At 39.4% G+C, this 985,463-nt stretch overlaps 4 protein-coding genes, 1 long non-coding RNA gene and 2 pseudogenes across 39 annotated transcripts; 5 read left to right on the forward strand and 2 right to left on the reverse strand.

Annotated features, from left to right (window-relative positions):
• The first annotated feature begins 312,012 nt into the window (after positions 1 to 312,012).
• On the forward strand, positions 312,013 to 435,155 carry THUMPD2 (THUMP domain containing 2). 20 transcript variants are annotated; one of them, XR_008522160.2, is made up of 12 exons: positions 312,022 to 312,167; positions 319,594 to 319,729; positions 321,129 to 321,538; positions 322,743 to 322,820; positions 324,833 to 324,885; positions 329,785 to 329,872; positions 335,224 to 335,295; positions 335,785 to 335,899; positions 346,710 to 346,818; positions 360,981 to 361,080; positions 418,791 to 418,869; positions 434,258 to 435,155. XR_008522160.2 is itself a non-coding variant. In XM_054547624.2 (11 exons), exons 1-10 carry the CDS (start codon positions 312,042 to 312,044, stop codon positions 393,345 to 393,347), a joined length of 1,272 nt encoding a protein of 423 aa, XP_054403599.1. In that variant the 5' UTR covers positions 312,013 to 312,041; the 3' UTR covers position 393,348; positions 394,676 to 394,763. The 20 variants fall into 20 exon arrangements, 16 of the variants coding, with proteins under 16 accessions (XP_054403599.1, XP_002812142.3, XP_063569522.1 ...); XR_008522162.2 differs by having other exon boundaries at positions 360,988 to 361,080; positions 434,258 to 435,154; XR_008522161.2 differs by lacking the exon at positions 360,981 to 361,080 and adding an exon at positions 393,263 to 393,348 and having other exon boundaries at positions 434,258 to 435,154.
• TMEM178A (transmembrane protein 178A) lies at positions 369,039 to 427,387 on the reverse strand. Of its 5 annotated transcripts, none has more exons than XM_054547639.2 (5): positions 427,286 to 427,387; positions 426,711 to 426,965; positions 386,902 to 387,015; positions 383,886 to 384,023; positions 369,039 to 374,277 (listed from the first exon to the last, which is right to left on the reverse strand). In XM_054547639.2, the coding sequence occupies exons 4-5, from the start codon at positions 383,989 to 383,991 to the stop codon at positions 374,036 to 374,038; spliced, it is 348 nt and encodes a 115-aa protein (XP_054403614.1). In that variant the 5' UTR covers positions 383,992 to 384,023; positions 386,902 to 387,015; positions 426,711 to 426,965; positions 427,286 to 427,387; the 3' UTR covers positions 369,039 to 374,035. The 5 variants fall into 5 exon arrangements, with proteins under 5 accessions (XP_054403614.1, XP_054403615.1, XP_054403613.1 ...); XM_054547640.2 differs by lacking the exon at positions 427,286 to 427,387 and adding an exon at positions 427,076 to 427,166; XM_054547638.2 differs by lacking the exon at positions 427,286 to 427,387 and adding an exon at positions 427,041 to 427,142.
• A 9,160-nt stretch (positions 435,156 to 444,315) lies between the features above and the next one.
• On the reverse strand, positions 444,316 to 665,856 carry LOC112132050 (uncharacterized). 5 transcript variants are annotated; one of them, XR_010136189.1, is made up of 10 exons: positions 665,730 to 665,856; positions 648,540 to 648,632; positions 648,106 to 648,174; positions 638,242 to 638,363; positions 578,396 to 578,523; positions 577,318 to 577,557; positions 576,219 to 576,346; positions 536,631 to 536,695; positions 500,182 to 500,361; positions 487,567 to 490,986 (listed from the first exon to the last, which is right to left on the reverse strand). It is a non-coding gene; the product is annotated as an uncharacterized LOC112132050 (long non-coding RNA). The 5 variants fall into 5 exon arrangements; XR_010136191.1 differs by lacking the exons at positions 487,567 to 490,986; positions 500,182 to 500,361; positions 576,219 to 576,346; positions 577,318 to 577,557 and adding exons at positions 444,316 to 445,392; positions 445,674 to 445,802 and having other exon boundaries at positions 665,730 to 665,845; XR_010136188.1 differs by lacking the exons at positions 576,219 to 576,346; positions 577,318 to 577,557 and having other exon boundaries at positions 665,730 to 665,847.
• On the forward strand, positions 665,121 to 864,950 carry MAP4K3 (mitogen-activated protein kinase kinase kinase kinase 3). Of its 4 annotated transcripts, none has more exons than XR_010136150.1 (34): positions 665,121 to 665,526; positions 730,031 to 730,088; positions 758,185 to 758,275; positions 771,983 to 772,047; positions 777,879 to 777,934; positions 778,492 to 778,539; positions 781,867 to 781,909; positions 783,430 to 783,502; positions 789,149 to 789,280; positions 789,464 to 789,526; positions 789,614 to 789,695; positions 789,801 to 789,911; positions 799,061 to 799,139; positions 804,874 to 804,932; positions 806,383 to 806,445; positions 814,543 to 814,601; positions 821,054 to 821,092; positions 821,498 to 821,551; positions 824,061 to 824,103; positions 826,129 to 826,288; positions 827,439 to 827,551; positions 831,882 to 831,923; positions 834,081 to 834,165; positions 835,968 to 836,047; positions 841,901 to 841,961; positions 842,043 to 842,160; positions 847,221 to 847,279; positions 849,162 to 849,265; positions 853,398 to 853,569; positions 855,601 to 855,669; positions 855,748 to 855,840; positions 859,675 to 859,770; positions 862,325 to 862,380; positions 863,519 to 864,950. XR_010136150.1 is itself a non-coding variant. In XM_009237367.3 (34 exons), the coding sequence occupies exons 1-34, from the start codon at positions 665,431 to 665,433 to the stop codon at positions 863,604 to 863,606; spliced, it is 2,685 nt and encodes an 894-aa protein (XP_009235642.1). In that variant the 5' UTR covers positions 665,123 to 665,430; the 3' UTR covers positions 863,607 to 864,950.
• Positions 708,300 to 708,396, forward strand: LOC112132143 (U6 spliceosomal RNA; annotated as a pseudogene).
• On the forward strand, positions 746,114 to 746,840 carry LOC100458011 (developmental pluripotency-associated protein 3-like; annotated as a pseudogene).
• Positions 863,637 to 958,796, forward strand: CDKL4 (cyclin dependent kinase like 4). 5 transcript variants are annotated; one of them, XM_063713453.1, is made up of 11 exons: positions 863,637 to 863,766; positions 882,816 to 883,042; positions 886,359 to 886,480; positions 896,847 to 896,919; positions 905,385 to 905,475; positions 919,483 to 919,680; positions 922,293 to 922,375; positions 925,100 to 925,156; positions 930,418 to 930,552; positions 957,727 to 957,742; positions 958,513 to 958,796. In XM_063713453.1, exons 2-11 carry the CDS (start codon positions 882,875 to 882,877, stop codon positions 958,779 to 958,781), a joined length of 1,212 nt encoding a protein of 403 aa, XP_063569523.1. In that variant the 5' UTR covers positions 863,637 to 863,766; positions 882,816 to 882,874; the 3' UTR covers positions 958,782 to 958,796. The 5 variants fall into 5 exon arrangements, with proteins under 5 accessions (XP_063569523.1, XP_054403611.1, XP_024098332.2 ...); XM_054547636.2 differs by lacking the exons at positions 863,637 to 863,766; positions 957,727 to 957,742; positions 958,513 to 958,796 and adding exons at positions 865,739 to 867,585; positions 867,999 to 868,152; positions 930,979 to 931,338; XM_024242564.3 differs by lacking the exon at positions 863,637 to 863,766 and adding an exon at positions 868,828 to 868,931.
• Positions 958,797 to 985,463: the final 26,667 nt, after the last annotated feature.

Genomic DNA, 985,463 nt, shown 5'->3' on the forward strand with positions numbered 1-985,463 from the left:
AAGAAAACTGCATTTTCAGAGACTTCTTATTTAGGCTTATTTATTAAGCCTAGAAATAAATAATTAATTGCAAAATTTCTGACACTGTGATAGGTTCATGATGGAGCTATTTGGGGAGAAATCTTCTCATGGATGATGCTCTTAAAGTCACATCATGTAATTTATCCCGAACCTTGGCAGTAGCCTCCCAAACTTCTCTGTTTAGCCCAAAGCCTCAGAGCCTCAAGGAAAGTCTCTCCCAAACACAAAGTTTTTAAAAACCTATCTACTGGTAAAGTTCCATAATAGTTTGAAAGTGGTTTTAAAATGTCAGTTAAGATATGTGCAAACTAATAAAAATATAAGGAAAAAGAATCTTTCTCTTCCCTCCCTACTTTTTCTTTTTATTGCTCTCTTTCCAATCTTTCTATCTCCAATTTCCAAGAGGCCAAAAGGAGCTCTGTACAACAATAATCAAGAGATTTTTTTCTGGTTTTTATTGTATAAAATGCTCTAAAGGCAACACTGAAGATGTAGATTACATTTGAGATGTTGATTTGTCAAATGTGGCAAATAATTTCCTCTCGAAAGAAAAATATTTAAATGGCCTTTGGAGTCAATTCCTGTAGAACTTCTTTTATATAGTTTAACATAAGAACCCATTAGCCAATTGCCAATAAAACTAGTAAAAATGAAACCCTTAGGAAATGATTTAATCTAAACCACATTCAAAATGTATGCACCTATCAAGCATATTTTTCAAAACTAACCCTTAGTTTGCCACCAACATGTAAAAAGATAGAAGGTACTTTGCATTAGAAATCACTGCACAGACTTAAGGTTTTCCACATCTGATCATGTCCAAGGTCAGAAGAACCCAGAAGAGGGCTTACAAGGAATCAAAACCATCTTGCTTCTGAACAGGAAAACAGACATCACATCTCCAACTCCTGTGTCCATCCCAGCTTGTCTCATACTCCAGAGTTGCTCAAATGGAAAAAAATTGAAAATGTCTCCAAATACTGGAAAAATGACAATTCAGAAATAGAATATACAGAAGGAGGAACAACAAAAGGAATGTATAGTCAACTGTATTGATGAGGTAGGAGAATGTAAATTATTCATGTTGATGAATACGTGGTTCATTTGTTCATTTGTTTATTCAGCAATTATTCCTACTGGATGTGCTGGGAAAATGGTGATTAACAAGAATCCTGGTTTTGGTATGGATTATACCGGCACTACATAAATTTTCAAAGGTGTGAGAAGTGTTATGAAATGTGAAGCAGAGTATAATGCGAAAAGCAACCTGGAGCTCAGATTAGGCAGGTCTGAAGGAGGAATAGCCGGTATGAAAGATAAGGAATAAACAAGAGTTAGCAAAGTACAAGAATTCTAGTGAAGAGCTTTGTAGCAAAGAGCATGACTGAAGGCCTGGAAGTTAGAGAGGAATTGAAGGTTGCCCAGTGAGGGATAATCAAGTGGCTGAAGGAGAGCAGGGAATGATGGGGTTGGAAAGGTGGACAGAGGCAAAGGGCTGCTTAACCAAATTTTAGACTTAATTTGGGAAGCAAATATCCCCATTGAAGGTGTTTAAGCTATAGAAATAGTACTGGTGATATGATCAGACTTATGATTTTCAATGAATATTTTGCCTGTAGACCAGACTTTTTGAAAAAGACAACAATGAATGACCTCAGTCATTCATATTGAACACCTAGTGGTGACCAAGTCTTTTCTGGGCATTAAAGATAGAACAGTAAAAACAAAAATAAAAACCATAAACAGCAGGAAGATTAAAAACAAGGTTAATATCATAGTCCAGATAAGAAGTAAAAGTGGATATACTAGCATTCTAGCCTTTAGAAACAGACATGGACAGATTTGAGAGATTTACAAGAGACCCTCTGTAAGATGATGTGGGACTAGGGAGAGCCAGGATGAAACAGGAATAAATGCCAAGTCTCTGTCTATTTACAGAAATTAATCTGAGCTATTTACAGAAATTAAAAATTGTTTAAAACCTGGAGGATAAGCAGGTTTGTGAGAGATATTGATAAGTTCACTTCTGGACATGTTTCTAAAACATTTTAAGGTGTGTTAAAACATCTAAATGGGAAAATCAAACAAGAAGCTGTACACAAGTGGCTGGGCTTGGCTGGGGTCAGAGATGGGTTTGCTTAGTCAGTGAAACCATGAATCAAATGAGATGGACCAGGAGATGTGTAGAAAGTTAAAATGGAGCCCTAAAGAACTCCAACTTTTTCAGGCTAGAGCTGATAGCTACTTAGAGCTGATAAAAGAAACTGAGACAGAACAACCAGAGAGACTGTAGAGAATAGAGTTTTTAGGAAGAGGAATCGTCAACACTAACAAATGTTTCCATGAGGTCCATCACATTTAACAACATGAAGGACCCTAGCAGAAGCAGTTACAATGCAGAGGTGGGGGTGGAACAACATTATGGTGGATGGAGGAGTAAGATTAAAAATAGAGATGGTTAGTGACAACAACTCCTTCATGAAGTAGCTGGAGGGAGAAATGGAGGGTAAAGCAGGACTGCCAAGAAGTGATTTGGTCCAGGTGAAAAAAGTTGTGGGCTGTCATTCCTAGCAAGAGAGGACCAGGTCCGGCGTGATGGCTCACACCTGTAATCCCAGCACTTTGGGAGGCTGAGGCAGGCGAATCACCTGAGAACGGGAGCTCGAGACCAGCCTGACCAACATGGAGAAACCCCATCTCTACTAAAAATACAAAATTAGCTGGGTGTGGTGATGCATGCCTGTAATCGCAGCTACCAGCTACTCAGGAGGCTGAGGCAGGAGAATCTCTTGAACCCTGGAGGTGGAAGTTGTGGTGAGCCAAGATCGCACCATTGCACTCCAGCCTGGGCAACAAGAGCGAAAATCTGCCTCAAAAATAAATAAATAAATAAAGACCAACAGCTGAAAGCTGTGATCTGAAATTAGCCCCAGGCCCCCTTCAAAGTTTACCCTACCCTCACTTCCACCTTCACCTCCACCCTAATCCCCACCCTAGCAATTTTGTTAATCATACTGACTTCTCACCCTCATCCCTACTCCACCCATTTCATTTTCTGGGGTTTTTTCAAATGGAAAAAATTTGAGAATGTTAACAAACTGATTACAGTAAGGCAATAGAGTTGGAGAAATTACAGCCCCTGGAATTAGGAGGAATTTAACAAAAGTGTGAGGTCTGGAAAATAAGTAGGGTGTGATATGGAGAATAGCATATGGGAATTGGGCTATTAGAACAGGAGAGATACCTCCTCCATTGCAGCAGGACGGAAGGAGGTAAACAGGATTAAAATGCAGGCAGATTTGTGAACTTTGTAGCATAAAATTGAGGCTGTTCCTCTGATCCACGAGCTTAATGGAAGGTGGAGATATTTGGCTTGGAAGTTTGAGGGCAGTGAGACAGTTTGCAATAGGAGAATGAACTGAGTGAAAGACTTTATCCCTCAGACGGATATGATGACCACAAATTTATAATGTCTCAATCTGTAAAAAGTAGAACTTTCTCAAGTAATACCCTTCCTCTGTTCTCTCCTTCTCTTCACCAGTTTAGGCAGGTAGCTGATATTAGAGGAGGACTCTCTACTGCCCTGACCTCATGCTCCTTATGGAGGAAATTCTCCTGGAATAACACTGTTGCTGCTGGTGGAGCAGTTTAGGTTCTTGACTTTGCCACACAAAAGAATTTGAGAGCCAGTCCAAAGTAAGAGTAGGCAAAGGGGCCACACGCGGCTGCTCACACCTGTAATCCCACCACTTTGGGAGGCCAAAGCGGGCGGATCACGAGGTCAAGAGATCCAGACCATCCTGGCCAACATGCTGAAACCTCACCTCTACTAAAAACACAAAAATTAGCTGGGCGTGGTGGCACGCACCTGTAATCCCAGCTACTCGGGAGGCTGAGTGAGGCAGGAGAATCGCTTGAACCTGGGAGGTGGAGGTTGCAGCGAGCCGAGATTGGGCCACTGCACTCCAGCCTGGTGACAGAGCAAGACTCTGTCTCAAAAAATAAATAAATAAAAAATAAAAAGAGTAGGCAAAGGAGTTTATTGCGAAGCAGAAGTACACTCTGAGAGGCAGAATAGGCTGCTCAAAGGGAGAGACAGCAGCTAATGCCTTAACAGAAATTCCCTTTATGGGAGCTGTACATGCATATTCATAAAATACTGGTCAAGTATGCAAAGGCGGACCTGCAGTTGGAGCATGTGCTCAGTATCTACATCCTCCAACATACATTGCATATATCATTAGCATATAAGATCTCCACTTAGAGGTGTGTTTTTTACTATTAACATGAGGAAACGGTTACTATAAGCTAAATCTTGAGCCTAGCTGCACATGCAGGACCATGGAGAAGTCCCTGCCCCGCCCCCAAGGCAGGAATTTGTAGCTAATAGCCTCTTGGGCTTTCAGTGCTGATTGGCTGAAGATTGCAGAAGCTACATCAGGGGAAAAAAAAGCCTTTTGTTCTCTTTCCTGGGCCATCCTAGGTATTGGGTAAAATCACCTGATGGTCAGTTGGGATCCTGTAGGACTGCTTATCTTGCAAAAGAATTAGGTGCTGACACACAAGGGTACAAGGGATGCAGCGCCTGCTGGGCTTCACACAAGGAGAAAAGTCAGTATGACCTCTTAGTCTTACTTATCCTGCCTCAGTATGTCCAGCATCCCTAGCTCCATCACTCTCCCTTTCCACGACAGTGACACACCTGATTGGTGAACCTATAAGAAGTCAGCAATTGCTTAGCTGAGTGTCTTCTAAGTTTGCCTGTTCTTGGTTCTGCCTGCTCTCAGGATACACACATTATCTGCTCCCAGCCAAGGGGAACGCTCCCTGGAGAAGGTTCATGGAGAATGAGTTAGCAGAGCTCTAGCAGTGGCTGAGTGCATGAGACTTTCTGATTCAGGAGGAAAGTATTTGGAAGTCCACAGAGAGCAGAAATAAAAAGCCACTTTCTCAAATCACCTTCCTCAGTCGTAATGTTAATATTTTTTATCTTCATCTTTCTGCCTCCTGTGTCTCATTCCTTAGATGGCTTTGAACCCAAGAAGAAAATATATGGATTGTATATTGTTTTTCTATTATTGCCAAAACAGGTAACCACAGCCTTAGTGACTTAAAACAATACAATGTTTCATTTTACAGTTGTGTAGGTTACAGCTTCCGGGAATTATGACATGGACATCTTAAGGGGCTGTTATTCCACCTAACACAGGTTATAGGCTGTCTGATACCCCGCTGAAGGCTCAGTGCTTCCTACCTTGGGAGGAACCGGCAGGTAGCAGTTAGCTGCACAAACCCAATGCGTCCTGATTTTGTTGCAAAAGCCTAAATCCACTGTGGAGATTTGCTAGGTGACTTGGAAGATTTAAAGAGAAGGAGTGCAGGAAGAAAAACATGAAGAAAAAGGGATGTCCTCCATATTAGCAGGAGGTTTTCAGAGCGTGGGAGGTGGAATGAAAGGTCTATGAGTCCTTAACTCAGCAAGGAACTTTTCACTTCACTGTGAACATGGACAAAGCAAGGGCTTGTATGCCCCAGGGAGGCAGTTTTTCAGCCCCAGGGTTCCCAGACCTAGAAAAGATCCCCATTCTCAGTGGAAATGGTATGAAAACAGAGAACAAGCTGGGCACAGTGGGTCACGCCTGTAATCTCAGCACTTTGAGAGGCGAGGCGGGCGGATCACGAGGTCAAGAGATTGAGACCACCCTGGCTAACATGCTGAAACCCCGTCTCCACTAAAAAATACAAAAACTAGCTGGGGTGGTGACACACACCTGTAATCCCAACTACTCGGGAGGCTGAGGCAGGAGGATTGCTTGAACCCACAAGGTGGAGGTTGCAGTGAGCCAAGATCCCGCCACTGCACTCCAGCCTGGCAACAAGAGCAAGACTCCAAAGAAAGGGAAGGGAAGGAGAAAGGAAAGGAGAAAAAAAGAAAGAAAAGAAGGAAAGCAAACAGAGAACCACCAGATGTCATAGAATTGCTGAGGCCTGGACAATACCACAGGTGTCAGGAAAAGACTGAAGATCAAGAGCCCCTCTCCAATTTTCTGAGTCATGATTAGAAAGAGTTGCTCAACATTTTTTTTGCCTTCTTTTCATGTCAGAAAAGTTTTCCATGTCTGAAAAGTTCCCCATTTTTCTCCTCCTCCACCTCCTCCTTCTTCAGTTTTTATGATTTTCTAAACCAGACAATTTCTTGGAAAGAATGTTAAAATACTTGAATTTTAAATAATAAATCACTCATTTTTAGTAAATGGAACAATGTCATGTATTGTTCAGTTTTTCTAGCCAAGTGGGACACGAGGTGCCAGCTGGCTGATCATAAGGCTGATGGATGCAATGTGTAGGCACAGAGACGAAATTGGTAGAGATGATACACATTTTACTTTTACTGGAGGTTGTAATCTGGGGGCACTAATTGAAGTGGGGTAAATTTACATTCCATATAAGGAAATCTGTGTTAACTATAGCCCCACATTCCCAACATTTGTAAGAAGTCTAGCACGCCCCTTAATCTAGTTCTGTTTGTTGGAAAGCACAGAGTACAGAGGGGATCATCTTTTGGAGGATGTCAGGGATAAATAGTGATATGGAGCAAGCCAGCTGGGTTGATGGGAGCTCAGATCTCACAGCAGCTGCAGCTGGATCCGGAGGCCTGGGGCTTCAAAATGGAGCAAGGGGCTCCATTGCCTCTTGATGCAATCTAAGGAGCCGTGGGGTGGGTGGCTCCTAGCGGTGTCATCCTTTATGTACAGGTAGATGAGGTTCCTCTCCCCCTCCCTTGATTACAGTTTGGGCTCAGTCCTGCATTTGGGTCAGCCTCGAATGAGCAATCTCTTTACTGGGCTTCTGACTACAAAGTTCTCTGAATGCAGAGTTTAGATTTTTTCCTCAAATACTATTTACTAGACTTTGCTCCTGAAGATAATTCTATATTTTTATTTGATACAGCAATTATTTTTCAGAAGTTTGTTTATTTACTTATTTGTGGCTGTCTTAACATCCTATCTATGTCTCTTCCAATCAGCACTAGCTATTTCTTAGAGAGAGAGAGGCCAATTAGCACAGGTTTATGGGAGGGTAATTTCTAATACTCTTTCCCACTCCATATGCACCCTCCCACTGGCAGGGTCCTTTCCTGTGGAAATTCATAGGATCTATGAGTTAATCAGATGCTTGTTCCTGGACACAAAATCTTTAGCAAGTGAAACAAAGGCAGAAGGAAACTCAGAGGTCAAATTAATCAGAAGTGTTGGGAGGGGGATGAGGGACGAGGAATTACTTTATGGGTACAGCATTCATGATTCGTGTGATGAGTACACTAAAAGCCCAGACTTCAACACTATGTAATATATCCATGTACCAAAACTGCACTTGTGTTCCTTATATTTATGCAAATAAAAATTTTGGAAAATAGCAGCTCTGCAGCATGGCCCTGGGTGGGCACCTGGCTTCTCCATCTTAATACTCCCTTAGTTTCCCAACCTTTTGCTACCTTGGATCTAGCTTGCATCTCCTACCTACTCAGGGACTTTCTCCTAATATCCTGCCACCAAGTATCCTTTTTGTTTAAGATGGTTTTCTTAAATCAGGAAGCTGATTGTTACCTTTTCTATAAAACTTTCAGCCCATCTGTCAAAATATTTAAGAAACAATATTTAATATTCTCCCCCATTCCAGTAAAAAAAAAAAAAAGTTGCATTGGGATGGGGATTTGGACAGAAAGACGAGGGTAGATCAGTGAGAACTTGGACTGGTTTTAGCTGCATTTCTGAGAAGAGTACAATCTACTGCTAGCACAAATAAGAAAGAACAGAAGTATTGAGGAGAAATAGTAAGATAGGCATGCCAGGCTGTTTCCTATCATTCTCCTGTGTTGGTGACATCATTATTTGGGAGGAAATACTGAGAGTGACCAGGATTCCAGACATGGAAATTCAAATTTAATCACAAAATTGCATTCTAATGTAAAACATAGTCTTTCTATAATTTTAACCATTTGTATTATCTCAGATAGTCATACACAATCAACTCCACTGTACCAGGATTCAGAGGTTAATGTGGTACAGAATAATTTAAAATGTAATGGAAGAAAGAGAACCCAAAAGAAACCCTGGAAGATATAACTAAAAGGTGTTGATAACTGACTCAAATTCCTTGGAATCCCAAAACCATCCAAGGCACCACAGAGAGATTCCAGCTCATCTTTCTCTTCCTCTTTTAGTTTAATAAATAAGGCTGCATTTATCAATAATAAATTTAGAATGAAAAGACTTTTAATAAAATAATTTTATGTAAGTAAAATTATTCTTAAAGCTTAAAAAAATGTAAACCCAACACAAAGTGACAGATGAGATGTCAGTCAACAACAGGTCCACTGAGAAGAAGTCAGAAAAAAAAATTCAGTTGAAATGTTCTAGAGAAGACACACTTCCTGTGAAGGGTATTAAGCGAGTCATTTGTAAAATTAAGTAACATGGCTGCTACATGCTTTTAATTAGGCCACTGCAACCAGCCACAATAGATCAAAAGTGAAACAGCACATCCAACAAGGTAATGGAATAGGTTTATTAGTTCCAAAAGTACTATGTGAAAGTTAGGCAGCTACTGAAGTACAGAAACATGAAATAAATATGTAAATGATTACCAACACTAGGAATTGTCATAAATTAAATAGTAACAGGGACTACTCAGTTATCACATTCAGAGCCCTGTTACTTAAGAACTCTGAGAACTCCAGGTTAGATCCTCAAGTTACACAATATTTACTTGCATTTGGAGATTTATATAATTTATATAATTGCATATATATATATACACACACACACGTTTACACAAGTCTACTGGTAACTGGAGCTGAAATAAGAGTCATACCGCAAGTGTGTGCTATAAATGAAATCTCAAACACAGGAAGGTCCCAAAAAAACAAGGTCTCAGGAATCCAAGTTTGTGAAATCTGAATGATTTGACATGTGATAATTCAAGTTTCTTTCATTTTAGGCACTTCCTATACAATATCAGTTTTTCTTCCCCTAAATGAGGGGGAAATGAAATGTGAATATGCATATCTTGAGGACTTGTAAAATACTTTTAATTTCACCTTACCTCCTTTACCTACTCAGTCATATCTTTTTGCTTTAGCATGTGACCCATATTTTGAGGTAGAAACATTAATTTAAGCCAATAGCTGTCAACAGCACTGTGGAAACACAAAATGGTATAATATGGAGTATTTGCTGTCCAAGGAAAATGCACTGTTTAGTTTTATCTCTCTAGCCCATCTTTCTGCTGTTTATATCAGAGGTAAACATTAAGAGTCAAGCCAATGGAATGGCTTCTTGCTTAGAGGTTCGTGGGTGTGGCTCAAACTGTCACCAAATAGATCCTCTCCACAGATAGTCCCACTCTTCTCCTTCCTTGTTTCCATGCTCACTACCAATTCACTCCTCTTCTGTGTCTGGCTGCCAAAAGAACAGACAGGCTTCAGAAAGAGTAAGTGGCTCCTGGCTGCAAAATGCAGGGCACCCCTAGCTGGAGATAGATGGCTAAAGGCTGGCAGCCCAGGAGAGAGCCGCCACCTGTGTGCAGCAGCACGTGGACATGGCTAAGCCCCGCAGGCTTGGTTGAAGGCAAGGTCCTTGATGTTTAGTTGAAGGAAAGTCAGGAGAGACAGCTTATAGAGTGGAGAGTAAGGAAAGATTGGGATCAACAGTGCCAAAACCAAAAACCAAAATTCCAACTTCTTCAATATCTAGGAAGGAAAATTGTCAAGGAATTAATAAGCAGTCACATCTCCTTGGTTCCCTCAGAAATGTTCTATATAAAGATTTATAACTGCATGTATATTTAATATGTATACATACATGCATACTTACAAGTCACCACTATTATCACTACTATCATTTGTTATCTAATCTTTTCTTAACATGGCATTAAATATAGGCCATTACGTGCCTGTATTTTACTATTCATTGGGATAGAAATTACATGGAAATATTTTACGACTGAAAATCTGTTTTTATAATGATGATGCCATCTAGAAGCATCAGTGGTAAAGTCCTTAAGGCAATGTGCTTACTCAGAGCCTAATAATAAAGTTCTTTGGAGCAGAAATCTCCTGGTGCAATGAGAATAGAAAATATATTCATTCCTTAGTTTTTAAAATCATGCTAATTTATAGACACCTTGAAAAAAATACTTTTGTTGCTAAATATTTTATTTTGTTCCAAAATGAGTTTAGCCAGCAAGGTAAAATAAAACTGAGGTGGGGGAGTGGATACTAAACAAAACAAGAAATAAGATTAACAAATAATACAAAAAAGATGTGAAATAGAGCCAGGAATGAGTCTGCATTCTCCTTGAATGGCCTGTACTATTTAGCATAGTCCAATGCCCTTCCATTCATTCAATAATTACTTAGTGTCTATTATGTGCCAGCTACTCTCTATGCAACTGTTACTTTTTGACTTGCAGAGCAATGTCTTCTTTCCACAGTCCTCCTCTCTATCCCCTTAACTGCTTCCCATTCTTTCCTCCATACCTTAAGTGAAGGAATCTTTTTTGTTGTGCCTCAATCCCTTTGCTTGTAACTTCTCTTCTAAAGTAATTACCAAATACAGGCGCAAACTCTTTCTAAAATTCAACTTCTGTATTTCTAAAAACCACAGGATGTCTCCATCTTAATATCCTGCCAGCACCACAAATCCACATGACAAATGCTGCTCTGTGCTGACCCTGAAATCTCACTCTCCATACTGCACACCCACACACTGCAGGCACAAAACTAGCTCGGTGTTCCTTCGCATTGGTGAGGTCACGCCCAAACTTCCAGCCACCTAGGCATTAAGCCATGATAGCATCTAGTCCCTTTCCTCCCTCAACCTCTCATCTACCCTCCCCACCACCTTTACAACAGCATAAGCAAAGGTAGGTGGGCAGAATCAGGGATGTCTGGGAGTCACTGCCACATGTACTGACAAGAAGAAGGCATGATGGCCGTCTACTTATAGAAAGATGAGTTGATGACAAGACAAATCAGACTATGAGAGAAAAAAGAGTAAAAATAACCTGGTTTAGAAATGACAGAGATGTAATCATGATTGCAAAAGATTAAAATATTTATAAAACAGTACTATATGCAACTCTGTGATAACAAATGTGAGAAACTAATGCTCATAAATCTGATTACTGCCCCTCGGTAAAATAAACATATTGACTCAACAATAACTTTCCTAATGCTATTGCTTTAGAAGAATAATTAGTTCTATATACAAACAAAAATATGGACATTGAAATTGTTTAGGAGTATTTATATGCTTACACCAACAGCTTTGTTTTAGAATTTAATCATCATAATGCATCATAATTATCAAAAAGCTAATGCTTTTTGAACACTTATCTTGTACCAGATATTTTAAGCACCTCATATTTCTTGTCTCATCACTCTATGAACAAGCTACTATTGTAAGGATGAGGAAACTGAGCCTTAACAAGATTTAGTAATTTTTCCTAAGATCAACTAGAAAGAGGTAGGGCATGGAATGGAACCCAGTAAGTCTGATTTGAGAGTTGGTCATATTAATCAGGATAAAGCTTAACCATCAATTTGGCTATGCAGAAGTTATTTGATAACTTCCTATAACACCCAACCCTTAGTGCCCTAAAATAACAGTGGTTTATTTCTCTGCCAATTGGACCACAAAGTTAAATTCAGTCAGGGAACTCTCTAGAGAAACTGCTCTGTGGTCCAGGTTGCTTCCATTTTGTAACACAAATATCTTAACACATAGCTTCTCCAGTTGCTGCAGTACACAGAGAATGCTGGAGAGCTGCACAATGGTTTTCAAATCCTTCAGCCTAAAAATGACACTTTTTCATTTCTGCTCATGGCTCACTGCAGACCAGTCACATGGCCACAACCTAACTGCAAGGAATGCTAGAGGATGTTGTCTTCCAAAAACCCAAGAAGAGAAAAATGAAATGGAATTTGGTGTTTCTGCCATAATTCTCTCAATCACGTAACTTGAAAACTTTTGAAGAGGCTGTTTTATATATCATACATAACTTTATTCTACAGAATGCCTTTTAGAAAGGGAACTATACATATCTAGAAAAACTATTTCCTTAAGGAAGTTGTGGGAAAGCATGAGACCTTCAAGGGTATTATCGAGCCCCAAAAGAACATTACTAACTTGTTATAAAATGAGAAGGAGAGAAATTTGTTTTGCTTCTTCTTAGAAGGATGATCAAGAACAGAGAATATACTAAAAAATTTAACAACTTATGAAAACAGACCAATGAGGCTGGGAGCACTGGCTCACTCCTGTAATCCCAGCATTTTGGGAGGCCACGGCGAGCAGATCATCTGAGGTCAGGAGTTTGAGACCAGCCTGGCCAACATGGTGAAACCCCATCTCTACTAAAAATACAAAAATTAGTAAGGCATGGTGGCAGACACCTGTAGGCCCAGCTACTCAGAAGGCTGAGGCAGGAAAATCGCTTGAACCCAGGAGGCGGAGGTTCCAGTGAGCCGAGATTGCACCACTGCACTCCAGCCCGGACAACAGAGTGAGACTCTGTCAAGAAAGAAAAGAAAAGAAAGAAAAAAAAAAGAAAAGAAAGAAAAGAAAAGAAAGAAAAAAAGAAAAGAAAGGAAGGAAAATAAAGAAAAAAGAAAACAGATCATTGAGAACAATACTAGCCTTAAGAGCCAGTGAAGACATAGGAGCCCATTCTTGATGCAAGAGGAAAGGGGAGATGTAGAAGGAGAAGAAATAGCAAGATGGTATGAGACTGCAGAGTAACATGGTCTCTCCCCATCACCCCAAGTTGATCAAATATTTAGAGTGGGTTTTATTTTTTATGGAAAACAATGAAAGAGTTGCATCTCTGTACTGATGTGACCCACATCAGAGGTAATAGGTTGGACTTAGGCACCAGGACCCGAGGAGGCTATGAGAAAGTAATCCCCTAGGAAACAGAAATCTAGAATTTAAATCCTCACTTTCCTTTATTTATTTCTAATCATGTGAAATGAAATTTTAGGACACATCCACAGAAATATAAAATCAGAATCTGTCACTTCTGGGGGTCCCCCTTCTTAGGAAAAGCCCTAGCACATTATGCAGAGCCAAGCACCAGGGAACCTTCTTACATCATCAGTCAGCATTGATCTACATTAGTCACCCCCATTCCAAGATGCTGCTACCCCAGCAGTCTCCAGACTTTTGGAAGGACAGGTCTGCTGCTTTTGTGCCTCCTATGAGGTTATGTGGAAACACTGACTAGGCTGAGAGCCAGTGTGCCTCAGGTTCAGTCTTTCTGGAGCACCAAGAAGTTGCCCTTCCAAGCTCTGGTCATCTCCCCAGGGCACAGCCATAGACTGAGAGGGTTCCTGACACATCTCAGAATCTCACACCTCTAGCAGCCCTCCACTCTTGGGTTATACGTTTTTCTCTCTTACTACTATCAGAGATTCTTGATTTCCCTCTTCCCTCCAGAGCATATGGAATAATTTCTGCAACTTTCTTAGGTCTTTACAAAAGACAGGAAGATGCACTGACCTCAAGTACTGCCTACCGTGAGTTCTTCAAAACTCCCTGAGACAAGTAAACACTAAGGATCAAGCCACTTTGAATAGTGGAGAAACAACAAGAAAAACACAGTAAAAATTTTTTTTAAAGAGACGTTCCCAGAATTTATTATACAAAAATTGAATCCTATCAGCTCAAAGGGGTGGACTGTAGTGGGTGCTGTGTGCCCTGCCCACTCCTCCCCCCTTTAGGACTGAGACATCCATTTCCTGAGTTGCTGGGATTACGGACAGCTCACAGCTCTCAGTTGAGTCACTGTCCAGCTGTTGCCCTGAGATGAATAGAGGCATCTCTCCCAAGCTCACACTCCCTCCCTGTTAGAATCAGCTGAAGACTTTGTGGTGACTGTTTAACAGTTAAATTCCTCCATTTTCTTGTTTCTGTTTTTTACAAGTAAAATTTCAAACAATATAACCCTGCCAATATGCATGTATAGAACACACACACACAGTGGAAAAAGAAGTTTTGGTAGGAAACACACCAGAGTGATAACCGTGGTTATCTCTAAAATGTGATTATGGAATTTTGTTTACCAAATTTTCTGTGGCAAGCACGTTCAACTGTTATAATAAGTGAACAACAACCCCATGGGCTGAGATGAGCTCATCAGCAACCAGGATAGACCATTTCCAGCCTGCTCACAGTTTCTGACTTCAAGCTCCTGCTGCTTCCTCCTCTGCTTGAAGACTTTCTCAAGCACTCAAGAGAGCCTGCTCAGCCTGGAGGCACCAGGAAATATTGTGGAGTTGACAACCCCAGGGCCAGTCCTCAAATGATAGGGGCTAGGAGTCAATAGTTAAGTGTCTCGTCTCCCATTCTCTGGTAGGGCATTTCTGATGTGTACCACAAAGAATCTGAGAGTCCTAGCAAGATTCACCCTCAATTGCCCAGAGTAGGTTGTCAGCACACTTTGCAGTGACTTTTCTCCCTTTTCTCCCTGTCTCACCTTTCCCAGTTCCTCAGATTCACTGAACCAAGTTAAGAGAATTTCTATAGCCAGTAACCCCTGGATTACCAAGCACTGATCTTTGTCTTTTATCTCTGTACCTCTACCATCCCCTAGCAGAGAGCTTTGCCCACATTAAAGATGCTATTAAATGCCTGTAGAATTCAATTAGATTTTAGTTTGCCATAGCTATAATGGAAACATGAATGCTCTCTTAAATGAGGCAGACCAGCACAGATTCAAAACCAGGCCCATGAATTACTATTTGCACCACAAGCAGAGTGCGCATCTTAAAAGGCATTGCGGAGTGATCTGCTTCATAACTTACCACGATACCCAGGAGTACAGATGGTAAAAGTCAATGTTACAAGTTTACAAATCAGTTCAAGTGGGCACCATTTTAGTGCTGGTAGATGGCACACATTAAAAGACACTTGGCTTCACTTGCCCATTCCCTCTAGAATAGTCATATCCTTTGCCACCAGCATTACCTCCACAATGGTTAGTCAACCTCAGAGAGTATGTAGTGGCTCATTAACATTCTCTCAATATGAGCTGTCTATGAGCTACTGCTTCCACAATTGCCTGGTACAAAGAAAATTTATGTTCATAATGATGAAGCAGAAGCTCTAATTGCATGATCCCCAAGGTACTTTGTGCTTTTATCAAAGAAAAATTGTTTGTTCATTGTAGTGTCTATCTGTGGACAAATACTTTTCAGTTAACCAGAATATTTTTATTAACAGTGAACCCCAAATGTGTCACACAGTCTGAAATACATAGGACTTTATCTCTGATGTTACTAAAGACATCAACTACCACACCTGGCACTGGTAGCAGCACCATCCCTTTGCCCCATGCCTAGTGTGTAGCTCAAGTCTTTGGGCTTGACATCCTGAAAGCAAGGAAAGAGGCTGAGTGGAGGAGAGTGGAGTTCATCATAGCTTAGACTGTAAAGTCAGACACAAGTCTGAAATGTTGGTTTTCGCATTTCAACTAGCTCATTACAACCTAGTAGGTACTTGACCAATAAAAACGAGGATGATTTCCACAGCCTTTGTAAATACTCAGAAGAGTCTTAAGCACTTGATGGCATTTAAAAATCCCAGAAAGTGATTATCATCCCTCACAGAATATGAAGTATGGGTTTAATTTAGGACTGGTCCCACCAAAGTTAAAAATCAGCAAAGTTCTCCTCTCTTCTGGTGCTCTCAGTTTCCCCACTCAGTCATCTTTTCAATTTTCTCTAGAGTGCTCAGGATCCAAACAAGGCAAGAAATATAAATATGGGATTCTGTTCTACAAACCCTTCCTTCATCTCCAACCTAATGGGTTCATATATCTTTGGACATATGTTCTGGTTTCTCTTCCTTCCTCTTCCTCCTCCTGCCTCTACCTTCTCTTAGTATTACTCTCTGTCTCTACTCCTAAGATATAGATGCAAAAGAAAAGAGATTTAAGGTGATTGGTTTTTTTTTGAGAGAGAATCTTGCTCTGTCACCCACACTGGAGTACAGTCACACAAAACAGAGCTCACTTCAGCCTTGACCTCCTAGGCTCAAATAATCCTCCCATCTCAGCCTCCCAAGTAAGTAGATGGGACCATAAACATAAGCCACCACACCTGACCTTGTTTTTGGGGGGTTGGGGGAGACACATAGTGCCATGTTGCCCAGGCTGATCTCAAATTCCTGGGATCCAAAGTGCTGGGATTACAGATGTGAGCCACAGTGCCTCTCCAAGGTGGGTTTTTTTGTGTGTTTTTTTTTTTAACTTACATTTAATGATGAACCTACTTATTATGTGCTAGGCACCATTCAAGATATTTTCATATGTAATGCCTTAGTGTCTCTATTTACAATGAAATTCATTTCTCCTTCCTACAAAGTTTGTGCTATTTTCTCTAACCAAAATTATTAAGAGGAAGGTAGTCAACTAGCAAGATTCCCCTGTGCAAGTAGCTGGTTTTAAGTTAAATGCAAAAGCAAGTCTGAACTCAAAAGAATGACAAATGTATACAAGTACAACATCCTTCATTAGGGACAAGAAATGGTTAAGAGAAAAGTACTACTGTAGATACAAATTGCACCCAGATAGAGATGAGGCAGAGTGGCTAAAATTTTTGGATTTGGAGTTAGGTTGCCTGGGTCCTTGACTCGTTGTTTAAACTTTCTAAGCCTTGGTTTCTTATTGATTAAAGGAACACACAATAATCTTAAGCCATAGGATTGGTATAAGTATTAAGTGAGAAATGCATGTAAAACACTTAGCACAGTCCTAAGACATAATAAATGACTCATAAAATAAGCTGATTCTGAGCACAGATTTCTTTCTCCTAAAACTCATTCTCCTCTTAATTTTTTATTTTGTTTTTATTTTAAACATAATAATTGTACATAGGTATGGGGAACAGTGGGATGTTTTGATAAATGTATACATTGTGTAAAATATCAAAGCAGGGTATTTAGCATACCCATCCTCTCGTACGATTCTTTTCTTGTATTCATTTATTTGTGGTAAGAACATTCAAAATACTCTCTTCTAGCTATTTTGAAATATAAAATATTTTTAACCATAGTCATTGTATTGTGCAATAAAACACCAGAACTTATTTTTCCTTTCTAACTTTACTTTGTACCTGTTGACCGATCTCACCCTATATTCCTCGTACCCCTATTCTCCCCACCCCTGTCTCTGGTAACAACTATTCTATTCTCTACTTCTATGAGATCAACTTCTTTAGATTCCACATATGAATGAGATCATGTGATATTCATCTTTTTGTGCCTGGTTTATTCCACTTAACATAATGTACTCAAGGCTCATCCATGTTGCTGCAAATGACAATGCTTTATTCTTTTTAGTGGTTGAATAGTATTCCACTGCGTACATATATCACATTTTCTTTATCCACTCACCTGTTGAACACTTAGGCTGATTCCTTATCTTGGCTATTATGAATAGAGCTGCAATAAACATAGGAATGCAAATAGCTCTTCAACATGCTAATTTCATTTTCTTTGGATATGTACCCAGTAGTGGGATTGCTGGATCATGAGGTAGTTCTATTTTTAATTTTTGAGGGCCCTCCGTGCTATTTACATGATGTACAAATTTATATTTCTAACAGTGTATGGGTTTTCCTTTATACACACCTATACCAGCATTTGTAATTTTTTCTCTTTTTAATAACATTCTAAACAAGGTGACATTGACAGCTTATTGTGATTTCAATTTGCATTTTCCTGATGATTAGTGATGTTGAGACTTTTTTCATATACCCATTAATTATTTATGTCTTCTTTGGGGATATGTCTAATGAAATTTTTTTGCTTTTTTTATTGGATACTTTTTCTATTGGGCTGTTATACATTCTGGATATTAACTCCTTGTCAGATGTATAGTTAACAGATATTTTAGCCTATTCTGTATGTTGTCTTTTCACTCTGTTTATTGTTTCCTTTGCTGTGCTGAAGATTTTCAGTCTGATATAATCTTATTTGTCTATTTTTGCTTTTGTTGCTTGTGCTTTGGGGTCTTATACAAAATATTCTTGCCCAGACCAATCTCATAAATTTTTGTTCAATGCAGTTTATATTTAAAATTAATAGCCTTCCTCATTTCTTTCTGATTTGCTTATGTTCTCTGGGTTTTATCAATTAGAATCCCAGTTATTCTGGGAAACAAGAACTGATTCACCATGGGTGATTACACTTTCACTGATGGTAATTACACTAACAGCAGTAGCCACTCTCAAACTTTAACTAGAACGGTCTTCAAAAACACTAACTGGCTAGTTTTCTCCAGTTAGTAGCACCTTGATTGTACACCGCCTGCCTTGCTCACCCTTGCTCTCAACATGGTATTTAGGAATCAATACTCTCTAGCTGCCTAGTTCAGTTAAGCCAGACTGAAATGCTGTCCAGCTTAAGCAGAGTTTGAGAAATTACAGGGTAATGAAGAGATGGGGAATTGCTAAAGCAACCAAGGACAATGAGAAGTCTGACATAATTCACACATAAAGATCAACGGTGAATGGAAAAAAATAGACGTAGCTGGAGACAGGGAAGAAGAGCAAATTTCTGTGTTATTTTATATTTTGAGAACTATCTTCACAATCCCAAAGGAAGGAAGTGAAAGTTGCCAATGAGTGTAAGATCAAATTTGAAGTTTATTTATTTGTTACTGATTCACTCAACAAATATTTATTGAGTGCCTACTATATAACAGGTACTCCTTGAGAGTTGCAATATATTACTGAACAAAACAAACAGAAACCTCTATAAATCTCTATCACCCAAGATTTGAAGTGGGCTGCCTGCTAGCATTTGACCAACTTAGCTTTTCTGTTCCAGACCTGTGGTTCTGAAAATAGCAAGTTTCATGAGTTTAAAAGAAGCCAAAGGATTTTCAATTCCTCTTTTTCTCATTTCTTAGCAGGAGGCTCTTGAAGGAGCCACATTTGTGCATAAAAAGACATTACAAGCACTAGGGGAAGGAAACATGTAGAGAAGTGGGATAAAGAACTTTTATAAATTAGAAGGTACACAAAGCGAAGCCCATCAAAACCAGAAAATGTGCTGATAATATCAAGTGAAAGAATCAGAGCACCAAGCCCTTTGAAACAATTTCTACTTGCTTAACATCTGTGCTAGAGTTACTAAAGCTGAAGAAATGAGGGTTAATTTACCACTTGTTCCAAGCTAACTCAGTTAAACCAGTAAGCATCATGGAGCCAATGTGATACACCTGTTCAGATTTCCCTTAATGGCACTTGAAGGTATGGAAACAGCAGCCTCTCAGTCCATAGTTCTTACACATTTTTAAGTTAGAACCTAGAAACAGAAGGAGTACAAGTCTATCCTCTGAGTCTCCACAGAATTGAAGACAAAGATACATGTTGATAGTGGACTAATGACTAATTCTGAACATTTACAGGTTTTATTCAGAAAAGTCTACTTAAGAATTGAAAGATGACAGCACAAGCAGTTGTCAGAAGAATGAGGTTTAGTGAATATAGTTTACTTTTACTTTTTCTTCTATTCATTACCATACAAAATAGTAACTGATGTCAGAAATTCTACATCAACCAAATAATTTGAAAAATACCCAGTAACTTATAACTTCCTCTTAAGCATAGCTGTTATCTGCAGACTATACTAAATTTCATTAGCAATATTTAGCTCTTTAAAACAATGATTATGGTTATATCCTTATGTTTACCCAGATGACTATTTGACTTGTCTGTTTCCCCCCTACTAGACTATAAGTACCACAAAAGGAAAGTCATTTTTTTTGCTTATCACAGAATCACCAGCATCTAGCACATAGTAGGGCCTCAATAAATATTTAAGTGAATGAGCATTCAACCTTTAAGAACATGGAATTGGTTCTATTCCAAACATAATACTATAGTATGCAATGCTTCTGTGAATAAAATCAAGAGGAATTGGGAAGTAAGATTTGTGGTAATTCAAATTCCAGAAAAGGGCACACATAGATCCATGGAACCAGATGTACTGATGTCGGCTTCCTCAGCAGCTGTCAGGCTGATATTATCATTAGTCATAATCACCCTTCTCATCATTATTATTTGGATCTATTTCTGTGCTAAATGCTTTAAATACATTATTCCAAATCTTCAATAATCCTTTTAGGTATGCATTATTACCCTCATTTTACACCTGAGGAGATTAAGGCTTCCAGAGTTCTTTTTATGTATACTTTAAGTTCTAGGGTACATGTGCACAACGTGCAGATTTGTTACATATGTATACATGTGCCATGTTGGTGTGCTGCACCCATTAACTCGTCATTTACATTAGGTATATCTCCTAACGCTATCCCTCCCCCCTCCCCCACCCCACAACAGGCCCTGGTGTGTGATGTTCCCCTTCCTGTGTCCAAGTGTTCTCATTGTTCAACTCCCACCCATGAGTGAGAACATGTGGTGTTTGGTTTTTTGTCTTTGTGATAGTTTGCTCAGAATGATGGTATCCATGTCCCTACAAAGGACATGAACTCATCATTTTTTATGGCTGCATAGTATTCCATGGTGTATATGTGTCACATTTTCTTAACCCAGTCTATCATTGATGGACATTTGGGTTGGTTCCAAGTCTTTGCTATTGTGAATAGTGCTGCAATAAACATACGTGTGCATGTGTCTTTATGGCAGCATGATTTATAATCCTTTGGGTATATACCCAGTAATGTGATGGCTGGGTCAAATGATACTTCTAGTTCTAGATCCTTGAGGAATCACCACACTGTTTCCACACTGGTTGAACTAGTTTACAGTCCCACCAACAATGTAAAAGTGTTCCTATTTCTCCACATCCTCTCCAGCACCTGTTGTTTCCTGACTTTTTAATGATCACCATTCTAACTGGTGTGAGATGGTATCTCATTGTGGTTTTGATTTGCATTTCTCTGATGGCCAGTGATGATGAGCATTTTTCCATGTGTCTGTTGGCTGCATAAATGTCTTCTTTTGAGAAGTGTCTGTTCATCTCCTTCACCCACTTTTTGATGGGGTTGTTTTTTTCTTGTAAATTTGTTTGAGTTCTTTGTAGATTCTGGATATTAGCCCTGTGTCAAATGAGTAGATTGCAAAAATTTTCTCCCATTCTGTAGGCTGCCTGTTCACTCTGATGGTAGTTTCTTTTGCTGTGCAGAAGCTCTTTAGTTTAATTAGATCCCATTTGTCAACTTCGGCTTTTGTTGCCATTGCTTTTGGTGTTTTAGACATGAAATCCTTGCCCATGCCTATGTCCTGAATGGTATTGCCTAGGTTTTCTTGTAGGGTTTTTATGGTTTTGGGTCTAACATTTAAGTCTTTAATCCATCTTGAATTAATTTTTGTATAAGGAAGGGATCCAGTTTCAGCTTTCTACATATGGCTAGCCAGTTTTCCCAGCACCATTTATTAAATAGGGAATCTTTTCCCCATTGCTTGTTTTTGTCAGGTTTGTCAAATATCAGATGGTTGTAGATGTGTGGTATTATTTCTGATGGCTCTGTTCCATTGGTCTATATCCCTGTTTTGGTACCAGTACCATGCTGTTTTGGTTACTGTAGCCTCGAAGTATGGTTTGAAGTCAGGTAGCGTGATGCCTCCAGCTTTGTTCTTTTGGCTTAGGATTGACTTGGCGATGCGGGCTCTTTGTTGGTTCCATATGAACTTTAAAGTAGTTTTTCCAATTCTGTGAAGAAAGTCATTGGTAGCTTGAGGGGGATGGCATTGAATCTATAAATTACCTTGGGCAGTATGGCCATTTTCACGATATTGATTCTTCCTATCCATGAGCATGGAATGTTCTTCCATTTGTTTGTGTCCTCTTTTATTTCGTTGAGCAGTGGTTTATAGTTCTCCTTGAAGAGGTCCTTCACATCCCTTGTAAGTTGGATTCCTAGGTATTTTATTCTCTTTGAAGCAGTTGTGAATGGGAGTTCACTCATGATTTGGCTCTCTGTTATTGGTGTATAAGAATGCTTGTGATTTTTGTACATTGATTTTGTATCCTGAGACTTTGCTGAAGTTGCTTATCAGCTTAAGGAGATTTTGGACTGAGATGATGGGGTTTTCTAAATATACAATCACATAATCTGCCAACAGGGACAATTTGACTTCCTCTTTTCCTAATTGAATACCTTTTATTTCTTTCTCCTACCTGATTTCCCTGGCCAGAACTTCCAACACTATGTTGAATAGGAATGGTGAGAGAGGGCATCCCTGTCTTGTGCCAGTTTTCAAAGGGAATGCTTCCAGTTTTTTCCCATTCAATATGATATTGGCTGTGGGTTTGTCATAAATAGCTCTTATTATTTTGAGATACGTCCCATCAATACCTAATTTATTGAGAGTTTTTAGCATGAAGGGCTATGGAATTTTGTCAAAGGACTTTTCTGCATCTATTGAGATAATCATGTGGTTTTTGTCTTTGGTTCTGTTTATATGCTGGATTACGTTTACTGATTTGCATATGTTGAACCAGCCTTGCATCCCAGGGATGAAGCCCACTTTATCATGGGGGATAAGCTTTCTGAAGTGCTGCTGGATTCGGTTTGCCAGCATTTTATTGAGGATTTTTGCGTCGATGTTCATCAGGGATATTGGTCTAAAATTCTCTTTTTTTGTTGTGTCTCTGCCAGGTTTTGGTATCAGGACGATGCTGGCCTCATAAAATTAGTTAGGGAGGATTCCCTCTTTTTCTATTGATTGGAATAGTTTCAGAAGGAATGGTACCAGCTCCTCCTTGTACCTCTGGTAGAATTCGGCTGTGAATCTGTCTTGTCCTGCACTTTTTTTGGTTGGTAGGCTATTAGTTATTGCCTCAATTTCAGAGCCTGTTATTGGTCTATTCAGGGATTCAACTTCTTCCAGATTTAATCTTGGGAGGGTGTGTGTGTCCAGGAATTTATCCATTTCTTCTAGATTTTCTAGTTTATTTGCATAGAGGTGTTTATAGTATTCTCTGATGGTAGTTTGTATTTCTGTGGGATCAGCGGTGATATCCCCTTTATCATTTTTTATTGCATCTATTTGATTCTTCTCTCTTCTTTATTAGTCTTGCCTGTGGTCTATCAATTTTGGTCTTTTCAAAAAACCAGCTCCTGGATTTATTGATTTTTTGAAGGGTTTTTTATGTCTCTAACTCCTTCAATTCTGCTCTGATCTTAGTTATTTCTTGTCTTCTGCTAGCTTTTGAATGTGTTTGCTCTTGCTTCTCTAGTTCTTTTAATTGTGATGTTAGGGTGTCAATTTTAGATCTTTCCTGCTTTCTCTTGTGGGCATTTAGTGCTATAAATTTCCCTTTACACACTGCTTTAAATGTGTCCCAGAGATTCTGGTATGTTGTGTCTTTGTTCTTGTTGGTTTCAAAGAACATCTTTATTTCTGCCTTCATTTCGTTATGTACCCAGTAGTCATTCAGGAGCAGGTTGTTCAGTTTCCATGTGGTTGAGTGGTTTTGAGTGAGTTTCTTAATCCTGAGTTCTAGTTTGATTGCACTGTGGTCTGAGAGACAGTTTGTTATAATTTCTGTTCTTTTCCATTTGCTGAGAAGTGCTTTACTTCCAACTATGTGATCAATTTTGGAATAAGTGCAATGTGGTGCTGAGAAGAATGTATATTCTGTTGATTTGGGGTGGAGAGTTCTGTAGATGTCTATTAGGTCCGCTTGGTGCAGAGCTGAGTTCAATTCCTGGATATCCTTTTTAACTTTCTGTCTAGTTGATCTGTCTAACGTTGACCAGCTCCTCGCCAGCAACAGAACAAAGCTAGATGGAGAATGACTTTGACAAGTTGAGAGAAAAAGCCTTCAGACGATCAAACTTCTCCGAGCTAAAGGAGGAATTTCGAACCCATCGCAAGGCTTCCAGAGTTCTTAAGCAGCAGAGACAAATTGAGCTCCAACTCTCCTCCAAGTATATATTCCACCTCTTCCCCTAAAACTGGTTCAGAAATCACAATTTCTTTGATGTAAGACATCTGCCCAGAAATGTACCATCTTAGACTTCATGGCGCCAGAGTTTTGCCTCTCTATCTGACTTGGTTTAACCCAACTGATGGCCATTGGATGCATCTTAATTTTTCAAAGAAAATGTTTCTTGCTGTGCTATATGGTATCAGTTTCTTGTAGAGTGCTGTTCTGACAGCTCTGACTACTCTAGGGAAAGAGTGGATGTGACAGATGGCCTTGGCAGGAATACCTGAAGGCAAAATGTTAAAATAATTCCTTTCTTGACTTGCAGGATTGTTTTGAGAGCCCCCAGAAAAATTGGAGTTCCAGTACCCCAGTGACCAACAACCCTGCCCTAATAGGAAATTAAGGCAAGGGGGACATGGGTGCTTACTGTGTGCCTTTCACGGGATATTTCTTTTACCTGGTGGATGGCCTAATGCCTGGTTGTTCGATCTGTGACCCGGGGATCCCTCACATGGGAAACTTATTTATACAGGCAGATGCTCTCATGGCTCTTCTCTGACCCATGTCCAGTTTATTCCTGCCTGACCATCACTCTGACGCTGGGAGCCTGACCTTGTATTTTCCCCAACTTTGGAGAAAACCCAGCCTGGGGCAGCTCCTAGTTCATTAGATGGAAGGTGCAAATTCAATACTCCACCACAGTAGAAAACATATTTAAATAATTTTTACTTACAGATCCTATGCATACCTCTGTCCCCAGGTCACATGAGTCAGTAATGACAAATAAAGCCAAGAAACAGAGAGAGCATGCCAAGAAACAGCAAGCGAGCATGCTTGGCAACTAGCAGTATATAAAAGGGAATAAAGTGTGGGTCAGTTTAAGTTCTCAGGCAAATGCCTAAATGATCTGTGTAAAGGAACCAAGGGGAGAAAGCAGGAGCCTAGTTAGGGAGGCAGGTGAAAGAGTCTCTAAGTTCTTATCTCTGACCGTCTAAACCATTTAAGTGTGGTGCAAAACTGGAAACTGTTCAGGATGATTGGGACCTGCTTCTGATATGAGAAAATTAAACTTATATTCAAAATGGATGCCAAGGCAACATAAAATTATAACAATTCACTACAAGCATAGAGCCAGCTTGAGAATATCATTCTTTTCACATTGGAAACCCATGGAGGATAAAAGGATGGGTCATTTTGATAAAGGATCATTTAAAAATCATAAGTCTTGTTTTCCTGTATTAAGAGTTCAATGGTTCAATAAAGGAAAGTGCCATGTCTTAATCATATTTATGTTGCACTTTTTCATCTCTAGGCACAATTATCTGCATAGAACCCCATATATGGTTTACTGAGTCTAACTGGTATATGATTATTGAATGTTTATTGAATCTGTTTTTTAGTAGATCATATACTCTAGGAAGAAATGAAGATCCAGTTTGCAGATGAAAATAAAGACAATGAATAATCCTTCTTGGATTTCATGGCAAGTAACTAGTGGAATTAAGTGGAATTATATTAAGATGCATGGCTCTACCGAGCCTATGCCATGGTATGTTGGGGCATCAACCCACAATGCCAAAACTTGAAGGACCATCAGACCAGACTGAAATTAAATTTAAGGTGGTTTGTCTTTATGCTCATTAAGAGAGCTAGCTTTGGTACACTGGACAACATTTTTATTAACCCTGTATACATGAAACTTTAGCTGTCACATGGGTGAATAGAATAGAAAAATTGTGAAATCATGATGGGTTCAATGCAAATAGCATAGGTGTATTAGTTCATTTAAGCCGATAAAGACACACCCAAAACTGGATAATTTATACAGGAAAAAGGGTTTAATGGACTTACAGTTCCATGTAGCTGAGAAAGCCTCATAATCATGGCAGAAGGCAAGGAAGAGTGAATCACATATTAAATGGATAGCAGCAGGCAAAGAGAGAGAATGTGTGCAGGGGAACTCCTCTATATAAAACCATCAGGATCTCATGAGACTTATTCACTATCATGAGAATAGCATGGGAAAGACCCATCCCTATGTTTCAATTACCTACCACTGGGTCCCTCCCATGACACATGGGAATTGTGGGAGCTACAATTTAAGATGAGATTAGGGTGGGGACACAGCCAAACTATATCATTCTACCCCTGGACCCTCCCAAATCTCATGTCCTCACATTTCAAAACCAATCATGCCTTCCCAAAGGTCCCCCAAAACCTTAACTCATTTCAGCATTAACTCACAAGCCCACAGTCCCAAGTTTCATCTGAGACAAGGCAAGTCCCTTCTGCCTATGATCTTGTAAAATCAAAACCAAATTAGTTATTTCCTAGATACAGTGGGGATACAGGCATTGAGTAAATACAGCCATTCCAAATGGGAGACATTAGCCAAAACAAAGGAGTGGAGGCCCCATGCAAATCCAGCAGGGCAGTCAAATCTTAAAGCTCCAAAACGATCTTTGACTCGATTTCTCTCATTTGGATCATGCTGATACAAGAGGTAGGTTCCCATGATCTTGGGCAGCTCTGTCCCTGTGGCTTCACAGGGTATAGCCTCCCTCCCAGCTGCTTTTACAGGCTGGTGTTGAGTGCCTGCAGCTTTTCCAAGCACATGGTGCAAGCTGTTGGTGTAGCTACCATTCTTGGATCTGGAGGACAGTGGCCCTCTTTTCACATCTCCACTAGGCAGTGCCCTAGTAGGAACTCTGTGTGGGTTTCTGACCCCACATTTCCCTTCCACACTGCTCTAGCACAGATTCTTCATGAGGCCACTGCCCCTGCCACAAATTTCTACCTGGGCATCCAGGCATTTTCATACATCCTCTGAAATCTAGGTGGAGGTTTCCAAACCTCAATTATTGACTTTTATGCACCCACAGGCTCAACACCACATGGAAGCTGGCAAGGCTTGGGGCTTTCACCCTCTGAAGCAACAGCCCAAGCTGTACCTTGGCCCCATTAGCCACAGCTGGAGTGGTTGGGATGCAGGGCACCAAGTCCCTAGGCTGCAAAGAGCAGGGGGTCCTTGGGGTTGGCCCACAAAACCATTTTTTCCACCTAGGCCCCTGGGCCTGTGATGGGAGGGGCTGCCACAAAGTCTCTGATATGCCCTGGAGACATTTTCTCCATTGTCTTGGTGATTAACATTTGGCTCCTGGTTAATTATGCAAATTTCTCAGCTGGCTTGAATTTCTCCCAAGAAAATGGTTTTTTTTTTTAATCAACATCATCAAGCTGTAGATTTTATGAACTTTTATACTCTGTTTCCCTTTTAAAACTGAATGCTTTTAACAGCACCCAAGTCACTTCTGAATGCTTTGCTGCTTAGAAGTTTCTTCCACCAGATACCCCAAGTCATATCCCTCAAATTCAAAATTCTACAGATCTCTAAGGGAGGGGCCAAATGCCACCAATATCTTTACAAAAACATACCAAGAGTCACCTTTACTCCAGTTCCCAACAAGTTCCTCATCTCCAAGACCACCTCAGCCTGGATTTTATTGTCCATATCATTATCAGCATTTCTGTCAAAGCCATTCAACAACTATCTAGGAGGTTCCAGACTTTTCTACATTTTTCCTGACTTCTTCTGAGCCCTCCAAACTGTTCGAACCTCTGCCTGTTATCCAGTTCTAGTTGCTTCCACATTTTTAGGTATCTTCACAGCAATGCCCCAATCTACTGGTACCAATTTACTGTGTTAGTCCATTTTCACACTGCTGATAAAGACATACCTAAGACTGGGTAACTTATACAGGAAAGAGAGTTTAATGAGCTTACAGTTCCATGTTGCTGGGGAGGCCTCACAATCGTGGTGGAAGGCAAGGAGGAGTAAGTTGCATCTTACATGGATGGCAGCAGGCAAAGAGAGAGAGCTTGTGCAGGGGAACTCCTCTTTATAAAACCATTAGCGCTCATGAGACTTATTCACTATTGCAAGAATAGCATGGTAAAGACCCATCCCCATGATTCAATTACCTCCCACTGAGTCCCTCCCATGACACACGGGAATTGTGGGAGCTACAATTCAAGATGAGATTTGGGTGGGGACACAGCCAAACTATATCAATAGGTCAACTAATTTACCTTCACTCAGGGTCAATAATCCTTCCCTCTTCTCTGCATTGGATCTTAGTGTCTAGCATGTAAAAATTACTAGCTATGTACCTTCCATTTTCCAACTTCAAAAAGTATGCTCCTTTGCCAAAATATTGATAAATGTACAAAGTAAATGACCTGAAGAAGAGAATCATCTCTTGGGCACTATTTCCAGATAAAAGCTTTCCACACTTTAGAGAAATACAATTTATAAGATTCTAAGATTTTAGTTCAAAATCTACATGTAAATTATGGATTAAAGGAAAGAGTGGAGGGTTTATTTAACTTACTAAAATTATCTGTTCTATTACACAAGATTCTCTGAAGTTTTCCTTTAAATGGTGCATTGGTACATTAAAAATATGGAGGCCGAGGCGGGCGGATCACAAGGTCAGGAGATCGAGACCATCCTGGCTAAAACGGTGAAACCCCGTCTCTACTAAAAATACAAAAAATTAGCCGGGCGAGTAGGCGGGCGCCTGTAGTCCCAGCTACTCAGGAGGCTGAGGCAGGAGAATGGCGTGAACCCCGGGGGGCGGAGCCTGCAGTGAGCCGAGATCACGCCACCGCACTCCAGCCAGGGCAACAGCGAGACTCCGTCTCAAAAAAAAAAAAAAAAAAAAATGGCAGGATTTAATGGCATGGATGCAATTACTATAGTGTCCCAAGGCTCCTTATTTTAGATATTGAACCTTTGGATATAATTCAGTAAGTTTACCAGGAGTGTTTGACTCTGGTAAATATTGGAGGTGTGAGCAGACAGCACAGAACCAGTGAGTCGTGTCACCTCCCAGGGACACAAAAATGTTTTCCTTTTGTTCTAAATGGTCTTGGATTGTAAAATCAGCAAGCATAATTTAAAAGAATACCCAAATGAATAAACTTTATTGTTTTAATAAACTCGACGAAGCAATCACTGACATGAAAGTGGAACTTCATTAAAGTTGAAGCATAGATAGATGAGCTGGAACTGGAGAGGAAACACCATTAAAACCAAAGCTCTTTTCTTTCATGCCCTCTAGCCCAAACACACAAAACAGGCCATAGTGTGCAGAGAGATGTCAGTGCCCTATTAGGATAACAATAATCATATTAATAATACCATAGTCCATTATTATGATTATAAAGAATTAATTATATTGAACTGTGTTGCTAATATAATAATGACCACTTTACTGAAGTAACTCTCAAAGGCCAGTTTTAATTATTAGAAATCACAATGCTATTGAAATTGCTTTATGTATCCTGAAATAACCATATTCTCTCAATGCCAAGTATTAAGAAGACACATATTTAAAAGTGTGGAGAAAGACTTCTCATGAAAAGATAAAGTGACCCCTTTTGTACCTCAAATAGCATTATCAGTTCACTTCTCCTGAGACCTAGCTGTTGAGATGATTTCCTGTGTTTCCTCACATCCTCACCTGTCCTTTCAATAAACGCTCATCACCAAAAGGTAGCCAAACATTTCACTCTCTCTCGCAACCTGAAAAAGCATAGCCAACTCCCCTGGCTAATTCCAAGTTTGCCTTACTACTTACAGCTCTCTCCATTGCTTTAAAAATTGTGAGAAGAGAACTTCTCCCTACCATTTTGGTACATCATCCAATAATATAAGACTTCAGAGAAATTTGGGGAAAAAAAAAAAAAACCCAAAACACTGTATCTCATTATTAAAAGATTATAAATCCTTAGTTTATATGTAGTCCTTGCTAAATTCGTAATATGGTTTGGGGTGAAAATGTCTGACTGGGAAGGTGTGGTGGCTCAGGCCTATCATCCCAGCATTTTGAGAGGCTGAGGCAGGTGGATCACTTGAGTCCAGGAGTTTGAGGCCAGCCTGGGCAACATGGTGAATCCCTATCTGCACAAAAAAAAATATAAAAAACTAGCTGGGCATGGTGGCACATGCCTATAGTCCCAGCTACTTAGGAGGCTGAGGTGGGAGGATCACTTGGACCCAGGAGGCAGAGGTTGCAGGGAGCCGAGATGGCACCACTGCACTCCAGCCTGAGTGACGGAGAGAAAAAAAAAATGTCAACTTAGTCAGTGTTATTCAATGTCCTAATATACCACCTTCTAGCTACTGACTTAGTCCAGCAGATAGATGAAGTAACTCTGTATTGCAATAACTTCAGGCAGACTGAATAATGTTTCATAGTCCCAAATCCTTACTTGGTTCTCTAGTGCCTAAAATTCTGTACCTTTATATTTAAGATATATCACTTGTAAGCAACATATAGTTGGGTTTAAATTTTTTATTCTTAATCCAGTCTGACAATCTTTTTACTTCAAATGTTTTTTAGCATGTTTACTTCAAATGTGGTTACTGATGTGTTTGAGTTTAAACTACTATATTACTGTCTACTTTCTACTGGTTCCCTTCTGTCTGTGTTCTGTCTCCCGAGCCCCCTTCTCTCTCCTACCTTGGCTTTTTTTTAAATTTACAGAATTTATGTTTTTAATCCATGTTTCTCTTGATTACCTTGGTTTTTTTGCATGAGTCCTGCTTGAGGTGTGTACCTTTGGCTTGAAATTTTTTGTGACTTTCACACTGTTATATCTTCAAATATTGTTTCTGCCATATTCTGTTAGTCTCACCTGTTATTTTCCATGAGCACATTAAGCATAGTTATTTTAAATTCCAGGTTTACTATTTTCTGGATCCCCTATGAGTCTTGTTCTTTTGTGTCATGTTTCTCCTGGTTTGTGTTTACAAATTTGTGTTTTCTCATATTATATGAAAGACTGAGAAAAATTGGGTTTCTGCAATATGAGGATATCTTCCCCCTAAAGAGTTTTACATTTGCTCTGGACCTAGGCTAAGAATACTAGTAATTCCAGATCACCTCAATTCAATCAGAGATTGACATAATTAAAAATCTATTTCCAACTTACTGTTAGTCACAGAGAGTACACCTTTGGAGTCTCAACACAAAAGCTAGGTTTGGCAGGGCTTTCCTCCTTGGTAAACCCTTAATTCCAATGTTTGTCTCACCAACCATATAAGCATTTCACAGCTCTGCTTAGGTTCTCAGACTTTGAGTCTCCTCTTGGAGAAATAGTAGAAATCTATAAGGGAAAGTAGCCCCAAGGGCCAGCCTCACCTCTTTGGGTTTCCTCCTTCTCTCAATTCTTTTGATCCATAAGTTGTCACTGTCTTAGTGATTTCTTAAGCTGTAAAATAGATGTTTTTCCTATTTGATCCAGCTTTTCCACTATCACTAGTGGAAGATTGGCCTGAATTACCTAGTTTGCTATTACCAGAAGTAGAATTCTCACTACCTAAAATCTAACTGTTGGGGAGTTTGTTGGCTGAAGGCTTTGTTCCCACTTAATATTGGAACACCAATAGGGACCATATTAAGCCATTTTACTCGTTTATGTTTTTGAAGAAATACATATATTTTCTTAGATAGTGGGGTTTGGAGCTTTAAGTTATAGTTTAGCTGGTGTGAAGAATTTCCAAGAGCCTCTTGGATATAGATAACAGGGATAGATCAGTATACACATTAATCTACACATAACATATTTCTTGATCCTGGAGTTTTGCAGATACTGCTGTCTAGATGGATCTTTGCTCACTGGAAATATCAGTATAAGGACAACAATCCATCCATCTGTGACTGCTAATGGCAAAGTCAATCACCATTTGTTGTTTGCCCTTAGCTTGAGAACTCTGCTCAACCTTAGTCTGATGAGCAACTCTGATGCCTTTTCTCAAGGAAGGTCTGGCTGCTAATTGCGAAATGATTCTCTTGGTATTTCATAAAGCTTATGCTCCCAGCCAACAGTGGTCATAGACGTTTATTTAATATTTAGATTTAAGTCCTTTTTTAAAATGTGAAAAGCACTACACCAGGTGATACAGAAGGTTAAAAAAGATGAATCTTATTTTTACCCTCTCATTAACATGACTAATTATGTTACCATGGTTTTAAGACTTTTATTGTACACATCTTCATTGTAAGTCATTTCAAGTCTTTTGAAAGCAGTCAAGGCATAAATAATTAATGAATCTATGAACAAATCTCTATCCTGTTCTCAAGGAGTTTATGATCCAGAACTGACTCAGCTTACTGTGGAGTTAATCAGATTGAGATGCCCTTGAATGGAAGGTCATTAAGCTACTTCAGAGCACACAGTGATGCTTTTATGAGGTAGACACTGAATTGCCTGCCCAACAACCAGTCCTCCTACTTGGATTTTCCAACTTTTATTTTAGATTCAGGGCTTACATGTGCAGGTTTGTTACCTGGGTATCTTGAATTATGCTGAATTTTGGAGTACAACGATCCCATCACCCAGCTGGAAAGCATAGTATCTGATAGGTAATTTCTTAACTCCCTCCCTCCTTCCCCCTCTAGTAGTCCCCAGTGTCTATTGTTGCCATCTTTATGTCTGTGAGTACCCAATGCTTAGCTCCCACTTGTAAGTGACAACATTATTTGGTTTTCCGCTCTTCCATTAATTTGCTTATAATTATGACCTCTAGCTGCATCTATGTTGCTGCAAAGGACGTGATCTCATTCTTTTTCATAGCCGCATAGCATCCCATGGTGTATATGTACCACTTTTTTTTTTTTTTTTTTTTTTTTTTTTTTTTTTTTTTTTTGAGATGGAGTCTCGCTCTGTCGCCCAGGCTGGAGTGCAGTAGTGTGATCTCCGCTCACTGCAAGCTCCGCTTTCCAGGTTCACGCCATTCTCCTGCCTCAATCTCCCGAGCAGCTGGGACTACAGGTGCCTGCCACCATGCCTGGCTAATTTTTTTGTATTTTTAGTAGAGATGGGGTTTCATCGTGTTAGCCAGGATGGTCTTGATCTCCTGACCTTGTGATCCGCCCACCTCAGCCTCCCAAAGTGCTGGGATTACAGGCATGAGCCACCGCACCTGGCTATGTACCACATTTTTTTGAATCCAATTCCCCATGGATGGGCATCTAGGTTGATTCCATGTCCTTGCTATTGTGAATTGTGTTGTGATAAACATGCAAGTGCATGTGTCTTTTTGGTACAACAATTTGTTTTCTTTTGGGTATATACCCAATAATGGGATTGCTGGCTCAAATGGTAGCCGTTTTTTAAGTTCTCTGAGAAATCTCCAAACTACTTTCCACAGTGGCTGAACTAAATTATACTATACAACAGTGTATAAGCATTCCCTTTTCTCCATAACCTCACCAACACATGCTGTTTTTTGACTTTTTAATAATGGCCATTCTGAGATGGTATTTCATTGTGGTTTTGATTTCCATTTCTCTGATGATTATCAACGTGGAACATTTTTTCATGTTTCTTGGCCACTTGCATGTCTTCTTTTGAGAAGTGTGTGTTCATGTCTTTTGCTATTTTTAAGTGCTCCTCCTCCTTCCCTAACAGAACCCAAATTCTGTTCATCTATCTACCTGCCTCAGCCATAGTTATCAGCCTTTGGGGATCTTCTTCCTCTAGCCATTAATTAGGGCTGTGCTAGGCCCATGGCCCACTTCTGGTCATTGAGATGTGAGAGCAAGTCTCCTAAGAAACTTTTAAAGCAACAGAGAGAGGCTTTCTCTCTTCTTCCTCTAGATGCTTCTACATTTGTGGCAACTGCAACTGTGGCAGCCATTTTGCAGTATGGCTGAGGATGAAGCCAACATGGAGAATGGCAGACACAGACGGGAAGAACATGGCATCTTCATGACATCAAGTCAGGGGGCTGACAGCTTAAGTAATTCATTGCAACCATTATTTTCAAGAAGGAAAGAAGGTAAAGAATAGAAACTTTTCAAAATGAAAGAAAACTTTTGGTAAAGCAAAGTGGTTTTTATAATGTCTTTTAATATCCCAAGAAAAAGATAATAGGATAAGGATCATGGTCTCTCATGAATATATCTATCAGTTTCAAATGTAATACTCTCTGAAAATTTTTAAGGTAATTTTTTCAAGCAAGCACTGCATCACAACCAGTACTTGCAACTTTGGCACTATGGACATTTGAGCTTGTTAATTCTTTATTGTAGGGGCCTGTCCTATGTAAGATATTTACCAGTGTCCCACTAGCACCCCTTGCCCTTGGTTTTGACAACTAAGAATGCCTCCAGACATTGACATTGCCAAATGGCCCCTAGGGGGCAAAGTCACCTCCAGTTGAGAACCATGACTTAAAGTCATTTTTTTTAACAGGCCTTTGTCCAGTATGAAGAAAAATATACATTCCTTTTAAACATATACCTTATTTCCTTTTTTAATAAAACATTGTGAACACCACAGAAACACATAAAAGGAGAAAATTTTCCAGAACCCAGTGTCTCTCATGTATTAACAATTTAGTGTATAAACCTTAATCTTTTTTCTATTCATGCATTTGCATATGAAGTTTTATAATATAAATAAGATTATCATATTTTTCATTTTCTGCTTAATGTATAGTACTTTTCACATTTATGTGCATATATTATATTTATATAACATATGTGAGTATATTTCCCATCCTTATTCTTTACAATGGCTCAATCGCCTTATACTGTATGGATGTTCTATAATTTATTTACCACCTAAAGATGAGCATTAGAGTTATTTCTAGTATTTGCCATTGCAAACAACACTGCAATGAGCATATCTATATATAAATCTTTGCATACACATGTGAGTACTGCTTTAAGATAAACTACTTGAAGTTGAATGACCAGATCAAAGGCTATAAAATCAGCCCGTTTTGAAAGTCTAAGTGTACTTCCAAATCTGGAATAACAGAAATAACAATCAGGAGGAATGTATTGCATAACAACTGAACTGTGCTAATGTATGTATGAGAAAAATTAAATCTATGAGGTTTGAGGATAGGTTACCCAGGTTAACTTTTTATGGAAGAGTCATAAAATAGGATTTAGATTATAACTGGGGCTTTTTGAACCCTATTCAAGTGTACTAAATAACAAGAGAGAAGAATGCCAATTTACATTGCTCCAAGTCTCCTAAATCTTAAAAAAAAGCTCTTCTCCGTTTCATTGGCTTACAAAAATAAGAAATAAGTGTTGGGTTTTTATAGGGAGAAGTGATTCTAAACTGGGAGTGACTTTGCCCCTCAGGGGATACTTGGCAATGTCTGGAGGCATTCTTGGTTGTCACAACTGGGTGGGTGATACTGGCATCCAGTAAATGGAGGCCGGAGGTGCTGCTAACTTCCTACAACGAAGAAGACAGCCCCTAAAACAAAGAATTATCAGTCTCACAATGTCAATAATGCTGAGACTGAAAAACCCAGATATAGAGAGAAGATTTTCAGTTATAAACAATGTAGGTTATTTTCCAATATTTGGTCCAGAAAAAAAGCAAGGATAATGCCACTTTCCCAACCTTAGCCTTCCCTTCTCTCCTTACCCTACATATATTCATACAGGTAGGTACCACATAGAAGTCACTGGAGTTTAGGGGTAATCATTAACTTTATTTTTCTCTCCATTATGATTTTGGACCTATTTGGTAAGACATGGAGTTGAGGCCACGCATGATGGCTCATGTCTATAATCCCAATGCTTTGGGAGGTGGAGGTGGGAGGATCACTTGAAACCAGGATTTCGAGACCATCCTGGACAACACAGTGAGATCCTATATCTATAAAAACAAGTCAGCCAGGCATGGTGGCACATGCCTGTCATCCCAGCTACTTTTGAGGCTGATGTGAGAGGATCGCTTGAGCCTGGGAAGTTGAGGCTGCCGTGAGTGATAATCATACCACTGTATTCCAACCTGAGTGACAAACTAAGACCCTATCTCAAAAAAAAAAAAAGATAGGAATTGGACAAATGATAATGAAAATGACAGCATAATTCCTGATAAGGCTAGAAGAGTTTGGCTTGGCCTTTGGCCATAGTGGAGCTTCTTAATCTATCTCTAAGGTGTACTTTTCCTACCAAATAGAGCCTTTCTCACTAAGTGGAGCTTTCCCATACTCCTTTCAAAGACAGACCTATCTAGATAGTTCATCACAGTAATGAACAAAGAAGTGCTTCTGAGAACATTCCAAAAGATACAAAGGCAAGGCTGAGCCCTCCATGCTCAAATGTTTTGCCATCCACACTCACTGATCATAAGTCCCCCAGTTCCCCCATGAAGGTACAATTAGGGGTTAAGAGAGGGCATGTGTGTTTTCCCCATTCTTTTCCATGTTGAGGCATTAGGGTAGCAGTTATTCCTTATCTATGAAAATGGAAGAGATGGGGCTAGCTCTTTCACTGTAACCAGGTCATAAGGTTTGGATTTGTTTGCCTGCCCAAATCTCATGTCAAATTGGAGGAGGAGACTGATGTGAGGTCATTGGATCATGGGGGTGGATTCCATACTTGCTGCTCAGTGAGTTCTTACAAGATCTGATGGTTTAAATGTGTGTGGCACCTTCCCCCTTAGCTCTCTCTCTCCTGCCACCATGTGAAGGTCCTTGCTTCCCTTTCACCTTCTGCCACGAACACAGGTTCCCTGAGGCCCCCCAGTCATACTTTCTGTTATTAAGCCTGTGGAAATGTGAGTCAATTAAACTACTTTTCTTCATAAATTACCCAGTCTCAGGTAATTCTTGTTATTTTTTATTATTATTATACTTTAAGTTTTAGGGTACATGTGCACAATGTGCAGGTTAGTTACATATGTATACATGTGCCATGCTGGTGTGCTGCACCCACTAACTCGCCATTTAGCATTAGGTATATCTCCTAATGCTATCCCTCCCCCTTCCCCCCACGCAACAACAGTCCCCAGAGTGTGATGTTCCCCTTCCTGTGTCCATGTGTTCTCATTGTTCAATTCCCATCTATGAGTGAGAACATGCGGTGTGTGGTTTTTTGTCCTTGCGATAGTTTACTGAGAATGATGATTTCCAGTTTCATCCATGTCCCTACAAAGGACATGAACTCATCATTTTTTATGGCTGCATAGTATTCCATGGTGTATATGTGCCACATTTTCTTAATCCAGTCTCTCATTGTTGGACATTTGGGTTGGTTCCAAGTCTTTGCTATTGTGAATAGTGCTGCAATAAACATACGTGTGCATGTGTCGTTATAGCAGCATGATTTATAATCCTTTGGGTATATACCCAGTAATGGGATGGCTGGGTCAAATGGTATTTCTAGTTCTAGATCCCTGAGGAATTGCCACACTGACTTCCACAATGGTTGAACTAGTTTACAGTCCCACCAACAGTGTAAAAGTGTTCCTGTTTCTCCACATCCTCTCCAGCACCTGTTGTTTCCTGACTTTTTAATGATTGCCATTCTAACTGGTGTGAGATGGTATCTCATTGTGGTTTTGATTTGCAGTTCTCTGATGGCCAGTGATGATGAGCATTTTTTCATGTGTCTTTTGGCTGCATAAATGTCTTCTTTTGAGAAGTGTCTGTTCATATCCTTTGCCCAATTTGTGATGGGGTTGTTTGTACTTTTCTTGTAAATTTGTTTGAGTTCATTGTAGACTCTGGATATTAGCCCTGTGTCAAATGAGTAGATTGCAAAAATTTTCTCCCATTTTGTAGGTTGACTATTCACTCTGATGGTAGTTTCTTTTGCTGTGTGGAAGCTCTTTAGTTTAATTAGATCCCATTTGTCAATTTTGGCTTTTGTTGCCATTGCTTTTGGTGTTTTAGACATGAAGTCCTTGCCCATGCCTATGTCCTGAATGGTAATGCCTAGGTTTTCTTCTAGGGTTTTTATGGTTTTATGTCTAACGTTTAAGTCTTTAATCCATCTTGAATTGATTTTTGTATAAGGTGTAAGGAAGGGATCCAGTTTCAGCTTTCTACATATGGCTAGCCAGTTTTCCCAGCACCATTTATTAAATAGGGAATCCTTTCTCTATTGCTTGTTTTTCTCAGGTTTGTCAAAGATCAGATAGTGGTAGATATGTGGCATTATTTCTGAGGGCTCTGTTCTGTTCCATTGATCTATATCTCTGTTTTGGTACCAGTACCATGCTGTTTTGGTTACTGTAGACTTGTAGTACAGTTTGAAGTCAGGTAGCATGATGCCTCCAGCTTTGTTCTTTTGACTTAGGATTGACTTGGCGATGCGGGCTCTTTTTTGGTTCCATATGAACTTTAAAGTAGTTTTTTCCAATTCTGTGATGAAAGTCATTGGTAGCTTGATGGGGATGGCATTGAATCTATAAATTACCTTGGGCAGTATGGCCATTTTCACGATATTGATTCTTCCTACCCATGGGCATGGAATGTTCTTCCATTTCTTTCTGTCCTCTTTTATTTCATGGAGCAGTGGTTTGTAGTTCTCCTTGAAGAGGTCCTTCACATCCCTTGTAAGTTGGATTCCTAGGTATTTTATTCTCTTTGAAGCAATTGTGAATGGGAGTTCACTCACGATTTGGCTCTGTTTGTCTGTTATTGGTGTATAAGAATGCTTGTGATTTTTGTACATTGATTTTGTATCCTGAGACTTTGCTGAAGTTGCTTATCAGCTTAAGGAGATTTTGGGCTGAGACAATGGGGTTTTCTAAATATACAATCATGCCATCTACAAACAGGGACAATTTGACTTCCTCTTTTCCTAATTGAATACCCTTGATTTCCTTCTCCTGCCTAATTGCCCTGGCCAGAACTTCCAACACTATGTTGAATAGGAGTGGTGAGAGAAGGCATCTCTGTCTTGTGCCAGTTTTCAAAGGGAATGCTTCCAGTTTTTGTCCATTCAGTATTATATTGGCTATGGGTTTGTCATAGATAGCTCTTATTATTTTGAGATACATCCCATCAATACCTAATTTATTGAGAGTTTTTAGCATGAAGGGTTATTGAATTTTGTCAAAGGCCTTTTCTGCATCTCTTGAGGTAATCATGTGGTTTTTGTCTTTGGTTCTGTTTATATGCTGGATTACATTTATTGATTTGCGTATATTGAACCAGCCTTGCATCCCAGGGATGAAGCCCACTTGATCATTGTGGATAAGCTTTTTGATGTGCTGCTGGATTTGGTTTGCCAGTATTTTATTGAGGATTTTTGTGTTGATATTCATCAAGGATATTGGTCTAAAATTCTCTTTTTTGGTTGTGTCTCCACCAGGCTTTGGTATCAGGATGATGCTGGCCTCATAAAATGAGTTAGGGAGGATTCCCTCTTTTTCTATTGATTGGAATAGTTTCAGAAGGAATGGTACCAGTTTCTCCTTGTATCTCTGGTGGTATTCGGCTGTGAATCCATCGGGTCCTGGACTCTTTTTGGTTGCTAAGCTATTGATTATTGCCTCAATTTCAGAGCCTGTTATTGGTCTATTCAGAGATTCAACTTCTTCCTGGTTTAGTCTTGGGAGAGTGTATGGGTCGAGGAATGTATCCATTTCTTCTAGATTTTCTAGTTTATTTGCATAGAGGTGTTTGTAGTATTCTCTGATGGTAGTTTGTATTTCTGTGGGATTGGTGGTGATATCCCCTTTATCATTTTTTATTGCGTCTATTTGATTCTTCTCTCTTTTTTTCTTTATTAGTCTTGCTAGTGGTCTTTCAATTTTGTTAATCCTTTCAAAAAACCAGCTCCTGGCTTCATTAATTTTTTGAAGGGTTTTTTTTTTTGCCTCTATTTCCTTCAGTTCTGCTCTGATTTTAGTTATTTCTTGCCTTCTGCTAGCTTTTGAATGTGTTTGCTCTTGCTTTTATAGTTTTGCTCTTGCTTTTCTAGTTCTTTTAATTGTGATGTTAGGGTGTCAATTTTAGATCTTTCCTGCTTTCTCTTGTGGGCATTTAGTGCTATAAATTTCCCTCTACACACTGCTTTGAATGTATCCCAGAGATTCTGGTATGTTGTGTCTTTGTTCTCGTTGGTTTCAAAGAACATCTTTATTTCTGCCTTCATTTCGTTATGTACCCAGTAGTCATTCAGGAGCAGGTTGTTCAGTTTCCATGTAGTTGAGCGGTTTTGAGTGAGTTTCTTAATCCTGAGTTCTAGTTTGATTGCACTGTGGTCTGAGAGACAGTTTGTTATAATTTCTGTTCTTTTACATTTGCTGAGGACAGCTTTACTTCCAACTATGTGGTCAGTTTTGGAATAGGTGTGGTGTGGTGCTGAAAAAAATGTATATTCTGTTGATTTGGGGTGGAGAGTTCTGTAGATGTCTATTAGGTCTTCTTGGTGCAGAGCTGACTTCAATTCCTGAGTATCATTATTAACTTTCTGTCTCGTTGATCTGTCTACTGTTGACATTGGGGTGTTAAAGTCTCCCATTATTATTGTGTGGGAATCTAAGTCTCTTTGTAGGTCACTCAGGACTTGCTTTATGAATCTGAGTGCTCCTGTATTGGGTGCATATATATTTAGGATAGTTAGCTCTTCTTGTTGAAATGATCCCTTTATCATTATGTAATGGCCTTCTTTGTCTCTTTTGATCTTTGTTGGTTTAAAGTCTGTTTTATCCGAGACTAGGATTGCAACCCCTGCCTTTTTTTTGTTTTCCATTTGCTTGGTAGATCTTCCTCCACCCTTTTATTTTGAGCCTGTGTGTGTCTCTGCATGTGAGATGGGTTTCCTGAATACAGCACACTGATGGGTCTTGAGTCTTTATCCAATTTGCCAGTCTGTGTCTTTTAATTGGAGCATTTAGTCCATTTACATTTAAAGTTAATATTGTTATGTGTGAATTTGATCCTGTCATTTTGATGTTAGCTGGTTATTTTGCTCGTTAGTTGATGCAGTTTCTTCCTAGTCTCGATGGTCTTTATATTTTGGCATGATTTTGCAGCGGCTGGTACCGGTTGTGCCTTTCCATGTTTAGTGCTTCCTTCAGGAGCTCTTTTAGGGCAGGCCTGGTGGTGACAAAATGTCTCAGCATTTGCTTGTCCGTAAAGGATTTTATTTCTCCTTCACTTATGAAGCTTATTTTGGCTGGATATGAAATTCTGGGTTGAAAATTCTTTTCTTTAAGAACGTTGAATATTGGCCCCCACTCTCTTCTGGCTTGTAGAGTTTCTGCCAAGAGATCCGCTGTTAGTCTGATGGGCTTCCTTTAGTGGGTAACCCGACCTTTCTCCCTGGCTGCCCTTAACATTTTTTCCTTCATTTCAACTTTGGTGAACCTGACAATTATGTGTCTTGGAGTTGCTCTTCTCGAGGAGTATCTTTGTGGCATTCTCTGTATTTCCTGAATCTGAATGTTGGCCTGCCTTGCTAGGTTGGAGAAGTTCTCCTGGATAATATCCTGCAGAGTGTTTTCCAACTTGGTTCCATTCTCCTCGTCACTTTCAGGTACACCAATTAGACGTAGATTTGGTCTTTTCACATAGTCCCACATTTCTTGGAGGCTTTGTTTGTTTCCTTTTATTCTTTTTTCTCTAAACTTCCCTTCTCATTTCATTTCATTCATTTCATCTTCCATCACTGATACCCTTTATTTCAGTTGATGGCATCAGCTCCTGAGGCTTCTGCATTCTTCACGTAGTTCTTGAGCCTTGGCTTTCAGCTCCATCAGCTCCTTTAAGCACTTCTCTGTATTGGTTATTCTAGTTATACATTAGTCTCAATTTTTTCAAAGTTTTCAACTTCTTTGCCTTTGGTTTGAATTTCCTCCTGTAGCTCAGAGTAGTTTGATCATCTGAAGCCTTCTTGTCTCAACTCATCAAAGTCATTCTCTGTCCAGCTTTGTTCCGTTGCTGGTGAGGAACTGCATTCTTTTGGAGGAGGAGATGCGCTCTGTTTTTTGGGTTTCCCGTTTTCCTGCTCTGTTTTTTCCCCATCTTTGTGGTTTTATCTACTTTTGGTCTTTGATGATGGTGATGTACAGATGGGTTTTTGGTGTGGGTGTCCTTTCTGTTTGTTAGTTTTCCTTCTAACAGACAGGACCCTCAGCTGCAGGTCTGTTGGAGTTTGCTAGAGGTCCACTCCAGACCCTGTTTGCCTGGGTATCAGCAGCGGTGTCTGCAGATCCACAGATTTTCGTGATCCGCGAATGCTGCTGTCTGATCGTTCCTCTGGAAGTTTTGTCTCAGATGAGTACCCAGCCATGTGAGGTGTCAGTCTGCCCCTACTAGGGGGTGCCTCTCAGTTAGGCTGCTCGGGGGTCATGGGTCAGGGACCCACTTGAGGAGGCAGTCTGCCCGTTCTCAGATCTCCAGCTGCGTGCTGGGAGAACCACTGCTCTCCTCAAAGCTGTCAGACAGGGACATTTAAGTCTGCAGAGGATACTGCTGTCTTTTTGTTTGTCTGTGCCCTGCCCCAGAGGTGGAGCCTACAGAGGCAGGCAGGCCTCCTTGAGCTGTGGTGGGCTCCACCTAGTTGGAGCTTCCTGGCTGCTTTGTTTACCTAAGCGAGCCTGGGCAATGGCGGGCACCCCTCCCCCAGCCTCGCTGCCACCTTGCAGTTTGATCTCAGACTGCTGTGCTAGCAATCAGCGAGACTCCATGGGCATAGGACCCTCCGAGCCAGATGCGGGATATAATCTCCTGGTGCGCCGTTTCCTAAGCCCGTCAGAAAAGCGTGGTATTTGGGTGGGAGTGGCCCGATTTTCCAGGTGCCATCTGTCACCCCTTTCCTTGACCAGGAAAGGGAACTCCCTGACCCCGTGCACTTCCCAAGTGAGGCAATGCCTCGCCCTGCTTCGGCTGGTCCAAGGTGTGCTGCAGCCACTGTCCTGCGCCCACTGTCTGGCACTCCCTAGTGAGATGAACCTGGTACCTGAGATGAAAATGCAGAAATCACCCATCTTCTGTGTCGCTCACGCTGGGAGCTGTAGACAGGAGCTGTTCCTATTCGGCCATCTTGGCTACTCCCCCCGGTAATTCTTTACAGAAGGGTGAAAATGGACTAATACACCAGGGCAGAAGCTTTACATGACAGAATACCACTTTTTACCTGGTTAAAATACCAATCTATGTAGCATATAAAACAAGTTGTTTAGAATTTTAAAAAGACACAGTAGAGATACATAAACATACAAATACATACACATACACACATACATACGTGTGTGATTTATAAGGAAATCAAACTTTTCTCCGTTAATATAATATTTCATTGTTGGAGATGAATATTTTTATTAAATTATATACTGGGTGGGTGTGGTGGCTCACACCTATAATCCCAACACTTTGGGAGGCTGAGGCAGGCGGATCACGAGGTCAGGAGTTTGAGATCAGTCTGGCCAGCATGGTGAAACCCCGTCTCTACTAACAATACAAAAAATTAGCAGGGCATGGTGGTGCATGCCTGTAGTCCCAGCTACTCAGGAGGCTGAAGGAGGAGAATTGCTTGAACCTGGCAGGTGGAGGTTGCAGTGAGCTGAGACCGACCCATTGCACTCCAGCCTGGGTGACAGAGCAAGACTCTGTCTCAAAAACCAAAACAAAAAAAACCTGAGGTCACTTGTAAAGCGATATACATTACCTGTGCACCATGCCCAGTGTTGTGGCCTATGAAGTTTGCATCATCACTCCTTACCTTTCTCAGTTCATTTTTTAGGGTTTGTCCCTTTATACATTCAACTATACCATCCTCAGACAACTTCTCCACTTCTTACATATTTATCATAACGTAGATAGTTTCCCTACAATTTTACCTGCTTCTCAAGATTGTACCTGCTTCTCATAACTAGTAAAAGCCTAGAAAGATTCACAATGACTTGAATTGTGCTTTCAAGCCAAATGGGAAAAAAACAGACTTTCAAAACCTTGGTTGTTCACATATCCTTGAGTAAAAATACTCAGAAACTGCTCCAAATGACAATCTCAGTTTAAAAGATGTCAGCTGCACTTTTCAATCTACAGGGCACCAGCTCAGGGCCTTCTCATATTTGATTTACAACTGTAGTGTACCAGCAAAGGAAGGACTCACTGAGCCGAGGGATGTGCTTAGCAGCTCAAAGTTCTATTGGTAAAAAATGCTTTTGAGTTCTACTACAGCTTCCCAGACAAAGTAAATCCCATTGGGAGGGTGGATGTAAAATTAATACTGAAGAGAGCAGCCAACAGAGACAGGGAGCAGCCATCCAGAAATTGTTCAGAAGGAACATTTACATGGCCAGCCACTCTGAGTATGAGGCTGACAGGAAGCTGACAAACTGTACAGAGCTGAGAGCTCTTAGAGTCACACAAACCAGCTTGATATTTTCTCACATGAACCTCTAGTCAAGATGAAGAAATATAAAATACCACAGACTTAAGCAAAGACTGAACACATGCATTAAAATAACAGATTCTCTAATTCTCGTTCTTATTTTTAAATGAAACTTTCAAAAAAAGTAGTTTACAAAAAGAAAACTTAGAAGAATATAATGGGCCATCTGTACACTCACCAACAAGAAATAAAATAAATACATACGAAGGCTTCCTCATTTGCATTGCCCTTCCACTTAAGAAATAAAGAACTATTAACACATATAAAGCCTTTCACATTTGTATTACCCTCCCTTCTTACTCCCATAGCCAAAAACTATTCTAAATTTAGTGTTTATCATTCTCATGCATGACCCTTTTACTATATATATGCAACCCATAAATGACATGTAGCATTGTTTTAATGGCTTTAAAATTGTATAAATAGCACCTTACTGTGAACATTACTTCTGCAACTTGCATTTTTCCCTCAACATTATGTTTCCCAGAATTAGCAGATAAGGATTTGAGATATAAGATTTTTGAGCAGAGGAATGACAAGACTTTTTGTTTCGACTTAAACCATCATAGTCTTGGGAACAATCAGGTAGATTAGTAAAACTGAAGTAATAATGACTCCAAGACCCAACCAAAGTTGTTATTGATCTATTTTTAAAGAGCTAGAATCAATATCCTTCAAATTATTAAAAAATTTTTCTTATTTTACACGTTATTTCTCTTCATAATTATCACCCCACCATTCACACCACTCCATCCTTTCTAAATATCACCATTCCTCTAAGACAAGGAGAAATATTTAGATACCAATATATCTTACGGTAGAAAGAAAGTAAGCAAGATACTTTCTTTCTACTGTAACCTAAAACTTAAAGTATAATAAAAAGAAAAAAAAAGTAAGCAAGATAGATTCATCATGCTTTATCCCAGAGAAATAAAAGTCATCTTTGAAGAGTGAATATAGAGTGGGTATAAAAGACTGAATCCTCAAGACATGAGAAAAGGAGTCGCAGTGTGTTACAATCACAATGGGTAGGGCCTATGTCCCTGAAGTGTAAGCTACATGAAGGCAGGGGTATGTTTCTACTTCTCTGTACCCATATCTAGCATAGTGCTCAGCACAAAGCAAGTTCACAATAAATATTTCTTGGTGAATCTGATAGCGATGATGATGAATGAGACCCAAAAATGCAACGTGAACAAAATATAAGGGTTCAATTATCAAGACCTGTTGTATTTTTATGTAAGCCCTTCAAATTCTTTCTAATTTTCTCATCACAAACATCCTTTCTAGTGTTCTTTCAGCTTCACTAGGGAACACTTGCCATCTTTGAATACTGATTATCCCAACATTTTCCTACGTGAGGCTAAATGTTTGTCAACGAGCCTTAACCTTATCCATTACAGCCCTGTACCACTGCACTAACAGGAGGGCCAGCTAGTTCCCAGCGGGCATTCTGCCATGGCTACAAATCAAAATCTTCAAGTCCTGCTTCATCCAGGCCCTGGAAGGAGAATGAAACCTATGTGTCAGAAAGCCAATGCATTACTTTACAGGAAGAACTGTAACTACTGAGAACTGAATATGCCCATTATCAGGCTTAGGCATCCTCTCCCTCACACAGTGCCAGAGACTTGTTGATGACATTGATTTCTGGAAGGTCACCTGTGCATTGATTTCTGGAAGGTCACCAGACTTGCAAGAGTTCCTTTTATTCTCAGCCAGTGGGAGTGTCCTGCTTGACTTCGACCAATCTTACCTTTCTCAGAGGTCTATTTTATGTTTAGTGGGCTTCTAAGTAAAAGTGTAAATGTCTGCTTCTAGCTCTTAGAGTTTGTCATTCCATTCATTCTTCTTATTCATACAAACTGATATAATTAAGCCACGACCCTCAAAGGAAATCTCATAAGGGTACTGAGTAATGTGTGTGTAAGAGCTGAGCTTAGTGCCATAAGACCCAAGGAGACAATTTCTATATGAAAATAGTCTGGACTGGATGTACTGAATTCAATCTGCACTTACAAACATCTAAAGATTAAATATTACTGTCTCATGAAAGAAGCACATATCTTCAAGACAGTTACTATACAGTAGTTCATCAGAAAAACTCAATTCTAAAAATGCTATGTTAATTCAAAATCTGAATTGGTGAAGATACAATGAAATAGGTAAATAATACATATACTGAAAAAAAGAGAACTCAAATGAGATAATCCTCTATGACATTTTTACTGACATTTTACTATCTCAGAATGTGTAAGTTGAGAAATAAATCATAGATTTTAAAGACAAACCTCTCAATGGTGTTTAAGTTGATTTTGCAGGGCCAAAATAACCAAACTATCATTTTGAACACCTTATTAGGACATTATAACATTTGAATCCATTATTTTAAAAATTACCAATAATATGGTCAAAATTTAAGTCAAAAGTTTTCATATGGGGGCCAAACATGCTCCAGCTTCAAATAGCAACTTCACATCAAAACTAGAACAGAAGGTTCCCCATAATGCCCAGTCATTAAATATTTATGGACTTTATTTTATCTCAAAACCCACAAGGGGAAACTGGAGTCCAGTCAGATCATTTTTTGGGAGGCCTGTTTTATATTGATTCAAAAGGCATTTATATAATTTGAGAAATGTCAAGGAAATTCTTAGAAAAGGTATAAGAGCAATTTTAAGTTTGTGCTGATGTTAAAGGCCAATGTTTCAATAATTCCCCTGAGGACTGATAAAACCTGAGCTAATATAAACCAAATTTCCCTGATGCAAAGTCCAGAGGCTTAAGATAAGGTGTCCTGCGGGGCACGGTGGCTCATGCCTGTAATCCCAGCACTTTGGGAGGCTGAGGCAGGTGGATCACGAGGTCAGGAGATCCAGACCATCCTGGCTAACAGGGTGAAACCCCATCTCTACTAAAAATACGAAAAATTAGCCAGGCGTGGTGGTGGGTGCCTGTAGTCCCAGCTACTCGGGAGGCTGAGGCAGGAGAATGGTGTGAACCTAGGAGGCGGAGCTTGCAGTGAGCCGAGATCGCGCCACTGCACTCCAGCCTGGGCGACAGAGCGAGACTCCGTCTCAAAAAAAGAAACAAACAACAACAACAAAAAAACAAAGATAAGATGTCTAGTTTTAATCTAGTAAAATTAGGTGAGTTTGTGTTCTAGAACAATACACCATTTTATCATTTGAGGATCTCCTTTAACTTCAAATATAGAATATTATTTTGCATATTAACATTAAAGGACAGGAGTCCAGTGGCCATCCTCATGTTGAATGGCTGAGAGCCTCACTACTGCAGTGTTCGAAGGGGGATACCAAAATAGTTTCAAACATTGCCTCTGCCTTGTCTAGTGAGTATAAAAGAGGGAAAAAGAGCAGCTAAATTGATACTTGTCATAAGCCAACACAAAAAATACTCCACATTAAGATATATAAAACAAACTCTGAGTAATTTATCTAACAATCTTTACGTAACTAGCATCTAATTATAAACCAGCAGTTGAGCCACGAACACCCAGCTCTTAGCATCTGCAACCAAAAAGCACCAAAGCTTTCCCTAAACCACAAGGAGTGGGATGTAGAATGCCACTCCAGGTTGATCCCGGATGTTCTGCCACTTCTAAGTCTTCTGTGTATGAAAAAATTATCTTCTCTGAATTACAGTTTCTTCTTGATAAGACGCTGACCAAGAGCTCAAGAGAAGATGAGCTAATGTCATTTCATTGACTATTCTTGGCCTTTCTTGTCAGAAAGCATAATGCAGTGGAAAGAGCACGAGCTTAGAGTCAGAGAGTTATGGATTTGAATCCCAGGTCTTCCATCTTGTGTTATATTGCTTAGGAACAACCATTAACATCTCTAGGTTTTACTTTCCTCATCTGTAAAACAGGGATGGTGTTACCTACCTTGCTTTTTAAGAGATTTTGTGAGTGTTGCAAGGGTGGGACTGGCACATAGTAGGCACTCAGTAAGGGTGGTGGGAGTACTGGCTGTCAGTGGATCTGGGGGAGGCTGCAGATCTGACTGAATAAGATAAAGGAGGAAGGGAGATCAGAAGTGGAGCTGCCTTGACAGAAAAAGAAAGAAGTAGTGGGGTGGGGAGATGAGGGATAGGTCAAGAAAAGTAGGAGATAAATCTTTAAAAAGACAGGCTGAGAAATCCCTTAAGGAATAAATAACCAGGTAAATATCCAAGTAAAATCAGATTGGGGAATGAGAAAACAGAATTCACAGGGATGCCACGGGGGAAGGGAAGGTTGAGCATTCTAGCAAAACCAACAAGCAAATGCATGAGAACAAAATGCTTCCCTGGTAAATGGGACCACAGGTGGGCACCATTTTAAGTATGATTTACAGAGATCCCTTGGATAGAAGCATGTCATCACTACAGCCAATTTGAAGCTCCAGGAAAAGTGTGATTGCTGTTTTGTGGGTGTCTAAGGAAAATCACTTTATGATTACACTGAGATGACAGGACAAATACATACAAATTCTTCCAGAGCATATGCTCCTGCTGCCTCCTAGTTTAAGATAAGGGAAAGAGGGGGTAACAGGGAAAAAAAAAGCATGTCAATTTCAGTAGGTTCCTGTGCAGGACAAATACAGACAAATTCTACCAGGACGTTCACTTCTGCTGCCTCCTAATTTAAGGGAAAAGAAATGGGGTAACCAGGGGGAAAAGGTGTGTCAATTTCAGTAGATTCCTATGCAGTAGTGAACAGGAGAAACATTGGGGAGAGGGGGCATGAAGATTCTATTCACTTTCAGGACTCTAAATATCAAAACACTAGGCCCTTCTAGTCCAGAGAACACGATGCATGTTCATCGGGGAAATTTCTGGATGAAATTTGCTGCTAACAGCAATCAACCTTGCCAAACCAGAACTAACTGATCAGGTTTAATCAAAACATCAAGGAGCTCTTGGGAAGCAGCACATTGGGATTTCCACTTTCTGGCACACCATGGAAAGACCTGCCTAGTGCTGAGTTGCAAAGAAATGGCTGAAGGTCCCTCTCAGGAGGCCCTGCCTCATCTTCAATAATATTGATTCTTTACCTGATCTCTTCCCTTACCCAACATATTCAGCTGCTCAGATACAGAAACTCTTCAACAGCCAGGAAGCTGATGCTTGCTCACAACAGAATGGAGGGAAACTTGATGAGCTTGACTTCCAAAGACTCAGGACATCCCTACACTAAAAGGGCTTCCTGCTTCTCCTGGCCTCAATCACAAAAGGAAAAAATTGATGATTTCTTAAAACACTGAGAACTATAGCAGGCTATGCTAATATCATATGTATGCTTTCCTAGCAAAGATACTTTGGTCCTGAACAAGAAGAGCAGAACAAATCCCAAGATGGACATGCAAGAGTGGAGACCCAGCTCGAATAAGGGCAGAAGCAGTGAGTGAAGGGTCTAGCTAGAAGAGCAATGAGAAATGGCAAATGGGTAACATGAGAAATAGAGGGTAGGAGGGTAGGGGGGCAGTGGGGCTGGCAAAGCTATACCTGTCCATGGAGCTCATGATGGGAGCAGGTTAAGAGAGGAGGCATCCATGTGGGAATAGGCGTGGGACTGGCAGCAGAGGACAGAATGGGTAGAGCAGAGAAAAACAAACTGTGCCTCTGCAGTCCTACCTTGCAGCTTAAATATGGCTGCTTGTGTGATGGGGCACAATAAAACTGTCTTCTTTACTTGACTTTGTGTGAAACATCACAAAGAGCTGCAGCTTGGCTATATTTTATTTAAAAGAAAAAAAAAGTTTTGGAGGCACAAACCTTGGTTCAGGGTAAGAAAACGTGTTCTGAAGATGCGAGTGGCTTCTGTCAGCCAAAGGTAAGAGACGTAGAATTTATTCCTACATGCCAGCTTTCTAACTGTCTTCATCAATAATCCTACATATTCCTCAAATGCCCACACAGAGCAGAGTTCAGTGAGAAGGCAATACATACCTTTTTTATACTCAATTAGATCTCAAAATATTAAAATTATATTAAAGGGCAAATCTCTTTAAATCTTTCTGAAAGATAAATGCTCACAAGAATAAAAAGATGAAAGCAAACCCAAAAAGTCTTTTGTTTTATCTTGAGCTGCTTGGTTACTAGCATTTTAAATCCTCATCACTGAGTATTTTAAGTATTATAGAATTGAGCAGCCTAAAATCTTTTATTGAATTATCACTCTTTAACAAAACACAAATCTTCAGGCACATTTTCCCATACTTAAGAAAATGCATTTGGCAACAAAAATTAAATGTAACAAATGTTTACCATGGTATGTAATTTAGCATTTGAGCTGGGAAGGAAGGGTGGCTCCAATGATCATATTTCTCCAAACCCATGGCTGCCCCTGTGCCCAAACAATCTTAGAAATGTCCAAGGTGTCTGTATCCAGTTCTGACAAACCAGCAGGAAGAGCGCCAAGTACTACAAGTAAAGAATAGAGGGAAATAGATGCCGTAGAGTTCAGGATATGTCTCTCTCCTACTCCATCCCCTCCCCTTCTTAATCCACAAACCCAAGATGAAAATGAGTAAGGAGAGTGAAGAGAATAAAAGGACAACCAGAGTGAACCTAGGAAAAGACAGAAAGGCCAGGTTCCTCCGGTGATAGAAAAAGTTCTGCTGAAACACCTGAACACTCCACCCATTTCCAGGTGTCACTGAAATGACAGAGACTTCACCTAGAGAGGGAAAGAAATTGTTCCCACATCTCTTTCACTGTGGAAAGATGAGTCACAATGTGTGATACTTGGTGTTACAGTTCAGGACAGCCAGGCCACTCTAGAAGGTCTAACGGTATCAGTCAAGCAGCTATTGAGTAAATATTCCTGATGTCTGATTCCTTGCAAGATATTTTAAATAAAAATACAAATTATTTTCTTGTTACAAACAAAACATGGCAAATCAAACCACCCAAATGTTTTTTTCTGTGCTAATATGGTCATAACCATATTTTAGAAGAAAAACTAGCAAGTACCCATCATGATTGGGTTTCAACAATTAAAAGATTCAGAGATATATTTTGCTTTGCTTTTTGTAACTCTCATTTAATGGTTCTTTGTCAACTTTTGAAGCTTGAATGAGACAGTAGTCCTTGGAGGGAAGATGCGCAGAGTATTTATTTGGCACCCATTGCATAAATAGTCCTATACAGTAATTCCCCCTTATCCTTGGACAGTACCTTCCAAAACCCTCAGTGGATGCCCAAAACCTTACATAGTACCAAACTCTATAGGTTCTATGCTTTTCCTGTACATACATACCTATGATAAAAGTTTAATTTTAGGTACGGCATAAGAGATTAATAACAATAACCAATAACAAAATAAAATAATTATAACAATATGCCACAATCACTCCTCTCGTACTTTGGAGCCATTAATAAAATAAGGATTACTTGAACACAAGCATTGCATTCTCTCAACAGTTGATCTTATCAAGATGGCTTCTAAGTGACTAAGGGGGAGGTAGTATATAGAAGTACACTAGACAAAGGGATGATTCACATCCTGGGGGGAACGGAGTGGAATCGTAAGACATTTCATCATGCTACTCAGACACGTGCACAACTTACAACTTATGAATTGTTTCTTTCTGGAACTTTCCATTTAATATTTTCAGACTGTGGTTGACTGTAAGTAGCTAAAACCATGGAAAGGGTAAACCACTGTGCTAATTGTTCGACCTCTGTTACATCATTTAATCTTCACAACTAGCCTCCAAATAAATGATTATTCTGACTCACCTTTTAGAGCTGAAGAAGTAGGGCTCAGAAGGACTAAATAACATGCCTAAAGACACAGAGCTATTAAGTACCATCTGTGAGGTTTAAATGTTCTCTACTGCTTCTAAGTGTAGCTTGTGAAAAACTGGTCTCCTGTGAGTGTTCTCCAGCAAACCTACCAGCTAGGAACTATCTGTCATGTCTATTATTAAAAATGAAATATATTTGCTAATTTGTGGCAGAATTTGATTGATTACTTATATATAACCAGATGGGAATCATTAAGACCAGGATAATTTTTCCATTAGTTCTGGTAAGACATTATTTGGAAGAAAGCAGGAGAGGAGCAAGTAGATCCGGAGTGGGAGGAGTGAAGAATCCAGTTACACCCATCCCCTGTGTAAATTATCCCTCAATACCAGAGCCAGAAACAATCACAAACTATGATGCTACTCTGGGGAAAACACCAACAAGATTATTTAATAATTTTTAAATTACAGCAGAAATATAGTCTGTGATGTATAACAATGCAAATGTTACAATACCCTGAAACTATATGACTTCAACAATCATCGAATCTTCTATTTTAGTGGCAACAAGAACACACTTGCTTGGTTGCCCCTCCTTAGGCTTCACTAAAGAATCCTTTGATCATGCCTCTTGTCAAAAAAAAGTAATACAGCCATTAATCAGGATCCCTCAGTTGCCACATTTGACCTTTCTAAGTACTGAGAGTTCCTTTCCAGCACATTGGCAATACACATGTGATTTGCCGAAGGCTGTATTTATCCATTCCCTTTGAACATCAACATAACATCTCCCTTCACCTTTGCCCAGGACTATGTACCTTAGGGTATGGAGGTTTTCTGTTTTCTGTTTGTTTTGTTTTGTTTGTATTTTGGGCTAACTTAGATTTTCAAAAAGGACGCAAAGCCTAAAGTCAAACTGGTGGTTTCCCAGGCAAAGTAACTCACATAAGAGTGGACTGTTTGATGTAACTGGACTTTGAATTTCAGCTCTTTGGCCTCCCAGCAGCTAGATAGTAGAGAGACACTCCGGTCAGTATGATACCTCAGTTACATACAGAAATTACGGGGCTCACCCTGTTGTTTTTCAAGATGCTGCTGTTATAATTTGCCATGTTCATAATCGGATGCTGCCTGGGCATGTAACTGACAACACTAAGCCTGAGACAGACCTTCCTCAGGTTTTAAATGCAGCTGCTAGTCAGTAAAACAAGAGTTACTTCACTTTATTATACCTAAAGCTCGTGTGTCCTCACTCCCTCCTTCCCACCATTTCTGGTATTTGTTCCATCAAGTGTAAAACTTGAAAGCCCCACTAATATCACCATGATGTTCGAATGTAAGACTTCCATACTTAGAGCCAAGCAGTCAACTTAGTAGTCTACAGTGAATACTGGTTCCCAGGATTTAGAGATAAAGTCATTCCTAGAGAAGGAACCTATTAAGATTCAATACCGTTGATTCAGAAGTGGTTTGAAAACAAAAGTATACCAAAGAGATATCTGCACTCCACTTGTATACTTGTATCAAAATATCACACAAGTACCCCATAAATGTGTACAACTATTATGTAGCAATAATATTTTTAATTTTTTAAAAGTGGTTTGTGAACGCGCTGTTGAATTTGGGAAGCCCTTAAGATAAGCATAGGTTGCCAGTAATTAACTAAGCTATAAAGGAATTCTTTTTCCTATAACTTATACAAAGCAAGACTGTGTTAAAGAAGTTGAGTTGTCTGTGTGGAGCCTTCCTGAATACATCCCTGAGCAGACAGTTTCCAGTCCATAACAAGACCTTACCTGTTATAGAGCAGGCATGGCTCACCATTCATTAGGCTGATGTACAACTTGGACATACTTTTCAAGACAATTTGCTTTTGTTTTGACTTCATGACTTCAAACCAACTTTATCATCATGAATTTGGTGTACCAGATACTATGACATCAAGGAGAAGATGTTCTGGAGACTGAATAAGTTACTCTAATCATTGAAAAGGCATTCACTCCGCTGTAAATCAGTATATCAACCTCCTGGTTTATCATGTATTTCTTAGGGGTTTGGTAAGTGTGTCAATACCCAAGAATCTCAAACTCTTGGCAAACCAAATCTAGAAAGCTCTCTCCTGCCCTTATATCATAGTACCCCTAGCAAGGACTATCCAGTGAGACTTTTGCTGAGCCATAGCTGGCTTCATTCAGCAGCATTTTCATTTTAAAAGCAGAAAAGACAAAATGTTCCCCCTGGCTAAGTACACTTCAATTTTCAGACTTCCTCCAGCAACACTATATGCTCTCAAGAGATCATTCAAATGCATCCCCCACTATCACAATTATGTTTTGTTCTGGAGAACAGTAGTTCTAAAGGCAGATGTTGGAAAAACAAGGAGTCATTTTTACTGTGAAGCATTGGTAAGTGTGCTTCAAAGTTGTAAATTTGATAACTTTTCATTCTAGCACCCAAGGGAAATCTCTCTAGTCTACTTCATTGCAATCAAATGCCATACTGAACACCCATTTAGAAAGTATCCCAAATACTTGCAGCACTGAGATGAAAAATCCTTTCTGGGCACATATGTGAAAGAAGTCTTTGTCCCTGCATTTCCTTCACTGGGATGTTCCAAAGTATAATCAATGCTGGCCACTTTTCCCTTCGTCTTTGGAGCCTACGCCCTTCATAAAACATATCATTTCAAGATTATGTTATCTAAAATACCTATCTGAATGAGTAAGTAGATGGGTCAAAGCTGGGTCAGTATGGATGAGGCTTAAAGTTTGGCTTAGACTGAGACTTGGAGGCGAGTAATTTAGAAAATAGAGTTGAAAAGACTGTTGAGCAGAAAAAGCAATATAAATTATAGCTAGTACTTACAGTCCTACCTGGGTGCTTTTGACACATTTATAATTTTCCTCAGGTATTCTGCAAGATAGTTATTACCCAGAATTTACAAATGAAGAAACTGAGGTTTATGAAGCTCAGATAACATTCCCAGGGTCACACATCCAGAGAGTAAGACAGCCATGCAATCTGACATCTAAAGACTTTTTCCTTCAGATGTATTAGAGGGTCTCTCACAACATCTTTGCTCAGTTCTGAAACAATGAACAACTTTAAGCCAACCACCTCTCTTTTCCTCACTTTGTTCATTTATAAAATAAAGGTAGTGCACTAAGTAATTTTTCAGTTTCCTCTCTGCTTCAAATCTTCATGACACCATATGAATTTCGCAAAGACCACACTATCAAATATACCATGCAATAGTGGCTCCCTAAGATTTATAGAAGACTTTGAAATCCTAAACCATGAAATCCCATTTAAAATTCCATTGATTAAACATTGTTAGCTATCACCCTTAGTGGGCAATTACAGAAACTGAATCTGGAGGGCAACAAAGTGTCATGACCCTTTCTAAGTTTGAGTGTAGTAAACAGAAAAAAACAGATGTTCCTCAATGAATCTAATTACAGTCATGTCATCACAGAGTAATTTTTGAGGGTGGTACCTGCAGAGAACTGTAGCTGTCACAGTTCTGATGGTATCTTAGCTATGCTTTGGGTTAAGTTTTCCTTTCGATGATACTTCTTCCTTATGTAGATATGAGTATCTGAAAGCCGAAACAATACAGCTGGGATTCTCAACAAAGTTCCAGGTTCCAATAATCTAGTCCATGATTATTTGGACTAGATACCATGTTAGTGGTTTTGGTTTTAAATGAGGCCAAATAGTTTTGCTGTAAGCATGAAATATTTCTGGGAATATAAATAGTCAAACAGAGGTTTAAGTCAAACAGGTTTAAGTCCTACTCCACCACAAACAGGATATGTGACAGTGAGTTAGATAGAGAGCCTACTGACCCCACAGGAGCCTCAACTCTTCACTGGTAAAATGGGTATATATTTACCTTACAGGCTGTTGTGAGAAACAAGTGAGATAAAATATGGCTAAGCCACCATCATATCATACCTGGATTCCTAACTGGTGTCTCTGCTTCTGCTCTAACTCCTACAGACTTTTCTCAGCAGCCCAAGAGATGCTGATAGAAATCATCATTTCACTTGCAAGGCCCTCCAAGATCTGCAGACCCACATTCTCTCTCTACTCTTTCTACCTCCTACTTCTCTAACTGGGTCTTTGGTCACTGTCCATATCTTTCTTATTTTTCTATTTTTTAAAGATAAAAGTATATGTATTTATTGTGTACGACATTATATTTTGAAGTATATATACGTTGTGGAATGGCTAGTTCTGGATAATTAACATATGCATTATCTCACAGTTATTTTTGTGGCGAGAGCACGTAACATCCACTCTGTTCACATTTTTCAAGAATACAGTCATGCATTGCTTAATGATGGGAATACATTCTGAGAAATGCATCATTAGGTGATTTCTGTCCTTGTATAAACATTATAGAGTAGACTTACATAGACCTGATGTATAGCCTGCTACACACCTAGGCCATACGGTAGAGCCTATTGCTCCTAGGCTACCTGTACAGCATGTTACTCTCCAGAATACTGCAGGCAATTGGAACACAATAGTAAGTATTTGTGAATCTAAGGATATCTAAACATAGAAAAGGTGCAGTAAAAATAGGGTATAAAAGATAAAAAGTGGTACACCTATACATTGCACTTAGCATGAATGGAGCTTGCAGGACTAAAAGTTGCTCTGGGTAAGTCAATGAGTGAGTAATGTATGAATGTGAAGGCCTGGCACATTCCCATTCAGTATTGTAGACCTTATAAACACTGTACACTTAGGCTACACTGGATTCATTTAAAACATTTCTTCAATAATACATTAACCGTAGCTTACTCTAATTTCTTTATAAACTTTTTAAATTTTTAAAAAATGTTTTCAGTTTTCCGTAACACAGCTCAAAACAAACACATTAGCTGTACAAAAATATTTTCTTTATATTCTTATTCTATAATAATTTTTTCTATGAATCTTTTTTACTTTTTAAACTTTTTGTTAAAAACACACAAACATACACATTAGCTTAAGCCTACATGGGGTCAGGATTGTTATCATCACAGTCTTCTACCTCCACATCTTGCCCTATTGGAAAAGGACGATAGAAATTTTTCGGCTCTATTATAATCTTATTGGATCACCATTCTATATTCAATCTATCATTGACTAAAATGTCATTATGCAGGAAAGTACAATATATTGTCATTAGCTATAGTCACCATGCTATAAAGTACGTCTTTAATTTATTCCTCCTATCTAACTGTAATTTTATATCCTTTAACCAACATCTCCACATCCCTGTCTCCCCAACCACTCCAGCCTCTGGTGACCGCCATTCTATTTTCTACTTCTCTGTGATCAACTTTTTTAGATTCCACATTCAAATGACATCATATATTTGTCCTTCAATGCCTGGCTTACTTAACATAATGTATTACAGGTTCATCCATGTTGTCACAAATGACAGGACTTCCTTCTTTTTTATATATATCTTGGCTATTGTGAATAGTGCTGCAATAAACATGGGAGGGCAGGATATCTCTTCAACATACTGATTTCATCTCTTTTGGATATATACCCAGTAGTAGGATTGCTTCTATCTTGAACACTTTCATCTTGAACACTTTCAGCCACGCTGGCCTCCCTGCAGGCTCTTGAGCACGCCAGGCATGCTCCTATCTTAAGATCCTTGAACTTGCTCCTCTCTGCTTGGAATTCTCCTTTCCCTCAGTATTTATCTCCATATAACAGACTACATATTTTATTCACATGCTTGTTTATTAGCTATTTTACCCTCTAGAATCTAGGCTTCAAAGACAAAGATCTTTGGGTTTTCTACTACTGTATCCTCACTTTTTAGAATAGTGCCTGGCATGTTAGTATTCAATAAGTACTCTTTAATAAAGAAAAAGGAGCAAGGAAAGAAAGGTGTCTCTTTAGGGACATTTGTTCATAATATCAAGAAGCTGGAAAAATACACATAAAAATATTATTCAGTAGTGAAACATGAATATAACCATGTGAAAAACATATGCAATTCTTAGAAATATAATTTGAGTGACACAAGCAAGTTGCAGAAGACTATATACAGCATAATACCCAATTATAAGGAAAGCTAAATAGTATATTGTTAAGAATACATTCATATGTGATAAAAATAAAAGACTATTTTTTTAAAAGGGATTAATGTGGTTCCCAGGAAATCCTCGCCTCTAGCTCTCACATATGGCTTACCCCACAACATAATAGTGTATGTTATTTAAAGATGCATATATAAATATACAGTGGAGCTATGAAAATAATACAGGAATGTAGTGTACACTTGCTTCAGGATGGGGTTATCTCAGGAAAAAAGATCAAAATAGAATGTAAAGGGGTATCTCCAGCTGTATCTGTAATATTTTCTTCCTTCCTTCCTTTCCTCCCCTTTTTCTTCCTTTCCTCCTCTCACCTTTTCCTTCCTTTCTCTCTCCCTCTTTCCGTCTCTCCCTTCATCTTCCTTTCTCTGAGAGTGAGTAAAAAATCTGAAGCAAATAGGGCAAATATTTGCTAACCTGTTTAATTTGGTGGAATTATATGACTGTTATATCATTTTTCTATATTCTTCAACAGGTTTAAAATTTTTGCAATGTTAAAGTAAAATTTATGTAATATGAAAAAATTACACTAATAAACATGAACACAGAACAAATGGACACTTTTCTAAAGAACATGTAATTTATCAAAATGAAATATACATAAACAAGACTAGACCAAAACTGTCTAAGAAATAAATCGATAATTTAAAGTTTGCCTACTGGGGGAGTGAAAAAAGGCCCAGATGCCTTTACAAACAAGTTCTACCAAATATTTAAGGAACAGATAATCCTAATATTATGCAAAATATCACAGAGAATATATATTTAAAAGAAGGAAATGCTCCCCAATCATTTTAGGAGGCAAGCAAAGCCTGGATTTCAGTATCAGACAAGGACCATAAAAAGAAGTAAGGAATCATAAGAAAACTAAATGAAGGCATAAGTCTTGGAAAAGATGACTTCACTGAAATTCTAATTACAGGTTTTAGAAAATCCAAATGATTTAAATTCAAATTATTAAAACTAATGAGAAACACAGGAAATTTTCTGGACTTGAAGCTAGTTTGGCCACTTACTATTTATATGAGCTAGGTTGAGTTCTTTCAAATGATTCTTATGAAGATTCAGTGACTTTATATACGAACAGCCCTTAGACACATGTAGTAAGTGCTTTGTGTCAGATGTTATTCTGATAATTAAAAATTAGCAAATGGTATAAATAGGCAATTCACTGAAGAAGAAATATCAATGTCTAATAAAAACATTGAAAATTTTCACAACTTCACTGGCAACTAGGGAAATGCAAATTAATGCAAAAAATCACAGGGAAAAGCTAAGTGTCTGACAATACCAAATGTTGAGGAATATGTAAAAAAAGAATTATTAAAATTATACCTTCAAATAGCAGTATTTGTTAAAGCTGAATAGCACATAAACTACAATCCACAATCCAGAAATTTCACAATCCAGAAATTCCACACATGGGTGAGTACTCTGAGGAAACTCAAGTCTTACACAAAACCATATGCATAAGAATGATCATTACAATTTTCTTTGTCAGAGCCAGTATTGGAGATGATTAACATTCCCCAGTGGAAGAATGTCTAGGTAATTTGTGGTATGTTCACATAACAGAAGACCATACAGCAAAAAAATAAACGAAGTTGTGTTTATCCATATGAATAAACATAAGGATAAGTGGAAAAAACAAGTTGCAAAAAGATATGTACAAGTTGCAAGAAGATATATATGTATATAATTTGAACTTTATTCTAAAGAATGCTAAATTATTTATGTTTAAAAACATGACCCTATCTCTGGAATAAGGAATGAAAATGGGGAAGGAGAAAAGAGAAAGACTTCCATGTTTTTCTCCATATACTTCTGTATTATCTGAATCTTTTATTTGGGAATATATTACTTACGTAATAAAAGACATAAGCAACAGAAAATATAACGTGGTCAAGCCCAGAGAGACACTCACAGGCAAAATCCAAAGAACATGGAATTTAGGCCTCAGCTATGTAGAAAAATTAGATTCATTCTTGATAGAAATGTCTCCCCTTTTCTGTAGCAGTGAATTGTTTTCAGAGCACTGAGTGTGAAGTATATGAGGCCTTACCAGGTAAGGGAGTGGGTGTTGAATTATTACCAGTGTTATCCTGAAGCTATATTCTCTTCAGCAGCAGGAGACTGGGTCTTACAATGACCTAAGGATTACCTGCCTCTTTATCCATGCAGGACAGTTGTTTCACAAGCCACAGGGTATTGATGAAATGGAACCAACTTGAGTCCTATAGATTAATGGCAAGACAATGCTGGGAGTGGGAGGGCTTTGAGATGCTGTTCTCGTCTCCAAAGATGGGAAAGCACATTCTTATTAATTATAGTGAAATCAGAGTTCAGCAATAAAAGCAGCTGGCTTTAGAATGAGCTGTTCTCCAGGAGTCATTTATTTGATGCAATGTCACTGATAAACTGCACCAACTATGACTCTGTGTGATTAAACTTAGTTTATTCAGACACACATCACTGCCTCCTGGAACAGCTAAGGCCAGAGACCTTAATCTTTGTCAGGGACTCCAAACTATTTGGGCAACTTCACAACAGGTCTCCGGTGGTAGCCACGAGAGCTTGAGATGTCAATTATGCTCATCAAGGTACCCGAAATGAAGGGGAAAAATTGTGAAGTGGCATGAAGGAAGGAGAGACTTTGCAGAAAGAATCATGTTAGAGAATCTCATCAAACTCAGGAGGGTTGTCCTCCAATGTTTCCTAAAATTTGAATAATTAGAGTAATACATAATAACAATAACATCTACCATTTCTTGTGGACCAATCATGTGGGAGCAGAATGCTATCTGTATCCTGCTTCCTTTAACCCCTACAATCCTATGCATGAAACTGTTTCACCAGGCCACACCCTCTGAGAGCTCACCTTGCAGCAGGGCTCTTAAGTATTGGGAGGTTGATAATGTGATTCACTGGGGTAGAGTTCCAGTTCTGTTCTGTCACTTGCATATCCTTTAGTAAATCGTTTAATTTCTCTGGTCTCTAGATTCTTCTCCATATAATTGTGTACGTTAATCTGTAAGACTGCTACAAGGATAAAGTGAAATAATACAGAAGGTTTTTAAAAATTATCTATTAATTGCTGTAGAGCCTAAATGAACTATAATGGAGAGTACGATATTCTTCCAACATCCAAGAAACACATATCACACACAGACACACACCACAACCATGTTTGTCCTCAATTTCATAGGCACAAAGTCATCTTTCCTTTTTATCAAAATAAGTACATTGTCAGTCTCTTTCCTCAAAGCAATATAGTTTTCCTTAAAGTCCAAGTATCTGGAGATACTGAAGTATCCACTTTATTGTTACTTATTTAGGTTATCATACCTAGAGAATTCACTGGCATTTGGAAGTCATTGTAGAGAGTTAAGAAATAGCCACAGCTCTCAGGGGAAAGACAGTGGAGTAAGGCTTCCCTCACCTGACAGAGTTGAGACAGCTTTAGCAAGTTGCTGGGAAGTGCAGCCAAGGCCCACATTCCGAAATAAACTGCACCAAATACCTTAGAAGACAAATCAAGAAACAGCAAAAAACAAGTCCAGTACTCAAATGCCTGAAATACAGCAACCATTCTTCTATATCACACTGCCCACCTTATAACTCACTTCTAACACCCAACACCCTTCCCACCATACAAGCACCAACCAGATCTCTTCTTATAGCTGACTGATTTCTTCTGGTCCATTCTTAAAGACATGATCATTAGTTTCAATAATAGTAACAATAGCAAATACTGTACTACCAACAAAAAGCCATGTTTTTTATTGCTTTTAAATGTTAAAATAGAAAATAGTGTATCTTCCTGTAAAAAAAAGTGTTATAAATAAGCCTTTGACCTCTAATCCTTTTTTTTGCATTTTTGTGTACACACACCCATACATATACATGCCCATACAATTGTTATATGTATTCTATAAATGCCATTACATTGTACATATCCTGTAACTTGGTTTTCTGCAACAATATGCTTGGGAACTTTATCCAAGTTAGCTATGATATTCTGTTTACACAGACTCTGCTCACAGAACTTGAAATCAAGCATATTATATTTGTCACTTAGAAAAAGTGAAGACATTTTCTAATTGAGAAGAGAGAGGAGCAGAAAGAAACAACTGCTGGGCTGGTTTCTGGAACATCAGGTGTCCTGGTCCTTGGTTGATTGATTTAATTCATACTTGATCCCTTATTCATAAGTAACGGTCTCAGGAATCAGATAAATCAGTGTAGAAGAAACAGTAATAGCTCTCAGGGCTTTAAAACATAGGATCACAGATTTTCAGCTAGAGGGGCCAGAAAAGATCTCAGATTCCAAATCCCATATTTTATAGATAAAACATTTAAGACTAAGAAATGTTATTAGTTTGTCCAAAGTTACATAGCCCAACTTTCCTGGCTGTGCCCCAATATTAGGGTTTTTCCTACTTCACCAGTTTTGTCTCAAGGGCATCAAAAGTAATCAATAAAGAAGTCCATATTAAAAAAAAATCTGATACCTCACCAGCTATAAAATGTGTGATATTTGTTCTTTGAGCTGGGACACTGCAGTAAAAAATGACATTGATATTTAATCAATCAACAGTGAAGATTACAGATTGCTTTTAGTCAATCCCAAAGGCCCAAGTCAAGATTCGCTCAAGTTGGGGAAAACCACAGGACTTCTCCTAGCCATAAATAATATCTGTGTTGAGAATTAAATTTAATTAAATGATGCATGTGATCCATGTTCTTAGCACAGCACCTAGTACATAAATGGACTAATGTACTTAATGATAGACATTTTTATTTAATGATACCCTCTTTGCTAGAAATTTTCTCATTGCTCTGAAGTAGATATTTGGGGCCACTGAGTCCTACTTGCCAGCACTCTAACCCAAATCAGCTTTCCAGCAGTTATTTTACTCAGAGAAAGGGTGATGATGGTTATACTGAGTACAAAGCCATTTGGGTCAACTCCAGAAAAAAAAAAAAAAAAAAGATCCTATTTTATTTCATTAGCAGAAGTGTCTTCCCATTGTAGAAGTCAACACTTTTCCTACCTGGCACCCCTGTTCAGTTATGAATGGAAATGGTTGCTAATCTTCTTTCCAGGCCAGCCTTTCTCTGAGTCTTCAGGCAACTGCCATGTGCCAGCTGGCAATGAGCTCTGGAGTTAAGAGGCTCTTCTCAGGTTTTTCACATTTGCTATATTAACAAGTTCATCCATTTAATTTTTTCCAAGGCCTTCTTTGTAAATGAAAAGTAAACATGCCATTGTCCTTGGATAAGAGCCTCTTTGACCTTCTCTCTGAGCTGCTTATGAGAAGCAGATGCTATGTTATTGTTTAGGGAAACCCAGGAGTGTTCTAATTACATATGTGTAAACCGGATGCTGACCAGGGTACCCTGGCCCCTAGAAATGTAGATAAAATCAGCTGCAATCCCTGTCCCATGCCCAGGGAAGGTCTAAAACATCTGTACATACTCCCATCCTCTCCCCCAAAACTTCCTTCAATTCTTGAGCAAACTCATCCTTGTGGTCACCTCTGTTTCTAGGCTCCTGGTTGTCATGTGCTTGCTTTCTCTACTCAGCACTGAATTTCCTCAAATGTCAAACTTAGCTTTATCAGAAATTTATAATTGATCATTCAATCAATCAACCAATTAAACATATCCCCAAAGGATATATGATTATAATTCAATGAATTTGAGTTTTGTGTGGAGACAGGACAATGTTAACATGACAACTTTTATGCATCTCTAGTCTTCAATGTGTTTTGTTCACTCCACCTTGGGGAATTTCTCTTAGCTGCACCTGACCATAAGACCAGCTTCACTGCAAATTACTGGCTTCTTTTTTCTTGTCCAGCCTCCTACCCCTTCTTCTCATCCTGTTCTTCATGGATCCCAAATTCCTCTGTCAATTACGCTGTGTCATTCAACTCTCCCCAATTAAGAAAACAAAACCCTACCCCAGCTCCCCTTTGTTCGATGAAACCCAACAAACTCTTCGGAGCAGGGCCATGCAGTTGCTTCCCTCCTTGGAGGGCCATTGCCTTAGCTAATGAAAGTTTGTCCATTTGTTTTTCATTTTGTTACACACAAACCAAGAATCTTGGTTTGGTATAGGACCAAAGGGCTGCATTGGTCATATTGAGGTTTTGTGAGGTTCACTCCCTGGAGTGGGGCAGGGCTGAGTTCCATGGCCATTTGCAGCCACCTTCAATGGAACTAAGGAGCAAGAAGCAAACTAGTTGCTATTGTAGTTGACAACTGTGGGGAGAAACATTTAAGGCATAGGACACAATTTCGCTTAGGTGAAATTGTGGGAAGAGAAAGCAATGCAAGAAAGGGTGAAGAAATAAAACAAGAAAAAAAGAGAAGCAAATGCAGCAGCTGGAAAGAGAAGAGGGGCATTTTAGGACAAAAGAAAAGAACTATGTGAATAAAGGGAATGCTGAGGGGGCAGTGAAATAACAGAGGTGGCATAGAATAGAGGCCACCCTGCCCCCATTTTCTCCCATCTCCACCATCCATTTGACTTGACATCAGCCTGTATGTCATTGGCAATGTGGTCTAACAAAGCAGGGCACTAGGCTTGAGCTCTGTCCAAACTCTGCTCAGTGTCCATGGGCAAGTCCTTTTTAATCTCTCTCATCTGTTTGGTTCATATCTATGATGGTTAATACTGAGTGTCAACTTGATTGGATGGAAGGATGTAAAGTATTGATCCTGGGTGTGTCTGTGAGGGTGTTGTCAAAAGAGATTAATATTTGAGTCAGTGGGCTGGGAAAGGCATACCCACTCTTAGTCAGGGTGGGTACCATATAATCAGCTGCTAGCATGGCCAGAATATAAAAAAAAAAGGCAGAAAAACATGAAAAGGCTAGACTGGCATAGCCTCCCAGCCTATATCTTTCTCCCATGCTAGATGCTTCCTGCCCTTGAGTCCTGCCATCGGACTCCAAGTTCTTCAGCTTTGGAACTAAGATGGGCTTCTTTGCTCCTCAGCTTGCAGACAGCATATTGTGGGACCTTGTGATCATGTGAGTTAATACTAAATACAATCATTCATTCACACATATATATATCTCCATCCTATTAGTTCTGTCCCTCCAGAGAACCCTAATACAATCTCTAAAAGACAGCAATGGAAATTCAACGTAACAGTCCCTTCCATGATTCAGCATCACAGAGAGTCAACATTGCCGTGAGATAGGATAGCTAATTCTTTGCTCTTCCCCCACCACATGCTTATTTGCTCCTTTCTTTTTCCTCCATCTTTCTCTGGGTGTAGTGGAGCCAGAAGCCAGGAAGTTCACACTGGCTAAAGGGTCCATATAGTTCTGTGCTACCTAAGAGCATTCTAACCACCAGGAAGAGGTATAATGTCCAAATGCATCTTTTTAACCATCACTCCAGCCACCTTAGAGTAGCATGAGAAATCAAGTTGTGTTCAAACTGATTTTGCTGTCTTACCATTCACGTTGGGTTAAAGGATCAAAATGTGATGTATATTTACATGCAGATGTATCTGCCTTGTTCAACACTTTCCTCAAGTACCAGAGTGTGCAGGCCTCTGCTGTATGCTATAGGGTTTTCCAGAATACAGTAATGTTCATCAGGGTATCAAGGGTATTCATATCAAGGAAGGGTAGGGCTGGCAAGTAGAAAATTTGACTGGAGAAGTTCCAGAAAGAAAATGCAGCAGCCTTCAGCAGCCCTCATCAAAATCCCTTCCTTCTCAAAAGACTATCTCTAAAATCTTTAGAGGAAAACGGAGTATTAGAGAACTGAATTCACCAGATGTTAACAATGGCTAGTAGATGTTCTTGTTAAGCAACACTAATGAAGCTATGCAAATGAATCTCCAAGTATATAATTTAAGTCTTGTGATGGACTACAGGGAAACGTGGATACCTTCGAACAGCTTCTGAAAGAGTAACACAGAGACTATATATTTCTCTACCTCTATATCAATCTGTATTTTTTGTTTATTTTTTTCCATGTACTGACACTACAAAACAAGTACAAATTGAAAAGAAAAAGACCTGGAGATAAAGAAAGGCTAAGAAACTTATTAAGAGCACCACGGTGTTTTAGACATGAAGTCCTTCCCCATGCCTATGTCCTGAATGGTAATGCCTAGGTTTTCTTCTAGGGTTTTTATGGTTTTAGGTCTAACATTTAAGTCTTTAATCCATCTTGAATTGATTTTTGTATAAGGTGTAAGGAAGGGATCCAGTTTCAGCTTTCTACATATGGCTAGCCAGTTTTCCCAGCACCATTTATTAAATAGGGAATCCTTTCCCCATTTCTTGTTTTTCTCAGGTTTGTCAAAGATCAGATAGTTGTAGATATGTGGCATTATTTCTGACGGCTCTGTTCTGTTCCATTGATCTATATCTCTGTTTTGGTACCAGTACCATGCTGTTTTGGTTACTGTAGCCTTGTAGTATAGTTTGAAGTCAGGTAGTGTGATGCCTCCAGCTTTGTTCTTTTGGCTTAGAATTGACTTGGCGATGCGGGCTCTTTTTTGGTTCCATATGAACTTTAAAGTAGTTTTTTCCAATTCTGTGAAGAAAGTCATTGGTAACTTGATGGGGATGGCATTGAATCTGTAAATTACCTTGGGAATGATGGCCATTTTCATGATATTGATTCTTCCTACCCATGAGCATGGAATGTTCTTCCATTTGTTTGTATCCTCTTTTATTTCCTTGAGCAGTGGTTTGTAGTTCTCCTTGAAGAGATCCTTCACCTCCCTTGTAAGTTGGATTCCTAGGTATTTTATTCTCTTTGAAGCAATTGTGAATGGGAGTTCACTCATGATTTGGCTCTCTGTTTGTCTGTTATTGATGTATAAGAATGCTTGTGATTTTTGTACATTGATTTTGTATCCTGAGACTTTGCTGAAGTTGCTTATCAGCTTAAGGAGATTTTGGGCTGAGACACTGGGGTTTTCTAGATATACTATCATGTCATCTGCAAACAGGGACAATTTGACTTCCTCTTTTCCTAAATGAATACCCTTGATTTCCTTCTCTTGCCTAATTGAAAAGCCAAAATTGACAAATGGGATCTAATTAAACTAAAGAGCTTCTGCACAGCAAAGGAAACTACCATCAGAGTGAACAGGCAACCTACAAAATGGGAGAAAATTTTCACAACCTACTCATCTGACAAAGGGCTAATATCCAGAATCTACAAAGAACTCCAACAAATTTACAAGAAAAAAACAAACAACCCCATCAAAAAGTGGGCGAAGGACATGAACAGACACTCCTCAAAAGAAGACATTTATGCAGCCAAAAAACACATGAAAAAATGCTCACCATCACTGGCCATCAGAGAAATGCAAATCAAAACCACAATGAGATACCATCTCACACCAGTTAGAATGGCAATCATTAAAAAGTCAGGAAACAACAGGTGCTGGAGAGGATGTGGAGAAATAGGAACACTTTTACACTGTTGGTGGGACTGTAAACTAGTTCAACCCTTGTGGAAGTCAGTGTGGCGATTCCTCAGGGATCTAGAACTAGAAATTCCATTTGACCCAGCCATCCCATTACTGGGTATATACCCAAAGGACTATAAATCGTGCTGCTATAAAGACACATGCACACGTATGTTTATTGCAGCATTATTCACAATAGCAAAGACTTGGAACCAACCCAAATGTCCAACAATGATAGACTGGATTAAGAAAATGTGGCACATATACACCATGGAATACTATGCAGCCATAAAAAATGATGAGTTCATGTCCTTTGTAGGGACATAGATGAAATTGGAAATCATCATTCTCAGTAAACTATCGCAAGAACAAAAAACCAAACACCGCATATTCTCACTCATAGGTGGGAATTGAACAATGAGAACACATGGACACAGGAAGGGGAACATCACACTTCGGGGACTGTTGTGGGGTGGGGGGAGGGGGGAGGGATAGCACTGGGAGATATACCTAATGCTAGATGACGAGTTGGTGGGTGCAGCACACCAGCATGGCACATGTATACATATGTAACTTACCTGCACGTTGCACACATGTACCATAGAGCCTAAAGTATAAGAATAAGAAGAAGAAGAAGAAGAAGAAGAAGAAGAAAAAAAAAAAGTAATAGCAAAACCGCAATTACTTTTGCACCAGTCTAATAACTCCAACAGATTGAGAACAATACTGTAATTCATGAGTTAAGAAGGTCTGGGTAGCATTCACACATAATGAGTATACTATAAGTTATGTCTACCTGGGCTAAAGCAGGCAAACCTGTACAGTCATGCATCACTTAACGGTGGGGATACATTCCGAGAAATGCATCACTAGCCTATTTCATCATAGTGTAAACATCAAAGAGTACACTTACACAAACCTGGATGGTATAGCCTGCTACGCACCCAGGCTATGTGGTCTAGCCTATTGCTCCTAGGCTACAAACCTGTACAGTATGTTACTGTGCTGAATACTGTAGGCAATTGTAATACAGTGGACAGAATTTGTGTATCTAAACATAGAAAAGGTACAGTAAAAAGATGATACAAAAGATTTTAAGATAAAAAAAAAAAAAAGAGCACCAAGGATGGAGAATCTCACTGCTAAACCAGAAACAAGTTTTGTTGATATAGAGTAAGACTGGCTGTAGCAGATTAAGTGCCTAAAACTTAGGTCAGAGATTGAATAGCCAGTTACAGTTCTGAGTCTTAGTGGAAACCCTGAGAAAAGGTTTCTATGGTCAAACATAATTGGGATATGTAACATAGTATACACTGCTCTTTGATTTTCCCAATACATATTAAAGATTCTGAAGTTTCCTACAGTTCTGTATATATATATACACACACACAACTGTATATATTCTATATGTATGTACAGAACTGTATATATTCTATATGTATGTACAGAACTGTATATACTCTATATATATATACACAGAACTGTATATACTCTATATATATACACAGAACTGTATATACTCTATATATATGTACAGAACTGTATATACTCTATATATATGTACAGAACTGTATATACTCTATATATATGTACAGAACTGTATATACTCTATATATATGTACAGAACCGTATATACTCTATATATATGTACAGAACTGTATATACTCTATATATATGTACATAACTGTATATACTCTATATATGTACAGAACTGTATATACTCTATATATATGTACAGAACTGTATATACTCTATGTACAGAACTGTATATACTCTATATATATGTACAGAACTGTATATACTCTATATATGTACAGAACTGTATATACTCTCTATATATGTACAGAACTGTATATATTCTATATATATGTACAGAACTGTATATACTCTATATATGTACAGAACTGTATATACTCTATATATGTACAGAACTGTATATATTCTATATAGATACAGAACTATATATATTCTATATAGATACAGAACTGTATATATTCTATACTACATATATTTTATATATATACACATATATACATATATGCGTATATATACATATATGTATATATGTATATATATGCATATATGCGTATATATATATACACACACATATATATATATGAAAGACTCAGTGAGCTCAGTTTTGCCCAAACCCTTTTCTCCATGGGACCCTTTTTCCCACATAACACTTATTAGCTTATTACAGATCTGGTATTCCAGGGACACTCAGAACAACTGGCCCTGCATCATTTCAACACCCACGATTAAACCCTCCTCTGCCATAGGAAGATGAGGCCTAGGAGCTACACAGCATTAAAAATAAAGTTATTTCTCATTCGTGTTGATAGAAAAAGAAACAATTGAATAGGGAAAGGTGTATTTTATTCCAACAGGTGTTTTCTTGCTGGAAAAAGATGCAGATTAATCAAAAGTATTGAGTTATTCCTTACTGTGGGATTCTTTTGATGTTTTGACTGTTATTCTGGACAAAACAAAGACCACATAATTTTGATCCACCTTTGCATTGTATACCCTCTGACGTCCCTCTCACAGTCATTGTTCCTTCTTAATTATATAGTGAAATTACTCCTTTAGTGAATTGCTCCTTTCTTTTGTAAATATTCACTAGTGAATTGACCCTTCATTTTTCCTTCTTAATTATTTAGTGAAAAACCATTAATGCAAGAGTGGACTGTTTTGCTTATAAGTGTCACAAAACCAAAAATTCTTATTACAAAATGTGAGCAACTAGCATCAGTTTATGGAATACCAGGGCACATGCAGTACAATACTGTCAGTGAGAACTAATGACTACAGAGTCCCTCTCTCAGACCATGCCACCAACTTGCTGCTATGTGACCTTGCCAAGACCACCTGACACTTGGCCATGACTGCCTCACTTCTAAAATGAGATTATAATATTAAATTTGGCTCAACAGTCTCAGCCTACTCTAACAGAACAGGAGGCAAGATAAAATGTGGTTAAATATTTTAGGTTTACAGTCAGACCAACCTGAATTAGAATCCCAGCTCCACTGCTTACTGTCTGCATGCCTGAGCAAATTACAGAACTTCTATTTACTTGGAGGTAGTAATAATCCCAATTATCCATTAATATTTAGTTGGACTAGTATGCGAGGATTAAATAAGTTATATTAAAATATTTACATCCTGGCACATAAAACGTGATCTATAAATATCCCCATTATTGTTATTCACTTCCTGTGCTTCTGAATTCTGTGTATGTAATAGGCGGGCAGGGCTCAAAGAAAGCCGGATTGGGCCATGTAAAGTCAGCAAATACATGAAGCACAGTAGCTTGATCCTGGTAGCCTATACCAAGTTCTAGAAATTTCTCTAGCTAGATCTTTCATAGAGGGCTTGAAATGAATTAGTTTAACTTTACTTAAATCAGATAGTGTTGCCATTCTGTTTAAAACTCATTAATGGCTTCTGATTACATCTAGAATAAAATACCAAATGCCTATAGGTCTCATTATCATCTGGCCTGGATGTCCGCTTGGCCTCTCCTCCCAGCAGTCTCCTCTTCACTCTCTCCTCCAGGCTCCTGCTCCACCTTCAGAACAGTGCATGAGCCACTGCCTACATTGCTCTTGCCTTCATTTCTTACATGATCAATTCTTTCCCTTCTTTCAGGTCCCAATTTCCTCAGAGAGACCTTTTCTAAGCATACCATCTAACGTGGCTTCCAATTTCCCTCACTCTCCCCAAAAAATCCTGTATTCATTATTTAGAACCCTGTGATCAATTATTTTCTCAATTTATTTGGATACCCAACTACAATATCCCAAGGACCATCCTAAGAATAACAATTTATACAAACGAGGAAGAAAGTTAGCTTGAAATTATTTCGGTCCTGATATTTTGGCCCCAGAGCCTACTATCCCCCAATGATAGTCCCAATGTCAATTATTTAAAAGCCTCTAAAAAAGACAGAAAATCTTATTCATGCAGCCGAGGTAGAGACTCACCCCTAGTCCAAGCAACTACAATGAGGAGCCACGCCATACACATATGATGCCCTGTGTGGTTATAGGCTGGGCGGATCCTCCACAACATGTGTGAGCAGGATTCAAGGCCTGTGGAGCACAGTAGGAGGATCAAGCTCTGAGCAAAAGCTAGAAAGCTTCTGCTCTCTCAAGACATTTAGCATCTCCCCATTCTCCTCTTCCATGTAACTCCTAAGCAACAATGACAACTGTCTCCTTTCTGAGAGCATCCATATTGAAGCAAATATCTCCTAGCACTGTGATTCTTTCTGTATAACCATATCTTTCTCTACTAGACACTGTACTAGGTGCTCACAGTCTAGTTCCTATTAGATGCAGAACAGTTTTATAAATGAATGAATGAATGCCTGAGTGAATGCATGGATCAATTAAAAATTAACTGGTGACTATAACTGAGGGTCAATAGAAGAAAAGCAAAGAATTATCCTGAGCAATGCTGGGTCAGACATTGGAGGTGCCGATCTATAATCATGGAAAGAGAAATAATATAATCTGTGTATCCCAGTGACTGATACATGGCAAACCTTTGTAACTGGTAGTTGCTCATTGTAACGATGGTGATGTGAAAAAGATGATATTGATTCTACACTTAGCAATGAGGTACATAAAACATTTTTGCACTTCTAATAGAGGAAAATTGTCCAGTGCCTTCATCTTCTCCTCTCCACACACTTTTAAAGGTCACTTTTCAAAAAGACCATCTCATCTTGGTTCTGTGGGAGGATAATGAAAGTCAAAATGTCTGCTTTTCAGAGGATGGTTTAAGCTAAACTGAAATTCAAATCAGAGAAATAATTCCATTTCTGTCCCAAACATCTTGAAGCTCTTTTGGTCTTCAGCAGGGGAGGGTAATCCAGTTTTTATCATTTACTTTGCTCGAATACAGCTGCTTCCTTTTGCTGAAGCAGCTGGAATTTATCTCATTTCTTAAGTTTTGCTTCAGAATTTGGTTTTTTCCCTTTTTTCCAAGCCTGGTGTAAATAAGGACATGAGCTAAGAGAATGAAAACATAAACCAAGTGCAGCCAGCTAAGGAGCTCTAAAATTTATTTTCATTATGAGCATTGCTGGGACTCCAATCTGTCACCCATTTCCCAGGAATGTTTAGATGTTGGGTGGGAGACCAATTACATAGTCTGCAGAACGTAACCTGTATTGAAAAGGATGGAGATTTGGGGAAACACGGGCAGTTCTCTGACAAACATTTAATACCAAACTAATCATATATGTTCTTGGAATTATGAAATTGCCTAAATAGAAAGGAAAAGTCATAATAATTTGGCTAACGTGTATAAAGCCCTTTGGAGCATGACCTATGCCCAATAATCCTGAAAATAGGTTGTTATTATACATTGCTACTGGAAAATTGATATCTCTATATTGGGCCTCAGATATTATTTAAATTGACAAATAAGAATTGTATGTTAATTGTGGACAACGTGTTGTTTCAAAATACGTATACATTGTAGCGTGGCTAACTCAAGCTAAATAACATATGCATTACCTCACATACTTTTTTTGCAGTGAGAACAGTTAAAAATCTACTTTCAACTCTATGTTGAATAGGAGTGGTGAGAGAGGGCATCCCTGTCTTGTGCCTGTTTTCAAAGGGAATGCTTCCAGTTTTTGCCCATTCAGTATGATATTGGCTGTAGGTTTGTCATAGATAGCTCTTATTATTTTGAGATAAGTCCCATAAATACCTAATTTATTGAGAGTTTTTAGCATGAAGGTTGTTGAATTTTGTCAAAGGCCTTTTCTGCATCTCTTGAGATAATCATGTGGTTTTTGTCTTTGGTTCTGTTTATATGCTGGATTACATTTATTGATTTGCGTATGTTGAACCAGCCTTGCATCCCAGGGATGAAGCCCACTTGATCATGGTGGATAAGCTTTTTGATGTGCTGCTGGATTTGGTTTGCCAGTATTTTATTGAGGATTTTTGCATTGATGTTCATCAAGGATATTGGTCTAAAATTCTCTTTTTTGGTTGTGTCTCTGCCAGGCTTTGGTATCAGGATGATGCTGGCCTCATAAAATGAGTTAGGGAGGATTCCCTCTTTTTCTATTGATTGGAATAGTTTCAGAAGGAATGGTACCAGTTCCTCCTTGTACCTCTGGTAGAATTCAGCCGTGAATCCATCTGGTCCTGGACTTTTTTTGGTTGGTGAGCTATTGATTACTGCCTCAATTTCAGAGCCTGTTATTGGTCTGTTCAGAGATTCAACTTCTTCCTGGTTTAGTCTTGGGAGGATGTATGTGTCAAGGAATTTATTCATTTCTTCTAGATTTTCTAGTTTATTTGCATAGAGGTGTTTATAGTATCCTCTGATGGTAGTTTGTATTTCTGTGGTATCAGTGGTGATATCCCCTTTATCATTTTTTATTCCATCTATTTGATTCTTCTCTCTTTTCTTATTAGTCTTGCTAGCGGTCTATCAATTTTGTCCAGGGCAATCAGGCAGGAGAAATAAAGGGTATTCAATTAGGAAAAGAGGAAGTCAGATTGTCCCTGTGTGCAGATGACATGATTGTGTATCTAGAAAACCCAATCGTCTCAGCCCAAAATCTCCTCAAGCTGATAAGCAACTTCAGCAAAGTCTCAGGATACAAAATCAATGTACAAAAATCACAAGCATTCTTATACACCAATAACAGACAAAGACAAACAGAGAGCCAAATCATGAGTGAACTCCCATTCACAATTGCTTCAAAGAGAATAAAATACCTAGGAATCCAACTTATAAGGGATGTGAAGGACCTCTTCAAGGAGAACTACAAACCACTGCTCAAGGAAATAAAAGGGGATACAAACAAATGGAAAAACATTCCATGCTCATAGGTAAGAAGAATCAATCTTGTGAAAATGGCCATACTGCCCAAGGTAATGTGTAGATTCAATGCCATCCCCATCAAGCTACCAAGGACTTTTGTCACAGAATTGGAAAAAACTACTTTAAAGTTCATATGGAACCAAAAAAGAGCCCACATCACCAAGTCAATCCTAAGCCAAAAGAACAAAGCTGGAGGCATCACGCTACCTGACTTCAAACTGTACTACAAGGCTACAGTAACCCAAACAGCATGGTACTGGTACCAAAACAGAGATATAGACCAATGGAACAGAACAGAGCCCTCAGAAATAATGCTGCATATCTACAACTATCTGATCTTTGACAAACCTGACAAAAACAAGAAATGGGGAAAGGATTCCCTATTTAATAAATGGTGCTGAGAAAACTGGCTAGCCATATGTAGAAAGATGAAACTGGATCCCTTCCTTACACCTTATACAAAAATTAATTCAAGATGGATTAAAGACTTAAATGTTAGACCTAAAACCATAAAAACTCTAGAAGAAAACCTAGGCAATACCATTCAGGACATAGGCATGGGCAAGGACTTCATGTCTGAAACACCAAAAGCAATGGCAACAAAAGCCAAAATTGACAAATGGGATCTAATTAAACTAAAGAGCTTCTGCACAGCAAAAGAAACTACCATCAGAGTGAACAGGCAACCTACAGAATGGGCGAAAATTTTTGCAATCTACTCATCTGACAAAGGGCTAATATCCAGAATCTACAATGAACTCCAACAAATTTACAAGAAAAAAACAAACAACCCCATCACAAAGTGGGTCAAGGATATGAGCAGACACTTCTCAAAGGAAGACATTTATGCAGCCAAAAGACACATGAAAAAATGCTCATCATCACTGGCCATCAGAGAAATGCAAATCAAAACCACAATGAGATACCATCTCACACCAGTTAGAATGGCAATCATTAAAAAGTCAGGAAACAACAGGTGCTGGAGAGGATGTGGAGAAATAGGAACACATTTACACTGTTGGTGGGACTGTAAACTAGTTCAACCATTGTGGAAGTTCGTGTGGCGATTCCTCAGGGATCTAAAATTAGAAATACCATTTGATCCAGCCATCCCATTACTGGGTATATACCCAAAGGATAATAAATCATGCTGCTATAAAGACACATGCACATGTATGTTTATAGCAGCACTATTCACAATAGCAAAGACTTGGAACCAACCTAAATGTCCAACAACGATAGACTGGATTAAGAAAATGTGGCACATATGTACCATGGAATACTATGCAGCCTTAAAAAATGATGAGTTCATGTCCTTTGTAGGGACATGGATAAAACTGGAAACCATCATTCTCAGCAAACTATCGCAGGACAAAAAACCAAACACCGCATGTTCTCACTCATAGGTGGGAATTGAACAATGAGAACACATGGACACAGGAAGGGGAACATCACACACTGGGGACTGTTGTGGGATGGGGGGAGGGGGGAGGGATAGCATTAGGAGATATAACTAATGCTAAATGACGAGCTAATGGGTGCAGCACACAAACATGGCACATGTATACATATGTAACAAACCTGCACGTTGTGCACATGTACCCTAAAACTTAAAGTATAATAATAATAAAATTTAAAAAAAAAATCTACTTTCTTGGTCATTTTCAAGAATACAATACATTATTAACTATAGTCACTATGTTGTGCAATAGAATTTTTGAACTTATTTCTCTTATCTAACTGAAGTTTTGTATCCTTTGACCAACATCTCCCCAACCATTGTGCCCCAGCTCCTGGTAACCACTCCTCTCTCTACTTCTATGATGGATCTCAGTCATTGACTTTCCAAATCAAGAATATTTCTGAGAAACACTGAGTGATGTTTGGTAAAAGAAAAAGATAGGTGCTTTCCATACTAATAGTGACAGCAATACTGTATTAATAACAAGCATAATTATCAATGTTATATTTGGCAGCTTACAAGGATGGACAACTGTGTTTGAATCTCAACTCTACCAGTTACTAGTTATGGGACCTATAAATTACTTAATCTCTCTGTACCTCAGTTTCCTCATCAGTAGTGTGGGGTTAATAATATTAATAGTATCTACCTCCTGGGACTGTTTGAGGTATGAGGATTGAATCAAGTGTCTGGTATAGAATAAGTGCTATATAAACATCAGCTCAATTATTATTGCATTCTTGCCATGTATCTGGCAGAATAAAAGATTAAATTTTACATTTTCTCTGTCAGTTCAGTGAGCCATGTTCTGTAATTATCTTTATTTTGTTGACATAGAGTCTGGGACTTGAGCAATGTGCTCAAGATCACACTTTCCATAAGTGGCAGGGCACGGACGTGAACTAAGATTAGTCTGGCACTGAAGTCTCTGCTCTTAGTCATTGTTGTATCTTGCATCCTGACTGATGGACGGAAGATGGGAGGAATGTAGGACATATGAGCATGGGCAGATGGAACAAAGAATTAAATAGACTCAAACCCTCAAACAAACAGTTTACCTTGTGATCCGGATCATAAATTCAGAGCAAGAGAGATTTATAAACCATATTCTATTTAAAGGGAACCCTGGAATAAATCTCATTGTGTTCTCTATATTTCTTCCAGATCATAATATTTTTAAACTAAAACAAACTTATTAAAATTAAAACCTGTTAAACAAAGGTTTGTTGAACTACAATTGAGTGAGCCAAGGATAGGCCTTGGGTAATGAAAAGGTGAGAGGGTTGCAGAAGGTAATGAGCAGCTGTGTGGCATGGCAGGGGCAGGCTGGTGGTGGTTGGGGTAGGAGGAGGTGGATCAACAAGTTTGCAAATAGAGTGAAGGGTATGTATCTCTTCAGCCCTCTCTCCTTCTTTCCTCTTCTGTCGATTCACAAAACAGCAGAGCCTTAGTGAGCACCGGTTTACAGTTAAGTTTTCTGGGAAGCCAGCTCTGAGATGGAATTTAACCGGAGATTTATTAGAAACTTCTTTGGGATCAACTCTGATGAAAGGTGGGAAAAGGAGGCCAGATAGAAAGGATGAAGAAATTGAATGGGAAGTAAGACCCATAGCCTCAGCTGCTCCATGGGTGCTCTGGAGCTAAAATAGCACAAATTTGACCTACCTTGGACTTAAGGTTGGCCAGACCTTTGTACTCTCACCTGGATCACTCAACTCTATGTGGGATCGGGGTGAGGCACCTTTGTGCAGTTCAGGTGGTCCCTGCGGGGACTGAAAGCTGCAAGCTGTGTGCTGACAGTGCTCTCAGATGTTGGGACATTGATTCCTAGAAGGAAGATTTGGGCATGCACCCCACTGTCCCTCACAGTCCCCAGACAACCACTTGCATCAGTATCACCCAAAAGAAGAAGATTCGTGGGCCCCAACTTCTACCACTGAATCAGAACCTCTAGGGGTAAGGCCCAGAAATATGCATTTTACTAAGCTCCGCAGGTGATTCAGACTCACAGGAAAGGCTTAGAGTAGCGGTACATGTGAGAAGAAAATATATATACTTGCCAAACAAAGCAGGAACTTGAAAATAATAATGTTCAAATTCCATTACTATTCCCACAATGGTCGATGTAATTTACAAAGTAAATTCCTGCCTAAAATAAATTTCCTCCGGCCCCCTCAGCAATGCCTGTAAGAGGCTTTTACTCAATGAACATGGAGGCATTATCTGCAGCTGTCCATCTATCCTGAATGTCAGCCCATAGGCGCCCAGAGCGACATGGAGCCTCCAATACATCAGCATGAGCCTGGCAGGTCTGGTGCTGCAAGGGTCGATTCATTCTGCCAGAAAGGTCCACAGGCTCATTTGTACCCCAAGAAGCTTTGGGAGGTCATTAAATAAGCTCCCAGCTCCACACACCCTGAGTGGCCCAAATTCGAAGAGCAATTTAATCTCTGTCTCAACACTTCCACATTTCTACACTTAACTGCTCATGTGAAACCCATCCTCTGGGCCACTGCTATACTTATTCACTCCCTGCCTTCCTTCTGATAAGGTCTTGGGCTAGCAGTGACATATCAACCAACCTAAAGCCCTTAAGCCTAAACAGAAATCAAACGAGCCAGACAAGTGAACATACAAAAAACAGCAAATCTTTCTTTCAGGGAAAGTAAATATTTTTATTTCTCAATATCCATTATGAGCAACTTAAGGAAGTCCATATGCTTTGACCCCACAAATTCACCTCTTGGAATTAACCTAAGGAATAATAGATACGGAAAAAGCACAAGCATATTTATTACAGAATTACCTGTTACAGTGACAAAAATTGAGAAAAACTAAATATGCTACCAAAAGAGTAATTGAGTACACAATTTCACATTACGTAGTTATCAAAATGTTTATGAATAGTCTTGAAGAACAAAGAGAAACACTTTCATAAAATATTAAAAGTATAGGATACATATTTATTAAAAAATTCAAATGTGTTTAAAAATGCATAGAAAAAAAGACTAAAAGTAAATTTACCAAACTGTTTAATAGCATTGTTTCTGGGTGATGGAAATGAATAATCTTCTTTTCTTCTTTGGAAATTTTAACTTTACACTATAAGCTTATTTTTCAGAAACCTATACAATTTAAATTGATGCTTAAGTTCATCAAGTCTCATTCTATATTAGAGAAGCCCATTACAATGCAGATTCCTAAATATATTGTTTGCTTTATAGAGATACCTCATACAGAGAGATGTATTACAGAAGGGATAACCTGTTGTTAGAGGTATAGTCAATCTATAAATTTGAACAAGGTTGTGTTTTTTTCACCTGTGTTTTCAGAAATGTTTCATGTGTTGATAATCCCCAAAGAAACTTGCGCTTCCCTAGTGACAATATCACAGCCACAGGCAGCTGCCTCTGGAAAGCAGGTCACAGTTTCCTGCCTCTATATACCTGATATCTATAGATTGCTTTGTTTTGTGAATCTAGGTGTCTCTACAGTAGCCACAGATACTATTTCTAGTCATTCTGTATGAATTACCTTCTCTGCTTATTCTTCCATGAAGAAAAATGATAAACTTGATTATACAATAAATTTCTTTACATAAAAATCATGGGCCAAATTAAAAGAACTAAAGCTTTAAAAGCAAATAATCTGGATGGGGAGGAAGGGCCACAAACATAATAAGAGAATAGTGTCCTTTTATTAAAGAGTTTGTGAAAATCTAAAAGAAAAATAGTTACAAGCATAAGTAAATAGCTTCTATAATTATATTGAGTAAATAAGCTAACATTCAAAAAAGAAAATTAAATGTGTTTTAACATAGTATTCAATGCTGGTGAGCATACAGTGAAACAGACTCGTATGATGATGGAAGTGAAATAGACACAACTCTTCTAGAAGTCTGCAAGGCAATACGTGTTAAGAGCCTTTAAAATATTTGTACTCTTAAACAGGCTTTCCTTTTCTAGGAGTCTATTCTAAAACAACAATCAGAGATTGTTCTGGTTATTTATTGCTCTGTAATGAATCCTCCGAAACTTCATTGGTTAATAAAATTAGAAATCAAATATTTAGCCCACAAATGTATAATTTGGGCAGGGCCCTGCAAGGAAGGCTCATCTGTATTCCAGTAGCATTAGCTGGGGCAGTTTTAGTGAGAAGATCCCCTTTCAAGATAATTCACTCACAGCTGTTAAGTTTGAGCCAGATGTCAATTGGGAGATCAACTGAGGCTGAGGCTGAAGTCCTCATAGTTCCCTCCATATGTGTCTCTCCAAATGGGCCTCTCCACAGGCTGCTTGTGCTTCCTCACAGCATGGGGGCTGGGTTCCAAGAGTGAGAATTCCAAGAGACAGGAAGTAGAAGCTGCCATTTTCTTAAGGAATAAGCTCTGAAACTGACACAGTGTCCCTTCAGCCCACATTAGACCCCACCTCTGCTAGAAGGATCGTGAAATAATTAGGGGCCATGTTTTAAAACAGCCATAGAAATTTAAATACAAACATATAAGATATTTATTCAAGTCATATGCATGCTAATCAGTAAAAATATAAAATCAACTGAACAGTTGACATCAAGGAAGTAGTCAGTTGTGATAAACCTAAGCAGTGGAGTGTTATACAATCATTAAAAATTATGTTTATACAGAATTTTAAACATTAAAAAATGCTTATGTGTTTTTAAATTATGAACAAAACCTGCTTAAAATCATTGATCATTTCAGATAGGCCACTAGATTCGCCAGACAATTAATAATTTTATCAGTTGAGAGGTCTCATTGATATCCTGAATTCAATGTTTGTTTTTATTTAGAAGGAAAAAATATTCCAAAATAAACAAACTGAATGCCCCTTTGCACCATGCATGCCATGGTCTTTCCTACCTTTGTGTCTGCATTTGTGCTCATCTCTGCCAGCTTCCATCTGGAATTCCCACCCAGCCAGCTCCTCTTTTGTAAACTCTATCCAGTTAAACAAGAAGTTCGTGAAGCTGCCAGAGAGTCTTTTTCAAGTCATCACGGTTAATATGATTCTATGATTTCCTTATTGGTCAAATGCTGTGTGAGTTATTTGAATATAATGCCCTAAAGAAAAGAGAATAAAATTCTTACAATTCCCAGCTGTATCATAAAAATTTATTTTACTGCATTCGTCCACATGTATAGTTCAGCATTCTTAGAACTGTTACACTTAAATGAACACAGTTTAGCATTTAATTTTCATCTAATTGTTTTCAATGTTATTTTTGTATCCACATCTTAAAAAAAAAAAAAGTATATGTATTTATTAAGTATCTACAATGTAAGGCTATGCTCTCCAAACAGAGAACTGACCTTTGGTGTACCAGAAAGAGCTGTGCCTTTTTTTTTTTTTTTTTAATGGAGTCTCGCTCCATCACACAGGCTGGAGTGTAGTGACATGCTCTCAGCTCACTGCAACCCCCACCTCCTGAGTTCAAGTGATTCTCCTGCCTCAGCCTCCTGAGTAGCTGGGATTACAGGGCATGCACCACCACTCCCTGCTAATTTTTGTGTTTTTAGTAGAGACACGGTTTCACCATGTTGGCCAGGCTGGTCTCGAACCCCTGACCTCAAGTGACCCACCCGCCTCGGCCTCCCAAAGTGCTAGGATTAGAGGTATGAGCCACCTCACCTGGCCCTATTTCTTCACCATGTTTCCTTTACCTTTCGATGCCTTACTCTATACTCCCAATCCTTAAAAACTTTCTTCCCCCATCATCTTTACCCATTGACAATCTGATCAATTTTCAAGTAAAATGACAAAATTATCCACGAGTCTCTACCTGAGCTCTTTTCCCTCTGAATGTTAACAGCTCCTTGTTTTCACCATAACTATGGTATTTAATACTTTTATCTGCATGTCACCTTTCTCTTCTCTTTGACAACTCAAATTAGATGCTCTGAGCAAGCTTCCTGACATCCCCAAAAACTTAACTCCCACATAAGGCTATGCTATATCCTTTTTTTTTTTTTGCTCTTATACAACTCTAAACTGGCCCCTTTTATGGTACATCATATTTGTAGGGTTACCTCTTTATTGTTCATCTTTAGCTCCCCAAGGATAGGAACTATCCTGACCACTGTCTTTGTGGTAGACATTTGCTACCCCAAAGCCATTTGCAATCCTTTCTCCCTTGCCACATCACGTAACAAAGATTGAAAAGTCTAATGTTTTTGTTGCCAGACTTCCTCGTAGCTAGGAGTTATGGCCCATGAGACATGAAAGTCTGCTGTGAAGACTTTTATTAAAACTAATATTCTTCACTAGCCTAGATCTTTTCCTTTCCCTGTTATTTCTACCTTGAATGCTATCATAATAGCTGAAAGACAGCATTCATCTGCAATCATAAGGGAAAAGTAAAGAAAATTTCAGGGACGGGGTCACTAACATCACTGAGCCTCTAACCCAATAGCAGATGTCTTTGGCATCTTATTATATGAGAATAAAATCCTATCTGTTTAAGCTAGCAAACTATGCTCTTGGGCCAGATCTGGCCCACTTCCTATTTTTGTAAATAAAGGCTTATTGGAATATAGCAATGCTCATTCATTTACATATTGTCTATGGCTGCTTTTACATTACAACAGCAGAGTAGAGTAGCTGTTGTATATGGAAAAGCCTAAAGTATTTACCATCTATCCCTTGACAGAAACATTGCTCATTTAAGCTCCTGTTAGTTAGCTTTCTTGTTAATTGCAGCCAAGTAACATTTTTATTAATGTAAGATTCCCAATAACTAACCATGATGGTTAATATTAAGTGTCAACTGGATTGGATTGAGTTATGCAAAGTATTGCTCCTGGGTGTGTCTGTGAGGGTGCCACCAAAGGAGATTAACATTTTAGTCAGTCGACTGGGAAAGGCTGACCCACCCTCAACCTGGGTGGGCACAATCTCATTAGCTGGTAGCATGGCCAAAATAAAAGCAGGCAGAAGAATGTGGAAAGACTAGACTGCCTGAGTCTTCCAGCCTCCATCTTTCTCCCATACTGGATGCTTCCTGCCCTCTAACATCGGACTCCGAGTTCTTCAGATTTGGGACTCTTGGACCTTTGACCACAGACTGAAGGCTGCACCGTCAACTTCCCTTTTGAGGTTTTTGGACTCAGACTGGCTTCCTGGCTCCTCAGCTTGCAGACATACTATTGTGGGACCTCCCCTTGTGATCGTGTGAGTCAATACTCCTTAATAAACTCCCCTTTATATATATCTATCCTATTAGTTCTGTCCCTCTAGATGCTTTAGGAGTTAGGAAATTATTTAGGTAGATACTGAGGGTACAGGAGACCACAGTAAGGTTTTCCTTTTAATGAAAAGTAGCCCCCAAATCATTTTCTCTTCTAACCAAGAGCAGCCTGTAAAATCGAGCTGCAGACATAGACAAGCAAGCTGGAACCTTACACGGGTAAATGCTAGCAGTTGTGCCAATAGGAAAAAGCTCCCTGGGACTGGGCATGTTCAAAATGGTGGCTTCACCTTCCCTTCTCTTTGCCAAGTCATGTGTTCAGTAAAGAGAAGACAATATGGCACTGGCCAAAGATCCCATTTGCATACTAAGGTTAGGGTGGGGTGGCCAGCCTTCCCCAGGTACTATGTAAATGTCACACTTGGACAAATCAATCCGTGGGTCCTACATAAATCAGACACCACCTCCTCAGGCCTATGTATAAAACCTGGTGCTCTCTGCCACAGGCTGGATTTTCCTATCAGAAGTCCCTCTCTCACAAGGGAGAGAGCTGTTCTCCTTTCTTTCTTTTGCCTGCTAAACCTCTGCTCAACTCACTCCTCATGTGTGTCTGTGTCCTTAATCTTTTTGACACTAGACAAACCCTGGGTATTTGCCGCAGATGATGCTGCTTCATAGAAAACTCTGACTAATACAGATTTTGCTACCAGGACTGGTTCTATAGGAACAGAATATTAAGGATGGAGCTCTTTCATTGGTTTTGGGGTTTCTGGAGTTGGCTGCTTAATATGATTAGACCCAGAAATGCAAAAGAATGTATTTCTAATAGTATGGAGAACACTTATAGTCCATGGAGTAAACTGTTCAGAGAATTATGCAAAATAAGTAGATTTGATACTGATTCACCACTCATGAGAGGTAAGGAGTTTAGTGACCCTATACTTAATACCTTTGACCATATGTGGAGAACTAAGGAATATAATGAAGTTGGTTGATTGCTCCTGAGTTCAGTGGACAAAGTGATGAAAGAAAATTATAAACTCAGGGATTCCAACACCCAGCTTCAGAAGCAGATACTGAGCCTCAAATCTTCTATTGCCCTGAGTGAGAATCTTATCTCCTGTGAAGAAAGCTAAAATTGTGGAAAATCAGACACAAGCTCTTATCATATGAGTGGCTGAGCTGCAATGCAAGGTATGTGCACAGTCTCACCAGGTATCTACTGTTAAAGTGAGTGTATTGATTGGAAAAGAATAGAACCTTGCAACTTGGAATAGGGATGTGTGGGAGGAATCTGATGAAAATAGGGACACTTAGCTTATAAACTCTGATGCATCTTTTTTGCAAGAAACAGCTTCCCCATCCCGAGTAGTGGCAACATCCCCTCCCGGACCCATGCTGCCATCAGCCTTTTGACCTTTGTCTTAGAAGATAAACCCTGCGCTACCTGAGGAAACAGTAATGGCCTCCCCTGAGGCAGTTGCCAGGAAAGATAATGTAGAGTCTCCTCAGGACCCATCTCCAACACCCCTGTTTGCTTCTAGACCTATAACTGGACTAAAGTCCCAGTGGGCCCCTAGAGGTGAGATTCAGAATGTGACCCACAAGGAGGTATACCACACTCCAAAAGAACTGCTGGAGTTTTCTAATTTATATAAGCAGAAATCTGGAGAACAGGCATGGAAATGGACATTAAATTAAGGGTGTGGGTTAATAATGGAAGGAACACAGAGTTGGATCAGGCTAAATTTATCAATTTAAACCGACCAAGCAGGGATTCTGCATTTAATGCTGCAGGTTGGGATGTTAACAAAGGTTCTAATAGTTTGTTTAGTTAGCTGAAATATGGATTAAAAGATGGTCCACTGTGAGTGAGCTGGAAATGCCTGATCTCCCTTGGTTTAATGTAGAGGAAGGGATCCAAAGGCTTAGGGAGATTGGGATGCTGGAGTGGATCTATCACTTTAGACCTATTCATCCCAGCTGGGAGGGGGTGCAGAAGATATACCCTTGACCAATAATTTGTGAAATAGATTTGTGAAGGCAGCATCTGCATCCTTGAAAAGTCCCGTGATTGTTCATCTCTGCATGCCACAGCTTATAGTAGGAATTGCAGTCACTCAACTACAGCCTTTAAATGCAATGGGAATAATTGGATCCTGAGGTGGCAGAGGCCAAGTGGCAGCACTCAACCATCACAGGCAACGTGGGCATAGGTACCATAATGGACAGCAGAGGTAAAGCAGCAATCAGAAGAGCCCGACTTGTGCAGAGCTCTAGCATTTGCTAATTCACCACAGTGTTCCTAGAAGTAAAATTGATATAAAGCATACTGTATTCCTACTTAATTTATATAAGCAGAAAACTTCGAGGTCAAATGGACAAAAGATTAGTTTGAATTATGAAAACAGAATCATAGCCTTTCAATCTATTCCTAGATTTGAGCCAGTCTACAGACCCAGAACCCCTTGAATGAAAGGGAGGCCAGGTCCCCTTGAGGAAGGACCACACTATACCTCCAACAATTTATGCTGTTAATATTTCTCCCATCCTTTCCCAAGGAGACCTCTGGCCTTTTTACCAGGGTAACTGTGCATTGGAGAAAGGGAAAAGAGAGACCTTTTGGGGACTACTGGACATTGGCCCTGAGCAGACATTGATCCTATGGAACCCAAAACATCATTGTGGTCCTCCAGTTAAAGTAGCGGCTTATGGAGGTCAGGTAATTAATGGAGTTTTAGCTCAGGTCCGACTTAGAGTGGGTCCAATGCATCCCCGGACTCATCCTGTGGTCATTTCCCCAGTGCCAGAACGCATAATTAGCATAGACATACTTAGCAGCTGGCAGAACCCCCAGATTGGCTCCCCGACTGGTGGGGTGAGGGCTATTATGGTGGGAAAGGCCAAATGGAAACCATTAGAAGTGCCTCTACCTAGAAAAATAGTAAATCAAAAACAATGTCACATCCCTGGAGGGATTACAGAGATTAGTGCTGCCATCAAGGACTTAAAAGATGCAGGGGCGATGATTCCTACCACATCCCTGTTCGACTCTACTCGGCCTGTGCGGAAGACAGGTGGATCTTGGAGAATGACAGTGGATTACTGTAAGCTTAACCAAGTGGTGTCTCCAATTGCAGCTGCTGTACCAGACGTGGTTTCATTGCTTGAGCAAATTAACACACCTCCTGGTACCTGGTATGGAGCCATTGATTTGGCAAATGGCTTTTTCTCCATTCCTGTCCGTAAGGCCCACCAAAATCAATTTGCCTTCAGCTGGCAAGGCTAGCAATGTACCTTTACTGTCCTCCCTCAGGGGTATATCAACTCTCCAGCTTGGTGTTTAATCTTCAGAGAGACCTTGATCGCTTTTCCCTTCCACAAGATATCACACTGGTCCATTACATTGATAACACTATACTGATTGGATCCAGTGACAGAGAAGTAGCAAACACACTGGACTTATTGGTGAGACATTTGTGTGCCAGAGGATGGGAAATAAATCCAACTAAAATCCAGGTACCTTCTACCTCAGTAAAATTTCTAGGGGTTCAGTGGTGTGGGGCCTGTTGAGATATTCCTTCTAAAGGCAAGGGTAAGTTGCTGCATTTGGCCCCTGCTACAACCAAGAAAAGAGGCACAATGCCTAGTTGTCCTATTTGGATTTCGGAGGCAACACGTTCTTCATCTGAGTGTGTTACTGCAGCGCATTTATCAAGTGACTGGAAAGGCTGCCAGTTTTGAGTGGGGTCTAGAACAGGAGAAGGCTCTGCAACAGGTCCAGGCTGCTCTGCCGCTTGGGCCATATGACCCAGCAGATCCAATGGTGCTTGAGATGTCAGTGGCAGACAGGGATGCTGTTTGGAGCCTCTGGCAGCCCGCCACAGGTGAATCACAGTGGAGGCCTCTAGGATTTTGGAGCAAGGCCCTGCTATTTTCTGCAGATAACTGCTCTCCTTTTGAGAAACAGCTCTTGGCCTGTTACTGGGCTTTAGTAGAAACTGAATGTTTGATTATGGGTCATCAAGTCACAAGGGGACCAGAACTGCCTATCATGAACTAGGTGCTTTCTGACCTGTTAGCCATAAAGTGGGTCATGCACAGCAACATTCCATCATCAAATGGAAATGGTATATATATGGTTCGGCTCCAGCAGGTCCTGAGGGCACAAGTAAGTTACATAAGGAAGTGGCTCAAATGCTCATGGTTCCCACTCCTGCCACCCTGCCTTCTCTCCCCCAACCTGCACCGATGGCCTCATGGGGAGTTCCTATGATAAGCTGACAGGGGAAGAGAAGACAAGGGCCTGGCTTACAGATGACTCTGCACAACATGCAGGCACTATCCAAAAGTGGACAGCTGCAGCACTACAGCCCCTTTCTAGGACATCCTTGAAGGACAGTGGTGAAGTGAAATCTTCCCAGTGGGCAGAACTTCAAGCAGTTCACCTAGCTGTGCACTTTGAATGGAAGGAGAAATGGCCAGGTGCGCAATTATATACTGATTCATGAGCTGTAGCCAATGGTTTGGCTGGATGGTCAGGGATTTGGAAGAGGCATGATTGGAAAATTGGTGACAAAGTAATTTGGGGAAGAGATATGTGGATGGACCTCTCCGAGTGGTCAAAAACCATGAAAATATTTGTGTGTCATGTGAGTGCTCACTAAACAGTGACCTCAGCAAAGGAGAATTTTAATAATCAAGTGGATAGGATGACTTATTCTTTGGACACCACTCAGCCTCTTTCCCCAGCCACCCCTGTCATTGCCCAATGGGCCCATGAACAAAGTGGCCATAGTGGCAGTGATGGATGTTATGCGCAGAGGCTCAGCAACATGGACTTCTACTCGCCAAGGCTGACCTGGCTACAGCCACTGCTGAGTGCTCCATTTGCCAGCAGCGGAGACCAACACTGAGCCCTCAGATATGGCACCATTCCTCAGGGTGATCAGCCAGCTACTTGGTGGCAGGTTGATTGTATTGGATCTCTTCCATCAAGGAAAGGGCAGCAGTTTTCCCTCACTGGAATAGACACTTACTCCAGATATAGGTTTACCTATCCTGCACGCAATGCTTTTATGAAGACTACCATCTGTGGACTCACAGAATGCTTTATCCACCATCATGGTATTCCACATAGCATTGCCTCTGACCAAGGCACTCACTTTATGGCTAAAGTAGTGTGGCAGTGGGCTCACGCTCATGGAATTCACTGGTCTTACCACGTTCCCCATCATCCTGAAGCCGCTATATTGATAGAACAGTGGAATGGTCTTTTGAAGTCACAATTACAGTGCCAACTAGGCGACAATACTTTGCAGGGCTGGGGCAAAGTTGTCCAGAAGGCTGTGTATGCTCTGAATTGTTGTCCAATATACGGTACTCTTTCTCCTATAGCCAGGATTCACAAGTCCAGGAATCGAGAGGTGGAATTGGCACCACTCCCCATCACCCCTAGTGACCCACTAACAAAATTTTTGCTTCTCTTTCCCATGACATTATGTCCTGCTGGCCTAGAGGTCTTAGTCCCAGAGGGACTAACACTGCCACCAGGAGACACAACAATGATCCCATTAAACTGGAAGTTAAGATTGCCACCTGGCCACTTTGGGCTTCTCCTACCTCTAAGTCAATAGGCTAAGGGAGTTACAGTGTTGACTGGGTGAACCCAGACTATCAAGATGAAGTCAGTCTACTACTCCACAACAGAGATAAGGAAGAATATGTGTGGAATACAGAAGATCCTTAGGGTGTCTCTTAAACTGCCATGCCCTGTGATTAAGGTCAATGGGAAACTACAACAGCCCAATCCAGGCAGGACTGCAAATGGCCCAGACCCTTCAGGAATGAAGGTTTGGGTCACTCCACCAGGTAAAAAACCATGACCTGCTGAGGTGCTTGCTGAAGGCAAAGGTAGTCAACAATATCAGCTTCAACCACATGACCAGTTGCAGAAACTAGGACTGTAATTGTCATGAGTATCCCCTCCTTATTTTGTTAAGAACATGTTTGTGCATGTATACACTTTTACTAAGAAAGTATCTTCATTTTATTTCCTTTTTCCTTTAACATGTGGCATAAGATTGACTTCACATCAGCATTCAAGTGTTGTTAACTCTATGTAAAGGCATTTGGGTTGGGGGTTGGTGCATTTCTGGTGGTAGGAAGGATAGTTGTATTATATTAGGCATGGTTATAACCTTATTGTCTTTATTTGAAGACTATGTATGATCCCAGGAGATGTATATGGGTTCAAGTTGACAGGGGGTGGACTTGTGATGGTTAATATTGAGTGTCAATTTGATTGGATTGAAGCATACAAAGTACTGTTCCTGGGTGTGTCTTTGAGGATGTTGCCAAAGAAGATTAACATTTGAGTCAGTGGACTGGGAAAGGCAGGCCCACCTCAATCTGGGTGGGCACTATCTAATCAGCTGCCAGCATGGCCAGAATAAAAGCAGGCAGAAGAATGTGGAAAGACTAGACTGCTCAAGTCTTTTGGCCTCCATCTTTCTCCCTCTAGAGAACCCAGACTAATACACTAACACAGGGCCTATCACACAGAAAATGTTCAGTAAATGGTTGTCTAATGAATGGTTGGGTCAATGATTTGAAGTCAGTGACAATTTCTCCATTTTAAAAAATCTCCCAAAGTGCCAAATTGTGCCTTACATAGCAGGTGCTTAATAGACTTTCTTTAAATGTGGATCCAAAATAACATTCAAAACAATTAGAGAAAAATTAAATACTAAACTGTGTGGACTTCAGTGTAATAATTCTAAGAATGCTGAACTATATGTGTGGGCTAACGTGGTAAAATAAATTTTCATGGCACAGCTGGGAATTTTAACAATTTTATTCTTTTCTTCAGGGAATTATATTCAAATAACTCACACAGCATTTGACCAATAAAGGTATCTTAGAATCATATTAACCATGACGACTCAGAAGAACACCTTCTAGGACTTCTGCTCCTAAGATTTGACAAAGACTCTCTGGCAGCTTCAGGAACATCCTGTTTAACTGAGCAGAGTTTACAGAAGAGGAACTGGCTGGGTGGGAATTCCAGATGGAAGTGGGCAGAGATGAGCACAAATGCAGACACAAAGGTAGGAAAGACCATGACATGCATGGTGCAGAGGGGCGTTCAATTTCTGTTTATTTTGAAATATGTTTTCCTTCTAAATAAAAACAAACATTGAATTCGGGATATTAATAGACCTCTCATCTGATAAATAAAATTATAGTGTGACACATGTTGTGGTCCATCTGAAATGATCAATTATTTTAAACTATAATGAACAAAATAACTTTATGCTTTTATCGTAGGCCTATATGAATGTAGGAGGGTGTTTATACTAAAGTCATTTCTTTAGAATACATGCCTTTAATCTAAAGACTCAGGTAAGTCTATCAAAAATACAAAACTTTTGCATTTTGAAATGATGTCTCATAAAGAGAATGTGTTCAAATAAAGATGCATATTTTTTAGACACCACTGTGTATTCCAAAAATCTGGAAGCCCAATGTTAAAGAGATTGTTTTCCTAGCTACTTGGGAGGCTGAGGCAGGAAAATCCTTTGAACCCAGGAGGTGGAGTTTGCAGTGAGCTGAGATCATGCCATTGCACTCCAGCCTTGGTGACAGAGCAAGACTCTGTCTCAAAAAAAAAAAAAAAGAGATTATTTAGCCACTGTGCCATCTTTACCAAGTATTGCCTGAAAACTGCCAGAAACTTCAACTAAGAACCTACCTCTCAACAAAGGAAGTAAATGCACCGCAAAAGCAGTTTTATTGGGAATGGGGTGGTAGACATGCAGGTAAAGGAAACCTTATCTTTAAGCCAAATTCAAAACAAAGATCGTTGTGCAGCTCCCAAAAGTTGAAATGAGTCAACAAGTGAGCAGACCAAGGTTGGGATAACCCAGTGTATTAAGGATTGAAGTGGAAGGATGAAGAGCAGGAATGAAGAATTCACTCACTGCCTCCACAATTCTGAGCCTACCTTGAATTCTACCCCTACTTGGTCAGCTGGAGACCAAAGTAAAGATCAAATTAAGAATCAGTGAGTCTATTTCTCTCAAACTTGGAATCCCTCAACTTATTAGAAGACCCAGTTATAGGACTGCAGCCTCTCTAACTTTATTCTCTTTCCTTGAAGGAATTTCATGCAAGCAACATATAGAACATTGGCCAGTAAAGAGCTTTTAGAAGGATAGTGAAACATGATGATTCAGAAGAAAATCTCAAAGGATTTCTGATCCTAAGAACTTAATAAGGAATCAATTTCTTCTAAAGCCTCTGACACCTTGAGGTATTCAATAGCTCTTTGTTCTGTGGATCCTGTTTTTCATTTTTCCACCCTTAGTTCTAGCTCCTAAGGCTAGTAGAAAAGATGAAAACATCACTACACTAAAACCAAGACCTGAATTCTGGCCAGAGCTCTGCCTCTAATTAGCCTATGGCTTCAGAGAAGTCACTTAACCTATCTAAGTCTTAATTATGTCTTTTTCAAAATAACAGTTTAGAGCTCTGAAGTCCTTTCCAGCAATATGAGCCTTGATTACAACCCAGGACCATGTAGTGATTATAATTCTGGATTATAACTGCTCTAATATCATGCTGAGCTCCTGAAGAAATTTTAAAGAGGGCGTTTGGGAAGGTAGCAGGATGTAACAAAGCATTAAGGTTTGGAGCCAGATAGACCTAAGCTGATTGAGCTAAAAGAACCGATCTACATAAACACAATGCGTATAACATCTGGTTGGTTACTCAACACCTTTCAGCCTCATTTCATTATAAGGATATGGTAAGAATTCCGTGAAACAACATATATAAAGCATATGGCATAGTGACTAATACTAGGCACTTAATTAAGGTCAATTCCATAAACTATACTCACTGATTAAAGATGGGAAAGAGTGAAGAGAAAGGCAAGGGTTGAAACTACTAAGGGCTTGACCAAAAGTAACTGAATGTATAATGAATACGTAAAAATAAAAAATTTGCAGGATAAAATGATCTGAAGGTAGAGAAGGTTCAGTTTTAGGAATATCAGTTTGAGAAAAAGGCTAAACAACCTAGTGAATATGTCAGGTGGACAGTTGAGAATGTAGAAAGTAAAGCTTATGAGAAATGTAAGGGAAGGAGATATTTGAGAATACAATTCATCAGTGACACTCTAGAACAAACTTTTTCAGATGCTGACTGACTGCAAGCCATTTTAAAAAACACATTTGCCATTTCTAACTCATCTTTGTTAAAGCATATACGTGTGTATATGTATGAGTAAAGGCATAGAATAACATTTTTATTAATAAGTTAGTATTCTTACTATACAAGGTGGTTTGATATTTTATATTGTATTCTATTCTACTTTTTCTGATTCATCAATAAAAAAATCCTGGTGCCAACTCTAAACTGATTCCATGACCCAGTAACAAGTTAAAACCTACAGTTTGAAAAACACTGCTTTGGTGACCAGAGAGAGCCTCTATATAGGCTATATGGAGAGTTTATTTGAACCACACAAGTTAAGAACTCAATAATTCCCTTGTTTTCTTTGCAGAATGCTTTTTCATTCCATGGTAAACTATGCCATAGGCCAGGTAGTTTATTGGTTGATTCACTAATGCTCCCTTGAATGGTAACTGACATGAAAGTCCTAAACAGTTTTAAGCCCTGTTTGTCTGCAGTTGTACTTTTGCTCTCTTCACCAACCCTAGTTAGTATTAACATCAGCTCATTTTATTCATAAAGAAACTGAGGTTCCCAAAGATCAAGTCACACAGCTATGAGTCTAGATTTCCTGACTCTGGAGACCACGTCCTTCATGCCACAAATAAAAACTGGATAACTATTCTGTTCAAAGCATCCTACACATTGATAAACTACAAAGTCTTCTTACACAAATCAACTGTGACCACTGATAATATGGCCATCATTTCACAAACTTCTCCCATAACACAGTGCAACCTGGACTTGCATCTCTGAATTGGTATACTACTTCCATCAGAGCCACATCAAATTACTAGACACAAGGCTCCTCTCTGCAGCTTGGCTTCAATGCTCTGCTATTTCTACATAACAAGATGGGAGATGAACTTAATTGAGACGATTTCTTATCTCTCTAGTGAGTGGTTTCCATTAAACCAAGACCTTAGCTTCAATAAATTAAGAGGTAATTTCCTGATTTTGGTTCTTTCTATGACTTGCAAATGACTCAGTGGGGGAAAAATGTCTTTTCTCACAACTCTCTCCTCTGTAGCAATTTTTTGCCCAACATAAACATAAAAATGAGGAACACGTTAAAGCTTATTCACTTAGAGCTCTTTGATTTCTGCTCTCCCCCTTTCATGTGCTTTGAATAAAATTAAGCTATAACACCAAATAATTTTCCTCTTGAAATTTTTCTCCTTCAAGATCCACTTTAAATGCTTCTTTTTTAAAAAAGATTTCCCTGAATCTAATTAATGGCTCCATTTTCTAATGCCCCATAACATGGTCAATGCATCTATATTTCGCCTGTATCATTCTGCTTTAATTATAAACTTTTTTACAACCAGAATTCTTCTTCAGAAGACTAGTAGGTAATACCTTACACATAAGAGGCCTTTAAAGATAGTGAGATTAATGATCCATAGTTGGAAATCAAAGTAGTTTTGCAACATTCTTCTTTGGTGTTAATATAAACAGTTCATAAATTGATACTGGTATTGTTTCCTCTCGGGGAAAGAAAATCATAGTTAAAACCATGGGCAGAGAGACCTCTGTGGAAGAAACAAGCAAAAACACCAGTCAGCAGTCAACCCTGGGCAACTCTAATAATTAGAGAGCCAAGACAATGAATGAGATCTGAAACAAAAGAGAAAAACAATACAAAAATGAAAATAAACACACAAAACTATAAGTATCAGAGGGAGGGATGCACCATCTTTTATAAACCTAGTATATGCCAGATATACAGTTCCTTATCCAATTCTCATGACAGCTCAAAAAAGGGGTGATCTTATCCCTACCTTACAGAAAAGGAAACAGACTCTGAGAAGTTACACAGCTTACAAAAGTTACATGTAATAAGTATCTGAATCAGGATTTAAATTTGAGTCTGAGGCAAACCTCCTATTCTTTTCCCATACCTGGCTGCCTCTCTACAATGTCATTTTTTCCCTATTCCTATTTATAACATAAAAGCACAGACGCAGCTACACCATATTAGAACTTCACTTCTCAGTTCTGTTATTTCTGCCTTTCTCTTACTGTTTTCCCTGGTAACATATAGCCCAAATTGTAATAATGAGACTGGTTTTATTTGCATTTCCACAGGCTCTTGATAATGATCCACAAAACACTGGAAATACTCCACTCTAACAAGGAACTGTAAGCAACTGCTAACCTTCAAGCATAGTTTCCTCAGTACAGGGCTCCTTAGTACCTAATATTAATAACAGCAGTTCTGAGGGTCCACACAGGGACAGGAAGCCTTGTTTACAGGTAACTCAAACTACATATGCCATTGGTTTCAAGGGGGAGGTCATCAGCATTTTGCATCAATCTACAATCTTTTTCCTCAGTTGCACTGATTGTAAGGGTTGGAAGCTCTGTCAAATATTTAACAAAGGTAACAAATAGAACTAGCTACACAAAAGGCAGTTGAACGAATTATTCTATCTCTTACCCTTGGAAATTTAGCATCTGATTAAAAGCTAAAACTGTCATTGGCCAGATACATCTTTATTAGAAATATATCTCACCCAGAGTTCATGAAATGAGTTTTAAATTGAGCCTGTCATAGTTTCTGATTCAACCTTCCCATATGCATTTTGTACAAATGAACAGACATACATGTATTTTCCTATATTCTATTCTTCCTCACATGAAGGATAGCTTATTACAGATGCTTTTTGTTTTTGCTTTATTCACCTAACCAACATATCCTGGAAAATTCTGTATCACCTCATAGAGACCTTCATTCTTTTTACAGATGCACAGAACTCCATTCTATGGTGGTGCTGTAGTTTCTTCAACCTTTCTGTCTTCATCTGTTTTCTGTTGCTATACCTGAATACCACAGACTAATTTATTAAGAATAGAGGTTTACTTAGCTTATTGTTCTGGAGGCTGGAAAGTCCAAGAGTATGGCACCAGCATCTGCTCAGCATCTGGTGAGGGTCTTCTTGCTACATCATAACATGGCAGAGGGCATCATATAACCAGAAGGCAAGAATGTGGTGTCAGCTCAAGTCTCTCCTCCTCTTCTTATAAAGTCATCAGTCCCATTATAAAGTCCTCGGCCTGATGACCTTATCTAATCTCAATTACTTCCCAAAGGCCCCATGTCCAAATACCATAAACATATGAATTTGAGGATTAAGTTTCCAACAGATGAAATTTGGGAGGACACATTCAAGCCATTAGCACCCTCTACCATGGATGAACATTTAGATTGTTGCTATTATTTTCATAGTGTTAAAAATGTTTCGGCCGGGCACGGTGGCTCATGCCTGTAATCCCAGCACTTTGGGAGGCTGAGATGGGCAGATCACAAGGTCAGGCGATCGAGACCATCCTGGCTAACATGGTGAAACCCGGTCTCTACTCAAAATACAAAAAATTAGCCAGGCGTGATGGCAGGTGCCTGTGGTCCCAGCTGCTCAGGAGGCTGAGGCAAGAGAATGGCGTGGCGTGAACCTGGGAGGTGGAGCTTGCAGTGAGCCGAGATAGCGTGACTGCACTCCAGCCTGGGAGACAGAGTAAGACTCAGTCTTAAAAAAATAATAATAAAATAAAAGAACTAATTTATATTTATTAATGTAAACATTTTTCATATGTTTAAAAGCTGATTTTACATCTTACTTTTTCAATTGTCTGATTATGCCTCTTTCTCAATTTATGCTGGGGTTTTGGCCCTTGGTTCCTCAAGATTTCTTTATATGTAAGAACTATTAGGCCTTAACTCTATATGTTGCAAATATTTTCTCCCAGTTTTTCAGTTATCATATTTTTGATGTGCAAAACATTTAATGTTATGTAGTCAAAATTATCAATCTTTTTTAGTGCCTATAGATTTTGAAGCATAATTAGAAAGCCTTTTCCTACACCAAAATGAAAAGGAAATTTACTCTTTTTATGGTATCATATGGTTTCATTTTTATATTAGATCTGTGATGTATTTTGAGTTAATTTTCTGTATATATAAGCTATGAATTAATTTTACCTTTTTCTAAATGGCTCCTGGGTTGTCCCAGCTTTAATTTTTAAAAAGTCTATCTTTGTCTCTTATTATATATCAAATTTCCATATGAACTTTAGTTCTATTATTAAGTCTCCTATTTCACTGGTTGATTTATCAATTTATGCTCCAATTGACCACTGAAGAATTTACATCAAAGAAATCAGTAGATGATATAAATCATATCCCCCCCACCCCAACCCAAACTACTTGTTTACCAGTATGCCACTAAACTTACTGTGTGTGTGTGTGTGTGTGTGTGTGTGTGTGTGTGTGTGTGTGTGTAGTAATATATAATCAAATTATGTGGATGTTGCATGAGCTCTTGAGAAGACGTATTCTCTATTGACAGGGTGTAGAGTTTGACATATAGTGTACCTATAAGATCCCCTGTAGTGATTATGTTGTTTAGGTTTTCAATCTCCTATTTCTTGCCTACTTCATCTTTCCTGTATTAAGAAAGCTGTATGAATGTCTCTGATTAATGTGATTTCTTTTCTCCCCCTCTCCCCGGAGATGGAATCTTGCTCTGTCACCCAGGCTAGAGTGCAGTGGCACAATCTCAATTCACTGCAACCTCCTCAAGCAATTCTCCTGCCTCAGCCTCCCAAGTAGCTGGGACTGCAGGCACCCACCACTACACCTGGCTAATTTTTGTATTTTTAGTAGAGACAGGGCTTCACCATGTTGGCCAGGCTGGTCTCGAACTCCTGACCTCATGATTCGCCCGCCTCGGCCTCTCAAAGTGCTGGGATTACAGGCATGAGCCATCATCCCCAGCCAATGTGATTTCTTTTATGTCTCCTAGCATCTCCTGTAGTTTGGCTTTATAAAGATGATTACCATGTTATTTGATGTATAACTGTTCATAAAGATGTATCTACGTTGTAAAGTATGGTTTTCCTGTGTAAAACGTGCCTGTCTTTATCACGTTTAAGATTTTTGGCTTGAATTTATTTTATCTGGTATCAGGATTGCTTCCCCGACTTCCTTATTTTTCCATTTGCCTGATATACCTTTTTTCATCCATTTTTAGCTTTTTAGATCACTTTTAGGTCTAGGTCTATCTGTTGTATATGATGTGCATGTATGTGTGTGTGTACATATAGATCATATAGTTATATATATATATACACACACACATATACACATACATATATAGTTAGATCATTCTTTATGAGCAAAATTGAAAGTCTTCTTTTAGTAGATGGGTAAAACCCTGTTATGTTTGGGCTTAACTGTGGCGTAATATTATATATTTTGTTATTTTTTGGTACTTTTCTCTATGTGTGTATTTTTTGTTCCTTAATTTTTTTTATATTTAGAAAAGCTTATATTTTGGTCTGGTAGCTACTATTGTACTTACACTTTTTGAACACCAGTAATCTCCTGGAGTTTTTGGTTTGACCGTTTCTGTTTCTGCCTTTGACTACCTGCTTTATCAGTTTTTGCTGTCGTATTTTCCTTACCTAAAGTTATACAACCATCAATAGGTTTATTTTCTTCTTTCTTTCTCTCACTTGCACTTTTCAGTTGCATTATTTCTACTTTGTCACAACATATAACATTTGTACCTTAGTCTTCCACCTTCATCCCCACATTTTAAAAGTTTTACATCTACGTTTATTTACATATTGACAGTTTCACCTGATTTTTAGGAGTTTCAGAAAAATTATTTGAATGAAAATTTCCCAGTTCTCTCTACATTGGACAAATCCCATTCTCAAGAACTGACAACATTAGTGAAATAATAAACATATCCTCAGTTTATTATATAAATCTTATTCTAAAATTGTATTGCTGTTATTTTTTTTTCTTGAATCTAAATTAGTGGTGAAATACAAACTTTGTCTCTCCTTTCAACCCACCTCCCTCCAGAAAAAAAAAAGCTTAAATCTATGGTAATATCCTTTAGCACTGAGTCACCCATTTGAACATATTGTTTTTAAAAGCGACAAAAACATACCACATGTCAAATTTTAAAAGTCTCTTCAAAGACCTTCCCACTGGAATATTTAGATATAATCAGCATTTAATTCAATCTTTGCTAAAACCTATAACCTTAATAATGATACTCAGTGCAGGCATCATCCCCAGTCAATTGCAGTTCTACTTATTCATTTGATGTCTTAACATTTAGTTGAATTATCTAACAAAAACACCCTGAGCAAAAGAATGGAGTAATTATATAAACACTTGCAGCAGAACAATTATAAAGCAAGAGCAGTTAACATTTAGCCTGGTTAGAGACCTAATCTGCATATGCACATCCTGAGGTTCAGGCACTGGTGGTTTTTTGTTTTGTTACGTTCTTTTGATTTTTGCATGTTTATTAGTTTTCTGTAATTAGATGCCACAGAATATTTTTCTTACTTAGCTGTCAACCTTCATATACAAATATACACTAATTTCAATTTGTAGGTATGTCCGGGAGCCTTGGAAACACAGGTGGAGTGTAATTATAGGACACTTTGAGAGGTCAACAAGGAAGAAATATGTGGAGGAGTTTATCTGGAGTTAGATCTTTTGCATCTATTTAGGCACACGGCCTTAAATTTCTAACCGGACCTTCAACCCCTTAGCTACTCAGGAAAATCTCCAGCATTTAACTGTAAAGGAAAATGTCAGATAATTTTGGGAGACCTGTTTGCAGTTCTGGAACCATTTCTTTATTCCCAGTGGAAAACTTTACAAAAAGAACAACTTTTCTCACCTTCCTCTCCCAATATCCTTTTACATCCTTCCATTTTTCCTTACCGTTCTCACATGGAAACTATAAATTCATGTTAAACCCACTTGCTTAGGTACTTGACAGGTTGACTCAGTTCTCAAGGAAGATGTGGTTTTGATTCATGTGTGCCTAAATCAGTTGCTGTAAAATATCACATTTCTCAAGAATATGCTACTTGAGTCAAAGTGAAGGCAAAGAACATTTAATGCAGTTTGATAAAACTAAAATTCTCTTTGGAAAAGAAAAACAAAAAAGCTTGACACTATAAATGCTGTTCTGCAATGTAAAGGACGTACTAAGAATGCCAGAGACAAAACATGCTAGGATGTGAGATTCTGTGCAAAGGCAACAGAAACATCAAGATGTGTGTGACTCAAGCAGCTTCACCTTTAATCCCATTCACTCTGTGCCCCAGAGAAAGGAAGGAAAATGAAAACTTTAAAGGCAGAGATGCATTCCTTTGACTTTATGTCCCCCAAATTTCAAGGAATATGTGTGTGAACTTAGCTGTTTGATGAAGTGGTTAGTGCACAGAGGGAACATAAATTACTCAATGATTCATTCTCATTCTCTCTTTTTTTAAACACCATGCAATTTCCAAAGTTCAAATTATGTGACCAATTTTTCCATGACATTTGTTAAGAAATTTTTCAGTAATTAAACATTTCCTGGGGGGAAGGGTATGACAGTAATCTTCTAGTTTCCTTCTGATATTAATGTATATTTTTGTAAAACCACTCAAATCCCTTTATGAATAATCATTCTCACAGTATTTTTAATACTATTTTTAGCCACCTTCTCCAGTCTAGATGAACAGAGGTCAACAAGTATATCTGGAATGAAAATGTTATCTGGATCAACAGGATAAAACAATACAGTAGAAAGGAATGAATTTAGGACCCCCCAAAAAAAATAAGGCAGGCATATGACACACAGTGAGGCAGAGAGGTTTTTGCCATAAACAGGCAGGTTTAAAGGGATGCTAATTCCAAAACCCACTAGATATTAACTGGAAAAATCTGTCATGATATGGCTCTTATCTTCAACCTTACAGCCCTAGGTACTGGAAACTCAGAAATGAACAGATTCTTGGTGATAGGTACCTAATTAAGTTCACATGAAACTTGTATATAAACCAGAAGGCCAGATTATAAAATTTCCAAGTGGGGGTGTGGTAGCCATGGAGATTCAAGAGACGACTCACCACCAGGAGTGTGGTTAGACCTTTGAGATCTGCTGCAGCATTTGCGCTAAGGCTGTGCTTCTACCCAGCAGCCCCAGCTAATTACTGAGCACAGCACTTAGCAGGAATACTGTGACCTGGTCATTTCTGCCCAATGCGGACTCCTCTGTGGGCAGCATTAGAGCTCCCCATTAGTTTGGCAAATATTTTCTCGAAGTTGCACCAGAATCTAAGACTCTTCTGACCCAATCTTCCTTTCTTCCCTTCTCCTTTCACAAATGTGAGACCTGTATTGCAGACTGACAGCTCTCCCTGCCTTCTCCTGCTCTCTCCCTTGGTATTTTATGGACATTGCTCCCAAGAAATCTCTTACACTTCTAATTCTTTCTTGACATCTGCTCCCCAGAGGACTCAGGTAACCATATCTTCCCTATAACTAGAATGCTGTATCTGTATCGCATTGTGTTTGTCTTCTTATTAAGGTATCAGAAGAGCTCAATCAGAAATCTGTTGTTGGGTCTAGAAATAAGATGTGGTCAGTTCCTTGAACTCTACTCTAGTAGCTCTGAAATGCTTGTAGTTCTCTCAAACTTACCACGCACTTTCCTCCCTTCTCTACTACCTTTACCTGATGTACTCCTATTTATATTTCAGGACCAGATTAAGTATCTCTTCTTCTAGGAAGCCTTCTCTGACCTGATCTCACCCATAAACTTGAGTGGCCTCTATTTTGTTTTGAAAGTACCGTATATGTATCTTTTTTGTACCAATTATGTTACCCAAAAATTACATGGCTACCTTCCCCACTAGACTATTATCTTGTGAGCAGAGAGTACGTCTCACAGATCTTTGTGTCCCTACTAATAAGCTCAATATCTGGCATTAATTAGTATTCAACAAATGCATGGCAGTCCAGAGCTTCTGGTTGTAAAATGATAGCAGAATGAGAGAACTTGAACACCTTCCTACTCCGAACACCTAGAAATGCTAGATGCCACATAAAAACACTCTAAGATGCATAGCTGAGCTGACAAGAGAGATGGCAAATGCCCAAATGTCAGAAATGAAGGCAGCATTGAAAATCAAATACGTTTTGCTAATGCTATGGCATCCCTGGGAGAGTTAAGTGAGAGACGGAGGTAGCTAAAGGATAGAATTCCAAGGTCCATGCAGAAATAGAGGAGGCCATGGTCCAGTGTAAAGAGATGGGGTTAGATTAGGACCCAGGAAGGGCTACAATTTTAGTGTAAGTTTTGACTAGAAAATAAATTTCCACCAACAGGGGAAACATCTCTCTGCTAGATTCTGGATAAAAACAAACACAATTATCTCTAAGAGTTTAAATCCCAGGCCTGTACTTCCACTGGGTTTGTAATTCAAGTTTGCATTGCCCTGGAATCTCCAAATCAACAAACTCATAGAAATCAATCACACTCAAGAAGTCCCTACAATGGTTGTCAAGAATACAAGGAAAACCTGTTGTGAAAGGACCTGGTCTCAACCTGAGCTATGACTTCCCAATCTGCAAATCTACACTGTGATTTAAAATTACAAAACACACAAACAATCTATTATAAGTTAGAGTTATAATATTCCCAAAACTTTGGCTACTAGTATGACAATCTGAAAGAATAAAAAATACATATATAAAATTATTAAATACACTTAACGAAGAATCTAAATCCTAAGGAAAGAATAAAACCATAAAAGTAATGAACAACAAAATTCAGGAGCAGAACTTCAGTTATTATGTAATCTGAATATATAAAATATTATTAAATAAAAAGGAAAGTTGAAGACCTGAGAATGAGACATTATATAACAAGAGAAAGAATTAAATCACCAATTATCAAAAAAAATTTCTATAGGCATTGAAATTTAAAAACAGTGGATAGATTAATAGCAAATTAAACATAATTCAAGAAAGACTTAATGAACTAGAAGATAGATCTGAGAAAGTTTGAAATTAAACAAGTCATTGGAGATATAAAAAAGAAAATTAAAAAGCATGGAAGAGAAATGAATACCATATAGTTTGAATTTATGTCTAGGAGTTCCAGAAGGAGGGAATAGATGATGAGAGGCCATTTCAAGGAAGTAACGGCTTTCAACGGCCTAGTACAGAAAAAAGATATGAATCCTAAGATTCAGAAATCACAGTGGATCCAAGAAGAATACATAACACTGAATCCACACCTCAACACAACATAGTGAAGTTGTAGAAAACAAATGCAAAAAGAAAATCTTCCAAGTAACCGGGAAAAAAAAGTTAGAATACCTTAAAATGAAACAATTAGACTAATAGCAGACTTTTGTTCAAGAATAGAAAGCAGAATAAAATATTTATGGAATGAATTTAAAAACAAGCAACTTTAACTTAGGCCAAAGATGACAAGTAGGTTTTACTTTGTGTGCCATTTCCCATCACCTACTTATGTCTCACTGGGAAGATTTTAAAGTTCATTCAGCCTCAGAAAAAACAAACAAATGAACAAAAACCCTAATCGATTAGTGCCGTCTGCCACTGGCAGAAGAAGGGCAAGGAAAGTTCCAGAGTGTGTGTGTGTGTGTGTGTGTGTGTGTGTGTGTGTGGTATGTATGTGTCATCCATTCAAGATCTAGGCCATAGTGAGGCCCAATGAAATATTACTGTCTGCGGTAGAAAATACCCCTCTGTGACTGTAAAGCCAGAATAAAGGCCCTCTAGTTTATTTGATGAGATCATTCAGAGAATCAAACTAATTCACGTACAACATATCATTGAAAAAAGTTGTATTAAATAAGCAGAAGGCAATTCTGATACTACTGTTGAAAGGATCTTCATGAACAGCCTTTGAGCACTGGTACTTGACACCCAGACATACCTCCCTCAACTTGGCAGGAGAACACTGAAAGGATTCCTCTGTAGTACAGAGATTGAAGATGCAACTCAAGGGAGTCAGGGTCAGACTCTGGTGCTACTTAACCCTACCTTTCTTGACAATGGCCTGGTATTCATGTGCATAGGTAGTACAGCATAAGTATAATTTAAAAAAAAAAAAAAAAAAAGCAAACTCCAAATTAAGGAAATGGATTTTGCTACTACAGTACTATAAAGTACCTAAAGTCCTTTGGAACTTTGGACAGATTTTCCCACAGAAATAGTGTAACCAAATCCCAGCACTTTGGGAGGCCAAGGCGGGTGGATCACTTGAGGTCAGGAGTTCAAGACCAGCCTGTTCAACATTGTGAAACCTCGTCTCTACTAGAAATACAGAAATTAGCCAGGCATGATGGTTTATGCCTGTGGTCCCAGCTACTTCGGAGGCTGAGGCAGAAGCATCTCTTGAACCCAGGAGGCAGAGGTTGCAGTGAGCCGAGATCGTGCCACTGCATTCCAGCCTGGGCCAAAGAGTGAGACTCTGTCTCAAAAGTAAAAGAAAAGAAAAAAAAAAAAAAGGAATAGTGTCACAAGTAATCACTCTAAAAGCAATATAAAAGACAAAAACCTGCATCATTCATAGTGAACCTGAAAATAAAAGACATGTCACTGGGTACCACCTCACCAATGTGTCTTGTCCCTATGGGAATGTCCATATATAGTTTCAATATAAAATGGAAGACATAGGACCACATGACCAAAGTCTGTTCCTCCAGCCATGGCTTTCCTACTATACCATGTGTCTCACAACTCTCCTATTCCTGTACGCTGAACCCACCCAACCCCTAAACCCAGTGGAATCTATCAGGATGAAGGGCTTCAATAATACCCGTGTGGGCTTGGGAGTATTTGCAAAGAAGGTTTCTTCTCCTTGAAAAGATATGGATATACTTGCAAGATAAAAAGTTTTTGTTTTTTGTTTTTTTAAACAAAAAGGCTAGGTGGCAAAGCCAGAATACTTTTGTAAATTTTCTGGTCTCAAGAAATTAGTCTTTTAAAGTCTATTAATTAAACTCTAATGCCAATTGTATCATTTGAGATTAAGTGTTTAAGTGAGACATTGTGTTAAGCACTTTGCAGGTATCATTTTATTTAAATCTCCTGTTTCTTATAAGATAGGTATTATTTTCTCCCATCTTATAGATGAGGAGACTAGGGCTCAGAAATGTTAAGTCATTGGTCCAAGGTTGAAGAGCTAGCAAGTGACAAGACAGGATTTTGACAAGACAAAGATGAAGTCTGACTCCAGCTACACCACTGTGCAATAAGGCTTCCTCTCCAATCCTATTAAGCTGTCAGGAAGAGTGATTACTCACAGGAATGGCAAATAGGTTTTAACTCATGCCCACTCTAATCTATCAGTGGCTGTTTTGATAAAGTGTCCAATGTTTCATCAGGACTCAGTGAAAAGAATGCTGTGATCATCTAGCAATGTCTGCCATTGGTGAGAAAATGGTAGAGTGACAATATTTGCTGCATGTTTGCCATTCCTGGAATAGTGAATTCTCAGAAGAGTTTCTATCTTTAACTCTAGTTAGAATTATAAGAAAAATAACATTGACAATGCTGCCACTCCTGATTTATTTTTTAATGGAAAGACACCCATCTATGATATAAAACTTAAAAATGGAATACAAGCTGCTAAATTGTTGTGAAGTCTGTATTAGAAAAATTTAACCTCAAATACCATCACTTTCAACATTTTATAATTTTTTAAGTGATAAAGTGATAATACAGCAGCAAAGACAAAATGAAGTGGTATGCTTTAAAAAAAAAAAAGAATATAAACCCACTCATAACTGACAACCAACTGCCAGGAGTTCCTGGGTCAAGCACCCAGATTAATAAATCCTAGTTTCCCATCAACCCAGCAAGACACACAGGAAAATCACATCTGTCTAAAGATATCCTCCATCACCAGAGAAGCAACCACCATGGCCCAAGCCAGCCTCATCTCTCACCTAGCTGACAAATAGTCCTCTACCTGGTATCATTGCTTCCACTTTTATCTTCTATATATTTTGCGCAAGTGCTAGAATTCTTTTAAAACGTAAGTCAAAGCCTATCATTCTTTCCCCTCTGCTCAAAACAATCCAAGGACATTCCACATTATTCCCAGCAAACATCAAAGTCCACACAATGGGCTAGGAGGCTGTGTCTAAGCTGTCCTACTTTCTTCCCATCTTCATCTCATCCCTACCCCTACACCCCTTTGCCCTAACACCATCAGCCCTTTTGCTAGTCTAAACATGCTATGCATGTTCCCATCTCAGGGGTTTTGTATCTGTGGTCCCCTCTGCCTGGAATGTTCTTCCATCAGACAACCCCACAGTGTACTGTCTCACCTCCTTCTTGTCTTTGTTCCAATGTCATTTTCTCAATGAACCTTTCCACTTAAAAATCCACATCCTCTGCCAAATCTCCCTTCTCTCCTTTCTTAAAATATTTTTCTGCAATCACTCATTGCTATCTTATGTACTACATATTCACAATTTATCTGACTCAGCCCTACTTTCCATCGCACTAAACTGTAAACTTCATGAGGGCAAGGACATTTCCCACTTTGTTATTTGATCTATCTCCACCGTCAAAAATTGTGACTGCCACACAATAGGCATTCTACGAATGAATGCATGAAGCATCCAACTCATTAATTCTCCTTCCTTTGAGTCAGGGAAAAATAAAGTAAAATCAAATTTTCTAAACACTTAAAAATGTGGATCCAGAACTCAGATTTTTCTAAATATACTTAAATGTAGATTTATGTGGAGACCTTGGTCTATTTCTAGTCAGATAAACATAGCAGTTTCTGAAAGCCTTAATCCCTAAGACATCACACTAAAGCACTCAATCTTCAGTGATCACAAGAACATAGGCTGTCCTTACTACCTACATGCTATGGTTTGAATGTTGGTGCCCCACTCTCAGATTCATATGTTGAAACTTAATCCCCGCCTTTGGGATGTGATTAGGTCATGAGGGCTCTGTCCTTGTAAGTGAAATTTAATGCCCTTATGAAAGAGGTTGAAAGGTGCACCCTAACCCTTTCCACCCCTCCCACCAGGTGAGGATTCAGCAACAAAGTGGCATCTGAGAATGAGTGAGCCTTTATCAGACACTGAATCTGCTGCCACCTTGTTCTTGGACTTTCTAGCCTCCAGAACTGTGAGTAATAAGTTTATGTCATTTATAAACTACCCACTCTATGATATTTTGTTATAGCAACCCAAATAGACTAAGAAATTGGAAATAAGAGTGGGGTGCTGCTGCAGCAAATACTTAAAAATGTGGAGGTGGTTTTGAAACCGGGTAATGAGTAGATGCTAGAAGAGTTTTGAAGTCCACTGCCAAGAATGGAGGACTAAGGACAATTCTTGAGGACTCACAAGAAGAGGAGAGCTGTAAAGAAATCCTCTATCTTCTTAGGGATTACTTAAGTGGCTGTGATAAGAATATTGTACAAACATGGATGGTAAAGGCCATTCTGATGAGGTCTCAGACAGAAATTGGGAACATGTTGTTGGAAACTAGAAGAAAGGCAATCCTTGTAGAGTGGCAAAGAACTTGGTTGAATTGTATTCCTGTACTAATGTTCTACAAAAGGCAGAACTTGCAAGTGATGAACTAGAATATTTGGTAGAAGAAATTTCTAAGCGAAGTATTGAGGGTATATCATGGCTTCTCTTGATTGCTTATAGTAAAAAGGTGAGAAGGGAGAAACAAATCAGTTTGTAGTCAAAAGGGAAATAAAACTTAAAGATTTGGAAAATTCTCAGCTCTGCCATGTTGCAAACAATGTAAAAGTGCATTCAGGAAAGATCATCAAGGGTGTGGCCATGCAGCTGTGTGATAAGGATATTACTACGGGTGGGCGGAAGCCTGGTACTCTTCATCAAGACATGGAAAAATGGCCCAGAAAGCATTTTGGAGATCTTTAGAGGCTGCTGTACCCATCACAGGCCCAGAATTCCAGGGCCTTGGGAACAATAATTTCAAGGTTACACTCCCCAAATTCCAGTGCAGCACTCCTTGACTACCTAGGTTGTGCCTCAAGTTGGCCCAGATGCAGCTCAGGCCACCCCTTCTGGGGGCAGTAAACCTTGGCAGCATCTATACAGTGCCATCTCCACCAGGGGCCAAAATGCATCAGCTATGGGGGCTTAGCCCTTTCCACCTAGATTTCAAAATGATGCCCTGGAGAACCTCACGGCTCAAGCAGAGAGCTGCTACAGAGGCAGAGGCCCCATAGAAAACACCTACTGGAGCAATGCCTAGTGGGACCATGGAGGCAAAAACCAACCTCCCCCAATCCTGGTGGCTGTTTTCGGGTGAAGGGGTCCCACACTGAAAGAGCTGCTGGTATGAAACTCCAGCCTGGGAAAGCCACAGGTAAGAGACTCCCACCTGTGAGAGCTGCAACTTGAACTGTGCCCAGAAAAAGCAGGAGGTAGAGCCTTGGCGGCCCAATTCCCACACCAGTGTGTCTGAAAGGCAGAACTTCAAGTCAAAGAAGATCATTCTGGAGCCATGAGATCTAATGTTTTGCCCCGTTGAGTTTTGGATTTGGTCAAGACTGAGTATCCCTTTCTTCTTTCCTATTTCTCCCTTTTGAAATAGGAATGTCTATTCTGTGCCTGTCCTACCATTATATTTTGCAAGCACATCACATGTTTGATTTTACAAGTTCACAGCTGGAGAGCTATTTGTCTCAGGATAAATTGTAACTTGAGTTTTATCCATGTCTGTTTAGATGAGATTTAGATGAGACGCCAAATTTTAAATTTTTGAGCTGATGCTGGAACAAGTTAAGATTTGGGGGCTATTGTGATTAAATGAATGTATTTTGCATGGGAGAAAGACAAATTTTGGAGGCCTAGAAACAAAGTGCTATAGTCTGAGCACTTGTGCCATGCCCCTGTACCCACCAAATTCTTATGTTGAAACTTAACCCCAAATGCAGTAGTATTACGTGTAAAGGCCTTTGGGAGGTAATTAGATTATGGTATTAATGTACTTACAAAGGAGATTGAAGGGAATATTCCCACCCTTTCCATCATGTAACAACCCACTACAAGGCACCATCTTGGAAGCAGAGAACAAACCCTTACCAAACAATCTGCTGGCACTTTTTTCTTGGATTTCCCAGCCATCAGAACCATTAACAATAAATTTATGTCACTTATAAATTACCCAGCCTAAGGTACTTTGTAATAGCAGCCTGAACTAAGATGCTACTCCACATGTATTCTTCAAACCTGCAGCATTGGCATCACCCAAGAGCTTACTAGAAGTACAGTCTTGATCGTCATGCCAGAGCTAATGAATCATAATGTGCATTTTAACACCACCACCCCTCCAGATGATTCTTATGCACATGAAAGTTTCAGAAGCACTATTCTGCGTGACCGGTTTTCAGCAAGGGCCTCTGAGCTTTTATCAGTGGAAACACAACCAGTGTTAGGAATTGAGGAAATCCAGTTTTTGCTTGTTCCTAGAAAACAGAGCTCCAAAAAATAATCGAGCCGAGGTGTCAGCCTACCATTTAAGTCCTGCATTGGTGATGTAAAATCTCCTTTAAAAAAATAAAATCCTCAATATTCCATGCCTCCTTTAGTTGCTTCCCACATCCAGCATACATCACAGCTTAAGCAGGAAAGCGTTGAACCAGGAATGTGAGACCTGAGCTCACCAGTTTTGTGCCTGTCTCTAGATCATGTTTTCCTCTTTGAGGTTCAGCTGACTCATCTCTTAAGGAAGGTAGGAATACAGGCCTTGCCTCCCTCTGATGTTTTGAGTTTCAGATAGGATCAGATTTGTGAAAGTTCTCTGAAAAGAATACCAATGCTGTATAAAATGAGGTATTATCTAAGCATTAGTATTTTACTTGCCATTTCCTAACACATGCTTGGTTCATGCTTAGTAAGACAGATCCAGACCATATCACGATTCACATTTGAGGACCAACTGTTGTTTGTTCTTAGACTAGAAGCCATAGCAGTGAAGGTAGGATATCTTCCAATTAAATGATTTTTGTTCTAATTATCTTGCACAGCACCCACACAGCAGTAAGTTTTCCCTTACCACTAACAGAATTCTAAGAAATAACCATCCTTCCTTCCTGAATCACTGAAACCATTAGAACTGTGAGTTCTCCCCAGGTGCCCTCACCCTCTTTCTGTGCTTCAGCCACCAGGTCCCTGGTCATTCTTGCTTCACTTTGAGAAGTAAAACAGCCTTGTCCACACCAAGAAGGAAACTTTTTGCACCTACCTGGGCAGACAGCTGTTGTCCTTGGATCAACAGGCAAGCCACAGAGTCCATCTTACATAGATATGTGTTTTCCCTAACCCCCTGGCCTGAGCCCTGTCCCACCTGTTTCCCTAGTACAGGAACTCCTGCCTGCGTGCAAATCTGTATTCCTATTGATGCCCTTTTACTTGCTTCATGTATTTGGATGTCGAACCCAGGTCTCCTACTCAGATTCTTTGCCTGCTTCCTTTGATTTATGCTAACTCATTCAGATCTCACTGTTGCTGTCGGTATTCACAGGATTTACACACCTTCAGTTCCATAGCTCCCCAGGGATCCCCTGACTGTGATATTTGCCAGCATGCAGCAGCATCAACCACAGCAAAAGTGCCTTGGCCTGGCTTTTCCTGGGTCACTTGAACTTAAGGCCTCTGAAGCCTTAATACTGAACATCCACATGCTCTTCATTCTCATGAAGCAGCATGCTCTATTTTTGCTGTATCTAGGTGTCACTGTTATCTACAACTCCATGGTGGTGCTATGGGAAGCTTTCTCACAGCCCCCAGGTTAGATTACTTAAGAAATAAAATTTTTTATTTCAACTTTTTAGTTTCAAGGGGTAAATGTGCAGGTTTGTTACCTGGGTATATTGTGTGATGCTAAGGTTTTGAGTATGGTTGCCCACATACAGTACCCAGTAGTTTTTCAACCCTTCTTCCACCAGCAGTCCCCAGTGTCTACTGTTGCCATCTTTATGTCCATGAATAACCATTGTTTACTCCCACTTATAGGTGAAAATAATGGGGTATTTGGTTTTCTGTTCCTATGTTTATTCACTTAGGATGTTGGTCTCTAGCTCCATTTTGTTCCAAACGATAAGATTTAGTTGTTCTTTCATATGGCTGCATAATATTCGATGGTATATATGTACCACATTTTCTTTATCCAATCCAATGTTGATGGACACCTAGGTTGATTCCATGTCTTTGCTATCGTGAATAGTGCTGCAATGAACTTACCAGTGTGTGTGTTTTTGGTAGAACGATTTATTTTCTTTTGGATATATAACCAGTAGTGGGATTGCTGGGTCGAATGGTAACTGTTTTAAGTTCTTTGAGAAATCTCCAAACTGCTTTCCACAGTGGCTGAACTAATTTACATTCTCATCAACAGTGCATAAATGTTTCCTTTTCTCCACAATCTCACCAGCTTCAGTTTGACTTTTTAATAATAGCCATTATGACTGGTGTGAGATGGTTTGACTGGCATTTCTAATGAGTAGTGATGTTGGGCTTTTTTATATTTGAGTAAAAACATCCAGACACAGCAGAATGCGTGCTTCATGATGCCACATATAAAGTGCAGAAGCAAACAAATCTAATCTATGGTTTTAAAAGTCAGGGGAGTTGTTATTTTGGGGAGTAGGGTAATGGCTGGGAAGGGCAAGAAGACTTGTATGTCTTCTTTTGAGAATTGTTCATGTTTTTTGCTCATTTTAAAATGGGGTTATTTGATTTTTTCATGTCCAATTGCTTAAGATCCTGATAAATTCTGTATGTTAGACCTTTGTCACATGAATAGTTTGCAGATATTTTCTCCAATTCTGTAGGTTGTCTCTACTCTGTTCATAATTTCTTTTGCTGTGCAGAAGCTCTTTAGTTTAATTAGGTCCCACTTGTCAATTTTTTTGTTGCAACTGCTTTTGAGGACTTAGCCATAAATTCTGTCCCAAGGCCAATGTCCAGAATGGTGTTTCCTAGGTTTTCTTCTAGGATTTGTAGTTTAAGGTCTTACATTTAAATCCTTATCTTAATTTTTATATATGGTGAAAGGTAAGGATACAGTTTCATTCTTCTGCATATAGCTAACCAGCTATCCCAGCACTATTCATTGAATAGGGAGTTCTTTCCCTGTTGCTTATTTTTGTCAACTTTGTCAAAGATCAGATGGCTGTAGGAATGCAGCTTTATTTCTGAGTTCTCTATTCTGTTCCATTCGTCTGTTTTTGTACCAGTACCATGCTGTTTTGGTTACTGTAGCCTTGTATAATTTGAAGTCAGGTAATGTGATGCCTCCAGCTTTGTTCTTTTTGCTTAAGGTTGCTTTGGCTATTCAGGCTTTTTGGTTCCATATGAATTTTAGAATACGTTTTTCTAATTTTGTGAAAAATGATGTTGGTAGCTTCATAGGAGTAGCACTGAATCTGTAGATTGCTTTGGGCAGTATGGCCATTTTAATGATACTGATTCTTCCAATCCATGAGCACGAAACGTTTTTCTGTTTGCATCATCTATTATTTTTTTGGCAGTGTTTTGCAGTTCTCCTTGTAGAGATCTTTCACCTTGGTTAGATGTAGTCCTAGGATTTTTGTTTGTTTCTTCTTGGTGGCTATTGCAAATGAGATTGTGTTCTTGCTTTGGCTCTCAGCTTGAATGTTAATTGGTATATAGAAATACTACTAATTTTTGTACATTGATTTTTGTATCTTCAAACTTGACTGAAGTCATTTATCAGTTGCAGGAGCCTTTTGGCAGAGTGTTTAGAAAAAGATTATTGAAGTATAATAAAGTATACACATCACAAATAGCTCAAAAACTATTGAGTGTACACACCTGTATAATTCCCATTTAGAAAGGAAGAGAGAACATGAGATCTTAGAACTCTATTCATGACCTCTCCTAGTTATTAAAATTTCTAAGATAAATACTTGCCCCTCGCAGCCATTACTCTCTTCCCCAAAATAACCATTCCCCTGACTTTTAACACCATCATTAGATTTGCTTGCTTTTCTACTTTATATATGGAATAATGAAGCATGTACTCTCTTGTGCATGGATGATTTTACTTAACATGTTTGCAAGATTCATCCATGTTGTGTGTAGCTGTAGTCTATTCTCATTAGCATATAGTATTTCATTGTATGACTATGCTGCTATTTACCTACTTGTGTTTATTTCCAGTTTTGTTCTATTTGTTTATTTCCAGTTTTGTTCTATTACAAATAGTATTACTAAAAATACTCTTATGTCTTTTGGTGAACATAAGGTACTCATTTCCTGTTGGGTATATAACTAAGAGTAGAATAACTGGGTAAGAGGGTGTGCCCCCCTTAACCTTTAGCAAGTGTAGCAGCTTTCCAAAGGTGGTGTACTAAGTTACACTTCCATCAACAGTGTATGACAGTTCCAGTTACCCTGTAACTTTGCAAACATCTGGTATTGTCTTTTTTCATTTTAGCCATTCTGGTTATTGTGATTTAATATAATTTCCATGACAACTAATGAGTTCAAGTACCTTTTAAAAAATGTATTAGTTATTTAGATATTCATTTTTATCAGTGCCTGATCAAGTCTTAGTTGCCCATTTTTCTATTCACATATTTTTTTCTTTTGACTTGTGGGAGCTTTCTATGTTTTGTGAATACTAGTACCTACAGGTAGTGCAAATTTTTTCTATGGTTGGCCATATTACTCGATTAATGGCATCTGTTGATAAAGAAATTTTTAACTTCATAATCGAGTCCATAAATCAAATTTTTTCTTTATGGCTAGGTTTGTGTTCTGCAAGAAGCACAGCAATTGACAGGCTGCTTCTGGTATAAAATTGCCCCTACTTTAGCATCTGTTGATATGAAATTCACTCAGAATACTCAGTACTTTTACCCTCTGTATGACTTTAATTTATTAGATTTTCCCTGAACACTTTGACTGTTCTCAAAACCCAGCCTAGAAATTGCCTTGACCTTCCATTTATCCATATACTGCTGATCTACTATTTATCTTTATGTCTTCCCTTAAATATATTATAAGACTTATTGGCATGAGCTTAAGAAATTCTGTCCTGAAAGATCCCCAATGAAACAAGAATCTCTTGGAGAAAAAAAAGTCTTCTTCATAATTACATAGCAATCAATTTGCTAGATGAAAACAAAATAAGTATTCTGATTAATTGCATTGCCTTATAAAGGAAAAATGATTAGTCTTAGACTGCTAGGGTTATTAAACCCCAGAGACTAATTAGAGCAATCTGAAGCCTCACAACAAAGAATGCACTATTATTATACTTTTACAGATAGAAGTCGAAGCACAACTGTAAGAAATAAGATATGTGAAAGTCCATAAAGCAGTGCCTGTCACATAATAAACAGTCAATAAATCTTAGCTATTGTTGTTATTACAAGTTCTTTATATTGCAGTTGTGTAAACTGAAATCCAGAGAAATAAAATACCTTGTCTCCACTCACATGGATTTCTGGTTGCAGAATTAAAACTAAACCCTCCATAGTCATATTCTCATCCTAGGGATCCTTTCTACTAAGCTACAGTCTCTCAGAATTCCTCATCTATAACAATTCTAGAAGGTATTTACAGGAAACATCAATTCATAAACTTAATAACCAATAGAACTCAAGATGTATTTTCATTTTTATCACTTTATAAATTATAATACTATGCGTCTAATGATTTGGTCTTTGTTATTGAAACATTCTTCCTGTTTTTAATTAAGAAAATCTCTCAGTAAATATGAATGTATCTTCTCCACCTAAATAGGTATTATGAGTATTTCTGTTTGTTTTTGTTGGATAATAAACAGTCTTAAAATTTACTTAAAATATCTCCTAAAGCTATATGACGAGTTAATGGGTGCAGCACACCAGCACGGCACATGTATACATGTGTAACTAACCTGCACATTGTGCACATGTACCCTAAAACTTAAAGTATAATAATAATAAAATAAAAATAAATAAAATGAAAAAAATTTACTTAAAATAATCACTTATTTTTCTCATGAATCTACAGTCACCAATTTAGGCTGTGTTTACATGAGTGGCTCTTCTGATCTCAGCTGGGCTCACTCACATATTTGTGAGCTTGGATATTTTAATTGAAAAATCAGATCAGCTATGTAACTCTGCTTCTGGGAGTTGAATGGATAACAGCTGGGTGATAGAATACTTGGGCCATGCATCTCTCACCATCCCCTAGGCAGTCCAGATTTATTTACACAGTATGATCATGAGGTTCCAAGAAAGCAAACAGAGCCTAGCTCAGACACAGTAAACCTTTTTTTTGTTGTTGTTTGCTGTATTCCACAGGTCAAAGCAAGTCACAGGTCTAGCCTCACGTATCGAGGAAATAGACTTCACCCCTTGATGGAGGATACTGCAAAATCACACTACAAAAATGTTGGATATAGGGAAGAAAAAAATAATTGTGGCCATTTTTCAAATGTACTGCAATGAGTATGCATAAGAGCCAGGTAAACATATTAACTTTATCCTTAACTTGGATTGGAGTCTCTTAGTAAAAGAAAGTTTTCCTGCACTCAAAAATGAGGGTTTATATTTTTCTCCCATCAGACGAGCAAATATTTTAGTTATAATAGGCAGGGTTCAAAATGGAAAAAAATAAGCAGTCTCACATGCTGATACGCATACGCATCAGGAATTCATGATGAAGTTATTATAAACAAATAATCATGTATTTCACAAAGATGGAGCTCTATGGCTATTTCATAAAGCATCATTTTTAACACTGAAAAACTGGGAAAATCAGTGTCCAAAAATAACTGGTTAAATACCTTATGTTATAACCACATAATGGAATACTTCATATTGAAATGAAGATGTAGAAGAATATTAAATGGTGTACGAAGGTAGTCATGACATATTAAGGTTAAAAAAAGATTACATATTATTTATTTGCATGTTTTGGTTTAACTATTTTCTGAAGATATCACAATTAGTCATTTTGTTTAATTAGAGGGATCAACATTCTTGGACAATAGATTTGTCATTCCTTTTACATGCTGCAAGTGTAACAAAAAGCCCCATCCCAGGTGTATCTTCAATTATATAGTGTTATCACAGAAGAATTTACGAATCACTACCGACTATATGGCATTTTTTAAATTTGAAACTCTGGTGACTCATGACTAGGCATGCCAGTCATTTGCTGTTTTAATCCTTCAATAATTAGTAAAAACAGTAGAGTTTGTTTGGAACAGAATCTAGGAATTTTTGTTGATAGGTCCAGCTTTGCCATGTTTTAGTTGAATGGCTCAGAGAAAATTACCATCTCGTTTTCATTTCATTTTCCTATCTGTCAAGGGAGGATATGTCTGAATTCAAACTCCTTGAGAGAAAAACCTACTGCGTATAATTCAACTTTGTGTCCTCAACTTCCTTACCTACTTAATAGCTTACCTGTCTACTTCATAGAAGTACATCAGAGAATATTGATAAGCATACCATCACTCTGCAAGCAAGGTTTCCATAGGGAGGGAAGATGAATCAGACACTTCTTATATGCCAAGTCAGATTCTTTTATATTCACCCATCCCCAGGGCTTTTACCATCATGGCTACCAACTCTGTGGGAAGTCTGACCAACTTCATATGAGCACAACCCAACAGGATCTCACCATACACCCACATCACACCTCCTCCTGCCTCTTGCCCCAAGGTTTCCCTGTTGATGCACAAGAGTGAGAGCACATAAGTGTTCTAGTCAACTCCATGCTGTAACACCAAAGATCACTTGGCTCCTTCATGCTACAGAACAAAGGAACTACGGCTGCTGATACACAATGGATGAAGGGAGGAGAAAGTCTAGAAATAAAGGTTCCCTAGAACACCCATTGGTGCTTCTCTGCTCAGTAATAGTAAACAGATAATTGAAGCAAGAACAACCTGACATAAACAAGGCACCTAGAACCCTTAAGGATGAAGGTTTAAGTCATTGTACTGGGCAGGCAAGCATTCCAGGTCAACTGAAATGTTCGTCATACGTTGGGGAAATCTAGAAGAGTTGGTAGAGTAGGGAGATGATGAATATCAAATAGAACCTAGGGACCAGCTGGAACAGTGGCAACTGTAGTCTATTTCATTAACCCTCTTGTCTTGTCTTTTCAGAGTTTGCTGTGGTCATTGCCTTGAAGTGTTCTGATTGGATTTGTACCTCTTCTCCTGCAGAAGGTGCCATGTTGTAGCATAGGAGCCAAATGCCAAGTATAATGCCTCGCTTCACACTGAGTACTTCCTGCCTGTTGCTCAGGGTTTCCTGTTGATACTAAGGTAGAACACACTGCAGAGTCCATATATGCTCATCCAAGAATTTCAGAGGAATTAACACCCATGGGGTTAACTTTTGACCAATGGGAGACAGACCAGTAGATAAATTCTTCTCCCTTCTCTTCACACAGACCTTCCTTGCAAACTGGTCATTTACACAGCCTCTTAGAAGATGATCCTGTAAGACTGAGCCATTAGTTGCTCTTGACATCAAGTGGTGACTGGCTTAATAATGTACCTTTGTATTGGCTTTTTCTCCTTTCTTGACTCATTCCCCTTTTTTCTTCCCTCCTAATTCCCTGAGATTGCACTCTAATAAGGTAGGACATAAGCCTCGGCCTCAGGCTCTGATTTCTGCAGAAACCAGTATAAAACAGAAAATAATTGGCAGGCCCAGCTGTGGTATTCATATCAAGGCAGAGTGATTTGTAGGGTAGGCATCAAGGCTCCTAGAGGTGGGAAGACACAGGAAGAAAGTCCTAAAGATTTTCCCATACTTGCTACACTCAAAGTTTCTCTCCACTGTGGATTCTCTGATGCCGACATCATGTGGATTTAACAGCAAAAACTCTTCCACACTCATTACCCTCATGAGTCTTATCCCCATTGTGGATTCTCTAATGTATAACCTCTCTTCCCCAGAAGCAAAGGAGTCTTTGTGAATTTCCCAAAAACCTTGCCCAATGCCCATGATTAAGGCAAGGAGTAGCCCTATAGTGAACAATGGACAGATTTTCCCATAATCCTTTGCTTCATAAACCTTTCTGTTCTGATGGTGCTGACCCCATCACTCCAAGGATGAGCATGAGATCAGGCCTGGCCCATCAGAGGCTCCCTTTATCCTACTGCTATGGTTTGAATGTTTCCCTTCCAAATTCATGGTGAAACAATCCCCACTGTGGTGTTATTATGCAGTGGTGCCTTTAGCAGGTGATTAAACCACAAGGATCCCCCTCATGTATGAATTAGTGCCTTATAGAAGGGCTTAAGGGAATTAGCTTAGGCCCCTTTTTGTCCTCTGCCATATGAGGATGCCACCATGAGATGATGCCGCCACTGATAAAGCAGCCCTCACTGGACACCAAACCTGCTGGTGCCTTGATCTTGGACCTCTCAGCCTCCAGAACTGTAAGAATACATTTGCGTTGTTATAAATTACCGAATCTGTGGTATTTTGTTAGAGGCACAAGTGGACTAGGAAACCTACATACCATGATTGCTTCAGGGATTGGTCTCTGATTGGAGCCAAGCCAATCTTGGAATCTTTATACCAGTGCTTTAAGAAAAAATGCTTTCTTTCTACTCGGGCACTGAAGCTGGAAAAATGTCAGTCTTGAGCCTCTTAGTGTCCAATAATTAAGCCAACAGAACAAAAGTAGAGCATAGAGGTGAAAACAGATTTTCACCTCTACCATGCAACCTAGTTGGGACTAGCAAGAGATAAGCATTCAACTTCTAGGAAGAGTCAGGGTTTTTTTTTTTTTTTTTTTTTAAATGACCACAGCATGAGATGATGTGTTGGCATCTTCATTAGTTGAGATTTGAGGGTAGTAAAAAGGCCATTCAAGCAAGTGTAAGCATAACAGACTAATAGGTAGGGTTTGCTTCAGATACGACTGGCTCTGGGGGTCCAAATAATATAATCATAACTGTCTATTTTCAGCTGAGCACTGCTTTTTTTTCTTCTTCTTCCTGCAGGCTTATTGGGCAGATTCCATGTGGAGAGCAGCCGTGGCCTTGAGGCTCTGTGTGGTGGTTATACTACTGTAGTCCCTGGCAGTTGCAGCAGGCAGGAAGCAGAGAGAAATGTGATGAGGCAGCTCCGGAGATGGGGAGCGCCAGGTGCACCCCTGCATTGGGAAGACGCCATCAACTGCAGCAATAAGAATAGATGCACCACACACTCCTGGATTTGCTGGGGAATTTAAGAAACATGCAGTCAGAAATCAAAGGTGGAGTTCTAGGGGTCCTCCTGGAAAGAAGCCAGGGAGAGAAATTCTTCTGATTGGCATTTTTTCCTCTATAGCTCTACTTTTGTCCTGCTAAAAGCAGGAATCATATCAGATGTTAAGCTGATGACATTTGACAGTCACAATGCAATACTTATTACCACATAACATTCCCCTACTACACCATTTAAATTTCTCACTCTCACCCAGAATATTCGCAGATGAGTCATGAGAAGTGATAAATAAAAAATACTATTTTTTAAGTCAAACATAAGCATCAAACTGTAAAGACCCAGCATGTATAAAATTCAGTTTTGCAATTAAAACTCCCAACAATGTTTATCTCATACCATCCATTATGTGCACAGATCTTATTGTGATGCTCAGAAATTAAAGCATGTAAGATGTGTGGTTAAAGGAAATTACTTTTTAAAGAAAGAACACCCACTGAAATTTATTGATTCATGTTACTGAAAAAGTCAGAAGTAGGAGAAATTACCATGAAAAGGAGGTTAAAAATGCTGGGACCCCAAAAGAACTAAGATCTAGCCCAGGCTTCTCTTAGATGGTACAGATGGGAGAAAGTCCTAAAGATCTTCCCACACTTGCTACACTCAGGGTTTCTCTCCACTGTGGATTCTCTGATGCCGACATTATGTGGACTTAACAGCAAAATCTCTTCTATACTCATTACCTTCATGGGTCTTCTTCCCAGTATGGATTCTCTGATGTATAACCAACTTGGAACTACTAGGGAAGCCATTTCCACTCTTCTTGCAGAGTTAGGGTCTGTCCCTACTATGGATTCTCTGATGCCTCATCAGATTGACTATTATTATCAGCTCACCCACACTCCTCACACTGACAGGATTTCTCTCCAGTATGGACTGATGACAAATCAATGAAGAATTGCCATTAAATGATTTCCCACGCTCCTTACATGGATAGTGTGGATTCTCTGGTGTCTGACATACTAAGAGAAAAAGCTGATGCACCTTCCATACTCCTCACATCTGAAGGGTTTCCTTGCATAGTGGCTTCTCTCATCTTTTTTCCTTTAATATTTTTTTCTGTGGTGATTTTCTGGTGCTTCTCCATGTCACGTGTTTCTGGAAAGTCAGCTTCCTAAGAAACATTCTTTAACAGCCCACGTGACATCACCACGTCTGTTTCTTCAGAAATTCCCTGTGTTGATGTGGACGCATTGTCATTGTTGGTCTCAGCATCTTTACAGGTATCCCTGGTCCCCTCTGCAGGGGGATCATCCTGTGTGTCCAGGACCCAAGGCATATCCTCTCCCACCAGAAGTGAGACCTGGGCAAGTTTGCAAACTGGATATCCTGGTGCCCGGCTTTCAGGTTTGATGGCCATCACCTGGGCTCCTTCCTTCTGTGATTCTGGGGAAAAGTGGGGGCTCCAGGGGCAGGTGGCCAGAAAATAACTCTTTATTGTTGTATTTTGTATGAAGTATAGCCAAACATTTCTGGGTCAGTTGTACAGAGGGGAAAAAGAAAACAAATAGCTCCCTGTATCCTGGCCTGCTAGAGAACCAATACGGAGAAGGAATAATCACTGTTCCAGGGCCCTGAAGTCCTTGTCTGGAATTTACACTTTCTGATCCTGCCTCTAACATCCAGGGCTGAGATAACAATCAGCTGGTGGCTTCTAAAACAGCTGGAACCTCCATCTGGACACATACAGGGACTCAATGGTAGCTTCATTCTCCCCGTGATTAATCCACAGGATTCCAGGGTGGCTTCTTTTTCTTTTGGGGAACACATAACTTTTAACAAAGGGATTTTGAAGTTGACAAGCTTCCAAACTCTGATAAAGCAGCGAGTTTTGCAAAAAATAAGTTATGTTCCATCACTAATTCCATCTGCTTTCTAGAGGATTTTAGTGTACTTTGACCTCAAAGGAGAAGAAGGGCTCCTGAGATGTTACCCTTCTAGAAAAGGAAAACAAAAACTCCAGCAAGATAAATCAAGCTAATACTAACAGTTAATTGAAAGGAAATGGTATGCTTTCCTCTGATAAAAAAGGGGGGCATCAAAAGTCAAAATCAAAATGCTTGCAGTTTCCCAAACACACCCTCCTCTTCCAGCCTCTCACCACCCCACTCGCCATTGTCTCTGCTTGGAATGGCGCTATGCTGGCTGGGGTCATAAAATGATGAAAAAGACAAAGTAGATCCCTGCCTGTCTGTAATCAGGAAAGCACAGGGTATGCAGGAGTCTTGAGAAGTGCCCCCTCACCCAGACTCTGAGGATAAGAAAAGCTTCCTGCAGAAAACGCTATCTAAGCTGAAAACTAAAATCAATTTCGACAATGTAGAGGATAGTGTTCCAAGCAGAGGAATGGTAAGCACTAAACCTAGAGAGACCGGAATGACTGCAAGAAGTTCAGGAGAGGTCATTTATTTGGGCAGTGGGAGATGAGTTGACAGTAGAGAATAAGAAGAGAGAAAATGAGAAATGGGGAAAGGAAACAGGGAATGAGACGAAATGAGAGGGGGCAGCAGCCACATCATTAAAAGTCATGTTTAGGTGTCTGCAATTTATCTTAAGAAAATGAAGAGACATTAAAGAAACTTAAACTGGGGAGGGACTGATACACCCATGTTTGAGAATCTTTGTAATCCCAGTGTCTAGCATAGTGTCAGGCTCTTAATAGCTGTTCAATAAATGCAATGGTGAGTGGTGTGGCAAGTGCAGAAGAAATGACAAACCAACCTAACAGTCTATATAAAAGCCATCTTTTTAGTAAGAACTATTTATAAGAATAAATATTTATAAATGTGTACATAAATGTTTGTAAATGTACAGAATAGTAAGTTATCAGACCATAGTCACAAAACAAAAGGCATCACAATGGTTAGAATGCCAGCATCACATTCTCAATGCTGAAAACAATAAATTATTCATAAGTATATTCTCACTGCATAAGCCAGACAGTTTTTTCTAACGTTAACACTAAGGAAAGAGATGACTTTCTAAAGAAGAGAGAAGAAATCAAGAATGTTCTGGAACCCAGGGCAGGGAGAGATGGCAGCATACCATGAGGGTATGGCTTTACTCTACCTACATTTAAATCCCAGAGCCTAACAAGACTCCCAAGTGTAGATTCTTGGCCAAAGCTTTACGCTTTCTGTATCCAAGTCTACTTTGTAAATGAGAGTATCAACTCCTCATAAGTTTATTGTGGGACTTATGCAAAGCACTCACACAGCTCCTGACAGAGTAGTGAATAGTTACTGGGAAATCACTCTAAGTGAAAGAGGCAGGCTTTGGAGAACAACATTCTGGACACATTGGAGACACGTGGAGTTCCTGAGGGCAGGCAGCAGAATAAAACTTAACAGGAAGAGTTCCAGAATTCTGATCTATTCTTAAATTTTTATCAAGTTAGATCTCCTTCTTTCTTTAGAAATTAAAATTGGGACTAAGATTCTGGTTCAGTTTAGGTTTATTTATTCATCCCATAAATATTTATTAAGCACTTACTATATGCTAGGCACTGTTCCAGGAACCAAAGATTTGACAACTAAAGAGAGAGAAATAGAGAAAGAGAAAAGGAAAACCAGGAGAATTACATGTGAAAAACTATTACAAAGGTTTATACCTACAAAAAGGAAATGGAGTGATTAGGCTGGGGTTCTCCAGACGTCTTATGAGATGAGTTTCTTTCTGTTTTCTTGAGCCTAGGGATGAAGTGCTGACATTAAGATTCCAGAGCAGAAGAAAACACACTGGGAGGCAGAGAAGGATAATAGCAACTGACCAGAGATCCAGCAGATACATTTGACAACAATCAGCAGGTCCTGATATTCTAATTAAAATCACAGGGTCAGCGGAACTTCTGGGACTTCCTGAAGCATCAAGAAAACTCTTGAGAATGAGGGAAGAGTAGAGATAGCACAAGAACTGTATTTTATATCATACAGTTTCTGTTAACTATGATATAAAACAACACCATTTCAGGAAAGGGACGAATATACTACCTGTTCAAGAGAGGATTAGGATGAGAATGAAAGCAACAACAGCTACTTCAAAGGTGATGGGGAATTTGGAGCCATGTGTTGAGGATTTGTGACGGGTAAGAGGGTACACAAGTGTGATCAGACAAAAGACAAAGGATGACATTGTCAGAATCTCATTCAAAAAGGAAAGGAAATAAGTCACTAAGAATCATGATTTGCATCTGTTAATAAGGATTTAAGAGTACACATCAAAAGAATATGGCATATTTTTAATTAAAAAGCAAAAAGGGATAGATAAAAATTACATATGTGTTTCATCAATGTAACCAGCACAGTCCACACGTTCCATGAATCAACTCTCAAATTATAATATCTCAGATTCTTATCCCATCTTACTGGATAAGTTTAGTCCTTACCAGATTTCCATCCCCAAATATTCTGGACTCCCTGGGAAATGCTCTCATGCTCTCCAAAGCCATCTTGATTGCCACCTCCCACCTCAGTGAGCCCCCTAGCTCCAGGCCCCTCTCTGTGGACCACTGCTTACCCCAGCATATGTGACCCCCTACCACCTCCACAGGTTTCCCTCAGGCAGCTCCTCTCATTGAGACTGCTTCACCTGAAGCCTGGGTACGGTCATTCCTTCAAGTCCCAGTTAGAACAGAACAGGTCAGCAAGAGTCTATTGATGCTTTGGGAATAATCGGAGGATCAAAGAAAAGGAAATAGGGCAGTAAAATTGAAATTGCTTTTAGATATGGTGCACTCAAAACCTGCCAAGACCCCAGGGTCCATGACAGCACTCCTCCCGGCTAGTCCATGTGTTAGGAACCTGCTTCCAAACCTCACGTATACCCCAGCGAGTTCTTGAAAATATCCTACTTTTCAATGAAACAAGTTCCTAATCCCAAGGCCTAGGAAAATAAGTTTATTCTTTCCATGACCTGACACCTGCCTCCCCGCTTCAGGGGGAAACCCCACCAGGTTGAGGTCTGCTCTGTGACCTTCTGTAGAGTGAGCCCCAAAATATACAAGAGTTCATGCAATGTATTTTCCACTTCTGGCTTATTCACTCCTGAATTATGCGAGATTTGAGACATCAACAGTCCAGCCTGTGTTGAGCTGCATCAGTCTCAGGCCACATGAGGTGAAGTGAGACCTGCACATGTTTCCAGCCATGACAGGTCTCAGCTTCCACTCTCATCAGCCACTGCTGAAACATACACATGGATTTATCCAGAACAAGAGCATGAATACATGGCTATAAGGAAGTCCAAATCTATGCGTAGGAAACAAGTCTGTCCTCAAAGAAACAATCCTCTGAGATGCAATTCTGTCCGCTCTAAAGACAAACTTAAATTATAACATCAAACAGTTTAGCAATTCGGGATCAAGAAATCTCAACCCTTTTAAAGTCCAAACAGGGAACTCTGCTCTGGGTTCAACTGAAAGCCCAAGGGATGGAGGATAACAGCCCCAGAATAAAGGATGATGACACTCTGTTTAAGGAGCTATTTTTCCAACTTCTACCTATTCCGTTGTTAGAGAGTATCACATAACACTGTGATATGTAACCAATTTAATATTTGTGATTTTGAAAAATATTGTAGCAGTAACTGTACATATGTTACACATTTATCTTTTAGAATTAAAAAATCCTCAACATCTAACATGTGTGAAAGGGCTTTGACAAGCATTAAGTATTGCCTCCACTCCTCTAAGGAGATCAGCCTTGGGAAAGCCAAAGACAAAATAACTTGGATACAATGCAACTTGAAATAAGCCTAAGACCTTCCATGCCAGATACAGAATAGGAAGGTGCTCAACTTCTTTCATGTCCCAAATTATATCCTTAGTCGAAAACTCATTGCCACATATCCCTGGCCAGAGGTCTTTGCAGCAATTCATCTTTCTGAGCCCTCTTAACTACTTTGAAGTTCTTTGGTGCTAGAAAGTCACTAGTAGATCAGCTGCTCTATCTAAAGTCTTCTTACAGAAATTTTATTTAGAAAAAGTGAATTTTCCATATGTCTTAAAATCAACCTTGGACTTCCAATTAAACATGACAGCTTGAACATACATTTATCTTCACTTCTTCCCAGCCCCACTAAAATTGCTGTGAACTAATTTTTTCAAAAGGCTTTATCTACAATGGCAGGCCAAATTCCTTAGGCTCACAAGTTCCTTGGAGGTATCGGATACCTTTAAGGGCATGGGAATTTAGTGAAAATCCACATGCTGAATACGCAGTCTCTAGTTCTTTTCCCCAAGTTAACTCACAGAAGGCAAAGCTGCCAGACATGTGCTCCACAGCCAGTAGCTTGGAGAATTCTAAGAAAAATTACAACTCAAGAGAAAAACCTAAATATATTGACATTTTGCATTCTCCCCTCTGCAGTGAAATGTCCAGGTCATGATTACAAAAGTCAGCAAAATCTCACCCTCAGATGAGACTTTCCTAACAGTTTTTCAATGCCCTACTCTCAGAATGAATAGGCAAGGATCACCAGATGTTTGAGAAATGCTTCTAAAATGAAGACAGGGACCAAAACAGAGTGGGGGTGGGGGCAGGATATAAAAAGAAGGCAGAACTAATTAAGGGAAGAGAAGAATACTTGCAAAGATCTATTATTATGCTCCAAGAGATAATAAAATATTTTTGAAAACAATAGAATGCTTTTGAAAAATAAAAAGGAACAGCATGGAACAAGAAACAGGTTGTGACAATTAAAAATGTATGTTAAAATTCATTATGCAAGAGAAGACAGAAGTTGAGCAGATCTCCCAAGGAGACAGGTAGCAGTGGTTCCCTTGGGGTGCAAGGCACTGAAATGCTGCCACACGAGCTGCTCCCACTAGTGCTGTGTCACAGCTGGCCCAGCCCCAGGATGGAGCTTCCTGAGCACCATACAAATTTAGCCCATCCTGAACAGTCTGAGGCACACAAGGACTTTTGAGCTTTTGTTCCGACCTCCTTCCTCACACAGGACCAAAACATTCTAATCAATGTGGCAATTTATTTTATTAGACAGATGGTTGAAATGCAGCATGCCAATATCTCAATATTCAATTCAGTGTGTATAGATACTTCCGTGAAGAAAGGGAAAGAGGCCCTTCAGAAATGCCCCATCTCCTGTGCCACATGTGCTACAAAGCAAAGGGGCAGGGGCATTTCTCCCCCAACTCCACTCCCCCACATTTCCTGCTTCCATAGTCAGCTCCAAAAGAAGATTAAAACATAGGAAAATATGAGCCTTTTTCACCCATCACTGTTGAAAAATGACCGCTTTAGTCATGAAGGAGTTTGCTCTGATAAGGAAGTGCACTGCCTGGAAAATGTAATGTTTCATATTCATGCATCCGTGCTCTTGCAAATGCTTTTTTGGCTCCATTATATTTTGTATGATTAATTTTCCAGTAGACTTACAAAGGAATAAAAATCCTTTAAAAAGTTTAACTTGTATTTTCTGAATAACTTCTGACACCAAATGCTGAAGTTATACCTTAGTTTTCAGTAGGAAGAAAAATGTTATTTTCATTAGCTGGGCATTTTCAGTTGGACATGGTCCTTTTCAATATACCTATACAGTTTTCAAATTTATTTAGCAAAGCACATATTGAATATACATTATAATATGCTGAGTCGTCATTCCCATTTGTCTTCGTAAACTTCTGTGGAGAAAGAATACAGTACAATTTAGGATCCTCATTCTCCAGCCCATAGTGTACACAGCAGGATACTGGAGAGCCATCAGAGCACAGTTTCGAAAGTGTAAGCAGGAAAGTTCTACAGAAGAATGTCATGACACTGAGCTGGGCTTGCTGTCCGTTCTCAGAATACAACATTGTCCCTCTTTTCAGAATTTAATTCAGGTTCATGGGAAGTGGTAGAAACCATAGAGTCCTATGTTGAATGAAGAACAAGGAAGATGTATACAATAGGTGCCAATCCATACATATAAGGGGATACCATATCAGTTTTGCACAGTAAGTGTTAAAGAACAAAAACAAAACTAAAATACAGCTTATTCTCACACACCCTTGACCCACTCTTCCCCTACCCCCAAACACAAGCAAAATTTGATTATGTTAAGTTGGAGCTTTAAAAAGCTCCCAGGTGATACCAATAATCAGCTAGGGGAGCACTTCTCTCAGGTAAGTCCCTTCTAGGACTTCAGTAAGCAGAAGATATGGTCTGTGCCCTCCAGAAGCTTGAAATATAATTAGAAAGTTAAAACAGAACAGGGTAATAGAAGAAGGACCTAAGATAAGTATTGCAGAATTTTCAGAATGTGAAAAAGCAGGAAAGATGGAAGAAGCCATTCTGGAAAAAGACAGGAGAAGAGCATGAGGGGGCAGGGTATGTGGGGGTGCAATGAATGCACAAGCAGCAGGCCCGGCAAATATGCAGAAAAGATTGGCTACCAGCAGTGCCAGCCTAGTCCTGACCCAATAATTCTCCCTTCTGGGGTGTTTTCATTCAGATTTGTCTATCTTAAGGTGTCCTGAAGGTGGAAGAAGAGAGTATCAATTAACAGTCATGTGAGGCCTATCTTCAATTCAGCCTCTTCTATAAAGCCTTCCCAGACCAGACCAAACCAAACTTACCTCTTTCCTCCTCTGAAGTCATGTAGAGCTAAACTAAGTACTTAATCCAACTCCCTCATATTACAGAGCATGATCCTGAGAGATTCATTTGTTTACCCAATGTCACAGAGGTAGGAGAAGAGCCAAGACAAGGAGATCCCTGCTCTCCCACTGACAGCCCAGTGTTCCCTGCATTATTTCACCTTTTCTTCTTGTGGAAAGCACATGTCAGTTCTTAATATCTCAACCCATGATTTTAAATTTTCATCATCATCCGTAGTCTAGTACAGTGTCAAACATAAGGAGTGCCCAACAAATACTTGTGAAGTTGAAGCAATAGCCAATAACTCCACCAATTTAACAAAAGATAAAAATTTACCAATTCAAAAAACTAAGTGAATTGCAACTTAAATCCAAGAGTCCAATACCAAGACACATCACACTTAAATTTCCGAAGTTAAAGAAAAAAAACTCTTGAAAGCAGCAAGAGAAAAATAACACCTTAATTCTAGGAAAAAGGAAATGTCAATGACAGCAGATTTTTCATCAGAAACCATGGAGGCTAAAAAAAAGTGATGAAAGAAAAGAATTTAACCCAGAATTCCATACCCAGAAAAAAGATTCTTTAAGAATGAAGGGGAAAAATCAAGATACTCTCAGATGAAAACAAGTAAAGGAGTTTTGTTGTTTACCAGCAGATATACTCTAAAATAATAGCAAAAGGAAGTTCTCTAAACAAAAAGGAAATAGAGACCCTTGGACATTAGGAAATACAATGGAAAGGGAGGGGCTTCAAGATGGATTACTAGAGACATCTCACCTCCTCCACAAAGAACAAAAATGAGTAGATAATCACACTTTAAATGGATCATCTAGGAGAGGGCACTGGAATTTAATAGAGAAGTGACAGCAAACACCTAAAATAAGGAAGGAGAGAGAAGCCCAGAGAGGCTGCCCAGTTCAGGGAAAGGTAAGTGAAAGATCCCCAAAAGGTCCACATTCCCACCACAGACTCCTGCGAACTTAGTGACAGGAGAGCCCTTGACCTTCCAGGCCCTGAGATTAACTTAGGGAACTCCAAGGAGACAGCACAAAGTTTTTCTCCAGAAACAAAGCTGAGACTGGATCCCACACCTGCCCCAGACCTAAGGAGCTTAAGCAGAATACCATTTTGAGAGCCCAACCCCCACCCACCTGCATCCTGCCCTGGGGCTCAACAGCCCTTGCATCTCCACATCTCTGGGGGCCCCTGACATCCTCCACCTGCAGCCTTACTAGCTGCTGCCACCAGGCCTGAAGCATGAGCCACAGGCAGCAATCCATCACTCCTGGCAGTGGGGCTGACACACATTTGCACACACCCTGAGGACAGATTCTTACCTACAGCCACCACCGTTGCTGGCTGCTGCCACTGGGCTGAAAAGCAAGCCATGGGCAACAACCTTGCCAGCCCCAGCAATGGTGCTGCTGTGCGTTTACACGTGCACTGAGGACAAGCTCCCACACCCACAGCCCCAGCTGTGGCCAAAACACAAGCTCCTCAACTGCCTGCCTACAGCTGCTGCCACTAACAGCAACCTCACTCTCCCCATCAGCAGGGCTGCAGCCACTTGCATGCACACTGGGGCAGGCTTCCCCATCCACCACTGCCACTGCCACTATCACCTGAGCACTCCACTGGGGGGCTGGGGATCACCCAGCTCTGCCCGCCACAGCCCTTGCCCATATGCACCACTGGGAGCCCCAAGGACAGACCCATCCAGCCTGGCTCCATGCCCCCTAGTGCTCAAGCATGCTGTTCAGTGGACTGGGGATTGCCCCACCCCATCCACTACTGTTGGCACCTGAATACTCTTAACAGGGGCCTAAGGATAGACCCGCCCAACCTGCAGCTATCATCACAGCTGGAACCCACCTGCATGCACCACCTGTGGGCCTGGGGACTGGCCCACCCAGCACATCACAGCCCCCACCAACACCAGTACAGACAGCTGGGGAGGCAGAGGGTTTTCCTGCCACTGGTACTGCCATCACTCATACCATGCCTGCTGTCCAGGGGCCCAAAGGCCCACCAGCCTGCCTGGCCCCTCGCTGCTGCTGCTGTCACCTGAGTAAGCCATCTGGAGGCCCAAGAATCAGCCTACCTGGAACCACATGTTGCTGGCACGTGCACTGCCCTGTGGCCCAAGGACAGGCGTGTTCCACCTGCTACTGTCACCACTGCAGATGAGGATTGACACAGCTGATGTCTTCATCCCCAGCAAATCTTCACCACAGCCTCTACTAATGACTGCACCCTAAACCACTAAGGAAATCAGACACCACTGACACTGTTTACGAGCAAAGAAATTATACAGAGACTAGACCATTGCATGCACCCAGAATCAAAGCCAAAGTGCTCTAACCAACCAACACCATAGATAAATCTTCAGGAGAAGTCCTCCCAAGAAAGCAAATCCAAAAAATTAGAAGAAGCCACTGTTACTCCAGATGCACCAGGTATCAATGTGAGGACACAAAAATCATAAGAAAATATGACACCTCCAAAGAAATACAATAATTATCTAGCAACAGATTACAATGAAAAAAACTTACAAAAATCCTGGAAAAATAATTCAAGATAATTAAAGAAGCTCAATGAGATACAAGAGAACACAGGCAAACAATATGAAGAAATCAGAAAAAGTTTAGGATATGAATGAGAAATTTACCAAAGAGATATCATAAAAAAGAATCAAACAGAAATTCTGGAAATGAATAATTCAATGACCTAACAGACATTTATAGAACATTTCATCCAACAGCTGCAGAATACACATTCTTCTCATCAACACATGGAACATTCTCCAGGATAGACCATATGTTAGGCCACAAAACAAGCCTCAACAAATTTTTAAAAATAGAAGTCACATCAAGTATCTTTTCAGACCACAATGGAATAAAGCTAAAAGCAGTAACAAGAGAAACTTTGGAAACTGCAAATACATGAAAATTAAACAACATGCTCCAGTATGACCACTGGATCAATGAAGAAATTGAGGAAATCAAAAGATGTCTTGAAATACAACATACCAAAACCTATGGGATATAGAGGGAAGTACACAGCACTAAATGCCTACATCAAAAAAGTAGAAAGATTTCAAATATGCCCTCTAACAATGCACTTCAAAGAACTAAAAGAGAAAGAAAAACCAAACACAAAAGTAGAAGGAAATAAATTTTAAAATTAGAGCAGAACTAAACAAAAGAGACCAAAAACAATATTTTTTAAAAATCCATAAAATGAAAAGTTGGTTTGTTGACAAGATAAACCAAATCAATAGCTAGACTAACCAAGGAAAAAAACTAGAGAAAACCCAAACAAACAATCAGAAATGAAAAAGGAAACATTACAATTGGTACTACAGAAACAAAAATGATCATAGACAATTATAAACAACTATATGCCAACAAAGGTAGAAAACCTAGAGGAAATGAATAAATTTTTGGACACATACAACCTATCAAGATTGAATCAGGAATAGAACACCTATACAGAATCAATAAGGAGCAAAGAGTTTGAATCAGTAGCAAAGTCTCCCAACACAGAAAAGCCCAGGACTGATGGCTTCACTGCCAAATTCTACCCAACTTGCAAAGAACACCAATTCTTCTCAAACTATCTTAAATTGAGGAGGAGGGAATTCTTCCCAACTCATTCTACAAGGCCAGCATTATCCTGATACCAAAACCAGACAAAGACAAAACAACAACAAAGAAAACTACAGACCAATATCCCTGATAAGCATAGATGCAGAATTCCTCAAAAAAATACTAGCAAACCAAATCCCAACAGCACATCAAAAAGATGAAACACCATGATCAGGTAAGATTTATCCCAGGGGTGCAAAGACGGTTCAACATGCACAAATCACTAAATGTGATACATCACATCAACAGAATGAAGGACAAAAACCAAATGGTCTTCTCAATAGATTTTTAAAAAGCATTTGATAAAATTCAGCATTTCCTCATGATAAAACCTCTCAACAAAGTAGGCACAGAAGAACTTACCCCAACATAACAAAGGCTGTGTATGACAAACCCACAGTAAACATGATATTGAGTGGAGAAAAGCTGACATTCTTTCCCCTAAGAACTACAAAGACTTCCTAGGGGAAAGTTTCATTTTCACCACTAGAATTTTACTTAATGTATTAGTGCATTCTCGCACTGCTATAAAAAACTGCCCCAGACTGGGTAATTTATAAAGAAAAGGGGTTTAATTGACTCACAGTTCTGCATTGCTGGGGAGGCCTCAGGAAACTTAGAATCATGGCATAAGGAAAAGGAGAAGTACACATCTTCATACGGAGGCAGGTCAGAGTGAGCGCAAGCAGGGGAAATGCCAGATGCTTATGAAACCATCAGATCTCATGAGAACTCACTATCATGAGAATAGCACGGAGGAAGCCACCCCCAAGATCACATTACCTCTACCTGGTCCTGTCCTTGACATGTAGGGATTATGGAGATTACAATTCCAGGTGAGATTTTGGTGGGAACATACAGCCAAACCACATCACATAATATTAGAAGTCCTAGCCAGACCAACCAGGTAAGAGAAATAAAAGGCATTCAAATTGGAACAGAGCAAGTCAAGTTGCTCTCTTTGCAAATAACTTAATCTTATATCTAGAAAAAACTAAAAACTCCATTAAAAACCCTCAATTTCATATATGCACTCAGTGAAGTTGCAAGAAACAAAATCAACATGCAAAAATCATAGCATTTCTATACATGATTAGTAACCTAGCTGATGAAGCAATCAAGAAAACAATCCCATTTACAATAGCTATAGAGGTAAAATATAATACCTACGAATCGATTTAACCAAAAAGGTGAAAGACTTCTATAAGGAAAAGTAGAAAACACTGATGAAAAAAATGGAACACAAATAAATGGAAAGACATCCCATGCTCATGGGTCAGAAGAATATTGTTAAAATAACCATACTACCAAAAGCAATCTACAGATTCAATGCAATCCCTATCAAAATACCTATGTCATTTTTCACAGAAATAGAAAAAACAATCCAAAAATTTATATGGAAGCTGAAAAGAGCCAGAATAGCCAAAGCAATCCTGAGTAGAAAGAACAAAGCTGGAGGCATCACACCACCTGACTTCAAAATATGTTACAAGACTCTACTAACCAAAATTGCATGGTACTAGTATAAAAACAGACATATAGGCCAGTGGAAAGAAACAGAGGCCCCATACATAAATTCACATAGTTACAACCAACTGATTTTTTTATAAAGGTGCCAAGAACATATTGGGAAAAGGACACTCTCTTCAATAAATACTGCTGGGAAAACTGAATATCAACATGCAGAAGAATGAAACTGGATCCCTATCTCATCATATGTAAAAATCAAATGAAGATGGATTAAAGGTAAATGTAAAACCCAAAACTATAAATCTATTAGAAGAAAACATAGTGGGACCAGGTGCAGTGGCTCATGCCTGTAATCCCAGTACTTTGGGAGGCCAAGGCAGGAGGATCACCTGAGGTCAGGAGTTCAAGACCAGCCTGGCCAACATGGTGAAACCATCTCTACTAAAAATTCAAAAAAACTTAGCCGGGCATGGTGGCACGCATCTGTAATCCCACCTCATCAGGAGGCTGAGGCAAGAGAATAGCTTGAACCCGGGAGGTGGAGGTTGCAGTGAGCTAAGATTGCATCACTGCCCTCCAGCCTGGGCTACAGAGTGAGACTCCAACTCAAAAAAAAAAAAAAAAAGAGAGAGAGAAACAAAGCAAGAAAGCAAGGAAGGAAGGAAGGAAGGAAAACATGGTAACATTGGTCTAGGTGAAGATTTTATTATGGCTCAGACCTCAAAAGCACAGGGAACAGAAACAAAATAGACAAGTGGGACTTCATTAAATTGAAAAGCAGCTCAGCACTTTGGGAGGTTGAAGAGAGAGGATCACTTGAACCCAGGAGTTGGAGGCTGCAGTGAACTACGTTCATGCCACTGCACTCCAGCCTGGGTGACAGAGCAAGACTGTCTCTAAAAAATAAAAAACTGAAAAGCTTCTGCATACACTAGGAATCAATAGAGTGAACAGACATCTGTTGAATGGGAGAAAGTATTTGCAAATTATTCATCTGACAAGGGACTTAATAATCAGAGTAGACAAGAAAGTAAACTCAACAGCAAAACAAATAATCCCATAAAAAAGTGAGTAAATGTCATAGACATTTCTCAAAAGACATACAACAGGTAAATGGGTCAACAGGTATATGAAAAAACACTCAACATCACTAATCATCAGGTAGATGAAATCAAAACCACAGTGAAATACCATCTTACCCCAGTTAGAATTATTATTAGAAACAAGGCAAAAAAATAACAGTTGCCGGTGAAGATGTGGAGAAAAGGGAACTCTTAGACACTATTAGTAGGAATGTAAATTAGTACAGCCACTATAAAAAAAAAATGAAGATTTCTCCAAAAAAGTAAAAATGGAACTATCTTACGACCCAGCAATACCACTACTGGGTATTTAGCCAAAGGAAAGGAAATCATTATTTCAAAGGGATACCTGTGGCCCCCGTGTTTACTGCAGCACTATTCACAATAGCAAAGCTATGAAGTCAACATAAATATTATCAGATGAATGGATAAAGAAAATGTGGTATATATACACAATGGAGTACCACTGGGCCATTAGAAAGAATGAAGTCATGTCATTTGCAGCAACATGGATGGAAGTGGAGATAATTACGTTAAGTGAAATAAGCCAGGCACAGAAAGACAAATATCCCATGTTCTCATGTAGGAGCTTTAAAAAGTTGAACTCATGGAGGTAGAGTACAATGATAGATAGCAGATCCTGGGAAGGATCTGTGTTGGGGATAGGGGAATGAAGAGAGGTTGGTTAATGGGTACAAACATACAGGTAGAAGGAAAAAGTTATATTCAACAGCAGAGTAGAGTGACTATAGTTAACGTATGGTATATTTCAAAATAGCTAGAAGCGAGGACTTGAAATGTTCCCAACACATAGAAATGTTAAATATTTGGGGCGATGGATATCCTAATACCCTGGCTTGAACATTACAACACTCTCCACATGTAACAAAATATCACATGAATCTCAATACGTACAAATATTATCTACGAAAAAATTCTAAAAACGCAAAAAAGAAAATAAAGCAATTAAGAACATACTATGTTTCTAGTACAGCTACCAGGCCAGGTGGAGAACTGTGAGTTCCAAGACAATCTCATTGTTTGCTGCCTGCTGTGGTCTGAATATTAGTGTCTCCCACAGATTAATATTTTGAACAAACAAAAATACTTCTTGGAAAAAACAACCTCTTTTAAATATCTTGTTCTGTATACGGACCTACTACTGCAGTCTGGTGGTTTTGTAGTTACTGCTAGGAGCAATGTGGTGGATGAGGGGCTAAGATGAAAAAAAAAAGTGTCATACACCTAGGAAGTCCCTGCTAAGCACTGGAAACCACTCAGTCAATGTTGAGTTAGACAAAACACAACCAGAATCCAGCCCTGGCTCCACTACCAAGCAGAAGGGTGATGTGAAATGACATGAGGACTTTGTCTATGTTAAAGGGCATGAGGATGGCAGTCCTCGGGCCCCTCACAGCATTCTAGTGAGGATAAGCAGAAATGCCTGTCACAAGTGTTGAACTCCTCAAGAGACTCATCAAAAGAATCAACTTCTGTGGTAAGTACGGTTTCAGGTTGAAGGAAAGGGAAGGTAATTCACACTGAGATTCTCCAGCATGCTGACAATTTGCAAATGGAGAAGTGAAGCAGGAATTGAACTGGAAAGGTGAGAAAGAAAGGTCTTAGTCCCAAATGGCACATGGTTGGCTTGAAGCCCGAAGTAACCACCCCCACAAGACACAGGTAGTGGGCCTTAAGAATGTCCTTCAGGGTATACATCGCCCAGTAATACAGAAGAATCCAATTACAATCATGTGGTGTTTTCTGTCATATCAAATTGTTTATCAAATCATTTAATATATTGTAGATTTGGCAATAGTCTGCATTTCACAGGCAGCTCTTTCAATTTGAAAAACTGTAAATGTCTACGTGCCATTCCAATGCCAATGCTACCCTCTAGTGGATACAACAAGTAGCTGGCTTGATAGAGCTCAACTCTCCTGCTTGGTCAATTCTCCGTTTGTAATTTGATAGCGCTTCCTCATCAAACGCAACTTCACCAAAAAAAAAAATCAAGACTCGTACTTTGTAATAAAAATTAATCCATTTTATGGTATCATGGACTAATATATTAGAATAACATTTGCTAGTAGTTTAATGATTATGACTACACTGAAGCCTCACTTTGAATAACATCTGTATTTACCAAGAATTCAAAAAAGATTTAAGATTGAATTCCTTTTAAATATTAATATTCCTTGTAAACATGGTATGTGATTTGATTTACAAAAGCAACTTTTCTCACTACTCTTCAAGAACACGTCCATTGTGTAAGATGTGTACATGGGTTTTCATTGCCATTGAGGGATGAAAGGATGATTCTGCCTCCTCAAAGGTGAGGATATTCAGCGAATTGTGCGAAGTAAAGAACACGCTTCGGAGGAACTCAGATACACATTTAGAACCCTGCCCTGCCACTGGTTAAGGGTCTTGGTCCAGTCACTCAACTCTGTGGTTTCTTGGTTGCCTCTCTCAGGTCCGACTTATGACTTCTAAACCCCAATCTCTGATGCCAATCCTGTTCTTTCCCCTACAAGATCTCTGCATAGATCGAGTCTAGAAAATCCTGTTTCTAAGTGAAAAAATCTCAGAATCTACTTTCAACCATGCCAGCAGTTCAAACTTCAGTCTTAATTAGGAGTAAAGTGGAAACACATCTAGGGTTGATCAGGCCATAGTGCCACACCCTCAAGGAGCCATTCATGTTTATAATCTTCACTTGAAACCACATTGATTACCTTTTATATTGAAGGGGGAAACCTCTAAGATAAAATGAGCTGCCTATCCCCCAGCTAGGAGAGTGTCTTCTGGAGGGAAGCAGGAAGTTTCATGGCATTTTGGTGCAAGAGGCAGTCACTCTCAAGTATGTGGGGACAACCAAGATCACACTTTCCAAAGTTGTCTGGCAAATCACCTTGTTCTCTACTAAAAGAAAAATAAATTCCTACAGATACATGCAGCTGCAAGCAATTACTCATCTTCATTAAACACTCACTTAAAAGACTAATTCAAACAACTCTGCTGCCTGCCTACACCTGTGTGAGAAAAGTAAACAAGCTATAAGGGGAAAGGGTGATATCTACCCAAAAAAACAAAAAACAAAAAACACACATCTATAAACATATGTACATGGCCATTTCCAGAACACCAATATTAACTATCAAATCATCAAATAACTATTCTCATTACCAAGTAGCTTGGGTTACTCCCAGGATACGCAATTCATTGTTTCCATTGCTAAATATTGTGAACCACTTATAGAAATACACATCCCAAATAAAAATGGCATAAAATAATGATTCAAAAGAGACTTTAGGAGTCAATAGTAGCCTCTTGCTTTCACTCAGGGGCAGAAGATCATACGCTTAAAAGTTTCGAGAAGCAACCGAAAATCTGTGCAGAGAATGAGCTTGAGAAACAAAGTATTACTACCACCAGGCACTACTTGGTAGGTCCAGGCAGTGTGCTGGAACATTTCTTAGGTTATTTGATTTTACCCACAAATACATGTTCTCAGTATTGTTTGAGGTTTAGAGAAGGGCAGTAACCTGTCCGTAATCATACAACTCCTAAGCAGCCAAACAAGAGTTAGAACCATCTTACTCCCAAGCCCACAGTCATCACAAATCTCCTAGTCAGTCTCAGGGACTGACCTTAACACATGGAGTCTCAAATTTGACTGTATGTTGGAATCACCTGAACAGCTTTTTGTTTTGCTTGTTTAAGGCTAATATCCAGATTCATCCCTCAAGGAATTTAATTGCTTTCTGGTGTGACCTGGATGTTGCAATGGTTTTTAAACGTTCAGGGTAATTGTCACATGCAGCTAAGTCTGGTAATTACTGGTGCAATACAACAAAGTCTTGTACATTCCTTTTCTCTTCACATTGTTGCCAGAAATGGAAGCAGTGTATCATAGGGCTTTTAAAACATCGGTTTAGGAGTCATTCAGATCTGGACCCGAACCTCAGCTCCATCATTTGCTAGTTCTATAACTCTGGCAAAATTAAACTCTCTAAACCTTAGTTTTCTCACCTATACAATGGAAACTCGTAGTGTTCATACTAAATTTAAAATTATACAAGTAAATTTCAATATAATTTATAAAGAGCTTATAATGATTATAAAGAGCTTAGTAGGGAGCCTGATTGGCAGTAAGAATCCTGAAAATCTCACCCTTATTTTTCCTATCATGTTTGATAGGAATATTTTATGAGCTTATAGTTTAATTAAATTTAGATAACAAATTACGCATAAAATGGCATTATTAATAACTATCATGGGTATTACCCATTAAAGTTTGTGAGATATATTCACATATCCTCACTTAACACTCATCTGTGTGACATATTTCCCACATTGTAAGTAAAAATGAAGCTCTGGGAAACCACGTCTTTCGCGATGTCACACAGTTCCTAAGTGGTAGAACCAGAATTTGAATTGACTACCAAGATGCTTCAGGTTCAAATCAAGTAACACTTCATGCAAACTGTGAGACTCATTTTTTTTTTAACTTGTAAGTTCAGTGGTACATATGCAGGTTTGTTTCATTGGTAAACTTGTGTCACGGAAGTTTGTGAGACCCATTTTTTAACATGACAAAAGACACAAAGCGTTTTTTATGTTGACTCCTCATTCTAAACAATTTAAGGAGTTCTCTTTTGAACCACCTTTAGAGCTAGTTCTCAATGTAAGAAAATCACTCATCTTGCTGTTGTTCCCTATTTTATACACTAAAAAGTATTATCCAGTTTGATCTGCCCTTTAACCTGCTGTTCTTCTCAATGATTTTTGACTGCAGATTTGATTTCAGGAAATAAATAGTTTTCATCAGTGAGCATGGTCAAAAGCATATGCCTCAGATTCTACAGGTAGTTTCAGGAAAGGAATTTCAAAGTCAATTAAGTAATAATAGCATCCTAAGAAAATTATTGTTTGGAAGAGATTGAACTTCTCTGGATGCACAAGATCTGGTTGGTTTTTTAATTCATTTGCTTATTTTATTGCAACAACTTGTAAATGTCTAGAGCTATTTCTAAGAAGGTATAACTGACACCTCAAGAAATGTCCAATGAGTTGAATCATTACAGAAAATAATCTTTTTTTTTCTTTTTTACTTTGAATTCTAGTCAACCCAAAAGTCCCAAAATATTTTTCCTCATTTGGGAGTATTTTTTTCACCTGATGCATACAAATAACATCACCCGACTTCATTTTCTGTGATTTTCTAAAAATGGCCTTTGTAAGAATATCTTAGAGGTTTACTGATTATCCCAATATTTTTTCTTTACATTGTAATAGTTCCTAAAATCATATAAACTATAATTATATCCTATAATCTTCGTAAAATTGAGAATGTTCTAAAAATGCCTGAATACTAATCTGAGGAAATTGTCCCTAAATAACTACATATGGAACACATGGAAAGGAGAATTAAAAACCAATATATGCAGCAAACGGAAATTAGGTCCAAAGACTTTTAAGCTAGAAGGAATGCTATCTCATCCAGTCCAACTCACCCTCCATGAATTACACAAACTGAGACGGGAGAGGTTAAAGAACTTGTTTCAACTGGCAGAGTGCGGACTAAAATTCATAAAACTTTGGCTCACAGGGCAGGGCCCCTGCAACAGTTGGTTTGTCCCAAACATTAATAGGATCTCTCCTTCAGAAACATCAGGGTTTTTTTTCTATGTGATCCTAATGAGGTATTATAAGAGCGAGGGGGGAAAAAAAACTCATGTGGGGTCCAAAAAAGGTTAGATTGTTGAAAATGAAGAAGTCTACGGATTCCTAGGTCTACAAAATCAGTAAATTCCTTGGGCTTACAAGGAAACTCAGAGATCATCCAATTCTCACTTTATGAAGAAAGAATCAACCTACAAAAGAGATGACATAGCTAAAAAATAACAGGTATAATAGCACAGTATTATTGTACTGAATTTTGCTTTGTGTGTAGCACTTTCTAATCACTAGCATATACATTCTTAGTATGTTTAGCACAGCAGCCCTAACAGGTGAGTTCTATTAGTATTCCTGTTTCACAGGTAAGGAAACCGAGCAAAACAGCTTAAGCAAATTTTCAAGGTTACATGGCTATTGTGGTAGGCAGCCTTCTAAAGTAGCCCCCAACAATCCCTGCCTCCTGGTATTCACATTTACTAATGTATTAGTCCATTTTCATACTGCTACAAAGAACTGCCCCAGACTGGGTAACTTATAAAGGAAAGAGGTTTCATTGACTCACAGTTCTGCAGGTCTCAGGAGGCTTCAGGGAACTTAAAATCATGGCAAAACAGACACACACTACATGGCAGCAGGCAACAGAGAGTGGTGCATGAAGGAGGAAGAGCCCCTTTTAAAACCATGAGATCTCGTGAGAACTCACTCACTATCACAAGAACAGCACAGGGGAAACCACCATACCCATGATTCAATTACCTCCACCTGGTTTCTCTCTTGACGCGCGGGGATTATAGGGATTACAATTCAAGATGAGATTTTGGGTGGGGACACAGCCAAACCATATCATTCTAACTAGTGACTGACTTCTAACAAGTAGAATACAACAAAAGTAGTGCGATGTCACTTTCGAGATTAGGTTACACAAGACTGACTTCCAACTTGTTCATACTCTAGTTCTTCCAGCTCGATCACGTCAGTGAAGACAGCTGCCATAATGGGAGCTGCTTTATGGAAAGGTACATGTGGCATGGCATTGAAGGTGGCGTCTGGCCAAGAGCCAGCAAGAAAATGAAGCCCTCAATTCAACAGCTCCCACACACACATAAAAGCTGAATCCTGTCAACAACCACGAGTGAGCTTGGAAACAAATCTACCTTCAGTTGAATCTTGAGATGAAGACAGCCCAGGCTAACACCTTGATTCCTGCCTGTGAGAGAGCCTAAGACAGGATCCAATAAGCCGTACCAGGATTCTTGATGCACAAAAAACTGTGGGATAAATATTGTTTTAAGCCACTAAGATTTGGGGTAACTTGTTATGCAGTAATTGATGAGTAATAAATCTAGTTAATCAAAATCCCAGGATTTAAACTCAAGGTATCTAACTTCAAAGTCTATTTTCTTACTTTGACAACAATGTCACAATGATAGTCTATGACAGGTCATAGTTAGCCATGATATTGTAAGTTAAACCCATGTCTTCATTCATTAATTCATCTTAAACATGGTACTGAACCTCTGCTAGGTGTCAGGAACTCTTTTATTTTATTTTTTTATTAAAGTCTATGATATAAAGATGAAAAAGACAGTTTTTGACCACATACTATTCACTTTCTATTTGGAAAGAAAAGTGTACAAACAGGTAAACATGTTTTTAAATTATCACTCAAATTCAAACTGGGGATATTAATTTTAAAGACTCTGTATGCAGTTCTGGTCTCTTCAGATTTTAATGTAGATATCCATGAGCTAATTCCTAATTTTTTTAGTAGCACAGGAATCAACTCATTTTATTTACACAAAAAAGTTATTTAATATTAAAATCATTATTTACTTTTATCTCTTCTCTCAGTTTACACTAATATTTTAAATAATGCTTCCTAAAATTAACACAAAGTAGGTATATAGAATATGGAGTATTAGAAGAGAACTCTATAACAAAAGAAAGAAAAGAATGTGAGATATTTAAAAGTGAAGCATAAATTAGGAAAGAAGGAAAATTACAGGGGAAAAAAGGTGAAGGGCGACATTCAAATTGACAGAAAAGAGCTGATAGAATTATTGATCTCTTGCTGTAGCTAACCCATATGTTTTTCCCCCTGCTTTTCTCTTTGATGTAATTGAAGAGAATTTGCACTAAACTATTAATCCATGGCTTATTTGAAAATGTATCAGAATTAATTAGCAGAAGATGACAGAGAAGATAATGATGACACTGAACATTGATTTTGGGTCCATAATGGTTTTCTAGAGATTTTGTTTCAGTTTGGTTGATGAGACTGACAAACTGTGAAGCAAAAGCAGTGACAGACTTAAAATTTATGTATTTTTCCTCAAGCTATCTGATAAAGAGCTGGAGACAGAGATCTAGATTTTTCATGAAATTGCATTTTAATATCCATAAGTATTTCAGCTTCAAATCACTTAAATAGCATTTTGTTTATTCATCTTATTGAAAATACTAGCTTTGACTCACTTTTTGATTTTACAGTTATTTTCCTTCATTGTACTAATGCTGTATATTCCACCCTACAAAAGACTCTTTCATGGAAATTAGCAAAGCAATCATGTTCTAAATTTTTTTTCTAAATCAAAAGAACTTCACACTAAATTAGCCATACCCTGGTCATTTCTGACAGACCATGTGTCTAGCAGGTAAATGTGTTCTCAGTGGAACTATCTACCAAGAACAGGAGACTCCACTTGAATGTCTTAGTCCCTAATCTCCCATTCTGTGCGCTGGGACCAATGAGCCCACAGTGGAGTGAGATTCTCAGCCTGTGGGGCCACGTCCTGAGCAGAAGGGGGCAAGACAATCAGGCCAAATCAGACTATTTATAAAGCACAAGGCAACTAACAGAACAAAACATATATAAAGAAAAATAATGCAACAGGAATTTAAAACAAGTATAATAATATACACAACTGTCATAAAACAAGCAAAATGTTGAACACATAGAGCAGGAACAAGATAAATGATAAAAACAGTTTGAAAAATGCGATATGAAATATTGCATTGAAATAAAAAACTCAATAGAAGAAATTAACAGCACAGTGGACAAAGTTAAATGACAAATCAGTGAGCAGAATGATTAGGTTGAAGAACTCTCCCAGAAAACGTCAGAAAGGACAAAGTTATTGAAAGAGAAAAAACAAGGATAAATGATATAAAGAACAGAAGTGTCCACAAAAGAGAAAATAAGAGAAAGAAGAAATTATGTGAAGAAATGACTAATGAGACTTTCTCAGAACTAAACAAAGACCCAGGACTGCAGACTGAAAAAGTTTAGACAGCAAAGAGGCTTGAGGGAACAAAGTCTTTTCTGAGACTTACTATGATTAAAAAAATGTATTAAAGACAAAGGCTTCTGAAGGGCACAAGGGAAGAAAATCCCCTTCAAGAAAATTCTGAAATTGATGTGAGATTTCTCAGCTGCACCGGATAAATGAATACAATGTGCTACTATCTTCAAACTGCTGAAAAAAAAGTTCATTAACCCCAGAGTATTAGATCTTATAATGCTAGCATTTAACAGTGAAGATACAATAAAGGCATTTTCAGATATGTAAGATGTCTGAAAATATACCAACATGGAAGCTATTTGAAAGATATTATACAGGAAGAAGGGAAATGAATACAGAAGGAAGCAAAGATATGTGGTAAGTAAGCAAAAATAAAGGAATCCATTAATTTTGTGGTTTTAATAAAAGAGGAGGAGGAGGAGGCAGAGGCTGGCTTTATAAAGTGCCGAAACATTTCAAGACTGGCTTGTACCATTTTGTGGGCTAAATAAAAGGAATAATTTTCCTAATGACAGTCTTCTGACTTGGAAGGTTCATATAATTTCCCAACCTAAAAATTTTCTGACTTCTTCAAGGAAGGATCGGATTCTTTCCATCTGCCTATACATGGATCAGAGTCAAAAAATTTTAATTCACACTGTAACTCACATTTGCAAGGTGGACGAAACATGGTCTATATAGTCTATGATTAACATAATATTTCTTGCAAGTTCCTAACTTCTGCTCAATTCACTTTAGATATAATCTGATTCAGTCATTTTAGTGGCTACTTAAAACAATGTTCAGTCTCTCTAAGAAAGGATGCTCAGTATCCCAGGTTGCCTCTGCCTCTCTCCCTAACTTGGCATTGAAGTGTATGAGAGTTCTCAGTGAGAACAAGGGGTCCACTGACCTTGTACTGGGATGCTGTGTGCACTGGCTGACCTGGGCTTGTCTCTAGGACAATGGCCTGAGTCTTCCTGGGGCGCCTGAGCTCTGCTGGCCTTACACACCAAAGTGAATGTAACTCAGACTCATCCTCCTGGTCCCAACAGTGTTTCTCTGCTGACACCATCGTTTGATTCCTACAGACTGTAGACCCACAAGCCTCTTGCCACATCCTCAGTGGAGGGCCACCTTGCACTGCTATACCAGCCCTCTTCCCAGGCCCACTGGCTCTCAATTCAGTGACTTCCTCACAAAGGAATTAGGGCATCTCAGAAAAGCTAAACCTCTGGCTTCTCTGTGCTGACAACTCAATATTATACCCTCTGGCTGTGTGGCAGGAAAACAAGGATCAATCAGACCCTACTCCTTCTGGTGTTATCCTCATTCACCCAACATGTCTGTTTCTCCCCAAGCCTAAACCCAGAGAAGAAAAAATGAGCAGCACAGATCTTAATGTCTCCATTCTCCCATACTATTACAGGACCAGCAAATGGAGGCAGTGGTCTCTTAATTCTCCTATACACTCTCTTCTCTCTCTCTCTCAGAGGGTCCAGGCTGGCATGAGCAGACAGGGCATCCTTTTCACACCTGGGAGGATGCGTGATCCATCCAGTCTGATTTGAATGATGCTGATGTTCTCAATTGACGGCATGAAGGAAATGGAAACATCCTTTCTCAGTACCATATCTTGGTTTGCCAGCCTATTTATTGTCTCAATGAATAATCTGCTTTTGAATACCAAAATCTGAGTACGTCCTTGCTCTTTCCCTTAGCATCTTTCTTTTGTAAAATATCCTATTCCCCAGCCCTTCTCTCAATTCCCACAGATGCTGCCTAGCACAGGCTAAGCTTGAGAGCTATCGATAAGGAGAAAAGAAGAAAGGTAGCAAACTGATACATTTTTAAATTATTATCCCTGTGACGGACAGGTAAATACCTTGGGGTAAGTTACAACCTTTTCATGGGATGATAAAGCATGGAACTCAGACATGGATCAACCTCCTCTGGAGGGTTGACCACTTGAAGCTTCTTTAGATCTTAGTACAAGGGATTCCATGGTGTTCATGAAGCCTGGAAGGCACAGCCTAAAGAAGCTCCAGGTCTCCTGGAGTGGTCCATCACAGCATCAACCTATGGCCAGTATCCCAGATACTCCTGATGATGGAGAAGGGGTTGACTTCGGCTAACCTGAGTCTCTGTATTTGCATTCAGCAGAGGCCACAAACTCAGATGTTTCCAGGCAGCAGGCACAGAGCATATATAACTGAAGTGGTAGAGAAATATTTTTTAATATCTTAAACACTGTCTCTTACCCCATACAACTCCCCCCATCCCCAGCCACAACAAAACATGTATTAAAGCCAGATTTATCCTGTTACCTGAATTTTCCATCTTTGAGACTCACAGAGAATTAAAATGATTCTAAATTATTAGTGTTGTCAGAGTGGGAAGGGAGTTGGCAGCATTTGGGAGGTAAAAAAAGCTTCTCAGAAATATATCAAGTGAAGAGTTACAAACTTGCTACATTTCACTTCACGTTAAACTAGAATGAATTTTTAGAGCAAATCTCTAATTTTGTCCATATTTATGGTGGGGGAAATAAGATTATACAGTAGGAAGTTTATATCTATCATGGTTGATCTTTAAAAAGTGTATGTAAGTCAAGACTTGACAAATCCAAATGGCTTTAGTGTTTACTCAGATAAGACAACTGTGTGGGGCAGAAAGTGAAACCAGGCTCGGTGGCCTGTGAGAAACTGGCAAGGCATACCTACCTGCAGCATTTCAATGTAACATTACAGCTAACCCTGAGTCCTTTTGGTCAGCAGGACACCACTTGTGACTCTGGTGTATGCAAACGATTTGTGTATCTTCTGAAGAAATGGAATTGATTTGCAGTTCATAAAACAAGTGAAGATTATGGTGTATGAATTAAGCATCTCCTCTTCATGTGTCGTAGTACACATGTGTGTCTGTGCCCCCAGACACAGAACAACACAAATCTTTGTCCATTAAAGGAGTCCTGTGTGGAACCAAGGAGATGGCAGATTAGAATACAAATGTCACAAGTCAAATCTTTTGCCTTAAAAAGGAGTCTGAGACCCTCATCCATCTATCTTCTCGTTATCTTAATAAAGGGTAACCTGAGTCAGAAGTTCAGGAAAACCATGGATTGGTGGGTAGGGGTATCAGGTGGAAGGAAGATAAAGAGAAAACCCCAGGCTTCCCTTATGTTAGTCCTGCACTCATAAAAGCTCTTCCTCACTTTAAAACATTGGGTCTTTTTATAATATTCCAAATCAGCGTTAAATTCACCTACAAAGTTTTTTTTTTTTATTTTACTTGCCCAGTGTTTTTGTTTTTAATTTTTGAATTAGTTTCCATCCATTGAAACTTGGGAGATTGCAGGAGGTCCAGCAGCACTCCAGTCACCATTCTGCCTTAGCTGAGCAGAGGACGCCTCGCCTCCCTAGACAGGAATTGTACTGTCCAGTTCATCACAGTCTCCACCACTCCCTTTTGTCTCCCCTCCATGGAAGCTGCTTTTTACCATCATCTTGTGCTATTGTTGTTGTGCTTTATTTTTAGACACCCGATTATGGATGTACATTCCCTGCCTGGCAACATAGGCATTTACATCTACGTTCCCTCTTTAGAGTCCCCTTTGCATGCCCCTTCCCTTGCTTCCCCCAACCCTAGGACATGTTCAGAACTCCCTGCACACTCAGCACTTTGCCTGTGTACTCTAGGGAATGCCGTCAATGAGGGAAAAATGTTGTCTGGATAGTCACATGGGTCTTGCCTACTAGGTGGTAACTTGTTTCAAAGGGGTAATCATGACTTGGCTGATTCTGACTTTGCTACCTGATCCGAAGCACAGCACATGGTAGATTCGACTCTGGACTTCAACTACAGCATGAGATAGCAGCTGGCACAATTTTTGGAGAGATTCTTGCATGAATTCTGAAAGCGATTTGCTCAAATTTTATCCTATACGAATTTCCTCCTTCTGGAAAAAGAACACACAGATCTTAGTGAAACTTGCTTAATAGTAATAGTTTCTCCATTTTATCTTTTTCTCAGAAAAGAAGAGATAAACATCATTAAACCTGATGAGTATTAGGAGGGTAAGAACAAGCTGTGCTTGAGATAAAAATGGATTTTTTTCTCTTGTTTTTCTTACTAAGTTGGGTTATTTAGTTTTCTGCCTCAGGGTATGCAGTTACAGAACATATCAAAATCTTGTAATTAGACCTCCTCAAAAACCTACACTTCTAGCTTCACTGATTGCAGTGATTCATCCTACTCACAGAAACATCATCTGGGTTCCCAGTAAGCATCTGACTGTTCTAGACATTTAGCCTGTGACTCAGGGTGTAACATTGTCATGGACCCTCTGAAGATCTCATGGGCTGATGACTTCTGTTAATCCTCCAAAATAAGTGTCAGGCCTAGGAAGGTAAGAGAAATCATTTGTAAATAATAGGCACCATCTGTTCTGCTAAAGCAAGCATGGGGCTAGGGTGCGGCAGACAGAGAAAGACAGTTATGATCAAATGCCATTTGCATTTGTGTACGCAATGGGAATATTGTTTAAACACCTTCTAGCAGATTTGTCCTTCTTGGTAATTGTTTCTTTCCCTATAGGCCTTCACTTTTTTTTTTCAGTAGAGACAGGGTCTTGATCTGTGGTCCAGGCTGGTCTCAAACTCCTGGCCTCAAGCAATCCTCCCGTCTCATCCTTCCAAAGTGCCGGAATTACAGGAATAAGCCACTGCATCCCACTGGGCTGCGTCTTCTTTCTTGCTTTTTTTTTTTTTTTTTTGCTTTACAGAAGAAGAGGTGGATAAATATCACCTGGGCAGAAGGTTAACAAGTTATTGAGGCAGTTCCTGTCAGTTAAGAAGGCAAATAAGAAGCCCTTTCTGTAAGAGGAGAAATAGCTGCAAGAGAGAGAGAAGGGTAGTATGTGAGTAGTCAAATAAGTACAACTGAGGGAGGAGGGAAGAAATTAGGAAACCCAGTTGGTCACAAGTCAAGGCATGTTCTGAAGTCAACTTTTTCAGTAATAAAACAATATTTTATCTTCATTTTTTAACTCCTGTGTCTTTTTTTCAATAGGTTATAAGTCAAAGACAGAAGAGGGGTACAATTTATCAACTCCTCCTTAAACCCCAATAAATACCAGTATGAGATTTTGCGAGCAAAATAATAACAATTCTCCTGAAGTGCAGCTTTGATTAAATTTTAATGTCTTATACAATGACAGGAATAAAATGGGCTGTTTAATGTGGTTAAGGATCTTATCAGCCTTCCATAAGAAATAGAAAGAAATAAACTGTACTGTACATGGGAAGTAAAATTGAAAGGACTAGCAGAGATGAAGCAATAGAAGAAAATTTGACAGCATAGCTAAGACTTCCTTGAAAGAATCAGTGTCATTAAAACAAAATCAGACTTTTGTTCTTCCTTGCAAGCAAATATCAAGCCTAAGAGGGTAAAAGAGGTAATTTGTGAAAAAGAGTAGACATATAGAAGCATCAAAAAATTATATAGCAGAAGAGTCAAAAATCATAAGGCAAGCCATAGACATTTATAATGTTTACATCATTGTAAAAATGATGGTTAATGGTTAATGGAGTTAAGGGTGAAACATTATTATTTCTACCCAAAAATGGCAGAACAGATATACTGATATTCTGAAGCAGTTATTCTGTTTCCTATACTACTTCCTACTACAGAGACCCTTCAAATAACAAGGACAAAATATAAAGAAGAGAGTCAAAGGGAAAGGCACTGTTAAGAGCAAACTAAGAAAGTGAAAGAACATGAAGACACATCACCTTACACATCCTGTCCATTCCTTTTCCATAGTAGGATCCATAGGCCAAGCCTTTATCATTTCATCCATGCATCTCACATTCAATGAACTGCCCATGACTTTCCTCATCACTTCTCAACATTTGGACCAAAGGTGTTTTTTCCCTCCACTATTTCCTTAAGCCTGTACTAGTTTGTTTTCACACTGCTATAAAGAACTACCTGAGACTGGGTAATTTATAAAGAAAAGAGGTTTAATTGACTCTTAACAGGCTTAACAGGAAGCATGGCTAGGAGGCCTCAGAAAACTAACAATCATGGTGGAAGGTGAAGGGGAAGCAAGCACATCTTCTTACATGGTGGCAGACGAGAGAGAGAGAGCAGGGGGATGTGCCACACTTTTAAATCATCAGATCTCCTGAGAACTTACCCACCATCACAAGAACAGCATGGTGGAAATCATCCCCATGATCCAATCACCTCCCACCTGGTCCCTCCTTCCACACATAGGGATTCCAATTTAAGATGAGATTTGGGTGGGGACACAGAATCAAACCATATTGAGGCCTATAGTAGTTTCTCATTGAATTTGAGATAAAAACAGGGTTATGGGTTCCAAAGCCCAGAGACACAAGGTAAAGAACTTATGACTTGAGTCTTCCTTTTTTATCATTCAGCTCCTTGAACCAGCTCCTCTACGCCTTTCAAGCAAATTTGCTCTTCTGCAACTATATTGTCATTTCACTCTTGCCTTCATTGATCTCCCAGGGCACATTCTATCCTGGAATAGCATCCTCGCCCATCCTATTCCAGCTATCCATTCCCTCTGCCCCACTCCATCCCACGCTACCCAACCCCATCAAGTCATTGGGCTTTCCACTGAGTTTTTTTTTTAAAGGCTGCTACAATCCTATTTTCTAACCCTGACCCATTAGAAAAGAAATGGCTATCTCTCCTAAAATTTATTCTGCCTAAATACGCAAATTCTAAGAGTTCCTTTTATTTACACAATATAACTTCTATATGATGTGCAAGCAAAAAGGCAAGTGCAGTTCATGGTGTATAAGATGTCTGGGGCATTCTTTTATTGCAATAGAGGCCCCTAGAGCAGTGGTCCCCAACTTCTTGGCACCAGAGGCTGGTTTTGTGGAAGACAATTTTTCCACGGATAAGGGGTGAATGGTTTCGGGATGAAACTCTTCCACCTCAGATCATCAGGCATTAGATTCTCATAAGGAATATGCAACCTAGAACCCTCGCTTGTGCAGTTCACAATAGGGTTCGAGCTCCTATGAGAATCTAATGCTGCTGCTGATCTGATAGGAGGCAGAGTTCAGGTGGTAATGCACTCTTGCAGCTGCTCACCTCCTGCTGTGCAGCCCAGTTCCTAACAGGCCACAAATCGGTACTGGTCTGTGGCCCAGGGATTGGGGACCCCTGCTTTAAAGGGTAAGAAGAGTTCTTACCTCTAATATGTTGCATATCTCCCAAAATAAATAGGTTATTGTGATATCATGATTTATAATAAGAAATATTTCGATCTTTAGTCATTTCCTGGCACAGAACTTCTAAATCTCTTGTAATTTCCTGAACAACAGTGGTGCTAGGTGCATCTTTTGTTCCAATATTTGTACTCTGACCCTGGTTTCCAACACAAAGCTCCTAATCTCCTGGAATTTCCTGGGTGATAGGAGTGTCTTTTGTTCTGATGAGGTGACTCTTGGTGAGCTCCTGGATGGACCCTGCTCACCAGAAAGAACAAAGCCATGATGAGAAGCTTGGTACTTTCAGCTCTAACCTCCCAACATCCTCCAGGAAGCAGGGAGGGACTGGAAGTTGGGCTAATAATCAATCATGCCTATATGATTAAGCCTTCATAAAAATTCCTGAACTATGCAATTTGGGAGCTTCTGGGCTAGTTGAGCACATCTATATGCCAGGAGAATGGTGCGTAGCAACTACATGGGCACAGAATCTCCTGCACCTGGGACTCTTCCAAACCTTGCCCTGTGTAGTTCTTCATCTAGCTGTTTATTTGTATCCTTTAAAATATCGTTTGTAATAAATTGGCAATAGTAAGTAACATTTTTATGGGTTCTGGGAGCTGTTCTAGCAAATCATTGAACCCAAGAAGTGGGTAGTGGGAACCTCCAATTTATAGCTGGTTGATCAGAAGCACAAGTGACACCTGAACTTGCAACTGGGCTCTGAAGTGAGACAGTCTTGTAAGACTGATTCCTTAACCTATGGGGCCTGAGCTAACTCCAGGTAGATAGAATCAGAACTGCACTGAATTGTATACACCCAGCTGGTGGGAAAATTGGTTGGTGTGAGGGAAAAAAAACACACACACATTTGATGTCAGAAGTAAAGTGTTCTGGAGTATTGACAGAGGTATGAGTATAAGAGAAAAGCAATTTATTTCACCTATACAGTTATTAATGCTATTAATAATAAAAAATAATAATCTCCACAACTCCGGCTCCATTATTCTCAAGACAGAGAGAAAGATAGATTACCTCACACCCATTACAATGACTACTGTAGAAAAGGAAAAACAAAAACAAAAACAAAAACAGAAAATAGCAAATGTTTGCAAGGATGTAGAGAAATTAAAACCCTGTGCATTGTTAGTGGAATTGCAAAATAGTTCAACTGCAGTGGAAAATAATATGGAAGTTTCCAAAAAAATTACAAACAGAACTATCATATGATCCAGTAATCCCACTTCTGGATATATATCCAAAAGAATTGAAAACAAGATCTCAAAGAGACATTTGCATATCCATGTTTATAGCACACTGTTCACAATAGCCAAGAGGTAGAAGCAGCCCAAATATTCATCCAAGATGAGTAGATAAACAAAATGTGGTACATACATACAATGGAATATCATTCAGCCTTAAAAAGCAAGAAAATCCTGTCATATGCTACAATATGGATGAATCTTGGTGACATTATGCTAAGTGAAAGAAGTCAGTCACAAAAAAACTAATACTGCATGATTTCACTTTTGGGAGATATCTAAAATAGTCAAATTCACAGAAACAAAGTAGAAGGGTGCTCATCAGAGGCTAGGGAAAGGAGCAAAGGGGAATTATGTAATGACTGTAGAGTTTCAGTTTGGAAAGATTAAAAGAAAAAGTTCTGGAGGTCTGTTTCAAAATAATGTAAATAGACTTAACACTAATGAACTGTACACTTAAAAATGATTAAGATGGTAAATCTTATATGTTTTTTACCACAAATTTTAAAAAAGAAAATCAGTGCAGCCAGCTTTATGTTTAAATATTACTTGCTGGATTGTGATATTCTGTGTTTTCACAGACAAGAACTGCTGATTCAGTCCATTTGGAAAAAATCTTGTTGAATCATACAAGTTGTTCTTGTAAAATGAACAACTCACACTAGTTTTTGCACTGCATTAACCAGTTAATTTAATCTGTTAAATGTGGTTAAGTGAACCAAGTCAGAATCTCCATGTAGCAAGGCCTCAGGCATGAGAAGGTATTTTCATGGCTAATACAGTGTATGAAAATTAATAAATTATTAATAGCCTCAGGGGAAGGTGAAAAACTGATGATGAGCACTTTCCATTAAATAGTTGTTTCTGGCCTAAGCCAAGGACTGTTTAAATTGTCAAACTTAAAAGTCAAGCCTGAAAAGTGTTATGAATAGAATAACTAAGAGACTTTGTTTCCTTTTCCAGCTCTGCCAGTACCTTGGGTCATAACGTCCCTTAAAGATTATCTAATGCAACCTTCCAACCTTGAGCCTTCAATCCCCTCCCACAAAGTTTGATTATCTGAGTCCTCAAATGGCAGTGAATTTTCTCTCATCATCACAATTCCTCTCCTAATTAGTCAACAGACTTTATACATAATTTATATAATAAATAAATTATGTATACTCGTTAAACATCTCTATGGTTAGACACTCTGCCAGATATAGTGATAAAAAGTATTAGGGGGTTCAGTTTCTCCCCTAAGAAGAACCAACTGAAACCTTCTTCGTAGATGGTATTTGGGTCTCAGTTGGGAGTGGGGATAGGAACTGTTAGCTTTAATGAATAAGGTGGATAGTTTGAGAAGCACTGTTCAGAAAAGAGAATCCAAAGGGAACATCCACTTGAAGAGGAAGGGCAGATTAAGAGAAGTGGATGGAGCCCAAGGAACAGGAAATCAAAAGGTTTGAAGTCTCCCTTGACCTCCCTCACTGACACAAATGGTCATATTTTATAGCCTCCCGAAACCACAAACTCTTCTTCACACCATTTATCTCAGGAACAATTGATTATAATATCATAAGTGTAAATACTCGACCAGAACTCAATTTTCTAATGATGATCTTACCAGAAGGGAGAAGAGAGAGACCAACTTGTCAATTATATTACAGACAAGGAAACTTAAACCCAGAGAAGTTGTCCAGGGTCATTTAGCAAGGTTAGTAACCCTAAAACCAGTATATTCTGCCCAACCCACAGACCCCCAGTATAGCCATCGGTATGAATAAACCACTTGAAAGTCATTCAACCATTTGAGAGTCATTCAACCATTTGAGAGTCATTTAACCATTACAGAGTCATTTAAATTTCCATTTGGGAGACCGGGATACAGAGAGGGGTTAAAGTGGGATAGCAAGCAGAAATTGTTGATTTGCTATTTTGTCAAAGTTTCTTTTAATTATTTAATAACTGCCCTGGGAGAAACGATGAGAGAAAACAACCAAAAATTTCTCACATATTTGTGGAGACAAGAAATCAGGACAGGCTCCATTAGAAAAATTTTATTTTTTGCTTTGGTTTCCAAATCTTCACATCTTTCATAAAAACTTAAACACCGCTATAGATTCATGGACTGGGCTATTTTTACACTGTTTTAACCTTTCTGAATAGAATGTAGGAAATTCTACTTTAGAAACTAAAGGGGAACTAATTTTTCTACCACCATAGTAAGCAATGTGAGACTGCCCCCAAAGAACCTCAACAAGAGTCAATGTCTGTTTTCTTCCCTAGGAAGCCACTATAAGAAGTACCTACCTAGGTATAAAGAAGTTTAATTAAAAATCCAAAATTATTTGCCTAAATTTGAATCCCAGCTTTCCTATTTTCTTGCTATATGATTCTGAGAAAATTAAGCTCTCTGCGCCTTCATTTTGTCACCCATGAAGTAGAGATAGGCTTCTGTCTACCTCATGGAACCGTTGTGAAGATTAAATGAGTCCACATATGTAAATGCCTAAACCAGTGCTTGGCATGGAAGAAGCGCTATCTGTATGTGTTAACCAATCTGGTAAATATGAGGAAACCAGGATTAAGACTGGTTTGGCGTGAACCTTAGTACTCAACAACAGTGTGACCTAACCTCCATAAAGTGAAGTTTACTCATCTAAATGCTTCAAAACCCATTGCACCTCTTCAATTTGGCAAGGATTAAATGAGATGATTCATGCAAAGTATTTTGCCAGGTGCCTGGCACATAGTACTTAAAAACTGCCCAGTTTTGAGGTTTTCATTTATTTCATTAACACATTTTTGAAGGCATTCTGAGGGCATCATGCAAAAGAGTACATGGCTCAGTCTCTGTTCTCAGAGGTCCTATTCCCATTTATGGAATTAAAATGCATTTATAATTATGGTGTGGGAGAAGCGCCCAGAGTGGACTGGCACAAGGTACGTGGGCAGGGTGACCAGGAGGGAAAGTCAGGAAAAGGCTTCAGGGATCTCATCTGAATTTCAAAAATGGGTAGGACTTTGAGAGATGAAAATAGGGATTAGGGGCAGGAGTCAGCCTTAATTTAAAGGTGAAGAAATTGAGGCTTAGAGAAAGGAAGTTACTTGCCCTGGGGCCCTTGAATCCAGGCAATCTGTCTCAGAGCCTGCTCTCCTTTAGTTTCACATTGATTTCCTCTGGGAGTCTTCTCTTTCCCCTCTTTTGGAATAAAATCTATAGCATAGACTTTTAAATGTGAAATAACTCAGATTAAACTAGAGAAAAGTTCCTGGCCTAGTTAACATTCTCATTCCTGTGGTTACATGCTGTCTAGCTAGTCTTATTATTTTTTTCTTTCTTTTTTTTATTATTTTTTTTTTTACTTGACTAAGACATGGCTCTTCACTGAGCCCCAACCCTGAGTAAACCCACAGGTTTACATTAAAAGACACACTGCCTTTGCGGGACAAGAAATCTGCTGCTTTAATCTCAACACTGTCTCTTCACTCCAGATATTGATGGAGTTCTGCTCATGAAGAGGGTTGAGCCTCCCAGAAGTGCAGCAGGGATGACAGGCTTGCCATGGCCTCAGGCCCACTAACTTAGAGCAACCTCGGGAGATTTATTTTCACCACCTTGAGTTTTTCCTCCCATAATGGGAATATATTCACCATTGACCAAAGCTCAGGTTTATTAATGTTTATGCATATCTCAGGGGTACACTGAGACCTCTAAAGTAAAACAATCCGGAGCTCTCTGATATTGGCTGACACTCGTGATCCAGCAGGGACCTATTGGTCACTGACGGCAGACACTATTTTGAGAAACTTGCTTGCTATAAACCACGCTAACTACCCAGGGTAATAGCCTGTCGTCTTCTGTCATCTAGGAGTCATATTAATCTGTTTTCCATTGATTCCAGTTTGTTTTCAAGTAGTTTCCTTCTCGTGGTCTGTTTCAAGTTATGTGTCAGAAAATACCTCAAATGACACCAGATGTAATTAAAGTTGCCAAAAGGTAAGCAATCATCAGAAAGAGTTAAACAGATTATTCCAGAGCTGTAATTAACAAAGAAAATGGAAACCCGAAAGGGAGAAAGCAAAAGGAGCTGGAGCATCACTCTGGAGAGGGATGGGTAGCCAGAACAATATTTCTCCCACCCCATCTCTCTCCCCATCAGTAACTCTCACTGATGGGACATTTCCTGGAGGCCAGGCACTGTGGTCGCATGCTTTATATAGTCCTGGTAACCTACACAACAATCCTGGAAGATAGAGATTGTGGCTTAAATTTTACGGTTAAAGAAACTGAAGCTGAGAATAATTAAGAAACCAGCTCTGATTCCAAATCTCTTCCTGTCCCTCTCCTACATACCCTGATCCTAGGAGTGGCCGCTTGGAAAAATCTCTTCGTTTCCCTCTCTCATATACCCGTATCCCAGGAGACCCTTAACTGTTCTGGAAGCAAGAAAGGGAGGGAATAGAGAGAACTGATATAAATAAATGGGCATCTCTTGGGCATAAACTGTTATAATGCTTACAAGATAAAATGAATTATCAGGACACATCAACCTGAAGTTGGTGACTCAACCTCTTTCTTTACAAGAAAGAGAACAGGCTTTAGCATGAGACAGGTCCAGAGTCTATTCCAAGCTCTGTCACTAACAAACCACAACTTATAAGATTCCTCCAAGCCTTTCTGAGTTTCTTCACTGTAAAATAGAGCTAAAACCACCTGGTTCAGAGGGTTGTTATGAGACTGTAAATGATTTAGCATACATTAAATCATCTAAAATACAGCAAATACTTAAGAAATGCTAATGCCTTCAACTCTTTTCCATAGACCCATGAATCCCCTCTTCTATCTTCCAGTTTCGTGCCAGATGAACACACAACCCAAAAGAGTAATCCCAGTCTAACGAAATGTGTAACCTTGCCATGGCCCAGGTTTCTCTTTTCTCCTGCAGTTTTATAATACACTGAAAAAAAAATGTTCTGAATAGAAATCTACCCTCAGCCAATCCAGTCCCTTTGGGTTACTCTTTTCTATACAAACCTTGCTTGCATGTGGGAGATGAAAATATACTTGATAATAGGCTTTCAAATATGATTTTCTTCCTTTCATCTTCCCTATGGGCATAGCTCCCAGAAAAAGTCTTCACGTCTCATTTAAAAAAATCACTGACTTTATTAGAGTTTAGTTCTGGCTAGTCTTTGTCCCAAAGGTCTGGCTTTTGGAGGTCCCTACCACCCTCAAATATTCCAAAGGAGACTGACAATGTAATAATAAATAAACCTCCACAGGTAGCCTACCAATCTAATTACACATGACTTGCCATACTTGATAAACACAGATGCAGCTTTTTAAAAATAGTACATGTAACTCAACAGTTACAATCAAATGCTTTGAATGCTTTATCTGAAACAACAAAATCCATGTTATAATTTTATGGAATTATAATTTACTTCATTTTTCTTTTGTATTTTTCTATCATTTTGACATCCCTGAGTACTTTTACTACTTGCCAAATCCCTCTCACAGTCTCATGCACACCCTCCCATGCAGAAGGTACAATTTAATGGTACCCCATTGATGTCTGGTGATGATTCTATTCCCTGGAGGGCAGATGCCAAATAATTCATTGGGGTTCCTGGCTCAGGGCCTTGCACATAATGGACGGTTGACAAATATTTAAAATCAATTGAACCACATCTTATTCACCTCTTGAATATCAAATAGAGGCTGAAATATGACCAGGTGTCTGGGCCAGACATCATATATCTTTGGTTATTTTATTGAGTTGGTAGATTGTTAACTTCTTTAAGGCAAGGTTGGCACTTTACATGAGAGAACACGTTATACAGTGAAACTTTCCCTGAATATTCAATAAGTGGGAATTAAATTGGACATTTGATATAACAAATAATTAATTGGTGAACTGTAGAAAGCAGCCTGTGGTCTACTTCACCATCCTTATGAAAAAGAGTAATTTATGTTAGCTCTTACAGAAAAAAAGACCAAGGAAGAATTCACTTAAAGTCTGAAAGTATCATTTTCCTCACTTTGATAAGGAAAGTTTTCATTATACATAAGGTTTCTCCTAGTTGTAAAGGGCTCTAGTTTTGCGAATATTACACCAAATGCGACCAAGCAATGTGGAACTTCTCCAGCATTGTAGAAAATGCATTAGATTTAAAGTGGGAAATACCTGTATTCTAAAACAGTGGTTCCCAACTAGGGGCAACTTTGCCCCCAGTTGACATGTGGCAATATCTGGACACATTTTTGATTGACACAGATTGGGGTAGAGGGCAGTTTACAACTGGTATCTACTGACTAGAGACCAGGGTAAATTTTTCATGCTGCTAAATATCCTACAATGCACAAGACAACCCACTACCACAAAGAATTCTCCAGCCCCAAAAGTCAATAGTGCTGAGGTTGGGAAACTCTGCTTCACACCAGATTCTGCCACTTTCTGCTTATGTACGCTAGATCGAATGACTTTTCTTAATTGTGATGTGGATCACGAAATTCTTTTCTTATCTACCTCCTAAGTGTTATAAAGACCCAATATGGTACCCCAAAAAATCAGTAAATACCATAAACTCTAAGTACCGATATAAATATATGTTGTTAGTATTAAAATACACTTAGGAAAGAACCAAAGTCAAGCAGTTAAGTTAAAGGTGACCTCAGCCAGACAGCGCATTTCAAAATGAGCAGCTCCCAGAGGCCAGGCCAAGGTCATAGTTGCAAACATGGCACTCTAATAAATACCCCCAGAGAAGGACAGTTTTCCAAAAGGATCCCAGTTCCAGATCAGGCCTTAACTCTCAAGTTCTTTCTAGAACAAATTCAGTCCCTCAAAGAGCATCTAGCAGATACCTGGGAGAGCCTCTAAAGAAAGATACTTGTTCCCTCTACTGCTGGCCCCCTTGGACACCAGGGCAGTGGCCCAGCTAGCCTACCCCTAGGGAGACTTCCAACTGGAGCCTGCCAGTAAGGCCAAATTTCCTTCTATTCCAACAATAGTTCCTTAAATATAGACACATTGTTTATAGACTGAAAATAACACTGCAAAGCCATTCTACTGCAACATGTTGACCCCAAATCCATATTGAGTGACTGTCTAGAATTTAGGAATTAGTGACAAGCCCAGGGCCAACTCTCTGAAAACAGTGGGCAAAGAAATTTAGAAAAGCAGTTAGTATTAGCTGAAGAAGACTCTAGTAGAAAATCAGTCCTGAAATATTTTTTTCTTTATGCATTGCATAGAGAAAAAGAAAGATTCGTTTTCTAGAACTGTCTTCACAAATCATAAATTCACTTAATGAGGGAGAAACACCTGAAAGTTCAAATCATACGTTTAATTTATTGCAAACCCTTGAAATTTAGGACACTTAGTTGTATGCCACAAAGACCAACAAACCGACCATAAAATTCTGAGATTTTTCTTTGAGGTTTGTCTTAATATCAGTTCACAGTCAACCTACATCAATAATCTCCTACAATTTAATAATATTCAGAGTAAAATCTCTACTGTCAGGATTGTAAAAACAGATGTTAAAATGAGGGTAAGAATTCAGAAGATATCAATGGATTCAAAGCTTAAAAGAACTTAACATGAGAATGAGCTGCAAAGGGAAGTAATAAATTATAAATGTGTCAGTTTTAAAAAGTCATGTTCAGTGCAGAATTAAGGCAACTTTTCCTACTAAGTTTGGACATGAATTTTAAAGCATGAGAATGGCATCATTTTCCAAATCTCAAGAAACTAAGAAATGTTAGTGGTTGTAATATATAACTTTTGGGCTTACTTGTCTTTTTTCCTTTCAGAAAACTTTAATATTAAAACATCTAAGAATAAATATTCACTCTTCCTACATCTGTGCCTGAAAACACACTAAATATTAACTTTATTGAAATGGGCTTCTTTATTTGTCCTCAAATAATCCCCAGATTAGGGGCTATAAAAAAGATCAACTGTTGATGCGTTCTTCTCACCCCAGTGCAAAACACTCTGTCAAGGGCTCTCAAAAACATATCAGATCCTATGAGGCTCCTGCCCTGATTTTCCAGAAAAACAGAATGTTTAAAATTTTCAGCTTTATTTCAAAATACTAGAGAAAGTAGAAAATATGATAATACAAGAGATTAATGAAGGTTCATTACACAATCACAAGGGATTTTATAAAGTAGAATTGATTAGTTGACCTACGCATAGGTCACACTAAGTGCTGTTAGAAAACAAAGCCAAAGGAATTACTGTGAACAGGAAAGACTTGGGAAGCCATCACAGAGAGAAGGATCAGAATCAGAATCAATCGGGCTTTCACAGATGAATAGGATTATGACAGGCTGAATAAAAGAGAAAAGTCTTTCATTTTGCCAACCAAAATGTAAAGGTGAGAAAATCCAGAAGGCAGGAAGTTGAACAATTTGACTGAACTAGAGGGTAAAAGTGAACCACAGGAGAAAAGATTGAAAAAGAGCATATTGTGAAAGACGTTGAAGGTAAATTTAAATTTTGACTCTTCTGATAAAAGAAAGGAAGGAAAGGAGGCAGAGAGGGAGAAAGAAACACCTCTTTGATGCTCCAAACCTGACAGACCAATGACACAATCAAAACAATATTTTTAACAAGATTAACTTAGTAGTAAAACATATAATGCACCAGATAAGGGAAAGCCGAGACTTAGATGGACCAAGGCCAATGACTGGAACTACTGGATACCTTCAAAGTTCAGGTTCTTTTGCTATCTAAAGCTATGTGGAAGGTTTGCTGAGACTGATATAACACTACTTTGACTTACCTACTGAAAGAGAGTTCATGTAAGCATAGCTGCCAATTATTTAGGTATATTTTGTGCACACCAATAAATATTGTAGAAATGAATTCTTCTTTGGTGGATTCTACATTCCAGAGTTAAAATGTTGCTCAGAAATAACCAATGTCAATAGCATATTACAAAGGGATAATGAGATTATATAAGTTTATCATGTCCAAATATTGTTCAAATTATAGAACTCAACAATTTTCTGGTTCTACACATCTAGAACACTGTGACAAATTATAGAGCACATATTTTAAAAGGATATTGGTTGATATACCAGAATTGCCCAGAGTAAGGCAACAAGGTTGGCAAAGAATCTGGATAAAAAGCCAATCAAACAACAACTGAAGAAACAATTCATATTCCTTATCAGTCTTGTTTCCCCACTCTAGACTATTATATATTTCACATATATAAACTTATATATTATATAGTGTGTAATGGTTATGGTAGTTACCACCAGGAGGTGAAGAGCCATCTAGAAGAAAACGCATTAGTATGCACTATTCTGAACGTCAGAACCATAAGCAGTAGGCATAAATGTAGGAGAATAATTTTGGGGTAAATATAAGAAAGTTTAGACAACTAAAGATAACCATTTAATAATGGGGAAGATCTCAAGTCACAGTGAGCTGTCCATCGCTAAAAGTATTCCATCAGAAGCCAAATCACATCCGCCAAGAAGGCTGTAAGATTGATTCTTAAATTGGATAGGAAACCTATGATTTCATAAGACTCCTATATCTACATCCAGGATTCTCTCCTCTTCTGAGAATCATTTGTTCACAAGAAATTAGAACCTAATCAAAGTAGCTTAAACAATGAGAAAGTTTTACTGGAAGGACCTGGGGCATCTCATAGAAGCCAAGGGTGAAATGAATGGTTGATCTTCAGAAGAGGCTGGAAGCAGCAAAAGATGATCAGGAACCATGAATCTATATTTCTGCTTCCCAGTCTCTCTTTTTTCAGTCTCGCTCTTATTCAATTTCTGTATAGTCTGTTAGCTCTGCTTCTCTGTGTATCTATTTCTTCCTTATGGATCTATGCATTATCCCTTTATGGAGCCTCAACATCTAGGTTTACACCTCCTTAGAGCCTGCAGCTACATAATCAGTTTATCCCTCTATGTCTGATAGCCCATTTTCAGTCACACATTTCTACCTGAAGAAATCAGGGATTAAGGTTGCTCTTTGCAAGAGAGGGGTGTTAAATTACTAACAAAGACATTTTGAATACAAAGAGGAAATGACTGGCACTCCTAAAACATTAGGTAAAAATCTTGGCTACACTTGTCTTTCCAACATAAAATATCAAGTCAACACAAGGAGAGGGTTAGAAAAACCTTTAGGTTGGCATCTCAGATGGCAGTATTGAGTAGGAATTACAGACGAGGCCTCTGTACTTACAGCTCAGCTTTGCCTCTTACTAGATGTGTGACTTCAGATAAGTTGTTTAACCTCTCCATGCCTCTGTTTCCTCACTTATAAAATGAGGATAATAAAAGTTCCCAACTTATTGGATTATTATGTGAATAAGTACAGGGACTAGTCCATAGAAATCACTAAAAAGTGATAGGTATTATGTATTTAAAATCAATCAAACATTCAGATGGTATAAATAAGTCCCACATACATGGATGTCTCATTTCGATCCTCAGAACAACTATAAAAGTTGGCAAAGTAGATTGTCTTTATTTCATAGATTATAAAACTTATTCAAAAGTACACAAAGTCTACTCTTCTCATAGCTAATGGCCTAACTGTGCCTGCATCTAGGATTTCATGGGTCCCTTCAACTCTTTCAACACAGCATGCTGCTTCTCTTGATCAACTTTATTTTTTAAGAAATTGATAGACTCAAGTATGAATTACTTCACAGCCTGATGAGCAATAGTCTACTGTCTCTTATATATCTTCTTTTCACAACATGGTGCCTTCAATAACTACATTAATTTGAACTTGGCCTTGAAAGTAGTTTCAAAGAATATTTTGGACAAGAACAGATTTGTAACTTCTGTTTCCTCTGCCTGGGACAAGCTTTTCCCAAATATACATCTCTTCGTCTTTCCCACTACACTACTATATGCTTCATAAAGGAAGTGCCTAGAATGTAAATGCATAATAAATAGCACACAACATAAGATGCACAATAAATATTTGTTGCATGAATAAATAAACCCATCTCTCCGCAATCACTTTGCTTAGTTTTGCTTAGAAGAAACTTGATCCACTACACAAAATTGAATACAGTCTTGAATGAGAGGGATAGAGGACACATTTCCAAGAACAGTTAGAGTCTCCTCTAAAACCTACCTAATGCAAAAGAAAAAGAGATGGAAAGAATAGACCCACATTAAGAACAGTGAATAGCCTTTCAGTACTTCTGCTGAGATACCAAAAGGAGACAAAGTAGTGATGAGCGAAGATAGTCAGAGGAGGGATTGAGAGTATGAAGTACCAGCAGCGACAGCTGGTACTAAGGAGGATTGCAAAGGGACAATTAAGAAAAGATCATCAGCTATCTAATTGCCCCTAACATCTGACTTAGAATTTATCTTGTAAGTGAAGAAAATCCAATCCAAGGCAACTGGAAAGTCCGGGGTACTGGTTTCAGGTCCAGCTTTGAGCAGGGTTCAAGTGATAGGATCAGGACCCAATTTATTTCCCCCATCTTTTGGTTCCATCTTTTCTGCACTTGTTCTATCATCAAATAGGCTTTCACTCTGGACTGCAAAAGGCTACAACACTTCTACTCCAAATCTTTCCACTTTCAGGTCTTGCAGAAAAGAGTGAGTCTGTTTCAATGATGGCACAAACCAGTGTCCCAGAATTGAGTCTCATTAGTTCTGATTAGCCTAAGCTGGGTCAGATGCCCATCTTGGCTAGAGAGATGGGATGTTTTGATGGGCCTACACCTGGGTTGCATGCTTCATCCCTAAAATCAGATACGGAGTCAACTTCTCTTGAAATACATAGAGTCGGAAGAAAGGTGGTATCCCCACTGTACCATCAGGCTATATTTTTCATAAGAAGGGGAAGTAGATGCTAGAGGCAAAAACAAGTTACATGTACTCCATTTTCCAAATAAGCTTAAGTGTGGCTTTCATCCTAGCTGCCCAGAGAGAGCTTTGATTATGGATTCCCAAAATCCCTGAGGACATCAGAGGTGGTGTAAATTTGGGAAATAAACAAACACAAATTAAAACCTGGCTCTGACTTTTACTTGCTATGTTATCTAAATCAAGTTATTTAACCTTCTGATCCTCAATTTTTTATTTATGATATATAATAATAATACCTTCCTTATAGAAGTATTTAAGGGCCTTAGTGTATGCAAATGGCTTCACTCATTGACTGAGTCTTAGTGAATCCCAACAAAGATGGCTGCAATGATGATGATATTTAGGGATGCAGGGCTGCCAGCAGAACCCTGGTTATTAAGCCATCTCTCCATTTCGCTGTGCTTAGCAGACGCTTACTGAGGAATGGTTAGCCTGAAGAACATACAGTGGCTTTTTTAAATCTACAACCTCCTTTATGTGGGTCTAAGATTAAACCTCCTTTATGCGGGTCTAAGATTAAATTCTACTAGCCTTAACCTTTCTAAATATATCTTAATATATGTTAAATAAATCCAAAAGAAAATTTCTCTCTCTTCTACAAAATTAAATATTTCAATAAATTTTACCCTAGAAAGTCAAAACTTTATTACTGTAAAAACAAAACAAATGCCAAATCCCTTTGGAAAGCTGGCCAAACACCGAAAAGTCCTACTTATTTGAAACAAGCACATCTTGCCAGTGTCACACTCTTAGCATCTAAAAATTTGGCCACCTCCACAAAATTCCTTTTCTTGGACAATAGTAATAGTCACAGCTTATCACCTCCTGTTGGTGGGGCCTAAAGAAGCTTCTATTAGTTTACCAATAAAAGCAGGCAACTCTTCTCAATGTCTCCCAACATCTTTCCAACGTCTAGGAAAGTAGAATGCCCACCTTCAATATGGAAAGCTCTCACTTCTTTCTTCCCGGAGAATGTGCTAGCTGAACTTCAGGCTCTCATTGGCACTGGGAAAGACTTGCTCAGACCATTAGATGGAAGGCAGTATTTCTTTGCACATTTTAATAATGTCTATTTCTAATGTTTCCCCTGTGTCCTTTCTCTACCTTTCACTATCACTAGCAAATCCTCAGAAGGCTTCTTGGCACTGTCCATAATTCAGCTTGCCCTCATCCAATTTTATTCTACCCTAAAGAATAAATAATAGCTTATAACTGTCATTCTCTCACACCGTAAGCATCCTTTACATCAGAGAAGAAACTCAACGTTTTGTAATTTTATTCACAATCTGAAATATTCTTAGTGCATGCTTTTTCAGCATTCAAAATGTCAAAAAAGAACTGCTTAAAAAAAAAAACAAAAATCTTTTGTCACACTCTTTTAAAAAAACATGGTTTCCAATATTTTCTACCAATAGGTAGATGGGTCAACCAGTAGACCACTTAAATAACATTACCTGTAGTTACCTCCTGTTTTAGATGTACTTTAGGACGTGTCAAATAGTGTGATGAATTGTATATTTCAAAGTATGTGATCTCAGAGCAAAACTTCACATTTTTTACTTTTTGATAGCATTCAAGATACTTTTTCTTTATCATTGTGCTCAGCAGGTATGAGGGCTGCACAGGTGAAAGTTCAGAACACAAAAAATCTATTGAACTCAAATAGAAGCTCATCATGTATTATCAAGAAATAGCTAAGCCAGTGCACCTTATTCTTTTCTAGTAAACTAAAGAATCTTTGTGTGAGACCTTCATTTGCTAAACCTATCTCTGCAAAGATTGTAAAAATACAGCTTTCTCATATTATCTTCCAGAAAATAAACAATAGCAAATTCTCTTCCAGACTACTCTACTAGATTAATGAAGCCAGGGGAACAAAACATTTTCTTCAGTGAGTATCATAAAAATGAAATTTCTCAGGTTTAATCTTGCTAACCAATCTATCTGACAGCTGACACCCACCCCTTCCACAACAGCTTGTTTCCTTGGAAGATATTGACTTTTATCTTCAGATTCTAGTATTTTTAAATGTTCTCTTTAAAATCAAATCCTGTTTATAACACTGCTTTTATTTATTTCTCCCACTCCAATTTCACCTTCATGTTTCAAAAGACAAATATGTTTTGATTCCATCTTTCCTTCAGCCTCATAGTCACTATCCTTTTAGTAATTTTTTAACAAGGGTACCCACATTTATACTGCTCTGGGCCCTGCAAGCTATCAGCCAGTCTTGGCCACACTTGTCATCCAAAATCAGATATAGGCCCTTCTTCCTCTGCATCTAAAACTCTACTTTTCTAAAGCAGGTTCTAGTGACTCAGCATGCTCCATTTCCTCCTTAGTGCCACCACTGCATTCTTTATTACTGGGACGTGCCACCCCCTAAATTGGCCGCAGGATGATGCTGAATACATTGGTTCTCTGCTTCTTAGCTGACATCAAAGATACCATTTTTCATTTTGATGGTCTTATAGATAATCACTAGGGAGAGGCGATACTAATAAATATGGAGATGTTATAAAGTTACTAAGAAAGCAAATGGCAAACAACTTATACTCCATCCTACCTGTTTCATTACTAGGGGTGGAGCCAAAAAAGTTCATCTCCAATAGACCTGAACAGTGAAGTAGGAAAGAACAAGAGGGCCTCCTTGAGCAATTGGCCTTTGTGCAACCTGCTAGACTGGAAGATATCCAGTTCTCCAGGTCCCTAACTCTCAAGGAAGAGAATCCTTGAAGCAATATTTTTCAGAGGTTGTGACTCCACAAAGACCCAGCAGCAGCCAAGCTAGGTCAGGTCAGAAGATGGATCCCTCTGCTCGGTTGAGATCCAGGACACACTTAATTCTCACAGTACCTCTACAAGATACATCCAATCATTATAGTCATTTTGAAGAAGAGAAAACTGGTCCTTAAAGGGGTGAATTTTGCTAAGGTCATACAACCAGTAAGTGAAGGACCTAAATCCAGACTGCTTGACCCCAGAACCTTTACTCTTGATCTCTGTGCTATATACCATCTTCCACGACCCCAGTCTTAGTGCAGTGCCTTCCCATGATCCCACTAAAGAATCTTCATTGCTCTTTAAATAAGCAGATACAAATAAAAACAAGGAGTCCTAGCCTCCCAGCCCGATTCACCAGCAGTTTCAGGCCCCAAACCCAAATGTTCAACTGCCAGGGGACCCAGCATGCTGAGTCACTAGAAGCCTGGCAACAGGAAGGGAATGGGGTGGGGGACAGACCTGCACCAGGGAATGGGACAGGTAAAGACACACCCTTTCTCTTTCTAGGGAGCTGCACTCAAGGGAGGGCCATCTATAGAGAATAAAGGCTTTAGAGGAGAGGACAGAGGCATAAGGTCACAGCAGAGGAGAAGTCAAAGGGACGGGGGTCAGCGCAACAGTGAGAGATTGCCACAGGCAGAGAGGAGAGACTTTGAGCAGCTGCTATGAACTGGAAACCATGAAGAAAGGAAGATTGCTAAGTTTGACTTTGGGGAAGGCTTCTGAGTGGAATACTGCAATAAGTACCTGTACTGTCCTTCTAAAGAAAGTTTGGGCTTCAAAAAAAGGACCCCTCAAGGGTCTTCAAGTCTTCTGTAGTTAGACTGCTGTTTCTTTGATGCAGTATCAACATACACTGGGCCACCTGAGACACTGGGATTTATTTAAGTTACAGAGAGAACAAATCAGCACTTTACCACCATTGCTACTGCTTTGGAAACAACTAGAAGCCTCTCCGGTATGATTCATCCTCCCCATGGGTTCTGCCACTAACTATAACTCCAGTAAATACGGGATACTTTTTTTCTAGTAAAGAGAAATTTTTTTTTTTAAGAAAAAAAGACCAGAAATTAGACAGAGCTTTTGAAAAGCCCTTCAAAAGAAAAGGAAAATTCCAGTAAAATATAATCAGCTATCTAGAGGGCAGAAAATTAGCCATATATACAATGACTAGATGTGTTCTTTTCAAAGTGTTAAAAATAAGGTTTCACAATAGAGAGCCAGCCAGGACTTGGTATTCTAGATTAATGTTTTTGGTCCTGGAAAACTCTGTGAGCCTGTGCATGTATTTCGAGATAATCAGTCATCATTTAGTGAACCGTTTTTCCATTATTTCACCTTAGCAAAGTCTTGGGTAGAGTCCATTAAATTATAGTCACACATTACATAATAGTCACACACTGCATAATGATGTTTTGGTCAATGACAGATTACATATATGACAGTGGTCCCATAAGATTATGATACTGTATTTTTACTGAACATTTTCTATGTTTAGATACACAAATACTTAGCATTGTGTTACAATTGGCTACAGTATTCCCTACAATAACATGGTGTACAGGTTTGTGGCCTAGGAGCAAAAGGCATCATACAGCCTAGATGTATAGTATAAGTTGGTGTGAGTGTGCTCTATCATGTTCACACAAGACTGAAATCACCTAACTACACATTTCTTAGAATGCATCTCCATCACTAAGCAATGCATGACTGTATATTTACTCTTTGGGAGCTGACTTCCTGACCTACAAAGCAGAGTAATGAAATAGCAACAGTCACATCACGTCAGGAGACAAATTAGGGAGGCTATCTTCACCTTATCAGGGAATAATTCACCTAGTAAACAATCCAGAAACAAAGGCTAAACAGTCAAAAATAAAAATCTTGATGTTAAATTAACTCCCAAGCTGCTGCAAAGATAATTGCCTTTGTTATAAAAATAGGTTTTCCAGATTCAGTAAAGAATGCCATTCATTCCCTGAAATAAATCTGGCTCCAGGAACAGCAGTGCAAGGCAAAGGGGAACATTTTATCTTCAGACTATAACACAAGCCACTCAAAGGAAATATAATTTTCAAGTAGGGGAGGAACTCCTATAAGTTTTACCCATGCCTTTCTTCATTAAAAGCAATAGTAAGTTATTCACTGTCATGGTATGTTCAAAATCCTAAAGAATGAATGCTCCGTGTGCCCTCATTCTTTTTCTTTTTTTTTTTTTTTTTTTGAGATAAAATTAAGTGGCAACTAGTACAATCAGTGGCATTTAGTACATTCACAATGTTGTGCAACCATTACCTGTAGCTCTAAGACATTTTCATCACTCTAAAAGGAAATCTTATACCCATCAAGCAGTTACTTCCTGCTTCCTCCTCCCCCCCAGTTCCTGGCAACCATTCGTCTTCTGTCTCCACAGATGAACCTATTTTGAATGTTTCATATAAATGGAACTATATAATATTTGACCTTTCATAACATTTTTCAGGTGCATCCATGTTTTAGCATATATCAGTACTTTATTCTTCTTCATGGCTAAATAATATTCCATTGTATGGATATACTGTGTTGTACTTATCCATTCATCAGTTGATAGATATTTGGGTGGTTTCCACCTTTTGGTGATTGTGACTATTGCTGCTATGAACTGGGACTCTCATTACTGACATACATACTTTTTTCCTGTAAGGTAGTTTATAATCCTCAGGGATTTGTATTCAATACTTCATTTGACACTCTAATAATACCTGTGCTACACATATCACAGGATTCTTAGAGACTCAAAAGATATAAGTTTCAAAAATATAATTCCAAGTCATCCATTTACTCAATGGTAGGTCTCAGGTTGATCTTTAGTAGAGATCTCTGTATCCCACACATAATGGCTTCTGGTCCTTCTAAACGCTATCTATTTCTAAACGCTTTTATTTCATATGGGCCCAATTTTCCTTGGGTAAGTGAAGCCACATGAATTCATTTCATACTCCAAGTTCCATTTAAAACTGTGGCTAGACTTTAAGCTCCTACAGAGTAGGATTATGCTTTGTTCATCATTACAGTCTAGCAGCTACTATGGTGAGAGGGGAAAAGAGGGAAAGGGAAGGAGAGAAAACAAGTATGAGAAAGAAAAGAAGTGGGAAAAGGACACACACTAGACAGACTCATAGTGTTATGGTTAGGAAAATATTTTCTTTGCTCCTGTGAATTCCTGAGTACTTTGCCCCTTCTACATACAATGAATACATGAGTTGGAGAAGCCTTGGAGAAAGTCCAAATGGCAGGTAAAATCAGTGGTAAAAATGCTTGCTCAGATCCAAGTTTCTGCCGTGACACTAGTTCTTTTTTCCTTCTGTTATGAAACAATTACACTACCAAAAACAAATAACCTAATATGAAAACTAAAAACAAAAACAGCAATAGATACTTGATAAGGGGCATGAGTTTCATTATACTACTTCCAAGGTTCTATCGCTCATCTCTTGCACTCTACCTCCCAGAGAAATTATGGCTCTGAGTACATTATTCTTATATCCAGATAAGCCCTGGATTTATGAGCCTATACAAAAAGTTTACAGTTTATAGGACACTGGACCAAATACCAAAAGATGGATTCTGATTCCAGATCCATTCAGAATCATAAAATCTCAGAAGCCTGTCCAATTCAGATTCTCAATCTTTTCCCTACCCCAGTTCACATAGAAATCAATATTCCTACAGCACATTGGACTAAGTGGACAGCTATTCACAGTTGGAGGCAATGGGCCAAGGCCTGCTAGCTGAGAGGAATGGAATTTGTTTTTATTTTTATTTTTTAGTTGGAAATTATAACTCTTTATTTTATTTTTGTCCCTTCTTGTTTTAGGTTTTTTTTCTTTATTTCTTCTGAAAAAAAAAAAAAACAGGATACATGTGCAGAATGTGCAGGTTTGTTACATAGGTATACATGTGCCATGGTGGTTTGCTGTGCCTATTGACCTATCCTCTAAGTTCCCTCCCCTCATCTCCCATCCCCCCAATGGGCCCTGATGTGTGTTGTTTCCCTTCTCTGTGTCCATGTGTTCTCAATGTTCAGCTCCCACTTATGAGTGAGAACATGTGGTGTTTGGTTTTCTGTTCCTGTGTTACTTTTTTTTTGCTGAGGATGATCGCTTCCAGCTTCATCCATGTTGCTGCAAAGGACATGACCTAATTCTTTTTTATGGCTGCATAGTATTCCACGACATATATGTGCTACATTTTCTTTATCCAGTCTATCATTGATGGGCATTTGAGTTGGTTTCCTGTCTTTGCTATTATAAATAGTGCTTCAATAAGCATACATGCACATGTTTCTTTATAGTAGAATGATTTATATTTCTTTGGGTATATAGTCAGTAATGGGATTGCTGGGTCAAATGGTATTTCTGGTTTTAAATCCCTGAGGAATTGCCATACTGTCTTCCACAATGGTTAAACTAATTCACATTCCCACCAACAGTGTAAAAACATTCCTATTTTTCCATGGCCTTGCCAGCATCTATTGTTTCCTGACTTTTTAATAATCATCATTCTGACTGTCTTGAGATGGTATCTCACTGTGGTTTTGAATTTCATTTCTCTGATGATCAGTGATGTTGAGCTTTTTTTCGTATGTTTTTTGGCCACATAAGTGTTTTCTTTTGAGAAGTGTCTGTTCATATCCTTTGCCCACTTTTTTATGGGGTTGTTTTTTCTTGTAAATATGTTCAAGCTCCTTGTAAATTCTGGATATTAGACCTTTGTCAGATGAGTAGGTTGCAAAAATTTTCTCCCATTCTGTAGGTTGTTTGTTCACTCTGATGATAGTTTCTTTTGCTGTGCAGAAGCTCTTTAGTTTAATTAGATCCCATTTGTCAGTTTTGGCTTTTGTTGCAATTGCTTGGCGATTTTGTCATGAAGTCTTTGCCCATGCCTATGTCCTGAACAGCATTGCCTAGGTTTTCTTCTAGGGTTTTTATGGTTTGGGGTTTTACATTTAAGTCTTGAACCCATCTTGAGTTAATATTTGTATGAGGTGTTAGGAAGGGGTCCAGTTTCCATTTTCTGCATATGGTTAGCCAGTTTTCCCAGCACCATTTACTGAATAGAAGATCCTTTCCCCATTGCTTGTTTTTGTCCGGTTTTTCAAAGATCAGATGGTTGTAGATGTGTGGTGTTACTATTGAGGTCTCTGTTCTGAAGCCAGCATCATCCTGATTCCAAAACCAGGAAAAGACACAACAAAAAAAGAAGAACTTCAGGCCAATATCCCTGATGAAGATCAACGTGAAAATCCTCAATAAAATACTGGCAAACAAAATCCACCACAATCAAGTCAGCTTCATCTCCAGGATGCAAAGCTGGTTCAACATATGCAAATCAATAAACATAATCCATCACATAAACAGAACCAAAGACAAAAACCACATGATTATCTCAATAGATACAGAAAAGGCCTTTGATAAAATTCAACATCCCTTCATGTTAAAAACTCTCAATAAACTAGGTATGGGTGGAACATATCTCAAAATAATAAGAACTGTTTATGACAAACCCACAGCCAACATCATATTGAATGGGCCAAAGCTGGAAGCATTTCCTTTGAAAACCAATACAAGACAAGGTTGCCCTCTTTCACCACTCCTGTTCAACACAGTATTGGATGTTCCAGCCAGGGCAATCAGGCAACAGAAAGAAAAAAAGAGTATTCAAATAGGAAGAGAGGGAGTCAAGTTGTCTCTGTTTGTAGATGACATGATTTTATATTTAGAAAACCCCACCATCTCAGCCCAAAAACTTCTTGAAATGATAAGCTACTTTAACAAAGTCTCAGAATACAAAATCAATGTGCAAAAATCACGAGCATTCTTTTACACCAACAATAGGCAAGCAGAGAGCCAAATCATGAATGAACTCCTATTCACAATCACTACAAAGAGAATAAAATACCTAGGTATATAGCTAGCAAGGGATGTGAAGGACCGCTTCAAGGAGAACTACAAACCACTGCTCAAGGAAATAAGACGAGGACTCAAACAAATGGAAAAACATTCCACCCTCATGGATAGGAAGAATCAATATTGTGAAAATGGCCATACTGCCCAAAGTAATTTATAGATTCAGTGCTATTCCCATCAAACTACCATTGACATTCTTCACAAAATTAGAAAAAACTATTTTAAATTTCATATGGAATTAAACCCCATATAGCCAAGACAATCCTAAGCAAAAAGAACAAAGCTGGAGCCATCACGCTACCTGACTTCAAACTATACTACAAGGCCACCATAACCAAAACAGCATGGTACTGGTACCAAAACAGACATATAGACCAATAAGAATTTATTTTTAAATAAAAGGAAACAGCCCAGTCTCTGTGGCTCATGCCTGTAATCCCGACACTATGGGAGACCAAGGCGCATGGATGACTTGAGGTCAGGGGTTCAAGACCAGCCTGGCCAACATGGAGAAACCCCATCTCTACTAAAAATACAAAAAATTAGCTGGGCATACTGATGTGCCCCTGTAATCCCAGCTACTTGGGAGGCTGAGGCAGGAGAATCACTTGAACCCGGGAGGTGGAGGTGGCAGTGAGCCAAGATTGTGGCACTGCACTCCAGCCTGGGTGACAGAGCAAGATTCCATCTCAAAAAAAAAAAAAAAAGGAAAAAGAAAAGAAAAGAAACAAAAACCCAACCAACAAACTACAGCAACTGGTTGGAGATTATTACTCTATGATAATAAGTTAGTGCTTAAAATTTTCTTCCCTGTTTCCTGGTGGAACCTCTCATGTTAGCATCATATAATCCACACAATGCCTCTTTGAAGCAGGTAACAGTCCCATTTTATAGTTAAGGAAGCTGAAGCTAAATATAGTTACTTGACTTATCTAATTATCCAGCTAATAAGTAGCGTATCTGCCACTCTAAATCAGGTATCCTGATTAAATCCATTGCTGTTTGCAGTATTTATTCTTAAACTTGGGTGAACATGAGAATCGTCTGGAGAAGCTTGTTACAATGTAGATTCCCCAGGGGTGGACTCTGTGTTTTTGGTGAGCCCCCATATGCAGCCAGCCTCAGGACCTACATTCAGGAATGGCTGTGACAGACTTTCTATGACAGCTTCCCAGAGATCTCCAAGCTGACCACACAGTCTCAGTGGCCCACAGTCTTATCCACTGATTTGTCTTGACCAAACTTCAGTCAGTCTTCTCTTCTCCCCACAGACCCCTGAACTTTGGCTTCCCTCCAAGCCTGAGCAAGCACTAAAATACACAACAAGTGGGCTTAATAGCCCATCCTGAGAATGGGCCAATGACAGCAGAAACCTGTCAAACCACCATCTTGCTGTCTGTTTACCTCCACCTAATTGCCCAATTTCCCCTCCTAAGTTCCTGCTATCCCTGCTTACCCCATCCCACAAATGTCTTTTTCTGTTTGGTTTTGAGATGTCTGTAGATCCTCAGATTAGGGAGCTTACTATTACAATAGCCTCTTTGAATAAAGTTTCTCCTTACCTAAGTCCGGATTTGTTTTTATTTGACAAAGTCCTCAGCCACTGACCAAGCTAAAGTTTCACTGAAGCTTCTCCACAGAGGAGGAGATTTGGCAACACCATTTGGGGTTCTTTTTGTGTCTGCAGCAAGCTGGCTGGGGACTTACCCCATCAACAGCCTTGGGATGGCATCACGGGCCAATACGTATTTAACTATAGCTCACCATAGACCTTTCTGATCTTAGCTTCAGGACTTTATTCCTGGCATTTGAACATCATGTCTGTGGGGACCCTAAGATGAAAAGCTTTCTGTGTCTCCAGTTTTTCTCAGAATTCAAAGAAGGTATTATACAAATGTCTCCTGTGGAATATTTCTTTCCCAAGATGCACCCAGCATCCACACGTCCTTAAGAAATGTTTGGCCCAGTTGCCAAGGGACCTCCTGTCAAAGCAATCTTGAAAACTGACTTTTTTCTTCCAAGGAGCTACCTCCCTTAGCTTTTGCAACTATCCAAGGTTGAGACATGCACTTTTCATAAACTATGACTAAGCAAAGTCTAAACAGTCCTGGGCTGCCTCCTCAACTCTCCTTCTCCCAGCAGAACACTTGGCCTTTGCTGTGCAGAGCTCTTGCCAAGAAATCACCCAGGCACTTACGATGCAAATTTCATGGGAAGAGAAGAGCACCAAAGAACAAAAATAAAAGAACTTTCCTCTAAATGTAAAATCCCTTCTCAGAGTTAGAAAGCGTTAGGCTGTTCCTAGTCTGCTCCTTAAAATGACTTCATTTCATGATTGTTTCTATTAATAATTATACAATGATGCCCTGTAATAAAATTCTATGATAACAACAACTTCATCTTTTAGGTAAGAGAAGAAAAAAAATCCTTATTCTTTTTTTTTTAAATTATGACTATCGCCGGGCTTGGTGGCTCACCCCTGCTGTCCCAGCACTTTGGGAGGCCAAGGCAGGCGAATCACCTGAGGTCAGGAGTTCAAGACCAGCCTGGTCAACATGATGAAACCCCGTCTCTACTAAAAATACAAAATTTAGCCAGGCGTGGTAGCAGATGCCTGTAATCCCAGGTACTCGGGAGGCTGAGGCAGGAGAATCACTTGAACCCAGGAGGCAGAGGTTGCAGTGAGCCAAGATTGCGCCATCACACTCCAGCCTGGGGGACAAGAGCAAGACTTCGTCTCCAAAAATATATATATATATATGTATGACTATCATAGAAAAAGATATGCAGTGCTATCAGCACAATTCTGAAGAAACTCTACAATACAGCTTTCTGAGTAGGTAATAGCTTTTTGTCTTTACTATTCCCGTAGGAGGCTCAAAAAGGTAAAAGAGTTGACCAGTTGGTTAATACAAAGTAGCATGTGTTGACAGGAGGAAAAACCCTTGAGTCACAATACCTGGGTTTAAGTCCCAGCTCACCACCACCCAAGGCAAGAACGATCTTAGGCAAGTCACTAAACTACTGCAAGCCTCGATTTCTTAATCCATACAAGTAGGCACAAATAACATACAATCCAGCCTACCTCATTTGGTTGAGAAGAGGAGGGAACTACTGCTTTGTTTTAAAAAAGCAAAACAGTAGATAAATACAAAGTATCATCATTCTGGCCTTCAAAACATCCCATTATGATTGGTATGTACCCTTCACTGTACATCTCCAAAGAAAAGAAAAGAATTCTTACCTTTGTAATATATCGCCAAGTCTTCCTGAATGCTTTTGTCAAAAAAATGAAAAAACATGTGCAGGTGAATGTTTGGTACATTACCAAATATCAAAGTACATTGTATATACAAATCTAAGACAGTGTATATCATAAATTTAAGTACAACAGCACTTATTTGTCTAAATCTTCATTTAAACTCTTTCGGGTATTAAACAATCCGTTTACATAACTCAGTAGAACTGGTTATACATAAAGGCACAGATTTTTTGCCTTTCTCATGGACCAGAAACTTGCAATATTTTTCCAAATAAATCTTATCATAATGTCTTAAATATACTTGTATTCCTCATGTTGGACCTGCAATGAAGAATTATTGTAGTATCAGCATTTCACAAAATGCTGATAATACAACAAAAATTAAATAAAAATCAGAGGCACAAAACAAATCAGTCCAAAAAAAGCTTTTAAGTCTCTGCTATATTTCTCCTGTCCTGGGCCTGGAAAAGAACTCACAAGTCGAGTGTCCGTATTACATGAATTTACCTGGAACGATAAGGGAAGATGTTGTAGAAGGCTGGTGATCAGAGCTGAGGCTTTAAAAACTGTGTCACCACAAAACTTCGAAAACAGAGCTGAGACCCAGTGTACCAGCGATCTCCTTTCTACCAAATCATACTCATCATCAGTGATGCTCAAAAAGTGGCCTTGGGGCCAGCAGGCACAGCAGCAGCGGCAGCAAGGCCTTGTTAGAATTGTATGTCCTCCAGGTCCAGCCCAGACCTACTGAATCACAAACTCCAGGGCTGGGGCCCAATAAGCCGTGTTTTAACAAGTCCTCCAGGTGATTCTGACGCATGCTCAAATTTGAGAAGTGCTGATTATTTCACCGTATAGTGAAGAAAGCATGACATTCCTGGTTTTATGATTCTGTGTCTAAAATGGTGCTGGGTTCAATGCAAACTCTCTTTGTTTGACACGTTTTATCATTTTTATCATAAGAAAAAATTAAAGTCATGTGTTTTGAAGAAAGAAAGAAAAGGAAGGAAGGAAGGAAGGAAGGGGAGAGGGAAGGAAGGAAGGAAGGAAGGAAGGGAGGGAGGGAGGGAAGGGAGGGGAGGGGAGGGGAGGGGTGGAGGGGAGGGGAGGGGTGGAGGGGAGGCAAGAGGGGAGGGGAGGGGAAAGAAAAATAAAATAAGCAATCCAGGACAAGTAAATAGAAGGCATCTGTAATCCCACAACCTAGAATAACCCATTAGGACCACCACATTGCACAACCCTGGGGCTACGTTTCACACAAAATACTGTGTGAGTTGTACAATGTGGCTTGACCACTATTCATATTTTTGTGACTATCTTCCAAATACAGCCTCCAAACAGAATTCAAAGTACATAATGTTTTAGAACCTACTTATTTTCATTGAAGGCTATAATCATGAATATGTCCCTAAATATTTCTAATACATCATGTTTTTAATAATAGACTGGTGATCCTTTCAGTGGATTTACCATAACTTAAGAAATCCCCAGCTGGGCACGGTTGCTCACGCCTGTAATCCCAGCACTTTGGGAGGCCAAGGCGGGTGGATCACCCGAGGTAGGGAGTTCGGGACCAGCCTGGCCAACATGGAGAAACCCCATCTCTACTAAAAATACAAAAAAATTAGCCAGGCGTGGTGGTGCATGCCTGTAATCCCAGCTACTCTGGAGGCTGAGGCAGGAGAATCGCTTGAACTTGGAAGGGGGTTTGGTGAGGTTGCACTGCAGCCTCAGCAACAAGAATGAAACTCCACCTCAAAAAAAAAAAGAAAGAAAGAAATCACATATTGTTTGATATTTCGGTTATTTACAATTTGGAATTCTTATATTACAACGAACAAATTATAGCTGTTTCTTTGTGCACAACTGTGGTTATCTCCATGAAGTAAATTCTAACCAGATAAGTTAAGAATAAGGTTTGCTCTTTATTTGCTCTTCATGGTGTTATAATTTTATTCTTCCTGGTAGCAAAGACTAATCGCTACATTTTGGAATTTTTCTGAGATGCCTATTTATGTTTGTTCAAATAACGGTGGTAGGCATTTTCTGTCTTTACTAGTCACTGAAGCACCTAGCTCAACAAAGAATCAATAAGAAAGCACATGGATTTGTCCACATGCTGCCATGTTAAAAAGAACTGAGATTCTAGCACCCAGACAAAGTCTTCTTTCCAGAGAGAGAAGGCCTGACAATTCAGCATTAACAGCAATTACCAGTGGGCTTCCTGGAATTAGAACTGCTCTCTTACGTCTTTGCAGAAAGCTAATTAGCCAAGTTGAGTTCTGTCAGCGGAATCACATAACATTTTCCCTCATATTCCTGATGCTCTTTGGTCATTGAATTTCAGCTGCTTTCCAGTATCTGGAATCCTTCAGTGGCCCTTTTTTCCTTCCACATGTGACTAAATGGACCTTTAATCAATTTGCATTGTGTAGAAGTAAAGCCACTCTGGAACGGATGACATTCTTGTGCGCTTACCACCAGTCGGGATATACTGCAGCCTATGATGCGTGTTCATAATGGAAGGCATGACAAGCACTTCATAACCCTGCAGCCCTGTGATTACAAGCTTCAGCGCCTGTGTTAGGCAGGCAGGGGAAAATCCTCACGTCGGTACAACACAGCGAGGCCCCTCATTGGAGCACTGCAGTCATTTGGCTGCAAGGTGCAGAGCCCTCTCCAATGCACCAGCTGGGGAGAGGAAATGAATCACTCAATAAAACTGAATGTGCTCACCTCTCTGGCTGCCACATATCTGTGTGCAGGCTGGTTCCTGCATCCCCAGCATGTCTGCCTGGAGCCATTAACTAGTTTGCGTGCGCTGGAGAGAATGTGGGTTTCTCATTCTTCCAGATTACCACTTGATGTGCTATGTTCCTATTTTCTCCAGTTTATGGCAAATGCTATAATATATAGAGGGAAGCAATGTGGTCTCAGGGAGAAGATGGTGGAGAAGCTGCATAGAGGTGAAAATCACTAAGGTCTTGGCTCCATTTCCTCCTTCTCCACTGATTCCTTGGCATCTTTACCTGTAAACTGGGGAAGCTGGCAACTGTTCACACCTCTCTCTCTCTCATATGCAGGCTGTTAGGCTGGACCAGCAATTCCTATCATTTATGAACTGCCTCTGTACTTCACTACCCGCCTTCAGTCTTTAGGGGCAAATCCTGAGTAACAGGGAGTTAATTATGTCAGAATTCAGAAATCTATGTGAGCCTTATTTTGCTCATTTGAAGTAATCTCTTCCAACCACTCGCTCCTTCTCCACTTATTTGAATGCTATTTACCCTTCAGTCATCTTTCAAAGTCACAGCAAGTCCTGCATCCATCCCCATCACCAAGCTCTTTCTAACCACCAAGTCTGCAGTGAGTTCTCCCCTTCCCTAATCTTCTACAGCAGTTGTCATCCTTACCTCTCCTTTGGGGCTTATACTTGTCTGTGTTATCAATGAATTTTTGGTGTATATGTCTCACCTCCACAACTAAATAGCAAACTCCTTAAAGTCAGAGATTATGAAGTATACATCTGTGCATGCCCTGCCATGATTTTCCATTACAGAATTTATCCTAAGAAAACAATCACAGGCACTCATGATTGATTAGAGGCAACCAATTTGTCAACAATAGTAACCAGTGCAAATGATTATTTTCTCCCAAAAGGGCCTGAAAGAGCAGCCATAGTCCATTCTTTCTTCATTTATCATCACTGTCACTGGCTTCCTAATTCCCCACATCCCAGGACCTAATTCCCTGTTAAAAGCATTTCTCTACTCCAGTCTTCCAAAAGTCTCCGGAGATGGTTGCATTAGGGACGGGGTGGGAAGTTGCTAAAAATTTTCCATAAGTAGTACGTGTTTGGCAAAATTCCAAATTGCCTCCAATTTCCCCAGAAACAATTAAAACATTCTCAGACATCCCCAAAATTGACAAACAGTGTGTTCTAAAGGAATTCTGAACTGAAACAAATAAAGCTAGTGGGAAATCACTGACCAGGAAGAAGGCCCCTTGGTGACAGCAAGGACACTGATATACATGGCACCAGGCTCACTGGCAGGGCAGGGAAAGGAAGGGGGTTCTGGATGGGGTGAGCTTTTCTCCGCTGCTGTCTCCAGTGACCCACTGCTAGGCGCTCAGTCCCTACTGCCTCAATGATGTTTGATATTTATTTAAAAATAGAAGAAACCTTTTGTTCTTCCATCAGAGATCATGTTTAAAATGCAAATACCCACAGGGTTTAAACTAACACTAAGACAAAAATGGTGTGTGTCAGATTCTTTACTTATTGCAGGCTTTGATAGCAGAACAATAAGAAGAGATGTCACTGAATGAAGAAAAGAACAGAAAAGGTGAGAAGATTCTCTTTTGAACCCAACATGAATTTTATTCATTTTCGTTTAGCTCTGATTGTATCTGTCTTAGAATGACAATAAAGCAATAGAATAAAAAAAAAAGGAACTTACTCTTGTAGAATGTGTTGTTTATGACCAAACACCTTCATGTCTGTTGCTTAAATGGTTTCCCAGAGCAATCCTGTGAAGATGACATAATGACCACTTGACTGGTGAAAAAAACAAGTCTCATGGAGACAACATGAAGACCTTAAGACATCACAGGTAGTAACAGAATCAGGTCTCAAAACTTGACCATATGTTTATTAATTCAACAAAAAATGATGAGGGACCTACTATAGGCCAGACTTGTGCTAGGTGCCAGGGACAAAATGATGTGCAAAACCCAAGACAGCCTCTGCCCATATGGACCTGGGAGTCCAGCAAAGAGACAGGTGCTAAAATCTAACAGAAATAAATGCAGCATCAATCCAAGAGTGACAGTGGTGATAACAAGGAAAGTCATTCTGCAAAGAGAGAGGCAGGACAACAGTTTTCCAGACAGAGGGAACCAGCACATGCAAAGGCCCTATACAAGAGCTAGCCATGCATTCCAGAAACCCTAAGAAAGCCAGCACAGCAGAGAGCAAGGAAGTGGATGGTGTGGGTAGAGTCTGGTTTGCAATGACATGGACTTCCTCTTCCTGCCAAGAAAAATTGGTGTCCCTAAAATATTTTAAGCAAGGGAATAACTGAGAAATTTCCATAATTGAAAAGCACTGTCCTGGACAATGGCATCATGTTCCCACCCCATAAACATTTTAAATGGAACTGAACATCTACAGTAGGAGCCACAGCACTGCCACTTGCCCTGGCCGTCCAAATCCAAGGGCTCTGCACCTGACCCAACGCCATTATCCCTTGTTTTTCCATCCAAAGTTCTCTAGAGAGCCGGCACATAAGCTTCCGTGCTGGGAACCGCTGCAGACAACGATGCCTCAGACTCAGACTCTCTCCCAGGAAGCCTGAAGCCTGGAAAAGGAGAGCAGCCTTGCAGACAAGAACTCAAGAACAAGGTGGAGAGTACTAACTGCCTTCTGATAAAGGGAAAGGAAATCCCTGCAGAATGACAGAGCTGCAGTCTTTCCTCAAGAATACGGGCACAGGTTCCATTGTGTTGACACTTATTATCCCAGGGAAGTCAGAAACCATGCTCATTCATTCTTTGTACAATCTCTCCTTTTACTCTTTGGACATATGCAAACTTATTTCTCTATCCTAGCAATTTAAAAATTTGACTGTGAGTCAAGTCTCTTTTCAGGTATTTCGCCTGCAATATAGAGGGTGCTACCAATCAGCCTATTAAAATTATTTTTAATTCAGGAAAGTTTAAAGTTTAAACATATTGTTAGTTATCATATTTATTTGGAATGCTCTGGTACATCCTTGGGACCACATACAACGATTAACTTGGCTCTCTACTCTCTGCTTTATAAATAACTGTTTGTATATACATAGATCTGTATATATATACACAGATATGTACATATTCATATATGCACATATGTATTTATATGCACATGCATATAATATCATCTGATCTGCATATGTATAAAATATTATCTTTCATTTATGATCTCTTTGTCCTTTTTCTCTGAATTCTGAGAGAGCTCCTCTGTTTGCCTTCTACATCACTGATACGATGTTCAGTAATACCCATCCTTTTCATTACTCCCGCGATAAGAATTTTAAAATTCTACTTCATTTTTATTTTCATCCTTTTTTAATACGCCAGTTGTCCATGTAGTAGAGTACATGTCTAGTATTCTTGCCTTAGAGTTTTCTGCTTTTGTTTCATAGCACCATATCTTCTAGCTTTTTATTGAGGCAGTTAAATAGTTATTAAATTTTCCCTATGGCACCCACAGTAAATTATAAGTCTGCTCTTCCTCTGAATTTTCAGGATGATGTATCTACTCACTTACTCTGTGGAAAGTTTTGTCCCACAGGAAACATGTTGTTATTATTTTTTATTTTTATTAAAACTCAACTGAGGTGAGATCCATCCAAACCGGCATTTGTCAAGGGACAGGAGTTTGAAATGCCTTTGACTCAACTCTCTGTTTCATTTAGTCCTTACTGAAAATCTCCGCTCAAAACCACAGGTGGCTTTGGACAATTCAGACAATAGTTTTCAGTCTGGAGTGGACTTTCCCCAGGAGTAACTCTTCCAGGCTTCTGTGACATCTTCCCCAGCTCAGATGGGCTTCTTCCCTGCCATGCTGAATAGACAGAGTAAATAAAAACCTCTCTCTTCTCCTGACTTTTGCTGACTCATGAGGTGAGCACCAATGAAAGTAGTGGAAAAACTCCAGAGTCCTCCATCACCACTTCCTGCCCACTGGAGGTCCTAATCTCTGAATGGAGATGAAAACAAGATGGGGCATTGTATTATGGTAACACTAAAATCACATTAGCCAGGCAGTAACAGGAATAACGTATACTTTTCTGGTTGATACAAATCTTTCCTTTCACAAGTAGGTAGCCCCCATGGAATGGGTACAAAGGTTCTTTCTACCTACTCTTAGGAAAGCCATCTTAGTTCATTTCTAAGCACAGGTGGGCTGTCAATTGTGTTCTTCAGCCATGTACTTTGTAGAAATTTCTCTCAGATTCTGGCAGTGAGTTAACTGTCAGTCATCATTGCCCTATTTTTCAGTGTCTTCCAGGGTACTTTATTCGGAAGCTGAGAGGGGATTTTAGGAACCATTGTAAATGCCATTCACCATATGTTTTTACAGAGGCTTCTTTTCTTTAGTGTCAGGAATCGACTGCATGAATTCTCTACAAAGCTAAGAAGATAGCAGGATAGGGAATATGAGAGCTAGAAAAATTCAGTCCACTCCTCCTAGGTCTGCACGTTCTCATCTATCTAATGAATAGGGAACCTATAGGCAAAAGCATAAGTAAGAAGCAGCTTCACTGTGCACTGGTTACTACCTGGACCTACTGGGTCTTGGGTGTATTTTTACTACTCACCCAAGTCCAGTGAGACAGAACACTCACACACACAGGTTTCATGAAGCTTGTCTATTACTTGCAGATAGGCAGCAAGGAAAAACGGGAGCCTAGGATTCATGATGAACCGCTTCCCCAAGACTCACAGAAGGTGTCCAGGGCAGATGGAGTCTTGTCTGAGTGTGCTCCACTTGCATGGCACTTAGGGACCCCAGAAAGCAGCCTGCCCTGGGTTTTCTACCCCAGGAGTGACAGAACTTGCTGGACTAAAGTAATGAAAGACATCCTATTCTGGGAGGGGCTGAAGGGAGCTTGGGCTGTTCTGGCCATTCCCTCCTTAACTCAGGATGTTGCATTCCCAGCACATTCTAGTTATTCTTGAGAACTACAAGCAAGAAGGCAGAGAGAATTGGGTTGGTTCAAGGCCACCCAGACAATTGTCCTGTAGTAAGAACTTTAATCCTTCAATATTGATATAGCCTACCCCTGAGAGAATGCTTCCAGGACCACCAGACTGGAATCCATGCCTGAAAACTTAATGACAATCAAACAAAAAATATAAACAAATGTAACTGTGAAGGTTCAACTAAGAGCTAGGACCTTTAAACTCTACGTCTAGCTCTGTTCCCACTTGGCTGTATGACTTTGGGAAGATTAAGCTGTGGGGGCACTCAAACAGTTTTAAAAGTTGCTGCTCTAAATCAGTGATGCTCAGCTAGGAGAGATGTTACTGATAGAATGCTACCACCACATGAATAGGGAAAAGGCAGAGAAAAGGCCAAGAACTCTTAAATCCCTACAAGGTAGGGGGCCAGGTCTAAAATCCTATGGTTTTATGAAAACTGAATTTGGCAAATGAGAAATGGAGTTCTGGGTGACATTTGGTCCCATATTTTGAAGGGCCCATAACTTCCTTGAACTGCCAGAAGATGTTCTTGCCAAGATTTCTGGAATGGCTTAGCCCAAGATTACTTTAGGGCCGATGTGTGCTTTCCAAAGTGGTAATGTTCCTTAGACTGCCAAACCAGCTGTGCTGGATCCAAACAATGACAAACAATAAATGTAAAACTCATTAAACCAATCCAGGCAGAAAGCAGTTTAGGCAAATGTACATTGTACAAAATAGATTTGTCCTTTCTTTCTTTCTAATAAGTTGGGGAAGTGGAGAGAAAACCTGGATCGCTTGGATTTCAACATGAAAAGGGGAAATGACACCCTCTAGTGGTTGCTTTTGGTTTTGTGCTTTCCTGGTGCTTTAAGTATCTGTGGCCCCTACCCTTTCCCCCTCTACCCACTCTCTCTCTCTCTCTCTCTCTCTCTCTCTCTCTCTCTCTCACACACACACACACACACACACACGCAACCCGAGACAGAGAGAAAGAGAGAGAGTGTGTTGTTCATTTCGTAGTCTTTCAGGTCTTCAGTTTATTATATGCACACATACATTATGTGTATTTATCTGTAATTATAGCTCCTAATTATTGAGTGCCTGCTATATAGAAGATCCTTTTAATATATTTCTATATTATATAGTCCTTACAGTATCCCTGAAAGGTATTTAGTATTGTTCCCATTTTACAAGAAGAAACTGAAGCACAAAAAGAAGGAAATTTGTTCAAGGATGCATAACTAATGTTAAAAAATAAAAAATTGGGAGGCCATTTGGCTGAGGCAGCTCCAGCATTCTGAGTTTCTTCATAGGCAAAACAAAACCCAATTCAGTGTAAATGAGAAAATGAAATTTAACTTTAACCAATCCGACCAACTGACCTCCAACTAGGGACTTTCCACTGGAATGATCCAAATAAGGCTACAGCTTCACTTTAACCAATCAGGTATTGTCTTTCCCTTGTTTCTGCAGTCAGCTTCCTCTCATACCCCTTTGTCAGAGTCCCTGAACTGCTACCATCTGCAGCTGCCTGGTTCATGAATCACTGCCCAAATAAACTCAAATATTAATGCACCCGTTTATCTTTTAAAGCTAGTAAATGGCAGAGCAGGTGTGAAAAACAGGCATTTTGACTACAAATCTCATGTTCTCTTCATTATGTCACCTTGCTTTCCTCCTTTCATCCATAAAAACTCCTAACATTCCAAGCAAAGAGTGCAGCAATTGTAAAGGATGAAATCTGGTGAGTCAAAAGAGTTTAGGGTATTTGAAATTCAACTGCTGCATTTAGTTGCAGATAATGGAAACCACTGTGGCCATGTTAAGAAGAAAGTTGTTTAATACCGGTCATTGGGTACATACAACATCAGTGAAAGGCCTAGAGGAGAAGGGTCTGGATTGGGCCTGACTCCCAGAACACCACAGCAGCGCTGGCCTGCCATGGAAACTTCTCTCTCCCACAGTCTGGAATCTGGAACACCTGCACCACCACCCTTCTCCTTTCTGAGCTGAGTTTCTGAATTCAGCTCTCCTTCAAGTGCACCCGATTGGTGGAACTGAAATCATATTCAAATCCCTACTGCAAGGAAGTCTGGGAAATAAAGTTTATGGTTTTCTAGCCTCTGCAGTAAAACAAGGCACAGAAGAAAGCATTTGGAAGGATGTTATGAGACTCAATCTACTGTTCCCACCCCACCTTTTTTTTTTTTTTTTTTTTTTAATTTGAGATGGAGTCTTGCTCTGTTGCTTAGGCTGGAGTGCAGTGGTGCGATCTCGGCTCAATGCAACCTCTGCCTCCCAGGTTCAAGCGATTCTCCTGCCTCAGCCTCCACATAGCTGAGACTACGGGTACGTGCCACCATGCCCGGCTAATTTTTTGTATTTTTAGTAGAGATGGGGTTTCACCGTGTTAGCCAGGATGGTCTGGATCTCCTGACCTTGTGATCCACCTGCCTTGGCCTCCCAAAGTGCTGGGATTACAGGTGTGAGCCACTGCGCCCAGCCCCCACCCCATCATTTTTAACAGAATGGAAGTGAACCTCTGAAAAAGAAATTTCTGAAGGTGCGTTATGTTCAAATTAGGGAGCCTCTCAGTCATCCAGCAAATGGCCCCATAGCAGAAATCATTGTCCATTGGTAAAGCCACTTCTCTGTGCTAAAGAATCAGCCTTATCCTGGGAATTTTCAAATATCCCACTTGTGACAACAAGGGCCTTTAAAGGTTTCTCTCCATTAAAGCCATCAATAGAGCAGGGAATTATGGGCCAGCCTATTCCCAGTCTCCAAACTTTGAGAGTATCTTTTACAACACTGAGAGAAGACAGACGGTGCTAAATTGCCCCTCAGCAGGTTATGAGAGTTAAAGTACTTCCCAAGAACTGTAATTTACTGGCCTCGCACCACTTGGATCAGGCTCCGCACTTGGCATTTCCATTCAGCATGCTGAGGACTTGGCAGGAAAGGAAGCCATCCCAATCCAAACCAGGCAAAATGAAACACTTCCCTCTCCTAGTTCTGAGGCCAAAAAAAGTGTGCAATGGCTCCCTTCTTCCAAAATCACCTTTATTTTAATCAGTCTATATTCGCCTGACTTTGTGTCAGATGGACTAAAAACCAGATGTGACAAGCAAAGCAACTAAACATTTATTTGAATGGAAGAATGAATTTAAAAAAAAAAGGAAAATTTATTTTTTAATACCTTCCACAAACCAGACACTATTCTAGGGGATCTATACATTACTTGATCAATCTATAAAGTAATTATTACTCTCTCAATTCTGCCACTGGGGAAACTGAGACTCAGAAATTAAGTAATTTGCCTCAGCTCACAGCTACTATGCTATGGACTGGAATTCAGACCTAAATCTCTGATTCCACAGCCCTTGTGTTTACCATTACATGACTATTTCTTTTTAACCATGTCACACACACACACACACACACACACAAATCATTGCCAAATGTTCCTTTTGGTAGCTTATATCACAAAAATAATAGGCACCTTATTCATTTTTCAAATATGAGTTGTTTTATTTCATTTACAAATACAGAATTATTATATCATCATATTTACTCTTTCAAATTACACATGTATCCCAATTTCTCCACAGGTTATAATAATACATTGTTTCCCTCACTGTTACGGGATCTTTGGGGTGTTGCTTTTCTGGCCAGAAACCTGTGGCCGGTGGTGCCTTTGCCTGAGTTTTGCTTGGGCCCGCTGGGCTGGTTCTGCCCACTCAGTCTGGCAGTGGTAGCTCACACTACCAGCCTGGATCTCACACCTCCAAGGAAAACTGCGAATCAGGTGTGGAGCAGTGAGGGGTGTGTGAGTGAGCATAGGATCTGACCACTGTGCAGTCAGACACACCGGCTGCTGCTTTGGGGCAGGAAGCTCCAGGTGCTGGCATAGGTGCTGGCTCTCTGTACAGCTGTGGCTTGACCAGGTGTACCACAAGCAGCTTCCCCAGCTGGCACCGGGGAATGCAGTGGTGCCTGGAAGCTTGAAGACACCAGGAACTGGAGGGCCCCAAAGTGGGAGTCACAGCTCTTGCTGGGGGAGCTCCCAGGTCTGGGCTTCTTGAAGGGCCACAGCTCTTCTCTCCTTCTCTGTGCCCATAACATGGTGAACAAGGGGCATATCTCAGCCCTGTTTGTGTTACAGCTCTTTTAGCCTCACCATTCAGTGGGTCCTGAGTTCTTGTCCTGTGACCAGGAAGAATGAGGTATGCAGACAAATGGAGGGTGAGCAAGATGAAGAGGAGCTTTATTGACCAACAGAACAGCTCAGAGGAAACCACAGGAGGTAGCTCCTTTTTACAGCCAGGGTGTCCTGATGAGTAGCTCCTCTCTGCTAGGCAAGTCATCCTGACAAGTGTTCAGCTATCAGCAGAGAGGGTAGCTCCTTTATGCAGCTGGTTGTCCCCTCATCTGTTCAACAGAGAGGATAGCTCCTCTCTGCAGCTGGTTATCCTGTAGTCTGTCCAAGTCTGGCTGAGCCCAAGGCTTTTATGAGCCTTAGAGGGGAGGAAGTACAAGCCAGTTGGTCCATGGGCAGCCATGAGTGGGCCAGGAAGACACCACAAGTTCCTACCCCAGTCTCCCGGACCCACAGCCCAACCCCCAACCTTCAGTCCTCCCTGGCCAGAAGGTGGGGCCTCACCAGGGACCTGCCCCCTTCTGCCCAGGAGCCTGTCTGTTTCCTGTCACTGTCCATGGCTCCCAGGCTGATTGTGCCAAGGGACACCTGCAGGCTAGTGATGAGCTGCCCTCAGCCCCACCTCGACTTCCCCTCCTGCACTCATCAGCACCCAAAGTCCAGAGGGGGCCAAGGTGGCAGGGGGATGGCATGTCATTGCTGCCTCAAGAATGCACACACCCAGCTAGGCTGTGACAGCTCCTGGGCTCAGCCCCAACCCCACTCCAAGACTGTAGTGGGTGCCTAGAGCAGGGAGAGGCCCGGCAGCGGGAGCAGACACCCCTGAGCCTGCAGAGGCAGGTGAGGCCTTCCCAGGCCCCCAGAGATGTGATCTCTGCATCACAGAGTACAGAGATGCCTGGGTCCTGCACCTGGCAGGGGGGGCTTCCACCTACTGTGTGGAACGTTTGCAAGCAGCCCCAGCCTATGCCCCCTCACAGCCTGGGGCGGGGGCTCCAGTTCCTCACTGGGCCCCTCTCCGCCCACCCTTCCATGCCCAACTGCGTTACTCCCCTGCTGGTGGGCAGCTCAGCCCAGCACCATCACAGTGGCCCCTAGAGCTGGAGGTGGCTTCTGGGGGGTGTTCCCACTTGTCCCTGGCTCCTGTTGGTTTTGTGGAGCTGGCACTACCCGAGACCCAGCTCTGCCTCCTCCCCACACCCTCCCCACAGTGGTAGTGGGTGAGAACAGCAATGCAGGGCCAGGGTCCCGAACAGCAGAGGCTCCAGGCCTGGAGGCTGGTCCCTCCTGGCAGCACAAGAGTCAGAGGTGGGGTGCACTCAGCTGCCTCAGGGACGTAAGGGCACAGGGGTCCCACCACTGCCATTGCTGCTCCCGCAGCCACTCCTGCCACCGCCGCTCACACCTCCCTGCTGCAGTTGGCCCAATGGCAGCGGCTGCTTCGGACAGCCTGCCACTGCCATCATCACCACCACTAATTCCATGAAGGATTAAAATGATGTCAACCAGTGAAAAATAACTGAAGAGGAAATTGAGGAATTTCTAACCAAAGTGAAAAATCATGAACTTTAAAAACTATCACCTTAGAAGAAGATACCCTAAATTGAAGTTTGGATCTCTTGGGAATTGACTTCTTCACTGATACACTTATGATAGCCCACATACCTTAAAGAGTTGTGAAGAAGAATTATCAACTATATGCGTGCAAAATACTTTATAAGCTGACAGACTGTACAAAGGAAGGTGAAGTTTTATTTTTGGACAACAAGACATAAATAACCAACTCCCTATGACTTGAATAAGCCAAAACTTACATTAAAAAGCAGTTGTTTTCTTCCTTAGATAGATGTGAGCATAATGCTCTGAAAATGTTTTGTGTCAGAGGCCTATACTTTGGGTCCAGGAAGAGCGGCCTAGTGAAAGAAAGAGCACAGCACACCCTTTGGAGTCAGAAATCCTGGATTTGACTTCAGTTCCTCCATACACTAGTTAAGCAACAGTCTACTCTCTCTGAGCCTCATTTCCTCATCGTGAAAATTAAGGGTTTTCCTACATCACAGGCTTATGGTGAGAAGTGAAACAAAGTATGTGAAAGCTCTGTATAGACATATTAATTATTACACTACATTTAATATATCATCATCCCTAAATTGACCATGCAGCAGCACAAACACAAAGTTATCTTTTGATTAAAAGTTTATTTTTTATTTAAAAAACAAGGGTTAACTATCTGGGTTGTACCTGAAGGCAGGAAAAAAACAACCACCTGACCAAGTGTACAATATTTGATGAAGACCAAACTTTTTGGCTCCTGCAGCTTCTTCTCTGAAATATTAATATGAAATTCTTGTATTCCTTTTTAGTTTCTTTTTTGAACGTTTACATCCCAATACTATTTGTCTAGCAAAGATACCATTTTCTTGGTATTACATGGAGCCCTATCAAGCTGAAGCAATAGCGAGAGCTCTCTCAGCAGTGCCACCTAGTGGGATGGGAAACAAGTGCGCTCCTAGCCTCTACAGCCCGGGTGATAATTATTTCTCCAAGTTTCTGAGCCTGTTACATGATCCTACCCTACCTCTTAAAAAGGACACTATACATTAAGGAATATTAAAGTGTGTAAGCTAATTTTCCTTATCTACTTAGTGTCTATTAAATATGTTAAAAATGTATTCACTCTTTAAAAAATATTTCAATAAAAACCCTGTACTCTTAAAATATGAGAAAAGCATGCTGCTAAAACGGTATTTAAAAAAAAAAAAAAACCCTTTCTATACATAAATCTAAGAATATCTGTGGGGAAATTAATATCAAGAGTAGCCAACATATTTTGGCAAAATTTTCCTAAGAAATGGCAAAAATTTTATCCTTACAGATTCCAAGTATCAAAGAACACAAAATTTTCTAGAAAGTGACACAAAATATAAGGAAAATGCATATAACTTCGTGGGAGATAGACACTGCTGCAAAAAAAAATCTGAATAGATCAAAAGTACCAAGGCTAAAAGCACACACACACATAAACACATGTGCTAGAAATTTCAGTTGTGCAATACACTTTTTCTGGGGCTACAAACACAATTAAGGATCACTTTCATCTGTATTAATGCAACACTTAGGAGGTGGTGGAGTAAACAGTTGTGTGTCTCTGACAGCCCTGAATACTTTGCCAGTTCCTGACCTGAGCTGTCTCTTTTTATTTAAAAAGATAACAGATATATGGCAGCCCCTGGAAAATTATGATGTAGACATAGAAGGGGTCCCCAGCCCCTGGGCCGCAGGCTGGAGCCAGTCCATGGCCTGTTAGAAACTGGGCCACACAGCAGGAGGTGAGTGGCAAGTGAGCACTACTGCCTGAGCTCCACCTCCTGTCAGATCAGCTGTGCATTGGATTCTCATAGAAGTGCAAAACCTATTGTGAACTGCGCATGTGAGGGATCTAGGTTGCGCACTCCTTATGAGAATCTAATGCCTGATGATCTGAGATAGAACAGTTTCATCTTGAAACCAATGACCCTGTCCCTCCACCCCATCCTTGTAAAAATTGCCTTCCACAAAACCAGTCTCCGGTGCCAAAAAGGTTGGAGACTGCTGCACTAGAGACGCCCACGAAACCCACTCCATAGCTAACATAAGAATTTAGAGATTTTCTGTTTTATTCTATATTAATAATGTTTAAGTCTGAAATATGTCAAACGTGAAAAAGCATAAAGAATAATATAATAAATACAGGTGAACCCACATGAACAAATGTTAACATTTTGCCCAATGTGCTTCAAATACTGTTTTTGTTTTAAGAAATAAAATATTACAGAAACTATTGAAGTCCTCTATTAATTCCTCCCAATCCTGTGGGTAATCACAATCCTGAGACATGTGTGATTCCTCCCCATGCTTGTTCTTGTGCTCCTAAACTGCTACATTTCTACATATTTATATGCTCACAAATGAGATGGCATAGTCATGGGTGTTTCAAACTTAAAGAAATGCTATGATACTGTATATAACATTCTGCAATTTGCTTTTTCATTCACATTGTTTTTAGTATTCATGTTGGTAAATGCAGTCCTACTCTGATCAACTATAGTGTAGAATTCTCATGTATGCTTTTTTCTTTGAATAAAGGAGTACAAGTGCAGTTTTGTCACATGGATATATTACATAGTAGTGAAGTCTGGGCTTTTAGTATAAGCATCACTCGAATAGTGCCCATTGTACCCATTAAGTACTTTATCATCCCTCACCATCTCCTAGCCTGCCTCCCTTCCAAGTCTTCGATGTCTATTATTCCATAATCTATATCCATATGTACACATTATTTACCTCCCACTTATAAGTAAGCACATGCAGCTTTTGACTTTCTGTTTGAGTTGTTTCATTTACAGCTGAATAGTATTAAGTGGTATATACGATATATACAATATTTTCTTTTTTCCTTTTAATTTATTTTTAATTTTTGTGGGTACATAGGTGTATATATTTATGGGGTATATGGGATATTTTGATATAGGCAAACAATGTGTAATAATCACCTCAGGGTAAATGAAGTATCCAGCACCTCAAGCTGTTAGCCTTTGGGTTACAAACGATCCAATTATACTCTTTTAGTTATTTTTAAATGTACAATTAAGTTATTATTGACTATAGTCACCCGCTTGTGCTATCAAATAGTATGTCTTATTCATTCTTTCTAAATACATTTTTTGTATTCATTAACTATCCCCACTCCTCCCAACCCCCCACTACCCTTCCCAGCCTCTGGTAAATCCTTCTACTCTCTATCTTTATGAGTTCAAATTGTTTTGATTTTCATACCCCACAAATAAGTGAAAATATGCAATGTTTGTTTTTCTGTGCCTGGCTCATTTCACTTAATGATCTCCAGTTCCATCCATGTTACTAGAAATAACAGGATCTCATTGCTTTTCATATCTGAATAGTACTCCATTGTGTATATGTACCACATTTCCTTTATCCATTGATCTGTTGACGGACACTTGGGTTGCATCCAAATTCTAGCTGTTGTGGACAGTGCTGCCACAAACATAGGAGTGCGGATATTTCTTCAATATACTGATTTCCTTTCTTTTGGATATATACCCAGCAGTGAGATTGCTGGAACATATGGCAGCTCTATTTTTAATTTTTTGAGGAACCTCCAAACTGTTCTCCATAGTGGTTGTACTAATTTACATTCCCACCAACAGTGTGCAAGAGTTCCCTTTTCTCCATATCCTCACCAGCATTTGCTAATGTCTTTTGGATATAAGCCATTTTAACTGGGAATGAGATGGTATCTCATTGTAATTTTGATTTGCATTTCTCTGACAATCAATTGATGTTGAGCACCTTTTAATATGCCTCTTTGCCAATTTTATGTCTTCTTTTGATAAATGTCTGTTCAGATCTTTTGCCCATCTTTGATCGAATTATTACGTTTTTCCCCATAGAGTTGAGTTTCTTATACATTCTGGTCACGAATCCCTTGTCAGATGGGTAGTTTGCCAGTAGTTTCTCACATTCTGTGGGTTGTCTCTTCTCTTTGTTGATTGTATCCTTTGCTGTGCAGAAGCTTTTTAACCTGATGTGACCCTATTTGTCCATTTTTGCTCTGTGGTATTACTCAAGAAATCTTTGCCCAGACCAATGTCCTGGAGATTTTCCCCAGTGTTTTCTTCTAGTAGTTTCATAGTTTAAGGTCTTAGATTTAAGTCTTTAATTCACTTTGATTTTATTTTTGTGTATGGTGACAGATAGGGGTCTAGTTTCACTCTTCTCCATATGGATATCCAGTTTTCCCAGCATCATTTATTGAAGAGACTTTCCCCAATGTATGTTCTTGGCACCTTTTTAAAAAATGAGTTCACTGTAGGTGTGTGGCTTGGTTTCTGGGTTCTGCATTCTGTTCCATTGGTCTATGTGTCTGTTTTTATGTCACTACCATGCTGTTTTGGATACTATAGCTCTCTCATATAATTTGAAGTCAGGTAATGTGATTCCTCCAGTTCTATTCTTGTTGTCTAATATAGCTTTGGCTATTATGGGTCTTTTGTGGTTCCATAAAAATTTTTGGATTTTTTTTCTATTTCTGTGAAGAATGTCATTGGCATTTTGATAAGGATTGCATTTAATGTGTAGATTGCTTTGGGTAGTATGGACATTTTAACAATATTGATTCTTCTAATCCATGAACATGAAATGTTTTTTTCATTTTTTGATGTCTTCTTCAATTTCTTTCATCAGTGTTTTATAATGTTTGTTATAGAGACTTTTCACTTCTTTGGTTAAATTGATTCCCAGGTATTTAATTTTATGTGTGGCTATTATAAATGGGATTAATTTTTTTATTTCTTTTTCACATTGTTCACTGCTGGCATATAGAAATACTACTGGTTTTTGTAAGTTGACTTTGCATCCTGCAACTTTACTGGATTTGTTCCTTAGTTATAAGAGTTTTCTTGTAGAGTCTTTAGGTTTTACCGAATATAAGATTACATCATCTGCAAACAAGAAAAATTTGACTTCTTGTTTTCCAATTTGGATGCCTATTTTTCTCTTGTCCAATGCTCCAGCTAGGACTTCCAGTACTATGCTGAATAACAGTGGTGACAATGAGCACCCTTGTTGCATTCCAGATCTTAGAGGAAAGGCTCTCAGTTTCTCCCCATTCAGCATGTTACTAGCTGTGGGTCTGTCATATATGGCTTTTATTATGTTGAGGTATGTTTCTTCTATACTCAATTTTTTTAGGCTTTTTATCATGAAAGGATGTTGAAGTTTATCAAATGCTTTCTCAGCATTCATTGAAATGATCATATGGTTTTTATCCTTCATTCTGTTGATGTGATGCATTATATTGATTGATTTGTGTATGTTGAACCATCTTTCCAATCCCAGGAATAAGTGCCACTTGCTCATGATGAATGGTCTTTCTACTGTATTGCTGAATTCAGTTTGTTAGTATTTTGGTGAAGATTTCTGCATCAATATTCATCAGAGATATTGGCCCGTAATTTTCATTTTTTGATGTCTCTTTGTCTGGTTTTGGAATTAGGTAATACTAGCCTTGTAGAATGAGTTTTGAGGTATTCCTTTCTCCTCTATTTAGCAGTGAAGTCATCAGTTCCTGGGCTTTTCTTTAGTGGGAGGCTTTTTATTATAATTTCAATCATGTTACTTGTTACTGGTCTGTTCAGGTTTTGAATTTCTTCCTTGTTCAATATTGGTAGGATGTATGTATCTAAGATTTTGTCTTAGATTTCTTCTAGATTTTCTAATGTATTGGCATATAGCTGCTCATAGTAGCCACTAATGAGCCTTTGAATTTCTGCAGCATCAATTACAAGGTCTCCTTTCCATTTCTGATTTTATTTATTTTGATCTTTACTCTTTTGTTCTTAAGTAGTCTGGCTAAAGTTTTGTCAATTTTGCTTCACTTTTCAAAAAAGCAACTTTTTGTTTCATTGATCCTTTGTATTTTTTTCATTTCAATTTCAGTTATTTATACTCTAATCTTTATTATTTCTTTTCTTCTACCAATTTGGGGTTTGGTTTGCTCTTTCTCTTCTAGTTTTTTCAGGTGCATTATTAGATTGTTCATTTGAAGTTTTTTTCTCTTTTTTGATGTAGGCACTTACAGCTTATAAACCTCCCTGTTAGTACGGTCTTTGCTGTATCTCCTAGGTTTCGGTATGTTGTGTTTCCATTATTACTTGTTTCAAGAAATTTTTCAATTTACATATTAATTTCTTCACTAACTCACTTGTCATTCAGGAGAATATTGTTTAATTTCCATGTATTTATATATTTTCCAAAATTCCATTTGTTATTAATTTCTAATTTTATTCCATTGTGGTCTGAGAAGACGCTTAATATTATTTCAATTGTTTGAATGTTTTAAGACTTGTTTTGTGAACTAACATGGTCTATCTTTGAGAATGAGCCATGTGCTGAGGAAAAGAATATGTATTCTGCAGTTCTTGGAAGAAATGTCTTGTAAATATCTATTAGATCCATTTGGTCTATAGTGCAGATTAAGTCTGATGTTTCCTTGTTGATCTTCTGTCTAGGATCTGTCCAATGTGGGGTGTTGAAGTCTCCAACTATTATTATATTGTGGTTTATCCCACTCTTTAGCTTTGATAATATTTGCTTTATATACCTGGGTGCTCCAGTGCGGGGAACATATACATTTAAAATTGCCATATTCTCTTGCTGAACCGACACCTTTATCATTATATAGTGATCTTCTTTGTCTCTTCTTATAGTTTTTGTCTTGAAATCTAATTTGTCTGATGTAAGTGCAGTGACTTCTACTCTTTGTATGGTTTCCACTGGCATAGAACATCTATTTCCATCCCTTTATTTCCAGCATACGTGTGTCTCTAAAGGAGAAGTATGTTTCTTGTAAGCAGCAGATTAATGGGTCTTGTTTTTCGTTCATTCAGCCAGTCTATGTGTTTTGATTGCAGAATTTAGTCCATTTACATTCAGTGTTATTATTGATAAGTAAGGACTTATTCCTGCCATTTTGTTATTTGTTTTCAGGTTGTTTTATGATCTTCTCTTCCTTCTTTTTTTCCTTCCTGTCTTCCTCTAGTGAAGGTCATTTTCTCTGGAGATGTGATTTAGTTTCTTGCTTTTTATTTTTTGCGTATCCATTGTATGTTTTCAGTTTGGGGTTACTACAAGGTTTGCAAATACTATCTTATAACCTATTATTTTAACATGATAACAACTTAACACTATTTGCATAAACAAACAAAAATAAAACTAATAAAAACTGTATGCCTTAATTTCATCTTCCTGCTTTTTAACTATTTGTTGTTTCTATTTATACCTTATTGTATTGACTATGTCTTGAAAAGTTGTTGTAGTTATTATTTTTAATTGATTCATCATTTATTCTGTTTGGACAAGAGTAGTTTACACACCACAGTTACAGTGTTATAATATTCTGTGTTTTTCTGTGTACTTACTATCACCAGTAAGTTTTGTACCTTTAGATGATTTCTTTTCACTCATTAATGTCCTTTTCTTTCTGATTAAAGTACTCCCATTAACATTTCTTGTAGGATAGGTCTGGTGTTGATGAAGTCCCTAAGCTTTTGTTTGTCAGACAGTCTTTATTTCTCCTTCACGTTTGAAGGATATTTTAACTGGATATTCTAGGGTAAAAGGTTTTTTCCTTCAGCACTTTAAATATGTCATGCCACTCTCACCTGCCCTATAAAGTTTCCACTGAAAAGTCTGCTGCCAGATATATTGGAGCTCCATGGCATATTATTTGTTTCTTTTCTTTTGCTACTTTTAGGGTCCTTTCTTTATCCTTGACCTTTGAGAGCTTGATTATTAAATGCCTTAAGGTATTCTTTTTTGGGGGGTTAAATCTGCTTAGTGTTCTATAACCTTCTCTAGGTTAGGGAAGTTCTGTTATTATCCTTTTTAATAAACTTTCTACCCCTATCTCTTTCTTTATCTCCTTTTTAAGGCCAATAACTCTTAGATTTGCCCTTTTCAGGCTATTTTCTGGATCCTATAGGTGTGCTCCATTTTTTATTCTTTTTTCCTTTGTCCTTGTGACTGTGTATTTTCAAATACCCTGTCTTCAAGCTCACTAATTCTTTCTTCTGCTTGATCAATTCTGCTGTTAAAGGACTCTGATGCATTCTTTAGTATGCCAATTGAGTTTTTCAGCCCAGAGCTTCTGCTTGATTCTTTAACATTATTTCAATCACTTTATTAAATGTATTTGATAGAATTCTGAATTCTTTTTCCGTGTTATCTTGAATTTCTTTGAGTTTCCTAACACAGCTATTTTCAATTCTCTGTCTGAAAGGTCACATATCTTTGTTTCTCCACGATTGGTCCCTGGTGTCTTATTTAGTTCATTTGGTGAGGTCATGTTTTCCTGGATGGTGTTCATGCTAGTAGATGTTCTTTGGTGTCTGGGCATTGAGGAGTTAGGTATTTATTGTGGTCTTCACTGTCTGGGCTTATTTGTAACTATTCTTCTTGGGAATGCTTTCCTGATATTTGAAAGGACTTGGGTGTTGTGATCTAAGCTCTATCCACTTTAGGGGGCACCCCAAGCCTAGTAACACTGTAGCTCTCACAGCAGAGAGGGAGGCACTCAGATTAAACTGGCCCCAACCCATGGGTAAGATTGTCCTGCTCTGTCTAGGTTCAACAGTTAACAAAGGCCAAAGCCACTTAGAGGAGTGTGGTATGCCTTGGGCGTCCCTGGCCATGCTCCACTGTAGCCATTCCTGGGCCAAGCCCTCTGGGCTCTGCACAGTCTGGAGTCCTTGCCACCTCTCCAAGCAGTTGTCCCTGTCAGTTCAATGCCCATGGGGATGATGGGTTCTCCTATAGCTAGCATTCTGGAGATCCGTGGTGAATGTGTGCCACTCCTCACCTATTTAACTCACCCCTTCCCCAGGAGCTACTGAAGGCCAGGAACAAGTCTTGGTACTTCACAGTTTCATGTAGGGTTCCCAGCTTCCTCCCTCTTCAACCCAGGGTCTGTGGAGTCTGTGTCCCCACTCCATCTACTCTAGATGCCTTCCTTCCAAAGCTCTGCACTGAGTGTGCTGGCCTTCTTGATGGTCTGGTCTCTTGGTGGGAGATGCCTTTCCTGGCTGTTTCTAGTTGGTCATTTTGGCTCTTCTCTAAACTTCTAGAAAGGAAGTACTTTTAATACCATCAGCCTTAAGAAACCAAACTTCAAGTCACCCAAACATACTTGCAATTCTCGATGCCAGTTGGTCTGTGACTTTAGACCCATCATCATCTGCGCTTCTGATTCTGATCTTGTCCATGAGACGTCTGTTTTTAAGTACATGAATGATTTTATTGTTCTCTTTTTAAACATGTTATCCTTCATTAGGAAAAAAAGAAAAAAGGAAGTGCTTTGAAAACATAGAGCCAATTTTATTAAAAGCCTTTTTTCAGTTCTCATAATACATATTATTATAGAGTATAATACATATTATTATGAAGACAGGGCTTATGATTCAAGTTCCAAAGAAGTTGAGTAAAGGAACTACTCCAGCCAACCAACTTCCACAGGAAATGAAACCCATTTGCCATCTCTGTCTCAAGACAAGTAAAGTATGAATGTGGCCAAACCAAGAGCTTCATGTACAAGAATTCATTACAACAAAATATTAGCCCCATTTAGTAAGGCATGATGTTAATGCTGACAATTATGAAATAATATAGAGTACTTGGTGAGAATAGTTAAAGATAGAATGTGTTGCCTTTTTTGTTTGTTTGTTTTACTTGAGAGCCTAAGTAAACCTAATTAAAGTCTACCATAGTGTAGAAAAAAAATCAACTTTAAAAAACCAAAACAAATCAGTGTCTGTTACAATTATGGCATTCTTTTCAGTCTCAGATGATTTTTTTTCCTCCAGGCACAATAATCTCAGTCAAGGGAATACAATACTGCTTAATTTCTTTTGTTCCAACAGCTTTCTTTGCAATATTTCCCCCATCCCTCATGTGGTATTCATTATCCAGGATGTTCAGGATCACATTAGCAGGTTCCATTATCAACCAATGGGATTTCTGAAAATGATGGCAGCATTAGTCCATAGTCTCTTACTGGTACTCATTGGTAGCTCAATGTCATAAAACATTTGGTCTGCTGCTTCCTAGCTTTGGGGCTACACTTTCTAGAAACTCTATTATTTTAGAGATATTTTCATCAACTCTACTGTTGTATTAAATAAATCACAAAATATCCCTTCATGTATTTTCTTTCTGAAATTACTATAATAAACTTTTAAAATCTTGTATTGCCTCTTGTTTCAAAATTTTATATCATAAGCCAGGCAAGAATTTTTGCATTATATTTTCCAAGCTAGAGATATGAAATATGTAACACATCCAAACAGAATGTAATTCTATTTGGAGATGCTGATCATTTGGCTTTTGCCTTCACTGGGGATCAGGGTTTTGCCTGCTATCAAACTGCCCATGTATTTATATATAATAATACCAAGAGAGGGTATCTTTAACTGCAAAACTTTATGAAGACAAAAGGAATGCTCTGGCTGACTTAATTCACATTTGCCAGTGAAAATTATATACAATTTACTATGCAGAGTTATAGATCACAATGTATAGAGTTTAGCAACTGGTAATGAACTATGACTGTCAGAGCTAAGGAACAGATGTGATAGTCTTCATTCAACCTCTGTGTGGCTCTCCATCATTGCTCTTTCCCTGAATGATCTTATTTCAGAGTCCCTGTTACTGCCAAGCATCATTTTTAGGCTCCTATATTGACCCTGGGAGACTGCAAAATACTACAGTGCTCTCGCTCTCTCTCTCTCCCTCCCTCCCTCCACACCCAGAGCCTGCTGTCTGCATAGTAGCTTCACTGTAGTTCTGAGATACACTTGAGCACTGTGGTATTGGATGTACAGTGGGAGCATTGCTTCTGCTACTAAGTGGATTCTACGTTTGCCCTGTATTGTGATACTTTTTGTGTAATATCAATACACACTCTTCAATCTCCTCATAAAAGTAATTTAGGAGTATCCAGGGCATTATTATTATTATTCAGGTACCCTCATGCCCAATCGCTGGACTGTAGGTGTCAGTTGACAGTCATGGGGGACTATCAACTGATCTATGTCCTGACCTTTCTGGTTTAAAATATCCTGAATGTTATAGCAGAATCTTGGCCTCAAAATTGAGCTGAATGTCATCAGTCCTAACCTAAGAGGATCTTCATGGCCCTCTCTAGCCACAGGGAACTTGTAGTCACAAGAAATGGAGACTCCAAATGTCCAACAATGATAGATTGGATTAAGAAAATGTGGCACATATACACCATGGAATACTATGCAGCCATAAAAAATGATGAGTTCACGTCGTTTGTAGGGACATGGATGAAACTGGAAATCATCATTCTCAGTAAACTATCGCAAGAACAAAAAACCAAACACCGCATATTCTCACTCATAGGTGGGAATTGAACAATGAGAACACATGGACACAGGAAGGGGAACATCACACTTCGGGGACTGTTGTGGGGTGGGGGGAGGGGGGAGGGATAGCATTGGGAGATATACCTAATGCTAGATGACGAGTTGGTGGGTGCAGCGCACCAGCATGGCACATGTATACATATGTAACTTACCTGCACATTGCGCACATGTACCATAGAGCCTAAAGTATAATAATAATAATAATAATAATAATAATAATAAAAAGAAAAAAAAATTAGCAAACCAAATCTTGAAATATATAAAAAGATAGTGGATTATGACAAAATTGTGTTTATCCAAAGAATTCAAGATTGGTTTAGCATTATAAAATCAATATTCTTTACCATACTAACAGGGTAAAGGGGAAAAACACATGATAAGCTCAATAAATGCAGAAAAAGTGCTAAAAAAAAAAAAAGAAAGAAATGGAGACTGACTGATTCAAATTGTATAAAAGAAAACTGATGATATGGTTGAATTCTATCTATCTTTACATTTTACCTCTTTCACAAACCTCAGATCTCTCATCCCACTAACATTAATTTTCCTTCTTTGAGCTGCTATAATACATTGCCACTTGGCTATACACTGAACAATATACTCTGCTATCAGTCTGTGCCTTAGTCCTGACACTGCAATCCTTCATTGAGAACAAATGCTCCCCAATACTTGTGAATCCTTCCTAGCATCTATCCTATATCTAGGCACATGTCACATTGTCACTAAATATTATTGCTTGATGTCAGAGCACTCATGATTCACCGTCTTCTAAGAACTAAGAGAATTGAGGGATATCCTTTGTATATCAGCCTCCCAAAACAAAGCTAACATGACACAGAACCAAACTCGATCAAGCAGAGCTATTGTTAAGCATTTCTTCAGTCAATGACAAGGTCTAAATGGAGTAGTATGAGATGGAAGTTGGAGAGTAACCAGCCAACTATGTTCTGATCCCACTACTAGTTATAGTAATGCCTGGTCTGCAGGTATCACCCCAGTTGATATTGGTATTAAGTACAGAGCAAACCTGTATAATAACAGTATCAGAGTGCTTGTCACACCACCACTGCCAGCTTCCCTATTAAAATGCCAAAATTTTGCCTCACCCTTGAATTTCCTCTAGCCAGCCCATCTGTGAGTCTTAATCAGAAGCCTGCATCATGGTAGATGTCCAAGGCATAGCACTCATTGCTTTTGTTTTTTAGGTGAAGAAAGTTTGACTCAAGGCCATTTTCTTTCTTTCTCATATTATTTTGCAACTGCTTAAAAAGAAGTGAGATGTGGGGCCAACCATGATAAAGCCTCTATTAGACCTGCAACAGAGAGGAAAAGAGATCTATGTGGCTTGCTGCACCAAGAAAGCACGAAATTCATTCCTTTTCCTTCTGAAATAATTGATTTCCACAAAGACATTTATATCTGAGGGTGTACTATCCCTGCAGACCACATAAGGTCACATTCTTGCTCACTGGGGAGTGCATGTCCCCTTCAAGAAAGCAGACGATACTAAACAAAAAATAAAAATGAAATCATCAGTTGCATCCAAAAAAAGGAGGTTAGTAGTACAATCAAGAAGAGACCTTGAAGTTAAGGCTTGACCTAGAATGCTGAAATCTGTCTTGTGAGTTATGGTTTTGCCATATTAAGCCCTCCCTGAAGTTCTTTCCCATAGTGATGCTTCTCCTCCTATTTGTCCTGACCTGACCAATAGGACTTTATCTCTGGGCTAGACAACTTAACAGGCACAAATAACCACTCAACATATCTTCCCGAAACTCCACTTTCACCTTGCTATGGCTCCAGTCAAAACCCACTACAGCTTCTTTAATTAGACACAGGATAAAGTATGACTTCAGTTGTGTAACATCTAACACTTGCAGAAACTGCCTTTTGTATTTGCTGCTTTGCCTCCTAAGCAAGGTTTTCATTTCAACTAATAGGGCCCCCTAAAAAAGCCCAACATTTACCTGCCTTTAAGATTTGCTCACCCTGTTTCTGTCTAAATGGAATGCTCTCCTTCCTAATCATCTAAATTGTATTTTTCCTGAAGCCTGAGAGTCTAAGCCTGAGATTGAAGTCTAAGCCTGAGAGTATGTAGGTTCCGGAAGGGATCATTTTATTGACAAGAAATACAGAGATCTAGAACAGTGAAGTGATTTATCAAATAAGCATGTCACTGCTAGGTAGTGTTTAACAGACCCTCGGCCTAGGTCTACTGGGTCTTAGCCATGCTACCTCTCCACAGAGTGAGTGTGCGTGTGTGTGTGTGTGTGTGTGTGTGTATGTGTGTGTGAAAGGAATTGCTATAAAGGCCCTATCTGTCTTATCAAAAGTCTGCCTTTACTCAGGTAAAACCAAAGCAAGAATTCAATATGCAGGAACTTTAAGTATATCAATCACACTTAAAGAAAAAATCATGTATCCTCCTATCACACACCCAGCTTGATTCTTGTCCCTGCATTTACAAGGATGTCCATTGAGACTTTGTCTTCATCTTCTTGTCCCTCTCTTACCCCTTGGACTTGGCAGCAGATTTGAATGTTTCACATTGACACACTCTTGAATCTGGTTTCACACTCACAATGTCCTTTTACTTCAAATAACTCTCCTGCATAGTCATCTGAAGACTCAGATACTCAACCATGGCTTGCTTCACTAGCCTTAGCCTGGTATTCCAGGATCCTTTTCATGGATGGGGACTAAGAGGGAAGGGGCAGGTTGATTTGTTTTCCTACACAACCTTGTGGCAAAAATAATTGCTCGTTCTAACCCTCACGAAGTGCCATTATTAAACAAGATCTCCCCTTTAATGAATCTACTGTTGCTTCTATCTATAATAATGTCTTTTAATATCTAAGTAATATCTCTTTAATATCAAAACATTAAGCCGATTCTAACATAAAAGTTATACTGTCATTTATTTATTCAGTCTGCAGACATTGCTTGGTAAACATATAAAGTAACTCATGAATCCCATATAAAAATTGTGTAGCCTCTAAGATGTATACACAGATTTAGAATGATACCACTCATTTGCCAACTAACTATTGGCCAAAAGTGAGGATTGTCTTGGATTGCTATATTATTCATTTAAAAGTAAACTATACAGGGAGCAGGATCTCATTTGTGTTGTTCAGTTTCATCCCTACGACCTAGAACAATGAGCGTCAAATAGTAGGCATTAAATAGATAATTGTTAAATATTACATACATTTACATAACTTGTTTTTCATGTACATATTCATGGTTTCTTTCTCCAGAGTGTATGTTATTGGAATAAAGTGCTATTTTATTCTTTCCAGGCTCCAAAACATCCAGCATTTGTAACCGCCAACAGGTTCTGCTTGCCCGCTGCCTGGACAGAGACAATTTATCAAGACAGGGGAATTGTAATAAAGAGTTTAATTCATGCAGAGCTGGCTATATGGGAGACCAGAGTTTTATTATTACTCAAATCAATCTCCCTGAATATCCAGGGATCAGGGTCTTTAAGGATAATTTGGTGAGTAGAGGAGTCATGGGGTGGGGAGTGCTGATTGGTCAGGTCAGAGATGAAATCATAGATGATTGAAGTGGGTTTCTCTTGCTATCTTCTATACTTGGGTGGGATCACAGAACTGGTTGAGCAAGATTACTGGGCTTTGTGGCGTCCATTGGTGCATCAGAATGCAGGGTGTGCAAAATATCTCAAGCATTGATCTCAGGTTTTACAACAGTGATGCTATCCCCAGGAGCAATTTGGGGAAGTTCGGAATCTTGCAGCCTCCAGCTGCATGAGTCCTAAACCATAATTTCTAACCTTTCAGCAATTTATTAGTCCCACAAAGGCTGACTGTTCCCCAGGCAAGAAGCGTGTTTTGTTTTGTTTTGATTTTTTTTTTTTTTTTTTGGAGACAGAGTCTCACTCTGTCATCCAGGCTAGAGTGCAGTGGTGCATCCCAACTCACTGCAACCTCTGCCTCCCGGGGTCAAGCAATTCTCCTGCCTCAGCCTCCCAAGTAGCAGGGACTACAAGCACTTGCCATCACACCTGGCTAATTTTCTGTATTTTAGTAGAGATGGGGGGTTTCACCGTGTTGCCTAAGCTGGTCTCAAACTCCTGAGCTCAGGCAATCCACCTGCGTCAGGCTCCCAAAGGGCTAGGATTACAGGTGTGAGCCACTGCACCCGGCCAAGAAGGGGGTTTATTTCAGGAAAGGGCTATCATCTTTGTTTCAAAGTTAAACTATAAACTAAGTTCCTCCCAAGGTTAATTTGGCCTATGACCAGGAATGAACAAAAACAGCTTGGAGTTTAGAAACAAGATGGAGTCAGTTATATCAGATCTCTCTCACTGTTGTAATTTTCTGTTATAATTTTTACAAAAGTGGTTTCACATGATGAGGTAGTTGTTCCTGAAATATCTGAGAATTTCCCAAATTTTATTTCATGACAGCTCTTCTGGGAGATGTTACTAGGGTATGGGGTGAAATAAAGCATTCAGTGGTAAAATAAGTTGGCAAAATAAATCTGTCTTAAAGATTCACAATGCACATTAGCATATTAAAGACCTTGAGAAGTCCCGCAGTGAGGAAACCTAGTTTTCTTTACGCAACCAATTTTTCTCAAATTTGAGCATAATATTCCTTTTGCTGTGGCATATCCATTAATTTCTTATAGAAAAATGTTTCATGATTTATCTACCAGCTTGAAAATGCAGTCCTTCAAGTCTATGTCTCTATACATAAACATGATATTCACATAATGATACAGTAGAAAGGAAGTAGTTTAGATGCCAAAAGAACAAAGTCCCAGCCCTAGTTCTCACATTAACTAACATGATTAGGGCAAATCATTTTATGATAGGTTGTTTCAAGTAAGACTCCTGCCAAAGTTGCTAAGAAATGAGAAAACCAATTGTGAATTTTTTAATGTTAATATCAAAAGCCCTGACCTTTGGAATCTGAATTCCTAGTTGTCTTAACTTCCATTGTAGCTTACAATGCCATTAACTCACATTTCAAAAGTCACCTTAATATTGCAATAAGAAAGGAGCTGCCACAGAAAGAATATAAGCTAATTGGTGTTGATTAAATAGGTCATCATGGTAGAAGTGCCTCTCAATACTCATTCATTCTCCTTTTTTTTTGCTCAGCCTTCCTTAGAGCTAGCACAGCTATATGATTAACTGCTGGCCAGTAAGATGCAAATGGGAATGTGGTGTAGCATGCAGGAGTCTTAGCTGGCATGTACCCTTTGCCCCTTTTCTTCCTTTTACCTTCTTCTATCCAACTCCTCGGGATATGAATGTGATGGCTGGAGTTCATGTGGACAAAGTCTATGCCCTAGAGACAGTGCATCTGTGAGCAGGAAAGAGGGTTGGCCCCTGACAATGTTGTGGACAGAGCCACGATAGCAAGCCTGAACTGCCAACTCCTAGATTTTTTTTTAGAGAAAAAGAACTTTCAATCTTAAGTCACTGGTATTTGGGGTTTTTCTGTTATTCTCAGCTGAACCTATCTTAACTAATGTAAAATTTGATACCTGGAAGTGGTGAGCCACATGCTACCAAACCTAAAATAAATGGCATTGACTTAGTGCAGGCCTACTGGGGGAGAGTGAAAAGGACAGTGTTGTATTTGGGTGTTTCTTGACTATTAAGGCAGCAAACTCAGCCTGCAGATCATCAGTCTCCAAGCTGAGCTAGAAAGTTAGAAGCTCTGTAATGGATGTTCTTTCTCCCTATATTTTGGAGCCTTGCAGGACTGAAAAGTCAACTACTTTTATATCCCAAACTAAAAAATGATAAGCAGACTTCAAAGCCACTGCCTTAGCAAGAGGTGACTGATGCTCTGCCATACAAAGGTCAAATAAAGGTCACAAAATCCTACGGGTAGAGACCAGACTAAGAGTCTTGCCTTCCCATCCAAGCCCATTGTTCCAAACGATGTCCAGAGAGGCAGCATTAAATTGAAGATGAGGAGAAAGGAGGAGAAGGGCAAAGTACAGAGACCAGTAAGTAAAAAACTAGTCTTCAACCTCAAAGTTATGTCTAGACCTTAGCTATGGCTACTTGCACATGGAGCTGCTTGAAAATTTACTAAATTTTCATGAGAATTTTATAGTCAAAGAAACCGCAAGCTAGCCAGCCAAAGACCTTAATAGATGCTTCACCAAAGACAATATACAGATGGAAAATAAGCATATGAGAAGATGGTCCATATCATGTCATCAGGAAAATTCAAATTAAAACAATGAGATACCACTACATACCCATTATAATGGCCAAAATCCGAAACACTGACAACACCAAATGCTGGCAAGAATGTGGAGCAACAGGAATGCTCCTTCACTGCTGGTGGGAATGCCAAATTGTATAGCCACTTAGAAAAATAGCTTGGCAGTTTCCTTAAAAACTAAACATACTATTACCATATGATCCAGCCATCATGCTTTTTACACGAAAGATTTGAAAACTTATGTCCATTCAAAAACCTGCACACAGATGTTTATAGCAGCTTTATTTGTAATTGCCAAAACTTGGAAGCAACCAAGATGTTCTTCAGTAGGTGAATGGATAAATAAATTGTGGTACATCCAGACAATGAACTATTCTTCAGCAACAAAAATAAATGAGCTATTACGCCATGAAAAGACATGGAGGAAACTTAAATGCATATTACTGAGTGAAAGAAGCCAATCTGAAAAGAATCATTGTTAATCTTAAAAATGGACATTTGATATCACTGGAGGATGGGGGGAACAAAACCTTGATGAGAATGGAAAAGAGAAGGAGTGCTAACTTCATGGATAAAGTGTCAGAAAAAAAATGTGAAAAGCTTTGAAACAAAGATTACTAAGTGTCCTGTCTATTGCAAATTTCCAGTTATCTCCACCTTTCACTGTCATTGAGTTATTTCATAACTTTGTAAGTTATTAAAACCGATAGCAGAAAAAATGACTGTTGTCTAAAGAAATGCAAGTGAAATGTGTCCAGTGGAAGGAGATACAATTGATATGCCCAGTGGAAAAAGGTATTCCCAAGCATGACATTCTTTTAGTCCCATGAATATTGCCCAATCGTGTCTCTATTAGCAAATTCATTTCAGCATTTCTAATTGTCTTTATATGTGTCTATTCTTTGGGTTCTCTTTTGAACCATTTTAACTGGATTGGTTTCCTCATTAATCAGCAAGTGAAATGAAAATCTGTGTTACATATTCATTTTATATTTGTAAACAAGACATGACTTTATCTTTTTGAATGTTATCTTTTAATACTCTTCCTCCACATCCAAGTTTTTGGAATGACAGAAAACATAATTTTAAAAGGATATCACAAACCAACCCTAAAAGCAAGAAAGTTGACCATCAGCAAATCAGAAATCAGAGGAATTCTTGAAACAGAAAGCACTTGGAATCAGAATGGCAGAAAACAGGATTCAGGAAGGTATGGCAGAGGGATCTGCAGTTGATCTTGAGAGAATCTGGGAAACTCTAGACTCAAGTTCAACAAATACAAAGAGTGGCATCCACCTTGCAGGAATTATCTCCACAGGCCTCTCTCCTTCCCCCAAGGATGAGGGGTAGCCTACAGCAGTAATGTACATTTGCCCTCAGGATAAAATGCAGAAAACTCCTTTAAAAATAAGCAAGCATGCTTGGGGGGAAAGAGTAGTGCTCCTAGCAAGAATATTGGGAGACTGAAAGGACCAGAGAGCCTGCGGGAACACTTCTACAACAGAAAAGGAGGTAAAGAGAAAGAATGAACCCAGGAGCGAACACACACTAAAGCATCCACCTTTGGAGCAAAGTCTCCTAACTTTGGCAGATGAACTAGTCTCCAGCTTGTTCCGCACATGCTGCCCATTCACATTGTTACCCAAATCTACCATTTTCCACTAGGAAAAGACTTGTGCACCCTCATTTTGCTGACACTTTCCCTATTCTCAATGATTGCACCAAAAGCACTGACATATTCTCGAATTATGTTGAGAAATACTTTTTTTACGTGGGTCGGTAAACTTGAACCCAATTTTCAAAACTAGATACTATCTCTCATCTTATCTAAGATTTATAATGTTTGTTCTGACTTTCCCAATTTGAAAAGCACTCTTCTTGTTGTAGAAAATGAAAACAGAATAGGAATTGAATGATCTGCTCATCCTACTGTCCTCCCTAAGAGGAGGTCATCCCTTTCATGCTAATGCTATGAGATGAGACAGCACAGTAACCACTCACCTTCACTATGCTCTCTCATCTAATAGCATTAACGTGGAAGAGAAGGCCACATTTCAGGCAGCTGAGTATCTTTGTGCAGTTCATATACTGTACAATGTATTAATACACAAATATACATGGCAGCCTGAAATATCTCCCAGTTCTAGTCCTATGTCAGAGTATTTCACCATGAAACAAAACACCTAGACCTGACAATAACAGCACGCAGAACACCGGCCAGAACACAGCATTCATACATCATCTTCTATTACAGCAATAAGCATTGCAATGTCATATAACACCTAAGTCATCTTCTCCTCCCTCTGAGTTCTACCCAGAAGATGATCACATCTTAGCCACATACTTCAGTGCTTTGACTTAGCAATTAACATGAGACTTTGGAGCACTGTGCTAGAGCCCAAAAGAAAGATATTTTGGGGTACTGATTAAAGACATTTCTTATGGCCTCCAAAACATACTGTATTGGTGTATTCCATTACATTGAAATGATATCAAGGTATTTTCATTTAAAAGCTAACTTCAACAATTGGTAGACAAAGCAAAGTCTAGCAAACAATGGGAATACAGAAGAAAATGCTCTATGAGAATAGAACAAATCACTTGCCTGGTTATTTCCATAGACTTTTGGAGCAAGGTGTGTGCAATGGAGGAATAAGGCAGAGGATGGCAGAAAAGAGAATTTGTCAGCAATTTTCTATATACAACTTCAGACCTAACTGAAATGGAAATTTTAGGATTAAAATACCCTTGAGCATTCTTGAGACAAGAGAAAGGACATTGAAGATTATTTAAATCATCTTACTGCTGCAAAACAAATCAGAGTTGGGACATTTTTTAGCCACATAATAGAAAGACAGGTTTCAACCTTGCAGAAGAATAGGGGATTTTAAATTTGAAAACAGAGTTTGGGAATTAATAGTATCATTAACATTTAAAGATGCTGTTCTGAGCACATGCACTAGAAAATTATAATACTACGAAGCTACTGTATTTAACAGCTCACTGCTTCTATATGCCCTGCTCTCATTTAGAGGAAACACATAAAACTGAAGAAGGGGCACATTTGCCCTTTTTTCATCATAATATATACAAATAATAGGCTTTCTCTAACAGCCCCAATACAATCTTAATGATAACTGATCTTCCACCAGTTTTCTTCCTATCATACTTCCTTCTATCTCTTCTAAAACAAAGAACGCAATAGGACATAACTCAAATCTTGTAATGCAAGTAAAATTAAAAAGAAAATCTAAATGTGCTATGTTATTCTAATATTTTAGCTCTGTGCTTTATGAACAGTAGAATTACTGAGGCAGAGGAAGGGTCTCAGTAATTCTACTGTTGCATAGGCTCATCTTATTACATTTGTTTTTATCTCTTTGTAGCATTAAAGGTATGCTCCATCTAGAGGCAAAAATACCTAAATTTAATGTTGGCTTCACCACCTAATAGTTGTGTGGGTTTGAGCAAGAATTTCTTGGAGTTTTGGTTCCCCTCACCCTTTTTTTTGAGATGGAGTTTCACTCTTGTCGCCCAGGCTGGAGTGGAATGGTGTGATCTCGACTCACTGCACCTTTGCCTCCCAGGTTCAAGCGATTTTCCTGCCTCAGCCTCCCAAGAAGCTGGGATTACAGGCACCTGCCACCTCGCCCAGATAATTTTTGTATATTTAGTAGAGACAGGGGTTTCACCATGTTGGCCAGGCTGGTCTCAAACTCCTGACCTCAGGTGATCTGCCTGCCTCTGCCTCCCAAAGTACTGGGATTACAGGCGTGAGCCACTGCATCTGCCCCACCACCACCCAATAACTCTATCCCAGACCCTTTCTAGAGTTCCAGATATGTAACCCCAATTGGCTTTCTGACATTCTTACCTTGGCCACTCCAAAGTACCTCAGTCTAACAAGAATCTTCCTCATGATCTTCCACCATGAACTTGATTCTCTTCCATTTTTCCTCATTCATCCACCTGAGCTAGCCAGAAATCTAAAACCTGTGCCTGACATTGCCTTCTCCTTTTATATCCAATCTATTGCCATCATTTGTTAAATTCATACCTTCCATTTCTGCCCATCTCTATCCATCTCTACCACCAGCACCATCCCCATTCAAGCCACCTCACTCTTATCAGAACTACTGTGAGAATTTCCTCACTGGCCCACCTCCATCTATTCTTGCTCCCCTAAGTATGTACTCATCTAATCAGCATTATTTTTGAACCTGATCATATCATCACTCTACCTAAAATATGTCAGTGACTTAGTCCAGCTATTTGGAAATCCAATAATGTCCTCTGACTTTTGTACAGTCCTTCATACAGTTCTTGAATATGTCATGCTCCCCTACCCCACACAGCCTTTGCACATGCTATTTCCTGCCTGCCACGCTGCCTTTCTTTCAGTCACCGTCTATTCCCCCATCAGACCTCATTTCAAACCTCACTCACTCAGAGAAGCTTTCTCTCACTTCCCCTACAATGTCAAGTCTCCTTATAAGACATGTTCATACATTACTACATGATTACAGTTGTATCTTTTCATTTATTTTGTGGTTGTTTGAATATTGTGTGCTTTCTCAATAGACTAGAAGCTCCAAAGGGGCAGAAATCAAGGCTCACTTTTCTCGCACGGCAGATGCACAGCAAAAAATTTGTCAAATAATTGAATGGATCAATGAATATAAATAAATTAATATGTCTGTAAAATTAAGTACCCTCCCAGCACCAGAATTCTACATGTCTATAACTTTTTATGCAGTCAGTAGCTGCGTTAAAATAAAGAAAAGTTTGTAAGTTTAATACCATATTTCACTGCTAGCATAAATAAATAGGTCTTGAAAAAAATTTTTAGTGTATCTAAAATTCTTCCTAAGAAAGCAAACCATGTGTCAAGACACTAAAGGGAAGGTATACAGGAGGGAATATCTCGATGGAGAAGTTGAGAGCAGGAAAGAAAAAATGGCCCGGATGACTGGTAACAAAGGGAACAGCCTAAATAAAGAATAGCTGAAGCGGTAAGAGGAAAGAGGAGTATATCTGTGGAGCAAACAAACAAGTATGACTCACATAAGAAAGATAAAAAGATATAGGAAATTACAAAATAATAGAGCTAAGTCATTTATCACCATCAGCTAGCTACCTAATGCAGGCTCTGATTGAACAGGTGCCCTGTAAAATAGTTTAGGTCTAAAAGTTGACATTTTTTGCTTGGGACGGCAGTTTTACTCAGTGTTTTCATTTTGGGTAACCTAACAGATATTAGAGCAATGATTGTCTCCTGCCAGCAGTGTGCTATTTTATTGGCTATGCTTGTGGCAAAACTGTTTGATTCTGGCTGTCTATGAGAGAGAGTTTCTTGATTAGCAGCATGAAAACCCTCACTCCAGGCTCTGTGAACAGATTCTGGTAAAGGACAGTGCTAGAGAAGCTTCAGGAACTCCCAAGAGAATCTAACACACACACACACACACACACACACACACACACACACACAATGTGGGCCTCTTAAGCACAACACAAAGATGATGCCTTACAGGGCTTTCTCATTCAACGAAAAAGAAAACAGAAGCATATGTCACCCTTGTTAGAAAGAAGCATCTTTTGTGAAAAACCCTCTTTTATAATGTTACATCTAGAAAGCCAAAATTCTAAAGAACTCTGTAATTTGCTCAAGCTCATACCCAAATTTTTACATCTCAAGTCCTCCAAATATTTTAGGGGGTAGTTATTCTTCTTGGGTGACTAGTACAATAAAGCCCAACAATTCATACCCTTCCCACAACTCTTAAGCCAACAACTGGGACCTAGCCCTTTCTCAAAAATGTTCCCAGACCAGCGAGTCCACCTAGCAGCAGCTCTCAGGGAAGCACCTTGTCAGCTGTTCTTTCTAGCTTTCATGGCTCCTGGCCTCTTTCTGAGGGGTATTGGGGTTTCAGGACCTCAGAAGGGTCCTGCTGAGTTCTCTCTTAACAACTATGTCTTCTAAGAATCAATTCTTGAAGAAAACGTATTCAGGATCTCTTAGCATTGGATCAGAGACTCCAGTTTCTGAAATATCATCCAGTTCATGCCCCTTTTACTCTCTGAAGAAAGAGGGGCATGCTGAGGGGAGGCACAGGTGAGCTGAGGGAAGACACGTGTGCCGAGGGAACAACACAGTTGAGATGAGGGAAGACAGGTGTGCTGAGGGAAGACAGATAGGCTGAGGGAAGACACAGGTGTGCTGAGGAAAGACACAGATGAGCTGAGAAAAGATACAAATGTGCTTAGGGAAGACATAGTTGTGCTGAGGGAAGACACAGTTGAGCTGAGAGAAGACACAGATGTGCTGAGGGAAGACACAAGTGAGCTGAGAAAAGACTCAGGTATGCTGAGGAAAGACTATTGTGCTGAGGAAAGACACAGGTGAGCTGAGGGAAGACACAAGTGAGCTGAGGGAAGACACAGGTGAGCTGAGAAAAGACAGGTGAACTGAGAGAAGACACAAGTGAGCTGAGGGAAGACAGGTGAGCTGGGAAAAGACAGGTGCGCTGAGGGAAGACTGAGCTAACTTTTCTTCAGGATTCGATCCTTTCCACATGCAAAGGGGCCTCTGTTAGCTGCTCAGAAAATAACCCATAATTCTCTCCTGGAAAATTCAAATTCAGGTATTTGGGGCACTTCACCTCCAAACCTTGTTCATATGCCCTTCTGATAAGACATTGGGGCACAACTGAAAATTAAGATCAGGAAAAAATCATGAGTTTTCTAATATTGCTGTTTACACTAATTTCCAAAATGTACAGGGCATTCCATTTATTTAAGAAATCATATATTTAAGATGAAAATCATGACACCCTGACTACATAGCATAAAGGTCACATTATCTTAGTAAAATGTTTGATTAGAGGAAATAGAAAAAACATTAATTACTTTTAGTACTCCGATGAATTTTTGATAAGTCATTGTGTTTAGTTTTCAGCACCTAGCTAATATAAAGAAAATGTGAACATCAAAGTAAACCTTTGTAATACAAAATTGCCTCTGTCCTCAAGGGATACATCAAACATTTCCAGTGACTGAAATCAATGTATATGTTTGGTTTAAGAAACCTGTAAAAGTTACCCAATAAAAGGCCCAATTACAAAGTGATGAGAACATTGTCCACACAAAATAAACCAAAAGGACATGATATACATTCGCTAATTTGTAAACTTACTTATTAATCCAAGTTTCGTATACAGTCCTACTTTACATTGCAAGGAGGAGAAGCTATTTATTTATTTATTACGGAAACACATCATAGACCATAAAAGACAGAATAAAATGGACAGAAGGAAGGAAGAACGAATGTTGCCTTGATCTAACAACAGGTTCCCAAATCGTGCTTAGAAGCAAGCCATCATCACTATAACTTATATTTCCATGCCTTCAAAAACCATCCTGAAACTTCTAACTCTGTGAAAATCTTTTTCAAAAAAATAGAAATAATATACTGATTGTTTCTCTCAGAATACTACATTTACACCTTTCAACTATATGAAGTGTATGTCTGAGCATCGAACCAAGCTTAGAGTATAATCCACACAATCACGGCTCCTTAAGCTTGCATTCAAACATAAGAAGCAAATCACTGCAGGGTTTTTCACTTTTTTTGCTAATTGCAAGCATTCACAATGAGTGTATTAAGTGATTGTTGAATTTAACTAGAGAATCTCTAACTTCCTCATTTTTCACATTTCTACCCTCAATTTTCCCAAAGCATGATGTCTCAAGAACTCTAAATAGTTTCTGTGTGTTTCACAGCTTCTTACATAGCCTCAGCACATGTAAATATAATTCTTTTCTAGTGCTTTCTACAGCAGAAGCAGAATCCAGGCTTCAAAAAACTAAAAGACTCTACTTACCCAGAACATAAAAGTATACACATAGATGATGTGTAAAATCATCCCAAAACATTAGTTGATCAGTCACGCCCTGACGTACACGCACCCTGCCATCTCCATGGCCCCCAATAATGGAAGGGGACTTGGATGGCAGCCAAAAGCAATGCCAAATTTTACATTTTTCCATCGCTGCCATACAAAAGATGGTTCGTTCTAAGTTGACGTGTGAGGAGAAAATTATCTCACCCAAAATCAAAATTCACATTTCACCCAAGTCTTCCCTCCTCATGACATATGCAGACATTCTTGCCCTTTGGCCCCAACATTTCTTGATTGTTTCAAAAAGTTTAGATTGTCTGAAGCCTGCATGTCACATAACATCCACTTCTGACTCTTTCGGAGTCCATTTATTCTCCACACAGGGGATGGTAGTTATGTATTTTCTTGATGTCTGGGTGCCTGTAGATCAACAAGGTCATCTCAATGCCCTGTCATATTGGGTGAGCATTAGCCCAGACCCCTTTAATGGAGTAGCTATCCGCAGTCATGTGTGCTTTTCCTCTGTCCTTTCTCAAAGGCTGTACACACTCTCTCTGATATGAATTCATTATAATATTTATGTTATGGACACACGAGCATAAGCAAACTCACATGGTTTCCTTATGCAATTGCGTAGGCCTGAGACAGGTGCAAATAGGATGGCAAATACCTGCCAGTTACCCTCTCGCTCCTGAGGGCCAACTTCACGCAAGGTGCTCTGTCCTGCTAAGCTGGAAATAATAAGGTGCTAAGTACTGTGTTATGGACAAATAATGAATAAATACTGCCCTCCACATGGTTGTATGGAACAATTAAAGGGAAATATTACCAGGAAAGGGTAAAGGGCTTGAGACTGCCTACATTTCAAAGTCCTATTTACTCAAAAGGCTGACTAGACTTCAGCCAAATTTACTTAAAAGCCCAAACCCATTTGATAACGTCACTTCGTGTGGATCTATTTGGATTAAAACTCTTTAACAGATCCACTTTTCACAGTTTGAAAGAATCACCACAGATGGCCGCTTCCTATTGTTTAGTTTTTTAACTTTAAGAAATACAAGAAAATGTAGAACAACTGCTGTTTACCCCATACCCTGATGAATCTCATCTGAAACATTCCTAACTCTTTAGCTCCCACGGGGATGCTAGAACAGCACAAGTGGCCCTTTGTGGAGGATGTTTTTTCCTAAGGACATCAGTTGGCAGGGCAAACCTGAATTCAGAACTAACAGTGTGAGGGTGTTGAAGTTTCTCTACCTTGAAACTGACTTTTCTAACCACTGTGAAGCATCTTAGCATTTTACTTAAAAGCAAAACGTTTCTTCCCAGGAGGCACTGGCAGAGGTGGAGAAGGGATTTGGCTTCAAAGTGTAACAGTTATTCCATGGCATTTCTTTTTAATTTCTTAAAATCTAGCAAACTTCTGATGAGTAAAAATATCCCTCACTGGTGTAGCAATCATCCACAGAAAATGCTACCAACTAGCAAAGACATTGGGGAAGAAAGGAGTGTTCGGCAGCAATCATGTTCACCCCCTCAGGGCAAAAAATGCCAACTTGAGCGATCCACCAAATGTAAGGAAGCCACATGCAGCTGTTACCTGCAGGTGCGGAGGGAGGAACTCAGTGTTCCTGAGTGATGCTAGCTGAAGATGAGCTCTGTCCAAACAATATCCTACTTCTTCAGCTAGTTCCCCTTTGCTATGCCAGTTTCACTCTAAGTGAGCTGCTATGGGTTAAGCAATTACATAAGCAACCTGAATCCTGGTCATACTGATACTTGACACCCTTTATAGCTCCCTGAGGCGCTCGCCTCCATATAAGAAAATATAAGAATTACAAAGCAATCACCTATAAATTCAAGGTACCTATTTCCCTTTGTTTTTTCTTTCTTTTACTCTTCTGGTCAGAGTGAAAGACAGTTTGAAGTCAGCGTATGTATGTGTGTGTGTGTGTGTGTGTGTGTGTGTGTGGTGATGTGATTATGTAGTAGGTGAGTACTTCTCTGAATAATTTAAAGGTAGCATTTACATTTAAAATTTTTGTCCTTCAAGTACAGTGTGAAAATTAGACATAGGAGTTCTACCAGAAGTTCTCATGCAGTTTCTAATGGCAGTGCCTGCCTGTTCACACAACTAGAGATGTGCTTGGAAGTTACCAGCTTTGTATTCATAGCCCAGCAGAGTGAGAGGACAGAGATAAGAGACAAAGATGTACAATGCTAGTAGTCATCAGGTACTGAGTACAGACTAGTATTTTCTTAACACTCAAATCCTAAGGAAACTAGTAGATGGATCTGTAATCTTTTATTATTCTTCTGAACTATGTTCTCAAACTGTTTGTGTAAGTTCTATGTCACTGAATCAGTAATTTCCCTAAATAAATATTTTCTATGTAAGACTAGCTAGTTCATAAGGGAACTAGCTAGAGGTTTCTGTATTAGTCGATTTTCATGCTGCTGATGAAGATATACCTGAGACTGGGCAATTTACAAAAGAAAAAGGTTTAATGGACTCACAGTTCCACATAGCTGGAGAAGGCTCACAATCATGGTGGAAGGTGAAAGGCACGTCTCACATGGCAGCCGACAAGAGAAGAGAGCTTGTGCACGGAAACTCCCCATTATAAAAATCATCAGATCTCATGAGACTTATTCACTATCATGAGAATAGCATGGGAAAGACCCACCCCCATGATTCAATTACATCCCACCAGGTCCCTCCCACAACACATGGGAATTATGGGAGCTACAATTCACAATGAGATGTGGGTGGGGACACAGCCAAACCATAGCATTCCATCCCAGGCTGCTCCCAAATCTCATGTCCTCACATTTCAAGACCAATCATGCCTTCCCAACAGTCCCCCAAAGTCTTAACTCATTTCAGTATTAACTCAAAAGTCCACAGTCCAAAGTCTCATCCAAGACAAGTCCCTTCCACCTATGAGCCTATAAAATCAAAAGCAAGTTAGTTACTTCCTAGATACAATGGGAGTACAGGCATTGGGTAAATACAGCCATTCCAAATGGGGGAAATTGGCCAAAATGAAAGGGCTACAGGCCCCATGCAAGTCCAAAATCCAGCAGGGCAGTCAAATTTTAAAGTTCCAAAATGATCTCTTTTGACTCCACATCTCACATCCAGATCATGCTGATGCAAGAGGTAGGTTTCCATGGTCTTGGACAGCTCCACCCCTGTGGCTTTGCAGGGTACAGTTTCGCTCCTGGCTGCTTTCACAGTGTATCTACCATTCTAGGGTCTGAAGGATGGTTGCCCTCTTCTCACAGCTCCATTAGGCAGTGCCCCAGTGGGGATGCTGTGTGAGGGCTTTAACCCCACATTTCCCTTTTGCACTGCCCTAGCAGAAGTTCTCCATGAGTGCCCGCCCCTACAGCAAACCTCTGCCTGGACATCCAGGCAATTCCATACATCCTCTGAAATCTAGGTGGCAGAAGTTCCCAAACCTCAATTCTTTACTTCTGTGCACCCGCAGACTCAACACCACATGGAAGCTGCCAAGGCTTGGGGCTTGCACCCTCTGAAGCCACTGCCTGAGCTATACCCTGGCCCCTTTTAGTCATGGCTGGAGCAGCTGGGACACAGGACACCAAGTCCCTAGACTGCACACAGCAGAAAGACCCTGGGCCCAGCCCACAAAACCATTTTTTCCTCCCAGGCCTCTGGGTCTGTGATAGGAGGGGCTGCCACAAAGGTCTCTGACATGCCTTGGAAACATTTTCCCCATTGTCTTTGTGGATTAACATTCTGCTCCTCGTTACTTATGCAAATTTCTGCAGCTGCTTGAATTGCTCCTCAGAAAATGGGATTTTGTTTTCTATCACATCATCTGGCTGCAAATTTTCTGAACTTTTATGCTCTGCTTCCCTTATAAAACTGAATGCCTTTAACGGCACCCAAGTCATCTCTTGAATGCTTTGCTACTTAGAAATTTCTTCTGCCAAATACCCTAAATCATCTCCCTCAAGTTCAACATTCCACAAATCTCTAGGGCATGGGATAAATGTTCCCAGTCTCTTTGCTAAAACATAGCAAGAGTCACCTTTACTCCACTTCCCAACAAGTTCCTCATCTCCATCTGAGACCACCTCAGCATGGATTTCATTGTTCATATCATTATCAGCATTTTGTTCAAAGCCATTCAACAAGTCTCTAGGAAGTTCCAAACTGTCCCACATTTTCCTGTCTTCTTCTGAGCCTTCCAAACTATTCCAACCTCTGCCTGTTACCCAGTTCTAAAGTTGCTTCCACATTTTAGTGTATCTACAAAGCAGCACCCCACTGTCAGTACCAATTTACTGTATTAGGTTTTCACACTGCTGATAAAGATATACCCAAGACTGGGCAATTTCCAAAAGAGAGAGGTTTAATGGACTCACAGTTCCATGTGGCTGGGGAGGCCTCACAATCATGGTGGAAGGTGAAAAGCACATCTCACGTGGTGGCACACAAGAGAAGAGAACTTGTGCAGGGAAACTCCCCTTTATAAAACCATCAGATATCGTGAGACTTATTCACTATCACAAGAATAGCATGGGAAAGATCCGACCCAAGATTCAATAATCTCCCACCAGGTCCCTCCCACGACACATGGGAATTATGGGAGATACAATTCAAGATGAGATTTTGGTGGGGACACAATCAAACCATATCAGTTTCTTAAACAAGTCTATATGCCAGAAACAGGCTAAGCACATGACAAGACTTCTCCCCCATTCAATTTCTCAGTAACTTTTTAGATAACTACCATTGTTGTCTTCATATTACAGATGAGAAACTGTGGTTTACAGAGTTTATGCAGTAACTTGACCAAAGTCATAGGACTAGTAAGTGTCAGAGCTTTAAGTTGAACAGTCAGTCTGAGTACAGATTTCTACTTGTAACCATCATGCTATCATAAACTAATGGAAGGCTCTTGAAAATAATACCACTTTTGAGGCAACCAGAATAGAACAAATGATTTAAACAAAATTAAGGTTATTTAATCTTTTTCTCTAAGTCAGTCTTCAAATGTATCATCACTTTCTCAGGCGGACACATCCCTCAAAATATTTCTAAGCCCTACAAGTCAAATGTCAACTATTCAATAAAGCTGTACTAATTTTTGAACACTTTCTTGAATGTAGATTTCAGTCACATCTTTCAAATGTGAAAGAGACCCAGAATACATGTCCTGTAAAGCATTTCTACAAATCACAATTTTAACATTTGAATAGACTTCATAAATTATCTGTACATCTTCCTTCCTAATAAAAGAATCAACTAGTACAACTTTCTGCCAATAGTAAGGATCCCATCAACCACTCCCAGTCTTTGCCGAAACATTACCAGTTATTCTAAACTTACTCCCTCCAGGTAATAAGAGGCAACACTGTTCCACTGTTAGAAAATTCTAATTATTATAACAGTGTTCTTTATATGGAGTCTAATTTTCCTTGCTGTGACTTTCACCTTCACATCCTATTTTTATCATTGTGGGTCATCAAGTTTACTCCTTTTTTCACCAAACAAACTAAATATTCGCCCTACTTCTTTCAATAATTACTTGTATTAGTCCGTTCTCCCACTGCTATAAAGATAGTGCCCCAGATTGAACAATGAGAACACATGGACACAGGAAGGGGAACATCAAACTTGTGGGGTGGGGGGAGGGGGGAGGGATAGCATTAGGAGATATACCTAATGCTAAATGGCAAGTTAATGGGTGCAACACACCAGCATGGCACATGTATACATATGTAACTAACCTGCACATTGCGCACATGTACCCTAAAACTTAAAGTATAATAATAATAAAATAAATAAATAAAATTAAATTAAATACTGTCAAAAAAAAAAAAGATACTGCCCCAGGCCAGGTGTGGTGGCTCATGCCTGTAAATCCCAGCACTGTGGGAGGCTGAGGCAGGCAGATCACTTGAGGTCAGGAGTTGGAGACCAGCCTGGCCAACATGGTAAAACCCCATCACTACTAACAGTACAAAAATTAGCCAGGTGTGGTGGCACCTGTAATCCGAGTTAATCAGGAGGCTGAGGCAGAAGAATCTCTTGAACCCAGGAGGTGGAGATTGCAGTGAGCTGAGATTACACCATTGCACTCCAGCGTGGGAGAAAAGAGTAGAATTCCGTCTCAATTAAAAAAAAATAAATACTACCTGAGACTGGCTAATTTATAAACAAAAGAGGTTAAACTGACCCACAGTTCTGCAAGGCTGAGGAGGCCTCAGGAAACATACAACTGTGAAGCACCTTACATGGTACACCAAATGTACAATCAAGGCACATTTACACAGTGACAGGCAAGAGAGTGTGTGTGGGTGCAGGAAAAACTACATTTATAAAATTATCAAATCTCATGAGAATTCACTCCCTATCATGAGAAAACAGCATGGGGGAAACTGCCCCTATAATCCAATTGCTTCCCTCCCTCTACACATGGGGATTGCAGATCCCTCCCTCAACATGTGGGGATTAAAATTTGAGATGAGATTTGGGTGGGGACACAGAGCCAAATCATATCATTCCTCATTACAGATGGTTTCCAAAACCTTTAGTAGCCTAATTCTCCCATTCTATGCACCACTCTACTTCACCAGTGTTGTTCCTAAAATGTAGCACTCAACACTAAATATTCCACATGCAATTCAAAAAAAAGTACAAAATTAAACAAAATTTTTGCCTTCCACATTCTGCATGTTGTTCTTAGCAATATAAAAGTGAATTCCCTCAAAGAAACAAAAAAAAAGCAGCAGCTATGTCACTGTTCCAAGTCATATTCAGTTCTGTTCATATAACCAGTTGCCAAGTAAGGTTATCTATATGTACAGCAAGCTCTCAAATAATATCATTTCATTCAATGTTACTTCATGATGAGAAAAAAAAAAATCTATTCCCAGTCAGAGCCACTGTCTATGTAGAGTTGCAGTGTGGGTTTTCTCTGGGTCCTCCAGTTTCCCCTCACATCCCAAATATGTGCACATTAGGTGAATCAGCATGTCTACACAGGCCCAGTGTGAGTGAGTGTGGGTGTATGAGACTCTGCCCTGCAATAGGAGGGAATCCTATCCAGAGCTGGCTCTTGAGAGTCTTGTACCCTGAGCTACCAGATTAGACTCTAGCCACCCATGACCCTGAACTGGAATAGGTGACTAAATGATTATCTCACTTGTTTTTATTAATCTTTCTTCAATGTATGTATAGCTCACATTTATCTCAATGTTTAATATTAGAAGTGTTTGGGGTCTTTATTTAGAAGTTTGATGATGTTTTTGTGACCAGAAATAGGCCATAAGAACTTAACTCTTGTTTATATCAATGAATCTATGGTAACATTTGTTTTGTTCTATATTGTTTTGTTTAAAGTCATAGTTTCCAAGAACCTATCGACAAAATTAAGTGAAGAATTACTGTATCTGAAAAATTTCTTAAAAAGCAATATGTCCTGTGAATGTGAAAACAGGATAAAGATGTCCAGGATTAGCACTTTTTTCATCAGTATATAGAAGGTCTATCCAGTGAAATAAGGCAAGTTACAGAAATAAAATAAATAAATAAAACTGTTTATATCCTCACATGACATGACTTTAAATATAGGAAATTGAAAGACCCTATAATCTAATTAATAAGTGTATTTGGAAAGATTACTTGATATAAAGTCATTATACACATGAATTGAATATATACTAGCAACATACAATAGAAAATTAAAATTTTAAATATTCATAATAGCATCAAAAACATAAAATACATAGAGTAAATCTAATGAAAGAAAATCTTTCTGAGATAAATTAATGAAGACCTATATAAATACCATGTTTCTGAATTGCAAGACTTAACTGTTTTTGTCAACACTGACTTGATCTAAGAGTCAATGCAATTTCAAGCAAAACCTCAGCAAGCTTCTTTTACCTATGAGACACTCCATTTAAAGAAAGAGGCTAGGGGGGAGGAGCCAAGATGGCCGAATAGGAATAGCTCCGGTCTACAGCTCCCAGCGCGAGCGACGCAGAAGATGGGTGATTTCTGCATTTGCATCTGAGGTACCATGTTCATCTCACTAGGGAGTGCCAGACAGTGGGCGCAGGTCAGTGGGTGAGTGCACCGTGCGCCAGCCGAAGCAGGGGCGAGGCATTGCCTCACTCGGGAAGCGCAAGGGGTCAGGGAGTTCCCTTTCCAGGGGTGACAGACGGCACCTGGAAAATCGGGCCACTCCCACCCGAATACTGTGCTTTTCCGACGGGCTTAGGAAATGGTGCCCCAGGAGAGTATAGCCCGCACCTGGCTCAGAGGGTCCTACGCCCATGGAGTCTCGCTGATTGCTAGCACAGCAGTCTGAGATCAAACAGCAAGTTGGCAGCGAGGCTGGGGGAGGGGCGCCCGCCATTGCCCAGGCTCGCTTAGGTAAACAAAGCAGCCTGGAAGCTTGAACTGGGTGGAGCCCACCAAAGCTCAAGGAGGCCTGCCTGCCTCTGTAGGTTCCACCTCTGGGGGCAGGGCACAGACAAACAAAAAGACAGCAGTAACCTCTGCAGACTTAAATGTCCCTGTCTGACAGCTTTGAGGAGAGCAGTGGTTCTCCCAGAACGCAGCTGGAGATCTGAGAACGGGCTGACTGCCTCCTCAAGTGGGTCCCTGACCCCTGACCCCTGAGCAGCCTAACTGGGAGGCACCCCCCAGCAGGGGCAGACTGACCCCTCACATGGCTGGCCAGGTACTCCAACAGACCTGCAGCTGAGGGTCCTGTCTGTTAGAAGGAAAACTAACAGAAAGGACATCCACACCAAAAACCCATCTGTACAACACCATCATCAAAGACCAAAAGTAGATAAAACCACAAAGATGGGGAAAAAACAGAGCAGAAAAACTGGAAACTCTAAAAAGCAAAGTACCTCTCCTCCTCCAAAGGAACACAGTTCCTCACCAGCAACGGAACAAAGCTGGACGGAGAATGACTTTGACGAGCTGAGAGAAGAAGGCTTCAGACGATCAAATTACTCCGAGCTACGGGAGGATATTCAAACCAAAGGCAAAGAAGTTGAAAACTTTGAAAAAAATTTAGAAGAATGTATAACTAGAATAACCAATACAGAGAAGTGCTTAAAGGAGCTGATGGAGCTGAAAACCAAGGCTCGAGAACTACGTGAAGAATGCAGAAGCCTCAGGAGCCGATGCCATCAAATGGAAGAAAGGGTATCAGCCCTGGAAGATGAAATGAATGAAATGAAGCAAGAAGGGAAGTTTAGAGAAAAAAGAATAAAAAGAAACGAGCAAAGCCTCCAAGAAATGTGGGACTATGTGAAAAGACCAAATCTACGTCTGATTGGTGTACCTGAAAGTGACGGGGAGAATGGAACCAAGTTGGAAAACACTCTGCAGGATATTATCCAGGAGAACTTCCTCAACCTAGCAAGGCAGGCCAACATTCAGATTCAGGAAATACAGAGAACGCCACAAAGATACTCCTCGAGAAGAGCAACTCCAAGACACATAATTGTCAGATTCACCAAAGTTGAAATGAAGGAAAAAATGTTAAGGGCAGCCAGAGAGAAAGGTCGGGTTACCATCAAAGGGAAGCCCATCAGACTAACAGCGGATCTCTCAGCAGAAACCCTACAAGCCAGAAGAGAGTGGGGGCCAATATTCAACATTCTTAAAGAAAAGAATTTTCAACCCAGAATTTCATATCCTGCCAAACTAAGCTTCATAAGTGAAGGAGAAATAAAATACTTTACAGACAAGCAAATGCTGAGAGATTTTGTCACCACCAGGCCTGCGCTAAAAGAGCTCCTGAAGGAAGCGCTAAACATGGAAAGGCACAACCGGTACCAGCCACTGCAAAATCATACCGAAATGTAAAAATCATCGAGACTAGGAAGAGACTGCATCAACTAACGAGCAAAATAACCAGCTAACATCATAATGACAGGATCAGTTTCACACATAACAATGTTAACTTTAAATGTAAATGGACTAAATGCTCCAATTAAAAGACACAGACTGGCAAATTGGATAAAGACTCAAGACCCATCAGTGTGCTGTATTCAGGAAACCCATCTCACGTGCAGAGACACACATAGGCTCAGAATAAAAGGATGGAGGAAGATCTACCAAGCAAAAGGAAAACAAAAAAAGGCAGGGGTTGCAATCCTAATCTCTGATAAAACAGACTTTAAACCAACAAAGATCAAAAGAGACAAAGAAGGCCATTACATAATGGTAAAGGGATTAATTCAACAAGAAGAGCTAACTATCCTAAATATATATGCACCCAATACAGGAGCACCCAGATTCATAAAGCAAGTCCTGAGTGACCTACAAAGAGACTTAGACTCCCACACATTAATAATGGGAGACTTTAACACCCCACTGTCAACATTAGACAGATCAACGAGACAGAAAGTCAACAAGGATACCCAGGAATTGAACTCAGCTCTGCACCAAGCGGACCTAATAGACATCTACAGAACTCTCCACCCCAAATCAACAGAATATACATTTTTTTCAGCACCACACCACACCTATTCCAAAATTGACCATATACTTGGAAGTAGAGCTCTCCTCAATAAATGTAAAGGAACAGAAATTATAACAAACTATCTCTCAGATCACAGTGCAATCAAGCTAGAACTCAGGATTAAGAATCTCACTCAAAACTGCTCAACTACGTGGAAACTGAACAACCTGCTCCTGAATGACTACTGGGTACATAACGAAATGAAGGCAGAAATAAAGATGTTCTTTGAAACCAACGAGAACCAAGACACAACATACCAGAATCTCTGGGATGCATTCAAAGCAGTGTGTAGAGGGAAATTTATAGCACTAAATGCCCACAAGAGAAAGCAGGAAAGATCCAAAACTGACACCCTAACATCACAATTAAAAGAACTAGGAAAGGAAGAGCAAACACATTCAAAAGCTAGCAGAAGGCAAGAAATAACTAAAATCAGAGCAGAACTGAAGGAAATAGAGACACAAAAAAACCTTCAAAAAATCAATGAATCCAGGAGCTGGTTTTCTGAAAGGATCAACAAAATTGACAGACTGCTAGCAAGATTAATAAAGAAAAAAAGAGAGAAGAATCAAATAGATGCAATAAAAAATGATAAAGGGGATATCACCACCGATCCCACAGAAATACAAACTACCATCAGAGAATATTACAAACACCTCTACGCAAATAAACTAGAAAATCTAGAAGAAATGGATAAATTCCTCAACACATACACCCTCCCAAGACTAAACCAGGAAGAAGTTGAATCTCTGAATGGACCAAGAACAGGAGCTGAAATTGTGGCAATAATCAATAGCTTACCAACCAAAAAAAGTCCAGGACCAGATGGGTTCACAGCCGAATTCTACCAGAGGTACAAGGAGGAGCTGGTACCATTCCTTCTGAAACTATTCCAATCAATAGAAAAAGAGGGAATCCTCCCTAACTCATTTTATGAGGCCAGCATCATCCTGATACCAAAGCCTGGCAGAGACACAACAAAAAAAGAGAATTTTTGACCAATATCCTTGATGAACATTGATGCAAAAATCCTCAATAAAATACTGGCAAACCGAATCCAGCAGCACATCAAAAAGCTTATCCACCATGATCAAGTGGGCTTCATCCCTGGGATGCAAGGCTGGTTCAATATACGCAAATCAATAAATGTAATCCAGCATATAAACAGAACCAAAGACAAAAACCACACGATTATCTCAATAGATGCAGAAAAGGCCTTTGACAAAATTCAACAACCCTTCATGCTAAAAACTCTCAATAAATTAGGTATTGATGGGACATATCTCAAAATAATAAGAGCTATTTATGACAAACCCACAGCCAATATCATACTGAATGGGCAAAAACTGGAAGCATTCCCTTTGAAAACTGGCACAAGACAGGGATGCCCTCTCTCACCACTTCTATTCAACATAGTGTTGGAAGTTCTGGCCAGGGCAATTAGGCAAGAGAAGGAAATCAAGGGTATTCAATTAGGAAAAGAGGAAGTCAAATTGTCCCTGTTTGCAGATGACATGATAGTATATCTAGAAAACCCCATTGTCTCAGCCCAAAATCTCCTTAAGCTGATAAGCAACTTCAGCAAAGACTCAGGATACAAAATCAATGTACAAAAATCACAAGCATTCTTATACATCAATAATAGACAAACAGAGAGCCAAATCATGAGTGAACTCCCATTCACAATTGCTTCAAGGAGAATAAAATACCTAGGAATCCAACTTACAAGGGATGTGAAGGACCTCTTCAAGGAGAACTACAAACCACTGCTCAAGGAAATAAAAGAGGATACAAAGAAATGGAAGAACATTCCATGCTCATGGGTAGGAAGAATCAATATCATGAAAATGGCCATCCTTCCCAAGGTAATTTACAGATTCAATGCCATCCCCATCAAGTTACCAATGACTTTCTTCACAGAATTGGAAAAAACTACTTTAAAGTTCATATGGAACCAAAAAAGAGCCCGCATCGCCAAGTCAATCCTAAGCCAAAAGAACAAAGCTGGAGGCATCACGCTACCTGACTTCAAACTATACTACAAGGCTACAGTAACCAAAACAGCATGGTACTGGTACCAAAACAGAGATATAGATCAACAGAACAGAACAGAGCCCTCAGAAATAACGCCGCATATCTACAACTACCTGATCTTTGACAAACCTGAGAAAAACAAGAAATGGGGAAAGGATTCACTATTTAATAAATGGTGCTGGGAAAACTGGCTAGCCATATGTAGAAAGCTGAAACTGGATCCCTTCCTTACACCTTATACAAAAATCAATTCAAGATGGATTAAAGACTTAAATGTTAGACCTAAAACCATAAAAACCCTAGAAGAAAACCTAGGCATTACCATTCAGGATATAGGCATGGGCAAGGACTTCATGTCTAAAACACCAAAAGCAATGGCAACAAAAGCCAAAATTGACAAATGGGATCTAATTAAACTAAAGAGCTTCTGCACAGCAAAGGAAACTACCATCAGAGTGAACAGGCAACCTACAAAATGGGAGAAAATTTTCGCAACCTACTCATCTGACAAAGGGCTAATATCCAGAATCTACAATGAACTCAAACAAATTTACAAGAAAAAAACAAACAACCCCATCAAAAAGTGGGCGAAGGACATGAACAGACACTTCTCAAAAGAAGACATTTATGCAGCCAAAAAACACATGAAAAAATGCTCACCATCACTGGCCATCAGAGAAATGCAAATCAAAACCACAATGAGATACCATCTCACACCAGTTAGAATGGCAATCATTCAAAAGTCAGGAAACAACAGGTGCTGGAGAGGATGTGGAGAAATAGGAACACTTTTACACTGTTGGTGGGACTGTATACTAGTTCAACCCTTGTGGAAGTCAGTGTGGCGATTCCTCAGGGATCTAGAACTAGAAATTCCATTTGACCCAGCCATCCCATTACTGGGTATATACCCAAAGGACTATAAATCATGCTGCTATAAAGACACATGCACACGTATGTTTATTGCAGCATTATTCACAATAGCAAAGACTTGGAACCAACCCAAATGTCCAACAATGATAGACTGGATTAAGAAAATGTGGCACATATACACCATGGAATACTATGCAGCCATAAAAAATGATGAGTTCATGTCCTTTGTAGGGACATGGATGAAATTGGAAATCATCATTCTCAGTAAACTATCGCAAGAACAAAACACCAAACACTGCATATTCTCACTCATAGGTGGGAATTGAACAATGAGAACACATGGACACAGGAAGGGGAACATCACACTGTGGGGACTGTTGTGGGGTGGGGGGAGGGGGGAGGGATAGCATTGGGAGATATACCTAATGCTAGATGACGAGTTGGTGGGTGCAGCGCACCAGCATGGCACATGTATACATATGTAACTTACCTGCACGTTGCGCACATGTACCATAGAGCCTAAAGTATAATAATAATAATAATAATAATAATAATAAAAAGAAAAAATAAAATAAAATAAAAAAAAGAAAGAGGCTAAACACAGAAAAAAATCGTATATATAACTCCATGTATATTATATTCAGAATGTATTTATGTTAATAGATATATAACAGATAATATATATTGTGAAATACTTATCTGGTCTTTGTTCCCATTTCCCAGCATACAACTCCTTAAATCCTTGGGATCTTCAAAGTGCTCTCTGTTGTGTGTCTTTTGTCTGATAGGCTCAGGGTGGGGCTGGTCACATGAAAGACCAAGGGAGGATTAGAGGGTTGGGACTTTCAGCCCCACTCCTCAACCTCCAGGAAGGGGAGAGGGAAGGGTCACCCATCAATAGCCAATGGTTTCATCAATCGTGCCTGTGTAATTAAGCCTCTATAAAAACCCAAGAGGACAGGGTTTGGAGAGCTTCCAGATAGTTGAATATGTGGAGGTTCCTGGAGGATGGTGTGCCCAGGGAGGGTATGGAAAGTCCATGCCCCTTCCCTCATACCTTGCCCTATGCATCTTTTCATCTGTGTCTTTTGTAATATTTTTTATAATAAATCAGTAAATGTAAATAAGCATTTTGCTAAATTCTGTGAGACAGTCCATCAAGTTAATCAAACCCAAAGAGAGGTTTATGGGAATCCCAAGTTGGAGCCAGTCCCTCAGAAGTTCCAGATGTTTGAACTTGTGACTTGTGTCTGGGAGAAGAGGGGCAGTCTTGGGGACTGAGCCTCTGACCTATGGGATCTGACACTGTCTCCATTGTAGATAGTGTCAGAATTGAATTGGAAGACACCCAGCTGGTGTCTGCTACCTGGTATGTGGAGGAAAAACTCCACAACTTTGGTCACAGAAGTCTTCTGAGTTGTGATTGTGGTGGTTGTGTGAGAACGGAGGAAAAACATGGTTTGAGAGTTTTCTCCAAGAATCTATGATAATAGAAGGCAGAATACTGGTTACCTCTGTGGGGGGAGGTTATTGACTAGAAAGGGACATGGAGGAGCTTTCCAGGGTGCTGGAAATATTCTAGGACCTGGTTACATAAGTGTACACATAAATAAAAATTCATTAAGATTTATGTAGTTTATTGCATATATGCATGTTGTGTCTCATTTTAAAAACACTGTTTTACTCTAAAACAAGCAATGAAGAGTACCTTGCATTTATATCAATTAAATTTTCATCTCACAGATTTAGTTCAATGCTCCAAACCATTAAGAGAATTGTGACTCTGAGTCCATCATCATGGGTAATAGCTATCTATTATTCAAATTGAATAGAATTGGACCAAGAACATAACTTGTGGCATCAGAAAACTTACAGAAACTCATTGGGTATTTCATTCACCAAAATTATCCTAACTTTATACTTGTGCAGCCTACATTTATTCATCTTGTCACAAGGTTATCACGGAAAAACTTTGTCAAATGATTCACTGAAATAGACTAGACCTCACTGATCTCTCAAATGACACTATTTTACTCATATTAATTGGATACTTTATATCCTTAAATAATACCCTTACATAGATTTCTGTGCTCATTGTATCAGTTACAAAAAGAGATGTATTGCATTTCCCACTGTTATTGTATACTTTTTCTTTTTCTTTTGGCAATTTTTGAGGCTATCCGGTATATGTAAATTTAAGACAATTATAATTTCCTAGTGAATTGACGTATCATTATGAGATGTCCTTCTCCATCTCTAATTATACTTATTACCTTAAAAATGTACTTTGTCTGGTATTGGTATAGCTACACCAGCTTACTTTTAAATCATTTGCAAGATATATTTGCTATATCCATCTATTTTGAATGTTTCTGTAACCTAATATTCAAGGTTTATGTCTTGTTAGCAACATATAGTTGAATTTTGGCCTTTTAATCCATTTGGACAATCTTTATCTCCTAGTCTATTTACCATTTATCTTTTAGTCCATTTACCGTTTGATATAACTGCTGATATGTCAGTTAAATCTATTGGTAGGTGCAAAAGTAATTCCATCTTTTTGCCATTGAAAGTAATGGCAAAACTGCAATTACTTTGCACCAACCTAATACCATTTACCATTGGAGGGTTTTTTTTTTTTTTTTCCCCTCTGTTCTATATTTATTTTTCTAGCCTTCTTGCTTTATTCTGAATTAGGTGGTGTTTTATTATTCCATTTTCTCCTCTATTCACTTCCTAGCTGTACAATATATTTGTTTACTATTCTTTTAGTAACTACTAAAAGATTTCTACTACATAGAAATTATGAAATGAACACTCATTTTATTAAAATCTAATTTAAATTTGTGGTTTTACCAATTGCTGAAGAGTGCAAGAATCTTTGAACATATTATTCCATTTACTCCTTCTGTCTTTTATGCTATTATTGCCATGTATTTTAATTCTACATTTATTTTAAACCCCCTGATGTGCACACATGTACACATACACAGAGATTTTCTAGTTTTTTTAATGGAAGAATTGGTCTATAACAATCTGATTTGCCATTATTGGATATGGAAACTCAAATAACTCTACTTTAAATTAGATTAATAAATGATGATTTTTTCATTGCTCCTAAAGATATACATCAAAGTTCTTTATGATGCAGCTTATCTTATGATATGTAGTTATAGATTTTATATTTTCACCAGCAGTTGATTTTAAACTTCCTTTATTTAATGCAAGGGTGGGAAAACTATAGGCTGTGGAACAAATCAGGCCTGCCACTTGTTTTTGTAAATAAAGTTTTACTAGAAAACAACAACCACACCTATTTGTACAATTCCTATAGCTGCTTGCACACTATAGAAACCATATGGAGTGCAAAGCCAAAATCTTTACTATTTGGCTCTTTACAGGAAATTTTGCTGACCCCCTGATTTAATTCCTAAAATCCGTCATTTTCTTTTTTATTTTTTTATTATTATTATACTTTAAGTTTTAGGGTACATGTGCACAATGTGCAGGTTAGTTACATATGTATACATGTGCCATGCTGGTGTGCTGCACCCATTAACTCCCCATTTAGCATTAGGTATCTCTCCTAATGCTATCTCTCCCCCCTCCCCCCACCCCACAACACTCCCCAGAGTGTGATGTTCCCCTTCCTGTGTCTATGTGTTCTCATTGTTCAATTCCCATCTATCAGTGAGAACATGCGGTGTTTGGTATTTTGTCCTTGCGATAGTTTACTGAGAATGACGATTTCCAATTTCATCCATGTCCCTACAAAGGACATGAACTCATCATTTTTTATGGCTGCATAGTATTCCATGGTGTATATGTGCCACATTTTCTTAATCCAGTCTATCATTGTTGGACATTTGGGTTGGTTCCAAGTCTTTGCTATTGTGAATAGTGCTGCAATAAACATACGTGTGCATGTGTCTTTATAGCAGCATGATTTATAATCCTTTGAGTATATACCCAGTAATGGGATGGCTGGGTCAAATGGTATTTCTAGTTGTAGATCCCTGAGGAATCGCCACACTGACTTCCACAATGGTTGAACTAGTTTACAGTCCCACCAACAGTGTAAAAGTGTTCCTATTTCTCCACATCCTCTCCAGCACCTGTTGTTTCCTGACTTTTTAATGATTGCCATTCTAACTGGTGTGAGATGGTATCTCATTGTGGTTTTGATTTGCAGTTCTCTGATGGCCAGTGATGATGAGCATTTTTTCATGTGTCTTTTGGCTGCATAAATGTCTTCTTTTGAGAAGTGTCTGTTCATATCCTTCGCCCACTTTTTGATGAGGTTGTTTTTTTTTTCTTGTAAATTTGTTTGAGTTCATTGTAGATTCTGGATATTAGCCCTTTGTCAGATGAGTAGGTTGTGAAAATTTTCTCCCATTTTGTAGGTTGCCTGTTCACTCTGATGGTAGTTTCTTTTGCTGTGCGAAAGCTCTTTAGTTTAATTAGATCCCATTTGTCAATTTTGGCTTTTGTTGCCATTGCTTTTACTACAAACACCTCTACGCAAATAAACTAGAAAATCTAGAAGAAATGGATAAATTCCTCCACACATACACTCTCCCAAGACTAAACCAGGAAGAAGTTGAATCTCTGAATAGACCAATAACAGGATCTGAAATTGTGGCAATAATCAATAGCTTACCAATCAAAAAGAGTCCAGGACCAGATGGATTCACAGCCGAATTCTACCAGAGGTACAAGGAGGAACTGGTACCATTCCTTCTGAAACTATTCCAATCAATAGAAAAAGAGGGAATCCTCCCTAACTCATTTCATGAGGCCAGCATCATCCTGATACCAAAGCCGGGCAGAGACACAACCAAAACAGAGACTTTTAGACCAATATCCTTGATGAACATTGATGCAAAAATCCTCAATAAAATACTGGCAAACTGAATCCAGCAGCACATCAAAAAGCTTATCCACCATAATCAAGTGGGCTTCATCCCTGGGATGCAAGGCTGGTTCAATATACGCAAATCAATAAATGTAATCCAGCATATAAACAGAACCAAAGACAAAAACCACATGATTATCTCAATAGATGCAGAAAAGGCCTTTGACAAAATTCAACAACCCTTCATGCTAAAAGCTCTCAATAAATTAGGTATTGATGGGACGTATCTAAAAATAATAAGAGCTATCTATGACAAACCCACAGCCAATATCATACTGAATGGGCAAAAACTGGAAGCACTCCCTTTGAAAACTGGCACAAGACAGGGATGCCCTCTCTCACCACTCCTATTCAACATAGTGTTGGAAGTTCTGGCCAGGGCAATTAGGCAGGAGAAGGAAATAAAGGGTATTCAATTAGGAAAAGAGGAAATCAAATTGTCCCTGTTTGCAGACGACATGATTATATATCTAGAAAACCCCATTGTCTCAGCCCAAAATCTCCTTAAGCTGATAAGCAACTTCAGCAAAGTCTCACGATACAAAATCAAAGTACAAAAATCACAAGCATTCTTATACACCAATAACAGACAAACAGAGAGCCAAATCATTAGTGAACTCCCATTCACAATTGCTTCAAAGAGAATAAAATACTTAGGAATCCAATTTACAAGGGACGTGAAGGACCTCTTCAAGGAGAACTATAAACCACTGTTCAATGAAATAAAAGAGGATACAAACAAATGGAAGAACATTCCATGCTCACAGGTAGGAAGAATCAATATCACGAAAATGGCCATACTGCCAAAGGTAATTTATAGATTCAATGCCATCCCCATCAAGCTACCAATGACTTTCTTCACAGAATTGGAAAAAAACTACTTTAAAGTTCATATGGAACCAAAAAAGAGCCCGCATCGCCAAGTCAATCCTAAGCCAAAAGAACAAAGCTGGAGGCATCACGCTACCTGACTTCAAACTATACTACAAGGCTACAGTAACCAAAACAGCATGGTACTGGTACCAAAACAGAGATATAGATCAATGGAACAGAACAGAGCCCTCAGATATAACGCCACATATCTACAACTATCTGATCTTTGACAAACCTGAGAAAAACAAGCAATGGGGAAAGGATTCCTTATTTAATAAATGGTGCTGGGAAAACTGGCTAGCCATATGTAGAGAGCTGAAACTGGATCCCTTCCTTACACCTTATACAAAAATTAATTCAAGATGGATTAAATACTTAAATGTTAGACCTAAAACCATAAAAACCCTAGAAGAAAATCTAGGCATTACCATTCAGGACACAGGCATGGGCAAGGACTTCATGTCTAAAATCCATCATTTTCTTATTTTGCAAATCAAGGCTTTTAGCCACTCTTATTTCTCTGTTCTCTTTATCCCCACTCTCAGTGTTCTAACCCATTCTGGCTATCACTGGTGGACTAATATTTCCAAACTCAATTATAACTACATTATTTTTCTGCTCAAAAATGATAGTATTCTGTGCCTTATATGAGTTATCTGTACACTATGTACTTCTTTCCTTTTTATTTTATGGATGCCTCTAATACCGTATTATTTTATTATATTACTAAAACATTTATAGTATTCCTTCTTTGAAAGAAGAATTTGTCTTTTACATCCTAAAATTCATTTTTACTGCACTATGCATGATAGATAATTGATATTTATTCACTTAACTGAATAACGAGTTTATCCAGTTAGAAAACTTAAAATGTTCTTTTTTACTTCACAGTCTAAACATTAGTAGTTAGACATCTGAAATGATACATATTATTTCCAAATCATTTCACTGAAATTTCAACTGAAAATAATTCACCACCACCTCCACTGGGTTACTCCCTTCTCTGTCATGCATTATCCCCCATAGAACCTGATTTTCCCTTCTGTACCAGTCTTCTGCTCCCTCTGGCCAATTCAGTATTGAGACCTTTAACCATCTAAACATTATTTTTCTAACCATGTCCATCTTGATGTTCATAAAATGTATTTTGTCTTTTTTATTTTGTCTTGCTGTTTTGTCCAGAAGTCATGATTTAGTAGACAAAATTCTGCTCTGCTAAGCTATATTTATAGCCAGCTCACTTCCCCACCCTCCTTTCCATTCTAAAGCCGTAGTTTAACAAAAAGGATAAATGAACATAAAGCCTGGGCCACCTTTACCCTTCTCCTTTATTTTCCTGCTAGAGATTCAAATCTCCAAAGAAAATGATAGATGACTCACCCCAGGTGACTTAGCAGATGTAGACAAGTTCTGAATGAGTAGAACAAGCTACAAGACCTACAAAACACATTGAAAATTAGTTTGAAAATTGCTCTCCAAGCAACTCTACCTATACACCTTTGTTTGAGATTCAGAGATATTACTTTAACTTAGAGTTGTGCATAAATTATTCTTTAGAGTATCAGTATTCCTTGAAACATTTATCAGAATTGTACAAAAATGACTTTGTTACTCTAAGTTTGGGATGCTATAAGTCAAATAAAGTTAAACAGGTTTTTCTACTGCAGAATTTCTCAATATTCTAGAGTGTATTGTGGATCTGCAAGAGAGGAGTATGTAGCAATTAACCTTCCCCAGCTTATTTTACCCCACTTTTGGAGATCAGCCATTAACATCCTGATGAACTACTGTAGCAGTCTTCCCTGCGAAAACAATTTGGTAAATGCTGACATAACTCCTAACTAAACTACAGCTTGGTTAGTAAGAAGGAGGACCTTTTTCAAGCAAGGTCACTAAAGAAGATGGTTTAGGACCTAGCAGGCCTTTTTGTTAAACTATATTCGTCTCATTATTTCTCTATATTGAAATATTGTTGCACTGTAGTTCTCATTAAAGCTTAATTTCTTACAGCACAGTATTCCCAGCAAAACCTAAGCTATCTGCCTATGAGATTGCCCTGAAAGCTGTAAATAATAAGGTATATCCTGATGGTGGCTAAATTCTAACTGCAGAAAGCTGAGGTTAGCCAGACAATGCAACTAGAAAGAAACCTAGTTTGGAGTCTTTATATTTTTATATATTTTATTTCATTCCATTTTATCGTGTTTGATTTTTAAGTCACTTAAATGATATTCAGAGTTTAAAAAGAGAATAAACTACAATTATAGCCTCCTGGGCACCTCCTTTACCTTATATTTGCCTTCCCCAATCTTCCCCCGGTCTCTTTTTTTTTTTTTTTTTTTTTTTTTGCCTTAACAGAAAATAGTTCTGCCTGGTTTGTTGTGTTTCCTTCCCCTTTCTGGATAAGATTGTTAATCAATTGCGTATTGTTGAGGCACTTATCACTTGAACCAGCTTGTTGTAGAATTTTTGCAAGCCTATTTCCCATCTCCAACACATTGCAGGAGACGTGGATGATGAGTTTCTGAGCAGGTACATGCTGCAGCTTCTTCTGACAATGTAACCACAGAAAATGTGTTTAAGAAGCAATCACTTTTTGATGGGGTTGTTTGTTTTTTTCTTGTAAATTTGTTGGAGTCCAACAATGATAGACTGGATTAAGAAAATGTGGCACATCTACACCATGGAATACTATGCAGCCATAAAAAATGATGAGTTCATGTCCTTTGTAGGGACATGGATGAAATTGGAAATCATCATTCTCAGTAAACTATCGCAAGAACAAAAAACCAAACACCGCATATTCTCACTCATAGGTGGGAATTGAACAATGAGAACACATGGACACACGAAGGGGAACATCACACTTCAGGGACTGTTGTGGGTTGAAGGGAGGGGGGAGGGATAACATTGGGAAATATACCTAATGCTAGATGACGAGTTGGTGGGTGCAGTGCACCAGCATGGCACATGTATACATATGTAACTTACCTGCACATTGGGCACATGTACCATAAAACCTAAAGTATAATAATAATAATAATTACAATAAAAGAAAAAAAAAAAAAAAAGAAGCAATCACATCGCCTAGGAGCAGCTATGGGGTCTCTCATGATGATCAGAGAAGCCTGGTGGCATACCGGAAAGAAATGGATGACAGAAGAATGTTATAGGTTACTAAAATATTTCATGTTCAGCTGAATTTTTTAAAACTATTTTCATGCCTGTTTTTTTTTTTACTACCAGTGGTGAAAATAGAAATGGCTTCCTCCAAGAAAGTTAAAATATTTTTGTAAAGGGATTGTTCACTTGCAGAACTAGTATGACTTAAAATTGCATCCATATGCATTTCTCCTATCTCTTCTTATTTCCCAGTACGTACCCCCTTATAACAAAGGATGAAAAGAAAAATCTGAATGTGATCATTCAGACGTAATTTGACCACTTTATTCCCTATGACTACTAATCTCACTCCTAGGAATTTATTCTGGAAAAACAGTTTAACAAAAATCAAGTACTATATGCATCGAGAACCTATCATAATATTTATAGTAGAAAAAACCATATAACCTAAGTATTTAATAATAGGGAAATGTTAAGTAATTTATCTAAAACATGAAATTAGCAGTTTTAAGATATAGGTATAAAAATATTGTATGTATTTAGTGAAAAGGCAAAATACAAAATTTTTAGACTCTGAAAAAATATATAACTATATGGTTACACTGGGAAATGTGAATCCATACACCGGGAACTCTTATCTTACGAATGTTACATCATTTCATGTAATAGGGGTCTATTGCTATTCCTTACAAAGATGTGTGTAGCACAGAAACCATCTCAGCATCCTCACATTTCCTTTGGGTGCTAGTTAGGGTTGCCATTTAGCAAATAAAAATACAGTATACCAGTTAAATTTCAGATTAAAAAAATAATTATTTAGGGTGATTTGTATAAAATATACTTTAGTACAATAGTTTAATTTTAGTATAATACATGAGCAATACTTGGGATATACACCCCCACAAAATCTATTTTTTATATGAAATTAAAATTTAACTGGGTATCCAAGACAACAAGTCTAATGGGGAACCGGAAAAAGAGGGCTTGGGAAGAAAAGACGATTTAAACTCTAGTGACCCATCATCTTCTCATTTATGTCCCAACAGATAGAAAAGTTGGCTTGTCACTATGAATATGGAGTTCCCCATATTTGGTAGGGTTTCACACAGATTCTCCAAGGACCAGCTCATCCTAGGATGCCTTTGACTTAGACAGCAAGTCTTGGTGTGGCTAGACATGGCCCGTTGAAAACAAATGGTTTCATCTTACAAACATGGCGCAAACCACAGAGATTACATGCAGAAAGAAAAATTTGAACTGCGTTTCTCAGATGAGGAGTATCAGGTATTTAGACTTTTTGGACTCCTCTCCATGGCAAAACTTCAAATGGGAAAAATAAAGATGAAGTATAAGCTGAGCATGGTGGCATGTGCCCATACTCATACCTACTCCAGACGCTGAGGCAGGAGGATCCCTTGAACCCAGAAGTTCAAGGCCAACCTGGGCAACACAGCAAGACCATGTTTCTTTAAAAAAAAAAATATATATATATATATGCGTGTGTGTGTATACATATGCATGTACATATATATATTACACACACACATATAAATGTTTTATGTTATGTCAACCTTAAAAATTAGTGTACCTATATGCAGACAAGCTTTTTGTTACTACACTTTTAGGACATTGCTCCAGGAGGCAGAACGGTTTGGAGAAATAGGATTATAAGAATAACATCTGAATTTAATATAAATACTGGTATCCCTTCAAATTCCAAATATTTTCCTCACTAACCACAAGAGTCTTCTAGACATGAGCGTTTTTAATGAGGGGATGTCATAAAAATCTCCTCAAAAGTGTAGAAGACAACTTAGAGAGCAGCCAGTAAAATGCTTCATTTTACAAATCAAAATGGAGGTACTGACAGGTTAGATAAGTCATTCAAGGTCACATCTATTTCATGGCTTCCCTTTAGGATGAATAATTGAAATTTTCCAAATTTCATTTTTCCTGCCAATGCAGAAAGATGACTGTAGACCAACCACTGACAGCAGCAGGCTGATTTACCATGACTAGAAGGTTCTTGGAAAGTAAAAGGCAAAAGACTAGAGAAACATAAGTAATTCCTGATATTTTGTTTTTAGAAAAACTCAAAGATAAATTCAAGAATTATGATTAATAAGTATGTGTTGATTTCAGCTGAGAATATAAATAATATTTGATTGTAAATTACACTGATTTCCATTTTACAAGTCAATAACCTTTTGCTACGGCAGCCTTCAACTTTGCATCAGGTGAGCGTGTGTTAATGGAGGTAGAGAGAAATGTGGTTTTTCATAGAAATAACCCATCAAACAAATAATCAAAAACAAATCCCGTATTATTTTTTGCTTCCACAGACAACAGAGCTAAACATCTCTCTTGGAGAAATTGGAAGCTTAAAAATTTTTAAATGGTGGATAGTGACAATATGTTATGTTGTGACCTTTTGTACTAGCTTGACTATACATCAAAAGCTAGGCTGAGACCAAGAACCTAAACTAATAAAACTTGCACACAAAATCGTAATCCATTATCAGATAAAATGAAAAAGTAGTGTTTCCATAGCAGTTTAAAAGAGTGTTGGAAATTGTTAACAAGAACTAGTTTCTTTCCTGGCACCAGAATGTTGCAGAACAAAATGCAACTGCTGTTCCTTCATTCGAGATAAAGCTACAGATATAAATGTGGCGGAGATGGACTCATAAAACACTTGCATAGAATTTAGTTACCTTTAGTCTCTTCTTTTCAAGGGAAGGGTGGCATCTTGTGGCACCAACACAACTTGCTGCAATAAGCTTACTTTCCCTGTTGAGCAAAACAATTTGGAAAATGGCATCTGGTTCTCGGCAACTACGCATATTTTTACATGTCTTTTCCCCCTGGGGCCAGCCCCTCTGCTGCCCTTTGGTGGCTGCAGTTGCCCTTAGAAGAGAGAAAGCAGTGGGTGGAAGCTGCTTGGTTTAGTAAACACAATCTGACAGCCACAAAACCGAGCTGCTTCCTGCACAGCTGGCTGTCACTTCTCTCCCTCTCTATTCCACTGTGGGTGCAGGGGAGAGGGAGCCCTGATTTTCAGTTTTCCTGAGATTTTTCTCTTCTTGCTTCTTTAGCCTAGCAGATTAACCCTTCCTGTAATTATGGTCTCAGGCACTTTGCTTCTTAAAACACGTGGCCTATTTCTAAGATAGAAAAGAGTAGCTGTGGGTTTAGAGCAATTCCATGTTAGAGTTTTAAATACAATGTAGGGAAGAGCAAAGCCCTGCACGTTTGGAGCCATGAGGGAAGCCAAAATAGTCCAAAAATGTTTATTGCATACCAAACAAAGACAAGAACTCTGACTCCGTAATAACTGTGGTGGAGGTTACATTAGATTGTAAATCTTTGGCTTCACAGAAGATCCAGCTTGGAGGGGAGTGGCATTTTTTTCTTCTTGTCAGATATACAAGACAAACATCGGCATTTTTTCTTCATACTGAAATCATGCCCCCCGAGTATGGCAGACGCGCATTATCTGCGCAGTAACCCATGCATTCAGCTCTTTGTTAACCTGTCCGATCACAACTTACTGCTTTTGAAGCAACATCAAAAGGCTTGCAAAGACATTTTAAACCATCTTTATTAGTGCCAGTCATTTCTAATTTCTCCCCACTGTCCTTTATAAAAATATCTTTGGTATCCAACTTGTTTCACCAAGCAGATCATTTTAATATACATACACAGTATGTGTGGACATTATTACCCCATGTCATGAAATTTAATGTCAACATAGTGTTCTCTATATTGATGTATCTTTTTTTAAAAAGTCCCCCCTAATTTTTAAGCAGCTAGATAGTTCTCTCTGTAAATAACACTATGTAAATCTTTGTGCACATTCTGACTATTTTCTTAGGAAAAATTTCCTAAAAGTTACATTTCTAGGTTAAACAATATTAATATTTTACACATTTTTCAAACACATTGCCAAATTGACTGTCTAAAGGACTATGCCAATTTACCTTCTTTTGAGCAATGCTTCCACACACCAATTGAAGTTTTATCACTTTTAAAAATTTTGTCACTTTGATAGATGAAAACCAGTGTCTCTTTACTTAAAGATGAATCGGTATGATTTCTAGTGCATAGAATATTTATTTATATATTCTTACTCTGTAAAAATTTCATCTCCTGTTTTGTTCAAGCCCTTTGCTCATTTTTCTATTAGATTGTTGATATTTATATGACCTATATTACATTTATATTTATATTACCTATTTTTTATTATATAAAATACAATGTTTTGTTTTATCTTTGGGTGTTTTTTAAAAACTCAACTATCATAAAAGCAGAGACTATCCTAACCTGGTCTTCTCGCCATCTTTCAATCTCAGGAAATGGTATTTCCAGTCTTCCCTTTCCACAGGCCAAAAACACTAGTGTCATTGTTCTGTCCTGTATCCACTACACTATTGACACTAACTTCAGAACATGTCTAGAATCTGGCCGGTCCTTACTGCCTGTACCCAAGATAGCAATATTTGTCTAAGTCATTGTTTCCTCTCGCCTGATCAGCACCTCTACACCTGTGTTACAAAACAAATAAATGGTCAAGTGTAGTGGCTCATGTCTGTAAGCCCAACACTTTGGAAGACCCAGGCAAAAGGATGCCTTGAGCCCAGGAGTTCAAGACCAGCCTAAGCAACATACTGAGACTGTGTCAGTATATAAAATAAGGAAATTTGCCAGGTGTGGTGTTACATGCCTGTAGTCCAACTACTCAGGGTAGCGGGGAGGGGGTGCTGAGGTGGGAGGATCACTTGAGCCTGGGAGGTCAAGGCTGCATTCAGCCGTAATCTTGCTACTGCACACCAGCCTGGGCCACAGAGCAAGACCTTGTTCAAAAAAACAAAAATAAAATGTAAAAATAATTGCATGTTATCAAAGCTATGGGAATATTATAGTTTATTTAATTACTTTATTTTTTATTAAATTGTTTCCAGTTTCCCAATATTAAAAATAAATAGCATTAAAGTTAAAAGGTCACAGAAAAACAAATACTTTATGAGTTCACTTATGAGGTAAATAGAAAAGTGAAATTCGTACAGAAAGTGCAAGAATCAAGAGTTGAGTTTTGATTCTGTTAATTCTGAGATATGTAGCTGACATCTAGAGTTGCACATGATCATTTAAAAGCATTCATTTCAACTCACTGTCTCATGCCTTGAGGCTAGATCATTAAGTTTTTTAAAAGGATTCAGTCATTTTTAACTGGCTCACTTAAAACAATTTTAACATTAAAAAAAATGAACATCATATGTAAATACAATCTTTTGGCCCAATTCTGCATTTTAATATGGTAGCTATTATACAATGCAACCACCTGTGAAAAATGAGTCAACCATAGTTTAGTAAGACTCTGATACAGTGAAACAATTTATAATGTAAAATAGAATTTCACATTTGGTGATTATCAAAATTGCAAGCTGAATAAAATGAGAAGTTCCATCTGTTACTATCTACCTTTCACCCCTACAAGAAGGAAACATAAAAGGGAAGGGAGTTATATGCTGCTCCAAGTGGTTGCATAGAATGAAAGTTCCCATTTGGCAGGAACTATGTGTTATTCATTTTTGTATCACCCACAGTGGCTTGTGTAGTGGGCGTCTAATTAACATTTGTGGAATTTAATCAAAGTCTATTTAGCTATAAAGAAAAATGTCATGGTCATTATTCAATACATTTACACAAGCATTTCTTATGGAATGTTAAAAACAAAAAAACAGCTTAACTTCTGGCAGCTCTAAGTATCCACAACACAGATGGTAACAGAGAAAATAAGTGAAAAAGGATTAACTGCCATAAAAACACTTGTACTTTAGTATTTAAGAGAGGCTAGTGGTTACCTTTAGGCCAGAGAATGGCTTAGAATTATAGGTAAATGAAAATTAATTGGTTTAATAACTTAAGACAGTAAACTAAAAGTAGCAGGTACAACTACTTTAACTGAAACATGCTGGTAAATGATCATTACAAATGAGGAAAAGAAAGCAGTACTGCCAGTTGTTAATATAAAGTAAATAATCTAAATGAAGTATTCACTGCTGGTAGCACTTTTCTCTTACAGCAAAATGTCATAATTGATATGTGTAATGATTAAAACAAGATTCAATTCCATAAAAATGGCAATAGCTAGCATGTAATTAGATGCTACAGGGATTCAAAAAGGAGTAAGACACAAACGCAGCCGCCAGCAGCCTAGATGTCCAACAGAGAAGATAAGAGGTGGCTCACGCCTGTAATCCCAGCACTTTGGGAGGCCGAGGCAGGTGGATCACGAGGTCAAGAGTTTGAGACCAGCCTGGCCAGCATGGGGAAACCCCAACTCTACTAAAACTACAAAAAATTAGCCGGGCATGGTGGCTCGCACCTGTAATCCCAGCTACTTGGGAGGCTGAGGCAGGAGAATCACTTGAACCCGGGAGGCAGAGGTTGCAGTGAGCCGAGATCATGCCACTGCACTCCAGCCTGGGTGACAGAGCAAGACTCCGTCTCACAAAAAAAAAAAAAAAAAGAAAGAAAGAAAGAAAAAGAAAAGCATATGACTATAAGTAAAGGCAGACTATGAAGTTTACACAGCATCAGGAATACAAAGGAAAGACAAATAAGAAAGGCATGGTTCATGGAAGAAGTTCAATGTTTTTCCAGGTAAAGAGGAAAGATCACAAAACTTTACCAGGTGAGCCAGTGCGTAGCAATCAGTAGGGGATTCATAAGACATGTAAATGGGAAGAGAGTTTGGAGCCATGTTACACACATATTAAGATGAAGATTTTTTTAACTTAGTAAGGGTGGACCTTTGAGAGTCATAGAAAGAGTTTGAGCAGGAAAATATTTAATAAGAGAATTTTGGTAATGAGAAGGTCTAACAACATTGTGTAGACCTTACTACTCAACGTGTGCTTCCCAGGCCAGCAGCATCAACATACAATAGCATTAGCTTGTTAGAATACAGACTCTCAGCGCCCCCGCTCCAGACCTATAGAACCAGAATTGCATGTTGACAAGATCCCCAGGTAATATGTAGCACATTAAAGTTTGAGAAGGATGATTACAGAACAGCCTGGTGGGGAAACATTCTGGACATAGAAAACCAATTAACAAGTCATTCAATAATATAATCGAGAGGTTATGAAAAGCAGAAAATCACTACTGCCATGCCCCACTTATGCATCAATATCTCTCAGATAAGAACAAGGTGCATCTTAAGTCAGTCACTGTTGACTGTGATATTTATTACACTTCTGGCTTTTTCTTTTTTTAAGCCCTAGACTGAATCCCTAATTTTACTCAATTTCATCATCTCCCTTTCCACCATGTGTCGAGATCCCAGCTTCCCCTAAACCAAATTTGTGAAGGTTCTCTGTCGTATATTGTATGGTAACCAAATCCTCTACCTGCAGCTAGGAAAATGGTGTTAAAAAACATGAAAAAGTAATTTGATAAGTCAAGCCCTAAATCACTGCTCTCAGCTGAGTCCCAGATATCCTAGAAGTCAAAGTTTCTTCTTAAGGATTTTATTTTGTTGAAAGTACTGTGATGCATTTTTTTTTCTTTTTTTTTATTATTATTATTATACTTTAGGTTTTACGGTACACGTGCGCAATGTGCAGGTAAGTTACATATGTATACATGTGCCATGCTGGTACGCTGCACCCACTAACTCGTCATCTAGCATTAGGTATATCTCCCAATGCTATCCCTCCCCCCTGCCCCCACCCCACAACAGTCCCTGAAGTGTGATGTTCCCCTTCCTGTGTTCTCATTGTTCAATTCCCACCTATGAGTGAGAATATGTGGTGTTTGGTGTTTTGTTCTTGCGATAGTTTACTGAGAATGATGATTTCCAATTTCATCCATGTCCCTACAAAGGACATGAACTCATCATTTTTTATGGCTGCATAGTATTCCATGGTGTATATGTGCCACATTTTCTTAATCCAGTCTGTCATTTTTGGACATTTGGGTTGGTTCCAAATCTTTGCTATTGTGAATAATGCTGCAATAAACATACGTGTGCATGTGTCTTTATAGCAGCATGATTTATAGTCCTTTGGGTATATACCCAGTAATGGGATGGCTGGGTCGAATGGAATTTCTAGTTCTAGATCCCTGAGGAATGGCCACACTGACTTCCACAAGGGTTGAACTAGTTTACAGTCCCACCAACAGTGTAAAAGTGTTCCTATTTCTCCACATCCTCTCCAGCACCTATTGTTCCCTGACTTTTTAATGATTGCCATTCTAACTGGTGTGAGATGGTATCTCATTGTGGTTTTGATTTGCATTTCTCTGATGGCCAGTGATGGTGAGCATTTTTTCATGTGTTTTTTGGCTGCATAAATGTCTTCTTTTGAGAAGTGTCTGTTCATGTCCTTCGCCCACTTTTTGATGGGGTTGTTTGTTTTTTTCTTGTAAATTTGATGGAGTTCATTATAGAGTCTGGATATTAGCCCTTTGTCAGATAAGTAGGTTGCGAAAACTTTCTCCCATTTTGTAGGTTGCCTGTTCACTCTGATGGTAGTTTCCTTTGCTGTGCAGAAGCTCTTTAGTTTAATTAGATCCCATTTGTCAATTTTGGCTTTTGTTGCCATTGCTTTTGGTGTTTTAGACATGAAGTCCTTGCCCATGCCTATGTCCTGAATGGTAATGCCTAGGTTTTCTTCTAGGGTTTTTATGGTTTTAGGTCTAACATTTAAGTCTTTAATCCATCTTGAATTGATTTTTGTATAAGGTGTAAGTTACTTTTCTCATAAATAGAATACTTTACAAAGTGTTGTACTCTATAAGCTCTCATGCCTAGGTGGTGCTCACTGTGCCTATCTCCCAACACAGAAATTTTCCCAAATGTAACCTTTCCCACTGTCCATCTGCTAGGTGTGCCTTCCCAGGCATCCCACTGTTCCCACCTGACAAACTCCAAATCATCCTTCAGCATCTCTTCTGGGTGATCCCCAAACCCCTCTCCTCCCCTACACAACTGGCTGAGCTGCTTCTGTTTTCCTATCCTGGTCAGAGAGAACCAAAGCTTCTCCTCGGGTAGATGATCCATTATAGAGTTATTCCATGGTTCCTAGAATAAGCTTCATGCTATAGATTATAATCTAGAACACTAAATTTAGCTAGAAGTGCACATTACTAGAAAGAGAAAAAGAAAGAAAGGAAAAGAAAAAACAACAAATATTTTTTAATGCATTTGCAATTTTTTCAACATTAATACCTGGCCATTTTTTAATTTGAAAATGAAGATGGTTGATGAGATAGCCTTCAATACTCCATGATTAAAACATAACATAATGGCTGGAATTTACTAAGTTTTCAACGTCTTATAGCCCACTCCTTTTATGCCTTAGTAAAAAAAATAATATTTCATTTTCAAGAGGTTTTTCTCCAATGCTAGTTTCACTGTGTGTACTTTTTAATAATTTCATATTCTATTGAATTTCAGGTAGCTGCTTAAATTGCAACATAAATCTCACCAGAGGATGCAAAGTTATCCTCAGAAATACTTTCATTTCCAAACCAACATCTTACTGGATTGGAATACTAGACTCAGAGCTTTAAAAAACAATGTGCATTTTTTCAATAAACCCACTGCTAGAGGTATGAAATAGATTTTCAAGTTTGAACTCCCAATTATTGTAACTCCACGCTATAATATTAAAAATAAACTGACTTTTAAGAACAAATTTTTGAAATATTCACCTATAGCAAAAATCATGCTTTTGGTGTAACTGATATAATCTGTATCTTTGTCCCAAAAAATCTACTTTACATATGCCAACAATTATGAAACACCTGAGTGCTGAATGATCATTTTTGCTGCTGAATTGATCACAACCCACTGCCACGGTGGGGATGTTGAGAGGTTCAGAAGAGACCTCTCAAAGCCTGCCTCTCCCTCAAATGAACTTACTATCTAAGTACAAACAGCCTCTTTGCTGGTCAAATGCAATTCCAGGCCTACACCAAATAAAAGTACAATTTAAATAACACCCACACCAACATACATACACACACACACACACACACACTCACACAGAGCTTGCCATATATGTTGGGGAACAGAGAACAAAATATATATGCCATGCAAAATTAATTCTATCTTTCTCTAGACTCCTGTTACTTTTGATGGTAGAAAAAATATTTATATTTTTAATTGGAAGCCTAATTGGAGTCTAACTTAGTCTCTTTTGGGTAACACTCAATAATTCCAGATTTCTAACCCCTCCACATTTTCCTTTTCAAAAGGGTGCCTGGGTGCAGGTGAAGCTTGTACGTGCTCATGCAGTGAGAGTGCCCATGATTCATATGGCCCCTGGCAGTTAGTCATGCCCTTGCCTGGTCATAGGGGCTGGTGCTTGCTGAGGTGTAGCTAGTTCTTCCGGTTCTTCTAAAGTCCTCACCATTAGAGACTCTTCCTCCTGAGCCCCAACCTCTCTGAAGCCCATTTTTCTGCATCTCGGTTTTTTCCTGAAAGGTCTGGGAACTCATGGCTTCCTTCTTAATATTTTGCAGGGCTCTGAAAAACTGCCCTCTGCCCAACCACCTAGACAACTCTCCTAACCATCATGAAACTACTGTCCATGCAACACTGTATTAGTCCATTCTCACACTGTTACAAAGAACTGCCTAAGACTGGGTAATTTATAAAGAAAATAGGTTTAATCGACTCACAGTCTGCATGGTTGGGGAGGCCTTAGGAAAGTTACAATCATGGTGGAAGGCACCTCTTCACAGGGCAGCAGGAGAGAGAATGAGAGCCGAGTGAAGGGGGAAGCCCCTCATAAAACCATCAGATCTCGTGAGAACTCACTCACTATCACAAGAACGGCATGAGGGTAACTGACCCAATGATTCAATTATCTCCACCTGGTCCCACCCTTGACATGTGGGGATTATTACAATTCAAGGTGAGATTTGGGTGGGGACACAGAGCCAAACCATATCAAGCACCATGTTATTCAAGCATTGTACCAAACTAGGGGCATACAGATTGTCCCAGGCTGCCCATCTGTAGTGGGCAGAATGAGGGCCCAGCCCCCAAAAGAGGTCCATGTTCCAATCCCCAGGCCCCGTGAATATGTTACTTGGCAATAGGGAATTAAGTTTGCAGAAGAAATCAAGGTTGCTAATCAGCTGACCTTGAGATGAGAAGGTAATCCTAGATTATCTAAATGAGTCCAAAGTAATCACAAGCGTCCTTAAAAGTGGAGACAGGAGGCAGAAGTGTCAGAGTCAGAGGGATGTGATGTGAGAAGGAATCAACCAGACCTGTGCTGCCTATGAAGACGAAAGGAGCCACAAGCCAAGGAATACAGGTGGCCTCCAGAAGCAGAAAATACAAGGAAATGGACTCCCCGTGAGAGCTTCCAGAAGGAAACACAGCCCTACTGACCCCTTGATTTTTAACCCAGGGAGACTCTTTTCTGACTCCTCACCTACAGAACTGTAAGACAATAAATTTTTGTTGTTTAAACCATTAAGTTTGCAGTCATTTGTTACAGAAGCAATAGGAAAGAAATACATGATAAGGATGGTATCTTGATGGTATCCTTCACTATCCTGAGAAAAGCAAGAAGCAATTTCCTACTTCCCCGAGATTTCCCCACAAACTACCAAACCCTCTCTTCTAATGCTGGATCCCAGGGTAGGAAGCGAGACACTGTCCAGCCTCGTAGCACCTCTTCACTTCTCTTTTCCCTGCTCACCTCTCAGAACAAGAGAGGGCAAACTCTTCCACCATCTTTCTCTTTTTAAAGTGTTTCTCTACTCTACTGAAGCACTAAATACATTTAAAAATAAGTAATTTAAAATAAATTTGAAGCATTTAAACATCCAAGTTTTCTCCTGATAGTTAAAGAAGTTTTGGGAATTTAGAAATCCCTGTTATCTCCCTCCAAAGCCTAGGTTTCAAGACAATTATCTCAAGGCTGAAGAGAGACTATTTTCAGGGTCAGTGTTTTGCTCTAAATGGGATTGCTCTTTCCCAGTAAGGGAAAAAGGCCAAAGAGGCTATGAGTGGGAAAAGATTTCAAGGAGTGAAAATACATCAGAAAAAAAAAAATATATATATATATATATATATACACAAACACATATATATACATATATATATATAAGCTATTATCCTTGATACCCATGCAAATGTGACATCAAGGCAAGTTCCTAGCTTCCTCCCACAATCTCCCAGCCAGATTACTGCTCCTCAACCCTTCTATGCAAAATTCTGGAGCTGCCACTGGGCTAGAAATCCCTCATAAATAAAATATTTTAACCATAACAGAGGGAGAGATAGAAAGAGAGAGAGCAAATCCTCATCCTAGTGATTCAGTCAACAAATGTTTATTGAGCACCTATTGTGTTCTAGGCACTGTTCAGAAGCCTTGAGAAATAGTAAGAGTAATAGAGGCAGCCTTTTCTAGGACCATCCTCCAGGCATTTTCTTCAAACCTGGTCCATACAGCCCACCTATGGCATCCAAAATGGGACATCAAATGTATCAAGTCTGAGGAACAGTGTTGAGCAAATGGAACTTGGTGGATGGCAGATTGTCTTTGTTTGAAAAATGTTTGAGATTCACCTCTGCTTTAAGCCTTCCCTGAGGTGACAGGCATAATATGGTCTCTTTGAACTATTTAGGGAACAAAAACTAATTCCTATGCATCCCATACTGCAATATCTCAGATGAAAGATTTAGTTGTGTAGAAGAACAGGATGCCACAGGGTTCTGTTTGACTGCTAAGTGCCAAAAAGTAGGCTCCACTCCAATATCTGGGGGCTGTTCAGAGAAATTAATTGGACTAGCCCAGATAGACATTATCTGACCCTACTTCCGGGCCTGTTAGTTTCTACAGTGAGTAATGAGCCAGGGCAGGACTTAATCTGGCAGAAGCTATCCTGGAAATTCAGAAACACAAAAGCTCTGAGCCTAAGCTAATGCCAAGAGGTCCAAAAGTAGGGCCACAAGCCACTGGAGGCACCTGTACTTTTTCATGAGGTTCTGCACCCAGAATGGATTGAAGCACAGGACAGGTGGTAAGGGCTGTCTTTGTGTTCCCTGGTCTGTAATTTTTCTCTGGGGAACTCTGATGCCTATTCCTAACCTGGCTTACATGTCTTCTGAATCCACTGTGTCTTCTTCCAGTTAATCAATCTGTTTGAGAGAAGGGAAATGAAATATCCAAAAAGTACATAGGCCAGTTCATCTAGTTTGTGACTGAAAACACTACCAGTGGCCACAAAAAAACTTCCCCAGTTATTCAATAAGCCGTAACAAAATGCTAGACAGTTGTAAGAGTCAGATGAGTAAGTATAGTGAATGTAAAGTTTGTATGTCTATGGTGAAAGATAGCCTTTTACCCCACCACTTTCCTGTGATTTTATAGGTTAACATCTCCAACCCCTACCCTCTCTCTCTCTCTCTCTCTCTCTGACACACTCAACATACAAACTTAATATATGATGAAGATGGTATCTAGAATCAATGATGAATGACTAAATTGTTTAATAGTAGATATTGGGGGAAATGTCTCATAATGAGAAAACAAAAGGCTGGATAATCACCTAACATCACGCACAAGTGTGGACACCAGATAAACTAAAGACTTAATGTGAAAGTGAAAAACATATAGTTTCCAGGTACAGTGGCTCATGCCTATAATCCCAGCACTTTGGGAGGCCAAGGCAGGAGAATTGCTTGAGTCCAGGAGTTCGAGACCAGCCTGGGCAACATGGTGAGACTCTGTCTCTACAAATAATGAAAAAAAAAACAAAAAATTAGCCAGGCATGGTGGCACACACCTGTGGTCCCAGCTACTTGGGAGGCTGAGGCAGGAGGATTGCTTAAGCCTGGGACGTAGAGGCTGCAGTGAGTGGTGTTCACGTCACTGCACTCCAGCCTGGGTGACCCTGTCTCAAAAAATAATAATAATAAAAAAGAAATATATATATATATATATATACACACACACATATATATACACACACACATATATATATATTGCCCATCCATTCTCCTATGTTTCCTCTCAATACCTGCCTCCATCAAGTAATGCTCAATGAATGTCTTTCTATATGTTCTCTTATAGACTATGTGAGAAATATGTGAAATTCTCACATAGGTCTATAAGAGGACATATAGAAAGATATTCTTAAAAAATCACAAAGTTACTTTTCCTCTATTAACTATATATACATATAGCTATGGCAACACAGTCCATGAGACAAGAATTCTATTTAACCATTTATAGCATGAACAAAGTTAGCAAAGGACAGAATGAGAGGAGGTAACTGGAATTTTTAACTCCAATGAGAAATTAGTATCTAGAATATAAAACAACCTATTTCAAATCAGTTGGAAAAAAGAATAACTCTCAATAAAAAAATGAACAGGCAATTTAGAGAAGAAAAAATGACAAACATAAAAAAGACATACGAATTTATTAGTAATCAGGGAAATGCATATGAAAGCAACAGTGAAATACATCAAATTAAATGAAAAATAAGAATGAGGGGCCGAATTAAATGAAAAATAAAAATGTGGGCCTGGCGCGGTGGCTCACGCCTGTAATCCCAGCACTTCGGGAGGCCGAGGCAGGCAGATCACGAGGTCAGGAGATCAAGACCATCCTGGCTAACACGGTGAAAACCCGTCTCTACTAAAAATGCAAAAAAATTAGCCGAGTGTGGTGGCGGGCTCCTGTAGTCCCAGCTATTCAGGAGGCTGAGGCAGGAGAATGGCGTGAACCCGGGAAGCAGAGCTTGCAGTGAGCCGAGATCGTGCCACTGCACTCCAGCCTGGGCGACAGAGCGAGACTCCGTCTCAAAAAAAAAAAAAAAAAAAGAATGTGAGGCCATGCCAAATGCTGGCAGAAGTCTGACATTTGCATTCTCATGCAGTGCTGGTAGAAGTAGAAAGGAGCATCCATTCCCCCAAAGCAATCTTCCAGTACTCAGACAAATTAGTATCTGCATGATCTATGGTACAGCAGTTTTGTTCCTGGTCATATATACCAAGGAAATTCTCACATGGGTCTATAAGAGGACATATAGAAAGATATTCATTAAGCATTACTTGATGGTAGCAGGTATTGGGAGGAAACCTAGGGGAATGGATAGGCAAAAGGTGGATGCCCACCATGGAGTCCCATGCAACTGCAATCAAACGGCTCTATGTACACCCAGAAACGTACATGGATTTTGAAAATAAGGTATTGAGAGAAAACTTTTTTAAAAAAACTGAATGAGACACAGTATACAAAACAATTTATGTAGACTAAAATACAGGTACATGAAATAAGACACAACTTGCTAGAACATAGACAACAAGATACATAGTAAACACTTTAGAATGGTTGCCTATATGTATATTTAGTATAAAGGTTTAAAGACAAAACTATGAAAAACAATAATAGTGACAATAATATGTTAAGGGAAATGCAATATAAAAAGATGTGAATTGTGACAAATTCACATTGTGACAAATTTAAAAATTTTAATGTGGGAGTGGAGGGTAAAATAAAAGTGTAGAGTTTTTTATGTGATCAAAATTAAGTTGTTCTCAGCTTAAAGTAGTCTGTTATAAATATAGAGTGCCTTCTGCAAGCTTCATGGTAACCACAAAGCAAAAACTTATGGTAGATACACAAAACATGAAAAGAAATCAAAGAATACCACTAGAGAAAATCACCTAATCACAAAGGAGAGCAGCAAGAGGAAAAGAAAAGTAACACAGGATCTACAAAACAACCAGAAAATCATTAATAAGATGGCAGTAATAAGTCCTTAGCTATCAATCCTTACCTTGAATATAAGTGAATTCATTCTCCAATTAAAAGGCACAGAATGAAGTTCCAGTTTAAGATGACTGACTAGAATCAGCTAGTAGGCACCTCTTTCACCAGGAGAAACCAAAATAGGGAGTAAATACTAACACTTCAAGAAAATAGTCAAAGACAGCACCCTGAAATTCACTAGAGAAATGATGGGATCCATGGAAAGCTAAAAGGCCAAGCAGCCACCAAGCTGGGACTGGTGCTAGCCAGGAGAGACTTGCTAATATGAAGAAGGGTGAGTGAGTGAGAGCCCCCTGGGGATCCACACCTCCACCACGAACCTTTATAATCCTAGTCACACATACACACACACACACATACACACCCACACACACACACACGAGAGCTACCTGGAGACTGTGCAGAGGCACCAACCAAAAGCCACATGGATTCCCATGGGCTTTTGATTCCTGAGGAACCCAGCACCAGCTGCCACTGCCCTGCCAATCAGGAAGGCCAAGCACTTTCACACATCCCCAAGACAGATACTGTGGCCAGACTACCTGCCACATGACTTCCTGCCTCCACTGTGCCTTGCCAAATAAGGTTTACCTGCTTCAGGCCCCCAGTGCACCCGCCCCACCCCTACCTGAACACTGCAGCCATGGCCCAGGATTCCTCTGAGAACCCAACTCCCAGAGGTCACTGACAGGCCCTTTGCAGTCACCAGTGCTGCTGTCTCCACCCCTGCCACTCCTGGGCCAGGAAGAGAATAGGGAAGCTGGGCACTGTCATGCATCTGCAGCACAGATGCTGCAGCTGAGATATGGAGGAGCAGTGGGCAGAGTCTGCACCCCACAACTCCACACCTCTGCTGTTCCCTGCGAAATGAGACTTGCTGACTTCAGACCCCCAGTGCATCCACCTGGTCCCTGCATGAATACTGTAGCCATGGCTCAGTGTTACTCTGAAAGCCCTACTCCTAGAGGTCACTTGCAAGCCCTTTACAGCCACCACCCCCACTGCCCCTTCCCTTGCTTCCCCCAGGCCAGGGAGGAAGCAGAGAGGGCTGGCACCTTTGCATGCCCCTAACAGTGAAATCCAGTGTTGTTTCTCCGTGAGGGAAGTGCAAACGTGCCACATGCCCCATGGCTGTGAGTCTCCATTGCCGCAACTGAAGGGACCTGCCCTTCCCAGTGAAAGGTTTACAGCACAGCCACCCTGCCCCCACCTGAACATTTCAGCTGCGGCCCAGGGCCCTTCTGAGAGCCCAGCCCGCACAGGCTTGTGATCTGCCTCAGGCTCCCACCACCTGAGCATTCTGCCTGTCCCTGCCTGAGAGTTCTGTGGGTGACCCAAGGACCAGCCCACCCCTCCTCATCACAGACAGCACCTCAACTCAGGGCTGGCCTGACCCCAGTCCAGCCCCTTGGAGACTCATGCATGCCATCCAGTGGACCATCTTGGGGCCTGGGCCTGGGGAACTACCTAGTCCAGTCCAACACTGCTGGCACCTGACCACTCCCCCAAGGGCCTGAGGTTGGGCTGATCCAATCAGCCAATACCCCCACAGCTGACACTCATCACACAGGCCAGAAGGCAGAGTCCCCTCCCCTCTACATGATGCAGCAATTTTACCACGTTAGAGAATAGGTGAGCCATAAAGATGTCTGTATTGGGCTGAGTGAAGAGGTTTAACCCCAAAACCACTCCCTTGGAGAGTGAAAACAGAGGCACTTGTCATGGCTCTGAAGATAGACAACAGTGTGTGTCTGAACTGATATTCACAAGGCCAAGAACAGGAATGTGATAAGCAAACAGATCATGTTTCTTCCTATTTAGGACATGGAGCTGGTGAAACCTCCTCATGCCCCACAGAGAACTTCAGCACATTTTACCAGCAGTCCCCCTAGTCACCCTCATTAGGCCTCCTGCCTGTGCTCATCATTGGGGTATTCATAAACAACCCAGGGGGTTCAGCTCTGTCTATTCCCCCGCTGAACAGGAAGCTTAGGACTCTGGGCACTCCACTACCCAGCCCACCACCTGAAACAACAGATAGCACCTGACGGTAAACAAAGATCAAGTACATACTCATGTATATACCTTGTGCTATAGCTGGCTCTTACTCGTAAGTGCCATCTACTGGCCGCAGGTCAAACTGCACAGGCCAATATAAAAGCTGCAGACAGAAGTACACAGGGTAACAGAAGCAAAGCCAAAAGACCCTACCCAACATACAACCCCAGGGTTGAGAGGAAGAATATAGAGAAATTCTAAAAATCCCATCTGAATGAAAAGAATGTCAAAAATAAGAAGTGGCAGGCTCTCCAGATGGGAAGAAATTAGCATAAGAATTATGGCATCACAAAAAAATTTGAATATTGTGACACCACCAAAGGATCACACTAGCCTCTAGAAATGGCCATTAACCAAAATGGAAACTCAGAAATGATATATAAAGAATTCAAAGTATGGATTATGAGGAAGCTCAAGGAGATCCAAGACAAGGTTGAAAACCAACACAAAGAAGCTATGAAAGCAATCCAGGAAATGAAGAAAGAGATAAATGTCTTATTTTTAAAAATCAGACAGAACATCTAGAAGAGAAATACCATTTAAGGAATTTCAAAATAAACAGAAAACTTTAACAATAGACTAGATAAAGCAGAAGAAAGAATTTCAGAGCTTGAAAACCAGTATTTAAAACTAACAGAGTCAGGCTGGGCACAGTGGCTCACGTCTGTAATCCCAGCACCTTGGGAGGCTGAGGTGGAGGGATCATTTGAGGTCAGGAGTTTAAGACCACCCTGGCCAATATGGCAAAACTTCGTCTCTACTAAAAATACAAAAATTACCTGAGTGTGGTGGTGCATGCCTGTAATTTTGGCTACTCAGGAGGCTGAGGCATGAGAATTGCTTGAACCCAGGAGGCAGAGGTTGCAGCGAGCCAAGATCGTGCCACTGCACTCCAGCTTGGGTGATAGAGTGAGTGAGACTCCGTCTCAAAAAAAAAAGAAAAGAAAAGAAAAAAATTCAGAGAATATATGTGAGATACTGTACAAGATGAACATCGCCAAGGTATATAGTCATCAGACTATCCAAAGTCAACACTAGAGAAAAGTCCTTAAAGGGAGCTAGAGAAAAGGGTCAAATCATCTATGAAAGAAAAATAATCAGATTAACAATAGACTCCTTAGCAGAAACCCTAAAAGAGTTTGGGGGCCTATTTTTAGCATCCTTAAGCTCAAAAACACCAGCCAAGAATTTTATATCCTGCCAAACTAAGCTTAATAAATAAAGGGGAAATAAAGCTTTTCTTAGATAAGCAAATGCTAAGAGAATTTGTCACCATGAGACCAGTTCTACAAGAGATGCTCAGAGGAGTTCTACACATGGAAACAAAAAATGATACTTGCATCAGAAAAAGGACACATAAGTAAAATGCTCACAGAGCCTATAAATCAAATACACAATCAAAACTCCAAAACTAGCTAACAGTACTACAACAGTAACAGAACCTCACATATCAATATTAACCTTGAATGTAAATGGCCTAAATGCCCTACTTAAAAGATAGAGTGGCAAATTGGATTTAAAAAAATACAAGACACAACCATCTGTTGTCTACATGAGATGCACCTAAAGACAAATTCAGACTCAAAGTAAAAGTGTGGAAAAATATATACAACACAAATGGAAAATGAAAGTGAGTAGGAATAGACATATTAGATAAAACTAATAAACTGAAAACAGGAGCAGTCACAAAAGACAAAGTCATTATATAATAATAAAGGGTTCAACACAACAAGATTTAGCAATTCTAAATATATATCAACCCAATACCAGAGCACCCAGATTCATAACACAAACACTAATAAACCTAAGAAAGCAAATTGATAGCAATAGAATAATAGTGAGGATTTCAATACCCCCTGACATTAACAGACAGATCATAAAGACAGACAATCAACAAAGAAACTCTGGACTTAAACTGGCCAATAGACCAAATAGACCTGATAGACATTTATTCTACCAAACAACTGCAGAATATACATTTTTCTCACCTACACATGAAACATTCTCCATAATCAATCGTATGCTTTTCCTTAAAGCAAGTCTCAATAAATTAAAAAAAAAACAAAATTATATAAAGTGTCTTGTCAGACTACAGGATAATAAAATTAGAAATCAATACCAAGAGGAATTCTCAAAACTATACAAGTACATGTAAACTAAACAATTTGTTTCTGAACAAGTTTTGGGTAAACAACAAAATTAAGGCAAAAATTAGAAATTATTTGAAATGAATGAAAACAGAGATACAACATAAAACAACCTCTGGGATAGAGCAAAAGCAGTGCTTAAAGAAAAATTGATAACAGTAAATGCCTCCATTGAAAAGATAGAAATATCTCAAATTAACAACCTACCATCACACCTTAAGGAACTTGAAAAACAATAACAAATGAAACTCAAAGCTAGCAGAAGAAAAGAAATAACAAAGATCAGAGCAGAACTAAATGAGATTGAGACAAAAAAAAAACAATTAGAAAGATCAACAAAACAAAAAGTTGGTTTTTTGAAAAGATAAACAAAATTCACAGACCACTAGACTAACCAAGAAAAAAGAGAGAAGATTCAAATAAGCACAATCAGAAATGATAAACATGACATTGCAACTGATAACAGATAGATACAAAAGATCATCAGCAACTGCTATGAACACCTCAGTGCACACAAACTAGAAAACCTAGAGGAAATGGATAAACTCCTAGATTTATACAACTTCCTGAGATTAAACCAGGAAGAAATAGAAACACAAAATAGACCAACAGCAAGGATTAAATTTGAATTGATAATAAAAAATCCTCCAACAAAAAAAAGTGTAGGACTGGAAGGATAAAGAACTGAATTTTACCAGATGTATGAAGAAGAGCTGGTACCAATGTTACTGAAACTATTCTAAAAAATCAAACAGGAAGAATCCTACCTAACTCATTCTATGATTCCAGTATGATCCTTATATCAAAACCATGTAAGGACATCAAACCAGAAAACTACAATATCACTGATGAACATAGGCGTAAAAATTCTCAACAAAATAGTAGCAGACTGGATCCAACAACACAATAAAAAAAATTCATCATGATCAAGTAGGCTTTATTCCAGGGATGCAAAGTTGGTTCAACATATGCAAGTCAATAAATGTGATTTCACCACATAAAGAGAACAAAAGCAAAAATTGTATTATTATCTCAATAGTTACAGAATATGCATTTGATTAAATCCAATATCCCTTCAGCATAACCCTCAACAAACTAGGCATAGAAAGAACATATCTCAAAATAATCAAAATCATGAGAACCATACATGATAAACCCACAGCCAACATCATACTGAATGGGGAAAAGCATTTCCCCTAAGACCTGGAACAAGAGGAGAATGTTGACTCTCACTACTGCTATTCAACTGGAAGTACTAGAAGTCCTAGCCAGAGTGGTCAGACAGGAGAAAGAAATAAAAGGCTTCCAAATTGGAAAAGAGGAAGTCAAATTATATCTGCTCACTGATGACGTTTGTATACCTAGAAAACCCTAAAGACTCCTCCAGAAGACTCCTACACTTGATAAGTGACTCCAGTAAAGTCTCAGGATACAAACTCAACATACAAAAATTAGTAGCATTTCTATAAACCAAAAACATTCAAGCTGAGAACCAAATATTTCATGCAAATCAACCAAAAAGAGCAGGGGTAGCTATCTTTGTGTCATATAAAATATGCTTTAAGTCAAAAACTGGAAAATGAGACACAAAGGTCATTATATAATGATAAAGGGGTCAATTTATAAAGAGGATATAACAATTGTAAATATATATGCATCTGACATTGGAGCACCTAAATAAATAAAGCAAACATTAATAGATCTCTAAGGAGAGATTGACTGTAATACAGAAATAGTAGGGAAGTTCTATAATTTCAGCAATAAACATATCACCCAGGCAGAAAATCAGTAAGGAAATGTCAGCCTTAAACTACATTTTAGACAAAATGGACCTAATAGACATATACAGAACATTCTAACAGCAATAGAGTACACATTCATCTCAAGTATACATGGAATATTCTTGAGGGTAGGTCATATGTTAGGCCCTAAAATAAGCCTTAACAAACTTAACAAATCATATCAAGTCTCTCATCTGACCAAAATGGCATGAAACTAAAAACCAATTATGGGGAATTTTTGAAAATTCACACAAACATGGAAGTTAAACAACATGCTCCTAAACAACCAATGGGTCAATGAATGAATTAAGAAAAAAAAACTGTAAATATCTTGAAACGAACAAAAGTGGAAACAGAACATACCAAAACTTATGGGATGCAGCAAAAACAGTTCTGAAAGGAAAAGTTATAGCAATGAATGCCTACATGAAAAAAATTTAAAATCTCAAATAAATAACAATGTTATACACCAAGAATCAAGAAAAAGAAGAACAAACTATGTTCAAAGTTAGAAGAAAGGAGGAAATAAACATCAGAGCAAAAAATAAATGAAATAGAGACTAAGAAAAACAGAAAAGATCAACAAAACACAGTTGATTTTTTGAAAAGATAGGCAAAAGCAATAAAACTTTAGCTAGACTAACTCCAAAAAGAGAGAAAACTTAATAAATACAATCAGAAATTAAACAGGAGGTATTATTACTGATACCATCATAAGAGACTACTGTGAACAATTATACAACAACTAATTAAACATTCTAGAGGAAATGGATAAATTCCTAAACACTTACAACCTACCAATAACAAATCATGAAGAAATTGAAAATATCAATAAACCAATAATGAGTCAGGGGATTTAATTAGTAATAAAAAGTCTACCATCAAAGCAAAGCCCAAGACACGATAGCTTCACTGCTGAATTCTACCAAGCATTTAAAGAACTAATGTCAATCCTTCACAAACTCTTCCAAAAAAATTGAAGAGGAAGAAACACTTCCAAACTCATTTTATAAGGCCAGCCTTACCCCCAAAGTCAGAGAAGGACACTCTAATAAAATAAAATTACACACCAATCTTCATGTTGAAGATAGAGGTGAAAATTCTCAACAAAATACTAGCAAACTAACCCAACAACATATTAAAAGGATCATTCACTATGATCAAGTAGGATTTATTCTAAGGATGTAAGGACGGTTCAACATATGCAAATCTATAAATGTGATATATCACATTAACAGAATGAAAGACAAAAACCACATGATCATCTTAGTAAATGCAGAAAAAGCATTTGACAAAATCTAACAAAATTTTATGATAAAAATTCTCAACAAATTAGGTGTAGAAGAAATGTACCTCAACATAATAAAGGCTATATATGACAAACTCACAGCTAGCATCATACTCAATGGTGAAAAGTTGAAAGCTTTTCCTCTAAGTTCAGAAACAAGACTAGAATAATCTCTCTTGCCACTTCTATTGAATACAGAACTGGAAGCTCTAGGCAGAGCAATTTGGCAAGAGAAAGAGAGAAAAAGCAACAAAGTGGAAAGGAAAAAGCAACAAAGTAAAAGCAGGAATTTCCCTGTTTGCAAATGACAGGATCTCATGTATAGAAAACCCTAAATACTCCACCAAAAGAAAAGACTGCTAAAACTGATTTAAGTAAATCAGTAAAATTGTAGAATACAAAAACCAATTTACAAAAATCAGTGGCACTTCTGTACACTAACAATGAACTAACCCCCCCAAAAAACAAATCAAGAAAACAATCCCATTTACAATACCTCCAAAAAAGTAAAATATTTAAAAATAAATTTAACCAAAAGAGATGAAATATCTGCACAATGAAAACTACAAAACATTCATGAAAGAAATTGAAGAAGACACAAACAAATGGAAAGATATTCCATGTTCATGAATTGAAAGAAATAATATTGTTAAAATGTGCATACTACCCAAAGCTATCTACAGATTCAATCCAATCCCTACCAAAATTCCAATGATGTTTTACACAGCAATAGACAAAACAATTCTAAAATTTGTACGAAACCACAAAAGACTCTGAATAACCAAAGCACTCTTGAGCAAAAACAATAAAGCTGAAGGCATCACACCATGTGACTTCAAAATATATTACAAACGTATAGCAATCAAAACAGCATGCTTCTGGCATAAAAACAGACATATAAATCAATGGAACAGGATGGAAATCCCAGAAATAAATCCACACATATACAGTCAATTGATTTTCAACAAAAGTGCCAAGAACATGCAGTGGATAAAGGACATATCTTTAATTAATAATGTTGGAAAAACTGAATATCCACATGCCAAAAAATGAAATTAGACCCCTACCTCATGCCATATATAAAAATCATCCCAAAATTGATTAAAACATAAGATCTGAAACTATGAAATTACTAGAAGAAAACATAGGAGAAAAGCTCTATGAAATTTGGGCAATAATTTTTTTTGGAAATGAACCCAATAGTACAGGCAGCACAAGAAAAAAAAAATACACAAGTGGGATTACATCAAACTAAAAATGTCTACACAAGAAATAAAACAGCAGAATGAAGAGACAACCTACGGAATGGTAGAAAATATTTCCAAACCATACATCTGATAAGGGTTTAATATTCAAAATATGTAAGAAACTCAAATAACTCAATAGAACAAAAACAAATAACTCAATTTAAAAATAGGCAAGAGAAGTGACTGGTAAGATGGCCGAATAGGAACAACTCTGGTCTGCAGCTCCCAGTGAGAACAATCCAGAAGGTGGGTGATTTCTACATTTCCAACTGATGTACCTGGCTCATCTCACTAGGACTTAAGGTTAGACAGTGGGTGTAGCATATGGAGGGCAAGCAGAGGCTGAGTGGGGTGTCACCTCACCCAGGAAGTGAAAGGGGTCCAGGAACTCCCTCCATGAGGCAAGGGAAGCCATGAGGGACTGTGCCATGAGGGACAGTGCATTCCACCCCAGAAGCCACACTTTTCCCGTGGTCCTCACAGCCCACAGACCAGGTTATTCCCTCCGGTGCCTACACAACCAGGGCCCTGGGTTTCAAGCACAAAACTGGGTAGCCATTAGGGCAGACACCAAGCTAGCAGCAGGAGGTTTTTTATCGTATCCCAGTGAGGCCTGGAACGCCAGCAAGACAGAACCATTCACTCACCTGGAAAGGGGACTGAAGCCCAGTGGTCTAGCTCAGCGGATCCCCCCTCCACAGAGCCCAGCAAGCTAAGATCCACTGGCTTGAAATTCTTGCTGCCAGCACAGCAGTCTGAAGTTGACCTGGGATGCTCAAGCTTGATGGGGGGAGGGGCGCCCATCATTACTGAGGGTTGAGTAGGCGGTTTTCCCCTGACAATGTAAACAAAGCTGCCAGGAAGTTCGAACTGGGCAGAACCCACCACATCTCCACAAAGCCACTGTAGCCAGACTGCCTCTCTACATTCCTCATCTCTGGGCAGGCCACCTCTGAAAGAAAGGCAGCAGCCCCAGTCAGGGGCTTATAGATAAAACTCCCATCTCCCTGGGACAGAGCACCTCGGGGAAGGGGCATCTGTGGGTGCAGCTTCAGCAGACTTAAACGTTCCTGTCTGCTGGTTCTGAAGAGAGCAGCAGATCTCCCAGCACAGCACTCCAGCTCTCCTAAGAGACAGACTGCCTCCCCAAGTGTGTCCCTGAACCCTGTGCCTCCTGACTGGGAGACACCTCCCAGCAGGGATCGACAGATATCTCATACAGGAGAGCTCTGGCTGGCATTTGGCGGGTGCCCCTCTGGGACAAAGCTTCCAGAGGAAAGAACAGGCAACAATCTTTGCTGTTCTCAGCCTCTGCTGGTGATACCCATTTAAACACGGTCTGGAGTGGGCCTCCAGCAAACTCCAGCAGACCTGCAGAGGAGAGGCCTGACTGTTAGAAGGAAAACTAACAAACAGAAAGGAATAGCATAGACATCAACAAAAACGATGTCCACACAAAAACCCCATCCAAAGGTCGCCAACATCAAAGACCAACGATAGATAAATCCATGAAGATGAGGAAAAAACAGCACAAAAAGGCTGAAAATTCCAAAAACCAGAATGCCTCTACTCCTCCCAAGGATCACAACTCCATGCCAGCAAGGGAACAAAACTGGACGGAGAATGAGTTTGACCAATTGACAGAAGTAGGCTTCAGAAGGTGGGTAAAAACAAACTCCTCTGAGCTAAAGGAGCATGTTCTAACCCAATGCAAGGAAACTAAGAACCTTGAAAAAAGATTAGAGGAATTGCTATCTAGAATAACCAATTTAGAGAAGAATATAAATGACCTGATGGATCTGAAAAACACAGCTCGAGAACTTTGTGAGGCATACACAAGATTCAATAGCCAAATCGATCAAGCAGAAGAAAGGATATGAGAATTGAAGTTCAACTTAATGAAATAAAATGTGAACATTAAAGTAGAGAAAAAAGAATGAAAAGAACAAACAAAGCCTCCAAGAAATATGGGACAATGTGAAAAGACCAAACCTACGTTTCAATGGTGTACCTGAAAGTGATGAAGAGAATGGAACCAAGTTGGAAAACACTCTTCAGGATATTATCCAGGGAAAATTCCCCAACCTAGCAAGAGAGGCCAACATTAAAATTCAGGAAATACAGAGAACACTACAAAGATACTCCTCAAGAAGAGCAACCCCAAGACACACAATCATCAGATTCACCAAGGTTGAAAGGAAGGAAAAAATGTTAAGAGCAGCCAGAGAAAAGGGTCAGGTTACCCACAATAGGAAACCCATCAGACTAACAGCTGATCGCTCTGCAGAAACCCTACAAGCCAGAAGAGAGTAGGGCCAATACTCAACATTCTTAAACAAAAGAATTTTTAACCCAAAATTTCATATCCAGCCAAACTAAGCTTCATAAGCAAAGGAGAAATAAAATCTCTTACGGACAAGCAAATGCTGAGAGATTCTGTCACCATCAGGCCTGCCTTACAAGAACTCCTGAGGAAGCACTAAATATAAAAAGGAAAAAATGGTACCAACCACTGCAAAAACATACCAAATTGTAAAGACCATCAACACTATGAAGAAATGGCATCAAATAAAGGGCAAAATAACCAACTAACATCATAATGACAGGATCAAATTCACACATAACAATATTAACCTTAAATGTAAATGGGCTAAATGCCCCAATTAAAAAACACAGACTGACAAATTGGAAAGAGTCAAGACAAATTGGTGTGCTGTATTCAGGAGACCCATCTCACATGCAAAGACACACATAGGCTCAAAATAAAGGGATGGAGGAATACTTACTAAGCAAATGGAAAGCAAAAAAAAAAGCAGGGGTTGCAATCCTCGTCTCTGATAAAACAGACTTTAAACCAACAGAGATCAAAAAAGACAAAGAAGGGCATTATATAATGGTAAAGGGATCAATGCAACAAAAAGAATTAACTATCCTAAATATATATGCACCCAATACAGGAGCACCCAGATTCATAAAGCAAGTTCTTAGAGACCTACAAAGAGACTTAGAATCCCACACAATAATAGTGGGAGACTTTAACACTCAACTGTCAATATTAGACATATCAAGGAGACAGAATAATAACAAGGATATGCAGGACTTGAACTCAGCTCTGGACCAAGGGGACCTAACAGACATCTACAGAACTCTCCACCCCAAATCAACAGAATATACATTCTTCTGAGCACCACATCGCACATATTCTAAAATTGAACACATAATTGGAAGTAAAACACTGCTCGGCAAATGCAAAAGAATGGAAATCATAACAGTCTCTCAGACCACGGTGCAATCAAATTAGAACTCAGGATTTAAAAACTCACTCAAAACCACACAACTACATGGAAACTGAACACCTGCTCCTGAATGACTACTGGGTAAATAACTAAATTAAGGCAGAAATAAATAAGTTCTTTGAAACCAATGAGAACAAAGACAAAACATACCGGAATCTCTGGGGCACAGCTAAAGTAGTGTTTAGAGGGAAATTTATAGCACTAAATGCCCACAGCAGAAACCAGGAATGATCTAAAATTGACAGCCTACCATCACAATTAAAAGAACCAGAGAAGCAAGAGCAAACAAATTAAAAAGCTAGCAGAAAACAAGAAATAGGTAAGATCAGAGCAGAACTGAAGGAGATACAGACATGAAAAACCCTTCAAAAAAATCAATAAATCCAGGAGCTGGTTTTTTGAAAAGATAAGCAAATAGATGGACCACTAGCCAGACTAATTAAGAAGAAAAGAGAGAAGAATCAAGTAGACACAATAAAAAATGATGAAGGGGATATCACCACTGATCTCACAGAAACACCTACTACCATCAGAGAATACTATAAACACCTCTATGCAAATAAACTAAAAAATCTAGAAGAAATACATAAATTCCTGGACACATACACCCACCCAAGATTAAACCAGGAAGAAGTCAAATCCCTGAATAGATCAATAACAAGTTCTGAAATTGAGGCAGTAATTAATAGCCTACCAACCAAAAAAAGCCCATGACCAGATGGATTCACAGCCTAATTCTATCAGAGATATGAAGGGGAGCTGGTACCATTCCTTCTGAAACTATTCCAAACAATAGAAAAAGAGGGATTCCTCCCTTATGCATATTATGAGGCCAGCATCATTCTGATAACAAAACCTGGCAAAGACACACCAGAAAAAGAAAATTTCAGGCCAATATTCCTGATGACCATCGATGCAAAACTCCTCAATAAAATACTGGCAAACCGAGTCCAGCAGCACATTAAAAAGTGTATCCATCACAGTTAAGTCGGCTTCATCCCTGGGATGCAAGGCTAGTTCAACATATGCAAATCAATAAACATAATTTATCACATAAACAGAACCAATGACAAAAACCACATGATTATCTCAATAAGATGCAGAAAAGGCCTTCAATAAAATTCAACACCCCTTCATGCTAAAAACTCTTGATAAATTAGTTATTGATGGAACTTATCTCAAAATAATTAGAACCATTTATGACAAACCCACAGCCAATATAATACTGATTGGGCAAAAGCTGTAAGCATTCCCTTTCAAAACCGGCACAAGACAAGAATGCCCTCTCTCACCACTCCTCTTTAACATAGTGTTGGAAGTTCTGGCCAGGGCACAGGCAAGAGAAAGAAATAAAGGGTATTCAGATAGGAAGAGAGGAAGTCAATTTGTCTCTGTTTGCAGATGACGTGATTGTATATTTAGAAAACCCCATTGTCTCAGCCCAAAATCTCCTTAAGCTGATAAGCAACTTCAGCAGTCTCAGGATACAAAATCAATGTGCAAAATCACAAGCATTCCTATACACCAACAATAGACAAACAGAGAGCCAAATCATGAGTGAACTCCCATCCACAATTGCTACAAAGAGAATAAAATACCTAGGAATACAACTTACAAGGGATGAGAAGAACCACTTCAAGGAGAACTACAAACCACTGCTCAAGGAAATAAGAGGGGACACAAACAAATGGAAAAACATTCCATGCTCATGACTAGGAAGAATCAATATTATGAAAATGGCTATACTGCCCACAGTAATTTATAGATTCAATGATATCCCCATCAAGTTACCATTGACTTTCATCACAGAATTAGAAAAAATTATTTTAAATTTCGTATGGAACCAAAAAAGAGCCCATGTAGTCAAGACAATCCTAAGCAAAAAGAACAAAGCTGGAGGCATCACGCTACCTGACTTCAAACTATACTACAAGGTGACAGTAACCAAAGCAGCATGGTTCTGGTAGCAAAACAGATATATAGACCAATGGAACAGAGCAGAGGCCTGAGAAATAACACCACACATCGACAACCATCTGATCTTTGACAAACCTGACAAAAACAAGCAATGGGGAAAGGATTCCCTATTTAATAAATGGTGTTGGGAAAAATGGCTAGCCATATGCAGAAAACAGAAACTGGACCCCTTCCTTACACCTTATACAAAAATTAACTCAAGATGGATTAAAGACTTAAATGTAAGACCTAAAACCATAAAAACCCTAGAAGAAAACCTAGGCAATAACATTCAGGATACAGGCATGGGCAAAGACTTCATGACTAAAAGACCAAAAGCAATTGCAACAAAAGCCAAAATTGACAAATGGGATATAATTAAACTAAAGAGCTTCTGCACAGCAAAAGAAACTATCATCAGAATGAACAGGCCACCTACAGAATAGGAGAAAATTTTTGCAATCTATCCATCTGACAGAAGGCTAATTCAATCCAGAATCTACAAGGAACTTAAACAAATTTACAAGAAAAAAGAAACCCCCCGTCAAAAAGTGGGCAAAGGATATGAGCAGACACTTCTCAAAAGAAGACATTTATGTGGCCAAGAAACATATGGCAAAAAGCTCACCATCACTGGTCATTAGAGAAATGCAAATCAAAACCACTATGAGATACCATCTGATGCCAGTTAGAATGGCGATCATTAAAAAGTCAGGAAACAACAGATGCTGGAGAGGATGTGGAGTAACTGGAACACTTTTACACTGTTGGTGGGAGTGTAAATTAGTTCAACCATTGTGGAAGACAGTGTGGCGATTCCTCAAGGATCTAGAACCAGAAATACAATTTGATCCAGCAATCCCATTACTGGGTATATACTTAAAGGATTATGAATCATTCTACTATAAAGACACATGCACATGTATGTTTGTTGCAGTACTATTCACAATAGCAAAGACTTGGGACCAACTCAAATGCCCATCAGTGATTGGCTGGATAAAGAAAATGTGGCATGTATACACCATGGAATACTATGCAGCCATAAAAAAGCATGAGTTCATGTCCTTTGCAGGGACATGGATGAAGCTGGAAACCATCATTATCAGCAAAGTAACACAAGAGCAGAAAACCAAACATCGCATGTTCTCACTCGTTAGTGGGAGTTGAACAGTGAGAACACAGGGACACGGAGAGGGGAACAACACACATCAGGGCCTGTTGGGGGTGGGGGGCTAGGGGAGGGATAGCACTAGGAGAAATACCTAATGTAGATGACAGGTTGATGGGTGCAGCAAACCACCATGGCACGTGTATACATATGTAACAAACCTGCACGTTCTGCACATGTATCACAGAACTTAAAGTATAATTTTAAAAAAGTAATTATGAAGGGAAAATAAAAAAATAAAAATAGGCAAAGGACCTAAATAGTCATTTCTCAAAGAGGACATACAAATGGTATATAAAAAAAATGTTCAACATCACTAATCAGAGAAATGCAAATTAAAACCATAATGAGATATCACCTCACACCTGTTAGAATGGCTATTATCAAAAACACTAAGGATAACAAGTGCTGGTGAGGATGTGGAGTAAAGGAATCCCTTGCACACTGTTGTTGGAAATGTAAATTAGTGTAGCCATTATGGAAAACGATATGGAATTTTAATTCCTCACAAAATTAAAAATAGAACCACCATATCATCCAGCATTACCACTACTGAGTATATAGCCAAAGGAAGTGATATCAGTATGTGAAAGAGATATCTGCACTTTCATGTTTGCTGCAGCCCTACTCACAACAGCCAAGATATGGGGTCAACCTAAGTGTCCATCAATAGATAAATAGATAAAGAAAATATGATGTATTTTTACAAAATGAATTACTGCTAAGCCTTAAAAAAGGAGGAAATTCTGTCATGTGTAACAACATGGATGAACCTGGAGGACATTATGTTAAGTGACATAAGACAAGCATAGAAAGACAAATACCACATGATCTCACTTTTATGTGGAATATAAAAAAGTTGAGCTCATAGAAGTAGAAATAGAAAAATGGTGGCTCCAAGGAGCTGGGGAATTGGATTGGGATTGGAGAGATGTTGGTGAAAGAAAACACAATTTTGGTGCAATAGGAAGAATAAGTTCAACATACCTATTGTATAACATGGTGACTGTACTTAATAACAATGTATTGTATACTTGAAATTTGCTGAGAGATTTTTAGTGTTCTCACCACAAAAAATAAGCACACAAGGTAATGCATATGTTAATTAGCTTGATTTAGACATTCCACAATGTATACATATTTCAAAACATTATGTTGTACATGATAAATAGATACCATTTTATTTGTCTATTAAAATTAGTTAATTATTCAATTTTTAAAAAAGAGAAAGAATGCTTTTGGAATTAGTAGGGGAATGAAGTTTGGAATAGGGATAAAAGAGAATAAATGAGTGTATAAAGAAACAAGTGGACAAACAAGAAAAGGGCCTTGTAAGGACAAGGTGCCATGACTGAGGGGTAAGATGATACAAATCTCTGGACTTGGCTCCAGTGTAATAATTACAATTATAAAGGAAGTCCTCAACCACTCAGTGTGAGGTTTCAATTATTCTCCAAACCTTACATCTTCGTTTTCCATCCTCATTAATGTGGCCCTTGTCTAGCCCATCCTTCTCCACTTTTTATCTCTTCCTCTTCTTTCTCCAGCATTCCCTTCCCAACCTCTGTTTCATTTCTCTCTTCCTCTCTCTTTTATCTTCCTGGTCATTATTAATTTCTTTTCTTCCTTTCTCTCCCTTCTTCCCGTTCATTTCCAACTTTTCTCCCAGAATGAAGCCTTTTAACATAGAGGTGTCACAAATTTTACCATCATAATAATAAAAATAACAATAGCTAGTATTCACTGACCATGTTCTATATGCCAAGCACTGATCCAACCTCTTTATATACATTGATCCTCACACTAACTGCTGTGATTTGAATGTTTTTCCTCCAAAATTCAGGTGCTGCCAATGTGATAGTATCAAGAGGTGAAGCCTTTAAGAGGTGATTACACCATGAGAACACCTCCCTCATGAATGGGATTAAGACCCTTATAAAAGTGATTTCACACAGTGTTCTGTTCCCTTGCTCTTTACCTTCTGCCATTTGAGGACACAGCATTCCTCCCCTCCAAGGATTTAGCAAAAAGTTTCATCTTGGAAACAGAGAATAGCTCTCAGCAGACAACGGAATCTGCTGGCTCCTTGATCTTAGGCTTCCCAGCCTCCAGAATTATGAGAAATAAATTTATGTTCTTTATAAATTACCCAGTATGTGTAATTCTGTTGTAGCAGTACAAATGGACTAAAAAAACAACATAGGTGTGTACTATCCTTAGGCTCATCTGACAAGGAGGAAAGTAAAGAGTAGAGAAGTTCAATAACTTGCCCAAGGTCACATAGCTAATAAGGAGCAAATAATGAATTAAAACTCCGGGCAATCTGGCACCAGAATCTATGTCATTAATCACTATGCTACACTGCCTGCCCTAATCTACAGATATACTCTCAGCAGTGTTCCAAATCTCAAATAAGAATGCTTGTTACAGCAATGTTTAAAATATTAAAAAACACCTGGTATTAACCTAAATTTCTACTGATAGCTCTCCCTATGCCCATATGTTTGATGTACATGAAGACGACATGCATGTATTTACATAAAGAGACAAGACATAAGTGAAAGGCATAAATAGCAAAATATTATGTGTAAATGTGATTTACTTTGTGTACTTTCCTTTTTAAAATATAGATGTGTATGTGTATACGTTGAAGTGTGCAAAATTGTATATATCTGTTCAAAAATGTTTTGGGGGTAAATAGGGTAAACAGTAGTTTAAATTTGAAAAAGAGTCGGGGGTAGAAAGGAAAAAAGTACTTTTCATTTCATTTCTCTTTGGATTGTTTAAATCTCCTAACCACACACATGCATTATTTTGTTTTCTCAACAATAAGGGTTAACGGAATGGTGATATTATAGGCCATTTTTGCTTTGTTCTTTATATTTTATGTACTAAAAGAAAACCTAATAAACATTATTTGAAAAAAAATGCATATACTACTACTTTAAACCCATTGATGGCATGAATCATCCATGTTTTCATAATGGAAAATTTCATTTCATGTTTGACATGGTTAATGAAGCTGTACATGCTGGTACAGAATACAATTTTATGGAGAAAAAAATGTGGCTTCTCTACAAAAAGCCTGCAGACCCCAGCCTAATGAAGGAGAAGGCTAAAGATGGCATATCTCCAATACAACAGCATGTGGCCTTTCAAACGGATTTCCATTAGAGCTGAAAACACTCTTTCCTAACGAGAATATGAAGCTGAAGGTGGAGGGTGGGTGGCGAGGGGGTCGGTAGGGCAGTGAAGGACCCAGATTGTTTAAGAATTCTTTGCAAATCCATGTAATGAAATTGAACCTTTTACTTGCCAAAGACTCCTCAAGAAAATTAGAGGTGAAGTCCGAATGTCACCTAGTGACCTAGATGATTTCCAGTGTCCCGGTAGTTTGGATGGTCAATAGAGTAATGGTCAATGGTTCCCAAGCAGGAATGTTTTCAGCATGACACTCAGGCACAACATCATGAAACTTGAATTCAGGTGCAAGAGCAGCATAAGACATCCAAATCGGTCCATTGTTTACTAGCCAGAAAGAGATCCAAATAAACGCACTATTATGTTACTATCATTACATATTTTTCATGCCATCAATAAACATTTTTTTCCCTCTAGGAAATTTAGAATGTGGCCCTCTGTCATTAACTAAGGATTTTATAATTTTGACAAGTTTTAAATTAACATAATGTACTTTTTTTCAAGGAAGTTTGAAAGAGACTGATTTTTAGCATTTAAGAACTACCTTTATTTATTTCAACCAATAAGAAGTTACACTAGAAGAAAAATATTACATTTTCAATAACAACCAAAAAGGTAAAAATAATATGCAAAACTCATATTAGGGGAAAGAACAGTCTAAAAGAACCAAAAGATAAATTGAAAATATGAAAAATCAACATCAGTAGTAATGACAATTCTCCTTCAAGTTAATCTATCAATCTAAGACAAGCTCCAACCATGATAAAAGAAAATACCAACTGTATCTTTGGCAGCTAATCAGGAAGATCTACCAAATTTTTAAATGCACATACAAATCTCAATTCTAGGGACTCATCCTACAAATCTATTAGCACCATGATCCAGGTTCAAGGTTAATCGCTGCAGCATTGTTTGTAAAAGCAAGGGATGGCAAACATCCTAAATGATCATTAATAGGAGACAAGTTAAATAAATATTGCATATTTATCTAGTGAAATACAGTGCAGCTGATTAAAAACAAGGTATAATATTACAAAATTCAAACTGTGACATGTTATAACTTCAATTTTAAACAAAGCACATTCTTTCAGACTTACTTGTGGAATTTTATTATTACTATTGTGCATACATAAAAAAGATTAATGAAATAAATTGGTTAAAGAATTTCTAAAACTTTTTCATTCAGACGCCAACTTTTCTGTATCACTTTGAGACTCAGTGTCATAGAAATCCATAGTTTGCTATGGAATGTCATTCTCTGTGTTCTACTATCATCTACAAGATCTTCAAAAATGTCAACACTCAGCCAGGTGCAGTGGCACACTCTTGTAATCTCAGCTACTCAAAAGGCTGAAGCAGGAGGGATCCCTAAAGCCTCGGAGTTCGAGGTTGTGGTATACTATGATCACACTTGTGAATAGCCACTGCACTCCAGGCCAGGCAATATAGTGAGACACTGTCTCTTAAAAATATATATATATACTGATACATGTCATGTTAGTTTTGATATTAGAATCTTCTTAACTTTTATTAGAAGAAGAAAATTGGAAAACTTTCAGACAGAGACTAGGACTCATATTTCTTCCAAAGTGGTCTTTCAATGGTCTATTGACTATAACATTAAGAAGTTGCAGTTAATCCAATTTATGCACGCAGACAGTGATGGTTACACCACGACTCCTGCTGTTGAAATTATTGCTGTTGAAATACACTAAGTGAAAAAAGCAAGGTGCAGTATAGTGTGGAAAGCAAACCATTTGTGTAAAAAATGGAATAAACAACATTTACATATGATTGTAGGTACCTAAAATATCTCTTAAAGAATATCCACATATACGCACACATATCTGTTGTCTGGGGTGGTGGGAACGGGGTGGTGGGAACAGGGTGGTTAGAGATGAGGATGGAAGGTAAACTTCATTGTATAGCTTTTGCATCTTATAAATTTTAAACAATGGAAATATATATCTATATATATAAAATATATAGATATATATATATTTTTTTTTTGAGTTGAAGTCTCTTTCTTGTCACCCAGGCTGGAGGGCAATGATGTGATCTCGGCTCACTGCAACCTCTCTCTGCCTCCCGAGTTCAAGCAATTCTCCTGCCTCAGCCTCCCGAGTAGCTGGGATTACAGGTGCCCACCACCAAGCCCAGCTAATTTTGGTAATTTTAGTAGAGATGGAGTTTCACCATGTTGGCCAGGCTGGTCTCGAACTCCTGACCTGAGGTGATCTGTCCACCTTGGCCTCCCAAAGTGCTGGGATTGCAGGAGTGAGCCACCACGTCCGGCCTAGAAATATATTATTAATTCAAAAAATAATACATTAAAAACATACACATTTGCTTTTGCTGTTTTGAAAATAAAATTAAAGTGAAGTGTCACTATATTCTCATCACAAATTAAAGCAACAGGCTTCAGTGCCAGGTAAAAATGTGTTTTCCGTAAGAAGTTGCTACATTCATTGCCCTAGGCAGTTATTTCAAGACCCCCAAAGAATGCATTACAAGTAAAAACTGAAAGAAAGTACAAATCAGCTGGCAAATCACTCCAGAGCTGCCACTGTGTTTTTACTGGTTGAATTCAAAGATACGTAAAGAAGTTTTGTACCACAGAGAAATTGAAAAATATCATTTGTAATCCATCCTTTTGATTTGTATGCTCAAAAATGAGAGGGATAGCAGTCATCCATTCAATAAACTACAAAGTGGCTTTTATTATGGGAATATAAAGGCAAAAGCACTGACCTGAAGGACCTCAGATTCTGGTGAGGTTAACATTAGTAATGCTATGCTAGGATTCAGTGGAGGAATGCGCACAGTGCAATGGGAACAAGGAGGGTGTCTAACTTATCTTAGAGATATATAAAGAGACTTACCACTATAGACTATTTGTCCCCTCCAAAATTCGTATGTTAAATTCTAACATTCAATATTATTAGAGGGTGAAGCATTTGGAAGGTGATTATGGCATGATGGTAGAATTCTCATGAATGGGATTAGTGCCTTTCTACAAGGGACCCCAGAAAACCTCACCCCTTTCACCATGTGAGAACACAGTAAGAAAACAGCTGTCTGTGAATCAGGAAGCAGGTCCTCAGTGGATGTCAAATATGCCAGCACCTTGCTCTTAGAGTTCCCAGCCACCAGAACTGTAAGGAATAAATTTATGTTGTTTATAAGCCACCAAGTATTTTGTTATAGCAACCCAGACAGACTAGCACACTTACCCTAGGAGGAAACATTCAGACTGAATCCTAAAGGCCCCTAATGCTGAAGCAAACAAACTCAGTGGAAGCTGTGTTCACCCTCTATTCAGAGGATCAACTTAACTCTAATCTTGAGCCCATTATCATCTAATAATTCTCTGTCAATTATCTCTTTCATATCCTCAACATCTCATTTTATACTAGCTTTTTCTTCTTGGCATAGAAATATGCTTATCTCTGCCATCTTTAAAGTGTCTTTTACTCCCATGCCTCTTCTATTACCCTACTTCTCTCCTTCCCTTTACAGTCAAGCTTTTTATAAAACATGCTACGTTTGCTATCTCTTCTCCCTCAGCTTCCATTCATTTTTACCACCTCTCTCACTAAGGAAAACTAAGAGATCTGTACCAAAAAGCCCACAAAGTATTGAGGTCTTTGTAGGCCAAAATTAGAAGATAAGACCAAGAAAGGTAAGCCCAGCCACTCAAAGCTACATTTTTACCAAAGGCATTTATTTGCTGATGATGGAAAAGAAACTTTGAAGTTCATCTGTATTTTAGAGTCTGCATGGAACTAAAGAGACAGAAATCAAGGCCTGGACACTGCTAAGGGATGGGACTCTGCTAAATTAATCCCCACTTTCAACAACAGTCAGGAAAAGCATACCCTCAGAATATAGGTGAACTAAAAATAAATCAGTCATAGCAAGGACCTGTAATTTAGGATCCCATCACCTGGATATCCAGAAAGCTCAAATTTTTAACCAAGATTAGGGAGGTCTCAAAATCCATTATCTCTCCCAAACACCTAGAGAAAGAAATGAAGCCTCTTGGGAGAAGAGACCATCATCTAGAAGCCAAAACATTTCTCTAAATATCTTTTAAATACAATGTCCAGCACAGACTTAAAGATAACCAAGCATGCAATGAAAAAAATATCCTAAGCAAGAAACAGTATAAACAACAGGTGACAGAAACAACCAAATGATATGTGATGTCTTCAAATTATCAGACACAGACTAGTAAAAAATGCAAAACAACACAAAAAAAACCCTGTGTTTACTATGTTTAAAGAAATAAAAGTCAAGATTAAAATTTGAGGCAGGAAACTGGAAACTATGAAAAATAACACGCTCCTTCTGCTGGTGCACAAATGCACACACTGCCCTGTGTGCCCCCTACCCCTGAGGCAAGGCCCCTGTTGATGTGCATACACTCCATTACACCACTGTTGCTGCTGACATGCACACATACACAAGCACAGACCCTGCTGCCAACGCCCCGACAAAGCACTTTGGCCAGCATCCCCCACTGGAGTAATGTTGCCAGTGGACCTGGAACATCTCAGTCCCTCCAGAACAGCAGGTGCTTAAACTCGACAGGCTGCAGAACAAAACCATGGGCCTGATACCAGGTCTCAGGGTTAGATAGAACACAAAGCCCAGGAGTTCTAAGTTAAGCCTTGATCCTCTGAAATCTTCCAGAAATGAAGCCAGTCAACTAAACCCACATTATACCACAATCAAACCCTCAAGGGCATCAAGGAATATAAAAGCAAAAAACCCCATTCAAAAAAACAGCAACTTCAAAGATTAAATGGACATCAGCTCACACTGGTGAGAGAACCAGCGTAAGAACTCTGGCAGCTCAGAAAACCAGACTGCACTAGTTCCCCAGCAGCGGTACTGAATCAAGCTGAAATGGCTGAAATGACAGACATAGAATTCAGAATCTGGAAATCAATGAATATCATTGAGATTCAGGAGAAAGTCAAAACGCAATCCAAGGAATCTAACAAAACAATACCAGAGCTGAACACTGTAATAGCCATTGTAAGAAAGAGCTAAAAAGAACTCCCTACAAGATTTTCATAACACGATCGGAAGTATCAACAGCAGAATCAACCAAGCTGAGGGAAGAATCTCAGAGCCTCAAGACATGTTCTTCAACTCAGTCAGACAAAAATAAAGAAGAGATAATTAAACAGAATTAATAAAACCTCCGAGAAACATGAGATTATGTAAAAAGATCAAACCTATGAATCATTGGCGTCCCTGAAAGAAAGGGAGAGAGGGTAAACAACTTGGAAAATATATTTGAAGATATTGCTCATGAAAATTTCACCAACCTCACTAGAGAGGTCGATATGCAAATTCAGGAAGTGCAGAGAACCCCTATGAGATAATATACAATACAACAATCTCCAAGATACATAGTCATGAGATTTTCCAAGGTCAATGTGAAAGAAAAAATATTAAAGGCATCTAGAGATAAGGGGCAAGTCACCTACAAAGGGAATCCCACCAGGCTAACAGTGGACCTTTCAGTAGAAACCCTACAAGCCAGAAGAGTTTGGGGACTTATATTCAGCATTTTTTATCTTCAATTTTTATTTTAAGTTCAGGGGAACATGTGCATGATGTGCAGGTTTGTTACATAGGTAAACATGTGCCGTGGTGGTTTGCTGCACAGATCATCCTATCATCTAGGTATTAAGCCCAGTGTCCATTAGCTATTGTCCCTGATGCTCTCCCTCACCTGACTCTCAACAGGCCCCAGTGTGTGTTGTTCCCCACCCCACACCACCCCATGTGTTCATGTGTTTTCATCATTCAGTTCCCACTTATAAGTAAGAACATAAGGTGTTTGGTTTTCTGTTCCTGCATTAGTTTGCTGAGGTTAACAGCTCCTGGCTCCATATATGTCCCTGCAAAGGACATGATCTCATTCCCTTTCATGGCTGCATAGTAGTCCATGTGTATATGTACCATATTTTCTTTATCCAGTTTATCATTGATGGGCTTTTGGGTTGTACTCTTAAAGAAAAGAAATTCTAACCAAGAATTTCATATCCAGCCAAAGTAAGCTTCATAAGAAAATGAGATATAAAATCCTTGTCTTTCTTTCTTTCTTTTTCTTTTTTTTTTTTTTTTTTTTTTTTTGAGACATAGTCTCACTCACTCTATTGCCCAGGCTAGAGTACAGTGGTGCAATCTTGGCTCACTGCAACTTCTGTCTCCCAGGTTCAAGAAATTCTCCTGCCTCAGCCTCCTGAGTAGCTGGGATTACAGGTGCACACCACCACACCCAGGTAATTTTTGTATTTTCAGTAGAGATGGTGTTTCACCATGTTGGCCAGGCTGGGCTCAAATTCCTGGCCTCAAGCAATCTGCCCACCTCAGCCTCCCAAAGTGCTGGGATTACAGATGTGAGCCACCTCACCCAGCCTAAGATCCTTTTCAAACAAGCAAAAGCTAAGATAATTTGTTACCACCAGATCTGCCTCACAACAGGTCCATAAGGGAATGCTAAACATGGAAATGAAAAAGCATTACCAGCCACCAAAAAACACCCTTACATACATAAACCATTGACACTATAAAACAACTACATAATAAAGTCTGCGTAACAACCAGTTAACAACAAAAGATCAAACCCACACAAATCAATATTAACCTTGAATATAAACGGACCAAATGCCCCACTAAAAAAGGCACAGACAGAGTGGCAAGCTGAATAAAGAAACAAGACCCCACTGTATGCTGTCTTCAAGAGACCCATCTCACATGCAGTGTTCCCATAGGCTCAAAATAAAGGGATGAAGAAAAATCTACCAAGCAAACAGAAAACCAGAAGGACAGGAATTGATAATTTCAGACAAAACAGACTTTAAAATAACAACAACCAGAAAAGACCAAGAAGGGCATTACATAACACAATAGTAAAGGGTACAATTCAGCAAGAAGACATAATTATTCTAAATACATAAGCACCCAACCTGGAAATCCCAGATTAATGAAACAAGTTAACAGAAACCTATGAAGAGACATAGATAACCACACAATAACATTGGGAGACTTCAATGCCCCACTGACACTTTTAGACAGATCATTGAGGGAGAAAACTAACAAAGATATTTGGGACCTGATCTTGACACTTGACCATATGGACCTAACAGACATCTACAGAACTTTCGTCACAAAACAAAAGAGTACACATTCTCTCCTCATCTGCACATGGCACATACTATAAAACTGACCACACAATCAGCCATAAAACAATTCTTGGCAAAGTCCAAGAAACCAAACTCATTCCAACCACACTCTCAAATCACAGCACAATAAAAATACAAATCATGTCAGGGCTGGAAAGATGGCCGAATAGGAAGAGCTCCGCTCTGCAGCTCCCAGCAAGACCAACACAGAAGGTAGGTGATTTCTGCATTTCCAACTGAGGTACCCAGCTCATCCCACTGGGACTGGTTAGACAGTGGGTGCAGCCCACAGAGAGCAAGCAGAAGCAGGGTGAGATGTTGCCTCACCCAGGAAGCACAAGGGGTCGGGGAACTCCATCCCCTAGCCAAGGAAAGCCATGAAGGACTGTGTTGTGAAGGACGGTGCTATCTAGCCCAGATACTGTGCTTTTCCCATGGTCATCACAACCCGCCATCAAGGTGATTCCCTCAAGTACCTACACCACCAGGGCACTGGGTTTCAAGCACAAAACTGGGAGGCCATTTGGGCAGACACTAAGGTAGCTGCTGGAGTTTTTCTTTTTGTACCCCAGTAGTGCCTGGAACGCCAGCGAGACAGAACTGTACACTCCTCTGGAAAGGGGGCTGAAGCCAGGGAGCCAAGTGGTCTTGCTCAGCAGATCCCACCCCGACGGAGCCCAGCAATCTAAGATCTACTGACTTGAAATTCTCACTGCCAGCACAGCAGTCTGAATTTGATGTGGGACACTCAAGCTTGGTGGGGGAAGGGGCATCCACCACTGCTGAAGCTTGAGGAGGTGGCTTTCCCCTCACGGTGTAAACAAAGCCGCCAGGAAGTTCAGACTGGGTGGGGAACCCACCATAGCACGGCAAAGCCAGTGCAGCCAGACTGCCTCTCTAGATTCCTCCTCTCTGGGAACGGCATCTCTGAAAGAAAGGCAGCAGCCCCAGTCAGGGGCTTATACATAAAACTCCCATTACCCTGGGACAGAGCACCTGGGGGATGGGGCAGCTGTGGGCGCAGCTTCAGCAGACTTAAGACATTCCTGCCTGCCAGCACTGAAGAGAGCAGCAGATTTACCAGCACAGCACTCCAGCTCTGCTAAAGGACAGACTGCCTCCACAAGTGGGTCCCTGACCCTCATGCCTCCTGACTGGGAGATGCCTCCCAGCAGGGGTTGACAGACACCTCATACAGGAGAGCTCCAGCTGGCATCTGTTGGGTGCCCCTCAGGGAAAAGTTTCCAGAGGAAGGAGCAGGCAGCAATATTTGCTGTTCTGCAGCCCCTGCTGGTGCTACCCAGGCAAACAGCGTCTGGAGTGGACCTCCAGTAAACTCCAGCACACCTGCAGAAGAGCGGTCTATTAGAAGAAAAACTAACAAACACAAAGCAATAGCATCAACATCAACAAAAAGGACACCCACGCAAAAACACCATCCAAAGGTGACCAACATCAGAGACCAAAGGTAGATAAATCCACGAAGATGAGGAAAAACCAGCGCAAAAGACTGAAAATTCCAAAAACCAGAATGCCTCTACTCATCCCAAGGATTAAAACTCCTCACCAGCAAGGGAACAAAACTGGACAGAGAAGGAGCTTGATGAACTGACAGAAGTGGGCTTCAGAGGGTGGTAATAAACTCCTCGAAGCTAAAGGAGCATGTTCTAACCCAATGCAAGGAAGCTAAGAACCTTGATAAAAGGATACAGGAACTGCCAACTAGAATAACCAGTATAGAGAAGAACATAAATGACCTGATGGAGCTGAAAAACACAGCACAAGAACTTCATGACCCATACACAAGTATCAATAGCCGAATCAATCTAGCAGAAGAAAGGATATCAGAGACTGAAGTTCAACTTAATGAAATAAAGTGTGGACACAGGATTAGAGAAAAAAGAATGAAAATGAATGAGCAAAGCCTCCAAGAGGTATGGGACTTTGGGAAAAGACCAAATCTACATTTGATTGGTGTATCTGAAAGTGAAGGAGAGAATGGAACCAAGTTGGAAAACACACTTCAGGATAATATCCAGGAGAACTTCCCCAACCTAGCAAGACAGGCCAACTTACAAATTTAGGAAACACAGAGAACACCACAATGATACTCCTCAAGACACATAATCATCAGATTCACCAAGGTTGAATTGAAGGAGAAAATGTTAAGGGCAGTGAGAGAGAAAGGTTGGGTTTCTGACAAAGGGAAGCCCATCAGACCAACAGTGGATCTCTCTGCAGAAACCCTACAAGCCAGAAGACTGTGGGGGCCAATATTCAACATTCTTAAAAAAAAAAATTTCAACCCAGAATTTTCTATCCAGCCAAACTAAGCTTCATAAGAGAAGGAGAAACAATTTCCTTTCCAGACAAGCAAATGCTGAGAGATTTTGTCACCACCAGGCCTGCCTTACAAGAGCTCCTGAAGGAAGCACTAAATATGGAAAGGAAAAACTGGCACCAGGCACTGCAAAAACAAACCAAAATGTAAAGACCATCAACATTATGAAGAAACTGCATCAACTAATGGGCAAAAATACTAGCTAGCATCATGATGACAGGATCAAATTCACACATAACAGTATTAACCTTAAATATAAATGGGCCAAATGACCCAATTAAAAGACAGAGACTGGCAAATTGGATAAAGAGTCAAGACCCATCGGTGTGCTGTATTTAGGAGACCCATCTCATGTGCAAAGACACACATAGGCTCAAAATAAAGGGATGGAGGAGTGTTTACCAAGCAAATGAAAAGCAAAAGAAAAGGGGTTGCAATCCTAGTCTCTGATAAAATAGACTTTAAACCAACAAAGATCAAAAAAGACAAAGAAGGGCATTACATAATGGTAAAGGGATCAATGCAACAAGAAGAGCTAACAATACTAAATATATGTGCACCTAATACAGGAGCACCCAGGTTCATAAAGCAAGTCCTTAGAGACCTACAAAGAGACTTAGACTCCCACACAATAATAGTGGGAGATCTTAACACCCCACTGTCAATATTAGACAGATTAACAAGACAGAAAATTAACAAGGATATTCAGGACTTGAACTCAGATCTGGACCAAGCGGATGTAACAGACATTTACAGAACTCTCTACCACAAATCAACAGAATATACATTCTTCTCAGCACCACATAGCAATTATTCTAAAATTGACTACATAATTGGAGGTAAAACACTCCTCAGCAAATGCAAAAGAACTGAAATCTTAACAAACTGTCTCTCAGACCACAGTGCAATCAAATTAGAACTCAGGATTAAGAATCTCACTCAAAACTGCACAACTACATAGAAACTGAACAACCTGCTCCTGAATGACTACTGGGTAAGTAGCAAAATTAAAACAGAAATAAATAAGTTATTTGAAACCACTGAGAACAAAGAAACAATGTACCAGAATCTCTGGGACACAGCTAAAGCAGTGTTTAGTGGGAAATTTATAGCATTAAATGCCCATAGGAGAAAGCAGAAAAGATCTAAAATCAAAAGCCTTACATCACAATTAAAAGAACTAGAGAAGTGAGAGCAAACGAATTCAAAAGCTAGCAGAAGACAAGCAATAACTAAGATCAGAGCAGAACTGAAGGAAATAGAGACACCAAAAAACCCTTCAAAAAATCAATGAATCCAGAAGCTCATTTTTGGAAAAGATTAACAAAATAATAGACCTCTGGCCAGACTAATAAAGAAAAAAAGAGAGAAGAATCAAATAGACACAATAAAAAATGATAAAGGGCACATCACCACTGATCCCACAGAAATACAAACTACCATCAGAGAATACTATAAACACCTCTACACAAATAAACTAGAAAATCTAGAAGAAATGGATAAATTCCTGGACACATACACCTCCCAAGACTAAACCAGGAAGAAGTCAAATCCCTGAATAGACCAATAACAAGTTCTGAAATTGAGGCAGTAATTAATATCCCACCAACAAAAAAAAAGCCCAGGACCAGACGGATTCACAGCCGAATTCTATCAGAGATATGAAGGGGAGCTGGTACCATTCCTTCTGAAACGATTCCAAACAACAGAAAAAGAGGGACACCTCCCTAACTCATTTTATAAGGCCAACATTATTCTGATAGCAAAACCTGGCAGAGACACAACAAAAAAAGAAAATTTCAGGCCAATATTCCTGATGAACATCGATGCAAAAATCCTCAATAAAATACTGGCAAACCAAATCCAGCAGCACATTAAAAAGTTTATCCACCATGATCAAGTCGGCTTCATCCCTGGGATGCAAGCCTGGTTCAACATATGCAAATCAATAAACGTAATTTACGCATAAAGGACCAACTACAAAAACCACATGATTATCTCAGTAGATGCAGAAAAGGCCCTCAACAAAATTCAACACCCCTTCATGCTAAAAACACTCAATAAACTAGGTATTGATGGAAAGTATCTCACAATAATAAGAGCTATTTATGACAAACCCACAACCAATATTGTACTGATTGGGCAAAAGCTGGAAGCACTCTCTTTGAAAACTAGCACAAGACAAGGATGCCCTCTCATCATTCCTAATCAAAACAGTGTTAGAAGTTCTGACCAGGGCAATCAGGCAAGAGAAAGAAATAAAGAGTATTCAAACCAGAAGAGAGGAAGTCAAATTGTCCCTGTTTGCAGATGACTTGATTGTATATTTAGAAAAACCTTTTGTCTCAACCCCAAAACTCCTTAAGCTGATAAGAAACTTCAGCAAAGTCTCAGGATACAAAATCAATGTGCAAAAATCACAAGCATTCCTATACACCAATAATAGACAAACAGCCAAATCATGAGTGAACTCCCATCCACAATTGCTGCAAAGAGAATGAAATACCTAGGAATACAACTAACAAGGAATATAAAGGACCACTTCAAGGAGAACTACAAACCACTGCTCAAGGAAATAAAAGAGGACACAAACAAATAGAAAAACATTCCATGCTTATGGATAGAAAGAATCAATATCGTGAAAATGGCCATACTGCCCAAAGTAATTTATAGAGTCAATGCTATTCCCATCAAGCTACCATTGACCTTCATCACAGAATTAGAAGAAACTACTTTAAATTTCATATGGAACCAAAAAAGAGCCTGTATAGCCAAGACAATCCTAAGCAAAAAGAACAAAGCTGGAAGCATCATGCTACCTGACTTCAAACTATTCTACAAGGCTACAGTAACCAAAGCAACATGGTTCTGGTACCAAAACAGACATATAGACCAATGGAACAGAACAGAGGCCTGAGAAATAACACCACACATCTACAACCATCTGATCTTTGACAAACCTGACAAAAACAAGCAATGGGGAAAGGATTCCCTATTTAATAAATGGTGTTGGGAAAAATGGCTAGCCATATGCAGAAAACAGAAACTGGACCCCTTCCTTACACTTTATACAAAAATTAACTCAAGATGGATTAAAGACTTAAATGTAAGACCTAAAACCATAAAAACCCTAGAAGAAAACCTAGGCAATAACATTCAGGATACAGGCATGGGCAAAGACTTCATGACTAAAAGACCAAAAGCAATTGCAACAAAAGCCAAAATTGACAAATGGGATATAATTAAAGAGCTTCTGCACAGCAAAAGAAACTATCATCAGCGTGAACAGGCAACCTACAGAATGGGAGAAATTTTTTGCAATCTGTCCATCTGACAAAAGGCTAATATCCAGAATCTACAAGGAACTTAAACAAATTTACAAGAAAAAACAAACAACAGCATCAAAAACTGGGCAAAGGATATGAACAGACACTTCTCAAAAGAAGACATGTATGCAGCCAACAAACATACGAAAAAAAGCTCATCATCACTGGTCATTTGAGAAATGCAAATCAAAACCACAATGAGATACCATCTCACACCAGTTAGAATGGCGATCATTAAAAAGTTAGGAAACAACAGATGCTAGAGAGGATGTAGAGAAATAGGAATGCTTTTACACTGTTGGTGGGAGTGTAAATTAGTTCAACCATTGTGGGAGAAAGTGTGGTGATTCCTCAAGGATCTAGAACCAGAAATAGCATTTGACCCAGCAATGCCATCACTGGGTATATACCCAAAGGATTATAAATCATTCTACTATAAAGACACATGCACATGTATGTTTACTGTAGCACTATTCACAATAGCAAAGACTTGGAACCAACCCAAACGCCCATCAATGATAGACTGGATAAAGAAAACAAGGCACGTATACACCATGGAATACTATGCAGCCATAAAAAAGAATGAGTTTATGTCCTTCGCAGGGACATGGATGAAGCTGGAAACCATCATTATCAGCAAACTAACATAGGAACAGAAAACCAAACACCACATGTTCTCACTCCTAAGTCGGAGTTGAACAATGAGAACACATGGACACAGGGAGGGGAACATCACACACCAGGGTCTGTCCAGGGGGTGGGGGGCAAGGAGAGGGATAGCATTAAGAGAAATACCTAATGTAGATGACGGGTTGTTGGCTGCAGCAAACTACCATGGCATGTGTATACATATGTAACAAACCTGCACGTTCTATACATGTATCCCACAACTGAAAGTATAATAAAAATTTTTAAAAAATAAAAATATAAAGCCTAAAAAAATAGAAATCAATACAAAGAATATCACTCAAAACAATACAATTACATGGGAAGTAAACAACGTGCTATTGAATGACTTTTGGGTGAACAATGAAATTAAGGCAGAAATCAAGAAATTCTTCAAAACTAATGAAAACAACATATCAGAATCTCTGGAACATAGCTAAAGCAGTGTTAAGATGAAAGTTTATAGTGCTAAATGTCCATATCAAAAAGTTAGAAAGATCTCCAATTGCAACCTAACATCACACCTAGAGGAACTAAAAATCAATAGCAAACCTAACCCAAAGCTAGCAGAATATATGAAATCATCATAATGAGAGGTGACCTTAATGAAACTGAGATGCAAAAAAACATATAAAATATCAATGAAACAAAATATTGGTTTTCTGGGTTTTTTTTTTTTAGATAGACTGCTAGCTAGGCTAATAAAGAAAAAGAGAAGATCCAAATAAACACAATCAGAAATGACAGAGGACATCACCACCAACCCCACACAAATATCAAAAAACCCTCAGAGATTTTTATGAACCCCTCTGTGGATACAAACTAGAAAACCTACAAGAAATGGATTAATTCCTAGAAACACAAAATCTCCCAAGATTGAACCAGGAAGAAATTGAAACCCTGAACAGACCAATAATGAGTTCTGAAATTAAATCAGTATAAAAAGCCTACAAACCAGAAAAAGCCCTGGACCAAATGGGTTCACAGCCAGATTCATAAAGAAGAATTGGTACCAATCGTACTGCAACTATTCACAAAAATTAAGGAGGAAGAACTCCCTAACTCATTCTATGAGGCCAGCATCATTCTGACACCAAAATCTGGCAGACACAACAAAAAACTAAAACTTCAGGTCAGTATCCCTGATGCATAGATGCAAAAATCTTCAAAATACTAGCAAACCTAATCCAACAGCACATCAAAACACTAATCCACCACAATCAAGTAGGCTTTATCCCTGGGAGGCAAGGTTGGTTCAACATATGCAAATCAATAAATGTGGTTCATCACATAAAACAGAACTAAAAACGAAAACCACATGATCATCTGAATGGACACAGAAAAGACTTTAGATAAAACTCAACATCTTTTATGTTTAAAAAAAAAGCACTCAACAAACTAAGCATTAAAAGAACATACCTCAAAATAATAAGAGCCATCTATGACAAACGCACAGCTAACATCATACTGAATGAGCAAAGGCTGGAAGCATTCCCATTGAGAACTTGAACAAGACCAGGATGCCCATTCTCACCATTCCTATTCAACATAAAACTGGCAGTCCTAACCAGAGCAATCAGGCACAAGGAAGAAATCAAAGGCATTCAAATAGGAAGAGAGAAAGTCAACTACATCTCTTTGCAGATAATATTATTCTACATCTAGAAAACCCCATAGTCTCTTCCCAAAAGCTCCTAGACATGATAAACAACTTCAAAGTTTCAGGATACAAAATCACTGTAAAAAAATCAGTAGCATTCCTATACACCACGAAGTCCATGCTGAGAGCCAAAGAACGCAATCTCATTCATAATTGCCACACACGCACAGAAATACCTAGGAGCATAACTAATCAGGGAGGTGAAAGATCTCTACAATGAGAATTACAAAACACTACTGAAAGAAATCACAGATGAAACAAACAGATGGAAAAATATTTCACGTTTATGGATAGGAAGAATCAATATTATTAAAATGGCCATCCCGCCCAAAGCAGTTTATAGATAAATGTTATTCCTATCAAATTACCAATGACATTTTTCACAGAATTTCAAAAAAAACTATTCTAAAATTTATATGGAACCAAAAAAGAGCCTGAATAGCCAAGAAATCCTAAGCAAAAAGAACAAAGCCAGAGACATCACACTACCTGACTTCAAACTATAGTACAAGGCTACAGTAACCAAAACAGCATGGTACTGGTACAAAAACATATATATAGACCAATGGAACAGAATAGAGAACCCAGAAATAAAGCCAAATGCTTATAACCATCTGATCAACAGAGTTGGTAAAAACAAACAATGAGGAAAGGACTCCCTATTCAATAAATGGTGCTGGGACAACCAGTTCGTCATATACAGAAGATTGAATCTGGACACCTTTCTTTCACCGTGATTTGGTAAATCTGGACATTTTCTTTCACAAAAATCAACTCAAGATAGATTAAGAACTTAAATGTTTAACTTAAAACTATAAAAATCCTAGAAGAAAACCTAGGAAATACCACTCTGGACATAGGCCCTGGCAACAATTTTATAACAGAGGAACCAAAAGCAATTGCAACAAAAACAAAAATTGACAAATGAGAGGTAATTAAACTAAACAGTTCCTGCACAGCAAAAGAAACTATCAACAGAGTAAACAGGCAACCTACAGAATGAGAGAAAATATTTGTAAACTCTGCATCTGAAAATGGTCTAATATCCAGAATCTATAAGAAACTTAAATTAACAAGCAAAAAACAACCCCATTAAAAAATGGGCAAAGAACATGAACAGACACTTCTCAAAAGAAGACATACATGCAGCCAACAAATATATGAGAAAATGCTCTACATAACCAACCATTAGAAAAATGCACATCAAAACCACAATGAGATACCATCTCACATCATTAGAAAAATGCACATCAAAACCACAATGAGATACCATCTCACATCAGTCAGAATGGCTACTACTAAAACTTTTTTAAATAACAGATGACAGCAAGGTTTTAGAGAAAACAGAAAATTTATACGCTACTGGTGAGAATGTAAATTAATTCAACCACTGTGGAAAGCAGTATGGAGAAATCTCAAAAGACTTAAAACAAAATTACCATTAGACCCAGGAATCTCATTATTGGTTGTACACCCAAAGGAATATAAATCATTCTACCATAAAGAAACTTGCACATGTATGTTCATTGCAGCACTATTCACAATGGCAAAGACATGAAACCAACCTAGAGGCTGATCAATCACCAACTAGATAAAGAAAGTATGGTACCTATACACCATGGAATACTATGCAGCCATAAAAAAGAAGGAAATAATGTCCTTTGCAGCAAAGTGGGTGGAGCTATCCTAAGTGAATTAATGCAGAAACAGAAAAACATATAGCACATGTTCTCACTTATAAGTGGGAGTTAAACATTGAGTACACACGGACACAAAGAAAGGAACAATAGATACAGGGGCCTACTTGAGGGTGGAGAATGGGAGGAGGGTGAGGAGAGTAAGTACTATGCTTATTACCTGAGTGGCAAAATAATCTGTACACCAAACCCCCGTGTCACAAAATTTACCCATATAACAAAACTTGCTTATTTAACCCCAAACCTAAAATAATAGTTAGAAAAAAAAGGAAAGAAAATTAAATAGAAAATAAGAAAAACAACAAAAAGAGTCTAAAATGAAAGCAAGTAAAAGACTAAAAATTATATAATATCTAAAATTAAGAACTCAGTGGATGATTTGAGCACTGTATTAGAGATAAAGAGAAAATTAGTGAATTGAAAGACGTGTCAAAAGAAACTCTAGAATATAGGACAGAAAATTCAGAAAAAAAGAAGATAGAGACTATGTTGAGAGCTTATAACATATATTTCATTGGAGTCCCCAAAAAAGAGGAAAGAATGTGTCAGAGGCAATATCTAAAGAAAGAGAGGAGCTGAGAATAATTAAAAACTGATGAAATACATTAATCCACAAATCCAAGAAAACAAGCAAATCCTTAACAGGAGACATAAAAAAAATCCACACCTAGATACATCACATCAAATGGCAGAAAACAAAGACTAACAGGAAATCTTAAATAGTTTAAGTAAAAAGACCTTCAAAAGATCAAAAGTCAGAATTACAGCTGACTTCACTATACCAACAATGGAAACCAGAAAATAGTAGAGTATTTTCAATATGCCGGGGCCAGGGAGGTGGGGGCAATCAGTGAATACCAATGTAGAATTCATACCCAGTGAAAATAACTTTCAAAAATGAAGAGAAAATACTGACATGTTTAGGTTTAAAAAAACAAAAATTAAGTTATCACCAGAAGACCAGAAGGAAATTTTAAAGAATATACTTCATGCAAAAGAAAAACGATCTGAGATGGAAGTTTCAAAATGCAGCAAAGAATAAAGTACAAGTAAGACAGTAAACATATGGATAAATACAAAAGAATATTGGCTGTATAAAATAAAAACAACATCTTATGGCATTTAAAATATTATAGCAAAATTACTTGGCAACAGTAATGTATAAGTTAAAAGGGTAATAAATGGAGCTAAACTATTCTAAGGTCCTTTGTATTATCTGGTAGAAGAGTAAAAGTATTTATTAACATTAGACTTTTATAAATTATTAATGAATATTTTTGATAACTATAAATGCATTTTTTAATTTTGAGAGTGAGCACTAAAAGAATGTTTAATGTAATTCCTAAACTACTAAATTTTTAAACAATGGAATCATAATTAAATTCAAAAGAAGGCATTAAAGAAAAAAAAAGAACGAGTGGGACAAATAGCACCAAATAAGATGATAGACTTATTTTATTCCATTTCATTTTATTTTTTGAGACAGAGTCTTGCTCCGTTCCCAAGCTGGGGTGCCGTGGCGCAATCTTGGCTCACTGCAACCTCCGCCTCCAGGCTCAAGTGATTCTTGTGCCTCAGCCTACTCAGTAGCTGGGATTACAGGCATGCGCCACTTCGCCTGGCTAATTTCTTTATTTTTAGTAGAGACTGGGTTTCACCATGTTGGCCAGGTTTCACCATGTTGGCCAGTCCTGGCCTCAGGTGATCCACCTGCCTCGACCTCCCAAAGTGCTGAGATTAGAGGAGTGAGCCACCACACCCGGCCAAGATGGTAGATTTAAATCCAAACAGTAATTTCAATAAACGGACAGAACCTCAGAATTAGAAAGACTTCTCCACCCAGATGCAGGAAGTGCTGGAACAATCAAGTTTCTCCTTGGGTACAGATGGAGGCAGGTTGCCCTGTAAACTTTTCCACTTGACTGACCTGAGATTTTGCCACTATTCTCCAGCCTGGGTGACAGAGCAAGACTCTGTCTCAAAACAACAACAACAACTTTGCAGCTTGGAGGAGCAGAAAAAAATGCATGCTCTCTTGGGGCAACTTGGTCAACTGGATCCCATGAGAAAATGGAAGAAGGTAGTACATTTGGATGTCCCTTCCAAATTTCATGCTGAGAGATGCAATCTCCAGTGTTGCAGGTGGGACCTGATGGGAGGTGTTTGGGTCATGGGGTTGGATCCCTAATGGCTTGGTGCTGTCCCCGAGATAGTAAATGAGTTTTTGCAAGATCTGGTTGTTGCAAAGTATGGCACCTCCCCCACTCCACTCTCTTGCTCCTGCTTTCTCCATGTGAAGTGCCTGCTCCCACTTTACCTTCCTCCATGAGTAAAAGCTCCCTGAGGCCTCCCCAGAAGCAAAGCAGATGGTGGTGCCGTGCTTGTTCAGCTTGCAGAACCGTGAGCCAATTAAACCTCTTTTCTTTATAAATTACCCAGTCTCAAGTAGTTCTTTATAGCAATGCAAGAATGACCTAACATAGAAGGGTCTCACGAGAAAATGGAAAGGAATACCCTGTTGAACACTCAAACATGCCCACTTCCTGTTCCCAGTTTCTTCAGGAAAATAATTCACTTTTTCCCTGAGAGAAATGCAGGAGGGGGCAGAAAGGGGTCAAGAGTATTACAATAATTGATAAAGCTTGGGAAAAGTCGGGCCACTTCCACAGAAATATTTTTTGTTTTAGTCTAGACCATTATGACATGTTTATCTGAGGTGTGGGGGGAGGACAGGTTAGAAGGGTGAAGTGAGTGTCCATAGAAGGCAACTCTTTAAAAAGATATAAAGTCTATACCAAGTTTAGGGAGGAGTAGAGAGAATGAGTCAAGGGTTGTTAGGACAAAAATAAAGAGTAATAGGAGGAGATACAAATGATTGGGAGCAATAGGGGAAAAAAATTGGTTAATACAAAACTTCAGTTGGCATATCATTCTTTCGAGGCTGTATGTCTATCTTTGGTATCAATTGCACAAAAGTACTTTTTTAAAGGTGCATTTTTCAGCTAAAATGGGAAAGCAGTTTCAATCAAAGGGCTCAAATAGAGTTAGAAAATATATCATCTCAACCCTTCCATCTTTAAAAATACCCCTAAGCCAGCCACCTCAGAAAGATAAAAATATATCCTGTATTTAAAGACCTTTAAGAAAGATTTTACATGCCATCTTGAAAATTAATTTCAGCACTTTAGCAGTACTTATTTTATCAATTAAATTAACCATCATCCAGAACCTCAACAGAAGCTTCTTCAAAAAAAATGCAGTTTAACCTACGTTTAAATCCAATTTTTTTCCTTCCAAAAGACAGATATTATGTGAGTGCCATAAGGCTGGTGGTAAAATACCCTGTCAAACTCCCAAGCAAATCTCTCCACAAGAAGACTTAGAAAAGTAGGAAGTTGCATGAAAATGAAAAAACCAGAAAGAGCATTGTTCTTCATCATTATTGCTTGACAGACCTGGTGTAGGTGCAGAATTTATAATGCTAAAGTGAATTGCTTGACTTTGCAGAATTCAATGGAAGTAAAATTCAATTTAAACTTTTTATTAAAATAACATAAATTGTAAGATGTGACTTTCCTGTCATAGTAAATCATCAAAACTGGTAAGGATTACTAAAGGTAGAACCAGAAAATCATCATTCAAGTACATGAATTATGCCCTTGAGAATAGAGTGTTGGCCCTCTTGAGCCCATCAAGACAAGAAAATTTAAGCCAAATCCATATATCGCAGGCACACTGAACTGCAATATAGCATTCTAGGCATGTCAGCAGTCCCCAGAGACAGCGATTGGTATGGCCAAGTCGATTACACAGTAATACGCATCAATTATCCAAATTACTGAAATTTGGAAAGAGACCAGGTTATACACTATCCTTTTCAAAATAGCAATATAGCTTAAGAACTGGAAATATTATAAAGGATGTACACTTGTGGCATTCTATCCTGAACCTCATCTTAAGGCAAAACAAACAAAGTAAAATAAAAAACAGCTAGAGAGAATCAAGTGCATTTAAAACGCTAACACAAAACCCATAAGAGATCTTTAGGGATCCAGAAGGTGGGGAAGAAATGGCATCCCAAATTCACCAGGAGATTGGCAAACTGGGGCCTAAGCTTGGACTCCTCTCTCGAAATACTCATTATAAGCCAAGGTAGCAAATATCCCCGGAGAAATATAGGCTTGGAAGGAAAATGGCATTAGAAGGGCATAAGTGCTGTAAAACAAGACAACAAACCATAACACATAGCAGAGATGAATTCATGGAACAAATAGATTAGGAATTTAAGGTAAGCATAAAATCAAGTATTGGTTACATGATGCAGAAACAAGAATTTTAAAGAATCAGTGAAGAACCATGACAGGCAGCACGGATAGAGCAGAAAACTACCTTAGAGAGCTGGAAGACCGAAGAAAACAACCATACCAGAAGGATTCAGGAATGGAGTAACAGATGGAATAGATGAAGGATATGAATGCATGAAAAGATATAAGAATAGTGTTACCATCTGTATAATAATGTAATGGGAGTCCCAGAATAAGAAAACAAAGTAAACAGAAGGAAGTAAATATTTGAAAAATTAATGACTGCCAATTTCTCAGAATGAAAGATGAAACACTTCAGTTTGTAAAGACTCAGAGTGCCAAGGACCTTACAGAAGAGAGAGGGTAAAGAAAATCCAAAATCTAGACATCAATGGGAAAAAACTGAAGCACTTCAAAGTTTGAGATTAAATGAGTAAAGCTTTCAGAAAGAAAGAGCAGTTCAACTATAAAGAACAAAGTTGAGATTGTTACCAGTCTTCTCAACATTTACACTAGAGACAATGGAAGAATATTTTTAAAGTGTTTCAGGAAAATTACATTAAATGTAGAATTTCATGTCCAGTAATCTATCATTTAAATATGAGAAGACAGTAAGGATACTCTTTGTATGCAAAGCCTCCGAAGATTTACCACACAAAGACCTACTGCAAAAACACCCTTAGAAAAAGGACTGTAACAAGAAGAAAAAAATAATAATGCCAGATACATGGAAGTTAAGGTGAGCAAATAATTCAGTAAAGTATATTTTATCTAAAAAAGCAAAGGCAGAAAAAGTGAATGAACATGCATAATAATTCAGAAGTAAAACTGGATGATAATAAATGACATTTCTTCAGAGAAGACGGGGCTGGAAGCCGCAGTCAGAGAGAAGTGAGACTCCATTTTACAGATGAGGAAACTGAGGCACAGAGAGGTTAAGGAATCTGAACAAGAGGCAGCACCAAGATTCAAACTCAGGCAGCCTGACTCAGAGTTCATAGTCTTCAGGGGAAACTGTTCCACCTCAGATCATCAGGCACTAGATTCTCATAAGGCGTGCACAACCTAGATTCTTTGCACTGTGCTATGAGAATCTAATGCCACCGCTGATCAGACAGAAGGCAAGGCTCAGGTGGTAAAGCTCACTCACCCACCACTCACCTCCTGCTATGCAACCCAGTTTCTAACAGGCTGCAGACCTGTACAGGTCTATGGCCCATGGTTTGGGAACCCTTGAGATAGACAACAAATAAAGTAATAGAACAAGTCAGCAAATTCTAGCTTCCAAGCTGGCTACCTATATTTATAAATAAAATTTTATTGGAAGACAACTATGCCCATTCATTTACATATTTGCTATGGCTGCTTTTGCATTACAGCAGCAGAGTTGAGTAGTTATGACAGAGACTCCATGGTCTGAAAAACCCAAAATACTACCTGTCCTTTAAGGAAAGCTTTCCAGCACTTGCTACAGAAGATTTAAACAATAAAATTAACCAGCTCAACCATTTCATACCTAGAGAGCATTTTACACCTGGAGAGTCTACATATCTTCCAAAAAGTGCATCAGATTGATTCCTGTAAAGCTCTAATTCTACCCTCACTGCATGAATACCACAGCTGTCCAAAATATAATCCTAGCCACAATATTAGAGAACAAGATAAACATAAGGACCAAAGAAGATGAAAATCTATAGCTTAAGAAAATGCTTTTCAACAGCAACAAAAGCCAAAATAGACAAATGGGATGTAATTAAATTAAAGAGCTTCTGCACAGCAAAAGAAACTGCCATCAGAGTGAGCAGGCAACCTATAGAATGGGAGAAAATTTTTGCAATCTACCTATCTGACAAAGGGCTAATGTCCAGAATCTACAAAGAACTTAAATTTACAAGAAAAAAACAAACAACCCTATCGAAAAGTGGGCAAAGGATATGAACAGACACTTCTCAAAAGAAGACATTTATGCAGCCAATAGACACATGAAAAAATGCTCATCATCACTGGTCATCAGAGAAATGCAAATCAAAACCACAATGAGATGCCATCTCACACCAGTTAGAATGGCAATCATTAAAAAGTCAGGAAACAACAGATGCTGGAGAGGATGTAGAGAAATAGGGATGCTTTTACACTGTTGGTGGGAGTGTAAACTAGTTCAACCATTGTGGAAGAGAGTGTGGCGATTCCTCAATGATCTAGAACTAGAAATACCATTTGACCCAGCCATCCCATTACTGGGTATACACCCAAAGGATTATAAATCATGCTACTATAAAGACACATGCACACGTATGTTTATTGCGGCACTATTCGCAATAGTAAAGACTTGGAACCAACCCAAATGTCCGTCAATGATAGACTGGATTAAGAAAATATGGCACATATACACCACAGAATACTATTTAGCCATAAAAAAAGGATGAGTTCATGTCCTTTGCAGGAACATGGATGCAGCTGGAAACCATCATTCTGAGCAAAGCATCACAAGGACAGAAAAGCAAACACCGCATGCTCTCACTCATAGGTGGGAATTGAACAATGAGAACACTTGGCCACAGAGTGGGGAACATCGCACTCCTGGGCCTGTTGTGGGGTGGGGGGCTGGGGGATGGATAGCATTAGGAGAAATACCTAATGCAAATGACTAGTTGATGGGTGCAGCAACCAACATGGCATATGTATACCTATGTAACAAACCTGCACGTTGTGCACATGTACCCTAGAACTTAAAGTATAATAAAAAAAAGAAAATGCTTTTGAGTGTGACAGTTACATACACAGATCTTCGATGCTAATTTAAATGAATGTGGATATCTAAGTAAAATATCTCCATGCAACTGTGAACATTTGTCAACAAGTTTTTAATAAGCACTTGCTGCACATCTCTTAAAAGAGAAAGAGTGAAGTATAGCAGGTAAGAGTTTGGGCTTAGAGCCCAAACAGCAAAAGTCTTATTTTCTCTTCTGCCCCTTAACAGTGTGTATCTTTGGAGGAAGTCACCTAACTACAGTTTGCCCCAATTTCCTGATCTGTAAAATGAGGCAAATAATAATATCCACCTGATCACAGAGTTACTGGGAGTAATAAGTAAGATAATGTAAATGCAAACAGAGTTTAGCATACTTCCTATGTGTTTTCACATAGGAAGTTTTCAATAGATACTATTGAATTACATATCGATTGGGGATACTACAAATAATTGGGAAACCACCATGACTCCAGAAACAATGTGCTATAAGATTATTTTCTTTTGTTATCTTTTTCCTGTTCTAGCAGCTGAACCAGTCAGTTCAGTTTACTGCTATCCACTATTTTCTCACTAAAGGAGAATATCCATGTATAGAAATAAATGTTGTTCGGGAGGGGACAGAGGAAAGAGCCTGATATCTGTAATAAGGAGATAATAGAGTTTGACACGTAAAGAAATCCAAATTTAGGAGGCTATCTTTTATTTAGTTCTTTGAATGCCTCCTAAAAATGACTGTCATAAATGATAGTTGGGGCAGAAATGTTTTTATGATCAGTACCATAGAAAGCAAGATGTTAGCATGAAGGACCTCTATGGTAGGAAATCAATTTTTAAAATAGAAGTATAAAGAATCTTTTCTCTTAACTCTAACCATGATGGTGTAGGTCAAAAAGCTATACCTCATTCTGAGCAGGGATGAAAAGATATAAAAATAGGATTATCAGACTTCAAAAGTGTCAAAAGACAAAATTACAACAAATTTAGTTTAACGATCTAAATTGGCTTTTATTTGTGATTCTAGAATCGGGCAACACCTCATTGTGTAAGATAGGATGAGTGTTCCCACGAGCTGAGCAGAGGAGGTTGGCTTTACAGATAGAAAAGAGCTGAATAAAGCAGAAACAGAACAAAAAGTAGATTGGTCATTTCAAAGTTACTTTCCTTGTGAAGGTTAAAGCAGAAGGGACTTCCTTATCATGCCGACTAAAACCGGCGTGCTTGGGGATTTGGCTATTATTGCTCTCTCTCTATTTCTGGGAAGGTCAGATAAACAACTTTGTTTCAGCTTGGTGGTGAGGAGCTTCAGCATGAGTGACTCCATTTGGGTTTGGCCTGTCAGACTTAGTGCAGGATCTCAGTCCAAACCAAAGGCCTCCTCTAAATTTTGTTTAACACAAGTAGCAAACTTTCACCAAAATTTAGGAGACTTTTTAAAAAAAAATCATACAGGCATCAGAAATAAAAACAGAGCAAGAAAAATTGGCAAAGCTCATGACTCCAAGATCTGGTTCAAGAGCAGAACTTGGGTCCAGAATATGCAATTAATGATGCCAGTGGGGAAAGTTTACTTTCCATGTCTCTGGGTACACTTTTTAATTTGAACATTCAAACTCCAAGAACTATAAGCTCTGTAACAAAGGAGCCTAGAGGGGAAGAATAAAATACATTCCTCATTAATATAGTTTGGATATGTGTCCCTGCCCAAATCTCATGTTGAAATGTAATCCCCAGTGTTGGAGGTGGGGCCTGGTGGAAGCTGATTGGATCACGGGGGCGGTTTCTCATGAATGGTTTAGAGCCTGTGTAAGTGAGTTCTCACTCAGCTCATGAAAGAGCTGTTCATTTAAAAGTGTGTGCAACCCCCCACAACTCCATCACTCTCTTGCTCCTGCTCTGGCCATGTGACATGCCTGCTTCCCCTTCGCCTTCCACCATAATTATAAGTTTCCTGAGGCCTCCCCAGAAGCTGAGCAGATGCCAGCACCAAGCTTCCTATACAGCCTGTAGAACCAGGAAAAATTTAAACCCCTTTTCTTTATAAATTACCCAGTCTCAGGTATTTCTTCATAGCAGTGCAAGAACAGGCTAATACACTCATCTTAGGTGAAGTTTCTTATAAGGTTCTGAATCTTTATTGTGAGAAATTTCTAATTAGGAATCATTTCTATAAATAGGACTGTTTGACTCAAGGCTGACATTGTGCCTCACGGTCTTCATGGCATATGGGACTCTACATATGTGTTAGATGTGTTCATCCTAAACCTTTAATCTATCATTTTACTTAAGTCTTTTTTTTTCTCTTGTGCTTGTAAGTCCTCATAGAACAACTTGTTCTATTAACTCATCAAGCCTACTCAATAATTACTACAACTAGTCATTTCAATTCACACAATGATTTAGAAGTATTTCCGAAGTAAACTGCAAATAATTAATAGCTTGACATATCATTTTTTTCTGTGAAATGTTATACTGGTTGTATTAAAACCTGTATTTAAATAAATTATACTACTAACTCCAAAAAAAGTAATTAGAATGCCTACATCTACTAATTCACGTTTTCCAAAGATGTATAGGAAAAAGATATTCTTTGAATTCTAAATATTATTATTGAATTGGGCCTACCACACACAAAGCATATAGCTGTGTTCGTTTTCAAAATCAAAGAAGCAGCACCAAGCAACTTGAAATTTGATGCAGATTTCCTTCTGACATTTATTTACTGAACTGTGTTGAACAGTAAAAAAAAAATACATTATAAAATTTCATTTCTGTAGGCAATGCTAGTGCTAATGTAATCAAATGGAAGAAACAGGAAGATGCTTATAAAAAACTGTTTCCAGTGGCAATTACTATTTTTTAAACTTGTTCCTCAGGTTGTATCTTATCAAAGTTCTGTTTACACCTTATCTAGGATGTGAGATTGGATGATTTGCCTCTGTCAGATGTTGAAGTCTGAGTAAAATAAACAGTTTTCATTTTGCATCATAAAACTTCAGACCACAAGGCCATCATAAAACTCAGGGATGAAAACGGAACACAGAGCAGGTTAAACAGAACATTTTTTAATCTCTTCTCTCTTCATAACAACAAACTGGGCTGAAAACACATAGCCATGAAACACCAACTGTCCTTAGACAATTTCCCTTGAAGGCCCTGACCTCTAGAGACTTCTGTTTGTTCTGTATAATTTTTTAAATAAGTAATATCATATGATTACCAGGTGCCCTAAAGAAGACATGGGGACCCCCATATACTGCTGTGATTTGACTGAAGGTGAAGCTGTGTCCACCATCACAGCTATTTTTAGAAAAGAATAACCTTCTCTTTGGTTTTTGGTGTTTGTTCTATTCCCCATCCCCCAAGTACACTTTTAAAAGACTCTTTTTTATAAAAATAAGCCAACGGGAAGCTAGTAAAGCATTTACCCCAGTGGGCTTCCCATAGGAACCTTTAGTTTTAGATGACAATAATTAAATATCAGCAATATTCAAGCCCAGGACTATGGAGACCTTGGCATTTCTTTAAGTAATTAGCTTTTTACCATTGTCTCAGAGTAATTGTTAAAAACCTCTTAAAATATTTTACATAGAAATCGATAACTTATGTACACGATTTTTATAAATATCTCAAGCAATTAATTGAGGTAAAATCTTAGGAAAACTCCATGGAGAAACTAACTCTTACATCTGCTTCTTTCCCAACTGTTTGCATTCCTGGTTGTGGGGTTTTCTTGGGAATTCACAAAACTACTTTAATCTATCAAAGGAAAATAGAAAGCCAAGAGTAACAAGAGTGGCACCTGTCACAGGTCACCGGAATGCCTACTACTGGTTGTATCCTTCTCCTATTCCCAAAGAGCAACATGTTGCCATTGCAATGCCCTTTTAGCTCCATGAGCATGGGCCTCTTTAGGCTTGTTCACCGCCATATTGCCAGTACCTAGAACAAACAAATTACTATTTTTAAAAAACCATTGTTTTTAATTCTGTAAATGCAAACTGCAGAAGATCATATCAATGTTTGGTTTTCAAAAATTATGCATCTTGAAATGTCTAATGACAATATGAGGTAGATAGGAGGACTTATTGTCTTAGCACAATCAAGGATCATAGTTTTTTCCCTTATCTGTGTTTAACAGATTTAAACTTTATTTGCCCTTTGCAGAACATATGGCCATTATGTTACGTATTCAGAAAATGAAACTAGTATTTAAGATTATATCATTTGATTCTTTATAGTTATGTTTTTATCTGAGTATTTAAAGATGTTTCAAAAGTAAAATCTTGTGAGTAAGGGCTGCCCTCTCCACCTGACTTAAAACTGTAAACCGTTCTCTTTCCTACATTTCTGATAACCCTTAGCCTCCTCAGATTTTATTTTAGTTTTTGGTTATTTGCTTGTTTGTTGCATTTTCACCTTCTAACACACCACATGTCTTTATTTTCTTGCCTCCCTTTACCCCCAGTTAGAATATAAACGCCACAGGCATTTTTTAAGGACAGGAATATTTGTTTTGTTTACTAATGTTTTCTGTATGCTTAGCTAAAAAAGTGCCTGTCACAGAGCGGATGCTCACTAATTGTTCAATGCGTGAATGTTATTTTTTTAAAAATTAGATATGCCCTTCTACCATACTTATATTAATTACTAGAAATATAAAACTATAAATGCAAAACCGAGTAAGAATTATAATATATCCAACCTTGGTCTGTTTTGGGTAATGGCCTCAGGGAATGTTTCATGAGAAATAGCACGGACTTTTGTAATAACTGTTATACATTTGGGCAAATAGCTATAGAGCTTTGGCCAGGTTTTCTCAAAACCATTTCATCCCAGGGATGTATCTGCTTTCAGTTTATGAGCTTGGTGCAGGATATTCTTTGTTTCAGATCAGAATGCTTTTGTAAGCAAGTAATAATAGAAGGTTTGAGGGGATTAAACTATAACGACATTCATTGTTTACTTAACAAGAAAAGGTAGGCAGGCCCAGGGTTCGATCATGTTATTTAGGGTCCAGGCTCTGTCCAACTTTCTGCTTCCCATTCTTACCTTGTTGGATTTTTTTTCTTTTTTTTTCTTTTTGCTTAGTCACGTGCCTCATGGTTGCAAGATGGCTACCACTGCATAAGGCTTAATACCTGCACTCAAGACAGAAAAGAAGCAGGTGATGCAACATTGGGTTTCCTGACATCTGTTCCTTTTAGAAGAAAAGCAAAAAGTTTTCCAGAAAATCCAGCAAAGTTTCACTGACCAGAACCAGGTAACATGACCATCCATGGGAATTAAAAACGCTGGGAAGCAAATATCTGGTAAAGACCTCAATTGCCTGACAATGATTGTCTACCCTTGTGGGAGATTTTTAAATTCTTAAGGCCTAGGCCCCATCTCTGACCAATTAAATTAGATTCATGGAGGGAAAGCAGCAATCTGTATTTTTAAAAGCTATCTGGATGATTATATCGTGCGGGCGGACCAGACCACCCAAGAATCATTGCAAGGGCTAGGCACATTGTCATCATGAGTGAAATCTGGGTTTTGTTAAAAACAAAAGTAAAGGGGAGGGGTTAAGCAAGCAAAAAACAGTGCCAGCCACACCTTCAATTTATTATTAATACTGAGAGGTGAGGCCAGCTGGACTTCCCGGGTAGAGTGGGGACTTGGGGATCTTTCCTGTCTTACAAGAGGATTGTAAAACACACCAATCAGTGCTCTGTAAAACGCACCAATCAGCGCTCTGTAAAATGCACCAATTAGCAGGATTCTAAAAGTAGCTAATCATGGGGAGGACTGAAAAAAGAGTACTCTGATAGGACAGAAACAGAACATAGGAGGGGACAATAAGGGAATAAAAGCTGGCCACCCCAGCCTGCAGCGGCAACCTGGGTGGGTCCCCTTCCATGCTGTGGAAGCTTTGTCCTTTCACTCTTCACAATAAACCTTGCTACCGCTCACTCTTTGGGTCTGTGCCATCTTTAATAGCTGTAACACTCACCACGAAGGTCCACAGCTCCATTCTTTAAGTCAGCAAGACCACGAACCCACCAACAGGAGCCAACTCTGGACACATTACCACACCTCTACTTGAAAAGACTCATTCCATTGTTCATGCTCACATTTATTCAGTAGACACTTATTACACACCTACTAAGTCATAGGCACTGGGGACAAAAAAATGAACAAATTCCATAAGTTGGAATCTAATATGAGGAGACAAATATGTAAAGAAAATCCATCAAACCCAATATGACAGGGGCTGGGAGAAGGGATGAATGGAGAGTTATTGTTCAACGGGCACAGAGTTTCAGTTTTGCAAGATGAAAAGGTTCTACATTGCAGGAAGTCAGGGGCCCCAAATGGAGGGACTGGTTGAAGCCGAGGCAGAAGAGCATAAATTGTGAAGATTTCATGGACATTTATTAGTTCTCCAAATTAATACTTTTATAATTTCTTACACCTGTCTTTACTGCAATCTCTGAACATAAATTGTGAAGATTTCATGGACATTTATCACTTCCCCAATAAATACTCTTATAATTTCCTATGCCCGCCTTTACTTTAATCTCTTAATCCTGTCATCTTCATAAACTGAGGATGTATGTCGCCTCAGGACCCTGTGATGGTTGTGTTATCTGTACAAATTGTTTGTAAAACGTGTGTTTGAACAATATGAAATCTGGACATCCTAAAAAAGAACAGGATAACCGCGATTTTCAGGGAAAAAGGGAGATAACCATAAGGTCTGACTGCCTGCGGGGCCTGGCAGAACAGAGTCATATTTCTCTTCTTGCAGAAAGCAAATAGGAGAAGGATCACTGAATTCTTTTCCCAGCAAGGAATAACCCTGGGAAAGGAACACATTCCCAGAGGGAGGTCTCTAAAATGGCCATTCTAGGACTGTCTGTCTTATGCAGTTGAAGATAAGGGATGAAATACGCCCTGGTCTCCTGCAGCGCCCTCAGGCTTGCTAGGATTAGGAAATTCCAGCCTGGCGAATTCTAGTCAGACCAGTTGTCAGTCTCGAACCCTGTTTCCTGTTAAGATGTTTATCAATGACAATGCGTGCCCAGCAGGACATGGAACCTCATCAGTAATTCTAATTTCGCCCTGGCCTTGTGATCTTGCTCTGCCTGTCTGCCCTTGTGATCTTTTATTGCCCTTTCAAAGCATGTGATCTTTGTGACTTACTCCCTGTTCACACCACCCTCTGCTTTTGAAATCCCTAATAAAAACTTGCTGGTTTTGCAGCTCAAGGGGCATCACGGAACCTGCCAACATGTGATGTCACCTCCGGAGGCCCCGCTGTAAAATTTTTCTCTTTGTACTCTTCCTCTTTATTTCTCACTCTGGCCGACACTAAGGGAAAATAGAAAAGAACCTACATTGAAATACTGGGGTCTGGTTGTCCCAATAGTTCTAGAGATCTGTTCAATGTGAATGTAGTTAACACTACAGAACTGTACACTTAAAAATGGTTAAGATAGGCCAGGCACGGTGGCTCATGCCCGTAATTCCAGCACTTTGGGAGGCCAAGGCGGGCAGATCACCTGAGGTCAGGAGTTCGAAACCAGTCGAGCCAGCATAGTGAAACCCCACCTCTACTAAAAAAATACAAAAATTAGCCTGGCGTGATGGCAGGTACCTGTAATCCCAGCTACTCGGGAGGCTGAGGCAAGAGAATTGCTTGAACCCGGGAGGGAGAGGTTGTGCAAGCCAATATCACGCCACTGTACTCCAGCCTGGGCAAAAGAGCAAGACTCTGTCTCAAAAAAAAAAAAAAGGTTAAGATAACTTTCATGTTGTGTATTTTTTACCTAATTTATAAAATAAAACAAAAAACTAATATGCTAGGTCCTAATCGAGGACTAAGACTAAAGAGCCTGTGGGAGAACAGAGGATAGTTTTCATTTATTGAAATCTCTGGAAGCAGATAATCGCCCAGCTTATCAGTAACTATCTGTCTTTGTTCTTTAATTTAACCCTGTACAACCTAATCTGGGGACAGTTACCTTGCTTAGACTGTGATAAACAAATGGTAAACAAGCAGTTGCTTCATTCTGGGACACCCAGATGACACCTTCATGGGAATGAAATCAGCAGACCAGACAGCCAGAAAGAGACCTTGGAACTTAGAAGGCTTAAAAAAGCTTTGAGGGATTAAGCCCAAGCCTTTCTTCCCATCCTCTGTGTAAACAGGCCAGTATCCCACTACCAAACCTACTCTTAAAATTGAATATATTTAAGGCTTTTCTTAGCCTTCATTTCAGCAAGCTAAACAATCTCACCTTCTTTAACCTTTCACGTAAGATTTATTTTCTTTAGTTACTGTTTTCCTTGAACTTCTCTAATTTCATACTCATGTTAAAAATGAAATTATTGGCTGGGCATGGTGGCTCACGCCTGTAATCCCAGCACTTTGGGAGGCCAAGGCAGGCAGATCACCTGAGGTCGGGAGTTCAAGACCAGCCTGACCAACATGGAGAAACCCCGTCTCTATGAAAAATACAAAATTAGCTGGGCGTGGTGGTGCATGACTGTAATCCCAGCTACTTGGGAGGCTGAGGCAGGAGAATCGCTTGAACCCAGGAGGCAGAGGTTGTGGTGAGCTGAGATTGTGCCATTGCACTCCAGCCTGGGCAACAAGAGCAAAACTCTGTCTCAAAAAATAAATAAATAAAATTATTATAATAAATGTCAGAAAAAATATTATGTGAAATAATAGTTAACAAATGTCCAATTTGTGATCAGTTCGTGGTCCACTCTTAGTGTTTAGGGTTATAACAGCTAAATTGGGATTAATATTGTGCCTAACCAGTCTTTCCCTTGCATTTGCCCCTATCAGATTTATCTTATTATTGATAATTTTTTTCTCAAGTTTTTGAATATCACTTCGACGGTGTTTGGGTAGAAGGCCAACTATAACTTGAAGAAGAAGAGCAAGAGATTTCCAAATCAAGTTATCACCTAGCACAGTTTTCAATAATGTACATGAACTTTTAAAATTGGATGTATTCCCAGCTTGAAATAGCAAATACAGTCATGCATCACTTAATGAAGAGAATATGCTCTGATAAATGTGTCATTAGGCTATTTCATAGTTGTGCAAACATCATAGAGTATACTAACACAAACCTAAATAGTATAACCTACTACAGACTTAGGCTATATGGTATAGCCTATTGCTCCTAGGCTACAAACCTGTGTAGCATGTTATTATGCTGAATCCTGTAGGCAGTTGTAACACAATAGTGACTATTTATGTATCTGAACATGAAAAAAGTACAGTAAACGTACTGTATTAAAAATGAAAAATGGTACCTGTATAGGGCACTTACCATGAATGGTGCTTGCAAAACTGGAAGTTGTTCTGGGTCAGTGAGTGAGTGAGTGAGTGAGTGGTGAGTGAATGTGAAGTCCTAGGATATTACTGTACATTGCTATAGGTTTTATAAACACTGTACACTTAGGATACCCTAAATTTATATACAAATTTTTTTCAATAATAAAGTAATCTTAGCTTACTGTAACTTTTTTACTTTATCAACTTTTTAAATTTTTCTTACTTTTCAACCCGTTTATGGTAACACTGAGCTTGAACACAAATACATTATACAGCTCTACAAAAATATTTTATTTATATCCTTGTATCCTTATAATCTATACGTTTTTTCCATTTTTAAAATTATTTATTTTAGTTTTTAAACTTTTTTGTTAAAATCTAAGACACAATCACATACATCAGCCTAGACCTACACAGGGTCAGGATCATCAAAGTCACTGTCTTTCACCTCCTTATCTCATCCCACTGGGAGGTATTCAAGGGCAATAACACACACGGAGCAGTCATCTTCTATGATAATCTCTTCTTCTAGAATACCTGCTAAAGGACCCATCTGAGGCTGTTTTACAGTTAACTTTTTCTTTATAAGCAGAAGCAGTATACTGTAAAATAATGATTTAAAAATACAGCATAATAAATACATAAGCCAGTAACGTAGTCATTTATTATCATTATCAAATATTATGTACTGTACATAATTGTATGGGCTATACTTCTTTATGACTGGCAATGCAGTCTGTGTAGGTTTGTTTATACCTGCATCATAATATTATAGCACAACACGTTACTCATATGTTTGTAACATGTTGTAACAAACATATGAGTGATATGAGTGACATGTTGTGCTATGAAGTTATGACAGCTATGATGTCATTAGGCAATAGGGATTTTTCAGCTCCATAATGATCTCACAGCACCACCATCATATATGCAGTTGATCGTTGACCAAAACGTCTTTATGCAGTACATGACTCTGCTTGACATAACTGGGCTATACAATTAAAACATATGGATGTCAAATATATCTGAGATTGTTTGGATTAACAATAATTTCCAATATTTGTTATAGACTTCTCTGTCTTAGGACTCTATTTACTAGATGATGCTCAGTACCAAAGTTGTCTTCCAGGAAATCCATCTTTCCAAAACTGTAGCGGCTGTGCTCAGCCCACAGAGAAGAAGCCTTGGGGTTTTGTAACAGCACTTCTCTCCCTCCCAGTCCACACACTCTTTCACAACTTTAGGAAGTCGTTATTTAAAGAAGCTCACCACCACTGTTAAAAAGAAAGCTGCCAACTTAGAGTGTGTGTGCCCAGCCCAAAAACTCTGGAAAATCTACACTATAATCTGCATCTAATGTAGACAGCCAATACAACATTCAGTGCAATCTATGTACAATATCCAGATAACAGATTCAATCAATTCTGATTAACATGATTAATCAATGTGCTAGTACACAGTTAGTACTTTTTTTTTTTTTCTCTTGAGACGGAGTTTCGGTCTGTTGCCCAGGCTGGAGTGCAATGGAGAGATCTCGGCTCACTGCAACCTCCACCTCCCAGGTTCAAGCAATTCTCCTGTCTCAGCCTCCCGAGTAGCTGGGATTACAGGCATGCACTACCATGCCCCACTAATTTTTGTATTTTTAATAGAGACGGGGTTTCACCATGTTGGCCAGCCAGGCTAGTCTCGAACTCCTGACCTCAGGTGATCCACCTGCCTTGGCCTCCCAAAATGCTGGGAAACCTATAAGAAATTATAAAATATAAAATTGAGAATATAAGGCCCAACCCCTGATTATAATCCCATTAGCCTGCCCTGAGTTGGCCCAAGATTGCATTGTCCACACCTATCAACAATAAGTAATAAGTACTCAATTAAGCATTAGACATTTGATTTATAGAAAATCTATTGCCAGTGAGGAATAAATTCAGCCAAACTCGGATGTCAACTGGATTATCTTGATTTGAAATTGGCTTGCACCCCCATCCTATGGCAATGATGACCCAGTACCCCTCTCTGTGCATTCCCTGATGACAGACCACACGCTTAGGTGCCCCTTACCAGCCTGTGCTCTGACTTCTTGCTTCTGCTGAATGTACCCCATTGAAAGATCTCCACAACCCATGCAGAGGATGCCACTCCTTTTCCTCATCACAGCACCTTACTTTCTTTGAGTGCATCACCCTGGTACTTTCACTCCTACTATTTGAGGCAAATGGCTGTGTTTTATTTGTTTATTTTACTGAAAGTTTGGACCACTAAAGATGGTTTAACCTGGCTGTGCCAGAAACAAATTTGAGCATTGAACATCCTTCTTAGAAGTCCTCAGCCAACACCCCACAGGGAATCTCTTACTGCCAGCTCATCCCCACTGGCCTTAGCTTTGCACGATGCTGTTCCACGTGTTCCCCATTATCTGATCTTTCCCCCAGGTAGGGTATTCCCTACCTCCTTTTGACTTCTTATGCAGAACAGTTTAATTATCTCTGTATTTCTCTGTTTATGACTTAAGAGCCTCACTAAACTCCATCATAAAATTTTCTTAAACAGACTATTTTGTACCTAAGATGAATTCCAGGACCAGCTTTTAAAATTATTTTTCTTAACCTGGCTACATTTTGATTTCGAAGTTTATCAGACAGAAGTTCCATATCATCTAAATTGATCAGAGAGACAGAGCACCAAAGCCATACATAGTGATTGAAGGTGCAAATATTGTTACCTGTCTGTGATCTGAGAGCTCAACTGGCATCAGATAATTTCAGGCATTATGTCTTATTTCAAAGATGTTTTACGAGAGAATGAAATGATTGCCTAAGCCAGTGCTTCAGGTTGTATGCTTTTGTTTTGTATCTATATTGTTTTTCTGTTTAGCCAAGTAATTCATACTCATTACAAAAATTGTAACATTAAATATGAATATAAATAGTAAATTTTTAATTATTAGATTTCAGACTTTTTAAAAGAAAATCATTAGAGGATAAGCCTGATTATGTGTGGATATAACAGAGAACACTTTTTCAATGGTGCTAAAATCCATTTTTCAAAATCGTGCAAGATATCCATGGGCAGCAAGTAATTATCACTCTTCAACAAAAAGAAAAATATAAAAAGACAAATATGTAATAAGTAAGTCTGCTTGTTCCATAGTCTACTCTTCCTTCATGCCAATGACAGGAGCAATAATGACTGAATAAAGCCAATGCTCTAATAAACTCTTCAGATTTTATTCTGCCAAATACCATTCATAATGAAGTAAGGTACTCTATTTGTATTTTTGAGAAAATAAAATCTAACCCTTTGTTGTTTTTATTTGCAGATCACATCTGCTTGAGTTTTGAGGGAATTATTTTTTTCAATTACCACTAAGAAAATACACAAAATAAATGATCATCTACTAAAATGGAATAAGACTTAGAAGAAAATGAAAAGGATAAATATCAAAACATAGGTATCCCAGCTAATGTTGGACATTTCTGGGGCTTTCTTTGTACTAAGAAATAGAAAAAGTTAGGTAATAGCAAACCTCTAAGGAAAATAATAATTCATAGTCAATATTATCATAAATGCAACAAGAGAAAAGGAATATTAAAACAATAATCTGAGGGAGGTGAACATATCTGCAAAAAGAAAATGGTTTTATTTTATTTAGTCACTGTAGTTGATTCAAGTAAATTGAAGAAAATTGCAGATTTAGTCATTCATTCATTCAACATATATATCCAAGAAATAATATCCATACTCTCTTCCAACTGGGGCGTCATTAGGTCTATATTTTGAGTTTTATGAGTTCAAAATATATTTAAACAAAATCACATCAAACAGCCTCATGTCTTGAAATATGCATTAAATACATGCCACACTTTTCAGAAAAGACATTGGAAATAGTCAACTATACTTGTATATCAAAGTAATTTCATGCACTATAGATCTGAAGCAAAAATAACATATAAAAAAAGAATTATCTCTAGATCAGAGCGTAAAGATTGTCTTTTGAATTTTGATTCTACATTTAAACTAGTGCTATAAACACTAATTAGCAAATACTGTTTTAAAGACAGTATTTACATATACCATGAAATGTTCTGCTGAATTTTCTCCTTTTTGATTGTATGTTCAAAGAAGCACCATTCAAGATGATTATTGTGTGTACTTAAGTGGTTTAAAGGATCAGTATGTGACCAATAGTTTTTTCCCAAATGGCTTGCATTTGCAGTCATAAAAATATGTAGATTCTCTTTTTCACAATCTATACTGACTTGGTTGGAATGTGTCTGTCTGACAGATTCATATGTCTGTATCTGTGGTTTTGCCACAATGCCATAATACAATTGAATTCCATAAAATTTATAAAATCCTACTCTTTCCAAGTTACTCTGTGGGGCTGCGTCGCAGGAGTTCATCATACCTCCACAGTGCAATGCTCACAGATGAATGGGGGAAGAGACTAGGCTAATACAAATCACAGGGAGAGAAGCAAACCAAGTTAGCTGCTCCTACCTGGGAAGAATGGGTGCCTGTATCATCAAGATTTCTTGTTGCAAGAAATAGATGCTAACTATAACTGATTAAGCAAAGTAAAGCGTGCGTGTGTGTGTGTGTGTGTGTGTGTGTGTATGACTCATTTGTTGGGCAGTCTAGAAAACCAATCTGGAAGCTAAGCTTTCAGAAACTAGCCTGACCAGAAAACTAACTGCTGCCCCTACTACCACCACCCCCAGCAGTTCCTCTTCTGCCTCAGGAACTCAATCCTGTTCATGAGGCTGTTCCTGAAGGTCAGACACCCCAACAGTACCCCAGGGAAGTAAAATGAATTATGGAAAGAGCCTTTTCCCCCACATTGCTCATTTCTGAGTCACGTGAGGCTCACTGGTAAAGTCTAGATTATATGACTATGCCCTGGTTAGCAAAGAGGCTCCACCTGCAGGAGGTGGGTGGGGCTCATCAGAAGGATGATGCCCCAGACTTGGCAGAGATATGGTTTGGATTTGTGTCCCTGGCCAAATCTCATGTCGAATTGTAATCCCCATTGTTGGAGGAGGGGCCTGGTGGGAGGTGATTGGATCATGGGGGCGGAGTTCCCCCTTGCTGTTCTCACGACAGTGAGTGAGATGAGATCTGGTTATTTAAAAGCACCTCCCCATCCTCTCTCTTCCTCCTGCTCCAACCATCTAAGAGAAGCCTGCTTCCCCTGTCCCCATGAATGTAAGTTTCCTGAGGCCTCCCTAGCCATGCTTCCTGTTGAGCCTGCAGAACAGTGGGCCAATTAAACCTCTTTTCTTTATAAATTACCCAGTCTCAGGCACAAGAATGGGCTAATACGGTGCTCAAAGGGAGATAAGAAACCAAAAACATGACAAAGGCTTACTCAGCTTCAGAATAAGCTCGTTTATTCAACTTCATTAAGTGGCTACCCTTGCTGGGCCCAGTTGCTTTCATTTTATTCCCATATATGACACTGTATTGTCATCCTTTATATGCCCCTCTCAGCAATTCAGCCCTGTCACCATTACCTCCCATTGATTTGAAAGTTTCTCAAAGGCTGGAACATTTAACTGACACATTTGCCACAAACTCAACAAATATTTATGAATGAATAAATGAATGATAAAGGTATAAAATATTGCATACAAGGGTACAAGAAAGGCAGGAAAGTGAACCAGAGAAGATGTGGCATTCTAGCTTATCCTCAAAGGAAAAGAAGGGAAGAGAAGAGCACTCTAGCCAAAGGGAACCATATAAGCAAAGTCCTGGGAGAAGGGAAGTAGTGGGCATTTTGAAGAAGTCAGCACTTGAATTGCTTGGCATCTAGCAACGGTTCTTCATCTCATGGAGAGAAGAGGCCAAGGCTTGTCACCAACCCTACTCAACTGTACTGGAATACAGGAGAGTGTGGTGGCAAGCTTGACACTGGTGACATCTCAGGTAATTCTGAGGAGTATTCCTGGGTAAGAAACATTATTTATAAAGTGTATAGGGAGGAAGAGGAGATAGTGAGGAAGAGGGAAAGTAGCAAGCAAAGTTGTGAAGAAGTTTATTTTGGAGGTACTCCTATCCCCTTCATGCTCTCACTTCTCTACTTCATTGGCCTCTCTACATTGCCCTTATTCCTGTATCCTGCTTGCAAAGGCCCCTGCTGATAGGGCAGTTACAGCAAGTCTCCTGAGAGGAGCCTCCTTAGTTGCCCTTCCATTTAGTTACTTTTTATTGACATACATTTGAGAGGCCACCACAGGCAAGCCAGTGTTCTCGCTACAGATGCCCAGATGAAGTCATCCCAACCTCAAGGATTTCACAATCTATAGCACTTGCATTTTAATATATAAGTATATACATCATACACCTTTAAGAACTAAAAGAATTGCCAGTGGCACCAAAATAGGGAGCTATCTCGAAGCAAATATTCTTGTCCTAAATTCTTAAAACACCTCCACTTAAAAGTCTGTCCATTCTAAAATTGTTCCTGCCGACTTCCAATTTCCTACATGTTGAAATATGTAATATTCGAACAGTAAATTGCAGCTGGATATGCTAAATTTGTCTATAGGGATCCATAGTTTTCAGAAGAGACTTTTTTAAAGAAGAAGAGATGATGGAGAAAAGAGTATCTGAGTACTCTTTTGGGGGAGAGAATTCCAGGCAACTCTCTTACCAGAAAATGAATTAATTTCTCCCTAAAGAGGCAGAACTCCCCCTATTCCATCGCATTGCAAGCATTTTGGGAAGGGCATTGGTACAGCTGACGTGCTGCAGCACAGTTCAAAAGGAACAAATGCACATGACTCCCATATCTGAAACAAGAGTAGCCCCGACCTTGCTGACCAAAGGCTCCTGGAGGGGAAAAGACATCAGAAGAAAGAGGGGAATGTAAGGGGAAGATTGATTGGCTCTGCAACACTGCAGCCTCAGCTCAGCTGTGGTTTCACCCAGGCCAGCACACTGCTGGTCGGTGCTGGGCTGAATAGGTCATTTTATTTTTTCAGCTGCCTTTGGTTGTACTGACATAACAGGGCCCCTACCCACCGCTCTACCGCATCTCTATCTACTCCACTCATATACTTAATGCTCTAATAACACCTAACCGCTATCGTGGCCTTCCTGTTCCCCACCCCCCACACGCCGTCTCAGACATTTTCATCTGCTGCTTCTCCCTCTTACACATCCTTCATGCTGGACTCAAGAGCGATTTTGTCCAGGAAGCCCTCCCTGCCTCCTCTTTGTCGGTGCTGACATAGCTTCCCGGGTATGTCCTCAGTAGGTCATTCAACTTCACCATCCTCTAAGCTCTTGAAGTCCAAACCCTTGCTTACCCATCTTTGAATCCTCAAGACAGGGTGGTGACTGGCAGAGAGTAGGTGTTCAGTATTTGTTGAACTGAATGGAATGCATCCTATCTGCATACGTAACATCTTGGGCACCGAATGTAGAGAGAACTAAAGAGGGTTCCTGTCCTCCCCAGACAGACTTGACAGTCAGAACCCCAAAGTATAAAGAAGTTGGAATGAACTATGGCAGTAGCCCAGAAAAGGAAAACATGTGTCTGAGGGCAAGAACAGAATTCATCAGAAAGGTAGTGTGTGAGGGCTGGGTAACTGTAATCCCAGCACTTTGGGAGGCCGAGGCAGGCGAATTGCTTGAGCTCAGGAGTTCAAGACCAGCCTGGCCAACATGGTGAAACCCCGTCTCTACAAAAAATACAAAAATTAGCCCGGTGTGGTGGGGCTCGCCTGTGGTCCCAGCTACTGGAGAGGCTAAGGTGGGAGGATCACTTGAGCTCAGGAGGTGAAGGTTGCAGTGAGCCAAGATCACGTCACTGCACTCCTGCCTGGGTGACAGAGGGAGACCTGGTCTCAAAAAATAAAAAATAAAAAAAAGCATCTGAAGAGTCTTAGGACGGACCCTTGGAAAAGCTCATGTTATGTGACTCCATGAAGAATTTTTACTGTATGGCCCAGTAGAGCATGAGCTGGGTGGGGGCGGGGGGGGTGTGTGGGAGTGTCGGGGGAGGTGAGGGAGTATCAGTTCTTCACCTTAACATCCCATTCTGAAGCACAGGACAGCCCCTTGTCAGAGACAGACATGCATTTATCATTTCTGTATAACTGACTCAATATACAGCTACAGAGCTAATTTCACGCTGTTTATCTTGTAACATGCATTCTGTCTATGCTTCCCAAGTAATATTTTCATTTCCATTTTAAAATTCAGAGTTTAGAAAAATGCCTTCAAATACTGTTAGGAGAACCATTCAAATCAGGTGCCCAAAACTAGATGGCACATTCATTCATCTATGGTTGGATGGTTAACTAAGTAGTGCAAGAAACATGAGCTGTTTCAGAAAGCAGACATTTGTTAGAGAACAGGAACTTCTGCTCTCCGTCCTGGAGATTCACAAGTTTGGCCCGATTCTTTGTGAAAAAAGACCAGGGCTCCTTCTATGAGAAGAGTAGAGGAGAGGAATGAAGGACAGGAAGAGGACGGAGTTGGGAGGAATGGAGGAAAAGGCATTATGTAAGATAGGGAGAAATCTAGGCTCCAGCCTCAGCTGTGCTGCTAACTCGCTGTCTCTTGACCCCTCTGGGCATTAATTTCCTCAATCTACAAAATAAGGCAACTGGACTGAATTATCAATTTTAACCCTTCCACCTGTGATTCTAACCCATTCCGGTGCCTAATCAAGGAGGGGACAGATGGTCAACCAGGAAGACCCACAGGGGCCACAGAGGGCTGATGCGACCCTCCCGGGCTCTCCCTCCCCCTCTCCCTCCCCCTCTCCCTCCCCCTCTCCCTCCCCCTCTCCCTCCCCCTCTCCCTCCCCCTCTCCCTCCCCCTCTCCCCTTTGGCACCACCCGCCCCTGCGCGCCGCCTCCAGGAGCGAGCCGCGCGCGCCCGAGGCCACGTGACCCGAAGCCGCGGGGGCGCGCCCGAGCCGCCATGTCGGAGGCGCGTGGAGAGCCAGGGTCCGGGCCTGAGGCTGGCGCCCGATTCTTCTGCACTGCGGGTCGCGGCCTGGAGCCGTTCCTTATGCGGGAGGTGCGGGCGCGGCTGGCGGCCACGCAGGTGAGTTGGCCTCGCTGCGCGCCTGGGGAGGTGGGCGGCCCTGTCCCTGCCCTGTTGCCCACCCAAGGCCAGTCGTGGACGCGGGAAAGCGACGCTGGCGCCCCTCTCTGTTCCACGCGACGGTTGCCGCCCCCCGAGGTTGACTGGCAGGCGCTTCCGCTCCGGCCGAGAGAAGCCACCATTCCTTTCTTTCCTTGCATAGCAAATCCAGTTCCTCACTTCTCAGGGCTCAAGTTTTTAAGAGAGGTGTTGAGGCAAGTTATTTCCTGGATTCTTTAAAATACTAAGTAGTGCCTGTGATTAGAATCTGGCCTGTCAGAGTTAGAACCTTTCGCTCTTTAAATGCAAACATAATCTCCAAGTTCAGTTACCTGACTTTTTGTTAGTTTCTTGACAGTGATTGTATTTTACTTCATAGGATTGTTGTGAGGATTAAATGATACAGCGTATGCAAAGTACACTTTGAACACGCAGTAAATAGCAGCCAGAAAAATAATATACTCTTGCGGGCCTCATAGTTATCTGTTGTTGATTTCTATGAAATGAACAAGGTTTTAAGCATCGGTTTAGGTTTTAGAATGTTGAAAACTGGTTTCTTGAAAGTAGGGGATGAAGGTATAATAGAAAAGGTATCTTGATGGGGTATATGGGACAGTGTGAGTGATGTACTCTTGGAAAAGGAGAGCTTGCTAAAAGAAATTAACCCCTCCACCCTGGCAGCGCCTACAGTGTGGGAAGCCCATAAAAGGAGTTTCTGCAGTGAAAGGTTGGAGTCATGAAGAATTATGTCAGTTTGATTAGACAACCTGCCACTTGTGTTTTGGGTCAGAGAATTTAATAGAGTATTGAATGTAGCTCATCTTAAAAAGCAACAATATATAATAACTACTGACATTTATTGAACATTTAATATGTGTCAGGCACATGTTCTTAGATCTTTACCCTATATTTATTTGCGTACTTTTCACAACAGCCCTATAAGGTAGGTGTTCCACATTTAACAGATGAGAAAAATGAAGCACAGGTAAGTCCAAGAATTTATTCAAGTCATGCAACTAGAAAATCGCAAAGATGGGATTCAAACCCGAGCTGGGAAATCAAGAATGAGTATATAATCATGTTCAAACCAGGCCCACTATATGACCATGACATAGGGCTGCGCTGGCTTATTTTTTTAAATGCTAATTTAGAGTGCTTGGTATGAAAGAGAGAGATAGCTTGGCCCAATTGAATATGTAGGATTATTAGAAAAAGGAAAGACTCTGCTTGTTCTCCATCTTCTCTAAAGACAAATGAAATGGGGGAAACTTTATTACCAGGAAGAAAATTCAATTAAATATAGGGAAAACTTTTTGACAGTGAGAGTAATTAAATGCCAGTAGATTTGGGAATTTCCATATTCTGCTCTTGTATGTTTGAAAGATAGATAGGTCTGGAAATGGGATCTGAACAAATAATCTCTGAAATTCCACCCCAGTTGCTCTGATACAAAGTGAACTCTCAAAGTTAAGGCAATCCTGAAATAACAGTGATGACAACTAACATTTATTAAACACTTAAAATGTTAGACAAGTTATGCGCCTGTTATGATTTAATCCTCAAGACTCCTATGTGATAGACTTTTACCTCCATATTTTACAAAAAAAAGAGAAAATCGGGACTTGTCTCTGAGTCTCTCTCGCTTTAAAGCCCATGTGCTTTACCACTAGGCTAAATTACCATGGGAATCTTCCCTGGAACATTGGATGTAGTTTATTTCTGTAACACCATGGTAGAGTATGTATGGTCTTTAGAATCAAAAGACCTGTGTGCAGATCTTATATATTCCTTTAGTGGATTTGTAACTTTGGGCAAATTACTCAAATTTCTGAGCCTCAGTTTTCTTGGATGTAAAATAGAGATGATACCTACTTTAAAGGATTACTGCAGTCCCTGAAATAAAGATAGCACAGTTAGCATTGTGCCTAACAAATAGTTGGTGCTCAATTTTAGTTCCCATACAATGAGTTGTACAGGAATACTTAAAACATTCTTTCAATGATAAGAGAGTGTTAGAAACTTTGGATCACATCAAGGAAATTAATACTCTAAAATGTAAATTTACAAAACAGATTAATTCAAGAATGATTGTTTAAGAAAGTAATCACTTCATTTTAATCAGTGTTTTTCCAATTTTCGTGAACATAAGAATCACTGAGGAAGCTTGTTGAAAAAGTATTTCTGGGTGCCAGCCCCAGAAGGTTTTCTTTTAGTAGAGTAGCTGATAAGCCCAGGTGCTACCGTTTTAACATGAAAACATGCTCCCCTCTCAGATAACTCCAACACACAGCTTGCAGTGGAAAATTTCCTGTGTATTCTTTTTAGCTTTTTATCATGGAGAATTTCAAAAATATACAAAAGTAAACAAAATAGTATGCGGAATCCAGCCTGGTATAGTGGCTCACGCCTGTAATCCCAGCACTTTGGGAGGCCGAGGTGGGCAGATTACCTGAGGCCAGGAGTTCAAGACCAGCCTGGACAACATGGTGAAACCCCGTCTCTACTAAAAATACAAAAATCCAGGTGTGGTGGCGCGTACACCTGTAGTCTCGGCTTTTCGGGAGGCTGAGGCACGAGAATTGCTTGAACCTTGGAGGTGGAGGTTGCAGTGAGCCAAGATCATGCCACTGCACTCCAGCCTGGGTGACAGAGTGAGACTCCATCTCAAAAAAAAAAAAAAAAAAAAATAGTATGCTGAGTCTCCATGGTGCAGTTTAACATGTTCCTCTATCCTCTGTATTTCCTGTAAGTTGGAATTCTGTAAGTTGTATCTAGAACTTGGTCAGATGCAGGTTTGATGTTTTTTCTCCCCTCTGGTTGTATGGCAAATTTCTTCGTAAGTCCCTGGATGATGTTAAATATTTAATTTACATATCTACAAACACATATCACTTAGACAACTTTGAAGAAAGTAATATCTTGAGAAAAATTAAGCTTTACTTTAGAATGATGTTTAATGTATTATTAAGTACTGCTATTTATTGTAAGACTAGTAGTAGGAACAGTTATTTTAAGATAGAATTGAAAGTTGTAGAGATATCTCTAATGTCAGTTCACCAGAAGAGTCCTGTCAGTTGATTCATTGGTCTTTATAAACTCACATATCAAACACTATTAACACAGGTCCTGAATAGGCCACATAAATTTTTGTTTTTTAATGGTGTCATCACAGTTGAGGGTAATGGGGTAGAATTGAGCAGGAAGTCAAGTTATTTCATAGTTATTTTCATTTAATGGAATAATTGCATAAGGTTGCCTTAAAGATTTTCTGCATTCCCTTTAGATTGAATGCCTCTTTTTTTTTTTTTTTTTTTTTTTTTCTTTGAGATAGTCTTACTCTGTCGCTCAGGCTGGAGTGCAGTGGCACAATCTTGGCTCACTGCAACCTCCGCCTCCCGGGTTCAAGCGATTCTCCTGCCTCAGCCTCCCAAGTAGCTGGGATTACAGGTGCCCAGCTAATTTTTGTATCTTTAGTAGAGACAGGGTTTCTGCTAAACATATTGGCCAGGCTGGTCTTGAACTCCTGACTTCAAGTGATCCACCCGCCTTGGCCTCTCAAAGTGCTGGGATTACAGGCATGAGCCACCGCGCCCAGCTGAATGCCCTTTTTACAAATTAAGTGAAACATATTTTTGAATTCCTTCTTCTAAAATAAACCAAAACAAACTCAAACAACACCTTAACCCATCACTTAGCACTTTCAAATTAATTCTGTAACTAAATGGCATCTGTAGAATTAGGAGACCTTTGGCACCTGCCTATATCATGATATGTTTTTGCATAGATTTAAACTTTTTGAAAAAAATTGTGACAGGATCAGGCTCTGTCACTCAGGCTAGAGAACAGTGGCGTGATCACAGATCACTGCAACCTTGATTTCCCCGGCTCAAGCAATCCTCCCACCTTACCCTTCTGAGTAACCTCTTGGACTACAGGCACATGCCACTGTGCCCAGCTCATTTACTTTTTGTACCAACAGGGTCTCACTATGTTGTCCAGGCTGATCTCAAACTCCTGGGCTCAAGCAGTCCTCCCACTTTGGCCTCCCAAAGCACTAGAATTATAGGCATGAGCTACCACATTCAGCCTAGATTTGAACTTTTAATCTTTGTGTTCAATTTGAATCCATGAATTTTAAAAGAAAGGAAAAATGCTGTTTAGATATGCTAGCAGATAATAGAGCTCTTATTAATAAAGGCTATTACTTCATCTTCGGGAGTGTTATACATAAAACCAGCTGTTTTTAGATACTTGGTTATGATTTCATTCTAGATAGAAAAAACAGATTGTATATATAAATAAATTTTCAGGTAAGAAACATGAGAATGAAATATTCCAAATGCCTTATTTCTCCCTGAGTGTTGTAATTAAATATGAACAGCTATAAGCAATAAACTAAAAAAAAGAGAATTAGTAGCTTCAGCAGTTTTTGAAATCATAAGCACCAAAATTCATTCTCCCTACTGTTTTAAGATATCATACCTATCTTCACAAAGAGTGAACTGTTTAAGTGCATTCACAGATAGGATTATTTGATTCACACAGTGACTACTATTTTACAATCTATTAAACTACAGTAAATCCTCATTTAATGTCATCCGTAGGTTCCTGGAAACTGTGACTTTAAGCAAAAGGATGTATAATTAAATCAGTCTTACCATAGGCTAATTGAAATAAACAAGAGTTCCTATAGCATATTTCTGGTCACAAAAATTTCACAAACTTCTAAATAGGTTATTTAGAACACTTCTAATAGTAAACGCTGAAATAACACTTCTAATGTTAAACATTGAAATAAATGTAATCTATACATACATTTAAGAAAGATTGATAAAAACAAGTAAGATAATTATTTATCCAACTATTCCAGTTCAGTTATTCCAGGGTTTTCACTGGCCAGAGCGTATCCTGGCAGCTCAGGGCACAAGGCAGGAACCAGCCCTGCATAGGATGCCATCCCACTGCCCGGCACACTCACACACACCCACATTTACTTGCACTGGGACCATGTAAACATACCTGTTACCTAACAGGCACACTCTGGGATGTCAGAGGAAACTGGGGTACTCAGAGAAAACCCATGCAGACATGGTTCACCCGGACAGTGGCCCTGGCTGGGAGTTGGTATTTTTTCTTATCAATATCGTAATGAAACGATGTTGAACAAAACAGTGTTATTCAAAGACCTGCTGTACTTCTGATAATATGCTTATACTAAAAGAAATATAGGCCTTATGATAATTCGTAGAATAATGTTGCTGCTTTTGGTTTTGAGAATGTATAATTCTTAGAATAATGTTGCAGTTTTGGGTTTCGAGAATGTATTTGGCATTTTACTGCACCAACATATACTATTCTTATGATTTGATGCTCTAAATAAACTTTTTGGGTCCTCTTAATTAACTTAATAGTCGTGTTCTTTTTGGAAACCACTTGCCCCAGAGGGGAAATATATATATATTTTAAATATAAATATATATTTTATATATATGTATGTGTTAGAGACAGCTCATCAGATAAAATGCTTCCCTTGGTGTTTGAATAAGAAAAGAAGATCTTCATACAAATAAGTAACTATAAATATCTAGATCACTGGCTACTTAGGTTAAAGTCACTGGTCTAGATATTTGCATCATTTTACTTGTTTACAGAATTTGAAACTTAAAACCATACATTTTCAGTAAAATATTTAGTTCGGTTCCCCCAGAATCTTAGCAAAGTATTTCATCTGTTAAATTGTTCTATGATGCCTTTAGTATCAACTATATTCTTACGTCAGGTAACAAAATCTGAATTTTTGATAATTTACTTTTTGAAACTTTGTTTTCAAGTTTCTAAGCATTTTGAAGTATATACTTTAGTTTTGGGAAAATGTCACCTATGTAATAAGAAAGAAGTAAATTCTAGAAACCAGAAATTCTGGTTTTGGTTACTTCACTATCCCCTTATATATTGATTCCTAAACATTCTTTTCATTCCCTGCTTCCTCCCATAATGTCATTGTCTGTTCCTCCATCTATTTTGGTCAGCTGTATTGCTGTAAGCTGTTTGAGTTTTAATTGGTGCCAATCTAGCGCTTCCTCAGGAGAGATTCTCTTTCATCAGCCTGGAGTAGCAACCCCAGAAATTACCATTCCAAGAGCTTAATTAGATCTTGGCAGATCCAAAACAAGCAAAAACCCTTGGAGTTCAAGTACCCATGGATAGTAGCTGCCTTAACACATAGGAAACCCCACATTCCCTGGTGTCTGTGTTCTAGGAGATTATTTAGAACCATGTTATTCAATTGTTGGCCACTGCTAAAAAGAGAACTCCAAGCAAGCCCACGTCCATCCTGGAATTAAGAGGGTTGGGTTGACCCTAAAAGATTTAAGATTCCACTGGTATTGAGCACCATTTGTCACAGCATGTTAGGCTTCCTGTGAGTCAGTGCTCTTTTCATTTTCCTTCTCTTGCCACATATCCATCCTGTCTCCAAAACCTGTTTCTGTTTGATGCATATGTCTTGCTTCTATTCATTATCTAGTTTCTGTAGCCAAGTATCTCATCGTTTCTACCTTAGTAACCTACTTCTCCCTCTAGCATCACATTCTACACTCAGTCCTTTATGCCTCTTCTGAAGTAATTTTTTCTGCCAGCTAATTCAGTGCTGTCACAGTTTTCATCAAAAGTCTATAATGGTTGACCATTACCATTCGTGGTACTCAAAATTTCATGACCATTTGTCAAGCTGACCTAAACTACATTATCCATCCACCTGACACTGTCAATCAGCATAATAAAGCAAATGTTGCTTACAGTTTACTTCAGCCAGGTTTTCACTCCCACTTCTGCATCTGCCCCTTGTTCTTTTGTTAGAATCCTTCTTCTCAAATCTTACAGGATTCTTTCCCAAGACTCTTTGTAATGTCAGCTTTCATATTCATTGCTACTTAGTGTACTTACAGCTTGTCAGTGCATTATAATGTTAAAACTTTTTAGTTTTCTTCTGGATTTAGTTCAAGTTATTGTCTTATAAATCTTATGTTTTAATGTGTATGTCAGTGTGTGTCTATTATTATTCAGGATATATGTTTTATGCTTCCTGGTAGCCTACAGTTAGGTCTTCAATAAATATCCACCTTGGGCTAGACACCTAATTTGTCCAATACATTATACCTTTCTTTTGTCTACTTTTGGTGGTGATAGAATCTACCTTAGAGGGTTGTTATAAGGATAAGGAGGAAAATACTTATTCAGTGTTCCTAGTACAGAGCCTGACAAATAGTAGATACTTCAGAAATGGTTATTTTTATTTTTAATTTAGATGCTATATCTTAAGAGGGAAAGAAAATATGGTTTTTACACTGACACTGGACTACATTAAAAGCTGTTTTTCTATTTCTAGGTTGAATATATTTCAGGAAAGGTTTTTTTCACCACCTGTTCTGATTTGAATATGTTGAAGAAATTAAAATCTGCAGAAAGATTATTTTTGCTGATTAAAAAGCAGTTTCCACTTATTATTTCTTCTGTAAGTAAAGGTATGGCATATCCATATGTGTGTCGCCTTTACCCACATTATACATTGTACTCCAACATTTTCTGCTTGATAATATGTAGCCATTTTACACTTTAATATTCATTGATGTGTGGGATCATTAATTATGTATTTTTCTGTATTTCTTGAATATTATCACCTGATTGTAGTAGAATATTTCTTCTCTTTGCAACCTGCGTGCTGCCTTTTTTATGAGATTTTAATGTCCTAAGCTACATTTCTTCTTTGAGAATTATGATCAGGTACCTTCTCTAGAGATATATATGGTCAGTTGCATTTATTTGGATTTAGAAACATGAAATAATCCAAAATGCATTATTTTAATAGTAAATCAGTGAAAATCATCACCTTGTAAATTTTAACTGTGTGATATAATTGGAAAAATACTGCATAGTAAAAATTTCTATTTCTAGGACCTTAAATGCTTTCGATAAACTTATGCCCACTTATCAAGCATTAGAGGTAAAGGGGGCATAAGAGATTTCTTGTCCACTCTCTAAATTTTATAAATATGCTGCCAAAACAACATATGGATCTTGATAAAAGCAGCAAAACATGGTCAGACACTGCAGGATTAAACGCTGCCGTAAACTTCAATTTGAATTGCATAAGAGATCATGTATTTATAGCCTATAATAAACTATTTTAAGAAAGATGCAAATGGCAAGAAATCAAGACCAAGCAGAGAAAATTGTTTTAAAGCAAATCCCAAAGTATTACACTGTTGGATCAATATAATTCCTCCTAGTACTCTACACACATTCATCTTTAAGAAAATACAGTAATTTTGGATCATCTTGATGACCGTGGTTCATCAAGAAGAGACTAAACTTTGCTGAGCATACTGGCAGTATGCTAAGCTGTGAATGGGTTGTGAGTTACTTTATGGAAACGCATTATAATATACTTATTAATATGGTGTGGGCTAAAATGTAACAGGCCCGAGATTCATCTCCTCTGTTTCTGAGCTGAGTTTTTCAGTTTATTCTTTTCTTATAAAAACTTAATTTTTATAGGGAAGATCACCATTATTTCAAAGATTGATAAACACTCTAGGTCTATGTATATATTGAAGAGATACATATAATTACCATAGTACAAATAATCTTTCTAGGGTATTATATGGTAATTCTATAGGAATTTTAACACAATATGGATGCTGTATATGCAATATAAGAATGAACTTTATTCTGCACAATTCTTTATTCTTACCATTCTTATGGTAAATGGAATATGAACTCCAAACGAAAGTGAAGTTATTCGTGTAGCAATTTAATAAAACTTAATTCAAGGAAATAAAGGGAATGGAGTTTGGGGATGATGATTGTAATAGATGGTCTTTAAAGCTTCAATATAGGATCAACAAGATTTTTCTTATTTAGGAAAAATATTTAATGAAATGCAAAGACTTATAAATGAAGATCCAGGAAGTTGGTTGAATGCCATTTCAATTTGGAAAAATCTTCTTGAACTTGATGCAAAAAAGGAAAAACTTTCTCAGAGAGATGATAACCAACTGAAAAGAAAAGTGGGAGAAAATGAAATCATTGCAAAGAAATTAAAAATAGAACAAATGCAAAAGATAGAAGAGAATAGGGACTGCCAGCTGGAAAAACAAATAAAAGAAGAAACTCTGGAGCAAAGAGATTTTACCACTAAAAGCGAAAACTTTCAAGAAGAAGAATTTCAGAATGACATAGAGAAAGCAATTGATACTCATAATCAGAATGACTTGACTTTCAGAGTATCTTGTCGCTGCAGTGGAACTATTGGAAAGGCCTTCACTGCACAGGTATGCTTGCGTCCTAAAGTGGAGTCTGTCCCCCAGGCTGGAATGCAGTGGCACGATCTGGCTCACTGCAACCTCCCCCTCCCAGGTTCAGGTGATTCTCTTGCCTCAGCCTTCTAAGTAGCTGGGATCACAGGTGTGCGCCACCACACCCAGCTAATTTTTGTATTTTTAGTAGAGACAGGGTTTCACCATATTGGTCAGGCTGGTCTGGAACTCCTGACCTCAAGTGATCCACCCACCTCAGCCTCCCAAAGTGCTGGGATTATAGGCAGGAGCCACCACGCCTGGCCTGGGGGTCCCATTTTTTTAAAGAATTAATTCTTTAGATTTAAAATGAGATGCAAACCTCTCACAGAACAAATAACTAGCCCCAGACAATTAGTTCTTATGGAATTAAATATCTTTAAAACTACATTTTCCTTTTAATTTTTCCTCAGATGTTTAAGAGGAATGGTATGCCATTCCAAGTAATGACTTTCTTATACTTTCTGCCTAAAAATTTCCTTAAATCTACAGATGTCCTTTGTATTTGGAAATCCTGACACCATAGTCCTCAGCTTTTGGGGTTTCTCTTCAGTTCAGCTTTATGCTTATTCAGTGGCTACTCTGCACAGGTCCTGTACATGGGATTGTCACCAGGACCTAGACTGCAAATGCACGTGAGGTCTCAGCAATGTAGAGAAGAGCGAACACCACAAACTGTTGCCATCACCAGACCTCATCAGTTGGCCCTTACAAAGTTCAGTGATGTTAAAGGCCATTGGTCTGAATACTTTATCAACCTTAAAATCAGTCAGACCCTAAAGGGTGAGTCTAATGATACTAATCTGATAATTTTTAAACACATAGGCTTATAGTAGCTGACATAGTTAATCTTTCAGCTTGCATCTATTTCCTGAAACCCAGAATGATCATATTTATCAGGTCATACTCTAGTTATTTCATATGCCTAAAATTACAAGAATAGAGATTATGCATGAGTAGACATTAATGCCATGGGGTGTATTGGGGGCTAGGGCAGGTAAAATACAGCCTTACTGCCTTGAATAGAAAATGCTTTCATGTACAATTTTAATATCAGAACTCTAAATTACCATCAGATAGCCTGACTTGATTTTCTTATAGGCTACTGTTAGTTTTGCTTACATTTAAACTTAAGATTTTCATTTTTAGTATTCTTTTCTTTAACTTGCTACTTTTCCAGGAGGTAGGAAAAGTAATTGGAATTGCTATTATGAAACACTTTGGATGGAAAGCAGACTTGAGGAATCCACAATTAGAGGTAATGAGTATTTGTTTTATTTTATATACTTGTAACCTAATTCTTTAAAGACAGTGTCCTGTATTCTTATCATACTTTTCCATTTTATTTTAATTACAGTTGTAAAAAGTGTATCTACAGGGATCCAACAGTCCATTTTATCTTTAGCAGTAGAATAGTACAGATAGTTTTGCTAGCAGTTTTCACTGAGAAAATGTCTTATCCAAACTCCAAAAAAAGATTTTTTGGAATGGAGTTGTCTGGTCACAGTTGAAGAAAAAAACTTTTATTATGAGGTTACAGCGATGTTCTCTGTAGTCTCTATAATACACACAATCTATGATTTTAAAAATTTTAGCTAATGTTAAAAAAATGGATAACAACAAAAATCCTACACAAAATTCAATAGTATGTTACTAGTGGCTTTGTTATGGGTATAGGATTATGTTTTTATTTTCCAAAATTAATTTAATAAGGTTACAGTATTTTTAATTGCAACAAACAAGTATTTGTATGGGGAAACAAAAAATATTCTTTGCTATTTTTTGAAAGCCATCTTATAAAGTTGACATATAACCAATTATTTTCATGATTCATTAATTCACAAATTTATTTATTACTTGTTATGTAGGTTTAAATGGAGTAATAACTGGCCAAATAAATCAGAACATTGTGTCTTATTTTTAGATTTTCTATTGTCTGACATTTGTCACTGTAAAAAAAAAATACCTGGTGTATATTTTTTATTGTTTGTCATACTAAATATTTTGATCCCAAGAATGTTTTGACATACAAGGATCTTTCTCTTATCTGCCCCTTTCCAATTCTTAATCATCTCATCTCTGGCTTTCTCGTCCCCATCTCCCTGAGTCCATCTCATTGTCTCAGAATTGTTTTTCTCATAGATTATCTCATAAATAAATATAGCAAATTCAATTCCTATCAGCCATTTAATGCAATTAATAATAGCTATTATGGATAGAAATAATTAACACAAAATTGGGAACACAAAAATCACGTGTAGTAAAGTTTGTGACTAAAAAATTGACAGAAGAATCAAATCTCAACAAATTTCCTTCTGCAAAATTGATAGGAAAACATTTATAGTGGGAGAGGCTATTCTTAATAACATGTGATAGGTAAACATGTCATATCTTTAGAATAAATTGTCAATAGAAAATAATTCTAATAAATAATTTTGCTAAAATGCATAATATATAAAATTGGGAAGTTTAGCTGTGATGTATCAGTTAATCAGGTAATTAAATTGACCAAATGGAATCACTCCAGGTAAGTCTTTTCTTGATGAAATTGATCAATATTGGAATAATTCTGATTAAGCTGCTAATATTTAAAGCTATCTTGGGGTGCGAGTATCAGGGACCAGATATTCTTGAGGTTCAAAACGGCATTTAAAATATTCTGTAAACCTTATCAGGCTGCAAAAGTAAGATTCTAGCTTTTAAAATTTATGTTGGCTATAATTATAATGTGGGGCACTTAAATACTCTTCATGGCCTAACAGAAGAAAGAAAATAAAGACAGACGGAAACTTACCTATAGAGAAAACAGCACCCTTGCTGCCGTATATTTGGCCTAAACAAAGTTTTCTGTTACCCTGAAAGTATTTGCAGCCTCTGATAGTCCTGTGTGGCCTCGCATCCTATTTGAGGTTAAAATTAGGGTGGATTTAGAAAATCTTCTCTAACGCAAAATACTGAAAAGTGTGGTCCAATTATGATAATTCCTAGAATCTCTAGGAAGAAAGTTGGTTTTAAGTTCTTTGTAACATGACTCTCCTATATAATAAATTGACCTTATAATTGTTCTATGAAATGTACTTAAAATTTAGTTTCCTTCTGCTTAAGAAGAAAAAAAGATTATAGAACATTTTTCTAGATATGATGAATAAGGCCTTGGAGTTTCTTTTTAAAACATAGATCATGTAAGTTTAAAATGGAAATTTCAAATTGTCAGTGCTTTGGTAATGAAGTTTCTTGTTCCATTCTAACTTCTTGTGTTTGTTCTTTCAGATCTTTATACATCTAAATGACGTTTACTCTGTGGTGGGGATTCCTGTGTTCAGGTAGATATTCTAAGCTTCAGGTTTGTCCCATAAGACAGATTGTTAAGAACTTAACGTTTTTTATTTACAGCATGAATGAAGCATTGATATAACAGAGAAGGCTAAAGGCAAAGCATTTGAATTCTTTGCTTAAGACAATAAAGTATTTTCATGGAACTTAGTGGATATGATTTGAACTGACCAGTTAGAGCTGGGAAATATTTGGTCATGGTAATCTACTGATTACATGATTAATACTGAAAATTATATCTAGTTCTATTATTAAATGGTTTTCACAGCCCTATACCTATACCTAAAAGGCTTCTAGGCTGCCCTACTCCAGTGCCTTTAATTTGAACAGTTCTGCCTATATGGTTTTTTTTAAATTCTGTGACAATTTTAAAGACAGAAAGGGTGGAGAAAACTAAAAGATGGACATATTTCAGCAATTATATTAAGTATAATTATTGATGATCACCAAGACAAAAGTAGGAAACACTAGCAAAACAAGCAAAATATAAAATGTGTATTTCTTTAAATTTATAAAGTAGTTCATTTTTTTTTAATACTTTGACCCCCAAAAAGTGAGCCTAAGTATCTAAAAAATTTACTTAGGGACCGGGCGCGGTGGCTCACGCCTGTAATCCCAGCACTTTGGGAGGCCGAGGCGGGCAGATCACGAGGTCAGAAGTTCAAGACCAGCCTAACCAACATGGTGAAATCCCGTCTCTACTAAAAATACAAAAATTAACTGGGTGTGGTGGCAGACGCCTGTAACCCCAGCTACTCAGGAGGCTGAGGCAGGAGAATCACTTGAACCCAGGAGGCGGAGGTGGCCGTGAGCCAAAATCATGCCACTGCACTCCAGCGTGGGTGACAGAGTGAGACTCCGTCTCAAAAAAACAAAAAAATTTAGGAAGAGTATCTCACCCCTAGCAGTGCTGAGTGTGGTATTTATTAGATTCTTACCACCAAATAAAATAACTCATTTTTAAATTATTATATATAAAAATGCTAAATTTTGTGCTCTTTATTTAACTAATATAACTTTATATTAATGTTTTTTAAAAGGTATTTGATTATTTAAAATTATTTTAATGCTTGCTAGAAATATTCAAGACGTCATGCCATGGCATTTCAAATGATAATTGATAATGTGCCTTGAAGTTTACAAATAAAAGATATGTATCTGAAAATTAAGACTCAGACCTTGAATGAGCACTGGTTGAAAATGAGGTTACAGTAGATGCTCTGTGTTTAGTCAGTTTGACTACCTCAGTGTAGGAAGGAAGCAGTCTCAGTGATGAGTGTTGGCTAAAAAGAACAATTTACTGGGACATGAAAAGGGAGACATGAAGACTTGCACAACAGATAGCACTGGACAAGAGAAGTGACAGTGGATAACAGAAACTGCAACCTGGTGACTCTAACAACAGAAGAAAGTCCGGAATGATGAAACAAAGTAGAGAGCACCGTGAAGTTAGAGGATCACAAAAAAATTTGTCCTAAGTTCCTAAAGACATTGTTCATATTTGAGTTTTACTTTCTTTAAAGAAAAAAACCATTTGGATATCAATAGCCCCGTGAAGCATTAACTGTATATAGCTGTTGCCCCTCTGTACGCATCACCTACTACAGTATAACATAGCAGATAAGAACTGTGGACTTGAATTCTATCTTCTCCACAAATTATTATAACTGCAAGTTTGGGCAAGTTATCATATTTCTCTGCTATAAAATCAGGAAAATAATAGTACCTACTTTATAGCTTCGTCCTTGGGATTAAATGAGATAACCCACGTGAAAATCTTTCCTACTGTTTCTAGGATACAGTAAGCATTGAATAAATTTCAACTTTTTAATTTTTGAAACAGTTCAGCAACTAGGAGGGGAGGGGAGAGGCATTTACTGGAGTAAGATTAGTTCAATTAATTTTAGTTGAGCATCAGTTGTATACTTACTGTATGCAAAGCATTGTGCTAGACGCCCAGAGTTCAAAGACGAAAAAGATGAGTATTAATTTCAAGGAATTCAATCCAGTGTTAGCACAGATCTGTGATAAATGCTTGACTAGAGTTAGGAAAGAGAACCTAACTCTAATTGAGGACCTGTGAGCAAAAAGATAAAGGATTGTCCCTAAGAGGAGACTTGAAAGCAATAAGAAAGGGTATGCCACGTGGACAAGAAAAGGAAAGGGTATTACAGGCAAGGAATCTCAGTGCAAAGGCACAAGGTATAAGGAAGCTTGGTTTACATGGAGGATGGCAGGTAGTTTCAGTGTAGATGGGACATAGAGAAAGTGGTAGAAAATTAGAAACAAGCCATGAAGTGCCTTGTAAGTATGTATAAGGAAGCTTGATTTACATGGGGGATGGCAGGTAGTTTCAGTGTAGATGGGACACAGAGAAAGTGGTAGAAAATCAGAAACAAGCCATGAAGTGCCTTGTTTAAGTATGTATAAGGAAGTTTGATTTACATGGGGGATGGCAGGTAGTTTCGGTATAGATGGGACATAGAGAAAGTGGTAGAAAATTAGAAACAAGCCATGAAGTGCCTTGTAAGTATGTTAAACACCTTGGATGTTATCCTTAAAGCAATAAGAATTTGAAGCAGAAGAGTGATGTGATCAGATTTGTGATTTAAAAAAATTACCAAGAAAATTATATTTTTAAATGAAAGAGAAATAAAAAGAAGGAGAGGATTTAAACTCTTGGAGGTAACAAAAAGGCCATGAGATCAAAAAATAGTTAAAGAGTCTAGAATAATTTCAGATTTCTGATTTGAACAATTAGTAAATACTGGTATTAGTCACTGAGATACAAAATGTAGGGAAAGAAAACAGTGTATTCAGTGAAAAATGTCCAAGTAGATATTTGAAGTTACAGATCTAGAGTTCAGGTGACAAGTGTAGACTGAAGAGGTGGAGTATGGTACCCAATATATGGATAGTAAGTGGCACAAGAAAATGAAGAAATGTATCAATATATGAAATCCAGGATAGTGTATTCAGTTTATACCTGTTGACTTTGCACTACTTATCTTCCACGTAAAAATGTTCAAGCACATATTTGAAGATAAAGATCTGGGGTTCAGGTAACAAGTCTAGGCTAGAGATATAGATTAGGATGTCTTTGTCTTGGTGGTACAAGGTGTACAAGAGAAAAAAATGCACACATGCGGAGAAGAGGATCAAAAACCACATATATTTTTGAACCGTGTATATTAGCTAGATTCTGTGAAAGTAAAGCATTATTTTTATTTTCAAGGAGTTTATTTCTGAACGTGCCTTCTTCTGAATAATTTTGTTATACTGATATAATGGGGCCCTTTTGTTGAAGTAATGAGATAATTTTGCCCAGGTTTAAGCAAAATGTGAATGTTCACTTTTGTCAAATATTAATAGAATTATGTCCCACAAAAACTTCTATTAGCAGAAATATATACATAGTTGTTGAAACTTTGAAAGGTTCCATATAAATTCCTGCTGCTTAGAAGAGCATTTTTTCATATATATGGACAAAGCTGGTTTTCCATACTGCGTCTCCCTTTTTGGTATCTAGAATGCAAACTCTGTTTTATAGTTTTGGCATCTAGAATGCAAACTGTGTTTTATAGCTTTGGTATCTAAAGTGCAAACTGTTTAATAGCAAGATAATTGCTAAGCTTACCCTGTAGAAGCAAAATTCACTGGCCAAAATATTTTATAGTGTTTCTACCTGCCAGTTTACATCCCTGATTCCAAATGTATGTATACAGTACTGTTTACAATGTGAATTGTTATTTCTTGAAAAAACCTTATTAAAAAGCCAAACTCCCATGGGTTTGCCATGTAGAACTTCCTCATTATAATAGCAAGTGTACAATTACACTGTTTTATTTTAAAGGGGTATATCATTTAGTTCTAAGATTTTAAGTGGCTTGCAATAAATACAAAGACAGGATAAGTTAAAGTCAAAGAAAGATGAGAAACAAAATGGTGAAAGAAATAAATGTTTAATATTCACATACCTAGAATTCTGTTGAACAACTTTAAGGAGGGTTTGAAGAAAATCGTGGCTTTCCGTAATGTTCGTAGAAGACCTCTCTTGGTGGTTTTGGAACAAGCCAACCCCAAAACAAACCAGCACAAATTCTTGACATCATGTCTTCATACCTTACCAACAAATTGTAGAAGTGAACTAGAAAAGCTTGGAAAGTTGTAATTTCCAAGGATATTCTGCTTGTTCATTGCGTTGGAAAGATAGAAATAATAGATGACATTTTGAAAATTTCTATCAAATCTGGAAACATTGATGGGATAGCGGCATTGATGAGGTAGAGGATAAAGTGTGAAGTGATGCTTTTTGGAGACCAGTGAACTCATTTGGGAGATGTCTGCTTTGGCCCATCATCCAGTAAATTATTTTAGACAATGCAATGTCATGCTTCATTTCATCTTTTGGGAAAGATGCAAATAACCAAAAAACAAACCTACAAAAGGGACTTTTTATAGAAAACAGATTTTAAGGGTTAGCATCCCTTCAGTTCTACTTCCCATACTACATTTATATCACAAAATAGTACATTCCCCTTCATGACTTCAAATAGCAAAAAAAGGTCTACTCTGTATGGGAAGACAGGGAAGTATAAGAAAGATTTTCCTCATGTGTAATTACATTTTTATACATTAAATACATGAGAGTGTAAATTTCAGTTGTCTAAAAATTTACCTTTCTGAAATTCCACACTGGCTGGGGAGACAAGGTGCCCATTAGAGAAGGAATTTTTGTAATAAGACTGAAACATTGTCTAACTTAGGGAATACTTTAGTGTATGTTGGATGAATATGTTTAAATGATTCTCAGATTTGGACAGGTAAGTCATTTTTATATCTTGTTGTTCAATGTGTAATAATATATAATCAGATTCTTTTCTTTGTAGGGTTTCCCTAGCCAGCAGAGCTTACATCAAGACAGCTGGACTGCGATCTACCATAGCGTGGGCAATGGCATCTCTGGCTGACATTAAGGTAAGAAAAATGTTTTCCTTCCTGTTAATAGCAAGGTTCTTTTCATAATTAACTTATACAGTCTCTTATTGATGGATATTTATGTTACTTGCTTTTTCTTTTCTTGACACTTTTTCTTTAGCTTCTTTTCTTTTTGCCATTATACTTACAAACTGCTGCAGTAATGCTTTTATATATTGTTGAACTTCTAAGAGTATTTTGGCTCTGAAAAAGCTGAGTCAAAAGTTAGCTACATTTCATTATTTCTAATGTTTTGTGTCACAGAAAATGTGGCCTGTAAAACCTCTGGTTCTTAAATTTTAAGTTTTTCTCTGTGACCAAGGTCTTGGTCAATTTTTGTAAATGTTCTATGGACATAAGATGATTTTATCTTCTAGTGAAGAAATGTTCTCCATTATTTTTACTTACTGTGTGTTTCACTGCTCCATTTTGAAAGAAGTTTTTGAAATCTCATTATACTGTATTTTTTTAAGTTTTTGCATTTTTATGAGTTGTTGAATTATTCAGCTGTCATGTGGCTTGGTATATACATGTTCATGACTGTCAATACGTCATTGTGAAGTGTGCCTTTTTGTTACTTAAGTCCTCTTTGTCTTGGTTAAGTTTAAATTTAAGTCTCACTGTCTTACTAATATTTTCACTCCTTTTTGTTTGTATCAGCCTAATATTTCTTTGCCACTGCTTTTTTTTCAACTTTAAATATTTTTTACAAACACATAGCTATTTTTACTCCACTCTGATGGTCTCTCTTTCAGTGAGAGAATTCAGTAAATGTTGTGACAGATAGACATGATTATATTCTTCCTGTTTATATTCTGTTCATAACTTCTCACACTTTGTTTCCTTCTCTTATTTTCACTAGTTTGACCAAGTTACTTGCTAATCATTTCATTGTTCTCCTTGTGGTTAGAGATTTTACTTCATTGTTCTATTCCATTAGAGTCCTTTTCCCAGCTCTCTTAACTAAATATATATGACTCTACTCTTAATTTAAAACATCAACTATTCCCTCTGCCAAGACACACTGTTTTTACCAAGGCACTCCAATTTTCCCCAACTTCCCCCTCTTCCCTGTCATAAGATGAGACCTTTAGAGTACTTTTCTCTCTTCTCTCTACAGTGAGACCTTTGAACATTTTTACCCTTTTCTCTCCCAAGCCCCAACTACTAGAGAAGCTAAATTATTTATTATGTACCAGAACTTTCCTTGAGTATGCTTTTGGGTTTCAAAAGTTCTTAGCGCTTACACAGTCTATTCTTAATCATTAGATAGAATTGCACGTAACACACACACATTTTTGTATACACACACACAAAGATACATTGCAAGGTGTGTTGCTTTTTGCCATTTCTCTTCTTCTGTTTGTCTTGCCCTGTTTGAGACCTCTGCTCTGGTTTACTTGTTGCTTGGGTAAAGTCTTGTCTTAGGTATTTTCCTCAAGTGTGGTATTTAAATGATATACTGTCTGAATTTCTTTGTATCTTCAAATTTCTTCCTGTTATCCTGGGTATATCTATCTTGGCTGGGTATAGGATTCCTGAATTGCAGTTCTTTTCTCTCAGAGGTCTGTAGATGCTGTTCCATTGTCATTTAGCTTCCGATGGCACAGATGAACAGACCATGCCAGTGGGATTTTTCTTTTCCTTTATAACTACTTGGTTCCTTCTTTTTTGGAAACTTTTAAGATGTTTCTCTTTAATCTTAAAGCCCAGGAATGTCACCAGAACATGCTTATGTATATGTCTTTTCTATTTAGCCCAGACCTTGGTGAGTCTTAGATTCAGGCCATCACTTTCTGGCTGGAAAACTTTGGGCAGGATACTTAAGATCTTTGTGCCTCAGTTTCTCATTTGCAAGATGAAAAGAGTAGTAATATCTCATGGGATCATGACAAAATTAAATGAATTAGCATTAATAAAATGATTAGAACAGTGCCTAACATACAGAAAGTGTCTAAGTATTAGCTGCCATTTTGGTAATAACAAATAATTATACCAAAATTATAGTTAATAACTAGAACTATAATTACTATTTCAAATATATAATTATAAAAATTATTATTTATTTTTACTTCTCCGGCCTAAGCACTTTTTCTTCCATTATTTAATTATTGCCTCAACTATTTAGTGAATTTAAACTACTCTCTTTTTCCTACTTCTGAAATTCCTATTATGAACATGTTAAGCTTCCTGGCTCTATCCTCCAAGTCTCCTATCCTTTTGACATGATTTCCATCTCTTTATATTTTGGCCCTGCATTTTGAGTTATTCTTGAACATTATCTTCCAAATTACAACAAGAGTCACCGAGACATGCTTTAATTTATTTATATTTTTAGCTTAAAAAAATCATGACTTTTTAGCTTCAGAAACGTATGTGTCACATTTGAATATCTCTGAAAGCTCTTCTTTTATTCAAATATTGATCTGTGTTCTCCAGTAATTAGTAATTCTATTTTACTAGGTGTGTGTTCTGATTATTCTGCCTATTTACTCTAAAACTACTGAGGGACCGCCTCCTTTTTTTTTTAGATGTGCCATTGGTTTTTGTTTGTTTGTGTGTTTTGTTTTAGCTCACTGGGGCTAAAATGTGACTGTCAAGTATTTTAAACGGCCAGAACCCTATAAATGATAAAAGGCAAATGGATCTCTGGCACCCCAGGCTCAGCAGTGTAAAGAGAATCTGTCAGTCCTGCTGAGATACCTGGAGGAAACTTCTCTATTCACTGACCTTTCTTTGAGTCCATAGATCCCTGAAGACCAAGCTCTTCCCTAGTTCCACTGATTCTCCCCTCTGGGTTCCACTGCTGTTCTCTAATCACTACCCAACCCACAGCAGGGAGGCCCCACACACGTTCCTTTTTCTGGGACTGTGACAGAGCCTAAGGCTTCCTCTTAGCACCAGTTGCCTCTAGGTCTGAGCATCACTTGGCTCAGCAGAAGCAAAAAGCTTAGAGTTGAGAGTGGAGGAGGGAGCCTCTTTCAGATTACCAGGTACCCAGAACCCATGATTTTCTTTTTTTGTTTGATTTAAATCTTTAGTTCAGATTTTTTTAGTATAAAGAAAGAGATATGGTTAATTTTTTTCCCAGACTGCCAGTGGTTTCACCAGAGTTTGTATTTAAATATAAATTTATATAATCACCTACACACTTGAAATGTTACCTTTGTTTTAATATAAACATGTTTTTGAGAAAAGTCAAAAGTAAATGATCAAAAATATCCAGAGATAATGCTTGATAAAACTTTTCCTTACTGTGAACTTGCCCTGGGCCTACAAAAAGTAAGAAATGTCTCTCTAAATGTGACCACTGGCAAAGGAGGTCTGTTAAAGTAGAGTTCTTTTGGAGGGAATGTGGTAGTGACCCACAGTCTAAGTGACCCCAGTATCCAACCTGATCCATTTCCTTCTTTGGAGCTTGGTACCCAGAGCAGTACACAGACAGCTCAGCCTTGGGTAGGCCAGTGCCACTAAAAATGAAATTTAAAAATGGGATGTTTGTTATTTATCATGTTTACTATAAACTGTTCTCCTTCCTACATATCATAACAAGGAAAATCAAGTTCTATACATCTTAATTGTTGTTGTAAGTATACAGAAATAACTTCTCTACCTCAGCCTGTGTCTACAAGTGTCATGGCAAGAAAAGTCCTACGGTAAAATAAAGCCATTTAAAGATACTTCAGGTCAGATTATGTCATTGAACACAAACCATGGGAGAGAAGGAGCACAGTGTGTGGCACATTTGAGATCCTAATAAAAATGGGTTCTCATACTATTAACAGTTTTCAACAAAATTTGCATTTAAATTTTTCCTTCTGCTCCTTACTGCCCCTTCATGGGGGATTTGTGTGATATTCTCTTTAAAATTTAGTACCAGGGGAAGGCTTCTGTCTCCTGAAGAACATTTTGTTTCTTTCCATTAGGTACCATATGGCTCTGACTGAAACCTGGCTGTCCACTGAGGACTCTGCTTCCTCTGTAGACATATCAAGTGGTGGATGTCTTTTCTCCCCTGTCTCGAGCACCACTGGGCCTGACAGTGGGGTACGTTCCTGCTTGCTCCTCCTTGCCCCTTCTAGACAATTGTTTTCTTCCGTCTGCCCAGAACCTCACAGTGCCTTTGAAGCACATGCCATCAGATCACCCCAGTCAGGGTTCTCTCCCTCTCATTCCTGTAAGAGTACAGGCCATTATCCCGTCGTGATTCTTTGGTCTCTGTAACCACTCAGTAACCTGGCTTTTCATTTCTTGGCTTCCCTATTCATCTGCTGTAGTCACATCCTAGACCTTGTCATACCCCGAAGGGTATCTCTTCCAAAAATCTTTTTTTTTCTCTCCAATACAATTTATTATTATCATTACATTTTAGCTTGCATTTACTAAGTGTCATGGAAATATTATACTCAAAGTAACAGAGCTCCAGAGAAAGACCATTAACTAAGAAAGAACAGTTTCGCTTTCTCAGCATGTCAACTTCTAGTTAGCCTGCTTGCCTCCGCACCACAGATGCTTGTCTTCTTGTGGTTGTTACCGTATAATTGTCAAGCCAAAGCTTGAATTTACATGTGGCATCGGCCTGGTATTGATAATTTATATTCAGGAATCTTGTTCTTAACTACCTCCTCTTTCCTGTTCACTTCCTCTGCTACCTGAACACAAATCTTTAACCCCACAGGGCCCTCCAGTCATTTGACCAGACCCCTGTTCCTTACCACCTGTGCTCATCCCTCCTTCACAGCTTGGATTTTAAAAAGTTCGATCATTATAGTCATTTCCTTGCCCATACTTTTAACTCTTTTTTTGTTTTTGTTTTTGTTTTTTGTTTTTTGTTTTTGTTGAGACAGAGTCTTGCTCTGTCACCAGGCTGGAGTGCAGGGGCGCGATCTCTGCTCACTGCAAGCTCTACCTCCCAGGTTCATGTCGTTCTCAAGCTCTCTTCCTTCTTATTTGACTTAAATAATAGAATCAGAAGAGAACTTCTGCATGTTCTCCTCACCAAGTCTACCAGCATACCAGAATCTATGCCCACATACTCTGCCTTATTGTCATTACAATAAGGGAGCTGTCCTTGTTCCACGCTAATACTTGTGTGCTGGATTCCATTCCCTCTTGTAGACTTAGGGATTTTTCATTCTACTGGGTCATCCCCATCAGCATGTACACCTGCTGAAATATCTTTCAACTTAAAAAAATAAAAACCCTCTCCTGAACCCATCTGTCCCTTCAGCCACCACCCCTTTAAAAAGTAATCTTTCCTCATGAAATATTGATTCCTCAAGTTTTAGGTTTCTTTTATAATACGTACTATGGTAGTCTTAATAATACCAAATTAATATTTCTGTCTGCAGGCTGGTGCATTTGTTTTAGATCCAATGTGTGGACTTGGAACAATACTTTTGGAAGCTGCTAAAGAATGGCCAGTAAGTTCTAAAGTTTGGTAAAGCAAGCAGTTTATCTCCTTTAATCAGTATATGTAGTATAATCACCAATTATTTACAGGTAGAGTGTCTATTTGGGGATTATTTTTAATTATATGAGTTATTATTCACTATACTCAAAATAGATTATGAAGGACTAATGAAATTGCTATGTTATTTCTTTAAATACTATGATAAATTTAGGAAAATATGAGAGAATTCTAATCATTAGTCATGACCTAGATTATGCTAATCCTCAAATTCTTTAGACATTTGTCGTTGTAAAATGTTAACAGATTTTTAAAATTTTAACAAAAACTTTACATTTTTTGCTATTATCATTTTAAAAGAATACATTAAATGTGTTTTGACCTAATTTAAAATCTACTAATTTCACTTCTGTCATTTGAGAAAATGCAAGTCGATTTTCTTAACTACATAAAATATGTAATAATTTTATTTATGCTTAAAATATTATTTATTTCCCCATAGGATGTGTATTATGTAGGTGCTGATGTCAGCGACTCACAGTTACTAGGTACTTGGGACAATCTGAAAGCTGCAGGCCTTGAGGATAAAATTGAATTACTTAAAGTCTCTGTTATAGGTAAGATACTAAAAATGCAAAACAATTGAGAAAATGAACAATGTAAATATATTTAGAATCATAATATAAAACAAGACTCACTATGTAAAGGTTGGTTTTACCCTTTAATATATCTGTGGGACTAATACTCAGTTTACTTCTAATAGTGTAACCTTTTTATTTTCAAAGTGTTCATAATTGAGAAGCAACAATTCTATAGTTTTCATAAGCATGTAAAGCACGACTTCTTAAAATGTGTTTGTTAAAAAAAGAAAAACAAAAAAAAGTGTTGCATCTGAACCATTTCTCATATCGGAACCAGTGATCATTTAATATAGCCATAAAGAAAGCAGTGTAATAATAATTTGAATTTCTTTTGAATAAATAATATGAAACGTTCTGAATTATCTTACCGTCTTGCCTCACGTTAGATAGGAGTAAGCTAACCACCCATCCCAATTTGCTAAACCAGGACTTTCAGTGCTAAAATCAGCAAAGTCTGGAGTAAACCAGGACAGTTGGTCACCCTGTGAGGTAGAGGGAAAAGAGTACCCTGTTTAATGAAGGGGAATCAGGAGTGACACACATGACTAGGAATCAAGTCTGCTGAGGCCAATCAAAATAATATTTTCCTGAGATCCATGGCGTTTAGACAGTTTTTAACAACTATTCCTTGTTTTTTTTCCTATTCCCCAAGTATATGTCTCTCCCTTAAATAATGAATGAATTTAATTCCCAGGTAGGAACATTGTATTCTGTTGACAGTGATAGGTAGTAGATAGGTCCCAATATCAAACCTATAATCAGGAGGAACAAAATATTGTTTAAAAAATTTTATTGTAGTAGAAAAGTAGTAAAGATGAATATCAACAGAAGAAAATACTAGGATAACTTGCATAAAAGCATAGTAAAGCATCCCCAAAGAAGAAATTGTCTTGTTGATTGAGATCTCATAGTTGTTTGCTGCCAGTGACTTTTATTTTTAAGCCTTTCTGCCAAGGTTTTTAATAGGACTCTGTGCAGGAGACACAAGTTTGTAGAGCAAACTAAGGGGTGACTAGACTGCAAGCTTTCATGATCCCTAATTTCTTTAAGAATGCCATTTCTTTGGAACCTTTAAGAAAACTGAAATTGCTTGTAAGTTGTTCTAGAGCAGTGAGTTTACAATCCCTTTACATTCTCCAAAGCACCTTGTAGGCATGAGGGAGGGAGTACTGAGTTGGCCATTGGACCTCTGTCGCACTCCCAGCTTCACTTTTATGTATTTTCACTTTAGGGGGCGTTTTCTAAAAGATTTCATTTAAAAAACAGTCAGAAGTGCTCCACTGTTTGTGTGTGTGTGCTTTTTAAAGGTTCTCTGTGGCACCAGGTAACTGCATAAATCTTAGTTTTTGAAAGGATTCCTCTTAGACTTTAGTGAGGGAAGGACAGAAACAAAGAGACTAGTTAAGAGACTGTTGCAACTCTAGTTATAATCCAGGTAAGAAATGACAGTGGCCTGGCCCAAGGTGGTATTCAAGGAGATGTCGAGAGAAGGTCAGATATACATCTGGCAGACAGAGCCAACAGAATTTGTTGTCAGATTGGATGTGGACTATGAGAGAGAGAACATTCTAAGCTTTCTGGCTTGAGCAGCCAGAGGATGGAGTTGTCATTACTGAGATGGGGAAGATGGATGGTGGATCGAGTTAGAGATTAGGACCTGTTAAATTTCACACGATTATTAGACTCTAAGTGAAGATGTCAAGTTAGTACCTCAGTATACAAATCTGGAGTTTAGAGGATCACCAGTATAGAGAATCACCAGTATAGAGAACATTTAGTTTCATGAGATCGCCTAGGGAATGAGTGTAAGTAGAGAAGGGAAAGGGAACTGAACCTTGGAGTACTCAGATGGTTGGACTTCTGGAAGGTGAGCATCTGGTAAAGGAACAGCCGGTGATATAAGAGAGTAAGAATCCGGGGAAGAAAGATAGGTAGCTGTGTCAGCTGCTTCTCATTGGTGGAGTACAATGAGGCCTGGTGACTGCAGAAGTCAAGGGCAGCTTCCCTGGAGGGGCTCTTGAGAGAATGGGAGGAGGTAACTTGAAGACAGCTAGTTTAGAGCATTCTCTTGAGCAGTTTGGCTAATGAGGAGAGCATAGAAATGGGACAGTAACTGAAAGAAAGGATATTGGGGATCAAGCAGGGGTTTTTTTGAACATAGAAGTTAGAATTTTTTTGTATATAGAATGTTTGATCTCGCTAAAGAGAAAGATCAAATGAAAAGGAGGAATTTGGCATGACGGAGGAGAGAGGAGAATCACTTGTCTGCCATATTCAGGCCCCTGAAAAAGGATGGGATCCAGTGCATGAGTGGTTGGGCATACACTTCTAGGAGCAGGGGAAGGCAGAGGGAGGAGAGTGAACCTTAGAACAGGTCACACCAAACCGGTAGTGGACATAAGTGCACTCTTCTCCGCTGTTGATACTGGAGATTATAATTTTTATTTCAATTTTTTAAACTCTACACATTTGATAGGTTTGCGTAAATTTACCTTTCTTTACTACTGAGATAAACTTTTTCATATTATATCATTTGTAAATGATTCTTCTGTGAATTGTTTTTAGGATAACTTTCTGGAGGAAAGAATAAAATATGTTTTAGGTTATTTCATCATCACAACCTCTTAGTATTAAGTTTCAGTCTAGGAGGAACTATATGTCTTGCTAATACAGGGTCCAATTTTAACTAATAATTAGCCGTTTATTGCACCCACTTCAGAGGTAGACATTCAGGCTAGATAAAAGCATTTATTTTCTTCATTAATTTGGTTTTTAAGAGCTCTAATTATAAATACAATTTAGAGTGTTGAGATCTATGAATCCCTTGTTTAAGGGATCTCATGCCTTTTTACTATAGGAATTAAGAACACTTACTGACTTTAAGAGTCACACCAAGTATAAATCCTAGCTCCACCATCGTTTTTTCACTGTATGGCCTTCAGCAGAAAAACTGTACCTCTCTTTATTTTCTCATCTGTAATATGAAGATTATAATACCACTCCATAAGGCTGTGATGAGGATTTATTACATAAACACACAGAGTACAGTGTCTAACACACAGCATGAATTAGTAAGACATCTGTAAGCACTGGTATGTTGGTATAGCTAGGAAGTTAGTAATAATCATTCCTATTATGACTTACATTTCTGCAGAATCACAATCATCAGCCTCTGTGTGCTTTAATGACTTTATTTTTTCTACCTTTTTAATAAGCATTCACTTTGTTTTATGAGCCTCAACTAATATAAAAAGAAATTATCTTAGCTGGGCACAGTGGCTTTATGCCTATAATCCCAGCACTTTGGAAGGCTGAGGCAGGCAGATCAGTTGAGCTCAAGAATTCGAGACCAGCCTGGCCAACATGGTGAAACCCTGTCTCTACTAAAAATACAAAAACAAAAAAAATTAGCCAGGCGTAGTGGCTGTAGTCCCACCTACTTGGGAGTGGGAGGCAGAAGAATCGCTTGAACCTAAGAGGTGAAGGTTGCAGTGACCCTAGATTGTGCCACTGCACTTCAGCCTGGGTGACATGGCAAGACTTAGTCTCAAAAAAAAAAAAAAAAATCTTTTAACATGAATAAATCATATGTTTTTATTCCTAAGTTTTAATCATTATGAAAATTTGGAATCAAATGAATATTATGTTACAAGTTTTCTTAGGAAATAGCAATTAGTCATTAGTTGGGCTTTTTTAAATCTGCAGATATATTTACATTCTCAGTATAAGATAGAAACTATAACATAAACAGATTTGAGCAAAAGAAACACATTTATGATTTAATTAAAATGGCAAAATTATAGGTAAAAGGAAATATTTTCTTTCCTTCCAGTTAGGCATTCTGTAGCCTGTCACACATCACTTAAGTGTATGTTTGTAACAAGATTATTGGCAACAGTTGTGCTTTGTTCTCAAGTGTTTCCACTCTTATAGTAAGATGGCATGCTTTTTTCAGGACACCCATAAGCACCGCATAATATGGTGTTTGCATTTTCTTTCATACTGGTTTGTTTTCTCCACTGCTGCCTGTCCTGCCTCTGCTGGCTTGACTTTGGTGTTCTAGCCAGGTGTCTTATGGCGCATGCCGTATTCTGCAAGATTCATGAAGCTGCCAGGCTGCCCATTTGGGAAATCAGAGGGAAATGTGGGAAGTGATGGGGTAGGTGTATATGAAATATGTGTAGAAAATAGGGATAAGTTCAACATAGAGAGTAGTTCACATGTTCTTGCTGCTAAAACTTTATCATTTATTATATGGTATAAGTCCTTTTTTATTGTTTGGTAACACTTCTATTTTGTAACAAACTCTTTCAGAAGCAATAAGGTTTTAAAAATGCATTTTTAGTGAAAAAGTAAGTACTGAGCTTCTATTTCTTAAGACAGCTGATGAACATATAACTTGAGTCAATATTTGTTGATATTTACAATCCTACTGTGAAGGCCATGGCGATATCACTGACCAAATGAAACAAGTCTGTTTATAGAGGGATCTAGCATTTATCTTAAAACTCTGTAGTTCTTAAGCAAATTTTTTTTGTTGTTTTTTGAGACAGTCTTGCCTTGTTGCCCAGGCTGGAGTGCAGTGGTGCAATCTCGGCTCACTGCAACCTCCACCTCCCAGGTTCAAGCAATTCTCCTGCCTCAGCAGGAGAATCCCAAGTAGCTGGGATTACAGGCACACACCATCACCCCCAGCTAATTTTTATATTTTTAGTAAAGACGGTTTCGCCATGTTGCCCAGGCTGATCGCGAACTCCTGAGCTCAGGCAATCCACCCGCTTTGGCCTAACAAATTTACAAGAAAAAAAAAACCCCATTAAAAAGTGAGCAAAAGACATGAGCAGATACTTCTCAAAAGAAGACATTCATGCGGCCAACTAACATACAAAGAAAAGCTCAACATCACTGAACATTAGAGAAATGCAAATCAAAACCACAATGGGATACCATCTCATGCCAGTCAGAATGGCGATTATTAAAAAGTCCAGAATCAACAGATGGTGGTGAGGTTGCGGATAAAAGGGAACGCCTTTACACTGTTGGTGGGAGTGTAAATGAGTTCAACCGTTGGGAAAACTGTGGTGATTCCTCAAAGATCCGGAGGCAGAAATACCATTTGACCCAGCAGTTCCATTACAGTGCATATATCCAAAGGAATATAAATCATTCTATTATAAAGATACATGCACACATATGTTCACTTGAGCACTATTCACGATAGCAAAGACATGGAATCAACCCAAATGCCCATCAATGATAGACTGGATAAAGAAAATGTAGTACATATATACCATAAAATACTATGCAAACATAAAAAGGAACGAGATAATGTCCTTTGTAGGGACACGGATGGTGCTTGAAGCTGTTATCCTCAGCAAACTAATGCAGGAACAGAAAACCAAACACTGCATGTTTTCACTTATAAGTGGGAGCTAAACGATGAGAACACATGGACACATGGTTGGGGGACAGCACACACAGGGGTCTGTCAGGGGGTGGCGGGAGGGGAGGGAGAGCATTAGGAAGAATAGCTAATGGATGCTGGGCTTATTACCAAGGTGGTGGGTTGATCTGTAGCAAACCACCACGGCACATTATGTAGCAAACCCATACATCCTGCACATGTACCCTGGAACTTAAAAGTTGAAGGAAAAAAAGTAAAAACTTACTAATTCTAGGAATGCTAGGCCCAAAGCCAACAATTTATCACATGCAACTGAAGAAAATGCATTTAAAATATCACTCTGTGAAGTATGACTTTCCTTTTAGATCAAATGGCTATTCTTCTAAGTTTATTTTGCTCATATTCAATTGTGAGTTTTGTTATGCACCTAAGCAAAATGAAGCTGGTACTGTTAATGTGCTGGCTTCATTAGCAGAAGACCTTTGCAGACAGTTAAACGTTGCCAGTTTTGTATCAATATCATCACATGATTTAGAAAGATAATCAGTTAAGTCAATTCCAGTAGTAGCTTTGTTTCTTTTTTACCCTAATTCTTGGAAATTTCATAGGGTTTTTTTCTGTCAGAGATGCAACTTCTCTGTGAATGCTACTATGAATTCAGTTCGGCATTGCCCACCTGTGTGCTTATGCATTACTTCGGTGGGCCACAACATCATGCTAAAAATTAATATTCTTACTAAAACCTATGGAGCAGAAATGCACTTGAAATTTAATGTTATACCCATATAATTCATAATTACCTCCAAACAGGCTGCAGTGTCCATTGAAACAGACGCTTGTCAAAATAATTGAATTTTTTTTTTTTTTTTAAGACAGAGACTTGCACTGTCACCCAGGCTAGAGTGCAGTGGTCTGATTATAGCTTACTGCAGCCTTGAACGAATCCTGGGCTCAAGCAGTCCTCCTATCTCAGCTTCCCAAGTAGCTAGGACTGTAGGAGGTACTCATCACCATGCCTGGCTAATTTTCTTTTTTAAAAAAATAGAGATGGGATCTCACTGTATTGCCCAGGTTGGTCTTAAGTGATTCTCCCAGCTCAGCCTCCCAGAGTGCTGGGATTACAGGTGTGAGCCACCCCATACCTGGCAATTTTTTTTTTTTTTTTTTTTTTGAGACAGACTCTCACCCTGTCACCAGGCTGGAGTGCAGTGGTGCGATTTCAGCTCACTGCAACCTCCGCCTCCTGGGTTCAAGCAATTCTCCCGCTTCAGCCTCCCGAGTAGCTGGGACTACAGGCGCATGCTACCACGCCCAGCTAATTTTTGCATGGGGTTTCACCATGTTGGCCAGGATGGTCTCGATCTCTTGACCTCATGATCCACCTGCCTTGGCCTCCCAAAGTGCTGGGATTACAGGCATGAGCCACCATACCCAGCCTTCTTTTTAAAATATACACAGAATAGATAAACTGCAAACTGTTTGTGATGAAGATGACCAAATGCAAAAAAATACTTCTGCATAGCAATACTTACTTTCTTTGCATGTCCATCAGTTGGATTTTAAAGTGTAAGCCTTCAAAGAATTACTCTGTAAATCAGCCAAAGTGTCCTAGGATGGTGCTATAAACTTTACGAAAAAAAAGTTGCCTAATTTTGATGGCATTTTATTCAGAATATACTGGAAATCTGTAATCAAAGGATTCAACAAATGAAGTGCCAAAATACATTAGCTTTTGAATTTTTTGGTGAATTACAGTTGTTAGAAACAAAGCTGGCAGCAGGAAGACATTGATCATCTTTCCCTAAAAACATGAAGAAATGAACAAATTATTGAAAGCTCAACAATGCACAAGACTTAATTATGAAATTCTGTAAATATTCTTTGGATATGGTATGGAAAGAATCTCCTGATGACTTTCCTTATTGTAATTGGATAAATTTGTAGTCTAGAATGGAATGGAATGGAATGAAATTGTGAAGGCCTTAATTTTGTGTCATCTAAATTTGGTAAAACAATTAAAAGAATAATAGAGATAATTTGAGTTTTGTATTGTGAACATATTTGTCAAAGGCACCGTCAATGGAGGGACTGAACTGGAGGGCTGAAATATTTACCCTTTCCATATGAAAAAATAGAACTGAAAGTATACTTCATTTACCAGAACTTGTTCAGATATTAGCACTGTCGGCAAATTATTTTTTCTCAAAAAAAAAAGTCTTTTATTAAACTTAAAAATTTCATTTTGCACAGATATGTTTTTAGGGCCACCATAATAAACCAATTTATTGGATAATAAATACTTCAAATATTTCAAAGCATATAATTTTCATATAAAATAACTAGCATAGTTATTTCTAGCATTCTCTTCTCAGAAATGTTCATTTGGACTATAAATTATATGGTGACCCAATCCAGATGCCAGACTACATTTTGCATGTTTAAGACTAATGTTTATGGACTTCTTAAGATGGCAGATCGAAATTTCATTGAAAGCTTTACGCCCTCTTTTACTTACTGAAATGAGAAAAAGAATAGTACTCATCAAAGAAAACAAATTCAGCAACCAAACAAGAGAAGGTCATAATTTAATGCAATAAACCTCAAAATATATTTTCGCCACGATAAAAAGAAAATGTTATAGAGCATTTGACAGTAGAATAGTGGTTATTTACAAGGTTCTGAGATGCTGTTTACAAAGTTACCAAAGCAAAGTGTAACCCAAAAATATTATGCCTAACCAAAACATCATCTTAAGGACAAACATTTTGAAATATGAAAAAGTTCAGACAACGTTTCACAACTGAGCCCTTTTGGGGAAAAGTATTTAATCCAGGCATTAAGAGATTAATCGGCTGAGAAATGGAGAAAATAAAGGCAAAATGATTAGTGATAAGGATGAAATTAACTGAAGAACTAAGTTTAAACAATTATAGGAATTACTGTTAGGAGACAGAATATGAATATTATAAACCTGGACAATAAACAGCAGAAAGAACAAGGAACAAAAATAGGAAGAAGGATATGTTCAATTTTACAAAAGTGCTCAATGAACCTGGTCTTTAGTTTAAATATATGCATGAAAAGACATCTTGAAGTCCCATAAATCCCTTTGGAAGAAAGTATCTTGGGGCCATAGTCCTGAGTTTTGGGAAATTTTTACCCATTTTTCTCCTGGAAGGAGGAAAAATAGGGCAGTTTTTTTTCTTCAAAACAACTGGTATTTTAAAACTAATTTTTTTTTCATGTTCTTGAATCATCCTGCAGAGATGTAAAAAAGAGATGATTTTTACTTGTTTTGAGCTATGTTTCTATTTCAGAATCTTAGCTCATTAGTTACAAGCAGATTTTTTGTTCACAAGCAGTATTCAAAGCATCTAATAATTTAAAAGATTTTACTGTACGTTGAATTGTATTGGTCAGGTGCTCATGGTTCTAGGAGTATCTGCATCTAAACCTATGGAGATGGGGACCACAGTCTGTTTTACAAAGACCTTTCAGTTGATTCTAATACGCACTAAGTTGTAGTTTCCAGATGGTATTGGTGCTACTGCTATGGGGACCACACTTTGAGAACCACTGCTAAAGGAAAGGAAAGTAGGAGAGAGGCCCACCTGGAAGTAGTTGCCCTACCTCAACCTTGGATGCCCAAGAATGAGGGAGAAGGGGATACTGTGTTCTGCAAAGCTTTTTTGAAGGATGGCGCACTGGTTTCCACCTGGCTGTCATCTCCCATTTACGTCAGAGAGGGACATTATAAATAATGACCACAAAGCACCTAACAGTTACTGAATGCTCACTTTGTGCCAAGCCCTGTTCTAAATGTCTTCCATATATTACCTTTTATTGACTTCTGAGGTACATAATCTTATTCCATTTTACAGATGAAGAAACTGAAGCAGTAATTTCCCAAAGTCCCATAGTTAGTGAGCAGCAGAGCCAAATGCAAGCTGTGTGACACCAAAGCTTATGCTCTCAACCACATCAAGAAAAGTTTTGATTATTTTATGCTCTATTGGAAGATGACACTGCTTAGTTCTGGAGATTTTTTTTAAAAATTATTCTCTTCCATCTATATGAAGTTTATGTATTCAACTTCTAAAATTATTTAAAGCAGTTTAGCATATTATATAATATAGAGCAGCAAAGTTCCCAATAAAAATGGAGACCCAGAAGAAAAAAAATCAGTGTTACTAAACCTGGACATAATAGGCAGCTAGTTCATATGTAGGTACTGTGCTTGTGTGTAGCGTAAGGCAAAAGAAAGACTTGGGATTAAATTCGAAAGTAAATTACTACATGCTTCCTCATAAATATTTGAGAACTATGGTTGCCTTCATTGTCTATTTATTGTCTTTAGTCATTTTGTAAATGGATATGTACTATATCAACACCCTAAAACCATGAGGTTAAAACATAACTTGGAAAAAAGGAATTCCTGTCTCAGCTTAAAATATTATTATCCTCTTTTTTTCGAACAATCTACTCTTCTTCTATTAACCCCACATAAGGGTTAGAACTAGGAGAGATCTAGCAAGTAGTCATTAGACTTTCCCAGATTACAAAGCACTTTTTGTTATTAAATTTCCTACCAACAGAAACTTTTGATATTTAGTGAAGATGATTTAAATTTCATTACATTTCTGCAAAATTAGGTACTATTCAAAATGAAAATTGGGACATCTGTCTTACGAGTATTTAACTGAATTTAGGAGATGGATGAGAAGTAAAATAAGTAAAAAGTGGAAAGTACATCTAGAAGATGTGGATGTTAGGGTAGAGTGTACTGTGTTACCTTCTGATAATGTAACTTCTGAGAAGAAAACATTAAGATGATAAAGCAATTTAGAATTAGACACAATAATTTTTAGTGATAATCATTGTGTTGATTATTGATTATGTACCCTTTTCTCTAGTCTTAGGACTTAATAGATATTCTTAACCTTCCAAGTTCTCTTTTAAAAATACAATGATAGCTATGGATCCTCTCCCTCAAAAACAAGTACAGTTTTAAAATGGGAAATGAAAGTTGTAGAATACAATTTTGTGGAAGATTTTTCTAAGCAACTTAGTGGAGCTAGCAGCTTTCTATACAAGCTATATATTTAGAGAATTGAGTTTCCTGGCTAATGTAAAATTCTGCTTAACTTACATTTTATTGTATCTGAAAAACCAATTTTCAACAAACAGAATACAATAACTGTATCATTTATCATTAGTGATTGTGAAAGCATTTTGGGATCTTTTAATTACTTTAAAACAATATTAGCAACCCTAAATTTTATCTGTTATGCAAAAATAATCCTGTGTACTTCAGTTTTCTCATATTTAGGTTGTAAATACTTGACCCTACTGTAATAGGATTCTCTGATTTCTATATTTCAGAATTGCCATTGCCTTCAGAAAGTGTTGATATTATTATTTCTGACATTCCATTTGGGAAAAAGTTTAAGTTAGGAAAAGACATCAAAAGCATTCTACAAGAAATGGAAAGGTAAGTTGTTGAATTTATTTTCATAATTTTTTTAGCTACTGGGCATTTAACCGAAATACATCATAGCTCCTCAGTTAAGGTCTGATTGCTTTTTAGCAATTTCCCAGAGTTTTTGTAGCTTAATTTTCTAAGGTTTTAAGTCAGAAGTTTATAATTGAAATAAATGTTATCCATATCATCTTACACTATAAATTTTATTCAGAAAAATATTGTCTATTATGTACTGAGATTTGAATGTATGAAATAGTGACCTATATTTCAGTCAGTGGTCTGAAGCAAAATTTTACATATTTGCTTCCATCCCTCACAAAAAAAAAAAAAACACCCTGCCTTCTCTGTGTTAATCCCCCACACTTAACAGATGAAAATCTGGGGCACAGAAAGATTAACTTTCTTATGATCACTCAGCTACTAAACAACAGAACACAATTCTGTTACATAAGGAATCTTCCATAACATAGAATGGGCAACACCTTTATTATTTATTGTTGTCTTTGTCCATTTTCTGTTGCTATGAAGGAATACTGGAGGCTGGACAATTTGTAAAGAAAAGAGGTTTACTTGGCTCATGATTCTGCAGTCTGTAAAAGAAGCACAGTGCCAGCATCTGCTTAGTTTGTGATGAGGGCCCCAGGCTGCTTCCAGTCATGGCAGAAGGCAAGCCCAGTGTGGAGAGATCACATGGCAGGAGAGGAAGCAAGAGGGAGAAGGGGGAGGTGCCAGGCTCTTTTTAACAACCAGCTTTCCCTGGAACTAATAGAGTGAGAACTCAATTATCACCCCTTACGGGGAGGGCATTAATCTGTTCATGAGATATCTACCCACATAATCCAAACACTTCCCATTAGGCCCCATCTCCAACACTGGGGATCAAATTTCAACATGAGGTATAGGGGGACAAATATCCAAACTTCCAAACTATAGCAGCTGTGAAATGAAAATGTGAAAGTATTCATCTTATGGTTTCTAATGACCTAAGGGAATATAATTCAATGGAAGCATTTCTTTGAGAGATTGAAACAATGAGGCATGGATATGCCTTTTTCTGGTGGTTTAAATTGGTAAAGAAGAGAACCTAGAATGCATAGTTATGAATGGACATGAATATAAGAGGTCAGTTGATATTAAATTATCTAGCTGGGCATTTGATAACATACATTTCGAGAGCCCGCTATGTAAATAATGGGTCACCAATTTAAAATATGAGCCATGTGTTTTAGATGGAGAAAAATCAGGGTCAAGGCTAACATTCTGTAAGGAAAATTAAATCTTGACACTTCGTCTAAGCTCAACTAAAAGTCATCTCACTGCATTTTGGGAGCTGAGTGTTCCATGCTTCTTTTGGGATTATCTTATTTCTAAGCAACTTTCCCTGCTACCCAATTGCCTGACTCTTGAAATATTACCTGAGACCTCTCCTTCTGGGCAACACCTATAATTCAGACATTTCCTGAACACCTGAACTCCCTGCTGCCCAATATCACATTCCCCTTGAGCAGATTTGGCAACCCTGACTTCATATAAAAATCATTTCAGGAGCTTTTAAAAAATACTGATCCCTGCTGTCCACCCCTCCCCACCAAGGCTCTAACTTAATTGATCTGGTGGAGGACTCAGGCATCGGTAGTTCTTAAACACTCCCAAGGTGATGCTGTTGTGCAGCCAGAGTTAATGACTACAGCCTTTGAACCTAACTGGATAATGTACATCTATACCTTTAACCAATTCATGGTGAGATACTAATGTGTGAGTAATGATTTAAATTTAACCTGGAAGCTTCCAGAGAGATAGTGGCTTACTCTAACTGAAAATCTAATGCTGCATATTATAGCACCTCTACAAGTCAGTGGAGGGCAGTATTATGAGTAGACAGTTCTTTCAGCCTAGTAAATTATACCAGCCTGACTTTCTCTAGGATGGGTTTGGTTTTTATTCCAGTGATTGATTGAAAATGAGACAGTAATAGATATGACAGCCCTCATATTGTCACATTGTGACATTTAAATACTTAAGAATCAGGAAAATGAATATTCATGACTTCCTGCAAAACTAAAGTGCCTTATTGGGACCAGTTTAAAGTGTATATATTTGGATATAAGAGACTTTTCCTTCTGTGACCAAGCTTCCTTGCCACCTGCCCCCAACCTTTATGTCTGACTTTTGTTTTTTTTTTTTTATGGTTTGAAGTTTTATACAGGCAGTGTGGCATAATATAGTGGTGAAGTATAGGCTTTGGAGCCAGACTACCTGAGTTGCAGTCTTGGCTCTATTACTTATTAGTTCTTCAGTCATAGGCATATTGCTTAACCATTTGCCTGTCTTTAATACCCACTTAATGGCATTGTTCTGAGTCAGTGGATTTAAAGCTCTTACAACAGTGCTGGCCACCTAGAACTTGCTCAGTATCTGTTATCACTTACCTGATTTTTTAGTGTAAACCACTTCAAATCCTTTTGGGAAGTATATGAGGATATATGTAAATATATCTGAGTACACATAATTTTTATCCCAATGGTTTACTGATAGTTTAAGGCCCTAGATAGAAATTGGAAGGGATAGGAAATTGTGTTCATGAAAATACAACAAACCTGTTCATAACAGTATTGTATGTACTACAGAGCTGGACTCTTCGAGAAAGGACATGCAATCAGAATTAAAGATTGTCAGATAAATGATTACTCTGGTGGCATGAGCTATGCATTCTCAGCTCAATTATTTCCTCCTTTAATGTATTAAAGGATTATGGGTACAGAGCATTGTCAGGAATTCAGAGAAGTACATTTGAGTTTCTCCTCAAATGTAACCATGCAAATACATGAGCAAAATTAAAAATTCACCTTGCACCGCTCGAAGGAAGAAGGCACTGTGTGCCAAAGAGGCTTGAGATGGTTTCAGGAAGAAGCAAGATTTCAGTGAAATTTGGAAGTGAAGACAGAATTGGAAAGGAGACCACATCATGTTTATACGTACAGATGTTTATTAAGTATTTCTTGAGTGAGTAGTACAGCAGGAGGTGTGTTCATGGAACAATGAGTACACCAGACTGCCTGGAGCAGAGGATTTATAGTAGGTGGTTAAGACTTAATGTGTTCCATGGACAAATAATTTAGGATTATTTGTACCATCTACTCCTAGTTTTTCAGGTTCACATATGAAAGAGAAATCTCTTATGCTGTTTGATACAGACTTTCGCCAACTTACTGACCACAGAGTTTTTTCTTAAGAAATAGTAATATTGTATTCTTATTATTATCATCACTGATACACTAGTGTTCAAAGGAGTACAGTTTGGTAAACATTGCTTTATAAATTCTGAATAGCTTTCATAGTAAGAAATTATGTGTTTCTGGGCACAGTAGCTTATACCTGTAGTCTCAGCAACTCAAGATGCTGGGGTGGGAGGATCACTTGAGGCCAGGAATTCAAGACTAGCCTGGACAACATAGCAAGAACTCATCTCTAAATAAATAAAAAATTAAAAAATTAGCCAGGTGTGGTGGCATGCACCTTCAGTCCCACTACTTAGAAGGCTAAAGTGGGAGGATCACTTGAGCCCAGGAGTTGGAGGCTGCAGTGGGCTGCGATCAAGCTGCCTGGGTGACAGAATGGGACCCCATCTCTAAAAATAAAAGACATTATGTGTATATGAACTAGGTGACACCAGTAGCTGCCTGGGTGACGGAGTGACCCCATCTCTAAAAAAAAAAAAAAAAAAAAAAAAGAAAAGAAATTATGTGTGTATGATCATGGAAAGATGCCTAGAAGGACATTTATGGAAAATGTTAATCTCAGAGTAGCAGGATTTCAGGTGATTTTCACTTTTTCTCCATTATTTGAACAAAATTACAATAAATGGTGACTGTCCTGCTACGCATCTTGCCATGTACATATGCACAAAAAGATACATGTTTTCTACTCTACATAAATAGGATTATCCTTAACTTAATATACTGTAACATTGCTTTTTTTCTACTCAACAATGTCATGAATCTCCTTTCTGATCAGTTGTTATAATATACATTATAATTTTCAGTGGTTGCCACATTATATGTATGTACCATTATGCAACCAGTGCTTATGGATGAATATTTAGATAATCCCCAATTTTTTATTTTAATAAAGAACTATTCTTTGAACATCCTTGCATGGTTTTTCAAACTTAACTGTATGACCAAGCACCACAGTCACAGTATCACAGTTTCTTCATCTGCAAAATGACACTGCTATAGAGCATACTTAGAAAGATAACTCTGAAGGTTAAATGATATGTAATACAGAGCATTTCCAGCTGCCTGGCACATATTAAGTACTCAATAAATATTAGCTATATCACCATTATTATCACTGTTATTCTACTACTACTTCTACTATTACATCTTCTTAGGATAATTTCCTAGAAGTGAGATTGCTGGGTCAAAGGTTATGTACATTTCATATTTTTGATACATTATTGCTAAAGTATTGCCCCAAAAAGTTATTTCAGTTTCTGTCTTCAGGAGTACTCATTTTCCCATCCACTTCTTCCTTGCTCAGTAGAAGAGGTTTCCCTCTTCCTGCAAGGGTTTATCCTCTCAGTTCCTTCCTCCTCAAGGATCACACTCTGCCCACTTCTCATTTTTATCTTCTGCCTACTCATCTGCCGGTTCTTTCCAGGAGATTCATTTATCCCTTCCCCAGACACGTTTGGAAGTCTTTGCATCTCCCATGCACTTCCCCCCGGGGATTACAGCAGTGAATACGACAGGCAAGGTCTCTGACCATTTGTTGTGAGAAGACGGATGGTTAATCAGTAAACAAACTGGATAATGTCAGAATATGACTGGTACTGTGATGGACATAAAACAAAATGTTTTGCTTTAGAGTGAGAGAAAAGTAGTGGTTACCCTAGCTAGGTAGTCAGGAAAGGCCTCTCTGGGAAAGTGATATTTGACTGTGGGGCGTGAGTGATGAGAATGAGTGATAAACGCAGGGTGAACAGCAATTCCAAATGTCCTAAGGTGAGAAGCAGCTTGGTGAGTTTGAGCAGCTGAAGGAAGGTCAGTAAGCAAAGAAAGAAGGCAGTGACATCAAAAAGGTAGGTAAGGGTCAGATTGTGGAGGAGCCTTGGGTGCCAGAGTAAGGGGCTTAGAATGTATTTGAAGTACAGTGTGAGCAACTGAGGAGTTAGCAAAGAATTTACATTTGTCTTCTGTATGGAAACGGAAGACAGAGTGGGAGGGGCGACAAGAATGGAAACAAGACCTGTCTACCAGATTGTTGCTGTGGTCCAGGCAAACTATGAATGAGCTAGACAAATATGTGATACAATTTAGAGATAGAATTGTCTAGCTTTGCTGATGGATTAGACTAGGGAAAGCTACCTAAGCTTCTTAGATTTTTGCTGGGCATGAGGCAGATTCCCCTTAACTCTTGGTCCTTTAGCTGCCACTCTGTTTCTTTTCCTTACAGCTGAACTTCTTGAAATAATAGTCTACACTTGACACCTCTGCTTCCTCACTTTCCAGCCCCACTCTACCCTGGCAGACGAGCATCTGCTCCTGCCTTCAGCTAGGATTGCTGTCCCTGGGTTCACTGATGATGTCTCATAATCCTGATCACCTGTTAGTCCTATAGCATTTGTTATTTTATTTTACATATATATAATTTATATGTATATAAATTATATATATTTATATATAAATATAAATTATATATATTTATATATAAATATAAATTATATATATTTATATATAAATATAAATTATATATATTTATATATAAATATAAATTATATATATTTATATATAAATATAAATTATATATATTTATATATTATATATAATATATATATTTTTTACATATATATGTGTGTAAAAATAATTTTATTTTAAAGACAGGGTCTCTCTCTGTTGCCCAGACTAGAGTGCAGTGGTGCAATCTCAGCTCACTGCAACCTCTGCCCCCTGGGCTCAAGCAGTCCTCCCATCCCAGCCTCCCAAGTACCAGGGACTACAGGCACACGCCACCACACCTGGCTGATTTTTGTATTTTTTTGGTAGAGACATGTTTTGCCATGTTGCCCAGGCTGGTCTCAAACTCCTGTGCTCAAGCGATCCTCCCGCCTCAGCCTCCCAAAATGTTGGGATTACAGGTGTGAGCCACCATGCCGGTCCTATAGCATTTGACACTGTTGAAACTGTTTCCTTCTTGAAACTGTACTTCTTTGGCTTCCTTGACATCACTGTTGTCCAGATTTTCTCTGAGGATATCTATTTCATGGGTCTTCTCCTCTGTCACTTTTTAAATGTGAAATCTCTGCTCCCTGTCCCATTTTCTCAACCTGTACTGCCACCCCAGGTGATCCCATCCACCATTACGGCTTTAGCTACCATTTACTGTATCTTTACCTCAAGGCCTGGTCTTTTCCATTACTCCAGGCTGAGTATCCAGCTGTCTGGTGGAATCTGCACTTATGTGTTCCTTAGGTACATGAGCACGTTCCAAGCTGAACTCCTTACTCCCCTCCTCCCTCCGCCTCCCACCCGCTGTGACTCACCCACCCACTGAGCTGCTTTCAGAGCTGCCTCCTCTCCACTTCCTCCCGTCTTTGCTGCTTTTTCTGCTTCCAGCACCCTCCCTTGCTGCAGCCGCTTGCCATCGCTTTGCCTGGCTCATTCCTGCTTGTCTTTTAACTCATAGCACAGGTATCTTCCTCTGGGAAATTCTCCTCTCTCTCCCATGCCCGGGTTTGGGACCCACCTCATGTTCCCAAGCCCCTCATGCTTGCCTTGATTATAGCATTTTCACACCCTTTACTCGCCTCTCTCTCCCAAAGAGATGTTCAGTGATCTCTTAGCAACTTACAGGGCCATGTCACGGGACACAGGCAAGTGTTTTCATCACTTTTTCCACATAAGTGCTACAGAGACTTTGATAATTGAGTAAATGCATTCTCCTCAAGAAGCTGACATTTCAAGATCTGCCTTCTTTTTCGGATTTTTCCTCTGCCATTTCTTTGTTCGTGTCCTAACTCTTTCCTGTTAACTTTTTTCTGCTGTCAGGCTACTGCTTTTAATACATGCAGTCTTTAGGATTCTGTCATTCGCCTTTTCCTTTATACAATCATTTATTAGACTGTGACTACAAATTACTTTGAGGCTTGCCTTTTAAGTGGAGTAAAAATAGATAATTAAAGCAGATTTGTACTAGGGATTTCATAATTACTATAATGAATATACATTATAGAAGATACTACCTAATTATCAAAAATCCTTGTATTTAAATGGATAAAATTAAATTTCAAATTAAAAACATGAACTATTTTAAATGAAGTGGGATTGTTTGTTGTCTAGAAAGGAGAAAGATAGCAATTACCATTTTTTTGGTCACAGAGTGCTTCATGTTGGCGGAACCATTGTATTGTTGCTTAGTGAAGATCACCACAGGCGCCTTACACATTGTAAAGAGAGCAGCATCCCTTTCAATTCCAAGGACAGTGACACAGATGAACCTGGAATTAAAAAGTGCTTGAATCGTGAAGAAAAAACTGATGCATTCAAGACAGTGTCAACTTCATTTGAAGCCAGCAAACACAAATTCTTAGACAGAATGTCACCATTTGGCTCCTTGGTACCAGTGGAATGCTACAAAGTTAGCCTTGGAAAGACAGATGCGTTCATATGTAAATATAAGAAGTCGCACTCTTCTGGACTGTAGCAGGCTTGCTGCCATCAGCCGGGTTCAGGCCCTTGTAAGTTAGCTGTACAGCAGAAGTTTGCTGTCTCTAGGATTCATATAGCACCCACAGAGCTCCAAGTAACCAAATACCCCCAAAGACAGGAGGTGTGGCTGATGGGTACACGTGCTTGGTAAGAGTTTCTGCTTTATATTCTAAAGTGCTTAATGTTTTTGACAAAAAAAGTTACCGAATATTTTTTATACTTACGTTTTATCTCTCTCAGAATGTGAAAAGTTCTGCCCAGTTTCTGAGCAAAAACTTCAATTTCAAAATGAAAGTTTTCAGGGGTTCACCTAAGTGTATCACAATCAACACCAGACTGGGGATATTTTAACTATCAGATTTTTGGAAATGTAAAAACCTTTATATTTAACTTCTTTTGATATTAAACTTGATTTTTGAGCCTGTAATTTTCTTCTCCATTGGAATGAAAATAATTTGTATTTGCAATACATTTTATATGTTTATTATGTAAACCAGTGAGAATAATAACTGAATTAAGCCAGTATCCTTCAAAACATGAAGGAAAATAAAATTTGCTTTTTTTCTAAAAGCATTCATACATTGTCACCTCGCTCTTATTTATAGAAAGTCAGTTTGTTTCTTATGTTCACTACCTGAGAAAAAGAAACAGTAAGTTGAGGAGAATATATGCTCTGGTTTAATTTTTTTTAATAGTCTGATACAATTGTTCAACTTATTGGCAGCTTTAGTGGTATTTGAACAACTTTCCTATGTATGGGAAATTTTCCACCCTGCGAATCACCTCCCCAAAGCAGAAGTCATAAAATCTGTTCTCCAGCCAGGGTGTGGAAATCTGGGCCCCTGGTATCAGGTGCACCCATGTGCAAGCTATGGCATTTGTGCCCAGTGGCAACACAAAGCGGTCTTCACCAGAACATTCCTCTCCTGAGGTTTCAGCACTGCTCTTGGCTACATAGCCACCGCTAAGCTGCTCTCTCTGGCCTTCCTAGGAAATTCTAAGAGCCGCCTACTAATCTTGAATACATTTCATTTTTGCTAAAACTAAGTAAATGTGGTTGTGTTGTTAACAGCTGGGACTCTGATAATGGAGATTGATACTCTGAGGGGTTTCAAGCAAGAGGCCCCCAATAATGTGAATTCGTTATTCGTTATCTGGCCTGCTTGGGTTAAAGGCAGTGAGAATACAGCTAGTGTTATAGAAACTGTATGGCATGTGATGGTGAAACAGTTCATAATGCCTGTACTTACCTGATGCTCTGGGAAACACCAGACACCTGAGGAATACAAGCACTATGAGGCGGGCTGTCTGCTTTTGGTAGAACTTGACAACTCAAAGAAAAAGCAAGATTCCTGTAGTCCTTATTCCTTGGGTTAAAGCAGGGGTCTCAGCCAGGGGCAATTTTTGGTCCTCAGAAGACATACGGCAACGTCTGCAGACATTTTTGATTACCACAACTTGAAGGAGAAGAGAGATACTCCTGGCATCTAGTGGATACAGTGGATAGAGGATGAGAGATTAGGTTAACAAGGTAATGGGTGGCAGGTAGAGGTGGTATATTAGATGAGATGGGGCCTTGAAGACTATTTTAAGGGCTTTAGCTTTTACTCAAAACCAATGAAAGAGTTTTGAATAGGTGATGTCACCTAACATATGTTTACAGGATACTGTAGCTGCTATATTGCAAATTGATTGTAGGAAAAGAAGGGTGAAAGTAAAGAGATCAGTTGGGAGTTATTTGCAATGATTCAGGCAAAAGAAAATGGTAGCTTGCCCCAGGATGGTAACAGTGGTGTTGGTAGGAGGCACACGGATTCTGGATGTATTTTGAAAGCAGAACCAGAAGGATCTGCTGATGTGTTAGATGTGAGGTATGATAAATGGAGAGGAGACAGGAATGACTGAAGACTTTCAGCCAAGAACTTGGAACAGTAGAGTTTTCATCAGCTAAGAGAGGAAAGGCTGCAGAGGGTGCAGGTTTGGTGAGAAATATCAGAAGTTCTGTTTTGGACTTGCTAGTCTAGACAGTCTAATTTAGACTAGTCTAGACAGTCTAAACTAGCAGATCTTGTTTAGACTGGCTTGCTAGACAGCTTTAGACTTGCTAATTTTGAAATATGCATTAAACAAAGTGGAGATGTTGATTAGGCAATTGAATATGTGAGTCTGCAGTTTAAGAAAAAGGTCTGCTCTGGAGATACATTATGGGAATTTTCAGTATTTAGGTGGCATGAAACTGGATGGGATCACCAAAGGATTGGGAATAGGAGAAAAAGACCAGGCCTGAGCCCTGAATTCCTCCCATACTGACAGGTTGGCAGGAGAAGAGGAATCTCCAAAGAAAACTGAGATGGAGCAACCAGTGAAATAGAAATAAAACCTAGTGTGGTTGCCTGGAAGACATGAATAAAGGGTATAGAGGAGGAGTATTTAACCCTATAAATGCTGCTAACTGACCAAGTAAGATAACTGAAAATTGACCATTGGCTTTAGCAGTGAGGGAGTCATTCATGACCTTGACCATGGGGCTTTTGGTGGAATGGAAGGGAAGCAAAACCAGACTGCAGTGAGCTTAAGAGAAAATAGGAGAAGAGCTGAAGATAGTGAGCATAGGCAGTTCTTACAACTAGTTTTGCAGAACAGGTGAGCAAAGAAATAGGAGTAGTAGATTGGTAAGGAATGTGGAAGCAAGAGAAAGATTTGTTGGGAGAAGTAGCAGCTTCTTTTTTATGTTAAAGAGAATTCCAGGAAAGATGAAAAGATGATGAAATAGGAAAAAAGGGATAAGTGCTAGAGTGACGTCCTTGAATAAGGGAATAAAATGCAGTCCACAATTGGAGGAATTAGCTTTAAACAGCATGATAATTTGTTCACGATTACGGGTAGGAAGACAGCATACAGACATTTCAGCTATAGTATGATAAATATGCTCCTAAAAATTTTTTCATTCTCAAATTTATGCACTAAAAATAAGAGAATTTATGAAAAAGAAACATAAATTCTGGTTGGGGCAAACCATTGCAAACATCCAATTTTGCAACCTGAACACTAACAGAAACACCAATCTTAGTAAAAATATTGGCACAGTTAAGACATTATATTCCTAGCAAATACGTAAGTAAATAAGGACTTCACCTTTCCAAGAAAAGGGCAATGTCACCTTGATAGACTAGGCATAAAGAAGGGTAAGAAGATGCTGAGTTACACAACAGGCACTGTCTGCCTGGCCAAGGCAGAACCCGTGGCCAAGATGAACCAGAAAAAGCCTGTGATGATGGACGTCATATAAAGAGCCTTATTCCGCACCTTGTTCGTTCAACTCATTCCATTGGCATCCTTCGCATTCAGCTGCTCCTATCTGGTGACACAAAGCATTAATATGCTAAAGAGAAAAAATCACGTATGAACCAACCCAATTTCCACATGAGAGTGATGTCATCTCCTTACTTAGCAATATTCGATTTAATGCCCATTACAGAAACACGTGTTGTAAGAGAACAGATTATAAGTGGGAGCAGATGCTGGAAGGTGGGCGGATGTGGTGGTGGTAGACTGTGGAAGTTCTCTTTCAACTACTTCAACTTTTTCAGTGAAAAACCATCCAGTAACTTACCCAGTGTCTGAGTCTATAGCTGGAATAGCTACCCTCAGCAACTGCAGAATACCCATAATGGCTTTCTGATCCATGGAGTAAGGGTATAGATTTTTGGAAGGGCTGATGTCACACTCCTTAGGTTCCCCTTCTTACCAAAATAGACAAAGGCAATACATTTGTAGGAGCTGCAGATGTTAGTGCCAACACTAAGAAAGGCACAGATGTTGATGGAACTCTCTGGCATCTGAAGGCAGCCTACATGAGCTTTGGATTTGCTGCTGTGACTCATTTACTATTAATTGAGGCCTGGCCCAAGAGATGGTTCTCCAGTTGGACCAGCCCTACTGTAAGCAGCTCCCTAATGCCCTTAGAGACCCAGGAGATCTGATGGTGCTCAGAGCAACTGGGGCAGACCTGGAGGGTGTGTGGAGCCTGCAGCACATCACAGTAGAGGAAGCACAGCTGCAGCCTCTTAGCTTTTGGAGCAAAGCCAAGCTCTCTTATGCAAGTAATTATTCTTTTGGAAGTAACTCTTGACTTGCTATTGGGGCTTGCTTCTGAGGGCTTGGCCATGGGACACTAAGTGACCATGTGACCTAAGCTGCCCATCTTGAAGTAATGACACACCAAGCCAAAAGTCGCATGGACCCAACCCAGCAGCACAGCCTCATCAGATGGGAGTGGTATATATCAGCATTGAGTTCCACATGGCTGACAGCACTCATAAGCTGCAGGGGCAGTCAGTGCTTTTTCCTCTCAGTGTGCTTCCTGCTACACTCACCCCTCCCTCATAGCCATGGTCTCATGAGGAATCTCCAGTGAGCAGTTCACCAAGGAGAAAAAAAGTCAAATACAGCTTACAGATGACTCTGCAAGTTTTGCTGGCACCTGTGGGAATTTAATTGCAGCCCCACTCAGGGTGAAAGACAGTGGGGAAAGGATATCCTCACAGGGAGCAGAACTTGGAATGGTCCACATTATACACTTTTCCTGGAAGGAGAGATGGCCTGAGAGGCAGATCCTCACCATGTCATCCTCATGTCAGTTTAGATGGATGGTCAGGAACATGAAATAAGGTCTTGGGAAGAGGAATGTGGATGGACATCTTATACTAGACCCCAATATAGGTGAATATTTGTGTCCTATTGGAATGGTCTCAAGAGGCCATACTGTGTAGGAGGTTCTAAATTTGTAGTTGGAAGATTGCCTGCCCAGTGCCCTACCCTTTCCCCAGCCATCCTGGTGCTTGCTCAGTGGCCCCATAGACAATGGTTGCAGAGACAGACAGAAACAATGCACTGGCCCAACAAGGACTTCTCTCCAAGATGTGGCTACTGCCACTGCTGATTAATCTCCAGCAGCAGTGACCAACCCTGAGACTTAATATAACACTACTGCTGTGGTTTGAGTTTGTCCTCCTGGAAGCTCACATTGAAATTTGATCCCCAACATGATGATTTTGGGAGGTTGGACCTAGTAGGGGTATTTGGGTCATATCGGTAGATTCCCTCACGAATGGATCAATGCCCTCTTGAGGGAGCTAGTTGATTCTCACTCTCCCAGGACTAGATTAGTTACCAGAGATTGGCTGTTGTAAAAGCAAGTTCTGCTTCCTAGACATTCTCTTGCTCTCTTTGTACCTACCCACTCACTTTTCTGCTTCTCTGCCACATTTTGAGCCAGCACATGGCCCTCACCAGAAACTGACCAGATGTGGCAATATGCTTTTGAACTTTTCAGCCTGCAGACTCATGGGCTCAATAAACAACTTTTCTTTATCAACTACCCAGTCTCAAGTATTCTGTTATAGCAACACTAAATGGACTAAAACAACTACAAACAGGAGGGGAATTATATTGAAGACCCTCCCCTTGTGAAGAGGGCAATAATTTGTCCTCACTGGAATAACTATTTATTCTGTATTTGGATTCTTTATGCCAGCAACACCTTCCATAAACTTAACAAATTGCCTTATTCACTATCATTCATTTCCATGTAACAGTGCTTCTCACTAAAGAGCTTATTTTACAGGAATGACAGTGAGACAAGACACTGAGGCTCATGGGATTTCTTGTCTCAACATGTATTCCATAACCTCAAGCACAAGGCCTGTGGCATGATAGAATGGCTTACTGAACACCCAGTTATTGTGCCAGCAGGAAGAGAACTCCTTGAGAAGATGAGCTGAGCCTCCATACAGGATACTCTGTGTGCTATGAACCAACAGCCAATAGATGGTGCTATTACTCCCGTAGTCAGAATAAAGAGCCCAAAAACTGGAAGTGAGAGTGGTACCTGTTACTATATCACTCGTAATTACCCTATTAAAATGTTTGCATCTTATCACTAGACTGTCTGGGCTCCCTGGCTTAGAGGTTTCAATGCCTCTTGTTCCAGGTGGGAACCTTCAGTGCTGTCTCCTATTGCATAAAAAGTCAAGACATATTCCATAGCACCCACTGGTCTCTCCATCTCATGGAAATATCAGTTACATTAGAACAAACTACCACACCACCACCACCACTACTGCCATCAGCCTGTGGGTCTCCTTTCTTACAGGGCAACCATGAGAAAGGAGCTTTCACTAGGGGAATGCATAAGCTTCTTGGTGCCAGGCAGTCTGGATTTGGTCTATCAGCTCTTTACAGGAATTGTCTAGAAAGCCAGCTGCCCTGCATGTGGGAAACTTGAAGGACCTAGTGATCTTGGGGACACATGATATGTTACAGTCTCCCTGCCAGGGAGAGGCAAGGGGAAAACCACCAGTTGTATGGGAATCTAAGCTTGAATGTAGTCAGCCCCTTTTTCTGAGAAAAGAGGTGCCCCCAAATTCCCAGCTGCTCACTGTCCATTTAATCCACTCTGAGCACCCAGGGTCATTTGTGGAAACCCTCCTCCTTTCAAAATCATTCCCAAGAGAGGATTTCTTCTGTCAGCAAACACAACAAGCAGCCATTGAATTAAGAGGTAAGACTGCCACCCAATTATTTTGGGTTCTTGATTCCACTGGACAGAAACACACAAACAGGTTGAACTATGTGGGCTGGAGTGTGTGTTCCTAGTAATCAGAGAGAGGTATGTCTAGAACCCAGTGTTAACCTAGGTTCTTACCAAGACCCAAGATGAGACGAAGGTTTTTTTGGAGATAATTTATTTTGGGAGCTGGGGACTGGAAGGAGTAAAAGAGAAATCGGGAAAAAGGTAATCCAAGGATGCACTGTGGAGCTGATCACCACTGTGAGAAGCTGGGATCTGATCCTGTAGGGCCCCTCTGAAGAGCTGTGTAGGATGAAACCCAGAATTGTCTGCTTAAGGAGCAAAAGAGGAGAATATCCACCAGCTCCTGTCTCCCATTGGTCAAGAGTAGGATGACTTTCAACTCTTTCCCAATTTAAGACTTCCATCCCACAATTTAAACCCTAACTTACAGAATGTCAGATGGAACTAGAAGAGGAATGGAAGCCACCCAGAAATCATGTTCTTGACGTGGATTTGTTGCCCTTGTCAGAAGGCGAGAGGATGAGCAGGTTTTTGTGTCAAGTATAATTGCATATTTTACATGCGAATATTGGTTGGAGGAAGTTTAAATATCAAATTAAGAACAGATATTGATGTTGGGCATCCAAAGGGTGTATCAAAGTGGTAAATTATCATATTTTCCAATGTTTGAGTCTCACCTCTCCAAGGCAGAAACCAGAACGCCAGCTTTTCCAATCTATATTATAGGTAGAATGGGGGCCAGACACTGACATATGATAATTGGATTCAGATGTGAGCTATGCAGAGGAACCAGGCATCATGGAATCCACTTTCTGGGGGAGAGGCAGCGGAAGTATCTGGCCTCAGGGGCTAGCTGGGGTAGAGGACAGCGTTCAGGGTTCAATATCCATGGTGCAAGCTATGGTGTGGATCCCCGGCAGGGGTGGCAGTGGATCTTTGAAACTACCATCTTGTTGTATGGTTTGGATGGTGTTCCTGGTTGTGTAGTCCCCCTAGATTAATTTTCTGGCCCTATTAAGCAAAGCATTCTAATTTTTTTTAATGAATTCCTTTTCTGCTGAACAACCTAGAGTTATTCTGTTGATTGCAGCTGGGGGCGCTGTGCCACACACCAAGGTTACTGAAGCACTCTCCTGCCCTGCAGGCTGGGCACATCTCATTCTCAGTGGAGTCCCTCCACATCTCATTCTCAGTGGAGTCCCTCCACATGTTTTGCATTTTTTCTTTTACCATATTTTCTAGTTGTCTATTTTATCAGTATTTGGCACTCCTCCCCAAAATCATTTTTAATGTTTTGGCCTCCCAAAGATTTTGAATAATACAGTCTTTGTCATCATCTGCCTAAGCCTTACATACATCTTTAGGAGAAAAAAAACGTGTAGGGGTGGACTGTGTGACCAAAATGCAACAAACGGTGGGTTAAAAAAATTGATTTCTTGGCTTGGAGTGACAGTGGTATAGATCATAAGAAGCAGCAGTACTAATGATCTCGGTGTACTTTGCAGAATTAAATCATGATTTTAGTTTCTGCTAAAATATCTTTAATATTAAATGCATACAACTATAAAGCTTTTTGAAAATTTATGAAAATTTGAGGATGTCAAATAAATGGAGTACTATTTTATAGCATTTTTTCCTCCTCCAGAATAGGGTACAGGGTGTGGCCCAGACAAGAACAATTAATATTTTTTGAACTAAATTGAACTAGCTCCTGGTAGGAGAGAATAAATAAATGCCTGTAGATCTGAGAACAGTGAATCAAAGGGACACTCGGAAACCATTCAAGAGGCAGACAGCTGTCCAGGGAGACACCGACTTCCTATGTAACCTGGAAAGCTAAGTCTCAGAGAAATGCAAATCAAAACCACAGTGAGATACCATCTCACACCAGTTAGAATGGCAATCATTAAAAAGTCAGGAAACAACAGATTCTGGAGAGGATGTGGAGAAATAGGAATGCTTTTACACTGTTGGTGGGAGTGTAAATTGGTTCAACCATTGTGGAAGACAGTGTGGCGATTCCTCGAGGATCTAGAACTAGAAATACCATTTGACCCAGCAATCCCATTACTGGGTATATACCCAAAGGATTATAAATCATGCTACTATAAAGACGCATGCACACATATGTTTACTGCAGCACTATTCACAATAGCAAAGACTTGGAACCAACCCAAATGTCCATCAATGATAGACTGGATTAAGAAAATTTGGCACATATACACCATGGAATACTATGCAGCCGTAAAAAAGGATGAGTTCATGTCCTTTGCAGGGACATGGATGAAGCTGGATACCATCATTCTCAGCAAACTGTCACAAGGACAGAAAACCAAACACCTCATGTTCTCACTCATAGGTGGAAAATGAACAATGAGATCACTTGGACACAGGGCAGGGAACATCACACACCGGGGCCTGTCGAGGGGTGGGGGGCTGGGGGAGGGATAGCATTAGGAGAATTACCTAATGTAAATGATGAGTTGATGGGTGCAGCAAACCAACATGGCACATGTATACCTATGTATCAAGCCTGCACATTGTGCACATGTACCCTAGAACTTAAAGTATAATTAAAAAATAAAAAAGCTAAGTCTCAGGGATTCAAAATAAACTGAGGTTTGAGAAGAAATGCTCACTTAGATATTAGGTAAATATGTCTGTTCAGAGAGCTATGCAAGAAAGCCCTTGGACTAAAATTAGGTGAGATGCAAAGTCTTAGAGAAATCTTGCTAATTAAGAAATCCAGGTGAGTTTTTTTTAGTGCGTGCTCATATTTTCCCATAGTGTTTGTAGCCTTTTCAAATCTTTTATTTATTCATTTATTCATTTGCTTCTTTATTTACTTAGCTACCAGGCAGTTAGTGAGTACTTGCTCCATGTCAGGTTCTGGGAATGCTCCTTGGTAAACTGGCCCTGCCTGAATGGCTGCTATGACAGCTCTCTGAAAGGCATGTGAGCAGGAGTGAGAGGATACCAGCCAGAAGTCCGGGCTTATGAGATAGAGGAATATCCTTGACCTTTGGAAATGGAGCGATGAAACCACTCTCTGGAAAACCTTGGCAGAGAGAAAAATGAGCTGAGTCAAGGAAAACATTTGAGAGAAAAGTTATGGATTGTTGGAAATTTAAAGAAACAACTCAAAACGTGCATGAAGAGCTCAGCTTTTTATCTTAGTTAAATTCCATGAATTTATTATGTTCAAGAGAGTCAGGAGATTTGAAGCGTAATTTTGCCATCTGAATGCCACAATCATTTAATATTGTCAGTTTTCATTAAGTTTCTTCAGTGAGTAACTGCCTGCTCAAGATGAAACAAATGACAGCAATTACTCCAGGGCCCTTCCTTACCCACCCCCAACCCATACACATTATTTCTACCATGTTTTGGTCACCCGGCTAGCTGCCTTTTTGTGACTCTTGCCCTTGGTATCCTACACTATGTGAGATTGACTTCACCTTGGAAGAGTGGGCACATTAACCGTATATTTTGCCAGAGAGACCTAAACGCCCAGTACTGGCCTCTGGGTATTAACATGGAAACCAAGGACAATTCGTTCACTGGGCCAAAGGTTTTTTGCCTGTTTTTCTGTAAGCCAGATTATGTCACTGTTATGTTTGAAATCCTCCAATGACTTTCCATTTTACTCAGAATGAAACCCGAAGTCTTGGGTTTTATTGGAAAGGTGTTCAAAGGGTGCTGGATAGCCTGGTTTCCCTCTTACTTCATCTCAACACTCTCGCTTTCAGTCTACCTTTTGCTGACCGTGCCACATGCAAAGCTTGTTCCCATCCCAGGCCTCTGTACCTGCTATCTACCCTTCCTGGACGTTCCTCAAGACACCTGCATTGCTCAGGCTCTCTGTGCAAATGTTTTCTTATCAGAGAGGCCAACGCTGGCTTCCCTAAACTGGCCATTCCCTCACCTTTAGCACTCTATTCTCGTAGCCACCTCATTTTTCATTCATAGCACATATCACCACCACCTACTGCACAAGCCGTGTTTTATTACTGTCTGTCTCTCTGAGACAGACACAAAGGAAAAAAGAACAAATTATCTTTCCCTGAAGGAAGATTTTTTCTTTTTTCCTTTGTCACCTTACAATGGCAGCTTCTTGAAGGCAGCAGCTTTGATTTATTCACTATGTATTCCCTGCACTTAAATCAGTCTCTGGCACATACTAGGTGCTCTATAGAGATGTGACAAATGAAAGAACACGTGAATGAGCAAGTGAACACAACTGGTCATTCATTTGACCACGTGTCTTTGTTCCACGGTATTGAGATGTCCCTATTTTCGCCGAGGCCCCAGAACCGTTTTGCCACTGTGGACCTGCTCCTAAACAGACACAAAGAGTTTGAGTCTACAATCGTAAGTTAAGCCTGAGAACAACAAAAGAAAAGTAACCTTGAGAAATAGAGGCTGTGAGGCAGCAAGTCGGCTTCACAGACCAGGGATCACCGTCTTAGTGATGCATCATTCATTTATTCCCTCATTCCTTCAGCAGACATTTACTGGCATTTCCTCCACACCCACTGACATCCCAAACAAGTTACTTTTCATGGTCATCTGCCAACCAAGTGAACAGAGCCAGAAAGGTTCAGAATGCTGAACCAAGTTTCCCCCGCATCGACCAAATCCATGCATTCCAGTGTCACAAAGGAAACAAAAACAAATTGTCTTTCCCTGAAGGAAGATTTTTTCTTCCTTTATGATATTGGAATGTATGGAATCATGCAACACAGAACCACCTCCTCAATCGTTACTAGGTAAAAGCTTGACATTTTCTGACACCTTTCTTGATTATGTAGGCGTATCACAGACCCACAGGCTAATTGCTTTAAAGAATAATGAAATTGTACTGAATTTCCTCTTAACTCATTGTATTCTTAACTCATCTGGCTCCTCAAAGGAACTGGTTTTGTGGGGGTGTTTGGGATAGGGTTCTGAGAAGAGGGCCACTCACCCATCCCACCCTGCGCGGCTCTACATGGCTGTCCCTCTAGCTCACCCTCGGTCTTTCCTCATCTTCATTTCACTTCTCTTGAAAACCATTCCCCTACTCCTGTGAACACTCTTTAAACTGTTACTTTATTTGGAGAATTCTTTAAGAACTGGTTCATCCTTTGAGTCAATACTGCATTAATCACATGCGTCATCTCCCCCAGATTACCTTTCACAGTTGGTTTAGTTTCAATTCCCAAGTCCAGTTTATTTGAGAAACATGTTGACATGATAGCGATTTACCATCGTCACCACAGAGGCCTGTAAAGTAGAGGCTGCTTGACGTATTTGCAGGAATATAGATACTTGGACATGTTGACCTCAAAATCTACCTCACTTTTTTTCTGGGGAGGTGAACCTTCTGCCAGAGACTGGCTGAGAGATCTTGGGTTAATGCTCCGAGTCTCTGTTCCTCTGCTGTCAAAGAGAGATGACCATCATAGTTTCCATATGCCTCCAAGGCTGTCTTGAGGTTTGTTTTGGTTTGGTTATGGGGTGTTTTCTAAGTCACTGCACAGCGACCAATCTCTCAAAGGGAAAATACAAAATGAAGTACTGTACTTTCCTTGAGATATAATAAAAAACTTGGAAGGTTTCCTTGTTTTGACTCAACATCAGATGGTTTTATTTTATTCTTAGTGTAACTTAATATGTTATGTTTTTTAAATTAGTTCACATTCAACTTGGATAAAGGAAATAAAAGTTTGTAGAGGTGTTCAAAGTGATTTTCAGGCTTCTTAAATGTGGGTTATTACCAGCATTCTTGGAAATCACATTAGTTCATGCATGTCTCCAGAGAGATTCAGAGAGATGATTGACTTGCAGGGCCACACATCAAGACAGTCAGGGAGAAAGGATGGAAATTCATGAGTCTTTGAGTTGCTATCCTACCTCTAACCATAAGGCTAGATAGCCTTTTTTTTTTTTTGAAATAATTACTTTCATCTAATAATTTTAAAAATGCCGTCAGGGATGCTGTCACAGGACAAAGTAAGGAGGACATACCCACTTAAATAGAAATCTTTCAGCAGCCCTAGTGACATGGGAATTTCTCATAATGTTCTGTGGGGGAAGTGCCAAGAAGGTAATTAAAATTGCTGTCATACCTTTAGGCTACTGCAAACTACAGGGTCTCTTGAGGGTCGGTCATGTAAGGAGAGGTTCTGTGCTTAGAAAAATAGGTCTGGCATTCTTTACAGAATTACAAAGTGCAGTGTGTGCTCTGGCTTAGAAATATAGAAGCTTGATTAAAAACTATAGAGCAGTAGCTTCCAAAGGGACCCTTGGAAAATGCAGGGGAATGTGAACCTATCTAGATGTATAACATGTTGACAGTAGGCTCAGATAGGGTTAGAAATGCACTATGGAAATGCTGCTGGGTCTTGGGTAGTTGACGTGGATGCTGTGCAGGAAAGTGGAAGGACTTTGAGGTGAGCAAGCTGGAAACCAAATCTTGGCTAGTATCTTAGGGAAGGTTACTTAACCTCTGTGAGCCTTGGCTTCTCTACCCATAAAGTAGGGGCAAATAGTAACAATATATGGTATATAAAGGACACAACCTGACACAGTCACTGAGGAGATACTAAGGCAGTCCCTCACCCAAGGACTTAGTCTCATCAATGCCAAGAAACAACACTGGAGAAGCTTTTGAGAATCCGAGCTTTCTCTGCCACTTATTATTTATGTTTAATATTTACAAGAATGAATGAGACCTAAAATTTGACAATAATATAGCTCCACTGCCATCCTCTTAGAATTAATTAAGTGCTTTATTTATTTACTTGTGTGTCTATTTATTTTTTGAGCAACCAACAGAGTCCAGAACTAACAAATGGCAAATCAGGGCTTAGAGGAGAAATGAGAAAACTTCAACAATTATTCGGGTCTTTAGGTTCATTTTAAACTGTTGTGATTAACAGATTTAACCAATGTGGTAAGTGCAATGTGTTTTACCTGTGGGGAATGAATTTGAAGCCCACTGAAGCCACGGCTGAGTGAAGTTCAGTTCAGGCGTGGCCAAGTTTCTAGAGCAAGTATTTATGTGTTCATCACAAATCAACCTGACAGGCAAAGCTATGAGGATGGAAACAAAAGGTGTTTTATGATTAAAGAATGAAATGCCCTGAGCTGTGATTGTGTTCTGGGAGCAAGTCAAGGGAGCCCAGGCCCTTTGTGTAGGATCCAGCGGAGCCTCCGTGCACCCTTGCTATAGCAAGGTTTCCATGCCCTTTCCAGAACCCCCAGAGGATGCCACTTCATAGTTAGCCAGATATTGAGGGAATTTACCTCTAAGGTCCTGATTTAGAACACTTCCTTATGAACCTGAGGGTACAGTTCATCCATCCTCACACCCACACTGAAGGCAGTGGCCTGGTCAGACTCTGGGCCAACCAGGATAAGCACTTCACTGGGACAATGGTCTGTTCATTAGGAACATCAGCCCTAAGATGTGGGAGTTTATTCTCAGAATTTCTTAGCGAGCTCCAAAAAAGGGAAATGCTTACCTGAAGCAGACCAATAGTCTATCTGGTGTGATTTAAACTGGGGTTGGCCAGTATGTGACATCTGCCTTTCCCATTCATTCATAAACACTACATCTTTCCCCCTTGTGCCTGGACTGAAATCTTCCGAGCCACCACTATTTGATCAAGTTCACACTTAAACTGAATACTATTTTCAGGTCTTAGATGCACAACTTCTGGAAAACAACTGGAAATCAGAGAGGAATCGGCTGGCAGCTGGGTCAATTAGCAAGAAGGAGCATATGGGCCATTGAAATATTTTCTCAACTACAATTTTCAATTCCAGTCTCCATTAAATAAACGCTTTCATGTATGACGCTGAGTTAACCATAAAACTTAGCAGTTTTTTCTTTTTCCCCTTTTCCCCAAATTATTGTATCTCCTTTTTGATACAAGAAGCAGTTTCCTTAGTAATTAACCTAACTCTACAAATTCTTTAGGTGTCATCCTTAACTTCCCTTCTTTCCCCACCTCCATGTAACTTACCAGCAAATCAATTCCATCTCTAAAATATGTCCACCTACTCTGCATTTTCATCACCAGCCTCTCCACCCAGGCACAATTTTGTCTCCTGGGTTCCTGTGCAACATCCTCCTTCCTAACTGGGTTCTTGTCCTCTAGTGGTGCCTCTTTAAATCCATTCTCCATCCAGCAGCAGTGGCAACACTGATTTTTTTTTTTTTTTTTTTTGGAAACTAGTCGTACTCTGTCACCCAGGCTGGAGTGCAGTGCAGTGGTGTGATAATAGCTCAGTAGCTTCTAGACTCAAGCAATCCTCCTGCCCCAGCCTGCTGAGTAGCTAAGCCTACAGGCATGTACCACCACACACGGCTAATTTTAAAAATGTTTTTATAGAGACAGGATCTATTTGCCTAGCGTAGTCTTCAACACCTGGACTCAAGACATCCTCCAGCCTCAGCCTTTAAAACACTGGAATTACAGGTGTGAGCCACCACACCTGGCCAACTGATAGTCCTAAAGTGGAAATCAGATCACATCATTATCCTTTTTTAGGCCATTTGTTTTCAATTACCAGAGTAAAACCCAGACTCTACTGTGACCAGCAAGCATCTGCCTATCTTGGCAACCTCACCTGCACCACTGTTCCCTTGTTCTTTCTGCTCTAGACCCATGGTCCTGTCTCTTTCCTCTCTGCAAAACATTCACTTAGAGACCTGAGAGAAACCAAGCATAGCCAGACCTTATAGTAGCAGGCAGTATTTTACAGTGAATGCTGAAGGGGAGAAAAAAATTGGAAATAAAAACAGAAAAAATGCTATCTTATTTTATAGCCAGCCAATCTGTTTTCCTGTTACAGGGGCTCCAGGCAGAAATATTCTAATGTTTTAGGACAATTAGAAATCTTGCTTTGATGCCTGGCAAAATACAGGTTGCATATTAAGAGGAACATGTATTGCATAGCCAAGTTCCCAGTATGCAATTGGGTGCCCTGAGCATCTTCAAGCATTTGTGGCTGTCCTACATGCAGCACAGAAAACTTCCTCTTCTTCCAGTCAAAGGGCAAGGCCCCAGAGAAATTCATATGCAATTTAAATGTGTTCTTCGTCAGGATAGCTATTTGCATTCAAAGGAAGTCATTTCTGAAGCATTCCTTTCAGAATTCCAATTAGAGATTTAAAACACACACACACATAAATGAGAACGCTTTAAATTGAGGTGTAGAACCATATTGAGGTTACTAGCTTAATATTTGAGCCATCAAATAAATGTTCCATAGTAGTTCATAACACATTTTAAGTTATGTCTAGGTTGGTTTGGGTTAATAGTCCCTTTAATTATTCTAATGAGGCTTCCTTTCTTGCCAAGCTATATTCTCTTTCCATTTAGCCTCATCACACTACTGTATATTTTTTATGGGCTCCCTAAAATTGGTGCTAAGGGAGTCAGCTCTGTCCAGGGAAGAAAAGAGTTTATCTGTGACTCTGAATCCATTTATTGATTCCACAAAGATTTAAGAGCACCTACGGTGTACCAGGCACTGGGTGGGCTGAGCACCAGGACAAGGCACAGATTCCTCCTTGAAAGAGTCTACGATCTGGTTATGGGTTGCCAGACAATTCGTGTGCAGAGCGTAACTGGTCAGGAAAGGATTTGAAGCAGTGCAGCATGTTTGAGGAAGGTGTCCGGGAGTGTTGTGTAGAAGCTGAGACACAAGGAAAAGTCAGAATAAGCCAAGCAGAGGAGGGGGTGTCCCCAGCAGAGGAAAGAGCCTGAGCAAAGACCTGGAGTGGGTGGGTGCCTAGGCAGCGTGAGTATCCCACCTGCGCCAGCCTCCATCAGGTGGTATATTTTGAGCTCGTGGGCCCCCATTCACCTGAGTCCCGGGTTCCCAGGTTTTTATTCCCTCTAGCTCAACTATGGGGCACACTTTAGTCATTCTCAGACTTCAATTTCGAATAAGAAATCTTTAAGAGGCACCCCCCGCCCCCGCAAAAAGAGTATTTTTTTTAACTTGCCAGGGCTAGATTCAAATAATGAGAATGTTGTGAAGTATGAAATGCACAGCCAATGGGAATGTAATTTAAAAGAAACTTATTTTAGTAACTGAATAACTTTAACCCTGGACTTATAAAACAATTTAGGGCCAAAAAGAGTAAACTTAATTTTTTTTACTTGTCCTTCACTGCATTTTTCTAGAAGATAAGTTTTACCAGGGCAAAAACCTTTGTCTGTTTTGCTTTCTTAATGTTTCCCAAGTGCTAGAATGTGAGCACATAATAGCCATTCAGTAAATATTTGTTGACTATATAAGAAATGTTATGGGGGCTATCATGTTCTATGGAGGTTTCCCATATCCTGGGAAATCTCTGTTATCAAGGGTCCATGGTGATCCTTAAAAGACGAGGCTTTCCTGAGAATGGACAACACTGGTTCTAATATGGCAAATAAACCAAGGACAAGGCTGTTAAAAAGGGGGGTGTGTGGGACAGAACACAAAACAAAGGATTTCAATGAATTATTCTGTCCTGCACAGCACTGTGAAATCATTTCAATCATTCTTCATTCACAAGCCAGTTAAGAAAAAACTCCTAAGAGAAGCCCAAGGACTCAGGGCCAAATGCCCAGCACCGGCAACATTTGCCCACACTTGCGTGACAGTAAGTAGAAAGCGAGGAACCTTGGCCTGGCACGTTGGTTGCTTCAAGCTCACTTTGGCTGGAAGGCAGGGAGCCTCAGTCCTTGCCAGCACTCGTTTGAATCCTAAGTGAACTCCCCTGGCTTCGGGGGCAAATCTTTCTGGTGTGTGAACCCTTCCACCTCCTACCACCCGAGGCTTTCTTCCACTCTCACCTCAAACCCCTAGGAAACTTCTCTGAAACTTCAAAAGTTACTCACTCAGACACTGCTTTGTTGGTGGGAATATAAATGTCCAAGAGTCTTGACATCTTCTATGGGGATCTTTAAAGAAGACTTCAAAGAAAGAGCTCTCCTGCTTTGAAAATAATTGACCCTTTCTATACGTCTCTGATCTCATCCAGAGGGACCAGTATATTAAAAGGCCTGAGAGAGTGCCAGTGAATCTACTCATGAGCCCGTGCTGTGCCTGGAGCCACAGAGCCAGAGCTGGTGTGGTCACCGGCATCCTCCAACCCCTTTCGGCCCTTACATGACAATATGTGGACACTGTCACTTGGAAATCAGACTCTATTCTTTGGGAGTAGATGATCATTTTCCTTTTATGAGGACTAAATCAGTTTTTATAAAGAAGAAAGAAAAGAATCTTTTATGAAATTAAAATCTGAAACAGCATCTTCTGGAATGGCGTCTTCTATTGTACAGGCCGTCTTTATCCTACATCGTGTGTAGAATCGGGAATAAGGGTTGGAGTTAAAAGGAAAAGCTTAGAAGTCGGCGAGTGCCCCACCCTCCGCTGAAAGATAAGCGAACACAACGGAAGAATTTTAACTGTTGTCCCAAACCCACACAGAGAAAAAGGATTGAGAAAAAAAGATGAAACGAATGTTTTGAGTCTGATCCTCAGCTTATGAGTAACATAAAATAACAGCACTTACCTCAGAGAACTTTGGAGAGGATTAAGTGAAATAACACCACAGCCCAGTTACTGGCACACAGTAAGTGCTAAATAAGTGAGTTCGCTTTGTTAGTAGCTAAGGAGATAACCACAGTTCTGGCCCAAACGAGTGGCTCTCAATCGCAGCTGTGTATCAGAATCATCTGGGATGTTTTTTCAAAAATGCTCAAGCCTAGGCCCAGCTGTGGATATTCTGAGTTAATTGGTCCGGGGTGAGGCCCTGTTTAGGTACATCTGAAGACTTCACCAGGTGACTCTGAGCAGCCAAGGTTGAAAATCGCTGCTTTAGGAGGTCCAAGAACAAAAACAGAGACCGTGTATCCTTATGACTGGATACAAACCAGGCAGATGGTAAACAGGGGAAGAAGAGGGAGAGAGGAGAAAAAGAGAACAAGAAGGAGAAGAAAATTTTAAATAGTATAGGAAGGTTTAAAAACAAGTTTGAAAATGACATCTTTGGTCAATAGCAAGTGTGTGGTTGCTACAAAAGTTAATAATGCTCAACCTAATTGAAATGAAGCAATTATTAAGTCTTAATAAGAGTCTTATTAAAACAACAGAGTTTTCATCTGTCCTTATGGCTAGCGAGACCTGTTGACACAGCTAAAAGACATAGGAAAACACACCCAGATTAACAAGGGGGCAGTCATTTAATGCAGAAATCCAGTTAACATAAAGAGACAGAGGTTGAACAACAGGTCTTCAAACAATACTGCATAGTGTCACGAGTTAGCTCTTAAGCACGTTTGATCTGTTTATCTTATGATTTCGATTCCAGTACAATGACGGAGAAGAGACTTAAAAAAAAAAAAAAATAAGGCAACAGAAGAAGAATCTTCCTGTGACAAGGAACATCCACAAATAATGCACAAATATTTGGTGCTGACACAATAAGACACCATCAGGACAAGTTCTGAAGATGCTGCATTAAAATTTAACAAGCATGATACAATGACAAGAAAATTATACTCGCTTTGTTACGAATCCTTTTGCAAGTAGAAATGACTCTCAGGTAATTGTTACATACAAACTTTCTGAAATAAATGGAAATCATACAAATTTTTCCATTGCAGTTTCTTCTTTCTCTACACCTAGAAATGTCCCATGGCACTGCTCCCTATTCTCACAGTCAACGCATAAATAGTCATTAAAGCACTTGAATCCACAGTAGTCTTGTCCTTAGAAAGGTTGGGAGGTTTTGCATGATTTTCTATCAGTAATCCAGAAAGAGCTGGCAGGCAACAGGTTGGAATGTAAAAGACCGCTTTGTGCTTGGAATCCTGAACTCCGCGCCGTTCCCCTCAGGAGTCGCTCACACTGTGGACAGGCCCAGTGCGGACAGTCATACCGTGGAGTCTCTGCCAGACTTTAGCTGTGCAATCTTGGTCCGGCTAATAAACGGATAAGCGATGCAGAGACCTCCAGCTGCCACAATAAAGCCTAAACTGCACCAGGCGCAAAAGATGGACCAGCTGTAACCATGTTCCACATCAGCAGGCAGGCTATAAATTAGCTTTGGGAGCCGGTTCAAATCATAAGAGATACTGGCGGCATAAGTACAGAGGGAAATGGTGCAAAATATCCCTATAAATAATACAAAGAGAACAGAATGATTAGTTACAGTTTGCCTGTTACAAGACAAATGCCAGACAGGCCTTTATGAAAATCAGATCAACCATTGAGGCAGTCACTCCAAATTCACAAATGATCCATAATTATTTTACTTGAATTAATTCATTTGACAAACATTGGCAAAACTTCTGTGTGCCAGACCCTACACTAGGGAATGGAGATGCAGGAGTGAAAAAGACAGGGAAATTCTGATAACCTGAATTATTCAGAATTGTCTAATTCAGATGGTTATATATATTGGAAATCATTTTTTATTCTTAAAAACAATAAAAGTTCTATTTTTAAGAGAAAAACTTCTATAATCACTCAAATCAAGCACAAAATAGTTTTCATTTTCCTTCGTTCTCCACCTAATTTCATACAGTTATTCTGTTGTAATCATTATACAACATCTGCTTTCTTTTACAATTAACATTATCATAAATATTTATCATGTTGCCTTAAATAATATTTTAGATGAATTCATACAAGTAGCTAAATCTTTTTTGTTAAGGCACAGTCTTACATATACCAGGGCCTCAACAAATGGTTTTTTTCAATGAATGAATGCTTTTAAATAGTATACATTAAGTCCAACAATATGGAATTGATGTGAAATAGCTGAGCAAGGAGATCATCCACTTCAACCATTCAAAATGGAGGCAATTGGAGTAACTAACATAAGGAACATGGACAGACCCAAAACTTTGCTTTTTAGACCAATCCATGTGTGTGTAATTTTCCTTCTGCAACACTAAAATCAGGACTGATTTTAAAAATGCTTCCTAAGCCCCAAACACAGGATTTTTAGTACTCAATCCATGTGGATATAGGTGCTTCTATTCCACCACAATGGACCCTCAAGATGCTCCTTTTGGGTAGGCAGAGGATCAGAATGTGGTGAGTAATAAAAACAGAAACTGGCACCCAATCAAGTATCAGAATGTCCAGTTCTGTTCTGAATCCTACACAGCTCTTCTTCATAGTCTGGTTTATCCCTGTATACAACGGAGATAACATTTATTGGCTGGAAAATTCCTTTGGCATCCTTAGGGATACAGGTAGCATCTCCGCTGGAAACAGAGACACAGATTTTGAAACTGAAAAGAGAGAGCTAAAAGTAGCAGATTACCTCTCCAACCCATGCAAACTCCCCACCCCCCACCCACCACCCTTTTTTAACCTATAGCTTTGGAGATTAGAAACGCTAGCAGAAAAACAAATTCAAGGCAGGCAGCAATTTGGAGGAAATAAAGACCACTTTAATGCCATCTTTAAAATGTTAGAATTCTGCCTCCATTCAAATCATGTAAGAGCACGCTGCCTGAATCCTCTTCCAAATGTGCATTTGGACAATAAATGTTCTAAATTAAAAGGACACTTGATCTGAGATAATTTGATATTTCCTACCCTTTGCTTAATTCTGCATTTAAACTCTAAAGTGATTCTGTTTTACTAAAAAGGATAAAATCTTTTCTTCTGACTTCTTGCTCCAATTTATTACAGCAAACATATCACTTTGAGTTCTCAAAGAGAAAAATCAAGATGGAAATAATTCTCTCATAAAGTAATGGGCCATTCAAAAAAGAATACTCCACTTTTCTCAAACCTTGTGAAAAGCAAATGTTCTTAGATCTACACAAATGTTTTCACTGGCACCAAAACAAAGGCAGTGTTTATATATAACAAAGCCCTTTTAATAAATGCTGGTAATAGAACAATAGGCAGTTAGAAAAAAATAATCTTTGGAGCATCAACAAGTAAAATAGAATAATAGAACAATGACCTGTTCACAGGAAAAACAACTTTATTCTGCATTTAGCTGTTTGCACACAGCTGAATGCCTAAAAGCAAGCATTTTTACAAGTAACACGGTTTTAATGACCTATGAAAGCTTGAGTTCAGACCTAGACTTTTAAGCATCCTTTGATGTCCAAGTGCATTGGGTTGGGATGTGAGAAATAAGTATTCTAGTTTCCAACTCTACTAAACACTGTGCAAACTTGAAATTACCTAACCTCTCTGAGCCTTGTTTTCTTCATCTAGGGAAAAAAAGAGTGGGAAACTTGATTACTGAAGTCCCTAATAGTGTCAAATTTCTGTTATTCTGTTATTCAAAAATGAAACATGAAACAAGAACATTTATTAAAACTTCCTAGTGAATCTAGTACTCAGCTTATGCAATTAAATGAAAATGGAATGTCCTATGTATCTATCTTTCTATATATACTCCCTCTGATTTTACACTTAACATTTCTTTTATTAGCTCCTCTCCCCTGCCAACCCCATAAAATTGCTTTTGATGACATGAATTCTGTCATTACACCACCGGTTCATACTGAATAGAAAAGAATTACAAGAAACAATCTAATCTGAGGATTTAACCAGAATGATTTCTCTCTCTGCTCTCAATGTCATGGATGGTTGTGCTTTTCCTGGGGAATTGATTTGTGCTTACCTCATGGACACTGTGAATGATGTCATTAACAGAATTTTTCTTTATCCAAGTTGCCAGAGCACTGAAGCTCCCTAAAGCTAAATCTATAGCCCACCATGAGCAAAAGTATGGGATTTCATGGCATGCTTTTGGCTTCTAATCTCACTCTTGGATCCATCTTGCCTTGGAAACCTGATTGTCCCTTTGTCTTACTTTATTTATTTGTATTAATAAGTGGCATCTCTATGCCAGTTAAGTTTTTTTTGGAACAGGGCATGCATCAAACTTTGATGCAGACTTGTTTTATTTCTTGTTGCCTTTATTCATGCAGCTGAGCGTGGTGGAGAGGAGGCCTATCAGCCCAAAAATACGTCCCCTCTCTGTCCATCCCCCTTCCCACAAATGCCCCTATAGCTTGCCCTTCTGTAACATCTCTTCTCCTTCCAAAGTGCTCTCGAAGTTGTTCTTAGTAAGTAAGAGGAAAGCAGGGCAGGAAAGAATGACAAGAAAACCATATCTAGGAGCTCTTCATTTTCAGACCCTCGCATTTCTAAGAATGTTTGCACATGCATAGCTGCCACCACTATCATTTGTGAGATGGGCAGGAATGTGTGATGATTACAAGGAAATGTACTAAGAGGAGAGAAGCATTGTTTCCAACTTTTCCAACAAGCTTTTGCAAAAGAAACCTAACCCATTCAAGATATTTTAAAAAACAAGACAAAAAATCCTAAATTCGAAGGTATCAAGAAAAAGAGTTTTTTGAAATGATGAAAGCATTCTTACTGTAGCTGGATTAATCATTTTAGGTCAATGTTGAGAGTGTGGAATTCTATTTCAGGTTCCACATACATGTCTTATAGTGCTCACATGTGTGTTTGCCAGAGCTGCCATAACCAAGTACCACACACTGGGTGGCTTAAACAACAGAAATTTGTTTTCTCACAATTGTAGAGGCTATAGTCTAAGATCAAGGTGTCAGCGGGGTTGGCTTTTCAAACTGAGGACTCTCTCCTTGCCTTGTCAATGGCCATCTTCTCCCTGTGTCTTCACATAGTCTCTCCTCTGTCACTATGACGAGTCTCTTATCCGTCCTTATTTAGTTAGGGCCCATCCACATCACTTCATTTTCACTTAATTTTCTCTTTAAAGACCCTATTTCCAAATACTGTCACGTTCTGAGGTAGGGGACAAAGACATCAACAAATGTATTTGAGGGGACACAACTCAGCCCATAACATTCCACACATGTGTGTGTATGTGTGTGTGTGTACTCATGCATGAAATATATTTTTAGCTTTTTTATAGGTTTTAGCAAGATTGTGCTATTCTAAGTGTTACTCAATAAGTTATTCAGCAATTATTTATTGAGTATCTACCATGTTCCAAGCCTAGTTCTAGTATATTAGAGATAGTTTAGTTTCATGAGCTCTTTTTGGACACAGCTGGACTCAGTTCAACATTGATGTGGTCAGGAACTTCAAGCATTCTCTCCACTCCACTTTCCCGTATGCATCTCAGGAAAAGGTCATAGGGATCTCTTAGACTTCCAGTAAGTTCTGCATGGAGTCCAACAGAGCTGAGCACATGGAGTGAAGAAAACCTGAACGAAACTGAATTCTGCAATATATTGAGTTCTACCAACTTAAGTGTCAGTTCATGACGAATTACCCCAAGTAGGGATTACCTATGTAGCAAGTTATTTCTGATAATGCTGCATTTTCATTGGCAGCAATCTAATTAATGCAAGGTATGTGAAAGGAGTATGGAAGGATTAATAAGGTATCACCTCTGCATTCAGAAAGTTCAAAATCTAATGGTCCTTCCTGAAGAGCCATGGGGAGAAAGGTGGCCTCTCCTCCATTCTTCTCTGAGGCTTTCCCTTCCTTTCCACTTCTCCCCTGCCTAGCTGATACTCTTCAGCCAGCTGGTGGCCCCCAGAGAGAGAGAGAGAGGTTCCTGAGTCCTGAGCTCGGTCCTTACTACTGCTGGCAGCATCTTCAAAAAAGTGAATAAATTGCTGGTTTCCTGACAAGCCCTGCATGCAACTACTTTTCTTATAAAATATTAAAAGGTTTTCTGCCAATATTCCTAATTAGAAGATACCATGATGTCACAGAATTATAGGGCTAGAAGGGATATTTTCACATCAGGACAGAAGTAAATTTATGCTATCATCCCTACAATCATCAACCTAATTTCCTACCCTAAAATCTTCATGGTGCCGGCTGATAAGATGTAATTAGGGTAACGGGGCCCACTCTTTGGACCACCGTTTTTTAATGTGCTTAAAAGACTGAAAGGAGTGGAAGTTGCTTCACCCTGTTTAGCCTGCTTGATAAATAATGTAACTACAACACCCAAAGGCATAAACATTGATTTTTTTCCCCTACTCCTTCAAAAGATGGCCTGCCCATCGTTCTGATCTCTTTGGTCTTCCTTCAAATGCCTCATGCTAGTTTGCACACAGATTACTCAGAAAGCCATTCCTATATTGTCCTAACTGACTGGCAGAACTAACAGAGAGAAACAAACTCTTACACACACACACACACACACACACACACACACACACACACAATGCAATTCCTAAATCCCAAAAGCATCCAATCTTTTTCTGAAAGATTGAAGCAATCTCTGTAGTGGCAAATCCTGGCCTGGTCTGACATAGGCTATTCTAGTTCTTATTGAACCCATTCAGTGTGAATATTCATATGTTTAGCTACAGGAATGTTAATGTACTTGATTTCAAGATGCCACCCCAGACCTTGCAGAGGGTGTTAAATAACACAGGATATATGCACCGTGTTACTCTTCTAAAATAAAATTTTTTAAATCCTGAATTACAAAACACACCTGGCCCCCAAGGTTATAGAAAAAGTATCATGGACCTGTAGTTTCATGTCATAATCAATGGATAATCTAGATAATTCAATACACCTACCATGGTTGAGTCTTTTTTTTTTTTAATTTGTATTCATTGAAACAAAAGAATGAATAACCAGTGTGGGTGGGTGTTAACTGTCCGTGGAGCTCTGCTAGGGCTGCCTGGACCCTGTCTTCTCTGTCTCTGCTGTCAGGAAGGGATTGTCTCATGCTGTGTGTCATCTTCCAGTTGGCCACTCAAGGCACAGCCTATGAAGGTGAATGAATTTGGTGAGCAGAGAGACCCCTACCAAGGGAGGCCCAAACTTTATCCAATTTTTAAGACTCCTGGTGAATTAAAAAATACTAAAAATCTTACAACAGAGACCTAAAAAAGTGTTTTAAAATGTTTGCACTGAATAACCTTTTAAAAGATTCATAACTTAAATTATAATAAGTATATATTATTATATCCATCTAATAGAATGCATCACTTAATAATGTAGGTGGAAATATTCATTCACAGTACACTGAAAGCAGTATAGTCTAGTAATGGGCAGAAGCTTAAAGCTGGACGATAAGAGTCTTATTCCCTCAATCACCTGTGTATGCTTCTGTGCCTGTGTGTGTGTAACCTCAGAGGGTGTGACATCCAAAGTCTAAATTCAAGGCCCGTGGGGGAAGTGCAGGTTGCCTGTGGCCCTCTGGGAGGACCCCTGCCTGGCCCCAGGGAAGAGGAAAGGGGGTGAGACCTGGCTCCAGATGTGCATCGACAGTCAGCAGGGCTGCTGTGTCACATGTGGTAATCAAGACCTGTCTGTATGCAATCAATAAGGCAGAAGGAGAAAGATCGTTTCAGAGTTTCCATTTTAACCACCCAACCTGTCACATGGTTGATGTTCTTCATTTGAAGGTTTAGCTAATAAGTTCAGGCACAGAATGAAGATGGCAGAGCATTAGAAGGGGCTAAGTTTAGCATCAAAAATCTGTGGGAAGGATGCTGACTTGAGTGGCTAAAGACATTCTGCTTAATTAAAATCGATTCTTTTAACCTTTTTTTGTTCTCATCTACTGCATGTGAACGTTCTACAGCTAATTTATCTCATGCAATAGATTGGCATGGTTGTCTCAATGTTTGCAAAGGAAATTTCAAGGCATTATTTGTAGTAACAAAAACAAAACAAACCCCCCTAAATCCCGCAGCAACAGAACAGGTGAATCCAGCATAGCATATCCACCCCATGCTCCTCCTCTCCCCTCTTCCATCCCCTCCCCTTTCTTCTCATTCCTTTTCCTTTCTTGTTTTTTTACAATGAAGCAAATACATGGCAAGATTTGGTCCAAAATAAGGGAAATATTGAAAAAAGGTTGTTTTGTTTTCAGGTGATGAGGTCTGTAAGTGGATTCCCCGTTAATTTCAATAACGTTGTTTGGGCAACCAAAACAAAACAACAGAACAATGTTAACAATGTTGGGTTGTATCTCTGTTAGTCCTTCAGAACTGGTCATCAAACTTCAAGTTTATTGTTTGGGTTTTTGTTGTTGGTGTTGGTGTTGGTGTTGGTGGTGGTGGTTTCTGTTGTGGCTATTGCTTTGCTTATTTTAATGTTGCCTAACAATTACATAGGAGCTTCCCGTGCTCGATCCTGAGGACTCCTGAGCTCCTCTGGTCCAGAGGTACAATCCACACATGGATCCAAAATAAGGGCTGAGAACAGGGAGAGGTGGAGCTGGCCCAGGAAACTCCTGCCTCTCCTCTGTGCCCACCTGCCATTGAACCTTCAACTTCCTTTCATTTAAAACCAGACTGGCCCCTCAGTCTCCCAAGGAGCACCAGTAGGCTTTCATGGTCTTGCAATTTATTTTAGTTCTAACAATTGTTTCATTTGCTGAGAGCATACTAAACTATTCAGGCAGTACATATATTTAAAGTATCCTTTAAAAACTCCTCCTACTGAGGCTTTTGTCCACTCCAGAGCATCCCCCATTTTCCTGACAAGGGGAGTGTTATGGGGCCTTTCCAGGGTTGGGAGGCAACACATCTGCACCTCTTTGATATTTATGGAGACAAGAGTCAAAGAAATGGGGGCTTAAATAAAGGGAGAGAAGAAAACAGGGGAGATTTTTAAATAACCATTAAGCCCCAGCAGAGGCATAAAGGAATCCTCTGTGCAGTGCAGTCCTCTATGATTCTTTGCTGCCCTTGTCTGCTTTACTCTATAATTTGGATTTTAAATGCATCCCTTGGGCAGGAACCCAGTGGCTGGTCTTGAGGGTCCAAATCCTCCTCTAAAACCTCAGAAACTAACATTTTAGCCTCCCTGTGCTACAGTCCTGGTGGCCACTGTGTATTCACCAAAATCTAGAAAACCTAAATTGGTTCTCTGCTCAGAACTAGGCAGGATCCATGTGACTTCTGAATGTTCCAGGATGCTGGTGATGATGCCCCACATTCCAGATCACTGCCAATTGCAGCACCATTTCGTGGAGTGGGATAGGGGCAAGTAGGAGTTAGAAGGAAGGATCCCTGCCTGTGATGTGGGTTCCTTAAGGCTGCAGGGTGGTTGAACATGCCAGAGGGTAAAGTACCCCCTACCTCTCAACTCTCAGAGACAGACGGTCAGCAAACAGTGTCAGCCCTGGTGGGGTGTGGCTGCCTCCTGTTAACACAGGCTTAATTAAGTGACCCATTACAGTGAGAAGTGCTAGAAAATCTAGGCATAGTCACTTGAATAACAGAATTCCAGGCAAGTGGAAATAAGCCTATTTAAAATGGCTATCTATCTAGGGGAATATTAGTTCTGTTGCTGAGTATATTGTGTGAAACTGTTAATGCCCAGTTAATGTGGCATTCACTAATCATTAATACATGAGTTTTCTGTGAAGGAGGAGAAGAAAGGAAAGATTTCTTCTTCCCTGAAGCTACCTTCGGTCAGTGTTAGCCATCAACTCAGCACCTGGCACCTTTTTAGACAAAACTACCCTTTAGCTGTTAGTCAAAAAAATCCTAGCCCTGTCTCCACACCCCCACCCTTTCCAATCCCTTCTTTAAAAACCAAGTCACTCCTTTGCTTCAAACCTTCTAGTGGTGTCTGTCACCCTTAGCTTCAAATCCAAGCTCTCCACCATGACCAACAAAGCCCTGAAGCTTTGGCCACTGCCCACTTCCCCCACCTCATGTGATACTATCCTGTCCCGCACTCCCTCCAGCCCCACTGGCCGCTTCTCTCAGGTTTGGCACTGGTGGTTTCCTCAGTCTGCTATGCTCTTCCTACCACCGGCTGCTTCTCACGAATTAGCTCAGAAATCGCCACCTCAGCAAGATCTTCCCTGAGTCCCTATTTCACCCTGTTTCTTCTCTTCACAGCTTTTATCACTACCACAAATCATTGTTTATGTCTCTCCACAATAAAAATGAACAAGGATTTTGCCTGCCTTATTCACTGTGTGTCTTTAGCACTCTCAGCAGTGCCTAGTACATAGTAAGTCCTCAAAAGATATCTGTGGAGTAAAATGAATGAGTGTTGTGTATGTAAAAATGACACCATCACTAAAGCATGCTTTGAATTGACATCCAGCCAGGGGATGGGCTGTGCTGATCTATCCCCCTCTGTCTTTGAGGGCACCTCATAAGCAATGGTCCATGTTTGCCAAGAGTCCAGGCCAGGGTTTGGGGCACAATATGAAAGAAGAAACAGAAGGCGGGGTGTGGTGGCTCTTGCCTGTAATCCCAGCACTTTGGGAGGCTGAGGCAGGCGGATCACCTGAGGTCAGAAGTTCAAGACCAGCCTGGCCAACATGGTGAAACCCTACTAAAAATACAAAAATTAGCCAGGTGTGGTGGCACATGCCTGTAGTCCCAGCTACTCAGGAGGCTGAGGCAGGAGAATCACTTGAACCCAGGAGACAGAGGTTGCAGTGGGCCAAGATCGCACCACTACACTCCAGCCTGGGTGACAGAGTGAGACTCCATCTCAAAAAAACAAAAAAGAAAAAAGAAAGAACAGCAAAAAACCAGACTGGGCTCATATAGAGATTAAACCCAAGACACTTCCATCTAACCTACTAACAGGCCACAATGGGGATATGGAGGATGCATTTCTCACACTGTTGTTTTCCTTAAATTCTGTATTTTCCAGAAAAGCCAAAATGACCTTCTGGTTGCTTTTCTAACAGTGAAAACAAAATTAACAGAGAGATAACAAAGCGACACTAGCTAGCCGCATGCAGAGCAGCCTTCACCTTGGCTGGGACAGACGGCCTGAGGCATGCAGCCTACCTGTCATGAGGAACAGGAGTCCAGCCACGTGCTGGGTCAAGCTCTCCTCCCAGAAGAAACTGACCGTGGCCACAATGCAGCCGCAGAGAAGGACGGCTACGGCCATGCCGAGGAAGCCAGCAGTGATTCTTCTTAAATCTAATCTCAAAACAGACACAGACATTCACAATCAGAATTCAGGAAAGTCATTAAGAATTAGAGAATTAGGGCTTTGTATACCTTGTGAAAATTAGTAAGTTACATGGACAGGCTTAGAGCCCACAGGACGAGGAAGCTTAGGGAATACTCTTCCCAGGTATTCCATAAGAGGACTGATGGGGTGTAACCAATGGAGGGTCAGACTGTACCCTCTCTGAGTCCATGGAGAAGTCCACACCAAGTGGAGAATAGACTAGAGGACAAGCCCAGGATAGACCTGAGTAACAGATGTCAAATGACTTAAACGAAGAGTGAGGTGGGTTTGAGAAATATCTCTGTTAGCCTTAACAGAGCAATAGAAATGTAGATTAACCAAAAACCACCTGTACCCCAAAAACTATTGAAATTTTAAAAGGGGAAAAAAAAAAGAAATGTAGGTTACCACCATGGTAGTGGCTGTACTTAATCTGGCTCTGGAGAAAGAGCCTAAAAAAGCTATTGTGAAATAGGGTTTTATCTGATCACCACAGATGCCAATTATTTACTTCTTCATTTACATCTACTCCTGCCTATTTTCAAAAACGATTTGAGAAAGCAAAGGCAATTGTGGTGAGTGGAACAGTGGTGTAAAGTGCACACAGGATACATGTGCTCATAAACACCCTTTCCTCTGAAACATCTGCTCAGAAATGCCTTCTCCCCTAAAGCATAGATCCCACAACCTGGGCATCCATTTACCCAGGTGAAGGAAGTACTAGTCCAATAGGATGAGTCTCCACCATACAGTGGAGTCTCCACTATATAGTCTCCACGATACAGTGGCCCAACTGTCTAGTTTGGTCTATTGCAAAAACACAACTGTGATCACTGAGCCAGAAATCCAGCTCTTTCCCCACCTCCCTGGCAAAACCAAGAGGTAGGCTGACTACATGTACCTGGACACATGTTGCCTCCAACTGCTAAACCAGCACTCACCTTGCCTACCTTCCAGCTATTTTACTTTTTCTATTTTCTTCCTTCTTTTTTTAAAAATACTTTTGAATCTTTTTTATTTACCTTGCAGCTCCATCTCAAAGGATTTTTTTTAACAATACTAACTTTAAAAATTGTTAGCTAAATTTCAATCACCCTTCTTAAAACAACACATCCCAAGCATACATCTGCTGCCCCCAAGGCCAGGTAACAGGTCTGGGCAAATGCACATGGATCATGCACACCTGTGTACACATGGGGCCAAGAAAAGGTGCAGATCACACTGTTTGAAGTGTGGGCTGCTCTGCTAAAGTGAAAGTGCCCATGCGGCCATCACTTTATTGTGTGTTTGTGTGGCTCCTGGGCATCTTAGGGGTGGCTTCATGGAGGATGGATTACAGTAGCTTCCAGTCTTGCTCTTAGCATCTTAGCCACAGAGAGACCATCCCTTTTTTAAAAAGGGATTTCTCATTTCCCACTCAGAGCATCCAAATTAAAAGAGAGTATTTCCGCCTAGAAGAAGAAACGTGGACACCAGTGAACAAGGGGTCAGGGGCAGTGATAATTTAAAGATGCTGAGTTTAATGTTAAGGGTATAAGTAGTTTCTGAGACATCCACATCTGAGCAGGGGAAATGTAGTATGGTTCAGTCACCATTATCTTACAGCCTCCCAAATTTCCTGTGGTTTGAGTGATAGTCTATTTTCTGTGACTCTGAAAAGGCACAAGGTTCAGATATAATCCACATGGGATTTGCATTAGTACCAGTCATGTTAAGCTTATACAGTAAATGTGCTACAGATCACCAAGTGTGACTTTCTTAGAAATAGACATGCATGAGACTGCTAAAAGCATCTTTCCATGAGAACTCCAAAAAGGATTAAAGAAGAATCTTCAAATATTGCCTTGCTGGGCAATCACAGGGTACAAACTATTAAAGAGCTAAGGTTCTTTTTCAGGCTCCTATGATGATCTTTTCTCCCCTGACCTGAGCCAGTAACTACATAGCTCTCTGGAAAGATGATTAAGTCTTAAAGTTGCCTGTCATAATATGTATAATATTAGACCACTGCTCTGGCAATATCATAAGAGCTTCCATTTATGTGTTTGAGATTCAGAACAGAGGCTTTTAATCCGCAGAGAGATTTACTTACAGAATGAGAGACTCTGATTAGTTTTCTACAGTGGCTTTGGCCACCAAACAAGATCCTCAAGTCCTTGTTACTTATTTCATTGGAAAATGACAATGTCAACCTCTGATGGGGGCAAAGACCAAAAAAATTCACTGTAGTTTTTTGTTTTGGGGAGCTATCTATCATCAGGCAGCTTAAATCAACAGTTTTTAGGTAAATATCAGCCCTCTTTAGTTTCACACTGCATGATCCTTTCTAGAGTTTCACATTTTCCTGACAGTGAAAAAGAATAGTTCCTTCCATTGAGATGTAGACACCCCCTGAGAAAATTATGACATACACTCATAAAGGTATTTTAGCAGAAATACAAAGGTCGGAGATGAACACAGTAGCTAAAATAAATATTGTATATACAAAACAAAAATAAGAGCCCCTAAGGTATAATTTCCTTGGTTTACAAGACAAGGGGTACAGCAGGTCCTTACACCCAACAACTCGGCAAACAAAAGATTCAGTAGGCAGCTGTGTACAGATGCCACCAGGGCAGACTATCTCACAAGACCTCATACCAGGTTTCCACACATTTTATTTTTAAGCAAACTGTGTCCACAGCATAGGGAAATGATCCTCTGAATCTCTGACCACATCTGATTGGGCCCAGAGGCTCACAGAGGATAAGAACAACATCCTTCTGTCCAGATGTGAGAGGGGTGGTGGGAATTTTGTTCAGAAAGACACCATTTTCTCTCTGAACCTGTCCTGGAAATACTTACGAAGCAGGTGCCACTCATCTTGCTGTATGGTCTTGGTTAAATTAAAAGGAATGTTTCGTAAGCGGATGGGCTGAGAAAAGTGGTACTTGATGGCCGTGCATCGCTGCGCAATACCTTGAAGGAAATAAGAAACGTGATTTACGAGTCTGCTTATTTGTAACAGAATTCTGAGACCTGAGGCAGAATACTGTAACCTAACCTGGGTTGAATGGGAGATGGGATGAGAATCTCTTGATTCAGAGCAATAAGAACCTAAAACATAAAATAATGTTTACAATCAGGTTTCGTTTTTTAATGTATTAAATTGTACAAGGATCTATACTCCCCTAATTGTTTTCCCATATGGAGTTTGTTTTACGTAAACACAAAACTCCTCAAGGAGAAATGGCCTATAAGTACACACATGGTTGGGAAAATCAGCTTAGAATTTTAAATTAGCACAGATAAATCACACATCTGAATCTGATCCAGTCTCAAACTCTCAAGGGTAGCCTCATGAAGTTCATTAGGAAGTGTGTTATTTGGAAACCAGAAGACATTTTTCCATAAAGATAACCTTCCACATGGTTTAGGTGGTGATTATATCTCCAGACAACCCTCAAAAACCTATTTAACTCTAGTGCAGCTGATATCATTCCTTAATACAGTTATACTGACCTGAATTCTAGATCTCGAGAAAAAGGGTAATACTAAAAGTAGGAACAAGAAAGAAAATAATTTTCCTCCCCTATCTGGTTGTATGGCCAGCCCTAGGCACAATATTTTGATATGGGCAGGTGTACACATTGATTCATCTAGTACACTCTCTACCTCCTCACACCAACCTCACACACCCATGTTTTACTGCATAAATTAACATGGGTCCATTATTCTCTTCTAAAGGCTTCTGAATTTCATGAAAAGTATCTACTCTGTCTTAAAATTTAAAAAAACTTATAAAATGTTTTTCTCTCATTTTAAATAATCTTGGCCAGTTGTTTGGATAAATGCAATCTGATTAAACTAATTTTTTTAAAGGCATGAGCGAATGTTAGTCCTGTAACACTGCCAGCTGTTTAAAAAAATCTTCATAGATGCAAATAAATCTCTAATTGGTGGAATCTGAGTGCATATAAAAGTGAAATTTTAAAAAGATTATACAGTGAAGGGAAGAGATTAATATTTGAGCACAATTTGCATCATGAGCCCCAGTCCCTCCTGTAAATGTACCTACAGGATCATCTTCCCTAAGGAGTTTCTCAGATATTAGTGTACATCAGAATCACTTAGGTGGCTTGTTAAAAATGTAAACTCCTGAACTCTACCCCAGATATACTGAATCAAAAGTTTTGAGATGGAGCCAGGAAGCTGAATTTTAACAAGCATCCCAAGTAATTCTGACGCAGGTAGTCTTTGAATCTCCCTTTGAGAAAAACTACCCAAACTATCTCTGATTTTTGGAAGTTTTTTTTTTTATTTTTTATTTTTTTGATGAAACCACACATTTTCTCAAAATTCAAAGTTCTTTTTTTTTTTTTAATTTGTTTTTTCAACATGAGCCCCATGGCAGTGGTTGTGAGGTTTAAGGCATTAAAGGTAGCTGTTTACATATAAGTTAGCTGTTTATAAGTCAGGAAATGCCTATGCTTCCAAAGGGAAAACAATATAGTATGAGAACAATGACAGATAAAGGACCACAAATGTAGTAGTAGCTTACATATGTATTCTTCAAAACTATCATTCCATTTGGTACTCATCAGACTGACCTTGAGGCTCTGTAAGCAGGAAGTAAAAGCTACGGCAGAGTTGAAGGCATACCCAACATTCACACAACAAACCCCACTGGCAAAGACTGGAAGATTTATTGGTTTTAGCAGGCTAAGAACATTTCTGTACAATAATTAGTTTACCACTAAGCTAATCAAGCAGAGACTTAAGGGGCCTCCTATGACAAAGAATACAGACTTCATAGGATTCGTTCAGGAAAGCCACTAAAGGAACAACAGCAACAACAATAAAAACAATAATCAACCCTAGAGAGGGACAAGAATCTAATTTCAGAGCTGCCATAGTATGTTATTTCAAATGCCCCATTTTCAACAAAAAAAGTACAAAACATTCAAAGAACAAGAAAAAAAAAAGCAGTCAATAGAAGCTGTCACTGAGGGATCCCAAATATTGGACTTACCTTACAAAGATTTTAAATCAGCTATTTTAAATATGTTCAAAGAAGTAAAGAAAAGCTATCCAAATAACTAAAGGAAAGGACAAGAGTGATATTTTCACTAAATAGAGAATATTAGTAACATGACAGAAATATTCTTGAAAAGAAAAAAATAGAAATTCTGGAGTTGAAGAGTATAATAACTGAAAAGAAAAATGCACCAAAGAGGCTTAAAAGAAGTTTTGAGGAGGTAGAAAAAAGCAGCAAACTTGAAGATAGGTCCATTGAAATTATCCAATCTGAGAAAAATAAAGAAAAAAGGATGATTTAAAAAATGGTCAGGGCCTCAGAGATCTGTGAGGCACCATCACAAGCATAATGAGAGCTGCATAAAGGAGGAGAGAAGGAGGATCAAAAAAGAATATTTGAAGAAATAACTGCCAAAACTTCCCAAATTTGATTAAAAACATGAACCTGCATTTCTAAGAAGTTCAAGGAACTACAGATAAACTCAGAGACCCACACCCAGATATATCATAATCAAACTGTTTAAAGCCAAAGACAGAGAATCCTGAAAGCAGCAAGAAAAAAGCAAATTATCATATACACAAAAAAAATCTTTGAAAGATTACCAGCTGATTTCTCATCAGAAATCATGGTGGCTAGAAGGGAATAGGACGACATATTCAAAACACAGAAATAAGAAGACTGTCAACCAAGAATCCTATATGCATCAAACTTATCTTTCAGAAATGAAGAAAAAAAATAAAATATTCCCAGCTAAACAAAAACTGAGAGAATCTATCACTAGCAGACCTGGCCTAAAAATAAATACTAAAGGGAGTCCTTCAGGGTGAAATGAAGGGTAATAACTGAACCCATATTTAAAAAATAAAGAGCACATGTAAAGGTTACAACATAGGTCACTGTAAAAGACAGTATAAATGTATTTTTGTTTGCAACTTTTTTTCTCCTATCTGATTTAAAAGACTTAAAGCAACAATTATAAATCTCTGTTGATCAGCATACAGTGTATAAACATGTAATTTGTATGACAATAATAGTACAGAGGAGGAGAGTGGGGATGAAACAATATAGAAGCAAAGTTTTTATATACTATTGAATTCAATTGGTATTAATCCAAACTAGATTGTTAAGATGTTACTTGTAATCCACAGGCCAACCACTAAGAAAATAACAAAAAAAAAAATGTAGTAAATGAAACAATAATAACAAAAAGAATTAAAAAGCCATATTAGAAAATATGTATTTAACACAAAAGAAAACATTAATGAAGAAATAGAGGAACAAAAATGCATATGGCATATAGAAAACAAATAGAAAAATGGCATATATAAGTCCTACCTTACCAAAAATTATATTAAATATAAATATATACTCCAATAAAAAGACAGATTGGCATTGTAGATAAAACAACATAATCCAACTACATGACATCTACAAGAGACACAGTTTAAATTCAAAGACACAAATAGGTTGAAATTTTAAAGGATGGAAAAAGATACACCATGAAAACCGTAACTGAAAGACAGATGAAATGGCTATACTAATACCAGACAAAACAGAATTTAAGACAAAAATTGTTACTAGAGAGAAAAAAAGATATTTTATAATGATAAATGGGTCTATCCATCAAGAAGATATAGCAGTCATAAATATATACTGACCAATAGAGGCCCAAAATACATGCAATACCAAAAACTGACAGAATTGAAGGGAGAAATAGACAATTCAACAATAATAGTTGGAGACATCAATACTTCTCTTTCAATAATAGTAAAACAACTAGGCAGAAGATCAACAAAAAACAGAAGACTTGAACAACATTATAAACCAACAAGATACAAGAGACATCTATGAACACTCCATCCAACAACAGCAAAATACACATTCTTCTCAAGTGCACATAGAATATTCTCTAGGATAGACCATATGTAGGCAATAAAATAAATTTCAATAAATTTAAAAACATTAAAGTCATACAAAGTAAGTTCTCTCACCACAATGCAATGAAATTAGAAATAAATAATAAAATAAAATTTTGGAAATTCACAAATTTGTGGAAATTAAGTAATACACTCCTAAATAACCAATAAGGCAAAGAAGAAATCACTAGAGTAAATTAGAAAACATTTTGAAATTAATAAAAACAAAATTACAACATACCAAAATTTATGTGATGCAGCTAAAGCAATAATTTTGAGGGACATTTATAGCTGTAAATCCCTACATTGAAAAAAGATCTCGCCTGGCACAGTAGCTCATGCCTGTAATCCCAACCCTTGAGAAGCTGAGGTGGGAGGGTCACTTGAACCCAGGAGTTGAGGACCGGCCTGGGCAACATAGTGAGACCCTATCTCTACAAAAAATAAACAAAATTGGCCAGGCATGATGGCACACACCTGTAGTCCTAGCTACTCAGGAGGCTGAGGTGAGAGGATTGCTTAAGCCCAGGAGATGTAGGTTGCAGTGAGCTGAGATTGTGCCACTGCGCTCCAGCCTGGGTGACAGAGTGAGACTGTCTCAAAACAAAAACAAAAACAAAAAGATCTCAAACCAGTATGCTAACTCTCCACCCTAAAAAACTAGAAAAAGAAGAGCACACTAAGGAAAGAGATTACAAAACTAGGGTGGAAATACATAAAATAAAGAATTAAAAATTGAGAAAGTAAACAAAACCAAAATTTGGTTATGCCCATAATCCCAGCACTTTGGGAGGCTGAAGCAAATGGATCACTTGAGGCCAGGAGTTCAAGACCAGCCTGGCCAACAGAGGAAAACCCCGTCTCTACTGAAAGTACAAAAAATTAGCTGGGCATGGTGGCACATGTCTGTAATCCCACCTACTCAGGAGGCTGAGGCACAAAGATTGTTGGAACCTGGGAGGCGGAGGTTGCAGTGAGCCAAGATGGTGCCACTGCACTCCAGCATGGGCAACGCAGCAAGATTCTGTCTCAAAAAAAAAAAAAAAAAAAATCAGGAATGAAACAGAGGCTATTACTAACAATCTTAGAGAAATATAGAGAAGCTTAAGAGAACAGTGAAAAATTACATGCCAACAAATTAGATAAAACAGATAAAATGGCATATACCTAGAAATATAAAACTCCAAGACTGACTCAAGAAAAAACAGAAAATCTGAACACATCTATAACAAGTAAAGAAATTGACTCAGTAATTAACTTAGTAAAAACTTGCCACAAAGAAAAGTCCATGACCAGATGGCTTCACTGGTAAATTTAACCAGTGTTTAAGGAAGAATTAACAACCCTTCATAGACTCTTCAAAACAAAACAAAAAAAAATAGAAAATGAATGAAACTTCCTACTTCTTTCTATGAGGCCATTATTACCCTGATATGAAAAACCAAAGACACCACAAGAAAAGGAAATTACATACTATTCCTAATGAATAGATATGCAAAATTCCCTAGCAAAATATTAGCAAACTGAATTCAGCAACATCTGAAAAGAGTTGTACATCATGACCCAGTGAGATTTATCTCAGGAATGCAAGATTGTTTCAATATATTAAAATCAATTAATACAATATACCATATCAACAGAATAAAGGTCAGAAACCACCTGATCATCTCAAAGATGTGGAAAAAGTATTTGACAAAATCCATTTGCTACTCATCAACAACCCTGTGAGCTAAATATAAAGGTATTATTAACTACACTAAATGGGTAAAAAAATCTGAAGCTCAGAGAGTTAAGTAACTAGCCTGAGGCTATTACTCGGTTGTAACCAAGCTTTAACATAAATGCTGTTACCCAAACTTTATATATTAAATACTATTACTCAGAAAAGTTAACAGTCCTTAGTTTTCTAGACATGCATCTTAATTTTGTGGATAGTTAAGCTAGAGTTACTACATGTACTGTCAATTTGAAATAAAAAACAATCTTTCCAGTTTAGAACCAACATATGCTCTTTTGGAAACAAAGCTGATTCTTAATTGAAGGAGATTGGATTGGCTACATGGCTGACTCAGTGGCTTCATCCTACCTGCATCTTACAGAAGCTGCTTAATGCTGGAGAGAGGGTGTGAAGTGGGGAGAAACTATTTTCTCAGACTCACAAGAGCTGGCCTTAGAACAGCTTCTGTGCTAGGGAAATGTGTGGTCCCTTTTAAATCACTGCAAATATAATCAAGACCCATCTCCTCCTCTGTTCCTTGCTTGTAATGGGCAGGATCCCAGTGGGCAAGAAGAGTAACAGGAAGGAGGTGGCAGCTGGCCCAGGGTTCTCCTGCTTCCTCTGCATGTGCCAGGAATGAGGTAAGTAGTGCACACATCACCAAATCGCCTTTCCTTCTCCATGGGGCTCTCAGGCTAAATTTAATGTGCCAAGAATTCTGAAATGAGAAGAGAAAGATGGTAGGGAAAATGATGAGATCTGGGCTGACAGTAACAAGTAGTACTCAAGGACTCCAAAGAGTGGGGGTCTGGTAGCAGGCCCATAGCTCCACAGCTGAGTTTGCAAGAAAATGTTCTATGGTCCAGGTGTTCCACTCCCTTGGAAGATGATTAGAGACTTCAGGCAGAATTAGAAGAGAAAGTGGGAATGAAAGACAGCTCAGCAGCAGTGTCAGAGACCTGCCATTAGCTGTTTTATGTCCTTGTTCTTAAACACTTGTTCCACTGTCATAGCAGAAAGTCAGATAGATTTGAAGAGGAAAGCAGTATTATTAAGATTTGGCTCCCTACAGCACACACATTAAATTGACAAAATGAAACCACAAAAATCTTACAGGAAAAGACCTTTAGTTGCTTGACAGAACAAATCAAGCAACCAAAGACAAATTAGGTCTTTTTGATAAAAAGACAAGCATATATATATACATAGATGGTGGTAAAGACAGAAGTTCCATGCAGTGTTATGTTAAGGAATAATTTATACTGTTAAAATCCACAAGGAGGCATTAGATTCCAATTTTTTCAAAGTCATACATGCAAACTTTGAAATTAACTGGCTTTCTGGGTTTAGAGAGCAATGAATCTGGCTCTCTGAAAAGGAACACAAAAACCATGAGCTCATAGCACCAGATGGCATCACACAATGGGGGGAAGAAACATGCAGAGGATTGAAAAGAACAAGTTGTGGTTTATATTTAGTGATTAATTAGCTTCTTAAAGGGCCAAGTAGAGCCACTTTAATGATGATATAAACCATAGAATAAGATACATAAGTATGTTGCACAGGGGGTTAAAAATGGAGCTTTTTGCCTGGTGAATTTCTGTTGTTTCCAATACTGAGTTCCAAGCTAAGTCATAGAAACCCCTACTCAAGGTTAAATGAGGGAGAAACATGAGAAAGATGCTATAAACAGTCATTACTATCAATCAGTAATGAGGCGGGCAGTATACATGATGGTTAAAGACCTTGTGGTCAGACAGACTTGGGTTTGAATCCTAGTTGTGTGACTTGTGGCAAATTACTGAAGCTCACTGAGCCTTGGTTCCCTCGTCTGTAAAAGAGTTACGGTGAGGAATGAAAGAGGTAATTCAGGACTTAGCATAGGATGTGTGGCCCACTGTAAGCACTCCATAATGTCAGCGTTGGATTATGAATTCCCTCTTGGCACCCGCCCAATTCTCCATACAGAACCACTGCCACACACCAGGAGTCTGCACCTTAAATGGTCATCACAGATTAACCCAAGTGTACAGAGAAATAAACAGACACATGGCAACAGCTGCCTGAAAAATGGCCCAACCAACAGCTCTCATGTTTCCTCTCCGTTCTCGCTGCTTCAGAACAAGACTCCCATCACCTCACTCCTGAAGAATTTGTTAACTGACCTCCTTGCTCAACCCTCAACCTGCCGTGCATGCCACTGCTAGATAAATCTGCTGTGTGAAGTTTTGAGGCCTCCGGAGTCTCAGTTGCCCATCAGTAAAATGCAATATGAAAACCTTTAAGATTTTTGTTACATCTACCTGCCTTTTACAGTATCATTAACTTAATATGTGGCTTTAAATTGATTACTATAAGCGAGGAACAGTTTCACTTGCTATGATATAATTATGTATTTGTTTTAAAATTATGTATTTATTTAAAAATAAAGTGTCTGACACATATAAGTACTATATAATTGTTTATTTCAATGTTCTAATGATTTGCCATTGTATCAACTTCCACACTGACAAACAGAAGATGCGAAAATCACACGCGGTCCCTCAGAACATAAGACTGGGGTTTTCACAGACTGGCTCTGTCGAGGAACATACAATTAGGTTCCCCCTGAATCAAATTCAGACTCTAGACCCCTATCATCTATCCCTACCTCCAACTTCACTTACACTTACCTGTGACTGGTTCCCAGGGGCTACTTCCCTCCCTCCCTCCCCAAATTGTCCCCTGGCAACATCATGCCCATTCTGTGACCATCCTAGCCTACATCACTAACTTTAGAACAGTCCAGAAATTACTAATCCCTCCAGGCTCACTGCCTTCGAAAAGCCTACCGCAAACACTGCAGACCACATAGCTCACTCTCTTTGCTGGCTCTATGTTGAAGTTAGAGACTGAGCCTCACCATCTCACTCTTGATTACTGGTCTTTGTCACTGCCTAATAGATCAGAAAGTCTGCCTCTTCATTAATGTCCCAAGTTCCTTAAGCAGGGAGGCTGTGACTTTTTTCTGGATATACAACATTTAAGAGATATGTCTGAAACAGTTGATGACAATAGCAGTACAACTAATGCTTAAGTTTCTCTAGCAGAAAGAGTTAACAACAGGCTACACCATTTCCTAAACATTTCAAAGACAACTTGGAATTCTTCAGCTGGCCCTTGAGCAGAAAAATAAAGAATTATTTCCCCAGCACACGTCTCAGTTTGAAAAGAAAAATCAATCATGCGGTCATAGGACAGGGTAGCAGCCATGTTCTGGTCAGAGATTTAATTTCAGAGCAAAGCAGGGGCTAAAGCAGACAGACGAAAATGCTTTCCTTATCACCTCCTGTATTGGGTATAAACAGTTAAACTTGTTAAAATAAATAAACTAAATACCATAAGTTTAGGGGCTTACCACTGACTTTTAGAGCCTCAAATGGCTAAACCAGTCCCAAAGGTAAAGCTCTTGAGGACAAACCTTTCATCAGGTCTACAGAACTGAAAGGAGAAAGATACTAATTAGTATCTTTACTTAGAAAGTAATTTACTTTCTAATTTACTAATTCTAATTTACTAATTAGAAAGATTACTAATTAGTAAATCTAAGCAGCTCTGTCCGGTAGAAATATAATGCAAATTGTAAGAATTTTAAATGTTCTAATGGTCATATTAAAAAATAGGTGAGATTAATTTTAGTATTTTTAAATTTAACATGCAATCGATACTTTGAAAGTTGCTAATGAGATATTTTATATACTTTTTTCATACTAAGTCTTCAAAATCTAAATCTGATATCTTCTACTTATAGCACATCTCTTTTCAGACAAGCGTCATTTCAAACGCTCAATAGTCTCATGTGGCTTCCATCCTGGAGAGGGGAGGTTACTAGATGAAAATGAGTAAGACTCCAACCAAAGTAAAAGCAACTGAGAGCAAGAATGTTTGATATAGAAAGGGCCTGACAGGTGTGAGGTTATTCTTTGTTTAGATCCTCTATCTACCACATACTATATCTGGTTCTGCCATAATTGTTTCTTATTATTAATGGAGACTCAACTTCTTGGTAACTAAGAAATTTTATCTGTGTTCACTCTATATTCTCTCTGGAGCAAGACAGGCTGGATTTGCATTTTGGCTTCACTATTCACTATCTGTGAGCCCTTGGCAAGTTATTTAACCTCTCTGAGCACCAATACATAGACAATGACAGTTCATCTATCTAAAAGGAGGATTAAATGAAATAATAATATAATATTATTAGTGTTAGCTTTAATTATTATTATTATTACTACTATTGCTACTTTTTTTATCTGAACAAATCCAGGCAAGACTTAAAAGTAAGATTCAGGTGAGTTCCTTGAACTGCAAACACATTATCTCTAGGGGCCAAAGAGGGAGAGTTCAATGACAAGTCAGACAGATTCAGCCCATTTCAGAGATAGTAAACATCATCACAGACGTTAAAAAAAAAAAAAAAAAAAAAAAGGTGGCTGAGGAGTAAACCAGAAATAATAGTGTTCAAAAAGGCATGATCTTGTGCAACAGTGGAATCTGTCATTGGGTTAGGCTGACCACTGGCTTGCTGAATTAATTTTTAAATCTCCTTTAATGTAGTTATTATATTGTATCTATAATAAAAAGTAATGTAGTATTTTAAAATTTAAAATCAGAGATTCTCAGCTTCTCAGAACCATCTTGGCATACAGCTGGTGACTTATCTGATGTGGCAGGTATGGTATTTACGACTCAAGACTAAAGAGAAGATATAATTTTATGTGGCTTACAGAGGATCCTCCCTCCCTGCTCTCCTCTTCTTTCCTTTTTCTTCCCTCTCTAGCAGGAGACAAGAGAACCACAATGTAGAGACACTATTCTTTTCTCTCCAACTCAGGAGGAAAGGGACCTGATTATGCCATTAGAGAGAAAGCAGACACAGGCAAGACCTGACACCCATCCAGTACCTTGTTCCCGGAGTCATTGTCTCATGTGAAACTGAATACAGCCATCAATTCAAGTGGATGCTCATGTGGAACACACTGTGAGATTTTCCTTTCCACATGGGACCCCATGTTACAAAAACAGGCTAATAGTCACTACTGGTTACTTTTGCTCTAGTCACAACATACCTCAGAAAGATCAATGTAGTCAGAACACAAAAGTTGTCTTAATAGTACATGGGTCTAATGCTATTGTTTTTACAAACCTGAACTTAAAATCTCTTGGATTCAGAAAAGCATCCAAACAGGGTGGGAAGCAAACCTCAGCTTTCTTCACTCTCCAGTATGACTTTTGTTGTTGTTGTTTTTTGTTTTTGTTTTCGTTCTTGTTTTTGTTTTTGTTTTTGAGACAGAGTCTCGTTCTGTTGCCCAGGCTGGAGTGCAGTGGCATGGTCTCGGCTCACTGCAAGCTCTGCCTCCCGGGTTCAAGCCATTCTCCTGCCTCAGCCTCCTGATGACTTTTTTTTTAGAGTGAACATCAATGAATGTAACTTTAAATTATAAGGTTAATTAAGCCTGCGTGCTTTCAAATGTTAAGAGAAATTTGGAAATGTATTTTTTCTGCCTTAAATGTGTGTATGTAAGAAGCATCATGCAAAAGTATAAACTAGAATACTGGCTTTCAGGACCTGCTGTGTGACTTAGAGCAATCAACTTGACTATTCTGAGCCTATATTTCTTCATTTGCGAAACAGGTGATCACACAATCTCACATTATTGTCTTGAGGATCAAATGAGCTAATACATATATACTGTCCTAACACAGTGCCTAGCCCATAATTGATGCTTAATAACTGTTAATGTCCATCTACTCCCTCTCCCCTCCCCCTTTATAGGCAGGACCAGTAAAGTGTGACCTAGGGACTATAGTACTTGTAATTTCATCCTCATCTCCAGCATTTAGGATAAAAAAAAAAGTGGCCAACTATCAATCACTATCTTTTTTTCTCCAATTTTTCTTATTGTGGTAAAATACACATAACATAAAATCTACCATCTTAGCCATTTTTATTGTATATATTGAAGGTACAAAACTTGATGATTTAATACCTGTATATACTGTGAAATAATCACCACAATCAAGCTAATTAATATATCCATCACACCACATAGTTACCTTTTGTGGGTGTGTGTAGTGAGAACACTTAAGTTGTGCCCTCTTAGCAAATTTCAAGTCTATAATACAATATTGTTATCTATCCACCATGCTGTAAATAAATCTCCAGAATCTATGCATCTTGCATAGCTGAAACTTTGTACTCCTTGACCAACATCTATCTTCCCATTCCCCCTGTGCCTGGTTATCACCATTCTACCCTCTGGTAACCACCATTCTATTCTCTGCTTTTATGAGTTTGAATATTCCACATATAAGTGAGATCATGCAGTATTTGTCTTTCTGTAACTGGCTTATTTCACTTAGCATAATGTCTTCCAGGTCCATTCATGTCACATATGGCAGCATTTCCTTCTTTTTTAAGGCTGAATTAAATATTCCATTATATACATATATATGTATATCTATATATTCTTTAGCCAAGAAGCAACCTAAATAATATTCCATTATATATGTGTATATGCTTTAGCCAAGAAGCAACCTAAAGGTCCATCTACAGATGAAAGGATAAAGAAAATGTTTTATATATGTATATAAATGTTTTATATATGTATATATAAAAATTTTCCTTTATCCATTCATCTGTAGATGGACCTTTAGGTTGCTTCTTGGCTATTGTGAATATTTGGCTACTGTGAATAATGCTGTAAAGAACATGGGAGTGTAGACATTTCTTCGAGATCCTGATTTTAATCCCCTTGGATAAATACCCAGAAGTGGGATTGCCAGGTCATATGGTAGTTTTATTTTTAATATTTTAAGGAACCTCCATATTGTTTTCTATAATGGTTGTACCAACTTATATTCCCACTAACAGTGTACCAGGGTTCTCTTTTCTCCATATGCTTGCCAACGCTTATCTTTTGTTTTGTTTTGTTTTAACAACAGGCACTCTAAAAAGTATTCTTAGTTGCCAGGTTTTTTTTTCTTTCAGCACTTTGAATATATTGCCCCATGCTTTCCTGGCCTGCAGGAGTCTGCTGAGAAATCCACTGGTAGCCTTATGAGGATTCCCTTTTGCTACTTTCAAAATTCTCTTTGTCTTTGACTTTCAACAGTTAGATTATGATATGTCTCAGAGAAGATCTCTTGATGTTCAGCCTATTAAGGGTTCTTTGAGCATTGTGGATCTGGATGTTCACTGCCCTCCTCAGATTTGGGAAGTTTTCTGTCACTATTTCTTTAAATACGCTTTCTGTCCCTTTCTTCTTTCTTTGCTCCTTCTGGAATTTTGTCTGATACTATCCCGTATGTCACAGATACATTCTTCACTTTTTCATTCTTTTGTTTGTTTGTTTCTCCCTCTTACTGAATCACTTCAATTGACCTGTTTTCAAGTTCACTGATTCTTTCTTCTGTTTGATTGAGTCTGTTATTGAGGCTCTCTGTAGAATTTTTAGTTTAGCACTGTATCTTCAGCTTCAGAATTTGTTCGGTTCTTTGTATGATTTTTATCTCTACTGAACTTATCATTTTGTTCAATATTGTATTCCTGATTTCATTTAGTTGTCTCTGTTCTCTTGTAGTTTACTGAGCTTCTTTAAGACAACTATTTTGAATTCTCTATCAGGTAATTCATAGATATTCACCTCTTTGGGGTCAACTGCTGGGACTTTATTTTTTTCCTTTAGTAGTGTTAAGTTTCCTTGATTCTTCATTTTCCTTGAAGGCTTGTGTTGCTGTTTTCACATTTGAAGAAGCAGTCTCCTCCTCCTGTCTTTACTGACTGATATAGGGAGAGAATGATCTTCATATTTATGGACATACCTGCCCCACTTCTTTCGTTCTCTCTTGCAGGCAGTGGGGGCATCTTAGTATTGTTGGCCTTCTCTCAATTCCACCTTAGGGCACTGGCCTTTACTTAATCAACACTTGAGGGCACTGCCCTTTACCTTCCCCAGGGCAGTATCCTGAACTGTTCACATTTGTACACCTTCTCTGCATCCCAGAGTTGAGCTAGGTGCTGATATTCACGTGCTGTCTGAAAGAGCATGCACATACCATCTCAGAAGCTTGTGTACACCACTTAGGGATATACACAGATAGCTGGGGGCACATGACAGCCAGTTGTGGGAGCACATGACTGCAGGTGAGGCATCCCATGGGGTTCATGGGTGGGCCCCTTGATGGAGTTCACAGTCAGTTAATAGGATCTATGGCCAGATTTTGAGATCTATGCAATGGTTTTTGTGAGCTCCTGCCTCTCTTCTCTGCTCCTAGCTTCCCCTGGACTATTCAAACATGCCATTCCCCTTAGTGATCTAGGGGTGGGGCAAGGCAGAAGCGACCATCTTGGACAACGTCCTATGAGGCTGTGGAAATCAGATAGTCACTGCACTCTCTCTTTACCCCACTGGAAAAATCATAGGCCAAGGTGGTCTCTCTTGGCATTGAGCTGTGCCACCTCAAGAGAGATGTGACACAGGTGAAGTGAAACTGTTCTTATTATCCTCTTAAAGGTATCTATTCTCAGATTTTTTTCTCAAATGGGGTTCTAGAATCTCTCCACTGGACTCCTGAGTTACCACAGGGGTATTCTTAACATGGATAATTGTCAAAATCAATGTTTTTGTGTGGCTTTGAGGGTTGGAACCTCCTATTCTTTCATTTGCTAACATCACTGTTTCTTAACCACTTTTAAGTGTACAGTTCTGTGGATTAAATACATTCATATTGTTGTGCACCCGTCACCACCATCCAGCTCCAGAGCTCTTTTCATCTTGAAAACAAAAACTCTGTACACATTAAATAAAAACTCCTTATTTGCTCCTCTCTAGCTCCTAGCAACCACCATTCTGTTTCCATGTCAATCATTACCTTTTGCATTGAAAAGTCAATCATTTTATTTACTCTTTCTTTCACTCATTCATTCAACAAACATTCATTTAGCACATGCCTTTTAGACAGATGATCTACTTTCTGAGTCTAGAATATGGTGCCACAAAAACTAAAAACTAACAAAATGAAACTAAACTAGAACTCTGAAATGGGGAGGGAAAAGGGGAGGAAGAGATCTCCCACTTGCCACATGATGATCCATAAACATTAATGGCTTTATCAATTTCCCAAATACTCAGAAAAGAGCAACTTACTGGAGAAAGGCTGCACATTTTAGCATGGGTTGGCAGTGTTCCAGAGCAAATTATCCTTAAAAACAATACACTGCTGGTCCCTTCCAGGTGTCTTGATAGAATCCTGCGTATTGAGCTACACTTTCAAAAGTTTGTTCCCTTTATGAAAATGAACTCTGGATCAAGCTGAATTGACTAATTACTACTGTATATGGTGAATAGGAAAGTGGCATTTGGTACAGCTAATTTATGAAAATATAGACAAGGGCAATAGCTCTGCTCAGAGTGTGAAAAAAATTTAAACATATTTGATACCATGAACAATGTTCTCATGTCCCCTTTACCAGATGGGCTGCTGGATTTGTGATGGGATATGTTATAGATACATAGCAAGATAAGTGGAAACTAGGAGCCCCTTTCAAGCTGGACTTCAGGATCTACAAAGAGAATCTGTTCTATAGCTGGCTTGTTAACTGATAGAGTTGTATTTCTGAATTTTTACAGATTATTGAAATCAATTTCAAAAAACTATTGAACTGATTATGAACAATATTTTCAACTTTTTCTAAGCAATAATCAAAGTTAAGCAATGATAAAGCAAAGACTGAAAAGTCTGAATTGCATTTCCTTTTACTTTTTCAGCCCACCCTCTTACACTTAGATAGCCTGGTTAGTACCAGAGTCAAAGAAGGAAAGGGGCAATAAAGTGTACAAATTAGATGTGTTATCAATTAGATGTTCCAACAAGAGCTGAGGATGGCACTCGCCACCTTCCAGTGGCAAGAGCCTCATGGTAGGAAGAAGCCAAATCCCAAAGCCATTAGTGGCAGCAGCAGGAAGTGACAGTCAGGGCAGGGCCCTCTGTCTTTAGCAGCTTTTATCACTATTTCCCATGTGTCTAGTTCCTCCAGCAGCTCCACGGGCATCTCTAAATCACGACCCAAGTCTGCAGCCAGATAAGCACACTTTTGAGACCACCAGAATTGCTTTAGTGTAGTTCTAGGAAAATGATAATCCTGCTTTTATTGATTATATAGCATGTTATGCTTTGTTCAAAGTGCCTTCTCATACATCCTTGTTAGTTACCTAAGGAAGACATTCTTCCTCTTTTACAAATAAGGAAAACAAGGCATAGGGTGCTTAAGTGGCCTGCCAAAGGCCACATAATTAAACAGGACTGATAATAACTTAGTAAAAGTATACTATATGTCAGGCTCTGTGCTGAGAGCTTTACTGACATTTCCCTCATCTGATAGGTTCTGTTGTTACCTCTGTTTTACAGAGAAGGATATCGAGGCTGACAGAAGTTAAATAATCTGCGTAAAGTCCCACAGCTAACAAGTGACATAGATGGGATTGAATTTGCATCTGCCTCCAAAATCAGTTCTTAGATATCTAAACAGACTTTGTCAGTTAAGAATCACTATGACTACATCTGATCATGCCCAGTTAACCCTTTCAAGTGAACAAGGACAGAGCAGGCAGGCCTGTGTTGACACATGGCATTGCTTTTATCATATCAATCTGTACATTTCCATCACCTTTGCTTTCACACTGATACCTTGATGCTGCCTTCTACCCACACTGAAGCAGAAACAGACTCAAGGAAATCCCTATATCAAGCTCTGCATAGAAAAGCTCCTTTCCCTGCTTGGTTTTCAGGTGCCTGAACACCTGACTGGAGCTGAGGAAAACCATGAAAAGGGGCACAGAAGTGACTAGGAAGCAAGAAAAAGGTGCAGGAAACGGGGGACATGCGGGGAAGTGACTCCACCTCTCTGTAACCTCAGAGCCCTAGACATGCATGAGCCCCACATCAGGAGTGGGAGTTAGGAGTTCAATACCTGGTGAGGATGGAAAGGGAAAACCTCCTTTTGACCAAGTGGAACTGACATCTCCAGACAGAAATCTCTCTATGAGTGGGGAAAGGGGGCCCATCCCCACAGTTGCACCTTCTAAACTGAATTCCTTATACTTCCTGCTACCTGAACGTACCCACCCACCCCACATAGTTCAAACAGTCCAAATAACTATCAGGTGCTTGACCCTAAAATATAAATGGACATCTGGTCCAGTTCTGACGACAGCATGAAGGGGAGGTATGATCCTCTTTCTGTTTACCACCCATCCTTATCACATCTAATCCTGACAAGGACATACAGATTTCCTGGCTGGACAACAAGGAGAGGGTGAGACAACTTGCAAACAGTCCAGACCTGTACCTTACTACCCTACTCACTGCATCTCATAATACACACACACACACACACACACACACACATGCATGCGTGCACATATACTCTGCCACATTTTAGCCTACATCTCAGGCCCCCAAAACATTTCCAGCCCTAATTTTATGTCAAGCAGCATGATGACATAGCCAACCAGGCAAGAGGAAAAAAAGTGCCATTAGGCAGTTTTCCTAAGCATCCCTTAAATCAGCTATTTGGGAATTCACTGCTAAGAATCAGTGAATAGGAGGAGTTTAGAGGAACACCAAAATCAGAGGTTAGCACCCAGCCCCCACTCACTCTGTCATTCACAGCTCTGCCCCCTGCCATCTTCTCCCCATCCTGCCCCCAGACGCTACTGCCTACTGCACTCAGGCTCTCCCCTCTGCCACCAGCCACCATCCGTAGCCCAGAGCTGCAGCACATCAGCATTCCTATCACTCCCCTCAACCCAAGGGGAAAACATTCCAGCTGCCTTGTACTTAAGCATCACCCTCGGCACCATAAGCTGGTGCCTGTGCAAAATTGACAGGAATATGTTGATAAGAAATGGGGCTGTTCCAAGTTTCTGAAGGATAAGTAGGTAATTAAAAGAAAAACCTAATTTAAGAGAATTCTGAAGACATTTTTAAAAACTCTCTGGCAACATCCTTTATGGATTATTCCCTTTTACCAGAACACTTCTGTTGTGCCTTTGTTTGATATTCCAAGCCTGGGGCTGGAGAGCCACTATTCTAGGGCATCCCACAGTCCTCGCCACTCCTCAAGGGTAACTAAAGAGCCCTGGGCTAGGAGTAGAAAGCCCACCTCTGTTTCCCTGCAGGGTTCAGAAGTACATGAATTTTCCAAAGTCTGAGCACCTGGTGACTTCCTGCTCAGGGCTCAGTAGAGTGCTCTCTGAGGACTGGCACCGTGGCCAGCAGCTGCCCCCATGTGTGTAGAGCAATGCAAAAGGTCTCAGAGAGCACCACTAATCACCAAGACACGAATGTGCAGGGCTGAAATCAGCTTCAGCGCTCCCTGCTTCTGGATGCCCCACTTCACAGCCTGGCTGGTTTCAGACCCACAGTAAGCCAAAATACTTCCTGAGACACACCAACAAACACAAGCTTTACAAACTGCAGACCAGGAGGTTGTCACTTCCTCAGAGACGGCCTGGCATGTTCTTCATTCTACACAGCCTCCCTATCCTGGAGTTTGGCTTAATAATCATGGTCCTACTACCCATTAGCTAGCTTTCTACCTGCAGCAAAGTAAGTCTCTGAGTCTTAGTTAATGTGTAAAATAGGGCTGATAATGTTTATCTCATTGGAATTCCAAGTAGTATAAGAGACCAGGCACTTCTTATGCACGACCACCTTTCATCCATGCTTCCTGCCTTACCTTACTTGGTCACATCTAACTTAACTAGTCTTAGATCTAGCCCGATTTACTGAAGAGCCTCACCTATTAGACCCTGTAATTTTCACTCAGTTCAATCCCACCTATAAAATGAATGAAAACAAACAAAAGCCCTACCCTCACAGAGCTTAGAGTCTAGAGAAGGACAGGGGCATTACTGAAAGACTAGCACAAAGAGATGTCAAATTACAACTCTGACATAAAGGAGAAGTACTGAGTGTTCTGAAATCATAGAACAGGGTGCCTGAGCCTAACAGGAAGAGGGCCGACATCCCCAGGATAAGCAAGATGATCCTTTAGGGCAGAAGGAAGAGCATGCACAGGGTTTTGTGGTGAGAGAGCAGCTCACTCCTGAACAGGAAGACCTGCAGGCCTGGGCTGCGGAGAGTAAGGGGGCATCATGGAAAAAGTTGCTAGAAAGAAAGGAGGCGGCTAGACCATGGAGGGAATGAAGGCTGGGCTGAGACTTGCTCTCTATTGGGAACCCCAATGGAAGTCACCAGAGATTATAAACTAGGAAAAGGCATGATCAGAACTGATTTTTTAAAACAAGCAAAAAACATTTTACTCTGGCCCCTGCATGAAGAACAGATTAGAGGGTCTGGCAGTAATATAAGGGATGGAAATATAAACAGGCCAAAACAAAACTGCCAAGAGAAAAAGGTTCCAGTGAGAAGAGGTTGGAGAATCCTTCCTATGTCAGAGTCAGCCGGGTCCAGGGGCATGTGTGACTGGCACTGGGGGGAGTAAATGGCTGTTCTAGACAGAGGAACAGCAAAAGCAAAGGTGTGGGGGACAGGGTTGTTTATAGGAACTGACAGGAGGTTCAGTATTGCTGGAGCAAAAAGCATGAGAGGGAGAGTGATGAGAAATAAAGAGCTAAGAGGAAAGGTCGACAGGGACCGGGGGGAAGAGCTCCCTCCCCCATGTAACAAGGTTCCATCCAGTAAGTTATCGGGAGCTGCAGAAGGATTTAAGCAAGGAAGTGATATGATCAAGTTTATTTTAGATAGATGGTTCTGTCAGTTGGGTAAGAAAGGGATATGAGGACATATGGGAATAGGTGGCTATGCATCCACACATTAAAATACTTTGCAGATATTAAAAATGATCAAAACTGGAAAATTATGGGGCTTAATGCTCGATACAAAGCAGTATATTTCACAGTATCTCAAATAATATGTTTGTGTATACATTAGCATAAAGACTGAATGAAAACAAATCTTTTAACAGGTTTATATAACTAACTGGCAGGATAACAGATTATTTTTTTCCTTCTTTACAGTTTTCTGCATTTATCACAATAAGCATGTATATATGAAAGTTCATAATCAGAAAAAAAAAGATTTAAACTCCATGAAGTCAGCATGAATGGCCCGATCAAACTGATAGCAATAATTTACATTTTGATAGCACCTGATATTTAGCGACCCTAAATCTTAAACCACAAGATAAATATCATTCTATGTTCACAGAGGAGAAAATAAAAAACATGGAAGCAAAATGATTCATTTAACATGACACAAAAGGCTAGAGGCAGAAGCAGATCAGAACTAGGTAGATGCATGCACTCTTCAGCTGGTTCAATTATTTTTGCTGAAAAGTTACTTGAACAGAACAGATCATACACAATTCAATAATTAAGATAACCAAAATAATTAGGAACAGCCCAACAGACTGCATGATTATCAGCCCAAATCAATAAAGAAGTCAATCCAAAGCCTTCAATAAATAAGGCAGGCTACATCCACTGCTACAGGAACTGTAATTCCAGAAGCCTGATCTCAAGTACGTCAGTATTTTTCTAGAAGTCAGGAGGGGGCTGATACTAGAAGGGAAGAAAGCAGAAGTTGCTTGCACACTGTGCCCATCCTCATCCGTACTGATTGTGTTAAAAGGAAGGGAAAAGCTAATGCAAGTGGTACACGATTGTGGCATACTTAACTCCAGTGCCAAAATAGGTGGCATACAGCCCTATTTCCCTAATTGCTGATCACCTCGTGGCTTTTTCCCACACTTCCGTATCACTCTCAAGAACTACAAAAACCCAGTCTTAGGTGAAATTACAGCTGCATATATTAGACTCTCCAGGCTCTATCCTGCCTGGGATAAGCTCCCATCCACATCCTGGACAGGGAAGCTGTGTCCCGGAACAGCACCAGATCCGATTGCAGGGCATGTTACTTCTCTTCCGTGGGTGCCCAGAAAATGCAGCAATGGAGAGCCCCATGTGAGACTGGCCTTATTTTTATTTATTTCTTTTAAAACTTCAGAAAAGCTTAGAGAAACCCAGTGGTATTTTTACCATGGCTTCCATAGCCTAAAATAACATTCTCGGCTTTGCTGGATGGGTGAGGTGAGACTATGGGGAGGGACGATGGAGGAGGTAGGAGGCTTCCCAAAATTGCCAGCCTTGCAGATTAAACAAGTGCAAATTAGTCAGTGTCCAGATTTATGCTGAAATGGACGATACCGTATTTTGCAAGCTAATAAAGTGGCATTTGCCTGTAAATACAGAAAAAATGAATAACCAATTTAAATTTTCTTAATCTACTGCAAGTAGTCCTGAAGATCAATAGAATAACAATTAACTAGAAGTTCTGCGTCCATGGGTCCTAATTCAACCTTTGCCACTACCATCCCCCTGTATCTGCTTTATCTTGAGGAGGTGGTGATGGGCTGTCATGTTAGAGACTGGCTGGAAAGCCCAGGCTGTGAAGAGGAGAATTGTGTGGGATGCCCCACAAATGAGATCTGCTCACACCTGTCAGTCATCTGGACACTTTCACAGACCCTGTGACCCCTTTATATTTCTGAGCCCTCTTGAGGTCCTTTGGCTATGCAACTCTTGCCCTGCTTTCATCCTCATTTTCTCCTCTAGGAAGGAGAGCCACAAAATTTACATCATTCTCTAAATAGGAAATGCCATATACCTTGATACTGTACTTATTAAGGGTCACTCATTAGAACACAGAAAAATATCTCAAAGGCCCCAGGCAGGGGCAATAAAGTCCCAAAGGCTTCACTAGCAGGAGTACCTCCTGAAACATCACCTGGGAACTATTTGCCCTAACTTCAGACCTAGTATCTACTTGCTTCCTCTATGGCCCCCGGTTCCTGGTCCAGCAGAAGCAGCAAAGTGGAATATTCAAAGGGACAGACAGAGGCAGACAACAGAAGCAGAAGGATACGATATTTAGCAAGGCAATAAGCATTTTAAAAAATCAAAACAAGCACAATCTTTAAAAAAAAAAAAACATAGTAAACTGCATCATTTAGTTTTAAGGCAAATAGTTCTACAAACCTCTGCATTCCCTATGGGAATCTAGGCATTACATCATAGTTCACACTGATAACCTTGAGTCATTAAGCAAAAGTTAAAATTAGCGCTGTTTCAGAAGGCAGACATGTGCATGATGCACTGAATGAATATATTCATCCAGTTAGATAAATACAAGTTTTGATGCACAGAGAGGTAGGTTTTAGCTATTTGGAAAACTCATTCTGTACTTCCTGATGCTCCAAGTAAGTCATAAAATATAATAATAAGGTAAACTGTTAGAAAGCATGAAGTCTGACCCTTCACTTTTAAAATGAGAAACTGAGGTCTAGAGAAGTTGAAATGACTTGCCAATGTCCCACAGGGAGCAGGAAGAGCCAAGACCAGGCCTACAGCTCCTGGTTCTCAGGGTTCCTATTCCTCCCCCACTGGAGTACATGAACACCATCTCCACTGTAGACAGGTGATAACTACCAGCAGTTCCAATGTTATTCTCCTGATCATATACGCTTAGTCAGGAAACATGCCTCCTTTCTCCCTTTGTAAAAACTGCTCTGAGTTATGTGAGAGAAAGTTGCTGTGTAAATTTAAGGTGCTTTTTCTTTTATTCCATGACTAATGCACTCATCATATGGCTACTACAGAGTAATTTCAGTTTTCTAGTTCATAATCTCCCATGGATTTTGTAAGCCTCTTCCCTAGTGTGACTGTTAGTAGAATGAAACAAACAAACAAAAATCCCAACAGAATAAAAAAAAAATTCTAAGAAACATATTTTCAAATCAAGACACCAATTCGAAGACCAATATGTGATGGTCCTCATCCACGGAGGTGTCTCTCTCTCCCTCTTTCCCATCACTGTCCAGTACAGTTCTATTAAGCTATATTGAACACTTTCATTTTTCTCCTCTTAATCTTTTAAGTCTTCCAAATGATCAAAATGCTTATGACAGGGCAAACATGAGGCGGTATGCTCAATACCTTAGATCATATACATTCTGTCTTCTGGAAGTCACACCGTGGCTCTCTCAATAAGAATCAGCCTGACCCCAACGGAGATGACACAGATCTCTTGGCGTGTCTACCTAATGTCTGCTTTGTGTGGAAGGATTTAAGTAAAAACAGGTCCTATCAAGCATCAGAGGTTGAGTAGCAGATCTGCCATTATAATCATTGCCACGTATGACTAAAGAAGTTTACCTAGATATGTCCTTTCTTCAGTATAAAGGAGGAAATTGGGGGTCACAGAAAGTCATGTCATGTTCAAATTTCTTGAATAGGGCTTTGAATAAAATTAACTATTATCCCAATTGCAATATGTGGCAAGCTACCTAGAAATAACATTCAAGGAAAAAAAAGGAAGAAATTGAAATGAATAATCAAGATTCATAATACAAATTAAATTAAAGTGATTAAGTATAACTTCCAGGTATTTAACACAGAATTATTAAATTCAAAAAGCACTATCTAAAACTTTTGAATAAAATGAAGCACAATTATAGACTTCTCTTTGCCTTCACATGAATTATGAGTATTAAATACTGTCATGAAGCAAAGAAGGGATAAACCTAGGATGTTTTTCCTGTTGAAACAAAAAAAAAACATGTTTTTTTTCTTTCATCAAAATATTTTTAAAACTTCTTCAAAGAAATTTAAAATGGGCAATTAAGGCAAAATTTAAATTATACTAAGCAGTTTTCTAAAGGGTATACTCCTTTTGCATTCTCTACTATGAACTCTAATTCCAGTTCCTGACACCAGGCATAACTTATTATCAATTCCCTATGAAATCATCTAAGAAAAAAATTATAAATTATACAGCTGAGTCCTTCTAACCAAACGGTAAATGTTGCTCCAACAGAACAGAATTCCTGGAATGATAAAAAAAAGTTCCAATTTCTCCTCTGAATCCCTCAGGAAATGAAAAAGAAAATTAGCAATAAGAAAGCATGTCACATTCAAAAGAGCAAAGAAAAACTCTGTGAGTGAACAATTTGAAAACAGAAAAAGGCCCTTAAACTTGGGCTGTCCTGATGTTTACCCACTTCTAGAGAGAAGTGACCTTTTCCCATCCTGACACTTTGCTGAGTTAATTAAGCTGCTGTTTTCTAGGCATCTTATAATTACAGCTGGTTAAAGCTACAAGAGACCAAACAGGTTACACGAATCCAACCTCCATATTTACATATGAGAAAATCAAGGTCGGAAGAGGTAAGGTCACTTGCCCAAGGTCATATAGCTAGTTAAGAGCAGAGTGAAGAACACGCCCCAAATCTCCAGTCTCCTGTCACCTCAATAAACTGCAAAATCAACTTGTTAGGAGGAAGATCGCTTCAGAATGCCAGTAAAACCACCGGTCTCTTGAAGAGCCACCTCTGCTTGAAGAGCCTGAAGAGCACCCTCGCACCCCACGTGATTCTCCAGGCTTTTTTCAGCATACAGGAACCTCCCTAGTAGCAAGTCTGACACAGCAGCAGAATGGTTCAGTGAAGAGCCTGATGAACGACAGCAACCAAGAGTCTTTCTTGCAGCAACTCATTCCAGCTATTCTGCTTTCTGATCAAGGAAAGTATGTAACTGGAGTTGCAACCGTTTTATTGGAAAAAGAACATTTAATCAACCAAAACAGAAAAAGGACATACATAGAATGAACCTGGCGAAGCATGACCAATATATTGAGTTCCCGTCTTCTGAAAACTACCCTACTAGGTCCTGTGAAAGAACAGAGACAAAGGAAGAGTTTCTTGAAGGTAGTGACTTCCTGTGGAGATAAGTAGACAGACAAGAACACCTACATAGTGATATAATCCTTCTATTAAGGATTAAGAACATTTTATGAGGAAAATCTCCGTAAAGATGCACTCTTTGTTAGTTATACACTGATTTTTTTTGAATACTTCAAAAAAAAGTATATAATAAATGTTGGCATTTTACCCATCTACTACTATTACTACTTTTTTTTTAACACCAAGTACCTTATCTTCTTTGGATTAATAATTAGTGTCTTAGTCTTTGAAAACTGAGAATAATTCTCACTTCTCCTGTCCTTGAATTGAACAGCAACAACAAAAACACTGAAGTGGGTGAGAAGAGAGTGGGTCAGATATGACCGTGATTTGAATCAATCTAAGGCAAATTTCAACAACCATTCTATGGCAGATCGCCATGTGCCCATTACTAACCTGGATGGTATCCATCCCTGGCCTTAAGGTAGGATGTAAAATTAACAAGGAAACCATACAGTACAATGGAGAAAGTGCTATCATAAAGGTATTTATAAAGTACAATGGCATCCCAGTTAATATAGCAATTAATTCTGCAGGGAATGAGAGAGGGGCTGAGGACAGAGGCAAGGAAAACTAGAGAGGAAATAAGAATAGCACTAAGCTTTCAAGGAAAAGTAGATGCTGTCCAGATGGACAAGAGAGGATGGTATTCAGGCAGAGGAAGCAGTATTCACAATGACACAGAGATACGAAAGCGCATGTGTATTGAAGGACTAGAAAATGGTCTTATGTGACTTGATGCCAGATTTCATGCAGAAGTAGCTGGGTATATAACCAGAAAGGTAGCTGGAGCCACATGGTAAAAGCTTTTTTATGACCTGCTAAATTCAGACTTGTAGCTGTAGGCAGTGGGAAATGATCAGAGATTTGGGGTTTTTTTTGTTTACATCTTAACTAAAGTGTACGATTTAGTGACATTTAGCACATTGTGCAATCACTCCCAATATCTATTTCCAGAACATTTTCACAAACCTTAAAGAAAATCACTTACCCATTAAGCAGTCACTCCCTATTATCCCCTCCCTGTTTTCTGTCTCTGTGGGTTTGCCTAATCTGGATATTTCATAAATAAAATCATACAACTTATGGCCTTTGGTGTCTGGCTTCTTTCACTGAGCATAGTGTTTTCAAGGTCCATCCATGTTGTAACGTGTGCCAGTAGTTCATTCCCTTTTATGGCTGAATAATGTTCCCTTGTATGGACATACCACATTTTCTTATCTATTCATCAGTTGATGGACATTTGGATTGTTTCCATATTTTGGCTATTGCAAATAGTGCTGTTGTGAACATTTATGTACAGTGTTTTGTCTGAGTATCTGTTTTCAACTTTTGGGGGTATATACCTACTAGTGGAATTGCTGGGATATTTGGTTCTTCTATGTTTAACTTATTAAGGAACCCAACCGATATTTTTAGTTAAAGGAAAGACATAACATTGTATTTGAGAAAGCTAAATGTACCTAATGGATATTTAAGGAAACAAGATCTATAGAGATGGTTCCCCGAAGATCCACCAAATAGTTGCTCATCTGTTCCTTCCTGCCTTCCTTCTTGGGCTTCCTATCTCCTTTCCTTTCTCTCCTGCCTGCTTGCTTGCTTTCTTTTTCTTGTCGAACCTACAAGTTGGCATGCAATATGGTGGTCCAAATATATGCCCACCCACATACCTTGTGGCTTTACACCATCTTCTGAGGCTTCTGTGCTAAAATCCTGCTAGCTCAGCCCATCTGTAACAGTTCAGATTGTTTTCTTGCTTCATAATTCCTGCTCTGAGGAAGTATCAAGCTGTAATAAATAGGTCTCTCGGTGTCGAATGAGAGGTCCAAGAGGAGCCTAGCACAGGAAACCTGAGGTTTGCTGGAAAGGTTTTGACTTGAACATTCCTGCTGAGATGACCAGGGTCCATCCCACTCCTCCAAACACAGAAACATATACTGCTAAACAACTGCTTCCTCCCCAGGTCTTCCAGCTTGTCATTTCAAAAGCAGATGATTCTTCACAGAAATTTCAAAGATAATGAAAGCCCAATACAGACATGAGTTAAGTGGCTTTTCTTCAAATTAGAATTGGTTAATTTCTAATTTTGAATACGTTCCACTGTCAACACACCAGGACACTGGCAATAGCAAGGAGTGATTTGCTAATTTCCTTGTTCAAAGTTGTTATATTTATAGATGCACTGGGAAGTTGTAATCATGGTCACTCAGTTGCCAGTCAAAGGATAGAAATGAAATATGTTGTTGTTGTTTTCCTCCAAGAAATCAAGAAGTTAAAAAAAGTCATAGCCTGGCTTGAACAGATTCTATAAATGAACCTGGTTTGAGGAGTAGGGGTGAAGGGAGATATTCAGAAAAATGCTCTCCATGAAGCTCTTCTTGGGAGGCACTGAACATCCAGGGGTGGGGGAATGGGGACAAGAGTGAGGACAAAGGCTGTACATCTAGGAAGCACTGAAGCACCAAGCTCACCAATCCAATGTGTATTAAATTCATAGCAACTGCACCTTCTGATCTTAGAGTACATTAATATTCCCTAGAATGCACAATTTTGAACATTTTACCTTCCACTTTAAAAGTGCAATTATAAATAAGTCTCCTTAGAACAAACCATGCAATCTCTGAATCTCTAGAGATTAAAGAGACTCAAACAGCTCTTCAAAAAAAAGCACAGGGCTTTCAGGGCTCTTCCATGTGTCTATTAGGGCAGTATGTGGAGAAAGTGGTAGATCTGGAAAAGCTGGAAGGAAATCTGAGTTGTCTTCTCAGTCCTCTCCTACTATGGAATGACCAGAGGCAGGATGGGACTGCCACCTGAACACACCTGCTGCTTCAGGCTCTATCTTGTGTGGCTCTCTGGAACTCCTCTTCCGTGGCTGACCAAAGCCAGATTTTGTTCAGGTGTCAGCCAGCCAAGTGCTTCCTGGGGAGACTGGGCCCTTTCTCCAGCCCCAGGGCTAAAGTTTGATTGGTCTAAGAAAATCATGATCCATTCCACTTGCTGGGGATTGCTTTAAGAATGGTCACGTGACATAATTCTGGCCAATGAGACCTGTGGGAAGTCTGCAGGACGATTTCTGGGAAATTACATTTATTGTAAAAGAAGACATCGGAAAAAGGGGCCTGGCTTCTTCTATTTCCTAGCTCACTCACAGAATTCACAACTAGCAACTCACAGAACTGTCATGACCAGGTAGAGACATGGCTCAAGACAAAACTGCCTACCTTGGGTCTGCTAAAGCCCAAAAGCATTGAATCTCTTTAATTAACTAGCCACATGCAGGCTTTCTCCAAACGTCCTGTTACACAAGATAATACATTTTCCTTGTAGGCTAAGCCATTTTTATTTGGGTATTCTATTATTTGGCACTTAAAGGCCCACCCAAGTGAGTGGATAAATGTTTATCAAGCATTTTATCAACTACATATTTTAAAATTACACCCACAACCCAAATTATAATGTTTCATATCTAATGAGAAATACTGCTATATCTGACCTTGTTTAGAAATAACTAGAATCCCAACACTGGAAGGCCAAGGTGGGAGGATTGCTTGAGGCCAGGAGTTTGACACCAGCCTGGTCAACAAAGCAAGACCCTGTTTCTACAAAAAAATTTAAAAAGAAAAGTAGCTAGGCATGGTGGAGCATGCCTGTAATCCTAGCTACTCCAGAAGCTGAGGTGGGACAATCACTTGAGCCCAGGAGTTTGGGGCTGCAGCGAACTATGATCGCACCACTGCACTCCAGTCTAGACAACAGAATGAAACCTTGTCTCTAAAAAAGAAAATCGTTTTTAAGAAATAAATAACAACTCCAGAAAACTACATGTATGGACGAATACCTGACCAGGAAAAAAAAAATGTCTGGCATTTTAACCTGTAAATACAGCCAGAAGAATATGAAAACAAGAACTGTGTGATAACTTATAAATAAAAACATGCTCTAAAAAACACCCATGCCACAAATTTCCAAAATTAACAATCTGGGGCCTATTAGTAAGCAACACTCACTTTCCCCCGTGGCATCATCAAAATATTACTGCAGAATCATCTGTATCGGTGGTTAAGTGAACAGGGAACTACTCTGTCTCACGCCTCTCAGTGGCTCTCAGACCTATTTATTTCAGTAACTGTCACATTTGTATGGCATACAAAACTGTGCCCTTTTATAACCTCTCCTGTCATTATTTTTTAACTTTCCCAAATCAGATGTGTTGGGACCTGTTCAGAGGACTAGTAGGTAATGAGTTATTTATACAGCTGCCAATTTTCCAAATCAGTGGTGGTGCCTGGAGATGACCTTGGGGGACTGAGCACCCATCCTTCAGCTCCCCATATACCCCCGACACTTCAAAATGCATGATCTGGATGAAGCCCCCACCCCTACATCTTCTAAACAAAAATCAAAGGGCCTGCTCCTTCCAAGCAATATGTTCTGTCTCATAAATTAAAACCCATTTGAGATTATGCTGATAATAGCATCCCCCTTGCTCACAGGCATTCTGATAATATGGTTTCAGAGAGAAATGAAGACAGTTAGATAGAGCTGGTATGCCAGGTTTTGTGGGTAATTGACAGGAGTCTGTAGCCCAAGTGCAAATCACCTATCACCCACATTATAGTATAAAAATCAGGTAAGAATCACTGCTTGAAATTCCTTTCAACTCTATGAATTTTTTATTCTACGTATGCTTATTTTCCTCCTACCAACTTGAATTTCAGAAAGAAAAGGTAACCCTTGAGAAAAAAAAATAGAGAGAAAGGAATACAAGACTTTGATGCTTCTTCAGTGGATATCTTCTGGCTGGATTTTTTCTTGTACTGCTGTATAGTAAACAGTTTCTTTGTGTCTTTTTTGTTTGTTTCAAACACCTGAAGAAAATGACAAATTTTTTTAGTTTTTTTTATTTTGTTTTTTCCATAAGTTATTGGAGTACAGGTGGTATTTGTTACATGAGTAAGTCCTTTAGTGGTGATTTGTGAGATTTTAGTGCACCCAGCACCCGAGCAGTAAACACTGCACCATATTTGTAGTCTTTTATCCCTCACCCGGCTCCCACTCTTCCTCCCAAGTCCCCAAAGTCTATTGTATCATTCTTATGCCTTTGTATCCTCATAGCTTAGCTCCCAATGATCAGTGAGAACATACGACATTTGGTTTTCCATTCCTGAGTTACTTCACGTAGAATAATAGTCTCCAATCTCATCCAGGTTGCTGCAAATACTCTTAATTCATTCCTTTTTATGGCTGAGTAGTATTCTATTGTGTATATCACAGTTTCTTTATCCACTCTGATTGATGGGCCTTTGGGTTGGTTCCATGATTCTGCAATTGTGAATTGTGCTGCTATAAACATGCACGTTCAAGTATCTTAGAAAAAGACAATATTGAACCGTTCATGTTGGCAGTCACTGTTGCTTTTCCCGCCACTCCTTAGTTCAGCCTATCTCTTTGTTTTTCCAACACTTGTAAGTTGTAGCTTCCTTCAACCAAACTTCCATTGTCTGAATACCAAGAGAAGTTTTCCTACAATGTGTTAGATGCTAAGGATTAGATCACCTGGAATAAATGGTTCTTAAGTATCAATGGCATAAAACAGATACTTAGCTCCAATTGCCATAGGTTCAGTTGTTCCAATTGGCCATTATAAGTTTTTTGTTCCCCCCACCCTACAGTTTATCTTCTGCTATGTCAAATTGTGGCTGTGATCATCTGTTTCATAATTTTTAAATCATATGACACGTGATTGATGTTGTTGTTTTTCCAGGATAGCTCATGGAATAATAATTAACAGGATGCACATACTTAAAATTCTAATGGTAAATATTACTGCAAGCAGCTTTCAAAATTGTGAGAACTTAAAAAAAGGTGTTGAAACTCAAGTTAACCAGCAGCCTGCCCCCACTCACTTAGACCCCCTTCCTCACTGCTCTGGGTATAGTTAGGGAAAGCACATTCCCATGGGACCTGGAGGACTTAACACCCCTGTTTTTCACTAAGCAGCCTCCTGTTTAAAAAAAAAAATCATTTTTAACATTTGTTGATGATTGTTGAGTGAAGCAAGTGCTCACATCCCCCACACCAAATAAAAATTCCTTGAAATGTAGACAAAAGAGATCCAAGCCTAGTATAGCCTCCCATCCACCACTGCCCCTACCCTGCTAGTTCTGCTGTAACAGACCTTAAGAGTGCAAGTTAGTACTTATTTGCAAGGCAGATGGAAGCATGGTGTGGGTTTGCATTTGAGTGACCTGTTGTAAAGAGACAATTAAGCCTTCTGGAATTATCTGTACACTCAGAATTTCCTACTTACATTTCTGGAGTCTCTTCCCTATCTATAGAATGTCAAATCACTTGGTGAAACCAAAAGGGAATATATTACATCCTTTAGGTTCTTAGGGGAAAAATGAGTTGATTGATTTTTACCTATGAACAAAATATTAAAAAGTCTGAACACTGGAGGACATCCAGCAAGTTATAGAAAATAATTCAGTGTGTCCTCAGTAATTAAAGATAACGGAAACTAAAATATGGTTTGTATTGTCCCCCTTTGTTCACTTGCTAATGCATTCCCTGATGGGTGTCCCCATGACATTGCTGTTGGGTCTGCAATCAGCTATCTGGCGGAGTTGCAAGAAAGATGGAGTGCAGCATGTAGTTTCCCGTGACTGCAGCAAACAAAGGCTGTCAGCTTCATGACGACGGCCAAGGCGGACTCTCTCGTGCTCCAAGAAGTTCAGTTGCATCCTTTTAGTTATGAATAAAACTTGCAATAAAACAGATTAATCACTGCAATCACTTTTAACCGCAGGGAAACACTATGACAGAGTAAAAAATAAACTGTCATAAATTTTGCCAGTTTAAGAAGATAAATTCCACTTTCTATTTACAAATTTCTTTATTTTGATAAAAAATCTTTACAATTAGCTTTGCAAAGCTTTAGACAATATCAATGGTGTGGGTTTTTTTAAAAAAAATAGTAACTGTAGAAAAAACAAAATTGTTTAAACCTAAAGATATGATCTTATCTGAACTACCCCCAAATACTGAGCTGTTTTACTTCAAAGGAGACACATTTGCGATTTGTATTATTTGCCAATCCTCCATTTTCGCTAGTTTCAGCTTTTTTCTTCCATCCCATCATTGCTATTGGGAGGGAATGGGAAATGAAGAGGCTGACCAGACCAAATCTGATTTTATTTTTATTCTTTTAACCAGAAAATAACATAAGAAAATGGACCACAGATGTGCACACAATCGAGAATCAAAGGACAGTGGAATTTCCCTGAATGATAAGGTAAACACAAGAAAGGTAGGCTCAGGGCATGAAGAGATGGCCAATCTGAGGTCATGGTTTGCTGGCATGAATAATCTGTGATTATAATCCGAAAATCTGTGATTATATAATCTGTAATTATAATCTGATTATCTGGAGCACACAGCACTACAGATGTACACAAAGAGGAAAGCAGAGTTCATTCTTGGTAACTGTTGGGAAAACCCTGTGACCCACCTCAATTCCTTCAATGTTCCCATCCCCTGGCATTTCACACTTAGCATTGACATTTTCTCAATGGGAAGGAATGTCTAGACGCTCCTCCAACAAAAACTGATCTTTTATAGCAATCAAGGACACTCGCTGGGCGAGGGAAACCCAGTGGCTCACACCTGTAATCCCAACACTTTGGGAGGCCAAGGCAAGAGGATCTCTTGAGGCCAGGAGTTTGAGAACAGCTTGGGAAACATAGCAAGACCCCATCTCTACAAAGTTGTTTTTTTTTTTAAATCAGCCAGGTGTGCTAGCACACACCTGTAGTCCCAGCTACTCGGGAGGAGGAGGTGAAAGGATCACCTGAGCCCAGTTCAAAGCTGCAGTGAGCTATGATCATGCCACTGAGCTCTAGCCTGGGTGACAGACAGAGCAAGACCCTGTCTCAAAAAAAATAAAAAATGAAAAAAGAACACTTGCAATTATAATTATAAGCAGTCTGCCTGATGGGGTTCGAGGGCTCTTTTTGCTATCTGAAGAAGAAAAATCAGTAGCTAAGGAAAAAAACCACAGCAACTCGGGTATAATTGGATGTGAACTTTCTATGACATAGCAAACTCTTCCTTTTTTCCCCTCAAGGCCATTGCTAAATGTTATCCATGAAACATAGTGAATGAAAATGTCATTGATTCTGGCAATTTTGATCACAAACTACTTAAAGTACCATCCACTTTTGTGTTTATAAATTACTTTTAAAAGACAACTCCTGTGTGCAGGTAGTAAGAATGGAAGCAAGTATATTCTTTTGATGGCAGAGTGGCAAGAATTTAATTTCTATTCAAGATAACCTTCATGATGTTAGCAATAGAATGTGTTGAAACATTGAATATCACACTTGGGTATGTTCAGCCTCAGCACACTGTGAAACAAGCTAAAACTACAAATCTAGTCATTAAGAGTTGTGTAGTATGAGCTAGCAGTTGTTTAATCAAAAAGGGCTCATTTAATACTGTGCCTAATGTCAGAATTGATACAGAAATAAAATGCATCTTCTTCTCTCCACTGTGCAAGATAAATGTGTGTGATATAACAGTGCACTGGGATACCCGCCATGAATTTCAGCTGTGACAGGAAAAATCCCTCCTCCTCTGCTCAGATGAGAGACTTGGCTCTGTGCAGTGAGAGAAGCAGTCTTGAGAGTGGGGTGTGTACATGCCAGGGGTGCACATGAAATTCTTTGGACAGTGGCATGAAAATGGTTGAACTTCTATTTATATCTATGTATTACCACATCCCTTCAAAATCTGCTTTTTCCTGTTTTATGATGTATGTGCCAGTACAGTTCATGGACATAATTTACAAATGAATAAACATAAATCACAGAGTGATGCCCAAAAGAATTTCAGAGACTACTCGCCTTGAGAAATAAAGAGGGAAAGAAAAACGAAGTCTTAATCATATCCCCGGAACCCCCAAAACTGAGGAATCCCTTTTACCAGCAGCATCTTTTAACCCAAGAGAAGGTCCGAGAACAATCTGTGAACCACTGGGTCAAGAAGGAGAAACGGTGCTGGTTTCTCAGCTTCCCTAGATATATCTGCTCTTGGAAGATAATTATTCTAACACAAATTATACTTTGGTCTACAAATGAGCTGAAGAAAATCATCAATCCATTTCTGTGTCAGGTAGAACTTGGTGGGTCCTGTGCAGACTATTAATTTCATGGGAAATAAGCAACAGGAGAGGCAGATAAATCATAAGCAGAGTGAAAAGCAGACCCAATGAATTCCTACCAAATCTCTTACTTTGCTTTTCTTATAGAGAACAAAATGACAAAGTATTTATGACCCACTGTCTTTGATATCTGTTTATCTCATTAGAGGAAAAATGCTTCTGCAACTACAAGAACATATTCTATTCCAAGTTTCAAGAATTCAAACCCAGATGATTTATACAGGTCAGCATTGTGCATACAGCCTTATAATCTTCACATTTCTGAAATCCTATCATTTTTAATTTTATAAAAACAAAACACAACATTAATTTTCTGTTTTTATTGCAGATAATATGTAATATTAGAATTTCATTGACATGCACGAAGTATATATAATAGAAAATAATGTTAATTGTTTTTAATGAAAATGTTTCATTAAAAAGTTAAAGTTAAGGCTAGTGAGAATAGCTGAACTTCTAATGTCATTTCTATGACTCTGATTTCTATTCAAAATTGATTTCTCCAAAGTTCTACATAATGTATTTGCAAGTCACATGAATGTTTATTTATTAAAGTCAGTATTTTCAAGAACTGAAAGAAGCATTACATAATGTTTCCAACTGAGTCTGCTTCCATCTGTCCTGTCTTCCTATTCATCCAGTAGTTGAAACATATATACTGCACTTGGGAGAGAACAGCTAGGAGTCCCCTAAAGGATGCTGCATGGGATCACTCTGCCCTGTATTTTCTGTCATTTACCCACCAGTGCCATCAGCCATCCCAAAGTATTCTCCCACCCTGGTCCTATGACCTACTAAGAGTACTTATAATATAATCCGCTAGAAAACACAAACTCCACTACCTGAAATAAACTCTATGAAGGCAGGGATTTTTATCCATTTTATTCACTCCTGTATCTTCTACACCTGATACAATAACCAACACTCCAATATCTATTTGTTGAGTGAATAAATGGATGAACGAACGAAGAACTATCTTTAGGTCACTTGTCATTTCCTGGCATCCTTTTATATTCCATGACACACTCACTTACCATACAGATTTTTACACCTAAAGACTTCTTTCAGACCCCGCCCCCCACATTCCCAGTGCCACAGAGGTACCTGAAGCCCTAAGCTTCAAGTCCATTTTGTTCAACTATTCCAGCACTCAAATCGCTGGGTGAAGGCTGATTTTATTTGCATACTTTTCCAAGTCAGTCCTTACTTGGACCAGCAAAGCTTCCTCAGCATCAAAAGTTAGCCAGTGCTGCAAGAATGGCACATATGGAAAACTAATTTAGAGTCAACTGACCAACTCAAACACAAAAGAACCCCCACGTGTTTAGCCAAAATCTTCTAACATTACCTTGCACATAATAAGCTTCTAATGGGCATTTACTGAATTGGATAGTAAGTATGGAAATACAGTATGAATGTAATATCTCTAAAGCATTTGATAAGTTATCATGTTATCCCAGTGAACAAGATGGTGAAATGTGGATTGGTCAATATAGTGCTGTTAAGAGAACTTGCTGCTAGAAAAATAACTATGTTTAAACTATGCCGGCAAATATTTTGTTTTGTTTTATTTGTCAGTCTGGTAGAATAGCAAAGGGTTCTAGTCTTGGTTCTTAATGAGCGTATCAATAACTTTACCTCCATTCTTTCTGAAGGTTCTGGCTAAAGGTCAAGCCTAGACCATTCCAGGCTCTGGACTAGATAGAAGTGAACTAGTATCATAATGAGAGTGTGAAAACAAGAACTTGATGATTCTCCCAAATACTTGTCCCATTGAGATAAATGCTTTTCTAGCTCCAGTGATTTCTCTTAAGTAGACTAATATTATAGAGCCTTGCATATTTCTAAATTAATCTCTTATTGCCCACATTGTATGTTTCTATCCCCTGTACATCTCTCAGAAATATATCTCTCTTGTCTTGCCTCCAGTAATAGGAAATGTAAATAATTCCTATTATGAGAATGTTTTCCATATTATCAACTCTACATTTTCTTCCCTGCACTCCTCATTTAACTCCTAGCTTTGCCCTCTAGGCCCACAGGAGAAAATGCTGACATCTTTGCCTCTCAGAAGCTCACTAAGCATGCCAGACAGTTCTTGAGCCCTTTTTCCACCCCTCTCCACTCTCCCATCTGAATAAACTTTTCTTCATTTCCTACAATTAAAATTTCTAAACGATGCTAAGACTCATAAACAAGGTAACTCATAGAAGAAAGAATAGAACTTGGGACTCTAGTTGCTCAAATTTTAAAATTAGATATAGTGTTAATTTCTAGTTTTATAAATGGCTCATTTAAGAAATTCATACCACAGCCACTAATGTCAGATGCCAAAACAAAGGTGATAATGTTTGCCTAATATGGGTGCCAAAATCATCTTTGAGACAGGAAAATGTTGGTGACATTTTCTTTTCTCAAATTATTCATAGACTCAGAATTTTAAAGCTGCTCTTGTCACCCATACATTTCACAGATGATGAAACTGAGATCTAGAAGAATTATGTAACTAGCCCAAGGTTGGTTAGTAGCAACATTACAAGGCATTTCTGGACATCTCCCAAACAACAAATTATGATCCTATAATGTACCAATGCCTGTTCTTTCCTCCAAACTCCTCATTTCTTAATAGCGTCGGCTCATTAACTTTCCAAGAAGCTAAATTTACATGTTATTAATTATAACAATGACAGATATGCGAACTAGAAAATTCTCGAAAGAATAGTCATCTCTCCTAATAATACCACAGACAAGGAAACTGAAGGTGAAGAAGGCCTTGATACTTGGAGAACACACTGCAATTTAGCAACAGAGCCAGCAATGGGGCCCATATCTTCTGTTCACAACCTAGAACTCTTCAGTGTTCTACACAAAAGATTAGCTAAACACCATCAATATTATAAATCTGAGATTGTTTTCATCTAAAAATAGGCATTCGTGACTGGGAAAATCTAGTTATTTTAACGAGCATATGAGTTCCGTCTTACGGAAGTACTGGGCTAGGCAACCATTTGTCAGAAAGATTGTAGAAGGGAGTTTGAACAACCAGTAGAGGTTCAACTTCAATGACCTCTAAAGTCCCTCCACCTCTATTATTTGACCCTGGACTGCCCTGGAACTGGCACCTCAGTTAGCCAGGGCATTTCCAGAGGCATTGTGCAATATCCTGTGGGGGTCCCCTCTTCTACTGTAGGTTGGACTCTGCCCTGCTGTTTCAGGCATTGCTCTATATCCAATTTACATGCAATCAAATACGCTAGGCATAGAAAGTGTAAGGAAATGCAGTTCTGTCATTTCCAAAGACAGACTACACTGCTTAGCTTTCAAAATTGCCTTGCCTAAATGAGCACTCCATAACTGAGCCTCCACACTCAGCTTTTACAGTTTATTCATGTACTATGCTACTATCAGAATTAATTATGCAGCATCTTCATGAGGAGAAATCAGATGTGGACGCAAGTTAGGAAAGAAAAGAAAATGGTGCACTTCCCAAAGGAAGATTTTACTGTATCTGATTCCCCCAAAAGTGCTGGAGTCCTTCCACACGCAGACAGATTTTGGATGGCAGTCCCCAGCTGAGTTAGCCATGGGAAGGAGGAAGTTGACATGTTTGAGAAATGAAGAATCCGCCAACTAACAAGACTCTGAAGACCAACACATTATTAACCCCATCTTTTCTATGTCATTCCATTCCAGGCTGTAACTCAACACAAATCTGTCCGTTTGTTTTCCTACATGGCTACTAAATATTAAAAGGTACTGATTTTGGACTTTTTCTTTTTTGGCATCATGAGTCCAAGAGAAGAGATGTTGATTTTTTTTTTTTTCATCTCAAAGGGGCAAAAAATACATTGAGTCAAGTTCTGAAAGTTAAAGGAAGCTTCACAAGTTGTCACACTGAATATTTTTACATGAATGGGACTACCAAAAAAAAAAAATCAAACTATCTGATAGCATTCGCAGAAGCCAGGTGTTGCACAGATTTCAGAAGAACAAATTGATGCTCTGCAACTCAGTGCCAAACAAAACAAACAACAAAAACAACCTGACAAGATACCACAAACAGAAGACACAGTGATAAGCAGAGAGTGAGTGCCCAAATCTGGAAAGCTGTAGTTTAAAGGGCGAGGACATTTTCTCTCCTCAGTGCCTGGACAGCGAGGAGGGTGGGGGTATGGGGTCCTCAGGAAGGTTGGAAAGCAGGTGTCCTATCTGCCTCTGGCAGCCTCCACCAGCCAACGATTGATCTCTGAAGTCTAATCCACACACACACCCTGCACTTCAGGGATATGAAGGAAGGTTCCAGGGCCTCCTTCGCTGCCCATCAGCCCTGCCAGGCTGGGATGACCACATCAGTTCCGTCTGACACCAGCATCCGCACAATGCAGGGAAAGCCCCTTCCCCCTCTTCGGAGGTTGGCACCACTTTTCTTCCAAACGGTATTTCCAAAAGGAAAGCACAACTTGAAGGAAGGAGCCCGGTTGAGAAAAGTCGAGTCTTTGACGGTTAGTCCCCCTTACGGGGAGCAGCGTCAAGAAAAGACACACATGTCAGGCAGGTGTACAAAGGCAGAGAAGGACGGGGAGAGAGAGAGAACCGGGAAATGGGAGGCGAAATCAGGAAAGAAGGAGACAGAGGCGGGAGGTGCGGCACGGACTTGAAAGGACGCGCAGGATGTGGACGAAAGAAGAGAGTCAAGGAGAGCGAGAAGAAGGGAGGCAGTGGGGAAAGAAAGGGAAGAGATAAAGACTGGAGGCGGCGGGAAGGATGCAAGAATGCCCGGGCGCGGAGCCGCGGCGGGGAGGGGGCTGCGGGGACTGGCGCGCCCCTGGGAAGCCGCGGGCTGCGCTCCACGCGCGGGCGCCGGGGACGCGGGGTGCGCCCGCCGCTCACCTTTCAGGATGAGGGTATCGATGTCCCGGTCGATGCCCAGGAAGTAGCACTTCCTCCAGAGGCCCGAGTAGGTGGCGAAGAGGGGCCGGCCGCACTCGGCGTCCAGCCCGCCGAGCCCCAGCAGGGAGCGCCAGGACTCGGGGTCGGCGCGCCCCGGGCCGCCCGGGAGCAGCCGGCGCCCCAGCGGGGGCGAGTCCCGCAGCGGCAGGTGCGACAGCGGCATCAGGCGGTTCTTCTGGTCCGGGGGGTCGGCGCCCGCGCGGCTGCGCTCGCAGCTCTCCTTGTGGCGCCGGGGGTCGGTCTCGTACCAGTGGTCGGTGAAGATGGCCGTGACGAGCAGCCCCAGGGAGCACAGGCTGAGGCCGAGGCTGAGCGCCGTGACGAGCGCCCGCGGCTCCATGGCTTCCCGCCCCGCCGCAGCCGCCGGTGGGCTCGCGCGCCGCCGCCAGACACAATGCACTTGGCCCCAGCTCTCCGCCCGCTCCCTCCCTCTTCCCCCCACCTGCCCCCCACCTCCCTCCTACGGCCTCCCCGCCCTGCGAGCCCGGGCCGGCTCGCTCCCTCTCCCCTGGCCTGATCTCGCCTCCCACCGCCCTCCCGCCCCCGGCCCGGCCCCCGGGCTCCTAGCCCTCCCCCGCGCCGCTCTCGCTTTCTTGCCCCCTCCTCTTCCCCAGCCCCCTCTCCTCGCCCCGGCGCCCCCCACCCCGCGCACTCCCCTCGCCCCTCTCCCTACCTCCGATCCACAGTCCGCCCTCCTCTCCAGCGACCTCCCTTCCCCTTTTAATCTCTCCTCGCCGCCCTCATCCTGTTTTCTCCCCTTAACCCTGTCCCTACTTTCCCCCGACTTTTCTCCAACTCTTCCTCTCACTCTTTCCCCCACTCATTTGCTCCTCTGCTCCCCGGCTCCTGGTGCATTTATATCCCGGCTCTAGACTCGGTGCCTCTCTCCACCTACCCCTCGGCACACCCCTCCCGTCCTCTTCCCTCCAACGACCTTAAAAGACATCCACCGACATAAGACTCACTCTTGTCACTTGTCCAAGTTGATTTTGATCAGTGTCCCGTTTTGTACCCAGGAGCAAATCCCATCCAGGTCGGGCTGCGTGGTAGCGTTTAACTCCTTCGAATCTTCATCGGGATTCCGAAACACCCTTTGTCCTGCCGCCTGCAGGATGAAGCCTCTGAGACCCCTAGGCAGCCAGCTCTATCTGTCGCGGCTCTTTCCCTCTCACTTGCCCATCGCTTAGCCTCTAAGCATTCTCTCTGCTCAAGCCCCTCTTCTGAAAGAAAAGACACCGAGTGTCAGTGGAGCGATAGAACGATGACCAGAGATTTCTCTCCCACTTCATTTCAACCTGCTATGAGATGGACTTCTTTTTTCGTTGACTACCTCCATCTCCCGCCAAACTGACTGGCCTCCTGGAATTCCTAGAAGAGCCTGGAATCAATGAACCCTGGCAGTGGCACCTGCTCCATGAGGTGATTATTGCCTTTGCATACGGCAAGCCCCCAGTAATAAATCAAAGTAATGATTTTCTCCTGTGCAGGTTTCCCTCTTGGGCTGGGGGGTGGGGGTCAACAACAAAGCAATGCTACACACCAAAGTCAACACCCGAGCCTGGGGCAGTTCTTCCATCTTCCAGTCACAGAGGTTACTTCCAAGAACGGCAGGCAGATTCACATTTTCTAAAATGAGAAAAGGCTAGGACCCGGGGTGCTAAGAGTTAATCACTTGTGCGGTATAGTCAGTCTATACCACAGAGGTGCAATACACTCATGCCACTCAGTGCCCCTGTGGTCATGTCAGAGACAGAAAACCATGCTGCATTGGCCCAGGGATGAACATGCTTGTGTTCTTATGCTATGAAATATTAATGATGAAGAAATTATGAGGCATTCATTAGATGCTAAATGTCATTACTCCATGATTTAATGGGACTCATTAATTAGTGCCCTACATCAATTGGTATTAACATGCTTTATATCCTTCCTCTACAATGACATCTGTAAAGGTGGTATAAGGCTCTTGCTGGGATTTATTTTCATTGCTGTTTGTGTTTAGCATCTTCAGAGGATACATTTCCAATGAAGATCGTGTGCCTATTCTGAGCTGTTCAGTTCATAGATAGATCACTTAAGCAAATCTTTCAGTTATATCGGAACCCCGTTCCCATTTCTGCTGACCTGACAGTGTGAATTATTGCTTGGATTTTCTCACAGTTTCAGCAAGATCTATGGTGAGCTCTAGTCTAATTAAGGAAGACAAAGAATTATAATTTTAGTGTTCCTCTCACCTATAAGCTTTTCCTTCACAGCAAACACTGAGCTCATCAAAGGAGTCTTATCTGGATTTACACAAAAATGATAAGACTTACGAGCTTTCTTTAACTTATACTCTATAATATGTATAAAATCCTAGATCTTAATAGATGCACAGAGAGAATACCTTTAACTGTGAGTCCACAGTTGACATCTGAAATTCACTCAAGTCATCATGTGTTCTTTTATTTTTAAAAATGCATCTTGAAATAAAGTTATCAAAACCTTGGAAGCCCTAAGGGTTGTCAAGCCTTTAGCAAGTCCTCATCCCCTTTTCAAGTCTTCACCTCATGTATTACAAGAAATAAATATTCAGCCACATTCCAGAGTCACCTAATCATCTTCACACAATAACCCTGTCTTCAGCTGGAGCTAGAGAGAAGAAAGCCTCTTTTTAAGGCACTTCTGTTTAAATTAAAAGAACTTACCATTCTGTCTCATTTTCCTAGCTAGAATTCTTTGATCATACTCTTTAGAAAATAGCATTATTCTTGAAGTTCGTTTATGTCTATGTTTAAGACCAGTCTCAGCATATAATCCAAAGGTTACTATATGATGGATTGCCCTTGACAGTATTTCATAAAAAATGTCACACATTACAAATATGGGCCAGCAGTATGTAATGAGAGCGCTGCCTCTGCTGGTGCAGCATTAACGGCACCAGCAGGGATGTGGCATATGATGTGTACACAGGCTTTGCTACAGCAACTGCACATTGCTCCATCTATGTTTTTAAAATTCCCCTTTTGGATACTTCCAACAATGAACTATCACCCAGTAGCCCCCTACTCTGTTAGGGGAGTGAAAAATATGAAGATGAGTAAGTGGTGCCCATCTTCAAGATACTCCCAGCCTAGTGGCAAGAAACAGATGCGTAGACAGAATGAGAGGCAAATGCTGTAGTAAAAAAATAAAAGAGAACAAAGGGTCATGGGAACATGGACAATGAAGAGACTAACTGCCGTGGGGAGTCAGGTGGGCTACATAGAGACACTAACTGCTGAGTTAGTTCTTAAAGGATGAGTTAAACTTTGCCAAGAGGATATCAGAAATATTTGTATTGCAGTCAGAGAATACCTCTTTGGCCTAGTGTCTACTTCATACATTTGGAGGCTTCAATATCTTAGGCCACTGTAAAATAAGTATTTTTTGTACATTTTTAAGTCATAAAGTTAACATGTTCTAATGACTGACCACAAGCTGGACAGCTATAGATGAGTGGAAGGAAAAGTCTATACCTGAATATAATCAGTGTAGGAGGCCATTTAGCTCAGCATGGAGTCAAGATGATGGGAGATCAAATATCCAGCCAGAACACCTGGCATATCTTAGCTTTGGCTATGCTATGACCTCGATGTTTTCAAACTTAGTTTGTTTTTTATTTGTCTTACATTTCTCTTTGCCATCTCCAGATCCGATATCCCCAGTGCATCCCTAGGAGAAAAACAGAATCCCTCATATGACAGGCAGAGCCGGAAAATTTCCACCTGGGTATTTTAATGTGTTACTGGGCTCAAGATATTCAAAATTAAAGTCTCATATTTCCTTATGGTCTAACTGCCCTCCTCAACTCTTTTGCTGGTGTTATGTCACTCAATTCACTTAGACACAGTATTTTAAAATTATCTATCACATTGACAAAGTTATAGAGATCTTTCCCTTGAAATTTCTTTTATATCCACTCCTTCCTCTACATTTCTACCACTTGCTCTTACTGTGCCTCTACCCCTCACATCTGTATTATCTTACAGCTTCCTCCCTGGCCCCCATGACTCCAGGATCAACCTTCCTGCAGTTATCCCGGATATTGTTGCCAAATGCATAGTCTTCAAGTGTTACTTTATGTCATCTTTTGGCTTCCAACTCTCCTTTCTGGGTTAGAGAGAACTATCCACTCTAGCATTCCAAAGTCCTTCTTTGTTGCTCCCGGTATTCCCATGGCATTTACACATCACAACTGATGTGCAGGTCATGTTTAAATATTTAGAAAACAAAATACTTTTGCCTTGTCCAAACACACTTACCATAATATCTATGACATTCATCATATTTCTCTCTACAGTCAGGAACTTCTTTAAATAAATATTTCCTAAGAAAAAAGGTCCATGCACACACGCACACACACACACACACACAGAGTGAGAGAGAGAGAGAGAGAGAGAGAGAGATCTCAAATACAGAGCTATGGTAATGCTTTGTTGACATACCTGTGCTAAGCTAACCATCCTAACCATGCATATTCTAAAAGATTTTCACCCTGTTGCACCAGTGCTAAGATTAAAAGCAACATCTTTCCTCATTTCAAACGTTTAGATTCTGCAGTTTAAACTATGCATTTTAACCAAAACTACACACTAAGTTTCTTAAAGAGTGTGAAAATTTCCTCTTGGTAGTATCAGATTTTTTTCAGCATTCAATATAAGGATATAGTCAATTATATTGTTAATCTACAAATATATATATACAATATATACAAAATGTGCATTTTGCACATTTTTGAGGTGTCTTATGTTAAAGTCATCACTCTAACTTGTTCTCCTAAAACAATTTTATTTTAATTCTACAGCATATATTGAGCACCTTCAATGTAAGTTATTGTGCAAAGTCCCACTGGATTTTGTAAAGATGAAGAAAACAGGGTCTGTGCCCTGAGGGAGCTTTAGGGTAGTTGGAGAGGAAGATAGAAATGCATGAAGCCACAAAGAAGAACAGTCTGAAACTAGTACTGTCACCAAGGTACAAAACAATGAAACAGGAAAACCTACTACAGAGAGATTCGTTTCTCCATTGGGAAGAATATGGGTAAGCCAAGATGCTATCTCAGTTAGGCCTTGGAGGAAAAGGAGTATTTTCTGTATGTGTGTCAACTCAGTCCAGGGCAAAGCCAAAAGTAAATTTTAGAAGCAGCACCTATCATAGTGCTCTGCTATACCCCACGCATGTGGTAAGTCATCTTGGCAGTGCCATTTTGTCACTGACTAGAAGCCTGGAACCATAAAATACCACAAAACCCCCAAAATAGACAGTGCCTGATAAGTTTCTCATTTCACTGACACACCGCAGAATGTCACCATTCTTTTTCACATTCCTGGATTAAGCTGTTTCCTTTTTGGAGCCTTTAAGCACATATGGTGGGAAAGGAAAAAAAAAAAAGTTCAAAGAAACCCATAACCATGTTAAGTCCCACTTAAAGTGTGATGTTTTAGCAGATGGTGGCTCATTAATTGCCACACCTAACTGTATTCACCACCTTTTCTTTGTGTATGGATACTGGGTTTTGAAGTTGGGGTCTAATTCAGTTCATTTGGGCCATGTTTGACAAATAAGGCAGAATTAGATATAACTAAGATATCCGGTATCTCTGATTCACAGCCACCTGTGATACTGCCCAGATGAACAAAAAAACCAGTATTTCCAGGTGTCTTTCCTCTTTTCTACCTTCAAACTTCTCTCTCTCTGCTGTGTCTGCTCAAAGGCACCAGGATCTGGGGAATGCACATGGGTACTGGGGTCAAACCACATGTAAATTCTAGGCCCACTTCTTCCTACCTGTTCACCCTTAGCCAGCGACCTAATTTCCCAAACCACCTGAATTCTGAAAAATAGGGATATCACCATCTATCTCACAGGTATGATTCATGGTTATCACGTGCTAAATACATTCCTCCCACTCTCTTATCCTCCCTACTCCATCCATGTAAACACATAAACATGCTTCAGAAATTCCATAGGTCTATCATATTAAGACCATATAATTTAAATGTTATAAATACAAATGGCTAAAACGTTAATGACACATTATTTTTCTCATTAGTTATTTATAGTATTCAAATAAGAGAAACAATCTATACTCATTTATTCCATTAACATTATTGAGCACCCACGGGCCAGAGAAAGAGCATTCCAGGCAGAGTGAACAGCCAGTGCAAGGGTCCTGAGGCATGAAAGAGCTTTGAGGAACTGCAAAGAGACCTAGAGAGTAGTGAATGAGGAAGGGGCGGTATGAGATGAAATCGCAGAAATATGCAATGCTAGATTATGCAGGCCTTGAAGGCCAAACTATGGAGTTTGGACTTCAGTCCAAAGAAAAACTTTGAAGAGTTTTAAGCAGGGGAGAGGCATGGATTAATGTTTTGCGATGTCACTCAGACAGCTATGTGAAAAATGGATTGAAGCTGGGGGTAGCAAGTGTGAAGGCAGGGAAGCCAGTCAGGAAGCTATTGCAATCATGCAGTCAAGAAATATTAGTAACTTGGACTAAGGAGGCAGCAGTGGAAGCAGAGAGAAATGAGTAAAGGTCAAAATCATAGAATTACATGGATGGCACTGGAGGCCATTATCCTTAGCAAACTAACGCAGTAACAGAAAACCAAATACTGCATGTTCTCACTTATAAGTGGTAGCCAAATGATGAGAACTCATGGACCCAAAGAAAGGAACAACAGACACTGGGGCTTACTTGAGTGGGGAGGATGGAAGGAGGGAGAGGAGCAGAAAAAGCAACTGTTGGGTACTAGGCTTAGTACCTAGGTGATGAAATAATCCGTACAATAAACCCCGTGACATGAGTTTACCTATATGACAAACCTGCACATGTACCCCCAAACCTAAAATAAAAGTTAAAAATAAAAATGAATTTTTAAAAATTACTGTAAGTGCAGATGAGGGAAAGAAGCGATCAAGAGCCATGCTACATTTCTAGTGTGAGTGCTTGAATGGTGCTGCCAATCTCAGTTGGAGAGGCAATTGGATGTGTGAACCTGAGAGTAAGGGAAGCATCTGGACTAGAGATTTAGATTTTGGCTATATCAGCGCATAGGTGCTATATGCATACTGATAATTAAACTCATGGGACTTGATGAAATTGCTTAGGGGAAAGTATAGCTAGAAAAACTAAGAGGTCAATATCCAGGCTCTGAGGCACAAGCATTTAGATCTCCATTAGAGGAGGAGGTACCACAAAAAAGCATGAGAAGGAAAATGGGGAGAAAACTAAGAAAATATGTGTCCTCATAGCCAAGACAGGGGAATCTAATAATCTATGATGACACAGTGACAGTACAACATAGAGTCTAGGATGTGGTATCAGAGAGACTTGGATTTAAATTCTAGTGTGATTTGCACAGTGGGGGAGTACTTAGCTTCTTCAGGCCTTGATTTCCTCATCCGTGAAATGGGGATAAGAATAATAAGACCTTTCTTTAGAATGTTAGGAGCATCCAAACACATAATGGATATAAAGCACTTATCAATATAAAGAATGCAAAATCTGACCTATAAAAAGAGCTCAATATATGAATGACAGCTATTGTCATTGTTCTTATTTATCAGCTCCAACAATAATATTTGGTGACTGCTCACATTTGCAGGCCACAGTCCTGGAAGTGGTATACAGCATTACTCTCCCAAGGATTATGCCCTAATGAAAAGCATGAAGACCTATCATCAGGCCCCTAAAAACATAAAGCATCTTTAGTAATAGTGAAATGATGAGCATTCAAAAGCACGAGGGCCATTATATTCTTTCAATAGGCTATTTTGTTATGAGCCCATAAAAGGAGTTTAATGCTGTTTTGTGAATAGCAGAAATAAGCTGCCAGAATACAATAAGGTATCTCCATTTCTCAAGGTCTTTAAAATGGACTAGATAGAAAGGCCGCTATGGAAAAAGACTGCCCATAGCTACCACATTTTATGGGTACAAATCATGCTTGGAGAATAAAGGGAGTGCCTGGAACTTCCCCTCCCCAACCAAGGAGGAGGGGAGGGGACCTGGCAGCACAAGGGGACATTGAGCCAGCTGTGGACAGCCTCTGGTTGAGAAGAGAAAAAGAGACGGCCTGCTTCCAAGAAGGGCAGAGAGAAAATGGCAAAAACTCAGGAAGGACCAAAGACTAGCAAAGATGTAACTGCTAAAAGCCAGAAGGCAACTTTTCGCAAGTGGTGAGAAATCCATACTTTGCCCACATGAGCTGGGTCAGTATTCCAGATTTCCATTGTCACGACCAGGAGATAAACATTGAGTCAGATATCCCCGAAAATGGAGAATTCAACACAAGTCCATTGGCATTTGTCGCCACCTCAGAGCACAAGGTTACTATTCTGGACCACTCTGATTTTGTCTTCAATTCTCGATTTGGATAAACCCCTTTAAAAATTATGTGAATCCAGGTAGTCATTAGCCAGTATGTAAATAGCTATTATGAACCAGATACTCAGAAGAATACCTAACAATGTGTTGTGTTCCTTACAGCTCTAGGCATGCCAGGATTTCATCGGGCACTGTGAAGTGTAATCATCTGATATGCAGTGTTTGGAGAACCATCCTGTTCTTTTGGAAGGAGTAACCAATTTGGCAGGACTTGGCACATGCCTCCTCACAGCCGCACCTGAGCCCTATAATGAATGGGTGCCACATGGCATTGATGGTCACTCAAGTGGAGAAGAAAATGAAAGCTTCGGGAAATATTACCATCTCACCTCCAACTATGCTATAGAGAGGCAGGACCTTGTCAAGGTCAGATTTATGAGTCTGATTAAAAAAGAAAGACAGGAAATGCACCAATGGCCAAAAAGGAATCCAAGTAGGTGTCTTTGACGTATGAGTTCCATCTGCCTAATTCATTTGGTGTCTGCAACCTGCATGTTACCAAGAGCCTCAGATCACATGAGTGGCAAGTTGGGGAGGGGGTTGGCAGTGGGGAAGGTGTCTCTTAGTGTTTTACAGCCAAATCACCATGTGCCTTTCTGAACCCCACTGAAACCAAATCACAACAGCAAGGGATTCCCTCCTAAGAATCCTTGTATTTAACCAAAAGAAAATCCTGGAGTTTCAAACACTGAAGTTGAATCCCAAATATAAAAGGTTATTTTCTGGGTATCTAGGGAAATTCTTTAATTTATCAACTTCCTTTTCTGAAAGATGTCTGGCTGTTTTGGTCCTGAATTTCGTGGGTGTAGTTTTAATTACTTGCTTTTTTCATTCTCACTCAGCAGTTTACCTTTTTTGTATCAACTACTTTTGCCAAGAAGCCCAGGTTCTTTTGGTCAATAAAATGAGAATTTACAAAGGCTCTCATTGCAGTGTTAACTGGGTTTATAGGGCCCCCTTTTTTATTTTTATTTTTGTTTACATTTTTTTTTACTTTAAGTCCAGGATACATGTGCAGAACATGCAGGTTTGTTACACAGGCATATGTTTGCCTTGGTGGTTTGCTGCGCTTATCAACCTGTCACCGAGGTTTTAAGCCCCACATGCATTAGCTATTTGTCCTGATGCTCTCCCTCTCCTCGCCACCCCCTGACAGGCCCTGATGAGTGTTTTTCCCCTCCCTGTGTCCATGTGTTCTCATTGTTCAACTCCCACTTATGAATGAGAACATGCGGTGTTTGGTTTTCTGTTCCTGTGTTAGTTTGCTGAGGATGATGGCTTCCAGCTTCATCCACATCCCTGCAAAGGACATGATCTCATTCCTTTTTATGGATGCATAGTATTCTATGGTGTATGCGTACCACATTTTCTTTATCCAGTCTATCATTGATGGCCATTTGGGTTGGTTCCATGTCTTTGCTATTGTGAATAGTGCTGCAATGAACATATGTGTGCATGTATCTTTATAAGAGAATGATTTATATTCCTTTGGCTATATGCCAAGTAATGGAATTGCTGGGTCAAATGGTATTTCTGGTTCTGGACCCTTGAGGAATCGCCACACTGTCTTCCACAATGGCTGAACTAATTTGCATTCCCACCAAAAGTGTTCCTGTTTCTCCACAGCCTCACCAGCATCTGCTGTTTCTTGACTTTTTAATAATCACCATTGTGAGCAGCATGAGGTGGTATCTCATTGTGTTTTGATTTGCATTTCTCTAATGATGAGTGCTGTTGAGCTTTTTTTCATATATTTGTTGCCTGCATAAATGTCTTCTTTTGAGAAGTGTCTGTTCATATCCTTTGCCCACTTTTTGACAGGATTGTTTGTTTTTTTCTTGTAAATTTATTTAAGCTCCTTGTAAACTGTGAATATTGGACCTTTGTCAGATGGGTAGATTGCAAAAATTTTCTCCTATTCTGTAGGTTGCCTGTTTGCTCTGATGATAGTTTCTTTTTCTGTACAGAAGCTCGTTAGTTTTGTTTGTTTTGTTTCTTTTTTTTTTTTTTTTTTTGAGATAGTTTTTCACTCTGTCACTGGGCTGGAGTGCAGTGGCACGATCTCAGCTCACTGCAACCTCCGCCTCCTGGGTTCAAGCGATTCTTGTGCCTCAGCCTCTGTAGTAGCTGGGATTACATGCACACGCCACTGCACCCAGCTAATTTTTATATTTTTAGTAGGATGGGGTTTCACTCTGTTGGCCAGGCTGGTCTCAATCTCCTGACCTCATGATCCGCCCACCTCGACCTCCCAAAGTGCTGGGATTACAGGCGTGAGCCATTGCACCTGGCCAGAAGCTGGTTAGTTTAATTAGATCTCTTTTGACAATTTTAGCTTTTGTTGTAATTACTTTTGGCAATTTCATCATAAAATCTTTGCCCATGCCTATGTCCTGAATGGTATTGTCTAGGTTTTCTTCTAGGGTTTTATGGTTTTGGGTTTTACATGTAAGCCTTGAATCCATCTTGAATTAATTTTTGTATAAGTTGTAAGGAAGGGGTCCAGTTTTGGCTTTCTGCATGTGGCTAGCCAGTTTTCCCAGCACCATTTATTAAATAGGGAATACTTTCCCCACTGCTTGTTTTTGTCAGGTTTGTTGAAGATCAGTTGGTTTTAGATGTGTGGTCTTATTTCTGAGGTCTCTATTCTGTTCCATTTGTTTATATGTCTGTTTTGGTGCCAGTACCATGCTGTTTTGGTTATTGTAGCCTTGTAGTATAGTTTGAAGTCAGGTAGCATGATGTCTCCAGCTTTGTTCTTTTTGCTTAGGATTGTCTTGGCTATGCAGGCTCTTTTTTGTTCCCTATGAATTTTAAAGTAGTTTTTTTCTAATTCTATGAAGAATGTCAGTGGTAGTTTGATGGGAATAACATTGAATCTATAAATTACTTTGGGCATTATGGCTGTTTTCACAATATTGAGTCTTTCCATCCATGAGGTGGAATGTTTTTCCATTTCTTTGTGTCCTTTTATTTCCTTGAGCAGTGGTTTGTAGTTCTTATAGGGCCCCCTTTTGAATGTTATAATAGGTAGAAGTGACAGCAAACTAGATATGAAATCCTAAAATGGGAGGCCAACCCACATACAGGCAGGATCAGGTCTAAGCCTGTCTGAGGATCTGAATGAAAATTTGGAAAAGAGGAGCTGTAGAAATTCTTCTCAAGACAAAAGAAAGAGAAGCAATGACAGCAAATAGTACATAATTTAGAAATGTTAGCCATGGATTATTATTCTATAAATCTATAGGTAAAAGCTGCACAAAGAAAGCAACATACCAAGCAATAGACACAGGTTAGAGTGGGTTGGTACAAAAATTTCCCAACCGGGTTCAGCGTGAGTTTGGGTATTTAAAGATTTGGATGGTTTATGCTTGGGAAAATGGCCATTTCCACAATTTCTCTGATCTTCTTGCCTACTATTTTCCACCTATTGTCATGAAGCTTTCATAGATTTATAGCATAATAGTATATAGCAAATGTGTGTGGATCACATACTATTTGCAAGGCACTGTTAAGCAGTTTATACATTTTTCTCATTTAATCCTTGTAACAATTAATATTAGTAGTACTAGAAGCAGTAATACTGTTGTTACTATTATCCCCATTTTACAAATGAGGAAACCGATGCTCAGAGAGGGCAAATAACTTGCCCAACATCCTACTCTTAGTAAGTGGCAGTTCCAGGATTCAAATCTTCATGGTGTGACGCCAGGGCCTGCACTCTTAACTATTATTTGTGCACCTAACAGAGAGATTACAGTGTTTTGGACCAAGTCATAAAAGTAGAGTGGTGAGAAGTGGTTGGTTTCTGGATGGATATTGAAAGTAGAACCAATAGGATTAGCTGACGTGTAGTGTGTGGTGAAACAGAAAGAAAAGGACTGGATGGAGTTGTCATCAACAGACATGGGGAAGACTGTGGAAAGTACAGGGTGGGGCAGGGACAATATCAGCTCAGTCTGGGGCACACTGAGCTCCTGATATTGAGATATTTATTAGATATCCAAGTGGACATGTTGAGTGGGCAGTAAGATATACAAGTCTAGAGTTCACAGGAGAGTTTCAGATTAAAGATGTAAATTTGAGAGGCATGATAATCAACATATAGATGGGACCTAAACCATGAGACTGAATGATGTCATCCAGGGGTGGGTGTTGATAGAATAAAGGAGAGGAACATGGAAAACTGCTTTGTGCTGAGGTCTAGGAGATCAATGGGAACCAACAAAAGAGACTGAAAAGGAGTGGCCAGAGAGGTAAGAGAGTGTGGAATCCTGGGAGCCAAGGGAAGAAAGTATTTCAAATAGTAGAGAATCACCAGCATCTCAAAGTTGCTGATTACGCAAGCAAGATGAGAACTGGTAACTGAGCATTAGATTAGCAACATGGCTCTTTAGTGTCCTTAATAAGAGCAGTTTAATCAGCGCACTGGGGATGTTTGTCTGGAATTAGTTCAAGAGAGAATGGAAAGAAATAAGTTATAGCAATGGGTATAGGCAAAACTCTTTCAAGGAGTTTTGTCATAAAGGGAAAAAGAAGGAGTAACAGCTAGTGGTGAAAGTGGCATTAAGAGAGGGTTTGTTTTACTGAGGACAGGAGGGAAGCAGTATATTTGTATGCAGATGAGAATGATTATTGAGAGATGGAAAAATTGATACAAAAAAAGAGAGGGAGACTTCCTGGAGCAAAGTCTGTAAGTGGGCAGGGGGGGAAGGGATATGGCAGATAAGTGGAGAGGTTGTTTTAGGTAGGCACACACATAGTTCATCCACAGTAACAGTGGAAAGAACTGAGAATGTAGTGACGTTGCAGGAAGATGGGTGGGTATGATGATTGGACCTTATAGAAGTTATCTACTGACCTATAATATGTTTAGTAAATGTTAATGTGTTCAGAGCCCTCAGAAATAATGCCACGTATCTACAACTATCTGATCTTTGACAAACCTGAAAAAACAAGAAATGGGGAAAGGATTCCCTATTTAATAAATGGTGCTGGGAAAACTGGCTAGCCATATGGAGAAAGCTGAAACTGGATCCCTTCCTTACACCTTATACAAAAATTAATTCAAGATGGATTAAAGACTTAAATGTTAGACCTAAAACCATAAAAACCCTAGAAGAAAACCTAGGCAATACCATTCAGGACATAGGCATGGGCAAGGATCTCATGTCTAAAACACCAAAAGCAATGGCAACAAAAGCCAAAATTGACAAATGGGATCTAATTCAACTAAAGAGCTTCTGCACAGCAAAAGAAACTACCATCAGAGTGAACAGGCAACCTACAAAATGGGAGAAAATTTTTGCAATTTACTCATCTGACAAAGGGCAAATATCCAGAATCTACAATGAACTCAAACAAATTTACAAGAAAAAAAAAACAACCCCATCAAAAAGTGGGCAAAGGATATGAACAGACACTTCTCAAAAGAAGACATTTATGCAGCCAAAAGACACATGAAAAAATGTTCATCATCACGGCCATCAGAGAAATGCAAATCAAAACCACAGTGAGATACCATCTCACACCAGTTAGAATGGCGATCATTAAAAAGTCAGGAAACAACAGGTGCTGGAGAGGATGTGGATAAATAGGAACACTTTTACACTGTTGGTGGGACTGTAAACTAGTTCAACCATTGTGGAAGTCAGTGTGGCCATTCCTCAGGGATCTAGAACTAGAAATATCATTTGACCCAGCCATCCCATTACTGGGTATATACCCAAAGGATTATAAATCATAATGCTATCAAGACACATGCACACGTATGTTTATTGCGGCACTATTCACAATAGCAAAGACTTGGAACCAACCCAAATGTCCAACAATGATAGACTGGATTAAGAAAATGTGGCACATATACACCATGGAATACTATGCAGCAATAAAAAATAATGAGTTAATGTCCTTTGTAGGGACATGGATGAAGCTGGAAACCATCATTCTCAGCAAACTATCGCAAGGACAAAAAACCAAACACTGCATGTTCTCACTCACAGGTGGGAATTGAACAATGAGAACACTTGGACACAGGAAGGGGAACATCACACACCGGGGCCTGTTGTGGGGTGGGGGGACGGGGGAGGGATAGCATTAGGAGATATACCTAATGTAAATGACGAGTTAATGGGTTCAGCACACCACCATGGCACACGTATACATATGTAACAAACCTGCACGTTGTGAACATGTACCCTAAAGCTTAAAGTATAATTTTAAAAAAGTAATAAAATAAATGTTAATGTGTTCAAAGAAAGGAGGACTCTTATAAATGGAGATAGCCAAAGTATTAATGAAATTTAAGCTTTCAAATATCTAAATGAGTAAATTGGTGGAGAGCAAGAAGAGTATTTGGGGAATGGAAAACCATGTGAACTCAGAGATAGTAATGAACAAGGTATGTACACAAGACATTGAGCTTCCAGGTCCTGCCAGACAGGAGGGTTTGTGATTAAAAAGTTCAGGCTAAGTTTGGAAATATTGATTAGACTCAGACTGTAGAAGATTTGAATAACACGAGAAACACAAGATCTTAGGCCATGAATGACATGATGGAAGAAGGGTGATTAAGAATTAATCTAGCAATGATGATGAAACAAATGAGAAGTGAGAAGGACCCTCAGCTGTAATGGGATTTTTTAAAATTCTACTTTATTTGACATCACATCAGTCTGACACATGAAATTTTATTACAGGCAAGCAATAATAATATTAATAATGACAATTTTTAAATTCACATTAAAACCTTAATTTCAGTTTTATGGGTGACTTTGGTCTCTTCTCCATGTCCCTTCTTCAAACACACATGAGTTTTCTCTACCTTCAAAAAAACTTCAAACACCACAGGTTCTCACTCATAAGTGGGGGTTGAACAATGAAAACAACACATGGACACAGGGAGGGGAACAACAGACACAGGGGCCAGTCAGAGGGTGGGGGCGCAAGGGGAGGAAGAGCGTTAGGACAAATAGCTAATGCATGTGGGGCTTAAAACATAGATGACGGGTTGATAGGTGCAGCAAACCACCATGGCACATGTATACCTATGTAACAATCCTACACATTCTGCACTTGTATCCTGGAACTTAAAGTAAAAAACAAAACAAAACAAACAAACAGACAAAAAACCTTTAATCTTCTCATCCTCTCAAGCTATAGAATGATTCCTCTCCCTCCTCTGGCTGCCGAAGTTCTCCAAAAATTAACATTTTTTGTTTTATTTTTATTTAAACATATTTTTTAATATTTATTTTTTATTCTATTTTATTTATTTTTGTTTGCCTTCTATTTGCCCCTCAGACCCAAGAAGCTTGATTCTTGCTTTAACCTCTCTCTCGACACTAATAGGCTGCAGGCCTCAGGGGTCATATCACGGGAGCCCTTTCTCTTCTACCAGTTCTGGATGGTCCTGTAATTCTCCATACCATTGACCAGGGCCTCCTGGAAACTCTGCCTCCTGAGCTGGTGTGGCCCTCCTGACTCACTCACAACATCAGGTCCAAAGTAGAAGTTTCCTTTTTCCATCTCAGTGAGGGTATCAATTTTGTGGTTGTGGTAGGACAGAATAATTGACTTCCCCCTCCCCAACTTATGAATAAGTCACTTGAAGTGGCAAAAAGGACTTTGCAGCTGTGATTGAGAATCTTGAAATGGGGAGAGTATCCTCTCCCCATTGCATTATTCACGTGGCTCCAATCTAATCACGTGAGCTCTTAAAACCAGAGAAACTTTCCCAGCTACAGCCTGGGAAAGAGAGAAATGTGACAGTAGAGAAAGAATCAGAGAGGTGCAACCTTGTTGGCTTTGCAGATGGAGGAATCGGGCCGTGAACCAAGGAATGCTCGTGAAAACTTCCAGCAGGTGAAAAAGGCAAGGAAATGGAAATGGATTCCCCCTAAGAGGCTCCAGAAGGAGCGTGGCCTCGCTAACACTTTAGCCCAGTAAGACTAATTTTGGACTTCTGACCTACAGAACTGTAAGATAATAAACGATCTTTTTTAAAATCAGTAAGTTGGTAGTAATTGGATATAGCAGCAATTGGAAACTAATACAGTGGTTAAGCCACTTCCTTGTTCAGACAGGTAGCCTGAAGCTCTCACCACTGTTTCCCCTCCTCCCTGACCCTAGTCCCTCTGAGAATGCTCCAAAGGTCTATGGAATTACAAAAGACATGAAAATAAACATTCTTAACAGCTGGAGCATGAAGGTCTGAGCTGGTCCTCCTGAGAGATTGGCTGCCTTTCTCTTGGGGTGTTTATGTTACCTGAGCTCTCACTCCCTTACCCAAGGTGCTGCTCTATCTGCCATGCAGAAACTGGAAAGGTGTGAGAATTACTATAGTGGATGCTCTAGAAAGCAACAGAGAAACCCAAGTGCAGATTATTCTGTCTGTTACAGTCACAGGAAGGATATGTCTAGTGAGTTATTCAGGTTTGTGCAAAACCATGAGTTGTTTCTGTGAAGACATTTTTCTTTCAACTTCACTTTGAATTCAATCAGAATGGATTTTCACCTGGCATTTAACAGAATAAAGCATATGTTGCTGTTCCTCTCATTACCTGAACCCAAGCCACCAAGACCCCAGAGGTTGCCTTTGGACTCTGAAAAAGGACCTAAGTCTTTGAGAGTTACTTATAAAGCAGGTAACCATTATTGATCCAGAGGAGGACTATTGTACAGAAGAAAGAAAAGACATCAAGTCTAACTAGAAGAAAGAAAAGGGACTCAGTTATTAAATCCAGGGGAATGTGGACTGGTAATGAAGACTTTATAGAAAAACGGCCAAAAAAAGAAAGAAAAAGAAAAAAAGAAAGGAAAGAGAAACTGCATAATATTTATATTCTTATTTTTGGTGCCATAAAAGTGAAAGGTGTTAAGAACACAGTTGGGGGTTAGGTATGTAGAGCAAAGAGTGCAACAGAAGCTAAATTATGCCTGATCCAGTCTCTATGGCTCTGGTTTTGGAGGCTTCTTTCCCTTGTTATTAGAGTGATGACAAGGAAAAAATACTTCATTTGTTATTAGAAATTGGGCTCCATGTGACTACTTAGCACCACTTGGGGAGGAGATCAGGGTAGAGGTCTGGAGGAAGGGTGGTTATGCAGCAGTGAACGAGGTCATGAACGAAATGAATTAGCTATGTCTAAAGGATTAATTTGGACCCTTCCAGCAGAAAGAACTTCTGGCCCTGAGACCTGTTGCTTCTCTGGGTGAACTGGCAAATGAGTGTAAGTATTTAAAAAAAAAAAAAAAGCATGTTTGTATATATAAGCATTGCTTTGCCAGCCCCACATGAAAGGAAATTCTCAGCCCATGGACAAAGAAGCAGTGCAATCCCCTCATGCTCTACATCAGCTGGCCTGAGATCAGAGCATGGGTGGTACCTGTCACTTGCCCTGTGCCTGCCCAGGTGGGTGTGTGTATAAGAGAAGAGTCAGTGGCATTTATCATTCTATAAATGATACATCTGTAAGAACAAGGTCAACGTTAAGTCATATATGGGAGCTAATTTTTCAGATACTCACTTAAGGGTACCATGAATTACAGCAAACAAATCTATTGATTCGGGCTGGGCTCAGTGTCTCACGTCTGTAATCCCAGCACTTTGGGCAGCCAAGGCCAGTGGATCACCTAAGGTCAGGTAGTCGAGACCAGCCTGACCAATATGGTAAAACCCCATCTCTACTAAAAATACAAAACTTAGCTGGGCATGGTGGTATGTGCCTGTAGTCCCAGCTACTCGGGAGGCTGAAACAGGAGAATTGCTTGAACCCAGGAGGCCGAGGTTGCAATGAGCCAAGATTGCGCCACTATACTCCAGCCTGGGTGACAGAGCATGACACTGTCTAAAAGAAAAAACAACTATTGATTCTGATAATGTCTCTATGTATGTCATTCTTGAACAAAAATAAAATATGTGTGCTTACTTATATATTTTTCAGGAACTGTTCTCTCTAACTAAACAGGGAAGGGGCTGGTGTTGGGGAGTTGGAGAGGCAATAATATAATAAATATATTTTCAAGATATATTTTTGTTGAAATCCGTGGTACTAATATTAGGATTGTATTTATCTCCCTGTATCTTGAAAACAGGTGGGTAACGAAATGCTACCTTTAAACAACCAAGAATATATATGTATACATATGGGGGTGGCGTAGGAGGGGCTAGAAACACCATGCTAATGAACCCACTGTCACCTGGTAATTGTATAGCTCAATTGCAGGAAAACCATCTAAAGAAACACACTATCTCAAATGACAAGGTAACCTAGTAAAACACATAAAAGCCTTTCCCCCACTCACTAATGCCAAACCCATGACCCACAACGGATGTGTAATATGTGTTGGTACACATGTCATTATACAGAGTGATAAGTTATATATCCAGATTTTTCCTAGCACTCCCACTTGCCAATTCTGTGCTTCCTTTTAAGCCTAACCTAATTTATATCAGCCTGAATTAAGCATGTCTTTTTATTCTGATGCTTTGACAGCTGGGGCCTTGCTGACCCTGGAGAGACTGCCCCTCCCAGAGCTGGGCCAGTTCCTAGAGATAGTGAAGGATGTCTGTCCTTCATATGCAAACCAACCAATCCAGATCCCAGGCCCCACTCACCTCCTTTATTGGGCTCTCACAGGTGGAGCCACTATATCCTAACCACCCAGGGCCAGGTATCAGACTACCTGATAGAGACAGCCCCTGTACCCCAGAGCCCATGGGAAGTGTTCACACTAGCCTGCTTACCATGCCTCACCCATTCCTTCATGGAAACCACAAATAAAGGCTCTGGCCCAGGTTTTCCATTGCTCCCTCTGCCTCCTGACCCACCTTGTCACTCCCTGCTGTGACCCTGTGTGGCATGGCCCCTCCTCTTGGAAAGTGGAGTAACAAGACATCTTTTCAATGGCAGTCACCTCCTGAATAATAAAAACACCCACACCTTAAAGCATGACCCTGGCCGGGCACGGTGGCTCATTCCTGTAATCCCAGGACTTTGGGAGGTGGAGGTGGATGGATCCTGAGATCAGGAGTTCAAAACCAGGTTGGCCAACATGGTGAAACCCCGTCTCTACTAAAGATACAGAAAATTACCCGGGCATGGCAGCACGCGCCTGTAATCCCACTTACTCTGGAGGCTGAGGCAGGAGAATCGCTTGAACTGGGGAGGCAGAGGTTGCAGTGAGCCAAGATTGCACAATTGCACTCCAGCCTGGGTGACAGGGCGAGACTCCGTCTCAAAAAAAAAAAAAAAAAAAAAGCATGGCCCTATGGGTGTAGGCTCATTAAAATTTTGTTGATTAACTAAAGATTAGGATTCAGTTGTTTGACAGATGGTATTAATAATAAGACTCAGGTGACAGCTCAGTCATAAGAAAAGTTAATTTGTTTTACTTTGACCCATTGCCAAACAGCCACATGACAAATCCAATTGTTTTATAAATATTTATTTAGAGTTACTATGTACCAACCAGATCTGTACAAAACCATCCCTCTAAATTCAAGCAAAATCCTTACCTCTCTGTTCCATGATCACCTGAGTTGCTCCATGTCTGAGAGCTTCCTGATTTCCCACCCGTGCCACCTGAGGAAGAGGCCCAGGAAGGGATGCTGTGCCCATCTCCCCTTGGGTTCTTTCCAACCAATCTGTAAGAACAGAATTTGTCCTTTTAATCCATTCACAGTAGATAGCCTTTTACCCTACACCTAAATATGCTAATAGAAGGATGTCTACACAACATAAATATCTTCAACCACATCCAGGGAATTGTTCCACAGTTAATTGAAGGGTGGTGGGTAGGGAGGGGCTACTCAGTTTCATTTAAACAACTGTATACTTTTATAGTTAGAACACTTCGCCACCCTGTTTTATAGTTGAGAAACCTGAGACCTAGAAAACAGTGATTTACCTAGAATTAATGGCCTGCTTGGGGATAGAATCCCTATGTGACTCCTTCTGAAGTTTTGCCCTAACTAATTGTGTCATTTAGAGCACATAAACTAACTTCCCTAAACCTCAATTACTTTTTCTGAAAATAAGGATACCCCATTACAGGTTTGTTGTAAGTATTATTCAAGGTGTGAAAAGTGCTTTGTAAGCTGTAAAATAGGAAATGAATAACAGCACATTATTGGTAGTACAATTACACTGATAGAAGAAAAGGGCCAGCCCAATAAAGTTTGGACTTAATAGTCTCATCTTCTCTCAGAAGATAAAACACATATCCTAGAAATACAGTCATGTACCATATAACATTTCGATCAATGATTGACTGCATGTAGGTAGTCCCATAAGATTATAATGGAGCTGAAAAACTCCTGTCACCTAGTGAGCTTGTAGCCATCATAGCCATTACTCCCGTGTTTGTGGTGATGATGGTGTAAGAAAACTGACTGCACTGTCACTTGTATTAAAGTATAGCACATACAATTATGTATAGCGCATAATACTTGATACTAAATGACTGTTACTGGTTTATGTACTTACTACACTTTTTATCCTTATTTTGGAGTGTATTCCTTCTACTTATATATAAAAAACAAACAAAAAAACAAGTTAACTGTAAAACTGCCTCGGGCAGGTCCTTCAGGAGGTATCCAGAAGAAGGCATTGTTATCATAGGAGGTGACAGCTCCATGCTTGTTACTGCCCCTGAAGACCTTCCAGGGGGACAAGATGTGGAGGTGGAAGACAGCGATATTGATGATCCTGATGCTATGTAGGCTTAGGCTAATGTGTGTGTTTGTGTCTTAGTTTTTAACAAAGAATTTAACAAGTTAAAAAAATAAAAATCTATAGAAAAAAGCTTCCAGAATAAGGATATAAGAAAGAAAGTACTTTTGCGCAGCTATACAAAAGTACTTTGTGTTTGTGTTTGTTTTAAGCCAAGTGTTATTACAAAAGTTAAACCATTTTCTAAAAAGTTGATAAAGTAAAAAGTTACAGTAAGCTAAGTTTAATTTATTATTAAAGAAGAAATTTTTGTATAAATTTAGTGTCACCTAAGTGTACAGTCTATAAAGTCTGCAGTAGTGTACAGTAATATCTTAGGTCTTCACACTCACTCACTACTCCCTCACCGACTCACCCAGAGCAACTTCCAGTCCTGCAAGCTCCATTCATGGTAAGTGCCCTATATAGGTACCATTTTTTATCGTTAGTATTATATTTTTACTGTACCTTTTCTATGTTTAGATACTGAAATAGTTACCATTGGGTTACAATTGGCTACTGTATTCAGTAGAGTAACATGTCTTACAGGTTCATAGCCTAGCAACAATAGGCTATACCATATAGCCTAGGTGTGTGGTAGGCTTTACCAACTACATTCGATAGGTACATTCTACGGTGTTTGCACAAGGGTGAAATCGCCTAACAATGCGTTTCTCAGAACATATCCCAGTTTTTAAGCAACACTTGACTTTATACTTTGATGATGAAATGTTTCATCCAACAGCCTAGAGCTACCATAGAACCTCTGTCTCTAGCTGTGGATTTGTGCTTTTTGGCTGTTATGTAATCCCAGGATTACTCTGGGAATTTTGACTGAAACTTTTTAGTTATTTAATCTCCTTTTTTCAAATGCATATTTAGTTGCAGAAGTAATATATATTAATTGCAAATTTTCTAGTACTACAGAAATGTAGAAAGCCAAAGTGCTGGTCCTGGCCGGGTGCGATGGCTCATGCCTGTAATCCCAGAACTTTGGGAGGCCGAGGTGGGCGGATCACCTGAGGTCAGGAGTTCGAGACCAGCCTGGCCAACATGGTGAATCCCTGTCTCTACTAAAAGTACAAAAATTAGCCAGGTGTGGTGGCGTTGCCTGCAATTCCAGCTACTCGGAAGGCTGAGGCATGAGAATCACTTGAACCTGGGAGGCGGAGGTTGCAGTGAGCCAAGATCACGGCACTGCACTCCATCCTGGGCCAAGAGCGAGACTCTGTCTCAAAAACAAAACAAAACAAAAAACAAAGTGCTGGTCCTTCTTTACCTGGTCCAACTCTACTTTCCAAAGGTAACACTGTAACCCTGGTTCACACACATGGTTTTTTAAAACACAGAAATGAGATTTTATATATACACGCACACATATACATATATATGCCATTTGATGTTTTCCCTTAGCAATCTGTGATGGACATTTTTATCCATATAAAGCTGCCTAGCTGTTTTTCACAGCTACATAATACTCCATTGCAAAAATGTGTCATAATTCATCAGTTCCCCACCTTTTTGACACTAGGTACCAGTTTTGTGGAAGACAATTTTTACACAGGATAGGGGGCGGGGGTTCAGGATGATTCAAACACATTACATTTATTGTGCACTTTATTTCTATTATTATTTCATACTCACCATAACGTAGAATCAGTGGGAGCCCTGAGCTTGTTTTCCTGCAACTAGACAGTACCATCTGGAGGTGATGGGAGACAGTGACAGATCATTAGGCATTATTAGATTCTCATAAGGAGCGTGCAACCTAGATCCCTTGCGTGTGCAGTTCACAATAGGGTTCACGCTCCTGTGAGAATCTAATGCCTGCCGCTGATCTGACAGGAAGCGGAGCTCAGGCAGTAATGCTGGCCTGCCCGCAGCTCACCTCCTACTCTATGGACAGTTCCTAACAGGCCACGGACCAGTACTGGTCCATGGCCTAGGGGTTGGGGACCCCTGTCATAATTTATGACCCCCTCCAATTTATGTTGTTTCCAATTTGTCTTTGTCTTTATTTATTTATTTATTTATTTGAGGCAGGGTCTCACTTTGTCACCCAGGCTGGAGTGCAGTCGCTTGATCATGGCTCACTGCAGTCTCAACCATCTGGGCTCAGGTGATCCTCCCACCTCAGCCTCCCCAGTAGCTGGAACCACAGATGTGCACCACCATGTCTGGCTAATTTCTGTATTTTTTGTAGAGATGGGGTTTTGCCACGTTGCCCAGGCTGGTCTAAAACTGGGCTCAACTGACCCACCTGCCTCAGCCTCCCAAAGTGCTGGAATTACAGAAGTGAGCCACTGCACCCAGCCAATTTGTCATTCTTCTATATCATGCTGTAATTAACTTCTTTGTGTGTGTGTATTTGTGGACACTTGAGTATTTCTGTGGAACTGATTCCTAGAAGTCAAAGAGTAAACACCTGCGAGAGAGCTCAGAGAACCCAGACTTTGGTGTTTTCACTTTAAGTAACTGTTCTGATTTTCATCATTCTTTTGTGACTAGCTATGCCTCTATGCAGACAATTGCACACAAGTCCAAGACAGATACAGTATAGATCGTGCAGTTAGGAATGGCACTAGAATAGAACCCATTGTGTGGGTTGGGGAGGGGTTATCTGGCATGCTCTGCAGGGTGACTCAGCCCTCACATCCATTGCCTCTAACCCTGCCAAACTCCGCATTCCTGCTGACAAGCCGCATCTGTGTGTACAATGGAACTTTTGACCCCACCAGCCTAGCGTTGCTTTAAATATACCAGTGAGGTCATGTCACAGTTAGTGTGCATTCATAAATGACTTTGTCATGAATAAAAACAAGAGAAGCTCAAACTTCCACTCTGCAAATATGTCAGACTCGGTCTCCATTTGGAACCAGGGAACATCAATCTCTCACCAGCCAGGCAAGGTTCTGCCCAGCGGGCTGCTCACCACTCTAGCATCTCTCAGCTCCCACAGTCCCAGCCCATGCATCTGAATTCCAACTCCTGGGAAAATGCTGGAACAAATCCCAACTTTCAGAGTTGTCTTTAGCTTCGAGAAAATATTTTCAGGGATCTAGTTGTATTTACTGAACATTCATGGACCAATTGCTAATGTGTCTAATTTTTTAGACCAACTGTAATTCACCTGTTACATTTGGACTTTTGGCTGTGCTACAGTTTTCCTAAATTGAAATATTTCTTATGCTCAAAGATCTCCCTGGTGTTCAAAAGCAAAACTGGTTTCCTATAAAAACTTGTCATCACTATTATTAATTAACAGAAAGCAGAATGCCTCTGTGTGTTTACCTTCACAAAGTGTATCCATGCAATGCATTTCTTTCCCAGAGGCATAGTTTATTCCTATATACCAGAAATTAAGAGTGCATTAAAAAAATGCATGTCTTTCACCAGCAGGGAAGTTTTGAGAAGCAGACTACTGTATTTCATGAAAGGACACCAGACACAGGGGTATGAAAATTAAACAGAACCTCTCTCTATAAGAAAGTAAATTATGTTATATTGTTCACTTTATCTGAGACTACTTTTCTGTGGTTTGATCCAATTTGCCAAAGAATATATGGGCTGATCATTCAGCCACTTATTAGCTATTCATTGGCCAGCTTTATGGTTTTTTGACTTGGTAGTAATTCAAGGTAGAACATGTGTATGTTTGTGTGTGTGTGTGTGTGTGTAAGATTTTATCACTAGTTGTAAATTCAAGGATTCATAGAAAGAGTTTAAAGTTAGAATTCTTTTAAAATGTGGTATAAATACATATGTGTGTGTGTATAAATATATATGTGTGTGTATATATGTGTGTATATATGTATATATATGTGTACATATATGTGTGTGTATATATATATTCCATTGTGTGTGTATACATACATAAAGGAATATTATTCAACTATAAAAAGAAGGAAATTTGCAGCAACATGAATGAACCTGGGAAACATTATGCTAAGTGAAATAAGCCAGATGCAGAAAGACAAATACTGCATGCTCTCACCTGTTTGTGAAATCTAAAATAAAACTCACAGAAGCAGAGAGTAAAATGGTGGTTGCCAAGGGCACAAGGGTGAGGGAAGGAGGAGGAAATAGGGAGATGTTTGTCAAAGGGTATAAAGTTTCAGTTAGGCAAGATGAATGGGTCCTGGGGATCTAATGTACATCATGATGTCTGTGTTTAATACTGTAGTGTACACTTTAAATTTGCTAAAATGGTAGATCTTAAGTGTTCTTACAACAAATAAAAAGAAAAAGACTCTATAACATAGTTGTTATATATGGCAACTATGTGAGGTGATAGACATGCTAGCAGTTTCATTGTGGTAATCGTTTCACAACGTATGCATATATCAAAACATCAAGTTGCACACCTTGAATATGTACAATTCTGACTTGTCAATTACAGCTCAATAAAGCTGAAAAAAATAATTCTTTTAAAGACTGGTGCTGGAAAGTGAGGCTAAAACAAATGTTCTCTGTGTGGTTTATGTTTCAGTCAGCATGATTTGAGTCATGAAATATCTAAACTCATGAGCCATTTTGTAATATTAGTTACAGTTCTATATGCATTAGATGATTTTAAGTCATAGTGACTTCTGGATATGCCCTTAAAGTCTGGAACCACATTTTATATTATTTTTGCCTCTGTGACCTTTATAACAAGGTTAGGGATGTAAGTAATGTTGATAAGTACTAGACATTTGATAAACACTTGCTGACTTTAATTAGAGATGCTTTCTTCCCCCCACTATTTATGTTCTATGATAGAAAACATAAAATATTTTAATTTAAAAATTCTCAGAATCTTTCAGGCTTGTCACTCAGAAGAAGCAGGAGGCACAGTGGGGCTGCAGTGGAAGGAAATAGCCTTGTTGGCAGTCTTCTTTTCTTTCCCCCTTCTGTTGAGAGCAGGCCAGAGCCAAACAGAGCAATGCCATGTGTCCTGGGAGCACTGAGTAGCATCAATTCTATTAAACTGAAAATGGGACAGAGCCCAGACTCTGGCAGGCAGGCGGTCTGCTAGGGCCTTGGCAGCAAAGGGCGGATAGGCATGGGCACAGTGAACCAGACTATAAGCTGGGCCAGTTGCAAACTTTAAGGTCCTGCATCCAGTCTGACAGGTGCCACTCACTGTCCTGTAAAAGGGTAACAAGACCTGCAAGATTCACCCCCTGCCACCTGCCCCCTGCTCCATCCCTGCCTGCACTCTGTGTTCACCAACCATTCATTTCAGCCCCAGTTTCAACCTTGTACCTCTGTCTACCTGTGCTTTTGGACAGCAAACCCATCATTTCACCTCTAGACTCATGGCGTTTCTTCTCCTTCTTTGTTTTGTAATACTTAACTGCGTTTTTTTTTTTTTTTTTTTTTGAGACCGAGTCTCACTCCGTTGCCCAGGCTGGAGTGCAGTGGCACAAACTCGGCTCATTGCAACTTCCGCCTCCCGGGTTCAAGCAATTGTCCTGCCTCAGCCTCCTGAGTAGCTGGGACTACAGGTGCGCACCACCACGCCCAGCTAATTTTTGTAATTTTGGTAGAGACAGAGTTTCACCATGTGGGCCAGGCTGGTCTCAAACTCCTGGCCTCAAGTAATCTGCCTGTCTTGGCTTCCCAAGGTGCTGGGATTATAAGCGTGAACCACCGCACCCAGCCCTTAACTGCTTTTCTAGAATCGTGAGCACCATGGCCCTCTTGCCTGTCTTCAGGACTCACTTCTGTAACTGGCTCCATAGGCAGCCCGAGCATTCAGCCCAACATTCCCAGCTTATAGTTTACCCTTGATTCTGGAAACAGAAGGAGTCAGACTTAGTCTTACAGCATACTCCTCAAAGGACATAGTGAAGTCAGGCCTAATTGAGAATAGATACATGAAGCTTCTTCCCAAAAGGAGGACCACAGTGGCAAGGGATTCTTATGGCAGACTCAATTTTAGTGTCAGGAAGGAGGTTACTGGGTAGCACTGGGCGATGAAGGCCTGACATTGAGAAAGTGCTCAGGGACCTTGTCGCTGACACCCAGGCTGGGAGCGTGAACAAATTCCAGAGGTAAGGTGACTATATGATACTTCCTGCCAGGATGGATTTTGTAACTGAGGAGGACATGTGGTTGTGATCATTTTAAGGTACAAGAAGTAAGTAATGTGGATGCCTCTTGGAGGACTCAGAGACTTACAAAATGACTATTTCTAGTATACTAGAGTAAGACAGACAGAAAAAGATCTTTTATTTCCCTTTTGGAACTCACAGGAGGTTCCAAGTTGGATGACAACTTTTTCAATAGAGCAGGTAGTTCAAAGGAAGTACTCAGGCTGTGGAGAACCCCTGCTGGTTATGAGGTAACATTTGAATGCACGAACCAAAATCAAAAGATGTCCTCCCAAAAGTGTGTGTCAGTAATTTAATTCTCCACACTGTGTAATCTGATTTGCCACTGTAAGTCAATGCAACAATCACAGCGGCAAATACTTAAATATGTGCTCCAAACCTGGATAATTGCCCAGGAGCAAAATGCATCCAAGGATACAATATACTGACATTTAATAAAAGTTTGAATTACATTTGCAACCTGCTGGGATTTAATTTTCTTGAGTTCAATATTTAATAAAACAATAGAAAATGATTACAAGTATCTTGTGCCATTCAGAAACTACTGATTATGAGCCTGGCTCTGGGTCACGTTGCAAGAGATCAAATCCCAATTTACTAGTTGTCTAACCAACAAATTACTCAGTCTACCTGTCCCTCAGGTTTCTTACCAGTTAAACAGGGATTATAGTAGAATCTACTTAACATGACTGTTGTGAGGATTCGTGAATTATTTATTTATACAGGAAGACCTTCAACCACTGCCTGGCACATAGTGAGTACTCAGTATAAGTTAGCTATGTTTATTATTTTTTAAAGTGGAACCAGCCTGCCCCCTCTTCTTGCTTTGTTTGCTTGCTTGTTTCAAGTAACTGTGCAAAAATCTACATTTTTCAAGTTTGTTTCCAATTTTCTTTCAAATAAACTCTTTTTAAGCAGAGGAAAATTCTACCAATTGCAGACCTCAGCAAGTAGAATTGGAAATTGTGTGGACTTAGAATATAAGCGAGGGTCTATCGGAACCAAACACCATCATAGAGAAAACTGGCTTTAAGGCAAACTTCAAAATTGGCACAGACTTCTGGGTTCCAGATCTGACAGAATTTCCACAAAGCGCAAGGTGAGACACTTGATAAACAATGTAATGCAACAATATTGCTATGTCTACTTCTGCCCTCTCCACTGTATGCCTCGTAATAGCAAGAAAAATGTCACATTTGCTTTTTTATCCTGGGAGGCTAATTGAATGTCAAGAACCTAGAAGGCATTCATTGATGCTGGTTGGTTGTTTAAATGAATGAAATTGGAAATTAACCATATACTGGCCATGGATCTAATAGTGCCTCCTTTCTTTATGTATCTAGCACTAGATCAGAGCAGAGCACTTGTGAAAATCATGCTAGCTGAAGACATGTTTTGCTTAATTTTTTTGCAAAATTCTGTTGAGGGCTTTATTTTTATTCATGGATCTTTAATTATTTAAGTAGAATATGGTATAAAATAGAGAAGAATATATAATAATAATCATAGCTTTCATTTACTGAAAGCTTAAATGTACCAAGCACTGTGCTAAGCACAATACATTTAATCTTTATAGCAAGTCTGGGCTACAGCTATTACTATTGTACCAGTTTTACAGATGTTGAAAATGGAGAACATAAAGATTGAGGGAGATTTCCCAAGATCACACAGCAAACAAGCAGCTAACACAGACACGGAACCCAGTTTTATCGATACCAAAATGCCACTACACTGCTTTTAACAATCACAGTGCATTAAACTCTCTAGTATCACAAAATAGCAGAGACTGGCCGGGTGCGGTGGCTCACAACTATAATCTCGGCACTTTAGGAAGCCAAGGTAGGTGGATCACTTGGAGTTAAAACCAGCCTGGGCAACATGGTGAAACCCTGTCTCTACAAAAAATACAAAAATTAGTTGGGCGCGGTGGCTCACGCCTGTAATCCCAGCACTTTGGGAGGCCAAGGTGGGTGGATCACAAGGTCAGGAGATCAAGACCATCCTGGCCAACATGGTGAAACCCCGTCTCTGCTAAAAATACAAAAATTAGCTGAGTGTGGTGGTGCGTGCCTATAATCCGAGCTACTCAGGAGGCTGAGGCAGGAGAATCACTTGAACCAGGGAGTCAGAGGTTGCAGTGAGCCGAGATCACGCCACTGCAGTCCAACCTGGTGACAGAGCAAGACTCCATCTCAAAAAAAAAAAAAAAAAAAAATTAGCCGACATGGTAGCGCATACCTGTCATCCCAGCTACTTGGGAGGCTGAGGTGGAAGGATGGCTTGAGCCCGGCAGTTCAAGGCTGCAGTGAGCTATGATAATGCCATTGTACTCCAGCCTGAGCGACAGAGTGAGACCCTGTCTCAAAAATAAATAAATAAATAAAAATAATGGAGACTAAGAGCATCTTGCAGATGATACAGGTAAGGAAACTGAGGCTCAGAGGTGTGAAGTACCTTGCCCAATGCTACTCCTAACAATCCAAAATGCTTTCCTCTGTATCTATTCACTTCCTCTTTAACAAAAACAGCACTATTCTAACTTTGGTAAACCTCAGTCAGCCTCATAACTGAATGCTAAAAAGATTTTCTTTCCAGAAATTATTTACTCTTGTTTCATAAGCTCAATAAATTCTTTTGTAATCCAAAAATATGCACCATGAATTAAATTCCATGGGTTACTTGTCTAAGCACTCTTTTTTTTTTTTTTTTTTAATTTCCCTTGCCTTCAAAATTGCCACTCAGGGCATACTGCCTAAAACAGACTCCTTTCCAGGGACTGGGACTAATGGAGAAAAAGGAGGAAAGCAGACAAAATTCCAATCTATTTTTACAATCAGGTCTACCATTCACCAGATGATTGCCAAGTAATAGACATGGGTGACAACAGTTACCTGATATGGTTCAGCATCTTAGCTAAGGTGCCCATTGTGTCCAATCCATTTGTTAAAGATACCCATACTACACTGGCCACGTGATAATTGAGTTATTGTTCTTCACCAAGCCAGCATTTAAATAAAACCCATACACGCAAAATGCAAACCTGATTACAGCAACAATAATGATCTCTTTAGTTTACAAGGAGGCTGCTACTCCAACAAGTGTGTGGAACTGTTTCCCTCCAGCAGTGATAGAAGTTGGAAGAGAGCCCCACAACTTACTCCTGTTAGAACCAAGAGTGCCTTCCCAAAGCAGGGGAGGAAGAAGATCCTGTTTCTGGAAAAGGAGAAATGGAGGGATCTATCCAGTCTTTTTGGAATCACCAGTAGAGCCTGCTGCAGAATCATCTTATTAACAGTGCCTTTCACCTAGCTTGTGTGGCAAAATGTAGATTAATTTTCACACCTAGGGGATGAGTGGATGGTGTCTACGATTCTTCTCTATTTTTGTGAATTTGAAATCTTACACAATGAATTGTGTTTTTGCTATTATTCTTTTAAAAGTAATCCTTTCCTTGGGAAGATGCTGCCTTGAGCCTTGTCTTAGAAACGATACTCATCCAGGAAGTAGAGGGCACTGGTCTTGGACTCAGAAGCCCATAACTTCTAGCACTTCAGTAACCCTTCTGGCCACACATTCTTGAGGATTCAGCCTTCTTTGATTCCCAGTCCCTTTTATATTCTCCTCCTCATTTTCTCCCATCATACTCTGGCTAGCCCTTGTCATACTATGTTTTCTTTCTCTTCTTCCCCATCCCCCTAAGAATATGAGAATTCCTTAAGAGAAGGGATCACAACCTATCTGATGTTGAATCCCCAGCACTTAGTACAATGTCTGCATGTAACCAGTAGTCGGTAAATACTTGCTCAGTCAAAGAATAAAGCAACTGACATTGGTTAAGTATACATGTGTTAGTAGTTCCCATCTACTAGGGTTGTTGTAAAAATTAAAAGATTCCCTTAGAACAGTAATTTTGAGATCACTTAGCACAGCAAGCACTCATTTAATGATAGCTGCTCTAATAATTATCATTGTTACTATTATCATTATTATTACCCACCTATCATATGCTGTTTAATTGTCACCTGAAAAACAATGTTCATGGAGTTCTCAGTCACAATGTTATTAAGTGGCAGAATTCGAACCTAAGACCATCCGTCTCCAAAGTGCAGGTTCTTTGCTCTGTTTCATTTCTTTTTTTTTATTTATTTTTTATTTTTTGAGACAGAGTCTCCCTCTGTTGCCCAGGATGGAGTGCAGTGGTGCAATCTCGGTTCACTGCAAGCTCCACCTCCTGGGTTCACGCCATTCTCCTGCCTCAGCCTCCCGAGTAGCTGGGACTACAGGTGCCCGCCACCACGCCTAGCTAATTTTTTGTATTTTTAGTAGAGATGGGGTTTCACCATGTTAGCCAGGATGGTCTCGATCTCCTGACCTCATAATCCACCCGCCTCGGCCTCCCAAAGTGCTGGGATTACAGGCGTGAACCACCATGCCCGGCCTTCGCTCTGTTTCATTTCTAACAGCACTGGCAGCCCTAACATATATTAGTCTGTAGGAGGGACTAAAAAGAGCTGAAAGCTCTCAGGTTTACCAGTTGCTTATTGTTATCCTCACCGATAGGCTGTCAGAATCTAAATGCAGGACACCTGGCACATTTTGTGGCAGAAAGAAGCCATCAAGCTGTTCCAAGCTGCTTGAACTCAATTTAATTCCTGAATGGACAGATGGAAACAAATAGCAGTCATTGTAGCTCATGTGATGGAAATCAATGTAGATTTATCTGGAATCTGCAGTTTTCTCTCCAAATATGCATTAGTGTTAGTATACTGTACATATACTTTTTCTTCAGTGTTAGTTTAATCATGATTGTATTAAATCATGTGGGTGCTGCCAGTCCAACAGCACAGGTTTGGATCAAATGTTAAGAGAATACTGGATTGAAACAATTTCCTTTTCTGTCATTTGCACTTGAAATTTCCTTTTCCCAAAGAGCTGTGGATGGCAGCTGTCTCAGAAGTCAGTGTGTGAAGTAGGCTGGCTGGGCAAGAGGAGCAGTAAGAGATAATCAGGTTATTAGCTCTACCTGTTTCACTTACTTGCCGATCTCGGGCAAGTCATTGCATCTCTTTACTCTTCTGTTTGCCCAGCCATAAATAAGAGAAATAAAGCACAGACTTAGTAAGAGTTGGAGTTATATTTGCAAAGTCCCTAAGTACCTATTTAAAAGATAACAAAAAGGAGTTTGTTCTATATGCAAATAGGTATATTATGTTGTTCCCCATGTCAAGAAAGCATGGATTTTCTAAGCATCATCTTCATATGCCTTCCCAGCCCACCACTGAATAACCAGCATTAGTAGGCCATAGCCAGTCACTTTCAGGCCAAATGCAGTCTTGGAGTCCATTTGATTCAAGAGATCAGATATGTCCTCCTTGCAATGCATTTTCCCCTGTGGACTCGGCCAGGGATTCAGGATTGAACTTTCAGGACTCACCCACAGACATTCCTTTTCTAAATGTATCACCAAGATAAAAATTTTAGTTGCATCAAACAGTCTACACTAATCCTACATTTTTAACTTTCTGGGGACCTTTGAGTGAAATTTGAAGTTACCTCCCTGGCAAAGCAATGGAATCCCATAAAACAACAAAATGAATCATTAGTGTGGCAATAAAGGGTTAAAGGTAGGAGTGCATTAGATCCTAAAAGGTTTGCCAGCATCTTCCATGTGCAGTGGCTTCAGCTCCTTCTCAGTGGTTGGGGCTTCCTTTAAAGAACTGCAACATGAAGAATCTTAGAGAGACCAAGGATTTCCCTCTTCAACAGCAAGCCTTCCTGAGGGATAATAGTCACCCATCCCATGTACTTTACACATGAAATAATAAATAGGTAAATAGTGGGAAAAACAAGAGGCAGTGGAATCAAAAAGGACTGGAATGTGGTATTTTTTACTAAGTGTTCATAAAGCAAAAGAAATTTCAGAAACCAGCTTTTAAGAGCTTACTAACTCCATTAGAAAGTCTAGAAATTGTGATTAAAATGGAGTGCTGAAATAACTTCCAATGGAGTCTGCAAGCCCTTGAAACATGAACAAAAGGAGACAATAGACCAGGACGCGCAGAGTAGACATGCACTCAACCCTAGGAGTTAGGGAACCACTGCCAACTCTCAGCCACAGAAGAATGTGCCTCACGCTTGTGTAATGAGCAAAGGCTAAACACAATTCGTTGTGCAGTGAATTGACTAGTTGAGTGAACACTGAATCACCTCCACTGGGCACATTGAGTTATCTTCAGATAACCGATTCATGTTTTTCAAGCTTTGATTCAGGAACCCTAACCAGGTATTGTTTATACCAATAAAAACTTGATCTGACAGGTCCTAATTATCATCTGATGCCCATGCTACATCACAGATGGTGGACAGATCAGCCTGCCTTGGAAAGGCCTATACATTTCCTGTTACAAAGAGAAAATGTGTAATGACCACATCCAGCCTTCATGCTGCCCTACTATGTTGGTCTCTAACACTCCTACTGTGACTCTTTACCTAGGCTGCCCCTCTCCAATCATCTTCATTACCTGTTCCCCACCCTTTCCCTACAAATAGCAAACACTCCATTCCCTCAGTTTGCAGTAACCTGGTTAATGTAGTTTACACTACATTATAAATGTTTGACAGCCTTAATCTTTCCAGAAGAATTTGCATTTTAAAATACAAGACCTATTAACCTCAACTGATCTTCAATTTAAAGATTTTCATAATGTATAGGTGATTTTTGAAAGTATTAGAGTGTCTTGGTCTAGGGGTTCAAGTTGTTAAAAAGCATACCAAGCTACTTCGAACAAAAGGGGAATCTGAATTTCATTCTTCTGTCTCCTCTCCCTGTAGACCATTGACTGCTTCTTCAACTACATGGCAGAGTAAGGGTGTCCACACTTTTGAGATTCCATGTCAAAGTTTAAGAGATAGACTGGCTGTCTCTAAATACCATTTCCAATTTGCAGAGAAAGAAACTGAATCCCTTCAAGGCCAGGGATGTGGGGATGATATAGATTCAATATGAATGTTAAGGCCCTACCGATGGGGAGAGACTTTGGTTGGTGGGTCTCTCACAGACTGAACAGCCATCCTAAAAGCTATATCTTACTAGGGGCCTTGCCTCAGACTCTAAATTGCATTTTCCACACTTCCTGATGATAGATTCATCAGACCCTTGCCTAGAGAGTCTGAATCAGTGAGTGTGGGATGGGGCCTGAAAATGTCTACTTTTAGTCCATGCATCTGGCAACTTTTACGATGAGGGAAGCTTGGGAAACCCTGTTGAATCAAACCACAGAGGCCACTGACTGCTGCAGATAAGGACATTTCTGACTAATGCAGCCAAGCCCTCCATCCTGCATTCCTCAAAATGTCTTGGCCTGTGATTCTCAATGAGCCTCCTCTCCTCAGCCTGATATCTTAGGAGTCTTCTATCCCGAATCATTTCAAGGTCTTGGGAAGTAATTGTGAGGAGACTCAATATTACCCATCCATCAACTTTACTAGGAGACATATTGGCTGTAAAGCAGGGATTAAAAAGAAAAAGTCAACTTTTCATAAAGGTTTCCCTCCCCTTCCTTAGAGATCAGGATTCAACTGCCTTGAAAGTAGATGAATTCAGTGTCTATCACATTCTCCCTTCACCTCAGTCGCACCATTTCAACCCTCCTGGGTATTTCCATCTCAGACATTTTATCACGTGGCTTACAAGAGCAATTCATCTCTCCCAGAGCATTTCCCTAAAGGGTTGATAGGACAATAACATGTAATAAACTAAAGGCTTAGTTTTACGTATTACTTTATGACTCAAATAATGTTATCCTAAGGAAAACAACGTGATGCTGGTTTATGTTTAGGTGAAGATAATCAAATAAAAGAAGACACAAGGTGCAATTAGGGCAAGAATCAAGCAGACAACTAATCACAGCTGTTGAAATCATTTGTTTCCCTTGTATAAAGTACAGTTGAGTTTTAAAAATGTGTCCCAAAATAAGAAATACAAAAGGCCAATGAACATATGAAAAATTGTTCCACCTTATTAAGAACACAAATTAAAAGAAAAATGAGCTCAGTTTTTGCCTATCAAACTGGCAAAGATAAGAGAATAATCCCCAGTGCTGGTGAGGGTGTGGAAAGGCAGGCACTTTAACACATGGCTCGTGGGAATATGAACTGGTGCAGTTTTTCCAGAAGAAAATTGGGGTACGTATTTCTAAAGTCTTAAAACTGTTCATACTTCTTAACCTAGCAATTTTGCTTTTAATAATTTACCATACTTATAAGTGAGAACATGCAATACTTGGTTTTCTGTTTCTGCACTAGTCTGCTAAGGGTAATATTTCTAAAGTCTTAAAACTGTTCATACTTCTTAACCTAGCAATTTTGCTTTTAATAATTTACCATACTTATAAGTGAGAACATGAGATACTTGGTTTTCTGTTTCTGCACTAGTCTGCTAAGGGTAATAGACTCCAACTTCATCCATGTTTCTGCAAAAGACATGATCCTGTTCTTTTTTATGAGAGCTAAATGATGAGAACTCACGAACACAAAGAAGGGAAAACAGACACTGGGGTCTACTTGAGGATGAAGGGTGTGAGGAGGGAGAAGAGCAGAAAAAATAACTATTGGGTACTAGGCTTAATAGCTGGATGATGAAATAATCTGTACAACAAACTCCTGTGACACAAGTTTACCTATATAACAAACCTGCACCTGTACCCCCAACCTAAAATAAAAGTTCCAAAAATAATAATTTGCCCTAAAAAATAATTAAGGCTAGGCACAAATATTTATGATGGTTGTTCATAACAACATTGATTATATTGGCAAATACCTGGACGAAAGAATATCCAGCAATAGCAATTGGTTGAGCAAACTGAGGCAAGTACATACGATGGATACTACACTGTCACGAAAAATGATGAGATATAATTATCTCGACAAAGAAGTATGTTGGCAAAATATTAAGCTAAAGATAGTTATAAAATATGTGATAAAATATAAAATATTTGGCCGTGCCTGCCTAACCCATGATCCATTATTTGGAATTACTTTCCACCCACAATCTCTACCAAAAGAGGCAGTTTCTTGGCTCTGTTTTAATAACAAGTTGACTTTGGCTGATTGATGTGAGGAACCAATTAATATTCTGGCATTCTCTTTCTGGAGAATTGGAAATAAGAGACACAAACACCAGGCTCACATGCTTGTTGAGATGTGAACTTAAAGGATATTGTCAAATCAGGGGTGGCATGGCCCTTTTCATCCACAAGAAAGCAGAGGAGTAAGCAGAGAGAGCCTTGTCTGCAGAGAGGAGAGGAAGAGAAGAAACAGAGAATGGTGCTACCTGAGACTCTGATGGGTAGAAGAAGAGGCGTTACTGTCTCCCTCCTCTCCCCACTTTTAAACAAGTCCCCTTTAATTGAGCTATCTTGAGTCATATATGAGTAAACCTCCATGAATAAGTTCCAAAGATCTAGTGTACAGCATGGTAACTATAGTTAATAATACTGCATTGTATACTTGAAATTTACTAAGAGAGTTGATTTTAAGTGTTCTCACCACACACAAGAAAAAGGCAAAAGTTATGAGGTGATAGATGTGTTCATTAGTTTGATAGTGGTAATGATTTCAAAGTGTATACATATATCAAAACATCATGCTGTATACCTTAAATATATACAATTTTTATTTGTCCAATTATACCTCAATTAAGCTGGAGAAAAATAGTAAATCTCTAAGCTTACAGATAGTGTTTCTGAAAGATGGAATTTCAAATCAATTTTATGGTCTCAGTTCTACTTTTCAGTATTTTCTGATTGCAACATTATGACACAAAATGTCAGAAAGTCTACACTCCACTCAGAACTCTGCCATTAATTGAGTGACTTTGGGAAGTCATTTCACCATCTAAATTCTGCGGGAATTTCAAGCGGAAAATTCCAGGCTTTCTGGAGAAGATAGAGAAAACTCATGGGGGTAAGACCCACAGAACTCCGTATCTGCCCACCTTGTAGATGGCTTAAAACCTGAGGAAGAAAGCCCAAATAATTCCTGCCCAGAGTAGCAGTTTAGATTTGACTCCTGGTTAAAGTGCTTAATATGTATGAGTTTGGGCAAATTGCTTAATGGGTTTGTATCTCAATTTCTTATCTGTAAAATGGAATTAATGTTGATACTTACTCCATAGGACTATTATAAGGATTAAAATGAGGTAAGTCATGTAAAGTTCTTTGCACAGTCCCTAGAACACAAAGTAAGCATTGAAGAAAGTGTATCGCCAAAAAAGGTCCTGTTCAAGGAAAGGGGGTTCCTTCCTTTCCAAGAGACTGATTAATTCCCCACCTCTACACCAATGCTTCTCAAACTTCAGTGTGCAAATGAATCCCTTGGAGATGTTGCCAGTGCAGCCAGGCTGGTGGTGTTAACAACTTTGCCTCAAACAATACCTAACATATAAGGGTTTTTCATACCTATTATCAATATACCAAAGAATTCATAGATGCAGGAGGCAGATAAGGGGGTGGGTCCCTGGAGAATCTCCGACAGGCCTGTGCACAGGGAGAACAGGGTGGAACCATGGAAGTTACCGTAGTTTGCACGGGGGAGTTCCTCTTCAGTTCCTGTGTGGTGGGTTGGTATTCAATCTGTGAGGTGGGAGCCTGTTAGCAGGAACCTCTCTCACTTTGCTGAGAGTTTTTTCTTTTTCCCTTTTTGCCCAATAAATTCCATTTCCCTCACCTTTCAATGTGATGTGTCTACGTGCCTAACTTTTCCTGGTCATGACACAAGAACCTGGATTTAGCAGAACTACGGGGCAGAAATTCTGCAACAGAATTAACTGTAAAGCTTTAATTGTGGGGCCTTTGGTTACTTAGATGTTCTAGTTAAGCTGGGGTTAAACACTACCATGTTTTCAGTTTCAGCTCCTGGAGCAACGGTTTCTAAAATATATTATTAGTTCACTTTTTGGCTTTGGTGAGTAAGGGACATAATTTAATCTTTCTTTGATGATTTGTGAGGCACTTCAGACCCTTGCAATGCCTCAGGTCATTATTTAGAACATTCATTTTCACTTTCCTGTCCTAAAGATACAGGAGTTATAGGATAAGAAATTGAACTGAATTTGTTCGGATCCCAGGCATGGGCTGAACTCTGTTGACAGGTTTTATGTGTTTCTACTAACTCTTTGGAAGGAGCGTCGTTTCTTGCCTTATTGTGAAATAAAACACACTATGTGGTTAATTGAAGGGCCCAATTGCGCTCTGGATAGTTGAGTTATATATAATGCCGTATCATCATACCACACCAGGGATGAAGGTGGGGACCCCCTAAGGCCACAGCTGAGCACCAAAGGGCACATCCACAGGAAACATGACACACCTTGAGAAGCCCTGGAGCCATTTTACCTCATCAGTTATGCAAATGCTCCTTTCTTCTCAGTCCTGTTTTGACAAAGGATTAGGGCCATTCAAAGCAATTTTCCAATAAATAAACTCAACACTGCGGCTACTGAGCATTCATGAAAGCTGTGTTCTGCTTTGCTCGCACTGGTGTCACAGAGGATTTCTGTGCCATGGAGTGATCATTGCTTCACAAGATCTGTTAGAAACCACACGAACCATGTGTCTTGTTCCGCTTTCTCCATTCAGTTCTGTCTGATTCCTCCCCTCTCCTCCATTCCCCTCCCCACTCTCCTCTTCCCCCTTTCTCCTCCCTCCCAGGCATTCTTACTGAGAGAAGATCTGTGTTTACATTCAGGGAGAAGGCCACATCCTCTCGCCACTTCTCACTCGGGCATTCCTTTTACTTCCAATCTTTGTCTCATAAAATTTCTCTGTTAACACAAATTCTATTCTTACAGGGGAACTTGTCTCCTTTTGATGTATTTAAGGGCAGGCACCATTTCTCCTGGATTTCAACTCTTTGTGAATGTCTGCAGGTCTCTGCACACACACATGCTTACCAAAGGCTGCAGACAAAGGCTCCTTCTGGGCCCTGAGATTTATCGTCTCCCCCGATCCTTCCTTTTTGGCCATTGATAGACATGGGTGTGGGTGTTTGCTTGTATAACTCTGTGTCATCATCAACATCAATCCAAAACAAACACAAATCTAACTCCAGAAGCGAAGAATGATGTTGATCAATTCTATCCAATAAAAAAATTCATACCAGAAAAACATGTAATTTGTTTTCTAGTAACCCTTTTTTTTTTTTTTTTTTTTTTTGAGACAGGGTCTTACTCTGTCACCTAGGCTGGAGTGCAGTGGTGTGATCTCAGCTTATTGCAGCCTTGTCTTCCTGGGTTCAAGCAATCCTCCCACCTCAGCTTCCCAAGTAGCTAGGACTATAGGCACGTGCCACCACGCCCAGCAAATTGTTGTATTTTTTGTAAAGACAGGGTTTCACCATGTTGCCCAGGCTAGTCTCAAACTCCTGGGCTCAAGTGATCCTCTCACCTTGGCCCCCTAGAGCGCTGGGACTACAGGAGTGAGCTGCTGCACCTGGCCTTACTTTTTTTGAAAAAAAAGAAAAAGTAAAAAGAAGCGGGTAAAATTAACTTTAATATACTTTAATCCAATATATAAAAATTTTAACATATTCAATGTCAAAAAATTGTCAACAAATTCAATGTAAAAAAAATTGCCAGTGAGACAGATATTTTACATTCTTTTTTTCATCCTAAGTCTTTGAAATCCAGTGTGTATATTACACTAGCTGTGCATCTCAACTGGGGCCAGCCACATGCCAGAGCTCAATAGCCACATATGGCTACTATCCCTACCACCCGACAGAGCAGAATGTAGGTCTTCAGTGTGATTTTCTTGGAGGAGCAGGGCAAGATTTTTCACAGCATATATAAAGGCTACATCATGAAAACCCTTTTCAGATGACTGTCTGCAAAGTTTCCCACCCAAGGCAACTGCTAAGAATCTCTCACCCCACTTATCCAAAGTCACCTCACTGCTTGGCCCTACTCTCCCCTTTTCCCTCCTCCTTCTCCACTGCCATTCCTGTCCCAGCCCCTAATACCCAGAACTCTTCTCCAACTACTTTTACTCCAAGAATTAGTCCTCCTGGAATTGTAGTGCATAAAATTGTTTTATTCACTTATTCTTAGAGGTTCACAGTTCAGCTGGCACCAGCTCGCCATTCTCCCAGATTTCTTGTGGGGGCCATGCCTGGATGAGCACAAGTGATCCCCAGGCAGGAACAGATGAGCCACTCTTCAGATGCACGGGGACTTCACCAAGGCAACCGAGTCTGCCTGCAGCGAAAACGCTCCTGTTAACCAGCCCACTCTTCAGAGCCTTCTTGGGACTGCTGCCAGCACTGCAGCACTATCGGGAGAGGTAATGGGAAGAGAAAGGATTTCTGCTCCATGGTAAACGCTGTTTCCTCCCTGAGACTCCTGAGAGTCTTGGGAATTAGAGGGTAAGGGAACTCAGACGCAAAGCAATACTCCCTGGACCCCATTTTTATTATATTTAGCTGTAGGGGCTACAGAATTAATTTTTAATTAATTGAGGTCTGTTTGCACAGCATTTCTATCAACACCAATTATAGCTACTCTTTGCTTCTCTAAGACTCAGATGTGCTGTCCCCCAAAGACCACACAGGTTGAGTTACATCTTCTGGTGATGGCAGAGTATTTGCGCATGTTTGGCACTATCCCCCCACCCCAAGATTCCTTTTGAAATTCATGGTTCTGGATCATTTGGTTGGGATGAAAATAGCAAACTTTTATCATAAGATAGGGCGAATGGACATATAATATCTAGATAAGTAGCCTTGACCTTCTTAAGACACTGTTGGAGCTAACTGAATGAACCCACACAATTACAATGTCCACATAAAAGAAATGATTGAACTACCCAGGATCAACCTCAAAATGACCCAGATTTTTATCGGAATCAAAATCAACCCAGAATCTCCAAGGTCATCCAGATCAAGAGAGGCCTATGGCCAATCTGTTGAACCTCTGATGTTTTCTAAACCAAATCAGTACTGGGAGAAATGGTTTGTCCAGGGAGATCATGAATTTGATCAGCATTCAGTTTAGCAACTTTAACTTCACATGAATCACTCAGAGAAATCCTGGCTGAAGACCTGGCTACTCTTGAAACACCCACTTGTATCTAAATATTAAAAAATATCTAAGAAGTAGCAATTGTTCTTTTCATTTTTCCCCAGCTGAATCGAGTCATTCTAACACTAAATAGCTTTTTAATATCTTTGACACACTCCTCCTTCTATGTCTGCCAATATTATAATGTATCATTTGGCTGATGATTTTCTTATTTCTTTTCTCAACTTGGCAGCCAGAACTGCTTCTCTTGAATTGGCAGAAGTTGAAGATGTCCATTCTTGCTGACTTTTGTGCCCATTTATTACCAAAAATTCATAATTTTTAAGATATTAAAAAATTTCCCTGGTGTGTGTTTGTGTGTCTGTGTGTGTGTGTGTGTGTGTGTGTGTGTGTGTAGTGGTTATTATCTATAACCAGAGATTTAATACAGTATTTTCCAACTTTACTCTACGGTTTAAAAAGTACCTAACATAGGCCTCTGACTCCTTGAAATCTTCAAGAAATATTTAATTGTCAATTGGGACAAGTTATGCAAGAATTCTATTCACAATCTAATTAATTTAAACGGGTTTTTTTGTTGTTGCCAAATATAAAAGCATGTCCTCCCATGTGTGGTAAGTACATCATAATTTTCTCTGAGCTAGTTCATTTATGATACTTCTCTCTGCTGATCTGGATGAATAATAATTTCAGAAAAGTTTAAGACAGCTGTGGTACAGTGGAAAACGTATCAATGACTTGGACTCTGCCACCAGCAATTTGTGTCTTGGAAGATCACTTAATATCCATGAACCATATTTAATTTATCTGTTAAAACATGAGATTAGATTAGATCCATGGTTTCCCAAGGTGCAAATCCCTGGGGGCCTCCAAATCCAGGAGATTTCCAAATCCATATGTAGCATGTCTCACTCATGTAGGAATACAGGAATAGCTATTTCTTTCAAATATGTGTAATCGCTGTTCTAATTCATAAAGCTTAAATTTATATAAAATGATTCTTGAATTTATAGCAGCATATTGTCATTATACACCTTTTCAATCCATGGATGGTATAAGTTAGTATAACAATGTGAAATCCAGAAAATGTTGATGTTGAAAAGAGATTCTTATACTTGAAAAAGCTTGGGAGCCTCCGTGGTATAATGATCTGTACGATCTCTTGCAGCAATAAAATTCTATGACTAAACATTTCTATTTTGATGGGGGCCCTTCCATGCCCTAACTCAAAGGCCTCCCTGAACATGGGCAGATTTGGAGTATCCATCAACTCTCATCATGCAAACCAGAGCTCCCTCTGGTCCTGCTGTGCTCTAATTAACTGCAATAGCTCCTGCAAAAGAGAAGGAAATTCCAGATGGGGGCTATTACTGTCTTAGAAGATTTCTTAGGATTCTTCTTTTCCTCATCTCTGTTTCATTTAGCTATCAGCTCACTTCTGGCTGCATGTTTCTGGAATAGGGAATCTATAGTAATGCTGGTTGCTAAACATGAAGCAGTTAGTCCACTCTCATTTGTAACCACAGCGTTTTAACTCAAAATGAAACATCTTTTCAAAACAGGGTCATGCAAATATTACACACAAATGACAAACCACTTCTTTTGGGAACCAACTAATTCTTTTTTCACCTTAATGTAGGCCTTAGAATAATCCTGGGTGGTGAGAATTCTTCCAAGGAGATAGGCCTATATGCCCATTTGTGTAGGAAGCCAAGGTTCATGATATAAAAATAAAAAGATATGAATATCTTATAAAGACATAAGAAAGGGACAACTTGCTTATTGTGTGTTCCTTAAAGGATCGACAATATTGGATTTACCTGAATCCTTATTTGTGTACCTAAATCCTAGAATTTGTTTATAGTTGTTTTCAATAAATGTTTGCAAAATGGTACATTTCCCTAATATAGAAACAAGCATTAGGACTGGAAGAGGATCTGGCCTGCCTCTCGACTAAAGGAGATAAGATGAAAAGTAATCAATCACAGGCTTTGAGTTAATATAAATAATACAAAATAATAAATAATACAATATTTATTAAAATGCTCTTTCTAAGAACTTAGAAAAAATGAGTAATGAGCCAATAGAACTATCAGAACATATCACTGTAAAGTGACAGATACCAATTTTTCCACAAACATACTGAAAATTCACTTTTTTTGGAAATTAGTTTATCAGACTACATGTGGAGTTAGCAAACTACTATGAAACTAGGACATGACTAAAAATGTCAGAGGAATGGCCCAGAGGGAATATTTACTCCAATCTAAAATGCCAGAGAGTTGGAGGTCCTAAAAACTCTTCAGGAAAAGAATGAGCAAAAATGTTTAAAAAGAGATGGGTGAATCAAAGTGCTCAAGAAATATACAAGTTAAGTAAAAAGAAACAAAATAGCTGACTTAGAATGTTTCAAAAGTGAGAGGGCATTGGTGATTTTGTGACCTCCAACTGAGTGGTTGGCATGGCAGCAAAGAGAAACTTCAGTGGAAGGGTTATTTACAGGAATAGTACATGTGGAAATTAACATTTTTTTCATAGTAGCCATTATAATGTGTCTAGCACTATTCTAGGCAATTTAATTTCTCTTCTAATTCCATCTTCTCAATTCTACCAGGTAGGTATTACAATGTGATCTCATTTTACAGATGAGGCTCAGAGAAGTTTGCCTAAGATGACCCAACCAGACAGTGACAGGGCCAGGATTTGAAGACAAGACCCTAAATCTGAAGCCTATGACCAGTATTCAACACTGCACAACTCCCTTAAGAGATCCTAATAGAAACTAAAGGAGCAAGGGATTTAGGGAGCAACAAGACGAAATTACTGAAGAAGGGAAGTACCTTTGACTATGAAAAGTTCAGGATCTGCTTCTACTAAAGGAGAAGAGCTTCTCTGCACATGTGAGAAAGGTGAAATGATCCACCAATAAAACAAGAGGTCGAAGCATTATTTTAAAAGGAAGAGAAGAAAGGTATTAGCCACTGACATTGCAGCACACTATTTATAAGATTTTTGCCAAAATCCTGCTGCAATGGCTGATAACCACAGCCAAAGGCATGATAAATGAAATCTGGCAGTCTGCCATAGACAGGCGGTGAACTTATGAGAAGTCGCAAAGAAGGGGTGAGAAAGAAAATTTACTAGATTTTGAGAAGGGAAAAAGTTTTTGCTCAGACAAGACAAACCATGTAAACACAAACTAGACAATAACACAAAGCAGTGTATTATGGGAAGATATACTTTTGATACAGGCTATGAGAAATATAGGAAATCAAGTATTGGTGCTAAATACCATATATGTATTTTCTCATAAATTTTTTTAAAAGATAATCCTAGTTTGGAAAGTATTTTTAACTACATTTCAGTCGCACAAACAAAAAAGAGTGAAGTTTAATTGAGTAGTAGAGAAAGTGCTGGACTGAAAGTCCAAAGATTTAAGATAATATCTTCAAACAAATACTTTAACATTGCTAAACTTTAATTTCCTTACTGGTAAACAGGGCATCATAATAATATTAAGCTCTGAGGATTTGGGGGAACATTAAATGCCATGATGTTTGTGAAAAAGTCTTATAAATTGCTGATACTATTCAATCTTGATCATCATTACCATTATTCCCGCTTAGTTCCTACTCAGCAGTGTGACCTTGCCAGCTATAAAATAGTAGTAGAGATTAAGAGATTAGACTAGATTATCCTTAAACTTTCACATTCTCTGCTTATATAAGTTATTATTTCTCCTCAAACTTAACATAAATATATGTTGCAATAGATAAACAATTAAAATGTGTAAGAAGCTAGGTGCGGTGGCTCACGCCTGTAATCCCAGCACTTTGGGAGGCCAAGGCGGGTGGATCACGAGGTCAGGAGTTTGAGACCAGCCTGGCCAGCATGGTGAAACCCCGTCTCTACTAAAAATACAAAAAATAATTAGCTGGGCATGGTGGCGCATGCCTGTAATCCCAGCTACTGGGAAGGCTGAGGCAAGAGAATTGCTTAAACCCAGGAAGCAGAGGTTGCAGTGAGCCAAGATCACGCCACTGCACTCTAGCCTGGGCGACAGAGCGAGAGTCTGTCTCAAAAAAAAAAAAAAAAAAAATGTGTAAGAACACAGCATCCCTATGGCCAGTAAGTGGAGAGAAAGAGAAGTTAAACTAACAAAGAGAAAGACAAAGCTGCCCATGTAATCCCATACATTGTGCATGGCATACAGATCTGTCAGTCATAAGAAAACACTAAAATTTGAAAGCAGTGGGGTAAAATTTTGAAAAGAATCATCAGTATGCAGACTGAGCCCCAATCACACTCCCATTGAAAGGACACAGACCAATGATAGAGTAACACACCAACGCCACTTCCTCATCTATTTGGTAAACTGCTGATTCTACAATGTGTGATACAGATGTCTGTCACCTCCTCTGTGAAGCCTTCCCCAAATTGCTCTCAGAGAACTATGTATATCATATGCTCACCAAGTTATTGATTGTTTCACACATCTGTCTACCCACTAGATTGCTAGATCCTTAAGAATTAGAATAGCATCTTACTCAACTTTATAGCCTAGTAAGCATAGGATCTGGCACATAAAAGGTGCTCAGTAATGCTGGATTGTGAATTGATTAATTAAGTGAATGTTGAAAATACAAATTACATGATACTTTGGCTGGCTGGCTCTTAAGTCAACAGAAGACTTCTAACTTTAAATAGCATTTCACAGTCCCTCTAAAATTTCTCTTAAAACATCTATGAATATGAAGGGGAAAAAAATAAAAACATACCACTCTGAAGCTCAGACATTTTCGCAAACCACCATACTAATGGAACTGTGCTAGGAGTGCAGTTGGTAACCCCTTGCGTTATTCTGCCTGAACAGAAAGACAGCCCATCTGAAAAAAGGTACAAAGACCATTCATTTCTCTAAACAATCTGGCTCCCTGGAATAAGAATGCCAGATTTGTTTCAACCCAGAAGAGGGACAGTTGACCTTTACTGGCTAGCTGCTGCTTTTGGAGGCTATCAGAATATTATTTTTCATAACTTCTCCAATGGATGAAGATCCAACTTATGAATTACAGGTAAAAGAAACCAAAGCAAATGGAATGGAAACCATAATCAAAGACATAATTTTTTAAAAATCATGAATTGAAAAAAGTCTCAAGTATGCAGATTCAAAGAGCTTACAATATTTCAGATTTTGTGTGTGTGTGTATGTGTGTAAAATACCTACAGCTAAGTGCATTCTTGGAAGAGATTTAATATGAGTATAAAAAAACTCTTTAAGCATCCAGACAGGAATAGTACATTGCATATAAAGAAGGGAAAGTCAGGCTGCTCTCAGAATTTTCCTTTCTATTATTATATGTCAGAAGGAAATTAAGCAAAATGTACAGAATTTTGAGGGCAAACGTTGTCGTTCAAGATTTCACACCTAGCTCTTATGATTCTTTTAGTTGCAAATGCGAGGAAAATCAGTTCAAACTGGCATTAGGGGAAATAAATGAATATATTGGCTCACAAACCTTCCAATGTAAGTTTAGGTACAGCTGGATCCAGGGGCTCAAATAGTGTCATTCTCCTGCTCTCTCTTCCTCCCCACCAATCTTGCTTCATCCTGTCTCTGCCTTTCTTTCTATATTTGACTCATTCTCTCCCACTTAAAGTACAGTTGACCCTTGAACAACACAAGTTAGAGACACTGACTCCTGTGCAGTTGAAAACCCACACGTAACTTTTGACTCCCCTAAAACTTGACTACCAATAGCCTACTGCTGACCTTACCAACAACATAAGTAATCGATTAACACACATTCTGTATGTTATATATATGATATGCTGTATTCATACAATAATCTATAGGAAAGAAAATTTTACTAAGAAATCATAAGGAAGAGGAGATATAGTTACTATTCATTAAGTGGAAGTGGATCATCATAAAGGTCTTCATCCTTGTCATCTTCACATTGAATAAGCTGAGGAGGAGGAGGAAGAGGAGGAGGAGAAGGAGCTGGTCTTGCTGTCTCAGGGGTGGCGGAGGTAGAAGAAAATGCACATGTAAGTGCACCCATGCAGTTCAAACCCGTGTTGTTCAAGGGTCAACCATACCGTGTTGCCAGATCATTTTGCCAACTGTAGTTTAGCTAACGCAAGTGTTCTGAGCGTGTTTGAGGTAGGCTGGACTAAGCCGTGATGTTCAATAGGTTTTAATGAACACATATGTACACTCTTTCCCTATCCTAAGAAACACGGCCAAAGAAACCATGTCCAGCCCACATTGTTTTAGTTCGTGTTTCAAATGGAAGATAGATTCATGCATCCATGAGATTTTAATTTCATGAAAATCTTCTGGTTACCTGTACTCAGAACATGTCCCATCACCATGAATAAGAGATTAGACCATTAATGGTCATTCCTGGTTCACTCGATGCTCCTACAGCCAGGGGATACACTGTGATTAACAGTCCAACAAGAAACTAATGAGATGGGAGAGAGGGAGTTCCTTCACAGAAAAAAGGGTGGATGGACAATAAGAGCAAATGTCAACTATTAATACATTTCCCCCCATCTCTGCTTAACACATACTCATATACATCTCTGCATATTTAATTTCCAAAGTGCCTCCACCTAATGTTTGTCCAACTAATGTATATCCCAAATCACATTTACTCCAAATGAAACAACCCGGAAACACATATAGTCAGCAACCCATCTCCACTTCCAGGATCTCTCGGTGATGCACACAGCTCTCATATCCAGATATGGTACCTCTTGGTCCTACAACCTGCAGTTTAAATGATTAACGTAATAATCCCCTACATTTTCATTACACAGTAGAGAAGGGAAAACAGGATATCTTCAATTAAAACTCCATTTAGAAAGGATGACATGACATATGCCACTGCATGTACCATGTTCTGCAGAATGGCATAGCAAGGATTTGCATCTTAACAGTGGAACCAGTCTGACTGCCCCCAGGATTTGCTCTGTGGACAGACCACCCAAATTCATTATTCTTTAAAGCTGAGCCTGAAATAAATGCCAGGAGGGGGTCCCTTCTAGAGGTCCTGCCCCTTAGCATCCCTCTTACTTTTGTTATTGTTGCCTTAGAAACATAACAACCCCAAGCTCCTTGGGGTTGGCATTTCTCTGGCAATTCTGCACCTTTAAAACTCCAGACAGCTATTGTTGGAGCCTACTTCTGTGAATGAGCACACCAGAAAATCTTGTCTTGTCATGTCCTTGATTATGGGCCAGACTCTTTTGCATATCTGTCCCTTAGCAACAGGTCTTAGCCTTCAGCTAAATAACTCTTAAATAAGATGTTCAGGTAGAACTAATCTAGCCGTGTGCCCAGACTGAATCCCATTGGCTGGCTGTTTACTATGGACTGAATTACCTTTACCACCAGCAAGTTCTTCACAGGAGAACAGGAGAGTGGGGAGGGACTTAAAGGATCAGGCTTCCAGATTTCTGAAATTCCTCCTGTGTCCCAGCCACATCCTCCACTGTGTCTCCCACCTCCCAGCCTCTGCCAACGGTAACTTCAGCTTGGGGCAGGGATATTGGCTTTTGCAATTCCAAGAGGTGCAGGATTATCTGAACAACTGCAGTCTAAGATTACTGCTCACATCCAAATGGGAGAAAGGCATCTCTTAATGAAGTTACAAACTATTTCCTTCCTGCTTTCAGGGGGATCAATTTATACTGAAGCTTTTTCTTTTCTTGAAAGACATGCAAAAAGCAGACATCCTGAACTCTTGACAATTCCCCTAAAGCTCTGGCCTCAGTGGGCACATGATCTGAGTCCGAAGAAGTAACAGGTGACCATTTGACCACATGTTTCAGAACAGCATGACAAGGAATGGCAACTTTCCTGCCCGGGGTACAGGAGTGCTCTCCATCCTGCGCCACACTTAACCAACTCTTCATTGCAGAGTCTGTCTCCAGCCATGGCCTACCCCTAATACCAATTCTATCCTTTTTGAGTTGTAAAGAATAGAAAACCAACTCATACAATTTTCTTTAAAAAAAGGAAATGTATTGGCTTGTATGATTGGGAAGTTGAAAAGTTACACTTCAAGCACAGCTGGATTAAGGATCTCAAACTATTCACCAGGGCTCGTTCCCACTTTCTCTTTCTCTCTCCCTCCATCTATTTATCTGTCTATCTGTCTGTCTAGCTATCTATCATCTATCTGTTTACACCTCTTTTCCTCTGCCTTTCTCAGATCTACTTCTTTCTGTCTTTTGTTTGTTTTATTTGTTTAAATTAACTTCATTCTCTCTTGCCATAGATGGACACTGTTCACATCACAGGAAAAATGGTCACGGACAGCCCAACCCTACATGCATACGGTTCACAATCCATCCATGTAATTTATTCAAGGACCGTGATTGGCCCATTTAGAGTGTATGCCCACAGTTTTGATAAGTATTTGTGGACAGGTTATCACAATTAACCAGATCTGGGTCTGTGTACATGCTGAAATGATATTTACACTAAAAATACAGAGGTCTGGAGAGAAAATGGCCCTCAACCAAAAACTCAAGATACTGGGTAGAAAAGTACAATGTTCTATCACTCTGACAGACTTATCTTCTCTGCTTGCGGGCATTCCCAGATATTCATGGGCTCAGAAAATATACTATCCATTTATCTTTTTTGAAAAGAGTACTTGAAGAATTTCACCAAACCAAAAAAAAAAGAACCAAAATAACTATATTAAGAAGAGAAATGTCCAGATACTAAAAAATATTGGTGTACTTCCTTTCCTTTGTCTTGACCTTAAATTTGAAAATCAAGTTTTATTTGTGTTTTCAGGTAGATCTTGCCATCCTGGGGTGACACTTGCCCCCAACCTCTTTTTCAACATTACTTCTCCTTTGGTTCTTTCTCCAATTCCGGAAATCCAACTCTCAAGTCACATTCTTTATAACACATTTTAGATAGCATCTCTATTAGATTTGACCAGTTAACTAGCATAATTGCTACACAGCTACTAGAATGGCTAAACTTGAAAATACTAACATCACCAAATGCTGATAAGGATGTGAAGCAACAGAAACTCTCATTCATTGCTGTTGGAAATGCAAAATGGTACAGCCACTTTAGGAGAGAGTTTGGCAGTTTCTTACAAAACTAAGCATAGTCTTACCATACCAGTCAACAACTGTACTCCTAGGTATTTACCCACATGAGTTGAAAACTTATCTCAACACCAAAACCTGCACATGAACATCTATAGCAGCTTTATTAATAATTACCCAAACTTGTAAGCAACCAAGATGTCCTTCAATAGGTGAATGTGTAGAAAAACTGTGGTACATCTGGACAATGGAATATTATTCATCAAGAAAAAGAAATTAACTATCAAGCCACAAAAAGCTGGAAGAACCTTAAAAGCATATTGCCAAGTGAAAATAAAAACAGTCTGTAAAGGGTACATATGTATGATTCTGACTATATAAATATTCTGGAACAAGCAAAACTTAAAATCACAGTAAAAAAAACACAATAGAAACATCAGTGTTTGCTAGAGGTTTGGGTCTGGGAGAGTGTAGTAATAGGGGGAGCACAGGGGATTTTTAGGGCAGTGAAACTGTTCTGTATGATACTGTAATGGTGGATACGTGACATCATGCATTTGTGAGGACCAGTAGAACTGTACAAAACAAAGAGTGAGCCCCAATGTGAACTATGGACTTTAATAATAATGTGTCAATATCAGCCCATCAATGGTAACAAATGTATCACACCAATGCAAGATGTTAATGATAGGGAAACCTGAGGACATGTATGGAACTGTGTACTTCTTGCTCACTTTTGCTGGAAACTTAAAACTGCTCTAAAGGTGAAGTCTAAAAATTTAAAAGAAAAACAAAACCATAGTTGGCTAAAGCATCTTTGGGTGCCAGAAATAAGGACATGCCCAAAAACAAAATGTGGGTATGTCAAAAGGAGACAAGAGCCAATCTAAAAGAGCTCCCAGTGGTCAAAACTAGATGAACTAATATAACAAAATACATAACTATAGTATTGGTTTATAGCTTATATAACAAATAAATACCCATGAGTCCATACTGATATAAGTAAATAACAAAATAAATAAACAGAGAGAAGAGACAACTCTCCCTTACAGAATAATTCCAATGAATAAATATAGAAGGAATGAAGGAAATAGAAAAACACCATTTGAACATCAGTAATAACTGCTGCAGGCAAGTTCTACTGACAAATGCTAAAATTAGTAGGTGAAAGTTTGAAGAGGAACAGAATATTTGCATAGTCCCAAAATATTGTCCGCAAATTACTTACTATTTATAAAGGAAAAAAAAGTTACTATACAGTGGAGAAGCAGAGCAGATGCCACCTTAACTGAGTGGTCAAGGCTAACATCACCAGTAATAAAACACATTGAATCATGTACCCACTGATATGATGTATTGAGAAGGGTGCATAACCCCTGCAGTATTTCTCTCTTAAATGCAAAATCTCAATCTTACCATGAGAAAACATCAGGTACATCCAAATTGAGGGATATTCTACAAAATACCTGATCAGACTGTTTAAAAAGTATGAATAGATCCTGGAAGACCAGGAAAGGCTGAGGAACTGTCACACATTTGGAGAAAACTAAGTGCAATGAGAGATCCTGGATAGGTATCAGGCTCTGAATGTGTCCCCCAAAATTCATATGTTGAAACTGAATGGCCAATGTGATCTTATTAAGAGGTAGGGACTTTAAGAGGTAAGCTGACAGGAATGGAGCCCTCATGGATGGGATTAGGGCTCTCATATAAGGGCTTCAGGGAGTGGGTTCACCCTCTTCCACTATTCCACCATGTGAGGACACAAGCTTAGTCTCCTTTTGCCCTTTCTGTTCCTTCTGCCATGTGAGGACACCTAGATGTCACCATCAATGAGAAACAGGCCCTTACCAGACACAGAACCTGCCCGCACCTTGATATTGGACTTCCCAGCCTCCAGAACTGTGAGAAATAAATTTCTATTGTTTATAAATGACCTGGTCTCAGCTATTTTATTCTAGCAGCACAAACAGACAAAGACAATAGACTTTACACCAGCAAAGGGACATTAGTGGAAAAACGTAAAATTTGAATAAAGTCTGCAGTTTAGTTCACAGTACTGTATCAATGTCAATTTTTGAGTTTTGATAATTGTATCATGGTTATGTAAGATGTTAAGATTAGGGAAGTTGGATGAAAGGTATATGTAAACTCTCAGTACTGTTTTTCTTACACCTCTGTAAGTCTAAGCTTATTTCAAAATAAAAACTTAAAAACCATAGTTGGTCTTGTTCTGTGCTGGCATTTGTTACCAGTGTCTAAACTGCCCATGGGAGTGGGAAAATTAATAACTAGAAGTGTTTCCTTTCCCCAAAGATAGAAACATATGGAACAATATAATCATTTTCATTGATGAGAAATCTGAAGAAGAATTTCTATATTTTATAATACCAAACACCCCTAATATTTTGCATGTCATCTTCCATCTAAACCTGTGAGTATTTCAGTGGCAAATATTAGTACAGAAAATGTGGCACCCAAAGTAGGTTTTGAAAGTCTAATACAATAGTGTATTATTATAAGACATAGGAAGTAGTGTCCAGTTGCCTGGGTTTGAATCACTATTGATCACCTTAGCGGCCATGTGTTTGGAAAAGAAACCCATCCTTTATGTGCCTCAGTTCCTTCATCTGTAACATAGGAAACACAAGACCACCTGCCTCATGAGGTTGCCTGAGGACTACATGGCTTATTAAATACAAAGCCTCTAGAATAGTGCCCGGCCCACAGTCAGCACTAAATCAAAGTTCACTGTTATTGTGGTGGTTGTTATATAAACTGCACAGGGAATGGCACTTGGTTTTGAAATCTAGCTGCCTTATATTTTTGTTTTTATTCTTTTCCTTACTTTTCAAATTTGCTTTAACCACTTTTATTATAAAAACAATAGGCTTCTAGAAAAGATCTATACCATACATTTGTAATTTTTGTAAAGCAAAATTCGCATAGAGATATGTAACTTTCCTCTCCAGACTCATTTCTTTCTCGCAAATCTCACAATCTAGCCATAATTAATTTCTCTGTAGCCTTTCTCCATATCTCACTCTATGCATCTCTTCATCTGTATCATTTGTAATATTCTTTATGATAAACCAGTAAAAGTGAATGTTTCCCTGAGCTCTGTGAGCTGCTCTAGCAAATTAATCTAACCCAAGGAGGGAGCTGTGGGAACCCATACTTACAGCCATTCAGTGAGAAGCACAGGCAAAATAACTTAGGGCTTGTGATCGGCATCAGAAGTAGGACTCAGGTGGGGTGCAGTGGCTCACACCTGTAATCCCAACACTTTGGGAAGCCAAGGCAGGCGGATCACCTGAGGTCAGGAATTAGAGACCAGCCTGGCCAACATGACAAAACCCCATCTCTATGAAAGATACAAAAATTAGCCAGGCATGGTGGCGGGTGCCTGTAATCACAGCTACTCAAGAGGCTGAGGCACGAGAATTGCGTGATCTCTGGGAGACAGAAGTTGCAGTGAGCCGAGATCACGCCACTGCACTCCAGCCTGGGTGACAGACGGAGACTCCGTCTCAAAAAAAAAAAAAAGTTTGTAAGAATGTGGAATGTAGCACATAAGTTATTGATTAAAATAAGCATAGATCTGAGGTTTCATGTGTTCAGTGTATGCATTACCCCACCCCCTCCCCAGTTCCCCATCTCCAACTCCCTCTACCCTGAATTGAAATTTCTTACTAAACTCTCCTTTGTTTACCTCTAGGGATCTGTTCTGGCTGCTGTGGTCAAAACACAGAGGCAGGATTTCTAAATGATGGGGATAAATTGTGAAGAAAATAAAATAAAAGGAGAGGTGGGGTTAGAAAAAACAATGGAAGAGTTGATAGTAAACCAGCCCCTGCACAAACCAGAGAAGTAGTAGATGCTCTTTAATCACCTTAGGATTTAACCAGAGAAAGTGGAGGCATCTCCTCTACGCCTCTTGGTCAGTTGCATCTTCTCTCTTTCTTGCGGAGGTCACCCCAATGGAGGTCACCCCAAGAGCTAGGGTAATCAACCATTCCAGTTGGTTTGACACTGAGGTTTCCCAAAATATGGGATTTTCAGTACTAAAACCAGGACAGTCCCAAGCAACTGAGACAGTTGGTCGCCCAACCTGTGGTTTTTGTTTTGTTTTGTTTTTTTACAGTGTATCTGAGATCCATGTTCACCTCACGGCTCCTACCTTCTTCTTTCATTTACATAGCAATCAAGTATTCTTGACAGAAAAGACAGATCGACCTTTGTAAAATTTAAGCACAGAAAAGAATGCTTATGAGAACTTTTTTGAGAAAAGACAAAGCGCCACATCTAAGCTGTAAATAAATCACGGCAGAAAGCTTTTGGAAACTAAATGTTAATATTTGGGAAGGATAAAAAATGAGGGCTAAATTAATATTATGGGCAAAAGGCAGTGGGTTATTATTTTTTAAATAGAAAGATAAGCCTTAAAGCTAATGGTTCTCGGGATCAAGACTCTTGAGTTCAACTGAAATAAAGTTGGCAATGTATGTGCAAAAGTATGTCACAAAACTTGGATCAGAAAGAAAAACACATTATAGAAAAAGAAAAGGGAGAAATAAAGGAGGGGAAAATAATATTTGCATATTCTGTTAAATTTAATATGCAATTATAAGTATTTAAGTATTCATACTATGTAAATGCCTTTTGCAAATGAGATTATAGATTTGCTTGCAAATAGTAAGTGTGCTAAGTAAATGTAAGGGGCTATTATTTAAACACACACACACACACACACACAACTAGAGAATGATATTGGCAACAGTCCCCACAGAAATCTCAAGCTTCCAGTAAGACACTGTCTATGAAGAAATGTACACTGCCCATAGCTTCCCTACAGCTAGACAGGGGTTAGCAAACAAAAAACAAACAGTTCTCTGGCTTGCGGGACAGTAACGTGGTGAGTTTCAGGAGGGACATTCAGGGGACAGAGTTTTCAGTCTTATGATTGCGCCAGAAGGTTTCTCTGGGGGAGCAGGGCCAACTTAAATGCAGCCTTACCCTGAGTAAATGGCCCTCCAGCTCAAGTACTTGTCACTGTGGCACATCTGTGCTGCCACAGCCCACCTAACTCCCCTCCTACCCCTCACCCAAAGAGCTGACGAAGCACAAGGATTGCAAGGGAAGTTGAAGTCGCTGCGTGTTTAGATCAGTTCTGCAGGACACAGCAAAATTCAAAATGGATTGTGACCTGCTGATAATCTTTCACGGCTAACCAAGTGATCATTGATTAAAAATAGCTTTGAACATGTATCACACATCTATTTCAGGCCTCGTTTTATTTGGAATGCAAATACTGCTGGAAGCCAGAGCTACATGAGCAGCAGCTGGAAATCTACTCAGTCATTCTAGCCAATTCACATCAAGCCTAGCTGGCAAAATTAATGCCATTCTGTGGTCTCAGTGAAGGAGAGATTGTTAATTATGCGCCACTGCCCAGTGGCTTCTATTATGGACACATCTGGACTGAGAGGCTCATTTGAAAGCCCCAATTTCACTGCTTCTCAGAGTCTAAACCAAGTTGAAAAATTGATTTGGAATGAGGAGAGGGTGGCTCATGCAAACTGCCTCAACCCACAGAGTCCAGGTAGGCTCTATGGAAAGTGTGTCCTAGTTTCAAAGGTTCTTTTGTGCCTCCAGTGCTCACATTTTCATCAGTGCTTCTTAGTAGTTCCTAAAATGCAGTGTTTGGACAGGTTTCTCAGTAAATAATGTATAAAACACACACGCCATCCCTGCACCTCAGGGCTAAGAAGTTTTTGGTTTCTGCGGCGCCCTCAACCACCGCAGGCTGTGATATTTTCATCTCTTAAAGGAAGGCGGGCTGGGACCTTGTCTGTTTTGAACAAAAAGCCTTTCAAGGAACGTCTGTGCCCTGCATTAACAAACACAGCTCTTTGTTCTGAGGAAAACTTCCCTCCAATGATCACAGACTCCTGTTTTGGCAGCGGGAACGGCCTAGTGGAGACTGCACTGTTGGAGGTGTCATCTTGGAGAAGAAAATTAAAACAGATTATCAGTCAAACCCAGGGTGTCCATTCAAATCCTACAGGGCTCTAATTTTAGCAAACAAGCCATTTTTTATTGCACTTAGACCTCAAGTAACTCAGGGATCTAACCTCCTTAGGCTCGCTCCAACTTTGCATGAGACCACCAGTGTTCAGTTAGGACAGAAGCAACCTCCAACCAGGCAGCGGCCCCAAGGTGGGGACATGCGACCAGACGTCCCTACATGAGGTGTGTCAGATGTCCCTACATGAGGTGATGTCAGAAGCATTGGGAAGTTATGTTGCCTTACTCCTCCCTACCCTCCTTCAAACTGCCTGATGACTACCATTCATTTCAAATGTGTTCCTTTATGCTAAACCTTTCAAGGCGTCCTCCTTAATAAAGTGTAATTGCTCTTGGAGGGGGGTCATCATGCTTTATTAGTCATTTATAGCTGATAGTGGCTGAGTTTCCAAACTTTTTCTGACAGCAAGATTTACTGGAGGGAGTGAGAAGCAGCTGTCCCTAAAGGAAAGCCGCATGGTTAAGGGTACTGAAAATAAAGTCCACTGGAGACCTTGTTAATAATTTTGCCTGAAACTAGCCTTGCTTAGGCCACTCTGACTTGCATAAATGACTTGGTTGATGGATCAGCTTTATAGAAACCAGTCTTTGATAAGATTGAGGAAAATCAACCAACCAAGGAATTTGAAAATTAAAGGGAGCAATATATAAGCTCAATTTTAAAACAGCTTTTGTGCTGCAAGGGCTGCCCAGCAATGTGCCAATTAATGCAGAGATCATGCATTTTCATCCCTGGGAAGCATTTTTTTTTTTTTTTTTTTGGAGACGGAGTCTCGCTCTGTCACCCGGGCTAGAGTGCAGTGGTGTGATCTCGGCTCACCGCAACCTTCGCCTCCCGGGTTCAAGTGATTCGCCTATCTCAGCCTCCCGATTAGCTGGGACTACAGGCATGCACCACTACGCCCAGCGAATTTTTGTAATTTTAGTAGTGATGGGGTTTCACCATGTTGATTGGCCAGGATGGTCTCGATCTCTTGACCTCATGATCCGCCTGCCTCGGCCTCCTGGGAAGCATTTAAACGGAGTTTGAATTCCCTTTCTGACAATGATGCTAGAGTGGGCATTTTTGCCCTAGGCAGGGGTTGCAACTAGATTGAGTTGGAGATCCATCCCAACTCTGAGGTTCTGTTAGTTTGCTTAGTTATCTCATGGACACCCATGATTCTGACCACAGGAGCTAAAGTCAGTGTGATACCATGATGGCCAAAGCAGGAACCCAGGCTCCCACAACCCACAGGATCAGGAACTCTGGACCCCACAACTCCTTTGTACTGCTTTGAACCGCCTGGGGACCAAAGAAAAAACTCCAAACTCCTGTGGTCTAAACATAGACATTCTTCAGAGGCAAGGTCACACTGTTTGTTCAGGACCCCTAGCTCTGAAAACGGCCTCATGCTGAGCTGCCCAAATTCCACAGGATAAATGGTAGTAGCTTAAGGAAGCACTTGTTACATTTTTTCTCCCACGAAACTAAATGCTGAGACTACAAATGATGCTTCCAGCCCAAGCTAGAATGACAGGTTCAGGTCAGATTTGGAAGCCAGGTGGGATCCAGAATTGCTCAACACTAAGGTTAAGGATGGAGCCTGGGTTCAGAAACCTAATGGAAGAAGCATGGAGATGTGGAAAGAGCAAGTGCTTTGAAACCAAACAGATTTGCATTCAAATTCCAGTCTTACTGCATGATCTTCAGAAACGTACTGAGGTTATCTGAGCCTCAGTTTTCCCTCATAGGAAAAATGAAGCTTTAAGGAATTGTGTAAAAATTAAATTAGATAGAATATAGGGGGAAAGAAAAATATAGGGGGAAAGAAAAAGCTAGGCTCAGAGTAGGCATTCTATAGAGGTGAATTATCTTGCTCCATACCCCCTTGGTGTGTGGTTCTTGCACCTGGCTGCAGGTAAGAATCAACTGGGGAATTTTTAACATCATTCTTATGCCTAAGCTTCCCTTTCCTGGAGATTCTGATGTAATTCTCTATGATGAGATGCAGTCATTTGTACTTTAAAAAAAATTTTTTAATCTTCCCAAGATTGAGACCCACTGCCCAAGTATATCAGAATGAGTATTATCCTTGGATTTGAAATTTTCTATTATGGTTTAAGCAAATATTTTACTTCTCTGAGCCTTCATTTCTTTATTAAAAAGAGGAGTAATATTCTGATTTTTATAGGTTTATTTTGAATATTTGATGAGATACATTTTTTAAAGCTCCTAAAAGAATAACTGACAATTAGTAGGTGCTTAATAAATATTCATTTATCTCACTTTCTCATCATTAGTCAGGGAACACACAAGTGCCAAAATCTTAGTGATATAAACAAGGATAACAAACATGAGATATCACCAGACAGCCTTGAAATTAAGATGATTACCAAATATCTCAGGCAAAACTGCCTTAGTAATCTTCTGCTGGAAGATGGAGTTAAATCCTAGGATAGGGATGGCAAATGTATTGTACATTGTCCCAGTCCTCCCTTCCATGCTCATGGCAGATACCACTAATCAATTGCAGCACTCTTCTCTATCATGCCCAGATGAGGCTTCAAAGTCCTTTCCCACACAGCTCTCGCAGGCTTCCACTCACAATCAGAGCCAGCATATGTATTGAGGCAAATTTTCCTTCCCTATCGTAGGTCATGGGCCGCCTTACACCTGCAAATGAGGCTTATTTCAAAGATGCTTAAGTGGATTCCCTGGTGAGTGGGGAGTGTGTGACCAGAGACAAAGGCAGACCTCAAGGGTGCCCCCGTTCTGTGCAATCTCATCTATGCTAAGCCAAGAATCTGTGCTTCTGGTTAGTGCAGGGAATGCAGTGAGGGGAGTGAGTCAATGCCAAGCAAGAAATGAAAGAGCTGCCTGGTGCTCTCAAGGTGTGTCTACCATCCCCAGTTTCCAGGAAGTGCTATCAGATTGTTTCCGAAAGCCAGATCATTTCTCTGATTTAAGGAATGTGAAGCTAATGATTGCAGTGCTTCTCCCCAAAGGCAATAGGCAAAGGCCCTGATGAGAAAGCCCCCATGAAGCTCCAGTTTATGCTGAAAACCTGACATTGGTGCCTGCAGGCTTGCAACAGCTGAGACCTTGTGAACACCAAGGTCAGAGGACTGGTGCAGGTGGCTGGAATCCTCGCCCACTGTGCCCATCAAAGGACAGCCAACACTTGTGCAAATGGAGACTTCTGCTAAAACTACTTATTGTTAATTAACCCCTTTGCAGGCCATAAGCATGTTCACTTGATAGAGTGTAGTATTAGCTCCTGCTGGGCAGAGTTGTGATGGGGTTGAGCTGATTGCACAGCAGGAACAGGTTATAATTCTGATAACCTTTTTAAAAAGCTTTTTTATTGGGGACCTTAGATAAAATTGTAACTCGCTACACTTGATCTTTCCCATTTTTTTTGTTTTTTGTTTTTTTTTTTAAAGACTGAGTGCTTTTGTTTGTAAAAAAAAAAAAAAATTCAAGAATGAGAGCTGGGAAACAGAACTACTGCAAATGAAAATGAAGGGTTGGTTTTGTTCAATTTTTTGTTTATTTGTTTTACCCCTGAAGCCTGCTACATTGTCTCTTCATTTTCCTTCCCAGTGTGGAAAAGTCAGCACAGTCGCTGAAATCACAAGGAGGTGAGGGGGTTAGAGAGCTGTAAAGAGGCATGGACAGGCAGCCCAGAAACCAAGGATGCAGGGCAGGAGCCAGTGAGACCTAGCTCAGGAGGGAGATGAGATGTGGAGGTGGTGGGCAGAAGAGACAGCAGTGTAGTTGGGAGATTAAGTAAATAAGTAACTATATTGAAGATAATAGGAGCCAAACCCTCATTACTGAAGTAGATATTTATAAATATCAAAAGGGGGAAATCTAGAAAATAATCCTGAGGGGTTGGATTGAAACAGGGGTATTAGTATGGACTTATGCCTTTCATTATACATACATATAACATACATAGAGATTGATATCAAAATCTTATAGATGTATAAATACATACATATGTAGCTAGACAGACATGAAAAATGTGTATTTTTCCTAGCTCTGTCCACTGAATGGGCCTAAAGCAATGATACCCCAGTAGCAATTAACATACTGATTACCCAGATCTTGGCTTCTAAATAGTATCCTTTATTAAAAGAAACCAAGGATCCTTAGGAAAATATCTGATTCCAGGGCTGAAACAGGTAATATACAAGTTGCACTTGGAACATCTTCTTATGACAGAAAATAAGGAAATGCTCAATGAACAAAGGGGATATGTCAAAAGGACACAAAAACCAGCTTGAAAGGGTCAAATGTGCAGTGGTTTAAGCATAGAAAATAATATGCTATTTCTTATAGTAAACTACCAGCTCATAAAAATAGAACCAATGATGGAAATAGACACTCATCATGTGGAAACTTACATAAAGGCAGTTGATTCAGTCAATGGATGCTAAGACCAGAGTTGGAAGTTTGATAAGGAACAGGATATTGACTAATTTCAGAAATGAAAATATGTTCCCACAAAACACAAATAAATTGCAAAAGGCAAAATGTTGAATTTAAGGAGGAGGGAGCTGGCAGACAATGTGGTCGAGCAATCGAGGTTAGCATCACCAGTGGTGATGACATGTGCCACTGGGTGTGAGGCACTGAGAAAAACAAAGCAGCACTTCTGTAGAATTACTGCCCAGAATGTATAACCTCACTAAAACCACAATGAAACATCTGGTGGACCCAGCTTGGAGGTCATGCTACTGAATGAAGGACCTGTACTCTTCAAAGCTGTCAAGCACATGGAAGACAGGGATAGACACAGAAGCTGTAGCAGTTTGAAGGAATCCAGAGAAACATGACAATTACATGAAACACAAGCTGACGGATAATATCCTGGAACACAAAGAAAAAGCAGAGATTTGGGGGCTCATTGGCAAATGGGGTCTGTGGACTGGACAGTATTATACCACTGTTGATAACCTGATATGAAGGATCATATGCTGATTCTGTAGGAAAATGTCTTTATTTGGGGAAAACGCCTACTAGAACAGGAGGGTGGTGATAGCGCATCTTTTTTCACCTTCATCTCTAAAGGTTTAGAAAAACACTAATGCAGCTATAAGTAGAGAGAGAATGGGCAATGGAGCAAACGCGATAAAACATTACAATTGGAGAATCTGGTGAAGGGAGTATAGGAGTTCTTGATATTATTCCGGAAACTTTGAAATTACTTCAAAATAAATGAAACAATAATATATATATTATATAATACACACATATACACACCTACACACATTCAGGGATCTGCAAATTAAAACTGCAATGAGATAACACTATACAACCACAAAAATGGCTAAAATTTTAAAAGATTGACAGCACCAAATGTTGGAGAGGATGTAGAGAAACTGGCTTCCCATGCACTGTTAGTAGGAGTGTAAAATGTTACAACCACTTTGGGAAGAGATCTGACAGCTTCTTACAAAACTAAAAGTATACCCTATGACCCAGCAATTCCATTCCTAGGTATTTTGCCAAGAGAAATGAAAATGTATGTCCACAAAAATACTTGTACAGGAATACTCAGAAGTTTTATTCATAATAAGCAAAAATCAGAACAAGCCCACGAATCCATCAAAATAGGAAAATAGACTACGCTATGTTTATACAATCTAATACTACTCAGTAATAAGAAGGAGCAAGGTACTTAATGGCAAAAACATTATGCTGAGTGGAATAAAGCTTATACAAAAGACATATTGTATCATTCCATTTACATGATGTTCTAGAGCAGTTATATATGGTGAGGGGGATATCAGAACAGTTGTTACCTGGGGGGATTGGTGTGGAGGGGCAGGGAGTACCCCAGGGGAGGAGCATGAAGATACTCTCAGGTATGGTAATGTTCTTTCTTGATAGAGGTTTGAGTTACCCAATGTAGACATTACTCAAAACTCATCAAATGGTCGACTTAAGATGTGCGCATTTCTTTGTGTGTAGATTTTACTTCAAAAGGAAAGAAAAAGAATCAACAAATCTTAAACTAGGGTTATTGATGCACATACTAAAGTATTGAGGGGGAAGGGTACTGATGTCAGCAACTTGCTTTGAAACGCATCCTAAAGATGAATTGGATCAATGGATGCACGGGGAGATAAATAGATATGCAATAAAACTAGAATAGTAAAATGTTAACTGCAGAATCTAGCTGATAGAGACACGAGTATTCTCTGTAAATTTCTTTCATCTTTTCTGTGTGTTTGAAAATTCCCATAACAAAGTGTTGGGAAAAAAATACGTTAAGAAAAAACTTTTCTGTGGACTAGAAGGCAGAACCACTAAAGTGAAAACAGCATAATGCAAAGTAGTTGGTACGAGTGAAAGGCCTGGACAAAGTGCACTGGACGATTTCTCCCAAGTGTGTGTCCTAAGAGAAATGAGATGTAGGGACATCTATGGGTCATTTCTTCCATCAACCCTAATATTAGAGATCACTCAGAATGACTACTCTTTTGACCATTGATCGATAGAATACTCTACACCACCAAACTGACCTAACCATTTTTACTTTGTCTTCTTCTGAAAGTGATACCAGTTAACTAAATCGCATGAAAACAGCTTGTTTGAGGTAACAGAATTTTTTTTTTTTTTTTTTTTTTTTTTTGAGGCGGAGTTTCACTCTGTCGCCCAGGCTGGAGTGCAATGGCGCGATCTCCGCTCACTGCAAGCTCCGCCTCCCGGGTTCACGCCATTCTCCTGCCTCAGCCTCCCGAGTAGCTGGGACTTCAGGCGCCCGCCGCCATGCCCAGCTAATTTTATTTTGTATTTTTAGTACAGACGGGGTTTCACCATGTTAGCCAGGATGGTCTCGATCTCCTGACCTTGTGATCCACCCGCCTCGGCCTCCCAAAGTGCTGGGATTACAGGCGTGAGCCACCGCGCCCGGCCCAGAATGTTCTTTCATTTTTACACTAGATCAGTTGTTACCTACTGGGGAGTGTGCATCAATATCAAGTGCATTACTTTTTAGTATATTATAATGGTAATGCATAATATACATAATGTTCTGCTACTTGCTTTTTGCTTATTATATCCTTAGACATCTTCCCATGTCAATAATATAAATTATGTCATTTGTAAAATGGAAATATGATAGTTATAAAAACTAACTTAGTTAATACTTATAAATAAGGTAGAACAATGTCTACCTTACATAACATAATAATTGCTTAACTAAGATTAGCTATTGTTATGTCATCGGAAAACTGTTCCATAATTTGAATAATCTATTGATGGGCATGTAGACTGCTTTCAGTTTTCCCCTACTACAAATAATATGGAATTGAACAACTTTATATGTAGGCTTGACATGTATAATGTTACTAGGATACATTTTTAGAAGTGGAAATACTGGATTATAGAGAATATACCTGTACCCATCATATATTTCAGCCAAAGCCCATCCTTCTATACCTGCTTTGTGACCCTCGGGTGGCAATCAGTAAACTGCCTTTTCCAGACTGGCTTGCCAACTGGCTTTTGATTTCTCCAAGGAAGATATTGCCAAATCAAGCTCAAAAATGGCTGTATCAATTTGTACTCCCACCAACAATATATGAAAAGGCTTCTTTCCCAAACTGTGGAGTTAAAAAAAAAAAAGTGTAGGACCCCATTCCAAGCCTACTGAGAACTGGGTGGGACCTGGACACAATGTATTTTCCAAAAGCACTATAAGCGATCCCAATGCACAGCCAGGTAAGAACCATTGTTCTAGATCTTTGATTCTCAAAGTGTGGTCCCCAGATGGGCAGTGTCAGCCCTGGGAGTCTGTTAGAAATGCATCATCTCAGAAGCTATATTTTAACAGGAGCCCCAGGAGATTCAAATGCACATTGAAGTTTGAGAAACACTGCTCTAGAAAGGATACAGCAACAGGCCTAGATTTTGTGGGGCCTAAAGCTTACATAACCTGGGGAGTCCTTTTTACTGAAAAATATACAAAATTACAAACAAAGATGGAGTACAAATTTAATATTTACTTACAATGAAGTAATAAATCCTGATTAAATACAAAATTTTAAAAGCCGAAAAGTACCATAAACATCACAAAATTCTGGAGGAAAAAAGGAAAAAACGCATTTACTCATGAGCTGCCTAACACACTTCTATATTTTTGTAAATTTTTAGCTATCTCTTTGCATGATAAAAAAAAATTTCTATGATCTTTCTATAGAGAGATGAGAATTAATTCAGTCAGCTAGAAATTTGTGTTTTATTCTTGGTAATCTAGAAAAGCTTTTTTTTTTTTCAACTTTCAACTCATTATAATATCATGTAAAATTTTTTAGAATTTGGTCCAGTTAGGATAAGCTCCATCCAATGTCTTTCATGGGAGCTGTAAGAGTCGTGGCATTTCATGGTTCTCATCCAGTGGCTAATTTTAAATGCCCTTGGAATCAAGGACACTCAGACATCCTTACATCCTTGGGCACAGGATTACTTTCATATTTCTTCTCCTCTTCTGTTCTGTGCCCCAGAGTGTCCCAATTCACATACATTTCTTTACCTCTTTTGTTATTGTTTTACCCATATTTTCTTTGCTCTTGTGATTCTGAGTTTTTGTTTGTTATTTGTTTTTTGTCTTTATGAGTGTGACCATCAGAGTTTTTATCTTCTCTTATGAAAAAAGAGAGTTCTCAACATTTTGAAGTCTCTGCTAGTTCCTAAAAGTTCCTTCTTTGCGTTAGGTCTTCAGTTTCCAGTAGGTTCCAGCCTTCCCTTCACATTTGAGTTTTACAGTATGATCAATCACTCTGAAAATAAAAACAAAATTCATCTGAAATTAAGGCATAAACAAGAACAAGTAAAACACATTTTAGGCCGGGCACGGTGGCTCACGCCTATAATCCCAGCGCTTTGGGAGGCTGAGGCAGGTGGATCATGAAGTCAGGAGTTCGAGACCAGCCTGGCCAATATGGTGAAACCCCGTCTCTGTGAAAACTACAAAGATTAGCCAGGCATGGTGGCAGGCACCTGTAATCCCAGCTACACAGGAGGCTGACGCAGGAGAATCACTTGAACCCAGGCAGCAGAGATTACAGTAAGCCGAGATCGCACCACTGCACTCCAGCCTGGGTGACAGAGTGAGACTTTGTCTCAAAGAAAAAAAGAAAAGAAAAAAGACACATTTTAAAATTGTAAATATAATATATTGTATTTGAATATAATGTAATACAAATATATTGAGCTACATAATAGTAGGATCAAATTACTCTTATACTACATCTATTGCTGCCATACTGATGAACATAGGAGTTCTGTCGCTAGAACCCTTGTTTCTTCAGGACTTTCTGTTTCATTGTGTCAAAATTGCATGCCATTTCATCTAAAACTACCAGAATTTGTCAAGAGAAGATGCATCAAATATACTAAGACATTTTGAGATACATAAAACCTGAAACAGCACACACAGACTGACTGTTCATCATATTATTAAAGATTTTTGTCCTTACAAACACAAGAATTCTGGTGGATTCTATTCTGAGCAATTACCATAAAAAATTAAGAGTGTGTTTATAATTGTGTATGTTGCATTACTGCATATATTTCTTACAGAAGAATATTTCCATTTTGTTTAGTCATCATTGTGAACTGAATGTCTGATGATTGGAAGAATTTTCCACAGATTTGCTTCTGGCTCTATCCATTTCAAATCTTGTTTCTCTTCCACTCCCCACATGCTCCTAGTGCCAGGTATTGTAGTACAAGTACCTACTCCCATAATACCCTGCACCTTCATGCCATAGTGCTGGGGGAGCCTGCACAGTGGGCAGTAGAAATATTCCTGGAAGCCATACCTATACTAGGATGGCTAGCAACAGTGTAACTGTATACAGAGTAGCTATAAACTACAAAATATATACCCACCAACCCCAAATCAACACATCCCCAACTCAGTTTGCCTTCCAAAATCGACATAGCCCCAACTCCGTTCCAAAAATGTCCGCTGTCACTTTCAGGCCTACCTGCACCTGAAGATTTGTGATGAGGAGGAGGGAGTGGAAAGAGACAGCTGTCTTAACCAATTTCAGTAAAAATATCTTACTTTTGAAACTTTGCAAAAATATATGACCATGTAAAAGACATTGATGGGGCCTCTCTCGGGGCTTTTGGAAGGAGCCGAGCAAATAAAGAGCCCTGAAGCTTCAGCTTCATTAAAGTCACAGTAAATCTGTCTCTGCAGACGAGCATGTGGAATCAAAGTGATGGAGCAGAGAAATACCTTCAGAGATCACATAGTACAACACTCGATATAAAGATGGAGAAACCTGAGGCCCTCAGAGGTTATGGGACTTCCTCGGGATCACACAGCTGGTTAGTAACAAAATTGGGACTCAAATCTTGACTCCAAGTCCAGTGCTCCTTCACTAGAGTGCTTCTAGCTTTGCGGTTTTCCCCTTAAGGTCCTTAGACTTTGAGAGCTGAATTTATGCCCAATGTGTACTGAAGGAAATAAAATGTTAGAAGAGCTATCACTCCAGATTTCATTTAGGCAAAGTACCAAATAAATACTTTTTATCCCTGTGATCAGTCTCACAGCATCTCACAAAGTACTTGCCAACAGAGATATTTTGCTGATCCGATGAATTTTATATAACAAGGAAAAAAAATCCCTCCCATAAATCATAATGCATATGTTGATGAGATGTTGTTTGATACCAAAAAGGCATTCTCTACCCCAAAGAAGGAAGGATTACTGCGTGCTAATACTAAATGCTAATGTTAGCCTATTACAAGTGTTTCATGCTGTGGCACTATTCTGATTTGCGCTTTGAGATAAAGATTTAATATCCCACTCTTAAATTACAGTATCTATTTGTTTTTTATGAGCCACAGTATGTTCCTACACTAATATTTCAATTCGATCATTTCCACCCTGAAGATTTATTTTATCTGACAATTCACACACACCACCTAATTAAAACAACTTAAATATGAGATATCTAGACCATATTCTGACGTCTTCATTTATGCAACAATCACTTATTGAATGCTCCTGCTGTGCCAGGGTCTGTGATCGAGGAAAAGGAGAAGCCTGTGACATTGAAGAGGGGATGCAAAGATGAATGAGACAAGCTGTTTGCCCTCAGGGAGCTCTTAGACCCATGGGAGAAATAGATACCTGGCCCAGTCATCACCATGCGAGATGGTGGAGTCTGAGCACACAGCAGAGGGGAACAGGAATTCTGCCAGGGAGAGAGGAATTCAACAAGTCTTTGGAGAGCTGACACTTGAATTAATACTCAAAAGAAAATGTTTGGCTGGGCACAGTGGCTCATGCCTGTAACTCCCAACACTTTGGGAGGCCGAGGTGGGCGGATCACCTGAGGTCGGGAGTTCAAGATCAGCCTGACCAACATGGAGAAACCCCATCTTTACTAAAAATACAAAACTTAGCCAGGTGTGTTGGCACATGCCTGTAATCCTACCTGCTCGGGAGGCTGAGGTAGGAGAATCGCTTGAACCCAGGAGGCGGAGTTTGCGGTGAGCCGAGATCGCACTATGGCACTCCAGCCTGGGCAACAAGAGCGAAACTCCGTCTCAAAAAAAAAAAAGAAAATGTTTGCCAGAAAGACAAGAGTTAGGGCGTTAAAAACAAAAGGACCAGCATGAACAAAGTCTTGGAGATATGAAGGAGAATATTTGGGTGATCACTAAAAGGTTATTTGGGAATACGTAGTGTGCCCAGGAGCTGGGAGTCTGGTAGTGGGAGAAAAGTGGCAATGCAGGAAATGTCATATCAGCCTGGGAATGCTTTTCTGCCGTGCTACGGGGTCTGGACTTGCTTCTGTAGGAAAGGGTAAGCCTTTAGGCAGTGTTGTGTTGTAATCAGTTCTGCGTTTAGGAAAGACAAGTACAGGAGGCTTGGAGTTACAGTGCTGCGTGTAGCAAAGGTCCAGGCAAGAAATAAGGGCCTGAGCTATGAAAATCCCAGTAACTATGATGATAGCATCCACCGGCAAAAGATCTCCAGCAGTATCTTCTGATAAGCATCTCATTGTTAAACTCTGTAACTGGAAATGCTGCATAACAAGACTAAGGCTCTCCCCATCGTTTTTCTCACAGCAAGCAGTTATTCACAACATAAAGTTCCAAGATCATTCCTAAAAGTAAGTAAGACGTCATCCCAAGATGACCTATAGTTGATCCCGTCCTCCTACTCTAGTCCTTCTAATGATTTCACATGCCACCCACTTTTTCTTTTCTTTTTTTACAATCAGTGAGGCTGAATCAAGATGGGCCAATAAGTCTGACTTGTAGAGAAAGCAATAATATAAGAGGCTTGGGACCTAAGTATCAAAGCTCCTCCCTTCTAGGTCAAACAGGAAAACACGGAAATCCACCAGCCCAGTGGGAACCAAAAGTCAGTTTATTACTAGGCCAGCAAACATCCTATAAGCCTCCAAATTCAGCGTTCACTGGTATAAGCTAGATTAGAGAATAAAAGATTAAACGTTAAGACAAATGGGGCCTCTGCTCTCATTCCAAATCTCTACCTTGGGACCTAAGAGTTCTGGAATGCCTATGATCAATGGGCCTGCAGAGCTAACTGCAAGTCCATTCACTCGGCCATTGGAATGAATGAGGGCGCAGGGGCAGGACAAAGGGAGAAGTTCCCACCTCTTTCCCATGGGTAGCCTTGTTCTGGGGGCTCTCCCAAGGCAGAGGGAGGGGAAAAAGAGCACGTGGTTCCTGTGTCCAGGCAGTAAAGCCCAATGGGGAAGCCAAGTGCTTTGCCTTAGACACAGTTCTCCCTGTCAGTCAAATGTGGCCAAGGAATGTTACAATCTGGTTGAAAAAGCCAACCAGATTAGTCAGCTCCTTCTATCAGGACATGCCAGTGAGAAGATAGAGACAGGCAGAAATGCCCTCCCCAGCACTTCCATTGTCTGTGGGGCAGACATGTTTGGTGGAAGGCAGGGGTTGCCAGAAAAAATACAGAATGCTCAGTTAAATTTGGATCTCACATAAACAACAAATCATCTTGTAGTGTAAGCATATCCCTAATATTGCATGGGATATACTTATGCTAAAAAAAATACTGTTTTCCTCAAATCCAATTAAACTGGTTGTCTTATATTTTCATTTGATAAATCTGACAACCCTAATGAAAGAATCTTCCTCTGTGGCATAGTCACTTCCTCATACGGGAATTGCAATCTCAGAATTCTAGAAATGGAGAACATTAAAATCACCTAGTCCATCAGCTTAAATTTATCCCTGATGAGAATGAGGAGACCAAAGAATTGCAATAACTGCCCCAAAGTCACACTGCTAATTAATGACAGACCAAGGAATATAACATATTTCCAGACCGAGCACAGTGGCTCATGTCTGTAATCCCAGCACTTTGGGAGGCTGAGGCGGAAGGATTGCTTGAGGCCAGAAATTCAAGACCAGCCTGAGCAACATAGGGATACCCCTGGCACCACTATCTCTATTTAAAAAAAAAAAAAAAAAATTAGCTGGGTACAGTGGCACATACCTATAATCCTAGATACTCAGGAGAATGAGGAGGGAGGATGAGTTGAACCTAGGAGTTCGAGGCTGCAGTGAGCTATGATTGTGCCATTGCACTCCAGCCTGGGCAACAGAGCAAGACCCTGTCTCTATTTTTTTAAAAAAATACATTTCCATTTGTGGTATTCTTTCCCCTCTATCACACTAAGCTCCTTTTATCCCTTGGCTTGGTAGCTCTGGGATTACTTGAAAAATTTCTTAAGGGAAAAATGAATGATTTTTTTTACTATCTCCTCCCAGTTCTGCACACAATGCTTTATGAGCCCTGGCAGAGCAAACGATGCTGTGGAGCGGCCAGCCATGTGGCTAAATCACCTGGGTGACGGCCACCACTCTCCACTTGCACCCTCTGTGTTCTGTGCCTGTGAACCTGGGCTTTGGGGTTGCTAGGGGCTAGCACAGCTTTTAGCCAGGTGTGGAAATTGTCCTAGCCCCTCTGAGAGGCAATGAAGTATGACTCTCTTAAGAACACACAGCCTTTTGGAAGGGTCCTCTCTACTGAGGTAATGGGTTCAAGGAAAACACAGCTGAGACCTGGAAGCTTGTGTGAAAGGCAGTCTCATCTCACCAGAAACTTCAGCTTCCCTCACAGCAAACTTTGATCAGAGCTGCCAACAAAGAACCAGCTGGGCTTTTAAGATTCCTTTCTCTCCTTCCCCTTGCCTCCCTCTGGTGGACAAGCAGACAAGCAGTTAGTACAATGGACTTGAGGCGGTGAGGCGTTCTCCAGGGCCACACAGACTGATAGACTGAGGTCTTCACCACACAGGCCTTTGTCTGGCCAGCTCTTGACAAACTTGTGAGAGAGAGTGATCTTCACAGCTCTCTGTCACTTCTCACAACTCAGGCCACTTTATCTTCTTGGTCTCCAGGACTCTGATCATCCTCCCTCCACCCCAGTCTCTTCCCACCTCCTTCCCCATATGGCCCCAACCTCCTTCCACTGTAACCCAACCACAACTTAGCTTTCCTGGAGTCCCAGTGCCCCGGGCAAGTAACTTCTTACTCTTCCAGAGAACAAGTTGCATCGTTCCAATTAGAAGAGACTGCATGGTCTTTTTTCTTTCTTTTTTTTTTTTTGAGACAGTCTTGCCCTGTCACCCAGGCTGGAGTGCAATGGCGCAATCTCGGCTCACTGTAACCTCTGTCTCCCAGGTTCAACCAATTCTCCTGCCTCAGCCTCCAGAGTAGCAGGGATTACAGGTGTGCATCACCACGCCCAGCAAATTTTTGTAGGTTTAGTAGAGATGGGGTTTTGCCATGTTGACCAGGCTGGTCTCAAACTCCTGACCTCAAGTGATCCACCCGCCTCACCCTCCCAAAGCGCTGGGATTACAGGCATGAGCCACCGCGCCCAGCCAATTGTACAGTCTAAGCCTGAAGCTAAGCTACTTACTGATGATCATTATTTAGTGCTTAGTAAGTATAAAGTTCTTTGGCTAAGAGTTTGATACATGTTTTCTTACTTACATTCATAATTTTCACAGCAAACCACTGAGGCAGATACCATTTTACAGAAGAAGAAACTGAGGCTTGGGAACATTAAATAACTCAGGCAAGCTTTTATTATAAGGGCTGGGACTGGGATTCAGACTCAGAAAATCTGGCTCTAAATTCTAGAAATCCTTGTCCAACAGGACTTTACAGTGATGGAAATGTGGCCGCTAGCCACAAGTAGCTACTTCACATTTGAAATGTGACTGCAACTGAGGAACTGATTTTTAAATTTTATTTAATTTTTATTAAATTTAATTTAAATAGCCACAGATGACTAGTAGCCACTCTACTGAATAGCATGGTCTAAATATAGGCTTTGGCTAGGCGCGGTGGCTCACACCTGTAATCTCAGCACTTTGGGAGGCCAAGGCAGGAGGATCACCTGAGGTCAGGAGTTCAAGACCAGCCTGGCCAACATGGTGAAACCCTGTCTCTACTAAAAATACAAAAATTAGCTGGGCTTGGTGGTGGGTATCTGTAATCCCAGCTACTCAGGAGGCTGAGGTAGGAGAATCGCTTGAACCTGGGAGGCAGAGGTTGTAGTGAGCCGAGATCGCACCATTGCACTTTAGCCTGGGTGACAGAGTGAGACTCTATCTCAAAAAATAAAATAAATAAATAAATAAATAAATAAATAAAATATAGCCTTTGTGTTATCCTAGTCACTTACTCTCCCCCTGTTCCTTCCCCCACAAACACACACACTCGCATGCACTTGCTGAGTAGGTAAGGGAAATATTTTGCTCACATCATTCCCTTGGCCCTCGCTCCACATAGATTTAAGGTAGACCCTGACTGGAAAATTCAGAGTTGACTTATGTCTTGTTTGATGCAATAAGCCAAGGGAAAGGGAATCAATGATATAAAAGATATGGGCTCTTATCCTTGCTCTGCTAGTGACAAGTCACATAATTTCTCTGGATCTCAGTTTCTGCCTCTGAACAAGGACAGAGCTGTACTCCATGATCTCAGATATCACTTTCCAAGTTTAATATTCTGTAGTTGGAAAATGCCCATAGAACCCCTTTCCAGCTCACGTTGAAAACAAGAGCTACAGGTGATAAGTCTGGCACCAACAGTGATTACCTGGACGAACAGTCAGCAAGGATGCTTGATTGTACACATCCAACACCCCATAATATATAGGGTTCTTTTTTTAGAACCCTAATCAGAGATTCATTTGCATAATTAACATCTTTAGGAATAATTGCAAATGACACATCTGTTCACCATCTCCCCCTCCTTGGCAAACTATGTGTTATAAACACAGTTCCTTTAGCTCTGTAAACACTTGGTACCTGTCCTTTGCTTTAGTCACTTTCCACCTTGGAGTGATGATGACCTTGTGTGACCTATCCCTGTGCAGTCCCATCCCTATCAATGTTGCTCCAATTAGATCAGGACCCACTTACAACTATCTGCTTTGACTGGCCACAGGGCATGAGTTTTTAATCTAGGCTCAGCTCTCTAAACTAAGCATTCAGAGTATTCATGAAATTTTGGGTGACTATACTTGTCATGTGTGTTCTGGGGGGCAGGTTTATGGCTTCCAGGAGTTTCAACGGGTGTCCATTACCCAAAAAAATGGTTAAGAACCACACACTATATGATACTATTCACATGAAAGTCCTGAATAGGGAAATATATGGAGACAGAAAGTAGATTAATGGCTACTAAAAACTGGGGAGATCAGGGATGGGAGAGTGGGGAGGGGGGTGATAGCTAAAGAATATGGGATTTCTTCTTGAGACAATGAAAATGTTCTAAAGTTGACTGTGGTAGTGGTTACACATATCTGTGAATATGTTTTTAAAACCATTGAATTGTGCACTTTTAAATAGTGAATTGCATGGTATGTGAATTATATCTCACTAAAACTGCTTTCAAAAAAAGTTTAAAACCCCAGCTTAGAAAAAAGGGCCATGGTTTGCAGGTACCTACAGACAGTAAGGCTGCATCCTCTCTGTTCCCAGAAAGCCTTGAGTGGTACCAAACCTAGTTCTTTTTTAGAAATAAGGCCAGATTTACATGAGTCCCCCCATTGGGGGAAGGCTAAGTCAGTGCATCTCAAATTTTAATCAGCAGATGAGTTATTTGGTGATCTTATTAAAATGCAGTGGGCCCAAGATTCTCCTGGTGACGCAATGAACACACTGTGAGTAACAGAGCACCAGACCAAAAGTATGTTCGCATCCTCTTGCTTCCCCCGGATCTGCATGCCACCCAGATACTTACGACAACACAAAATTTCCTGAGATTTTTAGCCCTGGGCACCCTTTATTTTGGACCAGGGCTTCCTCTCCAACTAACTTCCCTGTTCTCCTGTGGCTGAATAGCACGGAAACCTCAAGGGCCCCCTTTCTCTTTCTCCCTTAAAATCTAAGCCAAAGACAGGTGCACTCAGCTCATATGTTTTATTTCCCCTCAGCTCTACACTGGCCCAGCTTAGCCAGAACAAGGTTGCCTCCCCAGGAGGCACATCTAGCTCAAGTGTAGCTTAGATAAAATAAGTTATTCCATCCATGTGTCCTAAAGGCACAATTTCCTTATTCATCCCCTACAGGTTTCATATCCACAGTAATGAATAAGGATGCGTGAGACCTTGATGCTTATTTTGAACCAAAGGGGTGTTCATCCAAAAGAAAAAGACTGTAGGTGGTCTACATGAAACAAGTCATCTCAAGAAAGAAAAAGAACCCCTTCATTAGCCTTATTTAATTAGAACAACCATCAGAGATGCTATAGCTGGGATTGAGTGGCCACAATATTTTGCAACAACTCCCACCAAGAGGTGGAGTCTATTTCTCCATCTTGACTCTGGGCCAGCCTTCTGACTTGTTTTGACCAATTGAATGTGACAAGAATGTGGTTGTATGAGTTCCAGAAGCCTTGCAGCTTCTGTCCTCTTTAAGTGCTGCCCTGAGACTCACCATGTAAGGAAGCCTTCCAGAGGATAAGAGGCTAAAAGGAGAACCAAGGCACTCCAGCCAACAGTCAATGCCATCTGCCACACCTATGAATGAAGCCATCCTGGACCCTCCAATTCAACAGAGCCACATAAGTCAGTCCAGGTGAAAACAGCAGAGGAGCCATTCAGCCAACCCACAGAACTGTGAAAAACAATGAATCACTATTAAGTCACTAAATTTTAGGGTGGTTTGTAATAAAACAGTAGATAATCAAAATAGACAGGATAGTGAACTAGATAACACCTAAGATCTCTTCAAACGTGATCCTGTGTGTTTTTGTTTTCTGTTTTGGGATGAAGTCACTATATTGCCCAGGCTGGAGTGCAGTGGTACAATCATGGCTCACTACAGTCCTGATCTCCCAGGTTCAAGCAAGTCTGCTGCCTCAGACTCCCAAGTAGCTGGGATTGCAAGTGTGCACCACCATGCCTGGCTAATTTTTTTTATTATTATTTTGTAGAGATGAAGTCTCGCTATATTGCCCTAGCTGATCTTGAACTCCTGGGCTCAGCAATCCTCCTGCCTTGGCCTCCCAAAGTGTTGGGATCATAGGCGTGAGCCACCGCGTCCAGCCATGATTCCATGTTTTAAGAAATGTTCAGAGGGCTGGGCATGGTGGCTAACACCTGTAATCCCAGCATTTTGGGAGACCAAGGTGGGCAGACTGCCTGAGCTCAGGAGTTCGAGACCACCCTGGGCAACACGGTGAAACCTCGTCTCTACTAAAATACAAAAAAATCAGCCAGGCATGGTGGCGCGTGCCTTTAATCCCAGCTACTTGGGAGGCTGAGGCAGGAGAATCGCTTGAGCCAGGGAGGTAGAGGTTGCAGCGAGCCAAGATTGTGCCACTACACTCCAGCTTGGGCAACAGAGTGAGACTCTGTCTCAAAAAAAAAAAAAAAGAAATGTTCAAAGGTTTGATTTAGCCCCAATCAAGCTATTTCTTCTTTACATGCACAGATCTGTTCTCCATTCAAAACAAGGCTGGTGTCTTCATATGCTTTTGTTGCTGATCTGCCATGGGAGGAAAATAATGAATGTCCCCCAAAGGGCCTCTTTGTTTCTTTAGTGACTGTATTTAGCAGGCTGTCTCACTTGAACTGCAACAGAGATTTAGATATGTTTGAAGGTACGAGGGTTCAGTCCTATCTCTTTCTGGCCAGGAAGCACTCACTGCCTGGGGACAAAGTTGGGAGAGTGCTGAGACATGGTGCCTAGGAGGAAAGACAGGAAATAGGGTGACAATGGCGAGCACGGAGTAACATTTTCCCCACCCTGACTCCAACCCTATCGCAGCAAAGCTGGGCACATTTGTGCTGCTTTAGAGCCTGAGAGGCAGGGCTGGAGAAAAGTTCCTGCTCCCTTTCTCACCCTATCCCAACCCTGCCATGCACACGGATAGCTCTGGCTTCCTAAGAAGTGAATAATATGGATGTGCCTAATGGAGTCCCATTCTCACTGAGGGCCAACTCAGGGTGCAGTCCCCTGACAAAGAAGCCAAGGCATCACACGAGCAAACTTGTTTCTCAGCACATGTGATGAGCCAACACCTTGGGGACTCCCTTGAAATAACTGTGGGGTGCCTCTGAGGGGAAGGTGGTAGAAGTTTAGCATAAGCCTATAGCGTTTAGAACCACAGTAAATGGAAGCATCAAAATGAGTGTGTCCGAACGTGTACTCACAGGCTGGTTACATTACGAAATGAAGATCTTTTTTCAGTTTCTATTTCCGATGGTCAGAGGTTTCTGTGACCTGCACCAGATACTCTGATATCCTCCAGGGGATTGGTACATTCCACTTTTTCAAGACCTAGTTTTCTTCAGATTTCATAGATGATTGCAAAATGAAGCTACTTTCCCAACCTGGGCACATATTGCAACTAAGTCTGAAGACAAAGTTATGGAATGAAAGTCTGGGGCTCAGAGGGATAACTTAGGAGCTCTTACCCAGCTACTTGCTTTGTCTATTTATAATGGAATAGTATAGAGATGGTAGTTTAGGCACTATTTTACCTCAAGTAGGATACAGATTGCATTAGTGTCTTATTTCAAGAAAGTAAATACAACCATAAATATCATGGACCAGGTTACAGAAAATAAACATAATGTGCTTTATTGAACTAGTTTTTTTGTTACATCTTTTTGCTCTTCAGTTCCTACATCTTATTCCTTTTTGGTCTATCCTTTAGGGGGATGTTGTATAAACTATTTTTAAGTGCACAGTTTAACAATTTGATAATAGCTAGTAAAGTTGAAGAAAAGCCAATCTTGTAACCCAGCAATTCCGCTCTTAAATATATACCCTGCAGAAAAAAACCTTACACTTGGGCCTGAAGAGACCTCACAAGTATTGCAGCATTGTTTGTAGTAGGAAAAAACATGTTCATAACAGAGTAAAGTTAAATAAAGTTGGGGTTAGTCATATAAAGCAATTCAATGCAGCAGTTAAAACAATTGTACTAGACCTATTAGTATCAGCATGGAAAAATCCCAACAAAACATCAAATGTAAAAAAGTTGTAAAAGAATACATATAAAATATACCACATAAGTTAATATTAAAAACCAACCCCCAAAGAGCACTGCATATTATTTCTGCATATATATAAGGTAATTTTAATGAACAAGAAAGATAAATTCTAACCTTATGATATCAGCTCCCTCTGGAAAGGAAGATAAATAAATAAAACAATGTGATAAAAGAATGGAGATTTAGCTATACTGCAACATTTTGTTTCAAAAGAAGGAAAGGAGGGAAGAAAAGAGGGAGAGAGGGAAGAAGGAAGAAAAAAAAAGAGAACCAACGCTAATATGACAAGATAATACCTCTTAAATCTGGGTAGTTTGTACATGAGTGTAAATTATATTTTGCAGTTTTCCTGTATATTCAAACTATTTCAATTTTTTTTTAATTTAAAAACAATGGGGCCGGGCGCAGTGGCTCATGCCCGTAATCCCACCACTTTGGGAGGCCGAGGCAGGCGGATCACTTGAGGTCAGGAATTTGAGACCAGCCTGTCTCTACTAAAAATACAGAAATTAGCTGAGTGTGGTAGGACATGCGTGTAATCCCAGCTACTCAGGAGGCTGAGGCACGAGAATCACTTGAACCCAGGAGGCGGAGGCTGCAATGAGCTGAGATTGTGCCATTGTACTCCAGCCTGGGCAACAGAGTGAGACTCTGTCTCAAAAAAACAAACAAACAAACAAACAAACAAACAAAAAAAGATGGACAGCTCACCAGCAAAGGGATTTTACCCCCTCTTGGATGATGCCTATTCTATAGGAACTTCCTGGGTTTAATGACTGAGATACAGGTAAGTATATTCTAGAATTAAATGCTAATACTCACCTCCCCTCATCCCCACACAAACTACTATTCCTTGCTATTATATACATGCATCAGCTTGGTCTCTGCCAGATAACACTAGCCCCAGGAGACAGAATAAGAGGGAAAGGGGAAAAAACATGAAACCAAACCCTTGTAAGACATGAGGAAACACTCACTCTGTTACAGCCCACTTTGGAATGCTCTGTGTTTCTGTCACCTCAAGCATTCTGATTCATTCTGAGCATCTCCTCCAGATACAAGTCATTTAGCTAGCCAACAGGAGGAACAATTACTGCTGGCTTAAAAGATTGGTTGATTTCTCTGGCGTCTATTTGCCTGCAGTTCTGGCTCTCTGACAAATCAAGTCAGATCAATTTGTACCCTAAAGAGTAAATGGGAGGATGTGATTATTTTCTGGTTCAATAGAAAAGCATTTCATTTCAAAGGGCTGCTGCATAGCATTTTTGAGAGTCACAAGCAATGAATCAGGTCCCTAGAGAACAAATGATGGGTTCTCAGGAGAACTGCTGGCTTTGCTTCTCACCTATGCTTTAGGAACTGAGGCAGGACGTGGGGATGAACAGAAAGCACACTCCACTGAGAGAAGGCTCTACACATCCCGTGTCTAAGGAATATTTTATTTGTCTCTTCAGAAGCAGTGAGTCTTCTAAAGTTAGAAAACATGCTAAAAATTCGGGAAGATGGAAACCTAATTCTACTGGCGACCACATCAAGATCTAGAAAATCACTTCTGAAAAGGAACCAACAAGCAGAAATAAACTTCTGAACAAGAGGGAAAGAGGGGTGAGAAAATCATAGTTTCTTCCTTGACACTCTGCTGCCCTTTACCAACAGATTTGTCTGTTGAGACACAGCACTGCAGGAAAGGCCGCAGGAGAAAAGCTTTGGTGGGTGCCAGGCTCCTTTTACTGAGGCTGCCCCTCTGGAATCTGCCTTCTCAGATGCAGTCTAACCACTGAACTCAAACTTCAGGGTCAGGTCCACCCCACATTCCTCTGTCTCACAGACATTACAGTTGATATGCAGGAGCTGGAAATAATGTCGTGGAAACACAAGGGCTTTGGGGACAGGCTGCTCGGGTTCATTCTCAGCTCTGTGGTTTATTAGTTTTAAGACCTTGACAAACCACTTAAGCTTCGATTTCCTTAGCTGTAAAACAAGAATAGTCCTAGTACCTTCCTCACAGGGTAGTTATTAAAGGACATGATGGATACAAAGCTCTTGATGCAGCACCTGGTCCAGACTGAGCATTCCACAGGCATTCCTGATGATTGCTGTTATTGTCTTCTGCCCTGGAAATGTGATGCTATTTGGGTACCTATGAAAGACCTGGAGATTTTTAAATTCAAATTTTAGTAGGAATATGTCCACTGCATGAACATCAAATATATCCATGCTAGTGGGCCTGGTCCTTAGAGGTGAAATAAGGCTTTCTCCGAGTCATTCCCCTCTATCATGAAACTGGCATCCTTTCTTATACTGATCTCTATGGCAATCATATTACTCTTGCTCCCATCTCTACAACACTCTATATGAGGTAAATGTATTCACGAGCACCATAGTGCAGCAACAGCCAAGATGTCAGAAGGCAAGAGTTCCGGCTCTCTCCATGGCAACAACCAGTTGTGTGAGTGTAAGTGATTTATTTATCATTCCTGCCTTTTGATTTTTTCACCTATAAAGTGAGGATCATTTTTCATGCTCTATTTACTTCACCAGGCTATGAAAAACTGAAAAAGGGAAAATGAGGGAATAGACCAATGAAACAGAATAGACACCCCAAAATAAATCCACACACTTGCAGCCAACTCATTTTCAACAAAGGTGGCAAGAACATCCCTCGGAGAAAGGACAGTCTCTTTAATAAATGGTGCCAGGAAAAGTGAAAGGCACATGCAAAAGAATGAAGCTAGATCCCCATCTTTCACCATGTAAATAGGTCAACTCAAAATGGATTAAAGGCTAAAACGTAAGATCTGAAACTATAAAACTACTAGAAGAAAACACTGGAGAAATGCTCCAGGACATTGGTCTGGGCAAAGATTTTTTTGCATAAGACCTCAAAAGCACAGGCAACTAAAGCAAAAAGAGACAAACGGGATTATATCAAGCTAAAAAGCTTCTGCCACAGCAAAGGAAACAGTCAACAAAGTGAAAAGACAACCCACAGAATGGAGAAAATATTTGCAAACAATCTCTCCTATAAAAGGTTAATAACCAGAATATATAAGGTACTCAAACAAATCAATAGCAAAAAGCAAAAACAAATACTCTGATTTTAAAATGGTCAAAAGACCCAAATAAACATTTCTCAAAAGAAGACATACAAATGGTGTTATAAGCAACATAAAATGAACTAAGACAAAAAAAAGGAAAAAAATTTTTTAAGTAAAAAATAAGAAGACATGCAAATAGCCAACAGGTATATAAAAAAATGCCCAACATCATTAATCATCAGGGAAATGTAAATCAAAACCACAGTGAGATATCATCTATTAGAATGGCTATTACTAAAAAGACAAAAACAAAAAAACAAAAACAAAAACAAAACAGATGCTGGCAAGTGTGTGGAGAAAGGGGAATGCTCACATACTGTGAGTGGGAATGCAAATTAGTATGGCCATTATGGATAATGGTATGAAGGTTCCTCAAAAAATTAAAAATAGAACATATGATACAGTAATTCAACTGCTGGATACATATTTTTAAAAAGTAAATCAGTATATCAAAGAAACATCTGTAAACTCATGTTTATTGCAGCACTATTCACAATAGCAAAGCTATAGAATCAACCTTTGTGTCCATCAATGGATGAATGGATAAAGAAAATGTGGTGTATATACACAATGGGTTGTTATTCAGCCATTAAAAAAGAATGAGATCTTGCCATTTGCAGCAACATGGTTGGAACTGGAGGATCTTACGTTATGTAAAATAAGCCAGGCACAGAAAGACAAATATTGCCTGTTCTCATTCACATGTGGGAGCTAAAACCTGGATCTCACGGAGATAGAGAGTAAAACTGTGGTTATGAGAGGTTGAGAAAGGAAGAGGGGAGAGGGGAACAAGAGAACTTGGTTAAGGGTACAAAAATAAAGTTAGATAGAAGAAATACGTTATAGCATTCAATAGTATGGGAGGGAAATTATAGTTAACAATAATTTATTGTATATCTCAAAAAAGCTAAAAGAAAAAAATTGTAATGTTCCCAACACAAACAAAGATAAATGAAGTGATGGATATCCCAATTACCCTGATTTGATCATTACACATTGCATACATATATCAAAATATCACATGTGCCCCAAAAATATGTACAACTATTATATATCAATAAAAATCAAGACATTAATATTGATATAATTTTTTTTGAGACTAAGACTCACTCTGTCACCAGGCTGGAGTACACTGGCACGATCTTGGCTCACTGCAACCTCCGCCTCCCGGGTTCGAGCAATTCTTCTGCCTCAGCCCCCTGAGTAGCTGGGACTACAGGTGCACACCACCACACCCAGCTAATTTTTGTGCTTTTAGTACAGACGGGGTTTCACCATGTTGGTCAGAATGATCTCGATCTCTTGACCTCGTGATCCACCCACCTCAGCCTCCCAAAGTGCTGGGATTACAGGCGTGAGCCACCACGCCCTGCCAATATTGATAGAATTTTAAAAAGAAGGTATAGATAATGTTTATTTGAAAAGGGTAAGGAGGAAATGCAAGAGATCATTGTCAGTTGGTTATCTTTATTCTGATATCTGCAAGTCCTTGAAGGCATGAACACAGAAGAGTCTAAAATGATCAGTTCTCAGGGGCATGGTTCCAAGATGGCCGAATAGGAACAGCTCCAGTCTACAGCTCCCAGCGTGAGTGATGCAGAAGGCAGGTGATTTCTGCATTTCCAACTGAGGTTCCGGGTTCATCTCACTGGGGACTGTCGGAAAGTGGGTGCAGGACAGTGGGTGCAGCACACTGAGCGTGAGCCGAAGCAGGGCAAGGCATCACCTCACCCAGGAAGTGCAAGGGGTCAGGGAATTCCCTTTCATAGCCAAGCAAAGCTGTGAAAGTCAGCACCTGGAAAATCAGGTCACTCCCACCCTAATACTGCGTTTTTCCAATGGTCTTAGCAAATGGCACACAAGGAGATTATATCCCACGCCTGGCCCAGAGGGTCCCACACCCACAGAGCCTTGCTCATTGCTGGCACAGCAGTCTGAGATCAAACTGCAAGGTGGCAGCGAGGCTGGGGGAGGGGCGCCCGCCATTGCTGAGGTTTGAGTAGGTCAACAAAGCGGCCAAGAAGCTCGAACTGGGTGGAGCCCACCGCAGCTCAAGAAGGCCTGCCTGCCTCTGTAGACTCCACCTCTGGGGGCAAGGCATAGCCAAACAAAAGGCAGCAGAAACCTCTGCACACTTAAATGTCCGTGTCTGACAGCTTTGAAGAGAGTAGTGGTTCTCCCAGCACGGAGTTTGAGATCTGAGAATGGACAGACTGCCTCCTCAAATGGGTCCCTGACCCCCGAGTAGCCTAACTGGGAAGCACCCCCAAGTAGGGGCAGACTAACACCTCACACGGCCGGTAATCCCTCTGAGACAAAACCTCCAGAGAAATGATCAGACAGCAACATTTGCTGTTCAGCAATATTCACTGTTCTGCAGCCTCCGCTGCTGATACCCAGGCAAACAGGGTCTGGAGTGGACTTCTAGCAAACTCCAACAGACTTGCAGCTGAGGGTCCTGACCGTTAGAAGGAAAACTAAGAAACAGAAAGGACATCCACACCAAAAACCCATCTGTACGTCACCATCATCAAAGGTAGATAAAACCACAAAGATTGGGAAAAAACAGAACAGAAAAACTGAAAATTCTAAAAATCAAAGTGCCTCTCCTCCTCCAAAGGAACGCAGCTCCTCACTAGCATGGAACAAAGCTGGATGGAGAATGACTTTGACGAGTTGAGAGAAGAAGGCTTCAGATGATCAAAATTCTCAGAGCTAAAGGAGGAAGTTTGAACCCATCGCAAAGAAGTTAAAAACCTTGAAAAAAGATTAAACGAATGGCTAACTAGAATAACCAATGCAGAGAAGTCCTTAAAGGACCTGATGGAGCTGAAAACCAAGGCTCGAGAACTGTGTGACGAATGCACGAGCCTCAGTAGCTGATTTGATCAACTGGAAGAAAGGGTATCAGTGATTGAAGATAAAATGAATGAAATGAAGCAAGAAGAGAAGTTTAGAGAAAAAACAAAAAGAAACAAACAAAGCCTCCAAGAAATATGGGACTACGTGAAAAGACCAAATCTGCTTCTGATTGGTGTACCTGAAAGTGACGGGGAGAATGGAACCAAGTTGGAAAACACTCTGCAGGATATTATCCAGGAGAACTTCCCCAACCTAGCACGGCAGGCCAACACTGAAATTCAGGAAGTACAGAGAATGCCACAAAGATACTCCTCAAGAAGAGCAACTCCGAGACACATAATTATCAGATTAAACAAAGTTGAAATGAAGGAAAAAAGTGTCAAGGGCAGCCAGAGAGAAAGGTTGGATCACCCACAAAGGGAAGCCCATCAGAATAACAGCTGATCTCTCGCCAGAAACCCTACAAGCCAGAAGAGAGTGGGGCCAATATTCAACATTCTTAAAGAAAAGAATTTTCAACCCAGAATTTCATATCCAGCCAAACTAAGCTTCATAAGTGAAGGAGAAATAAAATCCTTTACAGACAAGCAAATGCTGAGAGATTTTGTCACCACCAGGCCTGCCCTACAAGAGCTCCTAGAGGTAGCATTAAACATGGAAAGGAAAAACCGGTATCAGCTACTGCAAAAACATGCCAAATTGTAAAGACCATCGAGGCTAGGAAGAAACTGCATCAACTAATGAGCAAAATAACCAGCTAACATAATGACAGGATCAAATTCACACATAACAATATTCACCTTAAATGTAAATGGGCTGAATGCTCCAATTAAAAGACACAGACTGGCAAATTGGATAAAGAGTCAAGACCCATCAGTGTGCTGTATTCAGGAAACCATCTCATGTGCAGAGACACACATAGCCTCAAAATAAAGGGATGGAGGAAGATCTACCAAGCAAATGGAAAACAAAAAAAGGTAGGGGTTGCAATACCAGTCTTGGATAAAACAGACTTTAAATCAACAAAGATCAAAAGAGACAAAGAAGGCCATTACATAATGGTAAAGGGATCAATTCAACAAGAAGAGCTAACTATCCTAAATATATATGCACCCAATACAGGAGCATCCAGATTCATAAAGCAAGTCCTTAGAGACCTACAAAAAGATTTAAACTCCCACACAATAATAATGGAAGACTTTAACACCCCACTGTCAACATTAGACAGATCAATGAGACAGAATGTTAACAAGGATATCTAGGAACTGAATTCAGCTCTGCACCAAGCAGATCTAATAGACATCTACAGAACTCTCCATCCCAAATCAACAGAATATACATTCTTCTCAGCACCACACTGCACCTATTCCAAAATTCACCACATAGTTGGAAGTAAAGCACTCCTCAGTAGATGTAAAAGAACAGTAATTATAACAAACTGTCTCTCAGACCACAGTGCAATCAAACTAGAACTTAGGGTTAAGAAGCTCACACAAATCCCCTCAACTACTTGGAAACTGAACAACCTGCTCCTGAATGACTACTGGGTACATAACAAAATGAAGGCAGAAATAAAGATGTTCTTTGAAACCAACGAGAACAAAGACACAACATACCAGAATCTCTGGGACACATTCAAAGCAGTGTGTAGAGGGAAATTTATAGCACTAAATGCCCACAAGAGAAAGCAGGAAAGATCTAAAATTGACACCCTAACATCACAATTTAAAGAACTAGAGAAGCAAGAGCAAACACATTCAAAAGCTAGCAGAAGGCAAGAAATATCTAAGATCAGAGCAGAACTGAAGGAGATAGAGACAAAAAAAAAAACCCTTCAAAAAATCAATGAATCCAGGAGCTGGCTTTCTGAAAAGATCAACAAAATTGATAGACTGCTAGCAAGACTAATAAAGAAGAAAAGAGAGAAGAATCAAATAGATGCAATAAAAAATGAGGAGGGGGATATCACCACTGATCCCAAAGAAATACAAACTTCCATCAGAGAATACTATAAACACCTGTATGCAAATAAACTAGAAAATCTAGAATAAATGGATAAATTCCTCGACACATACACCCTCCCAAGACTAAACCAGGAACAAGTTGAATCTCTTAATAGACCAATAACAGGCTCTGAAATTGAGGCAATAATTAATAGCTTACCAACCAAAAAAAGTCCAGGACCAGACAGATTCACAGCCGAATTCTACCAGAGGTACAAGGAGGAGCTGGTACCATTCCTTCTGAAACTATTACAATCAACAGAAAAAGAGGGAGTCCTCCCTAACTCATTTCATGAGGCTAGCTTCATCCTGATACCAAAGCCAGGCAGAGATACAACAAAAAAAGAGAATTTTAGACCAATATCCCTGATAAGCATCCATGCAAAAATCCTCAATAAAATACTGGCAAACCAAATCCAGCAACACATCAAAACGCTTATCCACCATGATCAAGGGGGCTTCATCTCTGGGATGCAAGGCTGGTTCAATATACACAAATCAATAAATATAATCCAGCATATAAACAGAACCAAAGACAAAAACCACATGATTATCTCAATAGATGCAGAAAAGGCCTTTGACAAAATTCAACAACCCTTCATGCTAAAAACTCTCAATAAATTAGGTATTGATGGGATGTATCTCAAAACAATAAGAGCTATTTATGACAAACCCACAGCCAATATCATACTGAATAGGCAAAAACTGGAAGCATTCCCTTTGAAAATGGGCACAAGACAGGGATGCCCTCTCTCACCACTCCTATTCAACATAGTGTTGGAAGTTCTGGCCAGGGCAATTAGGCAGGAGAAGGAAATAAAGGGTATTCAATTAGGAAAAGAGGAAGTCAAATTGTCCCTGTTTGCAGATGACATGATTGTATATCTAGAAAACCCCACTGTCTCAGCCCAAAATCTCCTTAAGCTGATAAGCAACTTCAGCAAAGTCTCAGGATACAAAATCAATGTACAAAAATCACAAGCATTCTTATACACCAATAACAGACAAACAAAGAGCCAAATCGTGAGTGAACTCCCATTCACAATTGCTTCAAAGGGAATAAAATACCTAGGAATCCAACTTACAAGGGATGTGAAGGACCTCTTCAAGGAGAACTACAAACCACTGCTCAATGAAATAAAAGAGGATACAAACAAATGGAAGAACATTCCATGCTCATGGGTAGGAAGAATCAATATCGTGAAAATGGCCATACTGCCCAAGGTAATTTATAGATTCAATGCCATCCCCATCAAGCTACCAATGACTTTCTTCACAGAATTGGAAAAAACTACTTTAAAGTGCATATGGAACCAAAAAAGAGCCCGCATCACCAAGTCAATCCTAAGCCAAAAGAACAAAGCTGGAGGCATCACACTACCTGACTTCAAACTCTACTACAAGGCTACAGTAACCAAAACAGCATGGTACTGGTACCAAAACAGAGATATAGATCAATGGAATGGAACAGAGCCCTCAGAAATAACGCTGCATATCTACAACTATCTGATCTTTGACAAATCTGAGAAAAACAAGCAATGGGGAAAGGATTCCCTATTTAATAAATGGTGCTGGGAAAACTGGCTAGCCATAGGTAGAAAGCTGAAACTGGATCCCTTCCTTACACCTTATACAAAAATTAATTCAAGATGGATTAAAGACTTAAACGTTAGACCTAAAACCATAAAAACCCTACAAGAAAACCTAGGCAATACCATTCAGGACATACGCATGGGCAAGGACTTCATGTCTAAAACACTAAAAGCAATGGCAACAAAAGCCAAAATTGACAAATAGGATCTAATTAATCTAAAGAGCTTCTGCACAGCAAAAGAAACTACCATCAGAGTGAACAGGCACCCTACAGAATGGGAGAAAATTTTTGCAGTCTACTCATCTGACAATGGGCAAATATCCAGAATCTACAAAGAACTCAAAAAATTTACAAGAAAAAAACAACCCCATCAACAAGTGGTCGAAGGATATGAACAGACACTTCTCAAAAGAAGACATTTATGCAGCCAACAGACATGAAAAAATGTTCATCATCACTGGCCATCAGAGAAATGCAAATGAAAACCACAATAAGATATCATCTCACACCAGTTAGAATGGCAATCATTAAAAAGTCAGGAAACAACAGGTGCTGGAGAGCATGTGGAGAAATAGGAACACTTTTACACTGTTGATGGGACTGTAAACTAGTTCAACTATTGTGGAAGACAATGTGGCAATTCCTCAGGGATCTAGAACTAGAAATTCCATTTGACCCAGCCATCCCATTACTGGGTATATACCCAAAGGAATATAAATCATGCTGCTATAAAGACACATGCACACCTATGTTTATTGCGGCACTACTCACAATAGCAAAGACTTGGAACCAACCCAAATTACCATCAATGATGGACTGGATTAAGAAAATGTGGCACATATACACCATGGAATACTGTGCAGCCATAAAAAAGGATGAGTTCATGTCCTTTGTAGGGACATGGATGAAGCTGGAAACCATCATTCTCAGCAAACTATCACAAGGACAGAAAACCAAACACTGCGTGTTCTCACTCATAGGTGGGAATTGAACAATGAGAACACTTGGACACAGGAAGGGGAACATCACACACCGGGGCCTGTCGTGGGGTGGGGGGAGTGGGGAGGGATAGCATTAGGAGATATACCTAATGTAAATGACAAGTTAATGGGTGCAGCACATCAACATGGCACATGTATACATATGTAACCAACCTGCACGTTGTGCACATGTACCCTAGAACTTAAAGAATATTAATAAATAAATAAATAAATAAAATAAAATAAAATGATCACACCCAGAATGTAGCAACAATGCCTATGTAATAGTGCTTTGACAAGCTTCGCATTATACAAGCCACACTTTATACAAGCCACACTGGGGACTTTATGAATATTGTTAATAATGGTGGATCCATGAGTTAAAGTTTAAAAGTTTTTAACATAAATGACAGCAAATTCAACGCCTTCCATCCTGAAATTAGAAACTGACCATGTACAATTCCTGGTTGGTTCATTTATAGCATTTGTATTTGATTTTTTAATATTTTATTTTCATAAAGAAATAATGAGCCAGGCATGGTGGCTCACACCTGTAATCCCAGCACTTTGGGAGGCCAGGCAGGTGGATTACTTGAGGTCAGGAGTTCGAGACCAGCCTGATCAACATGGTGAAACCCCATCTCTACTAAAAATACAAAAATTAGCCAGGCGTGCTGGCGTGCACCTGTAATCCCAGCTACTTGGGAGGCTGAAGCGAGAGAATCACTTGACCCCTGTGGGGCAGAGGTTGCGGTGAGCTGAGATCATGCTGCTGCACTCCAGCCTGGGCGATAGAGCAAGACTCTGTCTCAAAAATAAAAAAAAAAGAAAGAAAAGAAATACTAAGGGCCACATTTTAGGGTTGTTTCTTTTAATTTTAAAAATATAACTGTAGTGTAAATTATTAATCAACTTTGTGCTTTCTGGATATATGTTAAAAGCCTAAAACTGGGCTAGGCATGGTGGCTTACGTCTGTAATCCCAGCACTTTGGGAGACTGAAGTGGGAGGATTCCTTCAGAGCAGGAGTTCAAGACCAGCCTGGGCAATGTGGCAACGACACTTCTCCATAAAAAAAAAAAAAAAAATCTTTATTTAGCTGGTTATGGCAACATGTGCTTACAGTCCCAGCTATTTGGGAGGCTGTGGTGGGAGGATCTCTTGAGCCCAGTAGTTCAAGTCTGCAGGGAGCTAAGATTGTGCCATTGCATTCCAGCCTGGGCAACAGAGCGAGACTCTGTCTCTAAAAGAAAAAAAAAATGTCACACTGGGAGCACTGGCTCACACCTGTAATCCCAGTACTTTGGGAGGCCAAGGTGGGCCAATCATAAGGTCAGGAGTTCGACACGAGCCTGGCCAATGTGGTGAAACCCCATCTCTACTAAAAATACAAAAATTAGCTGGGCGTGATGGCACACGCCTGTAGTCCCAGCTACTTGGGAGGCTGAGGCAGGAGAATTGCTTGAACCTGGGAGGCGGAGGGTGCGGTGAGCCGAGATCACGCCACTGCACTCCAGCCTGAGTGACAGAGCAAGACTCCACCGTCTCAAAATATATATATATATGAAACGGCTGTCACAAACATTTTCTTTCTGTTTCTGTTAAGACTGGGCTAACACCTACTGTTACTGTTATCTGCTGCACAGTTCCAACAGAAATGATGCTCACAAGCTAAATTGTAAATAGTTTATTTGCAACAAGCATTTCCTGCTGCTAAAGACTTATGAACACCCTGTTTCATATCCTTGAGCAATTTGGAGATGATTAATCACCACTCCTGCTTAGAGGATGCAAATATAGGCAACTAGGGAAAATGTACTCATTGATATTAATGGGATTTATTTCAGATTTTTTTAAAGTATGCAATCTCCCTAGTTATGGTGAGACCAGAACTCTCCAGCCCTTTTGTTCCACGGAAATTACCATGCCTTTATCTTCATGCCTTTGTTCCTACTGTTTCCTCAGTCTAGATTCCCTCTCCCCTCCACTACTTCTATATCCATCAAACCCTATGCCACCTATTTTGTGATGCTGCCCTCCTGCCCCAACCCCAATTCAAACGACTCTCCCCTCTTCCATGCTTTCATAAGTATACACACTTGTCTCTCATTTTTCTTGGGGAATTGGTTCCAGGACTCCCTGCAGATACCAAAATCCATCGATGCTCAAGTTCCTTTTATAAAATGCTGCAGTGTCAGAGATGTTTGAACCAGAGCAACTCCATCTTGAATAGGGGCTGGGTAAAATAAGGCTGAGACCTACTGCGCTGCATTCCCAGTGGGTTAGACATTCTAAGTCACAGGATGAGATAGGAGGTTGGCACAAGACACACGTCACAAAGACCTTGCTGATAAAACAGGAAAATAGCTTGTGGTAAAGAAGCTGGCCAAAACCCACCAAAACCAAGATGGTGATGAAAGTGACTTCTGGTTGTCCTCACTGTTCATTATATGCTAATTATAATACATTAGCATGCTAAAAGACACTTCCACCAGCTCCATGACAATTTACAGATGCCCTGGCAATGTCCAGAAGTTACCCTATATGATCTAAAAAGGGCAGGAACCCTCAGTTCTGGGAACTGCCCACCCCTTTCCTGGAAAACTCATGAATAATCCACCCATTGTTTAGCATATAATCAAGAAATAACTATAAGTATAATAAGTGAGCAGCCCAAGCCACTGTTCTGTCTTTGGAGTAGCCATTCTTTTATTCCTTTACTTTCTTAATAAACTTGTTTTCACTTTACTCTACGGATTTGCCCTGAATTCTTTTTTGCACGAGGTCCAAGAACCCTCTCTTGGCGTCTGAATGAGGACCCCTTCCCGGTAACAGTAGTATTTCACATAACCTATGCACCTCTTCTCGTATACTTTGAATCATCTCTAGATTACTTATAATAGCTAATACAATGTAAATACTATGTAAATAATTGCTATCCTGTATTGTTTAGGGAATAATGACAAGGAAAAAGTCTGTATATGTTCAGTACAGATGCAACCAACCATTTTTTCCCCAAATATTTTGGATCCACAGTTGATTGAATCCATGGATGTGGAATCCCATGGTTGTGGAACCCACAGATGTGGAGGGCTGACTATATCTATATCTAGGCATAATGTTTAGGTCTTTCTGCTTTGCTTTTTAATTTTTTGTCTCACACAGAATTTTATGTTTCTTTAGGACTGTGACCCACATTACATATTTCTCTCCTTCTCTCAATACACAGGCAAACACAGCACACATGAGGCTTTGCACATAGTAAACACACAGTAAATATTAATTGACATATAATAACAGCCATAATTCAGTCATTCAGTAAGCATCTATTAAGTATTTCTATGTGACAGGATTGTGCCAGACCCTGAAATTGGAAGTGGATAACAAGAATAAATAGGACACAGTTTAAGGAAGGAGACAGCCATGCCAATAACATTACAATACATTATGATAAATGCTCTGATAAAAATATGCAAAGTAGTGTGGGAGCACAGGGGAGGGAAAAACTAACTTTGCCGGGGGAGTTCAGACAGGCTGCACAGAAAAGGCGAGCTCCAACCTTCAATTTAAAGGATGACAAGACTCACCAGGTAGCAGGGGTGTGGTGGGTGTGGAAGGTCTTAAAACAGAAGGGAGTCATTTCCAAAAAGCCACAGAGATGTAAAAAGAATGATGAGGGGCAGGGCTACAATCCGAGCGTTGGCATGCCATGGTGAGTACAGGGGGATAAGGCTGGAGAGAGAGGGAGCCAGACTGCAAAATGTTTTAAATGCCAGGCTGAGGAGCTTCACCTTGACCCAGCAGGCAGGAGATCCATCTCAGGTTTTGCAACAGGAGAAAAAGTAGGTCAGACCTGGGTTTGAGAATGATCATACTGGTGGCTGGCAGCTCAAATGGCCACAGCATTTGGCCCTTGTTTCTATATTCTGCCCCTGGCACTGGTGTTTCACTGCTCTCTGGAGAATTTCAAGCAAAGAATGATGAGTTCCCAGGAACAGTTAATTCCCTTTACCGCTTCAGACCAAAGCAACCACATTCTCAGAATACAAATTTATTTTTGCATACTTTCACGTAGGCAATCACAGTAAAAATAAATGCTGTTAATTAGTGTTGGTCTTAAAGACTAACAGCATTTAATTTCTCCCTTCATGAAATAGTATTGTTTTTACAAGGAGTCAGAGAGGAAGAGAATGGGGGCAAGCAAAATATATGAATAAAGCAATCACGGTAGTTTAATTAAAGTGAAAGTCTGCCAGCTGCTGGGAATAAGACCCCACAGCCTTATTCTGTTTGTATTTCAAATTATTCTTTCCAAAAAAAGAGAAGAATCGTGCCTAGTAGTAATCTTTCTACACCCTTTACACACACACGCAAACTTTTAGGCAATCCAGATCTAAATGGAATTGTTTTTCAGGCCAACAGTGAGAAGCAGTGGGAGCAGTTGGTAGTGGCCCTCTGAACCTTGCTAACAGCACCTAAAGTACTTTACAGATCTTGCAGAGAGTGTGGAGAATGTCCTCAAGTTACCCAAAATGGAAAGAGAGGTGTAGGGGATGGAGAATGCTCTAACGCTCAATCTGGTTCTACCGCCCTTTAGCTAGTCCTATAGAGCAGGGAGGGGCTCTTCTATAAACTAAGAACACTAATTTCTCAAATACCATGCTCTGTTTTTTAGGACCATGATCTTTAGCAGACCAAGATGCAAAGATCTCACTCCAAATAGCCGCTGTTTCCTTTTTCCAGCGCTTTGAGGGGGAAACAATTAGCCTGTTCATTTCAACTGTTGACTTATCTCTAGCCAGTGGGTGCAGCAGTTCAAGTTTGGATTTGGAAGTCAGACCTCCTAGGTTCTGATCTTTGATCCATAAGCTTCTCTGCGATTTGGGGCAAATTATGTAACCTTTCTTGGCCTGAGTCCCCCATCTGTAGATGAAAGTAAAGGAAGCACCTACATCAAAAGTTGTGAAGATTAAATTAAACAATGGATATGTCTGGTATAGAATGAGGACTTTGTAAATATTAGCATCATCAGCAAATGTCAACATATCTAATGACCTACTCACACTTACCTAGGAATATTAATCAGTGTGAATTGGTTTACTACATCGCCTTTAGACTCTGGGTCATAAAGTAGTCAAAGAACACCAAACCCAACGTTTGTACTCTTCGAGGAGGAAACTGCAGCTCATTGATCTACCCTTAAGCCCCTGACTCTTTAATGGCCAAGCTGAGACCAGAGCCCACGGTTCCAGGTTCCAATTAAGTGCCCTTTCCACCATGGCATGCTTTCCTCTGTGAGAAAAGAACGTGGAACCACAGAAGGTCACAGAGTGCCTAAGAAGCTCATGGTCAGTTACACACCGAGCTCCTAGACTGTGTTTGATCTACGGTTGGAGTGACCAATTGCCTGAGTTTGCTCCAAACTGAGGGGTTTCCTGGGATGTAGAACTTTCAGTCCTAAAGCCAGGGCAGTACCAGGTAAAGTGGGCAGTTGGTCACCTTCTTAGTTCATTTGCGCTGCTGTAACAGAATACCACAGACTGAGTAATTTATAAAGAACAAAAATGTATTTCTCCCAGTTCTGAAGACTGGGATCAAGGTACCAGCTGGTTCCATTGTCTGGTGAAGACAGTTCTATGCTTCCAAGATGGCATCTTGTTGGTGCATCCTCCAGAAAAAAGGAACAGTGTCTTCACATGGTGAAAGGGACAAACGGAGGAGAGAGTATTGAAATCCTTGCATCGAGTCCTTTTATAAGGGCATTTAATCCCATTCATGAGAGCAGTCACCTCCTAAAGGCCACAGCTCTTCATACTGTCACATTGAAGATCAACATGAATTTTGGAGGGGACAATATCATTCAAACCATAGCAGTCCCCTTCTTAAGGCAGAACCCCAGTAAGTGTTTACTGAATAAGTAAACAAATGTCTGCTGAGTATCAATCAAGTCTCTATACGAAAGCAGCTTGTTTATGCTGGGAAAGGGAGATATTTGAGGAGGGAGAAAAAGGAAGGATCTGGTCCTTTTTGTCAACAATGAGATATCTGATTCGCAAGAGAACTATACTTTCTTGGTTAAAAGAAAAGATGCTCAAAATGGACCCTCGCTGAGAAAAGAAAAACTGAAAATTAAAGATGAGCAACGATCAACTTTATCTAAAGGAAAAAAGCCAAAAGATTAGCCAATAAAACACAGCCACAACCCGGATGCAGTCTTGACCTGGTTCATTTTTCTTGGAGGCCTCATCTGAGATGGGGAATGAGGGCTCTCCCTTCAACGTGGGGAGGAACAACTGCACCATTACAGGGCAAGGACATGCCCTGTGGCTGTACCTCCAAGCACTGCCCGGAAAGAGAGACGCTAGTAGAGAAGCCAGTTTCAAGCCTGAAAGTGACACTGACGAATGGTAGAAATGGAAGGACAGAAGAAAAATTGCAGTTAGCCAGCTGTTTTCAAAATAATTGAAGGATTCTTATTCAGTGAGTCATGGTCAGCCTAGAAAGACAGGAAGTACAGAGCTATATTTCAGGGCCCAAGAATTAGCTGTGCATAAATAGCTATCACTATCCCTCCCAAACAAAACTTTATTTCCATGAAATCCAGGGCTGCATTAAACTGGAAAAAAATGCCTTTCTGCCAGAATTTATGTAAAATTGTGTCTTAGCAATATGGTCTTTGTTCATTGGGTTAAACTCTGAAGCATGTGGAAGATATTTGTTCCCTTTTTAATGACAATAGTTTACTGCGCAAACTCTGCCTGATGATGAGAGGTAATAACCATGCCCATAGTTAATTTTTCATTCCTTTTTGGAAGTTTCCACTTCTATGGAAAACTTTTTCAGGTTATCTTGGGAAAATCACAGCCCTTCTCAGGACCTGTGTCTCCTCCTGAACCTGGTGAATAAAAGAGCTCATTCCTGTTTTTCCAGTCTATTTTATGACAGTGTATTAACAGAAATATTTCACCTATGCTCTCAACACAGCACTGAAGTTCCAAAAAATCTTAGACTGTTCTTAGAACTTGTTCTTAAAACCTGTAACCGGCCAGGAGCAATGGCTCATGCCTGTAATCCCACCACTTTGAGAGGCCGAGGCAGGTGGATTGCTTAAGCCCAGGAGTTCAAGACCAGCCTGGGAAACATAAGGAAACCCTATCTCTACCAAAAATACAAAAATTAGCCAGTCTCATAACCTGTCTCAAAATAAGTAAGTAAGTAAATAAATAAATAAATAAAACCTGTAACAGACCCAGGGCAAGGCGAACAGGCAGGTTCCTTGAGCTCCCAGAAGCTGGGTTTAGAAGCCCCACAGACAGATTTGCCAGAATTAACCAGGCCAACCCTCCAACAACCAGACACATATTAAATGGGCAGAGAGGTTGCCATCCACCTGGTCCTTATCCAGTAGCTTTCCAGTTGTTTCTATTGCCAATCCATGCACAAGTTATTCCTGCAGCTGGGCCAAAACCACTGAACCTGAAAGAATAAGGTCCATACTGCCTTATGATGAAACTTGGCAGCAAGTCTGGGATCTCCTTCCTCAACAGGGCTGTGAACATGGATACCTTCAGCATGAAATCAACTAGCTAGGAATATGCTGGCTGTTCATTCCCATTCCCATCCACAGAATACTTTTTCTGATCTGCCACTGCTGCTTCCCCTGCTGCTTACCTAAGTATGCTCAGCAGGGCCAAGTGTAGGCAAAATTTAACCATAGATGAAGTCTGCCTGAGAGCTTACTTCCATTTCCCTTTGAGTACCCTGGCATGATTTTTCCTATGCCAGTGACCTCCTGCTGTCCCATGGTCAACAGGAGACCACAACCTGAGCACCCCAACTAGAATTGCCATTTCCATGGTATTATACTCTAGGCATTTCCCAACTGTTCCCTCTGCAGAATTACCACTCTCTGTCCCATTCTTTCAGGACCTTTATGGCCGAGAAGCTAATGAATCTTAGTTAATGTAGATGCTAGAAAGGGATGCTGGTATAATATATTTGTACTTTAACTGTGCCCTTTGCTTTTGTAAAACAAAGAAATTATATAATAGTGGAACCAATATCTCATCCAAAATGCTCTTCTAAAAGTAGGAGAGGTAGGATTCAAAGTGGCCCGAATCTAGGTCGCGTTCTCCCACTGTTGCAAATGGATGGGGCCACACTCAAAGTTACATTTCTTAAAGATGTGATAGTTGTTTTGATCTGATGTCCTCCAGCTTTTTCTAATAATGTCTTATTTTGAGACATTCAGTTGAGCAAGAAAAGTCTGGTGACTCTTTGCAACATTTTCTGGTGGAACTTCCTGGCTCTCTCTAGGAGATCCATGATATAAAATAGGACATTGCTTCAATTGCCATTAACCCGAGAGTCAGTCACTGCACTAAAAAAAAAACAACTCTGAACAAGAACCATCTTTCATATCTATTTGTGTATACTTTTCTAACTCACATGTTCCAGGATACAGACAGGCCTAAAGAATTCCGAAGACATTTCCAGCCAACTGAGTAGAACATTTCCCAGATTGCCAAGTGAAGCTGAGAGATATTAGGACAATTTGAACAAATAATCATGGACAGATCATTCCTGGCTCCCTGAGCCATGATGGCAGAACATGATCATTCTGCTTTCTCCCCAGCACCTCATGGCATTCACTCAGTCCAGAGTCCCAGCAGTTAGATACCAGGCTGATAATGTTGAGAATGCTCCCTTTTGTTTAAGTTGGAAAGAAATTTTGGCAACTTAGTGAGTGTAGTTTTCATGAAAGAGAAAGCAGAAGCTGTCTTAAAAGAGTTTGGGGGAAAAAAATGTCAGTAAGAAAGACACTTACTGCCTCAATAAAGTTTTGTTTTGGCTTTGGTTTGGGGGATTTTTCCCTTTCTATATAAAGTCTTAATGAATATTTCTTAGGAAGAGGAGTAGAACACTGGGGTAAGTAATAGGGAAACCACTTGGTAACTGTTCCCTTTGTCTTTTTTTATCTCCTCTTCAGACCTTCTTCACTTCACTTTCATTACAGATAGAAAATTTATTTTATAAATCTAAAAAGAAAAAGAAATAGATACAACCAAATGTTTCTTAGTAGTTCTCCTTCAATAATTATGCAAAATAAGAGAATGCTGTGTACGCTGTCCATAAGTCAGAGCTAGGAAAGAATCAAACAGCTATCAGGTTTCATTATAAACTAAAAGTCTAAGAGCCAAGAGATTAAGACAAAATGGAAAGGGGGGTGTCAGTGGGTTGCTGTGGTCATGAGCAAGCCAACAGTGTAGGAATCAAAAGGTCAAATATTACAGGAAGGAATGAACAGGTTTCATGGGTTAGGGTGGACTAGGGTCAGAAGCCAACAGGTCAGGTCCATCCAGGGATTGGCAGTACAAAGTGGAGACCCTTCCATGTGTCCTCATCCTGGGTGAAAGGCTCTATTCCACACTATTTATAAATCCTACCTAAGCAAAAGCCAGGCTGGGGGGTTAACCTGATGATAAAACGGATATTTCTGATAAAGAAAAAAAGAAAAGGAAATAAAAAAATATTGAACTCATAGGCATGCCAAACACTTGACATAACACTTAGTCTTTACAATTCTTGGAGAGATAACATATATTTTCTGGCTGCCTCACACCTTTTGTGCATCTTACTATATTTGGGGAATTTCCCATCTTGTGAGTTTTGTGTCCTCAGAGTAAAGTCAGAAAATTTGCTTCCCTAGAGACCTTGGTAGTTCGAACACAGGCATGAAGCCCAGGATCTGCCACTAAGATGTACCCAACCTAGAAGTTAATTAGAAATAATTAGCCAGAGGAAGGACATGATGCCTGGGACTCATTTGCTGACAAGGGTGGTAACAGACTCATCTAGTTTTCTGGGGAACCAGTTGTTGTAAGATCAGTTCCTGGTCCAGAAGTATCAGCGCTGGCAGAGCTGCAGTGGAGTTTGAGGTCCTAGCAGCCATTTCATGCTCTGAGGGAAAGCAAGGTCATCAGCTTCTTTATTGGGTCACTTCTGCAGCATAGTGTCAGGCCTTGACCCCAGAAGCTTAGCCTCAAGCCTGCCTCTCCCAACTACTTTGTGCAGGCAATAATCTTTTTAATTAGCTCTTTATCTGTTCAATCAGCCACAGTCAGGTACTATTGCTTACAACTAAGAACACTGAGTGTTAAAAATAAGTATGCTACTATGCCTTTTTATTAAAAAAAGACCAAAGTTGAAAGATGACAAGTTACTGGGCCCAAATGGCCCACCACAGTGGTGCCCACACACACCACTGGGAGCTCTAAAAACAGGCCTGTTCAGCCCACTGCCACTCCTGTCAGTGCCCAGTCACATCATCCAGGGGCCTGGGGATCTGGGGATCACCCTGCCCTTTGTGCTGCCACCAACATTCATGTTCACCATCAGGGAGCCTGAAGACAAGCACACCCCACCTGCCACCACTGCCCATACATGTCTCCTGGAGGGGGACTGGCCTACCCAGCCTGCCACCACCACCAGCAGCAGCAGCAGCAGCACCCTTCTATATGAGCCACCTGGGGGCCTGGGGCCTGCTTAGCTCACTGCCAATGCTGCTAGCACCAACATGTGATGCTTGGGGGCCTAAGGGTTAACTTTGCACCACTAGTGCCACTGCTGATGCCACACACACAACCTAGGGGCCTGAGGACTTGATCACCTAATGAACCCACTGATACCACTGCTGGTACCCAAGAAAGCCACCGGAAGGCCCAAGAATCAGCTTGCCTGGACCCACTACAACTGGTTCCTGCATACACTACCTGGAAACCCAAGGACCAACACACCCAGCCCACCACCATCACTGGTACCTGAGGACCAGCCCTCCTGGCATCCTTGTCCCTAGCAAAACCTCACCACAGCCTCCATTAACAACCATAGCCTAAGCTACTGTGCAACTTACAGACATCATTGACACTGATTATAGCTGACAAATCATATGAAGACTACACTACTGCACCCACCCAGAATCAAAGCCAAAACACTGTACCCAACCCAACACTATAGACACACCTACAGAAAAAAGTCTTTCCCTCCAGAAGCTAATCCATAAAATTGGAAGAAGCGACCGTTACACTAGATGCACAGATATCAATGTAAAGACCAAAAAAAAATAAATAAATAAAAAAGAAACATGACACTTCCAAAGAAACACAATAATTCTCCAGCAACAGAATCCAACAAAAAGCAAATCATAAAAATCTGAAAAATAATTTAACATAATGATATTAAAGAAATTCAGTGAGATACAAGAGAATACAGACAAGTAATACAAAGAAATCAGAAAAACAATACATAATACATAATCTGAAGAGAAATTCAACAAAAAGATAGATATCACAAAAATGAATCACACAAAAACCCTGGAACTGAAGAATTCATTGAATGAAATAAAAAATATAATTGAGAGCTTTGACAATAGACTAGCTCAAGCTGAAACTTTTAAAAAATAGCTCAGTCAGATTAAAGAAAGAAAGAAAGAAGGAAAGAAAGAAAGAAAGCCTATGTTACAAATAGGAAATCAGAAAGCAACCAACTATTCAAATTTTTGGAGTTTCGGAAAAGGAAGTAGGCAAAAACATATAAAACTTATTTAATGATATAATAGCCTAAAACTACTCAAGACTTGCAAGACAACTGGACACCTGCATACAAGAGGTTCAAAGGTTCCCAAATAAATTTAACCCAAAAAATTCTTCTCCAAGGCATATTATAGTCAAACTATGAAAAGTCATAGACAAAGAGAATTCTAAAAACAGCCAGAGAAAAGCATCAAGCCACATATAAGGAAATATCCATCAGAGTAACAACAGATTTCTCAACAGAAACCTTACAGGACAGCAGAAAATGGTATGGATGATATATTCAAAGTGCTGAAAGCAGTGGGCAGGAGGTTGGGGGGACCTGTCAACCAAGAATACTATACTCAGCAAAGCTACTTTTCAAAAATATAGGGAGAAATAAATGAGAGAATTCATCACCCATAGAGACTGGCCCTACAAGAAATGCTTAAGGGAGTTCTACATCTTGAGGCAAAAGCATGATATCCACCATCATTAAAACACAGAAAAATGTAAAACTTGTTGGTAGAGCAGACACATAAATAAAAGAAAGGACTCAAATGTTACAACTACGAAAAACTACCAAACTGCAATGATAAACAATAACAGGAGAGAGGAAGACAAGATATACAAAACAACCAGAAAACAACAGAATGACAAGAGTAAGCCCTCACCTATCAATAATAATCCGGAATGTAAACAAATTAAATATCCCACTTAAAATATATAGACTGGTTAATGAATTTTCATGACCCAACTATATGATGCCTACAAGAAACTCATTTCACCTGTAAAGAGATATAGACTGAAAGTGACAAAATGGAAAAAGATATTCTATGCAAACAGAAATTTAAAATGAACAGGAGTAGCTAAACCTATGTTAGATAAAACAGACTTTAAGTCAAAAATTGCAAAAAGCCTAGCCACAGTGGCTCACACCTGTAATCCCAACACTTTGGGAGGATGAGGAGGGTGGATTGCTTGGGCCCAGGAGTTCAAGACCAGCATAGGCAATACGGCAAAACCCTATATCTACAAAAAATAGAAAATATTATCTGGGCATGGGTGCGCCTGTAGTCCTAGCTATTTGGGAGGCCAAGGTGGGACAATCACTTAAACCCAGAAGGTGGAGGCTATAATAAGCCATGATTGTGCCACTGAACTTCAGTCGAGGTGACAGAGTGAAAAAAAAAAACCTATAGAAAGAGACAAAGAAGTTTTTTATATAATAATAAAAGGATCAATTCAGCAAAAGAATATAACAATTCTAAATATATATGCCCCCAACAGTGGAACTCAGCTCTATAAAGCAAATATAATTAGATCTAAAGGGAGAGATGGACTCCAATACAATAATAGTTGGGGACTATTAGCACCCCACTTCCAGCATTAGACCAGATCATCTAAACAGAAAATCAACAAAAAAACATTGGATTTAAACTGCACTTTAGGCCAAATGAAACTAACAGACATTAACAGAACATTTTATTCAACAGCTGCAAAATGCTCATTCTTCTCATTAGTACATGGAATATTCTCCAGGATTGACCATATGTTAGGTAACAAAGCAAATCTCCACAAATTTTTTAACATTAAAACCATGTCAAGTATCTTCTCAGAACGCAATGGAATAAACTAGAAATCAATTACAAAAGGAGTGTTGGAAACTGTAAAAATGCACGGAAATAAAACATCACGCTCTTAAACTACCATTGGGTTGACGAAGAAATTAAGAAGGAAAATTTTAAATTTCTTGAAACAAATAAAAATGGAAATACAACATACCAAAATCTATGAGATACAGGAAAACCGTTGCTAACAGGGAACTTCATAGCAATAAACACTTGCATCAAAAAAGTAGGAAGACTATAAATGGACAACCTAACAATGTACCTCAAGGAAGTAGAAAAGCAAGAACAAATCAAAATCAAAATGACTAGATATGGACCAGGTGCGGTGGCTCACACCTGTATTCCCAACACTTTGGGAGGCCAAGGCGGGCAGATCACCTGAGGTCAGGAGTTCAAGACCAGCCTGGCCAACATGGTGACACCCTGTCTCTACTAAAAATACAAAAATTAGCCAGGCATGGTGGTGCATGCCTATAATCCCAGCTACTCAGGAGGCTGAGGCAGGAGAATCACTAGAACCCTGGAGGCACAGGTTGCAGTGAGCCAAGATCGCGCCACTGCACTCCAGCCTGGGTAACAGAGCAAGACTCCATCTCAAAAAAAAAAAAAAAGATACTAGAAATGAAGAAACAAAGATCAGAGAACGAAATTAAACAGTGACTTAAAAAATACAAAGAATTAATAAAATGCAAAGTTGGTGTTCTGAAAAGACAAAATCAATACACTGCTTGCTCAACTAACCAAGAAAAGAAGAAAGACCCAAATAAATAAAATCAGAAATGAAAAAGAAGGCTTTACAACTGATACTAAAGCAATAAAAAGAATCATTAGAGACTATTACAAACAACTATACATTAAGAAACTGTAGGGGGGGGAGGAGCCAAGATGGCCGAATAGGAACAGCTCTGGTCTACAGCTCCCAGCCTGAGGGATGCAGAAGACGGGTGATTTCTGCATTTCCATCTGAGGTACCGGTTTCATCTCACTAGGGAGTGCCAGACAGTGGGTGCAGGACAGTGGGGGCAGCGCACCATGCGCCAGCTGAAGCAGGGGCGAGGCATTGCCTCACGCGGGAAGCACAAGGGGTCAGGGAGTTCCCTTTCCTGGTCAAGGAAAGGGGTGACAGACGGCACCTGGAAAATCGGGCCACTCCCACCCGAATACTGTGCTTTTCCGAGGGGCTTAGGAATCGGCGCACCAGGAGATTATATCCCGCACCTGGCTCAGAGGGTCCTACACCCATGGAGTCTCGCTGATTGCTAGCATAGCAGTCTGAGATCAAACTGCAAGGCGGCAGCAGGGCTGGGAGAGGGGCGCCCGCCATTGCCCAGGCTCGCTTAGGTAAACAAAGCAGCCAGGAAGCTCCAACTGGGTGGAGCCCACCACAGCTCAAGGAGGCCTGCCTGCCTCTGTAGGCTCCACCTCTGGGGGCAGGGCACAGACAAACAAAAAGACAGCAGTAACATCTGCAGACTTAAATGTCCCTGTCTGACAGCTTTGAGGAGAGCAGTGGTTCTCCCAGCATGCAGCTGGAGATCTGAGAACGGGCAGACTGCCTCCTCAAGTGGGTCCCTGACCCCTGACCCCCGAGCAGCCTAACTGGGAGGCACCCCCCAGTAGGGGAAGACTGACACCTCACATGGCCGGGTACTCCTCTGAGACAAAACTTCCAGAGGAACAATCACACAGCAGCATTCGCAGATAAATCCGCGGTTCTGCAGACACCCCTGCTGATACCCAGGCAAACAGGATCTGGAGTGGACCTCTAGCAAACTCCAACAGACCTGCAGCTGAGGGTCCTGTCTGTTAGAAGGAAAACTAACAAACAGAAAGGACATCCACACCAAAAACCCATCTGTACAACACCATCATCAAAGACTAAAATGAGATAAAACAACAAAGATGGGGGAAAAACAGAGCAGAAAAACTGGAAACTCTAAAAAGCAGAGTGCCTCTCCTCCTCCAAAGGAACGCAGTTCCTCACCAGCAACGGAACAAAGCTGGATGGAGAATGACTTTGACGAGTTGAGAGAAGAAGGCTTCAGACGATCAAACTACTCCGAGCTACAGGAGGAAATTCAAACCAAAGGCAAAGAAGTTGAAAACTTTGAAAAAACTTTAGACGAATGTATAACTAGAATAACCAATACAGAGAAGTGCTTAAAAGAGCTGATGGAGCTGAAAGCCAAGGCTCGAGAACTACGTGAAAAATGCAGAAGCCTCAGGAGCCGATGTGACCAACTGGAAGAAAGTATCAGTGATGGAAGACGAAATGAATGAAATGAAGTGAGAAGGGAAGTTTAGAGAAAAAAGAATAAAAAGAAGTGAACAAAGCCTCCAAGAAATGTGGGACTATGTGAAAAGACCAAATCTACGTCTGATTGGTGTACCTGAAAGTGACGGGGAGAATGGAACTAAGTTGGAAAACACTTTGCAGGATACTATCCAGGAAAACTTCCCCAATCTAGCAAGGCAGGCCAACATTCAGATTCAGGAAATACAGAGAACACCACAAAGATACTCCTCGAGAAGAGCAACTCCAAGACACATAATTGTCAGATTCACCAAAGTTGAAATGAAGGAAAAAATGTTAAGGGCAGCCAGAGAGAAAGGTCGGGTTACCCACAAAGGGAAGCCCATCAGACTAACAGCGGATCTCTTGGCAGAAACTCTACAAGCCAGAAGAGAGTGGGGGCCAATATTCAACATTCTTAAAGAAAAGAATTTTCAACCCAGAATTTCATATCCAGCCAAACTAAGCTTCATAAGTGAAGGAGAAATAAAATACTTTACAGACAAGCAAATGCTGAGAGATTTTGTCACCACCAGGCCTGCCCTAAAAGAGCTCCTGAAGGAAGCACTAAACATGGAAAGGCACAACTGGTACCAACCGCTGCAAAATCATGCCAAAATGTAAAGATCATCGAGACTAGGAAGAAACTGCATCAACTAATGAGCAAAATAACCAGCTAACATCATAATGACAGGATCAAATTCACACATAACAATATTAACTTTAAATGTAAATGGACTAAATGCTCCAATTAAAAGACACAGACTGGCAAATTGGATAAAGGGTCAAGACCCACCAGTGTGCTATATTCAGGAAACCCATCTCACGTGCAGAGACACACATAGGCTCAAAATAAAAGGATGGGGGAAGATCTACCAAGCAAATGGAAAACAAAAAAAGGCAGGGGTTGCAATCCTAGTCTCTGATAAAACAGACTTTAAATCAACAAAGATCAAAAGAGACAAAGAAGGCCATTACATAATGGTAAAGGGATCAGTTCAACAAGAAGAGCTAACTATCCTAAATATATATGCACCCAATACAGGAGCACTCAGATTCATAAAGCAAGTCCTGAGTGACCTACAAAGAGACTTAGACTCCCACACAATAATAATGGGAGACTTTAACACCCCACTGTCAACATTAGACAGATCAACGAGACAGAAAGTTAAAAAGGATACCCAGGAATTGAACTCAGCTCTGCACCAAGTGGACCTAATAGACATCTACAGAACTCACCACCCCAAATTAACAGAATATACATTTTTTTCAGCACCACACCACAGCTATTCCAAAATTGACCACATAGTCGGAAGTAAAGCTCTCCTCAGCAAAATGTAAGAGAACAGAAATTATAACAAACTGTCTCTCAGATCACAGTGCAATCAAACGAGAACTCTGGATTAAGAAACTCACTCAAAACCGCTCAACTACATGGAAACTGAACAACCGGCTCCTGAATGACTACTGGGTACATAACGAAATGAAGGCAGAAATAAAGATGTTCTTTGAAACCAGCGAGAACAAAGACACAACGTACCAGAATCTCTGGGACACATTCAAAGCAGTGTGTAGAGGGAAATTTATAGCACTAAATGCCCACAAGAGAAAGTAGGAAAGATCCAAAATTGACACCCTAACATCACAATTGAAAGAACTAGAAAAGCAAGAGCAAACACATTCAAAAGCTAGCAGAAGACAAGAAATAACTAAAATCAGAGCAGAACTGAAGGAAATAGAGACACAAAAAACCCTTCAAAAAATTAATGAATCCAGGAGCTGATTTTTTGAAAGGATCAACAAAATTGATAGACTGCTAGCAAGACTAATAAAGAAAAAAAGAGAGAAGAATCAAATAGACACAATAAAAAATGATAAAGGGGATATCACCACCAATCCCACAGAAATACAAACTACCATCAGAGAATACTACAAACACCTCTACGCAAATAAACTAGAAAATCTAGAAGAAATGGATGAATTCCTCGACACATACACTCTCCCAAGACTAAACCAGGAAGAAGTTGAATCACTGAATAGACCAATAACAGGAGCTGAAATTGTGGCAATAATCAATAGCTTACCAACCAAAAAGAGTCCAGGACCAGATGGATTCACAGCCGAATTCTACCAGAGGTACAAGGAGGAACTGGTACCATTCCTTCTGAAACTATTCCAGTCAATAGAAAAAGAGGGAATCCTCCCTATCTCATTTTATGAGGCCAGCTTCATCCTGATACCAAAGCCGGGCAGAGACACAACCAAAAAAGAGAATTTTAGACCAATATCCCTGATGAACATTGATGCAAAAATCCTCAATAAAATACTAGCAAACCGAATCCAGCAGCACATCAAAAAGCTTATCCACCATGATCAAGTGGGCTTCATCCCTGGGATGCAAGGCTGGTTCAATATACGCAAATCAATAAATATAATCCAGCATATAAACAGAACCAAAGACAAAAACCACATGATTATCTCAATAGATGCAGAAAAGGCCTTTGACAAAATTCAACAACTCTTCATGCTAAAAACTCTCAATAAATTAGGTATTAATGGGATGTATCTAAAAATAATAAGAGCTATCTATGACAAACCCACAGCCAATATCATACTGAATGGGCAAAAACTGGAAGCATTCCCTTTGAAAACTGGCACAAGACAGAGATGCCCTCTCTCACCACTCCTATTCAACATAGTGTTGGAAGTTCTGGCCAGGGCGATTAGGCAGGAGAAGGAAATAAAGGGTATTCAATTAGGAAAAGAGGAAGTCAAATTGTCCCTGTTTGCAGATGACATGATTGTATATCTAGAAAACCCCATTGTCTCAGCCCAAAATCTCCTTAAGCTGATAAGCAACTTCAGCAAAGTCTCAGGATACAAAATCAATGTACAAAAATCACAAGCATTCTTATACACCAATAACAGACAAACAGAGAGCCAAATTGTGAGTGAACTCCCATTCACAATTGCTTCAAAGAGAATAAAATACCTAGGAATCCAACTTACAAGGGACGTGAAGGACCTCTTCAAGGAGAACTACAAACCACTGCTCAATGAAATAAAAGAGGATACAAACAAATGGAAGAACATTCCATACTCATGGGTAGGAAGAATCAATATCGTGAAAATGGCCATACTGCCCAAGGTAATTTATAGATTCAATGCCATCCCCATCAAGCTACCAATGACTTTCTTCACAGAATTGGAAAAAACTACCTTAAAGTTCATATGGAACCAAAAAAGAGCCCGCATCACCAAGTCAATCCTAAGCCAAAAGAACAAAGCTGGAGGCATCACACTACCTGACTTCAAACTCTAGGCTACAGTAACCAAAACAGCATGGTACTGGTACCAAAACAGAGATATAGATCAATGGAAGAGAACAGAGCCCTCAGAAATAATGCCACATATCTACAACTATCTGATCTTTGACAAATCTGAGAAAAACAAGCAATGGGGAAAGGATTCCCTATTTAATAAATGGTGCTGGGAAAACTGGCTAGCCATATGTAGAAAGCTGAAACTGGATCCCTTCCTTACACCTTATGCAAAAATTAATTCAAGATGGATTAAAGACTTAAACATTAGAACTAAAACCATAAAAACCCTAGAAGAAAACCTAGGCATTACCATTCAGGACATAGGCATGGGCAAGGACTTCATGTCTAAAACACTAAAAGCAATGGCAACAAAAGCCAAAATTGACAAATGGGATCTAATTAAACTAAAGAGCTTCTGCACAGCAAAAGAAACTACCATCAGAGTGAACAGGCAACCTACAAATTGGGAGAAAATTTTCGCAACCTACACATCTGACAAAGGGCTAATATCCAGAATCTACAATGAACTCAAACAAATTTACAAGAAAAAAACTAACAACCCCATCAACAAGTGGGCGAAGGATATGAACGGACACTTCTCAAAAGAAGACATTTATGCAGCCAAAAGACACATGAAAAAAAGCTGATCATCACTGGCCATCAGAGAAATGCAAATCAAAACCACAATGAGATACCATCTCACACCAGTTAGAATGGCGATCATTAAAAAGTCAGGAAACAACAGGTGCTGGAGGGGATGTGGAGAAATAGGAACACTTTTACACTGTTGGTGGGACTGTGAACTAGTTCAACCATTGTGGAAGTCAGTATGGCGATTCCTCAGGGATCTAGAACTAGAAATACCATTTGACCCAGCCATCCCATTACTGGGTATATACCCAAAGGACTATAAATCATGCTGCTATAAAGACACATGCACACGCATGTTTATTGTGGCACTATTCACAATAGCAAAGACTTGGAACCAACCCAAATGTCCAACAATGATAGACTGGATTAAGAAAATGTGGCACATATACACCATGGAATACTATGCAGCCATAAAAAATGATGAGTTCATGTCCTTTGTAGAGACATGGATGAAATTGGAAATCATCATTCTCAGTAAACTATCGCAAGGACAAAAAACCAAACACCGCATGTTCTCACTCATAGATGGGAATTGAACAATGAGAACACATGGACACAGGAAGGGGAACATCACACTCTGGGGACTGTTGTGGGGTGGGGGAAAGGGGGAGGGATAGCATTAGGAGATACACCTAATGCTAAATGGCAAGTTAATGGGTGCAGCACACCAGCATGGCACACGTATACATATGTAATTAACCTGCACATTGTGCACATGTACCCTAAAACTTAAAGTATAATAATAATAATAAAAAAAAACTGTAAAACCCAGAGAAAAAACAGATAAATTCTTAGATACATACAACTTACCTAGATTGAACCAGGAAGAAATAGAAAACCTGAACACACCAATAACAAGCAACAAAATTGAAAAAGTAATAAAAAGTCCCCCAACAACAACATAAAAGCCCAGGACCAGAGTCCACCAAACTTATGCTGCTGAGGATGTGGAGAAAAGGGAACTCTTATACATTGTATGGGGATGTAAACTAGTATAATGCAACCACTATGGAAAACAGTATTGAGAGTTCTCAAAAAACGAAATATAGCTGGGTGTGGTGGCTCACACCTGTAATCTTAACATGAGGGGGCCAAGGCAGGAGAATTGCTTGAGCACAGGAGTTTGAGACCAGCCTGGGCAATATAGTGAGACCTCATCTCTACACAAAGTTTTTAAAAATTATCCAGGCATGGTGGCACTTGCCTATAGTCCCAGCTATTTGGGAGGCTGAGGAGGGTGGATCCCTTGAGCCCAGGATGTCAAGGCTGGAGTGGGCCATGATTGTGCCATTGCACTCCAACCTGGGAGACAGAGAGAGACCCCATCTCATTAACAAAAAAATTTAAAATAGAACTACCATATGACCCAGCAATCCTACTACTGGGTATCTATGCAAAGGCAAAGAAATCAGAATTTCAAAGGAATGCCTGCACTCACAGGTTTATCACAGCACTATTCACAATTACAAAAATATGGAACCAACCAAAGTGTTCATCAAAGGATGAATGAAAAAAGAAAATGTGGTGTATATTTACAAAATGGAATACTATTTAGCCAATAAAAAGAATGAAATCCTGTCATTTGCCAAAACACAGATGGAACTAGAGGTCATTGTGTTAAATGAAACAAGCCAGGCACAGAAAGACAAATACTGCATGTTCTCATTCATATGTGGGAGCTTAAAAAGTTGATATTGTAAAGGTAGAGAGTAGAATGACAGAGTCCGGGCACAGTGGTTCACGCATGTAATCCCAGCACTTTGGGAGGCTGAGGCAGGTGGATCACTTGAGGTCAGGAGTTCGAGATCAGCCTGGCCAACATGGTGAAACCCCGCCTGTACCAAAAATACAAAAATTAGCCAGATGTGGTGGCACACGCCTGTAGTCCCAGCTACTCGGGAGGCTGCAGCAGGAGAATTATTTGAACTCAGGAAGCAGAGGTTGCAGCGAGCCAAGATCTCACCACTGCACTCCAGCCTGGGCGACAGAGAAAGACTCCATCTCAAAAAAAAAAAAAAAAAAGAGAGAGGAGATTTATAGACACTAGAGGCTGAGAAAGGTGAATGAGTGGGGAAAGGAATGAAAAGAGGTAGGTAATGGGTACAAACATACAGTTGGATAAAAGGTATACGTTCTATTGGTCAACAGCAGAACGGAGTGATTATAGTTAACAACAATGTATATTTCAAAGTAACTAGAAGAGAGAACTAGAATTGTTCCCAACACATAGAAATGATAAATACTCAATATATAGACACTCAAATACTGACTTGATCATTACACATTCTAATATGTAACAAAATATCACATGTACTCCATAAATATGTAAAATATTATGTATCAATAAAAAGGGAAAAATAAGTAAAGGTTTGCTGTTATACTATTTTAAAAAAGAAAAAAGACATTAAGTTTCTAAAAAAACGAAAACATAGGTAACTTGCCCAATATACAGCTCATGAGTAGCAGATGCAGGATTTGAACCCAGGACTATCTAACTACAAAGCTGGTGTTGTTTTCAATCTATTAACTGGAAAAAGTTCACAGAAGGAACACTCTGTGGACTAGGATAAGGAATGGTCTTTCCATTTCCACTGACTTTCAATACCTTAGTAGACAGAACACCTTTTTCTCTTTGCTTGTGCTCATTTTTCTGACTTAACCGTGTGCCAGTAAACATATGGGTGATGCTAAAGATAAACCAACACTACTGATTTCCATTGCTACCTTCAAATATTGTCATTCACAGTTTGTGAGGGGTGGGACCACTGTCTGGATTGCTGAGGGGGTGGCCAACTGTTTGCATTTTGTTTATCATTGCTTTTGATGAGTCACAGAGAGTTCTGCATTATTCATAAACTTTAGATTTGAATAAAGTTCCCTATGCAAATTCTGCTCACTGGTGGCTTCAATCCAGGATTGAAATAAATAGCAGCAGATAATGAAGTAGATAGCCCAACTTGTGCTTTCAATCTGTGTGAACTAATGCCCAGATAACCAGAGACAGGTTGGGAGAGTGGGTTTTAACTCAGAGTTCTGTCACGTATATTTCAAAATGAAAATTGGAATATTGATAGATACATGACAAATCTGAAATAATCCATTAGGCATCTGAAAATTCCAATAGCCTTTAAAGTGAAAAAAATAAAAAGGAAGCAATCTCACGCAGGTGTTAGGAGTTAGAGCTGTTCCAATCAAAATGTGAACTAGCAAAAATCTGTCTTAAAGCTCTCAACCTTCCATTCTTCCTCCCTTTATTCCTAAGTGGTGCTCTCACCACCACCTATTCCTCAAATATTTAGATTAAATTATCTCTCTCCATTTACTAATCCACTCATTCTTCCTTCAAACCAAGGTACAAATGACTAATAGTAACTTAAAGAACTACTCTTTCCACAGGCATTTACACTTAAACTAAATCAACATCTTAAGTAAAGGGATTACATTTTGTAGTGGACATCTGTCATTTGTAGTTGCCCCAAAATCTTTTTAATATCTCTTACCAAAGAAATGTATGCTGATATATATTAAAGAGAAGGTAACATATTGTGATGGTTAATTCTATGTGTCAACTTGATTGTCCACAGAGTGCCCAGATATTTGGTTAAATATCTTGCTGTGTCTTTGGTTAAATATTTTGGTTAAAAATTGGTTAAATATTCTTGGTGTGTCTGTTGAGGGTGTTTCTGGATGGCATTAACATCTGAGTATGTACACTGAGTAAAGCAGATTCACCTCGCCCCAGTGTGAGTGGGCCTCATCCAGTCCACTGAAAGCTTGAACAGACTAAAGAGAGTGTAAGAAAGAATTCTTTCTTTTTACCTATCTTCAAGCAGGAGCACTGGTCTTTGCCAGCCTTCAGACATAAACTGTAACTATACCTTTGCTTCTCCTGGGTATCCAGCTTTTGGGACATCTCAGCCTCCATAGTCACATGAGCCAATTCCTGATAATAAATGAAATCTCTCATTAGATAGATGGATATATATAGAGAGATAGATAGATAGATAATTTTTTTTTTTTTTTAGACGGAGTTTCACTCTTGTTGCCCAGGCTGGAGTACAATGGCACGATCTCGGCTCACCACAACCTCCGTCTCCCAGGTTCAAGCAATTCTCCTGCCTCAGCTTCCCAAGTAGCTGGGCTTACAGGCATGCACCACCACGCCCGGCTGATTTTGTATTTCTTAGTAGAGATGGGGTTTCTCCATGTCGGTCAGGCTGGTCTCGAACTCCCAACCTCAGGTGATCCGCCCGCCTCAGCCTCCCAAAGTGCTGGGATTAGAGACATGAGCCACTGCGTCTGGCCTTATAAATATATATCTTATTGGTTCTGTTTCTCTGGAGAACCCAGACTAATAAGTACATTCATTATAAAAGACTAGAAAGTAATGAATACTTGTAGGTCTACCACCCAACCCAAGAAATAGCTTACTATTGCTCTCCTCTTTTCTATTCTCTAGCCTTTTTACCAGATGCCCAAAAATATCTTGAACACCTTCTTAACATTTTGAAAGTTTCCCACTTTGTTGATCTTGCCTTTTCAAAAACAAATTTCTAAAAACTGTACTTCCCAGCATTTCTTGTGCTAAGGTGCCAGTAGGTGATGGAGATTTCATGGAACAGATGCACCCATATTAGACATATTCAGAACGAAGTAATATGGGGAAAAGGCAGGGCATGGGGCACCCACATTTCTAGCACAGATTGGAACTAGCAGCTGTGTTGGCCTCCTGATCATAGCAGATGCTGTAACTCCCTTGGAAAGCCATTTTAGAATGTTGAAATGCACAATGGGGTTATTCCTGAAAGTTCACCCAGAGTCTATTTCTTCAGCCTTCATAATGTTTCTTTAATAATTTATCCCTTAATAAATTCCTTCATGCTTAAAGTAACAAGAGTTAATTCACTGGCTGCAATTAAGGAACTCTGACCAATTAAGAAAACTATACCAGAAATGATTGCAAACAACAGATTTCAAAAACGTGAAAAACTTGGATTGGCTATCTGACCTGGCTGGGTTTGAAGTGAGTGTTCGGGTACCATTAGGTGATTGGACACTAGTAATTATACCAGGTGGTAAAACAGCTTCTTAAATGACTACCTGTGATCATTTGGAGTAAAATGCCTTCTGAAGCCAAGGTTTGGCTTCCCTTTGGATTGCTGCAATATGCCACTATGTGGGGCTAAGGAATACAGGGAGTATGTGTTAGGATAGCTGACTTTATTAGCATCAGTGAGCTTTAAAAAAGAACAAGGCGGCCGGGCGCGGTGGCTCACGCCTGTAATCCCAACACTTTGGGAGGCCGAGGCAGGCAGATCACTTGAGTCCGGGAGTTTGAGACCAGTCTGGGCAAAATGGAAAAACCCTGTGGCCCACACCTGTAGTCCCAGCTATTAATACCTAAGAGGGTGAGGTGGGAGGATGGCATGAGTCCAGGAAGTGTAGGTTACAGTGAGCTGAGATCGTGCCATCACACTCCAGCCTGGGTGACAGAGCAAGACCCTGTCTCAAACAAAAAAAAGAAGGAAAAGTAAAAGGCCAAAGAATTTAAACTCACAAATCAAAGGATTGTTAGGGAAGGGATTGTTAGAGTTTATAGGACTCCTCTTAAAGAATTTTTATCTCTTATGGCCAAACAGCTGTCATGGCCAAAGAGCAAATGCAGAGTCAAATCTGGCCAGTTACTGAATTTCAATAGAGGCTGAATTCATGGTCCTCGCTAGATGTCACACATGAAAGGGACTGGGAAGGAATGGGCCAAAAGAATTGGAATGAAAGCATTTAGGAGGAACTGGATTATTCAGCACACTCAAACACCATTATGCCTCCCTTACCAAAAGAAGGAGCCCCTCCTCCCCAATCTGAAGATGTTGGTTAAAGATCTTACAACAGGGGCATCCAATCTTTTGGCTTCCCTGGGCCACAATGGAAGAAGCGGCATTGTCTTGGGCCACACATAAAATACACTAACACTAATGATAGCTGATAAGCTTTCAAAAAAAAATCACAAAATGCCGGGTATGGTGGCTCACGCTTGTAATCCCAGCATGCTTGTAATCCCAGGCCGAGGCAAGTGGATCATGAGGTCAGGAGTTTGAGACCAGCCTGGCCAACACAGTGAAACTCTGTCTCTACTAAAAATACAAAAATTAGCTGAGTGTGGTAGTGCACACCTGTAATCCCAGCTACTCGGGAGGCTGAGGCAGGAGAATCTCTTGAACCCGGGAGGTGGAGGTTGCAGTGAGCCAAGATCATGCCACTGCACTCCAGCCTGGGTGACAGAGCTAGACGTCATCTCAAAAAAAAAAAAAAAAAATTCACACAAAAAAATCTCATAATACTTTTAGAAAGTTTAGAAATTTGTGTTGTGCCACACTCATCAAAGCCATCCAGGTCTGCATGCAGCCTGCAGGTCACGGGTTGGACAAGCTTGCCTTACAATGACCTCACCTGAGACAGTTACTTCCTACAGGAATTCATACCCTACACCTATGACCTCTTATTTCCTCCACATTTATAACTAGTTCCAGATTCCAACATGCCCATAAAGGCCAATTTTAAAATTCAAACCTAGAAGGAAAAGATTCATACACTAGAAGAATTGCAAGATTTTGCTAATTAATATTTGCAAAAACCTCAGAATATATTGAATTTCTACCAAAAACATAATTTTATAGCACAAATTATTGACAAAGATAAACTAACCAGAGGTTCTGGATTCATTCTACATAGCTTGAGCTTATTGTTAACTTGGGTGGTTGAGTGAAACCTGGACTCCACTGTGGCCTATTGCTGAAAGAAGTTGAAATGCTAAGACTAGAGGCTTATAGTGATAAGAATGTTGGAATAAGTATATCTTATACAACATCTCACATATACCCAAAGTAAGCCTAGAGAACACTGCCTTTTCCAAGTCATCAAGAAAAACACTGATGGGGCGAGAACAAGAATCCTTGAATAATGCTTTGGTGAATTTATTCTGTACTCTGGAGAGGAAGATGGGAGATACTGCTATCGGAATTAGTTCTCTGTTTTCAGTGGAGTTTATGGATTCCCAGAGGGGCAGACACCAAATAGCAGTATTTAACTGCCAGAAACCTAGTAGCTATGATTATTGTAATAGCAAAATAACTTGACTTGCAGGGATCTTTTGGTGGTAGCTAATTGATCACAGTATGCCTAAAAATGAACTAGATGAGCAGCCTGCAGAGGACATAGCTGACCTGTATAACTGAAAAAATTCTAGGCCTAGTGAATCTAGAATTAAATCATTACACTGGACTTCCATTATCACTAGAGAGTCAGGACCTATCTCCCAATACCCACACTCTCAATTCAGTGAATGAAAGGGAGGACTTTTGAGGAAGGACATCACAAGAACCTATGAAAATCTTCCTCTACCCCTTCCCCAAAAGGACCAGCATCCATCCACCAAGGTAACTGTGTACTAGAGAAGGAGAAATATTTATACCTTTCACAAATTATTGAACATGGCTTTGAACTTGTACTAATCCCTGGGAACCTACAATATCACTGTTCCCCCTACTCAGAACAGGGCCTTATTTGTGGGAATCCAGTGATAGAGAGTTTGAGTCTAAGTCCATCTCATGATGGGTACAGAGTTTCTGTGAATCCAACTTCTGGTTATTTCCCCCATTTCCTAATTTATAGTTTGAATGGATAAACCCAGGTAATAGCAGAATCCTCAAACTGGCTTCCTGACCCAAAGTAAGCACTACTGGGACTGCCCCTTCCTAACAAAATAGTAAACCAAAAACAACATTACACTTTTAGGAGAACACTAGATATTAGTGACCTTATCAAAGAAAACTGCAGCCCTAAAGACTTGACCAAAAAAACTGTTAGAACTAATAAATGAATTTAGCAAAGTTGCAGGATACTAAATCAAATACAAAAATCACTAACATTTCTATATACTAACAACAAACTCTCCAAAAAATTTTAATCTCATTTATAATAGCTACAAAAATATACAAAATACTTAGGAATGAATTTAACCAAGGAGATGAAAGATATACACACAGAAATTTATGAAGCACTGATGAAAAAAATTGAAGAAGACAAAAATAAATGGAAAGATATTCCATGTTTATGGATTAGAAGAACTGACATTATTAAAATGTCCATACTATCTGAAGTGACCTACAAATTCAGTGCAATCCCTGTCAAAATTCCAGTGACATTTTCCCAGAAATAGAAAAAAAAAGGTCCTAAAATTTGTAGGGAACCATAAAAGATTCCGAATAGTCAAAGAAATTTTGAGAAAAATAAACAACACTGAAGGCATCATGTTGCCTGACTTCAAAATTGACTGCAAAGTTATAAAACTCAAAACAGCATGGTATTGGCATAAAAACAGACACATAGACCAATGAAACAAAATAGAGAGCCCAGAAATAAATCTACATTTTTGTAGTCAATTGACTTTGACAAAGATGCCAAGAACACATAATGAGAAAGGACAGTCTTTTCAATAAATAGTGTTGAGAAAACTGGACATCAACATGCAGAAGAATGAAACTGGACCCTTATCTCACACCATATATAAAACTCAACTCAAAAGGAATTAAAGACTTAAATGTAAGACTTGAAATTCTAAAACTACTAGAAGAAAATATAAGAGAAAAGCTCAATGGCATTGGTCTGGGCAAAGACTTTTTGGATATGACCTGTAAAAGCACAGATAACAAAAGAAAATGTAGACAAGTGAGATTACATCAAATTAAAAAGCTTCTATATTGCAAAGGAAACAGTCAACAGAGTAAAGAGGCAATCTATGGAATAGGAGAAAATATTTACAAACCATATGTCTCATAAAGGGTTAATATTCAAAATATAAAAGGAACTCAACTCAATAGTAAGAACACAAATAACCTGATTTTCAAATGGTCAAAGGACCTGAATAGATATTTCCCAAAAGAAGATATACAAATGGCCAACAGGTATATTTAAAAATGTTCAACATCAGATAAATGCAAATTAAAACCACAGTAAGATATCACCTCACACATTAGAATGGATATTATCAAAAAGATAAAAGATAAGAAGTGTTGGTAATGATGTGGAGAAAAGGGAATCCTTGGGTACTATTGTTGGAAATGTAAATTAGTAGAGCCATTATAGAAAATAGTATTGAGGTTCCTCAAAATAAAAAGTGAACCACCATATGACCCAGCATTCCCACTACTGAGTATATATCCAAAGGAAATGAAATCAGTATGTCAAAGAGATATCTGGACTCCCACGCTCATTGTAGCCTTATTCACAAAAGCCAATATATAGAATCAACCTAAGTGTCTATGTGCAGATGAATGGATAAAGAAAATGTAGTATATATACACAATGAAATACCACTCAGCCTTTAAAAAGAAGGAAATCCTGTCATTTGCAAGAACATGGATGAACCTGGAAGACATTATGTTCAGTAAAATAAGCCAGGCACTTAAAAAAAAAATACTGAATGATCTTACCTACATATATGTGGAGCCTAAAAATGTTGAACTCATAGAAGCAGAGTAGAATGGTGGTTACCAGGGGCCAGGGGTTGGGGGGACTGGGGAGATGTTGGTCAAAGGATACAAAATTTCAGTTAGATAGGAAGCATAAATTCAAGCGATCTATTGTACATCATGGTGACTATAGTTAATAACGATATACTGTATACTTGAAAATTGCTACGAGAGTGGATTTTAAGTGTTCTTGCCACAGAAAAAGATAACATATGAGATAATACATATGCTAATTAGCTTGATTTATCTCATTCCATAATTCTATATATCAAAACATCATGTTGCATACCATAAATATATATAACTTTTGTCAATTAAAGAAATAAAATTTTAAAAAATGAAAACTGCATAAGTGGTGATTTCTATTACATCTCCATTTAACTCACCTGCTTAAAATGTGCAGTGAACAGATGGATTTTATGGATTATCAAAATCTTAATCAGTAACCTCAATTGCTGCTACTGTTCTTAACGTTGTCTCTACTGGAGACACCTTTCTGGCCATCTAGTATGCAGTTATGCTTACAACTCTTTTTTTCTCTATAGTAATAAGCCTAAAACACCATATGCAATTTGCTTTCACCTGGCAGGAACAGTATCTTCGTGTTCTGCTTCTGAACTGCGTCAATTCCCTATACTTCTTTTGCATGTGAGGGAAGATGAACGTCTACCAGGTATAAGTACTATTTTTCCAGGTCTCCTGCACTAATAGCTAAATAAAATTCCTAACAGAAATATGGACCACCTCAAAATTCACAGTCAATGAATGTGGAATGGAGGAGTTGGGGATATTTGGGCCTTTTCTATTAATAAATGCCCAAAAACAAGAATTTAGAGTCATTCTTTTTCTCAAGGGCTATTAGAAACACTACCTTAATTGAAATGGTCCACATGCTGCTGGATCACATGCAATTTAGTAGATCAACCGAACATTCTTCAAAGTTTAAAAAAAAAAATCCATCAAAGTGATGGTTAGGCTGAATGACAAAGTTGTTCTATGGAACTGACAAGTCAATTCTAACCAATAGCACTGAAGAGATTTAGTCTGAGACTCAACTGTCTTTGATTTAAAAAATGTCCTCATTCTTACCATACGATAGTAGTTTTTAAAGTTTGTTTGTTGTTATTATTAATGTAGCCATAGCCGCAGACCTATTCCTTTTCTCTTGGTTCTGGAACCAATACTGAATTTGCTAGTTTGACTGAAAGCTTAAGCTCTCTACACCTCTGTAGTGAAAAAATAATAACACTACCCTCACTATAAATTCTATCAGGAGAGGAGTTATAAAGATGAATGAGGCCACCTTGGGCCAATTTCCTGTCTTATGTAAATATAAGACAAAGTTAAAGTCATACAGGATTAGAACCATAGGCACTGGTTTTTAGATTCCCAGAAGAAAGTCACTTTATCAACATAAACTTGGCACAATTTTGAAACATAACAGCATTTATCTTATCAGCCCATTGACTTGCTGTAGTAAGTTGTGATATTTTCCTTATTATGTTATGCCCAGAGCCACAGAAGATCAATGTTACAAGTTAAGCAAACAGTGCAATATTTACAGCTTCCTCTGCTGGTGAATGTTAAAGTTATTTCCTAGGGCCCAGCTTCCTAAGCACCACAGGACAAGATCACACACATGTGCTATGGAGGACAGTCAGTGCACTTTCCATAATGTTTAGTTCACAGATTAATGTCTGTGTCCTAAAGCAGGAAAGACAAGGAAAAGCTGCCATCTGTCATTAGGAGCAGAGGTATATAGTGATGAACTGATTTAGAGAATGTATGGTTTACAAATAAGAAAGATGATCTGTACCCAGCTCTGGGCCAGAAACAAGCATTGATTTTATGGATGAGAAGGCAGTAGTGAAATATCACTTCCAAAGGGACCCGCTGGTTTCTGGATTTTCAAAATATCACCTCCATCAAGGAATCCTGGTGAGAATGTCAGCTACATGCTGGAGACTGCAAGAGCAACTGGGGCCCCTGAGAAGCTTTCTTTTTTCCTTTTTTTGAGACAGGGTCTCACTCTGTCACCCAGGCTGGGTTACAGTAGCACAATAATGGCTCACTGCAGCCTCCACTTTCCAGGGCTCAAGCGCTCCTCTTGCCTCAGCTTCCTGAATAGCTGGGACTACAGGCATGTGCCACCATGCCTGGCTGATTTTTGTATTTTTTGTAGAAACGCGGTTTCATCATGTTGCCCAGACCGGTCTCAAGCTCCTAGGCTCAAGCGATCCACCCACCTCAGCCTCCCAAAGTGCTAGGATTACAGGCATGAGCCACCGCACCTGGCCAAAGCTTTATTTCTATGGCATCAGGGGAAGAAGGGAACTAATCCTTAGGTGATGCTGGAAGCTGAGTTTCATGGGTCACTGAGAAGTCAACTGTCACACACACCTGAACATATACCATGGATCAGAAACTGGACTATGGTGAAAGATACACATGGGGTAAGACAAGGAGTTCACAAGAAACTCACAGTTCAGCAGAGAAGACAAATACACAAGCCAGCCATTAGCTGGAAGATAAGGGCTTCCAGTCCCCACCTTTCCCCCAACATACTAAATGCTATCTTCCCCTGCCTGCTGGTGCCTCCCTGGCCATCAGGGGAGTATGCAGCTTTCCTGGACACTTCCAGGACTTTGGGTTGCAGTCCTGGAGAATGAAAAGTCCTGGAGAATAAAGACCTAAGGAGGGGGCCTGCTATGCAGAGATTGGGCAGATGTACCAAGAAATAGAGGAAGGGGAGAGAAAAGACAGAAGAGTAGAAGTAGGAAAGGCTCCAGGGCACTGTGATTGGAGAGATTTGGGGAGAAGAAAGGGGTTTCAAGAAATGTTGCTAGGCATTCCAGTCTTGGTTCCTTTTAAAATTGTTTTGCAACTGTAAAGGTTGGGCTTCCTTTTCGTTACTTTGTGCTACTTGAACTGTTCCTTTTTGTCGTCTCTTTGTAGAGACTAGACCAGGTGGGACCTCAGAAGCAGAACTCAGCTTTCCCAATGTGTGGGCAAATTATTCACATCACTCAGCTGTGAATAAAATCAACCCACTAGATCTGAGCCCAAGTGCAAAGAACGGAGGTTGAGCAGGCTCAAGTCATAGTGGTTATTTATGTAAAAATAAAAAGCCAAACAAACATTGGGAAGGCAATGCCATAATCAGTGCTATTAAATATGGGAGAATGTGCAGTGAGGGAGGCATTGTGCCAGCCAGAAAACCAGCCTGGGCAGTAAAGCAGCTTCCCAAACTTCAACCAAATATGACCACCTGGAGAACTGGTTAAAGTGCAGGGTGGCTACTATTTTAAAAAATTGTTTTAACAGAAAATAACAAGTGTTGACGAGCATGCAGAGAAGTTGCGAAGTTGGGACCCTTGTGTACTATTGATGGGAATGTAAAATGGTGTAGTTGCTATCGAAAACAGAGTGGTAGTTCCTCAAAAAATTAAAAGTAGAATTACAATATGATTCCTTAATTCCATTTCTGGGTATACACAAAAATTGAAAGCAGAGTCTCAAAGAGATATAATACCCATGTTTATTGCAGCACTATTCACAATAGCCAAGAGGTGGGAGCAACCCAAATGCACATCAATAGGTGAAGGGATAAACAAACTGTTGTATATACATACAATAGAATATAATTCCATCTTTAAAAGGACGGAAATTCTGACACATGTTACAACATGGATGAACCTTGAGGATATTGTGCTAAGTGGAATAAGCCAGCCACAAAAAGACAAATACTGTATTATTTCACTTACATAGGTACCTGGAATAGTCAGATTTATAAAGACAAAGTAGAATCGTGGTTGCCACGATCTGCAGGGAAAGGGACATGTTGTTTAATAGGTATAGAATTTCACTTTTGCAACATGAAAAGTGTTCTGGAGATTGGTTGCACAATAATGTGAATGTGCTTAACACTAGTGAACTATATACTTAAAATGGTTAGGATGGTAAAATTTGTTATGTGTATTTTACCACCAGAAGGATTTTTAAAGCAGATTCTGGTTTAGTAAACCTAGGATGGAGCTAAAGATCCTGCATTTCTAACCATGTGTCATCCCCGACCCCTATTGACTTCAAAAGGGACAGTACCATGTATGAGAGGCCAATGAGTTAGACCCAGAGCCAGTGAACAAGACAGAGGGTTTACTGAGGGGACTTACATACGGGGTGGTCCAATGGTAGCAGGCTGAACAGGAAAACTGCTACTGTTTGTAAAAAGCATGCAGCTTGTGTCGCGTTTTCACTTAGCACTTTTTCCTTAGCAACCTCCACTAGGCAACCTTCATTTAACCAAAAACAAAGGGCCTCAATCCCCTGTATGGCCTGTGTTCCACGGGATGGGCTGGGGGTTCATATGTTCCTCATATATAAGGAATGAATTGCCAGGTTGGTCACTTCCGGATTCCTGAGCTCGGAACTCCTAACACACATTCTTCTTAGACCGTAGGGTCATTCTCATGGTATGCTTAAGTTAACTTATTGTTATCCAGTGCATCCATCATATATCATGTTTACCTTATCCTTTCCTGTCTATATATTAGAATCATCTAGGGATGTTTTTAAAATTCTGTAGCCCAGGCTACACCCCAGACCCACCTAATCACAGTCTCTGGGGTGGGGCCCAGGCATAGGTGGCTTTTGAAGCTCCCCAGATGGTTCCAATGTGTAGAGAAGTTTGGAAACCACTGTTATCCACTGAATTGGTTTTCACAGGTTGAATCCATCTCACTCTATTCAAATAAAGAACTAACTGAACAACCCAGAACAGGGTTCTTGATCAAGGTCGCACTTCAGAATCACCTGTTAGAGCATTTAAAATACCTGTGTTTTGGCTTGGCTACTTCCCACCACCCAAGAGATTTTAATTTAATTGATCTGGAAAAAGGCTCAGGAATAGGGTAGTTTTTACAGCTTCTCAGGCAGTTCTAACAGAAAGCTAGTGTCTGAGATGTTTCCATGTTAACTGAGACCTTCTGCTCAGTCTACCTCTCTGCTCTCTGATGCTAGCCCGCCTTCTCAGACTCTGCCCTGTCCCCTTCCCTGTCCTCTGTATTAGTCCCAGCATCCCACACGTTGAGGTTGGTTTGATTACACAAGAATTGAGGAGTGGCTGATGATTAAAGAAGCACAATCCCATTTAATCAAGTGTATCTGGCAGGTACTAAATGCTCTTAGAAATCACAGATTTGATACTTTTGTGCCAATTAGCTTCATGCACACAAAATTCTGATCTGTGGTCACAAAACACACAGTTTACTTAAGCCTTATGTGTCATTCATTACCAAAGAAGTCAGAAAAAGGGTGATTGGTTCATACAACCTGTCCTACTGTGAGGGTGGAGTATGCAGGGAATTTTTACACTATATACCCTAATTGTGTTTTATTCATTCAGTCATTTAAAAATATACATTTGTTGAGAGCCTACTATGTTTCAGGCACAGTTTAAAGTGCTTGAATAAAACCAGCATGTACTCCCTCAGCTGTGAAAGTTGCCCTTTCCCAGATTAGCTTTAAAATCTAAAGACTTCACATGAAAATGGTTAAGGTGGTAAATTTCATGTTATATGTTCTTTACCACAGTGAAAATTAAACTGTAAAAAAAAAAAAAAATTGAAAGATTTGTACCTTAGATGTGAAACTAGGAATGCATTCACATTATTATCTGGATACACTTTGGGATGGTCAAAAAAATGTTAAGCATATTTACAAAGTCACTTTATTAGGTACAGGAAAATTATGGGAGCCATTGCATAATATCTGGGCTTAATAATAGCACTATAATGCAGAGCTTCAGCATTCTGGCAGCATATTAAGCCATCTCTAATGTTCGACCTACAGGTTTATGCAACCTCTGGGGCACAGTGTCAGGTGGGGCTAAAAAGAAAACACACTTTATAAACATTGATTGCTTCTTGCTACATCTTGCTAATGTAATCTGTGTTGCAGATTAGAATTAGCATAATATTATATGGGTAATGCCAGACAAAAATGGCCTGAGCCACAGTGCTGTTTTTGGATTTGGTTTTATTCTTCAGGAAGTCACTTTAAGAAGAGCATAGCAAGACTTAGTGTTTTCCTGCCAAGGTTGTAAGGGAGGACAACTTCTCTGCCCTTTCCTTGTTCAAGGAATAAATTGTGAGTAATAGGCTACATCACTGCATCGTGTATGAATGCTCCTGGTCAAAGAACATTTAACAGAATTGTGTTAGGTCACGGGCTTGGTTTTGTTTTTGTTTTTTAGTTCCATTTGACCTTTCAGATCAAAACTGTGACTAACCGCAATGTGTGGGACAATTACATTATGATGTGCTATTTGTAAAGAACCTGAACTGTGGCCTTTCTAGACATATGTGCTTGCACCCACCTATAGCTCTGTACAACTCTTCTAAGTACCAATTTTCTGCTGATTGCATGTTGGTCTCTCACATCTGCCATATTTTACTCTAAATCTCTTGCAGGCAGAGGCTTTGCCCGTTTAGTAGGATATATTTCATGCCTACTGAGCTGTTGGACTTCTAATAGCTCTTTCATTATTGTTTACTCACCTCCTTTAACATTGCTTACTGAGGCCGGGTGCGTGGTGGCTCACGCCTATAATCCCAGCACTTTGGGAGGCTGAAGGGGACCGATCACTTGAGGTCAGGGGTTGAAGACCACCCTGGCCAACATGGTGAAGCCCCATCTCCACTAAAAATACAAAAATTAGCCAGGTGTGGTGGCGTACACCTGTAATCCCAGCTACCCAGGAGGCAGAGGTTGCAGTGAGCCAAGATCACCCCACTGCACTCCAGCCTGGGCAACAGAGCCCGACTTCATCCAAAAAAAAAAAATTGCTTACCGAGAACTATGGAAAAGACACTCACCACTGATCCTCCAATCAACTTTGAATCCAGGGGCGTCCTGGAAGGAAGGAATCCCTGCTGAGTGGGTAGGCTAGATGCTTGGGTTTCGTCTGCAGCCTTCAGTTTGGTCTAAATGTCTGAACTCTAACCCTCTCAGACTCATCAGTCCCTACTACCCACACAAATACATCCCACACTCTGATGTCAACTTGACACTCTGGCCTGGGTCTTTGTCTCACTTCTCCTGGACCACCTTACACCCAGCCCTCTGTCTTTTACTTCCACCCACAATCCAGAACCGAAAAACACGTTTCCTGACTAGGATATTAGTTCTCATGTTCACTCAAAATTGAAAGGGGACCCTTGCCCAAAAGACTTAATTAAGTTCATAATTTTTCTGATGGTAGAACTAAGAGATGAAGCTGTGGTTTTGATTTTCCCCCATGGGAAGAAACAAGAATGTGGAGGTTGTTGTGCTACTGACTGATTCTGACTCTGACTCTGCAAAAACATTTTTCCCTATGAGATAGATTGGTGTCAACCACAAATACTCTTTACTGATCTCATTTTCACATTTTCCTGATTTCAGATATTTTTATCATTGCTATTGCACTTCTCCAGGTTAATTATAGAGAAAAGAGATGATTTTTTAAGTGCTCAACTCAAGGATGGTTCAAAATTTTAACTTGCAAGTACTTGAGATTAAGGCATATGGATTGCATCCTAATGAATGTGCAAGGGAACTTTATTTTGTATAACTAATATTGTTGTGTCTTTCCCAATTAGAATATCTTCATTCTTTCCTCGGAATAAGAAGATAATACTAGTTCATCATAAAAATGCAGGCAGCATAAGAACATATACAAGAAGTGAAAATTATCTACAATACCATATCCAACAACTTCTGAGAATTTTTTTAATTGAGATATAGGTCATATACCATAAAATTCACTGTTTTAAAGTGTGCAATTTGAGGGTTTTAGCATATTCACAAGGCTGTGTGACTATCACCATTATCTAGTTCCAGAAATTTTTCATCACTCCAAAGAAACCCCCCTACCTGTTAGCAATTACTTCCCATCTCCCATCCCCTGAGTCCGTGGCAACCACTAATCTACCTCTTTTTTTTCTTTTTTTTTTTTTTTTTGAGATAGAGTCTCACTCTGTTGCCCAGGCTGCAGTGCAGTGGCATGATCTTGGCTCTGCAACCTCCACCTCCTGGGTTCAAGTGATTCTCCTGCCGTAGACTCCAGAGTAACTGAGACTACAGGCACACACCACCATGCCCAGCTAATTTTTTTTTTTTTTTTTTTTTAGTAGAGACAGGGTTTCACCATGTTGGCCAGGCTGGTCTCAAACTCCTGGCCTCAAGTGATCCACCTGCCTCAGACTTCCAAAGTGCTGGGATTAAAGGCATGAGCTACCGCACCCATCCTACTTTTCTGTCCCTGTGGATTTGCCTATTCTGGACATTTCATAAAAATAAAGTCATACTATATGTGGTCTTATGTGTCTGGCCTCTTTCACTTAGCTCTTTCATTTAAAGAGGGTTTCACCTCTTTCAGTGTTTTCAAGGCTCATCCATATTGTAGCATGTAACAGTTCTTCATTCCGTTTTATGCCTGAACAACATGCCATTGTATGGATACACCACATATTATTTATCCATTTGTCATTTGTTGAACATTTGAGTTGTTTCCAATTAGGGGCTATTATGAGTATCACTGCAATGAACATTCATGTACAAGATTTTGTGTGAACATACGTTTTCAAATCTCTTTGCCTAAGAATATTTTCATAGATAACATTTCAGACTGTTTTCTATGCATATCTAGATTGACAGGTAAATATATTTTGCTATGTTATCATTGCCAACTATTTGCTCCCCTCTCCTATAGGAGAATTAATGAAACCTTCAGCTGCCAAGTGACTTGGAGTGCCTTCTGTGGGAAGAATATATATCCCTACTCTATCATCATGGCCAACATGCTGCTTGCCTTGGCCAATGGCCTGTGGTGGACATCACATACACCACAACAGACCAGAAGTTTAAAGAGCCATTGTGTGTTTCTCTGAGTTCTCTTGCTCTTTCCCTCTGCTATGAGTAAGAGACAGCTTCCTCAACTTGGGTCCCAGAATAAGCAGACACAAGGAGCTGAAATGCAGATTACTGTAGCTATTTACATATGTATAAAAGAGGAATATATACATGAAAGAGGAATACATTATTATTATAAGCCTCTGAGACTTGGGGGGGGTGGTCATGATTACTATAGCAAAGCAGACCAATGCATAAATGAATTATTTATCACCTGCTTGTTCTACGTAACAATATAGTGTGGACATCTTTACAGATGTAAACATAAAAAGGTGGTGTTGCAGAAACTGAATTCCAAATAGGTTAGGTGACTTGTTCCAGGTGACGGAATTAGTAAGAGAGACAAAAGTCAATTTTATATTCCTATTCTGATTTGCAATCCAGTTTTCTAATTAAAGCAAAGGAGGGGGTAATCTTGGACATTTTGGTGAGATTACAGGAGGTTTATGAAGACCCCCATGCTACTGCATGATTGTTGGGCTGAAAATTCCAAACTCACTCATGCTGTACTAATGAGTTAATACTAATTGGAAAATGGTAATAAGCTGAAATGTGTGTATTGTGCTTTCCACAAAAAAAGTGTTTTAGAAGGAGTGGGGCACATTATAAGAGTTAATCCTTATTCTTTATCTCTGCAGCCATTGGGTCTGGGATCACTACTGACAATTAAGTAGCTCGCTACTTTCAATCCATTTTGCGTGCCTTACCAAACTGCCAATCTGTTTTGCGTGATTTAACATAATTGCCTGCCTTTGCCCTGGAGGCTGAATGCTTAGCCTGCAAGGGCCACTAGTGGAAGGAAATCTTGGCCAGCATCTGTCCATGCTCCATCTGGTTTAAGGCACTGTTTCCATCTCTTTTCCTATCTTACACTTATAAATAAATAACAGCCTTGTATAGCTAACTTTCAGAAAGAACGGATTTTGGTAAACCATCACTACTGTTTAAAAAAAAAAAAATATTCAGCAGCTTACAAATCCCCATGGTTGCAGCCCTCACATGCTATCTTGATAACACTTACAGGTGATAAAATGGCCACTGGCGGTCTTCAGAAGCCTAGACCCAGTAGGCCAATACAGGAAGACTTTTCCTTCCTTGTTTATACTGAGGAGGCAAAACTCCATTACAAATAACTGATTTCTATGCAATCATAGAGGTGAGAATAGTTAGGCAGTTTCTTTTATCAGTATCTTCTTTTTCTCAGACCTATTGGTACTTATACACATAAACATACAGCACACTTGCAGAACGCTACAAGTTGTTCACCTTTTTCACCAGATTAATGTTCTACTTCTTTTTGCATAGGCCTTTAGAGATCCTCTTAGTAGTAGACTAACCCCTCAATTTACAAGAAAGAAAAATAATACCCTTGGAACTGAAAGAGCATTTCCTAGGTCATAAAGTGAGTGACAGAGCTGAGACTAGAATCCCATCTCCTGACTCCCCAGCCAGTGCTTTTTCCATTCCAAGCCACATCCTTAGCAAGTGTATAACCAAGACAGAATTTGTAAGACCTGTTCAAAACAGGACCAAGATGTCACCAACGAATCTTCTAGAAAGTTGAACCACCATGGAAAGTGCCCTGTCAATGGGTATAAACCCTGGAAAGGACTAGGAGCAAAGATGTCTACTAAGGTGAGGAATGGGAACAGACACAGGCCTTCATCGGACGACAGAAGTGTGACCAAGTAAGCATCTACAATCCTCACATTGTCTCCCCTAGGAGGTTGAGTCAGGATTTGTCAGAGATAGCATCCTCAAGAACAAATGGACAAGAAATACTGATGGGGGGTAGTTGTTAAGCCACTTCAGATGTATTAACCCCTTAGCCCAGCAAGATCTGAGTTTGGTCTATGAGAGGCAGAAGCAACTTTAACCCTGCTGGCTCCCATAAGATTCATGATTCTCCTCACCCAGCCAGGAACCTTCAGTACCCTGGGCTGAATGCAGAGCCACATTCTCTAGCCAGATTCAGGGCTTCACCAGAGTGTCCACATTTTGCCACGACCCAGGTGTCATATGGAACTATGAGGAAGGTCAGGGAAGGCAAGATCCTGACAAAACGGGGTTGGGGGAAAACTAAGCTCAGCAGATAACCCTAAAATACTGATGACCAATCCAAGCTCAAGCTTCCAAGAAGGAATCAGAAACGCCCTTCATGAGAGGCTCACACAGGACTTAGTCTATTTGTTTTTAAAACACTAGGTTATTCTTAGACACACAGTTTCATAAGGTCCCCAAGATAAGCCAGCTAAAAAGGTGGGACACACAGGTTCAGCAACAGGACTTGTGGAAAAAATTAGGTCATTCATTGTTCTAAGGCCTCAGAGGGCCAACAATCTAAATGGCTTTGCTTTTTGAGCTTTAGACAATTGCTGGCGAAATGGGGTAGGTGAAGAAACCTCGCGCTATGCAACAGTGTAGAAAACAGCCATGGTGTGAATAATCCTAATAGAAAGATCTGTTTCCTGTAAGTAGGAAGAGTTGTAAATCAGTAGAATTTTTGGTAGAAACCTCTACATAGATTATTCTTGACATTTTAAATTTCTTTCCCTTTTCTGCTTTCTCTCAACTCCTTCAAATAGCCTGTGCTCACTGAAAAAACAAATTTTAAATGCCAAATAAATCTTCACTCTGAATACAAAACTCCACTGTGAAGGCATTCTGTCACTGCCTATTATTAAGTAATTTCTGTGTTCAAAATGTAATCTATTTTCCTCTTTTCTCTTTCTTTCAAACTCCCCCCACCTTCTACACTCCCAATCTGTTGTTTCTCAAAGCTTACCTACAAGGCAGGGCAAGGAGAGTTTCACCTGCACATTCCTCTGGAACTCAGAAAGCAGGGTTAAGTGGCAAGATCAAGGATATAGAGCCAGCCAGGGGCAGAGCAAGAGCCTGGAGGCCCTACCACCCAGGGCTCAGCTTGCCTCATTATTATACTGCCTCTTGAAAATCCTTGCTGAGATTTGAGTTCTTCCAGCTTTTATTGTCACCATTAAAAATATTAATGGTCCAACAATGCAAAAGCCCAACTAGAGTTTCCTTGAAACGCCTTACCACGGTGGAGGCACACTGTGTGTGAAGCATCATTAAACTCCACTGCCTGCCCATGGACCAAGCAAGGGGAAAGAGCAATAGATCCTCCTTGTAAAACTAAAGGTATATTCAAAGTCACCCTCATTAGCCTGAGCTTTTCACCCATATTACAATCATGGTTCTATTAATAAGAGGACCCCATCACAGTAGCACTCTTGTGTCAGCATCTTCATTACCAGAGGTAGACATTGTATCTGAGATGTCAAGCTATGTTTAAATGCTGGATTTTTCTTGCAGGAGAGCCTTGGTGAATCACTCTTCTTTCTCTCTCCATCCCTTTGCCTTGCATGTTTTGCAATTACAAATGTGCTTCCACATTTATGATGAGAGCTACCAAGGGCTAGATTCAGAAGTACCATTCTGCTCCAGAATGCTGGGCTATGTGGGCTCCAAGTGTGACCCTGCCCTGGGGAGGCTGGAAGCCAAGGAGCACCTCCAGGAACCAACTGTAATAAGACATGGCCAGTTATTGGTCCTACTGACCAAGACCATGTGCTGAGAGGATCAGAGCTGCTGCCTGAACCCCAGTAGTCAAAGCAAAAGAGGATTGCTATTGAAGGTATCTATTGATATAGCAACACTAAGCCAGATTTAGAGCACAAGTCTTCCAAATCAACATTTGAGTTGTTCACTATGAGAAGCTCGGGGCTATACCATTAAATTCTAATTTTAATCATTCATCCTGAGATGTTTGATATTTTGATATCAAAAAGCCTTCAAAGGTTGATCCTGGATGGCATCTGCCTGAATCTTACCTGACAACAGTATGCAAAGCAAGGACACCGGTATCCTAACCCTATTTCCTGCCATAACTGGCCATGTGACAAAGCTATAGGACCTCTCTCAGCCTTCTCAGTTTCCTTATCAGAGCAGAGGTGATACTTCCTACTAAGGCAAGTACTTCAACAATGACATTAGGTAATACAGGCAAAGACACACGGGAAAAACTAAAGCACTGTGGTCATGAGGGAGACAACTGTTTTTTTTTTTTTCTTTGCTTGTGCTATTATCCTGCCATGTGAAAACTTGAGGACTCTGGTTAGTCAGAGCCAATGTCAGAAGATTTTAATTATCCCCAGTGTCCATTTACAAGAATTCCCTGAAGTCTTGGTGTATGTTATGGTTTGGATGTGCTTTGTCCCTGCTGAAACTCATGGTGAAGTTTGATCCCCAATGTGGCAATGTTGTGAGGTGGAACCTAGAGGGAGTCGTGGGTCATGGGGGGGTGGATCCCTTATGAATAGATTAATGCCCTTCTACAGGGGTGAATGAGTTCTCATTCTTGTGTGAATGGATTAGTTTCCTCCAGGACAGGCTGTTAAAAAAGAGTCTGGCTTCCCCAGTTTTCCCCTCTTGCTTCCTCTCTTGCCATGTGATCTCTTTGCACATGCCTGCTCCCCTTTCATTGTCTGCTATGAGTCAAAGCAGCATGAGAACCTCACCAGATGCAGCTGCCCTACCTTGGACTTTTTGGCCACCAGAATCATGAGCCAAATAAACTTCTTTTTTTTTTTAAACAAATTACCCAGTCACAGCTAAGACAAAAATGGACTAAGACAGTGTATTCTCTTTCTAATATCAATAATATATACCTCTTCAGGGGATATGTATATGTGTCCTTTTTATTTATCTTTTATTTTTTATTTTTTATTTTTTGAGACAGAGTCTTGCTCTGTTGCCCAGACTGGAATGCAATGGCACAATCTCGGCTCACTGCAGCCTCCACCTCCCAGGTTCCAGCGATTCTCCTGCCTCAGCCTCCTGAGTAGCTGGGATTACAGGTGCCCACCACCAGGTGTGGCTAATTTTTGTATTTTTAGTAGAGACAGAGTTTCACCATGTTGGCCAGGCTGATCTTGAACTCCTGACCTCAGGTGATCCACCGACCTCAGCCTCCCAAAGTGCTGGGATTACAGGCACGGGCCACCATGCCCAGCCGTGTGTGTGTTCTTACCCAAGCCTTTCAATGACACAGGAACCAGTTTCTAAGAATTTTTTTAAATGTATTTCCTGTTAAGGATGGCTTCTTCTCGGACCTTCTCTCCAGTATCAACCTAAAATCAAAGGTTACCATGCAGCCTGCAGGGTAACCTGGGCTTTTATGTAAACCTGTCTTGTGATGTTGTGAGATGCAAATGGATAAAAATTACTGAGGTGGCAACTGTTTGAAAATCAGCCTGCCCTTGGAGCAGAGGCCTCCATTACTCAGCCTAAACAGTCATCATGGCCTCTATTTGTTAAAAACAAAATAAAACCATGTTAAATCAAGTTCAGCCTAAAGCTCTCTGCTTACATATTTTAAGTTCAGCCTAAAGGTCTTTCTGTACATTGTGAACTATAACAAGTGGAGGTGTAACCAGACCACAGCCTACACTTGTGCGAGTCACCAAGTTTTGGCCAATCCAATGTAGCTAACTGTTCAACCATGTACAAATAAGGCAAATGCCGAGCTGTAACCAATCCAGCTGTTTCCATACCTCACTTCCATTTTCTGTAAATCACTTTCCTTTTTCTGTTCATAAATCTTCTTCTACCACGTGGCTGCACTGCGCCTCTGAGCCTACCCTGGCTCAGGAGGCTGCCCAATTCGCAAATTGTTTATTGCTCAATTTAACTCCTTTAAATTTAACTTGGTTGAAGTTTTTCTTGTTTTTTGTTTTGTTTGTTGGTTTTGAGATGAAGTCTCACTGTCACCCAGGCTGGAGTGCAGTGGCATGATCTCAGCTCACTGCAACTGCTGCCTCCCAGGTTCAAGCAATTCTCCTGCCTCAGCCTCCCGAGTAGCTGGGACTACCGGCATGTGCCACCACACACAGCTAATTTTTGTATTTTTAGTAGAGATGGGGTTTCGCCATGTTGCCCAGGCTCGTCTAAAACTCCTGGCTTAAGTGATCCACCTGCCTTGGCCTCCCAATGTGCTAGGATTACAGGCAAGAGCCACTGTGCCCAGCCAAGTTTTTCTTTCATAAACCAAAAAACCCTGAGTGACTCAGAAAGTAACTTGCAGTAGGACAAAAGAAAGATAAAGAGCTAGAGATATAGAGGTGGATTAAACAGACTTAAAGTCATGTTGATAGAGTATTCTGTACCCCCAGATATAAGGCCATGAGAAGGAAACTTTATTCTATGAGAAGAATCAGTGGTATTCTTCCCCAAAACCCATAACCTTAGTCTAATCATAAGAGAGCATCAGACAAATCCAAATTGAGGGACTTCCTACAAAATATCTGACCAGAGAAAAACAAGACTGATTAACGCACAAATCACAGGAGTCTAAGGCATCATGATGACTATTAATAAATGTATTGTGATATCCTGAATTGGACCCTGGAACAGAAAAAAAGTGGCATCAATGCAAAAACTAGTGAAATCTGAATAAAGCCTATGGGTTAGTTAATAATAATATACCAATGATTACCTCAGTTTTGACAAGTATGCAGTAATTATGTAAGATGCTAATATAAGGGGGACTAGGTGAAAAGTACACAGGAACTCTCTGTACTGTGTCTGCAACTTTTCTGTAAATCTACGATTATTCCAAAATAAACAGTTTATTTTGAAAAGGGGCAAAGAAAGACTTAATAAACATATCAACCAGTCATATTGTAGGACTCTACTTGAATCATGATCAAACTATTTTAAAAATTTGTTTATCAGACAACTGAAAATTTAAATACAGTATATTTGATTATATTAAGAAATTAATTATTAATTACCTTTAAGTGTATTTGTGATATTGTGGTTATATTTTTAAAAAGAAGTCTTTAATTTTTAGAAAAGCAAACTAAAATATTTATAGATTAAATGATATGATGTCTTGAATTTGCTTCAAAAATAATACAAGAGGGAGAAATTAGTAGGGATATAGGTTAACAAGATATCAGAAAATAATTACGGAAAATGAGTGATGGCATGATAGTTTTGTTTTGTTTTGTTTTTGAGATGGAGTCTCGCTCTATCGCCCAGGCTGGAGTGCAGTGGTACGATCTTGGCTCACTGCTACCTTTGCCTCCCGGGTTCAAGTGATTCTCATGCCTCAGCCTCCTGAGTAAGCTGGGATTACAGGCGTGTGCCACCATGCCAGGCCAATATTTGTATTTTTAGTAGAGATTGGGTTTCATCATGTTGGCCAGGCTGGTCTTGAACTCCTGACCTCAGGTGATCCACCTGCCTCAGCCTCCCAAAGTGCTGGGATTACAGGCGTGAGGCACCGCATCCGGGGAGAGTTCATTATTTTTATTTTGCCTTGTTTTGTATATGTTTGAAGTTTTCCAGAATTAAAAAAACTAATTTTAAGAATCCAAAGAAGAAAAGCCATAAGCCCCTAACATTTCGATCACATAGCATTATCTTTGCTGCTGTATTTGCCACCTCAGCAACTCCCCAATTATTGTCATTCAGTTTGCCATTCTTACCAAACCACAGACGAGCTCTGGAGCCGAAGTCCTCTCTAGATCTGTCCACTCACATGAGCCTCTGGAACTTATCAAGCATATGAAAACATCGTCATTCACCTGGAAAACTAACCCCAGGAAGCAGAAGGGGGTTTCGCCTACTCTGCTGGCTACAGGGGCCATCTAGGCCCAACAGCAAGGAAATGAGGGTGTCTGTCCAAGCCTCAGGGCAGCCCCATCCTTCATCCAACTGTAAGAGCAGAAAGGTCCCTCCTCTCTCTCGGAGATGGTTTAGACACTTTAGTTCCTTTCAACCTCGAAGCAAATTGGATCTGAATGCAGATGAGCAAGAACAGAATAGAGACAAGTCAAGACTTAATTTTAATACAGACCTTTTTTTCCCCCCAGTGCAGAAGTCTTATTAAAGAAACAGCATGATGCTGACAGGATAGTGTTTGTAAGTAGAAATAACACTTATTATAACAAGTCAGAACAGCAAGCAGATAGGTTTGTTTGTTTGTTAATTATATCTGGTTTTATTTTCTAATGAGTGCCTTAAGAAAGGGGGGAATCATTCTGACAGCTGTTTGAAACTAACTTTTAAACCCTCGTAGTAAAATGATGTGGAGCCATCCTGTTCTATGAAGCAACAGGAGGTTCCCCCACCCACCATTTTGTCCATCGGATCCATGAAGATTAACGATTTATAATCCCATGAATGGGATCTAAATTCCTGCTTTAATAGATATACAAAGTTTTTCGCTTACCAGTGGGGAAGGTACTGATAGAGACATGCATAGAATGCATATGTAATTTGTCCACATTCATAGAATGTAATCTACAGCTCTTCTCTAAGTATCGTATTCCCAGAAAGACAAAACATATTTGTCTTTAGAGGAAAGTGTTAACTTTATCCAGACTAACTTTAACTAAATGCCTACACAGCCATGAATCAGAAAAGACATACAACTTTTAAAACAAGGACTGAGAGAAGAAAGGAAAAACAAACCCGTCTGGGGAACGGGGTTGGGAGTGAATTAACTGGCAATAGCGTTTTTAAATTGCCCTAGAGGTAAATTAAGCCTCCTACTTTTTTGTCAGAAATGAGTAATTACTAGAAGGAGGCAGCGTAGTCCACATCTTGGCATTTTTATCCAGAATTAAATCTGCACATTATACATTCACACTCTATGTTTAAAAAAAGAGACACTTTTTAGTGGAACTATAAACACCTGCAAAGCCAAACAAGGATTCTTGAGAGATCACATCTATGCAGACAGAGTGGTCTGAATTATTTAGACCAAAGCAAAAATATGTGTGACGGATGAAATAGAATCATTAAGAGAAAAAGCAGAGTTTGTTGAACAGATAATCCCAGAGGGATTGCCCTCCTTCTTTTTCCCTAGCCAGGTCCCTTCTCTCAGATCACCTTCAAAACTGTGCTTAGAACAATGCCTCCCGCAGGAAGCCCTCCTTGGCTAACTGACATGATCCTGTCATTCGGCTCCTCTTTGCCATAGCAAGTGCATCTGTATTTTGCATTTGGTCCTAAGCAGCTTGTTTTACATCATTATTGAAGTCTATCTATGCCTTCGTATCTTTATTTCATCTACCATCTACTGTGGCTTTCATTTGCTGGGTGTGTCCCCAGAGTGCTTACTGTCAGAAGAAGGAACTCTCAGGAATGTTGCCCGTTGACAGTGTGAAACCAATATTGTGTCGATGACTCGGGCTTGGGCTTGGGCTTTGAGTCCATTCTAAAAGTTTTAGGGGGAAGGAGAAGGACTGTAAATGACTTTATAAGATTCTGTTCAAATCTCTCTGAGATTGTTTCTTCATTTGCTGTGGGGGACTGTGAATTTCTTTCCATTTTTCCCCATTTTTTGTTTTAAAACTCGCTACTCTTATTTGCATTGAATCAAGGGTTTCTCTGGGCTTCTTCGAATTTTATCAAAATCCAGCCTGTAGGCTAGATATGAGGCTGGGCCAGCATAGACAGCAAGCTCACAGCAGCAACATTTTCTACTCAAAGGGACAGTCTCTGCCACATTCTGAAGTTAATGCAATGTCTGCTGCTTTGGGGACTCTAGCACAATAAAAGGGTCTAAATTCCTCCAGCCTCTGGGGAGAAGGAAGGAAATATAATTCCTTATAAAATTCTCAAGTCCACGGAATTCTGGCACACAACAGACATGGTTAATTCAAGATGGGGATGAATTAAGGTGGTGCAGGAGATTGGGAAACTGATTTCCCAGGGATTAAAGTAATGAATTTTTTATTTGAGAAATTCTCAAAATTGAATTTCTTTAATAATATTCAACCTATTCAGGAGCCTGTCCCTAGGCTGTTTTACCAGAGACATTTAGGTTTGCCCTTAGGAATTAGTGTATGTTGGGATTTGGGAAGAGAGGAGAAACTCAGTGTGAAAAAATATATTTCTACTGAGAGCCAAGGAGAGGAATCCAATCTGCATAATGTCCCTAATTAGCTTTCTTTCCACCAGCACCTTGCAAATCATCTCCCCAGAGTCTCCAAGAAAACCAGTGGAAGAGAACAGGCTGACAATGAGAAGAAGCTGCATGCAAACAAGCTCAGGTGTGGGTTTAGGAAAGAAATCGGGCTGAGGGTTGAAACAGCTAAAGAAATGTATTAAGGATAGAATGTCCAGTTCACAGCACTGGGGATGTACCCCCGCTGCCTCCCCGTGGTGACTCCAGATGGTGGGAAAAGTCTGAGACAGGAGAGTTCCAGGGGTCCAGGAACCAGGTTTTCAGCTGTTTATAGGACTCATCAGCTGTGTGATGGCGGCAATTTGCTGTACCTTCCTGGACCTTGGCTCCCTCACCTGTAATTAAGCAGGGCCAACGTCATGGATGTGCAAACTGTGCTCAGAAGATCCCATGGTTAGAAGGGCCCCACACTTGATTTAATATCTGCTGTCACCATCTAGAATTCTTTATAATGACGGCACCACATTTTCGTTTTGCACCAAGCCCATCAAATTATGTAGCTGGGGTATTACGCAGAGGGGAGTTTTAAGTGATTGGGATTATACTAAAGATTCGTTTATTTGGTTTTTAAGCTGTCTATAAAATTATCCTATGAAATCAGGATCATGAGAGCCTGGAAAGTTTTAGGAAGAGAACAAGCCTTAAACACACTTTATTTGCAAATGGTATGGCGTTAGTGTTGCTCAATTGACTACTCCAATTAATTGATAAGGTTAGCTGAACTCCTCTGTATAGATTGTCATTGCCTTAAGATACTCAGTTGCATACTAAACACTGAAATTTATACTGAAAGTATTTTAATATTCTGACTCTTTCATTACCAAAGGCTGCTCATTCTAAACAGTAAAATTCTCACTGAACAACACAACATACACAAAATATGTGTCTGCCTTAGTTTCTGGTTATCTTAATTACGTCAGGATCATGGTAATATTCACAATGAAAAGTAGACATTTATTAAAGCTTGAATATGAATAGAGAAACTTTCCTAGGCTCTGGGATTTCAGAGCTAGGGTTAGGATCAGGGTCAGGATTAGAGTTAGGGGTTAGGATTAGGGTGAGGGATTGAAGTTAGAGTTAAGATTCAGTACCTCACCTGGAGACTTATTAAACATGAAACTTAGGCAGGCTATTTATGTATATAAATAAAATATACAGCACACACACACACACATACGCTCAAGAAGGAAATCTTCGTTAAGGGCCAGTGAGCCTCAGAGTCAAAGAATGTTGCGGAAGTTCTGGGGCGAGGGGAATCTTAGGAACCAGAAAACCAATCCGCTATGATCTGAATGTTTGTATCCCCCTAAAATTCATATGTTAAGATGTAATCACCAACGTGATAGTATTTGAAGGTGAGGCCTTTTCATGATAATTAGATCATGAGGGCACAGCCTTCATGAATGGGAGTAGTCTCCTTAGAAATGAGGCCTGAGGCTGGGCGTGGTGGCTCACGCCTGTAATCCCAACACTCTGGGAGGCTGAGGCAGGCAGATCACGAGGTCAAGAGATCGAGACCATCCTGGCCAACATGGTGAAACCCCATCTCTACTAAAAATACAAAAAAATTAGTTGGGCGCGGTGGTGGGCACCTATAATCCCAGCTACTCGGGAGGCTGAGGCAGGAGAATCGCTTGAACCCGGGAGGTGGAGGTTGCAGTGAGCCAAGATGGTGCCACTGCACTCCAGCCTGGTGAAAGAGTGACACTCCGTCTCAAATAAACAAAAAAAAAAAAAGAAATGAGGCCTAAGAGAGCTGCCATCCCCCTCCCACCACGTGAGGACACAGCAAAAAAGCACTATCTATGAACCAAAGGTGAACCCTCACCAGACACCGACTCTGCTGGCACCAAGGAAGGGCTTGGACTTCCCAGCCTCCAGAACTGTGAGAGATAAGTTTCTGTTGTTTATAGCCACCAAGTCTATGGTATTTTGTTATAGCAGCACCAACAGACTAAGACACACACATTCCACACTGTTGCAGTCCCCTTGGTGGAGATGGAGTGAGCCCATCATATCACCTGCAGTTGGTTCCAGCTCGAGTTTGGGAGTCAGCATTGAGTCTATGAATATGTAGTGAGAACCCATTTCACAGAAGGCTCGGGCTAGTTTAATGGAGATACAGAGGTGAACAAGCTGAGGTTCTGGCCTTCACACAGCTCCGATCCAAGGAAGGGAAGAGCACATAAAGTATAACTGAAGCCTCACCAGTGAGCCACCAGCCCTGCCTCTGACAGCTGAGTGACAAGAGGACTCTCACAGAAGATGAGTACATAGAATTCTTTTTCAGTTATTGATTGAGGATATTGAAAAATGAAAAAATATCAATCACGGAAGCAGTCTTTCATCGGCAGGAGTGCATCAGAGAATTGCGAGGTGAGAATGTGGTTTAGCGTGGAGGCTCTGGTTTTTACTCATTTGCAGGCTGCCTGGCCAAGATCTTCCCAGTCCTGTTTGCTCAGGGTGACATTCACAAAAGATAATGCTAGGCTACTTTTTCTAAAAATAAAGAAATAGTATAATTTCACCTTGCTTTAAGCAACCCTGATCTTTAAAATCCAAGCAAACAGATACATCACTAAAGAATTCTTCACTTTATAAAATGTCTCACCACAAGATGGCCTTAAAAGTAAACTCCCAGAGTAGTACATTTTAGGTGGAATTTGACTTACAAAAAAAGTGATTTATATGCAACATGGAAGCAGCACATCTACTATGTAAAGTCACATATCCTTGTAGTTGATCCAAAGTCATAAATAAAATAAGCAGTCATCCTTCACCAGCATTATTCAATTGAGAAATCTGGAAAGGCAATCTAAACAACAATCTTCCTGTCAGTGGCTATATTATTAGACTGCAGCTTTCCAGTTTCCTGTATGTTGACAGGAAGCTGATCTCCTGAAGGAGAAAGAATAAGACAATATATACCCATGGGATCATTTCTTCAGCCCCATTAAATGTGAGTCAGGGCCAGTATGTCTGCACATAGCTATTTCAACTGCAGTGAAGAGTCTGAAGTAACAGATTGGTATGATTTCCAGGAAGGTTCTAGAATGAAGTATTAATATTTAGATGATGATTTGTGAACACTTAGAAATTAAGAAGTGATTATTCAGAGTCAGCCTAGGCTCACTAAGAAAATGATATCCTATTTTTAAAAAGACTTACTATACCAGTAAAGTTGAGAAATTCCGTAGATGAAACATACCCAATTTTAGTGACATATTTCATTAAGTCATGAAATCATCATAGACAAGGTGAAAAAAATATATATGTGCTCAGTGAAAATGCAGTTATACAGATTTGTATTTTCTTCAGCGGCCAAATTAATGGCTGATGAATAGACCCATGTGAACTTACAGGGAGGTTCCTAATATGTGTCACAGGGCTTAGCATTTTAGCAATGCCTATGGGAAAGGTTCAAAAAGCCCTGTTATCAATATCACATAGTATCTTGGAAGCTGGAAGGCTAACATTAGATAGCAGAATCTGGATTAGAAAAGTTTTCAGTAAGACAGAAGAATCAAAACAAACAAATAAATATAGTTTAAAAGGGATAAGTATAAAATTTTACATTAAGAATTTTATGGTTGGTCACAGTGGTGCACACCTGTAAATCCAGCACTTTGGGAGGCCGAGGAAGGCAGATCACTTGAGGCAAAGAGTTCGAAACCAGCCTGGCCAACATGGCAAAACCCCATCTCTACTAAAAATACAAAAATTAGCCAGACATAGTGGTACACGCCTGTAGTCCCAGTTACTCAGGAGGCAGGAGATTTGCTTGAACCTGGGGGATGAAGGTTGCAGTGAGCCAAGATTGCACCACTGCACTCCAGCCTGTAAGACTGTAAGATCCTGTCTATAAGACTCTGTCTTTTTATCAGGATGTATAAACCAAATCCATGATTTAAAGACCTGTAAGACTCTGTCTCAAAAAAAAAGAGAGAGAGAATTTTATATAGAGACAAAATCCGGCTTGATGGAAGGTCATCTGACACAGAACTAGGTGTTTTGATCAGCCACAGATTTTATATGGGCCATTAATGAAATATGAATGCTAAAAAATTATAACAAAAAGCTAATAGACTCTTGGCAGTTAATACTTATTTTCTCCCAGTTTATCAAGGGTTCTTATCTTCTTTATACTTTTCTGGATTTTCCAAATTTTCACATATGTTATTTTTATGAACAGAAAAACTACTCTTAGAATTTGAAAGTATTTTAATAACTGTCCTATTTTAATAACTGTCCTATGGACATTGGAGCAGGCTATTTCGTATAGTTTTAGAGGCTGAAACTAGGGAAAATGGCTTGAAGTTATAGGACACAATTTTAGCCTAAGTACTCAGCTCACCATCGAGTGGGTTCCCATCCCTGGAAGTGTTTACATAAACGTTGGCTAACTACAGAAGTGGCATAGCATAGCATAGCATAGCATAGCATCGCATAGCAGTGAAAACCTCTGGCTCTGCCAAACTGCCTGGGCTTGCACCTTGGCTATGCTACTGACTTAGACGAGGCATGGCCTTAGTTGAGGCATTCCACTAGTTAGTCAGCTATAAAAAGGGCATGATAGTAACTGTATTTGTCCATATGGTCGCTAAGGATTAAAAGGATTCATCTGTATCAATATCCTTAATACAATAACTGGACTATGCTCAATAAACATTATTATCACCTGTCAGAAGTGGTACATAAAGAATCTTTGCCTTGCTTGAGAAACTAGACTAAATGAATACCAAAACTTACCTCCAATTTCATTATCTTATTGTTCTAAGTCAAGGAGCACCCTTCCTCAGGTGGCACTTTCTTATTACCTAAGCCTGTACTCCTGAATAGAACCCTGATAATAACAAAATTATTGCAGGAGAGCAAAATATATTACAAAGGAAGTGTCCAAAAGCTACTCGGCATCTCATACATTTCATTACCCAGAATAGGAAGCAGGCCCAGTGGTGGCACTGGACGTATAAATCAAATTCATGATTTGGCCGGGCATGGTGGCTCACGCCTGTAATCCCAGCACTTTGGGAGGCTAAGGTGGGCAGATCACAAGGTCAGGAGATCAAGACCATCCTGGCTAACATGGTGAAACCCTGTCTCTACTAAAAACATAAAAAATTAGCCGGGCATGGTGGCGGGCACCTGTAGTCCCAGCTACTCGGGAGGCTGAGGCAGGAGAATCGCTTGAACCTGGGAGGCAGAGGTTGCAGTGAGCTGAGATCGCACCACTGCACTCCAGCCTGGGCAATAGAGAAAGACTCTGACTCAAGAAAAAAAAAAAAAAAAAATCCATGATTTGAAGTCCCAACGCCTGGACAAAGGGTGGAGTGAAGAAGAAGAAGCAGCCAAAGGAATGACAGAAAACAAAAGTCTGTGTTTATTGATGTATTTATTTGTTCATTCATTCAACAAATGCATTTACTGAGCACCTACTATGCACTAGGCACTGTACTGGTTCTAAGCCCCGGAAACCAGGCACAGTTCCTGCCCTAATGGAGTCTATATTCAGTGGTAAATATATTTCAACCAAAAAATGACACCAAGAAACATAAAATGATAGTTGTGATCAGCACCTGAAGGAGAAGCACCCAGGGCCATATGGTAGAGAGTTGCCCTGGTCAGAGAGGTCAAGGAAGACAGCCCTGAGGAAGCCATAACTGAGCTGAGATTTGAAGAAAGGGTGAAACTTACAGAAGTAAGTGCATTCTGGGCAAAGAGCAGTTGGTGAGAGGAAGCGTGGCAGGTAAAAAGAACTGAAAGAGGCTGGGTGCGGTGGCTCACGCCTGTAATCCCAGCACTTTGGGAGGTGGAGGCGGGTGGATCACAAGGTCAGGAGATTGAGACAATCCTGGCTAACACAGTGAAACTCCGTCTCTACTAAAAATACAAAAAATTAGCCGGGCGTGGTGGCGGGCGCCTGTAGTCCCAGCTACTGGGGAGGCTGAAGCAGGAGAATGGCGTGAACCCGGGAGGCGGAGCTTGCAGAGAGCCGAGATCGCGCCACTGCACTCCAGCCTGGGTGACAGAGCGAGACTCCGTCTCAAAAAAAAAAAAAAAAAAAGTGAAAGAAGGCCACAGTGGTTGGAGTAAAGAGAGCAAAGCAGAGTGTGGTTTGATCTAAAGCTGGCTAGGTAGACGGCCTATGGTCGTGTTAAGGAATGTCGCATCCTACAATCATGGGAGGGCATACAAACATTTTAAACATCTCAGGGAAGACATGAAAATCAGATGAATAACTCACTCAGCATACATTTTGGGAGGTGGAGGTCAAAACGGTGGCAGATAGACCAATAAAGAGGCTTTTAAGGTTATCCAGGAAGAGGTGAAGGTAGCTTAGACTAGGATAGTGGGAGTGGAAGTAGGGAAAAAAGTACAAATTCAAAGAGGTTTAGGAGGCAAAATTGAATGTGAAGGGTAAGGCAGAGGGAAAGGTCATGGTGACTCCAAGTTCTGGCCTGCTTAACAATGCGGGTGACATAGGGAACAGCAAAAGATTTCGGAAGAATCAAGAGTTTGGTTTTGGCTATGTTGTGTTTTAGATGCATGTGAAACTTCCAAATGAAAGTATTAGGTAGGAAATTGGATACATGGATCTAAAGCTCAAAGAAGAGACCTGGGCTGGAGAAACATTTTTGCCATGAATGAAGTATAGAATAAGAAGAGAAGACGGCCAAGTGCAGTGGTTCACGCCTATGATCCCAGCACTCTGGGAGGCTGAGGCGGGCAGATCACTTGAGGTCAGGAGTTTGAGAACAGCCTGGCCAACATGGTGAAACCCCATCTCTACTAAAAATATAAAAATTAGCCAGGCGTGGTGGCATGCACCTGTAATCCCAGCTACTCAGGAGGCTGAAGCAGGAGAATCGCTTGAACCCAGGAGGCGGAGATTGCAGTAAGCCTGCACTCCAGCCTGGGTGACAGAGCCAGACTCCATATCAAAACAAAAAAACAAAAAAAGACAAGACTATCTAGGACTGGGCCTTGAGTATTTTAATATGTATTGACCCGGGGAGCATAGGATAAGACTGCAAAAGAGATAGAAAATGAGCAGTCAGAGAAGATGAAGGTAACCAAAAGAGCCTTGCGTCACTGAAGACAAAAAAAGACAGTGTTTCGAGGAGGAGGGACAGTCAACAGTGTTGACCACTGCCGAGATGTGAAGGAAGGTGAGTAACCCTGGCACAAGCTGTTTGTCGAGCTGATGAGGTAGGAGCCCGCCTGGCAGTGACCTAAGGAGTGAGCAGGAAGTAAAAAGAGTCAACAAGTGTAGATGTTCTCTCTAGAAGTCTCTGTAAAGGGGAGAAGAGAATATGAAAGCTTGAGAACAGAATATGAAAGTAAAACGAGTCAACAAGTATAGATGTTCTCTCTAGAAGTCTCTGTAAAGGGGAGAAGAGAATATGAAAGCTTGAGGGGAAGGTAGGGTTGGGATAGAGTTATCTCCACTCCCCCACCCCACCCCCCAGTGGGAGCCTTGTGTATACTTTAAATCTGGCAAACAGAATCCAGTTGAGAAGGAGAGATTAAATATGAAAACATAATGAGAGAGTGAGAGTGCAGTAGATGGGCAAGGAACTGAAAAAGAATAGATGACAAAGGGGACTAGCCTTTTGGCCAGGGACAAGAGGCAGGTAGAATTGCCTGGTCACAAGGTGGTCACAAATGGTGAGACTCTGTTGACATTATGCAAATACTGATGGAGAGTGAAGCAGTTGGGGCCAAAGGCTCCATGGTGCTCCCCGGGTTTAGGGTTCCGAGTGAAGTATTTGTGAGAAGTTGGTAAGGTATCACTAAAGAAATCCTAGCTCGGATATCTCAGAGATAATGTCTCTGCTCAAAATAGAAATTGCAGCAGCCCCATGTGAGTTCCCATAGACCTCTGCTGAGTTGAAATCCAGACCAGCCACTCTCTGAGGAAATGATATGAACCATGTTTCCTTATTCAAGGACGCAAAATAACTTCCCCACACCATTCTATTTTGCAAATGAGGAAACTGAGCTGCATCTCTAGCTGGGGCTCATCTCACCCAGAATGGAAGAATTTGGAGTTGGTTTCGGTCCAAGTTTCCAGTGTCTTCAAAAAGGTAGAATGCCCACATGGCATAAAGCCATTAACTGAGACACAGTGTCCTGAGACACCCACAATCCCTTGTGAAGTCACAGCAAGGAAGAAAATCTACTTTGTTTGAGTATCTTCTGGGTGCCAGGCTCTGTGTAGGTTGCTTTTGCAGACATTAGCTCATTTAATCCTCAAAATACTCTATGGCAACTGGATTTAAGCTTCTACCCAGGATGAGACAAATCGGCTTTGCTGCTTTGCTGGGAGCTCCAGGCTGCTGAATTTACCTCTCCACTGGCCTTCATGTATGGCCCCAGGCTAGCTGGGCCTGCCAGGCCCATGATGACATAGGAATTAGAGTGTATGGCAGGACATTTCCCTGAGCTTTTCCACACTTCCCCAGCCAACCCAATGGCTGGCAAGGGCTTATATTTTTATCTTCTCAACTTTTCTTCTCTCCAAGTTATGTTCCAATAACACCAAAATATACAAATATCATCTGACCATTTTTTAAAGGGGGTAGGAAGGGTTTATGGAGCACTTAACACAAACCTAATACGTTATTCTTTTTTAAGCCGACAATACTCACTCCCAGTCCCCACACTCAAAACATTTCTCATCTCTCAGTTGACAGTGCCAGAGCAAGCCACTGAGCAGGGCTTCAAGGAGGAGATGGATTTTCCAAGGAAGAGAAGTTAAATTATCCCTCTCTCCATGTCTCAACTGTATATTCAGTCTGTCCTGCCACTAGGGACCCTTAGGATCAACAGTTTTCTTGTCCCTAATTGCAATACCTCCTATGAGAATAAATCATTATTCAGCTTTGATGTCCTGAATTCCTATAAATTTGTTTTGGCATGGTTTTTTTTTTTTTTTCCAGCTTTAGAGTCAGTGATATGAAAAGCATTAGTAGAATGCTAAAAATTGACCACAAAACTTATAAAAGTAGTCCCTAAACAACTTGTTCTTAAGAATTAGTAGCTCCAACCCCAAAGAATCTACTCCTTCACAGGGCAAATGAACATGATGTGCCCCAGAGAGCCCTGAGGATTGCTGAAGTGGGTCAGAGACTCAGAAGCCTGCTCCACTACTATCAGAAGGAATTCCTACTTCCTTCCCTCTCCCACCTTCATAGTCTTTCCCAGCTTCTCCTCTCTCCACTCCCACACCTCCTCCATCCATGAAAAAGTCAGAGAGCCTTTCTTCCTGTGAGTTTACACCAGCCCGTCCCCAATTAACCTCAGTGATTAAGCAGTCATCAAAAATTGATTGAACACCAGCTACATGTGAGACTAGCTAAAACCCCTTTCATTACTTATCATCTGCCTAGCTCATTAAAAATGGGCAATACAGGCCAGGTGCGGTGGCTCACACCGGTAATCCCAGCACTTTGGGAGGCCGAGGCAGGTGGATCACGAGGTCAGGAGATCAAGACCATCCTGGCTGACGCGGTGAAACCTCGTCTCTACTAAAAATACAAAAAAAATTAGCCGGGCGTGGTGGCAGGCGCCTGTAGTCCCAGCTACTAGGGAGGCTGAGGCAGGACAATGGCGTGAACCCAGGAGGCAAAGGTTGCAGTGAGCCGAGATCGCGCCACTGCACTCCAGCCTGGGCAACAGAGTGAGACTCCATCTCAAAAAAAAAAAAAAAAAAAAAATGGGGAACACAGTACTTTGAAAACACAAACTGTAGCAATGCAGAATAATAATGATAACTAACCACAACCCTTCAGTCTGGGTAGAAAGCAGATTTTACTGAGATGGATCAAATTACCTAAGGAGTACATTGTGTCTACTGAATAAAGTGAGTCAGCACCCATACATGTATGCTATGTGTAAAAGTGATAGTCTTCATTCAGCTGTTAAGTCACAACTGGCATTCAAAGCCTGTTTCTCAAACACAAAGCCCTTGAAAGATTTTCCTCTTTAATATACACCCAACATTGTCTTATAAACTGGAATAATTTTAAGTTATGGGCTCTTTTCCCAACAAGATCAAGTAGGAAAAAAATAATGTGAACTTATCATATGTTAAATTTATTCATTCATTTCTTCATTGAGCATGTGTTCCTGCTTGCTATGCCTAAGGCATTATGCCAGGCACTGAGATACCAGGGCAAATAAGACAGAGCCAGGCCCATGAGTTCCTCATAGTTTAGCAGGCACCCACACCAGTTATAGCAACAAAGTGTTACAGGTACCATGATAGAAATCTGCATAGTCACTACAGAAAGGGCCCAAAAAGCCAGAGCTGGGTTCAAACTGTGGAAGCTCAAACTGCACAGAAGAGATGAGAAAGAGTGGGTTGGCCAAAAATGCATGACATTTCAGATACATGTCCAAGCATCGCTTTTCTATACGGTCTGTCATTAAGGGAGTAATGTGTCCAGATACAAAAGAATTTGTTATTTCTGGCAGTAATAAAAGGCATGCTTAGTAGCTATGGTATTGGCTCAATCAATGTGTGTGAGATGTTTTTAATTGAGGTTGATGATTTGTATTTTCTTCTACAGAACAGTTCACAATTACTGACAAACATTTCTAGTTTTCAGCTAGCTGATCTACAAATAAAACAAAGCAGTGGTTCAACTCATTCTGCAACAATTTTCTATCCCAGTGCCTACCAAATTTGCACATCCTAGAGCTGTGACTTCACTATTTAAGATATATCTGGTGAAATCTGAATAGGGTCTGATATGATTTGGATTTGCATCCTCACCCAAATCTCAGATTGGATTGTAATCCCCAATGTTGGAGGAGGGACTTGGTGGGAGGTAACTGGATCAATGGAGGCAGATGTCCCCCTTGCTGTTCTCATGATAGTGAATGAGTTTAAAAGTACGTAGCACCCCCACTTTGCTCTGTCTTCCCCCTTTTCCAGCCATGTAAGATGTGCCTGCTTCCCCTTTACCTTCTGCCATGATTAAAAGTTTCTCAAGGCCTCCACAGCCGTGTTTCCTGTACAGCCTGCAGAACTATGAGTCAATTAAGCTTCTTTACCCAGTCTCAGGTAGTTCTTTATAGCAATGCAAGAATGGACTAATACAGAAAAAGAGTGGGATATTGTTATAAAGATACCTGAAAATGTGGAAGTGACTTTGGAACTGGGTAATGGGCAGAGGTTAAAACAGTTTGGAGGGCTCAGATGAAGACTGGAAGATGAGGGAAAGTTTGGAACTTCCTAGAGACTTGTTGAATTGTTGTGACCGAAACGCTGATAGCGATATGAACAATAAAGTCCAGGCTGAGTTGGTTTCCGATGCAGATGAGGAACTTATTAGGAACTGGAGCAAAGGTCACTTTTGTTACACATTAGCAAAGAGGTTGGTGGAATTTATATTTAAAAGGGAAGCAGAGCATAAAAGTTTGGAAAATTTGCAGCCCAGCCATGTGGTAGAAAACAAAAACCGATTTTTCTAGGTAGGAATTCAAGCCAGCTGCAGAAACTTGCATAAGTAAAAAGGAGCCGAATGTTAACAGCCAAAACAATGGGAAAAATGCCTAGAAGGCATTTCAGAGACCTTTGTGGCAGCCCGTCCCATAACAGGCCCAGAGGTCTAGGAGAGAAGAATGGTTTTCTGGGCCTGGCCCAGAAAAGTTTGAGTAACCTTGGTTGAGCAAAGTTGCTCAAACCCTGAGCAATCTCGGGACACTGCTCCATGTATCCCAGCCACTCCAGCTCCAGCCATGGCTAAAAGGGCCCCAGATATGTCTCAGGCCACTGCTCCAGAGGGTACAAGCCATAAGCCTAGGCAGCTTTCATGTGGTATTAAGCCTGCGGATGCAGAGAGGGTGAGAGTTGAGGCTCGGAAGCCTCTGCCTAGATTTCAGAGGATACATGGAAACACCTGGATGTCCAGGCAGAAGTCTGTTACAGGGGCAGAGCCCTCATGAAGAATCTCTACTAGAGCAGTTCAGTGGGGAAATGTAGGGTTGGAGCCCTGACACAGAGTCCCCACTGGGGCACTGCCTACTGGAACTGTGAAAAGAGGGTCACTGTCATCCAGATCCCAGAATGGTAGATCTACCAACAGCTTGCCCCATGTGCCTGGAAAACCCACAGGCACTCAACGCCAGCTCATGAAAGAAGACAAAGGGGCTGTATCCTGCAGAGCCTCAGAGGCAGAGCTGCCCAAGGCCTTGGAAGCTCACCCCTTACATCAATGTGGCCTGGATATGAGACATGGAGTCAAAAGAGATCATTTTGGAGCTTTAATAACTGCCCTGCTGGGGTCTGGACTTGCATGGGGCCTGTAGCCCCTTTGTTCTGGCTGAGTTCTCCTTTTGGAATGGGTGTATTTACCCAATGCCTATATGCCCATTGTATCTTGGAAGTAACTAACTTTTTTTTTTATTTTACAGGCTCATGGGCAAAAGGGACTTGCCTTGTCTCAGATGAGACTTTGGGCTGTGGACTTTTGACTTAATGCTGAAATGAGTTAAGATTTAGGGGGGACTGTTGAGAAGGGATGATTGTGTTTTGAAATGTGAGAAAGACATGAGATTTGGGATTGACAGGGGTGGAATAATATGGTTTGGATTTGAGTCCTCACCCAAATCTCATGTCAAATTGTAATTCCCGATGTTGGAGGAGGGGCCTTGTGGGAGGGTGATTAGATCATGGGGACAGACTTCCCCCTTGCCATTCTCATAATAGTGAGTGAGTTCTCACAAGATCTGGTTGTTTAAAAGTGTGTAGCACCTCCCCCTTCACTCTTTCTTCCCCCCTTCTCCAGCCATGTAATATGTGCCTGCTTTCCCTTCACCTTCTGACATGATTGTAAGTTTCCTAAGGCCTCCCCAGCCATGCTTCCTATACAGCCTGCAGAACTGTGAGTCAATTAAACCTCTTTTCTTTATACCTGGTCTCAGGTAGTTCTTTATAGCAATGTGAGAACAGATTAATACAGGATTTTAGTTTAGTTAATAGTATTATACTAATGTTAAGTTTCTTAGTTTTAAAAATCATACTATAGTTATACAGATATTAAAACTGGGGAACTTGAGGAAGGCAATATATGGGAATACTCTGTACTAGTTTTGCAACTTTTCTATAAATTTAAAATTAGTTTCAAGTTAAAAGTAAATAAATGTATGTACATAGATATAAATATAGATAGGTATATGCATATATTTCCATTTTTATGAGACCAGTGCTACTCAAAGTGTGTTCCACAAACCTTTTATTACCAATCATAGACAAGCTAAAGCTAAATATAGAAAATGGAAGCAAGCATTTAGAAACTTTTATAACAATTTGACATTTCTGAAATATTTAAGCATATGATTCTTTTCCTAGAAGTTCATTTTTATCACATTTTTTAAAAGCATCAGTCTGTATTAGGATTCTCCAGAGAAACACAGCCAACAGGATATGTGTGTGTGTGTATATGTATAGATAGGGATTTATTTTAAGGAATTGGCTCATGTAATTGTGGAACCAAAATCCAAAGAAATCGGATGGGGTAGATCTGCAGGCTGGAGATTCAGGGAAGAGATGCAGAGTTCAAAGGCAGACTACTGACAGAATTCCTTCTTGCTCAGAGGAGATCAGTCTCTGTTCTCTTAAGGCCTTCAACTGATTAGATGAGGCCCATCCACATTATGAATCATAATCAGCTTTACTCAAAGTCTACTGATTTAAACATGAATCTCATCCAAAAACCACCCTCACAGAAATATCCAGAATAACATTTGACCAAATATCTGCGCACTGTAGTCCAGATAAGTTGGTGCATAAAATTAACCATCATGTAGTCCATGACAGATTAAAAAATTAAAAAGAAAAAAAAAGTCCTGCATTGGAGATATTTTGAGAAGCTTTGTGTCATATAACTTTTAATAGTCTACCAAATGGTTGTATTAATTTAAAAATTCAGACTAAGATTGCTTATTTCATATGGGAACAGGGAAAAATCCTGGGAGCAGTGTCCTGGCTGGTGTGGGAGAGGAAGATCTAACCACTTTTTAATTCTGACCAATGAGCCTGAACCATTAAAATCTACCTTTGTATTGCTCTAATTCAGAGTTCCCAAACTGTCTCATGTCACAGCATTTTGTATCCCTGTAATTTTTTCACTGAGTCCCTAGGCAAAAAGAAATACCTACCCAAAATTCCATTTATCTAGTAGTTAAGTCTCAACAACTTAGTTGTTTGAAAAAAATTATACACATAAATCGAAAGAAAAAAATTTATTTCATTCTTAAATACTCAGTTACTTTTAAAAGGATGTGTGTGCCCGAGGTCAAGAGATCGAGACCATCCTGGCCAACGTAGTGAAACCCCGTCTCTACTAAAAATACAAAAATTAGCTGGGTGTGGTGGCGTGCACCTGTAGTCCCAGCTACTTGGGAGGCTGAGGCAGGAGAATTGCTTGAACCCAGGAGGCGGAGGCTGCAGTGAGCTGAGATTGTGCCACTGTACTCCAACCTGGCAACAGAGTGAGACTCCATCCGAAAAAAAGAAAAAGGGATGTGTATGCCAATTGGGTACCAAATATCTTCTCAAATCTTGGAACCCATGTGGACACAAGCACCTTCACCTCCTATTCCACAGTGATTTTCTCCGGGTACTTGCATTTTACAACAACTGCTGAAAACTCAGCTTCCCAAAGACAGGACATTTTTTGGAAGAAATGTAGCACAATCTAATGTTGGAACAATGAACTACCTTGAGCTAATAGTTCAGTTGATATCCAACAGATGTCAAGTGCCACTATACTTCCTTGATATTTAAACTATGCCACAGGCCCCTCTAAGTTTGCTGCAAAGTCTTGGGTGCCTAGGACACAGTTTGGGAGTCATGACTCTATTCTTTTCCCATTTTTAATTCCATTTTCTCTTGTGCAAAATAAAAGCATGTTCTTTAAGTGTCTAGTAACTACCTCTGTTAAACCTAAGGTTATGTAGAATATAACACTTACTGTTATGTCATAACTCTGAGCTTTCACTGCTAGCAATCACAAGGTTGTGTATTCTCTTTTCATTATTTATCTGTGGTGAACATAGCAGACGAGATGACCTCCAGTGGCCAGGCATCTCAAACATATGCCTAAGACAGCACAACAAAATATTTTGCTTTGTGTTATATTTAAACCAGAATACAGTTCTTAACTATGTTACTTTTTAACAGATAATTAGATAAAGACTGAAAGAAGCACAAAAATACATATAATTTGGTATACTTCTCACTAACGGTTAACCATTTTCAATCATGTCTTAATCTAATTCTGATTTTTCTGACCAATTATATTTATTTCACTCACCCTAAATTCTTATAATTGTAGCCAAAATTCCCTTAGATCATAAAAGTGACTCTGACAACAGTTCTTTGGGGCTTACACACAGCTTGAAATCAAAAGCCTTTGTTTTCTCCCTCTGGGTCAATATTTTCTCATCATAACTGCTGTCATCATCATCAGAATATGAACTATTTATCTTGTTTGGCCAGTGTCAATAGTTGGAGAAATTACTTCTCTCTGTCTCATATTTCTAGCTTTCTCCTGTTTGATTTTCCGTAGGCAGAGGAAAGGAGAAAGAGAGAGAAAATCTCTCATATCCCCTGCAAGATTGTTCCTTCCTAACAACAAGAAAAGACTCCCTCCCCCGACCTTTCTGAAGCTTCTTTTATCTACTATTACTAGCAGCTACATACATTGATACAACCTGTCTCTGATATTAAGCTCCTGTCTTGTAATGGAGACCATATTGCCTTTCCAGAGATAAATCCAAGCTTATCAAAACACTTTTGAAAACCTCTTTCATAATAAACAGAACACAATTTCAGATAGTGGCACAGAGTGACTTCGCACCCTAGGACAGAGGTCTGATGCCAGAATGCTGTACAGTGGTGCCCTACCCACGATCTCATTTTCACCAGCCTGATGCTGAACCTCTCCCTTCTTTCTTGCTGGGGCTTTTCTATAAATCAGTTGTCAACAAATATATTGGATTCTTTACATTTTGATCTACTTAACATTTTGAAAGAGGTATTCACTCAACTGCAAGTTCCTTTCCAATTACCTGGCAGGGTTTGGTGGGGAGCAGTTAGCTGGATACCTGTTTGAAGCAGGTGTCCCAGAAGCCACCTTGCTGTGCATAGACGTCAGCTGGCATACAGCCTTCAGTAGGAAGGCTGATGGAAGGTACGCAGTAAAAATTAAAAGCCTAGGAAAAGTACAGGACTCAGAGCCAGAGCAGAGTAGAGCAGTTGAGTGATGGTTCCTTCTGAGAGCAGGGCGGGAACAATTTCTTGCTCTGCTCCTGGGGATGAAAGTAAAGTCTAAACTTTTTTGCAACAGTGACTAATTCCCCATCAGAGAGCATCCTGCTATTGCAGAGCTAATTTCATGAGTGGTAAATGAAGGGTCTCTCAAAGTGAGAGCTAACAGAGGAAGAAACAGAGAAAAAGTAAAAGCAAATCCCTAAACATTACCCACATTGCAAAACAGAAAGGAATTTTCAGAAGCAATGAGAGAGAACGGCCCACCTCCAGATCTCCCTCAGACATGTTTTCTTCCTTTCTGACTCATTGAGTTTCTTTAGGAAAGCCTGGTGAGAAGGGATTATGAAGCAGGCAAGGGAGCCAGCCTTTTCTGGCAACAAAGGGCATTTGGATTTCAGAATCTGCAAATCTTCAAGAGCAGACCCGGTGTGCTAGTGTTCTAGGCTGGAGTCCAGCAGCAGTTCAGCTGCAGATGAAGCAAATCAGCTGGTTGGTGCCGTCAGCCCTCTGAGACCCAAGGACTTTCCTGGTGTTACACCTCTCTGGAAGTTTAAAGATGTTGGGACAGGTTTGCCTTCTGAAATGTGCAAATGTCACCAGCCAGGAGTGGCAGATGCCAGGAGGCATCTGAAAACAGATCTCCATCTGGCCATGGGCTAGGCTTCCTGGGACACAGATTAGAATAGTTTGAAACAAAGGGGCGGAAGCACCGGCTAAGCTTTTCACATATTGTTATGGTCTCTGGGTTACTTCCTGCCTTTGGAATTTATTTCCTTTCCAGGTTCAGCAAAATTCAATGAATGACAAGAAAGAGGTTGGGGTTTGTCTTTGCCTCTGGCCCAGTCGAGGGACAGCTCTCCCTCTGTGAACTTGTACCTCTGCAGTGGTTGCATTCTCCCGCGCTGTTTGTTCACACCGAGCCCAGCATGGGGGAAGCTTCAGGATGCAACAATAAATTAGGGAAGGGAGCCATCTCCAGTTGAGTCAGATAAATCCTCTTGTTCCTAGAAAACAGAAAAGGAAAGAATAGATTGGGAAGGACAAAAATGATGTTTTATCAAGGAGAGCTCTTTCTCACCAGCTCCCCATTCAGAGATGCAACCAGCTTTGAAGGTAGGAGGCCGAACGTGGCTCCATGCAGTCGCGCCTCCCACCTCCTGGAGTCAGCCAGTAGGCCAGATAGGTACACAGGACAGTGACATTTGCTACACAACAATGATCTGCTTTGTTTTCTTTTACCAGTATTTAATTTGCACTTTGTTCCAACAGGGACTTCAGGTAGCAATAATTGCCTTTCTGACAGCATTTTCATGCTCATTTTGGGCACTTTGAAGCTAACATGAATGCATACTGCAAAATCCTTCTGCAGCCCCTGGCAATCCCTGTACATCCACTGCAGTTCTGCAGTGCAGAGACCCCCAGAGGCCAAGGCAGACACTTTTGCCCCAACAGCTGCAGGACCCTATCAAAACTTAATGTTGTCCCTGCTGCCCCTGTCATTTCTTTGAGACAGAGTGTGTCTCTCTGAATAGTGATCCACCGTCATGAACAAGTTCCTTCTGAAAGCCAGCTCATACAGCCCTTGTCAGGAAGAATCTCGTAGAGCGTGTCCACATGTCCAGAGTCCATCTCTCTCTAGACCAAGAGGTCAGAGTTCATAGCTTTAGAGGAAGGGGTAATTTTTGCCCCCACCTTCAGTCTAAACACAGCTAAACTAGCAGCAAACGCTATTGTAAATACAAAGGAAGTTGCAACTAGTGATCAGCCTTTCTCCTGGTGCCACTTGATCTCCCAGAAATAAGAACTAAAGCTTCCCCGCCATCAGTTTAAACAATCTCTTTGCTCGAGGCTGCAGTGCCACCACTGTTGAGAGCTAGCAGTGACAGGGCTGCTGCCTTGGGTTATCACTGTGGCTCAGGCGTCAATCAAATTGACCTTTTCAAATTGCACCAACACATCTGGCATTCACAGAAATGGTCTCCTATGACCTTCACAACAATTGTTCCTAACCACTTTAGGAAGTTCTGGGGGAAGGAAGTAAGTAGGTAGGGCGGAGAGGGCTGTATAAATACCAGGGTCAGGAACACCTGTAGAGTACGAAAGCAACAAGAAGTCTGCCCAAGAGTCCCAACTGTCCTCCATGAAAAAGCGCTCTGTCAGATTCAGGCATTATGTTTCCATATAAAAGTATAACCCGGGTCTGGGAAATTTATAAGTCATTACTTTTAAACTTCACAGAATCTGATTGCACGGGGCTGGCAGGGAGACAGGAATCTGCATTTTTATCAAGCCCACCTGCTGCTACTAGTACAGGTGGTCTGTGGCTCAGACTTTGGAACACTGTGCTATAAGGAATTGTGAGTCACTGTCAGGTTAGCATGGAGGAACTGGTAACACAGATGAACATTGCACCTGGATTCCAGGCCAGGCTTTGGCAGGCTGTATGACCGACCCTGGGTAAGACAATTTAATTCTCTGAGACTAAAATCCTCAGGACTAGACAGAAGACCTTCAAAAATTTAGAAATAGGTTCTAAATTATGGCCCAAAGGCCTACAAATTTGGAGCGCTGGTCCAAACAGAAGGACCAGGGTTCTGCAGGCATGCCCTGAACACTCACTGAAGTTCTTCATTGCAGAAAACTCCAGCAGCCAGGGTGGAACCTCTTGCCCAGGGCTGCAGTCCTAGAACTCTGTGGTCATGGGATGCAGTAAGAACTGCATCTTTGCTCTCAGCCATTTCCAAGTAGGAGAAAGGGAAAGGAAGAAGATTCTATTTATGTAGTGCATTATATGCATTATTTTTTAAATTCTCACTTAACCCTAGTATCTTTAGTCTCCTTTTGAAGATGAGAGAATTGAAGATCAAAGATGTGAAATAACTTGCCCCAATTCCCCCAGGTCTCACGGCTATAGAATGCTTGAACTGAAATTTCAATTCATGTCTTCCAAGATCCAGGTTCCATGTTCTTTCCACAAAACCATTCAGAACTGGAAGTTTTGCTGTGGCCATCCTGAAGGCCTGGCTGTTTGGAAACCCTCCAGATACCCTCACCTCTCCCTGACATCCATCCCACCCCTGTTCACCACTCTACTTCAGAATCTCACACACCCTCAGTCTTTCCTCCATCCCTGACCTCCAGCTGATCCCTCAGCTGCACTCATTTCTTATCCCTACAACTTCTTGACTCCCAGTGATTAAAATACAACAGCTGCCACTTCTCCTGGGCTGAGGAGGATGTTTCTGGCCCACAACTACTCCAGCCACTGATTTCAAGATCAAGTCAGCTGGGTCCTGGAGAACTCAGTGTATCCCTAAGGATTTTCATGAATTGAGAATCTTTAAATAAATGCTTAAGAGGCATTTGTGTACTTACTGATTCTAACCCACACATACACAAGCTCATACACACAAACAAATACACACACACAATACACATACACATACACACACAGAGATCTCTTCTCAACTCAGGGCAGAGATATAGAAAACCCTGGGGGAGAAACCAGTGCCCTTCTATTAGGAGATGACACATCAAACTTCCTAATAATAGTGATTATTCTGGGATGCTGGGCACCCCCTAGTGGAAGTAATGGAGAGAGAAGACAGACTGTTTTGATGCTGTTCTCAATAACCCATTCCACCCACAACTTCCTGCCCCTTCGCTGCCTTCTCCTTCCAGCCCATCTCACTGTTCTTGGAATGATTCATTCTTCCCACGATGATTGGGCCTTTTGCCCCATAAAACCCTCCCTCTCTTTACAGACATAATGGACTAAAATTAAGCAGAAGGCAACTCAGGCAGAACAGCAGGAAAAACTTCCTATGGGGAGAGCTCTTGAAATCTGAAATGACCTTATAAGGCAAACTAAGTAAGACCTAACTGCGCTGGGCAGAACAATAGAGAATATCTCAGAAAGATATTCTTGGAGATGAAGAGGATGAGGGAAAAGCTATTTCCCTGATTTCATATATTAATGCCCCCATCCAACACTCTCAGACTGATTTCATGGCAATAGAAATGCCCTGTGCTACATCTAACCCCTTTTAAGGCCAAGAGCACACCCAATATTTATACATTTGAAATAGACAGATGAAGCCTGTCCCAGCAGAGTGGCAGCTTATCCATGAACTGGGCACTATGTAGCACTGTGGGACATTCTGAACATGTGTGTACTAATACCCACTCTTTTCAAGGCCACTGCTGTAGCTCCCCACGACGGGATGAGTCCTACTATATTGTAAACAATAAAGTGTTTTATGAGTGTTTACGTTATACCAGGCTCAAGATTCGTAAGCATTTTTAAGACATGCCCACATCTAGTTCAGTCCCTTCTCCAAACAAGGGCCTTAATAAAAGATAGGGAGAATAACATATTTAAGAGCATGCACTAAGAATCCTTCTGGGCGTATTCACAGTTCTTATTTTAGTTAAGTATTTGATAACTTGCTCACTGGGTAAGGGGCCAGCCAGTCTCATCTTGGGGACCAGTGCCTGTCTCTAGTAGATGTGACAATTACATAGCACCCGCCTTCATGCAGAGCTTTGGTTGTTATGATCTTATTCATTCCTAGATTTGAGTCATCAGCTCATTAGTGCCCATTCAACTTAGCCTTCCTCTGATGATTCCCCTAAAACCTTGCTCATAATTTTACTGATACCAGCACAGGATTTTCTCTGCTATGCCTCCTGCTTCATCTGGAGCCTAGTGACTTGGACAGTCTAATCTCACAACTGCTTACAATGTTAATCCCTTTCATCTCTTCTTTTAGAACCATTTGGTGATGTTCATCTTTCTGACAACCAAGAACCTTGGAAGAATCTCTCGCCTCAGGCGCTCCTATTTTTGTGCCTAGCTTGGCTGCCTTCCAAATCACCAGAGGCATCATAGAATGCAACTGTCTGTGGAGGGTTGGAGGACAAATTGGACACAAATTCATTGGATGGCTGAAGGAAAAAAGAAAGGTCAAGGATGCTCCAGCTTGGCCAGCCTCGCAGGCCTGACAGCAGAAGCTGGAATTCTTTCTTTTATAACTTGGGCTTGAATTAAAGGCATTTTTTTTAGTCCAGAGACCTTTGGCCTTCACTCCAAACAGAACACTCAGTGGGTGGAGCAAGGCTGTCTGTTGGCAGGAAGGGCACGCTGACCTCTGGCCCTAATACCTTCCCTAACCTGGAAAGACACAAAAGCTGTGGTGAGTTAGCTGAGCCACCTGGAGTGCTCTGTCAGTATGTAGAATGTTCTAAATCATGTAAGGGGCCCTGCCTTTGTAAAGAAGAGTGGTGATGTGTTTATGGGCTCAGAGAAGAAAACATATGGAGAGAAAATGAGAATTAAGAAGAATAAACCTAACTAGTGGCTGCTTTGGGTGTCTAGAAGACAAGTAAAACTCAGAAAAGAGGCCCCAGTTCTGAGAGGCAGAAATAAGGGAACTTCCACTACATCTGTCTCTATTTTCAGAAGAGATAAAAACCAAATCATAAATCTAAAGATGAAGGTACATTCATCTGGGGAGAGGACTAAACAAGCTGTTATATTTCAAACAGCTATTAGGATTGCAAAAATGAACACTTTTAACTTGCTAGTGGAAGCATTTCTTTCCTGCAAGTCACCTTGGATCAGATTAGACAACAAAGAGAAGATAATAAAAAATTATTTTTTTGTGCAGGCTAAGAAGCATTAATTTAGGTTCTTTGTACTAAGCTAGATTCCTGTCCTGGATGCTTTCCAAGAAAAAGCAAAAAGTGAGCAACCAGAACAGTTATGGGAAATTCAAGTGTGCGCTTTGTTGGTAAGGATGAGAACGGGGGGTTCCGCTGGCCCAGAGCTGCAAACGAAATCAATGGTCTGCAGCTTGGGAGGTGACCAGAGGACCCAGGCCACTGGATCAGGCACTCAGAGAGCCAGCATGAGCCTTCAAGGCAGTGCTTGTGGGCAGGAGGACAGGTCTAAGCTCCCTGCCAGTGCCTATGGCAAGTTGGATATGTATCTGCCAGTATCCCCAAGGGAAGGGGTTCTGTGCCAGCTGGAGCTCTCTCAGGAAAGACAGATAGGTAGCTCTCAGATGATGTCCAAGGAAACCAGGTGAGGGCTTGAATTGTTGCCAGCGAAGCAGGGTGTGTAACACCTGAGGAGGCTAGATGGGGGTCAGGAGCATTCAGGCAGGGAAGAATGGGTGTGATGTGCCCATGAAAGGTGGGTGTGAGCATTCCAGGGCCTAGATAATGTTTATGGAAGAGGTTTCTATCAAAACAGAATACAAGGCACTCTCGCTGTCCTAAAACCTTTTCTCCAGCTGAGTTTCTGACTCTTTTAAAGCCACAATATAGGCCAGGCACGGTGGCTCACGCCTGTAATCCCAGCACTTTGGGAGGCCGAGGCGGGCGGATCACCTGAGGTCGGGAGTTTGAGACCAGCCTGGCCAACATGGAGAAACCCTGTCTCCCTTAAAAATACAAAATTAGTCAGTCATGGTGGCGCATGCCTGTAATCCCAGCTACTCGGGAGGCTGAAGCAGGAGAATCACTTGAACCTGGGAGGTGGAGGTTGCAGTAGGCCGAGTTTGTGCCATTGCACTCCAGCCTGGGCAACAAAGAGCGAAACTCCATCTTAAAAAAAAAAAAAAGCCACAGTATAAGGACATTCTCAGGAACATTGAAGCTACGAGGCCGTAGATTGAACGAGATGGCCAAATATGCCACACGGAGCCAAAGAAGCAAGGCAAGCCTCTGCAGAGTCCCATTTGACATGAAGAGGCAGATACCAATGTTTCTGAATCATAGTAACCGAAGTTAAAGGAATGACTCCAGGTCATCACTACCTTGATTTCCTTTCCCTCACTTCTGGGAAGGTCTTAAAGCCCTCTACAGTGTCTTTCCACCATTTATTTCCCCCCTTGCCTTTCTTCCACTTATTCCCAGTGGTGAGCGGGGGCCAGTTTATACCACCTCCCAACTCTGTGTTCAGTAATTTACAATCAGCCGCGATGGGAGTGTTTATGCCTTAGAAATTGGAAAATGCTGCAAATCAGAGCTTTCTGTTTTTTTTCTGGAGAGCCAGTTGTTAAACAGCTCCCAGTACATCCTGCCTATGACTGAGAGTTTTTGCATGGGAGGAAGAGGCCCTGTACTGAGGCGGACAATGTTAGAAGCCTGGGGAGGGGAACAGAGAAGCCCAAAGTGCTGGGTGGGAAGTGGTGAATTGCCAAGATTGGTTCTGCCTCCCTCACAGACACACACACCTTCCTGGTCAAACATTTTTTGAGGTTTATGGTACAAAATATAATAACCCAGGTACACACAGTGTACCTTTCTGTGTATTAGGCTATTATACCATGCACCATATGTTGCATATTATCCATTTTCCTCTGTAGATTTAAAGGTTTCACATATATTCAATCTTGCTTTTCCTCTTCCAACCCCCCATGTAACAATGTGTGTTCCTCTTCCCCCAAATGTGCTTCCCGTTGACCTTTGGACTCAACATCTTGTCTATTTTTAAAATGTTCCTGAGCCAGATAATTATTACAACCTCTAAAGCAGAGTTATTTGACTTTAAGGTACATAAAATCACCTGGGGAATCTTTTTCCAATGCAGGTTTGCATTCAGTTTTGACCCCATAACTCTCTCTCCCTTCTACTTCTTCAACTTTAAGAAGTCCCAACTATACCTCAGGAAGAAACAGCCTCTCACAAGAGATTGGACCAGGAATAGAAGTCTGAACCAAGCAACCAAATCTATACCCAGGTGGGGTTGGATTCCCTTTCAAGAATTTGAAGTAGAATGCTGTCCTAGCCAGAGTTCCTCATCCCCAAAAGCAGAGCCTGAGATAGAGATTTGCAGGCAGTAATTTATTTAAGGATCCCAGAGAATAGAAGTGCAGGATATGGGAAATGAAAAAAGAAAGGAAGAAAAATCAGTACAAGGGTCTGTTATTGAACTGGGCATGGCAAAGGGCAAGCAGTGCTCCCATTCTGTAGGACCTGCTAATGAGCCTTCTGACAGGCAACTCTGTCCATCTCAAGCATTTATCCAGCCTTTCCTTTATGAACAGTACTGATTAAATGCTTGATAACCCTTTATCTTCCAGTTTTCAGATAGTGACTTCATTCCTTAGCATCCTCCAAAAGTCACCAATAAATATTATTTTAGTATGATTATGAACTCATGAGTTTAAATGTATTTGATATATTTAAATCCATTGCAGTTATTATTCTAATTAGTGCTCAAATTATCCCATCTTTGGCCAATGGAAGCTTATTTATGCTAGCTCCTAGTCTTTTCGGTACAACCGCAGTCATCTTTGATAGCATCCTTCCTTTCTGGTGTAATAAGATACTCTAGAGCAGTTCTATTCAATAGAACTTTCTATGATGATGGGCATGTTCTTCATCTGTGCTATATGATACTGTAGCCAGTAGCTACATGTGGTTATTAAATATTTGAAATGTGGCTAATGGAACTGAGGAAATGAATTTTAAATTTAATTTTGATAAATTGTATTTCAAATAGCCACCTGTGACTAGTTGCCACCATATTGAACAGCACAGCTCTAGAGTAGCTTTTTGTGTAACAAATGAAAAAATTTAGGTACAGAGAAGCAGGACTTGTCCGTGATAGAATTCAATCTTTATCATTAGAACAGTGCAGGGACTGACTGCATCTAAATAATCTGGGAAATCTGTAAAATATTGATTTCTGAGCCTCTCCCCCAGATATTCTGATTTATCATATATGAGGCGGTGCTCAGGAATCTGTTGTTTTATCGTTGTTATTTTAATGTTACCACGTGATCTAATGAGCAGCTTTGGGAACCACTACATTAGACAGCTGGAATGTAATATTTATGTTACAGCTATGGTTCATTGAAAATCATTCCAACGAATCAATTGTACATCTTTAACTCCATATGGTCAGCTTTAGAACTTCTCAGAAGACCATAGCACTCTGCCAGTTATGTAATCAAGAGCTACAGGTGCTTGTAGAGGTTTGCCTCTCCCCAGCTTCAGCACAGGCCTCATTCATCCATAATTTAAAAAGACACAAAACCAAGCCAAGAGTGAACAGCTTTCCTCCTCAGACCAGCCATTAGGATCTACTGTGCCACCTGTGTATGTCAAGAACTGACATTTTACCCTGCTTGCACAAAACAAGCTAGCCTGCCACAGATTCAGGTTACTGGCAGAAGACATGAGACTCCTGGGCCAAAGGCAAAGGACTTTATTTCACTCAGCACAGCAAGCAACGTGAGATTTATGTTCATATTAGTTCTTGCCCCCCAAGGTCCAAGAGGGTAACATAGAGTAGCCCAGTAGCACACACAATGGATTCCATCATGGCCGAAGAACTCCAATAATTTATAATGAGCTACAAACAAACTTGCTCAACTTTGCCCCAAAAAGAGGCATCGTCTTTATCATACTATGCAGCAAGCAAATCCTCTCTCTGTTCCAGAAGGAGATACCACCTCTGTCTTCCAAGGCTGCTTTCCAATATGCAAACATGTTTGAAAAATGCTATCAATGCTTCTGCTTGAAAATATGAAGAAATATGAGAGACCTATGGAGAACTGTCTCCCCCAGTGCATATCCCAGGGCACAATTCCTGGCCCATCTGCAGCATGGTGAACCCCTAGAACCAGAATAGAAATCCTAGAACCTATACAGTGTCTATATAGAGACCCTTCTATTCCCTCCCAGCTGTGATGACTTTGGATGTGGCTCTGTCCTCTGGGGGGATGTAGTAATGCATCCTTAGAGGAGCAGTCTCTAAAGTCAGTCTATCTGAATTCACATCTCAGCCATGACACTTACTAACTATGTCTTTGGGAATTGTATGTAACCTCTCCCTGCCCCAATTTTCTCATCTACAAAACGGGAATAGGTTAATACCTACCTCAAGGTTATTATAAAGATTGTATGAGATAAAACATGTATTTAACCCAAGTTATATAGCAAATTATCAGTAAACATTAGCCATTGCTATTACCACTCATTATTATTAATTTTTTCTCATGACTTTTCCCATCATAGTGGAGCCACCTGCTCATAGAGAACCCTGGCACCCATTGGCTTCTTCCTAATCCTAGATTACACTTCCATTGCAACTTCAGAGCCAATTTAACACCCTATTGGGTTTGCTGTATTCCAGCAGTGGGTGAGTTAGGGCCCGCAAGCCAAACTCAGTCTGCCGCCTGTTTTTGAAAATAAAGTTTTTTGGAACACAGTCACACCCATTCATTTACATATTTTCTTGGGCTGCTTTAGTATCGCAATACCAGAGTTGGGTAGTAAAGCCTAAAATATTTACTATTTGGCCCTTTGAAGAAAAAGGTTACCAGTCCCTACTCCATTCTGTTCAAAGACTATATACCAACTACATCCAACAACCTTTAAGATGTGTCGTTGATCAAGAAGACCAGGAAAGGGTGGCAGTGAATTACTGCTATCTCTTTTCATTAGAAAAATAACTCCAAAGTACTATTAGGAAGGCATCAGTTTAACGCTTTAGAACACTGCTTTGTATTACTCTTCGTTGAATTGGATTGTTTACACTGTCCATCAACTGGCCATTTAACAAGCAAAACATTAGTAAACAGTCTTTGTGTAAGAGTATTAACTCAAAGACAAAAGACTTTTTTAAAAGGAAATTTCCTTTTGTTAAAGGATTTTATCAAAGAGTATTCTAAAAAATGAATTTGCTTTTTAAATAAGAGTAAATATAGATAGAATTTATCACTTTCATTCTCTCCACAAATATCCTTAACTGTTACTAACCCTCAAATGAAGACAGGCATTAGATGAATATTTATGATGGCCATGGTTAATGAATATTATTCATTAACTATGTATTTAGTACTAGGTTTCAGAACTGAGTCATGAGATATGTTTAGTCATTATAACTGAATAATATGTTTAGTCATTACAAATGACTATATTAACCCCTCAGCAATGAGAATGTCAATATCCATATAAAATTTTTAACTCTTTTATAAAATGCCCTTTCAGAGCAGAGACAGAAAGTTATTTGACAAGCTGTGACTAAATGACACAGATAGATTTTTTTTTTAATTTTTATCTATTTATTTATTTTTTGAGATAGAGTCTTGCTCTGTCACCCAGGGTGGAGGGCAGTAGCACCATGTCAGCTCACTGAGACCTCTGCCTCCTGAGTTCAAGCGGTTCTCCTGCCTCAGCCTCCCGAGTAGCTGGGATTACAGGCACCCACCACCACACCCAGCTAATTTTTGTATTTTTAGTAGAGATGGGGGTTTTACCATGTTGCCCAGGCTGGTCTCGAACTCCTGACCTCAAGTCATCTGCCTGCCTTGGCATCTCAAAGTGCTGCTGGTATTACAGGTGTGAGTCACCGTGCCTGGCCAATTGATGTCTTTATCACATTCAGAGGCCAGACTTTAAGAGCCTTCTGAAAAACAGCCTGAAACCCAAAAGTGCAAAAAGGGAGAGGAAGCAGAGAGTGTTTAGTGTTTAATAATTTGTGGGGTTTTCTTGTTTTTTTTCTTTTTATAGAGATGGGGGTCTCACTATGTTGCCCAAGCTGGTCTCAAACTCGAGCTCAAGCAACTCTCTTGCCTCAGCCTCCCAAAGTGCTGGGATTACAGGCATTAGCCACCATACCAGGCTGGGGGTTTTTGTTATGGGCCAGGGTATTGTAAAGTTCCCCAGGTGATTCTAAAGTACAGCCAGGTTAAAGCCCATTAATCCAGGCAAATTCCTACTGAAGCCTAGGGGTACACTTCAAGTCTGCTGCCCTGTCTGCAGCCAAAAGCTTCTCAGAGGCCCCCAAATCACAGCAAATAAACAACTGACCCTGTATGAAAAAATATATATATATTCAGAACTTTCCTTGGATGGGTGGGTGGGGATAGGTTTGGGTGCGTTTGTACGGCACCAAGGATAAGAATTTAGCCTTTTCAAAGAACAGAATAAAACTTGAAATATTTAAGATCTACCAGCCCATAATATGGGCGTGATGTAATCCCTTAATTGGTGGTGTACCTTTGGCCTAGTTAGTATGCTTTGTCCCAGTGTTTGGGAATGTGTCCTCTTAGCCATCCTGTTCTTGGTTTAATATTCAGCAAGATGACCACCACTATTTAGAATTCGCCTGAGAGAGTAGCCCCAAAACTAAGGATTTGGCATGCTCCCTCTTATCCCTTTGCCGTGGTGTTGCAATTTAAAGTGCTTCTGTGTTGTCTCTTCCTTTGGGAATTTCCTCTGGAGCAGGAGATTAATCATTATGCAAATATTAAATACTCTGAACATTCTAGAAAGGAACGGAATTTGTTTAAGCAATCCTGTTACTGCTGTTTAAGTGAGAGATGACAAACAGCTGTTGTGATTTTTCCTGCATTCAAATTCTACTGCGCGGTTTGCATTATATCAAATTATATTTAATTTTTCCTTGAGATTCATATGTACCTCTGCCAAAACTTCTGGATTCCCATGAATCTTCAAACATATCGACCATCACCCAGCCTGTTTGCACCCACTCCGAGACCTAAAGGCTACTCTGGGAAAAGATATATTAAAACATTTCTCTCTCGGAATGTTAGTTTGACTGAGATGTTATTTAGATTCCTGAAATAGCCTAAATGCTTGGGGTGATCTGAAAGGAAATGCTGCAGTCTAATGTTGCTAATAAATAGGGGAAGTCATGCTCTCTCAGGCACAGCCCTAAGGGAAAAACAAAGTCCTCACTTTGTCCTGAAGGTCAAAACTCCATGGCTTGGCTTGTCGTATTCTCTCCCTCTGTGTCCTTGTCGGTTTCTAAACAATAGACTACTGGTTAATAATTCCCTATATTAAAACTCCCTGTTCCAATCACAGTGTGGTTTCTCTCTTCGGGTCTGACCCATACTGATATGGGATCCTTGCTAAACGCTGAACGCCCCAAGGGCAAAAGGCAGGGCTGGGACCAGGGTGAGGCAAGTGAGGCACACGGCTTCGGCTTTGGGGATTGCAGGGCATTCAAGTGCAAGGTCACCTGAGAGTGAGTGCCTCCTTGAACTGTGTACCTTAGGTCCATTGCTTCCCTCACCTTCATCTATACCCTGCTCTGCCATTTTCCTTATTTCTTTTTTTTTTTTTTTTTCTTTTGAGACAGAGTTTCACTCTTGTTGCCCATGCTGGAGTGCAATGATGTGATCTCAGCCGACAGCAATCTCCGCCTCCCGGGTTCAAGCGATTCTCTTGCCTCAGCCTCCCGAGTAACTGGGATTACAGCCATGTGCCACCACACCCAGATGATTTTGTATTTTTAGTAGAGATGGGGTTTCACCATGTTGGTCAGGCTGGTCTCAAACTCCTGACTTCAGGTGATCCACCCGCCTCAGCCTTCCAAAGTGCTGGGATTACAGGTGTGAGCCACCACACCTGGCCTCTTTCTTTCTTTTTTTTTTTTTTTTTTTTAAACAGAGTGGGCTAGTACCTCCACAGAATTCTAGCAGGTGCTCAATTAGCATTTAGTGAAAGACTGAATTACCTTTTCTTTCTTGGAATCATTTTCTTAATTCAGTTTAAAAAAAAATTGAGTCTGGGCCAGGTGCTGTGACTCACAACTGTAATCCCAGCACTTTGGGAAGCCCAGGTGGGAAGAATGTGCTTGAACTCAGGAGTTCAAGACCAGTCCAGGCAACATGGCAAAACCCCATCTCTACAAAAAGTAGAAAAATTAGCCAGGTGTATGGTGGCATACACCTGTAGTCCCAGCTACTCAAGAGGGTTGAGGTGGGAGAATCGCTTGAGCCTGGGGAGGTCGAAGCTGCAATGAGCCGTGCATGATTGCACCACTGCACTCCAGCCTGGGTGACAGAGTAACACCCCGGCTCTAAAAAAAAAAAAAAAAAAGAGAGTCTAGATATAGCCTAGTATGGTACTCAAAAGCCAGACTTCAAAGTCTTATAGATGCAGGCTCAATCCTAATCCTAGTATGACACCCTAGTCCAGTTACTCTCTGATCCTCAGTTTCCTTAAATATAACATAGACATATTAATAACACCTACTTCATAAGGCTGTAGGAAAGATGAAATAACATTATGCACATAAAAGATTTAGATCAATGCCCTCAAATGTTAGCTTGTAGTTTTGATAGTAGGCTAAAGTCACTCTCCATTCAATTAGCTAAAAAGCCTCCCTAGTCTGAGTCACAGAATGACGAAATAAAAAACAAAATCCATTATGTCAGTAATTAGTCTTTTGCGGGGGGAAGGGGGTCCAAAGTCACAAAACTCGAGCATTGCCTTTCTCTGTCCCAAGAGCCAACCAAAAGCCAAAGTAATCAAGGTTTAAGAAGGAAGACAAAAAGCAGAGCCATACCATTGATCTCCTTTCTCATGAGGGAAGATTGGAGTCAAATAAATACTGAATCACATATTTTGTTTTCATTTTTAAAAGTTAGAACTTTACTCCAATTCAATAAGAATGGTTAGTGCCCCTTTCAAGTTCTAGGAATTATGATAGGCAGTAAAGATGAAAAAAGAAGATATCCTCCTTGCTCTTAAGCAATTGAAGGTCTTGAGGCTCCCAAGGAGGGAAAGGGCAGGGACCTGGCCAGGGAATCCTTCCCAGAGGAGAAAAAGGTATTGGTATTGCCTATGCACTGCGGAAGTGGAAAAAAGAAGAATGGAAGTCACTAATTACTTGCATTACTCAAGTGACTACAGCAAGATGGTGCTTTGTCTGAAATTCACTACTAGTGTATTTGTTCATTTTGAGCTTGTCTTAGTCCATTCAGGCTGCTATAACAAAATGCCACAAACTGGGTGGCTTATAAACAATGGAAATTTATTTCTCACAGTTCTGGAGGCTGGAAGTCCAACATGAAGGTGCCAGTGGTTGAGTTCTGGTGAGGGCCCTCTTTCAGGTTGCAGATACCAACCTCTCACTATTACCTTACATGGAAGAAGGGGCAAGCTAGCTCTCTAGGGTCTCTTATAAGGGCACTAATCCCAATCATAAGAGCTTCACCTATGAGGTGAACTAATGACCTCCCAAAGGCCCCAGTATCCTAATACTATCACTGTGGGGGTTAAGATTTCAATATATGAATTTGGAAGGACACAAACATTCACTCTATAGCAAAGCTACTAATATTGACAATGATAGCTACCACTTATTGAATGCTTGGCATATGCTAGGCATTTTATATACTTCAATTCATTTTTAATCCTTCCAAAAACCCTGAAAAGTAAAAATTATTATCACAATTTTACAGATAAAGAAACTACCTGCCAGGCACAGTGGCTCACGCCTATAATCCCAGTACTTCGGGAGGCCAAGTCGGGTATATCACCTGAGGTCAGGAGTTCAAGACCAGCCTGGCCAACATGGTGAAACCCCCGTCTCTACTAAAAATATAAAAATTTGCTAGATGTGGTGTCAAGTGCCTGTAGTCCCAGCTACTTGGGAGGCTGAGGCAGGAGAATTGCTTGAACCCAGGAGGCAGAGGTTGCAGTGAGCCGAGATTGCGCCATTGCACTCCAGCCTGGGCAACAACAGCAAAACTTTGCCTCAAAAAAAAAAAAGAGAAAGGAAGGAAGGAAGGAAGGAAGGAAGGAACCACCAGGCACAGTGATGTACACCTGTAGTCCCAGCTACTTGGAAGGCTAAGGCAGGAGGATCGCTTCAGCCCAGGAGTTCAAAGCTGGAGTTCACTATGGTCGCACCTATGAATAGTCACTGCATTCTAGCCTGGGTAACATAGCCAGACTCCATTTCTAAAAAAAAAAAAAAAAAAGGAAGAAAGAGAGAGGAGAGAGACAGAGAGAGAAAGAAGGAAGGAAGGAAGGAACTGAGGCTCTGAAAGATTAGGTACCTTTCAGCCAGAGTAATAAAGTCAAGACCGTCTTTCCCAACTGTGCCCTTAACCTGCTACTGCTGACTTCGTCCAGTTTCTAGGAATTCATTTTCTGCTTGCACGAAAAAAAATCGCACAGGGCCTATAGAGCATTTCTAAAACTAAGCAAATGTGACCTGAATTCCTTCATAAAACACTAGCTACCATATAGTCCAGATTCAACCAGCTTTTATGCACAACTGGAAATTTTAACAGAAATATGGATGTGCTACCCAAACCTGATCAATTTACTACATCACATCTCTAAAACAGTTCTACCAGATTATTAACTGCAGCTACAAAGAATAACCCCAGAAAATGTTCTTGGATTTTACGTCATCCTTAGTCCAATACGTAAAACTCCCACGGCAGAGAGCCTAACACAGAGTGGGCAACCACCAAATATTAGTTCCCTTATCTTTCCCTTCCTCTAGTGCAAGTTGTAGAAATTAAATAGTGAGCTAAGCAAGTAGATTAGGAGAGAACCCCTGGAAAGCAGGTTAACCAGAAACAGGATAGATAATTACAGGCTTATCACCAACAGGCGTGGTTCACGGCCCCCTCCAAACCACCTTTCGAGGGATGATATTGCCAGTTATGGTTTTACCCAGGAACTGACCTTGGCCCAGAGCCTTCAATTCACTTGGCCAGGGACTTTGCATACCAGAGAAGTCATTCCCAGCCAATAGATAGACTTTCCACATTCCCTTTAAACAAGCCTTGTGTTGGTGTTAAGATAAGCTCACTAAGGGTAACTAAAGGACAGGGTTGGAAACTATGAAACAAGGATAGGAAAAGTAGGCTACATAAATAGGAGGCCCTGGAACAACTTTATGAGCAGCCCCAGGGAATGGCTTTGAGGTGGAGGGAAGCAGGGAATGTATATCATGACATATCTGTTTTGATACCTGTGTTCCAAAAAGAGCATTTATGACATTTGAGCACGTTATTTATTGGTTTGGGAAGGAGTAATAATGAGATGATACGCTAAGCACTTTGCCTGGTGCATAGGAAATAAGTAGGCAATAAGAAAGAGCTGCCGCTGTCATTAGAATGAAGACTTTGCTCTTTGCTCTTTATCATTAAGACTGTAGTTTGTGGCCGGGCGTGGTGGCTCACGCCCGTAATCCCAGTACTTTGGGAGGCTGAGGCGGGTGGATCACAAGGTCAGAAGATCAAGACTGTCCTGGCTAACACTGCGAAACCCCGTCTCTACTAAAAATACAAAAAATTAGCTGGGTGTGGTAGCATGCGCCTGTAGTCCCAGCTACTCAGGAGGCTGAGGCAGGAGAATTGCTTGAACCCAGGAGGCGGAGGTCATGGCACTCCAGCCTGGGCAACAGAGCAAGACTCCATCCCAAAAAAAAAAAAAAAGACTGTAGTTTGTTAAAGAGATTACACGGTGCACGGTATCTGTATACACAAGGGGCTACTAAGCTGGGTATTGTGATAGGCTGAAAAATGGCCCTCCCAAAGATACCAGGTTATTTTCCTGGAACCTGTAAAATTAACTTTACTGGAAAAAAAAAAAAGGGTGGGGGGTCTTTGTAGATAAGAGTAAGTTAAGACTCTTAAAATGGGGAGCTTGTCTGGATTATTTGGGTGGACCCTAAAAAATGCAATCATGAGTAACCTCATAAGACACAGGAAGATTTCACGCCACACACACACACGCGTGCACACACACACACGAAAAGGCAAGGTGAAAATAGCAAAGATAGAGAAGACAGACATTTGAAGATGCTTGCCTTGAAGATTCTAGGGACAAAGGCACAAGCCAAGAAATGCCAGCAGCTACCAAAAGCTGGAAAAGGCAATGAGCAGCTTCTCTCCCAGAGCCTCTGGAGGTAGCCCATCCTTGCCAACACCTGGATTTCAGCCCAGTGATTTAGACTTCTGGCCTCCAGAACTAGGCAAGAATACATTTAGATTGCTTTACATTACCAAGTTTGTGGTGATTTGTTACAGTAGCCACAGGAAACTAATCCAGGTATGAACTGGCTGTTCAACCTAGCAAGACTCATCAGTAGATGACTGACCAGCAAGAGTGAGATATGCTGTTCTAATAGGTATCAATTGAATGATGCAGTTTCAAAGATATAGACAATGGTGCTGATAAACCAGTTTGTTGGAGGGAAGGAGGCTTTATTTTTAGCAGACACCAATTTCTGTGATGCAAATACTGCCACCATGGCCCAATTTCAAAGGTGTAACATCTGGCTTGCAAAATTCCTTACCATTTAACAATCGGCTTGCACAAGCCAGCAGGAGCCAGCTCCAGCCCCTCCCTGTAGAGGTGCTTTAAATCACGAGAGAAATTATTCTAAAACTGTATTGAGCATAATTTAATTTCTCCTTCATAATTCTGAAGGGCACTTCATGGTATTGTAGTTCCTGAGCGTCAACATGGGGAACATTAATTACTGTTGCACTGCATACATGCGGAGTTGCTAATCAATGGCATGGGGGTAGACAGTTTCCAATGCTGACGGGATGAGAAGGACCAGGCAGAACCAGAATGTCCTATAGATTGTCAGTTGCATGCTTTTATTCCTTGGAGAACTCTGGAAGGAATCCAGTAGAGGCCATCACGTCCTTAGGTAAATTTATTATGGTATAAATTGTAATCATAGTGACAGAAATCTTAATCATTTTTTTCCAATGGCATAAGGCTTTACAACTTTTTAAAAAATTTTTTTATTATACTTTAAGTTTTAGGGTACATGTGCACAACATGCAGGTTTGTTACATACGTATACATGTGCCATGTTGGTGTGCTATACCCATTAACTCGTCATTTACATTAGGTATATCTCCTAATGCTATCCCTCCCCCCTCCCCCCACCCCACAACAGGCCCCGGTGTGTGATGTTCCCCTTTCTGTGTCCAAGTGTTCTCATTGTACAATTCCCACCTATGAGTGAGAACATGCGGTGTTTGTTTTGTCCTTGTGATAGTTTGCTGAGAGTGATGGTTTCCATTTTCATCCATGTCCCTACAAAGGACATGAACTCATCATTTTTTATGGCTGCATAGTATTCCATGGTGTATATGTGCCACATTTTCTTAATCCAGTCTATCATTGTTGGACATTTGGGTTGGTTCCAAGTATTTGCTATTGTGAGTAGTGCTGCAATAAACATACATGTGCATGTGTCTTTATAGCAGCATGATTTATAATCCTTTGGGTATATACTCAGTAATGAGATGGCTGGGTCAAATGGAATTTCTAGTTCTAGATCCCTGAGGAATCCCCACACTGTCTTCCACAATGGTCGAACTAGTTTACAGTCCCACCGACAGTGTAAAAGTGTTCCTGTTTCTCCACATCCTCTCCAGTACCTGTTGTTTCCTGACTTTTGAATGATTGCCATTCTAACTGGTGTGAGATGGTATCTCATTGTGGTTCTGATTTGCATCTCTGATGGCCAGTGATGATGAGCATTTTTTCATGTGTCTGTTGGCTGCATAAATGTCTTCTTTTGAGAACTGTCTGTTTATATCCTTTGCTCACTTGTTGATGGGGTTGCTTGTTTCTGGTAAATTTGTTTGAGTTCTTTGGGCTTTACAACTTTCAAAGTGAATTGGATTTTTACCTTAAGCAAAATAGAACAGAGGCTTTATCTCAACTGGAAACAAATGGAGTGTGTAAAATTCAGTCTCTCTCTTCAGCCCCATGCTACTGACTTCTGAATAGCATTCCAGCTGTATTTATCTGGGGCTTGGGAAATTTTCTTGGTTCCTGGGAAGAAAGTTAACTAAAACATATGACATCTCTGGCAGCAGTCACAATTTCACACACAAAGTTTCTTGCAATAACCTCACATATTGCTTCCCCTGGTGGAATCACTATCTCTAGGGAAAGCTTGGGTCTAAAATGACAACTATATTGAATGAAAGTGAGAGCTGAATGCTAGATCCACCAGCTTGTATCTCTCTAGGAGAAGTCTTCATCTTAAAATCACTTTTTATGGATGATGTTATGACAGAGACAAGTTCTAGATTGTTTTCTTTTTCTGCTTTTAAAACGTAAAAATTGTAAAATTTCTCAAGTAGCCAGGCGTGGTGACGCGTCTGTAGTCCCAGTTACTCAAGAGGCTGAGGCAGGAGGTTTGAGAGGTTCAAATCCAGCCTGGGCAACATAGTGAGACCCCCCAACACACACCAATCTCAAAACAAACAAACAAAAAGCCTTCTCAAGTAAAAAAAATAAGCAAATACAGTTACTATTCCAGCTACTCAACAGTGCTCCCTATAGATGAAATACTACAGAGTGTTTGCTATTTACAGCAAATTGGAGGTGGAGTGGTTACTGGAGAGTGGGTTGGCAGAGATTGGTGGTTATGTGATTTAATCCTGAAATAGACTGGTTATGAGAATCAATGTCTTCAAATTTCAAATACTGTCTTGCTTTTGCTTTTGTATATATATACACACATATATACATATACATATACATATACATACACACACACACACAAAAGCAAAAGCAAAACAGTTATTAGCTATTCTTCCTAGAGATAGCTAGCAAGGACAGTTAATCAACTCTTTCAACATCTTAAGATTAAAGGATGAGGATACCACCTATGTTTTAATACGGACATGGCTCAAGCCCTTTATACTGCCATGTAAAAGATTTTTAGAGCACATGGGTTCATCATTACAGTGATGAGATGGTATTAAAAGGCTTGACAAATTGGTCTCCAGGGCAGTGCTTGTAGTCCCAGCTACTCAGAGAGGCTGAGGCAGGAGGATAAAGTGAGCCCAGGAGTTCGAGTCCAGCCTGGGCAGCAAAGCGAGATCCTGTCTTTTTTTTTTTTTTTTTTTTTTGAGACGGAGTCTCGCTCTGTCACCCAGGCTGGAGTGCAGTGGCGCGATCTCGGCTCACTGCAAGCTCCGCCTCCCGGGTTCACGCCATTCTCCCGCCTCAGTCTCCCGAATAGCTGGGACTACAGGCGCCTGCTACCACGCCCGGCTAATTTTTTTTTCTATTTTTAGTAGAGATGGGGTTTCACCGTGTTAGCCAGGATGGTCTTGATCTCCTGACCTCGTGATCCGCCCGCCTCGGCCTCCCAAAGTGCTGGGATTACAGGCTTGAGCCACCGCGCCCGGCTGAGATCCTGTCTCTAAAACAAAACAAAACAAAATACAGACTTGACAAACACCTACTGAAGGCAACATGATCATTACTTATAGAAAGGAGAGGATCAGAGCTAGGAGAGTGAAGGACTAGATTTATGAAGCTTCAGTCCCTTCTTTAGTGGCACTGAAGAGAAACAGTTCATGTCCTCTAATTTTCCCATAGGCTTTGTCATATAAGAATGGATAATTTGCTACGAGCTCAAAATGGCAAAACCAATTACCTAATGTTGCTGCTGTACTGACTAATCATCTTACTCGTGAAACTATCTACACCTTGCAGAGAACTTTAAGAAAACCACTGGGCATGGTGGGTCGTGCCTATAATCTCAGCATTTTGGAAGACCAAGGTGGGGGTATCCCTTGAAGCCAGGAGTTTGAGACCAGCCTGGGCAACACAGCAACGTACTGTCTCTACATAAAACAAAAAATAAGGAAAGTTAGCCAGGCACGGTGGCTATGCCTGTAGTCCTAGCTACTTGGGAGGCTGAGGCAGAAGGATCCTTGCAGTGAGCACTCCAGCCTGGGTGACAGAGCGAGACCCTGTCTCAAAAAAAAAAAGAAGGAAGAAAGAAAGAAAGAAAGAAAACCTTGCAGTATACATTTTCATAAGCCCAAAAGTTACTTCCTTCCATTTATTGCAAGGCTACGAGAACCCAAATGTCTGCCTGTTACGATTTTAACCAGCACTTTTCTACAAGTGAATATGTTCAAGAACCCCTAAAAAGACTGTAATAACCAGATATCAAGTACCTATATGAGATAGCAGGAGGAAGAAAGAGGCAGTACAAACAACAATCCACACATAATCCAATAATGCAAGCTCTGAAATTCCAACACTTCATTTCAACTGCTTCCCCCAAAATTCCATACCATGTTCTTGCTTTTGGATAAAGTCAGTGACAAGAAATGAGATGGTCATATAGCAGCAGCAAAAATATAATCAGGAGATATAATGACTTTGTAATATCCCCGTGTGAAAGAAACAAACCTGAGTAGTAAGAGGAACATGGGTCTTGGATTAGGATATAGACCAATGTTTAAACCCTGGTTGGCCAGGTATAAGCTATGTAATAACCTTGGGCAATTCACCTAATTCCTCTGAGTCTTAATTTCCTCATTTCTTATATGTGGTAATTGTGCCTAATTGAGAAGATGCACAATAGAAACTCAATAGTAGCTCTAATTACCATGCAACAACCTTCCTGGTCCACTGTGTGGGTTTCTTTCAGGCTGTGAGTAAGTGGACATGGATTTCTGTAGCTAGTTTCTGCCAGAGGATATGAGTATTTCAAGAAGCAGGAAGGGCTGGAGGTGTGTGAAGGCTCCCCCGCTCCTGCACTTCATTTGTACACTGTCATCATCACTGGAGGAGTCTCCTGGCTGAGGCTGAGCCTTCAATGAGACGATTTGCATCAATCACATTCCAAGCTGGGTGGGGGAAGCCCAGACATTCTCGCTCTGCCCCTCAACCAGCTTGGTGCCAGATTTCCTCTCGCTTCACCCCCCAGGAAGTCATCTAGGGAGCAGGCATCATACAGTAGCAACAGGCCTTGCCGATGATGACATCATAGGCTATTTTGCCCACTCTGTTTATCTCGCACTGAGAGGCAAGAGAGCACAGTAAGGAGCACAGGTTTTTTGGTTTTGTTTTGTGGGTTTTTTTTTTTTTTGAGATAGACATCACTCTGTCACCCAGGCTGGAGTGCAGTGGCACGATCTCAGCTCACTACAACCTCCACGTCCGGGATTCAGGTGATTCTCGTGCCTCAGCCTCCCAAGTAGCTGGGATTACAGAAGCACACCACCATGCCCGGCTAATATTTGCATTTTTAGTAGAGACAGGGTTTCGCCATATTGGCCAGGCTGGTCTCAAACTCCTGACCTCAAGTGATCCTCCTGCCTTGGCCTCACAAAGTGCTGGGATTACAGGCGTGAGCCACTGCACCTGGCAAGGAGCACAGGTTTTGAAGTCAAACAGACCTATTTTCAAAGTCTGTTTCTGTCCTGTGCCACATCTAAACCTTAATTCCCTAAGCTGTAAAAGATAATCAAATAGGCCAGGCACGGTGGCTCACACCTGTAATCCCAGGACTGTGGGAGGCCGAGGTGGGCGGATCACCTGAGGTCAGGAGTTCGAGAATAACCTGGCCAACATGATGAAACCCCATCTCTATTAAAAATACGAAAATTAGCCAGGCATGGTGATGTATGCCTATAATCCCAGTTACTCCAGAGGTTGAGGCAGGAGAATCACTTGAACCCAAGAAGCGGAGGTTGCAGTGAGCCGAGATCATGCCACTGCACTCCAGCCTGGGTGACAAGACTGTCTGAAAAAAAAAAAATGGAAAATCAGGATTTCTAAGAGATATCTCTACTCTTATGTTCATTGCAGCATTATTCATGATAGCCAAGATACGAAAACAACCTAAATGTCCATCAACAGATGAATGGATGAAGAAAATATGGTATACATATACAACAGAATATTATTCAGCCTTCAAAACAAAAGGAAATCTTGTCATTTGCAACATGAATGAACCTGAAGAACATTAAGCTAAGTAAACTAAGCCAGACACAGAAAAACAAATACTGTGTTGATTTCACTTATATGTGAAAACTAAAGTAGTCAAACTTAGAACAGCAGAGAGTGGAATGTTGGTTGCCATGAGCTGGAGGGATAGAGGAATGGGGAGATATTGGAAAAGGGTTACAGAGTTTTAGTTATCCAAATGAATGAATTCTGGAGATCTATTCTACAATGATGTGACTACAATTAGCAACACTATATTGTACACTTGAAATTTGCTAAGAGGGTGGATCTTAAGTGTTCTCACCACCAAAAAATAAAAAAGAAGAGAAAGAAAGGAAGGAAGAAAGAGAAAGAGACAGAACAAAAGAAAATGGTAACTATGTGAGGTGATGGATATGTACATGATATATATGCATATTATATATATGATTTGATATGGATATATCCATATATATGCATTTCAATTACGCATATATATGCATATATATGCGTAATTGAAATTTGTACATACTTAAATGTAAAACATGATTTGATATGCATATATATGCATATATATCCATATATATGCATGGATATGGATATGGATATATATGCATGTATATGCATATCAAATCATCATGTTGTACACTTTAAATATGTACAATTTTCAATTGTCAATTATACCTCAATATGGGAAAAAGTTTTGTCATGAAGGAGATGCTTAATAAATGGTAGTTAATGTTATTATCTTTGATTGATTTGTCTTTGAATAAATTTCTGTGGCCTAAATGAGGAAGCATATTCAAGGCATATATCCAAATATTTGTAAGAGTAGAGGAATGTTCTTAATCCAAATTATATGCACCAATATTGCTCACTTGAGTGGAAGGAAGTTATAGAATGGAGTATTAACTTTCTAATGACTAGACAAAATTAGTTGAGTAAATTACCCAATCAGTTCAGGAGAGGAAAAAAAAACCTGATTCAAAGGTTTTTTTTCCCCTCTGTGGGTTCATTTTATTGCTGCAACCCTCTAATTTGTTTTTGTTTTAGTTATAAAGACATGGCCATTTCATTTTCAGTTTCACCCAGGAACTAGAACTATATTTTGAAATAGGAAAAACTGGATTTAGAAAATCACTTTTGTACAACTAGAACTCATTTACAGCTAGTTATTCAAATATCCAGTGACAGCATAATAAAAATTTAGGGCCTTCATTTAATTAAACACTCCAGTTTACAATTCCCTGGAAGTAGTAACACATATTTGGAAACTGCTCTCTTTTGTGTTTTTAAAATAGCATCTAACATTAAGACAGTAATTTATTAAGAAATAACTTGCTGATCTGAAAGTGCTGATGTGATTTCAAAATGTCTTTAGAATGAATCCAACTCGATGAGACTTATATGCATAGATTTGGAGAACAAGGAGCTTATCATAGGACTTTCATAGCCCTCTCAAAATGGCAAATGAAGATAAATTACAGAAATAGGGACTGCATGTTGCAATCAAAAGGGAACCTGCCCACAGACTGAAACAAACTTGGAAAACAAATGAATGGAAGATTAAACAGTGAAGTCTAAGTACTATCACTTGTTCCCCTATGATTAAAGCCTGACAGGCACCATGAGTCAAACTGTAAATATATACTAGTTATCGTAGACCTCACTGGGTTTATGCTTCAGTAAACCACAGCTGCCTCCAATTTACCACTGAAACATGTTTTAGGGAAATGAAACTAGCCACCACCTCCTTTCATGCATGTGATATATTATTCATAACCAAGCCCTAATGACAAAAGAGAGCATTCTTAAAACAGTCTAATGGCTTTTTGTATTCAACAATACAATCCCCCTATATTTTTTATACCTAACTCACAACATATTCAAGAATTTTCCATCATGTGATCAACTTTAAATTTTTAAATGGCTTTCTTCACCTGAACTGGCAGCTTTACTAATGCACTAGTCCAAACATATAGATGAGAGCGTCCTCAAATATACACCAAGAAGCACGTGATATAAATTGGAGAAATCATAATATGGGACCACCTAATAATAGTAATGCCAATGTTTACTTAGTACTTACTATCTACCTAACATTGTGCTAAGCACTTTTGAAGAATTATTTTGTTTAATCGGCAATCCCAACAAGACAAAATTCCAGTGTCCCAGATGATAAGACTAGCGAAACTTAAAAATCCTAACAGTTAATAAAAAATTAAACCCTTTGGATTAAGAAAATGTGGCACATATACACCATGGAATACTATGCAGCCATAAAAAATGATGAGTTCATGTCCTTTGTAGGGACACGGATGAAACTGGAAATCATCATTCTCAGTAAACTATCGCAAGGACAAAAAACCAAACACCGCATATTCTCACTCATAGGTGGGAATTGAACAATGAGAACACATGGACACAGGAAGGGGAACATCACACTCTGGGGACTGTTGTGGGGTGGGGGGAGGGGGGAGGGATAGCATTGGGAGATATACCTAATGCTAGATGACGAGTTGGTGGGTGCAGCGCACCAGCATGGCACATGTATACATATGTAAGTAACCTGCACATTGCGCACATGTACCCTAAAACCTAAAGTATAATAATAATAAATAAATAAATAAAATTAAACCCCTAAGTGAAAATTAGTTTTTCATGGGTGATTTCTTGGCAATTTATAAAATTTAAGTTTCCTAAAATTAACTGTAAACTGATACATAGCAAATGTCTACAGTCAAATTTTAAGTGATTTCTCTGCTTTGTTAGCCATTTATATCAGCTTTTATATGAAACTTCCTTTTCATGGTGCAATTGAAGACAAAGGATCAAAGCTTTTTCGCTGGGCATGGTGGCTCACGCCTGTAATCCCAGCTCTTTGGGAGGCCAAGGCAGACAGATCACGAGGTCAGGAGATTGAGACCATCCTGGCTAACACAAAACCCTGTCTCTACTAAAAATACAAAAAATTAGCCAGGCGTGATGGCACGCACCTGTAGTCCCAGCTACTCAGGAGGCTGAGGCAGGAGAATGGCGTGAAACTGGGAAGTGGAGGTCGCAGTGAGCCAAGATCGTGCCACTGCACTCCAGCCTGGAGGACAGAGCATGAGACTCTGTCTCAAAAAAACAAAAAAGATTTTTCATACTTTAAGCTAACTTTCATTAAACTAGCCTATCATCAGAAACCCACTGCCAGAGGGCACAGTGGCTCACGCCTGTAATCCCAGCACTTTGGGAGGCTGAGGCGGGCGGTTCACTTGAGGTCAGGAGTTCAAGACCAGCCTGGCCAACAAGGCAAAACCCCATCTCTACTAAAAATAAAAAGATTAGCCAGACGTGGTGGTGTGTGCCTGCAATCCCAGCTACTCAGGAGGCTGAGGCAGGAGAATCACTTGAACCTGGGAGGCAGAGGTTGCAGTGAGCTGAGATTGTGCCACTGCACTCCAGCCTGGGTGACAGAGCGAGACTCCATCTCAAAAAGAAAAAAAGAAATCCCACTGCCAGCTCTGAAAGATCTTCGATGATTTGGGCCATTCATTCATTCCTCAGACTTAACCACCAACTGTGCACCACACCCTGGGGATACAAATAAGACATGAACTCCACCTTCAAAATACATTCAGCCTGCTGAGAGAGATATATAAACAAACTATAGCAAATATAATGCACAATATTATATAACAGAGGTAGGGAGAATGGCGGTCAAAAGGAGAAAGTAATTGAAAAAAAGGCAATTTTTGGAAGGCTTCACAGAAGCAGTGACACTAAAGGTAGCATCTTTTTTGGGTGTGTGAGGCAGAGTTTCACTCTCTTGCCCAGGCTGGAGTGCAGTGACGCAATCTCAGCTCACTGCAACCTCCACCTCCCGGGTTCAAGCAATTCTCCTGTCTCAGCCTCCCGAGTAGCTGGGACTACAGGTGCACGCCACCATGCCCAGCTAATTTTTGGATTTTTAGTAGAGGTAAGGTTTCACCATATTGGTCAAGCTGGTCTCGAATTCCTGACCTCAGGTGATCCACACACCTTGGCCTCCCAAAGTGCTAGGATTACAGGCGTGAGCCACCTTGCCCGGCCTAAAGGTAGCATCTTAAATGTAGATGAAAATCTGTGATGTTCAGTATGTTCACTCTACTTTTTTTTTCAAAAGATGAATTACCTTTTCATTAATGTTTTCCTTTTTTTTTAATTTTTTTTTTTTTTGAGACGGAGTCTTGCTCTGTTGCCCAGGCTGGAGTGCAATGGCACAATCTTGGCTCACCGCAACCTCCACTTCCTGCATTCACGTGATTCTCCTGCCTCAGCCTCCCAAGTGGCTGGGATTACAGGTGTGCACCACCACATCCAGCTAATTTTTGTATTTTTAGTAGAGATGGGGTTTCACCATGTTGGTCAGACTGGTCTCAAACTCTTACCTCAAGTGATCCTCCTGCCTCAGCCTCCTAAAGTGCTGGGATTACAGACATGAGCCACCGTGCCCAGCCAAAAGATGAATTATCTTTTTAAAAAGGCATAGGATTGTGGCCAGGCGGAGTGGCTCATGCCTGTAATCCTAGCATTTTGGGAGGCCGAGGCGGACGGATCACAAGGTCAGGAGATCGAAACCATCATGGCTAACACCGTGAAACCCTGTCTCTACTAAAAATACAAAAATACAAAAAATTAGCAGGGCGTGTGGCGGGTGCCTGTAGTCCCAGCTATTCGGGAGGCTGAGGCAGCAGAATGGCATGAACCCAGGAAGCAGAGCTTGCAGTGAGCCGAGATGGCACCACTGCACTCCAGCCTGGGCGACAGTGTGAGACTCCGTCTCAAAAAAAAAAAAAAAAAAAAAAAAAAAAAAAAAGAAACAGGCATAGGATTACGTATCTAACTTACCTACTATTCCATTACTATTTTACGTCCTATTTCTGAATTTCTGTGTCTTCCACCACTTATCTTGACTTGACTTAACTTTTTTCTTTTAAGTAACTAGTCAGATTGTTGTACTATCCACATAAAAATTACTTTCAAAGACTTGTGATGGAACCCAGTGATGCCACACCTAGGCATATAACTCTCAGAAGGAGACACGTACAAAAACATTTATCTTGCATTGTTTGTAAGGGAAAAATAATGGAAACAATTTAAAGATCTATCAACAAAAGAATGAATAAACTATGGTCTTTTTATACAATGAAATACTATCTAGCACTTTAAATGAACTAGAAGATGTGTATTGGCCTGACGCAGTGGCTCACGCCTGCAATCTCAGCACTTTGGGAGGCTGAGGAGGGCAGATCACTTGAGACCAGAAGTTCAAGACCAGCCTGGCCAACATGGCGAAACCCATCTTTACTAAAAATACAAAAATTAGCAGAGCATGGTGGCAAGCGCCTGTAATCCCAGCTACTCGGGAGGCTGAGGCAGGAGAATCGCTTGAACCTGGGAGGCGGAGGCAGCAGTGAGCCAAGATTGTGCCACTTCACTCCAGCCTGAGAGACAGAGCGAGAATCCATCTCAAAAAAAAAAAAAAAAGATGTGTATTAGGGGCGAAGCATGGTGGCTCACACCTGAAATCCCAGCACTTTGGGAGGCTGACACAGGTGGCTCACTTGAGCTAAGAAGGTCACGACTAGTCTGGGCAACATGTGAAACCCTGTCTCTATAAAAAATACAAAAATTAGCCAAGCATGGTGGCTGTGCCTGTAATCCCAGCTACTTGCAGGGTTGAGGCAGGAAGATTGCTGCAGCCCAGGAGGTCAAGGCTTCAGTGAGTCATGATCACACCACTGCACTCCAGCCTGGTGAACAGAGTGAGACTGTTTAGAAAAAAAAAAAAAGATGAGTATTAATACATGTTGAGTGAGAGATTAAGAAGAAAGCACATAATATATCATTTAATGATGAAAAACTTGCAAATCAACTTTATGTCTTGTTTATGGATACATATATAGTATAAATATAAAAAATAGCTGGGTGTGGTGGTGTGTGCCTATAGACCCAGCTACTTGGGAGGCTGAGGCAGGAGGATTGCTTGAGTCCAGTAGTTCTGGGCATCATATAGTGACCTCCCAGGAGCAGAGGGCTACCTGGTTGCCTAAGGAAAGGTGAACCTACCTGTGTGGGAAGCAGAGCAGGTCAAAACTCCTGTGCTGATCGTAGTGGATTGCACCTGTGAATAGCCCCTGCACTTCACCCTGGGCAACACAGGAAGACTCCAGCTCTTATAAAAAAAATTTTAAATAATATAAAAATACACACAGGAATTAAAACTCTAAATTCAGGGTAGTTGTCACCCTGCAGATGACAAGAGAGGAATGAGATAGATTGGTTTCAGGGGTTTTAACTACATCTATAAGATTTTAACTTTGTCAGCACTTCTGGTGGCTTGGTGAGGAAAAAAAAGCTTTTAACTTGGAATAAAGAGAGGAAAGGGGAAAAAAGGAAGGGAGGAAGAGGGCAAAAGGGGGAGGGACGGAAAAAGGGAGATCTGAAGCAAATATGGCAAAATTTTATTACATGAAATACTACCTAGCACTTTGGGCTGGATTGCAGATAGATGATTTTTTGTCATATTATTTTGTATGCTTTTCTGTCTGTTTGAAATATTCTATTATAAACAGATGTGCTAATCTTTATAATAATAATTCATGGTATTATTCACCAAATTTAATAGTCTAACAAAAGTTTAGAAGTAAAAAATTAGCAAGTGGCACATATTTTCCAGTTCTACTAGTAAAGAAACTTGTTTGCATCTGGGGAAGATAATATTTGCAGTGTAACTTCCCCACTCCCTTTCCAGCACATCCTTAAAGGACTCAAATGGAATGTCTTCCTATGACAAAGAAAAGTGCTTGTGCATATTAACTCCTCTGCTGCTGAACCAATTTGTGACAGGATGAAAGAGCTACTAGGAAACAAAGTGAAGAAGGAGGGACACTCTATTCAGTATTTATAAATTTCTAGGTTTTTCCTTTTCAAGCCCCCTTAGAATTTTTATGAAAGAGGTCAACATTTTAGCATGCCTCCAAATGAAAAATGTTATGTTAATGTATTTGCTAATAAATAATTAGTTTCAGAGGCAAAATTAAAGGCTCAAGTTGGTAAATAAAGCATCCAGCACTATATCCATACGTGGTCTCTGACATCAAAATAGGATGAAGGGCCGGCCAGGCACGGTGGCTTACTCCTGTAATCCTAGCACTTTGGGAGGCCGAGGCAGGTGGATCACTTGAGGTCAGGAGTTCGAGACCAACCTGGCCAACATGGTGAAACCCCATCTCTACTAAAAATACAAAAATTAGCTGGGTGTGGTGGTGTGCACCTGTAATCTCAGCTACTCAGGAGGCAGAGGCAGGAGAATCACTTGAACCCAGTAGGCGGAGGTGGCAGTGAGCCGAGACTGTGCCACTGCACTCTAACCTGGGCAGCAAAGTGAGACTCCATTTCAAAAAAAAAAAAAAGAAAGAAAGAAATGCAGAATCTCAGGGTCTCTGACCCACCGCATCAGAGAGGGCACCACTGCAGCCAACTTGGGTAAGAGGAGACACAAAGCAAGTAAGATGTCAATTTCACATAAGAACAAAAATTAATATTTTTCTTCTTCCCACTCTCCCTCATCTCCCTTCCTCTCTCTTTATTCCTCTTTTTTTTCTTTTACAGTACATATTAAAAGGGAAACACATCAGCCACAGAGAAGCAGCAAAATGCTTGGTGGTGAGGGGTTGTCCCCCACCAAGTACAGCACCATCTAGGCTGCTGCCCCAAATGGTGCCATTCTAGGGAAGCCCAAGACTAAAGCAGTCAACTCTGCTATCTTCCTTCACCCAGCAAAGAGCAGAACCAAAGCATCAAAAACAGGCAAAGGAGATTGGGGGAAGAATGAGCCAGGTCTCCTACCAGGCAGGACTAGTTTCTCTTACCTCTCTAGTCCCTGAAAGGAAGCACTTCCCAAAAGTCAGAATCCCAATTGAGCTGCTAGATCATGCACTGTGCTACAGTCCAATGGAATGTTGTCACCCAACCTGGCCCCATCTAATGGGGAGGAGTAAAAAGATGGAGGCAAGGGAGGAGAAAATAATCTCTGGCTGCCTGGAGGCACTCACATGGAAGCAGCTAGAGAAATGGTGTGTCAGAGTGTCCACCATGATACTTGTCAGTGGGAATCCAACCAACCACATAGTCAAGTCTGGCTCAAAATAGCCAGTAATGTCTACCATTGAAAATCTAGTTTCTGGAGGAGCCAAGATGGCCGAATAGGAATAGCTCCGGTCTAGAGCTCCCAGCGTGAGCGACGCAGAAGACAGGTGATTTCAGCATTTCTCTGAGGTGCCGGGTTCATCTCACTAGGGAGTCCCAGACAGCGGGCGCAGGACAGTGGGGAAATCACACTGTGTGCCAGCCAAAGCAGGGCGAGGCATTGTCTCACTCGGGAAGCACAAGGGGTCAGGGAGTTCCCTTTCCTGGTCAAGAAAAGGGGTGACAGACGGCACCTGGAAAATCGGGCCACTCCCACCCGAATACTGCGCTTATCCCACGGGCTTAGGAAACGGCGGACCAGGAGATTATATCCCGCACCTGGCTCAGAGGGTCCTACGCCCATGGAGTCTCACTGATTGCTAGCACAGCAGTCTGAGATCAAACTGCAAGGTGGCAGCCAGGCTGGGGGAGGGGTGCCCACCATTGCCCAGGCTTGCTTCGGTAAACAAAGCAGCCAGGAAGCTCTGGAACTGGGTGGAGCCCACCACAGCTCAAGGAGGCCTGCCTGCCTGCCTGCCTCTGTAGGCTCCACCTCTGGGGGCAGGGCACAGACAAACAAAAAGACAGCAGTAACCTCTGCAGACTTACATGTCCCCGTCTGACAGCTTTGAGGAAAGCAGTGGTTCTCCCGGCACACAGCTGGAGATCTGAGAACAGGCAGACTGCCGCCTCAAGTGGGTCCCTGACCCCCAACCCCCGAGCAGCCTAACTGGGAGGCACCCCCCCAGTAGGGGCAGACTGACACCTCACATGGCCGGGTACTCCTCTGAGACAAAACTTCCAGAAGAACTATCAGACAGCAGCATTCGCAGATCAAGAAAATCCGCAGTTCTGCAGACACCGCTGCTGATACCCAGGCAAACAGGGTCTGGAGCGGACCTCTAGCAAACTCCAACAGACCTGCAGCTGAGGGTCCTGTCTGTTAGAAGAAAAACTAACAGAAAGGACATCCACACCAAAAACCCATCTGTACAACACCATCATCAAAGACCAAAAGTAGATAAAACCACAAAGATGAGGAAAAAACAGAGCAGAAAAACTGGAAACTCTACAAAGCAGAGTGCCTCTCCTCCTCCAAAGGAATGCAGTTCCTCACCAGCAACGGAACAAAGCTGGATGGAGAATGACTTTGACGAGCTGAGAGAAGAAGGTTTCAGACGATCAAACTACTCTGAGCTACAAGAGGAAATTCAAACCAAAGGCAAACAAGTTGAAAACTTTGAAAAAACTTCAGACGAATGTATAACTAGAATAACCAATACAGAGAAGTGCTTAAAGGAGCTGATGGAGCTGAAAGCCAAGGCTCAAGAACTACATGAAGAATGCAGAAGCCTCAGGAGTCGATGCGACCAACTGGAAGAAAGGGTATCAGTGATGGAAGATAAAATGAATGAAATGAAGTGAGAAGGGAAGTTTAGAGAAAAAAGAATAAAAAGAAATGAACAAAGCCTCCAAGAAATGTGGGACTATGTAAAAAGACCAAATCTACGTCTGATTGGTGTACCTGAAAGTGACGGGGAGAATGGAACCAAGTTGGAAAACACTCTGCAGGATATTATCCAGGAGAACTTCCCCAATCTAACAAGGCAGGCCAACATTCAGATTCAGGAAATACAGAGAACACCACAAAGATACTCCTCGAGAAGAGCAACTCCAAGACACATAATTGTCAGATTCACCAAAGTTGAAATGAAGGAAAAAATGTTAAGGTCAGCCAGAGAGAAAGGTCGGGTTACCCACAAAGGGAAGCCCATCAGACTAACAGCGGATCTCTCGGCAGAAACTCTACAAGCCAGAAGAGAGTGGGGGCCAAAATTCAATGTTCTTAAAGAAAAGAATTTTCAACCCAGAATTTCATATCCAGCCAAACTAAGCTTCATAAGTGAAGGAGAAATAAAATCCTTTACAGACAAGTAAATGCTGAGAGATTTTGTCACCACCAGGCCTGCCCTAAAAGAGCTCCTGAAGGAAGCACTAAACATGGAAAGGAACAACTGGTACCAGCCGCTGCCAAAATCATGCCAAAATGTAAAGATCATCGAGACTAGGAAGAAACTGCATCAACTAACGAGCAAAATAACCAGCTAACATCATAATGACAGGATCAAATTCACACATAACAATATTAACTTTAAATGTAAATGGACTAAATGCTCCAATTAAAAGACACAGACTGGCAAATTGGATAAAGAGTCAAGACCCATCAGTGTGCTGTATTCACGAAACCCATCTCACGTGCAGAGACACACACAGGCTCAAAATAAAAGGATGGGGGAAGATCTACCAAGCAAATGGAAAACAAAAAAAGGCAGGGGTTGCAATCCTAGTCTCTGATAAAACAGACTTTAAACCAACAAAGATCAAAAGAGACAAAGAAGGCCATTACATAATGGTAAAGGGATCAATTCAACAAGAAGAGCTAACTATCCTAAATATATATGCACCCAATACAGGAGCACCCAGATTCATAAAGCAAGTCCTGAGTGACCTACAAAGAGACTTAGACTCCCACACAATAATAATGGGAGACTTTAATACCCCACTGTCAACATTAGACAGATCAAGGAGACAGAAAGTTAACAAGGATACCCAGGAATTGAACTCAGCTGGGCACCAAGCGGACCTGATAGACATCTACAGAACTCTCCACCCCATATCAACAGAATATACATTTTTTTCAGCGCCACACCACACCTATTCCAAAAATGACCACATAGTTGGAAGTAAAGCACTCCTCAATAAATGTAAAAGAACAGAAATTATAACAAACTGTCTCTCAGACCACAGTGCAATCAAACTAGAACTCAGGATTAAGAAACTCACTCAAAACCACTCAACTACATGGAAACTGAACAACCGGCTCCTGAATGCCTACTGGGTACATAACGAAATGAAGGCAGAAATAAAGATGTTCTTTGAAACCAGCGAGAACAAAGACACAACATACCAGAATCTCTGGGACACATTCAAAGCAGTGTGTAGAGGGAAATTTATAGCACTAAATGCCCACAAGAGAAAGCAGGAGAGATCCAAAATTGACACCCTAACATCACAATTGAAAGAACTAGAAAAGCAAGAGCAAACACATTCAAAAGCTAGCAGAAGGCAAGAAATAACTAAAATCAGAGCAGAACTGAAGGAAATAGAGACACAAAAAACCCTTCAAAAAATTAATGAATCCAGGAGCTGATTTTTTGAAAGGATCAACAAAACTGATAGACCGCTAACAAGACTAATAAAGAAAAAAGAGAGAAGAATCAAATAGATGCAATAAAAAATGATAAAGGGGATATCACCACCGATCCCACAGAAATACAAACTACCATCAGAGAATACTACAAACACCTCTACGCAAATAAACTAGAAAATCTAGAAGAAATGGATAAATGCCTCGACATACACACTCTCCCAAGACTAAACCAGGAAGAAGTTGAATCTCTGAATACACCAATAACACGATCTGAAATTGTGGCAATAATCAATAGCTTACCAACCAAAAAGAGTCCAGGACCAGATGGATTCATAGCCGAATTCTACCAGAGGTACAAGGAGGAACTGGTACCATTCCTTCTGAAACTATTCCAATCAATAGAAAAAGAGGGAATCCTCCCTAACTCATTTTATGAGGCCAGCATCATCCTGATACCAAAGCCGGGCAGGGACACAACCAAAAAAGAGAATTTTAGACCAATATCCTTGATGAACATTGATGTAAAAATCCTCAATAAAATACTGGCAAACCGAATCCAGCAGCACATCAAAAAGCTTATCCACCATGATCAAGTGGGCTTCATCCCTGGGATGCAAGGCTGGTTCAATATACGCAAATCAATAAATGTAATCCAGCATATAAACAGAACCAAAGACAAAAACCACATGATTATCTCAACAGATGCAGAAAAGGCCTTTGACAAAATTCAACAACCCTTCATGCTAAAAACTCTCAATAAATTAGGTATTGATGGGACGTATCTCAAAATAATAAGAGCTATCTATGACAAACCCACAGCCAATATCATACTGAATGGGCAAAAACTGGAAGCATTCCCTTTGAAAACGGGCATAAGATAGGCATGCCCTCTCTCACCACTCCTATTCAACATAGTGTTGGAAGTTCTGGCCAGGGCAATTAGGCAGGAGAAGGAAATAAAGGGTATTCAGTTAGGAAAAGAGAAAGTCAAATTGTCCCTGTTTGCAGATGACATGATTGTATATCTAGAAAACCCCATTGTCTCAGCCCAAAATCTCCTTAAGCTGATAAGCAACTTCAGCAAAGTCTCAGGATACAAAATCAATGTACAAAAATCACAAGCATTCTTATACACCAATAACAGACAAACAGAGAGCCAAATCATGAGTGAACTCCCATTCACAATTGCTTCAAAGAGAATAAAATACCTAGGAATGCAACTTACAAAGGACGTGAAGCACCTCTTCAAGGAGAACTACAAACCACTGCTCAAGGAAATAAAAGAGGATACAAACAAATGGAAGAACATTCCATGCTCATGGGTAGGAAGAATCAATATCGTGAAAATGGCCATACTGCCCAAAGTAATTTATAGATTCAATGCCATCCCCATCAAGCTACCAATGACTTTCTTCACAGAATTGGAAAAAACTACTTTAAAGTGCATATGGAACCAAAAAAGAGCCCGCATCGCCAAGTCAATCCTAAGCCAAAAGAACAAAGCTGGAGGCATCACGCTACATGACTTCAAACTATACTACAAGGCTACAGTAACCAAAACAGCATGGTACTGGTACCAAAACAGAGATATAGATAAATGGAACAGAAAAGAGCCCTCAGAAATAATGCTGCATATCTACAACTATCTGATCTTTGACAAACCTGAGAAAAACAAGCAATGGGGAAAGGATTCCCTATTTAATAAATGGTGCTGGGAAAGCTGGCTAGCCATATGGAGAAAGCTGAAACTGGATCCCTTCCTTACACCTCATACAAAAATTAATTCAAGATGGATTAAAGACTTAAACATTAGACCTAAAACCATAAAAACCCTAAAAGAAAACCTAGGCAATACCATTTAGGACATAGGCATGGGCAAGGACTTCATGTCTAAAACACCGAAAGCAATGGCAACAAAAGCCAAAATTGACAAATGGGATCTAATTAAACTAAAGAGCTTCTGCACAGTAAAAAAACTACCATCAGAGTGAACAGGCAACCTACAGAATGGGAGAAAATTTTTGCAACCTACTCATCTGACAAAGGGCTAATATCCAGAATCTACAATGAACTCCAACAAACTTACAAGAAAAAAACAAACAACCCCATCAACAAGTGGGCGAAGGATATGAACAGACACTTCTCAAAAGAAGACATTTATGCAGCCAAAAGACACATGAAAAAATGCTCATCATCACTGGCCATCAGAGAAATGCAAATCAAAACCACAATGAGATACCATCTCACACCAGTTAGAATGGCAATCATTCAAAAGTCAGGAAACAACAGGTGCTGGAGAGGATGTGGAGAAATAGGAACACTTTTACACTGTTGGTGGGACTGTAAACTAGTTCGACCATTGTGGAAGTCAGTGTGGCGATTCCTCAGGGATCTAGAACTAGAAGTATCATTTGACCCAGCCATCCCATTACTGGGTATACACCCAAAGGACTATAAATCATGCTGCTATAAAGACACATGCACACGTATGTTTATTGCGGCACCATTCACAATAGCAAAGACTTGGAACCAACCCAAATGTCCAACAATGATAGACTGGATTAAGAAAATGCGGCACATATACACCATGGAATACTATGCAGCCATAAAAAATGACGAGTTCATGTCCTTTGTAGGGACATGGATGAAATTGGAAATCATCATTCTCAGTAAACTATCGCAAGGACAAAAAACCAAACACCGCATGCTCTCACTCATAGATGGGAATTGAACAATGAGAACACACGGACACAGGAAAGGGAACATCACACTCTGGGGACTGTTGTGGGGTGGCGGGAGGGGGGAGGGATAGCATTAGGAGATATACCTAATGCTAAATGGCAAGTTAATGGTGCAGCACACCAGCATGGCACATGTATACATATGTAACTAACCTGCACATTGTGCACATGTACCCTAAAACTTAAAGTATAATAACAATAAAAAATAAAAAAAGAAAAAGAAAGAAAAAGAAAACAAAAAAAAAAGTAGATCATTGTTATCTCTACCCATATATTTCCTATGTAAATTCCATCCTTCTGTTTATCATTCATGTCTGTCTAACATCCCATAACCTGGAGTATCTGGGTCCTAGAAATTCTAATAGTGTTCTTTTTCCTGTCAATAGATAAAAATGTAATTTTCTAATAATCATGGAAAAAATCAAATTAAAATAAAGACTACATTGTATAACAGAGAAAAAAAAGAAAATCTAGTTTCTATGTCAAGAAGAAATGTAACATGGAAGAGAAACTCAAAGAAATTGCTAAATGAAATGCAAAGCATGTCAAGAAAATGTGGAAGAAATGGATTCTGGTTTGATCCCACTTTGCGAGCAAAATATATCTCATTCTAAGGGGTCATATTAAGAGCGGCTTTGGCTGGGTGCAGTGGCTCACGCCCTTAATCCCAGCACTTTGGGAGGCGGGTGGATCACTTGAGGTCAGGAGTTCAAGACCAGCCTGGCCAACATGTTGAAATCTCATCTCCACTAAAAATACAAAAAAATTAGCCAGGCATGGTGGCAGGCACCTGTAGTCCCAGCTACTTGGGAGGCTGAGGCAGGAGAATCATTTGAACTTGGGAGGGGGAGGTTGCAGTGAGCTGAGATTGCAACAGAGTGGCACTCTGTCTCAAAAAAAAAAAAAAAAAGAGGCTTTGGCTATAATGGGAATGCTGTGGAAAAGGCAAAACCACTAAAGAGGAAAAACAGTTTCATCTTACTATGGGATGAAGGAAATATGTTTTCATATGCTGTTTCTAATATCAGTTTATGTAGATGTGTTTCCTAACTATAGTATAAGATACTCTGTCAGGAGCATATGCTTTTTGTTTTTTTGTTTTTTTTTCATTTTCCCCCAAAAGAACCTAATGTACTACATTGCATGCAGTAGGTGTTCAATAAACGGATTAATAAATTTCAGGAGATGTTGATCTCACCAGGACTTAAATCAATGTATTGTAATCAGATGATTAATAGCATTCATATGAAGAGAGCATATGGCACTAAAACACCAGAATCTGCCACAATCCTCTTCTCCCTGTCTTAACACAGGGAGGCAGTAGGCAGGAACTGTTAGAAAAAAAGCACAAACACACAAGGATTGAGAATCCTTGTTGTGCCTTGAATTTGCTATGTGAGTGCTGCTTTTAGGATACTTAACATTTATTACAGCTTCAATTTCCACATCTGAAACGAAGGTAGGAGGCAGTAGTTTTCATAGCAAATAAGAATTGTGGAGATAGACATCAAAGAGATAACTTGGCAGAGATTTCTACTGAATTCCCTGGCAGAGGGATTCCTGGCCTAATCCTGGAAGTGCCACAGGCTCCCCATGTTGTCTCACATAAGAAATTTATCCTTAATTACCTGCTTCATTTTCTTCATTTGAAAAATAAAGGAAATGAAGGTTGGCAAAGCCTGATTGAATATCCGGAAAAGATTCTAAATTCATCAAGATTCAGAGTCAATCACCCTCCATTATAGCTCCTAAGCAGTATTTTAATACAAATGGAATTAGCCAAAACTTCAGTGGCCCTAGGGAGAGGGGCCAAATCCTGGCCTTACGACGTAAAGTGATTTTGAGGGAGACATATGGAATCAAGGGGTTCAGCTAACCATTTGCACATGTCAATCAAGCAGCAAAGATCCTTCATTGCCAGGTGAGGGAATGGGTCACAGAAAAAAAAGGGAATTGGAATTGTCCTTATTTCACTACACTCTTGAGATGCCAAAGTTACCGTCTTAGTCCATTTTGTGTTGCTGTAACAATACCATAGACTGGGTAATTTAAAAAGAAAAGAAATTTATTTCTCACAGTTCTGGAGTCTGGGAAGCCTGAGGGCAAAGTGCCAGCATCTAGAAACAGCCTTCTTGCTGTGTTATTCCATGGCGGAAGGCAGGAAAGTGAGGGAGGGAGAGAGCAAGAGAGACTGGGGAAGGAGGCTGAACTCATCATTTTATCAGGACCCACCCCCACAACCAGTGACCCACTCTGGAGACAATGGCATTAATCCATGCATGAGGGCAGAGCTCTCACAACCTAATCTCTTAAAGATCCAACCTCTCAACACTGTTGCATTGGGGATTAAGTTTACAATGCATGAACTTTGGGGGTCAAATTCAAACCACAGTGATAATACTTGAAAGAGTAAAAGAGGCTTGTTTGCTCCTAAGGTTTCTCCTTATTAAGCCAAGGGTCAAGAATGTGGAGCAAATAGATGATTTATTGTTTTAAGACTGAATTGTGGCTTAATCTTGGTTCAAAGAGAATGGAAAAGGCTGATGTTACAATGTCAGAATGGTAGCAAAAAAAAAAAAAAAAAAAATCTGGTGCCAAATTCTATTATATCAGAAGTGGAGTGGGAAGCAACAAACTGACAGGAACATAAGAAACACACGTGCCCCCAGAATCTTCAGTTATCTCATAATAAACACATTCACTGAAAGCAATGGTTTGGAGGACTATACCATATTTTGGAGCTATATTAAGTAACAGAGAGAAGAGGAAGAGGAAGGAAAACAGAATCTTATCAAGAAGGAAATGAGCCAAGCAACAGCAAAAGAATGTCTAGAATATACTGAAGTCAATCTATTTAGAAACCCCGGAGACTTTTAACCCTTTTGGGAGGAGAACTTTCCATCTGTTGATGTTTCTTGGTTTACAGTGCTGAAACCTGATGAAAGTTCAGTCAGAACTACAGGATTGTATGTTATGTTTTTAAATGTATTATAGAAGCATCAACTTGTCATTGAAAAAAACAACAAATTTAAACAAAATAAGATCAAGATCATGTAAAATTGAATACAACATTTACAAATAGATTGATTTCTAATGCAAACGTTTGTAGCCCCAAATGGAGAATATTACCTGTCCCAGGAGGATTATTCAGATAATGAAAGTTGAGTCAAAAGATGTAACTCAATTTGTTAATAGGGTTCTTGAAGTGCTCATGGAAAATAAACAAATTTCCTACCCACAGCAAGGATAATTTACATATATTGGATATTATTAACAAGGTAATTGCTACCATCCTAATTTATTCCTTGATTCTCAACTCGTTTCAAAAACAAAGTGGCTTCTCTGCCAAAATTCTATTCATTCTTTTATAAGTGCAGAAATTTCTTCACTCTCGAATTCCACTAATTTCCATTATCATTAAATTAGCAGATTAAAACTTTGTCGAGATCTTCTTTATTGAACATATTTGTTTATCTAATTCTGCCATCCTTATTAGGGGCTTTTAACTCAAAAATGTTTTGTTTTGGCTGGGCACAGTGGCTCACACCTGTAATCTCAGCACTTTGGGATACTGAGGTGGGAAAGTCACTTGAGGCCAGGAGTTCAAGACCAACCTAGGTAACATATCAAGATCCCCATGTGTACAAATAATAAAACAAAAATTAGCCAGGTGTGGTGGTGCATGCCTGTAGTCGCAACTACTTGAGAGGCTGAAGCAGGTTTGCTTATGTTCGGGAGCTCGAGGCTGCACTGAGCTATGGTCATGCCATGGCACTCCAGCCTGGGCAACAAAGTGAGACTCTGTCTCAAAAAAAAAAGAATAAAAACTTAAATAAATAAATAATATATATAATATGTATATATTATACAGGTGTGTGTATATGTGTGTATATACATATATATACATTTATTGTATAGATGTGTGTAGGTATATATATGTATATATTTTTGTGTGTTTTTATTTCTGTTTACTGGTTTCCCTCCTAAAGCTAATCACTGAGGCCTCTGTTTTTCCATCTGTAAAATGAGTGCAGGCCAGGTGTGGTGGCTGCCGCCTGTAATCCTAGCACTTTGGGAGGCCAAGGTGGGTGGATCACCTGAGGTCAGGAGTTCGAGACCAGCTTGGCCAACATGGTGAAACCCCATCTCTACTAAAAATACAAAAAATTAGCCGGGCCTGGTTGTGGACGCCTATAATCCCAGCTACTCGGGAGCCTGAGGCAGGAGAATCACTTGCACCCTGGAGGCAGAGGTTGCAGTGAGCCGAGATCACTCCACTGCACTCCAGCCTGGGCAACAAGAACAAAACTCTGTCTCAAATAAATAAATAAATAAAATAAAATGAGTGCTTGTATCAAATAAGCCTAACATTTAGGAAAATATATTTCAGTATATATAATGGAAGCAGCCTACTTTCAGAAAGACAATGAACTGATGAAAAGGGTGGGTTTTTTTTTTTACATATTACCTATAAAATAATTACTAAGAAGTAAAATTCAGTCACATTTTAATTCTATCAGGGTCTTAGTATTACTGAAATCAAAGCATTTACTATTTGGTGTTACCAAATTCTCTGATGAACCACCTATTGAAGTTTTACATTTTTAAGCAAGAACAGTGTTACAGATTTCCTATACAGCCATTTAAATTCACCATGTGATATTGAATTACATTACATTATAATGAATCATTGCCACTAGGCCAACAGGAAGTAACAACAGAAAAAGCCAAGCAATAATGTGATTTTTTTTGAGAGTTCACTGGATGTTGGCTATATTTCAATGTAGTATTTTTCTTTCTATAGAATAGATAAGAATTCCAACTTACATAGGTGCATATGTATTACATATGCATAATATATATAGCAGATAATTATATGTACACAGGCAATTGTACCTAGATGTACATATATAAATATACACATATGACTTTTAAATTCTACCACATATACATTGCTCTTGTTTCTCTCAGTTACAATAAAAAGGACTGTATTTCAATTTTAGGTATTCTTACTACAAAGAAATAATAAGAATGTAAGGTGATAGATGTTAATTAGCCTGATTTGATCATTTTGCAACGTATACATGTATTGAAACAACATATTGTACCTTATAAATGTATAAAATTAGTCAATTAAAAGTGAAATAAAATTTTAAAGTCCGTATTGTAAAAATCTAAATTTAAAAAATCATTATAAAAATAGTCTTTATACGTTACATATCATCTGCATCTGGTATGTGGTTCTTTGAATATCTATTTTTTTCCTGCATCTAGTGTGATACGATTTTTCTTATGAAAGTTAGATTTTCTTTCCATCTGAACACATCACAAAAGTGACCACATATATTTCCTTCACAAATCTCCAAGAGAAACCTTCTTGTAACAATAGACAAACTAAGAAACAATAAGCAAATTGATTTAAAAATCTATAACCGGCCAGGTGCAGGTGGCTCAAGCCTGTAATCTCAGCACTTTGGGAGGCCAAGGCGGGCAGATCACCTGAGGTCGGGAGTTTGAGACCAGCCTGAGCAACATGAAGAAACCCTATCTACTAAAAATACAAAATTAGCTGGGCGACGTGGTGCATGCCTGTAATCCCAGCTACTCGGGAGGCTGAGGCAGGATAATCGCTTGAACCCGGGAGGCAGAGGTTGTGGTGAGCCAAGATCGCACCATTGCACTCCAGCCTGGACAACAAGAGCGAAACTTCGTTTCAAAAAATAAAATAAAAAAATATATATATATATATATATATATATATATATATATATACAACCCTGAAAATGAGCTCTTAAAAATGAGATTCTTTCTAAAGATTAATCTTGGTAAATTACTCTGTTGTAACTGATTCTTTTGCATAGTGCTTATTAATGTAGAAATGTGTGACAGCCAGTTCAATCATTTTCAGTCCTGCAAGTAATTTGCAATACAATTAGAAACTCATGTCTGTTTTGCTTTGGGTTTTTTTGTTGTTGTTGTTCTTTTTTTTTGAGATGGAGTTTCCCTCTTGTTGCCCAGGCTGGAGTAAAATGGCGCCATCTCGGCTCACTGCAATCTCCGCCTCCCAGGTTCAAGCGATTCTCCTGCCTCAGCCTCCCGAGTAGCTGGGATTACAGGTGCACACCACCATGCCCGGCTAATTTTTCGTATTTTTAGTAGAGACGGGGTTTCACCATGGCCAGGCTGGTCTTGAACTTCTGACTTCAGGTGATCCTCCTGCCTCAGCCTTCCAGAGTTCTGGGATTACAGGCGTGAGCCACCGCGCCCGGCCTTTTTTTTTTTTTTCGACTTAAGAAAATTCCATTAGCCTTTTCTCCATCTCCTCTAATTCTGGTAGCATCTTTGGACCCCTAACACTTGGCATCTGCTACTTCAGACAAACAAACCCTATGCAAATGACAAAGAAGGGGCCTCCCAACCTTCTCCCTGTGTTACTATTTCAGAAGCACTACTCAGGGCACAGTGGTACAAATTTCTTATGGCCACTAGCATCTTTTTTCAATTTTCCAAGAAATCATCAAACATCTGGGTCAATTATACTTAAATTACAGAAGCACGGAATTTTAGGCAACAGGCTCCTCATTTTACCTCACAGATTAAGTGACTTGCTCAACATCACACTGCCTAGTAAATGGAAGTCTTGCAACCAAACTTGAGCCCCATTCCTTGGTGAGTAATCCTGAGTGTGTGTACAACAAGATAAATACAAATAATCGTGTTGTGTTCTTTACCGAAAAGAAAATGAGGATCAGCACTCTAAAATATCATTTAGCTCTATAGGGTTCCAGGCTATTCTGGTCCACTTTTAAGTGAATAGGAATTTGTACATTATATAAACAAAGCCAAATTTTCAAATAAGGAATTAAGACAAATGCAGCAGCATAGGAGATGTTTGTGCTAAAAAAAAAAAAAAGGACTGTGTCTCTTTTTATCTCAGAAATACTTCATATACATTTTCTTAACTTGAAAAGGAAAGCTAAATTTGATTAAGCACATGTCTGCATATCACATGAGCCTTCTACTACTATAGAAGAGAGTGGAAACCAAAAGAAATGCCACATATTTCATGGTGTGAATCAGTTTCTTTCCAAACGACACTTCCTTTGAAAAGGCATAAATTTGGAATTTGACTTTTGGATAATGCTGCTTTTCAATTTTCAAATATAATTGTGATGTAATTGATCTAATCTGCATTTCAAAGCTGCTAAAGCTGAGTTTACCACCAAAACTAAGCACAAGATCTCCTTTTATGGACCAAAATAAAGAGCAGTGTACTGAATTATTAGATAAGCTTTTGTTCTTTTCTTCAAATATTTGCATGAATTATTCAGGCTTTATATGGATAGAGCTTTGAAATATTCAAATTCCTTGAGCTATTTCCTTATGTAAGATTCATATTTATTAAATCCTGTAGCATGTACTTTTCCTGTGAAAGTGCAGATTCAGTTCCATTATGATTTCTTCAGCAGAGATCCTACACACAGCAGAAAGTCTCAGGTGGTGGAGGAGATACAAAGATATGCAAAACAATCCTTAGGGATCTTACACATAAGGGGGAGTACAAAGCCATAAAATACTTGCAAACCACAAATTATAGAGTTTCCAAAGAGAAAGAGATATCTTCCAGCCAGGGTCTAAAGGAAAACCTTCAGAAAGAGAGCTGGCATTTCAGATGGGCCCTGAAGAACTAAAATGAATTTCACAAGTAGGGGAACAGTAAAATGAGGGGGCTGAGATCTCAACTTCGCCCATGCTCCTGTTTCCATCTTTGAAATCTCTTTTAGATATGACAACCCATGCAGTCAACTTCCCAGCTATGTTGCCAGCCCCTTAATTCTGCCTCTCTTCCTGGTAAACACATTCTGACTATCCCAGGAACCCCCTTTCTGAGGGCTACCCTTCTACTCCTTCCCCACAAAGATGCCCCCTTCAGCTCTTCTGGGTGTCACAAACAACACTAATGAAGCAAGAAAGAGTAGTAGTGACAGTCTCATCAGGATCCTCAACCCATATCCCTGCTTCCTCCCCATTGAGTCCTGCGTGGTGAAAGATGCCATCCAAAGCTAGAAACCTGGTGACGAACGTGGCCATGCAATCTCAACTCTCACTTAACAATACTTCTGTAACTCCCCAATTATATTTCTCAACTTGGCACATGAATCTTTTCTGTCCATTCTCAGCACTCCCCACTCCCTGGCTCATACTGACTCTCTGTAGACCCCACCACATGCACACACAAATGAGCACACACACTCACAGGCACCCTGTTGTATTTTCCTTCTGTCTTTGCTTGTGCTTCCCCCTTGTATTAGTCCATTCTCACATTGCTATAAAGAAATACCTGACACAGGGTAATTTAAAAAGAAAAGAGGTTTAACTAGCTCGCAGTTCTTTGTGCTATACAGGAAGCATGATGCTGTCATCTTCTTGGTTTCTGGGGATATCTGTAATGGCATTTGGGAGGGTCAAAGGGGAGGAAATTTGATGGAACAGCAGGGCATCAAGTGGAACGTGTCACAAGCAGATCTGTAGCTTAGAACTCAGGGGAGGGGGAAGCCCTGGTGAACAGATAGGGCAATGACCAAAGATGAGAATAAGCAAAATTAGCTGAAAGAGAGAGTAAAACCAGAGCACCAAGGACTTGGCCTTGTGGGACATCCACAGTTACAAAAGGGGAAGAAAAAGTGAAAGCAGTTTAAAAACTGGAAGCATCAGAAGAGGTAGTGATCCGGGACAACAGAGCATCCTAACAGCCAACAGGAGAGAGGTAAAAGGAAGACCAGTCAACACTGCTGGATGCTGCAGAGGAGTGAAGGAAAATGGGGGCTGAAGGAAAAATGGTTTCATTCAGTGACTCGGAAACAACAGCAGTGACTTCAGAGAGGGCAATTGCCAAGACAAAGGTGAGAGAGGAAGCTAGATTACGAACTGCAGAGAAGCAAATGCGAGTTGATTTCTAGTCAAAATGGGGCTTTGAGGACCACACCGATCCAAAATGATAGTGATAATAGATTAAATATAAAATGGGAAAAATGTAAGCCATTTTCACACTTAAAAACATCTCCATAGCCCAGAAATGGAACAGAAACAATATGGTAAGTAGCCTGAAGATGTAGACCAGCTCAATTCTGCCAACAGCAAACAGAGGCATCCGGGGCAAGACTCATACAGGGTACTAAGAACTAAATAACCCATGTGAGGCAGAAGACTCACATGAAATCAAGGGCTGGGATAAGGCTACCCCCTTGAAAGGAACTGCCTAGGGCTACAGGCTTGTACACATCTGTATACCTAGGGAGATGGAAGAACCAGGCATAGTCTTAAAGACGGAATTTGACCCTAGAGAAGGAACTGGATCTACAATACTATAGGATAAAACCAAGGTCTAGGCCTGGGAGGCCCAGAGAGTAGGTAACAGCAAAACTATGAGACCAGGAAGGTTAAGCCTAGGGGGACAGGAAGGAAGGAATGAAGGAAGACAAGAAGGAATGGAGAAAAGGAGAGAGGGAGAGAAATAAGAAAGACTGCCAAAAATAGGAACCACAACATGGAGAAGCATTCACACCAGGTAAAAAGAAAATACTAGAGTATCTGAAAATTACTTCTTTAAAAAGAATTTGTTCAAGGCTTTCAAAGGAATTAAGCGGAGGAATAACATTCATAAAAATTATGAAGCACAAACAGTCAGAAATAAAATAGCTATGATTATGAAGAATAACAAATTAAAATCCTGAGAATTAAAAATACAGTCATAGAAAAGTTTTTTTTTTTTTTTGAGATGGAGTTTCACTCTTGCTGCCCAGGCTGGAGTGCAATGGCATGATCTCGGCTCACTGCAACCTCCGCCTCCTGGGTTCAAGAGATTCTCCTGCCTCAGCCTCCCTAGTAGCCGGAATTACAGGTGCCTGCCACCATGCCCAGCTAATTTTTTTATTTTTAGTAGACACAGGGTTTCACTATGTTGGCCAGGCTGGTCTGGAACTCCTGACCTCAGGCGATCCACTCGCCTCAGCCTCCCAAAGTGCTAGGATTACAGGCGTGAGCTACCATGTCTGGCTCAGTCACAGAAATTTTTAAAAGAAAGAAAGAACAATGAATAGGATAAACTCTGAAATGAACACACTTAGAAAATTGGGAAATAGTACAATATTGCTAAACTGACCCATGACAAAATATATGCACCCGCAGAGTTAAGAGACATATACGGTAGACAGGGAGACCTCAACATACCACTGCTAAGAGTTTCTGATGAAGAGCAGTTTGGTGATTAATACATTCATTTATTTTTATCTTTATCTTTTTCTGAGATGGAGTCTCGCTCGGTTGCCCAGGCTGGGGTGCAATGGCGCAATCTTGGCTCACTGCAACCTCCACTTCTTGGGTTCAAGTGATTCTCCTGCCTCAGCTTCCTGAGTAGCTGGGATTATAGACGCACACCACCATGCCCAGCTAATTTTTGTATTTTTAGTAGAGCTGGAGTTTCACCAGCTTTGGCCAAGCTGGTCTCGAACACCTGACCTTGTGATCCACCCACCTCAGCCTCCCAAAGTGCTGGGATTACAGGCATGAACCACCATGCCTGGCCCATTTATTTAATTCTTAGAATGAAAAAAAATATATTGGCAACAAGTATGCAACTGAAGAAGCTGAAAAGAATGTTAGTGAAAATCCAAATAAAGAGGAAGAAACCAAGACGCAGGCAAAGAGATTAATAAAACACACACACAGATACACAGACACACACACACACACACACATACACCAGAAGTGAAAAATGAAACAAAAAGCTAGTATAGTCGGCTCTCCATCTGTATCTGCACTTTCCACATCCACAGATTCAATCAATTGTAGACAGAAAATATTCTGAAAAATAAAAAATAACAATACAACAATAAATATGCAAATAAAAACAATATAGCATAACAACTATTTACATAGCATTTATATCATATTAGGTATTTTATGTAACCTAGAGATAATTGGAAGCATACAGGAGAATTGTGTAGGCTACATGCAAATAGGATGGCATTTTACATCAAGGACTTGAGCATCCTTGGATTTTGGTATGCAAAATCCACAACCTGGAACCAATCTCCCACAAATACCAAGGGACCACTGTACTTTGAAAAACCAATAAAATTGACACACTTCTATTAATGCTGATCAAAAAGACAAGAGAAGGCACAAAAATATTAGGAAAGAAAAGGTAATATAAACAATTCAAGTAAAATTTATAAATACAACTTTTTTTTTTTTCTGAGACAGGGTCTCACTCTGTCTTCCAGGTTAGAGTATAGTGCCATTATCTAGGCTCACTGCAGCCTCGACCTCCCAGGCTCAGGCGATCCTCTCAGCTTAGCTTCCTGAGTAGCTGGGACTACAGGTATGTGCCAGCACACCCGACTAATTTTTGTATTTTTTGTAGAGAGGAGGTTTCACCATGTTGCCCAAGCTGGTCTCAAACTCCTGGGCTCAAGCAATCCACCCACCTTAGCCTCCTAAAGTTCTGGGTTTTACAGGTGTGAGCCACCGTGCCTGGCTACAAATACAAGCTTTTTAATTCTTCAGAAAATATTGCTGGGCACGGTGGCTCACGCCTGTAATCTTACCACTTCGGGAGGCCGAAGCAGGTAGATCACAAGGTCAGGAGTTTGAGACCAGCCAGTTCGAGATCAGCCTGGCCAACATGGTGAAACCTCGTATCTACTAAAAATACAAAAATTAGATGGGCGTGGTGGCAAGCATCTGTAATCCAAGCTACTCAGGAGGCTGAGGCAGGAGAATTGCTTGAACCTGGGAGGCGGATGTTGCAGTGAGCTGAGATCGTGCCACTGCACTCCAGCCTGGGCGACAGAGCAAGGCTCCATCTCGAAAAAAAAAAAAGAAAGAAAGAAAATGTTATTTTTCAACCTCACGCTAATAAACTTGTATACATGGATTTAGTAGAAATGTTTTTAAACAAATACAAATTATCAAAATAAACTCAAGAAGAAATAGGGAACCTGAATAGATAAAAAAAAAATCAGTAATAGATCAAACAACAATCAATCAAAATTATTCCTTATCAATAAATATCAGGCCCAAGTATTTTTGTTTTTTTGTTTTTGTTTTTTTTTTTCAGATGGAGTTTTACTCTTGTTGCCCAGGCTGGAGTGCAATGGTGCGATCTTGGTTCACTGCAACCTCCACCTGCCAGGTTCAAGCGATTCTCCTGCCTCAGCCTCCCAAGTAGCTGGGATTACAGGCATGCACCACCACACCTGGCTAATTTTGTATTTTTCGTAGAGACAGGGTTTCTCCATGTTGGTCAGGCTGGTCTCGAACTCCCAACGTCGGGTGATCTGCCTGCCTTGGCCTCCCAAAGTGCTGGGATTACAGGCGTGAGCCACTGCACCCGGCCTCAAATGTTTTTTTACAAATGAGTTTTATCAAGCTTTCTATTAAGAAATAGTAGCTATCATACAGGAACTACTTTGTAAAATTGGAAAGAAAGGAGGTACTATCCAATTCACTCTATGATTCTAGGGTAGCCCTAACACCCAAAACAAATAGCAGTAAAAATATTACATACCAAACTCACTTACAAACTGAATTGAAAAGATCCTATAGGCTGCTCTGTCTATGGAGTAACCATTCCATTTTATTTTATTTTATTTTATTTTTTTTGAGACAGAGTCTTACTCTGTCACCAGGCTGGAGTGCAGAGGTGTGATCTTGGCTCACTGCAACCTGTGACTCTCTGATTCAAGCGATTCTTCTGCCTCAGCCTCCCGAGTAGCTGGGATTACAGGCATGCGCCACCACACCCAGCTAATTTTTGTATTTTTAGTAGAGACAGGGTTTCACCATGTTGGCCAGGATGGTCTTGATCTCCTGACCTCGTGATCTGCCTGCTTCAGCCTCCCAAAGTGTTGGGAAGTGTTGGGATTACAGGTGTGAGCCACTGCGCCCGGCTGGAGTAGCCATCCTTTTATTCCTTAACTTTCTTAACAAACTGCTTTCACTTAAAAAAAAAAAAAAAAAAAAAAGAAAAGAAAAGAAAGAAAGAGAAAAATAAAAGACCCTACATCTCTAATTAGAAACCTTAGGAAAAGATAAATTCTAAATAAAATACTAATCAATTAAATTTAAGAATGTATTTTAAAAAATAAAAATACATCATAACCAAATAGAATTTACCCCAAGAATATAAGAATGTTTTGACATCAGAAAATATCTATAAATTTGTTCACAATATTGACTACATATAGAAAAACACACAAAAAAACCCTCTATGGAATTTTTTTTTTAAAAAGACATTCTATAAAAGTAAACATTCATTCGTGAGTTAGTAAATTTTGTATATATTTTATTAGGATAAATTGTCCTCTGACCAGTTCTTCATTCATTCATTCTTTGTTTCCTTCCCCCCATCTACCATTAAAAGCAAGGCTATAATAAGTGTTTTCCTACAGTCTCTTTATGCACACTTAAAATAACCTCTCTAGAGTGTATACTTAGAAGGAGCATTGCCTAGGGGAAGGATCTGCTCATCCTCAAGTATTTATAAATTGTAAAGGTTTGTTCAAATTTACACTGCTACCAGCAGTGTATGGGAGCTTCCCCATATCAATGCCAACATTTTCAATACTATTTCCCCGAAATGAATGGGGATAAAATTTATTTATGAATTCTACCAATATTTATTGAGAACCTAGTATGCGTCAAGAACTGGAAAAGAGTAGCAGGTAATGAGGTAAAAAAAAAGGTCATGGTGTGCAGAGGATGCATGTGGCACCATTGTCATAACTTTGGCTTTTATTTGAAGTGACATGAAAAGCTATCGGAGGATTTGATTCAGAGAAATGGCATGATTTGACTGTTTTGTAAGAATCACCCTGGCTGTTGTGTTGAGAACAGACTATCAGGAAGCGATGAAGGAAGCAGGGAGACTAGTTGGGAGGCTATTGCAATAATTCAGACAAAAAGATGATGGGAGCTTGGACCACCATAAAAATACTTCGTTTAAAAATTTTGCATTTCCCGTGAGGAGCGCCTCTGCCCGGCCGCCACCCCATATGGGAAGTGAGGAGCGCCTCTGCCTGACCACTCCGTCTGGGAGGTGAGGAGCGCCTCTGCCCGGCCGTCACCCCGTCTGGGAGGAAGTGAGGAGCACCTCTGCCCGGCTGCCCCGTCTGGGAGATGAGGAGCACCTCTGCCCGGCCGCCCCGTCTGGGAGGTGAGGAGCGCCTCTGCCTGGCCGCCACCCCGTCTGGGAGGAAGTGAGGAGCGCCTCTGCCCAGCTGCCCCATCTGGGAAGTGAGGAGCGCCTCTGCCCGGCCGCCACCCCATATGGGAAGTGAGGAGCGCCTCTGCCTGGCCACTCTGTCTGGGAGGTGAGGAGCGCCTCTGCCCGGCCGCCCCGTCTGGGAGGTGAGGAGTGCCTCTGCCCGGCCGCCACCCCGTCTGGGAGGAAGTGAGGAGCGCCTCTGCCCAGCTGCCCCACCTGGGAAGTGAGGAGCGCCTCTGCCCGGCCGCCACCCCATATGGGAAGTGAGGAGCGCCTCTGCCTGGCCACTCCGTCTGGGAGGTGAGGAGCGCCTCTGCCCGGCCGCCCCGTCTGGGAGGTGAGGAGTGCCTCTGCCCGGCCGTCACCCCGTCTGGGAGGAAGTGAGGAGCACCTCTGCCCAGCTGCCCCGTCTGGGAGATGAGGAGCACCTCTGCCCGGCCGCCCTGTCTGGGAGGTGAGGAGTGCCTCTGCCCGGCCGCCACCCCGTCTGGGAGGAAGTGAGGAGCACCTCTGCCCGGCCGCCCCCTCTGGGAAGTGAGGAGCGCCTCTGCCTGGCCGCCACCCCGCCTGGGAGGAAGTGAGGAGCGCCTCTGCCTGGCTGCCCCATCTGGGAAGGGAGGAGCACCTCTGCCCAGCCGCCACACCGTCTGGGAAGTGAGGAGCGCCTCTGCCTGGCCACCCCGTCTAGGAGGTGAGGAGCGCCTCTGCCCGGCCGCCCAGTCTGGGAAGTGAAGAGCGCCTCTGCCCGGCCGCCCAGTCTGGGAAGTGAGGAGCGCCTCTGCCCGGCCGCCCCGTCTGGGAGGTGAGGAGCGCCTCTGCCTGGCCGCTACCCCGTCTGGGAGGAAGTGAGGAGCGTCTCTGCCCGGCCGCCCCGTCTGGGAAGTGAGGAGCGCCTCTGCCCGGCCGCCCCGTCTGGGAGGTGAGGAGCGCCTCTGCCCGGCTGCCACCCGGTCTGGGAGGAAGTGAGGAGCGCCTCTGCCCGGGCGGCCCCGTCTGGGAAGCGAGGAGCGCCTCTGCCCGGGCGGCCCCGTCTGGGAAGCGAGGAGCGCCTCTGCCCGGCCGCCCCCTCTGGGAGGTGAGGAGCGCCTCTGCCCGGCTGCCCTGTCTGGGAGGTGTACCCAACAGCTCCGAAGAGACAGCGACCATCGGGAGTGGGCCATGAGGACGATGGCGGTTTTGTTGAAAAGAAGAGGGGGGGAAGTGTGGGGAAAGGAAGGAGAGATCAGATTGTTGCTGTGTCTGTGTAGAAAGAGGTGGGCATAGGAGACTCCATTTTGTTCTGACTAGGAGAAATTCTTCTGCCTTGGGATGCTGTTGATCTATGGCCTTTCCCCCAGCCCCATGCTCTCTGAAACATATGCTGTGTCAACTCAGGGTTAAATGGATTAAGGGCGGTGCAAGATGTGCTTTGTTAAACAGATGCTTGAAGGCAGCATGCTCTTTAAGAGTCATCACCACTCCCTAATCTCAAGTACCCAGGGGCACAAACACTGCAGAAGGCCGCAGGGTCCTCTGCCTAGGAAAACCAGAGACCTTTGTTCATGTGTTTATCTCCTGACCTTCTCTCCACTATTATCCTATGACCCTCCCATATCCCCCTCTCCGAGAAACACCCAAGAATCATCAATAAATAGTTCATAAATTAAAAAAAAAAAAAAAAAAAAAAAAAAATTTTGCATTTCCCAGAATTGCAGTGAGACCATGTTTATGACCTTGGGGTAGAAAAGGCCTCCTGAAACAATACAAAAAATGCCAAAGTCATAAAGAAAAGGATTAATAAATGCTACTATATCAAAACTTTACATCTGTTCAACAAAATGAGATTCAAATCCAAAGGAGAGACTGGGTGAGAGTATTGTAATGTATGTAGCAAAGGACTTGCCTTTATATGTCCCCAGAAAAAAGACAAAATTGAAAAATGGGCAAAGAACATAAATAAGCAATTCACAAAAGAAGGAACATGAATGGCAAATGAGCATCAGAAAAGATGCTCAGTCTTACTGGTTTTGGGGGGAAATACAAATAAAAAGAAGAGGATGCTATTTTTTATACATTGGATTGACAATAAATAAGAAAGACTGATGTGTTGGCAAGCATCTGGAAAAACAGACATTCTCTTACCGTATTCCTGGGAATATAAACTGGCCAACCTTTTTGGAGAACACATTGGGCAGCAGTCCTTCACACTTTGGATGCGCCTATCATTTGACTCAGCAATCTCACACCTTGGTATCCATTGTAGAGAGATACTTGCATATATGCAAAAAGGAAGCAGGTACAAGGTTGTTTCACTATAGTACTATTTATAGTGGTAAAAACTGATAGCATAGCAACCTAAATGATCATTGAAAGACTGACACTTAGTGATGCATCTGACTTATGTAAGAGCATGCAGCAGTTGAAAAAAACTAAAATGTACTGACACAGAAAAATCTCTGAGAGATATGGCTAAATTAAAAAAAAAAAAAAGCAAAGTTGAAGAACAATCCACTGTGTGATACCATTTCAGTCAAAACAAAACAAAGCAAAGTTCCCTCACTGGCTCTCTCTCTGTCTGTGTATAGATATAGATAGATAGATAGATACATATACACACATATATAGATGCAGATGTATGTATACAGATAGATCAATAAAGATATATAAATAACTAAAAAGATGAAAAGACACACTCCAACTTGAAATCAGTGTTTGCTCTAAGGAAGAACCCGAAATAGGGGTTGAAGGAAGAGGAGGAAGAAAAAGTTTTTATTTATCTTTCTTATGTGATTTTCTTAAAGATTCCTTGAAGCTTCACTATGTGTAGGAAAAGACCTTCCCCTTTCTAAGTTACTGCTCAGTGTCAGGCATCTGGGCCCCTGCACTGCATTCCAGACTAGCTGCATTCTTGGTGAAGCCAGTGATTCATCTGAGTATGCCCTGGGCCAGCCCCAGGTGCAGCTATTCTGTGCTTTATTCTAGGCTCAATATCCACCCAGACTGACCATGGGCAAATCAGTTTCAGTTCCTTTCTCTTATCTAGCTCAGTTGTGGGGCAGTTACCTCACAATGGGATGAGAACAAGGATGCAAGCAAAGTATTCTATAAGCTGCCTCCTCAGTCTTCTCAGTGACTCTGGTAACCAGCCAAGCCAGTCTTGGCCGTGTGGAGGTGGAGACTTCAGGGGAAATGCTTGCTGACTTTGTGCGCTATTCGAGCAAAAGGGCAGGCTGGGGATACCATTGCTGGAAAATTTTTAGTGCAACAAAGTGTTCCTTACCCATCTGGCCAACTAGATACAGTTTTTCTTGCACCCTTTTTCAGTAAATGTAGAGCAGATAAGACAGTCTTTTACCCCACAGATGAAGCCCTGGAGAGATCATCCATAAATTACAAATATAGATTGATTTGGGGTGGGGATGGGGAGGGAAGGCAAGAGACGACCCAAATGCCATAAACAAACTCCTAAGGAGAATGCCATGAATAAAAACTTCCTGTACCAGACAGCAGCATCCTAATGAGAGGGAGTTCACATGTGTACAACAGCTGTGTAAATTATAAAGCTTAAAAGGTAGAACTAACCGCATCATACTACTTCCAAAACACTCGATTCCTTCCTTCCTTCTTCTTTTCTACTCCAAAATAACCTAAACAATCCTATAACAATTACAAACTGGGGGAAAGGCAAACCATTCTGGGAAAGAAAAAAATAGCAGCTGCTCTAGATATCATTTTCAGATTTTGGCTAGGATTGTTTAAGTTATTTTTTATTTTCTTTTATTCTTGGCTGGCTTGACAGCCCTTCAGGATTTCAGCTGATTCCAAACACAGCTCAATAAAGATCATTCCAGAGAAGCTTCATATTCCTAAGATTCCTTAAATTTCTCTTTCTTTTAACTTAGGAAATTAGGTTGAAAGAAGATGAAAAACAGCCCAGATTGCACCATTTCCTATGCAAGTTTCTTGCAAAGCAAGCTGTGTCCCCCTTTCCAACAAGAACAGAGAGACATAGTTCTGACTGGGAGGTGGGCGGCGGGTCCTCTGGAGCAGCAGCAGGACTATTTGTCTTTTGAGCCCCAGCAGGCCCAAAGTCTGTCTGAAAACTTTTTGTAAAGGAGGAGGAGAAAAAAAAATGAGACTCTAGTGAGCTAACCATCTAAAAAAGCCAGTGACTGCACTGTGGACTTCTTTCATGCACCAAATATTTATTTTGCACCTAGGTGTGCCAGGCTCTGTTCTATATGCTGAAGAGGGAGCAATAAAGACAACTAAGCGTCTGACTCCCTCAGAGTTTCTGTGCCTGGGGACCAAACTGTTACAGGAAAGCGGTCCTGATCCAGACCCCAAGAGAGGGCTCTTGGATCTTGCGCAAGAGAGAATTCAGGGCAAGTCCACAGTGCAGAGCAAAAGCAAATTTATTAAGAAAGTAGAGGAATAAAAGAATGGCTACTCCATGGACAGAGCAGCCCTGGGGGCCGCTGGTTGCCCATTTTTAGGATATGCTAAACAAGGGGCGGATTATGCTAAACAAAGGATGAATTATTCATGTCTCCCCTTTTTAGACCATATAAGGTAACTTCCGGACATTGCCATGGCATTTGTAAACTGTCATGACGCTAGTGGGAGTGTAGTAGTAAGGACAACCAGAGGTCACTCTTGACGCCATTTTGGTTTTGGTGAGTTTTAGCTGGCTTCTTTACTGCAACTGTTTTATCAGAAAGGTCTTTATGACCTGTATCTTGTGCCAACCTTCTGTCTTATCCTGTGACTTAGAATGCCTTAACCATCTGGGAATGCAGCCCAGTAGGTCTCAGCCTCATTTTACCCAGCTCCTATTCAAGATGGAGTTGCTCTGGTTCACACACCTCTCACAAAACCATGAAGACAATTCAAGGAAGCCCTTTCCCCTGTCTGCTCCCAGCTGGGTTTCAAGTCTCTTCCTTCTGTTGTTCCTTCTCTTACAACCCTGGTTTATTATACCCTTTACCCTTCCCTTATGTAATCACATGTCCCTTTGTAAACATCAAAGGAAAATAAGCAGGCCCAGGGAGCTGATGAAAATGAGAATGATGACTCATAGAAGGATGTTTTTCTATTTTTCACTTATACAAGCCTCTTCTGAAAAGAGCCTAGATGACTTTTCTTTCTGAAACTAGCTTGTCTCCTCTATTGTAGTGAGTCCTCACTTTGGCTCTAATTATCAAAATCTACTCTCAACCATTCACTGCTACATGCCTCCAGCTCACCTGGGCCCTCAGAGTAGTCGGGCAATCATTTCTTATTTCCCTAAGCAGCTTTTCTCCCCCGCTTTCACACTTCATTTAGGCTATTTTTAAAAATCTTCATACTCCCTAAAGTTCCATGCTCATATGCCACCCCAACCATCATATTCACCCACTGTAGACAGTGTCCGTACTTCATAGACAAAATAGAAGCCATTGGAAAACTCCATTTCCAATCATGCCACCTAGAAGGTTCTTTGCATCTGCACATATTTTTTTCCATCCTGCACAAAGAAAGGGTGTCCTCCCATTTAAGGTGAGCACCTGCACCCAAGCTTTGGATACACCACCCTTTAGTCTTCTCAGGAAGGGTCCTCCATCTGTTATTCCCTTCTTTACCTCACCATTCATTTCTTCCCTCTGCTGGGTCCTTTCCTTAAGCCTAACACAAAACTTCTGGCCTCTCTTCCTACAGACTTCTTACTAAAAACTGCTCAGAAATTCATCCAAGAATTAATGAACAAAAAAAAACCAGGAAAGGATCTATATTAAAGATACTATTAGTTGACCATTGGATTTTTTTCATCCCCACGACTGTCTCCTTTTTATTCATATTCATCTTTCTGGAATATTTTCTCAACTCTATTTTGTTTTTTTTTTTCTTTTTTCTTTTTTTTTTTTTTGAGATGGAGTCTTGCTCTGTCGCCCAGGCTAGAGTGCAGTGGCATGATCCTGGCTCACTGCAACCTCTGCCTCCTGGGTCCAAGCAATTCTCCTGTCTCACCCTCCTGAGTAGCTGGGAATACAGGCACACGCCACCACGCCCAGCTAATTTTTGTATTTTTAGTAGAGACGGGGTTTCACCACATTGGTCAGGCTGGTCACAAACTCCTGACCTCAGGTGATCCACCCACCTCGGCCTCCCAAAGTGCTGGGATTACAGGCATGAGCCACTGTGCCAAGCCTCAACTCTTTTCTAATCCTTCCAGTGAAATTTTAACTTTGCCAATCGTATTCTCATTCCCAAGATTTCCTTGTATTTCTGATAATTCTTTTCATAGCATCTTTTGTCTTGTTTTAGTTAGGTAATACCCCTCAAATCTCTGAAAATACTAATTAGAGTTTGTTGGTCTTTTTTTTTTTTAACTGACTTCTGTTCCCTAAATTATATCTGTCGGCCTTGCGGGATACCAGTCATTACTGGGTGTATGCTGATAGGTATGTGTATACATTCATATCAGTTCTCTAGGTCATGTTCCTGGACTCCAGATTTATATCTTTAATTGCCTAGTGAACAAGTTGCTTTGACATCCCAAAGGCATTTCAAATGAAACTCATAGATCCCTCCAGGCTTGTTTTTTTCTTTTATCTCGGTAAACGACACTACCACCTACTCAGTTACCTAAGACCCATCAGCAATTCTTGACTGGCGCTATTTTTCCTCAACTATATCCAATACATTTATTCCTAGCGAATCTAGCTCCTTAAAATCACTGGATGTTATCTCAATGTTTCCCACTTTATTGAAGAAACACAGGTGGTGTAAATCCTGGCATATGTCCACATACTTAACCATTCTATCTCAGGGAAGGTTGAATGACCTATGATTTGTAAATTTGGAAAGGACAAACTGGGCATGCTAGTTTCTGCCACCCTTCCTCCTCGTGGCTGCTGGCCACAGGGGGCACACATTCTAATCCTCCAGGTATAGTTTTTCTCAAGGGGCATCACAGGTTGGATTCCCTGGGAAATAGATTCTGAAATGGAAATTAGTGTGTAGGATGTTTTATTGGGGAATGCTCTTGGGATCGACGCTTGTTGCCAAGGGACAGGTGTTTCCTTGTGGATCCTAAGGAAACGGAAGGAAAAGGAAGGGGAAAGAATGAGAAGAGAAGGGTAGAACGGAAAGGGTAAAAACAGGAAAAGAAGAGAAGGGAGCAAGATTGGGCAAAGGGAGAAGTTGAGCTGAGATTCAGTCTCAATGCAGACCTCAGCTGGACTTTGGGGAGCACCAAAGCTGGGACGGCCTTACGAAATTGTCTCAAATTGGGATCAAGACTTTATATTTTCTACTCGGATCAGTCATTACACATGGACCACCTCAGGCAGGGAGCATGACTTTGGGCTAGTGGCTCTCTTTAGACAAGGCCATCCCTAAAGATGACCACTAGTTGACGGTGTCTGCAAGCAGCACTCCCAGCAGGGAGAATAAATTGTATATTTCCGAAAATAAATCTAGGTGGCACACCACAACATTCACATCAGAGGCACATACCCTAATCAAGGGGTTTATTTAGCATCTCATTTGGCTCTCACACTAAGCTAAGACCTATACCTTAGCTTTTTTTTCAGCAATAGATGTTTTAGAGCCTGTCTTCCAATCATTTGTTTTATTGCTTTATTTTTCCAGAGGCTTAGGCTGGGATGAGGGCTGCCATTTAAACCTAAAACATTTCTCAACATCCTTCTCGCTGTTCCACTGGGTCAGGCCATCCTTGTCTCTTTCCTGAACTACAGCTTCAGTTTCCTTTCTGGCTGTCCTATTTCCATTAGTACCACTCTTCCGCTTTTCCTCCACAGTTCAGCAGAAGGAGATTTCAAAAGCACAAATCTGATCATTTCACTTGTGGTTGTTTAAAACTCTTCCTTGCTTTCCCATTGCCTTCAGGGATTAGACCTAAGTTTCTTAACAGAGCTGGACAGGCCAATGAGATCTGATCTCACTTATCTAGTCTTATTCTTTTAATACTCCATCATTCCTCACCTCTCTACTTGATGTTCCAGTGCAGGAAAAGTACTTAAAGTCTCAATTAGCAACCAAACTGTTTCTTTACTTTGCTTTTTAAATGTTTCCTCAGATTAGAATATATTGAACTTTTTTTTTTTTTTTTTTTTTTGGTCAGTCTCACTCACTTGACTGTGAGTATTTTGGCAGCAGGGATACTTCCTGTTCTTACAATAGGCACTCAAGAAATATTAAATAAATATGTATATACATATATATATATGGAAAGGATTTACAATCTGTTAAATGATTATTTATTAGTGGTGTCCACTAAACCTATGAGAAAATGTTCCACTTTACTATTAAAAAGCACTCTAAAACAAGGGGGTACAGTTTTTCACCTAGAAATTGGCCGAGTTACTAAAAATAATACTGGAGGCTAGCAAGGGTATGGCAAAATGGGCATCTGATACACTGCAAGTATCAGAAAAGCATTTTGGCAATATGGAACAAGTCTCAAGATGTGTAAGCCATGTGCCCTAATAATTGCACATCTAGAAATCTTTCTAATCAGAGATAGGAGTAAAATTTACGTTCAAAGGTGTTCATTGTAACATGCGTCTCTATTATACTCTTGAATTGTCCATGCATTCTATAATGAGGATGTTTTAATTTAAAAATCAGTAAAATGGAGACTGGGCAAAATGGCTCATGCCCGTAATCCCAGCACTTTGGGAGGCTGAGGCAGGCAAGTCACCTGAGGTCAGGAGGTCAAGACCAGCCTGACCAACATGGTGAAACCCCATCTCTACCAAAAATACAAAAATTAGCCGGGCCTGGTGGCACATACCTGTAATCCCAGTTACTCAGGAGGCTGAGGCAGGAGAATCACTTGATCCCGGGAGGCAGAGGTTGCGGTGAGCTGAGATCATGCCATTGCACTCCAGCCTGGGCAACAGAGCGAGAATCCATCTCAAAAAAAAAAAAAAAAAAAAAGTTAGATAACAGTTTGTAGAAGTGAGGTTCCAGGAATGCTCAATGATCTGATTTCCTTATATTCATACATTGGCATGAAGACCCTTGTGTAGTTCCCTTTCAAACTGTACCAGAGGTGAAGTGTGTGACCAGTAAAATATGACAGGAGTGATGGCAAGATTAGGTTTTAAAAGACATGAGCAGGTCATGGTGGATGGTGGGTCATGCCTGTAATCCCAACACTTTAGGGGGCCAAGGCAGGAGGACTGCCTGAGGCCAGGAGTTCTGAGCAACATAGTGAGACCCTTGTCTCTACCAAAAAAAAAAAAAAAAAGCCAGAAGTGTTGGCACACACATCTGTAGTTCCAGCTCAGCTACTCAGGAGGCTGAGGTGGGAGGATCGCTTGATCCCCGGAGGTTCTGGGACCCCTTTTCTCGTCTCTGCCCTCCAGCCTGGGTAACAGAGCAAGACCCTGTCTCCAAAAAAAATACATAAAATAAACTTACAAAAATGTTAAAAGACACTAGAACATCTATCTGAGTCCTTAGTTTTTCTCCCTTTCCTTTTATGAGATATTAGATAAGGCAAATTCTCTCTCCTCCTTTCTCTGTCTCTATCACTTGCTTATGGGGAAAGCCAGTTGCCACGTTATGAGGGCACACAATGAGAGACCCACATGGCAAGACATTGTGGCCTCTTGTCAGCATCACATGAGTGAGCTTGGAAGTTGGTCCCCAGCCCAGGTCAAGCTTCAGATGGCTGCAGCCCCAGCTAATGTGTTGACTGCAACTTCATGAGAGACCCTGAGCCAGAAACATCCAATTAAGCTCCTTCTGGATTTCTAATCTAGAGAAACTGAGATAACAAATGCTTACTGGTTTAAGTTGTTACATTTTGAGTAAGGTGATCAACTGTCCAGCTTTTTTTTTTTTTTTTGAGACGGAGTTTCACTCTTGTTGCCCAGGCTAGAGTGCAATAGCACAATCTCGGCTCACCACAACCTCTGCCTCTTGTGTTCAAGCAATTCTCCTGCCTCAGCCTCCTGAGTAGCTGGGATTACAGGTGCCTGCCACCACGCCCAGCTAATTTTTGTATTTTTAGTAGAGATGGGGTTTCACCATGTTGGCCAGGCTGGTCTTGAACTCCTGACCTTGTGATCCACCTGCCTCGGCCTCCCAAAGTGCTGGGATTACAGGCGTGAGCAACCATGCCTGGCCAACTGTCTAGTTTTTTACCAGAACTGAGGGGTTTACTGGGATGCAGGATTTTCAATACTGAAACCAGGGAAATCCTGGGCAAACTGGGATAGTTAGTCACCTTAGTATTTTTAAAAATACAGCTGTATTGATATACATAATTGACATCTCATAACATTCACCCATTAAAATTTCAATGGTTTTACTACATTCACAGAGTTGTGCAACCATCACAATCCAGTTTTAGAACTTTAAAAAAAATCCCATACTCTTTTGCTATAACTACTCAGTCCTTCGACCCCCCTCACTAATCTACTTTCCATCTTTGGTCACCCTAGTTTTGAGAGTAACTTATTATGCAGCAATAGATAACACAGGGTTGCAGATAATGTGATAAAAGATGATTTTTCTCTTCATTACTCTTTCACTTTATACTTTTCTAAATTTTGCAAAGTATCTTCAATAAGCATATCTTCATTTAATATAAGAAAAAACAGTAATATTCTATTTATGGAAAAGATGGCATAAAATTTCATGGAACTGTTGTTTTGGTCCACCTAGCATCCTTCTGCTCCCTGTTCTTCTGGTCACAGCACTACCCTTCTGTTTTAGGGAAGTGCCTTTCCTCAACTCCAGGTGGTTCTGATATGGTTACCAATCAAGGGACAAGGTGGATATGTGACTCAGACTGGAACAATCAGATTTTCTCTCTTATTAATTTGAATCTTGAGTGGAGGCACATGGGGACAGAAGGTATTTTTATTATTTTATTATTTTATTTTTTTGAGACAGGGTCTTGCTCTGTCACCCAGGCTGGAATGCAGTGGCACGATCTTGGCTCACTGCAACCTCCGCCTCCCAGGTTCAAACAATTCTCATACCTCGTCCTCCACAGTAGCTAGGACTACAGGCACATGCCACCACACCCGACTAATTTTTGTATTTTTAGTAGAGACAGGTTTTCACCATGTTGGCCTGGCTCCTGACCTCAAATGACCCACTCTCCTTGGCCTCCCAAAGTGCTGGGATTACAGGCATGAGCCACCACACCCGGCCAACAAAAGGTATTTAAAGCTAATCACAAGGAGGCAGAATCCTAGAGAGTTGGTTAAAGAACTTTTGTTTCTAAGATTTCTGTCACCTTCCCGGTTCCTCTTCCTCTTGGTCATTCAGCAATGCCTTTGATTCTGTAAGCTACTCCTATATGGCTTGAAAGGAAATCTCTTTTTCATTTAAGTTAGTTTCTGTTGCTCACAACAAAAAAACTCAACTGACCCAAATAATAACAAAGACTATTTCCAGAAGGGTACCTCCTCTTCCCCAACAAAAACCCATAAATCTGCCACTCCAACACAGCAGTTTTGTATTTGTTCATTTTACCTATTGGTGCACTTTTGCATAGATAGACTCATGATGTACACATCCTCTTACATTTAGATTTTTTTACGTGACATTACACCTGCAAAAATGTTTAGTGTTTCTACAAGGTCTTCTATTCGTCATTTTTAATGTATGTTATTATCTTGTATTAGTATATCATAATTTATTAAATCTTGATCCAGTGGTTGGATATTTGGGCTGATTTTAGTGTTTTACTAACAGACATAATGTTTAAAGTGAACATATTCACAGCAAGCACGTCTTTCCTTCGAATACATCTACACAATTGAAAAATGGATCTGTTGTGATGTTATCCTCGTTCCTTTCATGCATTTGATGTGTTGCGTTATAAAGTGAAAGGTGCTTTTGTGCTACAAGTAATTTTCTGTCTTGAATGTTTGGATTTTCATTTATATTATTAGGTCAGGCAAAGTCAGATGAGTAGGATTTACTTGGTTATAGATTATGCTCTGAGTTATGATTGTTATATAGGTATTGGTGTGATTGGAACTTTTAATAGAAATTTTATTGAATATAACATACATAAAGAAAATGGCACAAATCATAAGGATAGAATCCTAATGAATTTTCACAAAGTGAACTCCCATGTAACTACTATGAAGATCAAGGAGGAGTCCTGGCACTCTAGAAGGCCCCTTATGCTCTCACCCAGTTATTACCTTCTGTCAGGTAACCACAATCTTGACATCTATTACTATAACTTAATGTCTTCTGTTTTTTGTTTTTTTGTTGTTTTGTTTTGTTTTTTGAGACGGAGTCTCGCTCTGTCACCAGGCTGGAGTGAAGTGGTGCGATCTCAGCTCACTGCAACTTCCGCCTCCCGGGTTCAAGCTATTCTCCTGCCTTAGCCTCCTGAGTAGCTGGGACTACAGGCATGCGCCACCATGCCCAGCTAATTTTTGTATTTTTAGTAGAGACAGGGTTTCTCCATGTTGGCCAGGATGGTCTTGATCTCTTGACCTTATGATCTGCCCACCTCAGCCTCCCAAAGTGCTGGGATTACAGGCGTGAGCCACCGTGCCAGGCCCTGCTTTCTAACTTTAAATAAATGTACCCTTTTGCATATGGTTTCTTTCACTCAGTATTATGTTCATATGCTCCTTCCATGTCATATGTAGCAGTAGTTCATTCATTCTCATTGCTGTGTAGTATTGCATTGCACAGATTTACCACCATTTATTTATCCTTTCTACTAGTTCCCAAATTTTGACTACAAACAGAACTATAATTACCCAGTCATAGTTTATGCACATAGTCAGCTTTCCTAGACATTGCCAAACAATTTTACAAAGTGGTAATACCAATTTACATCCCTGTGAACAGCATAGGAGAGTTCCAGTTGTGCCAATGTCCTCAGCAATCCTTGGTATTTTCCATCTTTTTGATTTTAGACATAATGATAGGAGCACAATGGTATCTCATTCTACTTTTAATTTATGCCTTTTCATATGCTTATTGGTCATTTGGATGTTCTCTTTTATGAAGTACCTGTTCAAGTCTTTGACCCATTTTTTTTTGTTAGCTTTACTGGGATATAATTTTCATACAATGAAATTCACCAATTTAAAGAATACAACTGCATTAATTTTATAAGTGTATTTTACAAGGTAACCATCATCATAATCATTATACAGAATATTTCCATTATCCCAAAAAAGCTCCCATGTGTTTTTTGAAGTTACTTCTCTTCTTCCACCTCCCCGACAACTGGCAACACTGATAAGTGTTCTGTCACTATAACTTGGTCTTTTCTAGAATTTTATATAAATGGAATCATTCAGTTAGTGGTATTTAATGTCTGGCTTCTTTCAATGAGCATAATTTTGAAATCCCATCCATGTCATTTCAGCAAGTAGTTAATTACTTTTATTTTTTTTTCAGACAGTCTCGCTCTTTGTCCAGGCTGGAGTGGAGTGGTGCGATCTCAGCTCACTGCAACCTCTGCCTCCCAGGTTCAAGTGATTCTTGTGCCTCAGCCTCCTGAGTAGCTGGGATTACAAGCGCCTGTCCCTACAGCAATTAATTTTTGTATTTTTAGTAGAGATGGGGTTTCACCATGTTGGCCAGGCTGGTCTCAAACTCCTGGCCTCAAGTGATCTGCCCGCCTCGGCTTCCCAAAGTGCTGGGATTACAGGCCTGAGCCACCATGTCCGGCCCAGTTAATTACTTTTTATTGGTGAATGGTATTCTGTTTTATGGATATATCTCAACTTGTTTATCAGTTCATCTTTTGATGGACATTTTGTTGTTCCTAGTTTTTAGCCATTATGAATAAAGCTGAAATGGACATTCAAGACATGTATTTGTATATACATATGTTTTCATTTTTCTTTAGTAGGTATCTAGGATTAGGATTGCTGGGTCTTATAAGTTTATATTTAACTTAAGAAACTGTCAAACTTTCCCAAGGTGACTATGCCATTTACATTCCCATCAGCAGTATGTGAGTGTCCCAATTGCTCCACATCTTAGTTAGCACTCGGTATTGTCAGTCTTGTCAATGTTAGCCATTCTAGTGCATATCTAATGGTATCTCATTATGGTTTTAATTTGCATTTTCCCAATGATCAACAACGTTGAGCATGCTTTCATATGCTTATTGACACTCATGAAATGTCTATTAAAATCTTTTGCCCATTTTATAAATTGAGTTATTTTAATTTGAGTTCTTATTGAGTTGTAAGAATTATTTATTATTCTTAACACAAGCCTATCATCAGGTGTTTATTTTACACATATTTTCTTCCAGTCTGTGGTTTGCAGTTTCATTTTCATAATAGTTACTTATGAAGAACAAAACTTTTATTTGCATAAATCTAATTTATTAATTTTCTTTTTTTCCTTTTTTTTTTTTTTTAGAGACAGGTTCTCGCTTTGTTGCTCAGACTGGTCTCAAACTCCTGGCTTCAAGCTATCCTTGTACCTTAGCCTCCCAATGTGCTGGGACTACAGTGTGAGCCACTGTGCCTGGCCTTCTTTTATATTTCTGTGTAGTATTTGTGTAGTTTGTGTGTGTGTGTGTGTGTGTAGTATTTAAGAAATATTTGTGAAATACAAGGTCATAAACATTTTACTCTGTTTTATTTTAAAAATTTGTTCATAGATGCATGCTTTGTCATAACAGGACTATTCGAGTTTTCTATTTCTTTTGGTGTCACTTTTGGTAAATTGGGTTATTCTAGAAATTTCCCAGTTTATCTAAATTTTCTAATTTATTGATATTAAGTTGTCCCAAATATTTTCTCTTCAACTTTGTAATGTTTGTGGGGTCCACAGTGGTGTCTTTTTTTTTTTCTTATGTCTGATAGAGGTAATATGTGTCCTCCCTCCTTTTTATTTGTATATTGTATGTGTCATCAGTTTTGCTAGGGAGTTATCAGTTTTATTTTCTTTCAGTGACTTTTCTCTCCTGTACTTTTTTTTTGAGACTGCGTCTCACTCTTTCACCTAGGCCCAGGCTGGAGTGCAGTGGCATGAACATGGCTCACTGCAGCCTCGACCTCCTGGGCTCAAGTGATCCCCTTGCCTCAGCCTCTGTGTAGCTGGGACCAGAGGTATGCACAATCACACCCAACTAATTTTTAAATTTTTTCTAGAGATGGGGGGTCTCATTTGGTTGCCCAGGCTGGTCTCAAACACCTAGGCTCAAGTGATCCACCCATCTCAGCCTCCCAAAGAGCTGGAATTACAGGCATGAGCCACCATGCCCAGCCTACTGTACATTTTCTTCATTACTTTTTTCTCTTAACTTTTCTTATGCTTTCTTCAAGTTTAATTGCATTTTGTTTCTAACTTATTGAGATAAATACTTACGTAATTTTTGTTTAAAGCTATCAATTATAGCCCTTAAGATAATAAATTTCCCCCAATACACAGTTTTAGCTACATCTTAAAATTTTTTATATCATACTTTCATTATGATTTAGTTTAAAATATTTTCTAATTTTCATTGCAATTTCTTCTTTGACCTATGGATTATTTAGAAGCAGACTGCTTAATTTTCACATATTTGAATTTTTTCTAGTTTTAAAAATATTATTAGGTTAATTCCCCTCTGCTCAAAGAATGTACTCTGTATTATGTCAATCTTTTGAAATACATTGAGGCTTGCTTTATGGCCCAAGTTATTGCACTTTTAGTAAACGTTCCATGTTCATATGAAATGAAAGTGAATTCTGTAGTTGTTTGGTGAAATATTCAATATATATCAATTTTGTAAATTCTGTTAATCATGTTGTTTACATTTTGTGTTTTCTTATTAATTTGTGCCTACTTTTTCATTGGTTACTGAAAAGATCTTACTGTTATTGTAGACCTATTTCTCCCTGCAGTTTTGGGAATTTTTGAATTAATATATTTTGAAGTATATTGCTAGTTGTACACAGAATTAGACTTACTGTATCTTCCTGATGGATTGATATTCTTATTATTGTAAAATATCCCACTTTACTTCTAATAATGCTTCTTTCCTTAAAGTCTACTTTGTATGTCATTGTACAGCTATAAGAGTTTTGGGGTGATAGCTTTTGCATAACATGTTTTTTTTCTATTCTTTTACTATTGTATCTTTTGTAGAAAAGCATATGCAATTATTTTAACCAGTATGACAATCTTTGTCTTTTGGTGGAATATTATGCCATTTTTATTTAATATTTTAAATTTATAATTAATTTATATTTAATTTTAATAGTTAAGGTACATAATGAGATATTTGGGTTCACAGGTACCATTTTACTATTTTTCTCTATTTGCCCCACTCGTTACTTTTTTTATCTTTTTTCTTGCGCCATCCTTTTTTTTTTTTTTTTTTTTGAGATGGAGTTTTGCTCTTGTTGTTGCCCAGGCTGGAGGACAAAGGCGCCATCTCGGCTCACTGCAACCTCCGCTTCCCGGGTTCAAGAGATTCTCCTGCCTCAGCCTCCCAAGTAGCTGGAATTACAGGCATGTGCCACCACGCCCATCTAATTTTGTATTTTTAGTAGAAACAGGGTTTCTCCATGTTGGTCAGGCTGGTCTCGAACTCCCGACCTCAGGTGATCTGCCCACCTCGGCCTCCCAAAGTGCTGGGATGACAGACGTGAGCCACCGCACCTGGCCTTTTCTTGCCATCCTTTAGCTTAATTATTTTTAATTAACTATCCTTTCTCCCTTTTGCTATTTCCATATTATGTTAGTTATAAATATTTTTATTATTCTCTTAATGGTGACCTAGAGTTTACAACATTCACCCTTGGCTTATTATATCCTTGTGTAATTTAGTATTTTTATCACTTCTGAGACAAAATATCCTGGCTGACATCCCCATTGGACATCTATACCATTTTGGTCTATTTGAGAGTGGACATAGCTCCTCACTATTTATAGAAACTGATTCTTGTCTGGTTCTCTCCAGACAGGTTCAAGAGACCTAAATTCTCCTGACATCAGGCCATTTCCCTTTTCTTGGAGTCCTTCCCATTCCAAATCATTGAATCATCTGCCTTCATGGGCTTAGGCATCAGAAAATCACCACAGCTTAACCCACCCTTTAGACAGAAGAGAAAAAGAAATACTTCTCGTTTTTCCACCATGAGCCAGTAGACAAGAAAATAAAATACGGCCTCTCAATCAATTTATCCTGCCATACCTACTAATATTATATGAGGTTTTGTGGCCTGGCCTTGGCACCTAACCATAATTAACTACATTATTTCCATGGGAAATTAATTCTAGGTTATAAACACTTAGACTTAGGAACTTTGAGAACCCAGTACATTAATAATATATATTCTCTATATACCATTATTTTTCTTGCTTCTATTTATTTGAGAAAAGAAAAAAACTGCAGAGACAAATGATAAGGCTCATGATGACTGCAATAATACTCTGGTCATGTTGCTTTAGGATTTTGTTTCAACATTAATACCTACAAATGGGGTGAACATGAAGGACTATATAATCTCTCACCAAATTGCAAGATATTTTTGTGCCTTTTGATTTCTTTGCCAGGCAAATGACATAGAGCTAGAGGGGAATAATAATTTTCAGAGATATACTCTCCCTGAAATATACTGCAAAGTTTAAAATGCACTCATAAATACAGATGTAGGTAAAGTTTAATTTAGGGAACTCTATGTTGGGTGTTGTAGTGCCTATCCCAAAGAAACAGGAGATGGTGACTTGGTTTAATAAAACATTACAAAGGTCCATTAGGAAAATTTCCAGGGACTAAATGGTGGTAATTTTGACCTAGACCATGGCAACTGCCCCTTTTGCTAAAAATAACAATACTGATTCCTAAGCGTGTCTTCTTCTTAGATATCAACTTTCAGTTCCAAGGAGAGACAGTGTAGTCCAGACCTCTTACTATTTCCTGTGCTCTTTAGCTTTCATCTGGACTAGATTAAACTTTCATTCTGAGGTTTCAGGAAAACCTTAATTTCGAGTGGTTGCTTCAAGCCGCAAGCGCTTTTTACAAGATATACCAAGAGTGAATTGAACTCAAGGTAATTTTTTTTCTTCAAAACCCCTTCCTGGTTCCACAGGTGGAATAATATTTGTTTCTTAGTTCTCCCAGACCACCATTTCCAGGTCTAGTCCAATAAATATTGATGTGAAGGCAGAACAATCATAAGGTACATTTGTATATAGTTATACGACATATCATAAGAGAATTGTATTTTTCCAAAATAATGTGTAAGTTTGGCATAGGATCATCTCAAAACTGGAAATGATCAATACAACAATTCCATGGTCATAAAATGAGTTTTTTTTTTTTTTTTTTTTGAGATGGAGTCTCGCTCAGTCGCTCAGAATGGGGTGCAGTGGCGCGATCTCGGCTCACTGCAAACTCCACCTCCTGGGTTCACGCCATTCTCCTGCCTCAGCCTCCCGAGTAGCTGGGACTACAGGCACCCACCACCACGCCCAGCTAATTTTTTGTATTTTTAGTAGAGACGTGGTTTCACCATGTTAACCAGGATGGTCTCGATCTCCTGACCTCGTGATCCGCCTGTCTCAGCCTCCCATGAAGTGCTGGGATTAGAGGCATGACCCACCGCGCCAGGCCAAAATGAGTTTTAAAAATCTGCGTTTCCCCATAAGACGTATTCCACACTTAATCATTCAAGAGCTGATTATCCAGAATGTGTAATATACAAACCCGTTATTTTTTCTTTTCCCTTCTGCTGCCAGATCTTTGGTCATTTCACAGCTCATTAGCATTCTCTCTCTGGGAAGAAAAAAGCAAATGTAGCTCAAATTATTATTTTAAACTTTCTATGTAAAGGTTTTGTAGGAAGAGTTATAATTATTGGTAAAAATACCACTTTACTTTAATAAGTATTTGGTTAGGCTCTGCTGGGCACTGTGGAAGAATGAACAAAGCTGAAGACATTGTCCCTGCTCGTAAGACTTTTTACAATATAATTGGAGAAACAAGATTTATGTATATTAAAGTCAAATAGTAATGCAAGACAATATATATTTAACCAACAACATCAAAAAAATCTAGTGATACAAACATATATACAAGAGAACTTTATACACTTAGAGGGGGTTTTAAAAAAGGAGAAGGCTGGGCATGGTTGCTCATACCTGTAGTCTCAGCACTTTGGGAGGCCAAGGCGGGAGGATCACTTGAGCTCAGGAGTTCAAGACCAGCCTGGACAACAAAGCAAGACTCTGCCTCTATAAAAAAATAAATAAATAAAATTTTTAATTAGCCAGGCATGGTAGTACGTGCCTGTAGTCTGGCTACTTGAGAAGCTGAGGCAGAAGGATCACTTGAGCCAGGAGTTTGAGGCTGCAGTGAGTTATGATTATACCACTGCACTCCAGCCTGGGTGACAGAGCGGGACCCTATCTCTAAATAAATAAATAAACCTTAAAAAAAAAAGGAGAACACACTGTGAACTGACAAAGTCATCATGGAAATCCTCAATAAGGTGGTGAGACAAGCTAGTTATCAAAGAATGGATGGAATTTCAACATGAGAAGAGGAAAAAAAAAGAAAATTCTGCACACACACACACACAAAATCACAAAAGCCAAGAATTCCAAAGTCTAGGAGCCATATACCTCTTTAAATGAAATATTTCAAGCATCAACATATAGAAAGTAATAACAAGCTCTTTTTTTCCCTCCTTACTCATCTTTGTCAAGTATTAACTTGTGCAATATTTGCTTCAGATTCTTTTTTTTGAAGTGAATCAGCTAAAGCCTTCTGCATGCTATATGATAATCTTTTTTTCCTCAACAGGATATAACAACCATCTTGAATATGACGTTTTTTATTATTACCATGGATATTCTAAAATGCTTATCACACATAGAAATATCTAGTATTGTTTCATGTGTTTAAACTTAGTGTAATCAGTAGCATACTTTATGTATTTTCTGCTACTTTATCACTCAGTATTGCATTTTTTGAGATTTATGCACATTTTAGTTCCAGTTCTAGTTCATTCATTTTAACTAATATGTAGTATTCCACTGTGTGATCACAAAACAATTTACTTATCCATTCTCAGGTGGATGGAAACTTACATCATTTCCAATTATTTTTCTGTTATACATGACACTTCAATGAACATTCATTTACCCGTCTCCTTGTATGTTTAACGGAGAGTTTCTACATGGAGAAGTGAAATTGCTAGATTGTAAGATAAAGATATCTTTAGCTTATTAGATTTTGCTGAATTGCCTTCTAATGTGGTTGTATAAGAGTTCCCTGATCTTCTTTACCTTTGCAATTGTTTTTATTTTTCATTTTTAGATACAGGGTCTCGTTCAGGAGTACAGTGGCACAACTAATAGCTCACTATAGCCTTAAACTTCTGGCCTCAAGCGATCCTCCTGACTTGGCCTCCCAAAGCATAGGGATTACAGGCATGAACCACTTTTGCAATTCTGCTAACTACGTCATAGGTGTGGAACTTCCAGAGTACCCTGGAGTCAATACTTTCTGTAAGCTGGTATTTGTGTAGGTGATGCTCAGTATTGTATCTCACCATGAACCGGCCCAACCCGAGGGAAGGGTGGATATCAAACCTCTGGGAGAGAATTTGGGAAAAGCAAAGAAAGTAATGGTATAATTGTTGAGGACTGGTTGCACATTTTATTAACTTTTGCATCCCCAGTATCTGGTACAACCTGAAACTCAGATCAAGGCTTGGTAGATGTTAGATTGACTGGAACTAATTATAAACTCTGATATGCTTCTAGTTTACTTCTCTAAGCTTCAATTTCCCCATTTATAAATTATGGATGATAATAATTCAGGAAGTCATTCCAAAGATAAAATAAGATATAAATGTGAAGACATTTATAAGCTCTAAAGAGCCATGCAAATTAAGTTATAAAAGATTAGAAAGCTGCTTCTGTGTTGTGACATCTTAGATGTGGCCAGATAACATTTTAGTGGTTCAAAAGCATTGCCAAGTTTCTCACTGGCATTCTTCTTGTAGCCTTAATAAATTCTGGAGTCTCACACGCCTGAGACTCTGCTCAGAGTCACATATAGGGATGTAGTTATTTTGTTTTATTTTATTTTTATTGATTGATTGATTGATTGATTTTTGAGACAGTCTCACTCTGTTGCCCAGACTGGAGTGAAGTGGTGCAATCTCGGCTCACTGCAACCTCTGCCTCCCAGGTTCAAGCAATTCTCCTGCCTCAGCCTCCCAAGTAGCTAGGATTACAGGCGCATGCCACCACACCCAACTAATTTTTGTATTTTTAGTAGAGACGCGGTTTCGCCATGTTGCAGGCTGGTCTCAAACTCCTGACCTCAGGGGATCGCCTGCCTCGGCCTACCAAAGTGCTGGGATTACAGGCGTGAGCCACCACTCCCAGTCAAGATACACAGTAATTTTAAAAGGGTATTCTAACCTTTACTTCCAACTCTGAAAAAAAACATCAAAGAGGAACCCATTCATTTTATAGAGCCACACTTGAGTTCTATTCTATTCTCTTTAGTCCTCAAACATAAACCCACAATCTCTTTCACAAGTACTCAGTTTATTGAACTTTTGCTTATTTTCTCCCTTCTTCCTTCTTCCAACATTTTGAAAGTTGACAGCTCTTCTCTGGTTCCCCTTCTTCTCTCAGTTCTCTACTCGGACCTCCACTATCCATCCCTTAAATCCCATGACTGATACGTATCAAGGAAATGCCAGAAAACACTTGCCTGGAGGAAGAATAGTCATACTTCATGAAATCATCCTAAAGCATACATTTTTGTCATTGAATTCAGTGACATTATTTTCACTTTCAATGTTTACAAAAATAAGGTCCACCTCTGTTACTTTTAAGAGCCCCTTGTTTAAAAAGAAAAAAAAGAAGAAGAAAGAAAGAAGTTTGCTCACATTGTTCTACACCCTCAGACCCCAATCATAAATCTCATGACTCCAACTATGGTCTCTATTTGTATGGCTGAGTTTACCCTCTTATACTTCGTATTCAGAATCTGTCATTATCCTTGTAATAGCTCCTCCTTGAATGCCCTCTCATTTCCTCCAAGTCAACATGTCTAAATGTAAACTCACATTTATTCCAAATTTAGCTTCACCTCGGAACTTCCATATTTCCATTGTTGGCATTCTGGAAGCATGCTTATTGGCCAGGTGTGCTATTATAAGAAGAGGAAGAGACTGGGGCCAGAGAGACTAATTAAGAGCTTGCACACCACATAGCAGACAACAGACTGCACTCAGATTTGCAGATAGGTGTTTTGAATTTATGTGGAATGACAGAATAATGCTCTCCTTAGGTAAGAGGATACAAAAACCCTAAATACTGGCATCAGCAATGCAAAAGTGTTATGCTTTTAGGCAGTACAGGTTCATAGAAACATTTCCAGACATTGAGATAGACACAGATTGACCATAAGAAGCTCCACACTTAAATTTGAAAGAGGCTATTCACAAATTTCATATACAAGCTTAACCATTTGTAAATAAAATACAAAGTGGTGGAGAAACTTTCATGAATTTCCTTCCTTTTGTTTCTTTTACAATGAGAACAATTATTCCATCAACACATGTTAAAACTATCCTGATAGCATCAGATGCTTAGCTGAGAGAGGTCATACTACAATTTAACTACTAATTTATGTTTAACTGCTAATTTAAAGATATATATTTTTGGCCGGGCACGGTGGCTCACACTTGTAATCCCTGCACTTTGGGAGGCTGAGGAAGGTGGATCACTTGAGGTCAGGAGTTCGAGACCAGCCTGGCCAACATGATGAAACCCTGTCTCTACTAAAAATACAAAAAATTAGCTGGGCATGGTGGCGCGTGCCTATAATCCCAGCTACTCAGGAGGCTAAGGCAGGAGAATTGCTTGGACCCGGGAGGTGGAGGTTGCAGTGAGCCGAGATTGCGCCACTGCACTCCAGCCTGGGCAACAAGAAGAAAACTCTGTTTAAAAAAAAAAAAAAAAAAAAAAAAAAAGATTCATATATTTTTAAAGTATCTCTAAGTAACCCAGATGATATGATCCCAGGCTGAAGGTCTGGCTCTAATACTAAGAAGAGGCATACCTTGGCCGGGCACGGTGGCTCACACCTATAATCCCAACACTTTGGGAGGCCGAGGCAGGTGGATCACGAGGTCAGGAGATTGAGTCCATCCTGGACAACATGGTGAAACCCTGTGACTACTAAAATACAAAAAATTAGCCAGGCATTGTGGCACGTGCCTGTAGTCCCAGCTGAGGCAGAGGAATCGCTTGAACCCGGGAGGTGGAGGTTGCAGCGAGCCGAGATCGAGCCACAGCACTCCAGCCTGGCAACAGAGTGAGACTTCGTCTCAAAAAAAAAAAAAAAAAAAAAAATAGAAGAGGCATACCTTGATTTAGACAGGCTTTGCCATGAGCTCAGACCCAGCAAACGGATCTGTTTCCCGGTGCAGATATCTGGGTCAGTTTGAGAAATGAGTTATCTTCCCATTGACCTTGCACTGTGAGCAGGGAATAGGATTAATGGAAAATTCCTGGTATTTTAACTATTTTAACTGAGTTTCTTGTTTTTGTTTTGTTTTGTTGAGACGGAGTCTCACTCTGTCCCCCAGGCTGGAGTGCAGTGGCGCGATCTCGGCTCACTGCAAGCTCCGCCTCCTGGGTTCACGCCATTCTCCTGCCTCATCCTCCCAAGTAGCTGGGACTACAGGCGCCTGCCACCGCGCCAGGCTAATTTTTGGTATTTTTAGTAGAGACGGGGTTTCACCCTGGTCTCGATCTCTTGACCTCGTGATCCGCCCGCCTCGGCCTCCCAAAGAGCTGGGATTACAGGCGTGAGCCACCATGCCCAGCCTCAACTGAGTTTTTTTGTTTGTTTGTTTTTGAGACGGGAGTCTCGCTCTGTCGCCTAGGCTGGAGTGCAGTGGCGTGATCTCGGCTCACTGCAAGCTCTGCCTCCTGGGTTCACACCATTCTCCTGCCTCAGCCTCCCGAGTAGCGGGGGACTACAGGCGCCCGCCACCACCCCCAGCTTTTTTTTTTTTTTTTTTGTATTTTTAGCGGAGACGGGGTTTCACCGTGTTAGCCAGGATGGTCTCGATCTCCTGACATCGTGATCTGCCCGTCTTGGCCTCCCAATGTGCTGGGATTACAGGCATGAGCCACCGCGCCTGGCTGTTTTGTTTTTTTTGGTTTTTTTTTTGAGGCAGAGTCTGGCTCTGTAGCCCAGGCTGGAGTGCAATGGCACCATCTTGGCTCATTGCAACCTCTGCCTCCCAGGTTCAAGTGATTCTCCTGCCTTAGCCTCTTGAGTAGCTGGGATTACAGGCACGCGCCACCAAGCCCTGCTAATTTTTGTATTTTTAGTAGAAACGGGGTTTCACCATGTTGGTCAGGCTGGTCTCGAGCTCCCGACCTCGTGATCTGCCTGCCTTGGCCTCCCAAAGTGTTGGGATTACAGGCGTGAGCCACCACACCCAGCCTTAACTGAGCTTTTATTTCCAGTTTTAATCTGCTTTGAGAAAGAAAAACTCCAATCCAGGTTTAAACCAAATTAGTGGATGATTTTTTTCAAAAAAGATGAACTTTCTAAATCTACAAATAGATTTGCTTTACTATTATACAGGTTTTGTTGTGCAGGGGTGAAGTCCTCCTAGGAGAGAAATAGTAACATACAATAAAGCTTCTAGTGAAAAGGCCAGCAGGATATGACTCTGGGGCAGTGAGCAACTCTGGAAACACAATGTATGTGGCTATATTTGTTCTGGGCCAGGTCGGTCTGGCCCAACAGCGCTCTGTATTTGGGAACTAGGACACAGGGCAACACCTCTTAACCAGAGGCATCTGAGGGGAATTCTAGGCTGGATGTTACGTAAAATGGAATCAGGGAAACACTATGCTCTAATATATTATGGGATAACAGATAAATATAAGCAAGATTTTATTAAAAAAATGATCTCAACCATCCCTTGGTCAGTCTCTTAGCAGCATGTACTTCCTTAGCATTCTTCAATACAGTCATGCATCGCTCAATGACAGGGATACATTCTGAGAAATGTGTCATTGGGTGATTTCATTGTTGTATGAACATCATAGAGTGTACTTACACAAACCTAGAGGGTAGAGCCTACCTCACATCCAGGCTATATGGTGTAGCCTAATGCTCCTAAGCCACAAACCTGTACTGCCTGTTGCTGTATTGAATACTGTAGGCGATTGTTACACAATGGTATTTGTGTATCTCAACATGGAAAAGACAGTGAAAAACACAATATGAAAGATTAAAAAATGGTACCCTTATATAGGAAACTTCCCATGAATAGAGCTTGCAGGACTGGAAGTTGCTCTGGGTGAGTCAGTGAGTGAGTAGTGAGTGAATGCGAAGGTCTAGGACATTACTGTATACTACTGTAGACTTTATAAATACTGTATACTTAGGCTATACTAAATTTATACGAATTTTTTTCAATAATAGATTAATCTTAGTTTACTGTAATTTTATTTGTTTGTTTTTTGAGACAGGGTCTTGCTCTGTCACCCAGGCTGGAGTGCAGTGGCACAATCACAGCGCACTGCATCCTCAACCTCCTGGACTTGAGTGATCCTCCCACCTCAACTTCCTGAATAGCTGGGACCACAGGCATGCACTACCAGGCCTGGTTAATTTTTTTTTAAATTTTTTATAGACATGGGGTCTCCCTGTGTTGCCCAGGCTGGTCTTAAACTCCTGGGCTCACACAATCCTCCTATCTCAGCTTCCCAAAATGCTGAGATTACAGGAGTGAGCCACTACCTCTTTATATACTTTTAAATTAAAAAAAAAAAAAAAGTTAACTCATAATAACACTTGGCTTAAAACATATACATGATATAGCTGTACAAAAATACTTTCTTTTAGGGCTAGTCTTGAACTCCTGGACTCAAATGATCCTTCTGCCTCAGCCTTCCATGTAGCTGGGATTACAGATGCATCCCACCATGTTCAGTCTTTTCTTTCTTTATATACTTACTCTACAAGCATTTTTGTATTCTTAAATTTTTTTAATTTTTTTTTTACTTTTAAAATACTTTTGTTAAAAACTAACACAGAAACACATACATCGGCCTAGGCTTATAAAGGGTCAGGATCATCAATATCACTGTCTTCCACCTTCACATCTTGTCTCACTGGAAGTTTTTTTAAAAAACTTTTTTGAGACAAGATCTTGCTATGTTGCCCAGCCTGGTCTTGAACGCCTAGGCTCAAGCAATCCTCCTGTGTCAGCCTCCAAAAGCGCTGGGATTAGAGGCATAAGCCTCCACGCCCGGACCCCACTGGAAAATCTTTAGGGACAGTAACACACACGGACCTGTCATATCCTATGATAACAATGCCTTCTTCTGGATGCCTCCTGAAGGACCTGCCTGAGGCTCTTTTACAGTTAACTTTTTTTTTTAAATAAGTAAGAGGAATACACTCTAAAAGAAGGATAAACAGTATAGTAAATACATAAACCAATAACAGTCATATATTATCATTATCGAGTATTATGTACTACACATAATTATATGCACTGAACGCTTACATGACTGGCAGCACAGGGTAGGTTTTACACCAGCATCACTACAAATATGTGAGTAATGCGTTGCACTACTACATTACACCAGCTATGATATCAGTAGACAATAGGAATTTTTCAGCTCCATTATAATCTTATGGGACCACTGTCATATATGCAGCCTGTTGTTGACTGAAATGTTGTCATATGGTACGTGACCATATTTTATTGTCTATTTTTGATGTAGCCTGTACCCTCCAGGACTGGATGAGTCTGAAAAGATATCAATTAAAATCTTGGCTTCCCAAGAAGATGAAAGATTCTCATCAGATAATTCTTTTGTGTTTTCAAGATCTCACCTGGTAGCAATATAACGTACAGGTACTGGGTGCTCAGTTTTGTTGTTGGTGGTGTTATATTTGCCTGGGGGTGAGAAGATAACATCTAGCCTGCTAGATTGATGTCAGGGCAGAAACTTCACAGTGAGATGCATGAGACCAGGTTTCTTGTCCCTGACACTTTATGAAAGCGTGGGTTCAAGAACACTTGTGATGATCTTAGAGGAGGGCAAATACCATTTTTGGAGATTTTTCTTGATCAGGACCAAGGGGCCAGGTTGGGGTTGAGGATTTTAGAATTATAGATAACAGTATGAATGGCATCTCCCAGAGTCGAGCAGTACAGTGACCCTGAGTTTGTTGGGCTATAAAAAAATTGGATAAAAGTTTAGGCTATAATAAAGTGTTCCAGTAATAGGTAGTTATAATCCCCCCATAGTAAACAGTGACCAGACTGCAGTTGGAATACTGAGCTCAATTCTTTGCCAGAGTTTACTCTGAAAGATATTAACAAGTTAAATGTGTCCATATGAAGGGGTCCAGATAAGATGTACAGAGTTCATGATGTATGAGAAAGGCTAAAGGGGATTTGGGAGAATATAACTAAGAGGAGACATGATAGCAGAAGAGAAAATATGAACTTTGATAGTTAAGGTTAGCATTGATCTCCATAATGACAACTAATGATACTTTTCTGTCCCCCTCTTTCCCAGTCTCACTTTGGTATTTAACACTGTTGATCCAATCTCCTTAAAATTTCCTCTTTTGTTTCATTGATACCATTTGTACTACTTCAGTAGATAGTAAGATTGAATTGAAGTGCAAGAAATCTGTGAAAACACTTGTGAAGGATAAAGAGGAAAAGTAGCAGTAGGAGGGAAGAATGTCAGATTGCAATCCACATCTTAATACCATAAAGGGAATAGGAGAAGGAAGAAATGAGTAGAGTCTATCTGCATGGCAGCTCTGAGAAAGGCTCAATTAGGCCAATGGGGACCCCAGAGCAAAGACTGCCCATCAGAAGAAACTACATTGGAAAGCAATAGCCATGCTCAAGCATTGGCTGGAAGGATCTAGAGAGAGGGAGACCTCTGTGTAAATGCTGTGATAGAACCCAAAGGCATGGTGGTGGGAGGCTGTCAGCTAATCACAGCCCATACAGCAAGTACCTCCCTGGAGGGAAACCTGACTGTTCATTCCAATAGGTGCCATACAATTCTATGATCATATATCACACTGGGTCCCACCTTCTTGGCCTTTTTTGCTAAATTCCCGTACTTTGCTCACACCCTAAATGTTGGGGTTTTGTAGGAACCCATTTTCTGCCTATTCCATACATTTTCCCTATGAGAATTAATCTCAGCCTACAATTTCAAATACTACCATCACTGTATGTTGATATGCACTCCAGATGTTAATTCAGGCCACCATTTTCTCTTACCTATACCATTGCAAAGGTCTCCTGATTATTCTCATATCATGTCTCCAGTCTTGTCACCTGTCTCCAATTCATTTTCCACACTGCAGCTAGTGAAATATCTCCAAGTCACAAATAAGATCTTGTTATTCACATGCCAAAAACTCATCAATAGCTCCCTTTTGTTCTCAGTTAAAAAAAAAAAGAGAGAGAAATCCAAATCATTTAACACAATTTATATGGTCCATCATGGACTGGTTCCTGCTTACCATCCCAGACTCATCTGTTACCACATTCACCATAAACAGAACTAGGTTTTTTGTGTATGTGTGGAGTGTACCTTTTTGCCTGGCTAATTCTCTACTTGTCTTTTAAGTATCTGCTGAGATGTTCCTTCCTCTGCGAAGACTTTAAAAACTTACAAAGACTACATTTGGTGCTCTCCTAAGTAGTCCAGGAAGTATATGATAAGAGGCAGGTGGAAGCGGAATGTTGGCTGTGAATCTATGGAGGACAGTGAAACAACATCATTTGGACATTGGAAATGTAATAAAACAGATAATATTTTACATATCAGAACTTCTCTCAGCAAATATACTGTATGAGATAGAAAGAAATACCTTGATAAACAGATTGGTGTGGGTGACAGTTCTCCCAAGGGAGATGCTAGGCAAACATTCTCAATCCAACCACTCACACCCCCACCCTCCCAGCCAAACCTTGGGCATTCAAAAATTTGTGTGGCTATTTTTGTTGATGTCAGTATGGCTGGGAGCAGTATTGACATGGGGCGGACAGGGATATTATGATGCATGGGGATCGTCCCACACAAGGAAAAATTGTTCTACCCAAAATGCTAATAAAACCTCCACTGAGAAACACTATTGGGGGTATGCAAATCTGAGAACTGAGCCAAATTGCTCAGAATAAGAGTGGTTGAAAGTTGACACGTGAGAACTCCCAGGTCCACTCACGGCTAGGCAGAGCTGTCCCTCATTTGTAAATAAATATTGAGTACTTGTTTTTTAAAATACTGGTTTAGGCTGGTTTGGGAGGCCAAAACAGGAGGATCACATGAGCCCAGGAGTTTGACACCAGCCTGGGAAACATCATGGGACACCATCTCTACAAAAAATAAAGAAAACTTAGTCAGGTGTGGTGTGTGTGCTTGTAGTTCCAGCTACTCAGGAGGCTAAGGTGGGAGGATATCTTGAGCCTGGGAGGCCAAGGCTTCAGTGAGTCATGTTCATGCCACTGCACTCCAACCTGGGTAACAAAGTGAGACCCTGTCTCAAAAAAAAAAAAAAATTATTTAAAGAAAATTAAAAAACATATATTGGTTTGAAAAAGAGCCAAATTATTAGCCCCAGGGGCATCTAATATTTCCTTCTGGCTCTGCTTCTCTGTACCTCTCTGAAGTTTTCACAGAGAACTTCTCTGTATTCTCAATTCAAGTTCAGAGACCATGCCCTATTGCATCATCATAATCTAATATAGTGCTTGACACATGATCAATGCTTGTATTAGTTCATTCTCACACTGCTATGAAGACATACCCGAGACTGAGTCATTTTTGAAGGAGAGATATTTAATTGACTCACAGTTCCCTATGGCTGGGGAGCCTCAGGAAGCTCACAATCATGGCAGAAAGGGAAGGAAACATGTCCTTCTGCACATGGCAGCAGGAGGGAGAATGAGAGTGGAGCGAAGGGAGAAGCCCCTTATAAAACCATCAGATCTTGTGAGAACTTTACTATCATGAGAATGGCATGGGAGAAACTGCCCCCGTGATTCAATTATCTCCCACCAGGTCCCTCCCACCACACGTGGGGATTATGGGAACTATAATTCAACTTGAGATTTGGGTGGGAACACAGCCAAACCATATCAATGCCCAATAAATTTTTCTGAAGTATGACTCCTCAAATCTAAATATTAGCCCTGATATCGTTTCTAAATTTCAGATCCACATTTTTATCACCAGTTTTATATTTCCAGTTGAGCACTTCAAACTTAGCTACAAAACAGATCATCTACTTTGACCCAGTACAAAAACTCTCTCCCAAATTATACCAGTTCCCTTTATCATGGCAAATGCTATCATGACCCTCCCAATTGCCTGAGCCACAAGCCTGCGAGTCACTAATGTCTCTACCTCCTTCCTCACTTCCCCAAGCCTATGAATTCCATCTCCCAATTATCTCCGGCGTTATTTCTCTCTTCTCCATTCTCAGCACTCCAGACCCTAATTCAGGGTCTCTTATATATGTTATTGTAATTGCTTCCTAAATCATATCTTCATCTCCATCTCCATGACTGTCATCTTTAGAACTGACATTATAAGACTGGCATCTTTAGAATGTCTTTACAACAACCAAAATAGGCCGGGCGTGGTGGCTCACGCCTGTCATCCCAGCACTTTGGGAGGCCGAGGTGGGCGGATCACTTGAGGTCGGGAGTTCGAGACCAGCCTGACCAACATGGAGAAACCCCATCTCTACTAAAAATACAAAATTAGTCAGGCATGGTGGCACATGCCTGTAATCCCAGCTACTCAGGAGGCTGAGGCAGAAGAATCGCTTGAACCCAGGAGGCGGAGGTTGCGGTGAGCCAAGATTGTGCCATTGCACTCCAGCCTGGGCAACAAGAGCGAAACTCTGTCTCAAAAAAAAAAAAAAAAAAAGAAAAGAAAAAGAAAAAAGAACACTCAAAATAATAATAATTAATATTTTGTGGGGTTACTGTAGTGCCAGGCACTACTTTTCCATGTATTTTCTTTTTGATTAATCAAAACAGCTATAGTTTTAAATAACTTCCCAAGGTTTTTCAGTAAGGGAACAGAGATAAGATTTAAACCTAGGTAGCCTGGTTCAGAGCTGTACTAGGTAAGGCTGTATAACCTTTTGGAACTCTCTGCAGCTTAAACATATGATAACCCACCTGAAAACCAGCTCCTCACAAGCCAGTTTCTGACTTTTTTAAAAAAGTATAGATTTTTCTTAAGCATGTTTGAATTTTGTAAGTATATTTTTCTAGCTGGTCTGTAGTAATCATTTCAAAACATATACATATACCAAAATATCACATTGTACACTGTAAATACATTCAATTTTTATTTGCCCGTTATGCCTCAATTTAAAGCTGGGGAGAAATGAAATACATAAATAATTTTTTTTTTAATGATAGAGTCTCACTCTGTCACTGAGGCTGGAATGCAGTGGTGCAATCTCAGCTTACTGCAACCTCCTCCTCCCAGGTTCAAGCGATTCTCATGGCTCAGCCTCCAGAATAGTTAGGATTACGGGCACGTGCTACCACTCCCGGCTAAGTTTTGTATTTTTTTTAGTGGAGACAGGGTTTCACCAAGTTGGTCAGGCTGGTCTCAAACTCCTGACCTCAGGTGATCCACCCGCCTCGGCCTCCCAAAGTGCTGGGATTAGAGGTGTGAGCCACCGTGCCTAGCCATAAATAAAATTTTTTTAATTAAAAAAAGAAATCTGATTTTTTTAGCTCCATTGCCACCATCTCCCTCTGTCTTCAGAATTTAGGCACAATTGTCTGTTGTATATGCCGTATTATTTCACATACATGTCTCTGTGTGATTTTCCTCCCCTGGTGGATGACTTGCTTGTAGCATTTTTTTGAGCTAAGGCTTGCTCAGTATCCTGTTTCCAGAGCAGCTAATGTACTGAAAATGTGAGTGGTGGTTATGTTATATGAGGAGGGCTGAGGTTAATAGGCCAAAGAAGGGGCTCCAGTGCGTTGTCAGACAAAAGGTCAAGGATGAAATTGGGAGCCTGTGCAGGGAATCAAGGGGTTCCTAAGCCAGAAACCCATAGGGGATGGGGCAACAGAAGGATGGCCTAGACATGCTGGCAGGTGGGGACTGCTGCCTATCTTGGCCTTTTTGTGTTCCTTGCTGTGTGATGCTTAAACGGGTAGGTGCTTCAAGGCGCTAAGCAGCCAGCCTGGCATGCACCACTTTCCCTTGTCTGTCTATGCATTTTTCAAGGTTCAGCTTTAGGGTTATTCCTTTTTTTTGAGACGGAGTCTTCCTCTGTTGCCCAGGCTGGAGTGCAATGGTGCAGTCTCGGCTCACTGCAACCTCCACCTCCCGGCTCAAGTGATTCTCCTGCCTCAGCCTCCCGAGTAGCTGCGATTACAGGGCACGTGCCACCACGCCCAGCTAATTTTTGTATTTTTAGTAGAGATGGGGTTTCACCATGTTGGCCAGGCTGGTCTTGAACTCCTAACCTCAGGTGATCCACCCACCTCAGCCTCCCAAAGTGCTGGGATTACAGGCATGAGCCACCGCGCCCAGCCAAGGGGTCATTCCTAAATCTTCCTCCCGTCTGCATTAATGCCCCTTCTCTGTGCTTCTCACACTATTTATGAGACTGTAAACTCCTTGAGAGCAGGCATTGTGGCTTTTCTTTTCTGTATTCAATACCACCAGAATCTAATAATCATTGCCTCTAAGTACATTACAGGGAGGTAGAGGTTGGCTTACCATAAGAGAAATTTTTTTAAGTATATTGTATATAAGCAGAGTATAGACTAGTGGCTAAGAGTCTGGCCTTGGTATCATACTGCCTTTGTTCAAATTTGAGCCTTCTGTGTTACCTTGAGCAGCTTAATCTGTCTGTGCCTCATAAAATGGAGATAATATTACCTATGTCATTAGGTTGTTGTGCGAATTAAATGAAATAATACACGAAAAATACTTGGCTCCATTCCTGGTATCTTGTAAGCACTTAGCAATGTTAGAAATTACTACTTTTCTCCTAGTTATTATGATCATTTACTAGCACTGTATCACAACGAGGTGGGTTGTTTTGGGAAGCAATGAGTCACCTTTTATTGAAAATATTCAAGCAGCAGTAAATCCAGCAGAGATGCTGTAGAAGCAGTTCCTACGTTAAAAAGATTAGATGACTTCTAAGAATGCTTCTAATCATAGAAGAGGGAAGCTCTTTCTCTGATTCTAGGAAAGTGTGATCATTAGTGTTACTTCTAGCAAAATTGAGGATTGTTAGAACAGGGGAAAAAGGCACTGGAATTGGCCACATGTATATATTACAAAAAACAAAATATTTTCTTTGTGAGTAGTTGTTTTACTTATGTCATAACCCACATGGCAAATCAGGCCCTTACACGGAAATTCATCTCTTCTCAAAAGGACTAGCTTGGCCCTGCCAAAATGGAACAGACAAAACTTTAAAGACTTTTCTAGCCCTACTGAAATGTCTTTTCCTTTTGAAAGAAGTCTATTAGTGATGCAAATGCAAAGTTATTTGGACAGACAATAATCTCAGCAAACAAAACACTGAAATCATTAGAACTTTCTTGTGCAGCTTTCAGTCCTGAGAATTTGGCTTTCTGGCACTAAAAAGGCAGAGGCCGGGCACAGTGGCTCATGCCTGTAATCCCACTACTTCAGGAGGCCGAGGCAGGCGGATCACCTGAGGTCGGGAGTTCAAGAGCAGCCTGACCAACAAGGAGAAATCCTGTCTCTACTAAAAACACAAAAATTAGCTGGGTGTGATGTTGCATGCCTGTGATCCCAGCTACTCGGGAGGCTGAGGCAGAAGAATCGCTAGAACCCGGGAGGCAGAGGTTTCCGTGAGCTGAGATTGCACCCTTGCACTCAAGCCTGGACAACTAGAGCGAAACCCAGTCTCAAAAAAAAAGGCAGAGAAAAAGAGCAGACCTGGCTCCCATTTGGGATTTGTCAGGTCTGCTTATCTGAATCCTTGGCTAAGTATTCTTGCATTTGGCCTAAAGATGGCAAACAATTCTCCAAATGTGGACTAACCGAAGGCAGGCCTGTAATCTGGGTCCTGGGCAAGTACTTTAAACAAGCAAAAGCAAGATCCTTGGCTATGGAATAACATTTATAGTCAGGAGTTTCTCAAGATACCAGAGCCTGAAGGTAGATCCATCTAGAAGATATTCAATGATATGTACTCCTAAGGCAATAATTTAAGTGATACTTTCATATTACTGATGCTTTAAAATTTAATAATTAAAAATTACACAACTGAAAGGCTACTTGTATAGGTGAAGAGATAACCATTTTCAAACATCAATTTAGTCAACAGATACTCAAAGTAAACAATTTGAGAATTTAGTATATATGCAATTTTCCTATGAGCAAAAGGATTGAAAAGATTTTTTGAAAAAGTATGAAGCGGTTAACTCTAAGTAGCTTGCTCTACTATTAATTTATTATACTTATTCTTAACAGGTTTGATGAGACCTAGTTTCTCAGGAGCCACGAGGAATTAGGGAATATTAGTGGTTAGAAGGTGTGGTGCCTAAGGGGATTAGGAAAGCATTTCTGAAGCAAAACTCCAACGTGGTATTGCCAAAGTGGCCATCACCTAATTGATTAAAGCTCTTGGAAATGTCTATTGGGAAGTACAATAAGAACAGAAAAATAACCTTCATTACCCTCAAGCTTTCTTGGACCAGTATTAACCATCGGAGCTGGAGTCCACATAGCTCAGATATAAGACGCGCAATCTGGGTCTTAAGCAGGGTGGGGTTTTTGGGTAGGTGAGGTCACAGCTAAAGAGTTTCCGGATCGTCACGTGTTTCTATTTCAGGTGCGGTAATAGATCTAGTCCACCCTCCACCCCTTCTTTGCAGGGTTGCTTGACAGCCTGCGCAGTCCCCGCCCGTCTTTGATAATCCAACCCTCTTCGAAAAGGGAGGTCAATCACTGCTTTAGTTCTGCGCTCTGCCTGCCTCCCACGCGGGATGGTGGGCAGCTGTTCCGCGTGTTTTCCTCCCGGAGCTTTCACGCGCTGCCCACTGCACACACCTCCCTCGCGGCCCTCCTGGCCTGCCCTCCTTTGCACCCTGGCAGGCCAACTCCAAGGGTCCGAGTGTCGGGGACAGGGGCAAGCAAGCACAGCTCACTTTTGCTGGGGGTTTTCCTCAGGGTGTGTTTAGTGACCCCTCCCCGCAATCCCAGAAAGGCTGCAGCACGCCGTGGTATCCCACGTGTAGCTGCTTCTAAAATAATAAAGGCTGGGACATTGGCTGTCTTGGATATTACCACTATGCTATCTGCTTGGAACTGGGACCAGATAGACCAAGGTCCAACTTTGTCGTTAGGGGAATCAGAAACGAAAAGAAGCCACTTTCTGCTAGTCCTAACCACGGTCCCTGGGCCAAACCTTTTCAAGCGTCCGGCAGCAGCGGCCGGGCGCAGGTCCGCAGAAAAGCCGAGGCGTTTCGGGTCCCAAGCTGTTCCGCCGCCGGCCCCGACCTGGCAGGCGCGCGGAGCCGGAACGCGCAAGGGGTCGGGTGCGCGCCAGGCCTGGAGCGCTCCCTCCGGGATCGCGGCTGCGCAGTCGGGCGGGAGTCGGGAAAAGGGGGAGGAGGTTGGAGGAGCCGGAGTAAGGGGAGGGGGAGGAGCGGCGAAAGCGGAAGCCATGTTGGAGTTTCACCCCGAGCGAGGGGCTGCGAGGGTTCTCCTCTCCTTGTGGGTGTGACCGGGTTCGGCGCGGCGGCGGGCCGCGGGGGGCGGGGACGGTTGGCCGCTTGTCGTCGTCCGCAGCGGCGTGAGGGGAGCGGCGGCGGCGGCGACGGCCGCAGCGTGGAGCCGGGCGATTGTGACCGCCGGGGGAGCCGGGAGCCGGCCGCGGCGCCCTCTCTCCGTGTGGCCCCCTGAGCGGCCCCCCTCCCCTGCCCGGGAGGGAGGCGGGGGGCACCTGGGGCCCGCCATGAACCCCGGCTTCGATTTATCCCGCCGGAACCCGCAGGAGGACTTCGAGCTGATTCAGCGCATCGGCAGCGGCACCTACGGCGACGTCTACAAGGTAAAGGCAGGGGCCGCGCCCCGCCAAGGCCGTGGGGTCCCGACCCGCAGCCAAGCCTAGGCGCCCGAGCCCGTGCCGCCTGTCCTCGGGAGACGCTGGCGCCTGGGAGCAGTCGGGGAGGAGGAGCTGCGGACGCCAAGGGCTCTGCTGCCTTGGTGAACAAAGGGCCAAATGTTTAACCCCGAGACCTCCCCAGCCCTTACCTGAGCCCCCCGGTGGACGTGATTTTTGCCACCTCCCTTCTTGCGCGCATTTCCAGGGAAGGGCAGAAGGAGAGTGGGCCACTCTGCTCATCCATAGTGCAGAGAGGGTCTGGGCGTTTGTTGCATTGGCAGGGTCAGCGCGACGAACCGGACAGCAGGGGTCTGGTGCTGTCAAACCTGCCTGCTTCACACCAACCTGTGATCGTCCGCTCTAGGTTGGGAGCTGCTGCCCACCAGGCCTTGGTGGTAGTTATTATACTATGCTGGGCGACCCCCATCCTCCATCGACAGCTCTCAGCCTTTAGTGCCTTATCCATCCCCCTATCAGTTTCTTTTAATATTCCAAAGTAATGACTTTTTTTTTTTTTTTTTTCTGAAACAGCAACTTTGTTTTCTCTAAGTTGAATTGGACTGCGATGCCGTTTAAACTTGTTTTTTAAAAAAGTGACTTGAATACTTAAGGGAAGGTACTGGTTTAACAAGGTTAGAATTCAAAGTCCATTAGCAGTACAGCATTCCTGTTGTAGAGGGACCACTTCTAAATGTGGGAAGATAAATCCCTCTTACCTGGCCTACTCAACTCTTGGCCTCGCAGTTACTGCCAAGAAGAGAGGAGATTGTTGCCAAATGTGGCAGCAGTCTTGATTTAGTTGTGTATCTTCTTACTGGTAACTGAAGTTGAAATCCTCCAGTTTCACATAACACCTGAGGATGCACAAAGAAACTTAATTTTGCATTGGAAAATTTAGTCTTAACATTATTTTGCCCATGTTTAAGCAGGTTTTTATTCTTCAGTGTAATGCCTGTGGTAACTTACATATTTAATACAGTGCAGCCAATGTTCTGCTTTAGTCTCATTTTCTGGATGATCTGCTTTTCACCATCGTGAATCTCATCACTTTTCCTACTATGCAATATAGATATATTGAGCTCACCTACAATATATGAGATGCTTGGCAAGTAAGCACTTTGGGTTGTAGCAGTAAACGATAGACTTGGTTCCAAATCTTACTAAGGGTTTCTATTTTCGTGGACAAGGACAGTATTAAATAGCCATTTAAATAATTATTGCAGTTTTATTTTGTGATGCAGAGAAGAGTATTAGGATCAGGGTTATGAGAGCATGTAATAGGAGGACCTGATCCTGTTTAGGGTGTCAGAGGCTCATCGCCTTTTAGCTGAGATCCCAGAGATGATTAGGCGTTGCTTAGGGTACTGGGGAGAGGGGATTACGCCAGATAGGGGAGCATGATATGTGAAGGCTCTGAGGCCCGATTTGAAAGAAGGCCTGTATAGCCTGAGCAGCCAGAGCGGGAGGGTGGCCCTAGATCTTGCAGGCCTCTTAGTTCTCATTAGGAGATCGGACTTGTTTAGGACAATGGGGAACCATTGCAGGCTTTTAAGCAGAGGAGTGACATTAGATTTAGGTTTTTAAAAGAACTCCCTACTACAGCATGAAGAGTGGAATGGAGCAGTTGGGAGGCCATTGTGATAGTCTAGGTAAGAATAATGGTGTTAAGGAATATGGTGATGACTGAAAGTAGAAGTGGATGGATGCAAGTCGCTTATGACTGGTTGGGGGAGTTCACTTATATTGCGATGAAAAGTTAACTAAAACTCGATGAATGTATACGTTTTAGGTGGCAGGGTATACAGTAAATTTTTTTACAGGAATAATTGGCTGGGTACTTGCTATATTAAAAAAACAGTAAAGTCACATGATTAAAAAGCAAAAAAATTAGGGCCTGTAATTTCCTAAGTGTAATAGAGGTATAGTAAGTTGGTTAATCTTGTCATTCGTTTAAAATAATGATAATACTAGCTGATGTTTATGGAATGCTTATTACTTGCCCGGCACTATAAGATTTTTCTAATTAATCCTAACAGCAACCCTGTGAGATAGGTGCTATTGTTAACTCCATTTTGCAGTTGAATAAACTGAGGCACAAGGAGATTAACTTGGCAAAGTTGGTAGGTGGCAAAGCCAAAATTTGAACCAATTAGAGACTGTATTCTTAACCAATTGGCAGTACTGCCTCTCTAAAGATAGGAGATGGGCAGATAATTTATTACATTTCCAGCGGAGAAACTGAGGCACACATTTAGTTTAGCATTTGAGTTGTAGCCACACTCTGAGTTAGTGTAGATCTTTAAGTAGTAGTTGGAATACCTAACTCCTGCTGTGCCGCTAGGCCTCACTGTTTATGTAGTCTGCCAAGTGGATATCAGATAATAGATGCTTGGTCCCTGCCTGCCAGACTCTTCCAATACCAGTGACCAAAGCAGAGAAACTTCATGTGGTTCTTGGCATCATATCCGCCTGCCTGCTAAACTCTTGTTTGTGTTTTTGTCTATAATGAAGTTTATGCTATAAAGTTACATATTTTTGTTATTTGTTTTGCTGTTTTAGATTTTTCTTATTTATACAAATTAATTGTTTTAGAGAGAAGTACATTTTGTTTTCAAAAGCCAATATATATAATTTGTTCCTTAATTTGTCAGCATTTACGTGCTAAAAATGGAATGATTGGATTAAATAAATAAGAGACCCGATTATAGTCATTCTTGGAAGGTTGGTGGAGATTTTTATTTTGAAAATGGTTTCCTACTCAATGTAATAACATATTTATTGTACTTAAGGTGGCATGGTTTAGTTCCAAAGCACTGAACGAGGATGTGGACAGTCTGGGATTTATTAGCTATGTGACCTTGTGGAATCAACCTCTCAGAGCTGTTTTGTTGTGGAGATATTATTACCATCATATGCCCTTCTTCTTTTGGTATTGAATAAATGACTCAAATTTTACTAAATAAGTAAGTTATCTTTATTTTTTTCAGGCTAATGCATATATACATTTTATCTGCACTGTCTAAAAAAAAGTCGTTATCTTGTAAGTGTCCTGTAACTCTGCAGGCTTTATCTGTCATGAAGTGCCTGCAGCTTGGGTTACCTAGGGACCTGGGAGCTGACAACTAAAGCTCTTTAGTTGGGCCTCAGGAGGCCCTTGGAGTGCTCTGAAATTAATAGGCTTAATATTGTATGTATTTGTGTTTTTCTGTGGAGACGGGTTATAGCATTCATTGCATTCTTAAAGAGCTTCATGATCCAAAAAAATGAAAAAATGATCCATAGGTTTGCCATTCAAAAAAGTTTTCTTGGAGAAATTAGGTAGTTATAATAGATCATAATATGATTTTCACATGCATTGTGCCATCTTTTGTCAGGCAGTTTTCCAGTTTAATTTTTATTATTCCTACCCTTTAAGTCTTCATGTCCTTATGTTTTTCTAGATTTTTTGCTAGAAAGAAGCAGGAGATAGTAAAGCTGGAGATAGGATAAGGCAAAAGAAGTTTTGAAGGAATAGCCTTAATATGGTTTCTGAGGAAGTATCTTACCTAGTCTTATGGTTTTAGTCTGGTCCCTGTGAACGATTCCTAGCCTATGTATCCAAGACTGGATACACAAAGACTCCAGGCTTTAAGCCTTAGAGTCATCTTTAGTGACTTCTGGACTGAACTTTTTAGGCATTAGCTAAATTCTGTACACAGGCGTTTTCCAAAGTGTGGTTGGGGTGCTTCAGGAAAAGCCATACCATGAGTAGGTTAAAGACTGAGAAGTCCTATGGTAAAGAAACCTGGTAAACTTTGCTTAACCTAGCAAACTTCAAACTTACTTGACTATTAGATTCTTTTTCTCTGTAATACATATTGCTTGTCCTTAGTACTAGTTTATTGTAGAACATGTTTTGGAAAGGTTGATATTGGTTTTTTTTCATCTTTGTGTGTTTGGAAGCCATTCCCTCTGAAGCACGGGCTGCCGTGTTGCTAAGCTTCCAGGTAGGATTCACATGGTAGTCTGTGTAAATAGATTTAAAGTGTCTGTGAAAGCTGGCAGGAAAAAAGGTGAGGATTGGGCAGTAAAATAAGGAAACCAATTTATATGCATTTAGAGAATTATGTGTTAGTTTATTTGTAATTATGCATCTTTCAAGGCGTTCTATTTAATATCATCATAGACTAATTCTTCCATTATAATCAGCATTTGTGAGAACCTTTCTGGAAAACTCAATTCTTAAACCTAACTGATAAGGAATATGAAGACCTTAAGCATTTAGAAAAGAACATTTGAAGGAAGCTCAAACATTGTTATTTGGAGTTATGCTCACTTTTATTTACTTCCATTTAGGATAGACTCTAGAGAGACCAGAAGAAATGGCCCTAAACTTCAGAAAGATCATTTGAAGTTGAATAAAGTAGAATTTCCCATCATCAGTAGCTATTTGAGATGAAAAGTGACAGTGAAACAGATAGCGAGGTAATTTTTCTAAAATGTTTGAAAAACAAAGTCAGATAACTTTGATGCAGATCTGATTCCCTAAAGGAGGTACTTACCTCCAACCTTTGATCTGTATATGCATTTATTGGTGAAATGTATCTAATGCATCATTTTTTATTAAGAATGAATAGTAAGTTCTCTCATGAGAGTACATTGAACAGCCATCATACATTGAACAGCTGTAATATGAGAGGAAATGTGTTAGGAACTGTGAGTAGAGTAGCAGAAATGACAAGGCTTGGTACTTGGTATTTACAGGAACGTAAAATGTGTACCTGCTGTTAGCTCTATCGTAGTTTGAGATCAGAACCTTTTGGTTTCCTCATTTATATCATATTAAATCTCTTGCTGGCTGAGAGACTCTCTAGATACTCCATAATTGCACAACCGACCTCTGTAGCACAGCATAGTGATTTGAGAACAGGGTTCTGGAGCCAGGCTGCCTAGTTTCACCACCCACTAGCTTTGTCTTTAGGCCAATTACTTAATCCCTCTCTGTGTGTCTCCGTTTCCTCAGCTGTAAAATGGAGATGCTTAGAAAAGTGCTTGGGACAGTACCTGACACATAAAAGTGTGGTCATTGTTCATTGCTGTTAGTGTCTAGAAGTATTTATTATTATGTATTTCTCCTCCTACTGTCCTTCTACTGCATTCCTCATGCTTTGCCTCAGGGTTTTTAGCTTGCTGTCTCTGCCTGAAATCCACCCCTCCCCACCAATATCTGTTTGGTTTGCTTCTTCGTTTAAACTCTCAGCTCAAATGTCACCTTTTAATGAGCCTGCTTGTTTCCACCCTACCAAAAACAGCACTTCTCCCACCACTTTCGGGAATGCAATTCAGGGATGGATCCAGGTTTTACGGGACCTGAAGTTGATGCAGTTTTTGGGACCCTCATTAAGAAAACAAAACTAGAATTAAAAAAGGTGTGAAAGTGAGTCTTTAGAATGAGAAAAGATATCCCAACAAAATACTGTAACCTTAGGTCCCTTTCTTCTGAGATTTCCTTAGGCATTTAATCAGAAATGTTCACAAAAAAATGCTTTCTGATGACTACCTGGCTCCCTGTCTCCACCTGGAATACTCTACATGTCCCAGCAACTCTCAGCACTCATAGAGGACCATGCAAGTGAAGGGGCCTGAACTTTAAGTTTTGTTAGCTTCACAAAAAATTCAGTTCGACTCTTTACTTAATTTTTCATTATGGAATGTATCACCACATGTTTGTTTGTTTATTGCCTGTCTCTCCCCACTAGAGTGTAAATCCAGGAAACTGGTGATTTTGCTTTGTTCATTGCTGTATCCCCAGAGCCTAGAAGAGTAGCTGACCCATATTAGGTTCTTAATAAATATTTATGGAATGAATAAATGAACCAACATGAGAGGAACAAACCATGGCTACGTGAGTTTAGAGGAAGGAGATCATTATTTCTGACTGGGAGAAATCACAGCAGGCCTTGCAGAGGAGGTGGCATTGGGCTTGACTTAGAGTTCTGGCAATAGTGGGTACAGAATGAGTTAAATGTAATGGGTTATTATTAGGTCTTAAATCTAAAATCAGTGGGCTTAATGTATCTTTGGCATATTAAGCAATGTTCATAATTGTTATATGCATATGAAGATACTCCGTCATTTTGAACTAAAGACCCCTAGTGACTGACTAGTGAATACAGCAGTAGGCTATCACATATGACTTTTATTTTGTTTTTTTAAAATACGATTAAATTGGGCTTTTAGGAAGAGGACTTTGTTCACCAATACAAAAAAGACCTTCGATTCAAGAGATGAAATCATGTTTCTTTTTTAATTTTTATTTATTTTTTCATACCACCTTTATATGTACAAAAATCATATTTCTTTTCTGCTTTAGGTTTTTTTTTACAGTCTTTTTTTGTTCTGGAAGATGCCACGTTTCTGAATTCTAACTGCCTTGACCTGCTTATAGGTTTGGTTTCCTAATGTAATAATGTACTGCCTACGTTAGCCCTTAAACTCTGTAGAATAATTTTAGATTTGACCATAAATTTAGATATGTTGAAATAAGACGCTTATTTTGTTTAAGCTCTTAGAAATTTGAGATTGTAAAAATTCTTTCTGTATAAAGGATCATCTACCTTACCTTGCTCAAAGAATCTCCTCTTCATTGCCTGTATGCTAACCTACATATACCACGATTGTAAGGCCTTCCCAGCCATGTGGAACTGTGAGTCAATTAAACCTCTTTCCTTTATAAATTACCCAGTCTTGTGTATGTCTTTATTAGCAGCATGAGAACAGATTAATACATGCCCCTTCCCAGCCAGTCATAAATACCACCCACCCACAATTATTGTTCTCATTTCAGTCACCATGAAAGCTCTTTTAGAACTTTGTATAAATGAATCATGAATGAATTGCCTCAGCACTTTTGATGAAAATCAGTTGACAGTGAGTATATTCTGGACTCTTGTTCTTTTGAGTTGTATGTCTGTACTTTCACCAATACCTCACTGTCTTGTTTACTGTAGCTTTATCAAAAGTCTTGAAATTAGGCAGAGTGAGTCCTCCAATTCTGTTTTACCTTTTCAAAATGGTTTTATCTATTCTAGGTCCTTTGCTTTTCCATACAAATTTTTGAATCAGCTTTTCAAGTTAAATATAAAAGCCTACTGGAATTTTGTCTTAACTTTAAATTTTGAGATACATAATTCTAAATTCATTGCAAGAAGAGTAAAAGAGGTCTCATGTACCCAACACCCAGCTTCCCCCAATGGTGATATCTTTACATACCTATAGCACATTATCAAAACGAGGAAATTAGTTGGCACAATACAGTTAACTAAGCTTTAGTCAGATTTCACCAGTTTTTGTATGCATTCATTTTTTATATCTTTGTATATAATTTTGTAATATTTTATATACACAGCCTGCTGGGATTGTGTGGGATCTGTCACTCAGTTAGTGGAGAATTGAGATCTTAAAAACATTGAGTCTTCTGATCTATGAATATGATATATCTTTACATTTATTTAGATGATCTTTATCTCATCAATATGTTGCTTTATTTTAATTAATTAATGTTATCCCTGGCTTTTCCTACTAATATTGCAGTGAAACATAATTATGGAAAACTTCTCCAGGATTGCATAGTAATGATAATATGAGCCATATTTTCAGTTTTCATTAAAATTCTCATTGTACTAGTAGTTTCTGACTTCCTTTGGCTTAGTCTTGTTCATTTTTAACCCTGAGCATATGGTCTCCTTTTTTTTTTATTATTATTTTTATTTTTTTCGAGACTCTGCTCTATCGCCCAGGCTGGAGTGCAGTGGCGCTATCTCGGCTCGCTGCGACCTCCGCCTCCTGAGTTCAAGCAATTCTGCCTCAGCCTCCCGAGTAGCTGGCATTACAGGCATGTACCACCATGCCTGGCTAATTTTTCTATTCTTAGTAGAGATGAGATTTCACCATGTTGGCCAGGCTGGTCTCGAACTGTTGACCTCGTGATCCGCCTGCCTCGGCCTCCCAAGGTGCTGGGATTACAGGTGTGAGCCACTGCTCCCGGCCCATGGACTCCTTTTAATAAAAATTGTCAAAAATGAAAGGGAGACAGGCAAAATGACTATTTAAAAAGATATCCATTATTTCTATGTATCCAAAGATTTTTTTTTTGAGACAGAGTTTTGCTCTTGCTCTCGTTGCCCAGGTTGGAGTGCAATGGCGCGATCTCGGCTCACTGCAACCTCTGCCTTCCGGGTTCAAGCGATTTTCCTGCCTCAGCCTCCTGAGTAGCTGGGATTACAGGCACCCGCCACCACGCCCAGCTAATTTTTTGTATTATTTTAGTAGAGACGGAGTTTCGCCATGTTGGCCAGGCTGGTCTCGAACTCCTGACCTCAGGTGATCACCCGCCTCAGCCTCCCAAAGTGCTGGGATTACAGGCCTGAGCCACTGTGCCGGCCCCAAAGATTATAACAAATACCTTATAAACTTGGTTTACTTTTATATATGAGATGTGTGTGTTTCTGTGTATTTTGCAAAACTCACAGCTTTTGAGCTTATTAAAGGAAAATACACTTAAAGTTTACTTCATCCTTAAGTGAAAAATAACACTGCTAGGTTGTTTAGGAGATCCTAAAAAAAATTCTTATCTTGAGGAATTTAAACCCTGATATGAGGAAACAAAATCTGTATGTATAGAACATCTAAGGAACATGCCTAAGGCACTATTTTAACAATTAGAAGAAAACAATAAAACTATATGAATACTGTAGGAATTTTAATTTAGGGGAAAAATGAGTTGACTTCCTGAAAGAGTGAATCTTGACCTGGGACTTGAAGAAAAATTGGATTTGCGATTGTAGAGAACTGTGAAGTCATTCCAAAAGAGTAAATATGGGTTAAAAATACTGCTGTGGAACCTAAGTGGGCAAAGAAGTAATAAGACAACTATTCTAAGGAGGCATACTGGGAAATGTGGTAGATAATGTTTCACATATGTAAGATACAGATAAATGAATGCCAGTTGAAGAATTTAGAACTCACTTGACCTACAATGTAGTATTTTTCAAATTCATTAGGGCCGCTCTTTTTTCTAACCTGCTTGGGTAGCTATTTAGATGGTATTCAGTAAGTTTTATTTCTTCCCTTTCATCTCTATTGATTTAGAAGTTAAAAGATTTTACTTTTATGCTTTTGGTGGTTACCTTTAAAATTGCAACTTGTGTAATTAGTCTGAAGTTAACTGATCTTTCTCTGGTCTCTTTCTGGTCAGTATGTGGATTTTAGAAGGCTTAATTTCATTCACTACTTTACTGTTTTGTGTTGTCTCTTACTTTGGTTCTACTGTTCTTAAATGTCCCAGTTTAGTTTTTATTATTGTTTTATACAGACAGTGCTTCTTTACATTTACCTGTAGGAGTTTTCAATTTCTTTGCTCACTGTTTCTTCTTGGCCTTATATTCCTTCATTCTGGGTTCAGATTTCTTTAATCTTGAAGCTGTATTTGGCAGGATTTTTTTTCTTTCTTCTAACTTTCCTTTTTAAGTGAGGAACTGTATAAGGTAAACTCAGTCTTCCTCCTCCCCCTCCTCATTGTCTTTATTTTGTCTTTACTTTTAAATCACAGTTTAGTGGGGTATAGAACTCTAGGTTGACGGTTGTTTTTTTCTCAGCACTTTGAAGATCTTTTGTTGTCTTCTGGTTACCTGTTGTGCTGTGGAATAGTCTGTTGTCAATATAATTATTGTTGCTTGTAGCTAATCTTACTTTTTCTTTCCTCCTCGTTTAACTTTTAAGATTTTTTTCTTTGATTCTGGCGTGTACAGTTTCACAATGTTATGTGTGGATTTTAATAAAAATATTTACTGTTTTTCTTTAATCTGAAGAGTAGCATATTTCCTCAGTCCTGGAAAATTGTAAACTGCAATATCTTTGATATCTTTTCTTCCCCTATCTCTTTCTTGTTTCTCTTCAGAGCTCCTGTTGTATTGTTTAACTTTGTTATAGTTCTCAATGACTTCTCATGATTTTTCTCTTTATTCTGTGTCATGTATTATGGTTCTTATCTTTATTATCTTTAATTATGTCTGTCTAATCTGCTGTTTGAAACTTCCACTTTTTGAAAAAAGTTTACTTTTTAAAAAATAATTTCAATTCACAGGATAATTGCAAAGAATGAGAGATAATAAAAATAAAATAACTCTCATACATCCTTTCCAAGATTCACCGATGGCTAATACTTTACCACATTTATTCTCTGTATATATACATATTATTTTTTTTCTGAACCATTTGAGAGTAAGTTTCAGACATCAAACTCCTTTAGTAGTAAACACTTTGATGTGTATTCTCAAAATGAAAGACATTTACTTAAACTGCAATAAATTATCAAAATCAAGAAATTTTAATATTAAGACAATACTATTATTTGATCTACAGACCTTATTGAAATTTCAGGAGTCCCAGTAATGTCTATTATAGCATTTTCCCCCCAACTCCAGAAATCCAGGAGAATCATATGCTATTTTTAGTTTCTAAGACTCTTCGGTCTCTTAACCTAGAACAGTTTTTCAGCCTTTGTCTTTTAGACACCAACATTTTTGAGTAGTACACACCATTTATTTTGTAGAATGCTCCTCATTTGTTTAAATTCATGTTACACATTTTTTGGCAGAAATTCATAGTGATGTGTATCCTCAGTGAATCGTATCAGGAAGAACATGATGTTGATTAGTCCCCTTATTAATGTTGACTTTGATTATTTGGTTAAGGTGGGTGTGCCAAGTTTTTGCACTATCAGATTCTCTCTTCCTTTTCTAATTAATAAGTAAATTATGGGGAGATACTTTGAGACTATATAATTTGTTCCTCATCAAACGTATACCCACTAATTTTAATATCCATGATGATTTGTACTTGAATTATTACTATAATGGTTCCCAAATAATGATTTCTAACTCCATTAATTTCTTCTACATGTATTGGTTGACATTCTACTGTGAAGAACTATTTTTGTTTATTTATTTTTGGGCTCATGGATTCTTCTTTTATTCATTGGGTTTTGATTCATCACTTTTATTTTGATGCTCAAACAATTTCAGATTTTGCCATTTGGATTTTATCTTAGCTAGGGCTGCCATAACAACATACCACAGACTAGGTGGCTTAAATGACAGAAATTAATTTTCTCACAGTTCTGGAGGCTAGACATTCAAGATCAAGATGCCAGGTTTCTAGTGATGCTCTCTTTCTGGCTTGTAGATGGCCTTCTCACAGAGAGAGAGGGCATACTTTCTGGTGTCTCTTCTCATAAGGGCACTTATCCCATCCTGAGGCCTTCCCTACCTCAGGAACTCATCTAAACCCAGTTATCTCCTAAAAGCCCCATCTCCAGATGCTGCCACATTGAGGGTTAGGTCTTCAGCATGTGAATTTTAGAGGGACACAGTTCAGTCCATAGCAGATTCCATTGCTTTTTACATTTTATTAATTGTATTTCTAGATCTGTGTTATTCTTTTTCAAGTCTTTGTATTCTTGTTGCATACTTAATTGTTCTTAGTGCTTTCGGATTAGTCTATAATTTCAAATTTTGGAGGATTTCATCTTGCAGTTTGTTGCTTTGTTTTATGCTGACTCATGCCTGTGAATTTGTATGTTAATTTTGAATTCATCTACTTTTTTTCTGTAAGAATCTTTGTGGTTTAAATTGAGGGCTGAGTGGAGGGGCTGGGGGGGTGGTGAGGAGTGGGTGGGAGACTGTGGCTGTCCTTCCAAAACAGTTTTGCTTTTGTTTCTTCCAGTAACCTCATGAGTCTTTTTGGTCTCGGATTAATTTTTATTTTAATTTCTCAGTTTGGGATTCCCCACATCTTATAGATAATACAAACTTGAACCCCAAATCAAAAGAGCAATGACTCTTGGATTTGAATTCTTGGAGGACTGTTTTTCTTCTGCCCAAGCACAGATTTTGTTGTTATCCTCTTGTGCTTGTAGGTAACTTTTTTTTTTTTTTTTTTGAGTCAGGTTATAGCTCTGTCACCTAGGCTGGTGTGCACTGGCACAATCAAGGCTCACTGCAGCCTCATCCTCCTGGGCTCAAGTGATTCTCTCACCTCAGCTTCCCAAGGTAGCTGGGACTACAGATGTCCACCACCTCGCCCGCCTAATTTTTGTATTTTTTGTATGGACGAGGTCTCACTATGTTGCCTTGGCTGGTATCAAGCTCCTGGGCTCAGGCAATCCTCCCACCTCAACCTCCCAAAGTGCTGGGATTACAGGCTTGAGCCACTGCGCCTGGCCTAACCCTTTTTTAAAAAAATTGTTTTTGCTTTACTAAAGGCACAGTCCCTTCCAGAGTCCTAGCATTATTCAGGGGTCTCCGTTCCAATGTGCTGTTTTGAGTGGGCCCATGACTGTTCACCTGTACTCAGATGATTTTAAAACCCCCAAGCACCTAGATTGCAGAGATCCACTAGTCTTCCTTCCTCCATCCCCTCCCACCTTGATTCTAATCCCCCTCCCCCTGTTGGTGGAAATCTCAATTCTGGTTTACCACTTTCCATCTTAATTCAGTGTGATACATTTGTTAAAATTGATGAACCAGGCCGGGCGCGATGGCTCACGCCTGTAATCCCAGCGCTTTGGGAGGCCGAGGCGGGTGGATCACCTGAGGTCAGGAGTTGGAGACCAGCCTGGCCAACACGGTGAAACCCTGTCTCTACGAAAAATACAAAAATTAGCTGGGTGTGGTGGCACACGTCTGTAATCCCAGCTACTCAGGAGGCTGAGGCAGGAGAATCGCTTGCACCTGGGAGGCAGAGGTTGCAGTGAGCTGAGATCATGCCACTGCACTCCAGCCTGGGCAGCAGAGCGAGACTCTGTCTCAAAAAAAAAATTGATGAACCAATACTGATAAATTGTTATTATATTAATTAAAGTTCATAGTTTACATACATTAGGGATCACTCTGTGTTGCACATTTTCTGTGCTTTTGACAAATGTTTCCATCAGTATACTGTCATACAGAATAGTTTCACTGCCTTAAAAATTCCATTTTCTATCTATGCATCTTCCGTTCTCCTCTGCCCAACTCCAGGCAGCCACTGATCTTTTTACTGTCTCTATAGTTTTGTCTTTTCCAGAGTGTCATATTGTTGGAATCATACAATATGTAGCCTTTTCAGACTGTCTTCTTTCCCTTAGCAATATGCATTTAAGTTTCTTCCGTAACTTTTTGTGGCTCAATACCTCATTTTTAAAAAATTACTGAATAATATCTCATTGTATGTTTATACCACAGTTTATTCATTCACCTATTGAAGAACATCTTGGTGGTTTGCAGGTTTTGGCAATTATGAATAAAGCAGCTATAAATATCCATGTGTAGGTTTTTATATGGACATAAATTTTCAGCTCATTTGGGCAAATACCAAAGAGTGTGATTGCTGGGTTGTGTGGTAAGACTGCTTTTAGCTTTATAAGAAACTGCCAAAATGTCTCCCAAAGTGACTATAGCACTTTGCATTTCTAACAGCAATGAATGAGAGTTCCTGTTGCTCCACATCCCCACCAGCATTTGGTGGTGTAGTGTTTTGAATTTTGGCTATTCTAATAGGTGTGTAGTGCTACCGCATTGTTTTAATTTGCAATCCCCTAATGCTATATGATGTTGGTCATCTTTTCCTATGCATATTTGCCATCTGTATATATTTTTTGGTAAGGTGTCTGTTAAGATTTTTTCCCTTTTTAAAATTGGATTTTTTTTAATTGTTGAATTTAAAGAGTTCTTTGTATATTTTGGATACATGTCCTCTATCAGATATATGTTATGCAGTATTTTTTCCCAGTGTGTGGCTTGTCTTTTCATTCTCTTAAGTCTTTTGCAGAGCAGAAGTTTTTAATTTTAATGAAGTCCAGCTTATCAGTTTTTTCTTTCATGAGTCATGCCTTTGGTGTTGTATCTAAAAACTCAATGCTAGACCATGGTCACTTAGATTTTCTTGTATGTTATCTTCTAGAAGTTTTATGTTTTGCATTTTACATTTATGTCTCTGATCCATTTTGAGGTAATTTTTGTAAAAGATGTGAGGTCCATGTCTAGATTTTTATATTTTATTGTATTTTGTTTTGCATGTCGATGTACAGTTATTCCAGTACTATTTGTTGAAAAGACCGTCCTTTTCCCATTGGATTGCCTTTGCTTTGTGAAAGATTAGTTGAATATATTTGTGTGGGTCTGTTTCTGGACTCTTGTATTAATTCACTATAGCTTCTATTACAAAGTACCACAGACTAGGTGGCTTATACAATGGAAATTTATTTTCTCAGTTCTGGAGGCTAGAAGTCTGAGATCAAGGTCTCAGTAGGTTTGGTTCTTCTGAGGCCTCACTCTTTGGCTTATAGTTGGCTGTTTTCTCCTGGTGTCTATACATGGTCTTTCCTCTGTTTCCAAATATGAGGAGTTTGGGGTTGTAATTTGGAGTCAGATATATAGCAGAGAACTAGGGGAGATAAGGACTGGGAGAAGACTATTGAGTCTAGTTAGGAGGGTATAATTGTTGTTCAGAAAGAGTAGTTGGTAAAGCATCCTAATTACAAATGGTTGAGAAGGCAGGAGGAAATGGTGACATTGTCTGTGGTCTCTTTTCAAGGAGTTTGATCATGCTACTTTCTTCTAGTACCATATCATTTCTATCTTTATCTTAGTGTTTTTCTCAGGAGTATTTATTGAGCACCCGTGCTGAGCTGTGTACCATGGCTGACACAGAGGATGAACAGAATGTAATCCCTCTTCTCAAGGTGGTGGCAGACTAGATACAAGAATAGTATGGAGTAATTATAGCGTTAAGTAATATGGGGTATTTTGTGATTAAGTATTATGTAATTCCCAATAAAAGTTCAGAAGATCAGAAAAATTGCAGCCCATGGCAAAATAAAGGCTTTTTAGAAGAGATAGAATGAAAGTTTGGCTTTAATGTGTTGTTTAGATTTAAATGGATAAAGTTGAAGGGCATTGTAGTTGAGATGAATATCAAAGAATGAAGTCCTAGTATGGGAGGAATAAGCAAGAAGAGGTCACGCAGGAAACGGGCCAAACTACATCAAATGATTTGTATTGGAGACTAATAAGGAACATTAAATATTAATAACAATAGTTATAATCATAGCAGATGCCATTTATAGAGTACATACTATGTACTAGGCCTTATTTTATGTAAGTGCTTTATAGGTATTCTCATTTTAATTCTCTTCACAGTCTTACGAGGTAGGTATTGTTGTTATTTCCATTTTGCAGATACAGGAACTGAGACACAAAAAGAAAGGTCAAGAATAGGCCCAGGTCAGGTGCAGTGGCTCACATCTGGAATACCAACACTTTGGGAGGCCCAGGTGGATGGATCGCTTGAAACCAGGAATTCAAGACCAGGGTGGGCAACATGGCAAAACCCTATCTCTACAAAAAAAAAAAAAAAAAAAAAAAAATGCCCAAGTCAATAAATCTAGTAAGTAGTAAGTGGTGAAACCAGGATTGAATTCAGGCAGTCTTACCTCCAGAACCCATGCCTTGTAGTCACTGTGTTGTGCTGTAGAGAGGTAGGTGAGACCAGAATATGTCTTGAGAAACTGTCTCCAGGTTATAAATTAAATGTGATAGAAATAAGGGAAGCAATTTGAGGTGTTTGATGAACCGAAGAGTAGATAGTGAGCTACTTGATGGCGGGGACCACTTCTTAGTCCTGTGAGAGATGGATGTTGTGGAGAGTGGACAGTTAATCCTCAATCTGATATTTCAGATTATGTGTAAGATGATGTACTAGTTAGGAGTGAATGGAAATGATGTGAATTAGATTAATGACAGGGGAAATTGGGGGCATAGATGACCTGGAGAGATGGGAAAGTTGAGTGAAGCAAGATGTGGAGTTAGATTTTGGACAGATTGATTGAGGTGTAATGTCTATAGACTAGCAGATTTGAAGGAACCAGTAGGGAAATATCGTCAAGAGGGATAGTGGACACCTGAGAATAAGAATTCTTCAATGATGGGAGTGTCAAGGAAAGAGACATCTTTTGCTTGAGTTTTCAAAGGAATAATAGCTCTTCTCTTAACTTCTTCTTCACTTTTAATATTTGACAAATTCATGGCAGCCGGGCATGATGGCTCATGCTTGTAATTCCAACACTTCAGGATGCTGAGGTGGGAGGATTGCTTGAGGCCAGGAGTTCGAGACCAGCCTGGACAACATAGCTAGACCCCATCTTTTAAAAAAAACAAAAAAAACAAAGCCAGGCATGGTGGCACATGCTTGTAGTCCTAGCTACTTGGGAGGCTGAAGCAGGAAGATCACTTGAGCCCAGGAGTTCAAGGCTGCTGTAAGCTATGATTGCAGTACTGCACTCCAGCCTAGGCAACACAGTGAGACTGTCTCTAAACAAAAAACAAAATTAAAAAAAATAAGGAATTCATGATTCATGACTTCAGTTTTTCCTTTGAATAGTGATATTTGAGCAAATAAATGACATATAAAACACCTATTCTGTAAGTGCATGTGTATATGGAAGTTATGGTCTTTAGTTTTAAGTATTATAAGTTACTAAATATTTCCCAGTTGAAATAAGTTAAGAATAATGGAGTAAATAAGAGTAGTGAAAGATTGATTACCCATGATTGTTTAGAGTTTTCTTTCAACACCTGTGTGTCCTTAAAAGCCCTTTTTGGATTCCTGTATTCCTTTCAGTGCCTCAGAGGAATAGGTGACTTAGAATCTCTCTCTGACCCTAGGCCAGGAGATTCATACTCCTCTTCCTCCATTTCATTCTCAGGAGGTGACACAGTGGAAAGAAGAGAGCATTGAAAGTGCTGAATGATAGGAAACTCAGATGGGATATGTCATTACTAAAACTTTTTCATCTTTCCGTTTCCATGCCTTGCTTTTGCCTATCCCCATCCTGTGCTCCACCATCTTCTCTCCCGTCAATAAAACCACAAACTCCAAATCTTCAAAAAGCATTGAGCAGAGAATATAAAGCCTTTTGCAGAAACAGTCCACACACAGTTATGTTTACTTTTTGAATGCCATTCAGCTTGAACAAGTTAGTCATTTTTATTTCATAATCATCGTGTTGATATTTTTTTTCTGGGGTCTCTTATTTCTGGTTAGTGCTGTGATGTTAATTCACCAATACTACTAGGATCTGCTAATCATAGAAGATGTTTTTATTTGGAATGTTGAGATTTTATTTCCTCCAGTAAACTGTGTTCACATGAGGTTTGACAAACTTTTTTTCTTTCAAAAACCAAAATTGGAGGTTTCTGTTAATTACTGGGCAGAGTTGCTATTTTTATAGTAGGTCTGTATTGTTTGTGTTGAGTTTCTTTAGCTGTTTCTATCGCGCTATGATACAATATTTGAATTAAAATGTAGAGAATATTTCTATAAGGTAATATTACTTTTATAGAAAATAATCTAAAAAGGTGAAATTTAAATAAACTGCTTTATAAGATTTTAGACAATATATTTTTAAAATATAATTTAACTTATTTTGGTGGGCTTTAGAAGAAAAGTCTGTAAACTAAACTTATTTTGTCTGGCAGTAAAGGGATCTAGTTTTTTTTTTTTTTAACACTATTGTTTGCAGAAAGTATTCACTTATTAATACATGATAAAATTAGTTGTTTTGGATGAGAACATCCAAAACATACCTTTTTGTTTAAACTTACCTTTTTAAGTTCATACTATTTAAAACATTAATTAAAATATTTCACTTACTATATAAGATTTTTAAAAAAATAAACTTTATTTTAGAATATTTTTGGATTTACAAAAAGTCATAAAGACTCCTAACCCAGTTTCCTTTTTTGTTAACATGTTACCATGGTACATTTGGCACAATTGAGGACCAGTATCAGAACATGACTGTTAACTAAGCTCCACCGTCTATTTGGATTTCACTAGTTTTTCTCTAATGCCTCTTTCTGTCTCAGGATTCCATCCAGGATACCATATTCTATTTAGTTACTATGTCCCCTTAAGCAGAATTTTCTGGTGTGTGACAGCTTCACAGACGTTTTGATAACTTTGATAGTTTTAAGGAATGCTGGTCAATGTTTTGTAGAGGGTTTCTAAATTTAAGGGTTTTTGATTTTTTTTTTTTTTTGTCGTGGTTAAATTGCAGTTATAGATTCCAGGGAGAATGAAGTATGCATGCTGTTGACATAATTTATCACTGGCAATATTAACTTTGATCACCAGCAGTGTTAACTTTGATCACCAGCAATGTTAACTTTGATCACCTGGCTTTTTAGCGGACCAGGTTTCTGCACTGTAAAACTACTTTTCCCCACTTTTCCATTTTGTTCTTTTTGGAAGCAAGTCACTAAACACAGCGCCACACTCAGGAGGTAAGAAGTTAAACTTCACATCTTTGAGGAAGGGAGTAGCTTCGTAAATTACTTGAAATTCTTCTGTAGGGATTTATGTCTTTGTCCTCATTTATGTATTTATTCAGTTATTTTATATTAGTATGGATGTATGGATATTTATTTTATACTTCGGGTTATGATCCAGTACTACATGATTTATTTTGTTGCCCAGATTGCCCCAACTTAGCCATTGGGAGCTCTTTCAGGCTCTTTCTTGTGTCCCATTCATAGGTCCCCATCACTTGTTTTTTTTTTTTTGAGACAGAGTCTTATTCTGTCACCAGGCTGGAGTGCAGTGGCGCAATCTCTGCTCACTGCAACCTTCTGCCTCCTGGGTTCAAGCGATTCTCCTGCCTCAGCCTCCTGAGTACCTGGGACTACAGGCACCCGCCACCACGTCCAGCTAATTTTTCTGTTTTTTAGTAGAGACAGGGTTTCACCATGTTGGCCAGGATGGTCTTTGTCTCTTGACCTCATAATCTGCCCGCCTCGGCCTCCCAAAGTGCTGAGATTACAGGCGTGAGCCACTGCACCCAGCCATCATTTTGTTTTTAACACTTACTTTCTGGCACTGCAAGATGCTTTAGGCTCATCTTGTATTTCTCTGCCCTAGCCTGATAAGCAGACATTTTTCCAAGGAGCCCTGGTTCCTTCTATTAGAGAATGGTATTAGATACCAAGATCTGGGCTCTGAGTATGTTTGCTATTGGCGTGTCATTGATTCTAGGATTTCTCTTAGTAGATGAAGCTAGGAAATACATGTATATATTACTAAACCACGTATACATACATATCTATAATTATTTTAGTATCTCTCTCTCTGTATCTGTTTTAAGCTAAACTGCTATCTCTTGATCTAATCTAGCATCACATGGTTTGTTCTGGCCTTCCCCCATTGCTTATCTATAGCTTCCTAATCCAGTAGTAAGAAACCTGGCTTTCGGGCGGGTGCTGTGGCTCACGCCTGTAATCCCAGCACTTTGGGAGACCGAAGGGGTGGATCACGAGGTCAGAAGATCAAGACCATCCTGGCTAACACGGTGAAACCACGTCTCTACTAAAAATACAAAAAATTAGCCGGGCGTGGTAACAGGCGCCTGTAGTCCCAGCTACTCGGGAGGCTGAGGCTGGAGAATGGCGTGAACCCGGGAGGCGGAGCTTGCAGTGAGCCGAGATTGCGCCACTGCACTCCAGCCTGGGCAACAGAGCGAGACTCTGTCTCACAAAAAAAAAAAAAAAAAGGGAAAGAAACCTGGCTTTCGCTGTCTGGTATCCATTTACCAATTTGCTCAGTCTCAGTATATCTGTATAGCTTTTTAGAAATTTTTACAACTCTGTGTTACAAGTTGACAAGCCAAACTGTTCTCGTGTTTTTAAGTTACTCATTTACTCTTTGAAATAATAATAATTATACACCACTTACTATGTGCTAAGCATTATTCTGTGAACTTTTACATGTAACAACCAATTTTAGTCTTAATCTATGCTATGTTGTAGGAACTTTAATTATCTCTATTTCACAAATGAAAATAGAGGGGCCCAGAGAGCTTATGTGATTTTTTTCCCAAGGGTCCACAGCTAGTAAATGGCAGAGCCAGCAGTTGAACCCAGTTTGCCTCCAGACTCCATACATCCGGTTATACTGCCAAAAATAGATGTGTGAAAACATTGTAGTGTTGGTTATCATTTTTAAAAATATTCTTTTTTATGCTAAGGAAGAAGAGGGTTCAGTGATCTCAGAAAAATCCCCAAAGTACCCTTCTGGATATGAGAGGGGACAGTGGTTAGAAAAGAGTAAATTTCTTCAAAAAGGCAAACTTGCAGAAATGGAACTGTATACTCATTAAAGGAAAATAATGCTTGCTTTCTTCTGGTTGAAGAGATTGTGTCTGTGAGGAAAATAGTTCATGCTTTTAAAAATCTTCTGGAATAAAACATGGACAGCTTTTTTTTTCTGCCCTCCTTAAACCATTCCATGATGATTGCCAGATTATTTTTTCCTTCTGGTAGAAGCATGTGGTTCTCACCCTCTTCACATATGTCTCTTGCACAGAGGGGAAAGGAGTGGGTCAGAATTGCAGTTAGTAAAGGCGTTTTATTGGCTGCTGATCAAGTCAAGAACCAAATTAGTTGAAGGAATTTCTTTATTAACATGCCAGAAACATCTTATCTATTCGGTTTTACCAGAGCCTGTTTAGCATTTGATTTCATTGGTAAGCTCATTTAAAAGGCTTAGTTATTCTGAAGTTTTGTTTTCAAACAGGACAGCCCTCCCAACTCCATCCTCCCCAGCATCTGATTTAAAATTTTTGACAGTTTTATTGAGATATAATTCATATACCATACAATTTACCATATAATTCAATGAGTTACACAGTTAGTATGACTTAAATTTGAGTCCTAAAATCAGAAACAAGATAGTGATAGAGGGAATTTATTCTTCCAAATGTTTATATATATATATAAATGCTTATATATATATATATTTTTTTTTTTGAGACAGAGCCTTGCTCTCTCACCCAGACTGGAGTGCAATGGTGCGATCTCGACTCACTGCAACCTCCACCTCCTAGGTTCAAACAATTCTTCTTCCTCAGCCTCCCAAGTAGCTGGGATTACAGGTTCCCGCCGCCATGCTTGGCTAATATTTTGTATTTTTGGTAGAGATGGGGTTTCACCATGTTGGCCAGGCTGGTCTCGAACTCCTCACCTCAGGTGATCCACCCACCTCAGGCTTCCAAAGTGCTGTGATTATAGGCGTGAGCCACCGTGCCTGGCCTATAATTATTTTTATATTAAGTACTATTAATGAACACCAAAAGTGACTGTTAATGCCTGACATTAATGTATAAGGATTGGAGAGACATAAAAACCACAGGAACTTGATAAAGTGGCTTAGTTTGATTGAACCTCATTGAAGTAATACGTACGGTTATCTTTTCACCATAATTTCACTTTCCTTTCTTTTAATTGACTGTCTCCTTTTTCCCACTCAAATTTAAGGGCATTTAATTCCGTAAGTCTGTTTCTAAGTAATAATTAAATTGAAACTAGATTGTACTTACTTACTTGTCCACCAATAAGTGCAAAAGGATTTTGCACTGAGAATTCCCATTATTTTAGTGCAGAACATGTCAAATTTTCCTTTGTTGCTTAAACAAAGTCCTATCAGTAAGCATAAAAAATCTGAAGGAAATTTTAATACTTCTGATGCTTGTTCAGTTGTAGTACATACTTTTAAAGTGAAGCCCATTCATTTGGAACTGAGAGCTATAACATTTAAATAACATCTAGGAGAAGTTTGGACTTTTACAAGTGTAGGCTGTCATTTTGCAGAAAAGAAAATCTGGTTGTGAACCAAACCCAACTTAGGGGCCTCTGCGTCTGGCTCATGGAATTGCTTATAACCTCTTGAACTTTTCAGTTCTCTAAAAAATTGTTAGTGATAACATTTAAGATTCTCTATGAAGTTGGTGGTTTAATTTTGGATCATTGAATTCCCATTTTTTACATAATACTTGGCTTTCATACAAGGTTGAAAGTATTAGATTGGTACATACTCTTTTTTTTTTTTGAGATGGAGTCTCACTCTGTTGCCCAGGCTGGAGTGCAGTGGCGCCATCTCAGCTCACTGCAACCTCTGACTCCCAGGTTCAAGCGATTCTCCTGCCCCAGCACCCCCTGAGTAGCTGGGACTACATGCATGTGCCACCACGCCCAGCTAATTTTTTGTATTTTTACTAGAGATGGGGTTTCACCATGTTAGCCAGGATGGTCTTGATCTCCTGACTTATGATCCGTCCGCCTCGGCCTCCCAAAGTGCTGTGATTACAGGTGTGAGCCGCCGCACCCGGCCTAGGTTGGTACATACTCTTAAGAGAATTGAGGCGTAGTAGGCAGACAGAGTAGAAGAAAGAGATCTGCAAGCAGGTGGTAGTGGGGGTGGAATGTGGGGGCCATTTCTCAAAAACATTACTGAAATGTTTTCTGAAGAAAATGTATTCTTCTAAAAAATTTGCCTAACATTATCTTGTAAGCTGTTTTGGAATTGCTACTAGCCTCTTAATTCCCCTGCAATAGTTTCTGAAAACTATTTAATAGAAGATTTTAATGTAAACTCCAAAATTCCACCTACTAACTAGGATTTAGTAGTAAGATACAATTTTAAGGTTAAGAGAAGGATTTTTGTTCCTGCGTCTGGGGTGCAGTGATCTTCAGAGAAGATTGGTGCCTCTCTTTGCTTCTCATTTTGGCTTTTGATGGAGAGGTTGGTGAGTGTTTCTGTTTTCTAGACTTGGCTATTTCTGTAGAGATTAGGAACATGTTGCTTATTGTGAAGTATCAAGACAGAGAGGAACAAAATCAAGTTTAACTATGACGGTGCTTTAAAGCTGACCATGAGAATCATATTCTCTAGCAGATATTCCTTGAACTACTCTTCCCTTGCAGTCACCTTGAAAGATTGTAATAGGAATTAGCGAGTAACTGTGTATGCTCTTACTTAAAGATGTAGATATTGATAGGAGGAAAGGAATAATGTACTTTGGGAATATATCTGAATCGTGTATTTTCTGTTAAAAAGCAAGAAATTAAAAGGCCCTCTTGAGTGACAAAATGATCCAAAGCAGAGCTTCACTTAAGAGGTTCTTAGCACCTACGAGGTGGAGCCTGGGCATCTTGTATGCCAAGAACTCTACAGGTAGTTCTGAGAAGACAGTTGTTAACGGACTCCCCTGTCTGGTGATACAGGGGGCCCACCTCTACCCTGGTCTTGCTTATCTTACAACTTTTTCTGATTGTGTTCACTTTCTATTTAGTCCGTATTCCTGGACTCTGCACCTCTACCTTGTTACTTTGCATGTACCGTCAATGGATTCTTACAGTTAATTGCAGTCATTGTAGTGACTGGATGTGACCCATTTTTGGCTGTCTTTGGTTTCATATATTTTGTGATTGTGCTTGTTTTTCTCAGCAATACCAGTATCTGACCACTGACTCTGTACCCAGTCTGTCCTCTGGGCTGCACTGGCATTTCCACACTTCTGCCTTGATTGCCCCCTTTCAGTATAATGGTGGAGAGACATTAAGGGGAATGGTGGTTCTGGTCCTAGCTCCCTCGTTAATTAGGTAAATGACTGTGATTCAGTTCCTTTACCACTTAGGACTATAGTTTTCTCATCTCTTGCTTAAATCCTCTTCAGTTTCTGTATTATTAATAGAACTTGGTTACTCATGTATTTTTCTCTTTCTGATACAAGGAATTTAGCCTGGCTCTTTAACTTTTACTGCATGAAAGCTTTGATGAATTTCCTTATACTCTAGGTAAAATGGAACATCGAGATGTACTTTCTGCTCATTTCTAAGACAAAAAGCTTAACATTTTATAATCCTTTGTTGGGTCTCTCCTCGTTGGTCACTTCAGTGAGGCAGACAAGTTAGTTGCATGTAATAGACAATTAGAAAATGCAAGAAATCTTTAAAAATATTGAAATGGCAGGTTACTGTCTACCAGATAGATACTATTTGGTCAGATGACCAAGTAGTTAGGAACTTAGCCTCTTAATTGCCAGATTTGAATTTTAGCTGTACTAGTTTTTAAGTTTTTTTTTATCTTGAACATGTTATTTAATTTCTTTATGCCTCAATTTATTCATTTGTAAGACGAGAATAATTAATGATATTTAAATTGTGAAGTTTAAATAATAAAGCATTTAAATCTTAGTACATAACCTGTACATAGTAAGTACTTCATAAACGTTAACTACTATTGCAGTAGTATTTGTTACTGTTCTTCATTGTCATGTAAATTTAGGGCTATTTTCATGATGGCTGTTTAGGAAAGCCCTTCTGAGTGTTTTTTGGGGTTTTTTTTGTTTGTTTGTTTGTTTTTATTTTAATAGCTTATCTCAATCATATTCTATCATATCATCTAGGTATTTTTGGTTTTCCTCCTGCCTAGCACTAATCAATCTGATTTTTTTTGTTTTTATTTCCCTTAACTGGAATGTAGGCTTCGTGGGATCAGGGGCCTTCTTTGTCTTATTCCTTGTTGTATCTCCGGCTTCTAGTGGAATACATGGACTGCAATAGAAGCTCAGCAAATATTTTGGGGGACGACATTAATTACTACAGTGAGCTGTTCAGCATATAGCTGAAAGGAGATGGTGGTGACTGCAGCTAGGTACGGCGCAATCTCCTGTAGATCCATTTTGTGGTCTTTTTCCAGGGCCCTGACCCACGCTAGCTGTTGTTGATTTTGCCCTTGAAAGTATGTTCTCTGACTTAATTATTTTGGTCTTGTTTGGCAGATCATTGCAGTTTACCAAAGTGTGTTTTCTGGAACATTAGATCTTTAAAGTGATCTTCCTAATGACTGTAATATTCCAATTCCACAGAACACACTTTGGGAAATGCAGAGTTAGTGTACTACTGAAAGCCTGGTTTACCCTCACTCATTTCTTGCCTTGTAAAATGATATGGTCAGGAAAGTTAAAATGAAATAGTGTATGTGACATACTTTGTAAACTCTCTAGAGTGCCATAAAGCGTGTTGTCAAGTGTTTAAGCCTCCTTTTATTAGTCACCATGTAGATATATAGCCATTACCCTTCGAACCTGAAGCCATTACGTTTAGTCACTTTCCCTGTCTGCAGATCGTCACATTTTTTTCATTGCTAACCTAACAGTCACAGTTCCTTAGAGTTATTTTGTTCAATTCTGACAGACTTCTGTGCTCATGAAAGTACTTGACAGATACTTGATGCACTTAGAACTGAATGGATGACGAAGCCTTTGCCAGATAAAAGCTTACTGGTTCCATCCACTTTCTCACCAGTGGTCATCAGAGAAATGGATTTCCAGAATTGTAACATTGTAGTTTAATCATCTAGCAAAGACATTAAGCATAAGCATAAACCATATCTTTGTGTCCCTGTACCTAGCACTATACCTGGCATGTGATTAGCTCTCAGTAAGTATTTAATAATTAAACAAGACACTGAAACCATACACCATTCTTTCCTCATGCTCACATCATGAAATGGAGTCACTGTTTAGAGAGGGAAAGTAAATTGGTACACTCAATGTGGAATATGCACCACAACTTTCTAGTATGATTTAAGTAGGAAAAATGTAGGGAAAACATCTGCCTTCATGTCAGAAGTGAGGGAGTCAAACTTACTGGCTTTCTGTCTGTACTCTGCTTTAAAATTGGATTTTAAATAACGGTTTTAACTAAAAATAGACGCCAAGAAGAAGACATTTCGCTGATGTAAATATCCATTTCCCAGTCCTCACAGGAAATTCACTTAAATTTAAGGCATACAATTATATGGAGTATACTTTGTTTTTAAAAATTACTGTTGAATTACTGTCCTGTATTTAAAAAGACATAGATTCTGTTCATTTATCTCCAGCTTAAGTAAAAAAATGGCATAATGATATCAAAATATTTTGTTCTTTTAAACACAATTTCTCAAAGGTGTATTTAATGCTAATGTAGATTATATGGTGAAGATATGTTTCTTTGAAAAGATGACATACAAAAACAATTCTAGGATATCAGTAGCAATAACTGTGACATGTGCCTTTGATGTCATTGTACCATATATTCTTTTGTATAGCTAAAATGGCTATTCTGTGCATTTTGGTTTAATTGCTGTAGTGAAAATTACATTTTTGAAGAGCTAGAAGAGCTTTTCAAAACTTGGAAATGTTGTTATCCTTCATATTATGAAAAGTACTAGTTTCAGTCTTCCACCATGCAAAGACCTTTTTAAAAATAATCTTTTAAATATTATTTTCATGATAGATAATTTACCATTTGTCTGTGGAAGAGAAATACTGCTTTTCTGCACACACTTGTGTATGTGTTCCAAAATCATGTAATAAGATTTTTGGCTGTTAGAGTGACATGTGACTATAATGGTTTTCAGTAGAGTTTGTTATTATAATGTATTAGCAAAGAACCAAAATTTATAAAGATAGAAAGCTTTACAAGAAATGCTAAGATCTTCATAATATTACCAGTTGCTTTGTTATGATTTTATTGCTCTAATTTTCTAGGATTGTGAAATTATGTCTAATTATTGACATGGGTGCAGGATGTTGCATGAATACAGGGAACTCCAAATTCTTGATTGTGGCTATTTGTGGTATGTCCTGCCAATCTACAAAGGGTTCAGCTGCCTCTTATGTGTAGATGATGCAGTAGCCTGTTGCTGAACTAGAAATCAGCTGTTGCTTTAAATGACAGATTAGCAGCTCCCTCCTCCACAATCCCAAACTGCCATACCCAGACCTAGGTGTAAGTAGAAACTAAAAAGAGATTAACCAAAGTTACTTCTTCGCTGTAGTCAGAAAAACGTAAAGGATATTGAAAAAGCAAATGTTGGGCATCATCATATGCAGCATTTTATGTTTGTTTGTGGTAAGAAGTTTTTCAAAGTACCTTAACAATGGAAATACCTTTCTGCTATTTTCATTCCATCATTGGAATTAGCACTTAGAAACTATCCATTTAAGTGCTATTGAGTCTTCAGTTATTGCTTAACCACATTGTCCTTTATCTCAGTGCCTGTGAATTAGAGATCTGTCTTTACATTTATTATAGTACTAGGTAAATCGGCATTTATACCAACTGTAACATAAACAGAGATTCCATGTAAAATATGGATAATTATTTTTAGTCTTTCTGTTCACACTGTTAAATTACCTTGTTTTTGTTTATTTTCAACTCTGAGTATATCTCAGTATCTACAATGCTTTATTTTTCTCTTCCGATTTCTGTTCTCTGCATACTCAATATTTTCTGGAGAAATTTACAAACTGGCTGAAACATCTAATTTAGCTTTAAGTGATTTGTTGTTGTCATTTTGTTTTTAAATGTTGCCCAGGCTGGACTCAAACTTCTGGGTTTAAATGATTCTCCTGCCTCACTCTCTAGAGTAGCTGGGACTATAGGCTGGTGCCACTGCAGCCAGCTTCCAAGTGGATCATTTATTGAAGTTCAGCAATATTAGAGTGGACCCTTGAACAACAGAGAGATTAGGGGAGCCAGCCCCCCATGTAGTCGAAAATCCATGTATAACTTTTTGACTCCCCCAAAGCTTAACCACTTATAGTCTACTGTTGACCAGTGGTCTTACCGATAATATAAACAGTTAATTAATATGTATTTCTTATATGTATTGTGTATTATATTCTTACAGTATAGTAAGCTACAGAAAAGGAAATGTGAATAAATCATAAGGAAGAGAAAATATATTTACTACTCCTTAAGTGGAAATGGATCATCATAAGTGTCTATCCTTGTCTTCATGTTGAGTAGGCTGAGGAGGAAGAGGAAGGGTTGGTTTTGCTGTCTCAGGGTGGCAGAAGTGAAAGGAAAGACAGAAAAGGCAGGCACAGTATAACTTTACAGAAATACATTGTAATTTCTCTCTGGCTTTTTTGCTTTTTCATTTCTCTGAAAATGTTTCTATATGGTACCAATCCTCCCACTGTTAGTTTCAGTGCCTGTATCATTGGAGGATCCCTGTCATAAAAGAAGTCAAAGCAGTCTTGGAGAATCAAACCCATTTGCCAGATTGCCTGATGTTACTTTGCTTTCTGGCCCTGCTTCTTCTTTGTCTTCTTCCTCATCGTCTGGCACTGCTTTGGAAGCACTCATCTCCATCAAGTTGCTTCTGTTAATTCCTCTGGTGTGGTATCTGTTAGCTCTTAAATAACCCCCCACCCCCTTTTTTTTTTTTTTTGGCCATATCTACACTCTCCTTCATGATTTCCTTGACTGACTATCATAAATCCTGTGAAGTCATGTGCAACATCTGGGCATAGTTTTCTCCAGCAGGAATTTTTTGTTTCAGGCTTGATGGCTTTAAAGATTTTTTCTATAACAGCAATATATCTTCAATGATGAAATTCTTCCAGACATTCATGACGTTCTCTCTATTGGTGTTCTCTTCCATTGAATTGACAGTCCCTTCCCTAGCGTATCGTGTGTAATGACCCTTAAAGGTCCTTATGACCCCCTGATCTAGATGCTGAATTAGAGATATTGTGCTTGGGTCAAGGAGACTATTTTGACATCTTCAGTGTTGAACTCCTGGGATCTGGGTGGCCAGAGGCATTGTCTAATATCAAAGGAACTTTAAAAGGCAGTTCCTTACTGAGAAGGTACTTCCTGACTTCACAGACAAAGCATGGAAGGAACCAATCCAGAAAAAGGGTTTTGTTATCTAGATTTTTTTTTTTTATTTTTTGCTTTTTGTTTTTGTTTTGTACAACCAAAAGACTGGCAGCTGGTGTTTATTTTTTCCCTTTAAGGCTCAAGGGTTAAAAGCTTTGTAGATAAGAGCAGTCCTGATCATAAACTTGACTGCATCTGCACAAAACAGTGGATGGAGTTAGCTTGTCCTTTCCTGCCATAAATCCTGTGCTTACTTCTCTTCTTTACTAATGTCTTGTGGCATTTTTTTTCCAAAATAGGGCACTTTCATCTGCATTAAAAAATCTGTTCAGTGGTAGACACAGTGGCCTACACCTGCAATCCCAGCACTTTGGGAGGCCGAGATGGGAGGGTCACATGAGCCCAGGAATTTGAGACCAGCCTGGGCAACATAGTGAGATCCCATCTCTGTAAAAAATAAGAGCATTAGCTGTATGTGGTAGCATGCACCTGTGGTCTCAGTTTCCATCTCAGGAGGCTGAGATGAGAGGATCACTTTAGCCCAGGAGGTTGAGGCTGCAGTGATCCAAGGTCATGCCACAGCACTTCAGCCTAGGCAATAGAGTGAGATCCTGTCTCTCACTCTATAAAAAACAAAGCAAAACAAACAAAAACAAACAAACCTGTTTAGGCAGATAACCTTTCTCCTGAATGATTTTCTTAATGGTGTCTGGGAGCTCGCCTGCTGCCTCTTGGTTGGCAGTAGCTGCTTCTTCTGTTTTCTTGATGTTTTTAAGCCAAACCGCTTTTTCAAATTATCAAACCATTCTCCAACTGGCATTCTTCAACTTTAAATTCTTTTTTTTTTTTTTCCTTTACGTTATTAATAGAAGTGGTGAGAGCAGACATTCTTCCCTTGTTCCTGCTCTTAGGAAGATACTATTTAGGCTTTCACCATTTCCTTTGATGTTAGCTTTAGGTCTTTTGTATATGCTATTTGTTATATTGGCACAGTTCTCTTCATTTCTTGTTTGCTGAGTTAGTATCAGGAACGGATTTTAGATTTTATTTATTTACTTTTTTATTCTGTGGAAATGACCAATTTTTGTTCATTTTTGGTCTGTTAATATGGTGAATTATACTGATTGATTTTTCTAATACTAAACCTTGTATTCTTAGGATAAATACCACTTGATCATGATGTATTATCCCTTCTAACATTGTATTTGATTTGCTAAAATTTTAAGAATTTTTTATGTTCATGAGGTATATTTGTCTGTAGTTTTCTTGTAACATCTGTGTGTTGTTATCAGAATAATGCTAGCCTCAATTGAGAAGTATTCTTTTCTTTTAGTTTTTCTACTTAAGAGTAGTTTACATACCGCAATTACAGTGTTGTAATATTCTGTTTTTCTGTGTACTGTTACCAGTGAGTATATACCTTCAGCTGATTTCTTGTTGCTGATTAGCATCCTTTTTTTTTCTGATTGAAGTACTCCCTTTAGCATTTCTTGTAGGACAAGTCTGGTGTTAATGAAATCTATCAGTTTTTGTTTGTCTGGGAAAGTCTTGATTCCTACTTCATGTCTGAGGGATATTTTTGCTGAATATACTATTCTAGGGCAAAAGTTTTTTCTCCTTCCTCACTTTATGCCATGCCTCTCTATCCTGGCCTGTAAGGCTCCCACTGAAAAGTCTGCTGTCAGATGTATTAGATCTCCAGTGTATATTTTCCTTTCTCTTGCTGCTTAAAGAGTCCTTTCTTTATCCTTGACCTTTGGGAGTTTGAGTATTCAATGACTTGAGATAGTCGTCTTTGGGTTAAATGTGCTGGTGTTTTATAACCTTCTTGTACTTGGATATTAATATCTTTCTCTAGGTTTAGGAAGTTCTCTGATTATCCCTTTGAATAAACTTTCTACCCCTGTCTCTTTCTCTACCTCCTCTTTAAGGCCAGTAACTCTTGGATTTGCCCTTTTGAGGCTTTTTTCTAGATCTTGCAGATGTGCTTGTTTTTTTAATTCTTTTTTTGTCTCCTCTGTTTTCAAATAGCGTGTCTTCAAGCTCACTCGTTCTTTCTTCTGCTTGATCAGTTTTGCTATTAAGAGACTCCGATGTGCTCTTCAGTATGTCTGTTGCATTTTTCAACTGCAGAATTTCTGCTTGATTCTATTTAATTATTTCAGCGTCTTTGTTAAATTTGTCTGATAGGATTCTGAATTCCTTCTCTGAGTTACCTTGAATTTTTTTTAGTTTTCCTCAAAACAGCTATTTTGCATTCTCTTTCTAAAAGATCACATATCTTGGTTTCTCCAGGATTGGCCCCTGGTGTCTTTTTTATTTTGTTTTATTTTTTGAGACAGGGTCTCACTCTGTCACCCAGGCTGGAGTGCAGTGGCATGATCTCGGCTCACTGCAACTTCTACCTCCTAGGCTTAGGTGATCCTCCCACCTCAGCCTCCCACATAGATGGGACCACAGGTGCACACCACTGCAGCTGGCTAATGTTTGTTTTTTTTGTAGACACGGCATTTCAACACGTTGCCCAAGCTGGTCTTGAATTCCTGGGCTCAAGTAGTCTGCCTGCCTCAGCCTCCCAAAATGTTGGGATTACTGGTGTGAGCATCATGCCCAGCCTTGGTGTCTTATTTAGTTTGTTTGATGAGGTCATGTTTTCTTGGATGGTCTTGATGCTTATGGATGTTTGTTCATGTCGGGGCATTGAAGAGTTAGGTATTTCTTGTAGTCTTTCTAGTCTGGGCTTGTTTGTACTTGTCTTCCTTGGGAAGGCCTTGCAGATATTCAAAAGGACTTGGATTTTGTAATCTAAGCCATACCTGCAGTAAGGGGCAACCCAAGCCCGGTAACACTGTAGTTTTTGCAGACTTGTAGAGGTACATCCTTGGTGGTCTTCAATAAGATCCAAAAGAATTCCCTGTATTATAGGCAGTCTCTTATTCTCTTCCTTTACTTTTTCCTAAACAAACGTCATTTCTCTCTCTGTTCTGAGCTGCCTGGAGCTGGGGGAAGGGTGACACAAGGTCCTCTGTGGCCACCAGTACCAGGACTGGGCTGGGTCAGACCAGAAGCCAGCACAGAACTGGGTCTTGCCCAAGGCCCGCTGTGACCCCTACCTGGCTACTGCCTATGTTTGCTCAAGACCCTAGGTATCTATAATCAGCAGATGGTGAAGCCAGCCAGGCTTGTGTCCTTCCCTTCAGGTTGAGGAGTTCCTGTAGACCCCAGGTGGGTCCAGAGATGCCATCTGGGAGCCAGGGACTGGAGTTAGAAACCTCAGAAATCGGCTGGGTGTGGTGGCTCACGCCTGTAATCCCAGCACTTTGGGAGGCCAAGGCAGGCGGATCACCTGAGGTTGGGAGTTCAAGACCAGCCTGACCAACGTGGAGAAACCCCGTCTCTACTAAAAGTATAAAATTAGCCAGGTGTGGTGGTGCAAGCCTATAATCCTAGCTACTCAGGAAGCTGAGGCAGGAGAATCGCTTGAACCCGGATGGCAGAGGTTGTGGTCAGCTGAGATCGTGCCGTTGCACTCCAGCCTGGGCAATAAGAGCAAAACTCCACCTCAAAAGAAAGAAAAAAAAAAAAAAAAGAAACCTCAGAAATCTTCCTGGTGTTTTATTCTACTGTGGCTGAGCTGGTACTCAAACCATGAAACGCGGTCTTTCCCACTCCTTCCTCCCCTTTTCACAGGCAGAGGAGCCTCACGCATTGGCCACCACCACTACAGGCCCATGGGGAGTACTGTCAGGCTACTGCTGATGTTCACTTAAGACCCAAGGGTTCTTCAGTCAGCTTGTGGTGAGTGCTGCCAGACCTAGGACTCACCATTCAGGGTAGCAGGCTCCTTTCTGCCCCAGTGCAGGTCCAGAAATGCTGTCCAAGAGCCAAGGCCTAGAATCAGGGACTCCAAGAGTCCACTTGGTGCTCTGCCCCACTGTGGCTGAGCTGGTACCTAAGGTGAAAGACCAAGTCCCCTTTACTCTTCTCTCTGCTTTTCTCAAGCAGGAGTCTTTCACTGTAGCTACTACAACTGGGCATGTGCTGGTTCTCACTTGAAGCCAGCACATGTCAGAGTCTCACCCCGGACCCACAGCATACTGCCTGGGTTTTGCTGCTGGTTATTCAGGGCCCAAGGGCTCTTTAGTCAGCAGATACTGGATCCTGCCTGAACTGGGTTCTTCCCTTCAAGGCAGCTGGTTCCCTTCTGGCCCAGGGTGTGTCTAGAATATTATCTGGGAGCTAGGGCCTGGAATGGGTGCTTCACGATCCTAACTGGTCCCCTATCCTAGTGTGGCTGAGCTGGTATCCAAGATGCAGGTCAGAGTCCTCTTCACTCTTCCTTTTCTCCTCAAGCAGAAGAAAGGGGTCTTTTTTGGAGTCGCTAGCTGGGGTTAGGGGAGGGGTGGCACAAGCACTCCCTTAGCTGCCCTGGCTGGTGTCATAATAGCTTGCATGCCCCCCAAGTCCACTGGCTCCAAAGCCCCACTCAGCCCTATGACTTTGCCTAAGAGTTGCGGTCCTTGTGGCCTAGACTGCCTTTCAGGTTTATTGAGGGCTGAAGAGAACTTCAGCCCATGGTGGGGAGGCTTGCCAGAACTCAAGTTCTGACTGTTGGGGCAGGCACTTCCCTTCTGGCTAGGGCTGATCTAAATGCTCCCTCCATGGGTGGGAGTTCAATGCAAAGTCTCACAATCACTGTGCTTTCCCTCCCTCAAGCACACACATTCTCTGCGCCACACTGCCACTGTGGGTGGATGGGGGACGTTGGCAATTCAAGACTGCCTTTCCTTCAGTGCCTCTTTCAGACATCTTCAGTGCCTCTTTCAGTGATATGAAGTTAAAACCAGGTACTTTGAGTGCACACCTGAGTTTTGGTTCTTATAAAGGTGCTTTTTTGTGTGTGGATAGTTGCTAAATTTGGTGTTCCTGCTGGGTGTCGGTGGGTGGAGTCCTGTTCGGCCCTCTTGCTCTGCCCCTATCTTGAGAAGTATTCTTTTCATTTTTCTGAAAGAGTTTGTGTAAAATATTTTCTTCCTTCTGTGTTTGGTGGAATTTATCACCGAAGCCATCTGGGTCTGGAGGCTTTATTATTGGGCATTTTAAACTATAGATTGAGTTTCTTTGAGAAATATAGGGCTATTTAGTTTATTTCTTTAATGAGATTCGGTAGTTTGTGTCTTTCAAAGAATTCATTCATTTCATCCAAGTTGAAATTTAATGGCATAAAATTATTTATAATATTTTCTCATTATCCTTTTAATATATGTACAATCTGTAGTGATGTCGTGTCTCTACTTCCCAACATTGGTAAATTTGTATCTTCTTTCTTTTTTTTTTTTTCTTTTTTCTTTTGGACTGTCTTTTTTTTCTGATTATTTGGCTAGAAGTTTATCTTCTTAGAGGTAACAGAGCCTTAATTTTATTGATTTTTCTCAAAGACCCAATTTTTGGTTTAATGGATTTTTCTTTATTGTTTTTCTGTTCTATTTAATTGATGTACACTCTGATCTTATTTTTTTTCTTCTGCTTACTTGAGGTTCATTGGCCATTTGCTTTACTTTAGTTTCTTAAGGAGGAAACTGAAGTCACTGATTTCCTGTTTCCTTTCTTTTTTCCCTTATACGAGCATTTGTTGCTGTGTTTCCTTTTAAGTACTATTTTAGCTGTGTATCACAAATTTTGATATATTTCTCTTTATAAGCAATTTGATTATGATATGTCTAATGTAGCTTTCTGCTCATTTCTCTTGCTGGGAGTTCATTAAGTTTCTTGGAGGTGTAGGTTTATGGTTTTCTTCAAAATTGGAAAAAATTTGGCAATTAATCAAAAAAATTTTGCTCATTACCTGTTTCTTAGTCTACTTGAAATTATCCCACAACTAACTGATGCTCTCTGTTCATTTTTTCCAGACAGAAAAAAGACTGTAGTTTCTATTACCGTTTTTTTCAAGTTCACTAATCTTTTCTTCTGTGATGTCTGATCTGTTGTTATTCTATCCATTGTAGTTTAATCTCAGTTATTTTAGTTTTCATGTATTAATATGATTTGGGTTTTTTCGTAGTCCGTGTTTCTATTTAATGGCTTAGTCTTTACTTCTTGCACATATGGAATGTAGTTATTATAGCTAGTTTAATGTCTGTCTGCTAATTCTATTTTTGAATCTGTTTTATTGATTTTTCTTCTTACCTTATAGGTTGTATTTTCTTACTTTTTTTACATGATTAGTAATTTCTGTTGTATTTCAGACATTGTGAATTTTACTCTGTGCCCTGGATATTTTTGTATTCCTGTTAGTATTCTAGGGCTTTTTTCTGTGGTGCAGTGAAATTACTTCAGAAACAGATTCTTGTATTTGTTTTTTCTGAGACAGGGTCACACTCCTGTCACCCAGGCCGGAGTGCAGTATTGCCATCTTGGCTCACTGTAGCCTCAACCTCTCCTGCTCAAGCGAAATGCCCACCTAAGCCCCCCAAGCAGCTGAGACTACAAGCACGGGCCACCATGCCTGGCTATTTTTTTGTAGAGATGGGTTTCGCCGTGTCACCCAGGCTGGTCTCAAACTCCTCAGCTCAAGCGCTCCACTTGCCTTGGCCTCCCAAAGTGCTAGGATTACAGGCATGAACCACGGCGCCTGGCCTTGCAGGTATTATTTCAAAGCTCAGTTAGGTGGGAACAGAGCAGCTGGTAGCCTAGAGCTAATTTTCTCCAATATTAAGACAGTATTCTTCTGAGTATTCTACCTGGTGTCTCTTAAATTGTGAAGTTTTCCAGTCCGGCCAGTGAGAGCATGAACTATTCCCAACCCTTAGAAATCTTTGGTAATTGTTCTCTCTCTTCCTTTCTGGTGACTCTGCTCTAGGCCTTGCGTGTTTCCTCACAAGGATATGGGGATTGGTATTGAGCTGAAATTTTGAGATGAAGATGGGACACCCCCCTCACCTTCCTGTCTGTGTAGTTCTCTCTGTTTTGATACTCTTTCCTACGAATTCTAGCTTTCTTCATTTTCCTGTATTCTTAGCTTCATCATCTCAACTTAGGGTGACCATCAGGCTCCATCTGGGTTCCCTTGCCCTGCACTGAGGCCTGGAAACTGTCTCTAGAATATAAGCCGGGAGAATTGTAAAACTCTGTAGGATTTTATTTTTCTTTTTTAAGGAATCACTGTAGTGTGCTAACCGATATTTCATGTCTAAAGACTAAGTGTTATATGTTTTGTTCATTTTTAAAGCTTTTTTTTAGGTGAAAGGGTATAGCTGCTTTCTGCTACTGTATTTTGGCCAGATACCTTTCTTTTGGAAGCTGAAAATTACTGTATTACTCATTGGTTAAAGAGGAAATTACAGTGAAAATTATACGGTATCTATTTTGATGAAAAACGATTAAAGCTATAGATATAAATAAAGCAGGACTTCCAGTCATAATTTATAATAATAAATTCACTTATAAAAAAAATAAAAAATAAAATGATTAAGTATGAACACCAAGGAATTAAAAAAAGAGCAGAGTAAACTCATAGGCACTGGAAATGTAAATAATAAGGAGGAACAGGAACTAAATGAAGGGGAAGGGGGGGGGAATCAATAAAACCTAAGCTCAACATTTGAAAAGATATGTAAAAAAGAAAAACCTGGTAAGAACACCCAAGAAATAAAAGAGAAGGCATAAATATTATTTGTTAATTATTGTTGCAAATATAAAGAGCATACCTACTAATTTAGCAGTACTTTAAAATATTATGAGCAACTTACGCTAATAAACGTGAAAGCGTCGATGCATGGATGGTAGAGTCAAGACTGGAGACTGTAGTATTCCAGAGAAGAGATTATGGTGGCCTGAACTCTAGGGCACTGGTAATAGAAACAGAGAAGTTAAAAACATACAATAGACATTGATAATTTTGTGAATGGAGGGATGGGGAGGGTTAAGGTGTTGGGTTATAGGGTTCTCCCTTGGGCAGTTGCAAGATGTTGGGTGGTGTCACTACACCTAAGGAATAGCAGGGTTTTTGGGGGGATTAATTTGAGGTACATGGGTGTCAGTAGCATTGTCTTGTTGGTTATATGGGTCTGAGCTTACTGAAGTCTGGGGAAATTGTCTTATAAACTTACCAGCTTGTTTTTCTTTTTGTGAGCATGCCTCTAAATGTTTCCAGAAATATAAAATATCCTCTTTTTAAACCACATTAAACCTTCCCCCATATAAATATTATGTACCTGGCTAGATCTTAGTTAGATATGAGAACAAAGATCCTACTTACAGCAGTCTCTTGTAATAAACACTAAAATGTATGCTTGTAACAGGAGCCCTTAACTTTTTGGCATAGTTTCTATGTAAGAACTCAGATTTCTCTGAGTGATATGGCTGTGACTTAGATTCTGATTCTCTAAAAGTTATTGCCAGGCTTGTCTGACCCTGCTGCTAGGTAGCTAGGCAGGCTTCACTAAAATATCGCCTCAAATCCTTGCATTTAACTACTTAAGTTCCTAAAATACTTGAAAATCAGCTGTACTCATTTATGTTACTGAGGTGCTACATGTAGACTTTTGTCTTCCTCTTGGCTTGAACAAAACTCCAAGTCATCTCAAAGATGGAAATGAGATGGTTCCCGTGTGTTTTTATTTTGTTAAAGAGATGTGATATATGTTGGAAATGGCCTTTCCTCTGAGGCTTTCATTCTTTGACTGGATTGAAGGCTGCTGCGCACTACCTTAAGCCTACCAGTTTTAGCATAATCCTAGCCTGACCTGCACTGAACTGGCTGTTATTAAAAACCTTGTCTGTGTCGTCTGAAGTATTTACTGCCTGTCACAAGTGGTACTCTTCTTGCTGGCTTCTTAGTGACATATAAAGTACAACTAAGCTTGAACAAGGTAAACAATGTGGCTTTTTGTTACATAGTACAACATACGTTTTCAAAGCATAGTACATTCTTTAGTTTTAATTGATAGATTGGAAATTTAGTATGAGCAGATTGACAAGTGTGATTGCATTTGTGATGTTTATGTTTCACACAATTCTTCTTCTTTTTTTTTTTTTAACGAGACAGTCTTGCTTTGTCTCAGGCTGGAGTGCAATGGCATGATCTCAGCTCACTGCAACTTCCACCTCCTGGGTTCAAGCGATTCTCCTGCCTCAGCCTCCCGAGTAGCTGGAGCTATAGGTGTGCACCACCACACCTGGCTAATTTTCATATTTTTTGGTAGAGACAGGGTTTCGCCATGTTGGCCAGGCTGGTCTCGAACTCTTGACCTCAAGTGATCCACCCACATCAGCCTCCCAAAGTGCTGGGGTTATAGGCATGAGCCACCATGCCTGGCCAATTATTATCATTATTATTGTTATTATTATTTTAATTATTCCTGAAACCGTCAAAGGAAAGGCTTACACCATGGTTTAGTAAATTTTTTTCGGCCAAATATTAACCATGCCACCAATTTCTTATCTTTTTATTTCAAATTTAATTTATAATTTTAATAAAGAATGCATTTATTTACATGTCTCAAAATGCAAAGTGCTGTTTTTAAAAAGTATCCCCTGAGAAGTCTTGTTTCCCACCCATCCCCATCTGTCCCTTCTCCTTAGTTCGTTATATGTATTACTAACTATATTTTTATTAATTTTTGTTAGTTTCTGTTTATTCCTTTAGACTTTATGCAAAAGGCTAATTCACACTAATACTTTGCACCCTGGTTTCTTTATTTTTATTCCATGGAGTTCTCTCGTTATATCAGTCAGTATATAAAGACCTTCCTTATCTTTTTTTTTCTTTTTTTACTATATAGTATTCATTTGTTGGTATATGCTGTAGTTAATTCAGCCAGTCCTTTTGCACTTGAATTTGTTCAGTCTTTTGCTATTACAGGCAATTTCATAGTGATTAAGCTTGTACATGTGTATTTCGTATGTATGTAGGTTTCCTGATGGTTTCATTTCCTAGAAGGGTGTTTGCTAGGTGAAAGGGTACATGCATCTGTAATTTTGATTGATATTATTGGATTCCCTTTATATACATCTTGCATTTTGCATTTCAGCAGCAATATATGAGGGTCCTTGGAATGCCCACTTTTCCCTACAGCTTGACAAGTGGTTGGACTTAAATCAGATTTTGCCAATCTGATAAGAAACACTATCTCACTGTATATTTTTTGTTTGCATTTCTGTTTTCAGCTTATCATATATTCAAGGGCCATTTGTATTTCTTTTCTTTTTCACATACTTGTCCATTTTTCCATTGGATTATCTCCTCTGTTTCTAAGAATTCTTTATATGGGTGTATTTCCGGACTTTGTATTTTGTCCCACTGGTCTGTCTATTCATTTGCCACTCGTATACTTTTAGTTCTTGAGGCCATATAAAGTTATATTGTTAGAGCTGTTTTCTCATTGCTTTTCATTTTCAGAGTTTTCCTGGCAATTACTGCTTGTTTATTTTTCAATAAGATCTTTAGAATCAGCCTTTCTAGTTCCTGGAGGAAAAAAATTGATACTTTTATTGGGTTTGTATGAATTATAATACCTTAAGAAGAGTTGATACCTTTATGATGTTTAGCCTCTCTTAAGAATATGATTATAACTTTCTTTTCATTCAATTCTACTTTCATTTCTTTAAAGGTTTTTAAAGTTTTCTTTAAGTTTGCACATTTGTGATTAAGTGAAAATATATAAATATTTTATTTAGTTGCTATTGGAAATGAAGTCTTTATTTTTGCTGTTGTTTGTATTATAATATGTTGTATATATGAAGATTATTGATCTTTGTATATTCTTTTTATAGGTTACTATCTTACTGAATTCTCTTATGTTTGTAGTCACTAATTCTTAATATTGTTTTAAAGCACATTTTATGAAGTTGGTGAGTACTATATAGGATTTTTTTTTAGTGTCAAAGTCTTGGTTGAGAGACATTACACTATCCATTTTTACTGGTTTAGATATGTAGCATGATGAACCTCAGCAAGTTTAAAAAGAATCATTTCTTTATTTTGACTTGAAATTTCAAGTTTTTAAATTGATAAAAAGTTGTCATTTATTGTGGCAAGGGTGATGTGAAATCCAACCATTTATTGGTATGTGTTACAACTTAGCTAAGTCCAATAATAGTCAGTACATACTACTAAATCATTCAAAAGCAAATGGTCTTTTAGATCAAGTAATAGATCTCTTAAATTGAGATGTATTTACCTTAGATAGTAAGAATGACTCTTTGGTCTCTTATAAGAGGTGAAGAGAGATGCTGTTTCTGGGCTAGTATTTTTGCTAAAATTGTTTTATGAAAAACTTTTGTAAGTTAAAAATTTGGGGCTTGAAGTTAAAGCACATTGCCTTGAGTAAAAGATACTGGTAGAAGTTCAGAAATGTAAACTGAATTGTCTTTTATCTTATTTTACCTAAGTGGACTATGGAATATTAAGCTATTGGTATACAAATACTTGTAGGCCGGGTGCAGTGGCTCACCTATAATCCCAACACTTCGTGAGGCCGAGGTGGGAGGATCACTTGAGGCCAGGAGTTTGAGATCAGCCTGGGCAACATCGTGAGACCCCATTTCTACATTAAAAAATTTAAAAATTAGCCAGGTGTGGTGGTGCATGCCTGTAGTTCCAACTGCTCCGGAGTCCAAGGCAGGAAGATTGTTTGAGCCCAGGAGTTAAGAGGCTGCAGTGAGCTATGATGATGCCACTGCATTCCAGCTGGTGCAACAGAGTGAGATCTTGTCTCAAAACAAACAGACAAACAAACAACCCCAAAAACCAAACTTGTATTTCCCTTCCCTTTTTCCCGATATTTTAATATTTAAGTATACATATATTCTACATAATGAACACTGTATCTATCATCTGAACTTTTTAACAGCTCTAGTCTTGTGTATACTAAAGCTTTCAGGCTTTAAATAAAGCGTACATATCAAAATATTTTGAAGAGTAATTGAAATCTCAGTTTCTCCCCCTCGTTTTAACTAAACAGATGGAAAGAATTATTTGATAGTGTTTTCCAGAGCCCTTTATAATGTAGCATATTTGAGTGTCTGATTCTTTCAATAATGAGTGTGAGAAAATTGAAAATTGAAATGTAGAGTGCTACAGTAAGTTTTAGTAAACAAAGTTTTGTTATGTCACAGTAAATGGTAATGGATAAATAGGATAACAGGAGTGTCTTATATTTGGGAAATTACATTCATCCTAAAAGAACAAAAGCAGTAAGCAGGAAGACAAATTAGCTAACCCTAATAGTGAGAAAGGGAGCTGATAGTTTAGCCTCATGAGGTCAAATTATGTAATTTCTCTATTGTATAACAGAAGAGTTTCAGAAGCATTCCGTTTTCTTTTTCAGATTAAAAAGCCAGCATTATCAGATAGCGGAAAAGCTTATTAATACTTGCTGTGTAGCCTGAATAAAACCATTATTTAAAAAATGTGTGTGTGTGTGTGTGTGTGTGTGTGTGTGTACGTGCATGTAGGTTGTTTGGTAAAATCCACTTTTTATATACTTGCTTAGATTTGTCAGCAGCAAGCTATGTTGCTTAATTTCTTTGGTAATTTTTATACAACAGATCCCTTTGCAGGTGGGTTTATTGCACATTACGATATTAGTACTTCATTATGAGTTGGTGTTATTTCTTGAGTGGAAACAATGGCATCCATCTCTTTTTTTTAATTAAACTGGATATTAGAATGCTGGAAGGTTGTTTAATTTCATCAGTGTATATCTGAACTGGTATGTTATCTGGTCTTAAAAATAATTGCTGTCATAGTGGAATCATTCTTTTGTTCCATTTTTGTTTCAGATGTTAAGAGTTACATTATGATTTTCCTATTTCTGGAAGAATAATTAGAGTCTGATGGATTCAAATTTCTCCTGATGCACAGGAAAGCCCCTTTCCAGGCCAGTCTCAAGAAACTTTGGGAGGAGGATATAGCACTGACAAAGGGTGATAGAAACTGGTTATTATCAAAGATCTAGTTGCTGCCAGGCCTTTTTCTGTTTAGTCTTATCCTTGGCATCATAACCACGTTCTGCCTGTTTTATTCCCTGAAGTGGCCCTCTTCGTTTCTCCATAATCTGGTCTTACATTTCTTTCTCCTGTCCGTCTGGCCAAGCTCTTTTATAACTTATTTGTGAATGTGCTGTTTTGATACTTGGCTGACTGAGTGAGCTCAGGTCCGGCTCTGTGAAGAGGAACGGCCCTCCTCCAGTATCACCCCTTCCCTTGAGGACTGTTCTAGACACCTCTGGATTAAAAGCACAACAGAAAACATAGCTATTTATACTTGGAAATAGTTACCCAAGCAAAAAATAATGTGGCTCTTGTGAATTTTTGTTCTGGAGAACCACAGTCTAGAAAACCTGGGATAAAGTAGGATTTTTAACCGTTTCTCTCCATTCTCATTAAATGACCTTAGTTCAAGCTGTGCTCATTTCAGGCTTGCTGTAGTGCAACGTGTCCTTAGAAGTTGTTCTGCCTTTCCCTGGTTCCTCCTTTATGTTTCTCCCAAGATTACTATAATGCAATTGAAGTAAATGTCCAGCAGTAACAGAAGAAAATGAGATGTTGTTGAAGGGTATTGGGAACAGGAGAAATGTGAAAACAGTGGTATTCATATTGGCCATTCTCTCGTAGTAGGCAGATTTTTAGCGAGAGGAGTAATGGTAGAAAAATTTTTATAAAGTATAACAAAAGTTTCTAATATTGCTAGGAGTGCTTTGTAAGAGTAATGTTCAAAGCCTTGATGGAACTTAGTTATAAATAAATTTAATTTACTTTGAAATTTTGTGTCATGAAAAAGCATATGTATGTCCTTCTCATTTCACTGATTTTAATGAAAGATATACAGCTGACCCTTGAACAACACAGGCTTGAACTTGAACTACACACATCCACATATGCAGATTTTTTTCAACCAAACTTGGTATTTGTGTAATGTGAAACCCATATATATATGGCTGACTTTTCATATATACAGGTTCTGCAGGGCCTGCTATGGAACTTGAGCAAGTGTGGATTTTGGTACACTCAGGGGTCCTGGAACCAGTCTCCTGCATATACCAAAGGTCAGGTGCAGATCCAGCCCTCAAATAGTAGGCACAAATTCTAGAAATTGGTTCATTCACCCCAGATTTAAACATAAGTGATCTTAAAAAATGAAGTTTGTTGCTCACTTTGGGAGCACATATACTAAAATTGGAATGATACAGAGAAGATTAGCATGGGCCCTGCACAAAAATTATTTTAAAAAATTAAAATTTTAAAAAATGAAGTTTGCTATACATAGCTTTTTTTAAAAAAATGGATAGATTGTAATGACTACAGGTAAAAACGGGATTCTGAAATGGATAGGTTCTAAGTTTTATGACTGATACATTTGAAAAGTATATTCTCTTGTAAGATGGAAATTAAATAAAAGGCTTCTAAGGAGATAAGAGATTTTATTGGGTAGAATATGTTGTGTTTTTATAATATACCTAATCTGGACTACCATCAGCTGTGTAAACATTCTGTTTATTTTACACATTTGCCACCAGTTTGTACATTTTTGTGTTTTATTCTCTACATTCACAGGTGAAGTCCTCAGTGATTTAATGAAAACATTTTCTGATGAGCTCACTTAATCAATTTCTCTAACTCAAAACAAATTGCAGGTGGGGATGCTGTACACACAGTCAGTAAGAAATAACCACTAACAGCCTGATGAGAGAGAGGGAGAAAATCAAAATGCTTCAAATTAAGTAAGCAGAACAGCCTAGATTTACTTAGAGAATTGGTTCTTAACCTTATGGACACCTGGCTTAGTCCACTTTATGCTGTTATAATGGAATACCCGAGACTGGGTAATTTATAAAGATCAAAGATTTATTTGGCTCACAGTTTTGGAGGCTGGAAAGTCCAAGAGCATGGTGATGGCATCCAGTTAGGGTCTTTGTACTGTGTCATCCCACGGCAGAAAGTGGAAGAGTAAGGGCAAAAGATCAAGAGAGCAGAAGGGAGCCAAACTCACTTTTATAACCAACTCAGTCTCAAGATAAACAACCTACTTCCTCAGAAATGACATTAATTCATTCTCTGGCCTCATGACCCAATCACCCCACCTGCCAATACTGTTACACTGGGGATTCAGTTTCCAACACATAAGCTTTGAGGGACCCATTCAGACCATAGTGACACCTAATGGAGTCTGTAAACATTTTTCTCAGCAAGAAATATAAAACATATATCAGTTTGTATTCAGTGTTAGGAATTCTTGGGCTCACTGAAGCCCAGCCTTGGGCCCCAGGCTTAAAACATGATTTAGTATAGGGGCAAATACCTTTATGTGTCTAATTTAAGAGCGTCACTTTGGGATGCTTTATAGATAATTTATATAATAGGCAATATTGAGTTAGCAGAAAATGTTAAATTTTGTATCACATGCTTAATAAACATACAATGTTTCTTTTTTGAATTAAAAAATATGCATTTTTCACTTAACATTTATCGCATTATCTGGAAAACTTAGTCTTCATTCCCCAGGGATACTCGTTAGAGAAGTGATATTCTGCATTTGCATTAAATAAGCTTCACTGTAATTTTTTTTTTTTTTTTTTGAGTCGGAGTGTCGCTGTATTGCCAGGCTGGAGTGGAGTGGCGCAATCTCGGCTCACTGCAACCTCCACCTCCCGGGTTCAAGCGATTCTCCTACCACAGCCTCCCGAGTAGCTGGCACTATAGGCGCGCGCTACCATGCCAAGCTAATTTTTGTATTTTTAGTAGAGACGGACTTTCACCGTGTTGGCCAGGATGGTCTCCATCTCTTGACCTCGTGATCTGCCTGCCTCGGCCTCCCAAAGTGCTAGGATTACAGATGTGAGCCACGCCTGGCCCATTTTGACATTTTAATCAGTGATGTCCAGGAGACTTTTGTACCAGCGAGATTATGAGCATCTCTTCCCAACTCCATGTGCAGAGATGCTAGGTTGGTAGGTTGTGATCTGCCTTGGTGGGAGTGTTTACACCATGAAAATGTTAGAAATCAATGCTCATTCTGCCTTCATTCCCCCAAGCTGTTTTTTTAAACATTTACCAGCACACAACTGATTTTAATTACTCATTCAGCAAACATTTTGAGCACCTGTTGTCTTCCAGGCACTGTTCAAGGTGCCAAGGATATAGTAGTGAATAGACAGTGTTTACTTAAGTGAATGTGTTTTTCTAAATCCTAAATTTTCTGATAAATTGGGGAGTTTTAGGGGTCCTTAGTCAAATAATGGTGGGAGATGAAGAGTCAAACAAAAGTAAATGGGTTTTTTTGCCACAGAACTTTCAGAATCTTTTAATGTGCTGGTGTGCACAGTTGATCTCTAGGAGGAGAGTATAGTATGTATTATTTCTTTTTTTTTTTTTTTTTTTTTGAGACGGAGTCTTGCTCTGTCGCCCAGGCCGGAGTGCAGTGGCACGATCTTGGCTCACTGCAAGCTCTGCCTCCTGGGTTCACGCCATTCTCCTGCCTCAGCCTCTCGAGTAGCTGGGACTACAGGCACCCGCCACCATGCCCGGCTGATTTTTTTGTATTTTTTTAGTAGAGATGGGGTTTCACTGTGTTAGCCAGGATGGTCTTCATCTCCTGACCTCGTGATCTGCCTGCCTTGGCCTCCCAAAGTGCTGGGATTACAGGCTTGAGCCACCGTGCCCGGCCTATAGTATGTATTATTTCTAATACTTAACCAAGAACTCTTTTTTTTTTTTCCAGAATATATTTAACACGTTTTAGAAGTACTGTTCTGCTGCTCCAGGCAGTCATATCACAGATGTTAGAAATTGGTGAATAAGGTCATTACTCAAGAGATGTATGTCAGTCAGAGTATGGGCAGGATTTCTGAAGACAGACTTTCCCATCGTGTTTATAGGGCGATTGATTTTTAGGTTGTGGATTTAGTTACTTTATTGATGTTTTCCTGAACTATCCTGTTGTATTTTCATTTCCAGTATGTTTTTTTTTAATTTTATGTAAAGCACTGCTCTACTTATATGTTTTTAATCTTAGAAAAGCTCTTTTTCTTCTGATCTCCAGTTTCTGATTTGGGGACACTTGATATATGTACATGAATTTCTGCCACCACTTACTCCCTGTTGCTAGACTTTTTCTCAGCCCTGGGCATCCCTTCCTCCAGTGCCTGTCGCTGAAATGGGAGTCTCTTAAACCGCATTCATCTGCCATTTCATGCTTATTAGACTAGGGTGTTTCTCAAGTGTGATTGATAGGCTATTGATTGAATCAGTCACTTGAGTGGTATTAAAACCATAGGTTCCTAGGGCTCACCTCAGATCTGCTGATTCAGAGTCTGCGTGGTGTGGAAGCCAAGACTGTGATTTAAAGCAGATCTACAAGTGGTTTGTATTGAGTTGTTTAATTTCCATGCTGAGTTGTTTAAATTTCATTTTTTGGTAGGTGTATACAGTATTTCTCAGTGTAGGTGCTACTGGCATTTTGGCCAGGATTATCATGTGGCAATCTGAAGGCACAACAGGACTTTAAAAATCATTGGGTCCTACCTACCAAATACTATTATCATCCCCAGTTATTGAGACAACCCAAAATATCCCTCTACATTTCCAAACACCTCCTTTCCATTTTTATGGGGGTAGTATCCTCAATTAAGAATCACTGTTATATACTATCATTATTCTAGATGTTGATCTTAATAATTTAATATACATACCTAACCTAAGACCCCAAATTATTCACTAACTCTGTCCACTTCCCAAACTGTATAAAGTCTTCAGAGCAATTTAATTGTACTTCCACCTTCCCATTTCCATGGTATTTTGCCCCATATTTGAGTTCTAGTTTTTAAAAAATTGCATAGACATTATTGTTTTTTTACAGTCATCAATGTTTATCTCTACCCAAGATTGCTAGTTTATTTGATGCTCCTTGCATTTTAAACTTTCTTTCTGAGTCTTTTTTGATCCTGAAATACATCCTTTAGAAGAATATGTTATTGCACATCTTTTGGCGGTGAACCCTTGGTGTTTGTTAGAAAGTGTCTTTATTTTGCCCTATTTTACTGAATAATGTTTTACCTGATAATATAATTCTAGATTGACTTAACTTTTTTTCAGCACTGTATTTTCTACAGTCTTTCTGGCTTTCTTTTTTCTCTGAAAAGTCTAATTGTTGTTCTTTTGTGGATAATCTGACTCCTTTTCTCTGAGTGCTTTTAAAGATCATTTCTTTTTCTTTAGTTTTTTTGCAGTCTCATGTAGTGTGTCTAGATGTGGATTTCTTGTTTATTTACTCTCCTTGAGACTGTGCTCCTGAATCTGAGGTTTTATGTCTTTTACCCATTCTGGAAAAATTTTAGCCATGGTCTCTTGAAATATTGGTTCTGTCTTCCTTCCTTGTTTAATTAGATGTATATTTTCTTATTCTATTCTTCGTGTCTCTTAATCTCTCATTTTCTATCTCTTGCTCTCTTTGCTGCTTCATATCTGCCATTTTGTCTAATTTTATGTCTGTGTACGCCAGTTAGGTTTTTAATTTCATTTTTTATTTCTAGAAATTCTATTTTGTTCTTTTTATCCTGTCTGCCAAGTCATTTTTGTTAGCCTCTTGTTTCTGACCCATGTATTTATTTATTTCTAGTGTTAACTTTAAAAAAATCTGACCTGTGTATTTAATACCTTCTTTTATTTCTTTAAACTTTTAAAGCATACTTGATTGTAATGTTATGTATCTTTTAATTCCTAAAATTTAACTTCTGCGGATTTAATTTGGTTTTTCATAGTTTTTGCTGCTCTGGTGGTTTGTTTCCTTTTATGCTTGATAATTTTGTTTTAAGCTCATATCTGCCTAATAATATTATATAGTAATTTCCTGGAGTATGGGTTGAAGATGTGTTTATCTACAGAGAATTTGTTTCTCCCTCTGCCAAGTGCCTTGTGTTACCACCAACCCAGAAACAACTTAAATTTATTTCTTGACTTGAGGCTCCTGGACCTCAAAATCAGTGTAGATTTTAACCCTATACTCTACTGGGGACAGACTTGTGATTATGGATTTCCAGGGAAGATACTTCGGTTCTAGTGAAGGCCTGATTTGAACAAGTTGCCTGTTGTGGATAGAGCCCTTTTCCCCAACCTGCCTGTGAGGTGTGACTCTTCAAGGGCATTGCTGGCTTTATGCAGTGGTCCCAATTTCAGCTTTCACCACATCTAATAAAAATCAAAACTGAAGTCCCTAGATTTCAAGTTTAATCTAAGGTCATGGCTTGAGCTTTTGTTTACAGCTCTGATTTTATTCAGTAAATACATTTAACAGATTTTTTAAAGCTGTTTATGCTACATCTCTTTGTGCCACCTGTGAATTTCTTTGCTTGTGAGTTCAGTGCATGTAAAAGAGTGTTTGTTGTATCTTGTCTGCTATTTCTAGATATTTGTAATGGAAGGATATTTTATATCTAGTCTAACTTATTTCCGAAAGTGAAATCTTGGAAGGTGTTTACGCACATTGGGGTCTGAGCACCTTTGGGCTAGAAATGCTGCTGCTATTGCTTCTATAGTGCAAAGTTGGAATTGGTTACCTGATCTCTTATGCTTTCCCAAACTCAGTGCTACTGTTAAGTTTTATCCATATTATTAGTGTGGTCTGCCAGTTACCATTTAAAAGTGTTATTGATATGGAACAGGTCCATTTTTGAATTCCAAAATTCAGAATTAAACTTTGAAATACAAATTACTGATATGTTGGAACTGTCTGTACTCTTTTGTCACTCACAGATTATTTTCCATGTCTATATCCAATTATTATCTGCTAAGTGCATTTTTTGAAAGTTAATGATAGCCTCAATCTGTTTTTTTAATTTTTTTTTTTTAATTAGGACCATGTAGTCCTAGAAATGTAGATCTTTAATTATCTGGTTTTAAGAAACAAAGAGCCATTCAAGTTAACTTAAGAAAAGAGAGGCTATTGTAAAGATACATGATATATGGAACTGGAAAGTTGTCAGGAACTCAAGGCAGCTTGGAGATCTGCTCTTTTCTCATGGTCTCGTAATTTTTTCTGTCCATCTGTTGGGTTCTTTGCTCTTTATTGATTGTCTCTTCATTGTATCTTTTCTATTTCTTCAAAACTTCACTTTACGCCCAAAGTCCTGTGTGCTGTGACACTGGCACATAGCATGGTTTCACAGTGAGTTACATTGCATGGTGATGCTATTTCTGAGTATTTCCAGTTTCAAACATTTTAGAGTTGTGCTGTCTAATGCAGTTATCACTAGCCATGTGTGGCTTTTAAAATCAAAATTGAAATTATGTATAGGATCTGTATGCTGATAACTGCAAAGCACTGATGAAAGATATCAAAATCTAAATAAACGAGACACCTGCCAGTAGTGTTCATGGATTGGAAGACTCCACATAGTAAATATGTCAGTTCTTTGCAAATTGATCTATAGATTTAATGTACTTCCAAATAAAAGTCCCAACAGCAGATTTTTTTTTTTTTTAACAGGCAAGCTGACTCAAATTTATATGGAAAGGCAAAGGACCTTTGTTGCCAAAGCAACTTTGAAAAAGAAAAAGTTGGAGGAATCACAAAATTATTGTGATTGTAAATTTAAAATTTACTATAAAACTACAGTAATCGGCCGGGCGTGGTGGTGGCTCATGCCTGTCATTCCGGCACTTTGGGAGGCCAAGGTGGGTGGATCACCTGAGGTCAGGAGTTGGCGATGAGCCTGGCCAACATGGCAAAACCCCATCTGTACTGAAAATACAAACATTAGCTAGGCGTGGTGGCACACCTGCAGTCCCACCTACTCAAGAGGCTGAGGCAGGAGAATCATTTGAACCCAGGAGGCAGAGGTTGCAGCGAGCTGAGATTGTATCACTGCACTCCAGCCTGGGCAACAGAGTGAGACTCTGTCTCAAAAAAAAAAAAAAAAAAAAAAAAAAACAAAAAAAATCACACTAATTAAGACTGTATAGTGTAGGTAAGAGATAAACACACAATCACTAGATCAATATAGATCAACATGGGGTCCAGAAATAGATCCACACAAATATAGCCAATTCATTTTTGACAAAGGTGGAAGTCAGTTCAATGAAAGGAAAATTGACTTTTCCACAAATGATAAGAAAGAGTTGGACATATACATGCAAAAAAAGTACCTAAACCTAAACTGTACACCTTACACAAAAATTATCTCAAAATGTATCATGAAACTAAATGTAAAAACAAAACTTTTAGAAGAAAACACAGGAGAAAATATTTGTGACCTGGAGTTAAGCAAAAAGATCTTGGATATGATACCAAAAGCACAATTCATAAACTATTGATAAATTGGACTTTATCAAAAATAAAAACTTTTGCTCTGTATATTTGTTTGGCAGGGCTGCCGTAACAAAATGCCACAGACTGGGTGGCTTCAACAGTAGAAATTTATTTTCTCATAGTTCTGGAGGCTGGAAGTCCGAGGTTAAGGTGCCAGCAGGGTTGATTTCTCCTGAAGCTTCTCTCCTTGGCTTGCAGATGGCCGCCGCCTTGGTGCATCTTCACATGGCCTTTTCACTGTGCATATATATCTCTGGTATCTCTTCCTTTTCTTAAAGGGACATCAGTCTTGTTGGATTAGGGCCAACCCATATAACTTATTTAACCTTAATTACCTCTTCAAATGCCCTTCCTCTGAATATAGTCATGTTCTAAAGTACTGGGGGTTGGGACTTCAACATATGAATTTGGTAGGGAGCACAATTCAATTCATAAATTCTGCAAAAAACACTGTTAACAAGAATGAAGAATAAGTTACAGACTGGAATAAAACATTTGGCTGGGTGCAGTGGCTCGTGCCTGTAACTCTAGCACTTTGGGAGGCCAAGACGGGTGGATCACCTGACGTCAGGAGTTTGAGACCAGCCTGACCAACATGGTGAAACCTCATCTCTACTAAAAATACAAAAAAATTAGCCGGGTGTGGTGGCAGTCGTTTGTAATCTTAGCTACTTGGGAGGCTGAGGCTGGAGAATCGCTTGAACCCTGGAGGTGGAGGTTGCAATGAGCCAAGATTGCGCCATTGCACCCTAGCCTGGGCGATAAGAGTGAAACTTCGTCTCAAAAAAAAAAAATTGCAAATCATGTATCTGACAAAGGACTCATATATAGAATATATATATATACATATATATATATGAAGAACGCTCATAACTCAGTAAGAAAATAAATATTCCAATTAAAACATGGATGAAAGACTGGAAAACAGTTTATCAAAGGATGGCAGGTAAGCACATGAATAGACTAAAGGCATCATTAGTCATCAGGGAAATGCAAACTAAAACCACCGTGAAATAGCATTTATATACCTATTAGGATGAAATAAAAAATACAATGCCAACTCTTGGCAAGGATGTGAAGCAAGTGGAACCCCACCATGCGTTGCTTCTGGGAATGAAAAATGGTACAGTCACTCTAGAAAGTTGGGCAATTTCTTATAAAGTTAAACATATACCTACCATATGATATGACCTAGTCCCACTCCTGGGTATTTATCTAACTTGTATACAAATGTTTATAGCAGCTCTTTGTGTATTTGCCAAAAACTGAAAACAACCCAGATACCCTTCAACTGGTAAATGGATGACTGTGGTAAATCCATGCAGTGGAACCCTACTCAGCAATAAAAAGGAATAAACGAATGATATATGCAACAACTTGGTGAAAGAAGAATCTCAAGATGTTATATAATGAATGAATTATATGGCATTCTCAAAAAGAAAAACTGTAGTCATAGGGAACATGTTAGTGTTTCCAGGGTTTAGGGAGGATTATGACTTCCATTGGAGTTTTTGCAGTGATGGAACTTTCTTATTTCCTGATGGTGGTGGTGGTGGTTACACAATCTAATATATGTGTTAAAATTACTAGAACTGTATCTTTAAAAATCCATTTTATTGTCTGGTAGTTAAAAAAATTAAAAACTCCAAATTTTAAATATTTCATTTTGTACACACGTATAATCAAACAAAATTCAGTTTTTCATTTGCACTGGCCACATTTTAAGTGATCAGTAGGTACATGTGATATGGGACTAACATATTGGATATTGCAGATACAGATCATTTCCATCAATGCAGAAAGTTCTTTTGGACAATGCTGGGTTTTCTTTGTTTTGTTGCTCTTGTTGTTTTGAGGTGGAGTTTTGCTCTTGTTACCCAGGCTGGAGTGCAGTGGCGCGATCTCAGCTCACTGCAACTTCCACCTCCCGGGTTCAAGCGATTCTCTTGTCCCAGCCTCCCGAGTAGCTGGGATTACAGGCACATGCCACTACGCCCAGCTAATTTTTGTGTTTTTAGTAGAGATGGTGTTTCATTATATTGGTCAGGCTAGTCTCGAACTCCTGACTTCAGGTGATCCGCCCACCTCAGCCTCCCAAAGTGCTGAGGTTACAGGCATGAGCCACAACACCCGGCTTGAGCCACTGTGCCTGGCTGACAGTGCTGTTTTAAAGCAAGGATCAGCAAACTGTCGATAAAGGGTCAGATAGTAATACTTCAGGCTTTGTGAGCCATATGGCCTCTGTCTTAGCTACTCAATTCTGCCATTGAATTTTTTTGTTTTTTTTAATACTGGTCTTACTCTGTTGCCCAGGCTTGAGGACAATGGTGTGATCATAGCTCACTGCAGCCTTGATCTCTTGGGCTCAATTGATCCTCCTCCCACCTCAGCCTCCTGGGTAACTGGGACTATAGGCACATGCTACCAAGACCAAGCCCAGCTAATTTTTATATTTTTTGTAGACACAGGGTTTCACCATGTTGCCCAGGCTGGTCTTGAACTCCTGGGCTCAAGTGATCTGCCCACTTTGGCCTCCCAAAGTGCTGGAATTACAGACATGAGCCATGTACACGTGGCTATGTACCAGTAAAACTTTTATTTACAAGAATAGGCATGTTTGCTGATCCCTATTTTAGAGAATTTGCCCTGTTTCCTATTTTCGTGTCAGCTCGGGGTTTATTGGTATAGTAACCTTATAATTTATCATCCAAATTTAATAAATGTTTAGTTGTTTAAGAGTGAACACAGAGAGGGAGGAGCCAAGATGGCCAAATAGGAACAGCTCCGGTCTACAGCTCCCAGCGTGAGCAACGCAGAAGACGGGTGATTTCTGCATTTCCATCTGAGGTACCGTGTTCATCTCACTAGGGAGTGCCAGACAGTGGGCGCAGGTCAGTGGGTGAGTGCACTGTGCGCCAGCCAAAGCAGGGGCAAGGCATTGCCTCACTCGGGAAGCGCAAGGGGTCAGGGAGTTCCCTTTCCAGGGGTGACAGAAGGCACCTGGAAAATCGGGCCACTCCCACCTGAATACTGTGCTTTTCCGACAGGCTTAGGAAACGGTGCACCAGGAGATTATAGCCCGCACCTGGCTCAGAGGGTCCTACGCCCACAGAGTCTTGCTGATTGCTAGCACAGCAGTCTGAGATCAAACAGCAAGTCGGCAGCGAGGCTGGGGGAGGGGCGCCCGCCATTGCCCAGGCTCGCTTAGGTAAACAAAGCAGCCTGGAAGCTTGAACTGGGTGGAGCCCACCACAGCTCAAGGAGGCCTGCCTGCCCCTGTAGGCTCCACCTCTGGGGGCAGGGCACAGACAAACCAAAAGACAGCAGTAACCTCTGCAGACTTAAATGTCCCTGTCTGACAGCTTTGAGGAGAGCAGTGGTTTTCCCAGCACGCAGCTGGAGATCTGAGAACGGGCAGACTGCCTCCTCAAGTGGGTCCCTGACCCCTGACCCCCGAGCAGCCTAACTGGGAGGCACCCCCCAGCAGGGGCAGACTGACACCTCACACGACCGGCCAGGTACTCCAACAGACCTGCAGCTGAGGGTCCTGTCTGTTAGAAGAAAAACTAACAGAAAGGACATCCACACCAAAAACCCATCTGTACATCACCATCATCAAAGACCAAAAGTAGATAAAACCACAAAGATGGGGAAAAAACAGAGCAGAAAAACTGGAAACTCTAAAAAGCAGAGTACCTCTCCTCCTCCAAAGGAACGCAGTTCCTCACCAGCAACGGAACAAAGCTGGACGGAGAATGACTTTGACGAGCTGAGAGAAGAAGGCTTCAGACGATCAAATTACTCCGAGCTACTGGAGGATATTCAAACGAAAGGCAAAGAAGTTGAAAACTTTGAAAAAAATTTAGAAGAATGTATAACTAGAATAACAAATACAGAGAAGTGCTTAAAGGAGCTGATGGAGCTGAAAGCCAAGGCTCGAGAACTACGTGAAGAATGCCGAAGCCTCAGGAGCCGATGTGATCAAATGGAAGAAAGGGTATCAGCCCTGGAAGATGAAATGAATGAAATGAAGCGAGAAGGGAAGTTTAGAGAAAAAAGAATAAACAGAAACGAGCAAAGCCTCCAAGAAATGTGGAACTATGTGAAAAGACCAAATCTCCGTCTGATTGGTGTACCTGAAAGTGACGGGGAGAATGGAAACAAGTTGGAAAACACTCTGCAGGATATTATCCAGGAGAACTTCCCCAATCTAGCAAGGCAGGCCAACATTCAGATTCAGGAAATACAGAGAACACCACAAAGATACTCCTTGAGAAGAGCAACTCCAAGACACATAATTGTCAGATTCACCAAAGTTGAAATGAAGGAAAAAATGTTAAGGGCAGCCGGGGAGAAAGGTCAGGTTACCATCAAAGGGAAGCCCATCAGACTAAGAGCGGATCTCTCAGCAGAAACCCTACAAGCCAGAAGAGAATGGGGACCAATATTCAACATTCTTAAAGAAAAGAATTTTCAACCCAGAATTTCATATCCAGCCAAACTAAGCTTCATAAGTGAAGGAGAAATAAAATCCTTTACAGACAAGCAAATGCTGAGAGATTTTGTCACCACCAGGCCTGCCCTAAAAGAGCTCCTGAAGGAAGCGCTAAACATGGAAAGGCACAACCGGTACCAGCCACTGCAAAATCATGCCAAAATGTAAAGACCATCGAGACTAGGAAGAGACTGCATCAACTAACGAGCAAAATAACCAGCTAACATCATAATGACAGGATCAAATTCACACATAACAATATTAACTTTAAATGTAAATGGACTAAATGCTCCAATTAAAAGACACAGACTGGCAAATTGGATAAAGAGTCAAGACCCATCAGTGTGCTATATTCAGGAAACCCATCTCACGTGCAGAGACACACATAGGCTCAAAATAAAAGGATGGAGGAAGATCTACCAAGCAAATGGAAAACAAAAAAGGCAGGGGTTGCAATCCTAGTCTCTGATAAAACAGACTTTAAACCAACAAAGATCAAAAGAGACAAAGAAGGCCATTACATAATGGTAAAGGGATTAATTCAACAAGAAGAGCTGACTATCCTAAATATATATGCACCCAATACAGGAGCACGTAGATTCCTAAAGCAAGTCCTGAGTGACCTACAAAGAGACTTAGACTCCCACACATTAATAATGGGAGACTTTAACACCCCACTGTCAACATTAGACAGATCAACGAGACAGAAAGTTAACAACGATACCCAGGAATTGAACTCAGCTGTGCACCAAGCAGACCTAATAGACATCTACAGAACTCTCCACCCCAAATCAACAGAATATACTTTTTTTTCAGCACCACACCACACCTATTCCAAAATTGACCACATAGTTGGAAGTAAAGCTCTCCTCAATAAATGTAAAAGAACAGAAATTATAACAAACTATCTCTCAGATCACAGTGCAATCAAACTAGAACTCAGGATTAAGAATCTCATTCAAAACCGCTCAACTACATGGAAACTGAACAACCTGCTCCTGAATGACTACTGGGTACATAACGAAATGAAGGCAGAAATAAAGATGTTCTTTGAAACCAACAAAGACACAACATACCAGAATCTCTGGGACACATTCAAAGCAGTGTGTAAAGGGAAATTTATAGCACTAAATGCCCATAAGAGAAAGCAGGAAAGATACAAAATTGACACCCTAACATCACAATTAAAAGAACTAGAAAAGCAAGAGCAAACACATTCAAAAGCTAGCAGAAGGCAAGAAATAACTAAAATCAGAGCAGAACTGAAGGAAATAGAGACACAAAAAACCCTTCAAAAAATTAATGAATCCAGGAGCTGGTTTTTTGAAAGGATCAACAAAATTGATAGACCGCTAGCAAGATTAATAAAGAAAACGAGAGAAGAATCAAATAGATGCAATAAAAAATGATAAAGGGGATATCACCACCGATCCCACAGAAATACAAACTACCATCAGAGAATACTACAAACACCTCTACGCAAATAAACTAGAAAATCTAGAAGAAATGGATAAATTCCTCAACACATACACCCTCTCAAGACTAAACCAGGAAGAAGTTGAATCTCTGAATACACCAATAACAGGAGCTGAAATTGTGGCAATAATCTATAGCTTACCAACCAAAAAAAGTCCAGGACCAGATGGGTTCACAGCCGAATTCTACCAGAGGTACAAGGAGGAACTGGTACCATTCCTTCTGAAACTATTCCAATCAATAGAAAAAGAGGGAATCCTCCCTAACTCATTTTATGAGGCCAGCATCATCCTGATACCAAAGCCGGGCAGAGACACAACCAAAAAAGAGAATTTTAGACCAATATCCTTGATGAACATTGATGCAAAAATCCTCAATAAAATGCTGGCAAACAGAATCCAGCAGCACATCAAAAAGCTTATCCACCATGATCAAGTGGTCTTCATCCCTGGGATGCAAGGCTGGTTCAATATACGCAAATCAATAAATGTAATCCAGCATATAAACAGAACCAAAGACAAAAACCACATGATTATCTCAATAGATGCAGAAAAGGCCTTTGACAAAATTCAACAACCCTTCATGCTAAAAACTCTCAATAAATTAGGTATTGATGGGATGTATCTCAAAATAATAAGAGCTATCTATGACAAACCCACAGCCAATATCATACTGAATGGGCAAAAACTGGAAGCATTCCCTTTGAAAACTGGCACAAGACAGGGATGCCCTCTCTCACCACTTCTATTCAACATAGTGTTGGAAGTTCTGGCCAGGGCAATTAGACAGGAGAAGGAAATAAAGGGTATTCAATTAGGAAAAGAGGAACTCAAATTGTCCCTGTTTGCAGACGACATGATTGTATATCTAGAAAACCCCATCGTCTCAGCCCAAAATCTCCTTAAGCTGATAAGCAACTTCAGCAAAGTCTCAGGATACAAAATCAATGTGCAAAAATCACAAGCATTCTTATACACCAGTAACAGACAGAGAGCCAAATCATGAGTGAACTCCCATTCACAATTGCTTCAAAGGGAATAAAATACCTAGGAATCCAACTTACAAGGGACGTGAAGGACCTCTTCAAGGAGAGCTACAAACCACTGCTCAAGGAAATAAAAGAGGATACAAAGAAATGGAAGAACATTCCATGCTCATGGGTAGGAAGAATCAATATCGTGAAAATGGCCATACTTCCCAAGGTAATTTACAGATTCAATGCCATCCCCATCAAGCTACCAATGACTTTCTTCACAGAATTGGAAAAAACTACTTTAAAGTTCATATGGAACCAAAAAAGAGCCCGCATCGCCAAGTCAATCCTAAGCCAAAAGAACAAAGCTGGAGGCATCACGCTACCTGACTTCAAACTATACTACGAGGCTACAGTAACCAAAACAGCATGGTACTGGTACCAAAACAGAGATATAGATCAATGGAACAGAACAGAGCCATCAGAAATAATGCCACATATCTACAACTATCTGATCTTTGAGAAACCTGAGAAAAACAAGCAATGGGGAAAGGATTCCCTATTTAATAAATGGTGCTGGGAAAACTGGCTAGCCATATGGAGAAAGCTGAAACTGGATCCCTTCCTTACACCTTATACAAAAATTAATTCAAGATGGATTAAAGACTTAAACGTTAGACCTAAAACCATAGAAACCCTACAAGAAAACCTAGGCATTACCATTCAGGACATAGGCATGGGCAAGGACTTCATGTCTAAAACACCAAAAGCAATGGCAACAAAAGCCAAAATTGACAAATGGGATCTAATTAAACTAAAGAGCTTCTGCACAGCAAAAGAAACTACCATCAGAGTGAACAGGCAACCTACAAAATGGGAGAAAATTTTTGCAAACTACTCATCTGACAAAGGGCTAATATCCAGAATCTACAATGAACTCCAACAAATTTACAAGAAAAAAACAAACAAACCCATCAAAAAGTGGGCGAAGGACATGAACAGACAGTTCTCAAAAGAAGATATTTATGCAGCCAAAAAACACATGAAAAAATGCTCACCATCACTGGCCATCAGAGAAATGCAAATCAAAACCACGATGAGATACCATCTCACACCAGTTAGAATGGCAATCATTAAAAAGTCAGGAAACAACAGGTGCTGGAGAGGATGTGGAGAAATAGGAACACTTTTACACTGTTGGTGGGACTGTAAACTAGTTCAACCCTTGTGGAAGTCAGTGTGGCGATTCCTCAGGGATCTAGAACTAGAAATTTCATTCGACCCAGCCATCCCATTACTGGGTATATACCCAAAGGACTTTAAATCATGCTGCTATAAAGCCACATGCACACGTATGTTTATTGTGGCATTATTCACAATAGCAAAGACTTGGAACCAACCCAAATGTCCAACAATGATAGACTGGATTAAGAAAATGTGGCACATATACACCATGGAATACTATGCAGCCATAAAAAATGATGAGTTCATGTCCTTTGTAGGGACATGGATGAAATTGGAAATCATCATTCTCAGTAAACTGTCACAAGGACAAAAAACCAAACACCGCATATTCTCACTCATAGGTGGGAATTGAACAATGAGAACACATGGACACAGGAAGGGGAACATCACACTTCGGGGACTGTTGCGGGGTGGGGGGAGGGGGGAGGGATAACGTTGGGAGATATACCTAATGCTAGATGACGAGTTGGTGGGTGCAGCGCACCAGCATGGCACATGTATACATATGTAACTTACCTGCACATTGCACACGTGTACCATAAAACCTAAAGTATAATAATAATAATAAATAAAAATTAAAAAAAAAAATTCCTGAACAATATAAAGTTAACTCAGCAAGACGGAACTTCCCAAGCTCTTGTCTCAGGAGAGAATGTGTATTATAGAAAGATTGTGGGAGTGGAGTGGGAAGTTATTTAGGTAATAAGATTTTCAGGCTCAGCGCAGTGGCTCACGCCTGTAATCCCAGCACTTTGGGTGGCCAAGGCAGGCAGATCACAAGGTCAGGAGATGGAGACCATCCTGGCTAACAGGGAGAAACCCCATCTCTGCTAAAAATACAAAAAAAAAAAAAAAAAAAAAAAACGAGTGAACACAGGCACTATTAATAATTCTACTGGTACAATAGGCATAACCAGGAGTACTCTGGGTAAACCAGGGATGTATGTCACTCTGTTAGTTTTCCTATGAATTGGTTGCCCTTGTAGTGGACACATACCTAGTGACATGATTTGGCTGTTTCCCCACCCAAATTTCATCTTGAATTGTAGTTCTCATAATCCCCACATGTTGTGGAGGAACCTGGTGGGAGGTAATTGAATCATGGTGGTGATTACCGTCTTGCTCTTCTCATGATAGTGAGTTCTGATGAGATCTGATGGTTTTATAAGGTGCTTTCCCCCCTTTTGCTTGGCACTTTTCCTTCCTTTTGCCACGTGAAGGACATGTTTGCTTCCTCTTTTGCCATGCTTGTAAGTTTCCTGAGGCTTCCCAACCCTGCGGAATTGTGAGTCAATTAAACCTTTTTCCTTTATAAATTACCCAGTCTCAGGCAATTCCTTAAAGCAGCATGAGAATGAACTAATACACCTAGTCTAATCAACTATGGGAAAGCGAACACGAAACCATCCCTTCAACAGTGAGTATGGGTTATCCATTTTCTTCTGAAAGGGAGTAGTTGTGTGGGAGGTACTCTGAGGTTTGGCTGGCTTGGTACGCTCAAAATAGTCTGTGTTTTCTGTCCCCAAGCCTTTGCTCATGCTTTTCGTTCTGTGCCCTTTCCCCCATCCCTTTTGTATGTTTTTCGTAATTCAGCCATCTTTTCAAACCTCTGCATAAATGGTATCACCTTCATGCAGTCATTCCTGTAATACCTTTTCATGCTTATAAGTTGGTAGTTACATTTTCTAAAAGTCAGTAACATAGTGCTTTAAACTGGATCCCCAAACCTGGCTGTGTATCAGCAGTACCTCAGTAGCTTAAAATACAGAATCCTGGGTCCCATTCTTAATTGCTTGACCTAGAATTCAAAATTTGTAGCAGTATTTTGTTATTGTATTGTTTTGTATTTAGACTCTTTATATGATTTTTATATAACCAGGTAGCTGGTTCAGTATTTGGAATCTGTTGATTTAGAATGAAATTATTTGATATAAACATTGACTTTTAGAATTAGAGGGAACCTTAGAAATAGCCTATCTTCACCTTCATGTTATTAAATTGTGGGCAGAGGGGTCAGGAAGAAGACACAAGGGAAATTACTTGCTCAGATCCCATTGCTGGTTACTGGCAGAGCCAGGACTAAACGTTGTTAACTCTCATTCAGAACTTTTATTCATATTCACATTGGACATTCCCTTCTACATAGTAAGGTTTGAGTACTCCAAGGGGCTCAATACATAGTAGATGATGGTCAGATGTTTTACTGATAATGACTGTTTCTAACCCACTTTATATTGTACCTAGCATATTTTTTAGCTCTTAGTGATTGCTGCTTGAATGTGTTGTTAACCCTCAGTTCACTCTCAAGGAATGCCTTTCTGATAGTTGGAGATAATTCCGCAATCTGTGTGAAATCGTCTCAGAAAAATTCTTTCCAAAACTAGTTTCCAATCTGAATGGCCTCTAAAAGGCTCACTGAATCAAACTAAATTCTGGTACAGCTTTGAAAGTTGGTACTTTCCAAGAGCCCCTCTAAGCCGAGATCGGTCTAGACCTGCAGGATTTTCCTCACCAGTCCACTTCCATTTTAGAAAGGTTACCCAGAACCTATGGGAGTATGTGGTGGGGGACGTGTATACTGAAATAAGGTGTGAGACCAGGGTCAGGAAAAGGCTTGTGGGAAGTGGTGGTAGCCTAAGCTGAGCTTCGAAGGATGTCTGTTAGGCCAGGGGAGGGAGCTGGCACAAAGTGTGGATAGCTCTGGGGAATAGCAAGTTGTTTAGTTTGGCCAGAGGATAAAGTACAGGTTAGGGAGTGACTAGAAATATAGATGGGGGCCAGATTAAAATGTAGTATTTCACAATTTCATATTCACAGGCAAAAGAATGAAACTGAAGCCCTATCTGACACAGTATAAAAATTCACTCAAAGTAGATTATAGACGTAAATTTAAGAAAACTATAAAACTTAGAACTCTTAGAAAAAAAAAATCATAGGAAAAAAGTATTTGTGACTTTGGATTAGGCAAATGGTTTCTTAGCTGCAACACTAAAAACACAAGAAACAAAAATTAGTTAAGTTGGACATCATCAAAATGAAAAAGTTTTGTGTTTCAAAGGATACCCATAAGAAAATGAAAGCATGCAGAATGGGAGAAAATACTTGCAAATCATGTGACTGATAAGGGATTTATATCCAGAATGTATGTGAAGAACTCTTACAAGTTAGCAATTTAAAAAGAATTTAAAATGGACAAAGAATTGAATAGACAGTTCTCCAAAGAAGATATTCAAATGGAAAATTGAAAACAGGTCCACACAAAAATGTGTACACTGATGTTTATAGCACCATTATTCATAACAGCTAAAAAGTAGAAACAACCCAAATATGGTATTTCCATACAATGGAATACTATTTGGCAGTAACACATAAATGAGTTTGAGACATGGATGAGTCTGAAAGCATTACACCAAGTGCAAGAAACCAGAGTCACAAAGGACCATGTATTATTTGATCCCATTTACATGAAATATTTATAATAGTCAAATCCATAGAGATGGAAAGTAGATTAGTGGTTGCCAGGGATTGAGAGGCAGAGGAATATGGAGTGACTGTGAATGGGTCTGGGGTTTCTTTTTGAGGTGATGAAAGTGTTCTAAAATTAGTTAGTATAGTTACATAACTCTGAATATACTAAACACCACTGAATCATACACCATGAAAGGGTGTACTTCATGGTATGTGGATTCTATCCCAATAAAGCTGTTATAACAAGTGCTGTATTTAGTGAAAGCTTTAAATACTCTGACAGGGAATTTGGATTTTTGTCTTTAAAGCAATGATGTGTACCCTTGCAGAGTTATAAGTCGAGAACAGCATGATGAGAACATCACTGTGGGAGCATTTGAAGAATGGTGGTCAGATCAGTGTTGCAGCAGACTAGATCTAGCTGCTTAGAATATTTTATCCTGTTTTCTGCCCTTAACAAGTATGAACATTTTATGTTACTAATTCTGAATTCAAAATTTTTAACTTTATACATGCTAATATTTTATAATTTCTATCTTGCTCTCCTTTTTAAAAAATAAACTGCTCAAGGTGATTGAAAAAAAGAATAGCAGTTGCAGAATGTTAGAGATAATATTGACTTTTAAATTTACCTTTGTGTGTAACCTTGACTACTGTCAATTTAGAGATAGCAAAATATGACTTATTTTAGGCAAAAGACCAAGATTCTTGGTGAATCATAAAGCTTTAAAGACCCTTTATTAATAAACATGGATTTTAATAAGGAAAGGCTTAGAAGTGAAGTTTCTTAAGGCCTTTTGATTGTCTATTTCCCCTTCTTTTTGTGAAATATCTTAATACTGCCGAATAAATTACATATTGGAAGATATTTCTAACATCATAGAAAGCAAAAGAACAGTAATCATTTTAGCTCTATGTTTTTTTAATTAACCCTAAAAAAATGTAGTTTAAAAACTGTTAGCCTTTAGGAAATTCTAGACTGATTTACCACTTGAAATAATTGTATTCATAAGTCAACCCTATAGGAAATATTGACCTTGGTAAACCACTCATCAGTAGTTAGTGTCATAATTTTTCTGTTAAATATATGCTGGTGTTAGTAAATCTATTTTTAGAAGAGTACATTGTGTACAGCAACCATTTTGGACAAACACTGTGTAACTTGTAAATAGAGAGTGTGCCCTCCTGTGGTCATTGGTAACAAAAATCTCAGCTATAATCATCCTAGCTTTCTGAGTTCACATTTGTCTGCTCTTCCATAGTAGAATCACCCATACTCTGAATTTCTTCTCAGTAAGTAAAAAACCATAGCACGATTTTTAAATGGTGGCAGTTGTCTTATTTGGAGGAGATGCTAAAGGAGAAGCCTACCAGAGAAAAGATATCAAAGTGTGAGGAGAGGCAAGTAGTTGTGATAGTGCTTGAAAAGCTTTATGACTATTATACCTGAATATTTTTCAGATACACTCTGCCTCCTTTACAGAATGCTCCCAGAATGATATTCTGATTTTATTTCTATTTCATCATTTATATATGTTTTTTTCCTAGAGAAAGGAACTAGTATCCAGCACGGTCTATTTGAAATATCTATCCCATTTTATGGAAATTAAGTTTAATTTGAAATAAGTCTTCAAATCTCTTTTGTACTGCCTTGAGTGTTTATTAGTTATGGGGATTTTGTTTGAAGGAACAATTTTTAAATGAATTTTCCCTGCAAATTTTATTAATTTATATGAGATCTCTTAATATCTTTGTTCTTCTTAGAGTTAAGTGGTTAAATTTTATATTTTCAGCAATGGCTGTGTCTCATATCTTAGATCTTAGATCCTTGGCTGGTATTTTTAGTGCCCTAGTATTCTTAGAAGAATTCCACTGTTAATGGTGTTACCATCTCTTGCCAAGTGATTCACTGATTTTCACCAATCCATTAATAGAGTGTTGCAACTAGGAATAAATCTGGTCACATGAATGGATCTTTCTGTGATCAGGGAATGGCATGTATTGTTCTTCACTGGTGGTATGAAAATTAATTTATTTGTAGTTAACAGTTTAAAATATCAAATTGAAAGTTCTGATCCAATTATAAAACATTTTAAATTGACAAAGACTGCCATTTTAATATAGTTTCTGCTTATTTATATGTGTATTATATATAATATATATTGTGTTACATGTACACATAAATACACATAATTATGTGCACTTATATACATAATTATACAGTTGTAAATGCCAGGAATCTATAATTTGATTTTTTAAAGTGATTTTTAATATGTGGCTTACAAAAATAGGTTTTGCATTGAACTACATGTATTTGACTGTACCATCAGGTGTGTTTAAAAGGATGCAGGGGGCCTGTTTTCATAATTATATACACAATTGTGTTAGCCTTTCATATCCTAAAGCTTTTAAATGAAAAAATGTAAGGCTAGTTAATTAGTTCAACTAGCCTTTGAATGAAGAGCAATACAGTGTAATACTTACAGGCTCAGACTGTGGAGTTAGACTTTCTAGGTTTGAATCCCAGCACTGTCGACTCACTGGCTATATGACCTTGTTAAGTTGAGTTCTATGTCCTTTAGTTTCCTCACTTGCAAAATGAGAATAATATCAATACCTATTTTATAAGGTTGTTGTGAGGATTAAATGAATTAATATTAAAACATTTAGAATAGTACCTGGCACATCCATACTAACATCTAAGTGTATATTAGCTATTAGTTTTGCCAATATTAAATTTATACATAAATGTTGAAATTTATTGTGAAGTATAAACTGTTTTGTAAATATAAATTACATTTGCATTTCTTTTAAAATATTTTTATATAACTGAAAACAAACAGTAAGCTAAAGTGAAATTTTATACACTTTTTATGAAAGCTTTCTTCACAATAATCCTTTTTTCCTTTTTCTTTTAGGCACGGAATGTTAACACTGGTGAATTAGCAGCAATTAAAGTAATAAAATTGGAACCAGGTAAATTGTTTGAAATTCATTTTTTCTTACTGCTAGAAAGCCATGGGATCTGTTAAGGCTTATTTTAATGATGTTTGGTCAACATTCTCTTGTTTTTGCCAACATCTTCTGGGATAAATAGAGCTGCTTGTATGCCCTTTCTTCCACTTCTTCAAGTTCTGCATACAACACACCTTGCTCAGTTCTTCCCTGAAAAGTAACTGATAATTGGGGGAGGAAGGGGAACTCCTGAAAAGACTTTGTTCTTTCTGAACTCAGTTGAGCTAACTTGTGACAAGCTGATAGTGGTTTTATTTCCAGGCTAACGTCTTGTGTCAGTGTGATGTAGTGGAAAAAACAGAACTGAAATTTAGGTAGTTGTAGTTCAGTTTGTCTCCCACTCCCTTGCTCTGTGAACTTGGGCAAATAGCTTCATGTCTCTGAGTCTCAGTTTTTCTCAGGAGATCTAGCTTCCACATTCTGTATTTCATTGATATCCCAGCAGTTGTTTACCAAATTGAGCAGCTTATTGTAAAGCCCCTTAAGGCTACTCCGCATTTTTTGTCTGCTTCAACTATGTTCTTTGAATTCCTCCTACTTCCCTCAAAACCCACATTTTTCTTAGCTAATTACTCACTCTTTGTTTATTCTCTCTTAGAAACCCCTTCCCACTCTTTCTCCTTCCAACCATAAGCAAGTCTGTAATTGTGCTAGTGTCTAGACTGAGTTCCACAGCAGTTAGTGCCTTTCTGATGACTTCTTTCTTTACAAGCTGATAATAAGAGTTTATTGGTGAAACAAGTTTTAGCTCCAGTATGAACAGAAATCCATTCAGAGACTTTGCAAGAGTGGAAAAACTTTTTCTGTTTTAAAAAAAAAAGGCCAAGTAGCCAATACTTTAGGCTTTGTAGGTCATGTATGGTCTCTATATTCAGTTCTCCCTCTTTCCCTATAGTTTGCTCACCCCTTATTTAGAACATCAATAAACTTTTTAGAAGTGATATTAAAATGAAAATCTAAGGATGTACTGACTGACTGTGATCAAACCACACAGAAATAAAATGAATTTTAAAAATTTTCCAGTTATACATATTTAGAGATTTTATGTAGTCATTATATTCTAAACATCACAAGACAAGATGTTTATCTTTTTTCCGAATCTCCTACTCTTCAATTCATAAGAAATTTAAAAAGGATATTTGAAGTTGTTGAAATATTAGCTACAAAAAGAAATTTGGCATTTAAAGCAGGGCCTTCATTTTTAATCATTCAGAAGTGACTGTGTTACTTAATGAAATGGTTCTAATGAGAAGTATTTTGTGTATACATTATTCCCTCAAATCACTTAAGTACCTTCTCTTTCAGGAAGCCTTCCCTGACCCCGGGTCTAATTAAGATGACTCCTGAGTGAATAGCTCTGCTGTAGCACTGACCATAGCTATATTGTCATTCTAGACTTGCCTTTCTTTGTTTCTAAGTTTTAATCAAATTTGTGCCCCCAGCACTGAGCTTAGGGCCTGGCACATAGTACTCATTCTGTACATCTTAAAATTTCCTTAAAAAATTAAAAACTTGAAAAAGCTTATTGTTCAAGTCAATTATTTTCTGTTCATGAAATGTTCAAGTTGTTGCACTGTCAGTCTTGAACACTGCCATGTATATATTGATCAATGTATTAAAAGTAGAATATACAAGTATACAAAAGGAAAAAAATAAAAATCATTCATATTCTGCCACCCAGAGAAAACAAAGGTTATCACCATAAATGTTTCATCTATTACAGCTACCCATTTCCCCCCACCACCAGTTATTTTGATCCCTCAATCATAAAATTTCAGCCCATAGTATTTCTGTATATATGCCTAAAGTATAAATACTCAAAGTATAATCACAAACAGGAACCCTCATACACAGCTGGTGGAAATGTAAAATGGTGCAATCCCTTTGGAAAAGTTTGTCACTTCCTTAAAGTGTGAAACATAAATTTGCCATAATGACCCAGCAATTCTACTCTTGCATATCTGCCGACACAATGATTGTCATGCACAAATGTTTATAGTAGCATTATTCACAATATGTCTCAAAATTGGAAGCAGTCTAACTGCCCATCAACTGGTGAATGAATATGTTGTGTTCATACAATTGAATACTATTCAACCATAAAAACAAGTTGCTGATAGCATGCTGTAACGTAGATGACCAAAAAGTGCTAAGTGAAAGGAGCTAGACACACAAAACTGCATACTGTATTATTCCATGTGAAAGGTTCAGAAAAGGCAAATCTGTGGTGTCAGAAAGTTAATCTGGTGAGCTGGGGACGGGGTGGACTAACAATTATTGGACGCGAAGGGTCTTATGGGAATAATCTAGTGATGGTTGTACAACTTGGTAAATTTACTAAAAGCACCATTGAATTATACACTTGAAATTGCTGAACTATCCAATTTAAACATATGCCTTAATAAAATTATTAAAGATACGTAACTAAAACCATTAACAACATTACAGTTCTTTATTAATAAGACCTACGCTTAGCAAATAGTTGCTACGTTATATCTATAGGTTCTCACTTAATTTCTTCTTATCTTTTTTCCTTGTAATTTTCTGTGGAAGTAACTCGATCATTTATCCTGTAAAGTTCCCCTCAGTCCAGATTTTGCTGATTGCCTTGCTGTAGCATCATGTAATATATTCTTTGGTGAATTGATAGATATCTCTAGAGAACTGAGTAGACTCCGGTTTTATTTGGGGTATGGAGGAGGGAACTACTTCACGAGTGGTGTTACGCTCACATTTTTCTAAGGTAGAGGGGTGTGTGTGTGTTTAAGAGACAGTCTCACTGTAGCCCAGGCTGGAGTGCAGTGGTATGATCGTGGCTCACTGCAGTCTTGATCTCCTGGGCTCATGCTATCCTTCTACCTCAGCCTCCCAAGTAGCTAGGACTGCAGGCGTGTGCCATGACACCCAGCTAATTTTTATTTTTTGTAGAGACAGGGTCTCACTATATTGCCCAGGTTGCTCTTGAATACCTGGTCTCGAGCGACCTCTCACCTCGGCCTTCCAAACTGCTAGGATTACAAGCATGAGCCACTGTGTCTGGCCTAAATTAGAGTTTTGATGGCTAGTCTTCCATTTTTTGGAAACAAAAATTAAGTCTGAAATAGTCTAGTGCAACATGTTGGATTTTAAGAATTTCTATCTAGAGTTTGTTCCTTTTTCCTTTTTTTACAGCTGATAAGCAGTTTGAACCTGAAGCAAAATAAAAACTTACTCAGACATTTTGACCAAATTGTTTAAATGTGAAGTTACTCCAAGGTGTCTGACTGTTGCTTCTCATCTTAATTATGCAGCTTTAAATTTTAAAAATTTAAAAAATTTTTTTAATTTTTTTTTTTTTTATTTGTGATGAAGTCTTGCTCTGTTGCCCAGACTGGAGTGCAGTGGCACGATCTCAGCTTACTGCAACCTCTGCCTCCCAGGTTCAAGCAATTCTCCTGCCTCAGTTGCCCGAGTAGCTGGGATTACAGGGGTGCACCACCACGCCCGGCTAATTTTTGTATTTTTAGTAGAGACGGGGTTTCGCTGTGTTGGCCAGGCTGGTCTTGAATTCCTGACCTCAGGTGATCCACCCACCTCCGCCTCCCAAAGTGCTGGGATTACAAGCGTGAGCCATCGTACCTGGCCTCATTTATTTTTAATTTTAATTTTAATTTTTTATTGTTTCGAGATAGAGTCTCGCTCTCTCACCCAGGCAGTGGTGTGATCTTGGCTTACTGCAACCTCCACCTTTGGGTTCAAGCAATCTTCATGAATAGCTGGAATTACAGGCATGCACCACCATGCCTGGCTAATTTTTGTATTTTTAGTAGAGACAAGGTTTCATCATGTTGGCCAGGATGGCCTCGAACTCCTGGCATCAAGTGATCCACCTGCCTGGGCCTCCCGAAGTGTGGGGATTACAGATGTGAGCCATTTTTAATTTTTGTGGCTACATAGTAGGCATATATATTTCTGGGTTACATGAGCTGTTTTGATACAGACATGCAATGCATAATAATCACACCAGGGTAAATGGATATCCATCATCTCAAGTATTTATCCTTTGTGTTTCAAACAGACCAGTTATACTCTTCTAGTTATTTTAAAATGTATGATTGGATTTTTTTTTTTTTTTTTTTTTTTTTTTACTAAAGTCACCCTGTTGTGCTTGCAAATACTAGGGCTTATTCATTCTTTCTAATTTTTTGTACCAATTAACCATCTCCAAATCCCCCCACCAAGCCCTGGAAGCTTCCCAGCCTATGGTAACCATCCTTCTACTCTCTATCTCCTTAAGTTCAATTGTTTTGAGTTTTAGCTCCCACAGATAAATGAGAACATGTGATGTTTGTCTTTCCGTGCCTGGCTTATTTCACTTAACATAATGACTTCCAGTTCCACCCATGTTGTTGCAAATGACAGGATCTCATTCCTTTTAATGGCTGAATAGTACTCCATTGTATATATGTACCACATTTCTTTATTCATTCATCTGTTGGTGGACACTTAGGTTGCTTCCAAATCTTGGTTATTGTGAATAGTGCTGCAGTAAACATGGAAGTGCAGATCTCTCTTTGATATACTCATTTCCTTTCTTTTGAGTATATATCTAGGAGTGGAATTGCATGATTGTATGGTAGTTCTATTTTTAGTTTTTCGAGGAACTTCCAAACTGTTCTCCATAGTAGTTGTGTTAATTTACATTCCTACTGACAGTGTAGGAGGGTTCCCTTTTCTCCACATTCTCACCAGCATTTATTGCCTATCTTTTTGATAAAAGGCATTTTGAATAAGGGGAGATAATATCTCATGGTATAGTTTTGATTTGCATTTCTCTGATGATCAGTGATGTTGAGCACCTTTTCATATACCTGTTTGCCATTTTTATGTGTTTGAAGAAATGTCTGTTCAGATCTTTTGCCCATTTTTAAATTGAATTATTAGGGTTTTTTTCCCCAGTGGAGTTGTTTGAGCTCCTTATATAATCTGGTTGTTAATCCCTTGTCAAATGAGTAGTTTGCAGATATTTTCTGCCATTCATGGGGTTGTCTCTTCTCTTTGTTGATTGTTTGTTTTGCTGTGCAGAAGCTTTTTAATTTGATGTGATCCCATTTGTCCATTTTTGCTTGCTTGCCACTGCCTATAGGATATTGCTCAAGAAATCTTTGCCCACACCAGTGTCATGGAGATTTTCCCCAATGTTTTCTTGTAGTAGCTCCATAGTTTGAGGTCTTCAATTTATGTCTTTAATCCATTTTAATTTGATTTTTGTATATGGTAAGAGGAAGGGGGTCTAGTTTCAGTCTTCTGCATATGGATATCCAGTTTTCTCAGCACCACTTATTGAAGAGACTGTCCTTTCCCCAGTGTATGTTCTTGGTATCTTTGTTGAAAATGCATTCACTGTACATGTCTGGATTTATTTCTGGGTTCTCTATTCTGTTCACTGATCTATGTGTCTGTTTTTCCAGCAGCATGCTGTTTTGGTTACCATAGCTCTGTAGTATAATTTGAAGTCAGGTAATGTGATTCCTACAGTTTCTTTTCTTTTTTTCTTAGGATAGCTTTGGCTATTTTGGGTCTTTTGTGGGTCCCTAAAAATTTTAGAATAGTTTTTTCTATTTTTGTGAAGAATGTCATTCATATTTTGATAGGAATTGCATTAAATCCTTAGATTCTTTTGGGTAGTATGCACATTTTAACAATATTGATTCTTGCAGTCCATGAACATGGAATATCTTTCCATTTTTTTTTTTTTTGTGACTTCTTCAATTTCTTACATCAGTGTTTTATGTTTTCATTGTAGAGATCTTTCATTTTTTTGGTTAATTCCTAGGTATTTTATTTTATTTGTAGCTATTGTAAATGGAATTTCTTTCTTGATTTCTTTTTCGGATTGTTCAGTTTTGGCATACAAAAATGATACTAATTTTTGTATATTTTGTGTCCTGCAGCTTTACTGAATTTATCAGTTTAATAGTTTTTTGGTACAGTCTTTAGATTTTTCCAAATATAAGATCATATTATCTGCAAACAAGGATAATTTGACTGCTTCCTTTCCAGTTTGGATGCTCGTTTATTTCTTGCTCTTGTCTGAATGCTCTACAAAAATTTAATATATAAATATATGTAATATATATTATATGTATAAAGGGATCAATTCAGCAAGAGGATGTATATAGATAGATGTGTGTGTATGTATACATATATGTACATATATATACAGAGGGAGAGAGAGGATATGTATATATAGTGACCTTCTTAGCTCTTCTTACAGTTTCTGTTTTGAAATCTATTTTTTCTCATATAGCTACTCCTGTTCTTTTCTTGTTTCCATTGGCATGGAATATCTTTTTCCATCCCTTTATTTTAGTCTGTGTATCTTCATAGGTGAAGTGTGTTTCTTGTAGGCAACAGATCATTGGGCCTTATTTTCTTATCCATTCAGCCACTCTATTTTTTGATTGCAGAATTTAGTTCATTTGCATCACATCAGTGCTCAAAAAGTTTTGGATTTTGGAGCATTGTGTATATCAGCTTTTTGAATTAGGGAAATTCAACCTGTATCAGCAAGAGTTAAACATTCCACTCTTTCCTGGAGAATCTAAGTCACTTTGACATAGAGAAGCACTCTTGATTTACACCCCAGATGGCATAGCTTCAGGTAAGAGACACAGTGTTCACATCCATCATAACTTTGTTGTTTATAAGGAAAAAGAACCGGAGGGCAGCCAAGATGGCCGAATAAGAACAGCTGTGGTCTACAGCTCCCAGCGTGAGTGACACAGAAGATGGGTGATTTCTGCATTTCCATCTGAGCTTTGAAGAGAGCAGTGGTTCTCTGGGCACGCAGCTGGAGATCTGAGAACGGGCAGACTGCCTCCTCAAGTGGGTCCCTGACCCCTGACCCCTGAGCAGCCTAACTGGGAGACACCCCCCAGTAGGGGCAGACTGACACCTCACACGCCCGGGTACTCGTCTGAGGCAAAACTTCCAGAGGAACGATCAGACAGCAGCATTCGTGGTTCACGAAAATCCGCTGATCTGCAGCCACCGCTGCTAATACCCAGGCAAACAGGGTCTGGAGTGGACCTCTAGCAAACTCCAACAGACCTGCAGCTGAGGGTCCTGTCTCTTAGAAGGAAAACTAACAAATAGAAAGGACATCCACACCAAACACCCATCTGTACATCACCATCATCAAAGACCAAAAGTAGATAAAACCACAAAGATGGGGAAAAAACAGAGCAGAAAAACTGGAAACTCTAAAAAGCAGAGTGCCTCTCCTCCTCCAAAGGAACGCAGTTCCTCACCAGCAACGGAACAAAGCTGGACGGAGAATGACTTTGACGAGCTGAGAGAACAAGGCTTCAGACGATCAAATTACTCCAAGCTACGGGAGGATATTCAAACCAAAGGCAAAGAAGTTGAAAACTTTGAAAAAATTTCAGACAAATGTATAACTAGAATAACCAATACAGAGAAGTGCTTAAAGGAGCTGATGGAGCTGAAAGCCAAGGCTCGAGAACTACGTGAAGAATGCCGAAGCCTCAGGAGCCGATGCGATCAACTGCAAGAAAGGGTATCAGTGATGGAAGATGAAGTGAATGAAATGAAGCGAGAAGGGAAGTTTAGAGAAAAAAGAATAAAAAGAAGCGAACAAAGCCTCCAAGAAATATGGGACTATGTGAAAAGACCAAATCTCCGTCTGATTGGTGTACCTGAAAGTGACCGGGAGAATGGAACCAAGTTGTAAAACACCCTGCAGGATATTATCCAGGAGAACTCCCCAATCTAGCAAGGCAGGCCAACATTCAGATTCAGGAAATACAGAGAACACCACAGAGATACTCCTCGAGAAGAGCAACTCCAAGACACATAATTGTCAGATTCACCAAAGTTGAAATAAGGAAAAAATGTTAAGGGCAGCCAGAGAGAAAGGTCAGGTTACCCACAAAGGGAAGCCCGTCAGACTAACAGCGGATCTCTCAGCAGAAACTCTGCAAGCCAGAAGAGAGTGGGGGCCAATATTCAACATTCTTAAAGAAAAGAATTTTCAACCCAGAATTTCATATCCAGCCAAACTAAGCTTCATAAGTGAAGGAGAAATAAAATCCTTTACAGACAAGCAAATGCTGAGAGATTTTGTCACCACCAGGCCTGCCCTAAAAGAGCTCCTGAAGGAAGCACTAAACATGGAAAGCAACAACCGGTACCAGCCACTGCAAAATCATGCCAAATTGTAAAGACCATCGAGGCTAGGAAGAAACTGCATCAACTAACGAGCAAAATAACCAGCTAACATCATAATGACAGGATCAAATTCACACATAACAATATTAACTATAAATGTAAATGGACTAAATGCTCCAATTAAAAGACACAGACTGGCAAATTGGATAAAGAGTCAAGACCCATCAGTGTGCTGTATTCAGGAAACCCATCTCATGTGCAGAGACACACATAGGCTCAAAATAAAAGGATGGAGGAAGATCTACCAAGCAAATGGAAAACAAAAAAAGGCAGGGGTTGCAATCCTAGTCTCTGATAAAACAGACTTTAAACCAGCGAAGATCAAAAGAGACAAAGAAGGTCATTACATAATGGTAAAGGGATCAATTCAACAAGAAGAGCTAACTATCCTAAATATATATGCACCCAATACAGGAGCACCCAGATTCCTAAAGCAAGTCCTGAGTGACCTACAAAGAGACTTAGACTCCCACACAATAATAATGGGAGACTGTAACACCCCACTGTCAACATTAGACAGATCAACGAGACAGAAAGTTAACAAGGATACCCAGGAATTGAACTCAGCTGTGCACCAAGCAGATCTAATAGACATCTACAGAACTCTCCACCCCAAATCAACAGAATATACATTTTTTTCAGCACCACACCACACCTATTCCAAAATTGACCACATAGTTGGAAGTAAAGCTCTCCTCAGCAAATGTAAAAGAACAGAAATTATAACAAACTATCTCTCAGACCACAGTGCAATCAAACTAGAACTCAGGATTAAGAAACTCACTCAAAACCACTCAACTACATGGAAACTGAACAACCTGCTCCTGAATGACTACTGGGTACATAACGAAATGAAGGCAGAAATAAAGATGTTCTTTGAAACCAATGAGAACAAAGACACAACATACCAGAATCTCTGGGACACATTCAAAGCAGTGTGTAGAGGGAAATTTATAGCACTAAGTGCCCACAAGAGAAAGCAGGAAAGATCCAAAATTGACACCCTAACATCACAATTGAAAGAACTAGAAAAGCAAGAGCAAACACATTCAAAAGCTAGCAGAAGGCAAGAAATAACTAAAATCAGAGCAGAACTGAAGGAAATAGAGACACAAAAAACCCTTCAAAAAATTAATGAATCCAGGAGCTGGTTTTTTGAAAGGATCAACAAAATTGATAGACTGCTAGCAAGACTAATAAAGAAGAAAAGAGAGAAGAATCAAATAGACGCAATAAAAAATGATAAAGGGGATATCACCACCGATCCCACAGAAATACAAACTACCATCAGAGAATACTACAAACACCTCTACGCAAATAAACTAGAAAATCTAGAAGAAATGGATAAATTCCTCGACATATACACCCTCCCAAGACTAAACCAGGAAGAAGTTGAATCTCTGAATAGACCAATAACAGGATCTGAAATTGTGGCAATAATCTATAGCTTACCAACCAAAAAGAGTCCAGGACCAGATGGATTCACAGCCAAATTCTACCAGAGGTACAAGGAGGAACTGGTACCATTCCTTCTGAAACTATTCCAATCAATAGAAAAAGAGGGAATCCTCCCTAACTCATTTTATGAGGCCAGCATCATCCTGATACCAAAGCCGGGCAGGGACACAACCAAAAAAGAGAATTTTAGACCAATATCCTTGATGAACATTGATGCAAAAATCCTCAATAAAATGCTGGCAAACAGAATCCAGCAGCACATCAAAAAGCTTATCCACCATGATCAAGTGGTCTTCATCCCTGGGATGCAAGGCTGGTTCAATATATGCAAATCGATAAATGTAATCCAGCATATAAACAGAACCAAAGACAAAAACCACATGATTATCTCAACAGATGCAGAAAAGGCCTTTGACAAAATTCAACAATGCTTCATGCTAAAAACTCTCAATAAATTAGGTATTGATGGGACATATCTCAAAATAATAAGAGCTATCTATGACAAACCCACAGCCAATATCATACTGAATGGGCAAAAACTGGAAGCATTCCCTTTGAAAACTGGCACAAGACAGGGATGCCCTCTCTCACCACTCCTATTCAACATAGTGTTGGAAGTTCTGGCCAGGGCAATTAGGCAGGAGAAGGAAATAAAGGGTATTCAATTAGGAAAAGAGGAAGTCAAATTGTCCCTGTTTGCAGATGACATGATTTTATATCTAGAAAACCCCATCATCTCAGCCCAAAATCTCCTTAAGCTGATAAGCAACTTCAGCAAAGTCTCAGGATACAAAATCAGTGTACAAAAATCACAAGCATTCTTATACACCAATAACAGACAAACAGAGAGCCAAATCATGAGTGAACTCCCATTCACAATTGCTTCAAAGGGAATAAAATACCTAGGAATCCAACTTACAAGGGACGTGAAGGACCTCTTCAAGGAGAACTACAAACCACTGCTCAAGGAAATAAAAGAGGATACAAAGAAATGGAAGAACATTCCATGCTCATGGGTAGGGAGAATCAATATCGTGAAAATGGCCATACTGCCCAAGGTAATTTACAGATTCAATGCCATCCCCATCAAGCTACCAATGACTTTCTTCACAGAATTGGAAAAAACTACTTTAAAGTTCATATGGAACCAAAAAAGAGCCCGCATCGCCAAGTCAATCCTAAGCCAAAAGAACAAAGCTGGAGGCATCACGCTACCTGACTTCAAACTCTACTACAAGGCTACAGTAACCAAAACAGCATGGTACTGGTACCAAAACAGAGATATAGATCAATGGAACAGAACAGAGCCCTCAGAAATAATGCCGCATATCTACAACTATCTGATCTTTGACAAACCTGAGAAAAACAAGCAATGGGGAAAGGATCCCCTATTTAATAAATGGTGCTGGGAAAACTGGCTAGCCATATGGAGAAAGCTGAAACTGGATCCCTTCCTTACACCTTATACAAAAATCAATTCAAGATGGATTAAAGACTTAAACGTTAGACCTAAAACCATAAAAACCCTACAAGAAAACCTAGGCATCACCATTCAGGACATAGGCATGGGCAAGGACTTCATGTCTAAAACACCAAAAGCAATGGCAACAAAAGCCAAAATTGACAAATGGGATCTAATTAAACTAAAGAGCTTCTGCACAGCAAAAGAAACTACCATCAGAGTGAACAGGCAACCTACAAAATGGGAGAAAATTTTCACAACCTACTCATCTGACAAAGGGCTAATATCCAGAATCTACAATGAACTCACCCAAATTTACAAGAAAAAAACAAACAACCCCATCAAAAAGTGGGCGAAGGACATGAACAGACAGTTCTCAAAAGAAGATATTTATGCAGCCAAAAAACACATGAAAAAATGCTCACCATCACTGGCCATCAGAGAAATGCAAATCAAAACCACAGTGAGATACCATCTCACACCAGTTAGAATGGAAACAACAGGTGCTGGAGAGGATGTGGAGAAATAGGAACACTTTTACACTGTTGGTGGGACTGTAAACTAGTTCAGCCCTTGTGGAAGTCAGTGTGGCGATTCCTCAGGGATCTAGAACTAGAAATACCATTTGACCCAGCCATCCCATTACTGGGTATATACCCAAAGGACTTTAAATCATGCTGCTATAAAGACACATGCACACATATGTTTATTGAGGCACTATTCAGAATAGCAAAGACTTGGGACCAACCCAAATGTCCAACAATGATAGACTGGATTAAGAAAATGTGGCACATATACACCATGGAATACTATGCAGCCATAAAAAATGATGAGTTCATGTCCTTTGTAGGGACATGGATGAAACTGGAAATCATCATTCTCAGTAAACTATCGCAAGAACAAAAAACCAAACACCGCATATTCTCACTCATAGGTGGGAATTGAACAATGAGAACACATGGACACAGGAAGGGGAACATCACACTCTGGGGACTGTTGTGGGGTGGGGGGAGGCGGGAGAGATAGCATTAGGAGATATACCTAATGCTAAATGACGAGTTAATGGGTGCAGCACACCAGCATGGCACATGTATACATATGTAACTAACCTGCACATTGTGCCCAGGTACCCTAAAACTTAAAGTATAATAATAATAAAATAAAAAATAAAAAAGGTAAAAAAAAAAAAAAAAAAAAAGAACCTTGGGTTCACTTTGTAATCCAATCCTGAAGTCTGCCCGTTTACATACAGCTCTCCTTTGCTCTAAGCCTATCAAAACACCACTTCATTTAAATTTCACCTCAATTCCATTTTATTCAAAATATTACAAAAACTCTTTTCTTTTGGTGAGATGCCCTAAGATTTCTCTGGCGTGTGGTTTTCCTCATTGCACTGGGTCAATAAACCTGAATTTGTCAGATTATGGGTTTGTTCCTGTGGTCTGTGGCTGATCCGGCTAGAACGCTGCCAATTCTTGAGACTTATTTGGAAAAAAAAATTAAAAATGGATCAAGATGAGAGCTATGGCAGAGCTTGCTAGTAGAATAGAACTTAGATATATATTCTTTGGGGCTTTATTTTCAAGTTCTGATAATGTATTATTATATAAATAAGTTATATATCTGGAATCTTTTCTGTTTGTGATTTAAAGTCAGAATTTAAAAGTTACTTATTCTCATTTGTGGTATTGTTTGCAGCACTAGTTATTATAATATGATACAAATGCAGATGGATAACAGTGATTCATTAGGTAGCAACTGATAGGAAAAACTCTTCTAAATGGGGAAACTCATTCCTTTTGCAACACAATGAAAACTACTGAGATTGATAAACAGAGAAACTTGTAGTGAGAAAATAGGGTATTATGCTTTGTTTCCGTGAGAGCAACATGCATTAAATTGTAAAGCTAAATTTTAAAAGTGCGAAAAAGTACCAGTAAGACCTTATTCCACTATTTTTTCATGGACCTCCAAAGTTAAATGTTATGGAATATTCTCTCCTGCCAGCCTTTGACTTTAGTTTTTTCTTTCCTGAGAGGTAGTAAAGGTGCTTTCTGCCTCCTTATCTTTCATCATAGAGTGGTGAAACATTGGGGATATGATTTATCTGGTGCCTTTTCCCATCTCCCTTGAGGTTTTTGTGGATCCCTTGCCACCATGTCCTTATTCAGTGCTGCCTTGTGTTTATTGCCCTCATGAATAGAGTAGTTGTTACATCATTCATGATAATTGTTCTTCAAAGGTTAATCATGGATTGCTTAGCCACTCTTAAATATATTAGAATCATACTATGACTTGAGGCTGACTGAGCTGGAGAGATTGAATGTTTACACATTGAAAGGTAATAATGCTCCAAAATAAAAAAGCAACTGACAAAGGACTTTTTGTTTTGTTTATCTGCAATGTATTTCTTATTCTCAGTCTTCTATTTATGACAGTGATTTGGCTTCAAGGATGTTTATTTAGCACTTAATTTAGAAGGAAGATACAGAGATATGGTTCCTGCCTTCCAGTAACTTGTTATCCAATATGAAAACTAGAATGTTTATGTAAGTAGCAGCGTAACTATGGAGAACCCATTGAGCAGAATGTGTGTGCATATGTAGGTGGTGGTGCTGGCAGTAAGGAACGGTGATGGCTGTGACTAGAAAGACTTAATTCGTGGGTCACTGAAGATCCGCCTTTGACTATTTACTCTGAAATACTCTGGGCTGGGAATATCTAGGTAGGATGCTATGTGAAAGGATACACATAGTGCAGAGTGGCTGATATTCCTAACTTATACTTGGTGGGTTCCATAGAAGCTGTGAGTTCCATTTCCCTTGGGACAGTTAAGGAAGTAAAACTTCAGATGAGCCTTCAAGACTGGCTAGGATTTTGCTAGTAGAATAAGAGAATGGAGGGTATTCCACATGAGGATAGTATAAAAGCAAAGGTAGTATGAAAGTACTAGGCCTGTTTGGAAGTAGTAGTTTGATTTGTCTAGAGTAGTGTGCTCTATATGAGCATGGTGGGAAATAATAAGTGGAAAACTGATGATAGTTTATGGAGAGCCTTAAATACTAGCCCAAAGCAGCCAGGCGCAGTAGCTCACGCCTGTAATCCCAGCACTTTGGGAGGCCGAGGCGGGCAGATCAGCTGAGGTCAGGAGTTCAAGATCAGCCTGGCTTGGTGGCACGCACCTGTATTCCCAGCTACTTGAGAGGCTGAGGCAGGAGAATCACTTGAACCTGGGAGACGGAGGTTGCAGTGAGCCAAGATCACGCCACTGCACTCTAGCCTGGGTGACAGAGCAAAACTCCATCTCAAAAAAAAAAAAAAACACTAGCCCAAAGGTTTAGATTTTACCCTGTAAAACAGTGGGATTTCATTTGTTTTTACAGGTTAGTAACTTGGTCAGAGTATAACTGTAGGAAGAGTCAGTGTACACAGGCAGATGGGAGAGAAGCCCTGCTGGTAAGAAGACATTACTGTTGTGACAGCCATACTTGAGTTACGTGCAGAGGGAAGGAAGGGGTGACTGCATGAGATTTTAGGGTGGATAGGACTTAAAACATGATTGATAGGTTACAAGGGATAAGGGAGAGGTACGATATATATAAAAATTGAGTTTGTGGGAAGAATAGTTTTATTGTTTTGATTTTAGAAACTCATTTTCATGAGTTTTATACAGCTGTGGTTTATGCCTATGTAACCTCAAGAATAGATCAGGAGTTGCTAAAAAAAAATGTCTTTAAATCAGGTCTGGTGAGAGAACAGAAAGTTGAGAGATTAAAAAGGTCCAAAATTAGAACTATTTTATTTAACTTTTTTTCTTTTTTGGGATTTTTTTTTTTTCTTTTAGAGACAGGATCTCACCCTGTCACCCAGGCTGGAGTATAGTGATGTGATCATAGCTCACTGCAGCCCCAACTCCTGGGCTCAAGCGATCCTCCTGCCTCAGCCTCACTACTAGCTGAGATTAACAGGTGTGCATCACCACACCCAGCTAATTTTTTAGTTTTTTTTGTAGAGACTGGGTCTCGTTGTGTTGCCCAAGCTGGTCTCAAACTCCTGGCCTCAAGTGATTGTCCTGCCTTGGCCTCCCATTGTTCTGGGATTACAAACATGAGCCACTGTGTCCAGCTAAAACTATTTTAAACAATATGTCATTGTTCTTGTTGGTGGGCATGATAAAAACAGAAAAATTTTTGCCCATTGTATTGTTCACTTCCCTTAAAATCTACACCGTGCTCTATTTTTCCTTTTTCTGTCCTTACTCCAGAAACATTTTTTGAGGCTACTATAATACTTACTTTACATATAGAAACTGTAGGGATGCTGCCATAATTTTTAGTAGGCGGGGCGGGGGGGGGGGGGGGATATACTCCAGCGGATTTTCACTAGAAATTCAGTCCTGAGTTACGGGTACCTTCCTTATTTTGGGCCTTCCATCAGAACCACTTGGGTAAACCTGGCTCTCAAAAGAGCTGGATCCAGGTAAAAAAGGAGATCCAACAGGTTTATAGGTCAGGAAGCTCAAGTTAAGCCCTCCTTCCCTGACTACCTGGACACAATCCGTTTACACTAGAGAATGTTTTCTCAAATATTCCTTTAAAATAAGAAAGGAGTGGAACTGGTTCTTTGGGATGAAAAACATCTTAATTCTTTTTATGTATAAAGCACAGATGTATGTATGTATATATGCATAATACATAAACGTGCAGAATATCTGTGGTATTAAAATTTCTTGGGGAGAGGCATTAGGAAAACAGAGTTGGGAAACACAGCATTAGGGTAGACATTTTTTCTTTTTATCTTAAAGTTGAGGTCTCACTATGTTACCCAGGTTGGATTGAACTCTCACCTCAGTCCCCCAAATATCTGGGACTACAGGCTTCCAACACCATGCCCAGCTCTAGAGTAAGACTTTTTGGGGGCTACCTTGTAGCAATTTGAGGCTCCGTCATCAGTTTCTGCTAGGTTTCAAAGATCCAGGAGAAGATTAGTGTTGTGTCAAGACGCCGATGGACCCATCACAGAAGTTTAATCCAACCTACATCCCAGAGTCTCCACAAATGCTCATCGAAGAAAATTCCCGGGACGATTCAGGGGCCTCTCAAATCTGCTCCGAGATGTTGATAAAGAACCTTAGTAACTTGACTATCAATGCTAGTAGCCAATGTGCTTCCCCTCTATCAGAAGCTTTACTCCGTTGAGAGTCTGCAAGAGCAGCAGTCCTCAAGGAAATCGAAGATGAGTGGCTTTACAGCGGGAAAGGAGTAAGAACATTGCTGTCTGTGCAGAGAGAAAAGATGGCAAGATTGAGATACATGTTACTCGGCAGAGTTCGTACGCATGAAAGAATACCAACAAACAAGGGGCCTAAGGGAGTTAAGAAGGAATCAAGACCATTCAAATGTCCCTGCAGTTTCTGCATGTCTAACGGATGGGATCCTTCTGAGAATGCTAGAATAGGGAATCAAGACACCAAGCCACTTCAGCCATAAATCTTATTCTTGCACCTTTTTTTCTTGCTGGTAATTTTATATAGCAGGTTGAGAAAGCTACTCTGTGCTAGTATAGACTATACACCAATAATTTTGGTAATGAGTTCTATCTAGGATGTATTTTTCTTCTTGTATCTTTTTCTTCCTACTATGATACTAGTAATTCATAAGGGATCTGTGTAATCTGAATGTATTTGAATAACTTTAGCTCTACTCTTTGATTTGACCCAAAGAAGCCAAGATGATACAAGTATTCCCATGTGTCTTAGAAGCCCAAAGTCATTGAGATGAAACCCAACATCAAGAAATTGAAGCAAAATTACTTGTGGATAAAGAAAGCATTAGGTAGTTTGGCTATAGCATAATTAGATTTTCTGGCTTTCAAAAATTTGAATTGCAATCACAGCAAACTTTGTTATTTTTACATTTTCAGCACAAAAAGGTGTTTATATAGAAACAATAAAGTTGACATTTGAGTACCTTTTAAAAAAAAAAAAAAAAAAGACTTTTTTTTAGGGAGCCAGGGCCATGGTTTCTTTCTTTTTTTTTTTCCTTTTCCTTTTCTTTTTTTGTTTTTTTAGATAGAGTCTCACTCTGTCACCCAGGCTGGAGTGCAGTCGCACAGCCACAGCTCACTGCAGCCTCAACCACCCGGGCTCAGTCAATCCTCCCATTTAAGCCTCCCAAGTAGCTGGGACTACAGGCTCACACCACCATACCCAGCTTATTTTTAATTTTTCTGCAGATGAGGTCTCACCATGTTGCCCAGGCTAGTCTGAAACTCCTGGGCTGAAGCAGTCCACCTGCCTCAGTTTCCTAAAGTGCTGGGACTACAGGTGTGAGCCACTGTGTCTGGCTTCTTTTTTTGTTTAGATAGTTTGAGCAAGGGAATTTCTTCTTGGCTTTGTGGAACCCAAGTTCAAAGGCCATTCAGTAACAATGTATGTAAATGTAAGTGATACTTATCTTAAGCATTAATCAAGAACACTTACTAAAATACAGCCAAACAAATAAATAGACTCTAAGTTATTTTTATCAGGTGAAGTATTTGAAGGGTTGTTTTCTTCATTCTCATTTCTGAAAAAAATACGAATATTGCTGTTTTAATCATTTTTTCATTTGTTTTGAAATAACTAGGAATCAATAGGATTATTAAATACTTCCTTTGTATTTCTGTGCTATTGATCAGGGCTTTAATATTTCTTCAAAAATTCAAAGTTGGGTGCTGCTTCTATGGTTTTAGAAAAGTTTTTTCTAATTTTATGTTGTAATTACTGAAGCCAATTTCTTATCTTTTTAAAGATTAGCCAGTGGGTTTCAAGATACCCTGATAGTTTAATGTAGTGTTTCAGAGTATTTCCTGGTACTCCAGTAGTTTGACACAGTAATTGGCAACTTAAGAGAAGTTGGAATGTTAGCCATAGATTACTGTGTAAATCAAAAAATAAAGTTCCAAGGCCTCCCAACCATCTAAATGAACCCCTCCACTGGGCCAAAGGCATTCCGAAGTTATCCTGAAAAACTCAGGCCATGACAGAAGCGGAGGTGGAACTACTCCCTCTTCCCTTTTGGAATTCAGGGAAAGCTGACTGGTATTAACATCAGTACAGATCTTATGTCTCAAGAGAAACATTTCGTCTGAAACATTTACATCTGAAGAGAAGCCTACTACCTGGAGGTTTCATCTGCATGATAAAACCTTGGTCTCCGCAACCCCTTATCAGAACCCAGACATTCCTTTCTATTGATGATAACTCTAAACCAATTGCCAATCAGAAAATTTTAAAAATCTACCTCTAACCTGGAAGCCACCACCTCCACCCCCACCCCACCACCCTGCTTCAAGCTGTCCCACCCTTCTAGATCAAACCAATGTAAATCTTAAATGTATTCAATTGATGCCTCAGATCTCCCTAAAATGTATAAAACTAGGCTGTACCCTGACCACCTTGGGCATATGTTCTCAGGTCTCCTGAGGACTCTGTCATGGGCCATTGGTCACTCATATTTGGCTTAGAATAAATCTCTTTAAATATTTTAGAGTTTGACTCCTTTCATGAACAACTGAAGTACTGTTAATTTCATTTATTGTTTCTACCATATGAAATGGAGTTTAGAAATTATGTATTTTGAATGACACCACACATGAAATTAAAAGTTAATTTGAAATTCACTTTAAAACACTTTTACGTGTAACGTAGATGTATGTTCTCACTTCTCTGTGTTTAAAATAGAATGGAAATGGGAAGATTTGACAGTGAAATACCCGTAACAATGGCATGAGAAGCCTGGTTTATTTTTCATAGTCTAAGCTTACATTTTTCTCTTGGCTATAGGACATTTTAAAAATTACTATGGCGTAACCCAAAAATAACATTCTAAGCCCCCCAACCAACTGATGGAGGCTCTCCTCAGCCAAGGGCATTCCAAAGTTAACCTGAAAAACTAGTTCAGGCCATGATGTTACCATCATAATGAGACTCCACCATCCTCATTATACCCTCCTCCCTTTGGAATTCAGGCTCAGCTGACCCACATTAACATTTAAACAGATCTTAAGACTAGTGAACAGACTTTTTACAGCAATAAGACACCAAATTCTAGCCTGACTCTAGTATAGCATCACATGACAGATAGCAGGCCCTGAAAGAAATAGAAGTATTTTATCCCAAGTATATTTCTTTGATATATTTTGAAATGGTCCTGCAAAGCTGTCTCTTGTAGGGAACATCTGTATTCTGTAGAGGATTCATTTTCCTTTCCAGGTCTTTTTCCTGATCCAGGAGAGAATTAACTGAGTCTGGCACTTTATAGGTCTGACAAAAGCTCTGAAGTCTGCTACCTGGAGGCTTCATCTGCATGACAAAACCTTGGTCTCCGCTACCCGATATCTTTTTTTTTTTTTTTTTTTTTTTTGAGACAGAGTTTCTATCTGTCGCCTTGGCTGGTGCAGGGGCGCCATCCTGGCTCACTGCAAGCTCTGCCTCGGGTTCACGCAGTTCTCCTGCCTCAGCCTCCGACATAGCTGGGATTATAGGCGTGTGCCGTCACGCCTGGCTAATTTTTGTATTTTTAGTAGAGATGGGGTTTCACCATGTTGGCCAGGCTGGTCTCTTACTCCTGGCCTCAGGTCATCCACCCACCTTGGACTCCCAAAGTGCTGGCATTACAGGCGTAAGCCACCGCACCTGGCCCACCTTACACATTTTGATTGATGTCTTATGTCTCCCTAAAATGTATAAAACCAACCACTTTGGGCACATGTTCTCAGGATCTCTTGGAGCTGTATTACAGACCACTGGTCATTCATATTTGGCTCAAAATAAATCTCTTCAAATATTTTAGAGTTTGTCTCTTTTTATCAATGGTGGTAAAAACACATCACATGATATCTATTCTGTTAACAAATTTAAATATTTAGTACAGTATTGTTAACTATAACCATTATGTTATACATTATGCTCTAGAATATTTTCATCTTCTGTGACTGAAATTCTTTACACATTGAACAGCAACTCCTAATTCTTCCTTCCCCCAGTCTCTGGCCATGACCATTCTGCTTTCTGGAGTGCAAATGTCTCTTTGAGATTCTAATTTCAGTTCTTTGGGGTATATACCCACAAGTGAGATTGCTGGATCATATTGCATTTCTATTTTTAATATTTAGAGGAACTTCTGTACTGTTTTCCATAGTGGCTACACCATTTTACATTCCCATCAACAGTGGACGGAGGTTTTCATATCCTGGACAACACTTGCTATTGTCTTGTTTTGTTTTGTTTTGTTTTTTATAATGGCCATCTGAACAGGTGAGAGGTGACATCATGGTTTTGATTTGCATTTCCCTGAAGACAATGATGTTGGGCATCTTTTGATATAGATCTGTTGGCCATTTGTATATCTTTTTTTGAGAAATTTCTGTTCAAGTCCTTTGCTCTTAAAAAAAAAAATCCCCAGTATGATTACTGTATAAATGACAAAAATTGTATACTGTTTGTTTACAGTTTACAACATGGTATTCTGATGCATATGTATGTTGTGAAATGATCAAATCAAGCTGTTTCATATATCCATCACCCATTCACCCATTGCTCTTTTTTTTTTTTTTTGAGACGGAGTCTCACTCTGTTGCCCAAGCTAGAGTGCAGTGGCACAGTCTTGGCTCACTGCAACCTCCACCTCCTGGGTTCAAGCAATTCTCCCACCTCAGCCTCCAAAGTACCTGGGATTACAGACACCTGCCACTATGCCCAGCTAATTTTTTGTATTTTTAGTGGAGTCTGGGTTTTCCCATGTTGGCCAGGCTGGTCTCAAACTCCTGACCTCAGGTGATCCACCCACCTCGGCCTCCAAAAGTGCTGGGATTACAGGCATGAGCCACTGCGCCCAGCCCTTTGCTCATTTTTGAATCCAGTTATTTGGTGGGTTTTGTTTTGCTGTTGCATTGTAGGAGTGCCTAATAACCCCTCATCAGATATATGGTTTGCGAATTTTTTCTTACATTCCATAGGTTGTCTTTTAATTCTGTTTCTTGTGCTGTGCAGAAGCTTTTTAGTGATGGAATTTCAGTTGTCTGTTTTTGCTTTTGTTGCCTGTGCTTTTAATGTCATATCCAAGTAATAATTGCGAAGACCAATATTATGAATGTTTTGGCCTGTGTTTTTCTATAAGAGTTTTATAGTTTCAGGCCTTGCATGTAAGTATTTAATTAATATTCAAGTATTTAATAAATTAAAGCTGAATTTTTTGTGTATGTAGGATAACGTCCAATTTCATTCTTTTGCATACTGCCATCCAGTTTTTCCCAGCATCTTTTGTTGAATACTGTTTTACCCCATTGCATAGTCTTGGCATCCTTGTAAAAGGGGATTTGACCTTATATGCATGTGTTTATTTTGAGTTTTCTTTTCTCTATTCCATTGGTCTATGTGTCTGTCTTTATGCCAGTGCCATGTTGTTTGATTACTGTAGCTTTGTAATATGTTTTGAAACCAGGAAGTGTGAGACCTCCAGCTTTTATTCTTTTTTCTCAAGATTGTTTTGGCTATTTGGCATTCTTTGTGGTTCTATCTAAATTTTAGGATTGTTTTTTCTATTTCTGAAAGAAAAAAGTTGCTGTTTGTTTTCCAGATTACATTGAATTTGTAGATCACATTGGGTAGTATGAACATTTTAACAATGTTCTTTCAGTCCATAAACATGGCATGTCTTTCCATTTATTTTTCTAGTTAAACGTTTTGTAATTTTCAGAGTACAAGTCTTCCTCCTCCTTGGTTAAATTTATTACTAGGTATTCTTTTTGATGCTGTTGTAATTGGGATTATTTTCTTAATTTCCTTTTCAGATTGTTTTTAGTGTATATAAATGCACTTGACTTTGTATCCTGCGACTTTGCTGAATTTATTAGTGCTAACAGTTTTTTTGTGGAATCTAGAGCTTTCTATATGCAATGTCATGTCATCTTCCAGCAAATATAATGTTACTTTTTCCTTTTCAGTTTGGATGTCTTTTATTTCTTTTTCCTGTTTCTGGCCATAGGACATTTAACATGATCCAGGATAAAGAATCAGAAAGATGAGAATTATTCCAGATGTATCAATTCTAAATAAAAGCTACTTATTTCAAAATAATATCTGTTAGAAAACTGTCCCTTCATGTTTATTTTTTCAGGTGAATTTAAGTATAATTTTTTCAGGATTCAACTGGCATTTTGATTGAAATTTCATTAATACAGTTATTAATTCATAAGGTACTTGCTGTCTTTACCATAGTAAGTTCTTCTATTCAGAAGGGAAGTGTCTTTTGTTTTTTTCAGGTCTTTTATCTCACAGAATACTTTGTTTTCTTATTTTCCTTTAGTCATCTTTATTTCTGTCTTCTACATGTATAACATCTTCATGACTCTAATAAGCTAACATAGTTTTCCAGAAGCATCTTGACAGATGTCATTATAATGAAATAATTATTTGCAGTATCAAACAGCTATTTAACATGAAAACTAACAACAGAGCAGATTCTGTTTTAAATGATAATTTAATAATATTAAATTAAATATTTAATATTGAAATAAAATGTAGTTTAATTTAAATAATGTTTAAATAATCATTTTAAAGATTTTAAAAGCAAGTTTAAACTTTGTATGGAGCCTATGGGTTTTAAAGCTTATTCTTAGGTACACAATTTAATTTGACATATTCTAATATGTTATTGAAGGATTTTAAAAAATTATTTCTGCCTTTTTTTCAAGTGTTTGTTTTCCAGGAGCACAGTCATATATAGTAAATAATGAAAATTTTGTATTTCTACTGTTTATACCACCTTATTTTTTTTTCTTGTGGGTTTCAATTGGTTATTACCTTTAGAATAATTCATTAATTCATTTATATTGAAAGAGTCTAATGTGCTAGGGAAGCACACATATAAGTAAACATATAATATGTTAAGTGTGGTACATGGGGAAAAATAGAGTAAGGGGGCATAGAATTGTGACTATGGGTATTTGCTATAATATATATTATTATAATATAATATATCACATTATTACATAAAACATAATTGCTATAATGTAGAGACAAAAGGGTGTGGGGGAGAGAGGGAAAGAGAGAGAAAGAAAGAAACAGAAGAGAAATGGGAGGCAGAGACAGACAGATTTGTCTGAGATGATACAACTATTAAGTTGTGAAACCAAGTTTCATAATTAGATATTCTGATTTCAAAGTGCATATCCTTAATAGTGACACTGTGCTAGATATGTAGACAAGGCCAACAGCAAAGTATGGACTTAATGTGACAGAAATAAGGGACCTTTTCAGGGTTCATCTTTAAGCTGTTATTGTTTTGATTGTTGATATAGTTTAGCTGTGTTCCCGCCCAAATCTCACCTTGAGTCATTCCCGTAATCCCCACATGTTATGGGAGGGACTTTGTGGGATGTAATTGCATCGTGGGGGGCAGTTACCCCCTGCTGCTGTTCTCGTGATAGTGAGTTAGTTCTCATGAGATCTGATGGTTTTATAAGTGGCTTTTCCCCCTTTTGCTCATACTTCTTCCACCTGCCACCATGTGAAGAAAGATGTGTTTGCTTCCCCCTCTGCCATGATTTGTAAGTTTACTGAGCCCTCCCCAGCCATGCCAAACTGTGAGTCAGTTCAACCCTTTTCCTTTATAAATTACCCAGTCTTGGGTAGGTCTTTATTAGCAGCACGAGAATGGACTAATACAGTAAATTGGTACCACGAGTGGGGTGCTGCTGTAAAGATACCTGAAAATCTGGAAGCAACTTTGGAATTGGGTAACAGGCAGAGGTTGGAACAGTTTGGAGGGCTCAGAAGAAGAAAAGAAAATGTGGAAAAGTTTGGAAGTTCCGAGAGACTTGTAGGGCTCAGAAGACAGAAAGATGTGGGAATGCTTGGAACTTTCTAGAAACATGTTGAATGGCTTTGACCAAAATGCTGATAGTGATATGGACAATAAAGTCCAGACTGAGGTGCTGTCAGATGGAGATGAGGAACCTGTTGGGAACTAGAGCAAAAGTGACTCTCGTTAGGCTTTAGCAAAGAGAGTGGCGGCATTTTGCACTTGCCCTAGAGATCTATGGAACTTTGAACTTGAGAGAGATGATTTAGGGTATCTGGTGGAAGAAATTTCTAAGGAGCAAAGCATTCAAGAGGAAACAGAGCATAAAAGTTTGGAAAATTTGCAGCCCAACAATGAAATAGAAAGAAAACCCAGTTTTCCTCAGGAGAAATTCAAACCTGCTGCAGAAATTTACATAAGTAACAAGGAGCCAAATGTTAATCACTAAGACAAGGGAAGCATGTCTCCAGGGCATTTCAGAGACTTTTGCAGCAGCCCCTCCCATCACAGCCCTGGAGGCTTAGGAGGAATAAATGGTACTGTGGGCCAGGCCCAGGGCTCCCCCTGCTGTGTGCAGCCTAGAGACTTGGTGCTCTGCATCCTAGCCGCTCCAGCTGTGGCTAAAAGGGGCCAACGTACAGCTCAGGCCATTGCCTCAGAGGGTGCAAGCCCCAAGCCTGGCAGCTTCCACGTGGTATTGAGCCCACAGGTGCACAGAAATCAAGAATTGAGGTTTGAGAACCTCTGGCTAGATTTCAAAGGATATATGGAAATATCTGGATGTCCAGACAGAAGTTTGCTGCAAGGGTGGAGCCCTCATGGTTCTGCTAGGGCAGTGCAGAAGGGAAACATGGGGTTGGAGCCCCCACACAGAGTTCCCACTGCGGCACTGCCTAGTGGAACTGTGAGAAGATGGTCACTGTCCTCTGGACCTCAGAATGGTAGATCCACCGACAGCTTGCACTGTGCGCCTGGAAAAGCTGCAGACACTCAATACCAGCCTGTGAAAGCAGCCAGGAGGGGAGCTGTACCCTGCAAAGCTGCAGGGGTGGAGTGGCCCAAGGCCATGGGAGTCCACCTCTTGTTATCAGCATGACCTGGATGGATGTAAGACAGGGAGTCAAAAGAGGTCATTTTGGAACTTTAAGATTTAATGACTACCCTGTTGGATTTCAGACTTGCCAGGGGCCTGTAGTCCCTTTGTTTTGGCCAGTTTCTCCCATTGGAACAGCTATATTTACCCAATGCCTCTACCCCCATTGTATCTAGAAAGTAACTCACTTGCTTTTTATTTTACAGGCTCATAGGTAAAAGGGACTTGCCTTGTCTCAGATGAGACTTTGGACTTGGACTTTTGGGTTGATGCTGGAGTGAACTAAGACTTTGGGGGACTGTTGGAAAGACAAGATTGTGATTTGAAACGTGAGGACATGAGATTTGGGAGGGGCCAGGAGCGGAATGATGTAGTTTGGTTGTGTCACCACCCATATCTCATCTTGAATTGTAGTTCCCATAACCCCCATGTGTTGTGGGAGGACCCAGTGGGAGGTAACTGAATCATGGGAGCAGTTACCCCCTGCTGCTCTACTCGTGATAGGAGGCCTATCTTTATAATGTATTTCTCATGAGCCTTGAACAAAGTTCTTTAAATCCTTTGGATTATTAATGTATTAAACTCTACTTTTTTCTTACCCAAATCTACATTTTTTATTTACCTTTAAAAATTGAGTATGTGGAATTTTTCTTTGAATTTTTTTCCCACAAAAATGTTGAATTTAATTTGACCATTCTCACAATCACATAGAGTTGACTTAATAGTAGAAAATGATACACTTTGGATCAGTAGTATTTCATGGGAAAGCTGCAGTTGAAAACCTAAAGCCACTAATACGTTCTATTAGAAATAAAAGGAATAATATATAGGCAATTAATTATATAAAACATGCTAACAATTGGATGAAATTAAACCAAAAGCTGATATTCTGGATTTACAGTCATTATAGAAAGGAATTACGTGGTGTTGTAGATTCATTCAGTCAACAGTTCTTTATTGATCACATCTTAGGTACTAGGGGTACAAAGATGATGAAGACATAATCCTATCCTAGAGGACTTTGTATTCTAGTGAAGGCATAGACATGCAGACATCAGTGTAGTATAATAAAAGTGCTCAATACAAAGATCACTGTAGAAGTTATGATGCTTATAGTTATCTGTAACAGAAACCCCAGCTGAAGTGGCTTAAACAATACACAGAGTTTATTGGTCATGTACAGGTATATCTGAAAATTACAGAGACAGGTGAGGCTTGCTGTAATAGCTCAATATGCTTCCTTTTACCTGTTTCTCCTCAATGCTTTCCACATATTAACTTTATCCTAAGGCTGACTCCCTTTGAGGTTGTATCATGACTACTAATAACTGTGAGGGCCACCCCCAGAAAGAGAGCTTTTGTCTTCCAACCATCAAACTAAAGTCTTGGATTCACTCTGACTAGATCAACTTTTATTGTATGCAACTCTTTCACTAGATTGACTAAAAGTATAATTTTGGGTTGAGTGAGAAACTAAAAGTCCAGAACTTCCAAAGTACCTAGTATACCTGTAAAAATTGTTGTTAGTCTTATTTTGGCTTTATTATTCCTAATTTTGATTTCTTCTAATATACAGAAAATCAGGAATCCTTAATGGTGGGAAGTAAAGTGATAAGATCATAGTTCAATAATCTTCCAAATTTTTGAAAGCCTAAAAATTATGTCTTTGGAGATATGTGGTTTTGTGCTCATATCAACGCAGAAATTAAGAACCCAACATAACAACTGTCTCTTCTCCATTATTTCTTTCCTTGTAACTGGGACAGTAAGGTGGATTTTGATATTGGGTTCACACGGTTCATGGTTGGGCTGTTTCATGTCTCAGTTACATTTGCAGTAGCAAAATGCCAAGGCCAGAAATGTCAGGGCTTACCACAATGACCTCATACTTATGATTTGAGCAGTAATTGGGGAAGCCTTCTGTTTTTTACTTTGCTACTAATTTACATTTAATCAGGCTATTCATAGTATATAATACTTTAAAAGCTGAATTAGTAATACAAAGCTACTTTTATTTCAGAGTAAGCACTTCCATTTGTTCTCTTTCTGCATAGTCTCTGGTTCACCACATTTGCATTCACTGCAGTTCTGTTTCTCTCTATGACAAGTGTTCATTCAGGAGCCACAGCATGTGACACTGCTATAGGATTGCCAGATCTTATTTTAGAGAATTTGGACAAGGAGGCAGTAGGAGAGAGATTATTTGCTAATAGTCTGACCAGGCTAAAATACAATCCCATTCTGCATTATAACACAGTTGGAACAAGGCACTCAAATACAGGATAAGCCTGTGAATGTGGGCCATCTGGTAATCCAGTACTGCCTGAGTATAGGCCTCTCAGCTCTGAAAACAGCCTGTGGAGATAAATTTGACACACTTGGTGTATAAGGGTTCCTGCCCTAACTTAAAAAAGAATTACTTCTTTATGCTAAAATTATGTTAAATATTACTTGGAAATAAAGGAAAAAGTAATTTACATATGGATTATACCGATGATTATGTCCAAGGCATAATAATAATAATAATAATAATAATAGCAAATATTTGTATAAAGCATACTCCATGCCAGGCACCGTTCTAAGCATTTTACATGTATTGGTTCATTTAACGCTTACAACATTCCCAAGAGACAGGCTATTATTATTTTACTGAGGATGGAATTGGCACAGAGAAGTCAAATAATTTACCCAAGCTCACACAGCTTAGTGAGGAACCGAGTTAGGATTTTAATTTAGAAAGTCTAGGACCAGAGTTCATGCTTTTAATTACTATGCTATATTTTCTCTCAAGTCAGGACTGAAATTGTCATTAAAAGTAATACCATTAACTTATTGGCTATGTTTTATTTATAACTCATTAATTACGTTATACTTATTAATACGTATAATTATTTTATTGTGTTTTGAAATAAATGAGCATTTTGAAACTTACCTCTAAATATTCAACATGCTTGTTTTTTATTCTAGGAGAAGACTTTGCAGTTGTGCAGCAAGAAATTATTATGATGAAAGACTGTAAACACCCAAATATTGTTGCTTATTTTGGAAGCTATCTCAGGTATATTGTTTGTTTCCCTTTTGAAAAGCAATAATGATTTCATCACCTAATACATTAAACAAAATAAAGTTAGTTTTAATACCATGTTTTGTATTTTTTCTTCATGCTTTGAAGATAGGATATTTTCATACCAATGGAATTTTTACTTAGGACCTATGTTAATTCTGTAACCAATATTACAGTCGTATGACTTGGGAATTCTAGATGTGCTTTTAGTGAAAATGCTGGCAAGTAAAAACGTTATGGTTAGTCTTCCAGTGGTGGACTAGCGATCTAAATATGCCATTCTCTTGCCCCTTTCTTCTGGACTTAGGTCAGTGTAGAGTCAGGAGCATCTCTTCCAGTTATGTGTTTATCAGAAACTTTTTTTAAATTTTGTGCTTCTGGTCTAAGAGTACTATATTACCTTATCCCTTTCCTTCATTTTGTCCAAAGAACTGGGAACTATAATCATCTCAGTAACTTATTTTTTCAGGTCCTAAAGTGAACTTAGGACTGTGAATTTAGGACTGTGAATTTCCTTTCTCTTATTTTGTTTTGGTAGCCAGACCCAGGCCAGGTTCCTAGGTTATATTGCATAGGCAATCACCTTAGGGTCAAATCTTGTTTTCCATTCACTTCTACATGCAGCTGTGAGTTGATCACTGGTGACCTAGTTGTTTTTAAGCTTCTTCCAAGGGAAGATTAGAGAATATTTTACTGTTTTTTTCCTTTCTTTTTTTTGGCAGGAGTGGGACAGGGTCTCAGTCTGTCACCCGGGCTGGAGTGCTGTGCTGTGATCATTGCTCACTGCAGCATTGACCTCCGTAGGCTCAGGTGATCCTCCCACCTCAGCTTCATGAATAGCTGGGACCACAGATACGTACCACCACGCCCAGCTTTTTTTTTTTGAGATGGAGTCTTGCTCTGTCGCTAGGCTGGAGTGCAGTGGTGTGATCTCAGCTCACTGCAACTTCCGCCTCCCGGGTTCAAGTGATTCCCCTGCCTCAGTCTCCTGAGTAGCTGGGACTGCAGGCACGTGGCACCACGCCCAGCTAATTTTTTGTGTTTTAGTAGAGATGGGGTTTCATCATGTTGGCCACAATGGTCTTGATCTCCTGACCTCGTGATCTGCCTGCCTCGGCCTCCCATAGTGCCGGGATTACAGGCGTGAGCCTCTGCACCTGGCCTAATTTTTGTATTTTTTATAGAGATGGGGGATCTCACTGTGTTGCCCAGGCTGGTCTCAAATTCCTGAGCTCAAATGATCCATCTGCCTTGGCCTCCCAAAATGCTGAAATTACAGATGTGAGTCACCCTGCCTGGCCTTCCCTGTGTATTAAAAAAACTCTTCAGTTTTTCTTCAGCATACTTTAGCAACATCCAACATATTGTAACTTTTTGCAGGTTCCCATTTTCATATGATCCAGGTACAAAGCACTTTTTCTCTTCTTTTTTGGGCACAACAGATAGAAAAGACTAGGGTATTCTGCCCTGTCATCTTTCCAGCTTTTGAAAAACCAACTGGACCTGCTGTTCATGGTTGTAACCACTCCTGTACAGCTTTGATTGCCCCACCTTGGTTAAGGTAGAGGTGTGGGGTTTTTTGTTTGTTTGTTTGTTTGAGACAGAGTCTCACTCTGTTGCCCAGGCTGGAGTGCAGTGGCACGATCTCAGCTCACTGCAACCTCCCGGACTGGAGTGCAGTGGCGCGATATCGGCTCACTGCAACCTCCACTTCCTGGCTTCAAGAGATTCTCCTGCCTCAGCTTCCCAAGTAGCTAGGACGATAGGCACGCACAGCTAAAATTTTTTTTTTTGAGATGGAATCTTGCTCTGTCACCCAGGCTGGAGTGCAGTGGTGCGATCTCAGCTCACTGCAAGCTCCACCTCCCGGGTTCAAGCCGTTCTCCTGCCTCACCTTCTGAGTAACTGAGACTACAGGCGCCTGCCACCACACCCGGCTAATTTTTTGTATTTTTAGTAGAGACGGGGTTTCACCGTGTTAGCCAGGATGATGTTGATCTCCTGACCTCATGATCCACCCACCTCAGCCTCCCACAGTGTTGGGATTACACGCGTGAGCCACCACACCTGGCCTTTTTTTTGTATTTTTAGTAGAGACGGTGTTTCACCGTGTTAGCCAGGATGGTCTCGATCTCCTGACCTCGTGATCCACCCATCTCGGTAATTTTTTATTTTTAGTAGAGACGGGGTTTCACCATGTTGGTCAGGCAGGTCTCGAACTCCTGACCTCAGGTGATCCACCCTCCTTGGCCTCCCAAAGTGCTGGGATTACAGGAGTGAGCCACCGCGCCCAGCCAAGTTGTGGGTTTTATGGAGACTTCAGGGAATTAACTAACCCTTTTCACATAGGGTTAGGTACTATCCCCAGGTCAGTGGCTGTTACACATTTTAAATGGGTTCTTCAGCAGCCAATTTAAAACTACTTATATGGTGAGTGATTGAAACAGCAACCTAACACAGACAGTTTCTCCATCAGTTTGTATGTTAGGAAGCCTACTCAGCACAGGCAGTTACTGTATAAGTTCAAAGAAATATTCTCTTAAAACCATTGAAGTTCATGATACGAATAACTGATTGCTGCTAATACAATTAAAAGCACCACTTCAAAACAATTTGTTTTACTGCTTTTGGTCCTAACAAAATGACCTACCTACTAGGCTCAACTAGGAGAAGTATTACAAAGGTTTTTTTCCCCCAAGGGCAAGCTGGTCTTTAAATGAGCATTTTTTTTCACCAGGGACATTGATCTAAGAGTATCTCTCAAACATGATCTGAATCTTCCAGAACTATGGAACCATCCAAAATCTAACCTGTTATTCCAGGATAACCCCACTCATTTACGTGGCACCCTTGGTATGGTAAAATGAGCATGATCTTTTTGCCAGAGATAAATCGTATCTTTGGTAGTTAAGAGGTTAAGTTCTGGAGACAGATTGTCTGGTCTGAGACCTGGTTCTATCAATTATTTAACCAGTTTGTGCCTCTGTTTCCTCATCTATAAAACAGAGATGATAATAATATCTACATGACAGGATAGCTGTGAGTACTTCCTGGGTAACTACATGTGAAATAGTAAGAATGGTGCTTAGAATGTAATAAATGCTCAATAGGTATTTGCCACTGCTACTACTACTATTGCTGCTGCTGCTACTACTACTACTTCTTAACTTTTTAAAAGTATCATTATTTTAGTGCCTCATTTGATCTTTCAGCAACCTGGATAGCAGTATAACTGTGGTAGAAATTATTTCCATTTTACAAATAAGATTCTTGAGAGAATTTAACATCTAAGTTTTTTATTTTATGATTTTGCTTCATTCTAAATACAAAAAGCAAAATTACCCAGAAACCAAAGTAAAACAGACAAAAATAGGATCATTTTTTTCAGTAAAACTATGTTCTTTTTAGTGTTGTATAATCTAATATTAAGAAACACTGATTTAAATATATTATTTTATTCTGTAAAAGGATGTAGCAGACCAAAGTGATATGAAGGTAAATAGTAGTCTAATGTAGGATAGCAATTAATTTTATCTCTCTCTTGCTCTTTTCTTCTGTAGAGATTCTTCCCTTATTCCCTAATTGAAGTTCAGGCTCAGCCCAGGTTGGAGTAGGGAATCCTAATGATTAGACTTGTAGGATGTTAGAGCTGTAAGGGACTAACAGATGTTGTCATACAGCCCACTCTTGGTTATAGATGAGAAAACAGAGTGGTGGATAAATGACTTATTTAGTCTATCCAACTTCTCATTAGTGGCACTGGGATTTAAACCTGGCTTTACAGGTAGCTAATCTGTTGTCTTTTTTGGCATACTGTATTGCTTAGCCCAGAAAGGCCAGATTTAGTCTCAGAGGGAACATGATTTCTTGAATTCTTTCTCATTATTAAATGACTTTACAAAGGAGGATCTTGTTTGAACTTGTTACAAACCCCATAAAGTATATACTGTTCATTGCAACGTTCTTCCTTCTATGTTGTTGCTATTACAACCTGTATAACAAATTTAGACAAAAAGTTAAGGAAACTGAGCAAATGTAGTTTGACCATTGATAAATTTCCCCTTCAGAGAATCAGACTTACGCTATGAATTTTCTTAGTAGATGACTAGCATATAATTAAGTTTCAGAAGTCCATTTTATATCAGGGTAGCTGTGCTCGCTTCTGAAGAAAACTGAAACTGAGCTTCTATAAAGCAGAATACCTGGCATTCTTCTTAACAAGGCCTTTCCTACTCCACTGTTGAAGATCATTAATATACCTGCAATAAAAACTAGATAGACAAAGCCTTAACATTTAAAAAATTTAAATAGTCCTGGTTTGGTATGTATTTGTATCTGAATATTTATGTTTGTGTATTTATAAAACAACAGAATTAAATCATCATAGACTTATTCTTTACAATTCTTTTGGAGCTTAACTATTACTTCTTTTAAACTAAAGATGAGTTTAAGTTAATTTCAGATTCCTAAGCATTCCTTAGCCCAGCATATCATTTAAAAATAAGTTAAGAAAATGGAGACATTCCTCTCAAGCTTGAGCTCAGTAAAGCTTAGGGGGAAAAGCAATAAATGCTCCTTTATTTTTATTTATTTATTTTTTTTTGAGACAGTCTGGCTCTGTCTCCCAGGCTGCAGTGCAGTGGCACGATCTCGGCTCACTGCAACCTCCACCTCCTGGGTTTTAGAGATTCTTCTGCCTTAGCCTCCTGAGTTGCTGGGATTATAGGCGTGTGCCACCACGCCCAGCTAATTTTTGTATTTTTAGTAGAGACAGGGTTTCACCATTGGCCAGGCTGGTCTCAAACTCCTGACCTCGTGATCCGCCTGCATCAGCCTCCCAAAGTTCTGGGATTACAGGCGTGAGCCACCACACCTGGCCAACAAATGCTCCTTAAACAATAAGCCAGTAGAAGATTTGATCCATACAGTAAAAACTATTTAGAATAGATATTTTAAACCTTTGGGCTGGGTGCAGTGGCTCACGCCTGTAATCCCAGCAGTTTGGGAGGCTGAAGCCGGTGGATCATCTGAGGTCAGGAGTTTGAGATTAGCCTGGCCAACATGGCAAAACTCCCATCTCTACTAAAAATACAAAAAAATTAGCTGGGCATGGTGGCACTTGCCTGTAGTCCCAGCTACTAGGGAGGCTGAGGCAGGAGAATCACTTGAACCCGGGAGGCAGAGGTTGCAGTGAGCCAAGATCACTCCACTGCACTCCAGCCTGGGTGACAGAGCGCGACTGTATCTCAAAAATAAAATAAATAAACCTTTGAAGTACAGAGTACTAGTTTAGATGAGTATACTTTACCTCAGTAACAAATATGTAAATCACCACCATTTACAAAGTGTTTATACATTATTTCTTAGCATGTAGAGTGCAGTGTTGATTTCCACAGATATAAAGATATCTAAAACCTAATCTTTCCCTTTAAGGAGCTTATAATCTAACAGGAGAAGTAGGCATGAGCAAATAATCATAACATAATATGCTAGATGCAGTAATAATTTAGAAGTAAGGCACAGAGGCGCTAAGGATGATAGACTGTCTGATTTATGTCAAAGTAGTGGAATCAGAAAGCTCTGTGAATGATGTAATTCCCAAATATTGGGTGTTAAAAGATTGGCAGATATTTATGTGTATAGAGAATTGGAATTTTTGGCAAAGGGAACACATGCATGAAAAACCATGACATACATATTCAGGAGACAGCTAACTGGTCTCACATTAGAGCCTGAGAGGGAAAAGGGGCTACATAGTTACTTCTCAGTATGTGCAGGGATTGGTTCCAGAACCCCAGTGGATACCAAAACCCGTGAATGCTCAAGACCCTTATATAAAGTGGCATAGCTATGCACATCCTCCAATTTAAAATTATCTCTAGGTGACATATGATACCTAACACAGTGTAAATGCTATGTAAATAGTGTAATACTTTATTAATTTGTGTTATTTTTATTGTTGTATTATTTTTATTTTTTCCCCTCTGAAAATTTTCAGTCTCTGGTTAGGTGAACCTGCGATTGGTTAAACCCCACAGGTGCTGGACCTGTGGCCTCCAGGGGGCTGAGTGCAGTTGGAGTAGATAAGATTGTAGAGATACGGGCAAAAATGAATCTTTTATGCCTTAATTAGAATCTATAGGGACTGAGCATACTTGCTGAAAGATTTTCACAGAGTTAGTATATTCTGTGGAGGATGGACCTAGGGTGGAGGAGATTAAAACAGGCAATTTAGTTAAACTAATTACGGTATATTTATTACAGTAATCCAGGAAAGAGATGTTGGTCTCTTGAGTTATATAAAACTGGGAAAAAAAATTTTCTAGAGTCACAAACAGTGCTAAGAAGAGACACAACTGGATCTTAACTCAAAATATATTTATGAATGTCTTTTTGAATACTTAGAATATGAGAATAAAGATTACAGTTAAGTCACTTTATACCCAGCTACTCTTGCTTTTATAAAAGGGAACTTTCTAATTTAGGAATATTTTACATTTACCAAAAGTTGCAAATAGTGCAGAGTTCTCTGTATTTCCTTCACTCAGCTTTCTCTGATGTTTACATCTTACACAACCATGGCAGACTTTTCACAACTACGGTATTAACATTGATGCAATACTATTAGCTAAACTCAGTATAGTTATTCGGATTTTATCAGTTTTCTGTTAATGTCCTTCTCTTTTCTGTTTTTGAGAGGAATTAGGAATATATCTTCAAGTTCATAAAGTTGATGTTAATTTGTTATTTGTTTAAGCCAGGGTTTCTCACCTTTGGCACTATCAACACTTGAAGACAGATACTTTTTTGTTGTGGGAAGTGGTCCTGTGCATTGTAGGATAGTTGTTAATATTAGTACCCCTGTCCTCTGTTAGTTACCAGGAGCACCCTTTCCCCCAGATGTGACAACCAAAAATGTATCCAGGCTTTGCCAACTGTTCCTTGGGGGACACAGTTGCTCCCAGTTAAGAACCACTGCTCTAAGCAAAAAAACTTTGGTGAAGTTACAGATACCTTCCTTTACCAGTGTTGCTAGGATATTTTCTATAGATCATTAGTTCTGAGGGATGCAAATACGTGTTTTGTAAAAAAATGGGTGTATTGAAAAAATAATCTGGGTAAATAGTAAACTAAACAGAATTAGAGGTTTTCTTTTTCTTTCTCCTCCATCTCCTCCCCCTCTCAATTTTTCCCCATCCCGCTTCTCCTCTTTTTTCCCTTCCTCCACCTCTTCCCACTTTATCTTCTTTCTGGTACCCTTTAATATACCAGTGGCCTTGCTAATTTCCAAGAAAAGACTATGTGATATTTTAAAAAACTGATTTAACTATACAGTGGTTTCTTTTTGGAAGCATATTTCATGTAGGATTGATGTTCAGTGGCCCACCCTTTGGAAATATTATGCTGAACACTGGGGGATTATTAGGTATAATTGTAGAGAAATAGATCAGCTTGTATCCCCCAGGTACAGCATCCTTACCCCTCATTATTAAAGGGAAAGCAGATGGTATAGGTTACCTGTAAATAAATTTGGATTGCAATAGTTTTTGCTTATTAGTAATTTTTAAATGAACCAAAGAAGTTTAAAAATTTTCTTCACATTAAATAAGTTATTCTATGTTTAAAACATCTAGCAGTTACTAAACTTTCTATTTTTCTAATTCATGATTAAAGTTGAATTATTTTGCTGAATATAGTGGAATAGCCATTGCTTTGGTCAGCAAGACAACAACTCACAGTACAGTACAGGAATCAGGGGACTGCAGTGTACAGGATAGCTACCCATCCTCTCCCAGGGAGGATGACTCCATGTGCCAACTTCAGGCAGATATTAGAGTTGCTGATCCTCAGTGGTCTTGGTGATGTTTTATTTTGCTTTTTAAATTATGCTATATTTGAGAAAAATATATAAATAATTATACATAGTTTGGTCAGTTTTAAGTCTGTGATGTGTTACAAAATGTGGGAAGATTAAAAAGTGTGTTTTAGGAATTATAAGAATTTCAGAACCATAAAATAGCTATTAGAATTTTGGTCCCTGTATACTCTGGTAGACATCAAAATAGTTAACTTTTCCCCCTATACTTCTTTTTCTGTTTCTTGTAAGATAGATAATTTTACAAAATGAGAAAAATTCTGAGGATTTGTTGAGTCAGGACGTTATACTGATACAATGAATATTTACCTCAGTGGTTAATTTTATTTCAGTTCGGATACCTAGGGACAAAGATTTTATAATTGACCTGCATAAAATGGGCTGATTGACTCAAGTCCTTTCCTATTAGGCATATGGCTTGGTCAATGACCAAAAGCAAATGTAGATTTATCATTTTAAGAAAGATATTCAGGGGACAGATGAAAGTCATTTCTCTAATAGACTACGACTACTCAAGCTTTTAGATAATACTAGGCTTTAACTAAATAGAATATTATAAAAGTAAAGTATTTTAGGCATCTTAAAAAGTAAAGTATTACTATATAGTCCTGATTTTTTTTTTCTGCCTGGAAAGTCATTTTACGTAGGATGGAAAAGTCATTTTACGTAGCTGGAAAGTCATTTTACGTAGGATGAATAGAAAATTGTATATTTAAGCAAAGGGAGAATAGACCAACTTCAAGTAGAAGGTAGTGTCATATTGAAATATGTGAAAAGCGAGAACTCATTTCCTGCATTCATTTTCTCTAGCAAGGAAAATTGTTTTCAAACTGGAAGGGGTAGGAAAAACACTATTAAGATGGAATTGAAACACAAGATGGTGAGTAGATAATTATAGAGCAGCTAGACACCTTAAATTTTTAGACACTTTTAGATTTATGTCAATTATATCTCATATTGAAAGTTCAGCAAATGTGATGATAGTCCATTATCAATGAGTATTGACAAACAGAAGAGGTATCAAAGATTAGAGATCAACAATGAACAGTTTGTATATGAAAGGAAAAGTTGGTTTCTAGAAAGTGCAGACTATTAAATTTGATCTCACTCATCGGTCACTAGCAAAGCTATAGGATAAATTGTTAATCAGATAATTAGTGACCACTTATAAGAAAGAAGTTGTCATTAACATGACTTTAGTAAGAAGTTATGCCTGATCAATCCTGTCTCTCTTAATTTTTTTCCTTAAAAAAGAAAAAAATTTATTTATTTATTTATACTTTCACCAAGTTCCAGGAGCAATTTAAGATGACTTAAACATCTTTAAGTTAATTTACAAGTTAATTTAAGTTATACTACACTACACTACAAGTTAATTTAAGTTATACTACACTTAAATTAAGATGACTTGTACACTACAAGATAAATTATAACAAAAGGAGTAGAAAACAGCTTACATTTATTGTGCTATATTCCAGGTCCTTTACTAAGCAGTTTACATGTTATTCTATTAATCCTAAGCAGACCCCAGAACAGTCATTCAACCTGTTTTTTTGTAAGCCTCTGTGAAGTCCTAGTTGCCTCCATCTTAAGAACTCTAGGCTGGCATTTAGCATGAAAGATTCACTTGGGGCAGATGTGAAGATATTTTAGAGCTATGGTTCTCAAACATTTTGGTCATAGAACCCCTTTATACTCTTAAAAATTGCTGACAGCCAGGCACGGTGGCTCAAGCCTGTAATCCCAACACTTTGGGAGGCTGAGGTAGGTGGATCACGAGGTCAGGAGATCGAGACTATCCTGGCTAACACGGTGAAACCCCCGTCTCTACTAAAAATACAAAAAAAAAAATAGCAGGGCATGGTGGCAGGCTCCTATAGTCCCAGCTACTTGGGAGGCTGAGGCAGGAGAATGGCATGAACCTGGCAGGCGGAGCCTGCAGTGAGCCGAGATCGCGCCACTGCACTCCAGCCTGGGCAACAGAGTGAGACTCTGTCTCAAAAAAAAAAAAATTGCCGAGTACCACAAGAGAGCTTTTGTTTTATATGAAGAATTATATCTATTGATATTTACCATATTAGAAATTAAAGCTGAGACATTTTTAAAACTCAAGAATACAACATAAGCTCATATTCCAGTAGCTGTCAGGGATGACATCATTTTCACACTTCATGTAGTCTCTGGAAAACTCTGCTGTACTCTCATGAGAGAAAGAGAATGTAAAGAGCAAATAATTTCTTAGTGTTATGAAAATGGTTTTGACCTTGGTGGCCCTCTGAAAATGTCTCAGGGACTCTCATGGGACCCCCAGATCACACTTTGAGAACCACTCACTCTTCTAGAGGAAGGATTCAACTAACCTAGGGAGATCAGGCTATGGAATCCTGCATTCTAGATATATCCAAATTGGAGCCTAAGCAGCATTCCAAATATTGTTGATTTGCCAGGATCTTTATACCTCAGGCAGAGGCAGAGAAGTGCCAAATGGTAATTCTAAGTAATCTACATAGAGTGTCTTTCATGTTTTAAAATATTTGTAATATTAGTTAAGCTCATTAGTAAACCCACTAGTGCAGATAAAGTAGTTAGAAGCCAAGTTCTTACAATTGCAGCTTCTGGAGGGTAGACTCCTGATTTAGGTTCTTTCAGATGCTGACCAACTGCCTCTGGATTGTGGGGGTTGGGAGCAGGAGTGGAGAGGTGTATTTCCAATTAGGATACTTTAAAAAGTTAGCTCACTGCCCCAAGGGTGTGGATTAAACCTAATGCAATGTATGTGATGCTTTCTTTGCCGAAGCATTTTAAAGTGATATGCTGGGAGAGCTAATAAGACACCTATCAGAAATAAAGGGAAATGAATCAAAACTACTATTTTTTTTAAGTATAATATTTAACAAATAAGAAAAAAGTCCTATGCGTAGTTTCATTGAACCAGATAGACAAATATGAAGCTGGAGAGAGAACTGGTCTGCCTTTTGTTTTATAAAGATCCAGAGGTTTTGATTAACTACAAACAGTAAACTAGCAGTATAATGTAGTTGCTGAGAAGTTAACGATAGCTTTCAGCTAAGTTAATAGAAATACAGTGATCAAATAAAGGAGATAGTAGTTACATTCTCTGGGGGATTAGAAAGACCACACATCTGCCAGTCTCAGACATCCATTCTGAAAGTTCTTAATACCAGGCCACTGGGCAGCTGGCACATATTTATGTAATTTATAGCTATTGGTATGTACCATATTAGAAATTAAAACAAATTTTTATATCAGCTGTATGCTTCAGTTTCATTGTTATGTGGACCACCTGTGAATTGCAGATCCTGGGTGGCTTCAGATTTTTTATTTTGGGCTTCACTCTTTTTTTTTTTTTTTGAGACGGAGTCTGGCTTTGTCGCCCAGGCTGGAGTGCAGTGGCGCGATCTCTGCTCACTGCAAGCTCCGCCTCCCAGGTTCACGCCATTCTCCTGCCTCAGTCTCCCAAGTAGCTGGGACTACAGGCGCCCGCCACCACGCCTAGCTAATTTCTTTTTGTATTTTTAGTATAGACGTGGTTTCACCATGTTAGCCAGGATGGTCTCGATCTCCTGACCTCCTGATCCGCCCACCTTGGCCTCCCAAAGTGCTGAAATTACAGGCGTGAGCCACTGCACCCGGCCCACTCTTTTTAGCATTACCTTCTAGAACCATGATACCTTGCTACTTCATACTCTTAAGTTGGTTGACCTTTGCACTCTGATAGCTTGTGCTTTCTTTTTGTATGCTACCTTGTCCACTATGGTCAAGTCAGCTCACCTCTTAGGTCTAGCTAATTCTGCTACTACCAACCATATGTGACCTATGGCTGATAAAAGCATCTCTGCTTTTGTTTTTTTTTAAGATTCAGATCTCGGTCTGTCACCCAGGCCGGAGTGTGGTAGCACTATCATAGCTCACTATAACTTTGAACTCCTGGGCTCAAATAATACGCCCCACCCCCACCCCCTGCGCCCGCCTCAGCCTCCTGAGTAGGTGGGACTACAGGTATGCACCACTTCTCCTGGCTAACTTTTTTTGTTTGTTTTTTAAGAGATGAGAGTCTCACTGTGTTGCCCAGGCTGGTCTCAAACTGTTGGCCTCAAAAAATCCTCTTCCCTCAGCCTCCTGAGTTACTGGGATTACAGGTGTGAGCCACTGGGCCTGGCTCAGCATCTCCACTTTTTAATATGTTGTTCATGTAACACTCAGAATCTTAGTACTTGATTTTTGGATGCCACATTTTAAGAGAGACAAGGACCAACTAGAGATTATCTACAGGAAGGTAACTAAACTGAGAAGTTTGTAAACAAAGGATTGTTTCACAGTGTGACCCAACCTATTCTGGGTTTATTTCCTGCTACTACTGTCTCTTCAGGCAGTCTTTCTTCAACTCCCACTAAATCACCCACAGTCTCCCACATGTGCATTTCTTTCAAGTTTTCATTCTTTTGCACAGATCCCTTTCCTGTCTCTCCCTGGTAAATTTCTACTTTAATTTCAAGACCCAATTCAAATGTTTTCTCCTCCCTAAAACTTTCCATTCATTTTCCTAGGTATTTTCATCTCTAGGTTCCCACAGTACTTTATATATGCCTGGATTATGCATTAATCAAATTATGATCTAACCCAAGTGAGCAGACTTTTTCTGTAAAGAGAAACATAGTAAATATTTTAGGCTTTGTGGGCTACATGGTCTCTGTCACCACGACTAAGCTCTTCTGTTCTCGCGTGAAAGCAGCCATAGAGAGTATAGAAATAAATGAGTATGACTGTGTTCCAATGAAACTTTATTTATTGGCACTAAAATTTGAATTTCATATAATCATCATATGTCAAGAAATATTTTTATTATTTTCTCAACCATTTTATTTATTAATTTTAGTTACAAGTAACAGAACCATTCCCAACCATTTTAAAATAGGAAAATGATTCATAGTTACAGAGGTGAACAAAATCAGACAGCAGGCTAGATTTGGTCCGCTGGCCATATTTTCCTGACCTCAATCTAATTCAATATGTTTATTCTTTCAGTCACTCATGCAGTCATTCATTTATGGAACAAATATTTATTTGCTGGATATTCTTCTAGACACTGAGAAGGTAGTGGTGAGAGAGACAGACATATATTAAGGTAGAATCTTTCTTCTGCATTAGAGCTTGCTGAGTTCAGAGATTTTCTGTCCCATCTCTGTACCATGAATGGTACATTTCCTGGTACATTTTTAAGAGATTAAATAATGAATGACTGAACAAAGGAATGAGCTATATAAATCACAGCTGATTATTTCTCCTATGACTATATGATTACAACAGCTTATAATTCGACTATGAGAGAGAAGTGCTATCTAAAGAGAAGTGAGTGATAAATTTTAAGATTGTTTTGGGAAAATCACTGTTGAATCTAGATATGAAGGTAACATTTATATTTCGCCTGTTGATGAGAGTGCTATCAAAGTAGTATACTTTGAGATTTATTGCCATTTGTCTGTGAAGAATCTGGGTAGATATATAAACTGTTGGGGAGGAGAAATTTTTAACTAAAGGGAAATATTTTCATTATTTGGATGTGCCTGATAACAGCTTTATATCCAACAAATGGTGTATTATAAGTTTAAAACCTCAGGTTGGATTATAGTAACATATTATATTAAGTAATTCATTTACTCGTAAAGATTAATTAGTTATTTTAAAGATAACACGTTGCATTTGTTGTTTTTCAGTGTTATAGCTTACAACCTTAAAATACTTGTTACCTCACACAGACAGTTTTAATCTTGAAAATGTGATACATGCTTCTTTTCTCTTTATAGGCGAGATAAGCTTTGGATTTGCATGGAGTTTTGTGGAGGTGGTTCTTTACAGGATATTTATCACGGTAAGACCAAAGTTGTATTTTTATAGGGATTAGGTTGAATTTCTTAAAATACAGCTATTTACTATATTAAAACATCAACATTATCTTAAGGAAAGCAAGCTATGTTTTATCGTTATATTGTTTGGATATATAAAGGTATTTTAGATATAGATGGAAGAAAGGAGGAGTCTTTGCTTTATAAGTTGGAAAATTAAATGCATTTGAATTATTTGCTAATTCTGAAGAGGCATATTGTAGTTATTTCAAAAATTTAAACTCAGACCTGTAAAAATGCAAGAGCTTTGCTGGCTAATGCTAAGCTGGTAAAATATCTAGTGTATACATGAGTAGTGATAATACAAAGATAATTTATTTTGCTCTCATGTATTCAAGAAATATCAATTAAATGTTTATTCTCTTAGATACTACCAGATTCTGAGGGATTCAAAAATGATTAAAACATTTTTCACTGGGATTTCAAGGAGTATATAACAGAGATTTGTAAAGTAAAATAAACAGCCTTTTCTTTTTCTTCCTTTTCTGTTTCTATTAGTGGATTATTGTCACAAACTGCAGAGTAGGCTTTTGATTAATGTAAAATAAAATAAAATAATATCTATGTCTATTTTCTGAGAAAATATTTTGGACCTTTTTTCTCATTTTTTCATAGAATTTGGGCTCCTGTTTTCTAGTGTGGGGCCACTTAAGTAATTTGAGGGGCGAATTACACTAAAGCAGAGATGTAAGACTATTTGGGTCCGAATTTTACTGTTTCTGTTTTACTTCATTTCACTTTATCTTCTTGGCATAGGTTTTACTTAACATAAAGATTGACGTAATAGTATTTTACTGGAATTACAGTTGAAATAGGAAAAAGGAAATGATGGATTTTCTGGAATCATTTCAGAAAGCTTAATAAAGAAATAAGCTATTTACACTGGTCTTTAAAAGATAGGTAAACTGGGTAGAAAAAAGACAATGAAGGGCCGGGTGCAGTGGCTCATGCCTGTAATCCTAGCACTTTGGGAGGCTGAGGCAGGCGGATCACCTGAGGTCAGGAGTTCAAGACTGGCCTGGCCAACATGGTGAAACCCCGTCTCTACAAAAATTAGCTGGGCATGATGGCGGGTGCCTGTAATCCCAGCTACTCCAAAGGCTGCGGCGGGAGAATTGCTTGAACCTAGGAGGTGGAGGTTGCAGTGAGCCGAGATTGCACCGTTGGACTACAGCCTGGGCAACAGAATGAGACTCTGTCTCAAAATAATAATAATAATAATAATAATAAAAAGACAAGTGCATTTTCAGAGGTGAAGCCGTGGTACAGTAACATGAAGGTGTGACTCGTGTGATCACTCCTGTCGGTGTGGGCGTGGGGTCGAATAGGGAGAGCCTTGAAGACCGGGTGAAAGAGTATGAGAAGGTTTCTGCTTTATGAAAAGTTATCTTTTGAGGATACTTTTGATTAAGTATAGTTGTTCTTCAATAAATATTTGAGAAACTTTTCTTTATTATTTGTGGCATTTTGATTTCAAAGATTCAGTGAAAATGAAGAGATATCTGGCATTATTTTACATTGCAAAACAGTATTTCTAGAAGCTTGTAATTTCTATGTTAGAAATTCAAATGGCTGTTCCCCTTTTTTTTGGTTGGAATTTGGGTGAATTTCTCTATTATTGATTCCCTTACAATTGGTTTAATTTCCCTTTTCCTGAATTTTTTTTTTTTTTTTTTTTAAACAGAGTCTTGCTCTGTCACCCGGGCTGGAGTGCAGTGGCACAATCTCGGCTCACTGCAACCTCCACCTCCGGGGTTCAAGTGATTCTCCTGCCTCAGCCTCCTGAGTAGCTGGGACTACAGGCGCCTGCCACCACACCGGCTAGTTTTTATATTTTTAGTAGAGATGGAGTTTCACCGTACTGGCCAGGCTGGTCTCGAACTCTTGACCTTGTGATCCGCCCACCTCAGCCTCCCAAAGTGCTAGGATTACAGGCATGAGCCACCACGCCCGGCCTCCTGAAGTTTTTTCAGCGATATTTTACTGGTAAACTTCCTCAGTGTTTGACCCTCACTATTAGTTGATCATTTAAGTGGCTATAGATAGGTATTTTCTAGGTTGACAGGTATTTTCTTTCAGCATTTTGAAGAAGGTGGGCCATTGTCTTTTAGCTTCTATAGTTATTAGAACCTTCTGTCAGTCTAATTATTGATCCTTTGCAGGTAATCTGTTCTTCTCTCTAATTGCTTTTAGTCTTTTTCTCTTAATTTCTGGTGCCTAACGATGGGTTTATTTTTACTTTTTCTGCTTGGGACTTAACAGGCTTACCTCTGTGAATTTTGCTCTTTTATCACATCTGGACAATTATCAATTATCATCTCTTCAAATATTTTCTCCCCCAATCTACAGTCTCTCCTTTAGAATCTTAGTTAGATGTACAGTAGATCTTCATGTCTCTTCAACTCCATTTCCTATTTACCAGTTTTTTATCCTTCAGGAGAGCCTAGGGATACTCATATCTATCTTCCAGTTTACTGATTTTACAGCTGTATTAGAGCGTCCATTAGATTTTATTTTTGGTTACCATATATTTTCATGTCCAGAAATTATTTGGTTCTATTTTACATCTCCCTCCATTATTTTTTCCTTTGTGTCTTATTCTTACAGTTTTCATTCCTTCTTTTACATCTTTAGTTTTTAAGGCGTACCTTTTTTTAGTCATTCTCAGATTGTTTAGTGATTTCATCGTATATCCATGTGATTGGTCTTAGGTGTCTGATTCTGCTTTCTTCATTAAGAAGCAAGACCAGTTTAGTTACAGAAATAGGTTGTCATGATTCTTACCATTCCATTTTAACCTAACTGGTAAAAGTAACAAAGTAATATGAATTCATCAATACTGATTTATTTATACTGGTCAGCAACTGGGTCAGTGGAAAAAAATGGCAATTTTCAGGTACCCTGGATGTTCTCGTATATGAATATTGGGGATTCATGTGCTTATGCAAAACCCCAAATCCTATCTTCCTCTGTGTTCACTCTTTTGGCTGTACCCATGTTTTCACCAAATAACCTTTTCTTGGCAATGTGTAATAATCTTTGGCTAGTCTATAGTGTTGTATACTTGCATCGTCATATAGGACATGTACCTCCATTTTTTCTGTGTCTCTCTCTTCTGCCTCTGTTTTATCACATTGTCATTATATAGAGAGAGTATTATGTCCTGGAATAATTTATTTGATGAAGGGGAAGTTCTTTTAATAACCCTAGTGCTTGCAAGGTTTCATCTTTAACTTTTATTTACTTTTTCTTTGAAGAACTAACAGTAGAACCTTTTATTGTCCCAACATAATAGGATTTTTTTCTATTTTCCATTGAGCTTTTTGTGTTTGCTTATTTAATATTGTTCTTTAACAACTTTCCACAACCCATTATATCTTTATGGTTAATTATTTTCTCACTTATTTCATAATTTTGGATTTTGAGATCATCTTTAGTGAGGTTTTTCAGTGGGAATTCTGTGTGGCATTTGAAGGTGTGTCCTTCCAGAGTTTTGTTTTTTGTTTTTTGGGTTGTTGTTTTTTTTTCTGGGATCCTGGTGGCCTCATTGTTTCCAATATATATTTGAATGCTCAACTTGAGTAAGGAGGCCTATGGTGACAAATTCTAAGAGGAGGCGTTTTTCCTTCATCCCTATAACAGCCAAAATCCCTAGTTATCTTCTGTGCTTGTCTACACCTTTAATGAGGATGTAGCCCTCTGAGGGTTCTGGTTTTATGTGGGTGTTTATTTTAGCTCTTCTGCAGACCTAGGGCCTTGTCTTCTGTACCCATGTAGAGGACAATGCTAAAGCCCTAGCTTACCAAGATTGACCTTCCCCTAAGAGACAGCTAGAATATTCTTTCACAGTTTTACCTTCTCTTTTTCGTTTCAGTTTTTGTTTTTGTCTTCTGGGAAAGTGTCTTACTGTTTGTAAAGTTAGCTAGTAATTGAAAAGGTTATTTCTAAAAAAAAAAATTTGTCTTTCACTTCTAAGTGTTATTTTCAGGGTTTTCAGATTATCTTATTTATCATATTTTAGAAACAGAAATCTCAAGGAGGTTTATCTTACTGAATGTGTGTGGGCTTGGAAGCCACAGAAATAAGTTATATGGTTTATCCGTAGACATTTAAACCCAACCCTGTCCTTAAAATAATCTAATTGGAATAGATTTCTCTCTTTCATAATTGTAAAATACCACAAGTACTCCAAACTAAACATGTTTACAAATCTGTTAAGTTTGTGTAAATGTGAGTTTACTATCTAGCCAAGGTTTTTATCTTTGGAATTTAATTCAATTTCTAGAATAGTCTCCCACTTTTTATTCTAAAGTGATTTAATAGTGAAAAAGAAAACTATTTTAGCAAAATAGTTTTGCTAAAACTATTTTTATTCTGCTAAAACTATTTGCTAAACATATGCTCTGTTTGTGCTGCTATAAAAAAATGCCTGAGACTGAGTAATTTATAAACAACAGAAATTTATTTCTCACAGTTCTGGAGGCTGGGAAGTGCAAGATCAAGGTGCCAACAGGTTTGGTGTCTGGCAAAGACCCATTTCTCATAGAGTGCACACACACTGTGTCCTCACATGGCAGAAGAGATGGAAGGGCAAAAAAGAGTGGACACTGCTTGAAGTCTCTTTTATTAAGAGTCTTAATCTCATTCACAAGGGGGAGCACTCATGACCTAATCTCCTCCTCAATGTCCTGCCTCTTTGAGATTAAGTTTCAACATGAGTTCTGGAGGAACTTAGCAGATGCACACACAGGAAATATTATTTATAAGATTAAGACCTATATATTGATGTAAAGATGTTCATCATAAGTGAAAAGAGTAGGTTTCAGAATTGTATGTTGTAATATGATTCCACTTATGTGTTTCTGAGATACATATAGTTTATAAAATGTCCGCTTAAAATAGTCTGGTAGATTATAGACCAAACTATTGGTATTGCTTACTGTTGAGTAACATTTTGGATAAAGAAGAGACCTTTAATTTCCAAACTTTTCTATTGATTGGAACTTTAGAGTGAAGATATATTAATTTTATAGCTATCTGGCTAATATTTTTATAAAAAGTATTGATTTAAAACTAGTCATAATACATGTTCTACATCAATTTAAAAAGCTTTAATAAAAACTAGCTAAACCTGTTGGACATCGTTTCTTTTGATGTTTAAGAGATGATATTGATGAATGAGATATAAAAATGGGAATATAATTAATTTCAGTGACTACTTTAGACATTCATTCATTCCATAAATATTTATCGGTCTGCTTTTCTGTGCCAGGCACTGTTCTGCATGCTGGAGATACAATGATGAGCAAATCAGATTTTTAAAAAGCAAAAAATTGGCTGGGCACAGTGGCTCACACCTGTAATTCCAGCACTTCAGGAGGCTGAGGCAGGAAGATTGCTTGAGCCCAGAAACTCAAGACCAGCCTGGGCAAGATAATGAGACCCCATCTGTGCAAGAAATAAAAAATAAACTAGCCAGGTGTGGTGGCATGCACCTATGCCCCCAGCCACTCAAGAGGCTGAGGTGGGAGGATCACTTTAGCCCAGGAGGTTGAGGCTGCAGTGAGCTGTGATTGCACTACTACACTCCAGCCTGGGCGACATAATGAGACCCTGTCTCAAAAAAAAACTGGAGCCAGGCACAGTAGCACAGTAATTCATGCCTGTAGTCCTAGCTTACATTTCAGTAGGATTGTTTAGGTATACTAAGTCTGTTGCTTAAACTTGCAAAACTTTATTATATATTGAAAAACATGCACTGACTAATTTTATGAGTATTAATTTTCTTCTTTTACAGTAACTGGACCTCTGTCAGAACTGCAAATTGCCTATGTTAGCAGAGAAACACTGCAGGTAAATCAAGTGCTAATTCAAAAATAACATTTTCCATTAAACCAAGTCTTTACTTATTGTGCATTGCCTGTTCAGCAAAGTAAGAACTAAATATTTTAGTTTGGTAGACTCTTAAAATGAGTTTCAATACATTTGAAAATTGTGTAATGAACTCAAATTATATTTACAGATAAACACTTTAAAGCATAAATATGGTGATATAACCTAAAATTTAAGCACTATGCATGTTATTGTATATTTTCCTCTTAATACCAAAGAAAGGCTTGAAAATTAAGCACTATCATGGGAATTCAAACACTCTGATACTAATTAGGTATATACTTTTTAAAAGTTATTTCAAACTATTTGTAGAATTTACTGAAAATTTTCTTAGAAAAATTAGTCATTTTCTTGATCTTTTTCTTAGGATATCTCATTAAAATATGTTAATGATTACTACTAGATCTCCTGTAAAGATTAAATAAAATACACAGAATACTACCCGTTTGATCACATAAAATCCCAAAGAGTGCTCTTTGATAAAATCTTGTTTATTTTTCTGTTTTTTGAAACTCCAGGGATTATATTATCTTCACAGTAAAGGAAAAATGCACAGAGATATAAAGGTATACATTATATTTTTAACATAACAACCCTGTCTTCATTTTTAAATACTCTGATCAAATTGTTTTGAGCAAAATTGTTTTATTTGATAAATTTATCTGAAATGTTACCACAATAAAAATGAGTGATACTTTTAATAGTTTAATTTTTTATAGCAGCTTTATTGAGGTACAATTCACATACCATAAAATTCACCCTTTTAAAGTATATCATTCAGTAGATTAATGTTTTAATAACTCATTTTAGCTTCTTTATAGTTATTAGTAAAATGCAGAGTGAGCTTATAGCTTTCATCAAGTTATAGTTTTTAGTAAGTTTTATGCTTTGACTATTTCAGTGAGCTTTCGCAGTCTTAAGTCGAAGTCTTAGTAATGCATCAAAATGGATAAATTGACCTTTGACACTTTCTCATAGTCTTTTTTTCTTTTTTTTTTTTCTTTTTTTTTTTTTTTTGAGATGGAGTCTCACTCTGTTGCCCAGGCTAGAGTGCAGTGGCACAATGTCGGCTCACTGCAACCTCCCCCTCCCAGGTTCAAGTGATTCTCCTGCCTCATCCTCCCGAGTAGCTGGGATTACAGCCACCTGCCACCATGCTTGGCTAATTTTCGTATTTTTAGTAAGGACAGGATTTCACCATGTTGGCCAGGCTGGTCTCAATCTCCTGACCTCAGGTGATCATCCCACCTTGGCCTCCTAAAAGTGCCAGGATTACAGACCTGAGCCACTGTGTCCCGCCTTCTCATAATCTTTTATTTATTTAGCTGGCAGAGGAGAGCAGGTGCTCTGGATGTGCTGGAGTTAGCTCAGTGGTACAGCAGGTGCTATGGTAGGAATCCTTAGCATATTTCTAAAGATACTGCCATCTCCCCAGTTTAGGTTTTTTTTCTTTCACTTATTTTTCTTGTCCCTTCTTTGTTCATCCCTCCTCGTATTTCTCTCTTCCCCTTTTGTTTTCTAACATTTTCTCTAACATAAAGATTTTTAACCTTTTTTGAGGATAGAGGTTGGGACAAATCTTACTGCTCTCTGGGTCTCTGATAATAAACCATGAACTGTCTTCTGAGAAAATGTCGTTATGCGCATGTCTTCAAGTTTTCCATGAAATTTCAATGGACTCACAGATAACCTGCTGAGATCCCTTGTTTGGAGGTATTTTTTTGTGGTCTACTTAAAAGACATAAAGAGCTTTTGGAGTTCAAAGGTAGAAGAGCTCACAAGAAGATGAGCAGCTCAAGAAAGGTTCTGTGTCGTTGGCATGTAGATGATCTGGGAGGATTGATAGATTTTTGTCAGAAATGGAAGTTGGAGTACATTTCAAGCAGAGAAAACAGTGTGAACAGATACAGAAGTTAGAAAGTGTGAGGCCATTTTAGAGAACATAAATCTGTACCATATTATTGAAGAGAAGAGAATGTATGAGACTAATTAGAGATGGGACTGGTTGGGTAGTTTGGTGTTCCATTATGCAGGGACTTCTGTGCCAGACTTCAGAGTCTGGGCCTAATTGGGTTGATTTGATTTGAGCCATCACCACCATTTCTACTCCTGTCTAAGCCACCATAATGTTATATCATGTGGTCTTCTGTAATAGCTTGAGTGGTCTCAATGCTCCCATTCTTAGCGGTTTTGTAGTCACTTTTCCGCTTGGCGACCAAAGGGACCTTTTCAACCAGATCTTGTCACTCTCCTGCTTATAAACCACCATTGGTTTCCCATCATACTCAGTATAAAGTTCAGATGCCTTTAGCATGACCTACAAGGTTACACGTGGTCTCACCCATGCATTTCCCTGTGACCTCATCTTACATTCCACTTTTCTCTGTTTTACTCATTCTTTTCCAGCCACACTAAACTTGCCGATCTTAGAATATGTTGAGCTCATTCTAGCCCCAGGTCTTCAAATTTCCTCCTCCCTTCCTGAAATGCTCTTCTCGCAGATTTTGGTGTGGCTCTGTACCCTTACTTCACCCAGATCTCTGCTCATATATTACTGCCTTTGGAGAGGCCTTCCCTGCCGTGTCTTCAGAGTAATTATCTCTGCCTGACTTTGAATCATTTGTTGATTCATTCATTCATAGATGATAAATATATTTATTTTAAGTTTTTTTCTCCTACTTGGATGTAAGCTCCATGGGAATTGGAACTTATTCATTACTGTAACCCCGGAGCTTAAAATAGCACCTGACTACTAGTAGCCTCTCAGGGAGGGAAAGGAGGGAGAAGAGGAAGGCCATGATGTACAAGTGACATGATATAAGCTATAACTTAGGAAAGTTAGTCTGAGCTGGAGAAAGGCCGAACTGAAGCCTCTGACAGAAGTCTTAGATAGCTACCGACTAGATCAAGTTAAAATCCCTGCTCCTAGTCTCTTTCCTTTTTCTCCTTCCCCCACTATTCCATAGAGCTACAGTAGTATCAGTGGGTGGGTGCAGCTCAGCTTCACTGGTGACATTTGGAGTTTGGGAGCCTTTTTTTTTCCTCCCCAACTGCCTGTCTCCTGTGCCAGTCTTTTAATATTTCTTCCTCATGTTGGTTGAGAGTAGGAGGGTTCCCAGTATTTTTTCCACCAAACCCATACTTACATGATTGATGGCACCTTGGACCAAAGAGCCCACAATACCTTTGGGATATAGTGTTGCTACCTCTTCCAAAAGCTTTGAGCTTATTGAAGATGAAGTCATCATTATCTTCTTTGAGCTTAGGTCAAGAAGCAAAAGTGGCTAAAATGCAACCAGATCATGCAAAGGGGTGACATTTTAATTGTGTGGGCCTGTGGCTAGTTGTTTATGTACTGGATGGGCCTAAGCACTTGGCAAGGCACATTAGGATAGACAACCTCATGTACTAAGCAGCAAGGTACAGTCTCACATACCAACCCTGGTTCAATTGATGGTGAGTTCCTAGAAAGGGAGGTTCTTTTAAAAAAAAAACACACACACACACAAACAGGAAACAATAATCAAGTTTAAAGTGTAATGTAAACAGTTGAAAATGCATTGTACGGTTACATTTTAGTGTGGTGATAGTGTTTGATCAATGAGGAAATAACATTTTGATGAAAACTAATATATCACTTTTATATTAACATTCATACTATGTTAGTAGCAGCTTTTTTGCAAGGCAGAACGTTTTACAAGGGTAGTCAAATTGCCTAAAAAGTGGACAGTAGATTTACCTGTGACTCTAATGATACGACATTTTCATTAAGCACACTTTAAGTACTTCTAGGTCAAAGGCTGTGATTATTTTAAATATGTATATTTATTATATACGTGCTGTCTGATAAAATATCTATTTCCTACTTTAACTAAAATATTGTTACTTTGAAGGGAGCTAACATTCTATTAACGGATAATGGTCATGTGAAATTGGGTAAGTAAATTGGAATTTTGTCACATGCACAAATCTGTTCTAAAACATAGTAAAGTGTATGTTTTCCTTTGTAGGACCAGGTTTTCCCTCTCCTAAGACGGCATCTATGTATTTTTAGATGGAAATCTCGTTGCTGTGCCGTCGCCTCTCTACATCCACTTCTCTTAAACAGGGATAAAGTCTGTCCTTCACATAAGACATATCTGTTGTAAAGATACTGTGAAAGAATATCCTTTCTGAATTCTTTCACCTCTAAACCCAGGAATGTGACTTCTGTAATAGTAAGAAATCTGTACAGAATTACTTTGTAACCAAAAAATCAATAACTCCAAAAACACTTTATTCTTTACATAAAGCTTTTAAAATAAAATACAGCATTACTTATTTAAGAATGTAATTTAGATGCTGAATGTTGCTTTATTTCAAACAGTAACATATTTCATTTTGTAACTGTAGGTTGTTAAATTTTCAATTAAAATAGAGTTCAAAACCTAAATAATGACTTAATTTGCAAGTTTAAGAACAAGTGTTCGTTATAGTTTTATGAACAAAGTCATATTTGTTAGTATTAAATGAAATAGTTAATAACAAATACAAAACAGTTATTTTAAACTATATCTATTAGATAAACCCAAATTAAAAATAAGTATTTTATAAAAATATAGATATAACTATTTTGAACTATAACCTGTGAGATTAATCAGATTTAAGAATATGTATCTAGAAATTAACATATAATAAAAATTTCCTACGTGACTTCTAAATATGGGAAAAACAGAAAAGATATGTCCTGTTCTTTTTAGCTGTCTATTGATTGCTTAGTGAACAGCTTTTTATCAGCAGTTTAATATTTTGTGCCAGTGTTATGTACCTTACTCAAAGACATACTATTTATAATATATCTTACTTGAGAAGGATTTAGAAGTCATCAGTAAACTAGAAAATATTAGATCTCCAAATACTTACCTTAAAGAATAGTAACAAATCATACATAAAAATAATTTCCTGATAGTGACTGATACTGGTACTAAATGTATTGTTAAGTTTGGGGATATTCTGATTGGATGTCTTTTCAAGCTACAAGTAGACTTACTGGTTTATCTGATGTCAATCATGGGTATGGAGAAAGTGAATGGAATATAATGTCTCTTAAAGATCCCTTCCAGTGATATTCCTTGGATTTCTGGTCCTGAGAATTAGAAATTACAATATTAATAAGTTTGGCAATTTACATTCTCTCAGCTGTCACTTTCTCTTCAAAATTATTTGATCTTGACCTTTGTTATTTGATTTATGTGGGGATATGTGAGAATCTATTTGGCTGTGATATGTATTCACTACTTTGTGATATTTTAATGCTAGTCCATTAAAGTTAAAATTTGTAATGTGATGTTTGAGAATATCCTGTATTGCTGTGAAATTAACTTAATAAAAATAACTTTTAAAAGTTTCTTTTTATGTTGCCTTAAACAATTTTATTTTCTCTCAGTTTCTTAAATGTTTCTCATTTTTTTTAATAGCTGATTTTGGAGTATCTGCACAGATAACAGCTACAATTGCCAAACGGAAGTCTTTCATTGGCACACCATATTGGTAATTGTATTTTAATTGATATTTAATACTTTGTTCTATCATTATTGGATATAGCGTTTCTAAAAATAGACTGGTCAGAATTTTTCAGACTAAGATTAAGAAAAAAGTCATCAACAGGCAAAGTAATTCAGGCATGTACACTTACGGGTGGATTACATGGCCAGAAAATATTCTACCATGTTATTTTTCACTAAGCAGAAAAGGCTTTAATGATTGATATGGCTTTCAGAAACCTTAATATTTGTTCTAGCCTTGCTGGAAAATCCTGACTCTTTTTCCTGTACATTTCTCATGTATTTTCACAGGTGTTTTTATATCTTTCTTCACCCCCATTTCCAGTCCATATTGTGATTAATCTTTCAACATTACATTATTCAAGTACCTCTTTGCCAAAAACTTTTTGGCATGTCTTGGTTGCCTATAGGATCAAATGCAGATTTCTTGACAGTTGAGTCTTCTGTGATCTGTCCTCTGTCTGCTTCATTAGCCTTAGCTCCTACCGGTCTTCTCCATGGACCTTCCTTTCTAGCCATGTTTGTCTGTTAGATACTGATCATAGTATAAAAACTATCCTACTCGCATATTTATTTACAGAATAGTTTTTGGCCACTTACTATGTGCTAGATGTGATATTAAGCAGTATGATTATAATGGTGGATTGGTATAGAGCTTTTTTTGTTCATACCATTACTTTGAAGTAACAGCACCCTGGAATTCCTACCTTGCTTTCAGCTTATGTGCAGCCACTCCCCTGATGCCCTCTTCATCTGACTCATCAGCAGTCATATAGCACTAATTACTACTACTGATTTTTTTGTATTTAGAATATGATGTATATACCATTTTCATGTCAACTTATCTTTTCATCAATATATATTTTAAAAGTCAAATAATGCTAAAAAGGCATATGAGAAAAACTCTTAGTTGTAACTTCTGCCATCTCTAGCATTATTCATTTACAGATACTGTGTTGTGATAGTTGAAGATCTTAGCTCTCATCATTCATCTTCCAATCATCTTATCTTTCCAGTGTACTTTGCTGAGTCAATTAACAGTACTTTCCTGAAAAAAGCTTTTCCTGAATTTAATAATTTCATTTTTAATTTACTTAGTTTCTTGTTTCTGTTTTTAAAATCCCTGATTAACACTTTCCATACCTTCCCACATTTTGCAGTTTTGTAAGATGCCTCTGTGTACTTTTCTATACTATAAAGTCTGTCACATTATCTGTCAGTGCTGATTTTTGTCTAGTTGGTGTTGCTTTGTTTTTGTTTTTGTTTTCCTAGAATAATCCTTCCTGGAGTCATTTTCCCTCCTTTTCCAGTCTGGACTGTTGAATTCTCTAGCTCTTTTGCCTAGCTCTGCTCTGGCAGTCTTTCATCTTCAGCTTAGCATTCCTTTCTTGGATTCTAGGTCTTCTTCTTTCATGATGTACTCCTTCCTTTTTGTGTGTGTGAAACACATCTTAATAACTTTCTGAGAAACCGTGCATGGGAGTAACATTTTTGAGATTTTGCATGTGTATCCTTGTACATGATTGATAATTTTGGTGGGTAATTCTAGGATAGAGTTTTTGAAGTATTGTACTAGTGTCTTCTGTGGTGCCCATGGTGTGATACCATTATCTATGATCTATTGAATGTAACTCCTCCCCCCAGAATCATTCCTGGTGTTTTGATATTCCATAATTATATACCTCAAAAAAATTTTTTTTTATTGTTTTTACTTTTATTCATTGTACTTGCCTTGGCATTTGTGCTTTATAATGCAAAGACTCATGTCTTTTCAGTTTGGGGAAGTACTCCTCTATTATTTCTTTGATAATTTCTTTGCTATACTTTTTCCTGCTCTCTATGGAACTCATTGGTTGTATCTTGGACCACTTAAATTAATCCATTAATTTTCTTATATTTTCTCTAAGAACAAAAAAATCTTTTTTGTTCTACTTATAAGAGTTCCTCAACTCTTTACATTCATATTTTCATGATGGAGGCTTCCCTCAAATGTCCACTAATCCTTATATTTTGGTTCACTTTGAAGAGCATGGCACTAAAAACTGTTTCATAACTCTTTTTGTATGGGAAGTCGGGTGGTAAACCTGGTTGTTAGTGTTCTAGAACTGGTCGAGTGAAGGAAGCAGAGGTGTTCATTGTTCTATATACGTACTTCTACTTAATCATGTCCTCTCCCTTTAACCTCTTCACTCCTTGGTTCCTGGTGTCTCTTGAGTCTGCAGTCTCTCTTCTTCGTCTTGGTCCTTATCCAATGGGAATGGGGAGGGAATAGTTGCTGGGGCTTAATGGATGAGAGTAGGAATGCCACGGACTGACTCTTGACACTTTCTAATACTCCTGTTTCCAGCCCAACCTCAAACCTACTATTGCTACTTTTTAAACCTAACTTGTCAACATTTCCAGGATATTTGAGGCTCATTGGCTGCTAGTTGTTCTTTTCCTTGGCACCTGCTTAGGTTTGCCCTGCCTCCTGTTTGCTACATCATTTACTATTCTTCTATTTTTAGTCTGTGTGTTATGGTTTTAGGTGAAATATGTCTGCTGGACTTTTCAAAGATGGTATGTGTATATATTTCTCTTTGTTCTTCTCTATATTGTTTTGGGTTGAGCAGAGTGAGAGCTTGAATTGCTGTCATTTTTAAGTACACTGTCTTCTCAGTTTTATTGTAAACATCTCTCATTAAATCTTCAGGATCTGACTTGATTCTGTACAATATTTATTCACTGAATGTTAATGATGACATTTCCAACTCCAGTTTCTCAGGTTAAAAATTTATGTCATTGCTCTTGCAATAATGTGGAAAATATCTTGGGAACATGTGAAATTGTGAATTAGGTAAAGTTAATTTTGGAAACACTCTCCCTGTATCTGTCTTTCTCGTATTGTATCTTTCCTACCTAAAATCTAAAAATTTAGAACCTCTCTCTTCCCAAGTGATTAGGTCGGCAGTTATTCAGTTGTTCGAAAAAGTCTGCTTGAAATGACAGTTCTCAAAATTAAACACATATGTACCTTGAACATTTTATTTCAATTTAAGACATATATGTACATTTATTCAACAATCTTTTGATAAAGAATCAAGAGCTTTTCTTAGAGTAGATTACTTACTAGAGTTCCATTTTAGTAATGCAAACCACACACACCCCAATGCATCAACTACATTTCTTAGTCAGGTTTATTGAGGTATAAATTTACCCTTATTAGGTGTACAGTTGTGCAAATTCATACAGTTGTATGAATGTTGAGAAACTTGTATGCTGTGATGGTAAGAAACCTCCAGAACACATTGACACTATCCAAAAAATCTTTTATTTTGCCCCTTTTTAGTAAATGCTCTCCCTCCATCCATAGCATCTGGTAATCCCTGATCTGATTTCTGTCTCTATATTTGTGCCTTTTCCTTGAGTGGCATACAAATAGAATCATATAATCTGTAGTCTTCCCAGTGTTCTGCCATCGTCATGTTCTTATCTAACGTACCAGGTTTTTTGGCTCATCTTTAGAAATTTGCCTTTCTAAAAGCAAAGTATTTCTAAAGCATTCACTAATTTTTGTTTGTTTGTTTGTTTTGTTTTTCTTTTTGTTTTTTGAGATGGGGTCTCACTCTGTCACCCAGTCTGGAGTGCAGTGGTGTGATCTCAGCTCACTGCAACCTCTACCTCCCAGGCTCAAGCGATCGTCCTACCTCAGCCTCACAAGTAACTAGAACCACAGGCATGCGCCACCATGCCCAGCTAATTTTTGCATTTTTGGTAGAGATGGGGTTTTGCCATGTTGCCCAGGCTGGTCTCAAACTCCTGAGCTCAAACCACCCGCCTGCCTCAGCCTCCCAAAGTTCTAGGATTACAGGCGTGAGCCACTGCTCCTGGCCAGCATTCACTAACTTTTAAACCTTCATTATAACTATGTGTTTACAATAGCAAATGTAACTGGAATAAACAGTTTCAGAGATGAACCCAGTTGACTGTGATAAGCACACAACTTAGTTGGCTGGAGTAGACATGTACTAAGTGGAATATTTCCCTTGTATTTTCATAGAGGAAAGGAGAGCATCAGCTAATGGAACTAGTAAGGGGAGGCAAGTTAGAAGCATATCACTTGTATGTATTTCCCACTCCACTAGGGCATTTCTACCAGCTACTTGGAATCTAGTCATCATAAAAGTAATAACTGACACTTTGAAATTCACTTTTCTAATAGTAATTTAAATTTTCATAAGATCTGTTTCAGATTTAAAAGATTTTGAGACCAGGGGTTTTGAAAGTTAAAGAGTTTTTTGTTTTTAACTTTACTGACTTACTTGACCTTCCTGAAATCATACCAGGAAGATAAATGTATATTTGTAAGATTATCTAGACTGCTCTTTAGTATGGAAGAGTTGAGATGTTTATTTCAATTAGTTGCTTTTAAAAATATTGTTTAGGATTTGAAAATTTTTATATTTGATAATTAATAATTTAAATCAGTCAAATTCAAATTTATGGAAGTATAATTAGAATAAGACTGTAGCAAAGGAAAGAGAAACAAAAAAATTACTGAATTTGGGTAACTTTCCTCTGAATAAATACATTTTTTAAAAGTAGACACACGTTTTTATAACTTTTCCATTATTACAATAGAACTGGAAAAAATGCCAAATAAGTTTTTAGTAAATATGAATTAAATACTAAATATGAAGATTATTGGTGCCCAAAGGAATAGTTTTGGTGAAGTAAAAACAGAGATTGCCAGGTTGCAGTTTTTTGATAAAAGGAAGTAGAGCTATAGATTGTTTATTACAAATATTATTTATTGAATTTTGCATGTACAGAGAGATTGGGAGCATGAATGATTTTGGACGTGTTGCTCTATTAGAATTGTATATTTTTATAAACCTTTTTAGTAACTAGTATAAGGAAGTAACAATGGAATCACCAATAGGGGACTGAAGTGGAGGGTCTTTTTTAAAATGTATAAACAAAGGTTTAATTGACTCACATTATTGCATGGCTGGGGAGGCCTCAGAAAACTTACAATCGTGGAGTAAGGCAAAAAAGCAGGCACCTTCTTCACAAGGTGGCAGGAGAGAGCCCTCAGGGGAAACTGCCACTTTTAAAACCATCAGACCTTGTGAGAACCCTCTCACTATCATGAGAAAAGCATAGGGGAAACTGACCCAATGATCCAGTCACCTCCTACCAGGCCCCTCCCTCGACACATGGGGATTACAGTTGGAAATGAGATTTGGGTGGGGACACAGAGCCAAACCGTACCATTCTGCCCCTGCCCACCCCCTAAATTGCAGGTCCTTTTTACATTTCAAAACCAGTCATGCCTTCCCAACAGTCCCCCCAAAGTCTTAACTCATTCCAGCGTTAATCCAGAAGTCCAAGTCCAAAGTCTCATCTGAGGCAAGGCAAGTCCCTTCCACCTATGAGCCTGTATAATCAAAAGCAAGTTACTAATGAGGGTCTTATGAGATGTCAAGGTCTTGGAAAAGGTGGACCTTTTAAGTACTACATATTTATTTTTCAAAAACCAAGGCCTAAAGAGGCCTTAATTTAGATAGTGATAATTCCTTGTGCCTCTGGGTGGGAGTATAAAGGAAAACATATAATAGAAGTTTTTTATTTTCTGGAATATTTGTTTCAGGATGGCTCCAGAAGTTGCAGCTGTTGAGAGGAAGGGGGGTTACAATCAACTCTGTGATCTCTGGGCAGTGGGAATCACTGCCATAGAACTTGCAGAGCTTCAGCCTCCTATGTTTGACTTACACCCAATGAGGTCAGTGCATCATCATTGAAGAATCCTATGCTTAAGGTTTTTTTCCTCTTAGTATGCTGTCATGAACAAGTAATTTATTAGTCTTGTTTTACCTTACTTGGGGAACAAATAGTAATAGAATTTGTGTAATAGATTAAAATGTGAAATATTAAAATGCTGTGTAATGATGTGTTGATTTTTCAGAGCATTATTTCTAATGACAAAAAGCAATTTTCAGCCTCCTAAACTAAAGGATAAAATGAAGTGGTAAGTATTTTTATGTTATTTACTTTTATGGTAAGATGAGCAAAAAATGAATTGGAATGTAAAAGTCTAATTTTCTAAATTTCTTAGGTCAAATAGTTTTCATCACTTTGTGAAAATGGCACTTACCAAAAATCCGAAAAAAAGACCTACTGCTGAAAAATTATTACAGGTATTATTTTTGCCCTGAAATGTATATATATATATTTTTCAAAAGATAAAATGTCATTGAATCAGATTTATAGTAAGTGTTCTGCGTTGTATTTGATTTTTGTAGCATCCTTTTGTAACACAACATTTGACACGGTCTTTGGCAATCGAGCTGTTGGATAAAGTAAATAATCCAGATCATTCCACTTACCATGATTTCGATGATGATGATCCTGAGGTAGGAATTGCTTTTACCAACTGGCATATATAACATGTATATGTGTATGTATATATGTGTGTCTGTATGTATGTCTCAAAATCCATTTTTTTTAATTTTGGAGTCTAGTTTAAATAAAAAAGCTCTTGAGGGAACAATTAATTCTTTGTCTTTGCCTTTCATGGAAAATCAAATGCTAGGTTTTTCTTATTGACTACTTATAGGTGACTATAGTGTGAAAATGGCAAAGGCAAATCATTTAATCCACTTGTTGAAATCACTGTAGTTATTTCAAAATAGCCATTTTCGATGAAGTTGCCAAATAATTGTTCACTGTACAAGGGAAAGCAAATGGGAAGTGCCTAAACAAGACGTTTGAATATTCAAAATCTCCCCTCAGTTTGCTTCTCAAAAAGAATCCTCAGTTTGTCCTGGTGGCTCATGTCTGTAATCCCATCACTTTCGAAGGCTGAAGCAAGAGGATTACTTGAGGCCAGGAGTTTGAAACCTGCCTGGACAACATAGTAAGACCCCGTTTCTATCTTTAAAAAAAATTCTTATACAATACTTCATAAATTATTAGAGGTTAGTAGGAAGTATAGGCTTGACTTTGCCGGTGACTAAAACTCAGTTATTCACTATGGAAATGTTTTAAAATGAGCCAGTATAGTTGTTAATAAAATAATTCTAATATGACAGAAGCATTGATATTAATGGAAGCTTCACTTCTGTTTGCATGTGTAACATTCCCAGCACTGCTAATAGTTGTGGCAACGAAGATAAATTCAGTATATGTGACATGGCAGAATTCTGTTATTGGGTCTGTAACAGAAGTGGATAGCCTTTAACTCTACTGGCTTTATGGGAGGCCCTTAAAAATATTGTAAATTTCATTAATGACTGAAGGTGAAGTGTTTAGAAAGATGGCCACAGATTGTCTTAAGTCAGAGAGAACCTTTCTATCAATTCAGCATTGTCCCAGCTTGCCATCTTATGATAGATAAGCTATTTGTCCTTTTGTTTAAAGGTCTGGAAAGGAGTTTGGAGCATAAAAATGTAAGAAATGTAAAGTATAATTAACCTTATAATTATACTCTAAAGAAGTTTTTTTTGTTTTGTTTTTGTTTTTTTTTTGAGATGAGTCTTACTCTGTTATCCAGGCTGGAGTGCAATGGCATGCTCTCGGCTCACTGCAGCCTCTGCCTCCTGGGTTCAAACGATTCTCCTGCCTCAGCCTCCTGAGTAGCTGGGATTACAGGAGCCCACCACCACGCCCAGCTAATTTTTGTATTTTTAGTAGAGATGGGGTTTCACCACGTTGGCCAGGTTGGTCTCGAACTCCTGACCTTGTGATCTGCCCACCTTGGTCTCCCAAATGCTGGGATTACAGGCATGAGCCACCGCACCTGGCCTGAAGAAGTTTTTTGGTGTTGATTTGCTTAATTTTATTTTTAAGAAAGTTAAGATTTATAAACTCTTCTAGTCTTATTTAGTATACAGGCAGTCCTTGATGTGCATGGTAGTATGGGACTGTAAAAATGACTGCATAAGCTAAAATTCTGCAAAGTAATCTTAATAATCAGTGGGAAAAATTATAATTGTTTCATGACCTTTAAAATTTTTTGTTAAAGCATAAACTCTGTTACTGTCAGTTATAATTATAGAAATGTGAAAAAATAGTAAAACTATTATTTACAGTGTATTATAAATATTAGAATCATTGAGAGTTAACGTGTTTCATTTCTTTGTTAATAAACTTTTCATGCACATTTTTTACTTATCTAGTAGTCTGCTTGTTGAGTAGTTTGCCTTCTCATCATGTGCCTGTGACACAGAGTAACTATCTTTTCTATGCCTTGGCAAATTGTCATATTCCTTTCTAATTTTCTTTCTAATCATGATCATGACGTGCATCTGTTATTTACATAGTAATTTGTGAACTGAAAGGCTACCAATAAAGTTTATATTTTATGCAATTACAATTAATATACAGTGGTAACTGTTACTTGAACCATGTTGTAGGGAACTAGTGTTATTTAACTAAATTATGGTAACTGAAATTGGTGCATAACAAAACTGTAAAACAAGGACTGCCTATATCCTTTTCAGTGCACTAAATGCTACATGATTGTTTCTTACCTCACCCTATGTACTTATCATGTCTTTTTAAAAATGTACTCAAAGAACAGAAATAATAAACCAAATAGAGAAGCAATCTGTGGCATGAAGATTCTTCTAAAACTTTCTCATATAGCAGGGAAAGAAACTCATCTTTCTTTTCCAGACATTGTTTTGGTATTATAATTATAAATTGTTACAAATCTCTATGGTAAGTACGTAAAATAAAGGAATTTAATTATTCCAGGGGTAGGATGAGGGGAAGCTGGTACATTCCTTCTCACAGTAGCTTAGAATGTTTTTCTTAAGAGAAATTAATAACTTTTTTATTTGCAAATGATTTGTAGTTGTAATTGCTAAGTGCAGTGTTGTCACTCAAAATACGAATGTATCTAAGAATTTCAGCACTTGCTGTGATACTAAAACTATTGTATGCATACTCTTAAAAATAAGGGTGGGCTCAGTGGCTTATCAGTGGCCTGTAATCCCAGCACTCTGGAAGACCGAGGCAGGTGGATCACCTGAGGTCAGGAGTTTGGGACCAGCTTGGCTAACATGATGAAACCCTGTCTCTACTAAAATACAAAAATTAGCCGGGCATGGTGGCTCACGCCTGTAATCCCAGCTATTCGGGGGGCTGTGGCAGGAGAATTGCTTGAACCTGGGAGGCGGAGGTTATAGTGAGCCAAGATCATGCCACTGCACTCCAGCCTGGGCAACAGAGTGAGACTCCATCTCAAAAAAAAAAAGAAAAAGAAAAAAATATATATGTGTATTTATCTATATATACATATATATATACACACACACACACATACCACATCTAAGTCTAGTTTAAGTTTTTTATAGGTTATGCACTGCAGAAGAAAGTTTGACTTTTTAATGTTGAGTTCCCCTGTAGTTTCTATTTTAGAAGTAATTACACACTGGTGTAATTCTAATTCTGATTTTTATTCAGTTTTCGTCTCCTATATGTGAGCCCACTTACTATGTACAGCGTTATAAGATTTAACAATTTTATTAATCTGTTATGCTAATAAATTAATAATTTATTATGCTGTTTAGGCCAGGAAGGTAAAACTGTTCTCAGAAATAATCATGGGTTTCATCCATGTTCATTAATAACAGTCTGTGTGACTAACCTGCATGTTACCTGTTTTTGTTTGGTTTTGCTACTATATATTAGATCAAAAGTCTAGGGTTTTTCCTAGCTCTATGGCTAGCTAGCTGAATGCCCTGCCACTTAATTTTAAGTCTCAGTATCCTCATCTATGAAATGAAGAATAATGCTTGTTTCACGAGTTTAAGGATATAATGCTAAGGTGCATCAAAACACTTTGTAAACTAAAAAGCAGGTTGCACATGTAAAATTTAAATACCTAATTTTTGAAATTACTTTTGCTACTGTTTCACCATCACGAGTATTTAATATTTCAGTCTTTTAAATTTGTATATTTTTTCCCTGAGATGTACCTACACTGTGAGTAGTTAGTTTGAGTCTTGTTCTTGATTTGCCTTATTGAATCTAAGACTTAGAGCTTAATGTTTATGAATTATGTTTCCACAAAGATAGATCTAAAAGTGTATCTCCTTCAAAGGTAATACAATAGCTTCAAAGGTAGCATTTCACCCATAGAGGAAGCTATTGGGTATTGCAGTAATTACGTGAAATAGATGCTGGTTGAGAGACCTTAGTGTGAGTATGGAGCTGCAAAAGTTTTTTGAATAAGACCTCTTTTACTTCCAAAGGTTATAGTAATGTCCATGAATTAACATTAAATAGAACTCATCTCCATTCTACCCACCTTCAGAATATTCCTGTATGAAGTTGGCAGTGCACATAGAATGGTTTTAATAAAGTAAAAGGAAAGAAAATAGAGGACTAATCCTCCAAGAAGAAAACATAAAGGGCTAAAAAAAAAAAAAAAATTGTGTTGACCAAGAAACAGTACCATAAATCATTAACCCATTTATGCCTAGTGTTCCATTATTGGAACTAGGCTTGTGGGAGTTATTTATATCCTACTGCTCAAGGCCATCGTCAAGGTTTGATTTTTCACACACACAAAATTTGCAACCTCAGGTATAAATGGGTTAATGCCTTTAGCATTATTTCATTGCATTTATGTGTTATCCTTTTGATACAAGAAGTTGACGCAGATTTTTTAAATTGCAGTCTTCTCTGCAATAGGGAAAGCTACTTGCAACGTGTAAACAGCTATTGAATTATTGAAATACTTAATTTTTGACTATTTATTTATATTCAACTCGATGAACATTCACTGGGGACCTGCTGTAGATAAAACATTATTTCCTAATCTTGAGACGTTCACCATTTCAGGAGAAGAAAAAACAGCCAACTTTTGTTAGGAAAGTCAGAGAAGATGTCACAAAGGAAGTGACATTGCTAGAAAGGAGTTTGCCAATAGGAAGATGCCAGAAAGACCAAGGTTTAAAAAATACAAAGAATTGGGGACTTTTACAAACTCATCAAGACACTTAAAAAATGATAGCCATCCCCCATATCTAAATGTTTGAATACACTAGCTTTCATAAATTTTAGAAATGGTAAATTATGGTCTTTAGCCTTAAGATTCATGTAAAAATGAATGCAATCAAGAGAGGGTTACATACGGATTAAGAGCACATCAGGTATGTGAATGTTTGTAATTTCATTTGTTTAGGTTCTTATCTACTAAATAGTAGATGAGTGGATTCTTCTTACATTAAATAATAGCTTACCACATGACATTTATATAGTAGAAATATTTAGACTCTTGATTTTGAATTTTAAGAGATGTTTGACAAAATAAATATTACTTGAGATTTTACTATCATTAACAGTTACCTTTCTTTAAAAACATTGAAAATACAGTTGTCCCTTGATATACACAAGGGGGATTGGTTCCAGGACTCTCAAGTATACCAAACTCCGTGCATACCCAAATCCCACAGTCAGCCCTGCAAAACCCATGTATATGAAATGTTGGTCCCCCTTATAGATGGGTTTTGTATCCCCAAGTAATCTGCATAGAAGTGGACTTTTGCAGTTCAAACTTTTGTTCAAGGATAAACCGTACGTGGAATGAAGAAACAATAAGGTTTTAGTTTCCATATTTCCTAAAATTCCTAGCAATTTTTAGGGAGAAAACTAGGGTAAGGAGGTTCTTTGTAGTTGTGGTTTAAAAAAAAAAAAAAAAAGTATGTAATTGAGTGTATATACTTGAAAAAGATGAGAAGACCTAAAAGTAAATTTGACAGCATTAAACATGTATTGGCATTTGCTTGTAGGAGTTCTCAGTCTGAGCACTGTTGACATTTTGGGCCAGACAATTTCTCAGTCTGAGCACTGTTGACATTTTGGGCCAGACAATCCTTTGTTTTGGGAGGGCTGCCCTGTGCATTCTAGAATGTTTAGCGGCATTTCTGGACTCTTCCCATTAGTTGCCAGTTAACACCCTTTAATCCCGAGTTGTGACAACAAAAAAATGTCCCCAGATATTGCCAAATGTCTCCTCAGGGACAAAATTGCCCCTGGTCAAAAACCACTGGCTTATGTTAACTAGGATTTATCATGTTGTCTATGTCTTTCCTTCCCGTACAAACGTGACATTCTCATCTGGCTCCCATTGCAAAGGGCCTGTTATTTGTATTTATATTATTTGATGATACAACAATCATAGAACTTTAAGATTATAAAAGTTGAATAAACATGAAATGGTTTATAAGGGCAGGGTTTTGATTTTTTCAAGAAGTAATAAAAATAATTGTAATCACGTGGCATGTAAAGCATTGTTTAAAAAAAAAATAGACACCAAGCATCATTGTGAATGGCTTGTTTCTTTAAATACCATTTATGAGAAAGATTATTTTCATCAGTGCTTCTCTAAATATCATGAATTAGTTACTATAAGCCCATTATCGCAGGTGTCTGTGGTTAGTGTGTATTACATTTATAGAGAAAAATGAGAGTATTTATGTTTAGAAATTAAAGGCTAAATTTTAATTTTTAAAAATCTTACCATTTTTATTAGTGATCTTGAAAAAATAATTCATTGTGTTTCTTTTTCTCTTAACTTTTATTTTAGTTTCGGAGTAAATGTGCAGGTTGGTTCTGTAGATAAATGGTATGTCACGGGGGATTGATGTACATATTCTTGTGTCACCCAGGTAATAAGCCTAGTACACAATAGGTAGTTTTTTATCCTCACCCTCCTCCCAACCTCAGGTAGGCCCCTGTGTCTATTGTTCCCTTCTTTGTATCCATGTGTACTCAGTGTTTAGCTCCCACTTATCAGTGAGAACATGTGGAATTTGGTTTTCTGCTCCTGTGTTAGTTTACTTAGGATAATGGCCTCCAGCTCCATCCTTGTTGCTGCAGAGGACACTATCTCGTTCTTTTTTATGGCTGCATATCCATACCACATTTTCTTTATTCAGTCTACTGTTGTTGGGTATTTAGTTTGATTCAGTATCTTTGCTATTGTGTTTTGCTATTGTGAACAGTACTGCGATGAACATAATGTGCGTGTTTTTATGGTAGAATGATTTATATTCCTTTGGGTATATACTCAGTAATGGCATTGCTTGGTTGAATGGTTGTTCTAAGTTCTTTGAGAAATCCCCAGACTGCTTTCCACAGTAGCTGAACTAATTTACATTCCCACCAGCTGTGTGTAACTGTTCCCTTTTCCCTGCTGCCTTGACTTTTTAATAATAACCATTCTGGCTGGTATGAGATGGCATCTCATTATGGTTTTGATTTGCGTTTCTCCAATGATTAGTGATGTTCAAGCATTTTTTCATATTCTTGATGGCTGCGTATATGTCTTCTTTTGAAAAGTATCTGTCATGTCCTTTGCCCACTTTTTAATGGAGTTGTTTTTTGCTTGTTAATTTAAGATTCTCACAGATTCAGGATATTAGATCTCGGTCAAATGCATAGTTTGCAAAAATTTTCTCCTATTCTGTGGGTTGTCTGTTTACTCTGTTGATAGTTTCTTTTGCTGTGCCGAACCTGTTTAGTTTAATTAGATCCCATTTGTCAATTTTTGGTTTTGTGGCAATTGCTTTTGGCATCTTCATCATGAAATCTTTGCTTATGTCTATGTCTGGAATGGTATTTCCTAGGTTTTCTTCAAGGGTCTTTATAGTTTTAGATTTTACATTTAAATCTGTAATCCATCTTGAGTTGATTTTTGTATATTGCATAAGGAAGGGGTCCAGTTTCAATCTTCTGTATATGGCTAACCAGTTATCCTAGCACCATTGATTGAATGGGGTGTTCTTTCCCCATTGCTTCTTTTTGTCAAATTTGTCGAAGATCAGATGGTTGTAGATGTATGGCTTTATTTCTAGGCTCTCTGTTCTGTTCCATCGGTCTATATGTCTATTTTTATACCAGTACCATTCTCTCTTGGTTCTGTAGCCTTGTAGTATAGTTTGAAATCAGGTAATGTGATGCTTCTAGTGTTGTTCTTTTTGTTTCAGATTGCTTTGGCTATTTGGACTCTTTTTTGATTCCACGTGAATTTTAGAATAGAGTTTTCTATAAATTTTAATTTTTGAGAATGTATCTACATGGCCTTTGTCTAATTAAATGATTCTAAAGGATATCCTTTTTCTTAGAAGGCCAATTTTTTAAGTTCAGATGAGCTATTGTAGAATCAATTCTGCTTATTTGAAATTCTAGTAAATGTAATACCATTTTAGAGATGTTAAGTGTAATCTTTCATTGTTAGAAACAAAACAAATTATTTAGCATTTCAGAAGATGATGCCTAACATTCTATTGCCTACTTTAAGTTCAGGTTGGGCATCTTTCATTCCCTGGCCTCATTTAACAAAATCTTGTGGCAATCCCTTTCTCCTTTTTTACATGAAATATTTCATTTTCAAAAGAAATTTATGAAAAAATACTGTTTTCATATCCAACCATCTGAATTGGTACATCTGAAGGGAAAATAATAAGTCAAGTCTCCAGTTCACCTCTGTTCTAAAGGGTGAAATATGGCCTCTGTATACCTGGATAGCCTTTCTTATAATCATTTGACTTGAGTTAGTTATCAGTTTTGTTCCTTACATGCTAGAGGTTCAGTTTTCACAGGGTTTCTCTAAATCTTATTTTTTCAGCTTTTTCTTTTTCTAATGTTGGAGCCCTTGACAAATCTTATATTGGACATTCAGAGTATAAGTTTTCCAGTATTCCTTTGCGATCACATTTAATTAGTTAGGCTCTGTAAATAATTTCAAGGTGTGAATCTTCTTTGCAAATTAAAGGCAAATAATTAAATATTGGTATGTTTCCTACTCATGGAAATGATAATGGCACATCTATAACCAAGAGAAACTGAGATGGAGTGGAGAGCATTTTTTTAATAAAAAAAAAATAAAGCTTCTGAAAAACATAAAATACTGTATGTTCACATAAGCATAAGTTATGTAATTTTTCCAGTCTTAGTTAAATCAATTATGATTCAGATAGCGCCAAAAGTGAAACACAAATATCCTACATCATCTATAAATGTCTATGTGTAGTTTTTAAAAATTATTTCAAAAAAATCCATAAATTGAAAAATAAACCTTAAAAGCCTTCTAAGCTCAACCATCATTAAATGATAGATGCAAGTGGTAATGTTTCCACTGTTGTATTTCCTTTCCCTTCAGAATTTCTCGATGTCAGAATAGATCCAGAATACTCAAGTGTACTTGATTCATCCTTGTAGACTGGATCTAGACAAGTCTGATGTTGCACATACAAATAAGCAGAATATGTTACTAATTGTGTTTAATTTCATATATATTTAGCCAAAGAAGTGCCCTTTCTAGTATAAATAATAATTTATGTTGTGGATAATAAAAATATTTTTTCACCTTCATAGTTTGAGCTGCTATTGTGGTTTGCTCTTTTTAAAAAAAAAAAAATTTGCAAAGTGCTGTTTTGCTTTCTTTTTTACTTAAAATGAAGTATTTTTTCCTATTTGGGTAATTTTGTGGACCAAACTATGACTTGATTATCAAATGCTGTATATCATTGATTTTGTTTTTTTCTAGCCTCTTGTTGCTGTACCACATAGAATTCACTCAACAAGTAGAAATGTGAGAGAAGAAAAAACACGCTCAGAGATAAACTGTAAGTATATACTATACACAGTTTATGATTTAATGATAGAAAATAAGTTATAATTTAGTTACAGTTATTTTTGTTTTATTTCCTTCTGAATAGTTTTTCTTACTAAACACTGTTAAAGGTAAAGTTTAATTAGGGCAGTAAAAATTTCATTTTCCTTATTCTTGTGGAATTTTTGGTGGCAGGATGGGATGTATTTATGTTGTTACTGTTTGAGAGGATAAGTTAATTCCTGGAATAAGCAGGGTAGAAGTAATTAAGGCAGTGCCGTAAATGCCTGTGTGCATGTAACTCACCTAGAGAGCTTGTTAAATGCAGTTTCAGATTCAGTAGACCTGGGATGGGATTTGAGTTCTACTAACAAGCTCCCACGTCATTCATGCACTCATGATCCAAGGGTAACAGAGAAATAGAGGTCTGCAAACTGCCCCAGCATCTGAGTAACCTGGAAACTTTTAAAAAGGGATTCTCAGGCACCACTTTTCCATAGAGTCCAATTCAATAGGTCTTGGATTGGCCCAGAAACCTTTTAAAATAGGCCTCCAGTTATTTCTTAGGGGCAGCCAAGTTATGGGCCCACTAAGACAAGCCATTCATTCACATGGGATCCAATACTGTTAACTCATCAATGATAAACTGCCAACAGGAGTCCCTCGAACAATAGTGCCTTAACTTTTTTATTCGTTAGAAGCATTTATTCTCTGAGTTTTGTTCTAGCGATACCTGGAAAGTATGGTGGGTTATATAAAAAGCTCAGGAGTGGGATTTGGTACTTTGTTTGCCAACAGTTGTCTGATCATATAAAATTATCTTTAAAGCTCCTGCTGAAGTCACATTTTAAATTTGCTAATTTCACCACAAAATTATTTTTCTGAAAATGGCATCCTTAGCATGTGAGAGCATTTCTCATATTTTTAATATACAAAAAGTAATTATGAAATATCTTTATCATTTCTTTAATATACAAAAAGTAATTAGAGGCCAGGTACAGTGGCTCATGCTTGTAATCCCAGCACTTTGGGAGGCCGAGGCGGGCGGATCACTTGAGGCTAGGAGTTCAAGACAAGCATGGCCAACATGGCGAAACCCCATCTCTACGTAAGCTACGAAAATTAGCCAGGCATGGTGATGCGCACCTGTAATCCCAGCTACTTGGGTGGCTGAGGTATGAGATTTGCTTGAGCCTGGGAGGCCGAGTTTGCAGTAAGCTGAAATCCTGCCACTGCACTCCAGCCTGGGCAAAGAGCAAGATTCTGTCTGGAAAAAAAAAAGTAATTAGAGATGACTTGCAGTTGATTTAGAAAACTTTATGTATTCAGTACTGTTGAAAATGTAATTTAAAGTACTCTCTATCTTGTTATCTGATTTTATTAAAAAATTACATTGTCAGTCCCTTTATAGCATAGTATTTCTGAATCACTCTGTGGTAACATATCAGTGATTCTCAACTTCTAAGTGCATATGCATGTGTATGCTATTTCAAACTAGATGTCTAGGCTGGGCACAGTGACTCACGCCTATAATCCCAGTACTTTTGGGAGGCCGAGGCGGGTGGATCACTTGAGGTCAGGAGTTGGAGACCAGCCTGACCAACATAGTGAAATCCTGTGTCTACTAAAAATAGAAAAATTAGCCAGGCCTGTTGGTGTGAGCCTGTAGTCCCAGCTACTGGGGAGGCTGAGGCAGGAGACTCTCTGAAACCTGGGAGAAAGAGGGTTGCAGAGAGCCGAGATCCTGCTACTGCACTGCAGCCTTGGCGACAGTGTCTCAATTGAAAGAGAGAGAGAGAGAGAGAAAAGAGAAAAAGAAAGAAAAGAAAAAGAAAAAGGAAAGAAAGAAGAACATCATATGAGAATTCATGGACACAAAGGGGAACAACAGACACTGGGGCCTACTTGAGGGTGAAGGGTTAGGAGGAGGGAGAAGATCAGAAAAAGTAACTATTGGGTACTAGGCTTAGTACCTGGGTGATGAAATAATCTGTACAATAAACCCCCATGATACAAGTTTACCTTTACAACAAACCTGCATGTGTACCCTGAACCTAAAATAAAAGTTTAAAAAATAAAAATGAAAAAGAGCATCATAAACAGTGCTGCAGACCAGGATGATTGACCAACAGTTATTTGAAGAGTAACTGGAAGATTCTGTGGCAGAGGCTTGTCATAACTTTAGGGAATTTGAAGAGAGCAGAAGAGTGATACCAGTGTAAGGTTTGAATCTCCATAGGGACTTTGCTCCCTTTCTGGAAATGCATTCTCCATCCACACAGTTCAGGTACAGTGATACTAAATACCTGCTATAGCCACAGCTTTTAGTAAGACAGCATCCTTGCACTCAGGGGTTATACAATCTGGTGGGAGAAATGGGCATGTTCACAGGTGACAATAACACAAGGCAGATAGATGCACAAGACTGTCCTCATGTAATTTTATTACAGACTTCATTTTGGAATTTGAAGACAAGTATAGGTGAAAGCTGTTCAATAGGCCTTTATCAAGATGAGGTATATGTTAGTTTTGATACCTTACTAAAAGTTATTTTGTAATCTTTGATGTGTGATCAATTGTGAACAGTTAGGATGGACTCATTCTTAACCTACTTATCAGGTCTAAGGGCCATTTGATATCTGAGCCATCAATAGCTTAAAAGCATATACACACCCAGACATAACTGGAGATATTACAGGGCTGTGTTTCTCAACCGTTTTTTTCCTTATGCCTCCTGTTGCTAAATATTCAAATCCCATGATCTTCTTTCATTGGTATTAACATTCACAATAAATTTACATACAAAGTTGAAATCAAACCGTTAGAAAAGTGATTATGCTTTGAAATCTCACTCTTTTCCTCACCTTGGTTGAGAAGTTTTGGTTTTGGCTGAAGCTGTTACTAGTTGAAATGTAATATATTGTGGCTATTTGTTTTCTTTTTATTGTTTTATATTTTTTCCTCTGCTTTTATCTCAGTGGACTTGAGGGCTTTACCCAGGTTATAAGATCAGAAAATAATAATGAGCTATGGAAATAAAAGGTAAAGGTGCTGAAACATTCAATACATTAGAAAGCAAAGAAAAAGAAAAGATGAATGTAGTACAGTTAATCTGTGTCTACTCTGGCTAGTTTATACTTTAGCTGCAGTGGTTGTTTTTGGTTGTGTAGCAAACCCAAAATTTAGCAGCTTAAAACAGTAAACATTTTTTAAATCAACTCCCATATTTTTTATTTTAAATCTTATAAGACAATATTATTGTCATTAACCATGGTCAATATTAATTTGTATTTGTATATTTACCAATTTTTTGCTCTTCATTCAATACTGTATTTCTGTACCACTACTTATGGATCTCTTTTGATTAAATAATTCCTTTTAGTATTTCTTTAAGTCTGAAGGTATTGAATTCTCTCACTTTCTGTATATCTGCTCATATTAAACAATAAACATTTATTGTCTCTAACAGATTTTGAGAGTCAGGAATCCAGGACAAGTTAGCTGAGTGATTCTGGTTCAAGGTCTCATAAAGTTGCACACAGGATATCAGCTAGGGCCGGAGTCATCTGAATGTTTGACTGGACTGGAAGATTTACTTCCAAGCTCATTCACATAACTATTGGCCAGAGGCTTCACTTCCTTGCCAGGAGGCCTCTCTTTAGGGCTGCTCACAATGTGACTTCCTCCAGAGCAAGTGATCCAACAGAGAGAGCCCAAGACAGAAGCTGTATCTTGGAACTCATATACAGTTACTTCTGCTCTGGTCTTTTGGTTACATCAGCCAACCCTGATCCAATGTGGAAGCATTTTGAATACCAAGAGGCAGGAGTCACTGGGGGCCATCTTACAGGCTGGCTTCCGCAAGTACCCTGTATTAGCGGCTGTCTACCCACCTAAATACTGAGTTAAGATTGTCTCAGCCAGGCACAGTGGCTCACGCCTGTAATCCCAGCACTTTGGGAGGCCGAGGTGGGCGGATCACCTGAGGTCAGGAGTTCCAGACCAGCCTGGCCAACATGGTGAAACCTCGTCTCTACTAAAAATACAAAAAATTAGCCAGGTGTAGTGGCACGCACCTGTAGGCCCAGCTACTCAGGAGGTCGAGGCACGAGAACCGCTTGAACCCAGGAGGTGGAGGTTGCAGTGAGCCGAGATCGCGCCATTACACTCCAGCCTGGGCAACGGAAAGAGACTTCGTCTCAAAAAACAAAACGAAAAAAAGATTGTCTCTGTTTTATGCCTGGTCACAACAAAGTAGCAAGTTAGAACCTGATTGTATACACATATAATTTTGTTAATCATCTTCTTTTCTTACTGTGGAAAAGGCCTAGAATTAACAAATTAAGCTTTAGCAGTTAAGACTTTATTGGGCTTTTTCCAGCTAACATACAAATGGCCATCGGATACATGAAAATATGTTCAACATCACTAATTGTAAAGAAAATGCAAATCAAAAAAGAAAAACCCCAATGAGATATCATTTCACCCTAGTTTAAATGGCTGTTGTTAAAAAGCCAAAAAATAACACATGCTGGTGAAAATGCAGAGAAAAGGGAACTCTTACATACTATTGATGGAAATGTAAATTAGTACAGCCACTATGGTAAACGGTATGGAGGTTCCTCAAAAACTAAAAATAGAACTACCGAATGATTCAGAACTACTGGATTATGCATCCAAAAGAAAGGATATCAGTATATCTAAGAGATATCTACACTCCCAAGTTTATTGCAGCATTATCACAATACTCAGGATAAAGAATCAACCTATATGTCTAACAACGGGTGAATAAATAAAAGAAATGTAGTATATATACACAACAGAATATTATTCAGTCATAAAAAAATGAAATCCTGTCATTTGCAACAACATGGATGGAACTGGAGGACATTAATGTTAAGTGACTAGGCATGGAAAGACAAATGTCTCACATTCTTATTCATATGTGGTAGCTAAAAAAGTTGATCTCGTGGAGGTAGAGTAGAATGATGGTTACCAGAGGCAGGAAAGGGTAAGAGATAGGTGGATGAAATGAGATTGTTTCATAGGTACAAAAATAAAGTTAAATAGAAGGAATACATTCCAGTGTTCAGTAGCAGAGTAGGGAAATTAACAATCATTTATTGTATATTTCAAAATAGTTAGAAGATTTGGAATGTTCCCAACAGAAAGAAATGATAAATGTTTGATGTGATGGATATCCTAATTACCCTGTTTTGTTCATTACACATTTTACACGTGTATCAAAATATCGCATGCACCACCATGAATATTTACAATTATTAGAGTCAGTTTTAAAAATTGAAAACAAAAATCTTTGGAGATCAGTGTGTGGTTGATGGTAGCATTAAATGTCTTTTACCATGGAATAACTTTTTAAATTATTATGTCGTTAAGAATATAAAAACATCCTGGTTTTGGCCGGGCGCGGTGGCTCACGCATGTAATCCCAGCACTTTGGGAGGCCGAGGCGGGCGGATCATGAGGTCAGGGGATCGAGACCATCCTGGCTAACATGGTGAAACCCTGTCTCTACTAAAAATACAAAAAAATCAGTTGGGCGTGGTGGCGGGTGCCTGTAGTCCCAGCTACTTGGGAGGCTGAGGCAGGGGAATGGTGTGAACCTAGGGGGCGGAGCTTGCAGTGAGCCGAGATTGCACCACTGCACTCCAGCCTGGGAGACAGAGCAAGACTCCGCCTCAAAAAAAAAACAAAAAATCCTGGTTTTACTTTTTTTTCTTTTTTAGTTGGCCAAGTGAAATTTGATCCACCCTTAAGAAAGGAGACAGAACCACATCATGAACTTGTAAGTAGTATAGCCTTAGAATGTTAACACTGAAAATAAATGTTTTAATTTGTCTCTGTGTGATGTATTAGTACTGACCAAAAAAGCTAGTCATTAATATTTTCAAAAACATTTGAGGCCCCAGCCTGGTCAACGTAGTAAGACCCTGTCTCTACAAAAAAACGTTAAAACTTAGTTGATGTGGTGGTGTGTACTTGTAGTCCTAGCTACTTGGATGGCTAGGGCAGGAGGATCCCTTGAGCCCAGGAATTCAAGGTTACAGTGAGCCATGATCACACTACTGTACTCTAGCCTGGGCGAAAGTGTGAGACCTTGTCTTTAAAAACATAAAATAAAATTGTTTAAAAAATTGTGGGAAACAAAAAGGTAAGTAATTCTCAAATTCATAATAAATAAATCTGTGTTGCTGAATATTTTCAAAATTATTTTAGGAGAAACTTACTAGTTTTACCATTCTCTGATTAAATGTTTTTAATGCTGACTTTTAAATTTTTTTATTTTTTATTTTTTCTGTTTTTGAGGGGCTTTTTAAAATGTGTATTTTTATGATAAATGCCATGGTTTCCAAACATTAGAGTAGAGTCATATCTGTATAGAGTACTGAAAATTAGGGAGATGAGGCATACATAGTAAATGAAGTTTGTCATTCATTTAAGGCTTGCTATAACTTTATGAATATACTTTGCATGATTCTTTTGTTGTTGTTTTATATATTCCTTTCCAGATAAATGATAATATATTAGATTCAATCATAAAAGCAAAATACTTTGCATCTATTTGAGATGTTAATATTCTATAGAACAATAAAAAAAGAGACATTGGAAAATACAAAATTCTAAAGAAATTATTTTGCCAGAGTTCCATATGATGTGTTTCATTTTTTTATTTGCTATTTAATAATGAGAAGAAAGTAACTGTTAGTAAGTACTAAGGATTGAAGTAGGAGCTTTCTTCTTCAGTTTAATGCTTATTTTAGCTCACTTGACTGAAGCATACAAAGGGTGTCATTAGCCTTTACCTTATAGTTACTCTAATTCAATGTACCAGTGTGGAGGAATAGGATGTTAAAGAAAAAGTCTTAAAATGATCGTATTGTAATACCAAAGCTGGACATTTATGAAGAGGGGTGGAGAAAATTAAGAAAAAGTAGTCATGATATTTATAAATGCTAATTGTGTTTTGTTAAGGCAGTTTGAGTTTATTTTTTGTTTCCCTTTGTAAGTTGGCATTGCTTGTATTTAAATTCTGTACTAATTTAGTAACTGCATTTTAGAGCAAAGTTGTTGCAATGTTGCTTTTTTAGAAGCTGCCTAATACAGTTTGACTTTCCATTTGCCTTAATAAAATTATATTAGCAGGACTTACTTCATTTGTGAAAGTTTCCCTTTGTGAATTTGTGGCTTTTAGTCTAAGCATAAATAACTTGGGTTTCTTGGTCTCTGCTGAACAGCCCGACAGTGATGGTTTTTTGGACAGTTCAGAAGAAATATACTACACTGCAAGATCTAATCTGGTATTTCTCATCTTCTGATTTTCTTTGTCAGCATTGTTTTAGTCTTAATTGTTTTCTTTTAAGATCAAACATTTTGTCCAATTAAAGCATTGTTTTATAAGTTGCTATCATTTAGCAAACTTCTATATATTAAGAATTGTAGCAATTTTTTCCCATAACAAATTACATATATATATCTACTCAAATACAATGCCGTAGTAATAAACATGCTTGTCTTTTTTATGAAAAATGTTAATATTTAATTTTCTCATTCATATATTAGGGTTTTTTTTTTTAAGAAATGGCATTTCCCTGTAAAAATGTCCAGTTTAATGATGTAACTTGTTTTAATGAACTAGAAACTACCCCTCCACATGTATATATATAAACAGTTCATATGTTATATGGTACATATATTCATATGCATTACATATATAATATATATTCATATATGGTACATATATTATTCAGATAATATATGGTGCATATGTAATTTTTAAAGATAATTTATTCCTACATTAACAATGAAATCATTCTCAGATGAAATTTTAATTTTTGAGCATTACTGGTTTCCTTAGGACAAAATGTAGATTATAAAGCATTCCTGAAGTTATAAATACTGTCTTTCCATTACATAAGAAAAAATGAGAAATTTATGCTATTAAATATTAAATAATACTTTTAATAGTTGTTATTAAGTAAATAGTTCTTTCTGCTACTGTGGTTGGCGAGAGCCCCAAGTTGCCCCCATATTTACTCCCATATTCTACTTTTCTGACTTTTAAATGGAATTTTCCTTATCTTTCCTTCCTCTTTACCTTAGTGACGTACATCTTTCAGTTTTGATTGGCTTAAATGATTCTTTATGTAAATTTTTTAATCTAGGACCTCTGACATTTGTAAAATATAAAAGAGATTTTAGACATAATTTCCCTTCTTTAGGGAGGTTGCTGTCCTATTGGACAGAATATACTTACACATATAAACTCTTAGCCATGCAACAAAATACATAATGGCTTGCCAACATTTTGCCAGGTGGCAAGTGTTGATGAGGGGAAGCTAACATGCAATAGGTACTGTAGAGATGAGAGAAGGAGAAGAGCTTTGGGGCACATGTGGCTTATCTGGCTTCTGGGAGGGACTAAGACTAATGTCAGTATTGTGTAGGAACATTGTAGATTCTTCAGGAAGAAAAGGGACAGATGCTGGCTCTGTTTCATGGGAATTGGAAACAGTTGCCGGCACAGACCACAGGTTTGAGAGATGTCAGGCAGAGAGCTGAGATTTTGAAATTATCATACTAATCTTGGATTCCTTTAAAAAAAGTAGATTTAAATTATCAAAGAGGAAGTGATAGATGAAGCCATGAAATTGCATGTGTTCCCCATTGTTAAATCTGAAGAAAGAGTGCAAGAAACTGGTTACCTCAGTGGATGATGCCTATGTTTAACATTCAGGTAGAACCAACATTGGAAGTAGGGAAGAAGCAGTTGAAAAGCTAGGAGAGCCAGTAAATGCGCTGTCTCAGAATAAAGAGGGGATGTGTTCAATCGCCTAAAGAGACAGAATGTGTGAGGATTGAGAATTAACCCATAGGGGCCAAGTGAGATAGACTGTCTGAAGAAAACACAGTCGGTGATTGCTGGATTTAAAATGTTTTCAGAATTAGACATGTAGGCTAGAATGACAATTAGTGAAATTAATTGCAGAAATAAAGATAGCACAATCAAAATTTTAAATTGACTCCAGTATTTATTAATATCCTCCATGTAGAAAAGATAACAACAAAACTGGAAACTTAATACTTTAAAATTGCAAATACTCGGCCGGGCACGATGGCTCACGCCTGTAATCCCAGCACTTTGGGAGGCCGAGGCGGGCGGATCATGAGGTCAAGAGATCGAGACCATCCTGGCCAACATGGTGAAACCCTGTGTCTACTAAAAATACAAAAGATTAGCTGGGCGTGGTGGCTCGCGCCTGTAGTTCCAGCTACTCGGGAGGCTGAGGCAGGAGAATCGCTTGAACCTGGGAGGCGGAGGTTGCAGTGAGCCAAGATTGTGCCATTGCACTCCTGCCTGGCAACAGAGCGAGACTCTATCTTAAAAAAAAAAAAAAAATTACAAATACTCTTTTCTGTGCCACATGTGGAACTAGCCTAGTAACTTGAATAAGTTACCATATTATGACTTTGTTCCCTGTAACTGCTCCCACCTTCATCCCCGCTCCCTGCCCTATAATCAGGAGTTTCTTGTGGTACAGGGGAGCAGTTGATGGGGGTCTTGTGACAATGGAGGGATTTAGGGACTGTTAGGATAGTTCTGGCAGAAGAGGGATGAATGAAACTTTTGTCAGAGTATACAACTTACAAAATCAACCTTAAAGCTCACTCCCAATGGTAACAAAAGCTAACATTTATCTAGAGGTTTTTATATACCAGGCATTATTCTAAGCACTTTAAATATATTAACTTATTATTCTTGTTTTACAAATGAGGTGATTTAAAGTGCAAAGAAGCTGAAATTCGTTAGTCTTTAGCTAAGAGTAGCAGAGCTGGGATTCCTAAGCAGCCTGGCTCAGGAATTCAAAACTAAGCCACTGTACTGTATTGCCTCTACCCAACATCATCAGTATATATTTTTAAAGTAATACTGGGCCCCCCACCTTTTTAAAGTAAATATATATGTCCCATGGTTATGTTTTGTTTTTGTTTTTTTTACTGTGGTAAAATACACATTACGAAATTTACCATTTTAATATTTATGTCTACAGTCCAGTGGCATTAAGTACATTCACATTGTTATGCAGCTGCCACCACTCTCCATCTTCAGAATGATTTCATCTTCCCAAACTAAAACTCTATACTCATTAAACAATAACTCCCCATTCCTTTTTCCCTCCAGCCCCTGGCAGTGAACACTCTGTTTTCTGACTATGAATTTGACTTCTCTAGTTATCTTGTATAAATGGAATCATAGCATATTTGTTCTTTTGTGGCTGGCTCACTACTTAGCATAATTTCATAATAACTTCAGGGTTCCTCCGTGTTGCAGCATGTGTCAGAATTTCCTTTTTAAGGCTGAATAATACTCCATTGCATGTAAATACCACATTTTGTTTATACATTCATCCATTGATGGACAGTGAGTTGCTTCTACCTTTTGGCTATTGTGAATAATGCTGCTATAAACATGGATATACAAATATCTGTTTGAGTCCCTGCTTTCAATTCTTTTGATATGTAACCAGAAATGGACTTGTAGTTTTATCTTTAATTTTTTGAGAAACTGCCGTACTATTTTCCACAGCAGCTGCAACATTTTACATTCCCACCAGCGATGCACATGACTTCTACTTTCTCCACATCCTCATCAGCATTTGTTATTATCCTCTGTTTTGTTTTGTTTTTAACTTTCGATAATAGCTATCCTAATGGGTATAAAGTAGCCATAGTTATTTCTGTGTTTTAATTTTATCAATTCTAAAATCTTGGCTATGAACAAGATTTCATCTCTTACAAATGCTTGTGGCTAGCCACTAAAAGCCTGAGGAATCCAAAATGTCTGGCCCTCATCTTAGCTGGCAATTGGCACCAAGGTAAAAACCCTAAATCCCTTTGGGACCAGAAGAAACATTTACCCCTTTAAAGAGCTTGCTACATAAGCATTCCATATTACCCGTGATTTTGGTTGTTTTAAATGCCAACTGTTTTTATTTTATGACTTTGTAAGTGAATTTAGAGTGTTGTATTTAAACTTTTGTGCTATCCAAAAGTGCTCTCTCAAAAAAAAAAAAAAAAAATCAGATAATTAATATATGAAGCCAGAAGAATAGGGCTTCATTTTTTAGAATTGACAGTATGAGAGTTTTTGAAAGATGCCTGAGTTTAAAACAAAAACTCACTGTAAGTTAATTAAAAGAGTTTTTCCCATAACCATAAAAATCAGTTTATCTGATCTGCAAAATGCTATCTTCAGATTAAAAGATTATATTACATATCTGTCTTAACTGATGCTATTTTTTTCTAATTTGCATAGTTTTACTGGCTATTTAAGCCCATATACCAATAAAAAAAAAAATTGAAAGTTAATTCTGTATAAAAGACTATGTTGACCCAGCGCAGTAGCTCACGCCTATAATCCCAGCACTTTGGGAGGCCAAGGCGGGTGGATCACTTGAGGTCAGGAGTTCGAGACCAGCCTGGCCAACGTGGCAACCCCATCTCTACTGAAAATACAAAAATTAGCTGGGCGTGGTGGTGCACGTCTGTAATCCCAGCTACTTGGAAGGCTGAGGCAGGAGAATCTCTTGAACCCAGAAGGCAGAGGTTGAAGGGAGCTGAGATCGCGCCACTGCACTCCAGCTTGGGCGACAGATCGAGACTGCATCTCAAAAACAAACAAAAACCCAAAAAAACACTATGTTAATGGCTATGGAGGGGCATAAATAAATAGTAACATAATCATTGCTCTGAAGAAGTATATACTATGCCTCACCTGCCAATATTCACTTCTGAGCCTGCAGTACAAAAGTCATATTATTCAATTTTCAGGCTCCTTAATCTGCTTTTATTAGTCAGAATCCTAACTTGATCAGTTAATATTCTGACTCTACTTGCTTTTCTGACTTTTTAAGAAATAAAAAATATTTGAATTATCCTCGATTCAACCCCTCTCTATTTCTATAAATTATCTACTGCATTAAAAGATATCTCACCAACAACCTTATTTGTGCCATAATTTTCTCATTTTTGATGGGAAAATATTTCTCCTGTTCTCTTTTTCTTGGTCAAGATATATTGCTCAAGTATTTTTTTCTTTTGTGTTTTTGTAGCGAACTGTATCAATTCTATTGACTTCCTGCTGCTTTCTCATCAGGTATAGACTTAAATCTCCCAAGGGGATTTCTTTTTAAAACTACAATAAGATGTTTTTGGTCATATGCTTTTCCTTTTCCAGTGCTCCATGTTACATCCTTCGTTCATTTTCAGTTCTTTCTCACACTTTGTGTTCTTAGAAATTCCATCTGAAATTTAGAAATAGTCTCCCATTCATTAAAATGAACTACTGAAATTAGGACTTTGCAACCCAAAAAGATATTTTAATTGGGCTAGGATAATGATCTTGAACTTTTAATCTGTACCAGGTTATTGCATGTTTTCAGCTCCCGTTACTTATTTGACTCTACTGTGTAAACACTGTCATTCATTAACAAGTCGATGCCTAATTAGTGCTACTAACTTTTTTTATGCTGGCATACTGAAGTGTTTCTTGTTTAGCTTGTGAAGAATGGCCATAAGATACCATCATCTTGGGATAGTTTGAGTGCCTTTCCAAGCATTATTTTGGTAGCATTTTTCTGATATGGAATAACTTCCAAATCCTTTTTGAAAAGCATTTTATATCAGTCTTTCTTAAGACTGCCCCAAAGACATATAATGAACTACTAACTTTGCCCTGGTTTCACTTTTGTTCCTTTCCTTTTTATTTCTTCTCATTTTCCCTATCCGGATTTCTGTCTGAATTCCTGTCAGATAGTAGGTGCTTGGTAAACAATGGTTGTATTAAATGAGATTAGAAACTTTTTAGAAGGATTTAAAGTAATATTTTACTTGTGGTATTCCTAGCACATTGTTTTAGTTCCATGGTTGCTATAACATAATTTAAGGAGAAGAAATTGTTAAAGAATTAGCCCCTTTGAATTTCACCTTTCCTGGTAAGACTTGGGACATGACCCATTTAATCATCGGACTTGGATCTATCTACAACTTCTCTCCTGGCCTGAATGTTATTCTCTATATGAGCCTATGCTCAATTTTCTATTAATATATTACTTTAGTTATTTTAGATATTTTCTTACCTTTCTAAATATACTGCTGATCTCAGTTTATTTTCTTTATTTTTTTTTAATTTTTTTATTGTTTTTTTTTTGAGACGGAGTCTCTCTCTGTCGCCAGGCTGGAGTGCAGTGGCGCGATCTTGGCTCACTGCAACCTCCGCCTCCCAGGTTCAAGAGATTCTCCTGCCTCAGCCTCCCGAGTAGCTGGGACTACAGGCGCGAGCCACCACGCCCAGCTAATCTTTTGTATTTTTAGTAGACACAGGGTTTCACCATGTTGGCCAGGATGATCTCTACCTCCTGACCTCATGATCCGCCCGCCTCGGCCTCCCAAAGTGCTGGGATTACAGGCATGAGCCACCGCGCCCGGCCTGTTTACTTTATTTTTAATCATTATTACCAGCCTTTTACTTGTCTTATATCAGATGAGCTGAGTATTCTTGTGACACATCTGTGTTTATGTAACAGAAGAGCCATGGCCACTCCACATGAATGTGTGCTTTTGGAAGCTGTCATTTGATTAAAGGCTTCAGAGATTATATTGGCTAAATATGTAGCTGGTCTGATAGAGGGCCCAGTTATCTATAGCTGAAGAAAACAAATTTTGTGTTTATTTAATTTAGTACTTCTTTTTACTGAATACTGCAGTTTAAGGATTCAATAGTAAAGTCATGACCACTTAAACTGTGCAGTTTTGTGATAACAATGATTTTTTCTTATTAAGATATATCATTACAAATTAAAGAGTACAGATGTCCTTTTTCATTAGAATTTCGTGTGATACCAGTGTGACAGTCAACTAATCTTTTTTATGATGTGTATCTTTTCTGACACTGATAAGAACACATTATTATGCATGGAAGAACACAAATACTGAAGAAGACAAAATTTGAGTCTTGTCTAAACCAGGATTTTGATTTTAATTTTCATCAGATTTTTTTTGACAGGTCTTGGAATATTTAAATTTTAAAGTGCTTTTCTCTTAAATGTAATGTATTGCTTAAAATCCTTATATTCTGAGGCTTAGTTTTTTGTGTCATTTAGAATTAGCTTTGTGTATCTTAACAAGGCTGAAGTTTTATTTATGGGAAAATAAACAGTTGGCATTTGAACAAGCATTTATTTATGGTGCAGTGAGTTTGTGCCAGGAACAATGCTAGACCACAGGCTGTAAGGAAAGAAGATAGATTTGATTATTTCACATTGTTTAAGGAGCTCACTTTTACAAACATGTAAATAGATTAAAATGCAGTGTAAGTGCTAGAGGAGCTCTGTGTGTTAAATGCTGTGGAGACTTAGAGAAGCCTGCAGATAATCTTCCCTGGCAGTCTTGGAAGGCGGCTGCTCCAAGGTGACTTTTGTGTTAAGCCCTGATCATGAATCTGAGAATATCTTGTAAAAATAAAAAGCACTTTAAATACACTGTATTCTAATGTAAATAAGATTCATTTTTAAAATGTCAAATATTCTCCCTTAATGGTTAAAACAGTGCATAGATTACAGTGGCTCTTTAAGAAGAGGACAAAAGGCAGCTTTACTTCATTCTTTTCATGGTTGTTGGAAAGCACATTTCTTTTTCTCAAGAAGGCATTTGAGTTGAGCATGTATACTGTTCATCCTTTTAAATGTTAATTCTTAACACTCTATAACCCACAGCATTAAGTCGCAAGGTGTTTAAATAGTTGAGGAACTGCCTTAATACTCATTTGAAGTTTTGCTTTTATACTCTTAAAAAATAATTAAAAGTCCTTCAGTACAATTTATAATATTGTACAAGTTCATATATGTAATTTACTTTTAAAATAGCACCCAATTTTGTATCTTTAAAAAATTATTACCTGCGTGAAACAGCAGTAGAAATATGTGAAAGTATATATATACGTAATTATTTTAGATACTGTATACAAAGTAAACCAAGATGTTTGTTGCTTATTCACTTCTCTGAACATTTTTGCTTCATTATAACTGGAGAATAAACACCTTATTTGAGCTTTTTTCTTTCTAAAAACTGATTTTTACAATAGTTAATTAAAGTAACAGTAACCAAAAATGAAACTTTGCATATATTATTCAGAAAAATTCCAAGAAAAACACTCAAATAATAAAATACTTAAATCAGGACTATGAACTCGTGAAATCCTTCTTTTTAAGAATGTATAGCAATACAGATTTATTTGGGGGTCTGGGACTTGCCTTTTAAAAATATATATTATATATATTAATGTATCATGGTGTGTGATATACTACTATTGTGCTAAATATTTTGTTTTGTACTATTAGGATCTGCAACTGGAATGTGGACAAGGACACCAAGGTAGTTACTTTTTAGGTGCAAACAAGTAAGTAAAGTTCTTTTAAAACTTAATTTAAATTCAAGAATGATTAAGTTACCTTTAATATTATATTTTAATATTTAAGGTAGAAAATTGTATTAGGCTGGTAGATATATTTATATTTTACAATATGCATTTAACCTTTTTCCATTGCTTCCTTGCTCATTATTTAGTTAATAGTTGTCATAATGGGAAGCATCAACGTAATTTTTTTATATCAAGCTACATTGCTGATCTTGTATGTTAGAGAAAACCACGTGTATTGCCACTGAAGGCAGATACATGTTTTAGCACTTTATTTATTTCTAAAATTGACCTGTTTATTTCTTATAAAACTTGCTTTGGTACATCTCTAAGATGGGTTGGTCACTGAAAACAGCTGGAATTATTCATACAACTTAGAAATCTTAACTTTTTGGCTATAAGGTTTTTTTTTAAGTAAGATAGTAGTTAAAACGTGTCTGAATTCTTAAAAGTTACCAATCTATGCAGTAAATAAATTCAGCAGTTATTTAATGCCTCTTCTACACCAGGCACTATCTAATTGATATAGGCACAAGGGTTTAAAAGGCAGCTTACAAACATTAACAATTTAAATTGTTCATTTGCCAGGTATGATGGGAGACAGAACTTTGCTATTCCCCTTAGAGTCTCATTTTCTAAGTTTGTGGATAAATTATCATGATAAAAACTAATTTATAAGGGAATATAATTTAAATTACCAAAATCTTCCAGCAGTGCATATATTATTTTAATAGTCATTTTTTTTTTTTGAGGCAGAGTCTCACTCTGTTGCCCAGGCTACAGTGTGGTGACGTGATCTTGGCTCACTGCAACCTCCGCCTCCCGGGTTCAAGTGATTCTCATGCCCCAGCCTCCCAGTAGCTGAGACTACAAGGGCCTGCCACCATGCCAAGCTAATTTTTTGTATTTTTGTAGAGACTGGGTTTCACCATGTTGGCCAGGCTGGTCTCGAACTCCTGGCCTCAAGTGATCCACCTGCCTCAGCCTCCCAGAAGGTGCTAAGATTACAGGTGTGAGCCACCGTGCCTCGCAAAATTTCAAAATATTATTTCAGTTGCATTAGAGAGTTGAGACATATATATTCCCATATTTTAAGTTAAGCAGTTGAGAAATAGTAACTAAAGACAAATAGCTTGGTTTTAAGGGTAATAATGCAAAATAGTGTTTCTCTCTTTTTTTAATAAACTAAATACCAAATGTTTAATTTTTTACTTAAATATACTATCCTTTCCTAACACAGAGAAAAGGCTTTAATAACAACCTGGAGAAATATATTAGTTTTTATTTAAGCTGAACTTCAGTTAAATACTATCAGAGTTTAAAAAATATTATTAGCTTTGATACTATTATTAAGTCATTATTATTATTAGCATTTATGTTTTTTAAAATGAAAAATAAGTGTAAAATTTTCTTTGTAGAAAAAATGAAATTTTACCTAAATAGTTAACTATTTGTGATTTATAAATTGTCTTAGTTTGTTGGTGAAAAACAAAGGAAAGTTTGTCTCATAGTGGATTAGCAAATAAAAAAATATTTTGAAGTGTTTTTATGTTATTTTCTCTAAATATGAAGTCCCTAATTTTAAGGACCTTGTTAGCAAATTTTAGGGTATTTTAAGAGACTGAAAAATTTGGGAAAATATTTTTTACCTTTTTTGATTCATTTAAAATACATTTTAAAAATTTGTACATGCAAAGTACAAAAAAAAAATGTGTCCCCTCACTAAATGATTTTCCAGATTCCTTAGTTTCCATTGTCTGATTTCTGACTGTTAGACATTTTCATAGTGTATAGTTATTTTGGCTAGGTAAAATGTTAATAATTTGCCCAACCTTCATTTTTTGATGAATTGGATCCCTGCTTAAGGAACTGTATTCTATATAACGAACCCTTGGCAAGGTAGGTTGGCCAAAAGTTTGCTCTTTGGCTGTGTTTCGTGTGTAGGTATAGACATACATGTGACATGAGCATGGATGTAGCACTTCTCTTGCTGTATTGATATGTCTGCTTTATTCTTGTGATTAGGCAGTGGTTTAAAAATGGGATTTCCTGCTTTCTCCATAGGTGATCAGGCAGACAGATTTCCATTGATGGGTTTCTACCTATTCCAGACCATGCAGGAATTATCTGATTAGAATTGTTAACATAGGACTTTCCTTTTTCTAACAGGAAGCATATGTATTTTGACTTATACTTGCTTGTCTCCTTTTCTTTGGAATTCTAATCTCACTAAGGTCAGCTTTTCTGATAATTTATTTAAAACCAACAAAATATTATTTTTAAAAGAAAACACTAGGCCAGGCATGGTGACTCACACCTGTAATCCCAGCACTTTGGGAGGCCGAGGCAAGTGGATCTCCTGAGGTCAGGAGATCGAGACCAGCCTGGCCAACATGGTGAAACCCCCGTCTCTACTAAAAATACAAAAATTAGCTGGACATGGTGGCACACGCCTGAGGTCCCAGTTACTCAGGAGGCTGAGGCAAGGGGAATCGCTTGAACCCAGGAGGCGGTGGTTGCAGTGAGCCAAGATCATGCCATTGCACTCCAGCCTGGGCGACAAGAGTGAAACTCCATCTCAAAAAAAAAAAAAGAAAAGAAAACATTAAATTATTTATGTTTTGTTTTAATTTAGGGCAAAAAATGTTGAAGGTAAATTCTCTTCTAATAAGTAATAGTTTAAAGAGTACATTGAATTACACAATTCCTGGCACAGTTGAGTATAGTAGTAGTAAATGCCAGATGGCTTTTCCTATAAACTACATGACTTTGAGAAATTTACCTCTATTATTGCTAGTAAAATGGATAATATAATAGTACCTGCCTCATAGGGTGCTAAGGATGAAATGGAATAATTGCTATAAAGCATTTAGCACATTTAGGACTTAGTAAATACTTATTAGTTGCCTTTATTTATGGTAGTTATTCAGTAAATAATTGTTGATTGTATGAACAAGTAGTAATGTGAGTGAATAAAACTGCTGTTTAATTTTAGAGAAATAGGGTTTTTGTTTGTTTGCTTGTTTGAAATGTAATCAGAGCAGTACTTACAGATTGGGGGCAGTTAGACAATTTTGAAAGATGTTAATAACCTGCAGCACTGATTCCTTAGCGAATGCAAATATGCTGAGTATTTTGGTGGTCATTTTAGACCTCTGCCATATGTTTGTACATTGTTTTATTTTTAACCTTTTCGTCAACATTTCTTACTCATTTTAGATTGACTTAGAATTCAGCATCTGAAAGCATTGTTTTTGTTTTGTTTTGTTATTTACTTTCTAAAACTTCCATAAGAGAAGAATTCAAGTGGACTAGTGAATAGTGACATTGTTTATTGTGTAGCACTCAATCTTGGTGAATAAATCAGTATCACATTTTCTCCAGTGCTCTCAAGATGCAATATTTACTGTAAACAGACTTTTTAGCAAATTTAGCCATATTTCATTTTCTCTTTTATAAAGCCTAAAAAGTAAATCATGCATCCTACTTTTCATTAAGACTGTATTAATTCTGTAATTTCATTAATAAAATATCTTAACACATAATGGAGATTTATAGGTAAATGAATTAAAATATACATATGAATCCCTGAGCCATGGGCTATCTGCTTTTTCATATTCACTTATTCAACCATTCTGTTATTGTTAGAGAACTCCCAGGAAGATTCTTTTTAAAAAAGTAGAATGCTGGCCAGGTGTGGTGGCTCACGGCTTATACCTGTAATCCCAACACTGGGAAGCCGAGGCAGGAGGATCACTTGAGGCCAGGAGTTCAAGACCAGCCTGGGCAATATAGTGAGACTCCGTCATTACAGAAAATACAAAAATTAGCCAGGCATGATGGTGCACGCCTGTAATCCTAGCTACTCGGGAGGCTGAGGCACGAGAATTGCTTGAACCTGGGAGGCGGAGGTTGCGGTGAGCCAAGATCATGCCACTGCACTCCAGCCTGGACAAAAAAAGCAAGACTCCATCTCAAAAAAAAAAAAAAGTGGAATGCAAATGCAATATAAATCCAATTAAATATGGTACATTTTAAATTATCTTCCTATATTCAAATCCTAATATTTTCTATTGTAAAAAGAAATATCTCAAAAAAGATTGTCACGTCCTTAACAAAAAAGTATTTTTTCACGTCTAAAATTACATAAAAGCCCACTGTACAGTTCAGAGACATTATGTTTAATTTGGTAAAATAGTTTAAAGCAGCACTTCTCAAATATTTGGTCTCATTATTTTTTTACAGTGTTTAAAATTATTGAGGATTCCAAAGAGCTTTTGTTTATAGCGGTTATAACTGTCAGTATTTATAGTATTCAAAATTAAACTTTAGAACTTTTCAAAATGTTAATATATTTTTTAAATAATATTATTTGTTATAAATAACATACTCTTGTGTGTGTGTTTAAAAAAAAAGTCTCCATTCTTAAGGACCAGCTCAAATGCCACCTCTTTACAGTGGTTTCTTATAACACCTCTGATTTCTCTCCTGAGACTCAGAGGCAGCGAATAATTGCCATAAAAGGTTTTATTATATATGTCAGTGCACTGCAGAACACTTTTTGTTGAGGTCCACTAATAACATTTTTTAATGAAAAAAATAGCTATTTTTTATGAAACAAAATAATATTAGTAAAAAAAAGTAGCATTGTTTTACTTTTTTTTTTCAAGTCTTCTTAACATTGTCTTAATAGAAGACAGCTAAATTCTCATGTCTGCTACTGCATTTAATCTGTTGTGGTATCACACATCTTGTAGTCTCTGGAAAACTCCAGTGTATACTCATGAGAAAATAAGAGCAACAAAGGTATTACATATTGTGAAAATAGTTTGGACCTTGCAGACCCCTACAGGAGACTAAGAGACCCCAGGATTTTTATACCACAATTTGAGAACTGCTAGTTTAAGGAAATGTTACTTAGCCAATAGTAATAAAGAAAATACTAATCAAGTCCCAACTCTGTCCTAAATTACCCTTCTAAGCACTTTACCTACATTAATTCAGTAGATCTTCTGACAGCCACTTTGAAATAAGTACTGAGGTGATTTCCACTTTACATAGCCGGAAACCGAAGCATAGAGAAATCAGAGTAACTTATCCAGTGCCATATCCTGCGATGGTGAAGGCAGGATTCAGATTCAGGCCATCTTGGCTTTAAAGCCTGTCTGCATTTTGCTCTACTGCCTCTAGACAGAAGCTCCTGCTTTCTTAGAGTTGGCCCTTGGAGAGCTTTGTGAATAAGATAATATTTGACTATGGTACCTCACTTTTTGTATCTCCAAAATAGGACTTGCAATTAGTTTATGGTTTTCCTATAGGATTTACCACTCTGGAGTCATAAGTTTTTCATTTTTTAAAATTTAAATTGTTGTTCATCTAGGCTAATTAAAATATTGATGCCTAAAAGCTATTCTATTAATTGCTTACAGTAGATAACCATACCTTTCAGTTTCTCTAGTTTTATGTTTTGTAATTTTAAGGGCAGTTTTTCCTGATATGTATTAGGAGGGAAAATAATTAAAAGGTGCTACCTTATAACTTTTAGAGAGTAAAATTTTTGCTGACTCTCTTTTATCCCAGTAGTATATTAGTAACTATATTTATCTCCCCTATTAGCTTTGAGAAGTTTGTTGAGTCTTTATGCTTGAAGAGTGTAATTTAGGAGGTATGCTGCATGAACTTGCAGTAAAAAGAAGTAAGGGAACTTCAGGAATGCCATAAGTTCTCTCTTACATTCCTGAAAATTAAAGTTTTGTATACTGCTCCTAATGGTAAAATCCTCGACCTGGTCTGATACAGGCTTAGTCTCCCAAAAGTGTAAATGTGTTTGCCCGTGCACCACTGGAGAACAAATCTTTCAGGTAAGTGAGTGTCTTCCGTGAAAGCAAAGTGCTACTACATTCATGTATTCACATCACATGCATGCATGCTTCCGCAGAGAGATCCAACATGGTGAGTTTCATTTTGTAGGATTGCCTGAGAGCATGATGTTATTTTAAAGTGTGTCACCTTCCTTATTTTAAGAAAAAGAAAGTATATATAATTTCAGGTGTCAGGTATAAAATTCCAGGTAAAATTTGAATCCTGGAAACTCCTGACTATGACTCTGCAATTATTGTTTTGTCAGTACTGTTGTGACATTCCATGGTGAGTTGTCTTCTGTTTGAATTGGTATTTTTCAATAAATATTAGGATTTATTTTGTTCATTTAAAATACATATATAAAGACATTAGCAACAGGAAAAGAGAGGTATCTCATTAAATATAACTTGATGTTTTATGGTTGCAGAGGTGATCACTAGCAAATTTTCAGTAAATGGTAAAAAAGTAATCATTCAAAAAATGTATGGGTAAGGTTAAAATGATAAAAACACATTTGATATTCCTTTGATAATTTATTCACGTTATTTTTTGTTTTTGTGTTTTCTTTAAAGGAGTCTTCTCAAGTCTGTTGAAGAAGAATTGCATCAGCGGTAATTTTAATTTTTAATCTTAAAGTACTTTATGTCACAGACAAGTAAAGTCAGTTTGCTCCCTTCTCTGTTATGTAGCCTATTTGTTTGAGTTGTCTTTTTTTTCTTTAGTAGAGATAGGGTCTCGCTCTGTTGCCCAGGCTGGATTGCAGTGGTGTGATCATAGCTCACTGCAGCCTTGAACTCCTGGGCTCAAGCAGTCTTTCCACCTCAGCCTCCCTAGTAACTGACATCATGACCCACCACTCCCAGTTCCTTGTTTTAATTCTGAATCTATCCTATCCTATAAAGATGCAGAAATAAAATTTTATCTTACAGTAGCTTTTCCTGCATTTTCTAAAATTTCTTCTTACACCGTTTTGGTAAAATCCATTTAATAACAATGACATTATCCTTTTTATTTAGAGGACACGTGGCACATTTAGAAGATGATGAAGGAGATGATGATGAATCTAAACAGTAAGTTCTGTCTCTGTTTTTTGTAAAAAGAAAAGGTGTCATTTGACCTGATTTCATCAATCTGGCAGCTTAATATTGATGGAAATTTTAATATCAGTAACACAATATCATGGGTTGTACCTCAGTTTCCTTCCTTTTTTCTATTCTAGTTACATTAGCTTGGGCTGACATAACAAAATGCCATAGACTTAGACAACAGAAATTTATTTCTCACAGTTCTGGAGGTGGGAAGTTCAAGATCAAGGTACCAACCAACTTGGTGAGGGCTGCCTTCTTGGCTTGCAGACAGCCGTCTTCTGACCGTGTCTTCACATGGCCTTTCCTCAGTGTATGCACATGGTGGGATCAGGGGTAAGAGTGATCTCTGTCTCTCTCCTTGTCAGATCACCAATCCCATAGGATTAGGATCCCACTGTTACAACCTCATTTAAGCTTAATTACTTCCTAAAAACCCGTCTCTAAATATAATCACATTGTGAGTTAGGACTTCAACATGTGCATTTTATATCGACACATTTCAGTCCATTTTTTCCAAAGAACTTCAGAAAAAAACTAACAAGGACAATAATTTTTTATTGTAGATTTCTCAGTAATTGATAGCTGCTGTAATTTTACTACAACTACAAAGAAGCTTATAAATTTGATTAAATTTTAATCTGTTATATTTCAAGCAAACAAATACTTTGGATGTAAATATATAGTTTTAAAGGAGGAATATTTTTACTATTATGTATGCATTGATGTTTACCTTTTTGGTTTTTTTTTTTTAAATAAAGATGCAGTTTCATGGTAAAATGATAAGAGCACTTGACTAGCAGTTGAGAGCATAGGTTTTCCTTTTCACCTCACTACTCTGTGATCTTGGGTAAAGTTATATAACCTTTCTAGGCCTTGAAATCCTCATCTGAGACATTTGTGGTTCATCATATTACAATTTTTTTCTTTCTTTCTTTTGAGAAAGGGTCTTGCTTGCTCTATGGCCCACCTGAAGTGCAGTGGTGTGATCTTGGCTCACTGCAGCCTCGACCTCCTGGCTCAAGCAGTCCTCCCACCTCAGCCACCTGAGTAGCCAGGACTGCACCTCCACGCTTCCTAATTTTTTTATTTTTTTGTAGAGATGGATTTCCACCATGTTGTCCAGGCTGGGCTTGAACTCCTGAGCTCAAGCAGTCTGCTCACCTCAGCCTCCTAGAGTGCTGGGATTACAGGCATGAGCCACTGTGACCAGCCTCTTTCTATTTCTAAAACTGATCCTGAGTTACAATGAATCCTAACTTCAGTCACATTCTGCCTATAATTTCATAAAGCATATATATAGGTTTTGATGAGCTTCATCAAAGATGTTTCATATCTAACAGTAGCAAAAATGAAGTTTACAGTGTGATATATTTTATACCGTATCATTTATTTCATAAGCCAGATGTGGCTTATGTTCTTAATTATTTACCTTTCAGTTGATATAAACTGGAATTATAATTATCTTTTCCAGTTTTAATTACAATATAGTACTTGGAACCAAGAAAGTGTATTACCCAATTACTTCTTTTTAAATTGAATTCTTTTAACTGAAATAATTATAATACAAATTTGTGTGGTACATAGTAACGTTTTGATACATATAATGTAGTGATCTGATAATTACATTACATAATATAATGTAGTGATCTGATAATTAGCATATCCATCATCTCAAACATTTATCATTTCTTTGTGTTGGGAATATTCAATATCCTCCTTCTAGCTGTTTGAAACTAAGTAACACATTATTGGTTTTTTGTTTTGTTTTGTTTTTTGAGACAGAGTCTTGCCCTGTCACCCAGGCTGGAGCGAAGTGGCGTGATCTCTGCATGCAAGCTCTGCCTCCTGGGTTCACGCCGTTCTCCTGCTGGGACTATAGGCGCCCGCCACCACACCTGGCTAATTTTTTTGTATTTTTAGTAGAGACGGTGTTTCACCATGTTAGCCAGGATGGTAGGATGGTCTCGATTTCCTGACCTCATGATCTGCCCACCTTGACCTCCCAAAGTGCTGGAATTACAGGCGTGAGCCACCACGCCTGGTCCATTATTGTTAACTATAGTCATCCTACAGTGGTATAAGAGAGTAGTACTTATTATTCCTCTTACATAACTGTAATTTTGTATTCTTTAACAAATCTCTCCCTTTCTTCCCCTTTTCCCTGCCCTTCCCGGTTCCTAGTATCCTATGTTCTGCTTTTTACTTCTATGAGATCAACTTTTTTTTTTTAGCTTCCACATGAGTAAGAACATGTGGTGTTTAACTTTCTATTTTGGCTTATTTCAGTTAACATAATGTCCTCCAGTTCCCAGTTACTTCTGAATAATACCTCTAGCAACATTTCACAAAATACTTTAGAAAAAACTTACAATCTTAGAAAATGATATTTGTCTTTGCAGCTTTTTTATGTGTCTTTGAAAAAATTATTATGTTTTAGGATTGATTCATTTGTAAAATGAATAGTTCTGATTCTAAACTTTTCTGTTTTTAGTTCAACTCTGAAAGCAAAAGTTCCACCTCCTTTGCCACCAAAGGTAGACAGATTTATTTTTCAATTTGATATATGTGTGTTATTGTTCTGCCAATTTAATACTTTGTTGAGAGTTTTCCTAGATTTTCATTTGTGATCCACAAAGAAAAATCATGAAGTTGATATAAGTAAATGATTTTTTGTTATATTTGTCTCTTTTTATAATGCCCAACTTATATTTAGTGTTCATTCTCTTTTTTTTTTTTTTTGAGACAGTCTCACTCTGTCACCCAGGCTGGAGTACAGTGGCATGATCTCGGTTCACTGCAGCCTCCTCCTCTCGGGTTCAAGCAATTCTCCTGCCTCAGCCTCCCCAGTAGCTGGGATTACAGGCACGCACCACCAGGTCCAGCTAAAGTTTTGTATTTTTTAGTAGAGACTGGGTTTTGCTATGTTGGCCAGGCTCGGCTCAAACTCCTGATCTCAGGTGATCTGCCTGCCTTGGCCTCCCAAAGTTTTGGGATTACAGGCATGAGTCACTGTGCCTGACCTTATTTAATGTTCATTCTAAGTAACAAGTCCTAGGAATTTACACTGAAAATGATTGTATTAATAGATTAGCATTATTTGACTTGGGTTAGAAAACTTACATTTCTTATAAGATTGTTTTTCTCAAAATCTGCAATCTATTCCTGACTTCTAAGAATGAATAAAGGTTAGTAATTTATCATCATAGATATTTAATTTTCAAAAGATAATTTTAATTAAAAATATAACATAGTACAATTTTTAAATGCTTTTTAACAACAAAATTATTTGCCCAAACAAAATCATTCTAAAATAGTAATTTCAACTAATGGGTTGTTTTTTTAAAAGGTAAAATGAGCTAATATATATTTTATTTTATAAGTTAATATGCATAGCAAATTTTAATTATAATATGAGCTGCTTTAAAGTTTAAAATCAAAGTGTTAAAATGAGAGTTGGAGTCTTACCAATCTTGTCATTCAGTTTATTACTATTTTTATTTATTTTCATTTTATACAATTGAGAAAATCCTGATTCATGCAAGTAAATAATGCTGTACTTGCTTGTTTGGTTTTATCATAGCAGAAGTAAAGAGATCTGAATTTCAAAGAAATAAGTGCTGAGCAATAATAAGAGACACGTTATAAATTCTACAAACCGTCAGCCAACTGTAGGTTTTTCCATTGTTTGTACAAAAAGTGTCTCAGGCATCCCATATTGCTGTGTTGGTATTCTCCAACATGATAACGTTTTTTGTTTCGTTTTGTTTTGTTTTGTTTTGTTTTGTTTTGAGATGGAGTCTCGCTCTTTCGCCCAGGCTGGACTGCAGTGGCGCTATCTCGGCTCACTGCAAGCTACGCCTCCCGGATTCACACCATTCTCCTGCTTCAGCCTCCTGAGTAGCTGGGACTACAGGCGCCCGCCACCACGCCCAGCTAATTTTTTGTATTTTTAGTAGAGACAGGGTTTCACCGTGTTAGCCAGGATGGTCTCGATCTCCTGACCTCGTGATCCGCCCGCCTCAGCCTCCCAAAGTGCTGGGATTAGAGGTGTGAGCCACCGCACCCGGCCACATGATAACATTTTAATTGGTATCCTCTCATGCCCCTGGTCTGAAAGATTAAGCATTACCATAAAGACATTGAGTCATCTAAGAGACGGCTTAGATTAGCCTTGATAAGGAGCTGAACTTTGACTAGCCTGAATATTTGAAATAAAAAGAGATTCATTTAAATTGAAGGAGATAAGAAAGACTAAAATATTTTTATTTGGCTAGTCTAAGTGGGGAGACTTGTGAGGAATTAATAAAAAAGTCTACTTAGAGGCCCTTTTATTTGCACAGCAGCAAAACCTGAGATGTGCACGTTTTAGTGTACATTTTTAGAATATATTTAAAACAATAAGATAGTCTGAATTGGATGGTTGAGTAACCTTTAAACTCATCTGGTAAACCTCTAATGTATAGTAGAAATAATTTGAGAGCTTCTAACGTATAATAGTACTTACTTCAGGAGAATAATTTGATGTTTCATCGTTGGTCTCTTTTTCTATATTATTTCAGCCTAAGTCTATCTTCATACCACAGGAAATGCATTCTACTGAGGATGAAAATCAAGGAACAATCAAGAGATGTCCCATGTCAGGGAGCCCAGCAAAGCCATCCCAAGTTCCACCTAGACCACCACCTCCCAGATTACCCCCACAAAAACCTGTTGCCTTAGGTAATGGTGGAGGGTGACAGCAAATATGTTACCAGGTTTTCATACTATGGGGAGAAAAAAAACTTTCTTTTAAGAGATTATTTGAAATTCTTTTGGCGGAGGAGAGAAGGAAAGCAATGGCTATGGAGATGTTTTCTGCTTTTTGCCTACTGGCTTAAAGTGTTTTTATGACAGCATTCCCTATAACACAGTCTGAGATATTTTGTCCTCATTTCTCATTTCATATTTAGCCTTCTCTCTTCTAGAGACTGGTTCCCCATTCATTTAGCTACAGTGTGGAAACAATGCAAATTAAACTATGAACAAACATGGAAAATGTGTTTTGCATCTAGGTTATTTCTGTTTTAGAAGAGAATACCTTGTCTAACTCCTTATTTCATTTAATCATTTCTGAAAAAATAATTGGTATTATTTGCTAGGTATTTGCCTCCAAATTAATACTAGAAGGTGCTATTTTAACACTGTAAAGACTCCTCTGTGTTTATCCAGAAGAAGCAATTTTTAAAAAGAGCAACTAGGCTGGGCACAGTGGTTCACACCTGTAATCCCAGCACTTTGGGAGGCCGAGGCAGGTGGATCACCTGAGGTCAAGAGTTTGAGACCAGCCTGACCAACATGGTGAAACCCCGTCTCTACTAAAAAAAAACAATACAAAATTAGCTGGGCGTGGTAGCGCATGCCTGTAATCCCAGCTACTTGGGAGACTAAGGCAGGAGAATCGCTTGCTTGAACCTGGAAGGCAGAGTTTGCACTGAGCCAAGATCACGCCATTGCACTCTAGCCTGGGTGATAAGAGCGAAACTCCTTCTCAGAAAAAGAGCAACCAAAGTTTCTCGGATGACATAATATAAATCACCCCTTTTCTAAAAGTAGTTATGAATTCAGTATTTGGTTTTTTAATGCTAACAAATACATGCACTTATATACAACCTGAATTTAAATTCACCTAATATGCCAGAAATAGAGGTATAAATAGAAGAACATATATATAAATGACGTCTTACTTTCATAGTAAATATTCTGATTGGGTGATCCCAAATGAATAATGACACTATCTCAGAGTTAATATTTTTTCTTCCCTACTTGATAACTTTCTGAATAAAAATTTTCATGAAGATTAATCATTTTCAATGAATATATCTTATTGAAGGAAATGGAATGAGCTCCTTCCAGTTAAATGGTGAACGAGATGGCTCATTATGTCAACAACAGAATGAACATAGAGGCACAAACCTTTCAAGAAAAGAAAAGAAAGATGTACCAGTAGGTATTGATATTCATAAGTTCTACTTGTATTTGTTTCCTTTTTAACTGTTAAGTTAGTTTTATGCTTACAATTAGTGACACTATAGCACTAGTATATTTTACAATTACTATATTGATATTTTAGTATATTAATTATAATGGTGACTATATTATTTAAATCTTGAAAAAACTAACTTAGCTATGGTAAACTTGAATGATGGCTTTTTATCATTTACATTATTTAGACCAATTTGTTATGTAGTACATTATAAAACATCTTCTTTATACAGATAAATGCTTAGTATTCTTGTGATTGTTCACCAAATAACTACTGTTATTCTCATTGAGGATAATTGATTCTCAGTAGTTTCTCTTACAGTCTCATGAAGTTATGGAAAGAAGGACATAGATAAAGAAAGCTGTAGCTTCTACCTCAGGACAAATTTCTAACTATAGATCAGGGGTCCCCAACCCCTGGGCTGCAGAGCAGTAATGGTCAGTGGCCTGTTAGGAACCGGGCCACCCAGCAGGAGGTGAGCAGTGAGCAAGTGAGCATTACCGCCTGAGCTCCACCTTCTGTCAGGTCAGCTGCAGCATTAGATTCTCATAGCGCAAACCCTCTTGTGAAGTGTGCATGCAAGGGATCTGGGTTGCACACTGCTTATACGAATGTAACTAATGCCTCATTATCTGAGGTGGAACAGTTTCATCCCCAAAACATCCCTCCCCTTCAACCCCCATCTGTGGAAAAATTGTCTTCCACAAAACCAGTCCCTGATGCCAAAAAGGTTGGGGAACCACTGTTAGAGATTACATGAGTAGTGACATTGCTGCTCTTACCACTTCAGGAAAGGTGAAATTAGCCTTAGCAGCTACTCCTATCACAAATGTTAGCTAAAACATCATAACTATTAAAACATAAATGTTATTCATCAGGGATCATAAGAGATGAAACATTTTAAACATTTGTAAAGAATTGACTTATAATCACTGGAAGACATTCAACTATCATCATAGAATTTAAAATAGTAGAAAATCCTTAAAATCCCCAGTATCTCAACAGATGTCAACGAGATGAATAGGATTTTTTGGAAGTTTTTGTATATACTAATATTTGTTATTTTTATAGAAATTTCTAGTATTCAGTACGTTTGTCTAGTATATTCAGTATGCTATGGTTTCTGCAGTAAGCACATCACTAGAGGCTTTTGTGCTATATCTGTTTAACTTTTTAAAAATATTTCACTATACAATATGACATATTCTTAAAATTCATGTGAAGTATTTGGTGTTATTCATTGTAATTTCTGAAATTTAGGTTATTTTTAACAAAAGTGTAAACTGTTCTTCAGGAATGGGTTTTATGAAGTTCTGTCCAACTGAGCAGTGCCTTTTTGCTTTCAACAATTTAAATTTTAACAGACCTGCTAACATAATAGTACAAAAATGCGCTGAGTGACTGTAACACAGTATAAAATAAATAGCCTTTGAGAGATGTAAACTTTTTTTTAACCTTTCCTATGGTACTAAGTAAACATTTTTTATGTATGCATTTTTAGTTCACTTTTTCTGTTACCTTACTTCATTAAGATAAGGAACTGTTTCAGTAATTCTGAAATAAATATGTCCATGGCTATATCATAGGATAAACAGTATCAGTGATATATTGAAGCATGCTTACAGTTTATGCTGTAATTCTTGAAATTATTTACAGCCCTCACATCTGTAATCCTAGTACTTTCAGTGGAAAAGGCAAGGGGATCACTTGAGACCAGAAGTTCAAGACCATCCTGGGCAACATAGCAAAACCCTGTCTGTACAAAAAATAAAATAAGAATTTAGCCAGGCATGGTGGCATGCACCCATAATCCTAGCTGCTCAGGAGGCTGAGACAGGAGAATCACTTGAGCCCAGGAGGTCGAGGTTATAGTGAGCTGTGCTTGCCTGCCACTGCACTGCAGCCTGGGTGACAGAGCAAGACCGTATCTCTAAAAAAAATTAAATAATAATAAATAATAAATTTATTTTATTTTATTAATTAATTTATTTATTTATTTTGAGATGGAGTCTTGCTCTGTTGCCCAGGCCAGAGTGCAGTGGCACAATTTTGGCTCACCGCAACCTCCACCTTCTGGGTTCAAGCGATTCTTCTGCCTCAGCCTCTTGAGTAGCTGGGATTACAGGTGCATGCCACCACACCTGGCTAATTTTTGTATTTTTAGTAGAGACGGAGTTTCACCATGTTGGTCAGGCTGGTCTCGAACCCTTGACTTCATGGTCTGCCCACCTCAGCCTCCCAAAGTGCTGGGATTACAGGCATGAGCCACTGCGCCCAACCTTATTTATTTTAAATAATATTTACAACCAATTCTATTAGTGCTTAGGTTAAATCTGAGAGTTATAACACTCAGAGCTCCCTAATTTAAAATGATGTTTTGCTAGGCCGGGCACGGTGGCTCACACCTATAATCTGTACACTTTGGGAGGCCAAAACAGGTGGATCATTTAAGGCCAGGAGTTCAAAACCAACCTGGCCAACATGGTAAAACCCAATCTCTACTACAAATACAAAAATAGCCGGGCGTGGTGGCAGGCGCCTGTAATCTCAGCTACTCAGGAGGCTGAGGCACGAGAATCACTTGAACCTGGGAGGCAGAGGTTGCAGTGACCCGAGATCGTTTCTCTGCACTCCAGCCTGGGTAACAGAGCAAGACTGTCTCAAAAAAAATTTAAAAACAACAATAAAAAAAGATGTTTTGCTAAAATAGATGACATCAGATAATTTAATAACATCAATATAAGAAAAAATATAAATTATTTGCAAAATGGAATAAAAAGGTATCAGAAATTGGCAATAATAAGATGTGTGCATCCTCAAAAATATACCTACAAAGTAAATATGTCATTTTAATTTCAGAAATGTTATATTTTTGTGTTGTATATATGAAATCAATTAACAATAGCTTTTTTATTAGTTTTCATCTCATTGTTTAAGTGATTCTGATGTATGGCAGCTCTAGGGAAGAATTAGAATGTCATTCCTTAAAATGATGTTACTGAGATTAACCTCAAAAGAAATGTAGACTGTCACAAAGTTCTTGTTTGAAGTATACCCAGGGGGTTCCCTCTCAGGGGACAGTTCGTATACTCAAGAATGTGGCCACTTGGAGAAATATCTGGCATTCTTCAGGATAGTGTGGGTGAGCAAATGTGTGACATTTCTTCTCCTTATAATTGCCTGTATACTCTAACCAATGATTAATATATTTGAATTCATCAAAATTTAGAACTTCACTTGGCAAAACTCATTGTAAACATGGTGAAAATTATCTACACAAGGAGAAACTATTTGTTGTATATATATAACAGATAAAATACTCAAACCTAGAATATATTTTTAAAAGCTCCAACAAATAGATATGAAAAAAGATAACTCAGTTTAAAAAATGGGAAAAGAATTCACAAAAGAGGAAATACAGATAGCAAATAAATACTGTTTTTAAAAAGATTCTTAGTCTTCCTAGCAATCAGAGGCATGCAAATTAATGAGGAGCACAGGAGAAAAGGTTTTTTACTAATCAGCTTGGTGATATCGCTGTGAGACTAGAAAGAACCAGGAGCTCTCATACATTGCTGGTGGGTGTGATGTGATATGTACACTCTGAAAAGCAGTTTGACAGTCAATATACACTAAAATGTAAAAGGTAGAGACCCTGTATATCAGTAGTTTCTCAGTATACTCATACTGCGATATACTTCTCACCATATACCAATAAAGACATCCACTCATACACTGTGTAAGTAGGTATATGCAGGAAAGTTTATTTCAGCATTTGTGTTCTAGTACAATATTGACAATAATCTAAATACCGAATAATGTTTAAGGATAGCTAAATAAAGTATATTTATGCAGTGCTGCAGTTAAAACAAATGAACTAAGTCTATGTGACCGATATGGATTACTGTCCAATTTTAAGCCAAAGAACACGCAGATAGTGTATAACTATTTGTGTTTTAAATTCCTAACACACACAAAAACACTATTTTCTATGGGAACATGTATTTACATATTTACCAAAAATGTCTGGAAAGCCATATGATTACTTAAGTATATCTAATTCACTAGAGAAAAATTTGGAAGGTTTTATACCAAACTAGTTTTTCTGGGGCAAGTACTAGAAATAGTGCATTGTGAAAGAATTATGGGGAACTTCAGCCTTAACTGTAATGTTTTGTTTTACAAAGAATGTATTCATGTATTTTATTTGAATAAATGTGTTTGAAATACAGTATTGTTATATCAAACAGCAGCAAAAAAAGTGTAATCGTACATGTGTTCTTTTTCTAGAAGCCTATTAGTAATGGTCTTCCTCCAACACCTAAAGTGCATGTAAGTACTAAATATGGAGTAGGCTAAGTTTCAAGCTAAGTCACTTGTATGTGTTATCTTTGCGTAGGTTTTTTTTTTGTCTGTTTGAAAGAACTTTCATTATTATTGAAAAAAATCTATAAGATTGCTAATTTCAGATTGCTAATTTAATTACAGGCATGTGTCACCATGCCCCACTAATTTTTGTATTTTTAGTAGAGACAGACTTTCACCATGTTGGCCAGGCTGGTCTCGAATTCCTGGCCTCAAGTGATCTGCCCACCTTGGCTTCCCAAAGTGCTGCGATTATAGGCATGAACTACCATGCCTGGCCTTTTTTTTTTTTTTTTTGAGACGGAGTCTCACTCTGTTCCCCAGGCTGGAGTGCAGTGGCATAATTTCAGCTTACTGCAAGCTCCACCTCCCAGGTTCACGCCATTCTCCTGCCTCATCCTCTTGAGTAGCTGGGAGTATAGATGCCTGCCACCATGCCCGGCTAATTTTTTGTGTGTTTTTATAGAGACGGGTTTTACCATATTGGCCAGGCTGGTCTCGAACTCCTGACCTCAGGTGATGTGCCCACCTCGGCCTCCCAAAGTGCTGGGATTACAAGTGTGAGCCACCATGCCCCGCCCTTTTTTACCTTTAAATTCTACTTTTTAATTAGTACAGAGTATACTTTATAAACTGTATGTTACAAAATACATATACTTTATATTTGTAATTTATATCATACTTAAATTATAAATATTTTAAAATAATTTTTAATGTTGATTTATACAGTATACTTTATATTATATAGCATATATATTATAGCAGAGAAATATATACAATAGGGCAGATTTTCCCACTTGACTGTAAGATAAAACACTTATCTCAGGCTTGCAGTTTGACAGGGAAAAGCTATCTATGGAATGCCAGGTAGACTCCAACTATACAAATTAGCTTAAGATTGGGAACTGACTTGATTGTTTTGTTCTTCATTTTGTCATTTACATTTTTAGGGGTTAGCAGTACCCTAACATAGAAATTTCCATAGCTGTCTTAAAAGGTCGTTATTAGGATTAGTTAAATGATAGTTTCTGCCCTGCGTCCTAAAGACATGTTTCTATTGGTTTGCTACTACTTGATGGTATTGCCAAGCTAAATTGTTCTTTTTTGGTACCAGAGTCTTTAAAAATATATTGTTTGGTAGATTTCTGTCATTAAAAGGGAAATTTTAAGGTCCATGTTTTAATTATGTTAATATTTTTAATCCATTATTGTCAACTAGTGATGTTTTCGTTCAGTGTGTTACCTCTGTGTTTGTGAGGAAGACATTCCTTCTATAAAATGATGCACAAATGCTGTTCTTTTAATTTAGGCCAACATGGCAAATACTGAAATTTTCTCTGACCAAAAATATTTTTGTACTGTTTTTCCCTCAAGTTGTCAGTAGTAAAAGTGATTACCTGAGTCACCATTCTTGTATCTTGAGTATTTAACCAGAAGGATAATTTCAGAGTTAATATTTTGCTCTTTGATGATATAAAGTTCAAATGAGTGATATATTTCATTATGATATATTTATTATCTGAAAAGTTTGTAAATGGACTTGATAAGTAATATTAACATCAAAGAGTTAAGCTTTTTAATGAATCTTTCCAGGGAAATAATCAGATTGCTTGATAGAAAAAAATAAAAAATAAAGTCTGTGTTTGGAGGTTGAAGCACATATATGAATTTCAAATCAGCCATACCTGTTTCCGTTTGTAATGTGAAATTCAATTTTTAATACCATTTTTAGGCTCATAAAACCAAACATAATCTCTTTGTAGAGATTATGATTTCCTTTTTACCAGAGACTATTATATTGCTCTTGACATGGAGCATGTAAGATACATTATTGTGCAGAATTGGTTCCTATTATTGCTTTGTTTAGTTGAAAAGATAGAAAAAATATGACCTTTTTTTTTTTCTCTTTTTCCAAGTAAAATTATTGTGGCACCTGGAAACTTGTGGTACCACTGTTAGGCAAATGACTATGATGATTTCTTACACTTCTGTAAATTTGAAGATGATCATAATTTCAGTATACTATCTATAGACTCTCACATTAAAATAGATAATAGTTACATTTTATATATTAAAGACTGTTACTTGTCACAGTTTCATATTGGTTATTCTTTGTTTCCCTAGATGGGTGCATGTTTTTCAAAAGTTTTTAATGGGTGTCCCTTGAAAATTCACTGTGCATCATCATGGATAAACCCAGATACAAGAGGTAGTATTGTGTCGTTTTATCTGTTATCTTCCTAATTTTTTAAAACTGGGGCCATGAAAGCATTTGTGATTTTGTTTATTTTCTGAGTATCTTTCTGGGGAAAAAAAGTTTTGTTATAATTTTTTTTTTAATTTTAAGGTAAATATGTTTCTTTGTGCTGTTATCAGTGTTTGAGGCGACACATAACATTAAAATTTCACTGTATAGTTACCATATCAATATAGTGAAGCCATGTATTCTGAGCCACCCTAGTTTCCTCCAGAAATGTTTCTGCTGCTGCTGCTGCACGGTAGTCTGGTATCTTTTTTTATTTTTTATTTATAGGGAAAAGGTTTTGCTCTGCCACCCAGGCTAGAGTACAGTGGCATGATCATGGCTCAGTATAACCTCAGACTTCTGGCCTTATGCAGTCCCCCTGCCTCGGCCACCCGAGTAGCTAGGACTGCAGGCACATGCCACCATTCCTGGCTGTTTTTGTTTTTGTTTTTTAATTTTTTGTAGAGATGGGAGCTCTCTGTGTTCCCCAGGCTAGTCTCGAACTCCTGGGCTCAAGCAGTTGTCGCCTCAGCCTCCCAAAGTGCTGAGATTACAGACATGAGCCACTGGCCAATAGCTTCATTTTTTTCAAAACAGCCATTATGGAAGGAATTTAACTACCAAGGATCCAGGGTTTAGTGACCACTTTAGAGGATCTCTGACCTTAAAAGGGGCCGTAATCAGAACAGTTGTCCTTAGGCAACCACTAAGAACTGTCTATGTCCTCTCACTGTATATCTGAATCTTAATAGCTGTCTATGTAAGATACACATAGAACATATATACGTGAACATTTTTACATACATACACATATACTCTTATTAAATATTCTGAGTACTTTTATGTCATAGGCAAGGAAACTGGCACTCAGAGAGGTTCATTGTTTATAGCCAATTAGTGCTAGAAAGGGTCAGTTTAAATCCAGTACTGTCTGACCACAAATCTCATGCCATTAATCTCCCAGTACTAATCTTAAATGCTGGGCACTTTAAGAATGCTCTTAGCATTCTATACTGTTCTCAGCGTACTTCAGTTTAGTCTAGTTAGTCTAGAAAAGTTCTTGACCTGTTACTGTATTATCTTAAAAACGGATCGGGCACTTTTCTTCAAGTTGCCTGCTTGGATCTCTTGGAATTGTTCTTTCCTTTCTTTCCTGTCCTAAAGCCTTTTTAATAAATTTCCGCTCCTGCTCTGGGAAACAAACAAACAAAGAAACAAAAACAGAAAGGACCATGGCCATGCTTCTCATATCTTTTAGAAGATACTGAGTACCCTAGCAGGTATCCAAGTTTTAGTTAACTTTTTAATAGACTGTGGTCAGATTCTGGGGTTTTTTAAATTAGAGTACTTACAGTATAGCTCTGAAAAAAAATTCTGTAGAAATAATTAGAATCTGTATCAGCCACTCTCAATTTTATATTCTTTATGTCAGTTGCACATGATCCTGTCTTTAGGGGGTTTTAGAAAAAGGAGCTGCAGATTCTTTGCCAGTTCTTAGCACTCTCTGATGAGTGAAGAATCTACTATGCCACTCTTCAGAACCTCCCTTACATAAAAATTCTCTTCACTGCTTTGAGGCTAATGTTTACATATAATTCAGTTTATGGGTCTAAAGTGTCTAATCTCTTCTTTGTATTCACTGGTTATAAATCATAGTAATTCTTGTTTTATATGTTAATACATATTTACGGAAGTTTAGATTATAGAAATCCTATTTAAAAATATTTTATTTACCAAAATCAATTGGTGAATTACTTTTATTTCAGATCAGTACTTGATATTTGGTGCCGAAGAAGGGATTTATACCCTCAATCTTAATGAACTTCATGAAACATCAATGGAACAGGTATGTTATTTTGTATATTCTTTTTTTAATTTTTAAGTTACCATAAGTACACATTAGACCAGAAATAAGATTCAGTTTCATGACTTGCTGCCTCTTTTATTCTTTTTTGTTTTGTTTTGTTTTGTTTTTTGAGACCGAGTCTCATTCTTGTTGCCCAGGCTGCAGTGCAGTGGTATGATCTCGGCTCACTGCAACCAGGTTCAAGCAATTCTCGTGCCTCAGCCTCCCAAGTAGCTGGGAGTAGAGGCGCACACCACCACACCCAGCCAATTTTTGTGTTTTTAGTAGAGACAGGGTTTCACCATGTTGGCCAGGCTGGTCTTGAACTCCTGACCTCAGGTGATCTGCCCGCCTTGGCCTCCCAGTGTGCTGGGATTATAGACATGAGCCACCATGCCTGGCTAATTTTTGTGTTTTTAGTAGAGATAGGGTTTCACCATGTTTCCCATGCTGGTCTGGAACTCCTGGCCTCAAGTGCTGGGATTACAGATAAGAGCCACCCCGCCCCAGCGTCTTTTATTCTTAAAATCCTCATGAGGCCGGGCATGGTGGCTCACACCTGTAATCCCAGCACTTTGCGAGGCCAAGGCAGGCAGATCACCTGAGGTCAGGAGTTCGAGACCAGCCTGGCCAACATGGTGAAACCCCGTCTCTACTAAAAAATACAAAAATTAGCTGGGCGTGGTGGCGTGTGCCTGTAATCCCAGCTGCTTCGAAGGCTGAGACAGGAGAGTCGCTTGAACCCGGGAGGAGGAGGTTACAGTGAGCCGAGATCACGCCATTGCACTCCAGCCTGGGCGACAAAAGTGAAACTCCACCTCAAAAAATAAAAAACCTTCTGGAGCATGTTCTAATTACCAGATACCGAAGACAGATTCACAGGACTAGTCCATACCCTTGAGAAGCTCATGATCTAATAGGGAAAACAGATGTATAAACCAGTAACTACAACACTCAGGATTAGATGTCATATTAGGAATGAGTATAAGATATTGGCCACAGAGGTGGATGTCACCAGCACCTCCTGTGGGGAGATGAGTAGAGGCATTTGAGATGGACCTTAAATTATGACGAATAGAAGTTTGTCACACGGACAGGATAAGCATGATGGCATAGAGATGTGAAATAGCATGGCAAGTATGGGAACAATGACTAGGCATTTGACTGGAGTACAGAATGGTAACAATAGATGGAGCTGGGTAGGCAGGCAGAAGCCAAACACCAGAGCTTGGTGTACCATGCTGATGGAACAGACCTGTGTTTTAGAAATATCTGTTTGCAGTATGGTGAGAGATGAGACTAGAAACCATGGTCAAATGGTAAAAGAGTGTTAATTCAGGGCAAAGGTAGAGAACAGAGGGGAAAAGATATTTTTCAAAAACAGTTTTATCGAGATGTAATTCACATATCATACAGTTCACCCACTTAAAGGGTACAATCCAGTGGCTTTTAGTATGTTCACAGCGTTGTGCAGCCATTACACCATCAGTTTTAGGACATTTTTGTCATCTCCAAAAGAACCTCCATAATCATTAGTGGTCATTCCCCGTTTCTCTCCTCCTCTCCCCCAGTCTGGGGATGTTTTTGAGTATCACAATGAGTGGGGAGAGCTTTTGTCATTTAGTACCCATGAGTCAGGAACATAAAACAACCTACAAACTGATAATAATGATGATGTGATTAATAGCTAATACTTACATAAAGCTTACTATGTGTCCACCCAGTGTTTTTAAATGCTTGACATATATTATTTAGTCTTCATGAAATCTCTCAGAGGTAGACACCATTGATATTCTCATTTCACGGATGAGAAAACTAAAGCACCGAAAGGATTAATAACTTGCCAAAGACCCCACAGCTATTCAGTGGCTGGACTGTGATATGAACCTAAGCAAGCTAGCTCCAGATTCCATGCGCTTAACTACTTCACCATTTTCTCTCTCCCGATTGTATAGTTCCTGTAGAGAAATGCTGGACCTAGAGAAAGATCAGAGATCTAGAATTGACCGAATTGAATGACCAATTCAACATGGAGGTTGAAAAGAGGTCTAGGTTAACTTCAGGTTTTCCACTTGAGTGAGTGGGTGCATGACAGTAACAGAAAGATGGAGTATAGTATACTGAAGGATGTGTTGATTTGAAGAGAATGGTAATGCTTTCAATTTGGTCATACTGAGTTTGGGGTGCCTTCAGGATGTGTGACTAATTCTTTTATCAATATAAATCGATTACAAGGCCGGCCGTGGTGGCTCATGCCTGTAATCCCAGCACTTTGGGAGGCCGAGGTGGGTGGTCACCTGAGGTCAGGAGTTCGACACCAGCCTAACAAATAAGGCGAAACCCCGTCCCTACTAAAAATACAAAAATTAGCCAAGCATGGTCATGTGCACCTGTAGTCCCAGCTACTCAGGAGGCTGAGACAGGAGAATCACTTAAACCCGGGAGGCGGAGGTTGCAGTGAGCCGAGATCACGCCACTGCACTCCAGCCTGGGCAACGGAGTGAGACTCCATCTCAAAACAAAATAAAAATAAAAATAAATTGATTACAAATAAAACGGAAAGAAAAATATATAAGTAATGATTTATTCATGACTAAACATTTTCATCTCCATTTTTTTAAATCAAACTTTCTAGCAAGATCCTAAACTGTATGATATACTGTAAATCTTTTAATCTGGAAATGGTGTACAGTGAAATGGCTGAAAAGTGCCTAAGAACAGGGAAAGGGAGGAAAAGGATCTTGTAATTATAATAATTAGTAAATAAATAATTCAAAGGTGGTCATATTTTTATTGGGTATAATGAGATATCCAAAAATAATATTGGTAACAATATTAATTGTAAGGAATAAGGCCAGCTTTATGCATAGGTGGAGTAAGCATTTATCAACCTAATTTGAAGAACTCTGTTGTTGTTGTTGTTGTTATTTTTGAGACAGGGTTTCATTCTGTCACCCAGGCTGGAGGGCAGTGGCATGAACACAGCTCACTGCAGCCTTGACCTCCTGGGCTCAAGTGACCCACGTCAGCGTCCTGAGTAGCTGGGACTACAGGCACATGCAACAATGCCCAGCTAATTTTTTGGTATTTTGTAGAGACTGGGATTTCACTTTGTTGCCCAGGCTGGTCTCAAACTTCTGGTCTCAAGCAGTCCTTCTGCCTCACCCACCCAGTGCTGGGATTACAGGTGTGAGCCACCAGGCCGGGCCAGGACTCTTGAGAGAAGGCACCCATCAACCACACCTAGCCCCAGTCTGCAATAACTTCCCTTCTTAGTTGCTTTAGCATTTGAATTACATTACTAGAGTAATTTTTTTTGAAACACTGCCCTTCAAAGGAAACATTTTTCCCTCCTAGAGGGAGCCTATAAGAGTAAAGAATTAGTATATGTGGAGCCTGAATTTTTCATCTTACTGTGAAATTGATGATTAGGTTGATTTTCTTTAGATTTTAGAGGAAACAGGGTGGCATGAGCCTACTAGATAGGGGAAGATTCTGAAAAGTGAGAAGATGACACAAATCAGGGTCCTGATTTAAAATTTTTTATCTGCTTTTATTATTTATAGCTAACATTTATTCAGTACTCAGCACTCTTCTAAGTGCTTTACAAGTATCATCTTGTTTAATTACCATATAGCTCTATGAGATACAGGTATTCTGTTTTACAGATAAGAACACTGAGACAGAGATTCAGTAAATTACCCAAGATCACACAGTCATTGATAAAACAGATATATGAGTCTAGGCAGAATATAGAAGCTACCCTTCTTAACTGTTATATTGTTATTTATTAAACTGATCATTTCACCTAGAACCTAACTCTCTAAAGGAAGAAAGCATTGAAAATCTAGTAAAGCTTTAGAGTTGTAAAAGTTGTTGTTAAAAATGAAAATTCAGGGTCAGGTGCGATGGCTCACGCCTGAAATCTCAGCACTTTGGGAGGCCAAGGTGGGTGGATCACGAGGTCAGGAGGTCGAGACCATCCTGGCTAACACGGTGAAACCCCGTCTCTACTAAAAATACAAAAAAAAAATGAGCTGGGCGTGGTGGCAGGCGCCTGTAGTCCCAGCTACTCAGGAGGCTGAGGCAGGAGAATGGCGTGAACCTGGGAGGCGGAGCTTGCAGTGAGTGGAGATCGTGCCACTGCACTCCAGCCTGGGCAATACAGCGAGACTCCGTCTCAGAAAAAGAAAAAGAAAATTCAAAATGAAATCCAGTACTTTTTAAATAAAACTATACATAAATACCTTTTCATTGTCCCTATGTTGAAAATATGAAAGCAATTTGTGTCTTGTCTTGCTACTTTATATATGTTTATATTAAATAAGCAAACCTACTTATATTTGCAAGTATATAATTTTATAATAAACCATAGATGTGGTATTAGATACGTTTTTAGTGGATATGTGTATGAAAACCCAGTTCAACACTGAATTAAATAAAAATCTGTATCTTGCTACTTTGATAACATGTACTGATATGTGGTCTGGAATAAGTCATTGCCCCTTCTCTGCCTGATTTTTTCAGTATAGCCAATGAAGTCCCAATTTTGTTGTGAATTTTTTGTGAAAAGCAGAAAGTAGGAAATGGATGTTGATATCTTCTCTATCTGAGGCACAGGTATAGGCACATTTTACAAATTAAAAAACTGTATTGGCAATGCCACATTTTAGTTGTTTGGAGAAATTGGTTATTTTATGTAAGTACATTTTCTCAGTAAATGAAATAAAATTTTTATTGTTACTTTGTTTCTCCTCCCTTTTATTATTACCTTTTCTCTTTTAGTTATTCAGTCCCATTATTATGGCTGTGTTTCCATAAAGTAATGCCCTTAGAGGCCTTGATGTGTTTCATCATTCACCCCTGCGTCCTCTCTATTCCCTTCTCTCATCTCAATTAGTTTTGGAGTAACTTAGTTGTAGGAATTGCCAGAGCAAACCCAGCAACAAAGGTTGTTAAATCAGGATGCTTAATTATGTACATCAGTGGCTCTCAAACCTCAGTCCGCCTCAGAATTACTTGGAGGCCTAGTTAAACCATAGATTCCTGGGTCCTCCTTCAGAACTTCTTGCTTCAGTAGGTCTGGGGTGAGGTCCAAGAATTTACATTTCTACCATGTGCCCAGGTGTTGCTGATGCTGTTGGTCCAAGGACCATTTAAAAACCACTGATATGCACAACGAAATGTCTTAATGAGAGTATTTTTTTTTAATATATAGATTGTGTTCCATGAAATTCCTTTTTCTTTGCTCTAAATTGTGACCACTTTCAGGCTTCCAGAGATGCCTCTCAGTTCTTATGGTACTGAATTTTAGTAATGAATTTCATATATATATATCTCCTTTGTGATTTATGAGTTTTCATCATCTTCTGTCTCAGCCTTTTTTTTCCCTCCATACCTAGTGTTTCTGTATCCTGTGTTCCACTACACCATGATGCTTTTTCCTGTATCATACACCCTAGAATGCATATTATGCCTAGATAAGTCTGTTTTGGGAGGAGTAGACAGAAGAATCCTATTCAACCCGAGAACCAAAATAAAAGAATAGATGTTTTTTGAAAATGTTCTTATTCCCTGCATAGTTTAGGGTTACAAAGCCCTTAATCATAAGGGAGACTTGAGCTGATCATATCGTGTTTAGGCTAAAATTTAGCCTAATTTATTTTTTCTCTCACATAAATATGTATGTGTGTATATCATCTTGTTTTGAATTCTTGATAAAGTTAACTTATGTTAAAAATAACTTACTTTTAAACTGACCTATAGATAAGACAGCTTACGTGATTACTGTGTACAGATTTACATTGCCATTATGTATTATTCTTTGTAAACTTTGTGCCTTTTTTTAATCAGCTATTCCCTCGAAGGTGTACATGGTTGTATGTAATGAACAATTGCTTGCTATCAATATCTGGTAAGTATTTTAGTTTTTAAATACCTTACAATTGTTACTATTTATTATTAGCTTTTATGTCATATCCGTTTTTCTTTATAGGTAAAGCTTCTCAGCTTTATTCCCATAATTTACCAGGGCTTTTTGATTATGCAAGACAAATGCAAAAGTTACCTGTTGCTATTCCAGCACACAAACTCCCTGACAGAATACTGCCAAGGTAAGGGTACATCCTTAGAGGCAATATGATATTAACAGTTCATTCTCATAAATATTTATGCTACAGAAAGTGAAAGAGCACTCAGTTTGGGTTAATAGAAATCATGATGAAAAAATAATAAGTAGTATACATTAACAAGTGCTTAGTGATCACACTCTTGTTCTAAAATTTTTCTACTTTGTACTTTTAAATTATATCAGACATTTTCTCTCTGAATTTTTTATTCTTTTTCTGCAAGTTTAAAACTAGTTTTTTTCTTGTACTTTGCCATAATTTTACATTGCATTTAGTGCCTTTGCTTTTGACATATGTGTTAACTTTATACCAAAATTTTTCTCAAAGTTTCTATACCTACAAAATCAAAATGATTTATTGAAAAGTGTTTTTGCAACCTGGCATGGTGGCTCACGCCTGTAATCCCAATACTTTGAGAGGCTGAGGCAGGAAGATGGCTTGAGGCTAGGAGTTCAAGACCAGCCTGAGCAACATAGCAAGACCTCATCTCTACAAAAAATATTTTTAAAAAAATAGCCAGGCATGGTGGCTTGAGCCTGTGGTTCCAGCTACTCAGGAGGCTGAAGTGGAAGGATCACTGGAGCCCTGGAGGTTGAGACTGCAGTGAGCTATGATCGTGCCACTACATTCCAGCCTGGGTAACAAGGCAAGACCGTGTCTCAGTGTTTTGCATTAGAAGATAATTAGTTTGAAGTTGAGTGATTTTGCCTTTCTACTTTCAGTAATTTCTTATTATGCTCTGTTCTTTCGTTGTTTAATATAATATTGGACCTCTTTATTGACTGAAAGATTTTCTAACTCTGGTATAAATTGTATTTTACAAAAACTTTATAATATGGCTATTCTTTTTTATAATATTTGTTGTAAAGCAACTAACATAAAACCTTAATTTTCGAGTACCTTGAGAATCTGCTGTTCTCAATAGAGACCTTTTTAGCTTATTTGCTTTTACCTGTGTTCGTTTCTTCCAGATTTTACTGAATACACCAAATGTGTATGAAATGTCCCATGTATAGATGAGACAAAATTGAATAAGATATAGTCTCTTCTTTTAAGGAGTTTCCATATGGTATGATTTTACCTACGCTGAATATAGGTACTCATTGTACCATATTATAATTCATTTTTAGTAAAGCATGAGCTTTGGAATTCAAGTAAAGTTGAATTTAAATCCTAGATCATTCACTTACTAGATATGGGACCTTGGATAAATTATACAACCTTTCCCCATGTGTTCAGCTCTAAGGGTATTTCACCTCCAGGTTATTATTTCAGGAATTTTATTATAGTCAATCTTTAGTTTTTTTAATAGTAACAGCTACAAATATGTCCTTCCCACTTTCTTCAGTTTCATTATCTAGTAATTACTGTAAAATCTTTTAATTCTCTCACTTATTGGCAGGAAACCTAAAAAACCCTTTTAGCATCATAATATTTTATATATGCGTATTCATACCATTTCTTCTGCCATACAGTGAGCATAACTTAAACCTCTACTGAGTGTCTTATTCTTAATCTGACGATAAAGAGCCTCATGGTTCTCATTCTGAAGATAGGTACTCATTGTACCATATTGTAATCCATTTTTAGTAAAGCATAAGCTTTGGAATTCAAGTACAGTTGTATCATTTACTTACTAGGTATGGGACCTTGGATAAATTATACAACCTCTCCACATGAATTCAGCTATAAATGGAACCTATATACTCATCTGGTAGAGTTGTTTTGAAAATGATAAATCATGTATGTAAAGTACCTACCACAGCACCTAGTAAGCTCTCAAGAAAGAGACCTTTTGTCATCATTATTGGGCATGATAAATTGAACTCTGCCTTGTAGTGTACTCTAAAATATCCTATGTTAAATACATTCAGACAGTTAATTTAGAATTCCAGTTAATTGGGTGCTGGTAAAATAAGTTGTATTGCGTTTCATAAAATCATGACTAAAATTAAGGCAAGTTTGTAGATCACTATAGAACATTAACTAAATTTTTGAAACATTTCAGTGTACTGCCCACAACTCTTATTTTGAAAGGTTTTTGAAATCCTTAATTCACAGCCATACTTAATAGTTGTTTTCTGTTTGTGTAGTAGTCATCCCTATGGTCTTTCAGAACTTGGCAGTTAATCCTCCTGGGTTTTGACTAGTTCAGTGTTTTAACCCCTAAGTTAGCTTTGGGAGCTAGGAGACAAGTTTACAAGTGTGGACAGGAGCATTAAACTTTTTGCCAGCCGAAATCTGTCAGGAGCTTGGTTCAGATTTTTTTTAACTCTAAAAAGCGCTTTGGTTCAAAGCAGATTCGTTAAGAGTGTGGGGAGTTTTTGTTTTGTTTTATTTTAAGCTGCATTAAACTCCAACGTATATGAAAGGGGCATTTTTATAATTGTAAGTTATAATGTAAAACTTTTCCTAATGTAAAGCTAGTCAAGGGTACAATGAGGTGTTTTAACCAGAAAATCATAATCAGAATATTCTAGATTGCCATTGTAGTCGTTCAGTGTTTCAACATCTGAATAAACTCTGTGTCATTGTTTAGCTGTCACAGTGTGAAAAACGTTTTGATTCACAAAGACAAGTACTTAAAAAGAGGTAACAGTTTTTGACAGCTTACCTTGCACACTCCGAATAATGTTCATTTAAATTGATACAGCCTGTAGTTCCAGCTACCTGGGAGGCTGAGGCAGGAGAATTGCCTGAACCCAAGAGGCAGAGGTTGCAGTGACCCAAGATTGAGCCACTGCACTCCATCCTGGGCGACAGAGTGAGACCCTGTCTCCAAAAAAAACAAAAAAAAAAGACCTGAGCAAAAATCTAAGCTTCAGATTTCTATGCTGTAACCTACCTCTTTATTGGAGGGACTGAATGACACAGATGTCTAAAATGCATGGCACATAGTAAGGAATCAGTAAATGAAGCTAAAATTATAGCTTTTCATAAATAGGTCAATATATAAAATGTACTAAGGGTTAAAATTACAGTACTACAATATTATATTTTTTAATATTATATTTATGCTTATCACTCAGTTGCCAATTGTGTGGTTACAAGAACATCCATCAGGAAAATTGTTCTGAGCTTGTTTGGAATTGCACTGAACTTCACACGTGTGCTGTACAATTTTATATAAAATTGTACAACTCTAAAAAAAAAAGACTTGTACAGAGCACTGGCATCTATCTAATCTTTGGCAAATTTACACATTTAAGTTTAAGTGGCTCGTGCCTGTAATCCCAGCACTTAAGGAGGCTGCACTTTTGGCAGATTACTTGAGCCTCAGGAATTTGAGACCAGCCTGGGCAACATGGTGAAATCTGTCTCTTTCTTATAAAAATTATTTTTAAAAAAAAAAGAGTTTAGATGTTTGTAGAACTCAGGCACAGTTGCTCACACCTGTAATCCCAGCACTTTGGGAGGCCAAGGCATGTGGATCACTTGAGGTCAGGAGTTCGAGACCAGCCTGGCCAACATGTCGAAACCCCGTCTCTACTAAAAATACAAAAATTAGCTGGGTGTGGTGGCTGATGCCTGTAATCACAGCTATTTGAGAAGCTGAGGCAGGAGAATCACTTGAACCTGGGAGGCAGAGGTTGCAGTGAACTGAGGTCAAGCCACTGCATTCCAGCGTGGGCGGCAGAGCGAGACTTTGTCTCAAAAAAAAAAAGAAAAAATTAGCCGGGCACAGTGGCTCACACCTGTAATCCCAGCACTTTGGGAGGCCAAGGCGGACGGATCACCTGAGCTCAGGAATCCGAGACCAGCCTGGGCAAAGTGGCACAACCCCGTCTGTACGAAAAATACAAAAATTAGCCGTGCGTGATGGCAGGCACCTGTAGTCCCAGCTATTCGGCATTCTGAGACAGGAGGATTGCTTGAACCTGGGAGGCGGAGGTTGCAGTAAGCCAAGATCACGCCCTTGCACTCCAGCCTGAGTGACAGAGCGAGACCTTGTCCAAAAAATAAAATAAAATTTAATAATAAAAAAAAAGTATGTACAGAAATGGGTTTAATTTGAGGTTTTTACAATTTGATGCACCGACAGTCTTTATTATATTACATTTTAAAGGACATTTGAGTGTATGTGTAGTTTTTAAATTGTAGTTTTAAAAAAAATTCAGAATTGATTTTTATCTATTAAATTCGAGTCAGATGTTTGCAAAACCCCTATAGCACCTTTGCAGAACATCTGTATCCCACTTTTCCTGAGTAAAGAAACAAAGATTTCTAAAAAAGAAATTCTTCACAAATTTTTATAATAAGACAGCTTTTTACAGTACATGTAAATGTATTACATGTACTAAAAATAGCTCTCTCCAGTTTTTGGCTTTTCATTTTCTCAATGATATCTTTTGGTAAACCAAAGTTACTAATTCAATAATTGACTGCCACCTGTAGTTTGAGGTGCTAGGGTTGAATCAGTGGGGGCAAAAAAGCCAATTAAAATGTAACAGCATTTTCCTGTATGATTTGTTCTTTTTGTATTTTCTTAAATCCCAAGGTCATATATTTCTATAGACTTCTATAGTTTGTTTTCATATTTAAACCCTTAACCCATTTGGAACTGATTGGGGGCCATGAGAAAGGGATCCAATTTATTTAATTTTTTTTTTTTTTTTTTTTGAGACCAAGTTTTGCTGTTGTTGCCCAGGCTGGAGTGCAATGGTGTGCTCTTGGCTCACCACATCCTCCACCTCCTGGGTTCAAGCGATTCTCCTGCCTCAGCCTCCTAAGTAGCTGGGATTACAGGCATGCACCACCATGCCTGGCTAATTTTTTTGTATTTTTAGTAGAGATGGGGTTTTATTATGTTGGCCAGGCTGGTCTCGAACTCCTGACCTCGTGAGCCGCCCACCTCGGCCTCCCAAAGTGCTGGGATTACAGGCATGTGCCATGGCACCCGGCCTTTTTATTCTAATTTTAATAGATGACCTAGTATGTCAGCACCAGTTTTGAACTCATCCTTTCTCCACTGATCTCTAACAGTCGCTTTTTCATATACTAAGTTTGCCTACATATATTATGTACTCACTTTTATTTACATTTAGGAAATTTTCTGTATCAGCAAAAATCCCTGAAACCAAATGGTGCCAGAAGTGTTGTGTTGGTAAGTAAACTGTCCAATAGCATATAGCTCTCTGAGACTCCTTGTAAAATCTGGCATAAAACAGTACTACCCCAGGGCATTCTGCCAGCAATACTTTATTTTTCCCCCTTAAGTAGAACAAATTTCTTGGCTATTTCATCTCTGTGTAGACTAAGCCTAATACATAGTACCTTGCAAATAATTTATTTGCAAATAAATGTTTATTAGCAAAAAAAATTATTTGCTAAACAAATAATTTATTGCCTAGGTAAGTGGAGAAAGTAGTATGACTTTTTTTTTTTTTTTTTTTACCACTTTTTATCACACCCTGTTTTCCAAGGGTCCTGTTACGTACCATTCAGCATTCTGCTTAGCAATGGCTTGTGAGATGGCATTTATTCCTTCAGCATGTATTTTTATGTTCACCTTCCTCTCATTCCTCCCCCACCCCTATAACAATTAGTTGTTCTATTTGCATGTAGCCAGAGCAAAAAATGATTTCTTTCCGTTAAGTTACTATTATTATAAAAGGGACGATAAACACATGAGTCATTATACCACAAAGTATAGTGTGGAAAGGACTCTAAACATAGGGTCACTGAAGGCGGTGGCATTTGGGCCAGGCCTCAAAATAAGGCAGGTTCAGATTTGAACTGAATAGATGGAGAGGCCATTTCAAACAGAAGAAATGACATAACATGTGGAAGCAAAAAAAAATCATAAAGGTTACATAATAAATGGTGACAATTCGCTTAGCTGGATACAGATTATAGAAAGGAGAGTGGCAGATGAGTGTGAGCCATTGGCCTTGTGTGAGCATGTGCTTATTACTATGCAATAAGTAAGGAAGGAAGTCTTGTGCTAGAGCAGTAGCAGTGCATATAGCAGGGAAGGAGTGTCTGGGTGTGAAGGGAAAATATGTCAGAGATGACTGAGGCCTGAAACCCAAAAGACTGGCAGAAGGGCAAGTGTTGTTAACAGGAAGCAAGAACAGCTGGTTTAGAGCAAAAGAGGATGACAAGGTTGGGTTTAGACATAGTGGTTGAGTCTCTGTTAGAACTTCCAGCAAACTGACTTGACTCTGCCTGAGGACAAAGGGGCAGATTTTTAGGAAAAGTTAATTATAGGAAAGAATTTCCTATATAGACTTCTCTGTTTTCTTTGGCGGGACAGTTTTGCTGTTCTCCTCTGCCATTTAAATATTTCAAATCTATGTGAAGTTTGTGAACTTTACTGCTGTTCCCCCTTTTCACAGTTCAATTTTTTTTATCTTTATTCCAAATATATTTACTTCACATATATTTACTTTACTTCTTCTGGTTTATAACCAAAAGAAAATTTCAAAATCTGAGGTAATTCAATTTTATTATTTGTAAACCATTATTTTAAGGTTCGATTAATATCTGTGATGTTTTCTAGTGACCATAAGAATTTAATCAAAAGGGGGAAGATAGACAAGTGTTTTATTTTCAGAAACAAAACATTATTGCTTCTGAACATTACCACCAAAAGCACCTTGTGAACTACCCGAATGTGTTGTATCTTATGAGTTTGACAACTTCTTCCCAAATTTACTTTGACCCTTTTATCAGAATGTTGCCACCTCAGGTAATTTTCCTGCCATCATAAGACCAAAAGTCCTTCCTCCTACCCCACAGCCTCATTATAACCAGCAGTTTCATTTGTGCATACAAATAAAAATCCTGCAAGTTAAGAGGGCATTTCCTGCTATTACCTGAAACAGTATTTTTTTCACCTAGCCCTCTAATTAAGAAACTGAACTGGCAACCAGCTTTTGATTCTGTTTTATGTTTAGTTTTGTTTTTTGTTTTTTTGAGCATGCAATTATTGTCATAATGACTTTGTTTTATAAGAGAACTCATTTATATTTTTGCTTTGACAGTAAGAAATCCTTACACGGGCCATAAATACCTATGTGGAGCACTTCAGACTAGCATTGTTCTATTAGAATGGGTTGAACCAATGCAGAAATTTATGTTAATTAAGGTAAGCATAAAAGTCAAACTATCTTATTCTTACTATAAAAGCTTGTCAACCTTACTGTTCTTTAAAGAAACTTTTTTCAGTTAATTTCAAGTTAATTTAATGATTTCAGATAACGTTGCAGGGTTGTAAAAATCTGCCCAATTGTAAGGAACTTAATTGGCCTAGTAAAAGTTTTATAAGAGACTAGAGAAATAATTCAAGGGTATGGCGGTGGGGAGCTGGAAATAGTGTCTCACATACAGAGCCTGATGGCAGAAACAGGAAGTACTAAAAGATCAGTGAAATATTTTGAATATACTCTCTGGTTGACCTCCATCACAGCTGAAAACAACATACAGGTTGCAGGTTGGCCTAGGAGAACTAGGGATAACCCTAATGATGAGGAAAAAGTTGTTTTTAGTTATATACATACCCATTAATTTGCCTAGGCCTTTCCACAGATTTTTTTTTTTTTTTTTTTTTTTTTTGCTTAAGTTTTTCTAGAATCATTTAATTAATGAATAATTTTTAAAATATTTACTTTACTCATCTGTAACTTACATTTAAGGAAAAACTAACTTTTAAAATTGTGAAGTACAGGCTCAGTTAATTACATCAAGGAAATACCAAATGAATTTTTAAAGTCATTTTCCATGCTATTATATATGGACTAAGTGGTCTTATTTCATGTGCATTTGATCTCCGTAGAAATTAGAGTCGGAATATAGCTGGAGTGGGGTTCTTCCTAAATTTTATAGTATTAAGATGTTTAAAGTATTGACTCCCTGTTGTTTAAAATCCTGTAAGTGACTAAGAAATCTAGTTTTTGTTTTCATATCAGTTTTAACCTCAAGATTAACTAGGGCTAAACAGATGAAAATATAGTTTCAAGAATTTGAAACCTATTGAAGTATTAATTTCACAGGTAAATGCACTGAAACAAAAATTATTTAAACTGAAAGCTCAGGGGAAAATATCCTTATAAGTTGTCTAAAGCAGAACTACTGAATACAGCCCATTTATGGCAAAAATTGTTTTGTTCTCAGCTCCTCTTTGTTCTTGTTTATTTGACAAAAGAATGCTCTATCCAAGATGGAATGGTAAAGTCTACACAGTTTGATTTTTCAGCAACCTCTTCCTTTCCTATCTTTTTCCTTTCTTTCTTCAGTCTATTTTAAATATGTCCTTCCTATTATTTTCATTCCTAACCTCTATCAAAATGAAAATGTTTATCATATCAGTTATTCTTGTATACTGATATACTGATTAACCTGGTATGAATGAATTTTATATGTTATCTAATATGGTAAACCATTTATCCTAATATATAATGAAAGATGCTTTTCTCTGTTAGAGGAATTGTCCATGTCAAGAGCATGCAGGAGGGAATATATACTTTGAAGACATAGGACGCTTAAAAATTACCTATCCATGGCTTCTCTTTTCCCGGTAGATGTCACCAGGGTGCTTGGCCTGGCTCTAATGAGGCCTGTTACCAGCATTCTGAGATAGTGAACCTGTAGTACAATACTACTTGCAGGTCTCCCTCAAGATTTTAATCACTCTTCTCCCTTTCCTTAAACTCTCTGAACTATAATGTTTGCCTACCTTCCTTAATCTTAACCTAGCTTTCCTTTCTGTGTCTCTCTGCATCAAGACTTCTATATGTATATTTTGTCTCCATATTTAACATTATTTCTATCAGTATTTATGATGTTTCTATACTATAACCCTTAATCAGATGTATTCAAAAACATTGTTATGCTTTCTATATTCTTGTTTCCTCGTAATGACATTTCTGACAGTTTTTGCATCATTAGACTGCTTTTTTTTTTTTTTTTTTTGAGATGGAGTCTGGCTCTGTTGCCCAGGCTGGAGTGCAGTGGCGTGATCTCAGCTCACTGCAACCTCTGCCTCCCAGGATCAAGCAGTTCTCTGCCTCAGCCTCCCAAGTAGCTGGGATTACAGACACCCAGCTAATTTTTGTATTTTTAGTAGAGATGGGGTTTCACCATCTTGGCCAGGCTGGTCTCGAACTCCTGACCTCAGGTGATCCACCTGCATCATACTCCCAAAGTGCTGGGATTACAGGTGTGAGCCACCGCACCCAGCCTGGACTGCATTTTCATTATAAATAAAAGTTAAAAATTAAAGATCTCTCCAGCAAACATAATGTACCTATTGCAGGCAAGGCACCGTGTTATTTACTAGAGAGACAAAAATATATTAGATACACTTGCTGCCCTCAAGGACAATAGCAACTGGATTTAAAACTATTAGACATGAATCCCCTTCTGTTAATGATTTATACAAATTGCTTAGTTATTATTGGAAGCAATGTAGAAGTAGTCAAAATCTGTTGTTTTTTTTTTTAAAGCATTGTTTCTGTGTTTAAACTGTAAAAGTTTAAAGATGCATCTTTAATCAGAAGCATTGGGTTTTTTTCTGCTTCGTTGCTTTTTATTTCAAAGAGAATTATTTAAGTTGCTGTACCTTATTAAAAATGTCAGATTTTATCAAAAGCATGTGCCCCAAGGTAATGGGAAAGCTCCTAGAGAAGAGGTTTGGAGAATATTGATGAAGTGTCTGTGCCCGTGGAATGGAGGCACTTTAGCAACCACAGGGAAAGAAGGAATGTGGGAACAGCAGGTGAACACAGAGCTTCACATTCCAGCCACGAGTACCATTTTGTGTCTTCCAACACTTTAAAACTACCTGTTAGGATATCCCCCGTTGCACTTTTTACTTTTCTTTAGAATTTATGAGTTGCCAGATTAAAAAGAAAACAAATTAAATCCAGTAGCTTCATAAAATGCTAGCAATAACCATTTGGAAAATACAGTGAAAACATAGCCAGTTTATAAAAGCAACAAAAATATAAAATATGTAAGAATGAACTAAATAAAATATGCATGAGAGTGGTATTTTTTGTTTAATTTGTGAAGAAAAATTTTAGAATTCCCTTTGTCATCCTCCCTTTTAGTCAGCTCCCTGCCTCTTTTTTTACAAAGGAAACCTAGAAAGTTCTTACTTTTTTTCTCTTTTTTACTATCTAAGCTCATATCCCTAAACATTAGAACTAATTTTATTTAATTTTTCAACAGTATTTAAGTGGAATTACAAAGTATATGTTCATTTGTGTCTGCATTATATTTGTATAGTTGCTGGACATAGCTATAGTTTATTCATTTTTCAGTTCTCTATATATAATTTTTTATTTTGTGAATGTGCCATAATTTTATCTGTTCTGCATTTGTCTCTTGTATATGTGTACTCATGTTCTTTAGAATGTATACCTAGGAGTATTATTGCAAGGTCCTAAGGAATGCCTACATCCAGCATTAATAAATAATGCAGTTAACCAGTGTGGCTGTGCCACTCTATATCCCACCACCAGTGTTGTATGAGCATTTGCTTACTCCTCTGGGATGGTTATTCAGTGTCATTCTTTTTAATTTTAGCCATTCTGGTGGGTATGTATAGTATTTATCTCACTGTGCTTTTATTTCTTGATTACTAATGAAGTTAATGTTTTCCATCTATTTTTTTAGTCCTTCAGAATGTGAATTTATTCTTTGTAGCAGTATAAAAGAAATTTTAAACTTATGTAAAATTAAAATGGGTTGTATTATAACTGAGTCGATTTGATAAAATCACTTCAGATGTGAAGCTAATTTTTTTTAATTTATGACTTTTTCTGCTCACATCTTACAAGAGGAGTGTCTCTTGCTAATTAGCATTTCACTTCTCTCATCCATGTTTGCTCAGTTGATTAAGAAGGCAGAGGAGTATAACTGAAGAAGCATCAAATTGGGAGACAGGAGACTCTGCCACAAAGGCCGGGGGACCATGGGCTGGTCACCCAGTTCCTGGGCCCTAGTTTCCAACTCTGAAAAGAGAGGGTTGGACACATGACTTATAGATTCCCTTCCAGCCTTAATGTCCTAAAATCATGTAATTATAACTTTAAAATATTTTGCGGTGGTAAACTTAAAATCTTTATAAAAGAAAGTACATAATTTAGATTTTTCTGCATTACCTGAATTTCTGTGACAAGATGCAGTCTTTATTGTAGAAAGCTGTTTTATAGTATTCTCATAGAATTATTTGGTTTTATTTTCCTTGGTTTAATTATTTTTGTTTCTTTCTCTAGCACATAGATTTTCCTATACCGTGTCCACTTAGAATGTTTGAAATGCTGGTAGTTCCTGAACAGGAGTACCCTTTAGTTTGTGTTGGTGTCAGTAGAGGTAGAGACTTCAACCAAGTGGTTCGATTTGAGACGGTCAATCCAAATTCTACCTCTTCGTGGTTTACAGAATCAGGTTTGTAATTTTGATGGAATTATTAAGGGTAAAACATATACTGGTTTTATAAGTAGTAAGTTTACTGTATCTCTTATTAAGCAAAAACTGCATACACTGCCAGTCTTCAATAACTATTATTAAACTGGAAGAAGGAAAGTTTACTCTCTTTAAAATAGCTAATTCATATGACACATTTAAAACATTGGCTGGCGGGGCATGGTGGGTCACACTGGTAATCCCAGTACTTTGGGAGGCCAAGGTGAGAGGATCGCTTGAGTCCAGGAGTTCAAGAACAGCCTGGGCAATGTAGCAAGACCCTGTCTCTAAAAAAATTACATATAAGTTAGCTGGGCATGGTGGTGCATGCCTGTAGTCCCGCCTACCAGGGAGGCCAAGATGGGAAGATTACTTGAGCCCAGGAGGTCAAGGAAGATTACTTGAGCCCAGGAGTACAAGCACCATTGTACTCCGCCCTGGGTGACAGAATGAAATCCTGTCTCTACCTAACCAACTAAATCAAGCAAACATTGCCAAAACATGATACTGAGAGCACATACACCAGTGTTTTTATTTAGAAATGAATATAAGGATCTGATCCTCAAAGTCCTGTGTATATTGTTGGTATGTATATTTGGTATATATTAATAAACAATTGTGCATGAACACACCTCTTGCTATAAAATGAGGTATACACCTGGGTTGTTATTTGATTTTGGTGATATGTATTTTAAATAACAGTGTCTCTCGAAGGACACTGAGTATAGGTAACCCGTAAAGTCATATTTGCATTAATCTTTCTTGGAAATAATTAAATTAATATTACAAATCGAATGTCAATTAAAGCACTTTTTTTCTTCAAACAAATAAAAGGGAAATAATTTATATAGACTCAAATATTTTTAATATTTTGATAATACTTTTCATTTTATATGTTTCACATTTCCTTTTTAGAGAATTTTACATGCATCAAATTGTTTTGATTATGTTCATTAATAAGAAAATGAATACAAAATGTATATTAACATAGGAAACATTTAAAACAAAACTTGGGTACTTAACATTTTTGTAACTCTCAGAAATTTTAAGTATTTTATGTACTTTTAAATGGTGTATACCTGAAAATTTTCATTTTACACAACTCCAGTTGCCCTGCCTCCCTGAGGTGATGTTACCTTTTTGATCATATTCCATCACTTTACTAGGAGTATTGGTAAGAGTGATCATTGAGTATGTAGTACGCAGCAGCAATTACCAGACTTGAGCATTCATCAGAATCACTGGGAGACTTGTGACATTGCTGAGCCCCACCCCCAGAGCTGTTCATTTATAGTCTACATAGGACCTGAGAATTTTCATTTCTGTGAATTCCCAAGTGTTGCTGGTGAGGTTGACACAAAGACCATAGTTTTGGCATATATAGACAAACCTCAGCCTGGGCAATATAGCAAGACCCCATCTCTTAATTTTTTTTTTTTTAATTAGCCAGGCATGGTGGCGTGTACCTATGGTCTCAGCTACTCAGAAGGCTAAGTCAGGAGGGTCACTTGAGGCCAGGATTTCAAGGCTGCAGGGAACCATGATCACACCACAGCATTTCAGCCTGAGCAGCAGGCTCAAAAAAAAAAAAATTTCATTTTTGTAAATTCCCAGGTGATGCTAATGGTGTTGATACAGGAACCATGGTTTGAGAACTACATGTATTTACAAATCTCCCACTAATAGAAAATTTGGTTTTTAAAAGAGGAAAAGTTGCATTATAGGATATTTTAAGTATAGTTTGTTTTCTAGTGCAGTCGGCATTCTGTATCCATGTGTTCTGCATTACCAGTAGTATTGACAACAGCCAACATATGCTCTGTTGAGCACTTACATTGTTTGGCACTTGCATCAGCATTTAAACCCACATAGCCTGGCTCAGTCACTACATGTGTATTACAAAAGACGTATCCATTTCAAGTACTGTTATCCTCAGAATTCTTTTTCTTAAATGTTTCCATGCTTTAAGTATCAAAGTTTCTGTAGGTTTACCAAAATTTGTTTGTGTTGTAGATACCCCACAGACAAATGTTACTCATGTAACCCAACTGGAGAGAGATACCATCCTTGTATGCTTGGACTGTAAGTTTTTATTTATGAATGTCTTACTTTAATAAGACTTCTTTTATCTTAGTTTCTGAGTGACTTTTTTTCCTCTAGGTTGTATAAAAATAGTAAATCTCCAAGGAAGATTAAAATCTAGCAGGAAATTATCGTCAGAACTCACCTTTGATTTCCAGATTGAATCAATAGGTAAGTCAAAGTTTTATAATTCTTTGCATTATGAACTCCTTAAAATAATTTATCTGCTAATTATCCAAAATTAAAGATTGATATTATTAAGGTTCTTTTTTTAAAATAAAGGATACGGCTGGGCATGGTGGCTCATGCCTGTAATCCCAGCACTTCGGGAGGCCAAGGTGGGTGGATCACTTCAGGCCAGAAGTTCCAGACCAGCCTGGCCAACATGGTGAAACCCTGTGTCTACTAAAAATACAAAAATTATCCAGGCGTGCTGGCACACGCCTGTAGTCCGAGCTACTTGGGAAGCTGAGGCATGAAAATCACTTGAACCTGGGAAGGGGAGGTTGCAATGAGTTGAGATCGCGCCATTGCACTCCAGCCTGGGTGAGGAACAAGACTCTTGTCTCAAAAAGTAAAATAAAATTAGAGGATATAATAAATATGAGGTCACTATCAGCCTTCATTCTTACACATTCTCTAAAATAGTTTAATAAACTGTAGTGTAGATAATGTTATCTTCCTTGTAAGAAATAATATCATTTCTTTTTTTTTTTTTGAGATGGAGTCTCTCTGCCACCCAGGCTGGAGTGCAATGGTGCAGTCTCAGCTCACTGCAACCTCTGCCTCCCGGATTCAAGTGATTCTCCTGCCTCAGCCTCCCGAGTAGCTGGGATTACAGGTGCCTGCCACCACCCCCGGCTGATTTTTGTATTTTTAGTAGAGATGGGGTTTCACTACGTTGGCCAGGCTAGTCTCGATCTCTTGACCTCGTGATCCACCCGCCTCGGCCTCCCAAAGTGCTGGGATTACAGGCGTGAGCCACCACGCCTGGCCTTGAAATAATATCATTTCTTATAACATAGTTTTGAATTCCCATTTCCTCCAGACTCCTATAGGGTTTTTCTATAAGTACTTCAAAATTTAGTACTCAGTATATCAGATTATGTTTTGGCTGTTGTATCTGCTGATCAGAGAATTTTAAGTATGTGGAAGTTTCTTCTTGTCATTCTCACATTTTGCTTAATAGGAGTTTTTTTCTGGAAAAGGATTTCTGACAGAATCAATATTTTTAAATGACTACATTCAGGAAAAATAAGGTGAAAATTATCTTATATAGGATAGTGCTGGGAAAATGAATGGTGATTAATATTTAACTAGGCACACTTTTTCTGGTGTTCCTTATCAGTGAAATAAAGATATTTGCATGTATGTATATTACCAGAGGGTAAGGCTAAAGGCAGTTAGTTCATTCTTATTCCTGGTTCTGTTTTCTACATTCTCCCAACTAGAATGTCTTTCATCCAACAAACAAATGATTATAATAAGTCAGTTTCAAGGGATATCTGATCAAGATGTTAAATGGAATCTGTTTTCAAAGACATAGCCAGGTTCAAAAAGCAAGATCAACAGCAGAATCTCAAAGCAGTATACAGGTCTGAAGCTAACAGGCCTGCTGGGCTCCAGTTACGAAAGTATCCCACAGGAGATGGAGAACCACAGCCAAGTTCATTGCTTGTGGTACCTGATAATCAGACATGATGGTTTTTTTATCTACCTCCCCCATTAAAGGAAGAGATAATCCCTATCCTGTGCAAACTGTTTCAGACTACAGACAAGGAATTCTGAATAAATCAATGTTTAATACTGATGCTAAAATCAAACAAGATTAGTACAGAAAACAAAAATTATAATCTTATGAAAATCATTTTTAAAAATATAAATAAAATATTAGCAAATAGAATTACACATTAGCAAATAGAATTACACATTAGCAAATAGTAAACTATCCCAGGAAAGCAAGGATGGTTCAGCATCAGAAAATGTATTTATGTAATACACGATACCAAGTATTAAGAGAAAATCATGTAACTCTTCAGTAGATGCCCAAAAAGCATTCAGTAAAATCTGTCATTAATGATTTTTTTTAATAATACTTCTTAGCAAATTGGGAATAGAAAGGAATGTCCTTCACCTAGCAAAGCCTGTTAAAAATATGTTTAATGATCAAATTAATTCCCATTAAAATGGAGAACTAAATAAGTATGTTTGCTATTATCACATTTCATTATTGTCTATTAGATGAGAAAGGGAAAGTATGAGGATTAGAAAGAAAAAGATAAAAAGATCATTTTTTGCTGATGGTATGATTATGTACATAGAATATAAAACCCTATTAATAAACTACTAGAGTTAATAAGAGAATTCAGGGTCGCTGGATATGAGTAACACCAAAGAATAGCTTTCCTAAATAATCATTGAAAAACTTAATTGGAAAAAAGATCCCTTTCACAATGGCAATAAAGTAACATACATAAGAATAAATGAAATCCAAACATTTTTAAGATCATTATCTAGGAAACTCCAAATTATTTTTTTTAAAGACATAAAAGATTCAGCAAGTGAAGAACTACATCATGTCCATGGGTAGAAAGACTTAAATGAGAAAGATGCCAGTTCTTCAGTTAATCCACAGGTTCAGTGGATCTGCAGTAAGAATCCCAACATGATGTTTTGTGCCACTTGATAAGCTGCTCTTAAAATTCATATGGAATGGCTAGGCGCGGCGGCTTATGCCTGTAATCCCAACACTGTCGGAGGCTGAGGCAGGAGAATTGCTTGAGCCCAGGGTTTCAAGACCAGCCTGGACAACATTGGGAGACTCCATCTCTACAAATAATTTTTAAAAATAAAAAATAAATTTATATGGAAGAGCCAAAGACCAAGAATAATAAAATAAATGTTGACAAATCCTTTTCTACCCAATATTGAAACTTACTATAAAGCCATAATGATTAAGGTAGTGTGGTAGCAACACAGGAATAAATAGGTAGAAGAGTGAGACAGAAGAAAGGGCCCAGAAATAGACCCACATGTAAATGGAAATTCATGGCATTATGTATTAGTGGGGAAGAAATGGGCCATTCAACAAATGATGCTGGTACAGTTGGTTACCTGCAGAAAACAAAATAAGATTTCTTCCTCCCTGAATACATGCCAAAAAGTATATTAAAAATGTAAATATAAAAAGCAAAACTAAATCTTGTTCTGTTTATGCCCTGTGCTTCAGTAATTCTATTTATGGGTGTCTACCCTCAAGAAAGGTTTGTACATGTATTCAAGATGTACAAAAATATTTATTGCAAAATTGTTTGTAATAATGAAAAACTAGAAATAACCTCAGTGTTCATCTTACTGAATGTATGAAGGTTGGAAACATTCAATATAAAATTTATATTGATAGTATAAACTTATAGTAATAGTAAAAACATGCATGAGAATGATAAATACCAAATTTATAATAGTGGTTATCTCAGGGAGGAAGGAAAGGCCAGAATTGGGAATAGGGCAGGGTACATAGGGGATGCCAGCTGTATTTGCTTTTATTTAAAGCAAAAATGGCAGAATGTTAGGTTCTGATTGTTGGGTGGTGGATACACGTGTATTTTTATGCTGTTTTCTGTATTTTTCTGTATGTTTGCAGTATTTTATTTTTGAAAATTACCAAAACAGGCCGAACGCAGTGGCTCACGGCTTTAACCCTGGCACTTTGGGAGGGCGAGGCAGGCAGATCACTTGAGGCAAGGAGTTTGAGACTAGCCTGGCCAACATAGTAAAACCCCATTTCTACTAAAAATACAACAAAACTATAACAAAAATATTTTCAGTGAATTTTTTCCTACCAAAAAGATGCATAAGCTCTATATAGTATATTTTTAAACTTTTCAAATGTAAAGATGCCATATAAATATGGAATAGCTGACATTAGTTGTGAATTGAAATATTGCTGTATGAGATAGAGGGATGAAATGATGCTTATCAGTTGAACTTTTGTACTATTAACAGTAATTGAGCTGTTCTTGCCTGCTAGTGTGCCTACAAGACAGTGTGCTAGCTTTCTGGAAACATGGAATGCAAGGTAGAAGTTTTAGATCTAATGAGGTAAGTAAATTATGTCCATTAAGTAGTCACAAGACATTATCAAATTCCACTTCAAACAAGTCGATTCCTAAACGATACAAGTAACGCTTGATTGGCTAACTTTATTAATACTTACTGTATTTCGTCTGTTGATAAAGTCAGTAGCCCATACTCTATGTCTACCTCTCTCTCTCCACTACTCAAACAACTTTAGTGCATATTTAATATGCTTCCAGATAATCACTCTGAAATTTAGAACAAGAACTTGCTAATCTGCTAAAAGTGAGCCAACTATGATTTTCTTTCAACTTTCCCAGAGGAACCCCAGGAGCAAGAGTGCTAGTGCTGGCTCTCTCTGGCCTTAAGCACCTTTTCTACCTTGTACTTCAGAAATAATGACTAGTGCAGACTATAAGTAAAGAGTCCTATATTTCTCTGGAAGCCCACTTGCCTCTTTATTTTCAACATCCTTATTCATTTGACATGTATATAATTCTTTGCCCCCTTTACCTTTCCTTTTTATTAACCTTTAGCTATGCATCTCATGAGTCCTTCCTACCTCACAGAAATAATTTAACTCCAAGCTGTGTGACATATTCAAGTCAGTTCAACATTTATGCCGGAAAGTTCTGAGGTTATAAACATGAACAAGATGTGGCACTTGCCCCCTAGAATGTTACAAGCACGTAAAATTGTCAGAAATTCTTCCAGTACCCCCAAGCCAATCTCAGTCATGTAACTTGGAAGGAAGCTTATTTGTTTCTTAAACTGTCATTCATTAAGCTCAGAGCATTTATTTCTAACAAAGTAAGCAATATACCACAGTGTTCATGAGCCTGGGTTCCAGAGTTGAGACACTAGGCTTCAGGTCTCAAGTTCAGCTAGTTAGTAGCTGAGTGACCTTGGCATGTCGCCTAACTTCTTTCTACCTGTATTTTTTCATCTGTGAATTGAGTTATTACGATTAAATGAAACAAAGCATGTAATGTGCTTGGCCTGGTTCCTGACCTATAGTAAGTGTTTAAAAGGTAGCTGCTGGCCAGGCATGGTGGCTCATGCCTGTACACTCAGCACTTTGGGAGGCCAAGGCGGGCGGATCACGAGGTCAAGAGATCAAGACCAGCCTGGCCAACATGGTGAAACCTCGTCTCTACTAAAAATACAAAAATTAGCCGGGCGTGGTGGTGCGTGCCTCTAGTCCCAGCTACTCGGGAGGCTGAGGCAGGAGAATCGCTTGAACCCAAGAGGCGGAGGTTGCAGTGAGCCAAGATCGCGTCACTGCACTCCAGCCTGGGGACAGAACAAGACTCCGTACCCCCTCCAAAAAAAAGGTGGCTGCTACTATGTTTCTAAAAGTAATCCCCACAAGTGGGCTCACACTTTCTAAAATCACCTGAGGAACTGAGCAGGGAGATAAGAACAGTCAACAGCTAATAAACACTAGTCAGAGAAAGAAAAGCATTACAGACAAATACAGAAGTGGTTTAAAAACTAAAAGGAAAAAGTTCACCCAAAAAGTCACCTGAGAACTACACAGGTAGCCCATCAATACACACCTCCAAAAATGTTAGCTTCTTCTAGTAGGCAAACCCCAGAATATATTGGTAATCACAGTCATGATGAGCCACAGGCGTTGAAGTGAGCGTGCTGAGCATGCTGTTTCCTGCAGGTGTGCTGGGTTACAACAGAAGCTAAGAGTCATTGGTGTTTCCAGAAAATCTAATTGTAGGGGTATTGATGGAATAAATTTAATTTCAAATCCATTTTTTCTTCAGCCTACCAAATTTTGGGGAGATGCTACTGCCCTTCTAATTCATAATATTTTGTGTTCAGTAAGCTGTGAACAGTTGGTTTCTCTTTTTCTTGTATATTTATTCTTAACTCCCCAACTGGTAGGTGGTCACACTGAGGACTTCTTGAAGGATATATGGTCATTAGAAAATATTATTTCAAGAGAATGAGGAAGAAGTGGGAAAGATAATTATTATGTATTGAGCACTTCCTTAGCTAGGCATTATACCCACTAATCCTTATAAGAACACTGCAGGGCACTACTGCATGGTAGATCTTTTCAATCCCATCTTGCATAAGGCAAAACCATTTCTAGCGGATTACATACGTTGCCCAGTAAGTGGGAGAACCGCGATTCAAACTCAAGGCATGTCTGGCTTTTAAATATTTCCTGTTACACTACGTGGCAGCCTTTTAAGTAAAAGAACCAGATCTAAGTAGCTTACTGCTGCCAGTAACCTTGCCATTAGCGTTAACATAAATGATGAAAGTTTCTAATAAATAAAATGGATTTAGTGCTTTGCTTTTAAGTTTTTCCCTTGAAGTCTTATGATTTAACAAGGAAATCATTTTCCTTTGCCTGCATTTCATGATTAACTCAAAATTAACCACATTTCCCCTCGACTAACAAATTGATGTACCTACATGCTGACTTTAACAGTCATGCAGGAATATATTTTCATTTTAGGGATTATGTTTCTTTTCTGTTGAATTATAATGAAGTGCCCATTAAAAATTTTGTGTCTTTAATTTCAGAAATTAAATTTATGTTTTAATTGAACAGGTAACACAAGAAATTTCAGATAGCACAAGAATTTTCAGGCTGCTTGGATCTGACAGGTATGAAAACGGGCTGTATTAAATACATAGCAGTAAACGTGTTTTATAGATCCAGCATGAAACAGATTTCTTTTTCAAGAGAATTGAAATGTCTGCAATATGTTCAACATAGAATTTTTCACACTATAAGATTTCACAAGTCACAAAGTTAGAAAGCCTTTGAAAATGTACCTGGTCTTCCAACTAACAGGAATGTATGGATCTGTCAGTACTAGTTTGCATTAAACATACTGACATCTGATTTGCAGCAGAAGAAAGAGGAAATACCATATGTTAATGAACAGAACTTTTTGTTGTTAATGCCGATAGGATTTTGGAGATCTATTCTGATTGACTGTAAGGGATTGGTCAGAGTAGTGGGAGAAATTATAAAGATAAAGTTATAGGAAATAGACACAAACCTTCTTGGAAGGCCAGAAGGTTTGCATAGCTTCAGTAAAAGATTTGGCTGAAGGCAGCTGTTCACTCTTAAAAGCTTAGGGCATAGATACATAGGAATGTAGAGGAGTTTATCTAAATACCTTGTTTACTCATGTTGTCCTAAAACCAACCTTTGATCATGCGGGCAGGACTGCTGTTTCCTGGGGAGGGCAACCAGATAAATTACCCACAAGTGTGTTGACTCAAAGCCTTTGTCATTAAATCTGTGCCGAATAAATGCCCGCAGGGACAGCTAGTCAGGGCACATGGCTGCTACAACTCTTTCTGTTAGCGCTCTGGCCCCCTAGCCGCTCTTTCACTGAATACCAGTGTCTGAGTACGTTATTCATCCGTCGTGCAGCCTGGGTCTCTGGGTCAGACCCTGGCAATTTAGCTTCTGATTCTTGAACTGCAAATCGTTTTTAGAACTTGTAATAAGAATTAAGTTCCCCCAAATAATTTCTAATATAGGTTTCTCCCCACTTCTGACTCTTAGAAGAACACTGGCCTAGAGATGGGAGGTAGTGGACAGCAAAATTACTTCCCAGAGCTAGAACTGGCCCTGTAATCACAGTGATAGCAAATGATTTCTGCCCACGATCAAATGAGCAGCATTTATAGAGGCACATATTGGAGAAGCAATGGAAAATTTGGGAGCTAACATTAGTTTTCAAGAATAACTTTGTTTTGTTATATGTTTTTTGTTTATTACTTTTAGGGTCGTGGTTTTGGAAAGTAGGCCAACTGATAACCCCACAGCAAATAGCAATTTGTACATCCTGGCGGGTCATGAAAACAGTTACTGAGAATTGTTGTGCTTTGACAGTTAACTCTAGAAAGAAAGAACACTACCACTGCAACATTAATGGAAGCTTGAAGCTGTACAAAAGCTGCAGTAACCTGTCTTCAGTTACTTTGTAATTTATTGTGGCATGAGACAAGATGGGGAAAATTTTGTTTTAAGTGGTATGGATATATTTAGCATATTGAACCACACAAGTGCTTAATTCATTGTTATGTAATCTTTGTACATATAGGCAGTATTTTTTCTGTGAAACTTCATATTGCTGAAGACATACACTAAGAATTTATGTAGATAATGTACTTTTATGAGAGGTACAAGTAAGTGTCTTATCTGTACAGATGTAAATGTTGATGAAAATGCAATTGGGGTTAATATTTTAAGAATTCTTTAGTATATTCTTGGGTGTGGCTATATTACAAAATGGGATGCTGGCAATGAAACAATACATTTAACACTCTTGTATTTTTATTATATGTAATTTAGTAATATGAATATAAATCTTGTAACTTTTAAAATTGTAATGGAGGCTGTAATCATTTTATAATCTTGTTTTTAATTTTAATGCAAGTACACTGGTGTTTATATTTGCACAAAGTATTGATACATGATGTATTAAGTCACAAAAGTAAGCTGTGACATTGTCTATAAGCATTTGGCTCCACAAATGTATTTGGATTGTTTTCTATGTGAAGCAAACCAATTATAATTAACCACGTGTTGTAGTAACTGGTCTTTTTATATTTAAGCAGAATCCTGTAAGATTGCTTGTCTTTGCTTAAAAACAATACCTTTGAACATTTTTGAATCACAGAATAGCGGTACCATGATATAATACTGCAATTGTGGTCTGAATTACAGTATGCACAAAGAATTAATTAGCATTATTAAAGAGTCCTCACTAAACATTTCATATAATCACACTGAAGAACTGTAACATTCCATAGAGTGAAGTGGTTCAAATTTCTCTTGGAATTTTTACTTTTGTTGGCCTTATTTTATGATCCTTTTCATATTTCTTTTGACTTAGAGTATTAATACATGGCCACAACAATTTAGTTACTACCTCATACAAACAATATAATGGTTACTACACATCACAGGAACTTATTTTTGGTTTAAGTCATTTTTGATTGCTTTTTTCCAGTGGAATATGTATATACCAGGTTTTAGCAAAATGCACACTTTTGGCTCTTTTTGGTATATGTTCTTTATATTTTAATGTGAATATATACACTAAGAACAAACTAAATTGTGATTTATGATCTTCATTTATTTTAATTGATAATGGTTTTAAAATATGTTCCTGATTGTACATATTGTAAAATAAACATGTTTTTTAACATGCTGTTGTATAGTAGCTTGTCATCTGGTTTAATCTGTATATAGTAACACTAAAATATATTAAGAGGGGAAAGCTTTATTTGTTTCATAGTTAAATTCTCAAGTACTGAATTTTGGTCCCTCAAATCATGATTTGTATTTGATATGTGATTTCAATTTCATGAAGCATTAATATTTCCACACAGGAGAGAAGGGCATCTTTTGCAGAAACTTTGACTTCCTGATAAGAAAAGTCAAACATTCACACTTTTCTGGTTAGAGGCAGGGGTCCACAAACTACAGTCCTCAGACCAATCCAGCCTACTGCCTGTTTTTGTAAATAAAGTTTTAATGGAGCACAACACCACGTATTCACTTACATGTTGTCTATGCTGCTTTTGTGCTATAATATTAGAGTTGAGTGGCTTCTGAAACACTATATGGTCTGAAAAGCCTAAAATTCTTACTTTGCTGACCCTTTACAGAAAAAAATGTGCTAGTGCCTGGGTTAGAGAAAGTAAGGAAGCATTGGGAAATGCAGTTCTGGAGGTAAGGAAGGGGAAGATGAAGAGGGAAGAACTGGATTGGGGATCAAGAGGCACCATTTCCACTATTGCTTATGCCACTACCTGTCACAATGGCCTTGAATAATTTAACAGTTTCCACATCTAAAATCATACAGATGCTAATAACCATAACAACTGAGTTCATTTATCACTTTTCCCACATTGTGAATAATCCTATCATTAATGACTAATGACTTTTTTGACACATCTTTGTCAGTATAACATTATCAATTTGCTGAAAAGCAGAGACTGTTGGAAAAGATTTTTAAGTGAAGATTTTTAAGTGATCAAGATTCTGTTCTTGGCTCTTACTGACAGGGTTGTTTAGTTTATCCTTTTGCTGAACCACTTTTTTTTTTCAGTTTTTAAGACATAAGTTATATAAAGGGTCATATCTCAAAAAACGTTAGTCATCACATTTAGCTGTTAAACAGTTAGAAACATTTTCAAAAAATCAAATACACAACTGGCTGTGTATTACCCAGGAGCTTTCTAAGATATATCTGGAGTCATAATCTTGAGGGCTGAGGCTCAGTAACCTATATTTTAATAAAGTTGTACAAATGATTGATGTGCATCGCAGCATGAAAACCACTGGTGGGCACTAAATTTAAATCAGTGCTTCTGAGTGTGTCCAAGTGTGCCTCAGAATCATCTTTGGTAATAGTTAAAAGTGCAAATTTCTAGATTCCACCCAGGAATTTTTGATTATGGATCTTTATGTACACAAAAGGAAGACAGCCACTCACTTAAATGTTGGAAACAATCTATTTCGTCTTTATTGAAGTTAAAGCAATCTTCTTATTAGCTAATTGCATAGACACTGGTTTTGAGAAGAATGAGATCAACTGGTTATGGGCCTAATGGCATCATTCAGCTTGCACATGTGACTCTGATTTCATTAGAGACCAGGAAACAAAGGACAGATTCTATTAGTTTTCACCATTACTGGCGGAGAGGTGAAAGTATGTGCTATACAAAATAATGGGTAAACACTAAGAGGGCATATAATACGTTCCCAGTCCACGTATATGTGTGCCAGGTACTCATCTGCATGCTTTATATAATCCCACTTAAGCCCCAGAGCACCCCTGTGAGGTGTTATTAACTCTGTTTTACAGATGAAGAAACAGGCACAGAAAGTTTTAGCAGCTTGCCCAGGACTATAGCTGGTAAATAATACAGCAAAATTTGAACCTCAGCACTTGATTCAAAGTGTATTCTCTTAACCACTGTGCAAGACTATTATATAAAATACATGTGGTATATCCACTGCCCACTACAACAGACTCTCTCATTCTTTCTTCTAAAATTAGATATTTTTTTCTCCAGGTGTTGGATTTCAGATTTTTATTTTCACTGTTTCTGCACAAGAGATATTAACTTCTGTCTTAATTTTTTGCTTTACCGAAAGGCATTTTTCTTATCCAAATTTGGTATAAAGATAAAAGGATTTACATAAAATTTACAGTTAAAGTATATTAAGTAGTCAAAAGTCATTATAACAAAGACTTTTTTTAACTTTTGTGAGACAATTACTTATACAACATATAGTGATTATTTACAGTGTAGCCAAGGCACTTTACTAGCACTGGAGAAGAGATGGAAAAGGTTTAATTCCCAGCCAGTATTCATCCAAGGAGCACACTTGGATGAATAAAGGCAAACAGAAGTAAGCAGTATTAAAACAAGGTAAAGGCCCAGTGTGATGGCTCAAATCTCTAATCCCAACACTGGGAGGCTGAGGTGGGAGAATCACTTGAGCCTAGGAGTTCAAGATCAGCCTGAGTTACATAGCGAGGCTACTTCTCTACAAAAAATAAAATTAGCCAAGTATAATGGCACATGCCTATAGTCCCAGCTACTGGGGAGGGAGGCTGAGGCAAGAGAATCGCTTTGAGCCCATGAGTTTGAGGCTGCAATGAGCTATGATTGTGACACTGCACTTTAGCCTAGGCAACAGAGTGAGCCTCTGTTTCCAAAAAAAAAAAAAGGCACAAGAGGTTGTGCCTAATTCTGCTTTGTGTAGTAAGATTTGTAAACCAGGTTGTTGATAGATGAAGAGAAATTTATCATATGCAGGAAGAAAGCAAGGTAGGAACCTGTAACCTAGACCAAGGCATATGCAAATACTGCATGTTCAAGAAATAGTGACATTGAATTGAATGAACCAGAGTTTCGGGTGCCTGAAGCAGAGTAATAGGGCAGGAAGCTGCATAAAAAGATGGGCCTGGTTGTGAAGAGCCTCCTTATGAGAGAAGCAGCTAGGAATCAACAGTTTCAGAAACTGGAGAGCAAGTATCATGAAGATATAAATGGGTTGATGGATTTGTACATAAGGTGATACTTGCATACTTAATGAGAAATTTTTCTATAGCATGATAGATGGTGGAAATTATATAGGAATTGGATAGATGTGAATTTTATGAGTATTTGACTTTCGTGGAAGTGTATTTGCTCTCAAAAGAAGGAGATAAAGGTTTTTGGTTTGGTTTTGTTTGTTAAAGATGGGAGATTTGAGCATGTATCTAAGCAAATGAAAGAAGTGGAAAAGAAATGAGATGGATGAGAAAAGGAGAAGACAGTCACCTGTTTAGGGAAGTATGGAGATGCTAAACCTGGCCATGATCATGGGGAGCATTTTGCTAATGCTGAAACAAAGTACGTGTGTGCTTATTAACATATAGCATTTCTAAGTTAGTCCTGGGAATAAAATGGGTAAGCTCTAGCCAAAATTCTCTTTCCCAAGTAATACATTATCTCCACATAGCATTCATTACATTATTATTTGTTTCATTGACTTTCTTCCCTAATAGGTGTCAAACCTGTGTCTGATTCTTAGGCCCCAGGTACTAGTACAATGCTAGGTGAATTAGGAAAATGGCCTCTGATCCATAGCTGCTTTTCACGCAAAAACCTACAGAAGTCTGCTGAAAAGGTATTTGGATAATTAAACAAGACCGCAAAGTAATGACTAATGACAGAGAATCTTGCAAACTGAAGGTCTCTGCCCAGGCAGGGAAACGAACTAATTAATATTCGAGTTACGTGTGCTGTTTTTTAGTGCTCTCGATGCCTTGGGAAAGAAGGGGACATGGTGTAATCACAGTATTAAGGGGAAAGGGGTTGAAATGTTTCCTGAGCGTTCTCATGCAACTTTTGCTCCGTTCACAACCTGATGCTACAAGCTCGGCCCCGAGGTTATACCCACCAAGAGGAAGGATCAGGGCTGGGGCTGCGAGCGCCAGGGAAACCCGCTCCGGAAGCCGCCCTGCCCCGCGCGCCCTAGCGTGCCGGTTGCCCGGGAGACGCTGCGGCGGTTCCGCTGGCTCCGAAGTCGCTGGGTACACGGCCGCCTCCTCCGAGCGACACGCGCGGGAGCTGGGGCTAGGGCTGTTCGGCGCTGCTCGAGGCTGCGTCACCGTCGCCTCGTCCGTGCAGTAAGTGCGGATTCTGCCAGAGGCGGGGGAACTGGGGGCAGCGTGCGGGGTTGATGGGGTGAGCCACGGGGTCTAGACCGCGGATCCCAGTTGCGGGAACCAAGAAAAGTTCCCCGAAAGAAAAGCGGGACCGCCTTCCGCTTCGGTGGCCCCTGGAAGGGAAGGGTCGGGTTAGAGGTGGCAGCACTGACCCGGTGCGGGTCCTTCGGGGCGGAAGCGGTGCTGCCCGGGGAGTGGGCGGCGGCGGGGGCCGAGGAGCGCGCGAGGCGGAGGCCTACCTATGGCCGAGAAAGAGAACTGTCATTAAATGAAGAAGGCTGAAGACCAGAGGCCTGGAAATAAAGTGGATTTATGCTTGACTTGCAGATCTGTTATGTGCACACACGAAATGTGATATATTTAAACAAAATTACTTTATCGGATTATGTATAATTATGTGGTATTCTGGTTTTCTGGGGATGCTTTTAATTAGTCTGATTGTATTGTCAACTGGACAGGTTTATAAATAGGTGTGTGTACTTTTGAAATTCAATAATTCAGTGTTATGTTGATAAAACAATGATTTAATGGCCCATTTTACTGATTAGTTTTATTAAATATAAATTCATGTTTTGTTTGGTTGAAAACAATAAGAACAACATAGGAGGTTGTGACTTTAACAGCCTGTGGATCCCCTAACTGATCTGGCCTGGTCTTCAAAATCTCTTTTTCCCTCGTCATTCCTTTTTTTTTTTTTTTTTTTTTTGAGACAGGGTCTCACTTTGTTCCCCAGGCTTGGGGGCAGTGGCGCCACCTTGGCACGCTGACCTCCCAGGTTCAGCAACCTTAACCTCCCAGGTTCAGCGATCCTCTTGCCTCAGCCCCACAAGTAGCTGGGACTACAAAGGAAGGACACCACGCCCAGCAACTTTTTTTGTATTTTTAGAAGAAATGGGGTTTCACCACGTTGGCCAGGCTGGTCTCGAACTCCTGGCTTCAAGTGCTCCACCTGCCTCGACCTCCCAAAATGCTGGGATTACAGGTGTGAGCCACCACGCCCGGCCATCCCCATCATTCCTAATGCCACTGTTTACGTAAGAGTTTCCTAAAGCTCCTAGATTAGAAAATGTGTTTTTTCGCTGTTCTTTTTTTCTACCTCTCCCTTTCTTGATTTTGTTTTCCTTCTTTCAGTGTATTCCTTAGGCTGGCTTGAGTCCTCAGGACTTGATTTGTGATACAATCATGGAAAATAACCTACCTCCAAGTCTGTTCTGTTTCTGTGTACATCATTTTGCAAATCCTTGAGACTAAGGAAATTAAATAGAAATTTTCAAAGAATTTAGTGAGCCACTGAAGTATCTATCTACCTCTTTCGATAATCATAAGTGGGCTCAGTTCTATACCTATCTGCCTTTGTACACAGAACTTTAACTTGCGAGTCAAATATTTAGTAAATTCTGAAGTCAGGAAGCCCTGTAGCCAAAAGGTATAAAGCTTCAGTTTGAAGGTCAAAGATGACTATGAAAAATAATTTGCCAGGCATGGGTGGCTCATGCTGGTAACTGCAGCACTTTGGGAGGCCAGGATGGGAGAATCACTTGGTCCCAGGAATTCAAGGAAAGCCTAGGCAACATAATGAGACCCCACCTCTAATGTTTGTAAAAATACAAACATTAGCTAGGCATGGTGGCACATGCCTGTAGTCTCAGCTACTCAAGAGGCTGAGGCAGGAGAATTGCTCAAGCCCAGCAGGTACAGGCTGCAGTGAGCCCTGATCGTGCCACTGCACTCCAGCCTGAGTGACAGAGTGAGACCCTGTCTGTTAAAAAAAAAAAAAAAAAAGGAAAAAGAAAACTATTTTCAACCAATTGAATCTACTTTCTGCCAATAGCTATATTACCATTTAATCTTGATTTCTTGTCCAAGTACTGTATTAATAATCAAAATGTACTTATTGCCTTTGCTTTAAAAAGTAAGTCATTTTACATATTTAGTAGAAAGGTTGGAAAATAACATTATGGTAGGGCTACAATGGAGGTCCACTATGTGCCAGACAATAGGCTAACAATAGAAGGCAATGTGATAATGTTTTTGAAAGGGTGAAAGGAAGTCGTTAACATAGCGTGCGAGCAGAGAAAGAGCCTGCTTTTGGGGATTGGGAGAAGCTAAGCAGAAAGACATTTGACTTGAACTTGAAAAAGATGAAGATTTAAGGGTCAGACATTCTAGGCAGGGGTATGAAAGGAGGCTTAGAGTCCTGGAAGTGTTTGGGGAAGAATCTGAGAAGTGATGCTGGAAAGGTAAATTGGGGCCATGGCATACAGAACTGTAAATATCATATTACAGTTTGAACTTTATTCTGTGGCGTTTGAGCCCATAAGACATTTCCGAGAAAGGATGATGATATCTGATCCTGTTGATGTTTGAGAAAGATGTCTTTGGTGTAATGAAAGTAAATATAAAGGAGAAAAGTGAGATAACACCCTTTAAAATAACTCTTGATATAATAATTTCAAGCTGGCAATAAGAGTGTAATAAACTCATATATCTGGACTCACTGTTTACGTTTTGCTCAATTTTTATGTTGTTTATTGTTTTCTTTTTCAGTGTGTGTATAACACATGCATATTAATTTTTCTGTACCATTTGAGAGTAAGTTGCAGACATCAGATCCCTTCACCCGTAAATACTTCAGTGTATTCCCAAGAACTAGGACATTTTCTTATATAATCACAGTACAAATTACCAAAATCAGGAAACTGATATCAAATCCACAGTCGAAATTTAGATTTCGCCAATTATCTTAGTAGTATCCTCTATGGTCATGTTGTTCCCCAGTCCAGGATCCAGTTCAGGATCACACATCGAATTTTGTTTTCCCATCTCTTTAGTCTTCAATCTGGAACAGTGCTTTGATCTTTTCTTTCATGATGTTGACATTTTTTATTAAGAGTACAGGCCAGTTATTCGTAGAATGCCCTTCGGTTTGGCCATGTCTATTGTTAACTCATAATTAGATTTAGGTTTTGCATTTTTGCCAAGAATACCACAGAGGAGATGTGCCCTTCTCACTTGCACATTTGTCTTTTCTAGAAATTTCCTGTAATGGAATTATAAAATATGTAGGATTTTGTGTCTGTCTTCTTTCACTTAGCATTATGTTTTGGGGCATTTGGTTCTTTTTTTTTTTTTTTTTTAATGTTCATCTACATTATAACAAGTTCATTCCTTTTTGTTGCTGAATAGTATTTCGTTGCATGGATAATCCACATTTTGTTTACACATTCATCAGTTGAGGAACATTTGGATTGTTTTCCGTATAGGGACCTCTTATGAATAATGGTGCTGTGAACATTTGCTTACATGTCATTGTTAGATCTATTTTAAAATTTTTCCTGGATAGATACTGAGGAGTGAAATTGCTGTTTATGGTTAATTTTTAAGTTAAATTTGTGTTTAACTTTTTTTTGAGACAGAGTCTCACTCTGTCACCCAGGCTGGAGTGCAGTGGCACAATCTCGGCTCACTGCAACCTCCGCCTCCCAGGTTCAAGCGATTCTCCTGCCTCAGCCTCCCAAGTAGCTGGGATTACAAGTGTGTGCCACCATGCTTGGCTACTTTTTGTATTTTTAGTAGAGATGGGGTTTCACCATGTTGGCCAGGCTGGTCTTGAACTCCTGAGCTCAGGTGATCCACCCGCCTCAGCCTCCCAAAGTGTTGGGATTACAGGCGTGAGCCACCATGCCTGGCCCTATGTTTAACTTTTAAGACATTGCCAAACTGTTTTCCAATGGAGCTGTGCTGCTTTACATCCTCACCAGTGATGTGTGTGAGTTCCAGTTTCCATCTTATCAACACTTAATATTGTCAGTCTTTGGATTTTAGTCATTCTAATGTGTATGTAATGCTATCTTATTGCAGTTTTAATTAACACTTCCCTAATGGCTAACAGCATCCTTTCATGTGCTTAGTAGACATTTGTGTATCTTTGGTAAAATGTCTATTCACATCTTTTGTCCATTTTTAAATTGGGTTGTTTAACCTCCTATTGAGTTGTACGCATGCTCTATGTATTCTGGATACAAATATTTTATCAGATATAAGATTTGCTAATATTTTTCTTTAGTCTGTGGCTTAGCTTTTCAATTTCTTAATGGGGAAATTTTTTGAGGAGCAGAAGATTTTAATGTTGATAAATTCCATTTTATCCATTTTTTCTTTTATGAGTCATGCTTAATGGTGTCATATCTAAGAAATCTGCCTAACTGAAAGTCACAAAGATTTTTCTCCTCTTTTTTTTTCTAGAAGTTATACAGTTTTAACTCTTACATTTTGGTGTTTGTCCATTTTGAGTTAATTTTGCTATATTGTATGAGGTGTCTGTCTACTGTGTGTGTTTGTTGTTTGTTTTGCATATGGATATCCAATGGTCCTGGTATCATTTGTTGAAAAGACTATTCTTTCCTTGTCGAATTGCTGCAGCACCTTTGTCAAAAGTCACTTGGGCCAGGTGCAGTGGCTCATGCCTGTAATCCCAGCACTTTTGGAGGCCACGGCAAGCAGATCACTTGAGATCAGGAGTTCAAGATCAGCCTGGCAACATGGTGAAACCCCATCTTTACTGAAAATACAAAAATTAATTGGGCATGGTGGCACACGCCTGTAATCCCAGCTACTTGGGAGACTGAGGCAGGAGAATCACTTGAACCCAGGAGACAGAGGTTGCAGTGAGCCAAGATTACACCACTGCACTCCAGCCTGGGTGACAGAGTGACACTCTGTCTTAAAAAATAAAATAAAAATAAAATAAAAATTAAAAAGTCAATTGACCATAAATAGAAGGGTTTATTTCTTGACTCATTATTATGTTTCATTGATATATGTCTTTATGCTGGTACCACAGTCTTGATTTACCATAACTTTATAGTAAAATTTTAAGTCAAATTTAAGATACATTTTAAATATAAATATTCTAAATTTGTTCTTTTTCAAAGTTGATTTGGCTATTCTGGGTCCTGTGCATTTCCATATAAATCTTAGTTTCAATTTCTACCCAAAAAAAGCCTGTTGGAATTTGTATAAGGAATTAATTTTTTTAAATTTTGTTTATTTTGGCTTTTAGACACAGGGTCTTGCTGCATTGCCTAGGCTAGAGTGCAGTGGCATAGTCATAACTCACTGTAGCCTCAAACTCCTGGGCTCAGGTGATCTTTCCACCTCAACATCCCAAGCAGCTGAGACCACAGGCGAGGGCCACTAGACCCTGGCTAATTATTTTTTATGTTTTTAGAGACAGGGTCTCACTATGATGACCAGGCTGGTCTCAAACTTTTGGGCTCAAGTAATCCTTCTGCCTCAGCCTCCCAAAGAGCTGGGATTACAAGCATGTGCCTCCACTCCTGGCCAGGAATTAGTTTATAGATGAATTTATGAAAAACTGATGTCTTGCTGGGTTTTCAAATCCATGAACATGGCATTTTTCTCCTTTTATTTAGATCTTTAATTTCTTTCAATGGTGTTTTGTAATTTTCAGTATGCAGGTCTTGCACTTCAGTTGTTAAATGTATTCCTGAGTATTTTATTCATTTTTACGTTAATGTGGATGGAATTGTTTTCTTAACTTTATTTTCAAATAGTTTGCTGCCATTATATAAAAAGACGATTTATTTTGCATATTGATCTTGTATCCTACTGCACTGCAAACTTGGTCATTATTTCTAGTAGACTTTTTATAGATTCATTAGGATTTTCTGTAGATAGTATCATGTCATTTCTGAATAATGACAGTTTTACTTTTATTTTCTTTTTTAAAAAATTATTCATATATATTGAGCACTTCATTTAATAACTATTTATTTTATAGAGACGGGGTTCTTGCTGGGTTATTCAGGCTGCTCTCAAAATCTTGGCCTCAAGCAATCCTCCCACCTTGGCCTCCCAAACTGTTGGGGTTAGAGGTGTGAGCCACCGTGCCTGACCTTAATTTTCATTTTCAATGTATATGCCTTTAATTTCTTTTTCTTGCCTTATTGCACTGACAAGAACTGTCAATACAATGATAAATAAAAATAGTGAAAGCAAACATCTTTTTTCCAGTCTTAGGGGTAACACATTCAATCTTTCATCATTAAGCATGATGTTAACTGTAGATTTTTCACAGATGCCCTTGAGGAAGTCCTCTTGTATTCATCATGAATGAGTGTTGGGTTTTGTCAAATTCCTTTTTCATGTGTACTAAGATGATCATGTGATGTTTTTCTTTTATTCTATTAATATGGTATTTTACATTATTGATTTTCAGTATTAAATCCACTTTGCATTCCTGAGATAAGTACCACAGAGTCATGATATATAATCTTTTTTATGTTTCCGAATTTGGTTTGCTAATTATTTTGTTAAGGATTCTTGTGTCTACATTCACGAGAATAATCTGTGTTCTTGTGATTTCTTTGTCTGACTTTCTATCAGGGTGATATTGGCCACATAGAATGAGTTGAGACATGTTCCCTCCTCTTCTATTTTTTCAAATAGTTTGCAAAGGATTGATATTAATTTTTCTTTGGTAATGTTTGGTAGTATTTACCTGTGATGCTGTCTGATCCTGGGCCTTTCCTTGTGGGCAGATTTTTAATTACTGATTGAATTTATTTACTTGTTATGGTTGTAATCAGATTTCTATTTCTTCTGGAGTCCATTTGATTATTTTGTATGTTTCCAGGCACTTGTCCAACCAACTTGACTAATTTTGTTGCATAAACTTGTTTGGAATATTGTCTTTTAATTTTTTTAAATTTCTGTAGTATGGTCCTAATTTTGATAACTTTTATTTCTTTCTTTTTTCTTGCCTACTCTAGCTAGAGCTTCACTTTTGTTGATCTTTTCAAAGAACCAGTTTTTGTTTATTGTTTTCTATTGTTTTTCTGATGAAGAGTCAACCATTATGCATATTGTTGTTCCCTTGTATACGAATCGTTCTCTCTTTTCAAGATGTCGTCTTTAGCTTTCAGTAGTTTGGCTATGATGTATCAAGGCGTGGATTTCTTTGTGTTTATCCTATTTGGAATTCATTGAACTTTTCAGACCTGTATATTAATGTTTTCCATTAAATTTGGAAGGTTTTGGCCATTGTTTCATAAAATATTGTTTTCTGCCATTTCCGCTTACTCCTCTCTTTCTGGGAATCTCATTACATGTCTGTTGGTATTATTGATTTTGCCTCCATCGGTCTCTGAGGCTCTGTTCATCTTGTTTTTCTTCTTTCTTTCATTTTGACTATTTTTTATTGGTCTATTTTACTGATTCTTTCTTCTGTCATCTCAGATCTCCTGTTTGTCCCATCTACAGGATTTTTCATTTCTGGTTTTTTTTTTTTTTACTCTAAAATTTCCGTTTGGTTCTTTTCTTTATTTTCATTTTTTTGATTGAAATTCCCTCTTCATTGAGTCATTGTCCTCATATTTTTCTTTAATTCTTTATATTATAATTTGCTTTAATTATTGAACATATTTATAACAGCTGCTTTGAAGACTGTCAGCTAAATCCAACATCTGAGTCTACTCAGAATCCATTTTTATTGACTTCATTTTTTTCTGAGTATCAGTCACACTTTCCTTTTTCTTAGCATGTCCCATATTTTTTTTTCTTTCTTCTTCTTTCCTACTTCCTCCTAAAATCCAGTTTTATCTCCTAATTTTTTTGTTGAAAACTTAACATTCTAGGTAATATTATAGCAATTCTGGGGTGTTTGTTATTGTGGTGGTTGTTGTTTTGATACAAGGTCTCACTCTGTCTACAAGCTGGAGTGCAGTGGCATGATCATAGTTCTACTGTACTGTAACCTTGAACTCCCAGGCTCAAACCATCCTTCTGCCTCAGCTTCCTGAGTAGCTAGGACTACTGGCATGTACCACCACACCCAGATAGTTTTTAAAATCTTTTTGTGGAGATAGGGTCTCACTGTATTGCCCAGGCTGGTCTTGAACTCCTGAGCTCAATCAGTCCTCAGGCCTCAGCCTCCTAAATAGATTAAGGGCATTTTTTACTCTCACCTATTGCCTATTTGATTATCAATAAGCTTGTTCATCTTTCTTTCCCTCTTCATTCTTTTAACATAATTTAGTTGCATTACTTTCTACTTTGTCAGAATTTATAATATTTATTTCTTATTCTTCCACTCTTGTTTCTACCTTTACTTTGGTCTTTAAATATATCAGATGCTCACCATAAATCCTTTTGCTGAAATTTTTCTAGTCAACTCTTGGTTGGATGAAGGCCTTTCACCAATACATTCAAGAGGACTATGGGTACAGTATTCCTTGAGTTCTTGCATGTTTTAAAATATCAGCTGGGTGTGGAGGCTCGTGCCTATAATCCCAACATTTTGGAAGGCCAAGGTGGGAAGATCAATTTAGCCCAGGAGTTTGAGACCAGCCTGGGCAGCAAACCAAGACCCCATCTTTACAAAAATAAATAAATAATATTAACCAGGTGTGGTCCCAGCTACTTGGGAGGCTAAGGTGAGAGGATTGCTTGAGCTTGGGAAGTCAAGGCTGCAGTGAGTCATGATTGCACCACTGCACTTTAGACTGGGCAACAGAGCAAGACCCTGTCTCAAAAAAAAAAACAATAAAAAAAATTTTAAATGTTTATCTATAGCTTTAAACTTGAAGGACACAGCTTGGCTGAATATAAAATCCTTGGTTTTCATTTTCCCTGGAGTTTCTTTAAGATGCTGCTGCACTGTTACTTTGTAGTGTACATTGCTCTTGATAAGTCTGATGTCACTCTAATCCTCTCACACTTATTTAATATATTTGTCTGGAGGCTCAGAGAGTATTTTCTTTATCTTTGATTGTTTTATTCAAATATGTCTTGGAGTTGGTTGTTCTGGGTCAGTTTTCCCAACTACCTAGTGGGCCTTTTCAATAGATATAATTAGCTTTTATTTTATTTCCAGAAAATTTTCTTGGATTATTATTTCAACTATTGATTCTGTTTCATTGTTTTGTCTTCTTCAGGGACTCCAGTTATACATATGTTGGGACTTCTTTTCCTGTCTCCATTTCAACTTTCTGTCTAAACTTTTACCTTTTTTTCTTCATTTTAATTCTCATAATTACTGTTCTGCCTTTCTTTAATGCCCCAATCAAATTTTCACTTGAATCTATTCTCCTATCAGCATCTCATAATTTAGTCATTTCTGATATGATTTTGTCTTTTTCTGATGATTCTTTTCTGAGTTCAATCAACTATCTTTTTATATCTTTTTATCCAAATCTACACATCAGTAGCCAAAAGAAAAAAGTAAGAATATAGGCCAGGTGTGGTGGCTCACGCCTGTAGTCCCAGTACTTTGGGAGGCCAAGGCAGGTGGATCACGAGGTCAGGAGATCGAGACCATCCTGGCTAACACGGTGAAACCCCACCTCTACTAAAAAATACAAAAATTAGCCAGGAGTGGTGGCATGCGCCTGTAGTCCCAGCTATTCAGGAGGCGGAGGCAGGAGAATCGCTTGAACCCGGGAGGCAGAGGTTGCAGTGAGCCGAGATCGTGCCACTGCACTCCAGCCTGGGTGACAGAGCGAGACTCTGTCTCAAAAAAAAAAAAAGTAAAAATAAAATTCATATATATATATATATATATCTTCTTAAATAATTTTTGTCCACTTGTGATTTGAATTTCTGATTCAGTGTGACTTTTTCATATCTCCAAATTGTGAGAGGCTATTTAAATCAGTTTGGAGTGTTTGTGTTAGTTTTCTTTTGCTTCATGGTTAGATTTTGTGTGTGTGTTTTTTTTGTAAATGATTTTCATTAACTGAAATTTTTGGGTTCTCATTTCTTTTTTCTGACAATAATAGCTTGTATGGGGACGGCTTTCCCCTGTTTCATTTCTCGGGCAGGTTTTGGCTGTTAGAAACTGGCTATCATCCTAGGCCAAGAGAGTCTTTTCTGTCACTGTAGTAAAGTGCAGTTTCTTTCATTGATGACACTTTTTCCCTGTCTTAGTGGTGATAGGAGGATTCGCATGTCCTTCAATTCAGAATTCTCTTTTGTCTTGCAAGATGCCAAACGTATCCTTCTCGCTTCTTTTTTCCTTCACTGTCCAGTCACCAACAGATGTCTTTCCCTTCCCTCTTGTCCTTTTATTCCCCAAAAATGGTGCCACACTGACTAGTGCTACCTTGAGACCCATGTACTTTTACAGCCCTTCCTTGTAGTGAGTGTTCTGATCTACCAGGACACTCTTAGGGTATTTTTACACTTGTGATGTGTTTTCTCTTTGGGAAGGAGGTGATCTTAAGTCTTTCTTAGGCCCTTCTTTTACTCTTCTGTGTTTCTTACAGCTTTTTAGATCTCATCCCTCTCATATCTTTGCCTTCTGCCAAGGTTTACAGTGGGAGCTCGAGATAACCCCTCCAGAATTTAGGCTTTTCTTTTCTTTTTTTTCTTTCTTGAGATGGAGTCTCGTTCTGTCACCCAGGCTGGAGTGCAGTGGCATGATCTGGGCTCACTGCAACCTCTGCCTCCTGGGTTTAAGCAATTCTCTTGTCTTAGCCTCCCGAGTAGCTGGGACTACAGGCGCCCGCCACCATGCTTGGCTAATTTTTTGTATTTTTAGTAGAGATGGGGTTTCATTGTGTTAGCCAGGATGGTCTCGATCCCCTGACCTCATGATCCACCTGCCTCAGCCTCCCAAAGTGCCGGGATTACAGGCGTGAGCCACCGCGCCCAGCTAGGCTTTGCTTTTCTACCTAAGTTTGTAGAGTCCTATGTCTTCTTGTTATATTGAAGGCATTGGATTTATGTGGTTTTATTTGTCCTGGTTGATTTGTATTGCTTCGTGGAAGATATATGAAGAGATTAGGTTTAGGCAGCAGTCACTGTCCTTGGCTACCTCAAAGCTCCCCACCACGTGTACCTTGACAAGCCATTTAGGCATAACGTGGAGCATGTTTGTGAACATTGGGTATGGACAGAGGATAAGAAAGAAGAGAAGGCATTTGGTTTAGAATGTTCCAATTTTTAGATGATTGTGTCCATTCATGTAGAGATATTCATCAAGCAGTTGGATAGTTGGTCTGGATCTCAAATAGATTAGGAATTACTGCCTCCAGAAACTGTGTTATAATCCTAGTAAGCTGGAATTAGAGCCGTAAATTCCACAAAGGAATTGACAGGAATTGGTCTAATTCCTGCTTGCATACTCAGACTCATTTTCCATGAACATATAGTAGGACTTTTGAAAACAGAAATATTGAGCGGTTACTAGGTGAAGTACTATTTTCTGGAGCTTTATTTTATTGTATTTAGCAGTTTGGTTGATGTGATTACGAGATCTAAATATTAGTCTGAGGAATCAGTCATTACTGAATCTGTTGAGAAAAAAGAAAAAACATACATCAATAGGTCAAACAACTACCTAGAGAGAAATAATAAAATAATGCATAAATTAAAACTTCATAATTAAGCTTCTTGTCATATTTATAGTTTCCCCCAATGACTGTAGTACTTATCAAGTAGGTTAAATTAACAAATCTATAAAGTTTTATACCAATAACTTTATCGCATTTTATTTTAGAGACAGGGTCTCACTCTGTCACCCAGGAAGTAATACAGTGGTACAATCATAGTTCACTGTAACCTCAAACTCCTGGGCTCAAGTGATCTTCCCACCTCGGCCTCCAAAAGTGTTGGGATTACAGGCATGAGCCAATGATCCCAGCCAGATGCCAATAACTTTCTAAAGCAAATTCCCAGTTTCTCCTACTCTCTTTCCAGCCATCTATTACTATGCAAAGGTATGCATGCTCACATCTAAATATCTTTAAAATAATAATACATAGGTAAAAATACAGTATAACTAATAAGGCTTTCAGAACATAATCTGTGATGGATTTTCCATGTGTTACTTGAGTGTGTATGCTTGAATTTTCTTTCTTTAATAAGAGAGGAAATCGAATTCATTCCCCCCCAAAAAAAGCACCACTGTAAAAAATAGTATGTCAGTAGTCATTATATCCAGGTAAACATTTTTCTCCGTTGTATATTTTTATGGTGGCAAGTGAAAGTAGATGATTTCTTTCACCATTGAGATAATCTGTAGATGGAAAAGACAATATTATTAGAGAAGTTTTAAAAAATGTGTACTCATTTGAAACAAGAGAAATTTACAAGTAGTCAACTCTTTCACTTGACATTTTGTTAATACCAAGACCTGGATAAAGTGGTTCTTCGAATGATACACTCTTTTTGTTTGTTTGTTTGTTTGTTTTTGTTTTTGAGACGGAGCCTTGCTCTGTCGCCCAGGCTGGAGTGCAGTGGTGCGATCTCAGCTCACTGCAACCTCCACCTCCCAGGTTCAAGCGATTCTCCTGCCTCAGCCTCCCAAGTAGCTGGGATTACAGGCCTGTGCCACCACACCCGGGTAATTTTTTGGTATTTTTAGTAGAGACAGGGTTTCACCATGTTGGCCAGGCTGGTCCCGAACTCCTGACCTCAGGTGATCCACCTGCCTCGACCTCCCAGAGTGCTGGTATTACAAGTGTGAGCCACTACGCCTGGCTGAATTATGCATTCTTTTGCACTTAACTGAGAGGCTGTGTAATGTAGTGGTTAAAATTGTGTTCTTTGAAATCTCACTGCCTGGGTTCTAATTCTGTATTACCTTCACTGTGTCTTTTCTCATCTGTATAATTGGATAAAAATAACACCTACTTCATAGAATATTTGTGCAGATTCTATGTAATTTGCATAGAACAATGTTAAGTGCCATTATTATTGTAATTGTTATTAGGTTATATTAACAAGATTCTGCTGGATAAAGTGGGTTGGGGTTTTTGAGACTAATTAGAATTTTTCTATTTTTAATTCTTAGACTGATTTATTTAAATATGTTGGCCTTAGTCATCATGTTTAACGTTTAATTCGGTCACCAAAACATTCATTCAAGAATGGATGACACAAAACAGAAAAACCCAGTATTTCCATAGAAATCGCTATAGATGTGAAAGAATTCATGAAGAATGAATGCTTTCTTTGCGTTTATTATTTTCTTTTGGGGCTAAGAACTTAAGAATCTGTTCTTCCATGAAAATAAAAGCTAGGAGCAATAAATGCCCTAAAAGGATTTTGTTATTGTTTTGTGTTTTTGAGACAGAGTTTCACTCTTGTTGCCCAGGCTGGAGTGCAATGGCACAATCTCAGCTGGCTTCAAGGGCCTCCTGAGTAGCTGGGATTACAGGCATGTGCCACCACACCTGGCTAATTTTGTATTTTTAGTAGAAATGGGATTTCTCCATATTGGTTAGGCTGGTCTTGAACTCCCAACCTCAGGTGATCCGCCCACCTTGGCCTTCCACAGTTCTGGGATTACAGGCTTGAGCCACTGTGCCTGGCCTGTTAGTGTTTTTAAAGGCTCCTTTGTTCAATGGCCCACGCTCTTTCTTCTCTCCACCAGGTGGAAGTATAGCACTTTTTGTACCATGTCTTCTTACACAACTCCTCCTAGTCATTGTGTATGCACTTGGGTTAGAAGAGAAAAGATAAACAGCATATTCCAGAGTATGAAATGTTCCTTCAGCTGGATTTTACAGCATCATATTTCATTTATTTGCTTGAGGATAATGAAAACAATAGATGGGATATAAGTTTCCTTTCCACAAATTCTTTTAATTCAACTGAGGTCAACATAGAACCATTGTCAGAAATAGCATATGAAATCTTTTGATAGCTGGAAGAACTGCAGAGGACTAAACTAACAAAATAATATCCAGATATTTTTAAGTGGATTTCCAATTAATTGATGAATATAAACCTTTGGCATGTGGGCAAATTGGTTTTATATAACCTGTGAGAACATTATCTTTTATAGCTTGATTAAGGCAAGTCTACCTTATTTTCCAGGAGCAGCATTGTACTACAAGTCAATCGATACAATAATAATTTAAGTCACTTCAGCTATAATGGAAAAGTATGAAAAATTAGCTAAGATTGGAGAAGGGTCTTATGGGGTTGTATTCAAATGCAGAAACAAAACCTCTGGACAAGTAGTAGCTATTAAAAAATTTGTGGAATCTGAAGATGATCCTGTTGTTAAGAAAATAGCACTAAGAGAAATACGTACGTTGAAGGTAAGTTAACTTTATATATATGTAAAATATCATGGAATTGAGTGAAATATGCATGCTAAAATTACAAAGAATTTTAAAGTTATTTTTCCCCCATTGGACTTAAATTCCTTTGTATCAGCACCTTTGGGTAATAAGTTGATTATCACTTTGGACTTTGGCCACTCTGATTTTGTCTGTGTATGAATACAGCTATAGATTGTTATATTGAAAAGAACTTTTATTCTTGTTAGTAAATATCCTAAGTCCACTCACCCCAGTGTTTACACTCGCCCCCAACCCTGGCCCTCCTCTGGATATCCCTCCAAATACTTCCCCTACCAACCAGCAACTAAAAGAGCACCTCCTGGCACAGAGAGTCAGTCCCACAGGACCGCACCAGTGCCCTGGTAGGCATCGACATTCATTGGTTCCTGTCTGCACTGCACCACAGGTTCTTAGACATACTGAATATCACCCCCGGTGACATACACATTTTTTACATAAAGGTTTTTGTTATAATTGTTTTCACTCTGATAAGATTTGACATGTAAGATTCCCAAGTTCTCAACGTAAATTTTTTCTTAACGCTAAATATCTTACACTTTTAGAACTATAAGCGACCTTAGAGATGCTTCTTATCCAACAACCATATTTTCCGCAGAGGAAACGGAGGTCTGGGGCAGCACTTCTCAAATGTTAATATGCATTGGAATCCCCGGGGACCTTGTTGAAATGCAGATTCTGAGTTGGGAGGTCTGGGGTGGCCCCGAGATTCCGCAGGGAGTGCGGAAGCTGCTGGTTTGTGGGCTACACATTATGTAACAAGACCCTGTGATTTCGAGGACACACAGGCAACCTTCATTTTTGACACGTCGTCGGTTTTTAGAAAATCCCCAGAAATTCAGTTTGTAAGGGAGGATAATGTCACTAATAATTATCATATTTTCTCTCATTTTCAAATATTATTTCCCACAGGTTTCCTCAACTAATACATACTAGGGTTTTGTTTGAAATATAACTTGATAAGTCTTCAGGAACACATCCATCATGATTAAAAAAAAAAAAAAAGTTCACTATTACCTCTCAGCCAGCAGAGGGCGCGCCGGTCAGCTAGCCGGCTCTGGCACCCTCACTGAGCTAAGCTGCAGGGCGGGCCTGAACCAGGCAGTGTGGCTTTCTAATAAAAATAATGCTTTTTTTTACCTGTCAGCCTCTCCGTCCCAAGTCTTCAGATGAAGTTAATGCTCAGGTAGTACCTTCTGCATTACAAGTGCCCCAACTTGAGAATGAGGCTGTAAGGTAAAAACTAGCCTGATTACGGCTCAGCTTGGTCTCTGATGAAGGCCCTCAGAATGTCGGAATGTCCATCTTTCTGCTTTTGGTGTGTTGTGTCCATGTATGTCCTGAACAGCTCCTTCTGTGATCAATCGACCTTACTTTCCTCACGTAGTCTTGTTATTTAAATTGTTTGCCTCTCTCTCCTTACTACCTGTTTTTCTTTAGGCAAGTTACTGTTTTCCTGGGCTAGGTTAGCTTCATTTGTAAAGGCGATATAAATTGCTGACCTACCCAAAGACAGGAGATTGGACCAGGTTTAACCTTGACATTGCATCAAACTGTAGTATCTGTAAATCTTTTACTCCCCTAGTAGAGACCCTGCTTTGCTTCCACACTGTGGTTTTGCAGCAGCACAAAGCCACTGGCTTTTTAGATGACCTAGTCTCTTCCACTCTTTGCCTTTCTGCTCTTTTAGGCAGTGGAGCACATAGAAAACAAATTGGTTTGGTGTTTTGGGCTTTTCTTTTTTTTCCCCTTAGAGAGATGGGGTCTCAGTGTGTTGCTTAGGCTGATCTCGAACTCCTAGGTTCACGCAATCCTCCTGCCTCAGCCTGGGCATATTTTTAATATATAATGGATTCTCTTTTCCCCAGCTGTGGAGCAGCAGGCACACAGTTTTAGGGTGACATTTGTTTTGGTCAAGCTATGCTTATGTTAATAAATACTGAGGGTAGAGTCATGCATTGTGAGTCTCTGTACCTAAAACTTCCTACTGGGCCTGCTATTTGTTGAGCTTCTACTATATGCAAAATGCTGTGTTCTCTCTATATATCTTTCTGGGTAAATGGTAGAGAGTTTGGAAAGTAGATTTGTCTACTATACTGGGAAAACAACAGGGAAGATGGGTTAGGAATAAGAGTGATCATGTATCCTGATTTGCCCAAGACAGTTCTGCTGTATAGTTTTTGTCTCAGTGTCCTGCCTGGTTCACATCCCCTTTCAAAAGTGTCCTGGTGTGGCCAGGCCCAGTGGCTCACGCCTGTAATCCCAGCACTTTGAGAAGCTGAGGCAGATGGATTGCTTGAGGTCAGGAGTTTGAGACCAGCCTGTCCAACATGGTGAAACCCCGTCTCTACTAAAAATACAAAAATTAGCCAGGCGTGGTAGCACGCACCTGTAGTCCCAGCTACAGCGAAGGCTGAGGCATGAGCATCACTTGGACCCAGGAGGCAGAGGTTGTAGTGAGCCGAGATGGCACCACTGCACTTCAGCCTGGGTGACAGAGCGAGGAAAAAAAAAAAGTGTCCTGGTGTGTATGCTGAATTATGTGGTCACCCTAGTTACAGGCGGAGTGACCATATGTGCTGTTTGCCTGCGATAGTCCTGGCTTCTACGCATTACCATAGTTTGGAGGATAAAATTATCTAATCGCTGTAGTGATAGTCTGTCCTACCTAATCAGCATTTTTCCTTGGGTTTACAATATTAAACAGAGGCTGTCTTGTGAAATGCTTCAGTTTGGGAATAGAATTTAACACACAAAATATCTGTGCATAAGAGAGAACAACAGAATCAAAGAACAATGCTGAACATATAATAAGTAAATTTAAAACACAGACTAATTGTGGGAACTTCTAGAATAGACAGTTTATTCCGATTTGATGGTTAGGAATGAGTATTACTGGGAGCCAACATTAGAATCCAGACTGGATTTAAATCCATAAAATCCATGGCAATATGTAAGCTGAGTGGATATTGATTATTTTTATAGTCCTTACTCAATAATTTCATTTCCTCAATTTTCTACTCAGGTTATTTTATGACTTGTATATATCGAATTTCCATAAAATACATAAAGTGTTTTTTGTTTTAGTGCAGTATTTTAAGTTACGTACTTTACTTGCTATCACCAGAGAGATTCAAGCAATTTTGTTACCACTTATTATAGGTACATTGGATGAATCTTAAATTTCTTCCAACTTTAAGTTTCTTTAAGGGGTCTGGGGAGAAGCTCTTACTAGTAACAGATCACTTAACTTTGCATTTCAATTCTTTCACAGCAATTAAAACATCCAAATCTTGTGAACCTCATTGAGGTGTTCAGGAGAAAAAGGAAAATGCATTTAGTTTTTGAATACTGTGATCATACACTTTTAAATGAGCTGGAAAGAAACCCAAATGGGTAAGTAATCTGGAAACTGAAATTCTGTACAGCCAGTTCTCAGTTTCATTTTCTGTGGAATTAACCATGGCAAATTTGAAATCCCAGCCACAATTCCCCTTTCTACCACAATGCGTCTGGCTGCCCCATCCAGTCTCAGGATGTCTTCAAAAGGCAAACAATGATTTACCTATAGGAGTTATAATTAGGAGAAAAACCTACAGCAGATATAAAATCAAAATGAATTTGAGGCTAAATTATGTATTGGATTATCTGAGTTCAAGGAATGAACCATGGTTTGATACTAGGAAACCTATTCATATAATTCACTAACAAGATAAAAAATACATATGATTGATAAATTTGAAAATTTGAAATGCTGATAAATTCAACATCCTTTCCTGATGTTTTTTTTTTAATCCCTAGCATCTAGGATTAAAAGAATAGTTTTTTTTTTTTTTTTGAGATGGAGTCTTACTGTGTTGCCCAGACTGGAGTGCCGTGGCGCGATCTCAGCTCACTGCAACCTCCACCTCCTGGGTTCAAGCAGTTCTCTGCCTCTGCCTCCTGAGTAGCTGGGATTACAGGCACACGCCACCATGCCCGGCTAATTTTTGTATTTTTAGTAGAGATGAGGTTTCACCATCTTGGCCAGGCTGGTCTTGAACTCCTGACCTCATGATCCACCTGCCTCAGCCTCCCAAAGTGTTGGCACACCCACCCCTCTTCAAATCAACTGCCAATTTTATACTCAACGGTAAAACTAAAAGAACTTTCATTAAAGTGAGGGAACAAGACAAGGATGTCAGCTGTCACCACTATAATGTAACGTTGTTCTGAGAACTCTAGCCAATGTAATGTAATAAGAAAAACAAATAAAACATAGCTTTTGGAAATGAAATAAAATTGTCATTATTTGCAAGATATTACTGATCTACAAAATCTAAGAGAACCACCTAAAGAGTTATTAAAACCAGTAGAATTCAGTACAGTGACCCCTATAACACTACAAATTCCACATGCAAAAATTAACAGCGTTTGTATCAAACAGCACTTTAGAAAATCTAACAGAAAATGGCTGGGTGCAGTGTCTCATGCCTTTGGGATGGCCAAGGCATGCCTTTGAGAGGCCGAGGCAGGTGGATCACTTGAACTCACGTGTTTGAGACAAGCCTGGCCAACATGGTGAACCCCTGTCTCTACTAAAAATATAAAAATTACCTGGGTGTGGTCGTGGGTGCCTGTAGTCCCAGCTACTCGGGAGGCTGAGGCACAATGATTGCTTGAACCCGGGAGGCGGAGGATGCAGTGAGCCGAGATCACGCCACTGCACTCCAGCCTTGGTGACAGAGTGAGGCTCTGTCTCAAGAAAAAAAAGAAAAAAACTAGTGGAGAAGGATCCCATTCAAATATTAACAACAACAAAAGTTTAGGAATAAAGATAAAGAGTTGTTCTGACTCTGCATGAAGACAACTACAAAACTGAGTCATGTAAGGATTTTATTTAAATGAATATGTTTCTAAATGGAAATATTCATGATTATAAAAATATTGCCTCTACAGTTTATTTATTTATTAAACAAAATTCTAATCAGAATACCAATAGGGTTTTTTTGGAAATTTGAAAAAGACTAAATCGAGAAAAAAGGGACTTTTAACTGTCAAATACTAAATCACAGTAGTTTGAGAGATTCCCTTTGACAAAAAAGTACCATAAACAAAACTAAAATAGAAATGAGATATTGGGTAAACTATTTGCCAGAATTAATAAATTTTATATCTACCTATGCAGATTTTACAAATAACATTTTTAAAAGGTTAACATCCAATTAATAAATATATTTATTCAAAAAAAAATTTCATAAATGTGGACTGTGCACCCAGCCAGTGCTAAGTCTACAGCATTGAACAAAGCACACACAGAAAAGGAGCCTCACCTTACCTTCCAGTGAACATGGAAAGCAAATCATTAAAAAAGAGAAGGAGGCTGGGTGCGGTGGCTCATGCCTGTAATCCCAGCCCTTTGGGAGGCTGAGGCAGGTGGATCAGGTGAGCTCAGGAGTTCAAGACCAGCCTGGCCAACATGGTGAAACCCATCTCTACAAAAACTACAAAAATTAACCTAGCCTGTTGTTCCAGCTAGTTGGGAGGCTGAGGTGGGAGGATCACTTGAGCTCAAGAGGTGGAGGCTGCATTGAGCAGAGATCATGCCACTGCACTCTAACCTGGGTAGCAGAGTGAGACACCATCTCTTTTTTGAAAAATCTTTGCCAAATTTAACAGATGAGAAATGGTACCTTACTAAAAAGTTTTGAATTTCCTTGATTAATAGGGAAGGATAAGCATGTTTTCTTAGGTGTACTGGTCATTTCCTTCTCTCTCTTTTTTTTTTTTTGAAGACAGAAGTCTTCTACTTGTACTCCCTTCCTAAAATCTACTTAAATAACAGGCAAGAGAGTCTTTTTAAAGGCCTAAGTCCAATGAATAGCAAACAGAGATAAACAACCAGCTAGTATACATACTAAGCCTTTTGGACTATTGTTTATTAGAGGAAACATGTAGGAGAAATAACTGGTGTGTGGGCATAAGATCATCAACATGGCCAGGCGTGGTGGCTCACACCTGTAATCCCAGCACTTTAGGAGGCGGATGTGGGTGGATCACGAGGTCAGTAGATCGAGAGCATCCTGGCTAACACAGTGAAACCCCGTATCTTCTAAAAAATACAAAAAAATTAGCCGGGCGTGGTGGCGGGCGCCTGTAGTCCCAGCTACTTAGGAGGCTGAGGCAGGAGAATGGTGTGAACCCGGGAGGCGGAGCTTGCAGTGAGCCGAGATTGCACCATTGCACTCCAGCCTGGGCGACAGAGCAAGACTCCATCTCAAAAAAAAAAAAAAAAAAAAAGATCATCGATGTAGTGAATGTGGATTAAGCCATGGGATGGTGAGATAATGAAGGGACCCAACGACTAAATTACAGCATAAAGAAGAGTTGGGCCGGGCACAGTGGCTCATGCCTGTAATCCCAGCACTTTGGGAGGCCGAGGAGGGCAGATCACCTGAGGTCAGGAGTTCGAGACCATCCTGGCCAACATGGTGGAACCCTGTCTCTACTAAAAATACAAAAAAATTAGCTGGGCATAGTGGCAGGTGCCTGTAATCCCAGCTACTCAGGAGGCTGAGACAGAATTGCTTGAACCTGGGAGGCAGAGGTTGCAGTGAGCCGAGACCACGCCACTTCACTCCAGCCTGAGCAACAGAGCGAAACTCCATCTCAAAAAAAAAGAAAAAAAAACCAGAATCTCGAATAAGTTGCACCCATATTGTTATAATCAGCCCAATCTAAAGTCATATTTCTTCCCCTCTGGTCCAACACCCATGAAATCCATTTCTTCACACATTCCCCATTACAAATCAGCAAAATTTTGTAGTTCTTTTTGCTATGTAAATCTCCTCTTCCTCTGTTTCACTTTGTTATAGGCCCCCTGGGTCATGCTGGGATCAGACTTTAGTTAAGGTTTAGAGACCTTGAGGGGAGGTAGGGAGAGAAGGCTTGAAGACAGCGGGCATCACCACACAACGCACCTGCCTCAGGTGAGATCTGAGAGTCTGCAGCAAGGCAAGCCTCATTGTACAAGTTTGGGGGCTACTTCCTATGAGAAGAGAAGTTTGGAAGGAAGTTAGGGTGCTCTTAGTTACATGAATACTTTCAAGTGTCACATTCCAATTCCTGGGCTATTTCTCCTTCTCGTCTCATTAACTGAGAAACTAATTATCCTCACATAAATTCGGTCTTTGTTGTCATTGAGCACCCTGCAGGGTTATCGTCTGTGTCAGTTTTTTAGTAATCTCATGGAGGTCCCAGTGGATCTGTGAAGTGGGTCCTACAGAAACAAGAAGTAACGGGTTCTTTTAGGGTAAATATCAACATGCCTGATGTCCTAACTGTGCCTTGAACCAAGATATTAAAGCTCTGAACCTGTGCTTTTTTTTCTTTAATTTCTCCAGTGAAATTAGAAGCAGCCAGACCACCTCACATATCTGTTACTACTTATGTTCCCCATATTGTTCTATCACACTTAGTTCACCAAAGCCTTGCCTTGAATAGGCATTTTATTCCAGATGGCCTCAGGTGATTATTTAAATTCCCTTTTCAGGCCAAGCACAGTGGCTCATACCTGTAATCCCAGCACTCTGGGAGGCCGAGGCAGGCAGATTGCTTGAGGTCAGGAGTTCAAGACCACTCTGGGCAACAGGGTGAAATCCCGTTTCTACTAAAATAAAAAAAATTAGCCAGGTGTGGTGGCAGGCACCTGTAGTCCCACTTACTCAGGAGGCTGAGGCAGGAGAATTGCTTGAACCCAGGATGCAGAGGTTGCAGTGAGCCAAGATCACGCCATTGCACTCCAGCCTGAGTGACAGAGTGAGACTCTGTCTCAAAAAAAATAAATAAATAAAAATAAATAAATAAATAAATACCTGTTTTATTACTGAGTGGCCATCTGCCAGCATCCCAGCCATTAATGGTAGTTAGATGCTGCCCTTCAGTCCCCATTACATCAGATACCCAATCCTAGATTCTCACAGCCTTGGATTGTTTCCCACATCCACTTCTTGTACCATATCCTGAATTGGTCAGGATTCAACAACAGAATTCACTCTAGCTAGTTTAAAGAGAAAGATTTGTCACAGGGTTTTAGTTTATAAAATTTCTGGGAGTGCCAGAGAAACAAGCTTAATTGAGCTCCTATTAGGTACCAGTTCCTGTTCTAGGTGCTGGGGTATAATAATGGACAAGAGAAAGTCCTTGCCCTTGTGCAATTTACATTCTGATGTATCCAACAATAAAGAAGAGTTATGAGTCTTTGAAGAAAAATAAAGCACAGCATGGAGTTAGAGAATGCCCAGGAGGTGTATTAGTCAAGGTTCTTCAGAGAAACAAAACCAATGGGATACACAGAGGTATCAGTTAACCAATGGGATAACAGGAGATTTATTATGGGTATTGACTCGTGTGATTATAGAGGGAGAGAAGTTCCACAATCTGCCATCTGCAAGCCAGAGATCCAGGAAAGCCGATGGTCTAATTCAGGCCAAGTCCTAAGGCCCGAGAGGACAGAGAGCTTCAAAGTCCAAAGGCCTGAGAGCCAGGAGCTTCCACATCCAAGGGCAGGAGAAGATGGACGTCCCAGCTCAAGGAGAGAGAAGCAGCCCTTCCTCTACCTTTTTGTTGTATCCAAGCCTTCAACAGGTTTGATGATGCCTGCCTGCCTGCCCTCACCATCGTGGGTGGGTCTTCTTTACTCAGTCTACTGATTCAAATGTGAATCCCTTCCAGAAACACCCTCACAGACACACCCACAAATGATGTTTTGGGTTTTTTTTGTTTTTTGAGAGAAGGTTTCATTCACTTGTCTCACTCTCTGCAGTGGCCTGAACATGGCTCACTGCAGCCTCAAACTCCCGAACTCAAGCAAATCCTGCTTGAGTCTCCTGAGCAGCTGGGACCACAGACACTCACCATTATGTCTGGCTAATTTTGAAACTTTGAGTAGAGGTGGGGTCTTGCCATGTCGCCCAGGCTGGTCTCAAACTCCTGGGCTCAAGCAATCCTCCTGCCTCAGCCTCCCAAAGGGCTGGGATTACAGGCATGAGCCACTGCACCTGGCAGAAATAATGTTTTACCAGCTATCTGGGCATCCCTTAACCTAGTCAAGTTAACACAGAAAACTACTCATAACTAAAAGGAAGTAGAAGGAACAGTAAACTGTTAATAGAAGTAGAAATAGAAGTAAACATAGAAATAGAAGTAGAAATAGAAGTAAAATGTTATTAACAGCCTGATTGAAGGTATAAATAAGCCTTGGGGGCCAGGCGCAGTGGCTCGTGCCTGTAATCCCAACACTTTGGGAGGCCGAGGCAGGCAGATCACCTGATGTCAGGAGTTCAAGACCAGCCTGACCAACATGAAGAAACCCCATCTCTACTAAAAATACAAAATTAGCCGGGTGTGATGGCACATGCCTGTAATCCCAGCTACTCGGGAGGCTGAGGCAGGAGAATCGCTTGAAAGCGGGAGGCGGAGGTTGCGGTGAGCGGAGATTATGCCATTGCACTCCAGCCTGGGCAACAAGAGTGAAACTGTCTCAAAAAATAAATAAATAAATAAATAATAATAAAATAAGCCTGGCGTGTTCAGAGAATAGCAGAAAATAATGGGCTGATGTGGAGTGAGTTTAGGGATGTGAGAGGAGATAAAGTTGGGAAGGGAAACGGAAGTAAAATGTTATTAACAGCCTGGTAGGCCATAGTAACAAGGCTGGATTTTATTCTAGAATAGTAAAGATTTACTGAGAAGAACTGAATTCATCTTGAGTAATAATAATGAAATCCAGTTTCCCCTGTTAAGTTTTTATAACAAACTTCCAGGTAATGACTTCTGATGTCAGCATCAGGTCTTCCTCTGAGTGGTTCAAAGAGCATATTCTGAGCAGTTCAGTCTGAATTCCCCCATCATGTTACGCTTTCTTGTTAACCCATTCAGACTTGAACTGTGATGTCTCATGTTTGCTTTAAGGCCTTCATTACGACTTTTAGTATTACTTTCAGCGGCAAGAACCTCAGTTACTTTTGTACCAACCGAATATTTGGTTTTGCACTCGCCCAAAATATAATATTTAAACATTTAGCATCTTTTAATTTCACCAGAGGTTCATTTTGCTCCAAGATGCTTTGAAAAATGCTGCCTGTGGCTGAACGGTGCTGCAGCGCTCTATCTTTCTGGACTGGGCGCCGCGTGGATGTGTATTCTCTTTGATGGTTATCTTCTCTTTGCACGATCTGTGGTGTTGGTTTGTGGTTCTCTTTGATGGCTATCTTCTCTTTGCATGATCAGTGGTGTTGTTTTGCCCCTGACGGAATCTGCCTTCTTGGAAGCTAACTGAACCGAATGTGACACTTCCTGTGAGATGCCTTTAAACATCCTCTTTCATGTTAAAGGCATTTTTAACATCCTATGAAATTACTTTCCTGTGAAATTACTTCATTCTCCATTCTGTGTTATTAAGGCTAGTAATTGGGGCTTTGCAGTTTCTGAATCCTACCCCCTACCTTGTTTCCCAATTCCAGTACTTACTCTCCTGCACCTGTAGGCTCTTAGATCCCAACCAGACCAGCGTTCTGTTCCCACGTCAGTAGGAGCATGTGCTCCACCCTGGCTAATCCCTCCCAAGGACTGAAATCCATTTCCCTTCCTCTCACTGCTGCCACCATAATCTAAGTGTCCAAATCTCACTTGGGTTATTGAATTATTTCTCTCTCTGTATGTATGTTGCTTCCCAGAAATCCATTCTCCATATTATGTCACTTCCTTGCCTGATTTCTTTCAATGGTTTTGAATTTAGCATAAAATCCAAATTTCTCATCAAGATCTAGATCTCTGAGGCCCTCCGTGGACTGGTTTCTGCCAACCTTCCCGGCTTCTTCAATCAAGTGTCAGCCACCCTGGCCTCATACTGTTTTCCCCACACTCCCAGTTCTTTCTCTCCTCAGGGCCTCTTGCTATTCTGCACCTCTTCCATCTTTGTACAGGGGTCTCAATCCCATCGACTGGCCTTATCTGATCTCAGACCTGTATCTCCAGAACCCATGTGGGTGTTAAAACCAGACATTGAGGGGATAGATTACTCAATAAACTTATGAGATATTATTCTAGTATTACACATGAGGAAAATTGAAGGTGCAGAGAGCTTAAATAACGTGTTCAAGATTATAAAGTAGGAAGCAGCATATCTGGGATTTGAACTCAAGCAACCTGTCTCACAGTGCTCAACATGGCTATACTATTCTTCCTGCCTCATATTTTAAAAGTGTACGCAATGTTGCTTCAGGTTTGGCTCTAGGTGAAGTGGGGAGAAGAATACAGTTATATCAGTATTCAATGCTGGAAATAGACACTTCAAGTCGAAAGGGATTTAATCATGAGAATTAGGTACATTTGCAATATTAATAATTAGGAGAACTGGGGTCAAGGGTTGCCGCTAGGCCACTGATGTCAAGGGCATGCCACCATAATTGTGGTACAATATCAGGAAACTGCTCTGAGGAAAATACCATATACATTGCTTGCTGTTTCTCTGCATATACTTTAGACTCACACGGTGGTATCTTGTAGCTAGTGTCATAACTGAGTCACGCCTAGGCCTTCCCACTGTTCTGTAAAGTCAGCTATATCTGCACATGTTCAATTTTTAAAAAGTGATCTAAATATATGATTTAAATATCCAAATATGATAAAATATTAAATCTGAGTGATGGATATGTTTGGGGTATTACGTAATATAATTTTTTTTAAATTAAGAAAATCCTTACAGTTGACATTTAGTAAAAGAAACCCTTATGTTTCAGATTTTTGAAAAATATACAAACAACAGCCGCATCTCCATCAACAGGGCTGAAAGACAAACAACACTGAGCACAATATTTGCAGCATATGTAACAGACCGTGATATACATTGAGTCTTTGTAAATCAGTAATAAAACAGTGAACAGACCAATTTAAAAAGCAATAAAGGCATAAAATGGAATTACACAAAAGAAGAAATGTAGTATCCAATAAGGGTGTGAAAAATAATAATCACTAAAAATTAGTGAAATGCAAATAAAAACCACAGTGAGACATCTTTTTATTTTAACCACAGATTGGCAAACATAACATTGGCAAAACCAAATGTTGGCAAGACAATGAGGAGACAGGGACTTTGATGCACAGATGTTTGGTGGGAGTGAAAATGGGTATAACCTTCCTCAGAAAGGGTAGTTTGTCAGTGTGCAAATGTGAAGGCATCATCATGGGACAGTGATGTGAGTGATGGAAAGCTACCAATAGAAAAGTTACAGAGAATGTAATTGCTATAATTCATGGAGATGGTTACATAAAGTAGAATACTCCCAAACAGAGTAAGTTTCCCAGACCCCGAATCCCCAGTGGAAAATACACCTGCCCATGATACTTCCCAGTATTTTCTATACAGAGGGATGAGTCTGCCAGGGACAAGAAGCTTACACCCTCTCATTCTTATGAGATCCTTATTTTCCCTGGCCTCCTTTTGGGCTATCTGCTTACCAGGGACAAGTGACTATTACAAAATAACTTGAGTGTCTACCACCAACATGAATTGGATGAATTGAAGAGCCATCTTCCAAGTATACCTTTTTTCCTGCAAAATCAAGTCTCAGGTCTACCTGAATTTCATCCCTGCAGGATCAAAATGTAATGGGTGCCTACCATTGGTCTCAGAAATCCCACTTCTAGAACTTACCTTAAGAAGGTAATTGCATAAATATCATAAGATGGATGATTACAGATATTCATTCAAGAGTTTCTAGAACCAAAAATTGGCTGAACTTAACTGCTCATCAATGGAGACTAAGTAAATTATGATACATCCATATAATGATCTCCTCTGGAGCCACTAAAATATATGTGTACATGTTGGTATTTGTACCTCTACGCATAAAATTCTCAAAGTGGTCAGGGGTGAAATTGAAGAAAATAAATGGGTGGCTAGGCAGGTGTCAGAGAGACTTCATGTATATACTTTTATATGTTTAAAATTTGAACCATACGAATGTTTTTATTTTAAAGTTAAAGTTAAAAAGTAAATACTGGCCTGGCATAGTGGCTCACACCTGTAATCCAAGCACTTTAGGAGGGCGAGGCAGGTGGATCATTTGAGGTTGGGAGTTCAAGACCAGCCTGGCCAACATGGCGAAACCCCGTCTCTACTAAAAATACAAAAATTAGCCGGGTATAGTGGCACGTGCCTGTAATCCCAGCTACTTGGGAAGCTGAGGCAGGAGAATCAAATCTCTTGAACCTGGGAGGAGGAAGTTGCAGTGAGCTGAGATCGTGCCACTGCACTCCAGCCTGGGTGACAGAGCCAGGCCCTGCCTCAAAAAAAAAAAAAAAAAAAAAAAGTACAGAGAGAGACAGGGAGCGAGAGGAACAGAGATGCCTGAAAAGACAGCCACCAGAAATTATAGCAGTTATTTTGGGGTAGCAAGATTTGACCCAACACATTTTATTCCTTTACTTTTCTTTTTTTTATTCCTTTCCTTTTTTTTATTCCTTTACTTTTCTATATTTTTTGAATCTTCATAAGCATGCATCATTTTATGGATGTAAAAAATTCAAATTACAAAAGGAAATTACATAACCATAATAAAAAGATAGTAAAGCCCAATTTTCACTAAAATTTTTTTTAGGACCCTTCTGCATGGTGTTCCTTGAACAGGACAGTCCCTCACCACTCCACTTCTATTCCCAGCCCTTGCTTCTGGAACTCTATCCTATGAGTTTTCATTTCCTTTTTTATTTTTTCCCTCAGAGTTGCTGATGGAGTGATCAAAAGTGTATTATGGCAAACACTTCAAGCTCTTAATTTCTGTCATATACATAACGTAAGTAACATTTTCTAATGTATTTATTCATTTCTTTATGATGACTCTTTTCTTCTAAATAGCTCAGGGTTTTGTTTGGAGAGCTGAAGACAAAGGGAAAGTAAGAGCCAAAGAAACAAAACAAAAGGAAGTTCAGCCAGTAATCCCAGCACCTTGGGAGGCTGAGGTGGGAGGATCACGTGAGCCCCAGAGTTTGAGACAGGCCTGGGCAACATAGCAAGACCCTGTCTCTGCAAAAAAGAAGAAAAGAGAATAACAAAAGAAAGTTCAAAATATGAGAAAAAAGTGATGCATTATTCATGGCTCTTTCCAATTTCTCTAAGAATCAAATTGCTAATTCCTTATGAATTAAAAATTTGAATAAATGTAATGATTCCTTTTGCCATAGTGCCAGTGACCCCTGAAACTATTTTTAAATTGGGCGAGAATAATTTTTCAGGGCCAGTATGGTGGCTCATGCCTGTAATCCCAGCACTTTGGGAAGCCAATGCGGGCAGATGGCTTTGAGCTCAGGAGTTCAAGACCAGCCTGGGCAACATGGAGAAACTATCTCTATGAAAAAATATAAAAATTAGCCAGCCATGGTGGTGCGCAACTGTAATCCTAGCTACTTGGGAGGCTGGAGCTGGAGAATCACTTGAACCCAGGAGGCAGAGGTTGCAGTGAGCTGAGATCACACCACTACTGTCCAGCCTGGACATCAGAGTGAGAACCTGTCTCCAAAAATAATAGTAAGTTTTCAGGATATTGCTGGTGTAATCCTCCATGGTACTTTTTTTTTTTTAATTATTATTTTTAAGTCTCTTAAGTCCTTTACTCTATAGCAATCTAAGTCCCCCTTTCCTTTCCTTTTTAAAAACTGTTTCCGGCTGGGCATGGTGGCTCACGCCTGTAATCCCAGCACTTTGGGAGGCCGAGGCGGGTGTATCACGAAGTCAGGAGATCGAGACCATCCTGACCAACACAGTGAAACCCCATCTCTACTAAAAATAAAAAAATTGGCCGGGCGTGGTGGCGGGTAGTCCCAGCTACTCAGGAGGCTGAGGCAGGAGAATGGCGTGAACCCAGGAGGCGGAGCTTGCAGTGAGCCGAGATCGTGCCACTGCACTCCAGCCTGGGTGACAGTGTGAGACTCTGTCTCAAAAAAAAAAAAAAAATTCATTAATTTTTTATAGCCATAGTTCTCAAGCTTGAGCATGCATCAGAATCACAAGGAGGGCTTGTTAAAACGCAGCTTCCTGGGCCCCGCCCCCAGAGTTTCTGATTCAGTCGGTCTGGGGTAGGGCCCCAAGAATGTGCATTTCTCATATTTTCCCAGATGCTACTGAAGCTGCTGGTTCAAGAACAACACTTTGAATATGACTATGTTAGAGAAATAATTTTGGCTGACTGTTTCCTGTATGTAATTTAACTTGTTCTTTCACTTGTATTTCCTGTAAATTGGAGTTTGTATCTAGAAGCTTGATCATATTCAGGTTCAGCTTTTTTTAGATAAGAATGCCTCCTATGTGGTGCTGTACACTTCCTATCGCATCCCCATCGTGAGGTGTATAGCATCCACTTGTCCCACTTTCGATAATGTTAAAATTGATGAGTGGGCTCAGGAGGTATTCGTTTGGTCCCCTCCGTTATCATTTTCCCTGTCAACGTTGTTTCTCTGATGGTTTTAGCATCCAATGATGATTATTGCCTGTATCTCGTATTTCGTGACAGTAATTTTCTAATTCTATTATTCCTTCTGCATTTAATAATTGGAATTGTATGGAAAAGAACTCACCCTCATGGACTCTGGTTACTTTTATTTATCAACACTCACGGTGATGAGATGATATCTTAGCAACAATGACAAGTTTTGGGGAGAGGTGGCTGGAGCACCATTATAAACACAAATTTTGTATTGTGGTGTTTTCAATTCTTTGCTGTTATTGGTCTCTCCCATGCTCAGATTTTCCCATCTTAGGCCAACATGAGCTTCTTCAAGTTGGCTCCTGGTACCTTTGCTATATATCATTATATTTTTGGGACAGTCTCGCTCTATTGCCCAGGCTGGAGTGCAGTGGTGTGATCATAGCGCCCTTGAGCCTCAAACTCCTGGGCTCAAGTGATTCTCCCACTTCAGCCTCCCTGAGTAGCTGGGACTACAGACACATGACACTACACCCAGCCAATTTTTGTTTTTGTAGAGACGGGGGTCTCACTATCTTGCCCAGGCTGGCCTCAAACTCCTGCCTTGGCTGCCCAAAGTGCCAGGATTACAGGTGTGAACCACTGCACTCAGCCAATGATAGCTTTTAAAAAATATATCTAGCCCTTTTGAGTTGATGCCTAGACAGAGACAGTGCTGAGGCAATGATACAGAGTACCATATGGTCAGTTTTGATGCCAGCAGAATGTCTATCATAGCAGTCTAGGATTGCTGAAAAAGAAAGTACAAGATCATGAGAATACATTTCAGTACGGAGGGGAAGCTTTCTTTAGTTTTAGGAAAGTCAGTGAAGTTTTTATTAGGTTAAATCAAAAGCTTTTATTTTCTATTAATGTAGAGGGATATTTTTCACAAACTACGTAAACCTGTTTTTCATGATGCAAATTGTGCTTTCTGATGCTTAATAAAGATGTTGCCAAATGGAATCCTTATCTCTGTTGCTTTCCACCATGCTATAGGAGGTATCAAAGTTGCTGCAGGAGTTTTATGGGTAGTTAAAATGATTTCTAAAAATACCACTTTCCACAAGTGTTTATACTTTATCCCTATATAACCAGACACTTTCTGGGTACTTGGTTATAAGCTTGAATGCAATGTCTGTGGCTGCTTTATCTTTGTATCTCTTTAATACCTAAATTGGGTGTTTTTATATAAAGGGTGATCAATAAATATTTATTGAATAACTGGATGGATGGATGGATGGTTGGATGAGTCAATCAGTCAGTCAACCCAAACTGCCTAACTGATTGTGACTATTTCTAGTGGACCCAAACATTATTGTAGACCAACGCAACTGCTATCATTTCTGTGCTTGGAACAACACATTCTATACCCTAAGCTTTAAAACACTGAAAACTTATGATTGATAATATATGGCCTCTATTAAAAATAGGTAATTTTTCAGGCTAGGCGTGGTGGCTCACGCCTGTAATCCCAGGACTTTGGGAGGTTGAGGTGGGCAGATTACCTGAGATGAGGAGTTCAAGACCAGCCTGGCCAACATGGTGAAACCCTGTCTCTACTAAAAATACAAAAATTAGCCGGGCATGGCAATGCATGCCTGTAATCCCAGCTACTACTCGGGAGGCTGAGGTGGGAGAATCACTTGAACTCGAGAGGCAGAGGTTACAATGAGCTAAGATCGGGCCACTGTACTCCAGCCTGGGCGACAGAGCAAGACTCTGTCTCAAAAAAGATAATTTTTCAGACTAACTTCCCTCCTCCGAGATGGAAATTGCTTCTCATTTTCTTATGGTAAGCCTTTGTGTATCTGTCTTTTTATTTATCTATAATTAAAATGCTTGCAAAGAAAAAAATCTAAGCCATATATAAAGCTGTCACAATAATACAACTAAAACCTTTATACTCTCCTTATTTTTAAAGGAACTCCCATGATAGTCTCAAAGAATAGAAAAGGCAATCTGACCTAGTGGTGTTGCTGACGACTCACAGCTTTCAACCTGTAGAGACCATGTGCACCTTATCATCTCCAGAGTCGAGATCCTAAGCAGGACACTGAAGGTTAAAGTACCAAGGGATTCAGTCCTTGCTACTCCAACTATGGTTCATAGAGATCACCTGGGAGCTTGTTAGAAATGCTGAATCTGAGGTCCACTACAGACCTGCTGAATCAGAGTCTGCATTTTAACCAGAGCTCCAGGTGATTCATGTGCACATTAAATTTGGAGAAGCACAGGACTTAAGAAAATACCCACTCATTTGGTTCTGTTTTACCCTATAATATCACTAGAGTGAGGTAACCAAAGTGATCCATTTAACGCCATAATGAACCCATGGATTTTTATGTATTTGCTGTATTGATTAGAGAACAGGGGCTTCATCTCAAAATGGCAAAAATGACTTCTTTTTTTTTTTTTTTTTTTTTCCTGAGACACAATCTTGCTCTGTTTCCCAGGCTAGAATGCAGTGGCGCCTTCACGGCTCACTGCAGCCTCAGCCTCCCATGCTCAAACAATCCTTCCACCTTAGCCTCCCAAGGAACTGGGACTACGGCACATGCTATCATGCATGGCTAATTTAAAAAAAAAATTTTTTTTTTTTTGTAGAGGTAGTCTCATTGTGTTGTCCAGGGTGGTCTCAAACCCCTGACCTCAAGCGATTCTCCCACCTCGGCCTCCCAAAGAGCTAGGATTACAGGCATGAGCCACCATGCCCAGCTGGCAAAAATGACTTCTGAGATAGGAGTGGGTCAGGCTGCAACCTCCATCAGCATCTTGTTGATACTCATGTTTTGGTTGTTGAGGAGGGGATCGCTTTTGTCTCTCCTCGCTATGTGAGCATCCATGCCTAAGGCTCAAAGAGAGTAAATTTCTCAGATAATAAAAGTCTATTTATTGTTTTTATCAGGCTATTTAAGAAGCAATTTCTGGTGTGCAAGTTTGCAGAGATGATTTTAAAGTTAAAAGTCAGTTTTAAAATACCATGGATATCTCTTTAGGCTGGCTTGTGAGCCAAAAAAAAAAGAAGATTGCCCGTCAGCCACAACAACTCAACCTGAGCTTTGTTTGCTAAAAGCTGTGTACAAGGCCGAGCGTGGTGGCTCATGCCTGTAATCCCAGCACTTTGGGAGGCCAAGGCAGGTGGATCACCTGAGGTCAGGAGTTCAAGACCAGCCTGGCCAACATGGCGAAACCCCATTTCTACTAAAAAATACAAAAAATTAGCCAGGCGTGGCAGTGAGCACCTGTAATCCCAGTGACACGGGAGGCTGAGGCAGGAGAATCACTTGAACCCAGGAGGCAGAGGTTGCAGTGAGCCGAGATCGCACCACTGCACTCCAGCCTGGGCAACAAAGAGCAACTCTGTCTCAAAAAAAAGAAAAAAAAAAACTGTGTATAAAGCTCAACTCATTAAAATTATTTTATTAACAGAGACTTGCATGTTTCTTGTTCTTTGAGGGAAAATAAGCTGATTGCAAGAGGCATTGCAGAGAGTTTGCACTGAGTGTGGCTTTGCAGTGGAGTAGGTGAATGCTGTATGTCTAAGCATCTTCTTCCCCCCACGCCCTGTTTCTTATGGTTCCAATTATTTATTTTTTAATTATTTTTTAATTTTTATTTATTTATTTATTTTGAGACAGAGTCTTGCTCTGTCCCCCAGGCTGGGGTCCAGTGGCGCAACTACAGCTCACTGCACCCTCTGCCTCCCAGGGTCAAGTGATTCTCCTGCATCAGCCCCCCGAGTAGCTGGGATTACAGGCACCTACAACCACTCCTGGCTAATTTTTGTATGTTTAGTAGAGACAGGGTTTCACCATGTTGGCCAGGCTGGTCTCGAACTCCTGACCTCAGGTGATCTGCCTGCCTCAGCCTCCCAAAGTGCTGGGTTACAGGCATGAGCCACCACACCCAGCCAGGTTCCAATTATTTTTACTCCCTTTTAAATTTCTTCAGTATCCTCTCACTCTTAATCAATAACTTCTCTTACCTGCTCCTATAAAATAAATTTTCCTGTTTCTTGGGAATATATCAATACTTCATTTCCTTTTGTATATTTGGTTGAAAATAAGTGCTACAAATTTCACATGGATTAGATGCAGAAAACATATGTATAGGCCAATGGACAGATATCGATGTAAATCTATTTACTTGGTAATGCTACACACATAGTCTAGAAATTCTAGAACTTGATGCAAACTCATTTAAAGGACATAACCTGTTCTAATGTAATCACCAACTATGAGTGTTACTGACTCAGAGTGTTAGTCTAAATTTCTTAAGTGTGTTGCTTAAAAGGTAGGATATCAAAACTATGTTCATTTATATTCCAACAATTTTTTTTTTTGAGACAGGGTCTCACACAGTGTGAGTCACATTGTGTGACTCACACTGTGTGACTCTAGCCTGTCACACAGGCTAGAGTGCGGTGGTGCCATCTTGGCTCACTGCAGCCTCCACCTCCTGGGCACAAGCCATCCTCCCATCTCAGCATCTTGTGTAGCTGGGACTAAAGGTGCACGCCACACACCTGGCTAATTTTTGTATTTTTTGTAGAGACTGAGTTTCACCATTGGGCCCAGGCTGGTATCAAACTCCTGGGCACAAGCGATCCGCCCACCTTGGCCTCCCAAAGCGCAAGGATTACAGGCATCAGCGACCATGCCCGGCCTATGTATTTTGTTTAATTAGTGTCTAAGGCCTTAGTACTTTTAAGAGACCTAAAAAAGTTTCTTCTAACTGCTCTTCATACAAATTATGAAGCAGTTGACAGTAATTGAGACTAAATAGGAACAAGCTCCTGTTGCCAGTGTCATTTCTGCAACCTAAAATGAATTTAGAGCTCAGCTCTTTTTCTCTTCCTAGATAGCTATTAGAGAACCAAAGATAATCATTTCAGAATTGTCAGTTTGACAAAAATGCTTAAAGGGCCTGACAGCATAGTAGAAAAGGAGGCAGAAGGAGTTGATTATTGTGACACTTAATTCATGGACTCTGTCAGTGGCCACTTGCAATCACAGGATTGTTGCAAGGATGAAATAATTCATGCTTCGAATTGAAAGTGCTTTGAAAAGTACAGAGTTCCTTGTGAGGGTCCAGTTGTGGAGATCGATATTATTTTCATCCATTTTCTTTTTTGGGAGCGTGGATAAACTGGAAAGTTCTGAAGGGTAAGGTCTGAGCTGTTTTCTCACAGCACCTCCCCAACATGGAAACCCATTTCTGGAATGCCCATGTGCGCGCGGGCTTACTCAGCCTGCCCTCACCCAGGCCCCTAGCCGGGCCGCTCGTGTCCAGCGAGGAGCATCTGCTTCATTCAGGGTCATTATGATGAGGCAGCAAATTGTAAGGCCGCTGCATATGAAAGAACAGCGGGGTCCAGGCGCGGTGGCTCACGCCTGTAATCCCAGCACTTTGTGAGACCCAGGTGGGCGGATCACTTGAGCTCAGTAATTCAAGACCAGCCTGGACAACAACATGGTGAAACCAGTCTCTACTAAAAATACAAAATTAGCTGGGCATGGTGGTGAGCGCCTGTAATCCTAGCTACTCGGGACACACCAGTAGTCCCAGCTACTCGGGAGGCTGAGGCAGGAGAATCGCTTGAACGCGGGAGGCAGAGGTTGCAGTGAGCCGAGATCGCGCCACTGAGTAGCCTGGGCGACACAGCGAGACTCCGTCTCAAAAAAAAAAAAAAGCTGTTTTGAGGTCAGCGTGCCTCGGGTCCCACTTTCCCAGTATGGATTCTGACAGCATCGTGGGCCATCTCAGGAGTGTTGCTGATCGTTCCAGGCTAGCTCCGTGGTGAGAAGGTGGAAGTGATCCCCATCCCCTGGCGCGGAATGCTTCGGAATCTCTGCTAAATAGGGGACAGTGCGCCCCAGCTCGCCCAGGGCAGTCCTGGTTTGTGCCTGTTGTCCTGACATGATTATTAATAGGCCCCTCTTTCACACTTGGAAGTCTCCTGATTTGGATAATAAATAATATGGTCATTCTAAGTGAATTTTGCTTTTTGTTATCATTTAAATGTTTTTCTAATTTCTCAAATCTGCAAGTTTTTCAACCTGAATTGTGACTCTTGGGTGGCAGCAGTTATTAGAGGTACTCTGAGTCTAATCTCATTTAGGGTTTTACCTCTTACAGTTTAAATAGGGCCCAGCAGAAAGTGAAAGAAATAATTGTATCATACTCTCTTCTTGAATTTAATTTTTTATTTTTATTTTTATTTTTTGTTTTTGAGACAGGGTCTAGCTCAGTTGCTTAGGCTCTGTGCCGTGTGATCACAGCTCACTGCAGCCTCAACCTTCGAGGCTCAAGTGATCCTTCGGCCTCAGCCTCCCGAGTAGCTAGGACCACAAGTGCATGCCACTACGCCTGGCTAATTTTTTAACTTTTTCGTAGAGACAGGGTCTCACTGCATTGCCCAGAGTGGTGTCAAACTCCTGGCTTCAAGTTATCCTCCCGCCTCGGCCTCACAAAGTGCTGGGATTATGGACATGAGCCACCACACCCAGTCTGATAATCCCTTCTTTAAAAAAAAAAAAAAAAAAAAGACAGTTTTCATATACAATTATAGTTTTAATTTTTTCAATAATAAAACAATATTTTAATAAAATTTTTAATTTTGGTATGACAAGAGTTACAAGTGAAAAACTGCCAATTTAAGTTCTTTTAGAAAAATGAAGGAAGCCCACATTTGTTTTTATCTCATAGGCTGTGTATCTATTACTTAAACTAGTAGTTAATGTTTATTCTTTGTCATTTTGATGGTTCAGAAAAATAATCAAATAATGATCTTACAGTGTATTCACAGAGATGTAAAACCTGAAAATATTCTAATAACTAAGCAAGGAATAATCAAGATTTGTGACTTTGGGTTTGCACGAATTCTGAGTAAGTAGCAATTTTTTTTTACTAATATCCAGTTCAGATGATGATAAAATGACATAGTTTAAATTCTTACTTTGGATATTGGACATATGCCAAATATTGTATTGTTGTTATTCAAAAAGGAAAATCTCACTTTAGCCTTTTAGTCAGTACATTCGTTTGCACTTCAACTCTGCTCCATTCAGCTAGAATTTATCAGTTGTCACCTTTCTGTGCTTTGCCCCATAGGAAAGGAAAAGATTTCTAAAAGCGTTTCTGCTCTTCATGCACTTATAATCTACAGTAAAAGAAACAAAGAATAATACAAGATGATTGGCAATAAAGTACTGAAGTGAAGGTGCAGACGGTTCCCTGGAGGGAGATATTAATGTGGGCAAGAGTGGTTGAAAAAAACTTCACAGAGCTGGTGAGACTAGAAGAGTAAACTGAAAATTAAAGAGAGAGGATTCAGAGACAGTGCTAAGAAAAAGGAAATCATTCCAGGCAAGGAGGAACTGAAGGGAAAGGGGGACAAATCATTGTTTCTCCCTCAATCTAGAACTTTACAGCAGACAAATATATGCATTAGCAACATACACCTCGCAGTCTGGGTGTGGACATAATCGGTATCCTGATGGGACCCAAACATGAGTGACTTGGCAATGCATTTGGAAGGGTTAGGCAAAAACAAAACCTGATCAAGGCTTTCTGAGGTTGCTGTGCTTTGTGGTAAAGATAATAGGATCCTCATGATAATTGGTCCCTGTGCCATGGGGCTGAAAAGGGAAATAGACAAACACTGGAAAACTATCGAGTTACGAACGCTGCATATAGTACCATGGTGCATCAGTATCATGAAATGCTGGGCTGCCGTTAGCAGGGATGTTTGCAGAGTTTCAGTGGCATCGGAAAATGTTTAAGACATGGTAAGAGAAAAAGGAAAGTGAAAACATATGTATACAGTATGATCTCAACTATACAGGAAATACATAGAAAACAATTACTGAAATATATATAACCCTCAATTTAGGAAATTAAGTGAATGATAGTCATCCAATGCATGGTATAGATGCGGTGTCATAGATTTGGGTTTTTTTTCCTGGAAATCCATTATATACTACCAAAATACCCAATTTAGTCACAAAAATAAGTAAAAAAACCTACACAGATATGTCATTACAAGCATTAAGAACATAAGAGCAGCATTTCATATAAAAGTTACCTCATAATTGTTCCTTTTGGGGATTTTTCTCCATGGGCTGGCAAAGCTTCTTAAACTGGCAATACTTCCAAAAATATAAATATTTTTAATTTTTCATGAATATGCATTCTTTTTTTCCTTTCCTTTTTCATTTTCCTTTGCATTTCTGAGCTGAATATGCAAGTCAGCTTTCCTACTGAGTTTTCCTGTAGCAAACATAGTCATTCTTGTCTGAATGAAGAACCTTAGAACGGAGTTCAGTATTAGGGTCATCTGTCTCAGAAATTTTGACTGCATGAACATATCCAAAAGTCTGAATGGTGAACCCACTGTGGCAATTCCAATAATGATACCTTTTGCCATATTATTATAAACAAAGTGGTAGTACAAGACACTGCCAACTTGTTAGTGCTGACTTAAACCTCCACAAGACATGAGCTCAGGCACTGGTTACAGCTCCAGTCTTCTAAGTACTGGTATGAGTCATTGCTGGGGTCACTGTTGGCCATTTATAATGAGAAAGGCAAAGGAAGGGGTCCCATTATGTGATAAAACGCTAACACTGACTCAATAGACATCCACATAAAAATGTAAGCTCCTACTGGATATCCACATGCAAAAGAAGGAACTTGGACCTTTACCTTACATTATATTCACTCAAAATGAATCACCAACTTAAACACAAGAAAAAAAGCTATAAAACTCTTAAAAGAAAACATAGACAAAAAGCCTCATGACATTGAATTTAACAGTGATTTCTTGGATGTGACACCAAAAGCACAAGCAACAAAAGGAAAAATAGATAAATTGGACTTCATCAAAATTAAAAATTTCTGTGCATCAAAGGACACTATAAACAGAATGAAAAGCAACCCATGGAAAAGGAGAAAATATTAGTAAATTTATACCTAATAAAGAAATAATAGCCAGAATGTTCAGAACTATAACTCAATAACAAAAACTAATTTAAAAGTGGGCAAAGGACTTGAATAGACATTTCTTTTTTGTTGTTTTATTTCAATAGGTTTTTGGGGAACAGGTGGTGTTTGGTTACTTGAAAAAGTTCGTTGTTTTGTTTTCTTTTGTTTTGTTTTGTTTTGTTTTGTTTTGTTTGAGACAGAGTCCAGAGTCTTGCTCTGTTGCCCAGGCTGGAGTGCAGCAGTGTGATCTCGGCTCACCGCAAACTCTGCTTCCTGGGTTCAAGCAATTCTCCTGCCCCAGCCTCCCAAGTAGCTGTGACTTCCAGAACCCACCACCACACCCAGCTAATTTTTAAATTTTTAATAGAGATAGGTTTTTGCAATGTTGGCCAGGTTTGTCTTGAGCTCCTGAGCTCAAGTCATCTGCCTGCCTCAGCCTCCCAAAGTGCTGGGATTACAGGTGTTAGCCACCACACTTGGCTATATGAATAAGTTATTTGGTGGTGATTTCTGGGATTTTGGTTTCACCCACCACCTGAGCAGTGTACACTGTGCCCAATGTGTAGTCTTTTATCCCTCACCCCCCCACACCCTTTCCGCTGAGTCCCCAGAGTCCATTGTATTATTCTTATGCTTTTGCGTCCTCATAGCTTAGCTCCCACTTACTGGAATATAGATGTTTGGTTTTCTATTCCTGAGTTATTTCACTTAGAATAATGGTCTCCAGTTCCATCCAGGTTGCTGCAAATGCCATTATTTTGTTCCTTTGTATGACTGAGTAATATTCTGTGGTATATATATACCACATTTTTTTAATCTACTTGTTGATTGATGGACATTTGGGCTGGTTCCATATTTTTTCAATTGCAAATGTGCTGCTATAAACATGCATGTGCAAGTATATTTTTTATATAATGACTTCTTTTCCTCTCGGTAGATACCCAGGAGTGGGGCTGCTGGATCAAATAGTAGATCTACTTTTAGTTCTTTAAGGAATCTCCACACTGTTTTTCATAGTGGTTGTATTAATTTAGATTCCCTTCAAAGTGTAAAAGTGTTCCCTTTTCACCACATCCATGCCAACATCTGTAGTTTTTTTTTTTTTAATTTTTTTGGTTATGGCCATTCTTGCAGGAGTAAGGTGGTATCGCATTATGGTTTTGATTTGCATTTCCCTGATAATTAGTGATGTTGAGCATTTTTTTCATGTTTTTGTTAGCCATTTGTATATCTTCTTTTGAGAATTTCTATTCATGTCCTTAGCCCACTTTTTGATGGGATGGTTTGTTTTTTCTTGCTGATTTGAGTTACTTGTAGGTTCTGGATATTAGTCCTCTGTTGGATGTTTAGATTGTGAAGATTTTCTCCCACATTGTGGGTTGTCTGTTTACTCTGCTGAGTATTTCTTTTGCTGTGCAGAAGCTTTTTTAGTTTAAGTTCCATCTATTTATCTTTGTTTTTGTTGCATTTGCTTTTGGGTTCTTGGTCATGAGAAGTCTTTGCCTAAGCCAGTGTTATCTTCTAGAATTTTTATGGTTTCAGGTCTTAGATTGAAGTCTTTGATCCATCTTGAGATGATTTTTGTATAAGGTGAGAGGTGAGGATCCAGTTTCATTCTTCTACATGTGGCTTGCCAATTATACCAGCACCATTTGTTTAATAAGGTGTCCTTTCATCACTTTATGTTTTTGTTTGCTTTGTCAAAGATCATTTGACTATAAGTATTTGGCTTTATTTCTGGTTTCTCTATTCTGTTCCATTGGTCTATATGCCTGTTTTTATACCAATACCATACTGCTTTGATGACTATGGCCTTATAGTATAGTTTGAAGTTAGGTAGGATAATCCCTCCAGATTTGTTCTTTTTGCTTAGTCTTGCTTTGGCTATGCGGGCTCTTTTTTTGGTCCTATATGAATTTTAGGATTGTTTTTTCTAGCTCTGTGAAGAATGATGGGGGTATTTTGATGGGAATTGCATTGGATTTGTAGGTTGCTTTTGGCAGTATGGTCATCTTCACAATATTGATTCTACCCATCCATGAGCACAGGATGTGTTTCCGTTTGTTTGTGTCATCTTTGATTTCTTTCAGCAATGTTTTGTAGTTTTCCTTATAGAGGTCTTTCACCTCCTTAGTTAAGTATATTCCTAAGTATTTTATTTTTTTGCAGCTATTGTAAAAGGGGTTGAGTTCTTGGTTTGATTCTCAGCTTGGTTGTTGTTGGTATATAGCAGGGCTACTGATTTGTGTACATTAATTTTGTTATCCTAAAATTTTGCTGAATTCATTTACCAGTTCTAGGAGCTTTTTGAAGGAGTCCTTAGGGTTTTCTACGTATATGATCATATCATCAGCCAACAGCAAAAGTTTGACTTCCTCTTTACCAATTTAGATGCCCTTTATTTTTTTCTCTTGTCTGATTGCTCTAGCTAGGACTTCCAGTACTATGTTGAATAGAAGTGGTGAAAGTGGGCATCCTTGTCTTGTTCTAATTCTCGGGGGAAATGCTTTCAACTTTTCCCTATTCAGTATAATGTTGACTGTGGGTTTGTCATCAATGGTTTTTATTACCTTAAGGTATGTCCCTTCTATGCTGATTTTGCTGAGGGTTTTCATCATAAAGCAATGCTGAATTTTGTCAAGTGCTTTTTCTGCATCTATTGAGATGACCTTGTGATTTTTGTTTTTAATTATGTTTATGTGGTGTATCGCATTTATTGATTGCAGATGTTAAACCATCCCTGCATCCCTGGTATGAAATACACTTGATCATGGTGGATTATCTTTTTGACATGCTGTTGGATTTGGTTAGCTAGTATTTTGTTGAGGATTTTTGCATCTATGTTCATCAAGGACATTGCTCTGTAGTTTTCTTTTTTTGTTATGTCCTTTTCTGGTTTTGTTATTAGGGTGATACTGTCTTCATAGAATGATTTAGAGAGGATTCCCTTTCTCTGTCTTTTGGAATAGTGTCAATAGGATTGGTACCAATTTTTCTTTGAATGTCTGATAGAATTTAGCTGTGAATCTCTCTGGTCTTGGACTTTTTTTCGCTGGTAACTTTTTAATTATCGTTTCAATCTCGCTGCTTGTTATTGGTCTGTTCAGAGGTTCTATTTCTTCCTGGTTTAATCTAGGAGGGTTGCATATTTCCAGGAATTTATCCATCCTCCTCTAGGTTTTCCAGTTTATGCACGTAAAGGTATTCATAGGAGCCTTGAGTGATCTTTTGTATTTCTGTGGTATCAGTTATAATATCTCCTGTTTCGTTTCTAATTGAGCTTAGTTTGATCTTCTCTCTTCTTTTTTTGGTTAATCTTGCTAATGGCCTATCAATTTTATTTATCTTTTCAAAGAACCAGATTTTTGTTTCATTTGTCTTTTGTGGGTTTTTGTTGTTGTTGTTGTTTCAATATCATTTACTTCTGCTCTGATCTTGGTTATTTCTTTTCTTCTGCTGGGTTTAGGTTTGTTTTTTTCCTGTTTCTCTAGCTCCTTGAAATGTGACCTTAGATTGTCTATTTGTGCTCTTTCAGACTTTTTGATGTAGGCATTTAATGCTCTAAACTTTCCTCTTAGTATTGCCTTTGCTGTATCCCAGAGGTTTTGATAGGTTGTGTCACTATTATTGTTCAGTTCAAAGAATTTTTAAATTTCTATCTTGGTTTCATTGTTGACTGAACAATCATTCAGGAGCAGGTCATTTAATTTCCATATATTTGCATGGTTTTGAGGATTCCTTTTGGAGTTGCTTTCCAATTCTATTCCACTGTGATCTGAGAGAGTTCTTGCTATAATTTCAATTTTCTTAAATTTTTTTGTTTTGTGGCCTATTATATGGTCTATCTTGGCAGATGTTCCATGTGCTGATGAACAGAATGTATATTCTGCAATTGTTGGGTAGAAAGTTCTGTAAATATCTGTTAAGTCCATTTGTTGTAGGGTATAGTTTAAGTCCATTGTCTCTTTGTTGACTTTCTGTCTTGATGACCTGTCTAGTGTTGTCAGTGGAGTATTGAAGTCCCCCACTATTATTGTTACTATCTCATTTCTTAGGTCTAATAGTAATTGTTTTATAAATTTGGAAGCTCCAATGTTAGGTGCATATATATTTAGGATTGTGATATTTACCTGTTGGACTAGTTTTTTTTTTTTATTATCATTATATAATGTCCCTCTTTGTCTTTTTTAACTGCTGTTACTTTAAAGTCTGTTTTGTCTGATATGAGAATAGCTACTCCTGCTCTCACTTTTAGTGTCCATTTTCATGGAATACCTTTCTCCCCCGCTTTACTTTAAGCTTATGTGAGTCCTTATGTGTCAGGTGAATCTCATAAAGACAACAGATACTTGGTTGGTGAATTTTTATCCACTCTGCCATTCTGTATCTTTTAAGTGGACCATTTAGGCCATTTACATCCAACATCAGTATTGAGATGTGAGGTACTATTCATCATGCTACTTGTTGCCTGAATACCCTGGGTTTTTTTCATTGTGTTGCTGTTTTTATAAGTCCTGTGAGATTTATGCTTTAAGGAGATTCTGCTTTGGTGTATTTCAAACATTTGTTTCAAGATTTAGAGCTCCTTTTAACAGTTCCTATAGTGCTGGCTTGGCAGTGGCAAATTCTCTCAGCATTTGTTTGTCTGAAAAAGACTATATCTTTCCTTCATTTATGAAGCTTAGTTTCACTAGATACAAAATTCTTGGCTGATAATTGTTTTGTTTAAGGAGGCTAAAGATAGGACCTCAATCCCCTCTAGCTTGTAGGGTTTCTACTGAGAAATCTGCTGTTAATCTGATAGGTTTTCCTTTGTAGTACCCAATGCTTTTGCCTCAGAATCCTTAATATTCTTTCCTTCGTCTTGATTTTAGATAACCTGATGCCTATGTGCCTAGGCGATGATCTTTTTGCAATGAATTTCCCAGGCGTTCTTTGAGCTTCTTGTATTTGGATGTCTAGATCTCTAGCGAGGCCGGGGAAGTTTTCCTCAATTATTCCCTCAAATACGTTTTCCAAACTTTTAGATTTCTCTTTTTCCTTGGGAACACCAATTATTCTTAAGTTTCATAGTTAAACATAATACCAAACTTCTTGGAGGCTTTGTTCATTTTTTTAATTCTTTTTTTCTTTGTCTTTGACAGATTGGGTTAATTTGAAAGTCTCGTCTTCAAGCTCTGAAGTTCTTTCTTGAACTTGTGCAACTCTGTTGCTGAGACTTTCTAGTGCATTTTGCATTTCTCTAAGCATGTCCTTGATTTCCAGAAGTTGTGATTGTTTTTTTATTTATGCTCTCTGTTTCACTGGAGATTTTTCCATTCATATCCTGCATCTTTTTTTATTTCTTTAGGTTGGACTTCATCCTTCTCTGGTGCCTCCTTAATTGGCTTAATAGTTGACCTTCTGAATTCTTTTTCTGTCAATTCAGAGATTTTTCTCCTGGCTTGGATCCATTGCTGGTGAGCTAGTGTGATCTTTTGGAAGTGTTAAAGAACCTTGTTTTGGGCCAGGCACAGTGGCTTACGCCTGTAATCCCAACACTTTGGGAGGCCAAGGTGGGCAGATACCTGAGGTCAGGAATTCGAGACCAGCCTGGCCAACATGGCTAAACCTTGTCTGTACTAAAAATTCAAAAATTAGCTGGGCGTGGCAGCATGTACCTGTAGTCCCAGCTACTTGGGAGGCTGGGGCAGGAGAATCACTTCTACCCAGGAAGCAGAGGTTGCAGTGAGCCAAGATCACACCACTGCACTCCAGCCTAGGTGACAGAGCAAGACTCCATCTCAAAAAAAAGAACCTTATTTTGTCATCTTGTTACTGGATTGTTTTTCTGGTTTCTTCTCATTTGGGTAGACTATGTCAGAGGGAAGATCTGGGACTTGGGGGCTGCTGTTCAGATTCTTTTGTCCCATGGGGTGCTCCCTTGATGTGGTGCTCTCCCCTTTCCCCTAGGGACGGGGCTTCCTGAGAGCTGAACTGCATTCATTGTTATTTCTCTTCTGGATCTAGCCACCCAGAGAAGCTACCAGGCTCTGGGCTGGTACTAGGAAGTGTCTGCAAAGAGTCCTGTGATGTGATCCATTGTCAGGTCTTTCAGCCATGGATACCAGCACCTGCTCTGGTAGAGGTAGCAGGGGAGCGAAGTGGACTCTATGAGGGTCCTTGGTTGTATTTTTGTTAAGCACACTGGTTTTATGTTGGTTGACTTGGTTGTATTTTTGTTATGTGCACTAGTTTTATGTTGGTTAACCTCCAGCCAGGAGGCGGTGCTCTCAAGAGCACATCAGCTTCAGTAGCATAGGGTGGATCAGGCAGTGGGTGGGGCTATAGAGCTCCCAGGAGAATATGACCTTTGTCTTCGGAGCTCCTTGGCTGTCCCACAGATCCTGCAGCAGTAATCCACCTTCTTCAAAGGGTCTGTGGATTCTCTTGGCTTTCCTGGTATGTTCCTGTGGTAGTTCTTGGAGCAAAAGTTCATGATGTAAGTCTCCACACACTGCTATGTCCATCCGAGTCGTACCTGCAAGTTAGTCCTGCCTCCTATCCACCATTTTCCTCAGAAACCATCAGAATAGACATTTCTTTAAAGAAGGTATATAAGGCAGGGTGCAGTGGCTCACACCGGTAATACCAGCTAACTCAGGAGTCTGAGGCATGAAAGTCGCTTGAACCCAGGAAACAGAGGTTGGAGTGAGCTGAGATTGCACCACTACACTCCAGCCCAGGTGACAGAGTGAGACCCTGTCTCAAAAAAAAAAAAAAAAAAAAAATTAATTAAAAATGTAAAAAATAAAAAGTAAGAAGGAAGATATACAAATGGCCAATAAGAACATGAAAGATGCTTACGGTAATCATTAGGGATATGCAAATCAAAACCACAGTGAGATACCACTTTGCACCCATTAGGATGACTATTATTTTTTAAAAACACACAGAACAAAATAACAAGTGTTGGTAAAGATATGAAGAAATTAGAGCCCTCATGCATTGCTAGTGGAAATGTACAATGGTGCAACTGCTGTGGAAAGCAGTATGGCAGTTCTTCAAAAAATTAAACATAGAATCACTGTATGATCCAACAATTCCACTTCTAGGTACATACCCAAAAAAATTGACAGCAGGGACTTGAAGATATTTGTATGCCAATGCTTATAGTAGGATTAGTCACAACGACAAAAGGTGGAAACAACCAATGTCCATCAAGGATGAGTGGATAAACAAAATGTGGTATATACATATAATGAAATCTTACTCAATCTTAAAAAGAAATGAAATTTTGATATATGCTACGACATGGATGCACCTTGAAAACACTAAGCTGAGTGAAATAAGACAGACAGAAAAGGACAAATAGTGTATGATTCTATTTACATGCTCTACCTAGAATAGTCAAATTCATGGAGACAAAAAAGAATAGTGGTTATCAGGGCTGGGGGAAGGGAGAATGGGGAGTTGTTGTTTAAAGGATACAGAGTTTCAGGCTAGGATGATGGAAAAAACTTTGGAGGTGCATAGTGGTGATGGTTGTGCAACACTGAATGTACTTCATGCCACTGAATTGTACAATCTTAAATGGTTAAGTGGTAAATTTTATATTATGTGTATTTTACCACAAAATAAATTTAAGCTCCTCCTATATATAGATATATAGATACACACAGAGAGATAAACATTTTAAAGTCAATAACCAAAGGAGAGAATATTTCAAAATTGGTAATAGGTTGATAGATAAGAGCGAATATAAATTGGTTTAAAAGAAAACCACAAAAGCTCTGAGTAGAAAAATTAGCAAGATATTGACAGTTGACAGATGAAAGAAAAGGCTAATAACATGAAATAATCTTCCTCTTCACTGATACCGAATAAATGCACATTAAAATACTACTCTTCACCGATGAAGCTGGCAGAGTGTTTTCTGTTTGTTTGTTTGTGTGTGTGTTTGTTTGTTTTGAGACAGAGTCTCACTCTGTCACCCAGGCTGGAGTGCAGTGGCATTATCTCAGCTCATTGCAACCTCCACCTCCAGGGCTCAAACCTCCCACCTCAGCCTCCCAAGTAGCTGGGACGACAGATGTACACCCCCACACACGGCTAAATTTTGTATTTTTGGTAGAGACAGTGTTTCACCATGGGGCCCAGGCTGATCTCGAACTTCTGGCCTCAAGTGATCCTCCCACCTCGGCCTCCCAAAGTGCTGGGATTACAGGTGTGAGCCACCGTGCCCAGCCAGATTTTTCAAACAATAACTACTCAGAGCTCACGAGATTGTTTTTAGTGGGAACACAGTTTCAAACAAATCCTTGAGAAAGCAGTACTAGTGCCCTTTGTATCTTTAATTTCGCTTTTAGGAATCTCTCATAATCCAAGATACTACCCCCCAAAATAATAGAACATAATGTTCATTGTAGAACCATTTATTACTGAGAAAAAAATTAAGAGGAACCCAATCATTCAGAAATAAGGAAATGGCTAAAGAAGTTATCTGACTTAATACTGTAAAAATATATTTTTAAAGGATTTTAATGACATGAGAAATGCTCCAGCTCACAACATAGGGCTAAGTGAAAAAGAACACATAGCTGCACACACAGACTGGTCCCAATTCTATTCCAAAAGGTTAACTTGGTTTCTCTCTGGGTGATGGGTGATGTTTTATTTTCTTCTTTATGCTTTTTTGTATTTTCCAAGTTTTCTACAAAGAACATAAATTTCTTTAATAATTTTATAAATGGGCGAGGCACGGTGGCTCATGCCTATAATCCCAGCACTTTGGGAGGCCAAGGCAGGCAGATCACCTGAGGTCAGGAGTTCGAGACCAGACTGACCCACGTGGAGAAACCCCGTCTCTACTAAAAATACAAAATTAGCCGGGCATGGTGGCGTATTTCTGTAATCCCAGCTACTTGGGAGGCTGAGGCAGGAGAATCGCATGTACCCGGGAGGTGGAGGTTGCGATGAGCCAAGATTGTGCCATTGAACTCCAGCCTGGGCAATAAGAGCGAAACTCCATCTCAAAAACAACAATAATAATAATAATAATAATAATAATTTTATAAATGATGTTTACACCTCTCAATCTAATAATTCCAGCCATAGAAAATCATCCTAAAGGAATAATTCTTTTTTTTTTTTTTAACAGAGAGCGATTTCACCATTTTGCCAAGGCTGGTCTCGACTACCTAGGCTCAAGTAATCCAACCCCTTCAGCCTCCCAAAGTGCTGGGATTACAGGCTTGAGCCACCAAACCTGGCTCTTTTTTTTTTTTTTTTTTTTAGAGATGGAGTCTCGCTCTGTAGCCCAGGCTGGAGGGCAGTGATATGATCGTAGCTCACTGCAGCCTCAACCTCCTAGGCTCAAGCTATCCTTCTGCCTCAGCCTCCCATGTAGCTGGGACCACAGGCGCATGCTACCATGCCTAGATGATTTTTTAATTTTTTTGTAGGGACAAGATTTCACCATGTTGCCCAGGCTGGCCTCAAACTCCTGGGCTCACACGATCCGCCTGCCTTGGCCTCCCAAAGTGCTGGGGTTATAGGCGTGAGCTACTGTGCCGGGCCTTGAAATAATTCTAAATACAGAAAAAGCTTTGTGCAGGGATTATTGAAAAATAATGTGGTGTTATTTATAGTGACAAAATATTGGAAAATTTGGGTAAGGTAAAGTAAATCCTGGCATATGCACTTGGTAAGCTGTTATGCAGCCGTTAAACTCAAGTTTAGGAAGAGTTTATAATAACATGATAAATGCATAGAATTCAATGAAAAAAATCAGGACACAGAATTTTATATGTAGTATGATCAAAAGTACTTGTACAGGCCTGAGCAACATAGTGAGACCTCTATCTATACCAATAAAAAAAAAAAAATTTTTTTTTTTAATTAGCCAGGCATGGTTTCAAGCCCCTATAGTCCCAGCTACTCAGGAGGCTGAGGCAGGAGGATCGCGTGAGCCCAGGAGTTCAAACCTGCAGTGAGCTATGATTGTGCCACTGCATTTTAGCTTGGGGGACAGCATGACCCTGCCTCCAAAAAAGTGGTACGCAGAACTATGCTGTAAATAAGAAAAAGACTTGAACAAAATACACCAAAAGATTAACACAAAGTACCTTTGGGTGGTAAAACTTGGATTTATTTACCTTCTTTCTGTTTTCTTATGTATTTTTTCATATTCTCTGCGGTGAGCATATATGACTTTTAAGTCGAAAAATGTTCCAAACAAATAAAACAGCTGACTTAGCCTGTGAATAGCGAAAATTGTTAGTGGTTGTTATTTTCCTTCTTATTCTCCATTTTCCAAATTTCCATTATGGCATTTATTAATTTTTATCCTTCAAAAGTTTATAGAACTTTATAAAAGAGCAATGAGCAAGTAAAGATTATTTCCTTTTCCCACTCCTATGAGGACTGTTCTCTGACCTGAGCTGCAGCCGCTATTTTCTGAGCTGCCTTTTGTGGCAGTGTCTTTGGGGCTACCCGACGACTTTACTAAGGATAATTGCCCATTACCTCATCTCTGCAAGCCGGGCTGCTTTCCAATTGTTCCTCCTCTGTAATGCATTTGTATGGCTCCCGATCGTTCAGGGTCCTGTGATGATTCTGGGATTGGCTTCCACTCACTTGGAGGCAGGTGCCTTGGGTCCAGGCAGTCCACACCTGTGGCATAGGACAGGGCTGGGCACTGAGGGTGCACCTAGCTCTCTGTCATCTGTCTATCACATACCACACATGACTCATACATAGTACAAGGAGTCAAATTGAGGTTTTTGTCACAGTGGGTCCTAAGTTAACACATTTGGATAGAAAAATTAATTTATGCAATTGTCTAGTGCTGCATTAGTTTCCTGGGGCTGCCATGATACATTACCACAATCTGAGTGGCGGAAAACAACAGAAATCTATTTTCTCACAATTCTGGAGGCCAGACGTCTGCCATCAAGGTTTCAGCAGGGCTACATTCCCTCTGAAGGCTCTAGGAGAGGACCCTTCCATGTCTCTATCCTAGCTTCTTTTTTTGTATATGTGTGAGTTAGAGTCTTACTCTGTCCCCCAGGCTGGAGTGCAGTGGCACGATCACGGCTCACTGCAGCCTCCACAGGTTTAAGTGATTCTCCTGCCTCAGCTTCTCAAGTAGCTAGGACGACAAGCACGTGCCACCATGCCTGGCTAATTTTTGTATTTTTAGTAGAGACAGGGTTTTGCCATGTTGCCCAGGCTGGTCTCAAACTCCTGACCTCAAATGATCTGCTTGCCTTGGCCTCCCAAAGTGCTGGGATGAGAGGCATGAGCCACCATGCCCGGCCTCTAGCCCAGCTTCTGATGGATGTGGGAAAACTTGGCATTCCTACGCTTGCAACTGCATCACTCCAATCTCTGCCTCATCACATGGCATTCTCCGTGTCTCTGTGTTCCTGTAAGGATTCAAGTCATTGGATTTAGAGTCCACCCTAATCTAGTATGACCTCATCTTAACTAATTAATTACATCTGCAAAAACCTTATTTCCAAATAAGGTCACATTCACAGATAGCAAGAATTAGGACTTCAACCTATCTTTTGAGGGGACGCAATTCAGCGCACAACAACCACTGTGCTGATGGTAAAGTGGAAACCAACAACGCGGTTTAGACTTAAAGTCACACTCCGGAAATTCTCATTCCCCCTATCCCTACCACACCACCTGCCACCCCAATTTGGAGTAATAATAGATGTTAATTACCCAAAGTGCTCTTGAATGTCAAATTTACTATCTCAATGCACAGTAACTGTTTCCTCAATTAGTGCCTCACTGCATTAACCGTTAAGAGTATCATGGCCTCTGATGGTTATCGAAGCCTGAATGCCTGATGTGTTCTTGGGAGCAGTTCACATGTTGGGAGAATTGACTTACGTGATCTGATTGATGCATTTGCAGTTCCAGGAGATGCCTACACCGATTATGTAGCTACGAGATGGTACCGAGCTCCTGAACTTCTTGTGGGAGATACTCAGTATGGTTCTTCAGTCGATATATGGGCTATTGGTTGCGTTTTTGCAGAGCTCCTGACAGGCCAGCCACTGTGGCCTGGAAAATCAGATGTGGACCAACTTTATCTGATAATCAGAACACTAGGTATGAATTGCATTTTATGGCGACAGAGTTGCTGAATTGTTATAGCATTCATATGTTACTATAATAAAAAATAAATAAATAAAAATAAATAAAAAACAAGAGTTTTATTGCTTCTTCAAAGTGCCACTCAGGATGGTTGTTCTGGGGTCTGGGTTGTAGCCAAAGCCCAATCCTTTTCTAAACATGTAGAACCGTAACTCCTCTCAGGGAGCTCTCAGATCCCTTTCCAGGAAAAGTCAATTAGCCATGGAATAAACTATACATTTACTTTCCATATCAGACTAAGATAGGGATAAGGATATGAGTCAGCTGCCTAGAGCTTAATCTAAGATATTTGATCAAATGCAATTTCTGTCCACTGTAAAAGAGGTTCCCCCCTTTACTCTAGAGCAGGAATCAGCAAATTGTTTCTATAAAAAGCTGTATGGTAAATATTTTAGGTTATGCAGGCTGCACAGTCTCTGTTGCAATTCCCCAACTCTGCTATTGCAGTGCAAAAGCAGCAATACACAGCATGTCAACAAATGAGCATAGCTGTGTTCCAACAGAACTTTATTTATGGACACAGAAATTTTAATTTCTTGTAGTTTTCACATGTAACAATATCAAAAAATCTTTTTTGACTTTTAAAAATCTGCTTAAAAATGTAAAACCAATTCTGAGGTCACAAGCTGTACAGAAACAGGCAGTAGGCCAGATCTGGCCCTCAGGTCATAGTTTGGCAGACTCCTGCCCAAGAGCTTAAGAGTCTGATTTTACTTCCTGATTAGGGGTGGCTGCTGAAGTTTAGAATAATGTTAACACATCTTCTTTGTATAGTACTTAAGAATTTACAAATTACTTTCATACGCATCATCTTTTTCAGTCTTAAGAAAAACCTGTTAAGGAAGTTATAATGTTTTAAATTGTGCCTATATATAAACGAGGAAACAGAGGCTTAGGGAGCTTCCATGATTGGCCTGAAGTCATATAGCCAGATAAGTGCAGAATAGGAATGGGACTCCAAGGGTTTCTTTTGTGAGCTTTCATTATGTGTCAGCATAACCTGAAAAGTGAGCCACAGCTTCATGCCAACAGCATGGATGCAAAGAAAGTGATACGTCTACACGCAAAATGAGAATTTGTTAATTCCTTCCCACAGGCTCTCCTGGCAGCATGGCTGCTGGACAGTTCCCTGTTCAGTTCCAACATATTATGGAAAATTCTGCAACATGAAAAATGTGGGGTAGAGTACCACTACAGGCCACATTTTGTTTGTCTGATTCATTCCCTAAAAAGATTCTGGAAATTTACATTACATACCTGAGTTTAAATCCTGGATCTGTTAAGTTACTGTGTGATCTTGGACAAGTTATTAAATTTCTCTAAGCCTCATTTTCCTCATTGGTACAATGGGGATTTAAAATAGCAACTACTCCAGGCTGGGCAACATAGGCAGACCCCATATCTGCAAAAAGTTTTTAAAAATTAGCTGGACACGATGGCGCATGCCTGTAGTCCCAGCTACTCGGGAGGCTAAGATGGAAGGATTGCTTGAGATGGAGATCGAGGCTGAAGTGAGCCATGATCGTGCCACTGCACTCCAGTTTTAGCAACAGAGAGAGACCCTGTCTGAAAAAATAATAATAATAACAACTATTGTTGTGAGATTATGAGATGAAGTCTCATAAAATCTCATTTATGAGATTAAATGAGATAATGTGTGTAAAGACCGTAGTACCATTCTCTCACCTTGTCTTTTTTTTTTTTTTTTTTGAGACAGACTGTCACTCTGTTGCCAGACTGGAGTGCAGTGGCATGATCTTGGCTCACTGCAACCTTCACCTCCCAAATTCAAGTGATTCTCCTGCCTCAGCCTCCTAAGTAGCTGGGACTATAGGTGCGCACAACCACACCCAGCTAATTTTTTGTATTTTTAGTAGAGACGGGGTTTCACTATGTTGGCCAGGATGGTCTCGATCTCTTGACCTCATGATCCACCTCCGTCGGCCTCCCAAAGTGCTGGGATTACAGGTGGGAGCCACCGCACCCAGCCTTCACCTTTTGATGGAGGCTGAATGGTGACCACATGTGACAAAGAGACTGGTTTGGGAGAACTGGCCTTACCTGAGAAGGCATGCATCTGCAGAATCCCATTCCTCTCATCTCTGGAGGGAACAATCAGGCACAATATTTCTTTCACACCTGCACTTCAAGCATTAACCCTGTTTTTTGTTTTCTGTTTGTTTGTTTTGTTTTGTTTTGTTTTGTTTTCGAGATGGAGTCTTGCTCTGTCGCCCAGGCTGGAGTGCAATGGCATGATCTCAGCTCACTGCAACCTCTGCCTCCCAGGTTCAAGCAATTCTCCTGCCTCAGCCTCCTGAGTAGCTGGGATTACAGGCATGGACCACCACGCTTGGCTAATTTTTGTATTTTTAGTAGAGACGGGGTTTCACCATGTTGACCAGGCTGGTCTCGAACTCTTGACGTCAAGTGATCCACCTGCCTTGGCCTCTCAAAGTGCTGGGATTACAGGTGTGAGCCACCATGCCTGGCCTTCAGGCATTAACCATTTAAACACTTGATTATTCTTTGCCAAATTTATGATGAATTATGTGGTTTGTATTTTACAGGAAAATTAATCCCAAGACATCAATCAATCTTTAAAAGTAACCAGTTTTTCCATGGCATCAGTATACCTGAACCAGAAGACATGGTAAGCTGCTCTATTTTGAATATTTTATTACTTGTGTTGCTGCTTTCTTTAAAGAGGTAGTTGTTATTTATTTATTTATTTATTTATTTATTTATTTTGAGATGATGTCTCACTCTGTCACCAAGGCTGGAGTGCAATGGCAAGGTCATGGCTCACTGCGGCCTCAACCTCCGAGACTCAAGTGATCCTCCCACCTCAGCCTCCCCAATGCTGGAATTACTCATATGAGCCACCATACTTGGCCTGTTTCTTTTTTAATATTTGTGTTTTTGGCTTCTGTTTTCCTTGTGACATATTAACACAGTGTATTATTCTATTTTCACACTGCTGTAAAGAACTTCCCCGAGACTGGGTAATTTATAAAGGAAAGAGATTTAATTGACCCACAGTCCTGCATGGCTGGGGAGGCCTCAGGAAACTTACAATCATGGCAGGAGGGGAAGCAGGCACCTTCTTCACAAGGCGGCAGGAGAGAGGGGTGAGGGCACAAGGGAAAACTGCCGCTTTTAAAACCATCAGATCTCATAAGAACTCCCTTACTATCATGAGAACAGCATGGAGGAACCCCCGTCATGATCCAATCACCTCCCTCTCTCGACACATGGGGGTTATAATTTGAGATGAGATTTGGGTGGGGACACAGAGCCAAACCATATCACAAATATTGAAGAAACTATATAAAAACTACATTACAATGAGCCAGGAAAAATGCTTTAAATGTTTACTTGTCTTATCTATTCAAAAATTAATGTTAAATTTAAAGTGAAAATATATTTAGTATCTTAGATACTACATACTTTTAATCCATTGGTCAAAGCCTTAGGAGAATTTTCCCTTAAATAATTATATTCTCATAAAGACTACTTATAGTAGTCTTCTTTATTTTGAAAAAAATGCATTTAAAATTTTTTCGGCTTGTAAAACAAAGCTCAAATCAATCAAAAGCTTTTTTCACAACATATATTTTTACATGGGAGGTTGTTTTACAAAATGATCCCCATTGTACTCATTAAACTCCAAATCACAGGGATCATCTCTCTACTCTTGCAATGGTCTTTGCCTTTATTTGCAAACATATCAATGACTACTTGACTCTCTCTCTTACTCTCTGTAGACATTGACTTCCTGTGTGTGTTACCTAAGTTCAGGCTATGCTCTTTAAAGCTCCATATGGTCCAGAATCTGCCTGTAAAAGAAAAAACTGTCAGGAAAAGCATGTGTCCGCACTCCAACTATGCTGGAGTCAGAGCCATTCGGGGATGGGGCAAAGTCTGAGAAGGCAAATCATGATCTGTGATAGATGTGAACTGTCCAAATAACCTGAGGTCCAAATGGTCCCAACCATCTCTAGACACCGTGTTCATTTTAAATCAATTATTTCATATCATATCTTGATTTATATACTGGTTTTCTTTTTTATTGTCTTTGTTAAAACCTTTAACAAATGTAATACAAGGTTAAAGGTTGAACTGCAAGGTTAAAGGTTACAAAGGAATATTTATATAACATGTGTTTAAAGAATAAACTACAACAAACTTAAGTGTCTTAAGTTTCCCACCATTATCTTTCAGGCATCTCCATCCCCTTCTTTCCTCATCATTCTGTATGTTGTGTTTTTCATTCTTTTGATTTCTGTAGTCCTCTTATGCATGTAGTCCAATGTATTTTCATGAATACTCAAAAGCATCCTTAGAAGTAGATCAGGCACAGATTTTATAGCACTGTTGTAGGATTTCAGATGGGAGCATTTGGAACCCACATTTACCCAGCATCAACTGCAAGACATTGTGAAATTAAGAAAATAACTTCAGTTTTATGTATTTCAGATCTTTACACTACAGTGTACAATTATATAACAGTATGATTTAAAAAATATATTTAAAGCCGGGCGCGGTGTCTCACACCTGTAATCCCAGCACTTTGGGAGGCTGAGGCAGGTGGATCACTAGGTCGGGAGATCGAGACCATCCTAGCGAACACAGTGAAACCCCGTCTGTACTAAAAATACAAAAAATTAGCCGGGCGTGTGGCGGGCGCCTGTAGTCCCAGCTACTCGGGAGGCTGAGGCAGGAGAATGGCGTCAACCCGGGAGGCGGAGCTTGCTGTGAGCCTTGTTCGTGCCACCACTGCACTCCAGCCTGGGCGACAGAGACTCTGTCTCAAAAAATATATATATATATATGTATATGTATATGTGTATATATATGTATATGTGTATATATATGTATATATGTATATATATATATTTAAAATGAATTATCTAACCTACTAGAGAGTCTTTCTTTAAAGTGTTGTTATTACTAATATATTCAAAATATAGGCCAGATGAGTTGGCTCACCCCTATAATCCCTGCACTTTGGGAGACTGAGGCAGAAGAATCACTTGAGGCCAGAAGTTTGAGACCAGCTCATGCAACATAGCAAGACCCCATCTCTACAAAAAAATTAAAAATTAGGTGGGTGTGGTGGCACCCACCTGTAGTCCTAGATACTTAGGAGGCTGAGGTGGAAAAATCTCTTGAGCCCAGGAGTTCAAGGTTAAAGTAAGCTATGATCATGCCACTGCACTGCAGCCTGGGAGACAGAGGGAGACCCTGTCTCTAAATACACACACACACACACACACACACACACACACACACACACATAAACATACACACATATATACACACACATATTACTTTGTTCTTATGTAATATTGAATGTTTTAACTTTGTTTTTCAGGAAACTCTTGAGGAAAAGTTCTCAGATGCTCATCCTGTGGCTCTGAACTTCATGAAGGTACTTAAGAATTAATTCTAACTCTTTTTAGCTATAAATTGTAATGACTGAAGCTGGTAATTTGAGGAGGGGTGGACAGTGGATTAAATAATGCCAAAATAGGATGTAGTCATTGAAAATGATAAAGAACTATAAAACAATTCCAGTTAAAGGGACATCAGTGGTTTAAGCAGTAATTGTTCTAACATATCTATTAACATTAGTAGATGAGGCAAAATCAGAGCCATGCAGACACCAGACCTAGCTCCTGCAGTAGGCCCAAGAGAGATGCCAAACCAAGGACAGATTCAAATAAAAAGCAGAAGAAACTTACCTATGCCTAGTCTGCCATTCATGCTTGACCAAATGGGACCACACTAGAAGGTGTATGACCCTGCCATCCATTGTGTATACCAAAAGCTCATTGGACAAAGGGTATGAGGATACCAGAGAGGGTATCTATCTTTAACAATCAATTAAGTTCTGTCTATAGCAGTGTCTTCCAAATGTGGCTATTCATCAGAATGGCCTGGGAGCTTTTGAAAAATATGGATTCCAGTATCTATCCTCAGATTCAGAAGGAGAATTTTCATGAGTGGAACCTTGGCATGTGTATCTTTAAACATGCCCTTAGGTGATTACGATAAACAGCTCAGTTTGAGACTCATCTGATCTAGACGGTGGGGCCATTTGGGTGACCTAGAGTCAACTTTGTAGACCAGCCTTTGTGCAAGTGCTAGTCACTGCCATGGTGCTATCCAGAGTGCTGGAGTGCTTCAACCTAGGTCCTCCTGAGAGTCAGAGCCTGATACCCCTGTGCTCTCGGACTCCCGATACCATTGCTCCATCTGACCTCAGCTGCCATCTGCCCTATCTTACTGCCCAGACCTGCTTTCACCCAGCACTCAGCAGGTCCTGTCCTAGAAGCGCAGTTCCGTGACCTTGTTCTTGACAGGTTGTTCTGACCCACCTGCAATTTAGCAAAACCTTCAAGGGAGAAGGGAGGCATCAAGCACTGCAAGCCCAAAGAATTCTCAGATGGAAGCCAGAGACAACCTGTAGTTCCCTGGAAAGCAACTTTGGGGCATGAAAACTGCAAGATGTAGGACAAGTTCCCTCTCCTCATCTCCAAAGATGAAAAGCCCTGGTTGGCTGCCTAAGGTTTTAGATGAAGCTAGGTTTGTTACTCAACTATCTTATTTGGACCCATAAGTATCAACCTAAGACCCAAGAATCCTCTCAGTGCATCAAGGATTGTGCTGTTTCATGGGCCACACACTATCTTATAGACTCCCGCCCCATGTTAGATGAAAGAAGACTTTAATTCTTTGCAATTGAGACATTTTTTTTTTGAGACAGAGTCTTGCTCTGTCACCCAGGCTGGATTTCTCTGCTCACTTCAACCTCCAGCAACCAGATTCGAGCGATTCTCCTGCCTCAGCCTCCCAAGTAACTGGGACTACAGGTGCGTGCCACCACACTGGGCTAATTTTTGTATTTTTAGTAGAGACAGGGTTTCATCATGTTGGCCAGGATGGTCTCCATCTCCTGACCTCATGATCCACCCACCTTGGCCTCCCAAAGTGCTGAGATTACAGGCGTAAGCCACTGTGCCCGGCCCAAGACATCTTTAATGGCAAATAAGTACTGGCTACCATAACTGGTGTTTATCCCATGGGACCGAATCATAACCTATGCAGGGACTGCTCAGGTGGATGGCGTATTTGGCAATGGCAGAGTCAAGGAGAGTGGTGGCATGCAGTGGCCAATCTATGGCAGGTCTTTTGTGTTCTCTTCATTAGGTTTAAAATGAGACCATGAGCACAATCTTTCTTATTTATTACTCATTTATTTCCATAGTCATGACCATCCTATCCCTATATCAGCTTCAGCTGGTCCATCAAGAAGAAGACTATAGACTATTAGAAATTTTATTGGAGCGTTTTCTGTGAAATTTGAAGTTTGGATTTAAGAAAAGGATCCTGACTTGGACTTTACAGTTTTGATTTCTCATCTCTCATCTTCAAGACGTTTTCTGGGTTAGGAGCACATCTACAGGGAACACCTCTGATTAATTCTTCAGTTTCTTGATATACAAAAAGTTATTAATCCAGGCAGGCAAGGACTCAGAAGCCTCAATTCTACTCAGCTCATCTCAATGCTTCAGAATTAATCAAGCAGGACATTGTTCCAGCTCAGACTCCATGGCGAGAGCTCAGCATTAGCAGTGTCTTCTAAGAATCTAAAAATGTTCTTTAAAATGAAAATTCATGGGTATTTAGTGATGGACTAGATTTCAATAGTTTTGAAAGCCCATATAAAAACATGAATGAGGCTGGGCATGGTGGCTCATGCCTGTAATCTTAGCACTTTAGGGGTCCAAGGCAGGAGGATCACTCAAGCCCAGGTGTTTGAGACCAGCCTGGACAACAAAGTCAGACCCTGTCTCTACAAAACATAAAAAATAAATAAAAATTATCCAGGCATGGTGGCACTTGCCTTTAGTCCCAGCTACTTGGAGGCTAAGGCGGGAGGATTGCTTGAGCCCAGGAGTTGAAGGCTGCAGTGAGCCATGATTGTGCCACTGCACTGTAGCCTAGGCGACAGTGAAACCTCATCTTTAAAAAATAAAAAATAAAATCAACGTGAATAAATTCAAGATATATTTGAAAGGAAAACCGATAGGACTTAATTATGATGGATATATGGGGAATAAAGTAGAAGAGGTGGCAAGGGTACAGTGCCTGTATTGGTTTTTCAGGTATTGGCAGGTCTGGGCTTTCTCTGAAAACTCTTGGTGAGGTTCTTTCTTTGCCTCTTCCAGCTTCTCATAGCCCCAGGCATTCTTTGACTTGTGACAATGTAACTCCAATTTCTACCTCCATCATAGCATGGCATTCTCTCTGTGTGTCTGTCTACACCATCTTCCCTCTTCTTATAAGGAAACCAATTGTAATTGAGTTAGGCGGTCTACTCCATGCCATTATGACCTTGTCTTCACTAATTACATCTGCAAAGACCTTATTTCCAAATAAGTTAACATTCTGAGGTACTGGGACTTAGAACTTCAACATACATATTTTTGCGGCGACACAACTCAACCCATAACAGGGACCTCGAGCTAGATGTTAAGTAAGCAGTTGCACCTGCAGGTCTAGAGTTCATAGGGGAGGTCTGGAATGGAATTGTAGATGTGGAAATCTCTGGTAAACTTTGATAATTGAAGCCACAGGCAGCAAAGGGATCACCGAAACCAAGAACAGATGAGAAAAAAAGGGGTGGCTAGGATTTGGCCTTGAGGAATTTTATCCAGCCATAGTGGAGAACATAGTAGAGAAGAAGGTAAACTGGCAAAGGCTGGTTTGAAAAGGAGTGGCCAGGAGGGAGCAGCAAGGAAAGTGAGAGATTAGAGAAGCCAAAGAGAAACAAAGTTTCAAGGAGGGCTTGGCCAGTAGTGTCTAATACTATTGAGACGAGAGAGAATTCAAAATACATCATGGGTTGAAGGATATGGAAGTAGAGGTCAGAGGTATTAATAACAAGAGCCACTTTAATGGAACAGTGGAAGCAAAAGCCAGAATAGAGTGATAAAGAAATAGAGACTATCACAGTTTGTATTCAAAATAGTATTTCTGGCCAGGTGCAGTGGCTCACATCTGTAGTCCCAGCACTGGGAGGCCGAGGCGGGCAGATCACTTGAGGTCAGGAGTTTGAGACCAGCCTGGCCAACATGGTGAACCTGTCTCTACTAAAAATACAAAAATGTATTCAGCATGGTGGTGCATGCCTATAATTCCAGCTATTTGGGAGGCTGAGGTATGAGAATCGCTCAAACCTGGGAGGTGGAGTTTGCAGTGAGCTGAGGTGGCGCCACTGCATTCCAGCCTGGGTGACAGAATGAGAGTTTGTCTCAAAAAAAAAAAAAAAGTCTTTCTCTCCTGATTATAGCCCTGACAGGATTTGAGGAGAATGCTTTTCCAGCAGCAGCTGGAGTTGATATATGGCATGGGTCATTAATTAGGGGTCATCTGCTTGGACCAGGCAGTTGACATGGAGGGACAGGTAAGTCTAGTTTTACTGAGCAGGATTGTTTCTTGAAGAACAGGACTAATCAGATCCCTCGCCAAGGGCCAGGTGACACTGCTTAGGGGCAGGCAGCTTCAGGGATCTCAGAGATCGGAGGTCAGCTGGGGTCAGGGAGGAACTGACACCACAGGGCAGTGCCCGGCTGGGGCAGCCTCAGGCAACGCAATTGTGTGGGCTTGAGAATGCCTCAGAACAATGTGATGGTGGTGAGCCTTATTTCTCTCTTATGATGGAAGGTAATAATTGTCAGGTCATCTGTGCCTGGGTATTGTAAAGCTGCTCCTTTTAAAAATGCAAATAAAGGAGAGATGGGGTCTCACTATGTTACCCAGGCTGGTCTAGACCTCCGGCCTCCCAGAGTGCTGGGATTACAGGCATGAGCCACCAGGTCTGGCTTAAAGCTGCTCTTTATGGATCATAGTCTGTGTTTATTGATGGGCAAAGTCCCACGGTCTGGCTGGAGTATCAGTGTTTCTCAGAGAAAACCTCTTTGTGTCAGGATCCCCACTGACCCCTCTGCTGTGATACTCCTGCCCACTCTCAGAAGCCGACCTAGAGGCTTCTAATGGTCTCAAATATAGAAGGGTCATAATGTCACCTTTTCTGTTTTGCCTGTAGTTATTTTTATATGAATATATAGTCAATTTGTCCTTGTTTCAGGTTCATTCTCATGACTGAGGTTCTCACTTCCTCAGTCGTCTCCTTAACCCAGTGGTTCTCAAACCTGAGCATATGGGCATCGGAATCACCCAGAGAGCTTCTTAAACACAAACTGCCGGGCTCCACCTCCAGTGCCTCGATTCCCTTTGGCAGGCGGGGCATAGGACCCAAGACTTCGCATTTCTAGCAAGTTCCTGTGACGCCGATGTTTTTAGTCCAGGGACTACACTCTGCAGACTGCTATAAACGATTTGCTTTCAGCGGTGATTTTAAAATGTCATTGGTGGGAACACCGGATCTACAGGTAGCCTCTTTCAGAGAGACACTGACCATCCATTCATTCTGCTCTCAAAAGACTTTGAAGTAGCAAAAAGAAGAGCAATCCTAGCTATTAGCAAGCTCCAACTACTTGATAATACACAGACTTGAAGATTTTCTAAACTCATATTTATGCTAACAAGTTATTCAGTTTGTGGGCACGGTGACAGAATGAGCCCCTCCCTTAACATCTTCTTTGCTGTTCTCTTCCTCCAAAGGGGTGTCTGAAGATGAATCCAGATGACAGATTAACCTGTTCCCAACTCCTGGAGAGCTCCTACTTTGATTCTTTTCAAGAGGACCAAATTAAAAGAAAAGCACGTAATGAAGGAAGAAACAGAAGACGCCAGCAGGTACTTCCGCTCAAAAGTTAAAGTGCTATAAAAAGAATTCCATTTTTGTTTTTGTTTGTCTGCCTTTCAAAGTGAGACAAGGTGGACACCAAGACCTTTCATTTGTACTGGTGTAGTTGTATTTGTCTAGCTTAATAAATATTGGTAATTGATGTAATAAAACCATAGAACTATGAAAATATCAAGATTATTGCAAAATCTTATTCTGAACACACCTGAATCAAATCGTTACACAACTCTTTGGCTGCTCTGATTGGATATCCCACCCACAAGATCGTATACCCATAATATAACAACTTCATATAATAAAATGCTGATTCCAACAGGACTGAGTTTTGCCAGCATTGCAAAGGAATCCAAGTGCCTTTCTGTAGCCTCCAGATGTGCAATAAAGGTAACTTGACTCTTCCATCTTTTCACCCACAGCAGGCACCTAAGTCTGCCTTTCCTAGGCTTTTTCTCAAAACCAAGATCTGCCAGGTACAAAGGAATGAAACCCAGACGTCTGGGAACCAAATTCTACCCAATGGGCCAATATTGCAGAACAGTATGGTGACTCTTATGACAAACATTAATTCTGCAATTTATCAGGTGACTGTCCTTCACTTGCTTTCAGAAAACTTTGAAGTTAAATCGTAAACTCCATGGAAATAGGTTTGTTTTGGTTCAGGGCTTTTTCTCGCCTTGTAAACCTGGCACCTGAAACAGTATCTGACACATAGAAGGTCCTTAATATTATTAAAATAAATAAGTAGACGAACATTGCCTAATAATAAACTGAGTTGGTAATTTCCAATTTCATCAGACGCTAGCAATTTTCACAGTTTGCGTTTGCTTAATCTTTCATCTTCAATCTAATTTTCAGTCATTTGTCTTCTCATTAGCATGTTTTCCATAAAGGAAGAAAGTGTTGTCTTTTCCCAACCTTTTAATAGTAAAAATAGAAGTTTGTTGGGAGAGAAAAATCAAACTAATCCAGAAGACGAAATGTTAAATCATTTCTGTGTATCCAAAATCTCTAGGTATCCATATTTTGATTACATGGGCCATTTTACCTTTTGCTATTAAATGTTTGCAAATCAAGCCCAATGCAGCTTATACTTAAATAACAACAAAAAAAATTAAAGGTCGCTGAGGGAGCAATCTGAAAGACAGTGTGAATTGTGTGTAAAAGGACACTCTCCTGTTAAAAACATCTCAGCTGGCGCGGTGGCTCACGCCTGTAATCCCAGCACTTTGGGAGGCCGAGGCAGGCAGATCACTTGAGGTCAGGAGTTTGACACCAGCCTGGCCAACATGGCAAAACCCCATCTCTTCTAAAAATACAAAAATTAGCCAGGCATGGTGGTGGGCGCCTGTAATCCTAGCTCCTTGGGAGGCTGAGGCAGGAGACTTGCATGAACCCGGGAGGCAGAGTTGCAGTGAGCTGAGATTGTGTACTGCACTGCAGCCTGGGCAACAGAGTGAGACTTCATCTCAAAAATAATAATAAAAAATAAATAAATAAAAACATCCCAGCACTTTGGGAGGCCGAGGCGGGTGGCTCACGCGGTCAGGAGTTCGAGACCAGCCTGGCCAACATGGCAAAACCCCATCTCTACTAAAAATACAAAAATTAGCCGGGTATGGTGGTGGGCGCCTGTAATCCCAGCTACTTGGGGGGCTGAGGCAGGAGAATCGCTTAAACCCTGGAGGCGGAGGTTGCAGTGAGCTGAGATCGTGCTACTGCACTCCAGCCTGGGCAACAAGAGCAAGACTCCATCTCAAAAAAAAAAAAAAAAAAAGAACAACTCACTGGATTCCCCCCCACACTGGCCTGGGAGGTTGCACAGTGTCAGCTGCCCCAGCTGGCCTCCTGGTTGCCCTAATCACTGTCTACCTGGGAATCTGTCACAGACCTTGCCTTGCCTCGAGGGCTTGGGTGCTCTCTCCCTTCACAGCTCCAGCTCTCTGCTTGGGTTTACAGCTGTGCTACCCTTCCTTCAATGCCTGTAACCCAGCTGATACAGATCAGGGACTGTGAACAAGGCCTTCCAAAAGGCCCAGAGGCAGCAAAAGGAAAGAAACACAAAAGGCAGCATGCACCTAGAGAATCTCATTTACAGACATCAGCCCATGTTCTCCATCCTCTGTAAACTGCATTCTATCCACCGCTGCATGGTGGGTCCCCCTGTAGCACCTACATGAGGCCGGTCCTAAGCAGCTGTCTCCTTCAAGTGAGGTGCCCAGGGAGCCAGGCCAAGAGAAAGACAGGGGTGCCTTTCAAGTTCTGGTTTTCCTTCAGGAGACACACCTGAATCCTAGATATTTTACCGTATCAGAAAATAAATGTTACAGAAAAAAATCTTTTCATTCACTGTGGTTTCCTTAAGACTAAATAATGTTTAAAGTTGATAGTAAAGAGGTTTTAAGCCTTTGCTATTCTGCCAATATCCTAGCTATTAAAAATTTGAGGCCAGGTGGGTGGCCCACGCCTGTAATCCCAGCATTTTGGAAGGCTGAGGCAGGTGGATCACCTGAGGTCAGGAGTTCAAGAACAGCCTGGCCGACATGATGAAACTCTGTCTTTATCAAAAAATACAAAAATTAGCTGGGCATGGTGGCTCACACCTGTAATCTCATCTACTTGGGAGGCTGAGGCACAAGAATCGCTTGAATCTGGAGGCAGAGGTTGCAGTGAGCCGAGATTGCACCATTGCACTCCAGCCTGGGCAACAGGCTGAAACAGAGTGAAATGGTGTCCAAAAAACAAATAATTTTTTTGAGATGGGTACAATGTAGTCTCCTGGAATTATTGTATAGTAGCTGATGGGCATCTACCTTTAAAGTATTGACTAGATACTCAGATTAAGTGTACTGAAATAAATAGTAGTATATCCATGGGTATCCTAGAATAAGTAATAGAACCTAATTTTCAGGTATCAGAGAATCTCAATTTTTGGAAAGGTAACCCTACTTAATTTTAAAATTGATGTCTTTTGACATCTTTGTACCATAAGTATCCGCTTGTCTTATCATCTTTCAATCAAACTGTACAAATAGGAATTGTTTTCAATTTACTTTCTTATTTTTGTCTTGTTCTGCTATTAGAATCAACTATTGCCTCTCATACCAGGAAGCCACATCTCCCCCACACCTGATGGAAGAAAACAAGTCCTCCAGTTAAAATTTGATCATCTTCCAAACATTTAGGAAAATGTTCTTTCAAGTGCAAAGTAATTTAATATGTACACATTTTGTACAAGTGAGATAGGAATTCTCAGTGTTTCAAATGCAAATGAGCCATATGAAAATTAAGATGCCTTCTAGAATTGTTTTGCTCTGATCATTGCTGATTCCTTTCCCCGTGCTTTTACATGCCAACTTTATCTTTTAGAATATTTTCTTTAAATGTTATAAAGCCTAAAACTGCACATATGGAAGAGACATTTTCAATTTCATCAGAGCAGCCCCTCCTGAGCCTATTTATATGGAGAATTTGTGAGCTTATACTTTGATTTATGAAAAAGATTTACATGTGTCATCTTGCTTCAGCTGACCACATAATTTCTTAAAGCAATATCAAATAGGCTGCCTCACTGTTTGTGTAAGAAATGACATATGTTCCTGCATTGTAATTCATACTTATTGTAACCAGGTCTGTTGAGTAATGCTGGTATCTTGTTCTGTGTTTTTATATTGGTGTAGAAAGGGAACCTTGAAAAGTCATTCAGGTTTATCTCTAGATTCCACGGCAGGCTCTCCTTTGTCTGTCTCATGAGGCATTGATGATTCTATTTTTAAAGCTAGCTAGAGAAAATTACATACAAATTCCAATACAGAGCAAACAGTGGACCAACGACAAGGAATTGCCATCCTCATCAGTAACGCCCTCGGATAATTGTCGTCTGCTGTCCTTTGCTATATCACCATTCCTTATCCTTTTCTCCTCCTGTCTAAGTCATCTCAGGACCCAAGCCGATCCTCCTGGATGTGTTGTCTAAATAGCTCATGGCCAGTACTCTCTTGCAAACGTTTGCATCCATAGCCTCTATGAAACTGTACAGCTCAAAACTAGTGAGTGCATCTTAATCAGGTTGGTTTGTAAACACAAGAGCGGGAAGATTATCTTTCAGTTAATATTATTTCATATCTCTTACAAAACAACAAAGCAAAGCAAACCCCTCAATAACTGAGCTGAATTTACTTTGGGATATTTTCCCAACCAAACTTGACATACCTATGTATATACATATATATATATTTTCCCAACTAAACTTGACACACATACGTATATACACATACGTATATACATGTATTTGTAAATATATACTTAAAATTATAAATTTTGCAGCACCATATTAGGTGCCTTTTATCGTGGACATCAAAAATGATGCAGAATATTTAAAAGTACTTTTAGTTTGCTAACAAGGAGCTCATATAAAATAATAGCATAGGGCTATCACTGTTAGGCAAAAAGGCACAATCAGTGATATTCCTATCAGGAAAAATTAAAGAGTATTTTGTTAACTCATTTCTGCTCCTGTGTCTGGCATACTTAACTGAATGTTGTCAAATTTTGCAAATACACTTTATTCCAGAAATTTTCTATGTCCAGCACCAAGAGTTAAGGATATATTATTATTGAAGAAACATAATATCCTATGTTCATGTCTAAAAGTCTTCCGCATTTAGAAACACATAAACTCCCGGAGAATCTCATTCAGTTATGTAGAAGCATCCATTTAATAAGGAATTATGACATCTAAACAATAGCTTTTTGTTCACGGGAAGGATTTTTTTTTTTTTTTGAGACAGGGTCTTGCTCTGTCACCCAGGCTGGAGTGCAGTGGCGCAATCACAGCTCACTGCAACCTCTACCTCCCCGGCTCAAGTGATCCACCCACCTCAGCCTGTAGCTGGGACTACAGCGGGTGCCACCACACCTGGCTAATTTTTAACTTTTTTTGTAGAGATAAGGTCTCGCTATGTTGCCCAGGCTGGTCTCTAACTCCTGAGCTCAAGTGATCCTCCCACCTCGGCCTCCCAAAGTGCTGGGATTACAGGAGTGCGCCACCACGCCCAGCAAGGAAGGACTTTTTAAGTGAGCTGATCTGATCTGGCCTACATTCTTAGTGTAAATATAACCTGTTAAGTAAGGCCTTCTTATTTTCATCTTGTTATCAGGAATATACCTTTTCAAATTTGTATATTTCTTGCTTTTTTTCTTTTTGAGACAGGGTCTCACTCTGTGACCAAGGCTGGGGTGGCGCAAGCGTGGCTCACTGGACCCTCGACCTCCTGGGCTCAAGCAATCCTCCTGCCTCAGTCTCTCAAGTAATTGGGACTACAGGTACATGCCACCACGCCCAGCTAATTTTTTTTTTTTTTTTTTTTTTTTTTTGAGATGGAGTCTCACTCTGTCGCCCAGGGTGGAGTGCAGTGGCACAATCTCGGCTCACTGCAAGCTGCTCCGCCTCCCAGGTTCACGCCATTCTCCTGCCTCAGCCTCCCTAGTAGCTGGGACTACAGGCGCCCACCACCACGCCCGGCTAATTGTTTTGTATTTTTAGTAGAGAAAGGGTTTCACTGTGTTAGCCAGGATAGTCTCGATCTCCTGACCTCGTGATCCACCCATCTCAGCCTCCCAAAGTGCTGGGATTACAGGCGTGAACCACCGCACCCGGCCCCAGCTAATTTTTTGTAGAGAAAAGGTCTTGGTATATTGCCCAGGCTGATCTCAAACTCCTGGGCTCAAGCAATCTGCCTACCTCGCCCTCCCAAAGGATTCCAGGTGTGACCCACCACACCCCGCCGGTTTCCTGCATTTTTAACAGGACGATACCATGGGTGCAAAGAAAATGAGAAATAAAAGATAAAAGGCAACTTTCCTGAACAATTTATTTTTAGCTTTCATAATGTTTTTCATTTAAGCCTTCTTATTACCAAACCACTCATACTGCTCTAGCTATCCTAAATATATATCTCTATATATTATGTATCTATACAGATAATATATTTATGCATATCCATATATACGCACATAAAATATGATATACACATACACATGCAGAAAATAAGACAGTATTCCATTGCCCATTTTGCTTGTAATTATGTTTCAAATAACAACGAAGTTTTTGGCAGGGATGGTGGAGTGACTGTCTTTCCTTATTTTTGCTTGCATTAAAAAATTAATTCAAACTAGCGTTTCTCTTTTGTTTTCTCAGACAAATCCATCACTTAGGTGTCACTGGGGAGGGGACAGGAGAGAGCATCTAATGCTTAGAAAAATGCTCTAATATAGTCATATTACCATGAAGAAAAATAAACAGGCCAGGCACAGTGGCTCATGCCTGTAATCCCAGCACTTTGGGAGGCCAAGGCAGGCGGATCACCTGAGGTCAGGAGTTCGAGACCAGTCTGGCCAACATGGTGAAACCCCGTCTCTACTCAAAATACAAAAATTAGCCTGGCGTGGTGGTGGGCGCATGTAATCCTAGCTACTCGGGAGGCTGAGGCAGGAGAAACACTTGAACCCAGGAGGCGGAGATTGTAGTGAGCTGAGATCATACCACTGCACTCCAGCCTGGGCAACAGAGCAAGACTCCATCTCAAAAAAAAGAAAGAAAAGAAAAGAAAAATCAGTTTCTGATGCCATGTGCCTGTTTAATTGTCCCTGGGTGGCCCAGGCCACAGCATAGCATTGCTGCTGCCTGCGTTGCCCAGGGTCCCAAGTCTCAAGCTGTAACTCCTTCCTGTTTCAAATACATATCTTTCACCTCTGTACTACACAAATTCTCTCACACCCTTCAGCCCATGAACAACAGTTGCTCTTCAGCATCTGGTTCCCAAATTGTGCAATGCCTTTTTTTCTTTTTCTTTTTCTTTTTTTTTTTGGAGCGGGGACAGAGTCTCACCCTGTCATGCCCATGCTGGAGTGCAATGGTGCAATCTTGGCTCACTGCAACCTCTGCCTCCCAGGCTCAAACGATTCTCCTGCCTCAGCCTCCCCAGTAGCTGGGATAACAGGTGTGTGCCACCGTGCCCAGCTAATTTTTTTTGTATTTTTAGTACAGATGGTGTTTCACCATGTTGGCCAGGCTGGTCTTAAACCCCTGACCTCGTGATCCGCCTGCCTCAGCCTCCCAAAGTGCTGGGATTACAATCATGAGCCACCATGCCCAGCCTGTGTAATGCATTTTTTATCTTTAGCAAATAGTCTTGTCCCGGACTCTTCACCGAAGCCTACTTGATCCCGTAATTATGAGTTTCTGTTAGGCTCTTGTGCAGTTTCTGGATCACCTGGGTTCTGTCTTACTTATGCCAACTTTCAAGCCTTTTAATTTGTTTATGCAGTTCCTTCCTGATGCTGTCCAAATACTGTGCCATCATGGTGAGTGACGCCGCCTGAACACTCCTCTGTGCTCCGCCTCTTTGTGGCCCCTTCCCGCCTTGGTTTCCTCAGGCTTTCCACACACACGTATCTTATCAGGCTTTCCACACACACGTATCTTATCAGGCTTTCCACACACACGTATCTTAGGGTCTCCAAACAGTTTTTTGTTTGTTTGTTTTTTAGTTTGTTTGCTTTTCACAGTATTTTCAGGCCATTCAAAATGCCGACTTTGCCTATTCTTAGAGCTCCAACATAAAGGACATTTCGTTAGACCTCTCTCAGCCCTGGAGGCCTATGTGCTTGGGCTCTGTCTTTAGTCTCTATTTCAGTCCTGGTGATATTTGAATGTAATTGTTCCAACTTGCCCCAACCACAAAGCCCTTTTAGGAGATCACTTTTTGAAGATTACTTCAACTAGACTGAATTGCTGAAAAGTTGTATTCAAGAAGCTTTTGAATCCTTGGGATAAGGGAGATGATTGAGTAAAGGGTAAAAAGTAAGTTCTCGGGGAATGAAGAGTTGAAACAGAAAGTAGGTTTTTTTTTTCCTTCTAAATTAGGTGTATCATGGTTCTTCATTGCACTTGCAGATTTCCCAACCACAAAATTAAGGTTATTTTGAAAATCTTTTTTTTTTTTTTTTTTTTTGAGACGGTCTCTCTCTGTTGCCCAGGCTGGAGTGCAGTGGCATAATCTCAGCTAACTGCAGCCTCCACCTCCCATGTTCAAGCGATTCTCCTGCCTCAGCCTCCCGAATAGCTGGGATTACAGGCATGTGCCACCATGCCCAGCTAATTTTTGTATTTTTGGTAGAGATGGGGTTTCACCATGTTGGCCAGGCTGGTCTCGAACTCTTGACCTCAAGTGATCCACCCACATTGGCCTACCAAACTGCTGAGATTACAGGAATTAGCCTGACCTGAAGACGTTTTGTGCTCCTTTAGCTTACTTGCCATAAAATTACAAGTTTCAAAAAAGTTAGCACTTTCTTAGTCATTTGTCACCACTATTGATTTCTAATCCTGGTCACAGAATTCTCAAAAAAAAATATTTTTTTTAATTAAAAAATACCACCAGAAGAGGAATGATCCTAAAATTTTGCAAACATTAATATCCTTAAAAAACCGGAAGGCCAGGCGTGGTGACTCACATCTGTAATCCCAGCACTTTGGGAGACCGAGGTGGGCAGATCATGAGGTTAGGAGTTCGAGACCAGCCTGGCCAACATGGCGAAACCCCGTCTCTACTAAAAATGCAAAAATTAGCCAGGCGTGGTGGCAGGCACCTGTAATCCCAAGTACTCGGGAGGCTGAGGCAAGAGAATCGCTTGAACCCAGGAGGTGGAGGTTGCAGTGAGCCAAGATCGTGCCTTCGCACTCCAGCCTGGGTGACAAGAGCAAGACTCTGTCTCAAAAACAACAACAACAGCAACAACAACAAAAAGAAAAACTAAACACTGGGGAGTCAGTGTTAGCTTCATCACAAAGATACAGATTTTTAGGACATAAAGATAAAATGCCACTCACAAGTTAATGTTCTGCATATGTGTTTGTTTGTTTTATCTTTTTTTTCTTTTCTTTTTTTTTTTGGAGACAGGGTCCCACTCAGTCTCCAGGCTGGAGTGTTGTTTGTTTTATATGAAAATTAACAACTTCATTCTTGTTTTAGTAGAAGACTAAAGGTGTTTAAGAGTAGTAGTTAGGACCAGGCATGGTGGTGCACGCCTGTAATCCTAGCACTTTGGGAGGCCAAGGTAGTTGGATTGCTTGAGCCCAGGAGTTTGAGACCAGCCTGGGCAACATGTCAAAACTCTGTCTCTACCACAAAAAATACAAAAGTTAGCCAGGAGTGGTGGCATGGGCCTGTACTTGGGAGGCTGAAGTGGGAGGATTCCTTGAGCCCAGGAGGTCAAGGCTGAAGTGAGCCATGATTGTGCCACTGCACTTCAACCTGGGTGACAGGTTTGCTTGAGCCAGGAGGCAGAGGTTGCAGTGAGCTGAGATCATGCCACTGCACTCCAGCCTGGGTGACAGAGTGAGACCCTGTCTCAAAAAATAAAATGAAATAATAAGAGTGGTCATTAGAGAATATAAATAGAAAAATCATTTGGTCTGGAAGTTTGGACAGCTAGGTTCTAGGTCTAAACTGCAACTCTCTGTGTATCCTTGACACAGCATTTAACTTTTCTGTGCCTTCTGTAACTTTGCTGTTTTCTCATTTGGAAAGTAAGAGAGTAGTGAAGCTAGATCATTTCTAAGTCTCCCTTTCAACTCTAAACTTCTGTGATTCTCTATGGCACACAGTGTTTGTATCCTGGTCATATCTCCCACTACAAGAGGCTTTCTAGAGAGTGTTTTTCATTAACAACACCATGATAAAATTGTAGTGTTTATGATCTAGCCAGGAGCCAGGAGTTATCTTCCTCTCTCTCATCTCTGTCTTCCTGCCTTGCTTTCACACTCATGCGAACACACACACGACTACACCCCACTAGCTCCATCAAGCCAATAATAGTTTACAGGCAACCATCTAACACAGGTTACATTTTCTAAATGAAAGTGGGTTTTGAAGCTAATTATCACTAGATTTTAATGAGTGTAAATAAAATAGGTGTGTTTTTAAAATGCAGAGTAATATGTAATCATTCTTTGATGTTTTCATCAAAGAATTGGAAATGATGCATATCATCAAGGAAGAACATTTAATCAAGTTTTAACTTCAGCAACACTTTTAGTAGTTTCAGTAAATGATAATTAAATTTTACAGATATATCTGAATTGTATACATTTTTGTTTCAAAAGCAAGGTCTCAAGTCGGGTGCAGTGGCTCGTGCCTGTAATCTCAGCACTTTGGGAGGCCAAGGCGGGCGGATCACGAGGTCAACAGATTGAGATCATCTTGGCCAACATGGTGAAACCCCGTCTTTACTAAAAATACAAAAATTAGCTGGGCATGGTGGCATGCGCCTATAGTCCCAGCTACTCGGGAGGCTGAAGCAGGAGAATCACTTGAACCCAGGAGACGGAGGTTGCAGTGAGCTGAGATCGCACCACTGCACTCCAGCCTGGCAACAGAGTGAGACTCTATCTCAAAAAAAAAAAAAAAAAAAAAACAAGGACTCAGGCTCTCTTTTTTTTTTTAGATGGAGTTTCAATGGCACTATCTCAGCTCACTGCAACCTCCGCCTCCTGGGTTCAAGTGATTCTCCTGCCTCAGCCTCCTAAGTAGCTAAGATTACAGATATGAGCCACCACACCAGCTAATTTTGTATTTTTAATATAGACGGGGTAAAAAATATATATATATATAGACGGGGTTTCACCATGTTGACCAGGCTGGTCTTGAACTCCTGACCTTGGGTGATCCACCTGCCTCAGCCTCCCAAAGTGCTGGAATTACAGGCGTAAGCCACCGCGCCCGGCCTGGCTCAGTCAGCTTTTAATTTACCCCAAAATTTGCTCAAGCTGAGAATTGGTAATCCTACTCAACAGGCATATAAATGACTTGTATTTTTAAAGTTAAAATTTTTCTTTCTGTTACGAACACTACTCATTGATTATATGTCTAAATATTGTCATATTGAAGATTCTGTGTGTCCATTTACTATTTTAGAACATATTTGTGTAGAAGAAGGTATATTTCAAATCACTTGAAGTTGTAGCTATATGTTAGTTAACATTGATAATTAGCCTAATCGTAATTTAAACTACTAGAAACAATTCACTAAAAGCAATTTTAGTTTTATTATGTTAAATATACATAATATTATGGTTTTTAAAAATTTAGCTTAAGATACTCTGAAAACCCACATATAAGATTAAATATTTTGGCGACTTTATATTTGTATATATAACTTGACTATGTTCTTTAGCTTATTTTAATAAAAGAAATATTTCTGTCCCCTAATTTCTATTCAACTCAGCTATTCATTAATTTTCTAATACTTCGTATTTAAATGAGAAAAACTGTCATCTTCATATGTAAATTCCACAACTTGTTATTTAATTTCCTATTGGTTGGAATATCTGAACAGCTGGCATGGCAAACTTTTTTTGTGTGTGCCTTGGGTTGGAAATTCTTACAAATGGAAAAACTAACAAAATATTTTCCAGTCTAACTAACTAGATGCTTATCCTTGAGAAAATCTTTACAACTTTACTTTGAGGCTGTAAGATTCTTTTTCTTTCAATTTATCAAAATATTTATCTGATCCCTTATAATACTGAAGCTACAGGATATGAAACTTTCTTGCATCTTCATTTCCAGGCTATCACAGTAATTTCTGTTGTGGGTTGTAAAAGGTGAAAAGGGCTGAAGACCAAACTCAGACTGATGATCAAAAGAGAGAAAAACAACTATAAAATAATGAATGAGGTCACTATTTAAATATGCTCCAATTCTTTTATTTTCTTTTGAACTAATAGTTCCGCTTTTATTCTTTTTAATGGCGTCTGTGTTAAAAAGAGCATAGCAGATTGTTTCCATTGATGACTGTGACAATTTCTCCTAGCCTACATGCCTTTTGCAATAATACTTTGCCACTCCTTTTATCAGGAGGTGAAGTTGTCCTCCTCTGTCCCTACCTTGAGTCCAAGCTGGCCTTGTGATTTCCTGAGGCACACAGAATGCAGCAGAGGTGATGCTGTGCCATTTCTGGACCTAGCCCTTGGAGGGCCTGGAAGCTTCTGTTCCCTTTCTGGGGAAGCCAGCTACCCCGCTGCAAAAGAGCTTAGGCTGGACTATTAAGATACCACATGGAGAGAGACAGAGACCCTTGGAGAAGCACTTAAAGGGCCAGACACATGAGTGAAGACTTCCTGGACCTTCCAACTCCACGCAGCCACCCGCCAAATATAGCCAAACAAGGATCCCCAGCCAGCACCAAGTGGAACAGGTTAACTGCCCAGCTGAGCCTAGCCAACCTACAGAATTGTGAGAAATAATAAATCATTGTTTTAAGCCACCAAATTTTGGGATGATTTGTTATGCAGCAATACGTAACTGAAATAGAGTATATATATATATATATATATATATATATTTTTTTTTTTTTGAGAGAGAGTCTCACTCTGTTGCCCAGGCTGGAGTGCAGTGGCACAATCTTGGCTCACTGCAACCTCTGCCTCCCAGGTTCAAGCAATTCTCCTGCCTCAGCCTCCCAAGTAGCTGGGACTACAGGCACACACCGCCACGCCTGGATAATTTTCTGTATTTTAGTAGAGACGGTTTCACCATGTTGCCCAGGCTGGTTGCGAACTCCTGTGCTCAGGCAATCCACCCGCCTCAGCCTCCCAAAGTGCTGGGATTACAGGCCACCGTGCCCAGCCAAAACAGAGTATATTTTTAGATTGCATTACAGTTGAACACGTTCCCAAATAATATGCACAGTTAAGATAAGGCATAAGATCTGATGTTATTTAACCTAGAACTCTAAGTACATTCTAGGGAGTCTGTCCTCACCACCTACCCAGTCAAGGCTGCTATACTTCCAAGGGTCTCATAAAACATGTGTGAGCACCATATAGGGGAAATCTAAAGCAGTGTATTAAAGAAATGGTCCAAACATTGTATTTTACCAAATATATGAACACATGCTAGAAATTTGCTCAAGTTTGCTAGGCGTGGTGGCTCACGCCTGTAATCCCAGCACTTTGGGAGGCCAAGGCGGGCGGATCACGAGGTCAGGAGATGGAGACCATCCTGGCTAGCACGGTGAAACCCCATCTCTACTAAAAATATTTAAAAAAAAAAAATTAGCCAGGCGTGGTGGCGGGCGCCTGTCGTCCCAGCTTCTCGGGAGGCTGAGGCAGGAGAATGGCGTGAACCCGGGAGGCAGAGCTTGCAGTGAGCTGATATCGCGCCACTGCACTCCAGCCTGGGCACAGAGCGAGACTCCGTCTCAAAAAAAAAAACAAAAAAAAAAAAGAAAAAAGAAATTTGCTCAAGTTTTCACAGTGGCCTAAAAGGAAACTTCCATTTTTGTTTTTTTCTTTTTTAAGGAGCAGGAGTCTCAAGGGCCGGGCGCGGTGGCTCACGCCTGTAATCCCAGCACTTTGGGAGGCCAAGGCGGGTGGATCATGAGGTCAGCAGTTTGAGACCAGCCTGACCAACATGGTGAAACCCTGTCTCTACTAAAACATACCAAAAAATTAGCTGGGCGTGGTGGCGGGCGCTTGTAATCCCAGTGAATTGGGAGGCTGAGGCAGGAGAATCTCTTGAAACCAGGAGGCGGAGGTTGCAGTGAGCCAAGATTGTGCCACTGCACTCTAGCCTGGGCAACAAGAGCAAAATTCAGTATCAAAATAAAAAAAACTGAAGGAACAGGAGTCTCACTATGTTGCCCAGGCTGGCCTTAAACTTCTGGGCTCAAGTGATCCTCCCACCTCAGTCACCCAAGTAGCTGGGCATGGCTTTTTTTTTTTTGTAGAGATGGGGGTTCTCACTATGTTGCCCAGGCCAGTTGAACTCCTGGCCTCAAGCTCTCCTCCTGCCTTAGCCTCCCAAAGTGCTGGGATTACAGGCAAGAGCTACCATAAGCGCCCTCATAGAATTTTTTTTAATGCAGTAGTTGCCATGTTCCCTCCCCAAGAAGCATGAAACCTCATCTTACCCAATTGCTTGTATCTTCCATTTGGTGGCTTTTACATTCCTAATATGAAAAGGCTCTTATCTTACAGCAAAAAAAAATGTCAGGTTATTTTCTTTACACCAATTTAGTTCATTGACACTCTTTGAAAAAGTTTGCTTATTGTTTAGCAAACACTATCACCTGGAGAAAATCAGCCCTCAGTGGATACGCAGCCACCAAGAGGAAACAGCCTAATAAGCTTAACCTGAAAGACATAAGACCTCACCAGAAAACTTAAAGGAAACACCAACAGGAACATCACGAAATAAATCTGACTATGACTCCAAGAGATCTCCTGAGGGATTGGAATGATCACAGGCAGAAGAGTGGCTGGGGTGGTATCACTAAGTTTTGAAGAAAAAACATTTTTGGTTTGGAAGACACAAAACAAATTTAATATTGCGTCTATTAGACAGTCATTGTGTTTCTTATAGTGATTAGGTGTAAAAAACAATTAGGGAAAGGATAGGCGATCTGGGCTAGAACCACAATTTTTTTTTTTTTTTTTTTTTCCAGACAGAGTCTCGCTGTGTCACCCAGGCTGGAGTGCAGTGGCATGATCTTGGCTCACTGCAACCTCCGCCTCCTGGGCTCAAGCCATCCTCCCACCTCAGCCTCCCAAGCAGCTGGGACTACAGATGCACACCACTATGCCTGGCTAATTTTTGTATTTTTAGTAGAGACAGGTTTCACCATGTTGCCCAGGCTGGTCCTGAACTCCTGAGCTCAAGCTGTGTGCCCACTTCGGCTTCTCAAAGTGCTGGGTTTACAGGCTTGAGCCATGGCACTCAGCTCAGAAACACAAATTTTAATTAAAGCTGTATATTCTGGCCACTAAAATCATATGAGCAATTTATTTTCCTGAGGCAGTGAGGAAGTGCTATGAGTAAGAAGAAAATTCAGTTCTAATCCTTGAGAAATAGTTGCAGTGAAAAAAATAGAAAAGGAACCATTAGAAGTACTAGCTGGTGGCCAGGAGTGCTGACTCACGCCTGTAATCCCAGCACTTTGGGAGGCTGAGGCGACCAGCTTGGGCAATGTGACGAGACCTCATCTCTACAAAAGATGAAAAAATTAGCCAGGCATGGTGGCACACACCTGTAGTCCCAACTATTAATACTAGGGAGGCTAAGGTGGGAGGATGACTTGAGACGAGGAGATGGAGGCTGCAGTGAGCTGTGATCAAACCACTGCCCTCCAGCCTAAGCAACAGATCAAGACCCCGTCTCAAAAAAAAAAAAAAAAGAAAGAAAGGAAAAGAAAGTACTAGCTAGAAAGAATCCATGCTTGTGGCAGGGTGTGGTGGCTCACACCTGTAATCCCAGCACTTTGGGAGGCCAAGAAGGGTGGATCACTTGAGGTCAGGAGTTCAAGATCAGCCTGGACAACATGGTGAAACCCCATCTCTACTAAAAATACAAAATTTAGCTGGACATGGTGGTACACACCTGTAATCCTGGAGGTTGCACTGAGCTGAGACTGAGCCACTGCACTCCAGCCAGGGCGACAGAGTGAGACTCTGCCTCAAAAAAAAAAAAAAAATCCCTACCTGTTATTTATCTTGAAGAAGTCCCCATTTCAAGATCTTTTTTCCACTGTTCCTCCCTCCTCTTTCCTAATTACTCTCCTCTCCAGCTAATATCTACTTTTCTTGGATTTGAATCCCTTTCCTATTCATCAGTTTCATCCTTCATCAAATCCCCAGTATTCTACTCTCTGCTCTGACAAAGATCGGTTCCATTATCCAATTTCCTTCTTCCCAAATTTGCTAATCTCCCCCTTCTACTACCTACAATTTCCAGATCAGAGAAAATCACTCTATATTTCATTGTGTCTAATATAAGAACTCCCTGCAAAAACTAGCGCTATTTTATATAAACTACATTTGAAAATAACCTTAGATTGAATTCAAATAAATCCCTACAATATATTTTAAAGATTGATATCTCTCTGGATGCTGTACACCTTCTTATTTTTAAAGGTAATCCCATTTGGGAAAAACAATCCTTCACCAAAATTGACTCCATCAAATATTCCCTCTAAATTATGGGTTCTTGCCCAGGCGCAGTGGCTCACGCCTGTAATCCCAGCACTTTGAGGGGCTGAGGCGGGCGGATCACTTGAGGTCAGGAATTCAAGACCAGCCTGGGCAACATGGTGAAACCCTGTCTCTACTAAAAATATAAAAATTAGCCAGGTGTGGTGGTACACGCCTGTAATCCCAGCTACTTGGGAGGCTGAGGCAGGAGAATCGCTTGAACCCAGGAAGTGGAGGCTGCAGTGAGCCGAGATCGTGCCACTGCACTCCAGCCTGGGCAACAGAGCAAGACTCTGTCTTAATTAATTAATTAAGCGTTCTTAGTCATGAATTGACTTCAAGGCATTCATTGGAATTCCCCTCTTCAATTTCTAAATACAATTTCCAGATGTAACCCAGGGCTGCTACTGCTCCAAACTCCTGAGAGCTCTACTGGGTTCACACCCTGAGAGCTCACAGTACTTCCCACCTACAACAAAGTATCTGCATACCAGCTTGCTTTTCCCTTCTTGTTGAGCCCTTTTTGACTTGAAAATTGAGCAAGACCATAACTAAATCTGCACTATTGACTGGTTGGCCTAGAAGAGATTAAAAATCCCTTTCTCGTTCTGCTTTAAATATTTAACATTTAAAAATTAGAATGTAATTAGAAGTTAGAGTTTCAAAGCAATCCCACTGAGAAGATTAGGGAGATTAAGTACCAGTTTTAAAGAGATAGCTTTCCCAAGAGCTGTTTGTCATCGGTATGCTGAGAAAATGGATGTGGGGCTGGGGTGGTAGGACTGTTGGGTGACCACAGGGCAACAGGAGGGCACTGGGGCTTTTCTTAGGGGTTGGGAGTGGAGGGCACCACAAGAGAGAAACAGAGATGCTGGAAATTTGCCTATAGCAAACCGTGTCTGCTTTGGAAATTTACCAACTCAGACCTTAGCCGTCTGTTCTTCCAAAGAGATCCATCAAAGTGTAGGAAAGTGGAAAACACCTTGGCTGGGATCTAGGGCCACCTCTGCTACCTAACCTCACAGCATTGGGTATGTCCGCTTCTCTCGCTGGCCCCTCAGTCTGTAATAAGGGGTATCGAGCTGCATTAGATGATTTTAAGGATTCTTCCAGCTAAGACACTTTGTGAAATGATGTAACAGGCCGGGGCAGTGGCTCACGCCTGTAATCCTAGCACTTTGGGAGGCCAAGGTGGGTGGACCACTTGAGGTCAGGAGTTCGACCAGCCTGGTCAACATGGTGAAACCCCATCTCTATAAAAAATACAAAAATTAGCCAGGTGTGGTGGCCAGTGTCTGTAATTTTAGTTACTCGGGAGGCTGAGGTGGGAGAATCATTTGAGCCCAGGAGGCGGAGGTTGCAGTGAGCCATGATCATGCCACTGCACTCCAGCCTGGGCAACTGGGTGAGACTGTCTCAAAAAAAAAATTAATTAATTAAATAAAATGACATAACAAACAGCTGTCATCCATCTATTGTCCTGCCCCTGTGTCCCCATCCACCCTCCTTTTCTCAGGTCTGTTGCAGATTGAATTGAGAGGTGAGCATAGAGAGAGGGCCTGGCTAGGAATCGCGCTCCTCCCGCTTCACAGGGAAGAAACTAGTACAGCATCTTTCCACCTTCCTGATCTGCTCTGAGATCTCCATTCTCCGTCTTGTCTGCTGTGGAGAGCTGCTAGCACTACAGTGGCAAATGGATCCTGAGGGTGTAGTTGCTTTGCAAGAAAAAGCCCAGCTTTTATTTTTTAAGCAAGCCAATGATAGAGGTAGAAGATGTTTTGTTATTCAACACTGGGCTTGGTTTTTGTTTTGTTGTTGCTGCTGTTCAGTCTTGCCTTTGTAAGCACTTTCAACTCCTTTTTGCCATATGATAGCATGCCATAAATAGATGAGCTGGACACCACTCCGAAGAGGAAGAATGCTGTTCTTACCTAATAAGTGCACAACAGGCCCTTTGATCGATAACATTGACAAAGAAGAATGTGCATAGCTATTAAATGCAAGTGAAATTGAAACTTCAATTTCAAATTGCGAAATTCCTAAGGATTAAAGTAAATCCTTGGCCAGGGTCCCAAGAAGGCTCCATCTAGCAACACTGCCAGAAGATTTTCCAGCACTCTCTCAGTATGTAAAAGTCCCAGAACATCATTTACAGTATTTTGAATTTTATCTGAACTTGCTAACTATCACTTACTTTATCTTGGACAAACTTAGTGTTTTTTGTTTTTTTTTTTTTTCTAATTGTCAGAAATTCTAAACCCTTAGAACAATAATGACCAATGCAGTTTAATATTTTAGGGAATTTCACAGCATCAAAACAGGGAAGAAGCATGAAATAACTGGAGAAATCTCAAACCTAATGTAGTAAAAAGGAAAGAAATAATTTAAATCAATATTCTAAATATAAAGCAGCTATCATATATTGAAATACAAATCATTAATACATAATAGAGCTAAATTATGGCTTTTTCAACTCATTTTAATTTTACCCATTTATGCAAATATCATAGTTACATATACATACTATTTTTACTTTTTAATTAATGAATAAAAATAATACATAGCGTATACAGATGTTGTTTTGAAGTAATATACATTGTGGAATGGCTAAATTGCGCTAATTAGCATATACATTACCTCACATACTTATCTTTTTGTGTGTGGTAAGAACACATATAGTCTATTCTCATAGCAATTTTTATAAATGCATTACATTGTTATTAACTAGAGTCACTATGTTGTACAATAGACCTCTTGAACTTATTCCTTCTAACTGAAATTTTGTATCCTTTGACCAACATTTCCCCAACATACATGTACTATTACCTCTTTTCTGATTGCCTTTAAGTTCTTCGTACATTAACCGGTTCAAGAGAACTAAAGTGCATTAAGCCTTCGTCAGATGCCAGGCATTGTACTGGATGCTTTATCTATTTTCTCTTCTTTACTTTCCCAGACAACATAGGAAGTAGGTTTTGTTATCCACATTTTACAAATGAGAAATCTCAGGTTCAGAGAGGTAGCCAGAAAGCGGCAGAGCCCCTTTAAAAATTTCAGAAAATTTCCACCAAATTTTTAACTTATTTTTGCATTTAAAGTTGGTAAGCACTGACTCCCTAAAGCCAAGTCCCTTGCTTGGGCCATTTTCAATTTCCCATCAACTTTTACATCTTGATAACTTGTGATTTCTCTAATGCCAACCTTAGTTAAAACAACTGTGTAAGAACACTGTGTCCTTAGCATGGCTACCTCCCAACTATAACAAAATGATCTTTTTTTTTTTTTTTTTTTTTTTTTGAGACAGAGTCTCACTCTGTCGCCCAGGCTGGAGTGCAGTAGCATGATCTTGGCTCGCTGCAACCTTCAACCTTCGCCTCCCACATTTAAGCAAGTCTCCTGCCTCAGCCTCCCAAGTAGCTGGGATTACAGGTGTGTGCCCCCATGCCCAGCTAATTTTTGTATTTTTAGTAGAGACAGGGTTTCACCATGTTGACCATGCTGGTTTGGAACTCCTGACCTCAAGTGATCCACCACCTCAGCCTCCCAAAGTGCTGGGATTCAGGCGTGAGCCACTGTACCCAGCCCAAAATGATCTCTTTCTGTGGACATCTCATCATACTTGTAAATAAAGTTATCTGCATATTCTTCTGTATATGCAAGGCTTGACTCTAACCAAAGTGACAGCATTAAAATTATCATGAAATGTGAACAGTCATATGAATGCTACATAAAAAGATAGAATTTAAATCACGGAGTCTTTTGTGGGATCACACCAAAATTCTGATTTTACAGATAAAGAAACTGAAGCCTTGAAAAAATTAAAGGACCAAAAGAAATGGTAAACATAGATTAAATAGGTGGTCAAAACCATATTTGTTTAATTACTTATGTCTCTTTATTACCTTATTTAACTGGGTTTGAAGCCACTTTTATGTATAATAATTATAAAATAAAATGGAAAAACAATTTCAAAAAGCAAGAATGATGAAATTGTTAAAAAATAAATAGTAGTGATAGTTGCACAATCTGTGACTTAAAAAAACACTGAATTGCATATTTGGAAATGGTGAATTTTATGGCATATCAATTAAATTTCAATGAAACTGTCTTTAAAGCACCACTATATATATATCTTTTTAATAGAATAGATGATAAAACCAGGGAATGATGCTGGGCACGGTGGCTCATGCCTGTAATCCCAGCACTTTGGGAGGCTGAGGAGGGCAGGTCACCTGAGGTCAGGAGTTCGAGACCAGCCTGGCCAACATGGTAAAACTCCATCCCACTAAAAATAGAAAAATTAGCCAGGTGCGGTGGCTCACACCTGTAATCCCAGCACTTTGGGAGGCCAAGGCTGGCGGATCACAAGGTCAGGAGTTTGAGACCACCCTGGCCAACATGACGAAACCCCATCTGTACTGAAAATACAAAAAGTAGCCGGGCCTGGTGGTATATGCCTGTAATCCCAAGAACTCAGGAGGCTGAGTCAGGAGAATTGCTTGAACCCAGGAGGCAGATGTTGCATTGAACTGAGATCATACCACTGCACTCTAGCCTGGGTGACAGAGCAAGACTCCATCTCAAAAACAAAACAAAACAAAACCAGGGAATGATGACTTCTTTCTTTTCAAGTCTATCTTAGAATATCACCAGTGAAACGGCCCCCACTATATTATTAGCTTAATGAATCATGAACATTGACCTATTGCCTCCATTTCTCTGTGGTAGAGTATTAGGCCAGATTTTAAAGCTCCTATTGGGGTTGAGAAATTATTTCCAAGTAAGACTCTGGAATGTATTTCCAAAGAGAATACATTTTTCTCATGAGAAAATCTTTGAGTAAATTAAAAACCATAAACTAAAGAGTCTTGTTGATTTCAACTAGGAAACAGAAAGTTGAATCTGTTGTTCTTTATATACGCAAGCATGCATTTCAAGCAAAATGCTTTAAGATGAGTATACACAAACTGAGCTAGGAATTCCCCTTCTTCAAATTTAATCATAGCATGTAATGAACTCAGAAAAAGGTTTGAGAACAAAGATCTTAATCACAGCATTATCATGATTTATAATAATGAAAATGTGGAAATTAACCTAAAAGTCCAGAAACAGGATAATTTTAGGGCATAGTGAAATATGGCAAAGACCTTTTAAAAAAGGGGTTTTAAAAATCTGTATTAGTTTTCAGATTATAGAGATAATAGCAATATACAAAAATTGCAAAAAAAAAAAAATTAAACCTCCAAATATTTCCCCGCAATCTGCACCTCCCTCCCCACCCACCCCCATGTTCTTTTAAGACAAAGTCTTGCTCTGTCGCTCATGCTGGACACTGCAACCTCCACCTCCCAGGTTAAAGCGATTCTTCTGCCTCAGCCTCCCAAGTAGCTGGGCTTACAGGCGACCATCACCATTCCCGGCTAATTTTTGTATTTTTAGTAGAGACAGCGTTTTGCCACAATGGCCAGGCTGGTCTGGAACTCCTGGCCTCAAGTGATCAGCCTACTTCAGCCTCCCAAAGTGCTGGGATTACAGGCGTGAGCCACTGCACCTGGCCACAATCCCTCTTTCTTAAGAGACAAGTAAAATTAAGTGCTTGGTGAATGTTTTATATGATCATCCTATAATACTGCTTTGCAGTCTGCTTTTATATTTCCCAAATTTTCTATGATTGGCATGTTAAAAATAGTACTGGCTTTTCTATATCCAAAAATAATATAGTTTTTTTTTTGTAGGCAAACTGGAAAATATAGATAACCCCAGATAAAAAATAGGAAGTCACTCATGATCTCCCTATCCTGAGATAATAACTATTGCCATTTAGATAATACTGTGTGTTTTCTATTTTACAGAAATAAAATTATACTGGCCATAATTTTTATAACTGCCCTTTGTCACTTAAATGTATTGTGAACAGTTTTTAAATATTATTAAATGCTCTTCTACAAAATGATTATTTGGCCACACAGTACTAAAATTCATATATGGGCATTCAGTTGTTACCAGTGTTTGCTTTCATAATTGATGCATGAATATTTGTATGGATAAATCTTTGTGCATGTATACTGTATAATATCTGGAGGCCAGGCGCAGTGGCTCATGCCTGTAATCCCAGCACTTTGGGAGGCTGAGGCAGGTGGATCACTTGAGGTCAGGAGTTTGAGACCAGCCTGGCCAACATGACGAAACCCTGTGTACTAAAAATACAAAAATTAGCCTGGCATGGTGGCTGGTGCTAATCCCAGCCACTTGGGAGGCTAAGGCAGGAGAATTGCTTGAACCCGGGAGGCGGAGGTTGCAGTGTCCAGCCTGAGCGACAGAGCAGGACTCTGTCTTAAAAAAAAAAAAAAGCCGGGTGCGGTGGCTCACGCCTGTAATCCTAGCACTTCGGGAGGCCGAGGCGGGTGGTTCACGAGGTCAGGAGATCGAGACCATCCTGACTAACACGGTGAAACCCTGTCTCTACTAAAAATACAAAAAATTAGCCGGATGTGGTGGCGGGTGCCTATAGTCCCAGCTACTGAGGCTGAGGCATGAGAATGGCATGAACCTGGGAGGCAGAGCTTGCAGTGAGCCAAGATCATGCCACTGCACTCCACCCTGGGGGACAGAGCGAGACTCCGTCTCAAAAAAAATTAAAATAAATAAATAAATAAATAAAGTCGGGGGTAGGTGTGGATTGTGGAGGAGGTGGAGGTTGCAGTAAGCCAAGATTACACCACTGCACTCCAGCCTGGGCAGACAGAGCAAGACTCCATCTCAAAAAGAAAAAAAAAAATTCATCTGGATAAATAGCTAGAAATGGAATTGCTGAGTCAGGTAGTCTGCAACATTTTAATGTTTATGATACTTATTGCCAAGATACTTCAGAAAAAGATTTAGCAAGTTTTCTTCCCAGCAGTGGTATGAGACAGTGGTCATTTTCCACACTTTCAGCAGTGCCAGATGTTACTAATCTGGGGACTAACTTTTATTATTTTTTTCTTATTTAAAAAATGATAAAGGTTTGTTATAGAAACTTAGAATGTACAAACAAATAAAGAAAATAAAAATCACTAATGATACCATCAATCACTGATTTTCTGTTACTCTGCATGTACTTATATGCACATGTACATTTATATTTCTTAATTTACTAGAATTAAATCATGGAAGTAATAACACCTAATAGTGCCTGTAATCCCAGCACTTCAGGAGGCTGAGGCAGATAGATCACTTGAGGCCAGGAGTTTGACACCAGCCTGGGCAACACAGTGAAACCTTATCTCTACTAAAAATACAAAAGTGAGCTGGGCATTGTGGCACACACCTGTAATCCCAGCTACTCAGGAGGCTGAGACACAAGAATCGCTTGAACTTAGGAGGCGGAGGTTGCAGCGAGCCAAAGTCATACCACTGTACTCCAGTCTGGGTGACAGAGCAAGACTCTGTTTCAAAAAAAAAAAAAAAAAAACCCACAAAAACAAAATTAAAAAAACTACCTAATAGTACATATTAATATTACTTAATATTACTTTGTGCAAGATCCTATTCCATTGGTTTAAAGTGAGTTAGCTCCTCGAATCTTTATACCCCCATATAGTAATAGTATTGTTAGTATTTGTGTTTCCATTTTTTTATAAAAAGGAAAACTGAGTAGAAAAATTAAGAAACTGATCCTAGGTGATACAGCTGACATGTGGCAGAGCTGAAATTAATCTATATTCAGAGCCCCTGTTCTTATGTCCAATAGCAGCCTCTAGAGGAGTCTATTCTTTCTCACCTGGGATGGTCAATTTGCTAAAAGCATAAGTCATGACCTGACTCCTTTTACTTAAGAGGATTTATTACTTTTAATTAAAAGGAAGCCTATTTATAAAAATTATTGAATAAATAAATAAACTGGGAGGTGGGGAGCAATCCTTCTTACAGAAGAATTCCAAGTACTGTTATGTAGACACTACTCCCTCCAAGAGGTGGAGCTTAGCTCGCCTTCCCCTTGAGAATGGGTTGGACTTAGTGACTGTCTCCCAAAGAACAGAGTGTGGAAAGGGGAAAAAAACTGAGACTTTGCAAAGGAGAAACCTGGCAGAGCCCACTGTAATCATGTGACCTGGTGAACATCACCAGTATAAATCATGTTGACGTCATGTACCCCCTATCTGGAGTAATGAGGGCACCGTACCTCTGGTAATTCTTCCCACAATCCATAACTCCAGTATAATTATGAGAAATTAACATGAAACAAACTCAAGTTGAGGGACAGTCTACAAAATACCTGACCAGTATTCCTCACAACTATTAACCAAGAAACTGTCACAGAGCAGAGGAGGCTGAGGAGACACAATAATGAAATGCAATGTGGGATCCTGGATTGAATACTAGAACAGGAAAAAAACATTTGTGGAAAAACTGGTGAAATTAAAATAAAGTCGGGAGTTTAATGGACCACTGTTGGTTTCTGTACCATAGTTTCATACGATATTAACATTAGGCAAAGCCAGATGAGGAATGTAAAGGAATTATCAATGTTATCTTTGCAACTTTTCTATAAATCTAGAATTATTGAAAATAAAAGGTGTATTTAAAAAAGGATGCTAGGCCAAGTGTGGAGTGTGGTGGCTCACACCTGTAATTCCAGAATTTTGAAAGGCTGAGGCAGGAGGATCGTTTGAGCCCAAAGAGTTCAATACCAGACTAGGCAACATAGCAAGACCCCATCACTATTTTATTAAAGCAAAAAGAAAATAAAAACACACAAAAATAGGATGCTTGTGTCGATATGAACACCACTTGTGGGTAGCAGAGATGAGGTTCCAGCTATGGCAGGCTTTTCAGACTATCAGAACCTGAACCAGACCCCTCTCTTCTTTTTTGTTTGTTTCTTGTTTGTTTGTTTGTTTTGATGGGGTTTCATTCTGTCACTCAGGCTGGAGTGCAATGGCATGATCTCAGCTCACTGCAACCTCCGTCTTCCAGGTTCAAGCGATTCTCCTGCCTCAGCCTCCCAAGTATTTGGGATTACAGGTGCCTACCACCATGCCAGGCTAATTTTTGTATTTTTAATAGAGACGGGGTTTCACCATGTTGGCCAGGCTGTTCTCAAACTCCTGACCTCAGGTGGTCTGCCCGCCTTGGCCTCCCAAACTGCTGGGATTATAGGCATGAGCCACCATGCTCAGCCCCTCTCTTGTCATTGTTTCCTGGTGAGGGGGCAACAGCCAGCCAGAGTGAGATCAATAGGGAAAACTCAGGTGGGGCGGGGCCGACTGATCTCTAGGGACTGATCCCAGGGACTACGACTAGTTTTTCTGTAAGAGTTGGTTTTATAGTTTCTGCAGAACTGACAGACCTCTGATATTGATTAGTCCATGCATGCCTCTGATATATTTCTAACTCTAAATATTAGCAAGCAAAGGAGAAGGCAGTACAGCCTATTCCTTGGTTCACCTCAAGTATGAAAAAGTATGTTAGGATCACCAAGTACTCAAAGAACAATAAAACCCTGTGTGTTATATTTTGCTGGATTGTCTCCCCAATATTTCCTTAGATCATGAACTGTTTCCCTGGCTACAAAGACCAACTCACTAGGACAAAGAGCACAGAGGATGTATCATTCCAGGAATATGTAATGGCAAATGCCAAGCTTTTGAATGAATATATATATGTGTCTTAACCATTGGAAAGAGACTTATTGTAGACTTATAAACTAATATAGCTCTCAACCACTTTGTAATCTGCTGCTTTACTTTTCTTAATAAATTATGAACATCTGTCCATGTTATTAAATGTTCTTCTACAAATCTTCCACAGATATATTGATCAAAATGACTAGATAAATTAAGGGGCACACATCAAGTTCTGTGGTTGTTTAAAAGAATGAGATAGATCTCCATTTATTCATATTGAAGAGTCTCCAAAAATTAAGTGTAAAGAGCCAAGGGGTTAGGCACAGTGGTTCATGCCTATAATTCTGCACTTTGGGAGGCCGAGGCCAGAGGATTATTTGAGCCCAGGAGTTCAAGACCAGCCTGGGCAACATAGTGAGTCCCTGTCTCTACAAAAAATGAAAAAATTATCCAGGTGTGGTGGTGCACACCTATAGTCCCAGCTACTCAGGAGGCTGAGGTGGGAGGATCACTTGAACCCAGGAAGTCAAGGCTGCAGTGAGCTGTGATCATGCCACTGCACTCTGGCCTGGGTGACAAAGTGAGACCCTGTCTCAAAAAAAAAAAAAAAAAAAAAGCCAAGATCAGAGTAGTAGGTGTAATATGCCACCATATATATAAAAGAAAATATAGATATTCACTTTAACCTGGGAGGCAGAAGTTGCAGTGAGCCCAGGTCACGCTGCTGCACTCCAGCTTGGGCGACAGAATGAGACTCCATCTCAAAAAAAAGAGAGAAAAGATAGATATGACATAGCAGGAGAGACTGTCTCTGAATGGATTAGATTGAAAGGGAAACATTTTAGTTGCCTTCAAGGAGGAAACTCAGTGGCTGAAGGATAGGGATGGAAAAAAGTTTATTTTTTTAATGGAATAGGCTTTTGTATATTAAAATTTTGTATGATATTCATCAATTATTTATTTTAAAAGAATAATTTTTTAAAATTACAACGTCATAGTTAATGTCAGCCTAGTATTTGCATTAGTTTCTTTCTCTCGCTCTCTTTCTTTCTTTTCTTTCTAATTCTTTCTTTCTTTTTTTTTAGAGATGGGGTCTTGCTATGTTTCCCAGGCTGGTCTCGAACTCCTGGGCTCAAGCAATCCTCCCCCCTTGGCCTCCCAAAGTGCTGGGATTACAGGTGTAAGCCACCATGCCTGGCCTGCATTAGGCTCTTTCTGATTATCACTATTATATATCAGGCTGTATGCCACCTCTTAGTAGCTAAATCTTTGCCCACATTAATGCTAATTTCCTTCAAACAACTTACTGCAAATAAAATTGCTGAGTCAAAAGGTGGGAACATTTTCAGAATTTTTGGTATGTTTTGCTAAATTCTCCAGAAAAAAATGAACTCACACCCCACCATCATATTTCCCTGTACACTTCACTGACGGTAAAGAGGTTTGCTTTTTGTTTTTTGTTTTTTTTTTCCTTCTCATTTTGGTAGGATAAAAATATAATGGAATTTTTTGTTTGTCTGTTTCAGGAGGAGAACATGGATGGTAAGCTTTTCAAGTCCTTGCATATATATCTTCATAGTTTTGTCCATTACAGATTATTTTTATTTTTATTATTTTAGAGTCAGGGTCTGTCTATGTTGCCCAGGCAAGTCACAAACTCTTGGGCTTATGCAATTGTTCCACCTCAGCCTCCACCTGGCTAGGACAACAGGTGTGTGCCAGTACTCCCAGCCCATTACAGATTTTAAAGTTTGGTATAATTTTGTTTCACAACTTTGAAGATAGACTGTCCATTACCTTCTAATACCCAGCACTGCTGATGTAGACTATGACATTGTCTGCTTGGGTCCCTTTGTAAGTTACCAGGTTTCTTTCTTCCCTTCTGGAACTTTTTATTTTATTTTATTTTATTTTTGAGTCAGAGTCTTGCTGTGTTGGCCAGGCTGGAATGCGGTGGTGTGATCTCGGCTCAATGCAACCTCCACCTCCGGGGCTTAAGCAATTCTCCTGCCTCAGGCCCCCAAGTAGATGGGACTACAGGCACCAGCCACCATGCCTGGCTAATTTTTTGTGTGTTTTTAGTAGAGACGGGTTTCACCATCTTGGCCAGGCTAATCTCGAACCCCTGACCTCAAATGATCTACCCGCCTCAGCCTCCCAAAGTGCTGGAATTACAGGTGTGAGCCACCACACCCAGCCTGGAAGCTTTTAGAGTTTGGACCTCATAGCTGGCTTTTGCTAGATTACGCTGCTTCACAACCTCAAATCTTGTAGTTTACAACGACAAATATTTACTCCTGCTCATGTTACAGGTCAGAGGCTGTGTTTGGCTGCTGCAGCTCTGCTCCAGACTGCACTGAGAATCGATTTCGAGTGTCTTCTCATTCAGGGACCCAGGCCAAAGGAGCAGCTCTTATGGGAAATATGCCCTTCTCATGGCAGAGGGCACAGGAAACTTGAAATGCCCTTAAAATGTTCTGTTCAGGAGTGGTGTGCGTCACATCTGGTCACAGTTCATTTTCCAAGGCAAATTAATGGGCCAAGTTCAAGTCTAGGTCACCTGCCTGGAAGGAGCAAGTGAACGGGTCTTCTCCTTGGAGTTCTGAATTTTCCCTAGGAAGTATCCAGCCATGAATTCAGCTCCTTTATTTTCACAATAACTCTATCCAAATAAAGCATTTTGTGAGTAGTAGTCTTTACTAAAAAAAAAAATGGAAGAAAATATGAAAGAAGAGGCAGGGTATTTATAGCAGTGGCACAAAAAAACTTCAAATTTGAGTTTTGACATTCATGAGTATAAAAGTCCTTTGATTCCCTGACCAAAGGGGGTCCTTCGGCTCCCACTTCAACCCATGTCATAACCACACGTCTTGCTGTCTTCTCTTTCCTCTTCATCCTCCTCTCTCTCCTCTCCACCTCCGCACTCTCCAGTTCTTGGAATTTGGGGATTGATATTCTGGAACTTGAGCAGGAAGTGGGTGACCTGACAGAAGAAGATTAAACATGGCTGTTTCAGTTATCTTTGGCTGCTTAACAAACCACCCCAAAATGCAGTGGCTAAAAGCAACAGCCATTTTATTATCTCGCACAATTCTGTGGGTTAGCTGGAGCTCAGCGGGATGATTATTTCTGCTGGTCTCATTTGCGGCCTCACGTGCTGCTGCCGTCAGATAATGGTGGGGCTAAAACATCAAGATGGCTTCCCTCATGTGTCTGGTAGGAGCCTAGTGGTGGGGCTAAAACATCAAGATGGCTTCCCTCATGTGTCTGGTAGGAGCCTAGTGGTGGGGCTGAAACATCAAGATGGCTTCCCTCATGTGTCTGGTAAAAGCCTGGGCTCAGCTGGGGCGCTGAGGCACCCAGGCCTCTCTCTCTACCCCCGATAATCTCAGAGCCCTTCTCTCTCCTGTGGTCTCTCCATGTAGTCCCTCTAGCAGGGTAGCAGGACTTGTTACATGTTTGCTCAGAGCACCAAAACATGCAAATGCAGGAGCCGCCAGGCCTTAAAGCCTAGGCCCGGCCAGGTGCGGTGACTCATACCTGTAATCCCAGCACTTTGGGAGGCTGAGGCGGGCTGATGACGAGGGCAGGAATTCAAGACCAGCCTGGCCAACATGGTGAAAACCCATCTCTACTAAAGATACAAAAAATTAGCCAGGCGTGGTGGTGTGACACCTGTAATCCCAGCTACTCCGGAGGCTGAGGCAGAAGAATCGCTTGAACCTGGGAGGTGGAGGTTGCAGTGAGCTGAGATCGCGCCATTGCACTCCAGCCTGGGTGACAGGGCGAGACCCTGTCTCAAAAAAAAAAAACAAAAAAAAACCTAGGCCCAGGGTGAGCAGAGTATCACTTCTGTAATTTCCTACTAGGTCAAGTGAGTACCAAGGACAGCATGGCAGGTGACCATACAGACGCCTGAATAACAGGAGGCATGCTGCATTGAGGCCTACCTTTGAAGAAAGATACCATGATGCTTTAACAACAGTGGTAAATAGTATTCATGCCTTTATTAAGTGTACTCATGAAGTAGTAATAAAAGTTAATATTCACCATTGGCATTATCAAATATTAAAGTACTGGCCAGGTGCGGTGGCTCATGCCTGTATTGCCAGCAATTTGGGAGGCCAAGGCAGGTGGATCACTTGAGGTTAGGAGTTCGAGACCAGCCTAGCCAACATGGTGAAACCCCGTCTCCATTAAAAATACAAAAAAATTACCCAGATGTGGCCAGGCATGGTGGCTCACCCCTGTAATCCCAGCACTTTGGGAGGCCGAGGCGAGTGGATCACGAAGTCAGGCGTTCGAGACCAGCCTGGCCAACATAATGAAACCCTGTCTCTACTAAAATTACAAAAAATTAGCTGGGCATGGTGGCGGGCACCTGTAATCCCAGCTACTTGGGAGGCTGAGGCAGGAGAATCGCTTGAACCTGGAGGCGGAGGTTGCAGTGAGCCAAGATAGCACCACTGCTCTCCAGCCTGAGTGACAGTGTGAGACTCCATCTCAAAAAAGAAAAAAAATCACCCAGGTGTGGTGGTGTGGTGGCGGGCACCTGTAGTCGCAGCTACTCGGGAGGCTGAGACACGAGAATCACTTGAACCTGGGAGGCAGAGGTTGCAGTGATCTGAGATCTCGCCATTGCACTCCAGCTTGGGCAACAGAGCAAGAGTCCATCTCAAAATAAATAAATAAATAAATAAAATATTAAAGTACTGATTTTAAACTAAATCCTTTTTTTTTTTTTTTGAGATGGAGTCTTGCTCTGTTGCCCAGGCTGGAGGGCAGTGGTGCAATCTCAGCTCACTGCAACTTCCGCCTCCCGGGTTCACGCCATTCTCCTGCCTCAGCCTCCTGAGTAGCTGGGACTATAGGCGGCCGCCACAGTGCCCAGCTAATTTTTTGTATTTTTAGTAGAGATGGGGTTTTACCATGTTAGCCAGGATGGTCTCGATTTCCTGACCTCGTGGTCTGCCTGCCTCGGCCTCCCAGAGTGCTAGGATTACAGGCGTGAATCACCACGCCCAGCCGAGGATTTTCATTTTTGATACCTCTCATTCCTACCTTCCTTCCCTTCCAAATAGATACAGCATTATAGGCTGGGCGTGGTGGCTCACACCAGTAATCCCAGCACTTTGGGAGGCTCACTTGAGGTCAGAAGTTTGATACAAGCTTGGCCAACATGATGAAATCCCATCTCTACTAAAAATACAAAAATTAGCCAGGTGTGGTGGTGTGCACCTGTGATCCCAGCTACTCGGGAGACTGAGGCAGGAGAATCACTTGAACCTGAGAGGCAGAGGTTGCAGTGAGCCGATATCATGCCATTGCACTCCAGCCTGGGTGACAAGAGTGAAGACTCCATCTCAAAACAAAAAGAAAAGATATAGCATTAATAGTATTATTTAGTTTATCTGTTGAATAACTTTATACCTTTAAATAATACACTTACACTGTTTTTAAACCAATCAACAGTGTTTAGTTCATAAACTGGGAGATATTATCACACCTAGCTGTCCCATAATGATGTGTGGCCAGGCACCTTCTCCTTCTAGGATCAGCTTATCCTCAGCAGGGCTGACCCACCCTCCTTTTGGGAGAGACTCTGCGGCTATGAAAGGGAGGTTCACTATTGTTCAGGATGGGGAAGTTCAACTCTGACTGCGAAACAGTAGCAAACCTAATTCTGATTATGGCAAGCTACATTCCCTAATGTGAGGTTTATAGTAGTAAAAATAAAAAAAATTATGTCATATCTCAGACACCTGGGTTCAGTTCATGATTGATTCAGAAACCACAGTCATGAAGGGGCATAACTGATTCTCACCTCTCAACCCCAATGCCCAGAATCTCTACTGAATTTAGAATCCTCTTTAAAACTTTATTGCTGTGGGTTTGTTTGTTTGTTTGTTTGTTTTTGAGACAGGATCTCGCTCTTTCACCCAGGGTGGAGTGCAGTGGCATGATCATGGCTCACTGCAACCTTAAACTCCTAGGCGTAAGCAATCCTCTTGCCTCAGCATCCGGAGTAGCTAGGACTACAGGAGCATGCCACCACACCCAGCTAATTAATTTTTTTTTTTTGTAGAGACAGGTTTTCACTATGTTGCCTATGCTGATCTTGAACTCCTGGCCTCAGCCTCCCAACATGCTGGGATTATAGGCATGAGCCATGGTGCCCAGTGGGAATCTGTATTCAGAAGGTCAGGAATGATAGGAGATCAGTCACAGATCCATGGGAGGGACTGGAAAGGAATTAAGCCTGGCTCTTTACAGCTTCAGGAGCCTCTGCAGTGTGTTCTATTCCATCGCCTCTACAAACAGCTCATAGTGCCTGCAGCATGGGTCCCCTTTACTGTCTATGGAGAGTTTGCCTTGGGAATACTCACCAGGGTCCCGGTCTCCTCCCTCAGGAAGATGTTCTATTGCTGGCACTGGGCGTATGTCTCATGCAGGATGACAGTCACCTCACTCTGTGGGGCCCTGACTTGCTAACGTTGACCAACATGCTACAACCAATCATGTGAACTCAGTGGGCTGGCAGTGGGACTGGGGGAAAGCAGGACAGCAACTCCATGTAAAAGGAGGAGAAACCTCAGCTTTCTTCTTCTTTGTTTTATTTGTTAGAGATGGGATCAAGTATGTTGTCCAGGCTGGTCCTGAACTCCTAGGCTCAAGCAGTCTTCCCACCCTGGCCTCCCAAAGTCCTGGGATTACAGGCATGAGCCACCACTCCCACCCGAACCTTTCTTGAAGATGATTGAGTTTAAATAGTGAAACAGTCTCTGAAAGAAAATTTTCCCATCATGGCATTTTATGGGAAGAATTGCACATTTCACTTAAAAAGTCTGTTTTGGCTAAAACAAATATATTTCCAGGGTCCTTTTTATACTCTTGAGAATCCAATAATAGCCTTAGACCTTTTAAAGGTGTGGGGAAAGCACAGGACTGGGGTGGTATCCAGATACTCAAAGATGACCCTAATTATTCTCATCTCCTAGTGCTCATGTCCTCGTCTCATCTCCTCCCACATTGAATGGGGATGACTTATTTAACTAATAGGATATGGAGGAAATGATGGATGATGTCACTTCTGAGGCAAGGTCCTACAAGAGATGGAGGCCTTTGCCTTGCTCTCTTGGATCATTTGCTCTAGGGGAAGCTAGCTGCCATGTCATGAGGACACTTAAGTAGCCTAATAGGAAGGTCCTTGAGGCAAGGAACAGAGGCTCCTGCCAACTAAACACCAACTTGCCAGCCATGGGAATGAGCCATCTTGTAACTGGATCTTCCAGCCCCAGTCAAGCCTACTGGTGACCACAGCCTCAGTTGACATCTTGGCTGCAACCTCATAAGGGATCCTGCCCAGCTAAGCTGCTCTGCATTCCTAACCCGTAGAAACTGAAATAATGTATGTCTATTGTTTCGAGCTGCCGAGTTTTGTGTGGTTTCTTATGCAGGACCACTAATATACCATGGCATTACTTCTTGGCAGGATTGGTTAGCATCTGACAGATGTTATAAGGCTTGGCTTCTGGCAGAGAACTCTTAGCAGATTATGTAAATGGGTCCAATGTCAGCAGAGAGCAGAAAAACAGCCCTAGGGGTTGTCTCAGGAGGTGATTTCTCCATCTAGAAAGGAAAGTGATATCATTACCCATTTCTGATAGTATTACCCTTTGATTTTCTTTAGAATATATTAAAATATTAAATATTTTTATCCATTTGGAATTTTAGTGCAGAGTGCTTGCAAGGAATGGTTCAAATGACAGATTTTTGCGGCCGGGCATGGTGGCTCATGTCTGTAATCCCAGCACTTTGGGAGGCCAAGGTGGGTGGATCGCCTGAGGTCAGGAGTTCAAGACCAGCCTGGCCAACATAGTGAAACCCCGTCTCTACTAAAAATACAAAAAACTAGCTGGGCGTGGTGGCAGGTGCCTATAATCTCAGCTACTCAGGAGGCTGAGGCAGGAGAATTGCTTGAACTCGGGAGGCAGAGGTTGCAGTGAGCCAAGATCACGCCATTGTACTCCAGCCTGGGCAACAAGAGCGAAACTCCATCCCCCACCCAAAAAAAAAAAAAAAAAGGATGACAGATTTTTTTGGTTTGGCATAGGGCTTGAGCCAAGAGAAGTATAACTCCCAAAAACAACACACAGGTTGTGCAGAGTTAGCCCTAAATTACTCTGGGTATATTTTATTACACACAAAGTAAAAAATAAATATTTTCAGAATTTAGAAAAAGAAAAGTGTCACAACAAAGTGTAACAAGGTAACTATCTTTGACATTGGGCCTCAGGATGTTTTGAAGTCTTAGTGGAAAGAGCTTGGAAAAGAACTAGGCTAAACTTGGTACAGGCTAACATGAGCTGTTGGTGCCTCATATATGGTATCATCAATGACTGAATAGCTCAGACCATTGAGAAATATACTGACATCACACTATTTGCTGTTGGCTTTTGCCTTCTGTGGGTGGGAATAAGATTTCCTGTAAGGGAAATTGATATTTCCACTAATGACCATCCTTATGTAAAGAAGAAGAAGAGCCCAAAGTACTTTCATTGCAGGATGGAACCATAGACTGGGTGAAGCAAGTCAGCAATGCACCAGGTGAGATGGGCTGGTGTGGACACTGAAGACCTGCTTGTTAAGCCACTGTGTCTAAGTGACTACCTTCTTTTGTCCCTGAATTTTCTGTAATGTCGCATTAAAATTATGACTTGGGACTGGGCGCGGAGGCTCACACCTGTAATCCCAGCACTTTGGAAGGCCAAGGCAGGCGGATCACGAGGTCAGGAGACTGAGACCATCTTGGCTAACATGGTGAAACCTCGTCTCCACTAACAATACAAAAAATTAGCCGGGCATGGTGGCAGGCGCCAGTAGTCCCAGCTACTTAAGAGGCTGAGGCAGGAGAATGGCGTGAACCCGGGAGGCGGAGCTTGAAGTGAGCCGAGATCTCTCCACCGCACTCCAGCCTGGGCAACAGAGCAAGATTCTGTCTCAAAAAAAAAAAAAAATTATGACTTGGTATTGATTTTATAGGGAGAAATTAAAGTGCTTTCATACAGCTGTGATGGAAGAGACAAGGAAAAGAGTGATCAAGCTAAAGTTATTATATCGGAGTAAAAAACAACATCTGGCTGGGCATGGTGGCTCACACCTGTAATCCTAGCACTTTGGGAGGCTGAGGTGGGCGGATCACTTGAGGCCAGGAGTTCCAGATCCCAGGCGTGGTGGCACGTGCCTGTAATCCCAGCTACTCCGGAGGCTGAGGCAGGAGAATGGCGTGAACCCAGGAGGCGGAGCTTGAAGTGAGCCGAGATCGCGCCACTGCACTCCAGCCTGGGCAACAAGAACCAAACTCCATCTTAAAAATAAATAGGCCGGGCGCGGTGCCTCACGCCTGTCATCTCGGCACTTTGGGAGGCCGAAACGGGCGGATCATGAGATCAGGAGATCGAGACCATCCTGGCTAACACGGTGAAACCCCGTCTCTACTAAAAATACAAAAACAAAATTAGCCGGGCGTGGTGGCGGGCGCCTGTGGTCCCAGCTACTCAGGAGGCTGAGGCGGGAGAATGGCGTGAACCCGGGAGGCGGAGCTTGCAGTGAGCCGAGATCGCGCCACTGCACTCCAGCCTAAGCGACAGAGTGAGACTCCCTCTCGAAAAAAAAAAATGAAATAAAATAATAAATGGATAATCACATAGTAATTCAAATCCCTCTTGAAGGGGGATAAGAGAAATGTCAGGGAAAGCTTGAGGGCTACATAATAAATACAAGTGTGGTAAGTTGCTCAACATCATTAGTCATTAGGGAAATGCAAATCAAAAGCACAATGAAATGCCTCTTCACACGTACATTAGGATGACTATTATAAAAAAATGGAAAATAACAAATGTTGGCTATGATGTGGAGAGATTGGAATTATCATGCGTTACTGGTGGGAATGTAAAGTGGTGCTGTGGAAAACTTTGCTAGCTTCTCAAAAAGTTAAACATAGAATTACCATACAATCTAGCCATTCCACTTTTAGGTACATATCCAAAGGTATTGAAAGCAGAAATTCAAACAGATACTTATATATTAATGTTCACATTAGCATTATTCACAATATCCAAAAGGTGGAAAGTAACCAAATGTCCATCAGCAGATGAATGAATAAACAAAACATGATATATGCATATTAGGAATATTATTCAGCTTTAAAAAGGAAGGAAATCTTGACACATACTACAACAGAGATAAACTTTGAAAACATCATGCTAAGTGAAAGAAGTCAGACACAAAAGGACAACTATTATATTATTCCAGTTATATGAGGTACCTAGAATAGTCAAATTCTTAGAGACAGAAAGTATAATAGTGGTTAACAGGGGCTGGGGGAAGGGAGGTAAGAAGTTTTTGTTGAATGTATACAGAGTATCAGTCTTGAATGATGAAAAAGTTCTGGAAATGGATAATGGTGATGGTTGCACAACACTGTGAATTTATTTAATGCCACTGAATTGCACACTTAAGATGGTTAAATGGTAAATTTTATGTATATTTTACCACTATTTTTTTTAAAAGCAGAAAAAGGAACAAACTGTGAATATAATCAACCACATAGATGAAAGATTTGCTATCTCAGATAAATGATGTTGAGTGAAAGAATCCAGACACAAAAAGAGTCATGATTCCATTTATAAGTCTGAAATAGCTATATTTATTGTTAAATAAAACTTATAGGAGGCGATTGGTTTAGACTGAGCTCCTGCGCTAGGCCCCAATAGAGCAAATCAAAATGCAGTCATTCCTGCTAAAGTTTCATGTCACCAAATTAAATTGTTTATCTGATCTTCCAAGAAATCAGGAGAGAGAGAGATAATAGCCAAATCCCTAAACAGTCCAGTTTTAGCCTAGTATGTAAGAAAGTCTCCTCAGTTTTAACCCTATAAGGAAAGAAACTTTAAGGCGATCAATCTGCTTTTTGTTCCCTATTTCTGCTTTCTTCAGCCCTTTTCTGCCCATAAAGCCAACTTCCTCTGCTCAGCTCATTGGAGCCTTTTCTGAATTTTTAGAGAAGATACTCCCGTGGTTCACAAATCACAAATAGAAGCCAATTAGATTATTTAAATTTGTTGTAATTTTGTCTTTTGACACTAACTTACAGTGATAGACATCAGAAGAGTGGTTGCTTGTATTTAGGCTGGGGCAAGTAAGGTTGATTGGAAAGGGGCACAAGGAGGGTGCCCCTTGAGAGTGATGAAAATGTTCTATATTTTGATTGGGGTATATACACCATTGGTGGTGTAAACAGTTGTCCAAACTCATGGAACTGTACACCTAGTATCTGTGCACTCTATATAAAGGATATGCCAATTAAAAGCAAACAAACAAAACAATGATGCAAAAAATAAAACCAAAGTAAAAATTTTTTTTAGTTAGAAGTAAGAGCTATTGTAAAATAAAATGATAGAATGCAATTCTGCTTCAAGACTTTAGGTTTTTCTGAGTAGCCAGAGCTCATTTCTTCACTGCTCAGTCGAATCAACATGAAAAATCCACAACTCTCAAGACGAACTTAAAATATTTTGCCATTATTTCTTGGGGCTTTTTTTGTTTTGTTTTAGCTTTTTTCTTTTTTTCTTTTTTTTTTTTTTTTGAGACAGAGTCTTGCTCTGTCACCGAGGCTGGAGTGCAGTGGTACAATCTCAGCTCGCTGCAACCTCCGCCTCCTGGTTTCAAGCAATTCTCCTGCCTCAGTCTCCTGAATAGCTGGGATTACAGGTGTGTGCCACCATGCCTGGCTCATTTTTGTATTTTTAGTAGAGATGGGGTTTCACCATGTTGGCCAGGCTGGTATTGAACTCCTGATCTCAAGTGATCCGCCTGCCTTGGCCTCCCAAAGTGCTGGTATTACAGGCTTGAGCCACTGAACCCGGCCTTGTTTTAGCTGTTAATATAAGTTAACATTAATCAGGAAAAGGGCTTTAATCTCCTCAACTCCCAAGTATTGCTTTCCCAAGCATCTCCTTTATGGTCTGTATATTCTTGAGAATTTCCTGATTTTAGAAAAATACTCCCCCCTACATACTCTATGATAGTCTACTCAGTGAGATATTAATTTTGGTAAATACAAATTTGGTGACAAAAAGATTCTGCTTGGTTTTCTGTTGAAAATACACAAGCAATTGATTAAATCATCAACGCAAACTGAAATGTAAATCCCCAACCAAACCTTCTCGGAACCACACCCAACTTTCTGGGTAGTAGGGCAGAGCCTGGAGAAATAGGTCAGCCAGGGCTGCAGGGAGCTAGAAAGATAGATGAAAGAGGGAGGATCCCATTCATTTTCAGTGCCATCCACTGTTTTAGGAGCATTACTGTAATTATGTCATTTAAAGAATACAAATAAGAGTATCGAAAAGGGATTTGGGATTCGAACAGAGATAAAAAAATTCCTTGCCTGTCTTTATACACCAAGTACATAAACATTTCTTGGCAGAAGCTGACAATGACAGATTCCAGGAAGGCCTGGGTAGAGGTGGCTGCCAAGAACAGTCACCTCCTAGGAAGTCTAACACCTCCCTCCACCCCAAACAGGTGGCCGCGTCTTTGTAAGACTTGGCTAAACAGCCGATATAAGAAAGTGTGTGTTTAATTTTGGAGAAAGGGCCTGCTGTTTTATATGATTCTTTTTAATTAGCTATTTTCTGAGGTTTGATTAAATTTGGAAATAACTGTATCTTGGGAACTCTTCCAGAACCTCAGATTGTAAACCTAGGGCTGCCTCAGGAATTTGGGGATGGGTTGTCACCCTCTGACCAATTGCCAGTCCTGAAAACAAACTTCCTTTGTCTATAGAAGAGGTCGTGGCCATGCAAATTTTTCTAGTTCTTCTCTGCCTGGAAAGAGAATCCCATCTGGTTGACTTCTCTTTTTTCTCTATTTTCTTGTATGAAATATGCAAAACACAAACGCATGAGCCACCAGAGCAGCAGACTATGTCGCCTGAATATTGCAGATAAAATGGAAACATGACAAGAAGTTAAAATTTGCCCTTGGAAAAAGCATGCAAAATACACTTTATTTGCATAATGACATTACAATATTTTTAATACATCCAGAATGGGAAGTCAAGTAAATTATGGGGGAAAAAAGAAAATTGCCAGTTTGAAAAAATTCAGTCATAAATAAACTGTAAAGAGAAATCATTTAAGGATCTAGAATATTTAAAACTGGTATATGAACTCACTGTTTTTATAAATAGAAAAACCTGTTTCATTTTTTGTTTGAGACAGAGTCTTGCTCTGTCACCCAGGCTGGAATGCAGTGGTACGATCTCAGCTCACTGCAACCTCTGCCTCCCAGGTTCAAGCCATTCTCCTGCCTCAGCCTCCCAGGGAGCAGGGACTACAGGCATGCGCCACCACGCCTGGCTAATTTTTTTTTTGTATTTTTAGTAGAGACGAGGTTTCACTATATTGGCCAGGCTGGTCTCGAACTCCTGACCTCAAGTGATCCGCCCGCCTCAGCCTCCCAAAGTGCTGGCATTACAGGCGTGAGCCATGGTGCCTGGCCAAAAAAACGTGTTTCTTTGTAGTGTTAAGATTATGTGTCTGACCCATTTCTGTTTATCACTTTGCAATTTACAAAGCACTTTTACACCCATTATACTATCTGACACTCATGACAATCTATGAGTTAGGTAGGGCAACTATTATTAGACCTGGTTTATACATGAAGATACTGAAGTTCAGAACAGTGTTGTTCAAGGTCATACATGAGCTTTAATTGGAACCCACATGCAGGTCTTGACATTCAAAACTCCTGGACTCTTTACACAATATCCCACTGCTTCTATTCTCTTCCTGAAAATATTATGAAACTAAATAAGTTAACCATAGGGCAAATTCCTTAGTTAATTATATTTACAAGCACAAATTTAGAAAGGCTTTGTGGTGTGGTGGCGAAGACCATGGAATGTGAAACCACTGCTTAGCTGTGTGACCTGGTGTAAACTACTAAACATTCTATGCCTCAGTTTACTCTTCTGTAAGGTAGGAATAATAAAAGCCCTTATCTAATCCAGGTTTCTGAAGCAACACGTGAGTTAATACATGTTAAGCACTTGGTACAGTTCCCGGTTCACAGTAATCACTTAATAAGTGCAAGGTATTATTGTTTTTGCAAATTAATTTTTGTGTTTAGGTTACTCCGATAAGAGTAACTGAGATATTTTAAGTAGCTTTGTATGTGTTGTATTACATAGATCCTAAAACTATACACAATAAAAACTGAAACCAGATATTTCACTGTCTCTAGTTTGCTCTTGCCAACTATAAATATATTTCTCTGTTATCTGCTTTGGGATCAGACCTCAGAGTCAAATTAATTCGCCTAAAGTCATAACAAAATACCGTAATTTACATCAACCTTGCATCATCCTAGTCTAAGAATCATGGAGACGTCAATGTAATTTGGAACAGCCTTTTGCCCTTTCCAAAAAAATGCTCAAACACTTCGCTTGCTCAAGTACATTTATTATATAGAACATTATTTAGATATCAAGTCCCCTCAGGGAAATATTAAGTAGCAGACTTAGTTTTTACCCTCAAGATACAAGTAAATACACAGTCAAATCATTGAAAACTCTGGGGCCAGGTGGAAAGAACACAGGAAGAGCCTGAAGGGGATTCTATCAGATAAATGAAGAACTAGTTGGACATGAGAAAGAATTGTGGCATTCAAGAATTAGCAACTGAGTTTCCAATGTCTATGAATCCATAGTGATGGGGGTGGTGATGGGGGAGGGGGGGGAAAAGAGAAAGGAAGGCTTTTCTATATAGAAGAATGGCAGCTAATAAACATTCAGTGAATGCTGGAAATTCACCATTTTGCAACCCCAGTGTTATAATTAATTAAAGCACGAATTATCTAAACCTATGGTTCTCAAATGTCAGTGTGCATCAGAATCACCTAGAGGCTTGTTAAAACAGAGATTACTGGATGCCACCCCCAGAGTTTCTAATTCAGCAGGTCTGAGGTGGAACCCAATAATTTGCTTTTCTATCAAACTCCCAGATTATGCCAGTTCCAGAACAACACTTTGAGAACCACTTATCTAAACAATCAGGTGATGGGTTATTGAAGAACAGGATATTCACACAAACAACTGTTCTTCTTTTTCTTCTTCTTCTTCTTTTAATGTAATACTGTTTAACTTCAAAAACATTCCAGCATTCTAAACTAAACAAAACAAAAATAACAGAACGTGCAAATTGAGTTTATGTACAGAAGTTTCTTGAACTTTCATTGATGGCAGTGACTCTTCACTTTGCTGACAATGAAGAGTTCTACAGTTTGTTTAACAAACACTTTGAAAACTATCACACTTAGGCTGGGCGTGGTGGCTCACGCCTATAATCCTAGCACTTTGGGAGGTCAAGGCAGGTGGATCACGAGTTTAGGAGTTCAAGACCAGACCAGACTGGCCAAGATGGTGAAACCTCCTCTCTACTAAAAACACAAAAATTACCTGGGCATGGTGGCAGGCACCTGTAATCCCAGCTACTCGGGAGGCTGAGGCAGAGAATTGCTTAAACCTGGGAGGTGGAGATTGCAGTGAGCCGAGATTGCGCGACTGCACTCCAGCCTGGGCAAGACAGCGAGATTCCATCACGAAAAAAAAAAAAGGCCGGGTGCAGTGGCTCACACCTGTAATTCCAGCACTTTGGGAGGCTGAGGCAGCAGATCACCTGAGGTCAGGAGTTCGAGACCAGCCTGACCAACATGGAGAAACCCATCTCTACTAAAAATACAAAAGTAGCCAGGCATGGTGGTGCATGCCTGCAATCCCAGCTATTCAGGAGTCTGAGGCAGGAGAATTGCTTGAACCCAGGAGGCGGAGGTTGTGGTGAGCAGACATTGCACCTTTGCACTCCAGCCTGGGCAACAAGAGCGAAACTCCATCTCAAGAAAAAAAAAAAATTCCAAACACTTCTTATGCCAACTGACACCGCTAAGTTGGACACAACTAAGAATGGCAGCAGAATGCTGTGTCACTATATACAGAAACAAGACAATCTGAAGCTAAATGTATGCCTGCTGCAAATTCAACAGGTCCAGCCTCATAGTGCATGCCCTGAGCTGCAGCCACTCCAAAAGGCATCTTCCCCAACAGCCTCAGCGCCAAGAAAGGAGCATCAAAAGTTTGTCTCAGTTTTGCTTTCTTCTTTTTACAAACCATAGATATATACAGTATCAACTGGCCACTGTGTATAACTTTTGACTCTCGAAAAACTTAACTACTAATAGCCTACTGACTAGGAGCCTTATTGATAATATAAAGTCTATTAACATGTATTTTGTATCTTATATGTCTTTTTTTTTTTGAGATGGAGTCTCGCTCTGTTGCCCAGGCTGGAGTGCAGTGGTACGATCTCGGCTCACTGCAAACTCCTCCTCCCAGGTTCAAATGATTCTCCTGCCTCAGCTTCCCAAGTAGCTGGGACTACAGGTGCATGCCACCACACCCTGCTAATTTTTGTATTTTTGGTAGAGACAGGGTTACACCATGTTGGCCAGGCTGGTCTCGAACTCCTGACCTCAGGTGACCTGCCTGCCTCGGCTTCCCAAAGTGCTGAGATTACAGGCATAAGCCATCTTGCCCAGCCCTTATATGTCTTATATACTGTATTCTTAAAATAAAGTAAGCTAGAGGAAAGAAAATGTTATTGAGAAAATCATAAGGGTCCAGGGGCGGTGGCTCATGCCTGTAATCTTAGCACTTTGGGAGGCTGGAGCAGGTGGATCACTTGAGGCCAGGAGTTCAAGACCAGCCTGGTCAACATGACAAAACCCCATCTCTACTAAAAATACAAAAAATAAGCTGGGCGTGGTGGCACGTGCCTGTAATCCCAGCTACTTGGGAGGCTGAGGCATGAGAATCGCTTGAACTTAGTAGGCGGAGGTTGCAGTGAGCTGAGATCATGCCTTTGCACTCCAGTCTGGGCAACAGAGCAAGACTCAATCTCAAAAAAAAAAAAAGAAAAAAAAAGGGGCGGGGGTCTTAACTAAATGTTTTCCATAATGGCAGAGGGTAACAAAGCCTGAAGAAATTAGGCTGGAAGACATTACTGCATGCTGCAGCTACAAAATCAAAAAATAGCAATAGAGACACCATCTCCAGTGAAAATTATTTTTATAACATTGCATCAGAGATTTCTTTTTCTAAGAAAGACGCTTGTCTTAGCAATATAGATTTTAAAATAATGTGAAAGATAAATGTTTTAAGATAACTTTAAAAAAATCAATGTTGCCGCAGCCACTCTGCTTTATATGGGGGACTAGGAATCACTTTACTCTGCAAAAATAAATTAAATAAGTTAACTCAGTTCTTTTGAACTGAGTATTACTTTCTCGCTAGATGTAAAACCACAAACCACTTTTGTAAAATTCTTTGTGTGATAATGAGGTAGATTAAGGGAGATCTTTTCAGAAAACACATGTTTCTTTGCTCGGTACTATCTGTAAAAAGCAGCTAGTTGACAATGCAATTCGGATAGGTCCCAGGTTACTCTCTTTAAGGAATCCCCATTCCAATCTTGAGGCTGTTCTGAGGAATAAATGGACTTAGAGCTGCAGTAGGCATAATTTCAACGGTGCCTCAAAGACCACCTCTCCGACGCCTGTCTTTTTTACATGAATCTCATTAAAGATCTTTTTTTTTTTTTTTTTTGAGATAGAGTCTCGCTTTGTTGTCCAGGCTGGAGTGCAATGGCGCTATCTCGGCTCACTGCAAGCTCCGCCTCCCGGGTTCACGCCATTCTCCTGCCTCAGCCTCCTGAGTAGCTGGGACTACAGGCACCTGCCACCACGCCCGGCTAATTTTTTGTATTTTTTAGTAGAGACGGGGTTTCACCGTGTTAGCCAGGATGGTCTCGATCTCCTGACCTCGTGATCCGCCTGCCTCAGCCTCCTAAAGCGCTGTGATTACAGGCGTGAGCCACCGCGCCCGGCCTCATTAATAATCTTGATGGGCATCCATGGGGAAAAGTTGGTTCCCCAAAGAAAAGCTCCCACTGGAAGAAGGGGAAGAGACAGGACAGGTAAAAATACAGACTGCATGTCAGTGTTTGGTTCAGTGAAATTAGAATCTCTGAAGAAATAGAAGTTCGGAATTAGGCAAGTGAGGGGCTAGGGCAGCAGGATTTGGGTAAGCAGTAGGGAGACAAATCATAGAGGTAGCCAGTGGGCAGTATGGGTGGAGGGAAGCTCCGGGTAGTCTGAAGACTCAGCCTGTCTGTCAGGTGGGGAAGGAGAAGGTGACACGAGAAACAGGGCCTGCTTTCATTTTTCCTATGTTGCAAGTGCATTATAAATATCGCTTTCGGCAAAGCTGATAAGGCTGAAATTATGCAGTTCTGGGCTTAACGTTTTTACATATTTTTATCCCATGCCTCAATCAACATTGCCTTCCCCTCCCACTTCCTCCCACTCTTCTACCCCAGTAAGATACCCTTTTGTCACTTGCTGTCATAGCAATGGGTTGTAGAGCCAGGAGAGGAGGGCAAAGCGAAGGCTTTGAAGGGCTGAGACCTATTTTACTTCTTCTGCAGTATCCAGCTCCTTACTTTTTATCCCCAAGGGCCATAGGAATTCTCCCAGTGGTCCCAAACTCTAGTTGGGATCTGCCTTTAGATGGAAAGCCAAAGTCAGATGTGCCAGTTGAGAACCAAGAGGGGAAAGTGTGTCCAGCCATTTTGGCTCATCTGCATTCCATGATAATGATATACAAAGAAACACATAATTAAAGACATTCCAAAGTGCACATAAGCATACACACTTATTTACTTGGTTTTGAGAAGATGTTTTAATTTTTTTTTTTTTTTTTATGAGACGGAGTCTCGCTCTGTCTCTCAGGCTGGAGTGCAGTGGCGCCATCTCGGCTCACCAAGCTCCGCCTACCGGGTTCACGCCATTCTCCTGCTTCAGTCTCCCGAGTAGCTGGGACTACAGGAGCCCGCCACCACGCCTGGCTAATTTTTTTTTGTATTTTTAGTAGAGATGGGGGTTTCACCGTGTTAGCCAGGATGGTCTCGATCTCCTGACCTCGTGATCCACCCGCCCCGGCCTCCCAAAGTGCTGGGATTATAGGTGTGAGCCACTGCGCCCGGCCATGTTTTAATATTTCATAGTTTTTAAAGTTTATAAAATTGTACAAATAGCCTTTTCTTTTTCCTCTGGTGGTGATAACTTAGCATGGGTCTCATTTTTTAATTAATTAATTAATTTATTTTTTTTTGAGACGGAGTCTCCCTCTGTCCCAGGCTGGAGTGCCCTGGTGGGATCTCGGCTCACTGCAGCCTCCGCCTCCCGTGTTCAAGCTACTACCCTACCTCAGCCTCCCCAGTAGCTGGGATTACAGGCACGTGCCACCACCCCCAGCTAATTTTTGTATTTTTAGTAGAGATGGGGTTTCACCATGTTGGCCAGGCTGGTCTTGAACTGCTGACTTTGTGATCCTCCAGCCTCAGCCTCCCAAAGTGCTGGGATTACAGGCGTGGGCCACCATGCCCGGCCTGGGTCTCATGTTTTTTAGAGTGCCCAAATATAGAGTGGCACATGCAATGCATATATCACAAACACAGAAATGTGTTTTTGGTTTCATGAATGTAGGTCAAGGATCCATTTTTCTAGCACTGAGTTTTAAGAGCAAGAGTTGAATAGTGAATAATGATCATACTTACCTCCTAAAAACAAAATGCTGATGAACAAGAAAGGGATTGAGCAAGGGGACCTCTTCAAGTCAGAGCCTGCCATCAGCCCCAGCTGGACCTGACAATAGCCTTACACACGGATGTCCCTCGAAAGATTAGAAAACAAAGATATTGGGACTTTCCTGTTGTGAACAGTCTCATTTTTCAAAAAGATAAATCTGAAAGAGCAATGTACATATAGTCCTTGACATGAGGAGCCACTGGGATGGAGTGAAGCAAGAGCTGACCTTGGAGTTTGTTGACAGCTTTGTATTGGGTGATGTAGGTAGGGCAGAGGGCTTACATTCACTGGGCCCCAGTTTTCTCTTCAGAAAAATGGGGATATTAACACCTGTCTCATAAAATAAAATGTAAGTAAGGTACCTGGGATGTGAGATGCTCAAAAATTGCTAATTTCTTTTCCCCACAGCCAAAGCAATTATTTGAAAAAGGCAGCACAGGGTGATAGAACATGGCCTATGTATGAAGAATGAAACAGAGGGCTGGCCTGGCATGGTGGCTCATGCCTGTAATCCCAGCACTTTGGGAGGCTGAGGTGGGAGGATCGCTTGAGTTCAGGAGTTGGAGCCTAGCCTGGGCCACATAGTGAGATCCTGTCTCTACTAATAGTTAAAAAACTGTCCAGGCGCAGTGGCTCATGCTTGTAATCCCAGCACTTTGGGAGGCCGAGGAGGGCAGATCATTTGAGGTCAGGAGTTTGAGACCACCTGGCCAACATAGTGAAAACTGTCTACTAAAAATCCAAAAATTAGCGGGGGCATGGTGGCACATGCCTGTAATCTCAGCTACTGGGGAGGCTGAGGCAGCAGAATAGCTTGAACCCAGGAGGCGGAGGTTGCAGTGAGCCAAGATTGCACCACTGCACTCCAGCCTGGGTGACAGAGTGAGACTGTCTCAAACAAACAAACAAAACCAAGAATGAAGCAGAAAGTAATGGCAACATGAGGGAGCTCCAGGTTGATGATTTTGATTTACTCAATAAAGTAAAAGTCAAGGTCAGGAACAAAAGGCAGGTGTAAATGGATGGGGAAATAAGGTACAAGAAAAGAGGAAATGCTGTAACTAGGTGTTCCGAAGATTGATGTATAGAGTTTACTAGAGATTCAGTAGATTTCTGGGTGATATTGAGCACCCCTTTGAGGCTTAAGATTAGGAAGTTAAGGTGACACCAAGTGGTGCAATTGTACGATTCTCTAGTAATGCTTGGGTACACAGGAGCACACACAGAACTAGTGGATGTTTGAGGTTATTTGAGACTGGACTTTTTGCAAGGCAAGTGTGGCAAATGGAGAGAGGCAAGGAAATGGAAAGTATGTTCAAAGGCATAATAATAATAATAATAATAATGAAATTTAAGATAAAGAGAGAAAAGACAGCAAGAGATTGCTCTTAAAGGAGGAAAGTTATTGATATTCATTTCAAATCTGATGTGAATTATGTTACCTTCCCCCTTAGAAGGCAGAGGCAGTTAAGACCAACTCTGTTTTATTTCTTATTTTTATTTTTTTTTTGAGATAGGGTCTCACTCTGTCACCCAGGCTGGAGTGCAGTGGCATTATCTTGGCTCACTGTAACCTCTGTCTCCTGGGTTCAAGTGATCCTCCTGCCACAGCCTCCGGAGTAGCTGGAATTACAGGTGCCCACCAACACGCCTGGCTAATTTTTGTATATATATATTTTTTTTACTAGAGACAGGGTTCACACCATGTTGACCAGGTTGGTCTCAAACTCCTGACCTCAAGTGATCTGCCTGCCTTGGCCTCCCAAAGTGCTGGGATTACAGGCAGGAGGCACTGTACCCGGCCCCAGCTTTGTTTTGAAATAATAATATTTTATCTCCATCATATTAGCAACTAAACCCAAAAGTTTATCAACAGAATAATACAACATGAGCAAGAAGAGTTTATTTTACACAAGTGCTTAAATATTACATTAATGAAAGAATTACCAAATGATCATATGATCAGATACTGTTATCAGTTATCTATTGCTGTGTAACAAACCACCCAAAAACTTTGCAGCATAAAGTAACCAATGGGTTCTACTCATAGATTCTGTGAGTCAGTAATCGTAACAGAGCACAGCAGGGACAATTTCTCTCTCCACAATGTCTAGAGCCTCAGCTAAGAAGACTCAAAGTATGGAGTGACTTGATTACTGAGCAACAGAATCATCTGGAGGTATCATCATTCACTTGTTTGGTACTTGAAGCTGGATATTGTTTCGCACCTCAGCTGGGCTATCAGATGGAAAACTTACACGTGGCCTCTCCAGGTGCTTTCTCCAGGGGTTCATCTGAGCTTTCTCATAGCATGACTGATGGGTTCCAAGAATGAGCATTCCAAGAGAAAAAGGTGGAAGTGCATACCATTTTTATGATCCAGCCTCATAAATAACATAGTAGCCCTTCTGCAGTACTTATTTGTCCAGGCAGTCAAAGAGATCTTCCTAAGTTCAAGAAAATAGGATATGGACCCCACCAATCTGTATTAGTCAGCGTTCTCCAGAGAAACAGAACCAATAATATACATACATGAGATTTATTATGGGAATTGGCTCATGCAATTATGGAGGCTGAGAAGTCCCATGATACATTGCCTGCAAGCTGGTGAAGCAGGGAAGCTAGTGGTATAATTCAGTCTGAGCCCGAAGGCCTGAGAACCAGGGGCGCCAATAACGTAACTCTCAGCCTGAGGCCAAGGGCTGAGAAATCAGGGGCCTCTTGCCCAAGAACCTGGAGTTCTGATGCATAAGGGCAGCAAAAGATGGGTCACACCTTTAGAAAAGAGAACAAATTTGCCTTGCCTCTGCCTTTTTGTTCTATCCAGGCCCTCGGTGAATATGATGGTGCCTGCCCACATTGGATGAGGGCAGATATTTCTTATTTCGTCCACTGATTCAATGCCCATCTCCTCCAGAAACGCCTTCACAGACATACCCAGAAATAATGTTTTACCCGATGTCTAGGTTTCCCTTAATTCAATCAAACTGACACCTATAATTATCATCACAAGTCCACCCCTTGTCAACTTGTCACACGTCTCCTTTTTAAAATTTTAATTATTATTATTATTTTGCCAAAGCCAAATACTTCTGAACCATATGTGTCTCCTTAAGCCATACTTAATCTTCAAATAAAGACAATAACAAGCTGGGTGTGGTGGCTCACTCCTGTAATCCCAACACTTTGGGGGACTGAGGTGGGAGGATCTCTTGAGCCTAAGAGTTCCAGAGCAGCCTGGGCAACATAGTGAGACCATGTCTCTACCAAAAATAAAAATAAAAATAAATTAGCCAGGCCTGGTGGTCCCAGATACTGGGGACTAAAGTGGGAGGATTGCTTGAGCCCAGGAGTTCAAGGCTGCAGTGAGCCGTGATTGTGCCACTGCACTCCAGCCTGGGCAACAGAGTGAGAACATGTCGGAAAGAAAGAGAGAAAGAGAGAAAAAGAGAAAGGGAAGGAAGGAAGGAAGGACAGACAGACAATAACAAAGTCATAGTTCCACCTAACATGATACAATTATCCTGTGTACAACTGAAAACACACTAGTCCCTTCCCCAGTAGAGGAAGCAAAGTTCTTGAGTGATGTTTACTCTTCTCCTGATATCCCATAAGTTAAATACCATGACATAAAATTATGAATACTTAAAAATATTGATATAAAATCAAAACAGCTAGCTTATCTTACATGATAAAGGAATAAGATGGAAAAAACCTGTCTTTGCTTAATATGTGTATACATACACACAAATGTATTTTTTGGGGGTGGGGGACAGGGTCTTACTCTGTTACCCAGGCTGGAGTGCAGTGGCACGATCTCGGCTCACTGTCACCTATACCTTGCCGGCTTAGGTGATCCTCCTGCTTTAGCCTCTTGAGTAGCTGGAACTACAGGCACACACCACCACACCCAGCTAATTTTTGTATTTTTAGTAGAGACAGAGTTTTGCCATGTTGCCCAGGCTGGTCTCAAACTCCTAGGCTCAAGCAATCTGCCCACTTCAGCTTCCTAAGTGCTGGGATTACAGGTGTGAGCCACCGCGCCTGGCCACAAATGTATTCTTAACAAAATAGGGAGGAAATTCTTATGACAATTATAGTCCTTGAGTCTGTAACTGGTCACATGGTTGTAGCTGTTGTTTATAGTTAACTTCTATTATCTATTCTATATACTCTCTGCCTTCAGTAAGCACCTCAACTGGTCATAGTTCTTTACTTGGTGGGGTCACCCAAATCTTCATTCCTAAAGGATCTGGGCCATTTGAAGTCCTGCCTGATTTGAGTGGTAGTTTCCCATTGACTTTAATCACAGGGCACGGTAATACTAAGAGGTACCCCAAGGGATCTCCTGTATTCCAGACATATTATTTCTTACTAGCATTGTGGAGTATCCAATTTGGTAGTCCAGATCAACCATCCCAGCCAACACCGTAACTCCCTTCTTGGTCTGTTGACCCAGAGTCATAAGGCACCCAAAGGGAGCAGGTGGCAGTCTTACTTACAATTTAATGAAATCATTGTTGTGTCTCCTGATTAAAGCATTCCTCCCTATGGAACTAAAGACCTTTGGGCCAGTAGAGCATGTCTTGGGAACAGGAAGCAAAAATTTTGCTAGTGGATCACTAGGGATGATGGTGAGTGCTGCCACCTCCATTTCCACCCCTTGATTGCTGGACCCATGAATTCTGATTCTGGGAGAAACATTACCATATACTGGATGCTGATTCAGAAGAATATACAGCCTGCTGGAGAACTTTGCCCCAGCTCTATAAGGTGTTGTCATGTAATGGGCAATATAACTGCATCTTCAAAAGGCCATTCCACCATTCTATCAAGCCAGCTGCTTCAAGATGGTGGGGGTCATTGTAAGACCAGTGAACTCCATGAGTATGAGCCCATTGCTGCACTTCTTTAGCTCCGAAGTGAGTTCCTCATTCAGTCCACAGATGACAGTTTTGGTGGAAGCAACGGAGACAGTGTCAAGCATGTAGAATGGGAGATACTGTGGCCATCTTAAAAAACAATCTGCTACAGATACTGAAAAATTATCTCATAACATTCAGCAGCCTTTCCTTTTGAAAGCTCATAGATCAAAATAAATAGAAGGATGAATATATACGCAAAATAATTGAAAGCAGCAACCCAAAGAAATACTTGTGCACCCAGGTTCATAGCAGCATTATTCACAATAGGTCAAACAACCCATGTCTCTGAGTGATCTGAGTGTCTATTACAGTGATCTGAGATTTATTCATCTCAGATGAATAGCGATCTGCTGAATAAACAAATGTGTTATATACATACAATGGAAAATTATTCAGCCTTAAAAAGGAAGGAGATTCTGACACATGCTACAACATGGATGAACCTTGAGGATATTATTCAACCTTAAGTGAAACAAGCCAGTCACAAAAAGAAAAACACTGTATGATTCTACTTATATGAGGTATCTAGAGTAGTCAAATTCATAGAAACAGAAAGTAGAATGGTGGTTCTCAGGGCCTGGTGGGGAGGGGAAATGGAGAGTTGTTGTTCAGTGGGTTCAGAGTTTCGGTTTTGCAAGATGAAAAGAATTCTTGTGATTGATTGCACAATAATGTGGATATACTTAACACTACTAAACTATATATTCTAAATTGGTTAAGGGCTGGTCTGAGTGCAGTGGTGTATACAACTAATTGATTACAACTAATTACAGATTTCTTTGTTCCTTCTCCACTCCCACTGCTTCACCTGACTAGCTTAAAAAAAAAAAAGTAAAATAAAAGGTTAAGATTATAAATTTTGTGTTATGTGTATTTTATCACTCTTTTCTTTTTCTTTTGTTTTTGAAACAGAGTCTAGCTCTGTTGCTCAGGCTGGAGTGCAGTGGCATGATCTCCAATCATTGCAACCTCCACTTCCCAGGCTCAAGTGATCTTCGCACCTCAGCCTCCCGAGTAGCTGGGATTACAGGCATGTGCCTCCATGCCCAGCTAATTTTTGTATTTTTAGTAGAGACGGGGTTTCATCATGTTGGCCAGGCTGATCTCAAACTCCTGACCTTAGGCGATCTGCCCACCTTGGCCTCCCAAAATGCTGAGATTACAGGCATGAACCACCTCACCCAGCCTGTATCACAATTTTTAAAAAGAATTAGAAAATTTTCTAGATATGCTAAAGAATGCTATGGCAGACATTGCATATTAGTATGCTGTAGAATGAACATACAGGCAGAAGCTAAAAAACTACATTTTCTAGACTCTCCTGTGGCTAGGGCTTGAGATATGATTTGCATCCCACGAAACAGAAGCATTTGTTGAGACTGATTTGAAACTGAGTCATATGTAGACAGAGGTGATATCAAGAGGATCTGCTTTGCTGGGGTAGACTGTGGCAGAGGTGGCATGGTCTGCAGCCAGCTGTTGTGCAGCAGCTTATTAATTTGGCAGATGACTTCCTGATTCAGCAGCTTTCAACATCAGTGATGGCTGCATTGCCAATTTTGGTCAAGGCAGAGTAGTAATGGGGTCCAGGAGTTGCTGCTGAATCCTTAGCCTAAGTCCTAATCCTCCAGCATTTATAAAAAGGCTGAAGGCAAAATATCATAGTTTGCATATAAAATGATTGTATTTGTAGAGAATCAGAGATGTTATTTTAGAAAGAAAACTATTAGAACTAATGAAAAATTAAAGAGACCAGATTTAAGCCAACTATATGAAAAACAATACTTTTTCTTTAACCCAGCAATAATCACGTAGAAATGTAGATTAAAAATCCCACTTCAAATAACAACAAACTTGATAAGAATCAGGAATAAATTTATAAGAAATACACTAGACTTATTCAGCACACAGGTTTCATTTCAGTCCTCTTTCCCTCTGTTCTACATTTTTCGAACTAAATCAATAAACAACTAAAAGGAATATTATAATGAAATATTTCATGAGAAATGTACTCTCAGTTATAAGAAAACCCATTTTTGCCTGATCAGCTGAGCAAATTAAAATTCAATTCTTCTTTAACCGTTACTATTTTCCATCCCAAGGTTTTGTTTTTGTTTTAACTTCTATGTTAGACTTAAGAAAACAAAAACTCTACACCCCATAAATCAAGGCAAACTTTTTCAGTTTTAGAGAAAAGAGGTTAAGAGGAAAACAATTCTAAAGAAGCATTGTTTCTGCCTCGGGGAGACAAACCTTTAATACAATCCTTATGAAACTGTGTTCCTGGCGTTCCTTTCATAAATCATGCATGTATAAGTAATTTTCAAAGATTTTGGGAAATGAGCTGTTGCACAAGGGATGATGGGATGTGTTATTTTGTTTCTGTATTTTTCTTTCTCTTTCCCTTTTTTACAGTTGCTGGTCATTTATTGGTCAAAAAATAAAGAGGGTGTCTCTGTCAGAAGCAGTCAAAAAATAATAGGTCTGATGAAATATGGATGCCTGAGCTATATTTATCATAAGTAAACTATGTTTAAGAAACATAGCCAAGGCTGGGCACGGTGGCTCATGCCTGTAATCCCAGCACTTTGGGAGGCCGAGATGGGCAGATCACGAGGTCAGGAGTTCAAGACCCCCTGGCCAACATAGTGAAACCCTGCCTCTACTAAAAATACAAAAATTAGCAGGGCATGGTGGCATGCGCCTGTAGTCCCAGCTACTCGGGAGGCTGAAGCAGGAAAATTGCTTGAACCCAGGAGGCGGAGGTTGTGGTGAGCCAAGATTGTGCCACTGCACCCCAGCCTGGGCAACAGAGCAAGACTCTGTCTCAAAAAAAAAAAAAAAAAAAAAGGAAATAGCCAAAATGATGGTAAACTGCAAGCTCTTTCCTTATAGATTCAGAGCCACATCAATCTCTCCACATTTTTTAAAGAAATAAATCACTTTGGAAAATTACAGATATATTTCTATAATCAATAAATTTGAGGTTTTATATGGATTCATCATAATTAAAAATATTAGTTGTTATCCTACAAAACAATATACATATACAAATCAGTTGGGTCCTCTGGGAAGCAGATGCTGAGCTGGAGTTAAGAATGCAAAAGGTGGCTGGGGTGCAGTGGCTCACGTCTGTAACCCCAACACTTTGGGAGGCCGAGGCGGGCGGATCACGAGGACAGGAGTTTGAAACCAGCTTGACCAACATAGTGAAACCCCGTCTCTACTAAAAACACAAAAATTAGCCATGTGTGGTGGCTCGCCTGTAATCCCAGCTACTCAGGAGGCTTAGGCAGGAGAACTGCTTGAACCTGGGAGGCAGAGGTTGCACTGAGCCGAGATTACTGCAGTCCAGCCTGGGCGACAGACCGAGACTCCGTCTCAAAAAATAAAAAAAAAAAAAAAGCAAAGGCTTCGGCCAGGTGCGGTGGCTCATGCCTGTAATCCCAGCACTTTGGGAGGCTGAGGGAGGCAGATCACCTAAGATCAGGAGTTCGAGACCAGTCTGGGCAACATGGTGAAACCCCGTCTCTACTAAAAATACAAAAATTAGCCAGGCGTGGTGGCAGGCGCCTGTAATCCCAGCTACTTGGGAGGCTGAGGCGGGAGAATCACTTGAGCCCGGGAGGCGGAGGTTGCAGTGAGCTGAGATCATGCCGCTGCACTCCAGCCTGGGCGACAGAGCCAGCCTCTGTCTCAACAAAACAAAACAAAACAAAAAAGCAAAAGGCTTATTGAGGAGTAACATTCGTAAAAAGAAAAAGGAGGAAGAACTGGGTCGGGGAGTCATCAGACCACGATGCAGATCGGCTGAAGACTCAGCCAGCCAGATAAGGAGCTCCCAGCAAAGATTACCCATTAGAGAAGTTCTGCATAGGGCAAAAATGGCCAGGCTCTGTTCCACCATCTTGCTGAGTCACTGACTGGGGCCGCCTCAAGAAAAGTATGACCTTGGCTCAAAAGCTAACAGACACTTAAAGGAGTTAACAGCTGGAGGTTGTCAGCTAAATCGCACAATTCTTGCAGTTGAGAAAGTAGTCCTTTTTTCTAGGGGGTGGGGATGGACAGAGTCTCACTCTGTTACCTAAGCTGGAGTGCAGTGGCATGATCATGACTCATTGCATACTCAACCTCCTGGGCTCAGGTGAGCCTCCCTACTCAGCCTCCCAAGATCTGGGACCACAGGCACGTGCCGCCATGCCCAGCTAATTTTTGTATTTTTTTTGGAGAGATGGAGTTTGGCCATGCTGCCCAGGCTGGTCTCAAACTCCTTAAACACCTCAGCAATCCTCCCACCTCAGCCTCCTGGGTAGCTGAGACTACGGGTGCACGTCATCACGCCCGGCTACTTTTTTAAATTTTGTAGAGACAGAGATCTCCTTGTGTTGCCCAGACTGGTTTTGAACTCCTGGCCTCAACAGCCTCCCACCTCAGCCTCACCAAGTGTTGGAATTAGAGGCATGAGCCACTGCACCCAGCTTGAATTGTCTTTTATTTTTTGAGACAGAGTCTCGCTCTGCTGCCTAGGCTGGAGTGCAGTAAGCTCCGCCCCCTGGGTTCACGCCATTCTC

The sequence above is a fragment of the Pongo abelii genome, chromosome 12, assembly GCF_028885655.2.
Source record: "Pongo abelii isolate AG06213 chromosome 12, NHGRI_mPonAbe1-v2.0_pri, whole genome shotgun sequence".
Lineage (NCBI taxonomy): Eukaryota > Metazoa > Chordata > Mammalia > Primates > Hominidae > Pongo > Pongo abelii.

Coding starts and splice junctions, on each gene's coding strand:
- CDKL4 (XM_063713453.1), top strand. CDS start 882,875: ATGGAAAAGTATGAAAAATTAGCTAAGATTGGAGAAGGGTCTTATGGG. Junction 905,476..919,482: donor TGGGTTTGCACGAATTCTGA/GTAAGTAGCAAT, acceptor ATGCATTTGCAG/TTCCAGGAGATGCCTACACC. Junction 919,681..922,292: donor TCTGATAATCAGAACACTAG/GTATGAATTGCA, acceptor TGTATTTTACAG/GAAAATTAATCCCAAGACAT.
- TMEM178A (XM_002812097.5), bottom strand. CDS start 426,085: ATGGAGCCGCGGGCGCTCGTCACGGCGCTCAGCCTCGGCCTCAGCCTG. Junction 387,016..425,685: donor CGATACCCTCATCCTGAAAG/GTGAGCGGCGGG, acceptor ATTTCCTTCAAG/GTATTGCGCAGCGATGCACG. Junction 384,024..386,901: donor AGATGAGTGGCACCTGCTTC/GTAAGTATTTCC, acceptor TTTTGAGATTAG/ATTTAAGAAGAATCACTGCT.
- THUMPD2 (XM_002812096.5), top strand. CDS start 312,042: ATGTCGGAGGCGCGTGGAGAGCCAGGGTCCGGGCCTGAGGCTGGCGCC. Junction 312,168..319,593: donor CGCGGCTGGCGGCCACGCAG/GTGAGTTGGCCT, acceptor TTCTATTTCTAG/GTTGAATATATTTCAGGAAA. Junction 335,900..346,709: donor ACTTAAAGTCTCTGTTATAG/GTAAGATACTAA, acceptor TCTATATTTCAG/AATTGCCATTGCCTTCAGAA.
- MAP4K3 (XM_009237367.3), top strand. CDS start 665,431: ATGAACCCCGGCTTCGATTTATCCCGCCGGAACCCGCAGGAGGACTTC. Junction 821,093..821,497: donor GAAGAAGAATTGCATCAGCG/GTAATTTTAATT, acceptor CTTTTTATTTAG/AGGACACGTGGCACATTTAG. Junction 855,670..855,747: donor CATCCTTGTATGCTTGGACT/GTAAGTTTTTAT, acceptor TTTTTCCTCTAG/GTTGTATAAAAATAGTAAAT.